Genomic DNA, 1,153,433 nt, shown 5'->3' with positions numbered 1-1,153,433 from the left:
TAGAGAACACTCAAAGTACCGCCATCTCAATAACCCTGTGACACATAGCCGCTTTACCCGTCCGTCTACCTCTCCGTCCGTCTGCTAGTCTGTCTGTTTTTCCATCCATGCGTCCTTCCGTGAATACATCTAGTGAATACCCTGAGTACCGCCATCTCCCATACCCTGTGGAACATAGCCGCTTAACGCGTTCGTCTACATGTCTGTCCGTCTGCTAGTCTGTCTGCCTGACCGTCCTTGCGTCCGTGCGTTCGTCTATCCAGTGAACACTCCAAGTACCACCATCTTGCATCTCGCATACCCTGTGGCACATACCCACTCTACGCGTCCGTCTATCCGTCCATCCATCTGCTAGTCCGTCTGTCTGTCCATCCATGCGTCTGTGCGTGCGTCTATCTAGTGAACATTCCAAGTACCACCATCTCGCATACCCAGTGGCACTACCCAATTTACACGTCCGTGTATACGTCCGTCCGTCTGCTAGTCTGTCTGTCTGTCCGTCAATGCGTCCGTTCGTGCGTCCCTCTAGAGAACACTCGAAGAACCGCCATCTCGCATGCCCTGCTTCACATAGCCGCTTTATGCGTCCGTCTACCTGCCTGTCCGCCTGCTAGTCAGTCTGTCTTCATGTCCATGCGTCCATCCGTGCGTCCATCTAGAGAATACTCTCAGTACTGCCATCTCGCATACCCTGTGTCAAATAGCCACTTTACGCGTCCGTCAACCAGTTTGTCTGACTGCTAGTTTGTCTGTGAGTCCGTCCATTCGTCCGTCCGTGCGTTCATCCAGAGAACACTCATAGTACCACCATCTCGCATACCGTGGCACATACCCGCTTTATACATTCGTCTCTCCGTTCGTCCATCTGCCAATCTGTCTGTCCGTCCGTTCATGCGCCCGTCGTGAGTCCATGTAGTGAACACTCTGAGTACCACCATCTCACATACCCCGTGGCACACAGCCGCTTAACGCGTCCGTCTACCTGTCCATCCGTCTGCTATTCTGTCTATCTGTCCGTCCATGTGTCTATCCGTGCGTCCTTCTAGCGAACAGTCCAAGTAACACCATCTCGCATACCCCGTGGCACATAGCCGCTTAACGCGTCCGTCTACCTGTCTGTCCGTCTGCTAGTCTGTCTGTTCGTGCGTCATGCGTCCGTCCATGCGTCCATCTAGTGAACACTCTGAGTACCACCATCTCGCATCTCGCAAAACCTGTGGCACATAGCCGCTTTACGCGTCCGTAAACCTATCCGTCTGTTTTCCAGACTGTCTGTTGGTACGTCCATGCGTCCGTCCGTGCGTTCATCTAGAAAACACTGATAGTACCGCCATCTCGCTTACCGTGGCATATAGCCGCTTTACGCGTCCGTCTACCTGTCCTTCCGTCTTCTAGCCCCTCTGTCAATGCGTCCGTCCGTGCGACCATCTAGTGAACACTCTGATTATCACCACCTCGCATACCCTGTGGCATATATCCGCTTTACACGTCCGTCTACCTGTCCGTCTGTCTGCTTGTCTGTCTGTACGTCCATGCGTCCGTCCATGAGTGTATCTAAGGAAAATTCCAAGTACCACCATCTCGCATACCCTTTTGAAGACGATGGCGTTCCAGACACTGTGATCAGACTCAACTCCGTCTTTAAGGTATGAGGCAAAAATACTTGCTTACTTAACTGCATTCGGAAGCGCTCTGCTGTCACTTGAGGGTCCCCGCGTCCCTCGCTCGCGCTCTTTTTCTTTCTCGTTTCCTTGTCCCAGCCCAGAACGTGAAAAATAATCAACTTCCCGGCCGCGCGAAGTCAAACACATAGTTCAAGTGGGTACAGTCTTTGTATCGGCCTGATCGCAAGGTTACCGCCTTGCAACTTGATCTTGCAAGAACGAGTGAGACCGTCTGCACTGCGGTACACTTCCGTGACACTTGCAAGGCAAGCTTCCATAGCTGGCGTGGCGTGTTGTCCGCATGCACGAGAACGATGTCCCCTTGCTTCAATGCTGTATTTGATTTCGTGTCGGCAAAGTGTGCAAATCGTAATTGCAACAGGTATTCTTTTTTCCAACGCTTCCAAAAACTTTCAAGTAGCAGCTTCCTGTAGTTGTGTCTGCGTATGGCGTCTGATCATTTGGAATTACGGTTGACTTCGTCAGTGGTCGCATATGGTATGGAAGTCAATCTTCGTCCAAGGAGAAGTTCGGCTGGCGTCAAAGTGCAAGTTTCTCCTGCATCTGTCTCGATGAAAGTCAGAGGCCTCGAGTTGACGACTGCTTGGACCTCCGCCAGCACTGTCGATATTTCTTCGTAGTTCAGACGAGCTTTGCCGATCATTTTTCACAGCAGAAGCTTCACTTATCGTACAAGACGCTCCCACCATCCACCCCACCAAGGAGCATTTGGTGCTATAAACTTCCACGAAATGCCGTTGGTGCTGAGGTGACCAGTGACGTCCTCTTCAGATAATATTCGGTTTAGCCGCTTTATGTCTGCCGATGTCTTGTGAAAGCATCGTGCGTTGTCAGAATAGATCACCTTAGGTAATCCTCTCCGCGCTGAAATCGTCGTAGGCACAGCAGGAAAGCGTCGAATGTCATTTCCGAGACAAGCTCTAGATGCACGGCTCTAGATTTGGCGCACGTAAAAAGTGCAACGTAGCACTTCGTGTCCCCTTTCTCCGTGCGTGCATACAGAGGGCCTGCGAAGTCGACTCCTACAACTTCGAACGGGTTCGTCGGTGTCACTCGATGACTTGTTAACGAAGCAGTCTCAGCAGTTCTTGGGCCCGCACTGAAACGCTTGCATATATTGCAGCCATGCAGCACTCTTTTTACCAAAGAGTGAGCTCGACAAATCCAGTAGCGTTCCTGAAGCTGCGTAAGTGTATCTCTAACTTCTCCATGTAAGACTTGAAGATGGGCTCTGTTTGCCAAAAGTGTCGAAAAGTGGTGGCTTGACGGCATTATGAATGGGTGCTAGACATCTTGTGTGGAATGCATGAGAAATAAACGGCCTCCAAACCGAAGAATTCTGTCTTTGTCTATGTAAGGGCGTAGTTCAGCAATTCGAGATGTAGACTCGACTGGTTTGCCATTGGTCAAAGAGGTGATTTCTTCAAGAAAGCTTTGCTCTTGTGTACATCTTATCCAATACTGTTCAGCGTTCAGGATTTCTGTTGCCACGAGATTTCCTGTATGATTACTTCTTTTTCTGCATCGGTCAGTAAATCTGACAATCCACGCAGTGACTCTGAGTAGCTGTAGAAGCCTGTTGTACCGTTGAAAATCAATTATCGGAACTGAGAAGCGTGTCATTAGTGCGACGTGGACTGTTGTAACTTCACCTTGGGTGGCTTCCGCTATGTCTAGTTCACAGAACTGTAGGCGCCATTCAGACATCGGTTTAGTTAGCCACTCGGGACAATGCCACCATTTTGAGCTGCACAGCAGTCTTTCAAGCGTCCCGCCACGTGTGAGTAGGTCAGCCGGGTTGTCCGTTCCAGGTCAGTATCTCCACTTTGATGGATCTGTAGTGCACCTAATTTCATTGACTCTGTTGTCTATGAACTGTTTCCACTTTTTGAAGTCACCTTTTATTCATGACAACACAATGGCGGAACTGTCCACATCGTGTAGTCAACTTGAACATTCCTCAAAGCCCTTTCCACGTATGCCAACATTCCTGAGCCGACTAAGGCAGCCAGCAGCTCCAATCGCGGCAGCGTTGTCTCCTTAATGGGTGCTACACGGGACTTCGCAATCAACAGTATCGGCTCCTCAGGACTTGATACGACGTATATCGCTGTTCCGTATGCCACTGGACTGGCATCGCAGAAAACATGTACTTGAAGCACATTGGTCTTCCTTGCCCGCCGCCCAGATAGCGAGGAACGACGACGTCTTGCAGTTGCGGCAGCTGGATGACCCAATCATTCCATTCTTTTTGCAGGTCATTGGGTAGTACTTCATCCCAGCCAATTCCTCGTATCCACAGTCTCTGAAACAATATTCGTATGGCAATTGTATATGGTCCAACAAATCCCAACGGGTCAAATATTCTTGAGGCTGACTGCAAGACAAATCGTTTTGTACCAGTCTGCGCTGTCAAAAACCAGAGTAGATTTTCAACCGAAAAGTTGAATTCATCGTTTGCAGGATTCCAAACCAAACCCAGGACCTTGACCGACGTTTCGTGAAGAACAACCATCTCATTACTAGTAGATTCTACTTTATTTTGAAGCTTGCGTATGAAATTTGCTGAATTTGTTGTCCATTTTCGCAATGTCATGCCGGCCGATTTCATTATTGTGCGCGCTTCTCGGCACAGTTTAGTGGCTTCCTCTTCTGTGTCGGCACCAGTGACTAAGTCATCCACGTAAAACGTCTCGACAAGAGTTTGCGCTGTTTGTGCTATGACAGCTGGTGCTCTTTTCACGTGGTAGAGAATAGTAGCTGTGAGCAAAAATGGGCTACATGTAGCTCCAAAAGGCACTCGCGTCATCCTCCACTCTCGCAGCTTGCCCTTGCATAAATCTCCTTCTGCAAACCAGAGAAAGCGGAAAGCGTCTCTGTCGTCTTCCCGAATCGCAATTTGAAGGAATGCCTTTTCTATGTCCGCGATAACTGCCACCGGGAGTGTTATGAAGCTAGCAGAATTTGCACGAGGTCTTAGTAAAAGTTGTCACCCTTTTGAAGGCAGTCATTAAGGGACTTGCATCCTTTGGCATGTGACGAAGCGTCCAACACCACTCTCATTTTCGTCGTCAGTGCTTGTTCACGCATGACTTCCTTGTGCGGCATGTAATATAATTTCGTCACCTCTGCAGGTACGTCACTGACTACTTCGGCGTGTCCTGCCCTCAAGTACTTCCTTACGGTACGGTCATACGTTTCGAGCAGTCCTTTTCTAGAGTTGAGACGGTTGACAAGCTTGTCCAGTCGAGTAACGGCTACTTGCCTGTTGCTTGCAAGCTCGAAATTATCCTTCCAAGGGAGGGTCACTTAATATCTTCCGTTTATAAAGCTGATCGTTTGCTCAAAATGCCTCATGGTGTTGCTCATTTCATGTGGCTTGTTTATCGTGTCCGTAATTACTATGTTTTCAAGTTCCCAAAAGGAGTGCAAAATTTCGTCGGAATCGGTAGCTTGGGCTTTAAGCACGCACACCGTCATTTGTGAAGTAGTTGGGCGGGACACCAAGTGTGATGTGCTTCCCTGGAAGGTCCATCTAAGCTTGGAGTTCAGTGCGATCAATGATTCGTTGCCTTCGCACCGTGAAACTTCACCGGTCAACACTTTCCACATCTGATCAGACCCGATAAGTACGCTGATGCCACTCTTAGTTATGATAGATGGATGTTGGAGCTCATCGGCAACATCGTTTCCCAGCTTCTTGGAAGACGCAACGAAGGCTACGTCCATTGCAGTCTCTGCGATGTCTTGGCAGATGCTTGGGATCTCTATTGCAGTTAGGACTATTTCCGCGTTGGAAAACTGGCTTCGCAGTCGCATTTCTACTATGCGACGCCTCTTAGCCTCTTGGTCCGATGTATTTGCGAAAGTATTGAAGGCTATTCGAGTTGCTTTCACGCTTTTCAGCTTGAGGTGCTTGAACAGATCTTCAGTTACGAAAGTTCTCTGACTGCCATCATAGAAAACGCCTCGTATGTAGCAGCAGGTGTCATCATTCATGGCCCATGCTCTGAAAGTCTGAAGAAAAACGGAAGTGGTAGAGTCTTTCTTGACGGGTTTTCTTCCAAGTGATGCACAGACTGTCATAGTTTTTTCGTAGTTCTTGTTAGCATTGTCTATCTTTAGCGAACACCTATCGGGATCGCGCATGCTTGTAGCGCGTCGAGCTTGGCATCTGGAGCAGGAAATCCTCTTTTTGCAGTCCCGTGCCCGATGTTCTTTGGTGGTGCAGCGGGCACACTTTTTCTCGTTGGAAAGCAGTTCCTTCTTCTGCGTCAGTGACAAGTCAGCTGTGCAGGCTTCCGATCCGTGATGGCTGGACGAGCAGAATACGCAGTTGTCCTTTTTTTTCGTACCGAGTTGCTGTGAAGCACAGATGACGTCGGTTACCTACGCCGAGAGTACGTCGACTGACTAGCCACGGGAAGTGTTCCATGTTCTCGTCCTTTGGCATCCTTAAAATCACTCTTCTCCAGCCTTTCCAGCTTCATACGCAGGAAGTTGAGCACACGGTTCAGTCCCACGGGTGTAGCTTCAGCTCTCGAGTCATATGCCAACTGGACGGCACATGATCGATGATACTGCACGACTATATCCCGTGGAAGAGCCCGCAGTAGGATGTCGCAGAGCATTGACGAAAATGACGATTTGTGCACACCCAAAGTCGCTAAGCCTCGGATATTCACGAGAACTTGGTCGTACAAGCTGCGTAGCGCTTTGGTGTCAGTCGATAAACGGACAGCGCTTAACATCCGTAGCTTGGCAAAATATTCTTGCTCCAGGCGCGTCTTGTCCCCAAATCGCTTCTGTACCATTTTGATGGCGTCACTGTAGCAACTTTCTGTCGTCGGAAGGCCCGCAATTACTGATGCAGCGTCTCCTTAGGAATACAGTCGCAGGTAATGAAACTTCTCTGTGGCAGTGATGCGATCGTTGCTATGAACAATTTGGTGAAATTGTAACCGAAATTCGGTCCACTTGAATAGGTCTCCAAAAAAAGGAGCTATTGTCAGTTTAGGCAATTTAACTCCAGTTCCGTCTGATGGTGCTACGACTGTCTGGGCAACTGCTTCTTGAGTTCCGGTCGATGTCCTTAGCATGCGATCTTTCTTTCTGAGAATCTCAGCGAGAATGCGCGTAGCAACGTCCTCGTATTGTAAGACAGCGTTATACTCGACCTCGAACTCCTCGTCAGGTATATGCGGCTCAATCTTGTTGTTCAGGTTTTTAAGCTCTTCGTTATTAGCCTTCAGCCTCCCATATATGGAGTTGAGCTGGTCATAAGAGGCAGAGTCGTTAGCGAGGAGCTCACTTGCCTCGTTTATAATCCTCGTGTTCTGTGCTCGCCGCGACGTCCGCTTCGACTTCAGTCGCACCATGCCGCTGCAGTTGACTGGTAGCTGTCCGTAGGGTCCTGGTTTTCAATCCCGGTTCTTCGGCACCATTTTAAGATGATGGCGTTCCAGACACTGCGATCAGGCTCAACTCCGTCCTTAAGGTATAAGGCAAAAATACTTGTTTAACTGCGTTCGGAAGCACTCTGCTGTCACTTGAGCGTCCCCGCGTCCCTCGCTCGCGCTCTTCTTCTTTCTCGTTTCCTTGTCCCAGCCCAGAACGTGAAAAATAATCAACACCCTGTGGCGCATAGCCGCTATACGCGTCCGTCTATCCGTCTGTCCGTCTGCAAGCTTGTCTGTCCTTCCGTCCAAGCGTCCGTCCGTGAGTCCTTCTAATGAACACTCCAAGTACTACCATCTCGCATCTCGCATACCCAGGGGCACATACCCGCTTTACGCGTCCGTCTATCCGTCCATCCGTCTCCTAGTCGGTCTGCCTGTCCATCCATGCGTCCGTGCGTGCGTCTATCTATTGAACACTCCAAGTACCACCATCTCGCATACCCTGTGGCACATACCCACTCTAAGCGTCCGTCTATTCATCCGTCCGTCTGCAAGTCTGTCTCTCTGTCCATACATACGTCCTTCCGTGCGTCCATCTAGAAAACACTCAAAGTACCACCATCTCGCATACCCTTTATACCCTGTGGTACATAGCCGCTTTACGCGTCCGTCCACCTGTCCGTCCGTCTGCTAGTCTTTGTGTGTCCATGCCTCCGTCCGTGCATCTAACTAGAGAACACTCAAAGTACCGCAATCTCAAATATCCTGTGACACATAGCCGCTTTACACGTCCGTCTACCTGTCCGTCTGTCTGCTTTTCTGTCTGTCTGTCTGTCTGTCCGTCCATGCGTCTGTCCGTGCGTGCACCTTGAGAACACTCAAAGCACCACCATATCGCATCTCGCATACCCTGTCGCAAACACCCGCCTAACGCGACCGTCTATCCGTCCATCCATATGCTAGTCTGCATGACCGTCCGTTCATGCGTCCGTCCGTGAGTCCATCTAGAGAACACTCAATGTACCGCCATCTCGCTAACCATGTGGCACATCTGCTTTAAGCGTCCGTCGGCCTGTCCGTACGTCTGCTAGTCTGTCTGTCCGTCCATGCGTCCATCCGTGCATCCAACTTGAGAACACTCAAAAAACTGCCATCTCAAATACAATGTGACACATAGCCGCTTTACGCGTCCGTCTACGTGTCCGTCCATCTGATTGTCTGTCCGTCTGTCCGCCCGTGCGTCCGTCCGTGCGTTGATCTAGTGAACACTCAAAGTACCGTCATCTCGCATACTCTGTGGCACATAGCCGCTTTATGCGTCCGTCTACCAGTCCATTCATCTGCTAATCTGTCTGTCTGTCCATCCATACGTCTGTCCGTGCGTGCATCAAGAGAACACTCGAAGTACGCCATCTCGCATCTTGTATACCCTGTCACACATACCTGCTTTACGCGCCCGTCTATCTGTCAATCCATCTGCTAGTCTTCATGTCCGTCCGTCCATGCGTCCATGCGTGTGTCCATGTAGTGAATTCTTTGAGTACCGCCATCTCGCATACCCTGTAGAACATAAACGCTTTACGCGTTCGTCTACCTGTCCATCCGTCTGCTAGTCTGTCTGTCTGTCCGTCCTTGCGGTGGTCCATTGCGTCCATCTAGTGATCACTGAGTACCACATACTCGCATCTTGTAAATCCTGTGGCAATTACCCGCTTTTTGCATCTGTCCATCCGTTTGTCCATCTGCCAGTCTGTCTGTTCATTCGCCCATGCGTCCGTCCGGGAGTCCATGTAGTAAACACACTGAATACCACCATCTCGCATACCCTGTGGCACACAGCCGCTTAGCGCGTCCGTCTACTTGTCCGTCCGTCTGCTAGTCTGTCTGTCAGTGCGTCATGCGTCCATCCGTGCGTCCATCTAGTGAACACTCTAAGTACAACCATCTCGCATACCCTGTTGCACATATCTGCTTTACGCGTCCGTCTACCTGTCCGTCCGTCTGCTAGTCTGTCTGTCCGTACGTCATGCGTCCGTCCATGCGTCCATCTAGTAAACACTCTGAGTACCGCCATCTGGCATACCCTGTGGCACATAGCCGCAATACGCGTCTGTCTATCCGTTTGTCCATTTGCTAGTCTGTCTGTCCGTCCATCCCTACGTCTGTCCGTGAGTCCATCTGGTGAACACTCGAAGCACCATCATCTCGCATCTCGTAAACTCCGTGGCACATACCCACTCTACGCGTCCGTCTATCCGTTCGTCCGTTTTCTCGTCTGTCTGTCTGTCCGTCCATGCGTCCGTCCGTGCATCCAACAAGAGAACACTCAAAGTATCGCCATCTCAAATACTCTGTTGCACATAGCCGCATTACGCATCCGTCTACCTGTCCGTCCGTCTGCTTGTCTGTCTGTCTGTCCGTCCATGCGTCCGCCCGTGCGTCTATCTAGTGAACACTCAAAGTACCGCCATCTTAAGTACCCTGTGACACATAGCCGCTTTACGCGTCTGTCTACATGTCCGTCCGTCTGCTAGATTGTCTGTCTGTCCGTCCATATGTCCATCCGTGCATCCATTCAGCGAACACTCCAAGTACCACCATCTGTCATACCCTTTGGCACATAGCCGCATTACGCGTCCGTCTACATGTCCGTCCGTCTGCTAGACTGTCTGTGTGTCTGTCCATGCTTCGCTCCGTGCGTTCATCTAGAGAACACTCATAGCACCGCCATCTCGCATCTTGTATACCCTGTCGCAGATACACCCTTTACGCGTCCGTCTACCCGTCGATCTTTCTGCTAGTCTGTCTGTCCGTCCTTCCATGCATTCTCCATGAGTCCATGTAGCGAGCACTCTGAGTACCACCATCTCGCATACCCCGTGGCACATAGCCACTTAACGCGTCCGTCTACCTGTCCGTCCGTCTGCTAGTCTGTCTGTCTGTGTGTCCTGCGTCATGCGTCCGTCCGTGCGTCCATCTAGAGAACACTCAAAGTACCGCCATCTCGCATACTCTGTGGCACATAGCCGCTTTATGCGTCCGTCTACCTTTCCATTCGTCTGCTAATCTCTCTGTCTGTCCATCCATGCGTCTGTCTGTGAGTCCAAGTAGTGAATATTCTGAGTACTGCCATCTCGCATACCCTGTGGAACATAAACGTTTTACGCGTTCGTGTACCTGTTCATCCATCTGCTAGTCTGTCTGTAGGTCCGTCCTTGCTGCCGTCCATGCGTCCATCTAGTGAACACTGGGTACCGCGATCTCGCATCTCGTTTACCCTGTGGCAATTACCCGCTTTACGCATCCGTCTATCCGTTCGTCGATTCGCCAGTCTGTCTGTCCGTCGGTCCATGCGTCCGTTCGTGAGGCCATGTAGTGAGCACTCTGAGTACCACCATCTCGCATACCCTTTGGCAAATAGCCACTTTACGCGTCCGTCAACCTGTCCGTCTGAATGCTAGTTTATCTGTCAGTCCGTCCATGCGTCCGTCCATACGTTCATCTAGAGAACACTCATAGTACCACCATCTCGCATACTGTGGCACATAGCTGCTTTATGCGTCCGTCTACCTGACCGTCCATCTGCTATTTTGTCTATCTGTCCGTCCATGTGTCAATCCGTGCATCCTTATAGCGAACAGTCCAAGTACCACCATATGGCATTCCCTGTGGCTCATAGCGGCCTTACGCGTCTGTCTACCTGTCAGTCCGTCTCCTAGGCTGTCTGCCTTTGCGTCATGCGTCCGTCTCCGTCCATGCGTCCATTTAGTGAACACCCTCTGTACCGCCAACTCACATCTCGCAAAACCTGTGGCACGTGGCTGTTTTACGCGTCCATCCACTTGTCCGTCTGTCTGCTAGACTGTGGATCCGTGCATGCGTCCGTCCGTGCGTCCATCTAGTGAACACTGCGAGTACCGCCATCTGGCATACCCTGTGGCACATATCAGTTTTACACGTCCATCTACCTGTCCATCCGTCTGCTTGTCTGTGCGTCCATGCGTCCGTCCGTGAGTCCGTCTAGTGAACACTCCAAGTACCACCATCTCGCATACCCCGTGGACCATAGCCGCTTTACGCGTCCGTCTACCTTTCCGTCCGTCTGCTAGTCTGTCTGTCCGTGCGTCATGCATTTGTCCATGCGTCCATCTAGTGAACACTCTGAATACCGCCATCTCGCATACCCTGTGGCCCATAGCCACTTTACACGTCCGTCAACCTGTCCGTCTGTCTACTTGTCTATCTGTCCGTCCGTCCATGCGTCCGTCCGTTAGTCCATCTGGTGAGCACTCATAGTACTACCATCCCACATCTCGCATACCCAGTGGCACATACCCACTCTTCGCGTCCGTCTACCTGTCCGTCCGTCTGCTTGTCTGTCTCTCTGTCCGTTTATGCGTCCGTCCGTGCGTCCATCTAGTGAATACTCAATGTACCACCATCTCGCATACTCTCTGGCACATAGCCGTTTTATGCGTCTGTCTACCTGTCCATTCGTCTGCTAATCGGTCTGCCTGTCGGTCCATGCGTCTGTCCGTTCGTGTTTCTAGAGAACACGCAAAGTACCGCCATCTCGCATCTCGTATATCCTGTCGCCCATACCCGCTTTTCGCGTCCGTCTATCCGTCCATCCATCTGCAAGTCTGCATGTCCGTCCGTCCTTGTTTCCGTCCATGCGTCCATCTAATGAACACTCAGTACCGCCATCTCGCATCTCGTATACTCTGTGTCAATTACCCGCTTCACGCATCCATCTATCTGTTCGTCCATCTGCCAGTCTGTCTGTCTGTCCGTCCATGCGTCCGTCCGTGAGTCCATGTCGTGAACACTCTGGGTACCACCATCTCGCATACCACGTGGCACATAGCTGCTTAACGTGTCCGTCTCCCTGTCCGTCCGTCTGCTTGTCTGTCTGTCAGTGCGTCATGCGTCCGTCTGTCTGTCCATCTAGTGAGCACTTCAAGTACAAACATGTCGCATACACGGTTACACATAGCTGCTTCACGCGTCCGTCTACCTGTCCATCCGTCTGCAAGTCTGTCTGTCTGTCCGTCCATGTGTTCATACGCGCATTCATCTAGTGAACACTCCAAGTACCACCATCTGGCATACCCTGTGGCACATACACTCTTTACGCATCCGTCTATCCGTCCATCCATCTGCAAGTCTGCATGTCCATCCGTCCATGTGCCCATCCATGAGTCCGTCTAGAGAGCACTCAAAGTACCGCCATCTCGCATACCCTGTCGCAATTGCGGCTTTACGCGTCTGACCACCTGTCCGTCCATCTGTTAGTCCGTCTGTCCGTCCTTGCGTCTGTCCGTGCATCCAACTAGAGAACACTCAAAGTAGAACCATCTCAAATACCTTGGGGTACATAGCCGCTTCATGCGTCCGTCTACCTGTCCCTTCGTCTGTTAACCTGTTTGTCTGTCGGTCCATGCGTCTGTCGGTCCGTGCATCTAGAGAACACTTAAAGTACCGCCATCTCGCATCTCGTATACTCTGCCGCAGATACCCGCTTTACACGTCCGTCTATCCATCCGTCCGTCTGCTAGCCTGTCTGTCTGTCCGTCCATGCGTGCTTCCGCGCGTCCATCTAGAAAACACTCAAAGTACCACCATCTTACATACCCTGTGGCACATAGCCGCTTTACGTGTCCGTCCATCTGTCCGTTCCTCTGCTAGTCTGTCTGTCCGTCCATGCGTCTGTCTGTGCGTGCACCTAGAGAACACTCAAAGTACCGCCATCTCGCATCTCGTATACCCTGTCACACATACCCGCTTCACGCGTCCGTCTACCTGTGCGTCCGTCTGCTTGTCTACTGTCTGTCCGTCCATGCGTCCGTCCGTGCGTCCATCTAGTGAATACTCTGAGTACCGCCATCTTGCATACCCTGTAGAATATAGCCGCTTTACGCGACCGTCTACCTGTCCATCCGTCTGCTAGTCTGTCTGTCAGTCCGTCCATGCGTCCGTCCATGCGTTCATCTAGAGAACACTCAAAGTACCGTCTTCTCGCATACCGTGGCACATAGCCGCTTTACGCGTCCGTCTACCTGTTCATCCGTCTGCTAGTCTGTCTGTCTGTCTGTCCATGCGCCTGTCCGGCCGTACTTCGAGAGAACACTCAAGGTACCGCCATCTCGCATATTCTGTGGCACGCGTCCGTCTACCTGTCCGTATGTCTGCTAGTCTGTCTGTCAGTTCGTCCTTGCGTCCGTCCGTTAGTCCATCTAGTGAACACTCTGAGTACCGCCATCTCTCATCTCGCAAAAACTTTGGCACATAGCCGCTTTACTCGTCCGTCTATCCATCCATCCGTCTGCTAGTCTGTCTGCCTGCCTGCCTGTCTGTCTGTCTGTCTGTCTGTCTGTCCTTGCGCCCGTCCATTCGTCCATCTAGAGAACACTCAAAGTTCCGCCTTCTCGCATACCCTGTGGCACATAGCCGCTTCAATTTTTCAATTCAATTTTTCAATTTTCAAAATTTGTTTTGTTGTTTTCTTGTACAAGACACAAGAAACAAAAGGATGTGTGGGCTAAAGGCATATAGCCTGACAGAGGACCCAACACCCTTGTACACAGTTCGTACATCAAAAAATAAAAATAAAAAACAGCTTTCACGGCATGCAGACCTTCGTGAACAAAAGAAGCAACAGAGCAAAAAATAGCTGACAAAATATTGTGTTACATTGAATCTGACTGATTATACAAATCTTGTAACATACTTACTACATAACACACCTAAATAACAATCACTCAGAAAGGAATAAGACTAGAATATTAGAGACATGTGATACATACCAATAAAAATTATAGTTAATAAAATACATGCAGTACAAGATTTCCATCGCTCGTTTACTACCATTACTAACATCAGTATTTTTTAGCATCCATCAAAAAGTATGTTTTCCTGCATTAGCACTTCTTTAACTTGTACCTTAAATGCTTTTTTCGGTACAGTCAAAATTATGCTTATGTTCTAATTTGTTTATAATGCAAGTTGTTTGATGGGTAAAAGTTTGTTTACCATAATTTGTGCTTGTTCGTTGTGAACGGCGTAAGATTTGACGGATCGGATAAGTGTGTTTTCTAGCTCCTTCGATGGGCTCATACAGTTTTTTGCTGTATATGATTTGCAATATTTTCATATAATAGACTGCATCGCAACAAGCATATGATATCTTTGAAATAAAGGTGCTTTCCTCAAGATTGCGTAATTTCCTTGGTGTTTGCAGTATATGCGGAGAACCCTTTTTTGTAGAAGTATAAGTTTCTAGTAGTTAGGTTTGGTAGTTGTTCCCCACACCAGAGCTCCATAGCACAGCTTAGAGTAAAAAAGGCAATTGTACAGCTGTTGTTTCAGCCATAGGGAATCAGTTTAGAAATTCTGTACATATTACCAATGCTTTTTGATAAGTCTACACATAGTGGGCTAATAATCGTGTTCCAGCTTAACTCTTCATTAAATGTCACTCCAAGAAACTTCTCGTATGTCACTTGCTGCAGTTTTATTCCTGCATAAGTAATGGTTATTTTCTTATCGATGGGTGTATTGCGCGACCTGAATATAATGTATTTTGTTTTTTCAGCGTTTATTTGCAATTTATTTTGATTCATTCAGCAAGCTGGTGATACAAGGTAGTTATTCACGCTGTATTCTAATTCATTCAAGTCCCGTGATTCATAAAATAGATTGGTGTCGTCGGCGTACATTATTAATTCTGAGGAATCAAGCGTATTAACTATATCATTTACAAAAATTATGAATAATAACGGACCTAGCTTAGAGCTCTGAGAGACGCATCGTTCAAGCGTTAGATAACTAGACGAAACATCCTGCATACAGACGAACTTTTGACGATTATTTAAATAGCTTTTCAGCAACCGACTTGCTGCCACATTGATTATGCAGCACCAAGAGAATAACGAAGAACACGCGCAGCGAAAGAAGACGAGGTTCTCTTCCGATCAGTTTGCCAGTGTTCTAGTACAAATAAAGTGAGTTCCCTGGATTTTACTACTGCTGTTTCTGCAGTGTGACACTGGTGGAGGCGCTGGGTACATGTTCCGGAGGCCTGACAACAGCCCCGCATCTGGTCAAGAAAGACTTCCGCGCATCGACACCCCCGTTCACTGCAGCAGCCGGCGCCTTTTAGGCCTCAGCCCGGAGTTTGGTCCATTGCAGGAAAGCGTGACTGTGCCAGAAAGCATGACGGCGCCTGGAAGCACTGGCCCCAACATGTCCAGCCCAAGCACGACACAGGTGACTGTTTTGAACCCTCGACTTCCGGTTGACTTCCACGGAAACGCATATGAGGATGCACATGACTGGCTCGAGGAATTCGAGCACACAGCGAATGTTAACGGTTGGAACACCACGCAGAAATTGGGCTACGTTTATTTGCCGCTTCAAGACGGAGCCCGAACATGGTTCACGATTCGAGTTCCGGCAGAAATCCTTCGACACGTTCGCGAGCACTGAAAGAAGGGAAGTCGCACAGCGTCTCCTCGAGTCACGGATTCAAAAAGCAAATGAATCCGTTACGATGTTTGTTGAGGACATGGCGCGGCTGTTTCGTCGAGCAGATCCTAATATGCCCGAAGCCAAAAAGGTTAGCCACCTCATGCGGGGCATTAAGGAGCAGCTGTTCGCTGGTCTCGTACGAAACCCGCCTACAAGTGTGGATGAATTCTCCAAGGAGGCGACATCTATCGAACGCGCACAGCATCTACGTTATCGCCAGTATGACCAACCCACAGTGCACCGATCAGCGTGGCAGCCACTACCACAGCAACACCCGACGAAGGTTCTTTGCGCCAACTAATACGAGAAATTGTACAAGAAGAGGTCAAAAAACTCATCGCCAAACCGAACGACTGCGCGATCGCCTCAGTAACGGAATTTGTACGCCAGGAGATCAGGCAAGCGCTCTCGCTTCCTGAGCCGAATACGAGCACTCCCAGGGCAAGCTATGCAGACGTAGTCCGCCGACAGCCAGCGAACGTGCCGACACCACATCAGTACCACTAGCAATATCCGCCGACAGCACCTTGGTACTACAGAGAAACTTCGATGCCGAGGCGGCCACCACTTCGCAAAACTGACATCTGGCGTACCCCTGATCATAGGCCCCTGTGCTTTCACTGTGGGGAAGCAGGTCACATCGTTCGTTATTGCCCGTATCGCGCCGCAGGGTACCAAGGGTTTCCTTCTACGGTTCCTCGGCGCCATTTCGACGGAACACGTGACGTCGACACGAATGTCATGACCCCGCGGGATGTTTCTCCGGGGTTTCGGTCACGCTCACCCTCTCCTGGGCATTATTCTCCATCTTTTAGACGGAGCACCACTGACATGCCAAGAGGGAGATCTCCTAGTCCACGCCGGGGAAACTAAAAGCAGCGACCTCAGGGGGGAAGGTTGCGAATCGTCGAAGTGCTGAAAATCCCCCATTACTGCCGAGCGAAGAGAGACACATTTTCAATGAATCGACGAAAGATGGGGTTGTTACTGCCGAAGTTGCAATTACGATTGACAGGCATGACGTCATGGAATTGGTCGACACTGGCGCGGACTTCTCAATAATGAGTGAGAGTCTGGCAGACACGCTCAGGAAGGTTAGAATGAAATGGACAGGACCGCAGATTAGAGGAGATGGAGGGCATCTACTCACACCTACCGGAAAGTGCACCGCAAGAATGAAGATAGGGGACACATCCTTCGTCGCAACTTTTGTTATCCTTTCTGAGTGTTGCAAACATGCAATCTTGGGGATGGATTTCTTGCGTGAATATGGTGCTATCCTCAGTATTTCGGACGGTGTACTGACCTTTTCAGCAGATCAAAGCGCAGCGCTACACCGAAAATCCCTACGAGTCATTGACGATGTGACCGTACCTCCGTTATCGTGCCGCCTTGTTTCAGTCACGTGCAGCGAGTAGAATACGGGAGAATGAATCGCTGAACAAGTATTCACGCTCCTACTCTCTCGCGGTGTTGCAATTGCCATAAGTATCGTCAATGTTGTGTGCGGTGAAGCAGAGGTTCCGTTGACAAATTTTACCAACGAGCGACGACACATTACACAAGGCACTACAGTTGCCTACTTCGACGAGATCACCGAAATCCGCGAGTGCTGTGTAGTACAACAGGACGAGCCGCAAGCCACGTCAGCCCCACCACCTGTTGACGTAAGCTCGGGTTTGTCACCCACCAGCGCAAAGACAGCGTCTAGTAGCTGTTTTTCATCGATCTCGAGGGTCAGTCAAACGCCACTGACGAAGCATCGGATAATAACAGAGGAGACGGCAAGGCCAATACGACAGAACCCATCCTGCGTAGCACCGAAAAAGCATGAAGTAATCCAGAAACAAGTGAGGAAAATACTCGATGATGACGTCATCCAGCTGTCTAGAAGTCCTCGGGCATCGCCGGTAGTGCTGGTTAAAAAAAAGACGGAAGCTTGCGATTTTCTGTCGACTACCGCAAGCTGAACCGTGTGACAAAGAAAGACGTATACACGTTACCGCGCATCGATGATTCACTCGACAGGCTGAGGTATGCACGCTACTTTTCATCAATGGACCTCCAAAGTCGGTATTGGCAAATTTAGGTCGACGAGTGAGCGAGATAGAGAAAAAACGGCTTTTGTAACGCTTGACGGGCTTTATGAATTTAAAGTCTTCCCATTCGGATTGTGCTCAGCCCCCGCAACATTTCAGAGACTGATGAATACCGTTCTGTCAGGCCTTAAGTGGCAGACATGTCTGGTCTATCTGGACGACGTCATTGATTTTTCAAAAACATTTGAGGAACACCCGAGCAGGCTGGTATCGGTATTCAGGGCAATAAGGTCTGCCGGCCTGACACTGAAACTCGAGAAGTGTCATTTCGGTTTCAAGAAGCTTCAATTTTGAGGCCATGTGGTGAGCCATGAAGGTTTTCGACCTGATCGTGATAAGATTGCGGCCGTCAGAAAATTTCCGGTACCAAAAGACAAGAAAGCAGTCAGGCATTTCCTTGGCCTATGCACATACTACCAAAGGTTTATTGCCAATTTCTCCCATATAGCCTCGCCGTTAACACGACTCACTAGAGAAGGCGTTTCGTTCACATGGGGCGACAATCAACAGGTGCCATTTGACGATCTCCGACAACGCCTGCAGACTCCGCCTGTGCTTGCTCACTTTGATGAGGATGCTCCTACCATGGTCCATACTGATGCCAGCAACGTGGGCTTAGGCGCTGTACTCGTCCAGCGGCAAGACTCAGCCGAGCGTGTGATCGCATATGCTAGTAGGACGCTTTCCTGTGCCGAGTCCTACTACTCCACAACGGAAAAAGAGTGTGTTTTTGTCGTATGGGCGGTTATGACGTTTCGTCCGTACCTCTATGGTCGTTCCTTCCACGTAGTCAGCGACCATCATTCCCTGTGCTGGCTGACCAACTTGAAAGGCCCATCTGGTCGGCTCGCACGGTGGAGCTTACGCCTTCAAGAATTATATGACGGTCGAGTATAAGTCCGGACGGCAGCACGCCGACGCCGATTGCTTATGAAGGTCACCGATAAAGCACGACGATGACACAGAAGATGACAACATGGCGCTTGTAGGAGTCGTTGACACCACTACGATTTCGTGCAAGCAGAAAAAAGACAGTGAGTTGCTTCCTCTTTTTGAATTCTTGAATGGCGGGACAACAACCGTCCCTAAAAGATTTGCAAGGAGCCTGCCGTCATTCTGCTTACGTAGTGGTGTTCTCTATAGGAACTTTTCTCCCAGAGAAATCACCCACCTACTTGTCGTTCCGACGTCACTTCGTGAGGAGATACTTTGTGCTTGCCACGATGAGCCAACGTCTGGTCATCTCGGATACACACGCACATTGGCCAGAATCCAACAGAAATACTACTGGCCAAGACTTCGAGCTATTGTGAAGCATTACGTGCGCACGTGCTTCGATTGCAAATGACGAAAATTGCCACCGTTAAAACCAGCTGGACTATTACAACCGATTCAAGTCCCCACGGTACCTTTTCACAAATTGGAATGAATCTCGTTGGACCATATCCGACTTCCCATGCTGGCAACAAGTGGATAATAGTCGCCACTAATTATCTTACGCGCTATGCGGAAAGAAAGGCTTTGTCAAGTGGCACCGCCGTTGAAGCCGCACGATTCTTCGTAGAAAATATCGTCCTGAGGCACGGTGCTACAACAATAATAATAATGGATCGAGGTGCCGCTTTCACGGCCGCGCTCCTGAAGACAGTGCTTGAGCTCAGTGGAACAGCCATTCGGAAAACCACTTCCCATCATCCACAAACCAACGGCTTAACAGAACGCCTCAACAAGACTATTGCCGACATGTTGAGTATGTACGTTGACGTGGATCACAAGAACTGGGACGACATTCTACCGTACATCACGTTCGTCTATAACACAGCGCAGCAAGAAACTACACGAAGAACGCCGTTCAGTCTCCTTCATGGCCGTGAAGTGACGACGATGCTTGACGCCATGTTACTGCACGACTGTAATAACTTCGATTTGGACGCTGCATCTTCTATCCAACGAGCAGAAGAAGCGAGGCAGCTTGCGCGCGTCCGAATCACCCAGCAGCAAAATTATGACACCCAATATCATAATCTGCGACACCAACATGTCGTCTATTGGGCCAGCGACAAAGTCTGGGTACGGAGTCCTATCCGCCACCGGGGAATTTCTGAAAAATTGCTGAAGAAGTATTTTGGCCCCTACACAGTTTTACAAGCCTGAGCGACGTTAATTACGTGGTCGTTCCTGACAGCCCCTCAAGAACTCCCCAGCAAAAACCAGAAATCTTGCACGTTGTGTGAATGAAGTCCTACTTTTCGGACTGACTCACACCATACATCTACTACACCGTCTTTTGTAGAAGAGCATCGGGACGCTGCTCTCTGGAGGGGGGCAAATGCCACATTGAATGTGCAGCACCAAGAAAACAACGAAGAACACGCACAGCGAAAGAAGAAGACGAGGTTCTCTTCCGATTAGTATGCCAGTGTTCTGGTACAATTAAAGTGAGTTCCCTGGATTCGACTGCTGCTGATTCTGCATTGTGACGTTGCAACACCTCTAAGTTCGTACTTCTCTAACTTCTGTAACAAAATCTTGGGATCTATAGAATCAACTGCCTTCTTTAGATCTAAAAATAGACCAAGCGTATAGTTTTTGTCTTCAATATTACTTATTTTTTATCTTTGATATACAAGAGTGCTTGTTCAGTGGATTTATTCTTTTGGAAGCCATACTAACTCGTTGTAATCACCTTGCGTGCGTTAAAAAATGTAACTAATCGGCCATAAATTATGTCTTCGAAAATCTTTGAAAACACAGTTAAGATAGATATTGGCCTGTAATTACTAAGTTGTTTTTATCTCCTCCCCTTTGTGTATTGGCGTACTTCGGGATATTTTCAATTCTTCCGGGAAAATTCCACCAGTTAATGTTAAATTTAGTAAATATGCTAGCACTTCGCTAATCTCATGCGCGACATGTATTACTGCATTCGAAGTAATTCCGTGTATACCCGCAGCTACATTTCGTTTTAGCTTTTTTATTACTGCTACTACTTTGTTGGGATCTGTTGGTCTCAAGAAAATAGTTTCTTTGACCTTGGTTATAATTCATTAACATTTATACTGCTTTCTGCACCAGGTGGATAAGCCCTCGCTTTTATAAAATGTCTGTTCATATCGTCAACTAGTTTTGTGTTTTCTGCTGTCGTCAGGGCTGTGCGGGATTGGTTACTTCTTGTTCTTTTTGGTAGATTGTTAACTGCTTCTCACAATTTTTTGATTGATTTCGCAGCCGATGGGAAAGTTCCTCAAAGTATGCGTCTTTCGCCCTTTTATTATCGCTGCTCAATTTATTTCTCCATTTCTTATACTCTTTTAGCACTTCTGGATTGCGATTTCTAAGAAACTTGTGAAATGTTGAATACTTATGTTGTATATGCTTATACAAGTTTTTATCTACCCATGGTTTTCTTGCTTTTTTGTTTCTGTGATAAGCTTGTTGCAATGGAAAAGCAATGTCATAGTACTCACGCATACGCTGCAAAAAGATATTGTAAGCCTTTCCAGCTTCGGATTCACGATAAACATCTTGCCATCGTTCTTTTGACAGCAACAGCCTAAAATTTTTCAATGTTTGATCAATAATCTTGCGATGAAAATGAGCTGGGCGACGTGCATTTCTGATACTGTAGCTGATTTTGATAATGCCCAAAATCGGAAGATGATCGCTTACATCAGACACTAGAACACCTGCTTTGATGTCACTACTGCATATGATTAATAGGCATACGTCTAGGCATACGTCTAAGTACCAGAAATTGCCGTTATTCTTGTGGGCAGATCAATAAAGTTTTTGAAAGCATGACAATGAACAAGATTACTTATCTCATGTGACCATGTGTCTTCTTAAATCGTGTTTATGTTAGTATCACCCAAGATAATAGAGAGTTCACTTGTTTGGTATTGTTGTTGAAGAAACGCTTTCAAAAGTTATCAAAATTATTTTTTGCCTATTCGGGGGCCTGAAAATTACAGATACCGTTGTTTTTCCTATTCGCGGCGTTAAACACTCGACATCGTCACTAATTTCTGAAAGTTCTTCAGCCACAGAGTAAGAAAGGGTGTCTTTGACATATATTGCCACTCCGCCCACTTTTTTTTTTGTTTCTCACCAGAGGTTCAGAATCATAGCCAGGAAAAAATTGAGTTTGATAATGTACCATCATCCAGGTCTTGGTTACACAGATAATATCGAATTTTACTGCTGTCGATTCGAAATAGATGCTCAGATCTTCTACTTTATTTTTCATGCTTCTCGCATTATTATGTACGGCTCTCAAAGCATTCTCTTCATTTAACTCTTTCGCAAGTCCACCCAAGGTGTAGTATCCATTTTTTTGTTTTCGATTGCCATTTGGAAATGCCTCTCAGACACTGCCCGTCTATTCTAATGGTGCCATTTTGGACAGATCGTCTAGACTAGTTATGCGAAGAACAGGAGTGTTGTACCTTCTTGCGCATACTTTGCCTCTTGACGTCCAAACGTACTTCCACGTTGCTTCTTTCTTTCTTTGTTTTGCAGCTGCAAGCAACTTCTTGTTTACCTGTGTCAGGTGCTCATGGACGAACACATTATGTGTAGTCTGATAACCCAGTGTTGCTGAATTTAACCTCTTTTTGCTTGCCAGTGTGAAAACATCATCTCGCTTACTTCTTTGAACAAAACGAACAATTATATTCTTAGTTTCAGCCTTTGGAGTCTGCGCCCAGTGGCAGGTGTATATGTCAGTCGGACTAATCGTGGCACCAATTCACTGCTCTATCCGTTCCACAACTTTTATGGGATCATCGTGTTTTGTTATTCCCTTAATTTCCAGATTGTTCATGCATTGATACTGTTCAAATTCGTCAATTCGTTGTGACAGTCTTTCATTCTTCGTTTTTAATTTTCTGTTTAGGGTTGTCGTTTCCCTCACTCCCTCTCTGAGTGCTGCAATCTCTTCGCTCAGGCCCTTCACCTCATCGCATGTGTCCGAGCAATACTTCATGCTGTCTTTCAATTCCCTCATTTCTGTTCTCAAGTCACGCTTCAGGTTTTCAATGAGCTTCCCAACTTCATTTATGTCCTTAATATCAGATGACGCCATGACTAGTTTACGCGTCCGTCTACCTATCCGTCCGTCTGCTAGTCTGTGTGTCCGTTCATGCGTCCGTCCGTGCGTCCTTCTAGAGAACACTCAAGGTACCGCCATCTCGCATACCCTGTGGCACATAGCGGCTTTACGCGTCCGTCTACCTGTCCGTATGTCTGCTAGTCTGTCTGTTGGTCCGTCCATGCGATTGTCCGTGCGTCCATATAGAGAACACTCAATGTACCGCCATCTCTCACACCTTGTGGCACATATCCACTTTGCGCGTCCGTCAATCCGTCCGTCTACCTGCTAGACTCTGTGTGTTCGTTCATGCGTCCGTCCGTGCGTCTATCTAGAGAACACTCAAAGTACCGCCATCTTGCATACCCTGTGGCACATAGCTGTTTTACGCGTCCGACTACCTATCCGTCCGTCTGCAAGTCTGTCTGTCTGTCTGCCCATGCGTCCGTCCGTGCGTCCTTCCAGAGAACACTCAAGGTACCGTCATCTCGCATAACCTGTGGCACATAGCCGCTTTACGGGTCCATCTACCTGTCCGTATGTCTGCTAGCCTGTCTGTCTCTCCGTCCATGCGATTGTCCGTGCATCCATCAAGTTAGCACTCAAAGTACCACAATCTCGGATACCCTGTGGCACAAGGCCACTCTACGCCTCTGTGTACCTGTTCTTCCCTCTGCTAGTTTGTCTGTCTGTTCGTTCAAGCGTTCATCCATGCGTCCATCTAGTGAACACTCTAAGTACCACAACCTCGCATACCCTGTGGCACATAGCCGCTTTAGGAGTCCTTCTACCTGTCCATCGGTCTGATAGTCTGGCTTTCTGTCCGTCCATGCGTCCGTCTGTGCGTCCATCTAGAGAACACTCAAACTACCGACATCTTGCATACCCTTTGGCACATAGAGGCCTTACGTGTCCGTCTACCTATCCGTACATCTGCTAGTCTGTCTGTCTGTCCGTCCATGCGTTCTTCCGTGCGTCCATCTACTCAACACTCAAAGTAACACCATCTTGCATACCCTGTGGCACATAGCCACTTTATGCGTCCGTCTTACTGTCCATCGGTGTGCTAGTCCTTTTGTCTGTCCGTCCATGCGTCCATTCGTGCGTTCATCTAGAGAACACTCAATGTATCGTCATCTTGCATACCCTTTGGCACATAGCCACCTTACGCGCCCGTCTACCTATCCGTACATCTGCTAGTCTGTCTGTCAGTCCATGCGTCCGTTCGTGTGTCCATCTAGAGAACACTCAATGTACCGCCATCCCGAATACCCTGTGGCACATTGCCACTTTACGTGTCCGTCTACCTGCCCGTCCGTCTGCTAGTCTTTCTGTCTGTCCGTGCGTCCATCTAGTGAACACTCAAAGTACCGCCATCTTGCATACCCTGTGGCACATAGCCGCTTTACGCGTCCGTTTACCTGTCCGTCTGTTTGCTAGTCTGTCTCTCTGTCCGTCCATGCATCCGTCCGGGTGACAACTTATAACGTCTCAAGAGCACTTCCTTAACCTCGTCATAGCTCTTAAACGCTTCCTTCGACAAGCAAGTTATCGCATCGGACACTTCTCGTGGAAGAAGAGCTAACAGGTTCCGCGCCCAAAGAGACCGCTCTAAAGCATTTCGCTCACAGACGTGTTCAAACTTGACGAGAAATTTCACCATGTCCTCGTCCACTAAGAATGGTGGCAGTTGGTCCCGAATTCTATAACCGCTGACCTGAACTGTCAGAGAAGCGACGCTAGGCGCCTGCGAACACTGTAGGATTACCAAAACTCGAGGCGCTCCTGTCTCTCGGCCTCCTCACGGCGTTCTCGCCTTTCAGCTTCTTTACGTTTGTGAACTTCTCACCTTTAAGCTACCTCACGTTCGCGAACTTCTCACCTTTCAGCTTCTTCACGTTCACGAGCTTCTCGCCTTTCAGCTTCTTAACGTTCGCGAGCTTCTCGCCTTTCGGCCTCCTCGCGGCTGCTTTGATATCCGCCCAGGCCTCATCGACTTCCTCAGCCGACACTCCTTCATCTCTCATGATCTCAAGGATCGCTTGCTTTTGTTTCGCACGGTCCAAAGTAATGACGAGTTCCTCACAAATTTCAATGAGTTCCTTCACTTTAAGGTTCTCCATCGTTCACACTAGCCTCTTGCTGTTTGCCCCTGTTAATAGTTTACTTGCCGTATCAACTATAAGTCAACTAGCAAAACGCGCAAACAAATTTAACACTACTGTGTTTACCCCCTTCGCATTACCTTTCGCATTACCTTTCGCCCCCTTCGCATTACTCTTACTTTGCTTAAAACGATCAACGCTCACCCTAATGCTTCACACAGCCCTTCTCTAAACTACTACAACCTGAGCTAGAGTATTCTGATGAACTGAGCGGAAAACATCAGGCTCTCACCGCATCGATGTCGCTGACGCCGACCAATCCCGAAGCTGCCAACCACTGTTGTGAAGCAAGCCTCCGACGCCATTACGAAGGGCGCCACGAATCCAACTGCTGCAATCACTGTTTCGAAAGGTGGCGACGCCAACACGGTCCCAAAGGCGCCACTGCTTCGAACTCCGCCGGGAAGGTCACCAGCCGATTGGTGTTGTGGGTTTCTCAGCTCGCCTCTGCTTCTGCGCAGAGCTGATAGACGAGCGGACGAGACAACGGTGAGTTAAGCAAGGTTTATGTACAGCATATATACAGAGGCATTACAAATTCGGCACTGGGGCCGACAGCTGAGAGACCCGAAGAGCCGAGCTCTCCGTTCTAACACATAGGTCTGCTAACACATAGCTCGACTGCTCTGACACACATGTCTGCTGCTCGCGACGCGTCGCGAGACTTCTTTTATATGAACCGGGTGGACACTTTGAGTAACCAAATGTCCGACGAGAAGCGCCGCTGGTCGTAAGGTCAGAAGCCTTCGATGGGGTCGCCACTGGGCCGCGTCATTCTCATCGAATGCGGAGCCGCTGCGCTGCACGTGGCTGCACACAAGTACGAGTGACGTCGCCACGCATTGCGTCAGACTCGCCAGACAGGAAGCCGCCGGTTGCTTGCTGAACGGGCTCGCTGGCTGAGGTGACTCACTGTGCGTGCGCGGCAGAGAGGCACCGCCGCGTGTTGACGCCGTTGAGTTGTTCGCGTCAGGTGGGCTCGCGGGCTGGCCTTGACACAGATTGCCTTTTTAGATAGACGAACGTGTAAAGCAAGTATATGCCACAGTGTGTAAAGATGCGATATGGCGGTATTTTCAGTGTTCTCTAGATGGACACACCGACGGACATACAGACAGACTAGCAGACGGACGCGTAAAGCGGCAATGTGCCACAGGGTATTCGGGATGGCGGTACATTGAGTGTTCTCTAGATTGACACACGGACGGACGCATGGACGGACCGGCAGACAGAATAGCATATGTACAGAGGGTACACGGACGCGTAAAGCGGTTATGTGCCACAGGGTATGCAAGATGGTGGTACTTGGAGTGTCCAGTAGATGGACGCACGGACAGACGCATGAACGGACAGACAGACAGACTAGCAGCCGGACGGATAGGTAGATGGACGCGTAAAGCAGCTCAGTGCCACAGGGTATGCGAGATGGCGGTACCTCGAGTGTTCTCTAGACAGACGCAAGGACGGACAGACAGAGAGACTAGCAGATGGACGGACAGGTAGACGGACGCGTAAAGTGGCTAGTGCAACAGCATATGCGAGATCGTGGTACTTTGAGTGTTCTCTAGATGGACACACGGATGGACGCATGGACGAAAAGAAAGACAGACAGACTAGCAGATGGACGGACAGGTAGACAGACGCGTGAAGTGGCTATGTGCCACAGAGTATGCGATATGCCGGTACTTTCAGTGTTCTAGACGTGGACGCACGGGCGGACGCATGAACAGACAAACAGACAGACACAAAGACAGGCTAGCAAGCGGACGGACGGATAGGCGGACGCGTAAAGCGTGTAAGCGCCGCAGGCTATACGAGATGCGAGTTGGCGGTACTGAGAGTGTTCACTAGATAGACACACTGACGGACGCATGGGTAGACAGACAGACAGCCTTGAGACGGACGGACAGGTAGACGGACGCGTAAAGCGGCAATGTGCCACAGGGTATGCCAGATGGCGGTACTTTGAGTGTTCTCTAGATGGACACACGGACGGACGCATGGACGGACAGAAAGACAGACAGACTAGCAGACTGACGAACAGGTAGACAGATGCGTGAAGTGCTATGTGCCACAGGGTATGCGAGATGGCGGTACGTTGAGTGTTCTCTAGATTGACGCACGGATGGACGCATAGATTGACAGACAGACAAGCAGACGGATGGACAGGTAGACTGACGTATGAAGCGGCCATGTGCCACAGGGTATCCGAGATTGCGGTACTTTGAGTGTTCCCTAGATCACCGCACCGACGGACGCATGGAATGAGAGAGTGACAGACACACAGACAGACTAGCAGACAGAAGGACGGATAGACGGAACCGTAAAGCATGTAAGCGCGACAGGCTATACGAGATGCGAGAAGCCGGTACTGAGAATGTCCACTAGATAGACGAACGGACGGACGCATGGACGGGCAGATGGACGGAATAGCAGACGAACTGACAGGTAGACGGACGCGTAAAGCGGACATGTGCCCCAGGGTATGCGAGATGGTGGTACTTGGAGTGTTCCTTAGATTGACGCACGGACGGACGCACGGACGGTTAAACAAACAGACTAGCAATCGGACAGACAGGTAGAAGGACGCGTAAAGCGGTTATGTGCCACAGGTTTGGCGGGTTGAGAGATGGTGGTACTCGGAGTGTTCACTAGATGGACTCAGGGATGGACGCATGGACAAACAGACAGACAGACTAGCAGATTGACGGACGGATGGAAGCACGTGTAAAGCAAGTATGTGCCACAGGGTATAAAGATACGAGATGGCGGCATTTTGGATGTTCTCTAGATGGACACACTGACGGACGCATGGACGGACAGACAGACAGACTAGCAGATGGGCGGACAGCTAGACGGACGCGTAAAGCGGCTATACGCCGCAGGGTATGCGAGATGGTGGTACTCAGAGTGTTCATTAGATAGACGCACGGACGGACACATGGATGGACAGACAGATGGACTAGCAGACGGATGTGCTGGTAGACAGACGCGTAAAGCGGCAATGTGCCTCAGAGTTTACGAGATGACGGTACTTTGAGAGTTCTCTAGATGGACACACGAACAGACGCTTTGACGGACACACAGACTAGCAGACGGACGCGTAGCGCAGCTGTGCCACAGGGTATGCGAGATGGCGGTACATAGAGTGTTCTCTAGATGGACGCACGGATGGCGCATGGACAGACAGTCAGACAGACTAGCACACGGACGGACAGGTACAGGGACGCGTAAAGCGGCATTGTGCCACAGGGTATGCGAGATGGTGGTACTCAGAGTGTTCACTATATGGACGCACAGACGTACGCATGGACGGGCAGACAAGTAGTCTAGCAGACGGGCGGGCAGGTAGACGGACGCGTAAAGCGGCTTTGTGCCACAGGGGATCCGAGATTGTGGTACTTGGAGTGTTAACTAGATGGAAGCATGGACAATCGCATGGACGGACAGACAGACAGTCTTCCAGACGGACGGATAGGTAGTCGGACGCGTAAAGTGGCTATGTGCCACAGGGTATGCGAGATGGTGGTACTTAGAGTGTTCACTAGATGGACGCACGGACGGATGCTTGAACGGACAGACAGACAGACTAGCAGACATAAGCACAGGTAGACGGACGCGTAAAGCGGCTGGCTATGTGCCACCGTATGCGAGAGGATGATACTTTGAGTGTTCTCTAGATGGACGCATGGACGGATGCATGGACGGACTGACAGACAGACTAGCAGGCGGATGAACAGGTAGACTAACGCGTAAAGCGGCTATGTGCCTCAGGGTATGCGAGGGGGTGGTACTTGGAGTGTCCACTAGATGGACGCATGGACAGACCAATAAATGGACAGACAGACAGACTAGCAGGAGGACAGAATGGTAGACGGACGCGTAAAGCGGCTATGTGCCACAGGGTATGCGAGATGGTGGTACTTGGAGTGTCTACTTGATGGATGCACGGACGGACGCATGAACGGACAGACAGACAGACTAGCAGACGGACGGATAGGTACACGGACGCGTAAAGCGGCTCAGTGTCACAGGGTATGCCAGATGGCGGTACCTCGAGTGTTCTCTAGATGGATACATGGACGGAAGCATGGACGGACAGAAAGAGAGACAGACTAGCAGATGGACGGATAGGTAGACAGATGCTTGAAGTGCTATGTGCCACAGGGTATGTGAGATGGCGGTACGTTGAGTGTTCTCTAGATTGATGCACGGACGTACGCATATACGGTCAGACAGACAGACTAGCAGACGGATGGACAGGTAGACGGACGCGTAAAGCGGCTATGTGCCATAGGGTATGCGAGATGGTGGTACTTAGAGTGTTCACTAGATGGGCGCACGGACGGACGCATGGACGGCAGACAGACAGACTAGCAGATGTACGGTAGGTAGATGGACGCGTAAGGCGGCAATGTGCCAAAGGGTATGCAAGATGGCGGTAGTTTGAGTGTTCGCTAGATGAACGCACGGACGGACCCATGGACGGACACACAGACAGACTAGCAGTACGATGGACAGGTAGACGGACGCGCAAAGCGGCTATGTCCCAAAGGGTATGCGAAATGGTGGTACTTAGAGTGTTCACTAGATAGATGCACGGACGAACGCATGGACAGACAGACAGAAAGGCTATCAGAAGGATGGACAGGTAGACGGACGCGTGAAGTGGCTATGTGGCGCAGGGTACGTGAGATTGCAGTACATCGAGTGTTCTATAGAAGGATGCACGGACGGTCGCATGGACGGACAGGCAGATAGACTTGCAGACGGACGGATAGGTAGTCGGACGCGTAAAGCGGCTATGTGTCACAGGGCATGCAAGATGGTGGTACTTAGAGTGTTCTCTAGATGGACGCCCAGGCGGACGCAAGGACGCCCAGACAGAGTCTTGCAGGCGGACGGACAGAAAGACAGATGCGTGAAGTGCTATGTTCCACAGGGTGTGTTAGAAGACGGTACTTTGAGTGTTCTCTAGATGGACGCATGGACGGACGCATGGACGGACTGACAGACAGACTAGCAGGCGGACGGACAGTGAGATGGACACGTAAAGCGGCTATGTGCCACAGGGTATGCGAAGGGGTGGTACTTGGAGTGTCCACTAGATGGACGCGTGGACAGACCCATGAATGAACAACCAGACTAGCAGGCGGACAGGTAGACGGACGCGTAAAGCGGCTATGTGCCACAGGTTTTGCGAGTTGAGAGATGGCAGTACTTAGAGTGTTCACTAGTTGGGCTCACGGACGGACGCATGGACGGACAGACAGACATACTAGCAGATGGACGGGCGGATAGACGAACGTGTAAAGCAACTATGTGCCACAGGGTATAAATATGCGAGATGGCGGTATTTTGAGTGTTCTCTAGATGGACACACCGACGCACGCATGGACGAGCAGACAGACAGACTAGCAGACGGGCGAACAGGTAGACGGACGCGTAGAGCGGCTATGTGCCACAGAGTATGCGAGATGGTGGTACTTGGAGTGTCCACTAGATGGATGCACGGACAATCGCATGGACGCACAAACAGACAGACTTGCAGACGAACGGATAGGTAGTCGAACGTGCACCGCGGCTATGTGCCACAGGTTATGCGAGATGGTGGTACTTTGAGTTTTCTCTAGATGGACACACGTACGCACACATGGACGGACAGAAAGATAGACAGACTAGCAGATGGAAGGACAGGTAGACGGGCGCGTAAAGTGGCTGGCTATGTGCCACGGTATGCGAGACGACTGTACTTTGAGTGTTCTCTAGATGGACGCATGGACGGATGCATGGACGGACCGACAGACAGACTAGCAGGCGGACGGACAGGTAGACCGACGCGTAAAGCGGCTATAAGCCACAGGGTATGCGAGGGGGTGGTACTTGGAGTGTCCACTAGATGGACGCATTGGCAGACCCATGAATGGATAGACAGACCGACTAGCAGGCGGACAGACAGGTAGGCGGACGCGTAAAGCAGCTATGTGCCACAGAGTATGTGAGATGGTGGTACTTGGAGTCTCCGCTAGATGGACGCACGGACAGACGCAAGACGGACAGACAGACAGACTAACAGATGGACGGATAGGTAGACAGACGCGTAAAGCGGCTCAGTGCCACAGGGTATGCGAGGAGGCGGCACTTGAGTGTGCACTAGATAGATGCACAGACGAACGAATTGACAGACAGAAAGACTATCAGACGGACAGACAGGTAGACAGATGCGTAAAATGCTATGTGCCACAGGGTATGCGAGATGGCGGTACGTTGAGGTCCTCTAGATTGATGCATGGCCGGATACATAGACAGACAGACAGACAGACAGACAGACAGACAGACAGACAGACACACAGACAGACAGACAGACAGACAGACAGACTAGAACGGATGGACATGTAGGCAGACGCGTAAAGCGGCTATGTGCCACAGTGTATGCGAGATGGTGGCTTTTTTAGTGTTCTATAGATGGACGGACGGACGAACGCATGGACGAACAGACAGACAGACTATCAGATGTACGGATAGGTAGACACACGCGTAAGGCGGCTATTTGCCACATGGTATGTAAGATGTCAGTAGTTTGTGTTCTCTAGATGGACGCACGGACGGACGCATGGACAGACGGACAGACAGACTAGCCGACCGATGGACAGGTAGACGGACGTGTAGAGCGGCTTTGTTCCACAGGGTATCTGACATTGTGGTACTTGGAGTGTTAACTATATGGACGCTGGACAGTCGCATGAACGGACAGACAGACAGATTTTCAGACGGACAGATAGGTAGTCAGACACGTAAAGCGGCTATGTGCCACAGGGTATGCGAGATGGTAGTACTTAGAGTGTTCACTAGATGGACGCACGGACGGACGCTTGGACGGACAGACAGACAGACTAGCAGACATACGCACAAGTAGACGGATGCGTAAAGCGGCTGGCTATGTGCCACGGTATGCGAGACGACGGTACTTTGAGTGTTCTCTAGATGGACGCATGGACGGATGCATTGACGGACTGACAGACAGACAAGCAGACAGACGGACAGGTAGATGGACGCGTAAAGCGGCTGTATGCCACAGGGTATGCGAGATGGTGGTACTTTGAGTGTTCTCTAGATGGACACACGGATGGACGCATGGATGGACAGAAAGATAGACAGACTAGCAGATGGAAGGACAGGTAGACGGACGCGTAAAGCAGCTATGTGCCACAGGTTATGCGAGATGGCAGTACCTTGAGTGTTCTTTAAAAGGACGCACGGATAGACGCATGGACAGACAGACAGAAAGACTAACACGCGGACAGACAGGTAGACAGACGCGTAAAGCGACTATGTGCCACAGAGTATGTGAGATGGTGGTACTTGGAGTGTCCACTAGATGGATGCACGGACGGACGAATGAACGGACAGACAGACATACTAGCAGATGGACGGATAGGTAGACAGACGTGTAAAGCGGCTCAGTGCCACAGGGTATGCGAGATGGTGGCACTTAGAGTGTTCATTAGATGAACGCACGAACGGACCCTTGGACGGATAGACGGACAGACTAGCAGACATACGCACAAGTAGACGGACGCGTAAAGCGGCTATGTTCCACATGGTATGCGAGATGGTGGTACTTTCAGAGGTCTCTAGATATACACACGGACGGACGCATGGACGGACAGACAGAAAGACTAGCAGACGGACGGACAGGTTGACAGGTGCGTGAAATGCTATGTGCCACAGGGTATGCGAGATGGCGGTACGTTGAGTGTCCTCTAGATGGACGCACGGACGGAAGCATCGACACACAGACAGGAGGACTAGCAGACCGATGGAAAGGTAGACGGACGCGTAAAGTGGCTATGTGCCACAGGGTATGCGAGATGGTGGTGCTTCGAGTGTTCACTAGATCGACGCACGGACGGACGCTTGGACGGACAGACAGACAGATTAGCAGATGTACGGATAGGTGGACGGCGCCTAAAGGGGCTATGTGCCACAGGGTATGCAAGATGGCGATAGTCTGAGTGATCTCTAAATGGACGCACAGGGGGACGCATAGACGCCCAGACAGAGTCTAGCAGGCGGAAGGACAGAAAGACAGATGCGTGAAATGCTATGGGCCACAGGGTATGCGAGAGGACGGTACTTTGAGTGTTCTCTAAATGGGCGCATGGACGGACGCATGGACGGACTGACAGAGAGACTCGCATATGTACGGATAGGTAGACAGACCCGTAAAGCGGCTATGTGTCACAGGGTATGCAAGATGGCGGTACTTAGAGTGTTCTCTAGATGGACGCACAGGCGGACGCATAGACGTCCAGACAGAGTCTAGCAGGCGGAAGGACAGAAAGACAGATGCGTGAAGTGCTATGTGCCACAGGGTATGCGAGAGGACGGTACTTTGAGTGTTCTCTAAATGGACGCATGGATGGACTGACAGACAGACTAGCAGGCGGACGAACAGAGAGGCGGACGCGTAAAGCGGCTATGTGCGACAGGGTATGCGAGGGGATGGTACTTGAAGTGTCCACTAGATGGACGCATGCACACACCCATGAATGGACAGACAGACAGACAGACAGACAGACAGACAGACTAGCAGACGGACGAACAGGTAGACGGACGCGTACAGCGGCTATGTGCCACAGGGTTGCGAGATGGTGGTACTTTTAGTGGTCTCTAGATGGACGCACGGACGGACACTTGGACAGACAGACAGACCGACTAGCAGACGGACGGACAGGTCGACGGACGCGTAGAGCGGTTTTCGCGACAGGGTATCCGAGATCGTGGTACTTGAAGTGTTAACTAGATGACCGCACAGACAATCGCATGGACGGACAGACAGACAGACTTGCAGACGAACGGATATGTAGTCGGACACGTAAAGCGGCTATGTGCCTCAGGGTATGCGAGGTGGTGGTACTTAGAGTGTTCACTAGATGGAGGCACAGACGGACGCTTGGACTGACAGACAGACTAGCGGACATACGCACAGGTAGACGGACGCGTAAAGCGGCTGGCTATGTGCCACGGTATGCGAGAGGACGGTACTTTGAGTGTTCTCTAGATGGACGCATTGACGGACCCATTAATGGATAGCGAGAAAGACTAGCAGGCGGACAGACAGGTAGACGGACACGTAAAGCGGCTATGTGCCACAGAGTATGTCAGATGGTGGTACTTGAAGTGTCCTCTAGATGGACGCACGGACGGACGCATGAACGGACAGACAGACAGACTAGCAGATGGACGGATAGGTAGACAGACGCGTAAAGCGGCTCAGTTCCACAGGGTATGCGAGATGGTGGTACTTAGAGTGTTTACTAGATGAACGCGCGGACGGACCCTTGGTCGGACAGACGGACAGACTAGCAGACATACGCACAGGTAGACGGACGCGTAAAGCGGCTATGTGCCACAGGGTATGCGAGAGGATGGTACTTTGAGTGTTCTCTAGATGGACGCATGGACGGATGCGTGGACGGACTGACAGACAGAGAGACTAGCAGATGGACGCACAGGTAGACAGATGTGTGAAGCGGCTCAGTGCCTCAGGGTATACGAGATGGCGGTACCTCCAGTGTTCTCTAGATGGAAGCACGGTCGGACGCATGAACGAACAGACAGACAGACTAGCAGACGGACGGACAGATAGATGGAAGCGTAAAGCGGCTGTATACCACAGGGTATGCGAGATGGTGGTACTTTGAGTGTTCTCTAGATGGACACACGGATGGACGCATGGACGGACAGAAAGAGAGACAGACTAGCAGATGGATGGATAGGTAGACAGATGCGTGAAGTGCTATGTGCCACAGGGTATGCGAGATGGCGGTACATAGAGTGTTCACTAGATGAACGCACGGGCAGATGCTTGGACGGACAGACAGACAGACTAGCAGACATACGCACAGGTAGACGGACGCGTAAAGCGGCTATGTGCCACAGGGTATGCGAGATGGCGGTACCTTGAGTGTTCTCTAGAGGGATGCACCGACGGACGCATGGACGGACAGACAGAGAGACTTGCAGACGGACGGATAGGTAGTCGAACGCGTAAAGCGGCTATGTGCCACATAGTATGCAAGATGGTTGTACTTTGAGTGTTCACGACTTCGACGCACGGACGGACGCATGGACAGACAGACAGAAAGACTAGCAGGCGGACGGACAGGTAGACGGACGCGTAACGTGGCTATGTGCCGCAGGGTACTTGAGATTGCGGTACATTGAGTTTTCTCTAGAGGGACACACGCACGGACGCATGGACGGACAGAGAGACAGACAGACTAGCAGACAGACGGACAGGTAGACAGATGCGTGAAATGCTATGTGCCACAGGGTATGCGAGACGGCCGTACATTGAGTGTCCACTACATGGACGCACGGACGGACGCATGAACGGACAGACAGAAAGACTATCAGACATACGCACAGGTAGACGGACGCGTAAAGCGGCTATGTGCCACAGGGTATGCGAGATGGCGGTACCTTGAGTGTTCTCTAGAAGGACGCATGGACGGAATCATGGGCGGACAGACGGACAGACTTGAGGACAGACGGATATATAGTCGGATGCGTAAAGCGGTGATGTGCCACAGGGTATGCGAGGTGGCGGCACTTTGAGTGTGCACTAGATAGACGCACGGACGAACGCATGAACAGACAGACAGAAAGACTATCAGACGGACGGACAGGTAGACGGACGCATAAAGCGGCTATGTGCCTCAGGGTATGCGAGATGGTGGTACTTTGAGTGGTCTCTTGATGTACACACGGACGGACGCATGCACGGACAGAAAGACAGACGACTAGCAGACGGACGGACAGGTAGACAGATGCGTAAAATGCTATGTGCCACAGGGTATGCGAGATGGCGGTACGTTGAGTGTCCTCTAGATTGATGCATGGCCGGACACATAGACAGACAGACAGACAGACAGACAGACCGACAGACAGACAGACTAGCAGACCGATGGACATGAACACAGACGCGTAAAGCGGCTATGTGCCACAGTGTATGCGAGTTTGCGGCACTTTGAGTGTTCTATAGATGGACGCACGGACGGACGCATGGACGGACAGACAGACCGACTAGCAGATGTACGGATAGGTAGACACACGCGTAAGGCGGCTATTTGCCACAGGGTATGTAAGATGGCAGTAGTTTTTGTTCTCTAGATGGACGCACGGACGGACGCATGGACGGACAGACAGACAGACTAGCAGACCGATGGACAAGTAGACGGACGCGTAGAGAGGCTTTGTTCCACAGGGTATCTGACATTGTGGTACTTGGAGTGTTAACTAGATGGACGCGGGACAGTCGCATGGACGGACAGACAGACAGATTTGCAGACGGACGGATAGGTAGTCAGACACGTAAAGTGGCTATGTGCCACAGGGTATGCGAGATGGTAGTACTTAGAGTGTTCACTAGATGTACACACGGACGGACGCTTGGACGGACAGACAGACAGTCTAGCAGACATACGCACAGGTAGACGGATGCGTAAAGCGGCTGGCTATGTGCCACAATATGCGAGACGACGGTACTTTGAGTGTTCTCTAGATGAACGCACGGACGGACCCTTGGTCGGACAGACGGACAGACTAGCAGACATACGCACAGGTAGACGGACGCGTAAAGCGGCTATGTGCCACAGGGTATGCGAAATGGCGGTACCTTGTGTGTTCTTTAGAAGGACGCATGGACGGAACCATGGACGGACAGACAGGAAGACTTAAGGACAGACGGATAGGTAGTCGGACGCGTAAAGCGGCTATGTGCCACAGGGTATGCGAGGTGGGGGCACTTTGAGTGTGCACTAGATAGACGCACGGACGGACGCATGGACAGACAGACAGAAAGACTATCAGACGGACGGACAGGGACCCGGACGCGCAAAGCGGCTATGTGCCACAGGGTATGCGATATGGTGGTACTTTGAGTGGTCTCTAGATGTACACACGGACGGACGCATGGACGGACAGAAAGAGAGACAGACTAGCAGACACACGGACAGGTAGACAGATGCGCGAATTGCTATGTGCCACAGGGTATGCGAGATGGTGGTACGTTGAGTGTCCTCTAGATGGATGCATGGCCGGACGCATAGACAGACAGACAGACAGACTAGCAGACGGATGGACATGTAGACACACGCGTAAAGCGGCTATGTGCCACAGTGTATGCGAGATGGCGGCACTTTGAGTGTTCTATAGATAGACGCACGGACGGACGCATGGACGGACAGACAGACAGACTAGCAGATGTACGGATAGGTAGATAGACGCGTATGGCGGCTATTTGCCACAGGGTATCAAAGATGGCGGTAGTTTGTGTTCTCTAGATGGACGCACGGACGGACGCATGGACGGACACACAGACAGACTAGCAGTCCGATGGACAGGTAGACGGATGCGTAAAGCGGCTATGTGCCACAGAGTATGCGAGATGGTGGTACTTTGACTGTCCACTAGATGGACGCGCGGACGGACGCTTGGACGGACAGACAGACCGACTAGCAGACAGACGGACAGGTAGACGGACGCGTAGAGCGGCTTTTTGCCACAGGGTATCCGAGATCGTGCTACTTGGAGTGTTAACTAGATGGACGCACGGACAATCGCATGGACGGACAGACAGACAGACTTGCAGACGAACGGATAGGTAGTCCAACGCGCAAAGCGGCTATGTGCCACAGGGTATGCGAGATGGTGGTACTTAGAGTGTTCACTAGATGAACGCACGGACGGATGCTTAGACGGACTGACGGACAGACTAGCAGGCGGACGGACAGGTAGACGGACGCGTAAAGCGGCTATGTGCCACAGGGTATGCGAGATGGCGGTACATTGAGTGTTCTCTAGACGGAGGCATGGATGGTATCATGGACGGACAGACAAACAGACTTGAGGACAGACGGATATGTAGTCGGACGCGTTAAGCGGCTGTGTGCCACAGGGTATGCGAGGTGGCGGTACTTTGTGTGTGCACTAGATAGACGCACGGACGAACGCATGGACAGACAGACAGAAAAGCTATCAGACGGACGGACAGGTAGAGGGACGCGTAAAGCGGCTATGTGCCATAGGGTATGCGAGATGGTGGTAGTTTGAGTGGTCTCTAGATGTACACACGGACGGACGCATGGCTGGACAGAAATACAGACAGACTAGCAGACGGACGGACAGGTGGACAGATGCGTAAAATGCTATGTGCCACAGGGTATGCGAGATGGCTGTACGTTGAGTATCCTCTGGATTGATGCATGGCCGGATGCATACACAGACAGACAGACAGACAGACAGACAAGCAGACGGATGGACATGTAGACAGACGCGTAAAGCGGCTATGTGCCACAGTGTATGCGAGATGGCACCACTTTGAGTGTTCTATAGATGGACGCACGGACGGACGCATGAACGGACAGACAGACACCCTAGCAGACCGATGGCCAAGTAGACGGACGCGTAGAGCGGCTTTGTTCCACAGGGTATCTGACATTGTGGTTCTTGGAGTGTTAACTAGATGGACACTGGCAGTCGCATGGACGGACAGACAGATAGATTTGCCGACGGACGGATAGGTAGTCAGACACGTAAAGCGGCTATGTGCCACAGGGTATGCGAGATGGTAGTACTTAGAGTGTTCACTAAATGGACGCACGGACGGACGCTTGAACGGACAGACAGACAGACTAGCAGACATACGCACAGGTAGACGGACGCGTAAAGCGGCTGGCTATGTGCCACGGTATGCGAGAGGACGGTACTTTGAGTGTTCTCAAGATGGGCGCATGGACGGATGCATGGACGGACTGACAGACAGACTAGCAGAAAGACGGACAGGTAGATGGACGCGTAAGCGGCTGTATGCCACAGGGTTTTCGAGATGGAGGTACTTTGAGTGTTCTCTAGATGGACACACGGATGGACGCATGGATGGACAGAAAGACAGACAGACTAGCAGATGGACGGACAGCTAGACGGACGCGTAAAGTGGCTATGTGCCGCAGGGTACGTCATATTGCCACATTGAATTAGCAGCGCCAAGAGAACAACGAAGAACACGCGCAGCGAGAGAAGAAGACGAGGTTCTCTTCCGATCAGTTTGCCAGTGTTCTGGTACAATTAACTTGAGTTTCCTGGATTCGACTGCTGCTGTTTCTGCATTGTGACACTGGTGGAGGTGCTGGGTACATGTTCGGGACGCCTGACAACAGCCCCGCATCTGGTCAAGAAAGACTTCCGCGCATCGACACCCCCGTTCACCGCAGCAGCCGGCGCCTGTTAGGCCTCAGCCCGGAGTTTGGTCCATTGCAGGAAAGCGTGACTGTGCCAGAAAGCATGACGGCGCCTGGAAGCACTGGCCCCAACATGTCCAGCCCAAGCACGACACAGGTGACTGTTTTGAACCCTCGACTTCCGGTTGACTTCCACGGAAACGCATATGAGGATGCACATGACTGGCTCGAGGAATTCGAGCACACAGCGAATGTTAACGGTTGGAACACCACGCAGAAATTGGGCTACGTTTATTTGCCGCTTCAAGACGGAGCCCGAACATGGTTCACGATTCGAGTTCCGGCAGAAATCCTTCGACACGTTCGCGAGCACTGAAAGAAGGGAAGTCGCACAGCGTCTCCTCGAGTCACGGATTCAAAAAGCAAATGAATCCGTTACGATGTTTGTTGAGGACATGGCGCGGCTATTTCGTCGAGCAGATCCTAATATGCCCGAAGCCAAAAAGGTTAGCCACCTCATGCGGGGCATTAAGGAGCAGCTGTTCGCTGGTCTCGTACGAAACCCGCCTACAAGTGTGGATGAATTCTCCAAGGAGGCGACATCTATCGAACGCGCACAGCATCTACGTTATCGCCAGTATGACCAACCCACAGTGCACCGATCAGCGTGGCAGCCACTACCACAGCAACACCCGACGAAGGTTCTTTGCGCCAACTAATACGAGAAATTGTACGAGAAATTGTACGAGAAATAATACGAGAAATTGTACAAGAAGAGGTCAAAAAACTCATCGCCAAACCGAACGACTGCGCGATCGCCTCAGTAACGGAAGTTGTACGCCAGGAGATCAGGCAAGCGCTCTCGCTTCCTGAGCCGAATACGCGCACTCCCAGGGCAAGCTATGCAGACGTAGTCCGCCGACAGCCAGCGAACGTGCCGACACCACATCAGTACCACTAGCAATATCCGCCGACAGCACCTTGGTACTACAGAGAAACTTCGATGCCGAGGCGGCCACCACTTCGCAAAACTGACATCTGGCGTACCCCTGATCATAGGCCCCTGTGCTTTCACTGTGGGGAAGCAGGTCACATCGTTCGTTATTGCCCGTATCGCGCCGCAGGGTACCAAGGGTTTCCTTCTACGGTTCCTCGGCGCCATTTCGACGGAACACCTGACGTCGACACGAATGTCATGACCCCGCGGGATGTTTCTCCGGGGTTTCGGTCACGCTCACCCTCTCCTGGGCATTATTCTCCATCTTTTAGACGGAGCACCACTGACATGCCAAGAGGGAGATCTCCTAGTCCACGCCGGGGAAACTAAAAGCAGCGACCTCAGGGGGGAAGGTTGCGAATCGTCGAAGTGCTGAAAATCCCCCATTACTGCCGAGCGAAGAGAGACACATTTTCAATGAATCGACGAAAGATGGGGTTGTTACTGCCGAAGTTGCAATTACGATTGACGGACATGACATCATGGCATTGGTCGACACTGGCGCGGACTTCTCAATAATGAGTGAGAGTCTGGCAGACACGCTCAGGAAGGTTAGAATGGAATGGACAGGACCGCAGATTAGAAGCGCTGGAGGGCATCTACTCACACCTACCGGAAAGTGCACCGCAAGAATGCAGATAGGGGACACATCCTCCGTCGCAACTTTTGTTATCCTTTCTGAGTGTTGCAAACATGCAATCTTGGGGATGGATTTCTTGCGTGAATATGGTGCTATCCTCAGATTTCAGACGGTGTACTGACCTTTTCAGCGGATCAAAGCGCAGTGCTACACCGAAAATCCCTACGAGTCATTGACGATGTGACCGTACCTCCGTTATCTTGCCGCCTTGTTTCAGTCACGTGCAGTGAGCAGAATACTGGAGAAGGAATCGCTGAACAAGTATTGACGCTCCTACTCTCGCGCGGTGTTGCAATTGCCAGAAGTAACGTTAATGTTGTGTGCGATGAAGCAGAGGTTCTGTTGACGAATTTTACCAACGAGCGACGACACATTACACAAGGCACTACAGTTGCCTACTTCGACGAGATCACCGAAATCCGCGAGTGCTGTGTAGTACAACAGGACGAGCCGCAAACCACGTCAGCCCCACCACCTATTGTCGTAAGCTCGGATTTGTCACCAGCGCAGAGACAGCGTCTAGTGGATCTTCTTCAACAGTTCAAAGACTGTTTTTCATCGACCTCGAGGGTCAGTCAAACGCCACTGACTAAGCATCGGATAATAACGGAGGAGACGGCAAGGCCAATACGACAGAACCCATACCGCGTAGCACCAAAAGAGCGTGAAACAATCCAAAAACAAGAGAAGAAAATGCTCGATGATGACATCATCCAGCCGTCAAGAAGTCCTTGGGCATCGCCGGTAGTGCTGGTTAAAAAGAAAGACGGAAGCTTGCGATTTTTTGTCGACTACCGCAAGCTGAACCGTGTGACAAAGAAAGACGTACACCCATTACCGCGCATCGATGATTCACTCGACAGGCTGAGGTATGCACGCTACTTTTCGTCAATGGACCTCAAAAGTGGGTATTTGCAAATTGAGGTCGACGAGCGAGATATAGAAAAAACGGCTTTTGTAACGCCTGATGGGCTTTGTGAATTTAAAGTCTTGCCATTTGGATTGTGCTCAGCCCCCGCAACTTTTCAGAGACTGATGGATACCGTTCTGTCAGGCCTTAAGTGGTAGACATGTCTGGTCTATCTGGACGACGTCATTGTTTTTTCAAAAACATTTGAGGAACACCTGAGCAGGCTGCTATCGGTATTCAGGGCAATAAGATCTGCCGGCCTGACATTAAAACCCGAGAAGTGTCACTTCGGCTTCAAGGAGCTTCAATTTTTAGGCCATGTGGTGAGCCTTGAAGGTGTTCGACCTGATCCCGATAAGATTGCGGCCATCAGAAAATTTCCGGTACCAAAAGACAAGAAAGCAGTCAGGCGTTTCCTTGGCCTATGCGCATACTACCGAAGGTTTATTGCCAATTTCTCCCACATAGCCTCGCCGTTAACACGACTCACAAGAGAAGACGTTTCGTTCACATGGGGCGACGATCAACAGGTGGCATTTACGATCTCCGACAACGCCTGCAGGCTCCGCCTGTGCTTGCTCACTTTGATGAGGATGCTCCTACCATGGTCCATACTGATGCCAGCAACGTGGTTTTAGGCGCTGTACTCGTCCAGTGGCAAGGCTCAGCCGAGCGTGTGATCGCATATGCTAGTAGGACGCTTTCCCGCGCCGAGTTCAACTACTCCACAACGGAAAAAGAGTGTCTTGCTGTCGTATGGACGGTTATGAAGTTTCAACCGTACCTCTATGGTCGTTCCCTCCACGTAGTCAGCCACCATCATTCCCTCTGCTGGCTGACCAACTTGAAAGACCCGTCTGGTCAGCTCGCACGGTGGAGCATACGCCTTCAAGAGTTTGATATGACGGTCGTGTATAAGTCCGGACGGCAGCACGCCGACGCCGATTGCTTATCAAGGTCACCGATAAAGCGCGGCGATGACACAGACGATGAGAGATGGCGTTTGTAGGAGTCGTTGCCACCACTACGATTTCGTGCAAGCAGAAAGAAGACAGTGAGTTGCTTCCTCTTATTGAATTTTTGAATGGCCGGGCAACAACCGTCCCTAGAAGATTTGCAAGGAGCCTGCCGTAATTCTGCTTACGTAGTGGTGTTCTCTATAAAAAGAACTTTTCCCCCAGAGGAAGCACCCACCTACTTGTCGTTCCGACGTCACTTCGTGAGGAGATACTTTGTGCTTGCCACGATGAGCCAACGTCTGGTCATCTCGGATACACACGCACATTGGCCAGAATCCAACAGAATTACTACTGGCCAAGACTTCCAGCTATTGTGAAGCATTACGTGCGCACGTGCCTCCATTGCCAACGACGAAAACCGCCACCGTTAAAACCAGCTGGACTATTACAACCAATTCAAGTGCCTATGGTACCTTTTTCCCAAATTGGAATGGATCTCCTTGGACCATATCCGACTTTTCATGCTAGCAACAAGGAAGTAATAGTCGCCACTGATTATCTTATGCGCTATGCGGAAACAAAGGCTTTGTCAAGTGGCACCGCCGTCGAAACCGCACGATTCTTTGTAGAAAATATCGTCCTGAGGCACGGTGCTCCAACAATCATAATAACGGATCGAGGAGCCACTTTCACGGCCGCGCTCCTGAAGACAGTGCTTGAGCTCAGTGGAACAGCCCATCGGAAAACCACTTCCTATCATCCACAAACCAACGGCTTAACAGAACGCCTCAACAAGACTCTTGCCGACATGTTTAGTATGTACGTTGACATGGATCACAAGAACTGGGACGACATTCTACCGTACATCACGTTCGCCTATAATACAGCGCAGCAAGAAACTACACGAAGAATGCCGTTCAGTCTCCTTCATGGCCGTGAAGTGACGACGATGCCTGACGCCATGTTACTGCACGACTGCAATGACATCGATTTGGACGCTGCATCTTTTACCCAACGAGCAGAAGAAGCGAGGCAGCTTGCGCGCGTCCGAATCACCCAGCAGCAAAATTATGACGCCCAACGTTATAATCTGCGACACCGACATGTCGTCTATCGGGCCGGCGACAAAGTCTGGGTATGGAGTCCTTTCGCCGCCGGGGACTGTCCGAAAAAATGCTGAAGAAGTATTTTGGCCACTACACAGTTTTACAACGCCTGAGCGACGTTAATTACGTGGTCGTTCCTGACAGCCCCTCGACAACTCGTTAGCAAAAACCAGAAATCGTGCACGTTGTGCGAATGAAGCCCTACATTTCGGACTGATTTACACCATACATATACTCCACCGTCTTTTGTAGAAGAGCATCAGGATGCTGCTCTCTGGAGGGGGGCAAATGCCACATTGAATAAGCAGCGCCAAGAGAACAACGAAGAACACGCGCAGCGAGAGAAGAAGACGAGGTTCTCTTCCGATCAGTTTGCCAGTGGTCTGGTACAATTAAAGTGAGTTTCCTGGATTCGACTGCTGCTGATTCTGCATTGTGACAATATAGCAGTACATTGAGTGTTCTCTAGAAGGCGCACGGACGGACGCATGGACGGACAGACAGACAGACTTGCAGACGGCAGATAGGTAGTCAGACGCGTAAAGCGGCTATGCGTCACAGGGTATGCAAGTTAATGGTACTTGGAGTGTTCTCTAGATGGACGCATAGGCGGACACATGGACGCCCAGACAGAGTCTATCAGGCGGACGGACAGAAAGACAGATGCGTAAAGTACTATGTGCCACAGGGTATGCGACAGAACGGTACTTTGAGTGTTCTCTAAATGGACGCATGGACGGACTGACAAACTACCAGGCGGGTGAACAGGGAGACGGACGCGTAAAGCGGCTATGTGCCACAAGGTATGCGAGGGGGTGGTACTTGGAGTGTCCACTGGATGGACGCATGGAGAGACCCAGGAATGGATAGACAGACTAGCAGACAGACGAAAAGGTAGACGGACGCGTAAAGCGGCTATGTGCCACAGTGTATGCGAGATGGTGGCAGTTTGAGTGTTCTATAGATGGACGCACGGATGGACATACGGACGGACAGACAGACAGACTAGCAGATGTACGGATAGGTAGACAGACGCGTAAGGCGGCTATGTGCCACAGGGTATGTAAGATGGTGGTAGTTTGTGTTCTCTAGATGGACGCACGGACGGACGCATGGACGGACAGACAGGCAGACAAGAAGACCGATGGATAGGTAGACGGACGCGTAGACCGGCTTTGTTCCACAGGGTATCTGACATTGTCGTACTTGGAGTGTTAACTAGATTGACGCTGGACAGTCGCATGGACGGACAGACAGACAGATTTGCAGACGGACGGATAGGTAGTCAGACAAGTAAAGTGGCTATGTGCCAGAAGGTATGCGAGATGGTAGTACTTAGAGTGTTCACTAAATGGACGCACGGACGGACGCTTGGACGGACAGACAGACAGACTAGCAGACATACGCACAGGTAGACGGACGCGTAAAGCGGCTGGCTATGTGCCACGGTATGCGAGAGGACGGTTCTTTGAGTGTTCTCTAGATAGACGCATGCACGAATGCATTGACGGACTGACAGACAGACTAGCAGACGGACGGACAGGTAGATGGCCACGTAAAGCGGCTGTATGCCACAGGGTATGCGAGATGGTGGTACTTTGAGTGTTCTCTAGATGGACACACGAATGGACGTATGGATGGACAGAAAGATAGACAGACTAACAGATGGAAGGACAGGTAGACGGACGCGTAAAGCAGCTATGTGCCACAGGTTATGCGAGATGGCAGTACCTTGAGTGTTCTCTAGGAAGACGCACGGATGGAAGCATGGACAGACAGACAGAAAGACTAGCAGGCGGACAGACAGGTAGACAGACGCGTAAAGCGACTATGTGCCACAGAGTATGTGAGATGGTGGTATTTGGAGTGTCCACTAGATGGACGCACGTACGGACGCATGAACAGACAGACAGACAGACTAGCAGATGGACGGATAGGTAGACAGACGCGTAAAGCGGCTCAGTGCCACAGGGTATGCGAGATGGTGGTACTTAGAGTGTTCACTAGATCAATGCACAGACGGACCCTTGGACGGACAGACTAGCAGACATACGCACAGGTAGACGGACGCGTAAAGCGGCTATGTGCCACAGGGTATGCGAGATGGCGGTACCTTGAGTGTTCTCAAGAAGGCCGCACGGACGGAATCATGGACGGACAGACAGACAGACTTGAGGACAGACGGATAGGTAGTCGGACGCGTAAAGCGGCTATGTGCCACAGGGTGTGCGAAATGGCGGAACTTTGAGTGTGCACTAGATAGACGCACGGACGTTCGCATGGACAGACAGACAGAAATACTATCAGACCGATGGAAAGGTAGACGGACGCCTTAAGCAGCTATGTGCCACAGGGTATGCGAGATGGTGGTACTTCGAGTGTTCACTAGAGGGACGCACGGACGGACGAATGGACGGACAGACAGACAGACTAGCAGATGTACGGATAGGTGGGCGGATGCCTAATGCGGCTATGTGCCACAGGGTATGCAAGATGGCGGTAGTTTGATTGTTCTCTAGATTAACGTATGGACCGACGCATGGACCGACAGACTAGCAGACAGACAGACTAGCAGACGGACGGACAGGTAGACAGACGTGTAGAGTGGCTTTTTGCCACAGGGTATCCGAGATCGTGGTACTTGGAGTGTTAACTAGATGTACGTGCGGACAATCGCGTGGACGGACAGACAGACAGACAGACAGACTTGCAGATGAAAGATAGGTAGTCCAACGCGTAAAGCGGCTATGTGCCACAGGGTATGCGAGATGGCGGTACTTTGAGTGTTCACTAGATGGATGCACGGACGAACGCATGGACAGACAGACGGAAAGACTATCAGATGGACCGACAGGTAGACGGACGCGTAAAGTGGCTATGTGCCGCAGCGTACGTGAGATGGCAGTAGATTGAGTGTTCTCCTGAAGGACGCACGGACGGACGCATGGACGGACAGGCAGACAGATTAGCAGATGGACGGATAGGTAGACGGACGCGTAGATTGGCTATGTGCCACAGTGTACGCGAGAAGGTGGTACTTGGAGTGTTCACTAGTTGAACGCACGGACGGACGCATGCATGGACAGACAGACAGCATAGCAGATGGACGAAAAGGTAGACGGACGCGTATAGCAGTTATGTGCAACAGGGTACGTGAGAAAGTGGTATTTGGAGCGTTCACTGGATGGACGCACGGACGGATGCATGGATAGAGAGACAGACAGACTACCACATGGAGGGACAGGTAGACGAACGCGTAAAGCGGCTATGTGCCCCAGGGTATGCGAGATGGTGGTGCTAGGAGTGTTCCTTGGATGGACGCACGGACGGACGCATTGACTGTCAGACATACAGACTAGCAAACGGACAGACAGGTAGACGGACGCGTAAAGCGGCTATGTACCACAGGGTAGGCGAGATGGCGGTACCTTGAGTGTTCTCTAGAATGACGCATGGACGGACGCATGGACGGACAGACAGACAGACTTGCAGACAGACGGAGAGGTAGTCGGACGCGTAAAGCGGCTTGTGCCACAGGGTATGTGAGATGGCGGCACTTTGAGTGTGCACTAGATGGACGCACAGATGGACGCTTTTCTAGTCGGCGCAGTGGTAGAGGTCGGACGTGTTTTTGGAGAGCTCCGGAATGACAGCTACAGATAAGTGTTTTTGCATGTTTCCAGCTTGCCTCTATATGTAGCGTTATGAGAACGTAAGGCGCTAGCGTAAAGCTTGATTAGGTCTAGTACGGTGTACGTTTTTTTTTTAGTATTTTGTACTGTGTCTTTTTTTTTCTCCAGCCACCACGTGGCTGAGGCCTGCGCGTAGACCGACCACGTGCATGCGCAGGTGCTGTGAAGTGTAGCGTATTTATTTATTATTGTGGTTCTTTTTGGCTTAGACCAGTGTATTTTAGTACAGTTTTCTAACACGTGGGCATCGGTAAACTGAGCTAGCCATGGTCAAAAAGACCGTAAAGTGTTCAGAGTGCGGGGTAGGGTGGAAGGTGGAAATTAGTGCGGAGGAGAAAGCAGAAGATGACGCCAAGTGTAGACAGTGCGAGTTCGAGGAGACAATGAAAAATATGATGGCGGTCCAGAGTGGGCGCATGGAGAAAATCGCAGAGCTGGCGAATGCATTGGCGAATGAGCGAGAGAAAACGTCAGCCATGGAAGAAAGGCTCCGGGCAGCCGAGAAGGGCCTATCGAAGGTCGTGAAAGGGAACGAAGACGCAGGTGACGGCGGAAGCATTATGGCGACGACCCCCCGTGCGGGAGAGATGAAGGCAACAGGCATGACAAAGGCAGATACATTGGCCACAGGGCCCAGCTACCGGGAAGTAGTTTTGAGGGAGGGAGGGAGCAAACCAGCAGCCGTGACTCACGCTAGTCACCTAGTCAGCAGCCAGGTGCAGGTTTCAGAAGGAATGTCTGAACAGGTCATCATCGCCGGTGACTCAAATTTAGTCCGATGCACAGCGGCAATCAAAGAAAGGGTGAAAGGCGACAAGAGAGTTGCGATAGGGACGTTCCCAGGACAAACGCTGGGGACAGTAATGAGTCAAGCGGGTGAACAACTCGCAGCTAAAGCTAACAATCGTAACCTCGTTGTAATTGCGGGAGGGTTAAATGACGTCCTGAAAAAAGAATCGTCAGGAATAGCGACGACCTTGGCGAAAGGGGTGGATGACATGCACACCGTGTCCCCCTAGGTGCAAATTGTAGTATGCACAGTACCAGAAGTACCAGTACGCAACGTCAACCTGCAAAGAGCGGTTGTCGATGCAAACAAAGAGATATGGCGAATTAGTCGAGAGAAGGGTTTCGAGGTAGTGGACTTAAACAGGGAAGTGCACAGGTGGGGTGGATTCCAAAGAGACAAGATTCATTTCGATAAGAGGATTGGACACGAGGTGGGCTGGCGACTGGCAGGACGCGCAGTAGCTTTTTTGGGGGGCTCACGGGCCCTTCGGAGTCCGGGGTAGCTCGCAACAGGGAAAACAACAAGGAGGACGCTTTGACAGGTAGAATTGCGAAAAACCAGAAAAAAGGTACAAGAAAAAGGAAAAAGGCGCGTGTTGCAATTAGTTACATAAACATGCAGGGTGGCAGAAAGAAGGCAAAATGGTTAGAGATTGAGGAGCAGTTAAACAAAGAACAGATAGGCGTGTATGCGGTTACAGAAACACACCTTAGAGACTTGGAAGAGCCACCACATATTAAAAATTATGTTTGGGAAGGGTGTAACAGGACCATATCGGAAAGGAAAGGGGGGGGTGTAGGAATGCTAATTCACAGCGGAGCCAAATGGGCTAGAGTGAAACAGACGTGTTCAGAGCACCTCTGGGTTCTGGGCACAGTAGGTGGAAAGGAAACGTGGCTAGGGGTAGCCTACTTGTGGACGGGGAATAACTGCAGAGAAAAGAATCAGGAGATAGTGGATTGCATGAGTGCGGATATTAAGGAATTTGGTAATGGGGCCGAAATCATCCTTCTAGGGGACATGAATGCCCACAATCATGACCTTGACGGATATTCAGACACCAATGGGAAGTTATTACTAGATCTTTGCGAGCAACATAGTCTGGAGATAGTTAACACGGGGCCTAAATGTGACGGCCAGATCACATGGGAAGTCGGAAACAAGCAATCAAGTATTGATTATTGTCTCATGACTGAAGGAATTTACCACAAACTGACAGAAATGAGGATAGACGAGGAAGGCATTAACAGCTTGGGTAGTGATCATAAACGAATAACATTACAAATGGGTTACGAAACTGAAAATATGAGCATGGAATCAAAGTCTGGCAGCTCATATTTAAATGACAAACAAATAATAAATATAGCCGCAAGAGTCGAGGAAGAAGTAGGCGAAATACCAGGCAAGGACTGGGAGTATAGTGAGCTGTTACATCTAATGACAAAGGAGATAGGGAAAGAGAAGAAAACTGTTTGCTGGAAAGGAAAAAGGAAGCCAAAAAGTTGGTGGAACAAGGAAATCCGGGAGGCGATCGAGAAGCGACGCGAAGCATCACGGGAGCATAGAAAGGCAAAAAAGGAGAAGCGGCCGCAGGGCGAAGTAAAAAAAATATGGGAAATATATTTAGAGAAAAAATCCCTTGTACAGAAATTGGTAGAGGCAAAAATTCAAGGTGAAAGTGAACGCTGGATGACAGAGATACACGAAAAAAAAGGAGGCCGCGCCTAGGATTTTTTGGAGCCACATAAAGGCGCTAGGTAGGAAGTCTGTCACAACGCAACAACATATTCTAGATGAAGGAGGAAATCAATTGGAAGGGTACGAAGCGCTAGGTTACATCCAAAAGGTAACAGCCGACTCGTTTCAAAAGAGCGTCCAGGGGATCTCCCCGGTGAGTAAAAGTGTGGCGGAGAAAGCAACAGAGGAAGAGCTAGTACTTGATAATTTCAACTGGAAAAAGGCCGAAGGAAAAATTCCAAAGCGCACTGCCGCGGGTTTAGATGGGATTCCCGTTAGCCTCATTAACGAACTAGGACATAACACTAAAGAAGCATTGTTAAAAGCAGTAGAAAAAAGCTTAAAGGACGGACAAATACCGGACAGTTGGCGACAAAGTAGAATGAACTTAATCTATAAAGGCAAGGAAGAAAAGGATAAGATTCGCTCGTATAGACCACTAACCATTACATCGGTACTATACAGGTTGGCGATGCAAGCAGTAAAAATGAAAATAGAAACATGGGCCGAACATAACGATATTTTGGGAGAACTTCAGAACGAATTTCGAGTCGACAGGCGGTTAGACGATAACCTGTCTGTTCTCACTCAGTGTATAGAAATATCTAAAATAGAGAATAGGCCCTTGTACGTGGCTTTTCTAGACATCACTGGGGCATACGACAACGTTAATCAGGAAATTTTGTGGGATATATTGAAAGAAATGGGCATGGGCGACGACTGTATACAGCTTTTGAGGGAGATATACCGAGAAAATACAGTTTGCATAGAGTGGGAAGGAATGCGTAGCAAAGAGAACGTTGAGGTTAGCAGGGGTTTGAGACAGGGATGTCCTTTGTCCCCGCTGTTATTCATGCTGTACATGGTGAGTATGGAAAAAGCGCTAGAAGGTAGCAACATTGGTTTTAATCTGTCACACAAACAGGGCGGCATCATGATTGAGCAGAAGCTTCCAGGTTTATTTTATGCGGACGATATCGTCTTATTTGCGGACAGTCGAGATGATATACAGCAGCTGGCGAATATATGCGGAAGGGAAGGTGAAGCTCTTGGACTAGGATTCAGTGTAACGAAGTGTGGATTGATGGTATTCAATGATCCCTGTGATCAGACGGTGTCCATACAAGGCCAAGAAATACCGAGGGTAAGTGAATACAAGTACCTTGGAGTATGGGTAAATGAGAGTGATAGATACATGGAGGTACAGGAAAAAGCCTCGGCAGCAAAAGGAAAGAGGAATGCGGCAATAATGAAGCACAGAGCGTTGTGGGGATACAATAGGTATGAGGTGCTTCGAGGTCTGTGGAAGGGTGTAATGGTTCCAGGGCTTACTTTTGGGAACTCAGTGGTGTGCATGAGGGCAGAGGTGCAATCGGGAATGGATGTAAATCAAAGGACTGTGGGACGCCTCGCGTTGGGTGCGCACGGGAAGACGACAAACGAGGCTGTAAAGGGCGATATGGGGTGGGCAGGTTTTGAGGCGAGGGAAGCGCAGAGCAAAATAAGGTTCGAAGAAAGGCTAAGAAATATGAAGGAGAGTAGATGGGCAGAGGAGGTGTTCCGTTATTTGTATAGGAAGAGCGTGGACACACAGTGGAGAAAAAGAACTAGAAGACTCTCTAGTAAATATACGGCTGGTATTGTAAGCCATATGTCAACAAAGAGCGTCAAGGGAAAAGTCAGGGAGGCGGAGAGGATTTACTGGATGGCAGCTATGGAGAAAAAACCGGCTTTGAGTAACTACTGAAAGGGCAAAAATGAAATAAGGAGGGAGGCATTTTACGATAATTCAAGGGGAAGCGCTTTACTGTTTGAAGCGAGATCGGGTTGCCTTAGAACGCGTAGTTATAAAGCAAGATTCAGTAAAGAAGACGAACAATGCACATGCTGCGGGAAAGATAAGGAAACGGCGGAGCATGTTCTGATTGAATGTGAAGATATCCACCCAGGTGTACGTTTGGGCACGAGCCGACAGGAAGCCTTGGGTTTTAGGGACAACAATGGAAAGCTGAACACACCCGCGATTGAAATAAGTAAGAGACGGTTAGAGTATTGGTGGCAGAAAATTAGAGAGAAAGGACAAAAATAAATATTGGAAAAATAAAATATGGACAGTGTGCCGTAAATGGCACAGAACTTAAGCTGAAAATTTACCTTTTTTCCATTAAGATAGAATTTATCGAAGAAGAGGCATTAGGCCAACATAAAAAAAGAAAAAGGTTTTTTTTTGTCGAGCCTGGTGGCATACTTGTCACCACCCCGTTATAAAGGGGACGCTCATAGCATCCATCCATCCATGGACGGACAGAGAGACAGACTAGCAGACATACGCACAGGATGCGTAAAGTGGCTATGTGCCACGGGGTATGCGAGATGGCGGTACCTTGAGTGTTCTCTAGAAGGACGCAGGGACGGACGCATGGACGGACAGAGAGACAGACTTGCAGACGGACGGACAGGTAGACGGACCCGTAAAGTGGCTATGTGCCGCAGGGTACGTGAGATTGCAGTACATTGAGTGTTCTCTAGAAGGACGCACGGACGGACGCATGGACGGAGAGACAGACAGACTTGCAGACAGACGGATAGGTAGTCAGACGCGTAAAGCAGCTATGTGTCACAGGGTATGCAAGATGGTGGTACTTAGAGTGTTCTCTAGATGGACGCATGGACAGACACATGGACGGACAGACAGACAGACTAGCAGACGGACGGGCAGGTAGATGGACGCGTAAAGTGGCTATGTGCCACATGGTATGCGAGATGGCAGTACATTGAGTGTTCTCTATATGGACGCGCGGACGGACGCATGGACGGACAGACAAACAGACTAGCAGACGGACGGACAAGTAGACGGACGCGCAAAGCGGCTATGTGCCACTGGGTATGCGAGATGACGGTAGTTTGAGTGTTCTCTAGATGAACACACTTACGGATGCATGGAAAGACAGAAAGACAGACAGACTAGCAGCAGGACGCACAGGTAGACGGATGCATAAAGTGCTATGTGCCACAGGGTCTGCAAAATGGCGGTACTTTGAGTCTTCTCTAGATTGATGCATGGACGGGCACATGGACGGAAACACAGACAGACAGGTAGACGGACGGACCGGTAGACGGACGCGTAAAGTGGCTGTGCCACAGGGTATGCGAGATGGTGGTACTTTAAGTGTTCTCTAGATTGACACACGGATGACGCATGGACGGACAGACAGACAGATTAGCAGACGGACGGATAGGTAGACGGACGCGTAGAGCAGCTATGTGCCACAGTGTACGCGAGAAGGTGGTACTTGGAGTGTTCACTAGTTGAACGCACGGACAGACGCATGGATGGACAGACAGACAGCATAGCAGACGGACGAAAAGGTAGACGGACGCGTATAGCGGTTATGTGCAACAGGGTACGTGAGAAAGTGGTATTTGGAGCGTTCACTGGATGGACGCACGGACGGATGCATGGATAAAGAGACAGACAGACTACCACATGGAGGGACAGGTAGACGAACGCGCAAAGCGGCTATGTGGCACAGGGTATGCTAGATGGTGGTGCTAGAAGTGTTCCTTAGATAGACGCACGGACGGACGCATTGATTGTCCGACATACAGACTAGCAAACGGACAAACAGGTAGACGGACGCGTAAAGCGGCTATGTGCCACAGGGTATGCGAGATGGCGGTACCTTGAGTGTTCTCTAGAAGGACGCACGGACGGACGCATGGACAGACAGACAGACAGACTTGCAGACCGATAGGTAGATAGTCGGACGCGTAAAGCGGCTATGTGCCGCAAGGTATGCGAGATGGCGGTACTTTGAGTGTTCACTAGAGGGATGCATGGACGAACGCATCGACAGACAGACAGAATGACTATCAGACGGACGGACAGGTAGACGGATGCGTAAAGTGGCTATGTGCCGCAGGGTACGTGAGATTGCAGTACATTGAGTGTTCTCTAGAAGGACGCACGGACGGACGCATGGACGGACAGACAGACAGACTTGCAGACGGACGGACAGAAAGAAAGATGCGTGAAGTGCTATGTGCCACAGGGTATGCGAGAGGATGGTACTTTGAGTGTTTTCTAAATGGACGCATGTACGGACGCATGGACGGACTGACAGACGGACTAGCAGGTGGACGAACAGGGAGGCGGACGCGTAAAGTGGCTATGTGTCACAGGCTATGCAACATGGCGGTACTTAGAGTGTTCTCTACATGGACGCACAGGCGGACGCATGGACGCCAAGACAGAGTCTAGCAGACGGACGGACAGGTAGACAGATGCCTGAAATGCTAAGTGCCACAGGGTATGCGAGACGGCGGTACATTGAGTGTCCTCTAGATTGATGCATGGACGGACGCATAGACAGACTGACAGACAGACTAGCAGACGGATGGACAGGTACACGGACGCGTAAAGTGGCTATGTGCCACAGGGTATGCGAGAGGATGGTACTTCGAGTGTTCACTAGATGGACGCGCGGACGGACGCTTGGACGGAGAGACAGACCGACTAGCAGACGGACTGACAGGTAGACAGACGCGTAGAGCTGCTTTTTGCCACAGGGTATCCGAGATCGTAGTACTTGGAGTGTTAACTAGATGGGCGCACGGACAATCGCATGGACGGACAGACAAACAGACTTGCAGACGAATGGATAGGTAGTCGAACGCGCAAATTGGCTATGTGCCACAGAGTATGCGAGATAGTGGTACTTAGAGTGTTCACAAGAAGAACGCACGGACGGACGCTTGGACGGACAGACGCACAGACTATCAGACATACGCACAGGTAGACGGACACGTAAAGCGGCTATGTACCACAGGGTAGGCGAGATGGCGGTATCTTGAGTGTTCTCTAGAATGACGCATTAACGGACGCATGGACGGAGAGACAGACGGACTTGCAGACAGACGGAGAGGTAGTCGGACGCGTAAAGCGGCTTGTGCCACAGGGTATGCGAGATGGCGGCACTGTGAGTGTGCACCAGATGGACGCACAGATGGACGCTTGGACGGACAGAGAGACAGACTAGCAGACATACGCACAGGATGCGTAAAGTGGCTATGTGCCACGGGGTATGCGAGATGGCGGTACCTTGAGTGTTCTCTAGAAGGACGCAGGGACGGACGCATGGACGGACAGACAGACAGACTTGCAGACGGACGGACAGGTAGACGGACCCGTAAAGTGGCTATGTGCCGCAGGGCACGTGAGATTGCAGTACATTGAGTGTTCTCTAGAAGGACGCACGGACGGACGCATGGACAGAGAGACAGACAGACTTGCAGACAGACGGATAGGAAGTCAGACGCGTAAAGCAGCTATGTGTCACAGGGTATGCAAAATGGTGGTACTTAGAGTGTTCTCTAGATGGACGCATGGACAGACACATGGACGGACAGACAGACAGACAGACTAGCAGACGGACGGACAGGTAGATGGACGCGTAAAGTGGCTATGTGCCACATGGTATGCGAGATGGCAGTACATTGAGTGTTCTCTATATGGACGCGCGGACGGACGCATGGACGGACAGACAAACAGACTAGCAGACGGACGGACAAGTAAACGAACGCGCAAAGCGGCTATGTGCCACAGGGTATGCGAGATGACGGTAGTTTGAGTGTTCTCTAGATGAACACACTTACGGATGCATGGAAAGACAGAAAGACAGACAGACTAGCAGCAGGACGCACAGGTAGACGGATGCATAAAGTGCTATGTGCCACAGGGTCTGCGAAATGGCGGTACTTTGAGTCTTCTCTAGATAGATGCATGGACGGGCACATGGACGGAAACACAGACAGACAGGTAGACGGACGGACCGGTAGACGGACGCGTAAAGTGGCTGTGCCACAGGGTATGCGAGATGGTGGTACTTTAAGTGTTCTCTAGCTTGACACACGGATGACGCATGGACGGACAGACAGACAGATTAGCAGACGGACGGATAGGTAGACGGACGCGTAGAGCAGCTATGTGCCACAGTGTACGCGAGAAGGTGGTACTTGGAGTGTTCACTAGTTGAACGCACGGACAGACGCATGGATGGACAGACAGACAGCATAGCAGACGGACGAAAAGGTAGACGGACGCGTATAGCGGTTATGTGCAACAGGGTACGTGAGAAAGTGGTATTTGGAGCGTTCACTGGATGGACGCACGGACGGATGCATGGATAAAGAGACAGACAGACTACCACATGGAGGGACAGGTAGACGAACGCGTAAAGCGGCTATGTGCCACAGGGTATGCTAGATGGTGGTGCTAGAAGTGTTCCTTAGATGGACGCACGGACGGACGCATTGATTGTCCGACATACAGACTAGCAAACGGACAAACAGGTAGACGGACGCGTAAAGCGGCTATGTGCCACAGGGTATGCGAGATGGCGGTACCTTGAGTGTTCTCTAGAAGGACGCACGGACGGACGCAAGGACAGACAGACAGACAGACTTGCAGACCGATAGGTAGATAGTCGGACGCGTAAAGCGGCTATGTGCCGCAAGGTATGCCACATGGCGGTACTTTGAGTGTTCACTAGAGGGATGCATGGACGAACGCATCGACAGACAGACAGAATGACTATCAGACGGACGGACAGGTAGACGGATGCGTAAAGTGGCTATGTGCCGCAGGGTACGTGAGATAGCAGTACATTGAGTGTTCTCTAGAAGGACGCACGGACGGACGCATGGACGGACAGACAGACAGACTTGCAGACGGACGGACAGAAAGAAAGATGCGTGAAGTGCTATGTGCCACAGGGTATGCGAGAGGATGGTACTTTGAGTGTTTCCTAAATGGACGCATGTACGGACGCATGGACGGACTGACAGACGGACTAGCAGGTGGACGAACAGGGAGGCGGACGCGTAAAGTGGCTATGTGTCACAGGCTATGCAACATGGCGGTACTTAGAGTGTTCTCTACATGGACGCACAGGCGGACGCATGGACGCCAAGACAGAGTCTAGCAGACGGACGGACAGGTAGACAGATGCCTGAAATGCTAAGTGCCACAGGGTATGCGAGACGGCGGTACATTGAGTGTCCTCTAGATTGATGCATGGACGGACGCATAGACAGACTGACAGACAGACTAGCAGACGGATGGACAGGTAGACGGACGCGTAAAGTGGCTATGTGCCACAGGGAATGCGAGAGGATGGTACTTCGAGTGTTCACTAGATGGACGCGCGGACGGACGCTTGGACGGAGAGACAGACCGACTAGCAGATGGACGGACAGGTAGACAAACGCGTAGAGCTGCTTTTTGCCACAGGGTATCCGAGATCGTAGTACTTGGAGTGTTAACTAGATGGGCGCATGGACAATCGCATGGACGGACAGACAAACAGACTTGCAGACGAATGGATAGGTAGTCGAACGCGCAAATTGGCTATGTGCCACAGAGTATGCGAGATAGTGGTACTTAGAGTGTTCACAAGAAGAACGCACGGACGGACGCTTGGACGGACAGACGGACAGACTATCAGACATACGCACAGGTAGACGGACACGCAAAGCGGCTATGTACCACAGGGTAGGCGAGATGGCGGTATCTTGAGTGTTCTCTAGAACGACGCATTAACGGACGCATGGACGGACAGACAAACGGACTTGCAGACAGACGGAGAGGTAGTCGGACGCGTAAAGCGGCTTGTGCCACAGGGTATGCGAGATGGCGGCACTTTGAGTGTGCACTAGATGGACGCACAGATGGACGCTTGGACGGACAGAGAGACAGACTAGCAGACATACGCACAGGATGCGTAAAGTGGCTATGTGCCACGGGGTATGCGAGATGGCGGTACCTTGAGTGTTCTCTAGAAGGACGCAGGGACGGACGCATGGAAGGACAGACAGATAGACTTGCAGACGGACGGACAGGTAGACGGACGCGTAAAGTGGCTATGTGCCGCAGGGTACGTGAGATTGCAGTACATTGAGTGTTCTCTAGAAGGACGCACGGAGGGACGCATAGACGGAGACACAGACAGACTTGCAGACAGACGGATAGGTAGTCAGACGCGTAAAGCAGCTATGTGTCGCAGGGTATGCAAGATGGTGGTAGTTAGAGTGTTCTCTAGATGGACGCATGGACAGACACATGGACGGACAGACAGACAGACTAGCAGACGGACGGACAGGTAGATGGACGCGTAAAGTGGCTATGTGCCACTTGGTATGCGAGATGGCAGTACATTGAGTGTTCTCTATATGGACGCACCGACGGACGCATGGACGGACAGACAGACAGACTAGCAGCCGGACGCACAGGTAGACGGATGCATAAAGTGCTATGTGCCACAGGGTCTGCGAAATGGCGGTACTTTGAGTCTTCTCTAGATTGATGCATGGACGGGCACATGGACGGAAACACAGACAGACAGGTAGACGGACGCGTAAAGTGGCTGTGCCACAGTGTACGCGAGAAGGTGGTACTTGGAGTGTTGACTAGTTGAACGCACGGACGAACGCATGGATGTACAGACAGACAGCATAGCAGACGGACGAAAAGGTAGACAGACGCGTATAGCGGTTATGTGCAACAGGGTACGTGAGAAAGTGGTATTTGGAGTGTTCACTGGATGGACGCACGGACGGATGCATGGATAGAGAGACAGACAGACTACCACATGGAGGGACAGGTAGACGAACGCGTAAAGCGGCTATGTGCCACAGGGTATGCGAGATGGTGGTGCTAGGAGTGTTCCTTAGATGGACGCACGGACGGACGCTATGACTGTCCGACATACAGACTAGCAAACGGACAGACAGGTAGACGGACGCGTAAGGCGGCTATGTGCCACAGGTTTTGCGAGTTGAGAGATGGCGGTACTCAGAGTGTTCACTAGATGGACTCACGGACGGACGCATGAACGGACAGACAAACAAACTAACAGATTGATGGACGGATAGACTAACGTGTAAAGTACAATGTGCCAGAGGGTATAAAGATGCCAGCTGACGGTGTTTTGAGTGTTCTCTAGATGGACACACCGACGGATCCATGGACGGACAAACGGACACAGATTAGCAGACGGACGGACAGGTAGACGGAAGCGTAAAGCAGCCATTTGCAACAGGGTATGCGAGATGGTGGTACTCGGAGTGTTCACTAGATGGACTCACGGACGGACGCATGGATGGAGAAACAGATAGACTAGCAGATGCACGGATAGGTAGACGGATGCGTAAGGTGGCTCAGTGCCACAGGGTATACGAGATGGTGGTACCTCGAGTGTTCTCTAGATGGACTCACCGACAGGCGCATGGACTAACAGACAGACAGACTAGCAGACGGACGGACAGGTACACGGACGCATAAAGCGGCTGTTATCCGCAGGGTATGCGAGATGGTGTTACTTTGAGTGTTCTAAAAATGGACACATGGATGGACGCATGGATGGACAGAAAGACAGACAGACTAGCAGATGGACGGACAGGTAGACAGATGCGTGAACTGCTATGTGCCACAGGGTATGCGAGATGGCGGAACGTTGAGTGTTCTCTAGATTGATGCATAGACGGACGCATAGACGGACAGGCAGACAGACTAGCAGATATACGCACAGGTAGACGGATGCGTAAAGCGGCTATGTGCCACATGGTATGCGAGATGGCGGTACCTTGAGTGTTCTCTAGAAGGACGCATGGACGGATGCATGGACGGACTGACAGACAGACTTGCAAACGGACAGATAGGTAGTCGGACGCAAAAAGCGGCTATGTGCCACATGGTACGTAAGATTGCGGTACCTTGAGTGTTCTATAGAAGGACGCACGGACGGACGCTTGGACGGACAGACAGGCAGATTTGCAGATGGACGGATAGGTAGTCGGACGCGTAAAGCGGCTATGTGCCACAGGGTATGCGAGTTGGCGGTACTTTGAGTGTTCACGAGATGGACGCTTGGACGGATGCATGAACAGACAGACAGACAGACTAGCAGACTAGCAGATATACGGATATGTGGACGGACGCGTAATGCGGCTAATTGCCACAGAGTATGAAAAATGGCAGTACATTGAGTGTTCTCTAGATGGACGCATGGACGGAAGCATGGACGGACAGACAGAAAGACTAGCAGACCGATGGACAGGTGGACGGACGCGTAAAGCGGCTATTTGCCACAGGGTATGCGAGATGGTGGTATATTAGACTGTTCACTAGATGGGCGCACGGACGGACGCATGGACAGACAGACAGACAAACAGACAGACAGACAGACAGACAGACTAGCAGATGTACAGATAGGTAGATGGACGCGTAAGGCGGCTATGTGCCACAGGGTATGCGAGAAGGTGGTACTTGGAGTGTTCACTAGATGGACACAAGGACGAACGCATGGACAGACAGACAGAAAGACTATCAGACGGGCGGACAGGTAGACGGACGCGTAAAGTGGCTATGTGCTGCAGGGTACGTGAGATTGCAATACATTGAGTGTTCTCTAGAAGGACGCACGAACGGACGCATGGACGGACAGACAGACAGACTTTCCCACGGACAGATAGGTAGTTGATGCATAAAGTGGCTATGTGTCACAGGGTATGCAAGATGGCGGTTTTTAGAGTGTTCTCTAGATGGACGCACAGGTGGACACATGGACACACAGACAGGGTCTAGCAGGTGGACGGACAGGTAGACAGATGCGTGAAGTGCTATGTGCCACAGGGTATGCGAGAGGTTGGTACTTTGAGTGTTCTCTAGACTGACGCATGGACGGACGCATGGATGGACTGACAGACAGACTGGCAGGCGGACGGACAGGTAGACGTACGCGTAAAGCGGGTATGTGCCACAGGGTATGCGAGATGATGGTACTTGGAGTGTCCATTAGATGAACGCACGGATGGACGCATGAACGGACAGACAGACAGACTAGCAGACGGACGGATGGGTAGACAGATGCGTGAAATGCTATGTGCTACAGGGTATGCGAGATGGCGGTACGTTGAGTGTCCTCTAGATTGATGCATGGACGGACGCATAGACGGACAGATAGACAGACTAGCAGACGAATGGACAGGTAGACGGACACGTAAAGCGGCTATGTGCCACAGGGTATTCGAGATGGCGGCACTTTGAGTGTTCTAAAGGGTGACGCACTGACGGACGCATGGACAAAGAGACAGACACAAAGAATGACTAGCAGACGGACGGACGGATAGATGGACGCGTTAAGCGTGTGCGGTGCAGGCTACACGAGATGCGAGTTGGCGGTACGGAGAGTGTTCACTAGATAGACACACGGACGGACGCATGGACGGACAGACAGACAGACTAGCAGACGGACGGACAGCTAGACGAACGCGTAAAGCGGCTATGTGCCACAGGGTATGCGAGACGGTGGTAGTCAGAGTGTTCACCAGATGTACGCACGGACGGACGCATGGACGGACAGGCAGATAGACTAGCAGACGGACGGAAAGGTAGACGGACGTGTCAAGCCGCAATGTGCCACAGGGTATTCGGGATGGCGGTACATTGAGTGTTCTCAAGATGGATGCACGGACGGACGCATGAACGGACAGGCAGACAGAATAGCAGATGTACGGAAAGGTAGACGGACGCGTAAGGCGGCTATGTGCCACAGGGTATGCAAGATAGCGCTACATTCAGTGTTCTCTAGAATGACGCACGGACAGACACATGCACGGACAGTCAGACAGACAAGCAAATGGACAGACAGGTAGACGGACGCGTAAAGCGGCTCTGTGCTACAGGTTTTGAGAGTCTAGGGATGGCGGTACTCAGAGTGTTCGCCAGATGGACTCACAGACGGACGCATGGACGGACAGACAGACAGACTAGCAGACGGACGGACACGTAGACGGAAGCGTAAAACGGCCATGTGCCACAGAATATGTGAGATGGTACTCGGAGTGTTCACTAGATGGACGCACGGACAGACGCATGGACGGACAGACAGATAGACTAGCGGACGAACGGGCAGGTAGATGGACGCGTAAAGCGGCAACGTGCCACAGGGTATTCGGGATGGCGGTACATTGAGTGTTCTCTAGATTGACCCATGGACGGACGCATAGACGGACAGGCAGACAGAATAGCAGATGTACGGATAGGTAGACGGATGCGCAAGGTGGCTATGTGCCACAGGGTATGCGAGATGGCGGTACATTGAGTGTTCACTGGATGGACGCACGGACGGACTCATGGACGGACAGACTGACAGACTAGCAGACCGATGGACAGGTAGACGGACACGTAAAGCGGCTATGTGCCACAGGGTATGCGAGATTGCGGTACATTGAGTGTTCTCTAGAATGACTAGAATGACGCACGGACGGACGCATTGCCGGACAGACAGACAGACAGACAGACTAGCAGACGGACGGACAGGTAGACGGACGCGTAAAGCGGCTATGTGCCACAGGGTATGCGAGATGGCGGTACTTTGAGTGTTCTCTTAAGGTCCCTAGATGAAACAAGGTAGCGTCACTCCTTGTTCTCGAGCCGTCCTCCTCACTCTCTCGATTACTCCTCTTTTTCTCTGCCATCCGCGTCTGTAATTGGTGCATTACTTGCACGTGATCTTGCAAATGGCTGGTGGTGTTATTTATTATTATGCAAAAGGTTCAAAACGAGTACGCATGCGCATACGGCTCCAGCCGGATTCTCGCCGTGACCAAAGACAAAATCGTAGCCAGAACATAAACTGAAGAGGAGGAGCGTTTCGGTGTGCGCTAAGTCGACCAAGATTGTTTCGCCATGCTCGTTCAATGCAACATCTGCGTTTTTCAGCAATGCTGCGTTGCCGTAAACAACAGAAAATGGTTTCGCTCTCTTCAACTTACCTCGTGCTTCCCGAGATGAAGCGCACCATGATGTGCAACTATGAACCATTTCACGCGAATGCTTTCGTGCAACTCCGTCAACGTATGTCGACGCGGATCTGCGAAGCGAGTTCACTTGTCGGTTTTTATTGAAACGCCAGGCGCGTCTAATGCGTGTCTAGTGCATGCCAGTTGGTACAAATACATGTGGGTACGCACGTATACAGAGCAGCTGTAGGTTGTAATCAACGCACCTTCAGAAACATTTCACTCTTGACCAGTTCCCGCTTGAGCCGAAACGCGCTGCTTCGAGACACCTCACCAGTAGAACTCTCACTTTTCAAGAAGTTCCCAGCACCGCATCAGGATCACTTGGCATCACGAATGTCCAAATGGGCACATTCAAAAAAACCTCATCGCAGTGCTGCTGGACGAGTGTTCATACCAGTCTGGTCGTAGTTTTTTTTCTTGCGTGTGCACAAGCCGGTTGTAATCAATCGTCACAACGTCACGCCCTATGGCCACTTACAGGATCCAGCAAGAAGCACGTTCACTGTGTCACAGCACGAACAAACCACAATCGGAGAAGTGGACTAGTTAGAACTGGACGAAATACCGCGGCCGTGGAACTAAAATGTACTACGCGAGACGCCATGGCTAGTGGTGTAAAGTATAGAACTGCACAACGTTGCCGGTTGAGTAACGCACATCCCGCTTGCTCTTGTGTTGTGCCGTTTATGTTCATAAAGGTAACTGTTTATTCTACGTCTTATTTCGTTCCATTTTGTTTCATTTACATCTATTCACCGTAGCAACAGAACCCAAACATTCGCTTTTGGATGAAAGTTTTAAACCTTTAAGGGGGCGCTTCAGGAACATAGGCGAAGAGGAAAGTTAAAGGTGTCCCTACCTTGGAAACTTGTTTCATCTAGGGACCTTATGTTCTCTAGATGGACACACGGACCGACGCATGGCCGGACGGGGACAGACAGACTAGCAGAGGGACGGGCAGGTAGACAGATGCGTGAAATGCTATGTGCCACAGGGTACGCGAGATGGCGGTACATTGAGTGTTCTCTGTCGGAGCTAACACATGAACTCACAGCGTACAGTTTTCCAACTGATTTTTTATTATCGCGCTGCACCCGCCGTGCGGCCAAAATGCCACTTCTTTGACGAGCAGCGCATTGAGGCGCTACAGGGCTCCCCCCCATAGAGCGAGAGCCATAGGAATCACCAGAGGAGTTGCCCAGTGGACATGCTTGGATGTTGGCATCCAAACTTCAAATTGAAACCCCGCGGCCGCGACAGCGGCGATATACGCAGGTTTCAGTCGATCAGCAGCCACGACGTCTTCACGGCCATTGATGTCCAGCGTGAACGTCTTATGTGTACGATGGAGCACGCGGAAAGGGCCATCATAGGCTGGTGTTAGTGGTGGCGGTATTAGGTCACGCCGAACGAAGACGTGACTGCAGTCATGCAGATCCTGACTGACGAAGACAGACTTGGGGTGTCGGTCGGCAGGGATCACAGGAGCAAGGTCCCGAAACGTGGTGCGCAGCTCTCGAATGTACGTGGAGGCAACGTGAGTGGAAGGTGGCGATGATGGCTCGAAGAATTTTCCTGGAAGACGCAGGGAAACGCCATAGACTAGTTCGGCTGATGAGCAGCCGAGATCCCCTTTCAGTGCTCATCGGATTCCCAGAAGTACGAAGGGGAGGTGGTCGAGCCAAGGTTCCCTTGGCTGGTGAGCAGTGAGAGTAGCTTTCAGTTGTTGATGAAGCCGTTCGACCATGTCATTGGCGGAAGGATGGTAGGCAGTTGTGTGGATGTGTCGAATGCCAAGGATATTGGCAAGTGCGGTGAAAAGGGCCGATTGAAACTGACGACCGCGATCAGTGGTGACGACAGAAGGGCATCCAAAGCGCGACACCCAGCCATTTGTGAAAGCCTAGGCAACTGTTGGGGCTGCAATGTCGGAAATGGGAAATGCTTCCGGCCATCTGGTGAAGCGATCCACACATGTCAGCAGGTAAGAAGCTCCTTGCGATGACGGAAGAGGACCGACGATGTCGCGATGGACGTGAGAAAACCTTGCGTCTAGAGGCAGAAACGGGGATGTTGCCGTGACAGTGTGACGGTGAACTTTAACGCGCTGGCACTCAAGGCAGGTTCGCGCCCAGCGTCGGACATCAGCATTGATTCTTGGCCAAAGGAAACGAGATGGGAATAGCTTCTGGGTCGCACGAATACCAGGATTGCTCATGTTGTGCAATTGATCAAAAATTGCACGACGAAAAGCTGAAGGCATGAAGGGCCGAGAGACACCAGTGGACGTTTCGCACGTTATTAATGATGTAGAAAATGGAAGTGGGCACTCCGTGAACGATAGAGACGTGGATGAAGAGCGAAGACGATGCAGCTCAGGATCGTTGCTTTGGGCAGCTGCTAGCTCTTCCACGTCTAGTGGTGGCTGGGTCGACAAGGCATCGATGCGGGATAGTGCATCAGCAGCAGCATTTTCCGGCCCATGTACGTGTCTGAGATCCACAGTGAAGTCGGAAATAAAGCATAGTTGACGGATCTCCCGTGCAGTATAATTGATGTGATTGCGATGGAAGACAAACGTCAGGGACTTGTGGTCTGTAACGACGTAAAAGTCCCGGCCCTCCAATAAATGACGAAAATGTTTGATGGCGAGGTATACCACGATGTGTTCTTGGGCAAATGTACTATATTTTGTCTCTGGTGGCTTCAGTTTTTGCGAGAAAAACCCAAGGGGCTGCCAACCAGATACGTGCTGCTCGAGAACAGCGCCAACTGTCACGCTTGATGCATCGGTGATGAGACGAATTGGGGCATCAGGGAAGGAATGTATGAGCATGATAGCGTCTGCCAGAGCCTTCTGGCAGTGTCGAAGGCAGATGCAGCGTCCTTGGGCCACTGCAGTGGCGCAGCCGGGTCTTTCTTTTTAGCCAATAGGTCGGTCAAGGGCTTTAGGAATGTGGCGCACTTTGGAAGAAAGCGGCGATGGAATTTTAGTAGGCCCAGAAATTCTCGGAGTCTCTTCAGTGAAGTCGGGCGTGGAAAGTCTTGAATAGCCTTCACTTTGCTGGTGAGCGGTTGAATACCCTTTGGAGTGACAAGGTGGCCTAGAGACTCTATTGTAGCGAAGCCGAAGAGGCACTTATTGGGATTAATTACGAAGCCGTCATCGTCCAGGCGGTGGAACAGGGCGCGCAGGTGGGCTTCATGCTCAGGGCCGGATGAGCTTGCTACAAGGAGGTCATCAAGGTAGAGACCTCGCGTCCGAGACCTCGCGTGACCTCGCGTGACCTCGCGAAAGGTCTGAAATCGAGACCTCGCGTGACCTCGTTGATAGTGCGCTGAAAGGTCTGTGCAGAGTTGTGCAATCCAAAAGGCATCCTTACACATTCAAACAGATCGATTGGGGTGGTGATGGCCATCTTCGGAATGTCGGCGGGTTCTACAGGAATCTGATGGTAAGCCTTCGTTAAGTCAATCTTAGAGAAGATTGTGCACCCAGCCAAATTTGATGTGAAATCCTGTATGTGAGGAAGTGGATAGTGGTCTGCTAAGGTGTGGGCCTTGAGAGCGTGGTAATCCCCACATGGTCTGCAGTCGCCAGGATCTTTCTTCGGCACCATGTGGAGAAGCGACGCCCAGTTGCTGGAGGAAGGCCGCCCAATGCCGAGTTCAAGCTTGTGCTCAAACTCACGGCGGGCGATGGCGAGGCGTTCTCCAGATAGTCGACGGGGTCGTGTAAAAACGGGAGGTCCAGTGGTCACAATGTGGTGAGTGATGGAATGCTTCACCGGTGACTCTCTGGTGTGCGGCTTCGTGGTTCTGGGAAAGTCGTCGAGTATTTTTGCATACGGCGAAGCAGGTGTAAGAGCTCGCAGTCCGGTTGGCGAGGAAGTACAGAGTACACCGTTGATGGAGAGGCGGGTGTTGGAGATCAATGAGGCGATGAGCATGCATGTCCACAGCAAGGTTGAAAAAACTGAGGAAGTCAGCTCCAAGAACAGCCTGTGAGACGTCAGCGAGGATGAAAATCCAGCGAGACGTACGGCGTAGTCTAAGGTTAAGTGTAAGAGAGCGTTGCTCGTATGTGCGAATGGCGGAATTGTTGATCACTTGGAGTGAGCAGGTCTGTTCGTTGCGATGGCGATCTGCACACGAGGCCGGAATAACGCTAACCTGGGCTCCTGTGTCGACTAGGAAGCAAGCGCCAGTGATCTTATCAGAAACATAGAAAAGGCGGCATGACTTTCGACCAGTACCACTTGCCGCCCTCAGTGGCTGGTCGTCGCCTTTTCCCGACCACGAGCACGGGCGAGTGCACTTGCGAGCAGAGGCACCGAATCGGCGGTGGTACCAGCGCATAATTGAGGATGAAACGTCTCGCGACGCGTCGGGTGGCCGAAGTTCTGGAGAACGTGGGGGCGTCGAGGAGCGACTGTGTATCTGGAACCTGGATGACGGTCGACGATGCGCAGGTACAAAGTCATCTAGGCGCCTGACAAGGCTGTCCAAACGGTTCTCGATGCTCGCGAGCACCGGGTCTGCAACGGTGGCCGGTGGCGGTGTGGTAACAGCGTTGAGGCTATGTGTCCGCGAGTAGTCCGCCACATGGTCAGCCATTTCAGCGAGTGTCTCTAGTGGGAAATCTCCTGCAGCTACGAGGACCGGGACCATGCTCTGCGGTAAGCGCTGGAGGAACAACTCACGTAACAGCTTCTCCTCTTGAGGGGCGGAGGGGCCGCCAAGGAGCTGGCGCATGCGTCGCAAGAGCTGTGATGGGTGACGGTCACCGAGCTCTGTTGCCGTGATGAGCTGTTCGAGTCTGCTGTGTTCGGACTCAGACTTGCGGAAAATGATAGCTGCCTTCAATGTGTCGTAGGGATGGCTTGGGTGCGGCGACGCTAAAATATCAGCTAAGTCGTCGGCTACGTCTGGAGGTAAGCAGGACACCAGATTCCAGTACATGGTCTGTTGGCTGGTGATTTGCCGTAGACGGAAGTGCGCCGCGACCTGCAGAAACCATGTGTTGGGGCTGTTGGGCCAAAATGGTGGCAGGTTGACATGTTGAATCGCAGCGACTGCAGCACCGCTAGGTCAGGCGTCTTTTTGGGCGTCAGGACCGGTAGGATTGGTGGCAGAGCCGGCGGGATCCCAACGGGATGATCGGGGCTGTGTGTTCTTTATCGGGTCACCATTAACTGTCGGAGCTAACACGGGAAAGATCCAGCCCTGACAGCGTTCAGTTTTCGAACTGATTTTTTATTATCACGCTGCACCCGCCGCGCGGCCCAAATGCCACTTTTTTCTTTGACGAGCAGCGCATTGGGGCGCTACATCTCTGTATGGACGCACGGACACACGCATGGACGGACAGACAGACTAGCAGACGGACGGAGAAGTAGACGAACGCGTAAAGCGGCTATGTGTCACAGGGTATGCGAGATGATAGTACTTTGAGTGTTCTCTAGATGGACACACGGACGGACGTATGGACGGACAGAAAGACAGACAGACTAGCAGCTGGACGGACTGGTAGACGAATGCGTAAAGCGCTCTGTGCCACAGGGTCTGCGAGACGCCGGTACTTTGAGTGTTCTCTAGATTGATGCAGAGACGGACGCATGGACGGAAACGCAGGCAGACAGGTAGATGGACGGACAGGTAGGCAGACGTGCAAAGCGGCTGCGCCACAGGGTATGCGAGATGGCGGTACTTTGAGTGTTCTCTAGATGGGCGCACGGACCGACGCATGGAAGGACAGACAGACTAGCAGACGTACGGATAGGTAGACGGATGCGTAGAGCGGCTATGTGCCACAGTGTATGCGAGAAGGTGGCACTTAGAGTGTTCACTAGATGGACGCACGGACGGACGCATGGATGGACAGACAGACTAGCAGATGGATGGATAGGTAGACGGACGCGTAAGGCGGCTATGTGCCACAGGGTATGTATGCAAGAAGGTGGTAGTTTGAGTGTTCTCTAGATGGCCGCACGGACGGACGCATGGACGGACAGACAGACAACCTAGCAGTCCGACGGACAAATACACTTACGCGTAAAGCGGCTATGTGCCACAGGGTGTGCGAGATGGTGGTACTTAGAGTGTTCACTAGATGGACGCACGGATGGACGCTTGGACGGACAGGTAGACGGACGCGTATAGCGGCTTCTTGCCACAGGGTATCCGAGATTGTGGTACTTGGAGTGTTAACTAGATGGACGCACGGACAATCGCATGGACGGACAGACAGACACACTAGCAGACATACCCACGGGTAGACGGACGCGTAAAGCAGCTATGTGCCACCAAGTGTGCGAGATGGTGGTACCTTGAGTGTTCTCTAGAAGGACGCACGGATGGACGTATGGACGGACAGACAGACAGACTTGCAAACAGACGGATAGGTAGTCGGACGCGAAATGTGTCTATGTGCCACAGGGTATGCGAGATGGCGGTAATTTGAGTGTTCACTAAATGGACGCACGGACGGACGCATGGACAGACGGACAGAAAGACTAGCAGACGAACGGACAGGTAGACGGACGCGTAAAGTGGCTATGTGCCGCAGGGTACGTGAGATTGCCGTACATTGACTGTTCTCTAGAAGGACGCACGGACGGACGCATGGACGGACAGACAGACAGAGTTGCAGACGGACGGATAGGTAGTCGGACGCCTAAAGCAGCTATGTGCCACAGGGTATGCAAGATGGCGGTACTTAGAGTGTTCTCTAGGTGGACGCACAGGCGGACGCATGGACGCACAGAGTCTAGCAGGTGGACGGACAGGTAGACGGACGCGTGAAGTGCTATGTGCCACAGGGTATGCGAGAGGACTGTTTTTGTGTGTTCCCAAGATGGACGCATGGACGGACGCATTGACGGACTGAGAGACAGACTAGCAGGGGGACGGACAGGTAGACGGACAGAGACGCAGTGAGGTGAGCCACAATTGTAGCATTCGGTTTTCTACCCTCCACTAAAGGGAGAGGGAAAGGAAAAGAAAGATCGGAAGGAAAGTGGATAAAAACAAAAGTGGACGCGCGAGAATAAAAGAAAAACAGGAGCGGGTGTCCTATGGCCTATTCAATAGGCCACTAGCACACAACACGTTCAATAAAGACTTGAATCATATTCTGTGCGCTGAAAGATTTTGGCATTCGAGCACTCAATGTTCTGACAAGGGTCTGTTTCCAAGGTGGGCTGACACGGAAGCTAGTGGTCGTCATGGCGCGCTGTAGCCAGAACAGTGACATAGAACGGGCTATATCTTTACAGCGCTGCCGGAATGATCACACAAAATCTCTTGGATGTGATATTGCAGCCCCCTCCTAAGTGATTCTGCAACGTGATTGTATTGGTGTGGCCCAGAACGCTTGGATAAGTCATGTCACTTTCTAGCCTGATCATGCGGGGGATATCACCTAGCCCACATGTTACCGCTGCTGAGCTTCCGAAGTCTACTAGAATAAATGCCCTCCTAAAGGGGTATCCACATAGTGAACAAATTCTCGGGGGGAAAGCAGGAACAGCCTATCACCTGAAAAATCACGGATTAGCGATTAGGCTCGACCTTTCCGAGGCTAATTCGGGTAGATGGAAACCTTTTTGGGGACCATGGGGGAGATTTTTTTTATTTATTTTATATTTATTTTATTTATACAATACTGCAGGCCGCAAATGGGCCCAAGCAGGAGTGGGGGTGTTACAGAGCCGTTAGAACAAATATACAATCTTTAGCGAGGTAAAAACAATGAACAGGACAATACGAAATATTTTTAAAACACTGTAAAATATTAATACAAAATTTTACAAGTCAAACATTTGATCAATAGATTTAAGCACATTGTCAGATGAAAGAATTTCATGCGGGAGGTTATTCCAGTCGTTTATAGTGCGGGGAAAAAAAGAATACTTAAAATTGTTAGTGCACGCTGTGGTAGGTGAGTACTTTACAGAATGGTAATTCCTGGTGGGATGCGATGATAACGGAGTCAGGAAAGCCGATGTTTCGAGTCTGATATTCCCGTGTGATAATTGGAAAAGAAATTTTAGCCTATTCATTTTGCGTCGAGATTCCAAAGTAGGGATTTTATTCATATGCATTAGTTCTGTCGGGGAGTCATAACGGCGGTATCGGTTGTAAATGATGCGGACGGCTAATCTTTGAATTTTTTCGAGATTGTCAATGTCTTTTGTAGTATGTGGATCCGAGACTATGCATGCGTTTTCAAGGCATGGTCGTACTATTGTGTTATACGCAAGAAGCTTTATGTTCGCAGGTGAATTTTTCAGTTTATGTCTTAGTAAGCCTAGTTTTCGTCGTGCTGAGGCGCATACTTTAAGAATGTGGGAGGACCATGTTAGATTACTAGTAATTGTAACGCCAAGATATTTAAAGCTATCACTTCGCGAGATAGGAAGACCATTGATTGTGTACTGATGTTCATATGGTTGATTTTTGTTAGTAATACGTATAAATACGGTTTTCTTAGTATTTAGTTTCATGTCCCAAAGGTCGCACCAATTATTTATTGCGTCAAGGCTATCGTTTAGAATTTGCTGATCATTAGAAGAATTAATTGTGCTGGATAACAAACAGTCATCTGCAAATAATCGTATTTCAACACCTTCTCTAACACATGATACTACATCGTTAATATAAATCAGGAAAAGTAATGGTGCCAGAACACTTCCCTGGGGGACGCCGGAGTTAACACGAAGGAAGTCTGATTGAGAGCCATTTATATCTACAAATTGAACGCGGGAATACAGGTAAGATTTTATCCAGTTTACGATTGTAGATGGAAGACCCAGTAAATTAAGCTTGAAAATTATCTTTTAATGGGAAATTCTGTCGAAGGCTTTACTGAAATCTATGAATACTACGTCGGTTTGGCCTGATTTGTCAATTACAGCAGAGAACGAATGAATAGAAGTAATAAGCTGAGTAGTGGTAGAAAGGCCCTTACGAAACCCATGCTGAAATGGTGACCGAATATTACGCGCATCTAAGAAGTTCAAAATGTAGTTCGAAATAATGTGCTCCATGAGTTTACAACAAGACACAGTTAGTGATATGTGCCTATAGTTTGTTACGATGGCATTATCTCCTTTTTTAAACACTGGGACCACCCGGGCGATGAGCCAGTCTTTCGGGACAATGCCTTGCGACAAGGACGAGCGAAAAATTTCAACCAGGAAACGTGCGAGTGACTCGGCGTAGCGACGAAGAAATACATTAGGGGTGTTGTCTGGGCCACATGATGTTTTATATTTGATATTAAGAAGCATGGCAAATATGCCTTCAAATGTTATGAAATCTGGATCAACCTTAATACAGTTATCATTTGAATTGGCACACACGGACGGGTCAGAAAACACTGAGTGGAAATAGCGGTTAAATTCAATCGCGATTTGCTTAGAAGTCACTCGAATAATCTCGTCTCCGAGCTTAATACATTCGACTGACTTTTGTTTCTTAGGCTGAAGTTTGCGCCAGAGTTTTGCCGGATCACTTTTCAGGAACTGTGGCAGGGTCACCGAGAAGTAATGAAGTTTAGCTGCGCGTATATTATTAGCAAGTGTATCTTTTAACTTTTGAAGCAGTGGGCCTTTCGGTTGCCGCCTTTTTGTTTTCTTAACTTTGCGCGTTAAATGAATAATTTCTTTGGTTATCCAAGGGTTTCTGTGGTTTGACTAGCTTTGTTTGGAATGAAGTTTTCGAGGCAAACCTCACACAGCGACCGGAACTTTTTCCACAGATAATTAGCGTCATTGCCTGAAAAACCGTCGAAAGACAAATCAAGATAGTCGAGAACAGATTCATCATTAGCCCTACTAAAGTCTTTAAACACTTTTCGCTGTAAGGGCACCTGGTCAGATACATCTACTACAGAACATGAGAAAAGGACAAGCTTATGGTCGGACAGACCGTCTTCTACAGATACATATACATTGGAGAAACTTTTACTATGAAAAACGAGATCAAGAATGGATGCCGTATTTTCCTGAACGCGTGTTGGAGTTCCTACTGCTTGATCTAGATCACACGCCAACGTAATATCAAAAACGACTTGATCGCTAAAACATCGAGAGCGTAACTTTGCCCAGTTGATGTTCAGGAGGTTAAAATCACCGCCAATAATCAAGTGGTTTTTGGAATGCTTGAGTGAGTAATCATAAAGCTTGGTTAAAATTCTACTTCTGAAGACGGGGGACGGTAAACGGCAATTAAGATAATTGTATTTCCAAAGACGTTTAACTGTAGGCATAACCTTTCATGACCTTCTATTTGATCTAAAAGAATAGTGGTTGTGTGAGTATTCAAGACAACAGCGACACCACCACCTCTATTCGGTCTATCTCGTCTAATTATTTTGTAGCTTTCCGGTACTATATCTTCATCAGAATGATTATCGTTTAACCAAGTTTCCGTAAGAACGGTGATGTGGGGTGCGTAGGTTAACAAGATATTTTTGAGTTCTACAGTTTTGTTAACAATGCTTTGAGCATTAATATTAAGGAGGTGCAAATTTTGATTACATCGGCGAAGGGCTTGTCATGCACTAACTGTGTTTGAAACTGGTGTCGGCTTTGGAACGGTTAGAACCTTCACGCGCATGTTCTTGCTATCGTCCCACATAAAAGTGTCGTCATCGATCCGTAACTTATCGTGTACAAGATATGGCTTTTTCCCATTTGCTTTGTCAATTTTTCCACTTTCCCACAGTAGTTTACGTCGACGCAGTGTGCAACGGGAGTAATCGTTTTGAATGTAAATTTCAGTTCCTTTGAGTTTTTTTGCGTTTTTTAATATTTCTTGTTTTTCCGTGAAGTCCTGAAGAAACATGATTACGGGACGATTTCCAGCTTGTCTAACAATTCTATGTATACGACCAATCGAGTTGTAGGATACATTAAGTTTTTTACAAAACAGTTCATCCACTACTTCTTTTCTTAAGACGGCCTCAGTTTCGTTGGGTTTTTCAGTGAGGCCGTACACTACTAGGTTTGATCGCCGACTACGGTCTTCAATATCGACTACCTTCTCCGACTGATCTGCTACCGATGTTTTTAGTTCATTTAAACTTGTATCAAAGTTATCGATCTTGCAAGTAGATTTGTTCATGGTGTTAACAAGCGTTTCTAGATTAGAAACTTTTTGAAGGACAGCTGTGAATGTTTCCCGTTGGGCATTCGTTCCGACCGATGGGCTTCTCAAATAAGTCGCGAAGCTTCTCCTTGAACGTGTCCCAACTGCCGATCTCCTCCTCATGGTTCTCGTACCAGACTTTGGCCATGCCTTTCAGGTAAAACAGAACGTTGGCCAGCATGAGAGTCGGGTCCTACTGGTTGAGCGCACTGGTACGTTCGTTGTCGGCTATCCACGGTCATCAACATCAACTTCGTCCGTACCGCAGAACGTTCCTGGATGTTTCGGATGCGTCAGCACGTACGTGGGTGGGGGTGGGGCCGGTGGAGGCGTTGCCGTGGATGGTGCAGGCATCGCCGAGGCCAATGGAGAGGTGGCCGTGGGATCAGTCCAGTTTTCTATCACGGAAACTCCGATTGGACGACCACTGCGGAGCTCCGTTGTTTGGCGCTTCGTTCGCAATCCCCGTAATTCATTTCATTTCATTTCATTTATTTATACTGTTAGCCCAGAAGTGGGCCGTTACAGGGTGGAAGTACAAACAATTATTTGCAAAAAAGAAGTACCGTACAGGTCTCGAGATAATTTCTCGGTATTATTGTGACCAGCAACTCGAAGTTATGCATAACATACATAAATGGAACACACATGCGATGCAATACATACGCGCAGAACAGCACATGACGCATTTGAGGCGGCACTTTTGCACCGCGCTGAAGATTTGAAAGACAACTACTGCAGGATCATGCAACCAACAAAAAGTACACACACGCAAAAAAAAAACATATGTCACTGTTATTCGGAAAATAAACGTTTTAGATTTTGTTCAAATGATGTAAGCGAGGAACAACCAATTATAGACTCTGGCAGCATATTCCAATCTTCAATAGCACGTGGAAAGTAACTGAACTTAAAGCAATCGTTACGTGGGACTAGGGGTGGTATATACATATTATGGCGATGTCTGGAGTGTTCTTGTGTGTTGACCTGGAAGTAATCTGAATAATTTAGTTTAAATTGATTATGAATTAACTGGAAGAGGAATTTCAGACGCTCAATCCTCGTCCTAAGTTCAGGACTATCCAGTCCAGCTTTTTTACAGAGTTCAGTAGGAGAATGATGTCGGCTATATTTATTAAAAATAAATCTCGCACCAAGTCGCTGTATTTTTGTTATTTTATTGCAGTTTGTCTTTGTGTAAGGGTCCCAGACAATTTTAGAATATTCGATAATGGGTCTGACAAGAGTTTTGTAAGCAAGACACTTTATATCAGATGTAAGCAAGACACTTTATATCAGTTTTGTAAGCAAGACACTTTATATACCAGAAGAACAGAAGACGTTGTAACAGGGCCGGCCCCTTCAGTCGATCAAAATTTTGTGTCCAAGCCTTGATGCGTTGTGTGCAACCTTGATAGTATGCGGAGGCCATCTCAGTCACGAAGTATTCCGTTCTTTTGGTATATATCATCGAGGTTTCAATAAAAAATTTAGTTGATAGAAAGCGCTGCACCGTGTACTTTTTTCTAGTTGCTGTACGGGTGTGTCGCGCAGTAAAGCACGGCGAATGCTATCTACCATCAACAATTACGCCGCGCCTCATTTGCAGTCGTAGTATCCATCAAACCCTATAAAAAAGAGCGTTTCCAATAAGCCCCAGTGCGTTTCAGCGTGCTGAGTGACGCTGGAACCACTGTACAGTGTGTCGCAGTGTACTACAGCGCGCAGCGAGGCAATGAGACACACTGGACAGCGTGGATAGTGTCGCCCAGTGCGCTAAGACGCACTGGGCCACACTGTACAGCGTAGCCCAGTGTTTTAAAGCGTGCTGGTAGCCACTGTGGACGCTGTACAGTCTCTACCGCACACTGATAACGCTAGCGGCACATTGGTAGAAACTAGGCGCGACCGGCACACTTTTTGTAAGACTTCATGTTGAATCGCGACATGTCAAGCGTAAAATTTGCCGAATATGATGGTATTCTCATCTATGTGATACGCGTGTATAGCTTCAGTGTCCTTAGACACTGGATGCGAGTACGCTAAAGCCTTCATATGTTGATCGCGCGGGTCAGAGGCGCTGCCAGGATTTTGCTTGGGGGGACAAACGACAACTTTGTTCCTTCAGGAGGACAGGGAGCACAGAAGGTATGGATCGTGTTTTACCTTTGCTTGCAACTGGAGGTGGGGGGCAAAAGGGCGACATGCAAGAATTTCGAGAAAAAAGGTTCCAGCCCGCCCATGGATGCGCGCCTTGGTGCGGGCGCACTTTTCTTGAAGTTTGATGAGTTTCGTCCATGTATTGCATAAACAGCATCGATAGAACAGAGAATTCGCAACAAGAAATTACACTAATATCAGTCTGATAAACAAGACCAACCTACTCTAGCAGTGAGTCGTTGGGGATCGATACCGTAGAAAGCCTCACTTCCCCGGCCTCAGTAATCCACTGCATTGCCCAATATCAGTATTTTAGCTTCCGGTTTGTTTAATTGAAGGTGAAAATATAATCATTCATGGGTCAGTTATGATCTAAACTACGTTGTAACGATTATTTGAATCTTTCTAACTAAATATCTACGATCTTCACAGCAACCTTGGCACAAGAAGTACGGCCCTAAGCCTAGTGGTCATTTCGGCTAGAGTGAACTGCTGCGGCTATCGTTCACGGAACGTAAACAAGGAGGACATACAATACTTCCAAACTATCGAGAGGTGAAATCTACAGTGTTCAGGAAACAGTTAAGATAAATGCTGTTTTATACATAAGTATGACTAACCGCATATCACCACGATTGCCATAACACATCTGCAGCGCCCCGCCGCGGTGGTCTAGTGGCTAAGGTACTCGTCTGCTGACCCGCAGGTCGTGGGTTCGGATCCCGGCTGCGGTGGCTGCATTTCGATTGGAGGCGGAAATTGTTGTAGGCTCGTGTGCTCACATTTGGGTGCACGTTAAATAACCCCAGGTGGTCAAAATTTTCGGAGCCTTCCACTACGGCGTCTCTCATAATCATATGGTGGTTTAGGGAACGTTAAACCCCACATATCAACACATCTGCAGCTACGTTACCAAGCTTTGCGGCAAAACGTGCCAGATGAATGTGATCCAAGGGAACCCGCAAAGAATGAGCTAAAAATCGCAAGTTTGGCGCGAGCACGAAGAGACAAAACACGGCGTATGTAAGCGACAAATTCAAAATATAGGATACCTGAATTACTTTTGAGATGAAGGCAAACAAACTCATTCTCCGTGTTTCAGGTGTGGAGTAGTGGGCAACGTGTCTGGCTCAGAATATGGGATGTGTTGAGGTAATATGTTTGACTCCGGCACACTCAGTTTTTTTTTTCTTTTTTTCTTTTTCTTTTTCACTGCGTGCGTGTTTCCGCCTTGATTTTAATGTGCGCATGACCACAAATTTGAACACTTTAAAAGCCAGATTTCGGCCAATAATGGGCGTCCCCGTGTGCAGCGCCAGCGTGCCTCGTGCAGCGTAGCAATGTCCCAGTGTCAGCGCCACACTGGACACAGGTCGAGTAAGCAGGTACAGCTCTGGGCTAGTGCCACTGGTTTTTGCGATAGGGAATTCCTATATTCATGCATCGCTTGTGTTTTTTCACTGTACGGTGATTCGAACGTGTAGCGCAGTTGTTTTAATGGTATTGCAGGGGTTTGCAGCTATTTGTTCGCTGATCATATTTTTTATATCAGTGCAATTGTTTTAGGTGTATTAACACGGCGAGGGCGAATTCTCAAGGGATAAACACGAAGCTTAGTGACATGAGCTCGAGTAGAGACTTCCACACAAATGTCCCTCGCTTACATCGAAGAGGTGAACGGAGGGGGAACCAGAATACTGTGTACAAGGCGACTGAGACGTACGCTGCAGCCTTTCGCTGAATGCGCATTTGCTGTTGCAAGCTCGAACTGAACAATAAGGGCATGCTTCACGCACCAAACGCCCACCCGAAAAGCAGCTTTGCTCCCACCGGGGCGATTGTTTTTCCTGTCGGGTTCCTATTTCCCCCTATCTTCAAGAGTGGGCATAGCGAAATGCACCAAGCAGCAATGCTTACCAAGCTCTGTCACTTCGTTATGCAGGCAGTCCTTCTCGGAGGCTTGTTCTTCGAGCCCGCCAGCTATCAAGAGCCCGTCTTTTCTCCGGAAATCAACTTATCTCAGCGAGCCACACCATTCATCACAACTGGACCAGTGGCACGTGTGGTTCAACTTCCCTGCCGTCACCGACGACATGGCGCTACGCTCTGTGACGTCATCATCGTTTGCACCTATAAACTCCGGCCCTCAGCGGTTCAACTTCAGTGGGCATGGCGAAATGCACCAAGCAGCAATGCTTACCAAGCTCTGTCACTTTGTTATGCAGGCAATCCTTCTCGGAGGCTTGTTCTTCGAGCCCGCCAGCTATCAAGAGCCCGTCTTTTCCCCCGGAAATCAACTTATCTCAGCGAGCCACACCATTCATCACAACTAGACCAGTGCACGAGTGGTTCAACTTCCCTGCCGTCACCGACGACATGGCGCTACGCTCTGTGACGTCATCATCGTTGGCCCCTATAAACTCCGGCCCTCAGCGGTTCAACTTCAGTGGGCATGGTGAAATGCACCAAGCAGCAATGCTTACCAAGCTCTGTCACTTCGTTATGCAGGTTGGTTGTACGCATTCTTCTGTTTGTTCAAGCAACAGGTTCTTGGTTGTTGTGCCATGCCCACGCACCTGCCTCGGTATTTTATACGACTGTTTTTTTTGTGTGTGCAAACTTATGCTCTGTGGTGATATTGAGTCAAACCCTGGACCTGATATTCAAAAAATACTAGATAAGGTTTTGGAAGGGCAGAAAGAAATTCGGAAGAGTATCTCTGATATAAAATCGGAACGAAATGCCCAACGGGAAACATTCACAGCTTTCCTTCAAAAAGTTTCTAGTCTAGAAACGCTTCTTAACACCATGAACAAATCTACTTGCAAGATCGATAACTTTGATACAAGTTTAAATGAACTAAAAACATCGGTAGCAGATCAGTCGGAGAAAATAGTAGATATTGAAGACCGTAGTCGGCGGTCAAACCTAGTAGTGTACGGCCTCACTGAAAAACCCAACGAAACTGAGGCCGTCTTAAGAAAAGAAGTAGTGGATGAACTGTTTTGTAAAAAACTTAATGTATCCTGCAACTCGATTGTTCGTATACATAGACTTAGTAGACAAGCTGGAAATCGTCCCGTAATCATGTTTCTTCAGGACTTCACGGAAAAACAAGAAATATTAAAAAAACGCAAAAAAACTCAAAGGAACTGAAATTTACATTCAAAACGATTACTCCCGTTGCACACTGCGTCGACGTAAACTACTGTGGGAAAGTGGAAAAATTGACAAAGCAAATGGGAAAAAGCCATATCTCGTACACGATAAGTTACGGATCGATGACGACACTTTTATGTGGGACGATAGCAAGAACATGCGCGTGAAGGTTCTAACCGTTCCAAAGCCGACACCAGTTTCAAGAACAGTTAGTGCATGACAAGCCCTTCGCCGATGTAATCAAAATTTGCGCCTCCTTAATATTAATGCTCAAAGCATTGTTAACAAAACTGTAAAACTCAAAAGTATCTTGTTAACCTACGCACCCCACATCACCGTTCTTACGGAAACTTGGTTAAACGATAATCATTCTGATGAAGATATAGTACCGGAAAGCTACCAAATAATTAGACGAGATAGATCGAATAGAGGTGGTGGTGTCGCTGTTGTCTTCAATACTCACACAACCACTATTCTTTTAGATCAAATAGAAGGTCATGAAAGCTTATGCCTACAGTTAAACGTCTTTGGAAATACAATTACCTTAATTGCCGTTTACCGTCCCCCGTCTTCAGAAGTAGAATTTTAACCAAGCTTTATGATTACTCACTCAAGCATTCCAAAAACCACTTGATTATTGCCGGTGATTTTAACCTCCCGAACATCAACTGGGCAAAGTTACGCTCTCCATGTTTTAGCGATCAAGTCGTTTTTGATATTATGTTGGCGTGTGATCTAGATCAAGCAGTAGGAACTCCAACACGCGTTCAGGAAAATACGGCATCCATTCTTGATCTCGTTTTTCATAGTAAAAGTTTCTCCAATGTATATGTATCTGTAGAAGACGGTCTGTCCGACCATAAGCTTGTCCTTTTCTCATGTTCTGTAGTAGATCTATCTGACCAGGTGCCCTTACAGCGAAAAGTGTTTAAAGACTTTAGTAGGGCTAATGATGAATCTGTTCTCGACTATCTTGATTTGTCTTTCGACGGTTTTTCAGGCAATGACGCTAATTATCTGTGGAAAAAGTTCCGGTCGCTGTGTGAGGTTTGCCTCGAAAACTTCATTCCAAACAAAGCTAGTCAAACCACAGAAACCCTTGGATAACCAAAGAAATTATTCATTTAACGCGCAAAGTTAAGAAAACGAAAAGGCGGCAACCGAAAGGCCCACTGCTTCAAAAGTTAAAAGATACACTTGCTAATAATATACGTGCAGCTAAACTTCATTACTTCTAGGTGACCCTGCCACAGTTCCTGAAAAGTGATCCGGCAAAATTCTGGCGCAAACTTCAGCCTAAGAAACAAAAATCAGTCGAATGTATTAAGCTCGGAGACGAGATTATTCGAGTGACTTCTAAGCAAATCGCGATTGAATTTAACCGCTATTTCCAGTCAATGTTTTCTGACCCGTCCGTGTGTGCCAATTCAAATGATAACTGTATTAAGGTTGATCCAGATTTCATAACATTTGAAGGCATATTTGCCATGCTTCTTAATATCAAATATAAAACATCATGTGGCCCAGACAACATCCCTAATGTATTTCTTCGTCGCTACGCCGAGTCACTCGCACGTTTCCTGGTTGAAATTTTTCGCTCGTCCTTGTCGCAAGGCATTGTCCCGAAAGACTGGCTCATCGCCCGGGTGGTCCATGTGTTTAAAAAAGGAGATAATGCCATCGTAACAAACTATAGGCCCATATCACTAACTGTGTCGTGTTGTAAACTCATGGAGCACATTATTTCGAACTACATTTTGAACTTCTTAGATGAACGTAATATTCGGTCACCATTTCAGCATGGGTTTCGTAAGGGCCTTTCTACCACTACTCAGCTTATTACTTCTATTCATTCGTTCTCTGCTGTAATTGACAAATCAGGCCAAACCGACGTAGTATTCATAGATTTCAGTAAAGCCTTCGACAGAATTTCCCATTCAAAGTTAATTTTCAAGCTTAATTTACTGGGTCTTCCATCTACAATCGTAAACTGGATAAAATCTTACCTGCATTCCCGCGTTCAATTTGTAGATATAAATCGCTCTCAATCAGACTTCCTTCGTGTTAACTCCGGCGTTCCCCAGGGAAGTGTTCTGGGACCATTACTTTTCCTGATTTATATTAACGATGTAGTATCATGTGTTAGAGAAGGTGTTGAAATACGATTATTTGTAGATGACTGTTTGTTATCCAGCACAAATGATTTTTCTAATGATCAGCAAATTCTAAACGATAGCCTTGACGCAATAAATAATTGGTGCGACCTTTGGGACATGAAACTAAATACTAAGAAAACCGTATTTATACGTATTACTAACAAAAAGCAACCATATGAACATCAGTACACAATCAATGGTCTTCCTATCTCGCGAACTGATAGCTTTAAATATCTTGGCGTTACAATTACTAGTAATCTAACATGGTCCTCCCACATTCTTAAAGTATGCGCCTCAGCATGACGAAAACTAGGCTTACTAAGACATAAACTGAAAAATTCGCCTGCGAACATAAAGCTTCTTGCGTATAACACAATAGTACGACCATGCCTTGAAAACGCATGCATAGTCTGGAATCCACATACTACAAAAGACATTGACAATCTCGAAAAAATTCAAAGATTAGCCGTCCGCATCATTTACAACCGATACCGCCGTTATGACTCCCCGACAGAACTAATGCATATGAATAAAATCCCTACTTTGGAATCTCGAGGCAAAATGAATAGGCTAAAATTTCTTTTCCAATTATCACACGGGAATATCAGACTCGAAACATCGGCTTTCCTGACTCCGTTATCATCGCGTCCCACCAGGAATTACCATTCTGTAAAGTACTCACCTACCACAGCGTGCACTAACAATTTTAAGTATTCTTTTTTTCCCCGCACTATAAACGACTGGAATAACCTCCCGCATGAAATTCTTTCATCTGACAATGTGCTTAAATCTATTGATCAAATGTTTGACTTGTAAAATTTTGTATTAATATTTTACAGTGTTTTAAAAATATTTCGTATTGTCCTGTTCATTGTTTTTACCTCGCTAAAGATTGTATATTTGTTCTAACGGCTCTGTAACACCCCCACTCCTGCTTGGGCCCATTTGCGGCCTGCAGTATTGTATAAATAAAATAAATATAAAATAAATAAAAAAATCTCCCCCATGGTCCCCAAAAAGGTCTCCATCTACCCGAATCAGCCTCGGAAAGGTCGAGCCTAATCGCTAATCCGTGATTTTTCAGGTGATAGGCTGTTCCTGCTTTCCCCCGAGAATTTGTTCACTATGTGGATACCCCTTTAGGAGGGCATTTATTCTAGTAGACTTCGGAAGCTCAGCAGCAGTAACATGTGGGCTACGTGATATCCCCCGCATGATCAGGCTAGAAAGTGACATGACTTATCCAAGCGTTCTGGGCCACACCAATACAATCACGTTGCAGAATCACTTAGGAGGGGGCTGCAATATCACATCCAAGAGATTTTGTGTGATCATTCCGGCAGCGCTGAAAAGATATAGCCCGTTCTATGTCACTGTCCTGGCTACAGCGCGCCATGACGACCGCTAGCTTTCGTGTCAGCCCACCTTGAAGACAGACCCTTGTCAGAACATTGAGTGCTCGAATGCCAAAATCTTTCAGCGCACAGAATATGATTCAAGTCTTTATTGAACGTGTTGTGTGCTAGTGGCCTATTGAATAGGCCATAGGACACCCGCTCCTGTTCGTCTTTTATTCTCGCGCGTCCACTTTTGTTTTTATCCACTTTCCTTCCGATCTTTCTTTTCCTTTCCCTCTCCCTTTAGTGGAGGGTGAAAACCAAATGCTACAATTGTGGCTCACCTCGCTGCGTCTCTCTCAATGTATCCTCTCCTTTGCTTCTGTAATTCCCTCTCGGTACCACTCTTTCGGTTCTTGCTGTAGATTGATAGATCTAGCGTGATCTAGAGAGATTGATGATAGAAATATTGATTGCTGTAGATTGATAATCCATGCACATTTCGGCTAGAGTGCTATCGCTGCCGCAATTTTTATTTCCCGATTGAGCTTATCACTCACAAGTTCAGGGACCACGGAGTGGGACGAGCAGCAATATTTGGACAACCAAGTATTTAGACACCATCAACTCTTTTTAAAAATGAAATTACCCGCATATTGACTTCCACGCTGACATAGAACACCAATGTGGTGTTAAGCAAGTTGGCTTGTATGGTGGCTTGTAACGGCGAAGCACAAATAGGCAGAAAGTATAAGTACAGATATGGGCTTCTTTTATGTTATGCCTGTTTCAACACTTTATCTCTCTGTGAGGCTACAAAGAAGATTTCGCAACAAGCCCCATTGCAAGCCCTAATTCACAAAGCTTGTCTCACCCGAGAAAAACTCGACAGTACATCATACGAAGCCATTCAGACTAGCAGCCCCACGCCAGCAGCCGTTCGCCCACTAAGTTTGGTCGGCATAGTTTCAAAAAACAGGGCTTAATTTCTCAGACAAAAAAGTAAAGGAAACCTCGTGTATGGTGCGTTGTGAAATACTAAAGCGTACAGACGGGCGAGACGGCAAAGAGTTGAAATAATAAACTTAATGTGAAGAGGAATCTTAAAAATTAATTAAAATTTTATGGAGAAAAGCGTACCCCAAGGTTGTTTTCTCTCACCTATTTTTAGCATTCCTGTTACAATATTTGCTGAATATATCCAAAAAAACCAGTGGTATAGAACGCACTAGGAACAGAATTTCACTATCGCGTTCAACTCTTGAGGGAAAGCTTAAGGATCCCCCAAATGTGTCTGCCTAAGATATTTATTACCTCGGCGTCAGTGCAGTGCACTACAACCCATGGTGGCCATGAACAATAATAAAGAGAAGTCTCCTTTACGTGCTGTTTTGTCTTGAACCTCCACAACAACTTGATGCCTTTTTTTCCATGGACATGAGACTTAGACAAGATGTATATAGCTTAACGGAATTGGTTGGACGAGAAATGGCACGGGAGAAAACGATTTATATGGCCACTCAGTCTCCCCCTATTTATCTATCTTCGTTTCGCGTCCGCTTCGTTTGTCGTGATTTCCGCAGGCCTATTCGAGAGTTCGCAGTGCAGTCGCACCGTTACGCAGAGCGCCTGTTCGTGCCGAGAGCGAGGAAGCGCCCTGCGTCCCTCTCTTTGGCGCCGCTCGATATAGGCGCAGGTACTTCACGGCGACTCATACAGCATAGTCGCGTGTTGATCAAAGAACTCGTATAGTGCTACACGAGCTCCCGCTACACTGCGGTCAAACATTTTGAAGGACAGTAAAACACAGGCTCCAAGAAGACATAGTGCCACCTAAAAAACGCTCCACAGGTTCTCAATCATACCGAACGGTCAAATTAGCAGGTTGGTACGGTTACAACTTTTGATAGAACGTGTGTGTAGCGAGCAACGGCATTTTCGTTTTTTGCTTCTAAATTTGGTACGCCTGAGGTAGGAAAGTGACTTGGGGCTTAATGCTTTACACAAAAGCACCTCGCCAGGAACCTTGAATTTCTTTTTCTTTTATGAAGCCTTTCGGAATTTTTAGTTGTGTTGTTTACGTCACATCATTTCACTAGTACCGCCAGCATGTACCAAAATATATTCAAATGCCAGCTGGTATATATTAGGCTGAATTGAAGTCACTGTGTTCTAGTAATAAATGGATGGATGGATGAAAAACTTTTATTGGGGTCCTGAAGGATTCTACCCCCGTTTTATAGGGGTAGAATCGCGGGCCGCTCCCACGTTGGGACGGGGAGGCCCAGCCTCACCGCCGCATCGTGGGCCTTCTGGACAGCCTTGAGTTGTTGTATGACAACCGGACTCGTGAGCATTAAATGAAAGGAGTTCTCAGAAAATTCTTCATTTTTTCTTTGTAAAGAGGGGCACCTCCAGAGCATGTGGTTAAAATCACTGCGATTCTGGCAGTCTGGACAAAGTTCTGAAATATCGGAGTAATGGCTATAGGTTACGAGGCTAGGGTATGTTCCCGTCTGAAGCATGCGAAGAGAGATTGCCTGTGGCCTAGACAACTTTTCGTGTGGCAATGAAAATGACCTACGGCCTAATTGATAATGCTTCGTGATCTCGTTGAAGGTAGTCAAAATGTCCCTAAAATGAAGGCTGCTGGCTGACTCCTCTGTCTGAGAAGCACAAGTCCCGGCGCGGTAAGTGAAGCCTCGCGCCTTGGAGTGGGCTAGCTCGTTGACATTGGGAAGGCCTCCAACCCTTAAGCCAAGGTGAGCAGGGAACCAAATAATTGTGTGGTGGGTGAGTTCTTTGTGAGCGAGAATTCTCAAAACTTCCTTGCAAACGGAACCAGAAGCGAAGGCCCTAGCAGCGGATTTAGAGTCCGTATAAATATCAGTCCTTTGTGGATCAAGGAGTGCTAGTGCAATGGCCATCTGTTCTGCTTTGTAAGACGAAGGGGTTCGAACCGACGCCGAGGATAAAATCTGACCCTTAGTATCTACGGATACTACCGCAAAGCGAGCGGAAACGCCATACTGGGCGGCATCAACAAAGCATGAAACAGACGATTGTTTGTGAGCTTGAGCTAAAAGAGAGGAGGCTCGAGCGACACGCCTGCCCGCGTTGTACTGTGGATGCATATTTCGTGGAAGGGGGCATACTTTGATGCGAGAGCGTATATAATCATCGAGTGGCGTATTTTGCACTTCGAGCGTCAGGGGGTTGACTCCAGTGTCAATCAGAATCTTTCTCCCCGCTGGTGTGATCGAAAGCCTGGCAACCTGTGCCATTTGTTGAGCCTCGATAACTTCTTCATGCGTGTTGTGGACTCCAAGTTTCATAAGGTTCTCAGTGCTTGTGCGCATAGGAATGCCAAGAACTTTCTTGATGCTTTTCCTTATGAGGATGTTCAATTTATTTCTTTCGTGGAGTTGCCACCTGTGCATAGATGCGACATAGCTTATGTGGCTCATCAAGAATGCATGGAATAGTCTGAGGAGGTTGTGCTCTCGAAGACCACCCCGACTGTTGGAAATGCGTGAGATTAGTCGGATGACCCCTTCCGCCTTGGAAGTCAGACGGTCGATCGTGCGGCCGTTCTGTCCATTAGCCTCGATAATCATGCCCAGAACGCGTATGAAGTCGACCCTTGGAATACGCTGCCCCGATGCCGTGTGCAGCCTAATGTCGATGTCAGCCAGTGGTTGCCAGTTTTTGGGTTTGGGTCCCCGTCTCGTGGGTCGATATAAGAGAAGTTCAGACTTTGCTGGCGAGAGCTTGAGGCCCATTTCATTTATGTAGACTTCAACACAGTCTACGGCCTCTTGAAGAGAGTTCTCCACGGAGCCCTCCGAGCCACCGACACTCCATATGGTAATGTCGTCCGCGTAAATGGCGAACTTGATGCCCTCTTGGTTTGAGAGCTTTGCAGCAAGGCCGCACATTGCAATGTTAAAAAGCGGTGGGGAGACGACTGAGCCCTGCGGGGTGCCGAAGGAACCGAGATCGTAGGGCTCAGACTTGAGATCCCCAAGCTGTATAGCGGCTTTTCTATTCCTGAGGAACGAGCTGGTGAACTTGTGAAAGTTGGCTCCTAAGTTGAGAGAAGAGATGGAGGCAAGTATGTGGGAGTGCGAGACATTGTCAAAGGCCTTTTCAAGATCCAGACCGAGAATAGCTCTAACGTCTTTTGTCTCCTGATCTATGATGTGATGCTTCAGCACTTTCATGACGTCCTGAGTAGATAGGTGTGGTCTAAAACCTACCATGTTGTACGGAAACAGGTTAGTCTTCTCTATGTGCTTTGATATTCGATCGTTGATGACATGCTCGGCGACCTTGCCTATACAGGACGTCAGTGAAATGGGTCGTAAGTTGCTAAAACTGGGACTCCGGCCAGGTTTAGGTATGAGAATAACTGACGCCCTTTTCCATTGCTCAGGGAAAGTCCCTGTCTCCCAAATACGATTGATTTCTTTGGTGAGGTAGGTGATAGAGTCATCGTCTAAATTGCGTAGTGTTTTGTTTGTAATGCCATCCGGGCCCGGGCTGGAGTTCCCGTTAAGATTGTTTAAGATGGTGCGGACCTCTTCTTCCTGGAAGGGCTTGTCCAACTCGAAGGCTGGTGATCCCGTGTATTGCGGGTAGCCAGAAGGAGGCCGGGTTGTGTCCAAAGGGAGGTATCTCTGTGCCAGACACTTCACTATTTCCGTGTCCGATTTCACCTTCCTTTCTGAGTGCAGTATTCGGTCTACCAAGCACGTCTGGTTGGATTTAGATTTGGTCTCCTGCAGCAGGTGTTTGAGGAGGTTCCATTTTCCCCCAACTTTCATCTGACCATCCACCTTGTTGCAAATCTCGTCCCAATGCTGTTTTTCCAGCGTCTGACAATAAGTTGTTATTTCTTGGTTAAGACTTGCGATGCGTTTTCGCAGTCTTCGATTCATACGGTGTGCTTTCCACCTGGTTAGGAGGGCGCTTTTAGCCTCAAGAAGATGAGCAAGCCTACTATCCATTTTATTGACCGGTAGATCAGTCTCTATCGTTTTGGTGGCCGACTTGACGTCTTCGACCAGCTGAGACAGCCACTTGTCGAAATTCGGTGAGTCATTATTCTCTTCTGCGCTCTTCGCTCTGATCTTACGGAAGAGGTCCCAATCTGTAAATTTGAAAGCTTTAGGGGGCTTTGCTTGAATTTGTAATGTCGTACTCAAAATACAATGGTCACTCCCCAAGTTTTCTCCTAAGTTTAACCATGATACCTCCACCATGGTTGTGACAAAGGTGAGGTCTGGGGTAGTATCCCTTGAGCAAGAATTTCCAGTGCGGGTAGGAAACGTGGGGTCAGTGACCAAAGTAAGATTCAGATCCGATACCGCTTGTCAGAGCTCGGCTCCCTTGGCAGTGGTGCGAGGGTAGCCCCAAGCTTGATGGGGTGCGTTGAAATCCCCCGCTATAACTATGGGTGCGTCCACTTTCCTAGCGATCGTAACGGCTTTTGATAACAATGAGGTGAAGCGATGGTGCCTGCCTTTTGGAGAGCTATATATGTGGAGTATGAAAATGCTATTTTTAAGGTTGCTGCCAGGTATAATTTCTAAAAGAGAGTGTTCAATCTTGCTATTTGCCATGTGCAAATTGTGCTCAATGTAAGTGTACTTCTTGGACACAAACGTGCCGATACCGCGGCCATCTGGAGGTTTCGTGATGTGATGGGTGTAGCCTGGCAGGCTCATTGTTTCCGTAAGCGTCTCCTGTAGCATAATAACATGTGGTCGAATTGGCTGGGATTTAATATACTGCTGGAGAGCTGCCTTCTTTGATTGGAAGCCCCAGCAGTTCCACTGCCAAGTTACAAAATTTTTAAGGTGTCCCGCCATTGTTGGGACCCTCAAAAGCTGTCTCCTGAGAGACGCTACGGGTTGCCGCCTTCTGCACGATCCTGACCTTAGGTATTACTTGGGCCGGAGTAGCCTCGGCTGATTGTAAAGCTTTAACTTGCTCAGCCTCGATCTTTGTGACTCTGCTGTCGAATACCGCAATCGACTCGACCACCGCCCTGAGAGCATTTTTGATATCATTCAAGGTTTTCTTGACTTCTGTTTTGAAATCTCTGTCCTCGTTATTGGCCGGTTGTGCTAGCGCTCTCCTTTTTGTTGGTTTTGCCCCTGGATGGACGTCCATGGGTACCTCATTGTGACTCGCATCCGATGTGGCCTCTGTACAGGGAACTGTGTTTGAAGGAGACGGAGACGAAACCTGCTGTGATTTCCTTAAGTCGGCTATTTCTGCCCTGAGTTGCTCGACAATGGCCCTGAGGTTAGCATTTTCCCTTTGCATCTGCGCATATATATCTGAGTGTTGCTCTGGATTGGTACCCCCCTTTACCTGTGGTTGGGAGCCCTTGATCTTGGATGCCCAGGTCTGGTGCTTATTTCCTTGCTGCACACCATTGCGGACGGTAGGCACATGTGAGTGAGAACGGCCCTTGGATCTAGAATGTCCTCTGGATCTCGAACGGCCCCTTGCTCTGCCTCTGGAACGGGATCGCCCTCGCGGGGGTTGTAGCTGTTGGCTGACGTCACGCGGGCGCCAGCTGCTGCTCGGGCGCTCAGTCGTAGCGCGGCCGCCTGCAGTTGCTGGTAGCGATAGGAAGTCTCCTCCACTATCTGTGAAGTTCATGTCGTCGGCGTCTTGTTCCGCAAATTCCATCGTATATTGCAACCGTCGCTCTCGTCTTCGTCGACGGACTATGTAGCGCACTTGAAAACGATGCTTACACGTCTTGTCTGCCGTGAGATGTGGACCCCCACACAACTTGCATTCTGGAGTGCAGACGTGACCCTCCGAAGGAGATGACATACCACACCCTCTACAGACGGCCTCCTCTGGATAGGGACAAACATCGGCTCGATGACCTAGCTTTCCACAGGCATAACAGACATCGGTCTGTCGACGATACAGGGTGCAGCGAACCAAACTATTTCCACATATGACGTAATTTGGCACTTTTAGTCCGTCAAAGAGGACGATTACCGTGGTGGAATTCTTGATTCTTTTCACTTGGAGTGCAGTCGGGTTCCTTGGGTGTACAATAAGTGAATAAAGTTGTTCTTGACCGATGTCCGCGTCAACACCTCTGATGATACCTTTGCAGGTGTCGTCGGGGGCAGCTCGGTAGGCACTAACATCAAAACTGGTGGTACCGAGAGTAATGGCGGTGATCTTAGAATACGCTCTGGCGTTCCTCTCCGCTGGAGTGCTTATAACTGCAATGTTCTGCATCATATTCGGGCATACCACGTCTTTCGTGACTTCTTCCTCACTGAGCGCTGCAGCCACTGCGAGTGCCTTCGCGAACTTAATTTGACTCACAGTTCTCATGTCCAGGCCATTTCTAGGTCTCACGATGACTCGATGGTGATCTCTTGGAAGGTAAGGAAGTCTAGAAGCAGCGATAAGACGCTTCTTCACCGCAGCCCGGGAGCGCTGAGGCGACCACGCGTCGCCGTGCATGGAGACGCTTCCGTGCGTCTCGGTCCTGGGGGTATGCGTCCCACGAAGTTTACGTTTAGTGGTAGCCACAGACCATCCAGAATCTTGAAGATCATCGGGAGTGATATCCTCCCCATCGACAGAGACTTGCATAGACATGCCGTGCGTAGAGTGCTGGAACACCCTTCCGAGAAGGGCCGGCGGCCGCTCCGCTGTAGCCTAAGCTCCCAGTTCGCTGAACGAAGAAAACTAAGCCTAGCGCACTCAGCTGAGCAGATGGGCAAACAGAAGAGTCTCGAAAAAGTGTCAAAAAGCTCACCCACAGTGAAAAAAAATCTAGTAATAAATCTTATTAAAAAATGGAGAATGGCACCCAACTATTACCTGTATGGGAGTGGCGGCCGCGAGCGTGTCAATTGGAGGTAGAGGAGGAAGACGACAATTTCTGGTGCGCTCGTGGCACGTGGCAGCCGCTGGCAGTGGGCAATCGCGGCCGATGCTCAAACGAGTAAACATGTCCACCTCTTACCTGAGGGGTTCTCGGACTAGCCTCAGCCTCAAAATTCCTACGTTTTGCGCCTTATATGGGAAGATCGCCCCTCCCCAGGGCCACAGACCTGGAGCCCAAGGATAAGGATGGCGCTCGAAGATGTGCTCTTCGACAACTGCTAGTTAAACAGAGGAAAGGCTCGGTGGTCCTTCTGATTAAAGTCTGTGTTCGAAAATTCACGTAGGAGCAAAACAAGGTTTTGTGTAGGAACGATTCACGTTCATTACACGCAGAATAAAAAAAAATCTCAGTCTCCCTGAAGCATCCGCTCCAATCAACTCGAGAGCTAAAACTATCCTCTTTTAAAGGTGAAGCTGTTCCAGCTTGGCCTAACATCTGTAGGTAATCAAAACTAACATTACTAACTACAACCAGCACGTGCTTTCTTCATTATCTTGTTCCTGCTTTGATTCACCTGTGCTTCTCCGGGACACGTTTACCGCTTTGCCTGGTGAAGAAAAATGGGGCTATTGAAAAAATGTCACAGTAAAAAAACTGCAAAACAAAGCAACAAGAAGAAGACCTCGTAGGACTTGTACGTGCGCTTGCACAATTCGAAAGCGAGTGTCTTAACCACTGCTATATATGTGCATGCTGACAGAAAATAGCATAGCTTTTTACTGTATTGTATAGCAGGGGGTTACAAATAAGAGTGAGCGAGAGGAGGACAGACGTCATTCACATGAAGGTGAGGCAGAGACGAACTAAAGCATAGGACGTAAAGAACGAGAAACAGAGAGACAGAAAGAACGAAATGTGGAACTAGAAAGAAATAGAAAGATAAACAAAATGTAGATGGGAGAAAAAGAGTGACAAATAGGTTAAGGTGATAATGGCGAACCATTCTGAAGCGCATCGCACATATTCTAACAGCGAGCCGTGATGAGATGGTTTTATTTACAGGAGATGAACGATGCTCGTTTGCGGCAGCACGCTGCGATCGTGCCAAGACTCCTCATCTTCCTCTGCTTCTCTTCTCTACCTTTTTCTAGTCTGTTACATTCCCCCGCAAGCAGACGAAGCCCGTAGGGCGAGTTATGATGCACAAGGATGGTAGAAAGGTTTCAGGCGAGCAACGTGAGTGAGCTGCGTTCTGCTCGATCGCCGACCATCGGGCAAAAGACGAGCTATTACGTAAGTGAGCTGGCTTAGACGGTCTAAAATTACAAATGGGCCTGAATATTGTGACAGAAGCTTTTCACCCAATCCACGCTTGCGTTGCGGTGTCCAAATTAACACCAAGTCTTCTTTCTCGAATAAAATCGGTTCGTGACGGTCGTCGTATCGTTCCTTCGAACGACGTTGAGAGGCCAGAGTACGAAGACGAGCGATTCGACGGGCTTCTTCCGCGAGGCACAGGGTGTTTGATACAGAGTCGTCATTGTGTAGAATGAAGGGTAAGAAAGTGTCTAGAGGGCTTAGTGGCAACCTGGCGTACAACAGATAAAATGGGCTGAAGTTCGTTGTTTCATGTTTTGCCGTGTTGTACGCGTACGTGATAAAATGCAGCACTTCGTCCCAGTTCTTGTGATTGGAAGAAACGTACATGGCAAGCATGTTGGTCAGCGTTCTGTTTGTCCGTTCAACGAGGTCATTCGTCTGTGGGTGATATGGTGTAGAACGACGGAACTGTGTCGTGCACATGCGTAGTAATTCTTCAACGGCATCGGCAGTGAACTGGCGGCCACGGTCGCTGATGACACGCGGTGGGCCATGGCGAAGGACCACGGAGTGAAGCAAGAAGTCCGCCACGGATGCAGCGGTAGAAGAGGGAATAGCTGCGGTTTCGGCATACCGCGTGAGATGATCTACGCAGACGATTATCCAACGCTTCTTACTGTTAGATAACGGAAATGGACCCATAATGTCAATTCCTACTTGTTCAAAAGGTGTGCTGGGTGGTGTTAACGGCTGAAGGCGACCTGGTGTAGCGGTGGCCGGACGCTTGTGACGTTGGCACGTCTCGCAGCTAGCGACGTAATGCTTCGTCGTTTCGTACATATTGGGCCAGTAAAAGCGTTCCTGCGTGCGGTTCAGCGTTCTAATGAAGCCGAAGTGACCGGACGTCGCATCGTCATGCATGGCACGTAGAACATCGGAGCGAAGGCTCTCGGGGACAACTAGAAGAAAACGTGCTCCAGGTCTGGAGTAGTTAGTTTTATAGAGCAACTTGTCTCGGACAGTAAAGCGACCGCTGTGTTGGGAGGCACGTGCGGCGGCAAAAAGAGGATCCAAGTTGAGATCGTTGCGTTGTTCTCTCTGGAAATCAGCCGCGTTGGGGAACGTGCTTGTAACAGCAGCAAGGCAGTCGTCAAACTTCTCAGCATCGCAGTCAGTAGTCGCAAGAGGAATCCGGGCGATGCAGTCTGCGTCAGCGTGACGACGGCCACTCTTGTACGACACCGTAAAGTCGTATTCCTGAAGTCGCAGCGCCCAACGTGCGAGGCAGCCAGAGGGGTCACGCAAACCAACCAGCAAGCATAACGAATGGTGATCGGTAATTATCTTAAATGGCCTCCCGTAAAGATAACGAAATTTCTGTACAGCGAAAACAGCTGCCAGACATTCCTGTTTTGTAACTGTGTAATTGCGTTTTGATTCGCTCAGGCAACGGCTTGCATATGCCACGACATGCTCTGCGCCATTGTGACGTTGTACAAGCACCGCGCCTACACCGATACCACTAGCGTCCGTGTGGACCTCAGTCTGGCAAGATGGATCAAAGTGACGCAACAGTGATGCTGACGTTAGTACAAACTTAAGTTGTGAGAATGCAGCGTCACACTCTGGTGTCCAGTTGAAGGTTGCATCCTGTTGCAAGGCGTTTGTCGGCGGATACACGATCTCCGCAAATCGTGGAACAAAACGACGAAAATATGAGCATACGCCGACAAATGAGGAAAGTTCTCGTGCGAACTGCGGTGATTTAAAAGAGCTCACTGCTTCTATCTTGAGAAGATCGGGTCTGACGCCATCCTTGTCGACCAAGTGCCCCAGCACGAGAGTTTGACGTTCGCCAAAGCGACATTTTTTTTTAGAATTCAGAACCAGCCCGGCTTTTTCTATGCAGTCGAGAACAAGACTGAGACGGTTGTTATGTTTCTCAATCGTACGGCCAAAGATCACAACATCGTCAAGGTAGCACATGCATATCTCCCATTTTAGACCACGTAATACTGTGTCCATAAATCTTTCAAAGGTGGCTGGAGCATTACAAAGGCCAAAAGGCATGACACTAAATTCAAATAAGCCATCCGGAGTTATGAAAGCAGTCTTTTCTTTGTCGCCGGGTTCCATAGGTATTTGCCAAATAGCCTGACCGCAAATAGAGCGTTAAAAAACAGGAATCGGCATCCAAGCAATCTATGACGTCATCAATTCGTGGTAAGGGATATACATCTTTCTTCGTCACAGTGTTTAGACGCCTGTAATCTACGCAGAATCTCCAGGAACCATCTTTTTTCCTGACAAGAATTACCGGGGCTGCCCACGGGCTGGACGACTCTTGCACGACCCCTTTTTTCAGCATGTCCTTTACTTGTTCGGCGATAATTTTGCGCTCAGAGGATGACACTCGGTAGGGCTTTTGGCGGATGGGGTGTGCAGAGCCAGTGTCTATTCTGTGACGAGCGCGGGACGAGGGTAACTGAAGGGGTGCATCTCTATTATTGAAGTCGAAAGCAGCAACATGCCTGGAAAGGACCTGCACCAGCGCTTGCCGTTCCGTCGTACTGAGAGTCTTGGTGATCATAGCGAGCATTAGATCTTCATTATGGCGACTATCACAAGCAGAGGAAGAGGTGGGGAGGTCCTTAGCTATTGCTGCTATCGAGTTGCATGAGGCTTCATCAAAGAGAGCTATCTTCATCCCGCGAGGAAGCGCAACCGGCGTGGCAGAACAGTTCAGCGCCCACAATGTTGCTACTCCTTTTGTCATGCACACAACAGAACAAGGCACAAGTATGTCCTTCTTAAAACAATTGTTGCGTAGAGGCCCCACTACGAGGTCCACACAACCATCATCAACCGCCGTGGAAGAGACTCGAACGGGTGTCAGGCACCAAGATGGTGCTATCACTTCATCAATCACACTAAGTGTGTTTCTGTCTTCGCCACGGTAGTCTTCTTCGGAAAGCGATGGTAGAAACAAATTATTTAGTGATATTTTTCCCACTACCACAGTCAACGGAAGCACCGCATTGCTCCAGGAAATCGAAACCAAGAATGACATCGTGCGAACAACGAGATAGAACCAGAAATTCCGATACAAATACTTTTCCAGCCAATGAAACACTGACACACATACACCAAGAGGATTAAGCCACTCACCGCCTACACCACGAAAGGTGATTGTATCGTCCCATGAAAACATAAGTTTGCGACCTAAGCGGTTTCTGAAGGCGAGGCTCATCACAGACACAGCCGCCCCAGTGTCAACTAACGCCATCGTCGGTATTCCATCAATCAACACATTCACTTCGTTTTTGATCATAACAATAGGCAGAGGTATATCTTGAAAAGACCGTACGGCGACCTCACCTCCATTGGCCGCAGATGCTAGTTCCCGACGGCGGAAAAGAACGACGCAGAGGAGACGGCGAGCGACGAGAACGGTTGGATGGTGCTGTCAAACTCCGCTTGGATGCTGGCGAATCACTGCGTCTGGTCTCGCGCGAAAAACGGTCCCATGGAAACAAGTCGGTTGTCCGCAGGTCACATGAAGCACCGGGTCGTGGTGGCGAAGACATGGCTGGTGTCCTTCGTGATTGGCGGCGTTGTTGGCGGCAATACCGAGCAATATGCCCTGTGAAACCACAGTTGTAGCACACGGGAGGGTCACGGTTTATACCATATTCATTGGAACGAATCCTGGGCCGCTGCTGTCGGCGAGGAAGCTCGTTATCACACGAATAACGGGTTTCTGCCACTCTCTGGAATTCATTGTATTCGTCGTAAGTTACATCTTGGTAGTAGGGTTGGTACTGTCCTTGCCGCAGTGGGACGTAGTCCGGCTGAGAGCCCTGAGTATAAGAATGTGGCTTTGCTCGTCGTGATCGTGCGTCATACGCAGGGCCTCTAACGTATAGACGTGGCTGATACTGAGGTGTGGCATCAGAATCCTCAAAGCCCTCCGCCACTCGGTGCGAGGAGAATGAAGCAACGTTTCGCTCAAACTCTGGTGGCTGATAGGGGGGATGAGAGCTTGGGCGGTTTGCCACTTGCGCGTACAGGCCGAGTTCTTCACGTACTATCTGCCGCATTGTTGTTGCAAGATCAAACGCCTGGTTGCTGCCTATGCTCGCGATGGTCGTCACATTGGGTAGTCTGCTGAACTTTGGCATGATGCGCCTCGTCTTTAGTTGCTCAAAATTGCGGCAATGACGAATGACATCGGTAACAGATGTCAAGGTGTCTTTCTCGATGAGGAAACTGCAAACATCCTCGGCGATTCCTTTTAGAATGTGCCCGCTTTGTCTTCCTCAGACATTCCGGAGTCAATGGTCCTACATAGCTTTATGACTTCCTCAATGTAGGTCGTGCAAGTTTCACCTGGCACTTGAGCGCGTTACATTAGCGTCTGTTCTGCTCTTGTCTTTATCGTTGTTGGGTCGCCAAAACGCTCTTTGATTTCAGAAACAAATCTGTCCTACGTCGTTAGCGTTTCCTCCCGATTCTCGTACCACATTAATGCAGTATCCGTCAGAAAGAACGCGACGTACAAAAGCTGAAAAGCGGCATCCCATCTGTTAGCGGTGCTCACCCGGATGTAATGGATGAGCCAAGCCTCGACGTCTTCATCTGGTCTGCCGGCAAAGAGACGAGCATCTCTCAGTTGTGGAGCCGAACTGGTCGGCACAGAAGTCGAGAGGGGTTGGTGTTCATTTCCGTTGTGGGACATGTCCAGACCAGATGGATTCGGTGGAAGTCCAGCAATGCGACGGCTCCATCGAAGAACTTGTGGTTCACCTTCCGTATTCGCGTGTCGATTACCCAGCACGTCCACCACAACTGTAACAGCGAGCTGTGATGAGATTGTTTTATTTACAGGAGGTGAACGATGCTCGTTTGCGGCAGCACACTGCGATCGTGCCAAGACTCCTCGTCTTCCTCTGCTTCTCTTCTCTACCTTTTTCTAGTCTGTTACAATATATACAAGCAAGTCTCTCAAAAGTTTTCTTTACCTCTCATTCAGTGCATGAGGGCTGTGCTAGAAACACCTGTCTGCACTACCCACAGCTGCTTCGAACACTGTATTACGGTTGCATAATTGTAATCATAAGTGAAATGTAAAACTAAAGCAGTCCAAACATTACAGGAGTGTCAAACCATTTGAAAATAGCAAGGTCCCAATACGGTCCTAATCACGCTAGCATCTTCCATAATTACAACAGGTGAGTAGTATCATGCAACTGTCACGGCGTATGTTAAGTAGCAGTTAATCCTGCATTCAAGAATGTTGATGCATTTAAGATCAACTGGTACTTATTCTTATTACAAGCTACTAATACACTAAATCCGAAACCGCTAATGCGACAAAAGTGAGTCTCACGTTTTTATTTATTTATTTATTTATTTATTTATTTATTTATTTATTTATTTATTTATTTATTTATTTATTTATTTATTTATTTATTTATTTATGATACCTCAAAGGCCCCTAAAGGAAGGGGCTTTACATGAGGGATTGGCATATCTACCAACCGCTCTTCTATGATGCGTTTGAAGATGGCTTGGTCGGAATGAAGCACTGCCTTGGTGGGAAGGTCATTCCAGTCCCTTGATGTCTGGTTGAAGAAAGAGGAGGCATGGGAGACAGTGTGGGCTTAAGGGGGGTAAACGGTCTTTTCGTGGTTAGTCAGGCTTGAGTCGCGGTGTGCGGGAGCAATGAGATCACCTTGGGTTGACTTCATTTCATTTCATTTCATTTATTTATACTGTTAGCCCAGAAGTGGGCCGTTACAGGGTGGAAGTACAAACAATTATTTGCAAAAAAGAAGTACCGTACAGGTCTCGAGATAATTTCTCGGTACTATTGTGACCAGCAACTCGAAGTTATACATAACATACATAAATGGAACACACATGCGATGCAATACATACGCGCAGAACAGCACATGACGCATTTGAGGCGGCACTTTTGCACCGCGCTGAAGATTTGAAAGACAACTACTGCAGGATCATGCAACCAACAAAAAGTACACACACACGCAAAAAAAACATATGTCACTGTTATTCGGAAAATAAACGTTTTAGATTCTGTTCAAATGATGTAAGCGAGGAACAACCAATTATAGACTCTGGCAGCATATTCCAATCTTCAATAGCACGTGGAAAGTAACTGAACTTAAAGCAATCGTTACGTGGGACTAGGGGTGGTATATACATATTATGGCGATGTCTGGAGTGTTCTTGTGTGTTGACCTGGAAGTAATCTGAATAGTTTAGTTTAAATTGATTATGAATTAACTGGAAGAGGAATTTCAGACGCTCAATCCTCGTCCTAAGTTCAGGACTATCCAGTCCAGCTTTTTTACAGAGTTCAGTAGGAGAATGATGTCGGCTATATTTATTAAAAATAAATCTCGCACCAAGTCGCTGTATTTTTGTTATTTTATTGCAGTTTGTCTTTGTGTAAGGGTCCCAGACAATTTTAGAATATTCGATAATGGGTCTGACAAGAGTTTTGTAAGCAAGACACTTTATATCAGATGGGGCGGTATAAAGGTTACGTCTAAGGCTATACAATGCCTTGGTAGCCCTGGAGCATACATTATCAATATGAGTGTTCCACCGGAGGTCGGGCGTGAACCATAACCCAAGATATTTATAGTTTTGTACACGCTTGAGGAAAGCATTGCCAATCTGGTAGTTGTAATCTAGAGGTGCTTTCTTTCTAGTTATAGTCATAAAGACTGTTTTTTCTGTGTTCAAACTCATTTGCCATTCTTCGCACCAATCCTTTATTCTTTGAAGATTGTTGTTTAGATTAACTTGGTCATGTTCAGTCTCGATTCTACTATAAACAACACAGTCATCGGCAAACAACCTTATCGGGACCGTAACGCGGTTTGGTAGGTCATTTATATATAACAAAAATAAAAGGGGACCCAGCACGCTCCCCTGGGGAACTCCAGAATTCACTGCAACTGCTCTAGACTGTTTATTTTTTATTTGAACAAACTGCTGACGGCAGCTGAGATAGGATGAAAACCATTTTGTCAAGTGACTATTTTGAAACGTTTTGTCAATTTTAAACAGGAGCTTTGAGTGCGACACTTTATCAAATGCCTTTGCGAAATCCAAATATACCACATCAGTTTGACCACGCAAATTGATTGTTTTTGAAAGATCATGAACAAATCCGATTAACTGAGTTGTTGTAGATAAGCCTCGGCGGAAGCCATGCTGCTTCGAAGATAATAGATTGTGCGTATCAAGATAGGACATCAAGTGTTTGTTAATAATGTGCTCGAGTATCTTTGAACATGTACTGATAAGCGAAATAGGACGGTAGTTGCGCTCGTCTCGAGAGGAGCCACTTTTGTGAACTTGTGAAAGAACCTATGAAAGAGAGAAAGGCGGGCGACTCGACGGCGTGATACAAGGCTGGGAAGGTTGGCTTGGGATTTGAGCTTCGATGAGCTAGAGTTGTAGGATTACTCCGAAAAAATGAAACGTACGGCACGATTCTGTACTGATTCAAGCATGGTAATGTGATTATGTTGGTATGGGTCCCACAGGGCGCATGCATATTCGAGCTTCGGCCTTACTAAGCAGCAGCACGTTAAAAGTTCGACTGAGGGGGGTGCTAATCGAATATTACGCCGCAGGAAACCAAGAACGCGATTAGCAGAATTTGTTATGCTGGTTATGTGGGTGTGCCATGATAGGTCAGAAATGCGGTTAATTCCTAAGCACTTGTAGGTGTTAACAGGAGATAATAAAGAGCCACTTAATATATAATCGCGAGCCGGGTATGACTTCTTTCGATGAAAAGTGCGAAGGGAGGTTTTTGATGCGTTTAATGACATAAGCCACTTGCAGCACCATTTTTCGATTTGACTGAAGTCAGATTGTAGGGATGAAACATCGTTATTATTGTTAATAGGGCGGTATAGCACGCAGTCGTCTGCAAACAATCGTATCCTAGAAGAAATGTTAGTTGTAAGATTGTTAATATATATGAGAAAAAGCAGGGGTCCGAGGACCGTTCCCTGAGGAACCCCGGATGTAACAGGTGTGAGAGAAGAGGAGCGTTCGTTAACGTAGATGAATTGCTGACGGTTACACAGAAAATCACGTATCCAGTGAAAAACAAGGAAATGAAGGTTTAGGCGAGACAGCTTTGGGAATAGGCGGTTATGGGGTACTTTATCAAAAGGTTTTTCGAAGCACAAAAATAGCGCGTCAACGGGAGTGTTAGTGTCAAGGCTAAAACTGATGTCATTAATGAAGAGAGCCAGTTGAGTGTTGCAAGAAAGGCCCTTCTGGAAGCCATGTTGACTGAGTGAAAGAAATTAACCGAGCTAAGAAACATCGCAATATGTGAATGAATAATGTGCTCCATTAATTTCGAGCATACACTCGTTAGTGAGATGGGACGATTGTTTCTCGGTGACGCTTAAAACCATCTTAAAAATTCTGACACAAAAACATACCGAAAGACTGCAAACAAGTAAACACAAGTGTCTACTGTGGTTATAGTCTGTGAGGCTTTCTTAATAATGCATGCGTACGAACTGTCCCAACTGCCAGTTTTACATAGCAATGCCATACATTCCAATCCAGTTTATACTTATGCCACTTCACCATGAAAAATTTCGACTTTTCGTTGGTCTTTGTCTTTGTGCATCACTTGCATTTCTTACATATTTCACAGAATGTTATCCAGCGTTTCAAACTAATGGTGTGTGAATGGACCTTCTTTGAAGCTAAGCATTGATGCCTCCTCAGATGCTAAAATGGAATGTAGGTATCAACATGAGTGATGAGAAAAATAATCATTATTAGATCACTTCACTATATCAAGTCATATGGCCATTACAAAAGGGTCAACCGCTTGACGTCTCCATGTGACTATTGTGACTTCACTACGGCGTCACACAACCCACATCACATGAAGACCTCGTAACAAGGTCGCTTGATTAAAAGTGGTCAATCATGAAAGCCTTGAAACAGCAGGTCAAGCGTGCTAAGCTTGCAATTCTACAGTCTGATCAACAACCAGCTAAGTACTAAGCTAAGTTTTAGCCTCGTAGGTGAACTACGATATTCGTTTGTGCATGCAATATCCCGGTATTCTTGCTTGTTGGTGTACATGAAAGACCAGGCTCGGTGAGAATAGTTCGCCACGCTGGTCCAGTCATTAAGGTACTCGTCTGCTGACCCGCAGGTCGGGGAATCAAATCCCAGTTACGGCGGCTGCAGTTTTGATAGAGGCGGAAATACTCAGATTTGGGTGCAGGTTGAACCCGAGGTGGTGGAAATTTCCAGAGCCTTCCACTACGGCGTCTCTCGTAAGTTTGTGCTGGTTTGGGTGCGTTAACCCCCTCCCCCCCTTTATAATCAATATTGGTTAAAATGAGTGTGTCCGTCATAAAAGAGAAAACAAATTATTGTTTTACAACCACACAACTTTTTCCGAGACGATTGGTCGCGAAATAATGTTACGAGCTACAGCCACATCTACGTTGCCAATATTCGCTCTTGTACAGCATGATGAGTGGCTTGCTAGCGTGCTCTGTAGGCCCGCTGTTGGCTTCAGTGCATTCTAGTGCTTTCCCAGAGGGCCCGGCGTTCTTGTAATTCAATTACTGAGGCGCAAAAAGACGAATCGTTACAATGGTCTCAAGGGAATAACAACGTCGTCTGAGCGATGCTTTCTTTGCGTTCTGTTCATTCTCTTTCGTGTCCAATGTTGAGCACAAATCCCAGAATGTGTGGCCGCAGCTCAAGTCTTCGAGTGTACCAATGGCTAACGAGTTAACGAGGCAACAGCTCAAGTATTCAAACAAAACACCGCACGAGACAGTAGACGCGCGGTCACGCTTTCTAACGTAGGTAAGCAAAAACAAAGCGAGCGCGGGACAAAATTAAGAGACAAATATTGTAAATCTTTTTCGACCAATGCTTTTCATCACGTTCTAAAGTCAGTTCTCCTGCCTTGAATATGCTTTTCGTCACATTCTAGTGTCAGTTCTCCTGCCGTGAATATGAATCGCTGAAGGAAGTAATCCAGTTGCTATAACCTAAGTAATTGCTTGTGGTTTATGAAGAGCTAAAGCATCCGGCGAAAAAAAAAATATTCCCTGTATCACATCATCTAAGAGAAATTTGGCGGACGTACGCTATTTTCAGCCTTCTTCTGACAAATGAAAGGTATGCTTTGCTATGATTGGAAAAGCTATGATATCAGTGTTTGAATAATGTTAGGCTATTACAAGTATCCAGAGCTCGTAATCCTGTCGTTGCGTTGCAGCTGAGCCCTGGTCCACAGGAAACATTGACCTGGTTACAAACTTTTCACAGTAGAAAAGCAGCCATTTTTCATTCCGATCTTTCATGTATTTATGGCTACTGCAAAATATGCCTCATAGAATAAGCAGGATATTGCGCAGATGGTATAGCTTTTGCTCAAGTACATTTCTTGTTACTAAGTAAAAAATGCATTACCTTGCACACTTGTACAAGCCGCCAAACACAAATTATTAAAAAGTAAGTGTGGTGCATCACGGTATACATCCACTTATTGATGATATTACACGAAACTATGTCAACATACTTTGCAGAACGTTTTATTACTTTTCAAGCAACATCAGTTGAAAAGTTTCGATGCATAAGTGTGAAAACAATCATGAATAAATTGACCTCAGTATATTGCCATTTAGTTTTCGTTGTCTCAGCAAGTTTAGAACATCTTAAGATGTCCTCAAGAACGTTGGGACATGCTACCGAGCAAATAAGCTGATGTTTGGAGAAGCTGAAACAGAACAAACTTTCTCCTTCTTGAAAGGGCTTTTAACTATAGTTATAAAAGGTTACTTCAATAGGAAGAAGGGTTTGAAATATCACTTCATTGTTTCAGGCAGCGAAAATGCTTGAAACTACAACAGAGAGCACATAGCTACATCTTTACATTGTATACAAGGTGGTGTGTCTATTCGGTTGAAGACACCTTTGCGTGATTAACGTTGCTTGTTGGTTTGTCAAACGAATGTTTGACCTCAATAGTGAACTACACGCATGGGCACGTGAGAAGGCTGTCAAGGGATCACTAAATCTGCCCTATAGCTGAGTTAGACAGATTATGCGAGGGAGGGGGGCGCTGCGACGAACCTTCGCCTCCTTCTATGAGGACCCTGTACACGCCCATATACTACGACATGACATGTACGTTTCTCGTTTTCACGAGAAACGTACACTGGTGAATGCGTTGTACAGAAAAATTACTATATTTATGCTATATACTATATTTTTGGACAGAAGCCGTGATACCACGGCCAGGGCAGCGATGGGAGCCTTTCATATCTCGACAAGAGGTAATACCCGTGTTAGCTAATCTTCAGGGGCCGGATTCACAAAACTCACTTACGAAAACATTTTTGCGCAAGAGAAATTTTGTTGCGTAAGTCGATTCACGAAACGAAAAAAAAACGTCGTAAGAAACCATCGTGGTCACATCGGCCGCTGCAATAAAGCGCGCAGTGGCTGCCCGAGAACATGTCAGCGATGGTGATGCAGTTGCTATATTTGCTTACATCACCGAAAAGTGCTCGTAAGTGGATTCAAGAAGCAAAATTATGCGTAAAAACAGCATGTCTGAGAGAAAATCCTGAGAGTGATCCGGACTACTCTAAGGAACAATGTGGCTACTTAGAACCGGCCGCCGCGGTGGTATAATTTGGTGCCCTGGCTGGTTTTGAGTTAATTCACGCCCATGAAGGGCTGCCTGATGACTGCTGGTGCGTTTTTATTTCTTTCGGCGCTTTGAGTTTCGTGTGTTGTTTCCCTTGTACGCAGTGGATGGTGTTGACAACCACTTTCGTCCAATAAGTTCGAAGTCGCAGTAATTGAAGAATTCTATTGGGCGTCAATGGCATAGAATTATGCATGTAAAGATTTGTGGTTGGATGAAAACCAATGTAATACGTGAATGGTCGGTGCATTCGAACGCGTCATGGCATAGAATCAACCTTATTTGTTATGTTGTTGTGTTGCGCCCCATCTCATCCAATTAAAAGTGTGACTCGAGATCCCTGCCTCATTGGTGGAAATCACCACCAAAGAGGTTAATGGGAGCCCTTTCCTTGCACGTGTTTGGAAATAAAAATGAGAAAAACATTTAAATGAGTGGTTCATAAAGCTTGTGCTCTAGTGTACTTCCATTGGCTCTAACTGTCCAATGGGTGTGATCTCTGAAATACAGCTGTCAATACACTTTGGGAGGACCTGGAACGGTGCGTACTTTGTAAACCGAAGCGTATTAGGGGTGTGAATGATTATATACGCATGGAACTACAATCAAATTATACATTTTCACCTTTACTGTTCCGAAACCGATATGGACCGTGACGATATCACAAGAAGTCGGAATAAAATGACCCTTGCAACTTTTTATGACACCGGAAATATGCAAACCCTCACGATTCTGGAGAAAACCTTGGCTGAATACGACAATGACCTGCGACAATGACCAGCCGTTTAACTTGGCGCACGAACATCATTCAAAGGTAGAGCGAGCCACTGACATGTATTTTGTGCGACGCAGCGACCACTTGACCTGAGAATAATAGCGTTGCGAAGGCGAATCCCCTGTCGCATGCTCTGATCGAAGCAGACGACAAACGCGAGCAGACAACGGCTTGGCCGACAAGCACAGCTTGTGATTGGTTGTGAAGCAATACCCTCAACATCCGCTCAATCCGTGACGTTGCCAAAACCACTGATCTCCACTAGGGTTGCTGGATGGCGGTTCGAGCTCTCCGGCGCGCGGCCGCCGGAAGTTCGAGTGTTTGTCCCGGAAGTCGGACAAATGGCCGCCGTTCCAGCATAGCGCGTGCTACGTATGGGCTGGTTTCGCGCGCATTTCACTAAATATGCCTGCTTGTTGCGCCGTCAACTGCACCAGCAGACCAGAGAAGTCGTCTGGGAAGACGTTCCACTTGTAAGTATTACAATATTCTGCGCGACGTGCGTGATACGCAGCAAAACGCAAACGTCATATCAGTGTCGTTGTTAAGCTGTGGCTCTTGTTACGCAGGTTTCCACGCTCTAAGCCGGATTTATACCGGCGTTGGGTGGTAAACTTAAGAAGGGACAAATGGACTCCATCCCCAGGTAGCAGACTCTGCAGTGACCACTTTACTGACAACTGTTTTGACAGAACGGGCGCACGAACTCGGCTACAGCCTGACGCCGTGCCCACCTTGTTTTCTTTCCCGAAGCACCTGGAAAAGGTATAGTACGACATCTCGGCATTTTGGTATAGCGGCCCGGAAAAAAAAAGCATACTGTTCGGCCATCGCAGTTCGCTCGTTTAGCGTTCGTATAACTAGTTGATGCTACGTTTATTAGACACTGAAATCGCCTGAATGGGCGCAACCTTCTTTCGTAGTTCATCTGCTGAGTCACTTTAAAAATGACGCCCTACAAATTAGCTCGGAGCACAATAAAATCTACATGTAGCTGTGAGAAGCTGTGGTTGAGAAATTGTTTGGCACACTTACTCTGAAAACCATGTACTGTAAGCAATGAAACGGAATTGAAAAAACATGTCCATTACGTTACAAAGCGCGAGGTCTTGAATTTTAAGTGCCCAATTTTTTCTTTCAATTTCTGAAATGCTCCTATCTGCGTTATATACCTCAGTGGTGCTATGATAGCTGTCTAAGATGCTAGTGGTATAATTCAGAAACTGCTAGACTGCTATAATATGCTTGACGCCAGCATATTTTTTTACTTACAGCATTTTGCACTCGCAGTAATAAATTAGCATAACTGTGAATGAAACACGGCTGTTTCAGAGGACTGCTGAGAGAAAGCCGCCTAACCAGAGAACTGCCATTGTGGATGTGACCCCAGTGGAACAGCCAAACGACAACACTCCAACCATGGTGCAAGAGAACTCAGCCCATGCAAGTTGCCTTTTTTTGTACTACGCTGCCCGAGTGCAGCTACTTGGTCCGTCCTCGGTTGAATGTAACTAGTCCGATGTTAGTCAGGCCACTTTCTTGTAATCTCGTGGTAACCACCACGATAACTTTGTATACATTACGCACACTAGGATAGCATCCAATTCGAATCAAGTTAGTAGTCCTGGTATGTTCTGTAGTCATAGCAGAAATTTGGTTTTATTCATGGCTGCAGCACCAGTTTTTCTAATCCAGGGAAAATATTGAAATTCCTGTCTGATGTGGCATTTCTCGAGTGCACCGGTAAATGAAGGGGACAAAGTTAATTTCTAAACTCCCCTGTGCACCTGGTTGCTTATTTTCTGCGTTAAACCACGTAAGCTACGAACAGATGCCTGCTTTACAAAGACTGTCATATGATGAGTGGTTTTTGTGAAAGGTGTCTTTTTCAACAGCTTTAACTTTCACTGTTTTGTTTTCAGGTCGCCGAGCACAGCTATGCAGTCCTTGACACGCCAAAAAAAACTGAAGAGGAAACTGGATGCTTGCACAGATTCAGCGGCGACAGTGAAAAGAAAGCTGAAGCTCAGCCTTGAACGAGAACGTCGGTTAAGAAGGAAGGTCAGCTCATTTAATGAAATAATTGATGACCTCAAGCACAAGCAGCTCATTTCAGAAGATGCCTCGGCCATGCTTGAAAGGTGCTTCGTGGGGATCCCTTTGGAAGTTACGAAACGGTTGCTCAAGCAAACATCCAGTGAAGGCGACAAGTCGTCTGTTAAGTTAAGCCGAGACAAATATTTTCCTGCACTGCGTGCATTTGCACTCACGCTACAGTTTTACTCGACAAAGGCATATAACTATGTCAGAGAAACATTTCAATGTTCCTTGCCACATCCATCGACTATAACTAAATGGTATAGCTCCATTAACGGAGAACCTGGATTCACAAGCGAAGCAATCAACGCCATCCGAGCAAAAGCCAATGAGGCTAAGAAGAACAACAAACAGCTTCTCTGCAACCTTGTTGTTGATGAAATGGCCATTAGAAAGCACCTTGAATGGGACGGCAAAAAATTTCGAGGCTACGTGGATATTGGCAATGAAGTGGACGATGACAGTAACGCAGTTGCGTCTGAAGCCCTTGTTTTCATGCTCGTATCTCTGGACTCCCACTGGAAGGTACCGTGTGGCTATTTTTTGATCAATGGTCTTTCAGGAAAAGAGCGTGCGAACATTGTGAAGCTCTGTCTGACAAAGTTGCATGAGACAGGAGTGCACGTGACATCATTGACATGTGATGGTCTCCATTGTAACTTTACAATGTTCGAAGACCTGGGGGCTTCCGTTGAAGATGCATCAGCGATGTCAACATCATTCCCTCACCCTGTAACACAAGAAAAGGTGTACTGCCTTTTAGACGCATGTCACATGGTCAAGTTAGTTAGAAATGCTCTTTCTGCTCTTGGGTGCCTCAGGGACGCATCAGGCGCATCGGTGAGCTGGGACTACATTGTCCAGCTACAAGAACTTCAAGAAAAAGAAGGCCTGCATGCAGCAACAAAACTACGTGCTGCACACATTCAGTGGCAGAAACAGAAGATGAAAGTCAACCTTGCTGTCCAGACTTTAAGCACTAGTGTGGCTGACGCCATAGATTTTTGTCGTGAAGACTTGCAACTCCCACAGGTCAAAAATTCAGAAGGAACTGTGAAATTTATTCGAATGTTCTATAAACTGTTTGATTTCCTCAATTCACGCAACCCAGTGGCCAATGGTTTCAAAGCGCCGCTCCGACCTAGCAACAAGGGAACCTGGATGAACTTATTCGAAGAAGCCAAGGAGTACATTAGGGGGCTGACTGACGGATCAGGTGTTCCCATTTTCAGGACGCCCAGAAGAACTCCATTTCTAGGATTTCTGGTGACCATTGAAAGTGTCATCGGTCTGGCATCCGCGCTCCTCCTCTCGGACAATGCTCCACTCCGTTACTTTCTTACTTACAAGCTTTCACAAGACCATATTGAACTGTTCTTTGCCGCTGTGCGTTCTAAAGGGGGCTGGAATAACAATCCCACAGTCTCACAATTTGTGGCGGCATACAAGCGACTTGTCACACACAACCAGGTGAAGGGTGGGCGAGGGAACTGTGAGTCTCTTGACAATACGCGCATACTGTACGTGAGCAGTCAGTTTTGCTCCAACGATGAGCTCGACATGGCCACAGCAAAGCGAAGCGGCACACAAGACTTCATGCAAGGCATAGACCTACCCGACGAGAGCGAGCTGGAAGTCATAGTTGAGGATCTCCCTGCAATGTCTCCGTACCTTGGAAACGTCGTTGGTTACATCGCAGGGTTCGTTTGCCGAATGGTCAAACGTAAAATACCTTGCGCAGTTTGCTACTCGGCCACCATTGCCGAGACATGTGGTTCGGCACCCCTGAACAGAAAAAACCGTGGAGGTCTTTCCAAGCCGTCGTCATCGACAACGTACATCTGTCAGCTGACTGAAAAAGCTGTTCGACTGCAGGAGAAGGTTCACGACGGAGGCCTTCCCAAAAAGAATGCAGCTGACACTGTGACAGCCAAGGTTATGGCAGAACTTTCGGGAGTGCTGAGCACGAACAAGCTCTATCCGGAACTGCATGGCCATATGTTCGAATCAGCAGTTGACTCCAACCACTTTGTGCGTCTTGTTAAATGTGTCATCGGCTGCTACGTGAAGATCAGGATGCACCATGCCGCGAAGCAAGCTACTGCAAAGATAACAGGACCAAACATCCGCAAGCGACTTGCAAAGTTGATTATTTTCAGTCACCAGTGAAGTGATGTGACGTGGCATTTCTTAAGTGCTTCAAGCGACTTGCAGAGTTGATTATTTTCAGTCACCAGTGAAGTGACGTGACGTGGCAGTTCTTAAGTGCTTCGAGTACAATAAACACGTGAAATCCATCTTTGTACATGTATGCCTGTTTTGTTTTCAATGGCGAGGCAGCAAGCATACTTAAATATTACCCTGCATGCACTGATGCCAACCATCTCCAGGCACTGCATTGTCAGTAACAAGGACACGTGCACAAACGTTCTGAGTAAATGAGTTTTTCGTACAATTGCAGGCCTCTCAATTCGAATGAAGCAGTTCCACGCGTCCTCCTTTATCATTCTTTAAGGGTTACACTAAAATGTCCAATTGAAGCCGTAACCACTAGGCAAATCTAAATCTGGATAGACCAGTTTGCATTAGGCACTGCGTGTGCGCAATGGGTGGGCCCCTGAAAACTAGCAATAAATGTGTTCATAAGCTAGAAATTTTCCTTCAAGAGAAAGGGCGATACTTTTTGTCAGGCAATGATGAGAAAGCGCGTTTTAAAAGAATTTACTTTGACCTGCTGGTTACACATATATGCTTGAATTCATATTGTAAAGGGTTCCGATGTACTAACCTTCAAAGGTAAAACAGGAGCAAGCTGCGCACAGCCAATTCAGGATTTTTTTTTTTTTTGGCCGGCACGTAGCAAACATCAAATCGGTTATTCTGTTTCAGGCAGCTTCCTCCGCGTTGTTATCTAACTCGCTTAGCTAGTTGATTTTCCGATAATCCAAGGCCTTTCACGGCTGTTGATTTATTGTTTTCGACTAATACAAGCCCCTTCATGACTGTTAATTTATTGTAAGACGTGCATCCTAACACGAATCATAAAGTCCACTCGCCAGCATAAATCCCGTTCGAGCTGCGTCGTCTCCTCTCGAACCGATACCTAAGTGACATTTTTGTTCTCCTTCGCAATTATAAACTGCTTCATATTAACGTCGCATGTTTCGGTATAGCATAAGTTGTGATCTGAACGCGATGTGTATCACCAAAATGCAATTAAGTGAGAACAAAATGCAAAATGCGTCAATGGGAACGCTGATCAGCGGTTGAGAAGCGTAGCAGACGCTCAACTTCCGGGACGAGCCATTGAACTTCCGGTGGCCGTGCGCGCGCCAGGCCGCGACAGCGGCGAAGCGCCATCCAGCAACCCTAGTGGAGGTCAGTGGCCAAAACACTTCTTTCATCTGGCACGCCTCTCGTGTTCGTCAATCAGCCCCCTCGCACATAAGAGCAAATTTTGTCACGCCGTGAAAATTGCGCAAGTATTTTTAAGAGCTTTCTTATGTGCTGCGCAGTTGTCGAAAACAACATGGCGTCGTAAACAGCATATCGGTCGGTGCGACTTTCAGCAAACGCTTCTCGCATGAGTTACTTCAGCGTTCGATCGGATGCGTTGTGAATACGGCAGCTCTTTCGGTGCGTGTTAGCAGTGGGGAAAGCTGCGACAGTGCAATGGTGTACGGTGAAGCGCAGCGAAGGCTGTGCGACAGTGTGGTTATCAAGCGGGGATCGGCGCCGGTGTATCGACGGCAACTTGCACTCGACGGCAACTTGCACTCGACAAGCCTGCAATGTGTGTTTGTGTGCCGGTAACAGTTCGTTCGCTTGACTTTCCAGTCTCTTTGTTGGGTGCTGTGCGACATTTCGGATTGACAGTGTTTTGGCACGTTACTTAAGTGACCCCAGGTACGTACGGAAACGTATGAACTGCGCGCTGAGTCCAATTCTTGCTTCGCCATTGGTTAGCCCATACGCTTCTATTTTCTTGTGAGCAATCTAGTGTTCGAGAGTGAAATGATGTGCGAACTTGCGGTGGTGGAGCTTGGCGCTTTTGTTTGTTAACTCGTCACTTCTCCTTTTTGTGATAACCATAGTCATAGCGCTGTGATGTGATCAACCAAAGCTGCGAGATGCTACATTCTGTTGTGGATCGTGTTACTTTGGCAGCGCGCCTAGACTGTTCTTCGGTAAAAACTTGAGAGTTCTATGTGGCAGTGAGAGCCCGTGAACGTCAAGCTTCCCTCCGGCCCCCAGAAAGAGCAAATATTTCTCCGGTGCCTAGCTTTAGACGAAGTTGTCGGCCAATACCACCTAACTACAGTTTTCCGAGTTCATCTCGCTCCAGTCTGCAGATGCTCTTTGCCTGTTGGCCGTAGAGCACACTTGATTCCTCATGACACAGACGGCTACTAAATGCTGCCATCGGTGAGTTGACCTTGCAGAACTAAATTTCACCGGTACTATAAATCCCACATTACTATAACGTGTGCAAGTTTTTAAGCCCATCAGATGTAATGTTTCTCTATGGTAAGTTTAAGCATGAAAAATTTACTACTACTGTTATATGCATACATATATTATCGAGCAAATACATCAGAAGTTTTTTGTGATTTGATACAAGTGAGCTCTTGTTTGATTATGAGGTTGGGCCTGTGGATTTACCACGTTGGATAGTTGGAAAGTTAATGTGAATTTATTTTCCAGGAGCCAGGTTGCACTTAAGAAATTTTTTTATTTTGGAAAATTAGTTCCATAGACGATTACCACTGTGGGAGCACTATACTTCACTAGGACATCTATATTCCGGTATGTAAGTATTACATAAGGCTTCAGTTTATTCAAAAGTGATTATAGCAGATTTTGGTCACTTTGACGAAGTGATAGCTTCGTCAAATAAGTATTAGAAGTGAGTGCTTTTAATGATTGTTTTTAAGTATCTCGTTTTTGGCTCTTAGATTGCAGAGATTGGTTTCTTAAGGTCCTGTGATGCATCGGTTGCAGACACTGGCACATCAATCCTCATCATGACTTGGAGCACCTAAACAAAAATAGAAAGGACACGTGCTCCCTAACTGTGCAAGTCTATGTCACTGCTGGGACTGTTATCATTCAGCAGATGTGGCCTGGAACCATGCATGGCAGTTTCATCTGGAAGGACTGCGATCTGCTTGGGAGCTTCGAGGGCATAAAACTGCCTAACAGCTGGCTGCAAGGTTAGTTTTTCTTTAATACATATGATTAAGTGAACACCACTTACTGCGCACAAATCGAAAAACCAAGCATAGCTGCTTGCAGTGGATACCTGTATTATTCTCACACATAATTCTTATTCAACATTTATAGAACTAAACTGCAAGATAATTGAGAATGTTGAAATTTGAAAGTCTGCAACCTATGAATGAAACTCCAATCATCTGAAACTCAAAAGCTTGTGCTGTTAAACGAGCACAAATACTTTGGTTCCTTATTGAGCTCTCGAACTTTTGACTCCCTCTGTGGATCAAGTGCTCTGGAAGTAAATAGCAAGTGGGTGAAAATCGCGTGGCTGTTCACAACTTGCAAGGAGAAAGACCTATTGAACAAGCCTCAGACGACATAGCGCCAGCAACTGCATCTTTTACTTCATGTAGCTTTTTCTCTCTCAGTGCTGTGGCTTGTTGTGTTTCAGCCCAACGTGTTCACCACGATTGCATTGTGATATATATCTTTCTGCAAATTGTACCTGACCTAAGTATGCATTGTTGATCTCTAAAGGTGACGTTCAGTGTGTTTTAAAGCCATGGTCCTCATGTCTCTGTCTGTGGCTAGCCTACTTCAGCAGCAGTTCGATGCAGCCAGCACACATGCAAGCCAAGTCATGGAGCGCTCCTTTGGTGTTCTGTGCAGGACGCAGCATATCCATCCGGCAATGCACTGGTATCAACAATAATGGCGAGTGTTAGTGGCACCTGTAGGAGCCCGTTGTGTTTATTGCGTATGATTATTTCCCCAGATGAAGTGCATTTTCGAAAGGTTTTCTTCGTTTGGAATAATAGATGTCTGTAAGAAGCACACTCATAATCATCAAGTGCTTTGTCTCCTAGACTGCCCATTTGTTCCTATACGTGGTACGGTGAGCTGACTATGTTAGACAGCCTTAAAGTTATGAACATTGGCTGTTGTGTTGTAATGCAGTCTAACTTGTGTTTCTTAGTCAACTTATTTGTGGTCTGCTTCTTGCACCTAGTGTAAAGTCGAAATAGAAGAAACTTTATTGGCTTTTTATACCTGGCAGAAGTTTCATGCCTTCATCTATAACATTGTAGTTTTGCTCTTGTATCATAATAACATATTTTTTTGGTCTTCACTGTTTGTGTGTGTGTTGAGGCATGTCATTGGCTTCTGAAAATACGACATCTGTAAATATGAGCACATATTTAACAACTGTCCACTCTTGCATATAGCATGGTTGTAACAATGACCTGTATTTTTCTAAGTTCCAGCAGTAACAAGGGATGTACAGTGTATGACATTCCTATACAGTGTATCAAGAACAGAGCACGGAAGACCAACAAGTATAATGGGACTGCCAGTGACTGTTCTCCTGCTCAAAATTTACGGCAACAGAAAGAGCACATTGGATGTCAGGAGCAGTTTGAATTTTGTACGTAGTAACATTCTGCGCAGCTGCAGCTTAACTTCTTAGTGCATTATTCAGCATTCAGTTCCTTTGCTTGCATTCCAAATTATTTAAATTTTGCATGGAAAATACCAAACTATGACAGTAACTTAAAGGCTGCTGTAGTGTTGGTGGGCAAATATTTTTGAGCTGAAGTTTTTAACATGCGTGTTAAGTGCCAGCTTATCTTTGCATTTACCTGTCATAAATCACAGCATCTATGGTCGGCAATGATAACTGTGTTTGCATTCTTTGTAGTACAAGAAGTAAAGCCATGGATGCGGTAATCATGTACTCAGTCGATGTAATCCTTCAGTGTACACTCATTTGTACAGCACCAATGATGCCATGAGTGTATAAGCTCTGGGAAGTGAATCTATGTGAATTACTTTATTTGGAAGGACGAGGATCATCACTACTCCTAGTATATCTTAACAGTAGATTTTAGTGCTTGTTTATTGTTATCTCACTGCCAGTCCATTTTTCAACAGTCTACTTCTCTGTTTCTAGTGTGTAAGTGAAACTTTTTTAATGTATACTTTGCTCAGATAGGTTTGTTCATATTGTAATTGTGTACTATGCAAGTGACTTATCATCCATCCAGCTTCATTTAGACTAGAAATAACAGTATTTATAATAATTTATATATAGCTATAGTATGCATATACTTATCTTTTTCTAGGTGCCTGTACAATTGTTTAGCCCTACAAAGGTACTGGTATACTCTAATATTGAAGCTGGCATCTTAAAATACTTTGTTAGAGAAGCAATAATGTGTTTATAACCATCATTACTATGCTCAGATGAGCTGTGAAAACCCTATGCAAATGTATTTACATTTTTCTAACTCTGTGAAGGTAATTGTTCTTATGTTCTTTCATCGTTGTCCCTGTTTCATGCAAATGACACATAATTACTTCACAGTGGCATAGTATTACTTGTTATTTTACACATATGTGCTGAACAACATCGCAGTTGAGGCCAGCAGCATGACCTACATGCAGTGCACTGGAGCATCACCTCACATAATTAGTGTACAGTCTTTGCCCACCAGTGAAACTGAATATTTTTCAAGCAGACTAAAAGACATCTGTATGGAAACTGTGTTGATGTGCAAACTTTGAAGTCTTCTTGAGCAGTGTTTTCCATCATTTTTGTCCAAGTGAACTAGCTGCCCAAAGCCACAACTGGTGGGAATGTGGTGGTTTCCTCTCTCCAAAACCACTCCTACCAGCTGCCTCAATGTTAGCGTTGGGTGATTCACGAACTGGAAAAATAGTTGGTCTTTGTTTTCTTGGCCGAAAGAGTCACTTCCCTCGTCGAACCACCACTACGCGCCAGGCAAGAAACTTTTAGCTAAATAAAGTTGATTCTACTTTTGAGAAGTGTTTTCGGGAAACGAAATGGCGCCTATAGCTGTCAATTTAAACACTGTTCGCACCAAGGAGCTTAGTAGCCTATATTCGTATTATTCATGTATTGTCAGAATTTCTTTGCACTGTGCCAAATTTCAGCCCAAGTGTCCTTACATGCTTTGTTAGTGTGTTGTGAATGAGCCATGCTATTTAAATAAACAGAGTGATATGGCAGACATTTACAAATTATTGATGCACAGTCCTTTTCTTTATCATGACATTTTCATGGGCTTTATTCTTGTGTTTCTTATAAAAACTGCTTGTCACTGAGCAGCAGAAACTATGCATCAAGCTTTTGAGAGATGGTTCGAGAAACCCCGTGTTCAGATATAACACTGCTGGTGGATTCCTCTCGTAAGTTACATTCTGTATGTTTAAGATGAGTGTATTAGAATTGTTGTTTTATAGCCATTCATTTTAATATTTACACTTGAGTGCAGGTATGTATTCCAGAAGGACTTGTTTTTGGGCTAGTTGGTGCATAGTTGGTGCAGAAGACTGAGGCGCAAAAAACATGACGTGAAGCAGGAAGAGCAGGAGAGAAGACAGAACAGCGCCAACTACCAACTGTTTAATGACCGTCTAGGAAACGCACTGGAAAGAAGACAAAACCGCGCATGCGTTCACAGCCAACAAACATCGCACAGCGTCATGAACAAGGCACTAAGTTATCCAAAAAATGCATTTCTGTTGCGTACAACACAATAAATGTATCACTGATACAGTCGGGCCGCTTTTTTTTTTATAAAATAGGCTTCAAGAGCTGTTTGTTGTTTGCCCCTACCAAGAATCACCGATTTTTCAAACAATGGCACACATCCGCAGGCTTTACAATGCGCTGGAAGATGCACATGCTCACTTTTGCCTAAACTATTGGCATGCTCCCTCAATCTGTCATTAATGCAAAACCCCGTTTGACCGATATAGACCTCGCCACAGCCTAGGGGAGTCCCATATACCACGCCTTGTGCGCAGTGCCTATGTATGTATGTATGTATGTAATTATGTATGTATGTGTGTGCATGCGTGTGTGTGTGTGTGTTTGTACATATGTATGTATGTATGCATGTATGTATCTTTTAAATGAGAATCTGTTTATCATTGGTGAGTAAGTTTGGCAATGATTTGGCTGAGCTTTTTTCTAGTTCTTTTTTTTCTGAGCCATTATACATTTCAATTTGTTTTGTACGGCATAAAAATAAATGTAACCTTACAGAACATATGTGTGTTCGAAGAAGTTGTTTCATTTTCCAAACTACAGTCATGGGCGAGAAATTGGGTAAAATGAAACGAACCTGTGAAGATTAGTTTAGAGCATAGCTACTCTACTTGGCATATCTTGTACACATTGCGTTGGTCGAATATGTCGCTTTCAACATATCAATTTTAATCAGAATAAGCAAGCTATCACCCATGGTTTTATATGTATGTGATATTTATGCATATGGTATTACCGGTTGGCAATTACAATTAAGGTCACAAACCTAGTCAAGCTGAATACACGAATTTTGTCCATGCACCTTTCTTCTGCACTGGAACTGTTGTTAATGAAAAATAAACTTCGGTTGAAAAATCTATTCTAGTAACCAAAAGCAGAGTATCTCTGTATGACACAAATCAAATTGCCATTGTTCTGTACCATTTTGGACAATAGCGGACCCTCTCAGCAGAACTCGATTAACTGCTGTAGTTCATTTTAACCACTGACAGCGCCATTACACTGAAGCACGCAGCATGACAGATAGCGGGAGAGAAGACACAAACTAATCACTCTGTTTGTGTCTGCTCTAACAGTCCGTGCTTTTTGGTCTTGCTGCATGTAATGATGCCCGCCAAATTAGCACGAAAGCGTGTCCCGACAAAGGCTGTCAACTTGGCCGCAAGCAGTTAGCTCGTTGCATGTGTAGATTTTCTTCAAAACACCGTGACGACTGATCGCTGGTCGAATATCCAAACATGTGAAAAGTAATATACCAGGTATGATATTGGTATGTCAGCACTGGACACTTTAGCGATAAGAGAGGATGGGGGGGAAAATTATGAATCCTGAAATATGTAATTTATGAAGGAGCACGGTACAATGCTTTTGGGTCAAAAGGGGAGTAAAAGAAGCAAGTGTGAAAGCCACCTTCTCAAAAAATCAGTACCCGCCACCACGCATAATGGCAGGCCGGGCAACCTCTTGAAAAAAAAAAGTGCTCGGGGACTATGCGAATCGAGCCAAGTACCCCCTAGATTGTAGCTGAGCGCGGTAACCGTTCGCCCACTGCAACTTTTTTTTCACGGTATTTATTAAAGTACTTGGGCAATAAAGACAAAATCGAGCGAACAAAAGTACAATAAAATCGCGAAAGTAAGCGTTCAAGTGTTACTCATGAACACTAAATGCCTAACACAGCGCGAGTTCCTCACATGGAGAGTTCTTCACATCGTGTTATACAAACAAAAAAGGGGTGAGGTCAAACAGTTCTCTAAGACGGAGTACCTGTCCGGTCTAAAGTCTAGCTCGTCGTAAATGTTTTTTAGGTGGATAGCCATTTGAATGAAGTGTGCGCTTGAAGAGGTGGTGGGCTCTGCATTGCGGTCTTGCATTCGTGTCTTCCACAAGCTGTGCATACCCATGAGGAAAAACATATCATATGGTACTTCATCAAGCGCTGCTGCCAGAAGATAACGTATTGTGTGAGAATTAATGACGAAACGCTTGTTCAGTGCTCGCTGAAGGACATCCCAAAATAGTATGGCATCTTTGCAGCTAACAAAGCAATGTTCAATCGTTTCCGGCACATCACATAGACGGCAGTTAACAGACAAAATGAAAATACCTTTTCTTTCTAACCATGTGTTTACCGCCAATGTTCCAGAGTGGAGTTTATAGAAGAATGTTATTGAATTCGGTGGAATGTACATTTTGCGCACTCGCTTCAACACATCGTGACCTGGAAGATTGGCGTACAGTGAACGGTACAATGGAGGTGGGAAGAGTGTACTCAGTAGGTCCTTATACAGCACCTTGCGCGATACTGTGTACAGGTATTCTACAGAGAAGCGAGCTTTAAGGAACTGAACTGCGAGGTAAACTTCCTGCATGAATACCCACAAGCATGGGCGTTCGGAGAAGTTGGATGAAACAATTAAATCTGGTAAGCAATCAACAAGTGTAACCTGCAAGAAGGAATGGATTACAGGATGGGAATTGTCTCGAAAAAAGGAGAATCGGGACACTATTTGCCATAGATAAAGGTGTTTTAGTCCTAACCCACCCTCACTAACTGGCTTGAATATATTATCACGACGCATGGGCTCAAAAGTCGAAGACCATATGAAAGTAGCGAAAATCTGATGAAAGCGTTGTATATAGAATCTTGCACAATGAATAAGTTGCAATACACAGTAAAGTTTTGTCGCTAAGAAAGTATTGCAAGCTTCAGCTCTCCCAAATATCGAAAGTCAATAGGGCACAAATGTCTGGGTCTGTCATTCAAGCTTAGGGACGCGTTCCTTCCAGTAATGCGCACTGAATCTATATGCATGCAATGGTACACCGAAGTATGTTGGAGGAGTTCTTGTCCAATTAATCCCTGCAAAATGGTTCATTGTGCTACCCCGCAAGCCAAACCACAGTCCTAAACTTTTAGAGGCATTTAAACTAGCTCCTGATATTACGCCAAACTTTTCAATAGTATATACCACATTTTCGACACTTGGTTTATCTGTGCAAAAGAATGCGACATCGTTTGCATAAGCCAATACTTTGACCTCACTGCCTAATATTCTCAAGCCACGAATGTAACTCGACTGTGTTATGCTTAAGCACAGTGGTTCTAGATAAAGTGCAAATAAAAGAGGTGACATCGGGCATCCCTGTTTTACAGAAGAGCGAATAGAAACTGGCTTGGAGAGTTGACCATACTCTATCAGACGAGTTGAGCATTCATTATAGCATAATTTAACGCCTTTAAGAACAACTTTGCCTACATTAGCTTATTCGAGAAGAGAAAAAAGGTAGGAATGACGAACCCGATCAAAAGCCCTTGCAAGGTCTACCTGTAGCATTGCAAGATGTTTTTCAGAACCATGACAGTATTGAAGCACTGTTCGAGCGACATGTATATTGGTTTGTATGGATCGACCTCTGATCCCACATGTCTGATGAGACCCAATGAGGATCGACATAGCAAATTGCAACCTATTTCCTAATACTTTTGCAAAAATTTTGTAGTCCACATTTGACAGCGATATTGGTCTGTAGCCCTCGACGAAGCGAACTTTTTCCTTGTCAGTTGTTTTCGGTATTAACACCGTGTGACTTTTGCAAAAAGATTGTTGGAGTGTATCCATGTCATAACTCATCTGAAAAACATTCAGCAATATAGGAGCAAGTGTTTTCTTGAAAGCTTTGTAAAATTCGCCTGAGATGCCATACGGCCCCTGTGTTTTCAATAAAAGCAAGTTGTCGATTGCTTGCTTGATTTGCTGTATAGTAATGGGCCCATTAATGACTGCACAATCATTGTCTTTCAAGGGGTTCACAAGAGAAACAAAACTAGCCTTGAGGTGAGCGTCAAGATCATCAGAGGGAGAGCTAAATAAGCTGTTATAGTACGTTTCGAACGCCAAAGTAATGTCTCCGTTATCTTTTATGAGCACATCGTTAAAGTACAAGTCTGGAATAACTTTAGAAATCGCATGGCGTTGCTCATCAAGTAAAGCTTAGCGCGTCGGTTGCTCAGAATTTAAAGTGCGCTGGTTCCGAGATCTAATACGTGCCCCTTGGTAGCGAGCAGCATCATATCTCTGTAGTTGGCAGTTAATATTCTCAATATCTTTGATGTACTTTCCCGGCATTTCGCATTCCATCTCATAAAGATTGCAAAGACTTTTAACAAGTATCTTTTCATCATTCTTCCTATAGAAAGACTCAACAGCCCCAATTTCTAAAGCTATAGCTCGAACTTCTTGTTTAAAAAGCTCCCAAACAGCGAAGATATAAAAACCAATCTAAAAAGATTGCCTCAATGCCATCTGGTTGCGATTCATGAATTCCTGCTCACAGAGGAGCTTCGCATTCATTTTCCAAAGGGTCCACTGGGGACGGAATTGTTTGTGACGATTTTCACCAATTTGCGCTATGACAATACAATGGTCTGAGAATGATACAGCTTCGGTGCTGCAGGAAATTTGACGAGATAGGAGTGATGAGGACACGTAAATCCGGTCAAGGCGAGCATGAGAGCTGCCTTGTACTCCTGTATATGCTGTTGCCCGATTCGAGATCCCGATGTCAATTAGTCCTGCATTATCTACAATACCGGTTAAAAGCTCAGCACTCCTGTCTCTCTTTCCAGATGAATTATAACGATCAATAGCTTCACATACGCAGTTGAAATCTCCCATAAGTACTGTGCATCTGTCGACGTCAATTAAATTACGCACTTTTTCAAATAACTCAAGTCGTTTCGGAACATCATTAAACGCATATAGATTGATAATTCTCCTTGGCACTCCTTGCAACAAAACATCACAGCATATATACCTGCCCTCTTCATCAACACTAGTGCAGAATGCTGAACAGGGTAGGCTTTTTCTCAGAAACAACCAACAGCCCGCAGATAAACCTTTAGCAGGTGAGACACACACATTAAACTGAGACAGAAAAGGCCACAGGGCCTTCTCGGTCTCTTCCTCGCTCTCGATCTTTGTCTCTTGGATGGCGACAAAGTCGAGACGCTTCCGATTGAGAAGTCTACGGAGCTGTGCTTGTTTCGGCGAAGACCTAAGGCCGCATACGTTCAAGGTGGCAAATATGAGTCGCTCAGACTGCGCCATGGTGACTACCTTCTAATTCGCTTATCGTCCCACTTGATCAGTCTCAAGAGTTGGCGCTGAGGCTTCCCGTGAGCCTCCAGCAGGCCTCCTAGATCGGGATCGGTGACACTTCCCCTTTGGCATGGACTTTCGGCGACGGCGTGACTCCCTAGTCACTGACGCTTGGTCACTCCCTTTGCTTGAATCCGAGCTGGACGATGCGCGACGTTTCAGTATTGCTGTATCCGTAGAGATCTGCATATCATCTTCCGACACTGCACCATGATGAAAAAGCTGCTGCGGAACTGCAGCGCAAGCAGGTGGTGAACTTTCTGCGGCATCCAGCCCAGAGTCTCTATCTTGTACAGGTGGTTCTTCGGCATCTTTATGGGTCAGTGCAACAGCACTCTTCATAGGAACTCCTACTTGTGCTAGGGGTTGTGCGGAGTCGTTTTGGGTATGCTGCTTGCATGATTCACTTGGCTCTTTGCACGCAGAAGTTTCAACTGTGTCAACAGCGAGTGACTTTCTTTCCTCTTCTTGATTCCTTGTGGTAGAGCCTGCAGCATATGACATTAACGGAGTGTCTCCCGTTGCATCCAAAACCTCGGTGGCATCCATATTATGCTCTTGTAGGTTATCATATGGCTGTTTTGTGTGCTGTCGCAGCTTGTTGGCGTATGTCATAACACAATCTTCGGCCGAATGACCGAAGCGTCGACATATGTCACAGCGACGGGTCCTGCAGTTTCGACGGATGTGTCCAACTTTACTGCACCGAAGGCAAAGTGGTGGGCGGCCAGGTATCAGGACAAGGCTTTGCACTCCGCAGACAACAAGAATATGAGGACTATCCGCAATGCGAACTCCATCAGCAAGGGACAAAACAACATCCCTATTTAGTGTCTGCATTTGTTCCATGTCTGCTACTTTCCAGCTTTCTTGTGATATTGTCTTGGCCTTCCCAAAAGCTTGCAGTGCCTCGTACACATAGGCGTCCTCCAAGCGCTAAGGAAGCCACATAAGCTTCAACTTCACTTCCGTGGGCTCCGGGTCTATAACGAGGCATTGACGACTTTTGACGAAAAATTCGCCTTTTGTGACCAACTTTGTTTTCGTCAGCGTTTACTTGCATGTGGCCATCCAAACATGAGACATTTGAAATTGACCTATGGAGCTTACTTCCTTCAAGTCAATGATGTCCCGAAGAGCATCTCTAAAATCTTGAACCCGGTAGGGGCGACCAGCTAAGTCCGCATGTAGAAAAACAGAGTCCACAACAAGCTTACCGGTGGGAAGGCGAGGAAGTACAACACGGTAGTCATTGCCGCTGGCTGAAGCCTGAGCAGCACCTCGGCCCATGGCCGATATATCGTTCGAAGCGGAGAACATGAAAAACGCGTCCGTTCAGAACGTCGTCTTCGTCTTTCTCCGTTCGCCCACTGCAACAGTGCTTGCATTCGCCCTATTGCTGATATATTGTCATTCTTCGAATGACGCCAAATGCAAAAACGTCTGGTTAAGCTTGGTCGAAAATAGAAAAAAAAATAGTTAGAATGCGTTTGCCCAAGGTTACTACCAGATAGAAACCGCCACGTGTGACTGTATAACCGTGCACTATTTACCTTGTACATTACTGTTATGACGTTAGAATAGCCAGCTCTAACATAGGCTACATTCTCATAGTTTGCCAAATATAAATAAATAAGTAAAAACATATATCGGCCTGTGACAACGCTAATCAACTATTATTATTTCACTGCCACTAGTGTCACTTTCACTAGATGAATACTCAGTTTGTTTCCATTATCGTTATTTAAGAAAGATTTGGCTCAATAACTCACAACTCTCCTATCCAAAGCACCTTCATCTCAAACAACAGAATTTGTCAATCTTTGTTCATTATTTGCTTTTTCCCAGCTCGTTTCTGAACCGACTAGAACCACGCAAGAGACCGCGAACATACTAGATTTGATATTAACTACGCACGCTAATTTTGCTTCCCCGATTTCATACTTACCCGGTCTGAGCGACCACTCGCTCCTTTCATTTAATATAAACGTTCCACTAAGCAAGGCTACGACCTCAACTAAGCAAATTCGCGACTACTCAAGAGCAGACTTTGAAACTATTAACAACGAACTAGCTTGCTTTCTGGATATTTTCTTGTTGCATTTTGATACGCGTACCGTTCCAGAAAACTGGAACCTATTTAAAAATAAGGTTCACGAACTAACTGATAAATACATCCCTCTGCGCACAATAAACTCTAACCCGGAGGCGCCTTGGTACAACAAGCAGTTAAACAGGCTGTCTAATCGAAAAAAGCGCTGCTATCGTCTGGCTGAAAAATCCCCGAGTGATTACCGATGGAACGCATACACAACCGCCAACAAAGCATACATTGCAGCAGTAAAACTTGCCAAATCACACTTTCTTCAGCGCACCCTTCCTTCTATGCTTATTAACGACCCTAAAAAATTTTGGCGTGTGATCACTCCTTCTAAAACGAATAGTATTACATTGACTGGGCCAGATGGTTCCATTATACCCAGTAGCGAATGTTCTTCCCTACTCAATGCAGTTTTTTGCCAGAACTTTGTTGTTTCTTCTAACCCCTCAATACCTGAACTTCAGAACTGTAATTATCTCTCCATGGACCCCATTGTTACTGACCCAGGTGGTGTAAGTAAAATAATCCAGTCACTGAAACCCTCATCGAGCCCCGGTGTTGACCTTAATAATACGAAGTTCTTAAAAAGTACTGTTGTGTATTCCTCTATTATTTTGTGCAAGATATTCCAGCAGACCCTCGACACGAGCATCCTGCCGGCGGATTGGGAAGTCGGGAAGGTGGTGCCACTCCATAAGTCCGGTAACAAACATACGCCTAACAATTTCCGACCCATATCGCTAACAAGCATTCCATGTAAAATTCTCGAACATGTAATTTTTTCCCATCTGGTCAAATTTCTTGAATTTAACTCTTTCTTCTCACCCGCGCAACATGGTTTTCGAAAGAAGTTCTCGTGCGAGACCCAATTGCTTTTATTAACCCACAAGCTACACTTAATTTTAGATCGCCGTTCATCCGCTGATTGTATCTTCCTCGACTTCTCCAAGGCTTTTGACAAAGTGTCTCACAAACTACTTCTTTACAAACTAAGCAAGTTAAATCTAGATCCTAAGTTGTTTGCATGGATTGAGTATTTCCTTTCTAATCGTTTCCAGTTCGTCACAGCCAATAACTATGACTCTTCACCCAGTTCTGTTCATTCCGGCGTTCCCCAGGGCTCTGTCTTGGGACCACTTTTGTTTTTGATATACATTAATGACCTACCTAGCTGTGTTCTCTCTAATATTCACTTGTTTGCAGATGACTGTGTTATTTTTCGAGAAATTAACAACGATAACGACGTTACGGCACTGCAATCGGACATTAATGCAATTTCTAACTGGTGTGAGCAATGGTTAATGGAACTTAATACAACTAAATGCAAAGTCTTACGCATTTCAAGAACAGCCCTTTCGACGGGTTCCTATTTCCTTAACAACACACTTCTTGAACCTGTGACGTCGTACCGATACCTGGGAATTCACATAACAACTGATCTTACCTGGTCGCTTCATATTAATACCGTTATTAATAATGCTAATCGCCTGCTTGGCTACCTTCGCCGCAACTTCTTTTCTGCACCTACCTCTTTAAAAACACTTTTGTATAAATCATTGGTTCGTTCTAAACTCAAATATGCATCATCCATTTGGGACCCGAGCCATGACTATCTGGTGACATCACTTGAGCTCGTGCAGAACAACGCAGCACGTTTCATTCTCGGTAATTTCACTCGTGCGGCAAGTGTCACGTCCATGAAAAACTTGCTTCAATTACCCACTCTAACTTCGCGCCGCAAACACTCTCGCCTCTGTCTCTTTCACAAAATTTACTACCATAATTCGCCCCTATTCAGTGAGTTAATTACTCCTCCTTCATATATTTCTTCTCGTATGGATCACCGACACAAAGTAGGAACAATACCACGCAACACCAATGCCTTCTTTCAGTCATTTATTCCTCGGACGTCACAAGATTGGAACCGCCTTCTCGGACTTACCGCCGCAATCGAAGACAACCATCAGTTTCGTGCAGCACTAGCTAACATTGTATGATTAGGGCCCATGTATGTTTGTACTTATCTGCTTACTACTTTTGTTGCTGCTTTTAGTTTTTTGTATAACCTTGTAACCCACTCCCCTCTGAAATGCCTGTCGGCCTTGAGGGTACAAATAAATAAATAAATAAATAAATAAATTAGCATTGATTCTCACATCTAAAGACAGTCACACTTCATCTCCATCTCACTTTCTGTGTGGCTGTCACTCGCATAAAACGCGTTCCACTTTTTTATGCTCTCCAAGAATCCGACGCTGCTTTGCGGAAACTTTCTCTGACATCTGCTGGGCCAGAAAATTGTCTTTATTGTCTATCTATACACTGTCTTACAGATTGCCGCTTGCACCGAATCCAGCAGTCGTCTTCAGGAATCCGCCTCTGCGCATGATCGTGTATCGACACCCTTCAAGCAGTTGCTCGTCCCCCCCCCCCCCCGGATCGGATGGTGTGATACGGGATTCGTATCATCTATGGACTGAGTCACCCGACTTGTGTAACTTGGACACTTGGGAGCCCATCAGCGCATGGTGTGCTACCTCAGCGTCCTCAGCTGGCCACTTCTGGCCTGCTATACAGCCGACAGTGAATGCTACGCTCTTCAGTGGGTCTTGCGGCGGCACAATGTACACTTGGTTCAAGCTTATCTGCACTGTCTTACAGATTGCCGCTTGCACCGAATCCAGCAATCATCTTCAGGAATCCGCTTCTGCGCATGATCGTGTATCGACACCCTTTAAGCAGCTGCTCGTCCCCCCCCCCCTTCCGGATCGTATGGTCTGATACGGGATTCGTATCATCTATGGACTGAGTCACCCGACTTGGGTGACTTGGACACTTGGGAGCCCATCTGCGCATGGTGTGCTACGTCAGCGTCCCCGGCGGCCACTTCTGGCCTGCCATAAAGCCGACAGTGAATGCTACGCTCTTCAGTGGGTCTTGCGGCGGCACAATGTGCACTTGGTTGAAGCTTGTCTGCACTGTCTTACAGATTGCCGCTTGCACCGAATCCAGCAATCGTCTTCAGGAATCCGCTTCTGCGCATGATCGTGTCGCGACACCTTCAAGCAGCTGCTCATCCGGGATTCGTATCATCTATGGACTGAGTCACCCAACTTGCGTGACTTGGACACTTGGGAGCCCATCGGCGCATGGTGTGCTACGTCAGCGTCCCCAGCTGGCCACTTCTGGCCTGCTCTAAAGCCGACAGTGAATGCTACGCTCCTCAGTGGGTCTTGCGGCGGCACAATGTGCACTTGGTTCAAGCTTGTCTGCACTGTCTTACAGATAGGGACAAATTACGACTTCTCTTGCTATAGGAATGATGATCGATGTTTAGTGCTGCTGCCTGACCCACTTACTGCGGCATTATCGTTCTTCTCTGTCAGTAGAATTTTGTTGCTATTATCCGGCGATGTTGAGAGCACTCCTGGCCCTGACAAGTTAAACGAAAAACTATCGCAGCTGCTCGAGGGACAAGAAAAAATCCGTTCTGAGCTCTCTTCGTGGACAGCCAAGTTCGCTTCCATTGAAGAAAGGCTAAATATGCTTGAGGCCATGGTATTATCAGCCAAGGAAGCAATTCCACGTGTTGAACAACTTGAAAAAACGGTAACTCATCTTGCTAACTTGGTATCGAAGTTAGACAACCGTTCTGATGAACTTGAAAATAGGTCCCGTAGAAATAATATTATTGTCTACGGACGGCCTGAACACCATTCTGAGTCTAAATTTCCGGAGCCCTCCACTACGGCGTCTCTCATAATCATATAGTGGTTTTGGGACGTTAAACCCCACATATCAATCATCCATCAACCATTCTGAGTCTCCTGGACAGCTGCTTAAATTGTTCACGAGCCTACTGTCTGATCAACTTGGTCTTGAATGTACCTACATCGAACGATGGCACAGACTGGGAGCGCGTAGAGGGGAAAAGCCCCGCCTTGCTATATTTAAATTTTTGGATTACAGATCTAAACTTGCTGTTTTAAAGAATGCCAGAAAGTTGATAGAAACACAAATACATGTAAACGAGGACTTCTCAGAGCGCGTTAGAAAGGTACGCAGTGCCCTTTGAAAACCTTCAGCTAACCAAAGAAAAAATACCACCTTCTCTTGTCTGCAGTATTCCTTGCTGATAGATAACGCACGTTATGTGTTAAGCGAAGCGGGCGACTCTATCACTCAAGCCAAGAAGCAATCTTCTCAGCCTCCTGGAACCTGACTCTGCTCCGATAACTTTTCTTTAGCGAATATTAATGCCCGTAGCATTAGTAACAAGATTCACGACTTTCATCACTTCGTTGCATGCTATCATCCTTCTGTAATACGCGTAACAGAAACTTGGCTTAATGAGCATGTCATGGACTCAGAAATTTTACCACCAGGTTACAATGTTCTGAGAAAAGATAGAAGTGGCCGTCGTGGTGGTGGCGTTGCGCTCTTTGTGAAAAAATTCATTGAATTTGCTGTACTCCCCGATGTAACCAACTGTGAATCTATTTGGTGTAAAATTAGGATTTGTGGTCTCACGCTGGCTTTTGGAGCTCTCTATCGTCCACCTGATGCAGATTTTGGTATCTTTTCTGATCTCATGTATTATATAGTCAAACAAAAATTAAATGGTTGCAAAATTTTAATCACTTGGGACTTCAATACCCCCGCTATAGACTGGAAAACTCTATCAGCACATGGCCAACACAAGCTCACCTGTGACTATTTGATTTACTTAACTATTTCTTTAGACCTGACACAAATTCTTTCTTCTGCAACCCGCGAAAATGCAATTCTTGATCTTGTTTTCATTATTGAGCATATTAAAGAATATGGCTATCATTGTGAGATTGTCAAAGGCCTGTCGGATCACAAGGGTGTTGGAGCTGATTTTAACCTAATGACTGTACCTAACGTTCTTTTACACCAGACTGTTGTGAACTACGAGCATGCTGATGATAACTCCATAATCGGGATACTTGCATCCTCTTTTGATGAGTTTTTAAACAGCGCCAGCCGTTATCATGTCGACGTACTAGTGAACCGCTTTAATGGAATTGTTGGCCGATGTATTGCTAATTACATTCCAACAAAGTGTATAAAACGCAATCCCAAGCATCCTTGGTACACTCGCGACATTATACATCTGATTCGCCGTATCAGGCGTCTACGTAAACATTCCAAAACCTGGCAATCCAGTACAATCATCTGTGTTACCTAAACTGAAAAGTAGTTTAAAATCTGCGATGTCAAGAGCGAAAAGCTTCTACTTTAATAATACTTTGTCGTGGTTCATGAAAGACAAGCCGTCAAAGTTTTGGAAAGCCATCAATACCCCAAGTCAGAGCTGTCCTTCCTCATTTATTATTTCCGATATACCATGCTCTGATTATCTTAGCATTTCTGAAGCATTTAATGATTATTTTAAATCAGTTTTCACATGTGATGATGGGCGTAGTCCCACATTTTTTACTAACTCATCTGCACAACCTTTCCCAAGCATGCTAATTACTGCTGCGGGCTTTCATAACCTTCTACTCAAAATTGATACAACGAAAAGCGCCGGGCCAGATGGTATACCTAATATGTTTTTTAAACGTTATTCTGAATGGACCTCTCCGTATTTATCAGTCATTTTTTCAAAGTCTGTTGAGTCATCTACTGTCCCATTACTCTGGAAGTGCACCAAGGTCTTTCCCATACATAAGGATGGCAATAAACAGGTGGTGTGCAACTATAGGCCGATTTCATTAATACCAATGTCCTGTAAATTACTTGAACACATCATCTATAAATATATCATCGAGTACTTGTCTGAACAGAATATTCTCTCACATGCTCAACATGGCTTTCATCCTGGCTTTTCGACGGTGACACAATTATTAGAATTCTCCCACAATATTGCATCCACACTTAATGCCAGAGGACAGCTTGAATCCATCTTCATTGTCTATAGAAAAGCGTTTGATACATTATGCCATAATAAGCTTCTCATTAAAGTCAAGGAACTAATTCATGACACAAATTTTACAGACAGGATACAGGACTATCTGAGCTCAAGAACACAATTTGTTGCATTTAATCGTGCTCACTCATATCAGGTGAGTGTCACATTCGGTGTACCACAAGGATCGGTGCTGGGTCCATTACTCTTCATCACCTATATAAACGACGTCGTTAGAGTAACTGCTGGGACTTCAGTGAAATTGAGACTTTATGCCGATGACTGTGTCATATATTCTGATGTGACTAGCACTCAAGATCAGTTGCAGATAAATAAAGTTTTCGACCGTTTTTGCGAGTGGAGTAAGACAAGGCAGATGTCACTGAACTTCAAAAAAACAGTCTCAATGACTTTCTCAAGTAAAAGGTATCCGTTTGATTTTTTCAAATAAAAAGCATCGCTTAAAGTTTTCATATTTTAGTTGTAACCACAAGCTCGAAAGTGTAGACGCTTTCAAATACCTCGGTGTTACTTTCACCCCGGACTTGAAATGGGTTCCCCACATTCTGAATATATCAAATAAGGCGTTAAGAAAGCTGGGTTACCTAAAGAGAAACCTTCGAGATGCAACTAGGGAATGCACACAGATCTCTAATAAGGCCTCTCCTAGAGTATGCGTCTGTCGTATGGGCACCGCATCATGCCAATGACATAAATATGCTTGATTATATTCAGAAAAAAGCCATTAAATTTATATGTAAGCGTTATTATCACCATTTTCACCTACGATATATGCTGATGAATTACAGCTAAAAAGTTTGGCTCTCCGACGCACTTGTGACCGTCTTGTCCTGTTGCACAAGGTCGCTCATGGGGAAACATTTATTGATGCACCCATTACCTTCACTAACCCTTCTTCTCGAATTTCAGGGAGAAGTCACCACCTTAACATAGCTCCTTTTAAGTCATCCATTGATTGCTTCAAGCTTTCTTTTTTTCCTCACACTATTATAGCTTGGAATGGTCTCCCGGGCTCCCTGCGCGAGCTGTCAAACAATGAATTTGTTGAACAATTGCCAAACTTTCTTCACTGACCAGCTGTGTATACTTTCCTGATGTTCTGCCCATTCAGTGTGTATACTTAAGTGTGTATACTCAATATGTATACTTTGTGTTATATTTAATGCAACTAATAGTGATTTAGTGTGACTTAATGTATTGTATTTTATCTTGTGTTGCACTCACTCCTGCAATATTTCGCTGCGCAAGATGCAGTATTTGCAAATAAATAAAATAAGTAAATAAATTATAAAGCTTTGCCATTTTTGAATATGCGTTAAAATAGAGCAATAAGTGATTCACCTGAATTCAGTAAAGTGGGCTTCGACTAATCTCTAAAGCTTAAACTAGCTATGCCGTTAAGGCAAGAAGAATGCCTTGTGTCTCAGGCCTGCCGATATAGCAGGCGGCGCAAAGTCGTCACGGACCACGACTTGTGTTGGTCAGAAAACTTGATAGACCGTTCAAGTCTTATCAAAGAACAGGCTCTCACGACTTAGGAATTTGTAACTCAAGATTTCCAAAATAGTAGTCTGCCAATATGAAGTACCCTGCGAATCAATGATTTGCGAAGAATGCCAAGAAATCGCCATTGTGTCAAATGTGAATAATTTGATAGTGTATATGGCAGGCACTTTGGGCGTATCTATCTATCTATCTATCTATCTATCTATCTATCTATCTATCTATCTATCTATCTATCTATCTATCTATCTATGCGAGGGAACAGTGTCGTGATTGAGGGTATTTTTAAAGTGAATGGTAGATGCGCCCTTTGGTGTGTCAATTTCAGTTCCGCCAGCTAAATTGGCCAGATTGCATCGCTCCGCGGCGATTACCAGTGGCCACTTTTCTAACATTTGAAAGTGGCAATGAACCATTCATAAGAAAGGCTTGAATTCACCCACTTGACTCGACCGGCTATCAACACTAGTTAAAACGTTAATTGTTTTAATTTCTCTGATAAATGCTGTATATAGTCTTTGTACGCATCTGCAGATGTATTCTGCCACAGGAAAGGCAACGTCGCAAGTTGCACGCAGATACCTCCTTTCTTCGATTAAAAAAATTTATATTGGACACAATTCTTGAAACACCCTGTATAGTATACGATTGGTAGCGATCCCAAAAAGCTGTGGAGAAGCCAGTAGTGCAGCTACTTTAAGCTCCTGGACTCCGTTCACGTACAAAGCAGTTTTTTCTTGCTAAATATAGAAAGTTGGATCAATTTGGGTGAAAACATATCGGAATTATTTACATGACAGGAATTTGGCTGCGTGCGCATTTAGACTACAAGCATATTATATATGTGCACCTTTCGCTTGCTGCTACTCCCTGGGACTTTTGTAACTACTTTATCTGAAATGTAGTGGTAGTAAAAAAACACAAGCACCAAGCACTGGCTGATGATGTTGCGTCAACAGAATAATATATTTCGCATAGAGAAAGGGTAGGTAGTTGCTGCAGCAAGAGTGTTGTTTGAGAATCATATTCACACAGTTATGCAAGTTGTGAGCATTTTGATTCCCAGCCTTTTGGCAAACATAAAATGCGTCTAATCATTACATAAGCTTAACACGTGTTCTACGTGCTGAACTAACAAAAGTTTTGCGCCTCAGAATGAGAAGTTAACCAAGTAAACATTCAACTTTTTTGTTAAAAGGACACTAAAGTCTAACAAAAACTTACGTCAGAATGAAAGCACAATGTATGACAACATCTAAAACAATATTTGTTATGGTTAGATTCATTTTAACAATGTTAATTTACAGGCGAGATCAGGCGATGATCGGCGATGATGGCGACCATATGCCGAACCAACTTCCTCTTCCTCTGCTTTTGTCCCAAACCATGGCCCGGCTCATACCGTGTCATTCCCCGGTTCACAGACAAAGCCCGCTGGGCGAGGCGAATCATTGGCGTAGTGTGGGATGGAACTGCTTGAGACGAGCTACATGCTCCAACTGTGTTTGGTTTGACCGACGGCCAGCTGGCGTCAAGCGTGCCACCACGTAGGTCAAGTCACTCAGGCGATTAACGATAACAAATGGACCAATATAACGCACTAAAACCTTCCGGCATAAGCCACGTTTCTGCTGAGGGGTCCACGACCACACGAGGCCCCCTTTTTCGAATGAAACGGTGTCGTGGCATTGATCATATCTCTGTTTGGAGCAATATTGAGGCGCCAGTGTGCGAATATGGGCAATTTCTCGGGCTTGTTCAGCTCGGCTCAGTGTTCGAGCAACTGAATCGTTCATATGAAGCACAAATGGAAATATTGTATCGAGGCAGCTGCGCGATTGTCGAGCGTAGAGTATGTAGAACGCAGTTAAGCCCGTGATTTTGTGATTTACTGTTTTATAAGCATAGGTGATGAATGGCAAAATCTCATCTTGGTTCCTGTGATTCCAGGATACATACATAGCCAGCATATTATTAAGCACGCGGTTTATGCGTTCCACAAGGCCATTCATCTGGGGATGATATGGCGTTGAATGGCGAAACTGCGAAGTGCAGAGACGAAGCAATTTCTCTACAGGGTCGGCGACGAACTGGCGACCTCAATCACTGATGATGACCCGAGGTGGACCATGGCGAAGAACGATGGATCGCAACAGGAAAGAGGTGACGGAATCCGCTGTGGAAGATGGTATCGCAGCAATTTCCGCATATCTGGTAAGGTGATTGACGTAGATTATGATCAAGCGGCTGTTGTTGCAAGACTGCAGAAATCGTCCTAGCAGGTCAATACCAACTTGCTCGAAAGGTGTTGTGGGCGGTGTTAAGGAGTTAAGGAGGCCATGCGGACTGCTTGAAGGACGTTTGTCACAACTGTACACGTATTGCTTCGTACATCGTCACATTTTAGGCCAGTGGAAGCGCCATTGAGTTTGATGCAACGTGCGGATGAATCCAAGATAGCCTGACGTAGGGTCATCAAGAAATGGCGGATGTCGTACTGCAGGCTTTGGGAAACCATTAGGAAAGACCACGCACCATTTGCCGAGAACTTGACCGCGTACAACATTCCACCCGAAGGCAAAAGCGACCACTGCCCTTGGGTCTTCTTACAGTGACGAATAGAGAATCTAAAGACAAGTGCATGCGCTGTTTCCGCTGTAACGAGGTGACATCACGATATGCGCGTGGAACAGTAGCAAAGCAGATGTCGAATGTGTCTGTATTGTCGTTAGTCGTAGACATTGCAAGGCGAGAAAGACAGTCGGCGTCGGTATGACGCCGTCCACTATGGTATGCAACATTCAAGTCAAATTCCTGGAGGCGTAGAGCCCAGCGTGCAAGGCATCCGGAAGGGTTCCGGAGAGTAACGAGCCAGCATAGGGAATGATGATCTGTTACAATCGTGAAAGAACGCCCATACAGGTAACAAAGAAACTTCTGAATAACAGATACAGTGGCCAAGCATACTTCTTCGGTCACAGTGTAATTTTTTTTCAGCCTTGCGGAGGGAACGACTTGTATAGGCAACGACATGCTCTTTGTCATTATGACGCTGAACAAGAACGCCTTTGGTGCAAATACCGCTTCCGTCACTGTGTACTTCCGTAGCAGCAGATGAATGAAAATGATCGAAAATTGGCTCTAATGTCAGCAGAAATTCAAGTTGAAAGAACGCAGCGTCACATTCAGATGTCCACTCGAATGCACAGTCTTCTCGCAAGAGGCTGGTCAATGGGTAAACTATGTCCTCAAATTTAGCACAAAGCTTCGAAATTGTATAAGATCATAACCCGAGAAATCTGTGAAGTTCTTTTAGAGACGTGGATGGCTTAAAGGCTTTGACCGCTTCAATTTTCGGGGGGGTCAAGCCTGACCCCATCTTTCTGTTCCAAATGGCCAAGGATCGAGGCCCACCGTTCCCCAAAGCGACACTTCTTGGAGTTCCAAGACCAAGCTATTCTATTCCACACCGTCCAGAACGAGGCTTAAACCAACGTTATGTTCTTCGAATGTGCGCCCAAAAATGGCAACGTCGGCCAGATAGCACAAACAGATGTCCCCTTTCAGTCCACCAAGAATCGAGTCCATAAATCTTTCAAAAGTTGCGGAGGCATGGTATAGCCCAAATGACATCACATTGAGCTGATATAGTTCATAGGGTGTTACAAACGCCCTCTTCTCCTTGTCAGCTGGGTGCATTGGGATCTGCCAATATCCTGATGGTAGATTGAGTGAAGAAAAGTATGAAGCAGAATTTATACAGTCGATTACGTCGTTGATCCGACGCAGGGGATATACACCCTTTTTAGCCAAGGCAATCAATCGTCTATAATTTACGCGAAACCTCCAGGAACCGTCTTGCAAGCCAAAATAACAGGTGCTGCCCACGGGCTGCGCGACTCTTCAATAACGCCCATCTGCAACACGTCCTGAACTTGATCAGCTGTAACTTTTCGCTCGAATGACGACACCGTGTAAGGTTTTTGCCCAACGAGATGGGAAAAGCCTGTGTCAATGGTATGCTGTGCTAGAGAGCATGGTAAAAACAGTCACTTACCCTTTGCGCCAAAGTCAAACACTGACCAATGTCGTTGTAATAGTTGGACCAACTTGTTCATGTGACCGTAGCGTCTTGCTAACCATACTCAAATTTTCGGACTCATGGAAGGTACTCCGTTTAGAGGTGCCCACGCGTTTCTCACTTTCCTCGTCATTGATGGCATAGAATTTCCCATGACACCATGAAACAGTGTGAGCTTCATTCTTCAAGGATAGCTAAACAGCGCACACGAACGATTAGGTGCCCACAAAAACGCACAGCCATCAGTAATTGAAATAATCGAGTGAGGCACTATTACATCTTCCTTTGCACACTGAACCGTAAGAGGTTGAACGACGGCATCAAAGACCGATACTGCAGCTATTGAAGTAGATACGGCTACTGAACTCATGGACCACGGTGGTAATGTGAGCTCTTTAAAAAACAAGCAGTAAGTCTTCCGGAGGCAGCGACTGCTTGACTAGGGCGGGAAGGGCATCACCACCGCAAGCAGAAACTTCACCTGTACTGCAGTGGACGAAAGCACCACACTCTTGGGAAGTCCATGTTGAGAATAACATCATGTTTACACCGTTTCAGAATCAGCAACTCAGTTGAAAACCCCTTTCTTGCCAACAACATGTTGACGGAACATACTGCTCTGGGGTATGTCCCCGCCCACGCCACGAAATCTACCAGAATCCTGATAGGACAACTTAACTTTCCGGCCTAAGCTTACGACTTTTTCATAACAGAAGCTATGGCACCAGCACCCACCAAAGCCGTTGCGCACAATCGGTCTTTTGAAACACATATCCGGTTTTTGTCCATCGTAACTGGCGGAGGTGTATGAGATGAATCCTGTTGTGCAACCTCACCTCTTTCGGCCGCACCGTCTAGTTTCCCAGCCGTGGTGGTGGCGACCGCCGCCGTAGAGGTGAAGGAGAGTGACGCGTTCAGCCAGGCGGAGGTGTCAAACTACGGTCAGCAGCGGGAGAGCTTCCACGCCATCTCTCTTGTCGTAGGGTGTTATTGGGATACCTCGACCACCAAGGATCATCATAACTGCGGGCACCGCGAGGAAGTCTTGATGGTGGCTCGCATCTTGACGTCATCTCTCTCCGCTGATGGCAGAACCGAGCAATGTGTCATGGAGCACCACAGCTGTACCACGCAGGAGGTTAGCGAATATGCATTTTGGAAAGCATTTCGAGGGCAGGTTCACACAGGCGCGTATTCGTTCGGGTTCTCATAGGCGGCGGCCAGCTGTCGAGGGTAACTGAAGTGGCGCTGGTGCCAGGTGTTTTGGTAGTGACTGCGCAGCGGCCTCGGTGGTGTGCCAGAAACGTAGTAATACTGCAGCAATGGAAACAGAATGGTGATGCTGGTCGGGAACTGGCCAGAGTGTTCCTTTACAAGGCGTCACATGAGTGTGCCGACTAAGTTCTTCCCGCACGATCTCACGTACAGTAGACGCAGGATCAGAAGGCGCGTAGTTGTGAACACTCGCTACCGTGGTCACGTTAGGTAATCAACCAAATTTAGGAGCAAATTTAGGAGCGATGCCCTTTGACAGGTGGCTGACTTTGTCCTCCTCGGACATGCGAGAGTTAATGGTCTTGCATATTTTTAGGATCGCCTCGATATACATCGTGCACGTTTCGCCTGGGACCTGGGCTCTTTGCAGCAACGTTTGTTCGGCTTGCTCCCTCTTTGCCACGGAGTCTCGGAAACAGTCCTTGATTTCGGACACGAAGCGTTCCCACGTTGTGAGAGCGTCCTCGTGGTTCTCATACCATGTGAGCGCAGTGTCCCTCAAGAAGAACACCACGTTAGTCAACTGAACTGCCGCGTCCAAGAGTTGTAGTTGCTCACACGCTTGTAATGTTTGATTCACTCGTCCACGTCCTCGCCAGGTTAGCCCCCGACAGGACAGTGCTCTATCAGATGCTGACACTGCCAAAGACCAGCCGCGGCTGAGGTCGGTAGTAAAGATGTCGCTGTAACTGGTAATGCAGTGCCGTCAGCTGCGAAGTTCAGGGTTCTGTCTTCACCGTGAGACATCTCGACCACCAGCGGTAACTGGGGTAGCCCAGCAATGCGGTGGCTTCGGCGTAGCTCAGCTTGTGGCAGAACTGTGTTGCTTGGTTAGGTACCCAGGCCTCCACCATAAAACTGTTACGGTTAAATTGAGTTTAGTTATGTTTTTTTCACAGGCGAGATCAGGCGATGATCGGCGATGATGGCGAACATAGGCCGAACCCACTAACTTCCTCTTCCACTACCTTGTTCCAAGCCATGGCCAGGCTCCTACCGTATCAATATTATCAACAACAGTGCTTTACTTACCGAGAAAATAAAGAAAAAGCACAAGAACACAAGCGCTACAGTAGAACATTTTCAAAATGATCCCGATATTATCAGACGGACCGCCTACAAATAATCACTAGTAATCGATCTAACTGCACTAAATAATGTTCCGTGCATTAATAGACGCAATAAAATGCTGCTTGTTCGTTTCTGCTTGATTCGTGAAAAAAAAAGAATCGCCGGACGTTACTATGAGAAACAGCGTGAGTGGTTCAAAAAATCTATTTTCGAGTGATTACACGGGGCAAGTGGTGCTGTCTAGCGGGGTATAGTTGAAACAAAAGCGTCTGCAATCTCGAAGCCAATGGTGGGAAATTGATCAATGGCTGTTGTTGCTGCTGTGGCTCCCACTGCTTTTAGTCTGCGGCAACTAGCTCAGTAAAGCCAGGCAACGTTGGTCATCGCAACAGTAACGTGAGACGGTCTGGTCAGTCCGCTTCTTGAGGTGGCCTATTTGCAGTACGCTAACCCAATCCGGAGCACTAAAACGTAATATTATTTCAAAATAGGCCCTTGATTTGCACAAAAGTAACACTACGATGTTTCTGGACCACCATTTCAACAATCAACGCTGACTTAATAGTTGACTTTAGTGTCTCTTTAACAGCAAAAGGAGTGAGTTGCAGTTCAGTGCTGTGGACAAGCACTGCAAATGACCATAACATAAATCCCCTGACGTGTAGTTCATTCTGTGGAACAGTTTTAACATCAGTTGCGCGAAGGGTGGCAAGGACGCCCGTCCCAAGTGCATGCGACATAGGTCCTAAAGGCTGCTCATACACCGCGACCTGACAAGTGCTGGCACTAGCGAACATCATAGTTTAACAGCAACATAAACGCAATACGAACATTAGAAATAGTGCGGGCGCCCAACCGCGCATTACATGCACGATAGTCCAGTGAACCAGTCACTTCAGTAGGGTTTGGCAGCATTTACTGCTGTGGTGAATGTCATGATCGCAAATGTTATTTGAACAGGTCTATAGTATAACTGAAATGCTTCAGTGCTTACGGATAGCGCTCGCCAAGGTTGTTCATTTTCAGCCACAGCTGTTTTATGTTGTACGGTCCTTCGCCATGTGGTAGGCCAGCATCGAGGTTGTCCAGAAGTCTCGAGTAAATGCGAGAATACCACGTGTTCGACTGCAGGGCTGCGAGGTTGTCCTCCAACAAATGTATTAGTGCTCGTGTTGTGGCATGTGGCCAGTTGATGCGCATTTGCGTTGTCATTTTCGCCGACGCTGAAGCACAAGCTGCTGCAGTGGTGTCCGCCATCTTGCCTACTATTCGGTTTGCGCTTTGCGAGTATGAACCGTGGTTGCCTAGCTCGATTTGCGATAGCCAACGTTAGGAGGCTAACCACCCTTACGTTCGCCGTGCAGCTTGCACTGACCGCGGTTAGCCATAACCGTAGTTAGCTTAACCGCAGTTAAGGCTATCCGTGTGACAGGGGTATAAAACGCACGCCTTTTGCATTGTAGGCTACTGAGACTTTAAACTTGTAGATTGGTGGCGGCATCGATACGTTAGGATAGCCGATATCTGCGTAAATGGCAAACCTTCTGATATCATGATGACAAAGACGGCTGGCAGTTCCCAAACCGCCTGCGCAGTCACAGAAAAAAATCAACCAGGTGTATCGATCAACTTACTTGGCGGCGTGCTGTTTGCGTGGGATTATACTCTGACAGCCCTGGAAGCGGGGACAGGGAGCACGCTCGTTTCCACCTGGAGGTCAACGACACCTTTCTGTGTCCTTGCACGCTGTTGGGCTCTGATCCTCGCCACCGGATCATCGAGGAATTCGATTGGTGGGAGCTGCGGACACCGGGGTCGTCAGGGTTCTCCGACGGTTACGCGAAGGGTTGTACATTGCTCTTTCCCTTTTCTCTTTTTCTTCTCTATCCTCATAAAATGTAAATAAACCCCGTCTCTTCTTTAAGAGTACGTCTCTTCACTACAAGGAACTGTTCAGGTGATGAGTGCCAGCTACCAATCGAGACTGCCCTAACCCGGTCCCATCAATCTGGAGGTAGTGGTACGAGCCTCCTAAGCCTCAAGCCCCAACACTGCACAAGATCGGATGAATCCTTGAATCCGAGAAATCGAAGTGGCATCGTCTGATTTCAGAGACGAATCTCTGAGACGGGTGTAGCCTATTCTCCAAAGTTTTCGCTATACTGCACATATACGAACTTTGCAGGAGCCTCGCTGGTTTACCGGCACCGACCTAAGCGCGCGGCAACGGAGGCATGGAGGGTAAGTGAGCTGCCTGTTAGTGAAATTTGTTGCTCAGGGGATAGTGCCGTTCACTCAATCAGGGAGACGTGTTAGATGATGTAGTTCCTCAGTTGGACTGTTTAAATCGATGACCCCATAGAAGCAGTGACAGGTTTCGAAGAGGGCTGCCGATAAGACTACTGAAAGGAGAAGGAACCATCAGCTTTATGGTCTAGGTGGAGTGAATCGTCAAAATAGCGAATGTGAAAGGAGCTTTGCGCTTACTAGCGTAACAAGGCCCAGATATGAGGTGAAGCTCGCAAAAAACATCTGATATGCTTTGACTACAATTGCGATGTCTCAATTGCTGCTTGTTCTTTCTGAAGTGAACAATTGCCGCATTGCTGTTTGTATAAATATAGAACGTTCTAGTGAAGCGCTCTTGTATGGTAGTTGAACCTAACCAACACATGCTCCTGCTACGATAACGTTCACTGTTTACCAGTGTCAACATGGTCGCGTATCCAACGAGCACCGATATACCAAAACGAAAGCTCAAGAACAAGAATCCATGCATTAACCAGCAAAATGGCGGAGTGGCTCGTCTGGCTCAACGGAGGCAGTGATCAATTGCTTCCGTCACTCTTTCTCATAAGGGCTAGCGGTAAATGAGTAAAGCTTTGTCGAGAGCTTGTTTTTGTAGGTGTTCAGCACTTTTTTTTTCCAGAGCAGTTATTCGACATAACTTTCAGCCACCACACATACGAGGAAACGGTGCTATTTCCTACCAGAAATGAAAACGCGAACAACGGGGCGTCACATGTGAACCAAAGTCCCAGCTTTGCTGCAAAGGCGAATCAATGAACGCAATAGCAACAATTTTAAAGGTCACGCGCAGAATGGAAAGCAGATCGAAACGTGCCCCGCGTTTCTCGGGCACAAATTACGCACAAAACGTACTCGCAGGTACGGATGCACGCGAATAAGCGTCTCATTTGTTACTTCGCAGAGTCTTAAAAGCACGCGCTTTTCGCGAACGGAGACTGTAATGATTGCAGTGACCTTTGTGCAACCGGTAACTATAGCAAAATCGTTCTCCGTAAAGTCCGAGGGCAGCCAAGGCGTACGATCCTCCCCTCCTCGCCATCACGAGATGAGGGCGCACGAGGGAGACGCACTCTACTTTTCCAAGCCGGGCAATGTACGCGTAGGAGATTAGAGCAAGAGCTGCTGCGCGATGTGGCGACGCGCGCCCATCTTTCTGGTAATGCCGAAAACACAGCAGCGGTAAGTGGTAAATATAAATATCTTGCTGTTTGAACGGTGAAGAAGGTTCTCCGTGGTGGCTCAGTTGTTAATGCCTCGCTTTCATGGCGCAGAGGTCCGACGTTTGATTCCGCGCACCGAAGGCTTTTTTCTAGACTTTTCTCTTTCTTGCATTTTGATATATTGTCACAAAGGCACAGGGACGCAGGAACAAAAGCAGGGCGTTTACTTTCGTGACCGAACCCCAAAAGCACGAACTACAGACCACGCTCCCACAGAAGCACTTCATTATCCTCCTCAAAGGCTGGCCACTATAGTTGCCAGCCTACCTTGCGTCAATTCCCCCTCTCAAGAGCGACCGCCCCGGTCTATTGACTAAATTGCTAGAGATGACCATGAAAAAAGATGGTCACGTCAACAAAAAAAAAGATAAGCCCACGCTGTTGTCAATAATAAAAAAGTTTGAAGTGTTCATAACTCGCGGGCTAGGTATGGTTTCATCCGTACTACATGGACTACTTCTGGACGTGAACGTCTTCGGTTCAAACTGGTATCCGAGCTTTCAGGAACTACCTCGTAATTCACGTCACTGAGGCAGCGCACAACTTCGTAAGGCCCAAAGTAGCGTCGCAATAGCTTCCCCAAAAGCCCACGATTACGAACTGGTGTTTTCACCCATACATAGTCACCTGGTTGATAGTGGACGTTCCTTCGGTCTTGGTTGTAACAGCGAGCGTCGATATCTTGCTGCGTGCGAATGCGGTTCCGTGCAAGCTGGCGGGCTTGCTCGGCTTTCTCAACGAAGTTATCAACGCTGTCATTTCCGCTGGTGTCCTTGTCTACGCGGAGCATGGCGTCTAACGGTGTTGTGAAGCGACGGCCATAAACAAGCTCGAATGGTGGTAGATCTGTGGTCTCTTTCACAGCGGTATTATAAGCAAACGTGACGTACGGCAAAATTTGATCCCACGTTTTGTGCTCTACATCAACATACATAGATAGCATGTCAGTCATTGTTTTGTTTAACCGCTCCGTCAAGCCGTTCGTTTGGGGATGATAAGCTGTTGTTTTCCGGTGGTTAGTGTGCGTCAGCTTGGTGACTTGTCACAATAACTCTGACATAAATGCTGCTCCGCGATCGGTTATGAGAACAGCAGGTGCACCATGACGCAAAACAATGTCGTGGACGAAGAATCTGGTGACTTTAACTGCAGTTCCACTAGGCACAGCTTTGGTTTCTGCATAGCGAGTCAGATAGTCGGTTACGACAATTATCCACTTATTTTCTGAGGATGACGTAGGGAATGGACCAAGAAGATCCATTCCTACTTGCTGAAACGGTGCTCGAGGTAGATACAAAGGTTAGAGGCAGCCGGTGGGCTTTGCGGGTGGAACTTTATGCCTCTGATAGTCACGGCAGGTGCGGACATGGCGCTGAACGGACGAATACAGCTGTGGCCAGTAGTACTTTTGTTGGATGCACGCTAATGTCCTAGCAAAGCCTAATTGATCGGCAGAAGGATCGTCGTGGCATGCCTGCAAAACTTTCTCACGCAGTGCCGTGGGAAGTTTAGCAATGAAATGTTTCCTGCAGAGAAATGTTTCCTGGCTGCTCTCAAGATTTCTCTTGTAGAGAACATTGTTCCGCAGGCAATACGGTGTTAGTCCACGTGAGAGCCGACGTGGGACAATAACGTCTTCTCCTTGAAGATGCTGGATGACGGGAAGTAGCTCAGTGTCCTCACGTTAAAGCTCAGCCATCCGGGCCACAACGACGATGCCAAGAAACGGTAAATCTTGTTCAGTGTCAGATAGCGTCATGGAAATAGGAGGACGAGACAGACAGTCAGCATCTAAATGCTTATGTCCTGATCGCTAGACCACCGTTATGTCATTCTTTTAAAGGCGGAGGCTCCAGCGGGCGAGGCGGCCTGACGGATCCCGTAGATTGGCAAGCCAGCAGAGCGAATGGTGGTCACTGACCACTCGAAATGACCAGCCGTATAGGTAGGGTCGAAACTTGCTAATGGCCCAAACGACTGCTAGGCACTCCTTTTCGGTGGTAGAGTAGTTAGCCTCTGCTTTTGTGAGACTGCGGCTCGCGTAGGCGATCACACGTTCTGCGCCGTCCTGCCATTGAACAAGAATGGCTCCGATTGCTACGTTGCTGGCGTCCGTGTGAATCTCAGTATCAGCAGTATCGTCCAAATGCGCGAGCACTGGAGCTGTCTGCAGTTGATTGCGTAGCTCTACGAAGGCTTCTTGTTGTTCTTACATCCATAGGAAGGGTACATCTGGTCGTGTCAGTCTTGTAAGAGGTTCCGCAACTTTTGAAAATCCTTTGACGAAGCGGCGGTAGTAGGCACAGAGTCTGATAAATCGCTGAAGAGCCTTCTTGTCTCCAGGACGAGAGAAATCGGCAACAGCAGCCAACTTCTCCGGGTCTCGTCGGACACCCTCCGGGCTCACCACGTGGCCGAGAAACTTGAGTTCCTGATAGTCAAAGTAGCACTTTTCGGGCTTGATAGTAAGGTTTGCTCTTTTTATTGCAGTGAGGACACAGAAGCACTTCGTTATCCTCCTCAAAGGCTGGCTACTATAGTTGCCAGCCTACCTTGCGTCAGTATATAGATACGTATACATATACGGTGCATGACATTCACGTCGACGCCGACGCCAGCGGCAAAATCCAGCCGAGAGTGCCGATATAATCGCTGTCGCAAGAAAACGTAAATAAAAACGGTTGTCATCTGCTTACCTTTTCCAGAGTGATGAGGAAGTTTGCCAAATATAGCGCTTCACACGGTGCGCAACAAGCGGGGTCGAAGGTGTTTATGGGTCGTTGAAGCCATCGTATTCCGTTTAAAGTTCCCTTTTCCTAGCTCTCCTTGTATACAGTGCCACAGGCTGTCTTCCTTAGGTGATAGTTCAACAATATGTAGAGAGCATGTGGTCGTTTTTTTTTTTTGTCAGCCACTCGGATGTCTTCTCTCCGGTACGGACGATGATGTCGCAGACGCCTCAGACAGATGAGTGAGTGTTTTTTTTTTTTGCGTGGATACACGAGCCGGACGCTGAATTTGTCGGTGTGGGTTGCCGTGCTTTTAGAATAAAGGTTCTTTGGTAGGAGGTCTTTGTGAGTTCCTTCTGTAGCTTTTGCTTCCAGTTGTTTAAATACTCAAGTCACTAAATATGCTTGTGCCTCTACATTCCCCCGTTATTAGTCGACTGAACAAATCTCTGGTTGGGGGGGAAGTAAAGGAGGTCCGTTGGTCCTCCTTCCCTACGTGCCTGGGTGCCACATATCATACAAAATCAATTCGAGCCCATTAGGTTATTTGACGAATCTAAGTAAAAAGTCTTGTAGGGGTGGAGACTACATTGGTTCAATGTAACTATATGGACATGTGGAATATAATGGAACTTTCGTGCTGTAAACGCCATGATTGGTTTTATTAGTAAGATTATGCCATAATATCAAACGCGATTTGTACTGGCGCCTTACGAGCTGTGCTTCACGTGAACGACATCGATGTGACTCCGCGTCTCGGCCGTTTGCATGTGGCGCTGCCAAGGTCGCATTGCAGTATCGATGCCGTCCGTTCGTCCTCGCGGGCATCGGCGTAAATTCGGCACTCCTTTCACAATCAAAAGCGTTAGACTCTACAAACGATGTCATGACAGACGACATGTGTGAGAACCTGTTTCATGAATGCCTAGTGGTGGTGTTTTTGCCCTGTTTGCCATAATTGAATGGAACAAAAACCATTACAACATGAATCTTTCTCTTTCTTACATGTACGCAACAGCCTTTAAACCTACGCGACGGTATTTATATGTCCACCTCACAGCACGTGCAACGGTTATCTGAAACAGAAACAGAATCATATTTATTCTACTCAAATATACTTACACAAGGTCCTAAAGACAACTGCATTGAGTGTTTTTTCATAAGAATAAAAATACTGGTACTCTAAAAAGACAGAGTTGCCTATAGTCTGCAACTCTGCATAGCAGAAAACGGTAATATTATCATAATAAAAAGCCTGATGCACTCAGTGGCAAGCGTAGTTCGAAGTTGAAATAACGAATCGACAGAAACTCAGGGAAATATCCAGACATAACAAGCAAGGGAGATATTTGGGGGTGCTGCTTCAGTTTATTGGTCATAATTTGGTGAGAATTTAACACGTAAAAACTTTAAAACAGTGCGGGAAAGTGTAGTCGTCCTGCAGCCGAGGTTTTTACTGAAATCAACGGCAAACCGGCAGCAGCACGTTTTAAATAAAATTTCTGTTCTATCATAGGTATGTGTTAGACTCATACTGTTTTTCTATCCGGTATAGCAGAATGTGTCAGGTGCATTTATTTCAGGGTACGTGACGAAACCTCGCAATTCAACTTTGATAGCGCGATAATATTAAACAGTCAGACATCTTATACTGTGCCGTCAAAAACGTGTCATGCAGCGAATCTAGCTGCTAAGGTTAGCATGGTGCTGTGTGCGGCCATTTCCATGAGCCATGAAACGTGACTTTTTGACGTTACTCTTGCCTAGACCCGAATCGTCTCGGTGCATGTACCGACGTGACATGTGGCATTATTTGTAATTTCACAGGAACCTGTTCGAAAGGGGTTCCCACGAAGGTTACCCTTGGCAGAAGTATGTCGTCTAAGGGTGGTCCTTGCACCCCGTCAGCAAATATCCACCTTTAAAGGACAGCAATTAGAGTGAAACCTGGCAGCATATTCGTCCATCTTCATCACCAGAGCTGTACTGTATAGAATACAATTCAGAGGAAAGCAGGAAAGGGAGAATATGGAGGTTAGCCAGTTGTAAGATAAGCTGGCTATCCTTCCCTTTGGAAGGGGTCAATGGGAATGAAAGATGAGAGAAAAGAGATCTAAAGAAACAACAAGATGATATGTAGAGTGCACGCATGGTGAGTGATGTGAGCCAATGAGCCTGTGCGACGTTTACTAGGTATCCCAATAACATCAAAGATTAAGTCACAGTACACTGCTGCTTTAAAACGGGGATTGTTCTACGTCACACGCATTCATATAGCCAGTATTAGTAGATGTCGAATAATTGAGGTGGCAATGCAAGGGCAGCCAAGTGCATATGCTGCCCTCAATCTGCGAGTTGAAGTCCCGCTGCGCAGGCTGCGAACAGATACATGTTGCAGCACATAACGGTGTTTTGGTGCTAACCTTATATAGCATATGCAAAGATAGGGTTATCTCTCAAGCGAAGAGAAATCACAAGGTGTTTCAGAAAAATAGGTTATAACAAAGGCTACATATGTAACAATACAAATAATCGACAGTGGGCTCAGTAACAGGTCCACATAGCTTTTGCCCACTACGTGCCCACTACGCCATAATTCTCCCTTTTGAGAATCAATGAAGAGCCACTATGCATCCGAAGGTGGGGGGCTCCCACGTAGGTCCTATTTTCTTGATGCTTTTGCCACTGATGATAACTAATCTTCTCGGAGATTTTTGCCATAAATTGGCCTTTAAATACCTACTCGTTGCTATACCCTCAAGGTTTGAAGCCTGGTGTGCATTAACGCTTCTTCTTCTTCTTCTTCTTCTTCTTCTTCTTCTTCTTCTTCTTCTTCTTCTTCTTCTTCTTCTTCTTCTTCTTCTTCTTCTTCTTCTTCTTCTTCTTCTTCTTCTTCTTCTTCTTCTTCTTCTTCTTCTTCTTCTTCTTCTTCTTCTTCTTCTTCTTCCTCTTCTTCTTTTCATCTCATCTCATCTCATGGCTTTTACCCAATGCAGTGGATTGACCGAGTGTTACATAATTTTTTTATTTTTCTTCGCAATACTTACTCTTATATGATAGAGATAGGTTTCAGAACAAATAATTACTGCATAATAGTATTTGAAAGTTTAAATGAATGAAGAATTTGGCTCTATATTTTTTTAGTCTGACTGATAAAATTCTCTATTGCGTAGTAAACATCCGTGTGACTGTAGCCCAAAATAGAGGCGCCGAATGATAGAACAACTGATTCGGATATTTCAAAACCCAAGTTTCTAAGAGGTGGTGCTATGAATATTCTTCTCAATGACGCATAGCGGCGACAGGATAGAAAGTAATGACTGATTGTTTCCTCCTCTTTACAGATGATACACATAGGAGACAACGCTTGACATGCTCTGCGCACGTAAAAGTTGAGGGAGGTAACCCGGCAGCGAAGTTTGTTTATGGCCACTTTCATTATTCTCGACCGCGATAACTCACTTTTCCAGGGAAATAATAGGTGCTTATAATCTGGAGAAGTGGTCAAGACGGGATCTGATACGCATTTTTTGAAAGTTCAGGTGCAGAATCGTGCAATCGTAAGGTATGTTGTCTGTGGGAAAACCGGATTGATTGGCATCAAAAGTGCCACCTTTGCTAGAGAATCAGTGCTTTCGTTTCACAGCAAACCCTTGTATCCTGCTACCCAAATTAAGTGGAGACATTGTAGGTGCGTGAGAACTAGTATTCTGAAAAGCCTTAGAAGAGGCGTTTCACCAGATGCAGAGAAAGAATAACTCACAGATAAGGAGTCAGTGATGATGGTTTCTACAGTATAAAACTGTGTAATTTTTGGAGAGCTAATTTTATGGCCATAAATTCAGCTATAAAAACTGGGATAAAATCTGGTAGTCGTAACAAAAAAGACCAATCAAGCTGAGGGTGGAATATTCTTATGCCAGACTTGTCCTCTGTTTGCGATGAATTCATTGCAATAACCACATTCATCAGCAGATTTTTGATGCTCTTGTAATAGTCCATTTAAAATTCCGTGAGGTAATAATTTCACGTTGTTCGGAAAACTATTGTGGTAGAAAATGTCTGTGAATTTAGGTTCCAAGGTCAGAGAACGCACATCACGAATTTGTACATTCAGGGAATCGAGTTATGTTTGTGCAAATATGATTTGTGGCTTGCGGAATCTAGGCCAGCGCTCAGAGAAAAATATAACGGGATTGGAGATGAATATTATTTGAGTATGGTTAGACAATGTTTCGTAAAACCGTAAGAAAGTCTGCACTGTAAGTAGGTTAAATCAGTTTACCAGGGGTGGTGTTCTCGCTTCCAGATATAATATTGCATTCGCCACTTGTTTTGGAAGGCCTAAGCACAGCCGTAAAGCCTCTCGCTCTAATAGAACTAGTGGCCGAAGCTGGTATGCTGGCGCACCGGAAAAAAGAACACAGCCAAATTGCAATACCGGTCGTACGTACATTTTGTGGACCATCGAAATTGCTTTTCTTCCCGATCTGCGGCTACTCAGCCTGCGCAATACACCCATTGCCCGTGCTCTTTTTGTTGTGATATATTTAATATGAGCTTGCCAGTTTAATTGTTCGTTATATAATACTCCAAGGTATTTTAATGATTCCACTTGTGGGATATCTTGCAGCTTGTAAGTCAGAGATATTCTCACCAGATAGTTTACCGGAAAACCCAGATTAGCACACTTATTGGTTTTAAGATTTACCTGCAGTCCATCCAACCACTTCTCAAGTTCACTCAAGTAAGACTGTAAAGTTTCGTAAAAGCGATGTATGTCAGCAGCCATACCGAAAAAAGAAATCAATCCAGTCCGGCTTACAAACACTGTCCACAAGAGCGAAACATCCTCGCATAAAATGTCTGTTCCAGCTACTCAGAAATAACGACAAGAAAACTTCCAAATAACCTCTAAATACGTTTTACGTTCCCAGGCTAGACAAACACGTAATAAGCATGCGTGCACATTGACAGACTACGTAGGCAAGAACGACGCATTTAAGTATTCATTCTCCGCGCTCGCAGCAGCAAAATGGAGCCCAAGCGTGGTGGTCTAGTAGCTAAGGTACTCGGCTGCTGACCCGCAGGTTACGTGATCGAATCCAGGCTTCGGCGACTGCATTTCCGATAGAGGCGAAAATGTTGTAGGACCGTGTGCTCAGATTTAGGTGCACGTTGAAGAACACCAGGTGGTCGAAATTTTCGGAGCCCTCCACTGCAGCGTCTCTCATAATCATATGGTGGTTTTGGGACGTTAAAGCCCACATATCAACAGCAGAATAAAGTCAACTTGATGCTGCTATCACCAACACAGAATCATTATCCGGATTTTCGTCATAAATAGAACAAACTATGGCAAACAAACTTTGTTTGGTTGTTACGATTCTAGTGTGATAGAATAGTGCCTTTTTAACTCATTACCTTTTGGTCCACTCGAGGACTTGAGCTGCGTCCACCACTCCTGAGATTCGGACTCAATGTTAGACATGAAAGAAGATGAACAGAACGCCGACGAAGAAAGTCCTGCTCAAACAGCGCTGTTATTCTCTTGAGACCCTTTTTACGATTCAGCTATTCGCACCCCGGTAATTGAATTACCACACCGTGTCACTCTGGGATGCCCTAAGGACACTATGGGGTGCACTTCGATGCACTAAAGCCAAAGGAGGCCTTAAGTAGCACGCCAGCAAGCCGCTCATTACACCGTAAAAGACCAAATATTGGCGATATAGATGCGGCTATAAATTACTACCATATTGCATGACGCATTGTCGCACAACAATTGTGTGATTTTGAAATATGCGTTTTTTACAAGAACACTCACTTTAACTGAGTTTGACTCTTTAAGTACATTAATTTCACGAATGCAGAGATTTTACAGCTCAAACGAATCTAGAACTTCACCTAAAAAGCTAAAACTTACCTTAGTAGTAACCCGATTTTCGCACAGCCTCTGAAATAGGCGCTTTCTACGTAGTAGAATTGAAAAGTTGGCGAGTTTGAACCTATTCATACTTTGGCAGTGCACAAGAAAGGAAACATACTTCAGAAAAAAAGTAGGACAAGCACTGAAGTAACATCTGAAAGTTTTTTAGAAAAAAGCATATATATTGTAAGATGGCGTACAGTACCCTCAAGACTCTTCTTTATTGTCTCGAGTATGTGCCCCACAACCTATACTGGAGTGGTGATGATGAGTATGTACAGATGAAAAGATGGAACGAGTAATGATGCTCACACTTATTTTCCCCGCGCACTTGAGCGGCCGGCCCGCCGGCCGAGACCTAGGCTCGAAAGGTACGACGAACAAAGGGTTTAAGGCGTGAAACATGAACTATCTCGGATGCCCAGACAAATTCTTCAGCGAGGACAACCAGCATAGGGCATGGTGGTCGGTAATGACAGTGAAGTGGTGTCCATACAGATAAGGTCGAAACTTCTGGATGGCCCAAACGATAGCAAGACATTCCTGCGCTGTTATCGAGTAGTTCTGCTACGCAGGTCTTAGTGCACGGCTGGCATACGCCACTACTCGCTCACGTGAAGTGTCGTCACGCTGGAGGAGGACGTCACCGATTCCATGACCACTGGCATCTGTGTGAAGGAAAGTGGGTGCGCTCTCATCGAAGTGACGGTGGACGGGGTCTGATGTCAAAGCACGTTTAATGGCTTGGAAAGCACACTCGCACTCGTCAGTCCAAGTGAAGGCCGTTCCTGACGTCAGAAGCTTGTGTAACGGCCCCGCAATGGCAGCAAAGTGGCTGATAAAGCGGCGGAAGTAAGACGCCAGGTCCACGAAACTTCGCAATTGTTTTTGATTGCCCGGACGTGGAAAGTTATTTACGGCCGCAACCTTGTCGGGGTCGCGTCGAACGTCATCTTTGCTGACAAGGTGACCCAAAACTTTGATGCTCCTGCTGGCGAAGTGGCACTTCTTTGTATTGAGCTGAAGCCCCGTGTTCGAAATGCACATAATAACTTCGTCCAAACGCTTAAGTTGCTGAGGTAAAGTAGAAGAATAAATTAAGATCTCGTCCGAATAGCCTACGCTGGTTTTCCACTTGAGACCACGTAAGACAGTATCTATCATGCGCTCGAATGTTGCTGGAGCGTTGCATAAGCCAAAAGGCATGACGTTGAACTCGTAAAGCCCGTCAGGCGTTGCAAACGCTGTTTTCTTCTTGCCGGCTTCGCGCATAGGTATTTGCCAATACCCGGATCGAAGGTCAAGGCTGGAGAAATATTCTGCGCCTTGTAGGGTGTCCAGGGCATCATCTATGCGTGGCAAGGGATATACATCTTTTTTTGTTATCTTATTGAAAGCTCCGTAATCAACACAAAAGCGTACAGAGCCATCCTCTTTCCGGACCAATACCACAGGAGACGACCAATAGCTGGATGAAGGTCGAACAATATCCCGTTTGAGCATGTCGGTAACGTTTTCCTCAATCATTTGCCGTTCCGCCGGCGGTATGGGCGGCGGCGCACAATGGAGCTGCCTTCGGTTTCAATGCTGTGCTCTGCACAGAGGTGCGGCCCAAAACTTTGAAATGTACGTCGAACGAAACGCTGTGCTTTTGGAGAAGGTCTAAAAGGTCTCTCTTTTGCTCAGCAGTGAGGTTAGGATTTATTGTAGCATTTAAAGCAGCAGTGGTCGCCTTGGTATCGGTGTAGCAGACAAAGGCGGTGATTCTGCGTGAAGAGGAACCAGCGAAAAAGGCTCGCTGTAAGCGAAGCAGCTCACAGCAGTGCCCTGGGGCAGCATCGCTGGCGAAGAAGTTGGGTTCAAGGCGGTGACCAATGCCTTAGCGTCGTTAAACCGCACAAGGCCGGGTGCAATGGTAAGCCCCGCAGATTTGGAGCGAACTGATGGAGCAATGAACACGTCACCGTTAACAATAGTATCCGAAGCGATCGTGAGAATTCGTTCATCTCCTGGCGAAATGAAACAATCCGCGGCAGCAACGAAACGGAAGCTGTATGGATCGACATCAGATGGATTCTCAGTAGCTGACATATGAATTACTCGCTGACGACACAATATGAAAGCTGATGCCGAAGAAAGAAAGTCCCATCCTAAAATGACTGTGTGAGTGCACAAAGGAAGTACAAGAAACTGAATGTGGTGAAGGATGCCATCTATGAAAACGCGGACTGTACAAACACTTGAAGGCTGAATAGGGACTCCATCTGCGCAACGAAGGGGAGGGCCATCCTATGGCGTCCTAACATTTTTCAAGCGGGCACAAAAGTCTGCACGAATTACGGAAAGTGATGCGCCTGCGCCTGTGTCTACTCGTGCCTCTGTCTGTATACCTTCAACATACACCAATAAAACATTTGATGGGCGGTCTGGAGGAGTTTGACGCAGTTCGAAAGATGCAGCTTTCCCTCCCGAAGTCGCTGTTTTCACTTTTATGAGCAAACACCCATACGTAGCGATTCGCATGATCAATAACCAAGTGTATAAACCTTTTTGACGAGCCATATCCAGAAAATCCTCCAATGGTGTCTATTGCAAAGCGGTCGAAGGGCTCTTCAGCTGGAGGCAGTGATTCAAGCGTCCCGAACTTTTTTGTTTTCGTCTTCTTGCATCTCTGGCATGTATCACAATGCCGAACGTAAGTGGACACATAGGTTACCATATGCGGCCAATAAAATTGTGGAGACAGGAGTGATAGCGTCTTCTTCACTCCGACTTGCCCAAAATGTTGATGTGCATTCTTCAGAATAGTGGGGCGTAGTTCATGGGGCACGTATATTTTCAGTAGTCCTTTTTTTAACGATGATGATGTTATTTTCCAATGAGTGCGTTCCTTTTAGACGCTCATTGTTGCATCGCTGAAGGTCGTCGTGTGATAGAAGATTAATTATTGGGGCTCTGGAGAGCGCATCTGCTTCGACATTACTTGCGCCCTTTTGATGTTTCCTGTTCACATCATACATTGACAGTTTCAAAGACCACCGGAAGAGATGACCTTGAGGATTTTTAACTTTCTTCAGCCACTGGAGTGCAGAGTGATCTGTTACAACAGTGAATGACTTTCAATGAAGGTAGCAATGCCTTTATCGATGGCATCTACAATGGCAAGACATTCTTTTTCTGTAATAGCATAGTTCACCTCTTGCTTAAGTAGTTTCATTTCATTTCATTTATTTACTCTCAAGGCCGAAGCATTACAGAGAGGAGCGGGTAAACATCGTACAGAAAATCAGGAAATACAGCAAATCAAAATTATATGCGCACAATGGCGCATATAATTTTGCGGGAATTATATGCGGAATGGCGCATATATAGTTTGCGGGAATAGTAAGCAACAGGATGTTCTTCGCCTTTGTCATCAGGTTCTTTCAGCACTGCACCGATGCCTTCGCCAGATGCATCACAGTACACAGTACATGGTCTCGAAGGGTCGTATGTGCGAAGCACCGGTTCTTCAGTTATCCGCTCCTTCAGTTCACGAAAAGCTTGCTCGCATGCTTCTGTACAAACCCACTTGCTGCTTTTGTGGAGTAGTTTTGTGAGTGGAAGAGCGATATCGCTGAAGTGGGGGATGTACTGACGATAGGTGTTTACAGTGCCCACAAAACGCTGGAGATCTTTTTCTCGTTTTGGTGACGGAAATTTGAGTATGGCAGCCACATTACTTTGCTTAGGTGTCACTGTTCCTTGTAAAATTTCGTAGCCCAGGTATTCAATGTTGCAGCGTGCGAATTGACACTTTTTCTCGTTTGAGTTTTACGTTCTCGGTTTTGAGAGCTTTCAATAGCGCCTCAAGGTGTCGTATATGATCATTAAATGTCTCTGAGTATACGACCACATCGTCAAAGTAATTAATAACATTGGTGAGCTGATGTTTCGCTATTATTGATTTCATGGCTATTTCAAATGTAGCTGGAGCGTTCTTCAACCCAAATGGCATTACCAACCACTCAAAATGACCATCAGGCGTGACAAATGCAGTTTTCTGAACATCGTCAGGATGCATTTGGACATGCCAGTATCCCGACGTTACGTCCAACGTAGTGAAAAACTCCGCCTTTCCCAAGTGGTCAAGAATATCATCTATACGTGGAGTTAATTGAAAGTCGGGTACCGTTATGGCATTGAATTTCCGGTAGTCAATACATAGACGAATGCGTCCTTCGCCTTTCTTTTCTGCTGAAATGACAGGTGTGGCGTAGGGCGATAATGAAAGCCTCACAACACCTTGCTTGAGCAGAGCGTTAACTTGTTTGTTGATCTCCACTTTGCCTGTGAACATCAGTATGGTGCTCGACGAATAGGGACAACATTGGTAAGTGCGATCCTATGTTTCTCAGTAGTGATGCACCCAATATCTGTCTGAGATTTCGAAAATATCTCGTTATACTTGCTTAAAAGAGAGTCGAGCGCCACAGACTCAAGCTCTGATAAGTTTTCTGAAGTCAGGGTTCGCATCAGCGGGGCTTGAATGGTTTTCTTTTCATTGTGATGCGGAAGGTTCATATTCTCACGTGCTTGTGTCACTGACTTGTTTTCCAGATTTACAGAAAGATTGAAGTATGAAGCGCTGTCTAGGCGAAGAATTAATTGCGTTCTCATGCCTCGCAGCACATGTGCATAAACTTTTTTGATGACGTTCCCAATTTGTAACTGAATGTTTACGCGACCCAAAGTTCGAATGCTTGATGCAACTTGCTGGACCATGATGCTGGAGTCTGTCATCAACTGAAGCTTTAGCTGTTTCTACACATCCTCGCTGATACAAGTAATTGTTGCTCCTGTATCGAGACTTGCATTTACTGGCTTTCCGTTGATGAGAGCACTGAAGTGTATTAATGAAACTCTGGGTCGCCCTCCTCGTTTCCCCGGTCAATATCAATAGCGGACACGTTGCCATGGCGCGGACATTCGTTGTGCCAGTGAATCTATCGTGGGAAACCAGCAGCTGAGCAGTATCTACATTTGTTTTGTGGGCACGCGGTTGAGGAGTTATTGTTGGTTGCTGCGGTCTGCTGAAGAGACTTGGAGCTCTTGATGCGATACTAGCGTTACGAGTAAAGGAAACTCCTCTGACCCGTTTTAAAGATGTCTCGACCCGTTGAGCAGCGGTGAGCCACTCTAATGACGAGTTGAAAGACAGTACGGCGAGCGCCACATCAGGAGGAACACCATCAGTCAGTCCAGAAATAATGTGGCACTCTTTCAGGTCAGCCAAGAAACCCAGTCGCTTTTTCTCGTCGTAGTATTCCTTGATGGTCTGCCCTCCTTTCAGTCGGTAGTGAATGAAGAGACGGAAGGCATCTCCGTAAGTCATAGCAAAGCGGGCTTGCATGTCACGCTTGATATCGTCCCAAGTTGTCTCGCCGTTGCCGAAAATCTCTGTCAGGTACCACTTGAACGCTTCTCCTTCAATGTTTTCGTTGAAGTGACTGACCCGATCGCGGTGAGTCAATGACGCCTCGGGTGCCTTCATGTCGAAAAAAGCCACTTGTCGATGGGGACGTCTTCTGGTGTTCCCTTGAACTTCTGTATGTTGAGCGGAGGCTTTGGCTTAGCCATGGCACGTTGATGAGGTCGATCCTGCCGGCTTGCGTGACGCTACAAAATGGAGTCATGTCGTGGTCCAGATGCCATGCGTTTATTCTGATGCACGCGCACTTCCTCTTCGTCGGCTTCTCCTAGAATCACCTTGTTAATGCGTCATATATATATATATATATATATATATATATATATATATATATATATATATATATATAAGGAAAGAAGTGTGTACCTTAGCTCGTTTTGCCGTGTTATACACAATATTATTGAGATCCAACGGACAATAATACCAAGGAAAGTATAGGGGAAGATATTAGACCAAATTGTAATGTAAATATTGAGCGGCCTGCATGCCAAACTGTATTTAGGAGCAGAGGCCCCATGTCAGGCTATATCGCCTTTAGCCTCTGCTCCCGATCCTGTAAGAATTTCACGACAAATAAACTTCCATTCAATTCATTATGAAGAAAAGTGGGTGAAAAGATAACTTGCCGTGGGCAGGATCCGAACCTGGAACCTGCGTCCGAACCAGCGCATATATATATGTATATATATTGTAAGATGATGACGAGTAATGATGCTCACAATATATATATATATATATATATATATATATATATATATATATATATATATATATATATATATATATATATATATATATATATATATATATATATATATATATATATATATATATATATATATATATATATATATATATATATATATATATATATATATATAGGTAAATGTAAGCTGCCACAATGCATATTGTCATGGTGCATGAGTTCTCGATGAAGAGGATATTGCTCGCTTGCTTCTCACGCTCGTAGCATATATATATATATATATATATATATATATATATATATATATATATATATATATATATATATATATATATATAATAAAATAGAGGTGTTGTACGTCGAGAAAGGTTCAGACGCAGCTTGGTGACAGGTGCTTTATGAGGCAGGTATGGCTACCGGCGAGTGGCGTGCGCGAGCTACTACTGCAGCCACCGATCATCATATTCTTCTTCAGTCACAGCAAAGCGTCTGTTATTAAGATTCATTACAATTACTCCCCGCGAAATTGGGAACGAACCTGGCGAATTATGAACAAATAAACATGGGAGGGTCGTAGCAGGGCTTAAGTCTCGACACGTGGACAATTTCATGGCCACGACGACGTTGGTCAGAAGATGATTCCAGTGGCTCAATGAGGTAATTCACCGGTGGCTTTTTTTGTAGTATACAATATGAGCCGTGATACTCGGGGACCAACTTCGTAGAAAAGCGAGGTGTAGCAGTAGGGACATGCAGCCAGACGAGTGAACCTGGATCGTATGAAGTAGTGTTAATTGATGTGTCATGGTGGTGCTTTTCGCGTCCTTGGTCTTGGGTTGCGAATGATCTTGCCCGTTGGTGGCATTCTTCAGCGTATATAGCGGCTTGAGGCTGAGTCGTGGACTCCGAGGAGTCAGGTCTGTATGAAAGAATGGTGTCCATAGTGCAAGAATGTTCGTGTTCGTGAAGGAGAAAAAAAGGAGAGAACCCAGTAGTGCTTTGAATGGCGGTATTATAGGCGAACGTGATAAACGGGAGCACTCGGTCCCAATTGAAGTGGTCTGACGAGATGTACATAGACAGCATGTTACCAAGGGTGCGGTTGAAGCGCTCTGTCATTTCATTGGTCTGGAGATGATAGGCGCTTGTATAGCGATGAACGACGTGGCACTCATGCAGCAATGCTGTGATGACGTCTGAAAAGAATACGTGACCACGATCACTCAGTAACTCTCGAGGTGCCCCATAACATAACACGATGTTGTGAAGAACGAAAGTCGCAACGTATTTTGCTGTAGACGAGGGAAGAGATGAAGTTTCGGCATACCGCGTGAGATGGTCGACGGCAACTGTAATCCAGTGGTTACCGTCTGAAGTGTTGGGAAGGGGACCATAGATATTGATGCCGACACGGTCAAATGGTCCGGATAAGCATGGTAAGAGATGTTACAGACGCGGTTGGATGACTTAGAGGATTGCTCCAGACGAAATAACGTCGTTATTCATGGTATATCAGATTCGAAAGAAACGTGGAACGATACGGAGGAGAAAGCACTTGCCGCGTTACACTCCGCACTTGGCGTCGAAATACCCCCCTCAGACGTCGAAAGAGCTCACCGTATAGGGACGCTATCTGCATCCAAACCCCGCTCTATTATAATGAAAATTTGTTCCTTTAAAACCCGAGATGAGGTGTTATGAGCGCGCGCTAAACTTAAAGGATCCGGTATTTCGGTATCCGAAGACTTTTCGCCTGCGACTCGTGAGGCACGAAAGAAACTGTCTGAATTCGCTAAGGGTCTACCTGGATCCCCGAAATACAAATTGCGCTACACGAAGCTGTATGTCAACCAACAATGCTACGTATATGACTCTTTAACCGATACTGTAACAGAAACGAGTAACTTTCCCCACCCTGAAACGCATCAACGCAAAGCATCGCAAAACAACGGCCTAGACGCTACGCAAACAGCAAACCTAGAGACACGATAGGAAAACGCGAGGGGATGTGGGCGATTGCCGCCCCCGTCACGCTTATCTGTACTTCTTGCGAACGTCAGGAGTGTGCTTAATAAACTTGACTCTTTTAACTCTATTGTAGACACGTGCAGACCTAATGTTATCGCGTTAACCGAAACTTGGCTGAATAAAAACATTCGGAACACGGAAATTTTTTACGATGCGTCCCGCTACACAATTTACCGTTGTGACCGTACCCTTCGCCAAGGCGGTGGCGTTATGCTTGCTGTTTTGAATGCACACGATTCTTACCAGGTTGCTGTTGAAACCGATATTGAAATTATCTTATCGTGTGTTGAGGTGGCGCACCAGAAATTCATTTTTGCGGCATGTTATTGCCCCCCTAACGCCCCGCCAACTTTTACTGCCTCCTTACACGATGTTCTTAATACCGTAGTAACTCGCCAGCCAAGCGCCCCAATTTTCTTATTAGGTGACTTTAATTTTCCTCAAATTATGTGGTCCTCCGAATCGCCCATGTTTAATTCAAGTTCCTCACAAGTTAGCGACTTTCTGAACCTTTGCTCAACCTTCACCCTTACCGAACTAGTTACCCAGCCGACGAGAATAACAGACAGCACAGCAACGGTACTAGACCTCGTACTTACCTCACGCCCCGACTCTGTCTCGTGCATGACATATTTACCCGGTTTATCTGATCATTTAATCCTTTCTTTCGACATCTCAGTACCAGCTCTAGAAACACGTAAGACAACTAAGCAAATTCGTGATTATAAGAAAACAAATTTCGATGCCATTAACACTGAACTGTCCACTTTTCTTGACATTTTTCTAGACAATTTCGACAATCGTACAGTTGAAGCTAACTGGAACTTATTCCTGCGAAAAGTCGACGAGCTAACCAACAAATACATCCCGCTTCGCAAAATCTCTTCGCATGCCAGAGCTCCATGGTACAATGCCTACTTAAAACGTCTATCAAACCGCAAGAAGCGTCTTTACCGTAAAGCGAAACTGCTGCCCACGAACGCTTGGTGGGTTGCATACAAAGTAGCCAACAATTCCTATGTATCCGCTGTCAAAAATGCAAAATCCAACTTTTTCCAGAATACCTTACCTAGCCTGCTTCTAAACAATCCTCAAAGCTTTTGGCGTGTAATTAATCCAAGCACGACTGAGTCAATTAAACTGCTGGACCATAATGACGAATCCATTCCCGACAATGAGTGTCCGGTTGTCCTGAACAGGTTTTTTTGTAGTAATTTTGTGGTTTCTTCCAGTACATCTATTCCTTCCCCAAAGCTGCACAATTATCCACTCATGAATTCAATTATTATTGACACTCGGGGAATTACTAAAATAATACAGTCACTTAAGCCCTCTTCAAGCCCAGGTGTCGATCTTATAACTTCTAAATTTCTTCAAGGTACGGCCTCGTATTCTTCAATTCTTCTTACCAAACTTTTTCAACAATCCATTGACAGCGGGTCCCTACCCATCCAGTGGAAAATTGGTAAGGTGGTCGCCGTTCACAAATCAGGTAGCGAAGAATCTCCTTTAAATTACCGCCCTATATCCCTTACGAGCATTCCTTGTAAAGTCTTGGAGCATGTCTTGTACACAAGCATTGTAACGTTTCTCGAATTCAATTCATTTTTCACGGATGCACAACATGGTTTTCGAAAGGGATTTTCATGTGAAACCCAATTACTGTCTTTTACACACCAGCTTCACCGTATTCTTGACCGTCGCTCCAAAGCGGACTGTATTTTTTTAGATTTTGCAAAAGCCTTTGAGAAAGTGTCCCATAATCTCCTGCTCCTGAAACTTAGCAAACTTAACCTTGATCGTGATGTGTTCAAATGGCTTGAACACTTTTTGTGTGGCCGTACACAGTTTGTTGCAGCCAACTCATATAATTCCCCAGAATGTTCTGTTAATTCGGGCGTACCCCAAGGCCCAGTCCTGGGCCCCCTCTTATTTTTAATTTACATCAATGACCTCACTGATTGCGTTTCATCAAACATACACCTGTTCGCTGACGATTGTGTGATATTTCCTGAAATTAACGACACAAGCGATGTTAGTATTATACAAAACGACCTTAACGCTATTTCAAACTGGTGCAGTCTTTGGCTAATGAACCTTAATATTAAAAAGTGTAAAGTTTTACGCGTATGTCGAACTTCAACCACTCCCGCCTCGTACCATCTTAATAATGTTCTACTCGATTGTGTTTCATCCTACCGGTACTTAGGTGTGCACATTACTTCTTGCCTGACCTGGTCCGTTCACATAAGCAACATTATTAACAATGCAAACCGTATGTTAGGCTATCTTCGTCGCAATTTTTCTTCTTCACCTGCCTCTCTAAAACTACTGATGTATAAGAACTTGGTTAGAAGTGAATTAGAATATGCTGCTTCAGTTTGGGATCCCAGCATGGTTTATCTGATCAAAGCCCTCGAACTGGTCCAAAATAACTCTGCCCGGTTTATCCTACACGATTACGATCGAACAGAAAGCGTTACATCTATGAAAAACTCGTTGCAGCTGACTTCCCTTTCTTCTCGTCGTAAGTTTTTTCGCCTGTGCCTTTTTCATAAAATCTTCCATAATAGCCCCCACCCTGTGCTAATCTTTTTCTTTCACCGTCCTACGTGTCCTCTCGCATCGATCATGCGCACAAAGTTGGTATACCTATATGCCAAACAATTACGTGTTCAGAATCTTTTGTCCCACGCACCAGCAAAGACTGGAACCAGCTTCCTGGAGCGACTGCTGCAATTACTGATTATCAGCTGTTTCGCGCTGCACTAACAAACATTGTAAACTGAGGTTACTTATTACGTGTGCCTTTTTCGTTTTTTTATGTTCTTGCGTGTTCTGATGTGTTTTGTAGCTAGAATTGTATACTAGGATTATTTAAAATATGTACACTAGATCTCTTTTGTTCTACTTTTGTGTCCTAACTTTGTTATCAGCTAAAATTGATTATTCAGTAACGTTGAATCCTGTACTCCCCTTTACTCACCTTCTGAATCCATTTTTTGTAAACCCACTCCCCTCTTCAATGCCTCTGGCCCTGAGGGTACAATAAATAAATAAATAAATAAATAAAAGGGTAATAAGGCACCACTGGCGTGATGAGGGGGAGTCTTTCGTCTCTGGCTAGTCGAGCAAGACCGGACGTAATGTTGTATAAAACGGTACGTGCCACTCCAGTAATATGGGAGCCCTGTATGAGAATAAGTCTTCAGGAAACCTGCGTGGCCACATTGGGGGTCGTCATGAAACATGGAACAAATTTCGGATCGCAGATGGCGTGGAATCACGAGTAGCCACTGCCGTCCACCTTGTGCGTAGTTGCGTCGGTACAGCACGTCGTCATGAGTGGTGAAGTGCTCGACTTGTCAACGCAACCAGAGAGTAGGAGGAAAGCCGTCCGCCCAGCCAGGATGTCTAGAATCGTAGCAACCCAAGGCTCCTTGCGTTGCTCATATAGCATGTCGGCGATGGTGACAGCAGTGGCATCACAGATAAGAATTTCGCTGCAGGCCAGGTCAGCGGGTAGGGGCGAACGGGAGAGGGCGTCTGCGTCTGAATGCTTCCGGCCGGATTGATAGACCACGCGAATATCACATTCATGAAGGCGTAACGCCCATCGAGCGAGGCGACCACTTCGATCCTTCAGTGACGACAACCATCAGAGGGCGTGGTGGCCAGTCACGTCGTCAAAAGGGCGCCCGTACACGCAAGCGCGAAATTTTTCTATCGCAAAAACAATGGCGAGGCATTCCTTTTCAGTGAAAAAATAGTTAATTTCGGCTTTGCTAAAAGTTTGACTTGCGTAGGCAACACTCTATTCTTGAAAACCGTCTTTCTGCTGCGCAAGACTAGCACCTAGCCCGACACCACTAGCACCGGTATGGATCTCTATCGGTGCCGATGGGTCGTAGTGTCATAGAATAGGCGGCAACGTGAGGAGGTGGCGCAGTTAATTGAAATAATCGTCACAGGTGACAACCAGGCCGAAAGGTCTCTAGAGCCGGCAAGGAGCTTGGTCGAAGGAGCGATGATCATCGCGAAATTGCGGACGAAACGCCGGAAGTTGAAGCAAAGGCCTATGAAGCTTCGGAGCTGTTTCATGGTGGTCGGTTTGGGAAACGCTGAAACGGCTGTACGTTTGGCAGTGTCAGGAAGAATGCCGTCCTTCGAAACCACGTGGCCAAGGATCATTAGCTTTCGAGCGGCGAAATGGCACTTCTTCAGATTCAGTAGCAGCCCTGCGGAGTAGATACAAGCGAGGACTTTCTCGGGGCGGGTTAAATGGGTTGCGAAATCAGTTGAAGATACGAGAATGTCATCTAAATAACAAAGGCAAACGTTCCGTGTGAGACCTCGAAGGATAGAGTTCATCATTCGCTCGAAAGTAGCTAGCACGTTGCAGAGGCCGAAGGGCATGACTGCGAATTCATAAAGCCCATCGGGCATGATGAACACTGTTTTTCTCGTGATCGGCCTCTGTCATGGGTACCTGCCAGTATTCAGAGCGCAGATCTAAAAAAGAGAAAAAACCTGCTCCCTGTAGGCAGTCCAAGGCATCGTCAATGCGTGGCAGCCGGTAGACATCCTTGCGCGTCATTCGGTTGAGACCTCGGTAGTCCACGCAGAACCTGATGGAACCATCCTTTTTCTTCACCAGCACAACTGGAGAGGCCCAAGGACTGCTTGACGGTTCGATTAAGCAACGTTTTGAGCATATCGTCGACCTGTTCATTGATGGCATGGCGTTCGGCAGTTGACACACGATATAGACGCTGTCGTATTGGTGTCTCTTGACCGGTATCCATACGGTGAACAACAGATGACCCTCGACATATGGAAGGCTGACTGTGGTTAAACGAGGCTCGAAAATGCTGGAGGAGCTTGATCAGCTGTTCTTGCTGCCTAGGCGGGAAGTAGTAATCAATGGACTTGCGGAATACATCTATAGGGTTGATTGATTGATATGTAGGGTTTAACGTTCCAAACCCACCATATGATTATGAGAGACGCCGTATTGGAGTGCTCCGGAAATTTCGACCACCTGGGGTTCTTTAACGTGCTCCCAAATTTGAGCACACGGGCCTACAACATTTCCACCTCTATCGGCGATGCAGCCGCTGCAGCCGGGATTCGATCCCATGACCTGCCGGTCAGCAGTCGAGTACCTTAGCCAATCGAACATCCATAGGATCATTGGCATCAGTTGCGGTTGTAATGGAATAAGTCGGTATAAATGGCTTGTCTTGATACATCGGATCTTTGAAAATACAATATAAGGTCTCGAGGCTCCCCAGACACTCGCCGCGTAGCAGCATATATGGACAAGCAGAGACGTTACTCGCATAAAGTACCACTGAACTATTGGAAAAGATGATGACGGCAAACGGGGGGACGATGGTTCGGTGGTGCACACTAGCTGTAGTGTGTTGGAACAGGAGCGTTGAGTTAGTGGCAGCAGGGGAAAACACAGGCACTAGGACGGCGGAGAAAGGTGCGATGCGAACAACAGATGCGGCAAACACTTTCGAGGGGCTCTGGTGGTCGATATCAAGGCGCGGAGTCAACGTGAGTTTAGCACGAGCGCAGTCGACGAGGGCCTGATGGGTAGAAAGGAAATCTCATCCTAGTATGACGTCATAAGATGAACGCGGAAGAACAACAAAGTTGATGGCGTACCAAACATCTTGAATAAGAACACGTGCTGTGCACAGAGCCGTCGGTGCGATGAAATGGGAGGGGGCTGTATGTAAGGCAAGACTTGTAAGCGGCGTTGTAACTTTTCTCAAATGACGACACAGTTTTTCACTAATTACAGAAACGACGGCACCAGTGTCGACAAGTGCACGTACAGCCACACCTTCTACTAGCACATCAATTTCGTTGGCGGAAAAAAGAAGGTCTTGGAGAGTTCGACGACAACGCAGTTCTTGCCTCCGCAACTGCGTCTGTCAGTTTTTCTCTCGAGCGGGGCTCGTGTGCCGAAGAATCGGGGAGCCAGATTGGCGATTGGGTGGTAATGGCCGGTGAGAGTCGACAGGGCGTCGTGGGGACATCGAGTCGGCGATAAGAGAAGATGGTCACTGGGGATTCCGGGCAGCCTGTTAATTTGCAGAATTCCCATGGTCAAGAGGCTGGAAGTTGCGATGGCGACAGTAGCGTGCTATATGTCCTACAAAACCACATGCAAAACAGATGGGTCGATTATCAAGGTGCGCCATGGGTTAACGACAGAAGGTGCAGGGGGCGTAGTAGGATGGGGTGCCCTGTATGGTGGCAGCGTCGTAGAGTAGGAGGATCCGGTGCCCCGGTATGCGCCAGAGACAGGTGGGGCTTAGGGTCTAGCAATGGCGGCAGCGTAGGTGAGCGGCATAGAGACAGATGGCGATGAAGGCAATGCCGGCCTGATCTGTGTCTCAATGACCTGGCGTAGACGAGGCTTTAACGAGGTAACTGGCTGGGATGCTTCGGCCACAAGAGAAAGTTCACGCGCAACTTCTTCACGAATGAATTATGTGGGGCAGCAAGACGGTGTGATCAGCAGCGACGTCATGCACGAGGGCGGAAACTTCAGCTGTATCTTAAGCGGCCCTGTGCGTCGACAAACGCTGCTTACGCAAGTCGTCGTACTACTGACAGAGCTGGACGACGTCGGTGATATTCTGTGGGTTCCTAGCGATGAGCATCTAGAAGGCATCGTGGTCAACTCCTTTCATAATGTGCTTGATTTTCTCGTGTTTGGTTAGAGATGCATCGACCCGCTTGAAAAGAGACAAGACATCTTCGATGTAACCTGTAAAGGTCACGCCCTGCACTGGACTCGACTACGCAGATACTTTTCCGCGCGAAGCAGGCGCACGGCGGGACGACTGAAGACCACGGCGATGGTGGTCTTGAAGGTGGACCAGTTGGTGATTTCGCTTTCGTGGTTCTTGAACCAGAGGCTGGCCACATCAGCGAGGTAAAAGCGCACGTTCGTGAGCTGGTCGCAGGCGTTCTATTTGTTGAAAGCGCTTACGATTTCATACTCGACGAGCCAGTCCTGGACACCCTGTTCGTCGTTGCCGCGCAAAATTGGTGGGTCGCGTTGCCGAAGTACGCCAGTACAGTAGACTGTCAGTGGTGGGGCAGCTTGAAAAGGGCCAGGAACAGTCATGGTGAATCGTGAGGGTAGCGTCCGATTGCGAAGTTCCAGGTTGATGGGAACCCCGGCTCCTCCACCACTTAAAATAGAGGTGTTGTACGTCGAGAAAGGTTCACACGCAGCTTGGCGAAAGGTGCTTTATGAGGCAGGTATGGCTACCGGTGAGTGGCATGTGCGAGGTACTACTGCAGCCACCGATCATCATTCAGAGCGTCCATATTAGGATTCATTACAATATATATATATATATATATATATATATATATATATGCAGAAGAATAACTTCGGTTGCCGCAAGGTTATAAATATGGAAGTAGATGCGCTTTCACATAACAACTGTTTATTGTGCCGACGTTTCGACAGGAACCCCATCTTTTTCAAGGCATAATACTATTTACACATCTTCCGTGTCTTCTTATATCCTGTCGAGACAGGAGGGGAGGGGTCAAAAGAGAGAGAGAGAGAAAAAAGAAAAAAAAAACAGCGAAACGGGAGGACAAACAATAAATAAAATATAGAAAATCTAGGAGAAGAAGCAAGACCGACACGGCGTAATTAGAAAGGGGCAGCATTTCAACAGAGTAAAGCAGAGGTAGATAAGCAATGTCATCATTGTCAACAATACCTCCCCCGCACCCACTCTTCCCCAAGTGGGCAGGGAGCCGCCGTTCTTGTATTTCACCTTTCCGTGTAGTCCGCTGGCGGCTCGTTCCTCTTTGAAGTGTATGACAAGTTAATGGGGAGGGCTTAAGCGCTTTGAGTGCGTGCTGGTGGCATCGGGAGGAGCGAAAAAGCCGGTGAATGAGGCACCGCCATCAATATTCATTATATGCATTGGCTCCTTGTCAGTGAAGGAACAGAATGTGCGTTAAAAATTAAAGAAGGGAAAAAAAACAGGCGGGAGGAGGGGGGAGACTGTACGACATCCGAGACAGTCACCAAACAGTTGCGGCTCACTGGGAAGACATGCGCGCATGTATGAAAAAGTTAACGAAACCACCTAGCTGTCAGCTCCTTGTCAGTGAAGGAACAGAATGTGCGTTGAAACTTAAAGAAGAGAAAGAAAAAAAAGAAAAAGAAAAAAAAAGGGGGGGGGCCGTACGACATCCGGGACCACTTATCTGTGCGTTCCGGCTGTGCTTGATGAGGCAAATCATTTCTATGTTGTCAGATGCATAGGCCAAAAGCTTTGTTAGCGGGTAATATTATTGTCGTAATGAAACCGGAGTGATTAGAGAGAAGCGTTTGCGTCTTTTAGCGGTCGTAACGCAGACAGAGTGCCTGGGTTTTCATTTATTCAGTATTTTATCGTGTTAAGTTTGTAGATAAAATAATACTGCCGTTGTTCCCGTTCTCTGATTGTTCGAAAGTGGTTTTCTAGTAGTGTAACCCTGATGTCATCAAAGCTGTGGTCTTTTAATGTGCAGTGTTTTGAAAGTGGAAGGCCTGGCAGAGATCGTACATGTGCCCGATGGTTGTTGAATCTAATTCTAAACGGAGTGTCTGTCTGGCCCACGCATTGCTTGTTACATACCCCACATTCCAGGAGGTATATGACGTTGTCTGAGTCACAGTCTAGTGCACCTCTTATCCTGAGCTTAAAATCCGAGTGGGTGCTTTTCGCCACTGTCGTTGTCTGCATGTGTTTGCATACCCTGCGTCTGCTTTTTCCGCAAGGGTGACACCAAATTTGAGGTTTCACACCTATCTTTGAATTTATTAAATGATTCTTTATATTTTTCGGCCTTCTGTATACAACACAAGGAGGAGAAGTGAAAATTTTGGATAGTCGCACGCTCTGTTCCAATATGTTAAAGTGTTTTCTTAGGACCTTGTTTATGTTCAGTGGGTTGCTCGTGAAAGTTAATAGCAAGTTTTTGTTGCGGTGTTGGTCGGCGTTTCTCTCGTGGTTGAGAAGAATCTGGCGGTCCAGATTTTCAGCTTTTTTGATGGCGTCATCGATGATAGCTGGCGGCTATTCTTGATTAAGGAGTACTTCGCGCATATGTGTGCTGTTTTTGTGGAAGTCCTCGGTGCGGGAGCAGATTTGTCGGAATCTGTGTGCTTGGGAATAGGGAATGCTGGTCTCTCAACGTCGTGGGTGGCAGCTTTTGAAGTGCAGTTATTGTTGCCTGTCTGTAGGTTTTCTGTATACGTTAGTTACCAACGCACCATCGTCAACTCGAATGAGTACATCAAGAAAGTTTATTTCAGTGTTAGAGTAGGTGTGTGTAAAATAACTGCTGGGGTGTACCTGGTTGAATGCCTGTAAGAATTTGAGGAGCTCCTTTTCCGAATGTGTCCAAATTATGAATATATATATCATCTAGGTACCGTTTAAAGAGTAATGGTTTGATATTACAAGATGAAAGAAGAGTCCAATTTTCTTTCATCTTGTAATATCAAACCATTACTCTATAAACGGTACCTAGATGATATATTCATAATTTGCACACATTCGGAAAACGAGCTCCTCAAATTCATACAGGCATTCAACCAGGTACACCCCAGCATTTATTTTACACACACCTACTCTAACACTGAAATAAACTTTCTTGATGTACTCATTCCAGTTGACGATGGTGCGTTGGTAACTAACGTTTACAGAAAACCAACAGACAAGCAACAATACCTGCACTTCAAAAGCTGCCACCCACGACATTGCAAGACCAGCATTCCCTATTCCCAAGCACACAGATTTCGACGAATCTGCTCCCGCACCGAGGACGTCCACAAAAACAGCACACATATGCGCGAAGTACTCCTTAATCAAGAATACCCGCCAGCTATCATCGATGACGCCATCAAAAAAGCTGAAAATCTGGACCGCCAGATTCTTCTCAACCACGAGAAAAACGCCGACCAACACTGCAACAAAAACTTGCTATTAACTTTCACGAGCAACCCACCGAACATAAACAAGGTCCTAAGAAAACACTTTAACATATTGGAACAGAGCGTGCGACTATCCAAAATTTTCACTTCTCCTCCTTGTGTTGTATACAGAAGGCCGAAAAATATAAAGAATCATTTAATAAATTCAAAGATAGGTGTGAAACCTCAAATTGGGTGTCACCCTTGCGGAAAAAGCAGATGCAGGGTATGCAAACACATACAGACAACGACAGTGGCGAAAAGCACCCACTCGGATTTTAAGCACAGGATAAGAGGTGCACTAGACTGTGACTCAGACAACGTCATATACCTCCTGGAATGTGGAATATGTAACAAGCAATACGTGGGCCAGACAGACACTCCGTTTCGAATTAGATTCAACAACCATCGGGCACATGTACGATCTCTGCCAGGCCTTCCACTTTCAAAACACTGCACATTAAAAGACCACAGCTTTGATGACATCAGGGTTACACTACTATAAAACAACTTTCGAACAATCAGAGAACGGGAATTACGAGATCTTATTTTATCTACAAATTTAACACAATAAAATACGGAATAAATGAACACCCAGGCACTCTGTCTGCGTTACGACCGCTAAACGACGCAAACGCTTCTCTCTAATCACTCCGGTTTGATTACGACAATAATATTACCCGCTAACAAAGCTTTTGGCCTATGCATCTGACAACATAGAAATGATTTGCCTCATCAAGCACAGCCGGAACGCACAGATAAGTGGTCCCGGATGTCGTACGGTCCCCCCCGCCTTTTTTTTCTTTTTTTCTTTTTTTTTCTCTTCTTTAAGTTTCAACGCACATTCTGTTCCTTCACTGACAAGGAGCTGACAGCTAGGTGGTTTCGTTAACTTTTTCATACATGCGCGCATGTCTTCCCAGTGAGCCGCAACTGTGTGGTGACTGTCTCGGATGTCGTACAGTCTCCCCCCCTCCCCCTCCCCCTATTCTTTTTTTTCCCTTCTTTAATTTTTAACGCACATTCTGTTCCTTCACTGACAAGGAGCCAATGCATATAATGAATATCAATGGCGGTGCCTCATTCACCGGCTTTTTCGCTCCTCCCGACGCCACCAGCACGCACTCAAAGCGCTTAAGCCCTCCCCATTAACTTGTCATACACTTCAAAGAGGAACGAGCCGCCAGCGGACTACACGGAAAGGTGAAATACAAGAACGGCGGCTCCCTGCCCACTTGGGGAAGAGTGGGTGCGGGGGAGGTATTGTTGACGATGATGACATTGCTTATCTACCCCTGCTTTACTCTGTTGAAATGCTGCTCCTTTCTAATTGGTCTTGCTTCTTCTCCTAGATTTTCTATATTTTATTTAATGTTTGTCCTCCCGTTTCGCTGTTTCTTTTTTTTTCTTTTTTTCTCTCTCTCTCTTTTGACCCCTCCCCTCCTGTCTCGACAGGATTTAAGAAGACACGGAACATGTGTAAATAGTATTATCCCTTGAAGAAGACGGGGTTCCTGTCGAAACGTCGGCACAATAAACAGTTGTTATGTGAAAGCGCATCTACTTTCATATATATATATATATATATATATATATATATATATATATATATATATATATATATATATATATATATATATATATATATATATATATATTGTGGTAAAGCCTTTGAACACTGGGTCATCCTCTTCAGCGCCTTCTAGTGGGTCGCCCTTTTTCTTAAGAAGAAGAGCAGCTCGTGCAGAGAGTCGAACCCCGCATTGACTGTCGCTTTCGTGAATCATCGCTGAGTGTCCGTCAATAAACCACTTAACAATTTGGTGGAGAGTGCTGAGAGTGCTGTGCCCTTCAAACACCTTCGGTCAGCATTCGATGCCCTTGGAGCTTCGATCCCGTACCGTGCCTCCAACCATGTACCAAGACGCCGCCCAGCAAACCCTTCCTCCTACGTCGCCGCCATGTCCCGGTGTCCCCCGCATCCGCGACCCTCCTGTCTTCACCGGCGCGGATGGCACCGACGTCGAGGACTGGCTTGCCATGTACGAACGTGTGAGCGTCCCCAATCATTGGGATGAGGCAGCTAAACTAGGTAACCTGTTCTTCTACCTTGCGGGTGTGGCCGGAATGTGGTACAATAACCACGCATCTGATTTCCCGACTTGGTCCGCTTTTAAAACCGCTGTCATCGACGTGTTCGGCCGCCCTGCTGTTCGTAAGCTACAAGCTGAACAGCGTTTACGTGAACGAGCCCAGCAGACCGGTGAGTCCTTCACAAGTTATATCGAGGACATCCTTGACTTGTGCAAGAAAGTCGACCTGAACATGTCAGAGGCTGACAAAATCACGAATGTTCTAAAAGGCATCGCCGACGATGCCTTCACCATGCTCCTGGCAAAGAACCCCCGCACTGTGGCAGAAGTCATCATGTTATGCCAAAGTTACGACGAGCTGCGGTGGCAGCGCTTGATGACCCGTCGTCCGCCACCACGTGATGCTGATCTCTCGGCCTTGTCAGCAGTTCCAGACCACGCAACCTTGCTCGCCGAAATCAAGTCGTTCGTGCGTGAGGAAGTTGCCCGCCAGGTCTCTCTACTGGCTTTTGCTTCCCCACAACAAGCTCAACAGCCATCAAGTACACTTCTACCTCCGCTCCGCCGAGCCATTCAGCAGGAAATCGCGGAGGTCGTCCCTGAATACCACCAGCCACCTCCTGCATCTGTGCCACTCAGCTACGCCCAAGTTGTTGCCAGGCCGCCCCCACCGATTTCTGTCACTGTTCCGCTAAATTACACCGAAACCGTCGCGAGGCCCCAGGCCTTTGGAGAACCTGTCTCGCCTACATACGCCGGCGTCACCCACGTGCCCCGAGTGCCGCCTACCATGCACTCATATCAGCAGCCGGCTCGCCAATCGCGTTCTGCGACATGGATGCGACCAGCAAACCAATGGCGCACTGCTGATAATCGCCCCATCTGTTTTGCTTGCGGTTGCGTCGGTCATGTGGCACGATATTGCAATCGTGTGCAGCAACCGCAGGTCGCCTCCAACTTTCCCAGCCAGTCAAGACGCTCTTATGACCAACCGCCGCCTATGTCACCGTCGTCCCGCCCCGTTCCGTCTACCCGCCGTTCACCATCTCCACGACGTCGCTCACTGTCACCGATGCGGCCACGTCCACTCGAGGGCGACCAGGAAAACTAGTCGTCGCAGTCCACGAGGCAAGGGCTGCGACACTGTCGAACTGCGGAAGCCCTCAGGAAAGCCCGTCGAACGTGATAGACGTACTTGTGGATGGCGTTCGTGCATCTGCCCTTGTAGATACTGGAGCCGCCGTATCCGTGATGGACGAAAAACTTAGCCGATTACTGCGCAAAGTGACCACGCCGCTTTGCGGGCTCTCCCTCCGTACAGCCAGCGCCCAAAGCATTCACCCTACAGCGATGTGCACAGCCCGCCTTATGATTCAGGACGTGATGTATGCGGTCGAATTCATCATAATTTCTTCATGCTCTCACGACGTCATCCTAGGATGGGATTTTCTTTCCCGCCACGACGCCGTCATTCATTGCGCACCAGCAGAAATAGAACTCGCGCCATTCTCTTCTTTGACGCAGGCCGACAGTCCATCCGCTGCAAGCAAGTTACTCGACAGAGACGACACTCAAGTGCCTGCAAACTCGTCCGTTGCGGTGTCGCTCTACTGCGCAAGCCTTTCTGACACCGCTGCACTCCTCTCGCCATCTCATCGTGTTTTCATAAGAAAAGGCTTGCTAGTTCCTTTCGCGACCATCCAACTCACTCACGGCAGCACCACTATTTTTGTTGTGAACCCATCTCCGTACAGCGTTACGTTGGTGCGAGGAGAATGTCTCGGCAGCGTGGAACCCATCGAAGACGCGCAAGTTATGGATCAACCCGATGACATGCACTACCCAACTTCCTGTACGCTTGGTGCTGTTTCGACACCTGCTTCATCATCCGATGATATATTCGGTCCCTGCGTACCCGCCGACCTTGCGCAGGGCCAGCGTTCCCAGCTTTTGGGCCTGTTGGAAGAATTCCGCTCTTCTTTCGATGTCGCTCAACCTTCTCTCGGCCGCACATCCACCGTTACGCATCGCATCGACACAGGCGCGCAGCCACCGCTGCGGCAACGTCCATATCGCGTATCTCCCACAGAACGCCGTGTAATCAACGAGCAAGTCGACGACATGCTTCGCCGCGATGTTATTCGCCCCTCTAGCAGCCCCTGGGCATCTCCTGTCGTTCTCGTCACGAAGAAGGACGGTTCTGTGCGGTTCTGTGTGGACTACCGACGCCTCAACAAGATCACTCGTAAGGACGTGTATCCACTACCGCGGGTAGATGACGCGATCGACAGCCTGCAAGGAGCAGAATTCTTTTCATCCCTCGATTTGCGCTCAGGGTACTGGCAAGTACCTATGGCTGAGGACGCTCGACCAAAGACCGCTTTTGTCACCCCCGACGGCTTGTACGAGTTTAACGTTATGCCGTTTGGGCTGTGCAATGCGCCCGCCACCTTTGAGCGCATGATGGATACAGTTCTGCGTGACCTGAAATGGCACACGTGCTTGTGCTACCTTGATGACGTCGTCGTTTTCGCTCCTGACTTCTCGACGCACCTTCAACGCCTTCGGCATGTTTTAACGCGTCTGAGAAACGCCAGTCTGCAACTGAACCTAAAGAAGTGCCAATTTGCAGCTCGGCAGCTGACAATACTTGGCTACGTCGTGTCCAAGGACGGAATTCTCCCTGATCCAACCAAGCTTCGGGCCGTGACCGAGTTCCCCAAGCCGACATCCATGAAGGAACTGCGCAGTTTCGTAGGACTGTGTTCCTACTTTCGGCGCTTCATTCGAAACTTCGCGACTATCATATCGCCGCTGACGAAGCTTCTCGGAAGTAACGGGCCTCTCCATTCGTGGTCATCACAGTGCGACGACGCTTTCAGAACACTTCGTCGTTTGTTGACGTCGCCTCCCATACTCCGCCACTACGACCCTACGGCCCCTACAGAGGTACACACGGATGCCAGTGGTGTCGGCCTCGGCGCTGTCCTTGCGCAGCGCAAACCAGGGTTCCCGGAATATGTCGTGGCGTACGCGAGCCGTACGCTTACTAAAGCCGAGACTAATTACACAGTCACCGAGAAAGAATGTTTGGCAATCGTCTGGGCCCTTGCAAAGTTCCGACCTTATTTGTATGGTCGCCCATTTGATGTCGTCACCGACCACCACGCACTATGCTGGTTGTCGTCATTGAAAGATCCCTCAGGCCGTCTCGCCCGGTGGGCACTTCGCCTGCAAGACTATGACATCCGCGTGCTGTACCGCAATGGAAGGCAACATGCTGACGCCGACGCCCTGTCGCGCTCTCCCTTGCCTGACGACAACGCCAACTCAGTGCCTCACCTTGCCATTTCTTCGATTAGCATTCATGCTATTGCTACTGAACAGCGCAAGGATCAATGGATTGCCTCACTGATAGACTTGCTGACTGATCCATCCACTCCATCCACTCGCGCGTTGCGTCGTCAAGCCCACCATTTCGCCATTCGCGACGACCTCCTCCATCGACGCAATTACAACGGTGACGGCCGCCAGTGGCTACTAGTCATACCTCGCAGTCTGCGCTCTGACATATGCGAATTATTTCATTCTGATCCGCAGTGTGCGCACTCCGGGGTATCGAAGACGTACCACCGCATTCGCCAACGGTACTTTTGGCGCGGAATGTACCGCTACGTGCAGAAATTCGTTCGCTCCTGCATAGAATGTCAGCGCCGCAAAACTTCAACGCACCTGTCGCCGGTAGGTCTGCAACCTCTACCTTGCCCTGCCAGGCCGTTTGGGCGCGTTGGCATCGATTTGTATGGGCCACTTCCACTAACGTCGGCTGGTAACCGCTGGGCCATTGTTGCTGTGGACCACCTCACGCGATACGCCGAAACGGCCGCTCTTCCCGCGGCTACAGCGAGCGATGTGGCTTCCTTTCTGCTCCAACGATTCGTTCTGCGACACGGCCCACCCCAGGAACTTCTCAGTGACCGAGGCTGTGTCTTCCTGTCTGAAGTCGTTCAAGCCATTCTCAAAGAGTGCAACGTTGTTCACCGCAAAACAGCTGCTTACCACCCGCAGACGAATGGCCTCACAGAACGCTTCAACCGTACGCTGGGCGACATGCTCTCCAAATACGTCGCCGCCGATCACACAAATTGGGATTCCATTCTACCCTTCGTCACCTACGCATATAATACCGCCCCTCAGAGCACTACTGGCTTTTCACCTTTCTTTTTATTATATGGAAGGCACCCGTCACACACCATCGACACGATACTTCCGTACAGGCCAGATCCGTCTGAGTGGGCACCTATTTCTGCTACAGCCAAGCTTGCTGAAGAATGTCGAGAGCTTGCAAAGACCTTTGCTGCGCATGATCAAGAGCGGCAAAAAAGCATTCGCGCTGACGTCAGTACTACTGCACCCACATTCCTCCCTGGAGCGCTCGTCTGGCTCTCGATCCCTACTACTGCAACTGGCCTATCTTCAAAACTATTGCCTAAATACGAAGGCCCCTACCGTGTCGTCAAATGCACTTCCCCAGTCAACTACTTGATTGAACCCATCGAACAATCTTCGGACATGCGTCGTCGAGGACGCGACATTGTTAACGTGGAGCGCCTCAAGGCCTACCATGACCCGCTCATTGTAACCAGCTGTTAGGTCGCCAGGCGGCTCCCTTTTCGTACCCGGGGTAGTTGTGGTAAAGCCTTTGAACACTGGGTCATCCTCTTCAGCGCCTTCTAGTGGGTCGCCCTTTTTCTTAAGAAGAAGAGCAGCTCGTGCAGAGAGTCGATCCCCGCATTGACTGTCGCTTTCGTGAATCATCGCTGAGTGTCCGTCAATAAACCGCTTAACAATATATATATATATATATATATATATATATATATATATATATATATATATATATATATATATATATATATATATATATATATATTGTAGCATTGATATTTGGCACAGGCCGGAACGCCAGCTGAAGAAGAGAAGGAAGAGTGTTGTTGCTGCTCGCGCTCGCTCCGCTTGACAGCTGGTCGGTTCTACCGCTACGTTTTCCACAAAGTAAACGTCTCTTCTGCTCACCACTAAAGGTGTACTATCAAGTGGTGGAGGTGCTGGGTACCTTTTTCCATCCTGGAACTCCGCAACCGAACTCTACCTTCGCCATCAACAATGTCCATCGACGCTGCACAGCAGACGGCTCCTACATCTCCACCTGTCCACTGTCCCGGCGTCCCGAGAGAGCGAGATCCAGACATCTTCAACGGCACCGATGAGCAGGACGTCGAGGACTGGCTCTCTTCGTTCGAACGAGTAAGCGTCAACAACAGGTGGGACGAAAACGACAAACTGGGCCGCGTCCACTTTTACCTCAGAGGAGTAGCAGAGCTCTGGCTCAACAATCACGAAGCCGAGCTTACCGACTGGGCCACTTTCAAGACCACCTTCGCGGACGTGTTTGGCCGACCGACAGTGCGCAAGCTCCGTGCAGAACAGCGATTGCGGGATCGCGCCCAACTGTCGGGAGAGGGTTTCACGTCCTACATTGAGGACGTCGTAGGCCTCTGCCGTCGCTTTGATCCTGACATGTCGGAAACCGCCAAGGTAAAACACATTATGAAGGGCATCGAGGACGATGCCTTCCACATGCTGGTGGCTAAAGACCCGCAAACAGTTTCGGAAGTCATCCAACACTGCCAAAGTTTCGATGAGTTGCGAAAACAGCGCATTTCAACGCGACGGCCTACTTTCGACATGACCAGCACGCCAGCATTGACTGTTGGTGCAATATCTCCAGAACAGACTGTATTGACCCCGCAAATCCAGCAATTTATCCGAGAGGAAGTGGCACGCCAGTTGTCCCTTGCCCCCTTGCTTCCCAGCAATACGCATGGGCTGACCTCGTCACTGCGCCAAACCATCGAAGAGCAAGTCTGCGAGGCACTTCCCCCCACGTACCAGCCACCACCTGTGTCCGCTCCCCTGACTTACGCTGACGTCGCGCGAAGGCAGGTACATGCGCCGTCAAACGTCGTCGACCCTGCCCACCAAGCGAACGCCTTCTACGCAACACACGTACCGGCAGGCTCGCATGTTCCCATTTACCGCCGTCCTTCAACGCTTCCCAACAACCCTTGGCGTACATCGGATAACAGACCTATCTGTTATTACTGTCGTCAGCCTGGCCATGTTGAGCGGTTCTGTCGCCGGCGCGTCCCTCACTCAGGCATTATTGATGGCACCTACGGCTACGCCCCCACAGAACCACCACAGACGCTGCCGTTCCATGCAGCTTCGGACACTTCTCCGCCGAGCCGCCGCGCCTTCAACCCACGCCGATCGCCTTCCCCGCGCCGACGTTCGCCTTCACCAATGCTTCGGCGTGCACCACCTGCCCAAACGGAAAACTGACCATCGCAGTTCCGGAGGCAAGAACTGCGCCACCGTCGAACTCCACAAGGCCTCGTTCTCTACCGAATAATGAAATAACTGTCTTGATTGAAGGTATCCCCGTTCAAGCATTAATAGATACCGGAGCTGCCGTGTCTGTATTGAGTGAAGCATTGTGTCGCAAGTTAAGAAAAGTTACGATTCCGCTTTCTGGTCTCTCCCTTCGTACGGCAACAGCGCATCACGTGAACCCTTCTATGACGTGCACGGCTCGGTTAATCATCCAGGGCGTTCTGTACGTGGTTGAATTTATCGTGTTTCCGCACTGCTCACACGACGTCATATTAGGCTGGGACTTCCTTTCCACACATCATGCCGTTGTTGATTGTGCCCGGGCCGAACTAGAATTGTCATCGCTCTCCGACGACGATTATAATAAGCCTTCTATTTCTCGTGTTGTCGTCGCCGCGGAGACTGATATTCCACCTATGTCTTCTGTTATTGTGCCGATCTCGTGCGACCATGCCGCTTTTTCGGACGTCATGTTCACGCCGTCAGAAGACTTCACTTCTCGAAAAAACGTTCTTCTGCCTTTTGCTCTTCTGACGGTCGAAGCCACTTGCGCAAACATTTATGCCACGAATCTCCTTTCTGTACCAGTCACCCTATTCCGTGGCGAATGCATCGGCCGCCTTGAGGACATCGATTGTGTTTGCACCAGTCAACTGCCCTATCAAGCAAAAAGCCTTGAGATCGCCAGTGTTACTTCCGCTCTCACATCCGCCACCTCTTCCCTCGACGTCTTCCTTCCATCGATTGACCCTGACCTTCCTGTTGACCAACGAACTCAACTCTTGACACTTCTCGACCACTTCCGCTCATCGTTCGACTTCAAACAAACCAGTCTGGGCCGAACATCTGCAATTGTCCATCGTATTGACACTGGCACCCACGCACCATTGCGTCAGCGTCCATACCGGGTCTCCCACGCCGAACGCCAAGTTATAGACGATCAAGTGTCTGATATGCTCAATCGTGGCGTTATACAGCCGTCTAACAGTCCGTGGGCCTCCCCGGTGGTACTGGTCAAAAAGAAGGACGGGGGCATCCGATTCTGTGTGGATTACAGGCGCCTTAACAAGATCACGCGCAAAGATGTTTATCCGCTCCCCAGAATTGACGACGCTCTCGACTGTTTGCAAGGTGCAGAATTCTTTTCTTCGCTGGATCTTCGATCGGGATACTGGCAGGTACCCATGGATGAAGCTGACCGCGCCAAGACTGCGTTTGTAACTCCGGACGGCTTGTACGAGTTTAACGTGATGCCGTTCGGCCTTTGTAACGCCCCAGCCACCTTCGAGCGTCTGATGGACAACATACTTCGAGGCCTTAAATGGCAGACGTGTCTTTGCTATTTGGACGACGTCGTCGTTTTTTCAAAAGACTTCGATACCCATCTTCTGCGCCTCGCAAGTGTCCTGCATTGCCTTACACATGCTGGGCTCCAACTAAATTTGAAAAAGTGCCATTTTGCCGCCCGGAAGCTCACCATCTTAGGGCATGTTGTCAGCAAGGACGGCGTTCTACCTGATCCTGGAAAACTCCGTGCTGTCGCCCAGTTTCCGAAGCCATCGACACTTAAGGAACTCCGGAGCTTTATCGGCTTATGTTCATACTTTCGCCGATTTGTCCGTAATTTTGCATCTGTCATGGCCCCTTTAACACGGCTACTTTCTGACACCGAGGGCATTTCGGCGTGGTCTTCCAATTGCGATAAGGCATTCGCGAAACTACGTCAATTGCTGACATCTCCACCGATTCTCCGTCACTTTGATCCTGATGCCCCTACAGAAATACACACCGACGCAAGTGGAGTCGGACTTGGCGCTATTCTTGCTCAACGCAAGTCTGGATACGACGAGTACGTCGTTTCTTATGCCAGTCGCACTCTTACTAGGGCTGAACAGAATTATTCAGTCACAGAAAAAGAATGTCTAGCCATCGTCTGGGCAATCACAAAATTTCGACCCTACGTCTATGGCCGTCCATTTGACGTCGTGACTGATCACCACGCCCTCTGCTGGTTATCGTCACTAAAAGACCCATCTGGCCGTCTCGCTCGTTGGGCGTTACGCCTCCAAGACTATGATATCCGTGTCGTCTACAGGTCAGGCCGCAAACATTCAGATGCCGACGCTCTCTCCCGCTCTCCACTTCCCCATGAACACGGAAATACTTCTGTATCCAGCCTCGATGCTGTGGCACTTTCGTACGCGGACATGCCCTATGAACAGCGCCAAGACGCTTGGATAGCCTCTATGATACAGTTACTGTCTCAGCCGTCCCAAGTTACGCCCAATCGTTCACTGCAGCGCACAGCTCGACACTTTACCATCCGCGATGGACTCCTGTACCGTCGCAACTACCTTTCTGACGGCCGCAAGTGGTTGCTTGTGATTCCTCGCCACCTACGTGCCGACATTTGCGACTCTTTTCACGCGGATCCTCAATGCGGCCACGCCGGTGTGATAAAAACGTATGCACGTCTCCGGCTGCGGTACTATTGGCGCGGAATGTACCGCTTTGTCCGACAATACGTGCGTTCGTGCTCCAAATGTCAACGCCGAAAAAGCCCACCACACATAGCCAATGGACAACTGCAGCCGTTGCCTTGCCCCTCCCGCCCTTTCGACCGCATCGGAATTGACTTGTACGGTCCCCTTCCCTATACGCCTAACGGGAACCGCTGGGTGATTGTCGCCATTGATCACTTGACACGCTATGCTGAAACTGCTGCGCTGCCAGAGGCCACATCACGTGAAGTTGGCTTATTTATCCTTCACAATCTCATTCTACGCCATGGCGCGCCTCGTGAGCTACTCAGTGACCGCGGCCGTACGTTCCTCTCCGAAGCGGTACAAGCCCTTCTTCGCGAATGCAACGTTGTGCATCGGACAACCAGCGCATACCATCCGCAAACGAATGGAATGACCGAACGGTTTAACCGCTCACTGGGCGACATGCTATCCATGTACGTGTCCGCTGATCACACCAACTGGGACCGCATACTGCCCTTTGTAACTTACGCTTACAACAGCGCCACTCAGTCTACGACAGGATTCTCTCCGTTCTTCCTCCTTTACGGGCGCGAACCTTCCTCATTCATGGACACCATTCTCTTGTATCATCCAGACGCTTCGGAATCCACAACTCTATCTGAAGTCGCCACCTATGCAGAAGAATGCAGGCAACTCGCGCGTTCCTTAACCGCCCAAGATCAAGCGTACCAGAAGAACCGTCACGACGAAAACCTGTCTCCGCAGTCATACTCGCCTGGCGCCTTGGTATGGCTTCGGGTTCCCTCATCTGTTCCTGGTCTTTCCACCAAGCTACTGCCGAAGTACGAAGGCCCCTACCGAGTCCTACGTCAGGCCTCACCGGTTAACTATATTGTTGAGCCGGTTCAACCATCAACAGACCGACGGCATCGAGGCCGCGAGACTGTTCACGTAGATCGATTGAAGCCGCACTACGACCCACCCGTCGTACCCGTTCCATAGGTCGCCAGGATGGCTCCTTTTCTGAGGGGGGAGTGATTTGTAGCATTGATATTTGGCACAGGCCGGAACGCCAGCTGAAGAAGAGAAGGAAGAGTGTTGTTGCTGCTCGCGCTCGCTCCGCTTGACAGCTGGTCGGTTCTACCGCTACGTTTTCCACAAAGTAAACGTCTCTTCTGCTCACCACTAAAGGTGTACTATCAATATATATATATATATATATATATATATATATATATATATATATATATATATATATATATATATATATATATATATATATATATATATATGCGGAGCGAACTTACTTATTCTATGCGAACTTATTCTATGCAGGAGCGAACTTACATCCTCCGAAGAAGGCTGGTCCACCAGCCGAAACTGTTAGGATTAAATAAATATTTTATTGTTTTGTTTCCTATACTGCACTATTCTCGAAGTTTATAACTTTTATTACGGTAGCCGGAAGAAACTCTGATCATCTATTTCATCTATATATATATATATATATATATATGAGATCTAACAGACAGTAATGCCATGGTATATACAGGGGAAGTTATTAGAACCAATGGAATGTAACCAGCCGTGAGCAGGTTCTTTCTCATCCACTTTTTCTTTCTTCTTATTTACATTCCAATGGTTCTAATAACTTCCCCTGTACATTCCTTGGCATTACTGTCTGTTAGATCTCATTATAATATATATATAAATATATATATATATATATATATATATATATATATATATATATATATATATATATATATATATATATATATATAGGCAGGCATGGTGGTTGAGTGGCCGTAGCGTTGCATATAGTCTAGTAGATCCCAAAAAAAAAATGCTGATGAAGGCCAGACTCTAGGCCGAAACGTCGAAATAAACCACGTTGTGACCGCTCACGGAGGATCTACTAGACTATATATATATATATATATATATATATATATATATATATATATATATATATATATATATGTATATATATATATATGTATATATATATATATATATATATATATATATATATATATATATATATATATATATATATATATATATATATATACGGGGCATGACGACGGACACGCTGGCAGCAAATATCAGCCGACGAGAGTGGAGAGTGTCCACATCAGTGCTATCGCAATAAAAAAATTTAGAGCACTGATTTCTCGCCACATGCTTTTAGTAACAGTCGCAAAGAATTATTACTGCATGGAAATACGACAAAAATATAGCTCCAACGTGGTGTACGCAAGGTGTTCGTATACCGACTTGTTAGAACAACTGACAAGATGAAAATTCGATGAACACGTTTCTCAAATGGCATGGCCTTAGACGACACGCTACGTCTGCGTTTCCCTATGAGCGGCTGTATTTGTGAAGTCAGAGAGGTGATTAGCTGCCACGCTTTGGTCGTCACGTCGCGGCCTTCCGGACTTCTCAAGTTATGTCGTACTATATATATATGCTAATATAGTATATGTTTTAGCAGTGATTCATATAGAGACCGAGAGCAAGACTATGGAAAGAGGATACTTCTTGAAATGTAACAGGCTCACCTCTATTGACACTCCTATTACGCAGTGTAATACTTAATTAGGCAATTAGTTTAGAAACTGCCAGGCAGCGTGACATTTCTTTTGCGAGTAAGTGAGCCATGATATCATTTACCTTGTTCTTCTTGATTTCCAAGTAATTGGTGTTCAGGGCTTCTTTTGTAAGACTCGACGCTACTGCTTTTGAAGTACAGTGATACAGATATCAGTAAATGAAATTTCTGTGTTGCCATAGGACAATATAATATGTTTAATTTAACATTAAGGTTCTATCGTCGAATTATTCGGCCCATGAAGCATGACAACTATTATCACTTTTATCGTCTTACTGGCTTTGGTGGTTCTTATCCCTTCTTGGAATCCAGTTAAGTTCACGCAGGGAATCCGGCTATAAGTCCTAAACATTTGACCATTCAAGAAAATAGAATGGGCTTTATACTTTTGCCCATTTACTACACCACGCGGCGGAGAAACATTCGTCGTATAAGACGCCGAGGTACGTAATTTGTTGTTCGGAATTACTTCAACAGAGGCTACTTTGTATGCCATACTCAATTGTATGCCATACTAATACTGCACTATAGTACGTCATGGAGCCATCTAAGATGGTAAATTAGGAGAACGGCAAAAGAAGAAAACTTTGCAAAAACACACGCTGCCTATCTTAACACTACCAACTCGTAACAGGACTTCCTATTTTTATATTGATATTAATTTGACGCATTGCTACTTATTCAAGGATCGAATCTATTTCAAGAAAAAAGTGTGTGTTTCATTAGGACTTTTGCAGCAAAAGGCGGGACTCTTTTTTTCTCAATGCTAATGTAACATACAGATGTGTCAGGCCTATTTGTGAGTCGGACTATACGATGTGTTGATGTAAGCGCTGCTAGGTGGGTTAGTTGGAATATATTACTGCATTTTTCGCCATGCCTAAAAAAATCAGTAATAGTGTGCGGCCTTTATAAAACCACAAACGACATCAGGTTCGTTTGTGTTTTTTTTTTGTGAACTGTCTTCGAAGTGAGTATTTTTTTTTTGGTATTAGGGCTAGCTCTTCCATAGGTGACAGAAAATAGGCTCACTCGCCTCCATAGCACCAGTGGCAGTACATGCACTATAAGCACCCCTCGTAATTTAGTATGTGCTTACTTCGCTGATCAGGTGATTTACGCGTACCGAGCAGCAATTGACTAAAGGTTATCTGTGCGGACAGGTGAGCCAGGCTGTAGCTGAAGCTTCGTCTTCAGTTGGCTTCATTCAAATCATCAGATGGAGAACAGATATTCAACTTTGCAGCGCAAAATACGTGTTTACGTGCATATGGAGAAGCTAAATTTGCGTAAGTCTTTAAAACATTGTTCGAACTCTCGTACGCTTGTGGCTAAACACCGTATGCCGTCTATTATCTCCGAAATTTCTCTTGGCATTTCTTATTTTGCGTTTGTGTTACACACAGAAGACCAACTTTGGTGGGTCACTTCCGTATATCTAAGTGACATTGCTTTGTAGGCACAGCGACACTTCTCACTGAAATGGCCGACCCTATCTGGAAATAAACATACATACTTCCTTCGACATGGCTGTATTCCATGTGTTTATTGTACTGTTCTGAATGTAGTAGTATTCATCGCAGTTGTCTGTTTGAATACGAAGCCAAAAAGATGCGACTGCGGCATTTGGAACGAATAGGATGCTACGTGTATCTTCAATACCTTACACTCGGGGACATCGGGCACCTTAATCTCGACAATAAGAAACAGCATTTACCGAGGACCCTTAGTGCCATGACCTTGCACTCTCTTTTCGCAGCCATTTCCTAATGCTCAAGCGCAGTGGTTTAGTGGTCACCAGGTTTGACTGAAGGCCCAATGATTGAGGGTGTGATCTCGGCTGTGGTAGATGCATTCCTGTGCAGGTGGTATGCTATATGTCCACGTACTGTGCGATTTTAATGGAAAAAAATAGCATGAGATGGTCGAAATTTGCAGAGTGGTTCACTATGGCATGTTGATAATCATATTGTAGTAGCGGCACAAAACAGTGCAGAAACTTTTAATGATTATTTTTCACCCCTGCTTCAAATAACTGCATACAGTTATTGCTACCTCGTACGAGCTTTATATTTAGAGACTTCTTGCTCCACTTTGGACATTCTCGTTAATCCGAAGTGGCGCTGCAGATAGGTGCTGAGTTATTGAATCTAAAAAGATGGTTTCGATCCAAGCCATGGATGTCACACTTTGGTGGAGCAACAGTGAGCATTGGAGTGAGTGCCAAAATAAGGTCATGTTGAAAACGTCTGCAAAAAAATATGGTACAAAAATTGTTCAGTCACGCATTACAGTAGTATTGTTCTTTGAAGCATAGCGAAGGGAGCTTTGAAATACCTGTCCTAGAAAGCAAACATTCAGGTGAGTATGCTTTCTTTCAATATTAGTCCAATAATTCACGGATTTCTTCCAAGACCATTGTTGTAAACACTCGATAAGCAAAGTATGACTGGAAAGTTTTTCTGACACATTGCCACCAATCTTTTGAACTCTATAATGTGGAAGGCTCCGTTATGGTGGAAAGAAAATTGTCATCTTCGTATAGTATGTACTATAAAACGTTCCATCAAGTGTGTTTATATGTGAAATAATATTTTCATGTTAACAGGCAAAAAGCCGACTTGTCTTGCCATGACATCTTTTACAAAAGGAATTCGCCGAACAAACTTTTTCACTAAAACAAAATAAAGAGGGTCGCAGAAAACAGACGCGCTCCAAATTACCAGTTAGAAAAATAACGAAAAGCTAGACCTTCTGTTTCAGGAATTATTCTTTGTGAGCAAATATATTGGCAAAAAAGGGGAGTTGCAATCAAGATAGCAATACAAAGTTTATTCGCAGAAAAAAACCCCATCTGTGTAGTAGGCGGTGTTCGTAGTGGGGGGCAAAAAAGCAAGCAGCTTTGTCCGTGAGCCAAAATTGAAGTTATATGCAAATAAAGTTATGAGGTAGACAGCCTCCACACTTTGGCTCTTCCTGTGGCAAGGTTCAGCTCTTCCCCAAGAAGCAAAGGCAGACTAGGGATCGGGAAGGTGATACTCGCTTGTATTTTGATCGCACTAAACACTGTGATCGTAAAAAGAGTCAGTGAATTGGATGTGTCATTGAATGGAATACCGAAGGTATGTGAAGATCGTAGTGAACAGCTTTGTTTCAGGAGGGGGGAGGTCAGTCACACTTCAGCTATGTTCGTGCTTGGGTTTGTACGTGTGCGTTAATACATCATCGTCATCATCATTATCAACTTCATCACCATCATCATCAGCCTTATTACGTCCACAGCAGGATAAAGGCCTCTTCCTTGCTCCGCCAGTCAACTCGGTCCTCTGCTTGTGCTGCCAATTTATATCCGAAAACTTCTTCATCTCATCTGCCCACCTAACCACCTTTTTCCCCATAGCCCTCTTGCCTTCTCTGGGAATCTAGTTATCTACCCTTAATGACCAGCGATTCTCCTGTCTACGCGCTACATGCCCGGCCCATGCGCACTTCCTCTTCTTGATTTGAACTATTATATCCTTAACCCTTGCTTGTTCCCTAAATTATCTGCTCTCTTCTTTTTTCTTAAGGTTTATTTACCATTTTTTTCCCATTTTTTTGCTGCGTTGGGCTCAATTTAAGCTGAACCCTCTTTGTAAGTCTCTATGTTTCTGCTCTGTAGCTAAGTACCGGCAGGATACAGCTGTTATATACCTTCCTCTAGAGAGATAGTGACAATCTACGTATCAAAATTTGAGAGTGCTTGCCAAATGTGCTCTACCCCATTCTCATTCTTCTAGTTACTTCAAACTCGTGGTTCGGCTCCGCAGTTATTACCTGCCCTAAGCAGACATCGTCTTTTACAACTTCAAGTGGACTATTACCTAACTCAGAGCACTGCTCTCTTCTGAAGTTGTTGTACATTACTTTCATTTTCTGCAGATTAATTTTAAGACCCACCTTTCTGCTCTCCTTGTCTAACTCCGTAATCATGAGTTGCAAGTCATCCCCTGAGTTACTCAGCAATGCAATGTCATCGGCGAAGCGCAAGTTAATGAGGTACTCTTCATTAATTCTTATCTCTAACTGTTACCATTCTAGGCCTCTGAAAAACTCCTGTAAGCACGCAGTGAACAGCATTGGGGAGATTGTATCCCCCTGTCTCACGCCCTTCTTGATTGGTATTTTGTTGCTTTCTTTATGAAGCACTATGGTAGCAGTTGATCCCCTGTGTATTTTTTCCAGAATGTTTATATATGCTTCATTGACGCCCTGATTCCGCAGTGTCTGCATGACTGCTGATATTTCTACTGAATCAAACGCCTTCTCTTAACCTTTGAAGGCTATGTATACAAGTTGGATATATTCTGAGCATTTCTCTAATGCATCATTGATAGTATGAATGAGGTCGATAGTTAAGTAGCCTGTTCGAAATTCTGCTTGTTCCTTTGGTTGATTGAATTTTAATGTTTTCTTAACTCTGTTAGCAATTATTTTTGGAAATAGCTTTTATACTACGGAGAGCAAGCTGATCAGCCTGTAATTCTTCAAATACTTGTCATCGCCTTTCTAATGTATTAAGAATGTTAGCAATTTTCTAAGACTCTGGTACTCTTCCCGTCAGGAGACACCACGTAAACCGGGTGGCTAGTTTTTCTAACACAATCTGTCCTCCATTTTTCAGCAGATCTGATGTTACATGGTCCTCGCCAGCAGCTTTGCCTCTTTGTATGCTCTCCAAGGCTTTTTTATCTCTTCTATCCACGTTAAAGAACCCCAGGTGGTCGAAATTTCCGGAGCCCTCCACTACGGCGTCTCTCATAATCATATGGTGGTTTTGGGACGTTGAAACCCCGCATATCATATATACTTCTTCTATCATTACTGGTTGGGTGTCACCTGGGTTACTGCTAGTTCTTATAGTATAAAAGTCGTGGTTGTCCCGGCTACTGTGCAGATCTCTGTAAAACGCCTCCGCTGTTTTAACTGTCCATTCCATATTGGTAGTTATTTTGTTTTCTTTGTCCGGTAGTGCATACATCCGATTTTTCCCTATCTCGAGTTTCCGCATCACTGCTTTGACGCTTCTTCCGTTTTTCAGAGCGTGTTGCATTCTTTCCGTGTTATACCTTCTTACATCGGATAACGTACGCTTATTAATCAACTTCGAACAGTTCTATTTTGTCTGGTGTACCTGAGACTTTCATGCTTTGACGCTTCTCAGTGCGATGCTTCATTTTCTGGGAAAGCTTGCCAGTGTCCTGTCTTACTACCCTGCTCCAACTTCCACTGCACACTCCGTAATGATACTCATCAGATTATTATTCATTGTGTCTACGCTAAGGTTGGTTTCCTCAATAAGAGCCGAGTATCTGTTCTAAAGCGAGACTCTGAATTCCTCTACATTCCCTCTCAGTGCTAGCTCATTGATTGGCTTCTTCCGTATAAGTTTCTGTCATTCCTTCTTCAAGTCTAGGTGAATTAGAGACCGTACAATTCTGTGGTCACTGCGTCGTACATCGCCACCCACTTCCACATCCTGCACGATGCCTGAATGTGCACTCATTATAAAGTCTATTTCGTTCTTATCTTCCATTAGGGCTTCTTCATGTCCACTTACGGTTTCCTCGTTTTCGGTAGAAGGTATTCAAAATACATAAATTATTGCGTTCTGCGAATTCTGCTAGTAGCTCTCCTCTGACATTTCTAGTACCGATGCCATAATTTCCTACTGACTGGTCTCCAGTCTGCTTTTTCTCCACATTTGCATTAAAGTGTTCCATCAGTATAGTATACTGTGTTTTTACCTTACTCATTGCTGATTCAACGTCTTCATAGAAGCTTTCAACTGAAGCGTCTTCATGGCTGGATGTAGGCGCGTCAGCTTGTATCGTCTTCATCTTGCATCTCTTATTGAGTTTAACTACGATACCTACGACCCTTTCATTATAGCTATAGTATTCCTTTATGTTGCCAGCTATGTTTCTGTGAATTAGAACCCGCCCTCCCAGCTCTCTCCTATCAGCCAAGCCCCGATAGCAAAGGACGTGCCTATTCTGTAGCACCGTATAGGCCTCATCTGTCCTCATAACCTCACTGAGCCCTATTATATCCCATTTACCACTCTCTAGCTTCTCGTATAGTACAGCTAGACTTCCCTCACTAAATAAGGTTCTAGCGTTAAACGTTGCCAAGTTCGGGTTCGAATGGCGGCCTGTCCGGATCCAGAGATTCTTAGCACCCTCTGCTGCGTTGCAGATCTGACCGCCGCCGTGGTCAGTTGCTTCGCAGCTGCTGGGGACTGAGGGCCGTGAGTTATTTGACGTATGCATGTGGGAGGTAGGGGCCAGATATTGCACCAGGATGGCGAATTCTTCTCTGGTGAGAACCCCCCCCCCCCCCCGTTGGCTCGGGTCCGTGGTGTCACTACACACCAAACACCTGCTTACGCAGACGCCCCTCGTTCATAAATACGCAAGGCAAAACCTAAAGAAACGAAAAAACAAAAACACATCTCCCGCTAAACGAATTATAGATGCAAAGCAGCACGCTGTAACGCTTACTCTGGCGCATGCCCAGCAATTCGGGACATCGCTTTTAGTTCACCGTTTTTCACACCACGTGGTGTCGAGACCTTCATGCTGTATAATAACGGACATCACATCTGCAGACTTTTGCTGAAGTTTTACCATGATCAACGTTCGCTTTCTCATTTATTTACTGACAAGAGACTCTTTTACGCACTACTGCTGCTTTCCTTCACTATCAATTTTGCACACACAAGGACTGGTTGTCCTACCGTGCATGCCACTTGAGTGCACTTAGCGAATAACTTATCGTTGCGCTGCAATTAACTTTTCAAACATCGCTCCATAATTTTTATGTATACACAATAGTTTCTCGAAAAAATGCAGCTGGCCAATTAAAAATAATTGCGTCGTAGAGCATAAGAATATTGTCTGAAATAAGTGCCCTAATTGCGATTAGCGAAAAATGAGGCATTGCTCAGTAATTATTTTTCGAAGAATGCTCCCGTTAGCTTTACGCCCAGTGCTTTCCCTTAAGGTTGTAACAGAATAGAAAGTTGGGCGAGTTGGTGTATATTCCTATCAAAAGAAAAGCGGCGCACAAAAAAAACGGAGACAAAGAAGACACACAAAATAGCGATAGCGCCATTTTGTGTGTGGTTCTCTTCTTTGTCTCCGTTTTTTTGTGCGCCGCTTTCCCTTAGGGTTGGCTTTGCCGCACTGCTCAATGTCCCCGATTGCTGGACATGTGGTGGCGTTGACGCTTGCGCTCATCGCGGGATTGTGGCAGGAAAGAAAACTTGGGAGGCGCAAAGCATGCAGGGGCGGACCGGTAATTTCTAAAGGAACATGTCAGTCACCGCTAATGGGCAATGAGAGACAGGATACTCCGAGTGGACACAGCGGCCCGAAGTTCGCTTTAAGTTAACGTGCACGCTGCAATTATTTATTCTTCAACCACGCTCAGGAAAAATCCCCCACCAGAACTACCTTGAAGGTCAAGTTCTTCGGGGTAGGGGGAGGGAGGCAATGATGGTGTTCACGCCGCACACCCGATTGAGCTCGACCATAAGATACATCGCAGGTGGCTTCTGAGATGAGCTGGGCACGCACCATTTGATCTCAAGGGCCGTGCTTCAAATTTAAAATTTCGGAAGGCTTGAACCCCCTTGGTTACGCCTTTGAAGAATGTAGTGTGTATGTGTGTGTGGACCCACCTGTGTGTGCGTGTGTCTGTGCGTGCAGTGTTTTTGTGCCTGTGCTTGCTTGCGTGTGTGCATGCATGTTTGCAGGCGTGCAATCGATCTACCGTTCGACTCCTAAAGGTGCAGCTTAATGGTACCTCAATATATATGTGTATCAATACTGTCACGTTACAACGTGACTGTAACCTGCTGATAAGGGCACACAAGGACGTCAAACTGATTCGAACAACGGCAGTACGACTATTGTTTTTCTCTGCATGCGAATCTTTGTCCTCTTCTGAACAGCGGCACATACAAGCATGCTAGCATCTGTAGAAATAATGGTTTCAGAACTTGTACTAGTGGCATTACCCCCCTTCCCAAAGGACATCGTCCCGATGTCATAACATTATTGCCAGATGAAAACACACACGATAAGCAGTACACAAGGGGGTGTTCACAATCACTGTAAGTCTACTCAAGGGAGTGTGACGAATAGTCAGCGTTGGTAAAATGGTTTCATCCTCGAAACATGGACGACGTGTGGCTGTTGTAAACGGCGGGATTGACGAGCCATGTCCTCGTCAAGAACCTCGTAGTTCACTTCGCTGAGACGACGGAGAACTCTATAGGGACCAAAATAGCGGCGTAACAACTTTTCCGACCGGCCCCGTTGTCGATTGGGAGTCCACAGCCATACTCGTTCTCCGGGTTGGTAAGAGACATCGCGACGACGAGCGTTGTACCGCAGCGAGTCGATGCATTGTTGCTTATGGATTCGTTCGACTGCAAGCTTACGAGCCGCGTCTGCCAGTCTGATAAATTCGTTCGTCTTGACACTAATCTGGTGTCTGTCTGGTAGAAGCATGGCATCCAGCATTGTAGTGACCTCCCTGCCATGAAGCAACCGGAATGGTGTGAATCCAGTTGTTTCTTGCACAGCGGTGTTGTAAGCGAACGTGACATAAGGGAGGATGTCATCCCAGTTTTTGTGGTCTTGGTCAACGTACATGGATAGCATGTCGGCGATCGTCTTGTTTAGTCGCTCTGTAAGGCCGTTGCTTTGTGGGTGGTATGCAGTAGTTTTTCGATGTACTGTGCCGCTAAGCTGCATGACGTCTTGTATCATCCGGGCGGTAAAAGCTGTGCCACGATCAGTTATGACAACTGCTGGTGCTCCATGTCGGAGTACGATGTTTTTCATAAAAAAGTGGGCAGTCTCAATGGCGGTGCCACGTTGTAATGCCTTCGTTTCGCAGTAGCGCGTCATGTAATCAGTAGCGACTACAATCCAGCGGTTGCCGTCACGAGACTTGGGAAAAGGTCCGAGTAGATCCATGCCTATTTGTTGAAACGGTTGTGTCGGAGAAGCGATGGGCTTCAAAAAGCCGGCTGGGCGCTGATGTGGTGCTTTACGGCGCTGGCACTCGTGACACGTCTTCACGTAATGCTTCACGTCTCGACTGAGCTTAGGCCAGTAGTAGTGTTGGCGAATCCGGGCCAAGGTACGTGTGTATCCCAAGTGGCCTGAGGAAGGCTCATCGTGACAGGCGGACAAGACATCGGCTCGTAACGCTGGCGGGACGACGAGCAGGTACTCAGTCGCGTAAGGGTCGAAGTTTCTTTTATAGAGGATATTTCTGCGGACGCAGAACGATGATGACGAGCGGGCGAATGCTGGTGGTGGATGCGGCGTACGGCCTTCGAGATATTCGATGAATTGTCGAAGCTCGGAATCGTTCTTCTGCTGTTCGGCCAAGTCGGATACACTAACGGCGCAGAGAAAACGGCCGTCGAGATCGTGATCACCTGACACTGTCTTAAGAGGAGCTCGGGAAAGGCAGTCCGCGTCAGTATGCTTCCGGCCAGACTTGTACACGACTGTCAAATCGAACTCCTGAAGGCGTAAGCTCCACCTGGCCAGACGTCCGGAAGGGTCTTTAAGGTTCGCCAACCAGCAGAGCGCATGATGATCGGTAACAACTCTGAACGGGCGACCATACAGGTACGGTCTGAATTTAGCTATTGCCCAGGCAACAGCTAGGCACTCCTTTTCAGTTGCTGTGTAATTTGCTTCCGCAGATGATAAAATCCGACTCGCATAAGCAATAGGGCGTTCGACACCGCCTTGCCACTGGACAAGGACTGCACCAAGGCCGATGTTACGTGCGTCTGTGTGTAGTTCAGTGTCGGCATATTCGTCGTAGTGTCCGAGTAAGGGCTCAGATTGGAGACGCTGCTGGAGCTCGGAGAAAGCGCGTGTTTGCTCAAGGCCCCACACGAAGGGAACGTCGTCTTTTGTCAGACGAGTGAGGGGTTCGGCAATGTTTGCGAAATTTTGCACAAAGCGTCTGTAGTATGCGCAGAGGCCTAAAAATTGACGCACATCACGTTTGTTGGTAGGTGGTGGAAAATCTGCGACAGCCAATGTTTTGACTGGGTCCGGCCGAATACCATCAGGGCTAACAAGGTGACCGAGGAACTTTAATTCGTTGTAACCAAAATGACATTTTTCTGGTTTCAGTGATAGGCCTGCCGTGCGAATTGCAGCAAACACAGATCTAAGTCGCTGCAAATGCTGCTCAAACGTTTGGGAGAAGACAACGACGTCGTCTAAGTAAACAAGGCATGCTTCCCACTTGAGACCGGAGAGCACTGTATCCATCATCCTCTGGAATGTCGCAGGGGCAGAACACAGACCGAAGGGCAGCACCTTGAATTCGTACAGACCATCAGGCGTTATGAATGCTGTTTTCTCTCGGTCGCGTTCATCAACTTCGATCTGCCAGTAGTCACTGCGTAAATCCATAGAGGAGAAGTATCGGGCGTGTCGGAGGCGGTCTAGTGAGTCGTCGATGCGCGGAAGCGGATAAACGTCTTTCTTTGTGACTTTGTTGAGTTTGCGGTAATCGACGCAAAATCGGAGAGTGCCGTCCTTCTTTTTTACCAGTACGACGGGGGACGACCATGGACTGTTCGAGGGTTGGATTACGCCATCTTCGAGCATCTAATTCACTTGAGAACGTATAGCCTCTTGTTCCTTTTGTGATACTCGGTAGGCGTGTTGACGTATGGGTCGCTCAGAATGGTCAGTGACAATGCGGTGCTTTACGGTTGGCGTTTGTTTTATCTTGGATGTAGACGCGAAACAGTCGCTAAACATGCGGAGGATACAGCGGATTTGCTCTTTCTGTGCACATGACAGCTTCGGATTGACATCGACTGCATCGGTTACCGCGGTGTCACTTTCAACGGCTGCAGAAATTGGGGCTATCGTCGTACACGCTTCATCGTCAATGGATTCGAAATGAGCGATAGTTGTTCGCTTGGCCAAATGTTGGTATGATCCACTAAAATTGGTGACCAACAACTCCGTCATCCCAAGTTTAAATTGAACTATGCCGCGGGCAACACAGATTTGCTGAGACAAGAGCACCGAAAGGTTGGCTTCAGCGATACCACTACTGTCATGGTCTATGTCGCCCTGTACTGTAACGAACATACTGGTGCGTGGCGGAAGTGTGACGGTGTCGTCGACAATGCGAAGCGCAGTCTTCTGCGGATTGGTATCTCTAGGCTTCGGGCCATAGTCGTCAGCAAACGTTACGAGGCAGTCTCTAAGATTTATAACAGCGCCGTGCTCACGAGGGAAATCCATGCCAAGGATTACTTTCCGGGAGCATTCGGGAAGCACAACGAAAGAAGCAACGAACGTCGACTCACAGATTTGCAGCCTTGCGGTGCATCTCCCGATTGGTGTCAAGAGATGACCACCGGCTGTCCGAAGGTTTGGTTCATGCCCCCAAGGAGTTGTGACTTTCCTGTGTTCAGCCACAAGTTCAGCGCTGATAACTGAGTAGTCGGCGCCGGTGTCGACTAGAGCAGTCACTGGATGGTTGTCGACACGAACGGCAATGTCAGCAGAAACGGGTTCGTCAGCGATGTGAGGTGTCGGCTGAAAGGAATCGTCGAAGGTCGGTGGAAGGGTCGGAGGAGGCTGTTTTGACGATAGCTTAACAGCGGTCCCACCCCCGGAGGCCGCTGATTCTAGTTTCCCCGGCGTGGACTTGGGGACCTAGCGGATCGTCCCGCAACAACATCGGCGAAAGTGGAGTATTGATTCGCGGACGTAGAGCGTCGAGGAGACGGAGAGCGTGATTGGCGTCGCTGAATATTCGGAGACGGTAGACTTGCCAAGTATTCTGCGATGGCGCGGGGTCGTTCGCCGTCCCTGGGCCGACGAGCGTCTGGCCGAAATCCAGGTAGGCCCATCTGTCTGTACGAGCACTCCCGGTACAGGTGACCTGGCTCACCACAGTGGTAGCATAGTGGCCGATTGTCGGAAGCGCGCCACACGCTAGATTTACGCAAATTGGGTCGCGGATTCTCATAGTGTGGTGGGCCCGAGAAGTACTGCGGCATCTGCAGTCGTTGGTTTTCATAGCGTGGCCCGCCAGAGAAGTGCTGTGGCGTCTGCAGGCTAGTCGGTCGGGGGAAATAGCTGGCTGCCGGTGCAGGAGTACGTACAGCTTCCGCATACGTTAGCAGAGGAGCTTCGGTTGGAGGTGGCGCTAATGGTCGTACCAGCTGCCGCACCTCTTCACGGACGACGTCTGTCAGAGCAGCCACTTGAGGCTGTGAAGGCACTGCGTGAAGCTTTTGCAGCTCGTCGCGTACAATGCTACGGACTAGCTCAGCAAGGTCTCTCACGCTCGTGACATCGGGTGTTACCAAGGCTGCTGACAGACATGCAAGGTTGTCGGACCGCTCATACTGCGAAGATCGCTGTCTCAGCATTCGCTCCATTGTCGTCGCTTCACGGAGGAATTCTGCCATGGTAGCTGGTGGGTTTCGTACAAGTCCTGCAAACAGCTGCTCCTTGACACCCCGCATCAGAATGCGCACCTTTTTGTCTTCCGTAATTGCAGAATCCGCTCGACGGAACAGACGAGACATCTCCTCAACAAACATGGCCACGCTTTCATTGGGTCGTTGATTGCGAGAATTGAGGAGACGTTCGGTTTGTTCTTTCCGGTCAGCGCTACCATACGTGTTCCGCAGCTGAGTGCAAAACACCGGCCAGGTTGTCAGGGTGGCTTCGTGATTCTCGAACCAAATACGCGCCGAATCCTCCAGGTAGAAATAGACATACCGCAGTTTCCGGTGCTCGTCCCACTCGTTGGCGACGGCGACTCGATCGTATTGGTCCAGCCAGTCTTCAACGTCTTCGTAGGGCTCCCCATGGAAGGGCTTTGGCGTTCGGGAGGCTGGTAGCCATGGTGCTGGCGGAGTCGCGGTCGGTTCAGTCTGGCTTGCAGTTGTCGCATATGCCATGGTTCTGGAGCGTTCCGGAAGAGGGCTGAACTGGGGTGGTAGGCCTAGTTGCCGCCGACTGCGTCGAAGGTTGGGTGTTTCTACTAAGGTGTCAATGTTGGGACCGAGATCTTCCTCGTGGTAACAGTGCATAGACTATTACCCAGCAGCTCCACCAGTGTCACGTTACAACGTGATTGTAACCTGCTGATAAGGGCACACAAGGACGTCAAACTGATTCGAAAAACGGCAGTACGACTATTGTTTTTCTCTGCACCCGCATCTTTGTCCTCTTCTGAACAGCGGCACATACAAGCATGCTAGCATCTGTAGAAATAATAGTTTCAGAACTTGTACTAGTGGCAATACTGTATGCGTGTACAGGAAGATGTCTATCGGATGTCATGTACCGCTGTGCTTCTAGATGAAACCCTAAAAACAAAAGAGCTCATTGTGTTTTATCTTTTCTAACCGCGTTGTTATCAGGGATTTGTTAATAATAATTTGATGAACCTGATGTTTGTATAAGCTACAACAAATTTTCAAGTGAAGGATTTACGGACCTAGTCCAGCTAGTTTGTTGGACAATTACTCGCGACTTTGTACCGAAAGATAAAGATACCAAACAAACCGCGCCACACTTATGACCCACTTGGTTCGCCTGCACCACCTGAGCCAGTTTACCGGGACCCTTACCTTGCCATTCGTTTGGGTGGTGCAGCCACGTGAGCTCTGAACGCCGTTGTTCATTATAAAACGTGCAGGAGAGTAGCGCTGGTTCAGAGATTTTCTTCGCCCCCTTTGCTGACGACATCGCCTAGGAGCAGTCCTGCCCGAACGCCCTAGCAGCTGGGAAGACCACGTAGAATGTAGACGTAGGCGCCCTATATACGAAAGTGTGTACAAAAGTTCTTGCCGAGATATTTGCGCTTCGTAAGTGCTTGAAATAAGTGGTTTGCCACGTGTTATTGTTATAACGGTTGCTTAAACTCAGCTTAACAAAAATAAGGCTGCCACCATGTCGGCACCTCGTCATTCATTTGTGGAGTCGCGCTGTGTGTGCACATCTGAACTCGCACTTCCCAATTTCGGAAGTTTCGTGCACCGCCTTGAATTGGGTCTGCTTCGTGCAGGCTGGTTTAACTTACCTTCCCCTGTGATGTGACTGCTGGGCAGGATCTCACAACGAACGCATTCATCACCTCATCTGTCTACCTCTCCGAATGCCCTTGATCAGTATTCGAGGTGAAAACACAGGAAGCATGCACATCGGTTTGAAGAGGAGCACACGAGCGCGAGCCTCTCTTGGCGCTTTAGAGAACTGGTGTGTCTCACGTCGGCTGATACGATGCCATTGGAAAGTTAGGAAACGACGGCAGTGAGTGCACACAAGACTACACATTTTGTCCAGTCGGCAGACTGGACAAAATGTGCTGCAGCACAAAAATGTGCCTGCAGCACATTTTTGTGCTGCAGGCACAAAAATGTGCGGCTGACTCCTCGTTATAGAAATCGGTATGACACGAAAGTGAAACGTGTCTTCACAGAGGCAGTTAAGTGTTTATTGCGTACTGTTTCGCCACAATGCTGAAGGAATGACTGCTAGAGCAGCAAATTGCAAAGTCACCCGAAGAACAGCAAGCAGTAGCAGCTCTAAACTTGTAGCACGCACCTCAAGCAGCAAGAGTGCACGAAATGAACTTACGCAAGACAAGCGCGCACTAACAACTGTCACAGCTCAGCATTTGAAGCACTCCTTTTAAACAGAAAGAAAGCCACACACAGTAAACGCACAAGCAAACGCAGAACAAGTGCGAACAACTGTCACCGCGTTTACTTCTGCGCGTGTAAGCAGCGTGCTCCTTTTGTAAATGCGACCGCGGCAGTGAGTGATGTCACTTTCGTGCTCTCCCGAATCACGAGTCTGATAAGCGCGTGCGTATGGGAGAGAAGAGACCATGCTGCGGCACTTTCCAAAACGCGGGTGATGACGACCATACAGAGGGCCCAACGCGCGCTCGTCGCGCCATCTCGCTACTGATGACCAAACCTCGCTGCATATGCGGAGTTCTGAGGACAGCAAAATGGTGTAAGGTGTGCATGAATGGCTTACCGTTAGCTCTCTTGACAACGTAATCTTGTGGCATACAGTTAGCGCTGAGCACCGCTGTTCAAGAAGTCACTGGTTCGACGCCCAGCAAGAGAGCTTTTTCATTTCACTTTTAAAGCGAAAGCTGCATTGGGCTAGGAGAAATAATGGTCCAGGAGCGCTGTCACGAGTGGTTTGCATTGGCGCTATTATCAGGTACGTCGTTCGCAGCGTCGTAAACAAGCAAACACGTCAATGTCTGCGCTGTAAATGGCATTTTCACACCATCGCAGCCGTGGCGCTGAGCGTGCGCGCAACAGTTTTCTAAAATGATGACAATCATCTCATGCACAACGCCGTACACATGGCTCACTCAAAGTGCACTTGAGTTTTCTGTGTTATCTTGATACAAACCGAACTGCCCATTGTGAGACGCGATTGTACAAGGAACATAAATTATTGGCCCTAATATGCAAATCGTGACATGCATATTATGGATTGCCTGATTTGCTTCATGCTGGGTGAATCGCATTAGCCTGGTCTCTACATTGCGCGGTCCTTAGAATCCGGCCCCTACTATGCCTATAAACACAGAGGTGGCAGGTTAGCAACAGCGCAGCAAATACTTCTATGTACCTACATACAGTACAAGCTTGATATACATACATACAAGCTTGATGTCAGGTGGCCCAAGACGTAGGAGTCTTCCAAGAAAGAAGAGATTTTTTAAGGCAGTTGATTTAATGGTGTTATTGTGGGTGCCCCTTCTCAGACCGTGTGAAAATTATAAACCGAAGTATTTGTGTTTTTGAACTCGACGTTGATGTGCGTTAGTTGCGGTATATGAGAACACAGACATTCTTTTTTCTGGTAATTGTTAGGGCAGCCGTTTTATCAACGTTAAGGGTCATTTACCAGTCAGTACACTGTTTAGAAACTGAGAGTAGGGCTTCGTTTATTGTTATGTGATGCTTGAATGAGTCATTTCTAGATGAAGTATATAATCGTCAGCGAACAACCTCGCGTGAACACTTGTAATAGATGGAAGATCATTGATAAAAATTAGGAAAAAAACCAGAGCCAGTACGCATCCCTCCGGTGCTCCCGATGTGACGCGTGAAAGAGAGAATGACTATTGGTGAATTTCTACAAACTGCAAAACGTTGGCAAGGTAATCTTGCATCCAGCTGATAATGGGTCCGTTTCCCAAGTTTAAATAAATTTTAGTCATGAGTTTACTCCGTGAGACCCGACCAAAGCTTTTGAAAAATCTAGTAAGAACTTGCCAATTTACTGAACGTCCTCTTCAGAGCATCCGCAATTGTTATTTAAATTGGGTTTCAACAGAACCGAGCCACAATACACATTTCGCGCTTTGACATTTTGCGGTGTTTTCATTGTTTCGTCTACAAAACGTCCCACGAAGCTTTACAGAAATCGGTTTCCTGGTAATTGAGGCTCGGAGTGCTATATGCGCCAACGAAGTAGGAAGTAGTGCGTTGTTAAAGCATGCAGTTGTATTCACCTGTCTAATTACGGTGGAGAAGCCGTCAGTCAGTCGCTACTTACAGAGAACTATTTTAGGTGATTGTTTTTATTCTTGACAACATAATATCTTCACTACTGAAGAAGAGGAATGAGATATGCGCCTATATTTACAAGTTTTTGATGACACATGAACACATACGCCAGTTAAAAACACATCTCTCGAATCGTTTATTTTTATCTTCCAGGCTGATTCAACTCCGTCCTAGTTCTCAAAAGAATATCTTCACTGTAGTAGTGGGAGAATACCGAATCACAGTTTTTCTTTTTTCAATAAAAAGAAGTTTGCCTCAGCCGTGACACGACCTCTACACGTCACGTGCTATTCGGCTACATTAAACCTTATCAATCAAAGACACTTCTGATGCACTTTATAACCTGGCTGAATTGGCCGCTTCTCTTTGTTGGCTTGTAACAATTCACATATAAATAATCATTATTACTTCTATATCCAGTTTTCTTAGCAGCGTATATTTGTGGCTGATTCGGAGAGTGGAATTATGAACTCCTTCATTGTGGACGAAATGCAACACTTGTATATTTGTTATTTTGTAGACACAAGTACGTGTATTGATGCTTATGAAGAAGGTTATAGAACATAATTACAAGTAAATTAAGGGGGATCATACAGAAGGATATCGTAAGCGACGTTTAACAAATTTTAGTAGTTGGCGGTGTCTCTTGGAATCGCTGAAGCAGACGCACCTGAAGGGAGCCCTCGAGTTTTCAAAAAAAATGAAAATTATTTCTAAATAATTTTTCTTACAGTGGCTCTCTTAAATATGGCCGCTATCCAGCATGCCGCTTTTCGATGCAACAAAAACAGTGCCGAATAACGGCAAGTATGAAGGGTGACTCTCCAAACCTTGGATTTATCCTACTATTCCGGCTGTTTTATTTTTTCGCAATATGAGCCTCAACAAAGTGATTCCTGCTATTTATTCTTGATTAGCATTGACATTGACGGTAATCGTCAATTTGAAGCTGTGATCATTAGTTAACATTACGAAATCGCCCGACATTGAAACACAACTACACCGCCACTGAAAAACGTGTTTCGGAGAGTCAAGAGTTGCAACTATCTGTTGCAGTATTAGGCGGACTGCGTGAGGCTAATGTCATGTCGGTGACATATACACAGACCATCTGAGTGTGGCGGTATTATTGATATTCACATGTAATCGCATAAAAGCTGGCAAGATTGTGAAAAACCTAATTTTCTGCTTGGCCTAATAAATAAACTTAGTCGTTACACTTTCGTAAGACCACAGTAAAAAAACGCAGTTCCATTCGGCTCCATGGTGCTTCATTCCAAGAATTATCTTTATCTAAACTTTATCAAATTTTATCTAAAAGAGTGCAATGTACTCTCAATGAAAAAACATAAACATCAAAGTGTTTTCGAACCGTAGCTCGAGGAGTGGGATGTCAAGCTGCCACGGACGTTACATTTGGACCAATTTAGAGTCCGTGCATTGACCGAATGTTTGCCTTCACTATGGAATTGAGTGCGTCGCAAAACTTGCCGGCCTTCTAAATATATAGCGTCCCCCAAGGAAGGCGGAGTGTCTTCTAATTGCGAAGTTGGCGGTGCTTGGGTAGGGCATACATACACGTTTCTCCTGACGTCACGTATGACCTTCTCAAGTTACGGGTAGGGTGTTGGCTAGCAATGCAAAATGCTGTTAAATGTGGGCACAGGATCATAAAAATTTCTAACTTGTGAGATGAAGTTTCTTGTGCGTAGCATTGGGCACACCGTGTCATACAATTACAATTGCACTTTGGAGTTAGCTCAGAGAATCCATAACGTTTCGCTACGCACAGACTTATAAAACGTGACAAGTCAACTACGATTTCATGGAGGCGGCTAACTGTAACATCTCCACCATTGTTGTGAATGCCATATTTGCGCAGCGAATACGAAGTGCGTCCCAAACGAATGGCGTTGAGGAACGTTGTTGCGAAGCAACTTCGACACGGAATGACAATATAACTTTACAAGCTCGAGCATTGGTTAGATTGATACCTATTCTCCATGTTAACTTGTTGCACGATATGTAAGCCTTTGTGTTGCGTTTAAGTCGTCGATATAGCAATTGCACAAAGGAAAAGGGATTGAAAAACGTCTCCAACTAGTCGGCAAGTCGCCTGCATTGACTATGTGCCACGAACAAAAAACAACAATGACAACATCATGGGTCATAGAGTTTCCTATATATCCACTAGATGGAACTGTGCCGCTAGTGTCTATGGAAGCTGCAACGCATTGCCCTTCAGTGAGGATGGCAATGGTGGGTAGTACAACAATTTTTCTAATCTCCTTACTTCTGGCTACGTATGTGTTGGTGTGGCTTGGAGCTGTTTTTCTCACGAAAGAAAAAGTCAGCAAATGTTCAGCGGCTGCATTTATAAGAGTATACGAGAAAAACAAATATGTGCGAACCACATAAAAATACTACTGTAGCAAAAGTGAGAGCGCAATATGCGATATGATTGCAATATGTTATATACAAAAAAGAGGCAAGAAAAATACACTGCGAATCACGACAGCCCATTTACGCAATAAAATTTGAGACATGGAAATACGAACAATGTAGCTACAGGAAGGACGCGACATAACGCGGCTAATAAAAAAATGTCGGTCGCAAAATTGAAGGACCAAGATAAATGTCGTGCCTACAATCTGCCGGCTACTCCACCCCTACGATATTTTCTGTATGTGAAGTCCTGCTTCACCGGGCTAAAGGAACGCAAGATAATTCCGCCACCATAGGCTGGTCTGCCATGAAAGGAACACTGACACAAAAATGTTGCACGTTGCTTTTGTTTTTCGTTTCGCAATAAGACGCTTAAAGCCAACTTGTCATGGCTAAGTGAGTGCGCAACGATTATTACCTAACAGATGTTATTAGAGCACCCAGTCTCAGTTTCGGTTTGAAAGAGCGCTGAGCTAGGCAGAAGCAGTTCTGGGAGCAAGAAAATTGCAGCTGGCCACGTCGCAGCACAGCCCGCACCCGCGAAACCACAAGAACGGAGAAAAAATCTCAGGAGGTAGAGACGCAAGACATCAGCCGGCAACCAGGCAACACTAACTCGTGATGTAGATCTGTTTATGATGCCCCTGTGTAGACATCCACTTTGCGAGGGGACAGCGCATCTCACTCAGTGTGATGGCGCGCACTTTCAAATTGATTTTAAGTATTTTCTAGGCTATGTTTATCCTTGTTTTGTCGTAGATGTTGTGTGTGTCTCTACGTAAATATATCTCGCTCATTATGTCGTCTTCAAAATTTTCTGTGATTGCTTCATTAGGAGTCAAATATTTGCGGAGGTTGCACCAAGTCTCGTATAACCTTGAGAAAATTGCAGTCAAATTGACCTCTGTTTTCCGCCTCATATAAACTGGGTATCTTGTTTTCAGGGGGAGAAGGGAGGGGTGCCGACGTTCGTGAGTCTGTCCGTCTTTTTATGAGTGCATCCGTGGTTCTTTTCGTCTGTCCGTGCACCTGTCCGTCTGTGTTTCCGTCCATGCGTCCGCCAGTCAGTCTGTGCTTCCGCCCCTTCGTATGGATGGATGGATGGATGGATGGATGGATGGATGGAAACAACTTTATTTATACGTCCTGTACAGGATGTAGCCACCTGCCTGGCTAATCCCACGTTGGGACTGGGAGGTCAAGCCTCATAGCCCTGTCATGAGCGTCTGGACAGCCAAGACTTGGGGGATATGGTCGTAAGACTTTATCATCCCTGTAAACCATTCCCTGGAAATGCCACGGCCAAGCGACCCACATTCCCAGAGCATATGATCAAGCGTGCATACTTCTTCCTTTCATGCCTTGCAAACAACATCCATATCTTTTATATCGTACCATTTTTTGCCGGTGCCGTTGAGTAATAAGACTGTGTCTGTGATTTTCTAAGAGTGACCGCTTGTGCTCTGTTTAGTCTACTGTGAGGGGGTGCAAACTCTCTCCTCCCCAGGTAGTAATGTTTAGTAATTTCATTATATGTCATGGGCGTATCCCGTTGTAGATTTTTGAATCCAGCAGAATCAAAGCCACGTGTAAAAGCGTCCCGGTCCGTAAGTTCGCGGGCAACGCTGTTGGCCGATTCATTTGGATTCATGGGAATGTCATCGAGTGATCCAAGGTGCGCCGGAACCAATCTATGTAAAGTGTATCAATGGCTTGTTTACTATTAATAATTCGAACTGCTTGTGGTGTGATCCTGCCCCTGCTGAAGGCTCTGATGGCTGGTTTTGAGTCACTGTATATCTCGGTGCATCAATCATCCGTCAGGGCCAACGCGATAGCAACCTGTTCAGCGACTTCCGGTTTGGAAGCGTAAACTGTGGCGCAGTTGGTACACCTGCCCTGGTGGTCAACTACTACGGCGGCGAACTTATTTCGATCTTTATATGAGGCCGAGTCGACAAATCAAGCCCCGCTGCCTCCTTTATCCAACTTCTTTAATAAAGCCTTAGCCCAGGCTACCCTTCGGGCGACGTTCAAGATTGGGTGCATATTTCTTGGCAACGGGGCAACGACGATGCTCTCAGCAAAGTCCCGTGGTATCTTGCTGTACGTCTTCTGGTATATGACAGCGTTGATCATGATTCTATCGAGGATCGATCTCCTCGTGCAAGTGGTAGAGAGTCTTGCTATTTGTGACCTTTCTTGAGCCTCCGCAATTTCTCTAATCGTGTTGTGTACCTCTAACTTCAGCAATTTTTGAGTGCTAGTGTGAAGCGGAAGACCCCGTGCACTCTTGATGACTTTCTTGATCACCGCGTCAAGCTTCTTTAGTTGTGTTTGTGTCCAGTTATACATAGAACCTGCATATGAAATATAACATAGCACGAAAGAGTTGATCAACCTGATAAGATTGTCCTTTCTCATGCCTTTTTGTCTCCCTGCAAGTCGTCTGATCATCCGGTATGCATTCTCTGTCTTGAAGATAATTTTCTTGAGTGCTATGTGATTCGTGCCATTTGCATCTATAAAAAAGCCCAGTACCCTCATCGTGTCAACTCTGGGTATATTTAACCCGTTTTCGGTCAATATATGTATGTCACTTTCGGATAGTGGATTCCAGCCCATAGGACTCCCCCCTTTCTCTTTTCTGTAAAGTGGTAACTCCGATTTCTGTGGGGTGCACCTGAGACAAGTGGGCCTCAAGTATTTCTCCACTGTCTGCACCGCTTCTATGAGTGCATCTTGTACCTGTCCTTCACTACCACCAGCACACCATATAGTAAGGTCATCAGCAGAGATGGTGTGGTGAATATTTCTGATATTGCTCAGTTTCCTAGACAGGCCGATCATGCACAAATTGAAAAGGACGGGAGAGATCACCGAGCCTTGAGGGTTTCCACGATCACCGAGTTGAACCACGTCTAAGTTGGTGTCTCCTACCCTTAACCTCGCCGTACGTGCCCCTAAGAAAGATTTTATGTTTTATATATTTTCCATCCAAGTCCAATTTCCTCTATCGTTTGAAGGATGTATTTGTGCCTAATGTTGTCGAATGCTTTCTCTATGTCTAGTCCGAGGATGGCTTAGGTATCTCTAGAGAATCCGTCTAGAATGTCGTGTTTAATTTGCTTCATAGCATCCTGAGTAGATAGTGAGGATCTGAAGCCTAACACATTGTAGGTGTATATGTTGTTGTCCTCCAAGAAATCCTTAAGCCTGTTGAGGATTGCATGCTCGGCAACTTTGCCTACACATGATGTTAGCGATATTGGTCAAAAGTTCTCCAGGCTTGGACGTTTACCCGGTTTCGGTATTAGTATGACTTGAGAAAGTTTCCATTCATGTGGAAGTTCACCCGAATTCCATGCTTCGTTAATAAAATCAGTCAGTGATTCTATAGAGGGCTCGTCGAGATTCCTAAGTGACTTGTTGGTGACGCCATCTGGGCCAGGGGCAGACTTTCTGTTTAACTCACTCAACACCCTTCTGATTTCAGATAAAGTGAAGGGTCGATCCGTTCCGGCTGAGGGGCTCCCCGGTATTCCGATCGTGAAAATCGTTCTGGCTCCTTAGCGACTGGTAGGTATTTGTCTATGAGTCGTTTAGTAACTGTTTCAATGTCTTGATTTTTAAGGGCTGTGTGTATGGCCTGGGTAAGACAGTGTCTCTGGGTGGACCTGGTGCCTTGCTCGTCTAGGAGGTGCTTAATAAGTTTCCATGCTTTGCCGTTCCTGATCTGCCCATCAATCGTTTCACAAAATTCATCCCACTGCTGCTCACATAGGTTGGTGCAGTGCAGTTCGATTTGTTTATTCAGTTCTGCTATTTTCTTCCTTAGTTTACGATTCAGTCGTTGAATCCGCCATTTTTTAGTAATGGCCTCCTTTGCTTCAATTAAGTGGGCTACTTTAGAATCCATGGCCTCGACGTTAGCGTCCATGAGAAGCTTTCTGGAGGCCGATTTGATATCATTCCTGATGGATTCGCACCACTCTTCAAGGCTTGGTTTTGTAGCATTTGGTTCGCTTTGTGTTCTAATTCTGCGAAAGACATACCAATCAACAACATCGAATTCTCGAGTGCGGCCTTTCTCAACCTCCAGCGTAACCTCGAGAACATAGTGATCACTGCCGAAGTTATGACCGGTATTTGTCCATATGGGATGCTCTATGTTCTTGACAAAGGTGAGGTCGGGTGTGGTGTCTCTACAGACAGAATTGCTGATTCTTGTGGGATACCCTTTATCCGTAATCAATACCAGGTCTTGCTCGTCAGCATGATGCCATAGATTCCTGCCTTTGGGGTTTGTCGCAGTATATCCCCAGAGTTAATGAGCAGCGTTGAAGTCCCCTAATATGATGATAGGCCTATCTTCCGCGAGTTTCATAGCTTTCTCGAAAATTATCTTGAACTGTTGCTTGTAGTGCTTCGGGTTACTGTAAATGTTGAGGACAAATAAGCTGTTGCATCTTTGATTTTTGTATGAGACTGGCACTAATACCTCCACCATGAGATACTCTAAGTTCTAGTCCCGAATGCCTAGATCGTGGGATATGTGTGTCAGCTGCCCATTTACAAACACATATAAGCCTCTACCATAGGTTTCGCACTCTATACCTCTATACGCAGTGAGCGTGACGTATCCGTACCCAGTTTCTTGGAGTGCTATTATATGCGGCTTAGATTGTAATGATCTGAGATATTGCTGGAGTGTGGCACGTTTGTTGTTGTACCCCCCGCAATTCCATTGCCACACTCGAAATTCTCTTTTAGTGTGGGGCATATTGGATATTCGTATCACCTGTCTGGGAAATAATAGGGGCTGTGAGGAACGATGGTCCACGCTGCGCTCTGTCGTTGCCGGACATACTCATCACTTTCTCTAAATCACCACTCTTTCGCTAAATGCTTTAAGCCCTTCCCTAGGATCAATTATAGTACTCTGCATTTGTCCCACACTCATCGTCAACTGTGAGACGCTGTCCATGATCATTTTCATTTTATCTGCAAATGAGGCTAGTGTATGTTTCATTTACTCAATGTGCGTTTCAGTATTCTTGAGCTTACTTTCGACGGCTCTGCGCTTTGCCGACATGGCCCCATCACCCACAGGCGCGGGAACTGGAGTTCCCTTTGGCGTGTTTTTGTTCTCGGCCTGCTTGGTTTCACTTGAAAGTTTTTTAATTGCTGCTAATTCTGTAAGCATATTTTTGTTCATTTCCCTTAGTTCTTCATTTTTTTCTTAAGCCTCTATATTTCCCTACTTTGCTCTGGGGGTGGGTCGCAAAGCATGACACTTACCGGTTCGGCTCGCACACCATTGGCCCAGGCAAGTCGTCTGTTGTCGGAAGATTGTCCACTGGTAGTTGGCGTCTTGTCCGTCCTTGCCAATCCCTTGACTTTGTCGGCCCACGTGGAACCAGTGCCTCCTTCGGATTCTGGGTTGATCAATGGACTCCGATTCCCAGACCTCACCACGGATTTGGACCTGGATGCACTCCTTCTTCTCGATCTAGATACACTCCTTCCTCTGGATCGGGAGCGATTTCGAGACCTGGACCTGCCGCGAGATGCTGCTGTTGGCTTCGAGTCGTCCATTGGAGCTGATGCCGTGGTGTGCAGCTCAGATAAGTGCAGGTTCAGCAGATTGTCGGCTTGTTCTTTTTCAGCGTTGGCTGCCATTGCTCTTTCACTTCTTCTCCCTCTGACAACGTATGGAATTGTGTAACGCTGTCTGCACATCTTGTCCGCCGTGGGGTGTGGACCATCGCAAAGTTCACATCTGGGTTGGCACTTGTGTTCCTTAATCACGCCACATCCTCTACACACAATCTCTTCCGGGGTGGGGCACACGTCAGCTCTGTGACCGAGCCGGCCACAAGCATAACATATATCGATCTTTTTCTTGTAGAGTGAACACTTCACCAGGATTGGACCATACCTGACGAAATTTGGAACCCTGTAACCATCGAAGGCAATGATCACCGTGCCGGTATTCTTAATTCTTTTAGCCGCGAGCGCCAAGGGGTTTCTTGGGTTGACAATATTTCTTTCAATCTTCGCCGTCCCGTCGGCGATGTCGATGTTTCTTATCACTCCTTTGCACGTATCGTATGATGCAGCCTCATAGGCGTTGAGGTCATAATTGCAACCGCCCAGGTCTATTGATCTTATTCTCGCGTACCTCTCAGCATTTTCCCGCTCCGATGTACTCGCCACCATTATGTTCTGGCTGACGTTGGGGCAGGTAATGTCTGATGCCGTCTGATCCGAGCCCAACCCTGCAGCTTCTATGATGGCTTTGCCTACCTTGGTGGAACCCATCTTGTTAGTATTGATGCCGCCACGTGGTCGTAGGATAATCTTGAAGTGATCCTTAGGCATGTAGGGCATGCGGGACGCCCTTGTGACTCTGTTCTTGACCTGATTGCCTTTCTCAAATGTTCTAGACGCCGCGTCCGTGTTAGGCCCAGCTCCGGCTGAGTCCCCGCTAACCGCGGATTTGGTGGACATTTGCTTGGAAACTGCTGCTTACCACCCGTACTCTGCGGTACACTCATCGGGAGATATGCTCGCCCCGTCCATTATTACTTGCATGTCGAACTCGCCCCCGACGAACGCCACTTGGCGCGCGTCCGTGTGACGTTGACCCGGCTCGGCGTAGGCCTACCTCAAGAACGGCGTCGTTGGCACAAAAAGTCTCGTAAAATGACGAAAAGTTCACCCACCGCAGAAAATTGATGTAGCCTTGTTCTCCTCGATGTTATGCGTCGATCGATGTAATCCATTCAATGACGCACATTGATTAACTGGTGGAAACATACTGAGAGCGGGAGCCGATATTTTCCTTCCTCTCGTTTTGGTGCCTGCCAAACGCCTCCGCCCGTTCGTCCTTGAGTCTGTTCGTGCTAACTAACGTTCATCTGTCTGTTCGTTCAGCTTCCGTCCATCCGTCTGTGCTTTGGTCCGTCCGTCCGTCCAGATGCTTCGCCCCACAAATCATTCCCTCCACGGATATCTGTGATCTTTTTTCTGTGTTATAAAAATGTATACGGGAACAAAGTGAGAATGGTTACAAGAGAAGGTTATCAGACGTTATGAAAAGCAATTTAAATAAAAAGAAAGAAATGTTCTCGAAAAGGTAACTCGCCACTGGCAAGAAGCGCAACATTGGCATAACGCCTTTGATGCCCTAACACCAAGCCACAGTGGGGTTTGGGAGCATCAGTCAGCGCCGCATCTTGCCATTACGCTAAGTGTGTACCACGTTTAAATTCACATATACACCGCATATAGTGAATGCACGGATGACTGCTACCGTATCTCAGTAGTAGAACATCGGATGCCGTTGAGAAACCATCCGAAGTCGCCGTTGAGGAACCTGCCGGTGGCACGTTACCTTTACGTCCACTATTCTGCGTTTGCATTCATAGTCCCATCAGCTCTAATAACATCTTAGACCTCTTTTGGCATCATTGTCTGTTAGTTCTCATTAAGATAAATACGCATATGCACAACACAGTGTTATTCGAACTGTCCCATCTTCGATACGTTTGGATGCTATCAACCTGAAGCATGATGGTTAACTGGGCCAAATGGTGAACATTCATTGTTGTTTACAGCGCGAAACACCCGGGCAGAAACTAAAAAAATGGACACAGTAGAATGCTGACGTTCAACTAAATTTTTATTAAAACGCAAGTATATTATTACGAGGCAGTGGGCATGGCTCGGTAGAGCAGCTACAGAGGATTTCGTCGATACCTTTTGCGAGGAAGCAGCGGCCACGATCCGTCAGAAGCTGGCGCGGAGCCCCATGCCACAGAATGACGTCATTCAGTAGAAAGTCTGCAACGTCTGTAGCGCAGCTACTTGGCAAGGCACGAGTTATTGCATATCTAATCGCATAGTCAGTTGTGACAGCGATCCATTTGTTGCCTGACAAGGACGTTGGGAAAGGTCCAAGCAAGTCAAGGCCGACGCGGAAGAATGGTTCCGGGGAAATGTAGATAGGTTGTAGTAGGCCAGCCGTACGCAGAGCAGGACGTTTGCAACGCTGGCAGCGCTCGCAAGCAGCGACTTAGCGGCACACAGTTTATACAGGCCAGGCCAAAAACACCGTTGCCGCACGTGGTGATAGGTGCGTAAAAAACCCAGGTGTCCTGCCGTCGGAGCGTCATGCAGATGTTGAAGAATGGTGGCACGCAGCTGTCGGAGGATAACTAAAAAAAGGTCCGGGCCATCAGGCTTCATGTTGCGGTGGTACAGAAATCCGTTGCGGAGGACATATTGACGGAACGAAGGGTCGGAATGTCCTGAAGATATTCGCTCAATGACCATCTTGAGGGTTGCGTCCTGGCGCTGCTCCGTGTCGATGTCGCGCAAATCGGATATTGCGAGCACACAAAAATCGCTCTCATGAACGGCGAGGCTAGCAGGGTCCATCGGATAACGCGAGCGACAATTGGCATCTTGGTGTAACCTGCCAGACTTATAAATTACGTAGAAGTTATACTCCTGGAGACGTAGAGCCCAGTGACCTAGGCGACCAGTTGGGTCATTGAGCGACGACAACCAACACAGAGCATGGTGCTCCGTAATAACTGAAAACTCCCGGCCATACAAGTAGGGGTGAAATTTCGCTACAGCCCAGCCCAAGCAAGACACTCGTGCTCCGTTATCAAATAGTTTCGCTCAGATGGGGAGACAAGGCGGCTGGCGTACGCAATAACGCGCGTTCGGCCTTCTTGGTGTTGAGGGAGGACGTCGCCGAGGACGTGAGCACTGGCGTCTGTGCGAACTTCAGTCGTCGCGGACGGGTCGAAATGAGATAATATTGGTGGTGATGGGAGCAGCTGGATCAGCGTGGAAAACGCAGCTACTTGGTCTTGGCCCCACGAGAAGGGCGCATTCTTTTTGAAAAGATCAGTGGGTGGTCATGCAATTGTAGCAAAATTGCGTATAAAACGTCGGAAGTACGAGCATAAGCCCACGAAACAACGAACATCTTTGGTGGTAGAAGGCACAGAAAAGTTCTTGACAGCGCTATTCTTGTCAAGGTCCGGTTGGACGCCAGCAGCACTTACACGATGACCAAGGACCGTGATTTCTTGACGGCCGAAATTGCACTTTTTCGAGTTCTGCTGGAGTCCTGCTCGAATTAAAACGGCTAGAATGGTTGATAGACGAGTCAGGTGACTCTGAATTGTTGGATAAAAAACAATTACATCGTCGAGGTAGCAAAGGCAGATGGACCATTTATAACCACGGAGGAGAGAGTCCATCATGCGTTCGAATGTTGCCGGGGCGTTGCACAGCCAAAAAGGCATAACCTTGAACTGATAAAGGCCATCCGGTGTGAAAAAGGCAGTTTTTCGTGGTCTAAGTCGTCGATAGAAATTTGCCAATAGCCCGAACGCAGATCTATAGATGAAGTGTATCGCGCACCATGAAGGCAATCAAGGGCGTCGTCGATTCGTGGCAGCGGATATACGTCTTTGTGGGTTATATTGTTCAAGGCATGGTGGTCAACGCAAATTCTCCAACTGCTATCCTTCTTTTTGACTAAAATAACAGGTGACGCCCGTGGACTTGAAGAGGCCTGTATGACTCCTTTGGAGAGCATCTTCTCGACTTTTCGTTGTATGACCTGGCATTTGGGCTAAGAAACACGATATGGTCGCCGTCTAACAAGACTAGCATCGCCGGTATGTATTTGATGACGCACGACGGACGTTTGACCTAAAGGGTGGTCATCGATGTCGAAAATATCTCGGTAGGTGGTCAGAACGTGGTGGAGTTGCGCAGCCTGACAGAACAGAAGATCAGGGGCAATCATCATCGTGATTTCATCGGTAGGTGCGCTTGCTCGCTGGCTGTAAAAGCGACGAGCGGTCTTCAGAGTCTAATGCCACGATGTTACATGCATCAAGTGGGGAAACATGGCCTAACGAAATGCCTTGCGGGAGAACTTGGGTCGAACTACTACAGTTGAGAAGCGGAAGCTGAACGTAGTTGTCCACGATAGTCACGATGGTATGCGGCACAGCAACACTTCGCGCCAAAAGCACATCCACTAATGGAGACACTATGTAGTCATCATCAGGAAGAGCTGGTAATATTGCGACGTTCCATTTCACAAGTTTTTGTTATCGTTCCGAAACACCACACGATTCTCGGCGCCAACCGCGCCTGCAGGTTTCGAGAAGGTTCCGGACTGTAGTACATCATTTCGATAAGATCATGCCCACTGTGCGAACGGTACAGATTGTTCTGGAACCTACGCCACCGCCAGCGATAACGCTAGAACATTCGACGGCAAGGGTATAAATGCCGACGCGCTTCGCCGCTTGTCAGTTGTTGATCGAAGGCCGACGCTGCGTTCGCCGCTATCAGTCCGAGACTGCTATCTGTGCAAGACTGCTGTTGTAATTAGACTTTCCCTTTACCGGGCACAGGTTCGCCCAAATAAACAGTTAAATCTCAACACGAAGTTTTCTGTCTTTGGCCACGTCACGACCCCGTGACATCTGGTGGAGGTGCTGCTTCGTTCATGTACCGGACGCCCCCGTCAAGCCGTGAACCAAGCCCTCTTCGCGGAGAAGACACCGACGCCAACCAAGAGCAGCGAACGAGCCGCCGACAGCAAGGTCTCCCACCAGAGTACGGCCTGCTACAAGACAAGGCGCGGAAGACCAAGACCATGACCTCGACTGTAGCAACAATGACAACCAGAGCGTCCCAGCCCGCGATCGTCATTCATCAACCCAGGGAACCACCAACGTTTCATGGCTCATCGTTTGAAGACCCGGAAACCTGGCTAGAAACATACGACCGTGTGGCCGCCCTCAACCACTGGGACAACGAAGAAAAGCTCCGTCGTGTGTACTTCTACCTGGAAGACACCGCAAGGACCTGGCTAGAGAATCGGGAGTCCACGCTCCGAACGTGGGATGTCTTCTGCGGCGCATTTCTTCAAACGTTCGCAAGCGTCGCTCGCAAAGAGAGGGCCGCTGCTCTACTCGAGACCCGGGTTCAGCTACCAAATGAAAAGGTTGGAATTTTCACAGAGGAGATGACCCGCCTATTTCGTCACGCTGACCCAGACATGCCTGAGGAAAAGAAAGTTCGTTTCCTCATGCGAGGGGTCAAACAGGAGCTCTTCGCGGGACTAATGAGGAATCCACCGAACACCGTCCAAGAATTTGTATCCGAGGCGACCACCATCGAAAAAACGCTGGACATGCGCACCAGACAGTATAATCGTCGCCTGACTCCAGAATGCGCTGCTGCTCAAGCCAGTGGCTCCGACGACCTGCGTGAAACGATCCGAGCGATCGTGCGGGAAGAGCTGCGCAAACTGTTGCCTTCGGCGCAGCCTCAAGTGGATTCGATCGCCGACATTATGCGAGAAGAAGTCCGGCAATCGCTTCGAATTCCCGAAACACCGCCGCCCGAGCCAGAAACTATGAGCTACGCCGCTGCAGTGCGCCACAACGCTCCTCCCCGTCCACGCCAAAACGCCGCCCCGTCACACTTCCGTCGCCAGGCGCCACCGCCGCCACCACCCCAACCGACGTCCTACCGTTCCCTAGCGGGCCAGCGCAGTGCACCGAGGAAAACGGACGTTTGGCGTGCACCTGACAACCGCCCGCTCTGCTACCACTGCGGCGAGGCAGGGCACACATACCGCCGTTGCCAGTACCGACAGATGGGACTGCGTGGCTTCGCCGTCAATGCACCGCGTCCGCAGCCAGGAGATCGGCCACGTGACATCGCCGACTACCTGGCAGGAACTCAATGGACACCACGAAGTTCTTCCCGTTCGCCGTCGCCCAGCCGCCGCATGTCACCGCACCCCCGGCAGTACTCTGGCCCAACGCGGGGCCGGTCTCCTAGCCCGTATCCGGGAAACTAAGGGCAGCAACCGATGGAGGTGCGGTTGCTGTGCAACGAACTACCGAAGATCCTCCGACGACGACGCCGACGCGACGGAGCTTTTTGAACACAACCCCAACCAGGCAAAGCCCTGAAGGCAAAAGCTCACTTACCGAAGGTGGCCGGACGACGACGCAACATGGAAGCAGCGGAACAAGCCGACGCAGCCGTGACCCGACGCCACGCCCTAACTGTAATGCGAGACGGCGAACTAGCGACCTCGACGTTCTTATTGACGGCCACAGTGTGACCGCTCTCGTTGATACTGGAGCCGACTATTCTGTCATCAGTGGGTCGCTCGCCGCGAAATTAAAGAAAGTTAGGACAGCTTGGAAAGGCCCTGAAATCCGCACAGCCGGAGGTCATCTTGTAACGCCTGCAGGAATCTGCACAGCGAGAGTCACCATTAACGGCCGTATTTATCCTACAGACTTCGTAGTCCTACAGCGTTGCTCGAGAGATGTCATCCTTGGCATGGACTTCTTATGCCTCCATGGTGCTGTCATCAACCTAAAAACAAGGTCGATAACGTTATCCACAGAAGAAGCACTACCGCCGCGCACGCCGTCAGGACACCATGCCTTGAATGTGCTGGAAGAACAAGTCACCATTCCGCCTCGCTCAAGCGTCATTATTTCAGTCGGCGCTCCTAAATCACCTGACTTGGAAGGCGTCGTTGAAGGCAGTCAGCATCTGTTGGTCACACGAAATATTTGCGTCGCAAGAGGAATTGCAGAGCTGCGGGGAGGCAAAGCAACGGTTATGCTCACGAATTTCAGCAATGAGTACAAACATGTGAACAAAGGAACAACGGTCGCATACATCGAAGAAATTGTCGAAGCCACCAGTGCTTTCGCCCTCGCCGATTCTGCGGAACCTGCTCAGAGAAACCAAGCCCCTCCCATAGCTTTCGACGTCAATCCCAGACTTCCGAACGATAAGCAAGAACAGCTCAAGGCCCTGCTCCTGCACTACGAAGAATGCTTTTCGTCGTCATCGAAAATTCGGCAGACCCCAATCACGAAACATCGGATCATAACCGAAGAAAATGCCAGACCACTCCGTCAGAGTCCGTACAGGGTTTCGACGCGAGAACGTGAGGCAATGAAGAGACAAGTTGATGAAATGCTGCGAGATGACATTATCCAGCCGTCCAAGAGTCCGTGGGCATCCCCCGTGGTTTAGTGAAGAAAAAGGATGGGACCCTACGTTTCTGCGTCGATTATCGCCGCCTGAACAAAATCACAAGAAAGGACGTGTATCCTCTCCCACGAATAGACGACGCCCTTGATCTGCTCCATAACGCCAACCAGTTAAAGCGTCGGTGTTAACCAGTTAAAGCATCGGGACGATGCCTTTTTTCAGAGGGGGGCAATGCCACGTTCCATTTCACAAGTTTTTGTTATCGTTCCAAAACACCACACGATTCTCAGTGCAAACCGCGCCTGCAGGTTTCGAGAAGGTTCCGGACTGTAGTAGATCATTTCGATAAGATCACGCCCACTGTGCGAACGGTACAGATTGTTCTGGAACCTATGCCACCGCCAGCGATAACGCTAGAACATTCGACGGCAAGGGTATAAATGCCGACGCGCTTCGCCGCTTGTCAGTTGTTGATCGAAGGCCGACGCTGCGTTCGCCGCTATCAGTCCGAGACTGCTATCTGTGCAAGACTGCTGCTGTAATTAGACTTTCCCTTTACGGGGCACAGGTTCGCCCAAATAAACAGTTAAATCCCAACACGAAGTTTTCTGTCTTTGGCCACGTCACGACTCCGTGACAATATCGTTAAGGCCACAAACGTGGTGGCTTGCGGGGACAGCCGAACATAATGAACAGCGCATAATTGGTGTGACTGCGGGGACGGCACAGCCCCAAGTCGAGACAGTTCAAGTTGGAGAACGCCTGTTGCACAGTCGATGAGAGCGGCATGAGTGGACAAGAAATCCAATCCAAGAATCAGGTTATTGGGGCACTGCTCAATAACTACAAAGAGGACAGATGTGGGGTGATCAGCGATTGTGATGCGTGCTGTGCACATTCCTATGATGGCAAGACTTCTTCCGTCAGCAACACGAATAATGCCAGAAGCAGCCGGTATGAGAACTTTCTTCAGGCGGTGACGAAGTCGGGCTCTCATCACAGAAATATGTGCCCCGGTGTCAATAAATGCAGAAACAGTCAGGCCGTCAACGTCTACGTCGATCAAATTTTGTCGTGTCGGCAATACAAGGACAGGATTTGAGGTCGGTATTGAGGATGCAGCTTCACCTCTAAGAGCTGCACCGCTTAGTTTCCCTGATGAGAATTGAGCGGGAATGTCGGGCGTCGCCACAGAGGAGAAGGGGACGACGGGCGATGTGCAGGCGGCGAACGAAACTGATGACGTCGAAGAAGAACGGCTATTTGGGCTAGTTGGTTAGAATCCATGGTGATAATCCTCTTTGCTTTCTTTGCCTCGCCTTTCATTTCACGTTTCTTCTAGCACCTTCGTGCTCGCGCTGCAGCCCTTATAATGACGTCGAGGCGACGGTGAGCGGCTGTGCTGCGTATTAGGGGCATCGAAGGGTGGAAGGGGACGGTAGCTGTCGGGGATCGGCGAAGGAGGCTGGAAAAGGCGATAGTTGTCGGCACGGTGAGCAGTATTATACTGTGTTCGGGGCGAAGACCAATGGTTGCGGCCATACCGTGCGACGTGCCCTATGCGGCGGCAGTTAAAGTAGATGGGCCGATCATCCACCATTCGTTATTTGGCCGGATTGCCAGAGCGTGGAAAAGACCGTTTTTGGGGCGGTGACCTGAGCGAGGCGGCGACCTTGAACAGAAGCCAATTAATCGAGACTGAGCAATGGCGCAGACATAGAAGCCCAAATTTATGAGTTCTTCCCACACAATCGACTGTACCAAACAAACCTGAGGTACTTGCAAATCGACGTGGCCGTTGCTGGGAAGAGCTGGTGTAATTGCTTCGATTTCCTGCCGGACGATTCGCGTAATTTCAGACGCCGGAGAAGACTGCCGATGAGAGGTCAGTCTATCTTCGCAGGAGGACGTCGCAGCGGTGTTCGGCAGTCGAGTGGAAGATTTCGAAATTCGCTTGCTTTTGGCCTGTTCAAAACGCCGGCATTCCTGAATAATTTCCTCGACAGTCGCGCAGTTGCGGCACATTATTAGCAGGTTGAACGCATCGTCCGCTGTCCCCTTGAGTACGTGGCCAACCTTATCCGACTCCGACATGTCGTTGTCGACTTTACGACATAGAGCGAGCACGTCCTGTATATACGAGATATACGGCTCTGTGGACGTCTTAGCACGTATAGACAACTCCTTCTTTGCAGCCGCCTTTCGGCCGTTGGGCTTCCCATATAAGTCGCGAAGCTTCTCCTTGAACGTGTCCCAACTGCCGATCTGCTCCTCATGGTTCTCGTACCAGACTTTGGCCATGCCTTTCAGGTAAAACAGAACGTTGGCCAGCATGAGAGTCGGGTCATACCGGTTGAGCGCACTGGTACGTTCGTAGTCGGCTATCCACGGTCGTCAACATCAACTTCGTTCGTACCGCAGAACGTTCCTGGATGTTTCGGATGCGTCAGCACGTACGTGGGTGGGGGTGGGGCCGGTGGAGGCGTTGCCGTGGATGGTGCAGGCATCGCCGAGGCCAATGGTGAGGTGGCCGTGGGATCAGTCCAGTGTTCGATCACGGAAACTCCGATTGGACGACCACTGCGGAGCTCCGTTGTTTGGCGCTTCGTTCGCAATCCCCGTAATAATATATACCAGAATAACAGAAGACGTTGTAACTGGGCCGGCCCCTTCATTCGATCAAAATTTTGTGTCCAAGCCTTGATGCGTTGTGTATTTCGTATTTCGTATTTATTTCAGACAAAGACAAGTAATATGTACATTTGCCCTGTCTAGGAGGAGTGACAAAAAGGCACGAATGCCTGACTGGGTGTCACACCCCTTTTTAGACACACACAACTCAAACATCAGTGGCAGTTATCTAAGCAAAATACACAAGGTTACATATAGTATACATATTTTGGCCAAACATATACAGGATTTTCTACATATATACATTGTTCTATATACATATGAAACAGAAAGATTTTCTATATACATATACAGTATAAACTGCAGCAAGGTAAAAAAAAGAGAAAAAAAAAGAAAAAATAGAAAAAAAGAAAACAGAATTATTCTTGTATTGATAGGAGATATGCAGTTAACTTTCTTTTGAAACATTTCATGTGCATCGTTTCTTGTACCAAGTTTATCACGGTAGGATGATGATTTAAAAAGTCTGCTATAACGTAAGATTGTTTTTGCATACCATAGTTAGTTCGTGTGAAACCTTTAACATACCTAGTTTTTCTGGTTTCGTAAGCGTGTCCTTTTCCCAGAAATTGTCGAAAAAAACTATCGTGGCATAACTTTATTTTCTGAAATATTGTAATGCCTAGCTTCTTTTTCAGTATGTGTTGCATTGTTAATATAGTGTTCGCTTTAAAAAGTGGAGCGGAGTGAGTTATATATGGCACATTTTCAATAACTCGCACAATACGTTTTTGTAGGATATACAGCTTTTTAAGATTTGTTTTTGTTGTTGTTCCCCACACAAGGAGGCAGTATTGTAAATGGGAATGAATTAGTGCGTAATATAGCTGGAGTTTTAACCAACGTGGCAAAAGTTGCTTTGCTCTGCTGATAATACCTATTGAACGTGAGATGCGTCTTGTGAGGTTATCGACATGAGGAGACCAGCTGAGATTTTCTTCGAAAAGAACACCGAGAAATTTATGTATTCTTACACACTCGGTGATCTCGCCACGGAATTTCAAATGTACGTCATTCCTGATTGACTTATTTCGGCAGCGAAAAATTATATATTTAGTTTTTTTGGTATTTAGTTCTAGTTTATTTACAATAAGCCACTCAGATAAATTATTGAGCCATTTGCTAGCTTGCAACTGAAGAATATGTAGGTTCTCTCCTGAAAAAAATACATTCGTGTCATCGGCGTAAAGAATTATATCTGGCGTGAACGGAATATTACCTATATCATTTATATATAATAAAAAAAGAAGTGGTCCAAGGATGGAACCCTGAGGAACACCGTATTTAATTTCACCTAAAACTGATTTTGAATGATTGGTGTCTGTGTATTGGTAGCGGTTTGTCAAATAACTGCGTATAAGGTCAAGAGCAAGTCCCCTAACGCCATATTCGCTTAACTTTTTTAATAAGATATCATGCTTAATAGAGTCAAATGCCTTTTTAAAATCAAGAAATATCCCTAGAGTATACTTTTTGTCTTCAAAATTCTGAATTATTTTTTCTTTGATACTTAAAAGAGCCATTTCACTTGACTTCTTTTTCTGAAAGCCGTATTGATTGCCTGTAAGTACATCATTTTTAGTGCAGAAATTCATAATTCTTACATTAATCATTTGTTCGAAAACTTTTGAAAACAGTGGTAGTACCGAGATTGGTCTGTAGTTGTTCATGTCATTTCTATCGCCTCCCTTAAATATAACTGTTACTCTAGCGATTTTTAGTTTATCAGGGAACACGCCTGTAGCCAAAATGAGGTTGCATATGTGCGATAAAGGATTGCTGATACTGTTGACAACTGCTTTTATCGGCTCGGCTTTTATCTCGTCCTGGCCACATGCGGATGCATTCTTTAACTTTAGTATTTGGGTTTTAATTTCATGTTCTGTTGTTGGCTCCATGAAAAGAGAATTCAAGGAGTTATGCATAATGTATGACCTGTAATTATGCCTGTCACAGTTATCACTTACCGATGCTCCACATTTTAAAAAGTGTTCATTAAACTTATTAGCCAAAGATATACCGGTATAAGTTATATCGCTGTCTACAATTTCAGAGACGCTGAGTGGCTCTTTTTGCGGCAGTAGGCCTTTTAATGTTTGCCACACACGTTTGGGGTCATTTAGAATGGTTTCGAACTTTCTTTCGTAATAACAATTTCTTGCTTCTTTGATATCACGCTCTAGTTTGTTTCTAATTTTCTTATAAACAGTTAGGAGATTAGGTTGTCTAGTTTTAATGAATTGACTAAAAAGTCTGTCTCGTTCCTTCATTCTCCTTAGAAGCACCGTGGTAATCCAAGGTTTCCTACATTTCTTGTTTTGTTTGATAGTAGTTACAGGAAATGCTTCATCATAAAGTTTTTTAAGGTGATTGATAAAATAATTATAAGCAATGACAGGATCCGTTAACTGATACAGATAAGACCATGAGGTTTCACTAACAGCCGTTTGAAAAGCAGCAACATTGCTTTTGTTAATCTTTCTAAGTTTAAAAGCTTTATTGGCACGCATTCTATGTGTTTTTGAATGAGGGTTGAAGAAAACAAAAATTGGCATGTGATCACTGACATCAGATATCAAGACACCTGCTTCTATGACATTCGTTTGTGGGATAAAGCATAGATCAATTAGAGTTTCGGAGACATCTGTTACTCTTGTCGGTACATCAATTACATTTTCTAGGCCGTAAGAGAGAAATAGATCAAGAAGAACTTGTTTGTTGCGTTCTAGAGACAGCATATTGATGTTGAAGTCACCCGTCGTAACAATAGTCAGACCGAGTTCGGAACAAAAATTCAACATACGTTCTAAAAAGTTAAAAAAGGCATCTATGGCACAAGAGGGCGGTCTATAAATTACCACAATTGCAGTATGGTAGCACTTCATCATGAGGGATTCGTAGTGTGGGTTTACGACTGAAAACTCTGTCACAGTTTCGAAATGCAAATCGTTTTTGATATAAAATGCTACCCCGCCTCCTCGCTTTTCTTTTCTGGATACGGTTGTACATCTGTAACCTGGGAATTGTACCTCATATTCATCGGTGAACCATGTTTCAGAAAAGGCTAAAATGTCAAAGTTGTATTTAAAATCATCAAGAAGCATGCAAACGCGTTCTTCCTTACTTTTCAAGCTTTGCGCATTTAAATGCAGAATAGACAACCTTGATAGTAGGCGGAGGCCGTCTCAGTCATGAAGTATTCCGTTCTTTTGGTATATATCATCGAGTTTTCAATAAACAATTCAGTTGATAGAAAGCGCTGCACCGTGTACTTTTTTTCTAGTTGCTGTACGGGCGTGTCGCGCAGTAAAGAACGGCGAATGCTATGAACTATCAACAAGCACGCTGCGCCTCATTTGCAGTCGTAGTCTCTATCAAACCCTATAAAAAAGAGCGTTTCCAATAAGCCCCAGTGCGTTTCAGCGTGCTGGGTGACGCTGGAACCGCTGAACAGTGTGTCCCAGTGTACTACAGCGCGCGGCGAGGCAATGAGACACACTGCACATCGTGGATAGTGTCGCCCAGTGCGCCGAGACGCACTGGGCCACACTGTACAGCGTAGCCCAGTGTTTTAAAGCGTGCTGGTAGCCACTGTTGACGCTGTACAGTCTCTACCGCACACTGATAACGCTAGCGGCACATTGGTAGAAACTAGGCGCGACCGGCACACTTTTTGTAAGACTTCATGTTGAATCGCGACATGTCAAGCGTAAAATTTGCCGAATATGATGGTATTCTCATCTATGTGATACGCGTGTATAGCTTCAGTGTCCTTAGACACTGGATGCGAGTACGCTAAAGCCTTCATATGTTGATCGAGCGGGTTAGAGGCGCTGCCAGGATTTTGCTTGGGAGACAAATGACAACTTTGTTCCTTCAGGAGGACAGGGAGCACAGAAGGTATGCATCGTGTTTTACCTATGCTTGCTCCTGGAGGTGGGGGGCAAAAGGGGGACATGCAAGAATTTCGGAAAAAAAGGTTCCAGACCGCCCGTGGATGCGCGCCTTGGCGCGGGCGCACTTTTCTTGAAGTTTGATGAGTTTCGTTCATGTATTGGATAACCGGCATCGATGAAACAGAGAATTCGCAACACGAAATTACACTAATATCAGTCTGATAAACAAGACCAACCTACTCTAGCAGTGAGTCGTGGCGGATCGTACCGTAGAAAGCCGTACTTCCCCGGCCTCGGTAATACACTGCATTGCCCAATATCGGTATTTTTAGCTTCCGTTTTGTTTAATCGAAGGTGAAAATACAACCATTCATGGGTCAGTTATGATCAAAACTACGTTGTAACGTTTATTTGACTCTTTCGAACTAAATATCTACGATCTTCACAGCAGCCGTGGCACAAGAAGTACGGCCCTAAGCCTAGTGGTCCTTTCGGCTAGAGTGAACTGCTGCGGCTGTCGTTCACGGAACGTAAACAAGGAGGACATAAAATACTTCCAAACTATCGAGGGGTGAAATCTACACTGTTCAGTGAGCAGTTCAGATAAACGCTGTTTCATACATAAGTACGACTAACCGCATATCACCACGATTGCCATAACACATCTGCAGCGCCCCGCCGCGGTGGTTTACTGGCTAAGGAGCTCAGCTGCTGACACGCAGGTCGCAGGTTCGGATCCCGGCTGTGGCGGCTGCATTTCGGTTGGAGGCGGAAAATGTTGTAGGCTCGTGTGCTCACATTTGGGTGCACGTTAAATAACCCAAGGTGGTCGAAATTTTCGGAGCCCTCCACTACGGCGTCTCTCATAATCATATGGTGGTTTTGGGAACGTTAAACCCCACATATCAACACATCTGCCGCTACGTTAACAAGCTTTGCGGCAAAACGTGCCAGAGGATGTGATCCAAGGGAACCCGCAAAGATTGAGCTAACAATCGCAAGTTTGGCGCGAGCACGAAGAGACAAAACACGGCGTATGTAAGCGACAAATTCAAAATATAGGATACCTGAATTACTTTTGAGATGAAGGCAAACAAACTCATTCTCGTGTTTCAGGTGTGGAGTAGTGGGCAACGTGTCTGGCTCAGAATATGGGATGTGTTGAGGTAATAGGTTTGACTCCGGCACACTCAGTTTTTTTTTTCTTTTTTTTTCTTTTTCTTTTTCACTGCGTGCGTGTTTCCGCCTTGATTTTAATGTGCGCATGACCACAAATTTGAACACTTTAAAAGCCAGATTTCGGCCAATAATGGGCGTCCCCGTGTGCAGCGCCAGCGTGCCTCGTGCAGCGTGGCAATGTCCCAGTGTCAGCGCCACACTGGACACAGGTCCAGTAAGCAGGTACAGCTCTGGGCTTGTGCCACTGGTTTTTGCGATAGGGAATTCCTATATTCATGCATCGCTTGTGTTTTTTCACTGTACGGTGATTCGAACGTGAAGCGCAGTTGTTTTAATGGTATTGCAGGGGTTTGCAGCTATTTGTTCGCTGATCATATTTTTTATATCAGTGCAGTTGGTTTAGGTGTATTAACACGGCGAGGGCGAATTCTCAGGGGATAAACATGAAGCCTAGTGACATCAGCTCGAGTAGAGACTTCCATACAAATGTCCCTCGCTTACATGGAAGAGGTAAACGGAGGGGGAACCAGAATACTGTGGTGGTTTGTACAAGGCGACTGAGACGTACGCTGCAGCCTTTCGCTGAATGCGCATTGGCTGTTGCAAGCTCGAACTGAACAATATGGGCATGCTTCACGCACCAAACGCCCACCCGAAAAGCAGCTTTCCTCCCACCGGGGCGATTGTTTTTCCTGTCGGGTCCCTATTTCCCCCTATCTCCCCCATGGTCCCTAAAAAGGTCTCTATCTACCCGAATTAGCCTCGGAAAGGTCGAGCCTACTCGCTAATCCGTGATTTTTCACGTGATAGGCAGTTCCTGCTTTTCCCCCGAGGATTTGTCCACTATGTGGATGCCCCTTTAGGAGGGCATTTATTCTAGTAGACTTCAGAAGCTCAGAAGCGGCAACATGTGGGCTACGTGATATCCCCCACATGATGAGGCTAGAAAGTGACATGACTTGTCCAAGCGTGCTGGGCCACACCAATACAATCACGTTGAAGAATCACTTAGGAGGGGGCTGCAATATCACATCCAAGAGATTTTCTGCGATCATTGCGGCAGCGCTGAAAAGATATAGCCCGTTATATGTCACTGTCCTGGCTACAGTGTGCCATGATGACCGCTAGCTTCCGTGTCAGCCCACCTTGAAGACAGACCCTTGTCAGAACATTGAGTGCTCGAGTGCCGACATCTTTCAGCGCACAGAATATGATTCAAGTCTTTCTTGAACGTGTTGTGTGCTAGTGGCCTGTTGAGTAGGCCATAGGACACCCGCTCCTGTTCGTCTTTTATTCTCGCGCGTCTACTTTTTTTTTAATCCACTTTCCTTCCGATCTTTCTTTTCCTTTTCTTCTCCCTTTAGTGGAGGGTAGAAAACCGAATGCTACAATTGTGGTTCACCTCGCTGCGTCTCTCTCAATGTATTCTCTCCCTTGCTTCTCTAATTCCCTCTCGGTACCACACTTTCGGTTCTTGCTGTAGATTGACAGATCTAGCATGATCTAGAGAGATTGATGATAGAGAGATTGATTGCTGTAGATTGATAATCCATGCATATTTCGGCTAGAGTGCTATCGCTGCCGCAATTTTTATTTCGCGATAGAGCTTATCACTCACAAGTTCAGGGACCACGGAGTGGGACGAGCAGCAGTATTTGGACAACCAAGTATTTAGACACCATGCACTTTTTTTTTAAATTAAAATACCCACATATTGACTCCCACGCTGACATAGAACACCAATGTGGAGTTAAGCAAGTTGGCTTGTATGGTGGCTTGTAACGGCGAAGCACAAATAGGCAGAAAGTATAAGTACAGATATGGGCTTCTTTTGTGTTATGCCTGCTTCAACACTTTATCTCTCTGTGAGGCTACAAGGAAGATTTCGCAACAAGCCCCATTGCAAGCCCTAATTGACAAAGCTTGTCTCACCCGAGAAAAACTCGACAGTACATCATACGAAGCCATTCAGACTAGCAGCCCCGAGCCAGCAGCCGTTCGCCCACTAAGTTTGGTCGGCATAGTTTCAGAAAAACCGAGCTTAATTCCCCAGACAAAAAAGTAAAGGAAACCTCGTGTATGGTGCGTTGTGAAATACTAAAGCGTACAGACGGGAGAGACGGCAAAGAGTTGAAATAATAAACTTAATGTGAACAGGAATCTTAAAAAATAATTAAAATTTTATGGAGAAAAGCGTACCCCAAGGTTGTTTTCTCTCACCTATTTTTAGCATTCCTGTTACAATATTTGCTGAATATATCCAAAAAACCAGTGGTATAGAACGCCCTAGGAACAGAATTTTACTATCGCGTTCAACTCTTGAGGGAAAACTTAAGGATCCCCCGAATGTGTCTGCCTAAGATATTTATTACCTCGGCGTCAGTGCAGTGCACTACACCCCATGGTGGCCATGAACAATAATAAAGAGAAGTCTCCATTACGTGCTGTTTTGTCTTGAACCTCCACAACAACTTGATGCCTTTTTTCCATGGACATGAGACTAAGACAAATTGTATATAGCTTAACGGAATGGGTTGGACGAGAAATGGCATGGGAGAAAACGATTTATATGGCCACTCAGTCTCCCCCTATTTATCTATCTTTGTTTCGCGTCCGCTTCGTTTGTCGTGATTTCCGCAGGCCTATTCGAGAGTTCGCAGTGCAGTCGCACCGTTACGCAGAGCGCCTGTTCGTGCCGAGAGCGAGGAAGCGCCCTGCGTCCCTCTCTTTGGCGCCGCTCGATATAGGCGCAGGTACTTCACGGCGACTCATACAGCATAGTCGCGTGTTGATCAAAGAACTCGTATAGTGCTACACGAGCTCCCGCTACACTGCGGTCAAACATTTTGAAAGACAGTAAAACACAGGCTCCAAGAAGACATAGTGCCACCTAAAAAACGCTCCACAGGTTCTCAATCATTCCGAACTGTCAAATTAGCAGGTTGGTACTGTTACAACTTCTGATAGAACGTGTGTGTAGCGAGCAACGGTATTTTCTTTTTTTGCTTCTAAATTTGGTACGCCTGAGGTAGGAAAGTGACTTGGGGCTTAATGCTTTACACAAAAGCACCTCGCCAGGAACCTTGAATTTCTTTTTCTTCTATGAAGCCTTTCGGAATTTTTAGTTGTGTTGTTTACGTCACACCATTTCACTAGTACCGCCAGCATGTACCAAAATATATTGAAATGCCAGCTGGTATATATTAGGCTGAATTGAGGTCACTGTGTTCTAGTAATAAATCTTATTAAAATTTGGAGAATGGCACCCAACTATTAACTGTATGGGAGTGGCGGCCGCGAGCGTGTCAATTGGAGGTAGAAGAGGAAGACGACAATCGCTGGTGCGCTCGTGGCACGTGGCAGCCGCTGGCAGTGGGCAATCGCGGCCGATGCTCAAACGAGTAAACATGTCCACCTCTTACCTGAGGGGTTCTCGGACTAGCCTCAGCCTCAAAAGTCCTACGTTTTGCGCCTTATTTGGGAAGATCCTCTCTCCCCAGGGCCCCGGACCTGGAGCCCAAGGATAAGGATGGCGCTCGAAGATGGGCTCTTCGACAACTGCTAGATAGCCCCCCTCCCCCTCCCACCTTAGCTGAGTCCGAAAGGTCAATGCGCAGCACTGTTCATGTTAAGATTCACAATCGCTGCAACTCAGGAGCCACCGAAATAAAAATTGAGAATTTTATCTGTAAAATATTGCCTAGGTTTAACAGAGGAAAGGCTCGGTGGTCCTTATGATTGATGTCTGTGTTGGAAAATTCACGTAAAAAGCAAAACAAGGTTTCGTGTAGGAACGATTCACGTTCATTACACGCAAAATAAAAAAATATCAGTCTCCCTGAAGCATCCGCTCCAATCAACTCGAGAGCTAAAACTATCCTCTTTTAAAGGTGAAGCTGTTCCAGCTTGGCCTAACATGTCTGTAGGTAATCAAAACTAACATTACTAACTACAACCAGCACGTGCTTTTTTCATTATCTTGTTCCTGCTTTGATTCATCTGTGCTTCTCCGGGACACGTTTACCGCTTTGCCTGGTGAAGAAAAATGGGGCTATTGAAAGAATGTCACAGTAAAAAAACTGCAAAACAAAGCAACAAGATGAAGACCTGGTAGGACTTGTACGTGCGCTTCCACAATTCGAAAGCGAGTGTCTTAACCACTGCTATATATGTGCATGCTGACAGAAAATAGCATAGCTTTTTACTGTATTGTATAGCAGGGGGTTACAAATAAGAGTGAGCGAGAGGAGGACAGACGCCATTCACATGAAGGTGAGGCAGAGACGAACTAACGCATAGGACGTAAAGAACGAGAAACAGAGAGGCAGAAGGAATGAAATGTGGAACTAGAAAGAAATAGAAAGATAAACAAAATGTAGATGGGAGAAAACGAGTGACAAATAGATTAAGGTGATAATGGCGAACCATTCTGAAGCGCATTGCACATATTCTAACAGCGAGCCGTGATGAGATGGTTTTATTTACAGGAGGTGAACGATGCTCGTTTGCGGCAGCACACTGCGATCGTGCCAAGACTCCTCGTCTTCCTCTGCTTCTCTTCTCTACCTTTTTCTAGTCTGTTACATTCCCCCGCAAGCAGACGAAGCCCGTAGGGCGAGTTATGATGCACAAGGAGGGTAGAAAGGTTTCAGGCGAGCAACGTGAGTGAGCTGCGTTCTGCTCGATCGCCGACTATTGGACAAAAGACGAGCTATTACGTAAGTGAGCTGGCTTAGACGCTCCAAAATTACAAATGGGCCTGAATATCGTGACAAAAGCTTTTGACACAATCCACGCTTGCGTTGCGGTGTCCAAAGTAACACCAAGTCACCTTTCTCGAATAAAACCGGTTCGTGACGGTCGTCGTATCGTTCCTTCGAACGACGTTGAGAGGCCAGAGTATGAAGACGAGCGATTCGACGGGCTTCTTCCGCGAGGCACAGGGTGTTTGATACAGAGTCGTCATTGTGTAGAATGAAGGGTAAGAAAGTGTCTAGAGGGCTTAGTGGCAACCTGGCGTACAACAGATAAAATGGGCTGAAGTTCGTTGTTTCATGTTTTGCCGTGTTGTACGCGTACGTGATAAAATGCAGCACTTCGTCCCAGTTCTTGTGATTGGAAGAAACGTACATGGCAAGCATGTTGGTCAGCGTTCTGTTAGTCCGTTCAACGATGCCATTCGTCTGTGGGTGATACGGTGTGGAATGACGGAACTATGTCGTGAACATGCGTAGTAATTCTTCAACGGCATCGGCAGTGAACTGGCGGCCACGGTCGCTGATGACACGCGGTGGGCCATGGCGAAAGACCACGGAGTGAAGCAAGAAGTCCGCCACGGATGCAGCGGTGGAAGAAGGAATAGCTGCGGTTTCGGCATACTGCGTGAGATGATCTACGCAGACGATTATCCAACGCTTTTTACTGTTAGATAACGGAAATGGACCCATAATGTCAATTCCTACTTGTTCAAAAGGTGTGCTGGGTGGTGTTAACGGCTGAAGGGGACCTGGTGTAGCGGTGGCCGGGCGCTTGTGACGTTGGCACGCCTCGCAGCTAGCGACGTAATGCTTCGTCGTTTCGTACATCTTGGGCCAGTAAAAGCGTTCCTGCGTGCGGTTCAGCGTTCTAATGAAGCCGAAGTGACCGGACGTCGCATCGTAATGCATGGCATGTAGAACATCGGAGCGAAGGCTCTCGGGGACAACTAGAAGAAAACGTGCTCCAGGTCTGGGTAGTTAGTTCTATAGAGCAACTTGTCTCGGAGAGTAAAGCGACCGCTGTTTTGGGAGGCACGTGCGGCGGCAAAAAGAGGATCCAAGTTGAGATCGTTGCGTTGTTCTCTCTGGAAATCAGCCGCGTTGGGGAACGTGCTTGTAACAGCAGCAAGGCAGTCGTCAAAATTCTCAGCATCGCAGTCAGTAGTCGAAAGAGGAATCCGGGAGAGGCAGTCTGCGTCAGCGTGACGACGGCCACTCTTGTACGACACCGTAAAGTCGTATTCCTGAAGTCGCAGCGCCCAACGTGCGAGGCAGCCAGAGGGGTCACGCAAACCAACCAGCAAGCATAACGAATGGTGATCGGTAATTATCTTAAATGGCCTCCCGTAAAGATAACGAAACTTCTGTACAGCGAAAACAGCTGCCAGACATTCCTGTTCCGTAACTGTGTAATTGCGTTTTGATTTGCTCAGGCAACGGCTTGCATATGCCACGACATGCTCTGCGCCATTGTGACGTTGTACAAGCACCGCGCCTACACCGATACCACTAGCGTCCGTGTGGACCTCAGTCGAGAAGAATGGATTAAAGTGACGCAACAGTGATGCTGACGTTAGTACAAACTTAAGTTGGGAGAATGCAGCGTCACACTCTGGTGTCCAGTTGAAGGTTGCATCCTGTAGCAAGACGTTTGTCAGCGGATACACGATCTCCGCAAATCGTGGAACAAAACGACGAAAATATGAGCATTGGCCGACAAATGAGTGAAGTTCCCGTGCGGACTGCGGTGATTTAAAAGAGCTCACTGCTTCTATCTTGCGAAGATCGGGTCTGACGCCATCCTTGTCGACCAAGTGCCCCAGCACGAGAGTTTGACGTTCGCCAGAGCGACAATTTTTTAGAATTCAGAATCAGCCCGGCTTTTTCGATGCAGTCGAGAACAAGACTGAGACGGTTGTTATGTTCCTCAAACGTACAGCCAAAGATCACAACACCGTCAAGGTAGCACATGCATATCTCCCATTTTAGACCACGTAATACTGTGTCCATAAATCTTTCAAAGGTGGCTGGAGCATTACAAGGCATGACATTAAATTCAAATAAGCCATCCGGAGTTATGAAAGCAGTCTCTTCTTTGTCGCCGGGTTCCATAGGTATTTGCCAATAACCTGACCGCAAATCAAGCGTTAAAAAATAGGAAGCGGCATGCAAGCAATCTATGACGTCATCAATTTGTGGTAAGGGATATACATCTTTCTTCGTCACAGTGTTTAGACGCCTGTAATCTACGCAGAATCTCCAAGAACCATCCTTTTTCCTGACAAGAATTACCGGGGCTGCCCACGGGCTGGACGACTCTTGCACGACCCCTTTTTCAGCATGTCCTTCACTTGTTCGGCGATAATTTTGCGCTCAGAGGATGACACTCGGTAGGGCTTTTGGCGGATGGGGTGTGCAGAGCCAGTGTCTATTCTGTGACGAGCGCGGGACGAGGGTAACTGAAGGGGTGCACCTCTATGTTTGAAGTCGAAAGCAGCAACATGCCGGGAAAGGACCTGCACCAGCGCTTGCCGTTCCGTCGTACTGAGAGTCTTGCTGATCATAGCGAGCATTAGATCTTCATTATGGCGACTATCACAAGCAGAGGAAGAGGTGGGGAGGTCCGTAGCGATTGCTGCTATCGAGTTGCATGAGGCTTCATCAAAGAGAGCTATCTTCATCCCGCGAGGAAGCACAACCGGCGTGGCAGAACAGTTCAGCGCCCACAATGTTGCTACTCCTTTTGTAATGCACACAACAGAACAAGGCACAAGTGTGTCCTTCTTAAAACAGTTGTTGCGTAGAGGCCCCACTACGAGGTCAACACAAGCATCATCAACCGCCGTTGAAGAGACTCAAACGGGTGTCAGGCACCAAGAAGGTGCTATCACTTCATCAATCACACTAAGTGTGTTTCTGTCTTCGCCACGGTAGTCTTCTTCGGAAAGCGATGGTAGAAACAAATTAATTAGTGATATTTCCCCACTACCACAGTCAACGGAAGCACTCCATTGCTCCAGGAAATCGATACCAAGAATGACATCGTGCGAACAACGAGATAGAACCAGAAATTTCGATACAAATACTTTTCCAGCCAATGAAACACTGACAGCACATACACCAAGAGGATTAAGCCACTCGCCGCCTACACCACGAAAGGTGATTGTATCGTCCCATGAAAACATAACTTTGCGACCTAAGCGGTTTCTGAAGGCGAGGCTCATCACAGACACAGTCGCCCCAGTGTCAACTAACGCCATCGTCGGTATTCCATCAATCAACACATTCACTTTGTTTTGATCATAACAATTAGCAGAGGTATATCTTGAAAAGACCGTCCGGCGACCTCACCTCTATTGGCCGCGGATGCTAGTTTCCCGGCGGCGGAAAAGAACGACGCAGAGGAGACGGCGAGCGACGAGAACGGTTGGATGGTGGTGTCAAACTCCGCTCGGATGCTGGCGAATCACTGCGTCTGGTCTCGCGCGAAAAACGGTCCCTTGGAAACAAGTCGGTTGTACGCAGGTCATATGAAGCACCGGGTCGTGGTTGCGAAAACATGGCTGGTGTCCTTCGTGATTGGCGGCGTTGTTGGCGGCAATACCGAGCAATATGCCCAGTGAAACCACAGTTGTAGCACACGGGAGGGTCACGGTTTATACCATATTCATTGGAACGAATCCTGGGCCGCTGCTGTCGGCGAGGAAGTTCGTTATCACCCGAAGAACGGGTTTCTGCCACTCTCTGGAATTCATTGTATTCGTCGTAAGTTACATCTTGGTAGTAAGGTTGGTACTGTCTTTGCCGCAGCGGGACGTAGTCCGGCTGAGAACCCTGAGTATAAGAATGTGGCTGTGCTCGTCGTGACCGAGCGTCATAGGCAGAGCCTCTATCGTATAGACGTGGCTGACACTGAGGTGTGGCATCAGAATCCTCAAAGCCCTCCGCCACTCGGTGCGAGGAGAATGAAGCAACGTTTCGCTCGAACTCTGGTGGCTGATAGGGGGGATGAGTGCTTGGGCGGTTGCCACTTGCGCGTACAGGCCGAGTTCTTCACGTACTATCTGCCAGATTGTTGTTGCAAGATCAAGCGCCTGGTTGCTGTCTATGCTCGCCATGGTCGTCACATTGGGTAGTCTGCCGAACTTTGGCATGATGCGCCTCGTCTTTAGTTGCTCGAAATTGCCGCAATGACGAATGACATCGGTGACAGATGTCAAGGTGTCTTTCGCGATGAGGCAACTGCAAACATCCTCGGCGATTCCTTTTAGAATGTGCCCGACTTTGTCTTCCTCAGACATTCCGGAGTCAATGGTCCTACATAGCTTTATGACTTTCTCAATGTAGGTCGTGCAAGTTTCACCTGGCACTTGAGCGCGTTGCATTAGCGTCTGTGCTGCTCTTGTCTTTATCGTTGTTGGCTTGCCGAAACGCTCTTTGATTTCAGAAACAAATCTGTCCCACGTCGTTAGCGTTTCCTCCCGATTCTCGTACTACATTAATGCAGTATCCGTCAGAAAGAACGCGACGTACAAAAGCTGAGAAGCGGCATCCCATCTGTTAGCGGCGCTCACCCGTTTGTAATGAATGAGCCAAGCCTCGACGTCTTCATCTGGTCTGCCGGCCAAGCATCTCTCGGTCGTGGAGCCGAACTGGTCGGCGCAAAAGTCGAGAGGGGTTGGTGTTCATTTGCGTTGTGGGACATGTCCAGACCAGATGGATTCGGTGGAAGTCCAGCAATGCCACGGCTCCGTCGAATAACTTGCGGTTCACCTTCCGTATTCGCGTGTCGATTACCCAGCACGTCCACCACAACTGTAACAGCGAGCTGTGATGAGATGGTTTTATTTACAGGAGGTGAACGGTGCTCGTTTGCGGCAGCACACTGCGATCGTGCCAAGACTCCTCGTCTTCCTCTGCTTCTCTTCTCTACCTTTTTCTAGTCTGTTACAATATATACAAGCAAGTCTCTCAAAAGTTTTCATTACCTCTCATTCACTGCATGAGGGCTGTGCTAGAAACACCTGTCTGCACTACCCACAGCTGCTTGGAACACTGTATTACGGTTGCATAATTGTAATCATGGGTGAAATGTAAAACTAAAGCAGTCCAAACATTACAGGAGTGTCAAACCATTTGAAAATAGCAAAGTACCAATACGATCATAATCACGCTAGCATATTCCATAATTACAACAGGTGAGAAGTATCATGCCACTGTCACGGCGTATGTTAAGTAGCAGTTAATCCTGCATTCAAGAATGTTGATGCATTTAGGATCAACTGGTACTTATTCTTATTACAAGCTACTATTACACTAAATCCGGAACCGCAAATGCGACAAAAGTGAGTCTCACGTTTTTATTTATTTATTTATTTATTTATTTATTTATTTATTTATTTATTTATTTATAATACCTCAAAGGCCCCTAAAGGAAGGGGTTTTACATGAGGGGTTGGCATATCTACAAACCGCTCTTCTATGATGCGTTTGAAGATGGTTTGGTCGGAATGAAGCACCGCCTTGGTGGGAAGGTCATTCCAGTCCCTTGATGTCTGGTTGAAGAAAGAGGAGGCATGGGAGACAGTGTGGGCTTCAGGGGGGTAAACGGTCTTTTCGTGGTTGGTCAGGCTTGAGTGGCGGTGTGCGGGAGCAACGAGATCAACTTGGGTTGACTTGTGAAAGAACCTATGAAAGAGAGAAAGGCGGGTGACTAGACGGCGTGATACAAGGCTGGGAAGGTTGGCTTGGGATTTGAGCTTCGATGAGCTAGAGTTGTAGGAATAGTCCGAAAAAATGAAACGTACGGCACGATTCTGTACTGATTCAAGCATGGTAATGTGATTATGTGTGTATGGGTCCCACAGGGCGCATGCATATTCGAACTTCGGCCTTACTAAGCAGCAGCACGTTAGAAGTTCGACTGAGGGGGGTGCTAATCGGATATTACGCCGCAGGAAACCAAGAACGCGATTAGCAGAATTTGTTATGCTGGTTATGTGGGTGTGCCATGATAGGTCAGAAATGCTGTTAATTCCTAAGTACTTGTAGGTGTTAACAGGGGATATTAAAGAGCCACTTATTATATAATCGCGAGCCGGGTATGACTTCTTTCGATGAAAAGTGCGAAGGGAGGTTTTTGATCGATTTAATGACATAAGCCACTTGCAGCACCATTCTTCAATTTGACTGAAGTCAGATTGTAGGGATGAAACATCGTTATTATTGTTAATAGGGCGGTATAGCACGCAGTCGTCTGCAAACAATCGTATCCTAGAAGAAATGTTAGTTGGAAGATTTTTAATATATATGAGAAAAAGCAGGGGTTCGAGGACCGTTCCCTGAGGAACCCCGAATGTAACAGGTGTGAGAGAAGAGGAGCGTTCTTTTACGTAGACGAATTGCTGACGGTTACACAGAAAATCACGTATCCAGTGAAAAACAAGGGAATGAAGGTTTAGGCGAGACAGCTTTGGGAATAGGCGGTTATGGGGTACTTTATCAAAAGGTTTTTCAAAGCTCAAAAATAGCGCGTCAACGGGAGTGTTAGTGTCAAGGCTAGAACTGATGTCAATAATGAAGAGAGCCAGTTGAGTGTTGCAAGAAAGGCCCTTCTGGAAGCCATGTTGACTGGGTGAAAGAAATTAACCGAGCTAAGAAACATCGCAATATGTGAATGAATAATGTGCTCAATTAATTTCGAGCATACACTCGTTAGTGATATGGGACGATAGTTTCTCGGTGACGCTTAAAACCATCTTAAAAATTCTGACACAAAAACATACCGAAAGACTGCAAACAAGTAAACACAAGTGTCTACTGAGGTTATAGTCTGTCAGGCTTTCTTAATAATGCATGCGTACGAACTGTCCCAACTGCCAGTTTTACATAGCAATGCCATACATTCCAATCCAGTTTATACTTATGCCGCTTGACCATGAAAATTTCAAATTTTTGTTGGTTTTTGTCTTTGTGCATCACTTGCATTTCTTACATATTTCACAGAATGTTATCCAGCGTTTCAAACTAATGGTGTGTGAATGGACCTTCTTTGAAACTAAGCATTGATGCCTCCTCAGATGCTAAAATGGAATGTAGGTATCTACATGAGTGATGAGAAAAATAATCATTATTAGATCACTTCACTATATCAAGTCATATGGCCAATACAAAAGGGTCAATCGCTTGACGTCTCCATGTGACTATTGTGACGTCACTACGGCGTCACACAACCCATTCCACATGAAGACCTCGTAACATGGTCGCTTGATTAAAAGTGGTCAATCATGAAAGCCTTGAAACAGCAGGTCAAGCGTGCTAATCTTGCAATTCTACAGTCTGATCAACAACCAGCTAAGTACTAAGCTAAGTTTTAGCCTTGTAGGTGAACTACGATATTCGTTTGTGCATGCAATATCCCGGTATTCTTGCTTGTTGGTGTACATGAAAGACCAGGCTCGGTGAGAATAGTTCGCCACGCTGGTCCAGTCATTAAGGTATTCGTCTGCTGTCCCGCAGGTCGGGGAATCAAATCCTGGTTACGGCGGCTGCACTTTTGATAGAGGCGGATATACTCAGATTTGGGTGCAGGTTGAACCCGAGGTGGTGGAAATTTCCAGAGCCCTCCACTACGGCGTCTCTCGTAAGTTTGTGCTGGTTTTGGTGCGTTAACCCCCCTCCCCCCCCCCCTTTATAATCAATATTGGTTAAAATGAGTGTGTCCGTCATAAAAAAGAAAACAAAGTAATGTTTTACAACCACACAACTTTTTTCGAGACGCTTGGTCGCGAAATAATGTTACAAGCTATAGCCACATCTACGTTGCCAATATTCGCTCTTGTACAGCATGATGAGTGCCTTGCTAGCGTGCTCTGTAGGCCCGCTGTTGGCTTCAGTGCATTCTAGTGCTTTCCCAGAGGGCCCGGCGTTCTTGTAATTCAATTACTGAGGCGCAAAAAGACGAATCGTTACAATGGTCTCAAGGGAATAACAACGTCGTCTGAGCAATGCTTTCTTTGCGTTCTGTTCATTCTCTTTCGTGTCCAATGTTCAACACAAATCCCAGAATGGGTGGCCGCAGCTCAAGTCTTCGAGTGTACCAAAGGCTAACGAGTTAACGAGGCAACAGCTCAAGTATTCAAACAAAACACCGCACGACACAATAGACGCGCGGTCACGCTTTCTAACGTAGGTAAGCAAAAACAAAGCGAGCGCGGGACAAAATTAAGAGACAAATATTGTAAATCTTTTTCGACCAATGCTTTTCATCACGTTCTAATGTCAGTTTTCCTGCCTTGAATATGCTTTTTGTCACGTTCTAGTGTCAGTTCTCCTGCCGTGAATATGAATCGCCGAAGGAAGTAATCCAGTTGCTATAACCTAAGTAATTGCTTGTGGTTTGTGAAGAGCTAAAGTATCCGGCGAAAAAAAAAATATTCCCTGTATCACATCATCTAAGCGAAATTTGGCGGACGTACGCTATTTTCAGCCTTCTTCTGACAAACGAAAGGTATGCTTTGCTATGATTGGAAAAGCTATGATATCAGTGTTTGAATAATGTTAGGCTATTACAAGTGTGATTGTTGAAGTATCCAGAGCTCGAAATCCTGTCGTTGCGTTGCAGCTGAGCCCTGGTCCACAGGAAACATTGACCTGGTTACAAATTTTTCACTGTAGAAAAGCAGCCATTTTTCATTTCCATCTTTTATGTATTTATGGCTACTGCAAAATATGCCTCATAGAATAAGCAGGATATTGCGCAGATGGTATAGCTTTTGCTCAAGTACATTTCTTGTAACTAAGTAAAAAATGCATTACCTTGCACACTTCTACAAGCCGCCAAACACAAATTATTAAAAAGTAAAGTGTGGTGCATCACGGTATACATCCACTTAATGATGATATTACACGAAACTATGTCAACATACTTTGCAGAACATTTTATTACTTTTCAAGCAACACCAGTTAAAACGTTTCGATGCAGAAGTGTGAAAAAAATTATGAATAAATTGACCTCATTATATTGCCATTTAGTTTTCGTTGTCTCAGCAAGTTTAGAACGTCTTAAAGATGTCTTCAAGAGCGTTGTGACGTGCTACCGAGCAAATAAGCTGATGTTTGGAGAAGCTGAAACAGAACAAATTTTCTCCTTCTTGAAACGGCTTTTAAATATAGTTGGAAAATGTTACTCCAATAGGAAGAAGGGTTTGAAATATCACTTCATTGTTTCAGGCAGCGAAAATGCTTGAAACTACAACAGAGAGCACATAGCTACATCTTTACATTGTATACAAGGTGGTGTGTTTATTCGGTTGAAGACACCTTTGCGTGATTAACGTTGCTTGTTGGTTTGTCAAACGAATGTTTGACCTCAATATTGAACTATACGCATGGGCACGTGAGAAGGCTGTCAAGGGATCACTAAATCTGCCCTATAGTTGAGTTAGACAGATTATGCGAGGGAGGGGGGCGCTGCGACGAACATTCGCCTCCTTCTATGAGGACCCTGTACACGCCCATATACTACGACATGACATGTACGTTTCTCGTTTTCACGAGAAACGTACATTGGTGAATGCGTTGTACAGAAAAATTACTATATTTATGCTATATACTATATTTTTGGACAGAAGCCGTGATACCACGGCCAGGGCAGCGATGGGAGCCTTTCATATCTCGACAAGAGGTAATACCCGTGTTAGCTAATCTTCAGGGGCCGGATTCACAAAGCTCACTTACGAAAACATTTTTGCGCAAGAGAAATTTTTTTGCGTAAGTCGATTCACGAAACGAAAAAAACGTCGTAAGAGACCATCGTTGTCACATCGGCCGCTGCAATTAAGCGCGCTGTGACTGCCCGAGAACATGTCAGCGATGGTGATGCAGTTGCTATATTTGCTTACATCACCGAAAAGTGCTCGTAAGTGGATTCAAGAAGCAAAATTGTGCGTAAAAACAGCATGGCTGAGAGAAAATCTTGAGAGTGATCCAGACTACTCTCAGGAACGATGTGGCTACTTAGAACCGGCCGCCGCGGTGGTATAATTTGGTGCCCTGGCTGGTTTTGAGTTAATTCACGCCCATGAAGGGCTGCCTGATGACTGCTGGTGCGTTTTTAGTTTTTATTTCTTTCGGCACTTTGGGTTTCGTGTGTTGTTTCCCTTGTACGCAGTGGATGGTGTTGACAACCACCGTCGTCCAATAAGTTCGAAGTCGCAGTAATTGAAGAATTCTATAGGGCGTCAATGGCGTAGAATTATGCATGTAAAGATTTGTGGTTGGATGAAAACCAATGTGATACGTGAATTGTCGGTGCATTCGAACGTGTCATAGCATAGGATCAACCTTATCTGTTATGTTGTTGCGTTGCGCCCCATCTCATCCAATTAAAAGTGCGACTCGAGATCCTTGCCTCATTGGTGGAAATCACCACCAAAGAGGTTAATGGGAGCACTTTCCTTGCCCGTGTTTGGAAATAAAAATGCGAAAAACTTTTAAGTGAGTGGTTCATAAAGCTTGTGCTCTAGTGTACTTCCATTGGCTCTAACTGTCCAATGGGTGTGATATCTGAAATACAGCTGTCAATACACTTTGGGACGACCTGGAACGGTGCGTACTTTGTAAACCGAAGCGTATTAGGGGTGTGCATGATTATATATGCATGGAACTACAATCAAATCATGCATTTTCACCTTCACTGTTCCGAAACTGATATGGACCGTGATGATATCACAAGCAGTCAGAATAAAATGACCCTTGTAACTTTTTATGACACCGGAAATATGCAAACCCTCACGATTCTGGAGCAAACCTTGGCTGAATACAACAATGACATGCAACAATGACCAGCCGTTTAACTTGGCGCACGAACATCATTCAAAGGCAGAGCGAGCCATTGACATGTATTTTGTGCGACGCAGCGACCACTTGACCTGAGAATAATAGCGTTGCGAAGGCGAATCCTCTGTCGCATGCTCTGATCGAAGCAGACGACAAACGCGAGCAGACGACGGCTTGGCCGACAGGCACAGCTTGTGATTGGTTGTGAAGCAATACCCTCAACATCAGCTCAATCCGTGACGTTGCCAAAACACTTCTTTCATCTGGCACGCCTCTCGTGTTCGTCAATCAGCCCCGTCGCACATAATAGCAAATTTTGTCACGCCGTGAAAATTGCGCAAGTACTTTCTAAGAGCTCTCTTATGTGCTGCGCAGTTGTCGAAAACAACATGGCGTCGTAAACAGCATATCGGTCGGTGCGACTTTCAGCAAACGCTTCTCGCATGAGTTACTTCAGCGATCGATCGGATGCGTTGTGATTACGGCAGCTCTTTCGGTGCGTGTTAGCAGTGGGGAAAGCTGCGACAGTGCAATGGTGTACGGTGAAGCGCAGCGAAGCCTGTGCGACAGTGTGGTTATCAAGCGGGGATCGGCGCCGGTGTATCGACGGCAACTTGCACTCGACGGCAACTTGCTCTCGACAAGCCTGCAATGTGTGTTTGTGTGCCGGTAACAGTTCGTTCGCTTGACTTTCCAGTCTCTTTGTTGGGAGCTGTGCGACATTTCGGATTGACAGTGTTTTGGCACGTTACTTCAGTGACCCCAAGTACGTACGGAAACGTATGAACTGCTCGCTGAGTCCGATTCTTGCTTCGCCATTGGTTAGCCCATACGCTTCTATTTTCTTGTGAGCAATCTAGTGTTCGAGAGTGAAATGATGTTCGTTGTGAACAGTGGTGCTGTGTTGACATTCCAAGACTTGTGAAGAAGCTGTGCTCGTGTGACCGAAAATTGAAAGACAGCGTTGATAACTGTTTTGCACTGCTAAGTTGCGGTGGTGGAGCTTGGCGCTTTTGCTTGTTAACTCGTCACTTCTCCTTTTTGTGATAACCATAGTCATAGCGCTGTGATGTGATCAACCAAAGCTGCGAGATGCTACATTCTGTTGTGGATTGTGTTACTTTGGCAGCGCGCCTAGACTGTTCTTCGGTAAAAACTTGAGAGTTCTATGTGGCAGCGAGAGCCCGTGAACGTCAAGCTTCCCTCCGGCCCCCAGAAAGAGCAAATATTTCTCCGGTGCCCAGCTTTAGACGAAGTCGTAGGCCAATACCGCCTAACTACAGTTTTCCGAGTTCATCTGGCCAACATTTTGCACGGCACTAGAGCCTTGACAACTGCTGGTCATGGCCAGTTCTTACAGGTACACGCCAGGCCAGCCCTTCATTGCTATCATCGGCAGCTTCCAGTCTGCAGATGCTCTTTGCCTGTTGGCCGTAGAGCACACTTGATTCCTCATGACACAGAAGGCTACTAAATGCTGCCATCGGTGAGTTGACCTTGCAGAACTAAATTTCACCGGTACTATAAATCCCACAGTACTATAACGTGTGCAAGTTTTTAAGCCCATCAGATGTAATGTTTCTCTATGGTAAGTTTAAGCATGAAAAATTTACTACTACTGTTATATGCATACATATATTATCGAGCAAATACATCAGAAGTTTTTTGTGATTTGATACAAGTGAGCTCTTGTTTGATTATGAGGTTGGGCCTGTGGATTTACCACGTTGGATAGTTGGAAAGTTAATGTGAATTTATTTTCCAGGAGCCAGGTTGCACTTAAGAAATTTTTTATTTTGGAAAATTAGTTCCATAGACCATTACCACTGTGGGAGCACTATACTTCACTAGGACATCTATATTCCGGTATGTAAGTTTTACATAAGGCTTCAGTTTATTCAAAAGTGATTATAGCAGATTTTGGTCACTTTGACGAAGTGATAGCTTCGTCAAATAAGTATTAGAAGTGAGTGCTTTTAATGATTGTTTTTAAGTATCTCGTTTTTGGCTCTTAGATTGCAGAGATTGGTTTCTTAAGGTCCTGTGATGCATCGGTTGCAGACACTGGCACATCAATCCTCATCATGACTTGGAGCACCTAAACAAAAATAGAAAGGGCACGTGCTCCCTAACTGTGCAAGTCTATGTCACTGCTGGGACTGTTATCATTCAGCATATGTGGCCTGGAACCATGCATGGCAGTTTCATCTGGAAGGACTGCGATCTGCTTGGGAGCTTCGAGGGCATAAAACTGCCTAAGAGCTGGCTGCAAAGTAAGTTTTTCTTTAATACATATGATTAAGTGAACACCACTTACTGCGCACAAATCGAAAACCCAAGCATGGTTGCTTGCAGTGGATACCTGTATTACTCTCACACATAATTCTTACTCAACATTTATAGAACTAAACTGCAAGATAATTGAAAATGTTGAAATTTTAAAGTCTGCAACTTATGAATGAAACTCCAATCATCTGAAACTCAAAAGCTTGTGCTGTTAAACGAGCACAAATACTTTGGTTCCTTATTGAGCTCTCGAACTTGTGACTCCCTCTGTGGATCAAGTGCTCTGGAAGGAAATAGCAAGTGGGTTAAAATCGCGTGGCTGTTCACAACTTGCAAGAAGAAAGACCTATGTAACAAGCCTCAGACGACATAGGGCCAGCAACTGCATCTTTTACTTCATGTAGCTTTTTCTCTCTCAGTGCTGTGGCTTGTTGTGTTTCAGCCCAACGTGTTCACCACGATTGCATAGTGATATATATTTTTCTGCAAATTGTACCTGACCTAAGTATGCATTGTTGATCTCTAAAGGTGACGTTCAGTGTGTTTCAAAGCCTTGGTCCTCATGTCTCCGTCTATGGCTAGCCTACTTCAGCAGCAGTGCGATGCAGCCAGCACACATGCAAGCCAAGTCATGGAGCGCTCCTTTGGTGTTCTGTGCAGAACGCAGCATATCCATCTGGCAATGCACTGGTATCAACAATAATGGCGAGTGTTAGTGGCACCTGTAGGAGCCCGTTGTGTTTGTTGCGTATGATTATTTCCCCTGATGAAGTGCATTTTTGAAAGGATTTCTTCGTTTGGAATAATAGATGTCAGTAAGAAGCACACTCATAACCATCAAGTGTTTGTCTCCTAGACTGCCCTATTGTTCCTATACGTGGTACGGTGAGCTGACTATGTTATACAGCCTTAAAGTTATGAACATTGGCTGTTGTGTTGTAATGCAGTCTAACTTGTGTTTCTTAGTGAACTTATTTGCGGTCTGCTTCTTGCACCTAGTGTAAAGTCAAAATAGAAGAAACTTTATTGGCTTTATATACCTTGCAGAAGTTTCATGCCTTCATCTATAACATTGTAGTTTTGCTCTTGTATCATAATAAAATATATTTTTGGTCTTCACTGTTTGTGTGTGTGTTGAGGCCTGTCATTGACTTCTGAAAATACGACATCTGTAAATATGAGCACATATTAAACAACTTTCCACTCTTGCATGTAGCATGGTTGTAACAATGACCTGTATTTTTCTAAGTTCTAGCACTAACAAGGGATGTACAGTGTATGACAGTCATGTACAGTGTATCAAAAACAGAGCACGGAAGACCAACAAGTACAATGGGACTGCCAGTGACTGTTCTCCTGCTCAAAATTTACGGCAGCAGAAAGAGCACATTGGATGTCAGGAGCAGTTTGAATTGTATACGTAGTAACATTCTGTGCAGCTGCAGCTTAACTTCTTAGCAGTGCATTATTCAGCATTCAGTTCCTTTGCTTGCATTCCAAATTATTTAAATTTTGCATGGAAAATACCAAACTATGACAGTAAATTAAAGGCTGCTGTAGTGTTGGTGGGCAAATATTTTTGAGCTGAAGTTTTTAACATGCGTGTTAAGTCCCTGCATATCTTTGCATTTACCTGTCATAAATCACAGCATCTATGGTCGGCAATGGTAACTGTGTTTGCATTCTTTGTAGTACAAGAAGTAAAGCCATGGATGCGGTAATCATGTACTCAGCCGATGTAATCCTTCAGTGTACACTCATTTGTACAGCACCAATGATGCCATGAGTGTGTAAGCTCTGGGAAGTGAATCTATGTGAATTGTTTTATTTGGAAGGACGAGGATCATCATTACTCTTGTATATCTTAACAGTAGATTTTAGTGCTTGTTTATTGTTATCTCACTGCCTGTCCATCTTTCAACAGTCTACTTCTCTGTTTCTAGTGTGTAAGTTAAACTTTTTTAATGTATACTTTGCTCAGATAGGTTTGTTCATGTTATAATTGTGTACTATGCAAGTGACTTATCATCCATCCAGCTTCATTTAGACTAGAAATAACAGTATTTAATTAATTTATATATAGCTATAGTATGCATTTACTTATCTTTTTCTAGGTGTCTGTACAATTGTTTAGCCCTACAAAGGTACAGGTATACTCTAATATTGAAGCTGGCATCTTAAAATACTTTGTTAGAGAAGCAATAATGTGTTTATAACCATCAATACTATGCTCAGATGAGCTGTGAAAACCCTATGGAAATGTATTTACATTTTTCTAACTCTGTGAAGGTAATTGTTCTTATGTTCTTTCATTGTTGTCTCTGTTTCATGCAAATGACACATAATTACTTCACAGTGGCATAGTATTACTTGTTATTTTACACATATGTGCTGAACAAGATCGCAGTTGAGGCCAGCAGCATGACCTACATGCAGTGCACTAGAGCATCGCCTCACATAATTAGTGTACAGTCTTTGCCCACCAGTGAACTGAATATTTTTCAAGCAGACTAAAAGACAGCTGTATGGAAACTGTGTTGATGTGCAAACTTTGAAGTCTTCTTGAGCAGTGTTTTTCATCATTTTTGTCCAAGTGAACTAGCTGCCCAAAGCCACAACTGGTGGGAATGTGGTGGTTTCCTCTCTCCAAAACCACTCCTACCAGCTGCCTCAATGTTAGCGTTGGGTGATTCTCGAACTGGAAAAATAATTGGTCTTTGTTTTCTTGGCCGAAAGGGTCACTTCCCTCGTTGAACCACCGCTACGCACCAGGCAAGAAACTTTTAGCTAAATAAAGTTGATTCTACTTTTGAGAAGTGTTTTCGGGAAACAAAATGGCGCCTATAGCTGTCAATATAAACACTGTTCGCACCAAGGAGCTTAGTAGCCTATATTTGTATTATTCATGTGTTGTCAGAATTTCTTTGCACTGTGCCAAATTTCAGCCCAAGTGTCCTTACATGCTTTGTTAGTGTGTTGTGAATGAGCCATGCTATTTAAATAAACAGAGTGATATGGCAGACATTTACAAATTATTGATGCACAGTCCTTTTCTTTAGCATGACATTTTCATGGGCTTTATTCTTGTGTTTCTTATAAAAACTGCTTGTCACTGAACAGCAGAAACTATGCATCAAGCTTTTGAGAGATAATTCGAGAAACACCGTGTTCATATATAACACTGCTGGTGGATTCCTCTGGTAAGTTACATTCTGTATGTTCAAGATGAGTGTATTAGAATTGTTGTTTTATAGCCATTCATTTTAATATTTACACTTGAGTGCAGGTATGTATTCCAGAAGGACTTGTTTTTGGGCTAGTTGGTGCATACTTGGTGCAGAAGACTGAGGCGCAAAAAACATGACGTGAAGCAGGAAGAGCAGGAGAAAAGACAGAACAGCGCCAACTACCAACTGTTTAATGACCGTCTAGAAAACGCACTGGAAGGAACACAAAACCGCGCATGCGTTCACAGCCAACAAACATCGCACAGCGTCATGAACAAGGCACTAAGTTATCCAAAAAATGCATTTCTGTTGGGTACAACACAATAGATGTATCACTGATACAGTCGGGCCCCTTTTTTTTGATAAAGTAGGCTTCCAAGAGCTGTTTGTTTTTTGCTCCTACCAAGAATCACCGTTTTTTCAAACAATGGCACACATCCACAGGCTTTACAATGCACTGGAAGATGCGCATGCTCGCTTTTGCCTAAACTATTGGCATGCTCCCTTAGTGTGTCATTAATGCAACGCCCCGTTTGACCGATATAGAACTTGCCACAGCCTAGGGGAGTCCCATATACCACGCCTTGTGCGCAGTGCCTATGTATGTATGTATGTATGTATGTATGTATGTATGTATGTATGTAATTATGTATGTATGTGCGTGCGTGTGTGTGTGTACATATGTATGTATGCGTGTGTGTGTATGTATGCATGTATGTATATTTTAAATAGGAATCTGTTTATCATTGGTGAGCAAGTTTGGTAATGATTTGGCTGAACTTGTTTCTAGTTCTTTTTCTTCTGAGCCATTATACATTTCAATTTGTTTTGTACTGCATAAAAATAAATGTAACCTTACACAAAATATGTCTGTTCGAAGAAGTTGTTGCATTTGCCAACCTACAAACATGGGCGAAAAATTGGGTAAAATGGAACGAACCTGCAAAGATGAGTTTAGAGCATAGCTACTCTACATGGCATATCTTGTACACATTGTGTTGGTCGAATATGTCGATTTCAACATATCAATTTTAAACAGAATAAGCAAGCTATCACCCGTGGTTGTATATGTATGTGATATTTATGCATATTGTTATACCGGTTGGCAATTACAATTAAGGTCACAAACTTATAGTCAAGCTGAATACACGAATATTGTCCATGCACCTTTCTTCTGTACTGGAACTGTTGTTAATGAAAAATAAACTTCGGTTTATAAATCTATTCTAGTAACCAAAAGCAGAGTATCTCCGTATGACACAAATCAAATTGCCATTGTTCTGTTCCATTTTGGACAATAGGGGGCCCTCTCAGCAGAACTCGATTAGCTGCTGTAGTTTATTTTAACCATTGACAGCGCCATTACACAGAAGCGCGCAGCATGACAGATAGCGGGAGAGAAGACACAAACTAATCGCTCTGTTTGTGTCTGCTCTAACTGTCCGTGCTTTTTGGACTTGCTGTATGTAATGATGCCCGCAAAATTAGCACGAAAGCGTGTCCCGACAAAGACAGTCAACTTGGCCGCAAGCAGTTAGCTCGTTGCATGTGTAGATTTTCTTCAAAACACCGTGACGACTGATCGCTGGTCGAATATCCAAACACGTGAAAAATAATATACCAGGTATGATATTGGTACTTCAGCACTGGACACTTTAGCAATAAGAGAGGATGGAGGGGAAAATTATGAACCCTGAATTATGTAATTTATGAAGGAGCACGGTACAGTGCTTTTGTGTCAAAAAGGGAGCAAAAGAAGCAAGTGCGACAGCCACCTTCTCAAAAACTCAGTACCTGCCACCACGCATAATGTCAGGCCGGGCAACCTCTTGAAAAAAAAAAGTGCTCGGTGACTATGTGAATCGAACCAAGTACCTTCTAGATTGTAGCTGAGCGCTGTAACCGTTCGCCCACTGCAACAGTGCTTGCGTTCGCCCTATTGCTGATATATTGCCATTCCTTCGAATGACGCCAAATGCAAAAACGTCCGGTTAAGCTTGGTCAAAAATAGAAAAAAAATAGTTAGGATGCGTTTGCCCAAGGTTACTACCAGATAGAAACCGCCACGTGTGGCTGTATAACCGTGCACTATTTACCTTGTACATTACTGTAATGACGTTGGGATAGCCGGCTCTAACGTAGGCTACCTACTCATAGTTTGCCAAATATGAATAAAAAGTAAAAATATATATCGGCCTGTGACAACGCTAATCAACTAATATTAATTCACTGTCACTAGTGTCACTTTCACTAGATGAATACTCAGTTTGTTTCCATTACCGTTATTTAAGGAAGATTTGGCTCAAGAACTCACAACTCTCCTAATTAGCATTGATTATCACATCTAAAGACAGTCACACTTCATCTCACTTTCTGTGTGGCTGTCACTCGCATAAAACGCGTTCCACTTTTTTATGCTCTCCAAGAATCCGACGCTGCTTTGCGGAAACTTTCCCTGATGTCTGTTGGGCCAGAAAATTGTCTTTATTATCTATCGATTTCAAGCTTTCGCGTAGCCGGAACTATAGTCTCTCTCTCATTTTTTTTTCGTCATTTTCGCACGTGTGAAAACGTTTCTAGACTTGAAAGACTCGTATACACGTCCCTTGCTTTGTTTGCTCACTCAAACAACGCTGGACGAAATATTTGCACCGTGTTATGTGAAAAGCATTAGACTGAAACACCTCCCGACGAGTCTCCCTCGTTTTACGTAGACACGTACCTAAGCGTGAGCGTATGCACGTTCTCGCATTCCGGCTTTATAAAAATGCTGCGGTGCATGGAACAAGCCAAATTCCACTCACGATTTCATTTGATTACTGCTGTTATCTATTTCCGCACAATTAGTCTGCAGGCACAAAAGTCGCTCCTCTGTCTTGTAATAATAATATTGTAACAAAGGCTACCTTGTACTATAGGTACGAAACACCCTTACGTTCACCACTATATTCTGCTCGATTGCACCGAATTAGTTAAGTAGCAGCGCAGCTTCATTAAAATGTAAGGTAACTGGTCGCGTTAGATAGGGGAAGACATTTGAGGCACATTTTTAAACATTGCATGCATCGATTAATGCGTGGTTTCATTGATGTGGTGCACCTGGAATGTTGTTTACTTGTACTTGGCGAGAGAGTGCACGGATTGCTCGATGGCTTAAGGCCATCCGCTTCTCGTCCCCCCCCCCCCCCCCTCGGATCGTATGGTCTGATACGGGATTCGTATCATCTATATGGACTCAGTCACCCGACTTGCGTGACTTGGACACTTGGGAGCCCATCTGCGCATGGTGTGCTACGTCAGCGTCCCCAGCTGGCCACTTCTGGCCTGCTCTAAAGCCGACAGTGAATGCTACGCTCCTCAGTGGGTCTTGCGGCGGCACAATGTGCACTTGGTTCAAGCTTGTCTGCACTGTCTTACAGATAGGGACAAAATACGACTTATCTTGCTATAGGAATGATGATCGATATTTAGTGCTGCTGCCTGACCCACTTATGGCGGCATTATCGTTCTTCTCTGTCAGTAGAATTTTGTTGCTATTATCCGGCGATGTTGAGAGCAATCCTGGCCCTGACAAGTTAAACTAAAAACTGTCGCAGCTGCTCGAGGGACAAGAAAAAAATCCGTTCTGAGCTCTCTTCGTGGACAGCCAAGTTCGCTTCCATCGAAGAAAGGCTAAATATGCTTGAGGCCACGGTATTATCAGCCAAGGAAGCAATTCCACGTGTTGAACAACTTGAAAAAACTGTAACTCATCTTGTTAACTTGGTATCGAAGTTAGACAACCATTCTGATGAACTTGAAAACAGGTCCCGTAGAAATAATATTATTGTCTACGAACTGCCTGAACACCATTCTGAGTCTAAATTTCCGGAGCCATCCACTACGGCGTCTCTCATAATCAAATATGGTTTTGGGACGTTAAACCCCACATATCAATCATCAATCAACCATTCTGAGTCTCCTGGACAGCTGCTTGAATTGTTCACGAGCCTACTGTCTCATCAACTTGGTCTTGAATGTACCTACATCGAACGATGGCACAGACTGGGAGCGCGTAGAGGGGAAAAGCCCCGCCCTGCTATATTTAAATTTTTGGATTACAGATCTAAACTTGCTGTTTTAAAGAATGCCAGAAAGTTGAAAGAAACACAAATATATGTAAACGAGGACTTCTCAGAGCGCGTTAGAAAGGTACGCAGTGCCCTTTGAAAACCTTCAGCTAACCAAAGAAAAAATACCACCTTCTCTTGTCTGCAGTATTCCTTGCTGATAGATAACGCACGTTATGTGTTAAGCGAAGCGGGCGACTCTATCACTCAAGCCAAGAAGCAATCTTCTCAGCCTCCTGGAACCTGACTCTGCTCCGATAACTTTTCTTTAGCGAATATTAATGCCCGTAGCATTAGTAACAAGATTCACGACTTTCATCACTTCGTTGCATGCTATCATCCTTCTGTAATATGCGTAACAGAAACTTGGCTTAATGAACATATCATGGACTCAGAAATTTTACCACCAGGTTACAATATTCTGAGAAAAGATAGATGTGGCCGTCGTGGTGGTGGCGTTGCGCTCTTTGTGAAAAAATACATTGAATTCGCTGTACTCCCCGATGTAACCAACTGTTAATCTATTTGGTGTAAAATTAGGATTTGTGGTCTCACGCTGGCTTTTGGAGCTGCCTATCGTCCACCTGATGCAGGTTTTGGTATCTTTTCTGATCTCATGGATTATATAGTCAAACAAAAATTAAATGGTTGCAAAATGTTAATCACTGGGGACTTCAATACCCCCGCTATAGACTAGAAAACTCTATCAGCACATGGCCAACACAAGCTCACCTGTGACTATTTGATTTACTTAACTATTTCTTTAGACCTGACGCAAATTGTTTCTTCTGCAACCCGCGAAAATGCAATTCTTGATCTTGTTTTCATTATTAAGCATATTAAAGAATATGGCCATCATTGTGAGATTGTCAAAGGCCTGTCGGATCACAAGGGTGTTGTAGCTGATTTTAACTTAATGACTGTACCTAACCTTCTTTTACACCAGACTGTTGTGAACTACGAGCATGCTGATGATAACTCCATAATCGGGATACTTGCATCCTCTTTTGATGAGTTTTTAAACAGTGCCAGCCGTTATCATGTCGATGTACTAGTGAACCGCTTTAATGGAATTGTTGGCCGATGTATTGCTAATTACATTCCAACAAAGTGTATAAAACGCAATCCCAAGCATCCTTGGTACACTCACGACATTATACATCTGATTCGCCGTATCAGGCGTCTACGTAAACATTCCAAATCTGGCAATCCAATACAATCATATCTGCTACCTAAACTGAAAAGTAGTTTAAAATCTGCTATGTCAAGAGCGAAAAGCCTCTATTTTGATAATACTTTGTCGTGGTTCATGAAAGACAAGCCGTCAAAGTTTTGGAAAGCCATCAATACCCCAAGTCAGAGCTGTCCTTCCTCATTTATTATTTCCGGTATACCAAGCTCTGGTTATCTTAGCATTTCTGAAGCATTTATTGATTATCTTAAATCAGTGTTCACACGTGATGATGGGCGTAGTCCCACAATTCTTTACTAACTCATCTCCACAACCTTTCCCAAGCATGCTAATTACTACTGCGGGCGTTCGTAACCTACTTTCGTCGGGGTGACTAACGAACCACGTGAGTGATGACACGAAGCACAACATATGGTTAACTTTCGCTCTGCTGAGATCCTTCTCATCACTAGTGTAGCCACCTAACGGGTAACGCGGTGGAATGAGTAATTTTTACATTATATCACATTATATTGGTCTTTGATTGATTGATATGTGGGGTTTAACGTCCCAAAACCACTCTATGATTATGAGAGACGCCGTAGTGGAGGGCTCCGGAAATTTAGACCACCTGGGGTTCTTTAACGTGCACCCAAATCTGAGCACACGGGCCTACAACATTTCCGCCTCCATCGGAAATGCAGCCGCTGCAGCCGGGATTCGAACCCGCGCCCTGCGGGTCAGCAGCCGAGTACCTTAGCCACCAGACCACCGCGGCGGGGCACATTACATTGGTCTGCTTTTAGAATTCACCACTGCATTGTGTACAAAAATTACTTGTACGTAAGTTCGTTCTCACTGCGGGAGTACGTGCAGAGTTTCTAAATTCAGGAGACTGTGCTATGTATGTTATTCCCATTTACAGTGAATTTCAACATGGCACTTCTATAGTTGTTCCTCTGCATGTAATAGAACATTTGGAAGACAATGCTTGCAACTGCTTTTCAAGTTTATTTCAGGGTAGCGTTAAAACGTTGGTATGCGATACTCGTGGCAGAGCGTTTGAATTATACTGGTATGCAAGTTAAGAAATACGATGCTGTGCCTTTCTTTAATGAATGGCGAGAACAGTATTTTGAAAGTTGATGTTTTCTTCAATAAGCATCATATATTGTCGGTTAACAGTGTGTATTTGTGTGTGTGTTTAAATTTAAAATTTTCAAACTTCCAGGAAGCCTGAGTAAGCTGTTATTTTTTTTTTCATCTTCTTTTCTCCATGCATTTGTGGATTCTCTAATGGGACAGATTCGAATAAACATAACCTTTAAATCTCTGTAGCTTCCGTCTCAAAGTTCACACAGCTGCCACGTCTTAAAATTTTTGTCCCGTATAGTTTATCTGCAAGCTCAGAAGCACAATTGTTAATGCACGAATGACCTTTACACTTATGTTTTAGATTTTATTTGCAGAGTATGAATGCCGGAAATACCTCTTGAAAATGATCATGGTTTCTGTGTTTAATTCTAAAGCCTCGACAGTACATAATTTATAGGAGATGTTTTATTCTTTTGGAAATCATAAAATTGAAGCCCCTTCTGAATTTCGGCGCTGTTCTGTCTTAAAAATGACCGTGTGGGTTCTCTGAACCTTGGAGAAAGTGTCGTCAAGAAGCATACTATTTTACTATGCTTCTTCAACAAAGGTCAGTGCAGCAAGGTGGTAAAAAATGCTCAAGAGTTTTGCAGTCATCGCGGATACATGTGGTCAGAACCCCGTAATAAAACATCCGCTATCGTATCGGCATTTCCATTTGTGCACGTTGGAACCACGTCATCTCAGTTTCGTTGAAGGGGAGTGGTGCTGGTGTTTATAAAAGAAGCTTGATTTTTGTAGAACTGTATACTTTCCTGTAGAATCGAAGAAGTGGTTTTTGTGATTCTGTCTCATCCTGAAAAGGCGAACATGACAATAAACATGTATTAATAAATGAACAAAGCAGGAATTACGATTGGCAAAATGAACCTTTATTACATTTGGCTGATGAAAAGCCATCTGGCAAACACTAGTGTGCAACTGCAAAGTGCCCATCAATCAAGCATATGCAGCTGACACACTGTCGAATTAAAGTTCAAGCTCGTAGGACATCATCAATAAGAACGAGGTATTAGACACCATCGCGTGTCTTATGCAGTGCAGCTGTACGCATTCACTGCAGATTTTGTCGTTTTGTATACTGTCGTGCAAACTCTGCAATGCATTGCGAATACGGCACGTTTTAGGAGACAATTCCTCAGTGTTCTTCTGTCGGCAGCCTGGCCGCTGCACAAAAGAGGCAAGAAATAATATTAGAAAAACCCAATAGCTAGCTAGAGCGCCAAAACCGCGTTTTTCTTTACTTCTCGTGGTTCACACTTTCATTAATATTTCTTGCATTAAAGAACACAATGGTTGAGTTATTGAGCTTTGTATATTTTGACACATGTTTGGCTGAGGCACTTGGGCAGCTTACCAGGCTAGTGGGTATGTAATTCGATTATCTAATTTCACGAATCGATGGCGTAGCCAGCAATATCCCGACGGGGGAGGGGGAGAGGGTTATTTATAAAAAACAACCTTATAATGTATCTGCCGTATTTCTATTCCATACGTTTGCGTTTTTATACGGCACTCCATGCATTCTAGCGTACATGCACGTTTCACAGAGCATGAACCTCTGCTTGACTCCCTAAAGCTGGGGTTGGTTGTTCATTGGGGCTGTAAGCTGCATAGACACTGTATATCAAAGCAATGTTTCATGCGTAGTAGCAACAACAGCACACTCATTGGGCCCAACCTCTGCTTGATTCCCTAAAGCTGGGTGTGGTTGTTCATTGGTATTGTGAGCTGCATTGACACTGTGTACTGAAGCTATGTTTCCCGCATAGTAGCAACAACAGCACACTCATTGGGGGCAAATTGCATTGTGTTTTGTTTTTTCTAAACTGTCTTTGATAGTGATGTGAACTAAGCAGCGGTGAAAATGAAGAAAAAAAAGAAAACAGGAGAACTTCTCTTCTTGTAGATACGTAGATACAGACGATCATCCAAGAAATTATGCTTCGCCAAATATTTCGGCTATATGGTAGCAAAGCTTCACCGAAGAGAAAGCCGCTCAGAAGTACGGTGAATGCAGCGCATCGAAAGTTTGCTTTCTACTTGTTTGTAAGTTTTCGCGCAAGGCTTGAACTGATGTAGTCTGCGAGCTTCATCAAAACTCTTGAAAGCGTAGGCGTCCGGCAGTAAGTCATGGAGCACTCGCACGACGAGTATACGCACGCGCGAAGGCAGGGAATCCACTGGCTCATGCACGGAACACAACGCATCACGGCACTGGTGAGCGCTCCTCTTGACACCCCGCCCGCCTGTCATGGCGCAACAGTAGGCGTTGCCGAACGTTAAGACAGCTCCGTACTAAATGCGTACCGTCATTGTCGAAAGAACGCGGCTGTGGCAGCCTAGTCGATCGAGAAACGCGGTCAAAACGAGACGGACTCCGCCATGGACATGATGTTAGCACAGAAACTTCACTCCAGAGACAATTCAAGGTAGCTCGATCGCTTGCTTGACAATCTCGAAAAAACGCTCGAGATTTTCTCAAGTGGAGGAAGCGTTTCAAGTGTTGGGCGGCTTGTGAATGGGAGTACACCCTCGAGCAGCATTTCGAATGAAGGGTGGAGTCGAGCAGTGTTTGTGAATACGAGGGTAAATGTATTCTACTTGGAAAAGAACAGCGATCAATTTAACAGCTTATACGCAAATGCTAGCGTTGTATGAATAGGCTCGACATACACACTCCTCTGTCAATTGGAGCCATGCGAACATGTGTACACAAACCGTTTCCCGGCGAAATAGAGGGAGAGGAGGCAAGAAAGATGAAAGTCATGTGGGATGCTGGTGTCTACGTTTTGCATGAACGTCTGAACATTTTCCTCTTCTGCGGCGACACTCTGAATTCCCGTACTTTCCCTTTCAGGGCTAGCTCATTGATTGGCTTCTTGCGTATCAGTTTCTGTCGTTCCTTCTTCAAGTCTAGGCGAATTCGAGACCGTACCATTCTATGGTGACTGCATCGTACCTTGCCAACCACTTCCACATCCTGCACGATTCCTGGGTGTGCACTCATTATAAAGTCTATTTCGTTCTTATTTTCGCCATTAGGGCTCCTCCATGTCCACTTGCGGTTTTCTCGTTTTCGGTACAAGGTATTCAAAATCCGTAAATTATTGCGTTCTGCGAATTCTACTAGTAGCTCTCCTCTGGCGTTTCTAGCACCGATGCCATAATCTCCTACTGCTTGGTCACCAGCCTGCTTCTTCCCTACCTTTGCATTAAAGTCGCCCATCACTATAGTATACTGCGTTTTTACCTTACTCATTGCCGATTCCACGTCTTCATAGAAGCTTTCAACTGAAGCGTCATCATGGCTGGATGTAGGCGCGTAAACCTGTACTACCTTCATCTTGTATCTTTTATTCAGTTTAATTACCATACCTACCATCCTTTCATTAATGATATAGTATTCCTCTATGTTCCCAGCTATTTTTCTGTGAATTAGGAACCCCACTCCCAGTTCTCTTCTGTCTTCCAAGCCCCGATAGCAAAGGACGTGCCCATTCTGTAGCACCGTATAGGCCTCATCTGTCCTCCTAACCTCACTGAGCCCTACTATAACCCATTTAACACCCTCTAGCTGCTCGGATAGTACGGCTAGACTTCCCTCACTAGATAATGTTCTAGCGTTAAACGTTGCCAAGGTCAGGTTCCAATGGTGGCCTGTCCGGATCCAGATTCTTAGCACCCTCTACTGCGTTGCAGATCTGACCGCCGCCATGCTCAGTTGCTTCGCAGCTGCTGGGGACTGAGGGCCGTGAGTTATTTGACGTATGCATGTGGGAGGTAGTGGCCAGATACTGCACCAGGGTGGCCAATCCTTCTCTGGTGAAAGAGTGCGTTTCCGGCGGTGGTTACCGGTGAGGCCGCACCCCAGGCCTCTTAATGCAGTTCCATCAACACGCGGATTTTTTTTCCGGTTGGGAACTGCGCGGCGACGGTATTTGAACCACGGACCTCTTGCCTGCGAGGCGGATGCTCTAACCACTACGCCATCGCCGCATCGCCAACAACGTATCGACTCCTATCGGTACAATTAGCTTCGTACCGAAGCGCATCTTCAACCAGGTGACAAAGTATGGATATGGACCCCAGTGGGTCGCCGTGGACTTTCTGAAAAACTTTTTAGCCGCTACTTCGGGCCTTACGAAGTACTCCATCGTGTAAGCGATGTTACTTACCAAGTCAGATCCGCTATACACGGGAGCTCAAAACGCCGCAACCCTACAAAGGTTGTACATGTAGTCCGGATGAAGCCTTACTATGAAAGATCACCGGAAGACCAGTGACGCCTACCACAAGTCTATTCATTGCCTGACGCATCGGGACGATGCGTATGAGGAGGGGGATCATGCCGCGACATAGTGCCTGCATTCAAACAACGCGCCCATCCCCGCGCGCACAGGGACATACATGCGCGCCGTCTAGTGTTGCGCAGAGACGATGATGATAGCACGAGAACCCAGCTGGCCCCTGCTGATGTGCGCCACGGGCTTGGGACTCTTCTTGAAGAAGTAGAAGAAGGAGACATTTTTGGTGTTCTGCTGTAACGTGCTATGACCATAGTCCCTTTGAGTTGGGGGCACAGGTTCGCCCTTTATTAAATACGTTTTATTACACCTCGAGTCGTTCAACATCGTTACAATGTTACTAAAAGAAAAGATGATTGCATTAGCAATGCATCGGTTAGTTCAAGCCATCGCGACATGTTCTTTTTGGAAAATCAACAAATGTTGTAATTTGAACGTCATTGTCACACGTGGTACGCTATCAAGCTGTATACAAGCCTTTCTTTTTTTTTGTTTCTGAGAATTAAACTAGTTGCAAGAGCAGCGGTGTTCCTTTCGCTCTTTTTGTGCCTTGCACTGCTTTTCAAGAAAACCCTGCGCCAGACCCAAGACTGGAAGCAGCGAGGAATGGCGAATCAGGCACTCACGTTGCAGCAGTGAAGGCAGCAGGGGCAGAAACTCCTGGTACAGAATCGTGACTGCCACCCCCAATAGAGCGGAACAGTGCCCGCAGCAGAAGGAAATAGTTGTACGGCTCCCATGCGCTCAGCGCAAGCTCCATGGACCGGTTCATAATTCGGTGAAGGTGTGGCTGTGTAGCCACGCTCTTAGTGAGGAAACCAACCTTAGCGTAGATACAATGAATAATGATCTGACGAGTATCATTACGGAGTGTGCTGTGGAAGTTGGAGGCAGGGTAGTTAGACAGGACACTGGCAAGCTTTCCCAGGAAACGAAGAACCTACTTAAGAAGCGTCAAATCATGAAAGTGTCAAGTACAACAGACAAAATAGAACTGGCAGAGCTTTCAAAGTTGATTAAATGACGTAAGGTATGCGATGTAAGAAGGTATAACATGGAGAGAATTAAACACGCTCTGAAAAACGGAGGAAGTGTCAAAGCAGTGAAGAGGAAACTTGGGATAGGCAGAAGTCGGATGTATGCACTAAGGGAGAAAGAAGGTAAAATAACTACGAATATGGATAGGATAGCTAAAATAGCGGAGGAGTTTTACAGAGATCTGTACAGTAGCCGAGACAACCATGACCTTAATACTAAAAGAACAAGCAGTAACCCAGATGAAACCCCTTCAGTAATGATAGAAGAAGTCAGAAAAGCTTTGGAGAGCATGCAAAGAGGCAAAGCTGCTGGTGAGGATCAGGTAACATCAGATCTGCTGAAAGATGGAGGACAGATTGTGTTAGAAAAACTAGCCACCCTGTTTACGAGGTGTCTCGTGACGGGAAGGGTACCACAGTCTTGGAAGAACGCTAACATCATCTTAATACATGAGAAAGGAGATGACAAGGACTTGAAAAATTACAGGCCGATCAGCTTGCTCTCAGTAGTATACAAGCTATTCACAAAGGTAATTGCTAACAGAGTAAAGAAAACATTAGAATTCAATCAACCAAAGGAACAAGCAGGATTTCAAACAGGCTACTCAACAATTGACCACATTCATACTATCAATCAGGTAATAGAGAAATGCTCAGAGTATAACCAGCCACTATACATAGCCTTCATAGATTACGAGAAGGCGTTTGATTCAGTAGAAATATCAGCCGTCATGCAGACACTGCGGAATCAGGGCGTAGATGAAGTATATATAAACATTCTGGAAGAAACCTACAGGGGATCAACTGCTACCATAGTGCTTCATAAAAAAAAGCAACAGAATACCAATCAAGAAGGGTGTAAGGCAGGGGGACACAATCTCCTCAATGCTATTTACCGCGTGCTTACAGGAAGTTTTCAGAAGCCTAGAATGGGAAGAGTTAGGGATAAGAGTTAATGAAGAATACCTTAGTAACCTGCGCTTCGCCGATGACATTGCATTGCTGAGTAACTCAGGGGACGAATTGCAACTCATGATTAAGGAGTTAGACAAGGAGAGCAGAAAGGTGGGTCTTAAAATTAATCTTCAGAAAACGAAAGTAATGCACAACAACCTCGGAAAGGAGCAGCGCTTCGACATAGGTAGTAGTGCACTTGAAGTTGTAAAAGACTATGTCTACATAGGGTAGGTAATAACCGCAGAGCCGAACCACGAGATTGAAGTAACTAGAAGAATAAGAATGGGGTGGAGCACATTCGGCAAGCAATCCCAAATTATGACAGATAGATTGCCACTATCCCTCAAGAGGAAGTATATAACAGCTGTATCTTGCCGCTACTTAGCTGCGGAGCAGAAACCTGGAGACTTACAAAGTGGGTTCAGCTTAAACTGAGGACGACGCAGCGAGCAATGGAAAGAAAAATGGTAGGTGTAACCTTAAGAGACGAGAAGAGAGCAGAGTGGATTAGGGGACAAACGGGGGTTAAGGATATCATGCTTGAAATAAAGAAGAGGAAATGGGCATGGGCCGGGCATGTAGCGCGTAGACAGGATAACCGCTGGTCATTAAGGGTAACTAACTGGATTCCCAGAGAAGGAAAGCGGCTTAGGGGGAGACAGAAGGTTAGGTGGGCAGATGAGATTAAGAAGTTTGCGGGTATAAATTGGCAGCAGCAAGCACAGGACCGGGTTAACTGGCGGAACATGGGAGAGGCCTTTGTCCTGAAGTGGACGTAGTCAGGCTGATGATGATGAATGAACATTTTCACAATTTACCCAGTCCTAGACAGAGCATTTCACTGAGTGACAGTGGACGGCAGAAAATGAGTTTTGAAAGCCTTTTGTTTTACAGGAATACACCTTCAGTTTTTTTGGATGCTCGGAACGGGTAGATTAGCGGTGAACAGTCTCTATTTACACTTTCTCGTGAATTCGCACCTTATTGTGGTAAATTAAAAACCTTTACTTTAATTGACCATGTTGCTGTCTTGCCTGCAATGCATTTAGGTAAGCTCTTTTCAAGACTTCACTAGGCGTCGTAAGATAGCTGTAGCAATTAAAGACAAACCTGATTGCTTTTCTTCGAATTATTCGGAGTGTTTTATATCTACTTGGGTTTGATAATCCCAAATCACATATGAGTACTCGATGATCAGACGAATAGTTTTTGTACGCAATTTGAATTTTGAGGTGGATTTCCACAAGGAACATCGCAGAAATTTAGCTTTTGTTTTATTGTAAGCTGTATGCTCATTTAGCTTAAAATGTGCGCCTAATACAACCCCTAAATATTCATGAGTGTTAACGAACAATAGTCTTGCACCATTGATGGAATATCAGTGTTGCAAAGGAAGCCGCTAACGTGTTACGGTCATAGTAACCGGTTTCTTTTTTTTTGTTGTTGTTGTTAACCTTCATCTGCCACAGTTCACACAAGAAAAGGTTTTTATTAAACGCTTCGTTTAAAAGAACCTGGTCATGTGTACTACGTGTTTCCCGGTAAATATTGCAGTCATCCGCAAATAGCCCAATAGTAACCGGGATGTCATGGGCAATATCGTTTATACAAATTTAAAAAATGAAGTGCCCCAAGCACTGAACACTAAGTGATTTCAGATTTTGCCGATCGTGAATCGCGGTAAACGTTGTCGATACAAACTATTTGATTTCGGCAGAAAACCTAGGCCTCAATCCTTGAAATAATGAATCGTTTAGAGTAATTCTTCATTTTTAGATAGAGATTTTGAATGTGACATGCAATCAAATGCTTTTTTTTGAAATCTAGAAATATTATGTCAATCTGGCCTTGCTTATTCAGAATCGCTGCAATGTCAAGAACAGTTTCGAACTGTGACAGTTTAGTTGCCTTTTCGAAAGCCGCATGGTCAGTCACCGATTACATTGTTTTTTTTTTTTAGGAAAGTCGCGTGGTGCTTGAATACAATGTGTTCTAATATCTTCGCGCATGACCAAAGCATAGAATTTTATATATAGGGGTAGACGAGAGAAGCGTTGGGTAATTTTGGTATATAGATAATTTTTCCTATGTTCCAGTGATCTGTAAGAGCGTGCTGTGATACGAATTTTTCGAAAATTATACGCAAGAACTTCGAGCACTATTCAGCATACCTCGCAAGAAATGCTTTAGGTATGCGATCAATACCAGGCGTCTTATTGGTATCTATATTAAGAAGTAGAGGTCAGATTCCTTCTTTAGATATTGAATTGTCACTTATTGGTGCAATATCATACATCGTTTTTTAACATGGCTTTCTACCATCTTCAGCAGTAAATACTCAACAGTAAACGTAATAAATGATTCGGCGATAGTTTCTTTGTTAGTAAAGATAGCTCCAATTACACATGTCACATAAAGCCACTTCTTTTTCGGGAAAAAGATGTTGCCAGAAGTTTGCTGGCAGTGTTATGGAGTAGGTGCGAGCTTCCCGAGTATTTCTGGAGAACATAGAGACCTTTTTTTTTTTTTGACACGAAAAACGATTCTCCCAACCCTCCGTCGAAGAGAAAACTGCTTTTCTGGCAGGCCTTTGACGCGCGATAGATGACAATTTTGTTCAGTTCAGGCTTGCAACAACGAAAGCGCATTCTGCAAAAGGCTGAAACCCACGTCTCATTAGCCTCGTATAAGCCAGCAGAAATGTCTGGTGTCCCCCTCCGTTCACCTCATCCGTGTGAGCGGGGGACATTAGTGCGGAATTCTCTCTTCGAGCTTGCGTCACTAGGCTTCGTTTTGATGCCCCGAAGATATGTCTTCCGTGTGAATACCCCTTAATTATCAGCAATTATATAGAAAATATTGTCACGGGGTCATGACGTGGCCGAAGACAGGATACTTTGTGTTGGGATTTAACAGTTTATTTGGGCGAACCTGTGCCCGGCAAATGGAAAGTCCGATTACAGTAGCAGTCATGCACAGATAGCAGTGAACGGGGCGTCGGCCGTCGATCAACTACTGACAAGCGGCGAAGTGCGTCGGCATTTATACTCTTGCCATCGAATGTTCTAGCGTTATCGCTGGCGGTAGCGTAGGTTCCAGAATAATCTGTACAGTTCGCAGAGTGGGCGTGATCTTATCGAAATGATCTACTAAAGTGCGGAAGCTTCTCGAAAACTGCACGCGCGTTTTGTGCTGAGAATTATGTAGTGTTTCGGGGCGATAACAAAACTTGAGAAATGGAACGTGGTAATATGATACTTACTCAAAGCAGGCGAAAATTTGATGGGCCGACGACTTGCGGTACAGCTAGAAAACACAAGCACTGCACGAGTATAGAAACATCCTGTCGAATAAGACAGCAAATGCTGCGCGGCCTGTTTTTTGATGGTTGATAGATGTGTAGCCCATCTAAGATGGGACAAAGCAAATGACACCGTGTTGTGTGAGTGTGTGTGCGCATGTTTGTTTATTTATTTATTTATTTATTTATTTATAATACCCTCAGGGCCAAATGTTAATGATAAGTAAACCAAAAATGACGCAATTAGAAGTCTAGAAAATGGTATTTATTGTAATCGTAATGTAAATGTGAAGGAATGAATGTGGACGATAAGATATTTTGCAACTGGTAGGATTAGAACTTATGCCCTTGAAATAATGCGTCTGATGTCTACCGCTTAGATTGTTCATTCCTCCGTCAACTTTATGTAATAAATGCGAAGAATTTTTTGCGTACTGCAAGCACTTCTGGTATCTATCTATCTATCTATCTATCTATCTATCTATCTATCTATCTATCTATCTATCTATCTAGCAGCTTGCATTTGTGTACTTTCGAAATCACTCCCTTAAGTTTAAGTGAAGCAATATCAGTCTTGAAAGCTAAGATAGTTAGACGTATATGAGGCGCTGGTCATGACATGAATAATGTCACATTCCCGTTGCGTACGTGATAAACACTTCCCGTCAAAAAATGGAACACAGTCGTGGGCGGCTATGCACGACCGATAAGCGGGTATGTGCCACATAATATTGACGCCTCATATCTACACAGGAACTGTGATAACCCACATCACTATACTGAATGGGGGAGCATTAGGAAAAAGCTGACTTCGGCTGCATTGACCTGATAAATGTAAAGAAAGAATGACATGGTCCGAACAGGAATCAAACCCAGGCATTCTGCGTGGCACTAAAGCATTCTACGACAGAGCTGTGCCAGGTCTCGGAACTTCTTTTCAAATGAACCCTACTGTTTGTGAAACTTCACTTGTTGTTGCAGTGCTGCACATCCAATTTTATAAAATTTATACATACACTCTTACAATACAGCCATTATGTCGGGTTCACGTCACTTGTAAAGTGCCATGCGCTGAAGTTGATTTATGTAGCAGTGTCCGGGGCAACCATCCTCACGGGCGCTTCCTATCAGTTTATCGCTTCAGGTGTTGCTTATACTCATTGTCCTTTTGGCATCGTGGCGCAAGTATAAACAACTTGTTATATAAACACATGACACTCTTCAACGTTTGTCCGTGCGTGGAACATTTGTACATATAGTTAAAGTCTTTTCATGAGGTGTCACTGAAGAGAAAAAGTACAACACGGTCACCTTTTATCCGCATGCTTCGCATAACGTCAATTTACAAGGTACGTGGGAGCTGCCGAATTTTAAACGTGGTTTAGTGCTCCACACTCATTGCAATGGCAACAGGCGGCGCTGACTTACGCTCCCAAGTGATTGACGCTCCCACACGCCACCGTGGCTTGGTGGTAGACAACGTTTTTAGATATGTCAGTTAAGTAGGCGCACGCGGTAGCAGCGGCGAGGAGCGACCCCCTCCCATATCCCGCGCAGCGGGTGCGCTGCTGTCGCTTTGCGATGGACGAAGGAGCGTCGTCTGCTACCTCTGCATGCGAAACAGAAAGAAATTCATTGCCGAATACGCGGATTTTGGCAAAAGCGGCTAGATGAGGGCCGAATCAATAATAATTAGTAATATATAGGAGCCGCGCCTGTACGTAACACATGTATGATTAATTCTGTGCCTGATATGAATCAGTGGGGGGGCCAGCGGTGGGCCACTGGGCCTGTGCCGTTATTTAGTATCTCCAGCCTCAAAAAAATCTTTCCCACTATTGTTTACAGAACAAAAAAGACGCTCGACGACACTTGCCTGTCTGGCACCCACTACTGATCAAGCTGGTGCCCTTAGCCCCCGAAAACCATTCTGCCGTCGCCTCAGCAAAAAATAGCGTTCATCTGCGCCTTCAGGTTGTAGACAATTCTAATGTTGAATTCCAATGGCGGAGTCGGTGCAGCCGACCGCCTTCGCGAGCGAGCGCTCGACTCTGGCGTAGAGCAAATCCTCCAAATCCGCCATCGGAACACAACCCGCCCTGCTGGAGCAAGGCGGAAGCTGCCGCGTTACCCAGGAAACCTTGCGCGTGGTCTTTTCAGCTGTCTGTTTCCCACGTGGTTTACCAGCATCGCCGCATCGTTCGTTTGCTTGTTCAGCGCTATTCACCTGTGTGGAATGGATATAACGCTAAGCGTGCAACAGCTATTGTCCACGACGTCTGCTGTCGTTATCGAGTAGCAGAAGCATCACCGCACGCTTTGCCGAGGTAGCCGAGCCGTCCATGCCGTCCGCCATTATCAACACAACTCGCGCCGCGCCAGCCGCGCCCCCAAGCAGGCAAACGTGTTAAAGGAAATGCGTCACGCTGAGTTCCGGTCCACTCCACCGATTTCGGCAGAGCAGTTTTTTCTGCTCCACGGAGGGACTCCCGCTCTGAATCCCCTCCGGCTCTCTCATTGGAACTTTTGACTCTCACTCTCACTCTGTCATTGGAACACACTTGCTCTGAAAGGAGCAGAAAAACTTGTTCCGACTCCACCATTGGAATTCAACATAAGCGAACGAGTTTGTTATATTTACACGCCGTATAATTTGCGTGTAAAAATATATTTAGAAATGGTTGTACTTTTTTTGAACAGCTGAAAGAAAGTAGGCATGCCACACTTACAGTCTTTTGCGAATGAGTGCCACAACCCTGCTATGCTTTATATTGGGGATTTCTCAGTCTCACTGCTGGCAGAGCTGACGTAAATGGTGTAATTTTAATGCCAAAATGCCTTTTATACACAAATTCTTTAGAATGCAGCCGAAATTGTCCGAGCAGTTACGAGAAAGGCTTCGAAAGTGAATGAAGAAACGTTCAGGAAAAAAATAGAATGCAGTGCAATATATGGCACACAGAGAGTATATAGAAAACGTTTATTTGGAAAAGCTTTTTCGCAAATTGTATTTTACTAGTTACACCACAATCAAGCATATTTGAGAGAATGAGCAGTTTTAAATATTAAACATGCCGACCTACAGCGCGCTGGGGTGTCGAAGTGGCTATGCCTCAGCGGAAAACAGTTGCGATCGGGGGCACCTCTTCAAAGCTCCAAATGACCATGCAGTTCTGAAGACCCGGACAGCTTCTATTCCACGAAAAGCCTTCCAGGTGACAGTCAAGACCTACAATGGCGATCTAAATTTCGAATACGAGGATATAATCACTTTCCAAGAGCATATCATAGGCGTATACGTTGTCAAATTCCATGGGGGAGGGGGGTGGACACTTAAGCTTGGTGCAGTTCCTAAAATTTTGCTGAATATTTCTGCACACTTGTCTAAAACAGCGCCATTAAAGCGCAAAAGTAAACCCACGAAACTTTGAGAAGCCGCCAATTTCAAGGGCCGTGTTTCGGCAAATTGTGGCGATGAGTCTGACGTTAACACGGAGAACAACGATGTTGACGAAGATACTGGCGTCCCCTCCAATACAGAGTTGTTTTCACATGTAGCAGCTTGGTTTCCTGCTTTACAACACCAAACAATGTTCCAATCCTGGAATATCGAGCTTATCCAGGATGTTATTTTTTTCAAAGTTGTTCAAAACGAAGTATTGTGGAAATCGACAAGGCAGTGGTGATGAGAAATGATTTCATACTTGTCCTCATTTCAAGGGGTAAGCTTGTTCCTGCCATATTCTTGTTTCGGTGTTACACAGTGTGTTACTGCTACGGCACAATAGTGCAGTGGCGACGAGGATGAGATTTAGCTGAAACACCTCCTGCTAGCGTGATAGGCAACGGCACGCATCGGACGGACGCTGGCATCACGCCCCCCGGGGTTCGATGAAATGGTGAGCAGCTGGTGCACGTACCGGATACGCCGGGAAGTTTATTTCGACGGAAATGAAATCACCGACATTACGAAACGCCGTGATCTTCTTGTGTCTTCGTCGAGTGATAATATCCTCCGCAACTAGCAAGATCGCCTTTCAACCTTGTCGGTCAACAGCCAAACTTACGAGCAAATCGTTGAAAACCTCGAGGAACAGCACAACCCCCAAGGTAATGACACAGAAGCAAGTTTCTTCTTCATGTGCAAACAACTGGCTAGTGAGAACGTAGGGGAATACATCTCAGACCTCCAAAGATTGGCGAAGAATTGCAACTTCGGCGACTCCCTTGATCGGATGCTGCGAGACCGCATCGTATGCGGCTTTCGAGATGACGATGCTCGTCGTTGCCTCCTCACACACAAGAAGCTAACTGTCGAGGAGGCCAAAGAATTCGTCATTGCATCGGAAAAAGCACTGAACGATGTGCGAGACATGCGCGAAGGGCTCCCGGAGACGACCGCGAGCAGCACCAACGTTTTGAGGCCACAGCGAGGGCGGCGGCACTGGACACAGTGGGGCAATAATGAAGCAGGCAGGCAGGCGTGCTATCAATGTGGTGGCCCCCACGTTACGCGCACAAGCCGTCATTGTAATGCAAGATGCTATCATTGGGGCATAAAAGGATACCTAGCAAATGTGTGCAGCCAAGGGCGACGGGCGCATATGCAGTAGAGTCAGCAGAAGGTGAGAGCGAAGAAGAGATGCTGCTTGCTCTCCTTGCTCACACCTCTGGCACCGGTGCTACATTTAAACCACGTGAGGAAAATTTGACATGGCAGGGTCGGACTCTGCGGATGATCATAGACAAGGGTTCTCCGGTCAGCGTCATCTCAATGAGCATATTTGAAAAACATCGCAAGTGGTGGCCGGCTCTGGAGAAGACGTCGCTCCAGTTAAAATGCTTATTGGGGTAGTTACCTGTGGTCGGTCGGATAACTATAATATACAGTCGCGTTCAACGGAAGTAGAGAGCACGGTAATTGTTGTGAGCTGTGAGAGACTGCTTCTCTGCGGCCGTAAGACTATAGAAGCATTGCGCAGGGTAGGGGTGTCCCTTTGGGACGACGGCAATTCGTCGAATTTAAATGCGGTGCGTGAAAACGCTGAAGCGTATCCCTTGCTCGAAGAATTTGCGGATATATTTGAAGACAAGCTAGGTTGTTGCAAGGGACCACCTGTGAAACTTCACTTCAAAGCAGGAGCCCGCCAAAGTTTCTGTAAAGCACGTACAGTGCTGTATGCTATGCGTTCAAAAGTCTCAGTCAAGATCGGCCATCTCGTACAAGACGAGGTGCTTTCGCCCATAAGTGTTTTGGAATGGGCAACTCCGGTGGTCCCAGTCGCAAAGAAGAACAGCGACATACGGTTGTGCGGCTACTTCAAGTTGGCGGTTAACCTAGCATTCCACTTCGAACGACACCCCGTGCCTAAGGTTGAAGACATTTTTGCAGCTCTTTCCGGAGGGGAAGTCTTCACAATGCTGGACTTGCGCAACGCCTACAATTAGCTCCCACTGGACGCTGAAGCCAGGAAGATAACAGTGCTAAACGCACACCTAGGCCTGTACTTCTACAATCGACTGGCATTTGGTATTACTTCAGCCCCTCCCCTCCCCCCAATGTTTCAGCGACGCATTGAATCCATACTGCATGGGGGGCCCGAACGTATAAGTGTACCTCGACGACATCAACGTGGCGTAAAAAAAACGACACTTCCGTGATCCGGCAGGTATTTCAGCGGCTGGGGGAAAACAACCTGAAGCTGAACAAAGAAAAGTACCGATTCAGAGAAGCGCAGGTGGCTTTCTAGGGCATCGCATCGAGGAGTATGGCCTTCATTTCCTGCCAGACAACTTGGAGGCGGTACTAGCAGCGCCGAAGACAGCATCGGGAAGGCAGCTGAAGTCTTTTCGGGGCTTGGTAACATACTATGCGAAGTTTCTGCCTAACTTTTCAACAACACTAGCTCCTTTATATGGCCTACTGAAAAAAAGGAGTGTGATGGAACTGCAAAGCACTTTTACCTGGAACGCCGCATTTTTCCACCCCCACATCCGAAACTTAACCGACCGCAGACATTAATCCTACGCCTATTACAGACACACACGTACCCCAACCTCGCCACGCTTCACGTTCATTATCCCGATGCATACCCCAGCGACACATGCCCATCATGTGGACACACAGCAACACTCGCACACATGCTCTGGGAGTGTAAAACAACTCCTCCCGACTCTACCTCAAGCAAGTGGGAGAGGTCCCTCAGGAGCTCATTTCTCGCCGACCAGCAATGGGCCGTCCAGCAGGCCCACGAAGCGGCCGCCAGGTACTCCCTGTCGGTCCCTACGTGGGTGACGCCCGCCATGCGTTAAGCGCGTCCTGCAGGACTGAAATAAAGTTTTTTCATTACATTCCATGGAACTGGGGGCAGCACATGACAGGGCATGCGAGGATGTTAAGATTGCCTTAAGTAAGGCTTAATTTATTGCCACATATGACCCGCAAAAGCCTCTAAGACTTTAGTGCAACGCGTCGGTGGTCGGCTTGGGCGCAGTGTTGGCACACCGGATTGAGGGCACAGACTATCTAATAGCTTTTCGCTCGGGAACCTTAACAGCAGCGGAGTGCAACTACTCGCAACTGAAAAAAGAAGCGCTCGCGCTAGTTTTCGGGGTGACAAGGTTCTGAGACTATCTTTATGGGAAAAAATTTGTTTGGCGACTGATCACAAGCCACTGACAGGGCTCTTTATTCACGACAAACCTATTCCGCAAATGGCAGCGGCAAAGATCCAGAGATGGGCACTGCTATTATCCGCCTATTAGTACGACATTGAGTACTGAAAGGGGCTATTGAATGCGAATGCTCACACCTTGAGCCATTTGCCTTTGCCGGAACCAGCGCACCATGGTGAAGATGATCCCGTAGAATATGTCCTGCGTGCGCAAGCGTCGACAGATTTATCTCTTTGCACGCAGCAGTTGGCGGACAGCACGAACGATGACGTTCTCCTGAGGCAGGTGAAGACATATATTCTGCACGGCTGGCCTGAACAACTAGGGCAGGAGCAACAGGGCTTCCTGCCGTACTTCCCCCGTAGACACGAACTTACTGAGAGTAAGGAGCTATTCTACTGGGGTCATAGGGTGGTTTTGGCTGAAGCAGTGCGGTTAAATATGCTGCAACTACTCCACGATACGCATTTTCACATGACGGCTATGAAACGTCTGGCGCGCTCATTGTTTTGGTACCCCGGATAAGACCACGACATAGAAGAGTTGGTGCACAGCTGCCGGCTATGTGTCCGAAATCGGCCCATGCCAGCAAGGCAGGCCCCTATCAGCTGGCCGAAAACCAACAAACGTTGGTCTCACCTGCCCATCGACTACGCTGAGCTGGTGGAAGGGCACATGATTTTGGTCTTAGTGGATGTGGAAGCTAAATGGTTAGAAGTACCCCTCAAAACAACGAGTGTAGAAACCACAGTTGAAGCACTGCGGGGCACGTTCGCTCATTTTTCGCCTGCCTCAGAGAGTCGTCTCCGACAATGGGTCACAATTTACCAGTTCAGTGACTAAAATTTTTTTAAAGATAATCAGGTGCGCCATGTCAACTCCGCCCCATACTACCCACAATCAAACGGATCGGCAGAGCGCGCTGTGCGCACCTATCACAAAAGAATCAATAAAATCAAAGTGGCGAGTTTGCTCAGTCGAATTAGCAAGTTCATACTACGTTACAGGACAACACTGACTCAAGGCAGCCAATCGCCCACAGAGATAATGCTCGGTCTTCAACCAAGGACCCGCCTAAGCGCACATTTTCTAAAGAGGGTGTACCGGGACCCAGCGCAGAAGCTGTGGTTTCCTCAGGGGGTGCCTCTGTGGGCGCGCCAGTACAATCAAGCCGGCCAGAGATGGTTACCCGGCATGGTGACGGCATCGAGAGGCAGGCGCTTGGTCATGGTGGACGCCACCGAAGGAATGCCGTGTCGTCATAGACAAACGTACTCTATAAAGAGCGGCCACTCGAGCCTCTTCGCGGCCCAGCAAATTAAGCTCTGACCAAACGCTACAAGGCGCGCCCATGCTAGCTTCTGCTCTTCTGTCACGGCATATAATAGCCGCCTCAGGAGGTCAATGAAAACATAAGTTTGGCAGCAAATTTTCGCAAAGGAGAAATTTTATTGATTTGTGCAACTTTCACACATCCGCTTTAAAACGTGTCCCACTAAGGGCGTTTAATGCTTTACCATAAGATACAGTAAGGTTAGACTAGAAAGTGTTGTTTTTTGCATTTATTTTGCACAAAGGGTACAAAGTCATGTGGTTTAGTTGTGATGTAGATGTCTTCCTTTTGTGCACGGATGGGTGTGGAGCCTAATCATTCTTTCGCCACCACTCGCACACGTCGGGCGCGGGAATCATGGACTCCCGTGGAGCAGCGAAAGCGGTTCTTGGTGGCCGCGGAAACAAGATTACAGACGAATGTGACAAGAATTTTGAGATCATCTTGCCGAATCTGCCAACAGGACGCGTTGTTTTGAACACAGTGTTTTTGCACGGTGATATTCATCTGAGGCCTTTCAAGGTCGAAGATTTCCGGGATGCCATGGACAAGGAACGACTGCTTCCCGACGTAATTGCATTGAGCGCCTACCAGATCAACCATGTGTGGGTCGTCACCTTTAACAGCCAGGAGGCGACGAAGAGGTTGACTGAACTGAAAGAACTCAGGTCAAGGAACGCCGCTGCCTCGTTATCGACCCTCATGAGCAGGTGAGGCTGCGGCTGCACTGGCTGTTACACGGCGTTTCGGACGAAGATGTCCGCAAGCGTTTGCAGCGTTCGGGAAAGTTACAGAAGTGACCCGGGAACGCTGGCGTGTAGAAGTAAGGCCGCGTTCACACTGAGCATTCCGGCCGCCGAAAGTGCTCCGAATCCGGTTCAGCGGCGGCGAGATCCGCCGAAAGGGCCCTCTCCGCGCCGATCACTCTCGAACCGATTTTTGCGGCGTCTGCCGCCGAATCGGTCACCGCGGACCAATAGGAGCGCTAGTCAAGGAATTTTGAAAAATGGCGGCCAAGCCCTACTCACTTCTTATGGCGCAGTGCGCGTAACTGAATGTTGAAACCAACGGGAGTTTAACATACTGTGTGCCTACTTCGCGTCCGTATTTCGTGGAAGAGGTGATCGAGCTTGCTGTTGGCGTGACCGAGCTTGTTGCAGTCTTGCAGAGTAAAACAAACCCAGCAACGCCGCTGGCGTCGGTGGTTTTTCTGCTCTTCGTGCATTACAAGACAGCCACTTGCCAGCAAAGTAAGCAGTACTGTCTTTTCTTGTTTCTTGCGTACGAGAATCGTCGAAGTATACACCACCGGATACGTAGCAGCGTTTGCGAACCACGACAACAACCGGGTGACAGCGCATCCATCCCGCGTTCGCCCCGTAGTAGATGGCATATTCGGCGGCGCAGGGCGCGTCCAGTGCGAACGACGCTGCGTTTCGGCGGCAGGGGAATTTCGGTCGCTGTAGAAAGCGGATGTTTCAGTGTGAACTAGGCATAAATGAGAAGAATTCGATGGCCCGCACTGTTTTCATTAAGCTGAAAAGCAGTATAAAAACTAAGGAGCTGCCTCATCAGATACAAGTCACCGGTGAATTAGCCCTAGTGGTAGCCCCAGGTCGGCCTATGGAATGCCTGCGTTGCAGCGGAACAGGACATGTGCGTCGCGAGTGTAAGGTGCCACGGTGCTCTCGCTTCCGGCGTTTCGGGCATGGGGACGCGGAATGCGTTCGTTCGTACGCCGCAGTGACCGCGTCAACGGAGGCCGAGGATGCGTCGGAACACATTATGGACGTGACAGAAGCGGAGGACGCGGCTGAATGTTGCAGAGATCAAGTCACAACAAATTTGAACTGCACATCTGCAACATCAGAAGACAAACCTACACCGGCACCTGTGGACACTCGACCAGGTTCTGCAGCTGTAGCGACCAAGACAGCTGACAATGCAGTGACAGACGCAGGCTGTGAAGTAACCGGAGCGACTGCCCATGCGTCGGAACAAGGCCAAGTAGTCGATGGTGCCTCTTGTAGCGTTTGTTTCGACATGAAGATGGACGGAAACACGTGCAACGCCAGCTGCGTCTCTTGGCCTAGCGGTGCCGTTCCAGACTTTAAAGGACCATTGAAAGAACCTGGGAAGACGAGAGACAAGAACAGTGCAAGTAGCGTGGAAGAACCACCGGCAAAGACGCCGTCTGGCAGGCGCACCAGCATTAGCTTAAGAGCTGGTGGAACCAGGGACAATAAAGTTGTGAACAAATCAATTCTACTGTGGAGTAAAACCGGGCGGTCGGCCGGTCCTGGAAGCGTCTAGCGTAGCGCTAGACGTGCAAGGTAAGCGCCATGCTCCGAGCCTAACTCCTCCACATGTTTGAAATGGCGCCTCGAGTATCATTTAGCTTCGCCACGCTGAATTTTAAAGGCTTGGCTTCAAAGAAGAAGCAAAGCCAAATCTATCGGTTGTTGTTGGAAGAAAATCTGGATGTACTTGCATTGAAGGAGACGAAAGTTGAAGGCGATGAGGAGACCGGGAGCATGGTGCTTAAGTTTACATCACAGTATTTTGCCAGGCCATAGGCCAGGCCATCACATCACATCTGGGTGATGTGTTCTTTTTGTTAGAAACCTGCCAGGATTAGTCATAGAAAATGTCTTTTCTTGCTCGTCAGGTCGAGTAGTACGGTGTGATATGGTTTATTGTGACACTGAATGGCGCATTATATGTGTTTATGTTCTAACTATGGGCAAGGAAAGATCGGGTTTTTTTTTTTCAATTTCCGACAACATATGTGGACTGGTGGGAAACTCTTATTGGTGGGTGATTTCAACTGTGTCTTGAATGAAAGTGATAGATCAAGCAGTCGCAACATTAAAGACAGAAGCAGTAATATCCTGGCACAGGTGATTGTTGAACACGAATCAGTAGATGTAGCGGAGTGACTGTATAGCTCGCAAGATGTGAAGTATACCCACTTTCAGTGCACAAGTAATGCCCGATTGGATCTACTTTACCTTACTGCAGATACGATAGCCCAGTTTAGCAGTTATAATGTTGTTCCTGTTTCCTTTTCTCATCACTGTCTTGTAAAATGCAATATCGGGTCAAAAAAAGAAAGGAACGCCTTTTCTTGGGAACAAACAAAAATGAACTCTAACCTCTTAAGGGATGAGTTGTTCAGCGCGTCACTTATTAAAGAAATTAGTAATATTAGCATAGAGTGTATTGACAAAATAGGAGAACAATGGGAGCTATTGAAGCAGCGAATCAAAGTAAAAGCAATAGAGAGATCTAGCGTTTTATCCTTTGAATTTAAAAAGAATGAAAAAAAGCTTAGACGAACAATTGAGAAGCTAACACCTCTTAAATGTGAAAAACCTGGAGTATATGGTGACTATTTGTGGAGTATCAAACAGAGGATAGAGGTATATGAGGAGGAACGCTATCGCGGGGCGCTTGTGCGAGCCAGAGCAACATCAATGACTGTGGATGTTCGCCCGGTGAAGCGAGCGCTAGAATTAGAGAAGAGTCATGCCAGACGTAATCATATACATGCCATTGAAGTCAACGGTATCGAAGTTTCAGACAATGAGAGCATAGTACGAGCGTTTGGCAAACATTACGAAGGACTCTTCGCTGCCACGCCCATCGATTCAGAGGCATTTAAGCAAGAGTTCCTTAGCAGAATGCCGAAGTTGTCAGATGACACCAAATCAGCTATAGAGCTATCTATAACGCTAACCGAAGTAGAAAGGGCTATAGATAAAATGAATCCTGGTAAATCTCCGGGGCCAGACGGGCTTCGTGCTTCGTTTTATAAGGAGTTTTAAAATGAATTATCGCAAGTACTCGCAGATGTCTTCAATCAAGCTTATAAACTGAATGGCCTCCCTAGGTCCTTTAGTGAAGCACATACAGTTTTGATACCTAAGACAGAACACTCGGAGAAGTTAAATTTAGTTTTTTCGTATATACCTATATCACTAACTAATTGTGATTACAAAATTTCAATGAAAGTACTAGCACGGCGACTTCAAGGGGTAATCAAAGAGTTGGTAGGGCTTCACCAAGCATGTGGGATTATGGAACGCTCCATTGTGACCAATATACACAAGATGCGCTGCGTGCTCGAGTGTATAACGATGCCAATCAAGTAGGGGTAGCCATTATACAGATTGATCTCGAGAAAGCTTTTGATTCTGTTTCCCACAACCTTCTGCTTGCCATTCTTTACCATGTCAACGTTGGTTCTGTAATCAGAGATGGGGTATTTATGGCATACCGGAACTGCACGACCCGACTAGTAATCAATAAGACGCTAGAAGATGCAATTAACATAAAGCGTTCTGTCCGTCAGGGCTGCCCGCTGAGTCCCCTAGTTTTCAGTTTGTATATAGAATCGTTGTTCTTAGCAATAACTCAAAACAGTTGTATTCGTGGCATTAGATTACAAGAATCCGAAGTTAAAATTTTGGCATATGCCGACGATTTGGCTGTTTGTTGTATCGATCGAGATAGTGTTACCACTACCATCAGTGTGGTTAAAAGGTCCGGCAATGCAACTGGCAGTCTAGTAAACTGGGGAAAGGGTCTGGGTTTCTGGCATGGAGAGTGGTCGTCAAGACCAGACTATTTGCCAATGTTAAAAGGGTGACCACACTTTCAAGTACCTTGGGGTGCCGCTGGAATTTTATAAAGATAATGAGCACTACTGGCAAGAACAAGCTAAAGAAATCCGGACGAAAGCCAATAGATGCAACGGTAAACATCTGTCGGTGTTTTCGAGGGCGACTGTCTGTAATGTTTTCTTTGCCTCAAAACTTCGGTATGTGATGCAAGTACTGCATTGTTCAAGGGCAAACATACAGAAGCTCCATCGCATCTTCGCAGTGTTCGTGTGAGCTTCGAACTAGGAGAGATGCAGTCGAACTAATCTGTTTCGAAAAGTGAAACATGGAGGGCTGGGTTTAACACATATTTTCATACGCCAAATCATAAATAGGTTCTTTTTTTTTCGCTACGCAAGGGACCCTTTCTTACGTACAATCAGAGTCCTTCAATACTTTTCTGGTCACGAAACTTCTCCGTAACGCTATGGGAGAGCTTCATATGGGGATCAAAGCTCCCGCGCGGTGGCGCTACGAGTCTGGTGAAGGCGGCTTGGACGGCGGCGGCCGCATTTGCAGCGTTTGCAGTGCGTTGGAGCGTGAGCTTACTGGTTTGTTTGTTGTGTGGTATAGCTGTCTACACTCATCACGGACGGCAAACTATGTGAACTACCATGCCTCTGACGTGCTGCGTACCTGGTTGCCGCTCTGGCTATCGGAGTTGTACAGAAAAAGCTTCGCTGTTCTGCCTCCCAAGCGACCGCGAACAACGCGACAGGTGGAAGCGAGCCATTCCACGACAGGAGACGGGCGCTTTCAACTTCGAGTCGAAGGCCGTTCGTGTGTGCGAGAAACATTTCGACACCACGGACATTATTCGAGCCGATGAGTTCAGAATAAGTGGACAATCTGTGCTTCTGCAGCGCGAGAAGCCTAAGCTCCGCGTCGGTGCCATACCCCGGATATTTGAAAACCTGCCGGCGTATCTTACGAAGCCCAAGCCACGGTCGCGCTCACAGCGAGAAAATCCGCCTGCAAAACGTCGTCGCGTTTCGTCGCCGAACAACGATGGCACTGCAGCTTCTGTGAGCTCCAGCACAGAGCCCTGCGATCCTGAAGCAGCCGGAGATGATGGTAAGCCTCCATTCGCGTTGCCTTGTTTTCTTGTTTCACTATGTTGAGAGCCTGTATTGCCTGTGTGCTGCGTGATGTCGCATTATATTGATCCATATTTCTTCGTTTGACAGGTGGAGTGATAAGCACTGGAAGCTGCACAGAGATGGCATGCCAGACAGAGAGAAATTTCTGCTCCATCTCAGAGCTCCACGCAGTTAAAGACCAGCTTCGAAGCACTAAGCAGCAACTTCGTTTGTGCCAAGTGAAGATTGCGAAATTGACAGTGCAAGCGAATAGGAGCAGAAGATCGCACCAAGATGTTCAGAAGCTTTCGGCTCGCGAGAAGCTCATTTTTGACCACTGGCTCATGAAAGCCAACGCGAAGTCTGCAACAGCTGCGCGGTAAGTTCCAAATACCCCATCACACACGTAACATTGCTATTGGATTGCCCCTTTTGCGTTTGAAAATGTTATCTCAAGGTGTAGCCTTCATTTATTCATCATGTATTTGTATCTGTTGTACCGCAAAACAATATGCTATTGAGGCAGACATTGGTTTGGCCGTTTTGTGTAGTGTTATTTCTAATTTCGGGAAAAATTGCAGGTTTGTTTGGACAAATATATTTTCTTCAGTTTTTATAACACCATTCTCATTATTTTTTTGCTTTGCATGAATAGTTTCCAACACGCTCATTGTGGAAAACAAATTTGCAATTCATTCTCTCCAGGTACAAAAAAGAGTGGATTTATGACTGCTTGCTGCTAAAGATAAAGTCCACAGCAGTCTACACTTTTCTTCATGAAAATGAATTTTTGCCCCTTCCAAATCCCCGCACCCTCTATGGCTACCCCAGAAATCGGAAAGCTGATTTTGGCTTCGACAGCACTTTGTTCACGGTTCTGTGTGAAAAGCTAGAAGCAGTTCCAGAAAGAGAGCGTCGAGGTAAGAAGCAGTACTCATTTTTATAATTGTATTATATTCAGCAGCGCAATTGAGACAAGATGTTAACCTACCCAAAACTTTCCAGGAGTGCTCATGTTCGATGAAATGAGCGTCAGAAAAAGCGTCCACATTCGCGAGTCGGACATGGCACTGCTGGGCAAGGTGGATTTCGCCGAACACACACGACCAGGTGACCATGGCAAAGACGGCGACCACGTGCTGGTCTTTCTGTTTCGGCCTTCTCTGGGAGGGTGGTCACAAACTGTGGGCACATTTTGTGCTTCTGGTGCTGCCCCAGGATCAATCGTGGCGAAGCTCCTTTTGCAGTGCATTGTTCACCTTACAAACGCTGGTGTTGTTGTTGACGCAGTGACCTGCGACAACTCCACATCAAACCAATCAGCCTTGAGATCTCTGGGTACGTCTTTTCAAATTTTATTTAGCTGTGGTTAGTGATGTAGTAGAAAAACAAGTGTACTATTAAACTGTTTTTCTCTCAAGGTGTCAACGGGGACATGCACAAGCTTCAAACGTGTTTTGAACACCCGTGTGAGCCCTCAAAGCAAGTCCACGTTGTAATTGATCCACCGCACTTATTTAAGTTTGCTCAAAGTGGGCAAGTTTTTGGTAAGTAAAAAAAAGTTGCATGTGAATGCCTTGACCTGTGCATAAACTATTCAGTTTAAAAAAAAAAATTTGTCACTTGTCCTTATGTTGCAGCTCCCTCAAGGACAGGAGGTGTTCCACTGTCACTACAAGGACTTACTGGACTATGAAGAAGAACAGGCTGGACTCCGGGCTGTACCGAAGTTAACGAAAGCCCATATTTTCCCCAATGCGTTCCAAAAGATGAGCGTGAAGTTGGCTGTCCAGGCAAGTCATGCACGCAGCTATGTTCAGTGCAAAGTGTATTTCAAAAACATCTGCTCACACGTTTTGGGAAGTAAACTTAAAATCCTTTTTTTCCACACATTTTACAGCTGTTCAGTGAGAGTACTGCTTCGGCCATGGAGTTTTATAGCGAGCAGGAAGACTGCAAGAAGCTCCATGGGTCGGCTGCAACATCGCAATTCACAAGAACATTGAACAAGCTGTTCGACTGCCTGAACTCTCGGAGGCCAGACCATGTTCGATTCAACGAAGCGCAACACATTGCTGTGAGATTATTACATGTGTTATGAAGTGTTTTTCGTGTACTATAGATGAAGCATAATTTTATTCCAGGTGTTGAAGGACAGCATTGCATGGCTGGACAACTGGGAGAAATACATCAAGACATTACCGACCCAGAGGCAAGTCTGCTTTCTGAGTAAGCAGACATGTGGAGCCCTCAGACTGACACTGCATAGCTCAGTTGCACTCATCGAGAGCTTGCTGTTGTCTGGGTTTCGTTACGTTCTCGTTGGGAACTTCGGACAAGATCCTCTAGAGGTAAACATGATGACTTTTATGTGTATAAATGTGCTATGAATTTCTCATTGTTGTGATAAATTGATTTTTTCTTTCTAGAGGTTTTTCGGCATCGTCAGGCATGTTGCTGGTAACGGAGGGCAGCCGACTGTGCAACATTTTTTGTTCATCTATCGGATGCTCTCTGTAAACAACCTAGTTCGGCCGCCAAAACGGGCCTCGGTCGAGGGAGATGGACCCCAGCTGTTGCTCAAGCTCCAGGGCCTCTTTGACAAGGAAAAACCTGCCTCCAGTCAGGTAACGTGCCCTTTGCTTTTATTTATTAGCTCTAGTTTCTTTTTTTCAGGAGCAGTTTCACTACACAAATGACCAAATAACCAAATGAAACATAATGTGTTTTTGCATTTACGAATCTCAACTTATACATTGCAAGATTTGAAACTTGGAATGTATTTTGCAGATTGACATGTTGGCGGTCCTCTTTGATGACGTTCTTGAGGAGCCGGGAGAGGCAGTGAACAATGCATCCGTGCCTGACGTTACGCTCTCCACCAAAGAGTGTATTCTTGATTATCTTGCCGGTTACGTGGTAAAGAAGTTTTCAACGATAAGCTGCACTGACTGCGTGGGAACACTCAAGAGCCAGACACGAGAGCCAACTGACCTAATCCAGAAGAAGTCAAGAGGATTCCTGCAAGTGCCCTCATCCCAGCTTCTCAGCCTGTTGCGCATTGTGGAAGGACATGTTGAAGAACTGACTGTGGACACAGTTGCATGTGCCGATGTGTATGCGAACATTGTTGACCAAGTTTTGCTCGACAGCCGCATTGCTTCTGCTGGTGTGCGCTGTAGGTTGCACTATGTGGGTACCACAGCAGAGGTTGTTCATTTTTTCTTGAGGTGCCGCCTGCACTTTTACACCAGGGAAAAAAACAAGCTGACACGAGCGACGCGGCGAGCAAACTGCCCAGCAAATGGTGGCAACAAGCCCCATGGGTAGCAGATGTTCTGTTTGTCATGCTATGTAAAGCCCAACTGTTGTGTTTTGTGTTTGCTAGTGACAAAAAAAACACTTGCACATTTGTGTTCCTAGTTGCTTGTGTGACGTTGTTTATTTCCTTTATCCGCCATGCTATTGCCGTAAACTTGTATGAATAAACACTTGCACCACAGCCGCGGCGCGTTTTCTAGTCATTTGCATGCGCTTGGCAGCTGCCTGCGACGATCAGCAAGTGGCCAGCAGGTTACTGTCATCTGTGTGGCGGAACCAAAATCCACGGCGGCGACATTTTGATTATCCAATCAGGTATTTCGAATTTGCAAAGCGGAGCATGGCTAGCTTTGCCTGTATTTCTTTTTTAATTTTTTTTAGTGTCCCCGCCGCGGTGGCTCAGGGGCTAGGGCGCTGTGCTGATGATGATGAGCCCAAGGACGCGGGTTCCCAGCCGCTTTTCTGATGAAGGCGAAAAGAGAAAATGCCTGTGTTTTAGAGATTCCCGCGCATGTTAAAGATACCTGGGTGGTTAAAATTATTCCGGAGAGCTACACCAGAGTCTTTCAATGCTTGAAAGACTCTGGCTACACTACGGCGCGCGCCCGATTGCCTGCATAGCGTCAGCGCGTTAAACCTCATAAGCAAGTAATCAATTAACTTGTCGTTTTGGTGGGACGAGTGTGTCAGACACTGACCATACGAGTTTTTCTGTTGACACCCTATACCTATGTTGACAGCCGGGAAAGTCGCTCAAGTGTGTAGCATTTACTCCTACGCGCGCTCATTATGCTGCTTCCATTTCGTGAGCGTTTTTCTTCATCATGTTGATGCTCACTTTCCAAACCTAGGTTATTTTTGTACATTATTAGCGCGCTATAAAATCGCGCAGACACAGCGCTAACCCAACGTGCTGTACGTTTGCACACCTATTTGCTAAGCGCAGCATGTCGCCCAGGGCTGTATATACCGATTTAAATCTGGTGCTAGTTAACTCAAATGCAGGAAACTGCAAAGACTACTCAAAAATCGAAAACGCCAGATGTCCTCCTTCTCAAAGCGAGAACGTAGCGGCCGTGACTACCGCAACGAACGAACGCTGCAACATATACGACTCAGTAACACGCGTGGCCTTGCCTCTATTTCACAGCTAAGCTAAGCGTCAACTGAATCAAAAACACGCACACTTCGCTCGCGTCGCTCGCGTTTTTACAGGTCGCGTTTTTACAGGTGGAAATGAAGAGCAGATGAAATTAGGCGCATTGCCGACGGAGAAACAGCCGGCCCGCAAGCGTCGCCGGCCGCCGGCGAAGCCTTCACGCTAACAGGGGCGATCCTAGCGGCAGCTTTTGTCCCTGAATGAAACTTCGGCCGGAGTTTCGTGACCAGAAAAGCATTGAAGGACTCTGGTATTATTGAACACGAAGGAACCCCGATGCTCACCCTAGACTCTAGCACGAGCCTCGCCAGTAGAAACTGTATAAGCGTCTTCACAATGTGCACGCCTAAAAGCAATCAAGTTTCGTAACTTTTTAAAAACAATAAAAAGGAAGAAAGATCAAGAAAGAAAACAACAGGCAGGCATATTTAAACGTGGAAATTATTTCCACATACCAACAAATTCCTGTTAACAGCTGTAACTTCTTCGACCGCTGAGGGTAATAAATTAGCTGCAAGTAAGAAACAGCCGCTTCAAAGTCGAGAAACAAGTATGATACACAACAGTTTATGAGCAATTAAAAGATTCTGTGCTCAACACAAAATTGCGCCTTCGCGCTTGCGCCGACCGCATGTTCGAGTGGTGGTTGGTGCGACAGCCTAAAGAAGTCATGAATGAAATAAAAAAAAAATATTAGAAAAAAGCTTTTAATATGTTGCCGGAAGGTGTCAGTCCTTGATTTATTTTATTTATTTATACAATACTGCAGACCAATTTAATGGTCCAAGCAGGACGGGCAGAAAAAAAGAATGTTCATGCACATACAATGCAATGCAAAAAAAAAACAATGAAGCAACAAAACGCAGAATTCACTTAGAACTTAGAACAAAATAAACAAGCCACGGTGAAACCGACTTTTCGCACAAACATAGCAGGGTTTCCAATCCAAATAAAACTAGAAAATCACGCACAACTTCAAGTAACATTGCTAAAAACCCGATCGTCAGTAATTAAAAGTTTCTAAAATGATCGTGTAGGGCTGTCATAAAATTTCCACTAAAAATTCTTTCTGGCAATTTATTCCAGTCATCTACCGTGCGTGGAAAATATGAAAACTTAAAGGTATTTGTTCGGGCAAAGAATGGGGATAAACTGTGGCTATGTGTGTGTCGTGTTTTCCTCGTGGTGGACGGACTAATGAATGGAGTGGGTGATAATCCAGTCTTACACTTAATTAGGGATTCCATAAAAGCTAAGCGGGCAATTTGGCGTCTAATGTGTAGTGGTTGGATTTTATTGAGTGTCATGATACCTGACGGAGAATCACTTCTTTTATATTTATTATAAATGAAACGGACAGCCTTCCTCTGAACCTTCTCCAATTCGTTAATGTTTTTGTTTGTGTACGGGTCCCAAACAACCGCTGCATACTCCAGTTTAGGCCTAATTATGGAATTATACGCTAAAAGCTTAACGTTACTAGGTGTACCTCGAAGTTTATGCCGTAAAAGACCAAGTTTTTTTAGCGCTGAAGAAGTTACCTGCTGAATGTGGTCGTTCCAATCTAATCTGGAGTTCAATACGATACCTAGGTATTTAAACTTACTAACCTCCTCGATTAAGGTGTTTTTAATTTTGTACCGGAAAGTTATGGGGTTTTGTTTCCTGGTTATACGTAAAAGAACTGTTTTTGTAGTGCTAATTTTCATGCCCCATTTGTCGCACCAAGATGATATGTCACATAAAGCCCTATCTAGCCGATGTTGATCAGAAGCAGACTGCACTTCAGTATAAATCATGATATCATCCGCGAACATTCCAATATTCACAGTATCGCCAACCACAGACACTAAATCATTAACATACAACAAAAAAGCAGGGGCCCCAGCACACTTCCCTGGGGCACACCTGATGTCACTGTTAGAGAGGAGGAATAAGTACCATCGATGTCTACAAATTGCGTTCGATCTTTCAAATACGAATTAACCCAATTTACAAGTGTAGAAGGAATTCCTGCTTGTTTAAGTTTTAAAAGAAGGCTACCGTGAGGAACCCTGTCGAATGCCTTGCTTAAGTCTAAAAACAAAACATCAATTTGCCCGGAGTGATCTAAGATTGAACTAAAACTATGAACGGCGGTGACCAACTGCGTAACGGTAGAAAATCCCCTTCTAAAACCATGTTGGAAGGGACTCAATGTTTTATTTTTTTCCAGTACATTAAGAATATGGTTAGCTACAATATGTTCTATCATCTTGCAACAACAGCACGTTAAGGAAATTGGTCGATAATTGTCAACATGGAAACGGTCTCCTTTTTTAAAAACTGGAATTACCCTAGCCATAAGCCAATCATGGGGCAGCACGGACGTCCGAAAAGACTCACGAAAAATCACTGTCAAAAACCGAGCTAAAGATTCTGCATAGCGACGCAGAAAGGCGTTCGGGATTTCATCTGGGCCAGTAGTGCACTTAGGATCTAATCGCAGAAGCATTTCAAAAACTCCTTCAAAAGAAACAAGCTCGATCTGTTCCGAATGAGCCTCCATATAAAATTCATCACCTAGATCGTTTGAAAATACAGAATGAAAAAAGGAATTGAAAGCATTAGCAATGGAGAGACGAGATGTTTCCATCTTGCCATCAACCAATAATTGATCGACCGATTTACGTGCACTGCGGATGTGATTCCAGAACTTTCCTGGATCGTTTAAAATGAACTGAGGCAAACTTTCGCAAAAATACCGTTTCCTTGCGGATTTTACGCTGCTCGAAAGTTTGGAGACTAACCTATTTAAGACATCACAATCGGGACTGCGACTCTTCTTGATACGTTTAATTCACCGTTTTAGGTGAATAATATCTCGGTTAATCCATGGATTGACCCTTTTGGTTCGTTTTTTCTTATCAGGTATAAAAGACTTTAAACAAAATTTGCAATGCTCTTTAAACATTTCCCACAAATGCCGCACATCATTACCTTGAAAGCTTTCGTAAGCTACGTCAAGGTAATCCAAAACAGACTCATCCCTCGCCCTGGAGTAGTCTTTGACATATGTATGCTTAACTCCCGCTAAACGTTTTTTAGGTTCTAGAAAGACATTGGTAACTACAACCTTGTGATCAGAAATCCCGTCACTTACATGTAATGAATAATCAGAAAAACTGCGATCTAAGAACACAAGATCGAGTACGGACCTAGCTGTACCGCAAATTCTGGTGGGCTCAAGAACAACCTGGTTTAAATTATGAGTTAGCATAATGTCGGATAGAATATCAGAGTGCTCTGCGGCTCCGACACATCCAGTAGGCCAATCAATACCTGGTAGATTGATATCGCCAACAAGCATAAGCCTGGTTTTGCGGAAACTAAACAAATGATCTTGGAGCTTTCGCAAATAAGAAGAATCAGAACTGGGAGGTCTGTACAGTGCACATAGGACGAAAGTAAAACTAGAAAATGTTATCTTGAGAAGTAGGCTTTCGTGGTCTTCTATTTGATTTAAAACCACAGCTTTCACATTTTTCTTTAACAGAACAGCCACACCCCCCCCTCGTGACCCACGTTCACGTCTGAAGACCGAAAACGATAAAGGAAAGACGCAGTCGTCAGTGATATCGCTGGTTAACCAAGTCTCAGTTATTACTGCTACGTCGGGGTTGTGCACAAGTAATGCAATTTCCAGGGATTGGGATTTATTGACAACACTTTGGGCATTCATATTCAATACAACGAGCCTGTTGCGATAAGAATCGCTGCCGGGATCATGTCACTTCGACTGCGACTGCGCGGGGGACAATATGAGCTTCATTCGTCTACCTGTTAAATCATCCCAAACATATGTTTCGTCATTAATTTTAAGTTTATCGTCATAAAGTTTTGGATCCAGCCCTTCATCCTTATCCTTGCGTGCCGACTCCCAGAGAAGTTTTCGCTTGCGGAGAGTTTCTTTGGAATAATCATTCTGAATGTAAATTTTTGAGCCTTTCAGCTTCATTAACGTTACTGAAAACAGCCATCTTCTCATTGAAGTCTTGGAAGTACAAGATTACTGGTCGGGTTTTTTGCTCGCCTCTACCGCTATCATTTTCACTGTTACCGGTCTTCTTGATGCGTTTTCCCAGTCTGTGGATACGCCCAACGGATGCAACCTTCACACCAAGCCGTTTATCAAAGATGTTGCCGATAACCTTCTCCTTCAGTTCATTTTCAGATTCTGATTTAGCCTCGGGTACACCAAAAACAAGCAAATTTGACCGCCGGCTGTAATCTTCGAGATTCAATACCTTTTGCTGTTGCGAAATAACCGATTTATGGAGCGACTGCAGATGTTGTTCGATTGGTGCTATAGGCTGCAGGGAAGTTTGAAAACCTGTCACATGTTTTTCGATCTGTTCAAGTCTAGCCATTACACTGCAAAGCGAAGCATCAAGCTTGCATTGCAAGGCTTTCATTTCGGATATATCGTTCTGCATTGACTCCTGGGATTTTATAATCTTATCTAAAGATTTCTGGATATCTGGACCAGGGTTACTCTCAACATCGCCACACAACAATATTTTGAATACAGAAAAACACTCGTACGCAATGCAAAGACAGCGCCGAGGGCACGGCAGAACCACTAGTAGCATGTCATCACTTCGACAAGAAGAATCATGACCAACCTGGATAAGCAAAACGGGTGGCATGCTTAGAGCCAAGTTCGACAGCGGTTCGCCGTGCCCAGTGAAGACGAAGCGATGCAGCTCTTCTTTTATACCCGGTGGCCCTGGTGACGTCACACCTCCAGCGAAGTGGCCGATAGGCGGACAGTCAGGCACCGGTGCGTCATGCCAAGATGTCACGTTCGTAGTTGATACCGGTGGATTGCCGAAGTTGCAGAGCACGTTGTTGAAACCAGTGAAACCAAGAAGAACCTGGATAAGCAAAACGGGTGGCATGCTTAGAGCCAAGTTCGACAGCGGTTCGCCGTGCCCAGTGAAGACGAAGCGATGCAGCTCTTCTTTTATACCCGGTGGCCCTGGTGACGTCACACCTCCAGCGAAGTGGCCGATAGGCGGACAGTCAGGCACCGGTGCGTCATGCCAAGATGTCACGTTCGTAGTTGATACCGGTGGATTGCCGAAGTTGCAGAGCACGTTGTTGAAACCAGTGAAACCAAGAAGAACCTGGATAAGCAAAACGGGTGGCATGCTTAGAGCCAAGTTCGACAGCGGTTCGCCGTGCCCAGTGAAGACGAAGCGATGCAGCTCTTCTTTTATACCCGGTGGCCCTGGTGACGTCACACCTCCAGCGAAGTGGCCGATAGGCGGACAGTCAGGCACCGGTGCGTCATGCCAAGATGTCACGTTCGTAGTTGATACCGGTGGATTGCCGAAGTTGCAGAGCACGTTGTTGAAACCAGTGAAACCAAGAAGAACCTGGATAAGCAAAACGGGTGGCATGCTTAGAGCCAAGTTCGACAGCGGTTCGCCGTGCCCAGTTAGTGTGCTAAACAACGAATCAACATGTTCCCATGCTTTTCCAACCAAAATACAGTGCATAAAATATGTGGCGTGGACCATTTGCGACCCATAACGACCTGCGCCTTACAAAAGCATCATCAATACTCAACAGATCCAACATCCTCAGCACCTCTCACAGACTCGTTTTTGTTAGCTGGACGGCATCACTTGATGCGAAGCGCAGTGCGTCAGAATGAAAAAGCCGACTGCAACTGCTGCCGTACAGACGTGCCATACAGACGTGTAGCTTCGCACAAACCAGTGGGTTGCGAGACCTGAAACGGCGTCACCCGATATAGGTAATGTGGCGATTCCCATGAAGAAGAAATGTGTATACTTTCGGTTAGTAAAGTATGCTAAATTTTCACTAAAAAAGCAATAGCAATCACTAGTCGATTCTCACAGCTATATGACGCTGTGTAAGCAAGACTAAGGAACATGTTTAGCTAAGCTACTTTTGGTTGTTAATATGTAATAGAACAATATAAAAGTTACGAAGGAGTTGCGCCAAAAAAGCTTCTACACAATTCGATTATCTTCTAATTTATTATGTCACTTGATCCAACGTGCAACATTTATCGATAAATAATAACATGTTTCAAAGATGAATGCACCACAGGAGCTTTTCTGTGTTGAAATTCTGGAAAGGAAAACAGGTTGAACAGCTACTCCGGGTGCTAACGAAACTCAAATTTAAGCTGCGTGCCTGAAAAAGTTTGACTGACATTTTATGAAATAATGTGCTTGGTGCATTCGCCAGGGTTTTGTCATTTGATGCAATGCTTTTTTTCGATATGATATGCGAGTAAGAAGAACTTTTTCAATAAAGAGCTAACTAAAATCAAAATGCTTGAAAAGAGATAAATTGTATTGGTTTTTCGCTTTCGATTTTTGCTATTCGACAACATATTATCGTGCTCAAGTGGTATAAAACTGCATGTGTATTGTTATGTGGTCAAAATGAAAATGCGCAATTTTCACAAAAACAAACACATTACATTTATAATAAACCAGAAAACAAAAAAGTTAAAATGACGCATGAGATAATGGCCCTAAACAAAGAAGATGCGGCATATTTTTTTTTTCCCAGTATATATTATGAAACCACGTCCGGTACGGCAGCAACCAGGTTATCTTTTTAATCCAGACGCACGAGCCAGAGAGGCAGCCCGCGTGACATACGATGATGATCACTACAATGGTTAGGTCATACAGATGAAGATGAAGTACATAGTCAGCGCTCACACTGTGTTTACAAATGGCAGCCACCATAGGGGACTCCGGCGGCGATTGTTTACTTAAATCACTTCTAATCGCACTGATTACCGCTTCAGATCCGTCGTGTTCATCGTTTGCCGATCCGGACATTAGCGGCAATCCGTGCCGACGTGATATTGTGCTTTCATTGCCGTGACAGTGTACAGAAGAGGCGATGAGTGAAGAGAGCGATACGACGGCCGCCGAGGCTACGCTGTCTCCGAAACCCGCGGAAGACTGTGCGGCTGGTGATGCCAGTCCCAGTGCCGTTGCCACGATCGTGTCCGCTACAGACGAGAGAGCCAGAGAGACAGCCCGCGTGACATACGATGATGATCACTACAATGGTTTGGTCATACAGATGAAGATCAAGTACATAGTCAGCGCTCACAATATATATATATATATATATATATATATATATATATATATATATATATATATATATATATATATATATATATATATATAAACATGGCGTATGAGCCAGGCCACGTCTCCCATTCATCATAGCATCACACGAGTCGACAGGATAAAGACCTTCCAGCCACTTCATCAGTGTCTCATAATCGACGCAGTTCTCCACAAGACGTCCTGACCATACATCGACCACGGAATCATCTCCTGGCCGCACACAGCGACCAGCACCATGCCAGAATCATCGACTGCCCTTCCCATCCCCAAGTACACCGGAGCAGCGTACGATGGACCTGTACAGGACTGGTTCGACCTGTTCGAGCTCCACGCAACCGCTGCATCATGGTCGGAACGGGAGATGATCATCAACTTTACCGACTACGTCTCTGGTGAGGCCTTCAAATTCTACCTTACCCACATATTTCAAAACGATGAGTCATGGAAAAAGATAAAACAAGAAATGATCATTTGGTTTAAAGAAGACAATGACGACTACGACGAAGATTCGCTTATAACCGACCATCCATGGACAACCGCGCTCAGTCGCTGCAGTCAAAAGCACTGCTCACGCATCAGGACACCAAAAATGAATAGGCCTTTGAAACAAGAGCAATTAAAGCACCCTCTCGATGAAAGGCAGCCAGATCTGTTTGCAGGAAGAGTGTACCATCCACCGCACCACGTTTTGCAACTGCCCGATCGAAAAACTTACCCTTACGTCATCACTGCACTGTAGCACTCACATTAGGGAGCCACCCTGTGCACAGTACTTTCCGTCTCGCGCACTTCGACCACCTCCTACTTTTCCGCCGCTTGGCCCTTCGGTCGCTCACAACGCACACCTCGCGTCTCACCCGTTCACTATGGTCGGAATAGAGCGGAGAAGCTCCGAGCATACTCAGCCAAGCCTATGATCTACCGTCCATACTGATGCATCAGAACAGTCAACCTTCAAAGTTGCGCAGACAGAGAAACAACACCAAGCAAAATCCGACCAACTCAAGCGTTTTTCAGTGTCGCCGTCTAGTTCCCAGCCACCTAAGAGTCCAACGAACACAGTAGGCTCGGAAGAATCAACTCTCAAGCACTGCTCTGTACCAGAAGCGTCTATTAAGAGTGGTTGTGCAAGAGCCTCCAAAGACTTCCCTATCGATTCTAGTGCACCACCTTCATTTTCTTTCGAGAATCATGACAACTCAACGACTACCAACTATCTGCTAGTCACATCAACTACGGAGAAAAGCAGGCTCGTGTTACCAAAGGAGTACCACCTCGGAAGATTCCGCAACATCAGCAGTGCCATCAAGAACTCAAAGAACTCCGGAAACTACGGCAGTTACATCAAGCACAACGGCGAACTAAAATGAGACCACAACCAGATTTGTGGCTTTAGGGTGGTCTTCAGAAACGACACCAACTAAAGGAAAGACCAAGTGAACATCTGAGTCATATTCGTAGAAGAAAACGTCAAGGAAGACTTCTGTACCAGATACCAAGGCATCATGTACAATCCTACCGACAGATATGCCACATGTCACTGGTCCCGTACATTCGGGAGGTGATCGCCGGGCTAATTCCAAGGGCCAAAGTATCGGCCCCCCGAACCGCACTACGAAAGCGTGGACAATTTAGAAGAGGTCCTTTTTGTCGCGCCAGCGGATGCCGGCTGTGGCCCAAAGAACAAGTCAGAGCCGAGAGTTGATAAACCAAACAAAATTATATTCTCAATAATGGCAGATCAAAAACAATACACAAGTATGCACACTCCACAATAGTTGAATACAATATGTCACCAATCATACAACGTACTACACAGTACAATTAGCCACACTCGAAACAACGGACACAGACAACAAGACGCACTACAATGCAGTGGCATGCATTGAACAACCAAGACACTTAAGAATTAAAGAGTTAGAAAACTTATTCAGCCCAAAGTTCTTGGAACAAAAATCTGAATGATACTCTTCCGAGAATCACTCACTCAAATTCCAGCGTTGTTGTCGTTCCGCTGCCCCCGAAGTTCTCTTCCAGGAAACCTCTGTCGTTCTGCTGCTCCCGAAGATTCTCTTCGAGGAAACCTCGCGTCTTCAAGTGCTTTCGAAGTTTCTCTTCCAGGAAACCTCTGTCGTTCGGCTGCTCCCGAAGTTTCTCTTCCAGGAAACCTCGCGTCTTCAAGTGCTCCCGAAGCTTCTCTTCCAGGAAACTTCGCGTCTTCAAGTGGCCACTCTCCAAGCTTCAAACTTCTTCGCCGGAAACACGTCAGCTTCACACACGCAGCTGTTGCCACGCGTCTTCACTCGATAGCGGTAAACACACACTCTTGCCTGTAGCTCGAGTCGTCACCCCTCAGGCGGGAATCATCTTCTTCTCCTGCTTTGTCTCGACGGACAAAACCTTCGCCAACTACACGGCGGAATCCCTACGCACTCTGGCGCTAACTTCTGTCTTCTCCTGATCTCGCATCTCCGCCGCTCCGTTAAATACCTTCCGCGCGCGATTCCGGAAAATTCTCATCATTTCGTCAGCGCGATGCGCAGCGAAGGCTGGGGGAAAGCGCGAGATGGACGAGGGCCGTCTGCGACGGATGACTCAACCCGGCATCACGACGCCCCTCTCCATCGAGAAATTTTGAGTGCTTGCTCGGCCGCCGATGTGGGGTGAGGAGGTTCGTCGGCGAACCTACGCTTCCGAGAGAGAGGGACACGTGCCCGGGGGAGCCTTTGGATACTTGTTTTCTCTCTTTTTTTATCGTTGACCTCGCGGCATCAATCCGCCGTTTCGTCGCGAGAATTTGGCAGCGCGCCCGTTTTTTGAGCGCTCGTTTTGTGACACTGCCCCCCACCTTAAGAATATTATCTCATAATATTCAAAACCACACAAACGAGCGCGAACAGTCACCACACACTTAAAGACTGTAACATCGTCCGTTTCTCAAGGCTCGTCACATTTACAATAGAACACTCAATACAATTGTACATTGCAACTGAATCTCCCAACACATGAAATATAACCACAGGTACCTGAGTACAACACTTCATCAGCTATTCCAAACAATACAAATGTACAAAGTTCTCTCATTACAACAATCGTACAATACTGTACATCACATCACCGTAACAAAAATTTTGATTCACTCGACATACAGTTGTGACACAGGACAACAACCAAATTAACTTAACATATAGCACTGTCAAACACATTTTGATTCGTCCTCAACACTTATGCTGTGCATTTCGAACGGCGCTTGCGCCCTTTCTTGCGGTGCTGGCTCGATCTCTTCTTGTGTTTCCACGTTCTTTTTCGGCGAGCCCTTCCAAACGACGGTAATTGAGACGGCACCTCAGCCATCGTTGTCACTTCCGACACCGTTAACGGGTCATAACGTTCAACGGGTCCTCTCTGTTTATTTGCCAGCTTGTTCATGTCAGGCAGTGGGCCTGGCTGGCCGACTCCGTCACCTTTACACTGTCGGTCGGTTGAGGTCGTGCCGACGTAAGTCCAGCTGCCCAGCACGTAAACTCATTCAATACGATGATGTTCTCATTCACTGTCTCTTGCACCCAGGCTTCACCTTGGGCTCGAGTGACATCATTCACGGGATTTTTCTCCGCTGTATCTCGCGCTCCCTGTGTCAGCGGAGGTTCCGTCTTCGGGTCTTCCCCCAAACGTTCTGGTTCGTTCAGCCCACGCGCCCCGTCGATGTTTCCGATGACGAGGTTGTACAGGGGGGTCGTCATGCATAGAGCCGTAACCTTCCCGCTGAAGTACGGGGTTTCAACCTCAATCTCTGCTTCGGGAAGCACCCGAACCGTACTGTCAATTAGGCAAACCGGTTTTGCTTTGCCTGTTAACTCACTTTCCCGTACCAAATTTCTCCTCACAATAACCGTGGAGCTAGCGGTGTCTCTTAAAACCGTAATCTTCTTGCCCGTAACTTTTCCAGGCAGCGTTGGCATTTCCTTCATAACACCGGTTGGCTGTTTTGTCAGTACAGCACCCACAATAGGAATTTTCTCCTCAATTTTCAACTCTACGAATCCATCGGGGACGGCATTATTACCGGATTTCGGTGCCGCTTGCACACAGGATACCTGGTGAGTTTGACTCGCTCCGTTTCGACATGTGTCTGCTTTGTGCCCAGTCTGACCATACTTAAAACACTTTACTACCGTAGGGCTCGTAAAGTTAGTACGACAGTTGTTCGCGCGATGACCCACTCGGTTACACAGAAAACATTGCGGAACACTCTCCGGTGCACGCTTCTTTTGTTCGGGTGCCGATTTTTTCGAATCTTTGGGACACTCCTTCTTGACCTTGGCCAAATTACTTCCACCTTGCGCTTCTAAGAATTGATCAGCCAATTCAAGCATGCCTTCAAGTGACTCAGCCTTCCTCTCTTCCAAGTACAGCGACAGGCTTGGGTGGCAACTAGTAAGAAATTGCTCACTAATTAGGAGCTCTCTAAGCTCATCCTACTCCTGCGCCGTCCCTGACAGTTCAATCCATCTGTCGAAATAATGGCAAAGTCGGGCGGCATACTGCGTAGCCGTCTCACCATCAGCTGGCTTTCCTGTCCGAAATCTGTCCCGGAATCCTTCCACAGTAAATCTAAATCGCTTCAGCAAAGCAGCTTTCACCTTTGTATAGTTGGCTGCATCGGTCGGCGTCAGCCTACCGTACACACTGAGCGCTTCACCACTCAAACAACTACTCAAAGCAGTTGCCCATTGATGTTCTGGCCACTTCTGGCTCCTCGCAATCGTCTCAAATCTGTGAAGGTACGCGTCAAGGTCGTCCTTCTTTTTATCAAACGCTACGAGCAGCTTGCTTGGGTTCAAGCGGAAGCCATGATCTTCCCGTTCGCTGCTTTCAACTCTAGCTTGGACGGGAGCTTCACTTCGCTGTTGCAAAAGGAGCCGCTCGAGTTCCATCTTGTGCTGCTGCTGCCGTTCCCTTTCAGCCATCTCCGCTTCTCTTTCTTCTTTGAGCTGTCGCTCCCTCGCTTCTCTTTCTTCTCTCGCCCTTTCGGCTGCTCACTTCTCTCTCTCCAACTCAGCTGCTTTTTCTTCCTTGGCTCTCTCAGCTGCCAACCTCTCTCTCTCCAACTCAGCTTCTCTTTCCGCTTTGGCTCTTTCGACCGCCAACCTTTCTTTTTCCAGCTCAGCTGCCTTTTCTTCTTTGGCCCTCTCTTTTTCTTCTTTTTCCTTCTGGGTGACCCACTTCCGTAGTTCGGCGCCAGAAAGACCCATCTTCTCACCAAGAGCGACAAACTTTTCGAGATCCATTGTGTCTCGCAAATAAAGTCTTGCCGCGTGTAAAAAGTATCTGCATAAATCAGTCTATCGGAACACTCCCCTGCACTCGTTAACGAGAACACTAAACAACACACAAAATCGTTCCGATAGCACTATCAACAACACGGGGCTCTTTCTCACTACTTTGGATGCACTGTGCACCAAAAGGTCCTGTCGCGGACGCCAGATTAATTGTCACTGGTCCCGTTAATTCGGGAGGCGATCGCCAGGGTAATTCCAAGAGCCAAAGTATCGGCTCCCCTGAACCGCACCACGAAAGCGTGAACAATTTAGAAGTGGTCCTTTTTGGCGCGCCAGCGGACGCCGGCTGTGGCCCAAAGAACAAGTCAGAGCCGAAAGTTGATAAACCAAACAAAATTATTTTCTCAAATTGGCAGATCAAAAACAACACACAAGTATGCACACTCCACAATAGTTGAATACAATATGTCACCAATCATACAACGTACAACACAGTACAGTTAGCCACACTCGAAACAACGGACACAGACAACAAGACGCACTACAATGCAGTGGCATGCATTGAACAACCAAGACACTTAAAGACTAAAGAGTTAGAAAACTTATTCAGTTCAAAGTTCTTGGAACAAAAGTCTCTTCCGAGAATCACTCACTCAAAGTCCAGCATTGTTGTCGTTCCGCTGCCCCCGAAGTTCTCTTCCAGGAAACCTCTGTCGTTCTGCTGCTCCCGAAGTTTCTCTTCCAGGAAACCTCGCGTCTTCAAGTGCTCCCGAAGTTTCTCTTCCAGGAAACCTTTGTCGTTCTGCTGCTCCCGAAGTTTCTCTTCCAGGAAAGTTCGCGTCTTCAAGTGCTCCCGAAGTTTCTCTTCCAGAAAACCTCGCGTCTTCAAGTGCTCCCGAAGTTTCTCTTCCAGGAAACCTCGCGTCTTCAAGTGGCCACTCTCCAAGCTTCAAACTTTTTCGCCGGAAACACGTCGGCTTCACACACGCAGCTGTTGCCACGCGTCTTCGCTCCATAGCGGTAAACACACACTCTTGCCTGTAGCTCAAGTCGTCACCTCTCAGGTGGAAATCATCTTCTTCTCCGGCTTTGTCTCTACAGACGAAACCTTCGCCGACTACACGGTGGAATCCCTACGCGCTCTGGCGCTAACTTCCGTCTTCTCCTGATCTCCCATCTTTGCTGCTCGATTAAATACCTTCCGCGCGCGATTCCAGAAAATTCTCATCTTTTCGTCGGCGCGATGCGCAGCGAAGGCTGGGGGAAAGCGCGAGATGGTACGAGGGCCGTCCGCGACGTATGACTCAACCCGGCATCTCCACGCCCCTTTCTATCGAGAAATTTCGAGTGCTTGCTCAGCTACCGATGGGGGGTGAGGAGGTTCGTCGGCGAACCTACGCTTCCGAGGGGAGAGGGACGCGTGCCCGGGGAGTCTTTGTATACTTGTTTTCTCTTTTTTTATCGTTGACCTCGCAGCGTCACTCCGGCGTTTCGTCGCGAGAATTTGGCGGCGCGCCCTTTTTTGAGCGCTCATTTTGTGACACCACCGCAGAAAACCACGAAACAGACTGAACGCTACCATTTGCAAAATGCAGGAACACAGGCATCGTACCATCAACTTTGGTTCTGACAAGCGCCAGCTGGAAGCAATGCTTCTGTCTCAACCACCACACAAAATACAGCACCCACAACAGAACAATCGGCGCATACGATGTCTGACCTTCAAAGACTACAAGGACGTCCAACCTCGTTCATTCTTCGCAGCTGCTAAAGCTGTGTCATGGTCAGTGCAGTTGTGCAAGACGTGGTTATCTTTTCCAGAACGCCACAGTCAGCCTCGCCCGCCCGAACGCTTGTGTTAACCGGACTGCGGCTTTCTCTCCTGAAGTCCTTGAAAGTGTACGGAACTCCTCTGGAGCATAGAACCAATTGAATTTGGACATTTGTGACTTTTCAACCTCTCCTTGTTTACTTTTTCTGGTTCGTAATTCATGCATTCTTACGGGGGGGGAGGGGGAATCGTGTGACGTATGAAGCGATGGTTGGTAGAGGCCGAGAAGGAAGAAGTGCAGAATGGAATAAACATGGTGTATGAGCCAGGCCACGTCTCCCAGTCATCATATTGCCACGAGGAATTGCTAAGGCGCAGTACAACGCAGACGTTGTTAAAAGAGGAACGCTGACGGCATCGCTACGACTCATGAAGCCCGCCGGAAGGCACGAGCCGGCCCAGCCTGTGCACGAGCTGCTACCGAGCAGCGGCAAAGAAAAGAGGAGAAGAAGAGGACGACGAGCGTTCGCTGCTTTCTCCCAGCTACTGTGTAGTTCTTTTGGCTTTGGGCACAAGTTCGCCCTTATTAAACCTTGTAAATAGGACGTCCCGGTTGTGAGGTTGTTATATCCGTTACATTTTCTGGTGGAGGAGCCTGGGTACATGATTCCGAGCCCCACGCAAGAGCGAAGTCCAAGCACTGACCAGCCGCAACCAGTGGAGCTTACACCGGTGCACCAACGAGTCAGCCGCCGTATCCGAGGAGAGTTGCCAGAATTTGGGCCACTCCCTTCTGTATCAAGGGCATCGGTGACGGAGACAAGCGCCGCCACCACCATGACGAGCCAAGTTACGCCGGCACAACTCATCGTAAGCCAACCGGTCATTCCAAAGGTGTTTCATGGTGACCCATACGAGGACGCCGAAGACTGGTTAGAGCATTTCGAGAGAGTGGGAAATCTAAATCAGTGGAACGAGGAAGGCAAGCTGCGTAACGTCTACATTGCGTTGGAAGACTCTGCACGAGTGTGGTACGAAAACCACGAGGCATCTCTGACGTCGTGGCAAGAGTTTCGGCGGCAGCTACTGAGTACGTTCGCCAACAGTGATCGCCGGGAAAGGGCGGAAGCAGCTCTCCGCACACGGATTCAACGAACGAACGAAACTGTCGCGATGTACATCGAAGACATGTCCCGCCTTTTCAAGCGAGCTGATCCTGGCATGACGGAAGACAAGAAGGTGCGCCACCTCATGCACGGGGTAAAGCAAGAATTGTTCGCGGGACTCATCCGCAATCCGCCCCGTACTGTTGCTGAGTTTCGGTCGGAAGCAACAACCATCGAAACGACGCTTCAGCAGAGAGCCCGACAGTACAACCGCGACGTAGCCGGTGCATCCGCAGGAGTCTACTCAGCAGGCGTCGTGGATAATCTTGACACATTGCGCGAGCTCGTCCGGTCTGTTGTCAGGGAAGAATTAAGGAAACTGCAGTCACCTGATGTCACCCCCGAGCTGTCTCTTGCTGAAGTTGTCCGAGATGAAATTCGACAGGCCATGCGGGAGCCGCGGAGTGATGTGCCAGCGACACGACGGGCGGTAACGTACTCCGAGGTGCTCAGGCGACCTACTCCGCACTGTTCGCCGATCGAGACACCAAGTACTTATGTGCAGACAATGCGCAGCCCGCCTGAAATCGTAGAGGCAACACGCACTCCACCTCGTGCGAGAGAGATGATGCCACGGAAGAGCGATGTGTGGCGAGATGCCACACGTAGGCCCTTGTGTTTCCACTGTGGAGAGGCTGGCCACCTGTACCGATTCTGCCGATATCGTCAAGCTGGTCTTAGGGGATTCGCCATCAATGCACCGTGTCCGCGAAACGGCGAAAGACCTTCCGAGATTGAAGAATACCTATGCTCACGTCGGGAATTTGACCCGCCTCGTCGTCATCAACCACGCTCACCATCCCCTATGCGCTACCGCTCGTCTAGCCCACGTCCCTTCCCAAGCACGTCTAGGCAGCGTTCGCCTAGCCCAAATCCGGGAAACTGAAGAGGGCGACCTGTGGAGGCGAGGCCGCTGGCGACTTGGGATATGAAGATCCTCCACTGCGGTACGAGCCTGATAACGACGACTGTTTCCAGGTAAAGGAGTGCAGTACAGAGAAAATTACTTCAGACTTGCCGTTGGTGATTGACGGACTAGAGCTCAATGCTTTGATCGATACTGGTGCGGATTATTCTGTGATAAGTTACGAATTAGCGAAGCGACTCAAGAAAGTTCTGACCGAATGGGGTGGACCTCAAGTACGTACTGCAGGTGGTCACCTCATAACCCCTTCCGGCCGATGTACCGCAAGGGTCATGATACGGGGCTTCACTTACGTCGGTGACTTTGTCGTCCTACCTGTGTGCTCGAGGGAAGTGATACTGGGAATGGATTTCCTACAAGCTAATGGTGCGATTATCAATTTACAGAGGTCGAGCGTGTCCTTTTCGACGGAGCAAGCTTTAAAGGTAGCACGATCAGATGAACGATGTACCACTCCACTGCGCGTCGTCGACGATGATGTGACTGTACCGCCACGGAGCAGTATAATGGTTCTCGTGCATAATGATGCATTCAGCGACTACGAGGGTGTGGCGGAGAGCAACGTGGATGTTTTCTTGAAAAGAGGCGTTTGTGTGGCACGAGGGATTATCCAGCTGCGAAACGGGTGCACAGACATCCTCTTGACGAATTTCGGTAACGAATTCCAGCACATCGCAAAAGGGACGGCAATAGCGTTTCTTCATGAGTTCTGTGAAGTGACAGAAATATGCAGTCTTGAAACGACGTCACCGAATGTGAAACTTCCATCTGATGCCTGCGACACAATATACGTAAATCCTAATCTTTCAGAGATTCAACGTCAACAGCTATACGACCTCGTGCGGGAATTTGGCAGCTGTTTCTCCAACAGTTCAAAGGTACGGCGCACGAGCATTACAAAACACAGGATCATAACGGACGAGACAACCAGGCCGGTATGCCGGCACCCGTATCGTGTTTCCCCTAAGGAAAGGGAAGTCATCAAGAAGCAGGTACGAGAAATGCTTGAAGATGATGTTATCCAGCCTTCTAACAGCCCGTGGTCATCTCCCGTGGTGCTTGTCAAGAAGAAGGATAACACGCTACGGTTTTGTGTCGACTACAGGAAACTGAATGCTGTGACTAAACGGGATGTATATCCCCTTCCACGCATCGACGACACGTTAGATCGACTTCGGTGTGCCAAGTTCTTCTCATCACTAGATCTGAAAAGTGGATACTGGCAAATCGAGGTTGATGAACGTGATCGCGAAAAGACTGCTTTTGTTACCCCGGACGGACTTTACGAATTTAAGGCTCTCCCGTTTGGTCTCTGTTGTGCGCCGGCAACGTTCCAACGCATGATGGACACTGTGCTTTCCGGATTGAAGTGGCAGTGTTGCCTAGTGTACCTAGACGACGTGGTCATCTTCGCGGCTACATTTGAGGAGCACATCAAGCGCCTTCGGTCAGTGTTAGAGGCAATCCGTTCGGCAGATTTGACAATCAAGCCAGAGAAGTGCCGATTAGGTTTCGAAGAGCTTCGTTTTCTTGGGCATGTCGTCAGCGCCCAAGGTGTTCGCCCTGATCCTGATAAGACGACCGCCGTCGCAAGGTTTCCGGTGCCAACAGACAAAAAGTCAGTACGGAGATTTCTAGGTCTATGTGCGTACTATAGACGATTTGTGAGAAATTTTTCAAAGATCGCAGAACCCTTAACGAGACTTACGAAAGAAGATGTGCCTTTCCAGTGGCAAAACGAGCAACAAAGCGCCTTCAACGAATTGAGAAAGAGGTTAGAAAACCCCCCGATTCTTTCTCACTTTGATGAGACAGCCGACACGGAAATACACACAGATGCCAGTAACATCGGCCTTGGATGCGTTCTAATACAGTGGCAGAAAGGTGAAGAAAAAGTGATAGCTTATGCCAGTCGGACTCTAACAAAAGCAGAGACAAACTATTCGGCCACGGAAAAAGAATGCCTTGCCGTCATCTGGGCCATCAGTAAATTTCGGCCGTACCTATATGGTAGACCATTCAAAGCAGTCAGCGATCACCATGCGCTTTGCTGGCTGGCGAACATAAAGGAACCATCCGGACGACTAGCAAGGTGGAGCCTCAGACTGCAAGAATACGATATAACCGTGGTATACCGATCTGGCAAAAAACATACCGATGCCGACTGTTTGTCACGGGCTCCTACAGACACACCACCATCAGAAGAAGACGACTTTCCGTTCGTAGGAATTGTCGAGACCACTCAAATAGCCGAACTCCAACGTACAGACAAAGAATTACTCCCGCTTATCGAACACCTGCAAGGAATTGACGTACAAGTACCCCGTATATTTTCTCGAAGCCTCGCATCGTTCTGCCTCCGAGGAAACGTTCTCTACAAGAGAAACTTCAAGCCCAACCGCGAAAAGTTCCTGCTTGTCGTTCCAGCAACTATGCGACAAGAAATACTTCGAGCGTGTCACGATGAGCCCACATCTGGACATTTGGGTGTGACTCGAACGCTTGCAAGGATCAGTCTCCATTATTATTGGCCCAAGCTACTAGCTTCAGTGCAACACTACGTCAAAACATGCCGCGAGTGCCAAAGACGAAAAACACCAAGTTCTAAACCAGCGGGCCTTCTACAACCTATAGATCCACCGAAAGCGCCTTTCCGCCAAGTTGGAATGGACCTCCTTGGACCCTTCCCGACATCTTTACTCGGCAAGAAATGGATCGTTGTGGCCACTGATTATTTAACTAGATACGCCGAAACAGACTCTTTGGAACGAGGAACGGCAGCAGAAGTGGCCCAATTCTTCGTACACAAAATAGTCCTGCGACATGGCGCTCCAACGGTTGTAATCACCGATCGCGGAACGGCTTTCACGGCGCAACTTTTGAAGTGCCTGCTCAACATGACTCACACTGTTCATAGGAAAACCACTGCATATCATCCTCAATGCAATGGCCTGACCGAACGCCTTAACAGAACTCTAGCAGACATGATATCCATGTATGTGGATGTCGAGCACAAAAAGTGGGACGAAATTTTACCATACGTCACTTTCGCCTACAATACGGCTGTGCAAGAGACCACCAAAATCACCCCATTTGAACTAGTTTACGGTCGTGCTGTTACCACAACACTGGATGCTATGTTACCAATAGACCAAGATGACTACCCCCCCGATCTTGACGACTTTCTACAAAGAGCGGAAGAAGCCCGCCAGTTAGCAAGATACCGAATACGCCACCAACACCGCATCGATGCCGACCGCTACAACCGAGGAAGACTTGACACGCGATATGACGTTGGCGACAAAGTGTGGATATGGACTCCAGTACGACGACGAGGCCTCTCCGAAAAACTCATTTCCCGGTATTTTGGCCCCTACGAGATCGTACAGCGACACAATGACCTCGTCTACGAAGTCAAGCCTGCAGGCCACCTGCATCCGAGGCGACGCAATCCCACGGAGCGTGTACACATTGTACGGATGAAACCGTACTACGACCGATTCCAAACCTAGCCACCCCAATCCCTTGACGTACTGCAACCTCATTTTTACAAACTTGTACACACAAAAAAAAAAAAAAAAAAAAGTACTGAACAGCCTCATCGCAAGCATCGGGGCGATGCCGCTTGAGAGGGGGGATAATGCCACGAGGAATTGCTAAGGCGCAGTACAACGCAGACGTTGTTAAAAGAGGAACGCTGACGGCATCGCTACGACTCATGAAGCCCGCCGGAAGGCACGAGCCGGCCCAGCCTGTGCACGAGCTGCTACCGAGCAGCGGCAAAGAAAAGAGGAGAAGAAGAGGACGACGAGCGTTCGCTGCTTTCTCCCAGCTACTGTGTAGTTCTTTTGGCTTTGGGCACAAGTTCGCCCTTATTAAACCTTGTAAATAGGACGTCCCGGTTGTGAGGTTGTTATATCCGTTACAATATATATATATATATATATATATATATATATATATATATATATATATATATATATATATATATATATATGGCAAGACAAGGCGATGTCACGCGCACAATGCACGCTCTGTTTTGTTTCTACTGTCACTTGTGAACAAGAGGCTTATGAGTGTCCTCTTCCACGTTAGGGGCATCTCACGGACAAGAAACGAGAAAGTCGAATGAATATTGCAATTTGCAACATAACAGCTTTCCGCCTTGCCACAAGCTGCAAAACATCACGCGGTCCGAAAGGTCGTTTCGTAGAAGCCGCATTGGCATTTACTGCACAGAAACTATGTTTTATCTCGGGGTCGCATAGGTTTTGTGTCCGCAGCCTCACGTGAAGACTTACTGGAGCTTGGCCCATTCACACTATACGTGATGCACTCAAGACGTAGTCCACACTGCTGTGATGCAGGAGTATGGTCCGCCAGAATTCACGCCTTACGAAATCTTTGATAAAATTATTCTGTTTGAGGGAGCCTGTGGCGATGCGCTTACTTGAGTAGTGGTGTTGTGATGAAGGAAAATAACTTAAATGTCTTAGAAAAGGCATGTCACATTTGTGTGCAAAAAGAGTGCAGTCTCGCGATCCGAAGAAATTAGCTCAATGACTGGTGGCTGCCCTTATTGTCGCGTCGTGTGTGGTCGTACTGAGTGGCGGGGCAATCAGCGCAGTGACCGTGGCTCCCACCCCTTGCTTGTCTCATTGACCATTGTGCTTCTTCTCTGATGGCGTTTGTGTTCTGGATAAGCGCATATAAAATGAGGTGGTTCAGCATGGTCTTCATTTCATTGTCCCTAACGACAGGTCTCCAGATCCTTGACACCATCTTTTATTTCGCAGACAATATTTACTTCAGGACAAGTAAAGTCGGCTTCCTTAAAGACACACACCGACTACTGCTGTTTATTTGCCGTACACTTCCGCACATTTCTTGTAGAAACTTGTTTTTATCGCATTTACAATGACGACATAATGACATTGCTTGCGCAGTTATCAGAACGTTTTTGTCGTAAAGGACCGCTCGGAAAACACGAAAGGACGTCCAGCCTGGTGGGTGCACTTCACGCGAGCATACGCTAGTTAACTAAACGAAAAATTGTATTTCGTCACCTTCCTTTACGAGCTAACACGCGAGTGCAGTTTGATTGGAGAAATAGTGACAATGCTTGTGGCACAACCTATCAGCCTTCTGCTCGCTTCGCTGACATAGCCGCCACGAAGCCCCTCATAGCGCCTGATGAAAAAAAACTACATCTGCTTAACACCAAATTTCCTCACGCAATAGATGAACACTTTTCGCTTTATGGGAAGCTCTGCGTGCAGGGTTCACTACAAAAGTTGGCTTCCTCCTTTTTCTCACGCACATACGTCTTTAAAAAGTGCAGTGCTTTGGTATCGCAGATTTTACTAAAACAGTTGACTTTTTGTTGTTGTTTCAGTTTTACAAAATGTATAATTGCAGAGCTGCTGCGTGGTTTATATAAGCTGTTGCACCATAGCCCCCCCTCTCCCCACGGCAGATGGAAGAGCCAACATGCGCGTCCTCATTTAGCTCGCTGGTTACTTCAGAGCAGTAAAGAGAAGGTGTGTGACAAATTATCAAACAGCAGATAGGTTGGCGTGAGCTCGTGCACTCTACCCTGCCACTTCGCACAAAGGATAAGAAAAGAGGGAAAAGGAGGAATGAAGGGTGATGAGGGGGACAGGAAGAGGTGGTGCATACGCACAGAAGCCACTTGGCACAATACCTTAAGCAGAACAGCAGGTCATGAAATAAGCACCCGGCTGTTAACCAAAAGTAGCAGTCATAGAATTGACTGGGTATGCATCAATGCGATGTCACTCTGCCCGTGCTGCACGGTGAAATTCACACCTTTTAGTGGACGCGTTCTCCATTGACCCGATTAAGAATAATATTCACAACAAGATGGAAGCTATCTGAGGGTGCAGCAACAGCGCCTCTACTAACACTTTCGCACGAGCCAGATAATACATCTAGGGCCTTGAAAAAAAGCACATTTCTAAACTCCCTACAGAGGCGTCTGCACAAGTAGGCGTTAGGTGCGTAGTGATACAACGGACCCGAGCTAACGGAAGAGTTTTGACTCCCTCCCATGCCTAGCCATGCGTGGCTTTGCCGTGTTTCGGGAAAAGAGGATCCTCGGGGTTGAGCCAACACTGGGTGATTGGACTTTTAAGGCCCCCCGGCAGGTGCAACCTTTTGTCCCTGGCTTCACGTAGACGGCACCCCTGGGTTGACCCACCCAGGGGAAATTGGCAGTCGCATTTTCCTATCTCTCTCCCCTACAACTTCGTCTTTATCTCCCATATTTTGCCTGTCCTGCCTACTTCTCTGTTCTGTTTACTTCCAACTTTCCTGGCGGCAAGGGTTAATCCTGTGCAAATAGCCTACCTTGGCCTAGGCGCATTGGGTTATGGCAGTGTTGTACGGCTGAAGTCTGCAAGCTTTCAACACCCGCAAACTTGCAGCGTGCCCTTTTTGGGCTCCATGGTGGGTGGCCGCCAACACTACTGAACAAAAATAAGACTGGCATGCATAGAGCATTCCTCCTACTTACTGATCGTACCGGCTTAAAGCGGGTACGCACCGACGACATAATTTTTTTAACCAGCCAACAGAAACATTTCCTCACTTCCACGCCATTCACTGTGAGAAAACTGGAAAGCAAGCCAGGACAGTATCTCCTTTCGTAGTTGCCAGGTGTCTTACTGAAACTCTCGAGGCTGGATACAAGGTAACCAAAATGGTTAACAGTTCCTTCTCTCGTCGAGCATGTGTCTCCTAAATTGAAACGAACCAACCTATTATAATCTCGCTAATAATACCTACTCCTCCATAGACCTAAGCATAGTATCGCCGTCTCTTGTGCCTCTGCTCCAGTGGAAAGTGATCAGTAACCCGCACGGAAGTTACCACTTTCCCGTAGTTTTAAGCACAACCACATCAACTGAGTGTACACCACGTGCTCCCAAATAGCTCATAAACAGAGCTGACTGGGAACAGTTTTATACTATCGCTCGTTTAGGTAGGAGTGACATATGTACTTTGAGAATTGATGTCGCTGCCAACTACTTCACAGCGTTTTTTTTATTGATGCTGCAACAAAATACATCCCACAAACAAATGGACACCCTGGAAAACGGCGTGTGCCATGATGTAACTCTGAATGCCGACACGCGCGCAAACAGCACAACAAAGCATGGAGGTTGCTTCGGAACTCACCAACAGCCGAAAATCTTGACACCTTCAAGAAAATAAAGTCTCAAGGCAGGAGAACGCGTCAGCAGACCAGAAGAGAAAGCTGGCAGAAGTTTTTGTCAGGGATATATTCATACACACAGGAGGCTAAAGTCTGAAACATTGTTGGTAGGGTAGCAGGAAAACAAGTACATACACACCGCTCAAAAACACACAGGGTGATACCTTGGAAGATCAGGCGAACTTCCTCGGTGCACATTTCGAACGGGTGTCCAGCTCGTCACACTCTACTGACGCTTTTTAAAAATACAGAACAAGAATAGAAAAGCTGAAACTCGAACACAAATGCACTAGATACGAGGCATATAACCAACCTTTCAGTTTAGCTGAGCTCCAAACATTATTAAACTCCTGCAGTACTTCTGTCTCAATTTCTGACCGTGTGGTGCATGAAATGTTAGAATACCTACCAATAGAAACACAAAAAACCTTACTTTCTTTGTACAATGCTATCTAGTTTTCTCGCACTATCCCTACTTCTTGGAAAGAGGCTATTATTATTCACATTTTGAAATAGGGCAAGGACCCTTCTTCAGTTTCGAGCTATAGGCCTATTGCACTTACAAGCTGCGTGTGCAAAGTCTTAGAAAAAAATTATAAACTACCGACTTGTACATTTCCTTGAAACAAGCAACTTACTCGACCCATTTCAGTTCGGGTTTCGAGGGGGTAGATCCACCCCAGACCACCTTGTTCGTATTGTGGCACAGATCAGAGACGCTTTCGTATATAAACAATATTTTTTCTCTGTGTTCCTCGTTATCGAAAAGGCTTGCGATACAACATGGCATTTTGGAATATTAAGAGACCTGTCCTATCTTGGCGTGCGCGGAAGATTGTTTAACATAATCAAAAGTTACTTGCCAAATCGAACATTCCGAGTTCGAGTAGGCAGCATTCTTTCCCAAACATTTGTCCAATAAACAGGCGTGCCGCAAGGTGGTGTACTTATTTGCACATTTCTTATTGTAAAAAGGAATTCTTTAAGCTTGTCTATCCCTCGGAATATCTTTTACTCCACATATGTCGACGACGTCCAGTTCAGTTTTAAGTCTTGTAATTTGGCCATGTGTGAGCGGCAGGTTCAGCTTGGTTTGAACAAAGTCTACCATTGGGCTGAACAAAATGGGTTCCTGCTGAATGCACTGAAGAGCACGTGTGTCTTGTTCTCCAGGAAGAGAGGTATTCATCCCGAACGCGATATTCAACTGCATGGGCAACACCTTTCTGTTAATACCAAACACAAATTCTTAGGCCTAATCTTGGACACCAAGCTAACCTTCATACCACACATCAAATCTTTAAAAAACAAGTGCATAAAAGCTATGAACGTTCTAAAAGTGTTGTCTCGCACTACGTGGGGAAGTGACAAGAAGAGTTTAATGAATTCGTATAAAATCGTCCTACGTACCCGCCTAGACTATGGGGCAACTCATATCAGTCTGCGACACCTACTGCCCTTAAAATGCTTGATCCTGTTTATCATCTAGACATCCACCTCTCTACGGGTGCTTTTCGCACTAGCCCTGTGGAAAGCCTGGACGTGGAATCGAACGGATGGGCGCTCCACCTACAGAGATGTTACAGGTCTTTTAAATATTATCCTAATGTAAACGCAGACAAGAATCACCCATCACATTTCACAATTAATGACATGTAAAGCCTTGCTGTGTTGGAAAAACGGCCTTCTATGAGACAGCCCTACTCACTCCGTGTGAGCGGCCCAGCGAAGGAAACCGGTGTGCCACTCGAACACCGCTTGATGGCTCCCGCAGTATGCCTGCCCCCGTGGCAGTGGCAGGCGATAGATTGCGACGTGTCTTTCTTGGAGGTTACAAAGCATGCACCAGTCACACATATCCAAACATACTTCCTTGAACTACAACATAAATACGTATGTCCTGGGTTCTTTACGGATGCTTCAAAGTCTAACACTTCTGTCTCGTATGCAGCCGTTGGCCCATCCTTTTCGGAAGCTGGCGTTCTGCACTCTGATACAAGCATTTTCACCGGCGACGTTTATGCCATACTTGCGGCCGTTAAACACAATAAACAAATAAAACTACAGAAGGCAATAATATATACAGATTCCCTAAGCGTACTAAAAGCTCTGAAAACACCTAAAAAGCACAAAAATTCTGTCCTTGTCTCACTTTATTCACTCCTATGCACACTGTACTCATTCAAGCAGCATGTTGTAGTCTGCTGGGTGCCTGGACACCGCGAAATAAAAGGCAACGTTCTGGTGGGCCAGCTAGCTGGATCTGCCAACAAAACGGCTAGCAATACATCGATACCAGTTCCTGCACTCGACTTGAAAGCCTTTCTGAAACAAAAGCTCAGGGATTACTGGCAGAGCACATGGGACACACACACAGGTAATAAATTGCATGTCATCAAGCCGCAACTTGCTCATCGGCCGCCAGTATCAAAATCACGCCACACAAAAGTAATACTTACAAGGTTAAAAACAGGACATACATACACTACACATTCATTTCTTTTGTCTGGTGGCGATCCACCTTTGTGTGAAAGATGTAAAGAAGCACTCACCGTACTTCACATTCTGATCCAGTGCAAAAAATTAGACACGCAAAGACGACAACACTTTCCGTTACCCTACCGACAGCAGATACCCCTTCACCTTGCAATGTTCGTCGGTAGAGAACCACTTTTCACACATAAATTATTGTTAGCGTGTTTAAGAGCGTTTCAAACTTTTCATATTGTTACGAGGCAGTGGGCATGGCTCCGCCGTCGTAGACGCATCGATGAAGAAGAATTGGATTTGGCGCGCGAGATCATAGGAGCCCTGGGGTGTCACACCTACCTGTAAATATTGCAAATACACTCGTTTCTCTCTTCCGTGTATTTTTAACAATATTATATACCCAGGCATTCCGTAGCACGACTTCTCCGCTGCGGTGGCTACACTCAATAAAGCACTTGCCTGACGGCCCTTGGATGCAAGGGTGTGAATGATGGAGGCACTTGTGCTAATTCCATACATGTCCATCATCATTTTATTATCCCAAACTTTTGTCATCCATTAACATCACCACTATTCACGGCATGGTCATGTTTTTATTACTTCTATGTTTTTACCCGCCTTAAATCGAGGAATTTTATGGCCCATTCACAGCCGCTTATCACAATCATTGTCCATATCTCCTGTAGCATGAACTGGCGCTCTTTGGCCATGAAATGGCCCTTGCGCCACAAAACATCAAACATCATCATCACATTTGTAAACTATTACCACGGCCGTGATGTTACCAGTGCTATGTTACATGCCATCGCCGTAGCAGCATTGAATACGACCCCCTACTACCGACATTTTTGGGGCAAAGCTCCTTAGGGCGTAGGCTAGCCTCTCTGCGTTGTTGTAGCCACACGCTCGGAGTGCTCACTAGATGGTGCTGCGGTGCTCGCTTCCATCACCAGCCTGTTTGCATGGAAACAACTTGAGAGTCGCGGGAGCTAGCAGTCAGACTCCTCACCATAGAAGACGCTGCATGCAGCGATCGCTTTCATCACAAGCTCGTTGGCGCGGCAGCAACTCGAGAGTGACGGGCACGAGTTTATGGACAAAGTGCTCAACCGATACCTGGTGTTCATGCGGGGCGTGCCCAGCACGGTGAAATACTGGCAAGAACCCCCCAAGGAGCTCTTTGCCATGATTCGCCAGCTAGGGAAACCGCACGCGTTTCTGCCGCTATCTGTCCTGGACATACACTGGGACATGCTTCTAGAATCTGTGGGAGTCTTACTCCCACAAATTCTAACGGTGTAGCAATGTACATCCGGTGCTTCGCTCACTCATCATCATTCATTCTGCGAATGTGCTGTGATTTTTTATTTAAGGCTTTGTTTCAGTAACATCGGAATAACAAGAAAATGCATCCACTTGATCAATCGTCTTGTGCTTCTAAGAGCTCATCGTCATTGTTATCATCTGCATAATAATGACAGCGCCCACTGCCGGGAAGGTATTTCAAGTCAACCCGCCTTGCTGTGCTTGTTGCGGCCACGTCATACCTACACACGTAATTGCATCTGTCCTCCGATCATTCAATGTTCGCCTCGCTGTTGGCCGTCGATTAGGAGCCAGTGTGTTAGGATACTCGTAATACCTAGTGGTTCTCTCGATTGCGGGCTGCATCTGCAACTCATGCTCATTTATTCTTTTCGATTAAGCCGTTCTCGAAATCCGTTTATTCGCACATCCACTTTGTTTTCTCGTTTTTTCTTGAGATAAAAGCTATCATTTTAATGAAGGGGTGTCAAACTCGCCTCCGCCGCTTTTGCACAATTCTGTCTCGTAAGGGCCGGGATTGGGAAAAAAATAGAAGCAGTGTTGGAGCGGGGGAAGTGGAATTTATAAGACGCCTCGCGAAAATGAAATTTTGAACCGCTCATGGCTTTCAACCTCACCAGTATACTTACTAAGAAAATGAAACGAAAAATACTGGATGGAGAAAGTCATGTGCGAGCTCCGGGTTCGAGACCTATGTTTATCGCATAGACAGTGAACATACTTCTTGTGGAACTTACACTTTAATTCAGCAGAACTTGTACGTGCACACAATACCACCTGCGAGGTTCACTTTCAGTTTAGTAATGCGTGATTACTCTTCCTCTTCCCTTTCAGAGACACTGCGCGTCAATCGGCACAGTCTCCGCCTCGTCATCAGCTAGCCCGGCATGACACGGCTGCACTCTGCACTACGTCTTCGATAACACACAACGCCACTGTAGCGTCACTCGTGGCCTGGTTACCAGCCATGTCTACAAGAGCAGGCTGCCACGCGTGGAAGAAGATAATTGCTCCGCTACGACTGACGATAGATTCCTTGCTTCATGCCTTTGCTAAATGAATAAATTGTTGTTATGTATTTATGCTGCGATTCGTCCTTCCGTCGACTCGGCAGCCCACACGCTAAGGACCCTAATCGCCATTTACAAATTGGCCTTTCACTGCCTACCTTTTGACCAGTTTTCTAAGGTACGACGATATTACATTGGTGAACCATTCATTTCAACAAAGTGCGTAAGTACTGACACTAGGCTAGACTGATCAGAAACCAAACGTACTAGCCGATCCAGTAAAACACGCAGTACAATACTCCAGGCAATCACGGGCATCCGTCCTCGATAAAGTGATCCTTGGTGTAACGGGTCGGCTTTATTATATTCTTTATTGTACCTACCGCACTTATCGCTCATGCTTGTGTAAGTTTCACATTTTATACTTGGCTTGCAGTGTAGCAAAGACAATAGACGAGAATCGTCAACTATGTTAGACAGTGTTCCAATACACTTGGACGTGACTTCCGTTCACTGGTAACACGTCCAACAGTTTTGCCAGATATCCTCACCATCATGCTCACTACGCCCACATAGCCCAGTGCAAAGCAAAGCCATCTTCCCGGTACCACTAATCAAGCCAGTCTCGTGCTTTCTGTTGCCACGTTATCCCTGCGAATTACTCAATCTCACTTGCCGAACTGATTTTGTGTCTGCCCTAAAATGTTCACTTTCTTTTTAATCCAGTCAGTTATACCTAATGACCAGTGGTTATCCTGCTCACGCGCCACGTACCCAGCCAATGTTCACATTTTCTTCTTAATGTTAACTATGATAGCTTTAACCCCCGTTTCTTCTTTGACTCATTGTGCTCTCTTCTTGTCTCATAAGGTTACACCAATCATTTCCCTTTTCATCGCTTGCTGCTTCGTCCTCAATATAACCTGAATCCTTTTTGTAAGTCTTCAGGTTTCTGCTACGTAGGTAACTACTGGTAAGGTGCAGCTGTTATACAGCTAACTCTTGAGGAACAGCAGCAGACTGCCATTCATGATTTGAGAATGCTTGCTGAATGAGTTCCACCCCACACGTATTCTTCTAGTTATTGCACTTTCATGGTTTGGCTCCATGGTTACTACCTGCCCCAAGTAGACACATTCTTTCACACTTCCACTGTCTCACCACTTAACGCAAAGCAGGCTCTGCCGAGAGTGCTGCAAGTTATAGTTTTGCGCGTATTACAATGAGTTCAAAGAAAATAGGTTGTAATTCATGCCCGGATTTACTCATCAGTGCAATGTCATAGGCGAATCACGGGTTGCAAATGCAAAGCACATCTTAGTGAACTTTGGTCACTTTGGCCGAATCTATCTATCTATCTATCTATCTATCTATCTATCTATCTATCTATCTATCTATCTATCTATCTATCTATCTATCTATCTATCTTTCTAGCCACCGACGACTTTTAGCTCTTCTGGCCATTGTGATAACAGTATCGATACCAAACTTGGTTTGGTGTAACATGACTGTATGAAGAACATATTTGACTAGTCATGACATGAAAATTATGACATGTATGCAATGAATGTCATGATTTAGATTTCATAATGCTGCAGCTCTTGCGGTGGTTTTTTCACATGGCATGTTGCAAAACTGGTATGGTATAGCATGATTCCATGGCGAACACAAGCGACAAACCCTAACAAGAAAATCATGACATAACTTAAATTGGTCACCTCATATAACACGCGTTATGGCCTCGGCCAACCAAAACATTGGATTCCTAAAACGCCATCTCCGCCGTGCACCACATCACGTAAAACTTCTAGCATATAAGTTACTCGTACTCCCGAAGCTTGAATACGCTTCTCCTATTAGGTCACGTCTTCAAACATACCTTATCAAAGCCCTAGAAACCATTCAGAACCGCGCAGTAAGGTTCATTCAATCATCTTATTCTTATTATACCAGCGTATCACAACTAAAAATTCAGTCTGGCTTGAACACGCTATCGTCCCGGCACCGCATCGATTCAATAATCCTTTTTCACTAGTTTTTTTTACAGCTCACTTCATCATGCCCCATATATTCTGACCCCGCCACTGTGCACATCTTTGCGCACAGGGCACCATTTACAAGTTACTCGTCCCCGCAGCCACATTACGACTTTTTCTGAATCTTTCTTTTGTCTATCATCAGCTGACTGGAACGGCCTGCCCCGCGATATCGTCGAAACTATCTGCTTATCCTCATTTTTCGAAAAAAATTAATTTATTTTTATTTATTTAGTACCCACAGCGCCAGAGGCATTACAGTGGGGGAGGGGTTTACAGTCAGTCTGGACAGTTCAATATTTTGTCTTATATAAAGCGTGGAAAACGGTAATAGCAACAACAACAGCTACAGCAGATCGACAACATAAGTTATTCACAGCAGTATGCAGTATATGTGAGAAACAAGAACACTACAAGGTTGAGTCACTTCAACAGGAAAAATAAGTGATTTGATACCGGAGTATAGCCACAATTCCCTTCTGCATATAGTGTGAGGACAAAAGAAAGAAGAACAAAAGATAAGAACAGTAATACATACAGTACGTCCTAAAAAGATCAAAGAAACAATTATTTCAGCAGGGCAAAAAACATCTCATTCGAAACTACGTTGACGATGTCAGCAGGTAACCTATTCCAGTCGTGGATTGTTTTTGGAAAGAAAGATTTCTTAAAAAGTTCCGTGCGGCATAGAACCTCTCTTACTTTTCGCTCATGGTCCACGCGTTGGGACCTATAGTTAGGCGGTATTATATATATGTCTCTCTGTATGTTAATCGTACCATAGTAAATGGAATGGAAAAGCTTCAGGCGCAGCTTTCTGCGTCGTTCTACCAGGGTATCCCATTTGAGTTCTTCCTTAGTTCTTGTTGCACTGAAATTAATTGTGTATTGACGGGACACGTACCTCGCACCGAGATTCTGAACTCTTTCAAGTTTAATAACGTCGCGCGCCGTCGTAGGGTCCCACACTACACAAGCGTACTCGAGGACGGACCTCACGTACGTCTTGTAGAGTAGCTCACGTGTGGACTGACTGAATGCACCAGAGTTCCTGCGAATGAAGCCCAGCATTTTTCCCGCCTTTCCGGTTACGTAGTCAACCTGCTTCTGCCACGATAATTCTGGGGTATACCAAACACCTAAGTATTTAAATTCGGTTACTTTACCAATTACAATGTTATTCAGGGTGTAGCAGTAATTTAGAGGGTTCTTCTTTCGTGTGAATGTCATATTGACAGTTTTCGTGAGGTTTAGCTGCATGCGCCACCTAGTGCACCATGTGCTGATTCGATCGAGGTCTTGCTGAATCAGGTTGAGGTCTTCCGTACCGTTAGTGATCCTATAAACCACACAGTCATCTGCAAACAGCCTCAACTGCGATGTCAAACCGTCGCCAATATCATTGATGTACAATAAGAACAGCAAAGGTCCCAGGACGGAGCCCTGGGGTACACCAGATGAAACGCTTTGTGCCCGTGACCGAACCCCATTTACAACCACGAATTGCCGGCGTAACGTTAGATATTCTTTAATCCATGAGACAACCGCCGGATTTATTTTATATGTGAGCATCTTTTCAATGAGTAATGAATGGGGTACTGTGTCGAAAGCTTTCCTGAAATCGAGGAAAATACATTCAACCGCAAGCCGTTTATCTAATGCAGAAGCAATATCATTTGTGAATTCCAATAATTGGGTAACACAGGAAAAAACTTTACGAAATCCATGTTGGGCTGACGTAATCGCACAATGAGTATTCAAGTGAGCTACAATACTCGTGAATAGAATGTGCTCCATTATTTTACATGCAACGGATGTCAGCGATATCGGGCGGTAGTTTGAAACGTCGCTTCTAGGGCCGGACTTATGAATAGGGACCACAATACCTGCTTTCCAATCATCAGGAAGAGAAGCTTCGAGTAGTGACATATCAAATATAACTTTCAAGTACTTTGCTATCGATTCAGCGCATGATTTAAGCAGGAAATTGGGTAAGTCGTCAGGACCACACGCTTTAGAAGAGTCGAGCCTTCGAAGCAACGATTCAATGCCGTGTGTACATATGACAACATTATCCATGTCGCTTATCGTTTCAAGTACCGGTGGGACGTCTTCAGAAGGCATTACTGCAGGAGTGAAGACGGAGCAGAAGTAGGCGTTAAAGCATTCTGCCTTGTCAGCGTCTTCGCGAACAATGACGTCACCAGACACGAGTGGAGGGATAGTTACAACATCCTTGCCATTCTGCTTCACGTGCTTCCAGAACACTTTCGGTTTATCTTTTAGTCTTGTTTGAATAGTTCCCGAATAACTGTCTTTGGCAATGCGTGTTGCTTCTTTAACTTCACGAGTTATTTCTTTCAGTTTTTTCTCTGTCTCTTTTGAAGGTTTTCTGCAATAAGCGCGATAAGTTCGTTGTCTTTTTTGTGTGAGCTGGCGCAAGGTTTTCGTAAACCAAGGCTTGCTTCTACCCTTTCTCGCCGTCAACACCCAAGTTGGGACGAACAGCTCACGTAATTCGAGTATTTTCTGCTTAAATAACCGCCACAGCCCGTCCACACTCCTACACTCGGCTTCCGTTTCGAACACTACTAAATAAGCCTGTAATGCTTGATTTATACGATCGAAATTGGCTTTTTTATAATTGTACAGTTTTCTGTTAGCATGGTTTTTTGTTTTAACATAGGCCAGCGACATCGTCGACACGACAGCGTGATGGTCGCTTATGCCAGGAATCACAAGCGTTGACTGAACAAGTTCTGGTCGATTGGTAAGCAGAAGGTCTAAAATGTTGTTTCCCCGCGTTGGGGTGAGGACTAGCTGATGCAGAGCATGCAGGTTGACCATGTTCATCATTTCTGTATTGCATATTCCAGTAACTGTGGCGGTGTTCGATGCATCCCATTTCAAGTCCGGAAAATTGAAGTCTCCCCCAATGACCACAGTATCTGAGTGAACTTCATCAATCGCACTTTGAAGTCGAGTGAGAACATCCGGCGATGCATTAGGGGGACGATAAAAGCTACATACTGTTAAGGCGATGCGGTTCGGAAGTTCTAGTTTGCACAACACTACTTCACTCACGCCAGCATCAACGTCAATCTGGGAGGACCTAATGCTACTATCAATGAGAATGAACACACCCCCTCCATGACCGTTCCTGTCTTTTCTGTAGCAGGTGTAACCAGTTGGAAATACCTCGTGGTCACCAATGCCAGGATCTAACCAGGATTCCGTACCGAGAATCACGGAAGGCTTAACAGTTTCTACTAAGGCGGAAAATTCATCTCTCTTATTCTTTATGCTCCTGCAATTCAGCAGAAGAATACTAATGTTCACAGAACTAGACTGGCACGGTCACTTCTGTGGGGTCACATGCATTGTTGCATCATCGCAGACAAACTTCTGCCCGTTCAAAAGAAGGTAATCGTACCTAAGCATAGCTTTCGCGCCATCCTGTTTTTGTGCTTTTGCATATTCCCACAAAATTTTTCTTTTCTTTCGTACTGCTTCGGAGAAATCTTCGGAAATGCTAGTCGTAGTGCCTTTTAACTTTCTTGCGTTGCTTAGGACATGCTGTTTTTCTTTGAAAGATGAAAATTTTGCGATGATGGGTCTGCTCCTCCCAGCTCGAAAACGTCCCAACCGGTGTGCCCTTTCTATTTCTATAGTGGGAATTCCTAACTTCGAAGAACAGATATCCAAGATCTGTTTCTCACACTCCGCATTTGTTTCGTTGGCTCCTTCGTCGGGTATACCGTGAAAGATGAGGTTGCACCTTCTGCTGCGGTTTTCAAGGTCGTCAACCTTTGACGTTAGAGACTTCAACACTCGTGCTTGAGTCTCACATTGTACAACGCACTCTGCTAAAGACGATTTCATTTCATCAAGGTTTGTGAACTTAGTTTCAAGGGATTTGATACGATCACCTAGATCGTTTATAGCGAGCTTGTTTGCAGCTTGAACGGTTTCAATAGCATTTAGTTTATCCTTAATTATGCTTTGACCTGCTAAGAGCTGCTGCAGTGTCGCCTCGGTGGACGGTCCCGGATTCACCTCTACGTCGCCACATATTAGCAGAAGTAAAAAATAAAAAGAGAAGCGACGCAGCAAGCGAAACTGTTTCTGCGAACGGTATTGCGTGCATGAATGTGACAGAATGCAGTCAAACAACTTTTGGGGTGAAACCGGCAAGAAAAAGGGGAGCAAGAAAGGGGGTTCCGTATGACTAACCTGCATAAGCAGTAGGAACAGCGTGAAGCGTACTGCTGCAGCCATGCCGGTTTCACGCCCCACTGACGCACTGAAGAGTCCCGCTTTATGAAGCTGAGCGTTATCGTCGAGCCGGTAATCACTCAGATTTTCACTGGCAGGAATCGCACATGCGCCGGATACCGGAACGTCTGGTGGCGTCATCCCGCTGTCGTCATCAGGTGCTACGTTGGTTTTAAGGGTTGTTCCTCGTAGTCCTTGCGTTGTGGCTCCTTCCGGTGGAAGAAACGCTGCGGCTTTCCTGGGACACTGTCTTGCAGAAGCGCCGTTAACCTGCATAAGCAGTAGGAACAGCGTGAAGCGTACTGCTGCAGCCATGCCGGTTTCACGCCCCACTGACGCACTGAAGAGTCCCGCTTTATGAAGCTGAGCGTTATCGTCGAGCCGGTAATCACTCAGATTTTCACTGGCAGGAATCGCACATGCGCCGGATACCGGAACGTCTGGTGGCGTCATCCCGCTGTCGTCATCAGGTGCTACGTTGGTTTTAAGGGTTGTTCCTCGTAGTCCTTGCGTTGTGGCTCCTTCCGGTGGAAGAAACGCTGCGGCTTTCCTGGGACACTGTCTTGCAGAAGCGCCGTTAACCTGCATAAGCAGTAGGAACAGCGTGAAGCGTACTGCTGCAGCCATGCCGGTTTCACGCCCCCACTTGGTATGTCTCAATAAACTTGGTATGTCTCAATAAATGTATTGTAGCCACTATACTGTACGTGCATTGTAGTCACTATCTTGTAAATGTATGTAACCACTGTTTTGTATGTAGCCACTATTATGTTAACCCCACCCCTTATGTAATACCTCCCTGCGAGGTCTTTAAGGAAAATAAAGTGAAGAGAAGTGAAATGACATGCGTGTCATGTAACTACATCACTACATGCCATGCTCATGATGCACTCGCGGCCGTTTCGCCAGCGGCACATATACCAAATTTGGTATTACAGTACGTGAATGGATGACGAAGGTATATGACTGGTGCAAACATGATAATCATGAGATGCGTGTCATGTAACAACATGACTACTAGCTACGCTCATGATATGCTCGCGGCCGTTTCGCTAGCTGCACATGTACCAAACTCAATATTACGCGACGCGAACGGACGACTTAGGTAAATGACAAATCCAAACATGATAATTACGACATGCATGTCATGTAACGACATGACTACATCCCACACCGATGATGCGCTCGTGGCCGTTTAGCTGGCTTTACATATGCAAAATTTGTTATTACGTGACGCCAGTTGATGACGAAGGTATGCGACTGGTGCAAACATGATAACCATGAGACGCATGTCACGTGAGAGCATGACACTACATGACACAGTCAAGGCACCAAAACATTTCGGCGTGACTCGTCGCGCGTGCTCGCCGGCTTTCAGTTCGTCGCGGCACGCCGGCGTTGCCACGCCAGGCGCCGGTCTCGCCACGTGCCGCACTGCGTTGCTTTGACGCATGCGCGTTTCAGTGTGTCGGGCATCCCTCTGTCGCGAGAAGAGGGAAAGCAGTGTTGTCTGAGTAATGCATCGACGCGAAATGCAGCATGTCGCACTTCGCGCCGGTTGCCGTCAAGCCGCGCCGACTGACGCTGGTCGCGTCTGGCGTCGGACTATAAATTGCTCGCGTTTTGCTAGGGTAGCGTCGCTGTGCCCAGCGTGCGCACACGTCAACGCTACTTTGGAGTATATTGGGTCCTTCATAATGCGCTCGCGGCCGTTTCGCTAACTCCAAATATACCAAGTTTGATGTCATGTGGCTTCAGTGGATGACGAAATATATGCCTGGTGCAAACATGATAATCCTGACACGCGTGTCATGTAAGAACATGACAACAAACCACGTTCATAGCGTGCTCGCGGTCGTTTCACTATCTCCACACATTCTTTCATGTCACGTGACGTGAATAGATGACGAAGGTAAACGACACATTCAAACAAGATAATCATGACACGGAAGTCATATACGGCATCACTTACCTGCACCTTCTAACGTTGTGCTGACTTTAAGATGATATATCAACAGTTCTCATTCGTGCTTCGCATATCATCGATTCCCACTGAACGTGGAATTTGCCTATTTTTACTAACTCTTTTCAGCATAAGGCCTTGAAAATCTGCTGTAAACACACGGTCAGTATCATTGGAGAGATCGTGTCTCCTTGCCTTACACACTTTTGTATTGGGATTCTGACGCTTCATTTATGGCGGACTATGGAGGCTGATGATGCACAGTTGATTTCTTTCAGTATGTTTGTATAAGCTTTGTCAATGACCCAGTTCCACAGTGCCAGCATGACTGATGATATCACGAAGTTATCAAATGCCTTCTTCTTATCTATGAAGGCTATATAGGTACAGAGTTTTTTGTATTCTGCGCATTTCTTTATCGCCTAATTGATAGTCGGAATATGATATTTAGTTGATTAGCCTGTAAGATTTTATAGAGGTTTTCCATGTAAAGCCCATTACCATTTAAATCAAAAACTTGTACATTTTCATATTTAGGGTAGTGCATTTAAAACGTGTGGCCTGTCTCCAACCCCAAGCCGCACAGTTTTGAGGCACATTGTTTGTGACCTATCAAACCTTCTTTTTTGACAAATTCTCAAACTAACACGTATGACGCATATGCCCAGAAAAGCTGTTTGTCTGCTAGTGAATTAAGGCCGAGTGTGCTCCACCCCATTCTTATTCTTCTAGTTACTTCAATCTCGTGGTTAGGCTCTGCGGTTATTACCTGCCCTAAGTAGACGTAGTCTTTTACAACTTCAAGTGCACTATTACCTATCTCGAAGCGCTGCTTTTTTCCGAGGTTGTTGTACATTACTTTCATTTTCTGCAGATTAGTTTTAAGACCCACCTTTCTGCTCTCCTCGTCTAACTCCGTAATCATGAGTAGCAATTCGTCCCCTGAGTTACTGAGCAATGCAATGTCATCGGCGAAGCGCAGGTTACTAAGGTATTCTCCATTAACTCTTATCCCTAACTGTTCCCATTCTAGGCTTCTGAAAACCTCCTGTAAGCACGCGGTAAATAGCATTGGGGAGATTGTGTCCCCCTGCCTTACACCCTTCTTGATTGGTATTCTGTTGCTTTCTTTGTGAAGCACTATGGTAGCAGTTGATCCCCTATAGATTTCTTCCAGAATGTTTATATATACTTCATCTACGCCCTGATTCCGCAGTGTCTGCATGACGGCTGATATTTTTACTGAATCAAACGCCTTCTCGTAATCTATGAAGGCTATGTATAGTGGCTGGTTATACTCTGAGCACTTCTCTATTACCTGATTCATAGTATGAATGTGGTCAATTGTTGAGTAGCCTGTTCGAAATTCTGCTTGTTCCTTTGGCTGATTGAATTCTAATGTTTTCTTTACTCTGTTAGCAATTACCTTCGTAAATAGCTTGTATACTACAGAGAGCAAGCTGATCGGCCTGTTTTCTTCAAGTCCTTGTCATCTTTTTTCTTATGTATTAACATGATGTTAGCGTTCTTCTAAGACTCTGGTACCCTTCCCGTCAGGAGACACCTCGTAAACAGGGTGGCTAGTTTTTCTAACACAATCTGTCCTCCATCTTTCAGCAGATCTGATGTTACCCAATCCTCACCAGCAGCTTTGCCTCTTTGCATGCTCTCCAAAGGTTTTCTGACTTCTTCTATCATTACTGGTGGGGTGTCATCTGGGTTACTGCTAGTTCTTATAGTATTAAGGTCGTGGTTGTCTCGGCTACTGTACAGATCTCTTTAAAACTCCTCCGCTATTTTAACTATCCTATCCATATTGGTAGTTATTTGCCTTCTTTGTCACTTAGTGCATACATTCGACTTTTGCCTATCCCAAGTTTCCTCTTCACTGCTTTGACGCTTCCTCCGTTTTTCAGAGCGTGTTCAATTCTCTCCATGTTATACCTTCTTACATCACATACTTTACGTCTATTAATCAACTTCGAAAGCTCTGCCAGTTCTATTTTGTCTGTTGTACTTGACACTTTCATGAGTTGACGCTTCTTAATTAGGTTCTTCGTTTCCTGGAAAAGCTTGCCATTGTCCTGTCTAACTACCCTGCCTCCAACTTCCACTGCACACTCCGTAATGATACTCGTCAGATTATCATTCATTGTATCTACGCTAAGGTTGGTTTCCTCACTAAGAGCCGAGTACCTGTTCTGCAGCGACACTCTGAATTCCTGTACCTTCCCTCTCAGGGCTAGCTCACTGATTGGCTTCTTGCGTATCAGCTGTATCTTGCCGGTACTTAGCTACGGAGCAGAAACCTGGAGACTTACAAAGAGGGTTCAGCTTAAATTGAGGACGACGCAGCGAGCAATGGAAAGAAAAATTGTAGGTGTAACCTTAAGAGACAAGAAGAGAGCAGAGTGGATTAGGGAACAAACGGGGGTTAAGGATATCATAGTTGAAATAAAGAAGAGAAAATGGACATGGGCCGGGCATGTAGCGCGTAGACAGGATAACCGCTGGTCATTAAGGGTAACTAAATGGATTCCCAGAGAAGAGAAGCGGGTTAGAGGGAGACAGAATGTTAGGTGGGCAGATGAGATTAAGAAGTTTGCGGGTATAAATTAGCAGCAGCAAGCACAGGACCGGGTTAACTGGCGGAACATGGGAGAGGCCTTTGTCCTGCAGTGGACGTAGTCAGGCTGATGATGATGATGATGATGATGAATTAAGGCCGACGACCTCGTCTTGCCTGTATTAAGTTGATAACTCGAATAAAAGGCCATCTCTACCTAACTCTTCACTTAGGCATCGTTGAACATACATACATACACACACACATACATGCATGCATGCATACATACATACATGCGTACATACATACATACTTACATACATACATACATACATACATACATACATACATACATACATACATACATACATACATACATACATACATACATACATACATACATACATACATACATACATACATACATACATACATACATACATACATACAAAAAAAGCTTTACTGAAAGATCAGAGTGACTTCCTAAACGATGTTGAAGAAACCATAAACCAGTCCGCAGCCCCACTCAGGTCGGCCCCGAAAGGTGAAGACCCTCCACGACTGCTCGGGCCCTCTCGACAGCCAGTAGTCATAGACCCAGGTCCGCAGTTTGTAAGGCCCGCCACAACGAACTCTTCTCAGAAAAATCCACTTCCACATTTGTGCGGCACTGCTAGATTACATGATGCAAGTACCTCGTGGCTGAGAAAATATTATTTATTGTTAGTCAACAACAAAAATAACCGAAACGAAAACATGTTTTGTACTGAGAGGTTCTATGAGCGAGAATATTGTAAGCGAGTAGGCTCATGCAATGTATGTAAGCACGTCAACCTTCGTTCATTCATAGCCGGTGCACTGAACTAGATATCTCATTACAGCCCAGATCTTTGAGGCTAAAAACACTGATGCGATAATCAGTTTAGTGCTTACGTGACATATCCACGATATGTTATTGTAGCGCGCTGTTGTTGAAAACTCCGGGTAAATCTGCATTACGTTAGCGCTCTCGCATTCAAAAACAGATGTTTAATAACACGGTTCCTTGGTTGATTTAAACAATAAATTACCTTGGATACATTGCGCCTAAGTACAGTTTAGCTCAACTTGACATGATGGCTGTATCGTAGGAGTATACATGTAATGTTTTTTTTTTTTTTAATAAGCGGACCCTAAAACATCACCTTTAGGAGTTGAACGCGATAGCGACAACCTTGCTTGCTTGCTTCCTTGATCCTCTCGTGTGGCAATAACCCACTAAAGGAAACCAGCGAAGAAGCCGGCGGTCAATGTAAGTAAACTAAATTGTTCAGTTACATTAAGCTGACCTACATTACGCAGACTAAAGAAAGATGATTACTTTGTTTCAACAAGACGGGATATTTTTTGCACGAAGTGAGAAAGGTGAAAGAAGAGAAATAAAAGTATTTCTTGAATAACTGAGGCATATTCCTAATACATAATTTTTAGTAGCTTAATTCAATGCTGTGTAATAATGAAGTATGAAGTTTAAGCTTAATTAGTCAAAATTGGCAGATCCCACGTACAGTGTGAATCGATAATATGCGAAGCACGAATGAGAAAAGTTGATATGTCACTTTAGATTGAGGACAACGTTGCGAGGTGGAGGTAAGTGATGCCGTTAATGACTTCTGTGTCATGATTATCATGTTTGGATGTGTCGTTTACTTTCGTCATCTATTGACGTAACGTGATACCAAATTTAGTATATGTGGAGCTAGCAAAACGGCCGCGAGCACGCTATGATCATGGTATGTTGTTTTTTACATGACATGCGTGTCAGGGTTATCATGTTTGCATGAGTCATATATATTGTCACCCATTGGTGTCACGTAACCCCAAATTTGGTATATGTGGAGCTAGCAAAACGGCCGCGAGCGCATCTTGAAAGGCCCAATAAACTCCAACGTAGCATTGACGCGCGCGCACGCTGGTTACAGTGGCGCTACGTTAGGAAAACGCAGGCATTCTATAATCTGACGGCAGGCGCGACAAGCGTCCGTCGGCGCGGCCCGACGGCACCCTGCGCGAAATGCGACATGCTGCATTTCGCACCATGGCGTTACCCAGACAACACTGCCTCTCCCGTTTTACGTGACGGATGGACGCCGGACGCACTGAAAAGCCGTAAGTCCAAGCGACGGAGCACGGCACGCGTTTGCGAGTATATGGCAGGACCGGCGCCTGGCGTGGCAACGCTGGCGTGACGCAACTAAATGAACGCCGGTGAGCCCGCACACGGCGTCACGTCGAAATTCATTGGCGCCTTCACTGTGACATGTAGTCATGTTCTCACATGACACGCATCTCATGGTTATCATGTTTGCACCAGTTACATACCTTCGCCATCTATTGGCATCATGTAATACCAAATTTGGCATATGTTAAGCTAGCGATACGGCCTTGAGCGCATTATCAGTGTAGCATGTAGTCATGTTGTTATATTACACGCATGTCATGATTACCATGTTTGAATATGTCATTTAACTTCACCGTCTAGTGACGTCATGCAATACCAATTTTATAAATGTGAAGCTAGCGAAACGGCCGCGAGCGCATCATGAGCGTAGCATTTAGTCATGCTGTCACATGACACGCATCTCATGTTTATCATGTTTGCACTAGTATCATACCTTCGTCATTCATTCACGTCCCGTAATACTGAATTTGTTATAAGTGAAGCTAGCGAAACCGCCACCAGCGCATAATGAGCGTGTCATGCAGTCATGTTGTTACATGACGCGCATCTCATGATTATCATGTTTGCACTAGTCGCATACCTTCATCATCTATTCACATACAGTAATACCAAATTCGGTATATGTGAAGCTAGCGAAACCGCCATTTGCGCATTATGAGCGTGGCATGCAGTCATGTTGTTACATGACACGCATCTCATGATTATCATGTTTGCACCAGTCACATACCTTCGTCATTCATTCACGTAGTGTAATACCAAATTTGGTATATGTCAAGCTAGCGAAAAGGCCGCGAGCACATCATGAGCGTAGCATGTAGTCATGTTGTTACATGACACACATGTCATGATTACCTTGTTAGGGTATGTCGCTTGTGTTCACCATCCAATCATGCCTTACCATACCAGTTTTGCATCATGCCGTGTGAACGAAACCACCGCAAAAGCTGCAGGCCCATGAAATGTAAATCATGACATTCATAACAAACATGTCATGATTTTCACGTTATGACTAGTGAAACATGTTCGCACAGTCATTTTATGCAATACCAAGTTTGGTATCAATACCATTATCCAAAAGGCTAGGAGAGCTAAAAGTCGTGGGCGGCTAGGTAGATAGATTAATAGATAGATACGCTCAAGGTCGCCAAAGTTCACTGGAAAATGCTTCGCATTTAAAAATCCAGAACTGATCTTTGACTAAGCAAGGCAATCTTCTTGTGTGACATAGGAATTCGCAGAGGGCCCGGCAAATGTTCCTGTCGCTGAATTCTAATAAATCAGCCCAAAAGGAGAAAATACTCGGAGTACTAAGTGATTTTTTAGTTTTTTAACATTTTCATTTGATGTTTGAAACGGCATCTTGTTATAAGAAATTAGTCGGTATTATCAGGTTCGTTACATCTAAAGAACAGAGGGCATGGTACCAGACCAGATTTGTATATGTAGAAATTAAACGGCGGTACACGGTAACGTAATTTTGTTACGGAGACTTCCAATTCACGCGTGGAATGCTATTTATCATTCCGTTTGAATTATAGCTCCGAAAATGTGGATTCGGTATCGTTATCTCTAATTACACCTCAAGATGGGAAAGTTTTCTGAACCTCGCTGCTGTTATATAGGCTGTAAGAGGCATGACTTTCACCATCGGAAGATCAAGGGGTGCTCGCGCAAGTGAGCCGGTCACCTCATTTATAAGTATACCACAGTGACCTGCAACACATATCAATCGCCGTAGACGAATGTTTGCTGATATCAATGATGTGAATGTATCTAAAACTGCTGATGCAGTACTAGGCCACGTCATTTAGTGGCTATCTCATTTATAAATGTACCACGGTGACTCTAATATGCCATCATATTTATAAGTATACCATTGTGACCTGAAACCCATAACAATCGCAGTACACGAATGTTTGCTGGGATCAATTATGTAAATGTATCTTGTGCTGCTGATGCCAATGACAATGATAAAAATGAACGCACGGTTAACAAGTCAGTCATTCTCACAGCTGTCCAATAAGTCGCAGGGAGTGTTGTAAGAGCTAGCATAGCAGCCATTATTACCGCTTCGAATACGGGTGTAAATCTTGGAGGCGTAATGAAAAGGACCAGGATAATGAGAGAGGAATTACACCCACATTTGCTTCCTCGTCTTTCATAGATGCATGCGTTGTAATTACAATATTATTACCTAATTGAGGCAGTTGTTCCTCTAATAAACCAATCAAATACTGTGTCTGAGGGCAAACGTATAGCATTCGTTGGGAAGATCTCATCAAGTTCTATTTGCATATAGGCTATTTGTTTTTTTTTTTTGATGGTATGATGTCAAATACGTTAACACTTAAAGCATTTAGAAGTGTTTGAACAAACAGCACTTCAGGTTTATATACACGGGACCAATTCTCATTGAAAAAAATACCAGACTTGGCAAAGAATACGAGCTCCTGGCTTCCTAAAGGGGATCCAGAAAATTTTAAATGTGTTTTCACTGTTAAAATAAGGAACCTGCAAGCAAGAGAGGGTACCCGAGATTCTTCATACAGAACAATGTTAGCTGTGAATTTTGGCACACATAAGCAACTTCGAAGAGCTTTCCGCTCAAAGAGAATCAATGGGTTTGTTTTGTATGCTGGTCCACCGAAGATTAGCACTCATCCGAGTTCAAGAATTGGACGAAAATACATGCAGTATATTATGATCAGCGTATCTCTGAAAAGACGGAATGGAGCCGACCAAGTCTACCTATCATACCAACAGCGCGTGTAGCCTTAATTTTAATATATAGGTTATTACGCCAACTCAGTTTTTGGTTGTACCCAGATTTTTATAACACTCAACTTGCGCAATTATTTCTTGATGTTACTGAAAAGAAATATTACTGGCACGTCCAATGAAAGAACTAATAAAGGACTTTTATTACCATTCAGATTCATATGAACATTCAAAAACAAGGTTTCCAATGTTTTCCAGTATAACTATAAAGTTGAGGGTTGTAAATAAATTTCACAATCAGATGCGAAAAACGCAGTGTCATCTGCATATTCGTATACTTGTACCTTATGGTACAGTGGTATTTAACTTCACAAAATGTTAAAATAAACTGGCGAGAAAACAAAGCCCTGTTCTTAATGCGTATTTCAAACACTAAGAGCGGGAAACCTTTTCAATATTGCTATGCACCCATCATACGTGGGCTAAAGGAAATAGGCACAGTAGCGTGTGCGTCTTTTGAAGTAAAGTAGCGGTTTGCAACCATGGAGCCAATATGAAAATCAAATATTCTGACACCCGTTGGCAATGGTCGTCTTAGCCCGCACCATTACTGCAATGTTTCATGTTCCAGTGTGAAGCATGTAACAGGAGGCGTGTGTTTGTGAAAAATGAAAGCTGCTTTCACTGCATTTCCAATCAGAGGAAGATTTAAAGGCGATAGTCTTTCTTGGGGACCTTCGACGGGAAAAAATTGATCTGCCTGTCTGTCTGTCTGTCTGTCTGTCTGTCTGTTTCTTTGTCTGTCTGTCCGTCTGTCTGTACATTTGTCTCTTTGTCCGCCCTAACGATACCTCAAACGGCACCAAACAGCCATCCCCATTCGCAGAGCCCACCAATATTGCTCAAGGTTTAGCGTTCATAGTTCTGCGAATGTCAATTAGAAAGCAATTATTGCGCATATCTGAAGCGCCACAACAACACTTCGAAGTTTTTTATGTCTGCCTTTATACTAGAAGAGGCACACACTTGAGGAATGTTGCGTTTATCGCGCTGTGCTGACAGTGAAACGCGATGCTCAAAAAAGTGTTTCCAACGCTTTGCTATGACGTCACGGTGGTGGCATCTGCCCATCGCTTTTCGTTCTACACCTTATCACCTCCGAGACTAGCGCGCATCTTTCTCCGCGGGCTGCATGCCTTAGTTTTTGAATATAACTGCCAGATGGCGCTTGTGTATAACGTGCCTCGATGCGCATATTCGCCTCCGCTACACGCTCGAGGCACTCTATTTTCCACTTATTTGATTGATCCCCACTAGGACCCAATCAACCCTGGTTCAATTCCCCACCAAGCTCCAGGATTTATTATCAATTAGTTATTTTATTTGTCAATCTTCTTTGTCAATTTTATCTGGTCAATTTTTTTGGTCCCACATAGGAAGATTTTTCGCTCAAAACCAAGTATGCTGGCGCCGACACCGCAATTTCTGCGAAACAACCTCTTTACGCTATCGCGTTAAACTGGATAACCATCACTGCATCCCCAGCTGACGCTTCCCGTATATTACGGTCTATTTGAAAAGCATACGCGATACCAGGCGTGGCTCTGTGGTAACTACTTAGTCATCACGCCGAGTGCTGAACTTCTACTCCTGCAACAACTTTTCTTTTTACATTCGCCCTGTCAGCCAAGGTGATTTCAGCTTTTTCTTAACACTCGCGCGTTAAAATTACGCATTTGTGTTCTCGCCGTTCCTGGGTAGTTGAAGTGTCAATCACCTCTGGCGCATTCCCGCATACCAGTGGCACACACCATTCCGCGGGTATGTGCCACTGCATGGTGGAAAGTGTTTGACGACGCACGCGACCGTAATGTGACATTGGGAAGGTTTAGAATAGCACACAGCACGCCCTTGTGGTAAGTTCTTGAGGTACGGTCACTGCTACTGCGTAGCGTCGTAACGCGAGCCGCCGTTCGCGTTCGCAGCCCGCCCGCAGAAATTCTGAAATAGCGTGCGGCGATTGCAGCTCGAGATGCCCCCGAGGCCTGCGAAGTGCTGTGTGTAGCTTCCGTCTAGTTGGGTTTGCGACCGGGGCAAATGTCAAAAGGGGGAGCAAACGCTATTCTAAGACTCATATGATGCCCGTAACTGATTGATTGATATGTGGGGTTTAACGTCCCAAAACCACTATATGATTATGAGAGACGCCGTAGTGGAGGGCTCCGGAAATTTAGACCACCTGGGGTTCTTTAACGTGCGCTCAAATCTGAGCAGGGTGCCCGTAACTAAAGCAACGCGCCCAACGCCTGCGAACGTTATTCTAAACCTACCTATTATACATGTCATGACCAGCGAGTCGTACTTGTAAAACCATCCTAGCGTCCCGTGCTATTCTGGTTTAGCCCAAGTAAAGGGGATGATAAGAAGAGCACTCAGACGTAGGATAGATAGATAGATACCAGAACGCAGAATTCAGTCTTTCTGCCTATATGTGTCTGCGTCTGTCTTTCTGATTTGGTCAACCGGCCCGATAAATATATGGCAAAAGTTGAACCGCTTCGAAAGTGACCAGCCATCTTAATCTCGTATTTTAGTTCACACATGCTGATATTGTCAATAAAAAACAAATATTACGCATATTTCAGCACAGCAACAGTACGGTGTCGATAGGTAGCGTGTGACTTTACTTCTAAAATACATATACACCTAAATATACATAAATATGAGATGCGCTTTGTTGATCGGCGACAACCTTAAGCAAGTCGCAAGCAAAAACAGAGGGCGAAATCACCGCGTAACTAGAGGTGTGCGCCGACTGGTCGGCGCGCCGCCGCCGATAGTTTTCGCCGCGCCGCCGCCGCTGACGCGAACTGATCGGCGCGCCGCCGCCGCCGCCGCCGACGCTTTTCATCGGCGCAATCGGCGCGCCGTTTATGCTCCAGTACTGACTTTTCACAGATTTGTCTTCTTTTTCATCGTACTTTATAGCTTCGTTTCACATTTTATGTAGCCAGTAAAAAACAGGCTTCTTAGTTATCTTCATCCAGCTTCAGAGACCGAGAGTACCACTATGAACAGCGGAACGAGTTTGGCGGCCGCTGCATGAAATGACATATTGAACAAATTGACAAAAAATAAATGTAACAGTTACAGTAAAGCATAGACACTGCCATCTTAGGCTTAGAAGCAATTTATCTGTTTTTTTTTTGTCGTAATTAGCTATGATTATGGTGATACGACGTTGAATGTAATGGCCCAGTGTTTCGATGCGTGCGAGTTCGCCATAGCACAATTCGAATATTCATACGGATGGAAACGGCATCATTATCAGTACAAGATGGCAGCCTATAATTGTGCCCGAAACAGGGCGTACATAAAGAAGAAATGAAGTGGTAGCAGTGCAGCACGAATGCAGCGCGTTAGATGAAGAGAGGAGGAGGAATAAATGAGGAAAGACATGGAGGTTAGGCGTTAGATGAAGAACTACACAAAACCCCGAAGGATGAAATCAAAGGGGAGAAGTTTAATGAAGATTAAAAGCGTCGAGGCATAATACATGCTCGAACCTACTCAGGGTATATCAGCACCTGTCCGCGGTGTTAGAGTTGATAATTTTCGAGGATGACCATTTATACGCAGCGTCTGAACATGCTGCAGAAAATATTCACCATCTGTTTTATTTTTTAACTTGTCTGTTTGTACCGGCCTTTTAAGACATTGGATACCCGGCATGAAGATGCCAAGGCAGTAAGATGGCAAGAGAGAGAAAGGAAGGCTGGGGGATTAACCATATCTTGGCATCCGGTTTGCTGCCTAGCACCGAGGGTTGAGAAATAGGGGCAAGAAAGGGCGTGTAGAGAGACAGAAAATAAAACGCATGTGCACTCAGGAATAAGATGGCAAACTTAACAGAGTATTTATTACATTCTGTACAGACAGGGCGAGAGGTCTCTTGCGAATGAGCTGGGTGGCTCACTATAAAGTGTACGTTTTGACTTAATCAGGGAATGGGTCCAGAATGCGCTGTTGAATCACGAGACACACACACCATTTCTGACGGTGCCGCTCACACTCGCTCAAGTCAAGGTCTTTGATTGGGGCGTGATCACCACACTGCACCTGTGACACGAAGAAACCATTGTGGTCGTCTCGTCGAACGTCTTATGGTTTCGGAATGCCACCTCACTTCCCGGCTAATATGGACAGTACACGGCGGACAGCAGGCTGGCAGCCCTTCGGTGACTTGTTTGATGAACAAAGAACGCGGACCTCCCCCGTCGGCCCAGGCGCCGCGCGTAACAACGGCTATCCAGTGGTGAGAAGAGGCGTAATAAGCTTGTCTGAGACCACCAGTTTTAAAAAGAACAAAACAAAATTTTAAAAAACTTGCCAGTAGACAATTTACAAAAGACGGCTGGATTCATCAAAAATGCAGAGACCGACATTTGAGCGACATGTCATATATGACATAGTTCAGCAAACTGGTTTTCATCACGTAACTTGAACGGACCTACTGGCACTGGGAAAGGTTAAGAATGATTGTCGCTGACAGATGTACTTCTGTTGCGAAGGTAATGCTCAGAGTCAACCAAATAAAACTTAACATTATATTCAAGTCTTGATAAAAAAATAAGTCAAGTTAGAAAGCTCCTCAGGTGGCCAAATAATAAATTACTTCACCATACTTTATGAAGAAGTAATTTGCAAATAAATAATACAACCGCTGTTTAAATGACATTCAATGACGTGACCGCAATCAACGGTGTGTCGTCGCTATAAAACGGGAAAGTTATATGTGGACACGATCGGGCGAATGCGGCGGAGAACGAATATGTCACGTAATAAAAGCGATGTGTTGTTGCACATTTTCATCTTTACAACTCCGTGCCCTTTTGCTTGCTCGTGATGTGTTCGAAGGAGCTAGCCAAGTCTTAGGTAGAAGTCAAGCAGAGTAGCCGGGGCTGATAAGAGCAACGTTTATGTTCACTATTTACACACTAAAGGTAGCATCATGGAAGCTTGATGAGAGCTTCTGAGAGCTGGTTCAGAGCGTCTCGGTGATCGTATTTTAAGCCGTGGTCTTCCTAAAATTCTCTGCAGGAGAAAACAATAGACAGTTTGCAATAATCTGCAAGGCAGATTTTCTGTAAGGTTAGTTTTCCAACCATAAACTCTCGTTCACAGACGGCTTTTCTCGCTCATTTTGTTTTTGCCATTCACCTTTTTGAGATCTTGTGCTCGCGTGCCTTTGCTGGAATTCGGAGAGGTGACATTTTGTTGTACTAGCGTGCTCGCGTGCACTCGCTGTAATTCGAAAAGGTAAAGGCACAATGAGGGAGAAAAGCAGTCTGTGAACGAGACTTTTTGGTTAAAAAATAAACCTTTAGGAAAGCCGCCTTGCATATCACTGTAAACGGACAGACTGCATGTCCATTCAGTCAAGGGCAGTCCAAAGAAATTGCCGTCTTCATCTCCGTCCCCCAAATGGTGGGGGTAGTGGTTAGAAGAAGGCGCCTAATTTCTGCAGCCCAGCAGGGAGCACGGCGCAGCGAATAAAGATAAAAAAAAACGAGAAGGAGAAAGAGAGAGAAAGTCAAACACTGCCTTCTTTTCTACCCAGGAAATAGAAAGGATGCACGTTCAGTTCGTCACACGGCGAGAGAGAAACACAACGTAGGTCATAATGCAATAATACGCACAACACAGCACAGTGCAATAACGTTGCATCGCACGTGCAGAATAGGGCCTGCAGCGCTAGGCAGGCTAGGGCCTCGGGGAGTGGAAGTTTGAAAGCACCACAGAGTGTGGGAAACATACCTGACGATGAATCCCAACCTCTCGGCTAATTATTCAGCGCGTCTCGTGGCACGTCGAACAAATCAAGCTGCCTCGATTTCCGACAGCTCTTCCTAGGCCGTCAGTCAGCCAGGCCTGTCCGAAGAGTTTTTGACGAGGGGAGCCAACAGCCCTAAAGAATTCGAAGTATGACTTTCGTGTTGTCGCTTCTTTTGGCGCACCTCGAGAGCGTAGACCCGGAACAAATCAGTGTAGGTGAGGTGACTTTCCGCGAACCTTACCTGCTTTCCAAACCAGTTACTGCATGCAAGCTTCCCCTGAATGGATGAATATGTGGTTGAAGAAAAAGAAAAAGACACTATCTTTCCTTGCTAGACCACGGCTCAGTCCCTTGAAGGGAAAAGGGAGAGTGGAGAAAATAGTTTAGAAGTAGGTAGGAGGAGAAGGTTTGGAAGAACGTGACGGTCATGGCTGCTAGAGCAGAAAGAGAATAGGGGCCGTCGGCAGGGCACTCCGAGTCTTACAACTTGGAAATGTGGAGTTGCAACCATGTACGCAGATACCTATGGTCATTCCCACGAGAGCAAAAAAATCTGGATCACCTTTCTTGGGCTAGAATACAGAAAACTAGCTAAACGAGAAAACTAAAATAAGTAAAGAAATAACCGATAATCTAACCACCAATTGTCACCACAGCTGCGGAAGGAAAGAAGCAAAAACGTAATCCGCGACCTCGGCACCAGCGGCTACACAGAGGCATTTCTTCGTAAAACACTGTGTATAAGAAAAGACACGGGAAACACGACACCAATGGCGCGGCAACGACGCCACGTGTCGACCAAACTTGAGCTCACGGAACAGGGAACGAAGCACAATGGCAGAACACTGCGAGACCACTCCCAACATATTTGCGTCATGCATACCAGTCCCGACGGCACGGTGTACAGCTAGTTGGGTTGTATTGTAGTCTTTCTGAATTCCTTGAAGTGCACAAAGAGCGCGAAAGGTTGGGTACAAGGACCTTGAACATAGAAAACGACTTTGCCATCAAGCCTTTTGCAGTGTGTACTGGACGAACGTAGCGACGGTTGACGAACGACAGGAATTCACTTCTTATGCGCTTCAGAAATGACTATGAATTGAAAAGTTTTTGAATGGGAATGAAAAAAAAATCATCAAAAACATGGGTGTTGCTATGTCCTTGCAACAGAACTGCAAGCCTGTTGGAAAAAGATGGCAGCAATATCTCATAAAGAGACTGGAGAATTAAAAGCCTCTCTGATTGCCTAGAAGTAACAGAATTCTTCAATCACGTTACAGCTTGAATAAATTGATTTCCACGAGTGATGAAGGATCACGTATGGCATGAACGGTGCGTTTCTGCCTCCTTCCTTCTTGAAATATGGCCGCGACAATTTTCATGGTAACCTAAATTACGCAGCCACTGTTTTATTGGTAGCAAATGACATGACAAAACCCATGATCTGTGTCATCGCTACATTTTAACAAAACTTGAAATCCTGCCAGATGGCGCATTGCTATCGGGAAATTTCGAGCGCTAACTAATGCCTCCACGCGACGTTCACAAGCACCCGTCCTGTCTCTCTCATTCTTGTTAGCGCCTTGTTTGGCGCTCACAACTTTCCAGATCGCCACATTTATTCAAAAAGAAATTGAAGTGGCATCTCAGGGCACAAGCAGTTCAACGAAATAGAGAGAGAGAACGGGCGCTCGATTGCTCGCGAATCGTGCTGCTTTCTCGTCTTTGAAGCCACATTAATAATGAATCCGGAGCTTAGCTCTTATTCTCCGTTGATTAGGTGCATAATCATTGATCAAGCTCAGTGTGGATTCCGATGTCATGTATTAAAGGTGACCTGGAGTGGCACATGTGTCACAACATGCTGCAAAACCCAATTCCATGCCTTCGTACCGTCATGCTCGTTTAATACGAACGTTTGTAGATTGGACTACAGAAACAACATGAAAAGGCCGAGAAATATTTAATTCTTCCGTTCGTTAGTAATGTACTTCGTTATGCGTTTTTCTGTTCTCTGGGAGAATATCACGAGAGTTGTGTAGTATGAATGAACATAAATTGCTGTTTCTATTTCACCACAGTCGTTGAACGGTGTACTCTATAAACGCATCATCTACAATAAACTTCGTGCCAGCACAATGCATAAAATGCTCAATTACATCGCCCAAAAAAAACGCGGATTTCACCGAAAGAAACTCGTAAACCTCATTAGATATTCAAACGTCAAATTTAGAAATAGCACTGCCATGAACGAGATTAACTCCATGGCCAAATTTCACTGCAAAAAGCGCTTGAATAACTGCACCTTGCAGGTATGCAATATACATTGCATGAGGTTTTAGAAGTGTGGTGACATTATTAGTTAAGGTTACATTGTTTTAGAGTTGAATTAGCTTTTTAGGCACGTTTACTGTGCCTTTAGAGTTAATATTTCACCTCATTGGTAATTTAGTGACGTCATTTCATTTACACATATTTAAAGGAGAGTTATGAATAGTTGATATCCAAGCATTTTTTTAAAGATATGTGAATGGTGTTTATCAAAGGACCGAGCCTAGAACGAGTGCCGGGGAGGAGAAGGGGGGGGGGGGGAGATATGAACAGTTTATAATTTGAAAAATAAAATTTTCGGCTTTACAAGCCAGAACGTCAATACGACACCAAGGCACGCCATAGTGGGAGGTTTTAAATATTCGAAACCATAGGTCGGCAAAATAAATAGAGCCTATACATAAACTCTCTCAGTAAATAGGCTTTTATCTTAGGACTCAATATAGGGCCCAACCTATAGCTGAAATTTCAGTGACATAAAGGCCACCAAAAATATTTTTCTCTCGAAAGAATTTTCGCGATAGACTGATTTCAATGGAGTAAATCAGCCCGACTTTTTTTTTCGAATACACCTGAGATAGTCGACAAAACGTTTGGGACGTTTCGCGGGGAACTACCGATCAAACTTTACGTGGATACCTATCACTTTTCGTCTCCACTGTCTCATTCTAGGTTCATGTTCTTCCTTTCTTGACATTCAACTTCACAGTATTTTAACAAATCCGCATCATATTGGTTCTATAGAAGAAAATAGCTTGTGGTGTACGCATCTTAAACAAAACTTGGCCGTGCCCTTACGCCCTACCGTTCTCATTTCACTTACGGTATTGCCGCGTGGTTGCGACGTCAAAGAAGATGGTACGTGGGTTGCTCAAGACGACACTTTTTATTGAGTGAACATCTGCATAGGAAAGTGCAAAGTGCTCGAAATTCGCGCTTTACACCGATAGCGGTAATCAGAGCATTGGTCGTTGGTAATATGATCTGCGCGAAGGTACGTCGCCATTTATACACGTAGCATCCATATCGTAGGTGTCCCAAGCTTATCAGAAAATTCTAAAATAATCTACAGTGTTCGCAGACAGCCAAGCGTACTTTGCGCAAGGCAACTGATTAATATGTGGTGTTTAACGGTTCAAAACCACCACATGATTATGAGAGATGCCGTAGTGGAGGACTCCAGAAATTTTGACAACCTGGGTTTCTTTAACATGCACCCAAATCGCAGCACATAGGCCTACAGCATTTTCGCCTCTATCGAAAATAAAGCAGCCGCAGGTGGGACTTGATCCCGCGACCTGCGGGTCAGCAGCCGAGTACCTTAGCTACTGAACCACTACAGCTGTGTCTTTGCGCAAGACTGTGACATAAAAATACAAGCAAGCGTGGCAGTATAATAATGTTGCGATAAAATTTCAGCAGATGCAACATGTTTCACTGTGGATGCCATTTTCATACAGAACCGTCATCGGGTGGCCACTCGTTGCACGGTGGATCGACGTCTTTGGGTATTTTGAGTAGGCTAAATTTCTACCTAAAACATACGGCGTGACGACAGCACTCACGTTGACTGTAAATATTAACGAAACGAAGTGCACGCTTTGGTGGGATGATATGCATATCACTAAGAAGCTGTTGTGTATTTCTCAAAGGTCGAGATCATCAATGGTCGAGCAATCCTTCTGGATGAAAGGAATATATTCATTTAATGTTTACAGCCAGCCTGTAGACTGCAACAACTAACGGTGTGGGCCGACATCACTCCTGTAAGTCTATTTAGTGATGCCTCCGTTACAGTAAAAAGTAACTAAATACCTCACTAGTTACTCAAATAAGAAAAAGGGGAACGTTTCACGGCTCCATGTTATATAGATACATAAAAAGGTAACGCATTACCGTTACCGTAACCGAAAAAAACAGAACGAATGTTACCTCTGCCGTAGCTCCGGAGTCATCAGTTTTAATCAATGTGTCTTTGCTGCAGAAACACACAATGATAATTTTAAATCTCAAATTTATGTTTCACACATACTAACCCAAGCAGGGATTATACTCAAAATGTTCAATTAACGAGAATTATTTGTACAAATGTACTGAACCTTAGCAATGTCATATAGAAGCTTATTGATGCCTGCACATGTGATGGCTTCTTACACTGCAGTGACACAAGATGAAACCATTTTTTTTTCATTGGAGCATTATACACAAAGTGAGGTCCAATAATCCACGGTATTCATGAAGAAACTATCATTGAACTCTCAAGAAATTTACAAATATCGGCCTTTTCTTGATCCTTCAGCACCTCCAATAAAGCAAGTCGAAATCGCCACTGTTGGATCTAGCCACCGGATTGGCCCGCCGCGCGCCAGTAGGCAATCACGGAGGCCTACATTGGTGCCTTTTTATTAGAGGGGGGGGGGGGTAGGGAGATGTCGTGGGGAAAAGGGGGGGACACTTACAAGTTTGTGACATCAGATGTGCCTTGCAGAGACTTAAGTCTAGAAAAATCATTTCCTGTAACACACATCTTGCAATAGCAGCCTTTTTTTAATATGTTGCAGGTTTTATTTTTGTTTATATAAGAATTCAAATTATGCCTAAAAATCAAATATACAAAAGAACAAAGGTTCCCAGCACTCGTAATTGCATTGTTCTATTGTTTCTTTTCCGGAACAAGTCGAGAGCGGCAGTTGCTATTTCGATTTCTCACACATCTGATGGGTATTGAGCACGTGAACACGCCACAAAAAAGCATTGAAAAGTTGAATGTTTTATACATACTTATCAAGCATTCTTATTTGTGACGTTTTTAAGAGAAATTTTAATGGGGCCCACTTGCAAGGGGTGTTCCGCTCCCCTGACCAAACACCAAGGGGTTGGGGAGTCAACGTTCTCTGCAGGCGTGGTCAACGGACGCCCAGCTCGTCACCAGTATGGGCTGTCTATCTGAGCAAATATTGCATTTGCTCTCATCTGCACATATGACCATCGACAGGTTTTTGTCTTGGGGGGATGCAAACCCTTCTTTCAACTTGCATCACGACTGAGGGAGTAGGTCGTGTTGGTGTCGCTAGAGTGGGTAGCAAGTGCTGGTGGAGCTTGAAGTGTCCTTTTTGCACCACCCGCCTCGCCCACGCCCATGTCTACACTTCATTCATTGAACACCGCGCTGAGAACTAGTTGAATAAATGCGCAGATTTGTTTCCTTCCGCATCCTATACCACTGCATAAAAGATTCTCACATTGCGAAAAGTAGGTATTTTGATTCGTTTGAAGGAAAGTTACATTCAAAGCATGACAGATACTCAAAAAAGCGGTTTCATGCAATCGTAATAAGAAAACTCGAAGCAGAGGTGCTTCTTCTTTTGTGCAGCGTACAATGTAAAAGTAATATCAGATCCGGAAAAAGCGAAATGAGTGACGTGCGGTACTGCTTGCTCATTCTTCAATGAAAAAAGGTTTCATGAAGTATGACGTTGCCAACAACAACAACAACTTAAAACAACATCCTAAATTAAAAAAAAGCAAAGTGCTGCACAATTACCGTAGAACATGGACATAAATTGAAATACGCGTTATTTTTTTATGAAAGCGAAATAAAAACTATTTTACAAAACGCTTTGCATTCATCGGGATGTCGACACATCTGTGTAGTGTCATTTATGCTATTTGGATTAAAATTCCGAAATTTCAACTAATTCAGTAACCTGTGGCGGAAGAGCCTTTTGAATTTTCAGTTTCGGTTTCCGCGCCGCCGACGCCGCCGCCGCCGACGAAAATTGGCCGCACGCCGCCGCCGATGAAAAAACCGGCGTGCGCCCACAACGCCGCCGCCGCCGACTCTGTACGACCCCCACGCCGCCGCCGGTCGAAATCGCCTCGGCGCACACCTCTACGCGTAACTAGGGTTGCCAACCAGACACGTTGCCGGACATATGCGCTACTATGCTCCTGTAGAGATCATATACAGTTACCCCGAATGCAGAGATGTTACTTGACTCGTACTTGGCTCGTTCTTGACTCAAAACAGTCTTGCCGGTCGCCATAAATTGTTCTCGAACTTGCGGACGACTTGAAGGCGACTTGGCTCGGTCGAAGTCAGGACAAGTTTCAAGTCAACTGCGGGGCTAGCTTGAAAGCGACTTCACGCATTATGCCAACATGGCCACCTCTCGAATGGACGTCGCGCGGAGGGTGGCCGCTTTTGAGTTTGCTTACCTCGCCATAAGCGTAGCATTTTCTGAGGCGCACTGCCTGCCAAAGATTCTTGGACCTGCTTGTAACCGAGGAAACCCGGTGGAGTTGTACGACGAGGAGCAATTCCACGCTCAATACAGATTCACGAAGAACGCCATGCGGCAGCTGCTGGGTATGTTGCCGCTCCGTGAAAGTGGGGACAACCGGAGACAGCCTGTGCCTCCAGTGTTACAGCTACTGATGGCTCTCGAGTTTTACGGTGCTGGCACATTCCAAACAGTCACCGGGAATCTCGTCCGCATTCCGTAGTCGACAGTTTGCCGTGCAGTAGGAAAAGTTACGCTACTCATCGCAAAGCACCTGTACGCAATGCTGGTGCGCTTTCCGCAGCCGGCTGCACTTTCTATAGTTATGCGGGACATTTATGAAGTGGCTGAGTTCCCTGGTGTTACAGGCTGTGTCGACTACACACATGTGCGTATTAATAGCTTCGGTGGGGACGACGCCGAAGTGTTCCGTAAGCGCGAAGGCCATTTCTGTTTTTCTTAAACACGACGACAATTTCCGCCTCTTTCGGTAAAAATTGACTCGGCGTTGTGTCTGTGTGCCTCGTCTATCCTTTCGTCCCGTCTAGGGCGCTGTTTCTCGCTCAGAAAGGCATCGCTTGTAGCACAACGCTACGTAAAATTTCACACACATAAAAAAGAGGTACCCCTATCACGGTTTTTTTTTATCCGCTTCACCATCATGCAGCGAGACACTGCTGCATCCCGCGAGACAGAATTCTGCTGAGGGCAATGTCCTGACCCCCGCTTTTTCTCTTGTTTACCAAGCTCAACAAAAGGATACGAATCACATTTGTTCCCAGAACTTGTTTTTTATATATATATAACTGCGACCTAGCCCATTACAGGCATGCGCACAGGCGAACAGAAAGGCAAATACCGTGAAAATCGCGTCACCTCGTGAGCCAGGTCAGCACAAATACATGCCGTGGCGTTCAATTGAAAAAAAAAAAAAAAAATCCGACGAAAGAACCCAACGCGATGCTTGCTTCACCTCCAAACAAGCAACCGTGGAAAAACGCACCGCATTTGGGTGGCCACTAAAACCATCGGGCAACGAACGCTTTACAGAAGCAACACTGCGCATCACTGTGGCGGCAGGCACCACATGCCACTCGTTAGCCGTAAAATGGCAGGAATATGCTTGTGGCCCTTCGTTTTTATAGTTATTTTAAAACGTATGGTCTTTTTTTGCTGTAACACATGTTTTACGCGAACAACTTCATTATTACCCTCGTTAGCATGTGAGCAGCGCGTGTTTCTGCTTTGAAACTCGTTCTTGACCTGACCAAGCAAGACCGCCTGAGCATCTATGAAACGCGAAGGCTGACTTGGGCGTTTTGAAGTCCGCTGCTTGCTTCGCGCCGACTTGCTCAAGTCAAGTCGAAGTCGCGAGCCAAGTATCATCTCTGCATTCGGGGATAACTCTAGTGCTGCCACCTACCAGTACCTTATGTTCTAGTAAAACTTAGTTTCTTCAATTACTGCTAGTTGGCACCCATATCTCACGCAGCCCCTACTCGCTGATTTTTTTGCGCAGAACGTCCAGTAAATGTTTTATTCTCTCTCTTAAGGGAAAAAGTCTATCATCTTTAGTTGAGAAATGCCTACAAAGTACACAGATACGCCGCTATTTTTTATGAACGGTTGTGTCACGTTACCTTAAGCTAACTTCGGTTCTGATGTCATATGTATCCAATATTACTGAAGAACTTGAACAAGGAACACTGACTTTGTAATATTTTCATTTTTGTAATCAGACAGAAAGTTCAATGTCAATATATCGCAATAGTCTGGGCAATAAGTTTGTTAGATCCTAAACACCACGGGGAGTTAGCTGCACAGAAGCTGAAAGAACCATTATGATATCATATAAAGCAGTAGTAGCCCAAAGGAATGCCATATTCTACGAGTTGCGATCGGGGAAGTAAAGAAAGCCCTAGATGGGATGCAAAGAGGAAAATCAGCTTATATGAGGAGCGATGGTATCGCTACCTAAATTCCTATCGCACTACACAACTGTATGAACAGAATAATTGACTACTAATAACATGAAAATCATGAAATGCGTGTCATTTCATAGTGTTGATGCTCTTGCGGTGGTTTCGTTCACATGACATGTTGCAAAACTGGTATAATATGACATGGCTGCATGGCAAAGACAAGCAACAGACCCTAACGTGGAAATCGCGACATGCATGTTCTGTAAGTTATGATTACATCTACGCTCATGTTGCGCTCGTGGTCGTTTCGCTAGCTTCAAATATCGCAAATTTAGTATTGCGGGACTTGAATGATGACGAAGGTATGTAACTGGTGCAAACATGATAACAACGCGATGCGCGTCATGAAACAACATGACTTCATGCCACGCTCATCATGCGGCCACGACCTTTTTGCTAGCTTCACATATACCAAATTTGGTGTTAAGTGACGTCAATGTACGAATATGACATATGACTAGTGCATACATTCTAATCATAAGATGCGTGTCATGTAACAACATGACTACATGGCACACTCACGATGCGCTCAAAGCCATTTCGCTAGTTTTACATACACTTAATTCTGTATTACGCGACACGAATGGCCAACGGAGGTAAATGACACGTCCAAACTTGATGATCATCACATGCGTGTCATGTAACAGCATGACCACATGGAAACTCATGATGTGCTCACTAACTTAAGGCTAGCTTTACATATAACAAATTGGTATTACCGGACGTGAATGGACGATGAAAGTAAATGACAGGTTCAAATATGATAATCATGACGTGCGTGTTGTATAACAACATGACTACGTGCCACATTCATGATGCGCACGCGGTCGTTTCGCTAGGTTCGCATATTGCAAATTTCGCACTGTGGGACGTAAATAGATGACAAAGGTATGTGACTAATGCAAACCTGATAATCGTGAGACGCGTGTCATGTAAGACATGACTACATGCAACGCTCATATAGTGCACTCGCGGTCGTTTCACGCGCTTCACACAAACGAATTTTGGTGTTACGTGATGTGAATTGATGATGAAGGTATATGACTGTTGCAAACATGATAGTCATGACATGCATTTCATGCAAAAACTTGACATCATACCTCGCTGATGATGCGCCAAGTCGATACCGGTGGTTTTCGGCTATGCTATGAGTTCCTTTGGTTTGTTTACATTTTTAAATGCAATTAAGATTATGTGATGGAAGTCATACTGATCGTTCGGATGATCATGACAACACGCTGAAAGACAGGGTGGGCTTGGCTGTGAAATTCTCGGCAAACATTAGTTTTTTTGTTTTTTTTACACACTCCGACACCTGTTAACAAACGAAAGCCGTGGCGGCAACTAAACCGACATCGCAATAGCAACTAGGCTGGTTCAACACCAGACATTTTCTTCCGAGCTCATAACACACTTCATAGATCAACACTACTTTCTCGGTGTATTTTCTCCTCCCTGAATCATTGTCGGCCCCAAGTCAGACCTATGTCCACTTTTCGCGACATACTCCTCGAGCACCAAACTCCCTTTTTCTCTTATTCTCTCCTTTGAATCCCTCCTGTCTCGTCCGAGGCCACCATGTGGGATCAGTTCCTTTCGATGCTCCACCATTAAAGCAAAAAAAACAAACCTTTCTTTTGTCCGACGTGTGTCTCCACTTTTACGTCGTCACACTTTGCTACCCTCATCCCGCAGAAAATTCACCACAGAAGCAACCAGTCGTTAAGTCAAGAAACAGCTGAGATATACCGCCGCAGATCCAACATGCTTGTTCTCACAGCCAGTCGCCTGTCCCGAGTTTGTATGAGGAAATATGTCACCACTTGTCCAAAATTACTGTCAAGCACGCCACTACTTTCTGTCGAGAGAGGCGTCCCGACTGGGACAACTTGATTGTCAGTCGGGGTCTCCGTGAAAATGCTTTCACCGCACAGGCGCTTCACCAGCATAAACAGTGGTGAACAAAATGTTGCAGAGTTCGAAGACAAAGGCGAGTGCACGGGCCAGTCGCTTAATGGCCCGTCTCAGCAGAAGCTTTTGATAGTGTTTCCTTTTTGTCAGGCACTGGCTATCGACCAGCCATCATTAGCCAGCCGCGAGCATATATAATGCCTCACTCCTACACCTGGAAAGTGTAACGCCAAGAAGGGTCACACACGCCCACTGATCCGGTTTATTTTAACATAAAAGTTTTTTACATCGGGGTCCACACGTCGGATGTACAACACCTCCGCTTACGTACTTCCGTCATGGACGTGACGGCCTAAAATGTGAAATAATAAATCGCGAAGAAAGAACCCAGAAGACAATAATCTGCAAAACGGACTCGAACCAGCAACTAGAAACTCGAACCAATAACATGGCGCTAACGACTACGTCACAGAGCATAAGTTGTGTGCGACGCTAACGCCGAGCCATTTCTATACACCATACACCGTTTGGCAGTCCTCAGAGCTTCCTAACTTTAGCGCATTTTCCTTAACAGTGGTGGGACGGCGTGACAGGCTCAAGTGTGGCATGCTCGCAAGGTCGTCGCCTCCACAAAGCACCACCTCCACTGAGCGTGGTCTTTCCTGCGCGCGCTCTTATCTGACTCAAACTTCGCCAGAGGGCAAAGGTCACTTCACACGTAGCGACGGCCGCCTTTAGGAAAGGAGTGTGCTGCTAACACACGACGCTACAACAATTGTGACAGTTGTTCGCGCTTGTCCTGTGTATACATATGCGCTCATTTCGTGCGTCTTGCTATTAAAGACGATAGTCTTTCTTGGGGACCTTCCACGCAAAATCTTTGGCCTGTCTTTCTGTCTGTCGGTACATTTGTCTGTTTGTCGACCGTTACCGCGAACCGGGTACACTTAACAGCTTCAAACGGTACCCCGAACGGCCAACCCCACTCTCTAAACATTTACACCCATAAGGGCGTATATGTTTTGTCCCATGGGCAACACCCTTTTAGGGTGTCTATGAACACCCCTAAACAATAAGGTGTTTAAAAACACCCTGAAACCGTAGGGTGTAAAGAAACGTCACACCCTACTTTAACGGGTGTTTATGAACACCCCTAAACTATGGGTGTTGGATGAAGCTACACCCATGCGAGTGGGGTGTACACTGAAAAACCCCTTGAAACGATGGCAGTTATATGGATAAGCATACTTGATCAAATGAAGCGCAATTAACGGGACAACAAAAGACACATGAGGTGACGCTTAGTCTTGTGTGTTGAGAAGAGCCGTTCATAGCACTTCATTCCATCAAATATGCATCACCAACTGGCCCAAGCCTCAATCGTTCTCAGGGAGAAGCATATATGAACCTTCTCTGCGGCTGACAGGAAAGAATGAAGTTACTGGTGTCACCCGCTGCAGTTATACCTGCATGCATGCATCTGATAAAAAGGGGTGCCATGGTCTTGAATGAGCTGCACGAGACCAGTGTATATATGTGTAGGTAGACTGGACCGAAAACCACAAAGTAGGACGCGGAAGGCACTTACACACACATACGCACACATCACACGACAGTAGTGCAAGCAGTAACCTGTAGCGTAAGGTTCAACCGACCATAACGCCGAAGCAAAAAACAATTAAGCCCACATGTTCACATCTGCCTTTATTAAAGAAAACTGCAAGTCTGACAAACAGGACTCTGATGGTATTCTGCAAAATTTTGAAACATCTCAATTGACCAAGTTCTTTCTCTCTATACTAGAAATTCATTGTTTTCAGTACAAGAAATCCCCACAACTTTCAAAAACATTTGCGCTAGTCGGGCAAACGACTGAGAGGTATGGCGTTGATTGACACCTATACAATAAAAAAACATGTTAAAAGAATAAGTGAGTTTCTGGAGTCAGATTTACAACCTATTATATCTCGCAGTACAAATTTTGACATTAAAAAATGAGAACATTCGACAAGGTAGTGTAATTAAGGTTGTATTAATGTAATGTCATTCGTATACTTCTAACAGCAAAACCACTCGTCACTGCTGTTTGCACAATCATCTTCAGTTGCTGAGCTGACTAATGCCTTCAAGAGAAGTGGGACGAGGCTGTTCTTTCTGTACAGGAAATTCAATCCAGGAAACCTAAAATAAATACACAAAGAACTATGACCGAAATTTTATAAAGAGTGAAACATATAGTATGCACCCTGCATAACTGACTGCTTTCTTATGTGTGTGTATAAATTGAGTGCATAGCAAGCATATTCAGTGGCATCGGGCTCCACTGCAGTGAGAAATGCTAGAAAAGGTATGCTGAGCAATAAACTCCATAAAAAGCGCGCTGTGGCAGAATCGTTGCACCTTTCATACCGTAGATATGAACCTTACTTTACCCTTTCAGCTTGCTCGCGCAGGCAAATAAAAAGTGCAGCTCCAAGTAGATATTGTTTAATTATCTGTATGCATCGACCTATCTAAGTGAATGTCAAGTTCTATGCTTAAGTATGCATCAACACAGCTGCATGTCTATTTCTGCAGATCTACCATATGGTACTCATTTGATTAGTTTATTAAAAGGAATACAGTACAACGCGCCACAACATATACATATTTTATCTGTATTGCACAAAAGCACAATACCACTGAGCATAAATGACGGTATGCGCATTGAGAAGGTGTTCAGTGCAGGTAACTTGTAAAATTAAGTACTGAACAGTTACGTATTAAAATGCGAATGATATTAGTGTTCTTGAACTGGCTCACATTGTCACGATTATATAATGGAAGAATTGGCTATTGGGTCATTCCACGTCAGACGTCCCAGCCATTTTGGCGACAATCTCAAATGTATTCGAAAACAATCACGCTGATTGCACTGCATTAAAAAAGGTAACTGCTAGAATATTTCGCAGACAAATAATTTTGGGTCGCGTGGCTGCCTCCTGAACTTCCCGGAAACTCGTCTGGATGTTTGTGAAAAAATTATTTCATAAGTACCTCTTTTTCTTTCATGCCAAATTTGGTCTACAAGTTAAGTGAAGGGCTTGCGTAAAGTGTTTGAAGCTCAGTAATATTATTACCATTTTTCGACCACATACGCCTCAAATAATTTAGCCGAAATGCGTTATATCTGCATTTGCTATATCAATACTGCACTTTGAATTAATATCTGAGGAGTGAATACTTAATCCACATAAGGTTTATTTTGAGGAAAACATATTTTAAACCTCTCAAGCTGTCAAATATAACGAGAAAAATTCGCAAATTTCACAAAATAGTTGTTTTGTCTATAATGAGACGCAACTTGCATTATCTGGTGGTTGAATAAAATATACTTTGTACCTAAATCGAAAGCAGATAAACAGTTCTTTTCATGTGCCAAATTTTCTCATAGCAATTTATATTCTGAGAAAAAGATCACGGCATATCCACGGAGTGAATGATAATGAGTGGGGCGTAGCGTTCGTCCGTCCGCACACACAAACGAATAGACAGACAGTCTGACGAAAGTATGGACAGACCGAAAGACGGATGGACTCACGTACAGATCGACACACGGAAGCCCGGACGGATGGATGCACAGACGAACGGACGAAAGCAGAAATGTACGGACGAATGATTCACCCCACGAATCATCATTTTGTCCGTGTATATGCTGTGAAAACCACTAACGCTATCGATTGTGCAACTCATAAAGTGGCTACATAATACTAGTACGACTACAGAGGAGGGAACGACCCACGACCTCGAGAGCTTTGCCCCTAAATGATTTTTGAAGTTCCAAGTTACCCATTTGCCATTTGGTCATACGGCAGCCGACGCCTCGAAGTTTCCTATTGCCGTTGATGGGAAAATTCAAAAAATATTTATTCCTTGAAATAGAAACTGTAGTGATGAAACTTGTTGCATACAAAGAACTGTTTATTTGCTTTCAATTTAGGTAAAGGGTGATTTTTAATTGGACCACCACATGGTGCAAATTGCATCTCAATACGGACAAAAATGACAATTCTGTGAAATGAGTGATCTTTTCTCGAAGAGGTTAACAACTTAAGATCGTCGTCGCACTTAACGTCGGTTAAGTGCGACGGTATTGTAATGATTTTTAAAGAATGTTTTAAACCGCTTTTATTGACTCATGAGATGCCAGTTGACAACAGCTTACGCTTTTGAGATTTGAATTTAATTCTTTCACCTGACCATGTGTGCTGGCTAAGTGAACCTAGAACTGGAAAACCTCTTTTACCCTATGACTCTTCCCATTCCAAGTTAGTTAAGCGAAGCATCACAAATCTTTGTCTCATCAATCCTTTTAGGAAATCATGTCATGCAGCACAGCTTTGCAGCTCAAGCTGAAAGGCTTTTGAGTGCTGGGTACCCAGCTATCCTACTGGCATCTATAGCTGAAAAGATATTAAAACAGATAAAGAAAGGCTGCAACTCCGAGGCTCAGCCGGAATCTAACGACCGAAAAAGACCTGTAGTTTTACCCTACGTGCATGACATTTCCCACCGGCTAAAAATAGATAGGGGAGAAATGCAGCGTCAAAGTGGTGTTTTCAGCGCCGGATAAGTTACAGCGGCTTTGCAAAGCAGTCAATCCTCTCAAATCACGTACCACTGGTTGCTCAACCAAGCACAAAACTCGGTTTGTGTCGTGTGTAGCGGGGGTTGTTTACGCGATTCCACTCTCATGTGGTAAGTGGTATTTCGGCCAAACGGGGCGCTGCCTTAATGAAAGGCTAAAAGAACACCATTATAATGTTCACAAAACAATCCAGGGCTACATTGGAATTCACTGCCGCAATTGTGGATGTTCCCCCATGTTTGATCAATGTGAAGTGATTAAAAAGCACCCGTCACAATTAACTCGAGAAATTATAGAAGCGCATTGTATAGCAAGAGCCGGCATCACGTGTATTAGCGCCCTTTCTTTGGTTTTATCTGAACATGAAGTGGCCTTCCTTAATCAGGATAACCGCCTATGAATCTGTGATATGTGACGGTGCGATGTTGTGTGTAATCTTGTCGTTGCGTTAGGGTGGTTTTGTATGCTTGCGCCGGTCTACATATTTGATGCAGTTTGACAATAAAGCTCGGTTGGAAGTTAGCGCTCTGTCCTCTTGTGTCGGTCTTCTTCCCCGTAATGCGCTATACCAGTTCAAGCACTGGCACGGTACCAACCACTGGCACGCGTACGCTCGCGTATGCGCGGCAAAAGCGTCAAATGCGCCTCTCGGCGTCGGAGGGGCATACGCGAGGAGGCGCAAGGGATCAAGCCGGGCTTGATATTTTTACACGCGTACGCTACGTCACCACGCGTACAGCGGCGCCAACCACGAGTGTTGAAGATTGGGCTAGTTGGTTCGTCGTACTTGAACTGGCACTCTGCTCGGCCGTTTCTTCTTCCCCGTAACATAGAGAAAGGAAAAGACAAGAGAGGACACTCCGCAAAACCTGGCCTCAGGAAGTGCGTCACGACTACGTAACAAACTAGTGCTCTCACCAAACGTCAGAGGGCGCAAGCGCAAAAAAAAAACAGTTATAATCAATGCAACAGAATTGTTTTCACAAATTAATGATTACACGCCCAAATCTGGTATGTTCTTTGTACATAAAAACAATTTATTCAACACACCTTACGCGATTATTATTCTTCAGCCATACTGTCATAAACACCATCCACCCAGCGACAAGCCCGCGCATGACTGACAGCGGGAAGCAAAATTTATCTGACCCTGCACTGACGGCTTCTCCAGAGTACGAACACTTGTTATTTCCCTGGCGCAGTGAACTGACTAATTCAAGGATGATGGAAGTTGTCATCACGAAATTTCGCTGCCGCGTTACCTCCCTCAATTTTTACTTGCATAGATCAGGAATATTAAATTCCCCTATGTGCATTTACTGTAATCAAGAGGAAACGATCAGTCATTTTTTATTACATTGTCGCCGTTTCGATTTATTCAGGCAAAGTATACTAGCACCACCTCTTCAAAGACTGGGCTTGCAACTATCACAACCTGATCTTCTTTCATTTGGAGCCTCTACACTGGGTTTCAGCCACAGGGATGTTTTATTCGCCGTTCAAGAATACATCACTGCGACTAAACGATTTTCTTGCTAAATTGCTGTCTCACTATTTTTCTTTTTTTTTTTCTGCAAACTTGATATCGGTATTTCAAATTAAAATTAAGTTAGAAAAAAAAAATTGTAGGAATGACGCAATGCTGAAAGTTTAGGGCAAATTCACCTTATAATCGGCCAATCCCCTTCTTTGGGTACGAGCCATGTGCACAGGAAAACAACAACAACAACAACAAGCTTTCGTCGCTTTCGTCAACGTCGGCTGCGTCGGCGTTTTCGTGCGTGAGATAACAGGTGAGGCACGTTTTCAAGCGAAGCTTGTTGAATGACATGTTGTTGGGCTTGTTGGGTCATTTTTTCAGAAAACGGTTACACCTGCGCGAATAAGACACCATGCAACAATCATAGAAAGATGCACACACACACATTGCGCTTCGTGTGTGCGAGTTTGTTTCTTACGTGGCGTCTCATTCACGCAGTTGTAACCTTGTTCTGAAGCTTGTAAGGACGGGGAGGTTCGCTAAAAAGAAAGTTTGCGTCTCTATGTGGCGGCTAGACAGGAGCATTGTGCAACGTATGCAGTATAGCAAAGGCGGCACGGCGTCAAGCCGAGGCGACGCGTGCTGCGTCTGCCACGGTTGCGAGCGTCTGTGCGCTGAGCATAGCTGGGCAGCTAGGTCATAGGCTCGGTGGCTCGGTGCAAAATATTGAGAAGAATTCGCTGGGCCTCCCATGCTTCACGACGCGTTTCCCGAAGGCTCGGAACACGAATAATTCTTGGTGTGCCAGAGGCAAATCTGGACTAGCCAAGTGGCCATCATCGTTTCTTCGCTAGCCTTGTGTTACTAGTGCAAGCTGCTCACAAATTTTTTTGACGTTTCCAATATAATTTTACCGCACAAATTTCAACTACGATTTTTTTCCCAATGTACTGCTGATGCTGCGTACGTACGAAGGTGTTCTAAAGTTCCCAGGCCGCGATACCATTGCATTACAAGGGATAGCGGCCTGGAAACTTCTGAAGATCTTTGTACGTGGTCTTGACGTATATCTTTGTAAGTCAGAGTTTTATGGGTCAGAGATGTATCACTGGTTTTGTATTGTGCATCGATTAGCTAATCATTCAAAGGGGTTTGTTGGTACACTTATGACGTGCACATATCTTTTTCGTAATTTGACAGTGAACATCCACTTACTAACATTTTCAGACCGCGCTGATGCCATGCCGTCCGGCGGTCCAAGCTACGGCAGCTACTGCTGTGTATCGTGGTGCTTCAACAATGGCAGAACCCACAAGAAGCCTGGGACGAGTTTCTTCCGCATACCACGGGACGGCAGGTGTGTTAAAGCTTTTGTATGGTTTGCATGTCTTTAGGCTTACTGTTCGTACTTGCTCAGTGAGGGTAACAATAAAAAATCACTGTTCAAGCACTTCCCCTTTCAGCTGATAGTTCATTGCCAATGCAGGATGAAAGCATGGATGCAGTATGCTGGAAACGATGATCTCCTGAGTAAGCCGGCCAGCCTATTGTACGCAACGTACAGGGTTTGTAGCGACCATTTGACTGCTCAAAGATTCATGGACCCTGGGCACACAAGGCTTACAAGAATGGCTGTTCTCAGTGTGTAACCAGCTGCACCACGTAAGTGATTGACTGAAACTCAAATATGTGCAATAGCAGCCACTTGTATTGAATCAGTGGCGAAAGTTAACCGCAAAGATCTTTGTAGCCGATAGAGAAACTTCACTATAGAAATAACACTTGCAAAGTCTTAAATTTTGTGAATTGTGGGCTATTACCTTCCTAACAGCAGCTTTACATTTCTGTCGTTTTTTGATGCTCTTGACCTGCGCAACTTGTTTTGAAATACTTTAAAGGGCTATTTCACGTTATCTTTAAGCCTGAGTGCACATGCACATATACCTTTCATCGGTGAAAGCTGGCGCTGTTGATAATTTCAAAAATCACAAATTACTTGTTTCCTAGTTGGTGCCTTCTCTTTTCTTCCACGTTCGACCAATTTATGCGTTTGAAAGAGCTGTTTAAGTTCCCCATGCTACAAGCTTTGTAACTTGTACCAACTGCACATATATGCACGTTCTCTGAGCGTCGCTTCAAATAGTGACTGTGACATGACTGCAGAAGCTGCACTGCAAGGTGCGGATGAGCTTCAGTTTGTGTTATTTTAAGCCTCTTACTGACACATTGTCGTAATTTCATTTCTTCAGGACCTGCGGTAGAAGCTTCAAAAAGTGGCTCCCACACATTGAGGTGCCCCGATGAGCAGGGTGCGTTCAGTGTCGCGATTTCTTTTTTTTTTTACCCAAATTGACTGTTGACCAAACCTCTGCAGGTGGCAACTCCCTTGTAGCTGGTGAAAGAATTTCTGCTGACTTCGTCTTGCCGGAAAAAACCTTAACCAGTCATTCAGCTGTCACAAAAGGAACTTGTGAGACCGGTAAGTTGTATGTTCACTTCAACACCAGAGTGGATTGATATAGAGACTTCCGCAGGCCGCTTGCAAGATTGTTCCGACAGCACTGTCCCAGGCACTGAACAAGCTTCACAAGACCCTCCAGAAGACGTCTCCGCCAACAGCTCCACGCCTGAGTGCCCTAGAGAAAATGGCGACTATGCTTTTATTGCAGCTGTTTTTGATGTGCTATTTTATGTTTAGGACATTCTGAGGAAACTATCCTCAAAAGGACACTACGTGTGCACTTACAAAATGTAAGGGTGGGCTCTCAGTGATTTTCATTTTTTTTGTGCATTGTCAGCATTGTGAATGGTTTGTTTTTAAGTAGTGGAATCGAAAACTTTGCACCACAGAAAGTTGTGCACCTTGGGTCTAAAAGAGCGAGGAAAGTGCTCGTATGGGATTAGTTGTTCTTCGCTTTTACATCCATTTTTTTGTTTATTGCAGTGCGTTCCTGTGTGCCAGTGACAATGTCTCCATCAATGAAGTACAAGCAAACCATTAAACATCTGCAAGCCAAAGTAGCAGCACAGCGGACCCACCAGTATTTCACAATGCTCAAAGCATACCACGTCCCCAGCAAACTTTTTGGGAATCTCACTGTGCCATCAGAAGCAGCTTTTGCATACGTACAACAACTTGAATCTCACTTTCTTGCCATGATTAAGGCCACTGCACATCACCTGAAAGTGTGCGTTGTTTTGTATCACCATCTGTCAAGTGTTGGCGATTTTCATTTCTGCTCTGCTGGGTGTCGCGCGAAGTTTCTGAAAATGTTTTGCAGGGTTCGTTTATGTTGGCATGTGCGTTTTATGAACCGAAACTTAGATAGGGTTAGGTTCCAGTCTTCAATCTCAGGCATACAGCTTGACACGTTCAAAGGTTAGCAATTAGCGGCGGGTTTACACTAAAGTATTCGAGTTGAGCTGAATCCTGCAATAGCTTTGTTATGTTATTACTTCGTTACAGCAGACTTCATTATGGTCTTATATGCTGACATTCAGTTCAACTGGACTAACCACTCCTTCGTTGAATACATTGTTTTGGTTACCCGCTATGAGGAGTAGGGACACTGTGTATTCGCTCGAAGTGATTTGCATAACCTTAAAAAAAAATGTTAAGTATCCTGTCTGTATTTTTGTAGCAAATGCGGGCGAACTGTACACTTTACTGTGGGTCGCTTGGTCACTGTGTACGCTTTATCTCTCCAGCTCAAGTAATATATCGATAACAAAACCGCTTGTCGAAATGTCTTTGAGCGGGTAAAGAACACAGTATGAAGTGGGCACAATTCACGTTATCACGCTTTTAGTATTTTAGCTTCTCATCAACCTCCTCATCTCGGCCATCAAAATTTTCAAAAGAATACCCAAACTTGTAGCGTTTGATGGGGCTGCGGATGCTGCCATTTTATTTTTATATAGCTTGTGAGTGATAACGTACGATGTAGAGCCTTTGTGAAAAATAATGAGCCAAAGTGGTTTTCTTCTGCTATTTATTAGCCCTGTAATACCGCTCTCGTAGCACCAATTAAGGTCCACAATTCTAGATAAGTGATTACTACAATCTATTTTAGCTCGCAAGCGTCACAGCAACACCCAGACGCAAATCACTTGGGATCTGAAGTTTTTGATGAAGGTGATGCATAAGAAGAGCCACAAGACCTGCCAGTGTTGTAGCATAAAGTTTGTCTTTCACGTAGTGAGCAAGCTGCAAAGCCCTACCTTTCTGAGGACAAGCAGGCATCAAGTCTGCTTTTTTTTAAATTTTGGGATAGCTGTTCTTAAGCACAGCCAGCACACTGCACCTTTGCCTTTCTGCTATATTGTGTCATGTGGTTTCTGTGCGCTCTTTTTTTCATGCATTATTTCGGTTAACCCCTGGCGTGATTCGCGACTTCATTGCTGTGTATATGTCACTTCTTCCTTCTTCATCAGCATTGTGCACTGTGTTTTCGCCATAGATCCTTACTTAGCCACTGGCCCGGTGTGTCAAACGGTCATACTTCACCAGCTTCTCGGCTTCTGCCAACTTTAGCGATGTGTGCGTTGCCTGTGTTCTCTCTGTATTTGTTACAATATTTGTTACAATTTATTTGTAATGCGAGATGAATTTGTTGTCTACCTTTGTCATATTGTGCTTTTTATATTCTCAGACTCTACCTTGCCTTTGAATAAAACATTGTGGATACTCTCTTTGACTGATATATACATTGATCACTTGCTCCAAAAGAAAAACACAAGCGCGATGAATAAAACCGTAGTGAATTATCATTACCTGCATCTGTTTTTATTATAACTTAATCGAAATAAAAACTACGTCACGACCAATTCACACGAACCACTGAACAAAACAAAACAGGGAATCGCTAAATCAAAACGACCTACAAAAACTATCCGTTTGGGCGATGAAAAGTGGTCTGAAATCATAAACTTTCGTCATAGCCAAACGTCGGTTATGCAAAGTAATTCAAAATTTGCACCAGTGAAACCGAAACAGGAAGCGCACGCCACTTGCTCTCACCAACCACCAGGTGTGCTAGGGTCGATTGGGCCGCTGGGGTCTACGGGAGTGTCCACTCTTTACCTTTTTTTATTTCTCTATGCCCGTAATGCGCTATACCAGTTCAAGGGCGCCAACCAACCAAGGGCCGCGTGCCAACCAACCAGAGGCAGCGATGCCTCGAAACGTTATGCCAACGGCTCCTCCAGAAAGATGCCTGAGGAATGGCTCGCGCTCCCAGCGGAGTTGGCCTGCCTTCAGTTTTAAACAAGCTCCACGCGGCAGAGCTCGCGACTGACACTATTATTTGCAGTTCGGGTATTATTTGCAGTTAGTATATGACACTAAAGGTTGCAGTTCGGGCTGTCAAGGTGGATGGACGTGTTTTTTGAGCGCTCCGGATCGACTGCGCAGATAAGTGTTTTTGCATGTTTTGAGCTTGTCTTTATAATTATAAGGCAGCGGTTGAAATCTTCGTAGCACTTATTTTATGGTACGGCTTTTTCGGGGGCCAGTCACCAGGTATTTATTAGTTAGTGCGGGTGTGTGGCTTGAATTTTTTTGTTGTTTTTTTTTTCTTTTACCACCCCGTTGGGGAGGTGCGCGTACATTGAACACGCAAATTTTTGTAGTAGAGCTTCGACTTTATTTTTTTTTTCTCGTAGTGCAGGGCTCGAGTTTAGTAATTATCGAGTATAGAGACAATTGGTGTCAGAAAGGCAAGGTATGACTGTAGAGTGTTCAGGATGTGGAGTGGGTTTGAAAGTGGACCCAGGCGTAGAAGCGGATGGAGAAGAGGCTGACGCGAAGTGTAGGCAATATGAGGTCGAGGAAAAAATGGAGAAAATTATGGTTGCCCATAGTGAACTGCTGATGAGAATCGCCGAGCTCGAGACTGCGCTGGTGACAGAGCAAGAGAAAACGAGGGCAATAGGAGAAAGACTGAAGTCCGCCGAGGAAGCGCTAGCGAAGCTGAACAAAGAAGTGACCTACCGAGAGAACAGTAGGGAACCGGCAACCAGAACAGTGGAGAAGGAAAAGCAAGCAAGTTTGGAAAAAACAGGTTTAGCCGGTTCAACTGTCGCAAGGCCCAGCTTCAGCGAGGTAGTGGTGGGGCAGGGAGGCAACAAAGCAGCCGGCGTCACAGGTGCAAGTAGCCCCCAGGTGCAGAACGCTCAAGCTGAAAAGTCACAGCATGTGATAATCGCCGGGGACTCGAATTTAAATCGATGCACAGAAGCCATCAAAGAGAGGGTAAGAGGTGACAAGAGGGTTGCAGTAGGGGCGTTCCCAGGACGCAAGCTGGAAGCAGTCATGAGGCAAGCGAGCGCAAAGCTCAAAACGACAGCTGATAGACGAAACCTCGTGATAATTTCAGGCGGTTTAAAAGATGTCCTAAATGAAGATGCAGCAGGACTAGCAGCCACACTGGCGAACGGCGTCGATCACATGCGCGCCACTTCTCCTAAGGTACAGGTAGTGATATGCACGATATCGGAGGTGCCGGTGCGTGATAGCAACCTGCAAAGAGCGGTGGTCAACGCAAACCAAGAGATATGGCGGATGAGTCGAGAGAAAGGCTTCGAGGTGGTGGTAATAAACAGAGAGGTGCATAGGTGGGGGGTTTCCAACGAGACAGAATTCACTTCGATGGGCGGCTAGGTCATGAGGTGGGTTGGCGACTTGCAGGACGCGCAGTAGCTTTTTTGAGGGGCGAACGAGCCCTTCGGGGTGCAGGATAGCTAGTAACGAGGAAAACAACCAGGGAGACTTTTCGACAGGTGGTATGGACAGATACGATTCCAAAGTGGCACCAATATCTAAGTTAGGTAGAGTCCGGGGCATAAATAGACGTAGCCACGAGCGCCGAGCCAATTCAGACATAGGGTATATTAACATGCAGGGTGGTAGGAACAGGCTGAAGTGGGAAGAAATAGAAGGGAAGAGAGGCCGATCGTATACGGTTTTGTAGAAACACATCTGAGGGACATGGAACAACCTCCGAACAATCCGGACTACGCGTCGCGTGGGAATATTGTAATAGAACAGAAGGCAGCAGAAAGGGGGTGGTATTGGGGCATTCATTCATAAAAGTACAGACTGGCAAAGGGTCAAGCAGGAGTGCAAGGAACATTTATGGCTAAAAGGGAAAGTGGCAGGTCAAATGACACTCCTTGGTTTCGTGTACTTGTGGACGGGAACAAAGGCCAGAGAGGAAAACCACACAATGGTAGAGTGTATATCCAAGGACATTCAGGAGTTAGGAAGAGAGTGCGAGATAATTATACTAGGAGACATGAATGCGCACCTAGAAGATAAAGATGGGTATACCGACCCGACAGGCAGAATGATCATGGATATGTGTGAAAGGCTTGATTTGATCATTTGCAATGGTGCCGAGAAGTGTGAAGGGCAAATAACATGGGAGGTAGGAAGGCTTCAGTCGGCGATAGATTACGCACTGATGTCACATAGGATGTATTATAAGCTCAGGGGAATACACATAGATGAAGGTGGCTCCAGAAGTCTGGGTAGCGATCACTAACGTATCAAGCTAAGTTTTGGAAGAGCAGTGAAAGTGGGAAGGAGACAAGATGAGCAACTACCGGAAAATTTTTATCCAGAAAGGCAAATTGAAATAGCCACTAAACAAATTGAGAAAGTAATCACGGAGGATAATAAGACAGTGTGGACATACACGAATCTAATTAGACTCTTTGAGCTAGAGCTTGCTAAGACGCGTGGCAAGTCACCCCGGAAAAGTAGACACAAACCCAAAAGTTGGTGGGATGAAGAAGTTAAGAGAGCCATAGCAAAACGACAGGAAGCCTCTAAGGAACACAGACATGCTAAGCAGCGGGGTGAACCGACAGATGATGTTGAAAGAAAATGGGCAACCTTTCTATGCTGTAGAAGGAATGCATCCCTTCTGATCAATGAAAAGATTAGAAGGAAGGGAGCTCAGTGGCTGGCAGAAGTACATGAAAAAGTTAGAAAGGCAGCTGCGAAATTTTGGAACCATCTAAACTCCTTAAGAAATGAGACGAGCCTAGAGCAGAGTTTTATAACTACAGCCCAAGGTGATAGGCTAGAAGGGGACGAAGCTATTGAATATATAAGAACAAGGGTGACAGAAAAATTTCAACAAAGAAGTACTTTATGCACCACAATAGACAAGGACGAATCAAGTGGTGCAATGGCTCCATTTTCACAACAAGAGTGGGAAAGGGCAGAGAAAAGGGTTCCTAGTAGTACATCAACAGGCCCAGATGGCATTCCAATTAGGCTGATAAAGACATTAGGTCCGAAGTCTAAGTGTGCTTTGAGAAAGGCAGTGAGCACAATAATAATCGATGGTGAAGTTCCAGATGGATGGAAACTTAGCAGGATGAGCATGATCTATAAAGGAAAGGGGGACAAAGCTGACATAAACAACTACCGTCCTATAACAGTGACATCAGTGGTCTACAGGCTGGCGATGCAGATTATAAAGGAAAGACTGCAGGCCTGGATAGAGGATGAGGGGGTGCTGGGGGAACTGCAGAATGGGTTTCGGAAACACAGGAGGTTGGAAGACAATCTGTTTTCACTGACGCAGTGCATCGAAATATCAGAAAAGGAACACAGGCCCCTGTGGCTAGCATTTTTGGATATCAAGGGAGCGTACGATAGCGTGGTTCAAGAGGAATTGTGGAGAATACTGGACACACTAGGCATGGAACATGTAGTCACTAATCTCTTAAAGGGTATCTATAAAGGTAACAAGGTAATTATAAAGTGGGAAAAACAGGTATCCAAGCCTGCAGAGGTAAAACGGGGGATTAGGCAGGGGTGCCCCCTGTCACCCTTATTATTCATGATGTACCTACAAGGATTAGAGGCAAAATTAGAGGGAAGTGGACTGGGCTTCAACCTCTCTTTAGTCAAAAAAGGAAAACTTATTGATCAGGCACTACCAGCATTAATGTACGCAGATGATATAGTGCTAATGGCCAACAAGGAAGATTTGCAGAGACTGATGGACATCTGCGGTAATGAGGAAGATAGGTTAGATTTTAGATTCAGTAAGGAAAACTCAGCAGTCATGATTTTCAATGACAACGAAGGTAGTGAGCTTAGAATACAGGAGGTCACGCTAGATATAACAGATAAATACAAATATCTGGGCGTATGGATGAGCAATGGGGCCGAGTACCTAAGGGAACACGAAATATATACGTGACGACTAAAGGTAACAGGAATGCAGCAGTCATGAAAAATAGGGCACTGTGGAATTACAATAGGTATGATGTTGTGAGAGGAATATGGAAAGGGGTCATGGTTCCTGGGCTGACGTTGGGCAATGCGGTCTTGTGCATGAGATCAGAAGTTCAAGCAAGATTAGAAATTAAGCAACGTGGAATACGCAGGCTTGCTTTAGGAGCTCACTGGAATACACCAAATCAGGGAGTACAAGGTGATATGGGATGAACATCATTTGAGGGCAGGGAAGCTAGCAGCAAGATAAAATTTGAGAAGCGATTGAGAGAAATGGGGGAAGAGCGTTGGGCTAGGAAGATTTTCAGCTACTTGTACATGAAGAATGTGGATACAAAATGGAGGAAGCGAACCAGGAAGTTGGCTGGTAAATACTTAGAAAACAGCAGGTGGCCAAACCAAAAAGAACTATCGGTGAAGAAGAAAGTAAAGGAAACGGAGACTGACATGTGGAGAATGGGCATGATTAAGAAGTCCGCACTAGAGATCTATCGAACTTTTAAGCAGGAAATTGCCAAGGAAAGGACCTATGATAATACTCGGGGTAGTTCTCTACTGTTTGAGGCCAGGACGGGAGTACTGCGAACCAAGACATATCGGGCCAAATACGAAGGGGTAGACACAGTATGCAATGCGTGTGGAGAGGAAGAAGAAACTGCCGAACACTTGATAATGTTCTGCAAAGGGCTTCACCCTATAGTTCAGGATGATGGCGCAGAGTTTTTCAAAGCACTGGGGTTTAGGGACCGGGAGGGCAAAATAAACTTTAAGCGGGTACACTTAACTAGAAGGAGGTTATCTGATTGGTGGCTAAAGTCAAGGCACGAGTGAAAATTAACCTGTTCACTGCAAAGTACGAATCCTCGAACTCACTTTTTAAGGAAAAAAAAAATATAGTGTTTGATTCATTAGGTATTACGGCTTGGTGGCGCTAGCCACCGCTCGATCTAAAGGGTACAGCCATATCCATCCATTCATCCATTATCACGGCGGCGGGCGGTACCAGCTAAGCGTTTTTCATATGCGGCTCATAGAGGCGCGTCAGTCGAGAGTTGTTCGAGACCTGCAGCTGTGCACTATTGTTTCGGAGGCTATGCAAAGTGTTGCGTTATTGCACCGTCCGCCACAGGTGACGCTAGCAACCAAGAACATTTTCTAAATGAAGAAGAGAAAGGGTATGACAGCTGTTTTTTTTTTCTGATGCGGCAGGCATCTTCATAAAGGAGGCGTTGGTTATGCTAATAGCCGCCGCTTCGAAGGCACAGCCGAGTGCTGAAAGCAAGCACGGAAACTACTCCAAACGTTCCTGAATGACCGCTTCATAATCTAGAACGACACGACGAACGACTGCGAGTGCTACCAGCGTGACGCGGTTTCGTGCCGAGTTCGAGCGACGCCGACAAATCCAGCGAATGCCGGCCGGCCATGCTAGCACCGGTCCCGAATGCGATCGTCGGCTGAGTGAAAGGAGCATGTCGGTGTTCTTGTGCTTTGATCTGTGACTTTCTGTGCTAAAAACGAGTGTAAACAGACTTCGGAGGTTCGAAGGTTTGAGCGTGAGCCCTCGGCTACCGCGGAGCAAACTCAGAGCGGTGTCATCTGCATCCAGCGCAGGCCTCTACCGTCTAGTTCGTATGAACCAGCACACGCGAGGAACATCGGCTGAAAAAAACTCTACGGTAGTTTTCGTAGCAACATAGACACCATATACGACGCCCGAAACATCGCGTAGTTCATACGGAGGAGTTTTTATTTGCATGGTGTTTGTTTTCAACATCGGTATTCATCATCGCTGAAAGCGAACCTCGCACTAGCCAACACATTTCGGTGATGTGAAAACGTACGTACTTATACAAGTGTATTCGCGGATTGTACGACGCTGAAACATTCGTTGGCTTCGGTGGAAATCGTTCTCGTGTGTTGCCAAGCTAATAACAAGCGTGCGCTGGTTGGTAGCAGTGCGAGGCGACTTCGTGTCGGGTACCACCAACGCTGAAACATTCAGCTGTCAGCGGTCTCATTTCCATTAACGTACAAGACAGAAACTCGAGCGTGCGTTGCTGTGTTGATCGAAAAAGAAAGTTGCATGGTTAAGTGCTGCTGGTATTGCCTGCTATTTCACTTCTCGCTTCTTCTGCTTCTCTGCCACGCTCAGTAGCACATACGTTGTTTGGAGGGATTCTAACACATACACATATTTAATTTATTGTTCATTTTGATACTCATAACTATAGTCATACAATGGCACTTTTCCGTCGTTTTACAGTTTACTATAATATAACGCGCGTTTTGTTAACAGCTGGACAGATAACTGAAAACCTTGTGAGAAGCACCTGATTTTAAATCAGCTGCACGATAGTTGGAAGAGAAGATCACCACATGTATGCACAGAATGAATGAAGGTGCACTAGTATGGTACTGCACTTTGTATAGAAAAAATGCAAAAAGTACCTCGTGTGACTTATGAAACCTGTCAGAACTGTGCATGTATTTATCTGTTCCTCCAGACTGTAATGAGCTCAAGATATTAATTGATGGTTTCAAACATTGAATATTTGTATGTGTTTCCAAGGAGTGCTTCATTTCTGTCTAGTTTTTTTATTATATCCATTAACTTGGACTATATATATATATATATATATGTGTGTGTGTGGGAGTAATAATTCTATGGGCCAGTTAGTCTTCTTGAAGGTATGAGATATGGCACAACGAGAGCGTTGTCAACAAGGATGTGGACGTACACGGTCGTTTTGTTTCGTTCTCAGTGTTGACAGTGGTTCTTCCTCTTTTTACTTTCTTTTTTTCTTTTTTCCCTTTTATTCTTTTCGTCTTTTTTCTTCTCTTTCTTTTTTTCGTTCTCTCTCACTCTCGCAAACATCTTTCAAGGCGAGAGGGACGCGGCAGCAACGAAGTTTGGAAGTTCATGTTAGTATAACTGATCCCCTGATGAAGGGAGGACCCCTCCCGAAACTGTTGGGAAATAAATATATTTATCCTTGTTGACAACGCTCCCGTTGTGCCATGTCCCACACACACACACACACACACACACAAACACACACACACACACCACACACACACACACACACACACACACACATATATATATATATATATATATATATATATATATATATATATATATATATATATATATATATGCACTTAAGCATATTCAGTTTAGCTCTGTTGGAAAACTTGCCAAAACTTCTGTACGGTGCTCTGGTGCAATCCTGTGATCCGTATCTCTCCCATAAAAAATTTTGGGCATGCTTTGTTGCATTATAGGGTATTTTCAAGAAGTGTCAGATGCATTTTGTAGATGTTAAAGGATATTTAAACTACCAGCAAAGTGCTATAGCCTTCACAGCACTGATCTGCAATCACCATCCAGCTTAGAAGTCATTTGCTCTCCTGACTTTCGTAGTACTCGGTTTTTTTAAAATGGAGAGGGATAAGATAGAACGGGAGATTGTTGAGGCTTTCTTCATTCATGAAAGCAGGTGACAAGTGCGTGAGCAGGCCTTCCATATAGTTGTCTGACGCTGAAATTACTTATCTTAGAGGCTTTCTTTTTTTCGTGTCATTTGCTTTATCATAACCTGATGCATTTCACTCATCACGCTTGCGCGAGTTCTTTTGAAGATTTTATCGTTTGCAGTTTTTATTAAACCAGCCTTCTTTTCTTGCTTCTAAACTTCCTCCCAATGACATTTTAGGCACATATATATGCACAGGTGATGGCAATAAAATTTCAGTTGTTAGTCAGCGCTCTGTCTCTACTGTCCTTCTTTTTTCCCTCGAGTTTTCGCGCTGCCCTTTCTATATGTGAGCACTATGAACCAACTAGCCCAAACCAAAGTACTTTTCGGTAGAGGCACGCTCACAGCGTTTTTCGACATACTTGAAGTTTCCACGCGTCCCTCCAAATGCTAGGAAGGCGTTTTTCTCGCTCAAGATCGCCTCAGCAAACACCGCGCGCGAAGTCTTGCCTGGCAGCTGCCTGCAGCATCGTCATGGGTGCAGCTATGTTTGCTGACATCACGCACGAACGAATGAGCGCGCAGCTTCTGAGAACCTTGTAAGAGCGCCTGGCCAACGCCTCCTAGATTTCCTGTGCCTGCCGAATGAGCGCGAAACGCCGGTCATCTATGGCGGCGCTGTCTACATAGGAATAAGAGTTTTTGTACTTGGCCTTCGAGATTAGCAATTTTAGCGTTTGCTACTAATTTTAGAGGATGCCTTGTATTAAAAAAGTTGCTTGCTGAATGACGGCGTCACTTACGTAGGGTAAATGTAATTACGTTTACGCCTTTTTAAAACTTTTTACGTTATTTTTGTAGCATATAAGCTCTAAAAACCTAAAAACCTATTTGAAGACACTCCTACTTGAGTGACGCCACCACCGTAGCTCCGACGACCACCGCTTCCCATGTGACCGCCGATAATCCGGCAGGCACAGGAAATCTAGGAGGCATTGGCCTGGCGCAGTGCATTGTGTGTGTGTGGGGGGGGGGGGGGGGCGGGTTTATCGGCTCGCCTTTGTAAACTCGCGGCCCGCGCAGCGTGCCCGGACCACGACCTACTATACTCCTGACCTGCCCAGCAGGCGGCGGTCTACGGAGCTGCCTGCGCCGGCTCGGATTCCGAACTACGCCACCTAGGGAGGCTCGAGTTACCCCAGCTGAGCGCCGGTGGATACATGGAAATGCATCCTTTGCCGCTAGAATATGCGGTAGTGTGTTCAGGGAGGAGCCGTGGCTGACGCATTTGGTATCGACAGCCACAAGATGGAGACACCTTAGCATGCCTTAGCGACCGGTTAGGACTGTCACGGTGGATGGACGTGTTTTTTGAGCGCTCCCGATTGACTGCGCAGATAAGTTGTTTTCCATGTTTTGCGCTTGTCTTTATAATTATAGGGCAGAAGTTAAAATCCCTATAGCACTTATTTTATTGTACGTCCTCTTTGGGGGTCAGTCACCAGGTATTTATTAGTTTGTGTGTGTGTGATTTTTTTGTTCTTTTTGTTGTTTTTCTTTTTCTTTTGCCACCCCGTGGGGGAGGTGCACATACATTAAACACTCAATTTTTTGTAGTAGAGCTTAGGCTTTCTCTTTTTCACGGGAAGGGCTCGAGTTTTGTAATTATCGAGTGAGACAAGTCATAGAACAATTGGTGTCAGAAAGACATGGTTAAAAAGACTGTGAAGTGTTAAGGGTGTGGGGTTGGTTTGAAAGTGAACCCAAGTGTAGAAGCGGAAGGAGAAGAGGCTGACGCAAAGTGTAGTCAATGTGAGGTCGAGGAAAAAATGGAGAAAATGATGGTTACCCAGAGTGACATGCTGATGAGAATCACCGAGCTCGAGACTGCGTTGGCGACAGAGCAAGAGAAAACGAGGGCAATAGGAGAAAGACTGAAGTCCGCCGAAGAGGCACCAGCCAAGGTAAACAGAGGAGCGGCCTACGGAGAGAACAGTAGGGAACCGGCAACCAGAACTGCGGAGAAGAAAGAGCAAGCAAGTTTGGAAAAAACAGGTTCAGCCGGTTCATTTGTCGCAAGACCCAGCTTCAGCGAAGTAGTGGTAGGGCTGGGAGGGGACAAAGAAGCCGGCGTCACAGGTGCAAGTAACCCCCAGGTGCAGGACGCTCCATCTGAAAAGTCACAGCATGTGATAATCGCCGGGGACTCGAATTGAAATCAATGCACAGAAGCCATCAAAGAGAGGGTAAGAGATGACAAGAGGGTTGCAGTAGGGGCGTTCCCAGGACGCAAGCTGGAAGCAGTCATAAGGCAAGCGAGCGCAAAGCTCAAAACGACAGCTGATAGACGAAACCTCGTGATAATTTCAGGCGGTTTAAACGATGTCCTAAATGAAGATGCAGCAGGACTAGCAGCCACACTGGCGAAAGGCGTCGATCACATGCGCGCCACTTCTCCTAAGGTACAGGTAGTGATATGCACGATATCGGAGGTGCCGGTGCGTTATAGCAACCTGCAAAGAGCGGTTGTCAACGCAAACCAAGAGATATGAAGGATGAGTCGAGAGAAAGGCTTTGAGGTGGTGGAAATAAACAGAGAGGTGCATAGGTGGGGTGGTTTTCAACGAGACAGAATTCACTTCGATGGGCGGCTAGGTCATGAGGTGGGTTGGCGACTTGCAGGACGCCCAGTAGCTTTTTTGGGCGGCAAGCGGGCCCTTCGGGGTGCAGGATAGCTAGTAACGAGGAAAACAACCAGGGAGACTCTTTGACAGTAGGTATGGACAGATACAATTCCAAAGTGGCACCAGTATCTAAGATAGGTAGAGTCCGGGGCAGAAATAAACGTAGCCACGAGCGATGAGCCAATTCAGACATAGGGTATATTAACATGCAGGGCAATAGGAACAGGCTGAAGTGGGAAGAGATAGAAGAACAGCTAAGGGAGGAGAGGCCGATGGTATACGGTTTTGTAGAAACACATTTTCATTTTTCATTTATTCCACCTTAAAGGCCCGGAGGCATTACATAAGGGGGGGCGGCGTACAAGGTATGTCGAACAACTCAACAAAACTCGAAGGGTTCCAAAACGTAAACATTCAAAGAACAATGAAAAAAAAAAAAAAAAGGTACAATATGCAAAGTAAAACGCCAATATTACCAAATGCAAATAAAAAAGTAATGGTACAAAGGTAAGCTTCCAGAAAAAAGTGACGACAGTTTATACATTAGTTAAAAAAAAGTATTTAAACATTGGCAGGGAAAACAGCACATTCAGTTAGATTGCGACATGTGACATTTTAGCTTACTGCGGAAAATTTGGCGGTTATTACACGTGACTATATTATCAGGTAGTTTATTCCACAGTGTTATCCCATTGGGAAAGAAGGAAGTAATCATTGCAGAAGTGTGTCCATTTATTGGTGCGATAGGGTGACTGTGGTTTATGCGGGATGAAGTTCTGTGTGATGGTTGAAGGAGGACGTGCCGTGATTGAGGGTGATAATAGAAAGCATGCATCAGACACAATCGAGAAATGATACGACGAGATTCGAGGGACGGCAGTTTCAATGATTCTTTTAGTGCAGTAACGCTGATATCGTTAGAGTATTGGGAGTAAATAAAACGGGCAGCGCGGTTCTGAATCCTTTCTAAATCGTTAGTTAGATATGTTTGTGAGGGTTGCCAAATTGAGCAAGCATATTCTAGTTTCGGTCGGACGTACGTTTCATAAGCTAATTTTTTAATGTCTGGTGAGGCTAATTTTAGGTTGCGGCGCAGGTATCCGAGAGTGCGTGAAGCTTCTGAACAGATTATTTGAATATGGGTTGACCAGGATAGCGACGATGACAGATGCACTCCGAGGTATTTGTATGATAGGGTAGGGCTAATGGGAACAGACTTTATGCTATAGGTAAATTTTTCTGGGCTCTTTTTGCGGGTGAATGACATAATTTTACACTTAGTTAGGTTTAACGGCATTAGTGACTTATCACACCAAGTTACAATTAAATTTAAATCATGTTGAAGTTTAACGCTGTCGTCTGGTGTACAGATTGGAGAGTATAAAACGCAGTCATCGGCAAAAAGTCTTAATTTGGTTAGCACATTGGTGGGTAAGTCATTTATGTATATTAGAAAAAGGAGCGGGGAGAGACAGGCACCTTGGGGGACGCCGGACGTTACGTCGGAAAGAGGTGAGTCGTGGTCATTAGCGCTGGTGAACTGCTTACGGTTTTTTAGAGAATTTTCTATCCAGAAAATTATGTTGGGAGGGATTCCAAGGTTGCATAGTTTAGAGAGTAAGAGGTTATGAGGAACACGGTCGAATGCTTTAGAGAAATCTAAAAATATGGCGTCAGTTTGAAGATTTTCATCCATGAAGTGAAGAATATCATGTGTGAATTCGGCCAGTTGTGTTTCGCATGATAGTTGTTTCCGGAAACCATGTTGGTGATCGAAGAAAAATTTGATGGATTCCAGATATGTCATTAGGTTTGAAGCTATAATATGTTCGAGCATTTTAGATGGGATGCTGGTTAAGGAAATAGGTCGGTAGTTAGCTGGGATTGCGCGGTTGCCTGATTTAAAGATGGGAATAACCTGAGCTTTCTTCCAATCGTCTGGGACGTTTCCTGTTTGTAATGATTGTGTGAAGATTAGGCAAAGTATTTGGCTTGAGACAGAAACGGTATTTTTTAGTAATTTACTGTTAATACTGTCGCAGCCCGCCGAGGATGAAACTTTAAGATTGTTAATGAGTAGGAATATTCCTTCTGGGGTAATTTCAATTTCTGGCATCGCTACAGCTGCAGATTCGGGCAGTGTTACGGTATCAGTGGTGTTGGCAGAGGAAAACACAGACGTAAAGTGGTCATTTAAAGCAGAAGCGCACTGGTCAGCGTGTATTGGTTCTCCGTCAGCGTTAGTGAGGCTTATTCGATTAGATTGTGACTTGGGGGACAGCATGCGCCAAAATTTACTGGGATTTGATTGAAGAATTGATAGTAGGTCATGGGAAAAGAATTTGACTTTTGCAGCTTTTAGTTCGGTTAAGTACTGATTAGCGCACGCGCGGTAGCGCTCCCACGCAGTTGAACTTTGGCTTAGGCGGGCCGTTCTGTACAAGCGTTTCTTTCGGTTACAGAGTAATTTTAGCTGTTTGTTAAACCATTGGCAGTTTGAATCTGATTTAATGAGGGTAGAAGGAATGTATTTGTTTTTGAGGTTAAGCATTGTAGTCTTAAAAAGTTCCCAGTTACAGTTGACACTTCGTTTTAGGTGCGTATTCCTAAAGTTTTCTAAGAAGTTGGCGAGTTCGTGATTAATCGCATCAAAATTTGCTCTCTTGTAATCCGTGATTACCTTCCGTGTGGGTGATTTCTTTTTAAGCGGGGAGGCGATGCAAATATGGATTAGGTTGTGGTCACTAAGACCAGGGAGCGTATTAATGGTTTTTATGTCGTCAGGGCTCGAAGTTAGCAGGAGGTCTAGTATGTTATTGCCCCTGGTAGGGCACGTAATAGCCTGGTGAAGGTTAAAATCAAGGGCAGTGTTTAAAAATTGTTGCTCTTTAGATGATGTCCCATTCGACGCTGAAAGCAACGACCAACTGATTGAAGGATAATTGAAGTCCCCAAACAAAAATATAGGTGCATTAGAATGTTTATTTGTAATGGTGTGGAGGGATTGATGAAGTAGGTCGCAGAAGTCGGGGTGGCTGTCTGGCGGCCTATAGCAGACGCCAAAAACAAATTTCGAGGCTCCGTTGGAGACAAGAACCCAGATTAATTCTATTTTATCGTCATGGAAAATAAGTGAGGATGCTAGAGTGTTTTTAATAGCTATGAGCACGCCACCTCCTTTCTTACTTTTGCGATCCCGGCGAAAAATTGTAAAATTTAAATTGGATGGAAACACTTCCGTATCTGTGACGTCATCATGCAACCATGTTTCAGTTAGTATCACCATGTCAGCACTGATATCATTTATGAAACTGCAAAGTTCGTCGCGTTTAGGAATTATGCTTCGTATGTTAGTAAATGCAATGTTTATGTTTAGAAATGCCATAGGACGGATACACGTGTTACACGAGGCGGAATGATTGCAAACCCGTCATGTTCTGCCAACACAGGTGGCTTCCGATGATGCGCTGTTTTCAAATGTAATGACGGGTGAGTTCCGAAGTTCTGTGACTTTATCAGTTTTCGCGTCATAGAAGAATGATTTATTTCCAACAATAAGTTTGTCAACCCTCAGCTTAAATGCACACTTTTGTGGCCGAATGAATTTGAGTAATTTAGAGCGTGCAAGGCGAGTGGCTGCTGCAAAGTCTTCTCTTACGGCGAAGGTCGTATCTTTGAGCTTAATTCCGCAGCTCAAAATCTTTTCTTTTGTTTTAAAGTGAGCGAGCTTTATCATGATTGGCCTATTCTTGTCTGGGGCAAATTTTCCGATCCGATGAGCACGTTCTATGGCTCTTGGTTCGAGCGTAATATCTAGTTGGGCGGAACAAAAGTTTATGACGTTAAGCTCTGATTCTTCCCAAGTTTCTTTAACAGAGTCCTCAATACCTAAAAAGAGAAGGTTATTGCGGCGCAGTCGATTACTAGCGTCGGTGTTAGCAGCTTTTAGCGTTTCAATTTCATGTTTGATTTTGGCGGCGTCATCGGGTACGGCGCCCGATGAGGGTTCGATTTGGACTGTTTCTAGCGCTGAGATTCGGTTTGTTAGTGCTGAGAGAACTGTTTCATGGTTAGTTTGTACTGCCTTGAGCTGATTAATATCTTCACGAATGGTTAAAACGGTTTGCTCGATCTTCTTGATAGCGTCTGATAGAGGTTCTATCTGTGCTTTAGTTGGACCGGGGTTTAGTTCCACATCCCCTGATAGTAAGAGTATCAACTGTGACAACAATTGTAGGGTGAACACATTGTAACAAGTACATAGCCAGTTGCGCAATTTCAAGTCGTAGGGGCACGACACCGTGACAAGGAAGTAGTTATTGGTATAGTATTGTTTAGAATGGGTAAGGTAACCAACCTGGAAGGTGAGCAGCGGCGTGAACATTTTGCGCCAACCGGTGTCGTGCCCCGAGCTTTTGGTGATGTTGTGAAGATTATGTAGGCCGCATTGGCCCCACGTGGTTGGTGACGTCGACGATGAGAAGCGTTGCCAGGCGTAGCTGCAGGCGCGGGCTGGTATCAGCGGGCTGACGATTGGTGACGAAATCCGTGGTTGATCCAGATGGCTTGAGGGCGCTATGGGCACGGGTAGGTCACCGGGTGGTGACCAAGCGCAGTCGCCCAGGCCAACGGTGTCTGCAACCCAACAGGCCACGATCTGGAAGGTGAGCAGCGGCGTGAACATTTTGCGCCAACCGGTGTCGTGCCCCGAGCTTTTGGTGATGTTGTGAAGATTATGTAGGCCGCATTGGCCCCACGTGGTTGGTGACGTCGACGATGAGAAGCGTTGCCAGGCGTAGCTGCAGGCGCGGGCTGGTATCAGCGGGCTGACGATTGGTGACGAAATCCGTGGTTGATCCAGATGGCTTGAGGGCGCTATGGGCACGGGTAGGTCACCGGGTGGTGACCAAGCGCAGTCGCCCAGGCCAACGGTGTCTGCAACCCAACAGGCCACGATCTGGAAGGTGAGCAGCGGCGTGAACATTTTGCGCCAACCGGTGTCGTGCCCCGAGCTTTTGGTGATGTTGTGAAGATTATGTAGGCCGCATTGGCCCCACGTGGTTGGTGACGTCGACGATGAGAAGCGTTGCCAGGCGTAGCTGCAGGCGCGGGCTGGTATCAGCGGGCTGACGATTGGTGACGAAATCCGTGGTTGATCCAGATGGCTCAGGGACATGAAACAACCTCGTAACAATGCGAACTATGCGTGAGAATATTGTAATAGAACAGAAGGCAGCAGAAAGGAGGGTGGTATTGGGGCATTCATTCATAAATGTACAGACTGGCAAAGGGTCATGCAGGAGTGCAAGGAACATTTATGGCTAAAAGGGAAAGTGGCAGGGCAAATGACACTCCTTAATTTCGTGTACTTGTGGACGGGAGCAAAGGCCAGAGAGGAAAACCAGGCAATGGTAGAGTGTATATCAAAGGACATTCAGGAGTTAGGAGGAGAGGGCGAAATAATTATACTAGGAGATTTGAATGCACACATAGAAGATATTGTCACGTGCGTCCCGCGAAAAAGACGAAGGCGACAGCGCATACACGCATCTGCACGCTTTTATGCAGAACGCAGCAACGAGAAAGACCAGGAACTCTCTCTCGCGCGGGGTTAATAAAAAGACCCACCCGCTGCTGTTTTCTCAGCGTCTTAAAGTACGACCTCTATCTTGACGTCGCGACACTGGTGGAGGTGCTGGGGCCTGTAACCTGATACAAGAAAGCGTTTTTCGGGACTGTACACCCAGTCCGGAGCCTAAACATCTTGTTACGACTCCAGTACACCGATTCAGCCGGCGCCTACTAGGCCTAAGTCCAGAACTCTTGACGGCATCTCCTGTTACCAACATGGCGGCCCCTTGAACGTCTGCGAATCTTCCTCCGGCCCAGACGACTCACCCTTACTAGGTAACTTCTGAAACTCCTCGTGTTCCCGAAGTCTTCCGTGGAGAACCGTATGAAGATATCGAGGACTGGCTCGACCAGCTCGAGCGGACCGCTGTAGTGAATCGTTGGAGCGTGCAAGAAAAACTTGGCCGTGCCTACTTCGCAATGGAAAATAGCGCTCGCACATGGTACGAGAACAGGGAGCCTACTTTCCAAACCTGGGACAATTTCCGGCAAAAGCTTCTCGAGACGTTCCTGAATGCGGACCGATGGGATTTCGCACAAGAGATAATTGAAGCCCGCATGCAAAAGCCGAACGAAAGTGTGGCCATGTTCACTGAGGATATGGCCCTTCTATTTCGCTGCGCTGACCCTGACATGCCGGAGGCAAGGAAAGTTCGTCACCTGATGCGGGGAGTTAAGGAACCGCTTTCTGCCGGCGTTGTACGAAATCCGCCAACAACACTGGATGAATTCATCAAAGAGGCGACTGTCATTGAGCGGGCGCTCCGGCAACGATGCCGCCACATTGACCGCCTGCCTGACCAAACGCCTGTTGGTGCCTCCGCTGAAAACGCTGCCGTTTCCGAAAACTCTTTACGGCAAATGATTTGACAAATCCTGCGGGAAGAGCCGCGGGCCCTCGGCCTTCCGTCTACCGATCCCCAGTTGCTTCTGTTGCAGAAATCATGCGCCAGGAACTACGGCAAGCCTTTCCATCCCCAGCGCCATCACCCGAACCACGTCCACTGACCTATGCCGTCCGCCGTCATCCGCCTGCCCCAGAAGAAGCACCCTTTCAGCCATGGCCCGTTACCTTGCCGTGGTGGCAGCGGGAACCTGTGCGGCGACCACCAGTACGTCGGACCAACTTGCGGCGCACTGCCGACCGTCGACCCCTTTGTTTCCACTGCGGCGAACCAGGCCACATCTCGCGCTACTGCCGTCATCGAGAAGCCTGGTTTGGAAACTTTTCTCGGCCCGCTTCCTTTTATTCTGAAGACCCTCGTGACCATGGTGCTGATCACCTGCCGACCAACCAAGCGTCTTCACCAAGTCGTCGCTGGCGGTCTCCCTCACCTGCACGAGGTCAGAATTTTTTGAATCACCAAAGATACGCCGACGCCACCTGAAACCGGTCCCCAAGCCCGTGCCAGGGAAACTAACTGCCGCGACCTTCGGGGGCAAGGTTGCCAATCGCCGAGACGCCAAAAAGACCCCCTTGCCTCTACACAAAGACGATGGTGATGATGAAGACGACGACAACCACGAGTACTAATGCCAATAAATTTGTACGTGCCGACCTCAGCGTTATTATAAACGGACACCACATAACAGCACTGGTTGACACTGGTGCTGACTTCTCTATTATGTGACAAGAGCTCGCCGACCGCCTTAAGAAGGTTAAGACGCCATGGAGTGGGCCGAGCATAAGGAGTGCTGGTGGGCAGCTAATGACGCCAACCGGTAAATGCACCGCTCGGTTCCTAACCGATGATTCGAACTTCGTCGCTACTTTTGTCATTTTACCGGACTGTTGTAAAGAGTTGATTTTGGGTATAGATTTTCTGCGAGAGTACGGTGCTGTCATCAACATTCCAGAACGTATCGTCACCTTTTCTGCCCATCTTTACGTCGACGCCACCACTGAAGAACAACTGCAACGTTTACGTGTACCGATGATGTGATGCTCCTGCCGAGATCTTGTTGCCTTGTGTCGGTGTTATGTGAACAGCCGTGCTGTAATGAGGTGATAGCGGAGCGAATAGACACGCTATTGCTTACGCAAGGTGTTTCAATAGCGAGAGGCGTTCTGGCACTAATTGATGGGCGGGCAGAAGTGCTCTTCACCAACTTCAGCAACGAGCGTCATCACATCCAGAAGGGCACCGCGATTGCCTACTACGACGACGTGGACCAAGACAGAGATTGCTTTGCTTTGCAACCGGACGAGGCGACCTTCCCAGCCTCGACACCTTTGTCTGTCAACATTTGCTCAACCCTGTCAGCCTCGGATAAACAGCGCCTACTAGAGCTGATACACCAGTTCAAAAATTGTTTTTCGTGCACGTCGAAAGTCAAGCAAACACCAGTGACCCGGCACCGAATCATCGTTGAAGAAAATACGAGACTGATCCGTCAAAACCCATACCGTGTGGCTCCGAAAGAACGTGAGGAGATCCAAAAGCAAGTTCAGAAGATGCTCCAAGATGACGTAATACAGCCTTCCAAAAGTCCCTGGGCATCCCCCGTGGTATTAGTTAAAAAGAAAGACGGCAGCTTGCGTTTCTGTATAGATTACCGCAAGTTAAACCAAGTAACGAAGAAAGACGTCTACCCACTGCCACGCATAGATGACTCTCTAGATCGGCTGCGGCATGCACGCTATTTCTCATCGATGGACCTGCGAAGTGGCTATTGGCAAATAGAGGTCGACGAGAGAGACCGTGAGAAAACTGCTTTCGTGACGCCCGACGGTCTTTATGAATTTAAAATGCTTCCATTCGGGTTATGCTCAGCGCCAGCCACTTTTCAGCGTTAAATGGACACTGTGCTATCAGGACTGAAGTGGCAGACATGCTTGGTTCATCTAGACAACGTTGTCGTCTTCTCAGCTACATTCGAGGAACACCTAAGTCGATTATTTGCAGTTCTACAAGCTATACGTTCAGCTGGCCTGACTTTACCCATTTCGGTTTCAGCGAACTTAGCTTCTTAGAATGCACACTTAGAATGCTTCTTAGAACACCACATGGTCAGCCACGAAGGTGTTCGACATGACCCGGGCAAAATCGACGCTGTCGCAAAGTTTCCCGCACCGCATGACAAAAGAGCAGTGAGACGCTTCTTAGGCCTCTGCGCTTATTACCGACGATTCATCGCCAACTTTTCGTCTATTGCGGCTCCTCTGACGCGGCTCACACGAGAGGATGTCCCCTCTCTTTGGAGCGAAAAGGAACAAACAGCGTTCAACGAATTACGCCAACGCCTCCAAACACCTCCGGTTCTTGCGCACTTTGACCAGGAAGCGCCAACAGCACTTCACACCGACGCAAGCAATGTAGGCCTGGGCGCCGTACTGATACAAATTCAAGATAACTCCGAGAAAGTGATAGCCTATGCCCGCAGAGCTCTCTCTCGCACGGAAGAGAACTACTCGACTACCGAGAAAGAGTGCCTCGCCGTGATTTGAGCGGTTCTCAAATTTCGACCGTATCTGTATGGCCGCTCATTCAAGGTCGTCAGTGATCACCACTCGCTTTGCTGGCTCACTAACTTGAAAGACCCATCCGGCCGTTTAGCACGCTGGAGCCTTCGGCTTCAGGAGTTTGATATGACCCTTATGTATAAATCAGGGAAGAAGCACACCGACGCAGACTGTCTCTCGCGGTCACCCGTCGAGCCCGCCGCTATTAATGACGAGTCTATGGACGTCGCATTCTTGGGAGTCATCAACGCGGCCACTATCTCACAAGAGCAGCGCAGTGACCCTGACCTGCTTTCGCTTATCGATTTCTTAGAAGGACGACGGGAAGACGTGCCGCGAGTTTCTGCGAGAGGAGTGCTATCTTTTTGTTTAAGGAACGACGTCCTATACAAGAAAAACTTTTCTCCCACCGGCAGCCCATACTTGCTCGTCGTCCCTGCATCACTGCGAAAAGAAATTCTGGAAGCCTGCCATGATGAAGTCACCTCCGGTCATCTCGGTTACACTCAAACATTGTCCAGCCTGCAAAACAGTTACTACTGGCCGAACCTACCTGCTGCTGTGAAACATCAAGTCCAAACATGTGCCGACTGTCAAAGATGCAAAGCACGACCCGGCAGGCTTATTACATTCCGTTCAAGTACCAGCAAAGCCATTCGCCCAAATCGGAATGGATTTCCTGGGCCCATTCCTAACTTCTACCACAGGGAACAGATGGATCATTGTCGCCACTGATTACTTGTCTCGCTACACAGAAACTAAAGCCATGCCGAGGGCCACAGCAGCAGAAGCGGCTCATTTCTTCATAGAAAATGTCGCCCTTCAGCACGGTGCTCCAACAGTTCTCATCACGGATAGAGGAACTGCGTTCGTGGCAGAACTTTTGGAGTCCGTTCTCAGGCTCAGTGGTACAGCTCACCGGAGAACAACGGCGTACCACCCACAAACGAACGGACTAACAGAGCGGCTTAATAAGACCCTCGCAGACATGCTCTGCATGTATGTCGACACAGAACACAAGAACTGGGACGAAATTTTGCCGTATGTGAACTTCGCCTATAATACTGCCCGGCAGGAAACTACCGGAATGACGCCGTTTAGTTTAATACACGAGCGCGAAGTCACTACAACGTTGGACACTATGCTGCCGCACGAGTGTGACGACACTCACGCTGACGCTGAAGAATTTGGTTAGCGGGCCGAAGAAGCTCGACAGCTAGCCCGCGTGCGTATTTGTCACCAGCAACACAAAGATGCGAAACGGTACGACCTACGACATAAAGTTATGAAGCGTGGAAGCTTGGGCAAGTACCAATTGGTAGGACATAACTGAATGCAGGAACAGCGCAACCTAAAAGTAGTTACTTCGTAACTACGGAAGCGAAAAAAAACAAAAACAGAAAAGAGCGCTGACTTTCAACAAAGATTTAATATCGGAGTGGTGTACATATATAGGCGAAAAATGAGAAAAATGGGCATGCGTAGAAGGGTGCAGGAACAACCACTGCGATACAATATCAGCAAAACTCTTGTCTCTTGTTGAATGGGCTGAAAAAACAAATACATATGTAACTTAAAAAAGATCGAGATACGCCATTTCCTTTGCAACAACGCAACCGATGGGCAACTTACACATTTACCGTCAAACTTGTTTATTTGATAAGCTCCAATTATCTCACGCGTGGCCTGCGAGTTGTGCTTGCTTAATACCTCGCAACGCTCAAAAACTGGCACGCAGCCGCAGTCTCGGCAGTGGATTCCGAGGTGTCCTTGAACTATGTGGTGTACATTGTTATTGTGCTCTCTTAAACGGTCATTAAGGCACCTTTGGGTTTGCCCTATGTATACCATTCCGCACGAAAGCGAAATGAGATATACGACACCAATAACACAAGGTACAAAGCACGTTCTGTGTTTGACAGTGCATCTTCTTTTAACAGCAGCTGGATTATTCACCAGCTTACAAAGCTTTGCAAGCTTTTCTAGGGCGGAAAAAATAACAGTGACACCAGCGCGTTTACCGATTTTTTTCAGCCGATGCGACACGTTATGCAGATACGAAACTGCAACACATTTCATGGGAACAGACGCGCTTTGAGGCTGAGATCGCCCTCCTTGATTTTTAATTTGCTTCAAAAGTTTTTCCACAACAGCAGAAATCAGGGCGTTCGAGTAACCAGCGCTTAAGAGGTGCTCTACCTGTGCTTTGAAACTGCATTGCATCGAGTGATGCAAGAGGTCATGCCCGCAGATAGGGTGGCGGCTAACGCCACCAAGCCATAATACTTAGTGAACTAACCATTAGATTTATCTTTTTTTTTCCTTTAAATAATGAGGTTGAGGACTCGTACTTTGCAGTGATAGGTTTAATTTTCACTCGTGCCTTGACTTTAGCCACTAATCAGATAACCTCCTTTTAGTTAATTCTACCCGCTTAATGTATATTTTGCCCTCCCTGTCCCTAAACCCAAGTGCTTTGAAAAACTCTGCGCCATCATCCTGAACTATAGGGTGAAGCCCTTTATAGAACATTATCAAGTGTTCAACAGTTTCCTCTTCCTCTCCACGCGCACTGCATACCGTATCTACCACTTCGTATGTGGCCCGATATGTCTTGGTTCACAATACTCCCGTCCGGGCCTCAAACAGCAGAGAGCTACCCTGAGTGTTATCAAAGATCCTTTTCTTGGCAATTTCCTGCTTAAAAGTTCGATAGATCTCTAGTGCGGACTTCTTAATCATGCCGATTCTTCTCGTATCGGTCTCAGCTTATTTCACCTTCTTCTTAACCAATAATTCTTTTTGGTTTGGCCCCCTGCTAGCTGTTTTTTAAGTATTTACCAGTCAATTTTCTGGTTCGCTTCCTCCATTTTGTATCGACCTTCTTCATGTACAGGAAGCTGAATACCTTCCTAGCCCAACCCTCCTCCTTCATTTCTCTCAATCGCTTCTCAAATTTTATCTTACTGCTAGCTTCCCTGCCCTCAAATGATGTCCATTCCATATCACCTTGTACTCCCTGATTTGGTGCATTCTTGTGAGCTCCTAAGGCAAGCCTACCTATTTCACGTTGCTTAATTTCTAATCTTGCTTGAACTTCTGATCTCATGCACAAGACTGCATAGACGAACGTCAGACCAGGAACCATGACCCTTTTTCATATTCCTCTCAAAACCTCATACCTATTGTAATTCCACAGTGCCCTGTTTTTCATCAACGCTGCATTCCTGTTACCTTTAGTCGTCACGTATATATTTCGTGTTCCCTTAGGTACTCGGCCCCATTGCTCATCTATACACCCAGATATTTGTATTTATCTGTTATATCTAGCGCGACCTCCTGTATTCTAAGCTCACTACCTTCATTATCATTAAAAATCATGACTGCTGATTTTTCTTCACTGAATCTGAAATCTAACCTATCTCCCTCACTACCGCAAATGTCCATCAATCTCTGCAAATCTTCCTTGTTGTCGGCCATTAGCACTATATCATCTGTGTACATCAATGCTGGTAGTGCCTGTTCAATGAGTATTCCTTGTTTGACGAAAAAGAGGTTGAAGCCCAGTTCACTTCCCTCTAATTTGGCCTCTAATTCTTGTAGGTACATCATGAATAAGAAGGGTGACAAAGGAAACCCCTGCCTAAGCCCTCGTTTTACTTCTGTAGGCTTGGATACCTGTTTTTCCCACATTATAACTGCCTTGTTACCTTTATAGATATCCTTTAATATATTAGTGACTCCATCTTCTACACCTAGTGTGTCCAGTATTCCCCATAAGTCCTCTTGAACCACGCTATCGTATGCTCCCTTGATATCCAAAAATGCTAGCCACAGGGGCCTGTGCTCTTTTTCTGCTATTTCGATGCACTGTGTCAGTGAGAACAGATTGTCTTCCAACCTCCTGTGTTTCCGAAACCCATTCTGCAGTTCCCCCGGCACCCCCTCATGCTCTATCCATACCTGCAGTCTTTCCTTTATAATCTGCATCACCAGCCTGTAGACTACTGATGTCACTGTTATAGGACTGTAGTTGTTTATGTCAGCTTTGTCCCCCTTTCCTTTATAGATCATGCTCATCCTGCTAAGTTTCCATTCATCCGGGACTTCACCATCGATTATTATTTTGCTCACTGCCTCTCTCAAAGCCTGCTTAGACTTCGGACCTAATGTCTTTATCAGCATGATTGGAATGCCATTTGGGCCTGTTGATGTACTACTAGGAACCCTCTTCTCAGCCCGTTCCCACTCTCGTTGTGAAAATGGAGCCATTGCGCCACTTGATTCATCCTTGTCTATTGTGGTGCATAAAGCACTTCTTTGTTGAAAATTTTCTGTCACCCTTGTTCTTATATATTCAATAGCTTCGTCCCCTTCTAGCCTAGCACCTTGAGCTGTAGTTACAAACCTCTGCTCTAGGCTCGTCTCATTTCTTAGAGAGTTTAGATGGTTCCAAAATTTCGCACCTGCCTTTCTATTTTTTTATGTACTTCTGCGAGCCACTCAGCTCCCTTTCTTCTAATCTTTTCACTGATCAGAAGGGATGCATCCCTTCTACAGCTTAGAAAGAGTTCCCATTTTCTTTGAACATCTTCTGTCGGTTCACATTGCTGCTTAGCATGCCTATGTTCCCTAGAGGCTTCCTGACGTTTTGCTATGGCTCTCTTAACTTCCTCATCCCACCCACTTTTGCGTTTGTGTCTTCTTTTCCAGGGTGACTTGTCACGTACCTTAGCAAGCTCTAGCCAAACAGTCCAATTAGATTTGTGTATCTCCACACAGTTTTATTATCCTCAGTGATTACTTTCTCAATTTGTATAGTAGCAATTTCTATTTGCCTTTCTGAATGAAAATTTTCCTGTAGTTGCTCATCTTGTCTCCTTCCCACTTTCGCTGCTCTTCCAAAACTTAGCTTGATATGTTTGTGATCACTACCCAGACTTCTGGAGCCACCTTCATCTATGTGCATTCCCCCGAGCTTATCATACATCCTATGTGACATCAGTGGGTAATCTATCGTTGACTGAAGCCTTCCTACCTCCCATGTTATTTGCCCTTCACACTTCTCTGTACTGTTGCAAATAACCAAATCATGTCTTTCCCAAATATCCATGATCATTTTGCCTGTTGGTTCGGTATACCCATCTATATCTTCTATGTGCGCATTCGTGTCTCCTTGTATAATTATCTCGCACTCTCCTCTAAACTCCTCAATGTCCTTTAATATACACTCTACCATTGCCTGGTTTTCCTCTCTGGCCTTTGCTCCCGTTTACAAGTACACCAAACCAAGGAGTGTCGTTTGCCCTGCTACTTTCCCATTTAGCCATAAATGTTCCTCACTCCTGCTTGACCTTTTGCCAGTCCGTACTTTTATGAATGAATGCTCCAATACCACCCCCCTTTCTGCTGCCTTCTGTTCTATTACAATATTCCCACGCGTAGTCCGGATCGTTAGGAGGTTGTTCTATGTCCCTAAGATGTGTTTCTACAAAACCGTATACCATTGGCCTCTCCTCTCCTAGCTGTTTTTCTATCTCTTCCCACTTCAGCCTGTTCCTGCCACCGTGCATGTTAATATACCCTATGTCTGAATTGGTTCGGCGCTCGTGGCTACGTCTATTTCTGCCCCAGATTCTACATATCTTAGATACTGGTGCCACTTTGGAATCGTATCTGTCCATACCACCTGTGAAAGAATCGCCCTGGTTGTTTTCCTCGTTACTAGCTATCCTGCACCCCGAAGGGCCCGCGTGCTCCCCAAAAAAGCTACTGTGCGTCCTGCAAGTCGCCAACCCACCTCATGACCTAGCCGCTCATCGAAGTGAATTCTGTCTCGTTGAAAAGCATCCCACCTATGCACATCTCTGTATATTTCCACCACCTCAAAGCCTTTCTCTCGACTCATCTGCCATATCTCTTGGTTTGCATTGACAGCCGCTCATTGCAGGTTGCCGTCATGCACCGGTACCTCCGGTATCGTGTATATCACTACGTGTACATGAGGAGAAGTGGCGCGCATGTCATCGACCCCTTTCGCTAGTGTGGTCGCTAATCCTGCTGTATCTTCAGTCAAGACATCGTTTAAACCGCCTGAAATTATCACGAGGTTTCGTCTATCAGCTGTAGTTTTGAGTTTTGCACTCGCTTGCCTCATGACTGCTTCCAGGTTGCATCCTGGGAACGTCCCTATTGCAACCTTCTTGTCCCCTCTTACCCTCTCTTTGATTGCTTCTGCGCATCGATTAAAATTCGAGTCCCCAGCGATTATTACATGCTGCGTCTTTTCAGCTGGAGCGTCCTGCATCTGGGGGTTACTTGCACCTGTGACGCCGGCTGCTTTGTCCCCTCCCAGCCCCACCACTACTTCGCTGAAGCTGGGCCTTGGGACAATTGAATCGGCTGAACCTGTCTTTTCTAAACTTGCTAGCTCTTTCTTCTCCGCCGTTGTGGTTGCCGGTGCCCCACTATTTTCTCCGTCGGCCACTCCTTTGTTCACCTTGGCTAGTGCTTCCTCGGCGGACTTCAGCCTTTCTCTCATTTCCCTCGTTTTTTCTTGCTCTGCTGCCAACGCAGTCTGCAGCTCGGTGATTCTCAACAGCAGTTCACTCTGGGCAGCCATTGTTTTTTCCATTTTTTCCTCGACCTCACATTGCCTACACTTCATGTTAGCCTCCTCTCAATTTGCTTCTGCATTTGGGTCCGTTTTCAAACTGACCCCGTATCCTAAACAATTTACAGCCTTTTTAACCATGTCTTTATGTCACCAAATGTCCTTAAGACTTGTCTCACTCGATAATTACAAGACACGGCCCCTGCCCTGCGAAAAAAAGAGTCTAAGCTTTACTACAAAAATTCGCATGTTCAATGTACGTGCGCCTCCCCCACGGGGTGGCAAAAGAAAAAAAACACAAAGAAACAAGCACACACACGCACAAACTAGTAAATACCTGGTGAGTGACCCCCGGAAAAGCCGTACAACGTAATAAGTGCTACAAAGATTTTAACTGCTGTCTTATAATTATAAAGGCAAGCTCAAAACATGCAAAACCACTTATCTGCACAGGCGATCGGGAGCACTCAAAAAACACGTCCATCCGCCGTGCCAGTTCGAACTGAACTCCATCCGTCAGCAGCGCCCTCTCGAGGCTGGCCGTGTACAGCATATACAGCAGCGGCGACAATAGGCATCCATGTTTGAGACCCCGCTTTACCGTCACTCGTTCGGCTTGGGTTTCGGCAAAACACACCACCACCGTATTGTCCGTGTACAGCCGCCGCAGTAGACTAACCCATGTCCTCGGCATGCCAATCTGCGTCATGCAGTGAAACAAAGGTTCATGCGGTACACTATCATATCCCTTCGCGACGTCAAGAAAACAAGTGTACAGTCCTCTGTTCTCCTTTCGTGCTATCTCGATAGCCTGGGTGAGCACAAATACATTGTCCTCCAGGCGCCGTCTGCTGCAGAAAGGATTCTGCAGCTCCGTCAATTTGTTGCCGTGTTCGGCCCAGCCGCCAATCCACGTCTTTAATGTTTGTGTGAAAGTTTGGTATAGCACGCTGGTTACTGTGAGGGGTCTGTACTCCCGTAGCAACCCTGCATCTCCTCCTCCTCTCTTGGGCAGCAGGATCACTTGGCCACATCGCCAATCCTCTGGTATTGATTCTCCTGCCATGATGCCCGAGAAGATATCTGCCTGGCCCCGTCTCCTAAACATTTGAGCAGCCCTGCAGGTATGCCGTCCAGGCCTTGGGCGGTGTGTGCTCCTGTGCGTTTAATCGCTCTGTCCAGGGCTGAACGGGTCACTTCACATTTCACCTTGTTGCTCAGGCAGTATTCATTGATGGGGTTATCGACAGTTACTTTGATCTCTGGATCGCCATTGCAGAAATCGTACAGTTTACGCATGTGGTCTGCTAGGTGCTTGTCCATGTCTGATACTGGCAGTCCTGTATCCTCATGCCGAATTTGGGCTACCTTGGCTTTCCCACTCAGGGACGACACGTAGGTCCAAAACTTCTTGGCCCCATTGCGTCCGCTCGCTGTGAAAGATTGGAGTTGTCGGCGGTTGTGTTCAGCGATTTTGCTTTGAAATATTGTCTGCATAGCCTGTTTGCAGTTTATGTATACCTGCCATGCTTGGAGGGCGTCACTTGCGGAAAGGGTTTTCACTGCTTTCCTGTGCCAGCGGTTTGCCTCTTTGCGCTCGTCCAAGGCTTTCCGCACTTCTTGATCCCACCATTCTTTTCGTCGCACCCCTCCTCGCGAATTGGAGTGGACTTCGTGTTTGCGCATTAAGCGTCGCAGTTCCTCCACGAACTCTTTATAATTGAGAGGTTTAGAGGTCTGTAGGCTGTTCTCGAACTTCTGAGCAATGTCTTCGTATGCCGCTTGAGGCAGGAATCGTTGCGCAGAATTCCGGCATTCTCACATTTTAGAACCACGCGGAGGAGCAGATTGTTAGGCTGATTTTGTAGTGGTCACTCCCGATGCTGAAGTCCCCCCCTCATCAATGTTGACGTGGTTGACCTGATGTGCCAGTCGGAATGAATGACACAAGTACATAGTGAATACATGTCCTACTGTTTCTGGCACACCATGTAAATTCTTTTTTGCAATCTGGCTGGAGGTTGGCCACTTATAGGTTGTGCCTTCTTGTACACGGCTGCATGAGGTCGCCATTGAAGTCTAGGAATCCATCAATTTCTTGGATGTAGCCAGTGAAGTCTCCCAAAATCAGCACTTCACTCCCCCACCGCTGGATGTCATCACTGATGCACTGCATAGTTCAGACATTACCGTCGTGTTGTCCACTTGTGACCGTGAGATAGTACACACGCTATTGTAGGAATCCCTAAGATTGTTCCACGGATCCACATGTGTTCACTACACTGGCTATACTCTTATTAACCAAAAGCCACAGCACGCCACACGCGAGAAAAATATGCCCAGAGAACCAGATTTAACTCTGCAGAGAACCTCAGGTTGCCTGACCAACCAAGCCATAGCTTTGTACGGACCCAAGCCAAGTTGGGTGAAAATAGCGTTCGCCCTATTTTCACCGAGTCATAGCAGTCACTGCCTTATTTTGACCAGGTGAATATAGCCTATCGGCTATTCTCACCAGGTCGCAGCTGCGGCGGCCTAAATTTACAGATGTGAGTCAGGTTGTTGTTCAAAAGTCAGATTTGCTGTGTGATGTGTAGAAGCAATTGACAGACATCAAAATAGTGCATGTTCCAACATAGAAGCTAAGGAATGCTTTAGCGAATGTGAAGGACAATTTGCCAAGCAGAATTTCCTTAGTCTTGTCATAATGGTGACAACCAGTACATCGGTTAGAAAAGAGTTAAACAACACAAACATGATTCCACAAAAGGATATGCGTGGCCTCCACTGCCCTTGCTGAACAGGCGGAATCTACAGACCACCTAATGGACTTGTAAAGCTAGTGTGTTCTGGACAAAAAAAAAAAAAAAACTGCATATATTCCTGGGGGGGGGGGGGGGGGGGGGGGGGAAGGAGACTTGAGTAATTGCGTCACGGAATGGTGGGGGTATCACGTGAATTCTGCGTAATTGGGTAAGGCGTGGGAATGCTTAATTATCACTCCGTCTTTATTATTCATATTTATTGAATGAAAGAGAAGCATTCCCTAAACAAGTGCTGGGGCACTGTCGGGTTGTGCTGGTTGAAGGTACTGTTGCTTCCATCGCATCTACTCGAGTCAAGCGAAAGCCAAGTAAAGACACCCTTTACTGAATGCCGAATGCCCGATTCAGTGCCTACATACAGGAGGAGGTCAGTGAACTGTTGTGCAAAGAGAGCAGTCGGTTTTTACTAGCAGACGCTGCCCACATCGGCCTTGCGAGGCGAGAACGACAATCGGAACGAGATGCGAAGGATGTAGACACCAACGCTGACGCTGGATTTGCGAGTAGGTTCGACAATAAAACGCTCCGCATTTAAAAGAAGCTTGCATCATGCCTGCTCGTGGAATTCAGATACATACGACTGTACATAACGCTGAACAAGAATGATGAGACGTTTCTGACAATGTACTCTCGTTGCATACATCACGCATTTAGGCATACTATTTAAGTACGCTATGCCTTTCTTATGGCTTTTATTTTGAACAAGGCTCCCTCCCGTATATTGGGTACTGAAACGTCAGTAAACTTGGTGCTCTATAGATCGATGTATCCTTTCGCGTTTACACTCAGAAGCAAGAGTTAAGCACTCTTTTTTTTATTCATGGGCCTCCTAGCAGTAGCATCTGATAGAGAGACTTTTTAAGCTTTGATCAATGGTAATGCTTATTTTTGCGATGTTCACCCAGAACTTCTGTCAGGTTCCATGACCTGGCCAGGTTTTTCAGAAATCGCCCGACTTTTCCATGACGTTTCCAAAAGGGTCCGAATTCCCAGACCTTTACAGGTTTTCCAGGTTGGTAGATACCCTACCGTTGCTATGACGACCAACGTAGTCGCCGCAATGCTGGCGTTTGCAGCACATCGACTCCGTTTGCACGCAGAAAAGGCGGTATGCGCTCCAAGCTCTAGTTGCTAACATGCCATAACAGCTTTTGCTGACTAGGAAGTTCATATTTCCCGCGAAGCGTTCATGGCTACAGCAACACATTTTTGTTTTCAGGTTGTGTCATCCCGCCAATAGGTATCCGTTGCGGTCAGCGGACCAATGGTCGCACGGCTTTGTTAGTTTATCTGGTAGATCGGGCCTCGCGAGTGCCCTGACCAAATAAGATTAAGGTTAGTGTGGTTAGGTTATCGTGGTTTATCGAGGCTAGGGTCTGCACGGTTTGATTGATTGATGACTCAAACTGCAGATGGGCAACGTGCGTGGCCTCCATTTCTAGCTGAAATTAGTGAAACTGAGCTAAGCTTGAGGTTGGTCGAGCATTTTGGCGCGATTTCAATGAAATCCAACAAAATTTCATGGTTTTAGCGCAGTGCGGCGCAAAAATGGAGTATTGTATCAAATTGGCGCAGCTGTTGCACCCCTGGCAAACTCAGTGCACACTTGATAAGGACGCGGTCGCATGTTCCATATGAAGCGTGCGCGGCAGGCTATTGGCCGGAGCGTCGGAGAAAAGGTCACTTCGACGCCTAGGCAACCGCCTTTCTTCATCACTCGGTAAGCCTGCTGAGATGGTGCAGCGGTGCCATAGTCATTTTCAAATGAGAATGTATTTTTTAGTCAAGCTTTGCCAGGCATCCGATGTAGTCCGCGCGCCGGCATGTCTTATCTCTCTGCTCTCACTCCCTCTCCCATAGCAACAGCTGGAGCTGCGCGGGCTTATCCTCGCCCCTAGCAACCGAAACATGTGGTGCGAGAGTGTAGGAGAGTGTAGATGCAGTGCTTCGCCACTCCTCTCGCTGTTCGCTCTCACGTCTGCTCGCGCGTTACTCTTTACCGTCCGCTGGCTGAGCGCCTCTCAAGAACATCCGGAAATGTGTGCTCGAGGCGCCACTGTGAAACGCCAACGCCGAGCCGAGAACGCTGGCGCCCCACTCTTCCACCCGCTCGCTCCTCACTCTCAACTGTTAGCTGAGTACACCGTGGTCGAAGCCTTGTTCTTGCCTCTTCCCTTCTTGCCCGCAATGATGATTTCCGTCACGTTGGCTTCGATGGCGGAGTCTTTGTAGTTTAGGATTTCGTCCTTGCCTACGCTCGTGATACCTTTCCTCACAAACGTGCACACGCCCTGCGCGGCGCCTTTCCCACAGGTGCGGGCGCTCGGCGGGCGGGCGTACGCTCGGTAACCCGGCAGCGAGGTGATCTTGGGGTCTTCAGCGTGTGTTTCCTGGATCGCTATCACGTCGGGAAGCTCCTTCTGATCAAGCGACCGCAGGTGCTGTTGAAGTACTGCCTTGCGGCACCGGTAGCCGTTAGCGTTCCAGTGCCACATCACTATCCGATCTCCTTGGGGCCGTCTATCCATGTTTGGGTAGGGTTTCCACCTGAATTTGGGCTCCTTTACCAGTCATGTTGAATTGGCTCACTATGAATTTCTTCAGGTCCTCGATTGATTGCTTCACCTCGGCGAATTCTTTCTTTACCTCAGCAAATCCTCTCTCGACTTTGATCTTCAGGGCGCCCACCCGTGCGGTGAGGGAGCCGATCTCCCTGTCGTGTTTCACTAGGCGCGCGTTTATCTGCCTGATTCTCGTTTCGTAGTCAAACCCGCCGCTAGATGGCGACGCCGGGTCGGTGATGTCCTCTTCTTGCTGGAATCTTTCGTCCTCGCTGTCGGTGAGGGGAGCCGGGGCCCGCTTCCGAAGCTTGAGTGGTGTTGGACTGGACGTCGGCGTTCGCGGCGGCGTCGGCGTTTTCGGTGGAGCCGGTGGCGATGATGTTGCCGTTGGTAGCGTGATCTTCTCGACCGGTGGCTTGGCGCCCAGCGCCGTGAAGCTGGCCGGCTTTGGTGCCGATCCTAGCGTCCACGTGGGAGTCGCCTTCAGCCGTTCTTGTGCAGCCAGGAGCTTGTCGATAGTCTCCTGCTGTTTCTTGATAGTTTCCTGAAGTACTTGGATAGTGCTCTCCAATTGCTTCATCCTTTCTCCTTGCGGGGAAGCTTGCTTGGCCGCTGGCATGGCCGGTCTGCCGTTCGTTTCGCGCGCACCACCCGCCCGCGCGCCGCCGCTAGGGGCGCCCCCGACATTCCCGCCAGGGGCGTCACCGTCGCCGCCGCGCGCGGTCGCCACGGTCGTCCACGACCTTGAGCTGCGTGACGTACTTCTCTTCCGTTCACTGCTCTTCCCACTCTCCTTGCTCTTTCCCCGGCTCGCGCTGCGGCTCTTGTGACGTGTTGTTTGTGTGCCGAGTTCGGGGAACTCCTCTTCTTCGGGAAACCGGACTTTGATCGCCTGGCCGGCAGATTTTGCCGCCTTTTCGGCCGCCATCTTGCGCTCTTGCTCGCGCTGGCGGACTAGGAATGGAGTCTTGAACCTATTCTTACAGTTACCGGTGCCCGAAGCGTGCGGGCCTCCACACAACTTGCAGCGCGGTCTGCACTCCTTCTCGTGGTTTGGACCCGGGTTGGATCTTCCACATGCGAAGCACACTTTCGCGTTAGGGTTAGGGCAGACATCCTTTCGGTGGCCGACTTTGCCGCACGTGCGACACACTTCTTTATGTTGCCTGTACAGTCTGCACCGTACTATCATGCCCCCGAATATAACGTGCGAGGGGACTTTGTTACCCTCGAACAGGATGATTACCGATTTGGAATTTCCTATTCTCTGCGCTGCCAGTACCGTTGGGTTGCGTTCGTTCACCACAGCGTTGTGGATCACCTCCGCAGAGTGTGCCTGCGAGATGTAGTCAACCACTCCTTTGGCCGTGTTCTCCGGCGCCACGCGGTACGCAAAGATCTCGTAGTTGCGTCCGCCTATTGCGATCTCCCGCACGCGGTCGTACCGCCCAGCGCGTTCTTCGCTGGCCGTGCCGATCACGAAAATGTTCTGCACTACGTTCGGACACACGATGTCCGCAAGGAAGGCGTTCGACTCCATCCTAGCCGCGACGGCCATAGCCCGAAGTAGCTCGAGCGGATCGGTCTTCCCTACCAGCAAGCCGCCACGTGGCCGCACAACCACTTTGTGCTCTCCGATAGGCATGTTGGGCATGCGAGCCGCTTTCGAAAAGGCGACGTTCAATTTCTGGGCAAACTGCGCTCTCGTAGGTTGAGACGACGAAGAACGCTTACCGGTTTGCTTGGCCTGCTGCGAAGGCGCTTGCAAAATCTTCTTAGTCGACCGGCTGCGTCGAGTGGCGACGACCCAACCGTTGTGGCTCTCCGACGACGACTCCTCGTCGAGCGGCGTTCCACTCATAGTTATAACCGTGCGGCCGGAACCGCGGTCTAAAAGTCCATCACAATCCACCGCTGGAGTAGTATCCATGTCCGGTAGAGGCTCCGATGACGACATCTCTTCGCGGATGAAGTCCGAAACAGTCGCCGATGCGGCCGAGGCCGCTCCCGGACCACGCCGGCCCGTTAGGCTTAGCGTGGTCGCCACCTCGGATTTCGGAGCTGTGGGCGTAAAATGCCCAAAGGTCCACCGATTTTCAAAATTCTTTCGGCAGATCGTAGCGGAGATCAAACTGAATCTTTACACACCTTTCCGGTCAAGATGGGGCAAGTAGAACCGCAGATCTTCTTCATCCCGTGCGGAGCCGATGCGAAGCACGTCCGATCGCCTTCGACGCTCGCAGCGCCCCCCATATACATTTGCTATATACATAGCAAATGTATATAGCAACCCACAGCACGGAAACCAAAGATTCAAGACCCTGTTGCACAAGATCCGCGACGCCGCCCACGGCTCTGGGGCCGCGGCGGTCGTCTGCGGGGACTTTAACGCACCGCACGAGGAACTAGGGTACACTCGCACAACGGTGAAGGGAAAGAGATTACTGGAAGACGCCGAGGAAGCGAGCTTCGAGCTGCTCACCGACCCGGCACAACCAACGCGAATCGGAACGTCGACAGCCAGAGACACCACGCCCGATCTTTCGTTCGTGCATCTGCCGCGAGGCGGGACTGCGCGATGGAAGAACACGGGCTGGAATCTCGGAAGCGACCACTACATCGTCGAAGTCACGATACCGCTCTCCCACGCTCGTGTGGTCGACGGAACGACCAAACGACGTCAGCTCCTCACCGATTGGCACAAGTTCAGGGAAGCCGATCTGGGCGAGGTGGACGACGTGGAGAGATGGTCGGCGAGCCTTGTCTCCGCCGCCAAGGACGCCACGACCGAAGTCGAGGTACCGGAGGAAGCCGATCGGGTGGACCCGCGCCTCGCCCATCTCGTGGAGGCGAGGAGATCGCTACAACGAAGATGGAAAAGACAAAGGCACAACCGAACGCTGCGCAAACGCGTCGCGGCACTCGGGAAGGAAATCGAGCGCTACAGCCGCCAACTGTGTGCCCAGCAATGGTATGCCATGTGTAGCGAAGCGGATGGCCAACTCCATAGGGGAGGCACGTGGGCCCTCCTGCGCCACCTCATGGACGAGACCAAGAGTAAGGAACATCAACGACACCGCATGTCGCAGATCCTCCATGCCGCGGCCAACCAGCTAGGCGAAGCGGAGATGCACAAGCGGCTAAACGACAAGTACCTCCCGGCCACAAACCACGTGGAGCATCCGGAATACGACGGCGCGCCCAACCCGCTGCTCGACCGCGAAATCGAGGAGTGGGAGGTGCGCCAGGCAACGAACGCCCTGAACTGTCGCTCAGCCGCGGGACCGGACAAAGTGACAAACAAGGCTCTGCGTAACATCAGCGACGCTGCAGTCTCGGCCCTGACGAAGTACTTCAACGCCTGCTGGACGAGCGGAAGCCTTCCCAAGCAGTGGAAGACGGCCAAGACGATACTACTGCCCAAGCCCAACAAGCCGCCGGGAATAGAGGGCCTGCGCCCCATTTCGCTCACGTCCTGCGTGGGCAAGGTGTTGGAGCACGTCCTCAACAACCGGTGGCAGCGGTACTTGGAGGAGAACGGTCACTACAACGACTCCATGCTGGGATTCCGGTCTCGCCTGGGGACGCAAGACGCGATGTTGCTGCTGCAACGCGAGGTACTAGAGCCAGCCGGAGGCGTTCCGCAGAAAGACAACCGGGCCATTCTCGGCCTGGACCTGCAGAGCGCCTTCGATAAGGTGGAGCACTCGGCCATCCTTGCCTGCGTGGCAAAGCTCAACATGGGCAAGCGCACGTACGACTACGTAAGATCCTTCCTCACTCGTCGCACGGCGAGGCTAGAGGTGGGAGGCGAACGACTCGAAGAGAGGGAGCTAGGAAGCGTCGGAACCCCACAAGGGTCCGTGATATCCCCGCTTCTATTCAACATCGTGATGATCGCCGTCGCCAAGAGCCTTGACGCGCTCGGACCGAAGATCCGGTACTGCATCTATGCCGATGACGTCACGATATGGGCGACGGGCGGCAGTGACGGCGACATCGAGGCCGGACTGCAGGCAGCGATCGACGCCGTGGAGACCACGCTGAGAGACACGGGGCTGAAGTGCTCGCCACAGAAGTCCCAGTTATTGGTGCTCCCACCACCGGGAAGATGGAGAAAGCGGGCCGCGGAAGAAGCGGAACGCAACATAGTCGTCCGAGCCAGCGACGGCACGCCGGTCCCGCACGTCCAGAGCCTCCGAGTACTAGGCATGTACGTGGACGCCCACCGCACGAACGGGACGGCAGCCAACCACATAGTAACGAAGATCGGGATAGCGACGAGACTCGTCAAGAGGGTCACGTCGAGGTCCCGAGGAATCCGAGAAGCGAGCCTCCTGCGACTGCTGCAGGCCTTTGCAGTTAGCCACGCAGCATACGCGGGGGCCTTTCACAAGTGGACGGAAGCGGAGAGGAAGCGAATCGACGCGGCCATCCGCAAGGCGTATGCGGGTGCCATGGGCCTGCTCAACGGCACCAAGACGACGGCCTTGCTATCTCTGGGAGCGCACAACACGCTCTCGGAGATCGGCGAGGCCCAACGTACTGCTCAATTGACGCGCCTGGGCCGCACCGCGGTCGGCAGGCGGCTGCTGGAACGAGTGGGCCTGTCCTCCCCCGAGGAACAAGACCACGAAACGTCTCCACTCACGGAGTCAACCATGCGAAGACTGGTGGTGTATCCGCTGCCAAAGAACATGGGTCCCGGCGAAAGCGAGGGACGACGAGCGGCGCGAGCCAGGGCGCTGCTGCTGCAACATCAGAACGACGAGGGCGCCGTCTACGTGGACGTGGCCAAAGTCAAGAACAAGGACGCCTACGTGGCGGCGGCGGTCGCCGCAACGACGGGCAAGATCGTCACGTCATGCAGCGTGCGTACGCGGAGCGCGAGCCAGGCCGAGGAGATGGCGATAGCCTTGGCGGCGCGCTCCCCGGGCGTGCGGACAATACTCAGTGACAGCAAGACGGTCATCCGTAGCTTCTCGCGCGGAGCCGTGTGCGGGGCGGCTGCTAGGGCGTTGGCAAGCGACGAGTCCAAGTCGAGGCTGACGCTAAAATGGTTCCCGGCTCACATGGGTAGGGACCTGATACCAGGATCTCCGAACCGCAACGAGGAGGCGGATGCCGCGGCCCGTGGTCTCGCCACGTGCCGGACCGCGGCCGCGCCCGCCTCCGAAGACACGACGGCGACCGAAGAAGAAGGCGAGGAGCAGCTGCTCGATTACGGCGACATCCTCGCGTGGTACAGGGAGCAACGGCGTGGCTTCCCGCCTCCGCACAGGGATCTTACCCGGTGGGAGGCGGTGAGGTTGCGCCAGCTCCAAACCGAGACTGTGCTGACCCCATCGCTAGCGCGACACGTGTGCCCCGAACTCTACGTGAGTGAAATGTGCAGTGTGTGCGCGAGCGCGAGAGCCACCCTGGCTCACATACTCTGGGGATGTGACGCAGACAGCGCGGACGGTCCGGTGTTACCGCCGCAAGTAGAACAGCGTGTGGGGTCTACGGACCCAGAAGACCAGCGAAGGGCCGTCCGGCAGCTCGAGGTCGCACTGGCGCTGCAAAGGCGAAAGGGGGACACCCCCAGTAACCCGAGCGGCGACGGGGCACGAAGGCCTTGAGGTCTAGGCCCGCGTGACATTAGGACTTCTAGTGTAACGTGAGATAGGGTGAACCCCACGCCCTGCGCGGCCGGAGGGAATCCCGCATGCTGGAACCCAATAAAGTTTATTCTCTCTCTCTCAACTGTTAGCTGACTGGGTGCCTGTCAAAGCGATGGCAGAAGTAGTTGGTGAAGGCGAATGTCTGTGGGAAACGGTACTCTCTCTTGGCACAATAAATGCATTCACATTTCCTCACCATTCCTATCGGCAAGGTGGGGGTATTTTTTTTGTTTCGATTTCTTTTCGTTGCTTCGGTTAATGTAAGAGGGCGTCGAATCGCAATCAAGCAAATACAGTACAGAACAGACAAGTTCAGAGTGCGTCTATTACATGTGGAAATATAACAACTGATTTCTCGCAAATAAACTGGTGGTGCACCTGTTATGCGAGCAAACAGGGTATATTGGAAATTACTGCGACTGAGACATTTGTGACCCGCTGTCGTTGCTTCCAAAAAAAAGCAGAGCTTTTCAGAGCATGCTTCAGAGCATGTTTTTGGCGTCCTAACCACTTCCCAGACAAACGCAGTTGTTCTCATATGCCCGTACCTGTACCGCTTCACGTCCTCTCACTTTAGGAACATTTTCTGAAACAACAGTGCTACGTGATCACGAGTGCTTGCCTGCAAGTTGTGTTCCATGAGAAATCCCATGAATATATATATGCATTCGCGCAAATCGCACTGCCATCTCAGCTCTTTTAGAAGAAACTTCTGATATTGACCTGCCTTTCCGCACACTGAACGTAGTTCTCATGCTTCTGTCAAGCAATGTGCGCCTTTATTTAGGCCTTGCCGTCGAGCAACACGCTTATATTACAGGCGCACATAGTACAGATTCCATAGTTGTTACCTTTCCGCAAAGTCACACAGCATGGAAACTCAGCTGTGTACTAGTCTAGAAACACTTGCAAGTACTTCTTTACTTTTGACACCATCATTGACCTTCGAACTGAATTCGGGGAAACAATCAAACCCCACAACCACGTAACAAATACAACTGACGTCTAAGCAACTGGCGCAGGCTTAACGTGCGAAATGCGGGAGCCAGGACAGATGCAGAAGTTGTACATTTTCCCTCACCCAGATGCGCAGTGCCTGAAATACCATTAGCGATACTCTTGAGACAGAAGTTTAATGCCGTGTGCTCTTCCGCCGCACCGAAACAGCAGGAGATGCTGCCGTGTAGGCCACAGTTCGGGATATTCGAGATAGCGTTCGTGCAATCAAGAGATTAGGCCCAAATTAGGCAGTATCCCGGACAATTCGGGAGAGCTGGCAGGTATGATACAGTGAAGAGAAATACCTTGAGAACGGAGCGCATAAGCTGCATACACTGCTGCACAACCCCACACACCGACATGGCGGGGAAACATGACGTTAGAAGGCGCTGCAGCGGAAAAAATGGCAGCCTCATTGTGAACTTGGTGTATACAGATACAAAAGCTGCATTAAAAGGTGTACAACAATTTATTTCGATGTTCCAGGTACAATACTAAAATAAAATGCACAGTGGAGGTTGATCACAAAAAGAAGGAATACTTAAGTACAGTGATTATGTTGCACAAATGATAAAGAAACGCATGTGCACATTATGAAACTCAATTATAATTGGTGATGTTGGAGTGCTTGGCTCAGTGAAAATCGGGAAGCAATTTTGACTGAGGAGCACTCACATCATAAATGCTACGACTACTAACAAAACATCTAAAAGTTCCAACTCCATTAAAAGTGTTACGATAACTTGTTCAATGAACATCATTTAAATAGTGCATATCAAAGCCGCACTAAAGATAAGCAGACATAAAAAGAAAGTTTAAGGTACCCTTTGCGAGCACAAGATTGTAGTCTACTATGATTACAATATACTGGGTCATTCCACGCCAACTGTCCCAACCATGACACTCATCAAAAATCAATTTCAATTCAAAATTACACATATGTGTAATTTTGTGAAGCTATTTGTATATGTATGTGGCTATATGAAGCCATTGGTGTCAAAAAACATGTCGGAACGTTCACATAGATAGTTTTTCACAGCTTGTTTGGGTGGTTGCAGAAACAAGTTTTGATTAAAGCAAGACATTCAGTCTGGTAACATGCACTGTTTTACAGCTGTTGTGAGATCACATTAGATTTTTATGGTGTACTAGTCTTTGGCCGCCACCTGCACTGTGTGCCACATGCAATAAATGTAACGCGGTTCACTATTGGGAGCATAGTGGCATATATTTCATTCACATTGTTAGGTCTTTTGCACCTTTTTATTATCACCTCGATGTATATTATACAAAATACAGTACTAACAAGTAGACTTTGAACCACGAGTTGTAAATGCACTACCACTCTTTTTGTTGCAGCAAATTCAGTTGGCTTATATTGGCCCCATAGCAAAACAATGCAATGGTGGTACTAAACGTCAAAAATGTTTTTCTCCACTAAAACAAAATCACTTCGATTGAACTTTCTGTGAACAAAGATGATATGATTCTCAATCGTATGCACTTTTCTCCTGTTTTTTTTTTTTCTTGGACCACCTTAGGGTGCAACAGACATCTCAGCTTAAACCAAAGTGGCGTTTTTGCTAAGATCAGGATTTTGTTTTAGAGCTTAAACACTACACACCAGCAAAACAAATATATTTGTAAATAGTAGGTTTTATGAAGAGTTGGCTAGAAGTAATTAACGGATCGTATCGATGGTTGTAGTTTGTAGAAATTCTTGAAAACACTACAATTTACTCAGTTTTGTCTACGCTCTAAAGTGTGAAAATTTTCAAGCTATCGTGAGCAAATGTTTTATAATACAAGCATGTTGCTCTATAAATGCAAAAAAGCAAGTATTGAAAGAAGGTGCAAAACGGTCAATTTACAGAAAATGTTTTTTCAAACCTTGTTTTTCACCGTTTCGTGAATTTCGAATGGTGGTCATGGGCGCAAGAAAATTTTGCTTCTCAAAATATCTTGAGAAAATATTTTAGAACCAATGCCTATATAGGTGTAATTTTCTGAAATTATTTGATTGAAATAGTTTTTTGGCGAGCCCCTTGGTTGGGACAGTTGGCATTGAATGACCCTACTATAATGATGGCCTATTGGTGAGCCACAATATTGACGAAGCAGTGCTGAGAAGACACAAGACTCACCCACACACACAAAAACAAATGCTTTCATTACACAAGCAAAGTTCCAGTGTAGTGCTTGTGCTGCTTCAACCACATTTTGTCTGCTATGATATTTGAAAAAGGTCGAAAAACAAGCTACTATGATACAATACCATAAATAAAACATTATTGGCAGTGAAACAAATAATCCTATCGTATATGAAAAAGGACCCTTACCTTCTTAACTACGATATTTCAAGATTGTAAATTACAGTTACAAAGGTTGCACAACAGACTTCATTAAAAACATTATAGTGGTATAGCTGGTATTCCGAAAGAAAACACACTTATTTACCCACACTTCTTTGTAGTTTTATTTATTCTTAGGGAAGAAAACAAAATGCTGAACGAAAGCCTGAATGAGTTAATAAAAAGAAATGTGAAAGAAATATGTGCATGATAAAACAGGACTTGCTGCACATTTCAAACATTGCCAGCCAACTGAACCTATGCTGCTGACCTTGTAACAGCCGTCACTGAACGCATCAGAAGACCCCACCGAAGCAAAGCAGGGTAGCACTAAGCCCTCTGTTTAGAAGAGCGAGCACACTATGTGACAAATTATCGATGCTCGAGTGATCAACTGAATGACTTCTTTCTTGCCAGAAATGTGACAAGAGAAAGCACGATGGCACCAGAACTTAGAGAACCAAACATCCAGCAAATGCTGAAATAGGTAGCCTAATGTAGCAGCAAAACATCACACTCTGCTGAGCACAGCATAACATCTTCCAAAAACAAAAAACTGGGACAGTGCACAGTGAGTGATGAGCTACAATAGAAACCACTGTGCACCCAAAAAGCCACTAAGAGTTCAATGGATAATCAGATTTTTTTTTTTTGCAGCATACCCTAAACTCTGTGTATGTCTAATTTACATCTTGAAGAAAGGGACTTGTATGTACAACATATATTTTGGTGAAATTTGCAAGTTGGCTATTGCTGCTGTAATCGTCTCATCTAAAATTCAACTGCTATAGTGGGCGGTAGGTATGAGAACACAAAGCATGACGAGAAGAAAGCCAACCAGTCACACTGTGCCACTTCCTCTCTCTGGCTCACTCTCATAGAAATATTAAATGTATCACACACAAGAAACATTAAAACTTGCAGCCATTCAGAGGTATATGCTGGCTGCAGTGGCATTCCACAAAAAAACACCCAAAAGAAGTATCCTACTAGACCCCGTTTCTATGAACCCTCCCCCACCTTTTTTCTTTATTGGCATAGCTTCATGTGGTATACATCCAATACTATAAAATGCTGATCAAATTACTCTAGTTGTGCAAGCACACTGAATTTTTTCTTTTCCATTTTTTTTTTTTTGAGGGGAGTGTCAAGCAAGAGCCCTGCATTATCCTTACACTGAGAGGGGAGGGAGGCAGTTAATTGGTATTTTACAGTAGGCTGCAAGCTGTGCAGTTGCTACGTATGAAACCGTGGGCCCATAATACAAAAGCTGAGGGTATAAAATATGTTGCTCTCACATTAGCCATTAGCAGCTAATGCACAAAGACAAGTAAAGACTCGGTCCGCAACATGTGAGAAAGACAACTAATGCCAGAAACACCCGAGATAGCACATTTGTACCTAGCAATCGCCAGTGTGCATTATTAAAAGAGACTACCATGGAAATTGAAGGAAGTTTGCCCAGGCAGTGCATGTGCCAGCACTGTTTGCTACAAGGCTGTGCATACGATGAGTATTTGACATATGACTGCAGCCCTCTCTCACTGCTGTGAGTCCTGTGCTACAACTGTGGCTACGATGCCAAGGATCCGGCCCAACTCGGCTCGTTTGAGGGATGCAAAGAAGTTGGGGGTCAGGAGCTGGCAGATTTCCTCCTTCGACATCACCACCAAACCTGTCTGCACTGCATCCTCTGAAAAATAACAAAAAAGGCCAATGGCCAGGCATTAATGGGCAGCCATCAATCAGTTGAGAGTCAGGGCTTGTTTGTGTTTTTTCTCTTTGTCCCGTGAGTTTGGGCGCTGTTACTGCCGATGATAATGTATCACCAACTAGCCCGACTATCAGTCCTGCTTCAGCCATCACATCAAAATTTCTTTTTAGTGCATAGGTGATGTTTTTAGGTGTTATGCAGAAAGTGCTTTGCAAAAAGAAATTGTACAAAGTGATTGGCTATTTGTAAGCTTGCATCAATAGAAAATTTTAGGTTCCAAGTGAATTCAGAGCGAATAGTGATTTCACTGAATAATCTCGCATTCTATTCGAATAGTATATACACATATTACAGTATAGACGGCTTATATAGTAAATCGCGCGAGTTTCAAATATCCACACTATAAGCAATACCACACTATAACCAAAGCAACGGTTTTTCAAGGGCTGCACCTGCGCAAAATGTGTTGAGGATGCAGCCTCGCAAGTCGGAAAATCGAACCACACGACGCGTCGTGCTTACAATCACTCGAATTTCCGAATGTAAAAATAAAAATAAAGCGACTAAAAGAAACAAACTAACGTGGTTGCTTGGGCGGGTTGGTATGACATGATTCACATAAAAAACAACACCAATAACGAGGGACAAGAAAAGAAGAAGACAGACAGCGGCACTGACTTACAACAAGATTTGCTGGAACCGCACAATATGTACTTGAGCAGTATCTGACAAAAAAGGGAAAATACAAGTCAAAGAAAACAGCATTCCCCTAACACCCGAGTAATCATCGTGATAACGCGCCATGAACAAAATGTGTACCAACGTTCTGAAGAAAATCTAATTCTTTTTGTGATGACCAAACCATCCAGATTCAACTTTTTACAGATACCTTTTTAAAAAAGATAGATGGTGGGAAAAACCTTAGCATGGAAATTTTCTTTAATGCGAAAACGCGCAAAGTTACCTGTCCTTTTCGTGTTATAGCATCAGAAGCTAACTCGTGGCAAAATATGCTGGCACAATTTCTTCAGGGTAAACTGATGTTATTAAGCATAGACGATCCGTTCCTAGCTAAGAGTTCCGATGATGTGATTTCCGTGCTGAAAGATAAATTTTCTGGGTACCAGGCATGCTCAATAGATATTAAAGATTTGTACTACTCATTGCCCCACAGTGAGCTTCAAGCTTGCATTCGTGGGTGCATTGACAGTTTTGGTGTAGTGAATTATCAGAATGCAGTAGGCATATCTGTTGAAGATTTTATAGAACTGCTAGAGTATTACCTAAGGTCGACATTTGCAGAGTGGGATGATCGTATTTACTTGCAACATCAAGGTGTGTGCATAAGATCATGCCTTGCGCCCATTTTAAGTGATTTCTTTTTAGCCAGCCGTGATCGTGCCATTCAGAATTTCTTGGAATCTACAACTTTTAAGAAAATATTCCGCTTTGTTGCGACTTCCTCGTGTTGTTTCAAGCTGGAACCTCGTCGGTTGTTTCATCCTTGACTAGTATTTTAAAAATTTTCAGTAAGTGCCTTTCTCCGCTTGTTATAACACATGAAGTTCTGGACAGAGGAACCATCAGGTTCCTAGATTTGATGTTAACGTTAAGTCCTTCCCACGTGTGTTGGGCCCATGAGCCACGCGCAAACACACCAATCCTCCCTTTTGGTTCGGCACATTCGAAAGTGGTGAAGCACGCTATTGCGAAGACTTGCTACACAAACGCTCTGCGAAGGTCCTGCCTTCACATGATTTGGTCCAGATTTAATCAGCAAACTAAACGCCTCACAGGGGCTGGTTTCCCGATGTACGTTTTGACCGCCATTGCTGAGTGTCTACTTTGAGAAATCAGAATGAGCCCAGAGATTAATGCTCGAACCCGTACAAAGCATAAGGGAAGGGAGAAACGAAGCTTTATCGTTATTCCTTATATCCACGGCGTCACCCACAACCTCAAAAAAGTGGCCAGTAGGCGCGACGTACACCTGATTTTTTCTGCCCCAGAAAAGCTGGCTAGGTTGTGCAAGGCCGTGAATCCTGGTTCCAGGGGAGAGCGAGGCTGCAAAATCAAGCATTGGAAGAAGTACCTTCCATGCATCGAAGGGGTGGTACACACCCTACCTCTGTCCTTCGGCAAGTGGTACATCGGCCAAACAGGCAGGTGCTTAAATGAGCGGCTGAAAGAGCACGCTCACAACGCCTCTTCTACAGTATCAGTCCACCTCGGCATTCATTGCCGAGACTGCGGTTGTGTCCCCGACTTTCAGCATTTTACTGTCATTAGGCGTCATCGGGACCAGTTGATACGCGAAATTTATGAGGCTGCAGAAATAGAAAGGCTGGGCAGTGCGTGTGTCAGCAGGCCTTCGATTGCTCTATCACAAAAAGAATTAGATTTTCTTCAGAAGGTTGGCACACATTTTGTTCATGGCGCGTTATCACGATGATTACACGGGTGTTAGGTGAATGCTGTTTTTTATTTGTATTTTCTCTTTTTTGTCAGATACTGCTAAAGTATATATTGTGCGGTTCCAGCAAATAAATCTTGCTGTAAGTCAGTGGCGCTGTCTGTCTCCTTCTTTTCTTGTCATTCGTTATTGGCGCTGTTTTTTATGTGAATAAAAGAAACAAGTCGCTAACGAAATAGACGAGAAAGGGGGGGGTCTAACAAAAGAAATCAACATCATGGAAATTCGCCGACTATTTCTCAGGCTGCTTCTCAGGCTGCTTTGTGCACAATGCAGAAACTATGTCCTGACTGTGACTCTGCTGCAACAAAATTGATTTTCTAGTTCGTAATGCAATATTTTTGCTAACCGTGTTTTTGTCATATAAATGCTTCGACAGCAGCAATCGTTGGCCTGGAGAGCGGTCACATTTTGACACGACAGCAATAAAAAGCGTCTTTCGCGGAAATTTTGGTGTCCATGTCGGCATCTTTGGATTGGAACAAAGAAGCGACATTGTATGTGAGAGAAAAGTTTAGGTGTTTGCCATAAGGGTACCAGCTCTAGAATAAAGACGTCTTAGCTATTGGGAAATGATAGTCTGCGTGCGATAGTCAGCGCAAAATGATGAAATTCGATTAGAACGCAAATATCGTATATTTACTTAAAGGGCCACTCACCAGGCCCCATACCAAATTTTAGTTAGACAGTGGAAGTTGTTGTGTGTCCGTTGAGGAGCATTTTGCCACAAAACTTTTTTGAATCGGTTCATCACGAGCGGAGAAAACCGGTTTTTCGAAGCGGCGCGAAACGAGGATGACAGGAGGCGAGCTCGAAACCCTTGCCGCTCTTCTGCGAAGCATTCGCAAGCAAAATCTCTTCCCCACCCTCTCAAGCATCTGATGAAGAGGTCATGTGCGCATGACGTGCCCAAACAAGTCCAACCCACGAGCACGTAAGCAGCATTGCTTTGTTGACCAGCGTTATTTTGTGGTCTTATGCCTGTTTCTGTGGGATGGTTTGGAAACGCTGGATTAGATGCGGTAGAATAGATGAGCACATTGAGTGTGCGTACGCGTAGGAGCGTTCCACGGCGGTCGTCTGCTCGATTCGCTGACCGCAGGTACACGAATGCATGCAAAACGCCGACACATTAGCCCCGCATTTCGTTGCAATTCATGGGAGAAAAATAGAAAAAAGATGGCCACATGCCCTTATTGCATGTGATTATTTATCTATAGCTTTATTATTCTCTTCAAGCAACAAATTACATAAACTATGCATGCCGTGTTAAATAATTTTCGCCATGTCACGTGCCACTGTTTGCAACGTCAGAGCAGAGTCATCTACGTAGAGGACCAATGTCACTGCATAGCCGTGTACGTAGGGTCATTCATACGCGCACGTCATGCCCTCATTCTCTGGGCACGCGCCGGCAGAAGGGAGGAGGAGCAGCGTTCATCTTGAAATTTGAGCCATTTTTGCGGCGTGTAGTGTTGCGAATATTGGCAGACGTGATCATGAACAGTTGTCTATGCATTGCGCTTGTCAGCTCAAAATTGTCAAACCTGGTGAGTGGCCCTTTAAAACGTGTGATGAAGGAATCGTTAAAAAGAACAAAAAAAAAAAAAGAGAGGTCTGGAGTGTGGCTTCACTCCAAAAATGCTATAGCTTAGGGTTGCTATTGGTAAGAGCGGACAGTCCCCCTACGCCACATTTCCGTGTTACGCAGCAATAAAGAGCTGTTCTGTTAACTAAGATTGTTGCCTTATTCGTTTGAACCCGTTGTAGCTATGAGTACTCGAGTTATGAGAAGGGGACATCAATTGTGCATGATACGACTGTGTGCAGCTGGAACCGTAACTATTCTTCTGCACCAGCTGCGCACAGGGCAGACCCCTTCAACTAAGAGCATATAAGACTGTATAAAAAGTTCACTTAGACCTCCCTAACAATAAAACAACAGGCTCAAAATAAAGCAAGATTTATTCGCAGACTCTAAAGCCAATGTCTCAAGGTTCTTCGCATGGAGACCCTTGACGTAATCAAGAAGTGCCACCTCAAACTACGGGTATGTCCCAGTCTTGGGCCCACGGAAGAACCAACACGTTTCGTAAGTAGCTTTCTGCTGCTTGTGCTGCCTCCACCAGTAGAAAACTCGCCGACTCTGGAGTGCCTCCCGGTGACTTTGTTGCCATTGTTTTGCGCACGATCAATCACTTTCAGCTTGACAACACTTGTGTAGCTTCAGTATTAACCCATCGTGTAACCATCGAGTGAATACAACAACGTATGCTGTATAGACTAGCACCAACACGGCACAACGCAAAATTGCCACTTTTGCTTGGGTTGCATCAGATTGGGGCTCGGTGCATTGATAGAATGCATTATGCTTACGAAATGGCTCTAGGCTGTTGTGCGTTATCATCATCAGTGGTTGGAAGAAAATAACATTACTGCTAAGGTGACTAGAATTGGGAGGTGTGAAAGCCGGCCACTCCAAGCTGGCCCCCCTTCGCGATACTGCAGCATTAGAGGCGCTGCCAGCTTGCTTGGTGCGCCGGTACTGCACTTGCGCATTGGTGTCGGCAAGATGTTTCTGTGTTTGGGGAGGGGGAAAAGGGGGTAAAGCCGTGCTGCATCGCGGCTGGGCGAGGGTGGAACCACTGGTGCAACACCCTGTTGGCGTGTGTGGCCTGAGGGCGAAGGGGCGGGGCCAAGCATGTGCCCCTTATACACTGCTCCTCCCCTTCTGCCTAAGCTCATGCACTTGTGTCGGTCATTGCTCTACCGCTGATAGAGTTTTACCAATGGTATAAGCAAGTTTATGAATTCACAAGCTACTTATGCCGCACTGAAGTATGATTAATGGCATTATTAACCATTCGGCAGTTAACAAGTCAGACAGCCAGACATAAATAGAGCGTCAATTAATGCGGGCTTGGCAGTGCATACAGAACAGTCGGAAAAACATTGTTGGTCTTGTCGCTTCTATGTCCCATGCTAGCGCTACATTTCTGAAAAATCAGACATAGCTTGAACCGGTCATAATGCAACCATTCTTCAATCAAGTCTTGTTCCAAATGAGCAATTGTTTACATGTTTGGTGTAGGCAAAATGATCATCATTTTTATATTTTTCCATATAATTACAATAAAAAAGAAAGCTTCTTCAAGCAGGACATCATATGATTCTGAAAGTTTTCTAGCATTCCAGGATTGTCACTCGATAACCTTTGATAAGTTGTATTGTCTTTATACAGGAAGGCTGCAGTCGACTAATTTGTTCCTTGCTTTTCATTTATTAAAGGCTGAGCTTGCATTACGCTTGAGGTCGTGCCATCACAGAGTCAGAAGGCATGTTCACAAATTCGTATGAAAATTGAGATAGCAATCAGTTTCCTGGCTTCAACCAAATTTAATTAGCATGGTATTATAATAAAGTACACTGTTGGATGCTTTTTTTTTACTTATGCCCGAGTTAAATTCCCATCAACTAAAAATGATCACTCGATCGTGATGTAAACAAACTTGACCACAGATTTTGCCAATTGCTGAAGTGTTTGATGCAGGCAATATCTGCAACGCATTGCTTAGAGAGCTATAATAAGCAGCCAACTATTTTTGAATGCAGATGCACCCCGCCGCGGTGGTCTAGTGGCTAAGGTACTCAACTACTGACCGGCAGGTTGCGGGATCGAATCTTGGCTGCGACGGTTGCATTTTAGATGGAGGGAAAAATGTTGTAGACCTGTGTGCTTGGATTTAGGTGCACATTAAAGGACCCAAGGAGGTCAAAATTTACAGAACTCTCCACTACGGCGTCTCTCATAATCATTTGGTGATTTTCGAATGTTAAACCCCACACATCAATTAATTAATTAATCATTTGAATGCAGGTGCAATGTGCCGAAAGCATGTGTCAGCCTGCTTTACATTACCTACGTGTGAAGTTGTATAGTCACTTGGGTGGATACAACAACCCTTAAATATCAACTTTTATAGTTATCTAACTATTTAACTCTTTTGCAAGGCTTTATATATGGGCACGATGCATTCATTTTTGTTATTTGTGCAAACAATACACACTGTGAGCTTTTTTGCGCTCATTTATATACTTGAAGATATAATGAAGTAAAACCGAAAAAGAAAATTGAACGTTCAGATGAATGCAGAGTTCTTTAAGAGCTCTGCAAAGCATTTAGTGACTAAGCAGCTGGTGTTTGTCATATATGCGCGTAAAAACTTTTCTAGCACTTGTTCGAGTTCACTGCACTTAACTTGAGTAAAAATGCTTCTTTTCCTGAAATGGTCGAATTTTTCATAATAGCTTGATCCCCGTTATACTGGGTACGAGCTGGGGTACTTCCATATATACCTTTTTCTTCTTTGTGGTCCGAAAACAAAAAATATATAGCTCTGCCAGCCTTGAGGATGGTAAGCTTCTAAACTGCATGTCTATCAGCATGCCAGTGCATGGAAAACTGACACCTTTGTCGTGCATGTTTCTTACCACAAATCGCAGTGTCTGACAAGCAACACGCTCCATGAGTTTTCTTTCCTAGACGCCATTCCTCTCAATAGAGACTAACACAAAGTACTTGTGAAACCGCGCAAAACGCCGATGGAGCTAACAAGCTCCCGTCACAGCGGCTTACACTACTGTCTCCCCAATGTTAGCTGGCAGTGCCTCAGACTGTCACATTATGTTCTGGCTTAGTGGTGATGTCGCGCAAGGTGGCGCTTCTGGGCAAGGGAAACATGACCCACTTTTGACACCTCCCCATGCTAGCCATTGTATTACTGCTACAATTTTAGGGGGTGCCATAATTATTCGTGAAAAAAAATATAGTATTTTTCTTGGGCTATTGGGAGGGTGCGAAAAACATGCGAAAGCGAGGATTATGCGAGTAAATGGGGTGTACGTTTATTTGTTCACTTTGAATACTTTGCAATGTCCAATAATTTAAATTCCTGTTAGAGTGAATTTGAATACTACAATATTCATTAGAATATTCAAAAAGCTCGAGTATCCACACAAGCCTAGTTGTTTGACGTGTTGGAAGAAATCAAGCTTGAGGAGGCGAGCTTCGCTTTTAAACCAAACACTCCATCCACTGGCTCTGGTTTAAATGCCAAAGGCCAAGAAGCATGATGAGCATGCTTTGTATGGAAGAGCATGCATGTAGTCCAAGCAAGCTCAGAAAGTGGGCAGCATTGATGTGCCCCTAAAGTTCTGTGATCTGTCCTTAGGTGAACAATTGTTTATATACAAAGGACACATCATGGTTTTCTGTTAAAGGGCCACTAACCAGGCCTGACAATTTTAAGCTGACAAGCGCAATGCGTAGATGAGGCATTCACGATTACGCATGCCAAAATTTGCAACACTATGCGCTGCGAAAAGGGCCAAATTTCATTCCAAGATGAACGCTGCACCCCCTTCTTTTCGCAGGCGCAAGCCTAGAGAATGAGGGCATGACGTGCGCATATGAATGGTCCTACGTATACAGCAATGCAGCGACGACGGTCCTCTACGTATATGACTATGCTCTGACGTTGCCAACAATTGCACATGACATGGCGAAAATTATTTATCACGACATGAGTAGTTTCTGTATTTGTTGCTTGAAGAGAATAATAAATATCTAGATAAATAATGAGATGCAATAAGGGAATGTCAGCGTTCTCTCTTATTTATTTATTTTTTTTCATTTCCCCCAGTGAATTGAAACGAGATGCAGGGCTGATGCGCCGGCGTTTTGCAGGCGTTCGTGTCCCCGCGGTCAGCGTGTTGACCCCGTTGAGTGCGCGAACGCGTAGGAGCATTTGCGCACTTATTGTGTTCATATATTCTACGAAGCCTAAGCCAGCGTCTCATAACTATCCTGCAAGAACAGCAGTAGACCTCAGAGCAACGCTGATAAAAATATATCACTAATAAAATATCGCTGCTAATAAAAAAAAAAAAAAGCCGCTCGCATGCACGGGGATTGGGCTTGTTCGGGCACATCGTGTGCACGTGACCTCTTGGTTGAATGGAGGAGAGGGTAGGGAAGAGATTTGGCTTGCGAAGGCAACGCGGAAGAGCGGCAAGGGTTTTGAGCTCGCCTCCTCTTATCCTGGTTTCGCGCCCCTTCAAAAAAACTGTTTTCTAACCTTGTAATGAACCGATTAAAAAAAGTTTTGTGGCAAAATGCTCCTCAACGGACACACAACAACTTCCAATGTCAAACTAAAATTTGGTATGGGGCCCGGTGAGTGGCTCTTTAACCAACACCCCCGTGATGACTAGTGCTCCTTGTCATAGAGTAAACTTAGGACACATTACGCCATGCCTTAGTAACCATATATTTCCTACAGTTGCCATTACTCATGAAACAACAAAAACATTGCACAATACCAAACTTGTTTGTTGTCTAGGTCAATGCTTCCCCTTCCATGTGAAAGTGCAAACTTTGGAGCAACAACTTGACCGAAGAAAACACAATTTTATAAATTTCCCAATCTAATGAAGAAATTTCCATTTCCTGGCAGGTACCCTTTGGGTACGGTGTCGTCTTCAACTTGAAATAATGACGTTTTTGTGGCTTCAATAAAGCTCGATTTAATGAAGTCTTTTCATAACTGCGGGTGCAGGGTTTGCATTCTAATTTTCCCACAGATGGTTTTTTTTTTTTTTGGGGGGACGGTGACGTTATCGCATTAAAGCAACTTGCCAACCTAGTCACGGCACTAGCTTTATTTCGACGAAGCTGCTCACCACAGTCGGTAGCGCTTTCACTTATTATGCTACAGCGATTTGTTATCCCTGAAATAACTCCTCAGAAACAGTGCACTTGTTCTGGCTATTAAATGGCTTTTGTCACAGATGGCAAAGAGATTGAAATTTTTTTCATCTGCCTGCTCTCGCAAATTGACTGCACTGATTCTGCGTCCTTCAATATACGCAGCTTGTCGTAGCTTCACGTGGCTACCCACCTCGCCTAAATCGCTCATACATAGGATAGATTCATGCTAGGGCTGCCCTCGCAGGCCTTTCAGACATGGAGGCGTGTATTAGTGGCAAATAAATTGGCGTGGTAGCTTTTAGGCAGTGCTACATTACAATTGTAGATTTCTAAGGACCAGGAAATTCCTTCCTCAATATTACAAACCCGCCAACTTAATAAAATCAGTGAAGTGCTCATATTTGCAAGGTGTTTCAGCGCACGAACAAAGGAAAAAAGGACAGAGTAGACAGAAAGAGTGCTGTTGCAAGCTGTTTCAGCGCACGAACAAAGGAAAAAAGGACAGGGTAGACAGAAAGAGCGCTCTTTCTGTCTACCCTGTCCTTTTTTCCTTTGTTCGTGCGCTGAAACACCTTGCAAATATGACTACGCACCAACTAGCCCAAGCTTCCACTCTTGTCAGTGAAGTGCTCTCATCCCATCTTAATGGCAATCAAGTTCCGTATAATGTCGAAATTGATATTATCCCGGCACTAGTTGTGCGTTCAATGAGCTAGTAAAAGTGCATACATTAAAGGTATTCCGATTCATAGTGAAAGCATGTGAGCACTATGCTAACGGCACACTGAGAGAGTGCTCATAGTATACAAGTGGGGCGCTTCTGGCACATACTGACTTTTCCAGCTCTTCTTTGGTCTTCTGAGAGAATGTCATGAAATATATTCACCTGTTACCAGTGGGCAACATTGCACTTCTCTGCTGGCAGTGGTCTGTGCATCCTCGTCAGTCTGTGTTGTGGCATCTTGCAAACTCATGGGAACTGCCAATTCTTTTGGCTCAGATGACAAGGAACAAATAATCTCAGTTTCACCATCAATTGTGGCTGCTGGATTGTCTTCCTGAAAGATAATACACACAGAGCAAGATTTTCAATACTCTGCCGAGAGAATAACTAGTATTATCCCATTTGGGATTCAGAATTTTCTTACATTGGAATGAACCCAGACACATAGTCAAACCTCAGTGGAGCAAACTTCGGTAAAATGAAACTTTAAGCAGAGTGAATTCTCGTATGATCTCAGTTAAGACGAATTTTTGCATGCGCCAGAATAGAAGAAAATGTTTGGTTTCTTATAGACCAAATGCAAAAAATCGTTATCAGAGCAACTGCCGCGACAGAGAAAGAAAAAAGGAGGGAGGACGGACAGACTTATCAATTTTCGAAATTCTGGCATCTTGCTGGCAACCAGAGGTCAGCCAGCTAGTTCCGGTTCTGACAGAAAATAAATCGTGTTTGCGTGGATTGAAATCCCAAGACGACCGGGCTACCAAATAATGGGAAAACCCCCATTAATGTAAAATAACGGCATTTTGTGTGGCGTGAGGATCGGTTCTTTCTGCATTGGTGCTTCGAAATATGGGTTTAGGTTTGCCGAAGAGCTGCAATGATATTCTCGATGATATGCTTTTGGAATATGATCGCATATGTTGGCAAGTTTATGCGTGACTCACCCCATCCGCAAAGAAAACTGCTGTCCCACTAATGGCTTAAAAAGCTTAACCCTGTGCAGTGCACGTAACATAGGTCAGCAAGCTCACTCAGATCGACCTGCTAGTCCAAAGTAAAAAATGTATTTCTAGAGTGCATTCTATTTTTAGTTGCTATCTAATCATCTCAAGCATGACTTACCCGGATTCTGGTTGATACTAACGTCTACTCACATGTACCGTTAAACCTGGATATAATGAAATTGATAAATTCCCAGAAAAATTCGTTATAAAGAGGATTTCATTCGGTACGGAACAAAAATTAAGAAAATAAATGTGTAAATTAAACAAACGGGTGACTGAAGGTAGAGCTAACCCAAAGCACTTCTTTTACAGTAAAAACTTGCGTTATTATTGTGATAGCAATTATATGGACACCCTTGGCAGGCTTATGTCGTCGCTGCCATATTCCGTAACAAATCCGAATTGATGACATGCCGCTGAGCATCGTAACTTTCACGAGTAGGTTAAAGCGCGCGAGCGTTGCTGTAGCAGAGAGCGAATGAGTCAGCACATCCCTATTGCTGGAAAGTGCATAAGATAACATCTCCTGAGTGTTAGAACTGCTGTTGAATGCTCAAGCAGAAAATGAACCACCCGTTTTGAAACGAGGGGAGGGGGGGGAGAAATCGCTCGAGTAGCAATAATGAACTAGGATTTTAGGAGTGGTCGCGATCGCTGGCGCGCTTGCTATCTCGGCGAGTATCAGTGCGGTTTCAATGTGAAGGGACTGTGGGAGAAGAGCATTTCTCCGTGAAGCGGCAATATTTGCTTACACCAGTGTTTTGCAGGATTTCCGCGATATCGGATCCAAAAGAGCTGGCTGCCATCCTTTCCTCTTATATCATTACAATTTTTTCTATATTGTTCAATGCATTGCATTCAATGTGCCGTTGTGTCGCCGGAAATAATCGTGTAATCGCAAAAGCTACCAGCCTGCGAACTCGCGACGCAGGATGGGAGCGCGTGACGTGTTGAGCTCCGAAGATTCGTCGTCCCCACGGTCTGCGAGTTTCCATCAGCGCCTAATCAAACATCACCTCAGTGGTGATGGTACTCTTGCCCGAAATCAAGAAAAGGCACAGTTTCGCCGCAAGGGCGAAGCAATGAATGCGATAGCAACAACTTGGAATGTAACGCTGAGAACGGCAAGCAGATCGAAACGTGCAGCACACTTCTCACGCACAAATGACGCACGAAAACAACATACACAGGACAAAAGCGAACTAACAATGTTCACCGCTCGACAGTTGACACGCTGTTTAAACAAGAACGAGGCACGGAACGTAATCACAGGTACAGATATGAGTGTGAACTAGCAAGTGCCCCATTTGTTTACTTCGCTGAGATTGAAAAGTGCACTGTTTTCACAAACGGCGCCTGTCCTGCGAGCAAAGTGATCTTTGTGCGTGATGCTCTCCCCCGGAGGATAAGCGCGCACACAAGCATGTACCTCCCCTCCCTACCACCTCCCATTCATGCGGCAAAGTATGCGAGGGAGATAAGCGCACATAGGCGCCTCGTGACGAGTTGGGCGCCGAGCGTGGGTGGCCTTTTTTTTTCTTTCTTGAGCTTTCATATATACAGATAAGTATACATATGCGGTGCATGGAGGCGGCGACAGCAAAAAAACAGCCGAGACTGTTCATATAATTGATATCATAATACAAAAAAAAAAGTAAAGCTGAACGTTGTCAGGGGCCACACAATGCATGTGTGCGCGGCGTCGAAAACGAAAAGCGAACGACGCAGATACCGCAGAAAACTACTTGGTAAAGCGCACTCCATATGCAGCACGGCCCACGTATGTGACGCTAACTACTAAAAGCGTGGCACTGCCAACGCACAAAAGTTTTTTTGTTTTGTTTGTTTGGAGTGAGGGGAGGGGGCACACCGCGCATGCGCCACCAACAGCGAGAATGGTGGCAACGCCGGCTCGTGGAGTGAAGGCCCGCCTGCCCACCTCGCGCTCACCTGCGCGCAATAACAAGCGCTCGCTCTAGCCTGATGTGCCGTATGCGCCGCCGCTGCCGCTTCGCGCTTCGTCGACGGCAGGTGGCGCAGTCGCGGAAGATGCATGCTTGCACCAAAATGCCGATATTCGGAGCAAAATTTCTAGATTGTCCGTGGGGGAAAATTCATTTAATCAAGGTTGTCTCCCGCTGTTACCGTGTTACATAAAGGTCGCAAATACATGTGCTTCTATGGAGCAACGGCGGGGAATAGAAAAACTTCGTTGCATCGAAGAATTCGTAAGATGCAGGTTCGTTGTAAGCAGGTTTAACTGTATAGCAAATTAGTATCCTCCATACACCATTTCAATATTTATTGATCAGAGGCGTGAAGAGTGCCTTGACCTCCCCCCCCCCCCCGCCAACTTTTCCAGGAATGTATATGATAAATACAGCTCATGTTGTCATATTGTTATGTGAGTAATGAGTCAATATATTGCAAATATATTTACAAGATATATTTGCAAGAGCGGTGGCAGCGCTGGCCAGTCTGGCTCCGAGCTTGAGCAGCAAGCGGCCTTCATCATCTCTGCCGAGCGCACACGCGCATTGACAATATCTATTGAGGCAGCCTACATGTAGCAGAACCCCCGTCGGCAACGGCGCATCTAGACGTCAATATCATTGGGCGAGTGGTACTGCTTCAGGCGTGTGACGTGTACGATGTTGCTGGCTTGAGAGGTGGATGAAGACTACGAAGCAGCAGGAGTGATTTCATAAGTGACGGGAGTCACCGCACAATGCACTTTGTATAGCCCCGTGTACCGAGAGAGCAGTTTGTCACACAGGCCAATGTGCCTAATTGGAGACCACAGCAGAGCCAACAAACCGGGCGAAAAGTGCCCATCGTGGTGTCATTGATCATACTGACGCCGTTGGTTTTTTTTGGGAGGTCAAAAAATGAGCACGGGTGGCTTCGCGTGTGTGGGCAGTCCGGCTAATGGCATCCAGAGCATATTCTGAGGATGGAGCTGCTGGCAACGGAATGATTGTATCGAGGGGCAATGTGGGTTCGCAGCCGAGCAACAGGAAAAATGGGGAGTAACCAGCCGTGTCAAGGCATGAAGAACTGTATGCAAATGTCACGTGTGGTAGAGCGAGGTCCCAGTCAGCTTGATGATGATGATGATGATATATGGTGTTTTTTTGGCGCAAGGGCCATTTGATGGCCAAAGAGCGCCAGTTCATGGGACAAAGAATGTGGACAATGATTGTGATTAGCGGCTGTATAAGAGCCATAAAATTCCTCGCGGTAAGGCGGGTAAAAACATACAAGTAATAAAATCATGACCATGCCGTGAAAGGTGTGTGTGGTGCGAATGGATGACAAAAGTTGGTGATAATAAAAACGATGGTGGACATGTATGGCATTAGCACAAGTGCCTCACTCGTTCAAACCCTTGCGTCCAAGGGCCGTGAGGCAAGTGCTTTGTTGTGTAGCCACCGCAGCGAAAACCTCTCTTGAGAGGTCGTGCTACGGAATGCCCGGGTATATGATATGAAAGTAATGAATTTCTTTTAAAAACGCTAACAATGATTCATAACTAAAAAGCGGTTCCCTACCAACGAACATTGCAGGGTGTAAAGGTATATGTTGTCGGTAGGGTAATGGAAAATGCTGTTTTCTTAGAGTTTCTAAGTGTTTGCACTGAATTAACATGTGAAGGACTGTTAATGCTTCACCACATCTGTCACACAATGGTAGATTGCCACCGGACAAAAGATATGTGTGTGTCGTGTATGTGTGTCCTATCCTGAGTCTCGTTAGTATTACCTCTGTATGACGCGATTTTGATACTGGCAGCCAATGACCAAGGTGTGGCTTATTAATGTGTAGTTTGTTTTGTGTGTGTGTATCCCACTTGCTCTGCCAGTAGTCCCTGAGGTTTCGTTTGAGAGACGGCTTAAGATCAAGGGCCGGGATTAATATGGCCGTAGGGGCAGTGCTTTTGTGGACGGATGCAGCGAGCTGATCCGCCCTCACGTTGCCTTGGATCTCACGGTGCCCTGGCACCCAGCACACTATAACATGTTGTTTGAGTGTGTAGAGTGTGCACAAAATGGAGTAAACTGAGACAAGGACCAGGTTTTTTTGTTTTTTAAGACTGTGCAGAACCGTTACCACACTGAGGGAGTCTGTATAAATTGCTGCTTTTTGTATTTGTAATTGTTTGATGTGTTTAGCTGCCACAAGTATTGCGTAAGCTTCCGCTGTGAAGATACTTGTGCCTGGATGTAGAGGGCCAGCATCCGAAAAGGATGGGCCCACAGCAGCATAGGACACAGAGCAGTTGGACTTGGAGGCATCTGTAAAGAACTCAGGACGTGTGTACTTGTGTTGAAGTTCCAGGAAGTATGTTCGGATATGGGCAATAGGCGCATGTTTTGTAACTTCTAGAAAGGACACATCGCAGTCTATAGTCTGCCATTGCCACGGTGGCGGATATGCTACAGGAGCCATTAAACTGTGTTCAAGTGAGACTCCAGTTTCCTCAGCTAGACTTTTCAGGCGAACTGAGAAGGGCTGCCTCATCGAAGGCCTGTTTTGAAACAGAAATGAGCTCAACAAATCATTAATAGTAAAGTATGAGGGGTGCTTCTTATCTGCTTTCACCTTAAGGAAATAAACAAAGGACACATAAGTTCTCTGCAGATGAAGCGACCACTCATTTGACTCAACATAAAGGCTTTCTACGGGGCTGGTGCGAAAAGCACCCGTAGAAAGGGGGATGCCCAAATGGTGCACGGGGTCCAGCATCTTCAAAGCACTTTGAGTCGCAGACTGATAAACAACGGCCCCATAATCTAAGCGGGTGCGAATGAGGCTTCTATACAGGTTCATGAGGCATTGCCTGTCACTACCCCACGTAGTACGTGACAACACTTTTATAACACTCATTGCTTTTAAACATTTTGTTTTTAAATACTTGATGTGTGGTACGAATGTCAACTTGTTGTCCAAAATTAAGCCTAAGAATTTATGCTCCGCATTGACAGACAGACGTTGACCGTTCAGTTGAATGTCAGATTCTGAGTGCACGCCTCTCTTTCGGGAGAACAAGACACACGTGCTTTTTTCTGGGTTCAGCCGGAATCCGTTTTCCTCTGCCCACTTGGAGAGCTTGTTTAAACCTAACTGAACCTGCCGCTCACACATTGCTAGGTTGCATGACTTAAAGCCAAGCTGCACATCATCGACATATGTGGAATAGAACATGTTGCGGGTGATGGACAGGTGCAAGGAATTCATTTTAATAATAAAAAGTGTACAACTAAGTACACCACCTTGCGGTACTCCCGTTTCCTGGACAAATGTTTGGGAGAGAACACTGCTTACACGGACACGGAATGTCCGGTTTGACAGGTAACTTTCGATTATATGAAATATTCTTCTGCGCACACCAAGGTGGGACAGGTCTCTTAGAATTCCAAAACGCCATGTTGTGTCGTAAGCCTTCTCGATATCGAGAAACACTGAGAGGAAGTATTGTTTGTGGACAAAAGCGCCTCGGATCTGTGCCTCGATACGCACCAGATGGTCGGTGGTGGATCTACCCTCTCGAAACCCACACTGGAACTGGTCAAGCAGATTGTGTGTTTCAAGGAAATGTAAAAGTCGGCAGTATATCATTTTTTCAAAAAGTTTACAAAGGCAGCTGGTTAGTGCAATGGGCCTATAACTTGAAACTGAGGAAGGGTCCTTGCCCTGTTTCAAAATAGGGATAACAATAGCCTCTTTTCAGAATGCAGGGATGGTGCCAGAAAGCCAGATAGCATTGTATAGAGAGAGTAAAGTTTTTCGCGTTTTAGGCGGCAGGTTTTTCAACATTTCATACGTGACACGGTCAAAGCCTGGGGCAGAACTACTGCAAGAGTTTAGTGATGTTTGTAGCACAGCTAAGTTGAAAGATTGGTTGTATGCCTCGTGCTTTGTGCACTTATATTCTAGTTTCTGCTTTTCTATCCTTGCTTTATATCTTTGGAAAACTTCAGTATAGTGTGACGAGCAAGACACTTGCACGTAGTGTGCACCGAGGAAGTTCGCCTGATCTTCCAGGCTGTCACCGTGTGTGTTTACGAGTGGGAGTGAGTGTACTTGTCTTCCTGCTACCCTACGATCCATGTCCCAGACTTTAGCCTCTTGTGTATATGAATTTATCCCTGATAAAAACTTGTGCCAGCTTTCTCTTCTGGCCTGCCGACGCGTTCTCCTGCCTCGAGATTTTATTTTCTTAAAGCTCTCAAGGTTTTCCACTGTCGGCGAGTTGCGCAGCAACCTCCATGCCCTGTTCTGTTCCTTTCGCGCATTCTGACATTCAGTGTTCCACCACGGAACGTGTCGTTTGCCGGGCAGTCCAGATGTTTGTGGAATGCACTTGGCTGCTGCGTCAGTAAGAAAAGCCGTGAAGTACTGCACAGCCTCATCTATACCTAATCCGCACATGCCGGTCCAACTTAAGTGTGTAATCTTTTGAAATTGTTCCCAGTCGGCTTTGTTTACCAGCCATTTGGGAACATGTGGCGGACATTCATATGTTATTGGTGTACTCAAAACTAAAGGAGAATGGTCACTTCCATATGGATTATTTATAACTTTCCACTGAAGTAATGGTACAAGTGAAGGAGATGCGATACTGAGGTCTACGGAAGAGTAAGTTTTGTTGGCAAAGTTATAGTATGTTGCCTTTTTCCTATTCAACAGACAAGCACCTGATGAAATGAGGAATTGTTCAATGAGACGACCTCGTGCATCACAGCGAAAGTCACCCCACAGACCATTATGTGCGTACAGGTCCCCAAGGACCAAATAAGGTTCAGGTAGTTCGTCTATTAAAGACTGGAATTGAAGTTTTTCAAGACGGTGGTGCGAAGGTATGTACAAAGAGCAGACAGTGACAAGTTTGTTCAGAATAACTGCTCGGACAGCCACAGCCTCGAGGGACGTTTTAAGAGGTAATTGTGTGCATGCTATGCCTTGACTAACTATAACCGCTACGCCACCGGATGGTGGCATGGCATCATCTCTATCCTTTCGGAAGATTACGTAGTTACGTAAAAAGTTTCTGTTTGTTCGTTTTAAGTGTGTCTCTTGTACACACAGCACTCTTGGACTATGTTCATGAAGGAGTTCTTGTAAGTCATCGAGGTTTCGAAGAAGGCCTCGGATGTTCCACTGTAATATTTCTGTCTGCATATTTAAACAAGAGAGATGCTGCTGTGTGTACAAAGAGTATCTTGTGTTGGAGTTAGCTTGTTAATTCAGGTGGCAGGACGGTCGTCCGGCCCCGTTATTGGTTTTTTATTTTTCTTGACGCGCTCCAAGGAGCCGCGCCGCAGTTTTGGTACCAAGGGTACCGTTGTGTCCATTGTGTCGTTGTGTCCTCAGAGGCACTGGGTGCCCGCACATGTGAGCTGGTGGTTCGGATTTTAGGCCTGGCCTGGTGAGGGGAGGCCTTGAGACCAGAGGACCCTGGAGTCTCCGGCCTCAATTCGCTAGGAGGCGGAGTAGACTGAACTACTGTCGCCTTGGGGGCAGGCGCCACAGCCGACGGCTCGCTCTGCGCTGGCCGAAGGAGTGGCGAGGGCTGGTGCGGCGTTGCCCCCCCGACGCGCCGCATCAGCATATGTAGCGCCATAAAATGGCGACACTCTTCGTCTTGCTTCCTTGAATGTGATATTTTCTTTAATTTTCAATGTGATGATTTCTTTTTCTTTTTTCCAAAATGAGCAAGACCGTGAGTAAGCGGCATGATTTCCGCCACAGTTCACACAGTGTGATGGTTCTTCGCAATTGTCAGAATTGTGGCCTGACACTCCACATTGTGCACAAGTTTGGTGACCACAACAGCTTTGTGAGCCGTGTCCATACTTCTGGCATTTAAAACAACGACGTGGGTTAGGTATGTATGGTCTTATCGACGTCTTAACGTACCCTGTTTGAATACTTTCTGGCAGATTACTGGAAGCGAACGTGAGTATTAGGTGTTTTGTTGGGGTTACCTTGTTGTCTCTTCTAATGATGATCCTTTGTACATTGGTCACATTCTGACTCTTCTACCCCTCCAGAAGTTCCTCTTCAGTCAAGCCGAGCAAATCAGCATCAGATACTACTCCACGGGTTGTGGTCATAGATCTGTGTGGCGTTAGAGTGATGGGAGTGTCACCAAAAGTCGAAAAATTCTGTAGCTTTTCAAACTGTTCTTTTTCTCGAACTTCAAGGAGGAGGTCTCCGCTGGCCATTTTGGTAACTTTGTACCCGGCTCCAAGAGTTTCTGTGAGACATCTGGCTACTACAAAGGGGGATACAGTTCTGGCTTGCTTGCTGCTTATCTCACTATGTATAACATGAAAATGGGAGAAGTTTTCACTTGATCGGTTGAAAAATCCTAAGTCTTCGGTGCGTACGCGCTTTAAGGCGGTGCGATCACTTAATAAGGGAAATGCTCTATGCATGCCAGTTTAATTTATAATTTTAATTTATATAATTTTAATTTATATAATTTTAATTACAATGTTATAAACGTGGCAGGCAGTTTCTTAGCAGTGCACTGTAGAAAGTGTGGTTGTTTTGCTCTGTTTGACAAATGCGGAATTTCGGCAAGAACCGAAAATCAGCTTACACATGAAACCATAGAATCCGGGGAGATAGAGAGGTTGGGTGACAAGTGTATTAGCATGCCCTTTATCGCGCTGACAAGAAAAAAATTTTATTTTTTTGGTGTTTTTCTTGATGCCTAGTAATTATCCTGTTCTACCACGCAACAAATGTGCGCGTATTTATTGTCTTTTGTGGCCTTATAGGTAGCCTTGGTATCGCAAAATAAAACTGCTGAAAGTTGCGCTATATATGTATGTGTGTGTGTGTGTGCCATCTTTGTGTCCTCGTTTTTAGTGTGCTATTACCACTCTTAATCATGGAATACAAACGTGCCCAGATGTTCACCTTGGTGAACTTCATATATTTGCTACTGGTCCAATAATCTGTTTGCTAAGCTAGCTTACTAATTTTCGTTACACTGATAGATGTCTACTTGAAGAGAACAGTCAGTACTTAACTGTGCCTTTTGGATGTGATCAGGTTCCTAGACAAATTATTTGACCAGCATCTCAGTGATTGCTTTGTAAAATGAAAGTTACAATAAAGTGTGCAAGTTTCAGGACAAAGTATATCATAAGTTTCTTTTTTTCATGTGCCAAGTGGTCAGCATATCATCGAAATTATTGCTATGTATAATAAAGATTACAAGTATGCAACAACATAATATTTGTTGAAATTTTGCATTTACTTTTGCATGTGCAGTATGATGCATTCCAGACAACACCAGGAACAAAATTGAGTTGATGTTTAAAAACCTGTTTTGTCTCCAAGCAAAAGAGATTATTGTAATAATAGACGGCAATCACTATGTGATTCTTTCAATAAATAGGGTACCAAATCTGGTGATTAAGAAAGCTCCACCAATAAACTTGATATCATATTGTGCTGTTGTCCCTACTACACATTTTCGACAGCGAACAGCCAAATGCACTGATTGCAAAACGCTGACATGATGGAACGAATTGACCATCCAACTACTATGGGATACACTCAACTAATTACTATGGGATACACTCAATAAGCTGGTTTGCATGAAAAAATAAATGTCCAAAAAAGATGTTACAAAGATCTATCAAGAAGTTTTTCAGAATTCTGGCAAGAAGCTTACTCGGCTTGTAATAATAAAACTAAAGTAAGTGTTTACAAAAGTTGTTCAAAAAATCTAGCACAAAGTTTGTTACAATTCTCACTAGCAGTTTTCAAGGTGTCTAATAATGTGGCATTGGCCCAGCTACAGGAGGTTTTCAAGCTGCTTAGGTCTAAATAACATCTCAACAAAACTTCTAATATACCTTTGGACTATTCTTTTGAGACATTTACTAGAAGTTTTTTAGCTTTTCTTGTGTTTCGTGGGATCGCCTATACTTCCCCTGGAATAATTTCTGTTAGAACTCCTTATTATTCTGCATTCAGGACAGACTACCGATAAAATGTAGGCTTGAGTATACATTCAAATGCTTCAAATTTAAATTATGGAAAATTTCAAAGTATATTCTGTGTTATTGCAATAACCGTTATATGGACATTCTCGACTGGATTTTGCCGCTGGCGTCGGCGTCGATGTCATGCACAGTATATGTATTCGTATCTATATATATAAAAACGCAAGAAAGAAACAAATCCAGAAAGAAACTCCGGCGTGCAGAATCGAACGTGGGACCTCTGCGTCGTGAAAGCGACGCATTAACCTCTGAACCACCCCGGAGCACATCCTTCACCGTTCAAACGGCAAGCTACTCGTATCTACCACTTACTGCTGCTCACGAGCACCTGGGGGGGGGGGGGGGAGATTGTGTTTTAAGCATTACCAGCAAGGTGGCCCAATGAGCGCGCATCGCCACATCGCGTGTTGGCACCCGCTCCAATCTTCTACGCGTACTTTGCCCCGCTTAGAAAAGGACCGCGACGCTCCCTTGCGCGCCCTTATCTCGTGGTGGGGAGAATTGAACGTCTTGGATGGCCTCGGGATTTACCTGGAACGATTCTGCTGTAGTTACTGGGTGCACAAAGGTCACTGCAGTCATTGCAGTTTTAGTTTGCAAAAAGTGCGCACTCTTTAGACACAGCAAAGAAACAAATGAGACGCTTATTTGCGTGCATTCGTACCTGCGAGTACGTTTTGTGCATCATTTGTGCGTGAGGAACGCGGGGCATCTGCTTTCCATCCTGTGCGTGACCTTTTATATTCTCTATTATACACATCTATATGAATAAATGTATATTATGCGCATGTAACCCCCTCTAAAGGTAATTTCCGAGCAGTGGAGACGTGCTGAGCCGCAAAAACACCTATCCAGGAAAAATCCGCACAGCCAAGAAGCCCTACCTCAAAGTTAAATGAACACATTACCCTCACATCAATTAATCATTTTTTAAAGTTTAAAAGCTTGTTACAGCAGCTTATATGCTCAATTTTAAAAGGTAAAATATTTTTCAGGTACCACTTGCATTCTACCGAAATTCAGATCCTGCTACTATCCAAAGTTGTTTCTACATCCTTTGAACCAAAAAAAATGGCCTCTGCACGAGCATAGTTTAAATTTTAAAAAAATATTGTGCCAGTTAGGTCATGACAAATATGCTCATTTTTCTTTCTAACATGTCATGTACACTATTTGAATTCAATTCAAAATTATTGGACCCGAATCGCTATTGGCTTCGAATTCACTTCGAACCTAAAGTTAACTATTAGCGAAAGCCTTATAAAATGCAATGTGCAGCACGCTATTCAAGCATAATAAAAATGTATATGAACACAGAATTATGTCACTCATGGTTAAGCTGTCCGCATTTAGTAGACAAATCCAATGGTGCAATATAGAGCCATTGTCTATCAAGTCATTATTTGAAAATATCATGTATATTGCATATGAGCATGTTCATACTTGTGCACACCATATCAAAGAAACGCCTGTGAAGGCAGCTCTGTTACAGAAATTGTGTTCAACAAAGGACACAGAGCTGTCCTCTGTTATGTAGTCGCGTCATTTCTCTACAGACCATCCAGGGGGTGACTACCAATTTGCTTTTTCGAAATTCCCCTACTTTTCCAGGTTTTACATGACGATTTAGAGCAAATTCCATGACTGTAACATCTGCTTGGAAAACTTTGTGCACAGGAAACAAGCCCCCGAAAGGTTAAAAAAAAATCAGGCGTTCCTATAAAATAAACAAATAAATGTACCACAAGTGCTCAGAATGTTCTGAGCATGTGTGGTAAATATGAAAAAATATGCATAACGAACCGTAACCAAACCTCCGAGCTACAGAGTAAGCAAGTTGGTTGTTTATTGTTTGGAAGGAGCAGAAAGCAAACACCTGAGTTAAAACGAACTGCAGCTAAATGTTTGGAAGAGCCCACGACTGTCCAACAATGCAGCCAAAGCTGCTAGAAAAATAGGAGTGGCACCATCTGGTGGCTTCTTTGTAAAAGGAGGACCCCAGAGCCTGGCCGGTTCCGTCATTGGAATATATTCTAGTTCCCTATAACAGTTACAGCTCAGGCTGCTTAGGATGTGGATTAAATTAGATCAACCTGTATTTACTCACTTTACTATTCAGAATGTGGATTGGATTGAATCTCATGCAACCTGGACTGCTGCATTTACTATTGATTTGCATCCCCACCAAATCACACACCTCCAGTATATCATCATCATCATCGTCAGCCTGACTACGTCCACTGCAAGACAAAGGCCTTTCCCATGTTGCACCAGTCAACTCAGCCCTGTGCTTGCTGCTGCCACATTATACCTACAAACTTTTTAGTATCATCTGCCCACCTAACTTCCTGTCTTCCCCTAATCCACTTGCCTTCTCTGGGAATTTAGTCGGTTACACTTACCCTTAATGACCAGTGGTTATCCTGCCTACGCGCTGCATGCCCGGCCCATGTCCATTTCCTATTCCTTGATTTCAACTAAGATATCCTTAACTCGGGTTTTTTCCCTGATCCACTCTGCTCTCTTCTTGTCTTTTGAGGTTACACCTATCATTTTCCTTTCCATCGCTTGCCGCGTCACCCTCAATTTATTTATTTATTTATAAATAAATCCTCTTTGTAAGTCTCCAACTTTCTGCTCCGTAGGTAAATACCGGCAAGATGCAGCTGTTATATACCTTGCTCTTGAGAGATAGTGACAATCTACCAGTCATGATTTGAGAGTGCTTGCCAAATGTGCTCCCCCTTATTCTTATTTTTCTAATTACTTTAACTTCGTGGTTCGGCCCCACAGTTATTACCTGTCCTAAGTAGACGCAGTCTTTTACAACTTCAAGTGCACTATTACCTATCTGGAAGCACTGTACTCTTCCGAGGTTGCCGCACAATACTTTCGTTTTTTGCAGATTCTTTTAAGAACCACGTTTCTGCTCTCCTTGTCTAACTCCGTAATCATGGGTCGCAATTCTTCCCCTGAGTTACTCAGCAATGCAATGTAATCGGCGAAGTGCACGTTACTAAGGTACTCTCCATTAACTCTTATTGCGAACTCTTCCCATTCTAGGCTTCTGACAACCTCCTGTAAGCATGTGGTCAATAGCATTGGGGAGATTATATCATCCTGCCTTAAACCCTTCTTGATTAGTATTTTGTCACTTTTTTTAGTTAGCACTATAGTGGCTGTTGATTCTTGACAAAGCATATATAAACATCCAGGATGTTTATATATGCTTCGGCTATGCCCTGATTCCGCAGTGTCTGCATGACTGCGAATATTTGTACTGAATCAAATGCCTTCTCGTAATCTATGAAGGCTATGTACAGTGGTTGCCTCTATTTTGAGCATTTCTCCATTACCTGATTGATAGTACGAATGTGGACGATTGTTGAGTAGCCTGTTCGAAATCCTGCTTGTTCCTTTGGTTGACTGAATTCTAATGTCTTGATTCTGTTGGCAATTACCTTTGTAAATAGCTTGTATACGACAATGAACAAGCTTATCGGCCTGTAATTCTTCAAGTCCTTGTCATCTCCTTTTTTGTGTATTAAGATGGTGTAAGCATTTTTCCAAGAATTTCGTACTCTTCCCATCAGGAGACACTTCGTAGTAAACAGGGTGGCTAGTTTCTGTAACACAATCTGTCCTTCATTTTTCAGCAGATCTGATGTTACTTGATCCTCACCAGCAGCTTTGCCTCTTTGCATTCCCTCCAAGGCTTTTCTGATTTCTTCTATCATTACTGGTGGGATGCCATCAGGGTTACTGCTAGTTTTTATATTAAGGTCATGGTTGTCCCGGCTACTGTACAGATCTATTTAAAACTCCTTCGCTATTTTAACTATCCTATCCATATTGGTAGTTATTCTGCCTTCCTTGCCCTTTAGTGCATACATTTGATTTTCGCCTATCCCAACTTTCCTCTTCAATGCTTTGATGCTTCCTGCATTCTTCAGAGCGTGTTTGATTCCCTCCATTGAATATGCAGCACCAAGAGAACAACGAATAACACGCGCAGCAAGAGAAAGAAGACGAGGTGAACGGTGAAGAAGAACGGTGGGAAGAACAGAGCTGAGCGAAGAAGGCGATCGTTCCTGCAGTAGTTGGCGCTTTCGATTGCACGGCTGTGAGAGGGGATTGGCCACACTCATCACCTTTGGTTCTTTATTAGCGGTAGAATTTCTTTTTGCTGATTTTTCAGGAGCCATCAATGCCGGTCTCCGGCCCCGGCCAGGGCTCGCCCTGGTCGGCCAGTCGTCCTGCTGAATCGGTACCACTGGAGTGTTTCCTCAAGAACGGCGTAAGCAGTTTGCCTGTCGCGCTTGTGCCCACTGATGGTGGAGCCATTCGGTTGAGTGAAACGGAGGTGTTTCAAGAAGAACTTCGCAACATAAGCGGTCACTTTCTGGACATCTCAGAGGTGAGGCGTTTCGGCAAGACTGGCATACTATGCAGGTCTTCAAATATTCAATGCTTAACAGACTTACTGGCCGCCACGAGATTTGCGTGCATTGCTGTTCGCGCTTTTATCCCCCCTCATCTTGCTTGCGTGAAGGGCATTGTTCGTGGTGTTCCAACTAACATTAGTCCTGAGGCATTCTTAAAGATGGTCTCTCCGGCTGGCGTGACATCTGTCTACAGATGCACCAGACCTGTAGGTGATACGCGAGTCCCTACTGAAAGCGTCATCGTTACCTTTGCTGGTCTCACACGCCCCTCTGAAATGAAGGCCTGGCCTTATCTATTCCGTGTAGAGGCATTGACACCTCGCCCACTGCAATGACGTAACTGCTGGCGATTTGGACATAGCACTAATGCTTGCAGGTCCTCATTGAGATGTGCGAATTGCGGTGGGGCACATGCCGCATCAAATTGTCAGGTAGACAACTGCAGGTGTTGCCTATGTGATGGAGCACACACAGACACGGACAATAGCTGCCCTGCTCGAGAACGTGAAACACAAATTTTAGATATAATGGAGAAACGCCGTTGTTCTCGGTCTTAGGCAACTTCCTTCATTAAAGAGCGCGAAGTGGGGTACGCTGCTGCTACGTCACGCCAATGTGGGTCAATTGAAGCGACGGTCGCTTCCGCAGTGTCGGCAGCGATAGATAAGGCCATGCCGATGATTATGGAACGGCTTTTTAACACCTTTGCTGAAGGTCTGACCGAGATGCTCGCTGCCAGGTTAAACAGCCTTATTCCCTCCTTCGCTGCACACACTGTCACGGTCTAGGGTGAAGCTGAGCACCCCGACAATGAACAAAATAATCAGCGTCAAGAAGATGTTACCCCTGAAACGCTCGTCAGCACTCAGTCGCCGACTCCTGCGGGGCCCAGTGGGTCGTTTGGTGACATGAGGCTTGGTAATATCACTCATAAACGACGCAATGCTCCATTGTCTCCAACCAGTTTGTCAATGTCAAAATCAAAAAAAGTTGTTACTGATACCATCAATGAGCAGGACGTTTTGGTTCTGCAGTAGAGTGAACTATATTAAGTCCATCATAGCGCCTGTAAAAGTTCTTCAGTGGAATTGTCGCTCCGTATCTTCCGCTTACACAGATCTTATTTATCTCATACAGCAAACAAATCCTAATATAATTTTACTTTAAGAGTCTTGGCTTTCAGTAAACGAAACATTTACTCTGAAATATTTTCAAACTTTTAGACTGGATCGGCCAGGTAGAGGAGGTGGATTATTGGTTCTAATATCTTCAAAAATGTGTCATCATGTTACTGTAACTTTTGAACATATTTGTCCGGATTGTGAATTGTTAGGAATAGATTGTTTGTTACCTGACTCCAACAGGATTACAGTGATTAATGCGTACTTTCCGAATGGAGTAAGACGCACAGATCACCTAGATTGTGTTATCAAGAATTCTTCGTCAAATTCAATTTTATTGGCTGGGGATTTTAACTAGCATCACACTTTTTGGGGGCTTAAAACAGATGGCTGTGGCAAAAGATTGTGGAATTGATTGCAGGATAATAATTTTCGCTGTCATAACTCTGGACAAGTTACCTTTCTATGTGGGATAAGCTCATCAACATTAGACCTAACATTTTCGTGTGGCCAGTTTATGATTTCATCGTGGGAAACGTTTGATAATGGGACGAGTAGTGATCATGTACCAATTACCTATGAAATCATGCTACCACAACTTACCTCTGCTATCCGGCAACAACAGTTCACCAACTATAAAATTTATAAAACTGTTTTAAACTCCGCGCTCTCGTCATTGAGAGGACGCGTCGGACAGCAAAGAGCTGCTTCAGTCGTAGAGTGTCTAAGTGACTCTGTCCAGCCGGCAGAGTTTACTGTTAAGTACGGCAGCACACCGTCAAATTCAGCTTGGTGGAATGAAGGTTGTACGCTTGCGTATAGGCGACGTAAGGCTACTTGGAAACGTTTACGCCACAACCATACTCCGAAAAATTGGGTTGACTATAAATTCCACGCAGCGCTGTTTAAACGTACAGTTGCAATAGTTAAAGATAAACACAATTCTGACTTACATTCGCGTTTATCAAAACCTGATAAAAGATCTGCCCTGTACAGGTTTCTCCGGAACAAAAAATCGACGTAGGTACCAGCATATTCGCATTCAGTAGTGCTGTCTCCTAAAGAGACAACAGATTTGTTAGAGGGCATCGCGAAAGGACTTCAAGCGCGTTTCCCTTTGTCATGCTTGAGACCTGTGACATTAAAAAGCGCAACCTCGGACTTTCGGGAGGTCACTATGACTGAACTGGCAGATGTCATACTAACTGTAAAGCAAGCGGCTCCCGGTCCAGATCAGATTACAAACTCTATGATTAAATTGATATTTAATTCCCATCCCGAGGAGCTTTTGAATATTGTTAACTGCTCCTTACAGCACGCATGGATTCCAAGCGCATAGAAAATTGCTAAAGTTGTGTTGCTGCGAAAAAATCCAAGCCTCGGATATGTCCTGGATAACATTCGGCCAATTTCGCTTATTTCAAACCTAGTTAAAATAATTGAAAGAATTCTTCATAGAAGGCTCAGTGAATTCATCGCTCGTCAGGACATCCTTTCACCAAGGCAAGTAGGATTTAGACAGGGGTGCTCTATATGGTCAACTCATGTTGATTTGGAAAGCCGAATTCGCCTTGCAAAAGTATCTGGTGAGCTTTCTGCATTAGTCACATTAGATATCGCAAAAGCCTTTGATAGTGTGGAATACAGTACATTAATTTCAAGATTAGTGGACTGTGAGGTTCCCAAGTACAATATATCTTGGATTCAGGAGTTTCTCTTTGAGAGACAATTCTTTTGTTGCCACGAGGGAATTACTTCAGCTTTACATAAGCAAACAAGAGGTGTTCCGCAATGATCAGTCCTGTCACCTCTTTTATTTAATATATTATTATCACCTATTCCCGTTCATAAAAATGTTCCTCTTTACGTCTACGCCGATGATATTGCTTTTTTCTCGTCATCCCGAGATATCAATAGTTTGTATCAAATCTTACAGTCATATTTGAGTGAGCTTGAGGTATGGCTTGGCGGGCTGTCTTTTTCACTTAATGTTAGCAAATGTGCTCTGCTTGTATTCCCTCTATCCGTTCCCGTATTTCTTTCACTGCATTATCGAAATGATCCGATTCCACAAGTAACAGCCCTAAAATATCTTGGTATTGTTTACGTGGACAATTTAAATTGGCAGCAACAAATAGAATCAAACACCCGTAAAGCAGAAAGCGCCGTAGGATTGCTCTGCCGGTATTGCAATAGGAAGTCAGGGATGCGCAGGGATACGTTACTTATGATATACAAACTTTACGTACGCCCAATTCTGGAGTTTGACTGCGTTCTGTTTTCTGGAAGTGCTGAGTACAAATTAAGACCTCTTATATTGCTAGGAAGGCAAGCTCTGCGGTTGTGTCTCGGGCTACCTAGGTGTGTCGCAAATAGCGTGCTTTATTTGGAAGCTAGAATCATTCCACTTGATGCTAGATTTCGACAGCTTACTGTGCAAACATTTTTAAAACTTTACGATGCACCCTTCTTCTGGTCACAGACAGTTTTCATCCAATATCCAGTTTCTTTCTTTCAGCGGCCGTGGTTTCGTTATCAAAGACCCCAAGTCATTTTCGTCGAGTCTCTGTTATCAAATCTTCACGTTTCTCTACGGCATTTAACCCCCCAAACCCAATGCTCGGTGCCAGTTGACTTAATTTTCGATAATATTTTTCCGCAAAATGCCAAGTTACTTCCAAAGCATGTTCTGGAGGGCCTCCTTCAAGACCATCTCAGTCATTTTCCTAAATACGTAGTAATTTCGACGGACGAAACGCAAAATATTCAGAAGGCTGGAGTAGGTATTTTTTCTCTTCAGCTTAATTGGTCTTTTGCCCTCCGATTGCCTGACTTCACACCAATTTATCTCGCAGAATTCCTGGCTATTACATTGGCTCTTCGAAAACTAAATTATCATCAATCAAAAGCTATTATTATTTCAAATGCTTTGTCTGTATGTACACATCTTACGTCCGCAAAGAATTCTCCTCTTCTCAGGATATTTTGGTCTCCCGTACCGCATAGCCTATCGGAAGTTCGGTTTATTTGGGTCCCCGGGCATGCTGGAATTGAACTAAATGAAATTGCTGATTCGCTCGCTTCGGCATCTTTATATTTCCCGGTGGTGCTAGTAGCTCCACAGTTTCCTTTTATTACTGCCGAACGATTCAAACGCCTGTTAATCTTAAAAATCAACGAAATGTCGTTTCTACAATCTGAAGAATTTCGCCACTTGCAATTCACATGGAACACCGCAAAATGCCTTTCCCGTCAATGTGAGGTGAGCCTCACAAGCTTTCACTGTAGAGTTCCTCTGTTAAATTTTTATCTCAACAAATCAGGATTTTCATTAACTAACCTATGTGTAGTTTGCAATGAACCGGAAACAATAGATCACTTTTTTCTCACATGCCGCTGCTTCACCTCACTGCGCCGAATAATTCTTGAAAGACCGATTGGTATGCTCGGATTGCCAGTCAATACATCCACCCTATTATCGTTTGGAGCCAGTCAGTTGGGTGTGGGCCGCAATGCTATTCTGTCAGTGCTACATAAATTCATTCAGGCAACCGGAAGGATACGCTGCTAGTGGTACTGCCAGATATATCCAATTCTTTCTCCCCCTTCCTCGTTCTTGTTAACTTGTTTTATATAATCTGGTTTATCGCATTCTTCTGCAATTTTTCAAGTTTTTTCAAAGAAACATTATTATTGTTCCTATCTAATTTTTTTTTTAGCAAGCGTTGTAAAAAATGATCTATTATGAGGTACAGTGTGGCCAATCCCCCATGTGGGTATGAGCCAAGATCTCCTAGGAGACAAGACAAGACAAGTTTGCCAGTGTTCTGGTACAATTAAAGTGAGTTTCTTGTATTTAACTGCTACTGTTCCTGCATTGTGACACTGGTGGAGGAGCTGGGTACACGTTCGGGATGCCTGAGAACAGCCCTGTATCTAGTCCAGAAAGACTTCCGCGCATCGACACGCCCGTTCACCGCAGCAGTTGCCGCCTGTTAGGCCTCAGCCCGGAGTTCGGTCCATTGCCGGAAAGCGTGACCGTGCCAGAAAGCATGACGTCGCCTGGAAGCACTGGCCCCAACATGTTCAGAACAAGCACGACGCAGGTAACTGTTTTGAACCCTCGACTTCCGGTTGACTTCCACGAAAACAAATATAAGGACGCACATGACTGGCTCGAGGAATTGGAGCACACAGCGAATGTTAACGGGTGGAACACCACGCAGAAATTGGGCTACGTTTATTTTCCGCTTCAAGACGGAGCCCGAACATGGTTCACAAATCGCGCTTGGTCGTCTTGGGACGAGTTCCGGCAGAAGTTCCTCGACACGATCGCGAGTACTGAAAGACGAGAAATCGCACAGCGTCTCCTCGAGTCACGGATTCAGAAACCAAATGAATCCGTTACGATGTTTGTTGAGGACATAGCGCGGCTATTTCGTCGAGCAGATCCTAATGTGCCCGAAGCCAAAAAAGGTTAGCCACCTCATGCAGGGCGTTAAGGAGCAGCTGTTCGCTGGTCTCGTACGAAACCCGCCTACAAGTGTTGATGAATTCTTCAAGAAGGCGACATCTATCGAGCGCGCACTGCACCTACGTTATCGCCAGTATGACCGCCCAACCCACAGTGCGCCGATCAGCGTGGCAGCCACGACCACAGCAATAACACCCGGCGAAGGTTCTTTGCGCCAACTAATACGAGAAATCGTACAAGAAAAGGTCGAGAAGCTCGTCGCCAAACCGAATGACTGTGCGATCGCCTCAGTAAAGGATGTTGTACACCAGGAGATCAGGCAAGCGCTCTCACTTCCTGTGCCGAACACGAGCACTCCCAGGGCAAGCTATGCAGACATAGTTCGCCGACAGCCAGCGAACGCGTCGACACCACATCAGTACCACCAGCAACATCCGCCGACAGCGCCTTGGTACTACAGAGAAACTTCGACGCTGAGGCGGCCACCACTTCGCAAGACTGACATCTGGCGTACCCCTGACCATAGGCTCCTGTGCTTTCATTGTGGGGAAGCAGGCCACATCGTTCGGTACTGCCCGTATCGCGTCGCAGGGTACCAAGGGTTTCCTTTCACTATTCCTCGGCGCCATTTCAACGAAACACCTGACGTCGACACGAGTGTCATGACCCCGCAGGATGTTCCTCCTGGGTTTCGGTCACGCTCACCCTCTTCTGGCCGTTATTCTCCATCCTCTAGACGGAGCACCACTGACATGCCAAGAGGGAGATCTCCTAGTCCACGCCGGGGAAACTAAAAGCAGCGACCTCAGGGGGGAAGGTTGCGAATCGTCGAAGTGCTGAAAATACCCCAAAACTGCCGAGCGAAGAGAGACACATTTTCAATGAATCGACGAAAGATGGGTTTGTTACTGCCGAAGTTGCAATTACGATTGAAGGACATGACGTCATGGCATTGGTCGACACTGGCGCGGAATTCTCAATAATGAGTGAGTCTGGCAGACACACTCAGGAAGGTTAGAATGGAATGGACAGGACCGCAGATTAGAGGAGCTGGAGGGCAGCTACTCACACCAACCGGAAAGTGCACCGCAAGAATGAAGATAGAGTATGCATTCTTCGTCGCAACTTTCGTTATTCTTTCTGAGTGTTACAAACAGGCAATCTTGGGGATGAATTTCTTGTGTGAATATGGTGCCATCATCAATATACTGGACGGTGTACTGACATTTTCAGAGGATCAAAGCGCAGCGCTACACCGAAAATCCCTGTGAGTCATTGACGATGTGACCGTACCTCCGTTATCGTGCCGCCTTGTTTCAGTCACGTGCAGCGAGCAGAATACTGGAGAAGGAATCGCTGAACAAGTATTGACACTTCTACTCTCTCGCGGTGTTGCAATTGCCAGAAGTATCGTCGATGTTGTGTGCGGTGAAGCGGAGGTTTTGTTGACAAATTTTACAAATTTTACCAACGAGCGACGACACATTACACAAGGCACTACAGTTGCCTACTTCGACAAGATCACCGAAATCTGCGAGTGCATGTGTAGTACAACAGGACGAGCAACAAACCACGTCGGCCCCACCACCTATTGACGTAAGCACGGATTTGTCACCAGCGCAGAGACGGCGTCTAGTAGATCTTCTTCATCAGTTCAAAGACTGTTTTTCATCGACCTCAGGGGTCACTCAAACGCCACTGACGAAGCACCGGATAATAACGAAGGAGACGGCAAGGCACTGAAACAGCGTGAAGCAATCCAGGAACAAGTAAAGAAAATGCTCGATGATGACATTATCTAGCCATCAAGAAGTCCTTGGGCATCGCCGGTAGTGCTGGTTAAAAAAAAAGACAGAAGCTTGCGATTTTGTGTCGACTACTGCAAGCTGAACCGTGTGAGACGTATTCCCATTACCCACATCGATGATTCACTCGACAGGCTGAGGTATGCACGCTACTTTTCGTCAATGGACCTCAAAAGTGGGTATTAGCAAATTGAGGTCGACGAGCGAGATAGAGAAAAAACGGCTTTTGTAACGCCTGACGAGCTTTATGAATTTAAAGTCTTGCCATTCGGATTGTGCTCAGCCCCCGCAACATTTCAGAGACTGATGGTTACCGTTCTGTCAGGCCTTAAGTGGCAGACATGTCTGGTCTATCTGGACGACGTCATTGTTTTTTCAAAAACATTTGAGGAACACCTGAGCAGGCTGCTATCGGTATTCAGGGCAATAAGGTTTGCCGGCCTGACACTGAAACCCGAGAAGTGTCATTTCGGTTTCAAGGAGCTCCAATTTTTAGGCCATGTGGTGAGCCATGAAGGTGTTCGACCTGATCCCGATAAGATTGGGGCCGTCAGAAAATTCTCGGTGCCAACAGACAAGAAAGCAGTCAGGCATTTCCTTGGCCTATGCGCATACTACCGAAAGTTTATTGCCAATTTCTCCCACATAGCCTTGCCGTTAACACAACTCACACGAGAAGACGTTTCTTCACATGGGGCGATGATCAACAGGCGGCATTTGACGATCTCTGACAATGCCTGCGGACTCTGCCTGTGCTTGCTCACTTTGATGAGGATGCTCTTACCGGGGTCCACACAGATGCCAGCAACGTGGGTTTAGGCGCTGTACTCGTCCAGTGGCAAGACTCAGCCGAACGTGTGATCGCATATGCTAGTAGGACACTTTCCCGCGCCGAGTCCAACTACTCCACAACAGAAAAAGAGTGTCTTGCTGTGGTATGGGCGGTTATGAAGTTTCGTCCGTACCTTTATGGTCGTTCCTTCCACGTAGTCAGCGACCATCATTCCCTCTGCGGGCTGACCAACATGAAAGACCCGTCTGGTCGGCTCGCACGGTGAAGCTTACACCTTCAAGCATTCGATATGACAGTCGTGTGTAAGTCCGGACGGCAGCACACCGACGCCAATTGCTTATCAAGGTCACCGATAAAGCGGACGATGACACAGAAGATGACAGCATGGGGTTTGTAGGAGTCCTCAACACCACTACGATTTCGTGCAAGCAGAAAGAAGACAGCGAGTTGCTTCCCCTTATTGAATTTTCGAATGGCCGGACAACAACCATCCCTAGAAGATTTGCAAGAAGCCTGCCATCATTCTGCTTACGTAGTGGTGTTCTCTATAAGAAGAACTTTTCTACCAGCGGAAGCACCCACCTACTTGTCATTCCGACGTCATTATGTGAGGAGATACTTTGTGCTTGCCACGATAAGCCAACGTCTGGTCATCTCGGACACACACACACATTGGCCAGAACCCAACAGAAATACTACTGGCCAAGACTTCCAGCTATTGTGAAGCATTACGTGCGCACGTGCCTCGATTGCCAATGACGAAAATCACCACCGTTAAAACCAGCTGGACTATTACAACCAATTCAAGCGCCCACGGTACCTTTTGCCCAAATTAGAATGGATCTCCTCGGACCATATCCGACTTCCCATGCTGGCAACAAGTCGGTAATAGTCGCCACTGATTATCTTACGCGCTACGCGGACACAAAAGCTTTGTCAAGTGGCACTGGTGTTGAAGCTGCACGATTCTTCGTAGAAAATATCGTCCTGAGGCACGGTGCTCCGACAATCATAATAACGGATCGAGGTGCTGCTTTCACGGCCGCGCTCCTGAAGACAGTGCTTGAGCTCAGTGGAACAGCCCATCGGAAAACCACTTCCTATCATCCACAAACCAACGGCTTAACAGAACGCCTTAACAAGACTATTGCCGACATGTTGAGTATGTACGTTGACGTGGATCAAAAGAACTGGAACAACATTCTACCGTACATGACATTCGCCTATAATACATCGCAGCAAGAAACTACACGAAGAACGCCGTTCAGTCTCCTTCATGGCCGTGAAGTGACCACGATGCTTGACGCCATGTTACTGCACGACCGCAATGACATCGATTTGGACGCTGCATCTTTTACCCAACGAGCAGAAGAAGCGAGGCAGCTTGCATGCGTCCGAATCACCCAGCAGCAAAATTACGACGCCCAACGTTATAATCTGCGACATGGACATGTCGTCTATCGGCCCGGCGACAAAGTCTGGGTATGGAGTCCTACCAGCCACCGGGGACTGTCTGAAAAATTGCTGAAGAGGTATTTTGGCCCCTACACAGTTTTACAACGCCTCAGCGACGTTAATTACGTGGTCGTTCCTTACAGCCCCTCGACAACTCGCCAGCAAAAACCAGAAATCGTGCACGTTGTGCGAATGACGCCCTAATTTTCGGACTGATTTACACCATACATCTATTACACAGTCTTTTGTAGAAGAGCATCGGGACGCTGCTCTCTGGAGGGGGGTAAATGCCACATTGAATATGCAGCACCAAGAGAACAACGAATAACATGCGCAGCGAGAGAAAGAAGACGAGGTTCTCTTCCAATCAGTTTGCCAGTATTCTGGTACAATTAAAGTGAGTTTCCTGTATTCAACTGCTGCTGTTCCTGCATTGTGACAGTACCTTCTAACATCGAATACCTTACACTTATTAATCACCTTTGAAAGCTTTGCCAACTATATTTTGTCTGTTGTACTTGATGCTTTCATGCTTGGTCGTTACTGGGGCCGCTGTGGGTGGCCATGACACGTCCACGCGTACATGCGCGGTCACATTGAAAAGCCACGAATTCAAATAAAAAAAAGAGAAAGAAAGGGTGCTCAAGGTCACAACAACACCATACCTGCCAAGTTCAAGGATGCTGAATCGGGGAGATTTCCACAACAGGGGAGGGGGGGGGTTGAATTATTTGCCTTTATTTTCTTTTTTGGCACACAAAAAAAAAACAACGAACAAAGCAACAAACAAACAAAAACATCTTAAAAAACAAGGTGTAGGAGGAAAGGGGGGTCTCAATCGCAAGTGGCAACATCAGTGTTGGGGTCTTATAGTGGCTTGGAGTGGCCAAACAGACGAAGGTAGGGTTTCCCAAGGAGAGAGTCTCAGACTCAGAGAAACGACACAACTAGCAGAATCTATTTCCTTCAGAACAACTCGCGTATGTCTTCCTGGGACACCCATGAACGGACGGGACGGCGCAGTGGTCTGCCGCAAAAGGGCGGGTGAAAGAAGCTTTGCTCACTACTATATTCTCTTGACAGGAAGCCAAAACGCGCCTGGCTCCTTTTTATTGTGATGGCAATTATATGGACACTCTAAGCTGCTTTTTGCCGCCACTGCCACCCCTCTCATTCACCTTATATGTATACATATATGAACACTGAAGATAGAAAAAAAAAAAATCGCCTGTGCTCGGCACCTAGCTCGTCGCGATGCGGCGACACGGGATTATCTCTCACGCGTACTTAGCCATGCGAATGGCTGAGTGGGTAGAGGGGTAGATACTTGTGTGCGCGCGCTTATTCTTTGGTGGGGAGAATCGTGTGCCTTTGTCTTTCACTGGAACGATTGCGTTAGTTGCCGGGCCCACAAAGGTCACTTCGATCTCTGCACAGGCCCGGTTTGCGAAAGGAGTGCGCTTTTCATACACAGTGAGGCATAACTGGGACACTTGTTAGTTTGTACTCATCTGTACCTGTGATTGCGTAGCGTGCATCGTTTTTGTTTAAACAGCACGTTACGTGTGGAGCGGTAAATGTTGTTCTCGTTCTGTGTGTACCGTTTTCGTGCAGCATTTGTGCGTGAGTAGTGCTTCACGTTTCGATCTCCTTGCCGTTCTCAGCGTGACATTTCAAGTTGTTGCTGTAGTATTCATTGCTTCGCCCTTGCGGAGAAACTGTGACTTTCTTTTTTTACGTATTTACTGCCTTTAATCTGCCTCTGTGTGCCCTTGGAGCTCGTAGATCGCTATCGTGTCGCCGCGACCGCGGTTTCGCGCGCGGCGGTTCCGGAAAATGGTAGTTTCTTTTACGATCCCCGTGCGCTTGGCTGCGCACGCGCCTTCAAATCTAACTCGTTTTATGCCATCTACAATCCCATCTGCTGCAGTTTTGTCCGCAGAGTTTGTGGAAAGCAGCGTCCGCTGGTCGAGCACACACTTTCGGGGCTCTGTCAGTTACGTCGTCGCCATACATGATCGCGTCAAGAGTGACCGCGGTTTCGTCCACAGCGCTTGTGGCAGCGACATATGCAATCACGCGCACTGTAGAAAACAATGTGCGCGCCGGATGCACGTGTACTTCTAAAGCTTAGAGTACGCTGCTCTCGGCCTGCCTTCGACAAATGCCGTACTAAAACTTGCATCACTTGCCGCGATTAATAAAAAGAGTTGGAACATTCGAATTTAGCCCAATAGACATATATAGTGGCATTTGGCTGGGGAATTTCATGAACTCGTATCTGCCGCACTTTCGCATCACCGTGATTTACTGTACGTTTAGTTGAACGCCTCTTAAACTCATTCATAATAAAATGGGGTAGGTTCGAAAAGCCTCGAGCGGATCCAGCTGCATTTTGGTTGATGGAGCCAGATCAGGCACAGAAATTTTGCTATCCAGGAGATTTTCATGACAAACGAACGGAAGAAACAGTCCAAATCTGAGAATCTCCCGGATTTGCAGGTATGCAAATGCAGGATTGGCAGGTATGCAACACGCATGTGACAAATTTTCTTTCCCTATGCATGCCATCTCTCCCGGATTTGCTTCAAGCGCTTTCATTGGGACAAGAAGAGAGAATGCAATTGCAGCATGTGGAAAATCTTTGCGACTTCGCTCATGCTGGACAGATTCAAAAAATTTTTTCAGCAGGTAATTCATAAGAAACTAAGCTTGTTTTAGTGAATCCATTCCATGGCTACTTAAAAAACTGTTCAGGGTCCCTTTAAATGAACATATTATCCTCAAATTGATGTATCATTTTAAAAGCTTGTTTTGACGGTATATACACTTTAGCTGCAATGAATAATGTTACGTATTTTACAGGTTATCACTTGCATCTAACTGAAGGTCAAATTCTGCTACTTCTCAAAGTTGTTTCGACTTCCTTAGAATGGAAAAAAATACATATTGTGCAGGTTTGTTAGGTCATGATAAATATGTCAATTTTTCTTTATACATGATATATTCTATTCGAATTCGATTCGAAATTATTCGACGAAAATCACAATTCCCTTTGAATTGGCTTCGAACTTAAAGTTCACTATTCGCACAAGCCTAGTTTCGTAAACTTAAACGAGCGCTTACAAGAGTCGATAAGCTCGACCAGCGCTTCCTCTATTTTTTCAATGCCCGAATGAAGGAGCGGATTGCAATGGGAAGCGGTTGTCAGTGCTAGTGCGGCGTTTCGCCACCAGAAGCCACAGCTGGAGTATACATGCAGCCGTGTCGTCTCTTGCATAAACCAATGCCACGGCTGCATTCGAAGCTGCTATACGGCTCGGTTTTGGACTGTATTCGCATTGTTTAAGGGGTAATGGTAACTTAGAAAGGAGAATCGTGAAACACTTGTTGTTTTGGACACCAAGCTCATTTAGAAGGCATGTGCTGTTCGCAACTATTTGATCGAGGCGCTCGCGCGTTGTCAGCTAGGCCAATACTTCATGCTTATGCCAGTAATCCACGGAAGATTGTTTTATCACCATGGCATTCGCCTGACTGGGAGTTGATTTTTTGACGAACTGATAGTCGATTTTTGGGGGAAGCCTTGGCCAGAAGCTCATATTAAAAACTTGGGGTCCTAATGTTCCCTGATGCGTGCTACTATCTAGTGGCGTAGCACATTATGCGCATGCCAGGATTGATTTGATTGACATGTGGGGTTTTACGTCCCAAAAACACCATATGATTTTGAGAGACGCCGTAGTGGAGGGCTCTGGAAATTTCGACCACCTGGGGTTCTTTAACGTGCACCCAAATCTGAGCACACGGGCCTACAACATTTCCGCCTTCATCGGAAATGCAGCCGCCGCAGCCGGGATTACTCATGCCTGGAGTTCATGCACTAAATAACACAAAGTGCCAATAGACTGTTTCCAGGGACATAGGTCATCATCCGTTTCCTTTGCAAAGCATTAGATGCGTTGCCATTGAGAAAAGCAAGTGCCAGAAAATGAGCAACTATGGCAGGTGATTTCACCATTTGTGAGCTTAAACAATGCGATCAGCGTGAAAAAAACAAGAACAGCTCTGTATGTGCCTCTTCGATAGCAAGCAGAGGCCGAATGACTGTGTGGTGCCCATGGGCTTGCATTGAGCTTCGAGGCGTAATGTTAGCATTGCACCGGGCAGTGATCGCCATGCAGCATTGCTACTGACAGACTCATTTGATGACTTGACTCTTCGGATGTACTGCACTCCCGCTTAGTGATACCAATTGCCATGTTGCCAAACGTGAAGGGCAGTCTTCAGCCACCACTACTTATAATCAATAAAATAGTTGGGTTGTAAATGAGAGCTACATAATAAAATGTAGTACGAAGATTTATTAGGAGACTAATTGTTCTGCCCGATTACTACAAGCACGCTCCCCTGAACACGAGCGGAAGCTGCAATTTCACGGAGCTACAGCCGTACAGTGCATTAAGGCGATAGCTCTAAATGCCTCATCAAAAGCGAAAATTGATCACCGGCCGCATCCCGCGCCTTCTGGAGTCAGCGGCGGGAACACGAGTGATGCAAGAAATCATTGCTATGTGAAAATGTCATCATATGACGTCACATATCATGAATGTTTGCGACGTATCGGAAGGTCACATAACTTGACGGCATCATACAACATCTCATCTCCGCTTGGCTCGAATGGGCCGATCATGAGGGCAGTGCATAACCAGCTGAGGGGCAAAAAGCTAGCTTTGTCTCCAATCCTAACCATATTAAGTGCAAAATATCCCGGAGGAAAGTAGGAAACACTCTTTGCGTTGAATAGAAAGAAAACGAATAGTTCTTGCCTTTCAGTCGTCTCAGGTGAATCCATAAAGAGACCGGTGTGTTTTTTTTTTTTGTAACTAGTGAGAAATGAAAAAAGACTATCTGATTTTTTTCGTCATATATGTAGAGTGGTACACAGTAGTATTATATACTGAGGCATGCAATAGCTTAAAAAATAAAATAAAACGCGAATGCTATAAAACTTGAATACATATATCGAACCGGTAGAACGGTCTGGTAGAGCACGGTGAAAATATCGCGCCGCTATGTTCGTTTTACTTTTCATTCCCCCTCTACCCACAAAAGCCGAAAAGAAGCAGGAATTGCAAATTAACTTGCATGAAATCACGAATTCGCGAGCTTCCTAATACACGCAGCCGTCCAGCGCCAGCTTCCCGTAGTCTACTCACGCAGCGCCGTCATGCGGAAGCGGCGAGCAGAGACAGAGCGCATGCTGGATGTCCTGAAGGAAGTGTTCGCCGGGCATTGAAAAAAATAGAGGAGGCGCTGGCTTGACGTTGTAGCAATGTTCAAAGCCAGCTTTGCCACAATGTTAAAATGGTATGGGGTGAAGCAGATTGAAAAAATCCGACATTGGTACTATCACGGTGCACTGCGGCAGTGGCTTTACATATAGGAACCAGAATCACACGGAGGTGAGATGGTGGCAATGCAGCAAATGCTATTTTATCACTGACATCCCTACTGAAAAATGTCTTCAGCTAACTGCTCCATAATGCATGTGGTGTAGCACAGTTTTCAGTATACTGTACACTTTTAAAAGAACAGTGGCTGAAAAATTTTGCACTTTTTTGTTGTTGCATTAGGTAGCTCATGACTCATTCATCACAGCTGGAAATGTCATTTGTGCAAACGCACGACAGTTACATAGATTCGTTTTAGAGTGCCCAGTTGCAATTTCGGTCTCAAAAAGCACCGAGCTGGGCAGTTGCAGTAGCAGAGTAAACACAGCTGGCCACATGACCACCCAAAACTGTGACGCGGTGATGCGCAAGGGCATGCGTAAGTGGGCGCTGCACTGACAGCCAGCATACGCAAAGCTGTAGTGGCAGAGGAAGAAAGAGCAGGCAACGCAAGCGCAAAGTGCATGCCAGCGACCAGTCAACACAGATTTGTGACATGCGTTTGTTTACACTCCCGTGGTGTCGATGTCGAAGACATGTGGGACTCTACATCTTGCTCGGTTGCATGGCATGCACTTTAAGGTTGATTTTAAATATGTTCTGGGCTTTACATGCCCTTCATATTTTGTAGATATTGTACGTGTCTTTAGATAAATCAATCTCACTCATTATCTCCTTGTGCATCTATACGAAGCTACTAGCACCGTAGAGACAAGTTGCCTTCACCAATGAAAGCAGCTTGCCATCTCCGCAATAGTGCATGGTCAGAAACGAAGTGGGTGTCTTGAATACTTTCATAACGAATGGGTGCGTATGGTGCCCTGGCAGTGGCGGCATCAGCTTAGTTCGCATTGTGCTGCCCACAACTAAGAATGATCAACTTCATGTGGCATGTGGGCAGATTTTGTATAGTAGAACATGATTGAGATGTGAACATACAGCGCTGGACACAAGACGGTGAAAGAAGACAAATGAAGGCGCTATCTTTCCCCGTACCATGTCCAGCACTGTTCGTTCACATCTTAATCTAGCCCACTTAGGCACACTCCTACAGTAGTGCATTCATCGGGATATATGCATTGCAGAAATCTAAGTCGACCCCTCGTTTGCCACAGCGTTTGTGTTCCCCGTCATTTTCGAATGCTCCAAGCGAGACAGCCGTAAATGATTTCCTGCTTCACTAGTATCGGCAGTGCTCATCACAAGACGCAAATTTGCACTTGGCGGTTGGCACTGAGTTAAGCAAGGTTCGCGGCAAACCCCGAATGCACTCATGAGTAGCTGGGCGCACACCGAAATACTTGATAAGTGTATGCTAAGAAGCATTGAACAGGGGTGGAAGTGGGCTTCAGTCTTTTGGAGATACTTTGGGAACAGGAATATTACGGTTTTGGAGCAGCTCCGGAGCACTAAATTCTCGTGTCCAAGGTGTCTACCAATTTGATATTTCTTAATTCCCTGACTTTCAAGGTTTCCCATTATATTTAAAAGCAAATTCCATAACCACCACATTTGTTTGAAAAACTCTGTAATCTGGAAACAAACTCTTCAGTGGTAAAAAAAAAAAGATCAGGAGCTCCACATAAAATAAGTAAACATATTTACCAGATGCACTGAGAATGTTCTGAGTGCATGCGGTAAATGTGACAAAATATGTATATCTGCAGTGATCCCACTGAGGACTACCGGTTAGGGCAATTTTTGGAGCAGTCAAACTTTAGTTTATGGAGCACTTCGGAGCAGTAAAATTTTAGTTTTGGAGCAGGTAATCTTGCAATTAAGAGCACCTTGGAGCAGTAAAATTGTAGTTTTGAAGCACTTTGGAACAGGTAATCTTGCTATTAGAAGCCATTTTACCGCAGTCAAATTTTAGTTTTGGCGCAGGTAATCTTAATATTAGGAACACTTTGACATAGGTACATATACATAATGGAGCACTTCAGAGAAGAAAGTACCTCAAACACTTTATTATTAAATGGACGCTGCCCTAGAACAAAGGAGCTTTTCAGATTGAAAAAGGCTTCGAGAACTTTCACGTCGTTCTTTTCACCAACTCAGGTTTATTGATTGGGGAGAAAATATTGGTAACACATTTCTAAATTATTTCTAAATTTTGCGCTGAAATCTCTGCACATGATACCACGATATTCAATGTGTATTTTTTTTTACTTTAACGACATTCGCTCAATGTAATTTCCCGAGACTTAGTAGGGTAAGTCTAGAGCCATCTCAGAAGTCAGTTTGCTTTGTTTTTAGTACGTAAGAGCTATGTAGGACCTAGTGAAAAAAACGTCAAAATTTATAAAGTCATGGCAATTGATGCATTAATGCAACTACGTGAAGCCACCCAAATTTCCTTTTTGCCTGTTTTCTTGCTCACTGAGAAAGTTCTCGTGGCAAGCATGAGGATTTTGAAATTATAAAAGCATAATTTACTAATGTCGATTCTCATTATTTCAAACCCGCTTCATTCGAACTTCCGGTGAATTAGAATAGATGCTGTGGTCCCGTCAAAGCTATGTGTGTCCAAATGGATGAAAACACCTTGTAATTCGAACGCGCAAGCACTTGTGACGGTTAATTTGAACATACCGTGCTCCGAATATTCTCTCCGCACCACAGCCGATCCCACGGCGGCACCTCTGACACCTCAACGCTGCGCGCGAAGGACAAGAAAAGGAAAGGCTGGGGCGGAATGTTTGCTCCCCCTCAAATCATGCCAATCTGGGACACGCCTGCACCAAGCTTCTCCCTTTTTCGTCTTTGCTATGTAGAGACCTTCCTCCTTTTAACGCCGCACGCGGAGAGAGAGGAAAAAAAAAAAGCTGTTGTGGAGTGGTGGTGGTGGTCGTAGTGTTTAGAAGAGGAAAGAGGAGGAAAGGTGCCCAATTTCTGCAGCTGAGTAGGGAGCATGGCGCAGCGCCTCTGCGGAGTGCTGGCTCTCTTCCAAATGCCGATCTGCCACGCGCCGGTGCCATGCCTCCCCTTCCCCGTTCCTGACACATAGAGATTCTTTCCCTTTCAACCTTGCACGTGAAGAAAGAAAAAAGAAAAGAAAAAGCTGCTTCTTCACGTGGAAACACTCCTCCTTTCTCGTCACGTGCTGGCCACACTGCGGCTGCGGCGCAGAGGGTAGCAGCGGAGACGCAGTCGTCGTCGACTACTGTCTCCAATAATTAAAACATTAGTTATAGTTATTTAATTACTTGAATCGGCAATGAGTAAGGTAAAAACACAGTATACTATGGTGATGGGCGACTTTAATGCAAAGGTAGGGGAGAAGCAGGCTGGAGACCAGGCAGTAGGAAATTATGGCATCGGTACTAGAAACGCCAGAGGAGAGCTACTAGTAGAGTTCGCAGAACGCAATAATTTACGGATTTTGAATACCTTCTACCGAAAACGAGAAAACCGCAAGTGGACATGGAGGAGCCCTAATGGCGAAAATAAGAACGAAATAGACTTTATAATGACTGCACACCCTGGAATCGTTAAGGATGTGGAAGTGATTGGCAAGGTACGATGCAGTGACCATAGAATGGTACGGTCTCGAATTCGCCTAGACTTGAAGAAGGAACGACAGAAACTGATACGCAAGAAGCCAATCAATCAGCTAGCACTGAGAGGGAAAGTACAGGAATTCAGAGTGTCGCTGCAGAACAGGTATTCGGCTCTTAGTGAGGAAACCAACCTTAGCGTAGATACAATGAATGATAATCTGACGAGTATCATTACGGAGTGTGCAGTGGAAGTTGGAGGCCGGGTAGTTAGACAGGACACTGGCAAGCTTTGCCAAGAAACGAAGAACCTAATTAAGAAGCGTCAAATCATGAAAGTGTCAAGTACAACAGACAAAATAGAACTGGCAGAGCTTTCGAAGTTGATTAATAGACGTAAGGTATGCGATGTAAGAAGGTATAACATGGAGAGAATTGAACACGCTCTGAAAAACGGAGGAAGTGTCAAAGCATTGAAGAGGAAACTTGGGATAGGCAAAAGTCGGACGTATGCACTAAGGGACAAAGAAGGCAAAATAACTACCAATATGGATAGGATAGTTAAAATAGCAGAGGAGTTTTACAGAGATCTGTACAGTAGCCGAGACAACCACGACCTTAATACTATAAGAACTAGCAGTAACCCAGATTACACCCCACCAGTAATGATAGAAGAAGTCAGAAAAGCTTTGGAGAGCATGCAAAGGGGCAAAGCTGCTGGTGAGGATCAGGTAACATCAGATTTGCTGAAAGATGGAGGACAGATTGTGTTAGAAAAACTAGCCACCCTGTTTACGAGGTGTCTCCTGATGGGAAGAGTACCAGAGTCTTGGAAGAACGCTAACATCATCTTAATACATAAGAAAGGAGATGACAAGGACTTGAAGAATTACAGGCCGATCAGCTTGCTCTCTGTAGTATACAAGCTATTTACAAAGGTAATTGTTAACAGAGTAAAGAAAACATTAGAATTCAATCAACCAAAGGAACAAGCAGGATTTCGAACAGGCTACTCAACAATTGACCACATTCATACTATCAATCAGGTAATAGAGAAATGCTCAGAGTATAACCAACCACTATACATAGCCTTCATAGATTACGAGAAGGCGTTTGATTCAGTAGAAATATCAGCCGTCATGCAAACACTGTGGAATCAGGGCGTAGATGAAGTATATATAAACATTCTGGAAGAAATCTACAGAGGATCAACTGCTACTATAGTGCTTCATAAAGAAAGCAACAGAATACCAATCAAGAAGGGTGTAAGGCAGGGGGACACAATTTCCCCAATGCTATTTACCGCGTGCTTACACGAGGTTTTCAGAAGCCTAGAATGGGAGCAGTTAGGGATAAGAGTCAATGGAGAATACCTTAGTAACCTGCGCTTCGCCGATGACATTGCATTGCTGAGTAACTCGGGGGACGAATTGCAACTCATGATTACGGAGTTAGACAAGGAGAGCAGAAAGGTGGGTCTTAAAATTAATCTGCAGAAAACGAAAGTAATGTACAACAACCTCGGCAAGGAGCAGCGCTTCGAGATAGGTAATAGTGCACTTGAAGTTGTTGTGGCAAAGCCTTAGAACAGTGGGTCGTCCTCTCGAGTGCCTTCTAGTGGGTCGCCCTTTTCATAAGAAGAAGAGCAGCTCGTGCAGAGAGTCGGTCCCCGCATTGACTGTCGCTGTCGTGATTCATCAACGAGTGTCCGCCAATAAACGTCTTAACAATTTGGTGGAGAGTGCTGTCCCCTTCAAACATCTTTGGTTCGCATTCGATGCCCTTCGAGCTTCGATCCCGTACCGTGCCTTCTACCATGCACCAGGACGCCGCTCAGCAAACGCTCCCTCCTACACCGACGCCATGTCCCGGTGTCCCTCGCATCCGCGACCCTCCTGTCTTCACCGGCGCGGATGGCACCGACGTCGAGGACTGGCTTGCCATGTACGAACGTGTGAGCGTCCCCAATCATTGGGATGAGGCAGCTAAACTCGGTAACCTGTTCTTCTACCTTGCGGGTGTGGCCGGAATGTGGTACAATAACCAAGCATCTGATTTCCCGACTTGGTCCGCTTTTAAGACCGCTGTCGTTGACGTGTTCGGCCGCCCTGCCGTTCGTAAACTGCAAGCCGAACAGCGTTTACGTGAACGAGCACAGCAGACTGGCGAGACCTTCACAAGTTACATCGAGGACATCCTTGACTTGTGCAAAAAAGTCGACCTGAACATGTCAGAGGCTGACAAAATCACGAATGTTCTAAAAGGCATCGCCGACGATGCCTTCACCATGCTTCTAGCCAAGAACCCTCATACTGTGGCAGAAATCATTACATTATGCCAAAGTTACGACGAGCTGCGGCGACAGCGCTTGATGACCCGTCGATCGCCACCACGTGATGCTGGTCTCTCGGCTTTGTCAGCGGTTCCTGACCACACAACCTTGCTCGCCGAAATCAAGTCATTCGTGCGTGAGGAAGTTGCCCGCCAGGTCTCTTTACTGGCTTTTGCTCCGCCGCAACATGCTCAGCAGCCATCAAGTACACTTGTACCTCCGCTCCGCCGAGCCATTCAGCAAGAAATCGCGCAGGTCGTTCCAGAATACCACCAGCCGCCTCCTGTATCTGCGCCACTCAGCTACGCCCAAGTTGTAGCCAGGCCGCCCCCACCGATTTCTGTGGATTGCCCTGTAAGTTACACCGAAACCACCGCGAGGCCCCACGCCTTCGGAGAAACTGTGTCGCCTACATACGCCGACGTCACCCACGTGCCCCGAGTCCCGCCCACCATGCACTCATATCAGCAGCCGGCTCGCCCAACGCGTTCTGCGACATGGATGGGACCCGCGAACAGATGGCGTACTGCTGACAATCGCCCCATCTGCTTTGCTTGCGGTCGCGTCGGTCATGTAGCACGTTATTGCAATCGTGTGCAGCAACCGCAGGTCGCTTCGAACTTTCCCAGCCAATCAAGCCGCTCTTATGACCAACCGCTACCTATGTCACCGTCGTCCCGCCCCGCTCCGTCTACTCGCCGTTCACCGTCTCCGCGACGTCGCTCACTGTCGCCGATGCGGCCACGTCCATTCGAGGGCGACCAGGAAAACTAGTCGTCGCAGTCCACGAGGCAAGGGCTGCGACGCTGTCGAACTGCGGAAGCCCTCAGGAAAGCCCATCGAACGTGATAGACGTACTTGTGGATGGCGTTCGTGCATCTGCCCTTGTAGATACTGGAGCCGCCGTATCCGTCATGGACGCAAAACTTAGCCGATTACTGCGCAAAGTGACCTCGCCACTCTCCGGGCTCTCCCTCCGTACAGCCAGCGCCCAAAGCATTCACCCTACGGCGATGTGCACAGCCCGCCTTATGATTCAGGACGTGATGTATGCGGTCGAATTCATCATAATTCCTTCATGCTCTCACGACGTCATCCTAGGATGGGATTTTCTCTCCCGCCATGACGCCGTCATTCATTGCGCACCAGCAGAAATAGAACTCACCCAATTCTCTTCTTTGACGCCGGCCGACAGTCCATCTGCCGCAAGCAAGTTACTCGTCAGAGATGACACCCAAGTGCCTGCAAACTCGTCCGCGACGGTGTCCGTCTACTGCGCAGGCCTTTCTGACACCGCTGCACTCCTCTCGCCATCTCATCGTGTTTTCATCAGAAAAGGCTTGCTGGTTCCTTTCGCGACCGTGCAATTCACTCACGGCAGCACCACTATTTTTGCAGTGAACTCATCCCCGTACAGCGTTACGTTGGTGCGAGGGGAATGTCTCGGCAGCGTGGAACCCATCGAAGACGAACAAGTTATGGAACAAGTTATGGATCAACCCGATGACATGCACTGCTCAAGTTCCAGTACGCTTAGTGCTGTTTCGACATCTGCTTCATCCTCCGATGATGTATTCGGTCCCTCCGTTCCCGACAACCTTACGCCAGGCCAGCGTTCCCAGCTTCTGAGCCTGTTGGAAGAATTCCGGTCTTTTTTTGATGTCGCCCAACCTTCTCTCGGCCGCACATCCACCATTACGCATCGCATCGACACAGGCACACAGCCACCACTGAGACAGCGTCCATATCGCGTATCTCCCACAGAACGCCGTGTAATCAACGAGCAAGTCGACGACATGCTTCGCCGCGATGTTATTCGCCCCTCTAGCAGCCCCTGGGCATCTCCTGTCGTTCTCGTCACGAAGAAGGACGGTTCTGTGCGGTTCTGTGTGGACTACCGACGCCTCAACAAGATCACTCGTAAGGACGTGTACCCACTACCGCGGGTAGATGACGCTATTGACAGCCTGCAAGGAGCAGAATTCTTTTCATCCCTCGATTTGCGCTCAGGGTACTGGCAAGTACCTATGGCGGAGGACGCTCGACCGAAGACCGCTTTTGTCACCCCCGACGGCTTGTACGAATTCAACGTCATGCCGTTTGGGCTGTGCAACGCGCCCGCCACCTTTGAGCGCATGATGGATACTGTTCTGCGTGACCTGAAATGGCACACGTGCCTGTGCTACCTCGATGACGTCGTCGTTTTCGCTCCGGACTTCTCGACGCATCTTCAGCGCCTACGGCATGTTTTAACGCGTCTGAGTGACGCCAGTCTGCAACTGAACCTAAAGAAGTGCAGATTTGCAGCTCGGCAGCTGACAATACTCGGCTACGTTGTGTCCAAGGACGGAATTCTCCCTGATCCAGCTAAGCTTCGGGCCGTGTCCGAGTTCCCCAAGCCGACATCCGTCAAGGAACTGCGCAGTTTCGTAGGGCTGTGTTCCTACTTTCGGCGCTTCATTCGAAACTTCGCGACTATCATATCGCCGCTGACGAAGCTCCTTGGAAGTAACGGACCTCTCCATTCGTGGTCATCACAGTGTGACGACGCTTTCACAACGCTCCGTCGTTTGTTGACGTCGCCTCCCATACTCCGCCACTACGACCCTACGGCCCCTACAGAGGTACACACGGATGCCAGTGGTATCGGCCTTGGCGCTGTCCTTGCGCAGCGCAAACCAGGGTTCCCGGAATATGTCGTGGCGTATGCAAGCCGTACGCTTACTAAGGCCGAGACTAATTACACCGTCACCGAGAAGGAATGTTTGGCAATCGTCTGGGCCCTTATGAAGTTCCGACCTTATTTGTATGGTCGCCCATTTGATGTCGTTACCGACCATCACGCACTATGCTGGTTGTCGTCATTGAAAGATCCCTCAGGCCGTCTCGCCCGGTGGGCACTTCGCCTACAAGACTATGATATCCGCGTGCTGTACCGCAATGGAAGGCAACATGCTGACGCCGACGCCCTGTCACGCTCTCCCTTGCCTGACGACAACGCCCACAACTCTGCGTCTCACCTTGCCATTTCTTCCATTAGCATTCATACCATTGCTACTGAACAGCGCAAGGATCAATGGATCGTCTCACTGATCGACTTGCTGACTGATCCATCCACTCCATGCACTCGCACGTTGCGTCGTCAAGCCCACCATTTCGCCATTCGCGACGACCTCCTCCACAGGCGCAATTACAACGGTGACGGCCGCCAGTGGCTACTAGTCATACCTCGCAGTATGCGCTCTGACATATGCGAGTTTTTTCATACCGATCCGCAATGTGCGCACTCCGGGGTATCCAAGACTTACCACCGCATTCGCCAACGGTACTTTTGGCGCGGCATGTACCGCTACGTGCAGAAATTCGTTCGCTCCTGCATAGATTGTCAGCGCCGAAAAGCTTCAACGCACCTATCACCGACAGGTCTGCAACCTCTACCTTGCCCTGCCAGGCCCTTTGGGCGCGTTGGAATCGATTTGTATGGGCCACTTCCACTGACGTCGGCTGGTAACCGCTGGGCCATTGTCGCTGTGGACCACCTCACGCGATACGCCGAAACGGCCGCTCTCCCCGCGGCTACAGCGAGCGATGTGGCCTCCTTTCTGCTCCAACGATTCATTTTGCGACACGGTCCACCCCAGGAACTGCTCAGTGACCGAGGCCGCGTCTTCCTGTCTGAAGTCGTTGAAGCCATTCTTAAAGAGTGCAACATTGTTCACCGCAAAACTGCTGCTTACCACCCGCAGACAAATGGCCTCACCGAACGCTTCAACCGTACGCTCGGCGACATGCTCTCCAAGTACGTCGCCGCCGATCACACAAATTGGGATTCCATTCTACCCTTCGTCACCTACGCATATAATACCGCCCCTCAGAGCACTACTGGCTTTTCACCTTTCTTTTTATTGTATGGAAGGCACCCGTCGCACACCATCGACACAATACTTCCGTACAGGCCAGATCCGTCTGAGTGGGCGCCTATTTCTGCTACAGCCAAGCTTGCTGAAGAGTGTCGAGAGCTTGCAAAGACCTTTACTGCGCACGATCAAGAGCGGCAAAAAAGCCTTCGCGCTGACGCCAGCACTACTGCGCCCACGTTCCTCCCTGGAGCGCTCGTTTGGCTCTCGATCCCTACCACTGCAACTGGCCTATCTTCAAAACTATTGCCCAAATACGAAGGCCCCTACCGTGTCGTCAAACGCACTTCTCCTGTAAACTACTTAATTGAACCAATCAAACCATCTTCGGACATGCGCCGTCGAGGACGCGACATTGTTAACGTGGAGCGCCTCAAGGCCTACCATGACCCGCTCATTGTAACCACCTGTTAGGTCGCCAGGCGGCTCCCTTTTCGTACCCGGGGTAGTTGTGGCAAAGCCTTAGAACAGTGGGTCGTCCTCTCGAGTGCCTTCTAGTGGGTCGCCCTTTTCATAAGAAGAAGAGCAGCTCGTGCAGAGAGTCGGTCCCCGCATTGACTGTCGCTGTCGTGATTCATCAACGAGTGTCCGCCAATAAACGTCTTAACATTGTAAAAGACTATGTCTACTTAGGGCAGGTAATAACCGCAGAGCCGAACCACGAGATTGAAGTAACTAGAAGAATAAGAATGGGGTGGAGCACATTCGGCAAGCACTCTCAAATTATGACAGGTAGATTGCCACTATCCCTCAAGAGGAAGGTATATAACAGCTGTATCTTGCCGGTACTTAGCTACGGAGCAGAAACCTGGAGACTTACAAAGAGGGTTCAGCTTAAATTGAGGACGACGCAGCGAGCAATGGAAAGAAAAATGGTAGGTGTAACCTTAAGAGACAAGAAGAGAGCAGAGTGGATTAGGGAACAAACGGGGGTTAAGGATATCATAGCTGAAATCAAGATGAAGAAATGGACATGGGCAGGGCATGTAGCGCGTAGACAGGATAACCGCTGGTCATTAAGGGTAACTGACTGGATTCCCAGAGAAGGGAAGCGGGTTAGGGGGAGACAGAAGGTTAGGTGGGCAGATGAGATTAAGAAGTTTGCGGGTATAAATTGGCAGCAGCAAGCACAGGACCGGGTTAACTGGCGGAACATGGGAGAGGCCTTTGTCCTGCAGTGGACGTAGTCAGGCTGATGATGATGATGATTTAATTACTGCCGCGATTACGGTGCCTAGCGATTTTTTTATTTCTGACGTGACGCCGGGAACTGTATAAAACTGCCCAGCAAGCCGCATGCGGCCCGTGGGCTACAGGTTGCGGACCCCTGAGATGGACGGTTTGGCGCAGTTTGGCACAATATACATCGATTTTATCAGGTTAGCGCAGCAAAGCTCCTTTCGTGCACTTTGGCGCAGTTGGCGCAGAAGTGGGATCCCCGATATCTGGCCAAAATGAAGTTCCTAAGAGCCGTAACACGTTACACGCGCTAGCCGAACACCCGCTTCGCACGTGGCGGGACCCCTGCCGCCCGCAAGCGGAGAGCGAAATGGCGGCCCGGCACCAAAAAGCAACATAAGCGCTAGTTGCATGAGCGGCTCTGATGCGCACTCTGGTTGGACGATGCAACGCTGTTGGGGCTGGCAACGATTTGGCGGAGCTTCAGTTTTCGAGGTCGGCAACCATCACCAACAGCAGACGACGCTGACAAGTTCTTGAATGCGTTGGTTCAAGCCGCTGCGTTTATCAAGAAATTGAGGCTGTTGTATTTTTACAACGCGTTTTTCGGCCGCAAGTTTTGCGTCGCCGTAGTCATCTGTGTTCGAGGCTAATTACGTGCTCCCTTTTTGTTGTTGTTGTTGTCGTCATCCTTACCACACGCAGGTCGTATCGCTCGAGTTGCATTTAGCGCGACGACGATCTTTTACAGCTAGCAGAAATGTGAGCGCCAACACACACAAAGGCTTTGTATTACAATGAAGAAAAGGCCTACAGTGGTAGCGGCATTGCACGCTGCGATACCGCAATGCTATCTACAAATAGCCGAAGGAATTGACTGGTCAGTAATGTTTATGATTGGGCGCTGGTGTATATCGCGTGCGGCTTGCTGACGTACTCTTTACTTTGCTCTATACAAGTTGACGTTTGGTTTATAACATGTCACAATGAGCTCGACAAGTACTGAAGTAATTAAAGTTTCAGCCTAGTAGAAAATGTTTAGTTTGTGTGATATATTCATTAAAGCTGGAATTAAATGTATGTGCATATCAAGTAGTCATGCATCATATGAGAGGCGCTATAGCTTGTTTTTAAAAGAATCCAAACATGAAGCGTAATGTGTGTTTACATTTTATGCAAGACACCTTGTTGCTGTCGAAAACACATGTCTACACTTTTTGTTGGTGTACGTAAAAAATGACACCACAAACATCGCCGTTATTTTAACTCATCTGAAGGATTCGCAATTTATTTGCTACAACCCATTCACTTCTACATTCCTGTTGCTCACCTCATCATCTTTTTCTATTGGCAATATGGTTCATTACATACCCTGACACAGCCTCAATGCTACATGGACTAACATGACATAATAACGAGGTTTTCATTTCAGAATATTAGCTTTCTTTACCCACTTGAACGTTCTGTGGATGATGTGCGACAAATTTTAGGTGCTTCAGCTCCCTTTTCCCCCGCTTGAGTAATTTTTAGCAGGAAATCTTCTGTTTGGCTATGTTCACAGGAGTCCAGTGAAAGGCATGTTTGAATGAAACGCATTTTTATTTTTGGACACCAATGAAACCATAAATCTCGTTCACTGATGCATATTTGTGCTTACTCTAAGGTAAACCTTCTTTCTCATCACTCAATATCTCAGTATCTTTTGGAGAGCCTGAATTCCTCCATTTCATATTCTGCTAGCTGGCAAAGAGTGCCAAATGCAGTAAAACATGGGCAGCATCTAAAACATTCCCTCTATGATCATTTGAGCTGTGCACAACCTCTCCTTCTGAGACACATTTGGAGCTAGCAGTGATTTTGGGGCATAATTGTATCAGTAAATTTAAATCATTTGTCACTTCAGCAATTCATGAATTTTAAGGTTCTTGCAAAGAAACCTTGCTAAAAATGTAAATGAGCTGAAATGTGTAAGGCTTCAGAAGAGACAAAATCTGTTCACTCTTCAGTGGGCAGAGACAACCCTTCTGTTCACTTTAACTCTGGCTACATAAACAAGAACAGCCACAACGTAGTGTTATACGCTGTGCAAGACCATTCTATTGGCACAAGGCATGGCCTTGGCTTTAACTAGCTGTCCCCTGGACAGCGTGTGATACAATTTGTGATGTCTTCTTTTTTGGCTGCCAAGTCAACCAGTATAGACTATTTTGTAAAATCTGCCACATTATCCTGAATTCTGACTGGTGTGAAAGTGCTTGAGCTTCAGCACTTTATTTTTTTGTACGCATGCCCTTCTATTCTAAATGTGCATGTAATGTGTGCCTTCACATTATGCATACACATGGTCATGGCAACGATTGACAACACTGAAGTGAGCACCAGAATATGTGTGGGCTGCCACAGGGGTGTAGGCAGATTTCTTTTATTATTATTTTTTTGTGGGCGTGGAATTGGAGGAGGAGCAGCACTATGATCTTAAGTGGGGCCCGGTCTGTGGATATGATCGAGCGTCATTTTGCCCTCTGTATACTATGGGGGAAAGTATTCAAAAAAGGGGAGAGGGTGTGAGCCCGGTGTGCCAACCCCTGGCTTTGCCACTGGGCTGCATCAACATTGTATGCCTTGCCCTACTAAGCATAAGATGTGTATGCATAGCCTCTTTCCACTGACTACAGGGTGAACATGATGTGACATGTGGAGTTGAGATGGGGCATCGGCATGCTAATGTTTTTATTGTATCATCCTAAAATCAAATATCAATCATGCTGTACTAGCCCATCTAGCCGTTTAGTTCTGTCACCTGTGGTAGTAATGTAAATGTAGTGGGTAGACCACTAATTGTCTTCTGCTGATAACATGAAGTGAGTGTTTTTCATATTGCTCCTGTAATACTGAAGCATCATCAGCAAATTGCAAGCCCTTCTTGAGACAGTCTGATGAGACATTTTGTCTGTCTATGACAGTCTGTTGCCATAGAGCAGAACAGGAATGGCCCAACATACTCATGAACAGCCCAAGAAAATGATTACTTGCAGTGTTATTACTTTTGTAATATGTGAGATACTCTATCTGGAGCTGTTGTTTCATTGGAAAATTTTGCTTCAGAAAAACCACGTTATTGAAAAAATAAGTCTGTTTTTATTTGCAGTAAATTTATATCTTGCTCATGGTCTTCCCTTGTCTTGAACCAGACTATCACAGCATCTTTATACAAATTCAATATTGATTTTAATTATTGCTTTTTAATGTCACCACTGTGAAAACAAATAGCATATATTAACATCCACAAGTGGTATTTCTTCTTCTCACAGTGGTGATGCGTAGTGCCAAATTTCATTCATGCATTTATTGAGTATAAAGCATTACAAGTGCAGAGGAGGAACCAAAACCTACAAAACAAAGTCCTGGTGGCTGACCATCTGCCACTACATTTTATTTAAAAATATATAGCACAGTGATAAAGTGTCAAAAGGTCAGCACTGAATAAAAAAAGAAATAAAATGAAATGACATGCACAGCTGTCCAGTATCTGTATTTTATTCTAAACTAAACCAAGATAATACACTGATTAAAATTTTAAATGGGTTCAGTGGTGTCATAGAAAAAAGGTTTACCTTCTAGCACACGTGCATTCCTTCTAGCAAGCTGCCTAAATGGACAATGAGATGAAAGCTTGCAATAAATGACATAGGATTGAGCCACATGTGCTATCATTTTAATTGTAAACTACTGCAAGGTAGGGGCAATCAATTCAATAATTTTGTCAAAATAACTTTTGCATTCTCTAATGCAAGACGATAACAGTTGCATTACACAAGGTAGTTTATTAGCAGCTTGCACGGGATATAACATAGGGTACGCAGGAAAACATGTCACGTTGTTCTTGGGTTGTAGTACAGACTCACAGTTCTTGGGCACCCCTTTAAAACAGTGCCGAATACGTTGCATGCAAATGTGATACTGTGAGCATGTTTTATAGTAAGCTATTCATATAAACAAGTATAATGGAAGCAGCCCCATCAGCACTATAAAAACAAAATTTAAGACTCTGTGTTGTTATGAAGCCACAGCAGCCAAGCCATTGTGCTGAAGGTCAATTGATCGTTCATTCACATACTCAATGCAAATCCACACATCACAAGTAATGCTTCATTCCTTCCCATATTGCCTATGCTACAGACCACAAACAAGTTGAAGTATATGTTTGAAACACCTAAAAATGATTCAGTTTGAATGTGCAAGATCATATACACTCACATTTGTATGTACATAGTGATTATATTGCCCCTCCCCTCTCCACTCCCGATTTCCTCAAAATAAAATCTCAGCTATGTCCAAACACGAGCTTTCAAGCACTAAGCCTGACAAATAATGGAAATTGTAACTTATTGCACTGAAAGCAACCTTAAGTGGGTCATCGAGGATGGCACTGTGCACGTCATGCTTATACTAGTCGGCATGCATGTTGTAAGATGCCTTCTTTGCAACCTATTTGCTCGTTCATTATTTGTAGTAACACCATGGTGTCACATCAAACCCCAATAAAAAAAAACTGTACCCAAAGAGTAATTTTTAGTAAGAATCAATACAAATCAGTTTTTTCAAAAGCCGCCTGAACCCAATCCAAAAAATATATGTTGTCAATTTAGAGCAAAACATTCAAATAAAGGACATCACACCGAACCAGCGATACTACACAACTGAACACATAACTGAAATTATGTTTTTGGAAGTGTGTCTGCAATAACATTGCCAATTACTATACCAGTTATTGGTTTGAAACAATTAAAGTGCTCCAATGCAAGTGTAAAAAGCATATGTTGCCACTTACATGGTGAGTTCAACTTCAACAATTCTCGTGCAGTGACATTTTTGCATGAAAAACTGGCTTCCCGAAAATTGCTGAGGGGATTACTAATGGCAAACAGTTGCCTGCCATTCAGTAAGTACACCTTTAGGGGCAGTGCCAGCAGCAGGGGGGAAGTTGTGGGGGGCTGGAGCCCCCTGAAAATTTCCACCTGCTCCCCCACCCCCTGCCACCACAAAAGCAAACATAGTGAAATGCAGCACAGAAATTCTCAGCGTCCCTGCCCCTTGAAGGAACTCTCTTATCACGGGTGACCCCCCTTTAGTAAAGAAATCCTTGCGCCACCCCTGTATGCCTTTGTTTTCTGCTACCTGTCACTTTGCTGTCGCATTGGTAGAGCGACCGTCCCGGAAAGGAGTTGGTCTCTAGTTTGGTCCCCGGACCAGGATAAATTTTTCGGCAATTAAGAAGCTTTTCCTTGTGAGTACAGATTTTTTCGTCGCCTCGTGCGGGTGGTTGTCTAGTTTCCCTTTCTGAACCATTCTACCCCCTTGCAGATTTCTACAGAACTTATTTGCATTGCTTTGCTGTCTCATGTTACACAAAGCAATTCATTATTTCACAAACATTAACAAGCTTGTGTTCCTTTAGAATTATGCATCATGCCGTGCCCTTCAAAGAGACGAGGTGTTTCAAATGATGCAAGCTGCTTTTTTTCATGTTTTTCAGTAAAAGTGACAAAATCAAATCATTTTGATCTAAATAATTTCTGGCAACACACATGAGATATTCAAGTGTGAGTATTCATTGGCCCAAAATAAATAATTTCTTGTGCATGCTTGTGGTATGGATCTTATTATGATGATAAGAATAGAAGCGTGTGTCATGCTTCCTGAGGAGCAAAAAAAGATGTAGATTCATGCGAAACGAGTTGCTTTTGTGCGCAACCAACACAAGTAGTGTTGACCAACATCTTGCGCAATGTGAAATCTTACCTTGCATTTCTACATTAGGACAGAACTATTTACTTTCTTACGGGTACTCGCATATCTGCTGCATAACATCTGCTGAACTCACTGTAGTGCTCAGATTCTAGTGTTACGGCTCATGTGGTGACTGTAACTCATAATGATTCCTTCAAAAAACTGTGGTGGTGGCTGCGTATGCTCTGGTACCACATCATGTCAGCTGCAATTTCACAGGAAGGAGAAAACCACCGAGCTATGCGAATGAAATATCACAAGGTATGCCAGTAATTGTCATCTGCCTTTGTTTTTAATTTTTATGTTTGCCAGCACTTGTTTGCTAGTGCCAACCTTGCTCATTCTTTTTGCATATACCTCAGAATTATGCAAAGAACATGTTGCCACATGAAACTCAGCTTTTCAAATATTCTTGGAGGACATCTTCAACTCAGTGCGCACTCAAAGATCAGTGCATCATGGATGCATACACTTGTTTGAAACAAACTGAGTGTGAACTTTGTTTCGTACAAGCACATGCATCGATGATGCATTGTACTTTTTTTTTTTTATTAACTTCAGTGTGACTGACTTAAGGGGGCAGACTGCTCTTTGGGACCAAAAAGTGACAAAAATATTCATTTTTTAAAATTGACATATTTGGTTTTTACAAGTATTTTTCTATCTCTCTGCAAATTTTCATGCCCCAAGAAGTAGTAATTTTTTTGTAATGTCATTTAAACTGTCCAGATTCTTGGTGCTGTTAACATGCAGAACCTGCAAAAAAAATGGGGAACCGACTTTGAGGCTTCTTTATAATTTGCCAGCCCCTCTGTCTAAAGCTCTACTACAAATTTATGAGCGCCTTCGTGAGGATTGCTAAACATGCGCACCATGATCGTTGCTTTTTGAAGAAACTGTGTGTTTTCAGTTTTTTCCATTTTTTTCAAAAAAGTAAATTTGTGACTATTCAATTTTGAGGCCTCGATATCTCTGCAGCTAGGGCAGGTACACCAATATTTCTATTTGCAGTGGAAACCTGTATGTGTGTAGAATGCAAGTATGGGAGCAAAATTTAGAGCACATGCCTGTTTAATGAATTACTAATCAAAATTATAACACAATTCCAACTGCTTTTGAAAATGTATAGTTCATTTTGCTGCAAAATAACCAATAAAGGTCTAAAAACAAAAACCTCTTCCATACTTTCACTCTATAGTCGTTAGTCTATATTGGCATATCCTAAATATCACTTTTAATTAAGCACTTTTTTTTCTATGGTGGCCTTAAACAATAGGGAGTGAACTTAAGTTATCTCGGCAACAAAGTGAGTGACAGGAAAACTAATTACATATTTGAAATCAGCAGAAAAAACTGTATAACCCTATGCAGTTTTATCAAGATCACTGAAGAAATAAAAAAAAAATGTCTAAGACCAGTCCGCCCCCTTAATGCTGCCGCCATGTAACATGTGGTGTACGCTGCTGTTGCCAGCAGAAAATAGACTTTCTTGTTGTATTGCTTTCCCATCAAATTTTGTGGTCAATATTTTTAGCACTTTTGATCATCGCTCCCAAAGAATTTCACTTAGTGAATGCCTGAAACAATTGTAATGAAGTTCCGTTGACTTTCATTTCTAGAACGTGCCTGTCTAAACTGCGCATTTGTTTAGACTGGCACAATCTAATGACGTGAGCATGTCTTCACCAGTGAGACAATGAGGATGGTATGTGCCCATAGGGTATCCCTGGCGAGGCATTTGTATTGGTAGTACGTGTTGAGTGTTAAATCCGCGACGCGTTTATTAAGAAAACGAACACAGGTCAAGTGCTCAGCGATCCGAATCGGAGCTATCACGAGCACGAACCACAATCCTCTTCCTCGTCTTTTGCAGGCCCTGCTAATTGCACCCTATCCATTCTACAAATCACTCCCCCGCGGAAAAGGAGCCATCCTAGCGACGTAAGGCACAGGTTCTACGAGTGGGTCATAGTGCAGCTTCAGTCGGTCGACGCGAACAGTCGCGACGGCGGCGGTCTGTGGATGACTGTACGGGCTCGACAATATAGTTTACCGGGGATGCTTGACGCAGGATGCGGTAGGGGCCTTCATACTTAGGCAGCACCTTTGAAGAAAGGCCTGGAGCTGAGGAGGCAACGCGAAGCCACACCAATGTTCCAGGCGAATATGACTGGGGATGCAGGTTGGCGTCATGGCGGTCCTTTTGGTGTGCTTGGTCTTGTGTATAGTTAACAAACGTGCTAGCTGCCTGCATTCTTCCACATAGGTGGCGACTTCTGAGAGAGCTGAAGACTCTGAAATATTCGGGCGATACAACAGAATGGTATCCATAAATGAGGAGGGTTCACGGCCATATAGAAGAAAGAAGGGAGAAAATCCAGTCGTGGACTGAGTGGCGCTGTTGTACACATAGGTGACAAATGGTAGTATGCCGTCCCAGTTGGTGTGGTCAGCAGATACATACACAGACAGCATGTCGCGTAATGTGCGACTGAAGCGTTCAGTCATGCGATTGGTTTGTAGATGGTACGCACTGGTTGTTCGATGAACAACATTGCATTCACGCAGGTCTTGTACGGCTTCTGAGAGGAACGTGCGTCCGCGGTTGCTGAGTAACTCGCGAGGAGCGCCGTTGCGAAGAACAAGTTTGTGAAGAATAAATAAGCCGACTTCACGTGATGTAGCCTCTGGCCGCGCGGCAGCCTCAGCATACCATGTCAAATGATCAGTAGCGACAGCCACCCAGCGATTCCCGTCAGGTGTGTATGGAAGTGGGCCGGCCGTATAACTCAATTCCGATGCGATTGAAAGGTCGGGATGGGCAGGGCAACGGCTGAAGTGGCCCAGTGTCGGCATGTGGTGAACTCTTCCGGCGTTGACATTTTGAGCATGAACGCACGTATTCGTTGACAAATCGGTACATTCCACGCCAGTAGTACCGCAGCCGGAGGCGTGCATACGTCTTCATTACACCAGCGTGGCCGCATTGGGGGTCCGCATGATGATTGATTGATATGTGGGGTTTAACGTGCCACAACCACTATATGATTATGAGAGACGCCGTAGTGGAGGGCTCCGGAAATTTAGACCACCTGGGGTTCTTTAACGTGCACCCAAATCTGAGCACACGGGCCTACAACATTTCCGCCTCCATCGGAAATGCAGCCTCCGCAGCCGGGATTCGAACCCGCGCCCTGCGGGTCAGCAGCCGAGTAACTTAGCCACTAGACCACCGCGGCGGGGCTTGGGGGTCCGCATGGAACGAGGCGCAAATATCAGCACGTAGATGGCGAGGAATCACCAACAACTGCTTACGACCTTCACTGAGATAATTGCAGCGGTAAAGTAGCCCATCGCGCATGGTGAAATGGCGAGCTGTGCGCCGCAGCGAGCGACTGGCAGTACTCGGTGATGGCTTCGATAGTAACTCCATTAAAGACACTATCCAAGGGTCTTGACGCTGCTCGGATGGCATGTCAGCGTGTGTGAGGGAGGCTGAGGGAGGCAGAATTGTAGGTAGAAACAGGCACATTTGCACAGTCATGGGGAAGCGGTGGTCTAGAGAGAGCGTCGGCGTCTGAATGTCTGCGCCCTGACCTGTAGACGACGCAGATGTCGTAGTCTTGGAGTCGTAAGGCCCAACGAGCTAGGCGACCAGATGGGTCTTTTAGAGACGACAACCAGAAGAGGGCGTGATGGTCAGTCACGACATCAAATGTCCGACCATATTTGTAACGTCAAAATTTAGCGATTGCCCAAACGATGGCTAGACATTCTTTCTCCGTGACCGAATAATTTTCTTCAGCTCTGGTGAGAGTGCGACTCGTGTAAGAAACGACGTACTCATCGAAGCCAGACTTTCGCTGCGCAAGGATAGCACCAAGGCCGACTCCACTAGCATCCGTGTGGATTTCGGTAGGGGCGCCTGGGTCGAAGTGACGGAGAATCGGCGGCTATGTCAGAAGATGACGTAATTTCGCCAATGCGTCGTCACAGGTGGACGACCATGCCGAGATACCTTGGCTGTCAGCAAGTAGACGTGTTAAAGGAATCATTATAGATGCGAAATTACTAATAAATCATCGAAAATAAGAGCATAGCCCTATAAAGCTCCAGAGTTCTTTGAGTGTCAACGGCTTACGAAACTCCGTGACGGTGCGGAGCTTGTCTGGGTCTGGTAGAACACCGTCCTTGCTGACAACGTGCCCTAAGATTGCGAGCTTCCCTGCGGCGAAGTGACATTTCTTCAAATTTAGTTGTAGCCCAGCCTGTGTCAGGCATTCCAGGACACTTGCGAATCGCTGGAGATGGGTATCGAAGTCTTTTGAAAAAACCACCACGTCGTCCAGATAGCAGATGCACGTATGCCACTTGAGACCTCGAAGTATGTTGTCCATAAGACGCTCGAATGTGGCCGGGGCATTGCAAAGGCCAAATAGCCTCACGTTGAACTCGTACAAGCCGTCAGGAGTTACGAACGCAGTTTTGGGGCGGTCGGCTTCATCCATAGGTACCTGCCAGTACCCTGACCGAAGATACAGCAAAAAGAAGAACTCCGCTCCTTGCAAACAGTCGAGCGCGTCATCAATTCTGGGGAACGGATAGACATCTTTGCGCGTGATCTTGTTAAGGCGCCTATAATCAACACAGAAGCGGATGCTACCGTCTTTCTTTTTCACGAGCACCACCGGGGATGCCCAGGGACTGTGGGACGGCTGTATGACTCCCAGACTAAGCATGTCAGTCACCTGGTCATCAATAACCCAACGTTCAGCTTGAGAGACGCAGTATGGACGCTGGCACAGGGGTGCATAGCTGCCGGTGTCTATATGATGAGCGATCAAAGTTGTTCTGCTAAACTGGGTTGCTTGTAATCGAAAGACATCCGAAAGCGGCCGAGAAGCTTCAAGAGTTGCGTCCGCTGACACTTGGAAGGTCCGAAGCAATGGATGGAAGGAAGGCATCTGGGGTAGATATGTTGGCCGTGGTATCAAGATTAACGCTCGCGACATGGAGGCTTGCTGTGCGACCAGGTAGTGAGTTAGGGCAGACTGAATCAATGTCCTCAAGTTGCCCTATACATTCTCCACGGAACATAGTGGTTGGGACCAGAAGCAGGTTCGTGACATAAATGGTTGTGGAGGTGTTTTCGATCGTGATAAGAGCAAATGGGAGAAGAAAGTGCTTACGGGAAGTGAATTTTGCTGACGGCGTAAACAAGGCGGTAGAGAAAGCAAAGTTGCAGAAGATTGGCACAATAGCAGACGACATAGATAGGATGTTCATGTCCTCGGCGATGACAACACGAGAAAAAGATAACTTGGCAGGAGCGATGTCCGAGATTGCTGATAATTCAAGCTCGGCACGGGCACAATCGACAACGGCATAATGTATGGAAAGAAAGTCCAAGCCCAATATAACGTCATGCGAGCAGTGCGGAAAGACGACGAATTTAACCACATACAAAACGTCCTGAATGAGTAGACGAGCTGTGCACATGACGGAAAGTTGTATGTGATGTGCGGTCGCCGTACGGAGAGAAACACCAGAAAGCGGAGTCATAATCTTTTTCAACTTGCGGCACATTGCTTCGCTCAACATGGACACAGCAGCTCCAGTATCGACTAAGGCGGACACGGCAACACCTTCAATGAAGATTGGGATTTCATTTGCAGGTTGGGAACGAGGCCTTGTTGATTTCGACAGCGGCGCAGTTCTTGCCTCGGGAACTGCGGTGGTCAGTTTTCCGTGTGGACGGGCGCGGTGCGTCGAAGCATTGGCGATAGCGAGCGCCGGCGCAGGGAGGGTGATCGAGATGAGTGGGAGATGCGGCGGTTCGACGATGAGGTTTTTGAAGGAGCGTGGGAGGGCATTGGCTGTTGCGGCTCTGTATGGTCGTAGCTGTAATTGGCTTCAACGGCAGTTGGACGAGGAATGTGGCGGAAGCAGAAACGCTCGACATGCCCGGGTAGACCACAGTAATAGCACATTGGTCGGTTGTCCAGTGTGCGCCAAAGATTATTGGGAAGGGTGGCAGGATGTCGAAAAAGCGGAACTTGCGGGCTTGTCAGCGCCCACGGTGCGTAGAAATGAGGGCGTTGAGGAGGGCCTGTGCCGTGTGGCACTGCATGTGAAGGCCTTCTCGCGACGGCATAGGTCAACGGCGCTGACACAGGCGGTGGCTGGTGCGTAGGCGGAAGAGCTTCAGATACTCGCTCCTCAATGATTTGGCACAGTGACGAGGGGAGTCCATGACTATTACTAGGAAGAAAGGGAGCAATAGACAATTGGTGGGCAACTTTCTCGTGGACGAACTGTTGTATTTGGTGCGTCAATACTACCGGATCTGGAGAGATCGCGCCCACCGACAGTGCTGACGTGCTGGTCGTGTCGAAACTGTCACGTCGCGTGGAAATGCGCTGCTTTCGCAACTTGTCGTAGCTCTGGCAGTGCTGATTGATGTCTGTGACGGTTTGAGGAGTTTTCGCCACAAGCATGTGGAACGCACCGTCCTCGATGCCCTTCATGATATGCTTGACTTTGTCGGCTTCGGACATGGCCGGATTGAAGCGCCGGCAGAGGCCTACGACGCCCTCAATGTAAGACGATGTAAGACGTGAGACTTTCTCCTGCCAACTGGGCACGATCACGCAAACAGGCACACTGCCGGTCGGCCGAATACGTTTGCAAAGGTCGTTTTAAAAGAGGCCCGGGTGGTGATCTCAGCCTCATGGTTGTTCAACCAAAGCTCCGCGACACCCCTCAGGTAGAAGTGGATGCGACCGAGTTTGTCGTCATCGTCCCACCGGTTGTTGACACTCACTTTTTCAAACGAAGCGAGGCAGTCCTCGAAGTCCTGTTCATCAGTGCCGTTGAATAGAACTGGGTCGCGCTCCCTCAGAATACCAGGGCAGCGGAGAGCGGGGGGTGTGGCAGCATTCGGCTGTGCTGCAACATAGTCAGGCATGATGGACGGCGGAGGTAGAGTCCGGCTACAGAGTTCCAGGGTGAAAAAGAGAACCAGCACTCTCCACCACTTGGTAGTATGCGTTGAGTCCGCAACGCGTTTATTAGGAAAACAAACACAGGCCAAGCGCTCAGCGATCCGAATCGGAGCTATCACGAGCACGAACCACGGTCCTCTCCCTTGTTTTTTGCAGGCTCTGCTAATTGCACCCTATCCATTCTACAGCATGCAAACGCAAATGCCTCTGGAGAAAGAGAATGCATTCTGACAATGTAAGGAGACAAGAGGAAAGTTAGGCTGTCGTGAAGTTAGAGGCTTTGGACATGCAGTGTCACATCTACATCTTCCGTCAACTGACAATTTCCAAGATCTGGTTGACTGGAGACGTGCCTCGTTGATGTGGTAGGAAATGCAGTATCTGGCGAGGAGTTTAAAAAGCAGGCCAGCGGTGCATCTGCCAGACTAGAAGTCTGTCCTGTGTGTGTAGGGAACTTTGCTGTCACGACGAAAAATCGTTTGTAGTTGTTAATGAGCAGGCCAGCTGACAGCCTTCCTTAGTGTAATAAGAGGCTACAGACAGCGCTGTACACTCTGATCAGTCAAGGCTGTTAGCCAGGAATGTTTAAAGTGTACAGTCAATCCCTATGAGAAGGTTATCATGCGAGCCACAACCAAGAACTACAGCAGTTCCATGTCCCAGAACACACTTGCAAGAAGAAGGTGGTATTATGCAAGCTTCACACACTCTTTTTGCTGTTCCTTAAGCAGTGATCACTCCTGCCTGGAGAAGCTGTTTAAATGAAGCAGCACCTAGCACCAGCTGTAACATATTTTCCCAAGTAATTCTGTAACCGGCTGCGGAGATAAAAGCCCACGAAGAATACACTTGGATTGCAACGAAGGAGGGGCTCAAAACTGAGAGATATTAAAGGTGTACGTTTCGTTTCATGGGTGATTAATGTAGCATGCAACAGGCAACGAGGGAGAAAAGAATGCACAATCTTGATTTGCACTGTTCATGCCACTAGGCCTCCGGGATGTTAGGCGAGTCAACAGTTGCACGGCAACTTTTATATCTCGTGCAACTGTACAAGTATGTTGATGGGCACATGTGAAGAATACAGAAGATCCTGTTTAGTGAAAAAAAAAAAGTGGATCTCTGCAGTTGGTCTGGGCCTGGTGTCGACCCAGTGTGAGCTCATTCGAGTACAGCCAAGTCATAATCTTGCCTTATCGTGCACAAGGCAGATACCCAGACCCAGTGCCCCAAGCTCGACAAGTGCAAGCCTCTGCCTCAACCTCAATCTATGTGTATTATTGTTGCCAACATGCTTCACACCCGTCGCCAGGCCTTCAACTCTGCCTGACTCAGGCTAACATCAGGTTAACTATACCTGGCATCCAGAAAAAAGCAGATATGTCGTCACCTGCTCTTAGGCAGCTTGCTCTGCTCTTGTTATACGAGACGTATCAAGGCTGTATACATGTATACACCGATGGCTTTGTTTTACAGAAGAGTTCAACGGCCTCATTTGTTATACCAATAAAAAACATGACGAAGAAAATTCAAGACCTCCCACCTTACGACATCAACGGGAGCAGAGCTCACAGCTCTTCGTGCGCATTGCAATTCATCAGCGATCAACAGCCACAAAAATGGACAATTTTCAGTGACTCAAAGGCGGCACTGCAATCCCTTCTATCACTTTTACGCCACGGCCCGTACGAACAGCTGGTATTCGAGATTGCAGAAAAGACTCACCAATTCATTGAGAAAGCACACGAAATAGCCTTTCAATGGCTTCCAAGTCATTGTGGAATAACTGGCAATGAACAGGTCGATCGAGCTGCTCGTTCTGCCCGTACTGAAAGCAATCAGATATCGATTCCGCTCTCCAGAAATGACACTCCACGGAAACTCCGCAAGCGCACCAAGTCACAATGGAACGAGTCATATTTCATCCATGCACGGTTATGTACCTTAGACCCAACTTTCAGTCTTTGAATTTGTTCGCAATTACGCCGACAAGACGCTACTATGCTGTGCAGAATATGGTTGGGAGTTGCATTTACCAATGCGTACCCGTTCCGCAGAGGAATGGCTGACACTGCTGCATGCGACCATTGCGGCAGTGACGAAACAACTAGGCACATTCTGTGTGAATGCCCACAATACTGCACGCAGAGACAGTCACTCTGCAATGTACTAGATGACTGGACAACCAGACTTTTTCAGAAGAAAGAATTTTGCGCTACCGACAGGACTTCATGTCGCAGAAAAAGGCTGTGAAGGCGCTCTTGCGCTCAACCGGTCTGTCCAAATGACTGTGATCGGAGCTCCCTGAATGTGTGCACATGTGAATTTTTTTCTAATTTATTTTATATCTCTTAATCTCTATCCTCTTTCCCACCCTTTTCCCCACCCCTGTACAGGGTAGCAAACCAGTTCTTCTAGGTTAACCTCCCTGTCTCTTCCTTTTTGTTTATTTCTCTCTCTCTCTCTCGGACATGTAATTTACCTTCGTCGTCCATTCACGCCACGTAACACCAAATTTGATATATGTGAAGATAGCAAAATGGCTGTGAGCGCATTACGAGTGTGGCATGTAGTCACGTTGTTACATGACATGTATGTTATGATTATCATGTTTGGATGTGTCACTTGTGTTCACCATGTAGTCACATCACACCATACCAGTTTTGCAACATGTCATGTGGCCAAGAGCACCACAAGAGCAGTAAGACCATGAAACGTAAATCATGACATTCATGATATACATGTCATGACTTTCATGCTACAACTAGTCACTTATGCTCGTCATACAGCCATGTTATGCCATTATGGAAACGGCCAGGAGAGCCAAAAAGTCATAGGTGGCTAGATAGATAGATAAATACGGTAGATAGATAGACAGACAGACAGACAGACAGACAGACAGACAGACAGACACCTAAACAGACAGACAGACAGATACGCTCAAAGTCGTTGAAGTTCGCTAAGGAATGCTTCGCATTAAAAAAAAAGGACCAATGTGAGTATTCATCGATCCACAAGCGCTCGAAGCTCTTCAGAGAGCATGTCACACGTTGTCCACTGTTGATGTTGTACTAGATATTACTAAAGCCAAAATTTTCTAAAAGCTGAATTTTCAAGAGGGGGTAATCGATGACGAACCAAGCTAGCTGACCACCTTCCTAATTTTGAAAAATTTAATCCAAATAAAGTCAAGGCAATTCAGCAGATGCCAAAGACAATGGATTCCAAGGATTGCAGTGCTTCTGAGCTAAAATGAACTACCTCTCCAGATTTCTAGTTGAATTGCCATGCATACTGGGGCTTTTGAGGAAACTCACTGTCAAAAATGCACCATAGTAGATGGGGAAGCAGCAGGAGGAAGCATTCGAAAAAGGCATGAGTTCGTGAGAAGAGCTCCATTTCTAGCCTTTCTTTGAATAATGAAAGCAGCTAGAAATCCAATGTTATGTGAGCTATTTTGGGCTCGGAGCAGCTCTTCTTTAAAATAGACAGCAAGTCTCTTTCGTCAGCAGAGCACTGACAACAAAGGAAGTTTATTATGCACAAAGAGGAAAGGATATTCTGGCCATTGTGTTAGCCTTAAAAAATTTTTATCAGTATACATTCGGAAAAGAAACAAAGATGTTGAGCAATTGTAAGCCACTGAAGCAAGCAATCCTGAAGGAATTATTGGATGAAGTTCGAAGATGACTGCAAAGCATGATCCTTCGGATGCAAAGATACAACATTGCAATAGAAAACAGACCAGGAAAGGAATTAGTCTTGGCTGACATGATATCTAGAGTTTTCATTCCTAACGAAAGCAATGAAGAGGAACTTGAGAACATCCAAGTAGTGCAATACGTCCCTGTGAGAAAGAAAACCTTGGAAAAGATGAAACCTGTGACTGAGTGTGATGAATTACTGCAAAGACTAAAGTGAATCTTTTGTTCAGGCTAGCCACAACACAAACATGAACTACCCCAAGGCATGCACTTATACTTGACACACAGAAATAAAGCTTTCTGAAAAAGTCATTTTCAAGAATTGAGAATCGCCTGATTTTCAAAAAAATTACGCCTTATTATTGTAATGTTTCTGTGAGGTGAAAGCGAAGTGAAACTCCAGACAATGCATTTCGAGATTGAGAGCCGTCTTCAATGCGCTCGTGAGTATGTCTTCTGGCCAGGAATGAACACAGAATTGAAACACTTGATCATGAGGTGTGAAATATGTTAAAGGTACGCACAAGCCCAGTAAACAGGAACTCTTTCACTCCATACAGAACCAAGCTATCCATGGGAACGGGTTAGATGCGACATGCTCGAACTCTAGGGAAAGAATGTTTTGGTTACAGCCAATTATTACAGCAACATTTGGGAAGTGGACAAGGTCAAATTGATGGCTTCGAACCAAGTGATACTGAAACTAAGGACTCACTTTGCACTGTACTGGGTGCCGAGAATTCTGATAAGCGACAATGACCTGCCATTCACTGGCAAAGAATTCAAAAACAACACGAAGAGCTGGAACTTCTAACACAAAACGAGAAGCTTGGTTTACCCGCGTGCAAATAGAAGGGCTGAATCAGCCTTAAGGATAGCGAAAATGCTCCCTAAAAAAAGACATGAAAGCCACTCAGATCCACAAATGACATTTGTTTATTAACAAAACACATCACTTCAAGAAAAGAATGGTATTCCAGCACAAGTGTCAATGAGTTGCCACACTAAAATGAGCGTACCAACAGCTTTCCCAGTTACTGCAACCCGGAACAGTCGATGTGAGTGAAATAAGAATGTAAAAAGAGGCGGAAAAGCACGAGCTACTATCACAGACAAGCGAAGGATTCACCGAGCCTTAAAAAGGGTCAGTGGATGTCCCAGTTCAACCAACGAAAACAGGAGCATGAGAAAAAGACAACAGGTCGTATGAAGTTCAAATGGAAGACAGCATCCTGAGAAGGAACCGAGTACACAACAAGGCAAGCCCTTCCTCAGACAAACACATTGAAGTCAGTGAGCCAGAGACAGATCAAGCAAAGCAGACTGGAATTTCTGCCGGACCTCGAAGAACCAGACAGCCTCCAAAGAGGCTCCAGGATTTTACAGTTGGTTGAAGAATTGACTTCAAAAAAGGATGAATGTTAACAAAAAAGATACACGAATTCAGGGGCGTACCGGCTCTTTCGAGAGTGGGGAGGGCAAGCTGTCCAAGTTGTATTTTGAGCTGCAAAAGACCATTCGAGTTGAATGAAAACCTACTAGCTTGACTCTCAATCAAGCCTCCATAGTGCTAAAGACCATACTCTTTCACCTTCTCCTTGGTCCGGTGGCTCAAAGTAAAGGACAAGCTTAAAAGCTGAGATTCCCACTGTGCTCGAGTCCACTGTCGCCACTTTGTAAGCTGCCACCATCGCTCCAAGTTACCAAAAGCAAGGCTGATCAGGTTTATCGGAGACTAAAACGGAAACATCTTTTTGGTTGTTCCAGATAACACTAGAACATTAAAAAATGTTCGTACCATTAATCAGCTGACAGCAGCTTTGACAAAGCAGCATTGATGATATCTATTTTAGATCAAAGAAAATAATTTCCCTGAAACAGCAGACGATTTCACCAGCCCATAAAAACTTCGCCCGTTTGCATTCGTAACTGCATCAGCCAGTCGCAGCGGAATGAAAGCGTGGACAAGTTATGCAATGTTATTGGGCCCCTGTTCAGCGCTGGCCTGCTCTGCAATTCTACAGCACAAGGCACGAAAGCGCCGCTTAGGCGGCCCGCACCGCAAGAGCCTACAAGGAAAATCGTCACAACTACAATGTTGGAGAAATTTCACTATGCTGTGGTATTCCCTTGTAATAACAATTCAGTGAGTATTGTGGTGCAGGAAAACTTCACCACATTGTTGCTTTCCCCGGCGTGCAGCGAACAGTCACTACTGTCGAAAGTTGGGGGGCTCAGCCCCCAACTTTTCTCAGCGGGGGGATCGCGCCCCCTTGCCCTCCCCGGCTGGTACACCTATGCACAGATGACACAACCATCATTTGCAACATTCTACACAAGCCACATGCTTCTTTGGAATTCTCCACTTCCTCCTTCTCTGAGAAGGCACTGGGTTCAGGGTAGTTGGTATTGATCCATTACATTATTAAGCGCTAAATGCACGTATGTAAGACGAGCAAACCGCTTGTCCTGTGTCCTTCACTCGTGTAACGTACATGCATTTAGCGCTTACAAAAGTTACAGATCCCTCTTCTTTGTTCATTTAAATCTCCTCCTCCTTTCCGAGCTCATGAAGCATCAAGTGTCTGCCCCTCCGACTCTACGCATAGGCCCCTCCCCCACTTGAATCTCAATTATGCATTCCTGCCTATTCTTGTACTTGAACGCTTATTCAACTCGGCAAACTTTCATTAAAGAAACCCTGAAACGATTTTTTAAAGTTTTCTCAGCGTTTAGGTTAGAGCATCATGAAACCATTCGCACCATAAATTGAGCGACACGCAGTGTACCAATGCCGCTACAGACAATTATAGCATGCCCTCCTTCTCAGCTATGCCTGACCCCCGCAACTCACGAGGCACGCTGGCGATCACAGAACTCTCATGAGTGCGCTCGCCGTTTTGAGCTTTTACCAGTCTAGACCTCCGAGATGGCACACCGACAGGTTGCGTGCAGTCTCGGAAGCCATCACGCAGTGCACCTGGCAGCACGCAAGCCGTCTGGCAACAAAAACAAAGACCACGAAGTAAGTGGTTGATATCTGCTCCGACAGGTGCTGCCACCCTACCAGTCGATCTTACTTTTGCACATTCTACAGCCCATGACAGCCATTCAGATAAGCAGCCATGTTGACGTGGCTGCTGACGTGCTCTGGGCATAGCATGTTGCTCTATGAATGGGCAGTTTAAAAGGCATTTGGCCGAGTTGCAATGATCTGCACCGACTTCCAGCGATTGGCAGCTTTAAAGGGTAGTGATAAATTACACAGTTTACGCAGAGTGGTCAAATCGGTCTCTAAATAACCCTTGAGACTTAATCTACCAGCCTAACGTGTTTGTACAAAATCATCAAAACCGCTTCAGGTTCCTTTTAACAAAAGCCCAGGGTTTTATCGGCCACTAATAAAAGTCATAGCAAGAGAAACCATTACAAAGTGCTTAACTATAATTCATCGTCATCAACAACCACAGCAATTAAAAAATTCACAGCTACACAGGAGCGTGATTTGCTTAACAGACACATAGTAGGTACTTTGCAGTCGCAATCGCAATTCGCACCCTGGGAGAGTTTACAACAACCAATATTCTACAATGTTCACAAATTTTTTATTTTTCACAGCATGGTTCATGTGTTCATAAAGAAAGGAAGAATGGCAAGCAGATGTGAATACAGTAAAATGGGTGCTGCTAATGCTATTACACTGCACTCGAGTATTCTCAATGTTATTGACAGCAAGGCTATGAATGGCTTGCACTGCTGGCCCTAAAACAGCCATGTTGCAGTAACGACGCAGTGGGATGCGAACTCTGATGCTACGTCAGTGCTATCAGTACATTACATGGTGGTTCCTTTGTTATTCATGCACAGAAACACAACAACATTCCAGCGACGTCGTTGTCTCATCAAAACAGGTTAATTTCTACGTGATAAGACTGCCTCGAAGTTACCTAAGTCGCGATGTTGGAATGTCTTAGATTCATGATGCAGGCTACCAATATACAATAAAACGTCGATACGTTTCTGAAAAAAAAATGCGCACAATAAATGCAGGATCTGAGAATACTTATGATCCAAATTGGTTTAATTTATTTTCATGATTGCGAGCGTAGCAGCCGGGAAACCATTGCCCTGTCGCAGTGGTCTTGGGGCTAAGGTACTCGGCTGCTGACCACTTTCTACACTGTGCTCGTTTCTTCGTTTCCGCTGTCGATCGCACGTGCTGACGGGGCAGTGAACACTGGCTGGCTACCGATATCTCCCCGGGAGTTTCACAGTGCTTACGATGGTCAAAATGATAAAATCAGCTGTTCTTTTTCTTTTTCCATTTCGCTGCACCGCTCGCTTCAGCAAGCGCCATGTTTGCCAAGCGAGCTGACGGGGCGGCCGTGCAGGCCGTTTTTCGCAGTAGCCAATGAGAGGCGAGCCATACGAGCTGGCTTGCCGCTTGCAAAAGTTGAGAGCCGCTCTGCCTGACGTCACAGAGATGGCCGCTCTCGCCCATTTGTGCGGTGCGGGTGTACGGAGCAGGTGTGCGGCTAGCGCGTGTAACAGCCCTATGCCAGGCAGTGAGCAAGTCAGCTGTTTGATGTTTGAAAGAACCACAAAGCAAACACACCAGTTAAATGATTGATTGATATGTGGGGTTTAACGTCCCAAAATCACCATATGATTATGAGAGACGCCGTAATGGAGGGCTCCGGAAATTTCGACCACCTGGGGTTCTTTAACATGCACCCAAATCAGAGCGCACGGGCCTACAACATTTCCGCCTCCCTCGGAAATGCAGCCGCCGCAGCCGGGATTTGAACCTGCGACCTGCGGTTCAGCAGCCGAGTACCTTAGCCATTAGACCACCGCGGCGGGGCAAACACACCAGTTAAAAGTAACCGAAGATGAAAGTAAAAGCTGCTAGGAAATGTAGAACTGGTGCTATCTCGTGGCATTCGTACAAAATGAGGACACTGGAACCTGGCCAGTTCTGCCACTGGAGAATAATATAGTTTACTATAACGACTGTAGGGCACGCCGCTCAAGGTGTGAATTGGATTGACTTAGATTGGCCTGAACTGCTGTATTTAGTGACTCAACTATTTAGGGTGTGGATTGAATTAGATCATATTCGACCTGGATTGCTGTATTTAGTATTGATTTGCGTTCCCACCTTGTTTGCTCACTTCTAAAAAACAAAGTCGGGAACACTGCAATTGACGGACACCTTGCCGGCCATAGCAGGAAGTGTGATGCAAGGCCACAGTGTGTTCCAATGTTAAGTCAGACAGTTGTACTGTATCAGCACCAGAAATAAAAAACGAGTAGAGAAATTGTAGAGGTGGCAGAGATAGCAAGGGCAGGTGACAGGTGTGTTAGTATCCCACCCAACCTGTTATCTGTTAAAGAGCATGAATTCTTGGCGTAGATACATGTCCTTTTTTTTTAGGGGCGAAGCTCCTTAAAGCGGCACCCGTTCGTTTTTCGTAGTTGTAGTCGTAATGTGTAACCAGTTTCACCTCTTGATCTACAAGGTGGTGCTGGTGGGAGATTTCTCCTGTGCGTTGTTGAACAATGAAAAATTCGCAGCGTGCGCGTTAACTAAAAGCCAAATTCTCCTGTCTCATTCCCCATTAGCAGTCATTGGCATGTGCATTGAGCACTATCTAGCAAGAAAGGGTTGCTACGTTATACTCGCTGGGCGTAACCTCCTTGGTTTCGTTTTGGAAAGGTTTAGCGAGCGTTGGGCCGCAGCGCCATGAATACAGTGAACTAGTATATACCTGAGCTCGAGGTGGTTAAAGGTGGGAAGTAGACACGAAGCGCAAGCCGTAAGAAAGTGAGCGTGTGCCACATCTCGTTTAGTTTTTGGAATGTCCGCTGGATGGCGGTGCTTCTGTATGCGGAATATACGATGAAAAGATGCGAGATGATGGTATTGGAGTGTTGACTAGATTGATGAACGGACACACAGACAGACGCACGGACGGACACATAGCTGGCTGCACGGACGGATGGACACATGGACGGACGCAAGGACGGATGCTTGGATGAACGCAGGGACGGACGCACAGATGGACGTGCGGACGCACGAACAGATGCACACACGGACGGGTAGATGGACGCGTGGACGGTCACACATACGGACGCATGAACAGACGGAAGCAAGAACGAATGGACGAATGGATGCTTCGCCCCACTCGCCATCATTCACTCCGTGGATATGCAGCCATTTCTTTTTTTTTTTGTTCTGGTTTCTTTCCTTTTATTCCTTTCTTTCTCCTCTTTATTGCGGTTTCGATGGGCGTATATATGCTCCGATTCTGCAATTTATAGTGAGCGCTTGTTCTGATCTCTTTCTGTCCCATGTTTTGTGCACTCTGTTTTATGAAGAACTATGAATAACCAACACGCGCCCAAACCTTCTCCATTTTGAAACGCCAATTACGCATTTCACCTTGCTTGCAACAGTGGTGTGTGCGATTTACGAAGCTTCTTAACAGACACCAAGATTCCACCACTACACTAACAACAGTACAGCGCTGCTTTCAAGCCACAAGCGATATTCCACGTAGTGTCGGAAAGCAACTATGAATCAGGGCAGAAGTTTGTATGTGTCAGAAAAGTATGTTAATAAATGCAGAAAACTAAAGACCGAGGTCTCTGCGTGCGCTGCGACACACCGTTCCTTTCGCAGACCGAAATCTGGACGATACCTTGCCGTTCAGAAGGCGGTTCTAGAATGGGTTCACGACCAGAGAAGTAGAAGTCTAATTGTTTGCTACGATGATATTGAACCTAAAGCATGTACTATCGCAAAGGATATGTGTATCTCGCAAACCGAGTTCAAACCGATCTCTTTGAGTGAAGTGGCACAATGCGTTAATGAAGCCTGGTATAGACTGCCAACCGACAAGGTCCACGCGGCCTTTTCCTCGGGTGGAATCTTAGTACCACCAGCATCTCTTCTGACGGCGAGCAGCAGCAATGGTTCATACAATGGTAATAATCGTGACTGCTGTATCCTCCTCTCAAGACGAGTCGTAAGCAATGTTTCACAGTCAAATAAATGTTTCTTTGCATCACTCCCTCTTCTGGAGGAATTGCTGGTGTGCTATTGCCGCAGCATGAGGCTGTGTCCAGAGTTTGTTTTGTAGTAGGTTGCACAGTTTTCATTTTTTGCCATGACAACACGTAAAATATAGTTCATTCCAGAAAAAATTCTTATGCCAATAAACTGTTATTGTTTTGAGTCAGTAGCTTATAATGCTACTAACTACCTGTAGAAAGCAAGTAACTATCAAAGCAGTGCGTATAAGACATTTAGGGTTCGTACAAGTTTCTAAGGCAAAAATTCAAAGATATTTAAGGACTTTCAAGAACGTCTCACAAGTTTTTTCAAGAACTCAATGTGGCATGAAAAGTTGCAACTTTCCCCTGTCTCATCTTATTGTACTTACAATATGACTCATGTTATTGCACTTACAATAAATGAACGGATATAACAATTATAACAGAAAATCTAGTCTTGATGACTTCTCAAGATCGCAATACACAATTAAAGCTCACAAAAGTGGTCGAGAGTTTTTATCAAAAGCTTGAAGTTACTCAAATACAAAAAAAATCTCAATGATACAAATTCGAAGGAAGCACGCAAAATATTCACATCATCCCGAATTCGTATAAACCAAAAAGAAATTAAAGCTGATCATGAAGATGAACAAGAACTTTATTGAGGCTAACTGCTTGCTGCAAAAAGTCCATGATGTTCTTTTGAACTTACCTACTTTCACCACCTCTTTGTCATGCAAGCCAACCTTCGGTGGCCTTGCATGACAGAGTTCGCACTTTTAGATAAAGGTTAGCCATTTTATCATTGTACCTTCTTTTTATCAGACCCCTCCTCAGAATATGTCACGTTGCTCACGTTTGCTGTTAAAAGGATGCCTGTTGTATATACTATCATGTGTGCTGCGAAAAATAAAATTCAGTTGGTAGTCAGCGCTTGTGTTGTTTTCTTTGCTTTCCTTGCCTCGCCTTTCGTTTCACGTGTAGCACCTTCGTGTAGCACCTTCTAGCACCTTCGTGCTCGCGCTGCAGCCCTTATTACCATGAATTCCAACCAACTAGCCCAAATAGCCGTTCTTCTTCAATGCATTTATAGTACACAGGGCAGTCCTACTTTTTTGGACCCGTATTCTCAAGACCCGGCCACTTTGGTTTCGTGGATTGCAGTATGTTTATGTCGAGCACGTGCAGCGTCGTGGAATATTCGACAAGGGACATGTCCGGAAATAGTTCGCAATTTATGCGGGGTTTTAGCTCCGTCCAGAGGACATGCAAAAAGGATGTGCTGGAGACAAGTGCGCTTCTACAGAGATTGCCTCCGGGTTTCATGCGGCTGGTTCCTGACTGGTCGTCACCAGGAAAGAGCGTACCGACAGTGGTACTACCAGTCTGAGTTGGCAACTGAGTCTTTGTGGAATCAAGTGCGGCCTCTCCTGCCAAGACGAAGCAGGCATTCCGGACCAGCGGGGACGTTCATCAACCTGGGTGACACGCCTATTCCTGAGAAGTTTCAACAGTAGCTTCGTCTGGGATCGAGGTTCAGCCTGGAACCTTCCCTCCGAGGAGCTGGAAAGGTGGCGCTTGCTGGGAATGTGTCAGCCCGTGTGCCTGAAGATGAACGTTGTTGATGCACTTCGGAATGCATTGACGTCCTCGTGAGAGGTGGGTGTCGATCAAGATCGGTCATGTGTCTAAAATCACTCTCTAGGTTCTTGTCCACGAATAATTTGCGTCTTTTTCAAGCGGATAAGGAAGGTGTTTTCGTTTTTATACACGATGATGTCTTTTTGCAAAAAGCGTCACAGGCTATTGTGAAACACTTTGTACAAGTTATAGCAAAAAGTTCAAATATCAAGAAAGATGCTATAGCTCACCTCCAGGCTGTGAATTTGCTAGGTTTAGCACATAGCGTAATAAAAGCTACTTCCCAAGAATTGTCTATTTTTTTTTTCACTATTAAGAGTCATAAGCCGGAACAACCTTTGCGTGCAATTGTTTCTGAAAAAGGAACCTGGCAGAAGCTTTTGGGAGGTTATTTGCAGATACATCTATCTAGTTTGGTTTTGGATGACCCCTACCGTGTCCGTAATTCGCAAGAAGTTGTCAGATACCTCGAGGATCATAATCCGATTGGGTGCCCTGTTTCAAGTATCGATGTCGTAGATTTGTATTACTCCATTCTTCAGAGCACATTGTTAAATTATGTTAGAGAATGTATAACCAAGGATAATCATGAATATTTATTCATTAATGATAGTGGCATGAGTGTTATTTCTTTCATGGAACTTTTGCTTTTCTACTTGAATTCCACTTTTGTTTCGTGGGGAGGGTCTCTTTATAGACAACATAAGGGAGTCTGCATTGGGTCAAGGGTCGCCCCGGTTCTGAGTGACATTTTTCTTGCCAAGATTGACAGCATCCCCAATGAAAAGCTCGTAGACTTGGTACAAACCGCTTTCAGATATGTAGACGACTATTTAATTTTTCTGCTGCCTTCCGTAACGAATAGGAAAAACCCGGCTGAACTTGTATTGAGTGCTTTTAAAACACATGGAGGTGGGCTAGACTTCACTTGCAAAGTTCCCCAACAGGGATCACTGAGCTTCTTAGATATTAATATTACATTGTTTCCAAATCACGTATGCTGGGAATACCAACCCTGAAGTGTTAAACCCTAGTTAAACTATGCTTCTTGCCACACAAAACTGGTCAAGAGAGCTATTGCTTCGTAGGCTGTAAGTGCTGGCTTATCTAAGTCATGCCTACACAAGATGACTGATAGTGTAACAATGCAGATTAACAGACTTCTGTCAGCGGGATTTCCAAAATCTGTAAATTCTTCAGTGTGCGAAACTTTGTTGCAGGAAATCAAACAAAAATAAGAAAAGGCAAGAGGAAATAAAGAGCAAAAAAGAGTTGCAGTCATCCCATACTTCCACAATATATCTCATGGTTTGAAGGTAGGCTCGAGATATGGTGTGGATTCAGTTTTATCAGCCCCATGCAAAGTAAGCCAGATTTGCAGAATGACGGATGAGCGCCTCAGTGGTATCACCAAAAAAAGTTGGACATGCGCCGTAAAACATATAAATAAATTTATAGATTGCGCAGTTGATGTTGTCTACATGCTTCCTTTAACATGCGGTCGTTGTTATATAGGCCAAACTGGACGGTGCATTAATAAAAGGTGAGGAGAGCATATGAATGATGTTTGCAAAGGAATTAGTTCAAACCTCGTTCTGCACTATAAAAACTGCGGGTGCCAGCCTCGATTTCCGGGCGTGAGTGGGCTGGTACGCCACATGGATAAACTAATCCGTGAAATAGCTGAGGCATATTATATTAGAAAACATTGTGACGGATGCGTGAGCCAACCTTCGGTGACCTTGCATGTCAAAGAGTTTGCGCTTTTAGATAAGGGATAGCCATTTTATTATTGTACCTTATTTTTATCAGACCCTTCCCCAGAATATGTCACGTTGCTCAGGTTTGCTGTTAAAAGGTTGCCTGTTGTATATATTATCATGTGTGCCTCGAAAAATAAAATTCAGTTGGTAGTCAGCGCTCGTGTTGTCTTCTTTGCTTTCCTTGCCTCGCCTTTCGTTTCACGTTTCTTCTAGCACCTTCGTGCTCGCGCTGCAGCCCTTATTACCATAGAGTCTTTTTCAAGGCCGTGAGCTTCGTAGTGCTGCGCAAGTAGCTCGTAATTGCACAGACGTGAGCCAACGCCGATGCCTTTGCCACCACGTTGAATATACTGGTTGCTTACAACACATGGTTCGAGAGCTAGCGCAGCCGGTGTAGCCAAAGGCGTAGCAGAAAAGCGTTCTGCTATCGTGTGGCAGCAAGCGGCATGGTTTTCGGGCACTTTTCCGGCGACGAAGTGAGAAAAATTCCGGTGAGTTGCGCCGCTCGCGTGCAGCGATCAATCGCGTGTTCGTATCATTCATGGTTGCTAAGGAAACCATTCGTTTTACCAACCATAATCGTAAAATATAGTTTCTACTGTACATTCAAAACATCCCGTGTTATTTCAGTTAGTATATAAAAATAAGTAAATGCACATCTTCATGACACAACAATGAGTAGCCTGGATCACTTTGCATAAACAGCATCATAAACAGCAAACGAAAAAAAAACGTTCACAACAGAGTGTACTTTTGCAACAGCTGTTGAGATTTCTCCACTATATGCTCTGTGAAGTTTACCAAACATAGCCAGAACATTCAGCTTCATGTTATTTCAGTCATGCAAAGATAAACAATCGTATAAGAGGCATGAGCTTGATGTAGTATGCAAAGAGCAGTAGCAGAGGGGTCGCCATTTTGCAGGTCCATGCACCAGCCTCACGTGAAAAAGCAAGCAGCATGTGCTAGAGCCTAATATTCACCCCCTCCTCCACCCATGTAGAAGGGAAATATAGGAAGCTATCAGGAAAGCACGAAGCATTGTACTGGAAAGGCTGAAAAGCTATGCGAGCACAGATTTCGCCTACGTAGCAGCTCTGTCTGGCTGTTTCAGACCCGGCAGCAGTGGCGACATAGGGGGAAGAAAGTATGTCTGTTGTCAGGTGACAAGTTCGGTCACTTCATGTAGAGCCCCTTTTCAACGTGGTCTGGACTTGATTTCTTTTTAACGTGCTCATGCAGCTTAGACTGAGCACTTCAGCAGTTACCTTCGATAGGTGCGGTGCTGCACACCTACGCAGAATAACTGTAGCTGCGCAACTGAAAGGACATTTCAATATCACCACTGTGCCCACAATGTGTTGAATGCACATCATTTTTTTGTGTGGTTTCTAACACGTTCATTTCTGGTGCGCACAATTACCAGTCATAAGTCGTTGGAACATCATACAGTAGCCCGAAATCATACTAGTAGCCCCAAGCCGCCCCAAAACCGCGGCAGTTGCCTTGATAGTGCTTCCATGGTGAGTGGTGCGGTGCAGAGGAGCCAGTCATGCCCACCTGTGCGATTGGGACAGCAAAGAGAAAGCTATTGGCCCAATATCTCAGAGGACATGCTCCATGCGCAGCAGTATTAAAGAACAAAATATTTAAGAGCGTTGGGTTGTGCACAAGTAACAGCTAGGACAGTTGCAGGGTGTCTACCAATTTGATATTTCTAAATTCCCTGACTTTTCCAGGTGTTCCATGATGATTAAAAGCAAATTTCATGACCGCCACGTCTGCTTAGAAAACTGTGCACTGGAAACAAGCCTTCGAGTAGTAAATGAAATCAGGCGCATAAAATAAAAAACATATTTACCATACCCTCTTGGAATGTTTCGAGTGTGTGTGGTAAATGTGTAAAAATATGTATATCTGGCCAAAATAAAACCCTGAGCCAGGCAGTAAGCATGTCAGACATTTGATATTTGGAAGAACCATGAAGCAAACACACCACTTAAATGTAACCACAGATGAAAAAGGTTGAAGTAGCTTGCAATAGTCCAACATCACAGCCAAAGCTAATAGGAAACGTAGAAGTGGTGCCATCTCGCGGGATCCATGCAAAATGAGGACAAGAGAGCCTGGCAGGTGGCCACTGGAGTAAAACCTAGTTTACTATAATGGCTGTAGCCCACACCTCTAAAGATGTGGATTGGATTGAATTGAATTAGATTGACCTGAACAGCTGTATTTACTGACTCAACTATTAAAAATGTGGATTGAATTAGATTTGATTTGATCTGGATTGCTTCATTTACTACTGATCTGCATTCCCACCAAATTTGCGCACCTCTAAAGTATATTTTCCAGCAAAAAAAAAAAAAAAAAGAACTACGACTCACTTTGTGTACCTTGCCTTGAACACAAGTAACGGCAAAGTTGGAAGAACAGAGCCATACTACAAAACTTTCTTCTTTTCTTTCTTTTTTGGACAAGCACAGGAGTGTTTGTATTTTGTGTCTCTGGGCTCTGACGCTTGAAGTGCGATGAAAGTCCTCGGACGGCTGCAATGAAGCTGGGGACAGCATTGAAAGGGCCGATGTTTGAATATTGGGTGGCAAAAAGGAATCTGCCAAGGTGCATCAGCTACCTTAATTTACGTACTCTTCTGCGGACCTGACCCTCAAAAATCATTGCAGATTTATTTACACAATCTCACGAAACTGAAATGAAAATTTAGCTCAAGTTACCCAAGTGCTGCCCTAGAAACACGAGCAACAAGGAATAAGTGTGTAGCTGAGGATGATGCTCTTGCATCACCAATAATAATAATAATAATAATAATAATAATAATAATAATAATAATAATAATAATAAAAAGCATGAGAAGCCCAGCAAGCTTCTGCTGATGGCAGTTCTAGCCTAGACAATCCAGAAGGCCTTCAAGTCGAGCCGAAATCGTGGCCTAGACAAACATGCATAAATTTACAGATGTGAGCGATGTTTTGGTTCGAAGGTCAGATAAGCTGTGTGATATGTAGAAGCAACACGCATCAAATGTACCAATGTGGAAGCTAAGGAATGCTTTAGCCAATGTGAAGGACAAGTTACCGAGCAGAGATTTCCTTGGTCTTGTTTATGCCATAGGCTGCTACAATCGTTACAACCAGTACATCAATGAAACTGGTGATTTCAAATAAAAAACTAAACAACACAAACATGGCGCCACGAAACAATGCAAGTCCTCGACTGCCCTTGCTGAACACGAGGAATCTACAGACCATCAAATAGACTTGTAAAACTCGTGTGTTCTGGACAAAGAAAAAACCTGCATATTCCCAGGGGGGGACTAGAGTAAATGCGCCATGAAATGGTGTGGGTATCGCATGAATGTTGCGTATTTGGGTAAGGTGTCGCAATGCTTAATTATCATTCCGTCTTTATTATTCACATTTATTGAATGAAAGAGAAGCATTGCCTTCAACGAGTGCTGGGACACTGTTGAGTTGTGCTGGTTGAATGTACTGTTGCTTCCATCGCATCTACTCGAGTCAAGCAAAGCGTCAAGTCAAGCGAAACGAGGCGCGACCATGCGGCACAAGACGCAACACGCAAACATGCGCAGAAGGGGTGTACACACCACCGCCAATGCCGCATTTGCAAGCAGGTGTGACTAAAAATGCTCCGCATTTAAAAGAAGTTTGCATCATGCCAGCACGACTGCAGATACTCTGAACGGGAGTGATGGGGCGCTTAATATACTCTCGCTGCTTATGCTACATATTTAAGCGTACTTCAGTATGCTGTGCCTTTTTTACGGCTTTTATTGTGAACAAGGCTCTCTCCCATATTGGGTGCCAAAACGAAATGTGGTCTAGCAACTTTGACCCGTTTGTCAAGCATAAAAAGAGCGTGCGATAATAAACCAGGGTTCTTATCGCCTTGTCAGCCTCCGACTCTCTGTCGTCATTCGAAGCATGGTGTCAGAAGCGGGTCTCCGTTGATAGGCGGTGCGCCCGCAGTTGCGCAAATTTGCACGTCCTCAGAGACGTACAAATAGCAGCGCAGACGCGCAACTTTGGGGACCTGAGGGATTCGATGGTATGTGACCAACTCGTCTGTAGGAAGAAGGATAAGAAGCTCAGGTCACCACTCCTAAGAGAAAAACATTTGAGCCTATCCAAGGCTATAGATTTTTGCAAAGCAGCTGAGCTTGCAGTCAACCAAGAACAACTGTGGGACAAGGCAAAAAGCACAGCGAAGGCCTGTATCATGGAGAAACGTAACTGACTTGAAGCTCGAAAACAGTCCCCGTTCATGCATCTACTGCAATAGGTCCCACCCACCTAGGAAATGTCCAGTGTGGAAAAAGACGTGCGAAAACTGCAACAGGCAGAACCATTTTGCTGTTTGTTGCAGAGCACAAAAGGTTAATAAAGTGGAGCATGAAGCAAGCGAGGAGCAAGAAAACTCTGAACAGGACTTCCAAATTCTGGCCGTGCAAATAAGCGGCGTGAAAAGTACGGTGGGTCGATACTGAACAATTGATGGAAAGGTGGGCACGAAAACTGTGACATTCAAGGTCAACACTGGTGCGCAGGCAAACTTGCTGCCTTACTCTCTTTTTGTAAGGCTAAAAACAGCTGCGAAGGTGCGTCCAAGCAAGAAAACACTGATAAGCTGATCGAGCATTTTGGCACAGCATCGTTGCCACAGCGTGTGGGCAACAAGGAGCAGCAGATTACATTTTTTATAGTCAAGAAAGGTAAGCAAGCATTGTTGGGGCTGTCATCCTGCGAGTAGTTCGGCCTAGTCAAGCGCGCTCACGCCATCTCAAGTCAGCAAAGTGTGGGAGAGCAAATAACATAAGAATTTCCGCAGTTGTTCACGGGACTCGGCTGTGTCAAGCGTCCTTACCCGATCACAATAAAAGAAAGGGCCAAGCCGGCAGCGGTGCCAGCAAGGCGCGTTCCCCACGCGAGGCAAGGCCTTTGCACGAGGAACTAGAACACACGGACGCTGAAGGCATCATCGTGAAGATGGAGGAACTGGCAGAATAGATGAGTCCACTGGTCATTGTCGAAAAGAAGGGCGGAGGAATTCGAGTCTGCATAGATCCGTGGCATATAAATGAAAACCTCAAACACGAGCGGAACGAGCTATCTAGAAGGGAAGACATAGAGGCAGCGTTAGCGGGAGCCAGATGGTTTAGCAAGCTGAATGCAAATCGAGGGTTTTATCAAAAACTGCTGGACGACTCATCGCCAAGAATTTGCACGTTGAGCACCCCATCCAGGCGATACAGATTTTTGAGATTACCATTTGGTTTAAGTTCTGCTTCGGAAGTATTTCAAAGGGAAATCAGCGACGCACTAGACAGAATTCTTGGTGTACGAGTCTACATTGACGATGTGCTAGTGTGGGGAACGACCAAGGCAGAGCACGACAAGGGCTTGAGGAAAGCATTAGCAACTATAAATTCAGCCGGTTCCACGCTTAACGCGGAGAATTGTATATTTGGCTCACCAGAAATCAAATTTTTCGGAGACATAATTTCAAATGAAGGAGTCAAGCTGGACGAAGAACTCGTGAAATGTGTTGCCAGTATGCTAACCCCAACATTAAAGCACAAAGTAAGAAGAATGCTAGGCGCGGTGAATTACTTTGGAAAGTACATCCCTTGTTTGTCTGAAAAAAAAAAAAAAACGGCGGCACTGCGCAGTTTAATGTGCAAGAATGTGTGTTTTGAATGAAGCGGCGTTCACCAGAAAGAGCACTCGCCCTGGCAGTGTTCCACCTACACAATGAAATCAACATCAGCACCGATGCCTCCGGAAATGCGCTGGGAGCCGCCCTTATGCAACTTCAGAATGAGGGCTTGCGGCCAGTGGCGTATCCATCACGTGCACTCACGGAGACCAAAAATAGATATGCGCAGATAGAAAAGGATACAATGGCAATCGCATTTAGATGTGAGAAGTTTGCAGAGTTCATAACTGGAACAAAGATAGCAGTAGAGACTGACCTTTACTAGCGATAGCAAAAAAGGAACTCTGTGAAATGCCTCCTCACCTGCAGCGATTCTTCTTGCGTCTAATGCGTTTCGAATTTACCTTGCAGTTCGTCCCAGGAAAGAAACTACTGCTGGCCGATGCACTCTTTCGGATCCCTGTTCAAGGCAACATCAGGACAAGAGAAGATGAGGACGTCAACGTACACGCTGCCCAAGCGCTGGCAAGCCTCGTGAGTCACCTCGCTTTCATTTTGTCTGAGCTGAGGCAAGTCATGACATACCTAGAACAGGATAAAATGATTGGTCCATTCGCGACAGTGAAATCAGAGCTGTCATATGTGGATGGAACATTAATGAAAGGCTGCAAAGGGGTCATTCCAAGGCGATTGTGCAGAGAGATGCTGGGACGCCTGCATGAGGGGTATCTCGGCCTCAACAAAACGAAAGCAAGAGCACGGCTTTTTATGTATTGGCCAGGCATGCAGAAACAAAGTGAATAGTTACATGTGAAGTGTAGCACGCGCTGCCATTTTGCTCATCGTCAACCATCGAAGCCGGTAATCTGCAGCCCTGCCCCAAGCTATCGGCGGGAAAGGGTCGGAATAGATCTGTCCGAACACTCGGGGACATCATACTTGGTCGCGTACGACGCATATTCGAATTATCCGGAAGCCAAGTGCAGACATTGAGTGAAAGCGTCATCAGGAAAATTGAAAAGATGTTTGCAAGGCTCGGCATCCCGCTGGAGACACACACCTATGGGGGTCCGCAATTCACCTTGAATGCTTTTTGCAATTTTACGCGAGTGTGTGATTTCTCACATGTAATTTCCAGTCCCAGGTTCCCAAGAGTAAATGGTCTGGCGGAAAAAGGAGTGCAGGTAGTCAAACGCCTCCTGAAGAAGACGAAGCATGCCAGGGAGGCGGCGTTTTGGGTCGCTCTCCTAAACTATCGTCTGTCATCCCTAGAGGGCGGCATGAGCCCGGCTGAATTGCTGATAGAAAGGCGGCTCCCCGGATGCCTACCAGACTTCGCTGTTCAACCTGCAGCAGAGGTGAAGAAGCACATGCAGAAACCCGGAGCTGGCACCTCGCTCCCGGTATTGGACAGGGGAGACACCATGCGCATTTCGGACGACGCCAGGTGGACTGTCGAAGCCACCATTCAGGACTGCGTCGATCGCCGGTCTTGCCTGCTCAGGACCACAGAGGGGCGCACCCTAAGACAAAACAGGCAGCACATCCGCAGAACAGGTGAAAGGTTTTTGCTGGGCGACATGGGAAACGAGTACGAGGACAACTGTCGGGAGCGGGATGCAGGAAAACCACAGCCAACAGAGGTCTACCCTCCACCAAGCAGTGTATTCCAGTCATGCTCAACAGGAGCAAGCAGGGTGGACTGTCCAGAGATTGGCAAAGATGCAGTCCAACCAAACGGTGTCGTTCAGCCAGGCTCAACCAGAGAAAGCAGGGATAACCATGCAGAAATAACGCCAGCAGCCAAAAATGCTACATCATCAACCACTGTTCACTATCCGACTATGATGCAGGCCATGGCCCCCGAGCAAGCTGAAAACCAGGCCAATAACCAAGGAGCAGTGGACAGGACAGTGTGTTAGAAAACTGACTCACAACAAGTGCTCGCCACTACGGCTTTCATACGCAAAGGACTTTAAACAAATCATGTAGCTGTGGCTGTTTTTTTTTTTTGCATTAAATGTTTTTTTATTCTATTTGCCGTTTACCATATTTACTCGCAAAATCTTTGCACTTTTTTTGGCGGAAAACCGATGCAAAGTTGTGGGGCGCAAGAATTACGTGAGTAAAACTTTCCACGAAAACGTACAGAGTGAAAAAGGAAACAAGTGGCCGCGATTCAGAATTTTCACACCAGCAACTAACAGCAAGCTTTGAGAAGTACTAATTACAACTTACCTCAACAATAAAAGCACAGGTTCAACACAAGGCAAGATTGATTTGAGGCACAAAAAGTGCAAGCAAATAGTCGAGAATCTAAATATCATACGCAAAGCTTCTGGGCATTGCAGGCGTAGCGGTAGTGTTCGTCGCGCAACAGGAGCCCTCGAAAGGTAAGCATAACACGTCAGTATTAAGCTGATGGCTATTTAACAGAATCGCCCGCAGTTTCCTTCTGAAGAAATAAAGTTTACCATCAATCCCAGTTTTAAGCACACGGCAGGCCCAACACGTCTCAGTGACTTTCAACGGCCGTCAGCAATAACAAAATTCGTAGACTCCGAGGGCTTTACCGGCGGCTCTGTTGCCGTCGTTTAATGCATGATTCATCACTCAACTTCAAAGCAGCCGTGTAGCTTCAGTATTGCCCCATAACGTGACAAGATTACCGACACAACATACAAAACATGCCGCAACTATAGTGTACAAGCAACGCCTCCTAGATTTCTCGTGCCTGCCGCATTATCGGCGGTCACTCGGGAAGCGGCAGTCGTTGAAACTACGGTGGTGGCGCCACTCAAGTAGGGGTGTCTTCAAATAAGTTTTTAAGTTTTTGGAGCTTACAAGCAACAAAAATAACGTAAAAAAGTTTTAAAAAGGCGTAAACGTAATTATAATTAACCCTACGTAAGTGACGTCGCCATTCAGCAAGCAACTTTTTTATTACAAGGCATCCTCTGAAATTAGTAGCAAACGCTAAAATTGCCAATCTCAAAGGCCAAGTATAGAACCCTTATTCCTATGTAGGCAGCGCCGCCATAGATGACCGGAGTTTCGCGCTCATCCAGCAGGCACGGGAAATATAAGAGGCATTGGTACTAGAATATCTATACCGCAACGCCCGCTTGCCACTTTAGCTTGGCTTGGATTGGATTGAATCTCATTTGAATAATAGTACGCTTGATGCTTAAGAGATGGCGCCAGATGGCTAAGGATATCATCATCAATGGGGGCTTAGAAAGAGGTATGGTGGCTAGAATTGGGAGGTAACGCTAACGGGAGCTCGGAGCCGCTCCTACGTTTCGAGCAGCGCGGCAGTGGCGCTGTCGGCAGAATGGTGATGCTAGTTACGCACGCTGCGCCTTCAGCGCGCAGACCTTTTAAAGATGCACGATTCAGATAAATTGGCGATTCAGATAACTCACTGTGACGATGGCTGATAGAACGCCATTTCAAGCATTAAAAGAAATTGGCTGCCGTTGCGAGACTTCTGTGACGTTGAATCTGCATAACTAAAAGCTATCGTTCACATATCCCTGATGTGTTTTGGAGTGCAAGGCGACGGCTTTCTTACGAAAAATATTACCCATGTACTGGGGGAGGAAAAGAAAACAAATATTTATTGCACATCATATTATTAGTAATATCTATTGAACATCATAAAATACAGGATGAAATAATAAAAAAATATGCACATTTACATACGCTCAGGAGTAGTTAAAAAAACATTGAAACATTGCACACAGACAGCCCATCGCTTGGCACTAAGTAATGAGAGGCATACAATCACTGTCCACGTAGCAAAAAAAACAATAGAGTATAAAGTTACAATATCGAACTCAGAGCACACGTCTAAGCTTCAGCAATTTCATTCTTTCCTGCTGAGCGTTTCGCTTGCTGTTCTGAGCTTTGACATGAAAGTGGAGCCTAGTGAGAACATAGAACTGATAATTTTGTTTGTGAGGGACATGCTGTGGTCAGGGCAGCCAACAAGTGTAAGCTTTCTTAGCTGCAAGAAGGAAACCAAGTTCATGATGCTGTCAGGTTTGACTTCTATCACACTGAAGCAGTGGGTAAAAGTGTTCTCGAGAGTGGTCACGAGTTCATTGAGCTTGGCTGATGGGTACAGCAGGCTTCCTCGGTCAACAGCAGCCGTGAGGGATGCTGCAGCTGGAGATAGATCGTTCTTGCCTTGTAGGAGCTGCTGGCTGAACCATGCACATTTGGTGCTTGCAACGCTTTTTCTTGCCACATATCTAGCCATGTAGAATATGAGTCTGGCATCGCTGCTTTGCACGACTATGTCTGCATGCTCGGTGCCGTGGCCATATTTATTGAGCATTTCATATGCTTCAGCAAGGTTTTCTACGTCAAGAAGCTCGACTAACTTCCTCCGAGGAGTGAGGCCCTTTCCAATGTCAGCTCCCAGCAGACTTCTCAGTAGTCCAGAGGACACATTGCTTCCTTTCGGTGGTTTTGCCAAATTCTGGAAGCTCAAAGTGTTGACCGAGACTAAGAACTGGGAGGCAGTCGGATGATCATTGCATCCAGACATTTGTCGGACGATTCCAAACAGCCTCTCCAGGGGGTCCTGACTCAAGCGGCATGTCATCATATATCTGAAGTTCAACTTCATCGTCAGGTAGCGGAGAAGGTGTAGCGAGCTTGATAAGGTAACATGAAGCCCTTCGGCTGTACTGCGGCTTAGAAAACCTCCGGAGCCAGCAGCTGTTTCCCAATCGTCCAGGTACGTCAAGAAGCTTTAAATGCACTTCTCGTGCGTCCCTCCAGGCTTAAGTGCACCTGAGCTGCACCTTGAAGTCATGGCCTCAATGAGCCTTCTCATTCTATCCACAAAGCTGACTGTCACCGCTGTGCTCCCATGCTTTTCTTCGATGGTTGCATTGTACAAGAAAAGGCCTCTGAGGACTTCGTCACTGTAAAGCCGCACTGCATAATTTACCCTCATTTTCTCAAAGCCATTGGAATGCACGACCGATTTGCTAATATGAGACATGGATTTGAGAGTCGCGTCATGCTGTTCATCAAGCTTCCGGGCACAGTCAATAGCGTCAACACTGGCATGGCCTTCTGGCAGTTTCACGCCCGTTCGAATAAAAGTGTTCCTCACACATTTAAGAGGGTGTGGGAAGTCCGATATGAAGTGCAGAAAATGTTCTGGGTCTGTAGGGTGCTGCCTTCTACAGACTGTGTTTCCTTTCCTGCCGTGTATGCCGAATGAGTGCCACATGCTTCTGTTCCACGCAGCTCCATCAGTGGTGATAAAGTCTACGTGCAGACCGGCGATTTCGCACATGACTACTGCTTCGAGGATTATTTTGCCTAAAGTCTAGGACTTCACATTGCTGCGTGATGCGAACACCCCAATAATCTGGTACCATGTGCCTGTAAAAGGCACGAACAATACTACAAGGCCATGGTCACATGCTACGGAGTGCTCACTCTCTGGTGTGAACTTCCCAAGGTCCACAAAACCTTCGATAGTGCCATCGGGTCCCAAGCTCAAGTGTTCGGATAGCTTAATCTCATCAATTAACAGCCCACCATGGAGCTGGAACAAGTCCATAGATTTTGTTTTTTCCGCCACAGCAGCAAACACTTTTTCGCTCAGGCCGAACCCACTCCTGTAAGGCTTGAGATATTGACGTAGTGATGTCCGAGAAGGCAACGCCATGATGTTGTTTTTGCGTATGTACTCATAGAGGCGTGGGCTTTTCATGGACATAATTAGGCACTCTAGAGCTCATTCACTTTCATACTTCATTCCTTTTGTGGATTTTCTTTTAGCTGCTGCAAAGCACGCCTTGACTTGTTGCTGCTGCTTAATGGGTAGGGCCTTCACCGCTTCTTCAAATGCTGCAGTCATTCTGTGCATTCTTTTCTTTCATTTGTTTGATGAGTGATTTAGTCTGCAGGACACTCAGGCGACTCCTTTTTGCTTGCGCTGTTTACAGCTTAAGCCCGATGAAAGCTTTTGGGACTGGGCCACATTTTTGCCGTTTCCTCGCCCGTTGGACTCTCGATTCAGGAGCAGTCTTCGGAGGTGCTTGCATTGTGGGCAGGTTTTTTCTGGCGTTGGAGCAACCCCACAGCAAAATGGGCTGAAGGTTCTGTCATAAAAAGTGTTCTCTTTGTACTTGAAATTTACTCCAAATTCACCAGTTTTACCAAACTTTCTGCATGGTATCATGGAGTCGACGTCGCGAAGCAACTCTTCTGCCATTTCGATGTCGGCAATGTCAAGGGTCTTTATTTTTGTGGCTTGCACAAAAGCTGTCCCTTGAAGTTTGTTTTCATTTGATGTCATTAGCACATACTTGTCAAAACTTGCCACCATCTAGTGCGCACACTAAACAATGTGGCGTTGTCGGCTCCAGCAATTAGATGTCGAGCCCAGTAAGTGCTGGGAAGACCACAGTTGCGGACGTCAGGAATTGCAGGCACATTCGGAACAGGTACTTGGTGACTGTTGCTTTCTGTGCTGTACGAGCCAGCTGTCTCCTCGCAAGCAGACGTGCTTGGTTCCTGACGTCGAATTTTCGATGGCAGGCCACAAGTGGATGTTCTTTACGTCTTTTTCTTCTGCACTTTCTTTGAAAGATACGCAGCAACATTTGGGGATATGGTTGGCACCGCGTCAGATTTCAGCACCGGTTTCCTTCGGGGAATCTGAACAGTTTCGCCGTTTATCACGTGCGTGTAAAAACGCTCAATAAACTGCTCGTCGAAATGAAGCTCACAGAGGGCCGACTTCGCGTCCAACGACTTGTCGGCACGGGGTACGGCTCGTCGCCAGGCTTCGAAGAGGGCAGGGTCTTTGGAAACAGAGAAGATAGAAGCACGCTGACCTTGCTCCCTTGATGACACATAGCCGCTCGTGAAGCCAGGAGCGTAGCAGTGGCGCTGCCTCGCTTTCTTAGTGCTGGAGTTCATCCTAAGCTCGGCACTTACACTGTCGTGTCAGCAACTAAATACATTTTGCCAAAGGCGAGACAACAACGTGGGAAACTGCACACGCCCAGACACACTTTCAGAGGTGGACCGGCGAGCCGACGAGAGAACGCAAAGCGCGCGCTTCGTCCGCATCACTATGCCGACAGCAGTGCCGTGGTGGCCGTCGCGGCATCACTTGAAAAGGAGGATCGCGCGCGCTCGGCACATATGCGGGCGCTGGTGTTACCTCCCAATTCTAGACACCAAAGCAGGGGTGTCCTCTGTCACCCTTGTTATTCATGATGTACCTACAAGGATTAGAGGCCAAATTAGAGGGAAAGGGACTTGGCTTCAACCTCTCTTTTGTCAAACAATGAAAACTCATTGAACAGGCACTACCAGCATTGATGTACACAGATGATATGGTGCTAATTGCCAACAACAAGGAAGATTTGCAAAGATTGATGGACATCCGCGGTAATGAGGGAGATAGGTTACATTTCAGATTCAGTAAAAAAAATGAGCGGTCATGTCATGGGGTTGTGACGTGGCCGAAGACAGGAGACCTTATGTTGGGATTTAACTGTTTATTTGGGCGAACCTGTGCCCGGTAAACGGAAAGTTCGATTACAGTAGCAGTCTTGCACAGATAGCAGTGAACGGAGCGTCGGCCGTCGATCAACTACTGACAAGCGGCGAAGCGCGTCGGCATTTATACTCTTTCCGCCAAATGTTCTAGCGTTATCGCTGGCGGTGGCGTAGGTTCGAGAATAATCTGTACAGTTCGCAGAGTAGGCGTGATCTTATCGAAATGATCTACTACAGTCCGGAAGCTTCTCGAAAACTGCAGGCACGGTTTGCGCTGAGAATTGTGTAGTGTTTTGGGACGATAACAAAACTTGGGCAACGGGACGTGGCAATATGGTGCTAATAGCCAACAACAAGGAAGATTTGCAAAGAGTGATGGACATCCGCGGTAATGAGGGAGATCGGTTACATTTCAGATTCAGTAAAAAAAATGAGCAGTCATGATTTTTAATTATAATGAAGGTAGTGAGCTTAGGATACAGGTGGTCACGCTAGAGATAACAGATAAATACAAATATTTTGGCGTATGGATAAGCAAGAGGACCAAGTACCTAAGGGAACACGAAATATACATGACGACTAAAGGTAACAGGAATGCAGCAGTGATAAAAAATAGGGCACTGTGGCATTACAATAACTATGATGTTGTGAGAGGAATATGAAAAGGGGTCATGGTTCCGGGTCTGACGTTTGGCAATGCGGTCTTGTGCATGAGATCAGATGTTCAAGCAAGATTAGAAATTAAGCAACATGAAATAGGTAGGCTTGCTTTAGGAGCTCACGGGAATACACCAAATCAGGGAGTACAAGGTGATATGGGATGGACATCATCTGAGGGCAGGGAAGTTAGCAGCAAGATAAAATTTGAGAAGCGATAGAGAGAAATGGGGGAGGAGCGTTGGGCTAGGAAGGTTTTCAGCTACTCGAACATGAAGAATGTTGATACAAAACGAAGGAAGCGAACCAGAAAAATTGACGGGTAAATACTTAGAAAACAGCAGGTGGCCAAACCAAAAATAACTATTGGTTAAAAAGAAGGTGAAGGAAACGGAGACTGACATGTGGAGAATTGGCATGATTAAGAAGTCCACACTAGAGATCTTTTGAACTTTTAAGCAGGAAATTGCCAAGGAAAGGCTCTATGATAATACTCGGGGTAGTTCTCTACTGTTTGAGGCCAGAGCGGGAGTATTGCAAACCAAGACATATCGGGCCACACACGAAGGGGTAGACACGGTATGCAGTGCATGTGGAGAGGAAGAGGAAACTGCCGAACACTTGATAATGTTCTGCAAAGGGCTTCACCCTATAGTTCAGGATGATGGCGCAGAGTTTTTCAAAGCACTGGGGTTTAGGGACAGTGAGGGCAAAATAGAGTTTAAGTGGGTAGAATTACATAGAAGGAGGTTATCTGATTGGTGGCTAAAGTCAAGGCACGAGTGAAAATTAAACCATTTACTGCAGAGTACCAGTCCTATACTTCATTATTTAAAGGAAAAAAAAAGATAAATCTAGTTGGTGGTTCACTAAGTATTACGGCTAAGTGTCGTTAGCTGCCGCCCGATCTAAAGGGTACAGCCACATCAATCCATCCATCCATCCATCCATCCATCCAATGGCTGGAACGAGCAGATGACATTATTGCTGCAGTTTTTGGTAGTGCGATTATTACTCGAGGAAAAAAAAATCTGATTTTGTTGGGCAATGTGGTGGGTGCGAGAATTATGCGAGTGCGAGCATTACGCGAGTAGATACGGTAAATGTTTATTTTTCCCTAAGGAGCGATGATGTATCGTAATGTGGTCTAGCAACTGTAACCTGTTTGTCAAGCATAAAAAGAGCATGCGATAATAAACCAGGGTTCTTATTGCCTTGTCAGTCTCCGGCTCTTTGTCGTCAGTCGAAGCAATCAGCAAACTTTATGTTCCATGGGTCGGTGTATCCTTCCGCGTTTACACTGCGAAGCAACTGTTATGCCCCGTCTCTTTTTTTTTCACACCTCTTTTAGCAGCTCTCTGTAGTTACAGTTGGAAGAGAAACATTTTAAGCTTTGACTGCCAGTAATGCTTATTTTTGTGACGGTCGCACAGAAATGCTTTCAGTTTGTATGACCTGGCCAGGTTTTTCAGAATTTCCTTGACTTTTACAGAAGGGTCCAAATTCCCTGACTTTTCCAGGTTTTCCAGGTTGGTAGACACCCTGAGTTGTTACTTCACATTCCTCTTGTGCTTACCTGGGCATTTTTTTCAAGCATCCTTCTTTGTGTCTAAGCAGCACGCTGGAAGTGTCAAGCAGTGACAGTTGTTCCTCAGCGTTAACCCTGCGCGTGTTATTTTCGTGCGTCCTTCATGCTTAAGTGGAGCACTACATGTACAGAGCTGCTTGCTGTTGTTTGCATAACATTTTTGAGATCACTTTCACTGCTTCGCCCTTGCCACAAAACTGACTTCTTTTAACGTGCAGTTCTGCGAAGCAAACAGGTGATGTTCCGTGCAAAAAAACTTTCCTTTTTTCGGGGAATTAGCGCCTGTCATTTTGAACCAAAGGAAAAAAGAGAATCTTCGTGGTATTGCAGGGAATTCCAGTAATGGTAAATTCTCCTATGACGACCGATAATAAGTGGCAACAGTGTGCCTTCATCTGATGTAATTGGTTCTGACGCACGCACCACGCAAGCATGGCCTTTGAGATTTGTATCTAATATTTACGCGGAGCGATTTCTAGTTCACTAGTGGTGTTGGAAGCCCACAATGTGCAGTGCACTTACAGTATATGAATTAATAAAGTCATGCTTCTGTTGTGCGGCACTGGAGGGGCTAGTCATGATTTCAAAAGCCACCAGTACATGAAACACGTGTAATTATAGTATGTGTGTGCATGGATGGGAGCGGAAATTAGTACTGTTGTGAAAGGAATTTCGTCAACGTTTGCACAAAAAAAATCTTCGAAATAGAGAATTTTCATGCATCTGAATAGGAATTCTTCAGTGTAGTACGAAGCATCACTGAGCAAAACTGCCTGAGCCCACACCACATTACTGCTTTGAAAATGGAGAGTTTGACAGATTGACACGCCGACCCACCATGTTTAGGAGGCCACATGTCGATATGAGAGTTCACTGCTCAGGAAAATCAAGGATTTTCAAGGACAAGAATGAATTCCAGAACTTTCAAGGACCTTGAAAACACATTTTTCTAATTCAAGGGTTTTCAAGGATTTTAGAAACTGTACGCACTCTGGACATTTTAATGCTCAATAAAATTCTAATGTGAGCATTCTTAAAGCCCTTAGCTTATATTAATTGCTTGCTTTAGCCTCATAATATTTATACAAGGGATATCATATTTTAAAAGAAATGCTTGCACCCTTCACATGACAAGGAATGTCCCAGCAAGATTTCATCCTCATATGACTATCAGAAGTACCCGAAACATGATGTCTAATCAAATTATTACTGCGTGAGAGGAAAACGGTCACGCCATTCGTCACTGTTTCCCGTTTAAGCATGCCCCGTGGCAAGCTCATCCCATGAAAAGCACATGCACAACATATTCTTGGACTTTTTGAGCGCTTTGTCACAGAGCAGAATACAGTACTTACTCGACCCTTGCCCAGCCTAAATTCTAAACCAGCTTTGTCAATTCAAAAGTAAGAAAATACAAAAAGAAAGCGCAAATGTAGGCCGAACAGAATAAAGTAATATTAATGAACCTACAGCATTTGCAGTCGATACTGTGCATATTATCAAACAATGAGGGTGATCCAAACAGAACACCTATATACTGCTATCAGGGGTAGAAGCAGGCTTCAGTCTTTTGGAGCAGCTTTGAGAGCAGGAATATTACGGTTATGGAGCAGATTTGACGCAGTAAAAGAGGAGTTTGGAGCAGCTTTGGAGCACCAAAATATGTATTTTAGGGCATCAAAATTTAGTTTTGGAGCAGATTTCTCGAGTCACACATCAGTGTTTATTAGAATTTTTGCTTTCTCATAAAACCGAAAAATTTCAGTGGTTTTTACTAAGCATTCAATGCTGATCGAGCAACCAGCCTTAACCCAAATTGATAGATATATTAGGTCTTACAACATCAAAACTGAAAACACAGCAACTCAAAAAAAAAAAGCAGAACAAAAGCAGCACTCAGGACAGCTACCAGACCTCATACAAATGAAAAAAAAGTTGATGTTATATGTGGCAATGTTTAAGATGTGAATAAAACACCACATCCAACATGAACAGCAAGTCAATTAGACTAGAGATGAACTAATAAAAGCTATTTTCATACTAAACGAATCGGGCTCTATAAAAATGAGTGTAAAGAATTTATGTTCCGGTCATTGAAGTGCTAGAGCTGACATGAGAACCGCAAAAGAATTAAGATGGGCTCGCCGCACCATTTAAATTAGCTTTAGAATAGCGCACTGCAAGGGCTTGCGGTGCGCTATTTCAAAACTCCCTATTGCCAGGCAATTAGGTGATTTTCAACTAACCCACACAATATTTTTTTTAAAACAAGGCCTCTATGCTTTCTTTCTTTTTTTCCATTCAAAGGAAGTCGAAACGACTTTGAGAAGTAGCAGGATTTGACTTTCATTAGGATGCAAGTGATAATCTGTAAGTTATGTAACATTGTTCATTACAGCTATTGTATAAGCCGGCAAATAAGCTTTTAAGCTTAAAAAATGATCCATTAATTTGAGAATAATATTGTAACGCGGACTGAAAGAGCGGAAAAGAAAAAGAGATAGAACTCTCTTGAGGGATGGTGATTAGGCAGTGACGGTTGAGCATTGGCATTTTCAGTGTAAATAAACCATCACATCCGTAACAGCTTTCGTGGAGGTGCTGAGCAATTCGCCATTCTGGACCCCGCAGCAGAAGTTCTTCGAAGAAGCAGACGCTTAGTTGGCCTACCCCTGGACAACATTAGCATGAACGACGACACAGCAATCCCATTGATGTACTACGCTGCTGCATCCACCAGTGCCACCGACATGGCACAACGTGGCCGTCGACCTCGACAACCAGACTACTGGGCACCTGAACCACGGATATTCTCAGGTAAAACTGACGAAAACGTGGATGTGTGGCTAAAAGACTACGACAGAGTGAGCCACTACTACGAATGGGGCGCGCCAACGAAGCTCGTGTATGTAGTATTCTTCCTTGCCTGGACCGCCTTGCTTTGATTTGAGAACCATGAACATGTCCTCACCACTTGGGATATATTTGTTGAGGAACTGAAGGCCTGCTTTGGGGACACGAGTTCTATGAGAAAAAAAAAAAAAAAACTGAGCAAACGCTACCACGTAGGACTCAGTTGCCCGGCGAAATGTGCACAACCTGCATTGAAGAGGTATTGAAGCTTTGCGGGATTGTGAACGCAAATATGTCTGACGAAGACAAAGTCGGTCATTTGTTAAAAGGCATCACCAAGGACGTGCACAATTTTCTGATAATGAAAGAAAACTTGAACACTCTATCTATTTTCAGGCAGCAGTGTCGCGCATTCGAGGCGTTGAAGACACGGAGAATTTTACCCAAGTTCGGCCGCTTGAACAATGTTCCTACTGTTGCACGTATAGACGTATGTTGCACCTGCGATTCCCTTCCTCATACGTCAGGTAGTTCGAAAAGAGCTCGTACAGCTTCAAGCAAGTAACGCTCACCACCAATGCTGGTTCGCTGCGTGCCCCGAACCACCTCCCTACTGGATGCGAGAGCGCCACATCGAAAACCGACCGCGCACAGAAACTGCAGATTTCACCCCACAGCTTCCGTTTTTCTCAATCGGTCACGGCCATCACCGGATGTCATCATCTTGACGTGCCGCTGCGGACCTTCGACCGTTGTCAACCAGGCCTCTACCAGAAGACCACTATGCCTCATCACGAAATGTTTCTATCACCTCTGCTCCTGCTAATGCAAGCCGACAAGTCCCCGTTTGCTCCACATGCGGTCTCCCAGGGCATATTTCGTGCTTCTGTCCCAGCCGGCCGCCAGCGCCGCCAGGTTTTTCGATGTACCCGGCTCGTGTGCACGAAACGCCTGTGCCGCCACGTTTTTCGATGCACCTGCCTCGTATGCACGAAACCTGGACCTCTCATTCGGCCGACCACCGCCCCCGACAGAAATGGCCTAACAAATTTCGCAGCGAGTCCCCCGCCTCCGAGCGAAGCCTGATGCCGCCTCCGACACGTTCCCGGCGGTCGCCATCTCTGCGTCGTCAGTTGCCTTCCCCGCATCAGTTGGGAAACTAGCTGATGCTACCGACGGAGGTGCGGTCGCGGGACAGCCAGTTTCGTCAATTCCTCCTTCTGATGTGATGTTAATGAACAAAGTGCGTGTGTGTATAGACGGTGTAGATACTCTTGCTCTTGTAGACAATGGTGCTGCTATTTCGGTTATGAGTCTTCGTTTCAAGCATAGTTTCTTGTGTCACAAAGTTATGTTTGCGTGGAATTGTAAAAAAACTTTTCGTGGAGTTGGAGGCGAAGCGTTATGCCCTGTTGGTATTTGCTCAGTTGCATCACAATTGGTGGACAAAATTTCCCACTTGAATTCCATGTACTGGCTCGCGCAACTCCTGACTACATTTTAGGGATAGATCTCCTTCGTGAATGTGACGCCCCGCTTGACTGTGGAACTGGGGAGATTCTTCTACAAAGTACGTTGCCCGCTGCCATAGTTGACGATTTTCCGACTCTGCTCATAGATGCGCTTTCGTTGTCTGAAGATGTGAGAATCCCTGGTCAGACAGCAGTGTTTGTTCCCGTATGCTCTTCTCATGTCCGCTCAGAACCCTGTACTGGACTTGTCGAGCCTGATCATACAAATGCCATCAAGATGAATGTGCTGGTCCCAATGTCTGTCCTTACAGCCATCGACAGACATGCTTGTTTGTGGGCGCTCAACGCAGCCTCAAAGCCTGTTGTTCTACCAGCTGGATTCAAACTGGGAACGTTTCAGGAGCAGGCCACAGTTGACGTCAGAATGGTCTCAGAGTCTCCAGCCATCAGTCAGACTGCGCCCAACTACTCAGCGGAGATGAAACGCATGATCAATAAGTCGTTGCATTCTTCAGAGCAGCATCTCCTCGAGGAGGTGCTTACACGCTACGCGGGAGTCTTTGATTTTGCTCAAGACAAGCGTTGTTCCATGTTGCCCGAATCCCGTATGCACCACGGCATCAACACGGGAGATGCTACACAGATATGCCAGAAACCTTATCGCATATCCCCGTCAGAGAGGCAAGTGATCGCTGATCATGTCAACGGCGACATGCTGCAGAAAGGCGTTATTCAAGAGTCGAGCAGTCCTGGGCAGCTCCTGTTATATTGGTAAAAAAGAAAGACAACTCTTAACGATTTTGCGTAGACTACCGCCGTCTCAACACCGTCACAAAGAAAGACATGTATCCGCTACCACGCATCAATGATGCTGTTGATTGTCTGCACTCAGCCGCATACTTTTCGTCTGTCGACCTAAGGTCTGGATACTGGCAAATACCAATGCATCCGTCTCACAGACAGAAGACTGCTTTTGTCACGCCTGATGGGTTATTTGAATTTAACGTTGTGCCATTTGGCTTATGTAATGCCCCAGCTACTTTCGAGCGATACATGGACTCCATCCTTCGCGGTCTCAAATGGGAGATATGTATGTGTTATCTCAATGATGTAATCATTTTCGGCAAGACATTCCATGAGCACAATCATTGGCTTAGCACTGTTCTAGATTGCGTCAAACAAGCTGGTTTCGTTTTAAACATAAAGTAGTGTCATTTTGGCGAGCGTCAAGCCCTTGTGCTCGGATATCTAGTCGACAGGGATGGTATGCGGCCAGACTTGCAAAAGATCAGTGCTGTCCGAGAGTTCAAGCAACCAACGTCTGTGAAGGATCTCCGTAGCGTCGTGGGCCTGTGTTCTTATTTTTGCTGGTTTATCAAAGACTTTGCCCAGCTTGCTCATCCTCTGACAGAGTTGCTCCGCATAAACGCCCCATTCCGATGAACCATTGAGTGTGAGGCTGCTTTCGAGCAGCTGAAGTACTTGCTTACTTCCGGGCCCCTCTTGCGCCATTTCGACCTGGAGGCACTACTGACGGAACTGCATACAGATGCTAGTGATATCAGTGTTGGTGCCATGCTAGTTCAATATCACGACAGCCACCAGCACGTCGTGGCTTATGCAAGTCGTACTTTGACTAAGGCAGAGAGGAATCATATGGTCACCGAACTAAAATGTCTTGCGGTTGTTTTCGCCGTCCAAAAGTTCAGACGCTATTAGTACGGCCGGCAATCAATTCAAGATCGTCACAGATCATCATTTTCATTTTCTTTGTTGGCTCGTCGGACTATGTGACCCAGCTGGCCGGTAGGCTCGTTGGGCCTTACGGCTTCAAGAAGATAATTTTTCTGTGACCTACAAGAGCCGTCGATGTCGCGCAGATGCCGACTGCTTATCTCGTCCTTCATCTCGGACTGTGGATGCTGATGATGATTTTTGATAATAACCTGCCTGCAATCTCATCGAATTCCCAAATTAGGATATCTTCCGTCACAAGCAACAGCGATACCCTTCGCTGAAACCAATGATTGATGTGGCTGGTAGCTCTAAATGCGCCACGCCATTCGTGATTCATGACGCCCTACTATATCACAAGAATTACTCCAGCCATGGTTCCACACTACTCCTCGTCGTGCCAGAGTGCCTGCGTTTTGCGGTATTTCAAGCCATGCACGATGACATCTCATTTGGGCACCTTGGATTTGCCCGAACGCTTCACCGTATCCGACAATGTTTTTACTGGCCCAGACTCTGGAAGACCACCAAGCACTACGTCACAAGTTGTGATGTTTGCCAACGTCACTAACAACCTACTACGCCATTGGCAGGCCCACTGCAGCCGGTAAGCTACCGACACTACCATTCGAAAAAGTCAGCACAAATTTAATGGATCCTTTCCCCAAGTCTATCACAGGCCGCCGCTAAATTATTGTGTGCGTAGATTACCTGACGCGTTATACTGAAGCAATGGCGGTTGCTTCAGCCCCATTATCTGATGTGTCATGGTTTCTTCTGCACTAGATCATACTACGTCACGAAGCCCCTCGTGTCGTGATATGTGATCACGGCCGGCAGTTTACCGCTGATTTTGTCGAAGAGTTGCTACGGCTTTGTGGGTGCCAGTATCGGCATTCCACGCCATACCCCCCTCAGACCAACGGCCTCACTGAGCGCACCAATCGTACCATCGTCAACATGCTTTCAATTTGCGTCGCAGAGGATCACAAGAACTGGGATGCCATATTACCTTTTGTTACATATGCCTTTAATACCCCGAAACATGAGGCCACAGGTTGTATGCCTTTCTTTCTTCTCTATGCTCATCATCCCCAAAGTTTCTTTGACACCATACTTCCTTTTTCGACGAACGAAAACGCCAGTGTCGCGCAGACCTTGTGTCGCGCCGAAGAAGCTCGTCGACTTGCTCGGCTCTGAACTCTTTCTGCCCACGCTCGCGCCATAGACTGTTACAATGCAAAACACTCGCCTGTAGCTTTCGCTAAAAGTGACTTCATCTGGCTGTGGACGCCCGTTTGAAAGAAGGGACTTTGCCAAAAGCTTCTTTCCAAGTACGCAGGACCATTCTTCATTACTCAGTGCTTGAGTGACGTCACTTACGTTGTTGCAAAAGTGACAGCACAGAACCGGCGTCCGCGTAAAACGCAAATTGTGCACATTGTCCGATTGAAGCCCTACAACAACCAATTGCTTCTACTCGCTCAGTGAGCTTCGTCTTGCCTCGAGGAAAATGCAGGGCAGACTGAAAGAGCGGAAAAGAAGAAAAGGTAGGACTCTCTCGAGCGATGGTGATTCGGCAGTGACAGTTGAGCGCTGGCATTTTCAGTGTAAATAAACCCATTACATCCCTAAGAATATGTTCATTTACCGTATTTACTCACGTATTCCTTGCACTCGCATAATTCTCGCACCCCCACATCGCCCAACAAAAATGCGATTGCTTTTTTTCCTCAAGTAATTATCGCACCCCCGAAAACTGCCGCAATAATGTCATCTTCTCGTTCCAGCCACTGATGATGATATCGTGCGCCATCTCTTAAGCATCAAGCATACTATTGTTGCACAGAGATTCAATCCAATTGAAGTCAGGCCAAAGTGGCAAGTGCGCGTTGTGGCTTGTTTTGTATGTTTTGCCGGTAATTTTGTCTTGTTATGGTGCGATACTGAAGCTACACGGCTGCTTTCAAGTTGAAATAAATAGATCATGCACTAAACAATGGCAACAGAGCCGCCGGTAAAGCCTTCGGAGTCTACGAGTTTTGTGTTCACTACTGCTGACAGCCGCTGAAAGTCACCGAGGCGCGTTGGGCCTGCCGTGTGCTTAAAACTGGGATTGATGGTAAACTTCATTTCTTCAGAAGGAAACTGCGGACGATTCTGTTAAATAGCCATCAGCTTAATACTGACGTCTTACGCTTACCTTTCGAGGGCTGCTGTTGAGCGACGAACGCTACCGCTATGCCCGCTACGCCCGCCACGCCCACAAGCTTCACATATGATATTCTCATTCTCAACTATTTGCTTGCACTTTTTGTGTCTCAAAGAAATCTTGTCTTGTGTTGAAACTGTGCCTTTATTGTTGAAGTAAGTTTTAATTAGTACTTCTCAAAGCTAGCTGTTAGTTGCTGGTGTGAAAATCTCGAATTGCGGCCACTTCGTTTCCTCTTTCGCTCTGTACGTTTTCGTGGAAAGTTTTCCCCACGTAATTCTCGCACTCCCCCAACTTCGCATCGGTTTTCCGCCAAAAAAGAAAGTGCAAGGATTATGCGAGTAAATACGATAAAGGTACCCTGAAACAGTATTTTAAGAAATGGATTCACTAAAGAAGCATATTATCTTATGAATTAACTGCCGCAACAAACTTTTAGAATCTGTCCAGTATGAGTGTAGTTGCAAAGATTTGACACATGCTGCAATTGCATTCTCTCTTCTCGTTCCAACAAAAGTGCTTGAAGCACAGCCGGGAGAGATGGCATAGTGAAAGAAAATACGTCACGTGCGTGTCGGAGACGCGAGGTGGCGTCGACGCGCGTGGACGTGTTTCTTTGGCTCTGTGAGTTTTCGGGTGTACCTCCCATTTACTTCGTGATATTATAGTGAATGTTTTTGCACGAGATGTGTGAAGACACGTATCGGAGACGCATGTGGACGTGTTTCTTTGGCTCTGTGAGTTTTCGGGTGTAACTCCCATTTACTTCGTGATATCCTAGTCAATGTTTTTGCACGAGATGTGTGAAGACTTCCTCAACTTTTTGAGGCTTTTTGTGAAAGAATCTGTTGACTAGAACGCATTTTATTGTGACTTTTGTGGCTCCTCGCCTATGAGAGCTTGGCGGCTCTCCGACGCCGTAGGCATTCTGCGCCTCAAGTGGACTTTATGAGCCAGTAATGAGCCAGGTTGATGCAGCAGATGGGGAGGACCTTTTCACGGAGGCGATGCTTAAGTGGCGGCAAACGCACATATACGATGCCGCATATGAAGACTCACTTCGTAAGGATGCCACCGCTGCCACTGCCAAGGTTGCTGTATGGCAACAAGGTATCTCAAAAAAAAACAAACAAGGTGAGACCTCCCAAGCTACCCGAAGGTTCACACAAAGTCCTATTTCGCATTCGCGGAGGTTTCAACGCATCCCGCTTCAGTCACTTTCAACTTTCAAAGCTGCTCTCCACAGGGGCCGGTCTTCCACTGACCATGGAGCTGCGTCAAGTCGTCGTTACGCCCACCACCAACACAGTCACCCTGGGTACGGAGAGCTATGACCGCTAGACGAAGTATCTCGCTATCAAATCACTTATGGTCAAGGTCCAGGAGCACGAAGTCACCTCATACAGCGTTCAAAACTCCGAGACGTGCAAAGGCATTATCTAAATCGACAGAGTATGCCTGAGAGAAGTTATCTAGAAAAAAATATTCTACCTATGCTTCGTGAGTGCAACCCAGAAATGCATTTTCTGGAAGCCAGACGAATGGATAAAACATCTGACACAGTCATCATAACTTTTTTGGGAATGAAGGTTCCTTTCTGGGTCAAATATGAAATGGCCATGCTGCGGTGCAAACCTTTCGGCACAGGATGGAAGCCTGCACTCGCTGTTGGACTGCTGGACATCCACCAGATGTGTGCACTACGAATAAAGAGGAGACTTGCCGCAAATGTGGAATAGTAAATCCTCCTCAGGACTATGTGTGCATTCTGAAGTCCGTGCTGTGTAGTGGGCGTCATGAAACTGGATCTGTGCCGTGCGCGCTATGATACAAGCCCGAACCCTACTCCCAAAGGTCGACAAAGAGACTCCTCCTTTGCCCAAGCCCAAACCACCTCCTTCGACCAAGAAGCAGGGGCCTCCCCCAAAGAAGCAAGAAGAATACTGGCCCTCCTTGTCAGCTGCTTCCTCTAGCAACAAGTACAGCCCTCCTCAAGTAGGCTGGCTCTCGGTAGCTTTCCACAGCTCACTTAATGCTAAAGCTTCTAATGCTCCCATCTGCGCTCTTTTGCAACAGATTCAGGACCTCGAAACCCCTCCTCTCCATAAACGTTCCTCTTTGCACAAACGTCCGTGCTCCTCAACGCACTACTGATACCCCTGCAACTCCTTCGCACCCTGCGAATGATGATCAGACCACAACCATGGACACCCCGCTTTCCTCCCACTACAGGCACCTCAACAAAGCGCAAATCTAGCGATGATGCAAGGGACGCTTGTGAAGAACACGATAAGCTAAGTCGTAAAATGGCAGCACGCATTCGCAATTCTAACAATCGCTTCGAGTCTCTTGAAAAACACATGGATTTTGTCGAAGCTAAGCTTGAGTCCCTGACCACTATCATTTATGAACTCAGTACCCACATAAGCGCCAAATTTTGCCAGTTCGATGAAAAGCTGAACAACGTTGATGATCGATTCAGTCAAATTATCGAAATACTTGACCGATTGCATGGCCTTGTCCCCTAAGCGTTCCGAAATAGTTGTGTGGCAGTGGAACTGCAGGGGCTTTTCAAAAAATAAAGCTAGTCTGCAACAATACATAGGCAATCTCACACAAGCACCTGCAGTCATTGCTTTACAAGAAACATATGGTCACATTAAACTCCCTGGTTACAATACATTCCAGTGCACAAGATTCGAACGCCCTAATACCGCGATTTCAGCCCAAAAGCACTTAACCGTTACTTGCTCATATTTTGATGGTATTGACATTGATCACAACTTTGTAGAAATACTTCCTAAAAAGACGAAGCCACCTCCTCTTTACATCTTTGCCATTTACAGCAGTCCCAGCTCAAGACACCACAGATTAACCATCATTTTTGCTCGTGCTAAACAGGAAGCCCCGACAAACCCACTTCTCATTGTTGGTGACTTAAATTCTCCAAATCAGATATGGGCTCACACAACATCCACGCCTAAAGGACGAGCCTTGTGGACCCACATACAGGATCATCAACTCACCCTGTAGAATGACTTCAAAATGCCTACCCGCTTAGGGAACAGCATCTCTAAAGACACATCACCAGATCTCACCATGACCTCTCGGGTTAACTCAGCTAAATGGGAAAACATTCAAACCGATTTGGTAGCGACCACTACGTCATTCAGACGTCCCTTAGTTTATCTAACAAGCTGTTTAGCGTCAAACCTTCCAAACTAATGGATTGGGACAAATTTTGGCAAACTCGCGCAAATTATTGTCCCACTTCCATAGAAGATTTACAAGAATAGATCAGCCAATTCCAAGCGGACGTTGACAAACATACTAGAACTATGCCTTCAAATACTTCATTCCACACAGTTGATGCGAAGCTACTTCATATGTGAGAAGCAAGGAAATCTCTATTAAAATGATGGAAGAAACACCGCCACAACCGCAGGCTTCGCATCCGTGTAGCTAAGCTCGATCCCGACATACATGCATATGCAACCCAGCTAGTCAGTCAACAATGGGGTCAGATGTGCTAGACAATGTATGGCAATCTCAGTAGTAAGAAGACTTGCCGATAGCTGAGACATTTGCTCGACCCATCGACATCGCGTGCGCATCACAATCATTACATAACTCTGTTATTGCACAAACACAATGGTAATATCCCGCAACTTTTTCAGGAGCTTGCGCGGTTGCACGTCCCTCTCATTGCACGCCCACGCGCATTCAGATTATGCTGGCGAGGTCAATGAACTTCTCGACGCCCCAATAACGGAAACGGAAGTTCGACATGCTTTATTTTCTCTTAAAATTACATCTGCCCTGGGTATCCATAAGGTAGCTAATAAATTACTTTGAAATCTCGACAATCAATCGATCACTGCCCTCACTGACTACTACAATCACTGTTTCAATACTGGCTCCCCTTCCCAAATCATGAAAAACCGCTAGGGTCATTTTTATTCCTAAATCTAATAAGCCCTCAAACATAGCTAACCTTAGACTTACTTCTTTAATGTCATGTTTGGGCAAAATCCTCGAAAATGTCATTCTTAATCGCTTAAACAAGTAAACAAAAGATGATCGGTTGTTCCCACCAGAGCTGATTGGTGAACCCTTTTGCCAGGATGCCATGCTGAAGCTCAAGCATGACATCCTTACTCAAAGTGGCAGTAAGACACCCAAGCCACTCTAGGGCTCGACCTGCACGCTACGTTTAACAACGTAGCTCATACCTCCATTTTACGCGAAGTGGGTAACCTTAACTTAGACGAGAAAATGTACGACTATATCCGCGAATTCCTCAGCAACCGCACGGCTATCATTATTCTCAATGACCGAAGTTCTCCCCCAATCACCCTAGGTGGCTTTGGATCACCTCAGGGATCAGTCCCCTCGTCGTTCCTTTTTAACCTAGCTATGAGGTCTATTTCTGTGACGCTAGCTAAAATACCGGATCTCCAATGTTCCTTATATGCCGATGACACTACCATATGGATGAAGGGTGGATCCGGTGGCTACATGCAAGATACCTTACAAAAGGCCGCAGATGCAGTTACTACGACAGCTGGGCTTATGAACCTCGAGTGTTCGCCAGATAAATCTGAGCTTTCACTGATCTCTTCTGATAAGCACCACAAACCTAGCATTCAGATAAACCTGAATGGGAAGCAAGTTTCTGTCGTAGACAAAATACGTGTACTAGGCATGCACATTCAGTTGAACAAACTCAATACTTACATGCTTCAAACGGTTGCTATCAGCATAGACCACACGACCGGACTTATAGGAAGAGTGTCCAATAAGCACGGAGGTCTTCGTGTGGCAGATTTATTAAGACTCGTACAAGCATTTGCCATCAGTAAAACCACCTTCTCCCTCCTGTACCTTCACCTAACAAGGCCTGAGGAAGATAAGGTAAATTCACTGATACGCAAGCTCTACAAGTTTGCTCTTGGAGTGCCAAGTACAGCTTCTACAGAAAAAATTTTGGCTACAGGTTCGTTCAATACCTTTAGCGAGCTCGCAGAAGCCCACATGACAGCTCAATACCTACGCTTATTGAGCACCCACACTGGGAGGCGTATTTTAAACTTCCTAAATATTACTCCAGCATCGATGACTAAGAAGTTTAATACTCCCCACCGGCTACTTGAGAACTTTTATATTCCTTCTATCCCAAAAAATATGCATCCTGTTCATCACGAGCATAGAAGACAAGAACGAGCTAAATCTCTTTACAAAAAATTCTTGAACTGCAATGATGTGGTCTATGTCAATGCTGAAGGGTATCCTTGTGGGCAGAAATTTGCGTTGACAGTTATTAACTCTAACGGCAGTGTCGCAACTGCAATCCATTCGAGTCTCGTGTAGCTAGGGGTAGCACACCGGGCACGTGACTTGCTGCGTGACTTGCTGATGCTAGAAGTTAGCTCTGTTTATCTCTGCCAGAAGGTGACAGAGCCATTCCCAACGTTTCTTGTAGAAGGTAGCAGGACTTCCCAGTGAGCATGCATTCCCACTATGATGCGAAATTTCAAGCAGAAGGTCAAAAACATGAGCATATGGCAATGCAGGAAAGAAAACATACATAGCAAAAACACTTAGAGGATGTTTTATGAATGACAATGAAGGCATGCATAAACAGTTATCGGCACAAGTTGTGAAATCGGCTATTCTCAATTGCAACCTCTTCTTCCTAGCCTTTTCATTTATGCAGCTATTGTTTCGTGCGAGTTTGATAACTTGTTTTAAAGTTAATCCTCCATGTAGGCCCAACCATATTTGTGATCAAGTGAGACATATCTAGGAACATTATTCCAACGTCACCATCCTTGCCATGTTTCTGAATGCGGGAACTAGCTTTCGTTGGCGCTGCTGGTGTAACCATATGCTGCATTATAAACTACAGAAACCCTCTGGACAGGTTGCCTTGTTGGCTCCAGTGCATCAGCAAGGCATTCAAGAGCACAGGCGTAGCTACACAGAAGCGGGAGTGTCAAACCCAGCTTGACTATATTTTTTTTACTTGTGCAAGCCTATTGATAGCTGCTGCTCATATGACAGAAACATGACAACACAGGCCCCCTTACAGTATGAGGTAAACAACTGCGTAAAATTATGAAAAGGGCAACACACTGAATGATGACGGACAAAACAGGTGGGGCACAACAGATAAGTGTCCTATTTTGTGTTGCTCTTTTCCTAATTTTGCACAGCTTGCAATACAGTCGCTGGCGAATTTTTCGAACTCCAGAAATTCGAACTTGTTGGATATTCCACATTTAACAAATGCACCATAAAGGTTCCAACTGCACAAATGCATTTTTGCTAGCAGCTTTTTGGATAAATTTATGTTCCAAAATTCAATTTTCCAGATTAAATCGTTTGTTTTAAGCTGTGCCGCTCGATCTTGAAAGCCACCATATTAGATTTGTTGTTGGCTTGGTCGAGCTTGGCTTCGTCGAGTTTGGCTTGCAGTGGCTGGTTGTGTGGCCCCCAAGATTGGAAGTGCGCACAATTTTCTAGTTACGAAGTCCATGTCTGATTTTTCTTGGCTAGCAAAACAGCACAACTTTTTTTTTCAGTCAGCCTAATCACCATCATTAATACGCCAGTAGGTTGTTTTTATTTTCTGGACGTTTGCTTTTCTGGTGTTTATTGTGCACGTAATCCTGTTAGTGGTGTGCCAAGTGTGTTTGAGCCGTACTGTGCATCACATGCTCGCTGCTGTTCGGGATTGCTCACTAACACTCCATGGTGACGACGCTTAACGTCTGACCTGAAACACGTGGGTTCGATTGCAGCCGCGACGCTAGTGTTTTGATGGTGATGATGATATGTGGTGTTTTTTGGCGCAAGGGCCATTTGATGGCAAAAGAGCGCCAGTTCATGGGACAAAGAATGTGGACAATGATTGTGATTAGCGGCTGTATAAGGGCCATAAAATTCCTCGCAGTAAGGCAGGTAAAAACATACAAGTAATAAAATCATGACCACGCCGTGAAAGGTGTGGGTGGTGTGAATAGGTGACAAAAGTTGGTGATAATGAAAAACGATGGTGGACATGTATGGCATTAGCACAAGTACCTCACTCGTTCATAACCTTGCGTCCAAGGGCCGTGAGGCAAGTGCTTTCCTGTGTAGCCATCGCAGCAAAAACCTCTCTGGAGAGGTTGTGCTACGGGATGCCCGGGTATATGATATGAAAATTATGAATTTCTTTTAAAAACGCTAACAATGATTTATTACTAAAAAGCGGTTCCCTACCAACGAACATTGCAGGGTGTAAAGGTATATGTTGTCGGTAGGGTAATGGAAAGTGTTGTCTTCTTAGAGTGTCTAACTGTTTACATTGAATTAAAACGTGAAGAACTGTTAATGCCTCACCACATTTATCACACAATGGTGGATCACCACCAGACAAAAGATGTGTGTGTGTCGTGTATGAGTGTCCTATCCTGAGTCTCGTTAGTATTACCTCTGTATGACGCGATTTTGATACTGGTGGCCAATGGCCAGGGTGTGGCTTGATAACGTGTAGTTTGTTTTGTGTGTGTGTATCCCACTTGCTCTGCCAGTAGTCCCTGAGGTTTCGTTTGAGAGACGGCTTAAGATCAAGGGCCGGGATTAATATGGGTGTAGGGGCAGTGTTTTCATGGACGGATGCAGCGAGCTGATCCGCCCTCACGTTGCCTTGGATCTCACGGTGCCCTGGCACCCAGCACACTACAACATGTTGTTTGAGTGTGTAGAGTGTGCACAAAATGGAGTTAAGTGAGACAAGGACCGGGTTTTTTTGTTTTTTAAGACTGTGCAGAGCCGTTACCACACTGAGGGAGTCTGTATAAATTACTGCTTTTTGTATTTGTAATTGTTTGATGTGTTTAGGTGCCACAAGTATCGCGTAAGCTTCCGCTGTGAAAATACTTGTGCCTGGATGTAGAGGGCCAGCATCCGAAAAGGATGGGCCGACAGCAGCGTAGGACACAGAGGAGTTACCGTAATAACTCGACTCTAACGCGCACCTTTTTTCCGGTTAAGCGAGCTCATAAATCGCATGCGCGTTAGAATCGAGTACGAACGAAAAAATTACGGTCAATCTATTGCCATCGGCAAATCCAAAATGGCCGCCCCCTACGTGCGTCGGCATGGCGCGTCGGCCATTTCTGCCTATGTGTTTCCCATGTGCGGCACTTCGTACATGTGCTGAGGAGTTCGTCATCTTGTAGTGCATTAGCATCGACGGCATGGAAGGGCCGACTTCAAAAACTCGAGTGCACCACGATGCCGCTTTTAAAAGAAAAGTCATCGCGTGTGCAGAAACGGACGGAAATCGGGCCGCATCGCAATCGTTCGGAGTTCCCGAAACGTGCGTGCGGGACCGGCGGAAACAAAAGCAGAAGATTGTCGACAGCAAAGCTTCACGCAAAGGCTTCAGTGGACCACTGCAGGGTCGGTTTCTGCAAATTAAAGAGCTGCTCGGCGAGTATGTGCTTGAGCAGCGAGCGGCACAGCGGCCCATGACGACAGAACTGCTCCAAGCACGGGCTATGCAATTAGTCTTAGAAAAAGGTCCAATGCGGAGCCAGTTTAAAGCGAGCAGGTGCTGGCTAACTAGCTTTATGAAGAGGAACGGCTTTTCCCTCCAAAGGGGAACATGCATATGCGAAAAGTTTTGCGGAGGAGTACGATGAAAAGCTTCACAGTTTTCAGAGGTTCGTCCTAAACTAGCGGCGCAACAACGGCTACCTGCTTGGGCAAATCGGGAATGCCGACCAGACGCCTCTTTACTTCGACATGCCTGGCACCACAACCGTCGAGAAGAGGGCGAAGCAAGTTTGAGTGCTGACATCGGTCCACGGTAAAACTACAGTGACGAAAATGCTCTGTTACACGTCAGATGGGCACAAGCTTCGCCCGTACCTCATATTTAAATGGAAGACGCTCCCGAAAGGAGTCATTTTTTCGAGTGGTGTGATCGTGCGGGCCAGCGAGAAAAATGGGTGCGCGTTGCAATCGATGTCTTACGTTTTTGTTTTTTTTTCGCTGTGGAAATCGGGTGCGCGTTACAATCGAGTAAATACGGTAGTCTTGGAGGCATCTGTGAAGAACTCAGGACGTGTGTATTTGTGTTGAAGTTCCAGAAAGTATGTTCAGATATGGGCAATAGGTGCATGTTTTGTGACTTCTAGGAAAGACACATCGCAGTCTATAGTCTGCCACTGCCACGGTGGCGGGTATGCTACAGGAGCCATTAAACTGTGTTCAAGTGACACTTCAGTTTCTTCAGCTAGACACTTCAGGCGAACTGAGAAGGGCTGCCTCATCGAAGGCCTGTTTTGAAACAGAATGGAGCTCGACAGATCATTAATAGTAGAGTACGAGGGGTGCTTCTTGTCTGCTTTCACCTTAAGAAAATATACAAAGGACATGTAAGTTCTCTGTAGATGAAGCGACCATTCATTTGACTCAATGTAAAGGCTTTCTACAGGGCTGTTGCGAAAAGCACCCGTAGAAAGGCGAATGCCCAAATGGTGCACGGGGTCCAGCATCTTCAAAGCACTTTGAGTTGCAGACTGATAAACAACGGCCCCATAATCTAAGCGGGTGCGAATGAGGCTTCGATACAGATTCATGAGGCATTGCCTATCACTACCCCAAGTAGTACGTGACAACACTTTTATAACATTCATGGCTTTTAAACATTTTGTTTTTAAATACTTGATGTGCGGTACGAAGGTCAACTTGTTGTCCAAGATTAAGCCTAAGAATTTATGCTCGGCTTTGACGAACAGACGTTGCCCGTTCAGTCGAATGTCAGGTTCCGAGTGCATGCCTCTCTTTCGAGAGAACAAGACACGCGTGCTTTTTTGTGGGTTAAGTCGAAATCCGTTTTCATCTGTCCATTTGGAGACCTTATTTAAACCCAGCTGAACCTGCCGCTCACACATGGCCAAGTTGCATGACTTGAAGCCAAGCTGAACGTTGTCGACATATGTACAATAGAACATATTGCGGGGAATGGACAAGTGCAAAGAATTCATTTTAATAATAAAAAGTGTGCAACTAAGCACACCACCTTGTGGCACACCTGTTTCCTGGACAAATGCTTAGGAGAGCACACTGCCCAGACGGACACGGAATGTTCGGTTTGACAGGTAGCTTTCGATTATATGAAACATTCTTCCGCGCACACCAAGGTGGGACAGGTCTCTTAGAATTCCGAAACGCCATGTTGTATCATAAGCCTTTTCGATATCGAGGAACACAGAGAGAAAATATTGTTTATGGACAAAGGCATCTCTGATCTGTGCCTCGATACGAACAAGGTGGTCTGTGGTGGATCTACTCTCTCGAAACCCGCACTGAAATTGGCCGAGCAAATTGTTTGTTTCAAGCAAATGTACAAGTCGGCAGTTTATCATTTTTTCGAATACTTTGCACAAGCAGCTTGTAAGCGCAATAGGCCTATAACTTGAAGCTAAAGAAGCATCCTTGCCCTCTTTCAAAATGGGAATAATAATAGCCTCTTTCCAGGAGGTAGGGATAGTGCCAGAAAACCAGATAGCATTGTACAAAGTAAGGTTTTTCGTGTTTCGGCTGGTAGGTTTTTTAACATTTCATACACCACACGGTCAGAACCTGGGGCAGAAGTACTGCAGGAGTTTAGAGATGTTCGGAGCTCCGCTAGACTGAAAGCTTGGTTATATGCATCGTATCTTGTGGATTTGTGTTAGAGTTTCTGCTTTTCTATTCTTGTTCTGTATTTTTGGAAAGTGTCAGTATAGTGGGACGAGCTGGATACCCGTTCAAAATGTGCCCCGAGGAAGTTTGCCTGATCTTCCAAGGTATCACCTTGAGTGTTTACGAGTGGAAGTGTGTGTACTTGTTTCCCTGCTATCCTACCGACCATGTTCCAGACTTTAGCCTCCTGTGTGTATGAATTGATCCCTGACAAAAACTTCTGCCAGCTTTCTCTTCTGGCCTGCCGATGCGTTCTTCTTCCTTGAGACTTTATTTTCTTGAAGGTGTCAAGATTTTGGGCTGTTGGTGAGTTACGAAGCAATCTCCATGCCCTGTTCTGTTCCTTTCGCGCATTACGACACTCTGAGTTCCACCATGGGATGTGTCGTTTGCCGGGCATTCCAGATGTTTGCGGTATGCACCTGGCTGCTGCGTCAGTTAGAAAAGCTGTGAAGCACAGCTTCATCTATGTTTAACCTACATATGTCTGTCCAACTCAAACGTGTAGTGTTGTGGAACTGTTCCCAGTCTGCTTTGTTTATCAGCCATTTGGGAACATGTAGAGGACATTCATATGTTGTTTGTGAACTCAACACTACAGGAAAATGGTGACTTCCATATAGATTATTTATGATTTTCCATTTCAGTAGGGGTAGGAGTGAAGGTGATACGATGCTGAGGTCTATAGACGAGTAAGTTTTGTTGGCAACGTCATAGTATGTTGGCTCTTTCCTATTCAACAAACAGGCACCGGAAGAGAAGAGAAATTGTTCATGAGACGACCTCGTGCATCACAGCGAGAATCGCCCCACAGTTCCCTATGTGCATTTAGGTCCCCAAGAAGCAAATAGGATTCAGGCAGTTCGTCTGAAATTCACGTCTTTGAAGACGGTGGTGGGGAGGTACATACAAAGAGCAGATGGTGACGAGTTTGTTTAAAAGTACCGCTCGAACAGCCACCGCCTCAAGGGATGTCTGGAGTGGTAAATGTGTACACGCTACTACTTGGTTAATAATAATGGCTACGCCACCGGATGACGCAACAGCATCATCTCGGTCCTTTCGGTATAAGACGTAAGCACGTAAAAAATTTGTATTGGAGGATTTTAGGTGTGTTTTCTGTACACACAGCACTTGAGGTGAGTGTTTGTATAAAAGCTCTTGGACGTCGTCGAGGTTCTTAAGCAGTCCTCTGATGTTCCAATGTATAATTTGTGTTTCCATATTGGAAGTAAAGTAGTGCTGTGTGTACGTTACGAGAGTGACTTGTTTAAGCTGAAAGGTCGAGCTCAAACAACAGGGCTATTATCAGGCCCTGTTATGAGCTTTTTAGTTCTCTTGGCGCGCTCCAGAGAGCCGCGCCGTTCTTTTGGCACAAGGGGTGCCGCCGTATCCATTGCCTCCTCAGAGGCACTGGATGCCCGCTCATGCGAGCTGCTTTTTCGAAGCTTGGGCCTCGCCTGGCGAGGTGAGGCCTTGAGACCCGAGGAACCTGGAGTCTCTGGTCTCTCTTCAATAGCAGGCAGAGTAGACTCACCTACTGCCGCCTTGGGGGCAGGCGCCACAGCCAATGGCTCGCTCTGCGCAGGCCGAAGGAGTGGCGAGGGCTGGTGCGACACTGCCCCCTGGCGCGCCGCATCAGCATATGTGGGGCCATAAAATGGCGAGACTCTTTTTCTTGCTTCTTTAAATGTAATGTTTTCTTTTATCTTTAAAGTGATGATCTCCTTTTCTTTTTTCCAGAAAGAACAGGAACGCGAGTACGCGGCATGATTATTACCACAGTTCACACAGTGTGCAGGTGCTTCGCAGTTGTCGGAGGCATGGCCCACGACTCCACACAGAGCACAAGTTTTCCGGCCACGACAGCTTTGTGAGCCGTGGCCATATCTCTGACATTGGAAGCAACGGCGGGGGTTGGGAATATATGGCCTCACGGATGTCTTTGTATACCCAGTCTGAATGGTTTCCGGCAAATCGCTCGAAGCAAAGGTCAGTACTAAGTGTTTGGTTGGTATTTCTTTTTGATCTCTTCTTATCTTAATACGCTGTACGTTTGTCACGTTCTGGCTCTTCCATCCTTCCAGAAGTTCAGCTTCGGTCAGGTCAAGCAAATCTGCGTCCGATACAACCCCGCGAGATGAGTTCATGGACCTGTGTGGCGTAATACTGATGGGTGTGTCTCCGAACGTTGTGAGGGTGTTCAGTTTATCGAATTGATCTTTGTCACGTATCTCAAGGAGTAGATCTCCGCTGGCCATCTTGGTAACCTTGTACCCAGCACCGAGAGTTTCGGTTAAACATCTAGCCACTACGAAGGGGGATACAGTTCTGGCTTGCTTGTTAGTTTTTTCGCAGTGTATAACGTGGAAATGAGAAAACATTTGTCTTGGCCGGATGAAAAAATTGATACCTTCGTTGTGTACCCGCTTTGAGGAGGCACGATCACTAAGTAAAGGGAATGCTTTCTGCATGCTAATTGTATGTTGTTCAGCAGCGTTGGCGGCCACCCACCACGGAGCCCAACAAGGGGACGCTGCAAGTTTGCGGATGCTGAAAGCTTGCAGACGTCAGCCGTACAACCCTGCTATAAACCAATGCGCCTAGGCCAAGGTAGGCTATTTGTACAGGGTTAACCCTTGCTGCCGAGAAAATTGGAAGTAAGCAGAAGAGAGAAGTAAACAGGAAAGCTAAAAAAGAAAGAAAGACGAAGATGTAGAGAGAGAGAGAGATAGGAAAAGGCGACTGCCGATTTCCCCTGGGTGGGTCAGCTCAGGGGTGCTGTCTACGTGAAGCCGGGGCCAAAGGGGTGTGTTGCCTCTGCCGGGGGGCCTTAATGGTCCAATCACCCAGCGTCGGCTCAACCCCCAGGATCCCCTTTTCCCCGGACACAGCAAAGCCACGCACGGCTAGGCTTGGGAGGGAGTCAAAACTCCCCCGTTAGCTCGGGTCCGTGGTGTCGCTACACACCAACCGCCTACTTGCGCAGGCGCCCCTGCGGGGGGTGTTTTGATGGTGGCAGAACGCTGGAAACTCACGTACTGTTTGCTGTCGGTGCAGGTAAAAGAAGCTCAGACTGAGTTGTTAAATCTCACCAAACAAGCGAGATGTTGCATGCATCCATTTGGGACCGGCATCAAGTTTTGTTTGCTTGGTCCCATGGAGCCACCAACATTGCCGCCCGCAACAGTCGGTGGCAGGAATTTGCCAACGCACTTGCCAATGATGCTACCGTAGTCCAAATAGGACTTTGCTACCGTAGCCCAAATAGGAATTTCCAAATGGAAATTTGCTCGTCCCCAAAAGCAGCATAAAGCATAGTGTTATTGGGGATTTTTTTTAGGCTTTTCTAATAAACTTCATGTTCACGGCATCACCATTTTTTCGAACTGTTCAATTTCTCGGACTCCTCGCGGTCCTTGCCGGGAAAATGGGTCGGCGGCTATAGTTCACTAGAATGCAACGTCTAGCTCCTGAAGACGTTCTATTACTTTGTCATAGCAAGCAACAACTAGGCCATTACATATTTTTCCGACTGAGCATATTTTTAAATAGGGGTCGATCACCCTCCTATCCTCAGCCCTAGAAAATATAATGCTTGTTATGTGTATGTTCTAGAGTGGGCTTATGCAAGTATCACTTTCTTGATACAAAGCGAATGACAAATAATGGTAAATAATTTTGCAGCAAATCCAAATACTAGAAGGGTGCAAGGCACTATTAAAAAGAAGAAAAAAAAGAAAGACAACAGTGTAGACCTTTTATAACTGCATATAGTGCCGGAAACGAAGGGAGAAAAAAAAAAGGACTGCGGCACACTGCGCAGATTTGCAGCGTAAAGGAGGAAAGCTGTTGCTTAAGGGGAGATGCTACTCGAAGACACTTTTTTTTAAATATTCACCCTAGAGAAATTAAACTTGAGCTGTTTACTGAACTTTTTAAGCTGATTTCAAATATATAATTAGTTTTCTGGCAAGTTGCTTACTTTTATCTCTGCGAAACGACAAAGTGAAAACTTTAACCCTCTTGCCCCCCCTCTTTTTATTTCTGAACTTCCGTAATTTGTAACTATTTATAGTTCATAATTTTTTAAATAAAGTGTAGAATTCAAATAACTAATTAGGAAGCACGTACAAAATATGTATTATGGGTGAAAAATAAGACGTAAAAAGTCCATATGTCACCTATCCTAGTAAAGGTTTACATGGAATTTTATTAGTATACAATAAAGTATTGAAACTTTAACTAGATAATTGCATTCGCTATACTTTGGAAAAAAATTTGGGCAAAATTTCATGCAGATCCGAGCACTAGAAGTGCCCTAAAAAAGAGAGGCACATTGAAAAAAAAATGACGAAATTTGTGTTTTGAGAAAAACAAGTTTTAAAGTTGAAGTCAAGTTTTTATTTATGAAAGATATCATTAAATTTGATGAAATTTGCAAACCAAAAAGAACAACCCTTCTTGTAGTGGCCACTGCGACTAAAATACGCCAGCCCCATGAGTTTGTCCCTCTCGGCGTTTTCGAGCCGACTCCTCACAGACATTTCGGGCACAGACAGGGCCATGAAACGCTTGCCAAACTTCCACTCTATCTGGCAGAGCCTTGTGCCAAATTCAAGCTAGGAAGAAGTTCGACAGGACTGCGAAATACAAACTAAGTCCAGGGTCATGCCATTTTACGGCCATGTTTGTGCCACATACCCTCGTACATAATGGCGATGTCGTCCTCGCTAAGTTCTCTCATTGCGAGCTCTTTCAATCTCGCAAGATTGGTGCCGACGTGGTTCATTGTTGCATCATGAACTTTCCGGCTGACGGGTGTGAATGACTTTTGATGCATTGATTTTGATTTTGATGCATTGACCACAAGTTTGACATTGATCGCAAGATGGTTTAATTTTTATGCATTGGTCGCAAGTGAAAGCCGCACAACGGCTTTCACTTGCGAGCAATGCTTTCTTCCTTCATAACGGAGATAATTACATGAGAAAAGCAATGTTCAGCTGCGCTGCTCAACAAGACATAGACCCCGCAAATAGGCTTCACAGCACATAAAGGCGCGCAGCGGCCAATGGCGGTCCCCGATACGTACCACGTGATAAGCCAGTCGCGACGCTCGAAAAACGCACAAAAGTGTGCTTCTTTTTATAATTTCTTGCGTCGCATCAGCGAGGGAAACTGTTGTTGCTTGAATAGTGAGGCTCGACTCTTCAGCTAATGCGATCAACAATGGCGAGCGGCGGCGCATTATCGGTGGCAAGCTGCACGTAGACTGTACACTTTGGACCTTTTAACAGGCACCTTGTGCTCTTTAGATGCAATTTTAAAGCATTTCCAGTTAAATCTCGACCCGTATTTTTTTTCATAACAATACAGGTACTAATCTTATCAAAACAGGTAAAAATTAAAAACTGGTAATTTTGAAAAAAAACTCGCATTTTTCAACCCGCATCTCCCCTTAAGCAACGGATAAGTCTTTGCACCAGTGCTGATGCAGCTACAGTGTACTAGCTTCACTAGCGTGGCTCAGGCCGCTAGGTGCCGGCCAAACGCAACTGAACATGTCATGCACAATCACGTCCTTATGTTGGGAAAAGCATCATTGTTATCGAGCTTACTACAGATATTCTGTTTGCTACCACATCCGTAAATTTTAAAACTTTTACGGCCTTATGATGCGAGCTTTCACTTTTGCTGCCAGTGCACGGTCTTACAAAAGCTTGGTGTTCTTTTGTCGTTGATCTCCTGGCCGCAAGCGCGAACTTCATATCACGTATGCTGTCCTTGGTTCAGCGCTTGAGTGCAGTCTTTTCGATTTCATGTTTCGGAGAAACTTCCCACCATAACATGGCAGGCTAGGCCTAATCAGGATTGGTTGCATTTTGATAACGGTCACTTGCTATATAAGTTGCAGTTTGGAATGGAATGCACGAAACTATGTGTGGCGGCTGCAATTGAAGGGAAGGGATACAATCGTAAATAAAAATGAGGGTGCTTGTGTAGCAGTCGAATGGTTGCTGGCGATTGGATTGCGATGTCTTGAAATTGGCTGGGCGACTATGAAACCGAATGATTGGTATCTTAGCGCGTGAAGTTTCAAACCTGATTCGACATAACTTTCCGTGTAAAGTGCATAATTGAGGCAGTCTGAGAAGCAGCAAGCGAAATTTCGCGATGGTGCTTTCTTTTGTTAGATTCATTTAATTGAAAATGTGGGTCATTAAATGCTAAATTTTTTTATACTTTGAGAAAATCCGATGATTGTAAGCACCACGCATCACATGCAGTACTTACATTATTGGAAACACGAGGCTGCATACTCAAGAAGTTCTGCGCAAGTGTGGCCCTTGAAAAAGACCATTTAGGTTGTAGTGCGGTATCGCTTATGATGCGAATATTCACGACCTCTGCAACTTACATCATAAGCGGCCCATACTGTACCTAAGTGCTGAAGTGTGTTTCGTCGCGGTACTGACGAGGCGGTTTCATGGTGCAGCAGCTGTGCACTGCGTACAACTAGATTAGGCAGGTTACACAAGGTAAAGTAGATGTTCGTTTCAAGTATTTCCAAATTTTGAGTGACGAGACTGCCAGAGTTGAGCTCTCTTTTTTTGGCTGCTATAAAAGCATGTGTCATATTTCGTTGGCCTATGTTGGCATTCTCCGCAGTATTGACCATGCCTCATGGCGTTGCACGCCCCCGGCTTTAAAAAGTCTTGCCACAACCGGTTGGCACCACAGTGAGCCACCAAGACAGTACGACATCAACTTGCAGCCGTTGGCCCTCTTTCACTTTGTGAATGTGCCACAACAGTGATTTTGGGATGGACCCAAGCATAGCCAGATGTGCAAGTACGCTCAATACTGTACTGCATTGGTCCGGAGGCCTGCCTGCTTCCCGAGCACAAACCCCTCCTAAATAAATAGGTGCGATTTACCTCATTAGGCATCGAGTACTGTTCGAGGGCCTTGCGCAAAGACGCCACGCGTGGAGCTCGCACGGGCAGCTGGAGTGCTTGTGCACAGGTCATCGATGCCAGCGCACCCACGGTGGTGATGCCCAGTATATGCAGCTTGCGTCCAAGGCTGCGCTGCCTGCATCATCAGCAATGTTTTAGAAAATGCCTGGAACGAACCACTCTGACACTCGAGGACAAAAAAGAGAAACACCGGCTGCATGACAACGAAGAACCTCATTCGTACCATTCCGTTTCACAGGGTTTCTCAGCCATAACATTTACAATGGGAAACGAAAAAAATGACCCAATAGAGTTGTGCTCAGCTTTCACCTGCTAGTATGATCCCGTAAAACACGATAATTCAGAAACAGTTTTTGGTATATTCTAAACTTGTGTGAATAGTGAATTTTAGGTTCAGAGCGAATACAGATTTTGGTCGAATAATTTACTTAGTTAAGCAGGGTTCCCGGCAGGTGCTGACTGTATTTACGAAAGCTTGGGCATGAGCCAAAATCCCCGATGCTGGGAGGCATTAACGCTATTTCCAATGTGGCTGTGGTGGTTTGTACACTTGAGTGGAGTGGAAATGTATGAATTTGTTTTTCTTGACCACCCAATTTTTAAAATAATTTCTCAGCCCTTAAAAGAGTCAGAAAAATTTGACACTGACCATACAGTTTCATTCTGGAAGCCTGAATAGTCAAATTATGGTGCGAATCAAATTGAATTGCAAAAACTATTTGAAAAAATATCACTAGCAAAGACTGAAAAAACTGGCTCAGACACTAGCTTTGCTGTAGTTTCAGCCTTGTGTCGCTAGTGTCAGCCGCCCTCTATTTACTTCGTTCAAAAAAAAAAAAAACGGAAAAGCCAAATCTTAAGGTTGTTGGATGAATACTCTGCTCATGCCAATAGTGAATTTTAGGTTTGAAGTAAATTCTAAGCAAATAGTGAATTTGGCTGAATAACTTAGAACCAAATCGGAATGGTATATATCAAAAATTACCCATAAAATCGGACATATCTGTGATGACCTGACTAAACTGCACATAATTTTGTCAGAATTGAAACAAGGCCTGTGCAAATGCATTTTTTATTTTATACTTTCTGTTTGAAGGAAGTGGAAACAACTTTCAGTGGTAGGAATGACTTCTAGCATTTCGGATCAGCCACTGGAGCAGGCAAAGTTGGCTTTGGGAGCAGCAACCTCAGCGTTTGGAGCACACATGGGCTTTCTACGACACACACAGAGAAAGAAAATTTAGCTTTATTTTGCTTAATGTTCCCTCAACTTCCAAAATCATTTATACAGAAAGCAGCAAGCCCACAATATAAGCACAAAAAATAAATAAAGGAATGTAGGATTATGTACAGAAGTGGTGAAATAAGATAGTTAAAGATATTGCACCAACAAGCTAGCTGCAGCATGAAGTGCATTGCAGTGCACACACACATGCACTCACGCAAAGACATTCAAATCTCGTTACAGTAAAACCTCCTTAAGGTCAAAATGCAAATGCAAATGCGCACATACAAGGCGAGAACCTGCCGGGAATGCGACTGTACGTGAGCGTCCATTGGGGGGGGGGGGGGGGGGGAAGGTTTTTTTTGCAGCCCTCCCTCTCTAGTACGTCAAGGTACGGGCTGACTTTGCATCCCCTTCTCACTCCCTGCCTAATGTCAATGTATGGGGCTGGCTTTGTGCTCCCTTACTCCACACCCCATGCGCACACCTATGACCCAGCTCTAATTTGCATTTCTCCATGTGCACGATCACTGCTAGAGAAGGAATAAAAACAGTGCCACAGCAAATATTGCCCAAAGTGCCCACCACGAAGCCATTTTTTTTTTCTTTTTGCTAACGCTCAGAAATGATTGACATTCTCACAAGAGCGTCCAATGGCACGCAGTGGCCGACACTAAACATAGAGGAAGTGACACCAAGGAGCATTTTGAAACTACTGCAGAGTCCAGAATATGCAGCCAACACAGCAACCGACATAGCGACAAAACGAACATAATCTGCTGTCCGCAATAAACGTGCACCGCGATCTGCTACTAAGCGAAAACTGACGGTCTCGTTTTTAAATGCGGTACGGTCGCAGGGAGCAGATCATTTACTGGCTAGTTGCATGCGCCCATTCCGCTTCAGACCCTGCACAGATGCAGCGAGAAGCCTGTAGCGTTAACGTGACAGTGCGAGCTTTCTGCAAGCAATGCTCTAGCAGTCCTGTCAGCAAACGGAGGTGCGTTTGGGCTGTCGCTTCATGAAAGCGTGTGGCACATTTGCTGTCTCGACGCTCGTGATTTACAACACTCAACTTTGCAACAGCTAGCTGCTTTCGTTTCTGTGAAGCGGTGCACGCTGAACACGGGCCGCTCAACAATTCAAGCGGCAGCGTTTGGCACCTCAGCACCCTCGGGTAGTCGCCGACTATCAAAAGCATCATCAGGCTTAAAGCGGCACTAGATCACACACGTAGGCTTTTCGTCAGCGATAAGTCATACTGGCGCACTTTACGGTAGTCGCCACATCACCTTCGTTCATTGCCAATGATTACCAAAAGAGGCGCCTCGGCAATCGTGCAAAAGTCTGAGTAATTGAGCAGCCGATTCCGCGCTTTTGCAGTAGCGCAAATGTATAAAACCCAGCAGCACAAAAGCAAGGTGGCGACTCACAGTGTGTGCTGCCAAAATTTCTGTTCGAAAACCACCGTGTGGCGCAGCAATGGTGCAAATTAGGCATAAAAGACCCTTTCAAAGCAGTATGGTGCAGCACTTTCCAGTTGGCGCAGGCCACTGAACTTTGAATAGTAGTAAATTTTACTTTCGATGATAACCTGTGAAACTTGCTAGGTTTTTTAAACTTTGCTATAATTAGAGCATATAGGCTTGTACAAAAGCTTTTACACTTGCAAAATTATGAATTGATGTTAGGGTAATATGTTTCTTTAACCTTGAAGTAAGGCTTCGCAGCAGTGAAGATTTCTCTCCTGGGTAGGTGTTTTCACGGCTTAGCCCTCTTTTACTGCAACGAAACCATTTTCCCAGAAGGTTAAATGCAAACTGATATACAATTTCTTAGGTGCTAGTTGCCTGTTGACCTATGTATGGCCTGACACTGGGTGTGTGCAGCGGAACCTGTGGGGAAGTGACTACCCAGACTCCTTTAAGTCTTATGTTGAACGAAAGTTGTAGCTTCCACAGCCCCATCACAATGCTCGAAAAAGTTCAGTATACCCTATGTGTCTGGCTCGAGTGGGACTTCGGCCCATGTTCTGCGCAAGTACGGCAAACAAGTAGCTCATGCACTCACGCACAAGCTAAAATGCTCTCTTGTCAAGGTGAAAGACAAATTGCGAAAAGTATTTTCATAATCTAAAAGGTTCGTGCGTGAACTGCAATTGTGAATTTGGTGACTGGGAACTTCGAGCGATGACTGAAACAGCACAGTAACGATTTGAAAAGTGAGAATGTGTCATCTAATGCCCTCGCCGAACATGCACAAGCCTCAAACCAGGAGATAAGGCTAAGGCACGCGGCATAGCTACTAAGAAGGACTTTACCTTTAGATTGTATCTGGAATCTTGAACAATACAAACAAGAAGTAGTATTATGAAGTCTTGGTTTGAATGACCTTTATTAGGCACGAGGAACCGGCAGCCGACAGCTACGATGAACGAACCAAGATGATGATGCTATGCGACAACGATGAGGATGCATGAGCAACACATGATAATGATGATAATGTACAGGTGAAGAGGATGGGTATACTAAATGCCCACACCAATTCCCCCCACGTGAAAGCGGCCAGCCTGGCCACGGAAAGTCAAGGGGACAAAGAACGTTGCATGATGGACTTCATACGGGAGACGTGGACGACCTCTGTAGTTCGATAACGGCGATCTGCTGGGGCTACAAGTGGCATCACGCGATAATTCACTGGTGAAGTCTCTGCAAGAACTGTGTACGGCCCGATAAACCGTGGCTGAAATTTGTTACACAAATCAGGTGTGCGACAGGCGTCAAAAGGAGCACTTCGTCTTCAGGTTGGAAGGATACAGCATGATGCGATTCATCATAAACTAGCTTTCTGTCTTGCTGTCGGGCTTCAGTGTTTATACCAGCACATTGGCGCCACTGTGCGTGTCGTAAAATGTATTCCTCTGAAGAGGATGGAGATGAGTCCGCTTGGCAGGTAAAGAAAGAGACGTCCAGGAAAGAAATAGGGGAGCGTCCTTAAACTAGGTAAAATGGTGAGTAGCCGGTTGTCCGCTGAATGGCCGTGTTGTAGGTGAAAGTGACGAATACTAGAACTATGTCCCACTTCTTGTGGTCTGGTTGAATATAGGTGGCGATCATGTCAGCAAAAGTGCGGTGGAATCGCCGAGTGAGTACGTTAGTCTGGGGATGATTACTAGAGGCACAGGACCGGATTAACTGGCGGAACATGGGAGAGGCCTTTGTCCTGCAGTGGACGTAGTCAGGCTGATGATGATGATACCTAGAGACAGTCTTGTGAGTTGTGCCAGAGGTGTGAAGAAGTTCGTTCACTAGTTGTGAAAGGAAGGCCCTTCCACGGTCACTGAGCAATACACGTGGAGCACCATGACGCAGTATATAGGCTCGAAGGATGAAATCGGCAATTTCACAAGCTGAACCAGTAGTGACGGATGCCGTCTCGGCGTAGCGCGTCAAATGGTGAACGGCTGTTACTATCAACCGGTTTCCAGCAGCACTGACTGGAAGGGGGTCGTAAAGATCGACGCCTACAACTTCGATTGGTGTGGCTGGGCACGGAAGAGGCTGTAGTGTACCGGCTGGAGCAGATGTTGGTAGTTTTCTACATTGGCAGGTAGTGCAGGACCCGACGTACTGAGCTACACTAGTGGTAATGCCTGACCAATAAAACCGACTTCGAAGGCGATCGTAGGTTTTATGGTAACCAAGGTGACCAGCAGTCGGATGGTCATGAAGCGCTCTGAGGACTTCGGACCGAAGCGATCGGGGTAGAATGGGAACCCAGCGCTTACCGGCAGGATGGTAAATTTTGCGGTACAGCACCAGGTTGTCCAGCCTAAATTGCGAGAGTTGGCAACGGAGCCTTGCATTAGTTGGACGGGAACTGCCAGTGAGGTAGCCTATACATAATACGTCGACAGTATGGGTCAGCCAACTGTCGGGAAGGAAAATCGCGGGAGTCGTCCGAAGGCAGCTGGTTCATAGAGGCGAGAGAGAAAACCGCCGTAGACGTGGACTACGGGGGTGTGTTGTGCAAAGTGATTGCGGAAACCCTGAGTGGAGCCGCTGGTAGTGGGCAGCGAAAAAGGGCGTCGGCGTCACTATGCTTCCTGCCACACTTGTATACGATGTCAAAATCATATTCTTGGAGGCGTAGAATCCAGCGGCCGAGGCGTCCCGACAAGTTTTTGAGTGTCAAAAGCCAACATAAAGTGTGGTGGTCGGTCACGATAGTGAAATGGCGGCCATGCAAATATGGACAAAATTTCTGCACTGACCAAACGATGGCGAGGCACTCCTGCTCGGTGATCGTGTAGTTCTTCTCGGTTGCGGAGAGGACGCGGCAGGCATATGCAACGACTCACTCTCGCGAAGAGTTGTCGCGTTGCAGGAGCACGGCTCTTAAACCGGGGCGCTAGCGTCTGTGTGCAGGAAGGTCGGTGCATCATCGTGAAAATGGGAAAGTACAGGGTCGGTCGCGAGGGCACTCTTCAACCTGTCGAAAGCCGATTCACATTCCTGAGACCACTGAAAGGGCATAGCAGAAGCAACTAGCTTACGGAGTGGTGTGGCTATGGAGGCAAAGTTTTCTATGAATCGCCGAAAGTAAGAGGCGAGACCAAGAAAACTTTGCAAATCTTTCGGTTGGTCAGGGCGAAGGAAGCGAAGCACTGCAGCAGTTTTATCAGGGTCTGGACGAATTCCGTGCTTGCTCACAACATGACCGAGGACCTTGATAGATCTGCTGGCGAAATGGCACTTCTTGGTGTTAATTTGAAGACCAGCGCACGCAAGACAAGTCAGGACCTCGTTCAAGCATTACAAATGTTGAGGAAACGTCGATGAAAAGACAACAACGTCATCGAGGTAACATAGGCAAGTCTTCCATTTTAGGCCACGCAGCACGGTGTCAATCATGCGCTCAAAAGTTGCGGGCGCATTGCATAGACCGAACGGCATAACACTGAATTCGTAAAGGCCGCCCGGGGTTGTAAAAGCAGTTTTTTTCTTTATCATCTTTATGCATGGGGATTTGCCAATAGCCGGAACACAAGTCGAGGCTCGGAAAGTATTCAGCACCTTGTAAGGAATCGAGGGCGTCGTCGATGCATGGCATGGAGTATACGTTCTTCTTAGTGATCTTATTGAGTCCTCGGTAATCGACGCAAAATTGTACGAAACCGTATTTTTTACGCACCAGAACGATGGGAGATGATTGAAGGACTGCTTGAGGGTCGAATTATCTCTCGTTGCAGCATATCGTCTACGTTTTCCTCAATGCTTTTTCGTTCAGCTAGAGAGACGTGGTACGGGCGGCGGTGCACAATCGATGTTTCGGCGGTCTGAATATTGACGCGCGTTTACATGTGGACGATAACGATGATGGGGAATTTAGGGGGCACGAGGTAGTGGGCCTCTAGCTTCTCTCAAGGCCGAAGAAGACGATCTTGTGGCTCAGCTGCTGAGGACACGCTGCTTTCGTCGTCCCAAGGTGTATCTGTGTTTTATTCGCGTTGTACCGTGATGGAGGAGCTGGGCCGCAACCCTGTCTGATGCTCCACACGCCCGCTGGGAGCCGCTCATCGAGTCCAAACGCATTGTCACCTGTAGAAACACCGGTGCATCGCTCCAGTCAAAGGTTGCGAGGCCTCGCGCCAGAGCTGACTCACTCGCCAGAACCTGCTAGGCACCGCACACCTCAACCAATGCCCAACGCAAGCTCGCAACAGGTGCCCCAAGGCAGATTTCCGACGCACCCATCTCAGGTGACCCTCTTTCAACCCCTCGTTCCTGATCGCTTTAGTGGCGGTGCCCACGAAAACATTCACGACTGGCTTGACCTGAGCGTGTTGCCAAGGTAAATCAGTGGTAGGAACAGGAAAAGCTTTCACGCGCCTATTTCTACTTTGACGACGGTGCTCGTACTTGGTATGAGAATAGAGAATGCAATCTGTCAGCTTGGCCCGACTTTCGACAGAAGTTCGTCGATACCTTCGCCAATATCGATAGAAGGGACCGTGCGCAGCAGTTACTGGAGCTACGGGTTCAAAAACCCAACGAAACCGTTGCAATGTTTGCCGAGGACATGACTCGTCTCTTTCAACGAGCTAACCCGCACATGACGAAGATACAAAGTTAAGTTACCTCATGCGCGGTGTCAAGGAACAGCTTTTTGCCGGGCTACTGCGCAACCCTCCGAGTACCGTGGTTGACTTCATTAAGGAGGCTACGGCTATCGAGCGGGCCCTTCATCAACGCTGCAGGCAATATGACCGCATGTCCTGCAATGTCCCAATCAATGCTATCGCCATGACGTCTGAGAGTCAGAGCTGCTTGCGAGACTTGATTAGGGAGATAGTTCGCGAGGAACTGCAGAAGTTGCGGAATCCGGTTGCTGAAAATCATATCGCGTTTATCGCTGAAGTCGTACGCGACGAAATTCACCAAGCATTGTCTACGGCTAGTCCTGATGCTCAGCAGCGTCCTATGAGCTACGCTGCCGCTCTCGGACGTCCACCATTCGCTATGCTGACGCTGTACCACCAGGTTCCGATGGCCCCTTCGTATCCGCCGCAAGAACAGACACAGCATCAACCACCCACGCTACAGCCATACAACCAGCCGTCCACAGCCACCCCATGGGCATCAACGCGTCCACCGACCCGGAAAACAGATGCATGGCGCACAGTGGACCGACATCCACTATGCTTTCACTGCGGAGGTGCAGGACATATTGCCCGTCATTGCTGGCATCGAGGTGATTCATTCCGTCCTCATCGACCTTGGTTTGGCGGTCGACGTGCCAACGACGAATACACTCCGCGCCGTGACGACACCTCTTTCTATGGAGCCCTTTCCCACTTTGAGGACGGCTCTACCACTGCAGAGAAGGCAATGCCTGCTCACCCTCCTGGTCCGAGACGTCAGTCCCGATCTCCGTGCCCCGCGCGTTCGCCTTTATCGCACCGCCGCACCTATGCGGACTTTAATACAAGAAGGTCACCTAGCCCGCGCCGGGGAAACTGAGAGCGGCGACCTCCGGGGGCAAGGTTGCAGGCCATAAAGATGACGACAAAAAGCCCCCACAGCACGACGCCATACAGCCGATAAGGCGTGAAAACGATGAAATTGGGACTGCTGACCTTAGTGTTCTTCTCGACGGCCAGAAAGTAACAGCTTTAGTTGACACTGGTGCCGACTTTTCCATTATCAGTCAGGACCTCGTCGACAGCCTCAGAAAAGTGAAGACGCTGTGGACGGGCCCACATATAAGAACAGCAGGAGGCCAGTTATTGATGCCCTCGGGAAGATGTACCGCAAGAATTGACATCGGACGTTTTCCTTTTACTGCGTCGTTCGTCGTTATCACCGCATGCTGCAGAGACGTAATTCTTGGCATGTACTTTTTACGGGAATACGGTGCCGTCATCAACATACCAGCAAGCTTGATTACGTTTTGCCACAGTTCGGGCTTACCCGATTCTCCAGAGGCGCGACGAAACCAACTGCGTCTTACTGATGACGATGTGGTTCTCCCTCCGAGGTCATGCACGCTTGTTTCTGTGGCCGCCGCTGCTCAGTTTGACGCCGAAGGAGTTGCAGACCGAATAAGCTCGCTGCTCTTCACCCACGGTATTTCTGTCGCACGAGGTATCGTCAGAGTTGCTGCTGGACGCACGGACTTGCTGCTGACCAATTTTAGTGCTGAGCGCTGGCGTCTTCCTGAAGGCACGGCTGTCGCTTGCTTCGACGATGTCGTAGATGCCGAAGGCTGCTTGGCGGTAGTCGAAGTATCGCTAAATTTTGATTCAGCGCCTGTTCTGGACGTTAGCATTACTTTGCCGAAAGACGACCGACACAGACTCCTTGAGCTACTAGCCAAATTTCAAGACTGTTTTTCAACAACATCAAGAGTTGGCCGCACGCCTCTAACCAGGCATCGAATAATTACCGAGGAAACGGCGAGGCCTATTCACCAGAACCCTTATCGCATGGCTCCAAAAGAATGTGAAGCGATACAACAGCAGGTAGACAGAATGCTTGAAGATGACGTCACTCAGCCTTCACAGAGCCGCTGGGCGTCGCCTGTAGTCCTCGTTAAGAAAAAGGACGGCAGCCTGCACTTCTGTGTGACTTACCGCAAGCTAAATCAGGTGACCAAGAAAGACGTATATCCACTACCGCGTATAGACGACTCTCTCGACAGACTTCAACATGCTCGATACTTCTCTTCAATGGACTTGCGGAGTGGATACTGGCAAATCGAGGTGGACTCGAGAGACCGCGAGAAGACCGCTTTTGTGACACCAGATGGGTTATATGAATTTAAGGTCTTGCCATTCGGTTTGTGCTCAGCCCCTGCTACCTTTCAAAGACTCATGGATACCGTGCTTTCTGGGTTGAAGTGGAAAACATGCTTAGTATATCTGGACGATGTCATAGTGTTTTCTGCGACGTTTGACGAGCACCTTGAAAGACTTGAGGTGGTCTTACGAGCCATATAGTCCGCGGGTCTGATGTTGAAGCCTGAGAAGTGCCACTTTTGCTACGAAGAGCTGCGATTTTTTGGTCATGTCGTCAGTCAAGCTGGTATTCGTCCCGATCCCGAAAAAAAATGCAGCCGTAGAACAGTTCCCTATGCCGACCGATATAAAGGCTGTCAGGCGCTTTCTCGGCCTCTGCGCATATTATCGACGATTTATCGCGGACTTCGCACGCATAGCATCACCGCTAACTCGCCTCACAAGAGAAGACGTCACCTTTGAGTAGAATAACGAAGAGGAAGCTGCTTTTAACGATCTTCGCCAGCGACTACAAACACCCCAAGTCCTTGCCCACTTCGACGAGAGAGCCCCTACGATGCTTCACACCGATGCTAGCAATGTTGGTCTGGGAGCTGTGCTTGTGCAGCAGCAAGAGGGCGCAGAAAGGGTAATCGCTTACGCAAGCAGAACGTTAACATGTGCTGAGGCTAATTACTCCACGACTGAGAAGGAATGTCTTGCCATGGTATGGGCGGTTACGAAATTTCGTTCGTATTTATATGGCCGCCCCTTCAAAGTAATTAGCGACCCCTACTCACTGTGGTTAACTAATCTTAAAGACCCTACCGGCCGATTAGCACGTTGGAGTCTTAGGCAGCAGGAATTCGACATGGCAGTCGTACATAAGTCAGGGAAGCGACATATGGACGCCGACTGTTTGTCCCGTTCACCCATTGAGTCGGCAACCCTACCCGAGGAGGAGGAAACATCATTTCTCGGTGTCCTCGACACGACCACCATTGCGCAGCAACAACGAGACGACGCTGAGTTGCTTGGCTTAATTACTTACTTGGATGGCAGATCTCGGAAGGCGCCAAGAGTTTTCGTAAGAGCGTTGTCATCATTTTGTTTACGTGGCGGAGTACTCTATAAAAGAAATTTTTCGTCGACGGGATCTGCCTATCTGCTCGTCATCCCAGCAGCCCTTCGCACCGAAGTACTGAAAGCATGCCACAACGAGGTTACCTCTGGCCACTTGGGTTACATAAGAACGTTGGCCAGGGTACAGCAAAGGTATTACTGGCCAAGACTAACCACAGCCGTGAAGCACCACGTTCGTACCTGCCTCGACTGCCAGCGACGCAAGTCACCGCCAACTAAATTAGCTGGCCTCTTGCAACCCATACAGGTCCCAATGACTCCATTCCACCAGATCGGCATGGACATTTTGGGCCCACTCCCTACTTCTACTGCAGACAACCGATGGGTTATCGTCGCGACAGATTATTTGACCCGTTATGCCGAGACAAAGGCTATCCAGAGAGGTACAGCAGCGGAGGTGGCAAGATTTTTTATCGAGAATATTGTACTGAGGCATGGTGCACCAACCGTCGTAAACACAGACAGAGGAAGCGCATTTACAGCAGCTCTTTTGGACCATGTTTTGATGCTGAGTGGAACAACGCATCGTAAGACCACCGCATACCACCCACAAACGAACGGGCTGACAGAGCGTCTAAACAAAACCATTGAAGACATGCTTTCGATGTACGTTGACGTTGAACACAAAAATTGGGATACAATCTTGCCTTACATAACGTTTGCATACAACACGGCCAAGCAAGAAACGACCCGCATGACACCTTTCAGCCTCGTTCATGGACGGGAAGTACGAACCATGTTAAATGCAATGTTACCGCACGAAGGCGACGACATCGTCCCGGATGCCGACACGTTTACGGAACGCGCAGAAGAAGCTAGGCAACTTGCACGTTTACGGATAAGCCAGCAGCAAGACTACGATGCAGGCCGCCACAATGCTCACCGCAGAACAGTCGTCTACCAACCTGGCGACAAAGTATGGGTTTGGACGCCCATACGAAAACGAAGACTTTCCGAAAAACTCTTAAGAAGATACTTTGGACCGTACCTAGTTGTGCGACGACTGAGCGATGTGACTTCCGAAGTTGTTCCCGACTGTTCGTATAGTACAAGGCGTCACCAGCACCATCCTGAACTCGTTCACGTAGTCCGCATGAAACCCTACATCAGCGAGTGATTGCATGATACTTTACTTTAGAAAAAAAACTGCATTACAGACTGCGCATCGGGGCGATGCTCTTTGAGAGAGAAGCAAATGACGCGCGTTTACATGTGGACGATAAAGATGATGGGGAATTTAGGGGGCACGAAGTAGTGGGCCTCTAGCTTCTCTCGAGGCCGAAGAAGACGATCTTGTGGCTCAGCTGCTGAGGACACGCTGCTTTCGTCGTCCCAAGGTGTATCTGTGTTTTATTCGCGTTGTACCGTGACAATATGATGTGCTGTAGCGGCTGTCTGGCCCCGGGTGGATGAATGAACTTCAAAGGAGATTGCATGCTTTTCCAACAAATCAAGCAGCTGCTGCTTCTCTGAGTCTGTCAAGTCTTTGTTGATGGCTGCTGTAAAGGCCAAGGAAGCAGCATGATCTGCAGGATGGCCTTTTGAGGAGACAAGCGTAAAAGGCACAACGCACACAGGCTCCAGATCGCCAATGCAGGTGACAGTAGTGCCCCGTGGCAGTAAAATTTTATCTGGTGTGGTGTTCGTAGCAGCGAGGACAGTTGATCAATTGTTGAAGCGAGCCACACCTGATGTGAGAGCTTTGCCTTTATTAAGGCTACGGGGTGACGGAGTGACCAAAATGTCACCGGAGTCGATGTCGTTGGACAAAACTGTGACTAATTGATGTTCGTGTGGTGGTAATTTGATGTCTACAGCAGCGATGAGTCGAAGTGACCTGTAGGTTTCGTCGTTGAGCAAGTGGTCCGTGTCAGTAAGGTGGACGACACGTTGTGCACAACAAATAGCCGCGGAAGCAGAGGAAAGTCTCAGCCTAAAATGAGTTCGTGGGAGCACGGGGACAGCAGAGAAAATTCTATATGATGAAGAATTTCATCAATTAGCACACGGGCAGTACACAGAGCGGAAGGGCGAATCATTGTTCCCTGGGCTGTAACCAGTGTTGGTCCTTCATAAGGCGTCGTGACTTTTCGAAGATGGGCACACAAATCAGCATGAATAACAGAAAACGCAGCCCCAGTGTCCACCAAAGCATCAACGTCCACTTTCTCAACGGTGACCGCAATCATATTGTAAGGGCACGCTGGAGGAATAGGAGTCCTGTGTTGGAATGCAGTTTGTCCTCCAAAAACTGCATCGCTTAGTTTTCTGGACGCCGATAAGAAGCGAGAGAAGCAGGCTGAAGAGGAGAAGAGGAGCGACGATAGGGCGATGATGTACAGCGTCGGGTTGATCGATGACTACTCCGCACTTCACCTGATGCTGGCGGAGATGGAGACCGACGCGGCAGTGACGAATAACGGCGGCCCTGGTACAAGGCTCCTGCGGTACAGTACCGTTCGCGTATGTCGTACCCTCGACGCTCGTCTTGCTGGCGCTTGCGGCAAAAGCGTGAAATGTGACCACGATAGCCGCAATAATAGCACGTAGGGCGAGTCGATCGATAAGGAGGGTAGTAGCTTGCGCTAACTGCACCGGGAGAGAGAGCAGTGAGAGGGACAGATGATGGCTGAGGGGGTGGTGATGGAAAGCTCCTGGGAAAGCTTGTGGGAGGTGCGGCAGCAACCGACCGGTATGTTCGTGGCGGGGACGTACAGCTGACGGTGCCTGGTGCCGCGGCGGCGGTATGCGGGAACGATGGGAGAGTACAGGCGACAGTGGGCTGCAGGTAGGCCATGTGGGTCATGGACGTGAGCTCCTCCCTGATTACATCCCGCAATGACATTGAAGAAGACTGAATGAGATAAACTGAAGGTAGTGTGTATCCCATTGATTCTAATTTTTCGCGTATAATCACCCTTATCGTGTCTCGTAGATTTGGATCCGCTGTAATACGGGCCGCATCACTGTCCGGTTGTAAGCGCATAGCTTCAAGTTCTTCGAGGCGCTGACAGGTTGTCGCAACGTCAACAACGGTAGCCGCATTCTGGATTGCAAGGGCATTAAATGCGACAGGTGCAATCCCCTTAAGAAGCTGGCGTACCTTGTCTGACTCTGTCATTGGTGTGTCAACCCGGCGGCAAAGTGAAAGTACATCCTTGATGTAGGATGTATACTCCCCGATGTGCTGTTTCCGAGTCGCAAGAGCTTTCTTTGCGAGAGCCGAACAAACAGCCGGTGTGCCAAAGACATGGCGAAGCTGATCTTTGAAGGCTAACCAGTCGGGGATGTCGATGAAGTGGTTGACCACGTCTTCACGACACCTGTGAGGTAGAATGAGACGTGAGCGAGTTTGTAGGTGTTATCCCACCAGATAGCAGCGCCGAAACGTTCGAAGTCGTCCAGCCATTCCTCCACATCTTCCCCGCCCATACCAGCGAAGAGATGGGGCTCACGCTGGAGGCTGTTGATGACGTGAGAAGGTGCGGCACGCGGTGGTGGAGTGGGAACGGCTGCAGCACCGACCTCATCTTGGTGCGACACATTTCCGGACACCTGGCCCAAGCGGCGACCTGTACGTAGCTCCAGGGGGTAGAGTTGTCGAGAGGACGGCGGGGGATCTATCAGCACGCTCCACCACGTATGAAGTCTTGGTTTGGATGAACCAAGATGATGATGCGACGCGACAACAAAGAGGATGCATGAGCAACACATGATAATGATGATAATGTACAGGTGAAGAGGATGGGTATACTAAATGCCCACAGTATGCTCAACTGCAAAAATGACAATCTGCACAGACAAGGCTGGGTGCCAAAGAGTCTTATTAGGCTTGTTTGAATATTCAAATGCTTCGAATATTCAAACAAATATTACAGTATCCCGATTCCCTTCGATTTGGATTTAAAATATTAATGAAAATTTCAAAGTATGTATTCGAAATGAATGAATAGGTGTATATTAGTCCACATGTAACCTTTTGCAAGGGTGGTTTCACTGATGTGAAGGGTGTAAGCTGTGAAAACACCTGCCCAGGAGAAATCTGCACTACCGCAAAACATCACCTCAAGGTTAAGTGGATGGTACCATCACATCGATACATCATTATCAAGATTAAAAGCTTGTTATACCAGCTCGTATGCTCTAAATATAGTAAATTTTAAAACTTGACATATTTTACTGGTAAACTTGCATTCTACTAAAAGTCAAGAGCTGTCATTTGCACAGGCATTAATCGAATAAATAAAAAAAAGTAGTGAAGGTCAGTTAGATCTTGACAAGCATGCCCATTTTTTCTGTATTCCATGCAATTTATACTGTTCCTATTTGATTTGAAATTATTCATCTAAATGGCTTTCGCTACGAACCTAGAATTCACTATTCACACAAGCTTAGTACATTTTTTATTCTCTAGTAGGTGGCATGTTCATCTTTCTATTCATCCTTGAATGGGGGTTCACTATTTGGGGTTGTTGGTATGACATGATACAGGGTGAAAGCGTAAACTCGTTAGCATTGCTGAAGGCCTTCTGAACCACATGGCACTGCAGAGAACCACCTTCCAATTATAAAATCACAGTTATTTCATACATTATCGGTTCTGCAGCCCATCTCAAACATATCTATGAACGGGCAACTGTCAAAGTTCTTTTTTCTGCGGCGCCAGATTGACTAGATTATGCGTCCTCAAGAACACTAAGAAGCATAAAACCTAATTCGTTTATGGGTACAGTTTACAACATTCGCACAAGCCTGGCAATTCCAAACCACAATCATTCGTTAACATGTTGCAGACCTCAAGTGAGTAAATGTGGCAGAGTTTTAAAATACCTCACATATATTCAGCACCGGCACAAACACCCTGGAATCAATCACAAACCTACCGACAACACAGTGAAAAAGGAGTCAATTTTCCGACATCACTGATAATTTGCCTACATATTTATTCAGTAAGCCTCACAAATGTAGAGTTAATTAATGCTCAAACATCAGATTAGAACAGAGCAACAGTGGACACAATTTCGACAACATTAGTTAAAGACCAGAAATGATGATTTGCAATTACATAACTCGAGCTAAGACATCAGATGAGCGGTATAACAATTTATTTCTTCTTTCACAGACACTCAGGCTGAAAGAAAGAACAAGAGTCAGTCGCATACATGAGTGCACAAAAAGGATAAGAAAAAAAGCTTTTCACTGATTTTTAAATTGGGCTAACTTTAAACAACAGGAGAATAAAATGAATGCCTGGCTACAAAAAACAAAATGTTCATAGTCTTGTAGTGCTTCTGAGCAGCATGAAAAGACCAAGCCTAATGTTACGTGGAAAAAGATAGAGTAATTGTGAGTTTCTCACATTTTGCAGAAAAAGTGTTAAAGAACTGATGCTAAATGACACACTTGTCAAGGGTTCAGAACTTGGAAAAGCATTCAATTATTTAATAGCCTAGTAGTCAGTACATGTTACCGAAAGGCAGCAAATGCAATAAATAAAAACAGCTGAGGTTACATCTCAGACCTACAGATAATAATAAAATGATTAGTATAATTAATTCCTTCAAGGGGGCAGACTGGTTTTTGGGACCGAGAAGAGACAAAAAATTTCATTTTTAAAACTGACATATTTGGTTTCCACAGGCATTTTTCTATCTCTCTGCAAAGTTTCACACACCAAGAAGGGGTAATTTTCCAGTGGTGTCATTCTAACTGTCCAGATTCTTGATGCTGTTAACATGCAAAACCTGCAAAAAAATGGGGAAACAACTTCGAAGCTTTTTTATAATTTGCCAGCACTTGTGTTAGAAGCTCTGCTAAGAATTTATGAGCACCTTTACGAGGATTGCAGAACTTGCGCATTACGATTTTTGCTTTGTGAAGAAGTTTTCTGAAATGAAAAATTTAGCTGAAGTTACCCAAGTGCTACCCTTGAAACACGCGCCACCAGGAATAAGTGTGTAGCTGAGGATGATGCTGTTGCAGCACCAATAATAATAATAATAATAATAATAATAATAATAATAATAATAATAATAAAAGGCATGAGTAGATACAGACGGCTGTACATACGCTGAACAGGAGTGATGGGACGCTTCCGACAATGTGCTCTTGCCGCTTACGTCACTTATTTAGGCGTAACTAAGTATGCTGTGCCTTTCTTATGGCATGCATCAAAAAACCATCATAAAATTATTTCGAGGTTGGCAGACACCCTGCCAGCATACGACATAATACCCTTTATAAGAGGCATGCTCTGGGCAGCACTTCTTGTCTTTTATACAAGATGTCTCTTATAAACAGGGAACCTTGAATGCATTTTCCTATCAACCCGTACTTTACTGTAGGCACACTGGTGTCTCTTATATCCATTCGTCTTTTATATCAGTGTTTCTTATAAAGGTGTTCCACTCTAACATTATCTGGGACTTTACATCCCAAAAGCATAATAGAGATGTTGCAATAGAGGGCCCTGGAAATTCAAACCTTTAATGTGCACCGACATTGCGCGCTACACAAGCCTTTACCATTGGACCTCAATTGAGATGCTGTGCTCAGATTTGGGCGCACGTTAAAGAACCCCAGGTGGTCGAAATTTCCGGAGACCTTCACTACGGCGTCTCTCATAATCATATGGTGGTTTTGGGACGTTAAACCCCACATATCAATCAATCAATCAATCAATTGAGATGCGACCCGTGACCTTTGGACTGAGCCATGTAACCCCCATGGTGGATGCAGCATGTGGCACCAGATGGACAAAACCAGTCTGAGTGAGATAATTTCATCTTCTCTTTGCAGGTCTTTCTTGAAGAAATGCAGATATAAAAAGTGGTATTTGAAGGAGGCGACACGAACAACTTTCCTAAACATATTAATCCCCAGCAGCAGTGAAGACGGCTTAATATGATGATTGATTGATTGATATGTGGGGTTTAACGTCCCAAAACCACCATTTGATTATGAGAGACGCCGTAGTGGAGGGCTCCGGAAATTTCGACCACCTGGGGTTCTTTAACGTGCGCCCAAATCTGAGCACACGGGCCTACAACATTTCCGCCTCCATCGGAAATGCAGCCGCCGCAGCCGGGATTTGAACCCGCGACCTGCGGGTCAGCAGCCGAGTACCTTAGCCACTAGACCACCGCGGCGGGGCCTTAATATGATGAGAAAGGAGCTCCCGTGTCAGCAAATATGCTGCATATATAAGAGGAGTGTTTGTTGTGACCTACCAGAGGGAGCTGGTGAGCAGAGGCAGGACGTCCTCCACGGGCTCCGTGCTGCCCTCGAGGGGAGGCCATAGGGGCTGCTGGCTGTCGCTCAGCTCACCTTCCTCCATCTCGGCATCCTGCTGCAGTGCATCCAGTTAATTTCAATATTATCAACTGTAGCTAGTCACAAAGCTCACAAGACCAAGAAAGAGACTCTGGCTTTTAACCACTACGGCTTCGTTGCTCCCATTCAAAAGCAACCCCTGCTACTAATGCCTCAGCTAACTGCCCACTTTTGTAGGACATATAATACCAGGGAAGGCAAGCGGGTTAGGGGGAGACAGAAGGTTAGGTGGGCACATGAGGTTAAGAAGTTTGCGGGTATAAATTGGCAGCAGCAAGCACAGGACCGGGTTAACTGGTGGAACGTGGGAGAGGCCTTTGTCCTGCAGTGGACGTAGTCAGGCTGATGACGATGATGATGATATTACCAGGCAACTTCCCTAAACTAAACAAGTATTGGGGACACCCGAGCAAGAGGTGCACCTGATCCAAACAAGTCAACTTGCAGATTCAAAGAGAATGAGAATGGGCCTCTATCCAGCTCCTCCATGCTAGTAAGTAACAGTGGGCACCATCTGTATACTTAGACACTTCAGCGATGTCACAGCACAGAGGCTCTGCCCAGCAACACTACACTGGTCACACGGCAACTGTCACTGAAGCAGTAGTCGTACGTAAAGGATGAGCACAGCCTGACGACGTGCTCCGACGTGCTTGCGAGACAACCTCTGCAGAAGAAGGTTAATGGCTCTGAGAAGGACCACTTTGGCATCCTTTCAACCTAATCTTGCCAGTCGAGTCACTCGGTATACGGGTACTTGGCATGTACCATCTCTTAGCACAAACTATGAATATGAATCGCCACATTACTGTCTTCCAAGTGATATGAACAAATGGAAATTAACAAGCGATAACCTGCGTATATTGTCTAAAACTTTTATATTAAACTGGATGTGCTGATTGTGTTGCTCTCATGAATGTTGAACGATTCCTGTTAAGAATATATTTATATGTTTTCAGAGTTGCTATTTTATTATTTGCTGTCATGGGCCACATGCACATTCTTTTTCTATAGTCCCTTTCCGCTGCCTGTAATACTTTGTAATTTTGAATTTTATACATATTTTTTTCTGGGTGACAAGTCAGTCAAGCTGTGACACGCAGATTTTTTCTCTTTGCACCTAGCCATGTATACAATGGGTTTTTATGTGTTTGTCGCACTGTTACATAAACTCAAATCAACCTTTTATCGCCCGACTTAGAGTTATCGGCAAGCGGCGGCTGAAGTTGGTGAAATGAACACTATGTTGGCCGATAAATGGTGAAGTTGAGTTTATTCAGCCACATGACAAGTACATAAAAACACATTGTATACGAGGTTAGACGCAAAGAAAAAAAATTAGCATGTCACAGCTTGACTGGCCCCTTCACCCAGAAAAAGATATATATAAAATTTGGTGATGCCATGTTGTGACGCTGACAAGAAAACTGAACACCGTGCACCTTTCCTTGTGCGCCATGCTAGGTCACCTTGACCCATGCGCATTTGTGTGCACCCTTTGTCACAAAGAGACGCAGGCACAGTGGCGTCTGGGTAACATCACCGGCATGAAATGCAGCTTGTCACATTTTGTGCAGGCAGGGTACACCACTGAATGCCGGACAGTTTAGACTGTTGCGCATCCACTAGCATTACCCATCGCTCTGAAAAGCATGCGCATGCATCAACATTACGTTAGACTATGTAAAGGGCACTTAAAACAAACTTACAAAAACTAGATTGACGTCCAACTCGGACTGACAACCTCATCTAAACATCATCGATCTTAGTGGCACAAATGCCACTGATTTGTGAAATATAATCAATGTTTTCATACACTAGATCCCCTATGTGCACTTTAATTTGTTGACTAATTGACAACTCATTTTGCCTAAAAAGATGCTCTTATGTACGATATGATAATGCCTGGAATGAAATACTGATCCACGAACCAGCCTCCAATTGTTATGGTAAATCTTCTCACATAAACAAATATGCCAGGTTAGGTGTCATCATTCGAAAAAAATAGCAGCATATACACGGAGTGAATGATGGAGAGTGGGGCGAAGCATTCGTCCGTCCATGCGTCCGTCTGTGTGACCGTCCATGCGCCTGGTGCGCCCGTCCCTGCGTTCGTTCATGCATCCGCCCCTGCGTCCGTTCAAGCGTCCATACATGCATCTGTCTGTGTGTCCGTTCGTCCATCTATTCAACACTCCAAGTCCCACCATCTCGCATCTTTTTATCATATATTCCCCATATAGAAGCACCGCCATTCAGTGGACATTCCAAGGACTAAACGAGAGGTGGCACACGCACACTTTCTTACGGCTTGCGCTTCGGGTCTACTTCCCACCTTCAACCACCTTGAGTTCATGGTATATACTAGTTCACTGTATTCATGGCACTGCGGCCCAATGCTCGCTAAACCTTTCTAAAACCAAGGAGGTTACGCCCAGCGAGTATAACGTAGCAACCTTTTCCTGTCAGATAGTGCTCAATGTACATGCCAGTGGCTGCTAATGTGAAATGAGAGACAGGTGGATTCAGCTTTTAATTTCTTGCGGCTTGCGCTTCGTATCTGCTTCCCCCCTTTAACCACCTCGAATTCATTCATGGTATATACAAGTTCATTGTATTCATGGTCATGCGGCTCAACGCTCGCTAAACCTTCCTAAAACTAAGGAGGTTATATACACCCAGCGAGTATAATGTAGCAACCCTTTCTTGTCCGATAGTGCTCAATGTACATGCCAATGGCTGCTAATGGGGATCGCAGCGTGCGCGTTGACTAAAAGCCGAATGATCCTGTCTCTCATTCCCCATTAACAGCCATTGGCATGTACATTGAGTATTATTTTTTATTGTTAAACAACACACAGAAGAAATCTCTCACCGGCACCACCTTGGAGGTCAAATGTTATACCTATTTCGGGTATGTGCCACTGGTTGTTACGTAGTACGAGGGACGCACAAGCCACGCCATAAGGAGTTTCGCCCCTAAAACCTTACAGATACTCTACTCTGCTGCATTAGAGATCACCAAGTGAACAATGTTTGGGGATTAATATTTCTAGCAACCATTCTTGGTGTTCTCATACATTAAAAAACCCCATTGCAATTATGAGAGATGCCATAGTGAAGGGCTGCAGCATTTTGCCTGCAACGAAAAGTGGTTGCCATAGCTAGGACTTCATTCCTTTCGGTCAACGGTCAAGCACCATAACCATTACATGCATAATTAGAGCATGAGACAGAGAAAAAAGCGCACAAAACTTAGGTTCGAAGCAAATAGTGATTTGGTTTGAATCACTTCAAATTTGATTTGAATAGTATGTACACACACTACAACGCATATTTGTCATGACCCAACTAACCTGCACAATATTTTTTAACAAAACATGTGCAACTGAAGTTCTTTTTGGTTGAAAGGAAGTGGAAACAACTTTGAATGGTAGAAGAATTTGACTTATAATTTGAGCTCTGCCATACTGAGAGCCTATAAGCCAGTACGAGAAGCTTTGTGGGAACTGAGGTAGTGATAGGTGTACGTGGTGCCCCGTGGGCGCGTTGGCAACTGTGTACGCCTGACCTGTGTCGGCAGCGTCTATGCATGAGACGGGGTTGTGCTGGGACGAGAATAGTCACAAGAACAGGGAGTGGCACCTAACAAGCATGACATGTGGAAGCTTATCTGGGAAGGAGCCGAATTCGTGCAGCTTAGTATCCTGTGGCGGACGAATGTATTGGCTATTGAATGCAAGCAAATAGCATTCAAGCTGCGTAACTCCCGTGGTGCCCCTAAGCAACGAGTGCCAACCGGCCTTTGTTTAAACGCCGGCTACACAATTGCCGGCAACGGTGTCATCCCCTATTGCAACAACAATGCCAAGGTTCATGGGCGTCCAGAATGTGCTGACGCAGAAGAGATTTCTCAGAAAAATGTACAACTTTTATTTGATCAAGGGCGTTTCTGTAAAGAGGGTTAAACTTAAGTTGAGGACGATGCAGCGAGCAATAGAGAGAAAAATGATAGGTGAAACCCTAAGGGATAAGAAGAGAGCAGAGTGTATCAGAAAACCAACAAGTGTTAAGGACATCACAGTCGAAATCAAGAGGAAGAAAAGGTTATGGGAAAAGCACTTAGCGCAAAGGGAAGACAACTTCTGGTCATTAAAGATCACAGACTAGATTCCCAGAGAACGCAAGTGGTGAAGGGGGGACAGAAAGTTAGATGGGCAGATGAGATTACGAAGTTTGTGGGACCGAGTTGACTGTTGTAACATCGGAGATGCCTTTGTCCTGCAGCGCGAACAGTCAGCCTGATGATGATGATGATGATGATGAAATATGTGGTGCAATGTTGCCAATGAGAAGAACAAGAAGAGACAGAAAAAGCGCGTATGGCACTCTTTCTGTCTCTTCTCATTCTTCTCATTGGCAACCTTGTGCCACGTCTTTCAACTTAATATGTACTAACTAGCCCAACATAACGTGCTATTATGATGATGATGATGATATCTGTAAAGGACCAAGCTAAGCACAATGTCACCGCATTGCTTAACGGCAGCGCAAAGTTGTAATATCGTTTCGAGAGTCCCTTCGATACAGGGGATGCCTTTATCACAGCTTTCCAATGAGAATTTGCGTCCTCCGATGAAAAAGAGCGGTTGAAAGAGAGGGAGGTATGTATCCAACACCCCAAGGGGAGTTTGAAAGAATTTATACATGTTATCTCCTAGTTCTATGATTGAACTGGAGAGGGTGTTGCTGACAACGTCCAAGTCGACAGAGTGCTGGGCCAGATGCACCCCCGCTGACCCGCTGTAAGACTTGGGGTCTTACAACTGGGTTTTACAGTGGGGTCTACCTTCTCAAGTGTGAGGTCCATGGCGTGATATGCAGCTGATGGCCTGATAAAGCGAGCGCGGCACTAGCTACAATATTGACCTCCGCCACCTAAAACAAATCAAGTCGCGCGTAGCTTGGCATATTTGTCACACAGCATGCCTGATGCAAATGGCAGTGCCCTAGTGCTCCACAGCTGTCATCACTGCGCCAAATGCCAGTTGGACAACTGGGTGCACGTGGCCCTTCCACCACACAGCACAGCAACCGTCATACCACTGAGACCAGAAGCCCATAATTCAGGCCCAATCTGTCAGCGTACCAACGTGTTAACGACCAGCGGAAATTCAACCTCAGTAAGCATCAAACCAATTTGTTTGCTGACAATGTGGCAGTGTCGGCCACATTGCAAGCAACTGTGTACGTAGACCGTGCCAAGACCATGCTGTCCAGTGCGGCCAACTGGAAACTACCAGGCGCAGTGCTCAGGAAACGGGTGCCTACAGAAATTTCACTATGCGATTTGAATCTGCAGCCAGAGAGAAGAAGGAGCGAAGCCACTTTTGAACGTTCAAACTGGCAGCACGACATACTGTGCCTTGCTCGATGACACTAGGTCTAGCGTGCTCTTGGGGGAAAGAACACGTGGCTGATCCCCCTATATAAGAATCACTATAACACAAAATTGAAACGTGTCTTTGCAGAGGTAGTTGAGTGTTTGTTGTGCATTGTTTCAGCAACAGCAACAAATCGCAAAGTCGGGTTAGGAACGGTAAGTAGCTCGAAGCTTGCAGTGCACGCCTGAAGCAGAAAACATGCACGAAATCAGCATACACAACACAAGTGTGGACTAACAACTGTCACAGTTCGACACATAAAGCGCGCTGTTCAAACAGAAAGAAAGACGCGCGGAACGAGCGCTCAATATACACAGAATGAGAGCGGACGACTGTCCCAATTCTTCCCGCTTCATGTGTCGTGTGCCTTTCACAAACGCAGCCGTGGCAGAGTGCGAAGTGACCTTAGTCCTCTCCAAAATTAGGAGTCTGATAAGCGCACGTGAGAGAGAGCACGCTTCGTGGAGGCAGCCCTTCGTGCAAACAACGACCTTTAGAGTGCGCCCAACGCAAGCCTATCGGGCCAACCTGCCAGTGATAACGAAAACGCGCAAGTGCTTCGAAGCTCTGAGGACTGCCAAATCGGTTATGGTGTATAAAAATAGCTTGCCGTTAGCACTCCAGACAATGTACACTTTGTGGCGTAGTGGTTAGCGTCACACATTGAGAATTGATAAGTTGCTGGTTCGATTCCACGCGACAGATGCTTCTCTTCAGGTTTTTTTCTTTGCAATCTCTTAGTATATATTCTTTAGAATCACTTCCTTGACGGAAGTACGTCAACGGAGCCGTGGTGGTGACGATAAAACACGTTCATGTTAAAAATAAATGTGAAATGCAAAAATTTCACCTAATATCAGGCTGGTCCCAGAGGCCTGTGGCTACCAAAGCAGAATGGAGTGCGATAGCGGTTCCCAAGGTCAAAAATTTTTTTTTTACTGCCTGACCTGTGCCAAGATAATGTGCTTAAAAAGACCTTTCTTACAGCCACTGGCATTGCCTTGCACATTGCTTTGGAAGGATGGGCTATAGGCATCGAGCCACAGCTTGTCCCATTTGCCAAAGCTGACAAAGAGGATGCTCCAGATCCAATGAAAGATGTCAGTTGCCTTGGAGGCCTGTTTAAGCAACAGCCAGATGTTGTGGCATGCAACACCGTTTGAGGCTCAGGACAGCAAGTAGAGGTAATGAATGAGTTCAAGCACCTGCTGGGAGAGTACAAGGCACTTCTCACAAAGTTGCAATACTCAATGAGCAATCTGTCGACATGGGCAACAGCACACTGGACCCCACAAAGCAGAGTCTTGTCAATCCAAAAAACTTGGACTAGAGCTGGCAGCAGGCATCGTCATCATCATCACTGTGATAAGTAAAGGAGAGGCTTGACGCGCATGCCGAACGTGGAACCGCGGCAACAGTGCATGAGGAGAAAAGAGTCACCCGAGGGCACGCGCACCAGCGACGTAGAAGCAAGAGATTGGTCGAAGAAAGCCTCGTGGCACGCGACCCGAGCCTTGAAGAAAAAAATTCACAGCATATCTACGAAATGAATGATGAAAAGTGAGGCAAAGTGTCCGTCAATCCGTCCGTGCTTCCGTTCGTCCATATTTGCGACCGTTCGTGTGTGCACCCATTCGTCCGTTCGTCTGTCTGTCCGTCCGTCCGCCCATCTAGTGAACACTTCAAGTACCGCCATCTAGCTTCTTTTTATTACATATTTATCATAAACAAATACCGCCATCCACAGACAATCCAAGGACTAAACGAGAGTATGAACGACATTTCTGGTGTTAGTGCTTTGTCAACACCGAGAGTGTGATAACGATACGATGCTACCTTTTTCGTAACATATGCACAAGCGGGTATGTGCCACTGGTATGCGGGTATTTGCCACAGGTTACGCACAAGCCACTCCATGAGTAGCTTCGCCCCTAAAATCTCAGAAAATGAGTTGGCACTGTGCGTTGGGGCTTCGAACAGCAAAGACAGAAGGTCAGCATCGCTTTCGTGACAAAAGCCGTAGAACCGCCATATACTGAGGCTGTCGGCGAAGAAGTTTAGGGAGCGTTTGTCGATATCAGAAGAATCGAGTAAGGCTGCTTGGACTTTCCGCAACCTGTCACAGCTGTTCCGGGGTGGAATACAGCTCCTCTGCTTCGAGACAGAAAGTATGTGACCCACACCATAGTCAAGACGAAGTTGACGAGTTAAGCGGAGCCTAACTGAGCCCGAGAATACGACGAGGACCGGGACACTAGCGATGAGGACGTGCAGTTCAGGTGGTGGGAGCAACTGACGTTGACCGCAAAGAAGTGGAGAAGTCCGTCGACAACGGTGATTTTGACTAGACGTCAACATAGCAATGAGCAACAACTTGCGATGCGACCAGATGTAAGAACATTCTATTATTGATGCCATAATGGCTTAGGGCTAGCGGCTAGGGCTAGAGAAGAATTCGGACTCGGCCACAGTCAGTTTGGGTTCGTCCATGTACGCGAATGGTTATTGAGAGTTATTAAGCTATTGATTGTTATTGAGTTTTTAAATGTTGTTGAGTGTTATTTATATGAATTCTGTGTATTGTTCTTGTCCGTTTTGGGTGCCAAAGCATGGCTGTCTAGCAACACTCGCGTCCCCTGCGTCTCTCTCTCAATTTCATCTTTCGCAAGCGCTCCTGCGATATAATTCACGACAATTAATTGACGAGCTTGCTGTGCCAGGATTTTTTTTCCTTGTGCAGCCCAGTCGCATTATCGTCCGGGGTTGAAGAGATAGATTGGGACAAGATACTGCTAGTCATTCGCGAGCGAAAGCTCAACAAAGAACAATGTCTATTGTTTATTGAAGACCAAAAGTACCACGTTCAAAAAGCATGGGAGAAAGAAATGGGAAATGTAAAGCCAGGTGCGAGTTAGAGCATGCCGAACTAGAAGCAAGACGCGCCGAACAAGAGGCAAGACGCACTTAAATAAAGACAAAGCATGCATTAATAACCAAGCTTATGCTCGAGAAAAACAGGAGCTCGATTACAAACTGCGACTGGCACTAGTCAAAAAGGCCTTAGAGAGGACAAGAAAAGTCCCATAGAAGTTTAATTGGGACAATTGAGTGTGGCCGATCATGAGAGTTCCATTGCCAGAGAGCAAAAGGGTAGGGACGAGCCTTCTATGAGACGAGCCTTCTAAGCAGGAAGCAGAAGGAAAGGAGCTCAAACGCCGCAGATAGTGGTGTAAGCTAAGGAAGTACATGCCACTGTTGTTGAAGAGGGCACATAGAAAGAGAAAACGACGCCTACAGACAACAAACAGGTAGGGCATAGTGCTTTATTGACGATCCCTGATATTGAAGAAAGAAGCGAGTGGACATTGCGGCAGAGAATGCCAGAGAAGAGTGCGATTAAAAGGGTATCCAAGACGCATGCGGTGAAACACGAGAAAGTAAAGAGAACGCAGACAGCCGAAGGGTATTGGAAAGTCGAGGTAATTATCAGGACATGAGGAATGCTGGGGGAAGTTGTGAGTGGTAGACGCGTGAGAAGAAAATGAAAGAATGTTGCAAAAACGTATAAAGTAGATTTCAGAGATTTGGAAGCAGAGAGGGTGATGAAAGATAAGAGGTGACCTGGGAAAGTTGGCTTGGAGAGGTGTTGCGTAAACAAGAACAGTTAGGTCAGCTGTAACGAGCATTTGAGATGATGGGTAGCAAGTAGGTGCAGTAGCACCGACTCAAGCTAGTTGTGTGCATTTGGTAAGTGCTTTGGTAGAAAAAAAATTTTGCGACAGGAATCGGATATTGTACAGATTTTTGGAATATTGAAGTGTTAAGTACTGTGCGCGGTTGTTCTTGTGAGTATATCTGTGTAGTGTAAGATAAGGAACGGTTGAACATGTGAACCATCAAGTATAGTGTTTTATGCAAGTTGGCAACAATGCCTGAACGAAAGCAATGAAAACTCGTGAAAAAAATGGCAGCATATCCACGGGGTGAATGATGGAGAGTGGGGCGAAGCATCCGTCCGTCCATTCGTTCTTGCTTCCGTTCGTCCATGCGTCTGTCTGAGTGACCGCCCATGCGTCCATCCGCCGGTCCGTGTGTCCATCCCTGCGTTCGTCCATGCATACGCCCACGCGTCCGTCCGTGCAGCCATCCGTGCGTTCGTCCATGCATCTATCTGTGTGTCCCTTCGTCTATCTAGTCAGCACTCCAAGTACCACCATCTCGCACCTTTTCATCGTATATTCCGCATATACAGTGGTGGAAGTGGCTTTTGGCATTTCAGAGCAGGAAAAATGGAAGTTTGGAGCAAGAATTAGTGTGCTTGGAGTACAAAAATGTCCTGTTTGTAGCAAGCTAACTACTGTTTGGAGCAGTCTCACCGCAGCAGGTAGGTACCGATATGTACATGGAACACGACAAATAAATTTTATCTTAAAAATAATTGCAGTTATTATTGATCATCTATTGCTCTTAACAAGTTTACCAACTAAAATATGAACACATTTACTCAACACACAACATTTGCAGAATGCCTGCCATTTATGCACTATAAGGTATCATTTTACAGTTACTACAATGCAATACTATCACAGAAAAGCTCTCACATGAGTATTTAAACAGAGTACTTCAGCTCTAAAAAAGAAGTAAACATCACAGTGAAATTCACATGCAAACCTCATAACCGAGACTAGTTCTATAGGCTGCTGCTCATCCACTTTGCTTCCTACGGAGTCTTGGTGAAGCTTGGCTTTCTTGGCTGAGGGTTCACATTCTGCAGACACAAGTTCCTGGTACTTTTTAAACGAGTCCTTTACCGCTTTGACCATATCAGGCTTTAGAGGAACGGCTGAGGCATCTTGGCCATACCGGCTACAAAATGATTTAGTAGCACGCAATCCATTTAAACTCGCAATTGAAAAGTTACTTCGCTCATGGAGAACACGGCGATTTTCGCTAAACCCCCTTTCGATGTCAACATTGCCATGTGCAAGCCACAGCATAGATTTAACAAATTTCACTGTTCGGGGATACTTGGGACCACCGTCTTTTGACAAGAGGCTAAATATGTGTTGCCACGCATCGTCGAGATGCTCATGTGGATTAGAGAAAAACTCTTCTGTGGAGAGGAGCGTTAGTTCGTCCATCAGAGCAGACACTTCCTGCGGTGGTACCACTTCTGGCACTTGTGCCAAATTCCTGAGCGCCACAATGGCGCTCTCCTCCTTGACAGCACTTGGATGAATGCTCTTGAGATCTTTAAGCAACTCATTGCCAAAGGGCAGCCTTGAAAGCAGATACTTTGCAACCTGAATGTAAAAGCTACGTGCACCTATTCTAAATATCTTCTTCTCTTCAGGCGTTAAAGAATTAATAGAATTTTCAGTGTCTGCACCAATTTCAATTACCTGTTTCCAATTCGCAGAGCACTCTACATTAAGGAATTGAAGTTCCACACCTGTGAAGCCCCTGTATGCACCGATCAGTAGGAAATGTCCCAGAATTCTTTTCACAAGCTTCACCATTTCTGCATACAATATATGGAGGAGTGGCTCCTGTCGTTGAAATAACGTCAAGAACTCAACAAACACATTTGCGACATTTCGAAGAAAGATTGCCTTGGGAAGTAGATCTTTTTTCACTAGATTTTCTTTCAGACGCCTATCAATATTGCCACCCGCTCGACTTTTTCGTTGGGCACCCAGAACTGTTTCCTTGACAGCTTCATGTTGCTGGATAAATCGATCCAAAACTGAACTCAGCGTCGGCCATCGCGAGCTCACCTGCTGCAAAAGGACATTTTCAGGCAAGCCTAGGAATCTTTGTGTTGCCTTCAGCGTAGCACTTTGTACGGCTGAATTTTTGAAAAAGTGATATATGTCAAGCAACGTTGTTTCTACAGTATCACCAAATGCTTCGAGACCTTTTGCAAACGCATTATGCACCTTGTGCAAACTACATTCACCAATGTCCAGCACAGCTGGATTCACATCTTCTTTCAAACGTTTTTTCCAACTTCGCATGACATTGAGCCCGCCACTGTAAAAGCAGAGCATGTTCCTTGCAGGCAAATCTTGCAGGGCTTCTTTGACATATGCCAGCAAGATTTCTGTTGTTGCAGAGCCCAAGTGATAAGAGCGCAAATGCTTAACAACAACACGCTTCTGTGTATCAGAGAAATATCTTGCCATCACGTCCAGCTGTTGGCAGCGTTGCCATGAGAGCGGTGTTTTGTCGATCTGAATTGTGTAATATGTGTGTGGCCTGTTCAGTTCATCTGTGACTGCCTTTGTAAAATATGGACCTAGGCCATCTGAAATTATGTATGATAGCTTCTTCCTACCACATTGGAACTCCTAGGCTATTTTAGAGTCTGAAAACATCAACGGCATCTTGATTGCTGCATCCCCGTATGTATAAGGGATCCCAGACAACGCCACTACAAGGGCAAAATAAGTATCTGCTCGAGCAGCACGGTCTGCCTCCGAAAGTCCTGGCCCAGTTGCAAAGCATGATTCCAGCTGAACTTGCTTAGTAGCAGGCTTCTTTAGAACAGCAGAAGCATCTCTATGTTGAGTGCACAACTCAACAGGACTCTTATTGGCAGCATGACGCTTGACAGCCGCTACACCATGCTGTGCACAGTTTATGATAGTGTTGCAGATGGTGCAGAACGCTTCTTCTTGTTTTATTCCTTGTCTGCACCAAACAGAGATGACGTCACTGTTGGAATCAATCTCATTGAGCACTTGGTTTTTAAACTTGCTTTGACGACCTGAAAGAAAATGTTGCCCTGATTACACAAGCTTCTGATAATACAACTTAAACACAAACTTGGATATCTATTTTTGCAAATGCACGGTAAATTGAGCCACACTATAGCACAAAGAATAATTGAAATAGGTATCGCAAGGCGCGGTAATATCATTATACAATGCTATGATTATATAAAAATCCACGGCGACAGGCGCGCTGTTAATTTTCACAATCGCGTTTCATATGCTACCGACCAATTTTAAAAAATCCAAATTTCGATATATTATGAGTTCAGTCAGTACAGATAAGCGCGATATGGCCCAGATTAAGATTACACGATAATAACTTCATGCGCACATCAATACGTAACACGTGGCTGCTGATGCCGTACGGTCACTTCATACGAACTACTGCAGCTGGTGCGCTGAACCATGCTGCGTGGAGACAGTTACAAATCGCAAACAAACAATGTAAAATAATGAGCTGTGATCCCGCAATACAAGTCTCCATGAATAACTTGCTAATAAATGCACCTATTGGCACTCATGCCTTTTATATTGTTGTTCACGTCAGTTCGGAGCTAATAATGTGCGATATAAAAACACGACTTAAATACTTGTGTGGAACAAAGAAAAGACGAGCCCCTCGATAACTCCGGTGCTTTTAGGGGCTACTGATGTCACCGGAGGAGACATCCGAAGCAAGGCGCCCAAAAATAGCACGAAATGTGCGTCAAAAACGCGACAATAAACAGTAGGTTTAACAGCACAATAACATCAAGGTTTTTGCAAATAATTACAATGGGAGGCTCAAACACTTCAACTTTAACTTTTCAAGCATTATATTCACATCAGCCAACACAAAACAGGCGTCAACGACATATGTCGCAGGCTTACCTTTCCTCGTGAAAGCCATTTCGTTGCCTGCCGGAACAGCCAATGCACCCAGCATGTGTAACTGGTGCGACGTTCTCTGGCCACAAGCCAACGCTTCGCACACAGCTAGCAGTGGCTGAAGATAGGCTTGGCTGCTATTTCGGCACTGTTTCTGTTTCGGAACCGTTGGCCGTGGAGGCGAGCGACACAAAACGTTGGCCTCGGCGCAGGCATGGCACAATATACGCGAAAAACAGCCATTTGGTGCAGCATGTAGCAGCATTTCTGTCTTTGCGCAGTTTGGCGCAATTGGCGCAGCACTTCCATCACTGCATATAGAAGCACCGCCATCCAGCGGACATTCTAAGGACTAAACGAGAGGTGGCACACGCACACTTTCTTACGGCTTGCGCTTTGTGTCTACTTCTCAACTTTAACCACCTCGAGTTCATAGTATATACTAGTTCACTGTATTCATGGCACTGCAGCCCGACGCTCGCTAAACCTTTTTAAAACCAAGGAGGTTACGCCCAGCGAGTATAACAAAGCAACCTTTTCTTGTCAGATAATGCTCAATGTACATGCCAATGTCTGGTAATGGGGAATGAGAAACAGGAGAATTCGGTTTTAGTTAATGCACACGCTGCGAATTTTTTATTGTTCAACAACGCAGAGAAGAAATCTCCCACCGGCACCACATTACAGATCAAAGCGCAAGACTGGTTACGCACTACGACTACGACGAGGGACGAACGGGTGCCGCTTTAAGGAGCTTCGCCCCTAAAAAAATGGCCCCTTATCTGCATGTTAATCTGCAATTGTCGTCGAAAGACGATAGTCTTGCGTGTGGAGAGAATGAACAAAACATTTATTTGATGTTCTATGCAAGAAAATCGCTGAATGGTTCTCTCGAGGCGCTGCACTAGAGTGCCTCGAGCGTGCAGCGGAGGCAAACGAGCACATCAAGTCATGTCACACGTGAGACATAAGCACCATCAGGCAGTTATCTTCGAAAGCGCGCGTGGCTCCGAGACGGGTGTGCGCGCCCATCTCAAAGATAATAAGGTGTAGAACGCAAGGCGGCGGGTAAATGCCATCACCATTTCGCCTTAGCAAAGCGTTAGAAACATTTGCCTTTTCGTGCAAGCTTTGCATGGTCAGCGCAGCGTGATCAGCGCTACGGTCCTTAGAATGACTTATGTATGCCTTTTTTTGTAAAAGACGCACATGCAGAATATATACATGTTGTTATGGTGTCCCAGACATGCGCAATAATTACTTTGTAATTGACAATCGCACAAGTATGAATGCTAAATCTTGGAACAACATTAATGGGCACTACTGATGGGGTCGACCGTTTCAAGTACCCGGAGCCGCTAAGAGTGGACAAACAGACAAAAGTACAGACAGATAGAGAGACAGAGAGACTAGAATTTTTGCGTCGAAGGTCTTCAAGAAAGACTATCGTCTTTAAAAATGCAAGACCTCTCAAGCTGAATCCTTCTTTACCTCCAATCTCTCAATCACCCTCATGAGAGGTCCTATTGCAGTGTTTACACTAAGGCACCTCTTTCTGTATACCTCTTCCTATATGTAACTCCCCACCCAATTACTCTCAATAAACTGAAACTGACATACCCGCCCCAAAAAATCTTCAACCTCAAAAGCACATATGTCATAAGTAAAAGGGCATGAGGCTCGTGCCAAACTGTGGAATGCGGTGATGATGCGCATATGTGCCACGTTCACGTAGGGGCTAGGTCAGAGAAAAGCTTGTGGCACCCAACCCAAGCTATGATGGAAAACCGCCAAAAGATGGCGTATCAAGAAGGTTGAAGAAGACCAGTGCCGTTCTCCTGGTGAAGGCTTGGGTAACCTGGATCTGAGTGTATCGGTGTGAGAGTACCGGAAAGCAGCCACAGATCTCGGTAGGCAACAAGAAACACTCTGCGGACTGTCAGCATCTTGAAGCAATAGTTCCTGGGCATCTGCCGCTCTTTAACTTCTACACTGGACGGCTGCGACCTGTTTGACACCTGGAGTGCATGTCGACGGGTAGGCCTAACCTGCTGAGACCCACGACGACTGGGTTACAAGTGGAGAAGACAGTGGATCGTCGGGTGGACGTGGGCTGCTGCCGCTGACCAGAGCGTCAAGGACTTTGACGATGAAACACTGTCATTGTTCGAAGGTGGCATAACAAATAGTAAGACGTTCGACTATTGCGTGACCGCATGAGAGTTGCCACAGAGAGGCCATCTTAGCTAGTCACCTTAGGGCTAGAAACGAACTTGAGTTAGATTATGCTTTGTTCTGGTTTTGTTTTGACATATAGCCATACCTGCTAAGTTTAATGATTCTGAATCCGGGAGATTTCTGCAATGAAGGGGGGGGGGGGGGGTCGATGCACTTAATTATTTTTCACTACTTTTTCTTGTGCTAAAACAAAACAAAAAAACAATGCGCAAAAAAATGAGGAGGGGTAATGTCCCAATCGCAAGCGCCAACATTGGCGTTGCAGTCTTTTGATAGCTTGGAGTAGCCAAACACGAGGTAGGTTTCCCACTACTGTGAGTCTCGCAAAGGGGAGTGCAAATACTCCCGAAATTTCACGTCATCAAGACCACTAGCGAAAGCTATTTCCGTCGAAACCACTCACGTATGTCTTCCTGAGACACATGTGAACGGATGGGACCGGTGCAGCTGACTGCCGCGAAAACGCGAGCCAAAGCTTTGGCTCTGCTCACTGCTAGATTCTTTGGACAGAAATGCTAAAACACCTCTAGCCTTTTTTTACGTCTTTATTGCCGTTAATCTACCGCTGTGTTAGCCATGTGCCCTTGAGCTCGTAGATCGCTATCCTGTCACCGCAATTTTGTGCACGTCGCTTGTGGCAAACTGTTCTTCTGTTTTCAATCTGCTTGCGCTGGCTGCACACATGCCTTGAAAACTAAGTCATTTTTCAATCTACTTGCGCTGGCTGCACACATGCCTTGAAAACTAAGTCATTTTATGCTATCTATGAATGCATCTGCCGCAGTAGCGTCCACAAATTTGTGGAAAACAGCATTGCTTTGACTGGTCGAGTGCTGGACGCACACACACTTACGGTGTTCTGTCAGTAATGTCGTCACCATAAATGATCGTGTCAAGAACTACGGCAATATCGTCCACAGAGATTGTGACAACAACCACATGCACTGCAGAAGACAGTGCGTGTGCTGGTCACACCCGTACTTCTTAAGCTTCTCTCAATCAACCTTCGTTCGACCGTTTCGGTATTAAGGTTCTTATGTCGCGATTAGGAAAAGTGTTGGGAACATTCGATTTTTGGCCGAATGAACACAGTGAAATTTGGCTGGGGAATTTCACGAATTCGTATCTGCCGCGGTTTTGCCTCACTGAGGCTACCGTACGTTTGGACGAACGCCTTCTAAATTCCTTTATAATAAAATGCGGTGGGTTCCCAAAAAGCCTGGAGCAGACTGACCTGCATTTTAGTCCATGTGGCCAGATCACACACAGGAATTTTTCCGGGAGATTTTCATGACAACCATACAAAAGATAGAAATGGCCAAAATCCTGGAGTCTCCCAGACTATCCGGGAGACTTGGCAGATGTGATATAGCTGATTATTGTGTGCCTATTTGTTTTACGCAAATTTTGAATTTAGTGATATTTTGCCATTTTGAGGGACAAAAATGTGTTTGCTGTGCTACGTCCAACTCCCGTGTCTCTCTCAACTCCATCCTCAACAAGTGCTCCCGAGATAATCGTGACATTATTGATGAGCCTTTGCTAAGATTTTACTAGCTTTAGGCCAAGTCACTTATTGTCGGGGATTGTGAAGATGGATTGGGAGAAAATATTAAGTAATTTGAGAGTAAAAGCTCAATAAGAGCACTTGAACTGGTATAGCGCATTACGGGGAAGAAGAAATGGCCGAGCAGACCGACACAAGAGGACAGAGCGCTAACTTCCAACTGAGCTTTATTGTCAAATTGCATCAAATAAGTAGACCGGCGCAAGCATACAAAACCACCCTAACGCAACGACAAGATAACACACAACATCACACCGTCACATATCACACATTCATAGGCGGTTACCCTGATTAAGGAAGGCCACTTCATGTTCAGATAAACCCAAAGAAGGGGCGCTAATACACGTGCTGCCAGCTCTTGCTATACAATGCGCTTCTATAATTTCTCGAGTTAATTGTGACGGGTGCTTTTTTATCACTTCACACTGGTTAAACATGGGGGTACATTCACAATCGCGGCAGTGAATTCCAATGTGGCCCTGGATTGCTTTGTGAGCATTATAATGGTGCTCTTTTAGCCTTTCATTAAGGCATCACCCCGTTTGGCCGAAATACCACATACCACATGAGAATGGAATCGCGTAAACAACCCCCACTACACACGGCACAAACCGAGTTTTGTGCTTAGTTGCGCAACCAGTGGTGTGTGATTTGAGAGGGTTGACAGCTTTGCAAAGCCGCTGTAACTTATCCGGCGCTGAAAACACCACTTTGACGCTGCATTTCTCCCCTATCTTTTTTAGCCGGTGGGAAATGTCATGCACGTAGGGTAAAACTACGGGTCTTTTTCGGTCGTTAGATTCCGGCTGGGCCTCGGAGTTGCATCCTTTCTTTATCTGTTTTAATAGCTTTTCAGCTATAGATGCCAGTAGGATAGCTGGGTACCCAGCACTCAAAAGCCTTTCAGCTTGAGCAGCAAAGCTGCGATGCATGACATGATGACACGATTTCCTAAGAGTATTGATGAGAGAAAGATTTGTGATGCTGCGCTTAACTAACTTGGAATGGGAAGAGTCATAGGGTAAAAGGGGTTTTCCATTTCTAGGTTCAAATAGCCAGCACACATGGTCAGGTGAAAGAATTAAATTCAAATCGAAAAAGCGTAAGCTATTGTCAACTGGCAACTCATGAGTCAATAAAAGCGGTTTAAAACATTCCTTAAAAGTCATTACAATACCGTAGGTTAGGTGCTGGCAAGCAGCGTCGCTGCAGTCAATGAAAATTAAAAAGTCGTCTACGTAACGACATATTTTGGTGACAAAGTTTTGGTCTGGTTTTGGTCTGGACAAAGCCTGGTTGCGCAACTAAGCACAAAACTCGGTTTGTGCCGTGTGTAGTGGGGGTTGTTTACGCGATTCCATTCTCATGTGGTATGTGGTATTTCGGCCAAACGGGGCGATGCCTTAATGAAAGGCTAAAAGAGCACCATTATAATGCTCACAAAGCAATCCAGGGCCACATTGGAATTCACTGCCGCGATTGTGAATGTACCCCCATGTTTGACCAGTGTGAAGTGATAAAAAAGCACCCGTCACAATTAACTCGAGAAATTATAGAAGCGCATTGTATAGCAAGAGCTGGCAGCACGTGTATTAGCGCCCCTTCTTTGGGTTTATCTGAACATGAAGTGGCCTTCCTTAAACAGGGTAACCGCCTATGAATGTGTGATATGTGACGGTGTGATGTTGTGTGTTATCTTGTCGTTGCGTTAGGGTGGTTTTGTATGCTTGCGCCGGTCTACTTATTTGATGCAATTTGACAATAAAGCTCAGTTGGAAGTTAGCGCTCTGTCCTCTTGTGTCGGTCTGCTCGGCCATTTCTTCTTCCCCGTAATGCGCTATACCAGTTCAAGTACGACGAACCAACTCGCCCAATCTTCAACACTCGTCAATAAGAGCAAGATCTAAAATTTAATGCAAGATGAGAAGGACCGTGTTCGAAAAGACTGGGAGGAGGAGCATGGAAGATTTGATGAACTGGAGGTAAAGTGCGCCAAACTAGAGAGAAGACGTGCGATAGCACTCTAATTATATGCTCAAGAACAACAGCAACTCGAGCGCAAACTGCTATTCGCACCAGCCAAAGGACGTATTAGAATAGATGAGATAAGGCCTACAAAGGTTTTACAGAGAGAAGGTCGTACTTGATTTCCAAAGTTTGAATTCAGTTGAGCCATGGAGCAAAGAGCATGCGTGTTGCGTAAATGAGACGAGGCTCCTAACTGGTGACCAAGAACGAAAGAGCTCAGACACATGAGATAATTGTAGCAAGGAAATGGTTAAGGAGCTCTACGCAAGTTCAGTAACATTGAAAGTTGGGCGGGTTGGTGATAGTTCATGTTTACTGATGAAGCAGCGCACGGGGACAAGCAAGAAAGGAATAGTGGGCTCCCTTTCGTTCCTTTCGTGCTTATCTCCCTGCACTGCTTCGTAAGTAAACTTGTGCGCAAGTGTTATGAAGAGGGCACAAAAGAAAAAAATATGACACCTCCAGACAATAGCGATACTGAAATACAGCTCTTTACTGATGGGGATGACGTATAAATAAAGAAGCATTCAACGGTCACAAGATATGACACCAGAGGATAGGAGGGTGAATGAAGTGTCTGAGATGCATTGTGGTAAACATGAAAAAATGAAGGGGACACAGACAACTCCAAAAGTACTGAAACATCGAAGCAGTTATCAGGACGCAAGAAAGGTTGCTCAATTTGTTAATGGTAGAAGTGCAAGACGAATAGGAAACAAAGCTACGAAAACGCCCAAAGCAGGTTTTACATATATAGATGCAGAGAGGGTGGTGGGAGATAAGGCGCAGTGAGGGAAAGTTGGTCTGAAGAGGCATTGAGTGAACAGAAACAGAGGGACCAGCTGCAGCAGGCGTTTGAGACAGTGGGATGCAGGAAGAAAAAGATGCAATATGTGAAGAAGCACAGACTAAAGTACATAGGCAACCACCCATTGCACGAAGCCTCAAGGAAATCCATACGAATTTATTAGAAAGAAAATCCTCTTAGTTGCTGTAAATTTTGCCCTTGTTCGGGGACCAAAGCCTTTTCGAGGCTGACGCTTTACCAATTGAGCTAACCAGGAAGCTAGCAATGAGCAGCATGAGGGCGAATTCATCAACAACTTGAAACCCGTGGACAAGCGGTTGTCTATTTTTGTTGGGAAATACTGCTTGGAGAAGTGGTACTGTCAAAATGAAAACTTCAGAGATGAAGAGGTGTATGACTACTTTCTCGCTAGGGGAAGGGTGCTCTGCAAACCGCGCTTGCTCCGTGCACTGCTATGACATGTGCTCACATGGGACAAGCGCTGCTCGGTCATTGGCTGTGTGCCGATGACGTATTGCTGACGTCATTGTGTTACGTTGGCAAAGTGGGTTGAGTCGTGAAAAAGGGCTTCGTCTATCCCTCCACGCTGGGAGAAAAAGAGAGAATAAGGTTGAGTGAAAAGCAGGGAGGTTAACCAGAAGAAAATTTCTGGTTTGCTACCTTGCACTGGGGAAATATAAAAAGGCACGATAAGGTAAGGTGGAAAAAAGGAGAGAAGGGGGTGGTTAAAGAAAATAAAAAACGCGCTCACACTCAAGCACAGGATTGTCACAGTCGTTTAACGACTCCGGTTGACAGCAGAAACTTCAGCAGCGCCTTCGATGCTTTCGAGCTAGAAGGCTGAACGTTCTGGCACTCCAAAATTGACTGTTTCGGAAGTGGCTGGTCGTCGAGACACCCTAACGTAGCCGGAAGCTGTTGTCTTTCGCAGCTATAATGAGGACAGTCACAAAAGACAGTGATCACATGCACAGTTATCCCTATCCGGTAAGCAAAACTGTTCATGAATGACACTCCAAGCCACAATTGGTTGATTGATTGATGATTGATTGATATGTGATGTTTAACAACCCAAAACCACCATTTGATTATGAGAGACACCGTAGTGGAGGGCTCCAGAAATTTTGACCACCTGGGGTTCTTTAACGTGCACCTAAATCTGAGCACACGGGCCTACAAGATTTCTACCTCCATCGGAAATGCAGCCGCCACAGCCGGGATTCGATCCCGCGACCTGTAGGTCAGCAGCAGAGTACCTTAGCCACTAGACCACCACGGCGGGGCACTTCAAGCCACAAGCGGCAGAGGACAGTTGTTTTGGATCGAGATAGTCCGGATGGAGTTGATGTGACGAAGCTGGGAAAAAAAGGTGGGAAGGACAAGTGAGAAACTGAAACCAGCCAATGCTAGTCATTCTAAGCCCCAAGACCTCCTTATTGCAGCATTTATTGACAAAGTTGTTGCGGCAGCATGTTCACATTGCACTAGAGCCCCATTATTAGATGCGAACTAGCTCTTTGACTCGTGTGTAACGCCGTATGTATGTGCAACCATACGAACATGCCGCTTCGCGTTCTCCTCACCGCAGGTGTTGGAGCGGTGCCGAGTAGGTCACGCTCCCCTCGTAGTGCGCATTGATGTCACTCTCTCCCTCGCCTGCTGCGTGCTCGCCGCAGCACCCGAAACTGCCACCTCGTCTGTTCGCCCGCAACACCTGCCACAACCGCCTCTCGTTCCGCTACCACACCGCTCTCTACACCGCCGAATCGTCAGTTCACGCGGAAACTATCAATAACAAAAAGGTGAACAAGCATCAATCCTGTGTTTGTCAACTTCAATGTCTAATGAGTGCAGAAACCTCTCAGCCTGCCCTTCCCCGATCCCAAGGCTGTGGTAGTCAAGGCAAAACGCATGCCAGCTCTGGTGAAGTGCCTGTGTCCACTCTGAAAAAAAAAAAAAGACAGAAAAAAAAAAAGAGAGACGAGACCTACGCCAGCCATCACTTCAAATGAATCTTCCAGCGCTCACTACAGCTCGAGAAAACAGCGTTAGTGCCGCTCAACCCGTGACACCACCCATGCGCTGCTTCTTCACATCCCATCAGGGTTCCCTTTGGGAAGATGGTGTCAATTTTTTTCTCCATTAGAAAATTTGTACCATGAGGTTGTCTACTGGCTTTTTAAGGTAATGAAACACAACCATGACTAGAAGAGGAATGCTGAAACAGTGACTTGTTTTCACTCACCTCATACAGGGCTCTGGAGATGCGTGACCTGCGGGGCCCTATCTTGTATTCGCCTTGCACAAGAGGATCAGCAAATGAGACGTGCCTGCTTGACACTTGCTGCAAACAAGAAGCGTTCAATGCTATGCAGTGGCACAATGCAATCCATTGGCTGAATGACATCAACAAAGTGCATGCACCTCGGATTATGTGGGCAAAATATATATTGTTCTACTAAGGTGAACAGGCCAGCATAAGGTAAAAGCTAGAACGCTTAAACAGCATTGAAAAGTATACCAGTCTTGTTGAGACATTCAAAATCAGTTTTAGCTTGATGCATGTTTACTAATTATATGAAATAAACAAATACAAAAGTTTTCCTGTGCGAAATTCACTTGAAGAGATGGTTTTAGGGAAGTGTGGTGGGTCGTATGTCATGACACCACTTTTTTTAGGTCAATTTAACATTTCTGTTCGAATGCTCCACATAATCTAACAACTATTATACTGTATTCAAATTCCCTTTATTTGAAAATTAAATTGTTGAAAATTTCGAAGTATTCGTAATGAAGAAATAGATATATAATAGCCTGCATATAACCCTCTGTAGAGGTGGATTCACTGCACTTAAAGAATGCCAAGCCATGCCAAGCACTGGAAAGCCAAGCACTGGAAATGCACACTATCATAAAGCCTCACTTCAAGAATAAATGGACAAATTACCTTCAAATCGTTTCATATTCTTTTGAGTTTAAAAGCTTGTTTTATTGGCTTATGTGCTCTGAATCTAAAAAATTTTAAAACAACATAATTTATAGGTCTCATCATTTGCATTTTATTGAAAGTCAAATCCTGCTACTAATCCAAGTTTCTTTGACTTCTTTTGAACCAAAAAGAACGGGTTTTACAAAAGAATTTCCAAAGAATACTGTGCAGGCTAGTTGAACCTGACAAATTGATATATACGATTCGATAGTAATTCGACTAAAATCAATATTCATTCTAAGTTTCCTACGAACCTAAAATTCACAATTAGCACAAGCCTACACGTTTATGTGGCACACTGCACTCAATAATGTCAGATATGTGTGGGGATGCAAATGCGTGATAAGCTCTGATCACAAGCTGAATTTTGTTCTGGACTAATAGTACATTGCTGCAATGACACACTGGTTGTAAAAATAAATGACAGGTACGTGTGACTCAATGTACATTAAGCTCAGCTAGCTTGACAAGAAAGTCATTGTGTCCCTCCCTTCGTCCCACGTCCCCACCAGGCAAATGAAAAAGCTACTCTTTGGCCTGTTTAACAGTAAGAATCTTTGTTGAAGCATCACAGTTGATTAAGGGGGTACTGGCACAAAATTTTGCAGCTCAGACAGCCCGCGTAATAGACCTTTTTTAAGCCCACTTAGCGCCGCCAACGGGTGCACAAGCATTCATGGGAAAAGTTTGTACGCTGCAGCAGCCGCCGCGACAAGCGCGAGGGCATCACGCTTGAACTTTGCGCTGGCACCGTGCCGGTGCTTCCCAAATCAAGTGAACTGGGCAAGGTCTGATATATTACTGCATGATTTAATCACAAGCTGCAATGTTTGGGTGTGATGGCATGACAACGATTTGCACTTACCCCCATGTTCAACAGCGGCTGAGAAGCGTTAGTTAGCCTATCAGTTAATTATTATTATCCTTTAGTATCAGTTTGTCATCCACATAAATAAAAAACAGTACAACTTCTTTGCCTAAAAAGTGCAACCACTGTCGTCCATAAATTCATGGATGCACTAGGAATTAATTAGTGCCTTTTGATGTCGTTTAAGAGTAAATTGTCCAATTCTGGTATTTTTAAAGAGTACTTCAGAAAAAAGCACGACTTCTTAAAATGAAATACATTGACTAGACCGCTGCGCGCTGCTCGCAGCACATGAATCTACCAACTTCCCTTGGCATTGTAACTACAGGGTAGAATAAAGTCTACACGAAAAAAAAAGTACAACCAGGAAAGAAATATTCACACCGGAAATGCTCACTCACTGCTAAAAGGTTATCGCACGTGTTAACAAACACGTAAGAAAAAATTGGGGTGCATCGCGCATGTCACAAAGAGGTACAAAAAGAGTAACAACCGATGTGCGGTTATACAGTTGATTAATGAAGTAGCAATATTCAAGGTTAATTGACTTAAGGGGGCAGACTGGTCTTAGACACTTTTTGTTTATTTCTTCAGTGATCTTGACCAAACTGCACAGTATTATGCAGTTTTTTTTTGCTGATTTTAAATATGCAATTACTTTTCCTGTAACTCATCTCATTCCCGAAATAATGCAAGTTCAACCCCCATTGTTTAAGGCCTCAATAGAAAAAAAAGTGCCTAATTAAAAGCAACATTCAAGATATGGCAAGATAGACTAATGATCTAAGATTGAAATTATGCAAGTAGTTTCTTTTATTTGGCCTTTTTAGTTATGTTATGGCAAATTGCACTTTCCACTCTGAAAAAGCAGTTGGCATAATATTACAATTTTGATGAGTAATTAATTAAAAAGGCTTGTACTCTAAATTCCATTCCCATACTTGGATTCTATACACATACAGGTTTCCATCGCAAGAAGAATTATTGCTCTACCAGCCCTAGCTGCCGGGATATCGAGGCCTTAAGATTGAACGGAGTCATAAATTCACATTTTGAGAAAAATGGCAAAAACAAATAGCACACACTTTATTCAAAAACAACAATAAGAAGGTGCATATTTCACAATGCAGATCTTAATAGCCACCAGGAACATAGTCAGACTGGTGCTTAGCACTGCGGTGGCGCTTCTTTAGTGCTTGCTGGACCTTCTCACTAGAGGCACGCTTGCGGTTTGAGTCGGCCACTCGACGCCTGTCCTTCTCAGTCATCCGTCTGATGCTTGGGAGGGTGGCGTTGAGATTGAGCTCATCGAGGATTCCTGTTGATGTTCTCAAGTTGCCACAGTTGAATTTCATCACTGCCTCGGCAACTACAGCTTCAACCGCAAACAGTGAAGCATGGCGCTGTTTAGGTGCCAAAGCCCAGATCACGGAATGAAGGCTTTCATTACTATTCTGGGTTTTACCCCTTTGACACCTTTCTAGAAGCCCTTTTTCTGACAGGCGCTCATAAACTGGAAGAAGAGCCTTGCACACATGTTGTGGCAAATTGTAATGGTGCCTCGGAGTGGGCTCCCCTTTGGCAGCAGCTGCATTTTGCCGGCACCAAGAGTCTGGGCCTGTGGGACACAGGCTGTGGATTGACTCACTATCATTAGAAGTGATGTGATAGTAAGTCGCCATCACAGCTCTGTGCATGTCCTCAACATCTCCTTTGTGAGATTTGAGCGCCCAGCCGTAATAGGAGCTTAACTTCGTGATAAGGTCCCCGGTGAGCCTTCCCCTTCCTCCAAGGGTTTCAGAGGCACCTCCTTTGTGCCTTGCTACTAAATTGCGTAGGGCAGTGCCCATACGCTTTTGGACGTGATTGACACAGTCCTCTTTTTGGACTTTGATGAAGCCATAGACATCTGCTTCTTGCAAAGCGAGGAAGGTGCGGCTGTCACCATCTGACAGGATTGTAGTGTACTTGAGGCCATTTTTTTTATGGACCTCTAAAAGAGGTGCACAGCTGCCTCAACTTCCATTTCGCCAGATTTTTTTGTAGTATTTTTTTGGCACACGTGGCTGTCCTGCCAAGCCTGATATGCCGGGTCGTCTGCCTTCGGTCCGCGCTCGCACCCGGCACAGAAGTTGCTCAGAATCCTTCCAAGTTTTGAAGTTTGCGCACGCTGAAGTGACCCACAGTGACCCCCCGTATTTCCCTCACGTCACAACGCTGCAGTCAACACAAGTTATGATGACTAGAGACCGGAACTTTAGGCACAAAAACAGAATGTTTTAGGCACCTATAATAGGCCATAGTACTGTAATTCAGGCATAAATAGGCAATAAAACTATCATTTAGGCATATAAGGCACCATTCATAATTACTTCTGTAGCCTGCTCAGGACATTAATTGCACTTCTAACAAACACAGCAGGTAAATTCTGTGCTTGGGGAAAGCCAAATTTATTTTTTCCATGAAAAGAATTACTAATAAGCATAATAATTTGAACAAACTTAGGTGAAAGCTGAAGTTTTTGACATTGTGGCTAGGAAAACAGTGACAAACCAGCATCACCTCAAGGTTTTCGGGCTTGAATTGTGCTTGTTTTCAGTCAGTACTTGCTTTTATGCGAAAAAGAATGCTCATCATCCACTGAAATTAATGAAGCGTACTTGTGGCCTAGCACTTTCAATGCTTTAATTGCATCGGGAATATTTGAATCAGCATCACTCGAAACTTTAGCTGCATGCTTTAGCACATACAATCCAGGATTCTTTCCAAGGCAGATTTAGGCTTTGTGGCAACCCTGTCAGCGACCAGTCTATTTGGGAAAGGGCAAACCTTTCAAGCGCGTCTGAAAAAACTGGGTATCCTTAAGCTTTGCCTTTAAGCGTTGAATGCGATAGCAATATCCTGTTCCTGATGCGTACTCCAACCACTTAGTTTATACTTTTTATTGCATGATGTTAATCGAGAAGTTTAAATTGTGGATTACTATACAGTGTAAGCGATAAAGCTGAAAGTGGCTTGTGTCAGTGAAGCTTTTGCATATGGCTGCATACTGAGTAATGGGTGCATGCAAGTTCACAGATGCCAATATAAAAATAACAAAATGAATCTGTGTGCCCATGGATTGACCACAAAATACATGTTATTAGCAGAGATTCAGGGGTTATTTCAATAAATCAGAAGTTGTAAAAGCAATGTTCAAAGCTTTATGCCTATGCGTGCTTGAGAGGGGACGTCAAACTCAAAGTATTGTTTACCTTTCCAATGCCTCCTCCCCTGCTTTTCACATGGACCGTTTCTCGATCAACAGAGTAGCGCTGTGATCTACCAATTCACTGCCTGACGAGTACACTTTACGGCTTCTTTTTATTCTGCATTTCTCGGCAGACTTCTGACAGCTGCTGTTATGAAGAACATAAATTCCAACCGAATTTACGTGTAGGCTGTAGGCGGCAGCGCTAGCCTAGCTTAATTTTGGCTGATTATAGTACGTTCTAGCTACACTGTATTCTATAGCTTCCCAAGCGCAATCACCGAGCTGCACATTCTCAAACCTAGCGATAGAGATCTACAAGGGGCAGGGGGTACACTAGCGTTAGCCTCTCCTCACTTCGCTACAGAACACTCTAGCCACGCTCATGCTACCGCCATGCTGCACTACTCTCAAACAAACCGACGGAAATCTTTTAGGAGGGGCGTCATTACCGTTATAGATGCTAGCCTCGCTTTGCCTCGCTGGAGTAAAAGCTCCGCTCATGTAAAGGCGCGTTTATAGTGCGGTGTTATCAGAGTGTTGGCAAACGTCACGTGTCGAAGCGCATTGGCCTAGTCTAGTTATACGTTGGCTGTGTCAGTGCATCGATTTCTGATCCGTATTCGCTGACATAACACAGCATTCGCGCGCGTGGACCTTACGTCGAGCCATATTCACACTTTACAAGGAGCTAAAAACATGAACAGAAAGAAAGACAACTATGATTGATTTGATTTGTGGGGTTTAATGTCCCAAAACCACCATATGATTATGAGAGACGGGGTAGTGGAGGGCTCCGGAAATTTCGACCACCTGGGGTTCTTTAACGTGCACCCAAATCTAGAAAGAGAACTAGAAGCGCGCTATGCACGTGTTGGCATTAATATGGCCACACCGAATGCTTCTTGTTTTCATCTATTTGAGCAGCTCATTTAAGCAAAACATTTACTCGAGGAATGTGAAAAGGCATTTTTAGGCGCTGCGAAGCTGATATAGCCACAAACCTCAAAATAGGCACTTATAGGCACAACAAATGTATGATTAAAATGTTTCCCATCCCTTAGCTTGTGTTTATATGTCAAATAGGCTCGAAACGTACTTCAGAAAAAAATAGGTATTTTGCCTAAAGTTCCGGTCTTGAATGATCACGTCATAGCCACTATTTTTCCTTTTGTTGCCTTTGCTCCAACAGACTACGACTCGGCGGCTGCTCGCGACTCATGAGCCCATTGCCACAGCCCATGGACTATACTGCCTGCCGCTATTACTGGTGGCTGCTATTACAGCACTATAACAGCAGCCACATGTGAATGTGTGCTGAGAAACGTACGAGCAGATGGAAAGTTGGCGCGAGCAGTAACCACGCGCGTCATCCTGGTTGATCTCTTACATTCACTGAGAAGAAAGCGACGGCATGCCTTTATGGCGTTTTTTTCCCCCCCAACTAGGCTAAGGGGGATTCGCTGAAGACTGTAGAATCCGCAAAACAAAACAAAGCAAGAGGGCAGTGCACCATAAAACATGGCCTTCCTTTTGTGTTCCTCTTTTCCTGTGGGCAGACGTGGGCCAGACTGGCCCATGTCTGGTGCACTAGAGCTTAAAAAACGACCCGGGAGCCGATTGTCCCCCCAAAAATTACATATTTTTTTTTGTTTTTAATAAATTTTATTTATTTATTTATTTATTCAAAATAACTTACAGACCGATCAGTGCATTGTGTAAGGAGAGCGTAAAAGGAATACATACACGAATCGGTACAATTTTTATACAAGTCCTAACAGGAATAACAATGAGAAAATATTATTAATAATTTTAATAGGAATAGAACGGCAATGAAAATCAGATGAGTATATGCGTGAGATAATGACATAAAACAAGCTAAAAAAACAAGCACAAATTGTAAAAATACTTTCCATTATTCAAAAGAAAACATCACTGAACAGAACTGAATGGCATGTTAGTATTCAAACCACAAAGAAAAGTTAAAATTAAGAGAAAAAAAAAGCGACATACTAGTAGTGAAAAAACACGTAGGTGCCGATTTTGATATGAATAAAACGAGCAGTTAATCTTGGAAATGGGTTAGTAGAAGGTGCCGGAATTTTTCCCGAATGCTTTCAGCTACGATTTCATCGGGAAGGCTGTTCCACATGCGGATGAGATGAAACGGGGGAGTGCAGATGAGTTTTACCGTATATGCGTGTGAATGAAAGATGATTATTCAGTCTCTTTGATGTGAATGCAGATGTTTGCAATGTCATTGATACTGGCCTTGTTTCATGTACGTATTTATGAAATAATGAAAGAAGGTTTAGATTTCACAAGCTTAGTTTCTCTACTTTTTTTAGAATAAAAATTGAGGTTGTAGTTAAACTCGAAGTAGGCAAAAATCGCCTTTAAAGAGAGCACAGTGGCTATACAAACAAAAGATGAGCTGGAGTCCTCTGGAATTGTCCCCTGGCTGCTTGCCATTAAATTTCACATGAAGAGTTCACCAAGGCCACATGCTCATTATAACCATGAATCCCAAGCTCTCGTAATGCTCTCGTCTCTGTGAAAGACTAAAAATATTTTATCAGATCTATCACAATAACCTAAAAATCGATGGAGGCAAATATATTCAACTATCAAAATCACGAACAACACTGTCGCACCATGGCAAGAAAGTTAAAGAGTTTTCACGTAAAACAACTACTTTCCAAAATTCATTCTTTCCAAAAATCATTCTTTCCTCGAACAGTGCGTAGTTGGAACGCACTGCCCGATTAAGCTGCATAATGCACAACTACAAGTATTTCTTCATTCATGAATGCGATAGCTAACCTGTCTTCCATCCTTTGATTGATTTGTTGTCATTATTATTATTATTAGTATCATTATTATTATTATTATTGGCACTGCATCTAAATTCTTCTGTGTGTATGAATTGTATTGCTTTGCTATATTAAGAGCTAGCTCGTTTGTTACTTTGAGCACACTTGTTACTTTTTGCCCATTGTGACAATTAGTCATTTTGTTCATTTTCACTCATTGTTTTGCTGTATCAGTAGTTTGTTTTTTTTTTGGCAAAACTCGCTCATTTTATCGAAAAGGGGTAAAACATGTTACACTGACTCATATTTTCAATGTTTTTCAAAGTTAGAACTCTTCTAGATTTTTTTTTTCCCACGACGCATTGTATTTGTTATAAGTCATTCCTGTTGTTTTCTACCGTTGTAAAATGTAATGTCAAATGTATATATATGTACCCACTCCTGCATTATAGAAATCAGCAGTATTGACTGAATAAATAAATAAATAAATCATTTTAAAAAGCACATCATCGCCACACAGATGAACTTTGACTTTTATGCTTAAAATGCATTATTCTCCAGATGTAATTTTGGGCAACTTCATGAAATTGAGTCTCATGTTTTTGGTACTTCTCATGGCTATATCGAGATGCGATTTTCGCCACTTCTTAACATGTTTTAACTATAAAATTCTAGTGGCAGGAACAGTCTGTCCAGAACGATTCACATTTTACACATTGTTACGGTACAAAATGAAAACTATGAAACTTACTACAAAACTGATTATTTAGTGATTACAAAACTGATTTGAAATTAGCATAAAAGCTTTTGTAAACAGCAAAAAGTTCATTGCCTTAGGGTAAAGATTGAAGAAACATTATTTGAAATCTCCTCTCCCCATAAAATGTGCTCAGTCAACCAACTTGGTTTTACAGCACCGTCAATGAGGATTTAACCCTTTAAGGGCTAATTCAAACAAAAAAAATATTTGCCACAACTTTTTTTCGCAGATAATGCTTTATTGGCCATTCTTCGCTCCATCATGTGTTGGCCTATAATACACGGGGCATTTGAGGTGTATTCTGCAACTCTAGAAAGCAAAGATTAGAATTGAAATGCTGCGCACATAATGCATTATTCCCTGATAGTTTACTTAGCGTTCAAAGTATGGCACTGTGCCGAAAGCCTTCTTGCACCACCTGCACCAGATCCTTGCAAATGTTTTTGCCATTTCCATCTCATTTCAAGTAGCAGACTACGCAGAAACGTGTTGGTCCTTGCTTCTTCTTTGTTGCTGGCATATAAGATGGGAAGTGGTGCTCATCAAACAGTTCAGGAGACATCCCGACCACCCTTTGTTCTTGATAGTGCTTTTAAGGAAGTACTTGGTGACGATTGCCTCCAAAGGCTTGATCCAGATGAGATGCTCTTCCTCCTTTTTTCTGATATTGGACGAATGAATAGTAAATCACTTCATCCAATAAGTGTTGGAAGATCTTCTTGTATGAGATCTCCTTTCGCTTGCATGGCAATAAGTAGCTGGACAGCATCTGATCTACCCTGTCGACTCCTTTCATTGTATGGTTGTAATCCAGGATAGCATCGTGCTTCAAGGCTTATTCGCCTATTTTGTCTGTGAATGGCACCGTTTCAGTACTGTTCATCATGGATAAAACCGTTACCAGCTTTTTATCCATCACTGTACAGCCAAACAATTGCCCCTTTGAAAGGCATTCATTTCACCTTTCTTGAGCCTTGCCCTGGCGAAACCAGGAGGAAGGTCATCGCGATTGGCTTGTGTTGTGCCATCGATATCGGTATATCTCTTGAGAAAGAAGTATTGTCACAAGTATCGTCATCGCAGTACTGCGTGCAGTAATGCCAGTGCAGGTATCGCTGCCTATATAAACGACTGCCCTGCAACGGTGGTCATCACTTTGGCAGCAGTGGTTGCGGCTTAAGGACTGCCCTAATTATCTTCTGCACAGGCGCTTACCCCTATCATCGCCCAGTTGCTGGTTCCTGCTCTTCTGGCTGCCTCACCGGATGTTCCAACATGCCGAGAGCGACTCGGCACCGGGTATGACACCGTCTTTCTCATGCGTGCCGCAAACGCATCCGGCTCTCCTGCTGCGCCGCCAGCAAATCACGGGACCACCGACGTCATCATCGTATCACCGCCGTCATCAACCAGTTCAACGACAACAGCTATAAATTGTCAGCAACCACCTGTCAAGCTTTGTGGGCTCTGTGGCTGCGCCATAGCACGGTTCACTAACCCTTTCGTCTTCGCAATGCAGGCGCTCGCCCCTATCAACGCTCAGTTGCTGGTTCCTGCTCTGCTGGCTGCCTCACCGGATGTTCCAACATGCCGAGAGCGACTCGGCGCCGGGTATTACACCGTTCTTCTCATGCGTGCCACAAATGCATCCGGCTGTCCTGCTGCGCCGCCAGCAAATCACAAAACCACCGACGTAATCATCGTATCACTGCTGTCATCAACCAGTTCAACGACAACTATAAATTGTCAGCAACCACCTGTCAAGCCTTGTGGGCTCTGTGGCTGTGCCATAGCGCAGTCCACTAACAGTTTCGTCTTCGCAATGCAGGTTAGTGTACCATATGACCTGTTCACTAAAAGAAATAGCAATTATTTTTTGGTGCAGCTACTGAGCCCACATTGTTGTTGTGCCCTTGCCATTCAATGCGTGAATGTCGCTCGTCCTCTCTTACTTCTGTCAGGGGACGTTGAATCCAATCCTGGCCCAAACTCTCTCTCTAAGGACCGTTCACCTAAAGACCCCCTCCCAGCAAGCCTTTTTCTTTCCGAGTTGCAAAAGTTATCTACGGGTCAGTCTACACTGCTCGAGGAAGTGCAGTGACTTAAATCTGCGCTACTAACAACAAACAAAGCCATGGCTGATTTAACTAAACGTATTACGGAGCTTGAAGTTCACTACCAAGGTCTTGTGACAGTTAAGAAGGATGTCGAAACAATTATTGGTAACACCGCAATAATGACCCGTCAAATCTGCGACATGGAGGCGCGGGTTGACGACGCCGAAAATCGTTCCAGAAGAAATAACCTCATCTTTTACGGGCTCCCTGATACGAACCCATCCGAAAAATTTTCAGACTCCGAAGAAATACTTATTAACCACTGTCGCGACCACCTAAACTTTACTCTTGACCCTAAACTTATTGAACGTGCTCACCGCCTTGGTCGGCACCGGCATGATCACAAGCGGCCTATAATAGCCAAATTCACTTTTTTTAAAACCAAAGAAGAAATTCTCTCGAATGGATGCAAACTAAAAGGTACTAATTACAGTATTGGGGAAGATTTCTTCGAATCCGCTCGAAAAGCCCGAAAGCATCTTGTTGAATTTGCTCGTACGAAATCTGAGCCCTTCTCCATGCGGTACAAGACTTTGTTTCTTGATAAAAAAAGATACGTTTTCAACGAAAATTTCTAAAATGTAAACAAAATTTCCTAGCAATCGTCGTCCAAAAAAAAACAAACAAAACGTGTTAATGTTACAACACCTAAAACAAGCCTTTCCTTCTCTGTAATCTTCACTAATATACGTAGCTTCCTTTCAAAACGCGATGCAGTATCAAACCTTGTATTAACATCGGACAGCAACATACTGGTTCTCACAGAAACATGGTTGAAGGATGACGTCACAGATAGTGAGGTTCTTGCCGAATTGCCAGAGTTTGTTGTTTTACGGAAAGACGGGAAACAAACACGTGGCGGTGGCATACTTATCGCTGTCAATAAGCAGTTATCCTGTTCACTGATAAATGTCCCTTGCAAGCTGGAAATTCTGTGGTTAGTCTGCCGCGCTGTACCGGAGACAATTCTGCTAGGTGTGTGCTATCGGCCACCGGACAATGACCCAAATTTCGCACAAAATTTAAACGATAAACTTGACCAGCTAACTACTAAATATCCTACCGCGCATATTCTACTTTTTGGTGACTTTAATTTTCCTGACATCGATTGGCAAGACACCAACCAATTATTAACAGGCCACTCCAGAACAAAAGAATTCATTAACGTCTCCTTAAATTTTAACCTAACACAGCTAATAATAGAACCTAAACGTATTGCTGGTGAAACTTCTAATATTCTGGATCTAATACTGACAAATAAACCCGAAAGCTTGTCACATGTTATACATCTTCCTGAGATTAGCGACCACAAAGTTATTTATGCTGTTTTTGAATTCGTCCCTAAACTACGAAAACCATGCAGTAAAACTATACGTCTTTACGACAAGGGGGATTACAATGCAATAAACACTGAGCTCGAAGCCTTCCTACCTCATTTTGAAACAACATTGAGTGAACGATCAGTGAACGATAACTGGTTAATTTTCGAAGATAAAATTAAGGAGCTAACAAACAAGTTTATTCCCAGTACCACCTTCCGTTCTAATCAACAAGATCCATGGTTTTCTAAACTATCAAAGCGACTTGAAAATAAAAAAAAAAACTACTTTTTCGTGCAGCTAAACACGCAGCTATTGCCAGCGCATGGGATAGGTATAAAGAAGCTGAAACCTTTTATTATAATGCCATTCGAACCGCAAAAAGAACATTTTTTCATACTGATCTTCCGAAGATCTTGGTAAATAACCTTAGGAAATTTTGAGAAGTAATTAACCCTAAGAGAATTCCAGGTATTCGTTTGAATAATCCTTTGACAAAGAAGTTAGTGATTCTGAATGCGCAGAAGTATTTAACTCAGCATTCGCTTCCGTGTTCACAAACGAAACTAACAGTCCCCTTCCGATTTTTCCGTCTAGCATCGTCTCTGTAATGCCCAGTATTGATTTCCTCGCTTCCGGAATAATATCGTTAATAGACAAACTCAATCTTTCTTCTTCAGCGGGATCAGACGATATCACCTCAAAGTTTCTGAAAAATATCAAGCACATGTCTGCCATATACTTATCACTATTGTTGTGTCAGTCATTATTCACAGGTAACCTACCAATAAACTGGAAAATAGGAAAGGTCATTCCAGTCTTCAAATCAGGAGATAGATCATGTCCTGTCAATTATCGCCCCATTTCCTTAACAAGCGTGCCTTGCAAGCTCATGGAGCACGTCATTTACACCAAAATCATGTACTTCTTGGACTTATTTCATTCCGCACAGCATGGATTTCGAAAAGCATTTTTCCTGTGAAACACAACTTGCCCTTTTCGTTCATGATCTGCACACTAACCTGGACAATAACATACAGACTGACGCTATCTTTCTTGACTTTGCAAAGGCATTTGACAAAGTACCCCACAACCGCCTGATGTTAACACTATCGAAATTAAACTTAGACCCTAAAATTTTAACTTGGATTCGAGAATTTTAGACAAATCGTTACCAATTCGTTACCGTTAATGGACATAACTCTTACCCTCTGGCAGTAACATCAGGTGTCCCGCAAGGATCTGTTCTTGGACCCCTATTATTCCTGATATACATTAATGATCTACCTTTTCATGTATCAAGCAATATTCGTATGTTTGCAGACCATTGCGTTATATACCGTACTATTACTAACACATCAGCCCAAGTTGCATTACATGATGACATTAACCATGCGCTTAACTGGTACAATCGTTGGCTGATGACACTAAACCCTAATAAATGCAAGTCCCTCTCGTTTCACCGTTGGCGCAGTCCCCTCACCTATTCTTACCAAATCGGTAAAGTTGCATTGGAAAATTTCATCACATACAAGTACTTGGGAGTCACTTTGAGTAACGAATTATCATGGCGCGTCCACATTACCAATATCATATCATCAGCTAACAGATCGTTTAGGTTCTTAAAGCGGCACTTACGTCATGCTCCCCCTCCTGTAAAACTACAAGCTTATAAATCTTTAATTCGCACCAAACTCGAATACGCGTCGCTTATCTGGAGCCCTCATCAAGTATACTTAACCGACGCACTAGAATCACTCTAGAATAGAGCAGCTAGATTCATTCATTCCTCGTATTCATATAACGTGAGTGTTTCATCTCCTAAACAAAAATCCAATATTTCAAACCTTAACATTCGTCGCCGAGTTTACAGCCTCATTTTGTTCCACAAGCTCTATCACAGTCCACTCGGCCACCCGCCCTATATCTTGCCTCCTGCCCGCACATCTCACCGCACCACTCATTCCTTTCATGTCGGTCGGCCACGCGCCCGTACCACGACATTTTCCGCCTCCTTCTTTTTTCGTGCAGCTTCCGACTGGAATGGCCTTTCCACTGATCTCGCCACCATAATGTACCACTCAACATTTACACAAAATGTCACTCGTTTCTTTTCAATTTGAATACATTACATTGTTCCTTTTTGTGCCACTGGTTCTCACTTTGTCTTCTTTTTTTTTTTTTTGGCAAGATGTTACGCCTGTTAATATGTATACTGATCCTGCACGTTTATTATTTTATTTATGTATTGGTTACCCCTGTTCATACTTGTACCCATCCTGTATGTATTACATTTGTTGTATGTTTCCCACCCCTTATGTAATACCCTCTCTAGGGGGTCTTTAAGGTAATAAAGTGAAGTGAAATGAAGTCAGTCAATTCTGATGATGTGTAAAAGTTGACAGTTGTGATGCAGCAGCCCTTGTCTAGGAGGGGCTCCGCAAGCTTCAGTACAACTTTCGTCGCCATTATGAAGGTTCCTATACACCAGAACACAGCGAGCTCAGTGCTTGCTACCATATTGAAAAGGGCGTGGCGCCATCTGTTGCAAGCACGGCAAAGCAACACTCTCAACTGCCACACTAGCAGACGCTCTGCAGATCAAACACGCAACTTCCCAACCCGAGTGTGGCTGTAATCATGTTTGGCGCTGTTCCTGAGCTGAAATTTTATGCCGATTTCATGTGAAACGTCGAGGAGACCTTTCTCGACAGTCCGGAATGTCTGCAGCACGTGCATTGAAAACTGCGGAAGCCCCCTAATCAGATACGTATTATCAGACTGAAAGAAACGCGAACAGTATTAACTGGGGCGTGCCTTGGCTGTGACACGGCAGAATTTGTGCTGTAAGCCGGCATCAACGTAGCGCTAAAATACGGTTCCAACTTATGCTCATGCGCCACATGTGTATCAATGCAGGTCTTGCCAGGCACTCGGAACACACGCGCGGTGCAAAAGTGCCTGCCAGAACAAGATTTTAAAATGCTACGGTGACGCCGGCCGAAAGCACATGTAGATTCGCTTGGTGACAGTCAAGGCATGGCGCAGTTCGACCAAGTCGAAAGCCATGCTTTCCCCACCGTTTACATCTTTTAATCGCAAGAGTAGACTGTTACAGTTATACTAAACGTGCGCGGCGCATGCCTCTGTGGAGTCGTAACACGTACTATATCCTATCATTGACATGCGGCCTGCGAAAGAGTACGACAATAGTTGTGTGCCTCATACTACAGGCATACTGCACGCAAATCGCTGCTGTAAAGTGGAACAGCTGGTGTAGCACTTGAATATACGCAATAAGTATACTTACTTGTACACTTCACTGAGAATGTTCCAGGCGTGCAACCGTCGCGCCGGACTTCGTCATCCAGGAAGCGTAGCAACGCGTCCAGCGACACCGACAGTGAGGCAACCGATTTGTATTCGGATGGCTTTGAGTCATCGGATGATGACTTCACGGTCGTCATGAATCGATCAACAAAACGAAGACTGCTGCGAACGGCATCGTCGGCAAGTGTTTCCACCGTTAAGACTGCACCACAGCGGTGGCCGCACACCATGCTGTTTATGCCTGAAGACCCTGCATCTAACTTGCGACTCCTCAACAGGCAAGTTCTTTCTGTGCTTCTCGAGGAAACCGCGCCGAATGAGATCAAAGACGTGAGGATCAATGCACGAAAGAATGTCCTTGCTGTAGACGTTATGCACCGTAGCGCACTGCAAAGCCTTCGGCACATAACAGAAATCGGCAACGTGAAAGTTCGGCCAATGGTCGCTACAGGTTGTAATGGCACTGTTGGCGTCATTTATGATGTGGATCTTTCCATCTCAGCTAATGACCTGCCAATACTAATAAAGCCAGCGACTGAAGGCACCCGCATTACGCACATTACCAGACTCGGCAACTCACGCTGCTTGAGGCTTGTGTTCGAGGGAGACAGCCTTCCCTCGTATGTCAAAGTTGGCCATGTTCGCCACTCAGTGCGTCCTTACATACCGAAGCCACTGCAATGCTACAAGTGCTTCAAGATGGGACACGTAAAAGGTGTCTGTGAGAACAAACTTGTGTGTCCGCGGTGCGCTGAGTCTCACTCAAAAGACGCCTGCAGTGCCACCATACTACGATGTGCAAACTGCCACGGCGCTCATGAGGCCTCATCCAAAGATTGCCCGCGGGTGCGAAACGAGCACGCGGTACTCAGGCGTATGGTGCGTGACAATTCAACACACAAGGAAGCTGCCGCTACACTACGCCGACGACGGCGTCGTGGGCGAAGACCATCACGGAAAAACGCCTCTACCGATAGAGAGATGTCATCCTCTATCAAAGAGGCTGACTCACGAACACCGAGCTCACTGAAGACGGATACTGCCAAACAGAAGAAAGGGACAGCAGTCGCGCCTTCCGAACAGTGGCCCTCTCTTCCACGACGTCAACCTACTTCGGAGCTGCATCAAATCCCGCCGCCCTCGACGACCCCTCAAACCAGTGATGCGATGAATGAAGATCAAGTGATAAGCTTGCTGCAATCGCTGATGAGTACCATGCGTGTCCTACTGAGTAATATGAAGACTTCTGCTGCGCAGACCGCACTGCATGTGCTGGACACCCTGAGTCCGGTGCTTGCAGCTCTAAGGTAGAACCATGGCCAGCGAGGCACCATTGTTTCGAGCGGAAGTCAAGAATGCATCTGTCTTTCAGTGGAACGCCAGAGGACTGAAGTCGCGCATGTCTGACTTTAGACAATTTGTATTTGTGAACCGCTTCCCCATTATTGTGATTTGTGAACCCAACCTATGTGCTTCAATCAAGCTGTCAGGATATGAGTGCTTTATGTCCTCCACTCACAGAGACTGCAGCAAAGTTATTGTATTCATGCGCCATGACCTCACTTACGTTCACCACAGAGTCTCGCCTGATGAAGGGAATCAGTATGTGTGCCTTACTGTGAAGAAGGATAAGGTTGCTTTCACGATTATCGGAGCTTACTTATCTCCATCAAGCCGCCTTGACTGCGAGCGCTTACGCGGTATTCTGACATCGACTCCAAGGCCATGGGTGATCACTGGCGACTTCAATGCCCACCATTTCCTATGGGGAAGCTCCAGGGACAACTCTAGAGGAAGAAAATTGGTGTCCTTAGCCTCGGAGTACGAACTCTGCGTTTGTAACGATGGAAGCCCTACATATTTACGCGGATCAGCCTATAGCAGCTGCCTGGACCTTACATTGGTTTCTCGCTCACTTATCAGGAAAGTGCACTGGTTTTCGGATCTGGAAACGCGGGGCAGCGACCATATACCAACTTACCTGTGTATAGAAGGTTTCACCAGCTCCAAGTCCTCAAGAGGCCTCAAGTACACCGATTGGCCGAAATTCAAAATGTTAATGGAAGACTGCTGTACCGACGGCTCATCATATAACCTAGAGGACTCGATAAAGGATGTCTTGCAGAATACCACGCATACACATTTGACTAGTCACAAGCGCACCGATTTCGACATTGAGCTTGAGAAACTTCGCGCAATACGCCGTCGTGCAGAACGAAGGTACCGACGGACAAAGTGCATGGATGATTTGAGGCTGGCTAGACGCATTCAAAAGAAAATGCAGCGGCACATGGATAAACTGGCTAGGCGACGTTGGACATCCTTTTGTGAGTCGTTGGATCCACGAAAGCCCCTATCACTGATATGGCGAACTGTCCGGGGTCTTAGCACAACCTTGGGTCAGCGACACCCGTTTACATCTCTGGCACTTCACCTTCGATGCAGAGAGATTGACGTCGCAGAATCTTTCTGTAGAAGAATTGCCGGTGATTCCAATTTCACAGTATCAAGAACGGGAACTTTTGACAACCCACCGCCCTCACGTGATCCCCGTATGGAATGCCAGTTTTCTATGGATGAGCTAGAGGCGGCACTGGCTCTGTGCAGACGTTCTTCAGCACCCGGTCCTGACGGCATTACCTATCGTGCCCTTTGTAATCTTGGAGACGAAGCTCGGAAGGCACTCTTACGCCTATACAACGACTCCTGGCAGACTGGTACTGTTCCCCAGGCATGGAAGTCAAGTCGCCTCATTCCACTTCTAAAGGCTGGTAAATCTCCTTTGGATATTGCCTCATACCGTCCTATCGCACTTGCCAGTTGTGTGGGAAAAACGATGGAACGAATGATTCTAACACGAATGGAGTGGTATTTAGAGCACTACGAAATCTATCCAGCATCCATGACCGGATTCAGGCGCGGCCATTCGTCAATCGACAACGTTGTTGATCTGGTGACATATGTTCAACACCAGAAAGCCTGTAAGAGACTGTGCGCCGCCCTGTTTCTAGACGTTAAGGGGGCTTACGACAATGTCACCCATGAAGCCATCCTTAGTGCTTTGGAAACAGTAGGTCTTGGTGGCAAGATATATATGTGGGTGTACAGCTACTTACAGCTGAGATCATTTTACGTGATGACAGCGAATGGCCCAACACCTGATTATTACAGCAGCCGAGGAGTTCCTCAGGGAGGAGTGCTAAGCCCTACCCTTTTCAACCTAACTCTCATTGGTCTAGTCGAGCAGCTACCTAGCACTGTAGAACTTTCTGTCTATGCTGATGACATCTGCATTTGGACATCAGGTGTGACAAGGCCTCAGCTTCGCGCCCGCCTTCAGAAGGCTGCTACAACGGCGTCATGCTATCTTCGTAAACAAGGCCTCGAGGTGTCCTGCGGAAAGTGTGCAGTGGTAGCGTTCACGCGGAAAATTTACAGTATATCGATTAATGAAGAATACATATCGTTCAGCAGAAGCCACAGGTTCTTGGGAGTCATAATAGATAGAAACCTGTCGTGGACTCCACACGTGAACTATGTGAAGAAGCGGCTGATCGCAACATGCCACATGCTCAAATTCCTTGCAGGAAAAAATTGGGGAGTGCTCATATCATCCATGCTACAACTGTACAGGGTGCTGTTTATCGGATTCTTACGGTACAGCTTACCTGCAATGTCTAACACCGGCAAGACCAACCTGCGCGCAATTCAGAGCATTCAAGCCCAAGCACTTAAGATATGCCTTGGAATACCCCGCAGTGCTTCAACGGCTGAAACCATTGCCATCGCTCAAGATCACTCGATAAATACGCATATTATTACCGAGACAATGCGCATGCACCTCAGGCATTATGCCAGGACCCCTTCTCACCACCTGGCGAGTCTAGCTGCTGAAAGGCCCCGCACGACATACGGCACTATTGTCTCCAAGCATCGTTCATCGTTTGCTGAGACATACGCACCTGCATCAAAGCCACTGCTTCCTCCTTGGAGCTTGAGCCGGCCGCGAGTTCACTTAATGATTCCAGGAATGAGGAGAAAATCGGACTTACCGACACATGCCCTGAAACAACTGAGTCTATCCCTACTGGAAGAAAACTACGGTAACCACGTGAACATTTACACGGATGGCTCTACTACGCCGTCTAGTTCAGGTGGAGCAGTGGTTATACCATCACAAGGGATAACTCGGTGTTTTAAGACTTCACATGTGACGAGTTCGACGACGGCAGAACTCGAGGCTCTGCGCAATGCACTGGAACACATCAATTCAGAAGAAAGACCAGGTAAATGGGCTGTGTTTTCTGACTCAAAACCAGCGTTACAGTGCCTGATATCAGTTCTCCGACGCGGATGCCACGACCAGTTGACCTACCAAACCGTGAAACTACACCACCTGTTAATACAAAAAGGCCATGACATCGTCTTTCAGTGGTTACCTGGGCATAGTGGTATAGGCGGCAATGATTCTGCAGATCATGCTGCTCGCACGTCACATAAAGAAGGGAACAGTGTTCCGATACCGCTTTCAAGAGCGGATGCGGCGAGGCAGATTCGTCAACTGGCCCGCAGTCTCACACTGACCGAGTGGAACACACCAAGCATACGACGTACACGACTGCACGAGCTCGACCCATCACTACAACTCCGGCCTCCACCCGGCTTACATCGACGTGAAGCTTCGCTTCTCTATCGCCTTTGGCTGGGAGTTGCTTTCACGAAAGCTTATACCACGTTAATCAGAATTACTGACAGTGCGGCGTGCGATGTTTGCGGCACCGACGAAAATATCGAACACCTGCTGTGTCATTGTCCTCGATTTGCCTCAGAGAGACAAGTACTTGCCAACGCAATGCGGCGACTGGATGATCGGCCTCTTTCTGTGCAGGTGCTATTACAGCAACGTACACATGCCTCGACAGCCCACAAGGCAGTGAAAGCCCTGCTGCGTTTCCTGAGAAAGACAGGCTTGTGTGAACGCCTCTGACATGCGGTAGATTTCTACACGCTGCAGTGAAATTACTGTCAGTCTCTCCCCCACCCCCTTTTTTCCCTCTCTTCCCTTTTTCTCGTCTTTCTTGTCCCCTTCCTTTATCCCCCAGTGTAGGGGAGCCAACCGGATGTCTTTCTGGTTAACCTCCCTGCCTTCTCCCTTTTGTTGCTTCCTTCCTTCCTTCCTTCACTGGGCTCGTAGTTTTTCCTGCTGATTGCGATTATATCCTATAGGGCGGTCAAGCTCAGAGTTTTTCATTGTGGATGGAAATCTGTGCAATCGCAAAACACCGCACCAGCACGATTCCCAGGATTTGCTGTGAACTTCACAGGCAGTGCTCAGCAATCTCTTCCTCTTGCGCTGGTTGCTGTCGCATCAAATGACAGCGCAGTGGTACCCAAATGACATTTTATAATCGGACGCAGCATGAACAGGCGCTTTCTCGCATTTTACACTCCCAAAGCCACTGCATGCCATACTAGCAAGGCGCACCTTGGCAGTTGAAAACAAATTATGGCATCTCTGGGAGCGAGGGTATACAGCCTAAGGCTCCTGGGTGAGAGATAGGCGTGCTCTCATCTATTGACGAGGTCTCAAGATTGGTACCTTTTAATGTATGTATTACCGAGTTCCAAGTATAGCCGCTTTCAGACTCGCACAGCAAGAATGATTTGATGCCAAACATTGTCTTCAGGGGCATCTACTGCTTTTAACTGAACCGTCCATTGAATGACAGCAAGCTCTCGTCGACACTTACATCATGCTCAGGCACGTGCGGTATTTGGTCAGAATACACCGGCCCGAGATAATGCTGAGAATGTTCTTCCAAACTTTCTATGGTGCCGTTGTCAACAAAGATTGTCATTCTTGTAATGAGTTGGAACCTGTGTCTCGGCATTATCCTGCCAAAAGCAGGAGTCTCAATCAGCCAGTTTCTCAACAAGTACATCTTTTCATTCCGTTTCTGTACAATTCCCTGCAGCAACAAGAAACTTAAAGAAACATGAAGTTCTTCTCACGCAAAGGCAGACTATTTTCGAAGGCGAGAATGTTGGCTCGGGTTGCTTGAACTCAATACCTGAGAAGCGTACCAGTTTGTCTCGACTACGATAACACCAATCAGTTCATCACCAAAGTAAGCCTCCAAAAGCTCAAGTGGTTGAGGGTGAAAGCTCACTGTGATCTTCACTCCTGGAGAACCCTTGAATTCAAACCATGGAGGTCTGACTGGGATGCTGCCAGGGTCTATCGGATACCATTCGCAAGCGCTGGTCGTCGTATTATCGCTGCTTTCTTTCTCTTCAGAGTCGCTGCCCGCAAAAACGACCTCACTATCTTCTTGACTTGAACAATAAAACAAGACAACCACATCCTCATCTCTCCCACTTTCATGATCTGAAGAATAAAGATTTTTCACGCGAGTACACCATGCTCATATGGTCATGTTTGTTTATAAAACGCGTGGGAAACGCAATACGCACATTCCGCTAACTATTGTGCAAACGCTCAATCAACAAAAGCACCAAAGACAAAACCCATGCTGCCATCTATGGCCTAAATAGAAAAAGCATCGTATCTTGAGCTGGGCTCATCAAAAACCTCTATGACTCGAGGGAAACACAACGCGCGCATCCTGCCAACAAGCGTTCATTCAACGAAAGCACCAATGACAGAACCCGTGCTGCCATCTGTGTGTTGAAAAGAAACGCAACATTTGACGAGCTGGGCTCGTCAAAAGCATCTTGGAGCATTTCGGAAGATGCATATTGACAACAGGTTGTCATAAGCAAAAAAAGTGGCAATTGCTCATGACGAGCTTAGGTCGTCGTAAGCCCTTAAAAAATAAAGGGTTAATTCGCTGTTCGGACTAACGTCTGTTTTATTCCGTGACAGTGTGCAATTAACTCATCAGAGAGGTGGGCCCTATGTCGTCCAAAAGCAAGGCTATATGTGCGTAAGAAAGATATTTGCACACCTCTAGGATAAGAAATATTTAATTTATGTAGACATACTGCAGACCAGCACTTTGGTCCAGGCAGGAGGGGCATAAGAAACATCAAGTGATTTGTAACAACAACAAAAAAAGAGAAAAAGAAAACACATGTACGTATACGCTAACAGAGGTCGCATGTCTGTGAAACGGCAATAAATTTATAACACATTTCAACACTCTAATATCTAAGTAGGTACCTTCAGCGATATAGCGAAATTGTCAGCCAAACAAATCTCATGAGGTAGTGAATTCCAGTCATCAACTGTTCTTGGAAAATAACTGTATTTGTAAGCATCAGTTCGTGCAAATATGTCTGCCAACGTGCGGCAGGTATTCCTAGCAGTGGCTGGCTGAACGCAGCAAGGTACACTTAAGGCAACTTTCCTTGACATAATTTTGTATAAAAACATTAAACTTTCTTCTTGTTTCTAACAAAGACATTTTGTGTAATTTAATTAACATGCCATGCTAGGAGAGTCAAGTCTTCTATACGTGTTACAAATAAATCTAACTGCCTTTAATTGTATTTTTTCAAGAAGCATAACATCTTTTCTTCTAAAGGGGTCTCATATGACTGCAGCATACTCTAATTTAGACACAATAAAGGTGTTATAAGCCAAAAGTTTTATGCTAAAAGGAGCACTTTTCAACTTCTTTTTCAGAAACCATATTTTACGAAGCGTTTTCGTGAAAGTATCTGTTATGTGTGTTGCATAGGTAACGGTGCTGCTGAGAGTAACGCATAAATATTTATATTTATCTACTTGTAATACTGGACTACCAAAGGGTATAGTTAAAAGTGATGGGAAGTTTTTTCCTCCTAACGTGTAACAGAACAGTTTTCTCAGAATTCAGCATCATATATATTCCACTTACTACACCGGTCATCAATGGCCATAAGAGCTGTCTGTAATACATTTTGATCAGCTGTAGATGATATTTTTTTTTAACAAAATACAATACAGTCTGCAAATAACCGAACGCTTCCATCCTGGGGCCCGACATCGACCAAGTCATTCCCATAGATTAGGAACAACAGTGGACCCAGAGGGGAACTCCAGAGCTAACATCGAGTATGTGGATTCTGAGTTCTTTATCGCGACAAAGTGTACACGATTGCAGAGGTAAGCAGCTATCCATTGAACAATAAACCTTGGTAGCCCTATTTGCTGTAGTTTATAGAACAATTTTCTATGGGGCACTTTATCGAATGCCTTACAGAAATCTAAAAATAGCACATCTACTTGCCCTGCTAAGTCCAAAACACTCGAAAACTCGTGCACAGTTGTTGTAAGCTGAGTGATTGTGGATAATCCGGGGACTCGCTTGCTGGATTCCGTGCCGACCGGCTGTGCCCTCACGATCTCCGACGTCAGCGTAGCTCTGGCCGACTGGGCTCGCCCTACGTCATCTCCTGACGCCGACCTCCGCCGACAGTGTAGCTCTGACCGACTGGACTTGCTCTACGTCATCTCCCGACGCCGACAAGAGCTCTCGCAAGTGGTGCCCCGTCCTCGGACTCCTGTGATCGTGTTTTCATCTTTCCTATCTCTCCTATCCCCTCGATATGTCGTCGCTCTCTGGCTTACCTCATCTCTCTTTCTCTCTCTCTACACCTTTATTCCTATCCTTTTAATCCCTCCTCACCCCCATCCCTAGTGAGCTACTGTTGAGGTGTCGCTCGCTGAAGCAGACAGTTACGGGACTCACTTTTCTCTTCCTTTCTCTCTTAGAACCACTTTGTGTGTGTGTGATAATCCCTTAGGGAAACTAAGTTGATGGCATGTTAGAATTTTTTTTCTGAGTTAAAAATTGTTTATATATTTAGCTACCACATGTTCAAGCAGTTTACAGCAGGAACAGGTAAAAGAAACCGGTCTGTAGTTCGAGTGCAGTGATGGATCTCCTTTCTTGTGTATAGGGACTATCCTAGCTTTAAGCCAATCTGGGGGAACCTGACCTGTAGTAATAGACTAGCTAAAAAGATTAGCCATTACTTAACCTAGCTCCCTAATACAGTCCAGCCCACTGATAACGAACCTGAGCATGACGCGGCATTCGTTCGCTGTATCCCGAGAAGTCTGTGATGCATGTTTTTCGAAGAACAGAAGCGATAAGGGCGGTCTCGAGTACATTTAAAACGGCAGGGTGCTTGTTCGCCGAGGCCCGTGGCATAAGCTGCATGAGACACTGGCTCCAAAGTTTCGTCGTTCTCGAAATCCGATTCCTCCAAATCGCTCTCGCCACGTACTTCATTCACAATGCTCCAATCCGTGCACGGCTTCGCAGTGTCGGCATCATCATCTGCCATAATTAAAGCATCGCAATAGATGTCCCACCCACTCTCCCAGGTCGGAGACGACGACGCGCGGCCACAAATCACCGCAGTTTGGAAGCTTCAGGCTCGGCATCGGGCCCGACCTCGACGAAGTCAGCCACGCGAAAACAGTTTCGCACGCATGTAGCCGCCACCGCCGCCCACAAAATATTCACCATCTCTACAGCTGAATACAGGGACGCTCAAAGCGGCAAGTTAGCTGCCAGGTGGTCAACAGCTATGAGCAAGCACTCCGCAACACCGCACCTAACGCACGGATTACGCTCAAGCCAGTGCCTGTATAAACGAGGCACTGCTCAAGCAAAGCGGTCACACTTTCGACGTTTTGTTGAGCGGCAGGAAAAAGCGTGCTAGTCCTCCCATCGGCCATCACGAACACACACGTGCACCAAGAGCGAGCAAGTCGCGCACACGCGACACACATGCCAGAACACGTGAAACAGCTCTGGGCCCGCATTCAGTCAGAAAACAAAACTAATTTGAGCCAGGGTGGCGGGCATCACAGAGCGGTGGAGACGGGCGAAAGGGTTGTTATCAAGAGAGGAGAGCAGACTTGCGAGAGAAGGGCAAGAAGTTGCGATAAAGAGAGGGGAGGATGGGGCGGAAGGGCGACCTTGAAAAGCAATACACACGGGAAGGAGACAGGTTGGGTAGCTTGCTTGAAAGGTTCGCGAAACTCGCAACTTGGAAAGAGTGCATGGAAAGAGTGCAAAACTTGGAAAGAGTGCATGGCTGCCTAAATCGGTGTGTGCGGCGGTGTTCGAAGAATCGGCGGCCGTGTTCAAAAAATCGTTTCGTTGCGCCGGCGGGTTTGTGTGGCCTCACGCACTTCGATATTTCGCGATTCGTTCCACGCAAATTAACAGCCATTTTCACGCTTCCGCACGCGCGGAAGCATGTTGAGTTGAGTAAGAAGTGGGCGAGAACAAGTCCTAAACACGAAACAAATCGCAAACTATCAGAGTCGCTGGAATAGCGTACGAGTGCGCACTAGACGCAGACTATCGGATACAGTCAGTGGCCGACGATGTTGGCAAATGATCTGGTCACTCCAGGCCGGCGACGCCAACGACAGTACCAGCGGTCAAAAACAGGGTAGATGACCGACTAGTCTTCGAAAGATCGGTGGCAGTGTGAAAACAGGGGCCTCATCTGGCGATGCAGGGTGCTCAGAGTAGCAGGGGGACAAAAGACGGAGGGGTGCACAACAAAAAGCGGTTGGGGAGAGCGGCAACTAGAGGGGCGCGGAGGTAGGGTCGGCGTTTAACAATAAGAATGTATAAGCACCTCGCCGATGACTGAATAGTGGCCGAAAGTGGTTTCCCGGGAAGTCGGCAGACCGCTGACTCCGTTCGCTGTAACCGATCAGCGGCGCTCGGAGACGTTCGTTGTGAGATTTTGTGCCATTGAACCAATGTATATTTCCAGGATCACGCGGATATTGTTCATTTTAAGTGAAAGTTCGTTTTAAGTGGGGCAGTTATATGTGGGCTCGACTGTATCACACTCATCATAGTAACGGCAGCATTAGGCTGTGTGCTTACCTGTTGTCATGCTTGAAAAAGAAAAGTGTGCACGACGTATTCTGCTCACGAATGATCTTTATTGATAGTCTACAGGATTTTTTTGTGTCATGACATGAGCATAATACGTGACGTCGCTGTGATTTGTGGTAGTATATATTGAGTATTCCGATATCAACGAGGTTTGAAGTTGGCACTTGTGCTGTTTTCATCTCTATTAGAGCTAAGCGAATAACAAAATTTTGGGTGCGAAGAGACTTCAAATAGTGAAATGTGAGTGCGCATCGAATAGTTCCAATACTTCAAAGCAAAATAGCAGAAAGAAAGTTGGAGAGCATTCCTAAGCTTATTCTTGTAAGTAAGGAACATGAAAACGTTGTTGTTGTTGTTTTTTTTTTTTGGTGAGGCTGATGAAGTGCTGGCAGGGTGGTATAGCTCTCCTAAGTTTCCAATTTCTGGGGAGGCCTGGCTTATGAGCTCCAAGACAAGGGTCCTGGGATCCCTTCAAATCTGGAGTTCCAAATCTGCCTCATAGATTTCCATCTGAACATTCGAAGTGTTGAATGCAAAAATCTTCAGTGTCTTATTTTACGAACTTTTTGCTTAAATTTCAGGTCAGAAACAGTATTGATTGAGCCCTCACCATCTATCATCTCCATGTTGCAACAAGCGTTTTTTGGAGCACATACAATTGAGATCGTAATGAAGCCTGAAAAGCAGTTTTGCTGCGATACAAGAATGTGATGAGGTGAATCATATTAGAAATCTGAAGGGGCCACTTCCAATCAAACGTTGACTGTATGTCTTTGGGAAGTTCAAATGATAAAAATTGCAATAAGAATCAGATAAATGAAATAAATAAATCAAATAGCAAACACCGTTCGAAAAATAATTAAAATTTCAAATATTCGCAGGCCTCTACTATAAACAATAACTGCATGCTACTTGTTCGAGATGATTTATCTCTACACTACTCAAACCTCATTATATCAAAGTCACATCTGCCATGAAAATACTTTGTTATATCTGAAAATTCGTTATAAACATATATTTGCAGCACTGTATCTATGATAGAGCTATCCTTCATTTACTTCATTATAGCCAATAATTCGTTATATCTGGGTTTGAGTGTACTCCACTTTGATAGCTTTTGGTCATGGTGGTGTGTACCTTACTTGTGAAACCACACACTCACTGCATTTTTTGTTGTTTTTTTTCTCGCCCTTTCAATGAGACGACTGCAGTCCACAGTGGTTCTCGAACATGCTGACTGACGAGCACATGTCGAATCATGCTCTTTTATTTCGTTTTTCTTTTATTAGTCGTTTGCGTCTAGTAATTTCATGAAAGCATTCAAAGCGGTGCACCGAAGATCAGACATGGGGCATTTTCAGGCATAATAAAAACACTGATTGTAGACGTCCATGATACTAGCGAATCGTGACCCAGGATGGTATGTGTAGCATGTATCACACCGAACCCGTAGCACTGGTGATGATGTCGCAGGATACTTAATCTCCCGCTTTGTACGTTGTTTGCCATCAAAATAAAATAACTTCCACACGAAGGTACAGGGGCTAGAATAGGGGAGGTGCGAAAACCTGGGCTGACACTTTCCCCCTCGAGTGTGAGGTGGTTATAGCTCGCATGGCTTGCTGCAGTGAAGCTGCTATGTCAAGGCTCATTTGTGGCCCGTGTGCCTCTACTGTACTGCAGGCCATAAGTGCCTCATATATGAGCGAACTTTGCGGAGGTGGGGGGGAGGGAAGGTTCGATGTTAGCTGATATGCCCCAACAGCATGGTTATTGTGCAGAAGAAGAGAAGTACACATTCCTCCTCCTTTGTGAGTCTTTTGCGGTGCTTATGAAAAGTTGTATGCTTTAATTGGCAGTATTTGGTCATTCCTTTAAATGTAAAGATTGAAGTCAGTGTCCGATCGAAGCTCCAATATGCATCTTCTATTTGGAGCTCCACCACCCCCCCCTCCAATATCAAATCGGGCTGCCAGGCTCATCCACTCTGCATATTCATATGATATCAGCATCTCATCTTTCAAGGCAGAATCAGGATTGAAAACACTTGCTTCTCGCCGGCCGAATGCCGCCCTCTCTCTTTTTCATATTTTTCATTTCAGTTCACTGAATCATCCACAGTACATAACACCCACTCAACACATATCTCATCGCACTGGTCATTCGCTTCAAGTCGCACTACCACTTACCCGTACCACAACATTCAAAGCTTCCTTTTTTTTTTTTTTTTTTTTCAAGCAGCAAATGACTAGAACGGCCTTCCTCACGCCATTTCTGCCATGATTTACCCATCTCTGTTTTCCGAAGCCATTAAAAACATTCCGGTAGAGTTTTAATAAACACCACCTTTTATGTAATCACCCTGAAGGGGGACTTTAACTAAATAAAGTGAAGAGAAGGAATTGCGATAGAGTGAATAGAGGGGAGCATATGGTGGGAAGGCGACCTTGAAAATCGAAACGCTTGGAAAGATGGCAAGTCTGGTAGCTTGGGTTCACGAAACGCGCAACTCACGCGTCAGAAACCTTAGGAGAGTGATCTGTGCATGCAGAGGTCAAAGAATCACATTTTGGCACCAGTGGGCTAGTGCTATCCCAGGGTCTTGAATAATTTGCAATTCGTTCCATGTAACCACCATTTTTGAGCTTCCACCTGTGTGCAAAGGGGATGCTTAAGAGTGTGTAGCGAATGAATCGCAAATATCAAAGTCTGTGGGCTAGTGCAAGTGCGCCCACTGGATCATTATGACACCGATCCAGACAAGACACGCACGGAGGATCGGGTACAGTAGAGAGCCGACGGTGTTGGCAGATGGTTTGGTCACTTTAGGCAGGCGACGAAAACGACAGTAAGCCACCATAACGATAGTGTAACAAAACCAGTGATAGAAAACTGAGGGGAGACTAGTTGGCCGAACAGTTCTCGCAAGATCGGTGGCAACTGTGAGAAAACACGAGCCTCGTCTGGCAATGCGGGGTGCTCAGAGTAGCTGGGGGACAAAGGACAGAGGGGTGTGCAACAAAAAACGGTTGTCGAGAGGGACAACTTAAGAGCTGCAGAAGCTGGGTCGGCTTTAACAATAGGACTTTATTGGCAACTTGCTGATGGCTTGTTGGTGATCATAAGTGGCGTCCCAGGAAGCCACCGGAGCACCGACTCCGTTCGCTGTAACCGATCGGTGACGCCCAGAGATGTTCGATATAAGTGCGATTTCATGCTATTAAAATAATGTACACAGTCGTCGACCAATTTTCCTAATCTGATTAACACCGCAAAACAGTCTGAAAGATCGAAAAGTCTGCCGAAAAAATGATTAAACCATGACCGTTAAATTTATTCAGATTAGAAAAATTTTAAGAAACTCCCAATAATGCCATGCTGTTCTCAGGGACAAGCAAATTTGGTTCTATTTGGGCTACAGTAACGTCACTGACATTGGCAATCGCTGCCATCAACCCACCGGCCGTTGCACATGAAACCCCGCAAAACAAAACTTGATACTGGTCGCAAAATATGCATGCAACGTCTTGCCTGTTAGGTAAAATTTAAGAACACAGTCTGGGCTTCTTTTACCTGTGCCGACATCATACAGTACGTGAGCCTATTTAGTATTTCACCACTACCAAAATGCTTACCCCGCGGCCGCAATCGAACTCGCGTGTTCTAGGAGTAGCCGAGCACCGTGACCATGAAGTGCGACTGAGCAACTGTGAACAGCAGAGACCATGTGAAGCGCACGACGTCTCAAACACATTTGGCAGACCAATAACACGAACATGTGCGCAATGACAACCAGAAAAACAAACTCCCAGAAAAAAAAAAACCTACGAGCGTATTAACGATGACAATAGGGCTCACTGAAAAAAAGAAGTTTTGCAGTTTTGCTAGTCAAGAAAGTTCATATATGGCCTCCGATATTGGAAGATCATGCACGCCAGTGCGCTCTTTCAATCTTGGAGGCCACACAACTAGCCACTACAAGCAAAACACGGCCAATCAAACAAGGAGGATTTTGAAATCGAGCAGCATAGCTCAAAACGGTCGATTTAGTCCAGAAAATCAAACTTTGGTAGATTATTCGTCCGAAAAATTGGCCGCGAAAATGCATTAGTGCAGTGGGAACCTTGACGGTGCATTTGTGAAGCCCGAAATATTCAACAAGTTCGATTTTTTGGAGTACGAAAAATCCTCCAGCGACTATTTCCATGGTCCCGCTAGTATCGTTCATAATGAAATATTGGGAGCACAAACTAACAGGACACATGAGAAAAAACAAACAAGCGCAGAGTATCGTTCGTTTTAAGCGGGAGCTCATAGTAAGTGGGGCCATTATATCAGGCCTCGACTGTACAGCAGTCTTCTACTTAGATGGGAGCTTGTCTATTTTGCTCACGAGAGCAGATTCTTCAAATTATTCGTTCTTTAGTTTCAGTTGAGAAATGGTCTGGTCGAGAGACTTCACCTTGTTTCTAATGCAACGTACTGTTCGAGCTCGAACTTTCATTGTTGCACTAGGCAGTTTTAGGCACTTTGCTTGATCCTTCCTTCATCCAGTATCTCTGATCTTCCTGAAGTGCTGCCAACTCATGTACATACCTGCCAACCTGGCAACAGAGAAATTCGTAAAGCCCCCGAGTGGGAAAGGGATGCGGGGTGGGCTGTTTACCGGCTTTTTTAAAATATGTAGCTGTGATGGACTTGCCTTTAGCGACAAGCATAATCATGTTGTGCCACCCTAAGTCGAATTGACGTATTGAATTATTTTTGTCCTATTTTGCTATCAAAACAAAAAAACAACAAAAATGTCGCAAAAAACAAGGGGCGGGGGGGGGGGGGGGGCAAACGCAATTGCAAACATCGGCGTTGAGGTCTCATAATGACTTGGAGTGGCCGAACAGATGAGGGTAGGGTTTTCCACTAAAGTGAGTGTCTGAAAGGGGGAGCGCAAATGCAAATGCACCCGAAATTTCGTGTCATCAAAACAACTAGCAAAAAAATCAATTTTCGCCAAAACAACTCACGTATGTCTTCACACGTGAACAGACGAAACGGCGTGGCTGGCTGCCACGAAAGCGCGGATCAAAGCTATGGCTTTGTTCGCTACTAGATTCCTTGGACAGGAACGCCGAAACGGTTCTAGCCTTTTTTACGTCTTTACCATCTTTAATCTACTGCTGCGTCAGCCACGTGCCCTCACAGCTCATAGATCGCTATCGCATTGCCGCGACTGCGATTTTGTGTGCCGCGGTTGCAGCAAACGGTACTTTTGTTTTCAATCTACGTGCCTTCAAAACTATTTCGTTTTATGCTATCTATGATCGCAACTACCGCGGTTTTGTCCACAGAGTTTGCCGAAAGCAGCGTTGCTTTGACTGGTCGATCGTTGGCGGCGCGCACACTTTTAGAGTTCTGTCAGTGATGTCGTCATACATGATCGTGTTCAACAACCGCAGTTTTGTCTACAGCAGTTGCGCCAATGACAACCACAGACACTGTAGAAGGCAGTGCGTGCGCTGGTCGCACACGTACTTCTGAAGCTTTTAGCACACTAGTCTTGTTCAGCCTCGTTCTATAGTTTCGCTGCTAAAGTTCATACCATATGCCGCGATTAAGAAAAGTGTTCGGAACATTCAAATTTCGGCCCAATGAACACATGAATTTGGTTGGGGAATTTCACGAATTCATAACTGCCACGGTTTCGCATCATTGAGACTCTACTGTACATTTAGATGAATGCCTCTCAAATTTCTTTAAAAAATTAAATGCAGCAGGTTAGCAAGAAGCCCGGAACTGACTGACCGGCATTTTTGTCAACACGGCCAGATCTCGCACACAAATTTCAATTTCCGAGAGATTTCTCATGGCAATCGTACAAACGGAAGAAACGGTCGAAATCCAGAATTCTCCCGGACAATGAGGGATACTTAGCAAATATGTGATGATGATGACACCAATACATAATATTCTCTCCTGGTGGCGGAATATAGCACAACACCGTTTTTGTGGCGTCCGCGACTAGCTACAGAAATGCACCGTAGCCAATCGTGGAGCCTACGCTATTTTACCAATTTTATTTTTTTTTGTCAAAAATAGAATATTTCTCGTAAAATTTTAGGCAAAATTCATAAAATCGTAAGCGTGGTCAAAATTAGTACATTTTACGGGAAAATCAGTAGAGTTGGCAGATATGCATATACAGTGGAACCCGGGTACATCGAACTCGCCAAAAAAATATTAGTTCGGTATATGGCATAATTGGATGTAGGCCTGCTATAGGATTTGACACAAAGGCACATAACAATAAGAAAAGTACTTTATTATTATGGTGGCTTATTTGCGTGGCCTACTTTGGAACGAAATAGTCCTGGATTTTCTTCTGTGTCAACGACTTCGCTGCCTTCGGAGCAGCTGAGGCCGCAACCTTCCACACTCACGCAATAGCGCCGAACCAGCGCAAGCGCACTAGTCACTTCGGAGGATGTAGGCGATAGGCCATTATCAATTTCCTTATTGCTGTCACTTTGGCTCATGGTCAGCATGATTTCTGCAACGTAGTCCTCATCTTATAGCTGACTCATGATGGCGACATCATCGTCCGCACTGACGAACTCGTCGAATGTCGATCCGTCAATAGCTCCCAGAACTTCGCCAGCTTGCTCCAAACTTCGGCAGACACACGTGTAATGTTGAGTGCTGTCATCTGAATTTGGGGTGCCGTCACCTGGCATGCCGAAGCCGGCATGCCTAAAGCAGTTCTGGATTGTCTACGTGTCATCTGCCCACGATCCACTCAACACAAAAAGAGCTCCGAGCAAGTCAATCTTAAGCTCCCTGCCAACACAAAGGTTCTGCAGCAACATCTCCACCAGGGGCTTCCGATTGCTGGCTTTCAGTGCGCGTATAACGCCTCTATCCAGTGGTTGCAGTACAGACATAGTGTTTCAGGGCAAAAAGCGCAGCTCAATGTTGCTGGAGGATGTACTGCGGTGGTGCGATGAACTATTGTCTACGAGAAGGCACACCTTGCGATTTTCGCCAACCAAATTATCATTCCACGATGCTAGCTACCTGCCGAGAAGCTCCCGTGTCATCCATGCTTTTAAGTTTGCTCGGTAGGTAACTGGAAGCGACAGCGCATTTCAAAAACACCGCGGTGCCGTGCTTTTCTCGATAACCAGAGGTAGAAGCTTTTTCAATCCGTCTAAAACTGCTGCCAACAGCACGGACACACGAGCTTTGTTTGCCTTGCTGCTACAAGTCTTGTCGCCACGACACGCGTCTTGTTTGGCAACATTTGCCAAAATAGAGTGGTTTCATCCGCGTTGATGATATCTTGGGCTTCATATCTTGCTGCGATATCTCGCCAGTTTTCCTCGAGCCATTTGTATACGCTGTCCAAGTCCGCGGCTCTGCTTTCACCTGTAAGAGCTTTGCCAACGATGTCGTGCCATTCTTTGGACTATTGGAGCCAGCCTGAATCACCTTGGAAATCGTTCCTGCCAAGCAGAAAAGCAAGGTCCTTGGCTTTCTGCTCGATAATAGGGCCAGACGCTGGGATGTTTTGCGACCGAACGTCCACAAACCATTTGTAAATGGCCACTTCAACATCTTCGTACACAGCAGTGTGCACACGCCGCGCGCCACGGGCACCTAGCCTTTTGTCCGACTTTGCCTTGATGTCTGCCTTGTTCTTCAGTATAGTACTCATGGTGCTCCTTGCAATTTAGTACGCAACGGCGATGTCGGACTTTTTCTAACCGCGCTAGATTCGATTTATAATTTCAAGTTTTGCGGCGAATGGAAAATTCTGCCTCTTTGCGCAAGCCGTGACGACAGCGCACTAATAACGTTCACAGAACACCTACAGGCAACACCACCAATACGGACCATGCTGAATGAGGACTCGAGGAAAACAGGCAGCAGCAGGCACACAAGCATAAAGGAAAAAAAAAAAAATGGCATCACTTCTACCGCCTCCGCGCCTCGGAGAAAGTACGACAGCCTCTGATTGGCTGTAAGCACTGCGAGGGGGCCAGGATCATTTTTTTTGCAGAGGAGTGTTCGCCCATGAAAAATCGGGTCTAAGCCACTTTTTCTAGGGTGGCACCGGCAGTTTTCCCCGCTACCGTGAGGGAATGCCAACTTGCTGGGGCACTTTCAAGGCACATGGAGTTTGATATATTGGTTGTCGTCGTTATTTTCGTTCTATGTAACAGTAACTTTTGCTATATACTCTCAATGTAAGTTTACCGTGTTTAGAAATTGTTCGATATACGGGATAATTTGATATAAACAGGTGATATAAATAGTCGGGCTCGACTAGAGTGCTTTTGTCTACACTTGAAGTACCTTTGCACATGCGATTGTAGGGCTCCTTTCTCGTAACAATATGCTTGGGATCCTTTGAAACTTATTTTCAGTAATTGGGCTTCAAAGTACAGTAGACTCATTCAATGGAACTTGAAGGGACCAGGAAAATGCGTTCCATTTAAAAAGTTCATTAAGTGAGTGATGAACATGGGTGGAGAATGCCAGCGCAGAACCTATCGTATCAAAGGCAGCTGTTCCATTCAAAAGGTCTCGATTCAACACAAGCCTACTGCATTCGGAAAACATTACTTAAGTATTCGCAAATTATTCCATTCCATTGACACTCAAAATTTTGCTATTTACACAGCTTTAATGTAAACTGTGCTCAAGCGAAGACACCAGAGTAAAAGCCTGTCTGCTTGTACTCTGGTGTTTTGTTCCAAGCGCCGTTTAAGCTTACAGGAAAAAAAATATTGTTTTTTAGGTCTGCTTATTTAATTAGATGCACCTCAAAATAACTCAAAAATCAGTCAAGGAGCTTTACTTGCGAGACACCAGCTAGATATTTTTTTGAAATGTTAAATTGTTTTGAAATACTTTTAATTCTTGTGAAATGTAGTATATCTAAACGTTGCGTTAAAATTAAAAGCACCAGGACGAGTGATGTGAAAACTTCTACACAAACCAAGACAGACCTTCACTGAGAGGCAAATGATACAGTGCCATAAAAAAAAAAAAAGACGGAGAGACAGAGAGGGGGCAACCTAGATGTGTTGGATGAGCTTTGTTGATACGTCGTGGCATGGTTGTTGTCTGCACAAATCTGATGATTTAAAAAACATATTGTATTTGCACGTAAATAACGTGACCGCGAATATAGCGCAAAAGGGGAAGTATAAGTCTCGACAAAAAAAAAAAAAGTTTATTACGATTACAACGCGAGGTGATGGAACTGCAAAGAGTAGTCAAAGAGTGGACGCCGGCAGGGCTTTATTTATATTTGCAGCAGTCGAAAATGCTATAATCACTGGCTTGCCTCATCATTCATCATCGCTGCTGAAGTCTTTGTCACTGACGACAAAAACCGCGTCGTCGTCCGTGCTGTCCAGACTGTTCGAGAAGCACTACTTCAAGAATGCCCGTGACACTAGTGCCGACGGCAGCCCCCCCCCCAAGCATTGTGTATCCATCGAGCGACGTCGCTGCTGAAGCTCGCTTCATGCGACTGATGGAGTCAGTTGGCGATTGCTAGCCTCCAGCCACTGCTCGTACTCCCGGCGTACAAGGTCCTTAAAAGGCTTATTAATGCAGACATCCAGTGGCTGAAGCTGCGACTGGGAATGACAGGGTCAGTGTTGGCCTTGCTGAGCACTTCTTTCACCTCATTGGCCAAGTGGCCTCTAATTACGTCCAGCACAATCAGAGCTAAAGTGTTGAGAAGCGTGTCCGGACATCTTCCCCACATAACATGAATCCACTCCGTCATCATGGTGCTGTCCATCCTGCCCTTATATTTGCACCTTCTGTGCATCAGGTGTGGGAATATCTTATTCCTGGGTAGAGTTTTTCTTTTAAATATGACAAATGTCGGCAGCTTACGCCCGTCTGCCTTGCATGCCAGCATCACTGTCACCCGTGTCTTTTCGTTACCCGTTGTGCGAATGCGCACCTTCTTGGTGCCGAGCTCACCCATTACATAGCCAGCCAGTATGACCAAAAGATCGAGGTTTCATCTGCGTTACCGATCTGGCCTACGGGGTAGTTCTCCCTCCTCATCTTGATCCCGTACTGCTGAAACTCAACAACTTTCTCCTCATACTGGGCCGAAAGCTTCTGGCAAATCGAAGTCCCTCTGCGAACGAGAATCCCGCACGACGCATGAACTTCTGCACCCACGAGCGACTTGCTTTAAAGGTGTCACTGGGCATACCGGGCTCACCTGCCAGCTCCCTTGCTTTAATCTGCACAAGTTCAGCGTTCACAGGCAGAAATTGGCCACGACGTTGGTGCGTGAATTACACCAGGTCCACTTCGATTTCCGGGAAACGGCCGGTCTTGGGTCCACGGAACGCCTTACGTGTCGGTGCGGCTTGGAAAATGCGGTCTTGAAACTTCCTCCTACCCCGAATGATAGACTCCGTCACTCCGAGATGCCGTGCAGCACTTGAATTTCCCTTATCCATGGCCAACAGGATCGCCTGTTTTTTTTTTTTTTATTATTGCAGCAGTTTGCAGATTCTGTTTGTTAATATTGACGGGCAATGCGGAAGAAAAATCTCAGCGACGACCGAGCGGGAGGTGTAGAAAGGTGACGTTTTTCCAAGACGATCGTTATCCCTGTGTTGCCACCACTGTTGCCACTAAGGCTGCAATGGCGCTAGCAGCGCTAGCGCCATCGCAGCCCCAGTGGCAACAGACTACTATCGCCGCAGCATACCGCAGTGGCGTGCGTGTCGATGGTGCACTAAGCGGAGGTGCTCCAAGACATCAGGCGGGCGTCGGCGCCACAGTGCCTCCCCACATGCGGTCACTGGAAGTGCAATTCGGAATGCCATGTGGCGCTGTGGATATGTCATAAATAAATAAATAAATAAATAAAATGTGCTATATGGAGCGACAAAACCACCAATTTTCTGGAATGTGCTGCGCTCGCTACAAGGACGAAGATTTAAAAGAAGAAAAACAAGGCTCCAAAAAGTTTCATGCTATATTTGTCCTACTTTTTGTCACGAAGCCGAATATAACGCGAGGTGCCTTTTTCACTCGCAAATTTTCAGAAAAAAACTCCTGTTATATTCATGCAAATACGGTATGTGCGGTCGCTAGACCTGTAATTTTTCTCCATTCCATGAAACTCATGCAAACAAGCGTTACTTGTGTTCTTTTTTTTTTTTTTGTGACCAGAGCCGCTGTTGGCATGCTCTGCTTGTGCACATAAGAGGGTTCCATTTCCTGACCCTGATCACTAGGATTAAGTTCTTTCTCGACCAAAATGCATACTTTGCATGTTTTTAAATTTTTTTTTTACTACAGCATATGTTCAAGCCAAGTAGAATTCCACAAAATAGATCAGGCTAACTCAACTGCATAGCCCTCAAATGGTTCTTTCAGCACAGATAAGCACAGCTCTTCTTCAGTAGAGAAAAGGTTACAAAGAGCTGTTGTCCCTTCTTGTCCAGGACATCTGGAGATAGCAGGGGGAGGGGGGCAGAGCAGTCCATTGATATTTCGCTCACCCTGGCTCTGTGTGGGGACCCTTGGGGTGAACCCTCTTCAGCTGGTGGGTGCCTCTTGAGGATGCTGAGCGGTGGATTGGCGCCATTCCCACCGTCGTTTGGCTGTGGCACAGTGGGCGCACTGTCTGCGTGACGGCTCGGAGACGAGCCTACGCTGCGCATGGCGGCATCCAGCATGATGCGGCTGCGTGAGAGTGCCGGTGAAGAACCCGACCATCGAGGCTTGCCTCTGCTGGAAGCTGCATCCGGTGGTGGGGGAGAAGAGTTCCACTGCACCTGCTCTTGCCGTGCCTGATTAGGCAACAGATTTGGACAAGTCAGAAAACAGGGCAATGTTTCAAAAGGGGTTTAAACTGCACAAAGAAGACAGGATTAAAGCAGAACGCAGACTTGCACACGAACGCTGATCCTGTTTTCGTCAAGTCAGAAAACAGCATCAAGCACACTTATAAAATAGCACAAATGCCCAACAGCCAGAGCGCGTCAGCAACGTCGCTTAAAGCCAGAGCGCGGCAGCAACATCGGTCCCCATGCCCTTAATAAATTAAATACTTGTCTGCTTTCAACATACATTTGGAGGAAGCACAATTACTGATCATATTGTTCACTCTTTTCAGGTAATTGCTGGCCTGGTGAAAAAAAAAAAGCACATTCAACGTCTCAAAAAATGTTGCAACTTGACCTTGTTTTAGGCTAAGGGCACTCATTCTATGGACAGTAGGGCCAGTGTCCTCACCGCTCCGCAACAACAATGTTGCACACGTTACTCCAAGAAACGAAAAGGTAGCCTTCTTGTGCAAGGCGAGCCCCTTGGCATTCTAGGCTGGTCCCCATTAAATGGTGACATGACTTGCCCATATAGAGCACGGCTGGGGCAGTGTCTGACAACACTTCTCTCGACAAGTTTTGAGTGCGAAAAAGAAAAAAAAAAACGCAAGCAGGTTACCCGCACCACCTCCTCGATGCGTTCGTGGAATCCCTATTTAAAAGTCGTTGTGAATGTTCGGAAGAAGTATGCAATCATGCCCTTCTTACACAAGATTTTCTACAACGTAAAAAAAAAAAGCACCCAAGCAAAGATTAGCGTTGTTTTAATGGCTCTGAATAAACTTGGCAAACAGTGCAGCCTCAGCAAACAACTACTCGCAAAGCACGCGGCTGTGACTAAAATTACAGAACATGCCACGTGTAATGCAAGAAAAGTGTCGTGTACCAGCTTCCCCTGTTATGTGGGAAATTCTATGTGGGGCAAACAGGGCGGTGTCTCAGCGAAAGACTTGCAGAGCACAAGCTTAAAAAGGGCGGCAATGTTTTGTTATACGCACATTGCCGCACGTGTGGGTGTTGGCCTGTTTCTGAAGAATATTAGGTTGAATTCATGCACAAAATGAAACTATGCGGTTGATCCACTACCATACATAAGCTGGATCAGGAATCGTAACTATATACTGCCTCAATCACTGAGAACACAAATACAGTTGTGCCAACACAATCATGGGCGAGCGAGCACTAAAGTACGCGAGCATCCAACACGCAAGAGACCAATGCTGCTTGCTGCAACACTGCGGACGAAACACAAAACCATGTCGATGCAATTAGAGACAGCAACAATAGAGTTCTGAAAACATGCGCTAAGGCAGCACAGATTTAAGATAGAACTGCTGTTGTTTCACAACTGCTATGCAGTAAACTATGGTCATTATCGGCCTGTTCATCGATAGCAAATCTGCTCAGAAGATAAGCAGACAGCACAGAATACATATGAGCAATAAAGCTGCAAAACGTATGAAGCTTCACGGCTTTATTATAGTTCACTCATGACTAGGATAATGCAGAGCTTCAACACAATTTTTAATTGGCCGATAGCGAAGCTTTGACATGCTTGTTCGCGCCACTGAGCATTTAGCATGCTTCAAAGGTCTTCCGTGTCTACTACTTTCCAACGTATAACCCACCCATGCATTTATACGGTACCTCTGACTGCAAAGTGCAAGAGAAAGAAAAAAAATGCACCCGCACACTATCCCAAGGCCGCCTTCCTTGCATTACTAGAAAGGTGTGCCGTGAAGCAAACTGTAACTGAAATTTATAAAACCTACACTATTGAGTTTAGCTCCATACTTTCTGTATATACTTTCTGCATGTTATTTGCGAGAAACTATATTCCCTCAGGTGAGTTAGGGAGAGTTCAACGCATGCGCTTGGTTGGACCAAAGGACTAGCCACCATCAACACCGAATTTCGTGGTGCATAGATGAAGTTTTGCTGCAACGAAATTCTGCGACAACAAACTTCTTTTGTGGTCCCAACAATTTTGTTGTAGCAAGGTTTGACTGAATAAAAATTTTTTTCTAAAAATATTGGAGAAATACATGAAAGATATCCAGTTTGAACTGCACTCACACTACAAAATTCGAATTGGCTTCACACCCAAAACATTGCTGTTCGTGCAGCTCTACTCCCCCCCCACTGCTGCCCTATAAAATCCAAGTTAATGAGCTTTTACTGTATTGATGTTTATATGCACTCGGTCATTGAATGCTAACCACAAATATGTGTTGCCAATCAAGTCAGGCATGCTCCATTTGCCTCAGTGTGCATGCACTTGAAAAGTGATTCCTACTCACTCGTTTTGCCCGAAGGCGGCTGGCGATTGGGGACGTGGTCTGTGAAGGCAGCTTGCGCTTGCGTGATCCCCTGACTGCCTTTTTCTGAAGCAGCTCTGTCTTGGATGCTGCATTGGTCCCACTTTTCGTTTCCCAGCTTTCTAGGGCAGCTTGGTCTTCGGTTTCAGGCACAGTGCAAACATCTGGGCACGAGTGACTGGCAGGGACACTCTCGTGGGTGTCGACCCTCGTGCATGCGCTGGCCATTGGCTTTTCACTGTCTACTGCCAGTTCAACTCTGTCTGTGTTTTCAGAGCTTAGAATAGGCACACCAAATTCTGGTGATGTCTGAGACGCTTGCACGGTGCCCTCACTGTAACATGCAGAAAAGGCCTCGCTGAGTTTCAGCGCGCACTCTTCACTGTTCGCTGGCGCAGGGGACGAAGGCTCAATGTCCTCTGCCTCCAGCTCGTCCTCGTGTATCTCAATGTCGGTCGACTCCTGAGTGGTGCAAGCTTCTTTTGTGTGTTCCTCTACGTTCGGCTCAGCCGGTGCACTGTTTGCGGGCACATCGTCATCAAGTGGCGCAATGCCATCCTCCAACAGCTCCTCTTGCCACCCGATCGGCCGATTAGCAACCAGCGACCCCCTTGTAAGCCTCAGATTTTTTGGGCTATCACCATTGTTCTTGTGCACCAGTGTCTCTTGGCTGGCAACGAGCCGTCCCCTCTCCTTGTCTTGCAGCCATACCGTGACGGGACTGTCTGGGTGTATATCTACGAGCGGCTTATCGTGACCCGACTTGGCCATCTCCACCCCTTCAATGGAGCCAACGGAGGACTGTGAACTGGGCACCACGTCAGTGTCTCCCAATGCCTCACACTCTTCCGCTTCCAAAACAGGCGGCCGGGTGAAGGAAAGCCGGGCCCTGGGACGATGCACTCGAGGGCTGCCTCCTGACATGGGGTTTGACGGGGGGCAATCTCTCTGGTGTGGCTTTTGGCTCTGCAGCAATACACCACAAGGACAAAACATTTTTGTATAAAGCTTTTGTAGAAAGCATTGCCTGATCACCTTCACACCATCTCCTGCCTACATTTCCACGTAAGTTCCTCCAAGCAATCTTTTTAGACTGCGTGTGTGGAAAGTTACATACAACAATAACTTTAACTGAGTTTATTTAGTTATTTATGAAATACCCACAGTGCCTTCATGGGCATTACAGTGGGGGCGATACATAAAGTACATAATAAGAGCAGCGGTTACATGGTAAAAACACACAAACATGATCATAACTATATTAGTACGTCACAACGTGGTTACGCCTATACAATAACATCACGTATTGCCTGGACAAACGCTGCACTTGGACTTATGCTAGCAATGTGTGCTGGTAACCGATTCGAGGCTCTAATAGTATTGGGGGAAAAGGACTTGTTATATATGATACTTTTAAAGGATATTTCCTTCACTTTTAAGTCGTTGTCCACTCTCTTAGACACGTAGTCAGGGTCATGTCAATATGTCAGGCGGTCAATCCCAGTTCGCGAATGGTGAATGTCATGGAATAATTTTAATTTTTGAATGCAGCGTCTTTTTTTAAGAGTGTCCCATCCAATTAAGTTTTTTTTTGCCTCAAATACACTGAATTGCCTTGAATAGTTTTGAAAAACAAACTGCATGGCTCTACTCTGAACTCTTTCCAGCTTGTCTCTGTTGATTTGCATTCACAGATCCTGAACCGCACTAGCGTACTCAAGTACTGATCTCAAACTGGGGACATATAGTAGAGCCCTTGCTTTGACGGGAAATTGTTTAGCATTCCTTTTCAGACACCCTAGCACCCGAGATGCTTTAGCGACAACGTAGTCAATGTGTCGTGTCCATGATAAATCAGAGGTAACAAACACTCCCAAATATATAAATTCGTGCAGAAACGGTAGTTGTATTTCATTAACATTATAATTAGTTTGAAACTATTGAGTTCTTTTTTTAGAAAAACACATATGTACTGTTTTTAAACGTTCACTGTCATATGCCAATCTATGCACCACAGTGCGATCCGATCTTATCACTTTGTAAATTTGCACAATCGCTTTTGTCATGAACTACTCTATACAACACACAGTTATCTGCAAACGTGCATACAGAAGAACCAGTATTATCAGTAATGTCGTTCACAAAAATAAGAAAAGCAAAGGGCCAAGTACCGACCCTTGCGGCACCCCTGACTAACGTCAGCCCCACCTGACTTCTCACCATTAATTATAACTTTTAAGTGCCTAAACTGCAAATAACTTTTAATCCATCTAATCAATCATAGTACTGTCAATACCATACCATGTCAAATTTTCAATTATTGTATCATAGTGTACAACATTGGGTGCCTTCTGGAAATCTAGAAATTCACAGTCAACGACGCCGCCTTTGTCCAATGTACTTGAGAGGTAATGAATCAACTCTGTCAGTTGTGTGACACAGGAGAATCCACGGCGGAAGCCATGTTGGCCGTTGTTTAATAGCGAGTTCTCATCTAGATGCTTCATTATGCTAGAGAAGAGTACATGTTCCAACACTTTGCATACTGTACTGATTAATGACACAGGACGATAATTCAAAATCAAGTTATGCGGTCCATACTTGTGGATGGGTACAATGTGAGCCTTTTTTTAATCGGAAGGTAAGCTAACCTCCTTTATGAATTTATTGAAAAGCAGATATAAATATTTAGAAACCAAGTACGCACATAATTTTATTAAAGCATTCGGTATGTCATCTGAACTACTAGCTTTTGTAGGATCTAATTTTCTTAGGAAGGCTTCAATACCATACAAACTAAATTCAATCCTTCCCATACTAATGCCACAATGTTTTTTAAGAACCTGTCCAAGTGTATGCGGATGACTAGAAAAAAACGAAGTAAAAAAAGAAAGAAAGAATTCAGCTTTTTCACATACGTTATTAACAAATGTGCCGTTGTCATCAATCAGTAATATTGTTAGATCGTATTTTACATTTTTTTAATTGCCACAATTCTTTCAGCTAATTTTTTATTTTCATTTCTAGTGTTTCGAAGTAATTGGCCTTTGCTTTTTTTATGTCATTCATTTTAGCCGTGGGTATTTGCAATTTTTCTTTCACCTCTCCGTCAATGACATGAGTTCTATTATCAATGCTGCGTCACTTAGGGACTCTACTCCCTCAAGAGCCGAACAGTTGGCCGTAGCCCTTGCCCTTTTGGACGACAGCAGATCACAAATCTTCACTGACTCAAGATCAGCGGTCAGGGCTTTCTCCTCTGGAAGTCTGTGCTGAAGTACTTAATTTATTTATTTATTTATTTACAAATACTGCTGTCCCATGCCTAGGACATTGCAGGAGCGGGTACAGAAAAATCAACGAAAGCACAGAAACAAACAATAGTGCGCACAAATTTATGTGACTAACACATAAAATTTTTCCCGAACTCTACAGTGTTCATTCTACGCAATGCACCATCAAGCTTGTTCCAAACTTCCACCACACGCGGAAAAAAAGAGAATTTGAAACAATCCAAACGAGACCTGAAGGGTACAAGGTTCAAAGCGTCTGTACTACGTGTTGTACGCGCTGGTATATCAGCGAAAGATAAGGGCGCTTAAACTGCTTAAAAATAATAGGATACTTTCACCACATACCATTACCTGGTTTCCTGCACATCTTGAACCCCTATTGGACTCTCTAGTAAACCTGAATAACACTGCTCACTCCCGGGCGCGCGCACTAACCCTCTACGCTGGAGGGCACATAGGTCCGCAGGTTGGCAGTGAGATGTTCAGGGACGCTTTACTTACATTCAGTGAAGTAGTTAAACACTACCAGTTGAGTAGGCTTTTGACTCTGCTTATCCTGATTGTGTTGAGGTTAGTGACTTTGCGCATATGCTCTGGTGGTGCCCCTTGTTACGGGGCCCAAGTCGGCTTACAGAAGAGAATTGGGACTCTGCCTTAGGAGGTGCACAGTTACCACCACAACTACGAGCTGTCCAGAGAGCCCACGATGCGGTGGTGAGGCCAGGCCTCCCCATTCCTACATGGAAGCGGCCCGCGATGTTGCTCTAAAAAAGTTGCGTTTCTCAGGACCCAATAAAGTTCTGTGTCTGTTTGTCCCTGTCTCTTTTTTTATTTATTTATTGTATGCACTTACCAGTTAATCTTTGTATTTCTCTTGTAAACCAGGGTTTACTTTTGCTTCATCCCTTTGTCATAAGCCATGAAGGTACATGTTGGTAGCGTAATTCAAACAGTTTACATTTAAATATCTCCCACAATTCACCTACATCAGATGTATCCGACAATGTCTCGAAAATGTCATAATACCAATCAGATGGTTCTGTTATCTTTTGAGTGTTTGCCTTCTTATAGCTATATATTTGTCTTCCTTAGATGTACATAACTTTGTTTTGACGCAAGCTAAACTCGCAAAGCACAACCCTGTGATCACTAATATTGGGTATCACTAACGTTTGCTGGTCCTCATTGGGCAAATCAGTAAGTAACAAATCAAGCACATTGTTTCCTTTTGTAGAATGCTCTACAAGTAGATTAAGTGAGAAGCAACTACACATTTCAGACAGAATTTCACTGCAGTAATGACACACAGTCAATCACCTATCACTACACTTCCCACCTAATGCAGACAGTTCTGAAAATCCAAGTATTGGTCAAAAGCGCTCACACAGAGTGGGAACCAAGGCACATCTACACTAAAGCCTCAATATAATGAACACAGATATAACAAAGTAAATGAAAATAGTCTTGCAATAGATACAGTGTTGAGAGGAAACCTTTATATAGAATTTTTGAATATAACAACTTTTCTCGCAAGATGCAACTTTTTTCAATGAGGTTTCAGTTTATTTCGTGAGTGGGAGCCAGGCATCACATGATCCAATGTTGTCTCATCTTTATATTTTCTGCCACGGTGGTGTCACCAGTGCAACAAACACAAAAAATGCCCAGCAAATCCCCCTTCAAAACAGCCCACCTCACGTACAAATGCTTGCCACCATGGATACAGTCGAACCAATATATAATATTATCACTTTCAATAATATATCCGTTGCACCAATGAAAAGCTGCTGCACCATCAACAATTGTATATTTTATGTTTATAACCTTCTTACAGCAATGCACGCATGCATCATTGGTCATAACAACTAGTTCTAGCTGTTTAGTGTCCGCCTTGAGAGGTAAGGGAATGTGAAATTATTGAAGAGAAAGAAAACGAGAAATTCAAGCAGCGGAACTGCTTACCGAAACCCCAATGAACCCCAGTGCCCCTATGGATTTGCAATATGATTCACCACATAGCGCAAAGGCATTGCAGAAAAGCTGATTTATGATATTCGATAAGACGCAGAAGGAGCAGTGGCTTCTGTTAATGCCCTTTCAAACATAAAATTTGTGTAAAAAGTTCAAACTTCAAAGAGTGTGAGAGTTTCAAACTTGTTGTCATATATTGATTGTTTAGGGCGTTCGGCGGTACCGTAAAAGTGTTTGAATTTTCAAGCATGGTCAAAAAGATCAGCAGGTTTCTTATCCATACCACAGATGTCTTTTGCCATATTCAATTCAATATAGCTTTCTCACAGCAGCCTGCTATATCCCTACATTGCTGTTTTTTCTTACTTTCTTTCTTAATGCAACCTGTTTATAGCAATTATTCATTAGAGCAATGAAATTTTCATGCCACTAAAATATTGTTATAAGTGGGTTCGACTATTTAGGCTAACACTCCCAGTGGTTACTGATAAATACTGGGTTTGTGTTAATATTCGAATGCTGCGAATATTCGAACAGATAGTAGAGTATTCGAACTCGCTTCGATTTGAACTGAAATTTTTGAAAATTTCGAAGTATTCGCAATGAAGGAATAGATGTATATTATTCCAGATGTCCTGTGAACTTATCGTTGTGTATGAGTGAGGTGCCGAGAGTCGTCAGGGTCTAGATATTAAACTGACACTTTGTGGTGAGTGATGCAAACACATTACTTTTGCACGAAGTTTCTTGTCTTTTGTCGCTTTCTAGAACTAAAATAATTCGCTCCGTACCTCTCCATTCAATGTTAATAGGCTAAACGTAGATGTAATTGCTAGTATGTATATCTGACTCCAGACTGAGGGCCACTGTCTGCTTCTATATTTGTTTACCAGAGCTTTAATTACTACTTCAAAACGCCAACAAAATAGGATACAGCCTTAAATGCAGCACCTTTTCGCACTTAATCTTTATGCATTCTAACTGCCCTTGACATATACGCTCAATGTAAGAATCACATGGAAGTAGCCCATTAGTCGCAAAACAGGTGTGCGCAACTCGTCAGTTGACAGGAAATGTCAAAGTAGCAGTGTGACAAGCAACGAAACTCCGACATTGCGGACGCTTTGAAACAAACAATGCTGGATTAGGCTTTCGCAGCAGGCGCAGCACAGTCACAGCAAAAGCTAGAAGAGCGGCTTTTCAGAGCCTTTTCAAAACACTCATTGGGTAATGACTGCAAGCACACTTGCTTGGTACCCACTAGGGCATTATTAATGAACTTTTCGGTAGTAGGCTGGCATTCGCTATGCTATTTTTCGTCATTCTTCTGATAAGCGTGGTATCCGCTAAACGCTTGCAAGTAGTTTTGTGCCAATGATTCATGCAGTGGCTGACAACGATGAGGAATTATGGCTGAAGTGGGTCTGCGCCACAGTTGATAGGGGAACAAGAACAAGCTCATGTAATGGGTTGAAGCATTGGACAGCCCACTCGTTATGCTAATTGCATTGTGCAACGATTGGTTGTTCTTTCGCTGTTGTAAAACGATTTATAAGTCATAATAACGTGATTGCTTTCCCGACATCAATCTTGCCTAAAGCAAGTTTGACAACAAGTCAAAAGCATTGGTGTAGCTCAGGGTAGAATACAGGGTTGGCACCTAGAAGATTCGGGTTCGAGCCCCACTGTGCCATTGGTGTTAGGCCATGCCTGCCTAAGGCAAGTTTGACAAGTTATAAGCACCGGCATAACTCAGTGGTAGAATATTGGGCTGGCACTGAGCGAACACGGGTTCAAGCAACACTGTGTCATTGATGCAAGGTTTCTAATTTTGCGCGATGTGGTTACAGGCACCGGCGGCGGTGGCAGACAACAACTGCGCGTGACCTGAAAAGTGATCTCATAACAGCTTTCGCTGTAGAATAAAATAGGCTTCATTCTTTGTGCACACCCAGAAATTGTACAGGAAGTAGAAGTTGTTGGCAAGATCCGATGCAGTGACCATAAAATGCTATGACCTCGTTTTCACCTAAATTTAAAAAAGCAAAGACATAAACTGATATACAAGAAACTAATTAATGAACTGGGTGTGAGAGGGAATGTACAGGAATTCAGAGTTTCGCTTCGGAATATAATCGAGGCAATAAACGAGATAACCGACGTGACCGTTAACACAATGAACAACAATATTACTAGTATCATCGAAGAGTGATCAATGGAAGTTGGAGGTATAGTCACTAGACAGGACACTAGCAAACTATCTCAGGAGACAAATCTCCTTAAGAGACGGCAAACCATGAAGTTCTCTAATGCAACCGACAAAATAGAGCTAGTGGAGCTTTTAAAGTTGATCAATTGGCATAAGGTAGCTGACGTCCGAAGGTATAACATAGAGAGAATTTAGCAGGTTGTAAAAAGCCGCAGAAGCCTAAACGCTGCGAAGGCAGACTTGCGCATATTTTATTTATTCATTTTTATTTATCATTGTACCCACAGCGCCCAAGGGCATTACAGTGGGGGGGAAAGAATACAAAATTTCAACACTGAATACAGATACTCACACTTCTACATCACAATGATAACGCAATTCAATGTCAACTATACATAGCGGCACGTGGGAGTAGACAATACAAAGCAGCTTCACAGTACTGTTTCGTCCCTACACATCCTCACGAGTACACTACTCTAGACTCTGAAGTAATCTTGAAAATACTTCAAGCAATGTAACCTCTGCTACTTCAGAAGGCCTATTCCACCGTGCTATTGTTCTGGGAAAAAAATGACCTTTTAAATGTGTCAGTGCGGCAGCTTGTTTCCCTTATCTTACTGGCATGATCTAGTCGCTCTGAAACGTAGTCCGGTTTGCAAAAGTATTGTGAGGGGTCCAGACCTGTACGGCTATGAAATATGTTGTGAAAACGTTTCAACCTCAGATATTCCCTTAACTTGTCTAGAAGTTCGCAACCAAGCTTCTCTTTTGCTTTTGAAACACTGAAACTTCTGGTAAAATCAGAGCAGACAAACCGAACAGCCATGTTTTGAATTCTTTCTGAATTGGACACATCACATGCCTTCCACGGATCCCACACAGCACAAGCGTAATCTAAAACAGATCGAATGTTAGTCATATATAGTTGATTCTTGGCCTCAAGTGGTAACTTACTTGCGTTTCTGCGCAGAAAACCTAACACACTTCTTGCTTTACTTGCGACGTGATTGATGTGACGGCTCCAGAAAAGGTCTAGTGTAAAATATACACCGAGGTGCTTGTGTTCACGAACTGTTAGCAGCCTGGTTGAATTTACAGTGTAAAATGAGTCATGTTGTGCCTTTTTCTAGTGAAACACATATGCACTGTTTTTTTTTTTTTGCATTGATGAACATATGCCCCTTTCCACACCATTCAGAAACTGTGTCAAGATAGTTTTGAAGAGTAGTGCAATCATGGGGGCTATGTCATAAGTCTGTACAAAACACAGTCGTCCGCAAACAATTTGATATGTGATGAAATACCAGAAAAAATGTCATTTATGCAGATTAGGAACAATATCGGACCCAATACTGACCCTTGAGACACTCCAAAAGACACATCAATCTCCCGGGATGACTTACCATTGATAAAAACCTTTTGCTTCCTTAAATTTAAATACTTGCTTATCCAGTTCACAACCATATCGTTCACTTTATACATTTTTAGTTTTTCAATCAATAAAGAGCGGGGTACGATGTCAAATGCTTTTTAAAATCTAGGAACAACCAGTCAACAGAGAAACCCTTATCTAAAGTAGAGGATAAGTTGTGTGTAATTTCAAGTAACTGTGTTGTGCAGGAAAAACGCCTACAAAAGCTGTGCTGCTGAGGATTAAGAAAAGAATATGTGTTCATATTAGTCAATATATTGGTAGACAGAACATGTTCAAGTATTTTGCATGCAACACTTGTGAGTGAAATTGGCCTATAATTTAAAACACTACTTCGTGGACCACTCTTGTGAAGGGGCACTAGGTTGGCAATTTTCCAGTCATCAGGTAATAAAGATTCTTCTAAGGACTTAGTGAAAATGACGCACAGATATTTAGATACTTCGCGCGGGCACAAAGAAAGCAATGCAGTTGACAAACCATCAGGCCGTGTGGCTTTACAGGCATTCATGGATTTAATAGAAGCCTCTATTCCATGCTGGCCAATCACAATATCGCTCATTTGTTTCGCCACCACCTCAGAGGACTGTGCAAAAGTGTCAGTGATGTTAACCCGAGGGGTATACACAGAACTGAAAAATGAGATAAAGCACTCCGCTTCATCTACATCATTATGGATAGCGAAGTTGTTCTCATTATGAGCTGGAATCGATAAGACATCTTTGCTGTTTAACTTTTTCACAGCAGAGTGAAGATTTTCTGAATACATGCTCTGTTTATTGCTGGAATCAGTTGGTAACTCAAGCCACAAGAATTACAAGTAATACAGCAAGCACTCTCGACCTAATACTAGCAACGCATCCTGACCTTGTCTCCGACATTACATACTTACCAGGAATCAGCGACCACGTCTCGCTAAACTTTGTTATCAATATTAGCCCTAGTAAAAAGACTAAACAGCAGAAACGCATACGATACTACCGGAAAGCTAACTTCGAAGCAATAAATAATGAGCTAACTCACTTTTACAATGATTTTGTTAGAGATTTTGAATCTCGTTCCGTTCAATCTAACTGAGATCTGTTCGCTTGCACAGTCCATAAATAGATAGAGAAGTACATCCGTAATCGCACACTCATTTCCAATCCCCAAGCGCCGTGGTATTCCAGTCATCTAAAGCGCCTATGTAATCGGAAAAAGCGTTTCTTTCGTTTAGCTAAAAGCTCCCCTTCACCTTCGCGCTGGACAACTTACAAATCTGCTGCAAACGCCTACTTAAGAGCTCTAAAAACTGCAAAAAACAACTACCTAACTAGAACACTACCTGAAACATTAAAAAATAACCCTAGAAAGTTTTGGCAATTGATTAACCGAACCACTAACAACACTATATCACTGAAAGATTCATCTGGAAATTATATCCCCGATAACATGTGCGCATCAGCTATTAACGATTCATTTTCAAGTCAGTACTCCGAATCCGCCAACATCATACTCCCTTATGCGCACCGCTATAATTACATGCCCATGGATCCAGTAATTATTGAGGTACCTGGAATATTGAAACTAATAGATAAGTTACCGTTCCACTTCGCTCCTGGTTATGATGGCATTAATAGCAAATTTCTTAAAAGCACTAACGTAGTTAGTTCAATGATACTAAGTCAAATAGTTCAACAATCACAGAGTACTTGTCAACTTCCAAAGGAATGGAAAATAGGGAAGGTGGTTCCAATCTATAAATCTCGCCCCAGAAACTCGCCTCTTAATTACCAACCCATATCACTAACAAGTAATTGTTTTAAGTTATTAGAACATGTAATCTTCTCGAACCTTGCTAACTTTCTAGAGTCTAACTCATACTTTGCTAAAGCGCAACATGGTTTTAGAAAACAGTATTCCTGCGAGACACAGCTTGCTTCGTTTACTCATAATCTGCATCAAATCCTGGATCGATCATCTTGCGCTGACAGTATTTTTTTGGATTTTAGCAAAGCATTTGACAAGGTTTGCCATAAATTACTGCTCTTAAAACTAAGCTTGCTAAATATCGACACTAACCTTCTTAAATGAATAAAACATTTTCTCTCTAATTGTTTCCAATTTGTAACCGCTAACGACCATCATTCACCACTCACTGAAGTACAATCCGGTGTGCCTCAAGGTTCAGTGTTGGGACCTTTATTATTTCTTGTATATATTAATGATCTAACTTCTTCAATAACTTCTAACATACATCTGTTTGCAGATGACTGTGTTATTTACCGCAAAATTACCAATGTTGATGATACTAAAACACTTCAAACTGACCTAAATAATATAGCTAATTGGTGTAATATCTGGTTAATGGAACTTAATATTAAGAAATGTAAGATAATGCACGTATCAAGAACTAACTCGAATCATAACACCTACCACCTAAACAACGTTCCTTTAGATTCCGTTTTGTCTTATAAATATCTTGGCGTGCACATCACAAATAACTTAGGTTGGACAACTCATGTAGAGTACGTGATTAACAATGCTAATCGCATGCTCGGCTACTTACGACGTAACTTCTCCAAAGCACCCTCTTCCTTGAAACTAGTACTCTATAAGTCTCTCATACGCCCCAAACTCGAATATGCATCCGCCATATGGGATCCCAGTCATGCTAATCTCATCACCTCTCTTGAACTAGTACAAAATAACTCTGCTAGGTTCATCCTCTCTAACTACAACCGCACTGCAAGTATGACTTCAATGAAAAATAATTTATCACTTATTCCATTGGCTCACCGACGAAAAATCGCCAGTCTTTCACTGTTTCATAAAATTTTCTATCACCCTACACTTCATAATGACCTGATACTCCAGCCTCTGAACATCTCAAATTGTGCTGATCATCGCAATAAAGTAGGAATCGCATCATGTCACACTAGGTCTTTCTTTCAGTCATTTATTCCCCGCACATCTCATGATTGGAACCGCCTTCCCTCGAATGTCGCAACCATTACTGACTTCAAACTTTTCCACGAAACATTAGCTAACATTGTATAACCAAGAAAATCTGTTACCTATGCTTATTGCTTCTGTTTTTGTATATTTAGAAATAACTATTTTTTATACATTCTGCAGAAATGTTAATATGTCTTTTATTGTATTGTTTTATTTGTAATTATTATATTGTTTATTTGTATTTATTGCAGTTTTATTTGTATTTTTTATGTATTTACCCACTCCCCTCTTTAATGCCTTGTTGGCCCTGAGGGTATTATAAATAAATAAATAACTTAAAGAATTTCCACAGTGCCTTAGGGCGTTTCCTTACAGGCAAAAATCGGATGTATGCAGTAAGGAAAGAAAGGCAATGTCATAACCAATGGACCAATGGTATAACTATCAGTTAAAGCGCACGAAAAACAGACAGGAAGAGAGGACAAGCGCCTTCTCGCAACTAAACTGTTTATTAGAAAGGGCAGAATATATATACAGGTAATTGAAAAACACGACGCATGCGTGTGCAGGCAAAAAAGTACATCCATGGCACATTGAGAACACATGGTAAAAGAAGACAGATTATCTCGGAACATAATCTAGAAAAACAAACTCTTTATCGTGCAGCAAAACCGAAGGCTGGCTGACGCATTGATGATTGTTCACCTCTTTTTCTTATGTGAAAAGCTTCTGTCAACTCACGAGTTAATTTATTTTTAGACCGAAAAACCACTTCAGTATCCTGAAAAAGAGGATGACAACCGCACTCTCTGCAATGAGCCGCGAGATGCGATGCACCCAAAGATTTCAAAGAAGAATCGTGCTTTCTGAGACGAACATTGACGCATCTTCCTGACTGACCGATATACACTTTACCACAGCCAAAAGGAGTCATGTAAACAACGCCCATTGCGCAGTCTACAAACTTTTTGCTGTGTTTCATGCGACATTGCGGAAACTCTCTGTGCATACGTGAACAAATAGACTGCAGTTTGCCTTTGGCTAAGAAAAGCACATCGACTTTATATCTATCAGCTAGTTGCTTAAGTTCATGTGAAGTCTTTGAAGGTAAGGAATCACTGATATCCTCTTACCTTTTCTACTCTCTTCACGACGCCCCGAGTGGTTCCCTTCAAATTTAAGTTTCTTAATCATGTTGTTACAAACGGACGTGGTGACATCATTAGGATACCCTGCTTGTACTAGTTTCCTTACTTGACTATGAAAGCTCATTTTCATTCTGTGTTGACAGGACTTTTTTAGAGCAAAATCCAAACTCGTAGTAACGATACCTCTCTTCACCAGCTTAGAGTGGCTCGACCTGTAATTGAGTATAGGCTCTTCTCTATATTGGTCATAACCAATATAGAGAAGATAGTTGAGGTGGCGGAGGAGTTCTACAGAGAGCTGTACAGAAGCCGAAAGAACCAGGACGATATCGTAAGAAGCAATAATAGCCCAGAGGAATTCGGCATCCTACTAGTAACCACAAGGGAAGTAAGAAAAATTCTAGAAGGAATGAAAAAAGGCGAAGCCGCTCGTGAGGATAAGGTAACAACAGATATCCTGAAAAACGGTGGAGAAATTGCGTAAGAAAAACTGGCCACCCGATATACGAAGTATCTCTTGACGGGCGGGGTACCAGAATCTGGAAGTCCAATGTCAACATAATCTTAATCCATAAGAAAGGGGATGTCAAGGACTCGAAAAATTACAGGCCGATAGGCTTACTGTTCATTCTCTACAAACTACAGTATAGACCACTTATAACGTAAGTAGCGGGAGTCCCGAATATCGGCACTATAATGAAAACAACCTTTTTCAAGGGCTGCACTTGTGCAAAATGTGTCGAGCATGCAGCTTCACGCGTCCAAGAATCGAAACATGCGATGTGTGCTTGCCAACATTTCTATTTTTGAATGTTAAAAAAATTTAACGTCTAAAGACATGCGTTGCCAATGAAATGTATGGGAGGGGGGTCAAACCAATGAAAGCACCATCGCGAAAATTCGCTGACCACCAGAATGCCTCAATTATGAGCATTACACAGAAACTATGTCGAATCACTTCCAGAATTTTACGCACTGAAAGATGCCAAACATTCGATCTCACGGGTGCACACCCTATTTAAGACATCGCAATAGAATCGCGAACCACTATTTGAGTGCTATACGTGCTCCCCTCGTTTTCATTTAACGATATGTATCCCTTCCCATCAAGTGCGACCTCTGCAAAAAGTTTTGTTGATTTGGCACCAAACCGCAACTTAGATTCATGAGACCGCTACCGATCAAAGCGCAACCAACACCAATTAGGTCTAGCTTGCCATTTGGTATGTTGTCGCGGAAAGCTTGTCCAAAAACATCAGGACTAGGCGTCAAAATGATCGCACTAGAAGTGAGCCAAGAACCGTGTGTGTTATACAAAGTTCGCGCTTGTGGCCAGGAGATCAGCAATGACGGTCAACAACTCGCCAGGCTTGTGTACGACAGCGCACTGGCAGCAAAAGTGAAAGCTCGCGTCATAAAACCGTAAAAGATTTTCAATTTACGGACAATGAAGCAAACGCGATATTTGTTGCAAGCGTGATAACGACAACCTCTTTTCTGACAGGAAACTCTTAAGCGCATGTAGTTGATAAAGACGGGATCGCACTACGTGCCACGTTGAGCGGCGCGCCGCCGAAGCCACGCTAGCAACGTAGTACGCTGTAGCAGCGTCGGTGCCGGTGCAAAAGCTTATCGGCCACCGAGGCAACCGTCCCCCTCTCTTAATCAGCGAGCCCGTGCAGTGTCCCACGGTGTTTTTTTCCTCCTTGTTTTTCTTCCCTCCGTCTTACGTTCGTTCACTCTTTGTCCCCTCCTCCTCTGTAATGACCTCGTCGTTCGCTCCCCAGTGGTGAACCCAGTGCTACTTGCTACCGCGTTTGTCACAAACAATTTCTGGCAACCGCGTTATAACCGGTCTTTCATCTTGGGGGACTGCACAATAAGTGGTATGCGTATACATGAGATTTTATGGGAGGGTAAACGGGAGTAGAAAAAGACTACATTGTAAGGCGGTTCTGCCCTATAAGTGGTTAATTTATAAGTAGAGTGGTCTACCCTGTATTTAGAAAAATAACAGCTAATATAATTAAGGAGACATCGGAGTTCAATCAACCAAAGGACCAAGCAGGATTTTGTACAGGATACTCCACAATAAACCATATTCATACTATCAAACAGGTAATAGAGAAATGTGCGGAATACAACCAAGACCTATACATAGCCTTCATAGATTAGGAGAAGGCGTTTAACTCAGCCGAGACATCAGCATTAATGCAGGCAGTATAAAATCAGGGAATCTAGGAACCCTACATAAAAATACTGGAATAAATCTACAGTGGATCCACAACCACCATAGTTCTCCATAAAGAAAGCGACAGGCAGGGACACATGATCTCTCCAATGCTACTTACCACGTGTTTACAGGAGGTTTCAGGACCCTAGAATAGAACGAATTAGCGAAAAGAGTTATTGAAGAGTATCCTAGTAACCTGCCATTCCCTGATGACATTGCCTTGATGAGTAACGCAGAGGACGAATTGAATTGAAGCTCATTATCACGGAACTTGACATGGAATGCAGAAAAGTAGGCCTTAAAGTAATAAGTTATGTGCAACAGTCTCGACAGAAAATGGCACTTTGCGATAAGTGGAGAGACGCTGTCTACTTAGGAGAGGTAGTAACCGCGGAGCCGAACCATGAGAGTGAAATAACTAGAATAGGAATGGGGTGGCGCACATTCGGCAAGCACTCTCAACTCAAGACTGGTAGATTGCCACTATCCCCCAAGAGGAAGGTATACAGTAGCTGTATCTTGCCAGTACTTACCTACGGAACAGACACCTGGAGGCTTAGAAACAGGGTTCAGCTTAAATTGAGGACGATGCAGCGAGCAATGGAAAAGAAAATGATAGGTGTAACGTTAAGAGACAAGAAGAAAGAAGAGCGGGTCAGGGAACAAACCGGGGTTAAGAATATACATAGCTAAAATAAAAAAGAAGAAATTGGCATGGGCCGGGCAAGTAGCACGTAGGCAGGATAACCGCTGGTCATGAAAGGTAACTAACCGGATTCCCAGAGAAGGCAAACGCACGAAGCGGAGACAGAAAGTTAGGTGGGCTAAGTTCGTAGGTACAACATGACAACCGAAAGCACAAAACCGGGTTGATTGGCACATCATGGGAGAGGCCTTTGCCCTGCAATGAGCATAGTCAGACTGATGATCATGATGAGGAATCCGCATGTAACCGCTTGTAAAGGTGGTCTCACAGCAGTATAGGAGTGCTAAATAGTGAAAGCGCCTATCCAAGGGAAGTACGCTTTGCCGTGAAGCCTCACTTTGGATTTAAAGGGGCCCTGCAACACATTTCGAGCATGGCCAGAAAACACTGCTGATCGGTGGTCGAGGCTACCGAAAAGACACAAGCAAAATAATAATATAGCGCAGCACGGGGCCTGCAATTCACAATAAATTTTAAAAATCGGCAAAAAATTGCTCTCTTCCCTTGGCAAATGACGCCACAAGCTCAAAAATCACCTGTCACAACTGTTGTGTCAACCATTGGCTGATTTGAACATGGCGCGCTCGATCGTTGATGGGGCATCCACAGAAGGCCGAAACTTGTTCACGCATATGTGCGCAATCGCACTAAAAAAGCCACATATTCGAAGAGAAAAAGGGCTCAAGTTCACGAGGTGCATGTGACATATTTTCTTTCCCTGTGCCATCCGTTCCTGCTTAGCCTCCAGCGCTTTTATCGGCACGAGAAGAGAAAATGCGATTACAGCGTGCAACAAATCTTTACAACTCCGCGTGTACTGGACGAATTCTAAAACTTTTGCCAAGGTGAATTTGTAAAACAATGAGCTTCTTTAGTGAATCCATTCCATGGCTACTCGAAAAAGTGTTTCCGGGCTCCTTTAAATGATTATTTTACCCACAAATTGATTCATCATTTTTTTTCAAGTTTAATAGCTTGTTATGACGGCTTTTATGCCTTAAGTATCGGTTGAGTTTTATGCTGTAAGATTGGTTGAGCATTGGACGCCCCATGTGAAAGTTGCAGATCCACCAAGGGAAACTGCGAGTTTTCATTCTCTTTAATTAACTTCAATTTGCACCATTACATCATTCTGGAAGGCAAATAAGTTGTAGGTTGTATGCCGAATGGTTGTATGCCGCAGTGCTGCTGTGATTCATGGAGAAAATCGTACAAAAAAAATACAGCGGCTAATAAGTCACTAGTCTATTGTGCCCAAACTATTTGCCATGTTTAATGAAATTCGCTGCAATAGATGGCTCTCTATCTCATTCGGAAAGTTCTCTAAAAGAGCTGTGATACTGAGCAACTGAGCAACTGTGAGCTGAGCAACTGATCTAGCAGAAAAAGAAATCTTGGATTGCATGTAAAAGTTTAAATACGTGCACAACTTATGCTACACGAGCTCGATAATCTATACAACTACGAAAATTAGCAAATAATTATACCTTATGCAGCCAATGCATGTTCAGACCATATATCTTACTTTATAAGCACCCTTGAGTGAACCCAGGGCGCTACGTAACTCTCATTGATAATCTTAGCATCGCTGGCGCCATCTGGTAAACATACACGTTCGGAGTGCTCAGCGTCGCACTTCGAGAGAGAGTCAATGGTTAATAGCAGCACCCCCCTTTCTATCAATGCATTGTATGGGTGCACATTCTAGACACTATAGTACAGGACAGACTTCGCGTGCCGACTATTAGGGGACAGGTGGAAGGGTGCGCCTGCCGTGCCCCCCTCGTGTGCGCGCCTATATGGACAGATGTACCTATACTCCGTTTGTTACATCAGGTGCATCGCTGTGAAAGCTATGCAAGAAGTTCGATAAGAAACACATGTGACTTCGAGCGTCTCGCGCCTAGCTTTGATCGTTGTAAACGCTCATGCGAGACGAGCACTAACGCGCCTGCAGAGCGTCGCGAAAGGCTACAAGTAACACATCAAGAAATAAGAACCAAGACAAGCCATATAACGGGGTGTTTTCATCTCCGAGGCACAAAACAGAAAGAATCAATCATCATCATGTCTGAGATGCAAAAATAATCCTACTATTTCGTAGTGCAAACGTATTCATTGCAAGAATTCTCACTAGCCTTCACAGCGTTGCACTCGATGTAGAAAACGTAGCATAGGAAAAGACATTCGTTGAACACATGACCATGGGCTCTGAGGTGTGGCTCTAACGTAGGTGCCATCATAATCCCTTTTGATTTTCGAATATGCATAACCCCCCTTTCTCTCGCCCTCCCACTAAGTGCGACACTGAGCTCGATTGTGCTGCTACTCGATAATCTGTGTGTTCGTGCAATTATGTCGCATTAGGAAATCTGCTCTTGGCAAAAATGAAGAATTTCCTAAAGCAAACACTTCGTGGGAGCTTAGTTAACCAGTTAACCATGATTTAGGCAGTAGCGCAAAGATGGTGAAAGAAGACTAGAAACAGCGTGAACCAACTTATGAGTTATCCGACGTCATCCCATATGTAGGTGGTCCACGTAATTGTCATAAAAAGTTTTTAAAAAACCATAGGCTCTAGGAGCTTCCAACTCCTCTATATTAGTGTACATCATCTGTTACACTGATCACCAACAAGAGGCACTTTATTTAGGTAACCCATTTATTGTAGTTGGAGATCATGAAATTTAGCAAATAACCTCAGGATTCACAGTTTATCTTGTGCTGAAATGTGCCTGGCTGTTTTTGTAACGTAAGCTACATTGACTGAGGTTGAGCAGTTTCACGTGGCAAGAAAAAAAATGACGCAAAAAGAAGGATAGCGGCGATGCCAGTGCACTCAAACGCTTCAAAGCATTTGATTGATGTCATGTTCAAACGTTATTCTATGAACCTGAGTGAGTCATAAAGACAGAGAGAGAGTGTGTTTGTGTATGCACGTGCGTACGCACGTGTTGAAACGACGCTGGTTTCAGTCTGCCAGCTGTCACAGGAGGTAGCTTTCATTGTGTCGTTGAAACGACGGCCACAGTCGGCAAATAGTAGGTGAAAGACGCCGTCTTGAGTGTCCTCCTTGGTTTTCATCGGCCAATTTCCGCCGCCTCACACGACATACAAGACACTCGCGAAGCGACGCTGACCGTACCTGCGCGAGCGATTTTCTCGCTTTTTGCAGGCGTGGATGAGTGGCGTTGTCTGGTGTCGTCTTTCGAACTATTAGCAAGATGGAGTCAGTGGAACCGCCACCTTAAGCTCTGAACCAAGAACAGCGTGCGTGATTTGAAGTTCGTGTTTGCCGTCAGGAGATCTACAACGAGAAAAACCCACCGAGCTTACGCAAGACAGTGCACTGGCAGCAAAGGCAAAAGCTCCTGTCATGAAGCCGTAAAAGCTTTTAAATTTACAGACAAGGTAGAAAACACGATATCTGTAGCAAGCATGATAATGACTACGCTTTTTCTAATAGGAAGCTGTTAGGCACAGTTGATAAGGGCAGGATTGCACGTGTGATGCTGAGTCACATGCAACCAAAGCCACGCTAGCGATGCTAGTACACTGTAGGGGCATTGGGGCGCGAGGCAACCACCCTCCTGCGAGCCCGAGCAGCGTGCCTTGGCCTTTTTTTTTTCTTTTTTTTTTTCACCTTTGTTCGTTCACTCTGCGTCCCCTCCTCTCTCGTAACGACCTCATCGCTGACTCCCCAGCAGCGCACCCAGTGCACCTCTTTTCAGAAGCACACTCCCTACCGCGATAGTCAAAGATTTTCTTGCAACCAGATTATAACCGGTCTCTCATCTTGGAGAGACAGCACAATAAGCTGTATGTGTATAGCGTATACATGGGGTTCTATGGGAGGGTGAGCGGGAGTCGAAAAAGACTGCATTGTAACCGGTTCTCCCCTGTAAGTGGTTACATTATAAGTGGTATAGACTGTATATTATGGCAGTTCCTAGAATGTAATACATGAGCAGGGAGGGTATTCCATTCCTTTATGGTGCATGCCTGTGCCCGTTTGTACTGCGATATCAGTTATTATATCTAGATGCCTGCTTGCCTTTGGAGTCTCCACCGAGGTAAAGAGTATGGAGTCTTGTTGGGTCTCAGGCACCACATCATCGCCATTGGTGGCTGTGTTTGATGGATGGAGCAAGGAAGGAGGAGTGCCACACACTTCCTGGGCCACGGATGGGAGATCCTCGAGTGCCATCCCATTGTCCTCGCTGTCCGAGTCGAGCACGATCACTGGCATGGGTTCCAAAGTTTGCCTCTGCAGCATTGGTGAAAACAAACCCTATATCAGGCCAATACCTTTTTTTTTTTGTTATTAAGCACTATTAATATGTGTTTTCCATGCTTCCAGACATCTCATGTCCTGTAATATGAAAATGTGGAAAAATTTCAAGGCACTGTGAATTGGGAAGAAAAGAAAAAGATACCCAATGATGAAGCTGTAGGCATGTGCAAGTACTCAAGTTTCAATTTTGAATCAAACAACAGTGCACTTATAATGTAGCCGCTTATAGTGCAAGATTGGCTACTATGCAGTCTTTTTCGACTCCAGCTTACCTTCCCATATAACATGTATAGGCGTACCGCCTATTGTGCAGTCCCCCAAGGTGAAAGACCTTTGAGATGCGGTTGAGGAAAAACCTTTATGACAAAAGCCGTAGAGAGTGTTCTTCGCAAAAGTGGTGTGCTTTGTGCGCAGTTGGAAAACGAGCAATGAGGTCATTACAGAGGAGGAAAGGACGCGGAGTGGAGAAAAAAAAAAAAAACTGCAGCAATGCACGCGGGCTCGCTGAGCGAGACAGGAGGGCAGTTGCCTATGAAATGGAGAAGTCATTGCACTAGCGTGGCTCCGCTTGGCACGTGCAATCGTGTCAAGAGCTTTATGGCTTCAAGGTGCGAGCTTTTGCTTTTACTGCCAGTGCGCAGACTTGCATAAGTATAATGGATTTTCGTCATCATTGATTTCCTGGATGTGAACGAAAACTTCGTAGCAAAAGATTCGCTCTTCGTTAAGTGGTTGAGTGTGATCTTGTCAGTGCACGATCCTTATGTTGTCTCAGACAAACTTCCGGCGACAGCATGCCACACGACAGGCTAGGCCTAATCAGCGATCAAAGTTGCGATTTGGTATGGAATAAACTATACTCTTTGCAGTGGCGATATGTACCGTTAACGACAGCGATGCCATGGGCGGCACGTTTTAACACTTGAATGGCGATTTGCGATTCAAATGCAATGTCTTGAAATCAATTGTGCGCCCATGAAATAGAACAATTGGTGCCGTTCAACACATAAAATGTTGGTTGCGACTCAACAAAGTTTCTAATGTGCAGAATCAAGGTAATCAGAAAGATAAGCGGCGAATTTTCGTGACGGCCCTTTCTTTTATTTGTCCCGACCCTCCACCCTCGCGTTCATTTAGTTGGGCCGCTAACATTCAGAAATTTCAATGGATGTAAGCACTGCGCAACGCATGCCTCAATTCTCGAAAATACTAGGCTGCACGCTCAATGCATTTCGCGTAACTGCGGCCCTTCGAAAAGGTTGTTTACAATCAACCAGGATTCGTTTTCAGCTTCAAGGACAATCAGCGGAGCTTGATGGGTACAGACAAAAAAAAAGAAACCATAGATCAGGCTCGACAGGGTCCGTACCCCCGGGCTTGGCAAACGTGGCATGCAGAGTACACAGAAAGGCAACAAGTAGCACATGACAGTTCTCTTCACAGGAACAACATAAATGATCTCGTGAAACTGAAAAATGTACGTAATAGAAAAAAAATGCACTGGTACAGCATAATGAGATTTATAGATACATTTATCATTATACATATGTGAACTAAGTACGTGGAAGAGACGTATGTTATTCGTAAATTAAGTAGCAGTGGTAACTGATATTTTAACACCTCAGTACCATAATCGGTTCGCGTTCTGGTTAACCTCTAGACTTTACGAACCCTCAATGTTGGCACATATACAGCGTGGGTTAGCCCTGACAATTCTGTGAAAAATGTGTGGTAATTTTTTGTAGTGGCCTTTCTTTAAAATTGTGCGATAGAGCTCATTTTATGGAAATAGGTTCAGAGCCTTGCAAATCGGTCCAGTGCGGGCATCGTATGCAGCAATAACAATGTTTTGAATGGCTGGCTTTCTTTTGGAATTTGAGCAATTGCTTAGTTTTGATGGTCTTGCTCCAGACTAAGTGGAAATAAGACAAGTTGGGCAAAAATAATGATTTGTAAATAACATTTATGCTTTGTGGCAGGAGTAATGAAATTTGGATAATATTCCTAGAGTTTTTAAAAGTATATTTAAGGTGGCATTTACTTGATCTATCCAAGTCATATTGCCACACTCCTTCCTCAAGTTTTCTTGTCCCCCCGTTACACTGTACGACATTCTCAGCGTAAACCACACTTACACTGTTCGAGAAGTTTTGGGACGGCAGGAGATCATTTTGTTCAGATTACGCCCCCTTTGTGAACATTACAGATTTGCGCTACCCTCGACCAATCGTCTGCTACGGCACCTTACTGCAACGGTTCGCTGCACTGTTCCTCGCGCAAACGCCTCCTCTATTTTATCAGTGCCAGCCAGACGCACCCAATTCAGCTGTTCACTACCCTTTTCTCTAGACCTTTCTCGCTCTCTCCCATCACCTAGCCTTCGAGTGTGCTTTGCAATCACGAGGGAGAGTAGCCTCTCATACAGTGCCTCATGACAGAAATTATATGAAGTAACTTTTTGTTCAGTTGGTACAGATACATGGGGCGGCGTCTTGCATTTCTCGCGTTTACAATATTGGAAGTCACGCTGGCTTTGTGAAATATATGGTGTTCTTAAATGGCGTGTCGGCGTTGGTGGCACTATGCGAACAACCAATGCGGAACCGTCACTGCAATGTTTCTGCACGTGCTGCTCGTTGACGCGGCGACGGCATTGTCTACAGCCAGAAGGAAGCAGCATAAAGGAGTGAATATGACAGACGTATAATACATAACCGCCAACCAAGAAACAGAGAACTTCGTAAAACCCCCAGAGCGGGGGGTAGTTATTGACTTTTTATTTTTGTAGCTGTGTGATGAATTTGGCATTAGCGACAAGCATAATCATGTTTTGCCGCCATAAGTCAAATCTACATGCTGAATTATTTTCAACCATTTTCAGCACAAAAAAAAACATCGGGAAAAACAAGAAAGGGAGGGGGGGGGGAGAGAGTCCAAACGCAAACATCGGCCTTACGGTCTAATAATGGCTTGGAGTGGCCGAAAACCCGGGTAGGCTTTCCCACTAAGGCGAGAGCCTCAAAGCGGGAGTGCAAATGCTCCTGAAATTTCCCGTCATCAAAATAACTAGCAACAAAATCGATACCCATCAAAATAACTTATGTATGTCTTCACACGTGAATGGACAGGAGAGCACAGCTGGCTGCCGTGAAAGCGCTGGTCAAAGCTTTGGTTTTGCTCGCTACTAAATTTTTTTGGACATAAAGGCCAAACCGCTTCTAGACTTTTTTACATCTTTACTGCCTTTAATCTACCGCTGCATCAGCCACGTGTTCTCGGAGCTCATACATCGCTATCGCATAACCGTGATTGCGTTTTTGTGCGCGGCGGTTGCGGCAAACGATAGTTTTATTTTCAATCCATATGCTTTCAAAACTAAATCGTTTTATGCTATCTAAGATCGCAACTGCTGCGTTTTTGTCGACAAAGTTTGCTGAAAGCAGCGTTGCTTAAACTGGTCGAGTGTTGGCCACGCGCACACTTCAGGAGTTCTGTCAGTAATGTCGTCGCCATAAATGATCGTCTCAAACGACAGCAGTTTCGTACACAGCGGTTGTGGCAACAACAACCACACGCACTGTAAAAGACAGTGCGTGCGCTGGTCGCACGCATACTTCTGAAGCTTCAAGCACGCTGCTCTCCGTTGGCCTTCGTTCGACGGTTTCGATACTAAAGTTCGTATCAAATACCGTGATCAGGAAAAGTGTTCGGAACATTCGAATCTTGGCTCAATGGACACAAGAACTTGGCTGGGAATGTCATGAATTTTTATCTGCCGCGGTTTCGCATCACTGAGACTTTACTGTATGTTTAGATGAAGGCCTCTAAAATTCAATTTAATGAAATGCGGTAGGCTCGCAATAAGCCTGGAGTGACCTGCATTTTTGTCAATGTGGCCAGATCTTACACACAAATTTCGATTTCAAAAGATTTTTATGGCAACCATACAAACAGAAGAAACAGTCGAAACCCGGGAGTCTTCCAGACAATGCGGGAGACTTAGCAGGTATGTGATGATAACACCAGTACATATTGTTTTATCGTGGTGGCGGAATATAGCACAGCGCCGTTTTTGTGGCATCCGCGACTAGCTACAACAATGCGCCATAGCCAATCGCGGACGCCACGTTTTATTATTTTTTTTATCGGAAATGAAATATTTTTTGTAAAGATTCAGGCAAGATTCCTCAAATCGTAAGCGTGGTTGGAATTCGTACATTTTGCAAGAAAATCAGAAGAGTTGGCAGGTATGTATGATATTGGTGCGGGAAACATGTCTATGGCATCTTTGGGGGAAAGTCCTCGCATGCACGTGTGACGCGAGCAGCGCGACCCCTCATACAGCGCTGCATCACGACCACTCCTTGAATTGAACCGACAGCTCCCGTTGAAAAGTGCACGCTTGCACTGGCATTGAAATAAAGGAGGCATTGCTTGCACTACATTCCCTGTTGTACTCCTATCGAATTTAACCATTCATCCTGCACTTCCAGTCGACATTCTCGCATCACATTTGTGGACTGCTTATATGGATACACACTAGGTCTCCTGTATAGATTGGCCCAGATGTATTGCTCCTTGCAAGTTGGCTAAGAATCATGTCCAGCCTTTATTTGTGCTGTCTGCATTTGGTTTAACCCCCCAAGTAAGAGAAATTTAACCTGAATAAGCATTTTCAGCGTAAAAATTTTATGACAGCTGCTACCATTTAGACACATTCGTAACCACGAAAAATTTTTAGGTAGTCCAGGAAACATTATTTTTTATGGTCCCCAAAGTTTGTGATGGTAACATTAATTGTGTCAAATTGTACAGCAAGGAGTTATCTTTCAATAAAAGTCTGTTTAAAACCACAAATTTATCAACAGTATTACGAAAAAGAATATTAGAAAAATGTAACATTAAGAAAGAAATTTTATAAAACCATCAATACTGCTCTCAACAGGGTAAGCATAAAGAAAAATCGAAATATTAATTTCAAGCAAAATGAACACACACAATCACTCTGTAAATATTAGCGCTTGAACTGTGTGGGGGTGCTCACACCCCTTGTAAGTTGTGTGCGCCGCATGGCGCATGTATCTAGTGCAGAAGCCATACTTCGGGGTCCCAACTATTGAGCAGTAGATGGCGTTGTGTTCGCGAGAGCTCATCATTTGATTGATATGTGGGGTTTAACATAGCAAAACCACCATATTGTCACGATGAGTCACAAGTACTGGGGGATTTATTAAACCACCGAGTAGCTAGCACTAGGACGATGCGCCTGTCGTGGCTGGCTCTCGAGCAGAGAAAGAAGCACGCGATCTTCTTTTTTTTTTTCTCCAGATTGAGAGCCGCTCTTGCTGTCAACCCACTACGTGCTGGTGGCATTATCCCCCCTTCCGAAAAAAAAACAAGTACAAAAAAGAGGAAAGAAAAGTACATAGCAGCACAATGATGCTACTACATAGGCACGTGAAAAAAAAAAATTGGAAATTCAGATAAAGTGAAAGTAGAAATTCAAGAGCGTGCCAATATAGGAAACGTCAATGAACGAGAGAGCAAGTTCACAAAAATAAACAAAAAACACAAAGAACGCTGTACGGTAAAGGAAAAGTTACGAACAACGTGCAATAAATGGCTTCATGCGCAACACATGAACGACGTCCGGCCTCAGACGTGTCCTGCTCTGTGCATGGGGTGTTGAGTCCGGAACAACTTCATAGTTCACGTCACTGACGCGGCGTAACACTTTATATGGGCCAAAGTACCGTATGGCTCAGTAACTTTTCACTGAGGCCACGGCAGCGGACCGGCGTCCACACCCAAACTTGATCTCCGAGGCTGTAAAACACTTCTCTGTGGCGGGTGTTATGGCGTCGTGCATCTGCCTGCTGTTGCTGGCCAATGCGCAGTCGCGCGAGCTGCCGAGCTTCCTCAGCACGCTTTGCGAATTCTTCGGTGTCAGTTGCCAACTCGTCTTCATCTTGACACGGTAGCATAGAGTCTAGCATGGTCTGTACTTCACGGCCGTAGAGAAGCCGAAATGGTGTGAATCGCGTGGTCTCTTGCACGGCGGTATTATATGCGAAGGTCACGTAAGGTAAGATCCGGTCCCATGTTTTGTGCTGTACGTCGATGTACATTGAGATCATGTCTGCAGGGGTCTTAATCAGTCGTTCGGTAAGTCCGTTGGTTTGCGGGTGGTACGCAGTTGTCCTTCGGTGTGTCGTGTTTCTCAGTTTGAAAACTTCGTCCGTAAGCTGCGCCATGAATGCCATCCCTCTGACCGTTATTATACTGGAAGGAGCACCGTGTTGTAACACGATGTGGCGCATGAAAAATTGTGCTACCTCAGAAGCCATGGCTCGTGGGATCGCCTGCGTCTCAGCACAGCGTGTCAAATAGTCAGTCGCGACGATCACCCATTTGTTGCTGTCCGCAGACAGGGGAAATGGCCCGAGAATGTCCATGCCGACTTGGTCGAACGGCGTGCAGGGTGCTTCAATGGGCTGAAGCAAACCAGCTGGCTTAACAGATGGTTCCTTTCAGCGCTGACATTCCCGACAACTCTTGACGTACTTCTTGACACTTGCTGAAAGTCCTGACCAATAGTACCTCTCGCTCACTCTGGCAAGTGTCCTCGAGTAGCCTAGATGACCGGATGTGGGTTCGTCATGGCAAGCGAAGAGGACGTCGTCTCACATGTCTCGAGGAACCCCCAGGAGGTAAGCACGGTTGTTCGAACGAGCGTTCATCTTGTACAGCACACCGTCTCGCAGGCAGATCGACGTCAACGAGTGGGATAAATGACGTATAATGACGGATAAATGACGTATAATGACGGATAAATGAGGAATCGGGCCCGATTCCTTCGGCGCTAACTACATGTCCAATAAATTTTACTTCTTTATAGCCGAAGTGACACTTCTGTGCCTTTAGTGTGAGGTCCGCTGATCGAATAGCCTCCAGCACGCTGCGCAGGCGGTGAAGGTGCTGCTCGAACATGGTAGAGAAGACCACCACATCATCAAGGTAGACAAGACAAGTCTGCCACTTCAGCCCTGTGAGGACAGTGTCCATCATTCGCTGGAAAGTTGTCGGCGCTAAACACAAGCCAAAAGAGAGCACTCGAAATTGGTATAGGCCGTCTGGAGTGACGAAGGCTGTTTTCTCACGGTCTCACTAATCTACCTCGATTTGCCAATGCCCGCTTTTGAGATCGAGGGAAGTGAAATAATGGGCACGATGAAGTCTATCCAGCGAATCGTCGATACGCGGCAGCGGATACACATCCTTTTTCGTCACGTTGTTAAGCTTTCGGTAGTTGATGCAGAAGCGTAGCGACCCGTCCTTCTTTTTGACTAGTACGACTGGAGATGACCACGGGCTGTTAGATGGTTCAATAACGCCATCGTCAAGCATCTCGCTGACTTGTGTACGTATTGCTTCACGTTCTTTGGTAGACACGCGGTAGGCGTTCTGGTTTATCGGGCGTGCGTCCTCGTACGTGATGATCCTGTGTTGAGTGATGGACGTCTGGCGGATCTTTGAGCAACTTGCGAAGCAAGACCGAACACGAACAAGAGCGCTCCCAGCGCAGTCTGATTATCGGTAGACAGAGCAGGATTGATGTCAATATTACTCATTGACGTGTCGGCGGTATCCACTAGTTCCGACGTGAGACAGTTGGTGACGTTTGCTACTTCGTGGGTAAACGCTATCGAAGTGCCACAAAAAATATGTCGATGGTCGTTGCTAAAGTTGGTTACGAGCAGTTCAGATCGGCCATCACGAAGGTGTATTACACTTCTAGCTACACAAATGCCTTGCTGCAGGAGGTGTTCTAAATTTGTCTCAGCCACCACATCGCCATCGCCCAAACCACAGCATGTTACGTCGACTAGAACACTTGCTCGTGGAGGAAGCGTCACGCTCTGTTCAGAAATACGGAGTACGTCGACACGCCTTCCGTCATGCTGCACGTTGATTGCTCGCTGGGCTGAGAACGTGACGCGGCGCTCTTGCAGATCAATGATAGCTCCATTTTCCTGTAGAAAGTCAACTCCCAGAATGACGTCACGGGAACATTCGCGTAGAACAAGGCAGCTTGCTACGAATGTATACCCTTGAATCTGTACTCTAGTTGTGCAGGCACCCAGTGGAGTAACGACGTGGCCACCAGCTGTCGGAATCTGCGAGTTATGCCACGGCGTGATGACTTTCTTCAGCTGCGTTGTCAGTTTCCCGCTAAGTATGGAATAGTCTGCGCCGGTGTCCATTAACGCATCAACTGCACAACCATCAATTGTCACTACTATGCCGAATGAAAGCCGGCCATCCTTTGCAGCAGTATGTAATGTCGGACCGGTTTCTGTACGGTTCTGCGTCAATAGGAGGTCTTCAGTGCATCGACGTTCAGCGACCCCGCCCCTAGAGGTCGCTTGGGCTAGTTTTTCCGGCGGGGGCTGATAGACCGTGTGGTATAATACCGCTGGGGCGTTGATGAAAATGGCCTCGGTGATGGTGAGCGTGACTGAGGCCCGGCAGACGGTGGTGCATGCTGCTGGGAGAGGTACTTTTCGATTTCGCGTGGTCTCTGGTCGTAACGGGGTGGCGGTGAGTACGCAAGTTCCCGTGGAAAGAATTCGAGTAAATGCGTCGCAGAGTGAGTGGGGGGGGGGGGGGGGTATCGCGTGTATGTTGCGTAATTGGGTATTGTTATTTCATCTTATTTACGGAATGATGAAGAAGCGCGTCCTTCAAGGAGTGTTTGGAGGCTGATGTTGGGTTGTGCCCCACTACTGGTTGAAGGTACTGTTGCTTCCAGCGCATCTACTCGAGTCAAGCAAAGCGTAGCCAGAATTTTTTTCGAGGGGGAATTGGGCGGGGGGCACCTGCTTCATTTCGGGCAAGGCACCCCCTTGAAATGGTCGTTTGTTATTCTCTATGCTATCGCGAAAAAAAATTACGGGGGGGGGGGGGGGGGGGGGGGGGGCATGGGCCCGGTGTGCTACCTCCTGGCTATGTCTGGCATGGACACAAACTGGACTCTGTGTGACGAGCCGGAAACCGTTGGACATGCTCTGAGTGATTGCTGGGTACGATATTCTTTTGGGGGATGTGGTACAAAAGACCCAGAAGAAATATCTGCCGATAACACCTCATGGCATACGTTATATTTCAATACAGAATGAGTGTGGTGTTCCATATAATATGACGCGATTACTGGGCCTTTACAGTCTCTGGATAAAACGCATGGCTGTGAGCCACATGGATCCTAAAGCAAAATCGGCACGGGAAACTTCATTGAATGCGTAATATGTGCACAAGATAGATCGAATGTTTATATAACCTCAAAGTCGTATGCAGGTGTTTGATGAATTAGTGAAAATGAACCGTTCTTTAACCGTCAAAGTGGTGCGAGTAGACGAATATTGTTTTTAAGAATATGTATTTATTTATTTCTCAATAAAAAGGTTCTAAAAAGCACACGCGTGCCTGTGTAGTAGAACTCCCGCTCTCCCCGCAAACTGCCTTGTTTCGACCCCCACTCAGACCCAGAACTTTTTATGTTTGCATCTTGCTCAATTTTCCAGTCACGCCCAAGATGATTATTTTTCGCTCACAACCAACGAAATCGACGCCGACGCGAGAATTTCTGCGAAACGAACTCTTTAACGTTATCGCGTTAGAAATGGGCACAGATGCTGTGCCGCAAGGATGGGCGGCTTACTCAGAAGTCCGCTATATGTGAGTGACATTATGAGGCGCACGATAATGTCAAATATCATAAGTACATTATAAATGGGAAATTAAATACTTCCACCTCGAGGAAAATGGGCGCTAGTGCCAAACACATTACCTCGCTTTTTTCCCGGTCTGCCAGAGTGCATATCGAAGGCACATGTGACGACAAGAACAAGGAGGTCACACACACACACGTGCAAGGGATGAGCCCATGCTCATGCCTAGCTCATGCTCATCCCTAGGGAAGTCATGGTCATGGAGCCGGTCGAGTGATTTTAGCGACGACGCATCTCCGGGCAGATCAGACGTCTCGTCAGCTACACCGTTCGCGTTCAATAATGCGATGATGAACTTCTCGTTGCCTTCCGCGTGCAGGAGCCAAAAATTAATCGATGATGCCGTGTCAGCGATGACGTGCGGTGTTTTTCTACTGCAAAAATCTTGCACCAAGAGCTGCTACTACAAAAAACTGTTATTGCTTAACGAGGTGGTAGCTCTGGATTGTGCCTACAACTATTAGTGTTCATCGTAAATACTGTACAGTGTTTACAAAGCGGAATACTAGCTTTCTCTGCCTGTCCTACGGAGGCCACTGCTAGCCAGAAAGCCTTCAAAGGTGGTGAAAAACAGAAAACAAAAGGCCGCAACCTATCGAAGAGGTTCGCCCGTGCGGCTGCCTCAAAAAAGAAGAAACATAAGGAGATCCTGGCTCTTAAGCGAAAGCTTTCCGCAGTTTCGAATAAGGGAATCGAAAGTACCCTTGCTGAGCTTCCTCATTTGCTAAGGCTTTCATTTATGACATCACTAATGTAACGAGTGTTCGGCAATAACCCAGCAAAACTATTCGAGAAAGATGGCTAACACTTTAGCCATCTTTTGCGCGAGAGTGGGCATGATAACTACAATTTTTTAATGCCCTCATAAGAGAATTCTCTCGCAAGAAAGATGGCTGATAACTACACAATATAAAAAAATGCCACCTTGAGCAAACTACATTTCTAAAAAGTGTTTTCATTATAGCGCAGTGGACATTTGGCTGGGAAATTTTGCAGGCCGACGAACACTGGAAAGAACGTGAATGATGCACAGCTTATTACAAAATAAATTACGCTTAAGATGAGCCACCAATATAGAAGGACGATCGCATACTAACAACTCGTCCTGTGCACTTCTATTCTAGCGTCTTCTGTTTCGAGCACTCGATTTTTATAACGTATCGCGAACTAGCGCCCAACAGAAGCTTCCCGGGCACAGCCGATTCCGCCCAAAAACAGCGTTCCGGGCACTGTTTGTAAATAAATAAGTAAAGAAATAAATAATAATTAGTTTCCTGATTGAAAAGGCTCCTGACTTTTAGTGGTGATTATGAAAAAGATGTTTTACAAATTTTCATTTTTGAAGTAGTTGAGTTTACCGCTTAAGTGTCAATGGCGAGTCTCGGTTATCACGACTGACGAGAGCTGCGACGAGAATGCGAATCACTCGCGCTGCAGCAGACGACGCGCACGGCTTGAAGCAAAATGGCACAGCAGCGCCACTAGTTCTCGCGTCGGCCACCACGGCCACTTCGGAGAGCGCGCGCCTACGGGGAGCTCCGAAACTGACCTGGTTCTAGTAACGTTGATCCTACCGTACGTGACCTTTGCATACAACACTGCCGTTCAAGAAATAACGCAGATGACGCCGTACGAACTGGTCTATGACTCGGTTGATGAGATGACTCGGTTGATCATAGAAGCCGAACTTATTGATGCTCTTGGAGATGTATGTATTAGCAAGCCTTCAATTGCCTTGTCACCCAAGGAACTGGCGTTCCTGCGTACGCAGTGATACGTGATTTTATCTGTGAAGTTTTTTGTTGTCCTATTTATCGTTTTTCTTGTAGGTAGATGGCAATGTCGAGCTTGTATCTGAATTAGATGTGCTTATCTGCTTGCTCGCGTGACGATTATGGCTTAAAAGCGGCTTGGAGGTCGAAAATAAACATGTTGTTGCTAGTAGCGCTCTGTCTTCTCAGTCTACTCTTTCCTGTGTTCGCTTTTTTGTTTTGCGCTACATAAATTTCTTTCAAATTATATGTCAAACTTTGTTCAAAATAAAAAATCAATAATGCATGCGATTTTTCGCGTGATATAGGAACCGTTCGATATAGGCAATAATTCGATATATCCGTGTTCGATATATTGAGGTTTGACTGTAGTTAGAAATGTTAGTGTTAGGAAGGTAAAGCCGGACTAGTGCATCCTATTGCCAATGTTCTTTAATATTCACATTTGGTATAGAATGCTCTTGTATCGAATGGAAGGGACAAACTGGCCCACTCCAGATAGCAGACGATCTGATGATGCGGCGGTGCGGCTTCGCATTTTGTAAGTTTTTCGGTATAACAAAAGGCAACATTTTTTCTAGTTATTACCATACGCCATAAAAAATATAGATCACAGCATTGATTGATGTGTGGAGTTTAACGTCCCAAAACCACCATACGATTATGAGAGACGCCGTAGTGGAGGGCTCCTAAATTTCGACCACCTGAAGTTCTTTAACGTGCACCCAAACCTTGGCACACGGGCCTACGTTTCCTCCTTCATCGGGAATGCAGCCGCCGCAGCCGGGATTCGATCCCGCGACCTGCGGGTCAGCGGTGATCACAGCATGCCATACCCACCTGATGTTTGTGATAGAAATTTAATCACATTTCCTTCATAACACTTGGACAGACAGGAACAGACAGAGCAACGTATGTGCTGGCTTCCAGAACCAGGACGTCGTAAGTTCAACAGTTCCTGCACTGCTGATTCGCGATGTTTGTTGACTGTGTAAAAGGTCACCGGTAATCCATATGGGGCGCCGATGCTTTGTCCCGAACTGCAACAGCGGATATAAGTATCGCGCTGAAAAAGTTCACACCTTCAGCTGACCCTAAACGTTTGCAGGACTGGTCGAAAGCTATTGGCCACGTGGATCGCGATTTCACAACATGCGACTACGTCTGCGGAAAGCATTTCTTCAGTGAAATGGTGAGCAGGCACAAATACTACGCGGAGCTTGGAGGCGCATTCATTCTTGACCACCCAAATAAGCCAAAGTTGGTGCCGGAGGCAGTTCCTTGCATTTTCCCGGACGTTTCGCTGCACTTGCCTCCAGCAAAGAAACTCAGTCAGCTGGAATGTACCTCAAACTGCGGATGCAAGAAGCCGCAAAAGAGTGTAGGTGGATAGTGTGTATCAAGATTCAATAGCCACCACTAACCAGAGTAATTGCCTTCAAACAAATACGAACTTCAAGGTGAGCTTCATAACCCAAGAGGGGCTCGCGTCTAAGCATTCGAGTTGTATTTTCTTTTGCACGGCGTTCCGCTTGCCCGCAAACATGTCTGCTCCATTTCAGTCAACATCATGTTGCCGCTGTACAGTAATGACATTGTCATCAGTGCTCTCATCAACTCCGAGCTCGTTGGCTGTGTAGGAGATGGCTCTCCGATCCCAATGTTGGAGTCATCGGACTCCTCCTTAAGGGGGGACACGGGTCGTGGAGACCGCAAAATCACGAAAAAACTAGCTTTTTTTTTATTGCGTTTTTGAAATCTCCAGCTACTAGTGCACTTATAGCATGAATTTCATGCCTATATTATCATTACATTAGCCACTAAGACCCTTTATACAGTGCTTTCTAGCTAAATCTGAGCCGAAATTTACATTGAAATCGCACACATTCCATGACGTGCCCCTGCCCTTTCATGTGTGCCAGCGCAACCTGCTTGGTCTCATTTGAGAGAGCCTCCTTTCGCCTTCAAACTCCTGCTAAAATGGGTCCAATTCAGCCATTGGCAGCTTGTAAAATGAGCAGCAAAAAGAAGTATCAGAGCGCCTTCCTATTCACTACTTCGCGCACATGACTTTGAGCTTGCCTCCCTGTTGGTGGAGGCTCCTGGCTTCATCTGCTCCTGGTATTGAGGCACGCGTCCATGCGCGCCATTTCGCCTCAGTGCCAGTGGAGAAGCTTCATGATGTCAAATCCTGAGCGCAGATTCTGAATGCGGCACAAGTTTGGTGCGAAAAAGGTATGAAGGACGCTAATTGCGAATGTCAAGAAGCGCTCCATCACACAGTAAAACCCCTGGGACGCTCCACTCTCCGTGGCCCATGACAAAGTCGTCGACGCTACCACGGAAGGCCTAGCTACCGCATCAGTTGTCACGGAGCCTGTGCAAAGTTCATCAGCCGCGGCGCCTTCGAGCAGCAGTCGTGTGCGTCTAGATACTATCTATCGGCAGCAATTTGACTTGGAAGAGGAGCGAGCTAAAGCCGAAGATAAGTTATCGGAGTTGTCTGCTGCAGCGACGGAGCGGAAACGCGCATTCATGGTTGACGGTGCCGACAAAGCAGCTCGGCCGCTTGATGGAACCACGTTCACAATTGTAGATTTGGACACAGTGAACAGCACTTTGTTGGCATTCGCAAAGTGCAAGGCATGCAACAGAAAACTGCAGATTGTCCGCGACGACCGAAAATTCGGACTCGCCGTGAAGTTGCGTTTTGTGTGTTCGACCTGTAGGGCGACTGCGTCGTTGTGGAGCTGGCCATGCGTACGTAGCGATGAACGTATAAAGCCTTTTGCAGTGAACATTTTGGCCGCGCATGCCATGCAGGCAACGGAAACAGACAGACCACGCTGAATGATGTGTTCGCGTTGATAGGCGTCAGCCGTCGGGGTCTTCACACGAAAACGTGGCAACACTACGTGAAGACGAAGTTGGCACCCGCAGCCGATCGTGCTGCACGCAATTTGACGAGCGACTGCACGCGGTCGGTTCGCGAACTTTACGCCGAACTTAATATAGGCTACATGGGAAACATGGCGGTGTCGTTTGATGGGTCATTCGTCGCATATCAATCTCGGCACCGTCATCGAATTGTTCAGCGGGCTGGTGCTTGACTTTGTTGTTTTGAGCAACTTTTGTGCTGGATGCGAGTCGGGCCCAAAGGAAGGTGACCCTTCTTATGCAGCGTGGAAGGAACATCACCAGTGTCAGAAAAACAGCGACAAGAAGGCTGGAGAAATGGAGGTTGAGGCTGCCCTCATCCTCTTAAGGAGGTAACTTGAACAGCACAACCTGCACTACACCACGGTTCTTTGTGACGAGCTGCAGTTACCTTGCACTACAAGAAGATAAGGTTTATGGGTATATCCCAGTGGAAAAAGAGGACTGCATTAATCATGTCCAAAAGCGTAAGGGCACTGCTTTGGACTTGATTCCAAACACAAAGGCCCTCGCCTTGAGAGTCTTGGGGGAAAGGGCCGCTTGACAGGAGACCTGATCTCCAAGCTCACCAATTATTATGGGTGGGCTCTGAAGACACACAGTGGTGATGTTGATGCTATGCACACAGCAGTGATGGCCACTTATCATCACATCACGTCCAATGATGATGTGGCAAACCACACTCTGTGCCGACCTGGTCCAAATTCCCGGTGCAAACAAAATGCGGCAAAGGCCCGGGGAGCCCATTCCCAAACATCGTCGAAAGCTGCCTCCAAATGTCTGCCAAGCCTTACTTCCCATTTATGAGCGCTTGTCAGACAGAAAGGTGTTGCAACAATGCCAGCGAGAGAAAATCCAAAATAACAACGAATGCCTGCATTCAATGATCTGGGCGCTGACACCAAAGGAGCGACATACTTCGCTATTCACGGTGGAGGCAGCTGTGGCAGAAGCAGTGCTCAAGTTCAATGCAGGCAATAAAAAGGCGTCAGAGGACATTATGAAAGAGCTGAGCCTAAACCGCAGTTGGAAAAGCCGCAGAGCATTGGCTGAAAAGGATCGATGGCGCACGGAAGCATCAGTCAAGAAGCGACAAGCAACGGAGAACATGCACCAGTGCCTGAAAAAGCACCACACAGCGACTCATAGTCAAAAGGACTACATGACCGGTGAATACTGAGCATTTTCAAGTGCAGTTATGTAAATGAATGAGTTTTATTTCTTTTCCTCAGTTTTCTGAGAACATGCTTTTTGGTGACTTTACTAGTTTGTCTAGTTTATTGCTTTACTAGCTTACTAGTTTACTAGCTTTACTAGTTTATTGCTCTAGCTGTTCTAGATCTTGCAATCTAGAACAGCTAGAGCAATAAATTTTTCATTAACGTAAAGCCCAATCTGTGTATTACAAAGTGCTGAGAGCAAAATTTCGATTTGCTGCCCATATAAATTTAGAACGTATTAAATTTCTTTGTATGTGATAGCCATGACATGACTCAACTTTCATCCTCTGTAGAATCACTAGTCTTTCTTTAATTTGAAATCTGCTTGCAGCATTGCACTTATTGCTAATTGTACTGTCTAGCTATGCAATTATATTCACTTTTTGATAAGTCCTTTCTTTTCTACTGTATCTGAAACCATTAGAGTGGCAGTATTGTGTATCTTCTAAATTAATTGACCTACAATAGAAATTTTTGCATATTTGAAATCAGCAGGAGAAACTACATAAGCATGTATATTTTGATCATGTTTGGTCCACAACTACAGAAAATATCTCCACACACCATGTCCCTTCTTAACTTGACGAATGATTTCGTCATCGGTCAAGTCTGCACATAGCTTGAGGTCATTGTCAGCGTCGGGGAAGCCCTCAAAGGTTATCCCGGCTGGAATTGACACGCCGGCAGCGTGCAGATCGTCGCAGGCAACATCCCCAGATGGCAGTTCGTCACACACGCTGTCCACTAGGGGCAAGACGACCGTCTCAGCGTCAAGTGTGAAGCCCCTGTGGCGAAAACAGTTTTGCAGAGTCTATTGCGTAACCGCTTTTCTCAATTCCACTAGCATGCCGACGGCAGACCTGAGGTCAACAGCATAGCTTTTCCCTTTGTCAGAGCAGAGCACCACGCGGCTGAGCACACGTGATTTCTAATGATGTTCCAAGTTCCGAATCACGCCTTGGTCCATTGGCTGCAGGATTGCTGTGGTGTTCAGCAGCAGAAATTAAATATGTACAGCCTTTAGGTCCTTGATGTGGCCATGCGCAGCGCAGTTATCAACCAACAGCAGAATTCTTCGATTTTGCTGCTCAAACTGTCCAGCTTGCGCACATAAACTTCGAATAACTGCTACGTTACCCACGCCTTCTTGTTGGCTTCATACAGAACAGGCAGAGTCACTACCCCCTTGAAACATCTTGGATGTTTCGACTTGCCTATTACTAGTAACAGAAACTTCTCGCTGCCTGACGTGTTGCTGCCAACAAGGACAGTGAGCTGCTCCTTGCTGTGCTTGCCGCCGTGGAAGGGGTCACCAGCAAATGCAAGCATTTTCTCTGGCAGCAGCTTGTAGAACCGTCTAGTTTCGTCGCAGTTGAAAATATCATTAGCTGGAAACTGCTGAAGCAAGAACTGCAGCTTTCCATCCCGATATTCGGCGACAACGGAATTGTCGACGGCGCCGCTTTTCTCGCACATCTTTTTGAACTTAAATTCATTGCGGCTCTTGAAATTGCGAAGCCATCCATCGCTGAACTTGAAGCCCTTCACGCCCATCTGAAGCAAGAAAACCTCCGCCTCCTGTTTCAGAATGTCGCCTGACACAGAGATTTTCATAGCGATCATGGCACTGAGCCACACGAGGAGCGCTTCCTCGAGCTTTGAATAAACACTGTGGGGGTGTTGACACCCCCTGTAAAGTTGTTTGCGCAGTGTGGCACACGTGTCGCCCCCAAAGCCGCATTTCGGGGTGACAACCACCGTGCGGTAGGTAACATTGTATTTGCGTTGAGCACTACTATCGTCATTACCATCATGGTATAGTGCCGGCGGTGACCCTTGGTGGAAAGGAAGCCTTGGTGGCGGGCGATAGTTGAGCGAGCCTCTTCTGTGCGTGGCGGTTGCCGCGAATGGTTGTCTCTCGCAATGGGTCTGCCGTAGACGGTACCGCGGGCCGCCTGCGGTAAGCCCACGTTTTGAGTGAAGCGTTGGCGACACCGCCTTTTGTATGCTCTTGTGTTATGCCGTTTGAGTGTATGGTGATTTTGTATATGGATGTCTTAGCGTAATGATAACGATTGATGTATTGATTCGGAGGACGATATCGTTGTTGTAGATTAGCTAAATAAATGTGTGTATCGTTTGGTTTGTTCCTACTGTGTCTGCTGTGTCCTTTCACTCCAAGTGCGTGGCGCTCGCTCGCCAATTACAGACCTTACACTGGCTGCCCTACGTGGAGCTCTTGGAGTATCGGACAACGGTTTTTGCAGTTCGGTATAAGCCTTTGTTAGAGCCGAGGTAGAATAGGCCTAGGCGGACTTTCTTGCTAGCGTCGGCGGTGTGCTTTGTTGCGAACGAGGAAATCGGTATTTGTGACGTGTTTGAACTTGTAGGGAGGTTGAGTTTTTATTTTTTTTCTCTGCACACAAGTGGGTTTTTTTTTTCGTTGTTAGTGTTAACTTTCAAAACTGTTGTTGAATCGGGACGAGAGCCATGCGGTCTGCATCTTGGGGTGAGCAAGGCCTAGAGCACATGGTTTGCAGTCCAGGCCCAAAGCGAGTGCGTACGGAAGCCTCGTGGGTGGTCCCATTTTTTCGTAAATAGCTTCTTCTATCTCTTTGGGCTCAGGGAGCCGGGCGTGGTTTCTGTCGTGTATTGCGCCTTGACGCCGATAGCTCTATAAGCTGCTGTGTGCGGCGAGCGATACGGTTACCTCACAGAGTGGATGTCTCCTCGCGGCTGCCTCTTCTGCGCCTAGGCTGGGTGCTGGGTGGATGCCGGTTGTTGCCGAGCGACTCATTAGGCGTAAGGCTCTGCGCAGCCGCCTGTTGCGCGTGGCACAACTAGGTGGATTGTGGCGTTGAGGTGTTGCGCTCTGCTTCCCTCACTTTTTTTTTTTACCTTGCGATGCATGAGTTAGCAAAAAGTGATTTTTGTTTTATTTTGATGGGCGTCTTGGCCGCTGTCGATGTATTAGCTAGCAGTACTGACCATCGTACCACGTGGGCAGAAAGTTCGAAACCCTCTTCCCTAGGCCCTGCTCCATCGTTTCTTTCGAGTGTTTTGGAATTTACACAGCGTGAGTGATGTAACTCGCGGCTCCCGGTCTTCTGCACATCGTCAGCGCCGCTCGCCAGGAATGCGGTCGTAAGGTCGGACGATGAAGATGCCTGGCACCTACGCAACTGCCTGCAGTCCGGCGCCCTCGTGAGTGCTAGTCGCAACTGGAAGACGTGTCGGCGCTAGTGACAGTTCTTGCGCCAATGGCAATGTTGCTGTTGCGGTGCCGGTACTGAGGTGAAGTCGAGCCGGACAGTGCAGCAGTGTCGACCGACGGCGGTGTCGCGGTGCAAGGACATTATGAAAGAACATGTGTTATAATTATTTTTTTTGTTAGAGCGTGTGTATTTCTTTGTATTTTCGGAATATGGTTTAAACTGAGGTTAGGGGGATGTGGGGGTGCTGACACCCGCTGTTAAGTTGTTTGCACCGTGTGGCGTATGTGTCTCGCCCAAAGCCGCATTTCGGGGTGACAACCAATGGGTGGTAGGTGACGTTGCATTCGCGTTGAGCACCACTATCGTCATCACCATCATGGTGTAGCACCGGCCCTGGTGGAAAGGAAACCTTGGCGGTGGGCGAGAGTTGAGCGAGCCTCTACTGCGCGTGGCAGTTGCCGCGAACGGTTGTCTCTCGCGGTGGGTCTGCTGTGGACGGCACCGCGGGTCGCCTGCGGTAGGCCCATGTGGTGAGTGAAGCGTTTGCGCCGCCGCCTTTTGCATGCTCTTGTGTTATGTGGTTTGAGTGTATGGTAATTCTTTGTAAGGATGTTCTAGCACGATGATAAAGATTGATGTATAGACTCGGCGGACGATATTGTCGTTCAAAATAAGTTAAATAAATGTTTGTGTATTGCTTGGTTTGTACACACCGTGTCTGCTGTGTCAGTTCACTCCAAGAGCGTGGCATGGCGCTCGCCAATTTGAGACCCCACAACACCCTGGCTCGCATTTTTCTTTCTAGCCCGGGTTGATTTCACAGCAACTTCCAAGATCTTCGATTTGTTTTTGATGAAGTCCGAAACAGTTTGCTTCGAAATTCCTAACTCCCTCTCCACCTTTGTTTGCGACCGACCCCATTTGACCTGTTCAATGATGGCAGCTTTCTTCTCCATCGTGAGCCTACGAGGGAGCTTTGTGCGCTTCGAAGGTGCTGAAGAAGACAAAGGAGCAGTTAGTACCATCACTGTAAACGGCCCATCCGCTCGACAAAAGGCGCAGCACGTAACAGCTAGGAACTCTGTAGATGCTGAAGGTCGGGAAACATGATCACTGAAGATAGCGCGCAGCAACAAACGATCAACCACAGACATGACCGCACAGCTGACAAAACAACACGTGAACAAACACAATGGGGTTTGGCTTGGCTAAGCCACTAAGCTACGGCTGGCAACTGATTGACACGTGCGGTTTTGAGGTTATGGCAGCCCCGAAACGGTGCAGCGGTTGTTGGTGGTGCTACTGGTTATACCTGCGATGCTAGTATGGCGGGTTCGAGGATATGAAAACAACCAAAATGGCAGCTTCGGTGGTGACCGAGTTGGTCATTAACAGTAAAAATCCGGGGAAATCGGATGCCGAAGGCTATAAGCGTCTGAGAATTCCAGACTTTTTAATACATTGACTCTATCGAGAACTTGAGGGTGCGACAAATGAGTCCGGGAAATCGGACATGTCCGAAATTTCGGGTGTCCGGGAAAGTCTCTTCTAGCCATTAGTAGCCGAACCAACATCTGGCTTAAGTATACACAACCGCTCCTCTATAAAGATGCCAGCGACGTGGCACGCTTTCTTATGGGGATGGGAGGTCCTTCGTCGTTCAGTGCTTTCTGCGAAAGAGCGCTAGTAGCCAACATAACTACATCTGCTGTACAATTGAACCCCTTTGTAAGAGGCATGCTCTGGGCAGCAACTGTTGTCTTTTATATGAGATGTCTCTTATAAGCATGGTACCATGTATGCATTTTCTTGTCAACCCGTATTTTACTTTAGGCACACTGGTGTCTCTTATAACCATTTGTTTCCTATACCAGTGTCTTTTATAAAGGGGCTCGACTGTATTTGGAAGTGACGTTATCACAGTCTACAGCGCGCCAGTTCGGCGAGTGCTGCCTCCGGGACGGCAGTCGATATTATTTTAATCTCGGAGGCTGAGAGGTTTAAAGCAGCTACCGCAATGAGGACTCACAGCTGACACTGTTTGGTGAAGCGGAGGATGAGAGAACAGGAGAGAGCCAGGAACCAGCTTTTTGGCTCACGTCCCAGGCGTCTAGTCTAGGAGGAACAAGCACACACGTGAGGCTGCCATTTTGATCTTTGTGGCGAGTGTTGAGACAAGCAGTTGGTCATTTCAAGTTGCGCTTAGAGTGGTCTATGTGGTGTAGCTCAATGACACCAAACAGGCAGTGTCATTATGTATAGTGTCGCTTATAAAAGGAAAGCCGTCCTAGCCGCAGAGTCGTCGTCCAACATTCAAGCCAGGCGAGACTTTAGCGTGGACGAGAAAAAAGTGCGTCACTAGAGGGGCTGCAGCGTGGAAGGACATCCCAGGAACTTTGACTGTGCGCTCTTTTAAGGAGTGCTGCATATCCACTGTGCTCGATGGCACCGAGGATTCTCCATTGTTTGAAGACAGTGACAAAGCAATGACGACTCGGAATAAGTGTGAGATCAGCAAGCACGAAAAAAACGACAAGAAAAAAAGAAACACACACACAATGGGACTACAGTCAACTGCCAATTTTTTGGACACCCGCTTTTTCGGACATGACCGATAATTCGGACATCTTCGCGGCACCGCCACGAGCCCCATAGAATCAATGTATAAGGAAGTCTGAAATTTCAGACGCTCGAACCCCCCGGAGTCCAATTTTCCGAACTTTTTGACCTGACGGAAGGTCGGAAACCACCACTGACCTCTAATAGAAACCACCATTACTGCGTCACACGCGATTACGATCGCGTCAATGAGCGCGCCGGTCTACTGTGGCAACATCTGTTACTTAGACTTGTTGATCGTTAGCGGAGAAACACACACGGCCTCCGAGATTCCTAACACTGGCCGTGTTTATCGTGCAAGGGTGCTTCGCTGACAATCAAAACTATCCACCCACAAATTTTTTGGCGCCAATTAAGTTCCTTTCGCTTTAGCGCTTGTGCTCATGCGTGCCACTCTGGCTTCCCGCGCAGCGCTTTCGCGAAGCGTTTTACCATTTTGAACTAGAACTAACCGTCCCACACCAATTTGGTCTGGCCACGCTAGCTATCTTGAATGTTTACCAGCGCCACTTCCGGAGTACCCGAGACACCGCCGCCTGCCGTCGCGTCATTTTGTTTACGCAGCCCATATGGTGTTTGGCTAGCCTAGTGCGTGGTTGTGCGATCATGTGAAGTGTGCTCTGCAACGCTAAGCCTAGGTGCTTCGACGCTCGTCAGCAAACTCCTTTGTTCACATCGTGAGGATTTCGCTTGCCTGCGATGACCCCCACTCTGCCTTCGTCGTTTTCGTCGATGGCATCGAAGCGCGGAAAACAGTACTGTCGGTTAACGACGGAGAAGAAAGCCGCCATTATTAAGTTAGTGAAGAGTGGCCGATCGCAGGCTGACGTGAGCAAGGAGTTCGGCATTTCCAAGCAAACAGTTTCCAATTTCCTGAGAAACAAAGACAAGATCTTGGAAGCGGTCGAAATATCGCCTGGTGCCCAAAAGATGAATGCAAGCCAAGGTGTTCATCCAAAGCTTGAGGACGCTCTCGTCGTGCGGCTAAATTCAATGATTGCCAAGCGGTTGCCAGTCTCGGGCTGCATCTTGAAACAAAAAGCGGAAACTCTCGCGCTTCGAATGGACATCACGGATTTTAAGTTCAATGATAAATGGCTGAAAAACCTTAAGCATCGGAATGACCTCAAGTTCAAGAAGATGTGTGGCAAAAGCGGCAGTGCAGTTATTGCGCAGTACCGCAGTGGAAAACTCCAGTCTTTGTTGCAGCAGTTTTCTGCTGAAAACATTTTCAACTGCGACAAAACTGGCTTGTTTTACAAGCTGTTGCTGGAAAAAACACTCGCTTTTGCTGGTGACGCATGCCATGGTGGCAAGCATAGCAAAGAACGGCTGACCATTCTTGTCCGCGGCAACGTGTCTGGCAGCGAGAAACTTCCTTTGTTAGTAATCGGGAAGTCAAAGAGCCCGAGGTGTTTTAAAGGGGCAACGCTGCCAGTGTTATACAAAGCCAACAAAAAGGCATGGGTAACGCAGCAGTACTTCGAGAGTTACGTCTGCAGGTTGGACAGAAAGTTTGAGCAGACGTGTTCTGCTCTTCGTTGACAACTGCGCTGCTCATGGTCACATCAATAACTTGAAGGCTATCCTGCTGGAATTCATGCCGCCCAACACGAATGCGGTCCTCCAACCGATGGACCAAGGCGTTATCCGTAATCTGAAACATTTGTACCGTTCACGTATAGTCAACAGCATGGTGCTGTGCTCGGAAAACGGGAAAGCCTACAGTGTTGACCCTCGTTCTGCTGTCGGAATGCTTGCAGACACATGGAAGGCAGTAACGCAAGACACGCTTCGCAAGTGCTTTCGCCACGCGGGTTTCATACTCGACACAGAGGCAGCAGACTTGCCTGAAGAAAGCGACAGCGTGACTGACTTGTGCCCTCTCATGAACAATATTATCAACGACCTCCGCTCTGCTGGTGCTTCCATGCCCACGGAAATAACTTTTGAACGGTTCGTCGACGCTGACAATGAGCTCGACTTCTGTGCAGAGCTAACCGTTGACGAAATATTCAGTCAGGTTAAGGCGGATTCAGACGACTCCGATGTCAAAAAAGAGGAACCAACGCCTGCGCCACCTACGACCGCCGAATTGATGTGAGCATTGATGAGGCTGTCATCGGTGTACAGTGATGATATAACTCTTTCTCATATGGAGGCGAATGTGATCACATGCAAGCGGAACATCATTCAAACAAGGATCAACAAGTTTTTCAAGCCGCTGCAGCTCTAACACCGGCTGCCCCGACGGCACCCGCTGTCGGCTGCATGCATTTTTTTTAACGGCTCTTTTCAGAGCCACCCCACTGATGCTTTGGCAGAGTTCCGGAAGTCTGGTACTTCGACCTTGACCCTCTTGATCTGAGAAATATCAATGAAATGGTGCGTTTTTCGCTTGTATTGATAAATATTAGCAAAATGGTGCCTTTTTTTTTTGCTTGCATTGAAAATTATCAGTAAAATAATGCATTTTTTTTTGCTTGCATTCATTTTTTCAGACGGTTCTTCGCTTCCTAGAGGGTCCGAAAAATCGGCAGTAGACTGTAGTGGCTATATGTTTCTCAAGTTATCTGCATCCTGAACCAACTCCTTTGTTTCATGTTCAATAAATGTTTCCTCTTTGTGAATGCTGTCTTCGATGTTTCGATCGGCCTGCTATCTAGGTAAGTCCCCCCCCCCCCCCCCCCCCAGGCTTCGGAGTTTTGGGAGTCAGTTTAGAATCAGGATTGGCTGAGATTCGAGTAAATATGTATGTGACAAAACTGGAGACCATTCATTTGTCTTGAAAAAGGAGAACAGAAGTAAGCCTTTGCTGAAGCTTTCAAGATGCCATGGAACAAATTGAGCATAGTCCTGAAGCAGAAAAAGGACATTATGGAGAAAGATGGCGGGAAACATGTGAACGCATGGCGTGATCAACTCAGGGCATTTGAACACGTTAAAGAATGTCTTCACAAGCAATCCTCGTTGACTGAGTGTTGGCCCACGAATACTGAGGTCTCCCCAGAGCGCCCTTAATGAATAAAGATGGAAGTGAAAGAATAGAAACTCTAACCTTTCCTCCGGTGAAAGGTTCATCGTCCATCTCCTCGGATTCCTGTGGAGTCTCTGAATCTTGGCTGTCTATGCCGCCACTCTGGGACAGGTTGCTATATAGGGCTGGAAAGGACCTGTATGCAAGAAATAATGCACATTTTTTCACACATAGTATAGACTGCTTATAAAGCTTTAATATCAAGATTTAAGTGCATACTCTACAACCCACACTGAAAAAACAAAAGATGTGCTTCAAAAGTGGGGGTGTGGGTTATTAGCTATGCATGTCTTGTGTTGTTTTAAAAACGATAGTCTTTCTTGGGGACCTTTGACGCAAAAATTTGGTCTGTCTGTCTGTCTGTATTTTCTCTGTTTGTCCACTCTTACCCGCATCGGGTACTTGAAACGGCCGACCACATCTGCAGCGCCCACCAATGTTGCTCAAAATTCAGTGTTCCTACTTGTGGCATTGTTGACTAAAAAGCAATTATTGCGCATATCTGAGGCACAATAACAACACGTATATGATCTGCATGTGCGTCTTTTACTACGAAAGGTATACGTTAGTAATTCTAAGGACCGTAGCGCATATTACGCTGCGCTTACCATGCAACCCATGCACGAAATGGGGAGTGTTTCCAATGCTTTGCTAAGACAAGATGGTGGTGGCACCTACCCGTCGCCTCGCGTTCTACAGCTTATCACCCCTGAGGCGGACGCACACGGCCATGCGCTTTGTCTTCCAAAAAAAACTGCCAGATGGCGCTCATGTCTCACGCGGAACGTGACTTGATGCGCTTGTTCGCCTCCACTGCACGCTCGAGGTACTCCAACGCAGCACCTCTGGAATACCATTCACCAATTTTCTTGCGCAGAACATCAAATATATGTTTTGTTCACTCTCTCCACACGCAAGACTATCGTCTTTCGACGACATTTGCAGATTAAATGCAGATACAGGGCCAATTTTTTCTTTTGGCAGAGTTGAAGACAGGGGTGTAGATGTGTGCTGCAGTGCCGCTATAGCTGAACCCCTATGTAAGAAGCATGCTCCGGGAAACACTTCTTGTCTTTTATATCAGATGTCTTTTATAAGCAGGGTACCTTGTGCGCATTTTCTTATGATCCCGTATTTTACTGTAGGCACACTGGTGTCTCTTATACCCATTTGATATTTGTCTCTTATATCACTGTCTCTTATAAAGGGGTTCGACTGTTTTGCATGAAGTCACTTCAGTGCAGCTGAAACCTGATATTGGTGAAGCAAGTAAACCTTTCACAGTGGTTACCAGTTGCACACTGTTGAATGCAATTAGAGTAGAGCGTCCCGTACTTTGAACTCCAGGGGGAAAATCTGTGTAAATGGTGCCAGAACACAGTAGAGTGGCACCTGTCTAGGACATATACTCAGCTGCCAACTCCTTTGTGCCCAGTCCTGGTGTAGCTATTGTAGAGTCCAATGCACCAAAAGGTTCACTGGTACGTGGCATGTCCCAGTATAACACATCACGAAGCAGCATACCGAGCTGGCCCAAATGGCCTTGGAGAGAGGCCATGTCAACTTCTCACTTATGGCTTGGCTAGATTATGGGTTGACTGCGATATCTATGACGTCTTTTCGATTCCTTCCAACAGAAGCACAAACTCAGAGATTTGGGTTTCCCATTTCAATGCCTCAGAAAGCACAACGCCCTCTCTTTTATTCATTTCTTTTGGTACAGAGGGCCAGTGCCTCTTTCCCTTCTGAACACACACAGATGCCCCACAGAAGTTGGTCAGAAGACTAAGAGGTAGACGAGCACGCTTTTGCCTTAGCTAGTAATTTATATCCGGCAAAGTGTAGGAACTTAAACATATCAGCAGCAAAACTTTCATGTCAAAAAAATTTGAGCTAATTAAAATTTTCTTGACAAAAACCTAATCAGCAATACTAATTTTCATCACCTGCAAAATTTGCTGGCAAAAAAGTGAAAGAAAAGAAGGGAAAAAAAAACTGGCTTCATCTTAGCTTACGGTATGCATCCAGGAAACATCATAGTGAATTTCAGGGTCACTACATTTCCTGCATGTCATGTGCAATACATATACATGGTTGTAACTTTCAAGCCAATCTGACTGCTGCAAGGGTGCTGACAACCCCCGTAATGTTGTTTGCGCCGCGTGGCGCATTTGTTTCGTGCAGAAGCCGTATTTCAGGGTCACAACTATTGAGCAGCAGGTGGCATTGTGCTTGTGAGCGTTTATCGCCACCACCATCATCATCATGGTTAGAAAACGTGAGCACCGGTGACGCCTGGCGGGAAGCCTTCGTGGTGGTGCGCAAGAAGTAAACTCCTTTCTGTTGGTGTGGGGCGGTAGCGCGGACGGTTGCCTCCAGCAGTGTGTCTGCCGGAACGGCACCGTGGGCCGTCTGCGGTGGGCCCACGTGGTTAGTCCGGTGTTAGCGACACTACCTTGTTTTTCATCATGTTCAGTGCTATATTGTGTAAGGATGCTTTACCGTGGAAATCACGATTGATGTTATAACAATTCGGCTGATGATATGGTTTAAAAAAAGCAGTTAAATAAATGTGTGTATTGTCTGGTTCGTTCCGACCGTGTCTACTGTGTCCGTTCACTTCAAGAGCGTCGTGTTCTCCCATATCGAAACCCCACACTGCACGGATTGTTGTGGTTTCAAGTCATTCTTGAAAATTTCATTAAATATTTCAGCAAACAAAAAAAAACTTCCTTCTCTAGAGTAGCCTCCCTCCAGAGCACAAGGATTTCTTTAATACGAAGTGAAATTGGGTGCCAAAAAATGAAACATTTTGTTGACACTCATCCTGGAGTTACAACAAAGAAAATCATAAGCTCAGAGACTAGTTCACCTGCGTTCCTTGCGGACCTCTTTCTGGTGCTCCGTCAGAACCTGCTTCCTTTTGACAGGGGAGACCACCTTGACGAACTCCTGCAAGCATCATGATGAGTAAGCACTGAAATGCTATGCAAATAAATAATTGCAATAATTTTTTGACCTGATCACGCAGCACAAAAATATAGGAAATACCTCTACTTTTTTATGTTTGACCCAAATCCCATCTTGGACTAAATGCGAGTCCGAGTGACGCATTCCTGACAGTCTCCATTCATTTTTAGTTCCCAGTGTCAATTTATTAGCCCAAAAATTACCAAAACGCTATGAGCTTATACAACAATAAAACTTGCTTTCACTGCAGTGTGTGCAAGTGGTGAGGAAAACTTATTTATTTACAGGACATTTCCTACTGAGAAGCTCTGAGTAGCCGTTGATATTCCTGGCTTGCGGTGGAGCGGGGCAGGCCTTAGTCAAGGGCTGCGCTTGCAGCAGCCGCTCTGCAGGCCCAGTCGATCAGACACAGCTGATCTTCCAGGTTCTCGCTGGCCAGCAGCTCCTCCAATTGGTTCACTGTTGGATTCTGTATTGGTGCTAGGGCTGTAATGGCCTTACCAGTGATAGTACCAAAGCCTTCTGATTTGGAGCATTTTTTGGGGGCGCAGAATCTTGAATTTTGGAGCACTTGGGAGCCACAAAAGTTTCAACTTTGGAGCACTCTGGAGCAGCTAAGTTCTAAACCTAGAGGTGAATCAAGTTGCGTATTCATTCAAGGACATCAATAATTATTTTGAGGTTCTTGTAAAGAGCTAGAAATATTTAAATTCATTGCAAATATCATCCAGCCAATCATTTTAAGAGCAACTCCCTATTTGAGCTGATGATCAAAAATAATGGCGTCATGCTGTTGAGCATTTTGAAAAAACTAGCAAATAAACAGGATACAGTTGAACCCCTTTATAAGAGGTGTGCTTATAAGGGCAGCAATTTTGTCTTTTATACGAAATGTCTCTTATGAGCAGGGTACCACATATGCATTTTTTTATCAACCCATATTTTACTGTAGGCACACTGATGTCTCTTATACCCATTTGTCTCTTATATCAGTGCCTCTTGTAAAGGGGTTTGACTGTACTGGTTGAATAAAATTGTACTTCATAAACATTAGGCTTCATCGATTTACAGATCCCAGACGGCTTGAAACAGCCCCGGACGACGGCACCGCATTCGTTTTTCTTGGGAACCAACCAGAAGCTCTGCTCACTGGTCCGGGATCGCTCGGACGCACGTTTGTTTTTCGCGTGTCCGGCGGCCTACGAGCGGCCCGAGACTGTCCGAACTATTTCTTTCGGGCAGCTGGTAGCCGAAAGCGCAAGGCACATGCCAGTGCAGCCATCTTAAGTTAGACTTTGAAATTTTTTGCGTACTCTTGCTCTCTCCTTGCTTTTCTGTCTGCTTCTCGCATGTTTCTGGATTTCGCATCGTTTGCGCACCCAGTTCTTGCCATCGGTGTTCTGAGCCATGTCGAGCATGTGCGTATTCCCGAAGGTCGGGCAAACACGTGATATACTCGCTAGGAGAAACAGCGTAGTGGAGTGACCGCGCTGGTCTACGATGAGTGCGCGCTCGTATAGTTCACTTACAGTAGTAAGTCGCATCACAACGGAAATACCAAACTACTGTTTAGGCTGGAATCGGGTCGGCTCTGGGGCCTGTGTCACTGCCATGGAGGGAGCGGATGGCATAGCAGGCGCCACAGTGGACGCAGACAGCATCAAGCGTGCAGATGGCCGGAGGCCGCTCGGACTGGCTCGAGACTTGGATCACGTGCATGTGACGAAGCCACCTATGAGCCGAGGCGTCCGCAGGCCGCCGGCGAGTGATCCGAGACTTGGTAAATCGATGAAGCTCATCCTAAATACACTTACGTAGTTATCAGCAGATATGGTGGACAAACGCTGTGACGTACAGCGCTAGAGACTCATAGTCACAACTGCCGTCCCCCAAGATGACTTCAAAGATAAAGGAAGGTTCACTTTCTTCACAATCGATTATACTGCTGGGCTTAACATGACATTATTTAGATAGTCTCATAAAGCCAACCCCCTCCGGCACTCATCTCTATGCTGAAACTACATGACTGAAAAATCTCGTTTTCCTTTTGCAGCGATACCTTATGTGGCTAGGGCATTCTGTCTATACGTGGGCATGGGATGGCAGCAGCGACAATGGTCGCTAAAAACTACTTCTGTCTTTTCACCCAGTTGGCCCTCGTCATCGGAACGTGCATCCCTGTCTGCGTGGATTGTGCAGCGCATGTACCCAAGTCTGGCACGTGCCCTCTTCTGGAGGCTTGCAGCGATATCGGCGCTGATTTCTAGGAACGCCCTCACCCACTGTGTGATGCGATACCGGAGCGTTTGAGGAAGGCCGCAACGACATCGACAGCGACAACGGTGGACTACATAAGCTCGTCCTCGAAGCATCACCCGTTCAGTGGGCATGGGATGGCAGCAGCGACAATGGTCGCTAAAAACCACTCCTGTCTTTTCAACCAGTTGGCCCTCGTCATCGGAACGTGCATCCCTGTCTGCGTGGATTGTGCAGCGCACGTACCCAAGTCTGGCACGTGCCCTCTTCCGGAGGCTTGCAGCGATATCGGTGCTGATTTCCTGGGTCGTCCTCACCCACTGTGTGATGCGATACCGGAGCGTTTGTGAGGAAGGCTGCAACGACATCGACAGCGACAACGGTGGACTACATAAGCTCGTCCTCGAAGCATCACCCGTTCAGTGGGCATGGGATGGCAGCAGCGACAATGGTCGCTAAAAACCACTTCTGTCTTTTCACCCAGGTTGGTTGTTATTCTATTCACTGTAGAAGATGTAATAACGTATGTTTGCTGCTATTCCCATGCCCACACGTTTTAATAGTTACTGCTGGTGAATGTGTTCATGTTGTGAAATTGTTTTTGTTGGGAGGTGAAGTTGAACTGAATTCTGGTCCCCCAAAACCAGGCCCCAAAGTACAGGATAATGCAGTCCTATTAGCTATAGGTCGCCTAACGGAGCACCTCGATGAGCGGCACGACAATCTTATAGCATTCATTGAAGTAGTTAAATATAACCAAAAGGTTCTTGATAACGAAGCGTCCGACCTTACAACACGTTTAGCAAACCTTGAAGAAAAGGTGAACACTTTGGAAAACATATCCGAGGGATCGCGTTCGGATTGTTCTGTTTGGATTGCGTCAGCGGTTCGTAGTGAGAATGCTACTCTTCGCGCACGACTTGACGACTACGAAGACTGATCGCAACGAGACAACTTAATCTTCCACGGAATTACTGATGCTACAGGCGAAACATGGTCAAACACAAAAGCAAAGGTTAGGGCAATTCTTTCAAGTTCTTTCGAGATGCAGCTTTCAGATGACGCGATATCTCGAGCCCACAGACTAGGAGCATTTGTAACAAACAAGTGCCGCCCTGTTGTCGTACGTTTGCGTCATTCAAAGTTAGAGGTAACATCTTTTCCCAAAAAGCAAAGTTGCGCGGTACGAACATTAATATTAACGAAGATTTTTGTAAAGCCACACGGACAGCCAGGAAAAAACTAACTGATTTCGGTAAATCCAGCGGTCAAAAGTATTCAGTAAAATACAACAAGGTTGTTATTAACAAGAAAAGTTACGTGTACTGCCCAGTCACTGATCATGTGTCGTCTGTTGTTCCAGTTGGCGATAACAACGAAAATGACACTAACCTAAGTCCTCATAGCTCGTCAGTCCAGGCGTCTTCGTAGCAAAAAATAAATCCACGACGTGGTACTGTCAAACACGATTGTTCCTTTCTGCTTAGTAATGTGAGAAGTGTATAGGGCAAGCGAGACGCCCTGTCATCTCTGATTGACACCTGTCTTGCAGACGTCGTCGTATTGACAGAGACGTGGCTTTCCGCGGAAGGAGACAGCTCCGAAATTCTAAATTGCGAAAAAAAATACAATTTTTAACGATACGATCGTGGATCGCGCTCCGGAGGCGGTGTCCTCATAACTGTTGCAGACGATCTGGTTTCATCACACGTAGCTCTCGTTTGCCCTCTAGAATTAGTGTGCGTTAGTGTTCGCTTACACAACAAAGACGCTCTCGTTTGTGCGTGCTATCGGCCTCCTAATATACCTGCTGGTTTTTCTTCAGATTTGTACAATGCCCTTAACATGCTTCATGTTCGGTTTCCCACCTCGCATATTATTCTTTTAGGCGATTTTAATTTCCCCGACATCCACTGAAATTCGCCTTGTACTTACCTGGCTCCAGTAATTCTGAACCCACCTCTTTTATTAATACATGCTTAGAGTTTAACCTTAGCCAGTTGGTTAACTCTCCAACCCGTATCACGTCTACTAGTTCTACCATATTAGACTTGGTGTTCACAAATAACCCTGATCTCATCCAGTTTCTGTCAGTCGTGCCAGGTCTTAGCGATCACTCTGCCATTCACTTTCTCATACCGAACACGCCGTCAAAAATTAGTAAAACTACAAAAATAATCAGAGATTACGAGAGAGCTGATTACACGTTAATTAATGCTGAACTAGAGACATTTTCACAAAAATTTTTTTCTAGCTTTTCTGAACGCTCGGTAAACGAAAACTGGCTACGTTTTAGAGCTAAAATCGAAGAACTTACCGACCGCTTCATACCGCGCCGTAAAATAACCGATAACAATCAGTCTGCTTGGTTCACGCCTACTTTAAGGCGGCTACTTAATAAAAAGAAGCGGATCTTTCGAAGTGCAAAGCTCTTGGGCAACATCAAAAGATGGGATGATTATCGTAGTATACCCGATGAGTACGCACGCGCACTCTCACTTGCCAAGCACTCATATTTTGAACAAACGTTGCCTTCTTTGTTAGTAACTAATCCTCGTAGATTTTGGCAGGTAATTGGTGGCAATAACAAAAAACAAATTGACCTAGTTTCAGGGAGCGACTCATTTATTCCAAGAGAAAATTGTTGCCTAGCTCTTAACAGTGTATTCGCACCATCATTTGTAAACGTGGCGCCTACCACTGTTCCTTACTTGTCTACTCACAACTACGATCTAATGGAGCCAGTACACCTTGATTGGGAGGGCATAAGGAAATTAATTGAAAATCTCAAGCCTTCTTCTTCCCCCGGAGATGACGGAATTAACGCCAAGTTTCTCAAAAACACCGCATTGTTTTAGTCCTTAATACTGTGCAGAATTTTTTCACAGTCTTTGGAATCGAGTACCCTGCCAAACGACTGAAAAGTGGGGAAGGTGGTTGCTTGTCACAAGTCAGGTAACACCAACAATCCCCACAATTATAGAACCATCTCACTAACTAGTGTGCCATGTAAGCTATTAGAACATGTCATTTGCTGCAACTTAGTCAACTTTCTTGAGAATAATTCTTTTTTTACTAACTTTCAACATGGTTTTAGAAAAAGTTACTCGTGTGAAACTCAGCTCTTATGCTTTACTAATGATTTGTTCTATGCTATTGATCGTGGTACTTTTATTTATTGTGTATTTATCGACTTTTCTAAAGCATTTGACACAGTTTGTCACGAATCACTACTTTTAAAATTAAGTGAACTAAATCTTGACCCACACATCTTAAAATGGATCGAGTGCTTCTAACGTAACCGCGAGCAATTTGTGACTGCTAATGAATGTAACTCTCCTCCTACTGCCGTAACCTCAGGTGTGCCTCAAGGCTCTGTTTTGGGTCCCTTACTTTTTTTAATATATATTAATGATTTGCCTCATAACATTTCCTGACGATTGTGTTATTTACCGTGAAATTTTGACCTCTAACGACACTGACACCCTGCAATCTGACCTAGACAATATCTCTTCGTGGTGTAATAATTGGCTAATGAAACTTGACACAAATAAATGCAAATCAATGAGAATAGCTCGTAACCCTTCAAAAGTTGCGTCTCCCTCGTACCTACTTAATAACACTCCCCTAAACAGTGTTTCTTCTTACAAGTACCTCAGTGTTAACATTTCTAATAACCTGTCATGGCAGGCTCACGTTGACAACATAACATGCAACGCTAATCGAACTCTTGGCTATTTACGTAGAAATTTTTCTGTTGCTCCAATTAACCTAAAGCTTCTCCTGTATAAATCATTAGTGCGGCCTAAACTCGGATATGCGTTGTCTATCTGAGATCCTCATATTCACATGCTCATAGACAACATTGAATCCATTCAGAATCGCTCAGCACGTTTCATATTGTCCAATTACTCTCGAACTGCAAGTGCCACATTAATGAAGGTTCAACTAAATTTGCATAAACTCTCAATACGACGCAAAAATTCACGTCTCTTTCTCTTTCATAAGATCTTTCACACTAACAGAACCTTCTCTGATTCACTGTTTTTTCCACCAGCCTACATATCAGCACGCAATGACCATCAATACAAGGTTGGGGTTCCCTTCTGCCACACGAACCAGCACTTCAACTCTTTCATTCCTAGAACATGTACTGACTGGAACCACCTTCCCGCATCGATCGCTTCAATCACAGACGCCAATGCGTTCAAATCAATCATTTTTGAAAGTGCATTATAATTTATTCTAATCGTGCTGTTCTGTTTTACTTCTTATTGATGTTTGTTGTCCCACTCCTCTCTGTAATGCCCAGTGCCTTGAGAGTAAATGAATGAAATGAAATAAAATTCTGTCTATATTTCAAAAACCCTGCATTGTGCCCTCTAGAAAGCAATGCATAAAGAAAAAAAAAACCTCACAGGGTACCTTATGCATGTGCCAAGGACGACACGAAGGTGAGAGTTATTCTTTTTTTTTTTTTAGAGTGATAGCAATGTTGTACCAAAATCCCATCGATATGATAGCAATGTTGAATGACAGCAATCATATCGACATTCTCGACTGGCTTTCGCCATTTCCAGGAGTGTCCCCAAATTTTTTTTCGGGAAAAGAGGGGGGGGGGGGGCACCTTATTCTAAAGGGGGGCCGGGCAGGCGAATAGGTAGGTCATTTCGCGCTATATATGCCAAGGTGAAAAAAAATTCAGGGAGAGGAGGAGCACATTTCCAATCTTACCCTTTCATCTGGCTGGCCGTCGCTGTCATGTTTTGTGTAATGTCCCAATTTATACCATCCCCCTGCGCATTGTGTGTGTTACACGCGAATAAAAACTGCCAACGAATATCCTTTGCATAGAGGACGGATGCGATACCATCACCCCATCGTCTTTCATGGTATGGCTTCATTCAGATCACGTGCACAGTTTCTGTGTGATGCCGCCATCTGGATGGTGTTACTTGCTCCTCTGGGACAACTTCATAGTTCAATGGGCCAAGCTGGCAAAGCACCTTGTAGGGGCCAAAATAACGTCGAAGTAGCTTTTCGGAGAGCCCACGTACGCGTACGGGTGTCCATACCCATACTTTGTCTCCAGGAGTGTACCGTATTTTCGCGCATATAACCCGCACCAAAAAACCAAAAATTTCAGTGGCAAAGTGGAGGTGCGAATAATACGCGGGGTTTTTCCTATAGTGCTGCTTCACAGCAATGCGTGTTGTGCTGTGAAGCCCCTTAACAGTGTAGCGAAGGCTACGGAGGCGGTTTCCGGAAATTCGTGTTGCTCCGCAAGTAGCACGGCAGCTTGCAGCCGATTTTGGTTTCGCTTGCTTGCATTTAGAAAACATTTGGGGAGAGACAATTCGATTTCAGTGTAAAATCTCACTGTCACACCACAAGTATATTTTTTGGACGTTCGCGGCCCCTCAGTGACCCTTCACATGTCCCTACGTCACGGACGCCATGTTTACTTTTGGAAAGGGCTTGCCAAAAAGGTGGTGCTGTATAAAAAATAGAAAAAAAAGAAAGGTATTTTTGCAAAGTGAACGATACCTGTATCTTACCTACGACTTCTCGCAACCGTTTGAGTTCCATAATAAATAAAGCAGTATTTATTTCAGCAAGGCAAATGAGATATTATAGTGCCTATAGAGATATTATCAGTAAATTTATGTACTACTTTTTGACGCGGTAGCAGGCATGCATTTTGGTTCTGTTGTTTCCAGGATGCTGTTACAGTGTACTAGAAGGGGTAGTGCTAAGTCGTGGAAGCCTAAGTCGATCTGTTCTGTCACCATGAGTAGCGTACAGCAGCAGTCCGTCATGGCACAGCAAGAGCTTAAGATCATCGCCGTCGCCGAGGAATTCGGCAATCGCGAAGCAAGAAGACGGCACGATGTGGACGAGTCCTGCGTGCGCCTGTGGAGAAAGAAGAAAGAGAGCCTACAAGCCGCGCACCGCGACCGTAGGTCATTTCGTGGCCCCAAGACTGGTGCCTACCCTGAGCTGGAGGCGGAGCTAGTAAAGTCCATCGAAGATGTGAGAAGCAGGGGTCACGCCGTATGAACCTAGATGGCCCACGTGGAAGCGCGGCGACTTTCGAGAGAGCTAGGCCTACTTCACAAGTTTCGTGCGAGCCGCGGATGGCTGCATCGCTTTATGAAACGGCAAGGCCTCTCAATCAGACGGCGGACTACAATATGTCAATGCTTGCCGGCTTCTTATGAGGAGAAGCTCCCCAAGTACCAGAGATATGTAATTGGCCTGCGAAAGCAGCACAATTACATATTCTCGGAAATCGGCAATGCGGATGAAACTCCTGTTTATTTTGAAATTCCGTTGGACACAACGATTGAGAAAACGGGCAGCAGTTCGGTGAGCGTGCTGACCGGCGGGAACACGAAGCTGCGCATCACAGTCTTGCTTTGTGCCCTCGCCGACGGTACGCAACTGCGACTGTACGTCATCTTGAAAAGAAAAACTCTACCAAAGATTCATTTGCCTGCCGGTGTGGTGGTGCACGCACATGAGAACGCGTGGATGAACAGTGACTTGTTCGTGGACTAGATCAAGACAGTATAGGAGAAAAGGCCCGGTGCGATGCTCGCAAAGAGGTCCATGCTCGTTCTTGACTCGTTCCGTGGCCACACATCTGAGGAAGTGAAGGACCTCCTCTCATGCAACGGCACCGACTTAATTGTTATACCCGGTAGAATGATGTCAATGTTGCAGCCTCTAGATGTGTCGCTTCACAAACCCTTCAAAGCACATGTCAAGCGCTATTACGCCAAGTGGATGGCCGAAGGCCTGATATTGCCCTATTTTGCAAGTGGATTGTCGAGGCATGGAAGGCCATTCCAGGTGAGACGGTGCGAAAAAGTTTCAAGAAATGCTGCATCACAAACAACATGGATGGAACCGAAGATGACCTTGTGCATAACAGTGAGGACTGCGGCTCAAATGATAGCTCTAGCGCGAGCAGCGACAGTGAGTGAATTGTGACTGGCCTTGCAGACAGCGTATTCTGCTTGCTAAATAAAGCTTTTTCTGTATACATATGTGCTATGTTGCTTGAGCAGTAGCATATGTACAGCCTTTCCTGTATATCAAATGTGCGGGCAATACGCGAGGATTTTTTTTTTTTTCTTTCTCGGTGAGCTGAAAGTGGGGATGCGGATTATATCCAGGGGCGGGTTATATGCACAAAAATACAGTACTTGACGTCTCTTCGTTGCAAATTATACCTATTGGCGTCGCCTTTTTGTTGCTGCTGAATGTGATGTTGTGCCAGCTTCCTTGCTTCTTCAGCTCATTGCGTGAAGTCACTGGTGCTATGGTCATGGTCAGAGTTATCATCGAAAGGTACACTTGCATCCATGGGCGACGTGACTGTTTGGCCAAAAACAAGTTGAAAAAGTGTCATTCGTGTTGTCTCCTGCACAGCGGTATTGTATGCGAACGTTGCGTACGGTAGTATTCTGTCCCAAGTTCGATGCTCTACATCGACGTACATCGACAACATGTCAGTTAACAATCTGTTGAGCCGTTCTTCAATCCATTCGCTTGGCGATGATACACCATAGTTTTCCTATGACTTGTGTGTGTCAATCTCATGATTGAATTTGTCAGGTCAGCTGTAAACGCTGTTCCCCGATCTGTGATTAGCACAGTAGGAGCTCCATGTCGCAGTACAATGTTGGTCACAAAGAATTCGCCTATTTCCACAGCCGTTTTTCGAACAAGCGATGCTGTCTCCGCATATCTAGTTAAATAGTCCGTTGCAACAATGATCCATCGCTTCCCTGATAACGACGTGGGAAATGGGCTAAGTAAGTTTACACCCACTTGTGCGAAAGAGGCATCTGATGGTGCTATAGGTTGGAGGAGACCACTTGGTTTCACTGGTGGTGCTTTGCGCCTTTGGCAATCCTGGCAGGTTGTTACTTAGTGCTGCACAGAATTCAGCGACATTGGCCAGTAGTATTTCGTGCGAATATGTGCCAGCGTTCTGCTCACTTCCAAATGTCCTGCTGATAGGTCATCGTGGCATTCTTTCAAGATCTTGGGTCGTAGCTCTGTAGAAACGACAAGGAGGAATTTCTCTGGACCAAGTTCAAAATTTCTTTTGTACAGGACGTCATTCCGACGTATGAACGACGACAGGCTTCGGGAAAAAACACGAGGAAGGTCAAGTTGCTTGCATCCGTGAGAATATCAGTTTTGGCTTCCTCGTCAAAATGTGCGAGGACTGGATGGCTCTGAAGGAGGTGTCGCAGCTCATTGAAGGCACCTTCCTGTTCCTTCAGCCAAATGAAAGGTACATCTTCCTTTGTCAGTCTCGTTAGAGGTTCAGCGATCTTCAAAAGATTTTTACAAAGCGCCGGCAGTAAGCGCGAAGTCCGAGGAACCGTCAAACTGCTTTTTTGTTCGTTGGTTTCGAAAATTTTTGTACTGTCGCTGTTTTCTCAGGGTCCAGGCCAATACCTTCAGCACTGACAACATGCCCAAGAAAAAGGAGCTCTTGGAAGCCGAAGTGGCATTTCTGTGGTTTATCGTCAGGTCCGTCAAACTAGTCAAACTGGTCCGTATAGCCCGTCCGGTGTCACGAATGCAGTTTTTTCACGATCTCGTATGTCCACTTCTATTTGCCAGTACCCACTTTTAAAGTCTAGAGAAGAAAAAAACTTTGCATCTCGTAGTCTATCGAGAGTATCGTCAATCCTGGGAAGAGGATGAATATCTCGCTAAGTGACAGAGTTCAGCCTTCGATAGTCTATACAGAATCGTAAGGACTGGTCTTTCTTTTTTACGAGTACCACCGGTGAAGCTCATGGACTCGCCGACAGCTGAACTACATCGTCTTTGAACATTTCTCGGACCTGATTTCCGATCGCTTCTCTTTCTTTTAGTGACACTCTGTAGAGGTGCTGGCAGGTGAGTCTGACTGAGTCGTCGACAATGATGCGGTGTTTCGTAATGGGCGTTCATCGGACTTTGGATAACGTTAAAAAGCATGCGGCACATTCTCTTACGAGGTTTTCTATTTGTCTTTTCTGGCTTGGCAACAGTCGTTGGCCCATGTCAATGGATTCCAGTACAGAATCCACGTCTTGCAAATCAGGTGGTGACATCTCAGAGGTGCTCAGGTTCGCAACTTGGACGAAGTCGTGTCTACTTGCAATGACGGTCGCCTAGGCCAGGTGCTGTACTTCATTCCCAAAGTTTGTCAGCAAGACGTTAGCACATCCGTCACGAAGCTGCACAAGGCCCCTTGCCATGCAGATTCCCTTTTCGAGCGTGAGCGCAGTGTTGCTGTCGGAGAGCCCTTTATGGTCGCTAAACGCATTGCTTCTTACCCGGACAGCTACGCTAGACCTTGGAGGTACTGCCACGTCGTCGTCTGCAATACACAGGTCATTGACTTTTTGTTCTGTTTCAAACATTGCAATCGCGTGCTTGATTGAAAATGAGACGCATGATTCCGGCAACTTAATTACAACACCCTTAGCCTTCAGAAAGTCCATACCGATAATTACTGTAATTACTCGAATCTAACGCGCACCTTTTTTCCGGTTAAGCGAGTTCATAAATCGCATGCGCGTTAGAATTGAGTACGGAAAAAATGAATACGGTCATTCTACTGCCATCGGCATTTCCAAAATGGCCGCCTCCTACGTGCATCGGCATGGCGCGTCGGCCATTTCTGCCTATGTGTTTCCCATGTGTGGCACTTCATACGTGTGCTGAGGAGTTCGTCATCTTGTAGTGCATTAGCATCGACGGCATGGAAGGGCCGACTCCAAAAACTCGAGTGCACCACGATGCCGCTTTTAAAAGAAAAGTCATCGCGTGTGCAGAAACAGACTGAAATCTGGCTACATCGCAGTCGTTCGGAGTTCCCGAAACGTGCGTGCGTGACTGGCGGAAACAAAAGCAGAAGATTGTTGACAGCAAAGCTTCACGCAAAGGCTTCAGTGGACCACAGCAGGGTCGGTTTCCGCAAAATGAAGAGCTGCTCGGCGAGTATGTGCTTGAGCAGCGAGCGGCACAGCAGCCCGTGACGACAGAACTGCTCCAAGTGCGGGCTATGCAATTAGCCTTAGAAAAAGGTCTAATGTGGAGCCAGTTTAAAGCGAGCAGGTCCTGGCTAACTAACTTTATGAAAAAAAAAGGCTTTTCCCTCCGAAGGTGAACGGGCATATGCGAAAAGTTTTGCGGAGGAGTGCGATGAAAAGCTTCACAGTTTTCACAGGTTCGTCCTAAACTTGTGGCACAACAACAGCTACCTGCTCGGGCAAATCAGGAATGCTGATCAGACGCCTCTTGGACATGCCTGGCACCACAACTGTCGAGAAGAAGGGGGCGAAGCAAGTTCGCATGCTGACATCGTTCCACGGTAAAACTACAGTGACGGCAATGCTCTGTTACACATCAGATGGACACAAGCTTCCCCCGTACCTCATATTTAAATGGATGACGCTCCCGAAAGGAGTCGTTTTTTCTAGTGGTGTGATCATGCGGGCCGGCGAGAAAAATGGGTGCGCATTGCAGTCGATGTCTTACTTTTTTTTCTGTCATGAAAATCGGGTGCGCGTTACAATCGAGGGCGCGGTAGAATCGAGTAAATACGGTATGTCTCTAGAGCATTCCGGCAGCACAATGAAACTGGCGACATATGTGAAACCCCTCATTCAAATTCTTGCCGTACACGTTACAATCGGCTCAATGAGGTGTCCCCCTGCGGTGCGAACTTGAGGTCTATACCATGGAGTTGAATGTTTTGGCGAACATTCACCTTGTTGAATGTTCTGGCGAGCTCGCTACTGATTACTGAGTAATTCGCACCTGTATCCACTAGTGCGTTCACTTCATAGCTGTCAACGAATACACGCAAGTCGGAAGCGACATCATGATTGCTGTATCGGCTTCTTAGTTCATCGTTATCATGCGAAGTCAGCAATGGAGGTTCTGTTTCAGCATCGGCAGAGGCCTTACCTCCACAGGTCGCTGGCTCTAGTTTTCCCGGCCCGGGCTTAATGAATGGCTCCTTGGAGTGGGAGAGGCTGATTATCGACGGGGGCTTGGTGACCGATATCTCAACGGTGCTGTCGAGCGAGGCTGATGTGGCTGAAGGTCATGACAGTACTGGCGAGACAACAGGTACTGCTCGATCTCGAAAGGACGCTTCCCGTTTTGAGGCCTAGGTGCATTCACTGAAAATATCCAAAACCCTGCCTAGCGGTACTGGCACATTCGATACAGGTAACCGGCCTCTCCACAGTGGTAGCAGAGAGGTATCCTGTCAGGAGTGCGCCATATATCAGTCTTCCTTGGTCTCCTATCCGGTGACGGGAGCATGCTTGGTGATGCAGTGCTGTACACCAAAGTGGCTGCGATGTCCCTACGCGCGGGGGGTCCTTGCAGAAGAGCGTCGGCATATGAGACTCTTTGCCATAACGATAGTCACACTTCTGGCTGGGCATACTGCTGACGTTCTCGAATGGCCTGGGGATCCTGAACCACCAGTCTGACTTCCTCATGCAGGACGTTGGCCGGTGACGACACAGCTGGAGCGCTGTGGTCGAGTCACTGCCTCTGGAGCTCCTCTCGCACCACAGACCTCACGAGTTGACGTAAAAACTCCATGCTATTTCCCAAGGCAGTGGGTGCTGCATCAACACAGGCGATGCCCAGATCCCAACTGTACATCCTCGCCGTTACTGAAGCGTTCTTTGCATTGTGGCTGCCTCAGAATGAAACTACGCGACCGTGGACAGCAGCTTTCTAACCAAACAGGCAAAAAGCTTGTTTCACGCCTCGCATTAGATGGCGAAGCTTTTTGTCCTCACTCATGTTAGGGTTTGCTCGGCGGAAGAGACGGGTCATGTCCTCTACGTACGTGGCCACATTTACATTGTTCCACTGGTTCCGAGCTTGGAGAGCGGTCTCAGCTCTCTCCTTGCGATCTGTACTCGGGTAGGTGGCAAGTAGCTCCCGTCGAAGTTATCCCAGGTCGAGATGGCAGCCTCGTGGTTTTCGCACTACGTTCGTGCGGAATCCTCCAACACAAAATAAACAGGTCGTAGCTTCTGAGCAGCATCCCAGCCATTGACCTTTGCGACGCCCTCAAATCGCTTGAGCCAGTCCTCTGCGTCTTCGTGGAATGGTTCGGGCGTCATCGGCGGATCTACTACAATTTGTGTTGGCGCGGCCTGGGAAGTCATCCCGGTAGCGTCTCCGCTGGAAACTACGACTGTTCTTGTACAATGCAAAGGGGAAAACTAGGGGTCTTCACGGCGTAGGCGACGGCTGCTGCGCTGGTGAACGGTCAGCTCGGTGGGTCCGAGTCGCCTTTGCTCCGAATTGCCTTCTCTAAGTTCAGATGAGGTTGGGTTCATACCCCGACTCCTCCACTGGTCACGCACAGTTGAAAAGTAGACTTTAATAAGAAAAATGGGTGAACTTGTGCCCTATAAACAAACAGGTTAGAGAAAAATGTCTGTCCTGAACACCTTGGCTTCTAAGTTCGGCACTTCGTCTTCTTCTCTTATTCCGCACAGTTCGAACATGCCTGAGTTGTCAATGTCGATCCTGGTAGTCCCCACGGGCGCTTCGTTTGCTCTGTTTCGCACACACACCACAGACAACATTGAGGGCGTAGCAAACGACTGGCCCGCGAACTTTAAATGTATCTTGCGTCCGTATATTTATCTTGGGAGTACTTGCGAAGGATGAATTTGAGAGAGAGACTCTAGTGTGCCGGGAGAAACACACACATCCAAAACGAACAAGGACACTACACAGATAAAACGATATTGCTTTAGCGCAGCTCAGTTTGAGCGTGAAAGAAAGATAATATGCAGTCAAGAAGGGGAAAGACAGATGACAGTGTGGGTGCTATCTTCGAACTTTTGTTTATTGCGTACCCCTTACAACACATTATATAGCTCATTCCACGTGACGCCACACACATGAGGAAACCTAGTTGTGATCTGATTTCAAATTAACAATTCTCTATCAATGTTTCACAGTACACGCTCCAGAAAATTGAGGTCTTTTTGAGACAAGGCCACAAATGGTGTACTCACACACAGATCCGCACATTTGCGATAGCGTTCGCCTCAATAAATTCCTGTGTCAACTGGTTACGACTGCAGCCCAAGATGACACACTGGCATACCTGCCAACCTGGCAGCACAGAAATTCATAAAAACTCCCGAGCGAGAGGGGGGGGGGGGGGGTACTGGTTTTTTTCTTTAATTTGTAGCTGTAATGGATTTGCCTTTAGCGACAAGCATAATCACGTTTTGCCGCCATGGGTCAAATCAACGCGCTGAATAATTTCCCACCACTTTAGGCACCAAAAGAAAAAAAAAATTCACTAGAAACAATAGGGGAGGAGGGAGAGTCCCAAACGCAAGCACAGCCATCAGCGCTGCGGTCTCATAATGGCTTGGAGTGGCCGAACACATGAGCGTAGGGTTTTCCACTAAAGTGAGAGTCTATAAGGGGGAGCGCAAATTCTCCCGGCAGATATTTCGCGTCATCAAAAGAACTAGCAAAACATAATATATTTCCGTCAAAACAACACGTGTATGTCTTCCTGGGACACACATGAAAGGACGGCATGGCCCACCTGGCTGCCGGTAAACTGCAGGTCGAAGCTTTGGCTTTGCTCGCTACTACATTCTTTGGACAGGAACGGCAAAGTGCTTCTAGCCTTTTTTACGTCTTTACCGCCTTTCATCCCACTGCTGTATCAGCCACGTGCCCTCGGAGCTCGTAGATCGCTATCACATCGCCGTGACCGCGGTTTTGTGTGCAACGGTTTGCGGCAAATGGTAGTTTTAGTTTAAGACCACGTGCCTTCAAAACTAAGTCGTTTTATGCTATCTATAGTCACAACTGCCGCAGTTTTCTCCACAGAGTTTGCGGAAAGCAGCGTTGCTTTGAGTGGTCGAACATTGGCCGCGCGCACACTTTAGGAGTTCTGTCAGTAACGTCGTCACCATGCATGATTGTGTCGAACGACTGCAGTTTCATCCACTGAGGTTGCAATGTGCTGGTAGCACACGAACTTCCGAAGCTTCAAGCCCGCTGTTCTCGATCGACCTTTGTTCGACAGTTTTGGTACTAATGTTTATAACACACGCCGTGATTAGGTAAAGTGTTAAGAAAATTCGAATTTCGGCCCAATGGACACATGAATTTGGCTGGGGAATTTCACAAATTCGCATCAGTCGCGGTTTCGTATCACTGAGACTCTACTGTAAGTTAGAGTGCCTGCTTAGCGATGGCTCGGCAAGTGACGGGTGGGAGCAGAAATTACATCCGCTGGTGGTGGTATCTGTCATGCCTTTAATAGTTAGATGAACGTCTCTCAAATTCATTTATAATGTCGTGCACTCGCAAAAAGCCTGGAACGGACTGGCCTGCATTTTTGTCAATGCGGCCAGAGTTCGCACACACATTTCGATTTTCGGGATATTTTCATGGCAGCCCTACACACGAAAGAAACGATCGCAATCCGGGAGTTTCCCGGACAATGCGGGAGACTTCGCAAGTATGTGATGATGATAACACCAATACGTATAGTTCTCTCCTGATGGCGAAATATAGCACAACGCCATTTTAGTGGAGGCGCCATAGCCAATCGCGGAGGCCACGCTATCTTACTAATTTTATTGTTTTTAATTGGAAATGAAATATTTTTCGTAAATTTCAGGAAAGATTCGTAAAATCGTATGCACTATCTAAATTCATACATTTTATGGGAAAATCGGAAGAGTTGGCAGGTATGCACTAGTGAAAGAATGGGGTGCATCCACACATATTACAATGCATTGCCAGGAAACCACCAGAAGAAATCTCGTTTTTTACATTGCAAGAGTGCCCGCGCAAGCGGTCATTAACACACCTACTAGTCTGCCCAATGTACACCGCGCCACACGACACCAGGAACATGTAGGGAACAGCTAGGGCACATTCAACAAACTTAGTTACATGCTTCTTTCCTCAGGTGGGTTGTACTCCCTCTTGGGATTCGTAAATTTACATAAACAACTTAGTTTGTCTGGTGCTAAGAACACCACGCGGACATTTCCTTTAAGTGCTATCTTTTTCAAATGGTGTGAAATTTGATGTACGTACGAAATCACACCGATTTTCCCTGCATCCGGCTCACCATGGGTCTGCAGCCGTCCCCGCATACTCCTTCACGCTCAAACTGAGTTGCGCTAAAGCAATATCATTTTATCATGCACTAACTCGACCAGTCTGCAGTACGTCACACAGAATTCGCGTTAATTTCTTTTTTTGACACACAATAACACTCAAAACCCACATAACAATCAAAAGCTTAATAACAACCAACAGCTAAGTCATCCTTGATAGCATTACGCAAACCCAAACAGACTGCCGCTCAGTCCCAATCTATCGCTAGCCCTAGTTGCTAGCCCTAAGCCAATATGGCGTCATCCATAGAATGTTCTTATGGCTAGTTGCACTGCGACTCGTTGCCCCTTGCTGTGCCGTGCTGTGCGAGGGTGCATCGAAGCCTGTCGTCAACGTCTTCCCTAAGTTCCCATCGTCGTCCACTTTCGCCGAAAGAGCCACTCGACCTGATTTTCGGTTGGCTCCAGTTTTTGGCGTATTCTCCAGTTCAGTTAGGCTGCACCTAAATTTTCAACAGCGTCCTACCTGTGGTGCGGGCCGCATATATTCTTGATCGAAGCAGAGGAGCTGTGATTCACTCAGGAACTGCTGTGACAGGTTGCGGCAAGTCCGGGCAGCCTCACACGATCATTCCGATATCGATGGCAACTTCCCGAACCTTTTTGCGGACATCCTCAGAACTGGGCAGTTCTTGCTTTCATCAGCAAAACGACGCTCGTTTCCCACATCTTTGAAGCTTGGCGTCCCAACAACCAGTGCCAATTCATCCTCCGAGATTTTTCTTCTCAGCTCTGGTCGCTTGCCACGAGCCTTTCTCTGACCAATCTCTTTCGTCTACGTTGCTGGTGCGCGTGCCCTTGAATGACTCTTTTCTCCTCGTGTGCTGTCGCCACGCTTCCATGTTCGGCACATGCCTCGTGCCTCTTACTCATGGCATAGCCACACCACTGTTGCGCCATTTTAGAGACCCATTTGTACAAACCGTTTGTGCTGTGCAGATATAACCACACTTATCTAGAGCAGCGAAGCACGTGCCTGTCAACATTGATGTTGGCCGTGGCTTCCATCTCGCTTTAGCTACAAGCTTAAAGGACCTGCCAACCACCACAAATATTTCTTCAAGCATTTTAAGTAAATGCGTGCAGCGAGTGCAGAATGCTGTCGCGATCAACGATTCTGCATGTGGCAGCGCTACGAGCCGCCGGCGCACCACAAATTCCAAGAAACAATCCCTTCTCCTTTCAAGCCTTTCGGGCCTCCGCGTGACGCGCCGTGTCACATCTCTGGCGCACCGAGCCAAATATGTCAAATATGCTCTCAAGCAAGAGCCTACCACTTCCGGTCAATCTGAAAGCAGCTGTCTGCACTGCTTGTTGTTGTTCATCATGTTGCCTGCAGGCGTGTAACACGTGCAGAGCGCGGCGTGTCCCTGTACTGGTTCCTCACGTTGGCAATCTTTTGAAGGCATTTGTAACGCAGGTTTTATACCGGCATGATCACGGCACCCAAGGTTCGCCAACAAGCAAGGAACTGATGGAGTCAAGGATTGGAGTCGCGGAAACTAGAAGTAAATGGTGTTTCAAGCAGTGCATCAGTGATGACGTATGCGACGCGAATTTGAGAGGGCCACTTAGCGAAAGGGAAAGAGGATACCAGCGGCGGCAAGCCCAGGAGAGAGCGAAAGGTGTGGTCATCATGGTTTCCATAATCAAACGCGACTAAATACGTTATTACGGTACCGTATCAAAAATTCTCACTGCTTCGTGTTTGTCGTACACTCATGCACAATTACCCCACAAAAAATAAATTTCGACCTCAGGGTGGTTTATGGGCCCTTTAAGTTGATGGTTACATCATACCACAAGAGGCTACGCCCCTAAATGCAAGAAGTGTTCTAGGAGTCTATTGTCATCCAACTCACTGTACGGATATCGAACACCGTGTGGGCAGCAAGTTTTTGCGAGAGTGCCAAATGCGCAGACCTTCGAAATGGCAACCCCGTCGCTGGCGCTCCTCGCGGATGACGTGAAGCCTTATTATTTGGTATCAAAATACAATTTCTTACTATCACATTCATTCCTGAGAACTTGAAACTAATTGTACCCTTTCAACTCGATATTGCATACCTCAGCAAAATGCTGGCTAAATGGACAATGGTCACTCCAGTTGCCGAAGCCGTTGTTTAGCCATCAGTTATATTGCAAAGCAGAGGTTAGTAACACAGAAAGGTTACGACCAGTCTCATTATTCCTTGAGATATAGCGCGCGCCAGGGACTGCACCCTCCAAGCAACACAGCCTCACCCCCCCCCCCCCCCAAAAAAAAACCGAAGCAATGACCGATGCCGTTCAATTCCTTTTTTTTAACTGCCAGCTATTGATACTGGAAAGCGAGAGGTGAGTGTGTAACAAGGTGCAGCCATTTCACAGTGGGCCTTTCGACGCCAGAGCCGCCACTGATGGCCTCACTACTGAAAGCTGCGCGTATTGAAACGGAATTGCGGCTGCTCCGATCAGGAGGCATGCTTTTATGAATGACATGACTATAAAAAAAAAAGAGAGGCTCGCAAAGATTTTGAATTCGGACACTAGCAGTTTCGAGTTTGTTGGGGGTTTTTACTGCAACAGCAATTACAAACGTAGATGTACTGATGGAAGGAACTGCAAAAAAGCACTTTTGAATGAACATTCCTGATGAACTATGGACCATCTCCCAGAAGGGAACCCTGACGAGATCCGAAGCAGCAGCGATGCGCACGGCATTGACCCGGTTGAAACGGGTGTCGACGCCGGTCCTGGAAGAATGATTTGAAGCGAAACTTAGTGGAGCGGTTGCTCGAGTAAACATTTGTTTGAAACGCAGACACAGGAGGCAGGATGAAGTTGCTGGAAGAACGGTTTGAGGGGAAACTCGGTGGAGCCTTTACTGGAGTAAACATTTGTTTGAAATGCAGACACGGGAGGCAGGAAGCAGTTGCTGGAAGAACGGTTTGAGGGGAAACTCAATGGAGCCTTTATTCGAGTAAACGTTTGCTTGAAGCGCAGACGCGGGAGGCAGGAAGCAGTTGCTGGAAGAACGGTTTGAGGGGAAATTCGGTGGAGCGTTTACTTGAGTAAACGTTTGTTTGATTGATTGATTGATTGATTGATTGATTGATTGCTTTGTGGGGTTTAACGTCCCAAAACCACCATATGATAATGAGAGATGCCGTAGTAGAGGGCTCCGGAAATTTCGACCACCTGAGGTTCTTTATGGTGCATTCAGACGACGGACCGAATCCGGATTTGTCGTGGACGCGGACAGCTAATCCGCGGATGGTCCGCCTGCAGGCGCATCCACACGACGGACGGTGTCCTAGGAGAAAACAGCCGGATTACCCTCGACAGCAGATTCGGCGCTCACCTGCGCCCGCTGGCAGCAGACCGGTTTGAGAGTATTCAACATGAATGCCCGCAAGAAGCGAAGCTTGGCTGCGATGTCTGTCGTGTTGTGACAAATGAACGAGTAGTGTTATTCTTTCAGGAGAAAAGGGAGTTGCTAGCAGGATATTCTTTCAACTACATTATTCCCCACTTGTAGAACTTCTAAACGTGTCTCTGCCTTTTTTTTTTTTTTAGAAGCGGCACGTCACCGGTTGCAGAAGTTGGAATATTTCACCACCATGACGGCTAAGAATCTCGCGTGTTAAGCGACAGCGGCGACATTTCCCGAACCACCAAAAGTGATTTCTGCATATTTAATCACCTGAGAACAAAGTCTCCGGAAACTAAGTAAACAATGCTCAAACGTAGATGATGCCGACCAGTCATGCAGCTGTCCGCGAGCCATGGAGGACATGCTGCGAGCAGACGAAAAGTGTACTGGTTGCCACCGACCCCAAGCTTTTCCGCTGAAGTACCGGCTCTCCCCCGCCAGAATTCCGATGTGACAAACAGGTTGGGTTCATCCGTCCGCAAGCCATGCGGACGAGTCGCGGACGAGGGGAATCGCTGATGTGAGGTCACGTGACGCACCGTCCGTCCCGCCACATCGGGATTCGATCCGTCGCCTGAATGCACCATTAACGTGCACCCAAATCTGAGCACACTAGTCTACAACATTTCCGCTTCCATCGTAAACGCAGCCGCTGCAGCCGGGATTCGATCCCGCGACCTGCAGGTCAGCAGCCGAGTACCTTAGCCACTAGACCACCGCGGCGGGGCTAAACGTTTATTTGAAACGCAGACACAGGGGACAGGACACGGGTGCTGAAAGAACGGTTCGAAGGAAAACTTTGTGGAGCGTTCACTCAAGTGAAAATTTCTTTGAAACGCAAAAACATGGGAGGCGGGATGTGTTGAAGACGCTTGCGCTCGGCTTCCTTGGCTCATGTCTTGTCGGTGTTACTTGCGTGCCATTCGAATTCTCGAACGCGATCGGGGTTCTTGATTGATCTGTGGAGTTTAATGTCCCAAAACCACCATATGATTATGAGAGACGCCGTAGTGGAGGGCTCCGGAAATTTCGACCACCTGGGGTTCTTTAACGTGCACCCAAATCTGAGCACACAGGCCTACAACATTTCTACCTTCATCGGAAATGCAGTGGCCACGGCCGTGATTCGAACCTGCGACCTGCGGGTCAGCAGCCGAGTATGTTAGTAACTAGACCACCACGGCGGGGCGATCGGGGTTCTTGACTGGTACCTCGCCGATGTCGCTGCTCTTCCACTGCCGACGGTTGCAATAGGCGTCCCTGGCTCGCGCCTTGTCGGTGTTGACATCGCCATACCCGAACGAGATTGGCTTCGCTAACCCTCACAACGCCGGCGACAGCCGGGAAAGGTATGTGCGCACTAGCGGGAAGCAAATCTGATTTGGCGCACTTTGGCGCAGTTGGCGCAGAAGTGGCTCTGCACCGCAATGTTGGGTTTATAGGCTCTCAGTAGCCTTGATTACCAATCACCAGCATTTTCTCCCCACGTTTCAAATAGTGTTGCTGGGCCCCTTATGATTCAGTCACTTTTGGTAATTTTATAGGGGAGATTATAAATGACAGAATAATGTTGTGATAACTTACACATAAACAAGAGCACAGACCCCCAGCTTCACCCACCTCCGCCCGGAAGTCATAGAGCGAGCGCCTCTTGCGAGGAGATGGTGGGGCCCTCTGTGGTGTCCGAAGCCGCACAACTGAGGAACGCGTCGTAGAACTGCCCGAAGGAGGTGTCAAGCGGTTCTTGGACGAAAGCAGTGGGCTGAATGACAGCCCTTCCTTCTTTTGCGGTGTTGTGGGAAGGCAAGCATCCGGCACCAGAGAATCCTGTAACAGTTGAGTGCATTATTGTATGGCCAGCTAAAGATACAAGGTATGGTGCAGTGAAGTTTGGTTTCACACAACTGCGATGACATGCCACATTCACAGCTACCACAGTCACCTGCTTCAGCGAAGTCAAGACACCAGCTTGACACAGAACTCCCAACATACCTTTAAGGCTCTCGAAATAGTAGGTTTGTGGGAATATCCGAATGCTTTGAATGTTCAAATATTACTGTATTCAAATTCACTTCAATTCAAATTTAAATTGTCGAAAATTTTGTCAAAGTGAACAAAAAAAGTTAATATTAGTTTGCATACAAACCCTCTAAAAGTGGTTTCACTATAGAGTGGTGTTAAACCGTGAAAACATCCATCCAGAGGGAAACCCACATTGCTGTGAAGCCCCATTTAAAGGTTAAATGATCATATTACCCTCACATCCGATTCATTTCTTTAAGTTTAAAGCTTGTTATAGTAATATACCAGCCTACTGGCCATTAAAGGAGCACTGACATCAAATTTCAAGATTGAGATGTGCTCATTATTCGATCGCTTGGTATGCATAGGTCTTCTTGGCCAAATTTGAACGGCATCTGTCGCGTGGAAGTTATTTTAATTTGATGTCAAACAGCATAGAAAAGCTAAGGAGAAAAAAATGAAAAATAGACTGCTCTGCAACATCAACACTAGGGCTACGTGTTTGCTGTGATACATTCCACAAATACAATCTTAAGTGACGATGCCCTAGTAGCGATCACGTGTACGATCTGAGTGTTCTTATCGTGGCGCCGACTGTCGCCGAAGTGCAGAAACGCACTCACTTGCCCACGACCGGGCTACGGCCAGGCTAGCGTGCGCAGGTGCAGTCTAGTCCGGCCGTGGCTCGTCGCGTCTGATCTTGATCGCACCGGTTTGAATGATTTCGTGAAATTATCAAGATAAAAACCACCTTTAAAAAAATGGCGAAAAAAAAAGAGCATGATTAAACGTGTGCTTGTCGGCGAGCATGTCGGGGAATCGTTGTGAGTTGGAGGTGAGTTGCAGTCATCTAGTTCGAAGCAAAGAAAAAGCATCATGAGGGTGTCTTTTCATATCACGTATCTGTTACACATCAACACGACCACAAGCTATCAAAAGTCGAAGAGGGTGTAGTCAGATATCATCGCTAACAAGAAACATGCAGCTATCGTTGAATTTTAGTTCATCTGTAGACTTTGCGTCCACTTAAAAATGGTAATACCGTGTCAACAGGGAGAGGCTGGATAAGTGGGGCCATCTGGAGGCGCAAACAAGAACCTGACATGCAGGAAACGTATTCTATTTCTCCTCTAATGCTCGTTCCCGATAGCTATATTGCATTGACCCTTCTGCCTATACCTGAATGCTTTGCACACCAAAACATATAGCTAACTGAGACACACGAGCGAACATGGCTGAAGCGTGTATCCTTGGGCACCTCTGCAGTGCTGCTTGGAAAGGCGTCCATTTCAATATCACTGTTTCGCAAAAGGTCGATCGAAGCAAAAATAATTCCCGACGTCTCGAATCGTGGAGATTCCAAGCTCCAGAGTATCCTATTGAACCCGAGTCGATGCTTTGTACGGCGACGACAGCAATACAGGTGACAAGGCATGACTAAATGTGTCCGTCTAGCAGACGAAATGTTTGCGGAGCAGCTAAGCCTGACGTCACTTTTTTCTGTGTAGAAGTGGTCAGATGCGGCGTGATCTGGAAGTGACTGCGAGGTAGCGCCACTGCTGGTGCTCCCAGCGCTAAAAATGGCAGGACTGCCGGCTGTTTTCGAATAGTGCTGAATCCTAGTAATATAAATCAATAAAAGTGATAGTTATTCATCCCTCAGTTGCGTTTTAGGTCGCGAATCGCTGCTACAGGGTCTATAGCTACTCGTTGATGCAAAAATTTTGGCATGAGTAAATTTGATGTCAGTGCTCCTTTAAAGGTAACTGACTAGACTTACAGAGAAGGCAAACACACAAAGAGGAGACAGAAAGGTAGGTGGGCCATAGAGAAAAAAAAAGTTTGTAAGTACAACGTGGCAATGGGAAGCACAAAACGGTATTGATTGGCGGATAATAGGAGAGGCCTTTGCCCTGCAGTGGGTGCGGTCAGGCTGATGATGATGATACCAGCCTATACCTGCTGCTAGTATAGTGAACTTAAAAAAAAAAAATACTGGGCAGGTTAGTTATGTCATGACAAATATGACCATTTTTCTTTACGTTATATATTTATTTATTGAAAAATACCTTACAGGCCCCGAAAGCAATGAGTAAGGGGGGTTACAGTAAAAATCAGAAGTAAGCACGAAAAACAATGCTACAGTGCTTTGTAAAAAAAAAAATTAACAGTGCATTCAGTTATCAATTCAAAAATTAAAAAAAACACTCAACACTTCACAATATTAAAAATCTCTAAAGATAAACGATAAGGGGAAAATAAAAAGAAAAAGTAACTTGCAATGCTATATCGAAAAAAAAAAAAAATCTCAAGTTTGTGTCAAAACGTGTTCAGGTTACTATCAGAGGCGATATCATCGGGAAGATCACTCCACATGCGGATGGCTTGCGGTAGCGCTGATTTATTAAATGCATATGTGTTACCAAATATGCGCGTGAATCCGAGATAATTATGTAATCTGCACGATGTGAGGAGCGTTCTAGCTGTAACAATGATGTTTTGTTATTTTGTAGACGTAGTTACGAAACAGACATAACAAGGACACTTGACGTCGAACATGTAATGATTTTAGTGAATGATGAAGTTTAATCCGAGTCACACTGGAATGATTGCAGTAGATGCTGGAAATTCTTATTATATACTTTTATACTACACTTATTCGCTTCTAACTGAAATTCACCATTCGCACAAGCTTACAAAAATTTCCAATATGCATATGCTCCGAAGTGAATATGATTAAAAAATTATGAACCATCTCCCCGAAGGGCATCATGATGGGATACAAAGCAGCAACGGTGCACACGCAGTTGACTCAGCTGTAACTGGCGGTGATGCAGGTGCTGGAAGAAAGGTTTGAAGCGACACTCGGTGCAGCCTTTACTCGATTTCACGTTTATTTCACAAAGTCACGGGAGACAAGTTGGGTTTCTTTTTAGTTTCATGGCAGATAAAAGAGCCGATAGAGTGTCTCCACTCGACGTGAGGTCGAGTGTTGGTGGCGGTGGAGAGGGTGAAGCGAGAGAGAAGTGTGTTATGAGTGGGCAGAGGAGACACACCATCTATACTCTCTTTCAGAAGTTCCCTTCAGCACTGTGGAGGCTGCAGGCCTCTTAGCCAACAGGAAGGATGCTTAGCCCCTGCACTTGTGTTCATTCGTGTTGCATTCACGGCGTCTGCTCAACGAATTGTAGTTATTATGGCTAGTTTATTAACTTAAAATGCAGTAAAGATATTAAACAAGCAAGCACACCAGGATCTTGAAGAAGCGTAAATTTGTTGCTCTGCTGAAGATCGGTATAATATCTCTTGCCGGCGGATAACCTCACTTTGTGGCTGTTTCTCTCCGATGCTGTTCGTGGCTCTCGTATGTCTGTTTACCCGTCAATGCGTTTATTCGTGTCTCCCGCTGCAACACTCCTTTTCTCTCTTTTTTTCGTTTCCACCAAAGAAGGATCGGACGCGCACGGAATACTGTACAATGTTGCATGCCCAATATTTATTTGGAGATGTAGCGTTGTTGGTGCAACAACGCAGTCAAATACTGCCTCGGCGCGTTAGGCTTATGAGGTACCGCTAAGCAAGCCGCTCATCTCGCTAATATTGACAAAACGTACTTGATGCTCAAGTCCCAGAGTGAGATGAAACAAATCGATGGCTGATTTCACCATTTGTTCAGTGCTGTCAGCGCAGTGGGCGTGCAGCAAGAGCAACTCCGAACCAAAGTGGGTAGTCACTTTTGGATGGGTGCTGCCAAGTTGATTTGTAAACACATTTATCAGCGGTAACTGACACAGATAATTAAATTCATAACAAATAAACATGAAGAAGAATAAACATATCATGTACTGATGTGGCAGAAAACACACGAAAGAAATGCCAATACTATAGCCAACCCTGTTAATTTTAAGGCACTTGTATGTGGGACTTTGTTTCGCTGCGCGAGCATGTGGCTCTCTTGCACCGCATAGCTTTGGTAGTGCTGAACCAAAGTGGTGAGACAGAGTAGGTGTGTTGGAAGGAGCCGGCCGCTGCTGGCAGCTCCAAAAAAAAAAAAAAAAAGATGTCAACGCGCAGCTGCGACTTGACCTAATTGGCATCATTTCAACAACTGCGGCGGGGGGAACGCAGTGCAGCGCATTGGCGTGAAGACAGCATTACACGGACAGGCAGCGCTACACAGGCAAGTCAAAGAGCTGCTTCGCATCTAACTACATGAAGCCTGCCCCACCACTGAGAAAGGCACCAGCCCATTTAATTGAAACACTGCAACAGCACTATTGCTAGTATATGTGAAGCATGCAGGAAGGAGAAAATCTGCAGCAGGTTACGCTCCATAACACGGCTGGTGTCAAGGTGACATGCAACCTCCAAGATCGTCTAGTGGTTAGGGTGCTTGGCTGCTGACCCACAGGTTGCAGGATAATATCCCGGCTGTGACGACCATACTTTTGATGGAGACGAAAATGCCTGAGGTCCGTGTACTTGGACTTGCACTCCGTTTCACAAGCTGCTGGCAGCGTAGAGCTTTCTCGTCCAATCAAAGCTTTATTAGCACAGTGTACGCGCTCTTTTTGTGCGAGACAGAATTCAAAATATAGTGCCAGGCCACAAGCACCGTGCGAGCCGAGCCAGGCGGAGCTGTAATGCGACACCAAAGTGGACCCCCCGTGGCGAGCGAGGGTGTGCGACTGTGCGCGGGCTATGAGAGAAGGCAGAAGAGGAACGGCTGTGCAACTGGAGAGACGCCGTATTCTTGTTTCTCCAGCAGTTTTCTTTACTCTACCTGAAATAAACACTATTTGGTTAAAGTAGCCTTTGCTTCTTTGCAAGTATTTACCCTTCTGAATCATTATCGTTTTGCACCTAATTTCTCAGAAGTAGGATAGCGTACGCCCAGAACTCATCGATCAAGCCCAACTATGCCTGTCACTCGCAACAGCACATCTTCATAGACTCGCACAAGCGAAAAAGATGGCGGATGGCGGAGCACCGACGGCGGAAAAGGCAGCGCTAGCCAAGACGTGCCCGACTGTGTCGACCGGTGGCACCAGTCCTTCAAACCACCGTACAAGCAGCACTGAAGGAAGCCATCAACGAGATCGCGCATCTTCAGTCGCAACAAACAGCACAGCCATGCCTGTAATCAGTGCAGGAGAGACATCGCATCTGGTCCTTTTGTTCGAACCAGCTTTGTCAGACTCGCCAATCATCAACTCATGAATTTGACGGGAGGACGACCTAGCGGAAGTCAGACAGAGTAACACCTTGCCACACTCGCTAAGTGGCATGAACGAACGAAGATGTCATATGACTCCCTCCTGTCTGTTAACAAATTCTGGCCCGAGTGGAAGATGGAGCTCAAACGTGCTTTCCCCACGACAGCAGGAATGCAGAGGCTTCACCAGGAAATGGAGAACTGAATTTACAAGCGAGGTGGACCTACCGAGTGTTACTATTATGACAAACTGGCGCAAGTGCGTGGTTGTAACCTCAGCGAGAAAGCTTGCATCGAATGTTTCATCACCGGCCTAAAAAATCAGGATACCATGCAAGCCATCAGCACCCACTCGTACGACTCTACGGAAGAGCTTCTGCATTTCCTCAAGCGTCTCGAAGGGCGCGTCGAAACCCTTGGCTCCTGGGACTCAAAGTATTCGAAAGCGAGCAACTTCTAAAATCTTGCCGGCCACGAAAACAAGAAAAACGAAGTCGCCTTAACAGCTTTGAACGAGAGTAAACAAAACCAGCAAAACCGCGAACCGAAGAAGGAGATCCAACTCTCTGAACCAAGGACAGAAAGAAACCTTTCTCCCAAAAAAAGGGGGCCGCGATGTTTTAACTGTAACAAGTACGGTCACCCCTCCCCCTCTCATCTCCCCGAGTCCGCAGCAGAGGAGGAGGTGCAACGTTTTCAACGGAAGTGGACACGAAGCCCAGAACTGCAGGGAAAGGAAGAGCGGTCCATGCCTTTTTTAAAGCATTGTGGATTTGAACATCCGTGCAGCAGACGTGGCGAACGAAAAGTACTTCATACTGGCTAAAGTTACCGGCAACAAATTAAGAGCGTACGTTGACCTCAGCAGTCATTGTGTCGCTATTCAGAGTGAGGGTGCTGATTGGGTCGGGATCAAATGCAAGGTGATGAAGAAGCAGCTGACCATAGGAGGCTATGGACCAGGACGCGTGACGCCGTATGCAGAGGCAAACATTAACATAACAGTCGACCAAGCAACAGCAGACGTCCTCGTGCTGATCGTGCCAAATGAGTCACAAACGATTCCTATCATTGTGGGACAGCCCTTCACCGAGCAACCTTATGTTACGGTCGTAAGGCGACAAAACACTGCACATCTTTGAAGAAGAATCTGGACGATAGTGAAGACATACTCCAGTCCACCAAGATTCCAGGTCTTACGAGGTGACTGGTCTGCCTTTGGGCCAAAGAGTTGACAGCTGTTCCGCCAAACTACATTTGACTTGTCAAGCCCTAGGTTACGGGCAGCAAACCCAAGGCCGATATTTTTGTGAACGACTAACCCAGGTGCCAAGAGGGGCGCGACAATTGCTTACTGTGTTCCGTCGTGAATGCAGATGCGAGAAACGAGACCTGTATTCCTGTAATGAACGTTTCGGACCAGGAACTGAATGATTGGAAGTCTACTATCTCAATGAAGGGCCAATGCAGGACAAGAAATCAAGCTGCAGAGCCACGAAATCGTGTTCAACAGTGACCGTAAACATTAGAATGAGCCCAAGCATCACCCTGGAGCACCATGAGAAACTCAACCGACCCATTGAAGAGTATCGCGACTGTTTTGCCGACTGCGCCTTAGAGATTGGCCGCACCAATGCAGTGAAGATGAGGATCAAAATAACAACCGGAGAACCCGGGAGATATCACCTGTGTCCATTTTCCGTTGCGGATAACGAGCATTCTTGAAAACTGAATGAAACAACAGACAAGATGCAACAAGAAAACGTTCCACAACTTACAAACCGGGTGATAACGTATTGGTCATGTGAGAGCCAACAGATTGTGGCAAATCAAGGAGAAATACAGAGAACCATATAACATCACAGAAAAACTACCCGATGGCCGATATCGCATCGAGGGGCTGCTCAGACCACGGCGCGAGAGGAACGCATGCAGCAGCATCGCTCCACTGGACGGTTTTGAGCTGTGGGGCCAGGACAAGAAGGACTCATATGAGTCAGACAAAAGACCACGACCGGGACCGTCGGAACTGCAGGACGGCCGAGTGTATGCACTATTGTTGTGCGAGACGAAATTCGAAAGATAACGCCAGGCCACAACCACCGCTTGAGCCGACCTGGCCGGAGAGCTTTAATGTGACACCAAAGTGAACCCCTGTGGCGAGCGCGGGTGTGCAACTGTGCACGGGCTCTGAGAGAAGGCAGATGAGGGATGGCTGTGCAACGCCGAATTCTTGTCAGACAAGAGTTCGGCGTCTGTCTGCTGGACAGACGCCGAGTTCTTGTCTCTCCAGCAGTTTTCTATACATCGCCCTAAATAAGCGTTGTTTTGTTAAAACAACCATTGTTTATTTGCCAGTCTTTTCCCTACCGTCTCCCGAATCGTCAATTTGCATCTAAAAACTGCTAATACCATATTTACTCACAATAGGCTCACCCCCCAGTTTGGTCCCAAGAAATCAGATTGATTTATTTCCGCGCTTGATAGATGCACCGCGAACTTGGCTGTGATCAGTAATTTTGCACCGCATTTGCACAGTTGTAATTCTACACCCTTTTACGTTAACTAAAGCAAGAAGACGAAAAAGAAGAAGAAGAAAAGAATGCTACAGCACTGTGCAGGCTCGCAGAGTGAGGAAAAAGGGCAGCTGCCTGGGCGTAACCTTTGCACTGACATGTGTGCATAGATCTAGCCGCGCGCACTCCACCAGAAATGCGCGATCGCATCCTTTGAAGGTGCTTATTGAGTTTCCTGTTGGGAAAAGCGTCATCCTCATCACATTTGCTACTTTGCCTGCGAACTTAAAACCTTTTCAGCTTTCCTATGCGAGCTTTCGCTTCTGCTTCTACTACACAAACTTGCATAAACTCGGCGGACTTTTGTCGCCATTGATTTCTTGGCCGCGAACCTGAACATCGTATCACGTGCGCTGCTCTTAGATCATTGCTTGAGTGCAGTCTTTTCGACGCCCAATCTGTGTGCTGTCTTGTACAAACTTCCCGCGACAACATTCTGAACCACAGGCTAGGCCTAATCACTGTTTTTGCTTTTCGGTGGCGGTTGCGATTTTGTACGAAATCAAAGTAACTCTTTTCGGTGGCCCTACTTGACGGAAAGGGGGCTTGGGTGGCACTTGTAGCACTCAAATGGTGGTCCGCAATTCGACTGAAATGTCTTGGATATGGCATGAAAGCGTGTGAAATCTAACAATTGGTACCGTTCAGCCCACAAATAATCTATAGTGCCTGAAACGTAATTGGCGAATTTCCGTGATGGCGCTATATTTTTTGTAGTTTTTTTAATTCTATTCGTTGACAACGTGAATCTTCCGATAATAATTAATTGATATTTGAATACATTGCCTGCCTCGATTCTCACCGCGTGCTCAAAATGTTTTGCGCTAGTATTGCTTGTGAAAAAGGTTGTTTCAGCTGTCAAGTGGATATTCGCAACTTAGACAATGTGTATATTATCAGCAGTCGATTCTGTAGTTGGAAATGAAATTTCCAGCAATTTGACCCCGCGTAATAGGAGCACCCCTAACTTGAGGCCCGATTATCTAGGAAAAAAGTGCGCCTATTATGCAAGCAAATACCACAGTTTCTCAACCATTTTAGTAATCCACAACTACCGTATTTACTTGCGTAATGAACCCACTCACATAATGAACCCAGCCCCCAAATTGCCTTGAAAACAGAGAATGGAAAAACTTTTTAGTAATGTATCTGTTCATTTTATTAATTAGTACAGTTGACGATTGAAACAGCGTTAAATCAAGCAATTATATCACATAATAACGCAATAAAAGTCATAACATAGTTTGGCAACCATGCTAAACAGTTACGAGCAGTGCGAGCGTGAACGACATCAATCAAAATTTGAAAGTTGCGCCTTTTTGAAAGTTCAAATTTGAAAGTTGCGCCAGCAAAGCGCGATCTGTTGAATGCTGGAGAAAACGCTTTGCTGATAAGGCCACGCAAGCACAGCAGCCCAAAAACAAAGCGCATGACCTTCAAACTGGCGCGCGTGTGGTGTAGAGACACTCCGTGCGCTTGCTGTCTGGAAGGCCATGCAAAACGGAACCTCCCCCATTGCGCTGACAGCGCGTTGTGCAACCGCAACGTTTATGCGCCATCATTCGACACTGCGTTTTATTGCGATAGCAATTATGTAGATACTCTCGGCTGGGTTTTGCCGTCGGCATCACTCATCGTATATGTATATGTATCTATATATATGAAAACTCAAGAAAAAAAAGCCGCCCTCGCTCGACGCTCAGCTCGGTCACGATGCGCCGCCGCGCGCTTATCGTAATTTGCATTGTGAGTGGGGGGGGGGGGGGGCTGTAGATGCTTGTGCGCGCGTGCTTATCTTTTGGTGGGAAGAATCGCGGGCCTTACACTTAGACCGGAACGAATGCGTTCAGTTACCCTGCGCAAAAAGATCCCTTCGCTCACTGGACAGGCACAGTTTTCGAAAAGAATGCGCTTTTCAAACACAGCGAAGTAACAACTGGAGCACTTGATACTTGTTATTTTGCACTCATATCTGCACTTGTGATTACGTTTAGTGCGTCATTTTTGTTTAAACAACACACTACGTGTCGAGCCATAAACGGAGTTAGTTCGCTCTTGTCCTGTGTGTGTTGTGTTATGCGTCATGTGTGCATGAACAGCTTGTTGCACGTTTGGATCTACTAGCCAATTTCAGCCTTCCAAGTTGTTGCTATCACATTCGTTGCCTCGCGCTTGCGGCGAAACTGCCACTTCTTTGTTGTTGGGTTTGTCGTGAACTTAGCTGGGACATCTGCTGCGCAGGGTGCTCAAAATGTTTCTCACCGCGTGCTCAAAATGTTTTGCGCTAGTATTGCTTGTGAAAAAGGTTGTTTCAGCTGTCAAGTGGATATTCGCAACTTAGACAATGTGTATATTATCAGCAGTCGATTCTGTAGTTGGAAATGAAATTTCCAGCAATTTGACCCCGCGTAATAGGAGCACCCCTAACTTGAGGCCCGATTATCTAGGAAAAAAGTGCGCCTATTATGCAAGCAAATACCACAGTTTCTCAACCATTTTAGTAATCCACAACTACCGTATTTACTTGCGTAATGAACCCACTCACATAATGAACCCAGCCCCCAAATTGCCTTGAAAACAGAGAATGGAAAAACTTTTTAGTAATGTATCTGTTCATTTTATTAATTAGTACAGTTGACGATTGAAACAGCGTTAAATCAAGCAATTATATCACATAATAACGCAATAAAAGTCATAACATAGTTTGGCAACCATGCTAAACAGTTACGAGCAGTGCGAGCGTGAACGACATCAATCAAAATTTGAAAGTTGCGCCTTTTTGAAAGTTCAAATTTGAAAGTTGCGCCAGCAAAGCGCGATCTGTTGAATGCTGGAGAAAACGCTTTGCTGATAAGGCCACGCAAGCACAGCAGCCCAAAAACAAAGCGCATGACCTTCAAACTGGCGCGCGCGTGGTGTAGAGACACTCCGTGCGCTTGCTGTCTGGAAGGCCATGCAAAACGGAACCTCCCCCATTGCGCTGACAGCGCGTTGTGCAACCGCAACGTTTATGCGCCATCATTCGACACTGCGTTTTATTGCGATAGCAATTATGTAGATACTCTCGGCTGGGTTTTGCCGTCGGCATCACTCATCGTATATGTATATGTATCTATATATATGAAAACTCAAGAAAAAAAAGCCGCCCTCGCTCGACGCTCAGCTCGGTCACGATGCGCCGCCGCGCGCTTATCGTAATTTGCATTGTGAGTGGGGGGGGGGGGGGGGGGGGGCTGTAGATGCTTGTGCGCGCGTGCTTATCTTTTGGTGGGAAGAATCGCGGGCCTTACACTTAGACCGGAACGAATGCGTTCAGTTACCCTGCGCAAAAAGATCCCTTCGCTCACTGGACAGGCACAGTTTTCGAAAAGAATGCGCTTTTCAAACACAGCGAAGTAACAACTGGAGCACTTGATACTTGTTATTTTGCACTCATATCTGCACTTGTGATTACGTTTAGTGCGTCATTTTTGTTTAAACAACACACTACGTGTCGAGCCATAAACGGAGTTAGTTCGCTCTTGTCCTGTGTGTGTTGTGTTATGCGTCATGTGTGCATGAACAGCTTGTTGCACGTTTGGATCTACTAGCCAATTTCAGCCTTCCAAGTTGTTGCTATCACATTCGTTGCCTCGCGCTTGCGGCGAAACTGCCACTTCTTTGTTGTTGGGTTTGTCGTGAACTTAGCTGGGACATCTGCTGCGCAGGGTGCGTTCGGCTAGTATGCTAGCTACACGGCTGGTTACAAACAGCAAGTGCTGAAGCATTTGAACCGAACGGCTGGACGACACTTTGGCGTTGATCTGTGCGCTTTTGTCACGAGAGGAAACAAAAAGAACTTTGGGCTGCAAAAAAGATTTGTCGCGCATTTCACGGGCCCAAACAAGCAAAGCTGTCACGCGAAATTTTCGGTGTTGTGACTCCCGTGATTTTTTTTTCCTGTGTAATGAACCCTCCCTCCGAATCGGGTCCATTACGCGAGTAAACACGGTGGGTTCATTACATGAGTAAATACAGTATTCTGCAAACTACAAACCCGTAAAGTGACAGTATTATTAGGATTGATGTTTTAAAGTGTACAAAACGTTTAAATAAGTCGTGAAAATACAGTAGACTCGCGATAACTCATACTCTGATAATTCAAACTTTCGGTTGCAAATTCAAACAAAATTCAGTTTTTCGGTTGGCCCTCTATTCTTTCAATGTATTTAAAAAGCCTCTTAATTCAAACTCCATCATTCGGTTTCGAACTACTTCCCCACTATTGTTTCAAATGTGCAAGCTTATATAATCCTAACAATTTAAAAATGAAAAATAAGTACCTTGGTCCTTCAAGGAAAAAGGCTTTGCTAGTAAACAGATACTGGAAACAAAGCACGTGCATGGTAAACTGTGATGCTTCTGAACTGGTATAGAGAGCTTTGTGCTGAAGGCACGTACTTATAGCATAGAAGTAGTTGGCAACTCTCTATTTCTTTAAAGGTCTGATCAGCAGTAAATGGCTGACAAACTTGTGGACCTTACACCTCTGCTTTCTCTTCATTGCTTGCAGTTAAGATTTAAAAACACTTAAAAATTTTTAAATGTGATAAAATCAATGACTAATCATAATGTGTCGTGTCACCTCACCCAAAGCACCATGCCGAAGGACGATGTTTTCGATGAAGAAGTGAGCGGCTTCTGCTGCTCTGCCACGCTGCATAGTTTTAGTCTCCGCATAACAGGAGAGGTAATCGGTGGCCACAATAATCTATCGGCTCCCTGTTGTGGAAGTTGGAAAGGGACCCAGGAAATCCATTCCAGTCTGGGCGAACGGCTTCGCTGGTGCTTAGACTGGATGTAAAAGACCGGCTGGCTTGCTGGGAGGCGCTTTGCGTTTTTGGCAGTCGGTGCAAGTTCGCATGTGATGGTTAACAGCAGCAGGTAACTTTGGCCAGTAGTACTTGCATCGTAGTCGGCACAATGTTTGAGTGTAGCCTAGATGACCAGAAGTTGCTTCATCAAGGCACGCTTCCATAATTTCTTTTCGAAGAGAGGCAGGCTCGCAAGCAAGTGCGGGTTGCCGGTTGGTGAGAAGTTTTTCTTGTAGAGAACATCGTTTCGCAAGCAGAAAGATGGCAGTCCTCTAGCAAATAACCACGGCATGTCCTTAGGTCATCCTTTTAAATATTCAATGAGTGGTAAGAGCTCGGCGTCACTGCGCTGCTCTCGTGCAATAGTGGCCGTGTTGGCAACTCCCAAGAATGCCGCATCGATGCTTTCGTCATCATGAGCGACAGTCTCCACTGGCGACCACGAAAGACAGTCGGCGTCGGCGTGCCTCCTCCCAGATTTATAGACGATGGTAATGTCGAACTCTTGAAGCCTTAGGCTCCAGCACAACAAACGGCCAGATGGATATTTAGGGTTGGTGAGCCAGCACAAAGAGTGATGGTCGCTACCAACCTGAAGGAGCGGCCATACAAATATCGACGAAATTTGATGACCGCCCACACTATGGCAAGACACTCCTTCTCAGTAGTCGAGTAGTTCTCCTCTGTGCGAGAGAGAGTTTTGCTGGCGTAGGCTATTGCTTTTTCACAGCCGTCTTGCCACTGCACCAGAACGGCACTCAGACCTACATTGCTGGCATCAGTGTAAAGTGCTGTAGGGGCTTCCCGGTCAAAGTACTCAAGGACTGGAGGTGTTTGCAGGCGTTGTCATAGTTGATTGAATGCCATTTTCTCTTGTTCACCCCAAAAGAAGGGGACGTCCTCACGTGTGAGTCGTGTCAATGGCGCCGCAATAGACGAAAAGTCCTCGATAAATCGCCGGTAATAGGCGCACAACCCTAAGAAGCATCTCACTGCCTTTTTGTCGCATGGTGCAGGAACTTGCACTACAACGTCTATTTTGGCGGGGTCAGGTCGAACACCCTCGTGACGGATGACGTGGCCTAGGAAGCTGAGTTCGTTGAAACCAAAATGACATTTTCCGGTTTTAAAGTGAGGCCGTCCGAACGTATGGCTTGGAGGACAGTAAATAAACGGCTGAGATGTTCCTCGAATGTTGCTCAGAATACAATAACATTGTCCAGATAGACCAAGCATGTTTGCCACTTCAGGCCTGATAGTACGGTGTCCATGAGACGCTGAAAAGTGGCTGGCGCCGAGCACAACCCAAAAGGAAGCACCTTAAATTCGTAAAGACCATCGAGCGTCACAAAGGCCGTTTTCTCACTATCTCTCTCGTCGACTTCTATCTGCCAGTAGCCGCTTCGGAGGTCCATTGAAGAGAAATAGCGCACATGACGCAGCCGATCGAGTGAATCATCTATGCGAGGCAGTGGATAGACGTCTTTCCTTGTGACCTGGTTCAACTTGCGATAATCAATACAGAAGCACAAGATGGCGTCTTTTTAGGGGCAAAGCTCCTTATAGCGACACCCGTTCGTCTCGCGTCCCGTCGTAGTATGTAACCAGTCTTACGCTTTGACCTGCAAACATTTTGACCTCCAAGGTGGTGCCGGTGAGAGATTCCTTCTGTGCGTTGTTGAACAACAAAAAATAGTGCTCAATGTACATGCCAATAGCTGATAATGGGGTATGAGAGACAGGAGCCTTCGGCTTTTAGTTAACGTGCACGCTGCGATCCCCATTAGCAGCCATTGCATGTACATTGAGCACTATCTGAAGGGAAAGGGTTGCTACGTTATACCCGCTGGGTGTAACTACCTTAGTTTTAGAAAGGTTTAGCGAGCGTTGAGCCCAAGTGCCATGAATACAATGAACTAGTATATACCATGAATGAACTCGAGGTAGTTAAAGGTGGGAAGTAGGTACGAAGTGCAAGCCGTAAGAAAGTAAAAGCCGAATTCTCCTGTCTCTTATTTCCCATGCAGCCATTGGCATATACATTGAGCTCTAGCTGCCAGGAAAAGTTTGCTACGTTATACTCGCTGGGCGTAACCTCCTTGGTTTTAGAAAGGTTTAGCGAGTGTTGGGCCGCAGTGCCATGAATACAGTGAACTAGTATATACCATGAACTCGAGGTGGTTAAAGGTGGGAAGTAGACCCGAAGCGCAAGCTGTTAGAAAGTGTGCGTGTGCCACCTCTCGTTTGGTCCTTGGAATGTCCGCTGGATGGCGGTGTTTCTATATGAGAAATATATGATGAAAAGATGCGAGATGGTGGTACTTGGAGTGTTGAATAGATGGACAAACGGACACACAGACAAATGCATGAAGGGACGCATGAACGGACGAACGCAGGAATGGACGCACGCACGGACGGGCGGATGGACGAATGGATGGTCGCACAGACGGAAGGAAGCAAGAACGAATGGAAGGACGAATGCTTCGCCCCACTCTCCATCATTCACTCCGTGGATATGCTGCCAATTTTTTCTTGAGCAAAACCACAGGGGACGCCCAAGGACTTTTCGAAGGTTGTATGACATCATCCGCGAGCATCTTCCCCACATGCTTCTGAATCTCCTCACGTTCTTTCGGAGCCACATAGTAGGGGTTCTGCCGAATCGGTCACGTGTTGTCTTCCGTAATGATGCAGTGCTTGGTAAATGGTGTTTACTAGACCTTTCACGTACACGAAAAGCAGTCTTCAAATTGGGATATAAGTTCAAGCAGGCACTTCCTATCAGAGGGCCGTAGCTTGCAGCAGATGTCCACCGGCAAAGTTGTCGAGGCAGGGACAGTCGCGTCATCTGGTTGCAAAGCGAAACAATCCTCGGCTTGATCTACATTGTCGTAGTAGGCAATTATGGTGCCCCTCTGGACTTGACGGCGCTCGTTACTGAAGTTTGTGAGAAGCACCTCTGCCTGTCCACCAGTAAGCACCAGGATGCCTCTTGCGATGGAATGCCTTGCATGAGCAAAACAGCGACTATGTGCTCCGCTATCACATCTTTATAGCAAGGCCACCCACTGGACACCAACACAAAGCAGAGAGATCTCGGTGGGAGCGTCACATCGTCGGCTATTCGCAAATGGCCGCGTGGTTCGTCGCTGCTGGTTATTCGCGGCCCGCGTGGTTCGTCGCCATGATCTTGAAAAAAATCCATGCCCAAAATTAGCTCTCTGCAGCAGTCTGGCAACAGGACGAAAGTGGCCATGAAGCTAGAATCCCCGATGCGAAGTCAAGTGGTGCATTTGCCCGAGGGAATCATCAGCTGACCACCAGCACTCCTTATGTGCGGCCCTGTCCACGGTGTCTTGACCTTTCTAAGGCGGTCGGCAAGCTCTCGTCGCATGATTGAGAAGTCGGCGCCAGTGTCGGCCAGTGCTGTAACGTGATGTCCGTCAAAGAGAACGCTAAGATCGGCACGTACAACTTCATCGGCATTAGTATTCGTCGTCGTTGTAGTCATATCTTCTTGCGAAGATAGGGAGAACATTTCGGTGTCTCAACGATTGGCAACTTTGCCCCCGGAGGTCACAGCAGTTAGTTCACCCGGCTCCGGCTAGGCGAACGGCCTCTGATGATGTCCGCGTAGCTCTGAGAGAAGTCACGGTGATGCACAGGTGATGGAGATCACCAGCGACGCGGTGGAGTTGCTTGGCCAGGCGACAGTTGATTGGCATCGTGGGCACGACGGTCTTCAGAGCGGAAAGAAGTTGGGCGAGAGAAGTTCCTGAACCCGGAATCGCCATGGCAGCAATAGTGGGCAATGTGTCTGGGTTCTCCGCAGCGGAAGCAAATAGGTCGACGGTTGGCCATGCGCTATAAGTCAGTTCGGGGAACTGGTGGTCGTCTTGCAGAATCCCGTCGCCACCACGGTACGGCAGCGGGCCGTGGCTGGAAGGGTGTCGCCACAAATGACGGTGGAGGACAACGGACCACATCAGCGTAGTTCGCTGAATGTGGCTCAGGACTTGACGTGGGTGGTGTAACGGCTTGCCTCAACTCCTCGCGGACGATTTCGGCAACAGATGCGACAGGCGGTTAATGCAGAGGGCCCGAAGTTCTTTACGCAGTATTTCCCTAATCATTTGTCGCAGGGAACTTTTGCATATGGCAGTGTTCTGAGCTGCAGCACTTACTGCCGTGTGGTTCGGCAGGCGGTCAAAGTGTCGGCATCGTTGTTGCAGTGCGCGTTCGATGACAGTCACCTCTCTTATGAATTCATCTACTGTTGCAGGTGGATTTCGTACGAAGCCCGCAAACACTGGTTCCTTAACACCCTGCATTAGGTGACGCACTTTCTTCGCCTCGGGCATGTCAGGGTCAGCTCGTCGAAACTGACAAATCATACCCTCTGCGTACATGGCGGCTGTTTCGTTGGGTTTTTGCACGCCGGCCTCAATCAGTTACTGTGCGCGGTCTCGTTGGTCCGAGTTAAAAAATGTGGTGAGGAGCTTTCGACGGAAATCTCCCCGAAATTAAAATGTAGCCTCCCAGTTCTCGTACCACGTGCGAGCGCTATCTTGTCTTGCAGTGCGAAATATGCACAGCCAAGTTTGTGCTGTTCGCTCCAGTGGTTAGAAACAGCGACCCGTTCGAACTGTTCGAGCCAGTCCTCGACATCCTCGTACACTTCCCCACAGAAAACTTCGGAAATGCGAGGAATGCAAGAGTCACCTGCAAGGGAAGAGTGGTCTCCGATGGAAGGATAACCGTGGATGTCGTAGGAGCTGCCATGCTGGAAAGAGGCGGAACAGGTGTGAACTCCAGACTTAGGCCTAGTAGGCGGTGACTGAATCGGTGCACCTGTCGTGATGAGGGGCTGAGTCTCTGGACTAGGTGAACGGGCCCGAGCAGGACTGTTCTGCATCAGGTTGTAGGCTCCAGCACCTCCACCAGTGTCACGACATCAAAACAGAAGTCTTGCCGCAGAGATCGGCACATCAGAAGCAGGTCGGTCTTTTTAACAGAACGCCCGAGTTCTTCTTTTTTGTCCATCTCATAGCCCTTCATGGCACATGCACATCTGCCATTGTTTTTCTTTAGCAAGCACGTGACAATATTTTATTTATGCTGTACAAACTTCTCATTGTGAACTACTGCCCTCTGTAGTGCCTTGTTTGGCCCTGAGGATACAATAAACAAAATGAAATGAAAAATGCTGTTTTCCATTTCTTTGAACCAAAAAGAATGAAATTTGCACAGGCCTTTTTTAATTAAAGAAAGATACTGTGCAGGTTAGTTGGTTGATGACAAGCATGGCAATATTTGTGTATACAGTCAAATATCAATAATTCTAATTTCGATAATTCGAACTTGAAGGGGCTTGGAAATTCGTTTGAATTAGGAGAAGTTCAAGTTATTGAAAGGTAAATGAATGGAAGGCTCACCATGCAGTGGCGCATGTGCATTGAGCTAGCACACATGGGGGAAGTTTCAGAAGACTTACATTTATTCATAAATCACAGGACATCCCAGGACGCCAATGCAGCTCACTCGCGGGCAATGCAGCTCACCTTGCAGCTCACCTTGGGCTCCGCAATTCACATGTTTCTCGAGTGGTTCAGTTCCTGCTACCCCCAAAAAGTGCACGTTATTCGATCCATGAAGTCGAGCGGCATCCAAGGACACCAAGTTTCTGGACGTTTGATCTATTTCAGTGGACTCACCACCTACGGAACACCAACAAGTGGCAGTTGAGGCAGCGACCATGCGTGTGAACGCTAATCGGTTGTCAACAACACTGATGCAGATGGCGTCTTGTGGAGCTGCATTTGCACAGAACGCACCCCTCAATGAGCCGTGAGCAGCACACGGAAAAGCGTATAGATTTTTCCAATACTCTGACACGTGCAAAACCGACCATGATGGGCATTGTGGGAGCCGACGCTGGCTCGTCACGCCGGACCCAAACAACCATTCAGATTGCGAATTTTTAGTTCTAAACGTTTGTAGGGGACCCTATCAAATGCCTTTGAGAAATCAATAAATATGGCATCGACATGACGGGAAGAGTTAAGCGCAGAATGAAGGTCAGTAATTAATTCGAAAAGTTGCGATTGACATGAGAAATTTTGACGAGAACCATGTTGGTTGTTTAGAAGCAAGTTATTTAAATTAAGATAAGCCATTATATTTGTGAATAGGATATGTTTGAGAAGTTTGCAACATATGGACGTCAAAGAGATTGATCTGTAGTTATTGGGCTGAGTATTATCACCAGATTTGAATATTGGGATTATGTAAGCAGATTTCCAGTCCTCCAAAATAAGGAATAGCAGAAAATAATTGAAGAATACCGCCTTCTAAAAGCTAGCCTTGCTGAGGTTAAGCAAGAGCTGGCCGCTCTGAAACAATAAAAAAAACAGAGATAGTCGTAGACAAATCCTTAACGAAAACTTCCAAACTGACAAAACCAACCCACAATAGCAATAGCAAACAGCATGCCGACATAAGGCAACAGATCCAGCTCATGTTCGCAGAAATACATACGTTGAAACGACAGGTACAAGAATCGATAAATTCCTCAAAATCAGCAATCCTCGAGCGCAGTAGCAATGACCCAGGCTCTCCCACCTGCCATCCCAAACTATTGGATACGATGAATAGCAAAGGCACCAATCATGACTAGTCACGGAAAACGATTGCCTGACAACCTCGAGGTGTGGCAATGGAACAGTCGCACACTAAAAAATAAACATGCACTTTTAACACAATGCATAGAATCGGCACAAGTCCCGCCAGATATTATATGCATCCAAGAAATTGACAGCAAGATATTGAATCTGAGGGGTTACGTTACACATTGGGACCCCATTTTCCCACAAATCGGTACCTTTTCAAAAAAAAAAAGGATGTCGCGATGAGTGTTAAGCACATGCCTGACTGTGAGGTACACCAGATAATCACGATAAGACCGCATAAACGAAACCGAGCAAGAACAATTATAACGAATGTATACAGCCCCCATAAGGAGAAACAAGCAGACTTTCGCCATCTTGTTAATTTTACAGCGGAGGAAGCTTCAAGGGACCAAATCATAATACTGGGCAACTTCAATGCACCACACTCAAACTGGGGTTACCCGAATGATACGCGTAAAGGAAAGTCCCTGCAAACATCTACAGAAAAAAGAGATCTGGAATTATTAACCCTCCCAGGAATGACGACGCATACGGGAAATAGCATAGCAAGGGACATGACGCGGGATCTAGCATTCACCAATGACCCAAATCTTTTTGAGCAAGAAGACCAATTGTGTTGAGCAATTAACACATGAAGGAGAAACTATTGTTGACAAGAAAACTATTGCCAATCATTTCAATTTGTACTTCCATAACGTTTTTTCAGCCTCTAACGAGCCACTGCCCCGATTTTCTCGAAGTAATGACGACGTTCCAGGTATTTTATCTTTACCCGGTATTGTTTCGTTGCTCCTGAATTTGAAAACTAACACTTTAACCGGTCCTGATCAAATTCCCAACACTTTTTACGACGATGTGCCGAGATGCTATCGGAATTTCTTATAATCATTTTCCGCGCTTCCATCCGTTCCGGCCGCTTGCCTCGTGACTGGAAAGTGGGACGCATTGCTCCAGTGCACAAAAAGGGTGATAAAGATCTGGTGCCAAACTACCGTCCAATTTCTATAATGTCTTCGTCTTGCAAAGTGCTTGAACATATCATAGCTAAATTTATTATGTTTCTTAATGAAAATAACATACTTTCGGATGTTCAACATGATTTCAGGAAAGGGTTTTCTACAGAAACGCAGTTAGTTTCTGTTGTGCACAGTTTTTCACAAATTTTAGATAAGGCAAATCAAGTTGATGTCATCTTTTTGGATTTCACGAAGGCATTCGATCTTGTTCCTCATGATAAGCTTATTAAAAAACTGGAATCAATTGGCTTTCCAGAATTTATAATTTCCTGGATTTCTTCCTATTTGTCTGACCGCGATCAGTTTGTAAGCATTGCCGGTAATTGCTCTGACCCGCTCCCTGTAACTTCTGGGGTTCCCCAAGGGAGTGTACTTGGGCCTTTATTATTTTTAATTTATATTAATGACATTGTTGATACTGTTTCCTCGCCGGTCCAGATCAGACTGTTTGCTGATGATTGTGTGCTGTTCAATGAAATAACTTCCTACGACGACCAGGTCTTGCTAAACACTAACCTCCAAAATATCTTTGCATGGTGCGAGCAATGGGAGATGAGGTCAAGCACAGACAAAGCCGTCTTTATGCGAGTAACCAACAAAAAAAATATTTTGCCATTTACATACGAATCCGCTACCCAGACACTAGCTGAGGTTGTTGAGTATAAGTACCTTGGTGTCACTCTAACCAGCGACCTCAGCTGGAATAAGCACATCTCTAATATTTTCGCGCTGTCTTTCCGTAAACTTGGGTCTTTTGAGACACAAACTTAAGCATGCTCCTTCTAGTGTAAAAAAACTAACTTATTTGACTGTTATACGCCCCTCATTGGAATATGCCTCAATCGTCTGGGACCCATACACAAAAAGAAACATTGAGGCTCTCGAACTAATCCAACGAACTGATTCCCCCACAAACCTTATTTATTTATTTATTTATTTATTTATTTATTTATTTACTTATTTATTTATTTATTTATGAATGAATACTGCAACCTTAACATAGGGTTTTGGCAGGGTGGATATACATTCGATAAGTTTACAAATCGGCAAACAAATAAATATAAAACAGGTAAGGCATTTACACACTTTCAGAACGAAAAAAAAAAGAACAGTGGTTTGTAATAAACCGGCATAAGAACATATAGAGAAATGAGCGCTACATTCAAGATGATCACAAGTGGAGAATGGTTACAGTGATTGAAATAAACAACAGGAGCACATGTCATAGAAATTAGACACTCGCTGCTAGAGCTGCACAACAAAAAGGTTCAAGGATGACTGGGAAACAACTTCGTTACTAAGGTTATGCCATTCGGTAATTGTCCTAGGGAAGAACGAATACTTGAATGTGTTATTACGGGTGGAAAATGAGGTTATTGTAAAAACATGCCTCTGCCTTGTGGACAAATGAAGTATATGTGATAAGTCTAACATAAAATAACCTTTAACTAACTGAAAGAAAAATTTCAATCTCAATACTTTATTTCTTTTTAACTAACTGAAAGAAAAATTTCAATCTCAATACTTTATTTCTTTGTGTAGGTGTTGGGAGGTTAGCTTTTGCTAATAAACATGTTATTGAAGTATGACCAAAACTGTTATAAATGAACCTAACAGCTCTCTTTTGAATTTTTTCCATTTCGCTGATATTTTTTCTGGTGTAAGGGTACCAAATTATGGATGCATAATCTAGAGTAGGTTGACCAATTGCATTAAATGCAACAAGGCAAACGGCAGGAGTGGAGTGCTTAAGGGCTCGTCTAAGATAAAATAATTTGTAATTGCACGAGCTTACTACAGTGTTAATATGTCTCGTCCAGTTAAGGTCATTCGAAATCCAAAGACCAAGGTACTTGTAGCGTTGTACCTCCTGCAAAAAAACATTATTGGCTGAATATGCAAAATGAAGAGTGTTACGTTTGTGAGAAATTTTCATGAAAACAGTCTTTTTAAAATTAACTGAAATCTGCCATTTATCGCACCAACGAATGACCTTTTGAAATGCATTGTTTAAATGAATTTGATCAGTATGGTTTTCTATTTCCGAGTACAGGATGCAATCATCCGCATATAACTTAACTTTTACAGGTATATCATGTGATATATCATTTATAAACAATAAAAAGAGGAGGGGTCCGAGCACAGAGCCTTGGGGAACACCCCAGTCAACCGGTACTGTACGAGAACAATGGTCATTGAAAAATACGTACTGTTTTCGATTCGAAAGATAACCGGAAATTCAATTTAGAAGCTGAGTATTCTTAAGAATTAAATCCAATTTGGAGAGTAATTTATTGTGAGAGACCGTATCGAAAGCTTTAGCAAAATCCATAAAAATTGCATCTACCTGTTTTCCGGAATTTATAGATAGTGCGAAATCATGAACTGTAGTTACCAGCTGAGTACAAGTAGAAAATCCTTTCCTGAATCCGTGTTGTGAACCTGACAAAATATTGTGCTTATCTAGGAATCCAGAAATATGCCTATGTATTATATGCTCAAGTAGTTTACAGGAAGTTGAAATTAATGAGATCGGCCAATAGTTAATAACAGAATGAGGATTTCCACTCTTATGTAGGGGCTTGACTTTAGCAGTTACCCAGTCATCCGGAACTTGAACATCTTTCAGAGATTTAGAAAAAAGAATTGTTAGGTACTTTGAAACCCATTGTGCATAGCGTTTTAAGAACTCATTCGGTACTCCATCAGGACCTGAAGATTTTTTAACATCAATCTTTAAAAGTAAATTAAAAACTCCCTCTTCACTTATGACAATATCCGAAGGGGGTGGGCCTGCCATATCAAATGTTTCCAGGACTCCATTATCCTTCGTAAAAACAGACTTAAAATGATCATTGAAAGCATTAGAAATAACAGAGGAATCACTAGTTTCCACACCGTCAATTTCAAAAACATCAGTAGCCACAGGATTGGGCGAAATTAAACTCCAGAACCTCTCGGGAGACGAAGACATGAGACTCAGGAGTTGTTGGCCATAATAGCGTTCCTTGTCAGACAATATATTTGTTTTTAGTAGAGAAGCCAGTTCAGAAATTCTTTGTTGGAGGATACCTACGTCTTTAGAGTACCGTCTCTGATTTTTTATACGTGTGAGCCGTCTTTGCAACCGCAACGTTTCCTGAGAAATCCGGGGGTTCTTTCCTTTCGATTTTTTTACAATGCGTGGAACAAATCTTTCAATATACACATTTATAAGGTCCTTGAAACGCTTCCACAAATAATGGATATCAGCAGTGCAACTCGAAAAAGAATCAAATTCAAATGATAGTAAGTCCAATATTGAAGTATCATCTGCATGTGAAAAGTTTGGGAACGAGACCCTCTTGCAATTTTTTTTTAAAACAACATCAGAAAGCGTAAGTATCACAGCCTGATGATCAGATATTCCAGGGAAAACAGAGCAGCTAGCTTGAGCAGACATTGAGCCACTAATGAAAAAGAGATCTAGAATTGAACAAGAGTTTGCCTGTATTCGAGTGAATTCATCAACGACTTGCATCAAGTCAAAAGAAAACGCTATATCGATCATTCTTTCACCAATTTAATAGTTAGGTTGTTGCAAAGAGAAAGATGGCCAGTTAACATGCGGCAAATTAAAATCTCCAGCTAGAATTATCCGATCCTTAGGCTTCACATGCGCGACAAGGTAATTGTGTAATTCATCCAGAACATCCATGGAGGCATTGGGTGGGCGATAAATAGCCCCAATAACATACCTGGTCTTTCCGTAATACGCTTTGCAAAATATGCCCTCGACATTATGTATGTCACGCATTTTTGTAATTTGCAATGACTGTCTAAACAGGATCGCCACCCCACCGCCTCTACTCCCACGGTCATTCCGGTACACACGGTAGCCCCGAGGAACAAATTCACTATCAAGTATGTTATCGTGCAACCATGTTTCAGTTAGGATAGCAATAAGGGGACTATAGGCCAGGAGGATTCCTTCTGATTCTGTGGTTTTGCTAATAACACTTCTACAGTTTAAATTTAGTATTTTCAGCGACTGAAGACTGCACATGCTCCATCATTTTCCATTCTTCCTTAGCTTAACACGTGCATTTTTCACTTCATCCCAACTAAACAAGTTCCCATCCACACTCAGTCGATTGTAGAGAAGCTTTACTTTAGCACCGTTCTCTCTATCTTTTTCCGAACTTTTCCACAGATTTCTGCGTGCCTCACGAACCCTGTATGAAAAATCCTCAGAAAAGGACAATACCGAGCCCTTTAACTTGTGCGTAACTTTCAAAACAGACATCTTCTCACGATAATTAATAAACTTTAGAATAACTGGTCTGTCTTTGTTTTCAATTATGGGGCCAAGCCTGTGGCATCTTTCAACAGTAACTGCCCTTATACCTAGATTATTCTCGAGGATTTCATTGACGCTATCCTGGAGTGTCTGAGGTGTTTCCCTAGGGGGTCCTTTTAGGCCATAAATGATTAAGTTATTTCTACGGCTCCGATTTTCAAAATCATAAACTTTGTCTTCAAGGGATGTTAGTGTTTGTTGCATTTGAGTCATAGAATCTTCAATTTCTTTCACTTGTTTAGGCAATGAAGAAAATTTATTTATGTGACGCTCAATGGCATCAACTCGTTCTGCTAGCGTGCCAAATTTTTCTCCTAAATCTTTCTAATTGGCCTGTACTTTGTCAATAGCTGCTTTCATTGTTTTTTGGCCAGCGAGTAGCTCAGATAGCATTTCCTTTTCCGTAAGAGGACCAGGATTAGCCTCAACGTCACCGCAAACCAACAGATCAAGAGGTATAGGTGCAACACAAGCAAAAAGAAGCTTTAGACATAACTGAAAGCAGGAACAGCGCAGCCTAGAAGTAGGTACTTCGTAACTACGGAAGCGAAAAAATGAGGACAGAAAAGAGCGCTGACTTTCAACAAAGATTTAATGCCGGAGTGGTGTACATATATAGGCGAAAAATGAAAAAAAAACGGGCATGCGTAGAAGGGTGCAGGAACAACTACTGCGATACAATGTCAGCAAAACTCTTGTCTCTTGTTGAATGGGCTGAAAAAACAAATACATCTGTAACTTAAAAAAGATCGAGATACGCAATCTCTTTTTGCAACAACGCAACCGATGGGCAACTTACACATTTACCGTCAAACTTGTTTATTTGATAAGCTTCCATTATCTCACCGTGTGGCCTGCGAGTTGTGCTTGCTTAATACCTTGCAACGCTCAAAAACTGGCACGCAGCCGTAGTCTCGGCAGTGGATTCCGAGGTGTCCTTGAATGTTTTTGAGCGTTGCGGCGATGTTTTTGAGCGTTGCGAGGTACTAAGCAAGCACAACTCGCAGGCCACACGTGAGATAATGGAAGCTTATCAAATAAACAGGTTTGACGGTAAATGTGTAAGTTGCCCATCGGTTGCGTTGTTGCAAAAGGAGATTGCGTATCTCGATCATTTTAAGTTACACATGTATTTGTTTTTTCAGCCCATTCAACAAGAGACAAGAGTTTTGCTGACATTGTATCGCAGTAGTTGTTCCTGCACCCTTCTACGCATGCCCGTTTTTCTCATTTTTCGCCTATATATGTACACCACTCCGGCATTAAATCTTTGTTGAAAGTCAGCGCTCTTTTCTGTCCTTGTTTTTTCGCTTCCGTAGTTACGAAGTAACTACTTCTAGGTTGCGCTGTCCCTGCTTTCAGTTATGTCCTATCAACTTGCCCAAGCTTCCACACTTCAAGCTTTAGACACAGTGGGCAAGGCAGCAGCCACAGGAATCAGTTATCATTACGATAACACGGAGCAGGAAAGTACCTACTAACCTGTATCACAAGGCAAAGCGGATTACTGAGCATGCTGCCTTCTCTGCTGCTGACAAGCCCACTGCCGTGGAATGAGCCTGCCTGTAGATTTAAAGGCTCCGAAGTGATCACGGGAACTGACGTCACTCGGCGATGATTCCTCGTGGACGCTACGATGAAAAAGGGCGTTGTTTCCTCGATCCAGCAGCGGTCGTCCACGGGTGATGAAAACCAGCCCTCGTTAGGCCAGCCAGACGAGGTGACGTCATCGTCCCGAGCCAGCCCCGGGAAGACGGTGCACACCGTAGAACATTCACCAAGAAGAAGCGCCAAGACCTGTATCGCAAGGCAAAACGGATTACTGAGCATGCTGCCTTCACTGCTGCTGACAAGCCCACTGCCGTGGAATGAGCCTGCCCGTAGATTTAAAGGCTCCGAAGTGATCACGGGAACCGACGTCACTCGGCGATGATTCCACGTGGACGCTATGATGAAAGGGGGCGTTGTTTCCTCGATCCAGCAGCGGTCGTCCACGGGTGATGAAAACCAGCCCTCGTTAGGCCAGCCAGACGAGATGACGTCATCGTCCCGAGCCAGCCCCAGGAAGACGGTGCACACCATAGGACATTCACCAAGAAGAAGCGCCAAGACCTGTATCGCAAGGCAAAACGGATTACTGAGCATGCTGCCTTCACTGCTGCTGACAAGCCCACTGCCGTGGAATGAGCCTGCCCGTAGATTTAAAGGCTCCGAAGTGATCACGGGAACCGACGTCACTCGGCGATGATTCCACGTGGACGCTATGATGAAAGGGGGCGTTGTTTCCTCGATCCAGCAGCGGTCGTCCACGGGTGATGAAAACCAGCCCTCGTTAGGCCAGCCAGACGAGATGACGTCATCGTCCCGAGCCAGCCCCAGGAAGACGGTGCACACCGTAGAACATTCACCAAGAAGAAGCGCCAAGACCTGTATCGCAAGGCAAAACGGATTACTGAGCATGCTGCCTTCACTGCTGCTGACAAGCCCACTGCCGTGGAATGAGCCTGCCCGTAGATTTAAAGGCTCCGAAGTGATCACGGGAACCGACGTCACTCGGCGATGATTCCACGTGGACGCTATGATGAAAGGGGGCGTTGTTTCCTCGATCCAGCAGCGGTCGTCCACGGGTGATGAAAACCAGCCCTCGTTAGGCCAGCCAGACGAGATGACGTCATCGTCCCGAGCCAGCCCCAGGAAGACGGTGCACACCATAGGACATTCACCAAGAAGAAGCGCCAAGACCTGTATCGCAAGGCAAAGCGGATTACTGAGCATGCTGCCTTCTCTGCTGCTGACAAGCCCACTGCTGTGGAATGAGCCTGCCCGTAGATTTAAAGGCTCCGAAATGATCACGGGAACCGACGTCACTCGGCGATGATTCCATGTGGACGCTATGATGAAAGGGGGCGTTGTTTCCTCGATCCAGCAGCGGGCGTACGCGGGTGATGAAAACCAGCCCTCAATCAGCCAGCCAGACGAGGTGACGTCATCGTCCCGAGCCAGCCCCGGGAAGACGGTGCACACTGTAGGACATTCACCAAGAAGAAGCGCCAAGACCTGTATCGCAAGGCAAAGCGGATTACTGAGAATGCTGCCTTCTCTGCTGCTGACAAGCCCAGAGAAGGCAGCATGCTCAACTGGAGAAGGCTGCATGTATACTGGACTTGTCAGCAGTGCTGCTGACAAGCCCAGTATACCCACATTTGAAAAAAGTCACAAAATTCACAGACTCAATTTTTTTTTCTTTTAAATGACAACAATCTGTCAGTAAACCGTGATTTATATCTGAAACCGCTTATGAAAAGACAAACCTGGTATCGGCAAACTCATTCAAAAACACCGTATTTTGCTAGAACAAACATTTTCAAATACTCGTTCTTTCCTCAAACCATAAACGACTGGAACTGCCTACCTCAATTGTTAACCGGCTCTGTAGAGGCACTTGAGCGTATTTAACCATGACCTAAGTTTTTGAATCTTTTGTATATGATGTGTCCTTTTATTGTTCTTGCTGTTTTACACCTGTGTGCAATGTTATGATCTTGCCCCTCCTGCTGGGGCCCTTAAAAGGGCCTGCAGTATTTTGTAAATAAATAAATAAATAAATAAAATCAAACGAGTTGGGCAAACACGGAAGAAAATTTAGCCAGAGATCATTACATCATAAAATTAGCAATAAACTCCCCAAAATTAAGAAGAACGACGAGTTCTGCTGTAATAACCAATTAGACGGCCTTCAGGGCATAAGTCTGACCATGGGGAAGAAAACGTGAAGTTCTGGGTGCAATACATTAGAGATATACATGGCAAAACAATGAAACAATTGGCACTCACAACTAAAACACCGGCAGTATGATGATATATGGTGTTTTTTGGCACAAGGGCCATTTGATGGCCAAAGAGCGCCAGTTCATGAGACAGGATTGTGGACAATGATTGTGATTAGCGGCTGTATAAGGGCCATAAAATTCCTCGCAGTAAAGCGGGTAAAAACATACAATTAATAAAATCATGACCATGCCATGAAAGATGTGTGTGGTGCGAATAGATGGCAAAAGTTAATAATAATAAAAACGATGGTGGACATGTATGGCATTAGCACACGTGCCTCACTCGTTCATACCCTTGTGTCCAAGGGCCATGAGGCAAGTGCTTTATTGTGTAGCCACCGCAGCGAAAACCTCTCTGGAGAGGTCGTACTACCGTATGCCCGGGTATATGACATGAAAGCTATGAATTTCTTTTAAAAACGCTAACAATGATTTGTGACTAAAAAGCGGTTCCCTACCGACGAACATTGCAGGGTGTAAAGGTATATGTTGTCGGTAGGGTGAAGGAAAGTGTTGTTTTCTTAGAGTGTCCAATTGTTTGCACTGAATTAAAATACGAAGAACTGTTAGTGCTTCACCACATCTGTCACACAATGGTGGATCGCCACCGGAGAAAAGATATGAGTGTGTCGTGTATGTGTGTCCTATCCTGAGCCTCGTTAATGTTACCTCTGTGTGATGTAATTTTGATACTGGTGGCCAATGGCCAAGGTGTGGCTTGATAACGTGTAGTTTGTTTTGTGTGTGTGTATCTCACTTGCTCTGCCAGTAGTCCCTGAGTTTTCGTTTGAGAGACGGCTTAAGATCAAGGGCCGGGATTGATGTGGGTGTAATGGCGGTGCTTTCGTGGGCGGATGCAGCAAGCTGATCCGCCATCATGTTGCCTTGAATCTCACGGTGCCCTGGCACCCAGCACACAACAACATGTCGGTTGAGTGTGTAGAGTGTGCATAAAATGGAGTGAAGTGAAACGAGGACAGGGTTTTTTTTATTTTTAAGACTGTGCAGAGCCGTTACCACATTGAGGGAGTCTGTATAAATTACTGCTTTTTGTATTTGTAATTGTTTGATGTGTTTAGCTGCCACAAGTATCGCGTAAGCTTCCGCTGTGAAGATACTTGTGCCTGGATGTAGAGGGCCAGCATCCGAAAAGGAAGGGCCAACAGCAGCGTAGGACACAGAGGAGTTAGACTTAGAGGCATCTGTAAAAAACTCAGGACGTGTGTATTTGTGTTGAAGTTCCAAGAAGTATGTTCGAATATGGGCAATAGGCGCACGTTTAGTAACTTCTAGGAAAGACACATCGCAATCTATAGTCTGCCACTGCCACGGTGGCGGGTATTCTACAGGAGCCATTAAACTGTGTTCGAGTGACACTCCAGTGTCCTCAGCTAGACCCTTCAAGCGAACTGAGAAGGGCTGCCTCATTGAAGGCCTGTTTTGAAAAAGAATGGAGCTCGACAAGTCATTATAGTAGAGTATGAGGGGTGCCTCTTGTCTGCTTTCACCTTAAGGAAATATACAAAGGACATGTAGGTTCTTTGCAGATGAAGCGACCACTCATTTGACTCAACGTAAAGGCTTTCTACGGGGCTGGTGCGAAAAGCACCCGTAGAAAGGCGGATGCCCGAATGGTGCACGGGATCCAGCATCTTCAAAGCACTTTGAGTCGCAGACTGATAAACAATGGCCCCATAATCTAAGCGGGTGCGAATAAGGCTTCTATACAGGTTCATGAGGCATTTCCTGTCACTACCCCACGTAGTACGTGACAACACTTTTATAACATTCATGGCTTTTAAACATTTTGTTTTTAAATACTTTATGTGGGGTACGAAGGTCAACTTGTTGTCCAAGATTAATCCTAAGAATTTATGCTCCGTATTAACAGACAGACGTTGACCGTTCAGTTCAATGTCAGGTTCTGAGTGCATGCCTCTCTTTCGGGAGAACAAGACACACGTGCTTTTTGTGGGTTAAGTCGAAATCCGTTTTCATCTGCCCATTTGCAGACCTTATTTAAACCCAGCTGAACCTGCCGCTCACACATGGCCAAGTTGCATGACTTGAAGCCAAGCTGAACGTCGTCGACATATGTACAATAGAACATATTGCGGGGAATGGACAAGTGCAAAGAATTCATTTTAATAATAAAAAGTGTGCAACTAAGTACACCACTTTGTGGCACGCCTGTTTCCTGGACAAATGTTTGGGAGAGTACACTGCCCAGACGGACACGGAATGTCCGGTTTGACAGGTAACTTTTGATTATATGAAACATTCTTCCGCGCACACCAAGGTGGGACAGGTCTCTTAGAATTCTGAAAAGCCATGTTGTATCATAAGCCTTTTCGATATCGAGGAACACAGAAAATATTGTTTATGGACGAAGGCGTCTCTGATCTGTGCCTCGATACGAACAAAGTGGTCTGTGGTGGATCTACTTTCTCGAAACCCGCACTGAAATGGGTCGAGCAAATTATTTGTTTCAAGAAAATGTACAAGTCGGCAGTTTATCATTTTTTCGAAGACTTTGCACAAGCAGCTTGTAAGTGCTATAGCCCTATAACTCGAGGGTAAAGAAGGGTCCTTGCCCTCTTTCAAAATGGGAATAACGATAGCCTCTTTCCAGGAGGTAGGAATAGTGCCAGAAGACCAAATAGGATTGTACAAACAAAGTAAGGTTTTTCGGGTTTCGTTTGGTAGGTTTTTTAACATTTCATACATCACACGGTCAGAACCTGGGGCAGAAGTACTGCAGGAGTTTAGAGATGTTCGGAGCTCAGCTAGACTGAAAGCTTGGTTATATGCCTCGTATCTAGTGGATTTGTGTTCGAGTTTCTGCTTTTCTATTCTTGTTCTGTATTTTTGGAAAGTGTCAGTATAGTGGGACGAGCTGGATACCTGTTCGAAGTGTGCACCGAGGAAGTTTGCCTGATCTTCCAAGGTATCACCCTGAGTGTTTACGAGTGGAAGTGTGTGTACTTGTTTTCCTGCTATCCTACCGACCATGTTCCAGACTTTAGCCTCCTGTGTGTATGAATTAACCCCAGATAAAAACTTCTGCCAGCTTTCTCTTCTGGCCTACCGACGCGTTCTTCTGCCTTGAGACTTTATTTTATTGAAGGTTTCAAGATTTTCGGCTGTCGGTGAGTTTCGAAGCAGCCTCCAAGCTCTGTTTTGCTGTTTGCGCGCGTTTCGGCATTCAGAGTTCCACCATGGCACACATCGTTTTCCAGGGTGTCCATTTGTTTGTGGGATGCATTTTGTTGCAGCATCAATCAAAAACGCTGTGAAGTAGTTCACAGCAACATCAATGTTCAAAGTAAAGATGTCATTCCAACCTAGACAAGCGATAGTATAAAACTGTTCCCAGTCGGCTCTGGTTATGAGCCACTTGGGAACACGTGGTGGACACTCAGTTACTGTCGTTGTGCTCAAAACTACGGGGAAGCGGTCACTTCCGTACAGATTACTGACGACTTTCCACTGGAGTAGAGGCACAAGAGATGGAGATACTATGCTCAGGTCTATGGAGGAGTAGGTGTTATCAGCGAGGTTGTAATAGGTTGGTTCTTTTCGATTTAGGAGACACGCGCTCGACGAGATAAGGAACTGTTCGATCAGTCGACCTCGCGCGTCATACTGAGAGTCACCCCATAGCCTGCTATGCGCATTAAAGTCTCCAAGGAGAACATACGGCTCCGGAAGTTCATCAATTAGAGAGTGTAAATCGCGTTTTTGCAGCTGATAGCTAGGAGGAATGTAAATAGTGCACATTGTGATCAGTTTATCAAAAAGGACCGCTCGAACAGCCACTGCCTCAAGGGATGTTTGGAGTTGTAAGTGTGTGCATGCTATTCCTTGATTCACTATGATGGCAACACCTCCGGATGATGTCATAGCATCAACACGGTCTTTTCGGAAAATAACGTATTTACGAAGAAAATTTGTGTGTTTTAAATTAAGGTGTGTTTCATGTACACACAGCACTTTTGGTGAGTGTTCATGTAAGAGTTCTTGGATGTCGTCAAGGTTTCTGAGAAGGCCCCTGACGTTCCATTGTATAATTTGAGTGTTCATGGTGAATGTGAAATAGTGCTGTGTGTACGAAAAGCAAGTGGCTGTTTAGACGGGGAGTTTGAGTTCACTTAACAGGGCCATCACCAGGCCCTGTTATTTGCTTTTTTGTTTTCTTGGCGCGCTCCAAGGAGCCACGCCGCTCTTTCGGCACCAAGGGTGCCGATGTATCCATTGCCTCCTCGGAGGCACTGGATGCCCGCACATGCGGGCTGTTAGTTCGGATTTTGGGCCTCGCCTGGTGAGGGGAGGCCTTGAGACCCGAAGACTCTGGAGTCTCCGGTCTCTGTTTGGGAGTAGGCGGTGTAGCCTGGGCTACAGCCGCCTTGGGGGCAGGTGCCACAACCGCCGGCTCGGTATGTGCGGGCCGGAGGGGTGGCGAGGGCTGGTGCCCCTCCAAAAGTTCAGTCTCAGTCAAGTCAAGTAAGTCCATGTCAGATACCACTCCGGGAGTTGTGTTCATTGATCTATGTGGTGTTATGGTTATTGGTATGTCACCGAAATCTGAAGGACAGTCTAGCTTTTCAAATTGTTCTTTGTCACGGATTTCGAGGAGAAGGTCTCCACTAGCCATTTTGGTTACCTTGTATCCTGTGCCAAGAGTTTCGGTAAGACATGTAGAAACCAGGAAGGGAGAGACGGTTCTGGCTTGCTTTTCAGTTTTTTCACAGTGGATAACATGATAGTGAGAATATGTTTCTTTGGGCTGGTTAAAAAAGTTTATATCATCGGTGCGTACCCGCTTTAAGCCGGTACGATCAGACAGTAAGGGGAATGCTCTGTGCATGCCTGTCTTATTTTCGTTCAGCAGCGTTGGCGGCCACCCACCACGGAGCCCAACGAGGGGACGCTACAAGTTTGCGGATGCTGAAACCTGCAGACGCCAGTCGTACAATGCCACTATAACCCAATGCGCCTAGACCAAGGTAGGCTATTTGCACAGGGTTAACCCTAGCCGCCAGGAAGTTTGGAAGTAGGCAGAAGAGAGTAGAAGACAGGACAGATAAATAGTGAGAGATAAAGACGAAGATGTAGGGAGAGAGAGATAGGAAAAGGTGACTGTCGATTTGCCCTGGGTGGGTCAGCTCAGGGGTGCCGTCTACGTGAAGCCGGGGCCAAAGGGGTGTGTTGCCTCTGCCGGGGGGCCTTAAAGGTCCAATCACCCAGCGTCGGCTCAACCCCCAGGATCCCTTTTTCCCCGGACACGGCAAAGCCACGCACGGCTAAGCGTGGGAGGGAGTAGAAAACTCCCCGTTAGCTCGGGTTTGTGGTGTCGCTACACAAAAAACACCGGCAGTAAACGGGCATCTTTTTAAACTTATGAGATGCTCGATGCAGCCTAATTAAGACAAGGAAAAGGCAAAGACACAACAGAAGGCTTACAATGTGCATTGCAGAACTAGCGCAAGAAGCGAATGAGTATGCTCAGAATTTATGCCATAATAACTTGAAACAATTCTACGACTCGATGCAAACAACAATACACAAAAAGGAGATGTGGGTAATCCTTTGCAGCATGATAGACACCACAACTATGAGAACAGCTTTCAACAGAACACTCAAGCTGTTAAAGAATGAGTATGGAAAGGCAGCTACCAGAAATGCTTAAAGAAATCTAGGTTGGCAAAGCAGTGCACCAACCACATGGTAAACTGCACTACAAAGGGCCGGCAAATCCAGCACTAGACGAACCCTCAATGGTGGCAGAAGTTAACGCAGCCGCGCAATCGTTTCAGAAAAACACGGTTCTGGGAAGCGATCGGATCATGAATGCAATTATCCGTAACCTCAATGACAATACCCTCAAATAGCTCACCAAGTTTTTCAACGAACAAGCTTGGGTAGAGGGACGTGACGTTTCACAAGACTGGAAAGAGGCAAATATTATATCATTACCGAAACCCGGAAAACCAAGAAACCTACAGAACTTGCGCTCCATTTCACTCACTTCGTGCATGGGAAAGCTATTTGTGAAGGTAATGCAAACAAGATTAAGTAATCATATTGAAAATAATAGACTTTTCTCCGATTCTATGTTCGGGCTCCAACCACACATTTCCGCACAAGTCGTTTTCCTCAAGTTAAAGGAGGAAGCACTAAGTCCACCAAGTGGCAGTGATTACAGAATAGTCATAGTGCTAGACACAAAGAAAGCATTTGACACTATATCACATAGTCTAATCCTAGAAGAATGTGCAATGTGGAGAGCGCGTTTATCAATGCATTTGCTCCTTCCTAAACAACAGAACGGCAACAATAGGCTTGTCATCAACTCGATCAGAACAATTTGACATGCCAAATAGTGGAACGCCCCAAGGTTCGATTCTTTTGCAACTACTTTTCAAGATAGAAATGAGAAAGCTTGCAATAAAGCTAGGGGAAGAAAAAGACCTAGGACATGCAATTTATGCTGATGATATTACAATCTGGGGACATGAAGGTTCATATAGAAACAAAAAGGGTTCTCTGCAGAGTGCTGTCTCTAAAGTTGGGAAATATACTGCAGATGCAGGAATGCAATGCTCACAAGATAAGTCTGAGTTTATACGGATCCGGGCCCCATATTTAAGCAGCAACAATTACACTTAAACCGTCGGCCTATAAACACTTAAACCTAAACCGCTGGCCTATAAAAGAAGTGAAAACACAGCGCATATTATGTCTGTGGATTTGGGACGACGGCAGGGTCAGTCACACCTTAGCCAAACTGAGGGAAACCACGGCCAGCGTAGCAGCGGCCATGATCTACCAAGTCACCAGAAATAAAAAAGGTTTCACAGAAGAATGATGGTCTACAAGAACTTGCGCGCACACTAAAAGATAAGATTCAAGAAGCCAAGGAATGTTTTTTTTTTTTTTTTTTAATGGTCACTCTGCCTTTTTACATGACGGAAAAACAGCAATGCTTTTGGCACTATCTCTAGAAGGAGCGACATACTGTATCACAGATTACTGTTGCAAACAAAACTATTATTGTACAGTCTGACATTATAGCCAATAAGTTTAACTCATTTTCTCAATCAGTATTCACCATAATTGCCTTTAATGGCCCCCTGCCCCATTATCAATGCTACAATCCAATGCCAGAAATAGAAATCACCCAACAAGGAATTTATCGCCTCCTGCAGAAACTGGATGTAAGAAAACCTTGTGGTCCTGACCTTATAACGAATGCTTTTTTTTGCAGAAAAACACAGATTAGATGTCAAGATATTTGTACGTAGTTTACAAGCAATCATTAGAACTTAACACTCGTCGTAAATTCTTCCGCTTGACCTTTTTTCACTCTCTGTATCATGGTATTACACCTTTTTCATGCGCTCATATTTTTCCGGCCCATTATGTGTCCAATCGCACTGACCATGCTCGTAAAGTGTCGTCCATATTTGCAAGGACCAAAAAGTACCAAAATTCCCCTTTTGTGTTATCTGTAACCGAGTGGAACAAGCTTCCCAGCGAGATTGCGATGATAAATGATCCGTCTGCATTCCAATCAGTGCTGCGTACATTTCTTGATGTGTAATATGTCTACTGCTACTATATCTTACCCTGTTGTTATATCTCGTGTACCAGCGAAACGATGAAGAACTAGTGCCATGCAGATTCTGGAATTGAAATGTACTGGAGATGTGAAATGAGCCATGTGTTACATCCGTGTCGTAAAAATGTATCTTTTACTTAGTTATGTCTGATCGCTGTGTGCGTTCCTTTTATATGAATTGATGTATACCTTGTTTTTAACAGTATCCCCCCCTATGTAATGCCTCTCGAGGCCTTTAGGGTATTTAAATAAATAAATAAATAAATAAAATAAATAAATTAGAAACTTCAATAATACCGGACGACTGGCGACTTGCGAAAGCAGTATCTGTGCATAAATCTGGCTCTAAACACGAAGATAATAATTACTGACCAATTTCATTAACATGTGCGTGTTGTAAATTGTTTCGACATATTATTTATATGGCCATCATATTACATTTAGAGCATAATAGTTACTATACAATCGGCAGCATGGTTTCCGTCAGGACTGTCAACTATCACCCAACTGTCTGAAATAAGCCATGATATAGCTAAAACTATAAATGATAAAAGTCAAATTGATGCAATTTTTTTTAGATTTTTCAAAAGCATTTGATGTAGTCCCCCATGCAGACATAGTCACTAAATTAAATGCCATTGGTATACACAAAAAAGCAGTTTCATGATTAAAGAACTAAAGTCGAGCCCATTTATAACGAACCTGAGCCTGACGCGGCATTCGTTCGCTGTATCCCGAAGTTCGTAGTAAATGAAACAAAGCTTTTAATAAAAAGTTACGAGTGAAAACACTAACTTTTTTTTTGCCTAAGGAGGTCCGTGATGCACGTGTTTTGAAGGGCAAAAGCGATAAGGGCGGTCTCTACTTTATTTCGAACAACAGCATGCTTGTTCGCCGAGGCCCATGGCATAAGCTGCAGGAGGGACGAGCTCCAAAGTTTCGTCGTTCTCACAATTCGATTCTTCCAAATCGCTCTTGCCACGTACTTCATTCACAAAGCCCTAGTCCGTGCACGGTTCCGCGGTGTCAGCATCATCATCGGCCGTAATGAGCCCATCGCAACAGATGCCCCATCCGCTCTCTCATGTCGGAGTCGACGGCGCGCTGCCGCAAATCGCCGCCGCAGTGATCCTGTTCGGAAGCTTCAGGCTCGGCATCGGGCCCGGCGTCGACGAAGTCGGCATCGCCAAAACAGTTTCACGCGCATGTAGCTGTCACCGCCGCCCACGAAATATTCACCACCTCCACAACCGAATAGCGGGACGGCCACAGCCGCAAGTTGGCTGCCAGGTGGTCAACCGCTATGAGCAAGCGCTCCGCAACGCGACACCTAACGCGCGGATTACGCTCAAGCCAAACAGTCACACTTTCGACGTTTTGTTGAGCAGCAGGAAAAAGCGTGCAAGACCTCCCACCTGCCATCCTGATCATTCACACACACCAAGAGCGAGCAAGACGCCCACACGCGACACACATGCCAGAACCCGTGGAACAGCTCTGGGCCCGTTTCTAGTCAGAAAACCAAACTAACTCGAGCCAGCGTGGCTGGCGTCGCGGAGCGGTGGAGTAGGGCGAAGGGGTTGTGTTCAAGAGAGAAGAGCAGATTTGCGATAGAAGAAGGGCAAGGAGTTGCGATAGAGTGAAGAGAGGGGAGGACACGGCGGGAGGGCGACCTTGATAACCAAAACACGCGGAAAGGAGGTAGGTCGGGTAGCTTGCTTGAAAGGTCCTCGAAACGCGCAACTCGCGCGTAGGAAAACTTGAAAGAGTGCCTCCACGTGCAGAAGTGAAAGTACGGCCACTTGGATCGGCGCGTGCGGCAATTTTCAAAGAATGGGCGGTCGTGGTCAAAAAATCGTTTTGTTGCGCAGGCAAGCTTGCGAGGCCCCACCGACTTCATATTTCCCGGTTCATTCCGCTCAAATTAACAGCCGTTTTCACATTTCCGCATGTGTGCGAAAGGCATGCTGAGCTGAGTGCGAAGTGAGTGAGAACAAGTCCTAAACACAAAACCAATCGCGAATGATCAGTCTGTGGAGTAGCATACGCGCGTGCACTAGAGGCAGACGATCGGATACAGTCAGTGGCTGACGATATTGGCAAATGGTCTGGTCACTCCAGGCCGACGACGCCAACGACAGTACCAGCGATCAAAAACAGAGGAGATGGCCGGCAGGTCTTTGAAAGATCGGTGGCAGTGCAAAAACACGGTTCTCGTCTGGCGATGCAGAGTGCTCGGAGTAGCGGGGGGACAAAACACGGAGGGGAGCATAACAAAAAGCGGTCAGCGAGAGCGACAACTAGAGGGAAGCGAAGGTAGAGTCGGCGTTTAACAATAAGAATGCCTCGCCGATGCCTGATCGGTGGTCAAAAGTGGTTTCCCGGGAAGTCAGCTGAGCGCCGACCCCGTTCGCTGTAACCAATCGTTGGCGCTCGGAGACGTTCATTGTAAGTGCGATTTTGAGCCATTGAACCAATGTATATTTTCAGTCATGCGGATATTGTTTGTTTTAAGCGAAAGTTCGTTTTAAGTGGGGCTGTTATATGTGGGCTCGACTGTATCTGGAAAACAAGATGCAGTGCATGGTGGTGAATAATTGTTTCTGATTACCTTGATGTTTATTCTGGTGTGCCACAGCATTCATTGCTTGCGCCACTACTATTCCTGATCTACATCAAGGTTATTCAATCATGCATTTATCCACCTGTTCGGATGCGATTATTTGCTGATGATTGCGTAGTCTACAGAACAATATATAGCAGCGACAACCAAATAAAATTGAACAATTCCTTAGCGTCTATACAAAACTGGTGCAACAAATGGGGAATGAAACTAAATGTAACTAAAACAGCTGGTATTTCCTTTACGCATACAAAAAGAAGCCTCTTCAGTATCAGTACACCATCAATAACGTCCCGCTGAAAAAGTGCGACAAAGTCAAATATCTCGGTGTAACTCTTACGGGGAAATTAAAATGGGAATGTCATATAAACAATGTATATCAAAAGGCTCTAAGCAAGCTGCATTTTTTTTAGATTAAAATTAAAAACATACCTCCCAGCGTTAAACTAAATGCGTATAAAACGCTCATTAGGCCAGCTTTAGATGCGGACGTAGTATGAACTATACACCAAAAATATTTACCGATAAATTAGAACGCATACAAAACCTAGCATTGTGGTTTATATATTCAAAGTATTCAGGACAAACATCCATAACGAACTTGAGGGTCAGGACTGATATCCAACCACTTGTACAACGCAGACTGGTTTCTAGACAAAAATTTTTATACCTCCTTTATCGGGGATCTCATCGAATACCCCAAGCGACATACATTCGTACGCCATTCAGGCATTCAACTCGGATGAATCATAATAAAACAATACGCCAACAACCCTGTCATAATAACACTTTTAAATATTCCTTATTTCCATACACCAGTTTTCTTTGGAATACGCTGCCTTCTGATGTTGTGAACTGCTCAACTGTCGATGAATTCATTAGCAAAGTTCAAAATTTAGATTTAAAATAATAAAATAACTGGTATCACTAATATCTCATAAGCTACCTCTTCAACATGCACAGTTATTATTATACTGCTGTTTATATGTATCATGTTTACTGCATAATTTTCATATTCCTTGTCATTTGTTTGTGCTCATACTTATTGCTATGTACAGATAGTATTGCTCCATATAGATATCTCTTTTTTTTTCAGCCCACTCCTGCATGGGCCCGAGAAGGGCCTGCAGTAGTGTGAAATAAATAAATAAAAAAAAAACGAACTGGCTAGTGCAGGCTTGCGTCATAAGTCGCGTGACCTATGGCCTCCTGTTCCAGAAACTATCAAACAGAAAGACCCACCAGGTAAACGCTTCAATATGCACAGCATACTAAACAGCCCTAGGACTGCCACACCATACAAAAACTGAAAAACTTGAAGAACTGGGCATCTATAACACATTTGAAGAGCACGCAACGTCAGTTATTCTCGCGCAGCATGAACAGCTCAACTCGACAGAGCAAGGCACCATACACCATACACCAGTTTTCTTTGGAATACGCTGCCTTCTGATGTTGTGAACTGCTCAACTGTCGATGAATTCATTAGCAAAGTTCAAAATTTAGATTTAAAATAATAAAATAACTGGTATCACTAATATCTCATAAGCTACCTCTTCAACATGCACAGTTATTATTATACTGCTGTTTATATGTATTGCTCCATATAGATATCTCTTTTTTGTTTGCACGCAGTTTGCAAAGCATTTCTACTTCGGCTTTAGCATTCTCCGCATGAGAAGTTGCGCGCGGCAATATCCAGCGCTGACACTCTTTGAAGAATGAATGTGTGGTTGAAGGAAAGAAAAAAGGCACTATCTTCTGCAGCCCTTGAGGGAGCACGGCTCAGTGCCTTTCTCTAAAGACCACGACAACAACGACTGCATTTCCGCTGCGGCCCTATATACCTCTGTTGCAGCATGGCCAGCGTGTGACGAGAGGGGAGGAGCGTCTCCACGCGATGAGAAGCAGATCCTCATTTGAGAGAGAACCAACACTCCATGGCAGCTTTTTTTTTTTTTCTCTCTCTCTTTTTCGTGCGTGGTTGAAAGAAGAAGGGTCTCTATGTGGCAAGGACGGAAAAGGGAAAAGTGTGGCACAGGCACGTCACAGATCGGCATTTGAGAGACAGCAGACATTTCGCTGCAGCCTTTTTTTTTTTCTTCTTTTCTTCTTTTCCTTCTTCGCGCGCAGCCTTGAGGTGACGGAGGTGACTCCGCGGGACTTTGCCTGGTGCTGAGAGCATTTTCGGAGCGCGGTATGTTGCACTCTGAGTGCTTGCGCGTTCGAATTCCTGGGCGATTTTGTCCATTGGAATACACAGCTTTGATGGGACCACAGAGTCAGTTCTAATTGACCGAAGTTTGAATTAAGCGAATGCTCGAATTAATGAGATTCGACTGTATGTAATATATACTATTCAAATTCAATTTGAAATTATTCGACCAAAATCAATACTATTTCAAACCAAACATACACTATTCGCACAACAGTACTATTGTAGTGACAGTAGCAAACATGACGACAAAAAACCCTGTTCTATCATGCCAGAAAATAAATCTTTGGATAAGTAGATTCAATGGTTCAATCGTCATACTGAATGATTTGCTTAATTGATTGATTGAATGATTGAAGTAAAGTTTTTTTCTATACCCATTGTGTAAATATTTAAAAAAGATCTGATATGACAAGAATTCTGAATGGCTCTCAGTCGGCGTGAATTTTTTCGTGCCGTACCGAGGCTCCCATTGGCGGACGTGGTCGGCGCGCTTTTCAAGAGCGCCGTTCCACATTTCATATTGGCTGGCAAGACCAACACTTCTCTTTGTTGTTTTTTTTTTTTTTTGTTCTTGGGCATACTGTTGTGCTTGTCGAATCTTGTACATCTGCGTTTGCACTCGCGCATGTTTCTCCACGTACCGTGTTTGTGCTTTGCACCAGTAGTTTACCGACGCAATCGAGATGTCCGGAAACTCTCGTTTGAAACCATCCTCGCAACGAGCATTTGTAAAAGCGGACTTGGAACAAGAAGGTGCCGGCAAGAAGTGCACCGTCTGGTCGGGAGTTTAGTGGAGCCGATACCCATTAGGCCCGACCTTTACGTTTACAATCCACTCTGTGTGTAGAATGATCGTGCGAGCAGTAAAACACAGAGCACATGTCACGCTCTTCTTACGAAGGCGATTGAACGAAGGGTGAAGGTGCGTCTGCTTGGTTTCGCCGTGATTTTGCAAACCGGCTTGTCGGGACGCTACATCTGCAACGCTCATCTCATAGCGACCTATTACACAGGGCAGCATGTTCCTTAACATACAGGTGGTTAATGATTAACATGCAGAACGTTAATTAGTGCACATCGAGTTCTTATTATTTGCAAGGAAGCAGTGGCTTTAGTATCATACCCATACCTGCCAACCTCGCAACAGAGAAATTTGTCATACCTCCTAGCGGGGAAGCGGGAGGGGGGTTACCAACTTTATTAATTTGTAGCTGTGATCAATTTTGTCTATATCAACAACCCTAATCTTATTTTGCCGCCATAAGTCAAATTGACATGCTGAATTACTTTCGCCTATTTTAAGCACCAAAAGAGAAAAAAATATTGTGAAAAACAAAAGGGAAGCGGGGTCCCAAACGCAAGCACAAACATCGGCGTTGTGGTCTCATAATGGCTCGGAGTGGCCAAACACACGAGGGTAAAGTTTCCCACTAAGATGACAGTCTCTAAGGGGGAGCGCAAATGCTCCAGAAATTTCGCGTCATCAAAACAACAAGCGAAGATGTCGATTTCTGTCAAAACAACTCACGTATGTCTTCACACGTGAACGGACAGGACGGCGCAGCTGCCTGCCACAAAAGCGCGGATCAAAGCTGTGGCTTCGCTCACTACTACATTCTTTGGACAGGTACTCCAAAATGCTTCTAGCCTTTTTTTACTTCTTTACCGCCTTTATTCTGCCGCTGCGTCAGCCACGTGCCCTCAAAGCTCGTAGATCGCTATCGCATCGCCACGACTGCGCTTTTGTGCGCCGCGGTTACGACAAACGGTAGTTTTAGTTTCAATCCACGTGCTTTCAAAACACAATCGTTGTATGCTATCTATGATCGCAACTGCCGCGGCTTTGTCCGCAGTGTTCGCCAACAGCAGCATTGCTTTGACTGGTCAAGCGCACACTTTCGGAGTTCTATCAATAATGTCCTTGCCATATAATATTGTGTCGAATGACTGTGGTTTCATTCACAGCGATTGTGGTAACGACAAGCACACGCACTGTAGAAGACAGTGCGTGCGCTGGTCGAATGTGTACTCCGAAGCTTTGAGCACGCTGCCCTAGATCGGCCTCCGTTCAACCGTTTCAGTACTAAAGTTCATATAACACGTCGCGATCAAGAAAAGTGTTCAGAACATTTGAAAAAAAGTGTTTGGAACATTTGAATTTTGACCCAACGGACGCATGAATTTGGCTGGAAAATTTGACGAATTCGTATCTGCTGTGGTTTCGCATCACTGAGACTTTACTGTATGTTTAGATGAACCCTCTCAAATTCATTTAGAATAAAATGTGGTGGGCTCGGAAAGAGCCTGGAACGAACTCACCTGCATTTTTGTCAATCTGGCCAGATCTTGCACACAAATTTTGATATTTTGGGAGATTTTCATGGCAACCGTACAATTGAAAGAAACAAACGAAATCTGGGAGTCTGTCGGACAATGCGGGAGACTTGGCAGGTATGTGATGATGATAACACCAATACATAATTTTCTCTTCTGGTGGCGGAATATAGCACAATGCCGTTTTTGTGGCCTCCACGACTAGCTACGGCAATGTGCCGTAGCCAATCGCAAAGGCCAAGCTAGTTTACTACTTTTTTTTAATCGGAAATAAGCATTTTTCGTAAAATTTCAGGCAAGATTCATAATATTCTAAGCGCGGTCGGAATTCGTACATTTTACGGGAAAATTGGAAGAGTTGGCAGGTATGCATACCCCATGGTTTTTTTTGGGAATCTCCCCCCTCCCCCTCCCCTTCAACCAGTTGCCATGGTGGGGCTCAGATCTTGCTCTCCTCATTAGAATTTTCTTTTTAATGATTCCTTGAATGAAATAAGACACTTTCTGTATTGTTTAGCAAACAAACAGACAGAGAACATATTCGATTTATTGTTGAAGATTCCTTTTAAAAATTTTGACAGCGAGTGTCAAACTTCAAATGCGATTTTCTCAGCTTCACATTTTTTGCCAGCCTGACTAGCTTTTCGGAACATTATCTTACGTTTTTGTGAGTCAATTTTCATAAATGTTATACCGCAGAACTCGTAAGAAATCAAACTGTGAAGCTATGCTATTTTTTGATGGCTAAGTTGAACATATGAAATTTTGGGAATAATAATGTGAGCCAATTACACTTCAGCATTATGGCACATCAGTACAATTGAATATTTTCATATCATGATGTATATCAGAATCAATATAAGTAGCATAGCTCCGCATCGCAGATCTCTGGCTACAGCGGCATCTTTAACAAAACCAAAATATATGGAGGGAAAGTGCCTTAATGATCTGTAAGAAATATTCTAATTATACTTCACTTCCTCATAATTTGAGGACTACTTGAGGTACAATAAAGCCAATTAAATTTTTGAAACAGGAGAAAGAAACACATACACACATCTAATTTCATTAAAATATCTCTAATAATAAAAATTTCATCTTTAAAACCAGCATCTCCCCTTAGGGCCCTCCACTATAGTGTCTTTTGTAATCCTATTGTGTAGTGAACCAATCAGGCTCAAGTTGCAGGAAGTTGTGCACAGCACAAGGTCACCTGGGAGAAGGAAGCTGGCTCGCAGATCTCCGAGTCTTCAGGCACCAGGGAAGGCTTGACTTTGCGGAGCAGTTCCCTGCATCAAATGAGAGTACATCCATAGCTTCTTTCGTGCGGAATCACCTGCAGCAAGGCTGGGCATGTCGTGCTACGCTGCACTACAGGAAAAATTGAACTACATTTTTAAAGAATGCAGCAATAGTGCAACAAATCTCAAAATCCAGGCAGGACACAGCAGGCACATCAGCAGGTCGTCTACATGAACAAAGAGTAAGTGGCCTGACAAGTGCCGACTGAAGCCAAGTACAACTGATATGAAGAACAGAGGGGCAAACGAAGAACAAAAAAATATCAAGAGGGATAACCTTATCATGAAAACTTCAAGCATTTCTCTGGCTCTTGGCGTCCGAAGAGCAACAAAAGTCCTCACATGCCTGCAATGAAAGCTGGGGGTAGCATTTAGAGCACTGACATTTGAATATGCATAAAATATGACATTAGAATATGCATATGCATATGCGGTGGTAAAACAGAATCTGTCAGGCTTCCTCGAATCCACAAATAAAGTACAAACAGCACGAATTCAACACGGGACAAAAGAAGGCAGAGACTAGCACTTCAATAGTTCACTTTATTAAATTATATCCATAAATGAATCACGAATGCCAGCATTTTAGCTTTGTTTACGTACTCTTTTTTGTACGTGACACTAAAAAATAATCACAGATTTAATAACACCACCTCAAGAAACTGATATGAGAAATTTAGCTGAAGTTAAACCACTGCTACCTTTGAAACGACCAGCAAAAGTACGTGGCTGAAGACGTTTGCTGCTGCATTTACAATACTTTACTCGCATAATAAACCCACATCCCACTTTGGTCCTCGAGAAAAATATATTTTGAAATGTATCTGTGCATTCTATTATGGTGTGATTGCCAGCACCATTGATCATAGAAACAATGTTAAATCATACAATATATCATAAAAGAATGACACAATAAAAGTCAAAACATAGTTTGACAACCAAGCTAAACAGTTGTGAGCAGCAACAGCAGGCACAACATGGATTGAAAAGAGCACTACAGGGACCGCATGGATCAAAGTTTAAATGTTGCGCCATTGGTCAAACACAGAAGGAACCTTTAGCTTATAGCACCACGCAAACACAGTGGCACAAAAACAAAGCAAAAAGCAAAACGCAACATTGTCTGGCTGTGATGAGTGAAGAAAACGACAACGACGGAAGTGCGGGGCAAGGCGCGTGTAATGTGCGCGTGAGTGTCAGCGAATCAGCTGATGACCTGTGGTGGCCCATAGAGGTGGCGTGCCACGATTGGGCCACGTGCGACCATTACGTGACAGTAGGCTGTGTGGCTGGGGACGAGCCGGAGCAGCGGCAGACGAGAGACAGCGGGCCGAAGCGTCGGACGCAGGCGATCCAGGTTCCGGCCAGGCAACGCGGCCGCTTACGCTGCTGCCATCCAACTACCAGCTGGGGCGGCATTGCCGGCACGAGTACTGCATCTCGGGGCGCGGCCTGGCCTGCTGTTCTCTTCCTTGCCGAGGGCATCGCGGATCTCGGCGAGGCGTCTCCACGGTCAGCCGTTTGGCACAGCGATGAACGTGGCCTGGCTAATGGTCACGGTTGCGCCGAGCATCGTGTCTCGACGCAAGCTGTTCGCTGGACGGGCTGGCCATTCCCCGCATGGAGCATCGCGTCTCCGATGCGGGTTGACTGCTCCGTAGCCACACCCATGCCATCAAGCGCCGGTGTCACCAGAGTGTCGCACATCGGCAAGGGACGAGCGAGACGTTCTGCCGGGCGAGACGCGGGCGTGTGCACGGAGGACTACGGAGCCGGGTGAGGTCCAGGGTGGCCGAGGATCCAGGTGCCAGGGGAGTTGCTGGCTGAATCGAGAATCGCCAGCGGTGCCGAGCCGTACCGAGAAACGTGCGAAAAAGAGCTCAAGGGTGGAGGCCAGGAAGGCAGAGGAAGCGGTGCGCCGCTCAAGAGGACGAGTTCCTGGCAGCGTTCCTGAGCCGGAAGTGGGACCCGTACGTGTCGGCCAGGTCCAGCTCCGGTGTGTCGGGTCGAGGTCGAGTCTGTCGGCCTGTACAAGGTCCAAGGACGGGGCCTGCTGAACGGCTCCTGCCTGGGAGCAGTGGCCGCGAGCAGGTTCGTGGACGAGGCCTACCGGGTGTGGTCCTCGTGAGCCGTGGCCTGATCCTGGACCTCGGGAGTTGCGACCCAGGCTGCTGGGTTGGCCGCGACGTCCGATTCAACGGCGCTGCACACGGTAGCGCATCCGTGTGCAGTCAGCCGTTCCAGCCGTGCCACCTTTGCCCTCGCGCACGTCGACGACCGCATCATGTCGGGACGACGGGGACCCAAACTGCGACGTTCCCATTCCTGGACCAGGAAGTGCACAAGACCGAGAAGAACAAGGTGTGCCTGCACAAGTAGGTGTTTCTGCCGCACCCGACGCTGGCCTTCATCGGGCTGCTGCAGCTGCTTGGGGACGCGCGTGTTCCCCGCGCAGGAGGCGCAGAGCCATTGGTTCGCGCAGCTCATCAACAAGAAAGTGTCACTTCCTTCTCTAGTGTGCAATATAAAGCTTCTTTTGGTCGCATCACATGTTGATGTCAATCCTTTCTCGTCCGCTATATGCAAACATAGTGACGAACGTCCCTTAACCATCACAATAAATGGCGAGCCTGCCAGGATTAAGCTCTCGCGTTACATCTGAGAGCCTCACGTTGTTTGTGTGTGGCCAACGAGAATGGATGACAAGAGAAAGCTAGTTGAGCTAGGGAAGGAGATGGGGCTGAGTGGAGAGGCTTTGCTGGCATGGGTGAGCGCTGAGGAAAAAGAAATGAGGGACCAGAGAGCTTGGAAACGAGGCCCGAGGCCACGCTGGTTCAGGCATCTCCGCCACCACTGCTCGAGAGCCGTAAGTCTACGGGACTGTTCTTCCTCATCACTGTGTATTGTGAGAAAAGTTGTTTGACTGAAACAACTTTCTTGTGCGGGGGGTTATTGTTATGAGTGAAGAAAACGACAACGACGGAAGTGCGCGGCAAGGCGCGTGTAATGTGCGCGTGAGTGTCAGCGAATCAGCTGATGACCTGTGGTCATCAGCTGATAGAGGTGGCGTGCCACGATTGGGCCACGTGCGACCATTACGTGGCAGTAGGCTGTGTGGCTGGGGACGAACCGGAGCAGCGGCAGACAGCGGGCCGAAGCGTCGGACGCAGGCGATCCAAGTTCCAGCCAGCTGGGGCGGCATTGCCGGCACGAGTACTGCATCTCGGGGCGCGGCCTGGCCTGCTGTTCTCTTCCTTGCCGAGGGCATCGCGGATCTCGGCGAGGCGTCTCCACGGTCAGCCGTTTGGCACAGCGATGAACGTGGCCTGGCTAATGGTCACGGTTGCGCCGAGCATCGTGTCTCGACGCAAGCTGTTCGCTGGACGGGCTGGCCATCCCCCGCATGGAGCATCGCGTCTCCGATGCGGGTTGACTGCTCCGTAGCCGCACCCATGCCATCAAGTGCCGGTGTCACCAGAGTGTCGTACATCAGCAAGGGATGAGCGAGACGTTCTGCCAGGCGAGACGCGGGCGTGTGCACGGAGGACCACGGAGCCGGGTGAGATCCAGGGTGGCCGAGGATCCAGGTGCCAGGGGAGTTGCTGGCTGAATCGAAAATCGCCAGCGGTGCCGAGCCGTACCGAGAAACGTGCGAAAAAGAGCTCAAGGGATCCAGGTGCCAGGGGAGTTGCTGGCTAAATCGAGAATCGCCAGCGGTGCCGAGCCGTACCGAGAAACGTGCGAAAAAGAGCTCAAGGGTGGAGGCCAGGAAGGCAGAGGAAGCGGTGCGCCGCTCGAGAGGACGAGTTCCTGGCAGCGTTCCTGAGCCGGAAGTGGGACCCGTACGTGTTGGCCAGGTCGAGCTCCGGTGTGTCGGTTCGAGGTCGAGTCCGTCGGCCTGTACAAGGTCCAAGGACGGGGCCTGCTGAACGGCTCCTGCCTGGGTGGAGTGGCCGCGAGCAGGTTTGTGGACGAGGCCTACCGGGATGTGGTCCTCGTGAGCCGTGGCCTGATCCTGGACCTCGGGAGTTGCGACCCAGGCTGCTGGGTTGGTCGCGACGTCCGATTCAACGGCGCTGCACACAGTAGCGCATCCGTGTGCGGTCAGCTGTTCCAGCCGTGCCACCTTTGCCCTCGCACACGTCGACGAGCGCATCATGTCGGGACGACGGGGACCCAAACTGCGACGTTCCCATTCCTGGACCAGGAAGTGCACAAGACCGAGAAGAACAAGGTGTGCCTGTACAAGTAGGTGTTTCCGCCGCACCTGCCGCACCCGACGCTGGCCTTCATCGGGCTGCTGCAGCTGCTTGGGGGCGTGTTCCCCGCGCAGGAGGCGCAGAGCCATTGGTTCGCGCAGCTCATCAACAAGAAAGTGTCACTTCCTTCTCTAGTGTGCAATATAAAGCTTCTTTTGGTCGCATCACATGTTGATGTCAATCCTTTCTCGTCCGCTATATGCAAACATAGTGACGAACATCCCTTAACCACTACACTGGCTCAACCACTCCCACAGCGCCAACGCCGCTACGTGCACCCGAGGGCGCCCGCAACGTGCGTTCTTCGCCATGCGACACTGCGTTTTGTCAACGATCAGGCGGTACCAAGAAACATGATGGGCAGTTTTAACCTTAAAGGTCAAGTGTGCGCTGGAGCATGGGAACCAAGCGGCTGGACGGCACTTTTAGTTTCGAACCGTGCGCGTTGGCCTGTACATGCGCTATCCTCAGAGCTGCGCAGCTTTTTGGCCTCCACTTGCGTCCGGCGGGTGTGGCGCGGCTTTGCACATGTACAGCTTCGGGCCACAAAAAAAGTACATCACACGTTTCGTGGGCCAAAATAAGGACAGTTTTCCTGCACTAAATTGAAAGCCAGCAGCAGTTGGACAGCAAGTTTTTATTTACCATTATGCAAAACTGTTGCTGTTATAACTCCGTTGACTTTTTTTTGTGTTAGCACCTCTTTTGTCGCGCTCACCAATAAAGAAAAGTTGTTCCTTTGCTTGTCGGGGTGATGTACTTATGCATTGTAATTGTGTTTCGCGTATGACTGGTGCAATTGGTAACTATATGAAAAGCGGAGACCTTCGCAAAAAATAAACTGCCAAGTTCAGCAGTTTGTCTCGTCTTTTCTGTCCTCTCCTGTCGTTTGCGCTGTTAAGCACTCTTTGTCATGTTATACCAACACCCCCCAATCCTACTATCTCTTAAGGGGGGACGTGGGTCTAAGAATTGTGAAAAATGGCCCAAAAGTCGATTCTGACAAAATGCGATATTTGAAATTTTTAAACCTATAAGCACGTGTCCTCAAATTGTAAATGCTGAATTCGATCAGTAAATAGATTAAAATTGATTATGAAGTCGCCACGTATTTCTATTTCCCTAGCATCACTTCAAAAATTACCATTGAAGATTTTAGTGAGTAATATAGTGACCATAAGTGCTCGTCCGTTTTCTTGCTTATAAAATGCCTTCAAATGGATAAAAATAGCATCACCCCCTACAGCAAGTCTCCAGCATTGGGATTATGCATCCACTTTTTAGATTTAGCAAGAATTGCCAAGAGGTCCCGTAAGAACTACGCAATCAATTAAGGTTCAGACCATATTTTCTAAACCACTTAAAATATTAAGAAACAAATTAGAGATTTTAAATCAGCATGAAAAAATAGTTTAGGTAGTAAAGTTTGGTGAAGATTGAGCAAAAAATTTTAAAAAATTTTATAACCTACGTCCCCCCTTAAGAAACTTGGTGGTTTTATGACTTTATGTAGCAAGATCATCAGGCTAGCTTTCTATATGCAAAGAACAGGTAAAACACTCAATTATGAAAAAAGGGGCTCGGACGATGAAGGAGGGGATGACTAAACGATGACTAACTAAACGGGAGATGTGGGTGTAATAAGTACTTCCCCAACAGGTAATACAGTATTTGGTTTGTGTATGGATGAAGGCATGATAACGTGAGAGAATTGTATTGGTGCTGAACCTCTAATGCATTTGAATTGATTGCCTTATGCCAAAGCCAATTTTTTTAACTACCGAATCAACATGGGTATCTACAATGACACCCAGAAACTTCGCAAAACTTATTTAATTTCACCATTGCTTATTCGTACGTGTAAGGCAGATGAGTATGAGGAGAATGAAAAACTTTGAAATGAGATTTTAAAGGATTAATACTTATGTATTTCTTAAGACACCAGTCTTCAAGCTTCTGTGCTGTGTAGTTTAATTTATCTAAAAGATCAGTGGTGTTGGAAGCAGAGGCTACGATCGTCATATCGTTAGCACACAGAAAACACTTGGCACTAGCTAAGCGATTCGGCAGATCGCTCATAAATGTCAAAAATAAGGAAGGACCAATAACAAAGGACCATGTCATCTGGTCCAGAAAGGACCAGATGTGGGGAATGGAAATAAATGTGTCTAAAATCGCGTTCATAAGTCTAACCAAGAAAAACGACCTTTGTCATTTGTGTACAATCTTAATGGTTCCAATATTAGCAAAGTTGACAAAGTAAACATTTGGGTGCCACATTCTCGCAAGATTTAAAATGGGAACAGCACATCGCCAATACATGTGCCAAGGCATTTACACAACTTGGACTTCTGCACAGAAAATTGAGCAAAGCACCTTCAGCAGTTAAACTAACCGCCTACAAAACCCTGGACAGGCCCATTCTAGAATAGGGAAGTATAGTGTGGGACCCTCATCAAAACTATCTTCGCGAAAAACTTGAAAAATTGCAGCACAGAGCCCTGAGGTTTATATACTCAAAATACTCCTGGCGCGACAGTGCAACAGACATGCGTCATCAAGCGCACCTAGCAACTCTGTCTAGCCGGCGTCATGTTGCTTCCATAAAGTTTTTTATCTCCTTTTTCACGGTCACCTTAAAATCTGTAAAGACGACTATATTCATCCGCCTGGCCGCCGTTCTAGTAGGACGAACCATGATAAATGTATCAGTGCTTTCAGTGCCCACAGCAATGTGTTTAAATATTCCTTTTTCACTCGCGCTGTCACCGCTTAGAACGCGCTACCAGGTGAAGCTGTTAATATTACAAATATTGATGAATTCTGTTCTTTTGTGGAGCAATTCACTGAGCCAGTATAGTTACATTTTGCTGTTCTTGTTGTTGGGATAACGAAAAACGTGTTTTGCAGTAGTGCATTGTAATTTTTGTACATATCTATTGCCACGTTCCACTTCCCAAGTTTTGTTATTGTCCCAAAACACAATTCTCAGCGCAAACCGCGAATGCCACGTTCCATTTCCCAAGTTTTTTTATCATCTCAAAACACTACACTATTCTTAGCACAAACCGCGCCTGCAGTTTTCGAGAAGCTTCCGGACTTTAGTAGATCATTTCGATAAGATCACGCCCACTCTGCGAACTGTACAGATTATTCTGGAACCTACGCCACCGCCAACGATAACGCTAGAACATTCGATGGCAAGAGTATAAATGCCGACGCGCTTCGCTGCTTGTGAGTAGTTGATCGACGGCCAACGCTCCGTTCACTGCTATCTGTGCAAGACTGCTACTGTAATCGAACTTTCTGTTTACCGGGCACAGGTTCGCCCAAATAAACAGTTAAATCTCAATATAAAGTCTCCTGTCTTCGGCCACGTCACGACCACGTGACATCTGGTGGAGGTGCTGCTTCGTTCATGAACCGAACGCCCCCGTCAAGCCGTGAAACCAGCCCACGTCGCGGGGAAGACACCGACACCAACCAGGAGCAGCGAACAAGCCGCCGACAGCAAGGGCTACCACTGGAGTACGGGCTTCTTCAAGACAAGGCGCGGAAGACCAAGGCCATGACCGCGACTGCAGTGACAATGACAATCGCAGCATCCCAACCCACGATGGTCATGCATCAATCAACCCAGGGAACCACCAATTTTCCATGGGTCATCGTTCGAAGACCCGGAGTCCTGGCTAGAAACATACGACCGTGAGGCCGCCCTCAACCACTGGGACCATGACGAAAAGCTCCGTCGTGTGTTCTTCTATTTGGAAGACACCGCAAGGACCTGGCTCGAAAATCGCGAGTCCATGCTCCGAACGTGAGATGTTTTCTGCGGCGTATTCCTGCAAACGTTCGCGAGCGTCGTTCACAAAGAGAGGGTTGCTGCTTTATTAGAGACCCGGGTTCAGCTACCAAATGAAAATGTCACCATTTTCACAGAAGAAATGACCCGCCTATTCTGTCACGCTGACCCAGACATGCCCGAGCAGAAAAAAGTTCGTTTCCTCATACGAGAGGTCAAACAGGAGCTCTTCGCGGGACTGATGAGAAATCCACCGAACATGTCCAAGAATTTGTAGCCGAAGCGACCACTATCGAAAAGAACCTGGACATGCGCACCAGGCAGTATAATCGTCGCCTGACTGTAGAATGCGCTGCTGCTCAAGCCAGTAACTCCGAAGACCTGCGTGAAACGATCCAAGCGATCGTGCAGGAAGAGCTGCGCAAGCTGTTGCCTTCGGCGCAGCCTTATGTGGATTCTGATATGTGGGGTTTAACGTCCCAAAACCACTATATGATTATGAGAAACGCCGTAGTGGAGGGCTCCGGAAATTTAGACCACCTGGGGTTCTTTAACGTGCACCCAAATCTGAGCACACGGGCTTACAACATTTCCGCCTCCATCGGAAATGCAGTCGCCGCAGCCGGGATTCGAACCCACGCCCTGCGGGTCAGCAGCCGAGTACCTTAGCCACTAGACCACCGCGGCGGGGCTTAAGTGGATTCGATGGCCGACATTGTGCGAGAAGAAGTTCGGCAATCGCTTCGAATTCCCCAAGCACCGCTGCCCGAGCCAGAAGCTATGAGCTACGCCGCTGCAGTGCGCCACAACGCTGCTCCCCGTCCACGCCAAAATGCCGCCCCATCGCACTTCCTTCGACAGACGCCACCACCGCCACCACCCTCACCGACGTCATACCGTTCGCCAGCGGCCCAGCGCAGTGCGCCGAGGAAGACTGACGTCTGACGCAGCTCTGACCACCGCTTGCTCTGTTACCACTGCGGCGAGGCCGGACACACATACCACCATTGCCAGTACCGACAGATGGGACTGCGTGGCTTCGCCGTCAATGCACCGTGTCCACAGCGAGGAGAATGGCCACGTGACATCGCCGACTACCTGACAGGAACTCAGTGGACACCACGAAGCCTTTCGCGTTTGCCGTCGCCCAGCCGCCGCACGTCACCGCATCACCGGCAGTACTCTGGCCCAACGCGGGGCCGGTCTCTCAGCCCGTATCCGGGAAACCAAGGGCAGCAACCGATGGAGGTGCGGTTGCTGTGCGACGAACTACCGAAGATCCTCCTCCTCCTCCGACGACACGACGGAGCTTTCCGAAATCAATGCCAACCTGGCAAAGCACTGACTGCGAAAGCTCACTTACCGAAGGTGGCATGACGACGCAACATGGAAGCAGCGGAAGAAGCCGAGGCAGCCGTGACCTGACGTCACGCCTTAACTGTAATGCGAGACGGCGAACTAGCGACCTCGATGTTCTTATCGACGGCCACAGTGTGACCACTCTCGTCGATACTGGAGCCGACTACTCAGTCATCAGTGGGTCATTTGCCGCGAAGTTAAAGAAAGTTAGGCCTTCAGTTAAGTTAGTTAGGCCTTCAGTTAGTCCTGAAAAAAATCACAAGAAAGGACGTGTATTCTCTCCCACGAATAGAGCACGCACTTGATCGGCTCCATAACGCCAAGTACTTTTCATCAATGGACCTCAAGACTGGCTATTGGCAAATCGAAGTCGACGAAAGAGGCCGAGAGAAGACAGCGTTTATAACACCGGACGGCCTCTTCGAGTTTAAGGTGATGTCTTTGGTCTTTGCTCAGCGCTTGCAACTTTTCAACGCGTTATGGATACAGTACTGGCAGGATTGAAGTGGCAGACTTGCCTTGTGTACTTGGACGACGTCGTCGTGTTTTCCTCGAGTTTCCACGAGCATCTTCGGCGCCTTGAAGCTGTACTTCAAGCCATCAAGACGTCCGGACTCGACACTGAAGCCAGAAAAGTGCAGATTTGCGTACGAGGATCTCTTGTTTCTGGGGCACGTTATTAGCAAGTCTGGAGTTCGTCCCGATCCACAAAAAACAGCCGCCATTGCCGACTTCCCGCCGCCCACTGACAAGAAGGCGGTGCGCCGATTTCTGGGCCTGTGTGCCTATTATAGGCGGTTTGTAAAAAACTTCGCCCGCATCGCCGATTGTCTCACTGACATTACCAAGGCCGACGTGGAGTTCAAGTGGGAAAAGCCGCAGAAACACGCTTTCCAGGAGCTTAAACATCGCCTCCAGACGCCCCCGTTACTTGCCCACTTCGACGAATTCGCCGTGACAGAAATACACATTGACGCAAGCAGCGTAGGTCTTGGCGCCGTTTTTGTGCAGAGGGCTGACGGACTTGAAAGGGTTATTAGTTACGCCAGTCGATCGCTATCCAAAGCAGAAGCTTCCACAACAGAAAAGGAGTGCCTTGCCATCATCTGGGCTACGCCGAAATTTCGCCCTTACTTCTACGGCAGGCCCTTCAAAGTTGTGAGCCACCACCACGCCTTGTGTTGGCTAGCCACCTTGAAGGACCCTTCAGGTCGCCTCGCACGATGGAGCCTGAGACTTCAAGAATATGACATTAATGTCATTTACAAGTCCGGCGAGAAACACTCCGACGCCCACTGTCTCTCTCGTGCGCCTGTCGACCAACCACCACCCAACGACCCGGATGACGACTACTGCTTGGGAACGATAACTATTGACGACTTCGCTGAACAACAGCGGGACTACTCGGAACTTAAGGCCCTAATAGAATACCTCCAAGGCAGGACCGCCGAAGTCCCAAAGGTATTCAAGCACGCACTTGCGTCGTTCTTCCTGCGAAACGGTCTTCTACAAAAGAAAAACTTTTCACCGCTTCGAGCTAAGTACCTCCTTGTGGGGCCTTCAGCTTTGCGACCAGAACTCCTGCAGGCCCTGCTCGACGATCCGACGGCAGGGCACCTTGGTGTTTCTCGCACGCTCGCGAGGATACATGAAAGGTACTACTGGCTACGTCTTACCACCGACGTCACTCGTTATGTGAGGACATGCCGGGACTGTCAGCGACGCAAGGCACCGCCGACAAGGCCAGCGGGACTGCTGCAGTCAATTGAACCATCTTGCCGACCTTTCCAGCAGATTGGTATGAACCTATTGGGGCCGTTCCCGACGTCGGCTTTCGGAAACAAGTGGATCGTGGTAGCTACCGACTACCTCACCCGCTACGCCGAGACAAAAGCCTTTTCTAAAGGCAGTGCACTCGAGGTAGCTAAGTTCTCCGTCGAAAATATCGCCCTACGTCACGGCTCCCCAGAGGTCCTTATCACCGACAGAGGAACGGCATTTACTGCCGACTTAACTCAAGCGATCTTGGTATACAGCCAGACAAACCACCGCCGGATGACAGCGTACCACCCACAGACTAACGGCCTCACCGAGCGGCTTAACAAGACGATCGCCGACATGCTGGCAATGTACGTCGACGTCGAACACAAGACGTGGGATGCCATTCTTTCGTACGTGACCTTCGCATACAACACGGCGGTGCAGGAGACGATGGAGATACCTCTATACAAATTGGTCTACGAAAGGAGCCTGGCAACGACTCTCGATGCCATGTAACCCAACGTCACCGACGAAGAAAACCTCGATGTGAGTCAGCACCTTCAACGCGCCAAAGAAGCCCAACAACTCGCGCGTCTCCGTAACAAGAATCAACAGACAACCAACAGCCGCCGTTACAATCTTCGAGGACGCTTCGTGGAATACCAGCCCGGTGAACGTGTTCGGGTGTGGACCCCGATACGCCGACGTGGACTAAGTGAAAAGCTTCTGCGACGATACTTCGGACCGTACAGGGTGGTTCGGCATCTCGGCCCAATTAATTACGAGGTTGTCCCCGACAGCATCACAAACTCTCAATGACGCCGATTGCGACCTGAAGTCGTTCATGTCGCGCGCCTCAAGCCATTTCATGCGCGTTAACAAACTGAAACAGTGTTTTTTTTTGCGTTATTATTGTATCGTAATTTATTCATTGTACTTTCTTGCATTATTGTTGCACCTTCATCTTTAGTTAAAGCATCGGGACGATGCCTTTTTCAGAGGGGGCAATGCCACGTTCCATTTCGAGTTTTCGAGAAGCCTCCGGAGTGTACTAGGTCATTTCGATAAGGTCACGCCTACTCTGCAAACTGTACAGATTATTCTGGAACCTACACCACCGCCAGCGATAACGCTTGAGCATTCGACGGCTAGAGTATAAATGCCAACGCGCTTCGCCGCTTGTGAGTAGTTGATTGACAGCCGACGCTCCGTTCAAGACTATCTGTGCAAGACTGCTACAGTAATCGAACTTTCTGTTTACCGGGCACAGGTTCGCCCAAATAAACAGTTAAATCCCAACATAAAGTCTCCTGTCTTCGGCCACGTCACGACCCCGTGACAATATTGTTTTTCATGCGTAGTACGTGGTTTTTATTATTATTTTATCTTTTTTTTTCGTCTTCTCATGTATGGGAAGAGCACCAATGTAGTATTGTTGTACCCGCTATTGTAAGTGTTTTGCTTTTGTGCTGTGAGGGCTGGGCGGGCTAGGCATGAAGGCTGAGAGGCGTTGTGAACGAGAAGAATGCGCTTTATTCGAACATGAAAACGTGCCGACCGCCCCGGAGGCGGGAGCGAGATTGATAAAAAGTGTCCCCGGCCCTCGCTTGGGCTTGGAGTTTATCTGAGTAAAGGCGCCGCAGGTGGCGCTGCCGATTAGATAGGCCGCTACGCTATAGTGCGCATGCGGGCGCTCACATCCGGCCCCTCCTTGTCTGACCAAGTCCCATTGGTCTAGGAAAGGAGCACTACTTGGTGGCTTCACTGCGAGAGAGAATAGTCCTTCAAGCGCTCGGGTGGGCGCTTTTGGCGGTGAGGTCGCGAGGAGGGTACCGCTGGAGGCAAAACTGCAGGGCCAAGGGAAACTGGTGGTTGAGATAACTCATTGCCAACACTGGGAGAGCCAGATAAGTCACACAAAGGCCACTCTTGGGTTTTCACAATGTAAGGCTCGACATAAGGTGGCACGTAGTGCTTGAGTTGAGAGACGTGCACTATCCTGTCTTGGAGTCGATCACGAGGACCTTGACCAGTTACGCGGCTAACGACAAACGTAACGGGTGTTTTCTGGTTGGTGATTTGGTATATTCCCTTGAATTTGGGTGCCAACTTTCCAGTTCCATCTGCTACAGGCTCTTGGCGGCGCACCCAGACGAACTGGCCGACTTGGAAGGAGTGGTCTCGATGGGACTGATCATATGCTGTCTTCCGTTTCCCTTGTGCTTCCTCGGTATTACTTGCTGCTACGGCCCGGTTCTGAGACAGCATTAGGAGACGGTCTTGTAGGGTCCTGGCTGTGGCGGGACGGTGGCGTTGATATGGGAGCTTGGGGACGTATCCATACAGTAGTTCAAATGGAGAGAAACAGCTGCTGGCGCTATAGCTTGTGTTGATGGCAAAAGCAGCTTCTTCGAGTTTGCTTGCCCAGGAGGTCTGGTCCGTTGGACACAGCTTACGAAGAACGGAGACTAAAGTCCCATTGCTTCTCTCTACAAGACCATTGCTGGCTGCGCGGTATGCCACTGAATAATGAATCTCAGCACCGTGCATGTGCATGAAGTGCTTAAACTGGTGAGATTCAAAGGCTGCTCCATGGTCAGACATGCAGTCATCAGGACAACCAAAGCGGAAGAACACCGACTGTAAATGTGCTATAACTTCCTTAGCTGATGTTGAAGTTACAGCCGCTGGGACAATGAAACGCGTGGCAAAGTCAATGACATTCAAAATGTACTTCTTTCCTGAAGCAGCCGGCATTGTGATGTGATCAATGGCAATTAAGGCAAAAGGAACATCCGACACTGGCATGAGACCCATTTTGCCAACACTTTTAGATATTGGGCGGTTGTTGCTTTGGCAGATCTGGCATGCTGTGACGTAGTGGGTCACTGAAGACGTAAGGTTTGGCCACCAGTAACGTTCTCTCACTTTGGTCAGTGTCCGGGTTACATCCATGTGGCCTCCACCGTCATGAACAACCTCCAGGACAGCCCGGCGCATCTTTGCTGGCACTACAATAGCTTGAGAACCTGAAGTCGCGTCACTATGGTACAGGATGTCATCAATTATGGCAAGGTCATGGTCCCACGATTCTGAAGATGACAGAGAGCGACGAAGGTCCTGGCACTCTTTGTCTTCTGCTTGCATAGCTGCGAGAGACTGTGTCTGATGGAGGACTGCTGCAGATAATCGTGACAGCATGTCAGCAACCACGTTTTGACGGCCTGGATGGTGCTGCACAGTGAAGTCGAACTCTGTAAGATCCATCAACATGGTCGTAAAACGACGTGAAGGCCTGATGTTGGCTGTTAAGCATGCAACGGTCCAGTTGTCAGTCAACAGGCAAAATTTCTTGCCGAGCAAGTAGTGTCGGAACTTGATCGTAACCGCCCAGTGGACACCAATACACTCCCAAACGTTGCTATGCAACTTCTTCTCTGCGGCCGTGAGTGCACGACTCGCATATTCGATCACAGTTTCTTTTCCACACTGTTTCTGAGAGAGCACAGCACCAATTGCGGTTCCTGAGGCATCTGTTGTGACTGTGGTTTGGGCGTCTGGATCAAAATGGCCCAGTACAGGTGCCTCTGTTAATGCTGTGCGAATTCGCTGAAAGGCTTCATTGCAGTCGCTGGTCCAGGCAAACTCCTCAGACCGTATGAGACTCTGCAACGGTGCTGCTATCCGAGAGAAATTCTTCACAAATCGGCGATAGAAGTTTGCTGTCTGGAGCCATGACAAAACTGCTTTGCTGTTTGCAGGCTGTGGGATTTTCATGATGGCTTCGACTTTGGCAGGGTCAGGCTGCTTGCCGTCCCTGCTCAAAATGAATCCGAGAAACCTGATAGACTTCAAAGCAAACTTACACTTGTCAAGTGAAACTTTGAATCCACTGGCAAGGAGTGCACCAAGTACTTCGTCGAGTAACCTTGCAAACTCGTCAAAAGTTGGCGCAAAAACCAGAACATCATCCAAGTACACCCGCACACCGCACTTTGGGCAATGGGGCTGCAGGTTAGCAAAAATTGACTGCATGGCTCGCTGGAAAGTGGCAGGTGCGTTCTTCAGCCCAAATGGCATGCGGGTCCACATAAAGGTGCCATAGTGGGTCACAAAAGCAGTTTTTGCCTGGTCTTCCCTACGAACGCGAACTTGCCAGTAAGCAAACTTTAGGTCAAGGCAGGCGAAGTACTGTGACCCAGCAATGTCATCCATGATGTCATCCGCATGTGGAAGTGGTTGCACGACGTTCACAGTCATCTTGTTTAGGGGCACATAGTTAACACAAAGGCGCTTCTTGCTACCTCGGCTGACAACCACTGCGGGGAATGCCCAAGGTCCTAAGGCTGGTAGAATGATGCCTTGCCGAAGGAGTGTGCTTATTTGAGCCTCAAGAAAACGACGGTCTGCAGCAGAGTAACGGTAAGGGGATCGACTGTATGGCACAGCATCGGGAAGAAGGTCGATTGAGTGTTCAACACCCTCGTACAGACCTAAGTCATCCTCTTCACGAGCGAATACTTCAGCGTGCTTCGAAAGAATGCTCGTGATTTCCCGTTGTTGATGTGCTGGCAAATGGCTACCAACCTGAGCGGCAGGCAAGGATGGGTCAATGCAAACCTCTATTGTTGAAGAAGCACCTCGCCTGCATTCAGAAGACGGGCCGTTGGTGTTTGAAACCTCATATTGACAAGATAGTGCTAACCACGGGGGTTCATCTGGGCCTGGGAGTGGCATTCGCTGGAGGCCTGCTGAGCTGTGGTGTCCAGATACATGGTAATTGAAAGATGACCCCTGGATCATAACAGCGTTCGACATCCTGGGCAACAGTCGCTCATAGCACCGCACACTTGTTCCTGTGGTGGGATGACGAATTTCAGTTGGCATGGGTGGCTGGAACACCAACTGTGCGTGACTGGCAGCAAACCAGTCTTCCCCCAATATAAGTGGCATGGCATTGTTATCGAGGACGGCGGCTTCCACCAAACCGGTGATGGGTCCCACAGAGATCTTCAAGCAGATAGCACCAGCAGGAGCCACTGTCGTTCCTCCAACGACAACTAGAGGGGGTCTGGTCCAGGGCAGGAGGGGCAAAGATCTGACAAGGTGACGAGAAACAAGTGTCACCTTGGAACCACTGTCTGGAAATGCGTCCACTTGGCCGCTTCCAGCAATTGTGGCGTTTACAAGGGCGCATTGGACCAGCGATCCATCAAGGGTCTCGGAAAGTGTGCTGTGAAGAGCTGGCGAAGGATGCGTTGTAGACTGTGTGGCAGTAGCTCTGGATGGGCACTTTGAAGCTAGATGTCCTTTTTGGCGGCATTGAAAACACACGGCTTCGGCCAAGTTCTGGCCAGAACGGTAGGCAGGAGCGCCGTGCCTCGTAGAGATGGTCAGGTACCGAGCCTCTTGTTGGTCTGGTGGTAGGGCTGCGATTCGCTGCGGCTGTCTTGTTTTGTCTGGTACCGCCTGAACATTCGTGCCCTCTTCACTGTGGTGGGGCACCTGTGGGCTTGGCATTACTAGTTTGGTGCTTGAATACCCTGGGCGTGGGAGTCGACGAGACAAGTGGCTCAATGTTTGGTCAAGCTGCGTTACGATGTCCATATAGGCGGCGACGGTTTCTGGCCGTTGTGCTGCTATAGTAGTGGCCAGGTTCTCGTCGGAAATGCCCTGAAGGGCGTACTCTATGCGCTGAGTGTCGGTAAGAGTGACTGGGCATCCCGAAATGAGCTTCAACTTCGCCAAAGAATAGTGGACCAGGTTCTCTCCGTGCGCTTGCACGCGACAAGTAACAGCTTGTTGCCACTGTAGTAAGGTTTGCTTGGCGCTGAATTGATCCAAGAAAGCTTGCCTGAAGGCGTCCCAGGTGGGACACTGACGGCCAATGACTGCTTTCCAATCCGCGGCTGCTCCACGGAGCTTTCCCAGAGCGACGGCGAGTACGGTTGAAGGCTCCCACGAAGCTAGGTTTCGAGTTCGTTCCAACTCTTCAATCCAGTGGGACGCTGAAATGCTGCCGTCTCCATTAAATGTAGGAAGCGATGCGGACAGGTCTGGAAGGGTCGTGACCTGAACTGGCGCTGCAGCGCGTTGTGACACTTGAAGGAGCTGTTGAAGTAAACCCGTCAGCAACTCGGTACTTTGGGCTGCATCGAAGCTCGAAGGAAGCGGCGTAGTGTTCGGGCGCTGGCTGGACGCTGAGGAATCTGGGGAAGGCGACAAAGGCGTCATTGAGCGGTTTTGGGCTATATCGGCGAGGAGACGATTGATCACTTCTTCCTTCGGCCCCGTAGCGTCCAGGTTTCGGCGAACCAACTCTTCACGGAGGAAGTCTGCTGTAAAGCCGGCGAGGTCCTCAGGCGTAGCCTCGTTCCAGTTCACAAGCGGCATGGCGTTCACAAGAAATTAGCAGAAGGAGCACAAGACTCACGAGAGTCGAAAAAGGCGGGCAGGTCAAGTTGGTTCGGCTCTGCAGGCGAGCTACTTCATCGGGCGGGTGGGCGTCAGCACGACGGTCGGCGAAACAAAAGGCAAAGGCACGAAATGACTCGGACGAAGCGGCCGAAAGGCGTATCGGGCGGCGGACGGTAAACACAGGACGGAGCGCCGCGCGGCTAGTCCGGCGGATCACTTCACGCGGCGGGCAAAAGGCGACGTTCCAGGCATGGTTCGGAGTCGACTGCGCCAGTTGTGAGGGCTGGGCGGGCTAGGCATGAAGGCTGAGAGGCGTTGTGAACGAGAAGAATGCGCTTTATTCGAACATGAAAACGTGCCGACCGCCCCGGAGGCGGGAGCGAGATTGATAAAAAGTGTCCCCGGCCCTCGCTTGGGCTTGGAGTTTATCTGAGTAAAGGCGCCGCAGGTGGCGCTGCCGATTAGATAGGCCGCTACGCTATAGTGCGCATGCGGGCGCTCACAGTGCGTATCATCCCTCAAAATATTGTATTTCCTTAACTTTGTATCTACTTGGTTACCTGTGATGATTGATATATGCCCGCTTCCTGTATGGGTCTGAAGAAGGCCTACAGTATTGTTAAATAAATAAATAATAAATAAATAAATTGATCTCGAGGGCACACGTTTGGTGATGAGCCTATGATATGAAAAGGCACCATCGATAAATACACTTTCATATCTGTTTGAAAGGTGACCTTTCAGAAGTGCTAAAAACGAACCTGTAATACCGTAACTTTCTAACTTGGAACGTCATGGTTAATATTGTCAAAGGCATTTTTAAAATCAATGAACACTGAGCCAGCTGATAATATCCAGTCCAAGTTTGTTCAGATTCAGTCCATAAAGCTAATCACAGCGTGTTTTGTCGAAAGACCAGCGCGGAATCGAAACCGCGACGAGGACAGTGTGTTGTGAACTTTGTGAAGTAGTTCGACATACGAATTTCTATTATTTTTCTACTATTTTGCTAAAAAATGTGAGTATAGAAATAGGCCTGTAATTTTCTACTAATGTCAGATCACCCTTTTTATGTATAGGAATAACTTCAGCGGCCTTTACTTGTCTGGGAAAAATCCCTGTGTCAAAGATCAAGTTGACTACATGGCAGATAGCTTCGGCCATAACGTGTTTGACTGATTTAATATGTATTAAGTGTATGTTGTCTAGGCAAGCTCCTGTATTCTTTAACTGTTTAAAGATCGTTAGCACTTCAGCAGTTGTGCAAGGGCATAAGAAGCAAGATTCGGGTTGCCTTTCTAGCTGTGGCACTTGGGGACTTAAGTTCGTTTCTGAAGACGAAGAAAACGTACGAAATAGGTTGCTTATGTCTTCGGGATTTCGTACTATTTTGTTGTCGATAGCGACCGCCTTGATGGCCGCTGTCTTGTTACCATGATTTAGAAAATTGTTAATGATATTCCATTTCTGTTTAATGCTTGTGCATGCACCGATTTTCCGTTCAAAATATCTTTTTCGCTTGCTTTAGGGCACAGTCTAGCTGCGCAGCAACACTATTGTAACGTTATATAAGTCCGGTGTTGAACGGCTTGTTTTTCGTTTCTATATATTTACTATTGCAATGAAGACGAAGTTTTTTACCGCTATATATTTGTTTTAGGTTAGCACTGCCTTTAGCTCCCCTTTTAATTTACACTCTTTTTCAAATTCTCGCAATAAACCTTCATATAACAAATCCTCTTTATAACTAATTTTTCTGATAATTTGCTACTTTTGTTATAATCAGGTTTAACTACATCTAGGAAAGGTTCGCACTGCCACAAAGCCTCACCTCAAAGTTGAATAAAGCCATTATCCTCGTATCTATTCATTTTTTTTTTCTTTAAGGGGGCAGACTGGTCTTAGACATTTTTTGTTTATTTTTTCAGTGATCTTGATAAAACTGCACAGGGTTATACAGTTTTTTCTGCTGATTTCAAATATGTAATTAGTTTTCCTGTAACTCACTTTGTTGCTGAGATAACTTAAGTTCACTCCCTATTGTTTAAGGCCACCATAGAAAAAAAAGTGCTTAATTAAATGTGATATTTAGGATATGCCAACATAGACTAATGACTATAGAGTGAAAGTATGGAAGAGGTTTTTGTTTTTAGACCTTTATCGGTTATTTTGCAGCAAAATGAACTATACATTTTCAAAAGCAGTTGGAATTGTGTTACTATTTTGATTAGTAATTAATTAAAAGGGCATGTGCTCTAAATTTTGCTGCCATACTTGCATTCTACACACATACAGGTTTCCACTGCAAATAGAAATATTGTTGTACCTGCCCTAGCTGCAGAGATATTGAGGCCTCAAAATTGAATAGTCACAAATTTACTTTTTTGAGAAAAATGGAAAAAAACGAAAACACACAGTTTCTTCAAAAAGCAACGATCATGGTGCGCATGTTTAGCAATCCTCACGAAGGCGCTCATAAATTGGTAGTAGAGCTTTAGACAAAGGTGCTGGCAAATTATAAAGAAGCCTCAAAGTCGGTTCTCCATTTTTTTGCAGGTTCTGCATGTTAACAGCACCAAGAATCTGGACAGTTAAAATGACATTACAAAAAAATTACTACTTCTTAGTGCGTGAAAATTTGCAGAGAGATAGAAAAATACTTGCAGAAACCAAATATGGCAATTTTAAAAAATGAATATTTTTGTCACTTTTTGGTCCCAAAGAGCAGTCTGCCCCCTTAAACTCTTGTTATACCTACTTATGTGCCCTAAGTATCGCAAATTTGAAAATGTAACACATTTTACAGCCAATCACTTGCATTGTAGCTAAAGTCAAATTCCCCTACACTTCAAAGTTGCTTCCACTTCCTTTGATGTAAAAACATTACATTTGCACAGACCTTGTTTCAATTTTTTGAAATATTATACAGGCCATGACAAATATGCCCATTTGTTTTTATAATATGCACTGTATGTGCTATTGAACTCAATTCAAAGTTATTCGACCAAAATCACTATTCGCACAAACTTATTGAGCAATTATTTTTTCTTCTTCAAATCCACGGTATTTCAGGGCGATTGTGTGGACACTTCGCGGCCTTAGTAACTCATCATGCTCATATCAGCTAATGGCCTGATACATGGGCTTGGGGCGCAGCAATATTTGAGTATATAGCCTCATTTGTCAAGAAAATAGCAATTTTTACCTGATATTGAGAACTCATTGCAAATTCAAGGCCGCGTGCCGCACTATCGCCTACTGCACTATCATGAAATCTTGTATTTCACTAGCATCCCTACCTTATCATCCCAAAATCGCACGTCTCCCTCACATCATTCAACTCTCAAGAACAAACTAATTTTGCAGCCACACTACATATCTAGAATTTACCATTGTTACAAGGTTAGTCTTAAAACATGCCACACAAAAACCTTCTTTCAGTCATTCACTCCTCGAACATCCATTGAATGAAACCACCTTGATGATGACATGGTATCAATTCATCATAGTCATTTGTTTAGAGGAGCTTGGATTGTATAGCCGCATTCTACTTCCTTGGTTATTTCTCCTTTTTTTTTTGCTTCCACAGCATGTGTGCATTTGATTATTTATGACTACAATTTTAGTTTACCAGGTACAGTACCATCCACTCTTAAAGGGAACGCTAGAATGAGCACCGTTGATACTACCAGCCCTGTTACAGCAAGTGCATGGGTAAACAATGTCCATGGGTGGCATTAGTCTGTCAAAAGAAGTCAACACTGTCAATTAGCGGTAGCCTTCTCCAAATCTAAGCTACTGCGTTTTTGCAAGAGAGTGAAGTCGAAACATACCGTGCGCACAAGTGTTCCCTTTAACAGTGGACCTGTCTGTACATGCCTGTATCTTTAGCACATTTTCTAAATCATTTATTTATCATTAGTCTGTCAACACTACACATGTCCTTGTTATGACTAGCTAAAACTATAGTATAACTAGAACCATGTGTACTAAAATCATTTGATCCATAGAGTTTCCTAAATATACACTAGAGAAAACTCTGGCGCTAGTGTCTATGGGAGCTGCAACGCACGGCTCTACAGCGAGCATGGGAATGATGGGCAGTACACGGATTTGTCTGATTTTCGTACTTCTGGCTCCGTGCGTGTTGGTGTGGCTTGGAGCTGTTTTCTCATGAAACAAAATCAGCAAATGTTCAGAAGTTTCGCTTCAACACCTTATTTCTTTAGGCTTACCATTTCAAATCGAATCCCGAAGTTCAAAAGGGTTCATTCTTTCCTTCGAGACAAAACCGAAACACAGCAATAAATAGAGCCACAAGTGCATTTCTCCGCCCTTAAGTACAAAGACTAGAAATCCGTGTAATAGCCATCATTCCCATGGTCGGTGAACGATCGCAGTGCCAGAGTTCCCTCTAGTTATATTAAATATTAAGAAACTATATGATTTCATCAACTTCTAGGTTGTACAACATTTATTGTAAACACTCCCCCTCTTCAATGTTTTCGTCCCTGTAGTTTTATTAAATCAACAAATAAATAAATATAATATTTGGCCAACGTGTTCTCGGGAAAGTTTGTAATGACTGCTTCACGTACGGCTTCTTCCCTTAGGCGATTCAGCAGTGAAATTTGTTGCCAGGTTCGGTTGCAAAAAGTTAATTCCTTACCGAGTTTTTGGAAAATTGCGTGCTTTGTAATTAAACTATTATATTTATTATGTGTTTTGATAAGTGCTATAATATGTGTTTCAGCAGTGATGCTTTCTTTCTATGATTCACTGATGAGTTTGCAATTACCATTGATTTGCCATATTATTATAATAAGTGCTGTCAAATGACACATGTTGCAGTAGCAACTATTCCTTTGTGTTTTTCTCATGCACATTTCTGCTTAAATATGATTTCATTTCACTCCCGTAATAGCCCTTAAAAAAGGGCTGACAGCATCAATAAATGAAGTGAAATAAATTAAATGAGCCTCAACTACCAATCGGCAGCGTTTTCTGACAATGCTCAAAAAGAGTTGCAAATCCCCTTTAAAATACAGTCAATAATCCCAGATATAATGACTGGTCAGTTATTATGGGCTTTCAGCTTGTACGTATACTTCTTTAGGTTAACCTGTTACCGGATACAGGTTTTGCATTTACCATCTTACTGGAACGCACATTTTTCGGCGTTTTAGCTCCCCATGCGTAAACGTATACCTTTACGTTTTTTCAAACATAATTGGTGTTGCTAAATGCACTTGACCTATATTCAGTGATGCTACTGGCTTAGACTGCTTCAAAGCAGCAAAACTGGCTTTCGGAGCAGATATTGCTATAATCAAATTTAAGAAACACACTGCGTTCATGAAGAAATCTGTAAACAGTAGTTGTGTCAAGCTGACCTTCCGACAAGGGCTGGGCAGAGATACCCGAAAAAGTATTCCGGAATACAGATATCGAAATACACGGTTTGGATGCCTAAAAACAGATAATGAGATACATTTAAACTTGACGTAATGGGATATTTCAGAGATACTTTTGCAAAAAGGTCAGAAAAGTATTCCGCAATGCAGATACAGCAATACAAACACTGAAATACTTTTCTCTATGTCGGGGATAGTCATACTGGATACAGACATTTGTTACGTGCAGCATATTACTGTTTTTACATGCATAACTTGCGCCCTCATATAATTTGCGCACCCCTAATATTTTGCCAGCTTTTCGGGAAAAATATATTTACTCGCATAATTTCCACTCCCCGACCCGCCTGAGCCAGTTTGCCGGCGCACGCACCTTTAGCCTGAGTAGTACTGAAAATTGGGCAAGTTAGTAATGATTGATTTTTTTTTAATTCTACTTCTCTGTCTTAGTTTTTCATGCTGTTTACCCTAAAAAAATGCACCTTTGGACATTTTGCGGCTTTGGTCCGGTGCACGCCTCGCCGACAAGACGAGCGCAGTCAAACAGGCTGCGTGTGCGAAGTCCCTTCTTCGGAGAACTTTCCCCGAATTGGGGTTCTTGGAATACCGCACCTGAACACAAACCAGTTGACGGGTCACCGGAACTGCTCGAGCGTTTGCCTCCTCCTATCTCCCAATCTCTACAGGCGAGATGGAACGCTCACGTCACGGCATGGACAGCTTTCTGCATGGAAAGCGTGCGAGGGACTTTCACGCCAACTTTTCCCCTCGTTCTCTGCGTCCGCGCTGTAACACACACTTGGCTGATTTCATAAGTTAAGGTACACGTTTCGACGGTTCCCTTGCGATGCGCTACAGCAATTATATATATCACAAAATTAAAGGTGGTGGTTGTAAATTTCACCCAAGAAAACAGGAAGCATGCCGCCGCAAAGCACTTCAAGGGGACGTACTTCAACATGATGACGGGCACGATCACAACGCGAGAAAGCAGAAGAGTGTGCGCTTCCTAATGCAAGTTTTCTACCAATAAAGGAGGCCTTTTCAATTATGTGCGGATGCTTAGTTCTTCCGGTATCGCCATGTCTTGAGACCTAGTTTCTCCCAGAGTTGTCGAAAGAGCTTCAAGAAAATCAGGCGTTCGAACGCGCTCAACGGAACCGTGGACAATGCACATCGAGAGGGCAGTGGAAGCGGCCGCAACGATGATTCCCAATCGGACTTTGCGGTCAGTGATTCCTGCTAGACCGTGCGTCCCCGGATGCGACTGGTTAAAGTATGTACTAATTCTTTAAAAATTACCAAGCACACTTCGTTTGGGCTCCAATTTATTTTTTTTAATGTATACTCGCCGTTTTTTCAAACCTGGCAGGGACTGAAATAAAAGTCCGAAAAACGAAACAGTCCAAAAAATTTGTTTTCATTATAAAATACGAACTTTATTGCATCAGGCAGGCTTAAAAAAATTGTCCATGATTCTGCCTGCCTTTTTTATGTGATTCTTAAAGAGAAAAAAAGAGAAAAGTGAGCCTCGTAACTGTCTGCATCAGAGTACGACACTTTAACAGTAGCTCACGAGGGATGGAGGTAAGGAGAGATTAAAAGGATACGAATAAATGTGTAAAGATAGAGAGAAGAAGGAGAGAGCGAGCAGCAGGGACAGCGAACGAAAGAACATGACGGAAGTAAACAGGAGATAGAAAAGATGGACACGGTCGCAGGAGCCCAAGGACAAGGCACCACTCAGCGAGAGCTCTTGACGGCGGCAGGAGATGGCGTAGGGCGATTCAGTCAGCCAGATATGTGCTGTCGTCGGATATCGCGGGTGCACAACCGGTCGGCACGAAATCCAGAGAGAGAGTCCCTGCCTTGCCTCGTGCTACGCTTGGAAGCAATTCGGTTTGCCCGTATTTGTCCCGAGGTGACGTCGTCACCGTAAATGCTCGACAAAAGCATCACCGCGGTGGCGATTTCCGCCGCCTACGGCTGCGGGTAATCATCGTCATCTTCATCTGAACCACTCTCCGGCTGTGGCATAACCTGGCAAAGAATTTCTTCGTTTGTGGGCTCTACCAATAAATTTTCATTGTATGCACGAGCGAAAAATGTCGTCGTGGCAGGCACATTCACTACACCGTTGTGCAGCCAGCGCCTCCCATATTTTTTTGTGCCTGCCGCGTGAGTGCCGCCGCGCCCGCCGTGCCCTCTCCCTTTACTCTCTCGATTCTGCCCCTCTACGCCGCTTGCCGACACTGCGCTATGACCCTCTAGCAGACGACGCTTGCGCGCCGGTTTTTCGCACTTTTTTTTGTTGTCTACTTAAAGTACTCACGAACCTTGCTCTGAGTTGTTGCCATCACACTAAAAGAAGTAGTATTCATGCGTAATAAATATTAAAGTTCAAATAAACTGTCAATAGTCCTCTCACCGGAGTGATAATTCGTGCCCCAGTCACTTTGCAGACGGCAAGTTTAACCCATCATTTGGTCCCAGTGGCAGTTGTAGGTCCGTCTGTTTGCTTCAGCGGTGATGTCATCCTGCTTCCACATTGGTCACCATGAGCTGCTGTTGCGTTCTGTTCTGCACTTCTCGCCAGTGAAAGAAAGAAGCAGATGTGTCCTTTCACGAAATTCCAGCAAACACTGAGCTACGTGAACAATGACTATGAGTTAGCGTGCGAAAGAACTAGGTGCAGAATCCCATTTCGAATTACTCGGCCATGTGCAGCCTACCTTTTGTGAAAACTAACTTTAGAGAAAACACCAAAAGACGCATGCTAAAGCCTGATGCGGTGCCGAGTGTCTTTTTACATTACCAATCCTACATGAGGAAGGAGCCACCAAAGGTAAGAAGCTGCAGCAGCACTCAGAAAAGAAAGCGCGATTCCTCAACAGACACATTGGCAAGTCTGCCAAGTCAGGAAATCGATTCGCACTCTGCATCGGCGCAAGAAGTTAGCGCAAATACGCTTGATGAAGCCACTGAGCCAAGTAGCCGGCAACAACCAGAAAGTGCTGCTCCAAGGGACATCCAAGACTTGCCTTTTGCAGAAGCAGCTAGTCACTACTGTCATTCCGCAATCTTTCTTGAGCCAAATGATGCAAAGCCAGGGGAAGAGGATGCAAGTGCGCATGCCTTGAGGACCTTTGGTGTTCAAGCCGACAGCAGAAGCTCCGCAACAGCCTTCTTGGAGCGGAAAAAATGGCGCGACAAAAAAAAAGGGCGTGGAAGCAACGAAATCAAAGGCTGCCGGCAACAGTAGATGCCTACAAGAAAGAACTGCATAGATTAAACGAAAAGTGCAACGTAAGCAAATTTCTTCAAGTAGCCAGAGACTGTGATCAGGGCTGCACTAAAGCTAAAGTGATAATAGACCAAGTTCTAAACTAAAAAGTGAAAAAACCTAAGTGGTGTGAAACCACTACGCGGCAGTGCGTAATTCTGAGATGCCTCTCAACAAATTCATACGAGTATATCAGGACTGAACTTCTCACACTCCCGTGCAGAACTACGCCACAAGGATACATGGGAACAACTGCCGGAGAAGTAGGCTTCAGTGAGCTAGTGAAGCAAAGGCTCAACACTGAAATCGGGTGCCTCAGGACGGAGCAAGCCAAAATTTGCAGCCTCATCATAGACGAAATAAGAATAAAGCAAAGGCTTGAATACCTCAAACAACGAGACGCTTTCTTGGGAGACATAGACATAAGCGCTTTAAACCAATTGTTGTCAGACTCGGAAAGAAGCGAACTTACGAACTCCCTTTTGTGCTTTTTTATCTGTGGCCTTCACACTAGGTTTCGGATCCCAGTGGGATACATGACCATGTAGGCGTGGTGCGGGCATGTGCGGTAGTCCAAAGATCTCGGGGAAGGGGGTCCAAACACACTTGCTATAATAAAGTTTTTTTGTCTGTCTGTCTGTTGTCTAAACCAGATCATGCACTGGCGAACTACTTGCCGAAACGACTAAGCACGTCATCAAAAAAACTGAAGAAACGTATTCGGGATAGTTCGACTTGTGAAGGACAACCACAAAATAAACGTTGCTGCAATGGAAATATTATCAGGTGGGCAACCGAAAACCCGAGTGCCTCATCCCGCCGACCCAAGCCGCAGTTTGTTTCTGGCGTTCGATCAGAGTCACATCCATAAAAACATCCTATTGCAATTTCTGGCACGAGAATTGGGAAGAAATGGCAAAATTTCTTCAACCTACATAAAGGACCTCTACAACATGCAGTGGGGCTTGATTATAGAGCCGGTCCATTTTCTCACAAGGAAACACATCTGTCCGTCTACTATAGCAAAATGAGAGTCAAGCCTGTTATCCAGTTGTTTTCATCAGCTGTGACAGCGACTTTGTCCTTCATGACAGATCATGCCGGGAACACGTGCGACGCAAAGTTCGCCAGCGTCGGCCGAACTGTTGAGTTCATGAATAATGGAAGCAGATGGTTTGCCCTCATGAACGTCAGCAACTGCCAGCAGCATATTCACCCGAACCATCCGGACACCAGGCAGTTTGATAATCCTGAGGACTCCAGACTTCATTAGCTGGAACTTGTTTTTTTAGAATACATTAAACAGCTCAAGATGGCAAGCACACCAATGAACTTTCTAACAAAAGAAACTCACCATGCACTGGTATTCACTACTATCACCAACGTCCAGTAAATCAGACTTCTGTTAGATAGAGGGTTCAAATTTGTGTTGACTAGAAAGTTTTCAGGCGACCCCATCGAATCCCTATCCAGGGCGCTTCGACGCAGCACTGGCTGCAATGATATGCTTGATGTCAGAAGCACTCTTTCGAGCATTGAGAAGATATGAAAGATGGGCATCGTTGCAGCTTCCCACACAAGCAATGTGCAGAGCTCAGCTTCGTTCGCTTCCTCGGGGAGCATTAGGAGCCGCGAGTCAAGCAGCACATCAACAATAAGCGCAGCCGCAGCAGTGAACTCGGCGCAGCACCCACTGCAGGAACTCTGCACTTCGACGAAGCCGTTTATGCCCACGTCAGATATAGCAGCAGTTTCTCTCATCGCAAGATACATATTTCGCGTCGAGAGTGAAAAGACTGACTGCGAGCGCTGTGTATCGTTAGTCTTGAAGGCAAAAAGGAGCAGTACTAGTGCTATGGACGGCTTGATTTCGCACCAGGACAGAGGTGGCTTGTGCAACTCCACTGCGGAGCTCGTGCGTGTGCTGCATGCCCTCAAAAAAGATTTGGGGACGTGATGCTTCTGCACCACACAGCTCTCTTTAATCCTCTCCAGACGTGCGTCGTGAAGTGTGCGAATGTAATTGTTGGCCTGCCAGTACTGCTGTGTGATTGTTGTGACCAAATCGAGAGGCACAAATTAATAGAAGTTGTGTGCAGAAAGTTCACGAAGCCGCTGTTCACAAACTATGCTGTCGACTTCACTGATAAAAAATTTGTGGCCAGGCTTTATCAAAGAAAGCCGTTGTCACGGAAGTTTTTGAAGCTTTAAAAATCTTGCACGACACGCGCGCACCTTCAACGTTGGACTGGCAAGTGGTTTCAGTTCAATCGGTTGTATCTTAATTTGTACTGACTCATTTCTTTTTATTTTTGTCTTTTGTGCATAGAAAATTGCTGTCTTGTTTCATTACTGCAACCTGTGAATTGCACTTATATTTCGACGATATTCGGCAGAGCACTCCTTCGAGCGCTTGCAAACAAAGAATAAGAGCAATGGGAACAAGCGCGACGCAACTGCCACAGAAAAAATAGAGGAGGCGCTGGTAACGATCTCTGCAACTATCGAGCGCGCCATGTTCAAATCAGCCATTGGCTGATAGATGGGCTTACTACGAGTGATTTTTGGGCTTACTTTATGATTTGTCCTGAGAAGATAAAGCAAGTTCTAGCTGACTTTGATAATGATTTGTGAATTCCACGGCACATTCTGTGCTATAATCTTTGGCTCGCATGTTGTCGGGAGCCTCTACTACCGAACGGCAGCGCTTTCTGACTATGCTCAAAAAGCGTTCTCTTTAAGGCATTACAAAGGAGGTTTACAATGCATATAATCTTTAAAAACGACATATTTACAGATATCAGTTGCCATAAAAAACTACAATGCACTCCCGTTAAGACAAACTCATTTAAGACGTATTCTCGCTTATGCCGAACAATGTGAGTACGTTTGGTTTTCCATAGACCCAGTGCAAAAAAAATCTGCTTAAGACGAACAGCCTTGCACCTGCTCTTCTGTTAAGATGAACACTTTCGCGGAGACCGGGAGACCGAGGCGATTCTACAGAGGAATTATGGCAATCATGGGGGGGGGGGGCATTCCCGCGGCCGGAGGGAAAGAAAATACAAAAGCAGCAACGGCGCGAAGCGAATTCACGCCACGGCGGAGGGAGGGAGGCAGCGACAAAAGAATGGCCCGCGGCATCACCCGCACTTCAACCCGCAGAGCGAGCGGCAAAGCAAACAAGAAAAAAATGAGAGAGCGAGAGAGTTTTGAGATCAACAATCGGCCGCGAAGAAGCAAGCAGGGGAAAAAGTAAAAAAACAAAATGACGACCGACACTCCCTATTAGCGAAGAGAGCAGCTCTCATGACCAATGCCGTTTCTCAGCGGGAACATGTGAGCTCGCGTCGTACAGCCACAGCTCTCTCCACGTAGATGTTCTCCCTCTCCGACCTCGCCGTCGCTGCCGCCGCCATCGCCGAGGAAACGAGTTCTTTCTCTGCGCCGAGCCTGCGATCGCAGGTTTCCTATTCCATGCACTTTGTTTGCTTCGCTTGTCTTGTTGAAAATGGCCAGCAAGCCAACTGTACAACGAAAGCCAATCGAGCTTTCAAGGAAAGCAGAAATTTTGTCCGAAGTGACAGCTGGCAAGCTCACTTGACTGAGATTGCACGCAAGTTCGGGATTGCGAAGAGCACGCTAACGGGCATTGTGAAGGATAGTGCGCGGGTAACCGCTGCATTGAGCGATGGAGACTTCGCGCCGAAACGAAAGAAGATGCGGATGGCTGCGCACAAGGGCTTGGAGGATGTTCTGCTCGCATGTTACTCCCTCAAATACAGTCGAAACCCGCAATAACGAAACCCCGCGAGTATGAAATTCCCGCGGCAGCGAAATATTTCCGGATCCCCGGCGAACGTTCATAGAAGCCCATGTATTACGTATCTCGCGGCAACGAAATGTTTTTGGATAGTGATCCCGCATTAAGGAATTTTCTACCACAGTGCGGGCCTCATTTCACCCTCACGCCAAAGGATAGCTGTCGAAAATATGCTCGTATGCGTGTTATGCGCACTCAAAATTTGTAAACGTCTGCTTTTGCTGTGCTAGCGTGGGTACTGCCATTTTTGTTTACTTAAGGGGAGACGCGGCTCCGGGATCGCGGAAACCGCGCAGAAGTGCTTCGAAAAATTCATTTCACCCACCTAGGTACGAAACTTTTTCTGGAAATCAGGAGAAAACAGCGATTTTCAAAAAATTGTGGCTTCGCGATGGTGGGGCTGGGAGCCGGCGTCTTGGGCTAATCGAAAAGAGCATTTCTCAGTGTTTAACCCTCCCGCTTCAGCTGGCTCCTCCCTTTAAAAACAAGCGCACAAGAACCAAATGTTCTAACGTCTCCTAGATCTACCGTACCTGCCGAATGAGCGCGAAACGCCGGTCATCTATGGCGGCACTGCCTACGTAGGGGTAAGGGTCTGTGTACTTGGCCTTTGAGATCGGCAATTTCGGCGTTTGCCACTAATTTCAGAGGATGCCTTGTATTAAATAGGTTGCTTGTTGAATGACAGCGTCACTTACGTAAGGTTAATTATAATTACGTTTACGCCTTTCTAAAACTTTTTTACGTTATTTTTGTTGCATATAAGCTCCAAAAACGTAAACACCTATTTGAAGACATCCCTAACTGAGTGGCGCCACCACCGTAGTTCCGACGACCGCCGCTTCCCAAGTGATCGCCGATAATCCGGCGATCACTTGGGAAGCGTAATTATGTCTAAAGCGTAATTATGTCTTAAGTGATCATTGAGCCGTGAACACGTCACGAAGTAGCAATTTTCGAGAGCCATGTCTCGCAACGCACAAGCAGAAGACGACGATTTCCCGGAGCGAGCATCGGGCCAATGGTGAGGCGAGCTGAGGCAACATGGCGGCCACAGCAAATCAAGGGCCTCGAAACAACCGTCAAACATTTGCTTTTTGTGCGCTTGTTTTTAAAGGGAGGAGCCAGCTGAGGCGGGAAAGTTAAACACGGAGAAATGCTCTTTTGATGAGCCCAAGAAGCCGGCTTCGCCATCGCGAAGCACCGTGGTAGAAAATTCCTTAATGCGGCATCGCTGTCCAAAAACATTTCGTTGCCGCGATATACGTAATACATGGGCTTCTATGAATGTTCGCCGGGGATCCGGAAATATTTCGTTGCCGCGGGGATTTCTTACTCACGGGGTTTTGTTATTGCGGGTTTCGACTGTACAAGCAATACAGCTACCCCAAAGTATGCTCCAAATACTATCGCAATACTTTTGTATCCTGATACTGCCTAGCCCTGCTTCCGACAAGCGGATTTGTCTGCTTCAGAACAGAAGTGTTCTGTTCTAGCCTTGAGAAAGGCAAGACCGCTTGTCCAAACATCGGCCTGACACAACCCCTGTTTACAGACTTTTTCATCACAAGCTTCCATCTAGCCCTTCCTTCCATTTTTTTTAATACTGCATTCATGACACACAAATGATACAATCACAATGTGCTGCTCACTATAAAAGAATAACAGAGTAAAAAAAAGAAAACTATATCACCGACAAATAACTCGGCCACGTCCGGTGCAACTCTTCGGTGTCCGATTTTTCGGGTTTTCATACAGCATTCCAGGTATGAAACAGCATTACTTAAAAGGAGACACGGGACTTAAAAGGCCGAAATCGCGAAAAAACCCCCGACTTTTTGAAGTTGACGTTTTCAGAATCTGCAACTATTTTTGCACTCATGTGAGAAGTTTCTAGCTTCTCGCGTCATTATTTCTGGCACAAAATCAATTTATAACACCTCTGTGAGATGAATCTGAGCACAAATAGATGCTAAAATCGCGCTTTTTCCACGCCAAACTGCTGCCGTTACACACGAGCTATCGTGGTCATCTTGGTCTCGTTTGAAAGGGTCGTTCTTCATCTTCAATTTCTCACCACTAGTGGCTCACCTTGCTCATTGGTTTTTCAGCAAAAATGCGTCACCGAGAAGCACCACCCCGCGATTCTATTGGCTGCTTCGGGCACGTGACAAAACCTAGGCAACCGATTGGCCAAGTGGCATTTCCCGCGTCTGCTTCTTCGTCGTGACGGGCACGGACATGCACCATTTTGTCATGGTGCTGTCGACTGCCTGCCGCAGTAAAAAAATTCCTCGCCGCACTAATTTGTAAAGCGGGTGTGGCGCTCGTTCATTCGCTGTGAACTTCAGAAAGAGCCCCACTATACTCAAGACAGAGAGGATAGCAAACTCGCGGCATTCAACGGCGGTCGCCGAGTCACTGGTGTAGGCCTAATTTACGTACGAGCCCGTCGGTTGTCGACAACGTCGATGAAAGCTGCAGTGTTTTGGAGCCTCAACAGTTACAGGACGGCAAGTAAAAAAGCAGAAGTGAAGCTACAAGAGATAGCAATCTTTGCAACAATAGAACGAAAGCGCAGTTTTATCACTAAACGCGCCGATGCCACGGGTTCCTCCCGTCCAACGTGAACTGCGTGACGGTGATTTTCTGTTGTTTGACGACGTGCGGCCAACAACAAAAAATCAATTCGTTTACGGTAAATGAGCTCGCCGCCCGCACAATGGAGGCTACTGGCAACAGGTAGAGTGCTAGTAACGACGCGTCCGCAACGATGAGCATATTGCACCGCGGCCTCCATTCGAAAATGAAACTAACACCTCGCAGCTCATGGAGCCTTGAAATTGATGAGCTAGTGCACGAGTTCGGTCTGCGACATCAACAACTCAATCTGGACAAGCTGGAATACCGCTTTTTTATACGACGGACCGTGGATTACGCAAGCACATTCGTCGCACATGGGCATGACCGAACTGAGAAGCGGCCTAGTCGGCAGATGAGCACACGGCGACCAGATCAGCTCGCAAGTGTGCTCTCAAAACATGCAGCGGGCATTGAAAAAACGCCGTTTAGGTGACACAAATTAGAAGGACTACATGCCTGGTGATTACTGAGAAAGCTGAATTTGCAAATCATTGAAAATAAACAGCTTTTCCATGCTACTGTCTGCCCAAAATGAACTTGTGTTTTTGCATGATTTCACCGGATTCAAAATTTCCTGCAGTTGCAAACTTGTCTAAAAGATATCTCTGCCTCCAGAGCAGCTAGGACTGCAATTTTTGTTGTGACATGTAGCTGCATCTTTAGTTTACACAATGGTAGGTTGAAATTTTCTATTGAGATCTTCAAAAATTCAAAAAATTATTTTTTTGCCAGAAATTGGAGCATAAAGTGGGTGTGTCTGCAACACTGAAATGCAAGGTGCGATAAACCTTGGTAAAATTATCAATTCAAAAAAGCCCTCCTACCATTGTGTAGCCTATGTTCATTATTACACAGGCATGTGCCAATAGTAGCTCAGCAATACAAATTTCTTGTGTTAATATACCAGCAAACAATAGGTAATTATTTTGGTATATCTCAAAAACTAATTGGTTTAAATGAACAGTAACTACATTTTTGAAATCAGCATCAAAACCTCAATCACATTGTGAATTTTCTTCATAAACACTAGAAAATATCTGGCATTTTGTCTCAAGTACAGTGTCCCCCCTTAAAGTACCTGCCTCTGCTACGTCTTTGACCTCACTTAAACAAACGCTTTTAGGAGTTGTTTGGCGTCACAGTAATGTCCGAGAGGCGGCTTTGCCTTAATGCATAAATGCTATAAAGTGGAGCACATAAAGAAAAACTGAAGGGGTCGGTGTCACTGCGCAGTTACGTGATGTCTTACGGATAAGCACCAAGAATGCTCGGAGGCGTGACGGCAGAAATGCAGCAAACAGCCAAGTAAGACTTCATTACTTTATGATAAGCATTTTCAGCTAACTGCGTGCTACTGCACATGGCGCAGCCATCGACGTACTACACGCTTTTAATCACTCACACGCACCGCCATCCAAACTGCCATTCTTTGCGAATCGGCCAAGTGTGCCACAATGACGTGGTGCCTGCACGAACGAAAGCAGCTCACCAGTGACACACCCGTGGGCGATCAGGAACCGAGTGGGCACCAAGAACACATTTTTATGACAAACACGTGCGTGCAAAAATGCCCCGGTAGGAACGCTGTCAGCTGCGTTCGCGATGTGCTGCACACAACTAATGCCACATGAGACCGTCCTCATTTCCAGAGGCTCGATGCGATAAATCTGCAACTTATTCAGCGCTTTGCAGTAATTGGTGGCACTCACCACGCAATGCATATTTGCAAATGGACGTCAGCAGGTCATGAATGTATGTATGACAGCATGGGCCTGCATGGAAATGCCTGATAAGTGCACTCTGGGAAGCATTGCAGGTATTTCAGAAAGGGCTGTGGCAATTTGATTACTTGAGTGGAATAGAAGGCATGGATATTTTTTGCACATTTCCCAGTCCCTATAAAATTTGTAAAACCAGGCATTAACGGCATCCTGAGAATAACATTTGGCCCAGTTTGTCTTGGCTTGGCTCTGGTTGCATTTTAGGCAGATGCACCACGATGTCATTATCAACGGAAGAACCTCAAGTATTTTCCTCTCTCAAAGTCGGAGCACGCCTTTTAGTGCATGTTGGGCACAATCGGCACAGCGGTAGCAATACTGTATATTTAACTTAGATAGAGTTGAATCATAGCTGTGGCAAAATAGCGAGATGTTATTTTATCATGTACAGTATCCTCGTATGCACAAACAGGTTACTGCAATGATGATGTCGACAACTTACAACACTTCGTGCAACAAGTTAGAACAAGTTGGCTTGCATATGATGTTTTTCAGGTGGAAATGATTAAATAGGAAGCTCATTCGTGATAACACCGCTGCGAGGTTTTTACACCAACATACAATTGATGATGATTTTACAATAACAATTTTGTGATTTCCTGGTTCCTTTGGACCACGCTAGATGGCGCCACAAATCCAGCCTGCCGGGAACTTACATGTTTATGGCTTCGATGTTCTAGGCCATCCTAGCTATGCTAATCCGGTTGAAACAATGTACTGCACACTCAAACCTTGTTATCAGAAACCCAAATATAACGAAATATTGGTGATATCAAAGTAAATGATAAATAGTTTTGCCATAGATAGAGTGTTTGGAATAACTTTTATAACAAATTTTCAGATATAAAAAACTTATTTTCATGTGAGATGCAACTTTGTTATAAAGAGGCTTGAGTTAATCACTATCGGCGCTCGCACTTCGGCTTACTTTGACTTGACGGCTGCAGCCTCCGCACTGCGGATATCGCAAGTTTCTACGAACGAAGGTATATTTGCGAGATAGAGCCACAAAGGCAAAGCCTATCCAGCGGGTAGTTAACTTGCGTAAAGGTTTGCTTTGCGTAAAGACCCGCGCATGTGCAAATTTTATCCGGTGTCCGGTAGCCGGTAATGTAAAGTATATGTACAACCTAAAATTTCAGATTTTTTATTGATACGAATACAAGAATGTGACATGTGTTTAGTATACAAAAGGAGGTCCCAAAGTCAAAGACTGTATCAGGACCTCCTGTTAAGGGCAAATTGTGGTAAAACAGTGTTAAATCTCTTATTATGACCATATTTCTGTTCACTTTCCTATGTTACCTATTAAAACTGCGTCCATATAAGGAGAACATCCTTAAAAGCCTCCTATTTTTACAACGAATCGTTCTGACATGGTTGTGGAAAAAACATGGCACATCTGAAGCAGATAATTTTTTTATCTTCAAGAAGAAGTTAGAAGAGGCATTCTAAACATTTGCTCAATGCTTGTGCGCTTTGAGGGTGGATATAAATGTGAGCTAACCTGAGCCTGGGCTGCACATGCAGACTGGGAGAACGGGCAAACAGTGACTGCCACAGGTGGACAGCACGGTCATGCACCTGGCCCCGTGAATATCCCAGGGCCACCTCGAGCAGAGGAGTCAGGGCACACAGGAGGGAGTCATCCCTCGGACACGACGTGCACTGGGAGGACAGGGCTGAACACAGGGATGCCCACACTGGCTCCACCTGCAGGGCACAGTTTTTCTTTTTTGTTATTTTTTTCCTTGGCACCGCCACAACATAAGCCCGGACATAAGATACCTATAAGACATCAATACTTCTATGCTATTCCAGAAATTCTCAACCTGAGGAGTGTTACAATGCCTTTGGTAAAACAAGCTAATATATACATGCACACATACATGCAAATGAAAACATATTGCATAGCCAAGCAAAATGCTATGCATCGAAAATTAAGCTTGCCTGTGTGACAAATTATAAAAAATGCATTCTATGACATGGGCTGCGATTGCATGTATCAACGACACATGAAATGTTCTTCCTTAACCCTTCGAGGGATAATTGGACGAATGTATCCCACATTTTCTTATTCAGTAAAAGCTCTTTCTCGTCCCTTTGTGTTGCCATCAGCTCGATGCTTTTCCACTACAGCGTATCAGAAGCATTTAAAAACAGTGTGTGTGTGTGCGTGTGTCGAGAAACAATGGATGAACGTGCGAAAACCCTCTTGCCGAAACGTGGGAAGTAATAAACATTTTTGCACGTTCGTCCATCATTTCTCAACGCATACAAAGCACTGAATCCACAAAAAAATTCGTATATATATATATATATATATATATATATATATATATATATATATATATATATATATATATATATATATATACACACACACAGCACATTTTCTATGCATGGTATCGGTGATACATTCAGTTTAAATTCGCTTTGAGCTCTTCAACGTTTTTTAAATGTGGTGTCACATTGTGTGCAAGATAGCTGAAGTAGTAGAGGTTCGAGGCTGAGGCTAGCCGAAGAATCTTTCAGGGAAGAGGCGGAGACCAACAGAAACCATCTTTACTGGTCGCAGCACGGGCCGCAACTGCCCGCTGCCAGCGGCTGCTGTGTGCCATGAGCATACCCACGATTCAAGTCTTCGTCCTTTATCTTTAACTGGCACGCTCACTGTCTCCGTTCCCATACTCCTCCTCCCGTATGGTGAAAGTGGTAGCTGCTAGCCTTGGCCACGACGGACCGCACCTGGCACACACGACCAGTTGCCGGAACAGTCGATCAACGCAGAGAGGCCAACTTCGCCGCTGCCCGAGGACGGGGGCACACCAGACTTGCTCAAGTTGACGACCATGGTCGTCTGTGAAAGCATGGCATAACAGCGTTGCTCCTGATGCAGCGCCAGTCCCGGCCAGCCATAAGCCGTTGTAATCTGTCATTTCCGTTGTAGCTTTCTGGACTAGTCACGTATCGATCGTGGCCACTCCTCCAAGCGGTAGTTGTGGAAGGCTGGTAACCTTGACAACCATGGAGTCATGACTTCCCTGCTGAAGCACACACTGCATACGCCTCTGGTTCTCATTTCTCCATCCTTACTGATGTGAATACCTGACTTCCCTTTAAATTCTCTCTCGACGCAGCTTTGTTCCTCCAGGACAGCCACGTGGCACGCCAGGCCAGTCGCGCTGATGCAGTTGCTCGCGTTGGCTGCAGCTTCCTCCAACTGCTCCACCTTTTCTCTCAACCTCTCCATGGATTCCTGCAGCTGCGTCACCTCTTCTCTCAGTCCACATTGTTTTTTGTTCGCTTGCTGTTTCCTTGCTTCAAGTTCCACCATCAGTCACTTGTTCTCCATAGCTACCGAGGCCATCTCCTGCTTCAGCTTTACGAACTCGTCTTGCATGATCTCACAGCCTCACTTTTCTTAAGACCAAGCTTCAATGTTTTCTCGGAGTGCGACAAGAGACTGAGCTGCCGCCTCTCTACTTCGAGCACCTTCGCGGACAAAGTCTTCTGGCCAGCCCTGAACCCTTGGGTCCGCTCCTGGTTTTCTTTGTCCTCTGCTTCCTTCATGCTATGTTCCAAAATCAGTGCCTGCTTGACTGGCCTCTCGATCCCGGTAGTGCTGGGCCTGGACGAGCTGAACACGGCGGTCTGCTGCCTGCATTCGTAGCTCGTCCAGCTGTGAGTCTTTGGGTATGCGCTTCCGTTGGAACTCTCCTTCGTGGCTGCGCCGCATGTTTTGACAGTTTGGTGTCCCTCTCCAGCAACTGCCCTTCGAACTTACCACAGTTCTGCTGCTGCTGATCCTTGACAAGCTTTTGTGAATCCTCAAACAGGCCTTACATGCAACTGCACTACTGCCAGTCCTCAGCCAACTTTTTCTCTAGAATACGGACCTTGTCCTCCAGTTCAGAAATGTGGTGGTAACCACATTTCTGAACCACATAACCTGGTAACCACATAACCATCACATGCATTACATGGTTTCTGATAACCACATAACCATCACATGCATCAACCAAGCTTCCCAACTTGGGTTCCAACTGACTGATGCAGGTATTATGCCCCAGTGTGTCTTGCTTCAGAGGATCCAGTTCGGCATCATGGGCAGCCTTGTCCCTCTCAAAGTCACGAGTGTGAACCACCTCGGCACCAGACTCTGATTCATCTGGTGCTATTCTCGTGCCCCTGCGTTCCGTTACTCTCGATTTCTTCCTCTTATTCCCCTTCTTCCTCTTTTTTTTTTCTTGTCTGCTGCTTCATCATCTAAGACTTGGTGACCACATTTATGATCGCTGCCCTTATTCGCTCTGCAGGGCCATCTCACGTCGCGTCAAGGTCCAACATGGCATCAGCAATCGCTCCAACGTTGGCGACATCATATGAACCCTGTCGACAACAATGCATCCCTGCTGCACCTCCATGGAGCTCACCTCCTTTCTCTGCAACTGTGGGTACGGCTGGAGAAGATGGCTCGGCAATATGCTAAAGCAAAGCGAGCAAGTTCCTAGAGAGAAGGAAAAGAGCGACCCAACAGATGCAGCTGGAAACGAGGGTGGCATCACTGCATTACGTGCGAGACCTTAACGGCCTCAGGTGCAGTGGGGTCCACCCGACAGAAGAGCTTCAGCATGGCCCGAACATAATCTGGCAAACACTCCTCTAGGTGTTGCATCCAGGTATCAAGCTCACGATGGATACGGCAGTCGTAGGCAACAGGCAGGAACTTTTCTTGGAGTGCAACGACGAACTGGTTCCAGGACTGGAAGGGAGGTTGAAGACGCCACCATCGTTCTGTGGCACAGCGCAGGGCAAATGGGAAGACCCGCCTAACTACGTCGGACTTCAGAAAGCTACTAACAGTCGAAAAAGTCATCAATGAAGTCGAGGACCGATTCCCTCGCGTCTTCGCCGGCAAAGGTAGGGATGGTCAGCGCCGTCATCAGGGCCATGGTCGTGGACTTCCAGGTACCTCGATGTCCGTGGCCCAACGGCGCTGTCCTTCCTGTTAGGCGCCAAATGCAGGGGTTCGAGGCTGAGGCTAGCCCAAGAACCCGTCAAAAAGAAGTGGAGACCGACAGAAATCATATTTACTGCTAAAAACACGGGTTGCGATTGCCCGCTGCCAGCGGCTGCCGCGTGCCGCGAGTGCACCCGCGATCCTCGTCTTCCTCTTTTATCTACAATCGGCGCGCTCGCGGTCGCGGCTCCCATAAGTTTGAGATTTATGGTATTTTTCTCCTTTCCTGGATCTTTAAAAAAGTAATTTTCTTTCGTAGTTGGAGTAGTATATCGGCAGAAAATCATGTTGTAAGTGCACTTGACGAAAGATGAAGCAATTCCTTATTTAGCCTAACTACACAACATGGACGAACAACTGTTTTTTTTTTTTCAAATTAGAAGGGCGTTGTTGTGTTACAAAACAGCACTTTGTTACAGAGAAGGCCCTCAAGTTCTTGTTTATTCTTTTCTTTTTTACCAGAAGTAGGGTGGCTAGAATGGGGAGGTGCAATGAGCGCGGCACTTTTTGCTTGCCGGAGAAGGCCCTTCGACGCGATGATGCCGCTAGAGGCGCTGATGGTAGCGGCATGGGTAGTGAGCGGCGCACTTTGCAGAGTTTTCCTCGGGTGTGCTGCTTTTTTTTTTTTTTTTTCCAGAGGCGGTAGCTGCTTTACAAGTATTTGGTCAATCGGTGATTGCGCTGGGTTACTCTGAAATGCCTGAAGGCGTCAACGACAAAAAAAAAAAGTGATCCAGCGACGCTGCATTACGCTTGTCTGCAAAACTTAATGCTTCAGTTCAGCCTCTTGAAGAGTCCCAAGGGTGGCAACGTGGATCACTTAGTGAAAGAGTCGCTCTGTCTGTATAAAAAAATGTTGCATGCGATGGAATAAAATGAGGAAGACTACTACGAAAGACTTCCATCTGATGAACTAGCAGTGTCTGTCGCCCATGAATCGTATGCCGCTGAGCGGCGGATGGTCACCCTGTATATTATGTGGCATGCTATGATGCGAGAAATCTGGTACTTCGTAATAAGGGTACCTTATGCATACACCTAAGACAACTAGAAGGCAAGAGCCATGTTTATTTTAATGCGATAGCAATCACAAGGACATTCTCAACCGGTCTTTGCCATTGCCAAGGGCATAGATAAAATTTTTTTAATATTTCTCTGAGGGAGGAGTGGCCCTTGATTTGAGGGGGGTGGGGGGGCACGTTCCGGATGTGAGACAAGCGCATCATGATGAGCGAGGCGCCAAGTGCGGGTCATTTTTTTTTTTCTTGAGTTTTGATATACTAGATATGTATACATATACGGTGAGTGACGACGGCCATGGCAAAAAGAAACAGCTGAGACTGTCCATTTATTTGCTTTGCTATCACAATAAAAGAGCCCCCCTACCTCCCTTGCACGGAGTGCAGATGCGATAGCATCACTCGTGTGCCTGGTTTGCCATCCATTGTTACTAAAGCAGAGAGGAACGTGCCACCCATCTTCAAAAAGCAGGAAGGAACTAGGAACGCAAGGGGAGAAGGGGGTGTTCTGATAAACATTATGTGTGATCATTGGCACTCGCGCTAATTCGGCAGGCATTAAAGACAGCTTGCACTTTCAGTGCGAACAGACTGTTTGTATCGCACCTAAGCTAAACTAACAAATATGTTTTGGACACGACGTTTCATAACTCAAATGAACGCCGACTAAAGAGACAGTGATCACTCCAATCGCCGAAGCGGTTTTTGCACTGTCAGTTATCTAAATGCGAAGCAGACGTTTACGTAGCACAGTAAATTTACGAGCATGTCTCATTCGGCCTCGAGATAGTGCGTTCACGAATACGCCCTTTAAGTGACGCAGCTTTCGCCCCCTTCCCGTCCCACCAAATAAGAAAAAAGAAGCAATGAATGCAATGACGTGATGTTTAATTTTTTTAATCGTCAGCTGAAGCGAGTGGCCGACTTGTAACAAAACGTAGCCGTTTCACCGCGGGCCTTCAGACTCCAGAGCCGCTAGCGATAGCCTCTCTATTAAAAGCCGCGCGTATTAAAACTGGATTCCGACTGCTCTAACCAGGAAACCTGTTTTTATAATGAGATGACATTTAAAAAGCATGTGAAAATTTTTAACACAGACCCTAGCAATCTCGAGTTCAAAATGGCAGGGTATTTTAGGAGCTTTTACCGCAACAGCAATTACAAATGCAGATGTGCTGGTGGAAGGAATTATGAAAATGAACTTCTGAATGAAGATCCATAAATGAAGCATATTAAAAGAAAAGTGTCACGGGTTTCCACCGTGCACGTGTTCTTTTCTAGACGCGAAGCGAGAGAAATTAGACCGTGATATCGAGAAGTCCACCAACGAATGATCGCCACAGTTTTACGCATTGATTAGACAAGACATCACGAGCCCCTGCGGAGAGCGCAATTCACGGTTAAGCAGACTTGCACAACAGAAGTTGTGTTGGCATCAAACATAGCATTGTGGATTACTTAAAACGCACCCGTGACCACTGTTAATTCAGCAGAATTCTAGAAACGTGACTGTGACTTTGGTGGCCCTGAGAACAAGATGCACATGCTTTGACATGCCAACGTGGCTATTATGGCTGGTGATAGACACTCCCAAATCTGACTTTCGTGCAGTTTGGCACAATTTTTAATTATGTTATCAGGATGGCGCAGTAAATCTGATCTGGCGCAGTTGGCACAGGAGTGGGATCACTGCATTCTTTTTAAACTTTTGGTCAAGGACTCGTTGAGCCAGTAATAACGCTGTTGTGTGTCTCCTCTCTGCAAATGCAACAAGCATTTTGCCCCAGTCAACAGCTACCGTACAGCACAGGGAAGACACTTGCCTTTGAGGTGTAGCCACTGCCTCTGACAAGAAGCTTGGACAATGCTGGCCCCAGTAGCGTCACAACTTCGACCAGGGCTGGCATGCTGTGGAGTGAAGAGAGCAAGCCTTGCATTGGCCGGACCAGCTTCCCAACAATGCTGGCCACTGACTGGCGGGACTGCATCAAACAGAGCGAGACAAATTATGCAGGGCAAGTGGCACTGCTGTTTTTCCTTTTCAGAGCCACAATCAACAAGGGCCCCGAGTAGCTGCGAAGAGTGGTATGAGCAAGAAATTGTGAGATACTGTATTTACTCGTAAATTTTGCACACTTTTTTTTCACGATTTTGGGGCCCCGAGAACAGGTGCGCAAATCACGTGGGGATTTTGCGAGAGTATACGAAATATTGTGTCACAATCCTTACATGCGCAGTATATATATTTAAAAAAGAAAGTGAATCGGAGTGTAAACAAAGTATACTCGTTATTTTAAAAGAATGAGCACGTGCTTTAACCAGTCAGATCCAGTCAGGCGCGGTATAGTGGGAATCATTGATCGCAAGTCCGATTGCGAATCATCATCGCTGCCGCTGTCACCGCCTCCCAAATCAAATCCTCTTGTGTTCTGTCAAGCGCGTTCGAACGCCCCATTTTCATGAAGCTCTTTTAGACAATGCTGGGAGAAACTAGGCCCAGCACAGTGAAACAGAAGACCTAAGCATACGCACATAATTGAAAAGACCTTCATTAATAGCAGGAAACTTGCATTAGCAAGCGCGCACATCTGCTTTTTGGCGTACCCATCGCCCCGACCGTCACAAGTTGAAGTACTTGATCTTGAAGTGTTTGGTGGCAGCGCGATTTCCGGTTTCTTTTTCATCGCAAAGGAACAGTAAAAACACGTCGGCCGGATGGCGAAACCTAAACTTCCGAAATCGACCAAGCGTGCGATGCAGCACGGACGCAGAGAACAAGGTGAATAGTTCACGTGACAGGCCATTGTACGCCCCCAATGCTGAAAATATCCGTGCCGAGACGCGAGCATGCATTCTCGCAGTGGTAGAGATAAGGAGAAGCAAACACTTGAGCAGTTCTGGTGACTCGTTCCGGTACGATATTCTAAGTTCAGGCGAAGTTCTCGAAAGAAGGGACTTAGCACGTGCAGCCCGTTTGATTGCGCTTGTCTGCTAAGCAAGGCATGCGCCCGTCTGAAGCATCGAAAAGTCCAAAGCCACTTTGTGCGCGAGCCGGCGAGCTGGCTTGGGCGGGTCGGGGAATGCAAAATATGCGAGCAAATGTTTATTTTTAGCAAAGCAGGCAAAATATTAGGGGTGCGCAAATTATGCGAGTAAGTATGGCACAACTTGGCACGCTACAGTACATTTATGCCACCTTCCATTCCATGAAAAAACAAAGGCTACAGGTACATCACTAGCACAACCTTATTTTTCGATGCCCTTCATAATGAAGACATGGACGTCAAGAGTGATAACATTGTTCAATGCATTGTGGATGCCATCGAACAATCCACGGGCTGCTGTTCACGCCGAAATTATGAGCATGCCATATGTCATTGGATGAATAGAAATACACTTGGGGTTCTGAAGCTGAAGGATTCTTACTACGATAAATGAAAAAACAACAGGAGCAATGAATACTACTGCCATTATTTTAAATTGTAAAAAAATAGGTCAGTAGCAATGATAAGAAAATGTAAAAAAAAACTTTGCTACACCAACTTAGTTAGAAAATAACAGTAACACGACAAATACATGGCAAATTATTAAAGACATCATTGGCGTGGGTATCAAAGAACACATTACACCGGATAGCCCGACATGTGAAATGGCCAACAACTTTAAAAAATACTTAACAAATGTTGGTCTCGGCCTTACGGGTAGTATTGATGGCTAGTAATTCCTACCTGTGTGTTGTGACAGAGAACGATAACCAACAAGTTAAGAAGTAGCCAGAGAACAAGGCAGCTGGCCATGGCGCCATATAATCAATAATTTTAAAGAAAAATATTGATGCCTTGTATGGTCCGTTGTGTCACATACTTGATCATGCATTTTCTTCTAAAACTTACCCCTACATACTTAAGACTGCCAAGGTGATTCCAGTTTACAAATTTGGTGATCGTAACCTTCCGGACAGCTACAGACTAACGTCTGTCCTGAATAGCATTAACACTACGCTTGAAAAATCAATTTTGTCCCAACTAAGGCGCTTTCTGTGATCAGAATGTACTTTGTCTCCAGCAACATGGTTTTTTTGCTAACAGGTTCACATGAAAACAACACAGTAATGGCAGTATTTTTACACTTAAGGCAAGCATTTGATGCTATTAGTCACTCCATTTTATTGGACAAAATGCATTCCAATGAAATTGCAAATAACTCACTTGATTTCAGTTTCCAGCAATTTTGGTTTTGCTTGCATGGTTATAACAGACACAGGGTTGCGTCTAGTGTCACTAGTCGCTCCTATGACGCCGTCGTCATGCGCGCATGTGTGCACACCAGGAGTGCTAAACTCATGCGGTTGTCAAAACTCTCTTGTTACCTCACCTGAATTGAGTGAGGACGAGCTTAGAGTTCAAAGATTACAGCACTTCAGCTTCAAGTTTTACGACGATGATGTTTTGCATCAGGCTGAGACATCGGCAGCAATTCATGGATTTGTTTTGTTTATATCCCCTAGTTGTCTACTCCTTTACAAGTGCGTATAGCTTCCTTCTGACCTTTGTGCACAATCTGATAGCTATTCTGGTTACGTGCATAGTCCACACTTTGCTGGAGCGCGGCATGCTGGCGCTGGCTGCAGAGCTTCTCCTAACTGCAACAGGGGTGGAGTGGAAGGGGGCTTCAGTCTTTTGGAGCAGCCTTGGGAGCAGGAATAGCACGGTTTTGGAGCAGTTTTGGAGCAGTAGAAGGGGCATTTTGGAGCAGCTCTTTAGCACCAAGGGCCGTGTTTTGGAGCATCAAAATTTAGTTTTGGAGTCACACATCACTGTTAATTACCATCTTTGTTTTCTCTTTGCTTTTTCATCAATAGGAAAAATTTCATGGTTTTTACTAAGCATTAAAAGCTGATAAAGTGACCAGAACTACCTCAAATCGATATATATATATGTTGCAAGCGCTGACTGTGTAGTTCAACATCTTCACCTGCGCATACAAATAATAGTGATCATCATCATCGTAGTCTCTCGCCATGTGTTCGGTTGCTGGCTCTCGCGCCTGTGTTGGAAAATACAATGGTCGTTCCTTCATACCTGACGTCGTTTCACAAGTGGTGGAGCGTGCTGTGATGCCCATGTCCTCATGCTCTAACGGTCAACCCCGGAGCTCTAGTTTGGTCGACAGCTGTGCTTGCCAACAGTGATGGCGCAAAACGACGCACCACCCCCTGCCGCCTTTGTCGCACCCGCTCAACCTGCTGGGCCGCACCACACCGTGAGTACCTCGCAGCGAGACCCTCCAGTGTTTTCTAGCTTTCGCGGTGAGGACATAGAAGAATGGCTGGACAGTTAAGACCACACCAGTGCTTACGATTACTGGGATTAGGCACACAAGCTGCGCTATGTTCCCTTCTATCTCAAGGAGGTCGCTAAGGCGTGGTATTATAACCACGAAGGCGACTTTCCTGATTGGTTAGCATTCACGGAGCAGCTGCGTCAGATAATCGGATCTTCTGCAATATGCTCTGAGGTAGCGAAACATAAGCTTGCTACCCGCATACAGGGTCCCGACGAATCGTACACATCGTACACTGAAGACGTTCGGGCCCTCATAACTCGCTTACTTCATAACTCACATCATAACTTGCTCACTTCGTCTCCAAGTTTTAGAAGCCTTTCATGATGACCCAACGGCTGGCCATTTGGGTTTTCATAAAACCTACGATCGCATTAAGACTAGCTGCTTCTGGCCTGGCCTCTCCACTAGTGCTTCCAAGTTTGTCACTTCCTGTTCGTCATGTCAGCACCAAAAACGTCGACATCTCTTCCCGCCGGCCCTCTACAACCTCTCTTCTGCCCGTCCACTCCTTTCGAGTTAATCGGTATAGACTTATACGAACCACTTCCACTGGTCACCGCTGGATTGTTACTGCCGTAGACCATCTTACTCACTACGCTGAGACAGCATCTCTTCCTTTTGGTGCTGCCTCGGAAGTGGTCGACTTAGTTCTGCGTGCTGTTATCTTGCGCTACGGCGCCCCTCATGTTCTCCTGAGTGACGGGAGCCAAATATTTCTTTCTCATGTGCTCGCTGAAGTCCTACAGGCCTCTGACACCGTCCATAAGACCACCTCGGTGTATCATCCGCAAACAAATGGTCTGACTGAGCGTTTTCATAGAACTTTGTCAGACATGATCTCTATGTATGTCCAACTCGATCCCAAGAACTAAGACACAATACTACTTTTCGTCACATTTGCCCATTACACTGCCATTGAAAACACTACAAGTTACAGCCAATTTTTTATTGTGTATGGGTGGGCACCATCTTTTATTCGAGACACTAGCTTCTTGTCCACGCCCTCTGTCCCATCTCCGTCCCTTCCAGAAGAGTTTGCTGCCCATGTCAACCACCACCGCACAATCGCCTGCGCCAACACCTCTACCATTCAGGCCCAGCGAAAAGTTCGTTGTGATACGACACGTTGAGTTGTGTCATTCTACCCAGGCGACAAAGTGCTCCTCTGGACACCTGTTTGCACACCTGACCTCTGTGAAAAATTCGTTCACAGATACCTGGGTCCTTACACCATGCTTGAACGAACATCAGCCATGAAATATCACGCCCTTCCAGTTACTTCGGCTTCTGATCACCGTTGTCGCGGGATTGAGATCGTCCATTTGTTCCGCCTGAAGCCTTATATCCGGCGCTCGTATCCTTACTAAATGGCCGTCTTGCTGACCGCTTTTATGTAGGGGGGAAATAGTGTGAGCGCTGACTGTGCAGTTCATCATCTTCACCTGCGCATACAAATCATCGTGATCATCATCATCGTAATCTCTCGCCACATGTTCGGTGGCTGCCTCTCGCGCCCGAGTTGGAAAATACAACGGTCGCTCCTTCGTACCTGACGTCCTCTCACAAGATATATATGTTATAAACCTTACAATATCAAAACTGAAAGCCCAGCTACTCAAAGAAAAAATATAAACGGCGCTCTCAACAGCTACTCAGACGAATAAAAAATTTCATGTTAAAATGCTGCAATGTTCAAAATATGGTTCAAATGTGGGCTCTTGACAGGTTTTCGCAGTCAACGCCATGTTCCACCAAAATTAAAAGTTGCTAATATTCCCTATCCATCATACGTTCTACCCACGCGCAAAATTGCGCACGCTGGAGAGGTGAGCGCTGCAGTTGATCTTTGTCCCTCAGAAGGCACACGCGATAACATCCCACCGCTTGTTACACCTGTCGTCCATTGCTCAAGCAGAGATGAAGCACGCCGCCTGTCTTGAACGAGCATAAAAAAATATGCAGGGGAAAGGGGGAGAGGGCAAGAAACGGGTCGCTGGAGCAGCAGCAGTGAACTTCGATTCTTAGAGCTAGAGCATCACCGCACGACTCGTAAACAGTTCAACGTGGTGCCCTCTTAACGGAAAGAGATTGTGCGATAAGAGCATCTCTTCCTGGAGCAGCCGTACGTCTTTTCTTACACCAGCATTTTGTAGAAGCAGCAGCCGCTCTTTTCATGAGTGAACCTTCATTGGGTGAACCGATGCCCGAACCTATGCCAATCGATAATCTGCCAAGCAGAAAAGTGTGTCTGCATTTACACATGTGTCATCGAAGATTTTTGCGTTATCGCTAGCGGCTGCTGAAGTTCCAGAACCAACTCTGATGTATGTGTTGTGCGCGTAATCTCATTGGAAGGTTCTAAGATTATCTAGATTGCAGCAAGCAATACACGCAGTAGACTGATAGCAGCAAACCAGAGCGTCGGCCGCTGATAATCTGCCAAGCAGCAAAGCGCTTCGGCATTTATACATGTGCTATTGAAGGTTTCGATGTTATCGCTAGCGGCTGCGTAATTTCTAGAACAAGCTCTAATGTCCACATTGTGCACGTAATCTCATCCGAAGGTTTCAAGATTATCTGATTGTTCACAGTCATTCCAGCCCGGTTTGCGCAAGACACGCTTAATGGTGCGGTAGCAAAAATAGAAAGAAAGGAACGCGTGCATTACCATTACAACATTACAAATTTTTGATATTGCAGTCATCGCTTTGCCGGTGACACTGATTTTAATTTTCACAGTTTATATGATTTGGCAAACAGCTTCGCTGTTAAAACATATATAGAGTCGCAAAATGAGGTATGCACACTAACGCCACCTTGACAATTGCAATTAACAGATACAATTTTTATGGATTTTTCAAAAGCTTTCGACAAGGCTTCGCACAATAAATTATTATACGAATTCGAAAAAATTCTCAGGAATGATCAACTCATTAAATGGATATCGGCCTACTTGAAAAACAAAGAACAGTTTGTAGTTTTTAACAATCATTTTTCTCACAGGGTTTCCGTTTACTCTGACGTCCCCCAAGGGTCAATTGTGGGTCCCCTTCATTTATTTTCATATATTAACGACATAGTAAATGGTATACTTGTAAATATTAGGCTCTTTGCGAACGATTCCATTATCTATTCTGAAATAGAATCCTCAAAGGACCAAGTTTTGTTCAATGAGTCGTTTAACAAGGTTGTTTCCTGGTGCGAGGCTTGGCAAATGTCAATCAATTTTAAAAAAACAATGTACATGTCCATTTCTCATAAGAAAAACAAACTAAATTTTCAATACCTTACAAACAATGCCATTCTTTCCGAGGTTCAATCTTACAAGTATCTTTGGTTATGGATAACAAATAATCTTAACTGGACAAAATACATTGACATAGTACCTTCCAAGGCTAATAAGAAACTGTTCTTTTTACGAAGGACTTTGAAACTCTCCCCTCCATCTGTCCGTGTTCTTGCTTACAAATCAATAGTCCTCCCCATACCTGATTATGCTGCGGTGATCAGGGATCCGTTTACTTAAACTAACAGACATAAAGTAAAAAAAGTACAAAGAAGAATCGTTCACTTCATATATAACAGTTATGGACGAACTTCAGTAAATGAACTGTTAGTAAGAGCTAACTTACCTTCACTTTCAGAAAGAAACCGCATATCCTGATTAAAATATCTATATCAAATAATTAATGGGCATTACAAGATTAATATTGGAAAAATTATTTCATTTTCGTCAGGTTACGCCACTAGACAACGCCATGATCATACAGTAACTCCCTTTAATACCCGCAATAACTGCTTCAAATATTCTTTTCTCCCCAAAACTGCGCAGGATTGGAATAGTTGAAATAACCATCAAGTCACAACACAGTCTTTAACATGCTTTGCCGCTAATCTGGAAAAACAAAGAAAATAATTTTACTTGTGTGCTAGTTTTGTTCTCTTAAAATGAGAGTGACGTGTCATCGGTAAAATTTTGTTACGTTTGTTTACGTTGTAAAATGCAAGTAATAGTTATTTTTTTGCTTTGTGTTACATGGCTGCCTACTATGTGAAATGTGATAGGCTGTTCCATCTGATTGCATGGTGTTATATGCTAATGTTTATGTCTTTTGTACCCACCTGCTAAAATCCCTCCAGGGGATTGCAGTACCAATAAATAAATAAAATAAATAAAAAAAGAGGAATTATGGCCACCACGGGTGTCCATCTATATTGAAACACCTAGAGACTTTTATCACAAAACAAAAGTCACTGGATTTCGTGCCGACCGGTTGTGCCCTTGCGATCTGCGACGACAGCGCAGCTCTGGCCGACTGGCTCGCCCTACGCCATCTCCTGAGACCGACAAGAGCTCTCGCCGAGTGGTGCCCGTCCTAGGAGTCCTGCGACCGTGTCCATCTTTCCTATCTTCTCCTTACGTTCGTATGTGGCTGTCCCTACACCTCCCTCTCTCCTTCCACTCTATCTCTATACTTTTTAATCCTATCGTTTTATTCCCTCCTTACCGCCATCCCCGTGAGCTACTAAGGAGGTGTCTTCTTCCTGAGAGACAGTTATGAAGCTCACTTTTCTTTCCTTTTCATTTAAGAATCATCACCCCCCACCCCCCCCCCCTCCCAAGAGTATGAGTAGACTTTTGTCTCACGAAAAACTATGCAATGCTTCACCACATGACACGAGCAATGAAGCAGCAGCTCAGTTCTGATTTTCTTTGTCTATGTGAAGGGGAACATTTTGTACAACACTCATTATTTGTTACAACGTTCCTGGGTCATTAATCGTGTTGCTACCAATGCTACCTTTAATGCTACCAATGCTACCAATGCTACCTTTAAAACGGGAGCTAACAGCAGTAAATGCGTAGCTGAGGATGTTCTGTCACGTTGCAACAGCTTCCTTAATCCCATAGATTGATTGATATGTGGGGTTTAACATCCCAAAACCAACCTATGATTATGAGAGACGCCGTAGTGGAGAACTCCGGAAATTTCGACCATCTGGGGTTCTTTACCAAGCACCCAAATCTGAGCACACAGGCCTACAACATTTCTGCCTCCATCAGAAATGCAGCCGCCGCAGTCGGGACTCGATCCCACGACGTTTGGGTCAGCAGCCGAGTACCTTGGCCACTAGACAACCATGGCGGGGCGAGCGCAGAGTAGCGAGACCTGAAGTTGTATCGTATACGCTTCATGTATGGGGAGCTAGGACTTCTTTATAGCAAGTGTCCCGGTAACACGGTAGCATTTTAAAAAAATCATACGTGCAAGCTAGAAGCCCCTATTTATTGAGCTATTATGCAGCATTTCTAGCAGGTATTAATTAATGAGGTTTTATTGTACTTGCACAAACCTAGATCAAAAGATTAGCAAACGGTGAAGCAATAAGCCGCAAGATTTATGGTGATTCGCTGTTGATGCACATAAGAAAAGAAACAGAAGTTTCACTTGAACCACCTGCGAGTAACAATCTCACCTCATTTGGGAGCAACTGGTGGCTCGCAACAGCGTCCAGCACCCAAGCCAAGGCTTGACAATATGGCTGTAAATTGCCTAAGGCACTGCCTCGCTGCTGCCGCGAACCCCAACGACGAGGAGAACTGGGGCTGGCAGACAAGTTGCTGGGCGACAAACCACCTGCAGCGCATGCGGGAAACTGTAAAGCGCTTGTTTTGCACAGTTCACTTAGTTCCACTGAAATTCAGTCATTGTTGTACACGTTCCTCTAAAACAGGAATGAAGACTCGTTCCTTGTCAATTTCGCAACGAGTTCCAGGTACAAGTTTTCTAAATGCAAAAGGAACTCGTTAGAGTAACATTTGAAAAATTGGAATGTGTCGTTACATTAAGTTACATTTGAACTTTTGATCCAAATATAGTACTGAATAATTTCGAGGTCAAATAAAGTGAGAAATTTATTGTTCATTAAGTGCTACATATGTTTTACAAATTTAGCATCAGCAGCGGCAGGTCTATGTAGACAGGAGTAAAAGAAAATGATTCTAGATTAAATTTTTTTTGCCATGCTATATGTAGAATGGCGAAAAATACAAATACCGCATGCCTAAATAAAAATACTAGAAATATGTCTAACTGCAACATTAGTGCTCATCTATTACAAGTGCAACGCAAGTGACACTTTTTACATCAGTCTTCAATTGTGCAATCAGAATAGTGCACTTCAGATGTTAACACAATAGGGTTAAAAAGCTTATATTGCCATCTGATATGCTTGGGTGAGATCCAGGAGTGGAAGAAGACAAAGACGATCTGTCTGAGCTGCTGCTTGGCTAGTCGACTCAACGAACCCAATAAACCAAGTTTGTCTTAAGAAACGTAACAAGACTGGTGGAGTTGCTGGGTACAACGTCTCACGATCCATCCGATGCCCAAGACCCCACCCAGCAGGCGGAACACAAGCCCTGAACTCGTGCACATTCCTGTTCACAGAGTAAGCCGCCGCCAACGAGGCCTGCCACCTGAGACACCAACCACTGACGCAGCGACTATGACTTCGACACAAGATCCCGTGCAAGCTCCGACACCTTCCACGCCGATCTACTGCACCGTCCAGAACCCGCTGATGCCTAGCCCCTTTCATGGAGAGCAGCATGAAGATGTTGACGACTAGCTGAGTGAGTTCGAACGTGTCGCAGCGATAAATTACTGGGATGATGCCACGAAGCTCCGGAACATGTACACTTGCTTAAAGGACGGTGCCAAGACGTGGTTTTCGAACAGGAATGATGTTCTGACATCTTGGCGCGAGTTCCAGCGTCGCCTTCTGGAGACCTACAGGAGTCCCGACGGCCGCGAACGGGCGGAGCGTGCACTACAATCACGCATCCAGATGCCAAACGAGACCGTCTCGATGTACGTTGAGGACATGACACGGCTTTTCAAGCGAGCGGATCCTGCTATGGCAGAAGAAAAAAAGTTGCGCCACCTCATGCGTGGTATGAAGGAACAACTTTTTGCTGGTTTGGTGCGTAGTCCCCCTAATAGTGTTGCTGAGTTCCTTACTGAAGCGGTAACAATGGAGCAAGTACTGCACCAACGGTCTGCCCTGTTTGACCGTCAAGTGAATGCTGCCTCAACCCCCGAAAGTTTCGCCACCCCTGGGAGCAAGAGCCCCGAATGGATTCGCGAGATCATCCGATCTGTTGTCCGGGAAGAAATAGAAAAGATGTACGGGACAAGGCCAATCGATGTTGGTTCTATCACCAGTGTCGTCCGTGACGAGGTCCAACAGGTGTTGCACGCCCATCGTTTTCCGCTGGTGTCGGTTGATCCTGAAACGGCTCCTGTGTCTACTGACAGTCACCGTCGTACGTACGCGGAAGCCTTGCGATCTGCCACGCCTCGTTCTGGTCAAGGAGTCCCGACCCAGCCAGTGCCGCACGTCCCGATCCAGACAGTGCCGCACGTACCGATCCAGACAGTGCCGCACGTACCGATCCAGACAGTGCCGCACGTACCGCTTCAGGCAGTGCCATACGTCCCGATCCAGACAATGATGCCGTCAGTCGCGATTCAGTCGGCGCACGCTGGTTTGGACATCGATGGTCGCCGTGCACCGACACGCAAGTCTGATCTCTGGCGTACGCCGGACAGACGACCCCTCTGCTATCGTTGCGGTGAGGCTGGTCACATTTACCGCGAATGCCCATACCGGCAACTTGGCCTGCGTGGATTTTCCGTCAATTCACCTCGTCCCCAAATGGGTCAAAGGCCGAGGGACATCGAAGAGTATCTCACGCAACAGCGTGCACCCTTTACACGACGGCAATCACGGTCGCCATCTCCGAGGAGACCCGCAGCCACTGGGTCACGTTTCGATGTGACGGCACGGGAACGCTCTCCAAGCCCTCGTCGGGAAAACTGAAGGCAGCGGCCTTCGGGGGCAAGGTCGCTGGGACTCAAAGTGCGGAAGACCTCCCATCGACGCTTGCACGCAACACGGAAGACATTCAATCAGAGAGTAATCGCAGTACCGAAGAAACGCCGAAATCCACATCTGAACCCAGTGACCGCGTGTCACTTGACATACCTGTGCTGATTGATGGTTTTCAGGTCAATGCATTGATAGACACTGGTGCAGACTATTCGATTATCAGCGGGAGGCTAGAAAAAGATCTCCGGAAAGTGATTACGCCGTGGAATGAAACGCGAATTCGAACTGCTGGAGGACACGTTGTAACACCACTGGGTCGCTGTACGGCAAGAGTGAAAATTCGTGCGTCAACGTTTGTGCTCAGCTGCCTCGTTCTGCGCGACTGTTCACGTCAGCTGATTATCGGCATGGACTTCCTTTGGGAATACAGCGCCATCATAAATCTCCGTGAACGCATCGTGACCTTCTCGACTCAAGGCGCAACAGATCGAGACGCTGATAACTGCCGTAGACCTGCGTTGCGTGTTGCTGACGGCAGTGTGACGCTGCCGCCTCGAGCGACTATTCCCATCGAAGTCATTTGTGAAGACCTCTGGGACGGTGACGTGGTGGCTGAAAGCAACCTATCACTTCTGCTGCTCCAAGGTGTATGTGCCGCCCTAAGTGTTGTGCGTGTCCGTAACGAACAGTCGCAAATACTAGTTACGAACTTCAACTACGAGCACCGGCATCTTTTCCGCAGAACCACCGTAGCCTATGGAGACCCTGTTGTCGACCTCACGCAGTGCTTCACGTCCGAGGAAACGCATGAGGATGACGAATTTCTAGACCACATCGACATCAATTCGACGCTGTCAGACAAGAGAAAGGCTGCACTTCATGACCTTTTAAGGGAGTTTCGGTCTTGCTTCGCCTCTTCTTCCAAAGTCCATCAAACACACCTCGCCAAGCATCGAATTATTACCGACGATGACGTCCGCCCCATCCGGCAGCAGCCTTATCGCGTTTCTTCCAAAGAACGTGCGGCTATTCAGACACAAGTAAAAGATATGCTCGATGACGGGACTATTCAACCATCCAGCAGCCCTCGGTCCTCGCCAATCGTTCTAGTGAAGAAAAAAGACATAACGCTGCGATTTTGTATTGACTACAGGAAGCTTAATAGTGTCACGAAAAAAGACGTTTACCCGCTTCCACGGGTCGACGACTCTCTCGACAGATTACGACGCGCGAAGTATTTTTCGTCCATCGATCTGAAGAGTGGCTATTGGCAAATTGAAGTGGATGAACGAGACTGAGAAAAAACTGCATTTGTGACTCCAGACGGACTTTACGAATTCCGTGTTCTTCCCTTCGGCCTCTGTCCTGTTCCAGCCACTTTTCAGAGGATGATGGACACAGTTCTCGCTGGCTTGAAGTGGCAAAGCTGCCTTGCCTACCTCGATGATGTGGTCATCTTTTCGAGAGCTTCGAAGAACACCTGAAGCGTCTGAGAAAGGTTCTAGACGCCATTCGCACAGCTAAACTCACGCTAAAACCCCAAAAATGCCATTTCGGCTACGAAGAGCTGAAATTTCTGGGACATGTCATTAGTGCGGATGGAGTGCGACCTGATCCAGACAAAACTACTGCTGTCGCCGCCTTCCCTGTTCCATCAGATAAAAGAGCAGTACGCCGTTTCCTCGGCTTGTGAGCATATTATCGCCGATTTATCGCCAACTTCTCGAAGATAGCTGAACCTCTTACGCGACACACCCGAGATGACGTGCCTTTTACTTGGAGCACAGAACAAGATGCGGCGTTCACAGAGCTACGGCAGAGAATGCAAACAGCCCCTGTTCTTGCCCATTTTGATGAGGACGCTGCTACAGAAATTCATACAGATGCCAGCAACGTCGGACTTGGCGCTGTCCTTGTACAACGACACGGTGGCGTTGAACATGTAATAGCTTACGCCAGTCGTACTCTTTCTCGAGCCGAGACCAACTATTCTACATTGGAAAAAGAATGCCTCGCAGTCGTGTGGGCGACGACCAAGTTTCGGCCTTACCTCTACGGTCGTCCCTTCAAACTGGTGACTGACCACCACTCGCTCTGCTGGCTGGCAAATCTCAGAGATCCATCCGGCCGTCTCGCTCGGTGGAGTTTGCGTTTGCAGGAGTTCGATATTACGATTGTGTACAGGTCAGGGCGCAAACATGAAGATGCCGACGCGCTTTCTCGAGCGCCTGTGGGGCACGCTGTCAGGGGCTCCGAGGATGAAGATGCCTTTCTCGGAGCAGTCAGCGATTCCGAATTTATGTCAAAACAGCGGGCAGACGACGAATTACGCCCAGCTATTGATTCCTTGGAAGGCCGGAACTTTCAGGTCCCTCGACACATTGCTCGCAAACTGTCCTCTTTCTGTCTAAGAACATTCTTTACAAGAAAAATGCCCGTGGTAGCAACAAAGCCTTCCTACTCGTTGTTCCTACCGAAATGCGGGACGAGATCCTCCTTGCGTGCCACGACGAGCCCACGTCAGGACATTTGGGCTATTCGCGAACTCTCGCTAGAGTACGCCAACAGTATTACTGGCCACGACTATCAACTACTGTACATCGATACGTGAAAGGCTGCCGTGAGTGCCAGCGTCGTAAGACTCCGCCTGTGAGACCCGCGGGCCTGCTCCAGCCGATCGCACCACCACAGACACCGTTTGACCTCGTGGGAATGGACCTTCTTGGACCCTTCCCTTTGTCGTCCTCTGGGAACAAATGGATTATAGTTGCGACAGATTATCTTACTCGGTATGCTGAAACAAAAGCGTTACCCCGTGGCCCATCCTCTGAAGTCGCGCAGTTCTTCGTGCACCAAATCGTCCTACGGCATGGTGCCCCGTCATGCGTGATTGCGGACAGAGGGACGTCATTTACAGCACGAATGATGGAGGACATTTTTAAATTGAGCTGCACAAGTCATCGAAAAACGACGGCTTATCACCCGCAATCGAATGGACTGACAGAGAGGCTTAACAAGACCATAGCGGACATGCTGTCAATGTACGTTGACGTACAACACAAAACCTGGGGCGAAATTCTTCCATACATATCGTTTGCATACAATACGGCAACGCAAAAAACAACGCGATTTCCGCCTTTCCGACTTGTTTACGGACGCAACGTGCGAACCATGCTCGATGCTATGCTTCCGTGTGACCAAAGCAATGAAATCGCTCCAGAAGCTGAGCAATACACTCAATACGCCGAAGAACTCTCAGCTAGCTCGCATAAACACCAGTCATCAACAAGATGAAGACGCACGACGTTACAACCTCCGCCATCGAAACGTCACCTACCACCCTGGGGACCGAGTGTGGGTGTGGACCCCTGTCTGGCGACCAGGTTTATTTGAAAAACTCCTAAGCCGTTATTTTGGACCGTACAAGGTTCTTAGACGTGTCACCGATCTTACCTACGAGGTACTTCCGGACGGCGCAGCGTCTTCTCGTCGACAGCTTCGGCCCGAAACCGTGCATGTCGTTAGGCTGAAGCCCTACTTCACACAGTAGCCTTTGTGGTTCACGTGTTGCGACATGCCGTGACATTGTGCTGCTGCTGCTGCTGTTCGTGTTCTCCTGTGTTTTTATGCCTTTTCTTTTTGCGCTTGGCGCAAGCATTGGCGAAATTTCCTCATTTGCGCTGCGAGTACTGGCACTCTCCCTCTTTTGGTTCTCTGTATCTGCGTGTGTATGCCTTCATTTTTTTTCCGTTACGAGCATCGAGTCGATGCTTTCAAAGGGGAAACTAATGCCATCTGATATGCTTGGGTGAGATCCAGGAGTGGAAGAAGACAAAGACGATCTGTCTGAGCTGCTGCTTGGCTAGTCGACTCAACGAACCCAATAAACCAAGTTTGTCTTAAGAAACGTGACAATATCATGGAAATTCCTATGTTGGTATCGGCATTGTTGGTTGTGAGTGAAAAAATAGGGTTGTCTATAAGTACAAAGCAGTTCCAGTGAGAATTGAACCCACGCCTTTTACGTGGCGAACAACTGGCAGTTCTACAAAACAGTCAGGTAATTGCTTGAAAATGCTTCGGAAAAAACGTACAAATATCATGTTATTCAACGAGTCTTCTTAACGCATATCGTGGGGCAGAAGCTTACAATCACGCCAGTAGTCAAAACATAAGCATTGCGCAATGAGTGGGTGTTATAAGTGCCACTCATAACAGAGCAATCAAAGCTGCGTCTGTTCGTGTGTGCCTAAGCAACGCATAGTGGACTCTTCTTTAACTTGCAAAAGGAAGAAATAATGGGCACTTCGCAACTGTACTTGTAGTAGGCATCTTAAACAGTTTGAAAAACCAAATATTGTGCGTGCTAACACTCTTTTCTTTGCGGCATAGTAGAAGCATCGGTGGCGGACCGAAGTCACGCTGGAAGCTGGTGAGACGACACATGCAGACCAATTATGCTATCGTATTCTACTCTTAGAAGACAAAGCTCAAGTGTTATGCAAGTTCTCTTCAAATACAAAATGCCACATGTGCACCAATATAAATGAGGTTCATGAACAGAGAACCACACCGAAGGAAACAATACGTAGGCGTTTAATGAGTGCTTATTCAATATTGCAGTGCAAGTATATCAAACAATGTGGAAAATACAAGTCCCTTGTTCGCACTTGGCAAGGGTTCCATCTCGATTGTGGTATATGACAGACAAGCTTTAATTTTTGTGAGCCTTTTGTTGGCAATGTTGAAGAGCCATTCCATCAAAGGCCTCAGGGTTCTGACATGTTCTAAACAAGTAAGAACAAAGTCATTCGAGGTAGTAGGGGTGCAGGCAGGCTCAGCAGGTGCGACGAGCGTATCGCTGAATGTAAGTCGATTGTTTATTGCATGACAGCCGTTATCGGTCCAGTGGCTTTTAAAATGAATGAAAATAAAAATTGTAGACGAATAGCCACTGAGCTAACAGACATGGTAAATAGATGCCTGGCCAAACGCAACCGTCACAGGCATTAGACAGGCGCCACAGCGACAACTGCTTCTATTACGTTTCAGTCACTTTCAGTGCCATACCCACACCCAGGTGTCAAAAGACCGATTTATTAATAGCTGCTGGCGGCTTGTACGAAATAGTAAAGGGACAATTGAGCCATGAAGCAGCTGAAGTACATGCGACGAGAAAAACCCTCTTATGAACTACGTGGATCTTTTGCAGTCCATGAGCACGTGAACATAAAACATCTATCAATGTCCGAAGCGTACACTGCACGCGGCTAGGAGGTTCACTTCCAAGGGATAAACTCTAAAGTGTAGCTTTACCACCATTACGTTGGGGCCCGTGTCCACACATGCACAGTGGGAAATCACTTCATGGGATTACGGTGGTTGTTTGCACATCGATGCTTCACTCAGTGTGCCTCAAGCATTGTGATCGGTTTCTCTGTCCCTTGGGTGACCAGCCCATTTTGCGACGGTCATTCCCACTTTTCGAAGACACTACGGAGCCGCACGCAGGTGCCTCCACTATGCCAACAAGGTCACATGGATGTGTTACTGAAGCGCCAGAATACGCATGCATGCATGCACGCACACATGCAGAAACGTACACACACACGCAAAAAAGCTACTTATCAGTTGGCCAACCAGAAAAGTCATTGAGGTTAAAACTAGTGCATCCTTTCCTGGTGGCAGCCTTACAGTGGGGTTTGATCATTCTCGAAAGTCAAGTAAAAATTCTCAAAGGTGTGCCAAGAATCCTACACTCTAGAATGGCCCTTTATTGCTGTCAAACTGGATCATATTATTAGGAAAAGTAATCTGATATTCTTCACACGCATGGTCAATCTTGGCAACGCGCACTTTCCTGCACTCCCGGAGGGCACTTAGAGTGAAAACCAGAATGTAGCACAGTCCAATGACAATCGAGTGGCAGACTGTTGATCCTCACGCAGTCATCACGATGCCCTGTTCTGCATAATATGCTGCAAGCCAGCGCCTGCTCAATGGCAAAAAACGTTTATAAAAGAAATGCCGTTCCCTCTGCCATTCTTACGTAACTGTACTGCGTTATTGTTACGGTTCCACAGATTCTCAATGCAACAGTGGAGCTCCTTCATTCCTCCAAAATGGAACTAATTCCTGGAACCTCGTTCCTTCAAACGTCGTTCCATACAACACTGAATTTATGCAAAATGTAGACTCTCAGATATTACAGTCGAAACTCGCAATAACGAAATCGCCGGAGAAACCAAAAATTTTCGTTTTCGCAATAATTTCGTTACGGCGAGTATGAGACATAAAAGCAGTGATACGGCCAGCAGAAGGAAAATTTATTGCCAGAAGTCGGTCAACTTACTTTGCCGACCCTTGCCATGCAACAACTTCGAAGCTCTCCCTTCCCATTGAAAGAAGTGGTCCATTGCTACGTCGTCGACATGTGCACGGGATGAGGAGCAAAAAGTGTCCAGCGCATCTATAACAACCCGCGATTCGGGTTTCTCTGCGTGCGTCTCTTCTTGGTCCTCAGTGTCGTCAGCTTCACACGTTTTCAATAATGGCCTCGTCGGTCACTTCCTCGTACACGACTACGTCGTCATCGGCACGAACGAACGCATCAACGGTGAGTTCATCTGGGATGTTGATGCCGATGGCTCGAAGTTCCCCCCAGGCATTGGTCAAGGATAGAGGCACTGCCACCATTCTCACATTCGTCCAAATCTTCGTCTGGTAAGGTCGAAGCGCAATCCGTGCGTGATGCTTGGACGGTGGTGGTGAAGCCCGCGTGCTTGAAGCAGTTCTCAATCAGCAGCGGGGATGTTGCAACCCATGCAGCAGCCACCATCTCGAAAGCCATGCACAAGTTGACGTCGGTGGGACATTGTGCCGGAAGTTGAGTAGCAGACGCTGGAGTAGCCACGCAAGCGCAACAAAAGCAGACATTTACAAATTTTGAGTGCGCATAACATGCATACGAGCATATTTTCGACAGTTAACCTTTGACGGAAGGGTAAAATAAGACCCGCACCGCGGTAGAAAATTCATTAATGCGGGATCGCTATCCAAAAACATTACGTTGTCATGAGATACGTAATACATGGGCTTTTATGAGCGATCCCCGGGAATCTGGAAATATTTCGTTGCCACGAGGATTTCATACTCACGGGGTATCGTTATTGCGGGTTTCGACTGCATTCTATTTATTACACAGAGTGAGCCACAAAACATGCCAACATTAAAAGATCCCTCCAACACTATTCAACCCCCAAACCTTTACTCGTGGGTTGTGCACTATTGCAGCAAAAACAGCACCGATAACGGCACACAGTCTCAAGTTATTCGACTTACAAAACTTAAAATACACGAAAAAAATGCAACCCTCAACTCGATTTTTGCAGGGTCACTTGACCACATTTCACTTGCCCGTGATGTTGAAGGGCTGCCCCAATGAAATAAGGCAGAAGCGCCTATAAAGGGGAAGCTTGCACCCCACTATTGCTTTTTCTTTTCTTCGAAGTAATGTTGACCTTGTTGCTATTGTAAAAACCGTAGTGCTTGACGTCCAGCTTGCCAGAACGTGAGCAGGAGCCACTGTGTCAAAGCGAGGTATTTTCTGCCGTTTTTTACAACATTTCCCATCACTCTGTCCTCTTATTCTGAGAATAGAACTTGTGGAACGACCAGGACAGTGAAGCATGTTGTCCCTTTGCATGTTGTTCGGTGAGCTGTCCGTTGAACAACAACCGTACACTGCGCCCCTTCAACAGTGCACGTGTGAAAAGAGACAACTCTCAAACTCCCTAACACAAGAAGAGGGAAGAGAAGAAAGGTCGAAAGAGAGAGAAGCCGAAAATCCAGAAGCGAAATGGCAGCCAGCATGTCTATTGTGCTTTGTAGTCGCAGTGATCTTTTTTGTTGTGGCCACATTTAATCAGGGTTCGATGAAAAAGCACAGAGAAGAAAAATGAAAAAGATAAGTAACCTCAGTTTTGATTCTACACCATAATCACTTCTAACGTTACATTTATCCAGTCATATGACGGCAACCTTCCGGCGACATTTTCAGTGTGCTAAGTTTTGGCAAGCGACGTAGGCTCTTTACTGCGTTATTAAAATACTAAATCGTTGCACATCGGGCCTTAGACCTATGATGAAATTATTTTCAGCTATCAGCAAACCACAAATAAAAAATAGGTGCTTTGAAAGTGTCAGAGGGCCTCTTTAAGAGGGCCTCTGACAGTTTCAGATCAGATTGCAAAAACTGCGGCAAAAATCGATTTACGGAAATCACTCATTTCAGCATCTACAGTGCCTGTTCTATGCCATACCAATGCGATTTGGCTGAAATTCTACTCTAACTCAGGATTGCCACTGGTTACTATTTTTTCCCAAATTGGCGAATTTCAGAGGCTTGTGGCGACATAAAATTAGGAATGGCGACATGGCCAATTTTTGGCAATTTCTGGCTCAGGTCTCGACTGAGATGCATTTTATGGTAAGTGTCTTACCAACGAAGCTACAACACATTGCAATCGAGTACGCCTCTCTTTCTCGCGTGTATCTTCTCAATTCATCTAGATCTCGGAGGTATTGGTACGTCCCCCAGCATCTACCAGCAAAATTTAAAGTCAGTCGATTGCTTCGCATGCCACGAAGCGGAGGTTAAACTATAAGTGCTTTAGGTGCTTTAAAAATCTTGTTTCTGATGATGGTCAGGCCATGTGTTCCGAACGCAGTTCCAACTGTTCTGAATAGCTTGTCGAACTCATTGCTGCAGTGCTGCTATTCCCCCCCCCCCTTATGCAGGGTAGCAAACTGGTTACATTACCTGGTAAATCTCCCAGCGTTTTTTTTTTCTTTTACAGCTATTTTTCTCTAACTGTGGTATTAGGATGCTTTTTGGGCAAATTGAGAATGCAGCTTCACAGGGCAGCCTTAAAGTGAGCTGAGGAAAACATGTAGCGTAAGCTTAAAGCCACAAAAAGCGTGCATTGCGAAGGTTACACAGTACTTTCAACGAAGTTCTTTCTGCTATTTTGTAATCAAGTTGTTCGATTATGGAACACAGAATTCCACTGCGATAAAATTCATTATCTGCAGGAAGGCTGTGCATGTCATCCCTGTTTTGTTGTAACAGTTGCTTCACTCTGTATTTTATGTCTCAGATGCATCTGAATGACGCTAGTAGATATAAGTGATGTAAGTATAAATGAACAAGGGTCCCCGATATTGATACTCAGGAGATATTACAATTATTAATAATTGGTTACTTTAAGGCTTTCGTCGTGTTACCTTCAAGACATTTTTTTATTCCTATATGGGGACGCAAACCTGTCTACAAACAACGCTCCCATGCTTTTCACCCAAGGTTTTTCACCCTTTGACTTTATTTACAGCGGACTGCAAAAAAAGATTAATATTGTCACGATGAGTCACAAGTACTGGGGGATTTAATAAAGCACCAGGTAGCTAGCACTAGGACGATGCGTCAGTCGTGGCTGGCTCTCGAGCAAAGAAGAACGCGATCTTCTTTTTTCCTCCAGATTTAGAGCCGCTCTTGCTGTCAACCCACTACGTGCTGGCGGCATTATCCCCCCTTCCGAAAAGAAAAAAAAAAAACAAGTACCAAAAAGAGGAAAGGGAAGTACATAGGAGCACCGTGATGCTACTACATAGGCACGTGAAAAAAAAATGGAAATTCGGATGAAGTGAAAGTAAAAATTGAAGAGCGTGCCAACATAGGAAACGTCAATGAACGAGAAAGTAAGTTCACAAAATAAACAAAAACACAAAGAACGCTGTACGGTAAAGGAAAAGTTACGAACAACGCGCAATAAATGGCTTCATGCGCAACACATGAACGACGTCCGGCCTCAGCCGTGTCCTGCTCCGTGCATGGGGTGTTGAGTCCGGAACCACTTCGTAGTTCACGTCACTGACGCGGCGTAACACTTTATATGGGCCAAAGTACCGGCTCAGCAACTTTTCACTAAGGCCACGGCGGCGGACGGGCGTCCACACCCAAACTTGATCTCCGGGGTTGTAAAACACTTCTCTGTGGCGGGTATTATAGCGTCGTGCGTCTGCCTGCTGTTGCTGGCCGATGTGCAGTCGCGCGAGCTGCCGGGCTTTTTCGGCACGCTCTGCGAATTCTTCGGCGTCTGTTGCCAACTCGTCTTCGTCCTGACATGGTAGCATTGAGTCTAGCATGGTCTGCACTTCGCGGCCGTAGAGAAGCCGAAATGGCGTGAATCGCGTGGTCTCTTGCACGGCGGTATTATACGCGAAGGTCACGTAAGGCAAGATCCGGTCCCATGTTTTGTGCTGTACGTCGATGTACATTGAGATCATGTCTGCGAGGGTCTTCTTCAGTCGTTCAGTAAGTCCGTTGGTTTGCGGGTGGTACGCAGTTGTCCTTCGGTGTCTGGTGTTGCTCAGTTTGAAAACTTCGTCCGTAAGCTGCGCCGTGAATGCCGTCCCTCTGTCCGTTATTACACTGGAAGGAGCACAGTGTCGTAACACGATGTGGCGCATGAAAAATTGTGCTACCTCAGAAGCCGTGGCTCGTGGGATCGCCTGGGTTTCAGCGTAGCGTGTCAAATAGTCGGTCGCGACGATCACCCATTTGTTGCTGTCCGCAGACATAGGAAATGGCCCGAGAATGTCCATGCCGACTTGGTCGAACGGCGTGCAGGGTGCTTCAATGGGCTGAAGCAAACCAGCTGGCTTAACAGCTGGTTGCTTTCGGCGCTGACATTCCCGACAGCTCTTTACGTACTTCTTTACGCTTGCTGAAGGCTCTCGCTCACTCTGGCAAGTGTCCTTGAGTAGCCCAGATGACCGGATGTGGGTTCGTCATGGCAAGCGAAGAGGACGTCGTCTCGCATGTCTCGAGGAACCACCAGGAGGTAAGCACGATTGTTCGAACGAGCGTTCTTCTTGTACAGCACACCGTCTCGTAGGCAGAACGACGTCAACGAGCGGGATAAATGACGTGGTATAATTGCGCCCTGGCCCTCTAAATGATCAATGATTGGACGAATCTCTGCATCATCTCGCTGTCGTTTGCTCAAGTCTGATGCACTAACAGCGCCCAGAAAGCCTTCGTCTTCCTCTGCTTCCTGACTGACGACATGAAGGGGTGCGCGTGACAGTGTGTCAGCGTCCTCATGCTTACGGCCGGACTTATGGACGATGGTGACATCAAATTCCTGCAGCCGCAAACTCCACCGTGCTAGCCGACCTGAAGGGTCACGCAGGCTTGCCAACCAACAGAGCGCGTGATGGTCCGTCACTATCTTGAAGGGACGACCATAAAGGTACGGGCGGAACTTGGTGATTGCCCACACGACTGCGAGGCACTCTTTCTCCGTAGTGGAATAATTCGCTTCGGCACGGGATAGAGAGCGGCTGGCGTAGGCTATCACTCTTTCGATGTCCTCTTGACGCTGAACGAGCACTGCACCGAGCCCAATGTTACTAGCGTCGGTATGGACCTCCGTGTCAGCATCATCGTCGAAATGAGCGAGAACGGGCGCTGATTGCATGCGCTGTCGCAGCTCATCAAAAGCTGCTTGTTGCTCGTTTTCCCAGACAAACGGCGTGTCGTCCCTTGTGAGACGAGTCAGAGGTTCTGCTATCTGTGAAAAGCCATGAATGAATCGGCGATAGTAGGCGCACAAACCAAGGAAGCGCCGGACGGCTTTCTTATCGACAGGAGCTGGTAATTCGGCAACAGCGGCAAGCTTGTCCGTATCGGGGCGGATTCCTTCGGCGCTAACTACATGTCCAAGAAATTTTAGTTCTTTATAGCCGAAGTGGCACTTCTGTGGCTTTAGTGTGAGGTCCGCCGATCGGATAGCCTCCAGCACGCTGCGCAGGCGGTGAAGGTGCTGCTCAAACGTGGTAGAGAAGACCACCACATCATCAAGGTAGACAAGACAAGTCTGCCACTTGAGCCCTGTGAGGACAGTGTCCATCATTCGCTGGAAAGTTGCCGGTGCTGAACACAAGCCAAAAGGGAGCACTCGAAATTGGTATAGGCCGTCTGGAGTCACAAAGGCTGTTTTCTCACGGTCTCGCTGATCTACTTCGATTTGCCAATACCCGCTTTTGAGATCGAGAGAAGTGAAATAATGGGCACGACGAAGTCTATCCAGCGAATCGTCGATACGTGGCAGCGGATACACATCCTTTTTCGTCACGTTGTTAAGCTTTCGGTAGTCGACGCAGAAGCGTAGCGACCCGTCCTTCTTTTTGACAAGTACGACTGGAGATGACCACGGGCTGTTCGATGGTTCAATAACGCCATCGTCAAGCATCTCGGTGACTTGCGTACGTATTGCTTCACGTTCTTTGGCCGACACGCGGTAGGGGTTCTGGTGTATCGGACGTGCGTCTTCGTACGTGATGATCCTGTGTTGAGTGATGGACGTCTGGCGGATCTTTGAGCAAGTTGCGAAGCAAGACCTGAACTCGAACAAAAGCGCTCGTAGTGCAGTCTGGTTAACAGTGGGCAGATCAGGATTGATGTCAATATTACTCATTGACGTGTCGGCGGTATCCACTATTTCGGACGTGAAACAGTTGGTGACGTTTGCTACTTCGTGGGCAAACGCTATCGAAGTGCCACGGAAAAGATGTCGATGCTCGTTGCTAAAGTTGGTTACGAGCAATTCAGATCGACCATCACGAAGGTGTACTACACTTCTAGCTACACAAATGCCTTGCTGCAGGAGGTGTTCTAAATTTGTCTCAGCCACCACATCGCCATCGCCCAAACCACAGCATGTTACGTCGACTAGAACACTTGTTCGTGGAGGAAGCGTCACACTCTGTTCAGAAATACGGAGTACGTCGACACGCCTTCCACCATCTTGCACGTTGATTGCTCGCTGGGCTGAGAACGTGACGCGGCGCTCTTGCAGGTCAATGATAGCTCCATTTTCTTGTAGAAAGTCAATTCCCAGAATGACGTCACGGGAACATTCGCGTAGAACAAGGCAGCTTGCTACGAATGTGTACCCTTGAATCTGTACTCTAGTTGTGCAGGCACCCAGTGGAGTAACGACGTGGCCACCAGCTGTCCGAATCTGCGAGTTATGCCACGGCGTGATGACTTTCTTCAGCTGCGTTGTCAGTTTCCCGCTCAGTATGGAATAGTCGGCGCCGGTGTCCAATAACGCATTAACTGCACAACCATCAATTGTCACTGCTATGTCGAGTGAAAGTCGGCCATCCTTTGCAGCAGTATGTGATGTCGGACCGGTTTCTGTACAGTTCTGCGTCAATGGGAGGTCTTCAGCGCTTCGACGTTCAGCGACCCCGCCCCCAGAGGTCGCTTTGTCTAGTTTTCCCGACGGGGGCTGGGAGACCGTGTGGTAGAATACCGCTGGGGCGTTGATGAAAATCGCCTCGGCGATGGCGAGCGCGACTGGCGCCCGGCAGATGGTGGTGCATGCTGCTGGGAGAGGTAGTTTTCGATGTCGCGCGGTCTCTGGCCGTAACGGGGTGGCGGTGAGTACGCAGAGAAGCCGCGAAGCCCAAGACGGCGATATGGGCACTGGCGGTACAAGTGATCAGCTTCTCCACAGTGAAAGCACAGAGGCCGGCGATCAGGTGTGCGCCAAACGTCAGACTTTCGAGGAGACGTGCGCCGATCATCGATGTACTGAATTGGTTGCACTGAACGATGGCCGACAGAAGCACCAGGGACAAAGGCCAACGGTGGTGGCGTGTACGTGCCTTCGTAGTACGGCATGTGCTGCGCTGACTGTAGTGAAACAGCAGGAACAGGATGGACGAATAATGGCGGCGATGCAGCAGGGCGTTTCAAAGCTTCTGCGTAGGTTGTCTCACGGCGGTATTCAGCAGGAGCTGGCACAGCTGTATCATGAGGCAAGGTGTCCCGGAGGGCCTGGTGCAGCTCATCCTTGATCACAGTTGTAATAGAGTTTACTGTAGGATGAGGTGTTACACCAGCCTTTTGTAACTCTTCACGTATTATACCACGGATGAGTTCACGTAGATAGTCGTTGTTGGTTCTAGTGGCGGTGAAAATGTCGGCAGTAGACATGCCATTGACTTGCCTGTTGTATTGGTTGGATCGCTGCTGCAGCATTTTTTCCATTGTCACGGCCTCGGACAAGAACTCCGCGACCGTCTTCAGAGGGCTGCGCACGAGGCCGGCAAAAAGCTGGTCCTTGACACCGCGCATCAAGTGACGCAACTTCTTGTCCTCCGTCATTCTTGAATCGGCCCGTCGGAAGAGGCGCGTCATGTCTTCGACGAACGTGGTCACAGTTTCGTTTGGCAGCTGGACGCGGGCCAGAATAGCTCGTTCAGCTCGTTCTTGGCGATCAGCACTGGCATACGTCTGCAGAAGTCTACGAGAGAATTCGGGCCACGTCGTCAGCTGTTCCTCTCGGTTTTGATACCACGTACGTGCCCCGTCTTCGAGATAGAAGTAGACACGACCCAGTTTCGCCGCGTCGTCCCACTGATTCAAGGCGGCTACGCGCTCGAAATCCGCCAACCAGTCCTCAACGTCTTCGTGCTCCGAGCCATGGAACGTCGCCGGTGCGCGTGGGCTTTCCAACGTGTAGCGATTCGACGTCGTGCTTCCCGTGCCGGTCGCCGAGGTTTGCACCGAAGCGCTGGTCATGTTTGTCGACGTGGTGGGAGCAGTATCGTCGGCTTCCGGAGGCAATCCCCTGATTCGGCGGCTGGTCCGATGCACGGGAGTATTGACTGGCACTGGACTCGTATCGCGGCTTCCTGGGGGGGTCTGTAGCATCCGTGAGACTACCCAGCACTTCCACCAGTTGTCACGATGAGTCACAAGTACTGGGGGATTTAATAAAGCACCAGGTAGCTAGCACTAGGACGATGCGTCAGTCGTGGCTGGCTCTCGAGCAAAGAAGAACGCGATCTTCTTTTTTCCTCCAGATTTAGAGCCGCTCTTGCTGTCAACCCACTACGTGCTGGCGGCAATATGGTCTTTCCATTCACAATGGGTGATAACCCTTGCGCGACTAAGACCATCTCATGGCTACTCGGGAAACCAGGCACACCAAGCACTACAGTGGTGAAACGAGCGATGCGAATGGCATTAAAAAAAAGTGTCAGTCAATTTAGGCTTTATCAATGGCACCGTATTGCAAGAAGATATGTATATTTGCAAATTTTATAACTAGGCATGACGCACATACTTAGAGTGGCGACATTTTGGCAAAATTGGAAGAAAAATGGTGACTTTTGGCAAATTTTTGCTCGTCGTTCGGCAACATGGACTCTACAGTCAGTGGCAACTCTGCTCTAAATGCCAGGGAAAAAAGTTTGTAAGCATGATTGACGAGAAAGAGGCTCAAAATCACACAAAAACACCGATGTTCACAAAGCGATTGTTCATCTTCCGCGCCGCCAATCGCCGCCATCTTGGTATCTTTCGAAACGTCGATGCTTCACCTTCCTGTTTTTACTCATTCCAAATGCCGCCGGAGAAGAGGAAATGCACAAACAAAAAAAGGATCAGGCGATCATACAGGCAATCCAAGGGTCGTTTTAAGAAAGAGGGCCTTCGACTGCTGGCGCCCTGCAAGGAGGCTCGCTCCCCATGGGCCGCTGTTAAGACAAGAGGCGAGTAGTAGCCACTGGCGTCTGCTCTGCGAACTACATTTGGCGCATGCTTTTTGACACTCATGCAAGCTGTTATGAATCTCACTCGCTCAAGAAGAAGTTTGAGATGACTGACACATTTTGAAAACAAAAGCAGAAGCCTCCAACGGCGCAAAAAAGGCGGCAGTTAGCAGGAGCAGCAGAATATCTAACTACTGCACTGGAATCAATGGTACAATGGATAACATGCCAATTTACCTAGCAATGCGTCACCCCCAAGAACCCAATGGTGAATCCAACAATCGCACTATGACAACATCCATAACCTTGTTGTGTGGTGATTGTGATGAGGTTCTTTAGAATAAATAGACCGACAAGAGCACGTTGTGTCGGTGACCGCAACGCTTTTAATAAATATGGTGAGGCTGTTTTGTGTTTCCGTCACTTTATCAAAACAACACATGAACATTAGAAACACAACCCGTGCTATTGGGAACGAAATGTCTTACAACCTATGTACAGAGTTCTAAGCAGTCCCAAAACAAGCCTAGTCCAACCATAACCGAAACAGTCTCACCGGTGAGTGCTACTACTGCGGTCTTGGGGAAATCTTTGGCGAGTCGATACGACCATAGGGCAGCAGTCGTCGGAGGAACTCGGCGAACAACAAGGCAACGCTCAGATGTAGGCACTGATCGAGCAGGTAGGTGCCAAAGACATGGCTCACGAAGGCGGGCAATCTACTTGGATGCGCAGACCAGGGACCACAGCCAAGCACTCGGGACAAACCACGACCGTGACCTAGTGGTTGTGGTATCTTCCCACTGGCTCCGTGGACCATCGAAGCTTGAGGTCAAGCGAAGCAGACTGCTCCGACTCTCGATCTCTACCAGGCACTCAGAGCAAACCACGACCGTGATGCTGGCGAACTGCCTCCGCCCTGCTCTTCCCCGAATGACCACCACCTTGGTAATTGCAGGGCACTCCTCGGATAGACTCGTCGACTTCTCATTGCCGTGCCAACAAGTGATTCGCCGGGTTGTCGTGCCAACAAGTGATTCGCGTTCAGACCTCTGTGGTAACTGCTGATTGGGCCACTTTGCTCTTCTGTTGTTGGCGAAGCACCTTCATGTCCCTGATCATCCTCGCCTTCTTAGCTGGTTTCTTTTCTTGTCCCCCTTTTCGCCACTCGTCGTGCTCATGGTATTTCGCACCAGCATAACCGACATCATCAACTTCTATTCCACCTACATCGTCGTCTTCTGTTCCACATAACGCCAGAGCTCTGCCCATCTTTCGTGCGCACATCCCATCGCAATGATCGTCACGCAACATGGTCAATGGAAGACACATCTGATGCTTCCCCGAATACCATGACCTCCGATGCTAGACGCGCAGGTGCTCGCTTGCCCCCCAGTAGCTGGCATGAAATCACCGACTGCCGTTAGGAAAGCGCGCCCATTATCTACGACCGATCTTCGACCGTCGACAAGCTTGGACGTGATGACGATTCACCTCGTGCGATCACTTTACGAAGCTAAATGCCACCGACCAAGCGAAGGACGAAATGCCCGACAGCCGTTCAAATCAAAGGCGCCGTTGCCGGCAAAGCTTGTCAAAGCGCACCCATATCAGCGAACAATTCCCACACATTGGCGAGCTTCGACGGGAACTTCGATTCACCGAGTGCCGGTGGTTCCAAAAGTTACAAAACGTCATCAACTGATCATCACACCATTCAGGCGCTACGTGTCAGCTATGTGTTGCTATGTGTCGGCGGGAACGGTGACTCGCTACGTGTCGCTACGAATGAATGTTCCTACCGCGAGATAAGCATGCGGGTTAGTGTTCACCCTGCTAGCTCTCCGCGGGACAAAGTAAGCATGGCAGATAAGAGCGCGCACCGTTGTGTGGTGACAGTGTGGCGGGGCACGCTTATTGCACCATCTTGCTGGTAATGCTGAAAACACGATGCTCCCCCTGAGATGCTCATCACCGGCGGTAAGTGGCAGATATTAGGCTCGTGCGAATATTCGAATGCTTAAAAAATTCAAACGAATAGTTGAGTATTCCAATTCGCTTCGATTCGAATTTATATTATCGAATATTTTCGAAGTATTCGCAATGAACGAATAGGTGTATATTAGTCCATAAGTCACCGCCTGTAAAAATGGTTTCACTGCAATGTAGAAGTGCTAAGCCGTGAAAACACCTATCCAAAGAAAATTTCCTTCGCCGCGAAGCCCCCCTTCAAATATAAAGAGGCTCTGCAACACTTAATGAACATAGTCAGAAAACGCTGCGGATTGGTAGTCAAGGCTATCGAGAATACACGAGGCAAATATTATAGCGCAGCATGCAGCCTGTAATTCACAATTATTTTCAAAGCTAAAAATTGCTCTCTTCCCTCGGCAAATGATACTACAAGCTCAAAAATTACTTGCCAAAGCCATTGGCTGATTTGAGCATTACGCGCTCGTCGTTACCGGGGCCACCGCGGGAGGCCGCTCTTGTTCACGAGCATGTGCGAGATCACACTGAAAAGCCACATATTCGAAGAAAAAAAAAAGAAAAGAGGTGCTCAAGGTCACGAGCTGTGTGTGACCTATTTTCTTTCGTTGTGACATTCCTCCCTGCTTAACTTCCAGCTACTTCGACACCAAGAAGAGAAAATGGAATCGCAATGTGTGACAAATTTTCGGAACTCCGCTCGTACTGGACTACTTCTAGAAATGTTGCGGCGGTAAATTTGTGAGGCAATAAGCATGTTTACTGGCTCCAAGGCTTTTTGAGAAAGTGTTCCAGGGCCCCTTTAAAGGAACATGTTACCCTAAAATCAATTCTTCATTTTATTAATCTTGTTATGATGGTTTATATGATCCAAATATAATCAATTTTAAAAGGTTAGGTATCTTACCAGTTATCACTGGCAATCTTACCGAAACTGCTACTGAGGGTTGTTTCGACTTCCTTTGAACAAAAAAAAAATGGCATTTGCATAGAGCCCCTATTTCAATTCAAAAAAAATATTGTGCAGGTTAGTTACGTCATGATAAATATTCCTTTTTGTTTATTATATGTAATACATACCATTCGAACTCAATTCGAAACTATTCGATCAAAATTACTATTCGCTTTGAACATAAAATTCACTATTCGCACAAGCCTAGTAGGTATAAATAGCTTGCCGTTTGAACGTTCGAGAAGGTGCTTCTTCGTGACTCAGTGGTTAACGCCTCGCACTCACAATTAAGGGGTACCAAGTTCAATACCCCGCACCAGAGTCTTTTTCTGAATTATTTTTCTTTCTTGCGTTTTTTTTATATAGATACGTATACATATACGTTGAGTGACGGCGACGACGACGTCAATTTCCAAAGTGCGTCCATATATTTGCTATCGCAGAAGATGCTATTGGCAAAGATGCTATTGGCAAAGATGCTATCGCAAAGATGCTATTGGCTGCACCTTGTAAGAAAAAAAATAAGAATTATTCTGACGTGTGAAACATTGTTCTGGACGCTACGCAATGCATTCGCATTTTCTCACGATTTCCTTAGGTAAGGTGGGGGCTTTTTTTTTATTGCAATAGCAATGGTATGGACAGTCTCTGCTGGTTTTCTGCCATCGCCGCAGCCAACGTTACTAGAATAAACTCAGTTTGAAAGCTCTTCCGGAGAGGCAGTCCGCGTGGCGGTCAGGAGAACTGGTGGCGCTGTAGCACGATCTTGCTCTAGCGACGTGGGGCGCACGTGATGTGATCGGGGGCAGTGCCGTGCAAGCGGCTACAGTGAATGATGCGCTGTATTCCCACATCACTTCTTGAACTTTTTCTGGTACTGCGTAGTTTCTTGTACAAAAAAGCATTTGCAATGTATGAGGCGAGCGAGGAGGAGCAGGTTTATTTACATTGAGGTACGAGGACAAGCTTTGCGCCAGGCTCCAACAGTGGCAACCGCAATGACGACTCCGCTGCAGACAACTTGTTCGTTTGTTTGTTTGTTTATCATTAATTTATTTTCTGTGTAAACACGGTTACACAGTGGCATGGGCCAACGTAAAAGCTGCTAAAGCAGCTTGAAAACCTCATATATGTAGCCTCCGATCTCTTTCGCACAACGGTGACGGGCTAGTAGACGAACGATTGTAAGCAAATTTGCTGTCCAGCATTGCACATTACCCTAGAGAATTCATATTGTAGTGCATATAAAAATTATATTTCTATTATTATTATTATTATTATTATTATTATTATTATTATTATTACAAGCGGTAGCGCTTGGTGGATATGGCAGACTTGACGCCGTTGAGTATTATGTATACTGTGTGACGACAATTACACAGCAGTTATGAGCACAACAATTACAAAACTTGGAGGATGCTTGAGCTTCGCCTTCAAAAGTAGACAGCAATAGCGTAACCGGGCCCTGCGAAAATAACCTCAATTACTAGCCTACCTTCGGCCTCTCTGTATGCCTCAACCAAGCCATGAGGGAACGAACGACTGTGCGTGCAACACTGGCCATTTCAAAGTATTGTAGAAAGAATCACTTACATGTAAATATTTTGAACTATCATAAGTTTCAGTAATAATTTTCGTTACGTTCATTTTGTTTTATTCGCTTGCTGTTTTTTCCTTAGTTGCCAATCTTTGTTCTATAATTTTATACAGGAATTCACAGGAAGTGCCCCTGACAGTTTTTACTTTGGGACCTCCTTCTGTCTGTATTATATCAACTTTTTACTTGCGCTGTATTGTACTGAATAAATGGCAACAGCTGGCAAAAAAAAATGTCTACTGCAACTACAGTTGCGAAGTGCCCCACTCCCCCATAATTCTTTCTTTTGTGAATCAGCAAAGTGGGCTTTACGCGTGCGTAAAGCAACACACAAACATAAGTGAGCGCCCAACAATTATTGAGCCTTTCTAACACCAACTCATTCCGGATTTCACATGTTTAGGCGCCTATGCTTGTACCACTTATTATTGAGTGGATTGAAGAAATACCTTCTACTACATGAACAAAAGAAGTATAAACATAAGGCCTCGCTTTTTGGGGTGGACACAATATTAATGAGAACTTCTTCTACATTAAATTCATAACGTTTTTTTTTCTTTTCGTATAAGTTTCGACCATTGGCGTGCCTCTCTGGTATGACACCCGATTGCCACGCAGACAACCTGCGATCGATTCTCACTCGTCCTGAAGTTCTTTTTTTTTTTTATTGGCAGGCTTCTTGATATTTTTTTTTCTTTGTCATGGACAATATAATGTCTTCTCACTCACAACCCGAAATGCTGATAGCGACGCCAACACTAGAATTTCTGTGAAACTAGCTCGTTGAAGTTATCACATTCAAATAATATACAACGAAAAAAATTATAAATATAGGTATAGTTGAACAGGCAGTCGTTTATCCTACAACCTAATTTGAGAGCATGATCAAAGCACACACTGAAATATAGTTCTAACCTCCAACAAAAATAACCCGGGAGAGTGGCCAGACGATCGAAACAATTTAAGACCATGTTACTATAATAGAACTTTTAAATCAGGCGTGGTAAAGTGAATCAATTGCATGCCATCATTTAGCCTTGATTGGGGTATAAACCAATTAACATCGACCATGAGACACCTCCAAAGAAATCCGGCGCAATGGGCCATATGCGAAATTGCTTCGTGCTCTGGCAACACTGTGAATTTTGACCCCGCCGCCATTTTAATGTGGGCGAGCGGTCGATGGCAACGCGTTCGCTAGTACGGCTGTACGACTCCTGAACACTTGCTTCATTGGGCTGAGCTATTGCGATGGCCACAGCATGACGTTTCCCAGTGCTCGAACATGTGATGTGGACAAACTGTTCAGGAATCTTGCCACATCTTGCCACTTGTATGTCATTGAAAAAAAAAAAAGCGGTGGAAGGATACCTACAAGATATAAGCAAACAAACATTCAGTGCGACGACATGAGCTAGGTTTCTCTTAGCTGTTTAAACGATTGTTGTTTACAAACACAGGCACTATCACAAATTCATCTCACAGGAAAATAGAGGTCACACTTATATGTGCATTGCAGGACTTATGATGCACATGTAATGTGACCCCCTCCCCCCTCCGTTTTTTCTGTGCACACTCCCGTTTCTTACCAGCCTTTCCTAGATATGGCCCTTCACAGCAAGCCTTAAGAGGCATTAGTCACTTGTGGACACTCGGGGGAATTTAAATCAGTTATTTTTTTATCTAAGTAGCTTCAAATGTTTTTGGGAGCTGCGAGTGTAAGGCAGCCAAAACGCTGCATCCCATACAACTAAGTTATGGCTGTCTCCACAGCTGTATGTTTTATAATGCAACATGAAACATTTTTCATGAGTGGCAACACAAAAAACAGCTGCAACGCAACTGAACCAAAGAGACTAAAATGCAGAGAATGAATCCCGTCTTACGAATAAATACGACTGCCGTGCTCTGAACTCATGCAGAACGTTATTCAGTCAGAACCAAGGTGCCATCCCCCCCCCCCCCTCTCCCTAAATGCATGGTGCCCCTCGAATGCTCAGTGCCCAGTCTAGAGGAGCCGCCAAAAATACAGCAGCAAGACAAAGGTAGCAGGACACAAAAGTATGTGTGGTGGTGTTTTGCCAGTGACCAGGTCTTGTTACATTTCTTTCTTTCTTATTACAGCAATAAATATTTTTCTCATTCACAGTGTTCTCATTTCTGAACCTACAGCAGGCAACGGTAGCACATGTGAGTGTCACTTTTCGGTGCAGCAAACTGCACTAGGAAGTACTCTAAAGTGGCCCGCCATGAGTGAACTGCATCTGTGGGTACCTTCGTAAAAAATTGAATAAGTGACAACGTGCAGAGACGGTTTCTAGCATCTCGCACAAGTACCCTTGTAGCAGGCGAGCCCAAACCAAACGAAAGTGCATTCATTCAGATGAGGTGTTTTCAAGAAGGCTGCTTATATCATCCCTTACGCGGCCTTCTTTCTACATTAAATTAATTGAGAAAACTGTGGAGAGGCTTTTCACGAAAACTCCCTGGTTGATGACCTCTCTTGGGTTGTACTTGAAAAGTTGGAGTGGCTGCCACTGCATCTTTTGAGTTATACTGCTCACCATGAGAATGTGAGGGTAATGTTCGTGAATATCCATTTTTTTTTTTGCAAGGTAACCAATCAGGAGCTTTCCGAAAAGGTGGAAAATGCGAAAAAGAAGATGAAGTTGCTGTAACATTTTGCACTCTGCTATCTATTGGTAGCCGCCGGGAAGGCTTGTTTAATGAACCGTGGAAAGCACGGGTACTGTTTTTTGAAGAAAGTCTTATTTTTTGTAACTAGTCGAAAACAAGAGTACTGTTTTTATAAAGAATTTTAGTATTCCAGTGTGTGAACTTGTTTGAGGCTTTTACAGACGTTTTGGGCAGTTTTTGGTCAAGGCCAGATGACAGTGGTTAAAATGCTAGCGGTTGTCATAAAAATTTTACGCTGAAAATGCTTATTCATGTAGAATTTCCCTTACTTGGATGTGTGTGTAATGAACGCATGCAAGAAATAAAAAATGTTCTGGGGGAAGGTTTACAGCAGCTTAGGTAATTTGAGAGTGGGTAGCACTACGACTTGCATAGAAAACAAGCATATGCCAAAAATACAATGCCCACAAGTAACGCAAAAAATTTCCTAAAACGCTTTCACATGTAAACAAAGATATACTCCATGTTTAGAAAAGCCCGAATATTGATAAGAATTCACACAGGCTACATAATGCTGTACTCACACAAGAGAATTATTTCGTCACGAGCGAATTGATTAGAACAAACTACCATAGTGTCTGTCACCGTCTTTCCAGAGCGTAAGTTTCGGATTTGTGCCGTTAATCGTTGCATGTCGTCCGCATCCTTCGGGAATTGATAGAACAATATGTTGGAATCTTTCCACCGCAATGCCACGCAATGCAGCACGCTTCAACGGCCTTTGGACATCACTTTGTTCTTTTTCGGGCTCACGCCCGCGACATGACGAAAATAAAGGAGCTATGCAACCGCTTCTCAACGCACATGAAGTGAATCACATATCTCCTTTCGAAGTTGACCCTGTTTGCGTCCTTTCCAAGCGCAGCTGCTAGATAGCGAGTGCTGAGTTGGAGTTGTGAATTAGCAGCAGCCCCTTCAGGTTTTCAATATTTTTCGCTCCACCACAATCTCGTATTGTGGCAAAGCTGCCTTTAGGCTCTACAATGGTCGCCAATGTATTCACTCAACAAAACACTGATTCCAACATAAAGATGAAACAGGAGGAAAAGGTGGAATCTCAATCAAAGCAGTTTTAGATATGGAATTTGGGCAAGACGTCCGAAATATTGGCAACTAAAATTTCAGATGTTCTTATATATTGACATCTATGAGGCAGATTTTAAACTACAAACTCGCAGGCAGCACATCCTTGTTCACCACGTCAGTTGGGCATTCGCTGAAGTTGAAAGAGGCGAAGAGGCTGAGAAAATAGCATTTTACAGCGAAAGCTGTTATGAGATCACAACTCGGGTCACGCACAGTTGTCCGCCGCCGCCGGTGTCCATAACCACATCGCACGAAATTAGGGAAAAAAAACCTAACACCAAAAAGACAGTGGAGCTCGACACCCGGGTATGCTAGGTGCCAGCCCAATATGCTACCCCTGAGCTACGCCAGCGCTTGTGACTTGTTGGCAAACCTAGCAGGAAAAACGCAGTGGGGCTCGAACCCGGGTCTGCTTGGTACCAGCCCAGTATTCTACCACTCAGCTACGCTGGTGCTTGTGACTTGTTGGCAAACTTGATGTCGGGAAAGCAATCGGGTTAATACTACGACTTATAAAGCATTTTATAACAGCAAAAGAACAACCAGTCATCGCACAATGCAAATAGCCTAATGAGCAAGCTGTCCAATGCTCCAATCCATCACAAAAGCTTGTTATTGTTCTCCTATTAACTGTGGCACATACCCACTTCAGCCATAATTCCTCATCGTCGTCAGCCACTGTATGAACAAATGGCACAAAATTCCTTGTAAGTGTTTGGCGGATACCACGTTTCTCAAAAGATTGATGAAAAATAGCATAGCAAATGCCGGCCTACTACCCAAAAGTTTGTTATCATAGCCCTAGTGGGTATCAAGCAAGTGTGCCTGCAGTAGTTACCCAATGAGCGTTTTGAAAAGGCTCGGAAAGGCGGCTCTTCTAGTTTTTGCAGTGACTGTGCTGCGCCTTCTGCCCATGCCTGTCGATCTTCCCATGCAAACACTTTTTGGCAACACTACATTTGCACCAAAACATGTACGGCCTCTGCCCTGCCTCATCCTTGACAAAGAAAGACTAGGGAACACCATCCCTCAAGCTTTTCATCAACCTAGCCAAACCAAACACTTTCATGTTCCCATCTGATAAGAATATGCTTGGGAATCCTCTTCAACACTCTTTTGTAATTTGACTTTGAAGTATTCAAGAAATATTTGAGCGAAAAGACAGAGTTTTCAAGCATATTGTCACGGGGTCGTGACGTGGCCGAAGACGGGAGACTTCGTGTTGGGATTTAACTGTTTATTTGGGCGAACCTGTGCCCCGGTAAACGGAAAGTCCAATTACAGCAGTAGTTTTGCACAGATAGCAGTCTCGGACTGATAGCGGCGAACGGAGCGTCGGCCTTCGATGAACAACTGACAAGCGGCGAAGCGCGTCGGCATTTATACTCTTGCTGTCGAATGTTCTAGCGTTATCGCTGGCGGTGGCGTAGGTTCCAGAACAATCTGTACCGTTCGCACAGTGGGCGTGATCTTATCGAAATGATCTACTAGAGTCCAGAACGTTCTCGAAAACTGCAGGCGCGGTTTGCGCTGAGGTTTTGGGACGATAACAAAAACTTAAAAAATGGAACGTGGCAATATAGATAGGCTGAGATAGAGTTTCAGAGATTTGAATTTATATTGAATCCCGCCTAATCGAACATATTTTTATTTGACTTTCAAATTCGCAGCAGTTGTACTGATGAACACAGCGGAACCTTGTCCATACATTTTTCGGCGGACAGGGTAGGAAAAAACGTAACAGCCGAGAAAACTCAAGAGTGAAGAAAGCTCCGAACATGAATGAGAGCACAGGGACTTTGACTACTAACAATTTATTTTGGCATGGTGAGCCTACGACTTCAAACATTCGAAAGCAGTTGACTGCCACTTCTTACGCTCGCTGGTAAGCACCACGCGTTTCGCAATAATCTGAAGGCTGCATTGATTTCAGCATCGCTTTGGTCTGCGACGTACCTGCGAAGGTAGTCCAGGGCCGTGACCAGTGATGTTCCATACAGGGAATTTTAACCTGTAATTTTGAGCCAAACGGAAAAAGGGAATCTTCGTGATATTGCAAGGAATTTCTGGAATGGTGAATTCTTCTATGACGACCGACAATTAGGGATCAGTGTGCCTTCATCTGCTGTAATCAGATCTGGTACGTGCACCACGCAAGCATAGCCTTTGAGATTTATTTGATATTTAGCTTTTCCTATTTTACTATTGATAAACTCGAATCCCACAATGTGCTGTGTACTAACAGTATATGAATTAATAAAGTCATGCTTTTATTTTGCGACAGTGGAGGCGCTAGTCATAATTTCAAAAGTCACCAGTACTTGAGACACGTGTAATTATAGTATGTGTGTGCGTGGATGGGGCAGAAATTAGTACTGTTGTGCAGGAAAATATACTGGGAATTTCTTCAACGTTTGCAGGGAAAAATTCCTGAAATAGGGAATTGTCAAGTCTCTGAATGGAAATTTTCGGCGTAGTACAGAACATCACTGGCCGTGACGGCTTCTCCGAAGTTGAGACCGGCGGACTCCACTGGCAACTTTTCAGAATCGTGTGGCTCATGCTCGTCATCGATGTCCCCGTCTTCAGTAGCAATAGAGTGTGCAACGATTTCTGTGATTGTCTGGCCCTCCGACGTTACAACGGCAGCATCCACAGCGACGTAGTCGTCCTACTTGTGGCACCCAGCGCATTCATTGAGCTCATTGCTCACTCATTGAGCTCTTTCTCACAAGAGGCTGCTTCCGATTGTTGAACTTCTAACACCTCAAGAAGCAGTGCTCTGCAGTTGACACGCTCACTGCCCTCCAGGCTGATACAGACGTAATGCATGGCGTCGAGTGCCGAAATCGTTGAGGCTGCTGTCCACAGTCAATGTGAGCGAGACAGTGCTTGACGATGCTTTTTCTGTACGAATGCTTCACGCATTTTATGGCACTGACATCCAATGGCTGCAAGTGCCTTGTTGTACTTGGTGAAAAAAAAAAAACACAACTCTCAAAAAAAAAAGGAGAACCCTCCTGCACTGTGAACCCATCTCATTATAGAAGAAACTCTTCAAACAAAATGCACGTCACCGCGCATGACTGTTACTTCTGTAGTGGCATGGCAGAAGGCGAATGTTTTTCAAAAACTGTGGGTTCCTAAACTTGCCTATCACCCACAGCTTTAGTTTGTCCGAGCCGCTCATTATGCAGCAAAGGAGCACAGTCAGCCGGTCTTCGCTGCATTTGCCTCTGTGGCACCCTTTAGGATTAACAATTTTTGATGGCTGCACACTAAAAACAGGCCTGTTACGTCCCTGCTGTAAATGTCACGAAGCTCGTACACCTCGTGGACTCCTAGTCATTTGACTGTTTGCACGTTCACACTTGCCACTTCTCCGCTTACCGTTTTGCAAGCGATGCCGTGCCTCTTGCAAAAACGGGTGATCCAGCAATACGACACCACAAAATGAACGAGACCCAGTCTGTCGGTTGTTTCCATTGCCTTCTCGCGTAATATGCTGCCGAACTTGATACCGGCAGCGCGAGCTTGCTTGAACGAGAAGAGCCTCGTCGTGGTTCCAGTGCTTGGCGCTACGAGCTTGTTTGGCTTTCGGGCCCAAGAGAGTGGCACTCCCTTCAACAGGGCACGGCGGCATCGAAAACATGGAGATCACTCAAAACCCGCTTGTCTTGATTGCGCAGATCCTTAGCCTTCAGCAGGATCCAGTGTCATGGTGCTCGGAACCGCTCATGGCTGCTACCAGCATGCTTCACCTTGATGGACAGCCTCGGTGCGTGCTTCACGATCTCAACTGGCCGCCGTGAGAACGACTGAATCATCGCTCTACGTCACCGCGCATGGAGTGCTGCGCAGCACCACCACAGGCGGTGACACCGTGCTGGCCGGCTATAAAAGGGCTGCCAGCTTACTTTACGGCCACAGGGCACGGCGGCATCGAAAACATGCGGATCACTCAAAACCCGCTTGTGTTGATTGCGCAGGTAAGAGGACATTACGGTAAATGCTTTCGTTCCGATAACCGTTTTCTTTTGATGCTGCCGTGCCCTCAACTGTGTGATATGTTAAATGTACTCACTTACTCGGCGAGGAAATTGCTGTTGCTTGGAGGTGACATAGAAGAAAATCCGGGCCCAGACACAGCACAAATTGCTAAACACCTTAAGGAAATTGCATCAGACATTAAAGAAATCAAGGAAACACGTCTTCCAGATATTGAAAGGAAATTACATTCGATTTCCGCTCTCGAACAAAGAGTAGCATTGTTTCAAGAGCAAATTAACTGCATGGAAAACACTATTAAAGTACTTGAATCAAAAATAGACGACACGGAAAACCATAGCAGACGCTCCAACTTGATCGTTTATGGACTTCCAGAAAAAGAAGATGAAACTAACACCGCACTTGAAACTGCAGTAAATAAAGGTATTTTTCAAAATATCCTTGAAATAGAGAGCGTACAAATCGAGCGTATACAACGATTAGGCAAGCAACGACATGACTCGACGAGACCTGTCATTCTTAAACTGTTAGATTCAAGAAGTAAATATGCAATACTAAAAAAGAGGCTTTAAACGGACTATTTCATTGGTGAAGATTTTTTCCAAAGAATTCGCGACGTCCGAAGGAAAGTGTGGGCTAGTGCGAAGCAGAACCGTGACAAAAGAGAAAAGGTTTCATTGGCGTTCGATAAACTATACATAAACAACGTGCCTTACGTCTGGGATTATCATTTGAATGATAAAGTTCCGTTGCGAAAAAACGGCAATGCGGGCATGAACCACCCAAATACCAGAGGTTACACGCAGAAGCAAAGCAAGAATTGAGATTGAGGGGTGATAACGAGGGCCCTTCCACATCCGTTAAACGCATTCATTTATCTCGTCAAGTAGATCAGAATACCCGCAAACTTAAGAAACCGAAGGCAAAGAACTTGCGAATACTAAATATAAACGCACAAAGCATTGTAAATCAAAAAGATTCTATTGAGGCCACACTACTTGAATACGACCCGCACATTACTGTATTCACCGAAACCTGGTTACGAAATGAAATAAGTGATGATTTAGTTTTTCCCCCGAGTTACAGTGTCTTTCGTAAGGACCGGACGAATAAGGGCGGAGGTGTTGCTATCCTTGTCAAGCCTGCAATACAAGCCATTGTTTTAGCGGATGTCATTGACCTCGAGTGTTTGTGTATCAAAATAACTTGTTGGGATCAATGCTTTGTTCTATACGTGTGTTACAGACCACCAGACGCTGCTCCTGAATATTTGCTGAAATAGCAAGAACATATGACACAATTTCAGAGTAAAAAAATTTTTGTTATCGGGGATTTCAACTTACCGAATGTTGATTGGGAACTCCTTCAGACAAGCCGCGAATCGAACAAGAATGCTAGCATAGTCTTTGACATCATGCTTACTCACGACCTCGTTCAAGTGGTTAGGCAGCCTACTCGAGAACAAGGTTCGTCCAGTGCAATATTGGACTTAGCGTTCCTAAGCCGCGATATTTATGAATATACAGTTCTAATTAAAAGTGGCGTGTCTGACCATCATCTTGTAAGTGTTACCATTCCCTTAATCAACTCAGTCGGTCACAAACGCACAACTACATGAAGCTTCAAGGATTACGCAAGATCTGATGATGCGTCTATTGTGCAGTACATGAGAAGTTGTTATGATGACTTTATTGAAAATGAGGGTGATGTTGATGCGCTATGGAACCAATTCACTAGAATGTGCAATCACTGTATAAGCCAATTCGTACCAACCAAATCAAAAAAGATTGCTAAAAGCACCCCATGGATTACGCGCAAAATCATCCATCTAAAACGCAAATTAAAATGGCTAAAAAAAAAGTAATCCCCAATCACCTATTATTCAAGAACTTAAAATAAAATTGGCACGTGCTTTGCATGAATCAAATGATTTTTACTTTAAAACAACACTGCCAAACTTTTTAAAAAACGATCCTACGAAGTTTTGGAACTTTCTGAGCGATAGTAAGAAGCAGGTATCACATATACAGTGCAGTCCACTTATAACGATACCACATATAGCGATATATCGGTTATAACGATGGGTCGACTTAACAGTCTCATTTTATGCATTGGGGCTATGGGGAAAAAAACCATATATAACGATATGTTATCCACCGCATATCGGATACAACGATGAAAAGTTTGCCGTGGACGGCATGTTTCATTCAGAATAATCGTAACATTTAGATTGATAAGTTCCTCTGAAACGAACTATGCCGAGACAAGACGAAAAGTTAGCGTAGGCGAGTACGTATCTGCCGCCACTGCAGCACAGCGCCGGCAGCGCGTCCCGGCCGTTCAAAAAGCCGAGGAGAGCATTGCGAGTTGGCGCGACGCGCTACAGATGGCGCCAGCTGTGTCACGTTTTGCGCCTCGCCGCGCGTCGACCGCGGAGAGGCTGAAAGAATTAAAAAAAAATGCGAAAAGCAAAGCGCCGCGCTCCGCGGCTCCCCGCCTTCTACAACGGCAAGCCGGCAAGCTACTCTAGCTTGCCGAACGAAAGCGGGAAAGAGAGAGAAAATAAAAAAAGCGAAAAGCAAAGCGGCGCGGCGGCATCGGGGCGGGCCTCGTTGGCATTCCGGCTGTGTACCTCTGGCTGTGCTTTCTTCCTCCCACTGCTCCCACCCCGCCGTCGGTCAGTCTCTCTTCCTCAGCGAACCCGTGATGCAATCTTCGGAGTAAGAAATAAAGTCTTGTTTTTGACATCCTACTATCTACAATATTTATTAATTGGTGAAAATAGCGAAATGAAGCCTGGAGCTACAAAAGGTACGTCCGGCGACGATTTTTTGGCGGCAGTCCAGATATAACGATCACCGGTTATAACGATCATATTTTTAGGTTTTCTCGATATCGTTATAAGTGGACTGCACTGTATTAGTCGATGGTAATACAGTTACAGATCTGAAGCTCATTGCGGAACATTTCAACAAATTTTTCCACAGCGTGTTTGCTAAGGCGAGTTCTAATACGCCTCAGCAAAGAGTGTTTCAGCCTAATGAAGTGGACTTTATATCATATTCTGGTGTTGTTGCAATGAAGTTGAACACTAAATCATCTTGTGGTCCAGACCATATCCCTAATGTTTTTCTTCGCCGTTATGCAGAGAGTATTGCTCATTTTGTCACTGTAGTCTTTCGATGTTCGCTGTTGAGTGCAAAACTACCCAGTGATTGGAAGAGGGCTTGTATTGTTCCTGTGTTTAAGAAAAGAAACCATTTACTCGTAGAAAACTACCGTCCCATCTCATTAACATCACCAATATGTAAAATGCTTGAACATGTAATATCTAAGCGCATTGTGGAATTCCTCGAACAATACTCTATACTAACTAGTTTTCAGCATGGCTTTAGAAAAGGCTATTCAATCATAACTCAGTTAGTCTCAGTGGTTCATTAATTTGCAGAAACTCTGGATAAAAATGGACAAATGGACATCATATTCCTTGATTTTAGTAAGGCATTTGATAAAGTTATTCATCACAAACTACTTACAAAACTAAAGGACATCAATCTACCCGACATTTTCATTGCCTGGATCCAACACTATTTAACAGAACGTTCACAGTTTGTTTCAGTAGATGGGAACAATTCGAGCTCTCTTCCTGTAACATCAGGCAGGCCACAGGGTAGCGTTCTGGGGCTGCTATTATTTTTAATTTATGTAAACGACATTGTAAACACAGTACTACCAGGAACTCAAATCAGACTGTTCGCGGATGATTGTGTGCTATTTTGTCTAGTTACCTGTTCTAGTGATCAGCAGAACTTGAACTCGAGTCTTAATAACATACTCAACTGGTGTAATGACAATGATACGGCACTCAACGCACAAAAAACTGTTTATCTTTGTATAACTCGTTCAAAAGCACCTCTATATTTTACTTATAACCTCGGCTCATCATCACTACAACAGGTTAACAACTACAAATATCTAGGCGTAACAATAACTAATGACCTCTGTTGGAACTTACACATAGACAACCTATGTTCTGCTGCCTTCCGTAAGCTGTGTTTTCTAAAACATAAGCTTAGAAATTCTCCTTCTGACATAAAACTACTTAGCTACTTTACGTACATAAAACCAAAACTAGAATATTCTTGTGTTGTATGGGACCCCTTTACTAAATCTAACATAAAAAAACTAGAAGCAGTGCAAAGAAAGGCTGTTAGGTTTGTTTATTCAAAGTTTAAAACTACGGACTCGCCGACTGAACTTATGACTGCTAACAACATTGAAACACTTGAATTACGACGAGAAAGAAACCGCCTTAACCTTCTGTATCTTCTTGTTAATTATAAGTTAGCCCTTGACCCGCCCGCATATGTATCTCCTCTGTCCACTAGGCATACACGTCATCATCACGCCCATTCTTTAACCCCGTATTTTGCTAAAACCAACGCGTTCCGATTTTCCTTTTTTCCGCATACTGTATCAGAGTGGAACTGTCCAACTGATCTTAGCCAATTTTCTGTTGCTTAGAGCTAATCTACGCACTGTTAATTTTATGTTATGTATCCATAAAATGTAACATTTTGCCATGTTATCTTTTATGTGGTCTATTAGTCGGTGTTTCGATTCCATTTCTCGTGATATATTCTTATTTTTTCACATGTGTTTTTGTTTATATCCTGCCTCTTGTACCTGTCCTGCTTGGACCAGTTCTTGGTCTGTAGTATTCAATAAATAAATAAATAAAATAAATGTCAGCACACATGAAGACGATGCAGTGGAGCGTTGACGGTGGCAGTTTAAGGTCTTTGGCAATGTCGACCATTTTCGCCCTGGCTGCTTGTCAATTGCTTTAGGTACGTCCAGCTTTTCCTTAAGAGTAAGCACTTTCCGCTTACGCGATACCATTAAGGCTTGACGAAAATTGTGTTGACAAGTTCAACAGCATTTAACAGGCTTAGCGCACACAACAGCGACTGAAGAAGAGTCATACCGTGCAGCTGTGGGAGGTCATGCGCTTGCGGCATTTTGTAGTGAAACTTCCATTTTAAGCACAGTGGTGATGGTGATAGGATGTTTCAGAAATAGTCGTCTAGAGGCAGCCTATCCAACTCGCCTGCGGCTTCTTGCAGCCTGTTCCGTAGCCAAGGCAGGCCAAAACTGTCAAACTTCCAATCAAAATGGTGGTGCCAGGGCGGCATGCTGGATGAGTTCGGCGGACTATGTTATGACGCATCATGCAAGAAGTTCTCACAACTGCGATGTAACAGCAGGGTTCGCAATACATGGGATTCAATGTATGCCGGGACCAATTAAAGACAACGTAACAGCCAAGAAAACGCAGCAGTGAGGAACCTAACAGCAGGTTTCCACTATAATTCAAAACAAATGAACAACACTGTTTTACTTTGTGCAACCCACCTCAACAGTGGGGCACATCATCATTATTCTATCTAGTATTCTCGCTGTAGTGAAGAAAAGGCAGGACAAGCACTCCAGCTGGCTGATCCCCCACAGTGAGTGTGAACCGCAGTTGAAGGTGAAAAAAAAAAAAAAAAGAAGACATGTTACCGTGAGCGATCAGCATTCATGTTTAACCAGTGGCGTCGTCGACGTGTGCCGTTCTTCGACATCGCGATGTTCTTGCAGACTGGGCAATAAACGTTCTTGCTTACGTCGTGATGTGCTGGTCATTATATATTGTATGTATATTCACCCAATATTGGAGTTTGACAGAGTCTTGTTTCCTGGAGCACCCACCTACAAAATTAGACCACTGGCATACCTGCCAAGTTCAAGGATTGTGAGTCCGGGAGATTTCCGCAGTAGGGGGGGAGGGGGTGGCTGATTCATTTGCTTCTATTTTTTTTTCGTACAGCAAAAAAAAAAACCCAAGGACAAACAAACAAAAAAACATCGCGAAAAACAAGAGGGGGTGAAAGGTGAGGGGTCTCAATCACAAGCACAAACATCGGCGTTGCTGTCGGCTTGGATTGTCCGATCACACGAAGGAAAGGTTTCCCACTAAGGTGAAAGTCTCGTAGGGTCAACGCAACTAGCAGAATTTATTTCCTTCAAAACAGCTCAAGCATGTCTTACTGGGACACACATGAACCGACTGGACGGCGCAGCTGGTTGCCGTGAAAGCGCGAGTCAAAGCGTTGCTCCCTACTAGATTCTTTTGACAGGAACGCCAAAACATGTCTGGCCCTTTTGTTATTGACAGTCCAGGCTGCTTTTTTGCCGTCGCCGCCACCGCCGTCATTCACCGTAGATGTATACTTGTCTATATATATTATCACTTTAAAAAGGAAAAAAGCCGCCCGCGCTCAGTGCCTAGCTCGTCTCAATGCGGCGATGCGCGCTTTACTCTGATGCGTACTTTGCCCTGCGGATAGGGGGGGGGGGGGGGGTGATGCTTGTGCGCGCGTTTATCTTTCGGTGGGGAGAATCGTGTGCCTTCGGCTTTCATAGGAACAATTGCGTAAGTTGTCGGGGCCCACAAAGGTATCTGCGGTCTATGCACAAGCCCCGTTTGCGAAAAGAACGCACTTTTCATACACAGCAAGATATAACTGCGACACTTGTTAGTTTGTACTCATCCGTACCTGTGATTATATATCAAGCATCGCTTTTTTTTTTGTTTAAACAGTGCATTGCGTGTCGAGCGGTAAACGTTGTTGTTAGTTTGCTTTGGTCTTGTGTGTATTGTTTTTGTGCGTCTTTTGTCTGTGAGCAGCGCGCTGCGCGTTTCGATCTGCTTGCCGTTCTCAGTGTGACATTCCAAGTTGTTGCTGTCGCATTTATTGCTTCGCCCTTGCGGCGAAACTAACTTTTGTTTACGTATTTAGTGCTTTTAGTCTACCGCTGCGTGTCCTCAAAGCTCGTAGATCGCTATTGTGCCGCCGCAACCAGGATGCTGTGCACGGCGGTTGCGACAAATGGTAGTTCCTTTTTCAATCCCCATGTGCATGACTGCGCACTTGCCTTCAGAACAAAGTCGTTTTATGCCGTCTTTGATCGCATCTGCCACGGTTTTGTCCGCAGGGTTTGCGGAAAGCAGCGTTGCTTTGACTGGTTGAGTGTTGAACGCACGCACACTTTCGGAACAGTTACGTCATCGCTATACATGATCGCGTCAAAAGCGACCACGGTTTCGTCAACAGCGGCTGTGGCAACGACAATCATGCACACTGTAAAAGACAGCGTGCGCCGGTCACATGCGTACTTCCGAAGCTTCGAGTATGTTGCTCTCGGCCTTGTTTGACGATTTCGGTACTAAAGTTCCTATTACACGTTACGATTAAGAAATGTGTTCGGAACATTCGAATTTAGGCCCAATAGACATAGTGAAATTTTACTGAGAAATTTCACGAATTCGTATCTGCCGCGGTTTCGCATCACTGAGGTTCTACTGTACATTTAGATGGCTGCCTCTTAAACTCATAACAAAATGGGGTAGGTTCAAAAAGCCTGGAGCGGATTGAGCTGCTTTTTTGTCAAGGCGGCCGGATCACGCACAAAACTGTCGATTCTCGGGAGATTTTCATGAAAACCGTACAAACGGAAGAAACGGTCCAAATCCGGGAGTCTCCCGGCCAATCTGGGAGACTTGGCAGGTATGCACTGGTACTACTAAAACGCGTAGCATTACGTTTATGTCTTGGGCTCCCTAAATTTGTCGCAATTAATATTTTGTATAAGGAAGTGCACCTGCCTTCTCTTCATGCTAGGTTCCAAATACTAGCAGTTCATACCTTCCTAAAAATATATGCATCTACAAAGAGGAGGGCGCAATATGTTTTCATTATTGAGCCGAAGTCCTTTTTTTAACCAACAGTGATCTAGATTAAAGCGTCCACAAGTCATCGTCCACAGAAGCTCTAAGAAACATTACAAGCTAACCTTTGTGAGGTACTGGTACCTAGAACACCTATTCAAACAATGAAAATAGAATTTGACAATATATTTCCTAATAATGGCAAATATTTTCCCAGTAGATACCTAAATTCCATTTTAAAAGACCACCTGGAAAGATTAGAAATTAGGATTGTAGCAGCAACTGATGCTTCAGTTTGTGAAGAGAAGGCAGGAGTCGGAATTGCATCTTCAGCGTTGGATTGGTCATTTTCAATTCGTTTACCGATTTTACACCTATTTATCAAGCAGAATTACTTGCGATTCTCTTAGCATTACGGAAATTGCCTCAATCAATAACAGATGCCATTATTCTTTCAGACTGCATGTCTGTGTGTAGTTCATTACCTGCGCCTAATATGTCCCATGCTTTAAAAGTATTTTATGCCCTTGCCCAAAGACATTTACGACTCATTCGCTTGGTGTGAATACCAGGGCATAAAGGTTTAACCCTCAACGAATATGCAGATGCACTCGCAGTTGCCTCACATATTTATCCCATAATTTCTATATTGCTGACGCTAGCATTTATTGCCATAGCAAGCGTTGAAAAATTTGTCATATCAGATCATTTTAAAAAATCTCGCTTGGCAACATCTGATTTTTCTCATCTTAAGTACCCTGGAGAAATCGATGGTGCTCCTCTAGAATGGTGGAGATATCAATTACGAAACAACAATGCCCAGTCCCCCCCTCCCCCCCCCCTCCCCTGAATTTTTATCTACACAGGCCTGGTCTGGCACAGTCTCCCCTATGCCTCCACTGCAACGAGAGTGAATCCCTTCATCATTTACTCTTAACATGCAGGTTATATACAAATCAAAGGAAGAGACTGTTAGAAGAACCTCTCCGTAGGTTGGCTCTAAATTTATCCCTTCCTGTGGTCCTTTCCTTTGAAGCAACTGTAAAGGAATTTAGCCACAGGAACCTTTCTCAGGCCATATGCGATTTTCGAAAAGACAAAACGAATAGAATGTACAGCTGAGGCATGAACACACTTTATTTCAAACCATTTTAGCTTGCTCGTTTTTTTATTACCTCTATTTAATTTATTTCTAATCTATCGTTTACCAAATCTATGTTTAAACATCCCTATCTAAATAACCCGGCTGGTAAAACAATTCGATCTCACAAATGAGGCACCGTTCGTTTCATAGCAAATCACCCGTGGTGGGTTGCGCCAGGACTCTGAGCAACAACCAACCAACCAACCAGTGCTACCTCGATTGGGCAAGTCGTGTTTCCCAATAAATTGCCAAATGACATTTGGCAGAAGTTTCTACATCCCGTAGCCTCAACTTGGAACTTTGCAGCCAAGCACTGCCAAATGATTAAACTGCTGCAATGACCGACATTCCCAACAATCAGCCCAAGACCGCCCTTGCTTCTGACATCTGGATTATGAAAGTAACGACACTTCTTCAGGAAAAATCAGTGTGTGCATGGTCGATGCTCAAGTAATGGTTGGAAGTTTCCCCTGCTTTCAGCATTATGTCTGCGAAATCGACAACATGCAGGCAATCGGTTGCGGTTCCGCGGGGTAATTCAGTGCAAAATCATCGGTGCAATATTCGGTGCTCAGAAAAGTTAGTCGGTGACTTCCTGCTACAGCTTTCTGCGTTTGCTTTGACACCACAGCCAACCCACGAACGTTAACCTTTCAACATAGGCAAATTTAAGGAAATGAGAGTTCACACCCCAGAGGTAGGACACAATTGGCAGAATGGTGCGGCAGCCACTTTTGTCATTTCTTGCTAGTGTGCAGACTGAAGATGGTTTTCTGTCACATATTCGCTCCTATCATGACTCACGTTACATGCTGTTCATGGTGAAATAGAGATGCAGTCTGACCAGCACTGCACAAGTATGCACATTTTCTTTAATTTACACATGCACACACCCACTTTAGCACGGCGTGAACACATGAGTACAGGCACATGCTACAGAGCTGCGACCTTGAGAGATTAGTTAGATTAGCAGGATGAAGCAGGTCTGGTTATTAGGAGCAGTTTGGAACCGTTGACACAACTGTTACATCACTGAGCATCTCATCAGTTTTGTTATAGCAAGGTTTGTGTGTACCACATTGGATAATATAACATTTTTTTATCACTTTTGCACTTTAACAAGACATACCTATCATATGAAATAGCAAATGTGTCTTCCAGACAACACTAATAAACTTCTGTAATGAAATGAACTCGCACACATTTCAATAAAAAAATTTTTACATGTGGAATGTCAAGGTGGATTCAGAAGAGTGTCAATAACTAAATTCATAGAAATTCTGTAGTGAGGGCGAACACATGCTCACTTGTATTAGGCTGGGATGAAGGCAAGCAGCTGCTCACAGATGCCAGAAGTTCCGACACAGCATCCACATAACCTATGTCCTGCAATAAAAAAAAAAAAGTCAGATCAGACGTGACATAGAGCTAGTGTTAGATAGAATAGTCAATCAAATGTGAAAATGCGTTGGAAATTTTCATTACTGTCCAGTGTAGAGTGCCCATGGCTAGGCTTGACGACAAGTGCTGCTCGATTTGCTGAAAGCTAATACAGTAAAACCTTATTATTACGATACAACATCAAGGAAGAGAATGTGAACACACTATCCGACCTTCCGAAGTGAAGGTCCGAAAAACGACAAGATGGTGAAGATGAAAAATCTGCAAACAGAGGTTATGTGCTTGAACCTACACAACATCACTTACAATGACTGCTCGATTTCGTATAAGACAACTGGGGATGTGTCACACACTTGCCAAAGCCCCCTTCTACTAATTGGAAAACAATCACACTCCATGGTTTGAATTGATGTTTGAGGCCATTGCTGGCCATCAGATTATTGCAGCCACTTGATCAACGTGTGCTCTGCATCCACACAGATGGCCTTATATGTTAAGTACCTGCCTCGAATCCCGCTTAACAGCGTGCCAATGACCAATTGTAAACTTGTCTCTTGTGATGAGTGCTGCTGATACTATCAAAATGTAGAAAAAAATTATGGATCCCTCAAAGGGAGCATTTAAAAATTATGATGTAAGACAAAGCACTATGCTCCATGGTGCTCCAGCTATTTTATGACTGACAGCAATTCCTGGAATAGAAAAAAAAGTCTGCTTTGGAGCAAATTTGAAGGAGGAAGGACAAACATATGGTTGGTGTATGTTAGTGCCAATGGCCACTACAAGAAGGATTGTTCTTTTTTGTGCGCTAATTTTGTTGCATTTAATGACATCTTTCATGAATAAACATTCAGTTCTAACTTTAAAACTCGTTTTTCTCCATAGAGAAATTTTGCCATTTTTTAAATGTGCCCATCATTTTTCGGGTTCTGGTGCTTAGATCTGCATAAAATGTTGCCCAAATTTTTTCCAAAGTACGAGAAATGCAGCTGTTTAAATTTCAAAATTCTTACTATATAATTAAAAATTCGTAAACCTTTGCTAGGGTAGAATAAATATGGACTTTCTCCTGTCTTTTATTTTTCATGTCTGTTACATATTCCGTGTGCACTTTCTAATTAGCTTTCTGCATTCTACACTTTATTTGAAACATCATAAACTATCTATGGTAAAAAATTATGAAGGTTCGGTGATGATAAGAGGGGCAGCAAAAGGCTTAAGGTTTCACTTTGCAATGATGCCACCTAGGTCTTCCGATTTGGAACAATTTTTGGAGCAGCAAAATTTTTCATTTGGAGCACTTTGGAGGAGCAAGATTTTCGATTTTGGAGCACTTTGGAGCAGCAAAGATTTCCACTTTGGAGCAATCTGAAGCAGCTAGCTTCAAATCCTTGAGGAGAAGCAAGTTGCATTTACATTCAAGGACATGAAAAATTATTCAGGGGCTCTTGTGAATAGCTAGAAATATTAAGAGCATTTAAAGCACGCTTCTTCATCATCTGTACAAACCATTATCACCTAGTGCTCTTCATCATCATCGTTAGTGGGAATGACCCTTGAGTTGGTTCTGTGCCTCAGAGGTAACGGTTTTGGCCACGTCTTATAGGCCTAATAAAGGCGTGTAAAGGACTACGTCACAAGTGGTGGAGGTTGCTCCTCGATTCCCCCGTGCCTGCTCGCCCGCTTTACCTCCTGGAGCTTCGCTCAGGTCGCAGTTTGGGCTACGTGTCCACCAGCATGGCGCACGACGAACCCTCAAGCACTTCTCCCTTTACCCCTCCGGCTACGACGGCCGCAGCTACTCACTCTTGGATCGTCAGTGAACCCCCTCGCAAGCCTCGGCTATTTGCTGGACTCCAAAATGATGACGTGAACAACTGGCTACACCAATATGATATAGTGAGCGTAGCGAACCGTTGGGACGATCTGCACAAGCTCTGCCACGTCTGCTTCTATCTTACTGGCATGGCGAAGACTTGGTAATTTAACCACCAGATTGACTTCCCCAACTGGAACGTCTTCAAAAAACATCTGCGACAAGTCTTCGCTACTCCGGCACTTCGAGCCAGTCTGGTGAAGAGAACACTTGATGGTCGCAAACAACAAGTAGGCGAGTCTTATACCTCATATATAGAAAATGTTCTTTCTCTCTGTCGACGCGTCAACAACTCCATGTCCGAGACGTTCCTCCGTGTCCGAGACGCTGTCGCCTTCAACGCTTTGGTCGTAAAGGACCCAAGTACCGTTGCTGACATTGTAGCTATGTGCCAGTGCCTGGACGAACTCGAATCCGCACGGCTGCAGCTGGACAACTCTCCTGCAGACATCCCTGACAATCCTACTGCCGACCCCTCGTTATGAGCCGTGATCCGCAGCATGATACGAGAGGAACTGCAGTCGCTTGGTTTTACAGCACGTCAGTTCCCTTCTGACACCCCCAGTAGAAATTCACGGGACGTCGTCAAAGAGGAGTTGGCGGCTATGACTGGTAATGCATACACAGACCGTCACGTCTCTAAAGCCCCACTGACTTACGTGCAAGTCGCCGCAGTTACTCCAGCCTTCGTTCCACCGATACCGACAACGACGATGTCAGCCCATCTGGCGTCCCTGGTGCCAAGCACGCAAAATCTGCCTTACTGTGCTCCACCGGCGCTAGCACACCTGGATGCCATAGTCCCAAGCACGCAATCCAATCCTACTATCAATCATGGCGCCCGACGAGACCTACGTGCTACTACTGCGGATATCGCGGACACATCGCACGTGTCTGTCGCAAGCGTAAGCGAGACGAGCGTGCTGGGTTTGACACGAACGGGATAACTATGCCACAGCAAGCACTTTCCAGCCCCGTCCTTACGCTATGCTTCCGCTTCTGACGTGGCTACATTTATGCTTGAAGCCTTGATCTTGCGTCACGGTGCTCATGTCATACTTAGTGACCGTGGATAAGCTTTCCTTTCACTAATTGTGAAGGAATTGCTAAAGCCTCCGGCACCAGCCACAAGACAACCTCCAGATATCATCCCCAAACGAACGGGCTCACTGAGCGCTTTCATCGCACTCTGTCCGACATGATAGCCATGTACATTGAGCCATACCACACCGACTGGGATGCGATTTTGCCGTTTGTAACATTCGCTTATAATACCGTCCTACAACGCACAGCTGGCTACTCGCCGTTCTACCTTGTCTACAGCCGATCGCCATCTTCCTTTCTGGACATCTTGTTCTTGACAGCCCCGGTTACACAATCTGCATCATCCTGTGATTGATTGATTTGTGGGGTTTAACGTCCCAAAACCACCATATGATTATGAGAGACGCCGTAGTGGAGGGCTCCGGAAATTTTGACTACCTGGGGTTCTTTAACGTGCACCCAAATCTGAGCACACGGGCCTACAACATTTCCGCCTCCATCGGAAATGCAGCCGCCTCAGCCGGGATTTGATCCTGCGACCTGCAAGTCAGTAGCCGAGTACCTTAGCCACTAGACCACCGCGGCGGGGCTGCATCCTCCTGTGAACAATATGTGTCCCGCCTCCATCACTGTCGCCAGCTCGCCAGACTCAACACTGAGGAGAGACAACAAGCCCGTAAAAATCTGCATGACACGTCCCACACCACTGTGACCTTCCCCTCCGGCAACGAGGTGCTACTCCGGACACCAGTTCGCACTCCTGGCTTGTGCGACAAATTTCAGTGTCGGTTCCTCGGCCCATACACCGTCTTAGAGCAGACCTCGCCCGTCAATTATCGCGTTGAACCTGTGACTGCTCCATGTGACCAGCGCTGTCGCGGTAGCGAGATAGTGCATGTCTCGCGTATGAAGCCTTTCGCAAGGTGTTCTCCGCATCTATAAGCTGTGGCCAGGATGGCCGCTCTCGTGCACGGGGAATTAGTGTGGGCATTTAAGGCACGCTTCTTCATCACCTGTATAAACCATCATCACCTAGTGCTCTTCATCATCATCGTTAGTGGGGTGACCCTTGAGTCGGTTATGTGCCTCAGAGGTAACGGTTTTGGCCACGCCTTCCAGGTCTAATAAAGGCGTGTAAAAGACTATGTCGCAATATTCAGATGTATTGCAAATTTCATGGAGCCAATCATCTTATAAGCACTCCGTATTTCAGTTGATGATGCAAAAAATAATGGGCTCATGCTGTTGAGCATTCTAGGAAAACTTGTAGCAAATACACCTTGGTGTAGAAAGAGGAGGTGACTGATTGCCTCGGAGGTGCAGCAGAGCAGCTCCATGAAGAACTTGTTCGGGTTTGCCTTTTCCCTACCAGATGGCGCTAGGAGTACCGGAACCATGCGAGTCGCGAACTGATAGCGGCCACTTCAGTTCGCTCCGGCACAAGGCCGTCTTTCATATCGAACGTCTCTCTTTTTTGTGAACTATCCTCAATCTTTGAAAGTTTTGGTTAACCCTGTGAGCTTATACGACGTGCGTGTGGCCATGTAAAAGCGATGGGGAAGACGTGTTTCGCCCCAGGCTGCAACACAGGGTACAAGTCCTGTACCGAGAAACCTTCGCTGTTTTCTGCGGCGAGAGATGAAGAACGTCTTCGGGTGTGGAGGAATGCCATTCAGTGCAAGGATTGAATCCTACAGTCAACAGACCACCTCTGCGAACGGCACTTCAAGTCTCATTTGGTGAGTGAAACCTGGGAAGCGGTCTACAACAGCAATGTTTTGTGTCGAGCACCCCGGAAAGCGTCCCTCTCCGAAGATGCAGAGCCCAGTATTTCTCCGGACTGCCCAAGCTACCTCTGGAAAGAGGAAAAACAACGCAAGAGGCCAGCCGAGATACTTCACGTTAACGAGACTTTCAAGAAGCACTGAAAGCAAAGCCAGGAACTCGGTGGCTCGCTTTCTCAAGGCTTTTTTGCGGATCCCCCCCGAAAGTGGTGCTACTGCTTCGGACATGCTCTTGCATGATTGTACCTCGGCACCCCTCGCAGCGCTGTCGACTTTTGATGAACTGTTTAGAAGCCCAGCATGCACTGAGCTTTCGTCCACAACTTGGGGTTTTCACCGACTGCAGGCTGAGCTTCGCAATGTTGTGTTCTCAGAATTGCAACGTGTTCGAGAACCGCAGTGCGCTGCTGACACAAGCCACACAGTGCCGTGGAAACTGCTTCACATTAATCAAGACATGCGCAGATGTAGAGTTTCAAAGACATTGCACGCAAAGGAATGCTACGAGCTCACCATTGATCATATATTAGATAACAACTGGCTCTCATTTCCTTGCATCACCCACAGAGATGAAGTACTAATTGCTAAAATCTTGCATTATTATGTGGGCCTTCGGATGAGGCAGTATTGTAAGCAGAGAAAAGAAAAGGAAAACAAGATACACAAGCTCAGAAAACTGTCAAAACTTGTGACTGCACAAGCGTCCTAAACAGAGTATTTGGCTTGGTGTTTGAATGTGTGTGATTTCCTCAACGTTTCTTGTTGTGTACATTTTTCTGTAAAACAGTGCAATAAACATGTATATGTGCGAACAAGCTTATTAGGCATGAATAACTGTAAAAACATGTTTAAAAAGCAACAACGCAAAAAAGCTCAGAAAACTGTCAAAACTTGTGACTGCACAAGCGTCCTAAACAGAGTATTTGGCTTGGTGTTTGAATGTGTGTGATTTCCTCAACGTTTCTTGTGTACATTTTTCTGTAAAACAGTGCAATAAACATGTATATGTGCGAACAAGCTTATTAGGCATGAATAACTGTAAAAACATGTTTAAAAAGTAACAACGCAAAAGTGAAGTAGATATCTGATTCATGTGTGTGCCCCAGTTCAGCGAAATTAAAATTTCCTTCGTATGCCGAAGTCACCGTGACCGTGATGAATAGCACTGGTGCACCGCAACATTTAATTGCCCCTACTTCTGTTTAAATTACTTTCAGAGGAGGTTGCGTCTTCGCGAAGAATTGTTGAAGCTACAGTCGCTGTCGCGTCCCAAATAGCGTGCATGCGCTTCGGCCTTAAAATTCACATACCAACTCGAGACGTCCCAAAGAACCTCAGTTCTTTCGAAACGGTATTTTCGTTTGAAACGACCCTGAATTCATGCCACCGACATCCAAGCACACGCTGTATATGGAACAGTACGAGGTGCGTTTCATGCCCGTGGCAACTGAAGACCCGCAGTACATGGCCCCTGTTCGCGCAGCGCCACCTACGAGCGCACACGTCCGGCCGCAACCAAGGTTCGCCGCGCTCGCCCGCCGCGTTGAGTCACCTCTCTTTCCTACACCGTGAAATAAACAGAATACAAGTTGAATAAAATAGTACTTCGTGAAAGAACAATATAAATAGACCTACTGTATGTGGTTATCAGCAGATATGGTAGACTAATGCTGTGACGTACAACGTTAAAGACTCTCACAGTCCCAACTGTATTTTCCCAAGATGACTTCAAGAATAAGAAAGGTTCCTTTTCTTCAGGACTGACTAGACTGCTGGGCGTAATATGACGTCATTCAGCTAATCTCGGAATGCCAACCTCCTCCGGCACTTATCTGTGTACTGAAACTACACAATTTAAGAAACTTCATTTTTCTTTTGCAGCAATATTATATGTGGCTAGGGCGTTCTGTCTATACTCCAAAAACTCATACAGCGTCCTCTAGAAAGCAGTGCATAAAACAAAATCTCACAGAGTACCTTATGCATACGCCTAAGACAACTCGAAGGCAAGATCGTTCCAGTTTTAATAGGATAGCAATTATATGGACATTCCCGAGTGGTTTTTGCTGTTGCCAGAGGTGTAGCCAGAAATTTTAAAAAATAGGGGGGGGGGGGTACACCTTGATTTGAAGGGGGTGGGCAGGTCACATAAGCTATGGCAAAAAAAATTTTGGAGGTAGGGGAGGAGGACACATACCCAATGTACACCCTCCCCCCTGGCTACGCCACTGGCAGTCATGTTTTGTGTAATGTCCCAATCAATAACACTCCCCCCATTTCCCACCCCCAGACGCATCGTGTTTTACACACGGGTAAAAGCGCGCGAGCGGGCGCGACGAACTCGGCTAGAGCAGAAATAAGAAGAGCCGACCTATCTCCTTTGCACTGGGGGCGAATGCGATGACATCAGCCGGCGTGCCAAGCCTCCTATTAATTGTTACTCAAGCAGAGAGCAACATGCCGCCCGTGTCCCAGGGACAGAAAGGATCGAGCAAGGAACGCAAAGGGGGTGGGGAAGGCGTTGTTATGAACTTTGACTTTAACGGTGCGACCGCTGGTGCATGCACGATTCACGACTGATACAGTAAAACGTCGTTATAACGAAGCAGGATATAGCGAGCTAATGGATATAACGGAGCAATGGTAATTCCCCTTGAAATTGCCATAGACGCCCATGTATTTAAAACCTCATTTAAACGAAGCAAAAATTTCCTCACAATGGATATAACAAACCATTCTTCGTTTGCAATGAGTAGTTACTGATAATTTTGGTATACGTCAATTCAATCTCAAGAGTGCACAACAGTTTACGTCTAATCAGGGCTGCGGTAATTCAAAACTCGCACCTTGCGCTCCCGGGAAGCCGCCTGCAGCCTGCCAACATGCTTGTGGAAGCGAGCCTATCCTCCCATTTTCTCAAGAACTAATGGACTCGCCCGCACAGCAACTTCGCGAGTGTGCACGTCAGCCGGCCTCCCCTCTCCTGTAGAACTCGTTGGCCCGCCCGCGCGTCTGACCTAAAGTCCCTGGATATTTTTAGGAAAGTACCGCCATTCTTTTAACTGAGCCACCGGGCCGAGCATACTCCTCACCCGCCTCTCGGACCGCAACAAGCATCGTGCATGTTATCAGCGTGACATAGCAATCTTGATGGAAAGTGGCACGAGCCGGGTTATAGGGCTGGCGCCAGCGCGGTGGCTGTTTGGGAAAGGATATAGATTACGTATGGACACTTTGGAGGGGAGGGTTGGACACTTCTGGAAAGGATATGGAGGAGAGTGTCGCTACTTTTTCTATATTAAGGGGCTTTTATCTGACCTCCTTCTCCCCTTCAGCACAGCACCGAAACCTCGCACACCGCCGGGGCGGCAGAGATTATGGCATTCGTCCTTGTTGTTGGCAGTCAAAGAGCAACACCACCTCTATCAGTTTCTGCCGCTAGACACGAGATGAGCAACGGCAGCGACAAACGTAAGCGCGAAAACAATCGAGCAGAAGTCGGAAGTTGAAAGCCGTTGAGTCTGGTGTCAAGAAAAAGAAAAGTGGCCAAAGATTTCGGCGATGTCGTTGGGTGCCGCGGGCGACCAGGCCCAGAGGTCGTGGAACGCTCTCCTTGACGCCAGTGTTGTGCCTGACTGCGACACTTCCTGCGTGTACGTCGGTGCCGATGCTAATGCGGTAACAACCAAACAGTTGTCAGATGCGGAAATTGTGCCGAGTGAAAACAAAACAGTGACGAATGTGTCGACACCCTGGAGCATAATGTTGGCGAACCCGATGCCCGCGCAAGCGCTGAATGCGACAGACCTGCTGTGCTGCTTCTTTGGGGCTTACTATGATGGCGAACAGGCACTCAAAAAAGCTGCTGCAGCTGAAAAAGCAGTCATCCGCGTGAGGAAGAGTCAGCAAAGTCAATAATATTAGGGACTATTTTTCTTCGAAGTTATCTGCCAGCTGGAGTGCTGAATTTAGAAGAAATAAAGTGCATTGTTCCTTGTTATTTTGCTATTTTTTGTCTTCCGACGACCGTTTGTCTCTGTGCGGCGGGCTGCTGTGATATTCATTGATGTCGACATTCTTTCTTGCTGGCTAATTGCTGGTAAATATGAATATTGGCTATAACGAACTAATAAATATAATGAAGTAATTGTTACTCCCCCTTCAACTTCGTTATAACGAGGTTTGACTGTTTATTCATCTGCCTTGTACTCTCAACGTAAACTGACTGTGCAAAAAGTGCTTCGCTTTCTAGAGCGACCATATAAGGGTATGCACTAAGCCTTGATCACAAGGCGGCCACACCATCATCGGGTCATTTCGAGGTCCATTCATACGTGCCGCTCATGCTGTACAGATAGAATCACAGAGGTCTAGAGCAGCGGAGCGCATGTCTGTCGACACTGTTGTTGGCCGCAGCTTCTATCTCACGTTAGCTGCAAGCTTTCATTAATGCTTACATTACAGCAAAAGGGCCTCACACGCAGTACAACCATGTTTGGTAGCACTACGGTGTCTCTCTTTACATCTTTCTGAAGGAAATGCCCGCAGGAGAGGCCGGCTGGGCACTCTAAACAAGTCTGAAACAAACTTTACATGTATCGGCATGCAAGAGATGTTGCGGAGATCTCTAGTCACCCAAGTAGCGGATATCGAACATCGATTGTGCAGCAAGTTGTTGCGAGTGTGCGGATCTAGAAAATGGCAACTTTGTTGCTAGCGCTTCTCATGGATGACACCACACCTTATTATTTGGTATAACAATACAATTTGTCGGTATCGCATTCACTCCGAACAGCGTACTAATAAATTGTATCTTTTTTTAGAAACAATATAGCGCAACTCAAAATAAGGCTGGCTAAAAGGACAAAGATCACTCTAGTTGCTTCATGCTATCAGTCACCTAAACGCGAAGCAGATGTTAGTAGAACAGAAAGTTAACGAGCAGTCTCATTATACCTTGAGATAGCACGCGCCAGCTAGTTCAAGCGACATAGCAGTCTCCCTTCACCCCTCCCTTCAAAACGAGGCAACAAATGCGATGCCTCACTATCGCTGCGAGTATTGAAACTGAATTGAAGCTGCTCCTATCAGGAGACATGCTTTTATAAATACGATGACATTTGAAAAGAAGGCACGCGAGAATTTTCGATTCCAACACTAGCAACCTCGAGTCCGAAAGGGCAGGGTTTTTGGGGGCTTTTCCTGCAACAGCAATTATAAACAGGGATCTGCTAGTGGAAGGAATTACAAAGGTGAACTTAGGAATTACAGGAAAGTATGTTGGAGAGAAAATGTCAACGCATTCCCATGTCCAGACATAGACGTGACTGACATTCTCGTGGCACGTGTGCAGTTAACGAAAATTGCTTTATTACATGCTGCACAGCTCTTCAAGCAAACTATCAGCAGCGTTCTGGAACAAACGATGTCCGCCGATGAATCACCGTCACAGTTTCACGCTACTGATTGGACTAGACGTCACGAGCCCCTGCGAAGAGCGTGCTTCATCATAAAGCAGACTTGCACAACAGAGTTGTGCAAGTCTGCTTAACGGTAAAACGCACGCGCGACTGCAGTTTATTCAGCAAAATTAAATACGTATGTATGTGATTGTGACTGGTGGCCCAGAGAACAAGGTGCACTTGTATTGGCATGCCCGCGTGGTTATTCCTGGTGTTAGATGCTCCCAAATTCGACTTTGGCACAGTTCGGCACAATTTCCGTAGTACTTAGCCCGTGACAATATTATCAGGATGGCGCAGTAAATATGACTTGGCGAACTTTGGCGTAGTTTGCACATGAGTGTGATCACTGACTTTATTAGGTTACAGAACTAAAGGTATGCAACTTGCAAGAAAATTAATTATATATCGTAAATCAGCGTAGAAAGTTCTATAAACAGCTGAAGTTTCATTTGTTTATGATTAATATAAAAAAGAAAGTGTCCTTAGGTAGCATCTCCGCTTTGCAGCTTAGTCAAGCTGCAGTTGTCAGCAAAAGATTGCACTCTTCCTCAAATGAATGAGCACTCACAGTACAATATTTAGTTTCTCTTTTTTTTTTTTTCCACGATTATTAGATAGTAACGTGACCGTAGATGTATACTCAGCACAGGTAGGCAACTCATGAGTTGGATTCACGATTTTTGCCCAAATTTTTTTTATTTTTCACTGCAATGATTTTTGTTATATTACCCACCCCCTCTGTAACGCCTTTATGGACCCTGAGGGTAATGTAAATAAATAAATAAGCGACTTTTCAAAATAACCAATGATATTTAGTGGTCTTCTGAGATTTATTATATTGAGATTTCATTATGTACATATACGAGAGATGTTCAAAAAGTAACCAAGCTTTTCCAATGAAGTGCCAACCATGAGAGGAAGTGCACTGCGACTACAAACCGCATGTAGCGGCAAGAAACAAGAAAGTGTCATTTACTGCTATTCACCCTGATTGTTAGTTTGCGAGCTAGAGCCGCTAAAATGAGCACATGGACAAGCTGTTCTTCAGATTAGCACCAATTTGACAAGGAGAGCTGGAAGAACAACATTCATGTGTGAAGTTCTGATACAAACTTGGAAGAACTTTCCAAGGAACATTCCAGTTGTTGAATGAGAATACTAAATGAACTGCACGCACTGCTGTGAGTAATTCAAGCATTAAACATGGTAGAATGTCTGTGGGCGATGGTCTAAAGCCCGGGCGACCTTTCAGAACAACAGATAATGACCAAGTCAAACTTCGTGCTGTGAATTCGAAGAAATCTTCATTAAACTTTTCTAGATGTTGCTGACGAAGAGGGCATTATAGCCTAGAATAATGCCATGAAGTTTCTTGTTATTTGCTCTATCCTGATCATGAAATCACATTGAAACGACGGCGTTTCCAAACCACAGAGGAGATCCAGCACCGTGCGCGAAGAAACCTGCGGGCCATTCCAAAAAGTGCGTTCCAGGAGACTTTCCAAAAATGGAAGAAACGATGATGGGGATAGTGTATTGCAAGCAGAGGGGGGATAGTTTAAGGGGGAAAATGTCAAAAAGAGTTGCACTACAAATAGCAAAGATGTTGTAGAAAAAAGTTCGGTTTCTTTTTGAAAACACCTCGTATATGTCATCATGTGCAATAAACACCTCATTTACTAGTTAACGCTTTGTCCAGTCTTACTTTTTCACAGTGCACGTGAATTTTCGCACTGCTGCCTGGATGCAGGCAATTGAGCTTGTTTCATTGTTGCTACGACAGTGCATGCCTAGGCTGAGCAGAGAGTAGCCCTTAATGGATATTTATGTGACGGTGCAACAGACGGCAATCAAGACCAGACAGAGAGGCCTACCTGCTTGAGCTGGTCGTTGAGGCCTGCATATAGGCGGCGACAGACCTCGTGGCAGACTCCCTGTGGGGAAACGTTCGGCACCAGCACTGCTGAACATGAGAATGCCTGGTACAACTGCAGCCACCTGCGTGACATGGCCTTGCGCACCTGCACAGTGAAGCAACCTTCTAGTCGTTGATGACTGCCAGATGGCTGTACACTGATGGCTAAATAACACAAAGTAATAAAACTAAACCCTACCATTACAAAATCGCTGGGAAAAGTGAGAAACACTGCTACTGTGAAAACTTGGTTATTGTAAAATCAGAGAAAACAAATAGAAAAATGCATGCCAAAATAGACATTTAAAGTGAAGACCTTCCCAGTCCCTGTCATATTAACGAAGAAATCTTTCTTTGCATAACAGCAAGACTTGCATTGCATCATTTTAATCGAGTGCTCCCAAGAACGTTTTCAAGATGTCCAAGAGATCTGGCTGGTTGCTTGGGCAAGCCAGTAATTACAGACACCACCAAACCACAGGCTCTGGCACAGTTTGCCACAATTTACATTAATTTTATCACCATGGTGCAGCAAATTTAGTATTGGTGCACTCTGGTGCAGTTGGCACAAGAGTGAAACTACTGTACACTACTCTCACAAAAAATAAGAACAGGATTTACATATCCATACCAAAAAAATTCACAGCATATCGACGGAGTGTATGATGACGAGTGGTGCGAAGCGTCAATCTGTCTGCCCATCTGTCCGTTCCATCTGTCCTGTAGAGCACGCATCGGATCGATGGACGGACGAAGGCTTTGCCGCACTCATCATCACTCACTCTGTGGATATGCTGTGTATTTCTTATTACAACAGCACCATCTATCTTTAATAGTCAACTTTACGAAAACCACTAATGCCATCCAGTGATATTATTTCCAAGGATACAACACACAACACCATCTAGTAATTCATAAACTAGAGGCGGCTACATACATACTCCATAGAAACGATTAGTGGAGTTTATTGGCGCAAGGGCCAGATGTGGCCAAAGAGCGCCAGAACGATGATAATGAATTGTACGATGTGCAGTGTAGATAAAACAGATATGATGTGGCTGTAAATGGGCCTAAAAAACAGTCGCTGTAGGTGCGTAAAAATATATATATAGTAAGATTATGGCAATGACAAATGATGTGTGCTATGGAGACATAAAATGGTTTAAAAGTGATATGTATGTGAAATAAAAACTTGGCATGGAGCACCAGTGCCTCGACAGAACCCTTAAAACAAGAGCATGGAGGCCTGGGCTCATTAAAAGCTGCTATCACAGCAGTATCCTCTGAACAGAGGATGCGCTATGAACCTGTTTGGCTAAAAACATTCAATGTTGGGCTAAAAACATTCAATACTACATCCTTTAAAAAGCTTAAAACAGATTTTGCATCGAAAAGCGGCTCTTCGCCAAGGAACATAATCGGATGTAAAGGAAGATTATAGCGGTATGCTAAAGCAAAATATTTTTTTCTCTCACTTTCAGCTTCCGGACACTCCAGGAGGACGTGGAGGACGGTTAGCCTCTCACCACATCTACCACAAGTAGGAGGTTCATCGCCAGTCAGCAGGAAGCTATGGGTATCATAAGTGTGTCCTATTCTGAGGCGACAGAATAGGACATCAGTTCGCCGTGTTCTTGTAGCGGAGGGCCAGTAACCCAACCTCGGCTTAATCAAGTGAAGCTTATTATTTATTTCTGTGTCCCACAAGCGTTGCCAGTGGTTTCGCAGTTTCTTACGTAGGAAGGGTTTTAGATCTGTTGCAAGGACAGTAGCGGTGGGGTTAATAGAACGCAATATAATTGACGTGGCCATTTGGTCAGCTAACACGTTGCCCTCGATGCTTCTATGGCCAGGAACCCAGAAAATAGTAACATGCTGGTTGGACATGTACGCAGTACATAGGACGGAATACAACTCAATTATAACCGGATTTCTGATTCTGAAAAGGGATCTTAATGCATTTACGATGCTTAATGAGTCTGTGAATATAATAGATTTTTGTATATTTGACTTCCGTATATGCTTCACAGCCGACAATAGTGCATATCCCTCAGCCGTAAATATACTTGTTTCCGGGTGCAGCACACCGGATTCCGAGACGGATGGTCCGACGGCTGCATAAGCCACCCCTGCATGCGACTTAGAAGCATCAGTATAAAACTCTACGCATGAGTAGTTGGACTGAAGTTGTCAGAAATGCATTTTAATATGTGCTTCTGGTGCATGTTTAGTGATCTCGACAAAGGAAGTGTCACAATCTAACAGGTTCTTTAAGGCGTCGGTCAAACAATTGGAAAACAATAACAGACTACTCACGCGGCGATTATGACTCAATCAACAGTGAACTCGAATCGAATTTTGAGAGCTTTGCTAATGGCTTCTTTGATCGCAGCGTTCAACAAAACTGGAACTTGTTCAAAATGAAAGTTGAATCTTTAATCACGCGATACATTCCCACATACGTTATCAAGGGTCGCCAACGCCCCCCTTGGTTCTCAACTGACTTAAAAAAATTGCGGAATAAAAAGAAACGGTTGTTCCGTCAGGCGAAGCAGACTAATTCGTTAGCCCATTGGCACGTGTACAAATCTGTCCTTTCCGAATACAGAGCAGCTATCAAGGAAGCCAAGCGCGTTTTTCTTAATAATACCCTTCCCTCAATTCTTGTAACCAACCCTTCTAAGTTTTGGAAAACTGTTAAACCTAGGGAAAAGAAAAACATTTCGCTTACAAACTCAGACGGGCAGCCAGTTCGCTGTGAAGAGTGTTGCATTGCATTAAATGATTTTTTTGTTACTTCTTTTTCAAGTTGTTCTGCTTCTGCGTTGCCGCAAATGCCTAGTCGTGATTTTTTACCCATGTATCCTGTTACCGTTGATGCCATTGGAGTGCAAAATTTAATTCACAAGCTTAAGTTATCCTCTTCTTGTGGCGTAGATGAAATCAACTCAAAGTTTCTAAAAAACACTGCATTGTATTCATCAATTTACTTGTCCTTAATCTTTTCGCAATCTATTCAGACCTCCACTTTGCCGCTTGACTGGAAGGTGGGGAAGGTGGTCCCTCTGCACAAATCTGGTAACACACAGTCTCCTCTCAATTACAGACCAATTTCCCTAACCAGTGTTCCTTGTAAAATGTTAGAACATATAATTTACTCCAACCTTGTCTCATTCCTAGAATCAAATTCTTTTTTTACTCCCTACCAGCACGGATTCCGAAAAAGTTACTCATGTGAAACCCAACTTCTCTATTTTACTAATGACATAGCATCGGCTTTAGATCGCGGCTCACTTGTGCATTGCATTTTTCTTGACTTTCAAAAAGCTTTCGATAAAGTACCTCACCAATTACTCCTCCTGAAAATTAGTGCCTTAAACATTGACCCGAACATTCTTAAATGGATTGAATGCTTTTTGACTAATCGCACTCAGTTTGTAACAACTAATGGCTATAACTCACCTCTTTCTAAAGTAACATCCGGCGTACCCCAAGGTTCCGTATTAGGCCCTTTACTCTTTCTTATATATATTAATGATCTCCCAGACAGCATTAACTCCGCTATAAGGTTATTTGCAGATGATTGTGTAATTTACCGCGAAATAAACAATGAATATGATAACCAATTTCTACAGTCAGACCTTGACACTGTCTCAACCTGGTGCAATAAATGGCTTATGACTCTCAACTCTAACAAATCTAAATGCATGTCAATAACCCGGCGATCTATTTCTCCCCCCTGTACCTACAGAATTAACGCCGTTCCCCTCCAGCATGTCTCTTCATATAAGTACCTCGGCGTTTACATTACCAACAATCTATCTTGGCACACGCATGTTACCTACACCTGTAATAACGCTAACCGAGCGCTAGGATACTTACGCCGCAACTTTTCTCGCACTCCGCTGTCCCTCAAAATTCTATTATACCGATCACTAATTCGTCCAAAGCTTGAGTACGCGTCCGCTATATGGGATCCCGTGCAGCAAAATTTAATTAACGCGTTAGAATCTGTTCAGAACCGCTCAGTTCGGTTCATTTGTTCTAATTATTCCCGTACTGCTAGCATATCAGAAATGAAATCTAACCTTGACCTACCCAATTTAACTGTCCGGAGGAAACTGGCGCGACTGCATTTTTTTCATAAGATATTTTTTCACAATCCATCAATGAAGCGAGACCTCATTTCACAACCGTCATACCACTCATCGCGCATTGATCATCAGCATAAGGTTGCCATTCCGTTTTGCCGCACCAAATTCTTTTCAGCAGCCTTCTTACCGAAAACAGCCGCCGATTGGAACCACCTTCCCTCTTCCGTTGTATCAATAACAGACCCTTTGTTATTCAAGACTGCAATTTCTCAGCAATGCTCGTAACTATACGCAGTTTCCATTATCTATCTTTGTCTTGTATGTGCTTGAATTCTTATACATTTTTAGTTGACTTCTGTTGCCTTCCTGATTTGCGCATCTGATACTTGTTTCTTTATTTTGTCTTTTTTTCTTGTGTGTTATATATGTTGTACCCACCCCCTCTGTAATGCCCTACGGGCCCTGAGGGTATTCTAATAAATAAATAAATAAATAAATGTATGAGCTGCCACTGCCACGGCGGTAAATGTTTTGTTGTGGACATAGGACAAAGTTCTAGCAGCGGAACACCCATTTCCTCACTTAAGCTTCTCACACGCAAAGAGAACGGCTTTCTCGCTGCGGGTCGATTATGGTAGAGGGTGGCAGCGGTCGTATCGTTTATAGCTGAATAAGAAGGATGCTTTATGTTTGCGCGTACCTTTATAAAATAAGTAAAACTGCTATATGATCGTTGTAGGTGAAGTGACCACTGATTCGACTCTACATAGAGACTCTGGATCGGACTTATCCTGAAAGCACCGGTTGCCAGTCGGATACCCAGATGGTGAATGGGGTCTAGGATTTTCAGAGCACTTGGCGTTGCGGAGTGATAAATTATAGAGGCATAATCAAGGCGCGACCAAACAAGGCTTTTGTACAAGTTCAAGAGACACTTCCGATCACTACCCCATGTTGTACGTGATAGGAGCTTTAGGAGGTTCATCGCTTTCAGACATTTCATTTTTACATGTTTAATATGGGGAATAAACGTGAACTTATAATCTAAAGTGGTTCCTAGGAATTTATGCTCGCTTCTCACAGAGAGTTGGTCTCCCTTGATCGTAATATTTGGAAGTGGCATTACCCCTCGTTTGTTGGAGAAGAGTACGCAAGTACTTTTCTCGGTGTTTATTTTAAAACCATTCTCATCCGCCCATTTAGAGAATTTATTCATTCCAAGCTGCACTTGTCGTTCGCAGATAGACATATTGCATGATTTGAAACTCACCTGCACATCATCAACATACACCGAATACAACATCGTACTTGGAATGACTGACTGCAGGGAGTTCATTTTTACGAGAAAGAGTGTGCAACTAAGCACGCCCCCTTGCGGAACACCAGTCTCTTGGGTAAATGATCTAGAGAGAGCATTTCCCACTTTTACGCGAAAGGTTCTGTTAAACAGATAACTTTTAATTGTGTTTAGCATGTTCCCATGGATTCCCATGGCGGCAAGATCGCGTAGAATCCCGAATCGCCATGTGGTATCGTACGCTTTCTCCAGGTCTAAGAATACCGAAAGTACAAACTGCCTATGAATAAATGCATCTCTGATGTATGTCTCTATGCGAACAAGGTGGTCTGTTGTCGACCTCCCCTCTCTGAAACCACACTGAAGGGGGTCTAGTATACTGTTACTTTCTAGGAAGTGGGTTAAGCGCCGGTTTAACATTTTCTCATATAGTTTACACTAACAGCTTGTTAACGCTATTGGCCTGTAGCTGGCGGCCAAGGATGAGTCTTTGCCTTGTTTAAGTACCGGGATGACTATCGCTTCTTTCCACGACAATGGAATATATCCAGCTTCCCACATGGTATTGAAGAGGGTTAGGAGCGTTTTTAGTGCTTCTGGGTGAAGATACTTTATCATTTCGTACGTTATACGATCGCCACCTGGCGCCGAGTTGTTGCAGTACGCAAGAGATGCCTTAAGTTCGGCTAATGAAAATGGGCAGTTGTAAGCCTCCCTGGAGGTACGTTTAGATTTAAGGGGTTGCCGCTCTTCGCGTTCTTTGAATCTTAAGAACGTTTCTGTGTAGTGCGATGCACTCGAGGCGCATTCAAAGTGTTCGCCTAGGCAGTCCGCTTGCTCCTCCAGGCTCTCCCCTCGGCTACTTACCAAGGGTAGGGGGTGTGACTCCCGACCCATTAACTTCTTTACCCTATTCCAAACCTTCGTTTCATCGGTGTAAGAATTTATACCCGAGATGTACCTATTCCAACTTTCTTTCTTTGCAAGACGACGCGCTCTTCTGGCTTGGGACTTAACCTGTTTGAAATTGTTGAGGTTTTCAGCCGTCGGGTAATTTCGGGGTAGTCTCCAAGCTTTATTTTGTCTATTGCGTGCTTTCCGACAATCGTCGTTCCACCATAGAATGCGGCGTTTATGGGTCATTCCGTTGGTTTGCTTGATACATTTCACTGCAGCGTCAATAATAAAACTTGTTAGGTATGCTACAGCATCGTCTATATTAAAATCAGCAATCTCATCTCCGTCTAAAAATGTAATTTCTCGAAATAATTCCCAGTTGGCTGACTTGGTGTTCCAGCGAGAAAAGTCAGGCGAGCGTGTATCTTCTTTTGTTAACTTTAACATAATCGGGAAATGGTCACTCCCAAAAGGGTTCTTGAGAACGAACCACTCCAGGTATGGAATTATAGCACTCGAGACAATACTCAGGTCAATAGAAGAGTATGTGTTATGTGCAGTGCTATAATACGTTGGTTCTTTTTTGTTTAGTAGACATGCACCTGACGAAAACAGAAAGTGTTCTATTAGGCGTCCTCGCGCATCTAAACGGGAGTCGCCCCATAGGGGATTATGTGCATTTAGATCACCAACGACTATATATGGCGAAGGAAGTTCATCAATGAAGCTTTGAAATTGTGTCTTTGAAAGTTGATAGCACGGGGGAAAGTAAATAGGGGTAATTGTTAGTAGCTTCCCGAACAGCACTGCTCGGACAGCAACTGCCTCAAGAGAAGTTCGGAGGTTTAATTGCTTACAGGCAACACCTTTATCAACTATTATAGCGACACCGCCCGACGAAGCGGCAGCGTCGTCACGGTCTTTGCGGAAGATGGCATAATGCTTTAGAAAGTTTGTTTGTGTGGACTTGAGATGTGTCTCCTGAACACACAGCACCTTTGGAGTATGTTTATTAAGAAGTTCTCTAATATCATCGAGGTTATAGAGAAGTCCTCTCACATTCCACTGTAAGATCTGTGTATCCATTTTAGATGTGTTTTGTGCTGTGTGTTCAAGAATGGAAAGTTAGCTCACGGACCCTTTCCAGGGGCCATGACACGAGATTTTTCTTTTTTGGATCGGTCGACGGAGTCGCGCCGATCCTTAGGCGCTGGCTGCGCCCTCACGCTCGGTGTTGTGTCCATTGCCTCTTGCCAGGCGCTGGACAGGCGCTCTTGCGAGCGCTGCATTTGTTTTGAGGGCCTCGCGTCAAAAGACGAGACCTTCGGGGCCCCCAACCCAGAGGTTGGTGGGTCTTTCTTGGATGGCGGAGCAGCACTGGCTGCAACCGCCGAGGGGGCGAATGGCGTCACCGCTGGCTCACTACGCGTGTGCCAGACAGGCGCCAGGGGCCGTCGTGGCACTGCCCCCTGACGCGCCACTTCGGCAAAGCTAGTTTCTGGTAGGCAGGACACCTGCCTTCGTGCCTCCTTAAATGAAATATTTTGTTTTACCTTAATTGTGACAATTTCCTTTTCCTTTTTCCAGCACGGGCATGACCGCGAGTACGCGGCATGTTCCCCATTACAGTTCGCACAGTGAAGAGAGTTTTCACAGGCATCTGATGTGTGCTCTTCAGCACTGCATTTCGTGCAAGTTAGGCGGCCTCGGCATTTCTGTGAACTGTGGCCGAACCGTTGGCATTTGAAACATCGGAGGGGGTTTGGTATATACGGCCTAACTCGAAGCTTGATATACCCAGCCTCAACGGAGTCGGGCAGTACACTTGAATTGAAGGTAAGTATCAGGTGTTTAGTGTGGACTTCTTTGCCGTCACGCCTCGTGCTGATTCGTTTTACGTTTATGACATTCTGTTCACTGAAACCCTCCAGGAGTTCAGCCTCCGACAGCCCTAACAGGTCATCATTTGAGACAACGCCACGGGTGGTGTTCATGGTTCTTTGTGGGGTTACTATTAATTTGGTATCTCCAAATTTCACAAGGTTAGGCAATTTTTCGTATTGTTTCTGGTCGCGGAGCTCCAACAGGAGGTCACCACTTGCCATTCTCGAAGCTTTATATCCTGTACCAAAGATTTCCGTCAAAGACTTTGATACTAGAAAAGGTGAAAGTGTTCGCACTTATTTGCCGGGTGTGTCAGCGTGAATAACATGAAATCGGGGAAAAGATACTTTCTGGTTACCAAAAAACTGGAAAACTTCATCGGTGCGCCCTCTTTTCTGAGGGCGATCAGGGAGTGGGGGGAAGGAACAAGCCATATGTATCCATATAAACGAAAAATTGTGAAAGTGCACACTTGTCTGGCATCTGCAGGAGCTACGTGCGACAAACATGTGACCTTTCCTCGCAGAATTGATGCAAGCACCAACAGAAACAACTCGCAGTCGGGGAGTAGACTAGGGAAATCTGTGCAGCAGATGGAGAACTCTCGTTTGTCTGCCACCTCCATTGGACCTCCACAGAAAATGGAACAGAAAACAGCGCTTTTTCCATTCACGTGTTAAAGTGTTGCTGACACCACTTTGATGCATACGTGCCAACCTAGCAGCATGAAAATTTTGAAAACTGCGGCAAGGGGCGGGTGTTTGCATATCTGAAATTACTGAGACACTTGTGACCCTCTGTCATTGCTTCCATACACTGCGACTGCAATAGCACAGCGTTTCAGAGCCTCCACCACTGTTTTTTTTTTTTTTTTGGCAGTCACTTCCCCAATGATGGCAGTCGTTTTCGCACGTCTGGACAACTACAGCTTCACATTCTGGCACTTCGGGAACATTTTTGACACAACGGCCCTGCGTGATCACCAACACTTAGCGACAAGCTGTGTTCCACAAGAAATAATGTGAACAGGCATTCTGAGTGGATTGCACTATCTTTGCAGATCTTTTAAAAACATCTTCTTCTCTTGCCCTGCCCTTCCTTAGCATGAACGTAGTTTTGATGCTGCTATGAAGCAACATGCACTTTTACGTTGACCTCACAGCTGTGTGGAACACTTAGAACACAGGTGCATGTAATACAGAATTCGTATATGACATGAAAACTCGGCTTTGCATGTGTCCATAAATGCTTGCAACTGCTTCTTTGCTTTTGACATTGCAATCAACCTCCCAACCGAACTCACGAAAACATCCAACACCCCCAATTACATAAACAACAACTAATGCCTAAGTAGGTCTTGTAGGCCTAGCGTACTGCTGATGCCTAAGCAGGCGGTGTAGGCCTAACGTACAAAATGCGAAGGCCAAGACAAACAGGCACAAAAGTTGTGATATCCTTTTTCTCGCCTTCTTTTGTTAAGGTGGCCAGCACGTCTTGCGGTCGCCAGCCTTTACCGGTGGGCACTGCAGTGACCTGCGTTGTCTTGTCGCTGGCGGATTTGCAAGCTTGCGAGCTGCCTGGCTTCTTCAGCACATTTCGTAAATACATCAGAGTCCGTGTAATTGTAGTCCCATTCATGTGGGAACATCACATCTAGCATCGTCTGTACCTCCTATCCGTAAATGTAGCTGATTGAGTCATGCGAGATGTTTCTTGTTCAGCTGTATTGTAAGCAAATGTCACATAGGCAAGATTTAGTCCTAACTTTTATGTTGGACATCCACTCACATCGACAGCATATTTTGATTCCCATTGTTTAGGCGCTCTGTCAGTCTGTTCATTTGAGGGTGGTAGGCGATGGTCTTATAATGACTTGTTCCACTAGACGTCATGATGTATTTTAAAAGAGATGCTGCGAATGTGCTTCTGCGATCTGTTATCCAGTCAGTTTGTGCACCATGTCGCAGTAAAACATTTTCTATGAAAAATCTCGCAGCTTCCTCTGCTGTGCTTATTTGGATAGCCTTCGTTTCAACATATCAGGTCAAGTAATCTATTGCCTTCCATTGATAACCCAGCAGTTGCCTGCTGTGGAGATAGGATGTCGACCTAAGATATCCACTCTGATCTTGTCGAATGATGTGCATAAGGCCTGAAGACCTGAACAAGTCCTACGTAATTTTTTTTTAGAACTAATAGCACGAAAAAAACTGCTTCAGTCTCTGTAGTGACCGTATTCCTTTGAACCAGCGTTTCATAGGGTTAAGCGAAATCGGGTGTGAAGCTATCAGCTGCTAGCCTTATTTCATATACCAATTAAAATTCATTGTTTTGCCTTTAAGCAATACTAATTTTCTTGTAACCCCAGAAATCAAGAGACAGACATGTAACATAGCCTAGTCATTTTGCATTGAGCCTTCTCACCCCAGGGCCGTCAGTGACCAGCCCGACAATAAAAATGTGCATATTAAAACAGAATTGCAGCTACTATGACCAGGAGGCATACTTTTATTAATGAGATGACATTAAAGAAAAGACAAGTAAAATGTTCAAACTGGGGCCCTAACATTCTTGAGTTCGTAAAGGCAAGAATCCAAATGTACTGGTGGAAAAACATTGTGATCGAGCACTCACTTCTAGATGAATACCCATGGATAAAGTACACTAGAGGAAACACGTTCCCACCAATCATGTGTTCCTCATAAACGTGACGGATGGAAAATTCAATAATTTTTTGTATATCTTTCACTATATTTTTCCCAGATTTCATTTCGTGATCTCCAGAAACAGTGGTGGAGGACATGTCAGCATAAAGGAGTAATTACTGAACATTGCTTTCATTGCATGCCTTTTAACACTTGAAGTGAGCTATCAGCAGTGTTTCTGCACCAAATTACATGCGAGGATAAATCACCAAAACACTTTCTTCCTTCCAAATGGCCTAGGCGTCACGAGTCTTGGCTATACCTCGGCGGAGGATTCGTTTTGCTGCTGAGACGCTGTGTGGACACTGAGCATGGGGCCATAGCTTAATCAGGATGCACGCACGATTGCCGTTCATTTCGCTGAATAATTCTTGTCACATTGGTGGCCCCAAGATCAAGCTGCAGCTTGATCTTGGGGTCAGGACATGTGCATGCCATAACATATGCATGCACAAGTTTTGATGTGCTGGCAGTGCAACTGCCCACAGCCAGTGATGAACGCCCTCAATGCGAGACTGGTGAAGTATGGCCCAATTTAAGTTAATTTCGTCAGGATCCTCATTACGATCAGCGCACAGAAAAGACAAAAAACGCAAAGAAAGTGGACAACACCAGCACTGTTTTTTTTTGTCCTTTCTGTGCACTGATCGTGATGAGTATATTCCAAGTAGCCCACCTTGCTACTTTTCAGCTTATCAGGATGGCACAAAAAGTTCGATTTGATGTGCTTTGGCGTCCTTGGCGCAGGAGTGGAACCACTCATGATGACATCAGCCACCAAAATTTCCAAAATGGCTGTTTGCGTATCAATAAAACATTCAAAATGACCACCTGTGCATCACTGTTGAAGCCACATTGCCGAGCGACCATGGAAACATCATGATATCTTGCAAGATCACATGACGAGAAGCTCGCATACTGTTTTGACGTCGAGGTACAGTAGAAACCGAAACAAGCAATTCAAAACACTGTCAATACTTTTTACAGCAAATTCTGCTATGAGATCAAAACTATGGTCAAGCGTTGCCGTAGTCTGCGCTGTTCCACAACGACAATACACGAAATTAGAAAGGAAACCTAGTACCAATGACACAGTGGGGCTCGAACACGGGTCTGCTGGGTGCCAGCCCAGTATTCTACCACTGAGCCACGCCGGACTTGTGACTTGTTGGCAAACCTGCCTTAGGCAGGCTTGATGTCGGGAAAACAATCGCGTTATTTCGACTTATAAAGCGTTTTAAAACAGCTGAAGAACAACCCGTCATTGCACAATGCCAGTAGCATAATGAGTGGGTCATCCAATGCTCCAACCCATTACAAAAGCTTGTTCTTGTTCAGCAATTAACTGTGGTGCATAATCCCTTCAAGCATAATTCCTCATTGTCGTCAGCCACCACATGAACAATTGGCGCAAAATTCCTCGCAATGGTTTAGCGAATATCATGCTTCTCAGAAGAATGACGAAAAATAGCATAGCGAATGCTGGCCTACTGCCCTAAAATTTTTATTAATGCCTAAGTGGGCATAAAGCAAGTGTGCTTGCACCAGTTACCCAATGAGTGTTTAAAAAAAGCTCTGAAAGGTCGCTCTCCTAACTTTTGCTGTAACTGTGCTGCACATTCCGTGGCAGGCCTGGCATTTTTTTTCGAAGTGCACTTAGAGTTAGCAGTACATTTTTTATGTTCTTGAGCAGGCTTGGCCTTTCACTTGATTTAAAAATACGGCAACTGAAAATTTTTGAGTCTGTACCCCTTAAGTCAACTAAACGGCCATTAGAGCAACAAGGCAACTGTGTTGAGTTGGCTCACCATACTAATAAAACTTCGAGTGGCCCCATACAGCAAGGAATAACAAAGAGGCACTGCACGCACCACAGTGTTTTAACTGAATTAGAGTTATTATATAGTGTGTTTACTAGGCTCATGCAAAGAGTAAATACACTTAGAGTGTACTTGAAGTGTTGAGTGGCGTGACCACGCCTCCCAGCTTGATTCCTTTCGCATTGCTCGCAGCGGCGGCGCTGCAGTCGAGTAGTACTGAAAGAGCCGCGCGCCGCGTGCAAGAACTGCTATACGCTTCGGCTCCTCCGTCGTGCTTTCTTGATGAAGATTTCTTTGTACCAGCCCATCATTCATTCTAGCACATGATGCCATAGCCACTAAAGTATGACACACCAATCTACTGAATTTGAGCTCCATAAAAGAACTTGTCAGAGATCGAAAATAATTCAGAAAGGGTGTGTCTTATACTTACTTCTTCTCTCTTAACTCTTTCTTCGTTCGTTAGGCGTCTACAATATTCAGAGTAACTGAGCCGATTCATTGGAAGTTAGCTGCGCTCAAAAAGCTGTGCGATTAAAAAACGAGTACTGTGTCACACGCACGCAGAACCAGAAAGCCATAAGAGGGGTGAGGAAGGGAATCTTAACCTGCTACACCACGAAATGTTTTCGTAATTTAACTTTTCCAGGTATACTAAAATATCTGCATGCATTCACAGCGACCACCAATGCCAAAGTTAGGCGTCCTGCTGCACACCCAACCCCCTTAAAAAAAAAAAAAAAAAAATCCTGGGTAGCCCTGCGCCAATAGTTTACAATTGGCGAAGCCGAATATAGCGTGTATCTGTACAAATGCGCACTGTAAATTTCTCCTTTTTGACCATGTGACGTCTTAAAACTAGTTCAAGTGTAACATAGTGTGACTAGAAATGCACTGCCTAAAATAGTAGGTGTGCTAAGGGGCAATGCATGGGTATTGTTAATGGGGCGGTGACGAGTGACTCAAATGCGTGTGCTTGTGAATATATACGGTTTATATGCAGAAGAATAACATCGGTTGCCGCAAGGTTATAAGTATAAAAGTGGATGCGCTTTCACATAACAAGTTGAAAAGGATGGGGTTCCCGTCGAAACCTCGGCTGAATAAATAACTTGTTATGTGAAAGCGCATCTTCTTTTATACTTATATACATGTGTGTTTGTGTGTGTGAATGAGTGTGTGTGCGTGTGTGTGCACGTGCGTGCGTTTACTCTGTACGTACACAATGGAGGTAAATTTCTCAAAACAAGATGCACCACTGCCTGCCTACATTTTTGACACTTAATAATAAAACTACGCTTATAATACACAACATCGTCATAAAGTTGCTCGTCATAAATTTTCAATGGCCTTACGCCAATAGAATATTTGGAAAACAGCACAATTTAAGCTGTCGATACAAAATGAGAACTGATCACAATGAATTTAGGCACATTAACAGACGGGCTATACATACAATTGGCACTTTTTAAAATGTTTGTGCAAGGCAAATAAATTTATTACGTAATAAGCCTTTCGGAAAGCAATATTTATTATCTTCTGCAAAGCTGGCATGATAAAACAGAGTCGTCATCGATTAATGTTGTAACCACGTTACTTATACTCTGGTTTCTCGTGAAACAATCGAACACATGTAGGCTTATATGAAGAACACTGTGCTCTGGATATCATAGAGACTGCCGACAAAACAAGCATATGATTTATTCATGGTTTTGATACTTCTCCTCTTTTTGTAGTTCGCCAGTAGCCACTTATGATGTAACGCAGCTCGAAGCACTGATTGAGTGACAAGCTAGGCGGATCCATGCAAATTCCGATTGACACTTTTTTTTCTGGGTCGGCAGGCTTTTGAAACAGTGAATGTATCATTGCGATTTCGGCGTACCTGCATATTCACTCATGCACCATGGCGCGTGGCAGGTGCGTCCACTGATAAAGGCTCAGAAACGCATTAAAGCCGCTAAAAACGAGCAATTACACGTTTTCGCAGGCTCGGGTGCGTGCGCTCCCAATGCAGACGCACCCGAGAGCTTCAGTACCCTGGGACTACAAAACCGCCGCTACTGTCACTCGCTGGAGAATCAGCCAAGATGCGGCGCGGCTGCCTCATTCACTCCACTGCCCCCTTTTAGTACACTGTAATACAGTCCAATCCCACTACAACGAAGCTGACGAGGCACGGAAAAAATTCATTGAAGCGAAAAGTTCATTGTATAAATGCGAAAAATTATAGCTGACCTGAGCTAGCCAAAGAAACCTTTATTCCCATAATTTAAAAAGTGCTAACTGCTTCCTATTCTTTCCCAAGAGCGTCACGATGCGATTCTCACCCATGCAGTGCGATGCCATGGTGATAAGCATGTGGAAAAATGGCCACAATGGCTTTCGTGAACCACCCTAACAGTTTAATTAACACGTTAACACCAGCAGCTGTCCGCCATCAAAGTGTATCCGACAACGCCGACATGGAAGCGGAGTATTGTGCAGCGGTGACTTTTGCTTTATTTTATGCTCTTCTTATCATCTATCACTCGTGACAGGCTAATTTTGTTGATAATGCGGATGAACAGCCACTATAATTAGTTACAAAACTGACTGAGCGCAAACATAATGATAATCGTTGGCATCGGAAAAGGCATCGTTCCGCGATTGCACCCAGCAGCTGCGTGAAGGAAACCATGAACTGAGCGACTGAGCGTCAGCTTCGAATCCCCTACGGCATCCCCTGAGCATGCGGTGCAAGAGAGTGTAGAAGAGGGTAGGTGCAGTGCTTCGCCGCTTCTTCTCTCACCATTCGCTCTCTCTCCTCCCTGCGCCCCGCTTTCCCGTCTGCATGCGTCTCACTTTGAACCGTTCGCTGGCTGGGCGCGTCTCCAGAACATACGAAATGTGGGCTCAAGACGCCGCTGTGAAACACCAAGGACGAGCCTATTTTTTAACCGTGCATGCCAGCTACTAGAGCTGGAAATGCAAACCTTGTTTCTCGTGACAGAAGAGGTCACAGCTTTGAAAAGGCAAAGCAATGAACGCGATAGAGTTGAACACGGATACATCGCACCCACACATATCGAATTTTCGGGTATATCGAGCTTAACAGTCATCCCCTTGAAATTCCTTTGTGAAAGTATAGAAATTCGCAGCTTTATATCTTACGGTATTTTTACACGCCTTCGAATATATCGAACACCACGCGAGTTGGAAGTGCACTTTGGCACTCTCGGCGCCTGGCGACGTCCGCATGGCCCCGCGCATCGTTTGAACCCAGAACGCTCGAAAAAAGGTAAAGGTGAGAGCGCTTGAACTCCATGGTCTCCAACTTACAGACCTTTTTTTTTTTCGTTTTTCTCTTTCTCAAGCTTTCTTCGCGCACTCGGCAGCTCAGAGAGCAGGAACAAAGGAGCCAACAACCTCCTTCTTTCACCTTTCCTTTTATTTTTCGTTGCTGTTTTGCAAGTTTAGATCAGCCAACCACAGCTTACGCCTTTTGCTGTTGCCCTCGCCAGTAACCATCGCCTACCGAGCGCTTTGTTGGTGGAGTCCGCTTCGGTTGTCGGGTCATCTATGTACCACCGCATGTGCGCCATTCTTCTTTTGCATGCATGATGTGCAAAGCTGCTGCCGACTCCTTGAATTGTTGACCTCGCATGTAGCTATGGCCAGCATCAAGAAGCGCAAGACCCTTGACTTCGTGATGAAGTTGAAGGCTGATCAACCTGTTGAGGCAAGTGAGAAATGTTCAACCGTCGCAGACGACTTTGGGATACCACGGAGCCCTCAGAGTACATGACAAGTCAGATATCAAGGCAAAGGTGGCGGAGCAGCAAACGTCGGGAGACGGTCATGTGACGGAGGAATTTGCGAAACCCGGTGAAGACGGTGATGACCAGCGCTTAGACAATGCGTTTCGCGATTTGTTGTCTTTCTACCTGATAGCTGTTCCACACGAAGTGGCTGCACGATTTCGTGGAAGCGGACTGCAATGTTCAGGCAATTGCAAGCCTCGCTGAAGAGGACATAGTAGCTGCGGTCGCAGGGAACTGAGATGCCCAGGCCGAACGTTCACGTGCTGAGGAGGCGGATACTCTGGATGAGGAGCTGGCTACACGCGCAAACTCCACTGTTGAATTGGCGGCAGCGTTCAGCGTCCATTCGCCATCGTATCGGCGGTATGGAAGGAACCAGGATGTCGCAACTGAACAGTCTTGATAAGATCGAAACTAACGTCTTCAACTTCTTTCGAAAACAAAGAAGCAGGCCAAGATAAACGATATTGTTTCCACGCAAATAAAACATTTTGTTCCGGCATGTGTGCGGAATTAGTCGTCATTCTTGAATGCGCCTATTGTAGGACAGGTAAGCTCTCAGAGCTTGTATTTTTTTATATTGCTACACGCATATTGATATTTTGTGCGACGATGCGCGTGTGTGCCTGACGAAGAGGAAGAAAGGTGCTCTCCGCTCGTTCGCTGATGAACCAATCACGCCATTACTGCTATTTTAAGTAAATCTCTTCCACAGCCTCGTCAATACGGCGCCGTGTCTTATTCGTAACATATTTGGTGGAGATGGAACGTTCCCCGTCCTCACCACGAAGCTTCGCAGTGGCCGCACCGTTCCGTCTCCGGCCATGGCTACCAATGACAACCCGCCAGTGTCTCCATCTGTAGCTCCAGCCACTACATACCTGACGATGCCTTACCCGCGTGATCCCGGTACATTCTCCGCATAACCTGGGCTTGACGTTGACTACTGGCTCCACATGTATGACCGTGTTAGCCAGACACACCGATGGGATCCTACCATGATGCTCGCAAACGTAATCTTTTACTTGGACGGCACCCCATGTGTTTGGTTCGACGCCCATGAGATCGAGATCACCAGCTGGGATATCTTCAAGGAGCGACTACGCGACATCTTTGGATCCCTTCTAGTCCCAAAATGGAAGCGCAAAAAGAACTCGCCACTAGGGTGCAGTCCTCAACTGAGTCGTATGTCTCGTACATACAGGACGTGCTCGCGTTGTGCCGGAAAGTAGACGAGCAAATGCCAGAGAGTGACAAGGTGGGCCGCATACTCAAGGGCATCGCGGACGATGCCTTCAACTTGCTCGTGTACACTAACGTTACGACCGTCGATGTGATTAATAAAGAATGCCGCCGCTTCTAAAGGGCCAAAAGCCGCCGTGTCCTGCCTCAATTTACACGACTACCAAACACGGCTGCCACATCTACCTGCGCCAATCTCACTGCCACGCCACCCATACAGGAGAACGTGACACATATAGTTCAACAGGAGCTTGAGGCGTCAAGTCCGGCGCCATTTCCTTCACTTCCACTCAACCATGGCGCCGCACAAACGCCTGCGGCAGTCTCCGTTATTCAAGCCGCCGTGAGGCAAGAAATTGCAAAGCTCGGATTTCTTGTGGCCTGCTCTGTCTCCCGACCCGCCTCCACACCGATGACAATAAATGCACCGTGCCACGACTCATATTTTCTTCCGCGATCCCGCAATCCGACGGAATGGAGAACAGCAGACGACAAGCCAATTTGCTTCCGCTGTCACAGGGTTGGCCATGTCTCCCGCGACTGTCGCAGTACTTGGACGCCTCACCCTTGGAGCCAATCTTCTTCTTCTCCTCAGCCCTATGCGGACACCCGTCGGTATTCACCCAGCTGTGAGTATCCTGCTTCCGACGCACCTTACAGCCGCTCTACCACTCGTTCCCCTTCACCGCAACGCCGCCGTTCGCCGTCACCCCAACCCCTCCGCTATCCATCGCCGACTAACTATGGATCTTCCCGGACGAAAAACTAGATTATGCAGCTCCTGGAGGTAGTGCTGCATCAAGTGCGAGTGACCCAAATCCTCTGTTGACGCTCCCTACTAGTAAGAACTTGCTGGAAGAGCATGTGGACGGTCTTTCTTTGAAGGCCTTAGTTGACACTGGAGCTCAGGTGTCGATCATGAGTGCTCGTCTCCGTCGCCGCCTCAAAAAAGTACTCACGCCTGCCGCAACACAAGCCGTCCTCGTCGCCGATGGTGAAACTGTGGCCGTCATTGAAATGTGTATCGCACGTATTAGCCTTACAGGCCGCCATGCTCCTGTTTTATTTACCGTGATCGACAATTGCCCTCATGATCTCATCTTCGGGATGGACTTCTTATCGACGCATTCGGCGCTGATCGACTGTCTGCCGGCACTCTCTGTTTAGAACTTCCTCTTCTTCCAGATTCTCGCCCCGAGATGCCGAAAAACCTTTGTACCCCAGACTTCAGTCGGATACCGCCAAAAGCCCTCATATTCATTGAATTGGCAACAAGTTCACCTGTTGTTGACGGTGAATATGTCGTCACGCCCATTCCTGAGGTTCTCCTGGCGCGCTACATCACTGTGCCACACTCCGTCCTAACTATGGCCTCTAAGCGAACATGTCTGCCCATTATCAATTTTGATTTCACGCAGCAAGTACTACCAAACGAAATTTCAGTAGCCACGCTTCGACCCTAATAGAGGCCCACGTCACCGCTTTTGCGGCAGACGCATGCTCTGATCGTCTATGTCGCCCACAGGATGCCACATCCCTTGATTCGGCCTTGTGCCCCATGATCGACCTGAAATTCAAACGTGAGCAATCCGATGCCCTATTCCGCCTTCTGGCTTTCTTCCGCAACATATTTCACAACGACGGCAGTCCACTCGGTCAGACTTCTGTCGTGAAGCACCGCATTAATACTGCTGATTCTCCTCCCATTCATCGCCGACCATACCGGGTGTCTGCCACAGAGCGTAAAGTAATTCAAGAAGTTATCAAGATGCTAGCCAAAGGAATTACTGCACCCTCCTCGAGCCCCTGGGCATCTCCCGTTGTGCTCGTTAAAAGGAAAGATGACACGTGGCGATTCTGCGTTGATTACCGCCATGCTAATGGAATCACGAAAAGAGGACGTTTATCCTTTGCCCCGAATTGATGACGCCCTCGATTGTCTTCATGGCACGCGATACTTTTCTTCAATTGACCTACGTTCTGGCTATAGGCAGATTACGGTGGACGAGAAAGACCAAGAAAAGACTGCGTTTGTAACTCCTGACGGCCTATACCAATTCAAGGTGATGCCGTTTGGGCTATGCAACGACCCAGCAACGTTTGAGCGTATGATGAACTCGCTATTGCAAGGGTTCAAGTGGTCAACATGCCTGTGCTATCCGGATGATGTCCTTGTATATTCGCCTACGTTTGAAACGCACCTCCAGCGTTTGTCAACGGTTCTAAACATCTTCCGCACTGCTGGCCTTCAACTAAACTTGTCGAAATGTCACTTCGGCCGCCAGCAGATTACGGTGCTGGGCCACTTTGTCGACGCATCAGTTGTGCAGCCTGACCCAGAGAAAATTCGTGCCGTCACGAGCTTTCCTGTACCTCAGTCTGTCAAGGATGTCCGGAGCTTTATGGAACTTTGTTCCTATTTTAGAAGGTTCGTGAAAGATTTTGCAACAATCGCTTGACCACTCACCGACCTTCTGAAGAAAGACGTGACTTTTACGTGCGGTTCCGCTCAAGCTGCCGCTTTTTCTCAACTCATCACCCCCCTCAAGACTCCACCTATATTGGCGCACTTTGACCCGTCCGCTCCGACAGAAGTCAGAACCGATACGAGTCGTCACGGGATTCGAGCCGTCCTAGCCCAACGCCAGCGGGGACACGACCGAGTCATCGCATACGCTAGCCACCTTCTCACAGCTGCCGAGCGCAACTATTCAATAACAGAGCGTGAATGTCCTGCTCTTGTTTGGACCGTCACGAAGTTCCGTCCATATTTATATGGCACGAGCTTCTCTGTAATAACGGACCACCATGTGCTATGTTGGCTTTCGTCACCGAAGGATCCTACTGGCCGGCTCAGGGGCTGGGCTCTGCGACTGCAAGAGTATACCTACACGGTAATGTACAAGTCCTGACGCCTACATCAGGACGCAGACTGCCTGTCCCGCTACCCGGTTGCTGAGTCGAGCTCTATGCCTGACACCGACACCGAACCTTGCGTCTTTTTTTTTCGCAAATGACGTGCATCGGAATGAACAGCGCCATGATGCGTCCTTGCGTGCTATCATTGAGTGCCTCGAGTCACAATCTTCTGATAAGTCCTATCCTTCATTTGTGCTCCACGATGGTGTATTATACCGCCAAAGTTTTGAGCCGGGTGGACCGGCCCTGCTGCTTGTCATTCCGAAACACCTTCGCTCGGAGGTTCTACATGAACTTCATGACATTCCGACTGCTGGTCACTTAGGTGTGTCACACACTTACGACCGAATATGCCGACGCTTCTTTTGGCCAGGCCTTGCAAGCTCAGTCAAAAAATACGTTGCGGCTTGTGAGAAATGTCAGCGCCGCAAAACGCCATCGACACTTCCCGCCGGATGCATTCAACCACTTGACATTCCATCAGACCCGTTCTTCGGCGTTGGCTTGAACCTACTTGGCCCTTTCCCCTTGTGTTCTTCGGGTAACAAGTGGATCGCTGTGGCCACCGACTACGCTACGCGTTATGCCATCACACGAGCTCTTCCAACAAGCTGCGCCACAGACGTCGCCAACTTCCTCCTCAAGGACGTGATTTTGCAACACGGAGCCTCACGGCAGCTGCTTACAAACCAAGGCATCTTGCAGTTCTGTCAAACGAGACACAAGCTGACTACGTCATACCACCCGCAAACCAATGGACTCACGGAGCGTCTAAATCGAACTCACACAGGCATGCTCCCTAAGTATGTTTCTACCAACCATACCGACTGGGATCTCGCGTTGCCGTACGTCACATTTGCCTACAATTCTTCTCGTCATGACACTGCCGCCTACTCCCCATTTTTTCTGTTATTCGGCAGAGAACCTACATTACCCCTAGTAACAGTCATTCAGTCTACCGCGACACCGACCAGCGAATATGCCCTTGACGCTATCACTCGGGCTGCCAACGCACGCGAAATTGCCCGCACTCGCTTCCTGGCCTCTCAAAAGAACCAGTGGCGTTTCTACGATCAACGGCACAGCGACGTACACTTCTTACCCGGTTCATTGGTGCTGCTGTGGTCCCCGACCCGTCAAGTCGGCTTGTCGGAAAAACTTCTTTCCTGCTACACAGGTCCATATCGAGTCCTTCGTGAGATTACTTCTGTGACATACGAAATTACCCCTGCTGCCCCATCGCCTTCAACTGCCTCACAGACCACCGATATCGTACATGTGGCACCCTTGAAGCCTTACCACTCGGCCGCTGACGTTGACATCTAGATGCACCGAGACGGCGCTTCTGCCGCCGGGGATTATGCTACATGCATGTTGATATTTTGTCCGACGATGCGCGTGTGTGCCTAACAAAGAGGAAGAAAGGTGCTCTCCACTCGTTCACTGGTGAACCGGTCACGCCATTACTGCTGGTTTTAAGTAAATCTCTTTCACAGCCTCGTCGATACTGCGTCGTGTCTTATTCGTAACAATATCAATATATATCGAACTAATTCACGATCCCCTTCGAGTTCGATATATCCTTGTTCATCTGTATCGACAATCTGGAAGGTCACGCGCAGAACGACACGCAGATCGAAACGTGCCCGGCGTTTTGCACGCACAAATTACGCATGAAACGTACTCACAGGTACAGATTAACACGAATAAGCGTCTCTGTTGTTACTTTGCAGTGTCTGAAAAGCATGGCCTTTTCGCAAACGGCGACTGCACAAGAATTGGAGTGACCTTTGTGCGCTCGGCAACTACAACAGAATCGTTCCGGTGAAAGCCCAAGGCCAGCCAAGACGTACGACTGACCCCATCGGTAGATAAGCACGTGGGTTAGTGTCCTCCCTGCTCCCTCTACACGAGGCAAAATACATGTGGCAGATAAGAGCAAGCACTGTCGTGTTGCGACGATGTGACAGGCACACTTATTGCACCATCTTGCTCGTAACGCTGAAAACACTATGGCTCCCCTCGAGATGCCCGTCACCAGCGGTAAGTGGTATATATATATATATAGCTTGCCGCTTGAACATTGGAGGAGGTGCTCCTTCGTGGCTCAGTGGTTTACGCTTCACACTCACAATTCAGAGGTACCAAGTTTAATATCACGTGCCGGAGTCTTTTTCTAAATTATTTTTCTTTCTAGGGTTATATATATATCTACATATATATATATACATATATATATATTTATTTATTTATTTATATATATATATAGGTCGAGTGACGGTTACGACGACACTAATGTCGAAGCCGACGCCGATGCCTGCGGCAAAATTTAGTCGAGAGTGTCCATATAATTGCTATCGCAATAAAAACGCTACATGCAGCGAACGGCGCTATTGGCTACACGGTGCAAAAAATAATTACTCTCAAGTGACAAATGGCGTTAAGGGGAGGCATGAATCTTAAAAGGCCAAAAATCGCGAAAAAACAGATTTTTTGAAGTTGACATTTTCGCAATCTGTAACTATTTTTGCACTTATCTGAGAAGTTTCAAGTTTCTCGCGTCATTATTTCTGGTACAAAATCAATTTGTAACACCACTGTGAAATGAATTTGAGCACAAGTAGACGCTAAAGTCGCACTTTTTCCATGCCGAACCGTTGCCGTTACACACGAGTCATCGTGGTCATCTTGGTCTCGTTTGGAAAGGTCGTTCTTCATCTTCAATTTCCCGCCACCAGTGGCTCGCCTTGCTCATTAGTTTTTCAGCAAAAATGCGTCATCGAGAAGCACCACCGCGAGATTCTATTGGCTGTTTGGGGCACGTGACAAAACCTAGGCACTCGATTGGCCAAGTGGCGTTTCCAGCATCTGCTTTTTGATCGTGACGCACACGGACATATGCTATTTTGTCATGGTGCTGTCGACCGCCTGCTGCAGTAAAGAATTTTCTCGCTGCACTAATTTGTGAAGCGGGTGTGACAATCCTTCGTTTGCTGTGAACTTCAGAAAGAGCCCGGCTATCACTCAGGACAGAGAAGATAGCAAACTCGCGGCGTTCATCGGCGGTCGCCGAGTCACCAGTGTAGGCCTAACTCCCGTACGAGCCTGTCGGTTGTCGACAACGTCGCTCAAAGCGGCACTGTTTTGGAGCTTCAACAGTTACATGATGGCAAGTAAAAAGCAGAAGTGAAGCTGCGAGAGATAGCAATCTTTGCAATGATAGAACGGAAGCGCAGTCTTATCGCTAAACGCATTGATGCCGCGGGTTCCCCCTGTCCAACGTGAACTGTGTAATGGGTCGCCAAAGTGAAGTTCGCTGCAAGCCGGCAAACAGTAGAAAATCGATCCGTTTGCGATGAACATGCTTGCCGCCCGTGCAATGAAGGCTACTGGCAACAGGTAGAGTGCTTGTAACGACGCATCCGCGACGATGAACATATTGCGCCACGGCCTCCACTCAAAAATGTGGCAATCTTAGGTGAAAAGGAAACTAACACCTCGCTGCTCTTGGAGCCTTGAAATTGATAAGCGAGTGCACGAGCTCGGTCTGCGACATCAACAACTCAATCTGGACAAGCCGGAAAACCGCTTTATTATAGGACGGATCGCGGATTACGCGCGCACATTCGTCCCACATAGGCGTCAACGAACTAGTAAGCGGCCTAGTTGGCACACGAGCCCAAGGCGACCGCATCAGCTCGCAAGTGTGCCTCTGCGAAAAACATGCAGCAGGCATTGAAAAAACGCCATTTAGGTGACGCAAAACAGAAGGACTACATGCCTGATGCCTACTGAGAAAGCTGAATTTGTAAATCATTGTAAATAAACCACTTTTCCATGCTACTGTCTGCCCAAAATGGACTTGTGTTTTTGCATGATTTCTCGGGATTCAAATTCTGCTGCAGTTGCAAACTTGTCTAAAAGATATCTCTGCCTCCAGAGCAGCTAGGACTGCCATTTGTATTGTGACATGTAGCTGTATCTTTAGTTCACACAATGGTAGGTGTGAATTTTTTATTAAGATCTTCAAAAAATTTAATTTTTGCCAGAAATCTGAGTGTCTGCAACACTGAAGTGCAAGGTGCGACAAACCTTGCTAAAATTATCGAATAAAAAAAGCGCTCCTACCATTGTGTAGCTTATGTTCATTATTATACAAGCATGTGGCAATAGTAGCGCTGCAATACAAATTTCCTGTCTCATTATACCGGCAAAATATGGGTAATTAATTTTAGGATATCCCAAAAACTAATTGGTTTAGACGAACAGTAGTTGCATTTTAGAAATCAGCATCAAAAACTCAATCACGCTGTGAATTTTGTTTATAAACGCATGAAAATATCTGACATTTTGTCTCAATTACAGTGTCCCCCCTTAAGGACGCTATGCAATGCGTTCGCATTTTCTCACGATTTCCTTCAGGAAGGTGGGAGCTTTTTTTTAGTGCAATAGCCAGTCTCGGCAATATAAACAGTCTTAGCTGGCTTTCTGCTGTCGCCGCAGCCGTCATTCACCATATACCTATATGTGTCTATAGATATGAAAACTCAAGAAAGAAAACAACAAGCCACCCGCGCAAAGAGCGCCGACGCGCGCTTATCTCCCACGCCTACATTGTCTCGCGAATGGGTGAGGGGTAGATGCTTGTGCACGCGTACTTATCCTTTAGTGAGGAGAATCGCGCGCCTTCGACCTTTACCGGAATGATTGCGTTTAGTTGCCAGACGCACAAAGATCACTTCGCTCATTGGGCAGGCGCAGTTTTGGAAAAGAGTGCGCTTTTCAAACACAGCGAAGTAACAACTGGTGCACATGTTAGTCCGCACTCATATTCGTACCTGTGATTACGTTTCGCAGCTCGCTTTTGTTTAAACAGCGCGTTAAGTGTCAAGCGGTAAATGTTGCTAGTTCACTCTGATCCTGTGTATGTTGTTTTCGTGCGTCATTTGTACGTGAGCAGCGCGCTGCACGTTTCGATCTGCTTGCCGTTCTTAGCGTTACATTCCAAGTTGTAGCTATCGCATTAATTGTTCCGCCCTTGGGGTGAGACGGTGACTTTTCTTAATTTCGGACAACCATGTTATCCCCACCGAGGGGATGTCAAATTAGGTGCTGATGAAAACTCTCAGAGATAACGGTGATGACGAATCTTCAGAGGTCGACTCGTCACGTGCTTCAGCCTTGCGCCACGCCTTGAGTTCACAGGCTGGTAGCTTTAACGATTAGTCGATTAGTTCTGGCAACAACACAACGGCGCATTGAATGCACTGCAATGAACACGATAGCAAGAAATTGTTATGTTACAAAAATTAAAGCTGGCACTGTTTTGAATCCGATGTCACAGAACTCCTACAAAACGCCGGTGTGAGCAAATACTTCGAATTTTTCGATATTGCTATATCCAGGTTTAACTGTATTACAATGATAAATGAGCCTGTCATAACTAGGGGTGTGCAAATATTCCAAGTTTCAAATATTTTTCCAATTGTGTTTGATATTCGATTCGATTTGCACCAAAATTTTACTATTCGAGCTTCCCAAAGACAAATACAGTCTATGTCTTATTCGAAACTGCATGTTTATGTGTGTGTATATAAATGCATGCACAAAATAAAAAATGTTCAAGGGGAAGGATTACAGCAGCTTAATTTGAGAATGAGTAGCACTACGACTTGCACAGAAAACAAGCATATGCCAAGAATACGATGCTCACAAGTAACGCAACAACTTTCCTAAAGCGCTTTCACATGTAAACGAAAATATACTCCATGTTTAGAGAAGCCCGAATATTGATAAGAATTCGCACAGGCTACATAATGCTGTACTCACAGAAGAGAATTATTTCGTCGCGAGCGAATTCACTATAACAAACTACCACAGTGTCCGTCACCTTCTTTTCAGTGCATAAGTTTCCGATTTGCGCCGCTCTTCGTCGCATGCCGTCTGCTTCCTTCTGGAATTGATAGAAAGATACGTTGGAATCTTTACACCGCAATGCCACGTATTGCAGCACACTTCAATCGCCTTTGGACATCCCTTTGTTCTTCATAGGGCTCGCTTGTGCGGCATTACGAAAATAAAGGAGCTATGCGGCCGCTTCTCAACAGGCGTAACATGGATCACATATCTCCTTTCAACGCTGACCCTGTTAACGTCCTTTCCAAGCGCAGCCGCTAGGTGGCGAGTGCTCAGTTGGAATCGTGAATCAGCAGTGGCCCCGCCAGGTTTTCAATGTTTTTTTCAATCCACCACAATCTCGTATTGTGGCAAAGCTGCCTTAGGGCTCTATTAGGGTCGCCAATGTATTCACTCAAAAAACACTGATTCCAACATGGAGATGATAGAGGAGAAAAAGGTGGAATCTCAATTAAAGCTGCTCTAGATCTGAAATTTGGGCAAGTCCAAAATATTGGCAACCGAAATTTCAGGTGTTTTTATATATTGGTATCGATGAGGCAGATTTGAAACTATAAACTCGTAAGCAGCATACCCTTGTTCACCACATCAGTTGGGCATTCGCAGAAGTTGAAAGAGGCATAGAGGCTGAGAAAATAGCATGCTTAGGTAATTTTACCATGCAAACAGTGTTCGGCAACACTTCAATTGCACCAAAACTTCTACAGCTTCTGCATTGCCTCATCCTTGATAAAGAAAAACTGGGGAATACCATCCTTCCAGCTTTTCATCAAACTAGCCAAAAGACACTTTCATGTTCCCTTCTAATAAGAATATGCTCGAAATTCTCTTCAACTTTCTTCTGCGATTTCATTTGACATATTTCCTAAATACTTTAGAAATATTCAAACACTATTTCAGAAATATTGCATTCAATTCGCATTGAAACCTAAATATTCGAACTTGCTTCACACAAAAAATTGCACTCTTCACACAGCTCTAGTCATAAACCAGCTAACTTGCACAATAGTTCTTGTTTTTTAAGTGAAACAAAGCACAGTGCAAATGTCTTTTTTGTTGTTGTTGTTGTTGTTAGAAAAAAGTGGAATCAAGTTTGAATGGTGGCAGCATTTGACTTTTTGTGGAAAGTTTTAAACTGCACTAAGAGCATATAAGCCGCATAACAAACTTCTAAATAAAAAAAATGGTGAATCAATGTGTGAGTAATTTGTTCATTCAACTTTGGAGTGAGAGACCTTGCGGCAGCGCGAACTTCTCCAAGGTACGAGATGTATTCATGACATAGCACCCCTCCACTGCAGCGTAAGCACCTTTACAGGGGGGGGCAAGTTACACAAGGACTAATACACACATACTTGTTTATTTTGAATATTTGCGCAAGCTTGGTGTCTGTTTTGTGGGGGTGCCGACATCCCCTGTAAAGTTGTTTGTGCTGCGTGGCACACGTGTCTCACCCGAAAGTCGCATTTTAGGTTACAACCACCGGGAAATAGGTCGCATTGGTTCTCGAGCAGAGATCACCGCTACTATAATCATCATTATGGTATAGCGCCAGTAATGACCCCTGGCGGAAGGCAAGCCTTAGTGGTGGGCGAGACTGAGCGAGTCTCTTCTGCGCGTGGCTGTTGCCGCAAACAGTTGTCTTCTCTAGCATGGGTCCCCGGTGCCTCGATTGTAACGCACACCCGGTTTCCACGACGAAAAAAAAAGTAAGACATTGATTTCAACCCGCACCCATTTTTCTCGTTGGCCCACACGATCACACCACTCGGGAAAAAGACTCCTTTCGGGAGCGTCTTCCGTTTAAATATGAGGTACGGGGGAAGCTTGTGCCTATCTGACGTGCAACGGAGCATTGCCGTCACTCTAGTTTTTCCGTGGCCCGATGTCAGCACGCGAACTTGCTTCGCCCCCTTCTTCTCGACGGTTGTGGTGCCAGGCATGCCGAAGTAAAGAGGCGTCTGATCGGCATTCCCGATTTGCCCAAGCAGGGAGCCGTTGTTGTGGCGCAAGTTTAGGACGAACCTCTGAAAACTGAAGCTTTTCTTCGTACTCCTCCGGCAACTTTTGGCATATGCCCCTTCGCCTTCAGAGGGAAAAGCCTTTCGTCTTCATAAAGTTAGTTAGCCAGCACCTGCTCGCTTAAAACTGGCTCCGCATTAGCCCTTTTTTATAGCCTGCACTTGGAGCAGTTCTGTCATCACGGGCCGCTGTGCCGCTCACTGCTCAATCACAAACTCGCCGAGCAGCTCTTCAATTTGCGGAAACCGACCCTGCTGTGGTCCACTGAAGCCTTTGCGTGAATCTTTGCTGTCGACAATATTCTGCTTTTGTTTCCGCCAGTCCCGCACGCACGTTTCGGGAACTCCGAATGACCACGATTCAGCCCGATTTCCGCCGTTTCGGCACACGCGATGACTTTTCTTATAAAAGCGGCATCGTGGTGCACTCGTCGAGTTTTTGGAGTCGGCCCTTCTATGCAGTCGATGCTAATACACACCAAGATGACGAACTCCTCAGCACACATACGAAGTGCCGCACATGGGAAACACATAGGCAGAAATGGCCAACGCGCCATGCCGACACACCTAGGGGGCGGCCATTTCGAAATGCCGATGGCAATAGAATGACCATATTCATTTTTTTTTCGTACTCGATTCTAATGCTCATGCGTTTTATGAACTCGCTTAACCAAAAAAAAGGTGCGCATTAGATTCGAGTAATCACGGTAGCTAGAAGTGCTGGCCATCATACCACGTGGCCGAAAAGCCCGAAGCTCCCTTTCCTAGGCCCTACTTCATTGTTTCTGTCGATTGTTTTGGAATGTACGCAGCGGGAGTATTGTAATCCAAAGCAGGCTGTTTTCTGCACATCGTCAGCGCTGCTGGCCAGAAATGCGGTTGTAAGGTCGGGCGATGCAGAAGCCTGGGACCTGCGCAACTGCCTGCAGTCTGGCGCCCTCGTGAGTGCTGGTCGCAACCGGAAGACATGTCGACACGAGGGACAGATCATCGCGCCGACGGCAACGTTGCTGCTGCGGGACCGGTACTGAGGTGAATTAGAGCCGGACAGTACAGCAGTGTCGACTAGTGGCGATGCCGTGGTGCTCGGGCATTATGAAGGGTCGTGGGTTGACTTCTTTTTTGTTAGAGCTTGTGTGGCGGTTTTCTTTTTCAGAATATGGTTTGAATTAAGGTTGAGGGGATGTGGAGGTGCCAACACACCCTGTAAAGTTGTTTGCGCTGCGTGGTTCACGTGTCCCGCCCAAAAGCCGCATTTTAGGCTACAACCACCGGGAGGTAGGTAGCGTTGGTTCGCGAGCAGTAATCACTGCTACTACCATCATCATCATGGTGTAGCGCCGGCGGTGACCCCTGCCGGAAGTCAAGCTTTGGTGGCGGGCGAGAGTAGAGCAAGTCTCTTCTGCGCGTGGCAGTTGCCGCGAAGGGTTGTCTCTAGCGTAAGTCCCTGGTGCGCGGCATCGCGTGCTGCACGTCGGGGGCCCTGGTGGTAAGTCAAGCGTTGGCGACGCCGCCTTGGGTGTGTAATTGTGTTTGTCATGTTATTGTATGTCGTGTTGTTGTGTTTGTCATGGAGTGTAAGGAATATTGTGTACGGATGTCCTAGCATGTTGATCGTAACGATTGATGTATCGATTCGGAGGACGATATCATCGTTATAAATTAGTTAAATAAATGTGTGTTGTTGTTTGGTTTGTACCGACCACATCTGCTGAGTCCGTTCACTCCAAGAGCGTGGCACTCGCTCGCCAAATCGACACCTCACAGTTTATAATTACCCTAATATTGGCCCTGTTCTCAATGTCTTCAGGTTAGATGTGTGACAACTCTACCTTATTCAGGAACCTCAATGAATGTGATTTCTTATGTGTGTTCGATGCAAACACTACACACTCACAAAGTACAGGAAGCAAACTAAACCAACCACAGTGCTATTTCGCATTTTCTTCCTTTACATCTACATAATGACTGAAAACATTCATACACAGCATCTGTTAGCTTCACTTTTGAATTTCACTGGAAAGTCCGTGGAACAGAAGACTCACTGTACGACATCTGTTTCGAATTTGGATGACTTCGTGACAGTCGTGCTTTACGTAGCCTTCACGCAAGCGGGTTATTGCTTATCCTACCTTCAGGCACAAAGGTTGCAAATCACGGTCAATGATACTGCTACATCTATGCACATGAATGGTCAGTGGAAAGTTCGTAGCGCTCGACCCAAGCAAGAGATGGCATAGCCCTGTGGAGCACCAAATGAAGAAGGTCGCAAAAAGCAGCAGGTGCCCGGGTCTGTAGTAGAACCTCATAATAACGAAGTGGGATATAACAAAGTAATAGATATAATGAAGCAATTAGAATTCCCCTTAGATTTCACATAGAGGCTCATGTATTTAAAACCTGGTTTTAATGAAGCAAACATTTTTTCACACTGGATATAATGAAGCATTCTTCGCCCAAAATGAGCATTTACTGATCGTTTTGATATACATCAATTAAATATCTTATAGCGCACACGATTTACGCCTCATCACGGCTGCAGTAATTCAAAATTCGCGCCTTGCACTTCAGGGGAGCCACCTGCCAACACCCACGACCGTGTGTGTCAGCCGGCCTCCCCTTTCCTGTAGAATTCGATGACCCACCCGCCCATTTGACCTCCTTGTTCTCTACAGCTCCGTGCCGGGACGGCGGAGATTGTGGTTTTGTTCCCTGCAATTCGCTGTGGAAGAGCAACACTACCTTTATCAGTTTCCCCCGCTATACACGAGATGGACAGCATTAACGGCAAACGTAAGCGCAAAAATTTAACAATTGAGCAGAAGTACACAATGTTGAAAGCCGTTGAGCCTGGCATCAAGGAAAAAAAAAGTGGCTGAAGATTTTGTCAATGTTGCCAGTGGCTGCTGCAGGTGACCAGGCCCAGATTTCGTGAGACGTTCTCCTTGACGCCGGCGTTGTGCCTGACTGTGACACTTTCTGCACATACATCGGTGCCAATGCGGAAATCGTGCCCGCATTGACGGGGGTGCATGACGACAGTGACGTATGTGTCGACACCCCGGAACGTAATTTTGCTAAACCTGGCGTACCGACGGCCGCGCAAGCACTGGATGCGACAAACCTGCTGCGCCACTTCTTTGATGGTTACGATGACGGCAAGGAAGAACTCTAAATAGCTGCTGCAGCTGAAAGAGCAGTAATCCACATGACGAAGGGTCGGCAAAAGTCTATTAGGACTATTTTTCTTCGAAGTGATCTGCCAGCTGGTGTGCCGAATTTAGCAGAAATAAAGTGCATTGTTTTTCATTATTTTGCTAGTTTTTTTGCCTTCTAACGGCTGTTTTTCTCTGCGCCGCGAGTTGCTGTGATAATTGGTAGTGAGTACATTCTCTCTCGCTGGCTAACTGTCTGTAAAAATTAATATTATCTATAACAACCTAATGGTTATAGCAAAGTATTTACGGCTCCCCCTACAATTTCGTTATAACGTAGTCTGACTATAGCAGCATGAGGGATCCGGGAAGCAGCCGCTGACCTTGGTGGATGCCCAGCGACCTGTGGGGCCTTGTCACAGAAGTTACCAGTGCACCTGCCACTCTGCACTTTCTTCACGGGATGGCAGCGCCCCACAAGGCAGACTCCAGAGAGCCATGTTGTCAGTTGGCTTCTGTGTTATTGGCTTCTTTTATGGCCTGACGGCTCATAAAAGAAGCCAATAACACAGGTAGGGCTAACCTACCATGTCCTACAACGACTGGGTTACGAGGAATCAAACCAAGCAGCTTACTCAACAAAGACTAACCAATGGAAACCGTGTGACTGCTGCAAGAGCTTCAATGACAACACACATCATTGTAGTTACAGGTTGGCATCACGAACAGTAAGGACTTTCATTTAGAAAATGACTTGCATAAAGTAAGAGAGGCCACAGTGGCTATAAACTGGCCTAGGACTTGTGTTGAACCTAACTTAAAATAATGTTAGTTTTGGGTTCCACGTTCAATAAATTATTGTGTACACGTTTGATTTACGCGAATTTTGAGTAGGTTGATAATGGTTTGAAGTGTTTTGAGGTAAAGAATGTTTGTCATGCCACTTCAGTCTCCTCTCTCTCCCAATTCCATCCAACTTAAAGTGCTTGGATATATGCAAGCACTCCCGAGATAATCATGACAGTGTCATTAGTAAATTTAGGTTCGAAACGCATTTGAAGCACACAGTGACTGGCTCAAATTTTTTTGGATGAAATTCAAATAGTATACATCCTATATTATAAAGACAAATGAAGGTACTTGTCACGACTCAACTAACCTGTACACTATTTTTTTAATGAAGAGAAGGCATGTGCAAATATCATTGTATATGGTTGAAAGGAAGTGGAGGCAACTTTGAACAATGGTGAGATTAAACTTTCACTAGAATACAAGTGGTAGCCTATAAAATGTCACATTTTAAAATTTACTGTACTCAAAGCATTTAAGCTGGCATAACAAGCTTTAAACTTAAAAATGAAAGAATCAATGTGGGGGTACCATGTTCCTTTAACTTTAAGGTAAAGCTTCACAGCAGTGCTGATTTTTTTGGAAGGTTGTACTCACGGTACATCATCCCTGAACTGTGGTTAAACCACCTTTACAGGAGGTAACACGTGGACTAATATACATTTATTTGTTCATTTTGCAGTGATGGAAAAGACATTTTGCTTTTTGGAGCACATTATGGAGCAGAAAAAAATTGCTATAGCTTTGAGTTGCTATTGGTGTTTTTGGAGCAGTTGCATGTTCCTAACGACTCCTAAAGTCTAAAACATCACTTAAGCATGTAATATTTATATTTATCATTAATTAAACATGCCATATGCTAGTATGCAGCTAGTATACAAGCAGTATAGTTGGCATAAATCATTGGGGGGGAGGGGGGTCTAGAAAGTCTAGACTTTTCTAGTGTTCGGGCACGGGGGGACACCGCTTGCAAGTGTCCCACTTGAGATTTAGCTTTAGCATGTGACATAATTGAGTATAGTTCAGTATAGCACAATCAACTTTCTAAAAGGCTTTTTATCTTTTACAGCATACCTGTGTTGAATGCCCCTCAGCTGTGTGAACTATGGAAATAAAAAAAAAGGTGAAAAAGAGACTGAATATAACAATGCAATTGCTCGAGCTTAGACCACATAATGTTTTTTAAAACTTTATTTGAAAGCATAATTTAATTCTTACATAAATAAAAATACAAACCATATAAAAAATACGAACTGGACATCATGGCCTGATATGTGTCACCCTTTGAAATGTTTCTGGATTTACGCCACTGAGTAGCATACTAGAATGATAGTGTAATAGCCTGCTTTTGGTTTCGCATAGGCTCACGCAATGGTCCCATTGCTCAACTTAATTCTTTTTAGTTTGCCAACATCCTTTCGGAGCAAGTTCGGAGCAGTTACAAGCAAATATTGCACTTTAGAGCAGAATGAAGCAGCATTTCTCTTTTGGAGCAGTTTGGAGCAATTGGAGCAGCACTTCCAATACTTAGAAATTTCTAACAAGTTGAACCAGAATCAAAGTGAATTGAAGTACGTTAATATTTGCTTGAACATTTGCACGAGCAAATAAATCAAACATGTCCAGCTCAGTGAACGAGTGATCCCCACCTTGGCCCCCACATGGGGAAGTGCATGGTGGATGGGAAAGGCGAGGGCCGCCACCAAGGCTGAGAAGTCGGGTTCCAGGTCACTGCCCTGGTTGACCTCGTGGCCCGACTGCAGAAAAGTGAGCAGGGAGGAGGCCAGCACTGTCCAGAGGGACGAGGCAAGAGATGGAGCCGGTGGACACCGTTCGAGGCAACTCAGCACCGACTGTGCCAGGTGCAGCCGGGAAGGGTTTTGGAGACCTAAGGTCAGCAGGCGCTGGAACAGCTGCATCACCCTGCAGGGGGTGCGGACACAAAAGACGAGGATGCCAAATGACACTTCACTGTCTCATATGCAAACTGCAACAAGGAACACCTACTTGACGTTGCGACATTGTCTAGAAATGACAACTTCTTTTTTAGATGAAGATGGCTTCTTTATGCACAAGCATGTTTCACGCACTGTACTAGCTGCTTCTACAATGATGCCCTTGTGATTTTAGAAAGACAGGTATCTGAACTAGTTGGTAAGTGTTTATTCTAAAAGACAGGGCAACAAAATACAGACAAAAGAGTCAACAAACCACTAACGCTGAGTACAGTGGTGGAAATGCCTTCTGGCATCTTGGAGCAGCCATTGGGACAAGCAAAGATTTGCTTTTGGAGTAGCTACCTGTGTTTGGAGCATGCACGGGCTTTCTATGACACACAAAAGGGGAAAAAAATTTAAATTTTACTTATTGTTTCCTCATTTCACATAATCATTTATATAGAAGCCGCAAGCCCACCAAATCAGCACAAAAATATACAATAGTAAAATTTTGTTCAGGGGCAGTGACCTAAAACAGTGAAGTATTTTGCACTGAGCTGCAGCATAGAGTTCATAGCTGCACATACACGTGCACACACACACACACACACACACATATTCAAAGCTCGTTACAATAAAACCTCGTCAATACGTACATACATGCCGAGAACCTGCTAGGAACATGGCTAACTAAGTACTAAACCTATTGTACTGAGGGTTGCTGTGCAAGCACGAAAGTGCCCAGAGAAAGGCGAACGGATTGATCGATTGATTTATTTGTAGGGTTTAACGTCCCAAAACCACCTTATGATTATGAGAGACGCCGTAGTAAAGGGTTCCGGAAATTTCGACCACTTGGGGTTCTCTAACCTGCACCCAAATACCTGTACATGGGCCTACAACATTTCTGCCTCCATTGGAAATGCAGCCGCCCCAGCTGGGATTTGATCCCGCGACCTGCGGGCCAGCAGCCGAGTACCTTAGCCACTAGACCACCGTGGCGCGGCAGAAAGGCGAATGGAAGGCGAGGAACGGAAGGCAAAGAAGACAACACCAACTAGCCCGAATAGCCGTTCTTCTTCAATGTACAAAACCTAGCATGCATTAACCACCAAGTGCATATTTGCATTTTTTTACGCATGCCATCACTGCTAGAAAAAGAATACAGTGCCACAGCAAATATGCCTAAAGTGCCCACCACGAAGCGTTTTTTTTTTTTTTTTGCCAATGTTCAGAAATGACAAACAGACAAACAGAAAAATCTTATTAGCAAGGGTGTTTGAACTGCCCCGGGGTCTCTGAACCACTGCGCAGTCCCATGCCACATCTGCACGGTCATGCCTCTCGCCGCGATGACATCGGTTGGCCGAGTCACCGCAGCAAGCTGCAACACCGGGTCCCCAGACGAGAGCAGGACCTCCCAGTCCTTGCAGCTTGAGATGGCAGGCTGTCCCTGTGGATCAGCAGGGCAGCCAAAAAGACATGGGAAAGGGTGGCGTGGGGTTCACTGCAGAGGGAACATTCAAGGGAAGTGCCACACTAGTGGGACAGCAGCTGAGGGGAAGAGACAGTGCAAGTCTCCTTAAGATTTGTTGGGAGGGCGTAAAAAAGGGATTTGGAGGAGGGCAAGTGCGACGGTTCAAACGAAGTATTTGTGTAAGCTCTACAAAAGTATGCTACTGCTCCTTCGAGAAGTTCGAATCAAGGCTGTTCTGAACCCGTGAAATGAATCCTCTGGCCTATTTATCGGCGCACTTGTTTTCGGGGTTCCCTGAATAAGAAGGCACCCACTGGAGCTCCACCATGCACAGTAAATTTTGCATGGGGGGGTGTTAAACAAGTGCCAGGCAAGGGGGGCGTATTCGCTAATAGCATAGCTGTACAGAGCAGTTTTTAAATCAGTGAAGACGTACTGTGCATCAAGTTGGGCAAAGGCAATGGCGGTCTCCTCTGCCTCCTCAGCTGTAGAGCCTGGGGTGAGGCAGTTAATGAAAGGATGGGTCAGAGTAGAGTTGTGAGAAACTGCTACAACTTTCTGCTCTGTACAAGCAGCATCTACCGACATGGCATCCTGAGCTTGTCCATGACTCCTGTCAAAGGCATTTGCGCAAGCTATGTGATGCCGAGGATGCACATTCGCGAGGAAAGGGTTTGACTATTTGAGGCATGAATGCGTCGAGGAATAGCAACACAAGTTGGCTGATTAGCGGGTATGTTTATGAAATAGAGGTGAGAATATAGCACCAGTGGCGCTAGCAAAACGTTTTAAATACTGTGCCTGAAGGGGTGCCACAACTAGCTGAAAAAGAGCGTTGTGCATGCCTGGTTCAAAGAGTTAGGCTGTGCTTATGCTACAGGGAACGTTCAGGGCTGCCTCAGTCGCTTGAAATTCTCGCACAACTGCCCGATAGCACACCAAAGAGCATTTTGAAACTACTGCAGAGTCCAGGGATCGCAGCCAACAAAGCAACTGACATAGTGATGAAACAGACAAAATCAGCTGTTCATGATAAATGTGTACTAAGATTTGCCACTTAGCGAGCACTAACACAGTTATTTAGGATGCAGTACAGTCGCAAGGAGCCGATCGTCTACTGGCTAGTTGGTGCAGCCCTTCACCTACTTGGCATACACACCGTGCTGAGCCACTTGCACTCATGCCGCTTCACATCATAAGAGATGCGGTGAGAAGCCTGCTTCGTTAACGTGACGATGCGAGCTTTCAGCAGGTGATGCTCTCTGCAGGCAATACGCTTGCTGTCTCGGTGCCCGTGACCTACAACACTCAACTTCACAACAAGTTGCTTTCCTTTCTGCAAAGCGATGCATGCTGAACACAGTCCCGCACTACAATTGAGGTGGCAACGGCTAGCGCCTCAGCACTCTCACGTAGTCGCCAGCTATTAAAAGCAGGAGAAAGATCCATCTATTCAAGCATGCGAGGGTTGGAAAGGTTATGAAAAGAAAAAAAGAATAGAACGGTAGCACATTTTGTGACGCAGAATAGCCTGGTGTGTAGATGTGTTTTCAGCTCAGGAGGAGAAGTCATGCAGCTGATGGTACCAGAGGAGTTAAAGGACACGGTGCTGAAGTTGGGACACGATGGTATTATGGCTGGTCACCAGAGCATAGAAAATACGTTAGAGAGGATTGCAGAAGAATTCTTCTGGAAAGGAGTGCAGAGCGATGTGAAGTGATATAGACAGTTTCTAAAGGAAGAGTAGGTAAGGTTCTGCTGAGTGAAATGCCGACTGTAGAGCTACCTTTTTGTAGAGTGGCTATAGATATTGTGGGGCCCATCAACCCAGTGTCTGATTAAAGAAATTTATATGTTCTGACGTTGATAGACGAGACTACCAGGTACCCTGATGCGGTATCTTTCAAAACCATAGACACTATTCAGGTAGCAGAGGCTCTGTTGAACATGTTCACAAGATATGGTACACCAAAAGAGGTACTCAGGGGTAGAGGATCGAATTTTACCTCAGAAACCATGAGAGAGGAACACAGACTGATGTCCATTGACCAGAAATTAACTACACCATATCACCCGATGGCCAACATGTTGGTGGAGCGGTTCAATGGAACACTAAAAAGTATGTATGTTAAAAAGGATGTGTAAAGAAAGGCTTGAGGACTGGGATAGATATCTGCCTGCATTGTCATTTGCATATCGAGAAGAACCACAGGCCAGTTTACGATTCTCGCACTTTGAGATGCTGTATATAAGGACGGTCAGAGGCCCAGTAACAATCTTGAAAGAATTGTGAACCAGGGAAAAGTTGGGTGGGAACTGGCTAGAAGAAACTTGCAAAATAGCCCACCAAGAATTAGAACGAGCCAAACAAAAACAAAAAACTACTATCATCATAAAACAATGTGGAGGACACTAAAAAGAGGAGATAAGTCAATGAGGGTGGCGATTTGGGCTTGTTGGTATGGTAGCATGATAACATTTGGGAACGCAGACAAAGGACACGGACAAGAGAATGCACATTCAAGACAACACAGCGCTGTGTTGTCTTGAATGTGCTTTCTCTTATCCGTGTCCTTTTTCTGCGCACCATATATTATCAAGTAGGTGATAAGGTTCTAGTACTACTACTCACGAAAAACAAGAAAATTTTATGGCAGTGAAAGGGGCTATTTCTGTAAGGCAAGCAAAAAGTGAAATGGACTACGAAATTTCAGTACTTGATCAAAAAAAGGTGTTTTCCACCAACATGCTAAAATATGAAGAGAGAATGGAGGACAAAAAGGGAGAATAGAAAGAACATGCTACTGCATTTATGATGATTTCAGAGAAGAACCGGGTAGAGGTACCTACGTATATTAGGAAAAAATATTATACAAAATTTGAGCAGTGGAGAGATCGAAAACGAAGAAACAAGTCCAATCTTTTCTAGGCTTGACAGGGTTCTATCCGAATACACACCCCATTATGCAGAAGTAGCAGAGACACTCATCGAATTGACCGGGAAGGGTGTGCACAATGTTGTGAAATGGGAGGAGGTGCATGAAATTGCATTTGAAAGGTTAAAGCGTGAAATTTTCCACTCTCCCTTCCTGTTGGTGCCGAACACGCAGAAAAAGTTTGTGCTATGCACTGATGCATTGAGTAAGGCACTAAGAGCAGTACTCCTGCAAGTGAAAGAGGGAGTTCTTCACCCTGTGTTCTTTGCAAGTAAGAAGCTGAATAGTGCGAAGCAGAATTTTTCCACTATTCAAAAAGAATGTTTGGCTTTCGTATGGGCAGTAAAAAAATATCACATACATTTATTTGGAAAGCCTTTCAAAGTGAAAACAGATCACCAATCATTAAAATATTTTAGCAAAGCAAGACAAACGAACCGAAGGGTGATAAGGTGGAGCCTGATCTTGCAGGAATATTGTGAGTATATTGCCACGTTCTATTTCTCAACTTTTGTTTTGTTATCACCCCAAAACACTACACAATTCTTAGCGCAAACCGCGCCTGCAGTTTTCGAGAAGCTTCCGGACTTTAGTAGATCATTTCGATAAGATCACGCCCACTCTGCGAACTGTACAGATTATTCTGGAACCTACGCCACCGCCAACGATAACGCTAGAACATTCGATGGCAAGAGTATAAATGCCGACGCACTTCGCCGATTGTGAGTAGTTGATCGACGGCCGACGCTCCATTCGCCGCTATCAGTCCAAGACTGCTACCGTAATCGGATTTTCCGTTCACCGGGCACAGGTTCGCCCAAATAAACACTTAAATTCAAACACAAAGTTTCCTGTCTTCGGCCACGTCACGACCCCGTGACAATATTAAGGGTTGAAAAACGGGGGAGCAGATTTTATGAGAAGAGCCATGTGAATTATGTGATAGTGTGTTAGGAGGTGCAGATTATGTGGACCTTATGTACGACCATGTGAACATTAGGTGCGACCATGAGCGAACAATGTGCGAACAATAGCAGTGATGACGCATGAACAAAAAAGTGCAGCGAGTGGTGAATAAGAGCGCGATGAAGTCAGCAGAATGTGGAAAGAAAGAAACCAACAAAAAAGAACAAGGTGCAGCCTTGCACACATCATATGGAGAACAGTAATGAGCAGTTTCTTGAGCAAAAACTCTTTGAAAAAGGGCCCAATTTTATGAGTAAAGGAGGGGCCCGAGGCGTGTACCGAACGTGGAAGTGTGGCGACGATGCACGGGGCGCAGTCACCCGAGAGCACAGGCACCAGCCCCGTAAATGCAAGAAATCGGTCGGAAAAAAGCTCGTGACACGCGACCCGAGCCTGGAGGCAAAATCCCAGAGGATGACCTGGCACTGTGCGTTGAGACGCCGAGCTGCAAAGACGTGAGAAACGAGCGTCGCTAGGGCAACAGAAGCTGTATAGCCACCCGGTTCTGAGGGGAATCAGCATGAGAGACCCAGGCGGTGGCTGTCGGCTTCGGAGGTACCAGGTGAGGCTGCCTGGAGTTGCCTCACCCTTGCACAGCACTTCCTGGTCGACTTGCAGCTCTCCCACTTCGCGGCAAGACGCAACAGCCCACACCAGTCAGCAGAGCAAACTTGCCATCAAGAGAGTCCATTATGAGGCTAAGCCTAGCCCAGCGAGGCCAAAGAAGATGATGAAGTCCGGGAAACCAGCGACAACCACGAGCGGCTCGCTAGGCGGGACCTACTGACAGCGATATTAGGAAGTTGAAGAGAAAGTCAACGGCATACTTGACAAACTTCGACACAGCAACAGAGAGAAGCCAACTTCAACTGTAAGATTGTTCGATTGTTGAGACACCATATTAGATTAAGAGCAGTGGCTAGAGCTAAGAATAGATTTCGACTGGTTTGCAGACTGTTTTGCTTGTGCTGTTATTGGGGTAATTGTGTGTCAGTGAGTGTTGGTTTCGTTTTCTATTTATTTTATTTATTTGTTCACCCACAGCCCCTTCATAGGCATTACAGTGGGGTGATACATAAAGCACATATACAAAGCAGGGAATACATAGAGAAAACACCGAAATATAATCATAACTATACTATTACATCACAACATGGTTACGCTTATACAATAACATCATGTAGGACCTGCACAAATGTAGTATTTGGACTTATGTCCACACTGTGTGCTGGTAACAGATTCCAGACTCTTATGGTATTGGGGGAAAAAGAATCGCTGTACATGGTACATTTACATGATACTTCTTTTACCTTTAAAATGTGGGTTGTGGTCCACTCTCTTGGAAACGTAGTCAGGGTCATGTAAATATTTTGTGCTGTCGATCCCAGTTCGTGAATGGTAAATGTCATGAAATAATTTTAATTGATTCATTTTGCCTTTTGATTTTTCGCCTTTTATCTTTTGGGTTGTAAAGTGTTTGTTTTTGCCACACCCGCCTTTCCCATTTCTCTCTCCCCCAATTCCATGTGATGCAAGCGCTCTTGAGTAAGTTTGTGACAATCGATGATACGTTGAATCGGCTTCGGCACCTTCTTTATTAGATCTAAAAAGCAGTTATTGGCAGATTGAAGTGGACGAAAGGGACAGTGAAAAGGCTGCTTTAATAACGCCAGAAGGTCTGTGTGAATTTAAAGCACTATCATTCGGCCTCTGCTGTGCGCCTGCAACATTCCAGCGCATGATGAACAGCGTCATCTCAGGCCTCAAATGGCAGCCGTGCTTAGTCTACCTGGACGACACTGTGGCGTTTTCAGCAACGTTTGAACAGCCCACAGTGCAACTAAGTTTGGTACTTCAGGCTATCCAGTCAGCCAGCTTGACAATTAAACCGGAAGAGTGCCAGTTTGAATTCGAGAAGCTTCATTTCCTGGGTCATGTATTCGGTGCTGAAGGTGTTGGCCTGGACCCTGACAAGATTTTGGCAATGGGGCTGTTTCCCAAGCCGAACGACAAGGAGGAGGTACGCCGATTTTGGGGTTTATGCGCTTACTACAGGCAGTTTGTGGACAATTTTTCCTAAATTGCCGAACCTCTAACAAGACTCATGAAAAAGGACGTGCCATTTATTTGGCACACGGAACAAGAGAGTGCTGTCCACGAACTAAAGAAACGTTCACAAGCCCCACCTATCCTGGCCCACTTCGACAAAACCGCTGATCAAGAGTCCATACAGATCCAAGATATCTTGGCCTAGGTGCGGTCGTGGTCCGATGGCAAAATGGAGATAAGAAAGTGATAGCATATGCTAGGTGCACCCTCTCCAAAGCTGAAGGAAATTATTCTGCGACTGAAAAAGAGTGCCTGGCAGTCACATAGGTGATCAGCAAGCTCAGCCCATACCACTACGGCAGGCCATTCCATGCCATCAGGGACCACCACTACCTCTGTCGGCTGGCGAGCTTAAAATACTCGTCGGGACGGCTTGCAAGATGAAGTCTGCAACTTCAAGAAGTGGTAGAAGAAGATAGATATTACGGTCGTATATAGGTCTGGCAGAAAACATGATCATGATGACTGCTGACCATGTTCACCAGTCAACTAGAGACATTTAGAAGAAAAGGACTTCCCACTACTTTGTGTGATAGAAATTTTAGAAATCGCTGAGCATCAATGGGCTGACACAGAACTGCTCCCGCTGATAAAGTATCTCGAAGGGCATGATGAACAAGTTCCTCGCGTATTTAAAAGATTATCCTCATTCAAGAGAAAGTCATCTTCATTCTGCCTCTGAACTAATGCACTCCACAAGAGGAATTTCGAACACAACAAGGAAAAGTTCGTGCTCGTACCATCAGCCATGAAGCCAGAAATCTTAGAAACCAGTTATGAACCGTCTGCGGGTCATTTGGGCGTCAGCCGAACATTCCCCAGAATCCGTCGGAAATATGATTGGCCCAAGTTGCTAGCGTCCATGAGGCCATACGTGAAAACATGTCGCGAGTGTCAAAGGCGCAAAAAGTCACCCCTCAAGACGGCCAGGCCTTCTCCAGCCTACAAAACCTCCTATGACTCCATTTCAACAGGTTGAAATGAACCTCCTCAAACAATATCCTATGTCGTCATCAGGAAAAAGGTGGATAATAGTTGCTACTGACTAACACGATATGCTGAAACCGGCTGCCCTGAGCAAGGATAGGCAACGGAAGTCGCGAAGTTTTTCGTTCGAACCATTGTTCTTCAACATGGAGCCCCAATCGTCATGATTACCGACGAAGAGCAGCGTTCACGTCTGAATTGATGCAGTCCTTATAACAATGACTAACATTAGTCAGAGGAAGACCACCGCATACCATTTCCAAATAAACAGATTGACCGAATGACTAAACTGCACCATTGCTGACATGCTGTCGATGTACGTTGACATTGAGCATAAAATGTAGGACGAAATCTTGCCATACACAAGCTTCGCATACAATACGGCCATGCAGAAGGCCACCCACGTCCCACCATTTCAGCTGGCCTACAGCCGCACTGTTACTACGACACTCGCCACCATATTGCCAGTAGACAACGACAATTACAAGCCATCTGAAGTTGACGACTTTCTGCAAACGGTCGAAAAAGTAGGCGAGTTGGCACGACACTGTATACAACAAAGCAATGATGCAAGCTGCGCCACAGGACAGTTGAGTACCACCAAGGCGAGCGAGTGTGGATATGGACACCAATACGACGACACGGGCTATCAGAAAAGCCCCTTTGTCAATACTTTGGTCCATATATACACTCCATGCGGGACCTGTAGGGGGCACCTTAAAAGGCACAGGCTGCGCGACTTGTGGTGTGGCGGGCGTGCAATGTTGAGAGTCGTAGCAGACAACAGCGCCTAATTGCTTTGATGGCTATGGTGGCACAAGCGCCCGTGGCCGGCGGGTTAGTGGTGCTTCAAGCAGAATTTAAAGATATCGCAGGGGGACAATTTTCCGCGATGCCATCATGAATAAATTTCATGATGGAAAAACTTTCACGAAAACGGCCAGGATTTTTTTTTTTTTGCGTTAGTGAGCGTTTTGCTGCTCTTCGCCAGGAATGGCTGCTAAACGCGTGTGTCAGGTGTGCGTAATGCATGAGGGCAGCTGCGTAACTATCACACCAAGCTGTCATTCTTTCAAAGTTAAATTATTATCGGTGCTTGCCCACTGCCCGCGTACTTGGAAAATACTCAGAGCGTTTAGAAATATCGATGGCTCCACCGCCACTCGCCGTGGAAACTGGCGTGCTCGTTTGTTGCCGCGTCGTGCCATGGCAATTTTCAGCCACCAAGTCTCGCGAAGTGTTTTGCTTGAAATTGTCATGGCATCATTGTCGCTCATCATAATCATAGTCTTTACCTCGGCGCTCACGCAGCTCATGCTAAGAGCTTGAAGTGCGGGTGAGAAAAAGAACGCAAAAAGATTTAATCCAGAGAGGACAGCGCATGCCCCGTTCTGTCTTTCACTTCACCTTGTAGAGTGCTGACGACGACAGCACGGTCACTTCGGCCACCGTCACGTGTCTCTTATTTTTTATAACCTCTTGTGTGGTTTATGTTGGTTTCTGAAACAAACACCGACATGCACATCCGTCGCTACAGCGTTCGCAAAGCATCGTTTCTTACCATGTATAGTTCTGCTATACTCTACGCCCTGCATCATTTCTTTCTAACATGCAGATTGTTTAACAGTCAAAGAAAAAGGCTTTTGAATGAATCAAATCCAAAAGATGTGATTCAATTCATTACATCCGGCGGTTATTTCCTTTGGAGCAACAGCACTTGGTTTTAGACACAGGAGTGTTCGGGATGCCATATGCGATTTGCTACGCGAGACGAAACGAAGTGAATTGTAAGGTTATGTAAGTGAAAGTTATTCTTCAGCAACATTACGCTTTTCTTGTGAATCAAGCTAATTAGTTATTTAGAAAAAGATCTATTGCTAAAGGTTTTGAGATTTATAAACAAAATCATTCATATAACAAGGCACTGCCCATTTCATGGCCGATCTCCCATGGTGCCTTGCGCCAGTCTAATAAAGACCAACCAACCAACCGACATACTAGCTTGATCCTATTGAGTACGCATACGCTGCTGGGTGGCTATTTGTGTTTACGGTAAAATGCTACGCAATTCAGTTCGCCCCTCCACTGATGGACTCATCAACTCAGGAAAGCACTAATTGACCTCGCATTGCATTCTTCAAAACTGCGAACGGTACACGGCGAGGTAGTAACTATTAAGGTCCATTAAAACGTCCCATCAGTCTTGATCTGAAATGAAATTTCTTGCATGTGTTTCTTTTCTCACCAGCTCTATGGCAGGAAGAACATCGCGCAAGATCATCGCACAAGCAGAGGGTGTCTCAGACCAATTTAAGCGCGCATCAGCAGAATGCGAGACGGCAGAAGAAATGGGAACTAAACACCTTTTACGCTTCGCAGCTTTTATCCACTTATTTCACTGCCCAATAAAGCAGGAACAAGTCAAGAAACTCTAAAGCTTCATTCCCGCAGGACACAGCGTGTACTTATTAGTACAATCGAGTACGCAGCAGTTCATGAGTCAGATAAACCACGTACTAGCGAACGTTGGGGGAGTGTTTCATTCTGCCCGGGCTCTGAACGTTTGTCTTCTCTGACGGCCGTGCGGCGGCACGCCAGTCTCAGTGCACTGAGTCTGTAAGAATATCTGTATCATATCTTGCGCAGCATGTGCCTCGTGTCAAACCCGCCCCCTTTGATACGATAGTGCGGTGAGGGTACGCACCCTTTCTTGTCTCGCTCGGTATATAAGCACTGCTACAATAAAGATAGGGGCTTTCTTCCCATCGCACCCCTTCGTCATGCCTTGCTCAATCGCGCTAACGATACATGGTGTCAGAAGTGGCTAGTCAAACTCACGACTTCACTGGAGGACAGCGACGACGGGAACAGCCATGGACTTCCTCAAGCCACCGGACCCGCTGCGCATGTCAGGAGACGCAGGCAAGAATTAGAAGCTGTTCATCCAAAGGTTTGAACTTTTCGTCACCGCATCAGACCCACCGAAAAAACCTCGATCGGCGAAGACGAAGGCAGCTTTACTCCTGAGTATCGCCGGTGAAAAAGCGCTCGAAGTTTTCAACACCTTCACGTTCGCCGACAGCGAGAGCAGAGAAGACTACGCAACGGTTGTGGCGAAGTTCGAGCAATCCTGCGCCACCCAGTACAGCGAAGTACACGAGCGCTACGTCTTTCGGAACATGAGTCAAGCCCCAGGTGAGAGCCTGGAACACTTCCTGCGAGACTTGAAAAAACAGGCTCGTGAGTGCAACTTTGGCGCACTAACAGATTCCATGATCCGGGATCAGCTCGTTTTTGGAATAGGCGATGATAAAACCCGGGAGACTTGAAAAAACAGGCTCGTGAGTGCAACTTTGGCGCACTAACAAATTCCATGATCCGGGATCAGCTCGTTTTTGGAATAGGCAATGATAAAACTCGGGAAAAGCTGCTCAGTGACAACAATTTGACCTTAGATAAGGCAGAGCAAGTTTGCAAGGCAGCTGAGGCAACAGCGGCTCACCGAGGCGTGTGGGACAGCCAGCAAAAGCAAGTAAATGCTGTGCGCAATTCGAAGCAGAGCCAAGGTGAAAATCGACAAGGCAACCGCAAATGCCCGAAGTGCGCACGCACGCACGCTGTAGGAAACTGCCCTGCATACGGACGGACATGCCGAAGACGCCACCGAAAAAACCACTTCGCCGTATGTTGCAGAAACGCATCGCAAGTTGACGAGGTGGGGAGGCATGAAGACGACTTTGAAGTGCTCGATGTGTCTGTAAGAAGAGTGACAAGTCAATGTGATTGGGTCGTTCAGGCACAAGTTCAAAGCATCAAAGTCACGCTGAAGATTGACACAGGATCACAGGCGAATTTAATGCCCTTCGGAGTGTTCCGCAGGATGCATCCGAGGCCAGCACTGAAGCCCAGCTGTGGCGTGCTTCGCTCATACGGCGGCGGTGTAATCAAACATGCAGGGATGACGCGACTGGAAGTGACACTGGATGACCACACCGCTGCACTCGACTTCTTCGTGGTACACAAGGGTCAGGCCATCTTAGGCTTGAGGGCGAGTGAGCAACTTGGATTGATCCCGCACGTACACGCCGTGTCTCGTACAAGCTCTGAAGAAATCGTCGATGAATTTCGCCACTTGTTCACCGGTACGGGCTGTGTCAAACGCGTCTACAAGATGGTCCTCAACAAGGGAACGGTGCCGGTGGTCCAACCAACTCGGCGCATACCCCCGACTCTCCAGAAGCCCCTCAAAGAAGAACTCGAGCGCATGGAACGGGGCCACATCATCAGAAAAGTCAACGAACCAACAGACTGGGTGAGTCCACTTGCAATTGCCCGAAAAAAAGATGGGAAGCTGCGCATTTGCATAAATCCTAGAAAAATAAATCAATGCCTGAAACGAGAACACTACGAGATGCCCAGACGAGAGGATATAGAAGCCGAGTTGCCTGGCGCGACGCTCTTCTCTCGACCGACTCGATACAAATTCAGGGTTCCATCAAATACCGCTCGATGAAGAAACTTCTAAAATTTGCACGTTCTCCACGCCCTTCGGCCGGTACCATTTTTTGCGATTACCGTTTGGTATATTATCGGCATCTGAGGTTTTTCAGAAAACCTTAACAGAAATTTTGGATGGCCTTCCCGGTGTCAGGGTGTACGTTGATGATGTCCTTATCTGGGGCACAACTCGGCAAGAGCATGACGCGCGCTTGAGGTCGGCACTACAAGCAGCCCAACAAGCTGGCTTAACGTTTAACCCGGCGAAATGCACAATCGGCGTACAGGAGATAGAGTATCTCAGTGACGTCATCAGCAAGGATGGCATCAGGCCGAGCCCCTCCTTGATAAAATGTATGCTCCAGACGCCTGCGCCGGACGAAAAATCGGCCGTCCAAAGAATGCTAGGAGTCGCCAATTATTTCGGCAAATACCTCCCATCATTAGCCGAAAGGACTAGCCTCTTGCGAAGCCTGCTGGAGCGATATACAATGTTTGAATGGAGTGCCAACCACGCGCTCGAGTGGGAGCAACTTTGCGCTGACCTCAGCAGGCAGCCCGTGCTTTCAGTGTTCGACGCCACGAAAGCCACGAAAGTATCATGCGATGCATCGCAGAACGGTATCGGAGCGGCGCTACTTCAGTGCAACAATGACGTATGGAAGCCGGTCGCCTATGCCTCCCGCGTGCTAACTCACGCAGAGCAGCATTATTCCCAAATTGAGAAGGAAGCGATGGCTTGTGTTTACGGCTGCGAACGCTTTCACCACTTCGTGTATGGCCGAAACCTTATCTTAGAGACCGACCATCACCCTTTGCTCGCTATCGCCCAAAAACCCATTGGTGATATGCCGCCCCGCCTGCAACGATTCTTCCTGCGATTGATGCGCTATGACACAGAAATGCGATTCGTTCAAGGAAAGCAGCTTCTAGTGGCCGACATGCTGTCGCGGGCGCCCACCTCAAGTTATGCCAGTGATGTCGGGAGCGATGATGTGGAAGTGCACGCCGTAAGTGTCGTTTCATCTCTTGTCAGTGATGACACGTGGAAACAACTAGCAGCAGAAACGAGTCGGGACTCGTATCTTAAAGCTGTGCTGCACAGTTTAGAACACGGGTTATGCATAGCGGGACAGCTGAAGCCATTTTCTACTGAGCTGACGCAGGTGAAAGGTGTCCTCTTGAAAGGATGTAAAGTGGTGATTCCGAACAGTTTGAGGAAAGACACTTTAAAAAGAATTCACCAAGGACACATGGGCATCAACAAATGCAAGGAAAGGGCAAGGCGACTTGTATTTTAACCCGACATTAACGCTGACATTGGTGCATTCGTGCAGAAATGTGCAGTGTGCAAAAAGTACGCGTATACTCAGCCGCAAGAACCTCTAATGATGCGCCCGGTGCCCGAGATGCCGTGGCAGAAAGTTGGCATTGATATCTTTGAGTACGGTGGACGGTCGTATCTCAGCGTATACGACGCGCTGTCAAATTTTCCGGAAGTGGAGCAGTTGCGTGACACATCGGCGAGCTCTGTCATTCAGGCAACTAGCGCCATATTTTCTAGGTACGGCATTCCACTGGAAGTTCTGACAGATAATGGCCCGCAATTTTCGTGTCACGAGTTCAGGTCCTTTTCGAGGGCATACGACTTCAGACACATCACATCCAGTCCAGGATATCCACAATCAAATGGTTTGGCTGAGAAAGGCGTCCAGGTCATCAAGAGAATCCTGAAAAAAACCATGAAGCAAAGCAAGATTTCTGGCTGGGCCTTCTTGCTTACAGGACAACCCCACTAGAGTGCGGCATGGCCCCAGCGGAGATATTGCAAGGCAGAAGACTGCGCAACACCCTGCCGGACATGGAGACCGGACCTGAACACTCCATCGTGAAGCGCTCCCACACCAACCGCCATGGAAGACTGCTGGCGCCGCTCGAAATAGGGGCCACGGTTCATCTGCGTTCCAAAGGAGCATGGGCGAAGAGAGCTAAAGTCCTAAGGCCTTCCGGGCATCCAAGGTCCTACGACGTCACGACAGAAGAAGGGCGGCAGCTGCGACGGAATCGTCGACATTTGCTGTTAATCAGCGAGGACTTCAGCCCAGACCTTCCCGACAGCGGTGAAAACGTAACGCCATCTGCAACAGCGCATGAGGTTCCAGTCGCGTTGCCGGGGTACATGCCCGCAGCCCCGATCCCGGGCACAACAGCTACACAAGTTCCAAGAAGATCACCGCGACAACGCAAAGCGCCCAGACGGCTGGCTTACAACGAGAACTTTGTTCAAGTGCCGTGAATGAGTGCTTAACATTTTGTGAGCGTTCCAGTCGTGTTCACCTGTCAATTGTTTTATACACCAAGAAGGATGTATCATATCTTGCGCAGCATGTGCCTCGTGTCAAACCCGCCCCCTTTGATACGATAGTGCGGTGAGGGTACGCACCCTTTCTTGTCTCGCTCGGTATATAAGCACTGCTACAATAAAGATAGGGGCTTTCTTCTCATCGCACCCCTTCGTCATGCCTTGCTCAATCGCGCTAAGGATACAATATCCAACGAATTAGTGACCTAAACTACAAAGTCATCGCCGATGGACACGAGTGTTCAAAACGACAATAGAGCGAAGAAGTCGCACACGTCCGTATGAAACAATATTATGAGAAAAAGCTCCTTTGTTTGCCTCCCTCCATCACGCATCAGGACGATGCACATTTTGAAGGGGGACTAATGCCAAAGAGACAAACTACAAGTCGATATAATGAAGGCCAGCGAGCTGCTGAGTGCCGTCCTCAGTTTCGCACACGCTCGCAAGCGCGAATGATGCCTCTCGTACACAAGCACGAGTCAATGTGGGTTTGACCTGCCAGGAAGAAGACGCGTTGGGTAATGAACAATTTTGTTTAGAATGCTATGGACTCATCCATTTTTTAACACAAAAGTGTTTCATGCCGGGATCCACCACGGTTCCGCTGATGTGCTTCCGTTACCGAAGTGACGATGAAAAATATATGCTAAAAGCCTGCAAAAAAAATATCAGAAGGCAAACATCTGTCACGCGCAAATCGAACCAGAAACTTTTCGATTCTCAGTGCGCGGCACCAACCACTACTCCACAAAGTGTGCGTTGTGTGGAGTGCTAACGGCAAGCTATTTATATACAGCATACGGCATTTGGCAGTCCTCAGAACTTCAAAACTTCCCCGCGTTTTTGTTATCGGTTTGCGAGGTGGCGCGTCAGTCTCGCGTTTGACGTGCTCCCAAGGCGCTGCCCCCTCTGTCCCTCGAAGCGTGGTTTCTCCTGCGCGCGCACTTATCATACTCGTATTTCGGGTGACGACAAAGGTCACTTCGCAAGCTGCATCAGCCGCGTTTACAAAATGAGCATGCTGCTGACACACGACGCAGGAAGAATTGTGACAGTTGTTAGGCAGTGCTCGGTCTATGTGTGCTCGTCTCGTGCGTGCTGCTTTCTGTTTGAGGTGTGCGCTGCAAGTTTCAAGCTGCTTGCCATTCCTAACCTGATTTCGCAATTTGTTGTTGAAACAATGCAAAATAAACACTGAACTACCTTTGTAAAAGCAAGTTTAACTTTCGTGTTAGTAGACCCATTTCTATATAGGAGGATCAGCCACGTTTTTCGCATCTAGTTTTTATGGCACATGTTCGCCCATAATAAACAAGTTTTTGGAGTTTCCTTTTTGGAATCTGTTACAATATTAAAGCCCGAGTGTGAATAGAATATCTTTGACTGTTTTTCTAATTGTTCGGAGCGAAGTTGCAGAAAAATAAAGGTGGAGAATTCTTGTGCATATTCTTATGCGATAGCGAGGTTGATGAAGCACTGGCATAGTAGTATTTTATAGTTGTCTTATCAGGTCAATGGAGAGACCGTGCTGAATTCATGTACACGATTTGGTGCAACCAAAGTGTTGCCGACCACACTCTACGCATGAAAAGCAAAGATGCTGTTTCCTCAGCCTCTGCTCCTCTTTCAACTGATGAGGTATACAAGATTGTGCTCTCTTGGAGTTAGAAGTCCCAAATATGCCTCGTAGGCGTCAACTTACATGCACATTTGAAACTGTGGAAGTCAAAAATCTTCGGTGTCCAATTTTTCCAACTACCTGCCCAGATTTCAGGTCCGAAACAGCATTAATAGACCACCCAGCTCTGCCACATCAATAACGTTGGAACGAGCATTTGCTGGACTTCATACAATTGCAGCCTGGTTGCAAATGTATCACAAAAGGTTCCAAAAATGTTCCGAACAGTCGCGGAGGGTTCCAAACCTGAAGGGAGCAGGAAAGTGTGTTCTATTTAACAGGAGTTCCAATTCCTGAGAGATAAACAAGGGTGCCGAGTACAAGTATGAGACGAGTTATATTAGACATAGTTGTTCCATGTACACAGCAGCTCTGTTTAAGAGATTTCCATTTACTGAGAGTTCACTGTACATGCCATCTAGTTCTACTGATGCAGGAATGCAAACATTCTTTAGATTTCTGAAATTCATGCAAGAAGGGTTCAGACTTTTCAGCAATAGAGAGGTCAGCCAGCTTTACTGACATGATGGTATGCAGATTTCTCAAGAAAAACACATTGCGTGCGTGCGAAAGCTCATACTAGAGCTTTTCTGCTTTTTCCCTGGCATTCTATGCATTGAAAACACAGTCTCAGCCGAGCTTGTTGCACAGCGACTGCTCGAAGGACCATTGAAATTGGCCAGATTTTCACATGTCGGTTCTTCAGAAGGCATGCTGCACACCAATTTGTCATCGTGATATTTATTATCCATTATTATAAATTATCACATTCATTTTCCAGAAGCTTGAATACTTCGAAGAGTGAAATTATAGTGTGAATCAGAGAGCAAAAAAAATCTGAAAAATATTCAAAAGTTCAAATATTCACACAGATTTACTTATAATTTACACAAAAATCGAGTTTTCAGAGCAATTTTTTTTTAAATGGAAGTACAGCGTTCATCAGAGTGTCACGGGGTCGTGACGTGGCCGAAGACAGGAGACATCGTGTTGGGATTTAACTCGTTTATTTGGGCGAACCTGTGCTCGGTAAACGGAAAGTCCAATTACAGTAGTAGTCTTGCACAGATAGCAGTCTCGGACTGATAGCGGCGAACGGAGCGTCGGCCTTCGATCAACAACTGACAAGCGGCGAAGCGCGTCGGCATTTATACTCTTGCTGTCAAACGTTCTAGCGTTATCGCTGGCGGTGGCGTAGGTTCCAAAACAATCTGTACCGTTCGCACAGTGGGCCTGACCTTATCGAAATGATCTACTACAGTCCAGAACCTTCTCGAAAACTGCAGGCGCGGTTTGCGCTGAGATCGTGTGGTGTTTTGGGACGATAACAAAAACTTGAAAAATGGAACGTGGCATTGCCCCACTGTGAAAAAAGGCATCGTCCCGATGCTTTAACTAAAGATGAAGGTACAGTAATAATGCAAGAAAGTACAATGAATAAATTACGATACAACAATAATACAAAAAAAACACTGTTTCAGTTTGTTAACGTGCATGAAACGGCTTGAGGCGCGCGACATGTACGACTTCAGGTCGCGATCGGCATCGTTGAGAGTTCGTGATGTCGTCGGGGACAACCTCGTAATCAAGTGGGCCGAGACGTCGAACCACCCTGTACGGTCCGAAGTGTCGTCGCAGAAGCTTTTCACTTAGTCCACGTCGGCGCATCGGCGTCCACACCCAAACACGTTCACCGGGCTGGTATTCCACGAAGCGTCGTCGAAGATTGTAATGGCGGCAGTCGGTCGTCTGTTGATTCTTGATACGGAGACGCACGAGTTGTCGGACTTCTTCGGCGCGTTGAAGGTACTCACTCACATCGAGGTTTTCTTCGTCGGTGACGTTGGGAAACATGGCATCGAGCGTCGTTGCCGGGCTCCTTCCGTAAACCAATTTGTATGGAGATATCTGCGCCGTCTCCTGCACCGCCGTGTTGTATACGAAGGTCACATACGGAAGAATGGCGTCCCACGTCTTGTGTTCGACATCGACGTACATTGTGACAGCATGTCGGCGATCGTCTTGTTAAGCCGCTCGGTGAGGCCGTTGGTCTGTGGGTGGTACGCTGTCGTCCGGCGGTGGTTTGTTTGGCTGTATGCCAAGATTGCTTGAGTTAAGTCGGCAGTGAATGCCGTTCCTCTGTCGGTGATAAGGACCTCCGGGGCGCCGTGACGTAGGACGATATTTTCGACGAAGAACTTGGCTACCTCGGATGCACTGCCTTTTGGCAGCGCTTTTGTCTCGGCGTAGCGGGTGAGGTAGTCGGTAGCTACCACGATCCCCTTGTTTCCGAAAGCCGACGTCGGGAGCGGCCCCAGTAGGTCCATACCAATCTGCTGGAAAGGTCGGCAAGGTGGATCAATTGGCTGCAGAAGTCCCGCTGGCCTTGTCGGCGGTGTCTTGCGTCGCTGACAGTCCCGGCATGTCCTCACATAACAAGTGACGTCGGCGGTAAGACGTGGCCAATAGAACCTTTCTTGTATCCTCGCGAGCGTGCGAGAAACACCGAGGTGCCCTGCCGTCGGATCGTCGTGCAGGGCCTGCAGGAGTTCCGGTCGCAGAGCTGAAGGCACCACAAGGAGGTACTTGGCTCGAAGCGGTGAAAAGTTTTTCTTTTGTAGAAGACCGTTTCGTAGAAAGAACGACGCAAGTGCGCGCTTGAATACCTTCGGGACTTCAGCGGTCCTGCCTTCGAGGTATTCTATTAGGGCATTAAGTTCCCTGTCGGCCCCCTGTCGTTCAGCGAAGTCGTCGGTAGTTATCGTTCCCAAGAAGTACTCGTCATCCGGGTCGTCGGGTTGGTCGACAGGCGCACGAGAGAGACAGTCGGCGTCGGAGTGTTTTTTGCCGGACATGTAAATAACAGTAATGTCATACTCTTGAAGTCTCAGGCTCCATCGTGTGAGGCGACCTGAAGGGTCCTTCAAGGTGGCTAGCCAACACAAGGCGTGGTGGTCGCTCACAACTTTGAAGGGCCTGCCGTAGAGGTAGGGGGGAAATTTCGACGTAGCCCAGATGATCGCGAGGCACTCCTTTTCTGTTGTGGAATATTTTGCTTCTACATTGGACAGCGCTCGGCTGGCGTAACTAATAACCCTTTCAAGTCCGTCAGCCCTCTGCACAAGAACGGCGCCAAGACCTACGCTGCTTGCGTCAGTATGTATTTCTGTCTCGGCGAATTCGTCGAAATGGGCAAGTAACGGAGGCGTCTGGAGGCGATGTTTAAGCTCCTGGAAAGCGTGTTCCTGTGGCGTTTCCCACTTGAACTCCACGTCGGCCTTGGTAAGGTTAGTGAGAGGATCAACGATGCGGGCGAAGTTTTTCACGAACCGCCTATAATAGGCGCACAGGCCGAGAAATCGGCGCACGGCCTTCTTGTCAGTGTGCGGCGGGAAGTCGGCGATGGCGGCTGTTTTCCGTGGATCGGGACGAACTCCAGACTTGCTGATAACGTGTCCCAGAAACAAGAGCTCCTCATACGCAAATCTGCACTTTTCTGGCTTCAGTGTGAGTCCGGACGTCTTGATGGCTTGAAGTACAGCTTCAAGGCGCCGAAGATGCTCGTCGAAACTCGAGGAAAACACGACGACGTCGTCCAAGTACACAAGGCAAGTCTGCCACTTCAATCCTGCCAGTACTGTATCCATAACGCGTTGAAAAATTGCAAGCGCTGAGCAAAGGCCGAAGGGAATCACCTGAAACTCGAAGAGGCCATCCGGTGTTATAAACGCCGTCTTCTCTCGGTCTCTTTCGTCGACTTCGATTTGCCAATAGCCGGTCTTGCGGTCCATTGACGAAAAGTACTTGGCGTTATGAAGCCGATCAAGTGCGTCGTCTATTCGTGAGAGAGGATACACGTCCTTTCTTGTGATTTTGTTAAGGCGGCGATAATCGACGCAGAAACGTAGGGTTCCCTCCTTTATCTTCACTAACGCCACGGGGGATGCCCATAAACTCTTGGACGGCTGGATAATGTCATCCCGCAGCATTTCATCAACTTGTCTCTTCATGGCCTCACGTTCTCGCGTCGAAACCCTGTACGGACTCTTGACGGAGTGGTCTGGCATTTTCTTCGGTTATGATGCGATGTTTCGTGATTGGGGTCTGCCGAATTTTCGATGACGACGAAAAGCAATCTTTGTATTGCAGGAGCAGGACCTTGAGCAGTTCTTGCTTATCGTTCGGAAGTCTGGGATCGACGTCGAAAGCTATGGGAGGGGCTTGGTTCCTCTGAGCAGGTTCCGCAGAATCGGCGAGGGCGAAAGCACTGGTGGCTTCGACGATTTCTTCGATGTATGCGACCGTTGTTCCTTTGTTCACATGTTTGTACTCATTGCTCAAATTCGTGAGCACAACCGTTGCTTTGCCTCCCCGCAGCTATGCAATTCCTCTCGCGACGCAAACATTTCGGGTGACCAACAGATGCTGACTGCCTTCAACGACGCCTTCCAAGTCAGGTGATTTAGGAGCGCCGACTGAAATAATGACGCTGAGCGAGGCGGAATGGTGACTTGTTCTTCCAGCACATTCAAGGCATGGTGTCCTGACGGCGTGCGCGGTGGTAGTGCTTCTTCTGTGGATAACGTTATCGACTTTGTTTTTAGGTTGATGACAGCACCATGGAGGCATAAGAAGTCCATGCCAAGGATGACATCTCTCGAGCAACGCTGTAGGACTACGAAGTCTGTAGGATAAATACGGCCATTAATGATGACTCTCGCTGTGCAGATTCCTGCAGGCGTTACGAGATGACCTCCGGCTGTGCGGATTTCAGGGCCTTTCCAAGCTGTCCTAACTTTCTTTAACTTCGCGGCGAACGACCCACTGATGACAGAATAGTCGGCTCCAGTATCGACGAGAGCGGTCACACTGTGGCCGTCGATAAGAACGTCGATGTCGCTAGTTCGCCGTCTCGCATTACAGTTAGGGCGTGGCGTCGGGTCACGGCTGCGTCGGCTTGTTCCGCTGCTTCCGTGTTGCGTCGTCAGGCCACCTCCAATAAGTGAGCTTTCGCCGCCAGGGCTTTGCCTGGTTGGCATTGTGTTCGGAAAGCTCCGTCGCGGCGTCATCGTGGTCGGAGGATCTTCGGTAGTTCGTCGCACAGCAACCGCACCTCCACCGGTTGCTGCCCTTAGTTTCCCGGATACGGGCTAGGAGACCGGCCCCGCGGTGGGCCGGAGTACTGCCGGGGGTGCGGTGACATGCGGCGGCTGGGCGACGGCGAACGGGTAGACTTCGGGGTGTCCATTGAGTTCCTGTCAGCTAGTGGGTGATGCCACGTGGCCGTTCCCCTGGCTGCGGACGTGGTGCATCGACGGCGAAGCCACGCAGTCCCATCTGTCGGTACTGGCAACCGAGGTAAGTGTGCCCGGCCTCGCCGCAGTCGTAGCACAGTGGGCGGTGGTCAGGGGTGCGCCAAACGTCGGTTTTCCTCGGCGCACTGCGCTGGCCCGCTGGTGAACAGTAGGTCGTCGGTGGTGTCTGGCGACGGAAGTGCGACGAGGCGGCGTTTTGGCGTGGACGGGAAGGAGCATTGTGGCGCACTGCAGCGGCGTAGCTCATAGTTTCTGGCTCGGGAAGCGGTGTTTGGGGAATTCGAAGTGATTGCCGAACTTCTTCTCGCACAATGTCGGCGATCGAATCCACTTGAAGGTGCGCCGAAGGCAACAGTTTGCGCAGCTCGTCCCGCACGACCGCTCGGATCGTTTCACGCAGGTTTTCGGAGTCACTGGTTTGAGCAGCAGCGCATTCTGGAGTCAGGCGACGATTATACTGTCTGGTGCGCATGTCAAGGGTTTTTTCGATGGTGGTCGCCTCGGATACAAGTTCTTGGACGGTGTTCGGTGAATTCCTCATTGGTCCCGCGAAGAGCTCCTGTTTGACCCCTCGCATGAGGAAACGAATTTTCTTCTTCTCAGGCATGTCTGGGTCAACGTGACGAAATAGGCGGGTCTTCTCCTCTGTGAAAATTCCAGCCTTCTCATTTGGTAGCTGAACCCGGGTCTCTAGTAGAGTAGCGGCCCTCTCTTTGCGAGCGACGCTCGCGAACGTTTGCAGAAATGCGCCGCAGAAGACATCCCACGTTCGGAGCGTGGACTCACGATTCTCTAGCCAAGTCCTTGCGGTGTCTTCCAGGTAGAAATAAACACGACGGAGCTTTTTTTCGTTGTCCCAGTGGTTGAGGGCGGCCACACGGTCGTATGTTTCTAGCCAGGTTTCCGGGTCTTCAAATGATGACCCATGAAACGTTGGTGGTTCCCTGGGTTGATGAATGACGATCGCGGGCTGGGACGCTCTTGTTGTCATTGTCGCTGCAGTAGAGGTCATGGCCTTGGCCTTCCGCGCCTTGTCTTGTAGAAGCCCGTACTCCGGTGGGAGACCTTGCTGTCGGCGGCTTGTTCGCTGCTCTTGGTTGGCGTCGGTGTCTTCTCCCCGACGTGGGCTGGGTTCACGGCTTGACGGGGACGTCCGGTACATGAACGAAGCAGCACCTCTACCAGATGTCACGGGGTCGTGACGTGGCCGAAGACAGGAGACTTCGTGTTGGGATTTAACTGTTTATTTGGGCAAACCTGTGCCCGGTAAACGGAAAGTCCAATTACAGCAGTAGTCTTGCACAAATAGCAGTCTTGGACTGATAGCGGTGAACGGAGCGTCGGCCTTCGATCAACAACTGACAAGCGGCGAAGCGCGTCGGCATTTATACTCTTGCTGTCGAATATTCTAGCGTTATCGCTGGCGGTGGCGTAGGTTCCAGAACAATCTGTACCGTTCACACAGTGGGCGTGATTTTATCGAAATGATCTACTACAGTCCGGAACCTTCTCGAAAACTGCAGGCGCGGTTTGCGCTGAGAATCGTGTGGTGTTTTGGGACGATAACAAAAACTTGGGAAATGGAACGTGGCAAGAGTTTATTTCTCATAAATACACAATTCCCCAAATTTTGAGGTTTGATTTTGCATTCTAAGTTGTGGCGGAACGTCCACACGACACTTTATCTTTAATGACAATGCATTCCAGCCTTGCCGATAATCTTGTCTCTCAACCTTTCTTTTTTTTTAATTTGCTGTTTATGCTGTTTATATATGCTGCTAATATAAAGGCTGTTTATGTTGGCTGTTGTAAACTAGCCAAGGTGTACCTTGGGGGGCAGCCACTAAGCTAGCAGTGTGGCGGCCACTCCTCCAGGAAGGAGTCGTTGAACACCAGTAGCCTTGGAAGCCACGGAAATCCCCAACGAAGCTACGACTGCATATACCTCTCCCCGATATCACACTGTGGGTCATCATCATCATCAGCCTGACTACGTCCACTGTAGGACAAAGGCCTCTCCCATGTTCCGCCAGTTAACCCGGTCCTGTGCTTGCTGCTGCCAATTTATACCCGCAAACTTCTTAATCTCATCTGCCCACCTAACCTTCTGTCTCCCCCTAACCCGCTTCCCTTCTTTGGGAATCCAGTTAGTTACCCTTAATGACCAGCGGTTATCCTGTCTACGCGCTACATGCCCGGCCCATGTCCATTTCCTCTTCTTTATTTCAACTATGATATCCTTAACCCCCGTTTGTCCCCTAATCCACTCTGCCCTCTTCTTGTCTCTTAAGGTTACGCCTACCATTTTTCTTTCCGTTGCTCGCTGCGTCGTCCTCAATTTAAGATGAAACCTCTTTGTAAGTTAGAAGTGTGGCAGCTTGGGCTAGTTGGTATGGCATGACGATAGTTATAGCGCGAGAACAAAACGACGACACAGAGACACGCTCGTGTCTTTCGTGTCCTTCTTGTCTCTGTGTCGTCGTTTTGTTCTCGCGCTATAACTATCGTCAAACCTCTTTGTAAGTCTTCAGGTTTCTGCTCCGTAGCTAAGTACCGGCAAGATACAGGTGTTATATACCTTCCTCTTGAGGGATAGTGGCAATCTACCTGTCATAATTTGAGAGAGCTTGCCGAATGTGCTCCACCCCATTCTTAGTCTTCTAGTTACTTCAATCTCGTGGATCGGCTCCGCGGTTATTACCTGCCCTAAGTGGACATAGTCTTTTACAACTTCAAGTGCACTATTACCTATCTCGAAGCGCTGCTTCTTTCTGAGATTGTTGTACATTACGTTCGTTTTCTGCAGATTAATTTCAAGACCCACCTTTCTGCTCTCCTTGTCTAACTCCGTAATCATGAGTTGCAATTCGTCCCCTGAGTTACTCAGCAATGCAATGTCATCGGCGAAGCGCAGGTTACTAAGGTATTCTTCATTAACTCTTATCCCTAACTGTGGGATAGCTCTTATCTTATCCCTAACTGTGGATAACTCTTATCCCTAACTGTAGCATTGGGGGACACAGTCTCCCCAATGCTATTTACTGCGTGCTTACAGGAAGTTTTCAGAAGCCTAGAATGGGAACACTGTGGGTGAGACACGTTAATGCAACTGCTCACGTGGACGGCAGGTTCCTTCTTGAAAGGGGCTGTAAGTTCTGCTGCCTTCTCAAGGAGATCCTGCAGCTGTGTCATCTCTTCTAGCCTGGATTGTTTATTCACTTGCTACTGCCTTAGCTTAAGCTTCTTTGTCAACAGCTTGTTCTGTCTTTCAGCCGAGGCAAGCATTTTGTTCAGCTTTGCAAGTTCGGCCTGCAATGTTTCTCTCTCAACGTCTCTCTTCTGCAAACTGTGCTTGAGGATGGTCTCAGAGAGCGACACCAGACGGAGCTGCTTTTCTAGCTCGGGGACAGTTGCCGACAAAGCCTTCTGGCTAGCCTCGAGCCCTTGGATTTTCCCGCTCATGCTTCGCCTTGCACTCTGTTTCCTTCTTGCTAAGTTCCAAAGTTAGAGCCTGCACTTCACTGGTCTCTCGATCGTGGTCCTGCTCGGTTTGGGCCAGCTGCGCACGGTGTCTGTATTCGTCCAGCTGCGAGTCTTGGAGTAGGTGCTGCCGTTGGAGCTCTCCTTCGTGACTGCACCGCAGGTTTGACAGTTTATTGTCTCTTCCAAGCAACTGCCCCTCAAACCTGGCACACTGCTGCTGCTAATCCTCGAGGTGTTGCTGACCATCTGCAAGCAGCCCCTCCATGCAACTGCGCTCCTGTGAGTCTTCATCCTATTTTACCTCATGAGTACAGATCTTGTCCTCCAGTTCAGAAATGTTGTGTTCCTTCTTGTTAATCTTCTGTAGTAGTCCTTCTCGTGCCTTGGACTTGTAGACATCGTGCACATGCTTTAGATCATCTCGTTCATCAGTAAAGCTCTCAACTCATACTCCAGCTGACAAATGGGGATAGCCTGCTGCAATGTATCCCACTTGAAGCGATCCAGTTCAGCTTCAAGGGCAGCTGTGTCCTCCTCAAGATTGTGGGCGCAAGCTTGTTCTCCACTCTGCTTGTACTCGACGGCCTTCGCATCCTCGTTTTCGCCGTCTGCACCGTAGCATGCTTCCTCCCAGCCTGGAGCGCCCTCTCTCTCTGCGCAATAGTCACCTCCCATTTGCTCCTGGTCTTCCGTCTCTACAGCAATGCACTGCACGTCGTGATCTCATTTCCCAATTCTTTTCTTCCTTTTTCTCTCTCTTCTTGGGCCGCAGGGCCGTCGTGTCGTGCGGCATCCCTACACACAGCTTCCACCTCCACGCCGATCTCAGCGACGTCTCACCCGCCGGTCCGACACTCACTGGTGTCCTTGCTGCATCGGATGTCATCAAGGTCGTTCAGAGGTCACGTCAAGCGCCCCCGTGAATTGTGCAGCGTGCACGTTTTTGGGGCCTTTGCCGGCGCACTCTGCGTCGTCCTCCGGAGCCACCCCGTCTCCCCGTTCTTCTCTATCTTGTGACTTTCTGACCTCATTCGAGGTATGACCACGTCGCTTGTCATCGCGAGGGGCCGCCCGTCTGAACGAGCTCGCCGCATCCTCCAATGCCTGTATGGGTAGCTGAATGCCAATGAAAGGATGGGTGTACCAACACGTGACGACGACGCGCCGCATCTTGTTGGGCATCATCGTCCCGGAGTAATAAAGGTCGTGGAGTATCTGAACTAGCCTGTGCAGCCGAAACTGGTTGCAAGTGCCAAAGCAAGATATATCCAGACAGGCCCGCTTTAGTTGCCAGAGCTGCTTGTAGCCAATATCACCACCGAAGGATGGCGAGGTGCACATCTTGGAGCAGTGTCTTAATCGTTGGGCTCGATCTTTCTGTTAGGTGCCAAATGTGGGGAATTCGAGGCTGCTCAACCCAGAATCCTGCAGGGAAGAGGCGGAACCAGACTAGGAACCTTGTTTCTTCCTCTAAGCCTCAGCCACAACAGTACTGAAAGTTGGGCGAGTTGGTACTCATTCATGACTTCTTTGCGCAAACACGTACACGGACACAAGGATAAGAGGCAAACAACACGGGCGCATGTATCCCACTTGAAGCGATCCAGTTCAGCTTCAAGGGCAGCTGTGTCCTCCTCAAGGTTGCGCGCGCAAGCTGGGCGAGTTGGTACTCATTCATGACTTCTTTGCGCAAACACGTACACGGACACAAGGATAAGAGGCAAACAACACGGGCGCATGTATATCCACAACTGCTCGCTGCCAGCCACAACTGCTCGCTGCCAGCGGCTGCTGCATACCCAAGGGCACCCGCAATCGTCATTGCCCTCTTTTTTCTGTAGTCAGCAAGCTCGTGGCCGCTGCTCTCATAAACTTTAGACAAAATGATATCTGAACATAATTACATGCAAACATCCCAAGTGTACTTTAGACATCTGCAAGGCGTGAACGTAGACACATACACTCGCAAAGACATATACTGGAATACAAAACACTGATGTTTGTTCATATTAAAAATTTATAACATGATACCTTGTAATATTACATACTTTACAAGGTTGCTGGGGTGCCGCATGCTAGACTGATAATTCTGAGATTTAACAATACCCTTCAAACCTTAAAAATGTGCTTTTAAAATCAGAGTGTATCAAATAAATCCAAACTATTGAAAAGTTTACAGGTGGGTGTTGATAAAGGTCTGTCAGATCTATCTAAAAACATGGAGCCTTTTTTAAGGGAGACAGTCGGGCAACACAGGTAGCAAAAAAGAAAAGGCAATGGCATAATGCTAAGTCGCACAATGATGTTGGGGAATGGTAGAACTGTACATGGCATAAGTAGCACTTACTCATCAGTGCTGCAAAAGACAGCCAGCAGTGAAGGCTGCAGCAGAAGTCTCAGCAAAGAGAGGACTGGTGTGCCCTGCAGTGGAAAAAGCACAGAAAATCAGAGGCCTCACATTAAAAAAAGGTATTTCTGTCAGATGGATAGTAAAAAATAGCAAATATTTTCAGTTTCTGAAGCCCCTTTTCTGTTGATTCCAAAATATGTTCCCTGAAAACCACGTAGATGCAACTTTAAAAAATTCGCCACCAAGGGGGCAAAGGTTATTTGAAAAATCTCAAAGAACTGGGTTTTTTAAACAAACCATAGTTCTGCAATGTTGTGCACAAACCAGGCACCACCATTCTGTGCTCTTCGGAAAAAGCATTTCTGGGTCTTAAATTTCCTTGCTTCAGAAACAGAAAGACCGCGCGGCACATGATGAATAAAAGTGGCACAAGAACGGGCGCTCCCTGCAAAGTGACAATTTTGAGGGCAGATCCCTTTAGGGTGCCAAGCTACATATCAGCAGTCATGCAGGCACTGCACAATCAGGGTATCAACGAACCCTAAATGAAAATACTAGAAGAAATTTACAGCCGATCTTTAGCCATCATGAAAGTGACAGAACACCAATAAAGAAGAAGGGTGTAAGGCAGGTAGACACAATCTCTCCAATGCTATTCACCACGTGTTTACAGGAGGTTCTCAGGGCTCTAAATTAGAAAAAGTTAGAGATAAGAGTTAATGGAGAGTATCTTGGTAATCTGCGTTTCGCTGATCCCACTGCATTGATGAATCCCTCAGGAGACGAATTACAGCTCATGATTATTGAATTGGACACGGAAAGCAGAAGAGTGGGCTGGAAAATTAATATGAATGAAACTGAAGTAATGTGCAACAGTGTCAACAGAAAACAGCGCTTTGCGATAGGTGGAAAAAAGCTGGAATTTGTCATGAAATATGTCTACTTAAAGACAGGTAGTAACGTGATGCTGAATCATGAGGGTGAAATAACTAGAATAAGGATGGGGTGGAACAGATTTGGCAAGCATTTTCAAATCATGAATGCTAGTCTACCACTATCTCTCAAGATGAAAGTATACAGTCGAACCCCTTCATAAGAGACACTAATATAAGAGACAAATGGGTATAAGAAACCCCAGTGTGCCTACAGTAAGGTATGGGTTGGTAGGAAAATGCATACATGGTACCCTGCTAATAAGAGACATCTCGTATAAAATACAAGAATTGCTGTCCGGAGCATGCCTCTTATAAAGGGGTTCAACTGCATAACAGCTGGATTATACTGGTACTTACCTGCAAAGCAGAAACCTCGAGAATTACCAAGAGGGTTTGACTTAGGTTGAGGACAACGCAGAAAAAAAGGGATGAAAAAACAGCTTGATGTGACCAGAGCCCGAACCTGCGACCTTCGAATATTGCTCCCTATGACCTACCATGTCAAACAAAGAAAACGACCCCGTAAATGTAAACTCCCTTCCATTAGTCACAGCGAGGGTCTCGCTCTGGCAGACCTCATACCTTTAGATAGTATACGAGAGATTATAGGTCAGCTGCCTGTTCTTAAGTTCACAAGCTACTTGACTCCAAACAATATTATTGAGAACCAACAGATAATGATGCTAGGCACTGACTGACGCTCCCACGGTTAAATGCACGTATACACTCTATACAGCCTTTTTCATAAAGAACCTGTTTCAAGGGCCACACCAGCGCACGTGTTGAGCATGCATCCTCGCTATCCAAGAATCAAAGCATGCGATGCATGGTGCTTACAACATTTACAATTACTGAACATTAAAAAAATTGAACGTCCAAAGACATTTGCTGTCAACAAAATAAACACAAAAAAAAGGAGGCTGGTCTAACTAAAGAAGACCATATAGTGGCAATCTGCTGCCTACCTCTCATGCCGCCTCGATTATGCGCATTACACAAAAACTGAGTACAGTAATGTCCGAAATTTCACATGCTGAAAAATGCCAATCATTGAATTTCACGGGTGCGCACCAGATTTCAAGATGTCGCATTTGAATCGCAATTGACCAGGAAGTCTCGCTTACGGTTTGTAACCTTATGATCTCCCCCTACATATTTACTTGTAATTGATTGATATATGGGGTTCAACGTCCACAAACCACCGTATGATTACGAGAGATGCTGTATGGAGGGCTCCGCAAATTTCAACCACCTGGGGTTCTTTAACGTGCACCCAAATCTGATTTCACTGGCCTACATCATTTTCGTCTTCATCGAAAATGCAGCCACTACAGCCGGGATTCGATCCCGCAACCTACGGGTCAACAGCCGAGTGCCTTAGCCACTAAACCACTGCGGCCGGGTATTTACTTGCAATGTACTACATTTATGATGCCAATGCAGAAAGATTGAGAGACCCACCATTAGATTGTTACACGTGACACTTTCATTTTTATTCATTAGCGATATGTATCCCTTCCCTTCAGGTGCAGCCACCACACAAAGTTTCGTTGATTCCGTGTCTGTTGTAACCATCGTGTAACCCATATCAGTTCTTGGCTCAGCTGTAGCCAAAGCTTCGATCTCATGTTGCGCTTACCTTGTTTCCCTTTCCCTCTTTCTTTACTGTCTTTATATTTGCAACCTACAGTGAAAATAGATGCCCATTCCACCAGCTTGTCCGCTTTCATCTACTTCGCTTGCACCAAGGCGCAGGGATCAACTAGCGATATACAGTGAACTCTTCGTTAACGGAAATCTGTTAAACGGAACTACAGCTTACACGGAACTATTGCCTCTGTGATACTTGGTTACGGGCTTGTATTCTGCACCCATGTTCTCCTCTCAGTAAACGGAACTCCTGTTAAATGGAAGATATTTTCCTGGTCACTTCAGGTTCCGTTTACTAAGAGTCAGCAGAGTGACTTGTTGGGCGAGTTGGTTCCTTCTTAACGAGTTTATGGCGCAAAAAAAAACACGAAAAAAGAACAAGCGCAAACACTGAAAAGAGCTCGAGGTATAGCGCATCCAGGACGGGACAGAGAAGAAGACAGAACACATACATGGCGCCAACTTTCAACAATGCGGTTTAATCCGAGAAACAGCAATACTTATACCCAAACATGGCGCGTCACAACCACGTGCTAGAACCAGAAAATTGTGATCTACTGCAACTCATGCGACATCCAAATAATGTAATTCTTTCAATGATAATGATATCGATGGCTTGTTTATACAAGTGTCCCCAAACTTAGCAATGAATTTCGCTTCTATAATAAGCCTTGTCATTTGGTTAGTGCTTCTTCCGATTATGCCAGTGCGATTAAAGAGGGGTTGGCACCCGCATTCTTTGCAGTGAATTGCAAGAAAACCCTCAGGCTGTGCCTTGGCCACGTTATTCTTGTGTTCGTTCAGCCTATCATTGATGCATCTACCAGTTTGGCCTATATAGCATGCATCACACCGTAATGGGATCCGGTAGATGACTCCCGTGATGCATGCCACAAACCTAATACGGTGATTCTTTTCGCACAGACCTTTCTCTGAGCGCTCCGGTTTCGTCTTTCGGCAAAGCCTGTTTGGCTTGATGGATGCCAGTGTTATTGATAGAGAAGTGTTGTAACTTAAGTGTAGCCCATATCAGTTCTTGGCTCAGCTATAGCCAAACTACAGAGAAAATAAATGCACATCTCACCAGCTTGTCAGCTTGCTTCTACTTCACTTGCGCCAAGGCACAGGGATCGACTAGTGATCTAACAGTACCAAACAGCAACTTAGTTAGCATGTGACCACTACCGAAACGACACCAACGTCAATTACACCCAGTGTGCGGCATGTTGCAACGGAAAGTTTGTTCACGACGTGAAGATCCAGCGTCGGAAAGATCACACTCAAGCACTGAACCAAGAACAGCGTCCATGATATCAAGTTCGCATTCGCGACCAGGAGAACAACAACGGAAACCCGCCAAGGTTGCGTAAGACAGTGCACTGGTGGCAAAGGCAAAAGCTCACATAAAAAGGCCGGAAAAGATTTCAAGTTTACAGACGAGCTAGCAAACTCAGTAACGATGGCACTGTTGCTGACAGGAAAGTATCAAGCACAGCTCATGAGGAAAAGACCGCACATGGTTTGTTGAGCCGTGCGCAGCCAGCAGCAAGCGACCGGAGCCACGCTTGCGACACTAGTACACTGTAGTGGCGCTGGCGCCAGTGCAAAGGCATATCCGTCGCCAAGGCAGCCGCCCTCCTCCCTTACTTGTCGAGCCCATGCAGTCTGCTGCGGCCTTTTTTCGCCTTTTCTATTTCTTTCATCTGCACCTCATTCGTTCACTACATGTCCCTGTGTAATGGGAAGCATGCTTTAAAACGAGCAATTATGCACGTGAAATATTTTTATACTTGCTATACACCTACTACCGTATTTACTCGAATGTAACGCAACCACGATTGTAACGCGAGGGGTGACTTTTCAGTGCAAAAAAAAAGAAAAAGGACACGAATGTAACGCGAGTGAAGCAAGAAAAAAGTACCTTTATTTGCTGCACATGGTAGTGGCAAAGACATCCCAGTTTCTAAATATAAAGTGAGTTTTGTTCATTCGTCGCTTTCATCGCCGGTGGTCGAGCCCTCTTTGTCCCTTTCTTCCTCCCAGATGAAGTCATCCTCCGTGCCATCCATATAGTTCGATATACAGCACTTTGTAAACGCGCGAACTATCATGTCGTGCGGCAGCCCATACCAAGCGGCGGACACCCACTCGGCAATCTTAGCGGCGCTAGGTCGCTTTATCCTACCCGTAGGTGTCAAAGCCCGATCTTCTCGCATCCATTCTCCGTACAGCTGCCGCATTCTATCCTTAAATGGTTTGTTCAGGCAGACGTCTAATGGCTGCAGCACGGACAGCATACCTCCGGGAATAACAGCGAGCTGCGTCTGAGTTTCCCGCATCAGCTTCTTCACTTCAGGCGTCAGGTGACCGCGAAGTGAGTCGAGAACTAGGATGGAGGCGGAGTGGAGGAGCGCACCTGGCCGTAGGCACCACACAGTCTTGACCCAGTCAAGCATAAGCGGAGTGTCCATCCAACCTTTTTCTTGGCAGCGAACAATCACATCCCTGGGGAACAGCTCCTTCGGGATGGTTTCGCGCCGGAAAATGATGTATGGCGGCAACTTGCGCCCATCCGCCAAGCAGGCTAGCATCACGGTTAGCCGCGCCTTCTCGTTGCCTGTTGTCCTTATGCAAACTTGGGGGGCACCTGTTTCGCTAACAGTCCTTGACATAAGCATGTCCAAGAAAACGGGAGTCTGGTCCGCGTTACCAATGTGCCACAACGGCATTTGCGATGAGCGGCGCAGGTCGAGCACATAGCGCTGAAACTCCACTAGCTTCACTTCGCAATCTGCTGGTAGCTTCTGCTTTATCGACGTTGTTCGCCGGAGGGAAAACTCATTTCTTCGCATGAACTTTTGTGCCCATCCACGTGAAGCCTTAAAGTTCTCCCGCGGGATTCCCATCTCTCGAGCTACGTCTCGGGCTTTCCACTGAATCAGCTCAACGTTGACCCCCAATAGGCGATTTCGCTGCTCAATCACGAACTCCGACATTTTTTTTTTCGAGTTCTGTGTGACCGCCACAACGAGGTCCACGGAAGCCTTTTCGGCCGGGCTCACTCTTGAAGAGCGCTTCACGCTGGAGCCTCCGGCAAGGTTCCTTTGGGCGTTGCATAAATGGTTGCCAGACTGGGAAGGTCAATGTTGCCAGACTGCCTCTAAATTTGACTGCAAAAATTTTTTTTGTAGTTGTGGCTTTTTCGTGAGAATTTGGGGCCATCCGCGGTGCATTTCGCGAACGAGCGACGCTGGCCGTTTTAGTTAACGGAATGAACCACGTCTAGCACTAGTCGAGCGTGGCGCTGCCGTGCAATTAAGATGCCGTTTTAATTAACGGAATGAACCGCGCCTAGCAGAAGTCAAGCGCGGTTCGAGAAAGCAGCTCGATAAAGCAGCCTTCCAGGCGTACATAGCTGTAGCATATTCGACCTACCCCGATTAACTAGCCTTGGAACGCTTATTCATCACATGTATATACGAGTCCAAACGATATGTCTTGAGCTGACACAGCTAGGGGAAGCGTAGCGTCCCCCGTCGTAGCGCGCGTTCGACGTGACGCAATCAGCTGAGAAAAAAAAGAAAAGTAAGGGGGGAAGGGGGCAGCGCATCACCTCCTGCGACTCTATTCAGTTTTCTCCCGTCATCCCTAATACTGAGACGCGATATCTTAATTGCACAGCTGCACACACAGCAAGAGAACGCGCCACGACTTCTGCTAGGCGCGGTTCATTCCGTTAATTAAAATGGCCTCTTAATTGGACGGCAGTGCCACGCTCGACTTCTGCTAGGCTCGGTTCATTCCGTTAATTAAAACAAATTCTGTAATGTGCGGTTCATTCCGTTAATTAAAATGGAATTAAAACGGCCTTTTCATTGCACGGCTGCACCACGCTCGACTTCTGCTAGGCTCGATTCATTCCGTTAATTAAAACGGCCAGCGTCGCTCATGCACTCGCGAAATGCACCGCGGATGCCACCAAACTCTAACGGAGAAGCCACAACTACAGAATAAACTTTTTCAGCCAAATTTAGCGGCAGTCTGGCAACAACCACCTTGAAGTGTTGCAACTGATTTATGCAACGCGAAAAGGAACCTTGCCGAGCCTTCACCCACGGATAGTAGATTCCGCCACATCTAGACGTCGAGCTGCGGCTGAGTTCCCGATTTCCTCAGCCATCAGTATTGCACTTCTCTTAAAGCGGGCATCGTACTGAACTTGTCGCGCTGCCATTTGCTCAAGCCGAAGTCGCGGAAGCACAAAGGAAATGAACCACCCGCAAAACACGTCGCAACAATAGGATTGGATTGGATTCGATGTTGCGAGGGTGCATATGTTGCCAGCACAAAGTTGAAAGATCGCTAGGTTTGTCGTAGCCGTTTTAAGGAACCAGTGGGGCGGCACCACCAAGGCACGATTTGAGGTGCTTCGATTATAACGCGGACCCCCAAATCACTTCAGAGAGATTTTGAAAAAAACTCACGTTACATTCGAGTAAATACGGTAAGTGGTTTTAAGGGAATAGATGCAGTAATGTGAGTGCCTTTTGTAATGGATGGCTGGCTTTAAACCACAAAGTTATGATTATCACATGTTCTGACGCCCATTGGTAATGTATGCTTGTACCATGCAATATCACTAAATATTACATGTTGCAATGTGAAGTGTGTATATAGGATGTGTGTGTTTGTAAAGCATGAAAGTTAGTTTTTCACTGCATTTTCAAGCAGAGGAAGATATTTCCACTGTATTTCAAAGCAGGCCGGTTGTGTAGTAGAACACCTTGTTGCCACGCAAACGACCCGAGTTCGATCCTCAATTCGACACAAAATTTTTGTTCTTAATTTCATTTGCATCTTCATCGATTTTTCGCTCCTGTACAAGAAGATGCTGATCAGAACTATACCTAGGTGCTCATTAGCACCACCATCTCTTTATCATCATGCCCCCAGTGCAAAGTATGCTAATTTATGCTTTGCTGTCCTATATACAGGTTATGCACGTTTTTGTTTCCAAACTATTTGCATACATATAGTAGAAATTTATTGTGCCTTGTGGGGGTGCTGACACCCCCTGTAAAGTTGTTTGCGCCGTGTGTCGCACGTGTCTCGCCCCAAGGTCGCATTTCAGGTGACGACCGTCGGGCAATAGGTGGCGTTGTGTTCGCGTTGAGTACCACTGTTGGTAGAGTGGTAGGCAGGCCTTGGTGGCGAGCGAGACTTGAGCGAGCCTCTTCTGCGCGTGGCGGTTGCCACGAACGGTTGACTCTAGCGTGGGTCCTCGGTGCGTGGCACCGCGGGCCTGCGCGCCGGGGGCCCTCGTGCTAAGTCAAGCGTTGGCGACCTCGCCTTGGGTGTGTTAGCCTGGTTTTGTTATTGTGTGTTTGTCTGTCGTGTTATTGGGTTTGTTTTGGAGTGTGTGTGTGTAAGGATATTGTGCAAGGATGTCCTAGTGTGTTGATTACAATTGATGTATTGATTCGGCAGACGATATCCTCGTTATAAATTAGGTAAAAAATGTATGTATGTCATTTGGTTTGTACCGACCGCGTCTGCTTTGTCCTTTCACTCCAAGAGCGTGGTGGTGGTGCTCGCCGCCATTTCGAGACCCCACAGACTTTACTCAAGGAATTTAAGGTGTAAAATGTTGTTTTGCCTAGCTATTTTTAGGACCTGAGGCCCATTTTGTAGTGCCTGAAAATCTAGCATTCAGTCATGAATCGCCATCAATCAGCCATTTTGACTACACACGAGTAACATGACAAGCCGTTCCATGAATTTGCGATTTTAATCATATGACTAGTTATTCATTGCTAGTCTTATGGCTAGATGTTGCGTGATTTTAGTAACGTCCCTATACTCGGAGAAAACTTTGTGGCATTAAAGGGAAGGCTACAAAGCCAAGTAGGCGTGTGCCACCACTGAAGATTATACTGCCACGAATGCGTCCGTGTTTTCTGCATGAAAATAATAAGGAAGAACAACATTACTTTCCACTGGATGCTGTTTATAAAGAGACACTGCACATACCAAGGAGCTATTCATATTTGTTATTACTTTCTGAAGAGCAATTTCGCGTTTTTGCCTGTCTGAAAACGTGCACCTCAAAGTCAGAATTACGTCTCTGTCTTTAGTGAGCGTGTGTCGCCCTTCAGCTATTCCGTCGACTCACCGGAGGGGCTTGTGGTGAATTTCACTTACAAATGGCTGAGTAAGCAGACGTAGCTAATTCTATGCAGTGGTATTATTTGAACACGACCAGCATCCAAAAAGAGAGTCGAGCCGGACTTCTTGGCGGACCACTACATGTGAACTAGCTTTCTTTTCATTGACACAGAAAGTTGTCCCCCGAGTACAGTAGACTATCTGTAAACGAAAATCTCTTAAACAAAAGTTCTCCTAAATGAAACATCCACCTCCAAAACTATTGGTTTCATGCTTGAATTCTCCAGCCTTGTTCATCTCTCAGTAAATGGAACTCCTTTTAAATAGAACACATTTTCCTAATGCCTTCAGGTTCTGTTTAAAAATGGTCTATTGTATAGCCGTTATGTGGTTATGGAGAGAACATGTCACCTGATGCCAGGCGATTTTGAGTAATGGGACCAGTTCTTGCATGATTTATGGCGGGAACATGTCACATTACTAGCTGTTACGCGATTTTATGTGATCTTCAATCACTTGGCTAGTTGTTACATGATAATACACAATTTAGTCGCGTTTTTAGGTGTTCCATGATTTCAGTGACAGGACTACCATATTTACTTGTGTAATGAACCCACCTTTTTTTCCAAACGTTGACGCCAATTTGGGAGGATGGTTCATTACACGGAAGAAAAAAGTCACGGAAGCTATAAGAGGGAAAATGTCATGAGACGGCTTTGCTTGTTTTGGCCTGTGAAATGCACGCCAAATCATTTTTGTCGCCTGAAGCTCTTTTTGTTTCCTCCCATGATGAAAGCGCTCAGATCGGCGCCAAAGTGTCGTCCAGCTCTCAGTTCCAATGCTCCAGCGCATGCTGTTTGTGACCAGCCGTGTAGCTAGCATACTGGCAGAACGCACCCTGCACAGCAGGTGTCCCAACTAAGTTCACAATGACAAACCCTACAACAAAAACATAGCATCAAATAACGGCACACAAACGTTATGGAAGACGTAGCGGGTGCGCGACGTGCCATGGGTGCAATTGCGCATTCGCATGGCCTTCGATATGGCACTTTGCCACAAAAGACACGACTTTCAAATTTGGACTGACATTCTCTTCGCTCGCATTGCTTGCAACTGTTTAGCATGGTTGGAAAACTAGGTTTCGATGCTTATTGCATTGTTATTTTGTGATATAATGGCTTGATTTAATGTTGTTGCGATCTTCACAGCAGTGGCTATCATACCGAAATATAATGAACAGATACATTCAAAAAAGCCTTTTTGTTTCTTTTTTTTTTTTTTTCAAGGCCCAAGGTGGGGGGTGCAGTTCCTTAGGCAAGTGGGTTCATTACGCGAGTAGATACAGTAAAAACTTGTTAACCCGGATCCCACAGTATCAGTGAAAATGTCCGAGTTAACCGAATTCCGGATGAACCATCAAAACAAAAGAAAAATTTACTTGGCACAGACAAACCTTTATTTCATGAGAAACTTCGCCAACTTTGTCTGCCTCGTCATCAGAATTAGTGCTAGAATGATCTTCTTCAACCCTATGTGGTGGTGGTATGCACGCTCCCTGTCACGAGAACCGATGCAGAACTCCGCGAAGACAGCGAGGGCTTCGGCGGCCTCCGGCACAGTGCAATGTCGCGTCGGCTTATCTTGAATGTCATTATCGGAACAGTGACTCTGATCCTCTTCAAGCAGTTCCGACATCATCATGATTAGGTCATCATCAGTCAGCAAACCGGCAACGGCCATACCATCATCAACGCGCACAAACACAGCCTGACAACATAACGACGGTTTCTATGTCAAAGCGCCAACTCGCCTAACAGTCAACTCTTTTGATGTAGCCGAGCTGCACAGGCTAAGCGCGAAGTCACAATGCAAAGAGATCAGCAGCGCGTTTCCTTCCTCCGAGGTTGCGGGCAATCGGGGTAGCGGCAGCTGCGCAAACTGTCCCGTCGTCCGTGCATGCGGGAGGATGCAGCGCCGTTGGCGCATTTCGCAGACACTGGATGCACCAGTAGCCCAAGCGCTTCTGCCGGGTGGTTACTAGCGCCACCTGGCCCCTTCCCCCTCATTCACTATCATCATGATCATATTCTGCTGCTGTTCATTTGGTTTCGGTTTCTCCAGGCAGAGCCGGGACTCCACGTTTTCAGTAACCGGAATCGGTTACTGAAAGCATGAAGCCACGATAGCCCTCTCTGGAATCGTTGAAGTTAAATTAAGCGTGTCGAAATTCTTCCGAATTAACGAGCATTTGACAACACTGAAATATACGCAGTTTTGCCAGGACGGTGCTGCGTGTCCGAGATAACCGAATTTCCAAGTTAATGAAATCAGGATGAACAAGCCTTTACTGTACGGTAGTTGTTACACGACGGTACACAATTAGGTCACATGACTAGTTATGCAGTGTTATGTGATTTTAGTGAAAGCACACATTATATATGTTAGGTGATTTTAGTTCCGCTATTAAAAGTTACAATATTTTTAGTCACGTTGCTACTCGATGAGGCGTTACATTATATTAACTCCATAACCAGTTGTTATACAATGTCACATGATTTTTGGGCTCGTATCGCAGTGCTATTCTATGACGGGACAAATCGGTGCATGGAAAGTGAGGGCAAGGATGCAGATGACAATGACGATGATGAAGAGGGGGCCCACCGACAAAAAGCTCTCCTGTGAAACTCACGTGCAGCAGGCCCAGTTTTCCCGAGTAGTAGCAGTGAGAAGTGAGCATCTTCTCTGGAAGTTCACTGGCCTCCAGCAGAATGGTCTGCAAACAAAGAAACAGAGGCAGACCCCACACTACGCTGGTGTTTCAATGGCCACTCTGGTGTGTAGTCAACAGAAGAGGTGCAGCGAGTTTAGCGATCCGAATTTAGTGTTTTTCACCACCAGCCACAATAAGAAGCAGCACCATCATACTAGGTTTGGTGATGTTTTATGTACTCAAAAGGGCATGCAAAAAAGGCCACCTATAGCCCACGTTGGTTCAAAGGTACACAAAAGGCAAATGTTAAATCAACGTTGGTTGTTGAAATAGCAATCCAAAACCATCGTACTGCTAGCTCCATGCCAAGGAAATGCTTGTTTTTGAAAAAGGCACGTTTCTGTGGTGTGCAAAAGGTTCCTGCCCAAAGAGGCTTTCTGGTGCACCAGTTGCACATCCAATGTTGCCGGCCTTTACTGCCCGGCAGCGAACATTAGTTTCTTGAACATACAGTGTGATATCAGCTGTCAATTGTGTAATTCCATTGGCCCTGAGGGCCAAATAAATAAATACATAAATAAACTGATCTAACACTGGGCTTATGTTGGCATGAAGCAGCAGCAGTGCGAAAGTAGCGAGAGCCGCAGTTGTAACAACCACTGAAGCTCGTCGCAATGAATCTCGAGTCACACTAATGGGATCACAAACTTTTCTGTGTTGTTTGTCATCCATCAGATATCGCAAGCACTACGTGTCAAGACATGCATCTTGGCACGTCCCCCCCCCCCCCTTTTTTTTTCCAAGTTTTGTTGTCGTCCCATTGCACTATGGTCAGCGCAAACTGCGCCTACTGTAATAAAGAAGCTTCGAGGCTGTATTAGATCGTTTGTTAAGGTTATGCCCACTTTGTGAACCTTTCAGAGTATTCTGAAATCAACATTGCCGCTAGCGATAACGCTAGAATGCTCGATGGCAAGTGTATAAATGCCAACACGCTTCGCAGCTTGTCAGTTGATCGACAGCCGACGCCCGGCTCGCCGCTATCAGTGCCCGCTTCTTGCTGTAATCCGACTTTCCTTTTACGTGGCCACAAGTTCAACCCGAATAAACAGTTTATTATTCGATCTGCAGTCTGCTTCCTTCATCCACGTCACGACCCCGTGACATCTGGTGGAGGTGCTTTCCGGAAAGTCTATGTACCAAACACCCCCCTCCAGTCAAGAACCAAGCCCCAACCGTAAACCAAACATCCCTGCCAACCTCAACCCGCGAGCAAGCGGCCAGCCACAGGGGCCACCTCTGGAGTACGGGGCTCTACCTGATAGCAGTCGCAAGCCGAATGCCACCAGCACTACTGCGACAACTATGACAGCCCCAGTAGCAACACCCGCCATGGTCATGACGCAGAAGCCAAAGGACCTACCCATCTTCAACGGATCACCATTTGAAAAACCAGAGACCTGGCTCGAGATGTAGGACAGAGTGGCAGCCTTGAACAAGTGGGACTCTGATGAAAAGCTGCGTCGCGTCTACTTCTACCTAGAAGACGCAGCAAGGACCTGATTCGGGAATCGGGGGTTGACACTTCGCTTCTGGGATCTCTTTCGCGGCGCATTCCTAGAAACTTTCACGAGCGTCACCCGCAAAGAAAGGGCCACTGCTTTGCAGGAGACCCTGGTAGAGCTGCCAAATGAGAATGTCACCATATTCACAGAAGAGATGACGAAACTGTTTCGACACGCCGATCCTGCCATGACTGAGGACAAGAAGCTCCGCTTCCTCATGCGGGGTGTGAAGCAAGAGTTGTTCGTGGGACTTGTTCGCAACTCGTCCAAGACTGCTGACAAATTCATCATCGAGCCTAACAATCAAGAAGGCACTTGAGATGCGCACGAGGCAGTATGACCGTCGCTCTTCAACAGTCAACTACACCGAAGCCCATGCCCTCAGCATGGACGACCTGCACGAGACGATCCGACAGATCGCGCAGGAGGCGCTAAGGAACCTTTTGCCTTCGTTGCAACCCCAAATGGATTGCATTGCTGACTTTGTCCACAAAGAAGTTCAGCAATCGCTTGGGGCTTTGGAAGCTCCGCAGCCCCAGCGATTCCGTGTCTCATCCAACCTTCCAACGATATCATCCAACCTTCCAAAAGTCCATGGCATCACCGGTGGTTTTAGTGAAAAAGAAGGACGGCACGCTATGTTTCTGCGTCAATTATCGTCGCCTGAACAAAATCATGAACAAGGATGTGTATCCTCTCCCACAAATAGACGACACTCTCGACCAACTCCACAACGCGACGTATTTTTCGTCAATGGACCTCAAAAACGGCTATTGGCAAATTGAACTTGACGAGAGAGACCGAGAGCAAACCGCCTTTATGCCCCGCCGCGGTGGTCTAGTGGCTAAGGTACTCGGCTGCTGACCCGCAAGTCGTGTGATCAAATCCCGGCTACGGCGGCTGCATTTCCGATGAAGGCGGAAATGTTGTAGGCCCGTGTGCTCAGATTTCGGTGCTCGTTGAAGAACCCCAGGTGGTCAAAATTTCCGAAGCCCTCCACTACGGCGTCTCTCATAATCATATGGTGGTTTTGGGACGTTAAACCCCACATATCTATCTAAAACCGCCTTTATGACAGCAGATGGCCTCTTCGAGCTCAAGGTGATGCCTTTTGGTCTTTGCTCGGCTCCCACAACTTTCCAACGTGTTATGAATACTGTACTGGCCAGCTTGAAGTGGCAAACTTGCCTTGTGTACTTTGACGACACCATTGTGTTCTCTTCAAACTTCGACGAGCACCTCTGGCGCCTTGAAGCTGTACTTCAAGCAATTTAAACTTCAGGAATCACCCTCAAGCCAGAAAAGTGCCAATTCGCAAACGAGAAACTCATGTTTTTGAGCCATGTGATAAGCAAGTCCGGAGTACGCCCCGACCCAAAGAAAACAATTGCCATCGCCGCATTTTCGCCACCCACCGACAAGAAGGCCATCCGTCGATTTCTCGGTCTATGCACCTATTACAGGCGGTTCATCCAAAACTTCGCTCAGATTGCCGAACCACTCACAAACCTTACCAGGTTCGACGTAGAATTAAAGTGAGAAAAGCCGCAGGAGGAAGCATTTCAAGAACTAAAACGACGTCCGCAAATGCCTATGTTACTTGCGCATTTCGACGAATTTGCCGAAACAGAAATACATACAGGCGCTAGCAGCGTAGGACTCGGCGCCATTCTTGTGCAGAGAACTGATGGATAGGAAAGAGTCATCAGTTATGCTAGCCTTACGCTATCGAAGGCAGAGGCCAACTATTGTACAACAGAAAAGGAGTGCCTTGCAATTATCTGGGCTAAATCAAAGTTTCGCCCCTACATCAGTTACGACAGGCCCTTTAAAATTGTAAATGACCACCACGCCTTGTGTCGGCTGGCACACCTGAAATACCTGTCGAGTTGTCTCGCAAGGTGGAGCCTGAGACTGCTAGAATTCGACATTTTTGTCGTTTAACGTCCAGAAAAAAGCCCTCTGATGCCGACAGCCTGTCTCGTGCCCCCGTCGAAGCACCACCGAAGGACGACGCAGACGATGACTGCTTCTGTGGAACAGTAAGTGCCGACGAATTCACCGAGCGACAATGAGCTGACCCGGAATTCAGAAGCCTTGTAGAATACCTCGAGGGCAAGACCATTGTTGTTCCAAAAGTATTCAAACAAGGAATTGAGTCGTTTTTTCAGCAGAACGGCACTCTCCCTAAGAAAAACTTCTCGCCGATTCGGGGCAACTATCTCGTCGTAGTACCTTCAATGCTACGTGCAGAAGTTTTGGATGCTCTGCACGACGACTCGACAGCTGGACACCTCGGTGTTTCCCGTACGCTTGCAAGAATACAAGAGAAGTACTAGCCAAGCCTCTCCACTGACGTCACTTGTTACGTGAAGACATGCCAGGACTGCCAACGATGAAAGACACCGCCGACTAGGCCAGCCGAACTTCTCAAGCCCATCAAGCCACCTCACAAGCCAATACAGCAAATCGATATGGACTTACTGGAACCGTTCCCTATGTCGAATTCTGGGAACAAATGGATCGTCGTAGCTACCGACTACTTCACGCGCTACGCCAAGACTAGGGCTCTGCCCAAAGGCAGTGCCACCAAGGTATCAAAGTTCTTCGTCGAGAACCTCGTCCTGCGTCACGTTGCTCCACAGCTCCTCATTACTGACAGAGGTATAGCTTTTATGGCGGACCTAACTCAGGCGATCCTGAGGTACAGCCAGACAAGTCACCGCCGGACAACCGCCTACCATCCACAGACCAATGGCCTCACGGAGTGTTTAATAAGGCCATCGCAGATATGCTGGCCGTGTAGGTCGACGTCTAGCACAAGACATGGGATGAAATACTTCCGTACATGACCTTCACGTACAATACGGCCGACCATGAAACGGCTTAGATGCCGCCGTACAAGTTGGTCTATGAAAAGAGCTTGGCAACGACGCTGCATGCTATGCTTCCAAACGTTGCTGACGAACACAGCCTCGATGCCACTGCCTACCTTTAGCGTGTGGAAGAAGTTCGTCAACTCGCCCACCTCCGTATCATAAATCAGCAGGCGATCGATGGCCGCCATTACAATCTTCGACGAAGCTTCGTGCAGTACCAGCCCGGGGACCGTGTTTGTGTATAAACGCCGATCCGCCGACGTGGGCTCAGTGAAAAACTTCTGCGACGATACTTCGGATCGTACAGAGTTGTTTGATGTCTAGGCCCACTAGACTAAGAGGTTGTTCCCGTCGGCATTACAAACTCTCAACGGCACTGTGCTCGACCTGAAGTCGTCCATGTCGTGCACCTCAAGCCATTTAATGCACGAACCTGAAGACTGTATTTTGTTGTTTTTACTGTGCTTTATTGTTTGTGCTTATTGTTTTTTTTTATTGCACTTTAGGCTTTGGTTACAGCATCAGGACGCTGCCTTTTTCACAGGGGGGCAATGCCACATTCTTTTCTTCAAGTTGTGTTGTCGTTCCATTGCACTATGTTCAGCACAAACCACGTCTACGGTGTTAGAGAACTGTAGTAGATCGTTTTGTCAAAATTACGCCCACTTCGTGAACCTTTCAGATTATTCTGGAACCAACATTGCAGCTAGCGATAACCCTAGAGTGTTCACTGGGAAGTGTATAAATGCCGACAAGCTTCGCCACTTGTCAGTTGATCGATGGCCGACGCCCTGCTCGTCGCCTTCGGTGCCCGCTTTTAGAAGTTTGGACCGAATAAACAGTTTATTATTCGACCTGCAACCTGCTTCGTTCGTCCACGTCACGACCCTGTGACAATATTCTTTATCGTGCAGCACAATGATGGCTTGGCTAACACAGTCATATCCCCTCATTTTGCATTTTTTCGATGCGCTTCAACCAAATGATGTGGTATGATTACACTATATCGCGTGTCAGCCAATCCAAACTATTTTGGTTTCTTTAAACAGAGAGTAACATCCACAGTTTTTACAGTGATCTGCAAGATGAGTGTCGCCTGATGCTTTAATAGATGGGCGGTGTTCTCTAAGGCAGTCATTCACTCATCTTGTTTACTGTCCAATGTAGACTTTACCACAAGAAAAATGAATGATATATACCACCCTCTTTTTTTATTGCTCCCTGCTCTGTTGCACATGCGCAAAGAATTATGTGTACACTTTTAATACCTTCTTCTGTTCAATTAAACTTCATTTGTGAGAGCAAGTGCTGTTCTTGTCAGCCTCTTCTGTCTGTGCCTTTTCAATGCACTTCAACCAAATGTTTCAAACATGAACGTAATCCAACTGGCTCAACTGATCCTCTTGTTCTTACATAGCATGTTACAGAGCAAAATGAGGTCGTAGCTGGAGTTCCATGACAGAAAAGAGGGGCCGCGTCGGCAGACGCCCACTTAAGTGGGATGTGCATGTGTTCGATATTTGCTGTGGCCCACAGACAGGCAAATGCACCTGACATGCTTAGCATTTGTGGGCACATCCCTATATGGCCCACCCCGTGGGCATGTAATAGAGTGGCAAAGATGGCACAGACAAGTTCTCCACATGATGCCAACATGTCTGCAAAGAATGTACTAACTTGAGGTCCTACCATGCCTCTGCATTGATGCGTGTATACGGGTGCCAAGCACCGCAATTTCATGATGGCTTGGCCATTGCCTCGACGTGTGACTACTTGTGTAATAAGTTGGCACTTTAAGGGACTGTCCACTCAAACTCTCTCACCAAAATTTTTCAGCCTTCGCACTCACCCACATTCACACTCGCATACACACACTCATGAGTGCTCACTCACGAGTACTCACACTCACAGTGACTCAAGTTCATTCTCATGCCTGCTCACAACTCATACTCACAATCATGAGTACAGACGACGTTCGATTTCCGGACGCCCGAAATTTCAGGCATGCCCGATTTGCCGGACTCATCTGTGGCACCGTCAATGTACTAAAAAGTCCGAAATTGCGGACGCTTGTAGCCTTTGGCATCCGATTTCCAGAACATTTTACTGTTAACCGCTGACCCAAAGTCCCCACCGAAGCCACCATTTTGGTTGTTTTCCTATCCTCGAACACGCCATACTTGCATCGCAGGTATTGCCAGCAGCACTGCCGCCAACCGTCGCACCGCACCCGGGCTGCCGTAACATCGAAACTCACGTGTCAATCAGTTGCCAGCCGTAGCTTAGCAGCTTAGCCAAGCCAAACCTCACTGTGTTTGTTCACGTATTGTTTTGTCAGCTCTGCGTTTGTGTCTGTAGTTGATCGTTTGCTGCTGCGCGCTATCTTCAGTGATCATGTTTCCCGACCTGCAGCATCCACAGAGTTCCTAGCTGTTTTGTGCTGCGCTTTTCGTCAATAACAGGCGCTCCCCAATGTCGCGACGGCCGGTATCCATTTTGAAACCGCGCCGCTTATTGAGCTCGGAGACAGTTCCCCATCGCTCGCCCGCGCCGCAGATGCGCCAACAGCTTCCTTTGAAGCGGGCGCACAGACGCTGCGGCAAAATGCCGCCCAAATGATTGAGGCACTCGCGGGGGCAGTCCAACATTTCGGCCGTTCTGAAACGCCCTCATGCCACTGTCACGTTGGCCTTTCCGACCTACAGCGGTTATGGTGATCTGCAAAGTGCAAGAGATTACCTGGACTCTCTCACACATTATCAGAGAGCCATGGGTCTAGACGACCAGGAAGCGCTCGGACGCGTCGTCCCGGCTGCACTAACTGACACAGCGGTCAGGTGGCATCGGCTTTCCGGTCACCGAGCAGCAACCCTCGATGAGTTCCACGCGGCATTCCTGCGCGAATTCTTACCCGCTGACTACGAGAGTAGAATGCGGCGCGAGCTCGAGCTCCGCACACAAGCTCCTGATGAGTCGCTTCAGGAGTACGTACGCGCGATGGAAGACCTTTTTTCTATCGCTGAGCGCGTCGAACGGGTGATTAGGCAGGCACACCCGACTTTTTCGGTGTACCTGCGCGGCAGTCGCTTCCGTGATTTGAAGGAATTGGCTGTCGAGGCAAAGCACATCCAAGGCGACATTCTCGCCGCGCGTTCCTATCGCCCGCCACGGCCAGCCAGCGAGGCCCTCGAACTGTGCTGCGCTTGGGGAGAGGCCATGATTCTTCCTCAGCGGCAACAGCCCGCCGGAGCTGCCTTTGCGGCTACCGCTACAGGTAGGCGCATGTGGGAGATATGCGATCGAGCTTTAGATCTCTACACGTACGGGAGGCGTGCCGCCGGTGCTGCATCGCAACTCGACGCGCGCGAGCAGGGACGAAATCTGACCCAGCGCATAACCGGTGGTAACGGTCGTCAGAGCGGTTCCTTTGATCACGCGGCGAATCGATCCCTGCAGCTCGAAGCTGCTCCGTCTCGGGAAAAGGACCGCGATGGAGTGCGCTGTTTCCGCTGCCGTCAACGAGGGCACATAGCAAGGGAGTGCTTCTCGTTTGTGCCTCCTGTGAGGCAGGGAAATGGGGGCGCGGGCCGTTCGTGAAGGCACAAGCAGCCGAACCCTTGCTTCTCCCCTCTGCGTACCGGGCAAGCAGTCTTGCTGGTGCGCACGCGCCATTTATTTCGGTCACCATTGTCGGTCGTAAATTCTCGGCGTTGCTGGGCACGGGCGCAAGCGCTTCGTTATTTGGCGAAGAGGTGTTGTCCCACTTGCAGAAGCGCTCGGTGCGCTTGCGGGACAGCCGAACGACATTCACCCTCGCGAAAGACGTGGCCCAGTCGGCGGGCGCCGCGAGGTTGACTATCAGATGGGGAGGCCAAATGAGCCGCGCGTGTTTCGTTCATCTTCCAGGGCACAGTGTTCCTGTGATTCTCGGTCGGGACTTTCTCTTAAAAACCGGTATCGTAGTGGACATTGCGAATGGAGGCTATCGCGACGGACCTTTTTCCGAGCTAAAGCCGTTCATCAGCCCACCAGCGCTTTCTGTTGCCTGTGCAGTTGAAGCGTCGAAACCGTGTGACATGCAAACTTCGGGCGCAGGCCCCTGCGCTGTGCACTCGTCGGCTCAAAATCCCCATCGGGATAGAGCGGCACGACACGAAGAGGCTCCGCATCCTTTGATCGCCTGTGCGACTCAATTGAATGATACACAAAAGGCTCGTCTGTCGGCATTGTTACGCGAATACGATGAGCTCTTCACCGATCAACCCGGCTGTACCGATTTGGTGAGCCGTTCGATCGAAACTGGCGACGCGCTTCCTTTGAAGTGTAACCCCAGGCCCGTCAGCCAGGCCAAGAGGCAGGTAATTGACGGCTTGCTGGACGAGATGCTCTCAGCTGGCATTGTTCGCCGTTCGTCCAGCGCCTGGGCGTCTCCAATTGTGTTGGTGCCTAAGAAAGATGGCAGTCATCGCCTGTGCGTAGACTACCGCCGTCTGAATGGAGCGACTCGTAAAGATGCCTATCCGCTCCCCACGATTAGCTCCATTGTAGGAAACCTCGGCACTGCGCGGTATTTTACCACATTAGATGCCTCCAAAGGTTACTTACAGGTCCGGATGGATAAGCGTGACCGGTGCAAGACCGCGTTCACGTCCCACAGAGGGTTATTTGAGTTCACTCGTATGCCCTTTGGTCTTTGCAATGCTCCTGCGACTTTTCAGAGACTCATGGACCACGTCCTCGGGGAAGCAAAGCGGTGTTACTGCATGTGCTATCTCGACGACATCGTGATTTATTCATGAACCTTCGAAGAGCACTTGGCCCACATTGCCGATGTGCTCGAGAGGGTGAGAGCCGCCGGGATGACGTTAAATCCCGCAAAGGCCCAACTAGCCCAAACACGAGTTCAGTTACTTGGCTTCACGCTGGCCGAAGGCTCCATTGAGCCAGATCGGGAGAAACTTCGAGCAATCCTCGATTTCCCCGCGTCCAAGGACGTACGCGTCCTGCGCCGCTTTCTCGGAATGGCCAATTTTTACCGGTCGTTCATTCCATCCTGTGCCCGAGTGCAGGCCCCCTTCACCAAGCTCTTGGGTAAATCAGCTTAGTGGCGATGGGGACCTGAGCAGCAAGAGACGTGTTGCCGTCTGTCTAGCGCCATTGCGGAGACGGCGCAGCTCAAGCTCCCCGACCTGACCAGACCGTTTGTTGTCCAGACTGACGCAAGCGATTTGGGGTTAGGAGCAGTTCTCCCACAGGAATACGATGGTGTGTTGCAGCCGTTGGCCTTTGCCAGCCGCTCGTTGATACCCGCGGAAAGGAATTATTCCGTGACCAAGAGCGAGTGTCTCACCATCGTGTTTGCACTGCGGAATTTTGATGCATACCTTGATAGGACGAAATTTGTGGTGCAAACAGATCACAGCGCGCTTAGCTGGCTGATGCGGCTCTGTGACCCTGCAGGCAGGTTAGCGCGCTGGGCTCTCCTAATACAGCATTATGACTCTTCAATGCAGTATCGAAAGGGGACCACTAACGTGGTAGCTGACGCGCTATCTCATGTCCCAGTGTCTACCAGGAGCCTGGATCACGGTGCGACAACCACTAGCGGTGCCTTCGCACAAGCGAGCGGCGCGGGTGAAACGGCTGCAGAGCCCCTGAGTGGAGAAAAGGATGAGTGCGCCGACGAGCAAACCCTTTCCACAGGCCAGGCAAGCAGCGCGCCGCAAAGCTGGCGAGAGGGGGAGAGAAAGGGAAGCGAACCCATGACGCCAATGAGAGCGGAGGCGATGGCTGCAGTCTTGAGTGGGAACGATACCAAGCTCCCCGTTGGCAGAATGGGAATCGCTTTCAGCAGACAAGAGTTACTGAAGGCCCAGCAAGATGATCCGTTTTGTCGCGAGTTGAGCGACGGTCTCAGGGAGACTGAGCGCCGAGACGCTGCTGGTAGTGCGGCGGGCGCAGGGGGACGGGAACCGGCGTGTGTCGCTGGGTCCCCCGCGGATACATACTTGCTGGACCGTGATGGACTCCTGCTGAAATACATAGCCACCGATGAGGAGTAAGTGGACCCGTTTAAGGTGGTTGTGCCCAAAAGTCTGAGAGGCGCACTGTTGCGAGCCTCTCACGACGAGCCCATGGCCGGTCACCTGAGTGGCTCTAAAGTTTTTGCAAAACTGAGCAAGGTTGTGACTTGGCTTGGCATGAAGCGTGACATTTTTCGCTATTGCCGTTCCTGCCACGTCTGTCAAGCGGTGAAATCAAGGGGTGGCAAGCCGCCCAGCTTGATGAAACCGATTGTCATTGAGCGTCCGTGGCAAGTAGCCACCTGCGATCTAATGGGGCCACTCCCCAGGAGTAAGCAGGGGTTCATACATCTGATGGTAGTCGATCATTTTTCCGAATGGGTGGAGCTGTTTCCGCTGCGGAAAGTGACAGCGCGAGTGGTGCTAGAGAGGCTACAGGAAGTGTTTTGTCGATTCGGCTTTCCGAAAAGATTGATCACGGACAACACATCGTATTGCACAGCTCGGGTGTTTGGTGATACGTGCCGTTCCCTAGGAATAGATCATTGCACCACGTCGCCCTACCATTCCCAGTCCAATTTGACGGAGCAAACCAATCGTACACTCAAACCGATGTTGGCGGCCTTTGTCGAAAGTCAAAGGGACTGGGCAGACCATTTGAGCGAACTCGCGTTTGCAATACGAACCTCCAAGAGTCGCTCTACTGGTTTCTCTCCCACCTTCCTTAATTTCGAAAGGGAGTTGGCAAATCCCGTGACCTGTGTCATGCAATGCCAGCTCGGAGACGAGGAAGGAGTGGCAGACTGTTCTGCTTACGCTTCAACACTTGGGGACAGGCTTTGTCGAGCTCTCAGTAGAGCGAGGCAGTGTTTGGCATCGGCCAGGGCCAAGCAAAAGGCCCAGTACGACCGAAAACGTCGCCACCTTTCATTCAAGATAGGTGACCTCGTCCTGAAGCGCAACCACGCTCTTAGCGATGCGAGCAAGGGTTTCTCAGCTTCGCTCGCTCCGAAGTGGCTTGGTCCGTACAGAGTTGGGAAAGCTTGGACTCCACTCGCGTACTTGCTGAAAGACCCGCTTTCGGGAAAACTCAGCCGTGCCCACATCGCAGACCTGAAAGCCTTTGCGTCAAGGTCTGACGAGCCAGCGCCAGCGCCCAGTGGCTCTTCGCGCAAGCAACGGGGCACACCCGGCGCGGCGGACCGCGTTCGGACCATGCACCGGTATAATCTGAGGAAGCGGTCACCCGAGTAATTTCGCGCCGGACGGCCGGCTTATTTCCGCAACCGAAGGTTCTCATTTTTTTTACTGTCTAGTCTCAGTTAGCTAACTTCTTTACAGGCAGTGTTTGCAAAGAAGTCTGTTCCGCTCAGTTACTGCTGCTGATTGTCATTTGAGTGTTCTTGTTTACTTGATGATTTTTTTTCGTGTTTTTTTTTTCTTCTCGCTGGAGGAGGGGATTGTGAATTGGTGCTTTAGCGTGGGGAGAGGGACAAAGGACACTCTGCGCCTTCCTTTGCGGGGCGCGTTTGGAGAGACCCTACCATCGGAGGTGTGTGTGCTTGTGTGCGTGCGTGTGGCGACAACTTAAGAAGTCACCGACCCCTACACCACCTTGGACTCTGGAGTTGTTCGGAGACCTGAGGTCATTAGGCAGCCCAGTTGTGCCCTGCTCCCGACCGTCACTGATGAGCTCTGCTGGCCTTTCTATCACGGCTCCTGCACGAGGCCAGCTGTCACAGACGCTGTGCATGATTCGACTGACGCCACAGGACGCCTCGCAGCTAGTGGATTTGGCGACCATGATTCCAGCAGAAGAGCCGGCTGTCGCAGCGAGGTTTATCCGAACCCCTACCGAGGCGGCGTTCGTTGGACTCGCAGGACTGTCGTCAACATCGAAGAGACGAAGGTGAGCCCGTTCTTCGTATAAGAGCCTCAACCAGAACCCTCGCCTTGCACTCTTGCATCCATGCAGTCACCCAAGTCAAACATTGCGTAACGCTGCTCCTCCGAGCCGTGGACGCGCTTTTGCGTGAGCATCATGAACTCCCATTACCCCTCTTCCGCAGCGCTATTGTATTTCTCAAGTGTATTATTGTGTTGTTTTATTTTTTTTTCTTCAGCAGCAGTTTCAGAGCGAGGCTGAGGCTAGCTGTTGCTCATTGCATGACGCCTTTGCATGCATGGGCGACGACCGGCTGCCTTTGCAGACCGGTATATAGGGTGAATTAAGGAGAGGAGAATGTCGGGATCCGAGGCGCGCCCACGACCATTTTGCGGGCATTCCGCCACACGACCACACCCTTTTGCTTTTCTGCTCTGCTAACACCACGTGGCGGTAGATGGCGCCACGTGCGGGCGACACGGGTTACGTGCGCGCCGAGGGAGCTGAGCTCTCTCCTCCGTGGTCAGTGCCGGGTAAGCACGTGTTTCCTTCGTCCGCGTCCCCTTTGGGAATCGCCGGACTGTAGCCTGCCTGGGGTTGCCTTTGGCACCTCGGCAGGCATGTTTACTTGAGTGCTAGCTTCGGTAGCGTACGCTAAGCCCACAGCGGTGCCTAGTGCTTGAAGTGGTCGTACCACACCGAGCCGCACTTGCAGTAGGCCTACACGTACGAGGTTTGCCTTAACACTTGCGACCAGGCCCATTGGCCATTGTGAGAGTGCGCAGCATAGCCGCGAGGAACCTTTTAAACGCCTTATTAGTTGAGTGCGCGCGGAGCAGTGCGCTACACGCGAGTAAGTGACGGAGTCACGGCCCTGTGGCTCGCTAAGCGTGAACCCGGCGGTGATCATCCGCTGCAGTTATTAGCAGGGTCACCATAGTCTTCGTCTGTGCCTTCGAAGCGCGCAAAGCTCCCTCGTAGGCTCACGATGGAGAAGAAAGCTGCCATCATTGAACAGGTCCAACGCGGTCAGTCGCAGGCAGAGGTGGGGAGGAACTTGGGAATTTCGAAGCAAACTGTTTTAGACTTCATCAAAAACAAGGCAAAGATCTTGGAAGTGGCTGCCAAATCAACTGGTGCTGGAAAGAAGAATGTGAGTCAGGGTGTTTACCCGAATATCGAGGAAGCGCTCATTGTGTGGCTCAGTGCCATGATCGCTAAGAAAATTTCGGTGTCAGGCGACATCCTGAAGCAGAAGGCGGAGGATTTCACGCTTCAGATGGGCATGAAGGACTTCAAGTTCAGCGGTGGATGGCTTCACAATTGGATGACACTAGTAGCAAAATTCTTGAACATATTGTGTTAAAATTTCTAATTAGCTTTATTAAATCAAACAACATTCTGCATTCCAACCAGCATGGCTTTAGATCAGGACTATCTACAGTTACACAGCTCGTCGAAACACTTCATGAGCTGTCTCTTGGCATATATGCAACGTATTCAAACTGATGTAATTTTTCTTGACTTCTCGAAGGCATTTGACCGCGTCTCGCACCCTAAACTACTACTTAAGCTTAATCATTTGTTAGGCGATGGCCCCATCTTCCAATGGATAACTAATTACTTGACTGACCATCACCAATACGTACAGCATAGCATCCACACTTCTGACCTAGCTCCGGTGTTGTCAGGTGTCCCGCAGGGGGTCCGTACTAGCTCCAGTGTTGTTCCTAATATATATATATGACATAACTAACTACGCTGATGTTAAACTCAGACTCTTTGCAGACGACCGTATGCTCTACAATGAAATACATCGTCACGATGATCAGGTGAAGTTGAGTAATTCAATAAACAAAATAGCTCAGTGGTGCACTGATTGGCAGATGACTATAAACATTGACAAAACTGTATTTATGTCCATTACCAACAAGGTGTCCAAGTTTGATTTTCAAAACCATTTTAATAATGCACCACTACGAAGGGTTAACCAGTACAAATACCTTGGTATCACAATTTCATCTGATCTTAGTTAGACAGAGCACGTGCGTCAAGTGTCCAAAAAAGCGATGAGTAAATTATTATTTATTAAAAGGGCCCTGTCACTCGCCACACATTAAACGAAGCTTCTTGCTTACGTCACATTTGTCCGCACTGTCTTAGAATATGCTAATATTGTGTGGTTCCCTCACACTGTGAATAGCATCGCTATACTGGAAAGGGTTCAGCGGAAAGCAGTGCGCTTTACCTTCAACAGATATGGGCGCAACGACTCACCTACTGCTCTACTACATCGTGCTGGTCTAGCCACCCTTGACAGTCGTGCAAAGGTTTTCCGGCTGAAATTTCTTTATCTACTTTTACACAGATCATTTCGCATAAACCCAGATCTTTACTTGAGCCTTCGAGATACCAGACCAACGAGGCGAAGCCATACATGGGAACTCGAAGAATACTCATTTAGTAATATTGCTTTTTCCTATTCGTTCTTCCCGCGCGTAATTCGAGAATGGAACACACTGAATCCAGTCATTACACAGCAGCCAACATTAGAGAACTTTATGAAACTAATTGAAGGCACTAATCTATTTTAACCTAGTTGGCATGTACAGTAATCACCTGTTTTTCTTCACGCAGTCCTTCCTGTTTCCAATTTTCGTACTAAAACACTTGTTTGCATATATTTATTGTTCAATAGGGTTCCTTGATAACAGTACTCGATCTGTGTTTTCTTTTTTCTGTGCTTCGTTTCTTCTCGACTTCTGTTTTTTGTTGGTGTACCATTGGTGTACTTCGTACTTGGTTATCATTCAAATAACTATGTATGATTGTTCTACGAGGTACTGCTGTGTTCAGTGATTATGTGTTCTTTATTATTTTGCTTTTTCTTGATTCAAACGTCGAAAGTTGTGACAGTGATGCTCACGCCTGTAATAATACCCATGGGGTGATTGACAGTATTCTGTAACTAAAATAAAAATAAAATAAATAAGTTTCATGAGCCGCAATGACTGGAAGTTCAAGAAGATGTGTGAGTGAAGTGGCGCCTTCGGCGATTACGTTGTCGCCAAATATCGGGATGAAAGCTGCAGTCCTTGCTTCAGCAGCTTCCAGCTAATGATATATTAAACTGCACCGAAAATGAACTGTTCTACAAGCTGCTGCCAGAGAAAACGCTTGCCATTGCTGGTGACCCCTGCCACGGCGACAAGCACAGCAAGGAGCAGCTCACTTGTTTGCAAGGAGCAGTCCTTGCTCACTTGCAAGGAGCAGTCCTTGTTTGCAGCAACACGTCAGGCGGCGAGAAGCTTCCGTTACTAGTAATAGAATAGTCAAAGCATTCAAGATGTTTAAAGGCGGCAGTGGCTATGCTTGTTCTCTATGAAGCTAACAAGAAGACTGTGGGTAATGCAGCAGTTATTTGAAGCGTACGTGCGCAAGCTGGACAGAAGATTCGAGCAGCGAAATCGAGGAGTTCTGCTGTTTGTAAATAACTGCACTGCACATGGCCACATCAAGGACCTAAAGGCGATACAGATTCCATTTCGGTCGCAAACACCACAGCAATCCAGCAGCCGATGAACCAAGGCATGATTCGAAACTTGCATCATTACAAATCACACGTGTGCTTAGCCGCATGGTGCTCTGATCCGACAACGGGAAAAGCTACACTGTTGACCTCAGGTCTGTCGTCGGCATGCTAGCGAAATCGTGGAAGGCGGTTATGCAAGAGACTTTGCGGGACTGTTTTCCCCACACGGGCTTCACACTCGATGCTGAGACGGCTGTCTCACCCCAAGTGGACAGCGTGTGTGACGAACTGCCATCTTCGGACGTTGCCTTCGACAATCTGCGCTCTGCCGGCGTGTCGATTCCAGCCGAGATAACCTTTGAGAGCTTCGCCGACGCTGACAAAGACCTTGAGCTATGTGCGGACTTCACCGATGGCGAAATCATTCGTTAAGTTACGGAGGATTCCAACGACTCCGACACCGAGAACGAAGAGCCATCTCTTACACAGCCAACGAGCTCGCGGCTGACGCGAGCACTGATGACACTGTCATCATTGTACAGCGGCAAAATGATGTTGACTGAAATTGAGGCAGACATGATCGCGGGCAAGTGGAACGCCGTGCCAAAAAAAATTGGCAACTTCTTTGCACCCAAGCGCTGAGGTATGAGGTAGCACTGGCCAAGTCAGGTTTTTTCATTTTTTTTATAAACGACTTTTTCCAAGCCACCTAAACAATGCATTGGCTGAGTTCCAATGAAAATCTTGTACTCCAGCCATTACCTTCTCCGTGGGCGAAAAATACTTACAAAAAAAATTGGCCCCATATCTGCATTTAATCTGCAAATGTCGTCGAAAGTCCTGAGTGTGGAGAGAGTTAACAAAACATTTATTTGATGTTCTGCACAAGAAAATCGGTGAATGGTATTCTGGAGGCGCTGCGTTAGAGTGCTTCAAGCGTGCAGGGGAGGCAAACGAGCGCATCAAGTCACGTCACGCGTGAGACATGAGCGCCATCAGACAGTCTTCTGCGAAAACAAAGTGTGTGGCTCTGAGATGGGTGTGCGCGCCCGTCTCAGCAGTGATAAGGTGTAGAACTCAAGACGACAGGTAGGTGCCACCACCGTTTCGTTTTAGCAAAGTGTTGGAAACATGCATGGTCGGCGCAGCGTGATAAGCACTACGGTCCTTAAAATTACTTATGTATGCCTTTTCTAATAAAAGGCGCACATGCAGAATATATTCGCGTTGTTATGATGCCCCAGACATGCGCGATAATTGCTTTTTAATCGACAATTGCACAAGTATTAACGCTGAATCTTGAGCAATTGGTGGGCGCTGCAGATGGGGTCGACCGTTTCAAGTACCCGACGCTGTTAGGAGTGGACAAACAGACAAATGTACAGACAGACAGACAGGCAGACATACAGACAGACAGACCAAAATTTTTGCATCGAATGTCCCCAAGAAAGACTATTGACTTTAAAAGATGCGCTTTCACGCGCATTTGCTTTTTCCGAACTGCTCCATTTTCGGGACGTTTTCGCGGTCCCTTGAGGGTCCGGGCAATCGGACATCGACTGTATTCACTCTCGTTCACACAAGCTCATCAGCTTTCACGCACGTTCATACTCACTCTCACAAGCACTCACATTCATACTCATGCTTACTCGCACTCATAGTCACTCACTCACATTCGTACTCACGCCTACTCACACTCGCAGGCATTCACTTACATTCATACTCACGCCTACTCACACACATAAGCACTGATTCACATTCACACCTACTCACACACATAGGCACTTGCTCACTTTCATATGCAGACCAACTCACACTCATAAGCCCTCACGTTAATAATCATGTCAACTCACATTCATGGGCACTCTTGTTCGTACTCAGGCCTACTCATCCTGATGAGTGCTCACTCATGTCCACTCACACTCATAAGAACTCACATACTCACTCACGACTACTCAAACACATAAGCACTTACTCATGTTTATCACCAGTGTACTTAAATCTAAGTGATTATTATAGCAGTCTAGGTGGTCACAATTCATTCAGGTTCCCACACTATCAGTTTGAGCTCGAAAGACCCCAATATTAAAGTTTTCTTTTCAATTTTCTCCGCTGTTCTCACCGGTCCAGTCACCAAAATAAATACGAGTACTTGGGGCGTTTTTCAACTACACAGCAATACTCGTTATCTTGCTTGCTTCCGTTGCCTTTCTCGAGGACCAGGCTCGCCATTTTCTGATCAAGAATGCTGTGTTGCGTTGATAGCTGCACGGTGTGATTGAGGTGTACTGGGCACGTAGCGATAACGTGAGGTAAGCATGCAAGAAAGATGATTACTGATGTGTGATAGACGCTCCAAATACTCCTTTTGTTGACGGGGGCACAACTGCCGGCGGCGAGGGCACTATTTTGCCACATTGCGGCCCCTTTCGGTGCACTGGCTGCAGATGGCAGTAAACTGACGTTGGCAAACGAGCGAGATTGCAGCAACGATGTTGACTGCAGGAGGCGTTGCGGCGCGAGTGCGATGCGCGTGCTACAAATTTTCAAAGGCGCTGTCAGGAACGCAGCGGAGCTATTTTAATCCATCTGTCACCTTACGTGCACTGCCATTAGCAACAGAGAACTATATGTGATGACGCCATTGTAACATTACCGAAAGTGCATGGCTTTTTCTATGTTTGCCATTGCGCGAAAAAACACTTCAACTAATTCGCATGACCATATTCGTATGACCATACATGCTGAAGTAGCGACATAGCTGACGGAAGCCTCGTCAGGCTTCGACATGTGTGCGTATGTTTCTACAGGAATCCATTAGCGAAAACTGGCGTGGCTATACACGAAACGCGTTACCATCATACGTCAAGCTGTGCGCGCCCTAAGCTAGTTGTGTGCAGTGCATCGCCTACTCAGCTCACTCCATCAGCGCCAGGCCCTGTAACGTATACGCGTGTATTTGCTTTTGCACAGAGATTTTTTTTCTTCATACTTGCTCAGCACTGGACCGAGCAAACATAGAGTTTCCTAATATACACTAGAGGGAACCCTGGCGCTAGTGTCTATGGGAGCTGCAGCGCACAGCGCTTCAGTGAGAATGGGAATGATGGGTAGTACACACATTTGTCTAAACTTCGTACTTCTGGCCTGCTTTTGACTCCGTGTGTGTTCCTGTGGCTTGAAGCTGTTTTCTCAGGAAACAAAAATCAGCAATGTTCAGCATTTGCGCTTCACCGCCCTATTTTTTTCTAATTACCTTTCCAAATTGGATCATGAAGTTCAAAAAGATTGAATCATTCTTTCAAAACAAAATCGAAACACAGCAATAAACGAAGCCGCAAGCACGATTCGCCGCCCGCAAGTACGAAGATTAGGCAAATGTGTGTACTACCCATCATTCCCATGGTCGCTGAACGATCGCAGCGCCAGAGTGCCCTCTAGTTAATTTTGACAAACTCTATGCAAGCAAAGGTGTGAGGACTATTTCGTCGAGCGAATGCCGCGGCGGCGAGTTGCCTTCGTTTTTGCGAGCGATCGCCCCCATAAGGGCAAGGCAGCGGACTGCTCTGCACGCAGTACATGATTTCGATTTATTGAGATGTTTATCATCAGTAGGTTTGTCACGATGATTTGCCGCCACATTCGTTCGTAGCTGTCATCACGCTCCCATGAATTTCCATGTAGGCATCACCGCACTTGTGCCGAACTCATACAATCACTGTGTGATCTACTGAGGCTCTTATGGCAAATGCACAAAATCCTAACTTCTTCACAATGACATATGCAAACAGATATTCGTAAACATCGAATATTCGGGGAATATTCTACTTAGTTCAAATATTCAAATTTTTGAATATGTGGTTATCAAATTGAATACAAATGTTACAACTGCAATACTCGTCGAATATTCGAAACTTTCGAATATTCGCACACCCCTACTAATTACATATTTTAAATCTACAAAAACATCAATACATTGAGCAAAAAGTTCATTGCCTTAGGTCACAGATTAATACAACTTTTTTTCCTAGTAGCATATCCCCTTAAACCGCATACATTGCCATGGCAATGTATGCGGCTGTTGCTGTTACGTATGCGGATTGCATACGTGACAGCAACGCATCGGAGAGGGAGCATAATCTAGCAGCGCTTGCCTACGGGCAATGACTCGTTATTGTGTTTGGCAATAGATGAAGCCGAAAGCAAACGCGTTTTTGTCAATTGTCGATCTTTGAGATGATTAAGGTGAGGGGTGTGGTCTTACGATACTATATTGCTAAGCTGACGCTGCACTCCGTGCCTTCACAATTTTTTTTTATCAAGCTCCAGTTTCTTAATTTCAATATCAATGTTGTATTGAGAGATAATTATGTGTGAAAATCATTACTATTGTTTAGAAATTACTTCGTTTGTAGCACAGAGGCATGAAAAATAGGGCAATGTGGCCAAGTGGATGGAGCTTACATTTATTCTTAGGCTGTCATCAATTATAGAGAGCATATTTAAAGTTATTAAAATAGGTCAATTCCATCAATTTCACAAAAGCTTCGAGGTATTGGCAGGTGTCTCTATGAAATAAAGTTTTTCCTGGTTTGGCACTGTGCTTTAAAAAGTGTTTTGGAAAGAGTAGAGTTGGAAAGTGTTCAAAATTTCCTGCACCATCCTCCAAGCGGTATTGCTAAGAAGACAAAAAAAGCGGCCAAACCTTGCAAGCAAGTGGTGCCACCAAGATCCAGTCGGAAAGGCCATCCAGAACAAGCTTGAGCAGGGCCGCAGCGGCAGGCACGCTGTCAGTTGAGTGGGCCTCCGCCGCATGCTTAAGCAGCAAGTGCATCAGCAGACAGCCAAGATCAGGTGCTGTGCATCAATATAAACGGAGCTATCAGATCAATGACATAACTCCCAGCACCAATTAGACACTCTTGCTGTACTTCCAACATTGTTTCAATGAAATCCATCTCAATCATCTCAAAGAAATAGCACGCCTCGTGATGCTACTGGCTTAGTTGTTTTGGAGCAGGTTTTGGAGCAGGCAGAAATGCATTTTAGAGCACCAAACTGGCTTTTAGAGCATGTGTCGCCAGAAGAAGTTTTAAAACACCTACTATGTCCGTAACAGACGACTGATAGACGCATGATTGACTGCACGCTATTCAAGCATAATAAAAATATAAAAATCAGAGAATTATAAATATCACGCATGGCTAACCTGACCTATTAGAGAAAGCCAGTGGGAAAATATGGAACCATAGCACCTTGTTATAAAATGATTAAAAGTCACATGGTCATCGCAGATTAGCTTGCAAATGACTTCGTGCTACAAACGGGTGGTTGCCTTTTTTTCTCTTTCTTAACAGATTAGCTAGTATATATTTAAACAAGAAATATCGCAAAAACATCTGTGAAGTGCAGATTAGATAGAATATATTTGAACAAGAAATATCGCAGAAACATTTGTGATGGCACCTCTGTATTTCTTCAACAGCGATAGAAAAAAACACATGTGGCTTGGTAAATGAAAAATTGATCTGCTGCACAAACTTGAAGGAAAACAAGGGAGACAGGAAAGAGTGCAGACTACGAACTGTTTATTGTCTAAGCACTATTTTAAGTGTTTTTTATGCAAAAGCCTTTAGAGCACGTTTTCATATTTTCACGCCTTTGTTGATGCTTGGTCAACAATTAATAAAAGACACGTTTTAGATTGAATAAGAGCGCACACCTTGGGAATACGCAGTTTAGATTGTGGTGAGTATCACTTTTGTATTTTGCCATTTTTCGCTTTTGTCATTGTGGTGACAGTCACTTTTGAATTGATTTGTTTTGGGACGGCTTTGTTTGCGGCATCTTTGGTTTTGTGCGCATTGTGGAAGCGCAGCGTAGCATGCGTATGTATTGGCTTTAAGAAACGACAATAAACAGTTGGTAGCCTGCGCTCTTTCCTGTCTCCCTTGTTTTCCTTCAAGTTTGTGCAGCAGATAAATTTTTCCAGTATGAACCAACAAGTCTGCAAAAAAGTATTGCTTGGCTTGGTAAAGAGACACTAAAGAGAAACAATGAAATGGATTAGATTGACCAACTACACTCTGAGTACACTATAGCCATATGTTTCACTATATCATAAGTTCATTATTAGCAGGAAAAATCAAGGTTGAAGCTTCAGGTAAAGTTTTGACCCATGCTTTAAAATTCAGATGCTTTTGTGGCACAGTCACAAGCGTCATACATGGCAATGAGAAAAAAAGTGTAAAATTTCGTGTTTTTCGGACTGTGGCAGTCACATCCCAGTCTGAAATAGCATTACTTAAAACCTGACGCCTGCTACGTCTCACTTTCACAGGCTTGAATCGGCACATTTCTGCTACTACAGCAATGTCCGAAAGTTGTTTTTGCTGCAATGTTTAAGTGGTATGGGGAGAAGCAGGCTTAAAAAAATCATAAGGGGCTACTATCACAGCGCAGTGCAGCGATGTCTTTACTGATAAACACCAAATTAGCACAAAGACGAGATGACCACAATGCGGAAAACATACTAGTACCATTTAATAGCTAACAACTGTTTATGATAAGCATTTTCAGCTAACTGCTCGATAGTGCATGTGGCCTGGGAGAGTCGTAAGCGTACAGTACGCTCTTAATGAGCGGGAACCCAAAAGCGCCGCACCGCAGTTCACGCTGCCTCCTTGTGAAACATCGCTTCACCAACGAAAGCGGGTCATCATTGCTGTGCCCGTGTGCTGTTAGCAATGGAGTGGGCATCAAGAACACTTTTATGACAAAAGCAAGCATACGACACAGCACGCATCCCCACAGCAACGGCTGCAACTGAATTTGAAATGTGCAGCCCACAACTGGATACGACCGGCTTCAAGCAGAAGCAAATTCTGCTTGTCGATGGAGATTTCGCATCGTTCACTGGCACACGCATCAGGTAAGTTCGAACAATTCAAACAAGTTGCCTGCTTTTCTGTCTTTGTAGGTCAAATCATCGTTTCCAAACAGTTCATGTGCAATAGCCATAATTTTTAACCCACGCTTTGCCAGTATCGCAAGATACAAATTTGAACAAGGAGGTTGACAAGTGGTTAAGGGGTTCGCTGCAAGTTCAAAATGCATTAATGAGAGCCTGGCCGTGCACCAAAATGCTAGATAGGTCCAGCGGAAGACGCTGAAACTATTTGGTCATGGCAGCGATGATATGAGCGTTTGCGCCTGATAAAAACAACATGAATAATCTTTTCAGATGATTTCATAGTCCCTCGGTAGTCCGTGAAATCGGACATTGACCGCACAGACAAATCCCGCAATAACGAAGTCAGCCGCAAAAAAATGTTTCCTACAACGAATATTTTCTATTTCCGGTCAGCCTATAGAAAACTATATGAAAAATGCCTTGCTCACAACAAATATTCTTCCTGAATATTTTTACTTCAATGAAGCCTTTACGAGTACAATCCCATAAGGAAAGGAAACTTGCCTAGGATTGCCATGAAATTCCACTACAAACTCGGCCATTTCTCGGCGGCTCGCAACATCCAGAGGCCACAACGCAACAACCGTGTTTTTATCGAAGACACATTTTCTGCCATCACACACACACACACACACATTCCGCTAAATTTATTGCCATTAGGGAGTTTTAGTGCTGGGTACCCAAGCGGCTTGCGTACGCAGGACGTTGGGGCAGCAGTATTGCGCATGCGCGAAACCCCAAACAGATGCGTCGCAAGATCGCTGGGGCGATGGGGCCATGCGTCCGCGCGGTCCACCTTCGCAAGAACTCACGGTATCTGCACTGCGGATACTCTAGCGGTCGAGTTAAAAGAAGCCAAAGTGCGAGCACTTATAGCGATTACACGGTTTCAGCCAGGTTTCCAAAGCTAGAATGACCTGGATCATAGAAACTAAAAGGCATATGCCAGCCCCCGACCAGCTGAATAGGTGGCGCCAACAAGCACGGCCATAGTGAAACAGACAACCACAACTTTGTTATTGCAGAAACATTGTGCATTGTACATCTGGTGCAAAAACTGCGCTGCGACAATATTACAAATGAGTAACCATTTTATTCATTTTCACCTCAAAAACATTACGCGTAAGCTAACATGTTCATGACTGCGGTAGCACGAAGTGTCACAAGATGTCGACAGTGTTGTTACAGTAAACTTGTATTTTTCACTTTTTTACGTATACCAGATTACTGTACACAATAAAAAAAAAAGTGTCCTGATCGCTATTTATGTTTAATTTAACATTTTAAATCATAAGAAGACTTAAATAACACTTACGCGACAAGACGCCATGGCTCTGCGAGCGCGTGTGAACTTCGTGCGGCTTGCGTTTGCGTGCGTGCCACCGTGGCCCCAACTAAAAGGCATTCCGGTTGGGTATGGGTTGGGCACGCAACGCCGTGCGCTCCCAAGCCCGCATCGCCCCAAGAGATTGCGTACCCAGCACTAAAGCTCCCTATTGAGGTGCTCGGTGACAGCTCGCCCATTCACCATGATGCTGCCAGTGGGTTTGATGCACATGCGGGCCACGGCTGAATCTCGATCTTCAAGAACTCCCGCCATATGTTTTTAATGTCGCACTCAAGACAAAACAACCGCTCGTCGTCACTAGTGCTGCGATCGTGAAAGATAACCAGAGCGTCATGAAGGCGCACACATGAGCAGCCAGACCTATTTCAGCGTAACTGCATTCTGCGGCATGACTACTGCGACGTCGTTAAGTGAAGAATGTTACATTTGCATTTTCGCTTTGTTGTTTGATGTTTTTCTATTGGTTGTGATTAATCTATGGAAAACTACTTGGATTTTCGATTGCCTCACGGTACTCATTTACATTTACACATATTCTGTACATTTTGATAGTTTATATTATAGAAACAATGGTTTCAATTGTCACATTACTTTCTTTTCTCTTGTTTCTTTCTTGTGTATTTAACGCGATGGTTTGATTTTTAGCAACAGTATTTGAATTGATTTTTTTTACATTATTTGTGATATTTACTTTCAGGTGTGTAACGAGAATTCTTGGTTTTGTAAATAGTATTTGCACATGCTTGTGTTCTCGACTGTATGCCTTGTACATGAGCACTCCGGCTTTCTTCAAGCAAATTGTTTCGCTTTCAACCCAAGCTTGCTCACATTTTTCATGATGTGAATCAACTTTAATTTTATTTGATGATGACATTGTAGCAAGTAACCATACATTGCAAGAAGCTGCCACCGAAGCATCTAAACGAACCATCCGCAACAAGAATAACAACAAAATACGGCCGCCACCTCGCTGTCTACTGGAGAAGTTACAGTAAAGAGGGTAGCCTATATCTTGCGTTCTTTGAATTACGCACGGATAACAAGCACGAAGAGCTAATTGCAACCAAAGCGAGAATCGGAGGGGGGGGGGGGGGGGGGGAGGGGGTCCTACTATGTTACGGAAATTATCGCTATAGGCGACAAGGAATTTTTTTTCGTGGTTTCCCGAAAACCTGCGACGGCGATTGCGACAAACAGCTAATTCTGTCATGGTCGCTCAAAAATTGCATGCATATGGTTAGGCCATAAAGTTTCGTATTTTCAAAAAGCGAACAGCGGTTGGCACAGACAGTTTCATGGCCTTCGCCAGCTGTGTGCTTGTCAGCTGCGATGTCTATATACTCGCATTGTTCGTGAACCCCGCTGTAGCGCATAGATAATTAAAAACAAATGAAGACGTGCCGCGCACAGATTAAAAAGAACAACAACATGGCATGCGGAAGCGAGCGAAGGGGGTGAGGAGCAAGCCAAGGTGGCTGAGGGGGTCGGCATAATAACAAAAAACGAAAAAGATTCAACAAGTAAGGAGGCGCCAGATGTCGGTTAGCGGGACTGCAGCAGATGAATCTAGCGGGCGCATTTATTACGCGAGAGGAAAAATCCAAATTTTGACTGAAGTTGGGAGGTGCATTTATTATGCAAGTGCATTCATTATGCAAGTGCATTCAGTAAATACGGTAGCTTTGTTTCTGAAAGCCTGATAACGCCCTTTGGCGCATTATTGCCAGATTTTGAGGAAATGTAGCAGGATGTAGCAGCCAGGGCACTTTGGCACAATTGGCATAGAGTAGCACCACTGAAACCCGATTTAAGGGGGGACATGGGTCTGAGGGCTCTCTTATCTATTTTTGAACCAAATGTGACAAAAGTTGGCATGCCTACTCAGATTGTTCTCCTGATTCTAAAGATGTTATTTTTTTCTGTAGCTTCATTAGTTCATCACATAATTAAGATAACAATCTCTATTGTTCCTACTACAATAGAAAAACAACCACCAGTAAAAACTTAACAAATGACATAGGGATCAACAGTACAAAGCACCTTTTTGATTGGGCCATTCTTTTTTACTTTACAATACACTAAACTTCATAGCTCTGAATGTAGCCATGAAGTGGCCATACAAGACTAATTTTGAAAAGTTGCATCAACAGAAATTAAAATCTGCTTTTCATATTGTGTGCTCGAAACACATAGCTTGATGCTGCAAAAAAATTATTCTGCTATCTGTAATAGTTTCCGGTATATTGCAGGCATTGTCATGCAGGGTATACTGAATTGCCATTTTGGGAAAAATCAAGAGAACAAAAAATTCCAATGTTTTACCAAAAAAATTGATGTACTTAGAATACATGGTCATTAACATATATATGAATACTAGAAAACCTAAGGAGTGCAACGCTGCAAGCTGATCAAAAATTGAACAAGTACTTCCCGGATTACTGCACAATAGAGTTCATTGTCTGCATGTAACCAACAAAAAATTGGCAGATCCCACGTACAGTGGGAATCGATGATATGCGAAGCACGAATGAGGAGGGTTGATATGTCACTCTAAAATGAGCACAATGTTACGAGGTGGAGGTAAATAATGCCGTACATGACTTACGTGTCATGATTATCATGTTTTGTGTCGCTTACCTTTGTCATATATTCACGTCACGGGATACCAAATATAGTATATGTGGAGATAGCGAAACGGCCACGACCACGCTATAAGCGCAGTATATTGTCATTTTCCTTAATGACACACTTGTCATAGGCTTATGAGAATAGTGAATTTGAGATTCGAAGCGAATTCAAAGCGAATAGTGATTTTGATCAAATAATTTCAAATCGAATTCGAATGGTATATATGACATATAAAAAAAAAACAAGGGAATATTTATTATGAACTAACTAACCTGTACAATATTTCTTTTAAATCGAAATAGGGGCTCTATGCAAATGCCTTTTTTTTTGTTCAAAGGAAGTCAAAACAACCTTGAGTATTAGTTTCGGTAGGATGCGAGTGATAACCTGTAAGATAACGTTTGAAAATTTATTATACTTGGAGCATATAAGCCGTCATAACAAGCTTAATAAAATGAGAAATTGATTTGAGGGTAACATGTTCCTTTTAAGGGGCCCTGCAACACTTTTTCAAGTAGCCATGGAGCCAGTAAACATGTTGCCTCACAAATTTACCACCACAAAGTTTTTAAAATCGGTCCAGTACGAGCAAAGTTCCAAAAATGTGTCGCACGCTGCAATTGCATTTTCTCTTCTCGTTTCGAAGAAATAACTGGAAGCTAAGCAGCAAGGAACGGCACGGCGAAAGAAAATACGTCACACGCACCTCGTGACCTTGAGCGCGTCTTTTTTTTTTTTTTCGAATACGCGGCTTTTCAGCGCGATTGCGCAAATACTCATAAATAAGCGGCACCCTCCCTCGGCGGCCCCGTAACGACGAGCGTGCCACCAGAGTCGTATAGGACGCTGCTCTGGCGCCACCCGAGCGTGCACCAGAGTCGTATACGACCAGAGTCGTATATTCCTTCTTGGCTGTGACAAGTGATTTTTGAGCTGGCAGTATCATTTGCCGAGAGAAGAAAGCAATTTTTAGCTTTGAAAATTTATGCTGAATTACAGGCCGCGCGCTGCATTATAATATTTGCCTCGCGTTTTCTCGGCAGCCTCAACTACCGATTGGCAATAAATGTTGCAGGGCCCCTTCAAATTTGAAGGGAAGCTTCATGGCAAAGCAAATGTCCCCTGGATAGTTGCTTTTACAACTTAGCACCCCTACATTGCAGTGAAACCACCTTCAGAAGCAAACTCATCATCATCATTATCATCAGCCTGACTACATCCACTGCAGGACAAAGGCCTCTCCAATGTTCGGCCAGATAACCCGGTCCTGTGCTTGCTGCGGCCAATTTATGTCCGCAAACTTCTTAATCTAATCTGCCCACCTAACCTTCTGTCTCCCCCTAACCCACTTCCCTTCTCTGAGAATCCAGTTTGTTACCCTTAATGATCAGAGGTTATCCTGTCTACGCGCTACATGCCCGGCCCATGTACATTTCCTCTTCTTTATTTTAACTATGATATCCTTATCCCCCGTTTGTCCCCTAATCCACTCTGCTCTCTTCTTGTCTCTTAAGGTTACACCTACCATTTTCTTTCCATTGCTCGCTGCGTCGTACTCAATTTAAGCTGAACCCTCTTTGTAAGTCTCCAGTTTTCTGCTCCGTAGCTAAGTACCGGCAAGATACAGCTGTTATATACCTTCCTCTTGAGGGATATGGGCAATCTACCTGTCATAATTTGAAAGTGCTTGCCGAATGTGCTCCACCCCATTCTTATTCTTCTAGTTACTTCAATCTCGTGGTTTGGCTCTGCGGTTATTACCTGCCCTAAGCATACATAGTCTTTTACAACTTGAAGTGCACTATTACCTATCTCGAAGCGCTGCTCTTTTCCAAAGTTGTTGTACATTACTTTCGTTTTCTGCAGATTAATTTTAACACCCACCTTTCTGCTCTCCTTGTCCAACTCCGTAATCATGAGTTGCCATTCGTTCCCTGAGTTACTCAGCAATGCAATGTCATCGGCGAAGCGCAGGTTACTAAGGTGCTCTCCATTAACTCTTATCCCTAACTGTTCCCATTCTAGGCTTCTGAAAACCTCCTGTAAACACGCGGTAAATAGCATTGGGGAGATTGTGTCCCCCTGCCTTACACCCTTCTTGATTGGTATTCTGTTGCTTTCTTTATGAAGCACTATGGTAGCAGTTGATCCCCTGTAGATTTCTTCCAGAATGTTTATATATACTTCATCTACGCCTTGATTCCGCAGTGTCTGCATGACGGCTGATATTTCTACTGAATCAAAAGCCTTCTCGTAATCTATGAAGGCTATGTATAGTGGTTGGTTATATTCTGAGCATTTCTTTATTACCTGATTGATAGTATGAATGTGGTCAATTGTTGAGTAGCCTGTTCGAAATCCTGGTTGTTCCTTTGGTTGATTGAATTCTAATGTTTTCTTTACTCTGTTAGCAATTACCTTTGTAAATAGCTTGTATATTACAGAGAGCAAGCTGATCGGCCTGCAATTCTTCAAGTCCTTGTCATCTCCTTTCTTATGTATGATGTTAGCGTTCTTCCAAGACTGGTACTCTCCCCGTCAGGAGACATCTCGTAAACAGGGTGGCTAGTTTTTTAACACAATCTGTCCTCCATCTTTCAGCAGATCTGATGTTACCTCATCCTCACCAGCAGCTTCGCCTCTTCGCATGCTCTCCAAAGCTTTTCTCACTTCTTCTACCATTACTGGTGGGGTGTCATCTGGGTTACTGCTAGCTCTTATAGCATTAGGGTCGTGGTTGTCTCGGCTACTGTACAGATCTCTGTAAAACTCCTCCGCTGTTTTGACTATCCTATCCATATTGGTAGTTATTTTGCCTTGTTTGTCCCTTAGTGCATACATCCGATTTTGGCCTATCCCAAGTTTTCTCTTCACTGCTTTGACGCTTCCTCCGTTTTTTCAGAGCATGTTCAATTCTGTCCATGTTATACCTCCTTATCTCGCATACCTTATGCCTATTAATCAACTTCGAAAGCTCTGCCAGTTCAATTTTGTCTGTTCTACTTGAGACTTTCATGATTTGATGCTTCTTAATTAGATTCTTCGTTTCCTGGAAAAGCTTGCCAGTGTCTTGTCTAACTACCCTGCCCCCAACTTCCAATGCACACTCCGTAATGATACTCGTCAGATTATCATTCATTGTATCTACGCTAAGGTTGGTTTCCTCACTAAGAGCCGAGTACCTGTTCTGAAGCGACACTCTGAATTGCTGTACTTTCCCTCTCAGTGCTAGGTCATTGATTGGCTTCTTGCGTATCAGTTTCTGTTGTTCCTTCTTCAAGTCTAGGTGAATTCGAGACCGTACTATTCTATGGTTACTGCATCGTACCTTGCCAACCACTTCCACATCCTGCACGATTCCTGGGTGTGCAGTCATTATGAAATCTATTTCCTTCTTATTTTCGCCATTAGGGCTCCTCCATGTACACTTGCGGTTTGCTCGTTTTTGGTAGAAGGTATTCAAAATCCGTAAATTATTGTATTCTGCAAATTCTACTAGTAGTTCTCCTCTGGCGTTTCTAGTACCAATGCCATAATCTCCTACTGCCTGGTCTTCAGCCTGCTTCTTCCCTACCTTTGCATTAAAGTCGCCCATCACTATAGTGACGCGGTACAACGAGAATAAAACACAGATACACCTTGGGACGACGAAAGCAGCGTGTGCTCAACAGCTGAGCCACAAGATCGTCTTCTTCGGCCTCGAGAGAAGCTAGAGGCCTACTACCTCGTGCCCACTAAATGCCCCATCATCGTTATCGTCCACATGTAGACACGTATCATTTGCCTCTCTCTCAAAGAGCATCGCCCCGATGCGCAGTCTGTAATGCAGTTTTCTTTTTTTCTAAAGTAAAGTATCACGCAATTACTGGCCGACGTAAAGTTTCATGCGGACTACGTAAACAAGTTCAGGATGGTGCTGGCGACGCCTTGTACTATACGAGCAGTAGGGAACAACTTCGTAAGTGACATCACTCAGTCGTCGCACAACTAGGTATGGTCCAAAGTATCTTCTTGAGAGTTTTTCGGAAAGTCCTCGTTTTCGTACGGGCGTCCAAACTCATCCTTTGTCGCCTGTTTGGTAGACGACTGTTCTGTTCTGCGGTGAGCATTGTAGCGGCCTGCATCGTAGTCTTGCTGCTGGCTGATCCGTAAACGTGCAAGTTGCCTAGCTTCTTCTGCGCGTTCCGTAAACGTGTCGGCGCCCGGGACGATGTCGTCGTCTTCGTGCGGTAACATTGCATCTAACATAGTTTGTACTTCCCGTCCATGAACGAGGCTGAAAAATGTCATGCGGGTCCTTTCTTGCTTGGCCGTGTTGTATGCAAACGTTATGTAAGGCAAGATTGTATCCCAATTTTTTTGTTCCGACATCTACGTACATCGAAAGCATGTCTTCAATGGTTTTGTTTTGACGCTCTGTCAGCCCGATCGTTTGCGGGTGGTATGCGGTGGTCTTACGATGCGTTGTTCCACTCAGCATCAAAACATGGTCCAAAAGAGCTCCTGTAAATGCAGTTCCTCTGTCTGTGATTACGACGATTGGTGCACCATGCCTCAGTACAATATTCTCGATAAAAAATCTTGCCACCTCCGCTGCTGTACCTCTCTGGATAGCCTTTGTCTCGGCATAACGGGTCAAATAATCCGTCACGACGATAACCCATCGGTTGCCTGCAGTAGAAGTAGGGAGTGGGCCCAAAATGTCCATGCCGATCTGGTGGAATGAAGTCAATGGGACCTGTACGGGTTGCAGGAAGCCAGCTGGTTTAGTTGGCGGTGACTTGCGTCACTGGCAGTCGAGACAGGTACGAACGTGGTGCTTCACGGCTGTGGTCAGTCTTGGCCAGTAATACCTTCGCTGTACCCTGGCCAACGTTCTTGTGTAACCCAAGTGGCCAGAGGTAACCTCGTTGTGGCATGCTCTCAGTACTTCGGTGCGAAGGGCTGCTGGGATGACGAGTAGATAGGCAGATCCCGTCGACGAAAAATTTCTTTTATAGAGTACTCCGCCACGTAAACAAAATGATGACAACGCTCTTGCGTAAACTCTTCGCGCCTTTTGAGATCTGCCATCCAAGTAGGTAATTAAGCCAAGCAACTCAGCGTTGTCTCGTTGTTGCTGCGCAATGGTGGTCATGTCGAGGACAACGAGAAATGATGTTTCCTCCTCCTCGGGTAGGGTTGCCGACTCAATGGGTGAACGGCACAAACAGTCGGCGTCCATATGTCGCTTCCCTGACTTATGTACGACTGCCATATCGAATTCCTCAGCTTGAGACTCCAACGCGCTAATCGGCCGGTAGGGTCTTTAAGATTAGTTAACCAACACCGTGAGTGGTGGTCGCTAATTACTTTGAAGGGGCGGCCATATAGATATGAACGAAATTTTGTAACCGCCCATACCACGGCGAGACATTCCTTCTCAGTCGTGGAGTAATTAGCCTCAGCGCGTGTTAACGTTCTGCATGCGTAAGCGATTACCCTTTCTGTGCCTTCTTGCTGCTGCACAAGCACAGCTCCCAGACCAACATTGCTAGCATCGGTGTGAAGCATCGTAGGGGCTCTCTCGTCGAAGTGGGCAAGGACTGGGGGTGTTTGTAGTCGCTGGCGAAGATCGTTAAAAGCAGCTTCCTGTTCGTTATTCCACTCAAAGGTGACGTCTTCTCTCGTGAGGCGAGTTAGCGGTGATGCTATGCGTGCGAAGTCCGCGATAAATCGTCGATAATATGCACAGAGGCCGAGAAAGCGTCTGACAGCCTTTTTATCGGTCGGCATAGGGAACTGTTCTACGGCTGCGATTTTTTCAGGATCGGGACAAACACCAGCATGACTGACGACATGACCAAGAAATCGCAGCTCTTCGTAGCAAAAGTGGCACTTCTCAGGCTTGAACGTCAGGCCCGCGGACTGTATGGCTCTTAAGACCACCTCAAGTCTTTCAAGGTGCTCGTCAAACGTCACGGAAAACACTATGACGTCGTCCAGATATACTAAGCATGTTTTCCACTTCAACCCAGAAAGCACGGTATCCACGAGTCTTTGAAAGGTAGCAAGGGTTGAGCACAAACCGAATGGCAAGACCTTGAATTCATATAACCCATCTGGCGTCACAAAAGCAGTCTTCTCGCGGTCTCTCGGGTTCACCTCGATTTGCCAATATCCACTCCGCAAGTCCATTGAAGAGAAGTATCGAGCATGTCGAAGTCTGTCGAGAGAGTCGTCTATACGCCGTAGTGGATATACGTCTTTCTTGGTCACCTGATTTAGCTTCCGGTAATCCACACAGAAGCGCAGGCTGCCGTCCTTTTTCTTAACGAGGACTACAGGCAACGTCCAGGGGCTCTGTGAAGGCTGAATGACGTCATCTTCAAGCATTCTGTCTACCTGCTGTTGTATCGCTTCACGTTCTTTTGGAGCAACGCGATAAGGATTCTGGTGAATAGGTCTCACCGTTTCCTCGGTAATTATTCGATGCCTGGTTAGAGGCGTGCGGCCAACTCTTGATGTTGTTGAAAAGCAGTCTTGAAATTTGCCCAGTAGCTCAAGGAGTCTGCGTCGGTCGTCTTTCGGCAAAGTAATGCTAACGTCCAGAACAGGCGCTAAATCAAGATTTAGCGACTCGTCGACTACCGCAAAGCAGCCTTCGGCATCTAAGACATCGTCGAAGTAAGCGACAGCCGTGCCTTTAGGAAGGTGCCGGCGCTCAGCACTAAAATTGGTCAGCAGCAAGTCCGTGCGTCCAGCAGCAACTCTGACGATACCTCGTGCGACAGAAATACCGTGGGTGAAGAGCAGCGAGCTTATTCTGTCTGCAACTCCTTTGGCGTCAAACTGAGCAGCGGCGGCCACAGAAACAAGCGTGCATGACCTCAGAGGGAGAACCACATCGTCATCAGTAAGACGCAGTTGGTTTGGTCGCGCCTCTGGAGAATTGGGTAAGCCCAAACTGTTGCAAAACATAATCAAGCTCTCTGGTATGTTGATGACGGCACCATATTCCCGTAAAAAGTCCATGCCAAGAATTACGTCTCTGCAGCATGCGGCGATAACGACGAACGACGCAGTGAAAGGAGAACCTCCGATGTCAATTTTTGCGGTACATCTTCCCGAGCGCATCAATAACTGGCCTCCTGCTGCTCTTATATGAGGGCCCGTCCACGGCGTCTTCACTTTTCTGAGGCTCTCAGCGAGGTCCTGACTGATAATGGAGAAGTCGGCACCAGTGTCGACTAAAGCTGTTGCTTTCTGGCCGTCAAGAAGAACACTAAGGTCGGCAGTAACAATTTCATCGTTTTCACGGCTTATCGGCTGTATGACGTCATGCTGTGGGGGCTTCTTGTCGTCATCTTTATGGCCTGCAACCTTGCCCCCGGAGGTCGCCGCTCTCAGTTTCCCCGGTGCGGGCTAGGCGACCTTCTTGTATTAAGGTCCGCGTAGGTGCGACGGTGCGACAAAGGCGAACGCGCGGGATCGACGTCCCGGACCAGGAGGGTGAGCAGGCATTGCCTCCTCTGCAGTGGTAGAGCTGTCCTGAAAATGAGAACGGGCTCCATAAAAAGAGGTGTCGTCACAAAGCGGAGTGTATTCGTCGTTGGCACGTCGACCATAAAACCAAGGTCGATGAGGACGGAATGAATCACCTCGATGCCAGCAACGACGGGCAATATGTCCTGCACCTCCGCAGTGAAAGCATAGTGGACGTCTGTCCACTGTGCGCCATGCATCTGTTTTTTGGGTCGGTGGACGCGTCGATGCCCATGGGGTGGCTGTGGACGGCTGGTTGTATGGCTGTAGCGTGGGTGGTTGATGCAGTGTCTGCTCTTGCGGCGGAGACGAAGGGGCCATCGGCACCTGGTGGTACAGCGTCGGCATAGCGGGTAGTGGACGTCGGAGAGCGGCAGCGTAGCTTATAGGACGCTGCTGAGCATCAGGACTAGCCGTAGACAACGCTTGGTGGATTTCATCACGTACGACTTCAGCGATCGACGCGATAGGATTTTCAGCAACCGGTTTCCGCAACTGCTGCAGTTCTTCGCGAACTATCTCTCTAATCAAGTCTCGCAAGCAGCTCTGACTCTCAGACGTCATGGCGATAACATTGATTGGGACATTGCAGGACATGCGGTCATATTGCCTGCAGCGTTGATGAAGGGCCCGCTCGATAGCCGTAGCCTCCTTAATGAAGTCAACCACGGTACTTGGAGGATTGCGCAGTAGCCCGGCAAAAAGCCGTTCCTTGACACCGCGCATGAGGTAACTCAACTTTTTATCTTTCGTCATGTGCGGGTTAACTCGTTGAAAGAGACGAGTCATGTCCTCGGCAAACATTGCAACGGTTTCGTTGGGTTTTTGAACCCGTAGCTCCAATAACTGCTGCGCATGGTCCCTTCTATCGATATTGGCGAAGGTATCGACGAACTTCTGTCGAAAGTCAGGCCAAGCTGACAGATTGCCTTCTTTATTCTCATAGCAAGTACGAGCACCATCGTCAAGGTAGAAATAGGCGCGTGAAAGCTTTTCCTGTTCCGACCACTGACTTACCTTGGCAACACGCTCGTAGTGGTTCAGCCAGTCGTGAACGTCTTTGTGGGCACCGCCACTAAAGCGATCGGAAACGAGGGATTGAAAGAGGGTCACCTGAGGTGGGTGCGTTGGAAAGCTGCCTTGGGGCACCTGTTGCGGGCTTGCGTTGGCCATTGGTTGAGGTGTGCGGTGCCTAGCAGGTTTCGGCGAGTGAGTCAGCTCTGGCGCGAGGCCTCGCAACCGTCGACTGGAGCGATGCACCGGTGTTTGTACAGGTGACAAAGCGTCTGGACTCGATGAACGGCTCCCAGCGGGCGTGTGAAGCATCAGACAGGGTTGCGGCCCAGCTCCTCCACCAGTGTCGCGGCACAACGGGAATAAAACACAGATACACCTTGGGACGACGAAAGCAGCGTGTACTCAACAGCTGAGCCACAAGTTCGTCTTCTTCGGCCTCGAGAGAAGCTAGAGGCCCACTACCTCATGCCCACTAAATGCCCCATCATCGTTATCGTCCACATGTAGACACGCGTCAATAGTATACTGTGTTACCTAACTTATTACTGATTCCATGTCTTCATAGAAGCTTTCAACTGAAGCGTCATCATGGCTGGATGTAGGCACGCAAGCCCGTACCACCTTCATCTTGTATCTCTTATTCAGTTTAACTTTGATACCTACCACCCTTTCATTAATGCTATAGTATTCCTCTATGTTGCCAGCTATGTTTCTGTGAATTAGGAGCCCCACTCCCAGTTCTCTTCTAGCCCCTATAGCAAAGGACGTGCCTGTTTTGTAGCACCGTATAGGCCTCATCTGTCCTCCTAACCTCACTGAGCCCTATTATATCCCATTTAACACCCTCTAGCTTCTCGTATAGTACAGCTAGACTTCCCTCAGTAGATAAGGTTCTAGCGTTAAACGTTGTTAAGTTCAGGTTCTAATGGCGGCCTATCCGGATCCAGAGATTCTCAGCACCCTCTGCTGCGTTGCAGATCTGACCGACGCCGTGGTCAGTTGCTTCGCAGCTGCTGGGGACTGAGGGCCGTGAGTTATTTGACGTATGCATGTGGGAAGTAGTGGCCAGATACTGCACCAGGGTGGCCAGTCCTCCTCTGGGGAAGGAGTGCGTTCTCGGCGGTGGTTACCGGTGAGGCCGCACCCCAGGCCTCTTAATGCAGCTCCACCACGCAGATTTTTTTTTTTTTTTTTTATCCGGTTGGAAGCTTCGCGGCACCGGGACTTGAGCCACGGACCTTTTGCATGCGAGGCGGACGCTCTAACCACTACGCCATCGCCACACTCAATAGGCAAACTAATATACATATACTCAATAGGCAAGAGGCAAACTAATATACATTTATTTGTTTATTGCGAATACTTCGAAAATATTCGATAATTTTAATTCGAATCGAAGCGAATTCCAATACTCAACTATTCGTTCGAATATTCAAAGCATTAGAATATTCGCACAAGCCTAGCTTGTCAGCATTATTATGTTTGCACCAGTCATATACTTTCGTCATCTATTGACGTTACGTAACATCAAATTTGGTATATGTGGAGTAAGCAAAACGGCCGCGAGCACATAATGAAGGGCCCAATATACTCTAATGTAGCATTGACGCGCGCGCACGCTGGGCACACCGAAGATACGTTAGCAAAATGCGAGCACTCTATATAGACAAATTCCACTAGACTTGCATTGCGAAAATGCGGTGGCGCTGTCTTGGTAGGCAAAAGACGTTCTGCCTACCGCATGTTTGTATGTGTCATTTACCATGTCATCTGTTCGTGTCACGCAATACCGAGGTCGGTACATGTGAGGCTATCGAAACGGCCGCGAGCGCATCATGAGCGTAGCATGTAGTCATGTTGTTACATGACACGCATCCAATGATTATCATGATTGCACCAGTCACATACTTTGTCATCTATTCATGTCCCGTAATACCAAATTTGGTATAAGTGAAGCTAGCGAAACGGCCGCCAGCGCATAATGAGCGTGGCATGTAGTCATGTTGTTACATGACACGCATGTCATGATTTTCATGTCAGGGTCGGTCCCTTGTGTTCGGCATCCAATCATGTCATACCATACCATGCCATGTGAAGGAAACCACCGCAAGAGCTGCAGGACCCTGAAATGTAAACCATTAAATTTATGACACACATGTCATGATTTTCATGTTATGACTAGTCAAATATGTTCTTCATACAGTCATGTTATGCCATACCAAGTTTCGCATTGATACCATTATCGAAACGGCCAGGAGAGCTAAATGTCGTAGATGGACGGACGGACGGAAGGATGGACGGATGGATGGATAGATGCGCTCAAAGTCGCCGAAGTTCGTTAAGAAATGCTTCGCACTTAAAAATTTATATTAAAATAAAAATTGGAACTATACATTAAAATCAGCTCTCAGCACTGTTTTTCGTGCACATTTAACTACATTGCGCAAAAACTACAGCTCTATCTGTCCTAGGTCCACTTTTATAGAACAAGCAAACAAAGAAAGTGGCCAAAAGCTGTGTTCCAAGAAAAACATTGTTAACACTTTATTTCGCCGTTTCGAGTAAAAAACATGGCACACCAACTTTTAGTCAATTAGTATGCACCAGACATGTAATTTGTTTGCATGAGCATGTAGTTTCTTTAAACTCTGCCATAAGTTGTCACCGTTTGCTCTTCTGCCGGCACGGCCGCTTATCAGTTGGAGACAATACTGACGCCGATGTGCGACTAATGTGCACGCGTCATATGCGATCCATCAAATGACACGGCGATATTTTTTGGCTTGTCCAGAATAAGTTACAAGTAAATGTTGCTAACCGAACTTATGCAATCGCTTATAGATTTCGAGGCTACATGAGTAACGAGGTGTTAGTTTTCTGGTTTGTTTTTTTTTTTACCGTAAGACTGTCACATTTTTTAATGAGGACCGCAACAAATGTCGCAAAAACATAGTTAAAAAAAAGTCTATCTGTTGCCAGTGGCTTCCACTGCGCAGGCGGCGAGCACGTTCACTGCAAACAGGTTGATATTTTCTTGTTCGTTGATGCGCGGTGCACTCCACTCTGACAACCCGTCACACAGTTCACACACAAACGAGCTGAAGCTTCACGGCGAGGCTGTATTCGCACTTGCCACTCCTGATATTGGTGTCGCCGTTCCTGATCTTCCACTTTCGATGCATTAACTGCCATTAAGTCCGGAATGGGGAAAGTCGTTTCGCCAGGCGGGGGAACCATGGCGTCGGCACATTCAGCAATAAGACTGCGCTTCCATGCCGTCACTGCAAAGATTTATAAATCTCGCAGCTTCACTTCTACTTTCTTCTTGCCATCCTATAACTGTTGAGGCTGCAAAATTTACGTGTCATTACGCCCAGGGCCGCTTTCAGCGATGTTGTCTGCAACCCACGAGCTCGTGTAGGTCCAGCTCCCATTATGCTTACTCAGATGGTTTGGCGGCCGCTCTGCTGACAGCTGCAAGTTCATCCTCCTCGTTGTCCTGAGCCATTCCGGGGATCTCTCCGGAATTCTCAGCAAGCGATGACCACACCCACTTCACAAATTAGTGTGGTGCAGAACTTTTTGATTGCAGCAGGCAATTGACCACACCAGGACAAAATGGAGCAGGCCCGCGGGTGTTCTTGTTTGTGAAGCAGACGCCGGAAACGCCACTTGGATGCCTAGGTTTTGTCACGTGGCCCAAGCAACCTATAGAACCGCGCTGGTACTTCTCGACGGCTTTTTGCTGGACAAAACAATGAGCGAGGCGAGCCAGCGGTGGCGAGATATGGAAGATGAAGAACGGCTCTTCCATACGAGGCCATGATGGCCATGATGGCTCGTGTGTAACGGCAATGGTAGGACACAGAAAAAGTTTAGCGTCTATTTTCGCTCAAATTCATCTCATAGAGGCGTTATAAATAAATTTTGTGCGAAAAATTATGATACGCGAATCTAGGAACTCTTCAGATAAGTGCAGAAATAGGTACCGATTCCAAAAATGTCAGTCTGAAGTAAAGCTGTGCGCTGCCGCGCCGACGCCTGGTTTTCTCGCACTGCTTGGCGCCCCCGAAACATTCAGAGCAGATACGCCGCTGCCGCCACATCAGCATGCCACAATTCGTCGTCTTTTCTTTTTATCATGACGCCGTGGCGTCATGATTAACGTTGACGTACCAACGTTTATTACAATGACGTATCATCGATGACGATGACGTATCATGCGCTAACCCTGCGTGGTAAAGTCGCACAACGCCGTACGGTACTAAATTCTCTGGCCACACTAGTCATCCCCGCTTTCCATCAATCCCCGCAAAGCGATTGATGGAAAGTAGAAGCTTCATATCTGCTTCGGGTGGATTAAAATCTTGGCATTCGCGGCGCCCGTTCACCAAGAATAAACTTGAGTGACATGAACTTATTCTCAATAAAGATTTGCTTCATTCATCCAAATATAAAGCTGATTGCAGGAACTCTGAGTGACCTCGATATTGACACAAAACAGTGGCAAATTCAACCGAACTGAGGTATTACACACTGCTAGGAATTGTTCTCAGGATTTGGCGCTAGCAAATAATGATGAAATTTATGGAAATGGTGAAAATAAACATGCGTTCTGAACTCGGAATATGCATAATCAATTTATAGCAATAAAAATAGTTTAAAGAATAGTAAATTTTAAACACATCTTTTTTTATACCAATGGCAGGCATGTGTGCTCATTCACAGAAAGATCATGAAAGCAGTGGTTCGTATACAACAGACCTCTCTCTCCCCTGCAGAGACCATTCAGTACACAGCAGAAGAGATCTTTTTAACACCGGGAGGTTCAGCGGATTATTGGGGGACGTTCACATAGCTTCGTTTTTCAGCCACGTTGAGTGCGTCTAGGGAAGACATAATTATACAGACAATAAAGTGAAACCTATGCAGTTTCCTTGGTAAATTTCGGATTATATATTAATGGGGATCGGTACGTGAACGACACTTTGCCAAAACTATCAAATACTAGCCGTAAATACGTAATGTTGCCTAAATCAGGAAAGCTAGCATGCTCCCGGCACATTCAACAAGATACCGTTCCTTGCGCCGCTCCCCGAAACACACATATACGCATGCTTATGAATACTGTAGGCCAGGTGAAGCTGCTCCGCGCAGAACCAAATTTAAACTAACACCCGTAGGCAGTCCCCTAACTAACGTAGTTCGACCCTAACTCTGTACTTCCCGTCGTTTCCACAATAGTTGAACGATCACACCACACGATTTTCCTCAAGGTTACAGTAGGAATCTGTGTGGGCTTCAGCAAGCAACAGGAGCAAGACAAAATTACCGTCCACGCACTTCGTACAAATGGTTAACCAGCGAAAGCTGAAACGTGTGGGCCCGATGTTCAGCAGTGGGTTGAACCTGACGCTGCACAGAAGCCTTTTAGCAATTATTGGTTATATGTTTGTGGTTCATAATGAAGTTAGACATGCGTTTCACTTGGTCTACTACAATGTTTATTTCACATGCTTCACATGGTGCCTCACATAATGATGGTCATGAAAGAGTGCCATTAGCAGTTTAATCCTTTCGGATTGGGTTAATTGCACTGGTTGTTCTCAAACCACAGGCGGTGTGGTGCTGTGGAAAGTTTTATAGTTATTTATCGTAGTAAGCACTATCTTTCGCACATTATGGTGTCCTTTAAACGACATTGTTTTCTCTGCTGTTTCTATATCAGTCTTTCATAACTACCATAGGCAGATAAATGTATGTGCGGGTTTGTATGCTTTATTCCCTTGACATTTACTTATGCAAATAAATAAGTGCATAACTAAAGAAAATGAACCAAGTACCGATGTGTCTCATTCTTTAAGCAAACGAAATCGTAATATAGGTGTTTCAATGTAGCTCTCTGCATCCACTGCTCCCCCCCCCCCCCCGCCCCCAGAAAAACTGCTGCCTTCCTGAAGTAAATTTAGCAATGTATGCAGGTTGTGCATATAAACATAATATATATATATATATATATATATATATATATATATACATATATATATATATATATTGATCGCATAAGCACTATTTCTAATAAATTTGTCTTTCATACACTTTTATTCGCTTTCTCACTACGGTAACCATTGCTTTGGGCTCACTATGGCATACGGCAATTCGATGTGCTTAGACATGAGCCACGTTCTTGCTGAAAGTCCGATAAATACACGAGAGGAGACGTGCGAACGTTTCACTCATTTGAGTGCAGCACTTCACACGAAATCTAGGGCTATTGTTCATTCATCACCGAGCAGCTATACCCAACGTCACTGGTCCTTCGGACAAAATTCGTTTGATTATAGCGACTTCCCGTCACTTAAGCACCCTGTCACATGCTTCTGCATGTGGACGCTCTTTCTTTGCACCTTATTTTACAGTACTGACTATGTGCATCCTAGTCAAGGCAAGAGGTATTCACAACTTCTCACAACACTGCTAGGACAATATTCACATTATAAGAAACTGAGGCACTGACATTGGTGGGTCTAATCCACACCTTCCCGATGCGGCAGCGCATGCTCCTTTCCCTAGCGAAAGGCTCGCGCGGCGCTTCTTTATATCGGAGGCTTCCATCCTGGCGATGGTGGTTTTCTCGGCCCTTATTAAATTCTTGCCAAAAAGGGCAACAGACAGCACAAGAAAATGAAGGTAGTTTCCAGCGTCTTACTCCGAAGCCACGGAACACTACAGGCACACTGCACATTACCGAAGCGGAATCTAGCAATACAGAACTTTGCTCAGGGACACAGTCCATATTTTTATGGTATGGGCAAATTTCTTTCCATTTTTCTCAATTTGATCGACTCTTTGATCTCTTCTACTTACTCTGGAGCATAACACCCCCCCCCCCCCTCTTCCGCGCGCCTCCGATCCGATGAGATAAAAACACCGGCGCTGCGCCACCGGCAATTTTGGTTACAGTGCACAGGTATAATTTCAAGTCAATTTTTTTTTTGTGTGATTTTCGGCCTTGTAAAACCTATGTCCCCCTAAAGGACCACTCATCAGGTTTGACAATTTTGAGCTGACAAGCGCAATGCGTAGACGAGACGTTCATGATCATGTCTGCTGAAATTCGCAACGCTACGCGCCACAGAAATGGGTCAAATCTCAAGATTAATGCTGCTCCACCTCCCTTTTGCCGGCGCGTGCCCAGAGAATGAGGGCATGACGTGTGCGTATGAATAGTCTTACGTACACGGCAATGCAATGACGTTGGTCCTCTACGAATATGACTCTGCTCTGACATGGCAAACAGTGGCACGTGACATGGCAAAAATTATTTAACACGGCAGGCCTAGTTTATGTAATTTGTTGCTTGAAGAGAATAGATAGATATGTGGGGTTTAACGTCCCAAAACCACCATATGATTATGAGAGACGCCGTAGTGGAGGGCTCCGGAAATTTAGACCACCTGGGGTTCTTTAACGTGCACCCAAATCTGAGCACACGGGCCTACAACATTTCCGCCTCCATCGGAAATGCAGCCGCCGCAGCCGGGATTTGAACCCGCGCCCTGCGAGTCAGCAGCCGAGTGCTTGAAGAGAATAATGAAGCTCTAGATAAATAATGAGACACAATAAGAGAATGAAGCGTCTTTTTCCCATTTTTCTTCCATAAATTTGTGGCAGTGCTGATACCCCCTGTAAAGTTGTTTGCGCCGTGTGGCGCATATGCCTCGCCCAAAAGCCGCATTTCGGGTTACAGCTACCGGGTGGTAGGTGGCATTGATTACCACTGTCATCATCATCATGGCTCTGACAGTGGTAGCACTGACCCCTGGCGGAAAGCATGCCTTCGTGGCGGGCGAGAGTTAAGCCAGCCTCTTCTGCGCGTGGCGGTTGCCGCGAACAGTTGTCTCTAGCCTGGGTGCTCGGCGCGTGGCACCGCGGGCCTGCGCGCCGGGGAACCTACGTGACGAGTCAGGCGTTGGCGACACCACCTTGGGTATGTTACTGTGTGTTTGTCGTGCTATTGTGTTATGTTGTTTGTATGGTAGCGTGTTGATAACGATTGATGTATCGATTCGGAGGACGATATCGTCATTCTGAAATTAGGTAAATAAATGGATATGTATGTTGTTTGGTTTGTACTGACCGCGTCTGCTGTGTCCGTTCGCTCCAAGAGCATAGGGAAGCGCTCGCCATATCGAGACCCCCAGAAATTGCAATGAGATGTGAAGCTAATGTGTCAGCGTTTCGCATGCGTTCGTGTCCCCGTGGTTCACGCATCGAGCAGACGACAGTCGTGGAACCCTCCTACGCCTTCGTCCACTCATTGTGCTCATTTATTCTGCCCCGTCTGAGCCAGCGTTTCTAAACCATCCACCAGAAACAGGCAGAAGACCACAAAATAACGCTGGTCAACAAAGCGACGCCGCTAGCGTGCTCGGGGGTTGGACTTGTTTGGGCACGTCGTACGGGCGTGACCTCTTGGTCGGATGCGGGAAAAGATGGGGAAGAAATTTGGCTTGCGAAGGCTATGCGGAGGAGCGGCAAGGGTTTTAAGCTCGCCTCCTCTCATCCTCGTTTCGTGCCACTTCAAAAAACTCGTTTTCTCCGCCCGTGATGAATGGATTCAAAAACTTTTTGTGGCAAAATGTTCCTCATCGGACACCCAAACTCTTCCACTGTCTAACTAAAATTTGGTATGGAGCCTGGTGAGTGACCTTGTAATAATGACCTAGAAAAAAGTAAGAGCGAAACTTAACACCCATCAATGTAAGTCCAACCTGTGTTGGGTCCACGGTCGCTGTTGCCAACGATCCTCTTCCGTCGTCGCTCCAATGCGTCACAGTCAGCCGCACTGCTTTAAGCCTTCTCCCGGTCTCCATAAGTGACATGGTACGATGTCGTCGTTCATTAGTCCTAGGACAAAACTGGCCTTCTCCTCACAGTGACAACGTGGAGTTCCGTGGATCGATGTGGGCCGAGGTTCGAAGAGGAACAGGGGCATGCGCGTTTAGACCATCTGAAAGGCGCTACAGCACCTCCGAGGAGCCCTGCCCAAGCGTCGCCAAGGTCAACAGTTACGCCATAGAGTGCCAGCATTGCCCCTGCTGTGCACGTTCGCAGATCGTAGCTGCCAATACGATCATCTTCTATCATAGCCACACAAGCAATGCCAGCTCATCGCACGGTCGTCTTGCATTACGGCTCGTGTCACGTGCATCGATCTGCGTACTCCTCCATGCACGCGCTGTTTTTTCCCCATGCTTCTCCTCCTGCTTCGACGTCTCCATTGTTTACACCATCCCTGTATTCGTGATAAGCGTGCACGATGCTTTAAAAAAATACAAAGAAAAAATTAGCATCTGTCTCGCCGCGCTCACTCCCTTCAAAAGGACCATGAAACGGTTTTTGAAGTTTTGTCAGCTTTTAAGCTGGAACATCATCAAACCATTAGCACCACAAATTTAGTGACACGACATGTACCAAGGCCGCTACAGACAATTATATCATACCTTCCTTTTCACCTCTGCCTGGCTTCCTCCACACATGAGGCGCTCTGGCATCGCAGGCGATTGCAAAGCTCTCAGGGGCACACTGGACGATTTGAGATTTTACCAGTCTAGACCTCCGAGATCGTACGCCAAGGCCATCCCCGACCCAGTGCACCCAGCAGCATGATGATGATATATGGTGTTTTTTGGCGCAAGGGCCATTTGATGGCCAAAGAGCGCCAGTTCATGGGACAAAGAATGTGGACAATGATTGTGATTAGCGGCTGTATAAGGGCCATAAAATTCCTCGCAATAAGGCGGGTAAAAACATACAAGTAATAAAATCATGACCATGCCGTGAAAGGTGTGTGTGATGTGAAAAGGTGACAAAAGTTAGTGATAATGAAAAACGATGGCGGGCATGTATGGCATTAGCACAAGTACCTCACTCGTTCATACCCTTGCGTCCAAGGGCCGTGAGGCAAGTGCTTTCCTGTGTAGCCACCGCAGCAAAAACCTCTCTAGAGAGGTCATGCTACGGTATGCCCGGGTATATGATATGAAAATTATGAATTTCCTTTAAAAACGCTAATAATGATTTGTGACTAAAAAGCGGTTCCCTACCGACGAACATTGCAGGGTGTAAAGGTATATGTTGTCGGTAGGATAGTGGGAAGTGTTGTCTTCTTAGAGTGTCTAAATGTTTACATTGAATTAAAACGTGAAGAACTGTTAATGCCTCACCACATTTATCACACAATGGTGGATCACCACCGGACAAAAGATGTGTGTGTGTCGTGTATGTGTGTCCTATCCTGAGTCTTGTTAGTGTTACCTCTGTTAGACGTTATTTTGATACTGGTGGCCAATGGCCAAGGTGTGGCTTGATAACGTGTAGTTTGTTTTGTGTGTGTGTATCCCACCTGCTCTGCCAGTAGTCACTGAGTTTTCGTTTAAGAGATGGCTTAAGATCAAGGACCGGCATTGATAAAAGTGTAATGGCGGTGCTTTCGTGGGCGGATGCAGCAAGCTGATCCGCCATCATGTTGCCTTGAATCTCACGGTGCCCTGGCACCCAGCACACAACAACATGTCGGTTGAGTGTGTAGAGTGTGCATAAAATGGAGCAAAGTGAAACGAGGACAGGGTTTTTTTGTTTTTTAAGACTGTGCAGAGCCGTTACCACACTGAGGGAGTCTGTATAAATTACTGCTTTTTGTATTTTTGATTGTTTGATGTGTTTAGCTGCCACAAGAATCGCGTAAGCTTCCGCTGTGAAGATACTTGTGCCTGGATGTAGAGGGCCAGCATCCGAAAAGGAAGGGCCAACAGCAGCGTAGGACACAGAGGAGTTAGACTTAGAGGCATCTGTAAAAAACTCAGGACGTGTGTATTTGTGTTGAAGTTCCAAGAAGTATGTTCGAATATGGGCAATAGGCGCATGTTTAGTAACTTCTAGGAAAGACACATCGCAATCTATAGTCTGCCACTGCCACGGTGGCGGGTATGCTACAGGAGCCATTAAACTGTGTTCGAGTGACGCTCCAGTGTCCTCAGCTAGACCCTTCAGGCGAACTGAGAAGGGCTGCCTCATTGAAGGCCTGTTTTGAAAAAGAATGGAGCTCGACAAGTCATTAATAGTAGAGTATGAGGGGTGCCTCTTGTCTGCTTTCACCTTAAGGAAATATACAAAGGACATGTAGATTCTTTGCAGATGAAGCGACCACTCATTTGACTCAATGTAAAGGCTTTCTACGGGGCTGGTGCGAAAAGCACCCGTAGAAAGGCGGATGCCCGAATGGTGCACGGGATCCAGCATCTTCAAAGCACTTTGAGTCGCTGACTGATAAACAATGGCCCCATAATCTAAGCGGGTGCGAATAAGGCTTCTATACAGGTTCATGAGGCATTTCCTGTCACTACCCCACGTAGTACCGTATATACTCGTGTAAGGGCCGCACTTTTTTTTCGAAAATTTTGCTAGGTGCGGCCCTTACACGAATCAGGCCGATTTAGTACAGGCAGTACAGGCCAAAGGTCTGTACTGTTTATGCAACAGTAGCAGAGTGCAAGAGTCACAAATGACATGCCAGAAATGTTTTTATTCGGATTCCATTTCGCTGTCCTCGTTCTCGGAGGAGCTCGCCTCGGCGTCCGCGTCTTCCCAGAGACGGTCATCTTCGGTGCCGTTCATGGAGTTCGAAATTCCCGTTACCTTGAAGCTTTTAGCAACTACTTCTACTGACATGGCACGCCACGCATTCAAAATCCATTCACACACCTGTTGGAGCGACGCCCGCTTCAGCCGTCCTGTAGGGGTCTTCTCGTGGACGCCTCCAGCCATCCATTCAGAGTAACATCGGCGAAATTCCACTTTGAATGGTCTGTTGACGCATACGTCGAGCGGCTGCAGCACACTCGTCAGGCCACCGGGAATGACGGCCAAGTCCGTACGAGTTGCGGCAACTCGGTTCTTGACGCGGTCGGTCAAGTGGCCCCTAAAGCTGTCCAAAACAAGGAGGGCTTTCCGTTGTAACAGCCCTCCAGGTCTGTTTGCCCAGACGGTCTTAATCCAGTCAACGACCAGTTCCTCGGACATCCAGCCCTTCTCTTGCGCACGTACGACGATTCCCTGAGGGAACTTCTCTTTTGGGAGAGTCTTCCTTTTAAATACGACGTACGGCGGAAGCCTCCTGCCGTCTGCCGTGATGCACAACATCACAGTGCACCTTTGGCGTTCTGCACCAGTCGTGCGCACAGACACACTTTTCGCACCTTTTAAATCCACTGTGGTGCTTTCCGGTGCATCGAACCACACAGGTGTCTGGTCCGCATTCCCAATTTGGGACAGGTCGTATTCATGCTCCCTCCTGAGAGCATTCACGAAGCGATGAAACTTAATGACGTGGTCTTCGTACTCGCGCGGCAGTTTTTGGCAAATCGTCGTTCGGCGCCGAATAGAAAGCTGGTTACGGTTCATAAACCGCGTAGCCCAGCCCCGACTTGCCTTGAATTGTGCCGGGGGTATTTCCATGTGGCGAGCGATGCTGAGGGCTTTGACGCGTATCATGTCAGTCGATACGGCGTAGCCGTCCCTTCGTGTGTCGACGACGTAGTTGACGAGCTCGCTTTCGAGTTGCGGGTACTTGCACTTTTTCCCGCGAAACGCCTTTCGGCTCCTGTTAGTAGCGGCGAGGGCATCTTTCTGATTCATCCAGTAACGCACGCGCTTCTCATCGACGTCGTACTTTCGTCCAGCTTCCCGCTTCCCGTGCTCCTCGGCATAGTCAATCACTTGCAGCTTAAATGCTGCAGTGAATGATCTCAGATGCCGGCCCATCGTCCGTCACGTGCGCTGGCTTCTGCAGGGTTCACTACAACCAACAAAGTGACACCGACGACACCGATCTGAAGTCGCGCTGCCAACGTATCGACACGATGCTAGGAACGATGCCAACAAAGAGGCCGCACAAGGCAAATATGGCGGCGCGCTGTCAACAGCGTGGTCGGCGCGTCGGCGGAAGTAGAATAAAAGCGGAAAAGCGTGCAGCGCCATCTGGCTGTAAATGAACTAACTACACTTTTCTGGCGGGACATTTTGAACTTTTGTTTTTTTTTTTTTCGAAATATCCGCTTTCAAAGTTGGGGTGCGGCCCTTACACGAGGGCGGCCCTTACACGAGTATATACGGTACGTGACAACACTTTTATAACATTCATGGCTTTTAAACATTTTGTTTTTAAATACTTTGTGTGGGGTACGAAGGTCAACTTGTTGTCCAAGATTAAGCCTAAGAATTTATGCTCGGCTTTGACGGACAGTTGTTGCCCGTTCAGTTGAATGTCGGGTTCCGAGTGCATGCCTCTCTTTCGAGAGAACAAGACACAAGTGCTTTTTTGTGGGTTAAGTCGAAATCCGTTTTCATCTGCCCATTTGGAGACCTTATTTAAACCCAGCTGAACCTGCCGCTCACACATGGCCAAGTTGCATCACTTGAAGCCAAGCTGAACGTCGTCGACATATGTACAATAGAACATATTGCGGGGAATGGACAAGTGCAAAGAATTCATTTTAATAATAAAAAGTGTGCAACTAAGCACACCACCTTGTGGCACGCCTGTTTCCTGGACAAATGTTTGGAAGAGCACACTGCCCAGACGGACACGGAATGTCCGGATTGACAGGTAACTTTGGATTATATGAAACATTCTTCCGCGCACACCAAGGTGGGACAGGTCTCTTAGAATTCCGTAACGCCATGTAGTATCATAAGCCTTTTCAATATCGAGGAACACAGAGAGAAAATATTGTTTATGGACGAACGCGTCTCTGATCTGTGCCTCGATACGAACAAGGTGGTCTGTGGTGGATCTACTTTCTCGAGACCCGCACTGAAATGGGTCGAGCAAATTATTTGTTTCAAGAAAATGTACAAGTCGGCAGTTTATCATTTTTTCGAAGACTCTGCACAAGCAGCTTGTAAGTGCTATAGGCCTATAACTCTGGGAATAACAATAGCCTCTTTCCAGGAGGTAGGAATAGTGCCAGAAGACCAAATAGCATTGTACAAACAAAGTAAGGTTTTTTGGGTTTCGTTTGGTAGGTTTTTTAACATTTCATACATCACACGGTCAGAACCTGGGGCAAAAGTACTGCAGGAGTTTAGAGATGTTTGGAGCTCAGCTAGATTGAAAGCTTGGTTATATGCCTCGTATCTAGTGGATTTGTGTTCGAGTTTCTGCTTTTCTATTCTTGTTCTGTATTTTTGGAAAGTGTCAGTATAGTGGGACGAGCTGGATACCTGTTCGAAGTGTGCACCGAGGAAGTTTGCCTGATCTTCCAAGGTATCACCCTGAGTGTTTACAAGTGGAAGTGTGTGTACTTGTTTTCCTGCTATCCTACCGACCATGTTCCAAACTTTAGCCTCCTGTGTGTATGAATTAACCCCTGATAAAAACTTCTGCCAGCTTTCTCTTCTGGCCTGCCGACGCGTTCTCCTGTCTTGAGACTTTATTTTCTTGAAGGTTTCAAGATTTTCGGCTGTCAGTGAGTTCCGAAGCAGCCTCCAAGCTCTGTTTTGCTGTTTGCGCGCGTTTCGGTATTCAGAGTTCCACCATGGCACACATCGTTTTCCAGGGTGTCCATTTGTTTGTGGGATGCATTTTGTTGCAGCATCAATCAAAAGTGCTGTGAAGTAGTTCACAGCAACATCAATGTTCAAAGTACAGATGTCATTCCAACCTAGACAAGCGATAGTATGAAACTGTTCCCAGTCGGCTCTGTTTATGAGCCACTTGGGAACACGTGATGGACACTCATTTACTGTCGTCGTGCTCAAAACTACGGGGAAGTGGTCACTTCCGTACAGATTAGTGACGACTTTCCACTGAAGTAGAGGCACAAGAGATGGAGATACTATGCTCAGGTCTATGGAGGAGTAGGTGTTATTAGCGAGGTTATAATAGGTTGGTTTTTTTTTTTTATTTAGGAGACACGCGCTCGACGAGATAAGGAACTGTTCGATCAGTCGACCTCACGCGTCATACCGAGAGTCACCCCATAGCATGCGCATTAAAGTCTCCAAGGAGAACATAAGGCTCCGGAAGTTCATCAATTAGAGAGTGTAAATCGCGCTTTTGCAGCTGATAGCTAGGAGGAATGTAAATAGTGCAGATTGTGATCAGTTTATCAAAAAGAACTGCTCGAACAGCCACTGCCTCAAGGGGTGTTTGGAGTGGTAAGTGTGTGCATGCTATTCCTTGATTCACTATGATGGCAACACCTCCGGATGATGTCATAGCATCAACACGGTCTTTTCGGAAAATAACGTATTTACGAAGAAAATTTGTGTGTTTTAAATTCAGGTGTGTTTCTTGTACACACAGCACTTTTGGCGAGTGTTCATGTAAGAGTTCTTGGATGTCGTCAAGGTTTCTGAGAAGGCCCCTGACGTTCCATTGTATAATTTGAGTGTTCATGGTGAATGTGAAATAGTGCTGTGTGTACGAAAAGCGAGTGGCTGTTTAGACGGGGAGTTTGAGTTCACTTAACAGGGCCATCACCAGGCCCTGTTATTTGCTTTTTTGTTTTCTTGGCGCGCTCCAAGAAGCCACGCCGCTCTTTCGGCACCAAGGGTGCCGATGTATCCATTGCCTCCTCGGAGGCACTGGATGCCCGCACATGCGGGCTGTTAGTTCGGATTTTGGGCCTCGCCTGGTGAGGGGAGGCCTTGAGACCCGAAGACTCTGGAGTCTCCGGTCTCTGTTTGGGAGTAGGCGGTGTAGCCTGGGCTATAGCCGCCTTGGGGGCAGGTGCCACAACCGCCGGCTCGGTATGTGCGGGCCGGAGGGGTGGCGAGGGCTGGTGCGGCGGTGCCCCCTGACGCGCCGCATCAGCGTATGTAGGTCCATAGAATAGAGCGACTCTTCGCCGTGCTTCCTTAAATGTAATGTTCTCCTTCACCTTCAACGTAATTATTTCTTTTTCTTTTTTCCAGTATGTGCAGGAGCGTGAATATGCGGCATGGTTTCCTTCGCAGTTTACACAGTGTGGCGGTTGTTTGCAGTTCTCAGACACGTGGCCTAAGACTCCACATTGTGCACAAGTCTGGTGACCACGACAGGTTTTAGAGCCATGGCCATACCTCTGGCATTAGAAGCAACGACAAGGATTTGGTATGTACGGCCTGATAGATGTCTTTGTGTACCCTGTTTGAATTGATTCCGGTAGTTTACTGGATGCAAATGTAAGTATTAAGTGTTTTGTTGGTGTTTCCTTATTATCTCTTCTGATGATGATTCTCTGTACATTAGTGACATTTTGGCTCTTCCACCCCTGCAAAAGTTCAGTCTCAGTCAAGTAAGTCCATGTCAGATACCACTCCGCGAGTTGTATTCATTGATCTATGTGGTGTTACGGTTATTGGTATGCAACCGAAATCTGAGAGACGGTCTAGCTTTTTAAATTGTTCTTTGTCTCGGATTTCGAGGAGAAGGTCTCCACTAGCCATTTTGGTTACCTTGTATCCTGTGCCAAGAGTTTCGCTAAGACATCTAGAAACTAGGAAAGGAGAGACGGTCCTGGCTTGCTTTTCAGTTTTTTCACAGTGAATGATGTGGAAATGGGGAAAAGTTTCTGTTGGCTGGTTGAAGAGATTTATGTCGTCGGTGCGTACCCGCTTTAGGCCGGTACGATGAGATAGTAGAGGGAATGCGCCATGCATGCCGGTCTTATTTTTGTTCAGCAGCGTTGGCAGCCACCCACCACGGAGCCCAACAAGGGGACGCTGCAAGTTTACAGGTGCTGAAAGCTTGCAGACGTCAGCCGTACAACACTGCCATAACCCAATGCGCCTAGACCAAGGTAGGCTATTTGCACAGGGTTGACCCTTGCCGCCAGGAAAATTGGAAGTAAACAGAAGAGAGTAGAAGACAGGACAGATGGATAGTGGGAGATAAAGACGAAGATGTAGGCAGAGAGAGATAGGAAAAGGCGACTGCCGATTTTCCCCTGGGTGGGTCAGCCCAGGGGTGCCGTCTACGTGAAGCCGGGGCCAAAGGGGTGTGTTGCCTCTGCCAGGGGGCCTTAAAGGTCCAATCACCCAGCGTCGGCTCAACCCCCAGGATCTCCTTTTCCCCGAACACAGCAAAGCCACGCACGGCTAGGCGTGGGAGGGAGTAGAAACTCCCCCGTTAGCTCGGGTCCGTGGTGTCGCTACACACCAAACGCCTACTTGCGCAGGCGCCCCTGCAGGGGCACCCAGCAGCACGCACGCCGCCTGGCAACAGAGACTAAGTGGTTCATATCTGCTCTGACAGGTGCTGCTACCCTACTTCCACACATTCTACAGCCCACGACAGCCAATCAGGTCAGCAGCCACAGTGGCATGTCAGAGAATGTCACTCTGTAAATGGGGCGGTTGAAAATGCGTTTGGCCGAGTCACAGCGATTCGCACTTTTTAAAGCATTGTAATCAATCGCACAGTTTACGCACAGTTTACGCACAGAGCTCAAATCAGTCTCTAAATTAGCCTTAGGATTTGGTCTACCAGCCCAATGTGTTTGTACACAATTGTCGAAACCGTTTCAGGGTGCCATGTCACAGTGCTCCTTCGCAAAAGGACCACAATACTGCAGCAGAAACATGTACTAAAGTCAAACATTATCTGGATGCCTTCTTCTTCACGGCACACAGAGAGTGTCACACCTTAATTAATTTTTTTGGACCGCAGTCAAGATTCAGTTTAAGAAATCTGAGGTGCCCATCATGCTGGTGTTGTACAAACACATAGACATGAATATACACAAAGTAACATGGCAAACAAGACATCAATTTCAAGCAATGCTTGTGAAATGATGTACACTGACCAAAAGCTGGCTGACATTTTTGACTCACCATAATCTGTACACTGTTGAATGAAGCCAATGGCTGCACGACAAGCTGGTTCTAAAATCTCCAGATGACGTCCCAGGAAGCCAGTGCCAAAAGAGCTTTCCAGAGGGGCTGCATGCCAGGAAAGTGAAAAGGTGCATCATTCCAGGATATATGATTGGGCATAGACCACTGAAAATGTGGGTTGCGAGACTACCCACACTAAAGGTACCATATTTACTGGGATAATCTACACAGTACTTTTTTTTTAACGATTTTGGGGCTTTGAGAGGGGAGTGTGAAAATTGCGAAGGGATTTCACGAACGCATATAAAATAATGTGCAATAGTTCTCAAGGCCGTAGAATAATGTTAAAAAATAAAAGATGTTACAAAATTAGCACGTACTTTAGCCGATCAGATCCGGTTACGCACGGTTCAGTGGGAATCACTGATCCAGAGGTCTAATTGTGCATCATTGTTGCAGCCGCTGTCATCGCCCTCTCTAAGTGCATCGTCCACAGTTCCTACAAGCGCATTCCAATGCCTCGTTTTCTTGAAACTCTCCTTGACATTGCTGGGAGAGACTAGGTCCCAGGACAATTGTATACCGGAGGATCTAAGCGTTCGCACATAACTGAAAAGGCCTTCTTCGATGGCAGGAAACTTGCATTAGCAAGCATGCGCTCTGCTGCCTTCTCCCATGCCGATCACTAGAGACTGAATTATAGGAGAATGCCTATTTTGTTCCTTGCATTCCTATCGTGCCACTTTGATATATGAGCATGAATTAGAGGTTAAGAAGGGCTTTTATAGTGTTTTTATAGTGCCTATAAATGCCTATTCTTGGTGCTCGTGCCTAAATGCCTATAAGTGCTTATATAAGCCTATTTTCCAAATGAGCGCTATACAAACCCAAATTTTTTTTTTCGAGCGCAGTGTGAGATCGTTATTCATGTAAAAAAGGCAACATTGATATTTCCAAACACTATAATATTCAACGAAGACAAAACTGACATGCTGTGAGCGATTCAAGGAGGAGCATGAGGAGCGCAACAGACGCTATTTCTGCAGCCCTGGGTGGAAGCTCATCTCAGCGTCGGCAGGAGAAAGAGGAGAGAGAATTAAAGTAAGAAAATACAAGTGACGTCTATGGCCGAGGACGCAGCGACCACCTTCTACAGACACTGTCCAGAGCGCTCAAGGAACTGAAAAACCACCATGAAGACCTGGGTGTTGCGGTGGGAAAGGAACAGCTGGTTTTTCTGGGCAGCCACGGATAGCTGGAGAACGAATGAAAAACCATGAAGGGCCACTCATAGAATGCTCTTGTTGATTCAGTGGTGGCAAAGGTCGCCAAATCTTTATACTTTATACAGCGAAGCCTGAGACAGGCGCCGGCATATTTACAATCAACGGTGTATTTAGCATACCTTAAACGCTTGAATACGCTTCTTCTGTATGAGATCCGTTGTCATATGTCTTTACGTGACAAACATGAAAAAATATAGCACAGGGCTTCAAGCTTTGTCTTAAGCTATCACTCGAAATTGACAGCTGTAACAATATGAAAAATGAACTAGGATGGGAATTACTATCATCACGTCTAATTAAACTGTGAATAAAGTTCTTTTGTTAAGCATTTAATGGTAAAACTCACAGTCAAAAATGAATGCACTAAAACAGCCCTCTTCATGCAAGGTAATTGAGCTTTTATAACATCGTTGCAGATATAATTTTCTATTAATTTGTTTTTTGTTAGTTTCGTGACAGAATGAAATTGCTTATAAAGAGAACAAAGTGTGTTGTGTCCATGAAGTCGTGTTTTCTTTAACATTGTAACCCATCTGCAGCAGCGCCTTTGGGTAAAAAAATGTGATGTGCAGGCGGCTTTTGTTTTGTTTGTAATTTACTTTTTAGGTGTCCATCTCTAGATGACATAATCAGTTGTAGTTAGACACTAGAAGTTCTCTCATGCCCAATGAAAAGCGTTCTACCATAGTGATTTTTCAAATTGGTTATCTATGAGCCACCAAAGCATAATGCGAAGAAGCAAGCTTGAATCCCTTGCCTCACGTCCCATGTAGCCATCGCGAGCCTCAATCTTCTCCTGTTCTCTTCAGTATCGGCGCTCGAGAGTCACATGACGCATACGCATTAAGAAAAACACGCGTAAGCAAGGTCACACGTGCATGACATGTCCCAGCCTATACTTGTGCACGTACGCCATCAATGCTGTGTTGTTTCGGCGTACTCTGTTGTGTAGTACCAGTTTCTGCGGGGTGGATCACCCAGTGCATGTACTTTAGAAGAAGCTGGCAAGAATCATGTATTGTGACCACGATACACCACGTCGCTCCACTGACACTGCGGTCAGAGACGACGCACCAAACACAAGCTAAGCGTTGTCAGGGTTGGCGAAGGCCCGATGCAGGATCGACGAGAAGACAAATGCAAGTAAAATCAGGTAGTAGTAGTAGTAGTAGTAGTAGTAGTAGTAGTAGTAGTAGTAGTAGTAGTAGTAGTAGTAGTAGTAGTAGTAGTAGTAGTAATAGTAGTAGTAGTAGTAGTAGTAGTAGTAGTAGTAGTATGTGTGGTTTTAAAAAAGAAAACACGATATGAATATAAGGGATGCCATAGCGGAGGTCTCCGCAAATTTTGACCATCTGGTGTTCTTTAATGTGCACTGACATCGCGCAGTGCACGGGCATCTGCTTTTTTTCCTCCATCTAGATGTGACCGCCGCGATCGGAATCGAGCCCGCAGCATTCGGATCAGCAGTCGCTCCATCCAGCCAGGCGAATGCGAAACGAGGGCTGATTAGTGGATAGCATCTTGAGGCTATTAAAAACAAAAATAAAAATATTAACAAGCTGAGATTCCATTTGCGTGTTTTATTATTTTTCTATTCATTATACTGATTTTGAAAGAAGATTGCACAGACACAGGAAAAAGAAAGACATTGAGACAAAGAGCGCTGTCTTTCTTTTCCCTTTGTCTTTGTGCTTCCCATTCAAAATGATATGAAGCAGCTTGCCCAAACCAACATACTACTATTCATGCTACACAACACAACATACAAATGGCACATGCCAAGTAGAGTAATGTCACGTTCAACACTTTTAAGGAGGTACCATTTAAAACGCAGGATATAATCAGGAGAGAGGACATTTTTCGTCTGTTTTTATAGATATAGCTAACATTTAACGAAGTTCTGATGAAGAGCATTTTGTATGCGACGTCAGTCCATCAATGTCAACGTAAAGGAGCAACGTAAAAAAATTGGCCCTGTATCTGCATGTTTGACGGCAAATGTCATCGAAATACGATAGTCTTGCGTGTGGAGAGAGTGAACCAAACGTTTATTCGATGTTATGCACGAGAAAATTGGTGAATTGTATTCTGTAAGCGCTAGGTTAGAGAGTCTCGATCCGTGCAGCAAAAGCGAACAAACACATTGAGGCAGGTTAGACACGAGTGCCATCTTTCAAGTTATCTTCGAAAACGAAGGAAGGCGTGCTCGTCCGCGGAGAAAAATGCGCCTGTCTCGGAAGCGATAAGGAGTACAACGCGAAGCAACGGGCAGGTGCCACTACCGTGTCATCTTAGCAAAGCGTTGAAAACACTTGCCTTTTTGAGCATCGTGTTGCACTGTCAGCGCAGCGTGAGAAACGCTGCGATCCATAAAATTACTTGTGTGTGCTTTCTCTAGTATAAAGGCACACATACAAAACATTGACGTGTTGTTATGGTGCCCCAGATATGCACAACGATTGCTTTTTAAGTTACAATCGCACAAGTATGAACGCTGAAACTAGAGCAATATTAGTGGGCGCTGCTGATGGGGTTGGCCATTTGAGGTATCGTTTGGTCATTTCGGTGCCACAAAGAAGATCGTTACCGCGGACAAACAGACAAATGTACACAGACAGACAGACTGACCAAAATTTTGGCATCGAAGGTTCCCCAAGAAAGACTACCCTGTTTAAAACGGGACCATTTCTTGACGTACGTCACTCCCTAGATCTTGGGGAACACGCCCCCGAGAAGGGCAAGTGGAATTGGAAATTGAGCGTTTTTCCTCGACATGTAACTTTGCAAGTCTTGACAGGAATGATACAGAGCGTACAGTGCACCATTATGCTTGTCAGCTTGAAATGCCCAAACCTAGTGAGGTGCCCTTTAAGGTTTTGACCGATAGGGGAGATATTAGTCCTACGCAATTAGACCTAGCATTCTGGGGTATCAGTGGTCTGGTTCTTTGCTCCTGCGCTGCCCTTCCCAGCCTCAACAAAACGAAAGAGACCCAGGAGAGTGTTAATCGAATGGTGGACACTTGACGCACAATGCGAGACAACAAAACGAAAGACCACATACTGCGAGTCGTACGGGAAATGCATGCCTATATTCAATCGTTGGCACATTTCTGCTATCTTAAACAATATCAATTTTTTTTGCTTCTTGCCATAGATACAAGTCAGCGAGGTCGTTGTTTTGGGATTTTTCACTTTTTATAGAAATTTATTGTGCCTATAATTATGATTTTGAGGGCCTAAAACGGTGTTTTACCTGACTGTCTGGTGCCTGAAACACTTTTTTGGTGCCTAAAAATCAGGCCTCTACCGATCACGCTGATCATCACAAGTTGAAGAACTTCATGCTGAAGTGCTAGGCGGTGACACGGTTCCCATTTTCAACATACTCTATAACAGCAGCTTTGAATCAATTTCGCTGTACGAATAATTTCTATAGCCCATCGCAAGGGAACAGTAAAACCACCACAGACAGATGGCGGAACCTAAGCTTCAAAAATAAACCAAGCGTGTGTTGCAGCGTGGAGGTAGAGAACGAGGGGAACAGGACGACAGCCCTGCAAGCTTCCAATGTAGGAAGTTGTCCGTGCCTCAGCGCGAGCGTGCCTTCTCACGGTGGTAGAGCTGGGGAGATAGAGCGGAGGCAAATGCTTGAGCAGTTCTGGCAATTCGTCAAGAGGTTTGAGTGTTCGGGCACGATATTTAGGTTTGAGGTAGTCCTTGATAAAAGGACTTCGCACTCGCAGCCCATTTGACTTCGCTCGCCTCCTCTGTGAGTGGTGCGCCCGGCACGCCCGCTTAAAGGGAGACGCAGTTCTTGAAAACAGAAAAATTGCAAAAAAAATCTGTTTTTCTAATAACCATATTGTTGGGTCATATGTCACATAAACTACCTATTTTGTAAATATCAGCGCTTAAGTCAACCTCAGAATTTTAAAAAAATGTTTTTCTCGAGGCCACCACAGCGCCCCAAACACGTACAAAAGCCAAAATCAAACCAAACTTCGCAGGCGTACCATTCTGAGACCATGCGGTCACCACGCGCTATCTTGGTCTGATTCGACCATGAATTCTTTCTCTCTCGTTTGCCACCTTTCAAAATGGCTTCATTGACGCGGTTGAGACGCTATCGGCATATCCCCGGGATGCGATGTGGAGCGCTGATTGGCTAAAGCAGCTCATTCATATCTCGCGGGTGAAAGCGCACCCGTCGTTGGCTGCTGCGCTGGAAGCGGGGCGGTCCCTCTCAGCAATGGCACGTCGCTCGTCTCACTGTTGCTCTCTACTCCGTTCGCCTTGACAGACGTCTGCTTACGAGCCGTTTTTTGCCTTGCGCTGTATTTTTCATCAGTTTCTCGTCTTTTTTTCTTTTCCCACAAGTTCTGTGCCCTTTATCTTTGTTGCTGTGCATGATGCCGGCAACGAAGCCGAGGACGGTGCACAAGTTCACAGCGCGGAAAAGCCTTATGCGGCATATACAAGAATCGAAATTACGCTTTCCTGCTGCCAGTGCCCAGAGCAAAGATGCTTGCAGCAGTGAAACTGTGCTGTCGACTGCCACCAGTCCAGAATCGGACACACTGTGTGTATCTAGAGCCACAAATGCATCGATCGTGTCCGAGATCGCCGGATTCAGCATGTGCTCTGAATCGGTGCCGTCGAGCATGACACTGAGTGTGGCTGAGATCGCCAGACCCAGCACTTCGTCTGCATCGAGGCCATCAATGCGTGGGCCGTCGACCCTTCATCATGGACGCATTTCCTAACTAAGGAAAAAATCGATGCGAATGCGAGAGGTCGAGAAGCCGTTCGCGCTTTACTCGAATCCATGCCAGCGACGAAAAAAAAATTTGAACTGATGCAGCCGGCTCTTGAAAGGAATGCCTTACGCCTGAAAAAAAATTCTAAATGGCACTTAGAAAAGATGGAGGAAAGACAAAAAAGGAAAAGAGTGCACAAGGACACTTCAAGCTACTCTACCAGAGCTTTTTGAGGAAAAGACATGTGCTGGACTTTCAAAGCTCGTTTTCTCAAAATGGATTTTTTAGCTAGTTGTGGTGCTGACGAAAGTGATTTCTCAAGAACTACTAATGAGATTTGTGTGCTGTTTGTTTTATTCTGTTCTTGGATAATTTTGCCAGGGTCTGCGAAACCTCATTCTCCGTAACAGCCTTGTCGCTCGTTCCTTAGCGGCTCATTCTGCTCACCTACATTCAGAAGCCCACTTGCTACCGCGTTTGTCACAAATTTTACGGCAACCACATTATAACCGGTCTTTCATTTTGGTGGACTCCACAATAAGCGGTATGCACAGAGTTCTATGGCAGAATAAATGGAAGCGGAAAAAGACCACATTGTAACCACTCCTGCATATGTTGATATGTGGGGTTTAACGCCCCAAAACCACCATATGATTATGAGAGACGCCGTAGTGGAGGGCTCCGGAAATTTTAACCACCTGGGTTTCTTTAACGTGCACCCAAATCTGAGTACACGGGCCTACAACATTTCCGCCTCCATCGGAAATGCAGCCGTCGCAGCCGGGATTCGAACCCGCGACCTGCGGGTCAGCAGCCGAGTACCTTAGCCACTAGACCACCACGGCGGGGCCTCCTGCATTATGTTATAACAGTTTTGCACATTCTACAAGGGTAAAGGAATACTGGGCACCAGTGCCTTGCTAAGAGCCAGAGGGTTAGTGTTTTCAAAATGGCACTTTTGCAGCCGCACCCTCCATAATACAGTGGACTCCCAATAAACGAAACTCGCTTAAACGAAAATGCTTCATTAACACAACTAAACGGGCTCATATGGCTGGATTTCTATGTGTTGCGCAGTAAAATTTATCGGTTAACCGAAACAGTGCTTATTGGTCCCTTATGGTTTAACGGCATAAACTCTAGCATAGACTTGCTCATGCCAAAGGTAGTCTCACAACCATGGCAACACCTATAGCTCGAGACAAGCCAATCTAGTAGCCATTCTCACTTGTGGCTGTGGGAGCCAATTGTGCGTTAGGCCTATCTGTGCGGCGAAATGCAGTGGATCACGCTGCTATTTCAGCCTGATGAAAAGGAAGCAGTCGCACCGTACACTCTTGCTTGAAAAAAAGCTGCAAATTGTTCAGGAGCTCGATCGAAGCGGCCTGCTCAAGATGGAGGTGGCAAAAAAATACACCCCGAAATCAACGCTGTCGTGGATCTGGAAAGACAGCGAAAAGATTGAAGGCGCTGTTAAGAACGGAACCTTTACATCTAAACGGATGCAGACGACGCCTTATGAACAACTAGAAAAGTTCTTTTTCTGTGGTTCAAGCGTGCACGGAGTTCCGATTTCCCCATAAGCGGACCAATTCTCGAGCAGAAAGCTCGAGAGATCGCTATGAAAATGGGTGTAAAGAGCCTTGTCCTAAGCGACGGATGGCTCAGCCCCTTCAAAACACACCATGGCCTAGTCTTCAAAGCAATCTCAGGTGAGAGTGGTGCAGTCAACAGGGTTATTTGCACTGACTGGCAACAGGGCCAGCTTAAGAAAATTTTGATGAGCTTTGAGCCACGAGACGTCTGCACCGTCGACGAGATGGGTCTTTTTTATAAGGCGCTTCCATCAAAGACTCACACCTTCAAAGGCGAAGCCTGTAGTGGAGGAAAACGCAGTAAATATCTTATCACTGTGCTGGTGGGTGCAAACATGGCAGGAGATGAAAAATTGAAGCTGTTGGTAATAGGAAAATCAAGGCACCCACGTTGTTTCATAGCCATTCGACACCTTCCCGTTGCGTGCCATGGGAACGGAAGAGCATGGATGACCATGGCCATTTTCGAAAACTGGCTTCAGGAACAAGACGCAAGATTTACGAGGCAAGACAGGAAGGTTGTCTTCATCATGGATAATTGCCCAGCCCATGGTCAGGTTGAAGTACTCCAAGCCATCACTCTGGAGTTCTTACCAGCCAATGCAGGGGTAGTAATCTAGCCAATGGATCAAAGGGCTATTCAGACATTAAAGTTCATTACTGCAGACAATTGCTCCATCAAGTTCTGCATAGAGCAGGCAGCGCGAAATGCTACAGCATAGATTTATTGGCAGCCATCCACATTTTGGCTTGTGCCTGGGAGCAAGTGAAGGGAACAACAATACACAGATGCTTTCACCATGCTGGCTTTGAAGCGCAAGAAAGCAGTATCTGATGAAGAAGGAAGCCCTGCTGATGCCGACATTGAGACATTATTCAGTCAGGTCGTACCCTCTGCCCCTTTCACGCTGCAGGACTACGAATCAATTGATGAAAATGTTCGTACCTGTCGTGAAGAGACTGTCGAGGAAATGATTGCCGAAGTGCAAGATGAGCATCAACTTTTCAGCGATTAATGTGATGACAATACTGCCAGTGCAGTGGTGCCACCAGACCGATCAGGTAAAGAGGCTGTTGAACTTTTGCAGCGCCATGTTGAGCATGAGACTTGTCCAGAATTTCAAGCTAGTTTGTCAGGCATGGGTGCGTACCTTGTGAAAAAACAACTCAAGCTTGCTAAACAAACCACTTTTCATTCCTTTTTTTTTTCTCCTCCTCATCCTCATGAGTAAGCTGAGGTTTGTGCAATTTGAATAAAGGTCCTGGTACACTAAATAAGTGTACTTTACTTAAATAAAACTTCTGATAAATGGAACAATTTTATGAATCCCCTTCGAGTTCCACTTAAGAGGAGTCGACTGTGAGTAGAAAAAATTCGACATTCAAACGCGCAACAACACTCTCAGAATGAATTTTTGAGAACAACATAACCCAGACAACACTTTGCGAAAATCAGAAGGCTCCTACAAGACCACAACAATTTCCCTCTACCAAGTATTCTAGTGATTCACTATTCTCAATGCAATACATTTCAAATGGCCACCAAATTGCCAGGACTGCAATCAAGCAAGTGCAGTATCATAGTTGCTCGTCATGCATGTTAGCCACAGCAACAAAGCTGAATTGAGTGCTGGCAAAAGTCGGTTGAAATGTGTGTTAAATTAAAACTTGTTACAGTATTCATATTTCAATTAAGTAAATTGAGCACAAAGGTAAATGCAGTTTGTTGTAGAAAAAAACCACTAAGTTGAACGACATATTAGAAATGTAGCAAGCCCAAAAATCACCTTGCACAACATGCTTTAATGGGCATGATGGTACATTCTGGAATAGAACTGAGCACAAAAAGACGAGACACAAGAAAAGAAGACTGCTAGACAAGCGCTCACTACCAGCTGAATTTATTTGGACAAAACGCAAGAATAGAAAGCCCAGTACACCACAGATGCACCTGAGAACACGTCAATTGAGAAAAGGCTTATCATAACCTGCACTCAATCAACTGCAACTCATTCACACACAAACATACCGCCTTTGGTTGAAACATTTTGTGCCTTTTCTTTTTATAAGACAATCCTCCAAAAGCTCGTATACCATGGCATTACTGCTATGGCCCTTCAGGTAAGGGAACAGAGGCACACAGTCGCACTCTGTGCAGAGCACTAGAAGATGCCCGCATTGAACGTTTGTGAGAGAGTGCAGTCGTCTTCTCGTGTTCTGTGCTTTCGTGCTAAAGCCTATTTCAGATTACACAAATCAAACTTGTCATGCAGGATTTCTGATGAATGCAATTAGGATGACTTACGCAGAGGCACATTGTCCATGGTGGTTTTCCAGGCCCTCTCCAGTGGAAGTTGCAGCAGCCTGAGCAGCACGTAGAAGCACTCCCGCCGAAGATTGTCATGGTCATGCTCTGAGCGAGGAAAAACAATAGCCTCAGGCACATTGCCACACCTGTACAACACTGGCACAACCCCTGCAAAAGTGCATATGGCAAATGAAACAACTTAGCACACCGGCGGCTACTGCAGTGTGAGAGCCTACATCCTCCTCCTTTCGCCTTTTCTTTTATTTTCGATTGCTGTTTTGCGAGGTTTGATCAGCCAACCACAGCTCGCGCCTTTTGCTGTTGCCCTCGCAGGTAGCCATCGCCTCGCGGGCGCTTTGTTGCTCTCGAGCTGTCGCGTCACCTACGTACCACCGCATGTGCAGCATTTCTCCTATGCAAGCCTGGTGTGCAAAGCCACTGCGACTCCCTTCTCGTATAGCTATGGCCAGCATCAAGAAGCGTAAGACCCTTGAATTTGCGACTATTCAGCGTGTTGAGGCAGGCGAGAAATGTTCGACCGTCACGGACGGCTTCGGGATACTACGGAGCCCTCTGAGTACCTTATTGAAAAACAAGGCAGCAAACGTTGGGAGCCTATTATGTGCACACTTCTGCCCACGGGAAGAGGCCCTCCATGCCTGGTTTTTAAAAGTGCGCGCAAAAAACATTTCAGTGGATGGCCCAATGCTGATTGCCAAAGCCAAATGGTTTGCCACTGTACTCGGTGAAACAACCAACTTTGCTGACAACAGCGGGTGGCTTCATCGATTTAAGCAGCACTACAACATCGTTGGCAAAACCATTTCTGGCGAAAGCGAAGGTGTCAGCTGCCAGGACATCCAGCTGTGGATGACGAAGGAGTGGCCGGAAATCTCTGCGAAGTTTTCTCTCGCAGAGATCTTCAATGCCTGGCCGGGCGTTAATACGGACACGATGGTCAGATGATTCCGCAACGTAGGCTTCAAGACAGCGGAACTTGCAGAAACCGGCTAAGACGAGGACGACGAGCGTATAGACGACAAGTTTCGCGAGTTGTAATAAGATCGAGACTAGCGTCTCCAACATTTCAGAAACGAAGAAGCAGGCCAAAGTTAGTGACTTTTTTTTTTCCTGCAAATAAAATATTCTGTTGGGGTGTGTGTGTGAAATTAGTCATTCTTGAATGCACCAACTGTCGGTGATAATGCGCTGCAGGTAAGCTCTCGGGGCCTCTTTTTTTATATCAAACTTTTCATATATCGAACTAATTCACGATACCCTTCGAGTTCGATATATCCGTGTTCGACTGTATTTATTTTGAGAAAAAAGAAGTAATAATTTTGATGTTGGTTCTGGAACACGGCACACTAAACATTTCAGTGTGTTCACAAAGTTATTGACTACAGTCATTAGCAGCACACCACGGTTAAGTCGATGGAGACGATTCAATTCATCCGATGAGAAATGTATGTTCTTTTTTTGGGCCACCAGTAGCATATTTTCAAATCTTCGGATTATTTTTCTAATAAATGTCAAATACTTGTCAAATATTTTTCAAATACTTCCAAGTAAAATTGAAGAAAAAAGGCTGCAGAGGTTCCCTGAACAGATTCTCGTGAGACAGGGACGTGCATGTGTATGTGTTTCTTTTGCCTAGGTCGGTGGAGCGCTAGTGGGGTGATGGGGCTTTCCATTCTGAACGAGATGGCCGTCTCAGCGTTCAGAGTAAAGCTCTCGTGGCAAAGACAGTTCCGGAGGGTCTGCTGTGTAACTACCTTCTATGAGTCTGCAAGCATGCAGACAGCAGATTACAATCATACCTTGTTAATACGTGTGGTGTAGTATAGTGACGTGGCGGTGTTTGTCAAGTGTGATGGCACCGTGGTGTTATGTACAACGTGCTCGGAGACGACAGCAGCGGTGCTTCTCGATTAAGCAACGGAAAGACGATGACGACATTGGCGCGAAACGTCACGCATGAAACTGCGGCCCTCCAAAAGGAAGAGGAAGTTTGCACGAAAGGTTGCACTGCCAATGCACGAGGGGGAGAAGAGGAAGACGAGTCGAGGGCAGAACGAGATCGAACTGGCTGGAGTGCAGATTCTGGGTGTCGCGCGACTGCGGTGTCGGGTTCCGGACCCGATCGCATGAAGTCAGGCAAGGCCAGGACGCTCCAGCTGCCCACAGTGTACTCGGGGGTACACGGCCTTCCAGAGTTCTGGCCGTGACGGCTCAAGGTCACGTCCCAGGTGTTCGTTCTGGCCGTGACTGTTCAAGGTCGCGTCCCAGGTGTCCAAGCTTCGACTCCAATCCCGAACCACCCGTGGAGGGTGGAACCTTCCGCAGGGTGACCATCTCCTCAAAACGAGCCAGCATCAACAAGCGGCCGTAGTTCTTGCTAAGGCAAGGGCTACCTCGTCTTCCGCCATGCGTCGCCGTGCTGGTCAGCGCGTGACTCCAGCTGCTGAGACATCGCCAGCGTCCGCCGCCTCAACCCACCAAGCCACCGCCACCATCAACGCCACCGGTGACTGTTGATTTTTATAAACATTATAGCTGGACAACTTACAGGATATGTTTTTATTTGCCAGCTTAGACTCGGTGTCTGTCAATTGCAACTTAATCTCCTTTTTTTCTCTTAATTATGCTTAAAGTTTCTACTTTTCTTTTCACATCTTAAGCGGCTTCGTCATTTTTTAGCTCCGAGGCTTTCCCTTCGAGCAACAACTTATTCAATCGTAAACCTGCATCACAGTTCGTACCCGCCCTAAGTGTACGGATTAAAACATATAGTTAAACCTGCTTATAGCGAACCTCCATACAACAAATTCCTCGATAACGAAGTTTGTCTATTCCCCGCCATTGCTTCATAGAAGCACATGTATTTGTGACCTCTATGTAACAAAGTAACAGCGGGAGACAACCTTGATATAACGAATTTTCCCCACAGACAATCTAAGAATTTTGCTCCGCATTTTGTTACGAGCATGCATCGTCTGCGGCTGCCCTGCCACCAAAAAAGCGCGAAGCGGCGCAGCGCACACGGCGCACCAGGCAAGAGTAAGCGCCCATTATAGCGCACATGTGAGCGCGAGGCAGGCATGCGGGCCTGCACCGTACAAGCTGGCGTTGCTGGCGTTGCTGCCGTTTTTGCCGCCGCAGGCACATGCGCAAATGTGTGTGTGTGGGTGTGTCCCCACTTGAAACCTAAATAAAAAAAAAAGAGAACTACTTTTGCGTATTGGCAGTGCCATGCTTTAGTTAGCGTCACATATGTGGGGCCGCGCTGCATATGAAGGGCGCTTTACTGAATACTTTTCCGCGGTGTCCGTGTCATTTGCTTCATTTTCAACGCCGTGCACAGTTTCACTGCACGTGCATGGTGTGGCCCCTGATGACATTAAGCTTTGCTTTTTTTTTTTTTCTAACCATAGCATTTATGTGGAGAGTCCCGGCTGGTTTATTGCCGTCGCCGCCACAGCTGTCATTCACGGTATATGTAAGTATTTAATATGAAAACTCAAGAAAGAAAAAAAAAGCCGCCGCGCTCGGCACCCAGCTCGTCACAATGTGCCGACACGGGCTTCTTCCCACGAATAAAGGGGAGGGGGGTGGTAGATGCCTGTGCGCGCGCTTATCCTCAGGTGGAAAAAATAGCGCCTTCGACTTTGATTACAATGATTGGGTTTAGTTGCCGGGCGCACAAAGATTACTTCGCTCGCTGGACAGGCACCGTTTGCAAAAAGAGTGCGCTTTCCAAAAACAGCGAAGTAACAACTGGGGCACTTCGTTCGCACTCATATATGTACCTGTGATTACGTTTCGCGCCTCACTTTCGTTTTAAACAGCTTGTTAAGTGTCGAGCGATAAACGTTGTTAGTTTGCTCTCGTCCTGTGGATTGTTTTCGTGCGTCATTTATCCGTGAGCAGCGCGTTGCACGTTTCGATCTGCTTGCCGTTCTTAGCATTGCATTCAAAGTTGTTGCTATTGCAGTCATTATTTGCTTCGCCCTTGCGGCGAAACTGAGACTTTTCTTAATTTCAGACAACCGTGTCGTCGTCACCGAGGGGATGTCGGATGAGGCGTTCATGGAAACTCTCTGAGACCGCAGATCTTCGGAGGTCGGCTCTTTGTGTGCTTTCGTCATGCGCTGCGCCGCGAGTTCGCAGGCTGGTAGCTTTCGCGATTAGCCAATTCGTTCTCGCAACAACAGGACGGTGCGTTCAATGCAATGCAACACAATTGCGAAAAAATTGTACTGTTATAAGAAGTAAGACTGGCAGCCAACTCTTTTGGATCCGATATCGCTGAACTCTTACGAAACACTAGTGTGACCAAATACGGCCGCTCCTGGGATAAATGCTCTTTTCACACAGTCCCTTCGCGTTGAAACTGCACTGATACTCGATGAGATAGCAAGTGTGCCAGTGCACGCGACAGCCCTTAAAATCTCTGTTCATTAATGGCACTCGGTCGATTCCCCCGCCCCCCCGTTCCCTCGCCCCCCCGTTCCCTCGCAATCCCCGTGTTGTTTCATGCTCGTTCAAGACGGGTGATTTACTCTCTGTTTGAGCATTCCACAGCAGTTCTAACAAACGGGAGATGTTATCTTATGCACTTTCCAAGTGATAGGAATGGGCCGACTGATTTGATCTTTGCTTCAGCAGTGCTCGCATGCTTTTATCCGCTCGTGAAAGTTACAATGCGCGGGGGCATCTTATCAATTTGGACTTGTTATGGAACATGGTGGTGGCGGGAAAACCCGCTAAGTGAATCCATGTAATTGTTATCGCAATAAAAACACATTTTACTGTAAAATAAGTGTTTTGGGTTAGCTCTTCTTCAGTACCTCTCTTGATTAATTTGCGTGTTTATTTTCCAAAATTCCGTACCGAAACTGCATATGATGAAATCCTCTTTATAACAAATTTTTAAGAAACTTCATCAATTTCGTTATATCCAGGTTTAACTGTAGTTGCGACAAATCCCCGACCGAGGCTCATGGAAACTAATGCGGTCGCTGACTGCTTAAGCTGTAGTGGTCCTTCTTATGCCTACCAATTAGTGCGTACCATTCGTGTACCACGATAACATTTCGCACCATAAACATTTATGGTGCCGCTCAACTTGCAGATGCCACAATGTGCCGTGAACAGTTTTTCGTCACGGCATAAGTGCGGACATCAGCAGATCAGTTTTCAGACTTCTGCACGATTACAGCGATAACGTTGTGAGCAATCATCAGCAAAAAACAAAGGCGAGGTAGTGTCCACCAAAAAACGTGCCACTATGATTTATCGCCGCGAGAAGGCATATCATAGTAAGCATCCCCAGCTATCTGCTCAAGTCGCATGTGGCGTAGCATCACTTCAAGCCTACTTGATGCTTTTTGTGGGTGACTACCTTAATTTGCCCAAGCGCGTAACGCTTTACAGAAACGCAAGCAGCTCGCTGTGGCGAAGTTTAGCGTTGTGGGTCGAGAAACCTTGCTGTATTACGTCATTCGGCGTGCTGGACAGCAAGCTTAGTGTTGTTGTATTCATGCTGCACGCTTTTATTTTGCGACAGCCCATACGCGCCTCCATCCGCTGCCAGGACCACTAGAGCATCGTGGACAGTGCATTGCTTATGAAAAGTTCGTCGTCGCTGCGTTGATCCAGAAGGCTACCTGTCACATCTGTGTATAGGCTGAAGCAGAGTGGGTGTACTCTACAGCAAGTGGATTGGCAGTCATGGTGTGGGCTGAGTAAGCGAAGCGCTGCACGCAATTGGCCATACAGTAAACGTTTTGTGTCGCTGAGACTGAACTGCATTTTAAAAAAAACTGCTTCAGCAGTCACTTAGGAGCAGACGGCAGAAAAACTATCACAGACAGCCGACTGTGCAGTGCCACACTGCGTAACCCGGACCCCACAGTGGTTTCGAAATGCTTTTTGGCCTCGTCACCACGGGCTATCAGGCGGTCGCGCAAGAGTCAGAATCTTTCCTGCACTTTGGCAAAAAAGAGAGCAATGGCTTTGCGGTGGGCCCATTAGGCAATATTTTCTATTGCACTGAATTTATTCCTTTGTTGGCGGCAATGGCACATATCAGGAGATGCAAATATGTAGCTGGTGGTTAATACATAGTATGTTTAGTGCGTAGTTACACTGCCATCGCCGGAAGGTACATAACGGGGTTTCACTATATAGGTCAACAGCATAGCTTTTCCCACTGCTGGAGCTAGCACCATGCCGCTGGGGCCGCAGGTTTCACTAAGCTACGGCTGGCAACAGATTGGCGTGCGCTAGAGTGTGGCGTTTGCAGCTTTGAGGTTCGGCAGCCGCAACACGGTGTTGCTGGCCGCACCTGCGATGGAAGTATGGTGTGTTTGAGGGTACAAAAACAGCCAAAATGACAGTGTCAATAGTAAATTGAAGTCCGCGGTTAGTGGTAAAAAGTCCACAAAATCGGATGCCAAAAACTATAATGTCCAAAATTTCGGTCATTTTAATACACGACTTTATGGAAAACTTGACGGTACTACAGATGAGACAAAGAAATAAGGCATGTCTGTATTTCCAGGCATCTGAGAAATGAGACATCAACTGTATTGTTTGTATTAAGCTTAAGTTCGTTTTAAGTGGGGCTGTTATATGTGGGCTCGACTACTGTTTTCTCACGAAAAACCTGGCCCTGACTATCACCTGCCCTACGAACTGCAGAAACAAAAAACAAAAGAAAAAAAAACAAATTATATCATCAGGCCACGCCCCAGGCCAACTTGTGCATCGAAATTAGCATCTAATGTTGCACACCGGTGTTAACTACGAACATTATATTTTGTGTGCATGAAATGAACGGAAACACACTCACTCCAAATTTTGGCCACTTGGGGTTCATTAACACGGACCTGAACATAAGCACTTATCAATGCGCTTGGCACAGCACTTCATTTGCTGGTACACGCACAATAGATTAGCAGATACGATGTCACTCACTGTTCTCAAGTACTGTGTTTGACTCGAGGAAGAAACCAACCAGAGTCTTCACCATCGGCACACCCACCTGCAAGGACAAGAAAGCAACTGATTGGTTGCGACAGACGAGGCCAGTTGACAGATATGCGACATGACTTGCTGGGCCACATTTTAAAATTTGAGTCACATGCCACCACACTGAAGCCCTAACCAGATGCACGCAATTTCCTCGCGACTGTGGCGAGCAACAAGATTTGCTGTCACCGAGGCCCATCCGTCACATCTGCTTGTTGCGTTGTGCGTTTCAGGAAAACTTGAAAAGATCGCTTGTCACCCGAAAGCCAGCATTGCAATTTCCGGCAACATGGCTGCACCCGGGGTCCTTGCTTCGGTTGCGATTTGCTTTTGATACTTCTTATCCACATGCACTTAAGAAATGCAAAGTATCGACTACCTTTTTTACATTCTCATCTCACGCGGAGTGTGAGAGAGCCACCATATTTTGTCATAAATCTCGTTATCAAATGAATCGTCTCGACGGTAGCTTGTAACCCTTTGGTCGCTTGCTACAATGCGAAATCGTCATGCGAAGTGCGTCGTAACCGTCATAGTGTACGCTTCTGGGCCGGCTGTCGTGGTAAAACCAAGGATTGCAAAAAAGAAAGTCATGAAATGCTTTTGTGGCTTCTTTATGTCACACAAGACAGTAATAAACTTGGCATGTTGTCATCGACCAACTTTTAAACTTCTATTTGCAATTCATGGGTACGCATGCGATAGTTTTCATTCAAGCAACAATGGCACTTTGTCACCAAGATATGGTTGTAGCCATTGCGACGCGATGAAGCAAGTTTGTCACTGTCACTAGATAATTGTGTGCATGCGGTTAGGGCTTGAATCGCACCTAGAATATGGGCAGGGTTCTTTACCTAAAAAAATATGCACCTACTCCATTATGGTGGGAACTGTCTCACCAGTATAGACCAAGAAAAAAAAAGATGTTAAGCAAGCACTGTCAGCAGATTACCGATTTCTTGAAGAGTCTGCAGAACAACCGCATTCATTGTTTGGTGCTGTGCTGGCCAAACTTTCTTATAGCAATCATGGGCAATGTGACAAGCAGGAAATAACCCATGTCCAACACATGGTGCTTAATACAAAGCATCGATTCGCTCACTCACACCAACGAGTAACATGATCTCGGTGATGACCGCAATGGTCATGAGGTCCGAGACCATTTGGGACTGAATTCACGAAATAAATGCCCTCCCATAATAAACACACCCCCAACTTCAGGTTGTTGTTTTTTTTTTTTCAGCATAATAAACGCACCCCCTACATTCATCCGCTGCAGTCCCACTAAGCGACCCATAGCACCATCCCTGGCCTTTGGATCTCTTCCCTTTTTCATTACAACCCACCTCGGCTCCATCCCTCCCCACCTTAGGCCATTGCCGATCACCATAATCTTTTTCTTCCCTCTCCGTGCACAGCATATTCCAAGTCTTTTAGATGCAAAGCAGCTCTTTGACTAGCCTGTGCGTAACGCTGTCCCGCAAATTTGCACAGACGCCCTCGCCACAGGTGTTGGAGTGGTGCCAAGTAGGTTAAGTCGCAGCTGCGCGCTGACGTCACTCGCTCCCTCACCCCCAGCAGCTGCCGGCTTCTCCATTCGCTCGCAACACACTTCTCTCTCAGTTCACCCACGAAGTCAATCGTACGTCAAGTGAAAACACTAGACAGATTTATTTGCGTGTGCGCAGCAGCCGTACGGATGCGGCCTGCCTTGGCAAACGGCTAGCCGGCTACATCTGTACGGTTGCTGTGGACGAGCGACTAAATCTGTTGACTCTTTCGGCTCGTTTATTTGTGACAAAGCTTACCCGAAACCCAGCCCACTTCCTGTGTCTTCGCATTTCAAACAGATGTTTACTCAAGTAAACGCTACACTGAGTTTCGTTTGAAACCATTCTTTCAAAATGGTGCAAAGACGCGCTATACGCTTCATTTTCAACAAATATAGGACCACCGACTCGCCAACTTCTCTAATGCTGGCGAATAGCATTTAAACCCTGAAAGATAGACAAAAAATCGATAGGCTGAAACTGCTGTTTGCTCTTTATACTGGTTCCACAGAGGTAAATGCATCGGTATACATTCAGCCATTTCAATCGCGCCCCACGAGACATCGGCACACGCACAATTTGCTTCCGTATCGAGCCCACACAAACATGTTCAAGAATTCGTTTTTCCCACGTACAGTATCGGAATGGAATTCACTGCCTGAAGTTGTTTTCACATCTCAGTCTATTTGCCATTTTGACCGTGCCATATTGTCTGTACTGTAGTCTGTACTCCCCTTGCTTTACTGTTTATCGCAAATGTGAATGTATGATAGGGAGATAGACCCATCACCGTTGTTCTGAAGGTCGTATTAACCTGTGTTTAAGCTCACCTATATATCTCTGTATAATGTACTTATCTTCTGTATTTTGTGCACATCATTCATCTAACTCGCTTACGTGTGTTTTCCACTTAATTTTTGTGCCTCTCCTGCTTGGTCTTTTTCAAGACCGCAGTATGTTGTAAATAAATAATAAAAAAAAAACGCCTCGATGCCCATTTTAACCGGATCAACACTGTGCCCCCTCACTGCTGCTCCACATGCCATCAGGGTTCTCTTCAGAGAGATGGCGTATATTCAAATTATCTATGTGCCACAGGGCAGTACACGAACAGTGCGAGTGTGGACATCGCAGCTCACAAGCACACCGAGCGAAGGTCACGAAACTATCCACTCCAACCGACGATCGCTTCCTGCAACTATAAAACATTAAAGCCCAACCACATGCACGCAATTTTCCAGCGACGAGAGGGTTTGCTGTCGTCATGGCTGTTACAAAGAGTCACTTTTTGCCACCGCATCGCAGGTTTCTGGAAAACTGAAATAAAATCGCTTGTCACCCAGAAAAAACTGTGACAATTTCTGTAACATAGTAGCAACCCCGAATCTCACTTTGGTTAGAATTTGCTCTTCGTGCTTGTTATCCGAGCATACATCAAGGAAGGCAATATATGAGAGACCAGCGCTGGATAGGTGGTGTGCTGAAAAAGAGCATCTGGGGGAGAGTCGCGAGACAACTCTGCTGCTAGCCCCCAGATGACCGACCGCAGTCTACCACTCTGCGAGCACATGCCTGCGTCGCTGCCATGCTTTATTTTGGAACAAACAGCTCGAAAAGCCATTACGCCAGTAATAACTGCACTGTGGTTTAGAAAAATAACTTTGTCCAAAGGCTACTCTCACATAAAAAGCACTAAAAAACAGAGAGAAGCCCTGCAAAGGGGACTGCGTCTATGCATATAGTATCAAAGGGACAATGCTGTGCTGTGATGGCAGCTCCCTTGTCCTCATTTTCTGATTGCGTGCTGGGTTTTGGGCTGATTCTGGTGCTGGCTGACATGCCCCCACTGATAAATCCGTGCTGCAACTATACCACGCTGCCAACATCTGCAGTAAACAAAACCATACAAAAACAAAAGCAGAGTAAGTGGTAGCTGCGTCAATTTTTTTTTCTGCCATCGTTTGTACGCCATGTCCGTGGTATGTATGGACGGGGACATTGACCAAGCAAACCACCGTGGCAGCATAACGCCTGTGGTGTCGCACTGCTATTCTTGAGGACGCTGGATAGGTTAGCGACCATGACGGCTGCGCTTCGATGGGAGTGATATATAAAAAGAACACCCGTGAACCTAGATATATGTGCGCATTGGAGAAACCTAAGCAGTCAAAATCTTGATACGCACACAACAGCGTACTTCAAAATTATATCTTGTTTGACACGTGAAAGCCTAGCAATTATCGATGTTGAACAGATACCTTCATTTTAAGGGGGCGGGCTACCCCGGAAACTGAACTTTTTTATTTTTTTAGAATATCTTTATGAAACTTTCAGGGTATGTTCCCTACAATAAAACTAGAATAACTGCAAAGTTTCATGAAATTGTGTTCAGGGGTTCTAGAGTTACTGAGGTCAAACTGGGTGGTTCACTTGTGTGCCTGAGGAAGAGCCGGAAGAAATCCCAGGACATACCGGAAGGCTGGAACTTTTTGTGGTCATCCCTGGACAGATATCCTAGGGAGCAAAAGAGCATTCCTTTTTTTTTATTTCCCCACAAAAAAAAAAATTATGCAACTTTTAATTTGATGTAGCCAGCAAGTATGATATTTACAAAAAAAATTTTTCATTAATAATTATTGGCACCAATTTACAAAAAAAGAAGCTTGTTCCACCCTGGAAAAATCATCCAGGAGCATAATAAAAGAAACAGCACACAAATCTGATAAGCAGTTCTTGGGAAATCACTTTCCACAGCACCAAAACTAGCTAAATAATTCATTTTGAGAAAACGAGCTTTGAAAGTTTAGCACATGCGTTTTCCTCAAAAAGCTCCAGTAGGGTAGCTTGAAGTGTCCTTGTGCACTTTTTTCCTCTTTTGTCTACCCTCCATCTTCTCTAAGTGCCATTTGGAATTTTTTTTTCAGATGTGGGGCATCTTTTTCAAGAGCCGGCTGAATCAGTTCAAATTTTTCTGCGTTGCTGGCGTTGATTCAAAATCAGTGCGAACGGTGTCTCGACACCTAGCATTCGCATCGATTTCTTCCTCAGTTAGGAAATGCATCCACAGATGAAGGATCGATGGCCCATACAAGCTATTGGCCCCAATGCAGACAAAGTGCTGGGTCTGGCGATCTTAGCAACACTTGGTGTCACGCTTGACGGTACCGATTCAGAGCACGTGCTGGAACTGGCGATCTCGAACACGCTCGATGCAATTGCGGCTCCAGGTACACATGGTTTGTGGAATTCTAGACTGATGGCAGCCGACAGCACAGTTTCGCCGGCGTAAGCATCTACGCACTGGGCTTTGCAACAGAAAAGCGGAATTTAGATTCTTGTAGAATCCGCATAATGCTTTTCCGCGCTCTGAACTTGTTCACCGTCTTCGCCTTCCTTGCCAGCATCACGCACAGCAACAAAAATTAAAAGCACAAAACTTGTGCGAAAAGAAAAAAAGAAGAGAAACTGATCGAAAATACAGTGCAAGAAAAAAAGCGGCCCATAAGCAAACGTCTATCAAAGGGAACGGAGCAGAGAGCAACATTGAGACGAGCGTGCCGGACGTGCGATCGCCAGGAGGGATCGCCCCTGCTTCCAGCGCAGCAGCCAATGCCAGGCACGCTTTCACCCGCGAGATATGAATGAGCTGCTCTGGCCAATCAGCGCTCGGCATCGCATCATGTAGAAGCATGGATAGCATCTCAACCCGCCGTTGACGCCATTTTCAACTATAGTTATAGCGCGAGAACAAAACGACGACACAAAGTCGTCGTTTTGTTCGTCGTCTGTGTCGTCCATTTTCAACTATAGTTATAGCGCGAGAACAAAATGACGACACAGACTCGTCGTTTTGTTCGTCGTCTGTGTCGTCATTTTGTTCTCGCGCTATAACAATCGTCATGCCATACCAACTAGCCCAAGCTGCCACACTTTTAAGCCATTTTGAAAGAAGGCAAACGAGAAATAAAGAATTCACGGTCAAAACAAACCCAAGATGGGGCAGAGCGGCCGCATGGTCTCAGAACGGCACATGCGCGAAGTTTGGTTTGATTTTGGCTTTTGCGCGTGTTTTGGGCACTGCGGTGGCCTCGAAAATAGCATCTTTTTTGCACTTAGGGGTAGAATTAGGCGCTGATATTTACAGAATAGGGAGCTTATGTGACATACAACCCAAAAATATGGTTTTTCAAAAACAGACTTTTTCGCAGGTTTTTGGTTTTCAAGTGCCGCGTCCCACCCAGCCAACAGAGGCAGCAAGCGGGAAAATTGCAACTGTGTGTTAGGTGAACTAAACGAGTGAAAATTGAAGGCATTTGATACCTCTCAAGCAAGGCATAAATTCTCATGTTACTTAGCCACGGCAGCCAGTGAGAAAAACGCTTACCGCATCGGCTGACTCCAGAAAGCTTATAGCTAATCTTTGAGTACTCCGCTGCTTTGTTCATAACAAGAACCGTGTTTTTTGCCCAAATTAAGTTAAGCAGAGGCATCTCAGCATCGAGTGTTCACCGTGAGAGTCACTGTGAGAGTATCTTTTATAACTGCTCGGAGGCGTAGGTGAACATGGCTTGGCTGAATGTGGCTTGTTCACAAATCTTGTGAAGAAGGCAGCTTTCCTCTACGCACAACTGTTTACAAAAAAAAAGTAACAAAAGACCACCTGCGACCCTTCACTTCCTTCCCGCGGTGACACTTCCCCCGGTGGCATCAGATAGAGTTTGGTGGTGGTGGTCAGATAGATGGACACATAGAAACCATGTTAGTCCTGAAGTGGACAACTCAATGGTCAGCGGGCCAGATAAAGAAATATAAAATAGCAGACGCATAAAACATAAATATAGCAGGTACGCATAATTCGGTTGAGAAATGAGCCCGACAACACTAGACAGGAAAGCAAGAGCAAAATTTTGCTTGCCTCACCACTTGGTTGCAACGCTGCCTCTTCTTTCTACACCCCCCCTTTCCTTTATACGTGCTCCCTATTTTTAAATATTGTTGCACTTGAATATGCAGCAGTACCAAGCGCCCTTTGATTTTGTTACGGCGTGCAGGGGTGCTGACAGCCCCTGTAAAGTTGTTGGCGCCGCGTAGCTCACATGTCTTGCGCAGAATCCGAACTTCGGGGTCAACTCTACAGTGAAATCTCGGAAGAACGAACCCCACATTAACATACTTTTCAGATTAATGAACTTTCGAAAAATCCCGCGCTGCCTGCCAATAGTTTCAATGTCAAGTTATTTCACTATTACGTGCTTCAGAATACCTAACTTTCCAGAATATCGAGTGCTAATTTAGTTCCACATTATATTAACATCGCCTCAGTACAGCAAACTCATGTTCTGAAACCCGTAGCGACCACCGGAGCGGTACACAAGCAGACGACACAGCATACGAACGCCTTGCTTGTTGGAACAGGCGCGACGGTGCGGAAGAAAAAAAAATTACGAAAGAACTTTTTTTTCTTTATTTTTGATGAAATGCCGACGCTGCAGGTTTACAAGTGCCGAGGCAACGGGCGAGGGCAACACGAGAGGGCAAGGTCAGCAAGGCAGAGTGGGAGTTGCAGAGCGGGAAGCATGGGTGTGGAAAACCTGAGACAGCAAGAGAGCAGTAAACGAAACACGAGAAATTTTCTTTTTTTTTAGCTCTTTCTTTTCTTCAGAAGAGGCAATGACAGCCATACGCTTCGGGTTTTTATTATCTTATCGCTTCTCCCTGTGCTCCAGGAGGCCTTGTCAGTCGAGTTCATCTTTTTCCGGTGATTACTTAACGCGCTGCGGTGCTACTGCAATCTTTGCTTGCGAGGGAAAAGTGGAAGCAGTTTTCGCTACGCGAGAAAGTGAATCGCACGACCGAATCGCTCCACCGGAATGTGGATGAGCTGGAGGCCTTAGCGCTGCAAAGTTTGAGCTGTACGCGTAAAAAAAAAATCACAGACTTCTTTAATTAAGCATGCATTTTTTAGTGTGGACTTGTGCATTTGTTTTTTTCTCGTGAAAAACGTGTTCAAGGACCCACCGTATAAGTATTTGTGGTTAAATTTTGGGCTTTCACTATAACGACCTTTCAAAGTAATGAGCGAATTGCCAGGGCCCCTTGAAGTTCGTTATACGGAGATTTCAATGTATTGAGCGACAGGTGGCGTGCTTGTGAGCATTTATCGGCACGATCATCATCATTGTTAGAAAACGTTAGTGCCGGCAGCGACGCCTGGCGGCAAGCCTTGGTGGTGGCGAACAAAGAATAAGCTGGGCTCTTCTGCTGCTGGCGTTCGGCGCGAACGGTTATTTCTCGCAGTGGGAACTCGGTGCACGGCACCGCGGGCCGTCTGCCGGGGTCCCATGTGGTGAGTCTGGCATTGGCGACACCGACTTGTTTGTCTTGTTGTTCAGCGTTGTGTAATATTATGTTAGGTTGTTTTAGCGTGTTGATCACAATTTAAGTTATAATAATTCAACTGATAATATCGCCGTTTTAAAAATAAATAAATAAATAAACATGTGTTAAGTTGGTTCCAACAGCGTCTGCTGTGTCTGTCCACTCCAAGAGCAGGGCACTTTCTCGCCATTTCAAAACCCCACACTGGCACCCAACAGGGGGCTCTTGGCACATCAGACAACAGTTTACGCGGTTCGGTACAAGCTTTTGTAAGAGCCGGGGTATAGTAGGTCTAGGGGGACTTCTTTGCTAGCGTCAGCGGTGTGCTTTGTTGAGAGTGAGGAGATCGCTTTTGTAACATGTTTGAACTTGTTGTCACGTTGAGTTTTTATTTATTTTTTTGCTCACAAGTGTTTTCTTTTTTTTATTGTTGTTGGCTTACAAGTGATTGTCGAATTGGTACAAGAGCCATGTGATGTGCATCCTGGCGTGTGCAGGGTTAGATCAAGCACATGGATTGTAGGCCAGGCCCGAAGCGAATGAGTGTGAAAGCCTCGTGGGCGGCCCATTTTTCTGCAAATAGCTTCTTTAATCTATTTGGACTTGAGGAGCCGGGCGTCGTTGCTGTCTGGTCTTGCGGCTCGACGCATGGGCGTCGTGACACCGTCCGAGACGGTGGACGCCGATCGCTCGGTAAGCAGCTGTGTGCGGCGAGCGATAGGGCCACCTTAGGGGGAGGCTACCATCGGATACCAACTTTTTTGTTTATTGAGATATCTTAATGAAATTTTCAGGATAGACTTATAGCAAAAGCATTAGAAGAACTACAAAATTTCATCAAGTTATGTTCACTGGTTTTCAAGTTACAGCAGAATATCAGGGTAGTGCACATGGTTCTCTTATTCCAGGCCTGGAGAACTTTCAAAAGGTGCTGGAACTGTGAAATCAACTATGATGATTCCCAGATTGATACTCCAGGGGGTAACAGAGCCCTTTTTTTTAATTTCCTTGCTGAAAAGTTTTAGCAGACCATCAAACTTTGTGTTCATGATTAGGATATTATCAATCAAATTTTGATTAAATATAATAAATAACACACACAATATATTGAAAAAATGGGCTTGTCACCCCCTCAGAAATTTATTCATGTACATAATAAAAAAAGACTTATGGAAATCCAATGAGTGGTTCCAGAGATATGGCTGGAATGAGCAGCCTCACTAGCCAAAAAAGTCATTTTGAGAAAACGACGTTTGAAAGTTTTGAGCACATAGGCAGTTCTAAAATGAACCTGCAGCGTAACTGGAGGTGTCCTTTGGCACTCTCTTTCTTTGCCGCCTTTCCATCTTCTCTGGGGATCGCTTCTTAGCCTTTTTCAAGCGCAGAGAATCTTTCTCGGCTGCCTGTTGAATGGCCAGGTGGCCAGGTGTTAGCCCCACTAATGAAGCTAGCTCTTGGGTGGCCCTGTAGCAGCCAGCATTGTATCTTAGCACTGCATCATGCAGTGCTGTCTCCACAGCAATCAGTGACGCATGGTGCTCTTTGGGCATGAGGGACCACAGCACAGAGTGAAAGGACTCTGATGCATTCTGCGTCTTTGCTCCCAGGCAGCGTTGCAGAAGAGAAGCCTGTGAGAGCCTCTCATAAATGGGTAGAAGTGCATCTGCAACATAGCGTGGCAGCTTGTACGAATGCTTCGGAGGTGGAACACCGGTAATCTTGCTGGCATTGTGACGACACCAGGAGTCTGCACCCTCTGGGCACAAGTCGTGGTGCGGCTCCTCATCCGTCGACGTCACATGGTGGTACGATGCCATCACTGCCCGCCGCATTGCAGCCACATCATCGGAATTGTTCCGTAGGGCCCAGCCATAATAATCTGTCAACTTGTCGATGAGGGCCTTTGTCAGCCTGCCCTTCCCTCCCAAAGCCTTGTCACTTTTATGCACAAGGTTGCGAAGTGCAGTCCCCATCCTCTTCTGAACGTGGTTCAGGCATTCCTCTTTTGAAATGGGGACCAGTCCATAAACATTATCTTGTACAAGGGCAGAGAAGGTGGCACTATCTCCATCAGACACGAGCGTTGTGTAACGGAGGTTGTGCTTCGACAGTGAGCGTGAAAAGAGGATGATAGCTGCCTCAACATCCATTCTCCCTGATTTAGAGTCGGTGTTTTTCTGGCACACATGATTCTCCAGCCAGCATGCATAGTCTGCGTCTCCAGGCTTTGGCCCTACTTGGCAACCAAGGCACTGATTAGACAGAACAACGGCGTCCAAGATAAGGCCTGTATGGTATTCGATAATTGCCCCGACTCCAATATGGGATGTGTGCCCACGCTTGTGCCATGTTCCATCATAACAAACTGTTATATCCCTGGTGAAATATTGATCCATTTCTTTGTAAGTGGCTTTTACAGCAGAAGCAGATTCTGCATAGAAATTTTCTATGCATTGTGTCTGCGGTTCCCTGAATTTCTTCAGGTGCTTCTGAAAGGTCTTGTGATGGAGGCCACAATGGGACACGTTCATCGCTGCCCAAAAGTCGTTGAGAGCTGTTTGTCCCTTGCCTATTTGTTTTGTTGCCATAATGGCTCTTACATTCACATCAAAGGCCTTTGTGTCATCCTGACGAGATGAACTCCATGAGCTTGAAACTACTCCACAATGCAAGCATACTAGCTCAAGCTTTGCAGCAAGTCCAAGTTGGGTGCCTCCTCGTACCTTCATCCCAATCGCGATGCACCGGTGGCACGGGGTCCGAGATAGCAGGTCGTCTAGGGCATCCATTTGCACAAGGAAAAATTTTTCGCCTTCACTTGTAGCGGTGGCAGCTTCATGATCGCGCTCCATTGCCTGAAATTTCCGCTCCGTTGCTGGCATAGCGCCAAGTTCTCTTTGCACAGCAGCGCGTTGTTGATCCGCCGCCTCTTTCTCCTCGCACGTCAGGAAACTTGTTCGCAAATGCACAGTTGACGACGCAATCGCACTCGAGGCCGATGAAAGAGAAGATGCGGAAGCCACTGTCGATGAGCACGAGACACCAGGCGCACTTGTAGCGACCACTCTCTTGCGTAGATGAAGCAGAAGCTGCCCCACAGGTACCGTCGGCGCGATCACTGTCGGCGCACGTGCGAGCGGAGAGCCTCGCCGCGCGGACAAGCTTCATAGCTCGCTTCCTTGCACCGAACGATTGTAGCGTCTTCTTTTTCGTTGGGCGCATCGTGAGCGAACACAACAACGGTCTCGTATAGACGGTTGAAAATCGTCTCGTAAAGACGGTTGAAAATCGTTTCGAAGACAGTTGAAACGTGGAGAGTATGCGAACGGCTGCAACGATACAGGGAAGCGAGCGGAACACAAAGACGCCGGACGGAGGAGCAGCAGACGAGCGGCCGCATCGGCCGCATTATGCGCAAGAGCACTACGTCATCGTGCGCAGCAGCCAATGGCAGTCGCGGGCTCCCCCGCGTCCTTGGGGAGCGTGCGCTTCGCCCAATCCCAGCTGCGCGCCTCAGCCGCGGAAAACTTGAAAGCTCTCGCGAGCCCTCCAATCATGAGCGGCTTGCTCCTCTCCTGCGCTGCCGCCGGCAACGCAGGTGGCGGGGAAAGAAAGAGCAAGAATTCACAAACAAAACAACACCAAAATGGCGGCGCTCCGTCGAGCGGTCGAGAAACTGCGATCACGCCAAGTTGGGGTATTTTGAGCGCTCGCGCGCCGCTCGAGGGCCGCCGCGGCATGTTCTAAACTTTATTTCAAATGGTTTCGCGACGAATTAGACGTTGATATTTACAGAAAAGGTAGTTTATGACACATACTGCCCGAATATATGGTTTGCCAAAAATCGAATTTTTCGCGATTTTTCAGTTTTCAAAGGCCGCGTCCCCCCTTAAAGAGTGGATGTCTCCTTGCGGCTGCCTCTTCTGCGCCTAGGCTGGGTGCTGGGTGGATGCCGGTTGTTGTCGAGTGACTCATTAGGCCTAAGGCTCTGCGCAGCCGCCTGTCGCACGTGGCACAACTAAATGGATCATGGCATGGAGGTGTCGCACTCTGCTTCCCTCACTTTTTTTTTTATCTTGCGATGCACGACTCAAGAAAAGTGACCTTTCTTTTATTTTTGAGCTGTGCGTCTTTGCCGCTGCCGATGTATTAGCTAGCAGTACTGACCATCGTACCAAGTGGGCGAGCAGCCCGAAGCTCCCTTCCCTAGGCCCTGCTCCATTGTTCTGTCAAGTGTTTTGAATGTACGCAGCGGGAGTGACGTAGCCCACGGCTGGCTGTCTTCTGCACATCGTCAGCGCCGCTGGCCAGGAATGCGGCTATGACTTCGGGCGATGGACATGCCTAGGACCTGCGCCACTGCCTGCAGTCCAACGCCCTCATGCATGCTGATCGCAACCGGAAAACGTGTCGGAGCATGTGACGGGTCGTCACACCGATGGCAACATTGCTGTTGCGGGACTGGTACTGAGTTGAAATCGTCGGGCCGGACAGTGCAGCTGTGAGCAGTGTCGACCGGCAGCGTTGTCGTGGTGCAAGGACATTATGTAGGGACATGGGTTGTCATTTGTTGTTAGAGCTTGTGTAGCGGATTTCTTTTCTTTTTGGAATATCTTTTGAATTAAGGTTGAGAATTTGAACTGGTATAGCGCATTATGGGGAAGAAGAAACGGCTGAGCAGACCGACACAAGAGGACAGAGCGCTAACTTCCAACTGAGCTTTATTGCCAAACTGCATCAAATATATAGACCGGCGCAAGCATACAAAATCACCCTAACGCAACGACAAGATAACACACAACCTCACACCGTCACATATCACAGATTCATAGGCGGTTATCCTGATTAAGGAAGGCCACTTCATGTTCAGATAAAACCAAAGAAGAAGCGCTAATACACGTGCTGCCAGCTCTTGCTATACAATGCGCTTCTATAATTTCTCGAGTTAATTGTGACGGGTGCTTGTTTACCACTTCGCATTGATCAAACATGGGGGTACATCCACAATCTCGGCAGTGAATTCCAATGTGGCCCTGGATTGCTTTGTGAACATTGTAATGGTGCTCTTTTAGCCTTTCATTAAGGCATCGCCCCGTTCGGCCGAAATACCACATACCACATGAGAATGGAATCGCGTAAACAACCTCCGCTACACACGGCACAAACCGAGTTTTGTGCTTAGTTGCGCAACCAGTGGTACGTAATTTGAGAGGGTTGACTGCTTTGCAAAGCCGCTGTAACTTATCCGGCGCTGAAAACACCACTTTGACGCTGGATTTTTCCCCTATCTTTTTTAGCCGGTGGGAAATGTCATGCACGTAGGGTAAAACTATGGGTCTTTTACGGTCGTTAGATTCCGGCTGAGCCTCGGAGTTGCAGCCTTTCTTTATCTGTTTTAATAGCTTTTCAGCTATAGATGCCAGTAGGATAGCTGGGTACCCAGCACTCAAAAGCCTTTCAGCTTGAGCAGCAAAGCTGCGCTGCATGACATGATGACACGATTTCTTAAGAGGATTGATGAGAGAAAGATTTGTGATGCTGCGCTTAACTAACTTGGAATGGGAAGAGTCATAGGGTAAAAGGGGTTTTCCATTTCTAGGTTCAAATAGCCAGCACACATGGTCAGGTGAAAGAATTAAATTCAAATCTAAAAAGCGTAAGCTATTGTCAACTGGCAACTTGTGAGTCAATAAAAGCGGTTTGAAACATTCTTTAAAAGTCATTACAACATCGTCGGCTATTTGAACCTAGAAATGGAAAACCCCTTTTACCCTATGACTCTTCCCATTCCAAGTTAGTTAAGCGCAGCATCACAAATCTTTCTCTCATCAATCCTCTTAGGAAATCGTGTCATCATGTCATGCAGCGCAGCTTTGCAGCTCAAGCTGAAAGGCTTTTGAGTGCTGGGTACCCAGCTATCCTACTGGCATCTATAGCTGAAAAGCTATTAAAACAGATAAAGAAAGGCTGCAACTCCGAGGCTCAGCCGGAATCTAACGACCGCGAAAGACCCATAGTTTTACCCTACGTGCATGACATTTCCCACCGGCTAAAAAAGATAGGGGAAAAATCCAGCGTCAAAGTGGTGTTTTCAGCGCCGGATAAGTTACAGCGGCTTTGCAAAGCAGTCAACCCTCTCAAATCATGTACCACTGGTTGCGCAACTAAGCACAAAACTCGGTTTGTGCCGTGTGTAGCGGGGGTTGTTTACGCGATTTCATTCTCATGTGGTATGTGGTATTTCGGCCAAACGGGGCGATGCCTTAATGAAAGGCTAAAAGAGCACCATTACAATGTTCACAAAGCAAACCAGGGCCACATTGGAATTCACTGCCGAGATTGTGGATGTACCCCCATGTTTGATCAATGCGAAGTGGTAAAAAAGCACCCGTCACAATTAACTCAAGAAATTATAGAAGCGCATTGTATAGCAAGAGCTGGCAGCATGTGTATTAGCGCCCCTTCTTTGGTTTTATCTGAACATGAAGTAGCCTTCCTTAACCAGGATAACCGCCTATGAATCTGTGATATGTGACGGTGTGATGTTGTGTGTTATCTTGTCGTTGCGTTAGGGTGATTTTGTATGCTTGCGCCGGTCTATATATTTGATGCAGTTTGACAATAAAGCTCAGTTGGAAGTTAGCGCTCTGTCCTCTTATGTCGGTCTGCTCAGCCGTTTCTTCTTCCCCATAATGCGCTATACCAGTTCAAATACGATGAACCAACTCGCCCAATCTTCAACACTCAAGGTTGAGAAAATGTGAAGGTGCTGAGACCCCCTGTAAAGTTGTTTGCTCCGCGTGGCGCACGTGTCTCGCACAGAGGCCATATTTTGGGGTCATAATATTGAATGGTGGGTGGCGTTGTGCTTGTGAGCGTTTATCGCCACCATCATCATCATGGTTAGAAAACCTTAGCGCCGGCGGCGACGCCTGGCGGCAAGCCTTGGTAGCGGCGAGTGAGAAATAAGCTGGGCTCTTCGGCTGGTGGCTTTTGGCGCAAACAGTTGTCTCTCGCAGTAGGACCCTGGTGCACGGCACCGCGGTCCGTCTGCCGGGGGCCAATGAGGTGAGCCAGGTGTTGGCGACACTGCCTTGTTTGTCATGTTGTTGAGTGTTGTGTAAGAATGTGTAAGGTTGTTTTAGCGTGTTGATCACAATTGATGTTATAATTATTCGGCTGACAATATCGACGTTTTAAAAGTGAATAAATAAATGTGTATTTGGTTGATTCTGACTGCGTCTGCTTTGTCCGTTTACTCGAAAAGCGTGGCTTTCGCCTTTTCGAGACTCCAGAGGTAATGCGCGCACACACCACCCCAGCTGTCATTTTCGTCTGCAAGAGCAGCTGAGAAGTGCGTGCTCTCAACACCAGGGTGGTCGTGAAAACTTCAGCGCTGGTTCCTTATTGGCTACTTTTTCTACAGTGACTTCTCAAGAGGGCCGCAAGGCAACGGTCATATTTCGTCGTTAATCTTGTTATTGACGTTTGACTTTGATGCTTGGGTAGTAACTTGCTGCAAGACTGGTTACTTGCGACAATGTCAATAGCATTAGAGCAATCATCGTACGAGGTTGCAGCAAATTTGGCAAAGTGCGTCGTAGTGTCGCAGCGTACACTTCTAGACGCCCCTCGAGATCACAAAAGATCACAGAAGATAAGATAAGAAGATTGCGAGAAAACATAGCCACGAAACGCTTTTAGGACATGTGGGGGTGGCGCGGGGACAGCTTGCAGATGATAGAGTCATCCAACCGCCGAAGATGAGTGAAGTGCAATAAAGCCGTTTCCAAGCAGTGTATGTGTATGTCAATTATGAAAGGCTAAGCGACCTAACTTTTTTTCTTTGCATTACTGCATTTTTTGCTCATCCCGAAGGAGTTTTCATAAAATTTACCTCACATAATGAACACACCCTCCAGCTGTGCTCCGATTTTTTTAGAAAAAAAATGGGTTCAATACAGGAGTAAATGCGGTACTTGCTGATTCTTTAAAATAAACATCTACCTGCAATTTGTGCTTTACAGTATAATCTCAGTAATACGATTATGGTTGATGCGAATTTCAAGGTTGTTTTGGACGGCCGACGTTATATAAAATAGGCTGTCATTCTGTTATATACAAACGGTTTCCCCAGCCGACGCAGATGATACAAATGCACGAATGACCATTACATAAGTTACATAAGTGGCGCAACGCAGAGTGGCCACCGGCCCACCGTGACTGCCGGCGGTTTTTTTACACGCCACTTTTCTTCACCTCTTGCACTGCCCCAGCCGCGCAAACAGCGAAGAAGCATTGCATTCTATCCTCGCCTGCTCCCCGCCGCTGCGCCGTGCCCCTCCCTCCATCATCCCGCATGCCACCTGCGAGAAAGGAAAAACCACTCGGGTACGGCTTGGAAAACGAGTTTGCGAGGGGAAAAAGGGCGAGCGGCATGCGCAGACTTTCTCAATTGGCAAGCAGACTGCTGCACCTTGCGGTGCTCGAGCCATCTCTACACAGAAACGGCTGCTGTGGAAGTGACGTCATGCACTTTTCCGGATAGGCGCTTCGTTTGAGTATTCGGAGTGTCTCGCGTTACGTCTAGGCATAACCATAGAAGCCATTAAAGTTATGTCCAGATGGAAAAAAAATGTTAAAAATGTAAAGTTAAACCTGGCGTGACAACAATACAAAACCACCGAAGCGATCGACAGCTGTGGGGTAATAGGCTAGCGCGGCACATAAAGGACGGGTTAGGTCAGAGTTCCAAGCCCCACAGGCCACTACAGTCTTTGTTTTTCTTTTTCTTTTCTTGCTCGCGCAAGCATTGTTTTAACATTTGTGCCTCCTCATCGGCCTCCCATCAACTTGACTTGTTGCTGGTGGTCCTGTCCACAGACCCTTTGATATTGAATGTGTGATGACCCTCGCTAAATTGGCTATATTTATCATGATAAAGTGTTTTGAAAATTAATGCTCTTAATCGGCGAGATGCAAAAGAACACGAAAAATTCAAATGCAGCTTGCTGGATTGGTTTCTATAGCATACGCGTCAGGAATGTTGGTTTCCATGGTTTATCTAAGTTTTGATGACACAAAGGCGCACTGCAATGTAGCAACGCCGAATATGCAACAGGAAAGTGTTTTATGTCACTCAGTATACCGTCATCACCTGACGAGGTAACCAACAGGCCGCTTCAAAATACTGACGTCCCACCGTAATTCTCTAGGCAATCAACACTCGATGAACGATGCCAAAGGGCAAGCGCCGACAGCGTTAGCCCATTTACGTTCGAAACAGCTTGTCTGCCTTGCTGAAAGACGCGCACGGCCTGTGACAGCACGGGAGCATATACGTAGCAACGAATGAGAACGACCGTACGTGTTTGCACTTAGCAAAATAGCCTGCAATGCAGTAGCTTTGGCTTTCGGAGATCACAGACTTCGTAAGAATACTTCACAGACGCACTGGGGTTTCATGCATGTGCGTCCGGACATTCACATGGAACTGTGCGAAAGTATTTATTTCATTGTCGACCTTGCCCTTCGCAACAAGTAAAACTCATATTTGCAAGATGTTTCAGCGCGCGAACAAAGGAAAAAGGAAAAAGGACAGGGTAGACAGAAAGAGCGCTGACTTCCAACTAACTTTATTTCACAGAGTGGCAAGAATATATACTGCTAAAAAAGGATGATAACAGAGCATGAAGGTAAAATGCACCCTAATCTACACATCAGTAACAAAACACGTGTGACAGGTCCTCTATTGCCTCAAAGCCGAGCTAGGTAATCACGTTCAGCCTGTGATAAAGAAATCGATGATGTGCTTACACATTTATCTCCTAGCAAGTGTATTTTTTCGGCTTCTATAATTTCTCGGGTAAGCTGATCCCTGTGCCTTGCCAATATGGAGCACTTATCAAAGAGAGGGGTGCACCCACAATCTCGGCAATGAATGCCAAGATGCCCTTGTACCACATTGTGCACATTGTTTCGGTGTTCTCGGAGGCGGTCATTTATGCACCTGCCGGTTTGCCCGACATAGATGCACCCACACGTCAGTGGAATCAAGTAAACGACTCCCACTGCGCATGGGACGTAGCGTGTCCTGTGCGCGACAGAGCACGAGGCAGAATTTGCACGAGGTGCATTGACCCGTTTGCAAAGCCTCTGCAATTTTTCCGGGGCAGAAAAAACCACAAAAACGTTGGCGTCTCGAGCAATCTTTTTTAGCCTGTGTGATACGTCGTGCACGTAAGGCAGTACGACAGGCCGGCTCTTTTTGCCACTGTTTCGCTTATCCGGTTTGTCGCCTCGCTTCAAGACAGTGACCAGCTTTTCCGCCACCGAAACGAGAACATGCGTGGGGTAACCAGCTTTGGTAAGCCGCTCTACTTGTAGAGCAAAGCTGTGGTGTACATGTTCTCGTTTCGGTGGCGGAAAAGCTGGTCACTGTCTTGAAGCGAGGCGACAAACCGGATAAGCGAAACAGTGGCAAAAAGAGCCGGCCTGTCGTACTGCCTTACGTGCACGACGTATCACACAGGCTAAAAAAGATTGCTCGAGACGCCAACGTTTTTGTGGTTTTTTCTGCCCCGGAAAAATTGCAGAGGCTTTGCAAACGGGTCAATGCACCTCGTGCAAATTCTGCCTCGTGCTCTGTCGCGCACAGGACACGCTACGTCCCATGCGCAGTGGGAGTCGTTTACTTGATTCCACTGACGTGTGGGTGCATCTATGTCGGGCAAACCGGCAGGTGCATAAATGACCGCCTCCGAGAACACCGAAACAATGTGCACAATGTGGTACAAGGGCATCTTGGCATTCATTGCCGAGATTGTGGGTGCACCCCTCTCTTTGATAAGTGCTCCATATTGGCAAGGCACAGGGATCAGCTTACCCGAGAAATTATAGAAGCCGAAAAAATACACTTGCTAGGAGATAAATGTGTAAGCACATCATCGATTTCTTTATCACAGGCTGAACGTGATTACCTAGCTCGGCTTTGAGGCAATAGAGGACCTGTCACACGTGTTTTGTTACTGATGTGTAGATTAGGGTGCATTTTACCTTCATGCTCTGTTATCATCCTTTTTTAGCAGTATATATTCTTGCCACTCTGTGAAATAAAGTTAGTTGGAAGTCAGCGCTCTTTCTGTCTACCCTGTCCTTTTTCCTTTTTCCTTTGTTCGCGCGCTGAAACATCTTGCAAATATGACTACGCACCAACTAGCCCAAGTTTCCACTCTTGTAAGTAAAACTCGGCAGCAAGGACACTTTCACCTTCGACAACACCCCGCTTGGCAATGCAATCTGGAAAATTCAGTATATCCAACAACAATAACCCGCACTTTACACTGAGAAACTTTATTGCACATACACTGAGATGAAGCTGTGGCGCAGTAGACAGCCGCGCTAGCTCCAACCTCTAGCATCAACTGGGCATCAAGCAATCCCACAAAGCAGTGAGGACACATGGTCCCCAGTCCTCCTCGGGGGTGGCCTAGGCGACGAATTTGCCGAAGTTTTCAATAATACTGTTACCGCCAACACAAATCGCAGTTACAATCTACTGTTACCTTTCGCAGCCACCGCGCCCATGGTGCCCCTTGTATTTGAAATGCTTGTGATATGTGTTCAATTAACAAATATAGGCTAATTGACTCGTCAAACACCTGCTTATTAGTAATATATTTGAAGGTTTAACATATTACACACTAATAATTTATACATTTAAATAGCTTTAAGTAATATTTTTTAAACTGACATCACATCGGTGCAACACAGGAGCCACTTCTGTGTGGGGCTGGCTGCTGCGCCGTGCAGCGCAGAAGACGCTGCCTTCTCGTTTCTTGCCCTGGTCATGTGCTCGACAAGATACATCAGCCCTTTCCAAGCAGCTCTTTGGCTTTTTAGAGGCGAAGCTCCTTATGGCATGGCTTGTGCGTCCCTGAAAGTGCGTAATCACCGGTGGCACATACCCGAAACAGTGGTTCTTATAATTTCCGCTGGATGGCGGCACTTGTATATGATGAATACACGGTGAAAAGATGTGAGATGGCTGTACTTGGAGTGTTTACAGTACAGACGAATGGACGGACATGCAGATGGACGGAAGAACTGACGAACGGGCGGACAGACAGACAGAGTGGCGGACGCATGGACAGATGGAGGGATGGACAGATGGAGGAACGGCCGCACGAATAGACGGACGGATGGACAGACAGGCAGACGAATGAACGAACAGATGAAAGAACGAATGTACGGACGGATGCACGGACGGACGCACAAATGGAGAGACACAAGGATGGACGCATGAACGAACAGAAGCAAGAACAAATAAACGGACGGAAGCATGGACGAACTGACGAACACTTCACCTAACCAATCATCATTCACTGCGTGGATATACGGTGAGTTTTTTTCTACTTTTTTTATTGAAATGCTGTTTTCATGTGGTGTGCGGGTTCTCGTGAACGTCAGTTTTGCTGCTTCGTTCGTATTCTTTTCGAGACTTTTTGTATTGCCTAAGCTTGCCACTACAGAAAGACCGAAGCGTTCATTATTTCTATAATGCTAAAGGCTTTTTCTTTCAAAAAGAAAATCCAAATTCTCAGGAAGGTCGAGGAAGACCCCAAGAAAAAGCGCGCCATCTTGGCGAAAGAGTTAAGCATAGCCCCAACAACTCTCTGCACTGTTGTTGGGCAGCGAGAAGTACTTATCTCAAAAAATGCCTAGCACTTCGGCACAAAAGTGAAGCAGGTGAAGACGGCTACACACGTAAATCTGGAAGACGTTCTGCTTACATGGTTGTGCAAAATGACAGCAGCCAGCGTCAACGTGGACGGCAATGTCTTATGCGAAAAGGCGGACAACGTAGTGCTTTCTCTTGGCAACGACAGCTTCCAAGCTTCCGGCGTATGGGTGCACCGTTTCAAACAACAACACAGATTAGTCTACAGAGTTGTCAGCGGTGAAGCGAAGAAAGTAGACGAGTCACAGGTGAACGACTGGCTCAACACACTTCCGGCTCCTATTTCAGACTATGCACCATGTGACATATTCAACGCTAACGAGGCAGGACTCTTTTTCAACCTTCAGCCGGAGAAGAGCCCGTGTGTGAAGGGGCAGGCTTGCCAGGGTGGTCAGAAAAGTAAATAGCAAGTCACCGCGCTTTTGCGCCGACAGCTCCAAAAAAATGCAGCTTACTGTGATAGGCAAACCAAAACAGCCAAAGTGCTTCCGATCGGCAGGACGTTTGCCTTGCTTGTACAAAGGAAACAAAAAAATCATGGATGACATCAGATTTTTCCGCGAGTTTCTGACATCTTTGGACCGGAATATGGTTGCAAAAACAGAAAAATTTTGCTTTTTGTCGACCAGTGTTCAGCCCATTCAAAAGACTTGAAATTTAACAGTGCGGGCAGCATTCCTCCCTGCAAACACGGCAAGCTATCTACAGCTGCTAGACAGAGGCATAATTCGAAATGTCAAACATCGTTTTAAAGGATTGCTTGTGCGGGGACTTCTGGCGAAAATTGAGTGCAAAGATGAAACCTCGATAATTAGTCTGCTGGACGCGCTACATTTCTTTGCGATGTCCTGGCATAATGTGACGCAGGATCGAGAACTGTTTTCGCAGGTGTGGATTTTTTTAAGATGCAGCTCTGACAGAAGATAACGAAGAGCATGACGCTGATTTGCACATCGAGGGTTGGCAGAATCTCAAAACTGAAGCTTCGCCGCAAGACTTTGTCACTGCGGACGATAATGTCGCGACCTGTGGGCTGCAATCTATTGAAGAACTGGTTGACGAGGTAAGGGAGATGGAGTCTGACAGTGACGGTGAAGACGCCGACGTGGGTGACCTGGCGTCAATGTCGGAAAACCACCACGCCCTCGACGTCCTGCGCCGCACCATAAGCACCGACAACGTGAGCGAAAAAAACGAGGCACGGTTTTATGCTTTTCAGGCGGTGTTCTTGAACCGCAAAAGCAGAAAAGTGCGAAGGAACATTATGGACTTTTTCAGCAAAAAGTAGTTGATCACAATAACGTTATCGTTCCTCTTCATGATAACGTGTATCTTGTTTTGGTTCATACGAATTTGGGATGGTACGAATATTTTGCCTGTTCACCTCGAATTCGTATCATCGAGATTCTACTGTAATTTATTTCCTTTCTTTAACATATATACCGCACACATTACTGCACTGCACGTCACTTTGTACATGTAGGGTCTCAAATGTCGTGCACTCAGAGCACCCGGAGACAGTAGACGCAGTTGGGCACACCAAAAAAACATGTGTTCAAGCATTCACATCCTTTTACGATGAGGATATTGTCAGCCAAATCATATACATATTCCAATATCAGTGGCATACCAATTCTATCGCGAATGGGGGGGGGGGCGAGCTTACCTAATTCGTCCCTGGAATACAGTCGAGCCCGCTTATAACGAACCTGAGTCTGACACGGTATCCGTTCGCTGTATCCCGAAGTTTGTATTAAATGAAACACAACTTTTAAAAAACTTGTGAGTGAAAACACACTTTTTTGCCCAAAACAGTATGTGATGCACATGATTAGAAGGGCAGAAGCGATAAGGGCGGTCTCGAGTTTTCAAACGGCAGCGTGCTCATTCGCCGAGGCCCGTGGCATAAGCTGCATGAGGCGCTGGCTCCAAAGTTTCATCGTTCTCGCAATCAGATTCCTCCAAATTGCTCATGCCGCGTACTTCATTCACAATGCCTTAATCCGTGTACAGTTTCGCGATGTCGGCACCATCATCGACCATAATGAACCCATCGCAACAGATGTCCCATTCGCTCTCTTATGTCGGAGTCGACGGCGCGCTGCCGCAAATCGCCGCCGCAGTGGTTCTGTTTGGAAGCTTCCGGCTCGGCATCGGGCCTGACGTCGGCGAAGTCAGCCTCGCAAAAATAGTTTCGCGCGCATGTAGTCGTCACCACCGCCCACAAAATATTCAGCATCTCCACAGCTCAATACCGGGACGCCCAAAGCGGCAAGTTGGCTGCCATGTGGTCAACAGCTATGACCAAGCGCTCCACAACGCGGTACCTAACGCATGCATTACGCTCAAGCCAAGCCAAACGGTCACACTTTCGACGTTTTGTTGAGCGGCAGGAAAAAGCATGCTAGTCCTCCCATCGGCCATCATGACTACACACGCACACCAAGAGCGAGCAAGATGCACACACACGACACACATGCCAGAACGTGTGGAACAGCTCTGCACCCGTTTCCAGTCAGAAAATGAAACTATATCGAGCCAGCGTGGGAGGCGTCGCGGAGCGGTGGGGACGGACGATGGGGTTGTAATCAAGAGAGGAGAGCAGACTTGCGAGAGAAGGGCAAGGAGTTGCGATAGAGAGGGGAGGATGCGGCGGGAGGGCAACCTTGAAAACCAAAACACACGGGAAGGAGGCAGGTTGGGTAGCTTGCTTGAAAGGTCCACGAAACTCGCACGTACAAAAAACTTGGAAAGAGTGCATGGCCATCTGAATCGGTGTGCGTGGCGGTGTTCGAAGAATCGGCGGCCGTGGTCAAAACATCGTTTTGTTGCACAGGCGGGTTCGCGTGGCCTCACAAACTGCATATTTCGCGATTGCTTCCGCACCAACAGCAGCCGTTTTCGCGCTTCCGCACGTGCGCGGAAGGCATGCTGAGTTGAGTACGAAGTGAGCGAAAACAAGTCCCGAACACGAAACGAATCGCAAATTATCAGTGTAGGTGGGATAGCGTGCGCGCGTGCACTAGGCGCTGACTATCGGATACAGTCAGTGGCCGACGATGTTATAGTCTGGTCACTCCAAGCCGGCAACGCCAACGACAGTACTAGCGATCGAAAACAGGGTAGATGGCCTACCGGTCTTTGAAAGATCGGTGGCAGTGTGAAGCGGTGCGGGGTGCTCAGAATAGCGGGGGGGGGGGGGGGGGGGACAAAAGACGGAGCGGTGCATAACAAAAAGCGGTCGGGGAGAGCGGCAACTAGAGAGGCGCAGAGGCAGGGTCGACGTTTAACAATAAAAATGTATCGGCCCCTTGCTAATGCCTGATTGGTGGTCGAAATTGGTTTCCCGGAAAGTCTGCAGACCGCTGACTCACAACTCTTTGCATCACAACTCTTTGCATAAATACCTCACAACTCTTTGCATAAATACAATTAGCTCATTTTTGCTGAGAAAGAGAGCATTAGGTAGGGCTGCGCATACCGTATACACGCGTGTAAGGGCCGCATCCCGTTTTTAAGAAGCACATATTCAAAAAAAAAAAAGTTGTGTGTAAGGGCCGCATCCGCATTTTCCTTAACCCATGCGTATTCAAAATGCGCGCGCGTGTTTGAGCTACTAGGCCTTGTCAGTAGATGGCGTTAGGGAACGCAATTCTAGTACATCATTAGAATAATTTGTTGGTTTTCTTCATGCTAATATGTTCATGAAGTTGGCTAAAAATTTTTAATTTTTTCAGTAGTGTTCATACACCCGCCAACTAAAGGTTAAAGCAGGATTTTATATTTAACTTCTGACACTTCTATACAAACGCGCTATCCATATCGGCATTAGCATCACCAACTTTGGTATTTGTGCGTTGTTTGGTCATTGAGCTGTTCAGCCTGCCATGTGCTCGAGTTTTGCGCACCGTTGAATGACTCTGGGACTCCAGCTAGTTTTCTGCGGGACGTTTACGTTTTCGCACGATGGGCAAGCAGCTGAATAGCTATACAGCTGGCTATAAGTTGAAGGTGATAGAGTTTGCCCTCGAGCACGAGAAACGGGCCGTCGGCAGAAAATTCGACGTTGACGAGAAGTGTGTTCGACGTTGGTGCGCCCAGAAGAAAGCCTTGCAGAACACCAATATCAAAAAGCGCGCTTTCCGAGGAAAACAGTGCAAGTATCCCGATTTGGAAGAGGAGTTGCTCCGCTATGTGACTGAGGTGCGGAACGATGGTTTTGCACTCACTACAGACATGCTGCGCATGAATGCACTAGCCTTGGCACGTGCGAAAAATATACCGGCCGGGGATTTCAAGGCTAGTGCTGGCTGGGTGCGAAGGTTTATGAAAAGAAAGGGACTCTCTTTTCGGTGAAGGACCACGCTGTGCCAGCGGCTGCCAGAAGTCTATACCGACAAGGTGCTTAGTTTTCACAAGCATGTCATTGGCCTGCGCCATCAGCACAGTTATTTGTTGTCGCAAATAGCGAACGCTGATCAAACTCCTGTGTGGTTTGACTCTCTAGAACTACACAGTCGAAGTAAAAGGCAAGAAGAGTGTCGCCGTGCGGAACACCGGCGCTGAGCGCCAACGCTGCACTGTGATGCTTTGTGTGACCGCGGACGGGCGGAAGCTACCCCCGTACGTTGTTTTGAAAAGGAAAAGAATTCCCAACGAAGCTTTCCCCAAGGGCATCATAGTTAGAGCCCAAGAGAAGGGATGGATGAACGATGATTTGGTGCTAGACTGGGTGAAAAGTGTTTGGCAGAACAGACCGGGAGCTTTGTTGGCCAAACATTCACTTTTAGTATTGGATAGTTTCCGCGGCCACCTTACCGATAAGGTGAAGCAGCAGCTGCGCCGTGTCGGCACAGACATGGCCGCGATTCCAGGCGGCCTCACAGGAATGTTGCAACCATTGGATGTGAGCGTGAATCAACCATGCAAAGTTGAATTCCGAAGACTGTACACGGAATGGATGGCAGCCGGCAACCATGAGCACACGCCGACCGGACGGCCGAAGAGGGCACCGCTTGCTACTGTTCTCGGTTGGATATTGTCGGCGTGGAGCTCGGTGTCGACGGACATTGTGTGCCGAAGTTTTAAGGTCACTGGGATATCCAACAGCCTGGATGGCACCGAAGATGAATGTTTGTGGAATGATGGTGCTCCGCAACACACTATCTCCGACTCAGAGTTAGAGGACTCGTCGAGTGACGACGATTAAGCGCACACGCGGCATACTGCAATAAACGCTCTTCGTTCACTAACTGGTACGTTGTTTTTAGTTCACCACAAAAAAAAGTTCCGTGTATGGGCCGCAACCTGAAAATTAGCCCTCACTTCCTGAAAAAAAAGTGCGGCCCTTACACGCGTTTATACGGTATGTGCTTCTTTGCTGCGAGAGTTGTACGTGGAGCTGTGAAACTCTATTCAAGTTGAATGACAACAAATAGCCCGATTCTTGATTAAGTCCTCTTAGTGTAAAAAAAACACGAAATTTTACTACCCTCTTGGTTTGTGGGATCAAGTTTCAGAGAAGGAATAAAAGCTGACCTTCCCACTGCTCGAATACACAGCTTTATTCTTCGCCACTTAGCAAGCTGCTGCAACCGTTACAAGGTACCATAAGAAAGGCTGTTCAGTGATTGGGTTGATCGAATATTGAACCGCAAACCTTTTTTTTCTTGCTATTTCAGTACGGCAAAACCAAATATTGAAAAGAATTCATCACACTCATAGGCTCACAGCTGCTTCGACAAAGCAACGGTGATGCTATTCCTTTTCGACTGAAGACAATTATGTTCCTGAAGCAGCAAGTGCTTTCACTGGTCTATAAAAATTGGCGCATTCCCATCTGTAGCTGCATCGGCCAGCCACAGCAGAATAAAAGCATGAGCCAGCGATGTAATCATATGGGGCCCTGTTCAGGGCTAGCCTGCTCTGCAATGTTAGCACAAGGCGCGAAAGTGTCGTACAGCGGCCCGCACTGCAAAGAGCCTACAAGAAATATCTTCACAACAGAATTGTTAGAAATATTTCATTTTATGTAACCTTTTCTCGTAATATTTTCATTCCCTCGTAACATTAAAACTGAGTGATTATTGTGGTAAAAAAAATAATAAACTTCACCTCAGTTGTTGGTTTCCCCAACGTACAGCCAACACTGACCACTGTCGAAAGTGGGGGGGGGCTCGGCCCCCCTACCTCTTCTTAGTAGGGAGGCTAGCGCCCCCCTTCCCTCCGCGGCTGATACGCCCATGTCCAATACCATTGCGCAAACGACCTTCACCCCTACAGTGTTCCAGAATTCTCTCCAAAACTTGACCACCACTTTTTTAGAGCTCTTAAAGAGTGAAGAAGAGCACACAAGTTATGCAAATCAATAAAGTATACATTTGTAACAAAAACCAGCCACAATAAAAAATGCAATGAAACCTGGAAACAATGTGTGGCAACAAAGGCTCACCAGTTGAAAGCAGGTGGACAGATGCTGTGGTCCCAGCTTGACAGCCAAGTGCCACAGGGTACGCACCAGAGCCAATCTAGCAAAGGGGTCGGCCGAAGAACGCTGGCGCAACGGTGTCATCACCAGGTTCAGCATCTTGTTCACCCGCAACGTCTCTGCAGCAGTAGAGCAACAGCCAACCAGTTCCATGAAGCAAGTAATTGACACATACTCTTTCCTTAAAATACGCTAAACTAGAGAAAATATCTGGGTGAACAAGGATGTCAGAAGAGCTGCCAAAGCAAGTCTAAAAGATGCGTCACTGCTCCTGCCCAGAATGGGCGTGTCTGCAGAGGGGACTGGTGATGAGGGGTCACGCTGATTTACATAGGCAGACTACTCCTCAAGGTTGCAAGTTGTCAGACTTGCTCTGGAAGCTTCCGATATCAAAAGCAACATAGATCTTTGTACCAGCCTATCACATTGCTTGGTCTAAAACTTGTGCAAGCACCTCATATCCACATATGCTCTTTTTATTAGTACGTGCATACGTGACGAAAGATTATAGGTGTTCTACTGTTACCCGTAAAGCCCGTTCCCTGGACTCCTTGATTGTGTTTTTTTTATTTGTGCAAATTTATTTCAACCAGCTATGCACATCGACAGAGGAACTTCGATTATACGTCTGCCGGTTTTGAGACGACCAATATTTTACGACAAGTCGGTTTGGTTCTGGCAAAATCCGATAAAAATAATGCATTAAAAAACTTGGTTATACAATTGTCACACACACGTCCCGTTAATGCGGGAGGCGATCGCCGGGCTAATTCCAAAGGCCGAAGTATTGGCGCCTTGAACCACACCACGAAAGCGTGGACAATTTAGAAGTGGTCCTTTTTGGCGCGCCAGCGGACGCCGGCTGTGGCCCAAAGAACGAGTCAGAGTCGAGAGTTGATAAACAGAACAAATATTATATTCTCAAAAATGGCAGATCGAAAACAACACACAAGAATGCGCACTCCACAATAGTTACATACAATACGTCACCAATCAAACAACGTACTACACAGTACAATCAGCCACACTCAAAACAACGGACACAGACCACGATACGCACTACAATGCAGTCGCATGCATTGAACAGCCAAGACACTTAAAGACTAAAGAGATAGAAAACCTATTCAGTCCAAAGTTCTTGGAACCAAAGTCTAGATGATACTCTTCCGAGAATCACTCACTCAAAGTCCAGCGTTGTTGTCGTTCCGCAGCTTTCGAAGTTTCTCTTCCAGGAAACCTCGCCGAAGTTTCTTTTCCAGGAAACCTCCCGTCTTCAATAGGCCACTCTCCAAGCTTCAAACTTCTTCGCCCGAACACGTCGGCTTCACACACGCAGCTGTTGCCACGCGTCCTCGCTCGATAGCCGTAGACACACGCTCTTGCTTGTAGCTCGAGCCTTCACCCCTCAGGTGGAAATCCTCTTCATCTCCTGCTTCGTCCCTACGGACAAAACATTCGCCGACTACACGGCGGAATCCCTACGCACTCTGGCGCTACTTCCGTCTTCTCCTCATCTCTCATCTCGGCTGCTCAGTTAAATACCTTGCGCGTGACATTCCAGGCGGTTATCGTCATTTCGTCGGCGCGATACGCAGCGAAGGCTGGGAAGAGGGCGGGACGGTTGGAATGCCCTCCGCGGCCGATGACTCAACTCGGTATGACCACGCCCCTTTCGTTCTAGAACTTTCGCGGGCTATCTCGGCCGCCGATGTGGGGCGAGGAGGTTCGTCGGCGAAGCCACGCTTCCGAGGGGAGAGCGCGCGCCCCGGGGAGCCTTTAGATGTTTGTTTTCTTTTTCTTTTGACCTCGCGGCGCCACTCCGGCGTTTCGTCGCGACAATTTGGCGGCGCGCCCATTTTTTGACACTGCCCCCCATTTTGACACTGCCCACCACTTTAAGAATATTATCTCATAATATTCAGAACCACACAAACGAGCGCGAACAGTCCCCACACACTCAAAGACTGTAACATAGTCCGTCGCTCATGACACGGCACATTCGCAATAGTTCACTCAATACAATTGTACATTGTAATTCAATTACACAACACATGAAATATAACCACAGGCACATGAGTACAACACTCCACCACACATTCCCAATAATACAAATGTACAAAGTTCTCTCATTACAACAATTATACAACACTATACATCACATCACAGCACAGATACTTCGACACTTGTGACACAGGATAACACAACACTAACACAGCATATGGCACTCAGCACTGCCAAACACATTCTGATTCGATTTCAGCACTTATCCTGTGTACTTTGAGCGGCGCTTGCGCCCTTTCTTGCGGTGCTCGCTCGATCTCTTCTTGTGTTTCCACGTTCCTTTTCGGCGAGCCCTTTCCAATGACGATATCTGAGGCGGCGTCTCAGCCATCGTTGTCACTTCCGACACCGTTAACGGGTCATGACGTTCGACGGGTCCTTTCTGTTTATTTACCAGCTTGTTCATGTCTCTACATTTGGCCCGACTGGCCGACTCCGTCACTTTTACACTGTCGGTCGGTGGAGCTCGTGCCGACGTAAGTCCAGTTTTTCGGCCCGTGAACTCATTCGTCACGATCATCTTATTATTCATGGTCCCTTGCACCGCGGCTTCACCTTGGGCTCGAGTGATATCCGTCACGGGATGCTCCTCCACTGTATCTCGCGGTCGCTGGGTTGGCGAGGACTCCATCTTAGGGTCTTCTCCCAAACATTCCGGATCATTCGGTCCTCGCGCCCCGTCGATGTTTCCGATGACAAGGTCGTAAAGGGGGGTCGTCATACATAGAGCCGTAACCTTCCCGCTGAAGTATGGGGTTTCAACCCCAATCTCTGCTTCGGGAAGCATCCGAACTGTACGGTCAATCAAGCAAACCAGTTTCGTTTTGCCGGTTAACTCACTTTCCCGTACCAAGTTTCTCCGCACGATAACCGTGGAGCTACCGGTGTCTCTTAGAACCGTAATCTTCTTGCCTGCAACCTTTCCAGGCAGCGCTGGCATTCCCTTCGTAACATCGGTTGGCTGTTTTGACATTACAGCACCCACAATAGGAATTTTCTCCCCATTCTTCAACTCTACGAATCCATCGGTGATGGCATTATTATCAGATTTCGGTGCCGCTTGCACACAAGATACCTGGTGAGTTTGACTCACTCCGTTCCGACAAGCGTCTGCTTTGTGCCCAGTCTGACCACACTTGAAACATTTTACTGCCGTAGGGCTCGTAAAGATCGTTCGACAGTTTTTCGCGCGATGACCCACTCGGTTGCACAGAAAACATCGCGGAATGCTCTCTGGTGCACGCTTCTTTTCTTCGGGAGCCAATTTCTTCGAATCATCAGGACAATCCTTCTTGACCTTGGCCAAATTAGTTCCACCTTGCGCTTCCAAGAATTGATCAGCCAATTCAAGCATGCCTTCAAGTGACTCAGCCTTCCTCTCTTTCAAGTACAGCGACAGGCTTGGGTGGCAACTAGTAAGAAATTGTCTCTAATTAGGAGCTCTCAAAGTTCATCGTACTCCTGCGCTGTCCCTGAAAGTTCAATCCATCTGTCGAAATAATGGCAAAGTCGGGCGGCATACTGCGTAGCCGTCTCACCATCAGCTGGCTTTCCTGTCCGGAATCTGTCCCGGAATCCTTCCACGGTAAATCTAAATCGCTTCAGCAAAGCAGCTTTCACCTTTGCATAGTTGGCTGCATCGGTCGGCGTCAGCCTACCGTACACACTGAGCGCTTCACCACTCAAGCAAGTACTCAAAGCAGTTGCCCATTGATGTTCCGGCCAATTCTGGCTCCTAGCAATCGTCTCAAACCGGTGAAGGTACGCGTCAAGGTCGTCCTTCCTTTCATCAAACGCTACGAGCAGCTTGCTTGGGTTCAAGCGGAAGCCGTGATCTTCCCGTTCGCTGCTTTCAACTCTAGCTTGGACGGGAGTTTCGCTTCGCTGTTGCAAACGGAGCCGCTCGAGTTCCATCTCGTGCTGCCGCTGCCGTTCCCTTTCAGCCATCTCCGCTTCTCTTTCTTCTCTCGCCCTTTCGGCTGCCAACTTTTCTCTCTCCAGCTCCAACTTCAATTGCTGCTCTCTTTCTTCTTTCCGCTGTCGCTCCTTTGCCTCTCTTTCTTCTTTCAGCTGTCGCTCCTTTGCTTCTCTTTCTTCTCTCGCCCTTTCAGCTGCCAACCTCTCTCGTTCCAACTCAGCTGCTTTTTCTTCCATGGCTCTCTCAGCTGCCAACCTCTCTCGTTCCAACTCAGCTTCTTTTTCCGCTTTGGCTCTTTCGACCGCCAGCCTTTCTTTTTCCAGCTCAGCTGCCTTTTCTTCTTTGGCCCTCTCTTTTTCTTCTTTTTCCTTCTGGGTGACCCACTTTCGTAGTTCGGCGCCAGAAAGACCCATCTTCTCACCAAGAGCGACTAACTTTTCGAGATCCATTGTGTCTCGCAACTCGCAAATAAAACCTTGCCGCGTGCAAAAAGTATCTGCCTAAATCAGTCTATCGGAACACTCCCCTGCACTTGTTAACGAGAACACTGAACAACACACAAAATCGTTCCGATAGCACTATCAACAACTCGAGGCTCTTTCTCACTACTTTGGACACACTGTGCACCAAAAGGTCCTGTCGCGGACGCCAGATTAATTGTCACACACAGGTCCCGTTAATTCGGGAGGCGATCGCCGGGCTAATTCCAAGGGCCGAAGTATTGGCCCCCCGAACCGCACCACGAAAGCGTGGACAATTTAGAACTGGTCCTTTTTGGCGCGCCAGCGGACGCCGGCTGTGGCCCAAAGAACGAGTCAGAGTCGAGAGTTGATAAACAGAACAAATATTATATTCTCAAAAATGGCAGATCGAAAACAACACACAAGAATGCGCACTCCACAATAGTTACATACAATACGTCACCAATCAAACAACGTACTACACAGTACAATCAGCCACACTCAAAACAACGGACATAGACCACGATACGCACTACAATGCAGTCGCATGCATTGAACAGCCAAGACACTTAAAGACTAAAGAGATAGAAAACCTATTCAGTCCAAAGTTCTTGGAACCAAAGTCTAGATGATACTCTTCCGAGAATCACTCACTCAAAGTCCAGCGTTGTCGTTCCGCAGCTTTCGAAGTTTCTCTTCCAGGAAACCTCGCCGAAGTTTCTTTTCCAGGAAACCTCCCGTCTTCAATAGGCCACTCTCCAAGCTTCAAACTTCTTCGCCCGAACACGTCGGCTTCACACACGCAGCTGTTGCCACGCGTCCTCGCTCGATAGCCGTAGACACACGCTCTTGCTTGTAGCTCGAGCCTTCACCCCTCAGGTGGAAATCCTCTTCATCTCCTGCTTCGTCCCTACGGACAAAACATTCGGCGACTACACGGCGGAATCCCTACGCACTCTGGCGCTACTTCCGTCTTCTCCTCATCTCTCATCTCGGCTGCTCAGTTAAATACCTTGCGCGTGACATTCCAGGCGGTTATCGTCATTTCGTCGGCGCGATATGCAGCGAAGGCTGGGAAGAGGGCGGGACGGTTGGAATGCCCTCCGCGGCCGATGACTCAACTCGGTATGACCACGCCCCTTTCGTTCTAGAACTTTCGCGGGCTATCTCGGCCGCCGATGTGGGGCGAGGAGGTTCGTCGGCGAAGCCACGCTTCCGAGGGGAGAGCGCGCGCCCCGGGGAGCCTTTAGATGTTTGTTTTCTTTTTCTTTTGACCTCGCGGCGCCACTCCGGCGTTTCGTCACGACAATTTGGCGGCGCGCCCATTTTTAGCGCTCGTTCTGTGACAACAATCCAGCTTCACACCGATCCGACATCTTATGATGAATTTCAGGTTCCGTCTGAAAGAAAAGTCACCTTTACACGAATCACACGTCATCAAAATATTCACAAGTACAATATGTTAACTTGCGTTACCCTAGGTTTACGATTGGAAAAAAAGAGCGTGAGACAGGATTTCTTAGAAAGAAAAATTTATTCTCGTGGAAGTTTATGCGCTTCTACATACGCTTCTATCACGTGCGTACGTATTCGGGGTCATTACTTAGTCAAGCTCTATCCACACGGAGTAACTTCACCGAGCCGTTTTGGTTCGTGGGAACTTTTCCTGGTCAACACACAGCTGATGTCCTGCCTTTGTCACACTAGCAGTCACAGGCTTCCGCATGCATTAGGGCACGATGCAGCCGTTTTCGCCATACAACATTACTTTCCCTTGACGTCAACGTTCATAATAACAGTGAAACATCGCTGGTTGCACCTTCACATGCCAACAAATTACAAGCGCACAGTTCAGTGGCACACTAAGGCATCCTACACAAACTCGTGGTTCATCGCCATTATGTGATTGTAAAGACACTGCGCCCGACTCTTCTGAAGGAAGGCTGCTGATAACGCAGTTTCAGTTTCACGCGCGGGCAATTTTCGGTCTCTGTTTATCGGTAGGAAGGTCGCATTAGATTCAATCTCTTTTTTTTTTAATGAAGTTGAGAATAAAGATTTGCTCGCACCTTCCCCACCAAGTAATGCTGCCATTGGCAAAAATAACTAATTCTACCTTCCTTGCAGAGGCACAAGGTTATGCCATGAACTTATTCAGGTGGTCTTTACCAGTTTTTTTGGCAAGGCTGAGTGTCACTGCCAATAATTATAGTTTTTTTGATTATGCCATGCCTGGAGTATACGACGGCTTAACGTGGTCCCCTAAAAGTCGTATAGTCCGGGTTCCACTGCACTTCAGAAGTGCGTTATTTAAGCCCAGATAAAGCAAATTGATTATTCCAAAAACTGAATATTACAGTATTATAATTCTCTTCTATATGAATTTAAATTATTAGAAATTTCAAAGAATTCAATATAAAGCAATAGGGGTACTTAAGTTAGCATGCAACCACCTTGTAAAAGTAGTTTCACTGCAGTGGAAGTGCGCTATACCGTGAACACAGTTTAGCAAGAAAGAACTACGTAACACAAACCGTATATAATGAAATATCTATGCTTGAGCGAACAGTGAATTCTTGGTTCAAAATGGATTCGACCCGAATAGTGATTTTGGTCAAATAATTCGAATTGTATATATGACATAATAAAAATGGGCATATTCATCATGACCTAACAAGCACAATATTCTTTTAGAAAATTTAAATAAGGCCTCTATGCAAATGACTTTATTATTGTTGTATTTGTTCAATTGAAAAAACTTTGAGTAGCAGCAGCATTTGACTTTCAGTAGTATGCCAGTGATAACGGGCATGTAAAGGCAGGTATTCGCATGTAAAGGCAGTGAAACTGCCTTTACATGCGAATAATGCAAGTCGAGTTCACAGGTAACGGCCCCACTTAAAACAAACTTTCGCTTAAAACGAACGATAACTGCGTGACCGTGAAAATATACAATATTTCTATGACACAAAATCACCCAAAAAACATCTCCGAGCCCTGCCAATCGGTTACAGTGAACGGAGTCGGAGCTCCGGCGACTTCCCGGGACACCACTTTCGATCACCGATAAGCCATCGGCGAGGTGGCCGTAGATTTCTATTGATAAACACGGACCCTGCGTCCGCGACTGTCTAGTTGTCGCTCTCCTCGACTAATGTATTGTAATGCACCCCTTTGTCCTTTGTCCCACATCCCCACCGACTTTGACAATTCCCAATTCATTCCAGGTGCATGCTGACTGAGCGTAAGAACCCAGAGAAGTTAAATGTCTTACACAATGGCAGATGGAGGCATGAAGCGAAAAGCGCTAGACATTGCTGCAAAGCGAGCCATTTCAACGGAGCTCTCTCAAGGTGTGAAAAACTGCCAATTGGTTATAAGTACGATGCGAATGTGTCGACTGCATCTACGATCTTGAAAAAAAAAGAAAAGATCGTCGGTGCCCATGCAAACACGGCGGAGAGAAAGCGCTTGCAGAGCGCAACCTACACAGACATGGAGGACGCGCTGCTGAAATGGTTCGTCGATGCGTGGGCTCGGAACATTCCGGTAAGCAGTCCTATGATGCGGGCTTAAGCTAAAAACTTTGCATTCCTTTTGGACTTTCCCCCGTCTTCAGCCCCAGAAATGGCTAGCTGCACCAATTTTAGGTACGCCGTGACATTGTGTTCAAATCGATAGTTGGTGCGACGACCTCAACAAGCGACCAAGACGCAGCCTCGTGGGTGAAAGCAAATCGAGGCATCGTTTCCAGCTATGCGGAGCGAGAATTTACCGTATTTACTTGCGTAATGAACCCACTTGCATAATCAGCCCACGTCCCTCCCCATTGGTCTTGAAAAAAGAAAAAAAAAACTCTTTTGCAATGTATCTGTTCGTTTTATTTCAGTATGATAGCCAGTGCCATTGATGATCGGAACAACATTAACTCAAGCCATTATATCACTAAATAACAAGCAAAAAAATTCAAAACATAGTTTTGCAAGCATGCTTAACAGTTGAGAGCAGCTCGAGCGCGGACGACGTCAACCAATATTTGAAAGTCGCGCCTTTTATGGCAAAGCACCACCTGTCGAATGCACGAGAAAACTCTTTGCTGATGGCGCCACGCAAGCACAGCAGTACAAAAACAAAGCCCGTGGCCTTCAAACTGTCACGTGGGCGAATTATATGTGGGGTTTAACGTCCCAAAACCACCATATGATTATGAGAGACGGCGTAGTGGAGGGCTCTGGAAATTTAGACACCTGGGGTTCTTCAACGTGCACCCAAATCTGAGCACACGGGCCTACAACCTTTCCGCCTCCATCGTAAATGCAGCCGCCACAGCCGGGATTCAATCCCGCGACCTGCGGGTCAGCATCCGAGTGCTTTAGCCACTAGACCATCGCGGCGGGGTATCTCGTGCACGAAGTAGAAACACGTCGCGTCCTCGACATCTTAAAGGTCATGCAAAGCGCAAACGCACCCACCACGCCGACGGCACGTTGTGCACCCGCAACGTTTCTGCGCCGCCATCCGACGCTGCGTTTTGTTGCGATAGCAATTATATGGTCACTCTCGGCTGGGTTTTGCCGCCGACGTCAGCGTCACTGACCGTATATGTATTGTAAGGGGTCCGTCCTATGTACGGCTGACGCAGAAGCCAAGCTAATGTTCCAGCTGCACGCAGTCGTACCGTGCACGATGAACGTCCCCTATCCGTAGCTCGTCTCACTGCAGCTACACGGTTTCAGGCGAATAAGGCAACAGGCTAGGTCAACAACCACACTTTATTGCTAAGCGTTAACAATAGCGAGCATATGTCGCGAGAAGATAGTACAGGACCAAGAGTAGAGGAGGTAGTACAGAAACAAGAGTATACGTTTACTCCTTGGTCGTGGATGTCCTCGGCTCACAGGGGGTTACGGGTTCGACCTCCTTCGTTCCTGGTCGGTGTCAGAGAGAGCGTGCGGCCGTCCGCGCGCTAGTTTTGTTCACTGACCCAGTTTCTCTCTCCCTGATGAAGGTTTGTTCCTATGCTGAGGAAGTGAAACCTGTTTTGTACGCCAACAAAGGGGAAGTCGCGAGCACTGGCGGAGGGGGTGTTCCATCTCTTCGCAAGAGGCTTTCTTGACTCTTGAAGGGACAGTCATGTCCCCGCAACTAAGCTGTCACGCTGCCGTAAAAGGGAAAGAAAGGCTGGGCGCACTTGACCCCCCCTCCTCCCCCACTTAGGAAGGCCCCCGAATGACAGAGACTGCAACATGAGAACATTTTGTTATTTATCATCGAGTAAGGCTAGGACGGTGGGACCCAGTCCGAGCCCGCCTGCAGTTGGCCCTCTGCCGTAGGTGCAGCCGGTGCCCCCAATTGTCGCCACTGAATCCGAAGTAGCCACTACCACTGTTGCCGTGCCCACTTGCATCATGGCCAGTCATCGCCACCGCTGTCACCTCCTCCGTTGTTACTGCCACTGCTGTCATTTTCGCCGCCGTTACTACCGCCCTGGATCTGGTGCCAGTATCACTCTGGTCCGGACCGCGCACCGTTGAGACCCGCTACTCAGGTCCTTGGTGGCGACTGAGAGTTGCCAGTTGGTGACAGGTCTTGTTCAGCACTGGCCCAGGCCGCCCTCTCCAGCATAGTCTGGAATGCAGCAACAGGTCGCGGCTCCACTGGTCTGGCAAGCTCGAGAGTCATCTTTGGCATGCCGCGCCATGGCCTCGAGGTAGCAGAGGCCATAAGGGTGTCCGGACAACCGTGGGTTGGCTAGGTAGGCTTGTCCTTGTGACAGCGGCTCCGACAAAGTTTGCTCTCTCAGCTGCGCTGGCGGTTGGTCAGCTAGGCGCCTCTTGTGTAAAGGCCCGGTGATGAGGGCGATGGGGTAGGCTGGAAATGGCTTAGCTTGGTTGGGTGGGGCCGTAATGACATGGATGTTGTTGGGTGTGATCCTGTGAGAGGAGCGGTTTCCACTCCGAGCTGTTCCGGCGGCACTTCTTTCCCTTTCGACTCTCCATCCGCTCGGTGAAAGTCGACACAGAAAAAAGGGCAGGTTAAAATCGCAAATGTGTTGCACGCGAACCCTTGCACCTCGCGTCAAACACATCAAACGCGGCCTGCCGTGGAGAGTTGTCTCGCCCCGCCTGTTACGCAAGAAGTAACGCGGTTCTGGGCTCCTCACTCGCTGTCGAGCGATCTCACCCGCCACGCGCGGCTTGGAGGGGGACTGGCTGTGGTCCTCGTGCTCCTCCTGTGACATGTAGCGTTTCAAGTCACATCCACCAGTCCGCCCCTTGATTTGCCTTTCATGTTCGCGAGCCAATTAACGAGCAAGGAAACTTTCTCTCGCACTCGGTACGACCCGGACCATTTCGGTGCCAGCGAGGCAGCAAACTGTTTGCTAGCATCGCTGAGAGCATGATGGCGCCGCAGTACCAGATCGCCCACTTCGTAGCGTACGTTCCAATGTGTGCGGGCGTACTACACCTTCTGCTGTGCCCTAGCAGTGTTGAGATTATGCCGAGCTTTATGTAAAGCTTCCGCTATCTCCTCGCGCAGCTGCATTGCGTATTCATCATCATCATCATCAGCTTGACTACGTCCACTGCAGGACAAAGGCCTCTCCCATCATCATCATCATCATCATCAGCCTGACTACGTCCACTGCAGGACAAAGGCCTCTCCCATGTTCCGCCAGTTAACCCGGTCCTGTGCTTGCTGCTTCCAATTTATACCCGCAAACTTCTTAATCTCATCTGCCCACCTAACCTTCTGTCTCCCCCTAACCCGCTTCCCTTCTCTGGGAATCCAGTCAGTTACCCTTAATGACCAGCGGTTATCCTGTCTACGCGCTACATGCCCTGCCCATGTCCATTTCTTCTTCTTGATTTCAGCTATGATATCCTTAACCCCCGTTTGTTCCCTAATCCACTCTGCTCTCTTCTTGTCTCTTAAGGTTACACCTACCATTTTTCTTTCCATTGCTCGCTGCGTCGTCCTCAATTTAAGCTGAACCCTCTTTGTAAGTCTCCAGGTTTCTGCTCCGTAGCTAAGTACCGGCAAGATACAGCTGTTATATACCTTCCTCTTGAGGGATAGTGGCAATCTACCTGTCATAATTTGAGAGTGCTTGCCGAATGTGCTCCACCCCATTCTTATTCTTCTAGTTACTTCAATCTCGTGGTTCGGCTCTGCGGTTATTACCTGCCCTAAGTAGACATAGTCTTTTACAACTTCAAGTGCACTATTACCTATCTCGAAGCGCTGCTCTTTGCCGAGGTTGTTGTACATTACTTTCGTTTTCTGCAGATTAATTTTAAGACCCACTTTTCTGCTCTCCTTGTCTAACTCCGTAATCATGAGTTGCAATTCGTCCCCCGAGTTACTCAGCAATGCAATGTCATCGGCGAAGCGCAGGTTACTAAGGTATTCTCCATTGACTCTTATCCCTAATTGTTCCCATTCTAGGCTTCTGAAAACCTCCTGTAAGCACGCGGTAAACAGCATTGGGGAAATTGTGTCCCCCTGCCTTACACCCTTCTTGATTGGTATTCTGTTGCTTTCTCTATGAAGCACTATGGTAGCAGTTGATCCCCTGTAGATTTCTTCCAGAATGTTTATATATACTTCATCTACGCCCTGATTCCGCAGTGTTTGCATGACGGCTGATATTTCTACTGAATCAAACGCCTTCTCGTAATCTATGAAGGCTATGTATAGTGGTTGGTTATACTCTGAGCATTTCTCTATTACCTGATTGATAGTATGAATGTGGTCAATTGTTGAGTAGCCTGTTCGAAATCCTGCTTGTTCCTTTGGTTGATTGAATTCTAATGTTTTCTTTACTCTGTTAGCAATTACCTTTGTAAATAGCTTGTATACTACAGAGAGCAAGCTGATCGGCCTGTAATTCTTCAAGTCCTTGTTATCTCCTTTCTTATGTATTAAGATGATGTTAGCGTTCTTCCAAGACTCTGGTACTCTTCCCGCCAGGAGACACCTCGTAAACAGGGTGGCTAGTTTTTCTAACACAATCTGTCCTCCATCTTTCAGCAGATCTGATGTTACCTGATCCTCACCAGCAGCTTTGCCCCTTTGCATGCTCTCCAAAGCTTTTCTGACTTCTTCTATCATTACTGGTGGGGTGTAATCTGGGTTACTGCTAGTTCTTATAGTATTAAGGTCGTGGTTGTCTCGGCTACTGTACAGATCCCTGTAAAACTCCTCCGCTATCTTAACTATCCTATCCATATTGGTAGTTATTTTGCCTTCTTTGTCCCTTAGTGCATACATCCGACTTTTGCCTATCCCAAGTTTCCTCTTCAATGCTTTGACACTTCCTCCGTTTTTCAGAGCGTGTTCAATTCTTTCCATGTTATACCTTCTTACATCGCATACTTTACGTCTATTAATCAACTTCGAAAGCTCTGCCAGTTCTATTTTGTCTGTTGTACTTGACACTTTCATGATTTGACGCTTCTTAATTAGGTTCTTCGTTTCCTGTGAAAGCTTGCCAGTGTCCTGTCTAACTACACTGCCTCCAACTTCCACTGCACACTCCATAATGATACTCGTCAGATTATCATTCATTGTATCTACGCTAAGGTTGGTTTCCTGACTGAGAGCCGAGTACCTGTTCTGCAGTGACACTCTGAATTCCTGTACTTTCCCTCTCAGTGCTAGCTGATTGATTGGCTTCTTGCGTATCAAGTTCTGTCGTTCCTTCTTCAAGTCTAGGCGAATTCGAGACCGTACCATTCTATGGTCACTGCATCGTACCTTGCCAATCACTTCCACATCCTGCACGATTCCAGGGTGTGCACTCATTATAAAGTCTATTTCGTTCTTATTTTCGCCATTAGGGCTCCTCCATGTCCACTTGCGGTTTTCTCGTTTTCGGTAGAAGGTATTCAAAATCCGTAAATTATTGCGTTCTGCGAATTCTACTAGTAGCTCTCCTCTGGCGTTTCTAGTACCGATGCCATAATCTCCTACTGCCTGGTCTCCAGCCTGTTTCTTCCCTACCTTTGCATTAAAGTCGCCCATCACTATAGTATACTGTGTTTTTACCTTACTCATTGCCGATTCCACGTCTTCATAGAAGCTTTCAACTGAAGCGTCATCATGGCTGGATGTAGGCGCGTAAGCCTGTACTACCTTCATCTTGTATCTTTTATTCAGTTTAATTACGATACCTACCACCCTTTCATTAATGCTATAGTATTCCTCTATGTTGCCAGCTATGTTTCTGTGAATGAGGAACCCCACTCCCAGTTCTCTTCTGTCTGCCAAGCCCCTGTAGCAAAGGACGTGCCCATTCTGTAGCACCGTATAGGCCTCATCTGTCCTCCTAACCTCACTGAGCCCTATTATATCCCATTTAACACCCTCTAGCTCCTCGAATAGTACAGCTAGACTTCCCTCACTAGATAAGGTTCTAGCGTTAAACGTTGCCAAGTTCAGGTTCCAATGGCGGCCTGTCCGGATCCAGAGATTCTTAGCACCCTCTGCTGCGTTGCAGATCTGACCGCCGCCGTGGTCAGTTGCTTCGCAGCTGCTGGGGACTGAGGGCCGTGAGTTATTTGACGTAATCATGTGGGAGGTAGTGGCCAGATACTGCACCAGGGTGGCCAATCCTTCTCTGGTGAGGGAGTGCGTTCTCGGCGGTGTTTGCCGGTGAGGCCGCACCCCAGGCCTCTTAATGCAGTTCCATCAACACGCGGATTTTTTTTTTTTTTAATCCGGTTGGGAACTGCGCGGTACCGGGATTTGAACCACGGACCTCTTGCATGCGAGGCGGATGCTCTAACCACTACGCCATCGCCGCATCCCATGTTTCGTGCCAAATTTATACCCACAACCTTCTTAACCTCATGTGCCCACCTATCCTTCTGTCTCCCCCTAACCAACTTGCCTTCTCTAGGAATCCAGTTAGTTACCCTTAATGACCTACGGTTATCCTGCATACGTACTACATGCCCGGCCGATGTCCATTTTCTCTTCTTGATTTCAACTATGATATCCTTAACCCCGGTTTGTCCCCTAATCCTCTCTGCCCTCTTTTTGTCTCTTAAGGTTAAACCTACCATTTTCCTTTTCATTGCTCACTGCGTCGTCCTCAATTTAAGCTGAACCCTCTTTGTAAGTCTGCAGGTTTCTGTTCCTTAGCTAAGTACCGGCAAGATGCAGCTGTTATATGCCTTCCTCTTGAGGGATAGGGGCAATCTACCTGTCATGATATGAGAGTGCTTGCCAAATGTGCTCCACCCCATTCTTGTTCTTTTAGTTACTTCAGTCTCCTCATTCGGCTCCGCTGTTATTGCCTGTCATAAATAGACATGGTCTTTTACAACTTCTAGTGCACTATTACTTATCTCGAAGCACTGTACTCTTCCGAGGTTGTTGTTCATTACTTCCGTTTTCTGCAGATCAATTTTAAGACATTTTTCTGCTCTCCTTGTCTAACTCCATAATCATGAGTTGCGATTCGTCCCCTGAGTTACTCATCAATGCAATGTCATCAGCGAAGCACAGGTTACTAAGGTGCTCTCCATTAACTCTTATGCCTAACTGTTCCCACTCTAGGCCTCTGAAAACCTCCTGTAAGCACGCAGTAAATAGCAATGGGGAGATTGTATCCCCCCTGCCTTACACCCTTCTTGATTGGTATTTTGCTGCTTTCTTTATGAAGCACTATGGTATTATAAAGCACTATGGTATGAAGCACTATAGTATTTAGCGCGTGCTGATGTCGCGACTGGCACTCCACTGCAATCTGCAAGTACGGTCTCCATGAGATTTGGCAGTTCTGTCCCCAGGTTCAGAGAAGAAGGCGCAACCTCAGTCAATCGGTTCACGGTCGATCGCAATGCAAAAACCGATCTCTAGAATGTCCCTATGTCTCTCAGAGAATGCAACAAGCATGTGCTTGATGTTGCGATTGAATCGCTCCGTGGGGTTCGACTGAGCAGGGTTGGTGGTTGTTTTCTTGTGCTTAATGCCCAACGCGGCACACGTGTCAACAAACACCTTCGCAGTGAAATAAGACGCGTTGTCTGTAATCAACTGCTCAGGGAACCCGAACCTGGTGAAAATTTCCATCAAATTTTCCACGATCACTCGAGCCGTTAACTTCCTAAGGGGGAAAAGTTCTACCCATTTAGTGAAGTGATCCATGATCACCAGCAAGAACTTGTTTCTGCTAGGAGTTGTGGGGTACGGGCCCATTACGTCACATGCCCCGATTTGCCAGGGAGTCTGACTGTTATTCGGCTGCATGAGGCCGGGCGGACGTCCGCCTCATGGCTTGACGTTTTGGCACACACAACATGAATGGGAGGGCGAATCCCATCCTGCTTTACACCTGGCCAGGTAGCGAGGCGACACAACTTAGCGCAAGTCTTAGGGCTGCTCACATGCCCAGCAATGCATGAGTCATGAAAGTAGCGCGGTGGCCTCACTACCACCTGGCTCCCAGAGCCCGTCGAACACCTTTAGACAAAATGGACCTTTCTGCTGAAAACAATCCCTGCGCTAACGACAGCCTCTACGTGGTTCACGCTCTTACATCGAACTAATGTTTCCTTTGCTGTTTGCGTTAGCGCGAGTTTCCCGCCCTCAGTTTGTTTCGAATTAGTCGCATGACTTGCCTAGTGTCGGAATGGAGCATGCGATCGTGCGTGCTCCTGTCCAACGATGAAATGAAGGGAAGAGAGTACGCGTCCTTCTTCGCAACCTCAATCAGCCTGCGGTAGTCTACACAACCACGATATCATCGTTCTTTGGAAATAGCACTACCGGGAAACCCCATGGGCTGTTTGGCCTCTCGACTACGCCTGTGTCAATGAGTTCGTCCAAAGCAGCGTCAAGTACTTTCCGCTTAACCAAGCTGATTGGTCAGGGGTTGCCTATCCAAAGTGGTGCATCCCCCCTGTCAATTCTATGCTTGACCAGGGTAGTGCAATCGGGACGGTAAGTAAACATAGCTTCATACTCATACAACAGCAACGACAGCTGCGCTTGTTCCCCTTTTAGTAGGTTCTGTGCCTCTACCAAAAGCGGGTGCACTGACCTTCCCTGCAGTGCGGCACATTGTTCCGGCAGGGCGGATCACTAGCCTAGCCACACCACTCGATTGTGCTGTGCCCGTAGCAGGGCGGAAAATGGTGTTACTCACTTTCTCAACGCGCTTCCTTCCTCGCGTACTCGCGCCTCTCCCTGTGATTGGCATGCCTTTGTCAATGCGGGGGGCCTTCGAAAAAAGCTTTGGCGCGTCTCCGCCGCGCTCTCAGTAACCGCCGTTTGCAATGTCAATGACAATACCAGACTTGGCGAGGAAATCTCGACCTAAGTTTAGAGACATTGACAGTCCAGAAAGATGCACGAAACGTTGTCGCTTCACGCGTCTTTCCCAGCGGATCACTAGCCTAGCCACACCACTCGATTGTGCTGTGCCCGTAGCAGGGCGGAAAATGGTGTTGCTTTGTTTCAAGCAGATATTGTTCTCGTGGAGATGGTGCAACACGTCATGGCCGAATAAAGAAGCCCTTGCCCCAGTATCCAAAAGTGCTATGAACTTCTTTCGAGCTATTGGTAACTTGATTAGAGGGCGGGCGAGTCTACGGCATCACTTGCGCGGCAGACTGAGGGTACAAGTGATCCGAATGCAACAGTGGAATTACTGATCCCCGTGCGGGGTACGATGTGAATCACCGGCCGCACCGTCCGTTTCACAAACCACCCATTTGCTCCTAACCCGGTGTGCGGTCGCATTCGTGGGCTATGTGCCCCGGCGCGCCGCACCGATTGCAAGGATCGTGGAAACTACGACAGCTCTTTCCTAAGTCACCTCAATCAGGTGGCCTGCGCTCCGGGTAACCCCGCTCGTTAGGCCTCGTGTCGACCACGCGCTCCTCCGTGGAATGGCACACGCGAGGGAGGCGTGGGCCGTATGGAGCGCGTACGCGTCCGAACCGCGGCCTGACAGCTTCCAACCGCGTGGTACGTGCTCGTCAGTGAACGATGCAGAGGCGTTACCCCTAAACGCTTCTGAGGCTACCGCACCGCCATTCCACGCACAACGAGGCTTGATTGACTGCGCTGCAGGCGGAGGTAGGCGATCAATCGCGCAGCGAGGATGTCCCCTTGTATGCGCTTCGCCTCGGTGGCGAGCTCTTCTAGGTCTGTAAACTTGCATCACCTGAAGTGCACCGCAAAAGTCGGGTGCACTTGACGCGTAACGTGCTCGACTTTTTCTACGTTGGTGGCGTGATGGTTAGCAAAACGATACAGTTCGTCAATCGCCCAAACATACTCCAGCAAGAATTCATCCATATGCTGGGTGTTTAGCTCCAATTTTCTCCGCAAACAGCACTAATTAGCCGGTAGGAATTCGCCGCGACAACTGTCGCGGAACTCTTCTACCGTGTGGGCGCGATGTCCGATTAGTCAGAACCATCGGGACACTTGCTCCGTGAGAGACACCGGGACCATGCGCCTGAGAAGTTTGGCGTCAGAAAGCCCTGTTGCTTGCCGATAGTGGAGCGACCGATCGAGATACTCGTTAACGCTCTTGCAATCGTGGTAACCAGTGTTGGTAGCCATGTCTACCTTGACACGTGGTCGCACAGTCTGCACGGGGGCCTGCTCTGTGTTCTGCAGGGCGCTTGCGAGGCTTTGCATAACTGACAGCGCATTCTGTAAGAGTAGCTCGCTCGTGCGCAGACTGTTGCCCGCAGACTCGCCTACAGTTGCAGCGCGTGTCGGAGCAACTTGTGGCGGCGCCTCTCTGTTCGCGTGGCGAGATGCTGGAGCGCCATGCGTGACGCCTTCCGTCGTAGGCCTAATTTCTGCTAATGCGGTCCCTTCCCCCTCTTGATCATCATGCGTGAAACGACCAAAATCTACGCTGTCCGAAAGTCCTAACAGTGCCCCCGCGTTAGCCAAAGGATCGCCACTCTGCGACGCGACATCAGACAACATTGACAAATCTTGGAATTACGACATGCCTATTATCCTACGTGTGAGGAGCGTCTGTAGTTACTCATGTCCACAAAACTAGCCGCGTTGCCAAATTCGCTAAGTTAGGCGCCAGATGTAGGGGGTCCGTCCTATGTACGGATGACGCAGAAGCCTAGCTTATGTTCCAGCCGCACACAGTGGTACTGTGCACGACTAACGTCCCCTATCCGTAGCTTGTGTCATTGCAGCTACAGGGGCTCGAGGGAATAAGGCCACAGGCTAGGTCAACAAAACGACACTTTATTGCAATACGTAAGCAATAGCATGTAAATGTCATGAGGAGATACTACAAAAACAAGGGTGGACGCTTACTCCTTGGTCGTTGCCATCCTCGGCTCGCAGGGGGTTGCGGGTTCGACCTCTTTCGTTCCTGGCCGGTGTGAGAGAAAGCGTGCGGCCGTCTGCACGCTATTTTTGTTCACTGACTCGGTTTCTCTCTCTCTACTGTGAATAATGCCTTTTTCTCACTGAGGGAGGGGAAACCCGTTCCACGTGCTGGGAAAGGGGAAATCGAGAGTGCTGACCGCGGAGTGTTCCATCCCCTCGCAAGAGGTTTTATTGACTCTCGAAGGGACAGTCGTGTCCCTGCAACTAGGCTGTCGCGCTGTCGCGCTGCCGTAAAAGGAAAAGGAAGGCTGGGCGCACGTGCTGTCCCACATTTCGGTGTCAAAGAGAGCGTGCAGCCGTCCGCACGCTAGTTTTATTCACTGACCCGGTTTCTCTCTCCCTGACGAGAATATCTTTTTCTCGGTGAGGGAGGGGAAACCCGTTCCGCGTGCCAGATAAGGGGGAATCACGAGTGCTGGCTGAAGGGTGTTCCATCTGCTTGCAAGTCAATATGCAAGTCTTTATTGACTCTCGGAGGGACAGTCATGTCCACAACTAGGCTGTCGCGCTGCCGTAAAAGGGAAAGGAAGGCTGGGCGCACGTGCTCCCCCATAGTATACGTATCTATATAAATACTCGAGAAAGCAAAAAGCCGCTTGTGCTCGGCGCCCAGCTCATCCGTATGCGCCGATGTGCGCTTATCTCCCACGCGTACTTTGCCATATGGATGGGGAGAGGGGGAGGGGCTTAGATGTTTGCACACGCGCTTATCCTTTGGTGGAAAGAATCAAGCGCCTTCAACTTTGACTGGAGCGATTGCGTATAGTTGCCGGGCGCACTATGATCACTTTGCTCGCTGGAGAGGTGCTGTTGGCGAAAAGAGCATGCTTTTCAAACACAGCAAAGTAATAACTGGGACACTTGATTGCCCTCATCTGTACTTGTGACCATGTTTAGTTGGTCGTTTTTATTTAAACAGCGCATTACGAGTCGAGTGGTAAACATTGTTAGTTTGCTCTCGTCCTGTGTGTGTCGTTTCCGTGTGTCATGTGTGCGTGAACAGCGCGCTGCATGTTTCGATCTGTTAGCCGTTCTCAGCGTTACATTCCAAGTTGTCGCTATCGCATTCCCTGCTTTACCCTTGTGGCGAAACTGTGACTTTTTGTTGTTCGGTTTGTTGTTGTGTCTCAAGTTTGTAGTTGGGGCACCTGCTGCGCAGGGCGCATTCTGCCGGTGCGCTAGCTACACGGCTGGTTACAAACAGCATGTGCTGGAGCATTGGAACAGAGCAACTGGACGACACTTCGGCGTTGGTCTGTGTGCTTTTGTAGCGGGAGAAAAAAAAATGAGCTTCGGGCTACAGAAAAGATTTGTCGCGCATTTCACAGCCCGAACAAGTAAAGCCATCACGCAAAATTTTCGCTCTTAAAACTCCTGTAACTTTTTTTCTCCTGTGCAATGAACCCTCCCCCAAATTGGCGTGAACTCTTCTAAGAAAAAGTTGGGTTCATAACGCGGGTAAATATGGTATAATATGGACGAAACTGTGCTATTTTACCAGATGCTACTGAAAAAAACTCACGCCATGAAAGGCGGCATGTGCGCTGGCGACAAACATAGCAAAGTGCGCGTCACAGCACTTTTGTGCACTAATATGGATGGCAGCGACCAGCGCGTTGCCTTTGTAATCGACAAATTGAAGAAGCGGCGTTGCTTCTGAGGATATGTGCCTGTTCATTACAGACATAATGTCGAAGCGTGGATGAAGCTCGATTTGTTCGTAGAGTGGTCACGCGAATTTGACCATGACATGCACAAGCAAGGCAGGCACATGCTGCTCGTGGTCAACAACTGCTCCGCCATGTACAAACCTCGCTGACGGCAGTGACACTGCTTTTCCTGCCGCCCAACACAACGACTAAGGTGCAACCACTAAACTTGGGGATCATTCGTGCGTTGAAGAGTTATTATAGGCACCGCGTTGTTAAGGGGGGAGGCGGCTTTGAAAAAAAACCTTTTTATTTGTTGACCTGCAGCAATGAAATTTGGGCATGCATACTCATAAGTGTCTAAAATAGGGAAATATGCAGTTTCATCATGATAGCTTCAGTAGTTCTCAAGTTACATAATGCTACACGATCCAATTACATGGTCTGCTCGTGGAAAGCCTAGCGCTGCAACAAAACATGCCAGGAAGCTGCGAATGATGTTGATCTTTACTCAAAAGAAAGCTACAGGGTATGACACTCGGAATTTTTTAGTAAGTTCTCGTTTTTTTTTGTTTTTTTTTTAGAGATCATCATGGCTGCCGACACACATTGTCAGAAACAATGGCACGGACAAATCATCGTCTAGAAAAATAACAGGGCCACAAAACAGAAATTGAAGATTGCTGTACCCACAAGCAGTGTTCAGGGATTCAGGAAAAAAAAACAGAATCAAAATCCGTCCAGTCATTCTCGTGCTACTCTTTCCACGAACAATGCACAATGTCCAAAACACACTTGTGAGAAAAAGCCTGTCAAAGTTTTCGACAGGCTTTTTTTTTTTTTTTTTTTTTCAATGAACCTTTTTGTTTCTCGTTGGATATTGATGAAAATTGGCACAGGCACTAAGAATAACCTCACAGTGTTTCCACAAAAATTTTGAAGCGATACCACGAATACTTTACGAGAAAAAAAATTATTTCTTCATTGAACCATGTGGAGGGACTGAGCATAATGTCAAAAAAAAAAAAACAGTACTGAGAAAGCTGCGTTAAAAGTTTCAACTTTTCTTTACGTCTCTAAGACACCTAAAAATTGTGATCTAAGGTTTGTCTTGTGATATTTGACTTCTTTTCATGATTTACTCCTTTTCATGAGTTACAAAGAACAAGTATGAATTTCAAAGTTCTTTGTATGAAGGAGTGGTGTGACAGGTATGACAGAAAAGATTGTAATTGAATAAAACCATATACTGAAATTATTAAACATACTTTTTTTGTGCTGAAGTTGTAATTAGCGAAATTAAGTACTTGATTACAAATATTCACTGAACTTTTTTTTATTTGGAGAGAAGTTTATTGCATCAGAAAAATGGATCACACCATGACGGCCTATGCCTTCTTTCTAAATAACAAAGTTATGGGCAGAAGACTGGTGGCACGGGAATTTCTAGCAGTATAATTAATGACACGAAACGGGCATATAAAAATTCGTGCCCCTGATTCACACATGCTCTTTCGCCGCTCTAGCCGTGAAACGCATCATCATACAGCCGGTCGCGGAAACTCTAATCTACAGCAATTGATTAACCCCGGAACATTCATAGACGTTCGTGGCGATATCATGCACGGCTCCAAGCACGTCTGAATCGCATCACAAAAGCTTACTGACGGCACTCCATATGACCGTGGGGTGCGCGGCCGCATGGACAGTGCAGATGGCGCATAATGCACTTGCAGGCGGCGTTCGATGACGATGCGCGAAATGTGTAACTACGAAGACAAAAATCGGCACGCACTACACTTGGCATCGCACTTTCGAATGACGACGCGCGAAACTGCTAGCCGCTGTTCCGAGCGATCCTTGGCAGCGAGGGGGGTTGGGGTGACGAGGTTGACTGTGTTGTCCGCTGCCGATGCGTAAAATGCCCGTACAATATTCTGAGGAGCTAGCGAGTGATGTGGTACATTCCTTGCGAAGAAGCACGTCACCAAGAGTGCGCTTGCGCGTCGTTCCTGCCCGCAGTCTCGCTGTCACCGGAGTTAGGCCTAAAGCCGCCTCCGATGACGCGCCGCACTCGTAGACCGCCGCGCGCCCGCTCGTAGTAATCTGATCGTGCATCCGGTGCGGCCACTCGTAGTAATCAGATCGTGCCGCCGCTTACAGCTTCGTTGCTTGCGAAGAAGCACGTCGCCACGAATGCGCTAGCGCGTCGTTCCTGCTCGCACTCGGCCGAGTTAGGGCTAAAGACGACTTCAATGACGCGCGGCGCTCGTAGACCGCGCTGCCGCTCGTAGTAACCTGATCGCGCATCCGCTTACTGCTCGTAACTAAAGCGTAGTTATATCTTAAGTGATTATCAAGCCGTGAACACGTCACGAAGTGGCGATTTTCGAGAGCCATGTCCTCGCGACACACAAGCAGCAGACGACGATCTCCCGGAGCGAGCATCGGGCCAATGGCGAGGCGAGCTGAGGCATAATAAAACTTGTTGTTGGGCTAGTTGGTTATACATCATATACTTAGAAATTTTGGCGCAACCTCGACTCACGCAAACACTCACACAAGCACACACACTTACACCAGAGCAAGAGTGCGCTTTATGCATTACGCTTTATGCAGTGTGCATTATGGCAACTTGGCGGCCACGGCCAATCAAGGGCCTCAAAACGACCTTCAAACATTTGCTTTTTGCTCGCTTGTTGTTAAAGGGAGGAGCCAGCTGAGGCGGGAAAGTTAAACACGGAGAAATGCTCTTCCCGATGAGCCCAAGAAGCCGGCTCCTGGCCCAAGCCGAAGCTATTATTTTTTAAAAATCGCCGTTTTCTCGCCATTTCCAGAAAAAGTTTTGCTACCTAGGTGGGTGAAACGAATTTTCCGAAGCACTTCTGCGCGGTTTTCAGTGTAGATATTTCGGAACCAGATAGAAAAAGGGTTCCAGAAACTGAAAACTTGAGTTTCAAAAAATCAATTTTTTTGCCATTTTTCGCGATCCCAAAGCCGCGTCCACCCTTAAGTGCTTGCTCATAGCTTTTGACAGCCCGGCAGCCAACCTGCCGCTTAGGGTGACCTTGTACTCAGCTTTGGAGATGCTGAAGGCTTCATGGACTGAGGTGACGGCTACATGTTTGCGAAACTGTTTCCACAACACCAGCTTCGTTAAAACTGGGCCCGGTGCCGAGCCCCCGAAGAGGACCAATCCGCCGATTTGCAGCAGCGCGTCGACTCCGACTCGAGAGACTTCATTACGGCTGATGATGATGCCGACACTGCGGAGCCGTGCACGGATGAGGACATAGTGAAAAAAGTGTGCGGCAAGAGCAATGCGGAGGAATCAGGTGACGACGACGATTAAACTTTGGAGCTAGCGACCATGAGCTTGCCTGTAGCAATTGGCTACATAGATAGCCTCAGGCAGCTTGTATACGCCAAGGGCCTCGACGAAGAACACGCTGCCGCCTTAAATAAACTCATGACGGTACTTATCACATCTGCGCTGTCGAAACAGACGTGCATTATGGACTTTCTTGCAAAAAATAAATTCATGGTTTTCACTCGCAACTTTTTAAAAGCTGTGTTTCATTTACAACTTCAAGATATAACGAACAGATGCCGCATCACGCTCAGGTTTGTTATAAGCGGGCTCGACTGTACACCTGTTCGTTTATTGCGAATACTTTGAAATTCTCAATAATTTAAATTCAAATCGAAGAGTATTCGAATACTCTACTATTCGTTTGAATATTGGAAGCATACGAAAATTCGCACAACCCCAGAGATATCGGTTATAACAATGTATAAGTGAAGAACAGCCTTGCAATTAATACACTTAAAAATATAAATCTATAACAAATGCCCGGATATAGTGGACCTATTTTTGTATAAGATGCAACTTCATTGTTTATAAAGAGGTTTGAAATACTGCAAAGCATCGCTTCGAGGTGAAATGAACAGAATACCCTCACATCTATCCATCATATTCTAAACATTAAAGTAGAGGTGTGCAAATATTCGAAGTTTTAAATATATCTAAAAAGTTTTTGCTATTCTATTCAATTCGCATTGCACTTTTACTATTCAAAGTTCAGAAAAATTAATATAACGCCATCAAATTGACATGTAGCTTCTTGGTCTTAAGTTTTGGGCACAAACTTGCTAGCCCCTTCCACTGAAGCTCCAAGTTGTTGCCGTGCAATTACCTTGAACGAGAGTACAGAGTTTCATACTAGAAGCCAGGAGGTCCATTGTCGATGCACAAAATGCCCATCAGCAGTTCATAGCATGCGGTGCAATTTGCTGCTCGCGGAAAAGCGTATTCACTCTTGCATGTCGGCTAGCAGGATGTCCTTACCCACAAAGCTTGCATTCATCTAGTTCACCGCCGCTGCAAGCAGAGCTGGGCCATGTCACAGCTCTGAGCAGCAAGCTCAGTCGTACTTTTTGTCTGACTTGAAGTACGTTATACTCAACTGCGAGTTCAGAATCATCTCGCGTTGTAAGCAGAACCTCTCCCGCTAAAGCGCGACTCGACTCTAGGTTATCGTTGACCCATGAACACAATAAAGTGCAAACGCATCACTGAGTAGCGTGATTTTCGACAGCTGTGACCTCGCAATGCACAAACAGCAGGCGACACTCTCCGGAAGGCTTGCATCATCTCCCGAAGGGAGATTCAAACCAATAGTGAGGTGCGCTAGAACAAGATGGAAGATGCAGCCAATCAAAGGCTTCAAAACAAACTTTATCCATTTATTTTTTTTCAATGCTTGTTACTGAATGGAGAACCTAGCTGAAGCAAAAATTTGAAGGTGGATAAATGCTGTTTTCAAAGGGCTATAAATGCCGTGCCCTGCCTGCTGCACCATTGCACAGTTAGTAATATTTTTAGTAAATAATTTACAATATGCTTGTACAATTTACAATTGCCTGGTGCACTGTATGTTGCATGGAATTTTCGTAGCCCTTATGGGGGAACATGGGTCCTAGGGCTCTCTCATTTATTTTTTAACCAAATGTGACAAAAGTTGGCATGCTTACTTAGTTTGTTCTCCGGATTCTAAAAATGTAGTTATTTTTTCTGTAGCTTCATTAGTTGATTAAATAATCGAGATAATTTCTATTGTTCTTACCATAATAGAAAAATAACCACCTGTCAAAAATTTATAAATAACATAGGCATTGACAGTAGAAAGCATAAGACATGCAACACAAGAAGCACTTTTTGGAATGGGTCCTTATTTCTTACTTTACAGTACACTAAACTTTACAGCCCTGAATGTGGCCATTGTGTGGTCACACAAAAAACTAGTTTGAAAAACTTGCATCAAGAGAAATCAAAATCTGCTTCCTATGTTGTGTGCTCCAAACATATAGCTTCATGCTGCAAAATAAAATATTCTGCTATCTGTAATAGTTTCAGATATATTGCAGTAATTTCCATGCAGGGTTTACAAAATTGCCATTCTGAGAAAATGAAGAAAACAAAGAATTCTAACATTTTTAACTGTAAAAATGTATGCACTTATAGTTACATAGCCACTGACATATAAATGAATGCTATAAAGCCTAAGGAGTGCAATGCTGCAAGCTGATCGAAAATTGAACGAGTACTTCTCGAATTACAGCACAGTAAAGTTCATTGCATGTAACCAAATACAGAAATTTTTATATTAAAATAAAAAAATGAAGCTGGCCATTACAAAAAGGCTCCCAGCATTGTTTTTTGTGCACATTTAGCTACATTGTGCAAAAACAATTACAGCTCTAGCTGTCCTAGGTCCACTTTTACCGAACAAGCAAAAGAAAGAGGTCAAAATCTGTGCTTCGAGAATAATGCTGTTGAAACTTAATTTCGCCGTTCCGAGGGAAAAATATCATGGCACACATACTTTTAGTCAGTTAATATGCACCGGGAATGTAATAGGACTGATTGTTTGTACGAGCGTGTCGTTTCTTCTAGTCCTGTGGCAAGTTGTCGCCATGTGCTCGTCTGCCGCGAGGCCTCTTATCAGTTTGGTGACTGTACTGACGGCGATGTGCGACAAACGTGCGTGCATCATCCATGATTCGTCGAATAACACGGCGATGTTTTCCGGCTTGTCCAGAATAAGTTACCCGTAAGTGCCGTAAACGAAGGTTGCTCCCTCGCTCATCAATTTCGAGGCTACCTGAGTGCCGAGGTGTTAGTTTCCTTTTCACGTAAGACTGCCGCATTTTGGAGCGGAGATCGCGATAACGTTACGAACACGTCGTTAAAGGCAGTCTACCTGTTGCCAGTAGCCTCCATTGCGGGGGCCGCGAGCATGTTCACTGCGAACGGATTGACTTTCTGTTGTTGGTCAACGCGCAGCGTACTCCACTCTGACGACCCGTCGCGCAGTTCGAGGTCCTTTCGTCAGGTGGGGGGAACCACGACATCGGCGGGTTTAGCGATAGGACTGCGCTTCCGTTCCGTCACTACAAAGATTGATATCTCTGGTAGCTTCACTTCTGCTTTTTACGTGCCGTCCTCTAACTGAGGAGGCTGCAAAACACAGCCGTTCTCAGTAACGTTGTCGGCAACCAACGGGCTCGTACGTGAGTTAGGCCTACATCAGTGACTCGGCAACCGCCGTTGATCGTGTCGAGTTCGTTATCCTCGTTGTCCTGAGCCATAGCGGGGATCTTTCTGAAGTTCACAGCGAACGAACAACCGCCACACCCGCTTCACAAATTACTGTGGCACGGAACTTCTTTACTGCCGCAAGCAGTCAGTAGCACCATGACAAAATGGCGCATGTCCGTGCGTGTCACGGTGGTGAAGCAGACGCCGAAAGCGCCTCTTGGCCAATCGGATGCCTAAATTTGGTCACGTGCCCCAAGCAGCCAATTGAATCGCGCGCTAGTGCTTCTCGATGACGCGTTTTTGCTAAAAAACCAATGAGCAAGGTGAGCCAGCGGTGGCGGGAAATTGAAGATGAAGAACGACCCTTCCAAACGAGACCAAGATTAACACGATAGCTCGTGTGTAACGGCAACAGTTTGGCGCAGAAAAAGCGCGATTTTAGCGTCAATTTGCGCTCACATTCATCTCACAGAAGTGTTATAAATTGATTTTGCGCCAGAAATAATGATGCGAGAAGCTAAAAACTTCTCAGATAAGTGCAAAAATAGGCACAGATTCCGAAAATGTCAGCTTCAAAAAGTCCATTTTTTTGCGATTTTTGGCCTTCTGAGACCCGTGTCCCCCCTTAAACACTGGGTTAATGGAACCAATCATGTAACAGAAAGGTTTGTGGATCACATGACTGTTTTGGCAATGCTACACATGACTACATGAGAACTGTGTTCATGTTGCCTTAAAGACTTGTAAATATTGCAACAGTGGCAAGGAACGTCACAGATTAAAGAACATAGGAATTACAGAGGAAGAGGGCAAGCATACAACTGTTCTCAGGTGGCGACAATTTGAGTGTAAAAAAAAGTGAAGTCTTGACTATCTGTGTGTCTGAACGTCCCATTATAATGTGGTGTTGCCTGGTGCACTGTATGTCGCGGGGAATTTCGAGGGGCCAACCATGGTGCAAACAGGAGTGTAAGGAGTCCGAAACGACCGTTTGGCTTTATACATAAGACTGTGTGGGAATCAAATGGAACTCAGCTTACAGGGCATAACAGCAGGAGGAAGGTAACAAATGTAAGCGCATCACAAAGACCTTGGTGTATCTGGCCCTTTCCATACTAATTAAATGAAGACCCCTCGTCTAGCAGACTACCGATGAATTCAGTCTTCCCCAAATCGGACTGACCAGGCTTAAACGTTGAGATGAGAGCTTGCCACGACTCCAGGGCTTGGCGCTGCAGTTCTGGCCGTGACGAGGCAGCTAAGCCTTTGCTGGCCACACGCAGAAGCACATTCACCGAGGCAGCGTTCTGGGGCAGATACTGTAATTAAACCAAAAAATGATCAAGTTAGTAAATGTACTTAAATGTATCGAAGCACTGTTATGTTGTAATTTAATAGCTCATACATGGTATAGAAGCAAAGGCTTCGTTTTTACTAGGAAAGTGCCGGAGAAATTTTTGAATAACACAGAGGGTTGATTTTATTAACTGATTTTTTCAAACCTAAGATATGGTGACTGCAGCTTGATGCTGCCCTGCGAAAGCCTCCACACAGCGGCCGAACAACATTCAGCATGGACCCGGCATAAATGTGCACATACGATGCATTGTGTTAATACGAGATCAGCAAGGCTGTTATGCGTACTCTGCCGCCATGGCCTGTCACCGAAACCTCACACGTTGCTCAAGGTGGAGCAATGCCAGTGCTGCGCATAGTTACTGCACTCAGTCGCTTTCTCCGATGTAAGCAACGATGAAAACTGTTGCACACCACAGAACCAAATGAGCTGTAGTCTAAAATCACATTAAAAATGGGGCAACCACCTGAATTACAAAACCTCCGATATTTACGGCAGCAATGTTTTCCGTTTCATGGCATTACATGCACATAAGAATCCCGCAACACCCAGCACAACGCATGAATTTTAGATGCATTGGCTCACTGAGTCTCAAGTCAGCTTATCCCTCAAGATTCATGTAACACTCCTTGCCAATCGAGATTACTTGCCGATAGCAGCCGTGCCAACTGCACATTTATGAGCATAAACCAAGCAAGCAGAGAAGGAACAAGACGCGAGTTGGTGCAGCTAACTGACCTGATGATGTTCCTCGGCTTGTAAAGGAACATGATTCAACCCTGACTGTAACAAAACACTTCCTGAACAATCTTTACACAAGCGCTGACACCATTTTTCGAAGGCAAGTTCACTTTGGCATACTGCTCTTCCATATACAGAAACGGGTCTCAGCAAGTGTGACGCTCAGAAAATGCTGACACTCGTGTTTTGATATTAATATAGCCAATTTTCTAAGGGCGCACCTACTGAACACGACAGTAGCTTGACATCAGGCCAGAATACTAATTCTGGTGACCTCACATGGCAGTCTGGCTCGTGTTAAGTTCGGCGCTTGGGCCGAAAATGGGAGCGGAATTTTAGTTTTTGCGAACAAGTCGCTGAGGGGCACTTTGCCTGCGGAAAGCCGTTCCAGTCCAGCCATTGTCATTCCAAGCCACCAAGTAAGATGCCCTGCAGTCCGGCGTTGCAATCGACCATCAGGCTAGAGTACTAATTCTGGTAACGTCACATGGCAGTCTGACTTGAGTTAGGTACGGCGCTTGGGCCGAAAAGGGGAGCAGAATTCTAGGTTTCGCGAACAAGTCGCTGAGGGGCAGCTTGCCTGCGGAAAGCCGTTCCACCCCAGCCATTGTCATTCCAAGCCACCAAGTAAGATGCCCTGCAGTCCGGCGTCGCAGTCGACCATAATAGGTTTTGGTCGGGACAGCGGCGTCGCTTTGATGCTTCGGCCTAAGCGTGAGACCAGTCGCCCCAGCGACTTTGCCATGCCAGTCAGGGGACACCATGGTGCCACAGTAGAAGTGTAGTGACTCCGCCCCCCGTCAGAAGCGTTGGCGTGGGCAGGTGGGGGCGGCCATGTGGAAAGTGGTGTATGTCTAAGAATTGGACAGCGCAATTTGGTGCCCTTTCCCTGATTCACGTATCTGGGAAAACAAGACCGTTTATAATCAGCCCTCGCGGGCTGGTTCGTGTGCTTTTGGTGCCGATGCCTTTTTCGATGTAGAGGTTTCTGGCCACGAATTGTCAAGATGTAACTCTTATCAATGTAATCTATGTAAATAAACTTCTGTAAATATCTCCCGATAAAGGCGCCTTCCTCCCGGCACGATGGGCTGAACGGGTCCGGTGGCGGCGGCCAGCTACTCATGACGAGACCCGCCAGACTTGAGCCGCAACGACTGGCAGCAGCGGTGGGATGCTGTCAGACCCCCGATCCTATCACTAGTTGTGATGGTACCAGGTATCAAAGCTTCCGAAACAGCCACTAGTGCATCGCCAACAAAGCCACAGTGACCAACGACCGAGGAAACGTCACAGCAGGTACATTTCGACTGCTTTTACATGAGCACGTGACAAGAAGCTCAAACTGGGCTGTGATGGGGGTTGCAGTCGGAAACAAAACTAGCTTTGTTAAAAACCTAATGTAATTACTTCTTGAGAGTGCTTTCACACTTAGCAGTATGCTTCCTAGGTTTCAGAGGGCATGGCCTTTCATTTGACCAAAAAAAATAAAAATGATGTGAAAATTTTTAACAGCTGTTATAGAGATTGCAGCCTAAACTTCATTGCTTCAGCATAGCATTCAAGCTGGCAGAACGGCTGACGCAGGCAGCATTAATACCAACGAGGTGCCTGATGCAAAAGGCAACAACCAAAACCGGAGTCTTTTGCAATCCATGGCAACTCCTGCAGTGCGCCTGCACCCACGAATTTTATTCCAGCGAGCGACCAACGGCAGTTCCTGATTAGAGGCTTTTAGACTATTCGCTGATGCAGAGAATCTTGAGGGCTATAAAAGAACCAAGCTGAGTGAAGATGGAGGAGAGCGACCAAAAGAACCCTGGATCGTTGTTGCATACGAGTGTGAGCCCATAAGCTGTGAGTGCCGGTGCCGAATTTGTAACACTCCCGTTTATCCTGTGCATCCATCGCACGATGGAAGATATGACACCCAACACAGTGGACGTGAAAACAAAAGTGATCCTCATCATGAACCGGCATGCACCCTCTTTACTACTACAACATGTGTAGCTACACCTCATTACAACAGATTGTGAAGATGATTTTGTAATGTTGTAAAATCCAAGTACTGCTACCACAGAGTTTAATGGAAACACTATATTGGTTTGTTATAACCAAAAGGAATTACCAGACATCCACAGATTCATTCTCAATGCTGCACAAGAAAATTGATTATTTTGATAATCACATCTTCAGTTTCTGTAGCCCTTTCTTTACCAGATTCAAAAATACATTCACTGAAAACTACGTCGATGTGCTGTAATAAGTTTTTTGTGCCTGCCAAGATGGTGAAAATTATTGTGGAAGTAAAAATTAAGAAATTTATAGCTTCAACTTCCCAATCAATGGTCACATGGCCCACAACATTGAATCATTCATGTTTTTGCCGCCAGAGGCACCACAGGTACTTCTTCATGACTTTCAGAGAAGAAATAAAAAATATAAATCCACCTCTCACAAAAAAGTAGGATTGGTTTGAATCATTGGAATGGACAAACTTTCTATTAGTGGAGCTCTCCTTCCATGTTCAGGTGGAATGATAAGTACAAGCTTCAGATCTGCTTAGGATGGGTTACACTCCTGAGATTCGTGATGCTAGTTTTCGGAGAGTGAAACATGTGGTGACATGGAGTCATTTTCAATTAAAACTAGCTTCATGCTTTTATGCGTGAACTTAAAGCGAAAATTTTGCATGATTATGAGAATGTGTTCCCGCAGTCCGATCGCTTCGTTTTGTGAGTCGCAAAGACGAGCAGAAAGACTTCTGAGAAGGTCCCTGTGAACTTTGTTTTGTTTTTTCCGTGAGAAAACCTAGCTTGAAGCAGCCTTGAATTTTGTCTAAAAAACCAACCCCTTTTCATTTTGCTAGTAGTATCAAACTGCTGAAGGTGGGCTTATAGTGTACTAGAAGAGGGCAGTGGGCTCACTCTCCGGCAGAAGCTATGCAATGGGGTGGCTCTGTAAACGTTGCCAATTTGTGCTTCTCTCTTTGCCCGGGTGGCGGCGCTTGGCATCGTCATCAATAAAACTTTGGAGGAGCATTGCACCTGAAAGCACCAGCCAGCCTGAGTCAGGAACCATGATTAATTCGATTTTTTCCGAAGTCACTTCTTTGCTTGTCATTTAATTCCAAAGTCACTTCTTTGCGGTCATATGTGGGGCAGAACGGCCAATGTATTAATGTGCCCTTAAGTGGGGACGCAGCCCTTGAAAACGGAAAAATCGCAAAAAATTCGACGTTTAGAAAACCATATTCTTGGGTTGTATGTCTCGTAAACTACCTACTCTGTAATTATCATCACCCAATTCAACTATAAAGTTTTTAAAAAATGCCATTTTCGAGGCCACGGTGGCATCCAAACTGCGCAAAAAATGCCAATATCAAACCAAACTTTGCGCCTGCTCCATTCCCAGACCATGCAGTCGTCCCGCGACATCTTGGTGTTGTTTTTAGTGTGATTTCTTTCTACTGTATTTCGTTTGCCAACATGCAAAATGGCTTCAGCAGCACGGTTGAGCCGCTATTGGCGTTTTCCCGCGATGCAACGCGGAGGGCTGATTGGCTAGAGCAGCGCATTCATTCTCACGAGGGAAAGCGTGCCCGCCCTCGCTGCTGCGCAGCAGGCAATGGCGGGCGCTCTTTCTCCGTTAGCGCGGTCTCACACGTTGTCGCTCTGCTACGTTCGCCTTGGCCAGCGTCTTCTGCGCCGCTTTTTGTCTTTTGCACTGTCTTTTCCATCATTTCCTCTTCTTGGTTTCTTTTTGCGCTAGTTCTGTGTTCTTTATCATAGTGCGCACGAGCCCGGTAATGAAGCCGAAAACAGTGCGGAGGTCCTGTGCACGACACACGCTATGCGGTTTGAACAAGCATAGAGATCGCGCTATTTTGCTGCTAGTGCCAACTTCATAGACGCTTGCCATCATGGAACTGTGCTGTCAGCGGTCACTAGTCGAGAATCCGACATATCGAGTGTGACTAGAGCCACCTGAGTGTTTCCAAGCACGTCGGACTCGGTACGCGCTCCGAAGCAGCGCTATCGAGCGTGACGCCGTGTGTTTCCGAGATTGTCGGACCCAGCACGATGCTTTATGCTAAAAAAAAAAATTACAGACATCAAAAGAAGGGGACGCGGCGCGGCGTCTGTGTTGTTCATACGACCTTCGAGTGGCTCCTGCTTCCTACAATGATATTCAAGTGAATTTTTCGAGTGCGCGTTCAGCTTTGTTTGTGTCGCATCAGTGAAAGTGCCAGGACTATTTTGATGCCAAAACCTGCTGCGTGAGTAGACTATTTTCACGTTTTGGAATGTTTTTCTCCGGAGCCGGCCACCGCCTGGGCTAAGCCTAACGAGGTAAGGCCACGCCGGCGCGACGCCAGCCGCGTCGCCGTTCCCGGGTGCCCTTTTCGCTCTTCTCAGGGCTTATTTTCAGAAAAAATGGAATATCAGGTGGTGGGGGAGGACATAACCCCCAAAGAGGTGACAGAAGACCGAGGTTGGCAGTCTGCAGGCGCCAGAAAAGCTGGCACGCGCTCGGCAGGCACTAATCCTAATGGTGCTACTCTCAACGAGACGAAGTCGACAACGGCCGAGGCCCCGCGAGGCCGCAACAGTGGCAATAACATCAAGGCTAGAATCGTCGCGCTGGCCGGATGCCCCAGCTCCCCAGGGAGGATACGAAGATCGTGATTCGGCCCCGCGGAGGCCTCAATATTGTCAAGACCGGCTGCACCGTGGTGGCTGATGCAATCCTGGCAGCCACAAGCATCTGCGCCGAAGATTTGCGGGGCGACACGCTATGTATGCCCCAACGTGCAGCAGAATATTATGGTTGTCAGCACACCTAGAAGGGAAAATGCCAACCACTACGTCAAAGTTCGGCAGATCGTCGTCATGGGCCGAACATACGAGGTCAGTGCCTACGAGGCCGCCCCTCATTCCACGTGCAAGGGCGTGATCCGAGGTATTCCACTCGTAGACGACCCGAATGATATTGACAACAAGATCGTAAATGAAAGAAATCCGCTCGCCCTGGCAGCCAAGCGCATAGGCAGCACCGGTACGGTAATCGTCGCCTTCGACGGTCATAGAGTCCCAAACTTTGTACGCTACGGCCCCACCCTTGTGCAATGTTCGCTTTATCGCAAGAAAATAGACATTTACTACGCTTGTGGTCGGCTCGGTCACCGTGCTGATGTGTGTCCCAGCCCAGGGGCTGTCGGGGCTGTGGGGCTTCAAATGAAGCCCCACAGTCGGGGCTGTGGGGCTTCAAATCCTGACGCACAACACAAGTGTACCCCCAAGTGCAGGCTGTGTGGTGGGCAACACCTCACGGCTGACAAGGACTGTAGGCAAAGATTCCAGATCCCGTATGTCGTGCGACGAAGGCGCTGGGAAAAGTCTCGCGCCACTGATCAAGGCCAAGCCACGGCACCACCATCACCCCCCACGGATGGGCAGGACTTCCAGCAGTCACGTGGTTCCGGGGGCCGTTCCAGGCGACGTTCTCGGTCCCGAGGAGGAGCCCGGCGCTACAAGTCTGGGAGCCGCTCCAGGTCTCGATCCAGGTCTACCGGGCGTCAACAGCAGCCTTGCGGGGTGTCAGCGAGAAGCAAGAAGTCGGGCTCTATAACCTGGGCCGACACGGTCCGAGGAGGGCCAGCTGAGGTACTGTCGGGGTCACTCCCAGAGCATGCGGAGAGCGCGCGCGAGATTTCCCAGCTGAAACGCGAGAACGCAGCGATGAAGGAAACCATAAACAGGCTTTTGTCCGAAATTGCTGAGATTAAGAACGCAAGAAACCCACCACTGCAACCCGCCGTCGCATGCGTCGCCGATACAATGCCCTTACCCATGGAGGTGCACAGCACTAAAGCCGGAGACAGCAGCAGTGAGGGTCAAAGTGCTCCCAAGAAAAGGGCCGTCGCCTACGAACAGGGAAGTGTAGCGATTCTAGTCAGGTCTGAGCTTCGAGACACGCTATCCGCGCTCAGTGAAAGCATCAATAAGCTCGGGGAGAATTTCGCCCAACTGCAGATCACCCTGGCCGCGCAAAACGACCGAGTATCCAAGGTAGAGTCGTTTCTCGAAAGCGTAGTGAAACCAGCTCTGACCTCAACCGCCGTCGTACAACCCCAGCCCGGCGCTACGGGCCCCATCGTCCACGCTATTCTTAGCCAATCTGAGGGCAGCACCAGCCCACAAAAGCACCAAGATGGCCAAGCCAAGTGAGACGTTTCTTATTTGGCAATGGAACTGCAGGGGCTTCCCTAGTAAAAAGGCGTCCTTGCAGCAGTACATTCGATGCTCTAGCGAAAAACCCCTCGTCATTCTGCTTCAGGAAACATTAACTCCAAACGTCACACTGACTGGTTACAAGCCCATCTCGCGTTATTCCGGTGGCCGGGGCGTCTGCACCTTGGTCAGTAACAAGCTCACACACATCTCTCACGACCTCAAAATGGCCACCAGCAGCGCCGAATATGTCATGACCGAGATTCTGCCGCGCAGCTCGGACCGAAGCAGCATCTTTTTTCTCAACGTGTACAGTAGCCCTAAGGACCGACGGCAGCGCTTCAGGGCCCTCATAAAGAAGGCCGTCAACTTGGCAGGTCCCAACCCCCTGATTGTGGCGGACGATTTTAATGCTCCGCACCACACTTGGGGCTACCCGTACAATACCAGCAAGGGCGCGGAACTGTGGCAGAACGCGACGGACATGGACCTGACTCTAATCACCGACAAGGCCTTTCCAACTCGGTTGGGCACCTCATCCTGCAGAGACTCCACTCCCGACTTGACCTTCGTCAAGAATCTCCCCGATGTACAGTGGGCCAACTCAAACATTGACTTAGGTAGCGACCATTACGTCCTGGTGACGCAGTTCTTAATGGTCCGAAAGAGGGCACGGGAGTTTTCTTGGACAAACTGGGACCAGTTTCGCAAAGTCCGCAACGACCGACCCCTACCTGCAACCAGGCCAAGCCTACAGGAGTGGATTAGCCAGCTCAGAGAGGACGTCATAAGTACCACCAAGAATATTAGTACTGACCTCCCGGTTGAAAAAATGAATAGCCGCCTTGCCCACCTGCTCGAGGCCAAGCAGTCACTTCTCGCCCGCTGGAAAGGCCAGCGCCTCAATCGCAGGTTGCGCAAGAAAATCTCCGACCTAAACAAGACCATCGAGGAGCACTGTCGCGTCCTCTCCAAGCAGCAGTGGGACGAGGTGTGCAACTCGGTAGATGGCCAGATGCGTAATGGCAAGACATGGAACCTGCTCAAGCACCTGCTCAGCGAGACTAACACCAAAACTAACCAGCGGAACGTACTAGCGCGAGCCATGCACGAAGCCAAGCAGTCCTCTTCCGAAGAGGAAGTTTTGAAGCAGCTGGTGCAAAAGTACCTCCCTGTCGACTCGAACCCCGCAACAACGTACCCCGAGTACTCAGGACCGGCCAGCACTGAACTGGACGCCGAGATATGCCACGAAGAGGTTCGGCAGGCGCTTTACGGGCTCAATGGGAGGTCTGCCGCGGGCCCCGACGGCATAACTAATAAGACCCTGCGCAACCTGGACGACCGGTCAATCGACTACCTCACCGAGGTCATCAAGGAGGCATGGAAGAGCGGCGAGGTCCCCGACCCGTGGAAGGTCGCGCGCACCGTGCTCATTCCTAAGCCGGGGAGGTCACCCAACTTGGACAACATGCGCCCCATTTCGCTCACGTCCTGCGTGGGAAAGGTAGCCGAGCATGTGGTCCTCAATAGGTTGACTCGGTACCTGGAAGACAATGGGCTCTACCCGTACACCATGATTGGTTTTCGGGCCAAGCTTTCGACGCAAGACGCTATGAAGCTGCTCAAGCACCAAGTCATTGACTGCAACACTCGAGACATGCGGGCCATTCTCGGCCTCGACTTAGAGAAAGCCTTCGACAATGTTGCTCACTCTTTCGTGTTGCGGTCGATTGCTGAGCTCGGCCTTGGAGTCAGATTCTACAAATATGTCAAATCGTTCTTGACCCGTAGGAGAGCCACCCTCAGTGTTGGAGACCTTGTCTCCGAGGAGATCGAGCTGGGATCGCGCGGCACGCCACAAGGGTCAGTGATATTGTCACGACATCGAAACAGAGGTCTTGCGGCAGAAACTGAGACACCAGAAGCAGGTAGGTTCTTTTAATAGAACGCGCAAGAGAGTTCTTCTTTTTCATCCATTTCATTGTACTTCATGGCACATGCACAACTGTCATTGTCTTTCTTTTTGAGAAGCACGTGACATTTGCCTCCCTCCGAAAGAGGCATCGTTCCGATGCGCAACCTAGGCGCTCTACCAGGCGTATGAAGTGGTCGCGTCAACTGGATAAACACGGTTTCATACGCACGACGTGTACGACTTCGGGTAAATGATTTTGACGCTTAGAACTACAGCCAGTGTCAGGAACAACTTCATAGTTCACGTCGTTCAAGCGTCGCGTGACGCTGTATGGGCCAAAGTATCGTCTTAGCAGTTTTTCCGACAGTCCACGTCGACGTATCGGAATCCAGACCCAGACCTTGTCGCCTGGTGTGTAGCTAATAAACTTGTGTCGGGGGTCGTACTGTTGTGCATCTTGATGCTGTTGATGACAGATGCGCACACGCGCGAGCTGTCTGGCTTCCTCGGCGCGCTGAGTGAACTCTTTGGCGTCCACATGGATGTCGTCACACTCATGCGGCAACATGGCGTCCAACGTTGTCGTGACTTCGCGACCATAGATCAGACTGAACGGCGTCATTCCAGTAGTTTCTTGTCGAGCGGTATTATAGGCAAAGGTCACGTACGGCAATATCTGATCCCAGTTTTTATGCTCTGTGTCAACGTACATGCTGATCATGTCTGTGAGGGTCCTATTGAGGCGCTCTGTCAGTCCGTTTGTCTGCGGATGGTAAGCAGTTGTTTTCCGGTGAGCTGTACCGCTGAGTCTGAGAACCGACTCCAAAAGTTCTGCGGTGAAGGCAGGTCCTCTGTCTGTGATCACTGCTGTGGGAGCGCCATGCCGAAGGACGATGTTTTCGATGAAGAACTGAGCGGCCTCTGCTGCTGTGCCGCGCTGCATAGCTTTAGTCTCCGCATAACGGGAGAGGTAATCGGTGGCCACGATTATCCATCTGTTACCTGTTGTGGAAGTTGGAAAGGGGCCCAGGAAATCCATTCCAATCAGAGTGAACGGCTTCGCTGGTGCTAGGACTGGATGTAAAAGACCGGCTGGCTTGCTAGGAGGTGCTTTGCGTCTTTGGCAGTCGGTGCAAGTTCGCACGTGATGGTTAACATCAGCGGGTAACTGGCCAGTAGTACTTGCATCGCAGTCGGCACAATGTTCGGGTGTAGCCTAGATGACCAGAAGTTGCTTCATCATGGCACGCTTCCATAATTTCTTTTCGAAGAGAGGCAGGCACGACGAGCAAGTGCGGGTTGCCGGTTGGTGAGAAGTTTCTCTTATAGAGAACATCGTTTCGCAAGGAAAAAGATGGCAGTCCTCTGGCAAATAACCGCGGCACGTCCTTACGTCGTCCTTCTAAATATTCAATGAGTGGTAACAGCTCGGGGTCACTGCGCTGCTCCTGTGCAATAGTGGCCGTGTTGACGACTCCCAAGAATGCCGCGTCGATGTTTTCGTCATCACGACCGACAGTCTCCACTGGCGACCGTGAGAGACAGTCGGCGTCGGTGTGCCGCTTCCCAGATTTATAGACGATGGTCATGTCGAACTCTTGAAGTCTTAGGCTCCAGCGTGCCAAACGGCCAGATGGATCTTTAAGGTTGGTGAGCCAGCACAAAGAGTGATGGTCGCTAACAACCTTGAAGGAGCGGCCGTACAAATATGGACGAAATTTGATGACCGCCCACACCACGGCTAGACACTCCTTCTCGGTAGTCGAGTAGTTCTCCTCCGTGCGAGAGAGAGCTCTGCTGGCGTAGGCTATTACTCTTTCACAGCCGTCTTGCCACTGCACCAGAACGGCACCCAGACCTACATTGCTGGCGTCAGTGTGAAGTGCTGTAGGGGCTTCCTGGTCGAAGTGCGCGAGGACTGGAGGTGTTTGCAGGCGTTGTCGTAGTTCATTGAACGCCATTTGCTGTTGTTCACCCCAAAAGAAGGGGACGTCCTCACGTGTGAGTCGTGTCAATGGCGCCGCAATAGACGAAAAGTCCTCAATAAATCGCCGGTAATAGGCACACAACCCTAAAAAGCGTCTCACGGCCTTTTTGTCGCATGGTGCAGGAAATTGCGCTACGGCGTCTATTTTGGCCGGGTCAGGTCGAACACCCTCGTGACTGACAACGTGGCCTAAGAAGTTGAGTTCGTTAAAACCAAAATGACATTTTTCCGGTTTTAAAGTAAGGCCGGCCGAACGTATGGCTTGGAGGACGGTGAATAAACGGCTGAGATGTTCCTCGAATGTTGCTGAGAATACAATAACATCGTCGAGATAGACCAAGCATGTTTGCCACTTCAGGCCTGATAGTACGGTGTCCATGAGACGTTGAAAAGTGGCTGGCGCCGAGCACAACCCAAAAAGAAGCACCTTAAATTCGTAGAGGCCGTCGGGCGTCCCGTTTTTTCCCGATCTCTCTCGTCGACTTCTATCTGCCAGTAGCCGCTTCCGAGGTCCATTGAAGAGAAATAGCGCGCATGACGCAGCCGATCGAGTGAATCGTCTATGCGGGGCAGTGGATAGACGTCTTTCTTCGTGACTTGGTTCAACTTGCGATAATCAATACAGAAGCGCAATCTGCCGTCTTTTTTCTTGACCAAAACTACGGGGGACGCCCAAGGACTTTTCGAAGGTTGTATGACGTCATCCGCGAGCATCTTGTGTACTTGCTTCTGAATCTCCTCGCGCTCTTTCGGAGACACACGGTAGGGGTTTTGCCGAATCGGTCGCGTGTTGTCTTCAGTAATGATGCGGTGCTTGGTCAATGGTGTTTGCTGTACCTTTGACGCACGCGAAAAGCAGTCTTCGAATTGGTGTATAAGTTCAAGCAGGCGCTTCCTATCAGAGGGCGGTAGCGTAGAGCAGATGTCCACCGACAAAGTTGTCGAGGCGGGGACAGCCGCGTCATCTGGTTGCAAGGTAAAACAATCCCCGGCTTGGTCTACATCGTCGTAGTAGGCAATAGCGGTACCCTTCTGGATTTGACGGCGCTCGTTGCTGAAGTTTGTGAGCAGCAATTCCGCCTGTCCTCCAGTAAGCGCCAGGACGCCCCTCGCGATGGAAATGCCTTGCGTGAACAAAAGAGTGACTATGTGCTCCGCTATCACATCTTTATAGCAAGGACACCCACTGGACACTGACACAAGGCAGCAGGATCTCGGTGGGAGTGTCACATCGTCGGCTATTCGCAAACGGCCGCGTGGTTCTTCACTGCTATTGTCGGCATAAGGATGAGCGCAAAACGTCACCATACGTTGAGGGATGTTGATAACAGCGCCATGATATTGAAGAAAATCCATGCCCAAAATTAACTCTTTACACCAGTCTGGCAACAGGACGAAAGTGGCCACGAAGCTAGAATCTCCGATGCGAAGTCTAGCGGTGCATTTACCCGTGGGTGTCATCAGCTGACCACCAGCACTCCTTATGTGCGGCCCTGTCCACGGTGTCTTGACCTTTCTGAGGCGGTCGGCCAGCTCTTGTCGCATGATTGAGAAGTCGGCGCCAGTGTCGACCAGTGCTGTAACGTGATGTCCGTCAATGAGAACGCTAAGATCGGCACGTACTTCTTCAGCATTATTATTCGTCGTCGTATTCATCGTCGTTGTCGTCATACCTTCTTGCGATGATTGGGGGAACTTTTCAGTGTGTCGACGATTGGCAACCTTGCCCCCCGAGGTCGCATCAGTTAGTTTCCCTGGCGCGGGCTAGGCGAACGGCCTCTGGTGACGTCCGCGTAGCTCTGAGGGAAGTCACGGTGACGCGCAGGTGATGGAGATCGCCAGCGACGCGGTGGGGTTGCTTGAGCAGGCGATAGTTGATCGGCATCGTGGGCACGACGGTCTTCGGAGCAGAAAGAAGCGGGACGAGAAAAGTTCCCGAACCCAGAATCGCCGTGACGGCAATAGCGGGCAATGTGACCGGGTTCTCCGCAGCGGTAGCAAATAGGTCGACGGTCGGCCATGCGCCACAAGTCAGTTCGGCGAACTGGTGGTCGTCTCGCAGAATCTCGTTGCCACCAAGCGGCAGTGGGTTGTGGCTGGAAGGGCGTCGCCACAAATGTCGGTGGAGGACGACGGACCACATCAGCGTAGCTCGCTGGATGTGGCTCAGGATTTGGCGCGGGTGGTGTAATGGCTTGCCTCAACTCCTGGCGGACGATTTCGGCAACAGATGCGACTGGCGGTTGGGCAGGGGGAACGCAGAGGGCCCGAAGTTCCTCACGTAGTATTTCTCTAATCATTTGCCGTAGGGAACTTTCGCATACGGCAGTGTTCTGAGCTGAAGCACTTCCTGTCGTGTGGTTCTGCAGGCGGTCAAAGTGTCGGCGTCGTTGTTGCAGTGCGCGCTCGATGACTGTCACCTCTCTTATGAATTCATCTACAGTTGTAGGTGGATTTCTTACGAGGCCCGCAAACACTTGTTCCTTAACACCCTGCATTAGGTGACGCACCTTCTTCCCTTCGGGCATGTCAGGGTCAGCTCGTCGAAACAGACGGATCATACCCTCTGCGTACATGGCGGCTGTTTCATTGGGTTTTTGCACGCGTGCCTCAATCACTTGCTGTGCGCGATCCCGTCGGTCCGAGTTCAAAAATGTAGCGAGGAGCTTTCGACGGAAGTCTTCCCAAGATTGGAATGTAGCCTCGCGGTTCTCATACCACGTGCGAGCGCTATCTTCCAGTGCGAAATATGCACGGCCAAGTTTGTGCTGTTCGCTCCAGTTGTTGGATACAGCGACCCGTTCGAACTGTTCGAGCCACTCTTCGACATCCTCGTACTCTTCCCCACAGAAAACTTCAGGAACGCGAGGATGTTCAAGAGTTACCTGCGAGGGAAGAGCGGTCTGCGATGGCGGGATAACCGTGGATGTCGTAGGAGCTGCCATGCTGGAAAGAGGCGGAACAGGTGCGGACTCTGGACTTAGGCCTAGTAGGCGCCGACTGAATCGGTGCACTGGAGTCGTGACGAGGGGCTGAGTCTCTGGACTAGGTGAACGGGTCCGAGTAAGACTGTCCTGCATCAGGGTGTAGGCTCCAGCGCCTCCACCAGTGTCACGACGTCGAAACAGAGGTCTTGCGGCAGAAACTGAGACACCAGAAGCAGGTAGGTTCTTTTAATAGAACGCGCAAAAGAGTTCTTCTTTTTCATCCATTTCATTGTACTTCATGGCACATGCACAACTGTCATTGTCTTTCTTTTTGAGAAGCACGTGCACAGGTGGCAGGGACGGGCAAGTCGAGCGCTCCCTGCAGGAGGCCATAGACACCACGGAAGATTACCTCCGTCCCACAGGCCTGAGGTGTTCCCCAAGCAAGTCCGAGCTTCTCCTTTACCAACCCACTAGGCGAGGGCCCAAGCCCAAAAACTGGCAGCCGATCTCGAAGAGTGATATCAAGCTCTACACCGGAGATGGCAGTGCAATACCCAGAGTTGACTCCATTCGGGTCCTCGGCATGACCATCGAGTCCAATGGTTCCAACGGCAAGACTATACTCAAGCTCGCCGCCAAGACTGATAACGCGGTTCGGCTGGTGGCCAACCGCTACCAAGGCCTCAAGGAAGACAACCTAATCCGCCTGGTCAATGCCTTTGTGCTCTGCCACTTTTCATATGTCGCGGCCATGCACAATTGGCAGCGTGCCGAGCGTGACAAGATCAACGTCTTGCTCAGAAAGATTACCAAGCGGGCCCTCGGTATCCCGATCAGGACGCGCACCGAGCACCTGCTTCAGCTCGGAGTACACAATACGTTGGAGGAGATCGCCGAAGCGCAGGAGCGGGCCCAGATCGCGCGCCTTTCGAGCTCCCAGACCGGCAGACATATACTCCGAGAGCTCGGTCACTCTCCGGCTGAAGTGGACGAGAAGATGAGACAGGTGCCCCGTGAGATTCATGACCTCATCACCGTGGCACCGATACCGAGGAATGTCCATCCCGAGCACAATTGTGGTAGGCGACGGGCTAGAGCTGCCACTCTTCTCAAGCAGATTCACAGTGAGGAGCACGGCGTCAGCTTTGTCGACGCGGCCGCGTACCGTGGGAGCCGCGCCTTCTCCGCAGTCGTCGTCGACTCCAAACAACAAATCACCAACTGCGCATCGGTTCACACTGACGATCCGACGGTTGCCGAGCAAGTGGCCATCGCCCTGGCCATCCTGGAAGGTGAAAGAGAGGTCATTTATAGTGACTCTAGGTCAGCTATTCACGCTTTCGAGCGCGGTGTAATCTCCAAGAAAGCCCTGAGCGTGCTCCAAAGTGGTGGCCGCGACGGCATCAAGCACCACGTACTGATTTGGTTTCCTGCACATGTTGGACAGGTCCAAGGCGCTCCCCCCAACCTCAACGAGTCTGCCCACGAGACCGCGCGCGCTCACTAACCGACCGCGTGGGTTCCGGGCAACGCTTCGGGGCCAACGGGGTTGCGGAAAACAGGGACGCGCCTGCCACGTACAACGAAATAACAAAATATTTTTACCTCGCGCGGAGACTATATCCACTCCCTCATCCAAATCTTAATAGCCCACAGGCCCTTACGCTCAGACTACTGCAGACCGACACGTACCCTAACCTGAGATCCCTTCACGCTATTTATCCTGACGTGTTTCCCAATGACGCTTGCCCCGCATGTGGGGATGTATCCACGCTGGCGCACATGCTCCGGGAGTGCAAGGCAATGTACACTAACCCCAACACTACATCGGTCAGGTGGGAGGCGGCCCTACGCAGCTCCCTCCTGGCCGACCAACTTTGGGCCGTCCAGCAGGCCCGCGGAGCGGCCGATAGGCTTGCCCTAACGGTCCCGACGTGGGAGTCGCCCGCTGCGCGCTGACGCGCGCCTTGCAGGACCTCAATAAAGTTTCGCAACCAACCAACCAACATCAAAAGAAGATGAAGATGTAGATGAGTCAAAAGAAGAAAAGAGTGCACCTAAACACTTCTAGTATTCTGCTGAAGCTTTTTGAAGAAAACGTAAGTGCTGAACTGTTTAGGCCCATTTTCTCATAATGAATTTTTTCACTGGTTGTGGTGCTGAGGAAATCTAAATCTTGGAAGGCCACTCACCAGATTAGTATACCTGTTTTTTTTTTTTTTCCTATTTATCAATTAGTTTGCCGGACCTGACAAGCTCTTTTTTTAATTTGTTACGTTAATTTATAATAAATGATTAGGATTTGATGAATCTGATAATTACTAACTACATCAAGTTCAAAGTTGCGTGAACATTTTTTGGAGAAAAAATTTTTTTAAATGGCTCTGTAGTACCCTGGAATATCTATGAAAGAATGATCACAACGAATTTCAGCTTTCTACAATGTCCTGATATTTCTCACGACTCTTCCTCAGGCACTCACGTGAACAGCCCAGTTAAATCTCAATAACTCTGGAACTAAGAAACACAGCTTCATGAAACTTTGCAGTTGCTCTTGTTTTAGTGTAGGAAACATGCCCTAAAATTGTCATCCAGATATCTTAAAAATTTAAAAAGTTCTATTTCCAGAGTAGCCTCCTCCTTAAGAGAGCACGGAAATTCATTCAAGAATCCAAACGCTTCGCATCTCTCACCACACTGCAGCACGTGTGGCTGTTCACCTGTCTTTGCCCGATAAAGAAATTTCGTCGAAACACACAACCCAAGTAACCAGTGAAGTGATAGAGACTTTCCACGTTAAACGAGTGGATGAAGCACGCGCCGGTGAGGTTTCGATATATTGTCATGGGGTTGTGACGTGAACGAAGGGAGCAGACTCCAGGTCGAAGAAGAAACTGTTTATTCAAACCGAACTTGTGGCCCCGCAAAAGGAAAGTAAGACACTGGCACTGATAGCAGAGAACAGAGCATTGGCCGTCAATCAACTGTAAGCGCCGAATTGTGTCGGCAATTAGACACTTGCCATCAAATATTCTAGTGTTATCGCTAGCGGCGAAGTAAGTTCTAGAATAATCTGTGATGTTCACAAAGTGGGCGTAATCTTAACAAAATGATCTCCTGCCGTCCCAAAGCTTCTCGAACAGTGTAGGTGTGGTTTGCGCTGAGAATTATTGACAGTGAAACGACGCGATAACAAAATTAGAGGACGGAACGTGGCAATATCTCACGGAAAAAAAGTTCGCATATCTGCTCAGCACATGTGTCATCAAGTGATACACTATGTAACTTTGATTTCTTCACTTTCCTGAGCTCTTCAAATAAAACTTCTTGTTGCGAGTCAGCGCTCGTCTACCTCTGTGGACCTTGTCGCTCCAAGTTTGTTTCCCGCAGCATTTAGCGGGGCAGAGCATGTAAGAAATTAGCATGTCTTTTATAGCTTGAGCCGTGCCGCAGCATCGACAAAACCACTGCTTCGCGCCTGGGTGCCAAACAGGCTATGTGTTCGTGAAGGGTGGGCCCATTGTCTAGCATCCCGAAGGATTAGAATAGGCAGTAGGAATGGAAGAAAAATCTGCACAGAGCATACAAGCCCTTTAGAGACACCAGTGCAGTGTGCGAGCTCCATTCCGAGCCACGCTATGGGCTCGGAGACCATGTGCACATTATAGAGGGAAAAGAAGATTTATGTGAAAGGACCATGTAGCCACCGCAGCGGTGGCTACATGGTTAGAGCGTCCCCTTCTAATGCAGGTAGTGCCGGGTTCCATTCCCAATGGGTAGAGGACTACACCAACCAGGCACTCGGTTGTTTCTGGGTACTTATCTCAAAAGGAAGCCCTATAATGTTCTGCGAAGACCTTTGGGCCTAATTCAACCCGCCACAACCTTGGTTAAATAGTTGAGTGTCCCCCACTGCTGTGGGAGGCACATAATTGCTGACGTCAGGTACCTACTGGTCAAATAGGTACAAACACACTTCAAGCCTGATGCTTGGCAGAAAGAAGTTGTAGTCGCTTGGAAGGGCACCCAGCCCGTGGGAAATTGGAAGCATAAGATCGCCAAACCTAAAAGTAAGGTCATCCCCCCCCTTTTTTTTTCAGCTAACTTTTGGCTATCGCAAAATGAACAGAAAAGGCGGACCGAGAGAAACATACGCTTGCAATACCGTCACGGGCTAGTTAATAAAAGAAAGTTTATTATAAATGATACATAAATGCGCATCGCAACGCTAACGTGATACCAGCAGTGAGCAGCTTCTGCAAGTGCAGCTTCTATTAGAGTTGCCCGTTGCACCATCCTATGCAACACCAGCTGCGTCAAGGGGAGCCGAGTGAGCCCACTGCCCTTTTCTAGTACACTGTATTGGAGTGCTTGCTTGCGATTTGACGGTGCTGTTATACTCTATTTACTCGAGTCTAGGCCAACCCCACAAAATTCTGAAGCACGGGAAAAACAATTTACCTTGAATGTAGGCCGACCGAAACAGCGAAGACAGCGTTCACAAAGAGACACCATTTATTTGAAACAGTGCAGTCGGTTCATGAAGAAAATAACTCGAGAGACATACAGCCGTTAGTTGTGTTCTGTGTGTATTATCGACGTTTTTCTTTTTTTTTTTTTTTGAGCCGCTTGTACAGTCCAATCTTATTAATTCGAACACGTTTAATTCGAACTTCCGGTTAATTCGAACTCACGATTAGGTCCCGTCAAAGTTATGTGTATTCCAATGGGCGAAAAACGTGCGGTAATTCGAAAGCCCAAGCACTTGCGACGATTAATTCGAACATACCGCGCCCCAAAAAGCTCTCAGCACCCCGTCCAATCTCGCAGCAGCACCTCCGACACCTTAACGCTGCGCACGAAAGAAAAAAAAAAGGAAAGAAAAGGCTGTGGTGGAATGTTTGCTCTCACTCAAATGCCGACCTGCGACGCGTCTGTGCCACGCTTCTCACTTTTCTGCCCCTGCTGCGTAAAGACCCTTCTCTTTCCAACACCGTGCGCAAAGAGAGAGAGAAAAAAAGAAGAAAACTGCCATGGAGTGATGCTCTCTCTCAGCACCGGTGCCACGCTTTCCCCTTTCCCGTCCCTGCCACATAACCTTCTCCTTTCAACAACGCGCGCGAAGAGAGCAAAAAAAAAGCTGCCGTAGAATGTTGGTTTTTTTCCTCAAATGCCGATCTGCTTCTCTCTGCGTGGAGGCACTGCTCCTTTCTCGTCACGTGCTGGCCACGCTGCGACTTTGGCACTGAGGGAGGTAGCAGAGATGCAGTCGTTGTTGTCTTCAGAGAGTGTCGGCACTAGACATAGCCGCGCGCACCTTCACTGGCCAGAAGAATGCTGAAGCCGAAGTAGACATGCTTTGCAAGCTGCGTGCGAAATCGATTGACACGCTGCAAGGCGAATGTGTGGAGACGCGCATCACCGATTACTTCAATTATGACGAATGTCCTGTGATTTGCGAATAAAAGTTAGTCTTCTAAAACTTCCCCTCTTGTGTTAGCTCAATGCACATGCGCCACTGCATGGGGAGCGCTCTGTTTACTTAGCTTTCATTAATTCGAACTTTTTTCAAATCGAACAAATTTTCGGGCCCCTTCGAGTTCGAATTATCGAGATTAGACTGTAGTTATTTGCATCATAATAGATGCCGTGCTTGCCGATGTCTCCCGTTCATTCCGACTCGCCGTCGCTGCTTCCCTCGTCTTCAAACAGTGCGCAATCCTCGGTGCCATCAAGCGCATTGGATGTGCCACAATTTTTAAAGGAGCACAAAATCAAAGGTCCTAGGTTGTCGTTCCACACTGCAGCAGCAGCCGCTCCAGTGATGCACATTTTTTTTCATCGCTCTAAAGACCCGCCCGGCTTGAACGTTGGACGACGAATCCGTGACTAGGCAACTTTCCTTTTAAAAGCGGCACTATGACCACACCGCCTGTTTGGCGCCATTGAGCTATGACACACACAGACAACTTAAAGCACGACTAGAAATGATGAACGGCTCGCATAAACACTCACCAAAATGATCAAAATGGCGGGCTCATGTGTGTACTTAAGCCAGGTGTTGGCTCGGCTACTAACATCTACAATACTGTCTAGGTGGCACTAGTCGTGCACCACTTTTCTCAATGAAAAATGGCGCGTTTTTCAAAATTTTCGAATATAAGCCGACCCTAGAGTTTGATACAAAAAAATTTGGAAGTAACTATCGGCCTAGATTCGAATAAATACAGTGAGTGTATTTGACGCCTAAGCATCAAATAGGACTTTCAGTAGAGATCGAGTTGATTGGGAAATCAAACAAACCAGAGTCGCAAAAAGTGTACCCTGCACTCACACATGATGGCAACACTTACCTCGCCCATCCACTGGACGATCAGAGTCCAAACCCGAAGTGCCTCACAGCACTGGGAGCCATCCATCCAGTGGCTCAGCTGAGGTCCAATGCACTGCACAAGAATATACTATAAATGTCACCTATAAAGCCTCCTCAACATTTGGTGCCGAAGTTGTGAGAATCGCAAAAGACGAATAGAGCAGAAGGGTTGCATGAAGGGCCAGTTGGTACATGATGCTGAGGGGAACAGCGCAAAAACGGGACGGAGAAAGATTGAACAGCGCATGTGCCGTGTGTTCAATATTTCTCCGTCCCGTTTTTTACGCTGTTCCCAGCACGAACAGAGCCAAATAAAACATGGCTGTAATCCCCTGCCTTAAAATTTCCTCACACTTTAAAGAAGGGTGAGCAGTGGGTTGCATTGTCAACGTCAGACAAGTTTGTGAGGCGGTGTAAGCAGGGCTGTCTGACGAGTAAGCAGAACCCCACTTGCTGCATGAAACACAAGAAGGCTGATGTCTCCTGCACAATAGGCAGAGTTTCCTCATTTTCCTTTTGTCGGAAAGCATTACATAGGCCAGGCAGGCAAATGCCACTTCCTGGTGTTGGTGCGATTCCTCGAGTGCGACAAGATCGCTGAAACACAGCAGTAAGATCGAGAATAGATAGACAGCTTGCTTCCCATTGTAAGAAACCCGACACGAAGCCCCAATGCATTCCTCCCTTTAATCATGCCGTAAGATAACTAGCGCAAACTTGACTCCCGCAAACACTCACTCATCCACCCGAGTGAGTGTCGTGTGTCTCACTCGGGTGGATGAATGACTGTCTCCGAGAGTCAAGTTTGCACTGCCGTATTCACTCGCGTAATCCTCGCACTCGCATAATTCTCGCACCCCCCCCCCCCCCATCGTCCAACAAAAATATTTCTTTTTTCCTCGAGTAATTATCCCACCCCCGAAAACTTGCAAAATACTGTCGTCTGCTCGTTCCAGCGACTGATGATGATAGCGCACACCATCTGGCGCTATCTCTTAAGCTGCAAGCGTACTATTATTGCACGGAAAATCAATCCAATCCAAACCAAGCCAAAGTGGCAAGTGCGCGTTGCGGCATATTTTGTATGTTGTGTCGGTAATCTTGTCACGTTGTGGGGCAATACTGAAGCTAAACGGCTGCTTTCAAGTTGAAAGTGATAGATCATGATCTAAACAACGGCAACAGGGCCGCCGATAGGCCTTTTGGAGTTTTGTGTTCACTACTGGTGACGGCAGCTGAAAGCCACCAAGACGCGTTGGGCCTGCGTGTGCCTAAAACTGGGATTGATGGTAAACTTTACTTCTTCTGAAGGAAACTGCAGACGGTTCTGTTAAATAGTTATCAGCCCAATACTGACGTCCTAAGCTTGCCTTTTGGAGGCTCCTGTGCAGAAACGAATGTTACTGCCGCGCCCACAACGCCCATGAGCTTTGCGTATGATATTCTAACTCTCGACTATTTGCTGGCACTTTTTGTGTCTGAAATAAATCTTGCCTTGTGTTGAACCTGTGCTTTTATTGTTGAGGTAAGTTTTAATTAGTACTTCTCAAAGCTTGCCGTTAGTTGCTGGTGTGAGAATCCCGATTTGCGGCCACTTCGTTTTTTTTTTTTTGCTCTGTACGTTTTCGTGGAAAGTTTTCCCCGCGTGATTCTCGCATCACCCAACTTTGCATGGGTTTTCCGCCAAAAAAAGTGCAAAGATTATGCAAGTAAATACCATAATTATCTTACAATATGACAAATGACCTACTAGCCCAACATCAAGTTTTATTGTGTCCCTTTAATCAGACTGCAGTTCTGCATCGCTGTTGTGACAACTAGAAAAATTGTAGAGGCATCTGAGATAGCTTTGCCAGGCAACGAAGTGTTAGCGCTTTCCGTTATCTAAGAAAGAGCTGGATTGTGTGGCATAGACGACACATGCTCATTTTTCTTCTTTCATTATCCTTTTTCAGCTTCAGATGAGTGTTCATATATGCTCAGGAATTGCAACAAAACACTTCAAATGAGAGTAAGCGCTTGTCCTGTCTGCTTCTGGTTTTGCATTCATCACTATTGCACTACGATTTTAGAAGGACAACAATATCTGATACAGCCGAACCCACTTATATTGATCCAAGTGCAACGGGGTTTATTAGCGCAAGTAGTACTTGCACAGCAGGTCTATTGATGCGGAAAGCGGGCGTCAGCAACGGGCCCAGGAATCACAGCACTCGGGGTAAACGCTCGCGCTTGGCTCCTCTCGCTAAAGGCGTGACCCACTGCGGCACATAATCGTCTTTTTCTCTACAATACCCCAGGCGACGAAGACGAGCCATCCTGGCAAGTCAAGGTGACGAGAGTAGGAGTGGGTCGTGATAAGACTTGAGACGACTCACGTGGACAGTCTCACGACCAAGGCGTCGCCTGTCTGTAGATGGCGTGACCGGCTCGATCACGTATGTGACATCAGATCGACGTTCGACCACGCGATAAGGACCGTGAAACTTGGGGTCAAACTTAGAGGACAGACCTGGGCAGTGGAAGGGCAGTCGGAGCCAGACGAGCGAGCCCACGGCAAAAGTCTCGACTTGCTGGTCGCCGTCGTGGAGGTCTTTTTCGAGTGCTTGCTTGTCCGAGGTGAATGATCGGGCCAACTGACGACACTCTTCAGCGTGGTGCACAATTTCAGAGAGGGTTGAACTCTGAGACGTCGGGACGATACGGCGAAATGGTATCAAAAGTCCATATAAAAGAAAGAAAGGTGAGAGGCCTGTGGTTGACTGCGTCGCGGTGTTGTACGCATAAGTCACAAATGGAAGAATAACATCCCAGTTCGATTGGTCAGAATTGACATACATGGCGAGCATTTCTCCTAGCGTTTGGTTGAAGCTGAGGCTCATTTAGACCGTTGGTCTACGGGTGGTAGGCTGTAGAGGTGCAGTGCACCGTGCGGCATGCCCGAAGGAGTTGTTGTACAACTTCGAATAAAAAGACACGCCCTTGATCACTCAGTAGTTCACGTGATGCCCCATGACGGAGTACGAAGCGTCACAAGACGAAATTGGCTACGTCACGTGCACCAGCCGTAGGTAGTGGAGCTGTTTCAGCATACCTCGTCAAATGGTAGACCACGACAATGATCCATCGATTTCCAGTGGCAGTGTACAGAAGGGCACCATATAGATCGATTTTAACGCGGTCAAAAGGGCGCGCCGGGCACGGTAGAGGCTATAATAATTCGGGTGAATGGGCCACTGTCTTTCGTCGTTGGCTTAATGAACAGGACCGAATGTATTTTTATACAAAGGTGTACATATCACGCCAGTAGTAACGCTGGCGGATCCGGTGATATGTTTTAAACACACCAGAGTGAGCATGTTGTGGGTCGGGGAGAAAATACGTACAGACATCAGATCGCATGTGGCGTGGTATAACCAAGAGCCATTTACGACCATCCGCATGATAGTTTCTGCGGTATAGTCATCATCATCATCAGCAGCCTGACTACGTCCACTGCAGGACAAAGGCCTCTCCCATGTTCCGCCAGTTAACCCGGTCCTGTGCTTGCTGCTGCCAATTTATACCCGCAAATTTCTTAATCTCATCTGCCCACCTAACCTTCTGTCTCCCCCTAACCCGCTTCCCTTCTCTGGGAATCCAGTTAGTTACCCTTAATGACCAGTGGTTATCCTGTCTACGCGCTACATGCCCGGCCCATGTCCATTTCCTCTTCTTTATTTCAACTATGATACCCTTAACCCCCGCTTGTCCCCTAATCCACTCTGCTCTCTTCTTGTCTCTTAAGGCTACACCTACCATTTTTCTTTCCATTGCTCGCTGCGTCGTCCTCGATTTAAGCTGAACCCTCTTTGTAAGTCTCCAGGTTTCTGCTCCGTAGCTAAGTACCGGCAAGATACAGCTGTTATATACCTTCCTCTTGAGGGATAGTGGCAATCTACCTGTCATAATTTGAGAGTGCTTGACAAATGTGCTCCACCCCATTCTTATTCTTCTAGTTACTTCAGTCTTGTGGTTCGGCTCCGCAGTTATTACCTGCCCTAAGTAGACATAGTCTTTTACAACTTCAAGTGCACTATTACCTATCTCGAAGCGCTGCTCCTTTCCGAGGTTGTTGTACATTACTTTCGTTTTCTGCAGATTAATTTTAAGACCCACCTTTCTGCTCTCCTTGTCTAACTCCGTAATCATGAGTTGCACTTCGTCCCCTGAGTTACTCAGCAATGCAATGTCATTGGCGAAGCGCAGGTTACTAAGGTATTCCCCATTAACTCTTATCCCTAACTGTTCCCATTCTAGGCTTCTGAAGACCTCCTGTAAGCACGCGGTAAACAGCATTGGGGAGATCGCGTCCCCCTGCCTTACACCCTTCTTGATTGGTATTCTGTTACTTTCTTTATGAAGCACTGTGGTAGCAGTTGATCCCATGTATATGTCTTCCAGAATGTTTATATATACTTCATCTACGCCCTGATTCCGCAGTGCCTGCATGACGGCTGATATTTCTACTGAATCAAACGCCTTCTCGTAATCTATGAAGGCTATGTATAGTGGTTGTTGGTTATACTCTGAGCATTTCTCTATTACCTGATTGATAGTATGAATGTGGTCAATTATTGAGTAGCCTGTTCGAAATCCTGTTTGTTCTTTTGGTTGATTGAATTCTAATGTTTTCTTTATTCTGTTAGCAATTACCTTTGTATATAGCTTGTATATTGCAGAGAGCAAGCTGATCGGCCTGTAATTCTTCAAGTCCTTGTCATCTCCTTTTCATGTATTAAGATGATGTTAGCGTTCTTCCAAGACTCTGGTACTCTTCCCGTCAGGAGACAACTCGTAAACAGGGTGGCTAGTTTTTGTAACACAACCTGTCCTCCATCTTTCAGCAGATCTGATGTTACCTGATCCTCACCAGCAGCCTTGCCTCTTTGCATGCTCTCCAAAGCTTTTCTGACTTCTTCTATCATTACTGGTGGGGTGTCATCTGGGTTACTGCTAGTTCTTATAGTATTAAGGTCGTGGTTGTCTCGGCTACTGTACAGATCTCTGTAAAACTCCTCCGCTATTTTAACTATACTATCCATATTGGTAGTTATTTTGCCTTCTTTGTCCTTTAGTGCATACATTCGACTTTTGCCTATCCCAAGTTTCCTCTTCACTGCTTTGACGCTTTCTCCGTTTTTCAGAGTGTGTTCAATTCTCTCCATGTTATACCTTCTTACATCGCATACCTTATGCCTATTATTCAACTTTGAAAGCTCTGCCAGTTCAATTTTGTCTGTTGTACTTGTGACTTTCATGATTTGACGCTTCTTAATTAGGTTCTTCATTTCCTGGGAAAGCTTGCCAGTGTCCTGTCTAACTACCCTGCCTCCAACTTCCACTGCACACTCCGTAATGATACTCGTCAGATTATCATTCATTGTATCTACGCTAAGGTTGGTTTCCTCACTAAGAGCCGAGTACCTGTTCTGAAGCGACACTCTAAATTCCTGTACTTTCCCTCTCAGTGCTAGCTCATTGATTGGCTTCTTGCGTATCAGTTTCTGTCGTTCCTTCCTCAAGTCTAGGCAAATTCGAGACCGTACTATTCTATGGTCACTGCATCGTACCTTGCCAACCACTTCCACATCCTGCACGATTCCTGGGTGTGCACTCATTATAAAGTCTATTTTATTCTTATTTTCGCCATTAGGGCTCCTCCATGTCCACTTGCGGTTTTCGGTAGAAGGTATTTAAAATCCGTAAATTATTGCGTTGTGCGAATTCTACTAGGAGCTCTCCTCTGGCGTTTCTAGTACCGATGCCATAATCTCCTACTGCCTGGTCTCCAGCCTGCTTCTTCCCTACCTTTGCATTAAAGTCGCCCATCACTATAGTATACTGTGTTTTTACCTTACTCATTGCTGATTCCACGTCTTCATAGAAGCTTTCAAATGAAGCGTCATCATGGCTGGATGTAGGCGCGTAAGCCTGTACTACCTTCATCTTGTATCTTTTATTCAGTTTAGTTACGATACCTACCACCCTTTCATTAATGCTATAGTGTTCCTCTATGTTGCCAGCTATGTTTCTGTGAATTAGGAACCCCACTCCCAGTTCTCTTCTGTCTGCCAAGCCCCGATAGCAAAGGACGTGCCTGTTTTGTAGCACCGTATAGGCCTCGTCTGTCCTCCTAACCTCACTGAGCCCTATTATATCCCATTTAACACCCTCTAGCTCCTCGAATAGTACAGCTAGACTTCCCTCACTAGACAAGGTTCTAGCGTTAAACGTTGCCAAGTCCAGGCTCCAATGGCGGCCTGTCCGGATCCAGAGATTCTTAGCACCCTCTGGTGCATTGCAGATCTGACCGCCGCCGTAGTCAGTTGCTTCGCAGCTGCTGGGGACAGAGGGCCGTGAGTCTGCGGTATAGTAGCGCATCTATCTTGAAATGTGTGGCTTGGCGGCGAAGAGCGCGTGGGTACGCAGACGTTGAGGAGTCCGAAGAATGTTAATGAGAGATTTTATTCATGGGTCTTCCGCTGTTCAGACGACATGCTTGAGACTGAAATGGGAGCGATTGGAAAGTTGGCGTCCGAATGCAGGTCCGCGCTGGATCTCACTGGTATCGTGAGAGGGCGTCCGCATCAGAGTGTTTTCGTCCTGAGCGGTAGACGACACGAATGTCGAATTCTTGTAGGTGAAGAGCCCAACGTCCAAGGCGACCTGAAGGATCTTTTAGCGACGCCAACCAACAAAGTGCGTGGTGGTCTGTCACAACGTCGAAACTCTGTACAAGTAAGGACAAAACTTGCTTAACGCCCAAACGATTGCGAGGCATTCTTTTTCAGTTACGGAGTAGTTCATTTCCGCTTTCGTGAGTGCACAGCTTGCATATGCGACGGCGTACTCTGGAATACCGGGCTTTCGTTGCGCGAGTACTGCTCCCAGACCAACGCCACTGGCGTCTGTGTGCACTTCAGTAGGGGCACTTGGCTCGTAATGGCGTAGAATGGTTGGCGACGTAAGCAGGTGGCGCAGTGTAAGGAAGGCTTCGTTACATGCCGGGGTCCAGTTAGAAAGATTAGCTGGACCATTCAGTAGTTGCGCAAGTGGGGCTATTATTGATGCAAAGCTGTGGACGAAACGGCGAAAATACGAGCACAAGCCGATGAAGCTCCTAAGTTCTTTGAGTGAAGTCGGCTTCGGAAAGTTCGCTACGTCTCGAAGTTTGTCTGGGTCGGGGCAAATTCCATCTTTTGACACAACATGACCAAGTATGATAAGTTGGCGAGCCCCAAAGCGGCACTTCTTTAGGTTAAGCTGGAGGTTTGCCTTAGTAAGGCACTGAAGAATTGTGCGCAGACGGTTGACATGGGTAGGGAAATCAGGAGAAAATACTATAACATCATCAAGGTAACATAAGCATATCTGCCATTTAAGGCCGCGTAAAATGCTGTCCATCATTCGTTCAAACGTTGCAGGTGCATTGCACAGACCGAATGGCATAACCGTGAATTCGTATAGGCCATCCGGCGTAACGAACGCTGTTTTGGGACAGTCACACTCTGCCATCGGAACCTGCCAGTAACCTGAACGTAAGTCCAGTGAAGGAAAGAATTCGGCACCTTGTAGGCAATCGATAGCGTCGTCGATGCGGGGAAGAGGGTAGACATCTTTCTGTGTAATTTTGTTAAGTCGCCGGTAGTCGACACAAAATCTAATCGAACCGTCTTTTTTTCTTCACTAGCACAACAGGTGAAGACCAGGGGCTAGAAGATGGCTTGATGACACCGCGCTGAAGCATATCGTCCACGCGCTTTGCAATTACACTTCGTTCCTTGGGTGATACGCGGTAAGGACGTTGCCGCAAAGGAGGGTGCGTTCCAGTGTAGATTGTGTGAGCGACGGTGTTAGTTTGACTCAGTGCCTTTTGAGGAAGGTCAAATGAATCACCGAATTCATGCAGAAGGGTTATTAGCTGGTTGCGTTGATCCAGAGGAAGCTTGCTGTCGATGGAACGATCGAAGATATCCAAGGAGTAGTCATCCCGCGTAAAAGGAGGAGTACACAGCGTTCAGTTGAAGTTGCTGGCCAGGGTCGTGGAACCCAATAGGCACAATAACGTTGTCATCAACAGGAAGAACATAGCTCAGTGTTTCGTGAGCTCTTAAGGTGAGAGGGCATGAGCCAGGATTGCAAACGACAATTCCGGAAGTATCTTGGTGAGGTGGCAGAACGGCGTATGGCAGAGACGTACCGTGGCGGCGACTGAAAACGTCGGATGGGGAGAACACAACGGTAGAGCCGGACTACTCAGTGCGATTGACGGGGACAACGATGGCACTAAGAGGGGGAACATCTATGTCGGAAGCAACAAGAAGCTTGCCAAGGTGAGTGAGTTCATTGTTGGTAGGTGGCGCATCAGAAAACACAGAAAATTCCACCTGCGCGTGAGCCCAGTCAATTACGGCATGATGGCGTGACAAAAAATCCCATCCAAGTATCATGTCGTGGGAACAAGTGGCCAACATGAGAAACTCGATGTGGTACAGGACGTCCTGAATGATTACTCTCGCCGTACATGCCACGACTGGTCGAATGGGTTGCGCGCTCGTGGTATTCAGCAATACGTCGGAAGGTGGCGTCGTTACTTTTCGTATCGAACGGCAGAGTTTTTGACTCATCACAGATACGGCGGCACCCGTGTCAACAAGCGCAAGAGTTTGTAGACCTTCAACAAACAGTTCCAGAACGTTTGTGGGGGACGGGCAAGGACTTGTACAATGCGACGATTTCGCAGCTCGTACCTCCAGAGCTGCGGCAGTCAGTTTTCTGTCTCTACGAGGTTCGGTCGGCGACGCAGCGGGGACGGAGAACGGTAGCGGCGTGGTGAGAATAAGCGACGAGGACCGAATGGTCGGTAGTCGGCAGCAGGGTGGTGGTCTAGTTCGGATGGGGACGGATCGCGTTGCACTGATTGTCGGTCGCATTGAGGGGGCACTTCTCGTTGCGCGTTGTACGGGGCAGGGAAAGAGTCGTCAGAGTACTTCGGAGCAGCAGCCGGGCCCGTTGCGAAGCGCGCCACGTGAGCTGGATATCCGCATTCGTAACAGATCGGACGATTGTCAACTGTGCACCAAGGGTTTCCGTTATAGCGCTGCTGTGTTGCTGGAAATGGCGTCGTTAGTACTCGTAGAGGCTGGGGAGTCGGCCGAAGTGGAGGTCGTAGTGGAGTAGCAGCAACAGCAGCGTAAGTCAATGGCGCGGTGACAGGTGTTGTCTGAGAGACGGACGGTAGTGCCTCAGAGACCTGCGCCTGTATTACTTGTCTGATGGTGGGCGCGGGACGCTCAGAAGAGGGTTCCGTTGCCGGTTGATACGACAGACATGAAAGTTGTCGGGCCACCTCCTCGCGCACATATCGTTTGATTTCCGACATGATTGTGTTGTAGTCTCCACCTAGGGTCAATGCCGCGAGAGTTTCGTCGGTAGCCGCTGGCCGCCGTGTCATGACCCGTTGTTTGCGCGATTCCTCGAAGCTCTGGCAAAGAGGGGCGAGTTCGAACACAGTACGGGGGCCCTTGGCCAGCAGCATCTGGAAGGCGTCGTCTATCCCCTTCAAGATGTGTTTGATCTTGTCTGCTTCGATCATTGAAGGGTCAAGGCACTTGCACAAGTCGAGCACATCCTCGATGTAGCTTGAGAAGCCTTCCCCCTGAAGCTGTGCACGTCCCCGTAGACGCTGTTCGGCACGGAGCTTGCGTACCTCGGGGCGACCGAATACATCGGTAAAGCGCGAGACAGACGTGCGATTTTCCGTGTGATGCGGCGTGCGGCGTCGCATGGAGCGGCGTGCCGCATGCGACGTTTCAGGACACACGAGGGCGAAGGAGCTATCAGCGGCAGACTCCGCCCCCATGCGGCACCTCGGCATGCAGGGTCGAACCACTTGGTATCCTCGTAATGAGGGTCAAGACAAACAACATTGCACAGCCACGCGTCGTTCCACAAAAAATAATTACTAAATCGCATTCGTGAACGACAAGCACGTCGCAACAGCGGTTGATTATTCACGACTCCGACAAGTAGGCCTAGCATGGCGGGCGCCGGCCGTCGCCTACGCCGTTCACACGTGAGCTCGTCATCAAGCACTTGTTTTTGACAACAGTATCAAGCATTGCACTCGTATGTAATGCGTTAGCATACATTATTACTTTATAGATTCCATCGATGTGAAGAGAAAAGGTGGAAGCGAAGCGAGCCAGCGCACAGACGCCGGTAGCTCTGTTTACCTCCGAAATGACCTTGCATCGCTGCTCACAATCTCCGATCTCGCTAGCGGTTTCAAAACGGCCGTTGTCGTGCAGAAAAGGCATACTTCAAGCATCACTTTATTCAATCCGGAATAATATAACGTCACCAGGGAAATGTACTCAATGTTTGTCACGCCGCCGCAGTTGGCGATGTCAGCAAATCCACGCTCGCACCGCTCCATCGACTCGCCTAGAGCCTTGGACCACGGGTGGTGGGAGCGGCGACAGGGAGATCGCGCCACTAGCATCATGACGCCACTCGTATGCTCGCGCTGTGATTGGCTGCTGACATGCGATGGTGCGATGCTGCGACGAAAATATCTGGCCGGTTTGATGCTCGCCGCACCGGCTATGTGGAGGTGCGACGCGATGATACGTCACGAAATTTCACCACTCCGGCAGTCGATCGTCGCACCGCACGCCGAATCACAGAGAAAATCGCACGTCTGTCTCGCGCTTAATGTGTAGCTTAAAAGCTCCCCAAGTGACGAATTCCGAGTGGTGGTTGTTAAACCAGAAACTCGCTACCTCTTTCAGGTAGAAGGGTACATATTGCAGCTTCGATGTGTTGTCCCACTTGTTGCTTGCGCCTAGCTTTTCAAATGCCGACAGCCAATCTGCTATGTCTTGCTTATCGGTACCATCGAAAAAAGGTGGATCGCGCACGCGTAGCGCAGTGGGCACGATGACCATCGGAGGCTGAAGAAATGGCTGAAGAAAACACCTTGCTGGGTGTTTTCTTCAGCCATTTCTGAGATGGCAGGTAGTTTGCTGTTGCGGAGTTCCAGGTTGAGTTACCCCGCACCTCCACCACTCTGAAACGAGGTTTATTGGCGCAAGTAGTACTTGCACAGCAGGTCTATTGATGCGGAAAGCGGGCGTCAGCAACGGACCCAGGAATCACAGCACTCAGGACAAAAGCTCGCGCTTGGCTCCTCTCGCTAAAGGCGTGACCCACTGCGGCACATAATCTTCCTCTCTACACCAGGTACAGTCGAGCCCGCTTATAACGAACCTGAGCATGACGCGGCATTTGTTCGCTGTATCCCGAAGTTCGTAGTAAATGCAACACAGCTTTTAAAAAAAGTTACGAGTGAAAACAAACTTTTTGCCCCAAAAGTACGTGATGCACATGTTTCGAAGAACAGAAGAGATAAGGGCGGTTTCGAGTTCATTTAAAACGGCAGGGTGCTCGTTCGCCGAGGCACGTGGCATAAGCTGCATGAAGCACTGGCTCCAATGTTTCCACATTCTCGCAATCCGATTCCTCCAAATCGCTCTCGCTACATATTTCATTCGCTATGCCCTAATCCGTGCACGGTTCCGCAGAGTTGGCATCATCATCGGCCATACTTAAACCATCGCAACAGATGTCCCACCCGCTGTCTTAGGTCGGAGTCGACGACCCGCCACCACAAATCGCCACTGCAGTGGTCCTGTTCGGAGGCCTCAGGCTCGGCATTGGGCCCGATGTCGACAAAGTCAGCCTCGCAAAAACAGTTTTGCGCGCATACAGCCATCACCACCGCCCACGAAATATTCAGCATCTCCACAGCTCAATACCTGGACGCCCGAAGCGGCAAGTTGGCTGCCAGGTGGTCAACAGCTATGAGCAAGCGCTCCGCAACGCGGTATCTAATGTGCGGGTTACGCTCAGGCCAAGCCAAGCGGTCACACTTTCAACGTTTTGTTGAGCAGCAGCAAAAAGCGTGCTAGTCCTCCCGTCAGCCATCATGACCACACACGCACACCAAGAGTGAGCAAGGTGCGCACACGACACACACATGCCAGAACATGTGAAACAGCTCTGGGCCCGTTTCCAGTCAGAAAACGAAACTAATTCGAGCCAGCGTGGCGGGCGTCGCGGAGCGGTGGAGACGGGCGAAGGGATTGTGATCAAGAGAGGTGAGCAGACTTGCGAGAGAAGAGCAAGGAGTTGCGATAAAGAGAGGGGAGGATGTGGCGGGAGGGCGACCTTGAAAACCAAAACACACGGGAAGGAGGCAGATTGGGCAGCGAAACTCGCACATAGGAAAACTTGGATAGAGTGCATGGCCGCCTGAATCGGTGCGTGCAACCGTATTCAAGAATCCGCGGCTGTGGTCAAAAAATCATTTTGTTGCGCCGGCGAGTTTGTGTGGCCTCACAAACTTCGATATTTCGCGATCCACAATTCAACAGCCGTTTTCACGCTTCCGCACGCGCGTGGAAGGCATGCTGAGTTGAGTGCGAATTGAGCGAGAACAAGTCCTAACAACGAGACGAATCGCAGATTATCAGAGTCGGTGGGGTAGCGTACGCACGTGCACTAGACACAGACTATCGGATACAGTCGGTGTCCGATGATGTTGGCAAATGGTCTGGTCACTTCAGGCAGGTGACGCCAACGGCAGTAGCAGCGATCAAAAACAGGGTAGATGGCCGACTGTTCTTTGAAAGATCAGTGGCAGTGTGAAAACACGGGCCTCGTCTGGCGATGCGGGGTGCTCAGAGTAGCAGGGGGACAAAGGACGAAGGCGTGCATAACAAAAAGCGTTCGGAGAGAGTGGCAACTAAAGTGGCGTGGAGGCAGGGTCGGCGTTTAACAATAAGAATGTATGGGCACCTCGCCGATGCCTGATCGGTGATCGAAATTGGTCTCCCGGGAAGTAAGAAGACCACCGACTCCGTTCGCTGTAACCGATCAGCGACGCTCGAAGACATTCATTGTAAGTGCGATTTTGTGCCATAGAATCAATGTATATGTTCAGGGTCACGTGGATATTGTTCGTTTAAAGTGAAAGTTCGTTTTGAGGGGGACTGTTCTATGTGGGCTCGACTGTATAACGATCTATCAGTAATAAGCAAATTTCGATGTGCTTATTACTTACAATTTGCCTATGCTAGCCACCGAAACTGCCTCTTCATTTAGCGCACATATTTAAAAACCTCCTACTTTTGCAACTAACCCATCAGACAAAGTGTTCGTAAACGTATGGTGCATACGAGCACAAAAAAGTTATAACAGGCCCTCTAAAGCTGAGAACGATTGCCACAATAACTTCTCGTCGTATCAAAATTCACTACGTGTCTCAACTCAATGACGCCACAATGTGCTGCAAAAGGCTTTCATCCTTTCAGCAATGACGAAGACTGGTCAATCAATTTACGACTTCCGCTCGACTGTAGCAATAAAACAAATTACCAAAGGCCACACGGCAGCCGGTGAAGAACTTGTCATGACAACTTATCACTGACAACCTGATTGTCAGCACCAGCAGCTACCTGCTCAACTGTGCATGTGGTTATGCAGATTGACGGCGACACAAGTGTGCCGTGCTGCCGTTCGCAAGTTCACCACCACCAAGAGTGCATCGCATTGCTTAGACATGAAAGTAGCTCAGCGGTTTAAAGTGCCGCCATTACAGAGAAGTGTCAACGCAGTGGCAGCAAGCGCGTATTGCTTGTATTCGTAGGCGACATCCTAAGAGCCCAGCACATTGCCGTGAAGGCCGACCATCAAGCTTCGCTGAGAAGTACACGTTGCATGCAAAAATCTTGTCAGCGCTTCTTTGAATGAACAGGCCAATCACTGCCCTCATCCATAGTCTGGAGGGACGCAGTTCGCCAGGCATGATCCGCTACATGCTGCAGTACCATAAAACGGTGTCGATTCCTCGTAAAGGCAGTTTAATTCACTCGTAAACACACAGAGGACATGACATCGAGATGTTAAAAGGCTTAAGAATTGTCATCAAAGCAGTTGTTAGCACTATAATAAAAATGTGCAGAAGAAAAGAATGACTTAGCTAAGTGCATGTACAGTAAAACCTCATTAATTCAAAGTCACTGGGGCCGCGAGAAAGCTTGGTATTAGGCAGGTTTTCAAAATAACAGAACATACAAAAAGTGGGATGCCAGGAGCTTAGAGAACTATTCAAAGTAATCGGCGCTCGACGTTTGCTGTGCCGGCTAGATTGCGGCTCCAAAGGTTATGTTTTCCAGCAAAAACTGGTCTTTATTTTGCCACGAACATGGAAAAACAGCGGGCCTCACTGCTGCCACCGAAAAAAAAAAAGAAAGAAAACGCAGTCGTGACTGAAATGTGCGCCTGAAAAAAACAATACTCTTCACTGCAACACAGTAGTGACACGCAGGAAGCATGTCACCTGCTCCTCACTACGTCAGCACGTCATCATGCGACCATTCGCACATTCTTTCTATTATAATTATGAATTTAATAATGGCCAGTATGAAGAAGCTCACGATGTATTTTGGCTAGAAAAAATCATCTTTGAAACTTTCGAACTTAGTTTTCCAAGTAGGTGTTGCTGACAAAAACTCCACCAGCAGTGCACAGACACAAATTGCTAAAGCAACCGGCAATTGAATGTCCGCATACATAGCAATTTCTGCTGAACTGTCCTTAATTAAGTTATTTACAATCCCAGAAACAATGGGTAAACCATGACCGGCTAACGTTGTGAGAAACATGCAATAAGATGCCCACGTGTCACCACTGTGTTGCAGTGAAGCATAGCTCATTTTCCGCAGGCGCACGTCTCAATTGACCCCCCCCCCCCCCCCCCCCCCGAGACCGTTTTTTTTTTTTTCTTCGCTGGAAGTAGCGAGACTGAGGTGCTTCAGCTGGCACTCATTAGTATCGATACGTTTCATTGCCTTGTGGCAATTAATGGCCGTTGTTTCCGCGGATCCGCGGTGAAATTGGGATGTGAAACTAGCACATGGCACCCAAAATTTTCATTAACCAGACTGGTGCCGGCAGCTGCTTCAAATTATCCACTCATACATTTTAAAATATGGGACCGCAGAAATCCTTTGAATTAAGCAAGATTTCGAAATAACCAAGTTCAAATTAACGAGATTTTACTGTATTTCAGGGTGAGTCCATATATATTGGTATAATGACCACTTATTGCATCCCTTTCGTGTTCATTACAAATGGGTTCGAAAGTGGCCCAGTAAAGCTCCTGCACTGAGCAGCTGACAACTACTGAGACCAGTCCTCAACAACTGTAGAGGTCAGAAGCACAGTGTAGTGAAAGGGAAAACTTCTGGTACGTCTTAAAGGAAGGCAGAGCGTTTACAGTCGTTTGAGATCTTAGGCAAGCTTCAAGCAGCACTACCGTCTGTATAGAGAAGGACTAATACTTTCGTGTCCTGGTGAGATTTACATTGGACCTAAAATCTAACTTCCCTCCTTTTGGCGGTGTGTAAGTGCTACCACCTATGAACACAAAAAGTTCAAATCTGTGTTGCTTTGTAGCTGCTGAGCCCTCTTCTTCTGACACAAAACCCTATCAGTAATGTTATCATTTCGGATCCTTCTAACGCAGCTTAGAAAGCAGAGAGCCGAGCTAGTTTGTACGTATTTATCATAAAAGACTGGGCGTGCAAACACAGACATAAGAGAGTCATGAGTAAAGGCATCATCGGAGGGGGGCTTGAGGCAAACAACCGGAGCCATGGCCGAAAACCCAGGAAGAGAAAACGGGCATTAAAAAAGACTGAAGGAGCCTGGAAGCAAGAGAGCAGCAGGTTCGGAGATGCAGCACCAAGAGTCTGTGGCGGGCAACAACCAACTGAGCCTACAATGGGGCCGCAGTTTCCTCTTCACAGCGATCCCTTGAGCACCTGGAATGCTCCACTTTCGTTGGCAGAGTAGCTCAGACTACTAGACAGTATCCGGAGTGCTACGTCGTCACTTGGACTACTTGCTAATTTGACCACCAGCTAAGGAGGCACCTAGGCTTTACATTTCATGTTGGCCATGACGACTGGAAATCCGGCAACCAGTAGTTCACAGAGTTGTCCCTGAGTAATGACAGCCTTAAGACTACATCAAGAGCAGCGACAGCGAGCCCGACACAACACGCATGACAAGGCGTTGGACGCCACACCAATCATACACGAACACTTCATTATGGATGCCACTCCCGGCAAGTGTGGCTGGAACGCTACTGAGTTTGGGGACTGCATTTAGACGTTTGAAGTATTTTCTTATGAATGTTATTTGGATTCATTTTTCATTTCATTTCATTCATTTCATTTCATTTCATTTATTTATACTGTTAGCCCAGAAGTGGGCCGTTACAGGGTGGAAGTACAAACAATTATTTGCAAAACAGAAGTACCGTACAGGTCTCGAGATAATTTCTCGGTATTATTGTGACCAGCAACTCGAAGTTATACATAACATACATAAATGGAACACACATGCGATGCAATACATACGCGCAGAACAGCACATGACGCATTTGAGGCGGCACTTTTGCACCGCGCTGAAGATTTGAAAGACAACTACTGCAGGATCATGCAACCAACAAAAAGTACACACACACGCAAAAAAAAAAAAAACATATGTCACTGTTATTCGGAAAATAAACGTTTTAGATTCTGTTCAAATGATGTAAGCGAGGAACAACCAATTATAGACTCTGGCAGCATATTCCAATCTTCAATAGCACGTGGAAAGTAACTGAACTTAAAGCAATCGTTACGTGGGACTAGGGGTGGTATATACATATTATGGCGATGTCTGGAGTGTTCTTGTGTGTTGACCTGGAAGTAATCTGAATAGTTTAGTTTAAATTGATTATGAATTAACTGGAAGAGGAATTTCAGACGCTCAATCCTCGTCCTAAGTTCAGGACTATCCAGTCCAGCTTTTTTACAGAGTTCAGTAGGAGAATGATGTCGGCTATATTTATTAAAAATAAATCTCGCACCAAGTCGCTGTATTTTTGTTATTTTATTGCAGTTTGTCTTTGTGTAAGGGTCCCAGACAATTTTAGAATATTCGATAATAGGTCTGACAAGAGTTTTGTAAGCAAGACACTTTATATCAGATGGGGCGGTATAAAGGTTACGTCTAAGGCTATACAATGCCTTGGTAGCCCTGGAGCATACATTATCAATATGAGTGTTCCACCGGAGGTCGGGCGTGAACCATAACCCAAGATATTTATAGTTTTGTACACGCTTGAGGAAAGCATTGCCAATCTGGTAGTTGTAATCTAGAGGTGCTTTCTTTCTAGTTATAGTCATAAAGACTGTTTTTTCTGTGTTCAAACTCATTTGCCATTCTTCGCACCAATCCTTTATTCTTTGAAGATTGTTGTTTAGATTAACTTGGTCATGTTCAGTCTCGATTCTACTATAAACAACACAGTCATCGGCAAACAACCTTATCGGGACCGTAACGCGGTTTGGTAGGTCATTTATATATAACAAAAATAAAAGGGGACCCAGCACGCTCCCCTGGGGAACTCCAGAATTCACTGCAACTGCTCTAGACTGTTTATTTTTTATTTGAACAAACTGCTGACGGCAGCTGAGATAGGATGAAAACCATTTTGTCAAGTGATTATTTTGAAACATTTTGTCAATTTTAAACAGGAGCTTTGAGTGCGACACTTTATCAAATGCCTTTGCGAAATCCAAATATACCACATCAGTTTGACCACGCAAATTGATTGTTTTTGAAAGATCATGAACAAATCCGATTAACTGAGTTGTTGTAGATAAGCCTCGGCGGAAGCCATGCTGCTTCGAAGATAATAGATTGTGCGTATCAAGATAGGACATCAAGTCCTATTTTCACTTGTGAGAATGTTTAGTGCGCATTTAACTGTGTTTGCTGTGCCACCGCTGTCTTCTACGTCTCTTAATTTGCTCAGCTTGCAAACACTCCTGATATATGTGACAGATGTACGTTTCTTCGTGTCTGCATGCCAAGTCTTTTCCCACGCCTGTCGCAGTGTTAGCCCAGAAATCCTCTCGTCCTGACCTGGCTTGCAGCCACTTACGTCTTTTATGGCCACATATGCAGGAGCATCCACACCCCGGCGGGGCGGTGTCAAAGCCGCCTTCCGCTGGCTGCAGAGGGCAGCGTAGGCCTCCATGCGCACTTCGGGATACAGCAGGCACTGGAGCCCAATTTGGCACCAGTCAGACATGCTCGCACTGCCGGGTGTCAGCCTGCACAGGACACATCTTTTTGGCACAAGTACGCACAATGAACCTTTCTTTATAAAAAGGTTTGCAGGTAGTCAAATTACTTTACTGTGGATACTGAACGGGTGAAATGCACAAAATTGTGAAAAAATTGTAAGGAAGAGGAACAGTACTTTGATTTAAGCACGGCTCAGAACTTCGAAATGTTCATTGGCATTTCAGAGCATGGCATTCCTTGGAAAACGGGTCTATGCACTGCACCTTACTGTCGTCTGCACACACAGAACGCACTTCTGCACTGTCTTCTTACAGTGACAACCTGTGCTGGCAAGCACGTGGCTTCTTCTCTGAGTGAGGCTGCCGCAAGCAGAGTGAACTCCATGATGAAGGCGAACAAGAATACCTTATGAGTTTCAGTGATAAATAAGCTAACAGCAGTGCCAATAAAGACTGAAAGCAACTTCCACCGCCCCTGTATACCTTCCAAGTTCAAGGATTCTTAAACCAGGAGATTTCCACAGCCGGATGGGGAGAGGGGAAGGATATGTTTCACTGCAGTCAAAGCTTCGCTTGAGGCCAACTGAAAAATGCTGGTCTGTTCAGTTTTTTTCATTCTGTTCAACCACAGTCACAAACAAAGATTGACATTAACAGCGAAACGCTTCGTGCCTTTTTTTACGCCTATATCACTTTTAATGTACCAGTGAATTAGCCGCATACCTTCAGAGTTTGTAAGAGCTATTGATGATCCTTTTTGCAGTGACCACGGTTGTGCTTGCAACAGTTGCGGCGGATGGTAGTTACATTTTTATTCTGCGTGCGCTGGCCACACACGTGCCTTCAAAACTAAGTAGCTTGCTGCCGTCTATGATTGCATCGGTCGCAGTTTTGTGGAGAGCGTCCGCGGAAAGCCCCATCACTTTGACTATGTGAGCATTGAAGACACATGCACTTTCGAAGTTCCGTCAGTTTCGCCATCACCACACATGATTGTGTCAAGAGTGTCCACAGTTTCATTGGTTACGCGCAGCCTTCTGAAGCTTCCAGCCCATTGCTCTCCGCCATTGCTTGATGGTTTGGTACCGAAGCTTGTATCACCTGGCGCAACGCACCAGTGTTCTGCACATTCAATTTTTGGCCAGTTGAACAGTGAAATTCAGCTAGGGAATTTAGGAAATTCATACCTTTGTACATTTACATCATCATCATCAGCAGCCCAACTACGCCCACAGCATAACAAAGGCCTCTCCCATGTTCCACCAGGTAACTCGGTCCCTTCTTACTGCTGCCACTTTATACCTGCGAATTTCCTAATCTTATCTGCCCACCTAACTTTCTGTCGCCCCCTCACCTGCTTGCCTTCGCTGGGAATCCAGTCAGTTACTTTTATTGCCCAGCGGTTATCCTGATTACACGCTAAGTGCCCAGCCCATGTACATTTCTACTTCTTGACTCAACTATGATATCCTAAACCTCGGTTTGTTCCCTGACCCACCCTGCGCTCTTTTTGTCTCTTAAGGTTACACCTATCACTTTCCTTTCCATCGCTTGCTGCATCGTCTTCAACTCAAGACGGACCCTCTTTGTAAGCGTACAGGTTTCTGCTCCCTAAGTACCGGCAAGATGCAGCTGTTATATACCTTCCTCTTGAGGGATACTGGCAATCTACCAGTCATGATTCGAGAATGCTTGCCGAATGTGCTCCACCCAGTTCTTTTTCTTCTAGTTACTTCAATCTCGTGATTCAGCTCTGCGGTAACTACCTGGCCTAAGCAGACATAGTGTTTTACAGCTCTAAGTGTCCGATACCTATCTCAAAGCGCTGTTCTAGGAGGTGTACATACCTCCCAATAAGCATGCATCGTCATTATGATGTGAAATTTCAAGCGGAAGGTCAAAAATGTACCCGTATGACAAAGACCAAGCAGGAAAGACAAGAACTACTGCACATATAGTACGGCACAAACCTTCAAAGGCTAAAAAGGCATGCACGTGTAAATAAGCGAAGCCATGAGAAAATTCAGTAGAACCAAGTGCAGTTGACTTTCAAGATAAACACAACACTGAAAGTTGTATTTAGCTAGGTACACATCACAATCCCATTAAGAGCTTGAAATGCCCCAACCTGACAGGCTTAATTTTGTTTGTTTTCCCAAACTGCCTATTTCACAAGCACATTTTTCATGTCACCCACTTTGAATGCGAAATATAAGCTCCACATCTGAGTGTTAACATGGACTAACTCGCTACTAGCCACTGAGCCTCTTACACATGGAGACACTGTATGATGGCCCGAAGTGCGTCCACACCAGCTTCTTCTTTTGTCACCAGGTCCTTGGTTGCACGCAGCCACAACTGGAGACACTGCAAGCAAGAAATATCCAACTTCACACACAGCTTGCCAAGTGCCGAGGTTGAGGTCTGGGCGCGTTGGTAAAGCAAGACTGTAGATTGGACAGTGCACTAAATCGAAGGGAGATACACACACAGCAAGCGGTAGCTCTGTGCGTGTGTATCTTTCTAGTGTCCCGTCAATTTGGAGCACTTATAGTCTTGCAAAGTGGATTGTCTAACAGTGCATGGTAACTTTTTTATAACATGGTGCAAGGCACACGTCTATGAACAGTGTTCTTCTTTACTGTAAGATCAAAAATTGCATTTGCCATAAGTTTATTTTCTGAGCGAAAATTTCATCTACACTTTTTTCTGATTAGGACAATGCCTTTTCTTACGCTTCCTGAAACAGTGCTCTTGATATTGAAATGATTTAGACATTTTACGACTGTCAAGTATTTTGTGGACAATGAACCTTCTCATCTGTCCTGACTTGTCACGATTGCCTGATCATAAGAACAGCTTGCCCGCAGCCATGCAAAGCTTGAAACAGCAAAACTGAACCACAGCCATGCAAAGCTTGAAACAGCAAAACTGAACAACACTAAATCTGGTTGCTTTTAGATTGTTCCTAGGCCCTAGCTAAGGGGTCGCACATTGCTTATAGCAGCTGAACATTGCGAGAACTGGTATGCACAATTGAGTGCGTACCACAGAAAGGCACGTGGATAAGCTTTTAATGATGAAATCTCCTTACCTTGGTATTTGAACTGAAGTCCTTACTCTTGGCAGCAGCTGCCAAGATATTAGCTCCACTGGTCAGCACACTGACGTCTTTTGATGATCGCAGCCGCTCCACAAGACCTATGCAAACAGTAATCTCAGCTTGTGCTGAAAGCTAGAGTGAAACTTAAACTTGAACTCACAAAAAATGACATGGGGCAACAGTCTGAGGTGAAGCTTTTGCATTATGTACTTCAATACTGCGCCCCTTTCTCAGCGAGTTTAAAGTGTTCTGTTACAGTGCAAATGTCATACCTGTGGACTCATAAAAATTGTCTGCAACACCTGCTGTTGCAAATTGCATTAGTTATTGTATAACCTGCATGTCGTTTAACTGTAAAGTCCAGCAACAAACGAAAATCTTTCCAGGACTAAATGCTGCCCACCTTATAAGCGTCCTACAACTTCAATAGCATCTGTTTGACCACACACAGTGCACTGCAGCAAAAGCTCGTTAATATACACTTTATTCATTCAAATTCCAAAGAAGCATATTTCAGCCAAGCTCTATAGAACTCAGTGTATTAAAAGGCTGATTAATTTTCGCATAAGTTTTATCCACCCTATAATTCAATAACCCGATACAAGGGCAGGCTTATGCAGTCACTTTTCACTGCTGAGCAACAGGTGTCCCAATGATCAACATAATTTTGCGATTGCTGCTGTCAGAGATCAACAACTAAGCAACAGCAGCACCCTCATTTCTTAAAGGGTGTGCTTTGCGGTAAATGACACGTCACAACTGCCATGTTCATTTTTCACACTGTTTGGTTGCATCAACATCTAGAGTCTATTGCGAAATAACACGTCGGAAGCTCTACCAACTGACCTACCACAGTGGCGGTCATCCTCTTTCTGCCTTATGGGGTCCATATGTGGATTTAAACCCGGGAGAGTAAGTCCCTGCCAGCAACACGTCACTTTTTCGTCCACTTTTCTTTTTTTTTTTCACACTTACATTACAGCGGACCATTCATTTGACAGTCTGAATAATTGAGAGCCCGAAAGAAAAAGGCCTCACTGTAAAAAAAAAGCATCTTCATTAGTTCTGTGGCTGGAAAAACTTATCAATGCACGTCTAAACGCACACATAATCCCAGACGACCAAGTCGGCCTGTATTTGAGCCAGTGTTTGGCTATAATTGTAGGTTGTAGCGCTGTTACGACCCACACTAAATCAGCATTTGATAACAGTGGTGTGGGCAACGCTTCATCGGAGTCACCGTTTACCTGCACTCGTTCGGGTACCCCACAGGCAATCTCATCATCGCCCAACTCAGCGAAAACTCCCAAACGACATCGGATTGAGGTATTGAGGTCTTTAATTTGGCGAATGATAGCAACTCTTTCCACCATCGTCAGCGTCATGCTATTGTGACATTTATTCGTTAGCACTGATGGCGCAGATGGAACTAGTGGCATCTGAGCCTTTTATTAGGTCAGGCCTTGCACGGCAAGCAGCAAACAAGCAAGGGCAGTCGGTTGCATAAGTCTGCCGCCAGACTAAGGAGTATTTGCCCCTGCAGTTCCAGCTTTCCCGCATGGTTCCCATGTAATCCACTGTGCCTGTGCGGTCAGGGTGTCTACCAATTTGAATTTTCAAATTTCCCCGACTTGAAAGCAAATGCCTGACTATTGAAAGCAAATTCCATGACCGTGACATCTGCTTGGTAAACTCTGTGCACTGGAAACGACCTTGAGTGGTAAAAAAAAAATACATCAGGCACTCATATAAAATGGAAACCATGACGCTTTATTACATTCTTTTGTCTGAAAGCACCCTTTACACCGAATAAAATATTAAAAGACACAACACAAAAGCTTGTTAATTTGCATTGGCAATAGTTTGACCACTTCAAACATCCGATCTCTTGTTGCAGCTTAGATACCTGAAGTTGAACGTCTTTCGTCAGCTTTTGTTTTTCTGATTCAAGCTCCTTCACAAGCTGCAAAACTTCTCTAGTTCCTTTCAGCATCTGATAAGCCCAACCATTTTTTTCTTTTTCCCCTCCAAAATTCTTCTTCTTATTTGATGTCAGTCATACTGTCTGTGACGCCCACTTTTCCGACACCACCTTCTGCAGACACTTAATCGTACACTGACCTTTGTGCTACAACATATTTTACCCAACAAATTCCTTATTTGCCAAAAATCCTCGCTCCGCTGAGAAAGGCAAAGCACCATCTCCCCAAACAGTCGTACCTCTTCGTGAGAACTTGAACAGAGTTCCACCCACAATGCTTTCAAGCACTCTCTTGTGCGATCGCAATTTTGCAAACGCACTTGCGCAGTGCTGTTTGGGAACACTTGCAGATGCAATGGACTTGCCCTGTCTACTTGTAGGCCTGAAAAATGTGCGTGCTCCATAAGCACTTTCAGTGCAATGCTCAGTTGCTTCTGGCCAGCTTTTACAACACTGGCACAAAATGCCGGGTTCAAGCAAATGGTCCCATATGTCAACTTGTACTTCAGAGGTGATCTTTCAATTATCTCGGCTGAACAGGCCTTAATGAATAAGATGTATTCTCTTTTTTACACTTACAGCTGCAGTGTGTGGTGATTGAGTGATCTTTCAAAGTTCACGACTTTTGGCAACAAGGCCTATGTCGAAGGTAGCTACACCAATAATGTTGTTCGGTTTCTCAATTTTCATCAGTTTGAAGGATGTCGCTGCGGCATCCAGCTTTTCTTTTAGCACGATTCATCCCATAAGTGACCACAACAGGCCATCTAGTGCTCTTGCAACACAAGACCGCACAGTCTGAAACACCAACAAAAATGGCTCCAATTCTTCTGAAACTGACAGCATGAAGGCCAGCTTTACCGACAGCATCTGGTTTGCCACAGCCACCTCGAGATGAGCCACAGGTTTCAGCTTTCTGTCCTCTCTTGGTGCGGTCAACATATTTGGCCACTTTAGGGAGGACTAGCCTTCAATGGGTTTGGCATGGTCCGCTTGGTGCGCAGTGACATTCTTTAAAAAGTTGTATATGCTTTTCAGAATTTGTGGCCCGTTTTTTTATTGCACCACGCACAAGGAGCACGACGTGTGTAGCCTGCTCTGACTACTAACGATATCATAAGAACATATCCATATTCGAAATTCCCCCTTCTCATTTTTATACAGGCGCATGCATGTTTATGTTTTATTTCTCTGGGCTCTTATGCTTGGAGAATGACGAAAGTCTTACGATTCCTGCAATGAAAGCTAGGAGTAACGTTTAAAGCAATAACAAGTATGTGATGGCAAGCGGTAATCTATCAGGTCGCAACACCTCTCTCGATTCCATAGATAAATCACGAATGCCACCGAGTTCTATTCGTCTACGAACTGTTCTAAGGACGTGACACTAAAAAGTAATCACAGATTATGTAGCACCATCTCAAGAAACTGGAATGAGAAATTTAGCTGAAGTTACCCTGTGCTACCCTTGAAACGCGAGCTACCAGCAATAAATGCTTAGTTGAGGACATTCACCTTTGCTTTAACAATAATAATAATAGTAATCATAATAATAAAACAAGGCGTGACACAGCCTGGCAAGTCTCTGCTGATGGCAGTTCTAACCCAACCAGAAGGCCTTTGAACCGAGCCGAAATCGTGGCAGAGACAAACATGCACAAATTAACTGACGTGAGTAACGCTGCACTTACATGATGGAAAGCGTAAATTTAAGGGCTCGTTTTCTTTGTTAGACACAATATTCATGAGAACTGACAATAGTGCCAGGGAAAGTATTGGAGATGTCGTTAGAAGTAACTGTGTTGTATACGTGAAGAAAGAAAAGTAGACGAAAAGATAACTAGTCACAGGCAGGATGCAAACATGCAATCTCCGAATAACGTGTTCGATGCTTTACCACTTAGCTACAATGGCAGTCATCCACCCGTCCACTTTATGAGGTATGTGTGTGCATTTAGACGTAAAAATGCCCCCTATTTACATTATGCCGAGTGTAGAACACTCTTTTTTGCCTGTTCCTTATGTAGTACGTAATCTTATTATGAGATGGCTAGGAAAGTCGGATATGCTGTGTGATATGTAGAAGCAACAGGCATCAAAATGGTGCATGTACCAACATAGAAGCTAAGGAATGCTTTAGTCAACATAAAAGAGAAGTTACTGAACGGAAATTTTCCCAGTCTTGTTTATGTCATAGCTGCCACGATTGTGACAACCAGTACATTGGTGAGACCGGTAATTTCAAGAAAATAGTTAAATCACACGAATATGACATCACAAAATTACTCGTGGCCTGGAATGCCCTCGCTAAACATGTGGAATTTACAGGCCACCGAGCTAACTGGTCAAGGCACGTGTTCTGCCCAAAGAAAAGAAGCTTGCACCATGCCCGCACATGGAATCCCTGCATGCAAACTGCACCTACGCTAAACAGGAGTGATGTGGCACTTTTGACAATGTAGTCTTGGTGCTTACGTCATGTACTTAGGCATACCTAAATACTCTGTGCCTTTCCTATGAGTTTTATTGTGAAATAAGCTCCCGTATCGGATGCCGAAACATCAGTAAACTTTGTGTTCTTTTTATCAGTGTATACTTACCCATTTACGCTAGAAAACAATAGTCTTTTGTTTTTCTTTTTTTGTTTTTCAGGCCTCTTCATGCTGTCCATTGTGCCTACAGCCGAAGGAACAACTTTTTAAGCTTTGATCAGTAGCAATGCTTATTTCCGTGACAGTCACACAGACTGCCGTCACTTTCCATAATGACACGGCTAGGTTTCTAGACTCCCCCATACTTTTCCCTCAGTGTTCAAACAGGGTATGAATTCCCTGACTTCTCCAGGCTTTCCAGGTTGGCAGACACCTTGGGTCTGTAAACCAGCTGTTATGCCTCACAGCCCCTGTGTGTTGCGAAAGTCAGAAGCCCCTTCTTTCGCTGTACGTTCCGTTCTACAATCAACAGATTGAACTCAATCGTGCCTCGCAAGTGTGGATTTCACGCATTCAGATTCGATTGTGTCTCAAAAGCAAAAAACCTACATGCAATGGCTAGTTTACCAGGGGACGCAGAAGTCCAAACAATGAATGGGCAGCACTATGATACATTGGACTGAAAGGTTGTGCGTGCACACAATCTTTCAGTGCTGGCAGCCTAGCGAAAATATTCTGAACATTGCGAATAGCTTCTCACGAGGTTTAATGTCTCACTCGATCAAGAAGCTGGAAAAATATAATGGTGCACCGTGGGGCATATAAATTTTCGATCGTGAAATTACGTTACTTCAATAGGACAAGTGGTGGTGCAGAAAAGGTGTCTTTTTAAAAGAGCATGTCTAAATTTTCAGCATCCGAATAAACCGCCGACGACTGTACAAATACTACTAACAACATCCCCTATACTTTCTTTGGCATTATTGTCTGTTAGTTCTCATAAAGTGTCTGCTTGCAGGCAAACAATAGTGCCTGAAAAATAAGCATTTCGCTAAGCTGTCATCTTGCTTGGGGAGTCAAGTAGCCTGCATCCTATCTGCCTCCAAGGCTGTCTTCACAGCACAGCTGTCCTTGTGACCGCCTACGCAGAGTATTAGAGGCCTTCGTAGTGTTGCCACACGGGCACAACACTTCCCCCTGTTATTGACACCACAAATAATACAGGAAGTAAAAATCGAAGACCCAGAAGCACATTGACTTACCAGAGAGAAGCCGCTCACTGCTAGACGCTGGGGTGTTCCTGCACACACACACACGATGGCCACAGGGCAATTCAAGCATAGCACTCTAGCTACCTTCTTTTCTCTTTTTGGCCACCACGCACACAATGTCCCATTGTGCATGCTGCTCAGCAAAAAGCAACATTTTCAGTGCAAAGCAAGCCAAGTGCAAGTTGAATGATTATTTTTCAAATACGTTGTAATTAAATTATAGAAACAATTATATAATAAGGGCTGCAGCTCGAGCACGAAGGTACTAGAAGAAAAGTGAAACGAAAGGCAAGGCAAGGAAAGCAAAAAGGACAACACTTGCTTTCCTTGCCTCGCCTTTCGTTTCACTTTTCTTCTAGCACCTTCGTGCTCGCGCTGCAGCCCTTATTATGATGAATTCCAACCAACTAGCCCAAATAGCCGTTCTTCTTCAAACAATTATATCAGGCAACTAGTGTATAAAAAAATCTGTAAACAGGGGTTGCGTGCTTGAGCCGCCGTGTCAACCAGCGGACTTGTCTTATTCAAGCCTGCAACAGTGCTGTCTCACCTTGGGGAGACAAGTCTACTAGTTGAAATGTCAACAACCCCCGTTCATGGATTTTTCCATCTTCCCCTTCTAGCACTTTCTTAACCATAGGTCGGCAAAAAAATGTAGAGCTCACCACTCATGAAAAAAGCCTCGCCCTTATGGCTCACTCGGACTCACACTCACCGATGTTTTCCTCAACCGGACTCACTCGAACTCATACTCACCAAAGCTTTGCTCAGTCAAACTCTCTCGGCCTCCAACTCGCCAACATATTGCTCACCTGAACTCCCTCAGTTGCACGTTCTATCCGAGTCTGAACGACTCAAGTTCGTTAGAGCACTATTAGATGTTCGTCGAAGGTGTCAATGCTTTTAATACCGATATCTTGCATAATCCCAGAGATGGAAGTAACATTTTGCTTTTCGGAGCAGATTCTGGAGCAAAAAAAAAAAAAACGGTGCTTTGGAGCAGCCTTAAAGAGGCCCTCCAACATTATTGAAGCAGATATTTCTTATTTGTGGTTTGCATAGACCGATAGCTGGAGATCATTTTAGTATAGGTCTAAGCGCCAACATGAGATGATTTACTGTTTTAATCATGCACTAAAGTCACTACATTGCTGCCAATCGCATCATCACATAGTGGTGCTCGCAAGAACCTTGCGGGCGGAAATGACATCAGAAGGGTGCTGCCGTATGACAGGATGGTGTTAGAAGTCATCGTGCTTTAGGGTAAAAAAAGAAGTAACTAATCTCTTTGATTTTTCTTCTCTGTGTTTTTCATCAGACCCTGAACAAACGCAGCCAGAACAAAAAATATCACTGTGACTACAAAGCATGACAGAAACCGTGGCTGCCATTTCGCCACTAAACTTATGGCTTGCGGGGGTCGGATGTTAATACGAAAGACCTTTCTCTCTTTCTTCCTTCTTCTTGCTGTTGGGAGTTTGGGAGCTGTCTCTTTCCACATGTGCGCTGTTCAAGGGGTGCAGTGCACCATTGTTGTTTGTTGGGTGGCTCATTAAACAATGTGCGAAGGGTCAACAACACTTCCCTGCCCTGGTCATTCCACAAGTCCCTTTCTTAGAATAGTGGAGGAAGTGAAGTGGAATGTTCTAAAAAACAGCAGGAAATACGTCACTTTGACACAGTAGCTCCTGCTCACATTCTGGCAAGTCAGGCACCACGTTTGTTATTGTGGCAACAGTCAACATTACTTTAAAAAAGAGCAACAATGGGGTGCGAGCTTCTCCTATGCAAGCGCTTCCAGTTTCTTTCATTGGGGCAGCGCTACGACGTCACGGGCGAGTGAAATGTGGTGAAGCGAACCTGCGAAAATCAAGTTGAGGGTCAGCATTTCGTTTTCTTGTATTTAGAATTTTTTAAGTTGAATAACTACAGATTGCGTGCCGCTATCACTGCCGCTTTTGCTGCACTAGTCTGTCTGTACTTGAGCCTATACAACCCACAAGTAAAACATGGTGTGTTGGAGGGCCCTTTTAACTCTTTATGATTCCACGTCTTCATAGAAGTTTTCAACTGAAGCGCCATCATGGCATTCTATGAAGACCTGGAATCAGCAATGAGTAAGGTAAAAACACAGTATACTATAGTGATGGGCGACTTTAATGCAAAGGTAGGGAAGAAGCAGGCTGGAGACCAGGCAGTAGGAGATTATGGCATCGGTACTAGAAACGCCAGAGGAGAGCTCCTAGTAGAATTCGCACAACGCAATAATTTACGGATTTTAAATACCTTCTACCGAAAACCGCAAGTGGACATGGAGGAGCCCTAATGGCGAAAATAAGAACGAAATAGACTTTATAATGAGTGCACACCCAGGAATCGTGCAAGATGTGGAAGTGGTTGGCAAGGTACGATGCAGCGACCATAGAATAGTACGGTCTCGAATTCGCCTAGACTTGAGGAAGGAACGACAGAAACTGATACGCAAGAAGCCAATCAATGAGCTAGCACTGAGAGGGAAAGTACAGGAATTCAGAGTGTCGCTTCAGAACAGGTACTCGGCTCTTAGTGAGGAAACCAACCTTTGCGTAGATACAATGAATGATAAACTGACGAGTATCATTACGGAGCGTGCAGTGGAAGTTGGAGGCAGGGTAGTTAGACAGGACACTGGCAAGCTTTCCCAGGAAATGAAGAACCTAATTAAGAAGCGTCAAATCATGAAAGTCACAAGTACAACAGACAAAATTGAACTGGCAGAGCTTTCAAAGTTGAATAATAGGCATAAGGTATGCGATGTAAGAAGGTATAACATGGAGAGAATTGAACACACTCTGAAAAACGGAGAAAGCGTCAAAGCAGTGAAGAGGAAACTTGGGATAGGCAAAAGTCGAATGTATGCACTAAAGGACAAAGAAGGCAAAATAATTACCAATATGGATAGGATAGTTAAAATAGCGGAGGAGTTTTACAGAGATCTGTACAGTAGCCGAGACAACCACGACCTTAATACTATAAGAACTAGCAGTAACCCAGATGACACCCCACCAGTAATGATAGAAGTCAGAAAAGCTTTGGAGAGCATGCAAACAGGCAAAGCTGCTGGTGAGGATCAGGTAACATCAGATCTGCTGAAAGATGGAGGACAGATTGTGTTAAAAAACTGGCCACCCTGTTTACAAGATGTCTCCTGACGGGAAGAGTACCAGACTTGGAAGAACGCTAACATCATCTTAATACATAAGAAAGGAGATGACAAGGACTTGAAGAATTACAGGCCGATCAGCTTGCTCTCTGTAATATACAAGCTATTTACAAAGGTAATTGCTAACAGAGTAAAGAAAACATTAGAATTCAATCAACCAAAGGAACAAGCAGGATTTCGAACAGGCTACTCAACAATTGACCACATTCATACTATCAATCAGGTAATAGAGAAATGCTCAGAATATAACCAACCACTATACATAGCCTTCATAGATTACGAGAAGGATTTTGATTCAGTAGAAATATCAGCCGTCATGCGTACACTGCGGAATCAGGGCGTAGATGAAGTATATATAAACATTCTGGAAGAAATCTACAGAGGATCAACTGCTACCATAGTGCTTCATAAAGAAAGCAACAGAATACCAATCAAGAAGGGTGTAAGGCAGGGGGACACAATCTCCCCAATGCTATTTACCGCGTGCTTACAGGAGGTTTTCAGAAGCCTAGAATGGGAACAGTTAGGGATAAGAGTTAATGAAGAATACCTTAGTAACCTGCGCTTTGCCGATGACATTGCATTGCTGAGTAACTCAGGGGACGAATTGCAACTCATGATTACGGAGTTAGACAAGGAGAGCAGAAAGGTGGGTCTTAAAATTAATCTGCAGAAAACGAAAGTAATGTACAACAACCTCGGCAAGGAGCAGCGCTTCGAGGTAGGTAATAGTGCACTTGAAGTTGTAAAAGACTATGTCTACTTAGGGCAGGTAATAACCGCAGAGCCGAACCACGAGATTGAAATAACTAGAAGAATAAGAATGGGGTGGAGCGCATTCGACAAGCACTCTCAAATTATGACAGGTAGATTGCTACTATCCCTCAAGAGGAAGGTATATAACAGCTGTATCTTGCCGGTACTTAGCTACGGAGCAGAACTTGGAGACTTACAAAGAGGGTTCAGCTTAAATTGAGGACGATGCAGCAAGCAATGGAAAAAAAAATGGTAGGTGTAACCTTAAGAGACAAGAAGAGAGCAGAGTGGATTAGGGGACAAACGGGGGTTAAGGATATCATGGTTGAAATAAAGAAGAGGAAATGGACATGGGCCAGGCATGTAGCGTGTAGACAGGATAACCGCTGGTCATTGAGGGTAACTAACTGGATTCCCAGAGAAGGGAAGCGGGTTAGGGGGAGACAGAAGGTTAGGTGGGCAGATGAGATTAAGAAGTTTTCAGGTATAAATTGGCAGCAGCAAGCACAGGACCGGCTTATCTGGCGGAACATGGGAGAGGCCTTCGTCTTGCAGTGGAGGTAGTCAAGATGATGATGATGATGATGATTTAACTCCTTCGTTACCACACCTATTCTAATCAATCACCGATGGTCGAGGCTTTTCGGTCATCGATTTTGGCATGTTAAATTCATTTCTCAAGGACCCAGCACTTTCTAACAGTTCACCCACTCAACTTTCAGAATTTTTTTTTAATTTGCCGACTTGGGCAACATAACGATTTTTTTACAGACTTGCGTGAACCAATGTGCGTGTGTAGTGGGAAAAATGCACTAGGTTAACGAACTTGACAAAGTGCGTGCCCCTCATAATTGTTCTCCGCAAACGCCGCAAGTCCACCTTGCGGCGTTTGTGGGAGCCGTATATGCATGAGAAAGAACGAACACAGGGGTGGAAGAAGGGCTTCAGTCATTTGGAGCAGCTGCTTTAAACGCTGTAGTTGACATCATGAACCACACGCAGCATCCGGAAAGGCGAGCAAAAGCAGGACTTCTCGCACAGTTGGAGAGCTTCGACTTTCATTTTTTTGTGAAAATGGCCCATCCTGTGCGGCAGATGTTCCTCAAGGTTAGCCCAGGATCCAAAAACAAATCTGCTTACTACATTCCAGGAAGTAAAAATTCTCTAAGTAGCACTCAAACAAATGAGGCTGGATGAGAGTGTCTTTACAGAAGTGTTTCATGGTGCCACAAAAATATGCCAGACTCGTGGATCGGTATTCCTGATGTGAGATATAGGAAGGTGTGTAGACACGCCGACATGAACCATGCCAGTCAGTTTTTTTACGAAACGAAGGAGAAAGGGCTTCGTATCAGCATCTTTTACCCAATGATTAATGCTCTTGTTGAAAGAATTGGAGCAAGGTCCATGCAAGAAAGCGTCGTTCTCATCTGTGCGATCATGAACATTTTGCGCCTAACTGCCAGTGACAAGGAGATTGAAGTTACAAGTAAATATTTTGACGTAGAGTGTGACAGCTGGCTAAGCACCGCTCACTCAAAGCAAAGGTTACCACTGAGCACACAATGCTTGGCAACTGTTACGAATGGCTAAAGTGGTTGCAAGGAAACGGTCAGAGAACATTAGTTTACAGGGAATTTTTAAAGCACTTAAAGTTGTCCTTTAAAGTTTTTAGTTGTCCCTGTAACTAGCTGCTAATGCGAGCGGACCTTTTTGAAGCTCGACATAGTGAAAACGAAGTTGCAGTCTACAATGAGCCATGACCGGCTTCAGAGGTTTCTTTACCGTTTGCTGAACAAGAGATTGCATTGACAACTCGTTCCTAGTTGGTCATTAGGCAGTTTGCGACAAAGTCGCGTAAATTTTTTCTTTAGACTTTTCACGGCTGGCAGAAAGCTGTAAGTTTCCCGCGTGCAATATACTTTTATAATCTAATCAGAACACATTATTTTCGCCAGATAAGATATTCATTACCTTGTATATTGCTTATTGAACATGAGAAAAGGCAAATTTTGTCCAAACACACAAAGAGGAGAAAAACTAGAGTTAAGCCTGAATATAACAAAATTGGTAAATTCCTGGAAAAAATTTGTTATAAAGAAGATTTCGTTATATGGAGGTGCGGTAGAAAACTTCAGAAAATAAATGCACAAATCAAACAAAAAGGGGACTGAAGGCAGAGCAAACCCAAAACACTTATTTAGCGGTAAAACACTGCGTTACTATAGTGATAGCGAATGTATGAACATTCTCAGACGGTTCTTGCTCTCGCCGCCATGTTCCGTAACAAGTCTAAATTGAAAACATGCCCCCGCGCATCGTAACTTTCTCGAGTGGGTAAAATAGCGCGAGCGCTGCTGAAGCTCAGATCAAATTATCCGATGAATCTCTAGCGCCTGGAAGGAGCATAAGATAACATCACCGGGTGTTAAAACTGGCGTAGAATGCTCGAACAGAAAAGAAACCACCCGTGCTGACCAAGCATGAAAAAATGCAGGGAAGGGGGGGGGGGGGAGGGTCACTCAAGTAGCAACAATAAACTTTAATTTTAAGGGCAGTCGCAATCGTTGGCGTGCATGCTATCTCGGCAAGTATCAACTGTGCGCTTTGAACGCAAAGGAACTGTGTGTATAAAGAGCCCTTCTCCCTGGGGGGGCCGTATTTTTTGCTTACACTAGCGTTTTGTAGGAGTTCCGCGATATCGTATCCGAAAGAGCTGGCTGACAGTCGTACTTCGTATAACATTTCAATTTTTTGCTATCACGTTCATTGCATTGCATTAAAAGCACCGTCGTGTTGTGACCAGAATTAATTGGCTAATAGCCAAAGCTACGAGCCTGCAAACTTGCGGCCCGGGGCAAGACAAAAGCGCGTGACAAGTCGACCTCCGAAGATCCATCATCACCGTATTCTCGTAGAGTTTCTATCAGCGCCGAATCTGACTTTCCCTCGGTGGTGACGACACGGTTAGTCGCATTTAAAAAAATGCACAGCTGAACATCTGGGGCCACATTATGCGCACGCAGTGAAACCATGCATGCGTGCACCGCATCGAAAACGACTTGAACATGAACACAGGCACGGATACCGCAGAAAACTATTCGATAAAGAGCCCTCCATATGCAGCGTGGCCCCACATATGTGACGCTAACTGAAAGCGTGGCACTGCCAACACAAAAATATCGTTTTTTATTTTTGAATTGGAAGGGGGGGCGGGGGCGCATTCGTGCGCGCATGCTTCTGCAGTGGCAAGAACAACGGCAACGCTGCAGTGGCAATAACGGCAACGGAAACGCTGGGTGGCGCGCAGGCCCACCTGCCCGCCACCAGCCTGCCTGCCTCACGCTTACCCGCTTGCAATCAAGCACTCGCGGTCGCGTAGTACGCCCTCCGTTCTGGCGGCGGCGGCGCACCCGCGAGAAATGCATGCTCTTACCAAAATGCCGAAATGCAGGGCTAAATTTCTAGATTTTTCGTGAGAAAAATTCGTTATGTCAAGGTTGTCTCCCGCTGTTACTTTGTTAGACAGAAGTCGCAAATATATGTGCTTCTTTGGAGGTTCATTATAAGCAGGTTTAACTGTATTTATAGCCCTCGTTTTTATTATGCGCTCTTCACCAAGTGCCAGAAAGTAAGTTTCAAGTGTGGATTGAGATGCTCAGAAGAAAGCTGGGATATCGTAGCGTTTGTTTCAATTAAGCACTTAATACTGTAACTTGCTTTTCAGTGCATTTTTTAGTTTGCGGTATATTCTCGTGCTTTTAGGCGTTGCCTTTACATTGTATTCTGGATTGCTTTCTTCGTTCTCTCTGTGGATAGTGGGGAGACAATATGAAAACTTTCACCGCATGAAGGTGTATCCATGTGTTTGCCCTGTTCGTGGACTTTATTGCTTGTAATAATCAGGTCAAGCCGAGGCAATATTTTTCTTTTTTTTTCTGCTGTCAAAGAAGGCAGATGTGCGATTTCTTTTTGTGGTTTACAATGAATAGATACCCTTTATAAGCATGTCGTAATATTTATGCCTGAGCTGCAGAGGAACTCCCTTTCTTTGCCAATGGTGTACAGGAAAGCAGAACTGCTAAATAATAAACTGTATATATTACAACTCAATTTTATTGAAATAAACGTTTTATAACCATATCTCGTCTCCACACTGCATTATGGGCACCAGGACATCAGTAGACCTGCCTCGGCAGAAAGAAGGGGGAGGGGGCTGTAGTGTAACCTCGCCCCCATCCCTGGTGAAAAATTCTGCGCATGCCTATGATTGTTATGTAGCTTGTATACATTGGTGTAACTCTCACAGCAAAGTTAAAATGGCACACGCATGCCAAAACAATCTGCAACAAGCTCTTCAGAAACTTTGGCATATCTGACGCACGTTAGGAAACTCGACAGAAGAATACTGACAGCGCATAAGACTTTGGTCAGGCTCAAATATGCATAAGTTATTTGGTCACCTCACCACAAACATGAGACAACTGTCAGGCTCGAATATGCATAGGTTATTTGGTCACCTCACCACAAACATGAGACAACAGTTAGAATATGTTTTTTTTTTTTTAGACAGCAATACTGCTTATATTTTATCGCTATGATCAGCGTTTCTCGCATACTTTGCATGCGCATGTTTTATAGCTGCAGCTCCTCTCAAACATCGGCGCACTTGCAATCGTGTCATCCTTTTGCATTAATAAGATAGTTCACACTGCAGTTCAAGTGTTCTAGCACCCATATTTTTCATTGCATCTTCAGCACACCATACCTGGTGATTTGATCATTTAAATATTATGCCCGTTAAATCAAATCAGGATTGTTTTTGTTTCCTTTTGTTTGTTTTTTTTATGCAGAACCTGCCTATTTGGAATGAGATTGATGGGTATCTATGCAGACGCGGTGCTGAGTAACTGGAAAAAAGAATTTCTTAAACATATATTTTGTTAAAGTGTATAGTTAAGGGGCTCAACCTTTGTATTTTCACCTGCCAGGTCTGAAAAACTGAGAAAGCAATATTTCTACATAAATACCATTGAGACAAGCTGCTGTCACTTAAACTGCTTCACCCTCTCGAACAAAATATTTGTTTTTGTTTTGTTTTTTTATTCAAGGGACAAGTTTTTATCCCCACCACCTTTTGAGCCTAGATTCTACCCCCCTCTCGCGCCACGCCGCCAATCTGATGTACCCCGTGCCGTTGACACGCCACTACCGAAGGTGGAAAAGCCAGTGCGCCGCCGCCGCGATTTTAGTACCGGCGCACAGGTCTACTTAGAAGACCAACGTGGAAAGTGCCACATCAGACATGTGGTGGACTTGAAATAGACAAGCACGAAAGTTTCAGTTAGATATGTTTGTATTAAAGCCGGTGATCACCGAAAAATTTTTGGGGAGATTTATTAAGGTTCCTTTTATATACGTATAACCTCCTGCCAGTGGTGTAAATTCATATAATCTGGATAGCTGAACGTGAGCTTCGAATTGCTAATTTTATTTAGGCTCAGGATTATCGAACACTATAACTGCATTTAAGGTGAAATGTAAAGGTAATGTAATGACACATTCCAATTTTCAAAATCTCACTTTAACTCGTTACAGTAACGGGAACTCATTCTAAAATTGGGAAGGAACATGAAACGAGCTATTGTTCGGAACGCGTACAACACTGACTTAAGCTGTTGGTTGCAACTGTCACTAACCCAACTGAAGTCCCTTTCCTTTTACTTGTGTACCGACGTCACCTGGCCCTCTCTCCCCTTCAGCTGGCATCTGCCAACATCTTTTTCTTAACTTGAAAAATTTACAAAGCCATGTACATATAGGTGCATTAGCCATGCATCTTTCAGCAGACAACTTGCAAATGCGATGCATTTTTTTTTTTTTTCATCAATCTCCCACCATTTGTGAGCGAGGAACACGTTTCACCAGGTGCTGGAAAAGCCCTAGGGAGAACATGACTACGAAAAATAAGTGTTAGCCAATGAGATTCGTAGGTGGCACTTCAATGGTTGTCGGTACCTAAGAAAGAAGATGGAAACATTTAGAGACTTGATTTCCAGCCAACCATCTCTCATCACTAAAGGCTCTATCCTTGAATGGACACTTTCAGCTGTGGAACATATTTACTGCTGTACAAAGAAATGACCAGGGGCCCACCTGAGATCATCGACGTTTATAATGGCTTCTGTCTCCAGGAGGGACCCAAGCAGGTTGCTCTGCTCGCGGGCAGCAGACAGCTTCGACTGCTGTGCCAGCTCTGCTGACATGGCCGCTCTGTTCGAGATGAAGCACACATTCAAACAACACATTAGAGCCGTGATGCACATGCCTCGGTTAAAAATGGCAAACAAGTAAAACTTGGGCAGTCATTTCCAATCAAACATCGTACATACAGAGACTATACTTCACGTTTGTGACATATTGCCACGTTCTATTTCTCAAGTTTTGTTATCGCCCCAAAACACTACACAATTCTCAGCGCAAACCGCGCCTGCAGTTTTTGAGAAGCTTCCGGACTTTAGTAGATCATTTCGATAAGATCACGCCCACTCTGCGAACTGTACAGATTATTCTGGAACCTACGCCATCGCCAACGATAACGCTAGAACATTCGATGGCAAGAGTATAAATGCCAACGCACTTCGCCGCTTGTGAGTAGTTGATCGACGACCGACGCTCCGTTCGCCGCTATCAGTGGAAGACAGCTACTGTAATCGGATTTTCTGTTTACCGGGCACAGGTTTGCCCAAATAAACAGTTAAATTCCAACACAAAGTCCCCTGTCTTTGGCCACGTCCCGACCCCGTGACATTTGGTGGAGGTGCGGGGTAACGATCCCCGCACCTCTCGCAGATGTACCTCCCGCAGAGAGGATACACGTCCTTTCTTGTGATTTTGTTCAGGCGGCGATAATCGACGCAGAAACGTAGGGTCCCATCCTTTTTCCTCACTAACGCCACGGGGGACGCCCATGGACTCTTGGACGGCTGGATTATGTCATCCCGCAGCATCTCATCAACTTATCTCTTCATGGCCTCACGTTCTCGCGTCGAAACCCTGAGACTTCAAGAATATGACATTACCGTCGTTTACAAGTCTGGCAAGAAACACTCCGACGCCGACTGTCTCTCTCGTGCGCCTGTCGACCAACCACTACCTGACGACCCGGATGACGACTACTTCTTGGGAACAATAACTACCGACGACTTCGCTGAACGACAGCGGGCCGACCCGGAACTTAAGGCCCTAATTGAATACCTCGAAGGCAGGACACCGTAAGCGCGCACTTGCGTCGTTCTTCCTGCGAAACGGTTTTCTCCAAAAGAAGGACTTTTCACCGCTTCGAGCCAAGTACCTTCTTGTGGTGCCTTCAGCTCTGCGACCAGAACTCCTGCAGGCCCTGCACGACGATTCAACAGCAGGGCACCTCGATGTTTCTCGCACGCTCGTGAGGATATAAGAAAGGTACTATTGGCCACGTCTTACCACTGACGTCACTCGTCATGTGAGGACATGCCGGGACTGTCAGCGACGCAAGACACCACCGACAAGGCCAGCGGGGCTTTTGCAGCCAATTGAACCACCTCAGTGATTGGTATGGACCTACTGGGGCCGTTCCCGACGTCAGCTTTCGGAAACAAATGGATCGTGGTAGCTACCGACTACCTCACCCGCTACATCGAGACAAAAGCCCTGCCAAACGGCAGTGCATCCGAGGTAGCTAAGTTTTTCGTCGAAAATATCGTCCTACGTCACGGCGCCCCGGAGGTCCTTATCATTGACAGAGGAACGGCATTTACTGCCGACTTAACTCAAGCGATCTTGGCATACAGCCACACAAACCACCGCCGGACGACAGCGTACCACCCACAGACCAGCGGCCTCACCGAGCGGCTAAACCAGACGATCGCCGACATGCTGGCAATGTACGTCGATGTCGAACACAAGACGTGGGACGCCAGTCTTCCGTACGTGACCTTCGCATACAACACGGCGGTGCAGGAGACGATGCAGATATCTCCATACAAATTGGTCTACGGAAGGAGCCCGGCAACGACGCTCGATGCCATGTTACCCAACGTCACCGACAAAGAAAACCTCGATGTGAGTGAGTACCTTCAACGCGCCGAATAAGCCCGACAACTCGCGCGTCTCCGTATCAAGAATCAACAGACGACTGACAGCCGCCGTTACAATCTTCGGCGATGCTTCGTGGAATACCAGCCCGGTGAACGTGTTTGGGTGTGGACGCCGATACGCCGACGTGTACTAAGTGAAAAGCTTCTGCGACGGTACTTCGGACCGTACAGGGTGGTTCGACGTCTTGGCCCACTTGATTACGAGGATGTTCCCGACGGCATCACGAACTCTCAACGACGCCGATCGCGACCTGAAGTCGTCCATGTCGCGCGCCTCAAGCAGTTTCATGCGCGTTAACAAACTGAAACAGTGTTTTTTTGCATTATTACTGTATCGTAATTTATTCATTGTACTTTCTTGCATTATTGTTTTACCTTCATCTTAGTTAAAGCATCGGGACGATGCCTTTTTCAAAGGGGGGCGATGCGACGTTTTATTTCTCAGGTTTTGTTATCGCCCCAAAACACTACACAATTCTCAGCGCAAACCGCGCCTGCAGTTTTCGAGAAGCTTCCGGACTTTAGTAGATCATTTCGATAAGATCACGCCCACTCTGCAAACTGTACAGATTATTGTGGAACCTACGCCACCGCCAACGATAACGCTAGAACATTCGATGGCAAGAATATAAATGCCGACGCACTTCGCCGCTTGTGAGTAGTTGATCAACGGCCGACGCTCCGTTCGCCGCTATCAGTGGAAGACTGCTACTGTAATCGGATTTTCCCTTTACCGGGCACAGATTCGCCCAAATAAACAGTTAAATTCCAACACAAAGTCTCCTGTCTTCGGACACGTCACGACCCTGTGACAATATCAATGTGCCTCAGGCTAGTAGATTTATAATGGTCTTAAAATCCACAAACGCAGATGCATGTAATACCTTATGCATATAGAAAGGAATACTGAACGAAAATTGAAAAAACTGACAAAGCTTCGAAATTCGACTTGAAAGATACCATTGAACATGAATGGAGTTAATTCATTGTTCCAATGGAGATACCATTGTTCCAATGGAACAATGGTACCATTGTTCCAATGGTACAATGGTATTGGATTGGATAAACTTTTATTTGGTCCTCCAAAACACAGATCACTGTGTTGCGGGCAGCTCCCACGTGGGGACTGAGATGCCAAGCTCCTCAGCCGCCTCGCGGGCTTGGTGGACAGCCCAGAGCTGATCTGCCAAGGATGAGCTGCGGATTGCCGCCTCCCATCTGGCAGAGGTGATGTGCGATAAATGAGCGAATTTGGTGCACTGCCAGAGCATGTGTTCTAATGAACGACGTATGTAACTGCGCGGTAGTAAACACGGACGACAAGAAGATACAAGGACTGCGCTTGTCCTTGTATCTTCTTGTCGTCCGTGTTTACTACCGCGCAGTTACATACGTCGATCATGAATCACCAACTCGCCCAATCGTCCACCTTGATTAGTTCTAATGAAGCTATTTTCCCACAATGTGGACAAAGATTACTTGGGTATAGGTCAGGGTACATGATGTGTAACATTTTCAAAGTAGGGTACATGCGCGTTTGCAAAAGCCTTAATGTAAGTGCTTGGGGCCGGGTTAGATTTTTGTGAGGTGGAGGGAAAATCCTTCTAGACAGGTAGAAATGTTTAGTGAGCTCGTTATATGTTGTAAGAATTTCCCGGTTATCCCCTTCACCGGTAGAACGCATCCCCGGGGAGGCACGGTTGGAGAGTTCTCGCGCCGCCTCGTGTGCTGCTTCGTTGAGATTGGGAGGGGAATCGTTGATTTGTCCAAGGTGAGTTGGGATCCAACTCAGAAGATGATGTGTTATGTTCTTGCCTTGCAGTATTTTCAGCGTTTGTTCACAGACCGTCCCCTTGGCGAACGCCCGTAGTGCTGCCATGGAATCACTGTAGACCACTTCAATGTTATCCATTTTGAGTGCTAAGGCGATGGCCACTTGTTCCGCAATGATTGGGTCTTTCGTCCTGACCGTCGCTGAGTTGACGACATGGCCAGCCCCATCGACTACCACTGCCACAAACGCTTTCCCATTGGCGTAGGAAGCCGCGTCAACAAATACGACCCCTCGTTCCTCGTTTGAGACTTGACGAAGTATAGTCCTGGCCCTCGCTACTCTTCTTCCGACGTTGTGTTCTGGGTGCATGTTTCTCGGTATAGGAGATACCGTGATAGTCTCCCTGATGTTGTCAGGGATATCATTGTAATCGCGTCTGATTGCTATTGGGTTTTGGCCCAGCTCCTGCAGGATCATTCTCCCCGACCTTGTAGTAGATAACCTTGCAAACTGTGCTCTCTCTTGGGCTTCTGCTATTTCTTCGAGCGTGTTGTGTATGCCAAGCTCAAGCAGACGCTCACTGCTGGTATGTATGGGTAGGCCCAGGACCTTCTTGATAACTTTCCTGAGGAGCACATTCAGTGTCTCGGACTCTGCTCTTGACCAGTTGTGCATTGCTGCCTCGTAAGTGAAGTGACTTAGAACAAACGCATGCATCAACCTGATGAGGTTGTCTTCCTTGATCCCATTTCTTTTGTTGGCCACTCTGCGTATGAGGTGCACCGCACTGTCTGTTTTCCGAGTTAACTTGGCTATAGATTTGCTGTTGGCGCCGGTAGACTCTATCAGCATTCCCAGGACTTTGATGGAGTCGACCCTCTGGATGGCATCCCCTTGATTTGTACGGAGATGGATGTCTATCTGGTTTAACGGCTTCCATCCCCTGGGCTTTGGTCCCCGGCGTGCAGTCCGATAAAGCAAAAGTTCTGACTTACTCGAGGAGCACTTGAGCCCGGAAGGGCGAAGGTAGTCTTCTACGGTGTCAATCGCCTCTTGCAGAGCGCTCTCAATCTGCCCCTCGCTTCCACCTGTGCACCAGATGGTAATGTCATCTGCGTAGATGCTGTGCTTCAATCCTTCAATGCTCGATAATTTCTTTGACAGTCCAATCATGGCAATGTTGAACAGCATTGGTGAAATCACTGCCCCTTGTGGCGTGCCCCTTGCTTCTAGTTCGATTTCTGCGGTCTCGATATCTGCAATCTTCATCACGGCTTTCTGATCTTTAAGAAAGGACCATACGTGGTCATAGAAGGCTTTCCCTAGACCAAGCCTGGAAATTGCTTCGAGTATGAATGAGTGCTGGATGTTGTCAAACGTTTTTTTAGATCTAGGCACAGAATGGCTATCACGTCTCTGGTTTCATTGTCAATGACCTGGTGTTTCATAAGCTTCAATGCATCTTGTGTGGATAGCCCTGCCCTGAATCTAACCATATTTAACCTACAGTCTAACCTACAGTCTACAGTCTACAGTTTAACCTACAGTCTACAATCTAACCTACAGTTGCTGACGATGCTGGCTTCCGCCCCCTGCAAAGAAGCTCTAACGGACGGCTTTCACCTACCTTCGAAGGGCGCTTCCAACTGGAGCGACACGGCGAGGTTCTCTTCGTGGTGCCTTGCGTCACGGGTGCATGTTGTTCAGGGCGGACCGCCAACGCTTCTGCAGTCTTCTTCTTCGGCTTGGAATCATGCTTGGCAGTGCCCCGTGTTTGATAGCACAACAAGCCTGCCTGTTGTCACTCCGATAATCTCCGAATGCTCATCAGCATCGTCATCACCCAGCCACAAGTTTATAAGCAGCCGTCATCCCCCGCGCGACTTCAGTGGGCATGGTCGAGCAGCAGCTATGCAGTCGACTAAGAACCCGTTTTTTCTTCTACTCCAGGTTGGTAAATTTCACTCATGCCACTCTAAAAAGTCAAACAACCTGTGTCTGCTGCTTGTACCATGCCCAAGTGTACTTTTTTTATGTATTTGCGAATGTGTTCATGTTGTGAAACTATTGCTTTTGAGTGGTGACGTCGAATCCAATCCAGGTCCCAATAATTCTTCTAGTCTTCCTGATGAGCTGGCTGAAGTCGTGAAGGCAATTAATGCGCACGTTGACGCACGCCATAAAGAATTAAAAACAGTTCTTGATGAATTGAAGTCCAGTCAGGCGATTTTGGAGCAAACTGTGTCAGATATTAACTCAAGATTGGTTGCTGTAGAAGCTCGTGTAAATTCCTTCGACAAAATGCCTCCAAGTAACCTGCAGCAAACTATAAGTGATACTGTTCGTGGGGCGAACGCTGAATTACGTTCACGCCTAGATGATTTCGAGGATAGGTCACGGCGAGAAAACCTTCTATTCTTCGGAATACCTGATGCTGCAGCCGAAACATGGTCGCAGTCCGAAGATAAGGTTCGCGAGATTATGTCCACTCTAGGTCTCCAACTGCCGACCGATGCCATTTCACGTGCGCATAGGCTTGGTTCATACGCAAATAAGAAGTGCCGTCCTGTAATTGTAAAGCTTTCTAATTTTAAGGTTAAGGAAAGCATTATGGCAAATAAGGCCAAATTAAAAGGTATCGGTGTCAGCTTAAGTGAAGATTTTTGCAAAGAAACTAGGAACACGCGTAAAAAATTGTACGAGTACGGAAAGTCGACTGGTCAACAGTTTGCAGTGCGTTACAACAAGTTATTCATTAACAAAAAATGCTTCGTTTACTGCAGTCAAACCGACAGCGTTTGTGAACTTACCCGTGAATTTACTTCTTCACTTTCCCCTTCAAGTACCAATATTCCTAGCAGTGTTCTTCCCTCTTCCTAGCAATCCCAACCTACTAAACGTGCCGCAACACTTGAACCAGTTTCAGTCTTGTTTACAAATATTAGAAGTGTGCTAAGTAAACGTGACGAGTTATCTTCTATAATTGATGACTGTTCTGCGGACATAGTAGTGTTAACAGAAACTTGGTTGTCAAGTAAAATTCGCAACACTGAGGTTTTACACTGCAATAACACCTACAATTTTTACAGATCAGATCGTATAACAAGAACAGGGGGCGGTGTTCTTATCGCGATATCAGATAGATTTTCCTCTCATATTGTTCCCATAAGTTCGCCACTAGAAATTGTATGCGCGTGCGTTCGATTTGCGTATCAGGACGTGATTTTGTGCGTTTGCTACCGACCGCCTCGCTGCCCCTCAGACTTTTGCGAAAACTTCCATGACTGTTTGCACGCAGTTTCTGTCAGGTACCCAAATTCTCATATATTTGTCATGGGCGATTTTAATTTCCCAGAAGTTACTTGGGGCAGTGGGGATGGAACGGCTAGCTGTCTTTCAGCGGAAGGTAATTGCTTTTTAAACATATGCAATGATTTTAATTTAACCCAAGTAATCCATGAACCCACGCGCATCACAGCATTTTCTTCAAATATACTTGATTTGGTTTTCACAACTAATCCTTCGGTCATTTCATCGATTCACTACCTACCCGGGCTTAGTGATCATCGCATTGTACACTTCACCTGCGCAATGCAACCACAGCGTCCTATGCACGCAACTAAAGTTATAAAAGATTATGCGAAAGCTGATTATGCATCTATATGTACTGAGTTGGAAGTTTTCACTGAAAAATACATTGCATGTGCCGCTGATAACACTGTAGAGGAGAACTGGGTATCGTTCAAAAATAAGTTTAATTCACTTATAGATTGTTATGTTCCTTTACGAACTGTTCGAACGGCGTTCCGCTCTCCGTGGTTCACATCAGCACTTCTTCGCTTACGTAATAAAAAAAAACGACTTTACCGCAGCGCTTCATCATCTGACACCACGGAGAGATGGGCGGCTTATCACAACGCAACATTAGAATACAAAAAAGCTTATGCAGTTGCTAAACATAGTTTCTTCAGCGATACCCTTCCCTCTCTTCTACAGTCTAACCCTCGTAAGTTTTGGTGTCTAGTAAATGGTCCAAAAAATAAGAACATTGATCTTTGTGACGAACTTGGTTTGGCGATTGCAAGTGACAGGTGCTGCGAGGCTTTGCAAGACGTATTTAAAAAATCATTTTCCGTTGACAACTCCAATCATTTACCAATTCAAGCCGATCCTGGATATCCCCGAATGGAACCAATCATCATTGATCAATTGGGGCTATTTCACCTCATATTAAAAATGAAAGCCTCGGCACCTGGCATAGATGGAATCGCTCCCCAATTTCTCAAACAAACTGCCACTTATTGTTCAGTCATTTTTTCACAGCTCTTTTCACAGTCATTACAAAATGCCTCATTGCCCAGTGACTGGAAGGCGGGGAAGGTGGTTCCTGTGCCTAAACCAGGTGACTCATCTAATCCTTCTAACTACAGGCCCATCACTTTGACTAGTATTCCATGTAAGCTTCTCGAACACATAATCTATTCTAACTTAATTATATTTCTCGAAGAAAATAACTTCTTTCACAACAGTCAGCATGGTTTTAGGAAACACTACTCATGTGAAACCCAACTACTTCTCTTCACCAACGACTTATTTTCAGCTTCTGACACTGGCTCCATTATCGATTGCATTTTCCTTGATTTTCAAAAAGCTTTTGACACCGTTTCTCACCGTTTACTCCTACTAAAACTAAGCATGCTAAATATTGACTCAAACACATTACGATGGATCGAATGCTTCTTATCTAACAGAACCCAACATGTAACAGCTAACGATCATGACTCACGCAATTGTTCAGTAATCTCTGGTGTGCCGCAAGGTTCTGTCCTTGGACCCTTACTCTTTCTAATTTATATTAATGACCTTCCATCCAGCATTACATCAACAATCAGGCTATTTGCCGACGATTGTGTCATCTACCGCATAATAACTAACTCTCATGATTCATCACTACTTCAATCTGATCTTGACAACATTACATCTTGGTGCTCACTCTGGTCAATGAAACTAAATATTGGCAAGTGCAAAATAATGAGGATCTCTCGAGGAAGTACTGACTGCACTAGCCCTGTTTATTCAATTTCTAATTTTCTGTTGTCGTCTGTCAATACTTACAAATATCTTGGTGTTCACATAGATAACAATTTAACATGGAATAATCATGTCAGTTATGTGATTAACAATGCTAACCGCACTCTCGGCTTCTTGCGCCGTAACTTTTCATTAGCACCTGTTTCATTAAAACTTCTTCTTTATAAAACACTAGTCAGATCTAAACTCGAATACGCCTCATCAATCTGGGATCCTCATTCTTGTTCACTTGTTAATGCACTGGAAGCCATCCAAAATCGCTCAGCTCGCTTCATTGTCGCTAATTACTCCCGTACCGCTAGCATCTCATCAATTAAAAATTCCCTAGACCTTCCTACCCTTTCTAACAGGAGGAAACAGGCCCGACTCTGTCTCTTTCACAAAATTTTTTTTATGAATCCTGAAATAAAGGGCACATTGTTCTCGTCACCTTCTTACGTTTCATCTCGCATCGACCATAACTTCAAAGTCCATGTGCCACTCTGCCATACCAACATATACTTCCACTCCTACGTGCCGAAGACTTCATCCGAATGGAACCACCTTCCTGCCTCCATCGCCAGCAACCCTGATCATGCATCATTCAAGACTGCCATCTCTAACTTGTAACCACTCCTCTCTGTAACGCCGCAAATGGCATTGAGAGTATTTAAATAAATAAATAAATAAATAAATATTGTGTGTATATATGTTGTTATCTTCCAAGTACTTGTTTATCCTGTGCAGTATGGCATGTTCTGCGACCTTGCCGATACATGATGTCAAGGATATTGGCCTCATGTTGTCCAAGTTAGGGGGCTTTCCTGGCTTAGGAATAAGGATCGTGCTGGCCAGCTTCCACTGCTCTGGCACCCTGCCTTCTTTCCATGCTGAATTGATCATATCCCTCAGGGTCTCAATTGAATCGTCATCAAGGTTACGCAGGGCCTTGTTTGATATACCGTCCGGGCCAGGGGCCGACCTGCCGTTGAGATCATGCAAGGCTCTTCTGTTCTCCTCGATGTTAAAGTCGCCCTCAAGACCTGGATTTGGCGTGCCCTGGTACTGTCTACTTGGTGGTGCCAATCCTCTTTTGATTGGGAGGTACTTATGCACGAGCTGCTGGACAACTTGCTGTTCTGTAGTGCGCCCTATCTCTTTATGCAAAATTCGAGCGATAACATGCTTTTGATTTGTTTTGGTGGTGTTTTCGTTGAGGAGATGCTTTAACATATTCCATGTCTTGCCATTGCGCATCTGACCATCGACGGAGTTGCAGATATCGTCCCATTGCTGCCTCGATAGTGCGCGACAATGTTCCTCGACTGATCTGTTTACCTCAGCTATCTTCTTCCTCAGTCTTCGGTTCAGGCGCTGACTCTTCCAACGGTTCAGTAGTGCTTGCTTTGCCTCAAGAAGATGAGCAAGCCGGCTATCCATTCTTTCAACCGGAAGATCTGTGGTAATGGTGGAGGAGACGGATTTGATGTCATCTTTAATCTGTTTGACTCACTGCTCCAAGCCTTGTCTGTGGCCATCTTGTTCCCTTTCCATCCTTATCTTCCTGAACTTATCCCAGTCTGTGAAGTGGAATTCTCTCTGCTTTTTACGCTCCACGGAAAAGGTAGTGGCAAGAATGCAGTGGTCACGTACAATGGTATCTCCATTGGAACAATGGAGATACCATTGTTCCAATGGAGATACCATTGTTCCAATGAATGGAGTTAATTTCACGTATTTTTGAACAGTTGGTTGTATTTTTGATGAATTGTTAGCACACGGCTGCTGCTTGCTGCTCGCGAGCCGTGAAGTCACACTCATCGAGGATCATGCAGAATTCACGTGTTATCCTCTTCTTTTCCTCCACCTCTCTCTTCTCATCCCACTCTTTCCCTTCCAGGAAAGCACTAGTGCTTTGCCCCAGCCGGAAGCATTTTCACTGCTGTCGCTGTTCATACAGGTTCTGGGTACCAAAGTGGGAGTTGAGCCAGTCGAGACGAGGCAACGGCTGGCATTGTTGACTTGCCCGTTCCGGTGTGTGTGAGGTCACCATCTCTAGTTCACAGCGTGGCCATTAGACATGGCAATTTGTGAAAAACGCATTAATTTCATTACTTTGCAATAGTTCCTGTCTGCCTTGTCTCTATCGATTTCAGGGCCCAATCCTCAATTCGGCTGAAAATCTTGGCAGCGAAAATTTTTTTCAGTATCCCTTTAAACATTTCAATGCCACTTATGTACAAAAGAATGATATTTAATCTCACGATACTCATGCAGTGATGCGATGTGAGCCACTAACATTAAAGCGCACATTTTGTGGTTCAACCGGTAGGCAGACCATCCAGGTGAATGCAGGAGAGAGTCAGGCAGGCCTGCCAGAAAATGTGGTGCCCCCAATCGACTCCACCATGAACCGCAAAACACTGGGCAGTGACAGAAGGAACACGGCGCTAACTTCCAATTGATATTTCATTATGAATGTTCAATTGAGAAAGCTTTCACTTCGAGGGGTTGCGCAGTTGTTATCTGATTTTTAACAAAACCACTGTCATTTTTAAACATGTTAACGGCCGAGAAAAATTGCTGAGGCCTACAATATAACAATCTGGGACAAGAGATGTACTAGTGAGCCGTCAGTTTCTCTTTGTGACAAGGAATTCAGTTAAACATGCGTTAGGCCAAGTTGGTTGATGCGCTAAGAAAAGAGGAATATAAACAAGAGGCACAAAGAACAGGCTCTTAATTTGCCGACTGTTAAAAATTGAATCTTGTAAGCTTTATGACCCCCTTTTTGTACCACTTGTTTGTTACACTAAAACAATACAGCTCTCTGCCAATTTGGTTAGTGACTATGCTGCCTTGATGTATCATTGTGCTTTGCACATGTCACATTTTTTTATATTTGGCACAAGTACACTTTTCCCAAATTTTCAACAATATATAGGTTAATGAGCCAGCATCATATTGTTTGTTTTTCTTCCTTTTGTTGTGCTATAATGACATTCAAGATTATTTCTAACCAACTTGCCCAACTGATGATGATGAAAGCCTTGCCTTTTGAAACTGGCAATCAACAGGCATATGTATAGCCCAGTTCAGAAAGAAAAAATATTTCGCTTTATTTTCGGTGGCATCCGACTGATTTCAAGAGCGCCACCAGTGTAGCAGCTGGCACTTAGTTCCACTGCTTTCTGCTTAGGGGGTGCACACTCTCCGCAGAAACCCAGCGCAGTTGCCAAGGCACTGAGGTTTGTCTGTTCGAGCGGCGGCAGAGGCTGAAGGCCAGTGAATTTGAGTACCACATGGTGTATGGTTCCTCGGCAAGACTGCAGTGGTGACGGACCATCAACATGCTCGGTGTGGGCCTGCGGGGTCTAAGTACTGCACAACGAGCCTGTGACAGGGGACTGCTTCCCCTGGAGTTGTCGTAAAAAGTGTCGTTGAGTGCTCCTTCACCTTGTGGGGTGGTTGTGAGCTGGGCAGTTTCAACGCCGAACCACTTGGTGAGAATATTAGTGCGGGTTGCCCACATAGTGTTGTGAGAGTATAGGTGAATGTACTTGTACATCTGTAGGACATCCTACTTAACCTCCTATTGTAGGATATTTCTACCACGGCCTTTCTTGCTTCAAAGGAGGACCACCCAACATTGCCCTGTATTGCTTCCTTTGGCATGTTATCTCTGTGCGCCGAGAGCCGTGCGGCCAACCTCTCTCAGGCCTCCAGAGCCTGTCTTGTGCCTAAAGACAGGCACAGCATCGCATTTTCGAAAGTTCTGTTGCAACTCTGTTGCAATGAAATTTGCACTGGTTGCAACTCTGTTGCCAGCGACAAATAAGCACAGAGTAGCCTTTTGCAAGCCAAGATCACTGCACAGCTACCATCATGTGGGCAATTTACTGTAGACATCTGCTTGACCTTCGCCGTGCCGCAGTGGTTTAATGGCTAAGGTACTCGGCTGCTGACCTGCGGGTCGCGAGATCGAATCCCGGCTGCGGCTGCTGCATTTCCGATGGAGGTGGAAATGTTGTAGGCCCGTGTGCTCAAATTCGGGTGCTTGTTAAAGAACACTAGGTGGTCGAAATTTCCGGAGCCCTCCACTAAGGTGTCTTTCATATTCATATGGTGGTTTTGGGACGTTAGACCCTACATATCTATCAACTGCTTGACCACTTCTTCCACTACTGTGTACAAAGCGTGCCATTTATGTCTAGTTTCTAGGCTAGGCCTTGGGCACAGATAGCGAAAACCACGAAATTATGGTGCTTGCTTGCTTTTCTCTATCTTAGTATCAGTGGCATCAAGATGCACTTTTGTACATTCTTCCCAGTGCCACTGTCTCATACAGCAACAGAAGTGGCAAGAGAAGCCTTCAAGTAGATCTGCGAGCTGTATTTTGCCACTTTTGAGCAAGTTTGGAACCACAGCTGCCCACTTAAAAGAAGAAGACACGCACTACGAAGCACATCCACAAAGTCCAATATATAAGCAAATTACTGGGAGATTTCGAACTTTGTTCGTGATTACTTGGAAGAAGAATAAACATTCTATGTGGGGAGTTGCAGGAGATCGCTGCTGCCTCCTTAGCCCAGGCAACTCGACGTCATTGTTGGTCCAGGAGGCGAGCTTGGCCTCCAAGTCTTCGCTTTCTTGACTGGCAATACACCCATTCGTAGTAGGCAATGTGTCCATGTGTATATTGCATTGGATTGTGTGGGCCTAGGTATCAGGTACACCAAGAATTGGGAAAACATATTCCTTTAGGATTGGTCCAGTCTGTGCAATAGTATAGCGTGGGTTGCTCAGATTCTCCTCAGTATGATACTGTCCTCTTTCTTCAGCTTTGAATGTGGTGGTGGCTCGTACTCACGGTGTCACCGTCTGTGAGGTATTATTGCAAAGTATTTGGTGGGTATGCGCTCTGCCTCCACAGATGCTGTCCAGTAGTCTGGAGAGTTGGAGGGTGTAGCCCAGTAGGCATGACCACCATAGGTCGGCAAAATATGTGGGGCGCACTCAGACAAGCTCCATTAGTTAGTGCTTCAAGCCCACTCGGACTGAGACTCACCACTCTGAAATTTTCCTCAACCGCTCTCACTTGAACTGAGACTCATGGCTCGATTTAAATTTGCCAAAACGTGACGATCACGGGCCACCTTCGTGCTCCCCAGGAGCCCATGTGACACAGGTGTATGGCATAGGATTGCTTCGGCACTTAAAATACCTTGAGTGCTTAGCCAGACACACGACATTTGGTGTACTGCAGAAGGACTTGTTCCTGGGCTAGTTCGGCGCCAGATTAAAGTCATAATGTAAAGAAAAAAAAAAGCAACACAAGGACACACCACATGTCAAATAATGGAAGCACCTGTAGTGTGTCATTCTTTGTGTCCGCCGTGCCGTTTTTTGGCATTACTTCATTCATCTGTGTTTGGGTGTAGTTTTGCACAGCTGCTTGCAAATCCGTCAAGACAACACTACATCCAGGCACGTGGTAGTTGCTAGTGCGATTGCCGCCTCTTCTACAGTTTCTGGGTTTTAGGATTAGAACTTTGTTGGAGTTGGCAATTGTTGCACACCAGCAGTGTAACAAAATGTAGCATAAAGACAGACATTTAGGCAAATCGGTATGGTTCCATTATGATTATTTGGTTTTGTATCTCTAACATACAATGAACTACTAAAAAATTCGGCAGATCCCAGGTACCTGGGCATCGACGTGATGCGAAGCATACGGACGAAAGGTGACCGTGCTGCAATTTTTTTATTGTGCGACACGTCCTGAAATGAGGCTAATTACATTAAAAATGTTGTATGCGCAGACATATGTTGAAGAATTGCAGATGTTTATATAGCCAGTTGTTTGCATTTGCACAACGATTCAAACTGGAATGTGCGTATTGGCAACACCAGAAGCTGGTATGAAGCGCTGATGCTCGCGAGGATGCTGGCCCTGGACACTGCTACATATATCAACTTCAGCGCATGGCAACTAACCACAATTGACGTTAACCCAGCGGGACGGCTCTATCAAAGGAGTACATATGTAATGTTTATAAAATTGGGAAGGCAGCACTGCAGCCACAATTGATGTTTCACAAAGATTTGCGTCTATTTGAAAAGTAGTTTCGAGACGTGGCGTAGCTCTGTGGTAAAATGCTTCTTTGCAACGCAGAGTGCCTGGGTTCAATTCCAGCTGGGGCACTGACATATATTCTTTGCATTCGTCGGGTGGATGCTGCCAATGTCAGTTATTTCTTAACGCTCACGCGTTAAATTGCCCTTGTGTGTTCTCATCGTTCTTGGGTAGATACTAGATGTCAATCACTTGTGGCACATACCCGCATACCAGCGGCACATAGCCACCCGTGGATAAGTGCCACCGTCTAGCGGGAAGTGCTTGACGACGTACTCGACAGTATCGTGACATTATTCATGTCATGACCAGCGCGTCATATTCGTCAGATTACCTTACCCTCCCATGCTAAGTTTGGTTCCCGTCAAGTTAAGGGGGTGACTACGAGAGCACCCAAACGTAAGAGGGCTATCGCCGAAGTTCGCTAAAAAATGCTTCGCATTTAAAAACATGTGTTCAATATTCCCAATACACACAACATTTCACATGGTTTTATAAACATAGGAGCCAACTGTTTTGACATTGACCTTTCACGCTGCAGCTGGGCTTACATGCGTTTGCTGAGCTATTAGCAAAATGTGAGATAAGAGAACAGGGGAGTGTTTGTGGTACAAGGTTCAAACTAGTTATGGGCTCGATGAGCACTTCCAAGGACATAACGATAGCCTTTAGGCAAATCGCGGTTTCCATTTAGCAATACACGACCGCACCTCCAATGATGTACTTTTGTTTTGTAGCACCCGCATCAGAATGAACATGCGAAATCATGGAAGTATTTCTTATATTCACCAAGAGGGCAATATATGTGCATCAGTGTTCTACCAATCATTCTGTCACGCAAACATATAATTTTTAGCGTAACGAGTTATGTGCAATCACGATTTGTTTTCTTCTCGGCCTTCCTGATTGATTGGTATGTGGGGTTTAACGTCCCAAAACCACCATATGATTATGAGACGCCGTAGTGGAGAGCTCCGGAAATTTCGACCACCTGAGGTTCTTTAACGTGCACTCAAATCTGAGTACACGGGCCTACAACATTTCCGCCTCCATCGGAAATGCAGCCGCCGCAGCCGGGATTCGATCCCGCGATCTGCGGGTCAGCAGCCGAGTACCTTAGCCACTAGACCACCGCGGCGGGGTTTCTCGGCCTTCTGAAACATGTGTTTTTTTCTTTTCTTGCTTCGCACAGAATATATGGTAATATTCAGTCACCGTCTGCTAGATCGCAGTAGTCGCTGCGCCTTTCTATTTATGTGTTTTCTCCAAACAGATTTTATTTAAGACTATGTGCTTGCCCGTGTATGTCATAATTTCTTCGTCTGTTGGTGCTGCGCTACTAAATCATAAAAATGACAGAATACATTTCATTTTTTTAATGTGTCCAACGGTGTCCATTATATTGACCTACAAGGAATTTTTCTTTTTATATATACGCTTGTAGCAGTCAACTAGCCAGAGCAACAAGTGAATTAGCGAGCTTTTCATGGCACTCTTAATAAACAGTGTCCATACAGAGGTGAGGGAGAGTGAAAAAATAAATGACAGTATTTCACGGGACACTCAAGTGAACTAACTGTGACTGATCACCCTAACAGGTAGCAGAAAGAAACGCATTTCGCGTGTAACCAGTTGAGAAGAGTGCTCGCGATATCGGCAAAGTGTTCTCTGAAAACCAATCGAGGCGTCCACGCCGGTGCTTGCTCAGAGCGCACAGATTCACGCAACACAATGGCGCAAACCATTCTAAAAACGACACCTCACCTGTTTCGTGCCGGTGGGCTGCAGGTACCACAAATCCTCATCGGTGCCGAGCGGTTGACCACCGGCGAAGCATGGCCTGCGCAACTTTGGCGCGAAACTCACGCTGTTACGTGAAAAAGTCATGGGCACACAAAACAACCTTCGTTTCGTAGACTCTAATCCAAACATCTCTTTTCTTTAAAAACGCAACAGTAGTTCAAACACAAAAAAGTTGAGTTGTTCATTTTAAATATGTACTGCCCCAAATATAGTCTTTTTACATTAAACTTTTTTAGCTGGCCGCGTTTGCTGCCACCGGGTGGCACGAACCTTTTCGAGGCAAAAGCGTTCGGTTCACCCAATAGCCGCTTAAAACCGGTTTGACTTGGCTGAAAGTGTAGGAATAGACGGCGACAGAATCGCCGTGTTGGACATTTTTTTGGGGTTTGGGGACGTTTAGGTGGTGGGAACGAAAGGTCTAAGTTTCCTCACTAACTTGTGAGGATCGTTACCGTGCGGTGGTTATTTATCCGTGGTCATTGCTTGGCCGGGAGCCTTATGCATTCGCGAGAACTATCTCTGCGCATGGATACGTGGTCTCGTTCTGTAATACTGTCTATAAGCAATGTGATAACGACTTGCCCGATCATGAACACCGTGTGTTATGCTAACAGAATAGAAAGTTGGGCGAGTTGGTGTGTATTCATATTCAAAGAAAAGCGGCGCACAAAAAAGACGGAGACAAAGAAGAGAAAAAGAAGCAGCGCTGTGTGTGGTTCTCTTCTTTGTCTCCGTCTTTTTTGTGCGCCGCTTTTCTTTGAGTGTGTTATGCTATTTGTGGATGTATGCCGTACGTGTATGTCTGGTAAGTGCGTGTGTAGCGTAAGGATCGATGTGTCGCTTCGGTGAAGTGTATGCTTGCGCCAAAACTTTCATTGAAGCTTCTTCTTGCGTAACTGCGTGAGACAGATACGAAATGCACAAGTTGGAAGCGATGGAATATTACCAGGCGTTCACACGACGTTATTTCCAAGTGGCTTAAATATGTTGTCGCCGATTACGATAATCGGTTTTCTAAGCTATGTCTTTTCTTGTGGGTGTATACAAAGAAAAAAAAGAAATAAAGTTGAAGATATGCTGGGAGCACTATAAATATTCGCTCAAAATTGCCACCTTAAGCGTCTTCTTAAAATTAAACAGTGCCGCAAGGCAGTCGTGCCTTGCGGTGAAGTGCACGCTGTGTATTGCGGTAAAGCATACATATTGCGCGCGCTCGTGTTTAAATTGGAAATGTAGCACTGACATTGGGCCTCGTGTGTGCACCTAAATTGTACACGCGCTATCCTCTGCCTCATCAGTGACGATGCGGCAGTCAGTATCGTCATCATCTTCAGCTTGTGTAACAAGCACAAAACAATTTACCTAGTAAAATACATTTTGTGGCAGGCAATTCGCAAGGCATTCAGATGTTAGTTCATTGCAGGATTAATTCAAGATTGTTAAATGGCACCTTCAAATAAACGAAACATGCATATGAGAGGCTTCAGTCGTACTTCAAAATTTGTGCCATGCCTCAAATTGAAAATGATTATAAAGGAAATATATGCTAAGGCTGGGTGTAGATTACCATTCACAATTCAATTACCATTCATATTTTAGAAACATAAAAATTTGTAGCTCATGTTTTCCTATCGAGTAAGCACAAAGATAACTGTTGAAGAATGGTTTACAATTACTCACACAGTTTGCAAGAAATAGATCTTTGAAACGTATGTCGTGCCAGAACTAAGTGCAAGGTGGTTAGAGGAAACTGGTTATGACCAGTTTGGGGTGGAAATTAGGTAAGTGCCTGCAGGGATCTGCACCAAGAGACGAAACCTGCTACATCTTTTTCATAAATTTCATTATTTGTGTCAAGCATGCGTGCACTCTTCGTTGTTGTGTTCTCTCAGGGAGCAAGTATATGGCATACGCTTGAAAGCCATACGTTACCCCTGCAATTTGAAGATGTTATCACAGTGGACATGAACGTGCAATGTAGCTGAAAACGTTGCTGGGCACCAACTTTCTTAACAATATGAACCCGCTTATACTACAAAAGTTACCACGTGACTTTAGCCAAATAGTTTCTAACTGTTGTGGTTACTGTCAGATAAAAGTAATAATGAGCTAGTTGTGCTTGGACAACAGTCTTGCATTACTGTATTAAAATACAGTAATTTAGTACCTGCATATAGAACTGACCACTTAGTTCTTTTTTTTTTACTTGTGGTCCTATTTGTTACAGTTTACTTTCAAAATATTTCATACAAGGTGGTTAAGTTTTAAGTCCATACAGTGGGCAAATTTTATCATCAGTACCACATGCTGTACAATCACTTTTACTTCTCCTAGAAAGCATGGTGTTCTACTATTCCGGTATGTCTTAGCTGGGCTTCTCGACCTCGACGACTGTACATGTCAAACAGTTTGCCAAGTGTAACTACTTACTCCCCCATAACTCTAAATTTTGTCGAGCCATAATACATAATTGGCAGTAAGGACCAGTTACAAAACCCTTTTTTTATGAAGCGCTCATTAATCAGGGACCTAACAATTCTGTACATAAACGATGACAGCAACCACTTCTCCACAGATTGAACGATTGGGTTGTACTAATAAAAGCATTAATATATTCAGACTCCTTTTTTTTTTTGGAAAGTAAATACAATGCATAAGTAGTCTTACCAGTCCGTGATTCAATATTGTAGCTAAACTATCACTGAAAGCCAGAGTCATTTACAAATGCCATGTGAATTCCCAGAAAGCGCTAGGTAGCTTTATATAAATTGGTGATGTCTGCAAAAAAGCAAAAAGCCTACGTTTATGTTGAGCGGAAGTCCAAGTGAACGTGCATGCATATGTTCATGAACTAGTTCCCTGTAACATGTGGTGCAACAGCTCTAGCTTAAAAGCTTCAGGTAGCTTTTATGCTGCTCCAAAAAGATTTTAGTTGCACCACAAGCTCCGGGTATGCCTTTCATGAGTCACGTCGCTGTGCCTGTTGAGTCTTTAAAAAAACAGGTTTGAAGGGGATGCTAAAAATTTTTTTGAAGGGGTGAGTATCAGAGAGCATTAATTTATTAAAGTCTTCAATTTTATTATGTTAGCTCTGAGGTTTGCAGGTATGTTAAATGAGCGTGGTCATATGAGTAACACCTCATAGGTCAATAATTTTTGGGTTGACAGAAAGGTATGAAGAGACAGGATTATGAAAATTGCAGAAGTAGAAGTAATCAAGTTGTCGAGAAGACTTTGTTAACAGTACATTTACAGGCTTCATGCAGAATTTGCTTTCCAGCAGGGTGAATTTACTTTCGCTGATGCTTTCGATGGCATCATTGCAGTTCATAAGCACTGGTTTTATGCACTGCACGTGACGATCTTGTTTTTTCAAGGTTCATGTACTGATTAAAAAGTATAGGATCAAGAAACTTATATGCTGTCTTAAGGCATAATCAGGCTCACCATAGAGGTAATTGGTGACATTTTAGTGAGTTGTATGTGGGAGGTCTGTGTACATAACATCATAGTAATCTTGCAATGCTGTAGCTTTATTTGTGTAACGAGTGAAGCTTCTTTTCCTGTTAAAAATTTCTGCCAAGCAAACAAGTTCCAACAGTAGGATTTGCCCTTGGGTAAAGCAGGTGGTAAGAATGAGCTTATACAGAAGCCGTTCAAGAGTACCCACTGAAGGAATTAGTACCTACAGGGCAAAAATTCCAGTGCACCAAGAAGGGCAAGGGAGGACGGTGCAAGTTAACATTTCAGGAGGGCATCTTCTGGACATCATCCTTCTCTAGCCACAAGCTTGTATGGCCAATGTTTAGCAGACTCCTACTAACATAAACTAGGTATAAATGTTGCTTCTCTATTGCAAGATGACACACCGTATACCTTTTGAGAGTCTCCTCACCACAAGCTTTTACATTAGCCTAAAAATATTTTTTCTACGGTGCCCTTTTTTTGTCCTAAACAGTTGTCTCAAGCAACAATATGCATATTGTGATTGTCTAGCTGGTGACCACAGAGATGGCTCCCGCCATCACGATGTATACTCCACTCAAAATGTAAGACACTGCAAAATCATAGTCCGGTGTGCGTGCATACGACCTTGAACATGCAAGCAGTGACCACTTCTCTTGTGTTCTCTGCACTGGCGCATGCTTGTCGCACGCCTGTTCAAGATTGTGACAGTGAAATTAGTTCTGGCAATGCTGTCTCAGAGGTAAGACTGTGTACACCCTTAGGAACACCATGGTGGAGCGAGCAGAGATTCATATCAAATGTAGTAATAAACTGGCAACACCATGTGATATAAGCACACTTGCATTAATTTATTACATTTTTATTGAGGCAGACATCACACAGCTAAGCCTAGTTGTGATCTCTTTTCATTATTGTCTACATAGTTTTCCCGTTTGTCACAGCACAGGAAGAAAAATTTCTCTGTGGGAGCACCATATTTTAAGCTTGCATGACTCCAATGAAGCACTGTGCAAACAGATATATTCAAAATGTCAATACTTCGGGTCCTATAAATGATGAACTGGTTGTCACATTCAGCCGGTGATCCTGCAGGAGCTTTAGCATATACTCTAAGGTCATTTTGCATCAACAATGCCACATACAATAGTTTAACAATGGTTGTTAATGGGCAAGATGATGCATAGCTTCAGGGAGGTAATTAAGCTAAGGGGGAAAAATATAGATGCCTAAGCACCACTGGAAAAATGAAAAAGCACAGAAAAAGAGCATCGGTCGCAGCTGAACTGCAGAAAATATTTACACTGCACCACACATTCGCATCGTCTAGAATTTTCCCTAATAATGTTATACCAACCTGCCTAGCAGCAAGTACTTCTAAGATAATAAAGTGCAGAATGACACTTGCATAAGACAGGAAACAGGACGCGAGTTAACTGCCATCTATCTTTGTTTGTGCAGGGTGTCTACCAACCTGGGAAAGTCGGGGAATTGGGGCCTTGCTGGAAAACTGTAGGAACTTTCGTAAAACCTGGCTAATTCATGGAAACTGGCGGCAGTCTGTGCCACTATCACAAAAATAAGCATTACCCGTGATCAAAACTCGAAAAGTCACTCCTTCGACTGCAACTACCGTGAACAGCTAGAAGAGGCCTAAAAAAAGGCAATGCATAACTGTTTCTGCTTAGTGTACAAACAAAAGGATACACCGACCAAAATAACACAAAGTTTACTGATGTTTGGGCACCTGATATTGTTCTGAATGACAGCCATAAGAAAGGTACATCGTATTTAAGTATGACTAGGTGCGTGATGTAAGCACCAAAAGTATATGGTTAGCGTTCCATAAATCTTATTGAGTATATGTGCAGCTGTGTGAATGTGCAGGGATTCCAGGTGCTGGCATGATGCAAGCTTGTTTTCTTCGACCAGAACACGGTTGCTTGACCAGTCAATTTGAAAGCCTGTATATTCCGCATGTTCAGCGAGGGCATCCAAGGCCACCCATGATTTGGTGACTTTATTTTGAACTGTTGTGTTGTTTAACTCTTTCATTGAAATCACAGGTCTCATAGACTGACATGTTGTCACACTCGTGGCAGACTACAGTGTAAAGAAGACTACAGAAAGTTCGCTCGGCAGCTTATTCTTCCCATTGACTAAAGCATTCCTTAGCTTCCATGTTGGTACATGCACTATTTTGATGTATGTTCCTTCCACATATCACATATATATCTGACTTTCCAAGCACAGCATTTCTCACATCGGTAAATTTGTGCATATTTGTCGTGGCCACAAATTCGGCTTGGCTTGAAGGCCTTTTAGTTTGGTGCTTATGTTAGAACTGCCATCACAAGAGGTTTGCTGGGCTATGTCTTGCCTTGTATAATATTATTGCTATTATTATTATTATTGGCGATGCAGCTGCAAACGTCCTCCGCTATGCACTTATTGCAGATATTTCAAGAGTAGCACACTCTCTTCTCATTTCATTTCCTTGAGATGGTGTTATTAAATCCATGAGTATTTTTTATCATTATGTTCATAGAAGAGTACGTAAATGAAGGTAGCATGAAGGTAACCAAAACACGCAACTTAGCTTCACAAAAAAAAAGCCTACTGGCTTTTTCAGCTTGCCTTTGTTGTACATAGCCTGGTCACTCCTCACAACGGTGTTCATCCTGTCTGAGACGCATCTGGAAGCTAAGTTGCATGTTTTGGTTGCTGACAAGGAAGGCTTCTTTTCAACTCTAGATGGCTCTATGCATAATGATAAGGTAGCCACTGGTTTGGAAAAAAGCTGAATAAATCATTTTCTGAGCAACTGCAGCCAATCAATTTATGTGGATGGACATGCGTCTTCACTTTCACATGCAAAGTTTGGTGTTCCCCAGGGATCAATCATGGGACCAGTTTTGTTTCTCATTTACATCAACGACATTGGACATGGTTTGTCATCTATTATCAAATTATTTACATACAGCTACATCATTTATAGAAAAATTGACAGCACCCAAGCTAACGAGTCATTATAGTTGGACCCTAATAAACTCGCATTTTGGCGTCTCCATGGCAAATTAACACTTCCAAAACGAAGGCCATGACGTTTACAAGAGCGCATAAAACAGAAATGAGTCAATATGAAATTCAAGCTCTCCCCATTAAAAAAGTATCCCTATTTAAGTATCTTGGAATTCATTTATCCTCTGACCTGCCTTAGAATAAGCGCATCGATATCATAACTAGTGAGGTGTCAAAAGCACTTGGATTTATTAAAAGAAACCTTTACTTGGTGAACTATACCTCTAAAAGGCTAGCATACACTACACTTGTCCGTTCAAAGATAGAATATGCATCCATCATCTAGAACCCGCATCAATCATATCTCATCGATTAACTAGAATTAAAATAAAATGAAGCAGCAGGATTTATCACCAAGTAGTATTCTCGCAACTGCAGCACTACAGATATTACACACTCACTTTCATTACCCCTTCTTGAAAAACGCAGACTGTCGTCACTGTTGTTGCATTTTCGTACATTTTATCATAGTAAATGTGCCTTCATGAAGCTTCTACAAACACACCTCATAATATTTTGAAACATATTGATCACCAATTCAAAATACACCCTTTTTTGGCACGCACAATTATGTATCAACACTCACCATTTCTTCGAAGCACACATCACCGGAACACACTGCCAATCCCTTGATTCATTGATCGTGCCATCTTTGTAAACCAATTCGATATTTTCTTGGACATATGACTTACCTATCTGTGTGAGTTTGTAAGTGCATGTATGTGCTTATTTTTGCTCTTCTTTCATTGTAAATATATTTTCTCCTTAAAGATGATAGTCTTGCTTGGGATACTCCAATGCAAAAATTTTGGTCTGTCAGCAAAAAGGCTCAAGTACGACCACATCCACAGCATCCACCAGTATTGCTCAAGTTTCTGCGTTCATACTTGTACGATTGTCAATAAAAAGCAAATATTGAGCATATTTGAGGCACAATATCAACACATCGTTATTGTGCACTGTGTTTATTTATACTAGAAAAGGTATAAATAAGTAATTCTAAGCACTGCAGCTGACAATGCGACGCTTCGCATGGAAAGGTGAGTCTCCTACGCTTTGCTAAGACGATACTGTGCTGCTACCTGTCTTGAAATCTACAAAATATGGCCTCCAAGATTGCACGCATGCTGCGTGCTGCGTGCTCGCTATAGCAAAGGCCATCCTTTCGTTTTCTGAAATTACCACCAGATGGCGCTCATGTCTCACGCAACACCTCCAGGATCCCATTCACCAGTTTTCTCGTGCGAAACATCAAATAAATATTTCTGTCTATTCACTCTTTTCAGGCGAAATACAATAGTCTTTCGACGACATTTTTGGTCAAATATGCAGATAGGGGGCAATTTTTTTCATGGCAATTTTCTGTATATATATTTTTTTGCATTATAGCTGTGTCTTTCTTATTGAGTTTTCATTCCTGCCACAATTCTTTTTTTCCTTTTGCATCTTTGTCTATAGAACTGTATTCTACATTGTTTACCACTTTAATTTTATAATGGCAATGTTCTGATTTGCAAATTTATTGTATAACTAAAACCCCCTGCGTAATGCCTGAATGGGCCTTTAGGGTATATATTAATAAAAAAAAGTGTTGATGCACAAAGCGGGTGACTGAACGAATAAGTTTATGCCCTGTTACTAATGCTTAATCAGGAACATGTAGCGGCAAGTGTGAAAAAAAAGCAAAAACTATCAGTTTTTATTTCAGTGAAGATTCATGTTGCCACTAAGAGCTGTTGTTTCAGAAAAAGACACTTGGTAAATAAATGTTTCAGAGTATATTCAAAGAAATGCGGAGCGTTTGAAGACTTGTGATCCGCTAAGAATTTCTAACTCAGAATCTATCATCTTATCACTAAGTGAACAACCTTCTTTGTGCCGTAATGCATTCGGTATGGACGTAAAAGATTTATATTATTTTTTGCCCCAATGTGAAGATTTGAAGTGTATAAAGCAGTGCATGAGAGAAGATAATGATGAGTTGTTGTTTCAGTGCCAGTGTGGCATCTCTATTGCGTCGTTTTTAGAGCTCATGCAGGCCACCTAAATTCTACCGTTGTGTCTTGGAAGGGAAATAATTTTGTCCAAAAATCTGGTATCTGCATTGAATCATGAATATACCTGTAATTAATTATTTTTCTTGGGTATGTAGACGGGCAGCTGCAAAAGCATTTGAATTGGTTATCATCACACGCTGTTTGATATGTCCATGACTTCTTAGTTCTACTGGACATTAACAATTGCTCTTTACTGGTTGTTAATATAAAGAAAGATGTTAAGGAAAACGAAATATCAGCGTTTCACTTTGGAGTTTCAAAAAATTGATGAGCTACAGTTTCTTGATTTAAGACAGGCTTTCGTCAAAGATCACATATATAGCAATACCAACCTAGATTCATAAAGCCAATTCTAAATTTTAATTCTGGCCACTCAAAACCATACAGGGAGCCATTGCGTCAACTGTGCTGGGTGCCGCTCTTCAGAAATTACGCGAGCACCTTATGGCGCATGCATTTGATGCACAAGTTGCTTGCCTTGCAAATTCTGGCTTTCCGAGTGACGTGATTTGCTCCTTGTCGGAAAAACTTATTTCAAAGATCGAGAAGTTTTATCATTGTGATTCTAGTGCACTAGAAATAAGTAAGAAACAGAGGCAGGCAGTTATCCCATACATACACAGGATAGCACATGGTTTGAAAAATGTTGGTGCTCGTTATTGCATAAACATGTCATTCTCAGCACGTAATAAAGTGCATAATGTGTGTACTTTGGTGGATAGAGCATTGTGTCAGCAGCCAAGGAAAGGGAACAAATGTGTCTCCAGTCATGTCCACAGATATGCTCCTTGCACTACTGGCGTGGTTTATGGGATTCCACTGTCTTGCAGCTGCGAATATTTAGGTGAAATGGGGCATTACATAAACGTGTGCTTAAGAGAGCGTGGGCTAATGCTATCAGATGCTAAAATCACGTCTAATTTGGCAGCTCGTTGTAGGCCGTGTGGATGTATGCTCAGGACTGGGCAGAGATGCCCGAAAAAGTATTCTGGAATGCAGATATCGAAATGCGTGGTTTGGAAGCATAAAATACAGATACTGAGATAAATTTGTAATTCATGTGACAGGATATTTCAGAGATATGTTTGCAAAAAGACAAAAAAGTATTCCAGAATACATATACTAAAATACTTTTGTCTATGTCGGGGATAGTTATACTCCATACAAACATTTGTTATGTGCAGCATAATATTTAAAATGTGCAGCACATTGAAACTTGCAAATGAAATTGATTTATTATATTTTCGCCATTCTCCGAGTGTCATTAAGGCATTACAGAGGATGCTTACACTGCACATAATTGTTAATAACCACATATTTACAGATATCAGTTGCAATAAAAAACTATGCCATATGAGAGCATCAGTCACACGCATTGTACACTGAAATCCGGAACTCAACAGCAACACTATTAGTTATGCTAGAAGGAGCATAGTTCAAGCGAAGTGCTGGAACCATAAACAAACGAACTTCCAGTTGAAGGTTTAGTGTTTTCTAGAAACATCTTAGAAAAGGCAGAAAGAATTAAGAACGGACAAAACAAGGAATGCGAGAGGAAACTCAAAAAGACCTCTTTCGAACCGCTGTTTGGCCATGCTGGCGTTTTTCAGAAATGCTCTGCTGAAAGAAGTATCGTAGATGGCACACGGCACCAAATTCTCTTTGGGTGGTTTGTGGCTTCCGCAATAAGCTCCAGTTTTTCAAATGGGCGCTGCAAAAGAAAAGTGGAAAAAAAACGAGAAAAACAAACACTACTCGTTCAATTGGCATGAGGAAATACATTTAAAAAATGGCCCCCATTGTGCAGTATACAATACTCCTCACAATTAAAATATCTGTGCTGGAATTCAATATAGCAGTATAACATTGTTGTCACGCTGAAACAGGCCATCATTCAAACACATCATGGGATGCGGGTAGCAAAGCAACTAGCTCGCTTTCAAGAAGGTAGAAGTTAGTTTCGCCCTCAGAAGAAATGTAGAAATGGTGGGTGCATATCTTGCCGTGGACTGCCAAGGTCACAGCAGAAATTTTTTTCCCCATTCTCAACACGTCTCAGCTCATTTATGAAAAAACAAAAGTAACAAGATACCCGTGTCCTGGATAGTATCGCGATACATGCGATACACCGTAAAAGTATTTCACTACTGAGATACAAATACATTTTTTAAAAGTGCCTCGATACAGCAATACAGGCACTCAGAAGTATCTTTTAAATACTATTGCGATACTACCCAGCCCTGTGTGTGCCCCACTTGTAGAAAACAAATATCAAATATTGACATGTTGATTAGCGCATGTGTGAAGTAGCCGAAGCATTTTCATTAGATCTAACAACAAGTGCATAAGTATTTCATGTAACACTCATCTAGATGAAGAACATAAGGTCTTAGAGAAGACATGAATCATTCTGTGTTGTAACACATGTGTACGTGTGCATAGTTCTGATGAGTCAATATTTTCTATATATGTTCTTTCCTTTTCCAAATAAATTTCAGTTGTGAAATCTGCGCTCTTACGCTCTCTGACTGCTTCTAACCCGTTCCTTTGTAAAATATTCTATGGTGAACACTCACCAATTTGCCTAAATCATGATTCTGCATCTTTTATTTACCTATGGAATCGGGGAAACAGTTGCGGTCTGACAGATTCCTTTTTTCCACCCCATATTCAAACATCAGCGCTTCAAACGCTACCGCAGCTTTTATTGCAGGTGTCTGAGTACTTTCATTGTGCTCCACGTGTCAGAACCCAGAGAAATAAAACACCAACAAGCATGTGTGCATTGTGTAAAAAAAAGAGAAAGGATAAAGTAAATTTTACTGTACAGTTTCGTTGTTGCGACATTGTTGTTAGTCGTTGTCAAGACAAGGTCGCATAAAATACGTAAGTACTCCTTTTTGCTGAAAAGTATATTTTAGACATGCACAAATGAGACGGGGATGCAAATCATTAGTAAATACAGCAGTCTAGATCAAGGTAATCTAATCCAATCCTTAATGGCCTGCAGGCTATAGCCATTATAATGAACTGGAATGTGCTCCAGTAAGCCAACTGGCCGGGCTGTTGCATCCTTGTTTTATACGAATGCCGCGAGATAGCGCCACCTTTACGTTTCCTAGCAGCATTGGCTGCACTGTTGGACTATCGCAGGCTCCTTCAAACTTGCAGCGGCAGTTGATTTTATTTGTGTGGTTGTGTTCTGGTTGTTCCAAAAACCAAACAGCCAACTTCCTCAGTGCCTGGGTCACAAGTTTTGTTTTGACCAGATACACACATTTTTTCATTATTACCACATACACTCACAACATTATGAGTGTGTGTGTAAAATGTGTTCATTTGTTTTATATGAGTGCCTCTTATTTTATTTTTTTACTGCTAAAGTGTTCTTTCCACCGCACATTTTCCAAGAAGACATTATGGTCATGGAGTTTGCTTTTAATCTATGTGAAAAACCTGGAAAAATCACTAAATTTGAAAAAATTTAAATTGATAAACACCCTGTTGTGGCTTTGCTAGCAAGTATGTTAGGAAACAGACACGTGTGCAGTATGGAAGTGTGCAATGTCACAGTCATGTATTGTCAAGAAACGTCACATACCTACGCTTGAAATACTTTTCTGACCTTCCAAGTTACAACAGATGTGTCAATGACACATCACTTCTTTCCTAGGATGAAATGCTTTCAAGAGTCCTATCAGGACCCTGGCCTGTGATCTTTTTCAGGTATTTAATATGAACTGACATGCCCTAATGCTTGCATACTTACACAACAATCTGTCAAATTTTCCATACACTCTTAACAGCCTGTAAATTCACTCCTAACAGCACCCCCTCCACTCTTCCAGTATAGGCCAAAAGGGTGATTACTTACAATTCCATGCTTGTGGAACATTACTATCTATGAATCTTACAATTGTTTGGTGAAAAAAATTAGGGGACCCTCAAGGTTTGAGTAGAACACAACAGTGATATCCTATCCCTAGTGCATACCCCAACCACCTAGTGCATACTTTTTGCAGGGTAACATTACTCGAAAAGTTTATACTGCAGATTATTACTATGTAATCGATGTTTAAAGTGGCTTGTGCTAGTAAGGGTTTCGCATATAGTTACAGTCTGCGTAATGGATTTCTAAATGGTGGCTAAGCGAGCTTGTTGATACGTACACATAGTTACTTCGAAGAGCGCAGAGATGGAACACAGGATAGACCACGCAATACAGGTACTGGCTAGTATGCTTTAAACCACAAGCAACTATGTGCATGAAATGTTTTTAAACTTGATATGCACCCAGTACATGGTCCTAAGAGAATACTCCAGTAGCATTTGTGCCTTTTGTTTTTCGTGGCTGCTTTAAACAACGAAGTCATTATGATAATCACACGTTCTGATGGCCAGTGGCAATGCACATTTGTACCATGAAAAACTGCGATAATACATGTTGTATTGTGAAGCGTGTATACTAGACGCGTGTATTTGTAAAGCATGAAAATTATTTTTGAGCAGGCACGTGGCTTTGTGGTAGAATGCCTGCTTGCCACACAAGCAGCTTGGCTTCTATTCTCACTCAGGCCTAGACGGTTTTATTTGTTATTCTTTTTATTTCCAGGTTTTTATATAATAGACCAGGTGTAAAGTGAACATGGAGAATTTCATGCACCAAAAAAATGCCAACACTGCAGCTGTACAGGTGGAATCACACTTGTCCAGAGCAGCGGAGCGCATGGCTCTTGTTAGTGAGGGCTTCTACGTCACCTTAGCTACATGCTTCTGTTCACGCTTAAATTATCGCACAAAGGCCTAGCACGCCGTATGCCATGTTAGATATTCATACGGCGTTGGCATTAACATATTTCTGCAGAAAACAGCAACTGGAGCGGTCGGCTGGGTGTTTTGGACAAGTGTGATTCGATCTCTAGAAATATTAAGTGATTTAACACTCCAAATTTAATTTTGTTGTGTTCGATTCAACAGTCATGATTTGCAAAACTGTATATGTTTTAAAAGTTTACTAATGTTTTAAAATGTCAAGTACACCAAAATAAAAGAAAACTTCTGCAACAGTATGATACACAGCATCCGCCCTGGCACATTAAAAGAAAAAAGACTTGAGAAGTTGTGTAGCACAGCTGGCTACTCAGCTCCAGGAATGTGCTTGTACCAATGAATACTTACCCTTTCTTAACGGTTCTGTGGATTTCGAGGGCCTGATTATTTCCTACGGCCAATCAATTTTTTTAATGTACATTTCTTTTATGTCACTGGAAAGCTCGTAATTCAGAATGTCTAATCACGCATTGGCAACACAAAAAAGGCAATGAAACAGTTTTCACCAACCCTTGTTGCTGATGGAGTCTTATATGCAACACATGTTGAAAACAGTGGCCTACAGCTGTTCACTGCATTGGTACCAAATTCTGCCATGACAGAGTGCATGAGCAACGTGCTGGAGAGATGGTGTGTGCATGCACTGTGATTCAATGCAGGTTTTTTGTTGCTGTGGAGGAAGCTCCACTGCTGAGCATCAATTTCTTAACCTTTTGATGGTTAATAGGATGAATGCATCCCACTTTTTTCTCAGTAAAACTTTCTCTGCCACTTTACGTTGCCATCAGCACAATGCCTTCCAGTTGTGGTGTACCAGAAACATTAAGGAAACTGAGAAACTATATATTGCACATTTACGATGCATGGTATGAGTGATACGTTGAGTTTAAAATTTTTTATTCTGTTAATATTTTTTTTTAGCCGGTGTCATATTGCGTACCAGGTAGCTAAAGTTTCAAATTTATGGTATTCTTCTGTTCAGATTTTTTAAAGAATTTTATCATGCAACTATAGATTTTATTTCTAAATTGTACAAATTATATCTGCCTAAAATCATTGTGGAAGTGCACTCGAATGAAAAATGAAGCAGTTCCTAACAACATAGCATACATGCATAACTGTTTTTTCATGTTTGATGGATGCCACAAAACAGCACATTCCTTGATATTTTTTATCATTATGAGGAGAGGCAATGAGACCAAAAGCTGTGGCTAAGACACTGTTGCTAAAATTTCGTGCCAAAGGAAAAATATGGCAAAATTGCTGCTTCATACAGCCAGGAAGCCAAAGAGAACGCAAATTTTCAAGATCATCAAATCATGCAAGATATATGAGAAAAGCAAATATGTCACACCTGAATTGAGTTCACGAATATGATGCAGCATTTGTTAACACACTTACAGCATTCAGTGCATTGACAAAGTGGCTTGCCATGATTCATTAACACAATTTTAATTATTTGCGAAAATGCAGGCTTAACTGAGATGTTCGCCCTTATTCATTGCAGATACAAGACAAGACATGCATAGACACAGCTTCGTTAAATGTGAATGAAAAGCAATATTCTCCTTTTTCTTTATTTTCATATGAATGCGTGCACTCATCTATGCCTGCTGTTTTCTCCTTGTTTTCGACGAGTTTCAATATTATCGCCACCTACCGACAAGACAGACACAAGCTGAAAGGGTACGTGTATGTGAAGACCTTGGGACAAAGCCGCTAGACTCAATGCCACAGGCAGAGGCGCAGAATTGCGTAGAAAATCTGAAATTAAGGTTCACTGCAATTTTTCTCCCACAGTTTTAGAAGTGTTCCTCTGTACTGCTTCCATTGGGCCTTTTTGGGGAAGAAATTTGGCAGCAGAATTACAGCTTAGTGCCCTTATGAGACAATGTGACATGTGTTGCCCCACTTATTCAAAGATGCTTCATGGGTCGATGAGCCACATGCGTCCCACTTTTTTCCCATAAACTGATGGCCATATTTTAGTGAAGATTGTGTCACACTATTTTTAGGCATGAAGTTCTGCAAATTTCTGTTATTATGTGAAAAATATCGATGAATTCACGAAGGGTAAGTTAAATTGCATAATAAGCAAAATTGAAAGTGAGAATGCAATATATATACTATATAATTTTAAGCCAGATTAACGATTGTCTGAGCTGCAGCAGGCAACGTGCAGAAATTCTCCAGAACTCGATACTAAGCTTTTGCCACGAAGCGGTGTAATGGCACAGCTGCTGTGATTTTCAAACACCGTTTCAAAATACATATGCAACTCAAATTACTCAAGGGAAAGGGAGCTTGACTTTATCATACTTCTGCATGTTTCCAAATAAAGATCTATTTACACTTCCTGGCCAGTTAATTGCTGTACCCCTAAACAGACATAAAAGTGAAAACCATGACATTTGGTAGTCTAACAATGGACCTAGGGATTTCAACATCACACCAATGTGATTTGGCATAAGCTGCAAAAGCTTATTCAATCACTCATACATTGTTACCCTTTTATGCCAGTAACGCGATAGTTTTAAAAATCTCGTGGGCATCATTGATTGTGAGTGATGAACCTTGTGAGCAACCGGAAAAATCAAGAAAGATGCAAATAAAATAAGTAATAAAAAATTTCCCAGTTTGCGGGAGGATCAAGTTCAGGCCGTTTGCATGGCAAGCAGGCGTTCTACCGCACAGCCACACATCTGCTTGGAAATTAAGGAAAATAACTTCATCTGCTTGAAAATGCAGTGAAAATAATGTTAGGCTTTGCAAACACATGTATCCTATATACTGCCTTCACAATTCAATATGTAATATCACAGTAATATTTCTTGATACAAGCGTGCACTGTAATCAGGCATCAGAACATGTGATTATCTTGTGGACTTCATAGTTAAAAGGTAGCCAGCCATAACAAAATGCACACATTTTGCTGCAGACTTTCCTTCAGACCATATAGTGAGTGCATACCAAGTTGGAAAAGATTTCATGCACCATGTGCTTGAAGTACGCACTAGAACCAGGGTATCGTTACCATGCTCAATTCTTAAAATCAAAGCTTAAGGGTCCCCCAATTTTTTTTTTAAATGAGAGAAACAAAGCATTATTGTTACCATAGATATTTTATGCCAGCGATTTGACTAGTAGGTTAGCTCAGTGAGCCATTTATGCGTATATATATATATATATATATATATATATATATATATTCACTGTGTTTAAACTTTGCGCACCAGCAAATGGATGTGAAGAATCATTGTGGCTGACAGGGCCAAGACTCATTCATAGAGTATAAGTGCACATGGCGCAATGCGCAGTGCTTTATAAGCGCGGTGCCATGTCCTATCGTGTAGCTCGACAAAAGAAATACTGAATGCTGCATGTAACAGCAACGCGCGTCCTCGCGTCATGAAAGCATGCATGCAGTTCCAAGTGCATAAATGGAACGAATTAGCGCACATGTGAAGAGCAATATGAAAAGCTCTTTCACAGCATGCAGATTATCAACAAAAAGGCGTCACACACAAACAGCCTTCTTGTGATTGGTTAAATCTAAGAAAGGTAATTCATAATTATTTTACTGTTGCTGTTTTACAAATGTAAGTAAAGGTATTACAAGCGAAGCATTTCTTCTATCTATCTATCTATCTATCTATCTATCTATCTATCTATCTAGCCGCTCACGTCTGGGTGCTCTCATGATCACCTCCTTAACTTGGCGTGAACCAAAATTAGTATGGGAGACTTCCATAGTTTGACGAATACGACGCGCCGGTGAAGACATGAATAAGGTCACAATCCTGTTACGCGCGTCGTCAAACGCTTCCTGCTGAACAGTGACACCCGCGGGCGGCTATGTGCCCCAAGTAATTGACACTTCATTTTTCGCATCTACCCAGGAATGACGAGAACACACGTGGAAAATTTTGACGCGTGAGCATTGAGAAATTATGAACCATTTCCCCGAAGAGAACCCTGCTGCGATGCGAAGCAGCAGTGGTGCTCACGTCGTTGACCCAGTTGAAACGGGCGTCGACGCGGGTGCTGGAAGAACGGCTGGAAGCGAACTCGGTGTAATGTTTACTCGAGTAAACGTTTGTTTGAAATGCAAAGACATGGGAGGCGGGTTGGGTTTTGTGGAAGTTTAATCGCAGATAACGAGCTAAAAAAGTGTTTCCACTCGACGTGCGGTCGGGCTTTGCGGGTAGTGGAGAGGGTGAAGTGGGAGAGATGTGTGTTATGAGCGGGTGGAGGAGCCGGCAGCTGCTGCGGGTGAGACGTCAACGTGCAGCTGCGACTTGACCTACTTGGCAGTGCTCCAATACCTGCGGCGAGAGAAACGCGCTGCGGTGCGTTCGCACGGACGTACGTACGGCGTTAAACACGTGAGTCAGAGATGCTTGGCATCTAAAAAGCCTTACATCGGCAGCGCTGACCCGACGAATGCAAAGAATAAATGTCGCGGTCCCATCAGGAATCGAACCCAAGCATTCTGCGCGGCACTCAAGCATATTCTACAACAAAGCCACGCCAGATCTCGGACCTACTTTTCAAATAGCTTAATACCTTAATATGGTCATGAAACGTTAATAGTATTTGCAGTGATGGCAATCCAGCTTTATAAACATTACATATGTACTCCTATGATGCAGCTGTGATATCGGGTTGACGTCAATTGTTGCTAGGTGCCATGCACTGAAGTTTATTTATGCAGCAGCGTCCAGGGCTACCATCCTCACTAGCACCAGCACTTCATACCAGCTTATTGATTCTGGTGTTCCTAATGCTCAAGTTCATGTTTGCATCATTGCACAAGTGCAAACAAGTGGTTATATAAACACTTGAAATTCTTCAATGTATGTCTGTCTGCGGAACATTTGGACGTATATTTGGCATAATTTCATGACTTGCCGCTATAAAAAAAATCACAACATGGTCACGCTAAGCATGCCTCCGCATGCTTCGCATAATGTCGATTCCGGAGCTACGTGGAATATGCTGAATTTTTCAGAAATATCCTTGGGCAAGACGTACTTTCGGCACGAATCTTGACATAAGTATGTGTCAGTTTTTTACAAGAAAATGTAACTCTTAGAAATGCCGATAACCATATTTTTAATTGTATAGTCAGTCTACTTAACATTTTAAGCAGTACTCTCTTTTGTATTCATACAAACACAGCTGTAGTGTATGGCTCATAGTTGAGGAAAATGCTGGAAAAGCACAACTTGCACTTTTGCAGTTAAGACGACATAACTTAAGGGCTCACTGAACGTTTGTGTTATGCATGGTGTACTACTAAGTTATTACCGTTACTTCGTGCGATCAGGCCGACATTATGATCTGTGCATGATACAGCTCCTCAGCTGCACGATAGTGATTTTCATTGCAAAGCTGTTTTCTGGCACGACAGGCATTAGAATTTTGGGACAGGATGTGACAACAAGCATGTACGCTAAATCTGAGTGCACCGTCAATTCAGTCGATCTGTGTATAGGAGCGAAAATTTAGCCAGGTAACGGTAAAAAAGTGACGCATTGGGAAAAAACGAGGAGCCCTCAAAAATGAGGGCGAGAGAAGTTCAGTGTGCGTGTGCCTCCTTCTTTCTCTCTTTTCTTCTCTCTTTCTCTTTGAGAGCTCGCCTTTTTTTTTCTTGCTCTGTTCCCTGTTGTATCTTTCCTCTTCGTTTTCTTTTCTGCCTTTGGATGCATCACTTTCTACATTCTTTCCTTTCCTAGTGAAAATACTCCACGGTTTCAGTTCACTTTAACTGAAACCATGGCTGTATACAGCTGGGATTAAGTACAAGCCAACACATTAGCAACATGTTCCAGTTGGTCCCAGCATGAACCACTCGAGACTGAAAATGAAACCAGCTGGAATCATTTGTTATAATGAAACCAGTTGGTGTGAATTATTATTATTATTATTATTATTATTATTATTATTATTATTATTATTATTATTATTATTATTATTATTATTATTATTATTATTATTATCTTCATTATGACCATTCTCTTCATCCCAGAATAGCTGTAGTGCAAGGCAAATAAGTGATAAGGGCTCATTGCCTTCATGATGGTTTTTTTTGTACATCTAATGCTGACAACATTTACAGTTCATTGTATGCCAGTACAAGTTTCATTTCAAAAAGGCACAGGTTATTTCAAGCAGTGAAAACAACTAAAAAACAGTTTGTGTAAAGCACAGGACATATGCACAACCAAATATTGCTGTGTGCTGCATCGAAGTTTAAACGGGCTGGCACTCCCTTACCTCCTATTGCCTAGCACCTCTCTGCCGGAGGAGGACATGGCACTGCAATTTATAGAAAGGCATAAAGCTACTCTGAAAAGGTCTAACTGCTTTGCCTCATACTGCTATCACCTGATCTTTTGGAGATAAGGTAAGGTTGCATGAAAAACAGGTAGCCGTGCATCAGTCATTCCCTAATACGTACCTCCTTCAAAAATCCAAAACATCCCCGGGATGTCCTGAAATGACGAAAATATTCTTGTCCTGTAGGGTGTGCCACAAGACTGGCTGATATATCTGAGTCCATTAAATGCAGTTAAAATATGTAGGTATTTGTAAGGACATTATAAATACTGCCTTAAACAGTGTAACAGTGAAATACAGATTTAATGAGTAAACTGCAAATCAAGTGCAATGTTGTGTGCAACGCATAGACGCATGCATGGACGGACACTTCACCCCACTCATCATCAATCACTCCATGAATATGCTGTCATTTTTTTATTTTCTTTTTTTCTTCTGGAATTTAAAAATTTATTATTATTTTTCCTCATTTTAACTTGCACATATGTTGTCATACCACTACTATTAATATATTCTAACAAAGCTTATTCAGCAGCTCAGTACCTCTATATCACCCTACATTTCATACAACACTACGCAGTATAGATTTAAAACTACGCTTCAAAGTTAGACTCCACTTATTTACTCATAAATTGTGCCATTCTCTTGATGGAGTGATTCATAGACTGAATTATTTTAGAATTTTCTAACACATTTGACAAGGTCAGTCATAAACATTTACTTCAAAATTAAGTCATCTGGACCTTGGCACTACCGAACAAAGTTTAGTACTTTGAATGCTTCGCATGAAATTGAACTCACTTTGTGCTCAGCTAAGCCCAGCTTATTTCTCATTTTAACTGCCAATGCGCCTTCCTTGCTATCATCTAAATTTCGTCATGATTTGCTGATAATAGTGTTGTCATTTGTGAAATTACTAACAGAAACTATTTGTACCACATGTTATAGATATATTGCTAAAAAAATAGGCTGGAATTAATCTGAAACTCCCGCACTAACTTTGAAGTTAGTGCGGGATAAATACCATATTCTTTCGTCACGATCGTAAAAATTCACGTGGCGGAGGCATACTCATGGCCACTAAAAAAGAACTATCATGCTCTCTAATCAACACATCTTCACAACTAGAATCATTATGGGTAATATGCCGTGCCCCTCCCAAAGCAATAATACTTGGCATATGCTATAGGCCCCCTCGAACTGACCCAGACTTCCCCCGCAAACTTAACGAAACCTTATCCCAGCTAACTAATAAACACCCTAACGCAAGTGTTCTGCTTTATGGGGATTTTAACTTTCCCTCCATTAATTGGCTCAATCAGGTTTCACCAACCTCGGGAAATACTGAAGCAAGAGAATTCATCGATGTTTGCCTCAACTTTAACCTCATCCAACAGGTAACCGAACTAACGCACGTCACTAGTGAATCCTCAAACATTTCAGACCTGGTATTAACAAATAGCCCCGAAAGCTTAAAATCTATTGCATACTTACGTGAAATCAGCGATCACAAAGTCATCCATACCTTATTTAACTTCACCCCAAAAATACGCTCCATTTCCCGCAAAACGATTCACTTGTATGATAAGGGTAATTATGAATTAATTAATCGTGAACTACAAGATTTCCTACCATACTTCGAACTCAATCTCGGTTCCTGTTCTCTCAATGACAGCTGGCTAATGCTTAAGGACAAGATAACTGACTTGACTAATAAATTCATCCCCACAGTGAGCTTTACTGCCAATAAAGATAAACCATGGTTTTCCAAAAGTTTGAAAACACTTGAAAATAAAAAAAGCGCCTCGCCGAGCTGCGAAGTTTAATGGTAATGCGTGCGCATGGGGCAAGTACTATGCTGCGGAAGATGCTTATTATGCTGAATTTAGAAAAGCGAAACAGACATTCTATCACAATGATTTATCTAAAATTCTGAAATCTAACCCTAGAAAATTCTCGGAAATCATTAACCTGCAACTAACACGAGACATCACGCTTACAAACGATAAAAATGAAGACGTAAGCGACACTGTTTGTGCCAATATCTTTAACACCGCGTTCTCATCAGTGTTCACTAAAGAAGCCAACGTACCGTTTCTTACGCCACCTACTACGACATTACCAGCAATGGTCCCTGTTGTGTTATCCGTTAGTGGCATTTCATCACTCATTGACAAATCAAAACTTTCATCATCAGCTGGCATAGACAATATTAACTCTAAGTTGTTAAAAAATACTAAGGAAATTATTGCAGTGTACTTTTCGATGATGTTCTCATTGTCACTCGAAACAGGAATTTTACCAGACGACTGGAAGGAGGGGAAGGTCATTCCAGTCCACAAATCAGGCAACAGACAGTCCCCCCTAAATTATCGACCCATCTCTCTAACAAGCATCCCCTGCAAAATCATGGAACATATCACATATTCACACATCATGAACTTTCTTGACACCAACAATTTTTTTCATTCTTCCCAGCACGGATTTCGTAAATCATTATCCTGTGAATCCCGACTTGTTATATTTATTCATGATATACACTCTTCTCTCGACCATCACTTTCAGACCGATTCAATCTTTCTCGACTTCGCAAAAGCCTTTGATAAGGTACCGCACAAACGCCTACTGTTAAAACTTTCCCAGCTGAGCCTGCACCCCAAGATTCTTGCATGGACCACACAATTTCTTACTAACCGCTCTCAGTTCATCTCCATTAAAAATACCCGTTCTAACTCCCTCCCAGTAACATCCGGCGTCCCCCAAGGATTTGTACTCGCACCCCTCTTGTTCCTAATATATATTAATGATCTTCCTGTTCATGTATCTTCCCATATCCGTTTATTTGCCAATGACTGTGTCATCTATCGCACAGTTACTAACATTTCTGATCAAACTACACTCCAACAGGATCTGGATCTCGTGCAACAGTGGTGTGATCTTTAGTTAATGAAGCTTAACCCTACTAAATGCAAACCCGCCTCATTTCAACGCCAGCGTAATCCTTTATCACTCTCATACCTAATCTCTAATTCCGCTTTCGAACAAGTTCAGTCATAAATACCTAGGCGTCACCTTAACATCTGACCTTTCCTGGAACACTCACATAAACAACATCATATCATCCACGAACAGACCCCTCGGTTTCCTAAAGCGTCATTTGCGTCACGCACCACTAGACATAAAACTTCTGGCTTACAAATCGCTCATCAGACGTAAACTAGAATATACAGCGCCCATCTGGAGCCCGCACCAGATATACCTAATAAACGAAATAGAATCTGTACAAAATCATGCCACTAGGTTCAGTCACTCTTCATATTCATACGAAATAAGCATAGCATCCCTAAAACATGACATTGATATTGATAATCTTTCTGTGCATCACTGCATCGCCAGCCTCTGTTTGTTTCACAAGTTCTTTCACAGTTCCCTCAATCAAGCACCTTACATTATCCCACCAACGTGCATATCTCACCGCACAACCCATCCCTACTCAATCGCATGCGCACGCGCTCGCACTACTACTTTTGCTGCCTCATTTTTTCTTCGCACAGCAGTGGACTAGAATGGCCTTCCCCGTGACATTGCAGCCATCACGTGTTCATCAACGTTTGCGCAAAACATAAATACATATTGCTTGTCAGAAGATCACTCTCTGTAACCTCCATTTGTTAACCTACCCCTTATGTAATACCCCCTCACCGGGGTCTTTAAGATAATAAAGTGAAGTGAAGTGAAAGTTAGCAATGCTAACCACATGCTTGGCTTGCGCCAGAAATGTCGCACCACTCCTTCCTTTCCTAATGTTAACGTACAATCAAACCAAAACATCTGCATGCATGTGCCTTTAACACATTTTGTAAACAGATTTGTCCAATGCCTATGAACAAGGCTTACCAATGCCTTTTGGCCTGTTTGACACTTCAGGGCCTTCGATGCACTGTAAGGGCACAAGAAAACTTGTGGGTTTTAAAAGTGACTTGTTTCAAGACTTTGCAATATGATGGTTGATTGAAAGTGATAAAATACTGAAGTTGATAAATGAGTTAGTTGTGGTGTCTTGTATAATAATATGCATACTCTGTGAAAAAGAAGCAAGCATGCAAATTACTAAATTCATAATGAAAACATAATGACATCAGTGCAATATTGGTTGTTATGGTAACTCACCTGCAGTTTGATCGTAATTATGGAATATGAATGTTTAACTATCTTGAGTTTTAATGAACTGGCATTTAGTTTGTGAATAACAGTATGCTAAAGAGCATGTACATATTCTTGTTTGGTTGTACATAAACAGCGTTAGGAAATATTTTTAAAAAATGAGTGGTAAAAAATTTGTGGCACAAGCCAAGGACATTATTAGCATTGCTCATTTTGTAACCAGCCTGGACATTCGAGAATAATTTAACAGACATCTGCCCAGCCAAGTATTTAAAATTACCAAGGATGTTTCAAGGGATGACTACATAATAATTGCACCTGCATGCATGAGCTCGTGTCTCTCATGTTTCATGCATGTGCTTCGTCATGGCAGAGCACGGTGCAAATACACCCAATGGTTGTCGGCCACTGTTTGGTACACAAGTTGTGCAGCAAAACGAATTTGAAATAAAATTTAACACAAAATGTTTCATTGCTATTTCCCAGTTGATGTATTATTTTCATTGCAATATAAAAACAAGTACATCAAATACTGGCTGTATCTCCCTTTGCAGCTATGATAAGGACTCCTAGAAATCTTAAAAGTAGGAATCGAGTATCTGGCAAAAACATCAAGCCCTTAAAATCTACAGAAGTATTAAGAAAGGGTAAGTGACAATTGTATAGGTAGCAAAATCACTTTCCTAGAGCGAAGCAGCCAGCTGCACTAGATAAGCTGTCATGTTTGATGCGTATAATCTGCCAGGGATGAAATTTATGATACTTTTACACATTTTCTCTTTATTTCAGTGCATTTAACATTTTAAATTTTATTAAACTAGTAAAAAATGTTTAGTTCTACAAATAATGGCGACTGAATCAAATAGAACAGTATTCAACTTGGTATGTGAAATCGTGGAATATTTTGTACACCCTTCGAATTTGGCAGTTTCAGAATTTCCCTGGGACACATACTTCTCCATATGAGCTTTACATGTTTTCTAGGGAAAGCTTCTGGGCCATCATCGTGAAATAATTTTTTTAATTAAGCCACCATAGCAAGTGTTATACTTGTACTTCATTTGTTTTTTGCAAAGCAGATGTAGGGTTCACATATCTCTATTTTCAAGAAATATGAATTGAATGAATGAAAGTATAGTTAGGCAGCTAACTGAATGATATAATGACCCGTATGCACTATTACCACTGGAAGGGTGGAGCGTGTGTTGTTACACGTGGACTTACAGGCTGTTAAGGGTAGATAGACAAATATGGCTGATTGTGTGTAAGTATTAGGGCATGTCAGTTCAGATTAAATACCTGACAAAGATTACAGGCAGCAGTCCTGATAGATGTGAACTGTTGGAAGCAGTTCAAGCTGGAAAAGAAGTGGTGTATTTAATTGTAACACATTTGTTGAAACTTTGAAAACCAGGAAAATTTCTCGAGCAGGCAATGTTAAGTGATGTTTTTGATGACTGTGACATTGCACACTGTCACTCTGCACATGTGTCTGTTTCCTTATATATTTTCTACCAAAGCCACAAACAAAGATAGATGGCAGTTAACTCGCGTCCTGTTTCCTGTCTTATGCAAGTGTCATTCTGCACTTTATTACCTTAGAAGTACTTGCTGCTAGGCAGGTTGGTATAACATTATTAGGGAAAATTCTAGACGATGCGAATGTGTGGTGCAGTGTAAATATTTTCTGCAGTTCAGCTGCGACCGATGCTCTTTTTCTGTGCTTTTTCATTTTTCCAGTGGTGCTTAGGCATCTATATTTTTCCCCCTTAGCTTAATTACCTCCCTGAAGCTATGCATCATCTTGCCCATTAACAACCATTGTTAAACTATTGTATGTGGCATTGTTGATGCAAAATGACCTTAGAGTATATGCTAAAGCTCCTGCAGGATCACCGGCTGAATGTGACAACCAGTTCACCATTTATAGGACTTGAAGTATTGACATTTTCAATATATCTGTTTGCACAGTGCTTCATTGGAGTCATGCAAGCTTAAAATATGGTGCTCTCACAGAGAAATTTTTCTTCCTGTGCTGTGACCAACGGGAAAACCATGTAGACAATAACGAAAAGAGATCACAACTAGGCTTAGCTGTGTGATGTCTGCCTCAATAAAAATGTAATAAATTAATGCAAGTGTGCTTATATCACCATGGTGTTGCCAGTTTATTACTACATTTGATATGAATCTCTACTCACTCCACCTTGGTGTTCCTAAGGGTGTACACAGTCTTACCTCTGAGACAGCATTGCCAGAACTAATTTCACTATCACAATCTTGAACAGGTGTGCAAAAAGCATGCGCCAGTGCAGAGAACACAAGAGAAGTGGTCACTGCTTGCATGTTCAAGGTCGTATGCACGCACACCGGACTATGATTTTGCAGTGTCTTACATTTTGAGTGGAGTATACATCGTGATGGCTGGAGCAGTCTCTGTGGTCACCAGCTATACTGTCACAATGTGAATATTGTTGCTTGAGACAACTGTTTAGGACAAAAAAAGGGCACCGTAGAAAAAAATATTTTTAGGCTAATGTAAGGGCTTGTTTTCCACGAACCAAGCAGCCATCTCGGAAGTTCCAGTACCAGATATCATCACAACTAGCCAGAATGCAGCGTGAAGTCACCAAAATTAGTACTCAAGTCCCGACGTCAACTTAGTGTCGATGTTGTAAGGTGCCCTGCGAGAAATTTGATTTTAATGTTGAAATGAACTACCTTATCAGAATTTGCCAAGTGTTATACTTTCTCAGAGTCGTCTGTGTATACAGGAGATTAGTTAGTCAGACTAAACTCTTAGTTAATCAGACTAAACGCGTGCCAGTGGTTTAACAGCTCGCTGACAACGAAGCAACTACGAAAGAACGCGCGCTAGATGCACTGACAACGGCGAGTGCTTTCACGTCATTAATTCAGCAACTGTACAGACAACACGATCGGTCGTGCGCCTTCTACGGTTGCATTCCGCCACGCGACTGACGCAGCATCCTGCCACTGTGTCCGTGTTCCGCGTGAAACTCACCTGCGTCAGCATTCTGCGACCGTGGTGACTTTGAGCACGGTGCTAGTGACAGTTGAACGTGGTTGCTGTTACGTTGAGATTACATGCAATGCTGGTGGAGAGTGTACCAAGCGGAACAGAAAAGGTGTTTTAATACGCACATGCAAGTTGTTACTGTACACACACAACACGAAACTACATATGTGCACATGGTCCTCACGACGTCTTGCTGGGCTCAACAGCGTCGTCCGTTGTCACAAGCAGGAGCACTGCTCAACCGTCACTGACCTGCAAGGCGTTCGTCGTCATTCAGCTTCGTCATGGTGCCCAACGCCATTTCGCTCTGCTTCATCCGCGTCATCCGCCGCACGACACATGGATATGCACTTGTTCTACGCACTGTTGAAACCCCGTGATGGACAAAGAGATTTGTAAACGTTGCTAAGAGTAATGTAAAAGCCAGACGAACACTGCATAACCAATAACGCGGCGCAGAGCACAGGTATTGTCCGCCACGGCTCAGCACAAGACCTGGGGAGGCACACATTCCGCCGCCGGCCGCGGCCGCTCACTGCTAGACCAGCTTCACTGCGCAACACGTAACCATAACAACGCCGCCATTGTGCCTACTGAATATGGCCGCCATGATGTCATTTTCGCCACATTTTTTACGCCCTGCGCCGGCTGGGCATGCCCTCTCCTTACCTTTTTCCTTCCTCCGTGATTTAGAGCTTCGTTTCACATTTATGTAGCCAGTCAAAAACAGGCTTCTTAGTTATCTTCATCCAGCTTCAGAGACCGAGAGTACCACTATGAACAGCGGTACAAGTTCGGCGGCCGCTGCATGAAATTACATATTGGACAAATTGACAAAAAAATAAATGTAATATTGTATAGTTCTTCACCTAACGCGCTGCATTCGTGCTGCACTGCTCCCACTTCATTTCTTCTGTGTATACACCCTGTTTCGGGCACGATCATAGTCTGCCATCTTGCACTGATAATGATGCCGTTTTACATCCATATGAATATTATATATACGTTGATGGTAGCATCATAGAAGCTTGATGGGAGCTTCTGAGAGCTGGTTCAGAGCGTCTCGGTGCTCGCGCTTTACGCCCTGGTCTCCCAAAAATTATCTGCAGGAGAAAACAATGGACAGTTTGCAATAATCTGCTAGGCAGCTTTTCTGTAAGGTTAGTTTATCAACCAAGAACTCTCGTTCACAGGCTGCTTTTCTCACTCATTTCGTTTTTGCCATTCCTTTTTTTTGAGATCTTGTTGTGCTCGCGTGCCTTCGCTGGAATTTGGAGAAATGACATTTTGTTGTACTCGCGTGCTCAAAATGAGAAATAAAAGCAGTCTGTGAACGAGAGTTCTTGGTTTGAAAACAACCCTTAGAGAAAAGCCGCCTTGCAGATCACGGTAAACTGACAGACTGCATGTCCATTCTGTTCAGGGCTGTCCGAAGAAATTGTTTTCATCTCTGTCCGCCGAATGAGGGGGGGGGGGGGGGGGTAGTGGTTAGAAGAAGGCGCCTAATTTCTGCAGCAGGGAGCGCAGGGCGCAGCGAATAAGGATTCAAAAATCGAGAGAGGGAGAAAGAGAGAGAAAGTCAAACACTGCCTTCTTTTCAACCCAGGAAAGAGAGAAGGTGCACGTTCAGTTCGTCACACGGCGAGAGAGAAACCTTCGTAGGTCACAGTGCAATAATATGCACAACACATCACAGTGCAATAACATTGCATCGCATACGCAGAATAGGGTCTGCAGCGCTAGGCAGGCTAGGGCTTGTAAGAATGGAAGACTTGCAAGCACCACAGAGTGTGGGAAACATACCTGACGAGGGATCCCAAGCTCTTGGCGAATTGTTCAGCGCGTCTGGTGGCACGACGAACAAATCAAGCAGCCTCGATTTCAAACACCTCTTCCTAGGCCGTCAGTCAGTCAGGCGTGTCCAAAGAGTTTTTGACGAGGGGAGCCAACAGCCCTAAAGAATTCGAAGTATGACTTTCGTGTTGTCGCCGCTTTTGGCGCACCTCGAGAGCGTTGATCCGGAACAAATCAGGGTAGGCTTAACTGCAATCGTCCCCCGCGTCCAAGCGGCGCCCAGCCAGGGAGGCCGATCTTAACATCTTTTACATACACACGCACATAAGCACGCACAGTTTCACTCCAAGAGGGAATTGGTAGTGGTCGTAATGACGTAAGTAACATGCATCTACTATAAAAAGGCGTGCAGTGTATGCGATAGCTTTTTTTTCAAGTCTTGTAATTATAGTATATTTTCATTATATAGCCGAGGTATGAGGCGGTTGTTACTCGCATATATTTGGGTTAAAGTACTACAAATATTTATTCGCCGCGCATGACTTCTAGAAATGATACTCCGAGAAAAAGGAAATCGCCACAACATTTTTAAAACTAAGTTTGCTCGTGGGAGTACTTGTTCTCTGTCTGTGCTTTTCCATGGTTCATGAGTGTTAAGCCCCGCTGCCGCTTCTATAAAAAGGTGTACAATAAGCCGTATCAATGCAGTTATAGGAATTTCTACAGACTACCAAGCATACGATCACCAGGCATTTTCCCTCCGGCGTATTTTGATTAAAAGAAGCGACATATTTTTGCTAAAAACCCGATTTATGCACTGGGGCCCGGTGCACAGATGTTGCATGTTGTAACTCTTTATAATGGCGAGTGCGAAGACGGCAAGTAAGAGCCTCTATGCTATTGTCTGCGCGTCCGGTGTAACGAAAACCTCTAGTCTTGAGAGTGTTGGGTTAAACCATGCACTTTGCTTATTGCTATTTTTCATCACGGCGTTTCTGAATAAAATTTTTGAGTGGTGATATGTGGAGCACGCGGCAGTAGTGCCGATGTGCTATTTGACGCTGGTACAAAGAGAAAACTAGCTTGTATCTCTTCTTCAATGAGTCCTTCAATTAACCCTATTCTAGGGGGCTGCATAGAAGACTACTACGCCTGACACGCTTGGAAAAGTAAAGCACATTATAAGAGACCACTTCTGCTAATTGAAGGACTTATAGACCATCACCATCTAGATTGTGGTGTTCTGCAGAAAGATGTTGAGCCAATGACGCGCTGCATTAGGTTCCAAATTTACCATTGATGTGTCCAGACAAAAATATACTCAGCGCATTTGCTAGCAGCCTGCCCTGTGTATTGACTGTAAGTTTTTTTTTCAAAAAAGCTTTTTTTTATTTTAGTGAGTTAAATAATTTTGAATTGGCGTTCTACTGATCCCAGTCATCGCATGTGTTTAAATGAAGGTGGTTGGTTTATACCTTAAGCAATGCGTCCTAGCATTAAGTGCAAGCCCACAAAATGTGAGAAACATCTAGACAGCATATCCAGCTCTCTAAGTAGTTATTCAAATTATTTCCGTGCAAGTATTGGCTTTTGTCAACGAGAAATTCGAATACGTTTAGAATGCACCACGTGGACATCTCGTCACAGTGTGAAAGGATGCCGGCGTTTCAAGCTCCTCGTTAATTACACCCGAAGATTTATAAATTGATTTAGCACAACGATCATGCAAAGAATCAGCGAAAATAAAAAAAGGTAAGCTTCGCGGCGGATAAGTTGCAATTATAAACCAACAAATGATTACTGGTTAATTAAACATGGTCCCTTAAATACTATTCAGTTAGTTCATAACTGCGACTTCTCTGTTATGCAACATTTTTTTTTATTTTATGGATTCTTCGCTTCTGTCGCACAGGTTGGTATCACTTCCCGGTAAGCGGAGTGCTGCACGTGGTTCAAATGCCCCTTGGTAGAATTCGCATCTATTGTTGACTAAAGCTATAATAATGTGGCACTCGAAATGCAGAAAATCAAAATGACGAACTTTCGGAATGCCGAAATTTAGAACACCGAAAAATGAAAAAGCCGATTATACAAGATACTGAAAGTGTAAAATGTCAAAAAATCAAAACACCTAACTATCCAAACGCCGAAATATCAAAGTGTCTGCGTCACCTAGCTATACTGGAAGATGAAGTATCTAGCTAAATTAGAGGTTACGCCAGCACACTCGTTCATCCTCATTACCAGTTGTCCCTTTATATTTATCTGAATCCTTCATAAAAATAGCAATATAAATTTTTCCACCTCCAATCGCACATCAGAGCGATTTCTTGCTTATCGCAAACAGTTTGCTCTGTAAGCAGTAGGGTTGTCATTCCCTTGACGATGCCTTCAAGTCTGGCTTGCTTCCTCTTCATGGTAGCAATAAACCAAAATTGCATGGCTGTCGTAGATCACTTTCTTCGAGATTGTCATGCGAGTACCTTCTACAGGAAGGTCGGTAGTCACTCTGGCGTTGCGGTCTCCTCACTTCTCGCACCTCCAATAGTGCCTAGAATACACCTTCTTGTCAACAACATAAACATAACCACAACTGCAACAAAGTATTGGTTTTCCTTTTTGGTAACACACCCCTCCACATCTTCGTCCATTTCCCTCCGAATCGGGGATATTCGCGTGCATGGTTCAAGGAATTTTCGGCGATACGTCTTTTCGGCATTTTGATTTTCCAGCATTTGTTGTTTTAGGTCTTTCGATTCTATGACATTTAAATTTTTCAGCTTTTTGACATTCGACCTTTTAATAAATCGGCGTCTTGATTTTTGACATTTTGATAGGGACCCAAGCTAATACTCCCTAATAAATCACTTCAATTAGCCTGAACAAAGCCCAATATGTTCTCTAAATGCTCCTCGCTTCCACACAGCTTGTATTTCATGCTATGATTCATTGTTACAAGGTATGAACACGTGTTAGGTACACAGGTAACTTAGATAAGCCGAAGATAACTAGTGAATAATTTTCTCCCCTAAAACAAAAAGTAAAAAACTTTCAGTCAGTACGCAATGAAAATCACTACCAGATCGACTGTTCGTTATATTTTGCCTGGTACACGTCAATGTTAAACTTACGACCACTTATGAGCAAAAAAAAAGCTTTTTTTAGCAAAATTTGACGCCAGTTGTCCACACTATTTTGCATTACGTACGTTTAAAATTACTTTTCGCCTACAGGAAAACTACTTGACAATTCGTTAATACAATCTATTTCATGTCACTATTATCTGTCTATGGAAGAAATCTCCTATATGGGCCATATTTCATTTCCTTAAGGCAGCAATAAACAGCCATGAAAGGGTTCGTAAAAATTATTTCAAGTTAAAAGGACATCCCTGTTCAATTGGACAAACTTTTCTTCATTTTATTACAGGAGTGAGTTAGTGAAAATATTAATGAGAATGTAGAGCAGATTTTTCGGCAATACACTTTACGAGTCAAGCTTCAAGCTTTGCGAAAACAATTCGCATGCGTCTCACGGTACTGAAAAATATATGTGAAGAAACATTTCACGGGAAAACCCCTTGCTCTATAAATAGATGATCCTCCGTTTTTTAAGGTTAATCTCTAATGGTCGAGCGCCAAGGTTTGGAGAGATGGCGTGGAATAGCCAAGTGATAACACTTGCCACATAAAGCTGTTTTTTTGCTCTAGATTGAGGTATAAAGTTAATTTTCACTTGGAGCCCCATGTGGTGTAAACTTCGTCTCAATGTGGACCCAAATTACGATGTTCTTAAGCCCATATTTTTTTCTCACAAAAAAAAACTTTGGTCTCCTAAAAATATAGGCATAATATACTCTCCCCAAAGCAAGCATTATCTTACTCAGGTATTTATGCATAGCGCAACAACACAAAGAAATAAAACAGGGGCAGTGTCAGGATTATTTTACTGGTGGGGCACTCATGAAAAGTGAGTTCCTTAAGGGTGGGCAGGGAGGTAGGGAACTTAGCCATTGTGTTGTGACTAAGTTCTCACTTGGGGGGGGGGCAGTGGGGGGCGAGTGAAAATTGAGGGGGGGGGGTAGCTCCAGCTCCCCCGTGCCCACCCCTTGCGCCGCTACTTGGAAAAAATGCAAACAGAACATTTCGGCAAGATTTCTGGTTGCTTGTATGACAGAAAAATAGCAGCAATATTGTTCAGCTTTTAACACCTGGCACAAACGATTTTGCTTAACAAGAAAACCAAATTCACCATTCAAACGAGCAAGGTTATAGTAAATTTTGCGAACACTCAGACTACCCTCTGCGAAATACGCAAAGATCCCACGAACGGCATAGGTTGGCAAAATAAATAAAACTCAGTCAGACTAACTCAATAACCATATATAAAACTATTTTGCTTTGGACTCACACGGACTGAGACTAACGAAATTTTTCTCTATTTAAACTCACTCAGGCTCAGACTCACCGACGTTTTTGTCAGCCGGATTCACTAATATTTTCCTCAAATATACCCACTCATACTCAGACTGATCAAAGCGTTCCTCCAGCGGACTTACTCGGACTCATAGACTCGCCAAATGTTTCTAAAACAGACGCACTTGGACTGAAAATGAGCGATATTCGACTTGGTCCGGCTCATACAATAAACGTCGAAGGAGCACCATTAAAAAAACACATGTGAAAGAATTGCAATTGCCAAGCAACCTAGAAATATATATATATATATATATATATATATATATATATATATATATATATATATATATATATATATATATATATATATGAGATATAACAGATAGTAATGCCAAGGAATGTACAGGGGAAGTTATTAAAATCAATGGAATGTAAAATAAGAAGAAAGAAAAGTGGATGAAAAAATTACCAACTGTGAGCAGGAATCGAACCTACGAACCTATTCGAAGGTCGTAGGTTCGATTCCTGCTCACAGTTGGTAATTTTTTCATCCACTTTTCTATCCTTGTTGACAACGCTCCCGTTGTGTCATATCCCATACCTTCACGAAGACTAACTGGCCCATTGAATATTACTCCAACTATATATATATATATATATATATATATATATATATATATATATATATATATATATATATATATACATATATATAAATATATATATATATAATTCGAAGGTCGTAGGTTCGATTCCTGCTTACAGTTGGTAATTTTTTCATCCACTTTTCTTTCTTCTTATTTACATTCCATTAATGTTAATAACTTCCCCTGTACATTCCTTGGCATTACTGTCTGTTATATCTCATTATTATTGTGTTAAAAACACGGAAAACGAGCCCTTAGGTATACACTTCTTTCCCTTATTTCATTGAACAAGGGTCTCGTACTGGCAGACTTGGTGTGTTTAGGTTGTATAAGAGGGACAATTAATCAGCTGCCCGCTCAATAAGTTCACGTGCTACGTGACGCCAAACATGCGCATAAGAGTGTTTTCACACTCGTTGTTTGGCTTATAGATGGCGCTGACTGTCGCTCCTACTTCTAAATTCACAGATAAACCCAAAAAAGTGGATGGAGGGAGTGCCGCTGTAATAGCTCAGTGGTTAGAGCATCGAACGCGTAATTCGAAGGTCGTAGGTTCGATTCCTGCTTACAGTTGGTAATTTTTTCATCCACTTTTCTTTCTTCTTATTTACATTCCATTAATGTTAATAACTTCCCCTGTACATTCCTTGGCATTACTGTCTGTTATATCTCATTATTATTGTGTTAAAAACACGGAAAACGAGCCCTTAGGTATACACTTCTTTCCCTTATATATATATATATATATATATATATATATATATATATTGTAACGCAGACTGATAGAGCGAGGAAGAAGAGATCGGACGCTCTCGAGCGATGGTGATTCGGCAGTGACGGTAGAGCGCTGACATTTTTCAGTGTAAATTAACCCATCACATCCATAACAGCTTTGGTGGAGGTGCTGGGTGACTTGCCATCCTGGACCCCGCAGCAGAAGTTTTTCGAAGAAGCAGACGCTTAGCTGGCCTACCCCCGGACAACATCAGCATGAACGATGACACAACAATGCCATTGACATACCACGCTGCTGCATCCACCAGTGCCACCGACACGGCACAAGGTGGCCGTCGACCTCGACAACCAGACTACTGGGCACCTGAGCCACGAATATTCTCAGGTAAAACTGACGAAGACGTGGATGCTTGGCTAAAACACTTCGACAGAGTGAGCCGCTACTACGAATGGGGCGCATCGGCGAAGCTCGTGAACGTAGTATGCTTCCTTGCCGGGACAGCCTTGCTTTGGTTTGAGAACCATGAACATGTCCTCCCCATTTGGGATATATTTGTTGAGGAACTGAAGGCCTGCTTTGGGGACACGAGTTCCATGAAAAAGAAAGCTGAGCAAACGCTGTCATGTAGGGCTCAGTTACCCGGCGAGACGTGCACAACCTACATTGAAGAAGTATTGAAGCTTTGCGGGATTGTCAACGCAAATATGTCTGACGAAGACAAAGTTGGTCATTTGTTAAAAGGCATCGCCAAGGACGTGTACAATTTTTCGATAACGAAAGAAAACTTGAACACTCCTTCGATTTTCAGGCAGCAGTGTCGCGTATTCGAGGCGTTGAAGACCCGGATAATTTTACCCAAGTTCGGGCGCTTGGACAATGTTCCCACTGTCGCAAGTATGGACGTCGCCACCTGCGAAGACATTCCCTTCCTCGTACGTCGGGTAGTTCGAGAAGAGCTCGTACGACTTCAAGCAGGTGACGTTCACCACCAATGCTCGTTCGCCGCATGCCCCGAATCACCTCCCTACTGGATGCGAGAGCACCACGTCGAAAACCGACCACGCACAGAAACAGCAGATTTTACCCCGCGGCTTCCGTTTTCCCCGACGGGTCGCGGCCACCACCGGATGTCATCATCTCGACGTGCCGCTGCGGACCTCCGACCGTCGTCAACCAGACCTCTGCCAGAAGATTACTATGCGTCATCACAAAATGTTCCTGCGGAGCACGACCCGTCTCCGCGTACTTCTGCCACCTGTTCTCCTGCTAATGTAAGCCGACAAGTCCCCGTTTGCTACACATGTGGTCTCCCAGGGCATATTTCGCGCTTCTGTCCCGGACGGTGACCGGCGTTTTTACTGGCCTCGACTCTGGAAGACCACCAAGCACTACGTCGCAAGTTGTGATGTCTGCCAACGCCACAAACAACCTACCACACCATTGGCCGGCCCACTGCAGCCGGTTAAGCCACCGACATCACCATTCGAAAAAGTCGGCATAGATTTACTGGGCCCTTTCCCCAAGTCTACCACCGGCCGACGCTGGATTATTGTGTGTGTAGATTACCTGACGCGGTATACTGAAACAATGGCGGTTGCTTCAGCCACATCATCTGATGTGTCATGGTTTCTTCTACACTCGATCATACTTCGTCACGGGGCCCCTCGTGTGGTGATAAGTGATCGTAGCCGACAGTTTACCGCTGACTTTGTCGAAGAGTTGCTACGGCTTTGTGGGTGTCAGTATCGCCATTCCACGCCATACCACCCTCAGATCAACGTCCTCACTGAGCGCACCAATCGAACCATCATCAACATGCTTTCAATGTACGTCGCAGCGAATCCCAAGAACTGGGATGCCGTATTAGCTTTTGTTACATATGCCTTTGACACCGCGAAACGCGAAGTCACCGGTTATACGCCTTTTTTTTCTTCTCTATGATCGTCATCCCTAAAGTTTCCTTGACACCATACTGCCTTTTTCGACGAACGAAAACGCCAGTGTCGCGCAGACTTTGTGTAGCGCCGAAGAAGCTCGTCGACTTGCTCGGCTCCGAACTTTTTCCGCCCACGCTAGCGCGAAAGAACGTTACGACGCAAAACACCCGCCCGTGACTTTCGCTACAGGTTATTTGGTGTGGCTGTGGACGCCTGTTCGAAAGAAGGGACTTTGCCAGAAGTTTTTTTCTACGTACTCAGGACCATTCGTCATTACTCAGTGTCTAAGTGACATCACTTACGCTGTTGCGGAAGTGACAGCTCAGAACCGGCGTTCGCGCAAGACGCAAATTGTGCACATTGCCCGATTGAAGCCCTACAACAACCGATCGCTTCTACTCGCTCGGTGAGCTTCGTCTGGCCCGAAGGGATATGTAACGCGGACTGAAAGAGCGAGGAAGAAGAAGAGATCGGACGCTCTCGAGGGACGGTGATTCGGCAGTGACGGTAAAGCGCTGACATTTTTCAGTGTAAATAAACCCATCACATCCGTAACAATATATATATATATATATATATATATATATATATATATATATATATATATATATATATATATATATATATATATATATATATATATATATATATATATATATATATGCTGTATTGGGGCTGGCTGGTCCCGACGAAGAAGAAGAAGAGAGAGAGAGAAACAACATTTTTCGCGCATCCGGCGTGCGGGAAGTCACCGGCCGCGCAGGGCGCGGGTATTCCCTATCTAAAGACTATGGCTAATAGTCCTATAGTCCCAGGCCCTAGATCTTGAGGACGTTGTGCTCTGGCTAGGCGTTGGATACTCGGGCTCCTCCGCTCCCGTTGTCCGGGGCGTCGGTTCCCTTTCTCGTCTGCTTTTCCAGGGCCTCCTCAATCCGCTGGATGGCCCTTCGTTGTGTGTTTGAGTCTTGAGAGCGTATCCATGCTCCCACCTCTTCGGGATACGTGGCGTCCTGGCACTGCCCATTCCCATTGTTCACACCACTGTTACACCCGCCCCACATGATGTGGCGGAGGGTGGCTAGTTCACGTTCGCACACGCTACACTTAGCGTCCACAAACATGTCGGGGCATACGTGCCGGGCCAATGCTGGTGTTAGCACGCATTCCGTTTGCAGTTGTCGGAGCTTCACTGCTTCCGCGCGTGCCAGTTCACGATGCGGGAGCGGAAAGGCTCTCCTGGCCTCTCTGTAGGCCACCAGGATCCCTCCGTAGTCGGTGAGGGGATCGAGGTCTTCTTCTCGTTCTTCACCGCTGGTTTCAGGGAGACGGGCTGCCGCGGTCCGGCACGTGATGAGATCACGGGCCACAGCGTCCGCCTCCTCGTTGCGGTTCTCAATGTCGGGAGCCAGTTGTCCCATGTGGGCTGGGAACCATTTGAGGGCGATGATTGGCCCTGTAGCGGCGCCGCGAGCAGCCCGCGAAGCCGCGATGGACGTCACTAGCCGCTCAGTGCCCCGCCAGACCAGACCATGCCTCGGGCAAAAAGACGGCCGACGGAGACGTACGCGGCCGGCGGGGACACCGACCAGCCCGAACACTCGGGTTGGCGCGAAGCGCCGAAAGAAAGCACAACAACCGCACTCCACGGTTACCCAACATACACTGTCTTTCTTTTACAGTCGCCTTGAAATCCTAGATGCCAGAGCGGCGCCCCCTGGCATCCTCACATGTCAATCCGAAACCGAAACTGAAAACCCAGAACACAACAATCATCCCCTCCTCGAAAAAAGCACACCTATACACTGTTCATATTTATACATGCTCGATACCAACACATTTTACAAGGTATGTACATTAGAACACATGAATATTCAGAGCACGGCCCACCGAACTCACACACTACAAGTCCTGAAAATGCACTGACAAAAAAAAAATGTACACAACTGTTCGGAACAAGAGTTCTACATCACGTAGTCTTCGAACCGACGCGGATTCTGCCGCTTCCGCTTAGGGCTGGCCCTTTTGGGTGCAGAATCAGGTGTCTTTGCACCTTGAGTGGAAGATTGTGAAGGCTCTGAACGAGCGTTAAAATTTGGGGTCTCATCAGAGCTCGCAGCATGAGCTTCGGAAGAATTTTGCGGACCGGGGTCTGGTTCAATGGTCTCAGCCGTATCTGAAGGTTCGAAGTGAACCGTATGACTTGGTGTACTTGAACCAGCGACACTGCCTGGTAACTCCTCCCCCCCCCCCCTTGAAGAAGAAATGCCTGTATATGGAGGCCACGTGTAACAGTCTGATGCGTAGTTGAAAGGCGTGGACGGAACGTGACGAGGAAGACTTCTAGGTGTTGAAGGCGAATCCGTATGGAAAACAACAAGGCGTGAAGCAGTCCAGATGTTACCCTCACTTAAGCGAAAAGAAGTGGGGCTAACCTGGCCCAAGACTTTGTAAGGACCTCGATACTTGGGGCGCTTGCCTGGCACACGAACCTTGACTAGATCGCCAGTGTGAACTTTGGACTGCTTTGCACCTCGACGACTGTCGACATACTTTTTCATTGCTTGTTGACGAGAAAAAACCCTGGTACGAATTTGATCAGGAGAAGACACTGCTATGTTACGAGACAAAGAGACTATGTCGAGAGCAACTCGCGGTTGCCTACCGTGGAGAAGTTGAGCAGGAGACACTCCAGAGGTGCCTTGTGGTGTGAACCTGTACGAAGCTAAACATTCAGTCAAGACTTGCTTGAGGGGATGGTGCTCTAATTGGGCGATCTGGATATGTTCCTTCAGAACGCGATTAAACCGCTCGATTTGCCCATTTGATTGGGGATAGAAAACTGATGACCTCAAGTGCTGAATTCCTCGTTGTGAAAGAAAAGCCTCGAAATGTTGGCACTGAAACTGTGAACCATTGTCCGTAACTATGGCACCAGGAAAACCTTCCCGGCTGAAGATTGAATACAGAAATCCAATGATGACCTCAGAAGTAACCGTATGTGTGAAACAAAGCTCTGGCCATTTGGAATGGTAGTCGATGAGAGAAACAATGAACCGGGCATTTTGCGGAACATTATGCAAAGGACCGATGATGTCCATGCCGAGTTTCTGCCAAGGCCGATGAGGCCACTGGACTGGCTGCAACGGAGAAAATGCAGGTTTGGCAGACTTGTCAGCTGCCTGACATATATGGCAGTTGTAAACTGCATGCTCGACCTGCTCGTCTAAGGCTGGCCACCAGTACCTGTCTCGGAGCTACTGTTTGGTGCGGACAATGCCTGGATAAGCCTCATGGGCAAGTTGTATTAGCTTGTTACGGAAAGAAGCAGGGGGAATCACACGTTCATCGCGGAAAAGCAAGTCCTCGACACAAGACAGTTCCTGTCGGACTGTGAAGTAAGGCAAGAATTCAGAAGCAAGAGCACATTTGGAAGGCCATCCTTCACGTAAATATTTGAGAACTTGAGACAAAGTGGAATCTGCAGCTGTAGCTGCCTGAAGCTCAGCTTTAGTAATGCAGGAAGTAACTAATGAAACAACTTCCTCATCCCGCTCTTCAGTAACCGGTATCTGAAGAGGAAGGCGCGACAGTGCGTCAGCAACCACGTTACTAAAACCCTTGCAATATTGAACACTGAAATTATAATACATGAGTTTGGCGCACCAACGGGAAATGCGAATGGGGCGGCGGCCTTCGGATCCTGCAGAAAGAAGAGCAACTAGTGCTTGGTGATCTGTACGTAATGTGAAGTGCCGGCCCCACAAGTAAACTTGCCATTTCTCACAGGAAAAAAGACAAGCGAGAGCTTCACGCTCTCCTACTGAATATCTGCGTTCAGCAGGGGTCAATGTACGAGATGCAAAAGCAATAGTGATCAGCTGATAACCTATGAGTTGTTGAAACACTGCTCCCAGTCCAACATTGGACGCATCCGTCGTGATGACGATGGGAAGCTTCTCATTAAAAATACTAACAGCTGGCTTTGAGGCCAGTATTGACTTAACTCGAATGAAGCTCTGCTCAGCTTCAGCTGACCAGTTAAAAGGCTGTGCTTGACGAAGTAGAGTACGCAGTGGTTCAACAAAATCAGCATAGTGAGGAACAAACTTGGCATAATAACCAACAAGACCTAAAAAAGATTGCAAGGTTTTGGCATCAGTAGGCCGTGGGGCATTGACAATGGCCTGAACTTTAGATTCAACAGGTGTCAAGCCGCGGGAACTGACATTATGTCCTAGAAATTGTAACTCATTCACAGAAAAAACGCACTTGTTATTAAGTTTCATACCACATTCACTGATGCGGTTGAAAACAGTATGCAAGTTAGCATCGTGCTCTTCGCGAGTACGTCCCCACACCAAAATGTCATCCAAGTAACAAAGGGCGCCATTACAACCCTTAAGAATAATTGACATCATTTTCTGAAACACTGCAGGGGCAGATGCAAGCCCGAAACACACGCGGCGAAACCGAAACAAGCCTTCGTGCGATACAAATGTGGTCAAGTCTCTACTGCATTCAGAAAGTTCAACTTGGTGATAAGCGGACGCGAGGTCCAGCTTGGAGAAACATACCGCTCCGGAGAGCTGATGAAGCAGTTCTTCAATGTGAGGAAGTGGAAAACCGTCTTTGACGATCGCCTTGTTCGGTTCTCGTAAGTCGACGCATAGTCGAAGGGATCCATCTTTTTTCTTGATGACTACCAGTGGAGAAACCCAGTCGGAAGCAGAGACAGGCTCGATGATCCGCTGGCTTGAAGGCGAGACAGTTCCGCAGGGATTTGCTCACGGAGAAGAAGAGGAATGCGGCGCAGCTTGGCACGCACAGGGCACACACCTGGTCGACGCATCACTTTATGCACAAAACCACGCACACAACCCAGTTCACGGGTGAACAGGTGGAATTCAGAAGGCGCGTTGGCCGGAAGATCATCTTGGACGTCGACTTGAGCACACGTCATAGACGCACCGACGATGTTGATAGACAAAGCCCTGATCGCATCACGTCCCAAAAGTGTGCTGCCATTGGCTGTTACATAAAAAGTAATGGAAGCAGTGTGACTGCAATAGGAGACCTGAGCTGTAAATTGACCTAAATTATCAATCGTTCCCTTGGAATATGTTTGTAGAACGACGTGTGAAGGCAAAAGCCGAATGTTGGAAAAATGACTGTGAAAGTCAGCGGCACTGACAAAGAGACTGAGGCACCAGTGTCCACGAGAAATGACAAGGGCACATGGCCCACTGAAACTACGATGCTGGGCTCGGACGTAGTGTGGAGGCCATCCACATTTAAAACGGTGACCGTATTGGTTTGTGCAGTGCTCGAAGGAGCGGACGAAGAAACTGGTTCCGGAAGATTTGCTGGACGGGAATTGCATACGGACTGAAAATGTCCGATTTTTCCGCACACAAGACAAGTGCGGTTTCTCGCGGGACACTGCGCAAAATTGGCTAAATGCCGAGCCGATCCACAACGAAAGCAATGCGCGGTTGCGCTTGGAGAAGAAAATTGCGAACGCGAATTAGGAGCTCGGTGCAGTTCCTGAAAACCAGAATTTGGCGGAATGGGGTCGCCATATTGTCGGCTTCCTCGACCCCGTGACGCAGAGGGGCCGCCATGTTGGCCGCCACGCCGAGACGAAGGGCCGCTATGTTGACGCGTCCCGTGAAACAAAGAGCCGCCGCCTTGGCCCCCGCAGCAGAAAGTTGCTGCACTGAATGCGGAGCGAATCGCTCCAACTGGGAGCGAATAAGCTCGTCCTCTCGCGCAATCGAGAGGGCTTCGGATAATGAAATCGAGGAGCCCTTTTGAAGCATGCGGCAGCGTACGTTTTGCGAGGTTACCCCGGTGAAAAGCCGATGGCGGATCATATCGTCCTCGAGCGCGCCGAAGCCGCACGACGCGGCGAGCGTTCGAAGAGAAGTAATGAACTCGGCGACTGGCTCACCAGGCAATTGTCGCCTTTCTTGGAATTTCACGCGTGCGAGATAATCACACGAAACATCTTTAAAATGCTCATCGAAAAGAGCAACAGCATTCTTGAAAGCATCACCCGACGCTGGCGTCGGCGACGCGTTGGTGGCTTCCAAAATATAGAACAGCTTTAACCCGACAGGGCCAAACGCGTTGAGCAGCAGGGCCTTGCGACGCTCGGGCTTGCTGGCGTCCTCCCCGACCGCGTCTGCGTAGGCCTGAAACACCAATTTCCAGTCCGCCCACGGAAGTGGCGGATCTCCGGGCGAATGAAGAAATAGGGGAGGTGGAATAGGAGATGCCATTTCAAGCAAGAAGAATGGAGAGGTGCAGACGAGAAGAAAATTACGCCTGTATACTGTTTGAAGACAAAGGCAGAGGCGGCGTAGTTGAATGAAGAAGGAATGAAGCGATGCAGCACGCAGTAGCCACCTTGCTGGGAACAAAGAGCGTCAAGGGTTAGCCGGGTAGGTCCATTAGAAGCAAAAAAATGACGAACACGGAGAACGAAATGGGTTCTTACAGGTCCTCGTCGCCATTGCTGTATTGGGGCTGGCTGGTCCCGACGAAGCAGAAGAAGAAGAAGACGGCCGACGGAGACGTACGCGGCCGGCGGGGACACCGACCAGCCCGAACACGCGGGTTGGCGCGAAGCGCCGAAAGAAAGCACAACAACGCACTCCATGGTTACCCAACACACACTGTCTTTCTTTTACAGTCGCCTTGAAATCCTAGATGCCAGAGCGGCGCCCCCTGGCACCCTCACATGTCAATCCGAAACCGAAACTGAAAACCCAGAACACAACAATATATATATATATATATATATATATATATATATATATATATATATATATTGTTAAGGCGTTTATTAGCCGGCAACGAGCGGCGAGAATATACAATGGCGACAGTCACAGCCAAGCACGGGCTCTCAGCGCGAGCGGCGTCCTTGTTGGTTAGCCCCACTAGAAGGTACTCAAGAGTTCAACCCATTTCATAGTGCGGAGGCTTCGCTACAATTACCCCGGGGTCGAAGAGGGAGCCGCCTGGCGACCTAACAGCTTGTTATTATGAGCGGGTCATAATAAGCCTTCAGGCGCTCCACGTTGACGATGTCTCGCCCATGGCGGCGCATGTCCGAAGATTGTTCAACGGGTTCGATCAGATAGTTGACGGGTGAGGTGCGCTCGATGACACGGTAGGGGCCTTCGTATTTAGGACGTAGTTTGGAAGAGAGGCCAGCGGCAGAGGTCGGGATAGAGAGCCATACAAGCGCACCAGGAAGGAACGTGGCCTCAGAAGTGGTGGATCCATCACGGATACTCTTCTGCCGATCTTGCTCTTGCGTCGTAAAAGTCTTGGCAAGCTCGCGACACTCTTCAGCAAGCCTGGCTGTCTCGGAAATAGGTGTACACTCAGATGGATCCGGCGTGTACGGGAGTATCGTGTCCATGGTGTGCGACGGGTGCCTTCCGTACAGCAAGTAGAAAGGTGAAAAACCAGTCGTGCTCTGAGGGGCGGTGTTGTAGGCGTAGGTGACGAAGGGCAGTATATTATCCCAATTTGTGTGGTTGGCAGCGACGTACATAGAAAGCATGTCGCCGAGGGTGTGGTTAAAGCGTTCGGTGAGGCCATTCGTCTGTGGGTGGTAAGCAGTAGTTTTGCGGTGGACAGAATGGCACTCCGTCAGAATGGCTTCGATGACTTCCGACAAGAAGACACGGCCTCGATCGCTGAGAAGCTCTTGGGGGTGGTCCGTGGCGCAGTATAAATCGATGCAGCAGGAAGGACGCCACATCACGCGCAGCAGCCGCAGGGAGAGCGGCGGTCTCGGCGTATCGCGTTAAAAGGTCAACGGCAACGATGGCCCAGCGGTTACCAGCCGACGTCAGAGGAAGTGGTCCATACAAATTGATACCTACGCGCCCAAAGGGACGGTCAGGGCAAGGTAACGGTTGTAGACTGGCGTGCGACATGTGGGCTGACGGTTTACGGCGTTGGCAAGTGAGGCAAGAGCGAACGAACGGCTGCACTAGCGGTACATCCCGCGCCAGAAGTAGCGTTGTCGAATGCGATGGTAGGTTTTGAATACCTCAGAGTGCGCGCATTGCGGATCAGAATGGAAGGATTCACATATCTCTGACCGCAGACTGCGGGGTATCACGAGTGACCACTGCCGGCCGTCGGCGTCGTAATTGCGTCGGTGTAGGAGGCCGTCACGAATGGCGAAATGGCGAGCTTGACGACGCAATGCACGCGTGGATGGCGTTGCGGATGGATCAGAGAGCATGTCGATGAGCGGGCCGATCCAATTATCCTTTCGCTGTTCGGTAGCGATGATGTCAACATCAATGGCAGAAACAGCAGCCGAGGATACTGAGCAGAGCACATCACCTTCAGGCAGAGCGGAGCGCGAGAGGGCGTCGGCGTCAGCATGCTGGCGTCCGTTGCGGTAAAGCACGCGGATATCGTAGTCTTGTAAGCGAAGAGCCCAACGGGCGAGATTGCCTGAGGGATTCTTCAATGATGAAAGCCAGCATAGTGCATGATGGTCGGTGACGACATCGAATGGGCGACCATACAAATAAGGTCGAAACTTTGTAAGAGCCCAGACGATCGCCAGGCACTGTTTTTTCCGTGACGGTGTAGTTTTTCTCGGCTCTCGTGAGCGTACGGCTTGCATATGCTACGACATATTCAGGAAATCCGGGTTTTCGCTGCGCCAGGACGGCGCCGAGGCCTACTCCGCTGGCGTCCGTGTGCACCTCTGTTGGGGCTGTAGGGTCGTAGTGGCGTAGAATGGGAGGCGACGTCAACAAATGGCGGAGCTTCGCGAACGCGTCGTCGCACTCGGATGACCACGAATTGAAGGGCCCGTTGCTTCCAAGGAGCTTCGTCAGCGGTGATATAATCGTGGCGAAATTTCGTATGAAGCGTCGGAAATATGAGCACAGGCCCACGAAACTACGCAGTTCTTTGACAGATGCAGGTTTGGGGTATTCGGCCACGGCCTGAAGCTTGGCAGGATCAGGAAGAATGCCGTCTTTGGACACGACGTACCCCAGTATGGTGAGTTGCCGTGCTGCAAATCGGCACTTTTTCAGATTTAGTTGTAAGCCGGCATTGCTCACACGTGCGAAAACTTCTTTCAGACGTTGGAGATGCGTGGAGAAATCCGGAGCAAAGACAATGACATCGTCGAGGTAACACAAGCACGTGTACCATTTCAAGTTGCGCAGAACGGTGTCCATCATGCGCTCAAAGGTCGCAGGTGCATTACATAGACCAAACGGCATGACGTTGAACTCGTACAAGCCGTCTGGCGTGACGAAGGCGGTCTTTGGTCGAGCGTCGTCAGCCATGGGTACTTGCCAGTACCCCGAGCGCAGATCGAGAGAAGAAAAAAAATCGGCTCCATGAAGGCTGTCAATCGCGTCATCGATGCGTGGCAGTGGATAAACATCCTTGCGAGTGATCCTATTGAGCCGTCTGTAGTCCACACAGAACCGCACAGAACCGTCTTTCCTCACAACAAGAACAACAGGAGACGCCCATGGACTGTCGGAGGGCCGAATAACGTCGCGTCGGAGCATATCGTCAACCTGATCATTAATTACTCGACGTTCAGCAGGCGACACGCGATATGGACGTTGCCGTAAAGGTGGATGGGCACCAGTGTCGATGCGATGCGTAACAACGGACGTGCGACCGACAGAATTTCGCCCGACATCGAAAGAAGAACGATATTCTTGTAACAGGTCCAGAAGTTGGGAACGCTGTACGGCCGTAAGGTTGTCAGCGATGGAGGGGCCAAATACATCAGCAGACGACGAATCAGAAGTGGAAACAGCATTGATGGTACACGACCTGGGAGCGCGCGTGTCATCGGGTACGTCCAGGACTTGTGCGTCGTCGACTGGTTCCACTCTTCCGAGACATTCCCCTCGAAGCAAGGTAACATCGTACGGGGACGGGTTGGTTACAAAAATAGCAGTGTTGCCCTGGTTGACCTGCACGGTCGCGAAAGGTACTAGCAACCCTTTCCTGCTGCAAGCGCGGTCAGATGGCGAAACAAGTCCAATGGTGTCGGAGAGACCAGCGCAGTAGACAGACACAGCCGTCGTCGAGTTTGGAGGCACTGTTGTATCATCTTTCGTTAGAATCTTGCTCAGTGTCGGGGGACTGTCTTCTGGCGTCAAATGCGAGAAGGGTGAGAGCTCAATTTCGGCGGCGGCGCAATGGATGATGGCGTCATGGCGGGAGAGAAAGTCCCATCCCAGGATGACGTCATGAGAGCATGCCTGAATGATGATGAACTGGGCGACATACAGAACGTCCTGGATGACAACGCGAGCTGTGCACCCTGCTGTAGGATGTATCCGGTGCAAACTTGCAGTACGGAGGGATAACCCAGAAAGTGGCGTCGTCACTTTTCGAAGTAAGCGGCAGAGTTTTTCGTCCATAACTGATACGGCAGCTCCAGTGTCAATAAGAGCCGATGCACAAACACCGTCCACAAGCACGTCAATGACATTCGAGGGGCTGCTCTGAGGGCTTTCACATTGCGATAGCGTCGCAGTCCTTGCCTCAGGGACTGCGACGACTAGTTTTCCCGCTCATGAGCTGCCGCACTTGGCCGCATGGGAGACAGGGAACGGCGTCGTGGAGACGGTGATCTTCGAGATGGACCTGGACGAGATCGAGGTGGTATAGACGGCGGTTCTTCGCAATAAGGACGGCTGAGTTGGCCAGCAACAGTTGAAGAAATTGGAGCCGGCTGTACGCGATGGCAATAACGGGCCACGTGACCGGCGTAACCGCAGGCAAAGCAGATGGGCTGGTTGTCGGGTGTGCGCCATCTGTTCACCGGGGTAGGTCTCACCCATGTCGCAAGGGCTGATGGACGGAACGGTGGCTGCATGGTGGACTGAAGCTGAGGGGTTACGTCAACATGCGCAGCGGGCATACCCGCTGCACAGGACGGAGGTCGTGCTGCAGCTTCAGCGTAGGTCAGAGGGGCGGGTGCTTGAACGACTTGGGGCGGCCTGGCGACCACTTGCGCGTAACTCAGGGACGCAGGAGCCGGAGGCTGTTGGGGGTGGTAAGCAGGCATTACCTCCGCTATTTCCTGTTCAATCGCTCGGCGGATGGGAGGGAGAAGGGTAGTAGCCGATTGTTGAACAGCAGGTTGGTGAGAAAAGGGCAGGAGGCAGAACTGACGCGCGATTTCCTCACGGATAAAGGACTTCAGTTCTGCCATCAACGCCACTTGGTCACAACTGGCCTCCAAGCCAGCAAGCGTTGCAGCTCGTGGTGGGGAGCGTCGGGTCATCGAACGCTGCCGGCGGAGCTCCTCGTAGCTCTGGCACAGTGTGATGACCTCAGCCACCGTGCCGGGGATTTTGGCGAGCAGCATCGTGAAGGCATCATCGTCGATGCCTTTCATGATGTTTCGGATCTTGTCAGACTCGGACATGGTGTGATTGGATTTGTTACATAGGTCCAGGACATCTTCAATATAGCTGGTGAATGACTCACCAGCCTCCTGAGCACGTTCATGCAAGCGCTGCTCGGCTTGCAGCTTGCGACCAACAGGGCGGCCGAAGACGTTGATGATTGCGGTCTTGAAATCAGACCAGGTGGCAAAATCGGACGCGTGGTTGTTGTACCACAAACTGGCGACACCGGCAAGGTAAAACACCAAGTTGGTCAGCTTGCCGTCCTCGTCCCATTTGTTGGGGACGCTCACGCGCTTGTAAATGGCGAGCCAGTCCTCCACGTCAGTGCCATCAGCGCCAGTGAAGATGGGTGGATCGCGGATTCTGGGGACACCGGGACAAGGGGGTGGCATTGGAGGAGGCGTTTGCTGAGCAGCGTCGTGGTACATAGTAGATGGCAGGGTACGTGATCGTAGCTCCAAAGGCATAGACAGGGATCGCAGCACTCTCCACCAAATTGTTAAGGCGTTTATTAGCCAGCAACGAGCGAGAATATACAATGGCGACAGTCACAGCCAAGCACGGGCTCTCAGCGCGAGCGGCGTCCTTGTTGGGTAGCCCCACTAGAAGGTACTCAAGAGTTCAACCCATTTCATAGTGCGGAGGCTTCGCTACAATATATATATATATATATATATATATATATATATATATATATATATATATATATATATATATATATATATATATATATATATATATATATAATAGCTTTCAACATACAAAACCAAGTTTTTTCCACTGCCTCTAAATATTAATATTAAAGAGAAACTTGACATTACATGCAATTTCCGCGACAGGCACATGCGTGCTGATAGCACTAAATACAATAAGTACCATATGAATGGGCTGCTGTAAATACCTGTGCTATTTTGAAATTTGGTGATACTATGCTGGTCAATACATTCGCCTACGCTTGTAAATTGGTCATTGTGCGGAATGGTGTAATATAAAATTTTTGCAGCATAAAATCTGAGAACCATGACTTGACAGGGTCACGTTCTTTAAAAAGTCTGTTACCTGTCCCGAGTTGCTAATCAGATAAGGTGCATTCATGGTTCATTATTCATCAAGTCTTCCTGCAAAAAACTACAAGAAAAACTTGTCTTCATTGGATGCACTGGTGTTAGTGCACATGTTCGTGTTATCCTACATAAGCTGAGTCTTTCGACAATAACTCATCAGTTGCAATACAGCACCTGTGTTTGCGTCTTTTTAGGTATGCATGATTGTGTTGTATTGTATGCTGCTTCCTCAAAAGGAAAATAATAACTAGGTCGTTAGCTACCTGCTGCAACAAATAAAAAACAAGATGCACCATTTTTTTTCTTTCAGTACGCCTCTTTCTACCCCCCCCCCCCGCACATACACGCGCACCAGAGCTATAAGTGTCCAAGAAGGAAGAGGGGCTGTTTACGGTTGCGCACCTGTCATTGCTTCTCTAAATGTTTCGGTGTGAGGGGGTTTGTCGGAGCAGCGAGGATATAATGTACGACAGGAATCAAGCCTGTCTGTTTTGGCTAGAAACTGAAGGAATGAGAACTCCAACCAAAATATATTTAAGGAAAAAAACCGATGTTTCGAAGCTGGTCCGGCTTCTTCAGGGGTGAGAAATTGGCTTCAAAACGTCCACGAGTGTTGAAGATTGGGCGAGTTGGTTCGTCGTACTTGAACTGGTATAGCGCATTACGGGGAAGAAGAAACGGCCGAGCAGACCGACACAAGAGGACAGAGCGCTAACTTCCAACTGAGCTTTATTGTCAAATTGCATCAAATAAGTAGACCGGCGCAAGCATACAAAACCACCCTAACGCAACGACAAGATAACACACAACATCACACCGTCACATATCACATAGTCATAGGCGGTTACCCTGATTAAGGAAGGCCACTTCATGTTCAGATAAACCCAAAGAAGGGGCGCTAATACACGTGCTGCCAGCTCTTGCTATACAATGCGCTTCTATAATTTCTCGAGTTAATTGTGACGGGTGATTTTTTTATCACTTCACACTGGTCAAACATGGGGGTACATCCACCATCGCGGCAGTGAATTCCAATGTGGCCCTGGATAGCTTTGTGAGCATTATAATGGTGCTCTTTTAGCCTTTCATTAAGGCATCGCCCCGTTTGGCCGAAATACCACATACCACATGAGAATGGAATCGCGTAAACAACCCCCACTACACACGGCACAAACCGAGTTTTGTGCTTAGTTGCGCAACCAGTGGTGTGTGATATGAGAGGGTTGACAGCTTTGCAAAGCCGCTGTAACTTATCCGGCGCTGAAAACACCACTTTGACGCTGCATTTCTCCCCTATCTTTTTTAGCCGGTGCGAAATGTCATGCACATAGGGTAAAACTACGGGTCTTTTTCGGTCGTTGGATTCGGGCTGGGCCTCGGAGTTGCATCCTTTATTTATCTGTTTTAATAGCTTTTCAGCTATAGATGCCAGTAGGATAGCTGGGTACCCAGCACTCAAAAGCCTTTCAGCTTGAGCAGCAAAGCTGCGATGCATGACATGATGACTCGATTTCCTAAGAGGATTGATGAGAGAAAGATTTGTGATGCTGCGCTTAACTAACTTGGAATGGGAAGAGTCAAAGGGTAAAAGGGGTTTTCCATTTCTAGGTTCAAATTCACCTGACCATGTTCAGCACACATGGTCAGGTGAAAGAATTAAATTCAAATCTAAAAAGAGTAAGCTATTGTCAACCGGCAACTCATGAGTCAATAAAAGCGGTTTAAAACATTCCTTAAAAGTCATTACAATACCGTCGGTTAGGTGCTGGCAAGCAGCGTCGCTGCAGTCAATTAAAATTAAAAAGTCGTCTACGTAACGACATATTTTGGTGACAAAGTTTTGGTCCAGCATGCTCATCAGCAAGCGGTCATGATAAGCAAGGTATATGTCACTAAGGATTGGGGCGAGGCATGACCCGATGCAGACACCACTATTCTGTATGTATTTACGATCATTAAAAGATACAAATGTCGACTTGATGTAAAAGGACAGAAGCTCTAAGAGGTTACTGTTATGGACACCCGTGAGATTCTGGAAGGCTACACCACCAAAAGAGTCAATGGCATTGTCAACACACTGTAACAACTTCTCATGCGGCAAAGAGTAATACAAACCTTTTATATCGACCGAAAAAGCTTTTGAGCCCCTGCCATTATGTTCCAGAAAGTTGACCAAAATGTCCGAATTCCTAATTAAAAAGGGGTCATAGATGGTGAGCAAATTGAGTTTTTCTTGCAGAAATAATGCCACAGTTTTTTGCCATGTTCCTCTCTCTGTCACAATTACCCGCAGAGGGCAATCGACCTTGTGTGTTTTGGCCGTAAAGAACACATCAAGGCTAAGCTTTTTGCACTTATCCTTTGCTTTGGAAAGTTTTTCGAAACCCAAGGTGGCACACAGCTTTTTTGCCTGTGATTTAACTTTGCTGAGGGAAGTGTCATCCTCAGCTCTAAAGACGGAGTGAACAGCTGTGGTCGCTTGCTCAATAAATAAAAGGTTCGGTAAAACGACAAAACCTCCCTCTTTGTCAGAAGCTAAAAGAGCTAGTGAATTGTCTTTTAAGTGTCCCACGACTTTCTTAAATGGCAGTTTTTAAGTGTCCCACGACTTTCTTAAATGGCAGTAGGCAACCCCCGCTCGTGTTGCCTACTCACATACGGCTGCTGCTCATAAGTGTTGCCTTCTGGTTTTGCTTGCACACTATGCCTACTAACACCGAACTTACTAAGAAAATCGAGCACCTTGAGTCCCGGCTTCATGCTAAACTTGACAATCTTGTTGATGATCTTGTGTCTAAAATATCGAAAAAATTAGAAGATCAGGGACTAAGCAATCTTTCTGCACTTGCTGATAGTGTACGTTTCATCAGTGACCAATATGATTCAGTGCGCGAATCTGTAGATGAGCAGGTGCAGTCAAACAAAACACTGAGAGCAGAAAATTACGAGTTAACCAAAAAGATTGCAGATATGGAGCAATACAGTAGGCTCAATAACATTGAAATCAAAGGTGTTCCATGTACATAAGGCGAGGACTGCGCTGTTCTTTTGAAAACCATTGGACAAGTGATTGAATGTCCTATTTCATCGACAAATATTGATGCAGTTCATCGCGTCGCCAGTAAAACAGCTGACAAGTGCATCATCGCGCGCTTTTGTTCACGCGAGAAGAAAAATGAGTTCCTTCGCAAAGCGCGTAAGGCGCGACTGCGTGCTTCCCAGTTAGGACTATCCGGAAGTAATGACAATCCAGTCTTTGTCAATGAACATCTTACCTTTGCCAATAAAAAGCTGTTTAGTAAAGCGCTTGTTCTAAACAAGGAAAAGAAATGGCGGTTCCTCTGGACAGAGAATTGTCATATCAAGGCCCACAAGACAGAGAACATCAGGGTATTTTGAATTAATACGGAATCTGATCTCAACTTATTCACGTGACGTTGACAATTTCGGTTCGCTGTTCCCACCTCGTTGCTTTCGTCGTGTATCATCATGTCGTTGCTTCGTTTAGAGGGAACTAAATCCCTCCTTGCTAATTCTACTTGTTCCTTGCTGCACATCAATGCGCGTAGTTTGCCAAAAAACTACGATAACATTATAGGATTCACTGACTTACTCTGTCATTCCTTTTCATTTTTATGTATTACTGAAACATGGCTAGGATCTTGTGATGGCAATCTGTACGGATTTCGATCGTTTAACTCTGAATATTGTCAACGCGATTCGGGTCGCTACGGTGGCTCGGCCATATTAATATCGCCCGAGATAAAGTACAAGCGCAGGACTGACCTATTTTTGAATATTCCGAACTGTGAATCTGTATGGATCGAGGCTGCCTTCCCCTCCTCTGTTAATCTAAATAAAGTGATCATTGCATGCATTTACCGTTCTCCATCTTCGTCTATTCCACATTTTCTACATAATTTAGCTGCTGTACTCGACATGATCACCGCAGAAAATAAGCAAGTTGCTTTGGTTGGTGATATCAACATTAACCTAATGGATACAGATAACAACAGCACCATAGCCTATAGTGATTGTTTTCTTGGTTTCGGGCTTGAATCCTTAATTTCATCCCCTACTCGATTTTCACCCACTGGAACAAGCACGCTCATTGACCACGTATTAAGCAATTTTTCGCCAACCCCTAGCGCAGGAGTCATTGATGTGTGCATCACTGATCATCATCCTGTCTTTGTAACTTTCGCCGTAAATCTACCTCGCCTTAACACGTGCCATTTCACGTCAACCTTCGATCAGGGAAACTTTATCAAGGCAATTCAAGGCTCTGAGGGGTCTTCCATTCGCACCTTAGAAAATCCTGAAGAAGCACTAGGCAGCTACTGCTCCCTATTTCTTAAAGCTGTGCATGCAAACACTAAAACTGTTAAATGCGAGAAAATATATAGGTTTCAACGTAATCCCTGGTTAACTCAAGGCTTGTTAACTAGTATGCGTAAAAAAGATAATCTCTACAGGAAAACAAAAAAACAGCCATTTAATGTGAATTTGAGACTTAGGTATAAAAATATAGTAAGATGTTGAATAAACTGCTGAAAAAATCAAAACGACTTTATTATGAAAAAGAATTCTGTAAAGCAAGAAATGACCCAAAGAAAAAATGGAAACTTTTAAATGACTTTTTAAACAGACCTCAGGTTAGTAATGCCATTGATAAAATTAGCTATAAACAGTAAATCTGTACCGAGTCCTCTGACATAGCCGAGTCTTTTAGTGATTACTTTTATGAAGTATACAATGATAGGCCCAAAGTATAATCGTACACCCTTATCGGCGTTTCATTTAAAACTTGATGCTCCTGACATCTCAGAAGTCTTAAGCAATATAATTAATGTCATTTTTAAACATGGTATGTTTCCGAGCTCACTGAAAGAAGCCAAGTTAATCCTAGTACACAAAAAAGGTGATATGACAGACGTCCGTAACTACCGCCCTATTTCTATTTTGTCTTCCATCAGCAAACTTATTGAAAAATTATTTGTGAAACGTATTAACAAGTACCTCAATAAATTTAAGCTGCTAAAGCCTTGTCATTTCAGTTTTTCAGTTTTCGGGCTGGTAGTTCTACGAATTTAGCATTGCTATCATTAACCAATTTCTTGAAAACGTCCATAGACAACGGTAATTTCACAGGGTCTGTATTTCTTGATTTCACGAAAAACTTTGATACCATTAGTCATAATATTTTATTTAGCAAACTAGAGTCCTTGGGTATCACTGGCCCATCCTTGACCTTCATAAAAAACTACCTTCTTGATCGTGAACAATCAGTCTGCATTGGGGGCGTTAATTCTAATGTTAAAATAATTAATCAAGGGGTCCCACAGGGTTCTGTTCTTGGACCCTTACTGTTTTGTATCTATATTAATGATCTGCCTGACTGCCTTGGAGATTCTAAAGTTATTCTTTACGCTGATGATACGAACATTTCCATCTCGCATAAATCATTACCTACTCTGATCAATCTGTTGAATAAAGAACTGGCTAATGTCGTTGAATGATGTCGCTTAAACAACTTAATTTTAAACCCGCTCAAAACTCAGTTCATGGTTTTTAAAACATCACAAAAAATGCTACCTTTCATTCCACAAGTGTTCATTGACAATCATTTCATTCCTGCGTCTAACTGTGTGTGTTTTCTGGGCGTAAACACCAATTATATTCTTTACGTCGAACAAAAAACAGCATTTGGTATAAGATCACTCATCAAATCTTGTCCTTTTTTTCACTTGAAGCCTCATTGTCTTTATACTTTGCTTTCATACATAGTCACATCACCTATGGCATTGTGGGCACGTCGGCTGGCCTGTGAGCAACATGTCAAATCCGTTTCTCTTTTTTGTACAGTTCCTGCTGCTCGGCATATCATCGGAGGCCGGCGCACAGCAAGATGTGCTACGTTTAGTCATCGCGGCAGCGAAGACTGAAGACGCATGCGCACATGGGCCGACTTTCGCCGACAACCGCTGGTGGACACCGCCTCCTGGGCGATCGACATCAACGGAGCAGCATATAAGAAGACCGTCCCCATCCTACCGCTTCAGTGGGCACGTCGGCTGGCCTGTGAGCAACATGCCAAATCCGTTTCTCTTTTTTGCACAGTTCCTGCTGCTCGGCATATCATCGGAGGCCGGCGCACAGCAAGATGCACTACGTTTAGTCATCGCGGCAGCGAAGACTGAAGACGCATGCGCACATGGACCGACTTTCGCCGACAACCGTTGGTGGACACCGCCTCCTGGGCGATCGACATCAACGGAGCAGCATATAAGAAGACCGTCCCCATCCTACCGCTTCAGTGGGCACGTCGGCTGGCCTGTGAGCAACATGCCAAATCCGTTTCTCTTTTTTGCACAGTTCCTGCTGCTCGGCATATCATCGGAGGCCGGCGCACAGCAAGATGTACTACGTTTAGTCATCGCGGCAGCGAAGACTGAAGACGCATGCGCACATGGACCGACTTTCGCCGACAACCGCTGGTGGACACCGCCTCCTGGGCGATCGACATCAACGGAGCAGCATATAAGAAGACCGTCCCCATCCTACCACTTCAGTGGGCACATCGGCTGGCCTGTGAGCAACATGCCAAATCCGTTTCTCTTTTTTGCACAGTTCCTGCTGCTCGGCATATCATCGGAGGCCGGCGCACAGCAAGATGCACTACGTTTAGTCATCGCGGCAGCGAAGACTGAAGACGCATGCGCACATGGACCGACTTTCGCCGACAACCGCTGGTGGACACCGCCTCCTGGGCGATCGACATCAACGGAGCAGCATATAAGAAGACCGTCCCCATCCTACCACTTCAGTGGGCACATCGGCTGGCCTGTGAGCAACATGCCAAATCCGTTTCTCTTTTTTGCACAGTTCCTGCTGCTCGGCATATCATCGGAGGCCGGCGCACAGCAAGATGCACTACGTTTAGTCATCGCGGCAGCGAAGACTGAAGACGCATGCGCACATGGACCGACTTTCGCCGACAACCGCTGGTGGACACCGCCTCCTGGGCGATCGACATCAACGGAGCAGCATATAAGAAGACCGGCGCCATCCTACCACTTCAGTGGGCACATCGGCTGGCCTGTGAGCAACATGCCAAATCCATTTCTCTTTTTTGCACAGTTCCTGCTGCTCGACATATCATCGGAGGCCGGCGCACAGCAAGATGCACTACGTTTAGTCATCGCGGCAGCGAAGACTGAAGACGCATGCGCACATGGACCGACTTTCGCCGTCAACCGCTGGTGGACACCGCCTCCTGGGCGATCGACATCAACGGAGCAGCATATAAGGAGACCGTCCCCATCCTACTGCTTCAGTGGGCACGTCGGCTGGCCTGTGAGCAACATGCCAAATCCGTTTCTCTTTTTTTGTACAGGTCCGTAACAAGTATTATTATGTCAAAACCAGTAATCGTTGTTTGATTCAGCTGACGTGCCCACAAAGTGTCTTTTTGGTTTGTTTGGTCATTCGGAATTTTGTAGTGTCCTTACTGATGCTATGTGGGGACATCGAGTCGAACCCAGGCCCTACGGTTGAGGAACTTCTTGATGCGCTCCTCACCGGCCAGAAGAACATTCAAACCAGGCTTGAGGCGATAGAAGCAAAATTAAAGCTGGTAGAAGCTGTGGCCTCGGACATTAAAGAAGTAAATGTGAAATTGTCAAGCCTGGAAAAAACTGTCCAATATTTGGAACACAATGTGATTAACTTAGAAGACCGCAGTAGGCGCAATAATATTATTGTGTTCGGTATACTTGAGGATGAAAAGGAAACCGCGGATGCCCTTGCTAACGCTGTTGTTAAAGGTGTGTTTAAGGGTGTGCTTGGCGTACAGCTGAGATCAATAGAACGAATGCACAGACTTGGGCGCAAGCAAACAAACAAAAACCGATTGGTCATATTAAAATTGTTTGATTACCGCGAAAAAGAGGAAGTGCTGGCTAACTGCTTTAAGCTTAAAGGTACTGATATATCAGTTTCCGAAGATTTTTCCTTACTCACAAGAGAAAAACGAAAAAAACTGTGGGAAATCACTTCTGAAATTAGAAAGGCAGGCGGAAAGGTTACAATGAAATACGACAAAATTAAAATTGATGACGAGCTGTTCGAATGGAATAACACTGAAAACAAAAGAATTCCCGTAAAGAAGGGCCGGGGTAGCCAAGAAAACAAAAGAATTCCCCTAAAGAAGGGCGGGGGTAGCCAAGTACGCAAAAAATGAAATAAAATTTAAGATGGCAAACCCCTCGTATGCCTGAACCAAAATGCTCGTAGCGTCATGAATAAACTTGAACACTTGGAGAGTATTGTAATGACACATCGCCCTCACATCCTGATAATCACCGAAACGTGGTTAAATTATGATATAAGCGATGAAGAAGTTACACCACCCGGCTACAAGATTTATCGAAAAGATAGAGACACGCGTGGTGGTGGCGTTGCTATTATGGTAAAACAATCATTGCAAGTGATAAGGCAAACCGATATACCGGGCATTGAATGTGTTAATATCAAACTCTATTTACACGACCTAAATGTGTCTGTAGGCGCATTCTATCGCCCCCCAAATAGTGATCACACGTTCTTCGAAAAACTGAATGAGTTACTGTGTTCTAGCAGATGTGACACAAGCAATGTGTTGTTAGCTGGAGACTTTAATGTTCCGTCCATCGACTGGTCCGGTGATTTTCCGCAGCCACTCGTCTGTGCGGCGGAACCCATTGTGGACCTTATGCTCTTTCATAATTTAACGCAATTAGTCAAACAACCCACGCGCAATCAGAAAGACAAGAGCTCACTCTTGGATCTCTTTATTGTTAGCCAGAGTATTGCAAGTCGAAACGTTGATGTACAAGTAATGGAAGGAATTTCAGATCATAAAATGGTTTTCTTGTCGATCCCTGGAAATTGCATTACCAAAACAGAGAAATACCGACGGTCGGTTCCAGTTTTTTCACGTGCTCAAGATGTGGACATTATTGACGCTCCAGACATGTCGTTTCCAACATTCTGTTCCCTTTCCGAGTCAAATGATTGCTCTGTAGAAGACTTGTGGCACTTTTTTAAATCACCTGTTTTGTCGTGCATTGAGCGATTTGTGCCCTTCAGAGAAATTTTCAGCCATAGGGTTAATCCATGGATTACAAGGGAAATAGTGCGCATGGGACGAAAGACAAAAAAATTAAGAAAACAGCATCGCAAGTCTCCATCACCAGCTAACAGTGAAAAACTTGTGTCAATGCGCAAACGCCTTCAAGAAAGCATTAAAAAGGCTTAAGAATTTTAGCACAAAGTAACTATGAAAAATTTTCTTCTCTCGTCTCCTGAAAAATTTTGGCGCTATTTTTCCTCAAATAAGAAGTCAATTTCTAACATTGTAGTTAACGGGGAAACCGTCACTGACCGACTCACCATTGAAACGTCTTTTAATGACTTCTTCTGTTCAGTATTCACGAAAGATGACACTATTACACCTTCAGTCAATCAGTTCGAGAACATTCCCCCAATAAGCAACATTTCGATATCCCAGGAAGGTGTCCTTTCTCTTTTGCTTCAAATTGATCGTAAGAAAACACCCGGAATAGACTGTATTGATAACCACTTCTTGGTGAGGCACGCTGAATGGAGCTCACATTATCTGCATCTTATATTTAACAAATACTTATCCCAATCTAAGATCCCAGAGGACTGGAAATACGGTAAAATTACGCCCATACCTAAATCGAACACTCCACATTTGGTTACTTCATGTAGACCTATCACCCTCTGGTGTACATGCGCAAAAATATTGGAACATATTATGTTTAAGCACTTATCAACATTTCTAGATGAAAACAAACTTATTGACCCCAGGCAACATGGCTTCCGAAAAGGCCTATCTACCGTAACAGAACTATTAGAAACAGTACATGAACTCGCCAAAACCCTTGACAGGCAAGGTCAAACTGATATTATTTTTCTAGATTTTGAGAAAGCGTACGATCGCGTGTCGCACCAAAAGCTGCTCTTAAAACTTCAACCCATACTGAAGAACGATACACTTCTGTCATGGATAAAATATTACTTAAATTTAAGACGACAATGTGTAACAATTGATGGTACGTGCTCTCCAGCAGAGACAGTTATATCCGGTATACCTCAAGGTTCGGTGCTTGGGCCACTTTTCTTTCTTGTGTTCATTAATGACATAGTACAGGATATACCAGTCAAAATTCGCAGATTCGCAGATGACTGCATCCTCTATCATGAAGTTCAAAGCCGCTGCGACCAAGTTCTTTTGAATTCTTCTTTAGCGAAAATACAAACTTGGTGTTCAACGTGGCAAATGAGTGTTAACAAGACTAAAACGATAGCCATGTCAATAACGCGTAAACAGCATCCCCTAAGCTTTCCATATTCCATAGATAATCACACTCTTTCCGTTGTAGAAAGGTACAAATATTTAGGCGTAATTATTACCTCGGACCTTAGATGGAATGAACACATTTCGTATATTACAAATAAAGCCATGCGTAAACTTGGATACCTTCGAAGGTCATTGCGAAAATCAACCAAAGAAATAAAGTTACTGGCTTACAAAACTTTCATTAGGCCCACCCTCGAATATGCATCAGTTATATGGGATCCGTACACAAAAAACATTGATAAACTAGAACTCGTTCAAAGGAAGGGCATCAGGTTTCTTCATAATTGCTATCGCTGGCAAGTATCCGTAACTTCAATCTTGGCAGAATCAGAGCTGGATACATTGCAAAAGAGACGTCAGCGTGAACGGCTCAAGTTTTTGTACTCCCTTTACCATGATAAGCTGGCAATAGACAAGAGTAATTTTATCGACCGGGTTGGTAAGCGCTGGACGCGATCACACCACACGAATAAGATAAAGGATTTTAGCTGTAAAACAGACACGTTCAAAAACTCTTTTTTTCCGAGAACAACGCGTGAATGGAATCGACTTCCATCCAATGTAATTGATTGTAATACACCAATTTTTTTTGCTAAAGCATTGTCAGATTATCTGTAATTTTTTTCGGTATCTTTGTCGTCACTCCGCTTTCCAAGTATCGCGACATCTGCAACTGATATGTGATTGTGAAACAATAATGTCGTTCTGATGTTTTTTTGTTGTTGTTGTTGAGTGTGTCACATTGTAACTCTGCTTTGTTTTAGTGGTGCACCTCGGTGGTGTTCTAATTACAGTGTCCTCTTGTACAATCCAGATTTCTCCTGCTCTTTCCAGTCATGTCTTGTATATTATTAATTGTTTCTATCAGTTTTGGTCTGGCTTGGTACCAAAGAAGTTGTTGGTAGTACCTGCTGTCACTTTGTTGATTGCGTAATTGTATATTTTTATTTTTATTTTGTTCCCGCTCATTGTTGCGGTTGCTTTGTGGACGTATTTGCGTATGTTCTCGCATTCTTTTATTTGTTCTGCCCGCTCCTGCCAAAGGCCTTTTTCAAAGGCTGGCAGTAAATCTGAAAATAAATAAATAAATAAATAAATAAATTACATCATGGGGAAATACATACAATATTCATATTTCGTCTGTACAGCACATTTAGAATCAGGCCATTGGCATTATTGCCAACAGTTCATCTTATTCTAATGCTACCCCACTCCTTCAGGCTAACTGTATTCTTACTGTGTCTGGCTTAATCATATTGTTATATAAACAACTTAACAAACAGCTTGTGTTTGATTTAATCGATGCTAGTTTACTCACTAACATCAATAGCTCTAGATTCGCCCACAGCCACAACTTCCTTTTACCTAAATGTAACACCAATTATGGCAAAATGACGTCCGTCTTTGCGGTAATTAAATTGTGGAATAACCTGCCCTATAAACTAAAATCATCATCATCTTTTCATGCATTCAAACGTGATCTGAAAAACTTCATCTTGCATAACTAGGTTGACAACGATGATTACTTAACGATTCTTATGTATACGGGCATGAAATGGGAAAGTCTTTGCAAATTTAGGTTATTGCTTTATGGCGTGATTATGTTTTACTTGTATAACTTATTACTATTGTTCTTCTGTCGCTTTCTGACTGCCTTTTTTGTTTACTTGATGTTATTTTATGTAAGTTCACTGTTTACTTTTCACTTGTGTTGCGTATTTTACGTGCTGTCATAATAATAACTTTATTGTTATTGTTAACCGAGGGTCCCACTGCAGTCGCTTGACTTTGGGACCCTCGTCTGCATACTACATTCTACGAATTTTGTATTTTGAATGAATGAATAAACTGAACAAAACTGAACTGAACTGAAAATGGCCTAGATCACCTTTCTTAGGCAAGAATACAGAAAACTAGCTAAACGAGAAAACTAAAATAAATAAACAACCGATAATCCAACCACCAATTGTCACCACAGCTGCGGAAGGAAGGAAAAAAATTATCCGTGACCTCGGCACGAGCGGCTACATAGAGGCATTTATTCGCAGAAGACTGTGTATAAGAAAAGACACGGGAAACACGACACCAATGGCGCCGCAACGACGCCGCATGTCGACCCAACTTGAGCGCAGCGAACAGCGAACGGAGCACAATGGCAGAACACTGGGACACCACTCGCAACATGTTCGCCCCATACCACTCCCGAAGGCACGGTGTAGAGCTCGTTGCGTTGTTTTGTAGTCTTTCTGCATTCCTGGAAAAGCACAAAGAGCGCGAAAGATTGGGTACGAGAAACTTGAGCGTGGAAAACGACTTTGCCATCGAGCCTTTTGTAGTGTGGACTGGAAAAACGCAATGATGGGTGAGGGACGACAGGAAGTTCTTTGGCGCTTCAAAGATGACTATGAAAGGAAAAGTGTTTAAATGGGAATGAAAAGATCTACAAAAACACGGGCATTGCTATGTTGTGTCGGTACAACAGAACTGCAGGCTGTTTGGGAAAAGATGGCAGCGATATCTCATAAAGAGACTCGAGAATTAAAAGCCTCTCTGATGGCCGAGAGGTAAAAGAATTCTTCGACCACGTTTCAGCTTGAATAAATTTTTTCCGCGAGTGATGAAGGATCACGTACGGCATGAACGATGCGTTTCTGCCTCCTTCCTTTTTGAAATATGGCCGTGAGAATTTTCATGGTACCCTAAATTACGCAGCCGCTGTTTAATTGGGAGCGAATGACATGACAAAAGCTCATGGTCTGTGTCATCGTATATTTTAACAAAACTTGAAATCCAGCCAGATGGCGCGTTGCTATCGGGTAATTTTTAGCGCAAACTAATGCTTCCTCACGACGTTCACAAGCACCCATCCTGTCTCTCTCGTTCTTCTTAACGTCTTGTTTAGTGCTCACAACTTTCCGAATCGCCACATTTCTTCAAGAAAAAACTGAAGTGGCATCTGAGAGCACAAGCAGTTCAACGCAATAAAGAGAGAGAACGGGTGCTCGACTACTCACGAATCGTGCTGCTTTATCAACTTTGAAGCCACATTACTAATGAATCTGGAGCTTAGCACTTATTCTCCGTTGATTAGGTACATAATCATAGATCAAGCTCAGTGTAAATTTCGATGTCACGTAATAAAGGTGACCTGGAGTGGCACATGTGCCACAACAAGCTGTAGAACCCAGTTCCATGCCTTCTTACCGTCATGCTCGTTTAATACAAACGTTTGTAGATTGGATTACAGAAACAACATTAAAGACCGAGAAATATTCAATTCTTTCGTTCGTTAGTAACGCACTTCGTTATGTATTCTTCTGTTCTCTGGGAGCAGATCACGTGAGTTTTGTAGCATGAATTAACATAAAGTGCTGTTTCTATTTCACCACAGTCAGCGAACGGTGTACTCTACAAACACATCACCTACATTAAGCTTCGTGCCAACGCAATGCATACAATCCTCAATTACATCGCCAAAAAAATACGGGTTTCACGGAAAGAATTTCCTAATGCTTCGTTATATATTCAAACGTCAAATTTACAAATAGCACCACCATAAACGGGATTTACTCCATGGCCAAATTTCACTGCAAAAAGCGCTCGAATAACTGCACCTTCCAGGTATGCAATATACATTGCATGAGGTTTTAGAGGTGTGGTGACATCATTAGTTCAGGTTACATGGTTTAGCGCAAAATTAGCTATTTAGTCACGTTTACTATGCTTTTAATGTTAATATTTGACCTCATCGGTCATTTAGTGACGGCCATTTCATTTCCACATCCTTAAATGAGAGTTATGAATAGTTGACATCCAAGCATTTTTTAAAGATATATGACTGGTGTTTATCAAAGGATCTACAAATGAGTTCCGGGGAGGGGGAGTTATGACCAGTTTTATCGTTTGAAAAATAAAGTTGTCGGCTTTACAAGCCGGAACGTCCACACGACAAGGCACGCCACAGTAGGTGATTTTAAATATTCGGAACCATAGGTCAGCAAAATAAATGGAGCCTATATATACTCGCTCAGTAAATGTGCTTTTATCTTAAGACTCGATATAGGGCCCAGCCTATAGCCGGTATTTTGGTCACATGTAGGTCATCTTTGTTTTTGGTCACATATAGGTGACCAAAAACATTTTTCTCTGCAAAACATTTTCGCAATAGACTGCTTTCATGGAGTATATCAGCCCGGCATTTTTAGAATACACCTGAGGTAGTCACCAAAACGCCTTGGACGTTTGGCGTGGAATGACCGACCAAACTTTACGTCGATACCTATCACTTTTCGTCTCCACTGTCTCTTTCCAAGTTCGTGTTCTTCCGTTCTTGACATTCAACTTCACAGTAATTTAAGAAATCCGCATTATATTGGTTCTATAGAAGAAAATAGGTTGTGGTATATGCATCTTAAATAAAACTTGGCCGTGTACTTATGCCCCATCTCGCTGTTTTGTATCAATCATTTCACCGTTCTCATCTCACCTTATTGCGACGTGGTTGCGACGGCAAAGAATATGGTACTTGGGTTGCTCAAGACGACACTTTTTGTTTCGTGAACGTGTGCCTAGAAAAGTGCAAAGTACTAGAAATTCACGCTTTACGCAGAAAGCGGTAATTAGAGCATTGGTCGTCGGTAATATGATCTGCGTGAAGGTACGTCGCCATATATACCCGTGGCATCGAACATCATTCATATTGTAGGTGTCTCAAGAAGATTCTAAAGTAATCTAGAATTTTTGCAGACAGCCAAGCGTGATTTGCGCAAGGCAATTGATTAATATGTGGTGTTTAACGTTTCAAAACCACCATATGATTACGACAGATGCCGAAGTGGAGGACTCCAGAAATTATGACAAGCTGGGGTTCTTTAACATGCACCCAAATCTGAACACATGGGCCTACAGCATTTTCGCCTCTATCGAAAATGCAGCCGCCACAGGCGGGATTCGATCGCGCGACCTGCGGGTCAGCAGCCGAGTACCTTAGCTACTGAACCACAATGGCGGTGCCTTTGCGCTAGGCAGTGACATAAAAATACAAGCGAAATGGCAGTATAATAATGTTGCGATAAAATTTCAGCAGACGTGACAGGTTCCACTGTGGATGCTATTTTCATACAGAACCGTCAGCGGGTCGCGTTGCTTGGTGGATGGACGTCTTTGGGTATTTTGAGTAGGCTAAGTTTCTACCTAAAACATACGGCGTGACGACAGCACTCATGTTGGTTGTAAACTTTAGCGAAACGAAGTGCACGCTTCGGTTGGATGATATTGTCGCAACGGGCAAAGGACAGGACACAATGCTTCCTTTCGACGTTAACAGCAAGACTCTAATGGCACACAAAAAGAAAGCGCAAGAGCAGACGCACATCGTCGTCTTCCTCGAAAACGCCAGAGACCGCCACATGTGATGCTGGCTTCTTCTTCCTTTTGTGCTTACGGCTAATAACCGTGACATTAGCCTCCCTCTCTAGAAGGCATTGTCCCGATGCTTCGTCATCATGGTGGAAGGTTTTGTAGTCACTGGCAGCCCACGGGTTCATTCGGACAAATAAGGTTTCATTCGAACCACGTGCACAACTTCTGGTGCATGTCTTTGACGTCTTGAACAATGTGGACTGTCGGGAATCACCTCATAGTTACTGAATCCCTGAGACGAAGGAGGACTTTATACGGCCCAAAGTACCGTCTTAAGAGCTTCTCCGAGAGGCCACGATGGCGAACTGGAGTCCAGATCCGAACTTTCTGTCCTGGTTCATAGAAGACAGGTCGGTGACTAAGATTATAGCGCCTTGTATCATAGTCCTGAAGAAGCGCGCCAACTTGCCCGCGTACGAATACGTACGCGGGCAAGTTGGCGCGCTTCTTCAGCAAGCTGAGTTATGTAGTCTGCACTTGTGTCAACGCCTTCACTTTCATGCGGCAACATAGCGTCGAGCATTGTTGTGACGTCACGGCCATAGAGAAGGCGGAATGGTGTCATGCGTGTTGTCTCTTGCCGTGCCGTATTGTAAGCGAAAGTGACGTAAGGCAGTATCTCGTCCCAGTTTTTATGTTGCACATCGACGTACATGCAAAGCATATCCACAAGTGTTTTGTTCACCCGTTCCGTCAGACCATTTGTTTGTGGATTGTATGCCGTTGTGCGCCGGTGAGATGTCCCACTTAGAGTTAAAACTGTGCGTAATAGCTCGGCTGTGAACGCTTTTCCTCTGTCAGTTATTACTACAGATGGAGCGCCATGCCTCAGGACTATATTCTCAATGAAAAACTGTGCAGCTTCACTTGCTGTGCCCCGCTCCAAAGCCTTGGTTTCGGCGTAGTGAGTAAGGTAGTCTGTGGCTACAATTATCCATTTGCGACTAGCAGCTGAAGTTGGAAATGGTCCTAGAAGATCCATTCCGACTTGAGCGAATAGAGTTTCTGGCACATCAATTGGATGGAGGAGCCCTGCTGGTTTGACGGCTGGCACTTTCCAACGCTGGCACTCAAGACAAGTCCGAACGTGCTGTTGAACGGTTGCCGTCAGTTTCGGCCAGTAATACTTTTGTCTCACTCGGCATAGCGTTCGTGTGTGGCCTAAATGACCGGATGTCAGTTCATCATGGCACGCCTCTAGTACTTCTTTCCTGAGTGGTGTTGGGACGAGAAGTAAGTAAGTGTTGCCGCTCGGAGAAAAGTTCACCTTATAAAGAACCTCGCTGCGCAAACAGAACGATGCTACCCCTCTTGCAAAGAGCTTTGACATAGCAGATGTGCGTCCGTCTAAGAAATCAATGAGGGGTTGCAACTCGGGATCGTCGCGTTGCTGCTGTGCGATCGTAGATGTGTTGACTACACCGACAAACGCCGCATAGCCATCATCTTCAGCATTTACGTCTTCTAATGGGGCGCGAGAAAGACAATCGGCGTCTGTATGTCGCTTTCCGGATTTGTAAACTATAGCCATATTGAATTCTTGAAGCTTAAGGCTCCAGCGTGCCAATCGTCCCGACGGGTCCTTCATGTTCGTCAACCAGCAAAGCGAGTGGTGATCACTGATGACTTTAAACGGGCGGCCGTATAAATATGGACGAAACTTCATGACCACCCACACCACCGCAAGACACTCTTTTTCACTGGTAGAGTAGTTCTCCTCTGTACGGGAGAGAGCGTGACTTGCATAAGCAATTACTCGTTCGGCGCCATCTTGCCACTGAACGAGCAGAGCTCCTATGCCGACATTGCTGGCGTCGGTGTGAACCGCTGTCGGAGCGTCATCGTCAAAGTGTCCGAGAACTGGCGGGCTTTGAAGACGTTGTCGCAGCTCGTTGAACGCTTCCTGCTGCTCCTCACCCCACACAAACGTGACGTCTTCTCGGGTGAGTTGGGTTAAAGGTGATATGATACGCGAAAAATTCTCAATGAAGCGTCGGTAATAGGCGCACAGGCCTAAAAATTGCCGCACTGCCTTGTCTGATAGCGTAGGAAAACTTGCAACAGCGGCTATTTTGTCTGGGTCAGGCCGTACACCTTCACTGCTGACAAGGTGTTCCAAGAAAAGAAGCTCTTCGAAGCCAAAGTGACATTTTTCTGGCTTGAGTGTTAGTCCGGCCGATCGTATCGCTTGAAATACCGTGTGTAGTCGCTTCAAGTGCTCGTCAAATGCCGCTGAAAATACAATTACATCGTCCAAATATACTAGGCAAGTTTGACACTTTAGGCCTGACAGGACTGTGTCTATGAGCCACTGAAACGTTGCCGCTGCTGAGCACAAGCCGAACGGGAGAACTTTAAACTCATAAAGACGATCGGGTGTCACAAATGCTTTTTTTCTCGATCTCTTTCGTCAACTTCTATTTGCCAATATCCACTCCGTAAATCCATCGACGAAAAATACCGTGCATGGCGTAGTCGATCGAGAGAGTCGTCTATACGAGGCAGCGGGTAAACGTCCTTTTTTGTAACCTGATTGAGCTTGCGGTAATCAGCGCAGAAACGTAAGGTGCCATCTTTTTTCTTCACCAATACTACCGGTGATGCCCAAGGACTTTTTGACGGCTGAATAACGTCATTCTGAAGCATCTTTCGCACCTGACTTTCTATGGCCTCACGTTCCCGCGGAGCTACTCGGTATGGGTTCTCTGGCCGCATAAGTCAGGTATCTTTCTTCACGATATGGACAGATGCGGTAGACATGTCCAGCTTCTCCGCAATTGAAACACAGTGGACGGTGGTCGACGGTGCGCCACAGATCCGTCTTCCGAAGGAATGGTCGACTGGTAGGCACCCTCGGCGAACAAGTTGCAGGTGTCGGTGGAGAGTAGAATGGCGGGTAGAACGGAGTTTCAGTAGGTGCGTTATATTGCGGAGTCGTCGTCGTTGGTGGTGGTGGCAGCGGCGGTGGGTTGTAGACTGGTGGCGCCGGCGTGTTGCAAGAATGAGCCAGTGCAGACGAGTTGTGCGGCACTGGCGACGGACGACGCTTGGCTGCCGCATAGTTAATAGATCGCTGGGCTGGTAGTGATTCGGGCTGGGAAAATGCCTGCCTGATTTCCTGCCGTACAGCTTCTCCAATTGAAGCCATCGCCCGTTCTTGTGGAGTCACAAGGAAGTTGCGGATCTCCTCACGAACAGCCTCGCGAATAAGCTCACGAAGAGAACCGTCACTGCCAGCCGTCAGAGCAGAGATGCTGATTGAGGCACCGTTTGGTCGGTCGTAATAGCGATACCGTTGCTGCAGTGCGCGCTCGATAGCTGTAGCCATCGAGCGCGCAATTCATCCATTTGATGAATTCCGCATGGCATTCGTGGCAGTATAATAATGTTGCGATAAAATTTCAGCAGGTGTAACATGTTTCACTGTGGATGCCATTTTCGTACAGAACCGTCAGCGGGTGGCCACGCGTTGCAAGGTGGATCGACGTCTTTGGGTATTTTGAGTAGGCTAAATTTCTACATAAAACATACGGCGTGACGATAGCACTCACGTTGACTGTAAATTTTAAGGAAATTAAGTGCACGCTTCGGTGGGATGATATGCATATCATTAAGAAGCTGTTGTGTATTTCTCAAAGGTCGAGATCCTCAATGGTCAAGCGACCATTCCCTATCACGTGCTGGGTGAAAGGAATATATCCGTGTAATGTTTACAGCCAGCCTATAGACCGCAACAACTGATGGTGTGGGCCGACATCACTCCTGTAAGTTTATTTAGTGATGTATCCGTTACAGTAAAAAGTAACTAAATACCTTATCGTTACTCAAATAAGAAAAGGGGGAACGTTTCACGGTTCCACGTTATATAGATACATAAAAAAGGTAACGCATTACCGTTACCGTAACCGAAAAAAACAACGAATGTTACCTCTGCCGTAGCTCCGGAGTCATCAGTTTTAATATGTGTCTTTGCTGCAGAAACCCACAATGATAATTTTTAAATCTCAAAGTTATGTTTCACACATACTAACCAAAGCAAGGATTATACTCAAAATGTTCAAATAACGAGAATTATATGTACATATGTACTGAACCTTAGCAATATCATATAGAAGCTTAATGATGCCTGCACATGTGATGGCTTCTGACTCTGCAGTGACCCAGGGTGAAAAAATTTTTTATTTCATTGGAGCATTATACACAAAGTGAGGTTCAATAATCTACGGTATTCACAAAGAAGTTATCATTGAACTCAAGAAATTTACAACAATCGGCCTTTTCTTGATCCTTCAGCACCTTCAATAAAGCATGTCGAAATCGGTACTGTTGGTCCTAGCAACCGAAATGGCACGCCGTGTGCCAGTAGGCAATCACGGAGGCCTACATTGGTGCCTTTTTATTGGGGAGGGGGGTATTGGGAGATGTTGTGGGGAGAAGAAGGGGGGGGGGGACTTGCAAGTTTGTGACACCAGATGTGGCTTGCAGACGCGTAAGTCTTGAAAAATGGCGAAGGGCGACACATATCTTGCAATAGCAGCCATTTCGTTTTATTATTTTGCAGGTTTGATTTTTGTTTATATAAGAATTAAAATCATGCCTAGAAATTAAATTGACAAATGAAATAGGTTCCCAGCACTCGTAATTGCATTCTTCTGTTGAGTCTTTTCCGGAACCAGTCGAGAGTGGCAGTTGCGATTTCAATTGTCTCACACACCTGATGTGTATTGAGCACGTGTACACGCAACAAAAAGCATTAAAAAGTTGAATGTTTTATACATACTTATCAAGCATTCTTATTTGTGACGTTTTTAAGAGAAATATTAATGGGGCCCACTTGAAAGGGGTGTCCCCCTCCCTTGACCGAGCACAAAGGGGTCGGGAGTCAATGTTCTCGGCAGGCGTGTCAACGGGCCTCCACGTTATGACCAGTGTGGGCTGTGTATCTGAGCAAATATTG

The 1,153,433-nt window shown here is 46.3% G+C and overlaps 5 protein-coding genes and 2 long non-coding RNA genes across 17 annotated transcripts; 5 read left to right on the top strand and 2 right to left on the bottom strand.

Annotated features, from left to right (window-relative positions):
• The first annotated feature begins 111,501 nt into the window (after positions 1-111,501).
• LOC142801936 (uncharacterized) lies at positions 111,502-114,958 on the top strand. Its single transcript, XR_012893943.1, has 2 exons — positions 111,502-111,912; positions 112,508-114,958. It is a non-coding gene; the product is annotated as an uncharacterized LOC142801936 (long non-coding RNA).
• Positions 114,959-236,528: 121,570 nt separating this feature from the next.
• Positions 236,529-241,575, top strand: LOC119178151 (uncharacterized). 6 transcript variants are annotated; one of them, XR_012893942.1, is made up of 4 exons: positions 236,529-237,743; positions 238,023-238,123; positions 238,273-238,530; positions 239,072-241,575. XR_012893942.1 is itself a non-coding variant. In XM_075887547.1 (3 exons), the coding sequence occupies exons 1-3, from the start codon at positions 237,712-237,714 to the stop codon at positions 239,257-239,259; spliced, it is 432 nt and encodes a 143-aa protein (XP_075743662.1). In that variant the 5' UTR covers positions 236,529-237,711; the 3' UTR covers positions 239,260-241,575. The 6 variants fall into 6 exon arrangements, 1 of the variants encoding a protein (XP_075743662.1); XR_012893939.1 differs by lacking the exon at positions 238,023-238,123; XR_005110650.2 differs by having other exon boundaries at positions 238,023-238,530.
• A 29,444-nt stretch (positions 241,576-271,019) lies between these two features.
• Positions 271,020-273,113, top strand: LOC142801232 (uncharacterized). Its single transcript, XM_075887531.1, has 5 exons — positions 271,020-271,550; positions 271,664-271,934; positions 272,261-272,475; positions 272,561-272,893; positions 272,977-273,113. Exons 1-5 carry the CDS (start codon positions 271,091-271,093, stop codon positions 273,108-273,110), a joined length of 1,413 nt encoding a protein of 470 aa, XP_075743646.1. The 5' UTR covers positions 271,020-271,090; the 3' UTR covers positions 273,111-273,113.
• A 659-nt stretch (positions 273,114-273,772) lies between these two features.
• On the top strand, positions 273,773-275,059 carry LOC142801372 (uncharacterized). Its single transcript, XM_075887539.1, has 3 exons — positions 273,773-273,906; positions 273,985-274,182; positions 274,346-275,059. Exons 2-3 carry the CDS (start codon positions 274,063-274,065, stop codon positions 274,883-274,885), a joined length of 660 nt encoding a protein of 219 aa, XP_075743654.1. The 5' UTR covers positions 273,773-273,906; positions 273,985-274,062; the 3' UTR covers positions 274,886-275,059.
• Positions 275,060-336,397: 61,338 nt separating this feature from the next.
• On the top strand, positions 336,398-347,419 carry LOC142801081 (uncharacterized). Its single transcript, XM_075887524.1, has 3 exons — positions 336,398-342,959; positions 343,874-344,003; positions 344,133-347,419. Exons 1-3 carry the CDS (start codon positions 342,869-342,871, stop codon positions 344,293-344,295), a joined length of 384 nt encoding a protein of 127 aa, XP_075743639.1. The 5' UTR covers positions 336,398-342,868; the 3' UTR covers positions 344,296-347,419.
• Positions 347,420-386,273: 38,854 nt separating this feature from the next.
• On the bottom strand, positions 386,274-1,083,866 carry LOC119178056 (uncharacterized). Of its 4 annotated transcripts, none has more exons than XM_075887501.1 (33): positions 1,083,581-1,083,866; positions 1,066,855-1,066,971; positions 1,056,732-1,056,769; positions 1,051,048-1,051,154; positions 1,050,226-1,050,320; positions 1,047,809-1,047,980; positions 1,029,683-1,029,775; positions 1,009,347-1,009,482; positions 981,050-981,204; positions 953,878-953,944; positions 946,894-947,001; positions 936,946-937,053; positions 904,281-904,432; positions 883,671-883,754; positions 872,226-872,299; positions 843,778-844,051; positions 809,486-809,632; positions 797,349-797,427; positions 756,747-756,907; positions 747,746-747,904; positions 741,388-741,593; positions 705,251-705,326; positions 660,322-660,528; positions 637,706-637,785; positions 634,855-634,969; positions 610,006-610,218; positions 590,005-590,988; positions 587,378-587,668; positions 549,751-549,849; positions 527,675-527,790; positions 509,758-509,914; positions 400,017-400,188; positions 386,274-389,867 (listed from the first exon to the last, which is right to left on the bottom strand). In XM_075887501.1, exons 1-33 carry the CDS (start codon positions 1,083,619-1,083,621, stop codon positions 389,716-389,718), a joined length of 5,235 nt encoding a protein of 1,744 aa, XP_075743616.1. In that variant the 5' UTR covers positions 1,083,622-1,083,866; the 3' UTR covers positions 386,274-389,715. The 4 variants fall into 4 exon arrangements, with proteins under 4 accessions (XP_075743616.1, XP_075743610.1, XP_075743631.1 ...); XM_075887495.1 differs by having other exon boundaries at positions 527,675-527,793; positions 1,083,581-1,083,862; XM_075887516.1 differs by lacking the exon at positions 660,322-660,528 and having other exon boundaries at positions 527,675-527,793; positions 1,083,581-1,083,865.
• A 4,064-nt stretch (positions 1,083,867-1,087,930) lies between these two features.
• LOC142800466 (uncharacterized) lies at positions 1,087,931-1,111,390 on the bottom strand. Of its 3 annotated transcripts, XR_012893927.1 has the most exons (3): positions 1,103,516-1,111,390; positions 1,093,793-1,093,933; positions 1,087,931-1,093,052 (listed from the first exon to the last, which is right to left on the bottom strand). It is a non-coding gene; the product is annotated as an uncharacterized LOC142800466 (long non-coding RNA). The 3 variants fall into 3 exon arrangements; XR_012893926.1 differs by having other exon boundaries at positions 1,087,931-1,093,933; XR_012893928.1 differs by having other exon boundaries at positions 1,087,931-1,093,933; positions 1,109,955-1,111,390.
• Positions 1,111,391-1,153,433: the final 42,043 nt, after the last annotated feature.

This window comes from Rhipicephalus microplus, chromosome 1 (genome assembly GCF_043290135.1).
Source record: "Rhipicephalus microplus isolate Deutch F79 chromosome 1, USDA_Rmic, whole genome shotgun sequence".
NCBI lineage: Eukaryota > Metazoa > Arthropoda > Arachnida > Ixodida > Ixodidae > Rhipicephalus > Rhipicephalus microplus.
Note: the sequence above shows the minus strand (reverse complement) of the source record. Positions and strands in the feature narration are given on the sequence as shown.

Coding starts and splice junctions, on each gene's coding strand:
- LOC119178151 (XM_075887547.1), top strand. CDS start 237,712: ATGACACAGAAGGCTACTAAATGCTGCCATCG. Junction 237,744..238,318: donor GCTACTAAATGCTGCCATCG/GTGAGTTGACCT, acceptor CATCGGTTGCAG/ACACTGGCACATCAATCCTC. Junction 238,531..239,071: donor GCCTAAGAGCTGGCTGCAAA/GTAAGTTTTTCT, acceptor TGATCTCTAAAG/GTGACGTTCAGTGTGTTTCA.
- LOC142801232 (XM_075887531.1), top strand. CDS start 271,091: ATGCCTCTGACGTGCTGCGTACCTGGTTGCCGCTCTGGCTATCGGAGT. Junction 271,935..272,260: donor AAGTCTGCAACAGCTGCGCG/GTAAGTTCCAAA, acceptor CATTCTCTCCAG/GTACAAAAAAGAGTGGATTT. Junction 272,894..272,976: donor ATCAGCCTTGAGATCTCTGG/GTACGTCTTTTC, acceptor TTTTCTCTCAAG/GTGTCAACGGGGACATGCAC.
- LOC142801372 (XM_075887539.1), top strand. CDS start 274,063: ATGCTCTCTGTAAACAACCTAGTTCGGCCGCCAAAACGGGCCTCGGTC. Junction 274,183..274,345: donor AAAAACCTGCCTCCAGTCAG/GTAACGTGCCCT, acceptor TGTATTTTGCAG/ATTGACATGTTGGCGGTCCT.
- LOC142801081 (XM_075887524.1), top strand. CDS start 342,869: ATGTGCACAGGAAAACAACAACAACAACAACAAGCTTTCGTCGCTTTC. Junction 342,960..343,873: donor TTTCGTGCGTGAGATAACAG/GTGAGGCACGTT, acceptor TAACATTTTCAG/ACCGCGCTGATGCCATGCCG. Junction 344,004..344,132: donor CGCATACCACGGGACGGCAG/GTGTGTTAAAGC, acceptor TTGCCAATGCAG/GATGAAAGCATGGATGCAGT.
- LOC119178056 (XM_075887495.1), bottom strand. CDS start 1,083,621: ATGAGGATTTGTGGTACCTGCAGCCCACCGGCACGAAACAG. Junction 883,755..904,280: donor TGGCACCACTTGCTTGCAAG/GTTTGGCCGCTT, acceptor CTTTGTTTGCAG/ACCATTCTGCTGGAGGCCAG. Junction 634,970..637,705: donor GAGGTCCGCAAGGAACGCAG/GTGAACTAGTCT, acceptor TCTTGCATACAG/GTCCTTTCCAGCCCTATATA.